At 38.0% G+C, this 1,132,644-nt stretch overlaps 3 protein-coding genes and 5 pseudogenes across 12 annotated transcripts; 5 read left to right on the top strand and 3 right to left on the bottom strand.

Moving 5' to 3' along the window:
• Positions 1-138,335: 138,335 nt before the first annotated feature.
• On the bottom strand, positions 138,336-685,192 carry LOC147580166 (uncharacterized). Of its 3 annotated transcripts, XM_086710328.1 has the most exons (5): positions 684,915-685,192; positions 585,443-585,495; positions 306,713-306,763; positions 284,330-284,394; positions 283,403-283,934 (listed from the first exon to the last, which is right to left on the bottom strand). In XM_086710328.1, exons 1-5 carry the CDS (start codon positions 685,043-685,045, stop codon positions 283,878-283,880), a joined length of 357 nt encoding a protein of 118 aa, XP_086566454.1. In that variant the 5' UTR covers positions 685,046-685,192; the 3' UTR covers positions 283,403-283,877. The 3 variants fall into 3 exon arrangements, 2 of the variants coding, with proteins under 2 accessions (XP_086566454.1, XP_086566455.1); XR_015252569.1 differs by lacking the exons at positions 283,403-283,934; positions 284,330-284,394; positions 585,443-585,495; positions 684,915-685,192 and adding exons at positions 138,336-138,606; positions 194,787-194,908; positions 398,286-398,491; XM_086710329.1 differs by lacking the exons at positions 283,403-283,934; positions 284,330-284,394; positions 306,713-306,763 and adding exons at positions 493,918-494,013; positions 592,944-593,023 and having other exon boundaries at positions 585,443-585,499; positions 684,920-685,192.
• On the top strand, positions 572,104-572,917 carry LOC112855625 (tropomyosin-like; annotated as a pseudogene).
• On the top strand, positions 590,663-606,889 carry TMCO5A (transmembrane and coiled-coil domains 5A). 6 transcript variants are annotated; one of them, XM_086710325.1, is made up of 13 exons: positions 590,663-590,740; positions 591,297-591,341; positions 591,427-591,544; positions 592,353-592,502; positions 593,158-593,281; positions 593,909-593,959; positions 594,678-594,749; positions 597,475-597,531; positions 597,937-597,996; positions 598,425-598,489; positions 599,863-599,920; positions 601,644-601,684; positions 606,267-606,889. In XM_086710325.1, exons 4-13 carry the CDS (start codon positions 592,414-592,416, stop codon positions 606,463-606,465), a joined length of 816 nt encoding a protein of 271 aa, XP_086566451.1. In that variant the 5' UTR covers positions 590,663-590,740; positions 591,297-591,341; positions 591,427-591,544; positions 592,353-592,413; the 3' UTR covers positions 606,466-606,889. The 6 variants fall into 6 exon arrangements, with proteins under 6 accessions (XP_086566451.1, XP_025775733.1, XP_086566452.1 ...); XM_086710326.1 differs by having other exon boundaries at positions 590,698-590,740; positions 591,445-591,544; XM_025919948.2 differs by lacking the exon at positions 591,427-591,544.
• On the top strand, positions 602,056-602,153 carry LOC112856743 (small nucleolar RNA U13; annotated as a pseudogene).
• A 62,881-nt stretch (positions 685,193-748,073) lies between the features above and the next one.
• Positions 748,074-748,429, top strand: LOC112856251 (cytochrome c oxidase subunit FA4 pseudogene; annotated as a pseudogene).
• Positions 748,430-814,201: 65,772 nt separating this feature from the next.
• LOC112856750 (U2 spliceosomal RNA) lies at positions 814,202-814,367 on the bottom strand (annotated as a pseudogene).
• A 51,416-nt stretch (positions 814,368-865,783) lies between these two features.
• Positions 865,784-1,010,020, top strand: SPRED1 (sprouty related EVH1 domain containing 1). 3 transcript variants are annotated; one of them, XM_086710330.1, is made up of 7 exons: positions 865,784-866,974; positions 934,360-934,534; positions 963,003-963,171; positions 967,575-967,624; positions 986,551-986,703; positions 1,000,992-1,001,093; positions 1,004,048-1,010,020. In XM_086710330.1, the coding sequence occupies exons 1-7, from the start codon at positions 866,943-866,945 to the stop codon at positions 1,004,696-1,004,698; spliced, it is 1,332 nt and encodes a 443-aa protein (XP_086566456.1). In that variant the 5' UTR covers positions 865,784-866,942; the 3' UTR covers positions 1,004,699-1,010,020. The 3 variants fall into 3 exon arrangements, with proteins under 3 accessions (XP_086566456.1, XP_086566457.1, XP_025775031.2); XM_086710331.1 differs by lacking the exon at positions 1,000,992-1,001,093; XM_025919246.2 differs by lacking the exon at positions 865,784-866,974 and having other exon boundaries at positions 934,307-934,534.
• On the bottom strand, positions 865,862-866,811 carry LOC147580167 (uncharacterized; annotated as a pseudogene).
• Positions 1,010,021-1,132,644: the final 122,624 nt, after the last annotated feature.

The raw sequence follows: 1,132,644 nt of genomic DNA on the forward strand, positions 1-1,132,644 counted from the left end.
GAATTGCAACAATAAACTTTCTTACTTTTTGTGAAGAGTATGGCAAATGGAATTTACATACTGGGACGTTACCTCAACTTTTCACCAGAAGAGTCTACATGGTGTAGAAAAACACAGAGACACCATCTCATAGAAAATGATGTCATTTGGATTTTATACATGTGGGTTTAAAACCAAACTCCGCCATTTACAGTGTGGACTGGGGCACATTATTTAGTTCTTTGTGCCTTAGTTTTTTCATGTATATGATAATGATGATAATACCTACCTTGTGAGGTTTTCCATGATAATTAAATGAGACATTGTATGTTATGAAGCATGCACTTACATTGTGGTCCTTGCTGCTCGTTTTCAGGAAGCAGGGGATCTCTGTGAGCCCTTGACAGGATGATAAAGCAGGCCAGGAGCTTTGTTACCACCATGGCTCTGAGGACACTACCAGCTTCTTCAGTTTGCAGTGAGGGGCCTGCTGGCTTGAGGCCACCTGGCCGCAGGCTGCAGAGGGGTGGGAGAGAGGCGAGGTAGGAAATACTCTCTTCTAATGTGAACAATGGGAGGCATGGATAAGTTTTAAATGATTGGTTTTAGCATCGGCAGGATTTCAGCCTGAATTTTCCTTTTGATAACTGCTGGCAAAGAAAGAAAAGCTTCAAATATTTTCAACTCCTCCTTTCCATCACCAGACAATAATGTACTCTTTCTTGTCTATCACTTTATTCACTAAATTAGTCCATGTTCTTATCCATCTCTACCAGTGCCCTCTTCCTCAGAAGCTACAGACTGATATTATCCCTGAAACCCAAATGCAGCTCCTCTTTGATATAGATTTGGTCAAAGAGAAAGCTCAAGCCTTTTCTTGGGGCCTGAAAAACTTAAATCACTCAATCCTAAATTTATGAAGGGATAATGGGGACTAGCGAATCAGGGTAAGCAGGGGAAAATCCTTCTCCCCCCACTTGTGCTGATTTGATTCAGGACTAAACCTTAGTTTCCCCATCTGTAAGACAAAGATGCTTTTCCACCTTGTTATCCCTGAGGAATGTGAAGAATCTGAATGGTGAATGGTTTGATCTTAGTAGTGAGAAAAGAATAAATTGCTCACTTAATAAATTGTCAGGCCACTTGGGTACTATTTAGTAGATTACCTTTTCCAGAGCGCTAAATGATAGTAAATGGCAAATGGCAGTAACTGGAAGAGTTAATGCAGCTTTGATCTCTTGAACTAAAATACTCTATAGTTTCCTTAGAATGAGGTGGAATTACTTCTTCCCTTTTATCTGCAGCCCAGTAAACCTTCGAAAAAGGAAGACATTATTACTTTTTCCCATCTTGCATGACTGTTAAATAAAAGGGACATCATAGCTCTACACGCAGATACACACACACCAAACGTGGCTATTACGATCTCAAAAAGAATTCCTTAGAAGTATCATTTATCATTCAATTAACCAAAAATACTTACCGAGTACTCACTGTGTGCAAGCGTTTGTGCGAGGAGGAGCACATGTGAGTGAGGGAGCCTCTTCCTTTTAGATGCCCAACACGAGGAGGAAATATTTTCTCCAGGTTCTTAATCTCACATTTCTTTCAAAGAGCTGGCACTTCATATACCACTTTGCATTCTAATCCCACTGCTGGTAACATAGATGGTGGCACATATGGACCACAGGAGAAGGCCAGGACCTAGGGAAAATATATGTTAAATTATATTTTAGATACTTCTCCAATTTCTCCAGTCAGGGACCGATTATGACCAGAAACAACACAAAAGGTATCTGTCTTACTTGGTGGAACCTTCCAGAACTGTTCCTGGGAGCAAGTACAAGGCACAGGGCAAACTGTCCTCTGTGTATTACTGCAAGGTGTAGTCACCGTAGCTGACAGTTACACTGTTAGTGCTATGCTGGATGACCTTGCCATAGCCAAGGGGCAGATTTAGTCTGGAAGGAAAGGGTGCACTTCCTGGGACAAGACTATGGTTCTATTTCCTAAAAAGACTATTTCTGCAGATTTTGTGAGATATTCTCAAGTCATGGTTGCTAAAGAGAACCAAATTTCAGGAACTGGCAATGCAGATAGGCTAACACAAGACGGAATGCCCTGATTTCAACTTAATTCTGGTAGATGTCTTATTGATTTTGAGCTGCTTCCACACAGTATGGGTAGTCTGAGTGGCAAACGCTGTCTTCTTAATTTGAAAAGTAGTATATGCACATGGTAGAACAAATAGAAACCCCAAAATATACCCACAAATATACAGAGTTAAAAAAATCTAAAACTCGGTTCTACTACCCAGAGATAACTGCTCTTAACATTTGGTATATTTTTCCTTTGTATTTTCTAAATTGGAATCATATTGTATATTCAGTTTTGCAGCCTGCTTTTATTCATTTAGGAACATATTGAACACATTTTCCCATGTAATTAAATATTCTTTGAAAACATTATTTTAAATTACTGCCCGGTTCCCCTCTTATTGGGCATTAAGATTGTTTCCTAGTTTCCCCTCTACAGAAATAAGACTTCATTGAATATTCTTATTCGTAATATCCGTTGCCTATTACTTCTTTAGATTCTTAGAAGTGACATTACTGGCTCAAAGGGTATAACTTTTCAAGGCTTTTGATATATTTTGTCAGATTGTTTTCTGGAAAGATTGTACTATTTTATACTCCCATCTATCTGCAGGCCTTTTAGGGTACTGTTTGATGACTAATGCTGGGTTCAAGAGCTCTGAGCCCAGACAAAAAAAAATCACACGATTCACTAAAACTTGGGTTGTTCTGGTTTTTTAGTATAGACAGAGCTCTTTCCTTTTTCAGAATGAATTGGACTTTACAATGTTGTGTAGAAGAGAGTTTTGACTCTCATGGTGCAAATTGTATGGATAATTGTACATTTTGTATTTCTACTACCAGTTAGAAGTGATAAACATGTAAAATTTTAAACACACACACACACACACACATGCATATTTTAAGCAGAAAAGTTTTACATCTAAAGATATATTCTTTGTATGTTTTTCTTAGTCTGAGTAGGATGAAAATACCTTCTATACATCCACACTCACTACTTCCGTATGTATTTGTTGATATATATTAAAACTTGGCATAAAGCTCATCCATATATTATGGATGAGCCACCATACTAATATTTTGTCCCTGGTTTCAACTCAACATATTAAGAATGTTCTTCTAATTTTGACAAGTTCTTTTTTAACTAATTTTTAATGACTGCATAGTATGTTGCTTGAGATTATGCCAAAATCTATTCAAATAACCACCAATGTGGTTTGAGAGTCTATTCTCAATTGTAGGCCATTATTGAAGATTTCACCTATTCTCAATTTTAGGATATTATAAACACACTTGTAAATAATCATTCCATACACCTTTAGTTATTTTATTAAATTCCCAGAAGCACAATTTCTAGGTCAAAGATCATTTATAGTTTAAAGTTTTTGAGAACTATTAAAAGACAACCAGAAACAAATAGAAAGTTTATACCAAACTATCTTTCTGTGGGCAATGATAAGAGTACATAAAAAATTTGTAATATAGAATTTTAAAATTTATTTCTTGTTTTATCTTTTTGTAGCTTGTCTCTATTAGTTTTCTATTGCTACTCTAACAAATTATTATAAATATAAGGGCTTTAGACAATACATATTTATTATCTTAGGTCAGAAGTCTCATGTGGGTCTTACTGGGCTAAAACCAAGGTGTCTGCAGGCTATATTCCTTTCTGTAGGCTCTCCATTTCCTTGCCCTTTTCACCTTCTGGAGGTCACCTGCATTCCTTGGCTTGTGGTCCCTTTCCTCTATCCTTAAAGTTTGCAAAGGCAAGTCAAGTCCTTCCATTGCATCACTCTGATCTTTTCTGTCTCCCTTTTTACTTTAAGGATGCTTGTGATTACTTTGGACCCACCTGAGTAATCCAAGATACTCTCCCCAGTTCAACATGTGGAACTTAATCGCATCTCTGAAGCCCTTTTTTGCCATGTAAGGTAACAAATTCCCAGTTAGGGGGATGAGGGTGTGGACGTTTTGGGGAACCATTATTTTGTTAACCATGTTGTCCTTGTTCCTTTTATTACTCATATTCCTGATGAAACTTCAATTTCTTTTTCCTTGTAGATTCTAATGTGGATCCAAATATAGACATCTTGCTTCAGATACTAGTATTTATTAATTTAGGTATCAACCCTTAATGTGGTTCTCCCTTGATCATTTGCTAAGCAGCATGGTATTTTAAGATGGACAAAGACCATTATTTTATTTGTTCCTTAACTTTCAAGCTTCTTCCCTCCAAGGGTACATTTTTCATTCCAAAGCCACAGGAACTGGTGTCACTTTTTCTCTGTACTGATAACACAGGATTAAAATTGTTGCACCAAATAGTCTTTTATTTTTCCCTCTCCTTCTAATTTATCACAAGCAGATATTCTACCAGAAGTTGGGAAAAAAGATTTCCAGCTGATGGGCAGCACCTCTACCTTGTGGAAGATTCATTGCTCTGCACATTTTGAATCTGCTGACAAGAAACTTGGAGCAGAAGTAATCAGAGCCCTCGCAAGATTGATTTTTGTCCCCTGCTGGCATATGGCATAGAGGGTGGAAAGGCGCTCATCTCTCAAACTAATCTTAACTATTTAGAAGCCATTATTGCAGGATTACAAATCATCAGAATACCCCCTTTTTTTTCGAACAACGTTATTTATTAGCAAGACCTTCAAATTAGTCTTGTGTCTTGGCTTTACACTACTCTTAAAATCAACCCTGATGTAAGTTTTGTCTAAAAAGCATTGCACTTAGCACTATCACTTTAATTGCACACACGTTAAACCAAATTCCATTTCCAGTTCACATTTTAAAAATAATTCAAACCAAAATGCAAATTGATTCTTGTCTTCAGTTTGTAAGAAATGCTTAAAGTCAACTTGTCATGAAGGAGAAATTGAATCTATTACCTGTACTCTTCCAGGAAGGAAGATGTATGGAAAGGAGAATAGCGAGATTTATCTGATGTTTGGCTGATATATGGGTATATAAAATCTTAAGTAATACTGATAATGTCACACAATATTGCAACATATATTTTCAGTTGAACATTATAAGACAATAAGGCATAAATGGAAATTAAAGGGAAAAATCTGAATGGTTGTCAGGGAACACTTTTTCATTCAGAGAATCATAAACATATGGAATGGTGTGTCAGGCAAAGTTTCCAAGATGAGAATATTAGAGTAATTACAAAATGGATTTATATTCTGAGGATTGAAGTGCACACAATGAGAAAGAGCTTTGAGTCAAATGATTTTTAACCACCACTCCCCCCAAAAGCACTTCATGAAAATGCATTCACAAGTATTATTTAAAACTATGAGCTATCAGAAAGACAGAAGTGTTTAATGCCTTAAGAAATATCTATTTCAAAAAACAAAAAGAAAAGAAAAAGAAGGCAAGAAAAAAGAAAGGAGAGATAAAACAAAGATTGGAAGGGGAAGAACCAAGTGGTGTGAGGGAAGACTTAATGGAAATCTATTTAAATGAAATGGATGTATTAATTCAACTTCACAAATCCTGATTAAAGGCTGGAAACTTGGTCAAAGTCACCTTTAAGATTTTTTGAGACTTGGTGGGTGATTTTTTTTTTTTTTTTTAGCATAGTTGCCTTAGGTGTTCCACAAGTCTTGTACCAAGAATTATTATTCTTTATATCTGAATCCATTCATCCCCATCTTCTGCCTCCTTATTCAAAACAAATATTCTATGATCACAAAACACTAGACTTTTATAAACATATCACAGACTGCTCCCCCTTCAACTTATTGCTATGGATCCACTAAGCAGAGATTCTGTATTTAATGTTGCAGCCAGGGGCTCTAAGAGTTTGGTTGGTTGGATGAAACATAGGTGCCTCAGAGTAACTAAGCCGAAAATGCTGACCTGCCTGGGTTTGCTGTGGAGGAAAGAATTCAAAAGACTTAGGGAGAAACCTTAGAGAGGATTTGTCATTTAAGACCAACATATCTGCCCTGGGAAGAATAAAAGACACACCTTCTACCACAGCTGGGAGAAATAAATTTGTAAGGGGAGTACCAGTATCCTTTCTTTTTAATGTTTATTTATTTTTGAGAGAGAGTGAGAGAGAAAGCACAAGTGAAGGAAGGGCAGACAGAGTGGGGAACAGAGGATCTGAAGCAGGCTCTGTGCTGACAGCAGTGAGCCCCATGCAGGGCTCAAACTCATGAACCCAGAGATCATGACCTAAGCTGAAGTCCAAAGCTCAACCGACTGAGCCACCCAAGCACCCCATATCCTTAAAGAGCTCTGTGATCACTCTTCTTTGTAGGCCATACTTTACAGTGGGAGCTATGGCCACTGACTGGGAAACGTAAACGCAACAAGAGTGATTGCAGCTGCTGTTCAAAATGTGATGTCACTGTTTGAGTAAATCAACATATCCTTTGATACCTAGCTAGTATGCAGCTGTTGATCTGGCCATTGTTCCCTCCCCTTCCCCAGTACCTGTTAGTAAAGGCTGCCAGAAACTGTTTTCTTTCAGCTGGCAAGTCCAACAATACTCCTTCACTGTCCTACCTCAAGCATAAAACCTCTCCAGCCCTCTGTCACAATTTAGTCTACAGGCATCCTGATCACCTCTCCCTTCTGCGGTCCATTATATTGATGACGTTATGCTGATTAGACCTAGTGAGCAAGAAGTAGCAACTACTCTAGACTTGTCAGGCATTTGTGTGTCAGAGGGTGAGGAATAAATCCAACAAGAATTCAGGGACCTTCTAGATTCCACATATAAGGGATTCTACCATGATGTGCCCTTTAGATATCTTACAATTTTATTTGCCAATTATACCTCAATAAAGCTGAACAACAACAACAACAAACAGCAAGAGCCCTCTACCTGAATTTCTAGAGGTCCAGTGGTATGGGCTATGTTGAGATATCTCCTCTAAGGTGAAGGATAAATTGTTGCATCTGGCTCCTCCCACAACCAAAGAAGAGGCACAATGCCTAGTGGGCCTGTTTGGATTTTGGAGGCAATATATCCCTCCTAAGGATGTGCTACTCTGACCATTTACGGGTGAGTGATATGAAAAACTACTTGTGTTGAGTACAGCCGAGAGCAAGAGAAGGCTCTGTAACAGGTCTAGGCTGTTGCGCAAGCTGCTCTTCCACTTGTGTCTTATGGTCCAGTAGATCCAATGGTGCTTGAAGTGTCAGTGGCAGACAGGGAGAGGTGAATTTCTGTAAGTGCAGGCTCTTAGGATTTTGAAGCAAAGCTCTGAGAGTCTCTGTAGGAAACTACTCTTCTTTTGAGAAACAAAATGTTTCACCATAGCCACCAAGTTATGCTGTTCATCATGACCTATTTGATGCACCAAGCCACCAAGTTAAGCATGCACAGCAGCACCCCATCATCAAATGGAAGTGGCAGATAAACATTGGGCCTGAGCAGATCCTAGATAAATAACAAGTCATTTACATGATGGAGCTTAAATGGCTATGCCCACTCCTACCACACCACCTTCTTTCTCCCAGTATGCACCTATAGCTTCATAGAGAGTTCTGTATGACAGTTGACAGAGGAAGAGAAGACTCAAGCCTGGTTTATAGATGGTTCTACATGAAATGCAGGCAACATTTGGAAGTAAATGGTTGCAGCACTACAGCCACTTTCTGGGACATCCCTGAAGGACAGTGGTGAAGGGAAATCTTCCCAGTGGGAGGAAGAACTTCAAGCAGTGCCCTGGTTGTTCACTTTGTTTGGAAGGAGAAATGTCCAGATACACAATTATGTACTAATTCATAGGCTGTGACTAATGGTTCGACTGGATGGTCAGGCACTTAAAAGAAACATATTGTAAAATTGGTGACAAGGATGCCTGGGTAAGAGGTATGTGGATAAACTTCTCTGAATTGGAGAAAAAACTGAATACACCTGTGAATGCTGACAAAGAGTAAACATCTAAATAATAAAGTGGATGGAATGACTTATCATGTGGAGAGCAGTCAGGCCCTTTCCCCAGTCACCCCTATCATCACCCAGTAGGCACATAAACAAAGTGGCCATGGTGGCACAGATGGAGTCAGACATGGACTCAGCAACATAGACTTCCACTCACCTGGGCTGACCTGGCTATTGCTACTACTGAGTGCCCAATCTTCCAGCAACACCAGACCAACACAAAGTCCCTAATATGGTACTATTTCCCTGGGTGATCAGCCAGCTACCTGTGACGGATTGATTATATTGGACTACTTCCATCATGGAAGAGGCAGAATTTTGTTCTTACTGGAACACTTTGGATGTAGCTCTGTCTTCCCAGCACGCACTACTTCTGCCACCTGTGGATTTGCTAAATGTCTTACCTACCATCACAGTATTACACACAGCATTGCTTCTGATCAAGAAATTCACTTCATAGCAAAATAAGAACATGAATGGGCCTATGCTTGTGGAATTCACTTGTCTTTCCATGTTTCCTCACAATGCTGAAGCAGCTGGTTTGATAGAGTGGTGGAATCGCCTTTTGAAGACTTAGTTACAGTTCCAGCTACAGTTCATGGCAGTAGCCTTGCAGGACAGAGGTAAGGTACTCCAGAAGGCTATATATGCCCTGAATCAGTATCAAATATATCGTGTTATTTCTCTAACAGCCAGGATTCATGGGTCTAAGACCCAAGGCATGGAAATCAGAGTGGCATTACTCACTATTACCTCTCGTGATCCACTAGCAGAATTTTTGCTTCCTATATCTGCAACCTTACACTTTGTTGGTTTTGAGGTCTTAGTTCCAAAGGGAGAACCGTTTCCCCTAGAAGACACAATAATGATTCCATTGAACTGGAAGTTAAGATTGTTATCTAAGTATTCTGGATTCCTCATGACTCCAGATCAACAGGCAAAGAAGGGAGATATGGTGTTGACCAACTGGGCTGATTGATACTGACTACCAATGGGAAATTGGACTGGAACTCCACAATGGAGGTAAGGAATAACATGTCTAGAATATAGAGATACCTTATGGCATTTCATAGGATTACCATTCTCTGTGATGGAAAGCCAATAGAAAACTACAACAATCCAGTTCAGGAAGGAGAACTAATGAGACCCTTTAGGGGTCTCATTACCCCTCATTACTTCATTACCCCAACTCATTTACCTGTTGGCCCACTCCAACAGGTAAAACAAAAACAAAAACAAAAAACACAACACATGACCATTTAAGATTCTTGTTTCAGGAAAAGGTAATATGGAATGGGTAGTGGAAGATAGTTATGAACACCAGCTCGGACCATATGACTAGTTACAGAAATGAGGACTCTAACTGTCATTTTGTTATGAATGTTTGTCTTTGTGTTTGTATGTGTATATATCATTGTTTTCTTCCCTTTCTTATCCCTTTATCATGTAACATAAGATGTATTTTCTTTGTAACAAAGAATTTAAGGATTGTTAACTTTACATCATGGTGTTTAAGTTGTGAGATATCAAGGAGAAGAGTAAACATCAATTCAAACCTTTGCATCCTTTAATGGGAAAAGGTTAGTGTGTTTTCAGTTGTATATGGAACAGTTGTACCATTTTAGGCAGTTATTTTCTTTATTAGGAGATTAAGTATGGTTAAAAGATCTGTATGGGTGTCAAATCGATAAAGGGTGGGCTTGTGATGGTTAATTTTATGTGTCAACTGGGAGGGTATTTTTGGATGAGATTAACATTTAAATTGGTGAACCGTGAGTATAGCAGATTTTTCCCATAATGTGGGTGAGCCTCATTCAATCAGTTGAAATTCTGAATAGAATAAAAAGACTGACCTTCCTAAGAGGTAGTACTCCAGGAGACTGCCTTTAGACTTCATCTGCACCACTGGGAGATGAATGGGTAACTCCATCTGGCAAAAGAGACTTTTCATATATATATATTTTTTTCAATATATATATATATAATTTATTGTCAAATTGGTTTCCATACAACACCCAGTGCTCATTCCAACAAGTGCCCTCCTCAATGCCCATCACCCACTTTCCCCTCTCTCCCACCCCCCATCAACCCAAAAGATACTTTTCATATGTGGTTACAAAACTTGAGAAGATTATCTTGAATTATCTACTAAATCTAATGTAATGTAAAGGGATCATACAAAAAGGAGGAAGGTAAGTCAGTCTTCAGCCTATTGGCCTTCAGACTGGATCATATCATCAGCTTTCCTGGGTTTCTACCACGACAGCCCAGACTGCAGAGTTTGGACCTGGCAGCTTCAATAATCACATGAATCAACTCCTTACAATAAAATTCTTTCTAAATATGTACACATCCATTGGTTTTGCTTCTCTGGAGAACCGTGACTAATACATATTCTAATATTTTACTTCATTTTTGATTTGAGTACTTGTAATAAAAATAATTGTCTTCTGACACAATGGTTTCATTTTGTATTCATTATATTTTTAAAAAGTGGGATGAAAATGCTTAAAGAATTCTTGTAGAATTAAAGCATTATTTTAAAGAAATTATATCTCCTTGTGATTGATTGAGTGAAGGAATTTACATACTTTCTAGAATGGAGAGTTTCTATTAAAAGTTTTGTTTTTTAATGTTGAATGGAAATATGTAAAGATAAATACAAGCCTATTTAGGAGACTTATGTGATAGAAATGGTTTCAAGATAATCAAAAGCAGAACCAAACCCATAAATACAGAGAACAAACTGATGGTTGCCAGAAGGGAGGGGATAGGGGAGTGGGAAAAACAGGTGAAGGAGAGTGGGGAATCCAGGCTTCCATTTATGGAATGAGTAAGTCATAAGAATAAAAGGCACAGCATAAGTTGTATAGTAAAAAGTATTATAATAATGGTGGATGGGGACAGATGGTAACTACACTTGTGGTGAGCACAGCATAATGTATAAACTTGTCGAATCGCTATGCTGTACACCTGAAACTAAGGTAACATTGTATGTTAACTATACTGAAATTTAAAAAAAATTAATTAAGCAAAAATAGTTTTATGAACCAGGAAAATAGATGCTTACTTTTTAAGGGTGAATATTTTACAGCTTTTTGTATTTGGTACTGTGTTAATCATATTTCACAAAAGCATTGGGGTCTTTGAGCTGTTCTTTTTTTTTTTTAATTTTTTTAAGATCTTTATTTATTTTAGAGAGAGAGAGCATGAGCAGGGGAGGAGCAGAGAGAGAGGGAGACACAGAATCTGAAGCAGGCTTTAGGCTCTGAGCTGTCAGCACAGAGCCCGACGTGGGGATTGAACCCACGAACCGTGAGATCGTGACCTGAGCTGAAGTTGGATGCTCAACTGACTGAGCCACCCAGGAGCCCCTGAGTTGTTCTTTAATAAAATAACTTTATGTGTGAGTTTAGCAGTTCTACCAACAACACTGTAAGCTTTGGAGAGGTAGAGAACTTAGCCCTCATAGCAACGAAAATAGTGGAATATTATGGTAAATATAGCATAGCATACCATTGGCTATGTAGTGTAATACATAAATATAACACGTGCTCACCAAATACTCTACTTGTGGTTTTACTATTGACCACTATGTCTTGCCTTTCTGGATCAACCACCTGGATAAACTGACTTAACTAAAGTAAGATTAAAAATAAAAAACCAAAATGAGCCTATGGAAAGGAATTATTGCTAGAGATAATTATTGCTAGAGATTATTGCTAGAGAGATCAACAACATAAATATAAATTGTATTCATTTTCTCTAGTTGCTGTAACAAGTTACCAAATACTCAGTGGTTTAAAACAACATCAGTGATCTTATTCTGCAGGTCAGAAGCCTGAAAATGGGTCTTACAGGGCTAAAATCAAGGTATTGGCAGGGTTGTGTTACTTCTGGAGCCTCTAGGGGAACATCCCTTCTTTGTCTTTCTCTGCTTCTGTAGCCTTGCTCCATTTCTGCATTCACTGGCTGGTGGCTCCTTTCCAACAATGGCATTTCTCTCACTTTTGTTTCCATTGTCACTTCTACTTCTCTGATTCCCTGCCTCCCTCTTATAAGGACCTTTTTGACTACCTTAGAGTCACCGAGATCATTTAGGACAATTTTCCCAGTTAAGAGCCTTAACTTACATATGAAAGGTCTCCTTTGGGGTGCCTGGGTGGTTCAGTGAGTTAAACATGGCTCAGGTCATGATCTCACAGTTTGTGGGACTGAGCCCTACATTGGACTTTGTACTGACTACATGGAGCCTGCTTGAAATTCTCTCTTTCCTTCTCTCTCCCTAAAATAAATAAATAAACTTTAAAAAAGAGAAAAGTCCCTTTTGCCATGTAAGGTAACATATTCAGATTTTTAGAGATTAAAACATCGACATTGTCTACCACATAAGTCAATATTTACTAAAAGAGTTTCACACTCTTTTTCTTAATAATATGAAGTATGTATGTCTTTTCATTTTGCCAAATAAACTTAAAATCTAAGAAATTTGGATTAAGTATGTGTGGAGGATTCTACAATGAAATGTGTTTTGATGTTTCAACAGCAGATGTATCACCCAGGGACACTCTCCTTAGGAAACAGCAGGAATCTCCTGCCTACTCTCTCTTCTGGCTTGGAATTCATCTCTTTGCCAGCTGCCAACTTTAAACTGTAGTGAGCCTCTCAGTTTATGGTCCTTTCAAGCTAAAATCTGTTACACTGGTAGGGAAATCGTAATGTTTACATAAATCAATAATTGCAAAGTATATGATTCCATAAATTCATAGTCTACCCGAGTGTTATTAGCTGCAACATTTGCGTTTAGCATGCTTAGCCTATCAAACAACACATACAATTGAACTCATTTACATACCTACCTAGGTTTATAAAAATACAACTTTTGATTCAGGAATTTTTTTTTAATTAGGAGAATTCTATATTCAAATAATTCAAATTGTGTTGTAAATACCCTGGGAGATTCTTTAGGTTTTCAACATGGTGACACTTTTGAGTGAGGCTGGAAAGCTCTTACTAGAAATTTACACCCCTCTCCATCACAGATATGAATACAAGTTCTAATTAGAAACTGGAAGTGGACTCAAGGCTGACAGCTCCAGGTGAATCTAGGTTCTAGATTTAGAAATTTTATTTTCTTTCCTAATTTTAGTGCCCATTTCTATGTTAGTTTTAAAAGTTAACCATACTACTGTATTCTCTATACACCATCTAAGGTTTGCATGAGAAGAGTCCTTCATTCACTTATCAAGTAATTTCTAAGCACCTGTCAACTTGGGCCTGTGTGAGAAACTGGAGATTCATGGTGATTGAGAGAGACATGGTATCTGTTCCTGCGAAACCTATAGTCTACTGGTGGAGCAGTCATTAACAATCACACAAAAACATCAATATGAATACATTTAAGTGCTGCTGCAGGAAAGTACAGATAGAACATACAGGCAATAGATTTAGCCTAGGTTAGGGGATTAAAAAATGCCCTTAAGGAACTACTTTTAGGCTGAAGTGGGGGCAAGCACATTCTATTTGAGGATACACTCTTCAATTAGGCATTTTTTTCTACTACAGCTATACGATTAAACTTTTGACTTGGATCTTTTTTCCATTTTATTTTTTTGCAGAAATATAATTTTCAATGGCTGTAATGAAACAAAGACTGCTGCCACTCCCTGACTTCAAGAAAGTTCTGTAGCGTTCATTGTTTCTCCAGGGCCTTTGTTCCTCTTGGCCTTGGAAGTGCAGTTAGAGCTTGATGGGATATTTATATTTAGACAATTTATTGTAATTTGACAATTTGCCTTCATTATCTTTATTTATCTTTCTTGAATAAATTTAAGCTCAGTTTCATATGCTTGGTTTTCAAGTGAGGCTTAACTGCATCTCTCTTTTTAGCCAAATAACAGATTTTGTGGCAGTGCATCCTGACATGGTGTGTCTGCACCATTCCATTGGAAGATGCATTTCCAGGAGGCAGGGAGGAGAAGCAACCCAATCTATTTTCAGGCTTAAATGTGGCTTTGCTCCCTTTACTGGGATTATCTCGCTCAAGTTACTGATCAGAACTTGATAACCCTATTCCCGATGTTATGTATAAATTTCTCAGGACTATTTCAAGTAACCAAATGCATCTCCCCATAATCAAAATTGGTAAGCATTTCACTAGAAACTGCTGAGATGTGTGCTGCCATTGTATAAAGATTTAAATGGATAGACTCATGGTCAATTCTGATGTTGCCTATAAATCTCCAGAAAATGTTATTTTTGCTATACTTGGGTATATTTGTGACATGATGGAAGAGAAAGCTTCAGCCTTCATTGTGAAAGGGCATTCCCCTTCTCTTAATATTGGAAGATACTGTTATTGCCTTGACACACTCTAGAGCAATATCCAGTTCAATTTCGCAATCATTTGGAGAGGCATTATGCTTACTGCTTCAGAGCTCTGGCTGGAAAGTTAGCGAGCCTGGACCCGAATCGTGACCCTGCAGTTAACATTGGCAAAACCGCTCAGCCATTCTAAGGCTCTCTCTGTTTTCTCATGTGAGAAAAATGACTTACCTATGGGTTTGTTGTGGGAATTAATTAGGTGATGCATTGAATAGTGTCTGGTACATTGTAAAACACTCAATGCTGACAATTGTTTTTATTACTGAACTTTATACTGTATGCTAAATAGTGTTGTAGATACTAGTTGTCACAAATGGGGTGGTGATGGTGCTGGAGAAGTGACATATAGTACCAAGCAGCGGCACTCATTGTATGGGGTAGGGGAGAGGTCTGGAAATGGCAAAATCTACCTGGGATGAGAAAGTGAGCAGAAGGGGGTGGAAATGCTTCTCACATCAAGTGACTTCTGAGAAAATTCTCCAGAAAAAAAGAATAAAAAAGTATTTTTCCTGTGAAACAGAAGGGGAAGAGTTTGGAGGCAGGAAGATTATTTTAAAAAAGGTGGAAATCACCTGGGTAACCAGGGAATGGGATGGAGCATAATGGACTCGTGCAATGAAGACAGAATAGGGAAGATGCAGACAAGGTAAATTGGGGACAAAGTATATACATATACGGTGAAAACCTTGTTCAGCACTCAAATCCAACCACATGAAATATTGCTGAGAAGGGATTTGAGCTAGTTCAAGTAGTTCAGTGACAGCATATATCACAAGGGGTAAGTCTATATATTACCATTTGTCAGAGCCATCAAGCTATCAAAATAGTCTCATTCTTAGCTATGGTAGCTTGCATACATTATTCAGTGTACCAAGGTGCAATTTTTACATGTTTTCTGAGGGTCTTAGACCAGGCATATTCTCCAAAATGTGCAGCCTTCAAACTGAAAGTAATCTCAATATATGCTGCCAAAATCATGTGAAATACTATCCCATTTTGTCAGCCATAACAAAACTGTGAGGAAGGTCAAATTTTTCTTCCATCTTCTCATTCCTTATCAATTCATCCCAGTTTACATACTTATATTTAAAATATATCTTAAATCTTATCATTTCTCACCATGTCCATAGCTGTCACTCTAGTCAAAATCACTAGGAGATTTAGAATATATTTTGAACCTAATGAAAATGAATTGCAGCATTTGAAAATTTGTGGGATATAGTTAGGTCAGTGTTTATAAGAAAAATTAAAGTAGTAAGTTCTTATATTAAAAAAAAGAAAGACGGGGCGCCTGGGTGGCGCAGTCGGTTAAGCGTCCGACTTCAGCCAGGTCACGATCTCGCGGTCCGTGAGTTCGAGCCCCGCGTCGGGCTCTGGGCTGATGGCTCAGAGCCTGGAGCCTGTTTCCGATTCTGTGTCTCCCTCTCTCTCTGCCCCTCCCCCGTTCATGCTCTGTCTCTCTCTGTCCCAAAAATAAAATAAAAAACGTTGAAAAAAAAATTTAAAAAAATAAAAAAATAAAAAATAAAAAAAAGAAAGACTGGATGGTATTGGCATAAAAACAGACACATATATCAATGAAACAGAATAGAGTCCAGAAATAAACCCACATATATATGGTCAATTAACTTACTACAAAGGAGGCAAGATTAGACAATGGAGAAAGGAAAATCTCTCCAATAAATGGTGTTGGGAAAACTGGACAGCTACATGAAAAGAGTAAAACTGGACCATACACAAAAATGAACTCAAAATGGATTAAAGACTTGAATGTAAGATCTGAAACCATAAAACTCTTAGAAGAAAACAGGTGATAACTTCCTCAACATTGGTCTTAGCAATGTTTTTTAAAATTTATTTTATTAATGATTATTATTTTTTGATCTGACTCTAAATGTGAGGGTAACAAAAGCAAAAATAAACAAATGATACTACATCAAACTAAAAAGCTTGCACAGCGAATGAAACCTCAAAACAAAACAAAACAAAAATGCAACCTACTGAAAGGCAGAATACATTTGAAAGGGGCTAATATCTAAAATATATAGAGAACTCACTCAATAACAACAACAACAACAACAACAACAACAGTCCCCAAATAATCTGATTGAAAAATGGGGAGAGATTCTGAATGGACATTTCCCCAGAAGACACACAGATGGCTAACAGACACATAAAAATATGTTCAACATCACTAATCCTCAGGGAAATGCAAATCAAAATTACAGTGAGATGTCACATCATACCCATTACAATGGCTGATAACAAAAAGACAAGAAATAACAAGTGTTGGTGAGGAGGTAGAGAAAAGGGAACCCTTGCACACTGTTGGTGGGAATGTAAGTTGGAGCAGCCACTATGGAAAACAGTTTGGAGTTTCCTCAAAAAATTAAAAATAGAACTACCATATGATCCAACAATTCTACTCCTATCTATTCAAAGAAAGTGACAGCACTAATTCAAAAAGATATATGCACCCTTATGTTCATTGCAGCATTATTTACAATAGCCAAGATAGGGAAACAACCTAAGTGTCCATCAAGAGATGAGTGGATCAAGATGTGTTATATGTACACAATGGAACACTACTCGGTCATAAAAAGGAAGGAATCTTGGCATTTATGATAACATGGATATACCTTGAGGGTATAATGTTAAGTGAAATAAGTCAGAGAAAGACAAGTACTATATAATTTCACTTATAAGTGGAAACTAAAAAATAAAACAAGCAAGCAAACAAAACAAAACAAAACAAGACTCAGAATCATAGATACAGAGAAATGAGATGTGATTCCAGAGGAGTATATGGTTGGGGAGGGAGGGAAAATGGATAAAGATGATCAAGAGATATAAACTCCCAGCTATAAAATAAATAAGTCAAGCGGATGTTATGTACAGCATGGGGAATACAGTCAATGATATTGTATTAACTATGTATTGTGAGAAATGATAACTAGACTCATTGGGGTAATCAGTTTCCAATGTATACAAATGTTCAATCACTATGCCATATACATGAAATGAATAGAATATTGTATGTGAATTATAACTCAATAAAAATAAGGAAGGTCTTCAATCAATGAGCTAAAATATTCACTTTAAAAACTGTAAAAAAAAATGGGTGCCTGGGTGGCTCAGTCAGTTAAGCATCTGACTTTGGCTCAGGTCATGATCTCACGGTTCCTGAGTTTGAGCCCTGAGTCGGGCTGTGTTGACAGCTCAGAGCCTGGATCCTGCTTCGAATTCTGTGTCTTCATCTCTCTCACATGCACTCTGTCTCTCTCAAAAAAAATAAACATTAAAAAATTTTTTAAACTAGAAAAAGAACACAGGAAGAAGAAATAATATAGAAGCTAAAATCAGGTAAATAGAAAAACAAAAATAATAGAGATCATTGAAATAAAACCTATTTCTTTGGAAAGATCAATAGAATTGGTAAATCTCTAGTGGATTGATCAGGATAAAAGAAAGACACAACTTGTCAAGATCAGGAATGAAAAAAGAGTGTTATTATAGATCCTTCAAACACAAGTATACTAAGAGTATATCATGAGTAACTTTATGTCAATAAATTATACAACTTATGTGAAATGAGCAAATCCTCGAAAGATAGAAGCTACCAATGCTCACTCAAGAATTACCTGAACAATCTTAGATCTATTGAAACAATTCGTTTGTAGTTAAAATCTCCTCACAAAGAAAATTCCAAACCCAAGCAGTTTCATTGGTAGAGTCTGACTAACACTTAAAGATGAAATTGTACAAAAACTCCTCCGTAAAACAAAAAAAGGAAAAAGATTTTTCAATTCTGAGTCTAGCATTACCCTGACAGCAAACCAGACAAAAACATTATGAGACAAGAAAACCAGAGATCAGAATTTAGCATGAACATAGATGAAAAAAGATGTAATAAAATGTTAGCAAATCAAATCCAATAGTATAAAAAAAGGATGATCAATAATGTCCAAGTGAGGTTTATCCCAGGAATGCACGGTGACTTAATATTCAAAAATGAATAGGAATGGTTTGTGAGTTCAAGCCCCACATTGGGCTCTCTGCAATCTGCACAGAGCCCACTTCAGATCCTCTGTCTTCTTCTCTCTCACTGCCCCTTTCCCACTCATGCACAAACACACACACACATTCTCTCTCTCTCAAAAACAAATAAACACTAAAACAGTGAATCAATGTAATTCACCATAATAACAGATGAAAAAAAAAAGGAACCCACATGATCATCTCCACAGATGTAGAGCATTTAACAAGATCGAAAATCCTTTTTTTGATGAAGACTCTGAAGGCTATTAGGAAGTGGAGGGAATATTCTCCATCTGGTTAAAGGCAACTATGAGGAAAAAAATCCATGGCCATCTTTGTATTCAATGGTAAAATTCTTAATTCCTTCCTCCTAAAATAGGGAACAAAGCAAAGATGTCTTTTCTCAGCAATGTTATTCATTTTACTGGAATTCCTAGCCAGTGTTATAAGGAAGTGAAAAGAAATAAAATGCGTTTCAGATTGGAAAGGAAAAAAATAAAATTGTCTATATTTACAGACCATATTCTCATATATATAGAAAGTATGAAGAATCTACCGAAGTCTGAAGTTAACAGGATTGCACGGTACAAGGTTAATGCACAAAAATCAATTTTGTGTGTGTATATTAACAACAAACAACTGCAAGTCAAAAGTAAAGGAACAGCACTATTCAAAATACCATCCTAATACTATTGAAAATATTAAATAATTGGGGATAAATTTAACAAAAGTGATGTAAGCCATGTATACTGAAAACTACACAATAAAAAGACCAAAACAAATGAAGAGAAATACCATGATTATAGGCCATTACCATTCTATTACCATTAGAAGATGCAATATTAAGATGTTGGTTCCCCTTGACTTGGTCAACAAACTTAGCTTGATTCCAATAAAATCACATTTTCCTATATAATGAAAGAATCTAGAATGGCCAAAAACAATTTTGAAAAAGGAGAGCAAAGTACAAGATTTACACTACCTGATTTCAAGTACTAATATCAAGACCCAGCATTCCAGTCAGCCGTGGACTGGCATAAAGATAGAAATACAGATCAGTGGAACAGAATAGAAGCCCATAAATTGATTTTTCAAGCTGGGTGCCAAGACAATTTAATGGGGAAATGATTATCTTAACTACAGATGGTATTGGGACAACAGGGTATCCATGTCCTGAGAGAGACAGAGACAGAGGCAGAGAGACAGAGAGAAAGAAAATATGTCATTGCCTCAAACTATATTCGCAACTTAACCTGAAGTAGATCATAAACTTAACCAGAAGACCTAAATCTATAAAACAGTAAGTGTAAGAATGTGGAACAATTAGGGGCGCCTCGGTGGCTCAGTCAGTTGAGTGACCAACTTCGGCTCAGGTCATGATCTCACGGTTTGCGAGTTCGAGCCCCACGTCGGGCTCTGTGCTGACAGCTCAGAGCCTGGAGCCTGCTTCAGATTCCGTGTCTCCCTCTCTCCCTGCCTCTTCCCCTCTCATGCTCTGTCTCTCTCTGTCTCAGAAATAAATAAACATTAAAGAAATTTTTTAAAAAAGAATGTGGAACAATTGGAATTCTCATATATTGATTGCTGGTGAGAATACAAAATAGCACAGCCACTTTCAAAAACAGTTTGACAGTTTCTCATAAAGTTAAACATATTCTTACCATATGATCCATAAATTCCATTCCTTGGTGATAACCCCAAAGGAATGACATTTATTTGTATATAAATACTTGTGTTTGAATGTTCATAACAACTTTATTTATAATAGCCCTAAACTAGAAACAACTCAAATGTCCATCAAGCAGTACATGCACAAACAATACATGGTATATTCATAAAATGGAATGCCATCCAGTAGTAATATTACTAGTATCAGTAGTCATAAACTACTGATACACATAATAACATAGATGACTCTACTATGCTAAATTAAAAAACAAAACAAAACAAAATATACCCCATAGAGAGCAGATGAGTGTTTGCCAAGGGCTTCAGGGATGGGTGTCTAAGGGGCAAAGGAAAGCTTTTTGTGGTCGTGGTAATGTTCTACATCGTGATTGTGGTAGTGATCATATGAATATATACAGTGGTCAAAACTCACTGAATTAAAACTTATCACTTAAAATTGGTATTAAAAAATTATTTTTCTAATGTTTATTTATTTTTGAGAGAGACAGTGAGGCAGAGCATGAGTGGGGGAGGAGCAGACAGAGAAGGAGACACAGAATCTGAAGCAGGCTCCAGGCTCCCAGCTGTCAGCACAGAATCCGACACAGTGTTCCAACCACGAACCGTGAGAACATGACCTGAGCTGAAGTCAGACGCCCAACCAATTGAGCCACCCAGGCGCCCCTAAAATTGGTATTTTTTAAATGTTTATTTTTGAGAGAGAGCAAGCATGCTTGAGTGGGGGGAGAGGCAGAGGGTGAGAGGGACAGAGGATCTGAAGTGGGCTCTGTTCTGACAGGAGTGAGCCCAATGCGGGTCTCGAACTCATGAACCATGGGATCATGACCTGAGCCAAAGTCAGAGGTTCAACCGGCTGAGCCACCCAGGCACCCCTTAAAATTGGTATTTTTTTTTTTAATTTTTTTTTCAACGTTTATTTTTGGGACAGAGAGAGACAGAGCATGAACGGGGGAGGGGCAGAGAGAGAGGGAGACACAGAATCGGAAACAGGCTCCAGGCTCCGAGCCATCAGCCCAGAGCCTGACGCAAGCCTGACGCGGGGCTCGAACTCACGGACCGCGAGATCGTGACCTGGCTGAAGTCGGACGCTTAACCGACTGCGCCACCCAGGCGCCCCTAAAATTGGTATTTTTTATTGCATGCAAATTATACTTGATAAAGCTGACAAAAATAATAAGAAAGAAAAAAAGCCAAAATAAAAAGTCAGTACAAGGACATATTCAAGAAGCTCACTCAGACTTGAATAAAGAAACTAAATTAGCGAGGCGCCTGGGTGGCGCAGTCGGTTAAGCGTCCGACTTCAGCCAGGTCACGATCTCGCGGTCCGTGAGTTCGAGCCCGGCGTCAGGCTTGCGTCAGGCTCTGGGCTGATGGCTCAGAGCCTGGAGCCTGTTTCCGATTCTGTGTCTCCCTCTCTCTCTGCCCCTCCCCCGTTCATGCTCTGTCTCTGTCTGTCCCATAAATAAATAAAAACGTTGAAGAAAAAAAAAAAAAAAAAAGAAACTAAATTAGCTTAGGGAGAGTAACCTGGGAGTCAATGGCTGTATCTCTAGGTTACCATAAGCATGTTATTTTCTTTCTTTTCTTTTCTTTTCTTTTTTCTTTTCTTTTCTTTTCTTTTTTTTCTTTTGTTTTTTCTTTTCTCTTTTCTTTTCTTTTCTCTTTTCCTTTCCTTTCCTTTCCTTCCCTTCCCTTCCCTTCCCTTCCCTTCCCTTCCCTTCCCTTCCCTTCCCTTCCCTCCCTTTCCTTTCCTAAGTTTATTTATTTATTTTGAGAGAGAGAGAGAGAGAGAGAGAGAGAGCGAGCGCACAAGTGGGGTAGGGGCAGAGAGAGATGGAGATCAAGAATCCCAAGCAGTTCTACCCTGCAGTGCAGAGCCCAATTCAGTGCTCAGTCTCATGAACCATGAGATCATGACCTGAGCTGAAATTCAGGGTCAGACACTTAACAGACTGAGCCACCCAGGCGGCCCTACCATAAGCATGTTTGAAAATACCCATTATTGCTTTTCTTACGATCTTAGCACTTAGGACACCACACTGTTTCAACAACATTTGTTCAGTAAATGTTAGATGATAGGTAGGAAAGTAAAGAATCCCAGAACTATTAGAGAAAGTACTTTCACTCTTGAGTGAAAATTCAAAAATGAAGGAGAGATTGTTGACATTTTTTTCTGTTCTTTTTTAGCTCTCATTCACCTGGCGCTTTCCTTTTCTGTGTAAGCAAATAAACCAATCAAAATGATTCCTCCCTGCTACCAGTTTAGTTTACATGAACAAACATTTAAATTAGTCAGTGTGGACCAGCAAGACAAATGGGTGGGCTTCACCCTGATTCTGTCACAAGTTTTGTTAAATGCCCAGTCTTACCAGGCTTTCCCAGAGCCATAACTTAAGCATAGCTGACTCTATTGTTTTTGACAGCATAAAATGTGTACAAATTGAGAGTTCATGAAGAAATATGGACTCTAGAACCTGTTTTGTTATTGAGATTTTTTACTAGTTACTTTTTGGGAAATATATATCTTTTTGTTATGTGGTACAAATCAAATAAGGTATCAGCAAAGGTGTCTTAAAAGATTCTAAAAACTTCTTTTTTATCTACTAAATTCATAAAGTTGCGTGCTTATTATTTTTCGTAATCTGGCAAGTTTCTTTTCTAGAATAAGGCTTGAGTTTTCAGAATGTCATATTACAATGTTAAGTTTAAGATTATTTTTGTCAATTGAAATTAAAGAATAGAAGGTTAAAGTATTTACTTATTATTAAATGGTGACTTTTTACACAGATGAGTATTTATTATACAAAATTTGAATAAAATTCATATGCTCTACCAGTAGGCATCTGTGGTACACATTTGCTACTCTTGTTTGCCCAGAAGTGATTCCCTATTCTTCTGGTAATAGCACCCTCATTCACTTTGGGCAACTACATCTCTTTCCTGTGTGCATTCTTCATATCATTTAAGGCTCCCTGCCCTTTACTAGCCAAGATGCACATGATTGGAAGTAGGCTAGTCTGATTTTTTTTTTCAGGGAATTGTGAGTTTTGAGGAAGGATAACATGTGGGGCTGAGTTACTTCTAGAATGGACTTTTCTTCCAGACAAGACTATCAGTCCCAGTTACTGAGAACCCTGAAGCCATTCTGGTTTCTATTCTTCCAGAGGAAAATGTCTTCAGTTTCTTCTGTAGACCTGGAAACTATTCTATATATCCTTATATTACATTCCTCCTTTTTGCTTATGTCACCAGGGTCATTGAATCAGTTAATTTACCAGGTTGTTGCTTGCAACTGAAGAACCCCAAGCATTAAAATCCCATGATTATCCTGAGTGACTTCTTGTCTAAATGAAAGGTGATTCAATATATTGCTTGTCAGACTCATGACCTCTACAACTCCAAGGACCTTTGTCTCTACTCCACCTCGGCAATCTATTTCATTGGTACACCTGGATCTTAGCATTACCAGTATTTCCTCTTACTCCACAATTATTACTTCACGGTTTTTCTCTGCTTTCAGTTTACTTGTTTCGCTACTTCTATAGTCTTCTCTTTTAGGATGTGGAGTTTTCCATAATTCTCTGTTTTAAGAATGACACCCCACTCAGCCAGGACACATGCCTATTATCACCAAGTCCAGATCAATTTTGTTTTAGAATCTCTAGTCTTCTGTTGACAGAGGGTCAGCGAGGGAAATCAGGGGGACCTAGCTAGTCTCTACAATCTTCCATCTAGATTTTTATGTCTTAAGCCTCACCATGTGCTACCTTCAGAGGTACTTAGAGCCTCAAATTCCCAAGTCTTTCAAAGGCCTATAATAAGAATTGACTTTTTTCTGGTTCTCCTCCTTTCAACCATCCTTGACTTGTAGATTTAGGCTTCCAAGCCAGCTAGGGCAGTTACCACTATCTAGTCTTCAATATTTTACCATCTCTACTGTCATATTTCCTCCCTTTTTCATTTTTAAATTCACATTTTAAAAATATTTTCCTGCAATTTTAGTGGAATTTCAAAAGAAAGGAGAGATAAATAAGTATATAACTTGCCATATTTAACAAATCTGTTATCCCTTTATAGACTTTCCAAGCTAGAAAACATCTTGGTGCACCTAGACCAAGTTAGCACCTACAGTTCCCTTCTTTTGTGCTTCCATCTATAAAATGAATATACTATCTGCAATGTTTACTACATAGGATTACTTAAATGTTAAAAAGGTGAAGTGCTTAAAGTATTGTGCAAAAATAAAATATTTTTATAAACTTTATGCAAATGAAGTCGTACACAATTATGAAATATTATTTTAGTTATTATTTATCATTTCATCTCTAAATTGTTACTGAGCATCTGATAATAACATATACAACAGTTTATAGATATTCAGCTCCTACCATCTGCTAGATACTGTGCTAAAGCCATGAGTCTGAAGATAAGGAATAAAAAAATGGCCTCTATGCTCAGATATATCACACTGAGGTAAAGAAATAAGCACATACCATTCTTTACATTTGCTATAATATTTATTATATTTTAATAGTTTATGATATATAATATATAACTCTACATTATATTATCATTTAGTATAGATAACAATAGTATCATAATATGTTACATACATTCTAATAGACTTATAATTTAGACAAGAGTAATATGCATGAAAGAAAAAGAAAGTGTCGAGTCAGAGAGAGGGTCTCAGAAAGCTGGTCATATTTGATCTATGTCTAGGAAGAATAAAAAACTATGCATAGCTGGAAAACTTACATAGCTACTATATTACTCAGGGTTCCAGAACAAATAGGCTTATGTGTATATATATGTATATATATATATATATATATATATATATATATATATATATACACACACACACACACACACACACACATATGTAATATATGCTTATTATGTATATGTTTGTATATATACATATATATATTTATATACATTATATATTATATATATATATATGTACACATTTATTAGGAAACATTAACTTACATGATTATAGAGGCTTAGAAGTTCCACAATCTGCCATCTGCAAGCTGAAGGCCCAAGAAATCTGGTGGTGTAGTTCTAGTCCAAACCTAAAGATCTGAGAACCAGGGAAGCCAAGGGTATGAATCTGAGTCTGAAGGGCTGTGAACCAGGAATTTGGATATTTGAAGGCAAAAGAAGACAGATGCCCCAGTTTTGAGCAGAGAGAGCAAATTAGTTCTTTCTCCACTTTTTTGTTCTATTTGAGCTCTCAACAGATTGGATGATGGTCGTTCACACTGGCAATCTTCACTCTATTGATTCATATGCTAACCTCTTCCAGAAACAGCTTCACAGACACTCCCAGAAATAATGCTTTACCAGCTCTCTGGACATCCCTTAGCCCAGTCAAGTTTATATATAAATCCTAGCTACATTGTAGAGTATGTGAGAAAGGTGGCAGGGAGTGAGGATCCAAAAAATGAGTGTAAGAGCCCACACTGTGAAGTGTTTATATGTCTGTGACAGATAAGAGGCAATCTTCTTTTATAAAATCCTCTAAGAATTTGAGATTTGTTTCACATTTAATGACATTTGAAATTTGCTTCTTAAATGTAACATGAGAATTATCTAAAGTTGTTCTGAGTTCAACATTTGTTCTATCTTTAGTGGACAGTTGATCCTTGGCCTCATTTAGCACAAAGAGCAAGGAGAAAAAGAAACCTCTGCAATACCAAAATGTAGCTTATGAATTATTACATAGAAAAAAAGTCAATATTCCCTTCGTTACTCTCTTGACGGCTTTAATACTTAATCTGTTACCCTCAATGTGAATTATGATTGCCACTATCTTCTGACGCTTCCTAATGTTCCACATTCCCATTGCTCGAGGAAATCCAGAGACTAACAAAGATCCATACAAGGACCTGATAGTTAGAACACGATTAGAATGACAAATATGGAATTAAACAGATACTTCTTGGTCATAATCAAAATAATATTGAGAGTGTTATGAAATGCATTAGTCTTTGGGCTGTAGTTTTTTCAAGATACACTAAATGAATTCTTAGGTATTTACCAGCTGTAACATGCTAGAATGTAATATGTATTATATTATTTAAAATCTGCAGATAGTTTGTGAGATCAAGCCCTATGTAGGGCTCTGTGCTATCAGCACAGGCTCTGTGCTGCCTAGGATTCTCTCTCTCTTTCTCTCTCTCTCTCTCTGCACCCACCCCCCAAATAAATAAATAAACATTTAAAAAATCTGCAGATAATTACTGAATGGGAGAAGATGTTTGCAAATTATATATCCAAAAAAAGATTAATATTCAAAATATATAAAAAACTTATACAATTCAATAGCAACAATAAAAACATCCTATTAAAAAATAGGCAGAGGACCTGAATAGACATCCTTCCAAAGAAGACATACCGACGGCCAAGTGACATATGAAAAAATGCTCAACTCCACTCATCATCAGGGAAAGGAAAATCAAAATCACAATGAGATATCACCTCACACCTGTCAGAAAGGCCAGTATCAAAAAGACAAGAAATATGAAGTGTGGCGAGGATGTGGAGAAAAAGGAACCCTCATGCACTGTTGGGAATGTAAATTGATGCAGCCACTGTGGAAAACAGTACGGGGATTTCTCACAAAATTGAAAATAGAAATACCATATGATCCAATAATTCTATTACTGGATATTTACCCAAAGAAAACAAAAATACTAATTCAGAAGGATATATGCACCCCTATGTTTATTGCAGCATTATTTACAATAGCCAAAATACGGAAGCAAACAAGTATCCATTGACACATGAATGGATAAAGAAGATATGATATACATATATATATGGAATTATATTCATATATTATATAAATAATTCCACATGTATCTCATATCTTATTTATGTGCATATATAAGCATATAATGTATGCATATATATAATATATATAATATTAAATATTACATAATGGAATATATATTCTATTATAAAATTATATAACAGAATACTACATGGCCATAATAAAGGATGGGATTTTTGCCATTTGTGACGATATGGATGGACCTAGAGGGTATTATCCTAAGTGAAATAAGTCAGAGAAAGACAAATAGCACATGATTTCACTTACATGTGGAAACTAAAAAAACAAAACAAATAAATAAACAAGAGCAGAAACAGATCCATAAATATAGAGAACAAACTGATGATTGCCAGAGAGGAGGAGGATGAAGGGAGAGACAAAATGGGTGAAGGCGAGCGGGAGGTACAGGCTTCCAGTTATGGAAGAATAAGTCACAGGGGTAAAAGGTATACCATAGGGAATACCTTTTATAAATGGTATTATAATAGTGTTTTCTGGTGACAGATGGTAGCTACACTTGTGAGCACAGCATAATGTACTGAGTTGTTGAATCACTGTATTGTACACCTGAAACCAATGTAACATTGTGTGTCGACTATAGTTCAATTTTTAAAAATCTGCAGATAACTAACAGGTGAATAATTTAATTCCACCAAAATTGAATTATGTCTAGAGACCAGTGTTCGTAACATAACACATTCATATTTTCGTAAGGAGAGATTTGAGTAAAGAATAAGACATTTCACCAGTGTACCCTGAGAAGACACAACACATAAAATGTTAATAATAAATATTTATCTACCATAAGTTTAATGCTTTACCCTGGAGATTTTTAATTAGCTATAGTAGTTCATAGGTTAGAATGCCATTTCTTCTAAAGTGCATTAGGACTTTGTGATTATAATGGCTTCTATCATATTAGGTCACTTCCTCTGAGGCCCTGTAAAGAGCCAGATGTTCTCCTTTTCACCAAGATGACTGTTTTCTTGCGTGTAAATTCTCTGGAACCGATATACAGCCATCAACATAAAATGCTATTATCTGGATTTCCTCACTAGTCTATGACAAATATAAACCATTTGGAAATGCTGTTACAACATCACATTTCAGGAGCATGTTACATGCCAAATTAAAAGGATAATCTTTTGCTCCACCATAAAAGTAGACCACACTTGATTTCCCTAGAATTTGATAGCTACTGTTTACATGGCAATTTATTCTACACCTATATATCAAGTATTTTTCCTACCGGGCAAGATATGGTGATACTGACAAATAGTATATTTGATATTCTATTTTGAAATGACAAAAAAGATACATTTTGGAATATTTTGATGTATGGATTATGATTTATACTCAAATCCCAGAAGACAAATGAAATAATTAAATATACCCATTCTATGTAATTGATACTATATAGGACTTGATCATTTCATATCAAGACTATATTTTAGTAATAGTCTTAAGCAATACACATATTACAGATATTATTCCTCACACCGCATCTAAATTCTCATAATAATACTCTGTTCCGGCAATTTCTATTATCAAAAGAATCAGGATGCTGGGGTGGAGGGGAATGGTCATTCTTTACAATAAATGATAAAAGATATTGTGGTATTTTTAATCCAAATATAAACATCTACTTTTTAAAAAATTGGGAGCTTGAACTCAATGATACCACAAATTTGTATTCCAGAAGACTGAGAGAGCCAATGGATTACTTCTGTTTCCAGAGCATGGAAGATAATCAACACTTATTGATATGGAGATCTGACTAATAATCTGATACAGCAGTGAGCTGATACGACATTAAAACCATGGAAGGCTAAACTTGTTTAAGATTTAATGTGAGGCATAGCTGGCCTAAGAAGGATTTTTACCACAAAATCTTACATAGTAAACTTGTTCCCAGAGTGTTCTGAACACTAATAGCAACAACAAAAATTCCTAATTTAGAAGAAACATAATCTTAATCCACATACTTTACCAAAAATGCAAATATTAAATCAGAAATCAGAAAGACAGTTGATAAACCAATCCTCCTCTCCTATTTGGCTTTCCCACCTACTTCAGTAAACTAGATGAGGAATTTATAGTTGAGCCTGCAGGGAGAATAAATGACTTGCTTAAATAAGACAGAATGGTTTGTGGCAAAGAACATGGCTGGCTGGATTCAAATCCTAGCTTCATCATTGGCTAGCTATGCAACCTTGAATCAATCCCTTAAGGTTTTTGTGCCTCAGGTGGCTCCTCTGAAAAATGGGAATAATATTAGCACCTGCTCATAACACTGTTTTGTTGTTTAAGTTTGCTAATGTGTGCAATGCATTTAGCACAGTGCTCAATAGGTGTTAGTTATTCTAAATTCTAGCTTTGCAATAAATTAGTGGTGTGCCCTTAGACACTTTTGTGACATATCATGATTTGTACTTCACAGTTATTTATTGTTTTTAGTCTAGTTTCTCCACTGGACATAACAATGCAGGATTTCAGGAAATAAATCTGTTTTAACAATGATGATTAAATAGTTATTAATCAATTAATACATTAATTAATAATTAATATGTGGCATCTGGCATCTCTTAGGTGCTAAGAATGTTTTTTCTTATAACAGAGTGTGGGAATTATTATAATTACAGTTCCTGATAGGGTTGTTAAGAGGATTAGATGAGAGAATGAAAGTAAAGCACTTAGCATCATGTTGTGAACTGAAAACAGCAAGTACTTAAATGTTTGTGTTTGTTATTGTTGCTATCACCATAAGACTAAAACCTAGACAGTGGGAGAATTGCAACTGAACTAAGGTTTCCTAGCTCCCCACTGAGTACCTTGTCAAGGATACTCATATATGCATACATATATATTGCATATATATGCAATACATATATGCAAGGATACTCATATATGCATACATATATATTGCATATATATGTGTGTGTGTGTGTATATATATATATATATATATATATATATATATATATATATATGCATACATGAATCAGAAAAACTCATTCTTAATATTAGGAAGTCTATGTCACTAGGCTCTTCTGCAATTGAAGAGTTACCTGGCAACAAAGTGTGAGGAAGAGATTGTAAACTAAGGGATGGAGGGCTAATCAAATCCTTCCCAGGTGGGCTTTGCTTGATCTGGTTAGCATTATAATAACAACACAAACAAATTGACTAGGTGACCAACGTTTTAAGTAAGGAGATTTTACAAAAGAGGTCTGAATTTTTTTTTAATTTTTTTTTAACGTTTATTTATTTTTGAGACAGAGAGAGACACACAGCATGAACGGGGGAGGGGCAGAGAGAGAGGGAGACACAGAATTGGAAGCAAGCTCCAGGCTCCGAGCTATCAGCCCAGAGCCCGACGCGGGGCTCGAACTCGCGGACCGCGAGATCGTGACCTGAGCCGAAGTCGGACACTCAACCGACTGAGCCACCCAGGCGCCCCTGAATTTTTTTTAATAATTAGGAGGTAGGCACTCAAGGCTGGAACCCCCACCTGATACCGATGCAATGGGAGCTCAGAGGTAAGCTCCCACTTTCTATGGGACACTTGTCCTTCAATTTACATATAGCCCCTAGAGGCACTGGAGTTTGGAATCCTGATTGGGGATTAATGTGATTTAGGGCATCTGGATGTCTTTGTAGTGATCATTTTGACCTACGTAAGCAACACCTTCTTTTTTCTTGCAGAAAAGACTTATTTCTAGAAATAGTTACCTTTTTCATCATTCCTCACCTTGCTCATGTTTTAGACAGCATCTGATAGCGAGTGTCAAGAGAAATTTAAAATTATAGTTCATTTACTCTGGTTAAACATAAGGAAGGAAAAGCAATTACCAGAATAAAATGATGGAATTAAAGATTCTTCTTGCAACCTAGTTAGGTATTTAGTGTTTGATGAGTGCTGGAAAAGATAAATACATTTTTCAAGGAGGACTGTATCAATCTGCAATCATGAATGAAAGACTCTGAACATGATTTAGATATCAAACATATGGTTTGCAAACAAAATCAATCTTTCTCTAGGCGGTAAGAGTTAGTTGACAATATACCGTACCTCTTTTTTGTTTCTAAATTGGAAAATGCTTTTTTAGTGGTGAATAAATTTCCTGTACCGACAACAGATTTTTTTTTTTTTTTTTGCTAAGGAATATGCTACAAGATAGATTGTGCTTTAGAAGAGACCATGCAGATGGTCTATAGAAAATCTTACAAATATAATCCCATACAAACAGATAAATGCATTCTTCACATGAGGATAAGATGTTAATTAGTTTAGTTTAATTACAGATTTGCTACATGCTAGAACTATAAATTTAATGGATTGGTGATTCAATTTGATAGATTATAAAAAATAAGAGCATGTTACTGGCTGTTTTGCTGACTAACTTAACATGGATGTCCTGTGCATCTATTATTCTACTCTGGTTAAAAATTTGCCTCGTTCATAAAGGGGTCTATCTAATGATCAAACATATCAAACTCATGCTAACATACACTATGTACAACAATCTTTCTCTAAAACTGATCATATTGCCATTTCACAATTCACCCATAAGAAGTACTTTCAAAGCAAGAAAGGGTTTTCTCTGCAACAATATGAAACTCAGGAATGTTGCTGTAATTTTGTCCTCAAAAAAAAAGGAAGGGATACGATTTTAGGAGTGGATTGTGGTTGTTCTGCATTTCGGATGCAGGCAGAAAAACAGGGAAGAGATACTCATCACTTTAGGAAGAGACTGAAAAGGAAACTTCTGAATCAAGAACATCTTAAGGTATTGAAATGTGTTACTTAGGACACTGTAGAAACTCTAAGATTATGAAAGATACCAGTGTGGAGATTAGAGCAGACTAGATTTAGGGTTATATTTCAAAGTGATTATAGCTCAAAAGTTCTGTCTACCCTACTGAGTTTTCATGGTTGAAATTCACACTAATCAATGCTGACTTCCTCCTGGTCTACTTACTTCTCTCCGATTCTAACAAGCATGCCTAACAATTCCACATCAACAAAGATTTCACCAATTATAAAAACAAATAGAAAAGTGAGCAAGTTCAGTGCTGATAAATTATTTGTGTTACTTTATTTAGTCAAGTCCCATTTTCATGGCTAGTCACTCATAATTTTATGAAAGTCTGTTATTGAATTATTTTATGAAAGAAAACTAAAAACTTATGATTAAAAGAAATAACATTACCTTAGATAGACATGAGTACATTTTTCATCTGTATTAACTGAGAAAGTTATCAGCTGTATTAATTATTCACCTGTATTAACACAAGAGAAAAGTGAATCAAAACTATTTCTGAAAGCAAAAGCTAAGAAAACCTGATGACCTTACTTCAATTTTTATGAAAGCTTTTACCAGTGTGTGTCCTTGAACTATAAAAGAGATTTATGTTTATTATTGGTGACTGTGAATGGGAAGGACTTATTTTAGTTAAGTTTAAATTATTTGCCATTGAAGCATTTTATATTTGTCAAAACATCACATGAATAGAAGAACCCAACCCTATTGCCCTACATTCTTCTTTTGCTTGATGTAGGTCAATTTTATAAGATTACTTAATTTTATTAGCCTGCTGACAAGCAATAATGGGGTTCCCCTCTTGTCACTTGTGAAACTTCATTCACACCCTGTTAAAATATCATTAAATTTTTTTCTAAACATCACTGATGTTTTACATGTGGAGGTATATATATATATATATACACACACACACACACATATACATATATATACATATATAAACACATATATACATATATATAAACATATATATAAACATATATATAAACATATATATAAACATATATATAAACATATATATAAACATATATATATATATATATATGTATTTGAGTGGGGGGAAGGGGCAGAGGGAGAGAGAGAATCTTTAGCAGGCTTCACGCTCAGCACAGAGCCTGACACAGGGCTTGGTCCCACAACCCTGGGATCATGACCTGAGCTGAAATCAAGAGTTGGACACTCAGCCAACTGAGCCACCCAGGTACCCCATGTGCAGATATATTTTGAAAAGACTTATGGATGTCCCTGTTCTTTAAACAGTAATTTTAAAATTTTCTTTCGGGGGCGCCTGGGTGGCGCAGTCGGTTAAGCGTCCGACTTCAGCCAGGTCACGATCTCGCGGTCCGTGAGTTTGAGCCCTGCGTCAGGCTCTGGGCTGATGGCTCAGAGCCTGGAGCCTGTTTCCGATTCTGTGTCTCCCTCTCTCTCTGCCCCTCCCCCGTTCATGCTCTGTCTCTCTCTGTCCCAAAAATAAATAAACGTTGAAAAAAAATTTTTTTCTTTCAATACATAAATCTAAGGAGGTTGTGTCTTTAGTTTTCATTTATGACAGAAAATATCTGATATTTCCAATGATTAAAAAGCTAATAATAATAAAAAAAAATCAAGTAAACATAGTCACAAAATTCACCCTTCTTGCATTTAACAGAAGTACATAGCAAACTTAGCCAAGTTAGAATGATATATTTTAAAATATTTTTTCATAAATATTCTAGGATGTATACCAATGGTCTAGCAAAATAAATATTATCTATAGAGTAGGGGGGATTCATAAAATCTTTTAGAGATCAACTAAAATCCAATGTGAAAGCATATGAGAATAGTGCCTTTTCTACTCAAAGCCTGAAGGAAATGAGGCAGATATAAATATGAACTACTAGGCATAAAAGGATTTTGTTAAGGAAGACAAACATGGGTGCCAGATGCTGAACTTACATTATTCATTTCCTCATCACAACAATCTGATATAGGAGGTATTATGTTGCAAATTTTTTTAAAATTGACGGATATTGACATACAACATTGTATTAGTTTCAGGTGTACAACATAATGATTCGACATTTGTAAACACAGCAAAAGGATCATCACAATTAAGTCCAGTCACCATCCATCATCATAACAAAATTACAAAATATTTTTTTCTTGTGATGAGAACTTTTAAGACCTGTTCTCCCAGCAAATATGCACTACAATATCATTAGCTGTAGTCACGTGCTGCACGCCATATCCCTATGACTTATTCATTTCACAAGTGGAGGTTTGTACTTCCTGACCCCCTTCACCCATTTCTCCTACCCCAGCCATCTCCCTGCTGGCAACCAACACTGTGTTCTCTGTATCCATGAGTTTTGTTTTGTTATGTTTGTTTGTTTGGCTTTTCAGATTCCACATATAGGTGAGATTATATAATACTTGTCTTTCTCTGAGTTATTTCACTTAGCACAAAACCCTCAAATCCATCCATGTTGTCACAAATCTAAGATTTCGTTATTTTTCGTGTCTGAGTAGTATTCCATTGTAAATATATACACCACATCATGTTTATCCATTTATCTATTAATTGACACTTAGGTTGTTTCTGAATCTTGGCTATTGTAAATAATGCTACAATGAACATAGAGATGCATATATCTTTTCGAATTAGTGTTTTTATTTTCTTCAGATAAATACCCAGTAGTATGATTACTGGATCACATGGTAGTTCTATTTTTAATTTTTTTGAAGAACCTCTGTATTATATTCCACTGTGGCTGCACCAATGTACATTCCACCAACAGTGCATGAGGGTTCCTTTTTCTCCACATCCTCATCAACACCTGTTATTTCCTGTCTTTTTGATACTAGCCATTCTGACAGGTGTGAGGTGATACCTCATTGTGGTTAACTTTCCTTTTCCTGATAATTAGTGATGCTGAGCATCTTTTCATGTGCCTATTGGCCATTCTGGAAAAATGTCTATTCAGATCTTCTGCCAGTTTTTTAATCACATTGCTTTTTTCCCTGTTATTGAGTTGTATGAGTTCTTTACATATGTTGGACATTAACCCCTTATTGGATATATGATTTGCAAATATTTTCTCCCATTTGGCAGGTTGCCTTTTCATTTTTTATTTTTTTAAAGTAATTAATTGTTAAAATTTTTAATTCCAGTATAGTTAACATACAGTGTTACATTAGTTTCGGTTTAGAAAGTCTCCTCATTTCCTACACTTATTGCTTATATTCAGATATTTTGGAATTGGTCTAGTGAAAAAGCTTGTACAGCGACATAATTTACTAGTATTCATTTATGCATGTAGTTCCTGTGTTGTTTCTCTCCCTTAGCAAATTCTCTCACCCTTACCATCAAAAAGGAGATAGGCTAGTCTCTTAGTTTCCTTAGCTAGAGGATTTCTATACAGGCCCAGGATGAAAGAGGTTTCTGGGTCTCTTGAAGTCTCTGGAAGCCAAATGAGCCTGGGAAACAAAAGGCTGACTGTAGGAACCAGCTGAGAGATCACACGTTAGACCAGTTCCTGCCTTTAGCTCTGAAAAAAGGCTTTTATACCCTTCACTCCACTGTCTTGAATTCAGAAAAACCACACTTCTTTCCATATACCCAGGCACCATTTTGGATGTATTTACTGAGAGGGAAAGTAAAAAGAGGGACAGAGTATGAATTATTTTTTTTTATCACTCCCATAACAAGTTACCAGAAATGTAGCAATTTAAAACAACACAAATGTATTATCTCATGGCTCTAAAGTGAAAGATCTGACACAAAGCTCACTGGACTTAAGCTAGTGTCGTCAGAGGTATGTTCCTTTTCTGGAGGCTCTAGGGAGTACCCATTTTCTTGCTCATTCAAGTTACAAGCAAAATTCAGTGTTTTGCATTTGTAGGACTGAGGTCTCCATTTCCTTTCTGGCTATAAGCTGAGAGTTGTTCCAAGATTCTAGATGCTGACAACATTCCTTGGCTTGTGGGCCCTTCCTCCATCTCCAAAACTTCAATGGCTGGTTGAGTCTGTGTCATGTTTTAAATCTTTCCTCCCTCTTTTTTCATCATATCTCTTCCTCTTCTTACTTACTTACAAGGGCCTACTTTTAAGGGCCTATATTATTACCTTTGACTCATCTGGATATTAGAATTTAATCTTCCTTCCTCAAGATCTGTAACCCTGATTTTGTCTGGGAATGTTCCTTTTACCATATAACATAACATAGTTACAGGCTCCGAAAATTAGGGCATGGACAACTTTGAGAACTATTATTCTGCCTACAACCAGGGTATTTACCTTAACATAGCTTAAATTATTGCACAGGAGTATGGTTATTATATTCTAGTAAGTTGCTTTTTCCTTATGTTGGAGGAGGGTGGTGATGAGGAAAATTAATGATCTCTGACAAATACAAAATGATAAAGTCCACTTTCTCTGTGTATTTGAATGCACATCTAAATTGTTATTCCATTACTTGAAACACAGAAATAGTTTTTAAACAGATTTTTCTTGCAGACTATAGGCCTCCTAATTCTATGCTCTATTTACTACTGCTGAAAAACAATTCTAATTGAAAAGGGTATGTTGACTTTAAAAATAAGTACATAATAGAAATGATTACTTTTCATAGTACCATATATATAGGCATTATTATTCTATAAATATTATTGCTATGAGACCAATCCATGCCCCTCCTGCCTTAAGCAAGACAGGGGTCTTTCAGAAGTTCTGGACAATGTTTTGAAAAATGCTACTATAGACTGATACATAACATAGCAAATCCTGAAGGGGCACTTATTATATGATGGTGATAATTTCAAGTCTTCCAAAGCTGGATGAGGTTCTACGGTGGTTCTGTTGATTGCTGGCCGGAAGAATAGTTGGCTCCATAGAATTCCCTTTGACCCTGACATTTCGTATTAGTCATCAATATTCTGTCACTTAGACATCTGTTTGAACATTTCAAACAATGCAGTTTCCAGACTAAGGGATCCTGTCTTGTATTCTTTAGACTAAATCCAAGAGTATTGTCATATCTTACTAAGACTTGATCATAATATCCCATTTCAAATGAAAAGAAATAAGTTCATTAGTGATGTGATGGAGATCACTTCAATGACAAGTATCCAATAGGCTCAGAAACTGAGACGTTGTTTGAACACCCACGCAATAACCAGGAATTAATGGGTAAGCGATATTAGTAGAAGCCTGTGGAATCTTAATCGGTGAAGATTTTTTCATCTGGGCATCACAGTTCTTTCTCTGTGTGTACTTCTGCTTTGGGCTCATTTCACGTTCCTTATTGTTGTTTTACAATTGTGTGCTATATAGGAAACTGGTCAGAATTTATAAACATTATTGGGGATGTTTATCTGGGTGGGCTCCGTTTGTTAAGCATCTGACTCTTTTTATTTATTTATTTTTTAATTTTTAAAATAATCTTGGGTTTTAAATGATTGAACAAAGCAATATGCCTTCATTTTTTAAGCTTTGGTAGAACAAAGGTCATTCTCTTTTTAATAATCTATTTTGTACATGATGAGAGCAAGGAAGTTATTATTATATTAATATAAGCTGGCTAATTATAGCAAATTCCAGGTAAAATTTTTCTTCTTCTAATTAAATTTTTTTTTCAACGTTTATTTATTTTTTTGGGGACAGAGAGAGACAGAGCATGAACGGGGGAGGGGCAGAGAGAGAGGGAGACACAGAATCGGAAACAGGCTCCAGGCTCTGAGCCATCAGCCCAGAGCCTGAGGCGGGGCTCGAACTCCCGGACCGCGAGATCGTGACCTGGCTGAAGTCGGACGCCTAACCGACTGCGCCACCCAGGTGCCCCTCTTCTTCTAATTAAAACCTGTAAAATCAAGCCCAAATGTTTTTGTTTTATTAAACAAAACAAATTAAACTAAAAACTTTTAAATTATATTTATTTATTTTTTAATATAATTTATTGTCAAATTGGTTTCCATACAACACCCAGTGCTCATCCCAACAAATGCCCTCCTCAATGCCCATCACCCACTTTCCCCTACCGCCGACCCCCATCAACCCTCAGTTTGTTCTCAGTGTCCAAGAGTCTATTATGGTTTGCCTCCCTCCCTCTCTGTAAATTTTTTCCCCTTCCCCTCCCCCATGGTCTTCTGTTAAGTTTTTCAAGATCCACCTATGAGTGAAAACATATGGTATCTGTCTTTCTCTGACTGACTTATTTAGCATAATACTATCCGGTTCCATCCATGTTGCTGCAAATGGCCAGATTTCATTCTTTCTCCTTGCCAAGTAGTATTCCATTGTATATATAAACCACGTCTTCTTTATCCATTCATCAGTTGATGGAAATTTAGACTCTTTCCATAATTTGGCTATTGTTGAAAGTGCCGCTATAAACATTGGGGTACATGTGCCACTATGCATCAGCAGTCCTGTATCCCTTGGGTAAATTCCTAACAGTGCTATGGCTGGGTCATAGGATAGTTCTATTTTTAATTTTTTTGAGGAACCTCCACACTGTTTTCCAGAGCAGCTGCACCAGTTCATTCCCATCAACAGTGCAAGAGGGTTCCCATTTCTCCTCGCCAGCATCTATAGTCTCCTGAGTTGTTCATTTTAGCCACTCTGACCAACATGAGGCGGTCTCAGCGTGGTTTTGATTTGTATTTCCCTGATGAGGACCGATGTTGAACATCTTTTCATGTGTCTGTTGGCCATCGGGATGTCTTCTTTGGAAAAGTGTCTATTCATGTCTTCTGCCCATTTCTTCACTGGATTATTTGCTTTTCAGGTATGGAGTTTGGTGAGTTCTTTATAGGTTTTGGATACGAGCCCTTTATCCAATATGTCATTTGCAAATATCTTTTCCCAATTCCACCGTTTACCTTTTAGTTTTGTTGATTGTTTCCTTTGCAGTGCAAAAGCTTTTTATCTTGATGAGGTCCTAATAGTTGATTTTTGCTTTTAATTTTGGAGATGTGTCAAGCCAGAAATTGCTGCAGCTGAGGTCAAAGAGGTTTTTCCTTTCTTTCTCCTCTAGGGTTTTGATGGTTTCCTGTCTCACATTCAGGTCCTTTATCCATTTTGAATTTATTTTTGTGTATGGTGTAAGAAAGTGGGCTAGCTTCATTCTTCAAGCATCTGACTCTTCACTTGATCTTAGCCAAAAGGCCGAGAAGCGATCAAGCATCTGACTCTTGATTTCAGCTCAGGTCATGATCTCATGGTTTTTAGGATCCAGCCCCAAGGTGGGCTCTGAGCTGACAGCCCACAACTTGCTTGGAATTCTCTCTCTCTCTCTCTCTCTCTCTCTCTCTCTCTCCTCTCTCTCTCTCCCCCTCTCTCTCTGCCCTTACCCCACATGTTCTCTCTCTCTCAAAAAACACATTTGAAAAAGAATTTATAAACATTATTAAACACTATACTTATTTTTCTATTTTTATCTCTTTTTTAGAAATTTTAAACTTCCAGTTAGTTGAAATACAGTGTAATATTAATTTCAGGTGTAAAATACAGTCATTCAACACTTCTGTACAATACCTGGTGCTCATCACAGCAAGTGCACTCCTTAATCTCCATTGCCTATTTTGCCCATCCCCTCACCTACCTCCCCTCTGCTAACCATTAATTTGTTCTCTGTATTTAACAGTCTGTTTCTTGGTTTGCCTCCCTCTCTATTTTTGTTTTGTTTCCTTTGCTTGTTTGTTTTGTTTCTTAAATTCCACATATGAGTAAAATCATATGGTATTTGTCTTTCTCTGACTAACATATTTTCCTTAACATAATACTCTCTACCTCCATCCATGTCATTGCAAATGGCAACATTTCATTATTTTTTATGGCTAAGTAATATTCCATTGCATAGATATACCACAACTTCATCATTTGCAAATATTTTCTCCCATTCTATATGTTGCCTTTTAGTTTGTTGATTATTTCCTTTGCTATGCAGAAGCTTTTTATTTTAATGAAGTCCCAATAGTTCATTTTTGCTTTTACTTTCCTTGCTTCAGGAGGCATATCTAGGAAGAAGTTGCTACAGGTGATGTCAAAGAAGTTACTGCCTGTGTTCTTCTCTAGGATTTGGTATACAGCAAAAGTGGTCCTAAGACGGAAGTATATGGCAATACAGGCTTACCTCAAGAAGCAAGAAAAATCTCAAATAAACAACCTAACTTTACTCTTAAAGGGGCTAGGGAAAGAACAACAAATGAAGCCTAAAGCCAGCAGAAGGAAGGAAATAGTAATGATTAGAGCAGAAATAAATGATATAGAAACTAAATAAAACAAACTAACAAACAATAGAACAGATCAATGAAACCAGGAGCTGGTTCTTTGAGGGAAAAAAACCAAAATTGATAAGCCTCTAACCAGACTTATCAAAAAGAGAAAGAACTCAAATAAACAAAATCATAAATGAGAAATGAGAAAAAAACAACCAACACCACAGAAATACAATTACAAGAAAATTTTATGAAAAACTATATACCAACAAATTGGACAACCTGGAAGAAATGAATAAATTCCTACAAACATATAAATTACCAAAACTGAAACAGGAAGAAGCAGAGAACCTGAACAGACTGATAACCAGCAAATAAATTGAATCAGTAATCAAAAACTCCCAAAAAACAAAAGTCCAGGGTCAGATGGCTTCAGAAGCGATTTCCACCAAACATTTTAAGAAGAGTTAATACCTATTCTTCTCAAACTATTCCAAAAAATAGAAAAAGAAGGAAAATTTCCAAATTCATTCTATGAGACCAGCATTACCCTGATACCAAAACCAGATAGATTCCACTAAAAAGAGAACTATAGGCCAATCCTTGATGAACATGCATGCAAAAATTCTCAATAAAATATTATCATACTGAGTGCACCATTACATTAAAAAAATCACTCACTACAATCAACTGGGATTTATTCCTGGCTTCCAAGGGTGGTTCAATATTCACAAATCAAGCAATGTGTTATACCACATTAATATAGGAAAGGATAAGAACCTTGATCATATGATCATCATTTCAGTAGATGCAGAAAAAGCATTTTACAAAGTACAATATCCATTCATGATAAAAATCCTCAACAAATAGGTTTAGAAGGAACATACCTCAACATAATAAAGGCCATATATAAAAAACCCACAGCTTACCATCATCTACAATGGGGAAAAACTGAGAGCTTTTCCTCTATGGTCAGGAAGAAGACAGGGATGTCCACTCTTACCAGTTATTGAACATTTTGTATGCTTTTATGTGTCAGAATCATACTTAAATTTCCGTGCAAAGAAAATAGATTGAACTCAGTTAAGGGAAGAGGGTAAGGTAGGAGGAAGTATTCAGGGTAAATAGCCAACCTCTGAAATAACCAAACTCTGAATAACCAAAACTCTGAAAGCTTTAATTACAAGCATTTTGAGAACAATGGAGCTGAAACCATGAACTTGAGTTTATAAACCAACTCTGTTATATAAATGAGGGGCATGACCTGGTGAGTATGAGTAAAGGTGAGGCAAAGGGGGAGTGGTGGTGGCTAAGAGCCAGAAGAAACCTTCTCACCTCAGTCAAACACCCCCAGGTTCAGAGATTTTCTTCACCCTTACAATACAGCTCTCAGAATGGGAAACACTGCCTTAATTCACAATTTCAATAACACAGGAGGTCATTATACAAATTTTCCTATAGGGTCAATACCTCAGAGGTTGACTTCAAACTATAAAGCATTTTAAACTCCTTTTGCAGGCTTAAAGTGCTCTATACCTACATATGTTATGTTATATATACTTGACTACACAGGCACAATTTGTATATAATTCCATTCCCAAAAGGCATATAGGAGGCCATGCATCTTATACTCAATTGCCACCAAAGAGCACAAAGATGAACGTTTAAGCCCAGACACTGAAACATCCCCCTAAAATTTCAAAGCATGACTTGTGGTCTCAGCCCCCTGACTCCCATTCTCTGTAATGGAAGTCAGGTGGCAAAACCCTAATGCAAACTCTTTGGAAATCCAGAAGACAGTATAATGATGTTCTTTGTTTTTGCTATGGAAACATTTATATGGGACACAGGTTCAACTGTCCATGAAATGATGCACTAATCTCCAGAGTTCACATTGTAATTTGGAGTATATTTTCTTCTCCATGTGCATGCAATTGTGAAGGTAATTGCCACCCTGAAGGTAAAGAATGCAGAGTGTCCCCCCACATAACACACAGCTACATCCTAAACTGTCTCAGAGCCAGATATTCCCTTTGTGCGTCCAAAGAAAAAGTCCAGGGAACTACTTTGCATCTTCACTTTTTGTACGTGATCTTTCTAGAGAACCCCTGTTCTTTTCCTGATAAGCTTTGTAGCTTTGCATAAACTAGTTTGTTGTGAATAAACAATTCAGTTTCTGGCCTGAACAGTAGCATTGATTTAATATGATAAACCGAGAAACAGGTGTCATACTTCTCAAATTTATAAATTCTATAGAGATAAATTCCTTATAAATTCTACATGGATTCCATCTTAAAAATAAAAGGGTAGGCTTGAGATGCACTAGAGATTTATCAAATACAATGCCAGCCCCACAACTGTTCTTAGATTAGACTGAGACCACAGGTCAAAGGGCCCTACATTACATTTAGGAAGTAAAAGCACTATCTTAATTTGTGTTAACTATTTTTAGAAACTAAAATTATTTAATTTTGGGTAATGTAATGGGAAAAAAAGAGCTACCTATGTTTTCAATGACGCCATCATATGATTACATTACTTAATTGTAACAAAAAAACCCTCTAATAATAATTTTTTAAAATTATTGTATCTAATTATCACATGAGAAATCCACTTAACTGTTTTCTACAACCTCACACTTAGGAACACATAGTTTTATGTCTATTTTATGTTGTAAAACATCACTCATTCCCTCTTCTGAACTCGACTAGGCCCTCCTTGAGGGATATAAAAGAAGTACAAGAAATAATTCTCTTCTCTTATAGCATCCAGCAGAGTATAGTTCATTATAGGAGCTCAGTGAAGCCTTGTACATGTATTGATTGATTGCCAGCATTCTGTTTTGTGACTCTTTTTAATATTTTAGATGCTGAAAGGTCATTATCATAATCATCATAAACATCATTTATCTCTTCATGACACCATTCTGGGTGCTACTTAAAATTTAGCAGTGAGTTCTAAAAGTGCAAGAATAAGGAATGGACATTGACTGACATACTCATCAAGAAAGATGGCACATGGTGTTGAAGGATTCACCTAGACATTTTAAATTAATTTTGTTGAATTTATATATAACTCAGTTCTTTCCAAAAATAATTTGAAGCATTGGGTAGTATAGACATTTAAACCAGAGAAAGAGACAAACCATAAGAGACTCTTAAATACAGAGAACAAACTGAAGGCTGCTGGAGGGGAGATGGGCAGGGGGATAGGCTAAATGGGTGAAGGGCATTAAGGAGGGCACTTGCCTGGATGAGCACTGGGTGTTCTGTGTTAGTGATGAATCACTGGGTTCTACTCCTGAAACCAATACTACACTGTATGTTCAACTAAGCTGAATTTAAATAAATTAATTAAAAAATAATTTGAAGGATTTTTATGGCAAAAGGATGATAAGGTTATAATATAAAAATAAGATATCTGAACTAATGTAAGAAGTGGTAACGTGACGAGAGAGTGGAAGTTTGGCTGTAAGTTTCTCTGAAGTCCAGGCAAGAAGAGAGATACTCTAGGCCAGCAATTTTTCAACCTCACTTTGATGTTCTGGACTGAACAATATTATGTTGTAGGGGACTGTGCTATAAATTTCTGGATGTCTCTTATCCACTAGATGCCTATAGTAACTCCCTCCTGCCCCTTTTATGACAACAAAAATGTCTTCAGATATTGCCCCCCATTTGAGAGTCACTACCCTAGGTGACTTAGCTTTCTTGGTAAGGACAGAGAAGTCATAGCCCAGTCCTTTGGATGTTGGAGTATAAGAGAGAGACACTGCTATTTCCTGGCAATAATTTCTAAAGCTAATTTTAATAAAGTTGGGTGATTTGATCTACAGTGTTCTCAATAACAAGAGCTAATATTGTTACTATGAGCCAGCTGCTGAAATAGACACCATACCATACGCACATGACCTCAGTTACTCCTATGAGATAAGTAAGTATTGTGATCCTCACTTTATAGCTAAATAAACAGGCTCAGAGAGATGAAGCAATTCACCCAAGGTCATAAAGTAAGTGGCAGAGCTAGGACCCAAACTCAAGCTGTCTGATTTTAGAGCTACCACTCCAAGTTATCAATGACAGTCTTATAGAAAGGTGAAGCAACGTTACATCACAGATGTTTGCCTAGCTTTTCTGTAAAAGTAAAGGACATGAAATCAAAGCACAAACTAGGAAAAATGATTAACAACTCCTCCAGAGGCTATGAAGCATCCACGGTCTGCAGAAGCAGCACAGTGACAGCTGTCTGTGTTGTGTATTGGTCACAATTGTTGATGACATTGAGTCAGAGTAACAGGAAGATTGCTATGTGAACCTTCACATGATGTCTGAGTAGTGATGGGACTTCTTACTTGAAATATCCTGGCACTTAATTTTCCTTTCTTCATAGAGTTCACTAATATGTTGTATCAGACAGCAGAACAAGAGGGAAGTTGGAAAAAAACTTGGAATTATATGATCCAGGGTGAATTGTAATGCTGCAACCTACAGCTGTATTACTTTGAACAACTAGTTAACCTCTCTAATCCTTATCTGAAAATGAGTGTTGAGTATTATAAACATCATATATATAGTAAAGATGTATGGTATTTATTTATTTGTAGGAATGTTATGAGAGTTGCACACTTAGGTAATTATAAAATACTTATTAAAATGTTAACTTGTGAAAATGCTTGTAACAGTACTAACATTCTTTTTTATAAATGTTATTTGCTATATTTGCTCTGGGAAACATTGGGAACTTAATATAATGAAAAAGGAAGCATTGTAATACTGGAGAATTCCAGTGTCATTTCCCCCCCAAGAAAACATATATCACCCAATACTCTAGTTCCTCAGGTAGAAACAAGCTTTTGAGTTTTGTTGATTTATTAAATATCATCCCTGGTAGCAAATTTCCTTTGGCACTACCTTGTCAGATTATGAACTCTTCTCCCAACAGACCCACAAGATATACTTTCTCTCTTTTTGTTCTTAATTATTAGGCTCTTGAACTGAATCAAACTATGACTCGATGATTAGAAAGATTTATGCTGTCTTGCAGAATTCCAAATACATGTCTAATTTTTGACTGATTGGTAATTAGTTCCCTTCCTTAGCAATTAATTTTTTTTGTAATTTAGTGGATTATGAAATCCATTCAAAGGATCTTATCAAGCCTTCAGTTCTAAACTGAATCAAGCATAAACATATACATTTTGGAGCATATTTTAAAAATACAAATCTGTAATTTCACAATGGTAAGTATTTAACCCAGATCAGGAAGTATTTATTAGTACCTACACAAGCAATGTAGGAATGTAAGATATACATAAAACTCAACTTAGCGGAACAAACAATTGCTAGGGTGGACAAGATACATGTGACAGGCTTGGAACATGCCGTAGGAATTCAGAGACAGGGAGCAAGAATAAATACTGTGAGAGATAGAGTTGGTAATACATATACATTTTTACAAATTTTAAGCAGTACACATACATGCACAATTATGCAATATTTGTACCACACATACAACACACATGTGCTCAATCTTATATATTTTTGTTGTTCTTTTATAAAAAAATGAGACTATTTTATAAATTTAGTTTTCATGGGTATACTTTTATAGCAGTGTATCTAGATCTTTTTCATTATTTTAAAAATGTGAATGATACTATATAACATGGACATGCCATATTTGAAATATTCTCCATTGATGCCCATTTAAATGGGTTTTCAAATTTCCTCTCCTATGAAGAATGCTGCAGAGAACATTCCTGCTTTCTTATGCAAGCAATTCTGTAGGACACAGTTCTGAAGTGGAATCCCTGGGTCAAATGGTATGCATATTTAAAAACCATTACTGCATTTACCAAATTCATCTCTTATAAGCTTCCCCCATTTATAGTCTTAAGGAGATGGAGTTCTTTCCCCCCACACTTGGGTTATATCAGTCTTTTTAATTTTTTGCCAATCTAATAGGTAAAAATGATACCTATTTAAAGAATGAGATTTTTAAACTTTGAATGACAGGTAAGAAATTAAAGCCAGAAAAATTCCTTTAGGAAACTATTATTCTAATATGACAAAGTTAATCAAGACAGTGAGGAGATAGACTATTTTGAAGCAGAGCATTCAAAATAGACTTGATACAAGTTAGGAATAAGAGTGTGAGAGAATGACATGCCCATGAAAATAAAGCAAAAACTTGCCAATGTTTGAACAGAAAAGCACTCTTAAAAATTAATCTCCCTGAAAAAGGAATTCATAGGTCTTTTGCCCAATCTTGTCCTTCTCCTTAGGGTTTTCCCTGTTCTGATTCCTACTTTTACCATCATACTTTTCTTTAGGGAGATACTTTGCATTTGGGGCTCAAAGGTTATACCCAAATAGAATTACCATCAGTTGGTCAAGTTAGGAGGGGATAGGAACAGTTCATTTGAGAGGAAATGCAGAGCTGAATTAAGAGATTCTGAGTGGGAATGAAGAGGAGGGGAGGGATCCTAGAAGCCTCTGAGGATGTGTAATAAAAATGATTTGTTGGCTACTGAGTATGCTAGGAATTCCATCTTAGCAAAGGTTGCTAGACTAAGTGGCCAGAACAGTCTTTTTGAGATGAAAAATACAGTAGGAAGAGGGTGTCTTTAAAGGAAGATAATTCGATTTGAGGCATGTTCAGTTTGAGATGCTGCTAGTGCTGGAACATCCACAAGATGATATTTTGGAAATTCTGGTCTACATTTCAGGAATTCAATCATACTGAGGTAATGTCTGAAGTTATTTACCTGGATATAGACATCAAGAGGAAGAGAACGTGGCTAAGGAAGTATCTCCCATTAATCAGTAGGCAGAGAAGGAAGAGCATAGTGAGAAAGATCATCAGGTGAAGGGAGTCCCAGGAAAAGCAAGAAGATGAATTCTTTTTTTCTCAGCTTTATTGGGATATCATTGATAACTAAATATTGTCTATATTCCAGGTACATAACTTAATGCTTTTTTAATTGAAATATAGTTGACATACAATATTATATTAGTTTTAGGTATACAACATGGTGATTCAACAATTATATACATTATGAAATGCTCATAATGATATACAACTTAATGTTTTGATATGTGCATACCTTTTGAAATGATTACTACAGTTAAGCTAATTAACATATCCATCACCTCACAGTTACTATGTAACTATGTTTCTTTCGTGTGTGTGTGTGTGTGTGTGTGTGTGTGTGTGTGTGTGTGTGTGTGATGAATCCAGCAAGGTACAAGGGCTCCAATTTGTCCACATTCTTGCTTATACCTTTATTATCGATATTTTTATTATAGCTATCTTAGTGGGTGTGAGGTAGTATCTCATCGTATGTTTGATTTACTAGTTTTTTTTTTCCTTTGTAGAAAGGCCAATTAAAATTGCCTATTAAAATTCTTTGTCCACTTCTAAACTGGATTATGATTTTATTGTTGAGTTGTAAGTATTCTTTATATATTCTAGATGGAAGTCCCTCATCAGATAAATGATTTGTGAATATTTTCTCCCATCCTGTGGATTGTTTTTCACTTTCTTCATGATGTCTTTTGAAGAACAAAAGTTTTTAATTTTATAAAGTCTATTTTATCTATTTTTCTTTTTTCCTTTGGTTTTTGTTTTGTTTTGTTTTCATATCTAAGGGGCTGTTGCCAAATCTAAAGTTGTGAATATTGACTCCATTATTGTCTTCTTAGAGTTTTATTGTTTTTAGCTTTTACATTTAGATATATGATCTACTTTAATTTTATTTTTTTGTTAAAATTTTTTTTATGTTTATTTATTTTTGAGAGATGAGAGAGAGACAGAGCATGAGTTGGGGAGGGGCAGAGACAGAGAGGGAGACACAGAATCTGAAACAGGTTCCAGGCCCTAAGGTGTCAGCACAGAGCCTGACACGGGACTCGAACTTGGGAATGGTGACCTGAGCTGAAGCCTGATGCTTAACTGACTGAGCCACCCAGACACCCCAAGTTAATTTCTGAGTATGGCCTGAGTAAGAAGTCCAACTTCATTGTCTATAGATACTCAAATGTCCCAGCACCATCTGTTGAAAAGAGTATTTTACCCCATTGTCTTGGCTCCCAATTAGGTTTTGATATTCTATGTATTTTTTTCCAGCCTATTTTTCTGTTCATTTAGTTATGGTGTCATTTCTGAATAGAAACAATATGTATGGGGCACCTGGGTGGCTCAGTTGGTTGAGTGTCCAAGTTTGGCTCAGGTCATGATCTCACAGTTCATGAGTTTGAGCACCACATTGGGCTCTGTGTTATTGGCACAGAGCCTGCTTTGGATCCTCTGTCCCCCTCTCTCCACACCTTTCTGTCTCTCTCTCTCTCTAAAAAAATGAATAAACATCAAAAAAAGAGAAATCTTTGAAGGAAATGTTTCTTTTAAGAAAAAAAGAAACTAGGGGTGCTTGGGTGGCTCAGTCGCTTAGGCATCTGACTCTTGATTTTAGCTCAGGTCATGATCTCACAGTTTGTGGGATGGAGCCCCTCATCAGGCTCTGCACTGACATCACTGAGCCCTCTTAGGATTCTCTCTCTCCCTCTCTCTTTGCCCTTTCCCCACTTGCTGTCTCTCTCTAAAAATAAATAAATATTAAAAAATTAAAAAAAGAAACTTAGTATTTATGTTATCAACACCATTAATATTCTACTTTATGATATCTGTTTGCTTAAGAAGTTCTTCCCATTTCCCAGTTTCCAAATATATGTTTCTATAACTTCACCTGTTAGCTTTATAATTTTATTTTTCACATTAGGTCTTTATTCTATCTGAAATATGCCTTATGGGTGGTGTAAGTTATATATCCACCATTATTTTCTCCATGTGGCAAGATGACTTTTCTTGTTCTGAGACTCAGACCAAGAGATATGACTTTTCTTGTTCAAATTTCTAATCAAAAGCTGGGCAAATTTAGAAAGTTGTGCCAAATTCAAGTAATAGAGAGCACATAGATTTTTCAGGACAAGGTAGATAAACGAACTCTTACAATGGTGACTCACTGAGAAAGTTTTCTTATAAAGGATGCTTAGTTAAGAGAAATAGTTTAGATCAAAGATAGTTTGGACACTGGTGTTCCTTTTCTTGTATTACCAAGTCTTACTATAATGATTGAATACTAATTTGCCCAATATTATTGAAGGCGTCCCTCAAGCCCATAGTTCCTGGCCTTTAAAGGAGCATAGAATAGTCCCAGGTCTTTTTATTATGTTTTATTTTGCCACAGATTTTCCCCACCATGCACTAGACAGGCTATGCTGATGTCATGCCACACACCCAGCAAGGTAATTACAATCCACAGAAGGAACTTAAAAGTACATCGATGTGTCTTTAGTGTATACTTTGGAACCATTACAGTCTATCTTATTAAGTAGTTAAAAAATTTTAAGATAATACATCATAATCTATTAGATGTATTTAGATCTGGTTTAATCTTCTGGATACTTGATAATTCTTCAAAATAAAAACTGTAAGAAAAATACAACTCTCAAATCCTTAAAACTTAGCAGTAAGAAATACTTTCATGTGACAACTAATTTTGATAGCAAAATATTTCTTGTATCTACATGTAATTGTTTCAGGTGTAGATGAAATAGCATCTTTAAACAAGTGAGTTAAAAGGAGAAAGAATTTAATTGCTTAGGTTGTTAAATTTACAAGACAGGAAAAACTTTCCAGAACTGTGTAAAAAATAGAGCCATGAGAAAATCTTGCTTAAGAAAAAATGTGCTAATTCCTTAAGCTCCCAGTTTGATGACACTAATATAAACTCCAATATAAAACTTTTTATTAGGGTAACAGAATAGCCAGCATGTTTCAACTTCTTAGAGATTTAATCATGCAGATATTCACCCTCAAGAATCCAAATTGTGTAAGATATTCCAATGTATGGAACATCACTTATATTTTTTCTCTTTGTAATTTTTAGATACTTCCTGTGTAGTGTGTAGTTTCCCTTACTTTTTTTTGAATAACATCAGTTTTTAACACTGAAGACTCAGACCAAGGAGACTATACTGCAGAGGATTTAAGTGAATCCTTTTAAGTGTATCTTTGAATGAATCCTACGAATCTTACAAATTGACAGAATAATGGCAGGTGGATGGATCTTTGAACTTACAAACCCAAACAGTATGCATAAAATAAAGGAGTCTTGGTAATGACCCATCACAAACAATTCCCAAGTGTACATATCTCAATGTTATCTATGGCCAAGGGCTAAAATACTTTGCCTATCTGTACGAAACTCACTAAAGACAAAAATGAAAACTTTGTTAGAGTCGTCTATTTTTCTCACCTTGAATTTGGTGTAGTTTTAGATGAATCAACAAAAAATAATTACCATTAGGAAAAAGGACTAAAGTAAAAGAAATAATGGATATGAGTATGAAGAATATTAGGAATATTCATCTTAAAAAGTAAAAGTTAACTATCATCCTGATTTAAATCTATAAAGTGTGAACATTATCATTAAAGGTCATGGACATAGTTGCCAAGTTTCATATTATTAGAATTAAACACTTTGTGGAGCTTGCGTCAGAAAAATTTACGACAAGATTCAGAAGAACTACTTACACAGCAGCAATAAAGATAGGATACTCAATACTCCAAGGATCTGTATACTTAACTAACAGAAAATTATTTAGCGTAGTTTAAAGATGTCAGAAAAGATGCCAGTAAGAGTAAAGTAATCCAGCCATTTGGCCAGCATGACTTTCTTGGCCCCTTCTCCTCCTTGCATAAGGTTGGCATTTATGTTTGATGCTAACAGAGAGCCTCAGATATAAAGCACTTGGCAAGTAAATGACTCCTGTACTCTTCTTTAAAGTCTACTCCAAGAGACATTTCAAATGACAGGGATATTTCAAGATGCAAAACTCAGTAATGGGAAAACTGCACTGTTCAAAAGGAAAAAAAAACTGTCAATGAATATTAAAGCCATGAAATGATAAAATTTAGACTAAATATCTCATAAGACGATTATGATGAAATTAGTGAAATTTCTAATTATTAGTTTATTTATTTATTTATTTATTTATTTATTTATTTATTTATGTTTATTCATTTTTGAAAGACAGAGAGAGACAGAGCACAAGCAGTGGTGGGGCGGAGAGAGAGGGGGAGGCACAGAATCTGAAGCAGGCTCCAGGCTCTGAGCTGTCAGCACAGAGCCCGATGCGGGGCTCGAACTCACGAACTGCAAGATCATGACCTGAGCTGAAATCGGACGCTCAACCAACTGAGCCACCCAGGCGCCCCGCTAATTATTACTTTAAAGAGAAGTATAAGGTAAACCAATAATAAGGAACTAGATAAAAGAAATCTGGGAAATGCCACAATCACCACAGAATGAGAAGGTAGAAGGAAAAAACAACTTATACCAATATTGTTAATGTCTTTAGTGGCCCAAAGAGAGAACTAATGGACATTGCTCAACTCTTTAATAATGCGAAAAGGGGTGCCTGGGTGACTCAGTCAGTTAAGCGTCCAACTTTGGCTCAGGTCATGATCTCATGGGTTTGTAGGTTTGAACCCTGCATCAGGCTCTGTGCTGACAGCTCAGAGCCTAAAGCCTGCTTAAGGTTTTGTGTCTCCCTCTCTTTTTGCCCTCCCTTATTCATGCTCTGGCTCTGTCTCTCTCTCTCTAAAAAATAAACAAACATTAAAAAAATAATAATTAGAATGAAACAGCTTAAAGTGTGGCTTAGAAAATCAAAAGATTTGGAGGATAAAAATCAATGAAAATACAATTTATATAGTGCACAATAAAAACCAAAAGAAGCACTTCTATAATTACAGGAAACATGACCAAAAAAAGATAAACATAGACTTATTGCAGTAAAATAAACAGGTAAAAACGCTATCTAAAAAAGTTCAACTGTGTACATCCTGTAAGAGGTTTCCTTTACACACAATGACTAAAGAGACTAAAAAAGAAAGCTGGTTGTAATATCAGAAAAGTGGAATTCAAGACAGAAAGTAAGGGGAAAAAGGGTCAATATTTAATGATAAGTGATATGCACAATGTATGCCATGAAACATTATGTGAAAAATAAATGTATAAAGTGTAATTTTTAAAAGAAATACATAAGATTGACAGGAGCATAATAGCTCTAGAGAATTTTCAAAAGTTGATTATGACTAACCCTAAGAAAACTTTCATTAAATCTCACAGGGCAGAAAATTTAGAAGGAACATTTCTGTAGCAAAGCAATACAACTACATGATATAACTTTAGAACATCACATTAAAATCACTTAAAAATTTAAAAACAAAAACATTTTATTAAATAATTCTATTACCAAATAGGAAAGGCGAGCTAACTATAATTATGGAATATTGAAAAACCATAGTAAGATTACAAATTAGAAAAACATGATATATAGTTAAAGCTGTACTCAGAGTCAAATTCATAGCTTCACACATCTTAATTTTTCCAGCTTTATTAACATATGCTCGACAAATAAAAAAATTGTATATATTTAAGTATACAATGCAGTGCTTTGATAAAAGTATACCTTGTGCAATGATTACCACATTTAAGCTAATTAACATATCCATAATCTCATGACACATTTAAAAAAATCATTTTATTTTATTTTCACATTGATAAGTGCACTCTTTAATCCCCATCTCCTATTTTACCCATCTACCCATCCACCTCCCCTCTGATAACCATCAGTTTATTCTCTATAGTTAAGAGTCTATTTCTTGGTTTGTCTCTCTTTTCCTTTGTTTTTGTTTTTTTTTTAATTTAATTTTTTTAAATTTACATCCAAATTAGTTAGCATATAGTACAACATGATTTCAGGAGTAGATTCCTTAATGTCCCTTACCTATTTAGCCCATCCCCATTCCAAACCTCTCCCATAACCCTCAGTTTGTTCTCCATATTTATGAAGCTCTTCTGTTTTGTCCCCCTCCCTGTTTTTATATTATTTTTGTTTCCCTTCCCTTATGTTCATCTGTTTTGTCTCTTAAAGTCCTCATATGAGTGAAGTCATATGATATTTATCTTTCTCTAATTTCACTTAGCATAATACCCTCCAGTTCCACCCATGTAGTTGCAAATGGCAAGATTTCATTCTTTTTGATTGCCGAGTAATACTCCATTGTATATATATCCCACATCTTCTTTATCCATTCATCCGTCTATGGACATTTGGGCTCTTTCCATACTTAGGTTATTGTTGAAAGTGCTGCTATAAACATTGGGGTGCATATGTCCCTTCAAAACAGCACACCTGTATCCCTTGGATAAATACCTAGTAGTGCAATTCCTGGCCTGTAGAGTAGTTGTATTTTTAACTTTTTGAGGAACCTCCATACTGTTTTTCCAGAGTGGCTGCACCAGCTTGCCTTCCCACCAACAATGCAAAAGAGATCCTCTTTCTCTGCATCCTCGCCAACATCTGTTGTTGCCTGAATTGTTAATGTTAGTCATTTTGACAGGTGTAAGGTGGTATCTCATTGTGGTTTTGATTTGTATTTCCCCGATGAGGAGTGATATTGAGCATCTTTTCATGTGTTGGTTGGCCATCTGGATGCCTTCTTGGGAGACGTGTCTATTCATGTCTTTTGCCCATTTCTTCACTGGATTATTTGTTTTTTGGGTATTGAGTTTGATAAGTTCTTTATAGATTTTGGACACTAACCCTTTATCTGATATGTCCTTTGCAAATATCTTCTCCCATTCCGTTGATTGCCTTTTAGTTTTGCGGATTGTTTCCTTTGTTGTGCAGAAGCTTTTTTTTTTTTTGATGAGGTCCCAATAGTTCATTTTTGCTTTTGTTCATTTTGCTTTTATTCATCTCTTGATACAGTATTTATTTCAAAGTCTAGATTGTCTAAGTATGGCTACTCCAGCTTTCTTTTGTTGACCATTAGCATGATAGATGGTTCTCTATCCCCTTACTTTCAATCTGAAAGTGGGTCTCATGTAAACAGCGTAAGAATGGATCCTGTCTTCTTATCCATTCTGTTACCCTATGTCTTTTGATTGGGCCATTGAGTCCAATGACATTTACAGTGAGTACATTTATTTTATATATATACAGTGAGTACATTTATATATATATTTACTTTTCGTAAATATATATATATATACACACACACACACACATATATGTATTTATAAATTTATATTTATTTTTATAAATTTTATATATATATATATATATATATATATATATATATATATATATATATATATAATTTCCCACCCCCCCCATCTTTTCTCCCCTCAGAGAGTCTCTCTTAAAATTTCTTACAGGGTTGGTTTAGTGGTCACAAACTCCTTTAATTTTTGTTTTTCTGGGAAACTTTTTATCTCTCCTTCTATTTTGAATGACAGCCTTGCTGGATAAAGAATTCTTGGCTGCATATTTTTCTGATTCAGCACATTGACTATATCCCACCACTCTTTTCCGGCCTGCCAAGTTTCTGTGGATAGGTTTGCTGCAAACCTGATCTGTCTTCCCTTGTATTTTAGGGACTTTTTTTCCCTTGCTGCTTTCATGATTCTCTCCTTGCCTGAGTGTTTTATGAATTTGACTATGATATGCCTTGTTGATGGTCGGTTTTTGTTGAATCTAATAGGGATCCTCTGTGCTTCCTGGATTTTGATGTCTGTCTTTCCCCAGGTTAGGAAAGTTTTCCACTGTGATTTGCTCACATAACCCTTCTACCCCTATTTCTCTCTCTTCTTCTTCTGGGACCCCTATGATTCTGATATTGTTCCTTTTTAATGAGTCACTGATTTCTCTAATCTTAAATCATGCTCTTTTGCCTTAATCTCCCTCTTTTTTTCTGCTTCATTATTCCCCATAATTTTGTCCTCTGTATCGCTGATTCTCTGTTCTGCCTCATCCATCCTTCCTGCCATGGAATCCATTTGAGATTGCAGCTCAGTTATAGCATTTTTTATTTCATCCTGACTACCTTTTACTTCTTTTATCTCCACAGAAAGGGATTCTAATCTATTTTCAACTCCAGCTAGTATTCTTATTATCATGATTCTAAATTCTGATTCAGATATCTTGCTTGTATCTGTGTTGGTTAAGTCTCTGGCTGTCGTGTCTTCCTGCTCTTTCTTTTGGCGTGAATTCCTTTGTTTTTGTCATTTTGAAGAGAGAAAAGGAATTAGTGGGGTAAAAAAAATTAAAATTAAGAAATATTAAAACTAAAAAATATTTTAAAAAACAATTAGAAACAAACACACACAACATAAAATCAAATAAATTATGCTATATCCTAGGTGTGTTTTACTCTGGGTGTTGAAAGTGGCTTGATAGATTAGAGGAAAAAAGGGGAAAAAAGAAAGAAAAGGAAATCGTTTGAAAATTTGAAAAAATGAATACACTGAAGTAGACTAAAATGAAATGATGGAAGTAAAATAGAATTTGAAAAAATTTACACAAAGTAAAAAATGTAGCAGGAAAAAAGAAAAATGTTTTTAATAAAAATTGAAAATAAAAGTGAATTTTTTTCTTTCTGTATTGAAGAAAAAGAAAAGAAATGAAAAAGAGAAAAAGAAAGAAAGAAAGAAAGAAAGAAAGAAAGAAAGAAAGAAAGAAAGAGAAAGAAAGAAAAGAAAAGAAAGAAAGGAAATTGAATGGTTGGACTGGCTAACAGAGAGAAATATATCTGAAATTACTTCGTTTTCCTCTAGAAGTCAAACTAGGAAGTACTTTATAGTCCATTAACTACACAGGTGGTGAGACTTGTGTTTTTGAAGAGTGAAGTGGGCCCAGTTGGGCAGGGCTTAGTGTAACTGCTCCATCCTCCACTAGATGGCGCTGCTATCCTACTGGGGTAGATTGTGGCACTTGTAGGTGCCTATGTGCATGCACAGGAGCAGTGAAAATGCTGTTACCCAGCTACCCAGTCTCTTGTATCAGAGCTCTGTTCTCCCTGATCAGCAATCACACACCAGTCCTTTCTCTTCAGCTTCCATCCACCCCCCACTTCCACACTGTCTGTGACCAAGCCCCAGGCAGCACCTCCCTTCTGAGTTTTGTCTCAGATGCAGCTGCCTTCCCCAGCCCCCCACTTCTGAGGGACTGTGGCTTTGACCCACTCCGCCCCTTTGTGGAGGGTCTCACCGAGCAATGGCTGGGTGCCAACCACACCCAGGAACACTTGTGGGACCATGCTGCTGCCAATGCCCAGAGACTGCGGCCAGGTGTCAGCCCCTCTCCAGCAAAAGTTCACGACACAGTGCAGCAGCAGCGCCTCAGGGATTATAGAAAATCACAGCACACATCTGGCACCAGGCTTCACCCCCAAGGACTTTGTTCCAGCACCAGTGAATGTGGCCATTCTCTGGGGTCTGCTGGGCCCCAGTGGCCTCACAGCCTCTACCAAATGTCTTTCCAGCAGTGGGACCACTTCTCCCTGTGTGGCCCGAGAACCTCCCAGACCCCACTCTGGTCCTGGGGATTCACCCTTCCCACCAGAGCACCGCCAGGTATCGAGCTGCGGAGTTTCAGACTTTGCGCTCCCCCTGTTTACAGTCTTAATGGAATTTAAACCCTCTCCTTTCTCCTTTTTCCCTTTTTAGTTCAGTCCCTGCAGCTGTTTACAATTTTCCATTTTCTCTCCAGCTGCTTTTGGGGAGGGGTACTTTTCCCATATTCTCCCCCCCATCTCCATCCTCTCTCTGCCCACAAAAGCAGCTCCCTGCCCTCCATGGCTTCTCTCTCCTCAAGTTCACCTTTCCACGCTGTGTACCTGCTGAATTCTGTGGTTCAGGTTGTACAGATTGTTGTGTTAATCCTCAGATCAGTTTTCTAGGTGTGCAGGATGGTTTAATGTTGGTCTGGCTCTATTTCTTGGACGCAGAACACAGAAAAACTTACATGCTGTTCCACCATCTTGGCTCTTGCCCCTTTGTTTTGTTTCTTAAATTCCACATATGAGTGAGATTATATGGTATTCATCTTTCTCTGACTTATTTCACTTAGCATTATACTCTCTAGCTGTATCCATGTCATTGAAAATGCAAGATTTCATTCTTTTTAAAGGCCAAATAATATTCCATTGTATCTATATATATGTATACACACACATATATGTATGTGTATACTGCATCTTCTTTTTTTAAAAATTTTTCTTAATGTTTATTTTTCAGAGAGAGAGAGACAGATCATGAGCAGGGGAGGGGCAGAGAGAGGGAGACACAGAATCCAAAGCAGGGTCCCGACTCCAAGCTGTCAGCACAAAGCCTGACGTGGGGCTCAAACCCATGAACTGCAAGATCATGACCTGAGCCAAAGTTAGGCACCTAACCAACTGAGCCACCCAGGTGCCCCTATACTGCATCTTCTTTATCCATTCATCAATGGATATTTGGACTCTTTCCATAATTTGGCTATTGTTGATATTGCTGCTATAAACTTTGGGATGCATGTATCCCTTTGAATTGATGTTTCTGTGTTTTATGGGTTAATACCTAGTAAAGTGATTCTTGGATCATAATGAAGCTCTAGTTTTAATTTTTTGAGGAACCTCCATGCTATTTTCCACAGTGGCTACATCAGTTTGCATTCCCACCAACAGTGCAAGAGGGTTCCTTTTTCTGCACATTCTTGCCAATACCTATTGTTTCTTATGTTGTTTATTTTAGGCATGCTGACTGGTAAAGTGATATTGTAGTTTTGATTTACATTTACTTAACGATGGGTGATGTACAGCATCTTTTTATGTGTCTATTGGCCATCTGTATGTCTTCTTTATAAAAATGTCTATTCATGTCTTTTATTTTTTAATTTGATTATTTATTTTTGGAGTATCGAGAGTTATCAGTATGCTTTATTAAGTGAGAAAAGGTAAAAATTGAGCAAATTTTGCAATTCAAGATGTTTGAAAAATAAATGTAAAGTAAAACTAAGGAAATTAAAGTCAAAAAATGTGAAGACAAAACCAAATGCAATGCGTTAGAAAAAAGATATTTGCATTGAGAGGTGATTTTTTTTGAATGAAGTACTTTAATTAGACAAACCTCTAGAACCATGCTTTTTGAATGGTGCTTTGAAAAAATAAGGAGTTACTCATCAAAAAAGCTTTCCAAATGCAGCATCTAGATTTACAATGTAAATCAACATTAAAGAAACCTAGGAGTTAAAAACCTCTAACTTGTTTAATTCTCCATTTCACCCCTCTCTGACCATAGAGCTTTTCCCTAATTTTTTTATATCTGATTCTCACTATTCCATGGAACCTACTTTGGGAAATAATTCTCTGTATAACCTAACCAAGTAGGAGGAGGATACATACAAATAGAGATTAGAAATTTAAAAATACTGATTTTGCTGGGGCGCCTGGGTGGCTCAGTCGGTTGAGCATCCAGCTTCAGTTCAGGTCATGATCTCGCAGTCTGTGGGTTTGAGCCTTTCATCAGGCTCTGTGCTGAGAGCTCAGAGCCTGGAGCCTGCTTCTGATTCTGTGTCTTCCTCTCTCTGCATCTCCCTTGCTCTCATTCTGTCTTTTTCTCTCTCTTCCAAAAATAAATAAACATTAGAAAATTTAAAAAAATACAGATTTTGCTGAAATTAAAAAAATGTGTTATTCTTTGAAATAATATATGTGAGTCAGTCTTAAAACCTGCCACACATACAGCTGAAAATTATAATTAAATGAGCTATTTAAAGAAAGCAAATAGTATTAAAAGTGATTAATGGAAAATCTTGTAAAGTTGCCAGTCATCATGGAAGAAAACGAACATGTGTTGTGAAAATATTAACTGATATAAGCACAAATCCAGTTCCACAAGTGAGTTCACTGAAACTTTCAAAAAACAGATATTCCTATGCCATATAAAATATTTTTGCAATAGGTAATGTGAAACAACAGGAAAAAAGTGTCAATTTATTGTTTTAAAAACTAATTTAACCCTGAAAACAAAGTCTGACAAAAATTTCCAGATCAGCCACTATGACATGAACATGGATTCAGAAATTTAATTTTTTCAAAAAATTTTTTATAGTTTTTATTTTTGAGAGAGACAGAGTGTGAGTAGGGGAGGGGCAGAAAGAGAGGGAGACACAGAATCCAAAGCAGTCTACAGGCTCTGAGCTGTCAGCACAGAGCCTGACACAGGGCTTGAACTCACATGCCAGGAGATCATGACCTGAGTTGAAGTTATACACCCAACCAATTGACCCATCCCTGGATTCAGAAATTAAAATACAAGAGGATTTTTCAAAAGAACACACTACTTCTGTAATATTAATAAGAGTTCCATGAAAGATCTGTAAATACTAGGTTAGAGAATACCACATAGTAATGTAAAATTATTGATAATTTTAAAATGCTAAAATTCAGTGTGAACCTTAAAGTGGAGAAAGCAGTTTGCATTGTAAATGAATCTACTTGACTGTGCATTTTTTTTTTTTTTTGGATAGACACACTGTAGGACCAATAACTGATGAAATATCAGTGCCGGAAGTCCTGCTCTAGAGGCTTTACCATTAATGACAGGTCTAAGCCAAGAATACCCATAAACACCACTTACAAAAATATATTTTAGAAGATTAAAAAATGTAAGAAAAAAGGGGGGAAAGCATAGCTTTTGCAGAAACTCACTTCTTCCTGATTCTCAAGTGTCTGTTCATAAACACTGTTTTTAACCACCAATATAGTAAGGAATCAAAGCTTTTCCTTCATTATAATCATCATGGTCGTCGTTTTCGTCATCATCATCATCATCATCATCATCATCATGAGTATAATACACAATATTATCACTTCCTAGGAAACAAATGAATAAACTGAGGAACTATTAGAAATAGTAAGAGAGTTCAGTAAACAGCACAATTATAAAATGAATAGAAATTATAGATTTTCTACATACCATAAATAAAATATGATAAGCAAAAATCCCATTCATAATAGCATAAAAATGTAAATAACTGAGAATAAAGTTAATAATAATCAGAAACTGCATAAATAAGACTTCAAATTTTCAATAAATAATGTAAAAAAATGAATAAATGCATAATGAGACTGAAAATTATATAGATGTCAATTTTTCTCAAAATACTATGTACACTTAATGCTTCCCCAATACAATATACATGTAATGCTTCCCCATGCTTCCCAGTGTCACACTGTAATTAATTTTGCAAGTTGACAAAGAGTATTAAATTGAATGTGAAAAAATAACACAGTACTTGAAGTCCTAGCCAGAGCAATTAGGTAAGAAAAAGAAATTAAAGGCATCCAAATCAGAAAGATAAAGAAAAACTGTTTCTATTTGCAGATGATATGATATTATACATAGAAAACTCTAAAGACTCCAAAAAAAACTGCTAAAAACTAACAAATGAATTCCACAAAGTTGCATAATACAAAATAAATATACAAAAACTAGTTGCATTTCCATACACTAGCAAAGAACTATCAGAAAGAGAAATTTTTTTAAAAATCCCATTTACCATTGGATCAAAAAGAATAAAATACTTAGGAAAAAAATTAACAAAAAGGTGAAAGATTTGTACACTGAAAAATGTAAGACATTCGTGAAAGAAACTGAAAAAGACATAATAAATGGAAATACATTCTGTGCTCATGGATTGGAAAAATTAATATTTTTTAAGTGTTCATACTATCCAAAGTGATCTACAGATTCAATGCAATACCTATCAAAATTCCAATGGCATTTTTCACAGAACTGCAAAAAAATTCTTAAAATTTGCATGGAACCACAAAAGATCATACTTAGCAATCTTAAGAAAGAAGAACAGAGCTGGAAGCATCACACTTTCTAATTTGAAACTATATTATAGAGCTACAGTAATTAAATGGAACAATGGATTCATGGAACATAAGAGAGCCCAGAATAAACACAGGCATGTTTGGTTAATTAATCTATGAAAAAAGAGCCCAGAATATATGATGGGGAAAGGACAGCCTCTTCAATAAATGGTGCTGGAAAAGCTGGGCAGTCTTGTGCAAAAATATGAAACATGACATCTATTTTATACCTTATAAAAATGAACTCAAAATGGATTAAAGATTTGTATGTAAGACCTGAAACCATAAAGCTCCTGGAAGAAAACACAGGGAGTGAGTTCCTTGACATTGGTCTTCGCAAAGATTTTTTGGATTTAACATCATAAGCTTGGGCAACAAATGCAAAAATAAACAAATGTGACTACATCAGACTAAAAACCCTCAGTACAGCAAAGGATACCACCCACAAAATGAAAAGGCATTCCACAGAATGGGAGAAAATATTTGCAAATCCCAGAGCTAACAAGGATTAATATGGGGATGCTTGGGCGGTTCAGCGGGTTAAGCGTCTGACTTCGACTCAGGTCATGATCTCACAGCTCGTGAGTTTGAGCCCCCCATTGGGCTCTGCGCTAACAGCTCAGAGCCTTGGACCTGCTTCAGATTCTGTGTCTGGGGCTCTTTCTGCTCCTCCCTGCTCATGCGCTGTCTCTCTCTCTCAAAAATAAACATTAAAAAAAGGATTAATAAGCAAAATATATAATAAACTCATAAACTCTATACTAAAAATAAAAACAACAACAACAAAAACGCAACCAAACAAAAAACGTAAGTAACCTAATTTAAAAATAGGCAAAGGACCTGAATAGACATTTTTCCAAAGAAAACATACAATAGCTAACAGGTACATGAAAAGATGCTCAACATCACTAATCATAAAGAAAATGCAAATCAAAACTATAAGGAGATAGCACCTCAAATATGTTATCAAAAAAGCAAGAATTAAGTACTCACGAGGATGTGGAGAAAGGTAAACTCTTGGACACTACTGATAGGAATGTAAACTGGTATAACAACTATGGAAAACAATATGGAGGCTACTCAAAAAAATAAAAAATAGAACTACCACTTGACCCAGCAATCCCACTTTTAGGTATACATCCTAAGGAAACAAACCATTATCTTGAAGAGATACCTGCACCTCCATGTTCACTGCAGCATTATTCATAATAGGCAAGGTATGGAAACAACCTAAGGGTCCATGGATGGCTGACTGGATATAGAGAATGTGGTATATGTGTACAGTGGAATATGACTCAACTTAAACAAGAAGGAAATCCTATCACTTGTGTCAAAACATATAAACCTAGAGGGCATTATGCTAAATGAAATAAGTCAGAGAAAGACAAATATTACATGAGATCACTTATACATGGTATCTGAAAAAAAGTTAAACACATAGAAACAGTAAAAAACTAGTTGCTAGGGGCTAGGGAGTGGGATAGCTAGGAATAGGGATTGGTGATTAAAGGGTACAGACTTTCAATTATATGATGAATGAGATCTGAAGATCTAATGTATAACATGGTGACTATAAATGATGACACTGTTCTGTGTAGCTGATCTGCGAAGAGTGTAGAACTTAAATGTTCTCACAAAAAGAGGTAAATATGTGAGGTGATAGCTGTATGTTAATTAACTTGATGGGGAGAATCCTTCCATCATGTTGTACACTTTACCTATCTTACAACTTTGTCAGTTATACCTTAATAAAGCTGTAAAAGAGAAGACATACAAATGGCAAGCAACACATGAAGAGATGCTCAACATCAACTGTCATTAAAGAAATGCTAATCAAAACAGTGTGATACCACTACACATCTATTATAATGGTTAAAATCCAACACAACACAACACAACACAACAAAAACAATGTGACAACACCCATTGCTGGTAAAGAGGTGGAGAAAGAAAAACTCTTATTCACTGCTGGTGAAAATGCAAAATGACACAGTCCCTTTGGAAAACAGTTCAGCAGTTAATTATGAAGTTAAATGCTGTCTTACTATATGACTCGATAACCATATTCTTAGATATTTACTCAGTTGATTTGCAAACTTATATTCCCACAAAAACCTGCACAGGAATGTTTACAGCAGCTTTATTCATAAACGCCCCAAACTGGAAGCAACTGAGATGGCAATTAATAGATTGGTTGGGTAAAAGAACTGAAGTACATCCATAAAATGGGATACTATTCAATGATAAAAAGGTATGAAATACCAAGTCTCACCAAAAAACTTGTGAATCTTAGTCAACCCTGGTTGACTCAGTTGATTAAGCACCCAACTCCTGATTTTGGCTCAGGTCATGATCTCACGGTTCATGAATTCAAGTGCCTCATCAGTCTCTGCGCTAACAGCAAGGAGCCAGCTTAGGATTCTCTCTTTCCCTCTCTCTCTGCCCCTTCCCAACTTGCGTGTGCTCTCTGTGTCTCTCTCAAGATAAACATTAAAAAACCCAAAACTTAATGAATCTTAAATGCTAAATGAAAGAAGCCAGTCTGAAAATCTAAATACTGTTGTATTGTATTTATATGACATTCTCAACAAGACAAAACTGTAGAGAGAATAACCTATGGTTGCTCAAGGTTTAGGGAAGGGGGAGTACTGAATAGGTAAAGCACAGATTTTGGGGGGGGGGCGGTGCTGAAACTAATTTGTATGATACTGTCACGGTGGATACATGAACTATGCACTTGTTGAAGCTCATAGAGCTTTACAGTACAAACAGTGAACTTTAGAGTTCAAAGTATGCAAATTTTTAAAAAATTGTTTAAGAGATCAGAGAATGCCAGAATGAAATGTAGAATGTGATAAAAGAATCTAACAGTATCACATGTGTGGAATAACTTCACTGACAAGGGATGAGGAAAAACATACTAATTTATATATATAACTTATAACAAATCTTGAGTTAATGAAGTTTTATTATGATTAATAAGCTTTCATTGATCGATAATAGAACACAAACGCCCAAATTTTAAATGTTTATTTATTTATTTTTGAGAAAGGGGGAGAGAGAGAGCACGGTGGGGAGAGGCAGAGAGACAGGAAGAGGGAGACAGAATTCCAAGCAGGCTCCTTGCTGTCAGCACAGAACAGGATGTGGGCCTTGGACCCACAAACCGTGAGATCATGACCTGAGCCGAAATCAAGAGTCAGACACTTAACTGACTGAGCCACCCAGGTTCCCCACAAATGCCCATATTTTTAGAAAGCAGAATACATAAACTTCTGTCCAATAAAACAAATTGCTAATTAACTTGCTTAAAGCAATTCAAAATTACGTATTAAAAAAAGAAGTAAAAGTTAAAATGAAAATGTTCTCTCCACCTTTCCCTTTCAAACTGACAATGAGAATGTCCAGTACTCAAATTGAACGCCCACCTTGAAACAGAATTTCTAACCATTTTGTTCTCTATCGTTACTCCAACTAGACCAACAATTCAGTACACTTAAAAAAGGGCAATTTATTTAAAATTGTTGCTTACCATCACTCAGAAAGGTAATGCTATCTGTAACGTGCAGAGAGGGGTTGAGAAGCAAATGCAAAGCTGATCTTTTTGTCTCTGTTCAATTGTGTACAGTGTAGATTCACTTCTTTATGTGGGAGATTCTAAATATTCAGAAAGTCAGATACACCCATATTTAAATACAAGTTCTAAATTTCACCCCCCCTAACAAATAGAATAATGCTTACAATTTCTTGTGGGTTTTTTTTTTCTGCTGTAAGTCTCCATCAGGGTAAACAATCCTGAGTAGAACTAATATATCTTTTTAACTCGGTTGAATTTATAAAATGACTTTAAATATAGTTTCGGTTTTTTTCTTAAAAGAAGGAAAAAGATGATGACTTTTTAGTCAAAGACATAAAGCAGCAATGATCTGACAGAACACTAAGATAGATTTTTCCCACTGATATTAAGAGAAAAGAAAAAAAAAACTATCAGTATAATGACACATTATACTTTGAACTGGGCTTCTCAGGGGCATGGCTAATTGTCCTTTGGGACGATAAAAGTAAGAGTCAAGAAAATTCAAAGGGGAGCAGTGTTTTGTAAGTAAAACAAAACAAAATAAGACACAACACCATGCAGATCTATCTAAACTGGTCCTGTGGGAAGGGAGAATCTGGAAGAAACTCTTAAATAATTATCATTATTTACCCATCTGATTCGAGAAGCAATACACACACACACACACACACACCAACAGATTTTCATCACCAGCATGCCTCTATTCTTGTACATATTTACTAGCTCTTAGAAATAAAATGTTACTCTATTTGCTCTCCAGTTCTTTCATTTCTATCCTGTTTATTGCCATTTTAGTGTATTACAGTCTATGATACTCACCAGTCACCTTACTCCATGCAGATGGATGGTAGATACACACCCTGGGTAGTAGTGAATTCCCTGGGACATCTTAGACTGGAGAGGCAACTTGCAAATATTTATGAAAGCAAGCGAAAACTGGAGAATCTACTTATGTTTTAAGTCAGATTAAACACATTTTTATTGGACTGCTGCTTATTATAGTTTTAAAAACTGATTTTGTAAGTGCTCTCAGACTATGCAAAATAAGCCATGTAAGAGCATTTGCATGGAATGTCCTGTAAGAATAATTATAACACCAAATTATAAAGATATTGTCAATGCACAATATTAAAGTGGAAAATCCCAGATCTTCATTTTTTTCCTGAGTTATTTCATTTAGAGTATAAAATAGAAAAATTAAATTATCTATCTAAATATGCAACCAATAGCATTCCCCTCGAAATCATGGTTATTAAAGCCACACACCACTCACTAGAGGGTTACGATTTAGCAACTGCACACAAATTAGGCCTGCCTGTAGGACTCACATCTAGGATGTGACTAGATTCGAGACAATATCCACAATGCTGCCCAATTCCCTACCCTCACAGAGCTTTCATTCTAGCAGTGGGGGATCAACAAGCAGTCAATAAGTAATTACCTAAGGGGAGGATCAAGTGTTAGGAGAAAAATGAACCAAGGTTAAGGGATAGTACTCTTTATCCCCAATCACTTCCAACACTGAGCAATTTCCTTCTACATGACTCAGTCCCAAATGTAAAAGTCTTTCCTATTTTTGATAAACTCAACAGCTTTTCCCAGACACTATGTTTAGAAATGAATGTGTAATACCATTTACCAAGCACAAACTCCTTCTTGTATAACATCAAAGAGCATCAATGTGTGATAGATAAAGAATATTTTTGCAAGTGGTGGGAAGGGAGATCAAATTAATCACTGTGAAGTTCTTTTGCTAAAGTAGTTTTAGCTACTAGGATTGAAGGGCTTGGGGGGTGACTTGGTGAAGCAGAGTTGGCAAAATGTCTTGCCCACCTGGCTTATCCTTCTAGGAGAAACAGAAAATAAGACTGTTTTCTCATTTAGCAATCAGTGCTCTGAGATCATTGATCATGTTATAATTTCTACGTAAGTTCTACTCTGCACTAATTATGTCACTCAAATGAAAATAATTTTGTGTACAGCAGGAAAGGAGTAGAAGATAAAGACTTGGGTTTCAACTTGACTTCATGATTCCATATAGACATACCATGAACCTTTGCAGTTATTCATAATAGGAAAACAATCCCCATAGTCCCACAGTATATATAAGTCATCAGATGGAAAAATTAGTGTCTATCTAAACAGATGCTTCTCTTTCTAGCCAATGTGACAAAGCAAAACAAGACCTGTATGGTTCACATATGCTGTGTGTTTGAAATAAATGAAGAGTCTACAGTACATTGTAACTTCTCTCTCCCTTTCTTAAATTAAAAATAATAAATGAATCCAATAACCTTATTAAGGGGCACTTTAAGTTTCTTTGACTCTGCCATTCCATACCCTTTTCTCATGTGGTGAAGGGACTAGGTGGAATTAATTCTTCCTTTGTACATTTGTGGCTTTCCAATTTCGCTCACAGAGTTTGAGTTCTTAATTATATTTGAATTATAACTAAATCCTCTTGGCTGAAACTTCCCTTTATTTTTTTTATTTTTTTTTTTTTTTCAACGTTTATTTATTTTTGGGACAGAGAGAGACAGAGCATGAATGGGGGAGGGGCAGAGAGAGAGGGAGACACAGAATCGGAAACAGGCTCCAGGCTCCGAGCCATTAGCCCAGAGACCGACGCGGGGCTCGAACTCACGGACCGCGAGATCGTGACCTGGCTGAAGTCGGACGCTTAACCGACTGCGCCACCCAGGCGCCCCTGAAACTTCCCTTTAAACAGTCTTTTTCATTTCATTCCAACCTCTGCACAAGTGAGATGGCATTTGAAAAATACCATTTTCTTTTTGTCATGAGGCCCTTTTCTCTAACACCTAGAAAGGCTTCTGCTTCTTGGAATACAAACCTACCTACAATATCTGTCTAAGATTCTTGTCCCACCTGTCCAAACTTTTCTACCATAATCACGTAATATGAGCATGTATTCCAGTCTGGGCAGTTAGCTCCTCATGCAATTCCCATTTTTAGCTATGTGAATTTGTTTAAGATACTGATAGTGCTGGGGTGCCTGGGTGGCACAGTCGGTTAAGTGTCTGACTTCAGCTCAGGTCATGATACTGCAGTTCGTGAGTTCAAGCCCCTTGTCGGGCTCTGTGATGACAGCTCACAGCCTGGAGCCTGCTTCAGATTCTGTGTCTCCCTCTCTCTCTGCCCTCCCCCACTCACACTCTGTCTTTCTCTCTCTCTCAAAAATAAATAAACATTAAAGAAATTAAAAAAAAAAGATAATCATAGTGCTTGGAATGCCTTTTCCTTTTCTTCAATCCATCATCTAATTCGTACCCATATTTGAAGACCTTAAATTTCATTCATTGTCTCCCATGGATGTAAGGAAGTGACACCCACATTGGGTGTCAGTTGAATCTTGAAAAAGAATCCAATTGAACCAGTACAGAGACATTCCTATGGAAAAATGCTTTTTCCAGGTCCTTGATAAAGAGGAAGTAGAAATTCCTAAGAGAACTCCATTTTATGCTATTTGTAGTTTGCTGTGTGTAAGTAAAAGAAAGTTAATTGTCTAGAAATAAGTTTGTAGCTCTTATTCCAGAGTGTAGATTCAGATTCAGCCATTTTCAAATCATTCTTTGGTTTTCTCCATGAAATCATCAGTTGAAGAACCCTTCTGGGTATTTTGATAGATAAATATCCAGATTGGGTGTACTTTATTACCTGACCCTACAACTAAGATTCAGGTGTTCAGTGGATAAGCAGTAATACTAGTATACCGCTGCATTAACAAACCTAATTTATGGTGGGGTATACCACAAATTAAAACTGGACACAATAATGATGGCCTATGAGCGAAGGAACACTGATACAAGACTGCACTATGACCCAGGAATGTAACGGGAGAGAAGCAATCTCTCTCCCTCTCCATTTCTCTCCCTCTTGCTCTTTCTCTACCTCTCATTTTGATGTGCATTTCCACTACATGTTTTACAAGCATTACTTTAGATCTGGGGAAGACAACTCATAATATCATATTATTTCATTATAGTAATATTGTGGCACTACACATACATCACACTAATAAAATGAATACTAAAAACATGAAATTTGACTTGAAATTCATGACGCAATGGAATAGCTTGGGAGCAATTCAAAAACAATGACAGTAACTTCTGTCTTCTTTCCCTATATGCTATTATTTTTGGTAAGTGGAATCCATATTCCCACACAAACTAGAATTGCTAAACTCTTAATAGCATCCCCATGGTTTTTCTTCTTACCACGATGCCTTCACTGATTTCATCATAGTTCAAGCATAATAAGGAATCATCATTTGTCCTCAGGAGCATGAACTGATTGAGGCTATTTCTACATTCACAGCAGCCTGGCTCTGAAATAACTCTTCTGTCAATCTACCTACCAGCTTTCTGCCGGCAGCACAACTGCTATACATAAACTCTCCCTATGCTGGATAATTACCACAAAGCATCCAATTCTTTTCCTAATAAACTTTAAATTCCATAATTCTATTAATTTGTTACTCAAAAAAAGCTGTTTTCTGCTTCTAAAACACATTTAGCCCTAGGTAACATTTTGCAGAAGATTATTCTAGATGTTGCTCATCTATAATCCATGAATTTTTTTTCTGATTTAATGAGGTAGTATATATCTGTATGAATTCATTTTTTTTTTCAGTTACAGGTAACACAAACCTCCAAATAATCAAGGCTGAAACCAAAGGACTTATTCTTCTTTTTCCAGGTCTTGATAAAGAGGAAGTAGAAATTACCAAGAGAACTCCATTTTATGCTATTTGTAATTTCTTGTGTGTAAGTAAAAGAAAGTTAACCGAGGTAGGTAGACCAGAGGTGCTATGACGATTCTATATTTTTATCTGCCATTTAGCACGTGGTTTGTATAATGAAGTCTACCTTAGGGATCAAGATGGCTGGTGCCTGGAGAATTTCAGGCAGCAAGAAAAAGGAATAAGGAGCCTGAAGAAGTACATCTTCCACCTGAGTTAGCCTTCCCGGCATTTCTCTATATTACTTCGCTTGCTTCTCACTGGCAAGGGACAAAGGGAAGGGCAGTCTTCGAGCTGTGTGCCTCACTCCTCTGAAAATAATGAGGGATCTGTTAACAAAAAAGAGGAGAACAGATATAGAATAGGCAACCGTTAATTTCTCTCATAACATTTTTACCTTTTTAAGTTCCTGCCAGTTGAGACTGCATATTATAATGGAATGATCACAGTCTTTGGAGTCAGAGGATCTTGCTTCAAGTCTTGTTTGTACCTGCCTTTTATGAGGTGCATCACCTTTGGCATGTCACTATCTCTGAATGTCTTATCTCTAAAATGGAGATTATAATATTTATTATTTCACAAGATTAACATGAAAGAGAATATGATGTATATGATGATGCTTTACAGATAGTTCATTTTACATGGGTTATAATTATGTTGCTAATTTTTATGTATGACTTTGTAAGTATTTGTTTTAGCTAAGAGAACTATGAAAGGAAAAAAAATCAATACAATTATTCTCTACTCCTGTGGTCTCTAAGGTTGCTTATGCTTATTTCAGACAATGCAGGAAGAAAATATGCATGCTTTGGTGCATACTGAGTAAAAATAAAAACTTATCTAGAGTAGTGAGGCACAGAAAGTTGTTAGTTTAGCAGAGTAGGCAGGGAGTGTGAGGGCCTGAATGCCAACTTTCTCCACTTGACAACCTTATGTGAAACCAGTACTAATGAATAAGTAGGTTCATGCATAGCTCTTAGAGCAGAGACTGCTGATTGCCTACCCAACATTAATCTTCCTAATTCATCTTCCTAAAAACCTTGATTTTATTCCAGTATTGTCTTCTGATGATACAATTGAATAACTATATTTATTAGAACAATATGGAGACTTATTCATACTTCTCATCAACTGGTTACATTTGCCAAATATTTTCTCCACCTATTTTTTTTAAAAAGGCAAATGGTTAAGGAAATTTTCTAGTATAATTAGTATGATAAAATGATAAATTGCCAAACAGCGGTTTATCTTCCCAAGAGGAGCCACTAAAAATTAATGCCTGTGCATATAACTCATTTGATTTAATTTATAGGACCATGAAGTTCAGAGAACTATATACTTTTGAAGTGGAAAAAAGTTATTTTCTAAAAAAATTTCCTTCAGTATCTTCCGTCTCAGTTTGTTAAATAAGTACCCATATTATGTTGACTTATATACCTCTTCCCTAAAATGCTTTCTGTCACAGACAAAATGCTAATACCCATAATATGTAAAACTTATAGAAATCCATAATAAAAATAGCAAAGGCCTAAATAGATAAAAAGATGAAGAAGATAGGCAGATATAGGTATATAGGTTAAAAGTATAGGTATAAGTTAAAAGTGTTTCAAGAAAAAGGGAATAGTCAATCATATTTCAAATTCTGCTGAGATGTCACATGAAATGTGGAGTGAAAAAGAGCCACTGAACTAGAAGCACGGACACTGTTACTCTCTTGGATGAGTGTGATTTGGGTGGAAATATGAGGCAGCAGTCTTCCTGAGACAGGAAGCTGAGGTAGCTGAGGAAATACAGACTAGGAAGATAGACAATGCTTCTAAAAACGTCTGTGAATGGGATGCCTAGCTCAGGTCATGATCTCATGACTTGTGAGTTCTAGTCCTTCATCGGGCTCTTTGTTGTCAGTGCAGAACTCGCTTCAGATCCTCTGTCTCCCTCTGTCACTACCTGTCTCCCACTCCTACTCTATCTCAAAAATAAACCAAACATGAAAAAAAAAGGTCTGTGAAGATGGCAGAAGAGAAACATCAACACGCGAGAGACACTCGCTCCAGAGCACAAGTTTAGAGTTGTACCTTATATAATGGAATGGAATGGAGATTTCATAAAATTAATAGCTGTGATGTAGAAAGAATGGCTGCAGATACACGTACATTTTTATATTGGGTAGTGGGAAACTAATTTGAGGAAAAAATTCACTTTAGGGACTGTGAAAACAAAAGTGAAGAGGAGATACCACTGAGTACTAAAATATTAGTTTTTAGGAAACCAAGGAAAATATTTAAACTTTTCTTCCATTCTCAATATGATTAAAGATTATTTGGCCCCTACAAAACAGAAACAGAACATCCTATGGAGAGAAGAATCTGATACACACAGGAACAGGATAAAATAAGAAGTGAGAAAAGGGAAAGCCTAAGGAGACTAAAACATACAATAGAAAAATTCCAGTCTGTTCCAGAGTTAATAAAGAGCCGATTAGAATTATTGCTGTGGAAGCTCATACAGCAATGTGGGGGAAAAAAGAAAGAAAATGCTGACATTCTTTCCCAAAATATAGAAGAAAAGAACAAAGGGATGAAAATAGTAAGGAAGAAAAGAATGCACATGAGAGATGGTCAGAGGGGAAGTCAGCACTCAGGTGTTCCTGAAGAGGAAGCATAAGGATTCGAATAACAATAATCAAAGAGTATGACTGAAGACACTTTCCTGTGCTTAGAATATTTGAATATATTGTTTACATAGGCATATATAAACAACTAATGTCTCAGAAATAATCAACGGAATTATATATTTAAATAGAAATATATGTATTGAAAAATATTTGAACACAAAGATTAGAAAAAACCCATGCAAGTATTTTGCAGGCAGAATAAATAAATTTCCTACCAAAATATACAAGTGTGACTAGTATCAGATTTCTACCTTGCAAAGTAAAGCTGCAGATTTGAGCGGGAAATATTATATCCTAAGGATTTTGTCCAGCCAGATTTTCCGTTTATGTGTGCTAGTATATATAAAACAACAACAACAACAACAACAACAAATTCTCAAATACATGAGCCTAAGAAAACATAGTATCCTTATACTCTTGGGGGAAAAAGTAGTAACTTCTAAAGGAATAACAATCAAACTAGCACCAGACTTCTCATCAGCAACACTGAAATGCAGAAGATAATTCCACACTGCATTCAGAGTTCTGAAGGAAAATGATTTCATACCTAGAATTCCATAGTTAGGTGTAGTATCAATCAAATATGAGGGCAAGAACTCAGAAAATTGACATCAATTTTCTTGTGAAAGAAGAAATGTAAGAAAGAGGGGAACTAACATAGGAAACTCAGGGGTAACCAAATTCCAGTTCAAAAAAAGCAGTAAGCTGATAATGAAAATATGCAAAAGGGTAGTTTAGCTTTCCATGGGGAGTTGGTATAGTAAGAAGCTGAGGAAAAGAGAATTTCCAGAAAGCCAACAACAACAACAGTTCAAGGAAAGCCATTAGAAAGATAATTTTTTTAATGTTCTTTAGATTTTTCACTCAGAAATTTGTTGGTTATTTTATATTTTGGTATCCTGAACAAATACATGTCAGTGGGGAACAGGCTGTAGATTGAAAATATGTCTTGTATGTAAATCCAACAATTTGTTCATCAATCCCTATGAGCCCTTCTAGCACTGAAAAAAAAAAAAGGTTAAAATGGGATTTATTTACTACTAAGGAACATGTTTCCTTTCTGAAATAATTTAACTAACTTACCTAAGAATAACAGTATCTCTAAGTTCTGATTTCTTGACATTTCAATTTCAGATGCCTCAGAATTCTGCTCCCTCGGTGTGGCAAGCACACTTGTAAAATATCCTGCTCCTACTAAAAAGATGTTTGGTTTCAACTATCTGAGTGGCCAAATTTAACAACTTCTCTGTAGACCTAGGAAAGTCAGAGGCACAGAAAATCCAAGGAGGAGCCAGAAGACTCACTAAAACTTTGATTTCACCTTCTGATTCGTGCATGAAATATACATATGCAAATATTGCCAAAAGTAGTGTTTATGAGCAAGTGTCCTGTGATATCTATTAGCTGTAAATAGGTGATATTTCCAAATAAAGAGGGTCGAAGTTGGAATATTTGGCCAGGAGAAAAAGCACTTTAGAATTTGAACATGAGCATGCAGGTATATGCATACACATGCACACACACATAAGTACACACACAAAAATATCAGTGCTATTTTGTATCTCAGCTGACTCTCATAATATTAGAACCTGACAATCATATTAAAAATCATGAACCTAATGTTTCTTTTCTTTTCAGCAACAAAACAAGTGGCACAATTCCATAATGACTTTATTTTCCGATTTACTAGGTCATGCATGTTATTTGAAAAAAGTACAATGAAAAAAATTTTAACACCATGAGATTGAATCTCATTTGAAAATCTTGTATGGCTAAAATGAAAATGTTGTTTCAAGCAGGATGTAGGGAGAAGATAAAAAGGTAAGCAGAAAATGAGTATGATATTTAGTTATCCTTCAAATACTAAGACTTTGCTGCTTTATGCTATTCATACGAAGCACTTTATACATAGAAAGCTAATTGCATGATTTTAATTATCCTCTGATATTGGCTATTGGCTGTCTTGTGAATAGAGTTCATAAAGTAAATCCATAAATAAAGCTTCCTTTCTCTGCCCCCTACCCTTTACTTTTCTGTTGTCCTTTATCAGAGCACCCACTTCACATTAAACACACACACACACACACACACACACACACACACACTCAGAAGAATCAAAAGCAGTACAACCCAAATGCTCCTCGATCCATCCCAACCGGGTCAGATTTTAACTTCATTAAATTGCTGTCATATGGTGGCTGCTGACATACATCAGGCTTGGAGAGCTTCACTCATCAGGTATTCTCTAAGATTGTTAATAAGAACAGCAACTCTCATTAGGGGTTCCCCAAAAGCAGCTAATTAAGGGACAAAGGTTGCTCAGATTGTGACAATTACACCTGTAAGGTCCCTGTAGAAACACCCAAATCTCTAACAAACCTATGTTTGGTTGCTTAGTACGAGAAATAAAGAGCTCATCCATTAAAAAAAAAATGAGAGGCAGAAACTGTCAACCATTTGAAAAGCTTTACGAAAATGATCATCCAATTAGTGGCTATGATCAAATCAGGCATGAACTCTCTCTGGATGGCTCCATAATTTTCCTTCTTGCATGGTGTAATTTCATATAGCTCAAATGAACTCGTGAGAGGTAATTCAGTTCCAAACAGTTTTCTCATCACTGCTAATTATACTAATACATTGAAATGCCTCCTACAAAATGCATGAGCCCTTTAAGCCACCTCATTAATGTGATATAATTTTTGCCAGAATATATATCAAACCTATTATCACCACAGGTTTTCTTCGGCATTTTTTTTTTCAAAATGTCTATCAAAAGCTTAAAAAGTAGATTTCTTTGGGCTGGTCGTCTCATAATTAACTGTTTCTTTGAACTACCGTTGTCTATTGTAGTATTTTTCAACGGCACTAACAATCTTCAGTATGATATCCCCCAGACCCACCAGTTTCTTTTTCCTCTCGGAGTATTTGATTCCTTAAATCTTTTTCCCCGTTGTAGCTGATTCTTTAAATGGCAAATGGTGCATGCAATAATGTGCAAAAATGAGTTATACAAACTGAAAGCAGGGGTGTAAAAAGAAGCATCATCTGAAACTAAAATAAAGACAGATTTTATGGTATTTATGTCAGTTAATTTAACTGCTGGTAGGGGCTTTTGTTGAAACATGAGTTAGTTCCAGTGTTTAACCTTGCAGTATTAATTTATGCTTTATGGCCTGAGTACTTTATCATTCCCTCCTTGGGAAGACAGTTATCTCATTAGCCAGAATTTAATGAAATGCAAGGATACACTTCTTAATTTCAAAGATTACTATAACACAAATCAGGTGTAAATCTCAGACTGACTGCCCCCTTCCCTTGCCTGTTTAAAAAAAGAGAGAGAGAGAGGTTCATTTTGCAATCATATCACAGAAATTCATCTGGTGGAATACATTTCATCACAGCTATTCGAAAGGCATCTCTCATCTGTAAAAGTTGGTTTAACTTTGCATCCGGCAATATTGATGGCCCTTTAGCTACTATAAAGTTTTCAGGGTTGACAATTCATTATTCATCATCACAATTAAAAAATAAAATGTTGATAAGATTACCAATTCCCTAGACTTATTCAAGCATGGGCATGAACTCTTAACCACATTTTGACAAAACTCAATTTCATAGATAGTACCAATATATTTTGTTACAACTGATTTTTCCAAATTAGCAGACATTTTCCTCAAGAAGGTAAACATGTCCTGAGATTTTGAATTGTTAAATAAACAAATACGTATCAGTTTAAAATATGAGGCAGGTTATCGGCCCTAAAGAAGCAAAAATACTTAGGTTATAAAACTGTCTGCAATGACCTTTGTTTTCTAAGAGTTCTACAACATCTGAACATGTAAATAATCTACCAGTTAGTTGCTGATTCTGGAACAGATTCTCCACTTTTGTGTTTCTGGGCTTTTCTTCATGCTGTCTCCTTTGCTGTTAAATCATCTATAGCACAATCCTGGGTCTGTAACATCACCTGAATCACCTATGATGATGATTAACTTTGAGAACACTGGGTGGTATTTAGGTTTAGAAATGGATGAATGAATGAATGAATGAATGGTATATAGATACAATGAATTTTTATTAATTTTGAACACATCTTTCCCAAACAATGAGAGAACAGGAGTTTATATATTATTTGACTGTCCAAACAATACTTTACTAAGCAGAACTTGGCAAATGAGTGACTCCCTCTGGTTTGCTATGTTAATTGGGGAAAAAATAATACTAACAGTAACTTAAAATCATACATTTAGGTAGCTATTCTCTTATGCAAGTGGGTATGTGTGTGTTCTTTGTAAGGATATGTGGGTGTGTCCATTTATGTTTAAATACCTGCAGAAAACACATATTTATTATCACAGGTATAGGCTTTATTTTAAGGAAGTGACCAGTAAACTCTTGAACAAAGATGCATGACATTTGGTTAAACAGCTACTGGAATTCTTTTTCTAATGTTTTTATATACTTCCTAGTGCTAAAAATGTGAAAAAAATAAAACATGATATAAGATGTTGTAAACGACACTTCCTTGATCCAGAACCAGATTCCCTGGTCAGAGTGTGGGGATTTGGATTTAGGCAGATGTATGTTCAAAACAGATTTTTTTTTAAAAGTTCCATTTGTTTATTCAGAGCATTAACATAAATACACCTTAAATATTACAAATATTTATATACAGGAATGACCACTCCCCAAGATTGAAAAATGGCCCAGAAAAAAAGACCCCCCTCCAAAATATAGTCTCCCAACTTTTTGAAAAAGCCCTGGATGATTCACAAAGACAGAACCAAGCTCTCGATGCATTTTCTTTTTAAAAAAAAAAAATTTTTTTAATGTTTTATTTATTTTTGAGACAGAGAGAGAGCACAAGCAGGGGAGGGGCAGAGAGAGAGGGAGACACAGAATCCGAAGCAGGCTCCAGGCTCCGAGCCATCAGCACAGAGCCCGACACGGGGCTTGAACCCACAAACTGTGAGATCATGACCTGAGCCGAAGTTGGACGCTTAACCAACTGAGCCACCCAGGCGCCCCTCGATGCATTTTCTTCAACACAGTTAACAAACACTGCACCTAGATCACTTTGGTCAATGCTAGAGGAAAGAAAATGATGTGGAAAATTCCTATCCAGCTTTGGTGCTGAGCACCCAGGCTTGACCTGTGTGGCCCTGTGGCCATCATTTCCTGAATCGCTTGAAGAGTGGGTGCACGTGCTTCGTGGGTCTTGCCCCATGAAGAGCAGTATTCCATGTACACGGGGTGGTCGGTCCCAGATACAGAGCTCATTGTGCCAAAGTGCCGAGATACCTGGCTGGATTTGGAACCAAATTCTCCTGCCACCACCTCTTCCTCAGCATCCAGGTCAGTGGCTGCCAGGACTTTCTGTAAGAGCTGCTGCTGCTTTTCTCTCGTGGAAAATGCCAACTCTTCGTCCTGCATGCCAGCAAGCTGAAATTAATGTCTTACTAGCTATGTAATGTTAGAGAAATCACTAAAATTTTCCTCGTTTGTAAAATGAGATTAATAAAACGTACATTTTTTAGAATGAAATTTATTTAGAACACTTTTATATTTACAGAAAAGTTACAAAGATAGTACAGAATTCCCTTATAATCTAAACCTAATTTCCCCTATTATTAACATCTTACATTTGTATGGTACGTTTGTTACAATTAATGAACCACTACTGGTATGTTATTACTAACTAGAGTCCACACTTTATTCAGATTTCCTTAGTTTGAAATCAATGACCTTCTTCTGTCCCAGGATCCCATCCAGGATACCACATTACATCTAGTCTACATGTTTCCTTATGTTTCATTTGACCACAACAGTTTCTCAGCATTTCCTTGTTTGTTATAACCTTGACAGTTTTGAGGTACATCGGTCAGATGTTTTGTAGGATGCCCCTCTATTGAAATTTATCTGATGGCCTTATAACTGTGGTTTTTGTTTTGTTTTGTTTTTAGAAAAACTGGGATGCCCGGGTGGCTCAGTTGGTTAAGCGTCTGACTTCGGCTCAGATCATGATCTCATGGTTCGTGAGTTCGAGCCCCCCTCATCAGGTTCTGCACTGCTGGTGAAGAGCCTGCGTGGGATTCTCTCACTTTCCCTCTCTCTCTCTCTGCCCCTTCCCCACTTGCACGAACCCTCTCTCTCTCTCAAAATAAAAATAAACTTAAAAAAAAGAGGACAGTGGTAAAGTGTGCCATTCTCATGACATCATTTCAAAGTCATGACTTATCACTCTGGCTGAGAAACGCACCTTTTAAACAAGATTAAGGCAAGTAATACACGTGAAAGCATACCCACACATCACCTGGAGCATAGGAGGGGCTCAGTGATCCTTGACTTCTTCTTTGCTCTTCCATCTTAACATTTGTATTAAGTTGTTATGACATTTTTTGTTCAGTTAATATAATTTGACTTTCCTACAACAAAGTACACTACAATGAAGTTTTCAGGATGAACTGGGTTTCCATTTAAAGTAGAGTGCTTAATTTAAATGAAGTGCTAAATAGACATTGTTAGAAGACAGTCTAACTTTCTACAAGGGCAGTTCAAGGGCGCTGAATATTACAACAATGTCTAATATAATGTGATTATCTACTTTGAAAGTAGACATCACCCATGAGCTACATTATAAACAGATATCTCATTCTTTATTTCCACCCACCAGTTTATCAAATTTTTGGGAGCTACAACCTGCTGGACAAAACTATCAGACAAAGAATTTAAATTTCTAGGTTCTCTTTTTAGTTCTTTCAATACATTTCTGCTTGGCCTTAAAAAAAAAACAGGTTTTGGGGCGCCTGGGTGGCGCAGTCGGTTAAGCGTCCGACTTCAGCCAGGTCACGATCTCACGGTCCGTGAGTTCGAGCCCCGCGTCAGGCTCTGGGCTGATGGCTCGGAGCCTGGAGCCTGTTTCCGATTCTGTGTCTCCCTCTCTCTCTGCCCCTCCCCCGTTCATGCTCTGTCTCTCTCTGTCCCATAAATAAATAAAAACGTTGAAAAAAAAAATTAAAAAAAAAAAAAAAACAGGTTTGGGGCACCTGGGTGGCTCACTCAGTTAAGTGTCAGACTTTTGGTTTGAGCTCAGGTCATGATCTCACAGTTTGTGAGATCAAGCCCTGCATTGGGTTCTGTGCTGACAGCGCAGAGCCTGCTTGGGATTCTTTCTTTTGCTCTCTTTCTTCCCCTTCCCAAGTCTCTCTCTCTCTCTCTCTATCAAAAATAAATAAATAAAATTAAAAATAAAATAATAGGGTTGGGGTACCTGGGTGGCCCACTCAGTTAAGTGTCCGACTCTTGGCTTTGGCTTAGGTCAGATGTCACGGTTCACGGAATCCAGCCCTGAGCCAACAGCACAAAGCGTGCTTGGGATTCTCTCTCCCCTCTCTCTCTCTGCTCCTCCTCTCTCTCTCAAAATAAATAAGTAAACATTAAATTAAAAAAAAAATGGGTTTTTACCTTCACCTAGCCTAATTTATTTATGACCTGAATTTGAGTAGCTACCATAAGCTGATTTTTCACCTTCAATGAGCTTGTTCTCCCGCCACATAGATGGGCCCATGTACTCTGGACCTCTTGTCACAACCATCATCATGCCTATGATTACTTGTATAATGTCTATTTGCTCAACTAAACCATGAGTTCCTTAGAAGGAGGAACCAACACTTGTTTATGATGTATCCCCAGCACCTAGCACATGGCTGGCACACATTAGTACTATGATACTTTTTGAATAGATAAATGAATTAACTTTACTAATTCACTAATAATTTACAAATGCCTTCATATTTATTTTTCACTTAATTTCTCAGAACTATAAGATGAGTAAGCAGGCTCATGGAGGTTAAATGATTTGCCCAAATTTATACCAGTGTGGCTTGGTGCCAGGACTCAATACGGCTTCTTTTGATTTTGTATCCCGTGTCTTTATCACTAGAAAAAGATGCTTCTAGTCAAGGCATTATTCCAGGTAATGTGAGGTATATGAAGAAATATAATCAAATCTACTTCCTATGGGTCAAAGGATGAATTAATGTATTTTGAACATATTATTTAAAAGAGGTGTTATGGAAGCATAAGGTATATTAGTACTGAGTGCTAGAAAGGCATTATTGATTTAAAGGAAATAAATACATATATATATTTTAAAAAGAGTCCTCAGCCAACATGTCTTAAAGGGTATTATAGATAATGTGTGAAAAGTGCTTGGAGATTTACAGTTAGAACCCAGGCCTGGTTTGTGAGCTGGGAGCTGACTGCCTTTCCATGGAGCTCCCTGGGTGAGTTCCTCTGATGTCCTTCCAGCCCCAGTGCAGCTGGCTTTGAAAAAAGTCCAGGAATTTTCTAATACAGCAATAGGAAGTTGGACAATTCACTGTGATTTACTTCATTCGAAGGACTTTAATTATTTTAAAATTTTAAGTGAGTATTTGGAATAATATATGCTGATGCTCACAGGTTATTACATAGGCATGAGTTACATAGCTGAAAAATAATAATACAACCTTGACTCTACATTGTTCTCTTTCTAATTCTGACAACTCCCATGCTTTTTTTTCTCTCAAGGGCATTACTCCATGAATATCCAACAAATACCTCACACTTTATTCCGATTTCCTTAGTTTGAAACCAATGTCCTTCTTCTGTCCCAGGATCCCATTCAGGATACTAGTGGGTCCTTTGCTTCTTTCCTCAAGTTAGGTTTATCCTGGGCTCAGGAGACAGGCTGGGTCAAGCTCTTCAGGCTGTATTAAATGTAAAATTACCAGGTCAGCCTGGTTTGGAGACATTAATGTTGTCTCCCTTCAGTTACCTCTCAGTTCACTGTAGTTCTCCGGCTACCTTTGATCTGGCCAGTTACATAACCTGGATATGTTTGTTAATGGCAGTAAACACTTCAGCTATGGATGCCTGAGTGGGATCACAGTTTAGAACTCATCATATTAACTGCTTAAAGAAGTCCACTACTGGTTTTGAGACGCTTCTTTAAAATTGGTAGAATGTCCTTTGTTATTCCACATATTAAATTTGTCAGTTTCAGGAATGGATTTAAAGATCAAAATGGAAAATAAGAGACTATTTTTCATTCTATCTGAATGAATGATTGGTAGTTTTGGGTTATCTATAGATCATTTATCTATTGGAAGTTCTAAAAAGATTGATCAAATGGTTGTTAGGAAACATTTTGCAAAGAGATGTAAAAATATGTATGATTTTTTTAAAATTAAAAAGTATCTTTTGGCACCTGGAAAGGTCATAGTTCGGTCCCAATTATGGTGAATTACTTGGGAAAGCCATTTCTTGTGAAATTCAAGCTGCCATTTATCATAGAAACAATACTTATGACGCAGTTACCTTTCTGGAACCCTGTGCTGCATTGTTATCTGTATGCACTGCACTTCAGGAAGTGGACAAACATTTATTATCCTAGATAAAAATCCCAACAGATAAATAATTTAGCTGTTTGCCTCTACTAAACAGTTTTAATTCAATCAATGGGTTATGTGAGTTTGCCAAGTAATTAGAAAACCTCTTGATTTTCTTTATATGCTTTGGAAAGTATTTCGATAGATGATGAATTTACTCTTCTGACTTTCAATTTGTCTTAGGTATTTCCTATTATAAATATTTTATTTAACTGATATTCCATGACTTCATATGGATCATTTTTGAAGTGGAGACTGTAAAGTTTAAACAGAGAAAAGATGCTAGGGCAAGATGGTACCTTTTACTAGGAGCAGAAAGACGGCCCATAAAGGTCTAATCTTGACACTAATTCTGCATCACACAATTTGACCATTAGCTCTAAAAGATCTCACTCTATATAAACAAGATGGAATTTATTTCACATAATCTCACCCCTAGTTGCATTAAGTTTAAAATGTTGATTTATTTGGTCGGGCTACTGACAAGTGTAGAGTGGGCTGACCATAAAACTATATTTAGATCTAATTCTTTGAGGGGTCAAAGGGTGACAATTTATCCACTTAGTCTTGTAGGAATTAATTTTTCGATTTGACTATTCATAGCATCATTAATGAAAAAAAGCTGCAAGAGAAAACAGACCATTTTCAGGAATGTGATTCAGAACATTAACACCTTAATTTACATAAAATTAGTTACATACTGCTGCGGTAATTTAATTTGTTTGACCAGTACTTTGCAACTGTGAAAAATAGATTCAGAAAGGCCAGACAACCGAGTTCTACATATTTTCTCCAAATGACTAGTCTCAGAATCATATGAAACAGAGAGAATTAATTACAAGACAATTCAGAATACCGTAGAGGCAGCTTTGAAACGCACGGATTAGAAATACATTCTTCTTTTTTTTTCCCCTCCTTCAAAAATCTTCATAAAATGCCTGCTTCATGCCTGAAATAACTTCCATATTTTTCCCAGGTTTCATTACAGTTGCATAAGTAAAAATAATAAAACTAAAATTGTATGATATGCATGGTTGCCAGATAAAAACCTGAATCAATCTGGGTTTACCAACAGTAATGTTACTTAGTGTAACCACAGGCATAAGCAAGGCCCCAAATAGATAAACTAATGTCATAGGTGTTAACCTGTTAACATCCAAAACTTAACCATTCATACTTCTTTCAAAAGCCAAGTATAATTATTTGAACTTTAAATAATTAAGTGATTTCCCTTAAAATTAGTGTGAACATAACAAAGCATTTCATTTTCCTGTATTCGTGTTTTTCTTATTTTCTTCCCTGTCAAATAAGTTTTGGACTTTAAAATATCTACTTATAATTCACAACTTTTTTTTACTATCATTTTCACCGAAGGCTGTACTCAACACTTCCTTCCTCCTAACATACCTTCCACATAGGTCCTACTCATGATTCTGCAGGTAGGATATTCTTAAATTGCTGCTTTATCTTAAGTATCTACTTAACAGCCACGTTTAATTAACTAAGGTAATCATTTCCTTCATATTTTTCCCCTACCAGCTTATGGGTTCGAAGATAAATGATTTGGTTTCAACTCTGTTTTATATTTTCTATGTAATTAGGAAAATAATTTGGTTGTCTGGTCTATCATCAAATGCCTGGTCTGTGCCATGATATTATTGATATGGTCAAAAGTAGCCTAGGTTAATGTAGAAGGTAATTGCTATCCAAAGTTTGCTACTAACAAAAGCATTTATTTTTTTAAATACATTTTGAATGGTCTAATTGAATTGATTTTTTTAAATATATAGGATAATTCTTAGATTATTATTGATACTCTGTCAGTTTATAAATCATTTGCAACGCAGGAAAGGAAATTCAGTCTTATCATTCCTCTGTCTCTATGACAGAAGGGTGAGGATAAACCAGAAAAAAACTATAAAACTACAAATATTTTTTTCTTTTCCAATACATCTTTTTCTAAGTTCTAACTAGATCTAGATTGTAAATCAAACAATGACTTTCAGTAATCCTCTAATCTTATTGTCATGCAGATATCTCTTCCTGGTGACTTTCCAGAATGGAATGTAACATGGTGAACTGTTAGATTTGAGCTTGATTTTGCTATTAGCTAGCTCAGTGATCTTGGGTAAGTTCACTAATAATTTCTGAGTCCTGGTTTCCTCATGGGTGAAATGAAGGTTTTACACTTGATGGTCTGTAGGATCTCTTCTGGTTCACTAAATTCAGCAACTGATACAGTACTTTTATTTGTCTGTTTGTTTGGAACATTTAATTTTTCCTAAAGGATGGCAAAGTTGAGTATCGACGTGATTGTGGACATAGTTGAGGTGGAAGGGCAGTATCATTATAAAAGGTAGATTCCAAAACATGAGGCAGAGTTAAGAATGGACATACAGACAAACTGTCAGTTGCCTTTGCCCTATTTTTTCCCATTAATCTTTGACTTTGGTCTTCTTTCCAATGGAATCCCAAGATAAGAATAGGGCTATGGCAGATGGCTATTTAGTATCAAAATCCGCTTTATCTAGACTATGTTTTGCTAGTGTAGAGTTGCTCCAAGATTATAGGAGTAAGGCAAATCATTCACTGTCTTTTGAGTTCGGTGGCCTTGTACTTTCATGCCTCTTCTAAAGTAATAATATTAATAATGGCCATGATAATCATAAAACATTGGATTCCTAAAATATAACTATAATGACTGTTTCTGTTAATGTACTTATATCATCACATTGTTTTTCTATTAAAAGGCTCCTTTCCAGAAATAGTATACACTCCCAAATAACGTTTGCTTCAAAATAAACCAAATTTCAAGAGAATCAAAATCAATGAAGATAATTTAAAAAGAAGAAGATAGTTTCCACAAATCAGCTCTCTGGTCTAGTCGGCAATATTCCACAAGCCCTGGAAAGCTTCCTAAGCTAGTCGTTTGTCAGTGTGCAGGTCAAATGATTTGCTGAATCTAACTTTCATCGATCAGATGCCGTTTTAGGGAGCATGCGCTGAACATTCCTGATAAAATGGTAAGACTCTACTTGAATAATACATAGTTTCTAGCCCAAGCTCTAACACACATACTCTCTCTCTCTCTTTCTCTCTGAGAGCTTGTCAAACCTATAATGGAGTAGATAACTGAATAAAAGAGCAAACTTTCATCGTAGCACAAGAGAGTAACATGAAGAAACTAAACTGTTAAATCAAATCCGTGAAATTCATTTTCTTTGTACAACATTAAAATATATTCCATAAAATGGCAGAGCAATCCAATAAAAGAACAGACTCTGAAAAGAGTAATTTGTGTGCAACAAGGTTATACATTTAATAGAGTTCTCCTGTAGTTTTGATCACATTTAGAATTCTATTGCTTTTTGTTAAATTTTCTCAGATTTTTTTTCAAACTTTTCATCATTTCTTTGAAATATATGAACCTTTTAATGTATAGATAATTTATTCAGCACCTACATTTAAATGTTCCGTAGGCGTAATTTTTCTATTAAGTTTTCTTCTACAGCTGCTTTCACTTTGTCTCAAATAGATTACTCATTGTCAACAAATTATAACAGGACTGATCTGTTAGAGTATCAATTCTTAGGTTCATTTCAATATTTTAACTATTTGCATAATAATTTTGCAGGAAGTGAAGCGTCTGTGACTCATTGTTTCAGGAAAATTGTCGGAATATGTTTAATGTTATTAATTGTTACATCCGCAATAAAGCAGAAAATAATTTCTTACAATATGACCTTATGAATATGAACATGAGGCTGTTTACGCTCCTGTATTGTTATTTTTCACAGAAAATATTCCAACAAATTAAGGGTAATTAAGTATGAATGAAGATAGTTCTGTTATTTTTCAAAATGAAACAGTCCTTCAGATTGTTCTAAAAGCACAAGCAATTTTATTTTTCCAATCCTTTTTTTCTATATTTACTAATATTATCAATTAGAAGATTAATTTCACTGGGAATAATATTTTGCTTACAAAAATCCATAAATATGTTTAATACTGTGTTATAAAATATCATCTTATCTTAATATGAACTACATGAAAAGTTGTTCTTCCTTAAGCCTACAGTAAATTGTTATTTGATAAAAAAAATATTGATCTATGTAAGGATATAATGCCTATTACAGGAAGAAGTAAGGTCTTTTTAAACATGCGAATTTGGCTGAACACTGCAAAGAGAGAGAATATTTTCCTCTTGCATGTTTTCTGCATTCTTTTTCTTCTTTTAGGTGTATATTGGGCTGTTTCCAATTAAGTTAAAATGTGGCATGGAAGTTATCAATCAAATGTAATTATTTTGTGCAAAACAATACCACGCGCAAAATTAACATGTGCAACAGGGGAAAGTGTCAGAATGTATTAGTTATTCCTAGGACAGCTCATCTCTTATTGAAGCGATAAAATTCTGGAAACATTGCTCTGGGCTTTCTGGCATCATTCTCTTTTGCCCTTTCTCCTCAGGTTTGCTTACTCAATGGCTACTTTTAAATGTTTCTACAGGATGCAGAAATGGAATCAGAACAAAACTGCCTGTGACATCAATGGTACCTTCCTTCATGATACTACCAGGAATCTTACATTTCATTTTAGGTGGCACAAACTGATATTCTATGAGTACAACTTTGGCAGATGGTGATGCAGAAGGCAAAGCATGATTCTGAAGTTTCCTGCATACCATTTCCTCATCCCTCATCCTTCTCAACCTCACACACCCTATGTGTGACAAGACCGTGGCTGCCCAGGCTTCTGCTATGACATCAAGTGGAGATCTGGGTTTTCCCCTAGTCACACAGATCCACCCTGTCTTTCATTCTTTGAAAGCCTTTTCTCCTGCAGAATTTAACTATGCAAGTAAAACGTAAAAACAAAGTAAATAAAAACACCCTTGCAGAAAATAACTGACTAAAACCTACATTTCATGCATTCAGGGATAACAATGTCACACACCAGACTAAGCAGTGAGTTAAAGCAAAGAAGGCAAATCTATAGTACTCTCCGTCCCTACCCATCTAAACATGGGGACTGATCTTACCATTCCTTTTATTAAGTTTGAATGGGGCCCCAGATGCCAATTTCAAACAACATTCCAAGAATCTTCTTCCGAATAGTTTGAATTGACTCACAAATTGAAACCAATATGTCTGAGTTACCGTCTATTGCATCAATGTGTTATGTTTACACTTCAGCAAGAGGCTTCTGATGGCAATGATTAAATCCAAATTAATCAAAGGAAAGCTAAGCACCAAGACAAACCAATGTTCCCAGAAGAGGACTTTACGGAGAGCTTCTTAGTCAAGCTATGCCAATCATATGAAATCCTAAAATAATTCTTCTATATAAGATTTTATAAGTAAACAATACAAATAATACAAGTAGTCCTTCTACTGGGCTCTTATGCAATGTGCATTCCTCTGGGATACCATTTTTTATACTGTGTTATAGCTACCTGCTCTCATCTTCTTTTCTTTTTCCTCAATAGATTCCAGGCACCTTGGAAATAGACTCTGGGTTACCACCTTGCCATACCAGTTTTGGTATCCCCAGCACAGGACTTGGCATATTATAGTTGATTACGTAGTGTTGAATTGAGTTAAATAATGTAGCCTTATGGAATGTAGTGGCTGGAGGGGATCTCACATATCGTCCAACCTCACTATCTCACTTTACTGTTGATAGGAACTGAAAGCCTCACAAAAGTGGCTTTATGTCCACGCTTTCCGACAGCCTGAATATAAACTTTTCAGTAAGGACTTCGTGATTTGATTCCATTTAGTTCTGCCATATCACTTGCCTCCCATCCCATCCCAGTCCCATTCACCTTGACCCTGCTCACACTGGCTTTATCTCTGTTTCTAACACATGCCAACCTATTTCCCAGTACTGAGTCTTTGGGGGTTTTGTGTCTTCCTAGAAGGCTTTTTGCCTGTGTCAATCCTTCTAGCCCCTAAGGTTTCAGCTTAACATTCATTTCCTCCACGTGGCCTTCCTCTGAAGCCTCAGTCCAAATTTGGTTTCCCAATGAATCCTTCAAGTTAATCTTTCTTTAAAACACCCCGTTCTTATTCTTTGTAATTCTCATTTTTCAACTATATATGAAACGTCTATTGCCATGATTAGATTATATGTTACATAAAGTCAGGGTTATTTCTTTTCCACCACTGTATCCTCAGCATTTATTTCAGTGCCTGGTGTTTAATAGGCACTCATTACATTTTCCTGAAAAATTAGAATAGCAAGTTAATGTCAGAACTATAGCTTGAAACTAAGATATCTATTCTTACTCATTCTTACTCCATGATGATGGCCTTCTTTGAAAACCTATTAATGTAAGCTACACTAAAGAGTTCCATCGAGAAGGAATGGTAGTTCTAAATTTCACTACCCTATAGCCTACAAGTTGTTTCAGATTGTTAATCTTGGATTTAATGACTAAAATAGTCCTTTTTGATAAACCCCGGGAGTTTATTTTATAAGAATTTCTATCAGGACTTAAGATTTGGCAAGTACTAATCTTCTCTTACCCAAACAGTATGAAAAGTCCTCCTTGACTACAATAGTAGTAAGCCCACACTACACATAGCATGGAAGCATGTTTTAAAGTTAATAGAAAAGTCTTAGCTTCATGACTTCCTTGCCTTCTGATGCTGGATAAGTTTCTTAAATACTTCTGAGGCTCAATTCTCTTATGTGTAAAACAGAGGCTGATGATAGTCCTTACCCTTATGTAGCTCCTGTCTGTTCTATTCATTCCTCGATCCTACCTGAAACCTAGAACCAGATTTGTCTCACTAAGCATGTATTAATGAATAAATAACTTAGCATAGTGGATATAAAATAGGAAATGCTCAATGCATTCTGGCTGCTATTTCTGTTATTATTATTTTGAATCTATCTCAACCATCTGTACATCAAGCTGATTACAGTGTCTGATACAAAGTAGGCCCCCACTAAATGGTGGTATGATGCACTAGAATACGTTTCTAATTCAAATGCCTCATGGAAGTTCAGTGCATTTTCTTTAATAAACACAACTCCACAGTGTAAACAACTGGATGCCCCAACTATGGAGGCTGACTCTGACACAGTGTAGTTGAAGACTGCTGGTAATTCTCTTTAATTTTCTTAATTCTACTCTAATACAGTATTATAAGAAACAAAACAGATGAACATGGTTGGCGGGAGGGGAAGAGAGAGAAAGGCAAACCAAGAAACAGACTCTTAACCATAGAGAACAAACTGAGGGTTGGTGGAGGAGAAGTGGGTGGGGGATGGGTTAAATGGGTGATGGGCAGTAAGGAGGGCATTTGTTGTGACGAGCACTGGTTGCGTCCGTACATGATGAATCGCTAAATTCTGCACCTGAAACTAATATGACGTTGTACCTTAACTCACCGTAATTTACACAAAAACTGGAAGAAAAAAATAAACGAATGGAAGAGAGTTTGTATTAAAGATTTTCTGAAAAAAAATTTAAAAGCAATCTGATCCATGTATCAGCATAGCATAGTTCAGTGCTGATGGGATTCCAGGCAGGCCACCCCAAAATATGCCACTTGGGCATATTGATTATTTTGAATTAAAGTTGCTTAAGAAATAGCCAGTGTTGGGGCGCCTGGGTGGCGCAGTCGGTTAAGCGTCCGACTTCAGCCAGGTCACGATCTCGCGGTCCGTGAGTTCGAGCCCCGCGTCAGGCTCTGGGCTGATGGCTCAGAGCCTGGAGCCTGTTTCTGATTCTGTGTCTCCCTCTCTCTCTGCCCCTCCCCCGTTCATGCTCTGTCTCTCTCTGTCCCAAAAATAAATAAACGTTGAAAAAAAAAAAATTTAAAAAAAAAAAAAAAAAAAAAGAAATAGCCAGTGCAAGAGGAATACTCTGACCTTTCTCCGTCCACTCAAATTTCAGAAATAAGTTCCTCATAGGAAGGGTGCCCTCCCCACACATGGAGGGTAGAAGGAATCCTTATTACCACAGATAGGGAAGTTGAGAAGTCAGGGTAGAGAAGTTGTATAAAGAAACCTTGTTACTTCATTAATTTTCTACAGCAAGCCCGAACTTCTTTGTTTTGTCAACTCCTCACAAATGGTTTCTTTGTCTAAAGTTCTAAAAGCTGCCTGCTTTGGTCAGTTCTTTGAATTTTATATCTCTATGAGCACATACAAAAGTAAAATTTGCTTTTTTTCCCTCCTACTAAAAAATAAAAATAAAAACAATAGGATATAATCAATAAATCTCTTTCACAGTATGTTTCAAAATATGGACAAACACAACACTCGAATAAATAAGAATTGTATGAATGTGTGTTGGTCATATACACAAAAAATAAAAGTTGGGAATTTTTAAACATTATACATAAAACTGACAAAAGGAGACCATTTTGTACTTTGCAAGGTGTTTTCAAGGGATTTCTCCATCCCTGGAACCCTATTTTTATCACTATGGATGCATCTGATTTGTAATTTTTTTAAAAAAAATTTCAGTTTGTTTATTTTGACACAGAGAGAGAGACAGACAGACAGACAGAGTGGAGGGGGGCAGAGAAAGAATCCCAAGCAGGTTCCACGCTGCCAGCACAGAGACCAATTGTGGGGCTTGAAGCCACGAACTCTGAGATCATGACTTGAGCTGAGATCAAGAGTCCGATGCTTTACTGACTGAGACACCCAGATGCTTCTGTTACCTTCTTATTTTAAGATTTATTATAGCCTCTTGGCAGAGGGTTTGTTATGATTTCGTCAGGGTATCAACATACAAGTTCCTAGGTGTTAAGTTTTGCCATATTCCAAAGTTATCTATAAATTATAAAAATTTGAAGCTCTTAAATATTAAACATTACCTATTTTGGTTGTCATTATCAAAAGATCATAATTGTATTTTATATTGTGGAAGGTTTATGATGCTCATTCTTGTTAGGTAAACATAATGAATCTGCAAAAACATGAATGTGGCATAAACACATCGATTTCACAGAGAATAGGTGGTGTTACTAAATTGTTAACAGCACAGACATCAAAACTCTGTTTCCTCATCTGCAAAATGGAGTTAATTAATAGTAACCATTTGACAGAATTGATGTGAGGATTCAATGAAAGAATGCATGTAAAGCATTTAGCATATTGCTTGGCTTATTTTAACACAAAGTAAATGTTAACTTCACAATCCGGCATGGGGAAGTGAGGGGGTGTGAAATTTTGTGGTATAAAGTATAATGAGTGCTGTAAAATCCAAGAGCAGAGAGAGACATGAGGAGGAGCCATCACTTCTTTCCAAATCCATCTGTGAATATCTGTGTAAGAGAAAAGATTCTCAGGTAAGGGAGTGGGTCTAGAAAGGTCAGGAGGCTCAAAACCTGGCAGAAGGTTGAAATAGGGATCGGGAGGGAAGACTGCACATTATAAAAAAACGTGCCATGGGATTTGATGCCTGTGAAGTGAAAATACTCCTTGTTATAAGTTATCAGTGGCTGCTGTTGATTTGAAATTTAGTGACAAGCCAAGATGTTGCTACAGTCAGATGTTGATCTACAGAGGCAATGGGTCCAACTTCTGGAAAATGTTTTTTTTCCTATCTGGCAGTAATTTAAGCAGTGTGAAAAACTGTGCAAATGCTCTTTTGGGTCATTATACTTCCGTGCATCATCGATAATATATTTGGAGCTGGTAACACATTATCCCTGGTAAATTTATTTGTTTTTCACAAATCATTTTTGAAAATGTCCACACTTCATCAAGGCGGCTCCTTAAATCTAACATATTTATCATATGGAATTTTATTTATTAAATTTTATTTGCTGTCAAGAGAGGCAGACATGAATACAATGTTTAAAAAGATGTCTATTGATGTGAGAAAAAAATGTAAGTCCTGGGGTGGAAGCTCAGTGAGTTGGAGAAATGTAAGCGTCCCCCACATTTAATCTTCACATGACAAAATGCATTATGGTCAAAACAGGATCGTCTCTAAATCAAAGCGTTCCAACATTCTAAAACCTGCATCATGTAAGCCTATGCTTTTAGTTAGGCTTTTTTTTTCCCCCTGTGAGCAACCATTTTGTCATAAATGCTACTAGGTCATTGTAAGCCTCTTCTTTCTTACAACACTCTCTTATACGTGGTTATTTCAGATACATTAAAGCCAATTATAATTACCTTGGCTATCTAAAATAACACCTCCTTATGCAAGGGGGATGTGATATACGGGGTGCAACATATACTGGTGTCAAAAGCAAGTTATTTTCATCAGACAATTATAGTTGTCTTTGACATCAGGCCTACATTTCCCACCAATTAGTACAAACTGCAGGGTGCAAAGCTAGAATTCTGCAGTGCTAGCAGCTAGTGGTACTAAGTGGAATTTAGGACATTTAAATACTGTGAGGTCCCATAAATATTCTGCTTTAACTTCAGTTGGTTCAAATCAATAGTCTGTGTTGTCTGCGCATCATTTTTCCTCAGCAAGAAAGTACATATGGATTTTATTTTTTGTTGGGGTATTAATTCTTCTTGTCAATAAAGTGCTTAATTTTCATTTTCACTCTGTGTCTCTCCTGCATACTGCTGAACTATTTACCAGGCCGAACTTACAACTGCTAGTGGGGTCATGGGTGGAGGTCAGTGGAAGGCTTGCGTAGGAAAGAGGTGTTCGGGAGTGAAAAATAAAACTGGCTGCTGCTGCTTCTTCTTCTTCTTCTTCTTCTTCTTCTTCTTCTTCTTCTTTTCCTTTGGCATCCTGGGTAATTGTACAATTGTTTGCTATTCTCTAATATTATTCAATTGCTGAAGTAAAACAGTGTAAATAAACTAAAAGGGTATTGGTAGAACTTTTAAGGACTTTATCTCTCATTTGAGAAATAAAGAAATAGGTGAAAATATATGTGACTCTATGATGCCAGGGCCAAGGGATAAAATGTGGATGTTTAGAAGATTAACCAGTTATTTTTCCTACCTGGCACCTAGAAGCTAGGCTGTATCACTTTTATTTAAGAAGTTGACTAAATGGATCAGCCAGTGTGCTGATCACTAAAATAATATTTGCGCCCCGTCAATTTCCAGCCCAATGTCAGAGATTATAATAGGAACAGCATATGACAGGTCTTCAAGTAGCTTACTCTCAAATGCAGTTGTCTTGGTTTAAGTCACTTAGGAGACCTAAGTAATTTTTTTTTAACTTTCAGGATTTTAATGGCTTGTTATATAGTCAGCTATTTTATTTTAGAATTTCTTTCTAGAGTTCAAGTATTGTCATTTAAGCTAAGTCTCTTTCTTAAAATAGTATGCAGAAGAAAGAGTTAAAGCCATTTGCCTCTTTACGAGTGGGACCTAATTCCCCTCCTCAAATACTAAGTGTATGAGGCTAGCCAAAATTATTCTTTCTAAAAAATGAATGTGATTTGAAAGCTCAATAGGAGAGAATACCAATGCCCAATGGGTGGCATTTTAACGTATGAACACTGGGATCTGTTACAGTCATCAGATTATAGGTGGAGCACAGAGCTCACGTGGAGAGTGAGGGAGAATGGTTCTGCAGAACTATCCAATGAGTAAGAGCCCAGTGCAGACTGAGACAGTTCATATCCACTTCTCAAAGACTCAGAAGTGACCCTCAGACTTCCTGAACTCCTTCTGCTCTTTATCCTCAAAGAAGTTTATATGTATTCTGGAAAGAATGCCATAGGAATACAGCATTGGGCATGCGCTAAAAATGAGAGATGGAAAGATACAGTGGGACAGAGATGGGTACTAGTGATTTGTCCATGTATTTATTCAACATTTATTGAGAAGCTACTGTGAGTTTGACAACTCACAGTACGATAAATCAGAAATGGATCAGGGCATCTGAGATAAGCACATAGATAATAGCAATACACGATGTGATTAGTGCTGCAAGAAAGCCACAGAGGAAATACTACAAGAGTCTTCAGAAGAGAAGGAGAATACTTGAATGGACAGTCATATAATTGGTGATTCTACTCCTCTGAGTGGCTTTTGATCTCTATCCTCTTGGTGTTTCAGTTTTTCTAAACTGCAAAATTAGGGAAAGATACCTATTTTAAATAGAAATACTATACAGGAATAACTGAGTTTCTCTGCATTGGAGTCTTTAGGTATTGTATTTTGCTAGTAAATGGACCACTTTCAGTAGTTGCAAAATGTAACTATCTAAGGGGAACGCAGCTATAGGGTTGCAGACTATGAGTCTGGAGTTCTCTCTTGTCCAGCAGAAAAGAAGATGCAGAATTGAATATGAGAGAGGAGTAGACAAGAGCCCTGAACAGGGTTTTCATCTCCGTATTTACTGAGCTCCAAAGATATCACCCACGTGGTGTATGTGAAGAAAACAAGATCTTGCATACGTGCACATGGAGGAAACAATCAGACAGTAATCATTAACTTGTGTGTGAAAGAAGCAAAGGGTCTGGGGGGGGGGGCAAGTTGAGTTTGTGATCAAGGTACATTGGCCCCAGATGGAAAGTAGTTTGCTGCAAGTGATATAACAAGTTACTCATGATCCCATTACAACATCTCGCTAGCTAACCTTGGGCATTTTCACCCCATGGAGGTGGCTTTCTGCCCTAAGCTTTTTTCTAACCGATTTATGTAAGTAGAACCTATTTCCCCACACTATAGTAACTGCTCAGTAATAGTTCTTACTAGTCCACTTTGGGTGAAGTCAACCCAGGCAAGAGGACATCATTCCTCCAATTTGTCACATAAAATGCTTAATAAAAACTCCTAGCAGACTAACCTCAGAGACAAAGGCCCAAAACCCATTTTAGTTAAGCAGGCCAGAAGAACCGCTTCTCTTCTCTTGGAGGTTGGTGTATACATTCAGCTATTTTTTTCTCCCTAGAGTAACAGGAAGCAAATGCTATCATGTGATTCAGACATTACTTGTTATAGTTATTTCCAGCATCACTCAATTCCCCAACCTACCTGAGCACCTAACCAAGCATGGCACTTAAGAATTAAAAGCATCATAAAATGCAGCTTCTGAGTCTGAATATTACAGCCACACTTCACCATGACCCATGGTCAAAAAGGCCTATCCTAGTGACAGTTGCCCCCCACACAGCCCCTCTGCATGGGAAGAATGCCCTGTCTTCATGAAGCAAACTATGACTGCAACATTACTACCATTTTCCTCAAATTTCCCTTCCCCAGTATACTCATAGAATTTTCATCAGTGCAACAGCTTCTTGTCGAGTGGCACTGAGTGTATCTTTCCAATGGTGCATGGAGGATATAAGCTCATAACACCCATTAGCATTAATGGGAGTTATCCGTGTAAATCCCCTCACATCGATTAGAGAATAGGCCCCTTTTGATTTTAGAAATCTTTCCTGTGAGGATTTCCCCTGTGTCTAGTATGGGCATATAAATGGCCATTTTATTGTATTAAATATGTATCACATCCATCATTTTTAATGCTGTGCTGTGATGAAGGCTTCTCAGTTCTGGGATCAGTTCAGAAAATATTTAAACTTGGCAAGCTAAACAAGCCTCAGCTAAGAAAGCCTAAGGGCCCCATTCAGAGGAACATTATCTACCATTTATGCTTGATTTAAAAAAAAAAACAACAACTGAAATTACTCAGGAAAAAAAGTGTGGACAACATTGTTTTTGACTAAATTACAGGCTTTTAATATTCATTAGCGCTGACTTTTCCATTATTCAACCAAGAAAATCAGTACACAAACCAACAGCAAGAAAGACACTGCTGCCTGAAATTCACCAACAACTACTGGTGTTTGTTAACAACAAACTAGTAACAACTATAAGAAGTCGACTCAGGTTCTGATCTATGGTTGCTGTGCTGAGCGACCTCTACCAAATCATCTCTTTCCTTGATCATGATATTCATGTAGAGATGCATTAAGTCCACATTTTCCCCGACTGGTGTTATATAGGTTGTAACTCTGCTACTAGAAAGTGGCTATTTGCCAAGACTCCTAAAGCAGAGGCAGTATAACTTGTTGCGGACTGCAGGCATAATTGACCCACAGAAGTATTTTTATGTAACCCTTAGATGATATACTGTCCTAAGTTAACCTCACTCTCTACCACTCCCTATTGTTTATGCATCCCTCTCCTCACACATTTCTCTAATTTGCATAGTAAGTAGCTCTGAAGTCTGTCCATTTGCGTTTGATCCCAGCACTGTCCACACAAGACATTTGCCCCTACATAAGCTACTTAGACTCTGAACCTCAATTTCATTCCCTACAAAATGGGAAAATAACACATGCATTGGAAGACGGTGGTCAGGCTAACATGAGATAATGTTAATGAAGCCCCAGTTCACATTCTCACAGAGTGGTCATTCAGTATATGGTAGACACTGTCACAGAGTGGCTATGGGACTGTCATGAAAAGTGTGTGAGAGCAAGTTTGAGAATCTTCGAGTCCCTGGTTCAGTCAATACCGTGGGTGGGATTTCTGGCCCTACTGCCTGCTATGTAGAGGATGTCAGCGAGTGTCGCTCACATATAAAACATCACAGGTGTGATGCACGTTCAAGTGCACACTTACACTCTACACAGTACAGAAAGGAATGGAAATACCATCTCCTCAGCACATGTCTCTGACTACGTACTTGGTAGAGATATATGTCCTTATTTAGTATGCCCTTACAATACAGCTGCTGCCTCCTTGAGGATTTGACTGTAGGAGAAACACAACCTTGGTTCTGCAAGAAGAGGACTGGAATGTGGACATGCATGTCTGGCCACAACTTCCTCTGGTGGGGAGACACCCAGTATGGCCAACAACTGCTGCCTGAATTTACCAGAGAGCACTTCATACGATAAGTAGCAGTTTGGCTGGACGTCAGCGTATTCACTCAAGAGGTTAATGTGTGATTATAGATATTTGAAGTTTGTGTTTCTTAAATAGGTCTTAGTTTGTGCATCTTTTCTTTTCCATCCTTATATTTTCTTCATGCTTAGGGTTCCCTTGGGTGTTTAAGAGAAAGTTGACTTACTGATTCTTCTTCCAGACTCCTCCCAGTATTGCCTGACCCCTCGCTGAGTTAATTGACTCCATTTTTAATAAGCTGGTCAAGAAGATATCTTCTTCATTCTTTTTCTTTTCTTTACTTTTTTTTTATTTAGAGAAGTATATTCAATTCACACTTAAACATATTGCAAGCTCTAGCATCATCATGTACTTTAAAATTTTCCCTTGCCCTTTTCAGACCTTTAGTCCCTTCAAAGCTTTTACAATGAAAGGAAACTTCCCACCATGTCCAGCAAGTCATACCAGACAGCATTACGTAGTGGAAATTGGTGACATTTACAGAAGAGGAATATTAAGAGGACACTCATGGGCTTATTTGTTAAGATTAATGGGATAGGATTATTAAAGATCTGGTTCTTCGTATGTATACATGTGGGTATGTAAAGATGGGGGGCTGTGGGTGGAGGGAGAGAGGTGGGATTTAAGAAGACAAAGGCCTAAGGCAATTTATGTTAGGGTTTACAATGGTTTTGCTGCAAGCATGCAGAACTAACTGGGTTTAGATTAAGGCAGTCTAATTAGTGTCATGTCAAACTGGCAGTGATCATAAGACAAGAGAGAGGTCACTCTTGTCATCTTCTTGGTCTTTTGCCCTTAAATATAGAGCTGCATAAAGTACAATCTCCTTCTTGTTAATGGAAGCAGAATATGTATAATCTGCACATGAAATGAAAAGAAAATGTGTAAGGAAATTTCTTTTTCCCATTTCCTCGTCAGGAGCTGTGAATTTTCGTGCGAATTAAAGTAAGGCTAATTCTGCAGTCATCTCCTGACCTGTCAGGGTAGCTGTCACCCTCACGTCTCTCAATGCAGGTCTTTAGCTTCTTCTTGCTGAGTGCAGCCTTTGCCGACTGACAGAAAAATACCGACCATGACAAGAAAAAAGAACATAATGTCCTTTTCACCCATCACTACTCAAAATTGCTCAATCTTTACTGACATATTATTATACATTGTTTCTCTGAAAAAGCACTTGCTTTCTTTGCTCTATAAGAAGTACAAAACTTTCAAGAGACAAGAAACTGTTCTTTAGAAAAGATTAAAGCCTGTAATTATTTTAAATTGTCTATTAATATGCAATATGTTGCCCTTTAATATGAATAAGGTGTAGTGAGGCGCTTGAGTCATTACAGGGCGCCCACTCGTGCCTCTGTAGTTAAGGATCTATCGCTTCTTTTATTATGGACCCAAAGGCGCCATGGTGGGCTCGGCTGCTGTGTTTTGAGACCACTGTCCCAAGCTTGGAAAAATCTTTAAAAATTTATTGAAGACTCAGTGGAAAACCTCCCAGTTTCTAGTAAACCCAGTCAATGAAAAGAGGGGTTTGGAAGGAGTATTTGAAGATTACCCTTGATCCTTTATTTTTCCCTTCTAATGGGAAAAAAAGGAGGGCACTCCATTCTAAAATTTGCTATTGGCATCCGGGAAGGCACAATAAAAATACTACACGTAGTAATTCTATAGTGCACACATGTAGTGTAGATACAGTATACATATAGAAAGAGAGGAAATTAAAGCATCAAGGGTGCTGTGGATATATGAGAAGAGAATGTCTACATACACAGCAGCAATAAATCCTCCAAATGCAGATTAAAAAAATATCTGTGTGCAGGCTCACACCCCATTAATGACAACAACTCTATGCCATCTCATGTTTTGAACAACGGGCGAGTTTGGATATACTATATCTAGGTGCAGTGGAGGTTGGTTCAAGTTGAGGTTTTTGTTGTGGCTGTCAGTTCCCTCTTCTTTTGATGAATCCTGGATTCTCAATAATTCTGGACAATTACCTTAGGTCCTGGTAGACTCTTGTTTTGAGAACAATAGAGAGACTAAGTACTTACTATAAATAATTAACCAATAGACACAGGAAACACTTAGAAACACTGGTGTTTATTTCAAGAGGCATAAATCTGAGCTACATAAATACACTTAACAGCTGAGTACTCATTTTCCTAATTCGCTATGGTTTTTTGGATTATTATCACTATTATTTTTACTTTCTTTAACCGAGGGAGTATGTATTATTTTATCACATGACATTTCTTTGAAAAATCTTTCTTGTCTAGATGTGGACCTTAATGCATTATGCAAAACCCAGGGATTTAGATTTTTGACACTGCATACACTCACAATATATTCTAAGGGGAGACATTATATGCTAACTTCTTGTGAAATCCTGTAGCAGCTGCTTGGTTAATATAATATGTTGAAAAATATTTATGTAGTTTGTTTTCTTTTCTGTCAACCTTGGTATCTTATGAAATTTTTTTTTCAAATGGCCAGTAGCTAAAGTAGTGACTTTAGTTCGACTTAATATTATGCCACATTGACAGATGAAAACTCCTTCTAAAAATGTCATTTGAGTGCTCAACTAATTTGCATTTAGCTCGAAAGCTTTTAGTGCTTTGCACATTCACATTATAAACATTTGGGTGAACATTAATACCCCCGCTAAACAAAAATGCTATTCACTCCAACCATTTCTTCCACTACATAAAAACTATAAACGATTCTCCCACCAAAAAAAAAAAAAAAAAAAAGAAAAAAGAAAAAAGAAAAAAAGAAAAAGGAAAAAAAAGAATGCAACCCGAAAATCAATTATAGTAACTATTTAGAAATGTAAAGGAAAGGCAGTAAAAAAGTGACAAAAAATCTTTAATTGTAGGGAAAATGTGCATCTTTTTTTTCCCCCCAACATGTGAATAAAATGCATTTCCTTCTTTAACAATCACGGCTACAATAGATCCATGCATCTCACAGGAAAAAATTGACAATTTGATTATGACTTGTACTTTTTGCCGGGGCCATGAAAGTGGTTTATGTTTGAAATGTATCAGCTGGAAAGTACTTATTACTCATAAACGCTCTGCTATTTCACTTTCTGCAAAGTGAGCTGTTAACAGATACAATTTGAGCAGAATAGCCAGAGGAGGCCTTTTGATATGCAGAAGAGCTGACCCGCGTGCTGAGCCTTTAATTGGGTTTTTAATTTTCCAGGCCATCTGACAATATCAAACATGATCCCAGTGCTTGAAATGTTGATTGGAGGCTAAGAAGGATGTACTACAACATGGCATTATGGAGAGAAAAAGGGAAGAACGCAGGTAGAGAGGAAGACACTGAGAGGCAAATCATCCGCCTTGCGATTTTTGCTGGCTTTAGAGAATATTTCCAAACAGTTTAGCATTTCATTTTAAATGATGAACATCTGATTATTTTGTAGTTATGGTGAAGATGTTTGAAAATATTTCTAAATCACACGTCTTAAGCCACTTAGCTAAACGGATCTGCTCAAGTGAGTCGGAATTGGAAAAAATCATTTTGCAATTTAGCATGTTTTCTTAGGCAAACCTACCAAAAGTAAGAAAGCGGTTGTTGAGAAAATATTTAATTAATTTGCTATCATTAGATGTTTTCTTTGAAAAGTGGCTAAGATACGATGCTTCTTTTCCAATTATAAAGTTCTCACTTTTATAAAGATTTATAAGGCTAAAATGTTCATTTTATTCAATGTCAAGTAGGTGCTCATTTATAGCTATCAAAATGCTTGAAAAAGAGAAGCATAAGATTTATTTTGGCTTTGGACAGCTTATTCAGTAAACATTTTTTTATTTGCTCATTTGTAAGGATAAGGCGAAGAATAAAATCTAATTTATTATTTTATTGGAAGTCGGTATCAGGGTGATGCAGGACTGTGGATTTAAGAAATCTGTAAATCTCTTTAATAAAGGCCTGGGGAATTATTAGTAAGGACAAATGTAAAATGCCTGACAGTTACATTTCTAAAAGAAAAACACAATAATCTCATTAAAGAAATTACTGACAGCGGCTCACAGATGTTAATGGTTGAAGTAACAAAGGACATACAATATCAGAGAGTAGATTATCTTTTTCCTTTTTTAGAATTTTGCTATCGATATAAGTTATTAAGCATAACAAAATAACAAGGTGCAGTTTTCCACTTAACAATCCTCTTTTGCACTACTACTGGGCAATTTAGAATAAAGAATATTTTTTCATTTAATAAATAAACTATAATTTAAATACAAAGAATTGTTAAACCCATTAAAGGAAGAGGTTTATGTGAAAATGATACTGAATTCTGTAACATAAAAACTATAAGGAAGATTTCTCTGAAGCCAACCAACTAATAGTTACAGTCTGGGAGATAAATATATATATATACATACATACATATAATTTTTATATACTTGTATTTAAAATATTTTGCCCTTTGAAGGCTATATAGGAAGTTATTTAGATATACGTAGTAAATTCACAGTCTCAAAAATTAGAATTATTTTGTCCTTTTTCATGCTCGCTTCCTCTTATTATCTTTAACAAGGAATGAGTGAATTATTCAAGGTCAAGAACAGTCCAATAAACAAGAAAGAGGGTTTTGTTTTAAAGAAGAAGAAGGCAGTTACAAAATATTACCTATACTATCTTCCTAATAATCTTGCATACCAACAGAGTAGGCGATTGGGTTCAGTTTAGGTCCATCTAGTGCTTTTTGAGATACTTTGTTCAACATGCCAAATTGTGCTATGCAACCTGCTGTATCACGTCACACTGAATATTACCCATTCAGATCAAAATTAAGAGAGAAGGTGTGTACACTTTAATTCTTTAATTTTTCACCTGAGCCTCTTAAATGTTTCAGTGTTCTGAAAGCTGCACACTTCTCTAAGATGCAGTAAATATTCAATTATGTCCATTTTCTACTTGAGAAAATGAAGGCACTTACACACTACTGATCAGAATAATGTTTTCAAATGTGTTAACGCGGCTAAGGAATCTTAAATCCTGGGCTGAGACTCCCTGGGCACACTGCCCGACAAAGACCTAAGCAGTAAGAAACCTGAATCCCAGCACACTGGGAATTTAGACAAACCTCGGATTAGCACCCTTTCTGCGTTTCTCTACATCAAAACTCAACATGAAGCAGTTTAAATTTTAGGTGCAACTTCTATGATGGAGGAGAGAGAATATACAGAAAGTTAGGAATACCTTTGCTGGTTTAGGAAGAGACATCTTATGCCTTAATACTATAAGAATTTAAAATCTAAGATGCAGATAAAAATACTACTCCACATCACAAGTCTGGGGTATTTTAGATAGCGCTGAAACCATGTAGTGAATTTTGCCTAGGATTCTTACTTGCCAAAGTAAAATTTTACTTAAAAGTCTATCTGATTTATACACTAAAATCTGTCATATAACTTGGGAAAACAACAAGATTTTCATTTTTCATATCTTCACCTATATTTTAAAGTCTAATGTTTAATTACTTAATCTCTGAGTTGTAAAGTGTTGGTACAATAAAAGAGAGGCTGTAAAGTGCAGTAAGAAGAAACACTTTTCTAAAGAACCAAGCCAGGAAAAAAGAGAGAGAGAGAGAGAGAGAGAGAGAGAGATTCTTCCTATTTCAGGCATATGAATCCATTTGAACAGCTTGTACTTCCATCTGCATTGTATAGGTAAAAAGAAATATTTCTTAGAAATACTTTTATCTTCTTCCTAGTTTTAAAATATTTTTAATGTAACAAAGTTTATTGCAAGAAGCGAAAATGAATTTACATGGGAAGTTACTGATACATGGGTTTGGTTTGTGAGGCTATTTGGGAGTGGGGAGGATCTGTACCAAAAGAACCCTAATAGGTTCCAACAAAAATTATTCTACGTGTGGCAGAAACTATGTCATAGGCATAATTAAAATAATCTTAAACTATAAGCATTTTTACTCCTGACAACCTACCAATGAAAATATGGGGATGGTTCACATTTTCCCCAGAACTCTCTGGTGGATTAGAAAGAGGGAAAAGCGGGGCGCCTGGGTGGCGCAGTCGGTTAAGCGTCCGACTTCAGCCAGGTCACGATCTCGCACTCCGTGAGTTCGAGCCCCGCGTCGGGCTCTGGGCTGATGGCTCAGAGCCTGGAGCCTGTTTCAGATTCTGTGTCTCCCTCTCTCTCTGCCCCTCCCCCGTTCATGCTCTGTCTCTCTCTGTCCCAAAAATAAATAAAAAAACGTTGAAAAAAAAAAAAAAAAAAAAAAAAAGAAAGAGGGAAAAGATATAGAAGGATATGGATAATAGTTTGTCCATGTGTCCACAGTGTTCAGAAGAGAAGAGGTAACACCTATAGAGATTCTTCCTATTCCAGGCATATGATTCCATTTGAATTTTTAAAGTCCATTTGATTTAAAAAAAAAAAAAAAAAACAAAAACCAGGCTTTATTTTTAGGACAGTTTTAAATTCACAGAAGAAATGAGAAATAGTACAGAGGGTTCTCATATACCCCGAACCCAATTTCTCCCATTACTATCAACATCTATATTACTACGGGACATTTGTTACCATTATTGAACCAAAATCAATCCACTGTTTCTAACTAAAGTTCCTACTTTACTCAGATTTCCTTAGTTTTTACCACATGCCCATTTTCAGTTCCAGGTTCCCATCCAGGAGAACACTTTACATTTACCTGTCAGTTTTCCTTAGGCTTCTCTTGGCTATGACAGTTTCTCAGTCTTTCCTTGTTTTTTGATGACCTTGACAGTTTTGAGGAATGTACAGGTCAGGTATTTTGTAGAAAGCTCATCTATTGGAATTTTTCTGATGTTTTTCTATTGATTAGATTGGACTGCCTTATTGGTTTTAATCATAGTGCTACTGGGTGGATATTTTGCAAATGAGGAAACTAAAGGGAACAGAGTTGAAGTAAATTAACCACAGGTCTGCAGTAACAAGGTTATCTGTATGATGCCCCTGTCTCTGTGTGTTCAGCCACACTCTATTGTTTTTCCAGCGATTATATTCTTATATTTAACTTGTGTTCTCTATGTGTTTATTTCATTTATTTCTATAGGGCTTAATTTGTTGTCTTATGTGAGAGGGGTCTAATTGCCTATTTTGCCAAAGGGAAAATGAACAAAGGTAAATAAAAGCACAAGGGAATACAAAATCAGGAGGTTTCAATAAAGAAAACAGCTGGGTTCATGATTCTTTGGATATTAAAATAGTATCCTTCAGCAGACTCCACCACAGTGTTTTTTGGGGTCAAGTTAAAATACTTAAAACTATTTTACCATTTTCCCCTCTATTGCTCCCAGTTCAAGGGTAGATAAAGCCTCAGGGTAAAGCATTATAGATAAAAAGCTGTTTTAGAACCAGGCTATTCCCTTAGGTCTGACAATTGATTTGGAGTTCTTAGAAGAATCAACAATTCCTAGCTGGTTCACACAAACCATTCAACCCAGGCGTGTGGTGGTAAGATTCGCTTCATTTTGGGAACTGCCTTTGCCACTTCCCCTGCTCTTGTCCTGAAATATCCACTGACGTGGCTACCGATCAGACAATGGGTTACAAATGGAGATAAAAAATGAATCAAATCTGTCCTCCAAGAGACCTCTTCTAAGTCACTGCTTCTGTATAGACGTGGTGTTGGGGATGTAACTTGCCCAGGAAAGGACAATTGGTAGCTATGTTATGACAATAGAACTGTTGGGAAAACTTAACTTGGGAGCTTTTAAAATTCACTGATACCTCGGTTCCACCCTAACTTAATTCACCTTCACATCAGTATTTCTAGATTAAGAACTACTGATCTATACCCATCAGAAAAAATTGCAAATTATACACTTTGCCAAAAAAAATCATTTTAAAAAAAAATGTTTATTTATTTATTTTGAGAGGGAGAGAGAGAGCACAAGTAGGGGAAGGGCAGAGAGAGAGAGAGGGAAAGAGAGAATCCCGAGCAGGCTCCACCTTGCCAGTGCAGAGCCCCATGTGGGGCTCAATCCCACGAACCGTGAGATTATGACCTGAGCTGAAATCAAAGAGTCGGACACCCAACTGACTGAGCCATCCAGGCACCCCCCAAAAAATCTTTTATCAATGCATATTTAATTGAGGACATGTCAGTTTCCATGTGTCCAAAAAGGAATAGCAAAAAGTATCTGTTGTCAAGGAGAGAAGAGTGTGGTAGGAATGGAGGATAGAGCAGTAATCAAACTACAATGTAATTGGAGCAAATAATCAAGGCAGCGACAAGACGCCATGGGAATGCTCTTGGATAAGTATTCCTGAAAGCATGATGGAAGCAAACAGCCAATGGAACTGGAGGTACCCTCTTGCTGTAAAATATGGGGAAAATAACATGACCTCCTTGAGCTTGGCTTTTCATTTTAAAAAAAGGTTAGACTAGGGATGCCTGGGTGGCTCAGTCAGTTGAGCATCTGACTTTGGCTCATGTCATGATCTCACAGTTCCTGAGTTCGAGCCCTGTGTCAGGCTCTGTGCTGACAGCTTGGAGCCTGGAGCCTGCTTCGGATTCTGTGTCTCCCTCTCTCTCTCTGCACCTCCCCTGTTCATGCCCTGTCTCTCTCTGTCTCAAAAATAAAAAAACGTTAAAAAAATTTTTTAAAAAGGTTAGACTACATTATATTTAAAGTTTATTAAATATGTATTTGTAGGAAAGTGCTGCTGTGTCCTAATTGTTCAAGTCCTCTAGAGCACTATCAGACACATGGTTAAATTTTCAAGTTGGACAAAGTTTGGAACCTATGCAATAAAAAGCTTTCTAATAAGCAAAATGTTTCACACACACAGATGTGCACAAATTGGTCACTTTTTTCCAAAAACTATTACTTCACAAACAACCACCACAAAACTTGGTGGATTAAAACAACGATATTGATTTTGATCACAAATCTGTCATTTGGGCAGGGATTAGTAGTAACACCCGGCCTCAGGTTGGGGCTTGGGACTAGAGGCTGGAATCAACTAAGATTCATTCATTCTGGTGATTGATGTTTAAGCAGGGGCTTAAACAGCCGAGAGGCTAGAACACCTTCTGTCTCTATGTGGTCTTTCCACAGGGTCTTCAGCATGGAGGCCCAGGGCTCAAGGCAGGTGTGTATCCTAAGAGAGCCACATAGCTACATAACTTTTTTCATTCTCAGTCTCAGAAGTCATGCAGTGTTGTCACCACCACATTCCACCAATAGAAGTAAGTCGCTAAAGCCAACCTCCACTCAAGAGCAGAGGAATTCGACTCCACTTTTTTTTATAGGAGAAATGAAAATATTTGCGGACCACCATGATCACCAAACAGTGGAACCTTCTGCATGACACCATTCAGTTTTGAACACAGGGTTTCTTTGGCCCTTTAGGTTATACAATCAACCATTTATAGTAGATGCAGAAGTCAGTCAATACACAGTTAATATTGGGGCACCTGGGTGGCTCAGTCGGTTGAGTGTCTGACTTCAGCTCAGGTCATGATCTCAGTTCATGGGTTTGAGCCCCACGTCCAGCTCTGTACTGACACCTGAGAGCCTGGAGCCTGCTTTGGATTCTGTGTGTCCCTCTCTGTCTTGTCCCTCCCCATGCTTGTGCTCTCTTTCTCTCTCAAAAATAAATAAATATTTAAAAAATTTTAAAAAAACATAATATTAAGGACTATTCAAAAGAAATAATAGCTGCTTTCCTATGATATTAATTCCTAGAAAATTTAAAAGCCAGTGAAGCATCACTTATAATATTTACATAGTATCTATCTACATAGATTACCATGCAGCCACTATCACCCTTTGTATACTTTATATCATTTAATCCTTCCAAATGTATAAGGTATCATAAGTATTGTATTATTCCCATAATAGAGATTCTTGTATAGGTGAAAAAATTTTCCAAGTTCAAAAAGCTAGCAAAAGGAAGACCACAGGTTTTCATCCATTAGTTCTCACTCCAGAGACCAAGGTCTTAATAGTCATACTAACCTATAAAAATCACAGTTGCCTAGATATTCTGGATGACTAGCTTGTTCACATTATTTAAAAAACTTCTTCTTTCCAAAGGGCATGGAATTTGAACCAAACTTATCCTAATTCTTGTTTTTCCTCTCAAATTTTTATTCATATTTTGTATTGTGATGCAATGCTGTTCGTTTGCATATTTAGGAGCTCAGCAGAAACTGAATCAAGTAAAACTTATACTCAACCTTGACTTCCAAGGTTAAAAATCCATCATATATTACTAGCAGTCTCTCTTAAAGGCCCAATACACTTAAATAATCATGGATTCCCTGTGTCTTCTGACAGTCGTAAACCAACAAATCTTGTTGTTTGCTATACATGAGCCATACTTGTCCTCTGAGTGGACAGTGGGAAATCTATAAAGAACACATGAAACTTGGTTTGAAATGAGTATATTCCCTTGAAATATATTCTTTTGCCTGCTCTGTCTGCATGGTGCTTGTCAAAAATGTCTGAGTCATTTCACATCTCATTTTTGCAGATCCTTATCTGTCTGATGAAAGCAGATACGATGTAAGCAATGAAGAGGGAAAAACTTTCCAGGAAATGCACTCCCCCACACCCCACTTTCCCACCTCCCAACATAGTGTCAACCATGTTAGCCACAAGATGCCTTTCCAACCAGGACTGCTGCAGTCTCCATCCAGGGGAGGGAACTGGGTGTTTCCAGAGACTCCCACGGTGAGACAATGCCAGTGGCAGTGCTTTGTGCTCAGCTGCCTCATTAGGTCATGGGACAGCCTAGGCAAGGAAGAAACAAGGTGCCAGGTGAGGTGGAGATAAGGTAATCAGTCTGGAGCATGGGACAACGGTGGCAGAGAAGAGGTGAATAAAGGGGGCTACAAGGTGGGGATGGAGAAGCAGAGTTCTAGAAATGAAAACCATTTGAATAAAAAAACATACAAATATCCAGGTCTTCTTTCTATCTCTTTGCGTACAGCTAGATGCCTTTCTAGGCATAAATTTTATTTCAAAAATACATTTTGGCCCAAACTATATCCTTGCCATGTCATTTTAGAAACTGGAAAACCAGTGGGTTAGACATAGTCTTTACTTATTACGTCCCTGCATCACAGAATCAAATAATCTATGATTATTATTGATGATGAAGAAGCTCAAAACATTCATTCAGTAAACTACATGGGGTCCTTAAAATAAGCAAGGTTCTAGGGACATGAAGATGACTACAATTTGGCTTTTGGTTTCTGAGCAGAACAAATACAGTAAGAGCCTGGACTGGGAGTAACTTCTTCTGTGAGTGCTCCACAAGACGAGCAAACATTTCTGATAAATTTTAACTTGATAAACAAGTGATGTCTTACAATACAAGTAGTACGTGATGCCGAATGTCACATGATCATAACTGAGCCAATGGTTCTTGAAATTCATTTTGATATACAAATGCTTTGGATTACAAGCATGTTTCCAGAACAAAACCAAGGTTTCACTGTATATCAAATGTTAGTACAATGTGACAAATGTTACAATAGATGCCCACACAATAATAGATGGGAAAGTTGCACACTGGGGCTATTTGGAAGTGAATGGGGTTGTGGAGGATTGAGCAAGCGTTCTCTGGGAGAAAAGGATTCTGTGACAGAAGGCTCAGTTTGTGGAACAGCACGGTGAACAGACTGCTTTTGGGGTATGGTGAATAGTTTCTGGAATTAAAGGTCTGGGGCATGGGAGATAGGCTGGTAGGAGTGTCCAAGCTAAGGATCTTGCATGCTTTGGAGTGTTTGTTTAGCTGGTATTTGCTAGCTCCCACTGCTTATGATAATGAGGAGAGACACTGCATACATCTAAAACTTATCTTGTCAATGCCTCAGTTTTCTCATCTGCAAAAGAGGGATCCTTATTTTGATTTTCATTCCTACTGTTAATACCTAATTCATAATTTCATTATTGCTTATCTATACTATTGCAATGATCTTCAGATTTGCTTCCCTGACTTCAATCTCCTCTTCTAAGGCTCATCCTTGTGCCATTACTAGATTAAAAGCAGAAACAGACCAAATATAATAATAATAATCATAATCATAATCATTATCATCCACCTTTAAAACACCCCATGGCCCAAAGAATAAAGTCCAAACTTCTAGAAAAGGTGGTTAAGACTTTACACCAACTGACTCTAGCCTAATTTTATTTTATATCCTGATATATCCCATACTCTTGCTTTTGTGGACTGTGTGACTTACTATATTCTTTGTTTGATATGCCCCCCACCCCCATCTGGGTTATTCTCATGTCTGCCAACATCTTCTTATTTAAATAGCTTTCAGGACCCAGCAAAATGCCACTTATCATAGTCAGAAATATCTTCACTTTTGAGTTCTGAAATAGCCATCACGCAGTGTGGAAAGACCTCAGCCAGAACCCTCACTCTGCTGGTGCCAGTTGTGAGGTTTTAGCAAGACATTAACTTCTCTAAGCCCCAGTTTTATTACCCACAAAATAGGTAAAATGTGGGTGACAATACCTTCTTCAATGGGTAGTTGCATAATTTAAATGAAAAAAAACATGAAAAATCTCTGCAATCATATGCCACCAACAGCGTGGTACTTTCAAAAGTAACATGAGAAGTAAAAACAACCACCACAAATGTGACGGAAGTTCCCACAAGACCCTAGATCCAATGTGTGATTGTGGACACGGCTTGAATCTAACCACAGTGTTATCTACAGAATTGGAGTAACATGAATAATCTCGACCTCACGGAGTTGTGAGATGGTTCAATGAGAAAATACATGTGAAAGCAATGTGCAAAGTAGAACATTCTATGACTACACAGATGTTAGTTATTATTTGTTTCTCAAGTCACCATGACCCCCCTCTATCCTAAACAGAATTATGTATGTGCACTTTTTTTTTTTTTAGTTTTTATTTTATTTATATCCAAGTTAGTTAACATATAGTGCAGTTTGGTTTCAGGAGTAGAATTTAGTGATTCATCACTTACATACGATACCCAGTGCTCATCCCAAAAAGTGCCCTCCTTAATGCCCACACCCATTTAGCCCATCCTCCCACCCACCTCACCTCCTGCAACCCTGAGTTTGTTCTCTGTATTTAAGAGTGTCTTACGGTTTGCTTCCCTCTGTTTTTATTTTTCTTTCCCTTCCCCTATGTTCATCTATTTTGTTTCTTAAATTCCTGCATGTGCCCTTCTTATAACACACATTGTAAGAAATTTGAGAGTAAGATGAAGTTTTAATCACATTTATTCTTTCACAGAACAGATAAGTGAAGCTCATAAGATCAATGTATTTCTTAGCAAAGCCACACTGCTCAGGTGTGCGGGTGCGAGCAGTCTGCTCCCGCAAGGCCGTGTTTCATACTCACAGCTGCCTTCTGTGCATGGGCATTGCGACCTAGGTGGTGGCGAGGGTGAAAGACTAGCTTGTATCGTATGAATATTGTAGTCTCAAACATCTGAATCACTAGGAGAAAATTCCCCTGCCCTTACTCATCCTTGTCGGTACAGCTTTTCCTCTGATTTTTATAATCACAGTTCCCACGTTGCTATAGCTACAGCTCTCATCCTCACCCGACATCCGTCCTCCACCGCCCTGTGACGTGACAGTGTTTCCTTTTGCATTATAACTTACTGGAAAAACTCAATTTCCACATCTGTCTGGTGGATCCTAAGACTCTGCTCTCCCTACGTCAATATTCCTGGGAATTCCATGGGTGTAGAGCTGAAGGGTGCAGAATGAAAACTTGAACTTTAACCTTAAACTTTAGCTCTATCTAACAGAAGGAGCTTCTTTTTTTTAACTGCACAATTGTTTTTTGGAAGCTTTGCCTATCACTCAACACTTTTTTCTTGTTTGCACCGACAATGAACAATTATTGCTTATGTGGATGTACTTCTGGGTCATCCTTAATTGGCTAATGTTATAAACTGAATGGACAATTAGTTTTAGGCAGTTTTTTTTCCATCAAAAGTTTTTATCTAAGACTTAAAAATTAATGACAAAGCTGGAATTGAGTCTAATCTGAACACTTTTTTTTCAATTTGAAAAATAAGAATCATGTAAATGCCAAGGAAAAAACTGGAATGAGGTCTTTGAACACAACAGGTATCATCACAACTAATAGGATTACAGAAGCCTCTTGGTAATTTATGTTGTGAAAGTCATAATAAATATTAGGAACAACAGTTTTGCACCTCTTGTCACAGTGGAGGGTGAGGTGGCTAGAAACAGGCTTTTGCAAGTTGATAAACTTTTGGTCACTTAAAAAGAAATTTTTTTAAATGTGTATTTATTTCTGAGAAAGAGAGAGAGACAGAGCACAAGTGGTGGAGGGGCCAAGAGAAAGAGGGAAACATAGAATCAGAAGCAGGCTCCAGGCTCTGTGATGTCAGCACAGAGTCCAACTCTGGGCTCAAACTCACGAACTGTGAGATCATGACCTGAGTCGAAGTGAGACGCTCAACCGACTGAGCCGCCCAGGAACCCCAAGTGACTTTTTTTTTAAAACAAAGAAAATCAATTGCCTTTGGACACTTAAATGTTTGTTATTGTTTGACATTCGAGTTACCTACAAAATACTAAACCAAGACTCTTATCTGACAAAGTCCACAAGGCCTGGTAAGCCGAATGTTGGACCTTTGAGGGTAGATTTCAAATGTGGGCAACATCAAGGCAGGAGTAGAGGGAAAAATGAACCCTGACTAAACATCTAGTATGTGCTCCTGTGCAAAGGGATTCCCTCCCCCACGCCCCCCATTATTCCAGTGCTCTTCTGAAAACTGAGCAGATGGTATTATTTCTACTTTACAGATGAGTACATTGACATTCAGACTTCAGATGTCAGGCTCCAAAGCCCAAGCTCTTTTTACTTCATAAAATGGATAAAGCTGATGAATTTTTTTCCTACACAACTTGGAATCAGAGAACTTTTCCTATAAAAAAGGTTTTACGCAGTCTTGACAATGTTTCCAGTCTTCACCATACATATTAATAATATCTTGAACTCTGAAATCAAAATCTCTCCAATTAATAATATTGCAATATACAAATGTAGTATGTTGAGTGAAGAATATTAACGCAGGGTCCTGATTTTTTCAAAAAATTATTAGATTAATAATGTCATTATTCCCAAGAAAAACTGGATTCCCTTTACACCAAATGTATGCAAACAAATGATATTCATAAAACAAGTATTAAATATATGCCTGTGGTAGAGAAAGTATCGAGAAGATGGTAACAGAAATAAGATATGAGCATTGGATGTCAGAGGGTGGGCAGTGTAAGAAGAACAAACCACAAAAATAAACAAAACCTAAACAGAAAGTGTAAGAGGACTCTATATTATTATTTCCACCAGCTATTAGCAGATGAAGATACTAAGCCCAGAGGTTTGCAGCTAAATCACTTCTCACAGTAGGCTGGGTTCAGGGTTGGGTTTGGAGTTAAAACTTATTTTTATTGAAGTTTGTTTGTTTATTTGTTTAGAAAGGGCAGGGGAGGGGCAGAGAGAGGGAGAGAGAGAATGCCAAGCAGGCTCCAAGCTGTCAGCGCAGAACACAACGCTTTGTGGAGCTCGATCTCATGATCCGTGCGTGAGATCATGACCTGGGCTGAAATCATGTGTTGAACACTTAACCGACTGAGCCACCCAGGTGCTCCCAAACTCCTATTATGGAGGAAGACACAATTGACATTTGCTGGTTTGAAACACCCCACGATGTTATGCCAGCAGAGGGTTCTATTGCAGATTTGTGTGTGGGTTTCAGGCCAGAATAGGATCTTTGGGGTTTGAAGTTATCACAAAGATGATGGTTCTAGATTAAAGTAGACCAATTCCACATGGAGAGTCAAGTTTCTGTGGGCATTTAAAAGGATACTAGTACTGTTACTGTTACTATGACTACTATTTCTTATAGGTAATATACAGTTCTTTGGAATTTACAATCTGTCATGTTATCTGATCTTCATAACCCTGTATCATATTACAGAAGAAGAGAATATCCATGAAATAATGTTTCTGTTCTATTAAAATTTCAAGTTGCGGTCTTTGCTTCTCAACTGTCTATATTTTTTTCAGTACTTTATTATTTTTTAAAGTTTTTTTAAAACATATATTTATTATTGAGAGACAGAGAGAGACAGAGCATGAGCATGGAGGGACAGAGAGAGGGAGAGACACAATCTGAAGCAGGCTCCAGGCTCTGAGCTGACAGCACAGAGCCTGACGGGGGGCTCAAACTCACAAACCATGAGATCATGACCTGAGCTGAAGTCGGACACTTAACTGACTGAGCCACCCAGGCACCCCATCCTTTTCAGTACTTTAAAATAATGTCAGTTTTCTTATTTATGTAGTGAAGGTGCTAATATCTTCCCTGTCACCAGGGCCACTGAAGAAATCAAATGAAACACTATTGTTAAAATGCTGAGGGAACTGCAAAGCTCTATTTGCTTACTATTTTTTTTTTAATTTTTTTTTCAACGTTTTTTATTTATTTTTGGGACAGAGAGAGACAGAGCATGAATGGGGGAGGGGCAGAGAGAGAGGGAGACACAGAATCGGAAACAGGCTCCAGGCTCCGAGCCATCAGCCCAGAGCCTGACGCGGGGCTCGAACTCACAGACCGCGAGATCGTGACCTGGCTGAAGTCGGACGCTTAACCGACTGCGCCACCCAGGCGCCCCTCTATTTGCTTACTATTGTTAGGGTATACTTATTTCACAGAAGCTCCTGTAGGTATATGTGATGTCCACCTTGTCTGTCTTGAGAAGGGCATGATATAGTGATTAGAACAGAGACTCTAGACTTAGACTGCATTAGATGATTTCTAGCTAGGCCAGTTACTAGCTGTGTGGCCTTGGGCAAGTTACTTAACCTCTCTGTGTTTTAGTTTCCTCATTTGCAAATTAGGTATCATAGAATTGATGCAAAGATACATGAAATGTTTTGATAGTGTCTGACACATACTGAGTTCTGTTTAAGTGTTAGGTCTTCTTATTAGATATTATTGTCATCTCTATGGTCTAAGATATTATACATGATCAATACATTTTTGGAATAAATAATTAAAGTAATAAACACAGAGTAGGTAGGACAGTACTGTAATCTAATACTATAGGAAAGGAACAGAAATTGTAGAAACAATTTGCCCTACTGTCTAGTAAACTAATGGATGCTCATGACAACTTCGAGTCACTCATAAAAGTCACAAATCAGTTCAGAAGCCTATATGCCAGACAGGTAACTGTAAGATTGTTCTGTAGGTCTTGGACAAAATACTCTTGAATGTATTTTAATGTAATTATTACAATAAACCAGTGATGCTTATCATACATCAGTCTAATGGAAAGAGAAGAAAACCTGATACTCAGGTTCATTGAAAATATGTGGACAGAGGAATCCAGATTTTCTGGTGCATTTTCTAGCACTCCAGACTCCACTCAAAGCTGAGTCTTTACCGGTCAGACATGGTACTGTGATAGCACATCATTGACCTCATTTGTCTTTCAGTTCAGCTGGCAGTCACCTCCATAACCAATTAACCAAGAAAAGGAGTGGCAGGAAATCAGAGTAGGAAGAGAACAAACATTCTGTGAGCACTTAATCAGGATCAGGCACTGGGAATGGCATCCTATTTACTCTTTCCACCCCTTAGTTTTACTGAGGTGTAATTGACAAAATTGTATATATTTAAGGTGCACAACATGATGATTTGATACATTGTGAAATGATTACCACAACCAAGTTAATTAACACATCCATCACCTCACATAGTTAACATTTTCTTGTGTGGTGAGAACACAAGAGTTATTCTCTTTGCAAATTTCAGGGATACAATACGATATTATTAACTATAATTAGCATGCTGTACATTAGAACCTCAGAAATTATTCATCTTATAACTGAAATCTTATGCCCTTTGAGCAACATCTGCTCATTTTCCCACTCCCACCCCCCTGCAGCAACCACCATGCTACTGTTTCTATGAGTTTGACTCTTATAGATTCCACATTTAAGTTCGACCGTACAGTATTTGTCTTTCTCAGTTTGGCTTATTTCATTCAGCATACTGGCCTCTAAGTATACATATAACAGACTGTGTGTGTGTGTGTGTATGTATGTATGTGTGTGTGTATGTATATGTGTGTATGTGTATGTATATATATGTGTATATACACACATATATACATGTATATATATATATAACGTATATCCATTGTGTGTGTGTATTGATGGACACTTAGGTTGTTTCCATATTTTGGCTATTATGAATAAAGGGGCAATCAACAGAGGATGAAAATCTCTCTTATATATCCTGATTTCAATTATTTTGGATACATATCCAGAAGTGGGATTGCTGGATCATACCACAGTTCTGTTTTTATTTTTTGAGGAAACTCCATACTGTTTTCCATAGCAGCTGCACCAATTTTCATTCCCACCAATGGTGTGGGCTCCCTTTTCCCCACATTCTCACCAACATTTGTTATCTCTTGTCTTTTGGATAACAGCCATTCTAGCAGGTGTAAGGTGATATCCATTGTGATTTTGATTTGCATTTCCCTGAAGATGAGTGATGTTGAGTACCTTTTCATCTGCCAGCTGGCCATTTGTATGTCATATTTGGAAAAACGTCTATTCAGGTCCTTAGCCCATTTTTAATTAGGATTTTTTTTGCTATTGAATTCTGTGAGTTCTTATATGAATGATATGTGTTTTGGATATTAGCCCCTTGTCAGATAGGTGGTTTGGAAATATTTTTTCCCATTCCATAGGTTGCCATTTCATTTTGTTGATGGCTTCCTTTGGGGTGCAGCAGCATTTTTATTTGATGTAGTTATGCTTATTTATTTTTACTTTTGTTGCTTGTGCTCTTGGTGTCATATACAAAAAAGTCATTGCCAAGATCGATGTCAAGGAGATTTCCTGGAATTTTATGGTTTCAGGTCTTATGTTTAAGTCTTTAATCCATTTCAAGTTAATTTTTGTGTATGTTATAAGGACCCATTTAACTCTTTTGCATATAGGTATCCAGTTTTCCCAGCACCATGTATTAAGAAGACTATTATTTCCCCATTGTGTATTCTTGGCTTCACTGTCGAATATTAGTTGCCTATATGTGTGGATTTATTTCTGGGCTGTATATTCAGTTCTATTGGTCTATGTATCTATATTTTATGCCGATACCATACTATCTTGATTACTATAGCTTTGGACAGTTTGAAATCAGGAAGTGGGTTCCTCCAGCTTTGTTCTTCCTTTTCAAGATTGAATTTGGGGTCTTCTGTGGTTCCATATGAACTTTATGTCTGCTTGTTTCATTTCTTTAAAAAAATGCCATTGGAATTTTGACAGAGATTACATTGAATATTAGACAGCTTGGGGGAGTATGGATGTTTTCACAATATTAATTCTTCTAATCAGTAAAAATGGGATACATTCCATTTATTTATGTCTTCAATTTCTTTCATCAATCTCTTACAGTTTTCAGTGTACAGATCTTTCATCTCCTTAGTTAAATCAATTCTTAAAAATTTTGTTGTTTTGATACTACTGTACATAGGATTTCCTAATTTTATTTCAGATAGTTTACTGTTAGTGTATAGAAACACAACTGTTTTTTTTGCATGTTGATTTTGCATTCTGCAACTTTACTGAGTTCCTTTATTAGTTCTAATAGTTTTTTGGTGAGGTTTTCTGGAATACTGTAGATCAGGTAAATCAGCTAGGGTTGAGTGAGTTAGCCAGAATTGCACAGCTGGCAGGTGGCTGAGAAGAATCTATGCCACAATGCCATTCCAAAGCCACGTTCTTTCTGCCTGCTAGGACAACTGCCTCGTGTAGCCTATCTCCACAGTGGGAGCTGGCATGACTCCATGTGAATGAAGCACCTCTGCACATACAGAGCGGCTCTCGAAGAAATCTCTGGGTCACGCAGTGATCGTTGACCTTTCAGCAGAGTATACTGCCTTTGCCAGGATAGTGCCACGCCTGGCATTTGATGCTTTAGTTTAGCATTTCTCCAAATGTGGAATGTGAGCTACCTACTCTTATAAAAATTCTAATAGTTGCATATTTATTTTAATGTTTTCAAAAACATAAACGATGTTATAGCAAGAGAAAGAGAAATGTCTCTGTAAAGAGGTCATTGAGTAAAACGTGTTGGTAAAAGAAAACACTATGTAAATTTAAAAAAAGGGTTCTCTGGACATGGCAAAAAATCATGGAAGGAAATAGGAGGAAACCAATTATATTGAAGTATAGTTATCAAGACATTAAAAAAAATAAACTATAGTAATATATGTGTTTCTTTAAGACATTAAATAACTAGTTTTAGAGGCGGGTCCAATAACATTTGCAATTTTGAAGTAACAATGAGCATAAATGCTCTTTTTTAAAGTTTATTTTTGAAAGAGTGAGGGGCAGGGGAAGAGAGAGAACGAGACAGAGAACCTAAAGCAGGCTCCATGCTCTCAGTGCAGAGCCAGATGTGGGACTCGAACTCACAAACTGTAAGATCATGACCTGAGCCGATATCAAGAGTCAGATGCTTAACTGACTGAGCCACCCTGGCGCCCGGCATACATGCTTTTTTGAAAGATCTGCAGTAACCATCATGAGACAGGAATATATCTGCTTTCTCTGTGCCAAAGTCAAAGGTGTTCTCCTATAGTATTGTGCTTTGTTGCCTGCATTCATAACTGAAAGAAGTATATATTTCAGTTGGAAGTTAGTGAAATTCAGATATAATTCTTTCCCTTTAAATGCTCTTTAAATTAAGAACCTATGGTCAAGTGTCCAAATGAACAGATTTAAATCCCACTGTTTACACATAACAGTTGTGTAACCTTAGCAGAAAATTCAGGCTCTTTAAGGTCCTAAAGGGGGAGAAAGATAATGAGAACTTATGGAGTATGTGTGTTTGTAGTACTGACATTATGCACATAAAGTACTTGGTCCAGTGCTTGGCGCAATGTAGGGACTCACTAAATGTTATACTTGCTCCTAGTGTTCCAACAACAGTGGGAGGGGCTGATCATTCAGCCAGAGGGCTCCAATTATCAGAGACCTACTCAATTCCTTAATTTCCCCAGAGGGCTCAAATGAAAGCTTTCCATTTTTCTGCAGGAAATTTCATGATCACACTAAATGAGTTTGCTTTTATTTTAACTTGCCTATTGTGACTAAGGAAAAATGATTTCACTGAGGTCAGAATAGAGTAGAATAATAGATGAAAATGTGGATACTAAACACTCCTTGTATTTTTAGGGTACACGATAATGGGGAAAGATGATACATGCAGTGACATTGTCTAAAGCGGTGAGCATTAAAAGCCGTGACCTTACAAAGGTGAACAGAACTTACCAAGGTATGTTGTGAGTAGATAAAGGATCAGAATTTTCTCTTTCTAAAGTACTTTACTGTGCTATTGTACAGGTTGGATCTACTCTATGAAATAGCTCCTTATTATGGGTTAGAGAGATGCAAACTCCCTCATGATCTGCTCCACTTTAATGCTTTTAAAGTGAGTGAGTTTAATATTAAAAATGAAAAATGTGCAGGCAGATTTTACCTAATGGGAATTTGTCCACTTTGCTTCTTGGTAAAATCCCTGCATCAGGAATGCGATTTGGAAAGAGGTGAGATAAAAGAGTTTGAAAATAGTTATCGATGAGATGTGATACTTAGTGTTAAGTAGAAACCGTGAAAGATCACCCCCAGGTCACCTGAATGGGAAGTTAACAGTGCACATTGCTCTTGTAAAGGGGCTGATACGCAAGTCTTTGGAGAGGATGATATATGTGAAGAGAAGTCCATGGAGAGGACATTATGATATCAAGACAATGACAAAACAAATTTCAATGCAAATCTATAGAGACCATATTACAATGTCAAGGCGATGGCAAAATGTAAGTCTAGAGAGACCATTTTACAATGTCAAGACAATGGTAAAACAATGTCGCTGAAAGATTATTGAGACCACATTGCCATGTTAAATTGCAATGTCAAAACATTATCGTTGTAAGTCTTTAGAGATCATGTACCTTTTTAGAGATAACAGCAAAACAATGGGACTTGAAATAGCAAACAATGAAACAAAGAGATTTTATGTAAGTCCCTGTTACTATCAAGAGAAAGGTGGTAAAAATATAGAGACAAGTCAAAAGGTTGTTAAACAAGCAATGACAAGGCTGTAAGATTGTGCGGTACATCCACTTAGCATTCAACTTATTCTTGCTTTTAAGAGAGTAAAGTTCTCAGGTAGTGATGCTCTAAACTTCAGAATTAAAGTGGCAAGCCAGTTTACCTAAAGGCTGATAAAAAGTCAGGGATGAAAGATGATGAGGTATTAGATCCATGTAAACAGTTGACTGATAGAACTATAATCTTACTCCTGGTCCCTAAATAACTAGTTTATTGTTGTAATTATTCAGGTGAGTTGTCTTCATGCCATGAATTTCACAAATCCTTGGTTTCTCAGTCCTGCTCTGTCTGCGACATTTGTTTGGGATTGTGGCGTCCATTGTTCATATTTAACTTAGATTCAGCTAACAGTTCTTGCTATGCGTCAATCATTGTGCTAGGCACTGTGGGTAAAATGAATTTTCCCTCTCTCTTAGGCAGCTGGGTGGACAAAATAAACTATTCATACAAGGTGGTGTTAACAAATGAGGTGTAAAAAGATGGCTTTCTAACTGCAGACCCGCTGCCCCCTTGCTCTGTGAATTTGGGCCTATTCAGTATGTGAACACACCAAGCTATGTTCAGGGTTCTCTGCAGATAAAATAAGGAGCATACACATGTGGTGGTACTTACATTCTAGAAACTAGACTTGGAATAGAAGGTTGTGCACCTTTGAACCAGTTGCTTAGCTTGTCTGGATTAATTCATCTGTACAATGTAGGTGTTGACTATGATCACACAGACCCCTCTCTAGTTCTACATGTGGTGTTTAGAAGTAACTAAAATGTTTACGGTAGGTATGAACAATTAACTGTCAAAACTATCATTTAACCCTTCCCACCACACACTAAAAATAGATGCCATTCTGTATAGGATTTAACCCATGTTAAGATTTTTGTAAATGAATTAGCTACAGACGTTTAAATTAAAACAAGAGCTGTAAATACTTACTGACATGATCATGTATATATAATTCATCAGCCATTTTGACCTCTCCCCCTTGATAGGTTCATCCTTCTTCAGTCTGCTCTATAATTATCAGTCTTCTCCAAAAGCTTGAAATGTCTAATATTCAACAGACCATGTAAGTCTCTGCTCACACCAATCCCTCAAAATTATTCCATCGATCCTTATTAAGGTGAATTCTTTACCCAGCTCCAAGCTTCAACTCCTTGAATCTGTTCTTCCTTTGTAGGCTGGAATGAACTTACTAAAATAAAAATACAGTGGTTCTTTCTTTAAAATCCTTTGATGGCCCCTTCTTGTCTACAACATGAACACGCACACACACGCACACACACATACACAAACCCCTAAAATAATACCTGTTCATGGCATGTAAACCCTTAGGACTGGTCTTCTGCAGAGTACTTTAGTCTCACCTAGCTCTTCTGTGCCTAATTCCAGTTTCCTAGCCATTCTGAACAGATGCCAGTCTTGCTCGTTTAACTTCTTTAGTTCTATACCTAGTGTTTAATCTAACAAATCTGTTTTCTCTGCATGTTACAAAATTTGTTACATTTACTTTGTTTCTCTTTTTGTATTCATATAAAAATATAAACTCAAATTTAGAAAAATGAATCTATGACAAATTAGTGTTGAAGAGATTATAGTTCATCCTACATAGAAGCATGGATCCAGAGAGTTCTGTGTTTGCAGTAATGAATAGCTGTGAACTCTTTTATATACCTTTTCGTCTTTCCTCCAATAATCTTTCCTTCGATATCTAGTTGTTACGTTATTTTGGAAGTAAGGCCCATGATTGAAAGGATTATATCATGATTAGTACTAGCAACACGAGTTCCTCAACAATCATTGATTTACTCATGCATCCTAGAGAATTTAACATACCTCTACAACAAGCACATGCATTTGGAAATACATCATTTCAAAATACTAAAAACTTCAACACTTACTCTCCTGACAACTGTGTCATTCTCAGGAGTAAAGGTATTACTTTTATTTTCTTCAAGGCCATAAGTACCTTGCTGCCCCAATTTGGCTGCCTCCCCTTTCCTCCAGTTTACCCATCTGTAAAATGGGGATTAAAAATACCTATTTCTTGAATTATCTGGGGATTAGATGAATTAATACCCCAAAGCTCTGGACACAATGCCTGGTATTGAATAAAAACTTAGTAAAGACGGAATGATTACTGTTTTTCTCTCACCTAATTAGATGAGAAATCAAAGTTTTCAGAGAAGAAATGATCAATATTTAAATAATATTCTCTGTTGAGGATCTCTTTCCTATCATGGTTAACTCTAACAATAGGATTTGTTATTAGTTATTTATTCACTGATATGATCTACAGATATTGTGTATCTCTTTCTTATTTCATGATAATTATGAAATGAGAATCTCTTTCTTTGTAAAGCCATTCAGTTATCAGCAGTCATAGCAGGAAGATTTTGGAAAGAAAAGTCTTCCTGAAGAACTCATGAAAATGCTTCATTCCATTACCACAGAAGGATCCTGTGGTTACTGCAAACCAACTTGTTTCCCACCCACTGGTACCTGCTGGGAAAACTTCATATTTTAAGCTACTTCCTGTAACTTTGTATTTCTTATACTGGGATTGGAGAGCTAAGAAAAGACATAGGGGACTATGTTCTCTCTCCTCCCCTTTCCCAGTCTATATATATCTTGATTTAATGTCTTGGGAATATATGAAATACTAAGTATAGAAATGACTTTTGTTATAAAGTTTTCCCAGCAGGTGTCAAGAAATAGTCAATGGATGAACCATTGTTCTCACTACAAGACTGATGGAGTCATCCTGTAAGGACATACATCTGACATAAATCACAAGAATATTATTCATTAAATAACTGATTGATTCTATCTCCAATATGTCTCCCAAAACCCCAAGAAACAAATGCTCTATGAGGTAAAAGTTCTAACTTGCTCCTTTTTCTCAAGAATTTTTGCTTGCCAGTTTAAGACTCCTTATTTGCTTGTTACAATGATAACTGGAACATGAAACTGAGGGTATTTCTTTTGAAGGAGCTAAGTACTCTGCTTGAAAAGAATTTTCTACTCCCTTGAAATATCTTCTTACTTCTTGCTATTCATTATAGTAGAAACCTATGAATGAACAAAGACCAAGAGATAAAATTGGGAAGTTATAAATTGAATTTAGGACATCAAATCCAAGATTTAGTCAGAAGTACTAAGTTATTCTGATACAACTACAGAGTAAAATAAAAAAAAGTGATGGAGGGATTTTCTACAACTTATTTTAACAGCAACACAGATGTTTTCAGTTGGATCTTGTAGAACTAAAATTCATTTTCCTCCATAATATTCATATTCTTCATTTCAATTTTCTAACTCTAGGAACTATTTTATTTTGATACTTCTCTTTTTAACTTTATTTTGAAATAATTTTGAATGTACAGAAATGTTGCAAAAAGAGTACAGAGAGTTTTGGTATACGTTTCATCCAGCTTCTCCTACTTGTGATACATAACCATAGTGCAAATATCAAAACCAGGAACTTCACGTTGGTATAATGCTACTAATTAAACTTGAGACTTAATTTGAATCTAATTGTTCTAGTAAAATTCTTTTCCAGGTGCGGGATCTAATCCAGTATTTCACATTGCATTTAGTTGTCGTGTCTCCTTAGTCTCCTCCAGTCTGTAACAGTTTCTTAGCCATTACTTGTCTTCCATAATCCTGAGACCTTTTAAGAGTACTAGACAATTCTTTGGTAAAATGTTTCTCAATTTGGGTTTGTTTCATAACTAGATTGAGGCTATGTATTTTTGTCAAGAAAACCAGCCACAATGATGTAGTGCTCTTATCAATGCATCATATCAGGGTATTTAATGTCAATATGTCTTATTACTGATAATGTAATCTTGATCACTTGGTTAGGTGGTATTTGCCAGGTTTCTCTACTACAAAGTTACAATTTTTCTTGCTGTGGCTAACAAATATCTTGGTACAGGTACTTTGAGACTATTCATATGTACTGTTTCTCCTCAAATTTATGTCTACTGATAGCATTCATTGATGGGTCTTGCCTGCTTAATGATGGTTTTTGCATTTCCTCATTCCATTCACATGCATTAATTAGGATTCTTCTTCACAGATGAGTTGTCTCTTCTCCTTATTTATTTACACAATTATTTAATTATATCAGTATAGACTCATAGGTGTTTATTTTATTCTATCTATTCTATATTCATACTCCAGTACGATTACTTTTTTTTTTTTTTTTTTTTTGCTCAAATTGTTCCAGCTTTGGACATTAGGACATCCACTTTCAAGTATTTCTTTATTTTCTATCACCAAAGCCATTCCAGGATAATGTTGTACTTCTCTGTTCAGTGTACTTCTCCTAGGAGACTGTGTTCCCTTTTTCGAAGAATGGTGTTTAGAAACCAAGATCTATCTGGGTGTTAGGTGTGCTTGTTGGCCATGAGTATCATTGCTTCTAGGACCTCTCAAGGGACAGAGCTAGGGAATAGATTATAGATATAGATATAGATATAGATATAGATATAGATATAGATATAGATATAGATATAGATATAGATATATAGATATATAGATATATAGATAAACATATACATATATACTATATATGTATATACAAGCTTGGATACACATCTATATTTATTTCTATATCTTTTTGGGTACATAGAGCAAAAACATGAGTTCATACTTATATCTCTGTCTTAAATCCAAAATCACAGGGTTCATTCTAGTTTTCTTCTTTCCTTATCTGTAACTTTTTCTCTACCTATGAGAAACCTGACTCTCATTATTTATATAATACTTACCTATTTGTTTATTTTTAGCATACACATGAGGCACTTTCAGAAATATGTATCCCTGTAAGAAACATATCTAGTAATGTGAGTACAGTGTTTGTATACAGTTCTTTTGGTCTTTAGTCTTAGACTATTCAACAAGACACTACTTCCTTAGTTATGTAGGTTAGTTCTTTTCTTCCTTTTCAGTGTGGTTATGTTATTCATTTGAAAAACAGTTATACAGTTTATTTGCTATCGCTTGCATTCCACTTTGGGTTCCCTATATCCTGATAAATTTTAACTAATTATCTCTTTGGAATGTGAACTAATACTATGGTTCTTAAAGTCAGAGCTATACAAAGTGGTAGTCTCAGCAAGGTGTCAGACCCTCTTCATTTCTACTCATTCCTACTCCACCTTTCTTCTGCCACTTTTTTACCCAGTCCTTCAACAGAACCAATCTTTAGTTTCTAGTTCACTTTTCTCTCTTTCCAGAAATGTGTAGATATGTGTATAGTTTCTTATATCCCCTTCTTTCTTACTAATCCTGACACTTTTTATTTATTTCTATTTATTTATTTTTTAGTTTCACATTTCTATTTAACTTCCAGTTAGTTAACATACAGTAGAACACTGGTATCAGGTGTAGAATTTAGCGATTCATCACTTCCATATGACACCCGTGCTCATCATAACAAGCATTTCTATCTTTGATATACATTCTTTTCCCATAAGGTTTGAAAGTTCCCTGAAGATTTCATAAACTATCTGCCAGACCATTATCATCAGTACTTCAAGTGGCCAATGACCCTGTCAGACAATGTCTCATTATTTCAGACTGAGTTTTGTTAGCCCTAACTTTACTAAAGCTTTGTTATTATTATTTATTTTATGAGAGCTTTTGGGTCTCTGTGTGTGCATTTGATTTCCTTTTCAGAGGCTGTTTACCACCCCTGAGAAACATCACAAAAACACTGTTTTCACTAAAAACAATTAGAAATATCAGGTTTCATTCAGCTCCAGAATTCAACTTCTTGGAAAGGGGCAGGTAGCACATGTGTTTTCTGTCCTTGACCACAACTAATCTAGTCCTTAGCATCCATGGCATGCAGCTTCTCCACTTTTACATGGCTATGGGAACAGATTCTCCACAAAGAAAGCAGCAGGCACACCATCAAATGACATTTCATTCTTTCTTTAATGATCCATTTCTTTGCTCTTGGAACAAGTCTGTAAAGATTACAAGTGTGTCTCAGGGGAAAAAAATAAAAGTATAGTAGAGCCAAAACTTGAGCAAGTTCACAAAGAATCATAAGGGGGTGGACGAGGTATTAGAATATAAATAGAAAGTACAGTATTAGCTCCAAACAAATGCTTTCAAAGTCTTTGTGTGCACTGACAGCTTCAGATATTTGATGTAAATGAATTTTTCCCTAGAAACAATGGAATCTGTAGCTTGTGGTGGCAGTGTTTCTTTTCTAAACCTTGCTTTTCTTTTCTTTTCTTTCTTTCTTTTTTTCTTTTTTGTTCCTGAGGTGAAAGCAGAGCTAACTTAGGTATGTATTTGCATCAGAAAGACTCCCCAGCAGCATCTATACCAGTCAGTGATCATTTTTTCATTATTTTAGGTACCTACTTGTTTGCAGTTTTTCTTTTTAAGCACCCCCCCTTCTCCTCTCCACAAAGCACAAACACAGTTACTGTCATACACAGATGCATAGACACACTCAAATGATGATGGCAATTGGCATTGCCACTTTCATTGAATATTACAAGGTGAAGCCTGTGTCCACACTATCTGTGTTTTACGCTTGTTGAAATCCCATCAATTTGTGAAAATCTACTCATCTCCATTAATGGCACCTCCAGTTATGTAGGTACTTATGCCAGAAATGTCAGAGCAATTCCTGACACCCCCTCTGGCCCACAGAACACCCACCCCAATCAATCCATCATGAAGTCTTCCGAAATCTCTTTATAAAATATATCTTGAATCTGGCCTCTTTTCTTGTTGCTGCCATTCTAGTCCAAGCTTTCTCTTGCCTGCATATCTGTTCTCCCCTGCCCCTGCTGTAATTCCACCTCCACAAGAACCAGAATGATTTCTTGAAATTTAAATACCATGCCATTTTACTTATTAAATGTCCCCTGCCCATCCCCCACTGCTCATGGCTTTTTACAGGTACTTAGGATAGATTCTGAAATCCCCACAAGACATACAGGAAGTTGCAGGCTGTGCCCACTGCTAGCCCCCCAGTTTCTTTCACTCTACTTTTCTCTGGCTCTTTGGGTTATAGCTGCCCTCCTTGTCTATCAGTTCCTAGACAAATAATCAAGCTTTTTTCACATCTCAGCACCTGAAAAGTTCTTGTCTCCCTCTTTGCATCCAATTCCTACCAATCCTCCAGGATGCTTCCTCAAAGAGTTTCTTTCTAACTCCAATGCCAATCTCAATTCCTTGGTATTTTTCTGACTATGCTGTATCTTCCTTTAGAACAACAATTGCAACTTCAAATTACTTATTTGGGTGCTTGGTTTTGTATCTTCTCGTTCACTGTATATTCCAGAACTGGCACAGTGCCCAGCATATGGTAAATGCTCAATAAATATTTGTCAAATAAATTATGTTAATTGTATGCACAACCTCAGACCATTAACTGCACTGTTCAGGAAAAATCATAAAAACTGGTGAATTATATATTATTTTCTCCCAAAGCAGATACGTTGGTTTTCAAATGAATGTCTAACAACCTGCCCTCATTACCATCACCATGAAGTGCCTCCTACTGAACTGGCCCACCTACCTCTCTCTTCCTTCTTGATACCTTGTGAATAAGCAGTGGCAGTACCCACTTTGGAGGGTGATCTGAAGGATGCCTGGAAACATGGCCAGTTTTACTTCCACTAGCAATACTATGAGGTCCTCAATTTTTGGCTTATGGCATTAAAAACTCCCTGCAGCAAAACCGTTATTTGGAGAAATAATATGTTAGCCATTATTGGTGATTATTGTCACATCCCAAGACAGAATGGTCAGCTGGCCAGAGACCAGATGTTCAAGGGAAAGAAACATAATATGGGTACGTTTTGATTGAGATGAAGAACTATAAATGCCAACAAACATTAAGATATTCACTTGAGGTGGGTGTAATGAGGAATTTGAAGAGCATTACTTCCCAGAGAACCTTAGGGGTGGGTTGCTACGTGCCCTGCAGAAAGCTGGATCATGGAAGAGAAGTTGAAAACAGTGGAGATGGACATATATGGGGACAAGAGTTTAGAAGAAGCATTAATAAATTAAACTTCTCTCTTTAGCCTGACTTTGCCTGTCAAACTTCATCCTCACACAGAATGTTAGGTATTTTTTTTTTTTTCCTGAGGAAAACTGGCAGGCTGGATCTGAAAGACACAAAGGCAGTAAGCATGCAGTTATGGTTCCCCAGGTTGTCTGTGCTGGATGGTGAGCTCAAACTTTCACACCTGTCTGCTTCCACCACCGTGCCTGTGGTCAGTGCTTCTGTATTGGCCTGCAACTCCTGGGTTCCAGACCCGAGATAGCCTCATTTGTCCTGAGCAGGGACCTACATTTCTGTGTGTCTGCTTCCCCAGGCTGCTTCTCAGACTCTAACTTTGGACTGAATATTTTCCTGTGAGGGCTTGCTTTGAGTGTTCCTCTCCCAGGACTCTATATTGACTTCTCAGAGTTTCTCAGTATAATGAGTCTGTTCTTCTTCCTACCACCTAGCCTTTGTAGAACTTATAAAATACTTTCAAAACTATTTTCTCATTTAATCATTATAGCAAGCCTGTGAAACAGAAATGCATTTTTAAAAAATGTTTATTTGAAACATTTCAAATGTTTATTTGAAAGAGAGAAAGAACAAATGTGTGCAAATGGGGAAGGGGCAGAGAGAGAAACAGAGAGAGAGAAGGGAGAGAGAGAATCTCAAGCAGGTTCCTTGCTGTCAGCGCAGAGCCTGACACAGGGCACAAACCATGAAATCATGACATGAGCTGAAATCAAGAGTTAAAGATGCTTAACCTACTGAGCCACCCAAATGCCTCAGAAATACATTTTATAGATGAGGAAACTGGGTCCCTTTCACTTTAGGTTGACTTCTCTTTTCTCTTTGCCCGGACTTAATTATTGTTAATAGAATACTAACTGACTCTGATGATGCAGATAATGGCTCCTTGGGCCAGCTGCCAATTTAAAATGACTCAAATGGAAAACGACTAAAATAAGATTGGAATGTTCTAGAATACTCATAAACCACAAATCTGTAGTCGTTAAAGCCACAGAAAGCTGGCCTATGTTGAGAAGGATTTAGCAGGGTATCATGATGGTGGAATAAAAGATGGTAATAGTGGGCACTCAAATGATATTGAGGAATTTTTCTCTAGAACATTCAAAGAATAGGGATGTGTCTTGAGTTGGCATTCTGGTCAAAGAGAGTTTGGTTTCAGTGAACTGTCATCTAAAGCTGAAATTAGCTTCTGTTATTTGCCAGGGTTTTAAATTCAGTCCAGCAAGTGACTCCAGGCTGTTTTGGCCAACATTACAAACTTACCACTCTTCCTCCATTGGGCTCCGGGCAGGAAGCAAGTGTGAAGCCAGCCTTTCTCTATCTGCTGGTTTTTGCATAAATGGGGATTGCAGCAATGATACAGAAAAAGACCAGGCATAGAAAGCCAGAGCAAAAATAGTACACTTAAAAAACTTAGTGGGTATTTTCTTGGTGATTTCACCTTTGAGTCTAATTAAGTTCTCTCTAGGCTTTTAAGCAAACATAGCATTTTCTAAAATTACTCCAAAATTGCCATATTCATCAGCATTCTTCTCAAGTAAGTTGTAGATATAGTATACATACATATACAAAATTATTTTATATACTGAAAAGTCCACATGTAACCATGTTTCCTGGTAAAGATTCTCCATGTGCTCTTTTGAGATTCCTTTTATACAAATACAATATCTTCCTTTTAATACTTGCCTGCAATTGCAGAGGGGATTGGATTTTTTTTTTTTTTTTTTGAAAATACGATGCTGGGATTTCCCTGTACTTACGCTTCCTTTGCATCTGAAGAGCACTTAATATCTTTCAGATTGTAATATATTTACATTGTTCTTGGCATTGCCATCCATTTGCTGGTTTGAGGCACAGAGGTCAAATTCATCTGAATTCCTTCACTATAAAATGGGATAATTAAAATTCAGAAAAATTAGGTGCTCTGAAGCATAATGAATCAGCAGCAAAGAGGAAGAGAGTTCATTTATTTAGGGCTTGCCATATACCAGATATAAGGGCTTTCTTACGTTATCTCATTCAGTCCTTACCACAACCCTGTGAGATAGGTATTATTCCTGCTTAACAGACAAGGGAACTGAGGCTCAAAGGGATTAAGTGATTTACTCAAGATCACACAGTTAAGTGGCAGAGCTGAATTATAATCTAAATCTATCTGTGTGAGAGCCCTCGTTTCTGCCACCATGCACGTGGCCTCTTAGATCTGAATCAGGACTCTACCAAGATCAAGTGTTTTCCTCAATCTGTCCTTTGGAATACACAATCCTTTAAGGCAACTCTCACAAATGATGTTCAATAGAAACCATGCTGTCTGTTCCCTGGTGGTGTGTGCTAACTTTAATCTGGTTTTCCAAGTTATGTGTTCCTTGCTTTTCTCTAGATTTACTCCAGAAATTGTGTAGAGGGAGCAATGGGAGCTGTGATTTGCTAGGTCATTAATATCAAATCAGTGAGAAGTACTTTAATTTGTAATAGAGATACTAAGTGCTCTCCTGAAAGTGCACGGCTTTAGATTCCAGAGATAACTGGTATCTCTGGTACATCTAGGTGGTAGTGCTTTCTGCGCCCTAACCCTTTCCTAGGACAACAGTCCTAGGGAGGAATTTTGGCTTCCAGAGCAATGCAATTTGGGTAACAATACAAGGGAAAGCAGTGAAACAGAAGCTTGTTTTGGTCACTTGGAGTTTGTACAGATTTTGAATCTGTATTTTCCCCAAATGGCCAAAACTGTTTCTCCCACTCCTCACAACTCTTCTTAGGATGTGACACTCACAATCCCTCCCATTGAGAGGTGGGCTCTACAGTCACCCTCTGGAATCTAGACCGACTGCTGGCTATGGCAGAAGTGTGCTCTGTGGCGTCCACACTTAGCTTGTTAAAAGTGATCGTTTCTGCCTGGTTCTTGTGGAATGCCCATCCTTGGAAACAAGTCCCCATGCTGCAATGAAGTACAAGCAACTCGTGGAGAAGCCCGCATGGATAGTTCCACGTGGAGAGGAACTACTTCACTTCCTCAGCTCTGGCTGAGCTTCCAGCTGACAGCTAATGTCAACTTGCCAGGCAGGTGAGTGAGCCAACTCAGAAGCAGATGCCTAAAACCCTCAGGTGAGCCACCTCAGCTGATCTGTAGCCACCTCAGCTGATCTGGAGAAATACAAGCCTTCCCACAGTACCCTGCCCAACGTGTAGATGAATGAGTTCAATAAATGATTGGTTTTTGTTGTAAGCCACTAGACTTGGGGGAAGTTTGCAACTGGAGCAGAAAACAAGGCAAAGACATCAAAAATAATGGAACATCATTAAAAAGTAGATTCAGTATACAAACAGCTTTGATAGGTAAAGGCATACTCAGGTCTCATAAATTCCTACCATTAAACACAGAAGGAATTTTGAGTTAGTTCCTTGCCTTTAAAGATGAAATTTATACAGTTGTGTGTTTGGTACAAAATGTCCAGTAATCATGTCTAGTCAGAGAGTTTATTCCTTTGAAAAGTGCAACATATACTGAATAGGCCATGGGCTCCGGAGAAAGAGAATTCTAAGAAGATAGAAGAAAAGGAAAACATTGATAATATGGCATGAGATTTGCATGTGCATAAATGCAACAGTAATGAGAATGTCATTTGGGGATTATATCATTCTGTCTTTTTAAAAACTCAAAGATATTACACAAGTTGTTTAGTACAGCAACATTAGCAACATTAGAAACTAAGTTTTTGTTGTTGTTGTTGTTATTGTTTTGTTTTGTTTTTATTACATTACCAGCAATCCTGTCGTAACTTTTCATAGTTAGAAGTTGTTGCTCCAAAACGTTGTTCTATTTTGGCCCATTCCTTTTCGCTTTTCCTCAAATGGATCCTTTCACTTCCACTTCTCCATCCTTCCTGGTTTCCAAGACTCTAGTCAATTTTTATTACATTACAGCTAAAATAATCCTCAAGTCATTCCAACCACTGTGTTGATATTATTCATTGATTTCCTGTGAATTGTCCTCACCATTTCTCACATTTATTGTAATAATAATAAGTATTTATTGAAGGCTTACTATGGCCCACCTATCTTGAGTGGTCTTCCAGGTTCTTATTCCTCTCTGCTTCTCTGTTTTTATCACCTAAACTTCAGTTCCTTATTTTGTAACCTACATTCTTCTCTTGTAACCAGTCTTCTCTTACATCACCCAGTGGTTTTCCTTTTAACCCCCAAATGTATTTTTAAAATGTTGTTTTAAATTGAATCCTATTTTTCTGGGGCTTAGAGCCCTCCCAGGTAGCCATCTCAGACTTACTAGCCCCCTTTATTCAATCCTCTAGCATAGTTCTTCCTGTTTGCTTCTTTCCTACATAGTCTGGCAATTACTGGAATCATGCAGTAATTCATCTTGTTTGTCTTGTCTCTCCAAGAAGAATTTAAATTTAAATTATATTTCCTCAAAAAGAGTCTATTGGTTTATATTCTTCTCATTTGTTCTGTAATGTGGTCAATGACAAAAGCATGCGACAAATACTTAACAAAATGGAAAAACAAATGTCTTTACGATTAATACGTTGAATTTGCAAGTGAGGGCTATTCTACATACAAGAAAATAGATTATGGATATTAGAAATGGGTGTGATATAAATGCATTCATTTTAACACATCTTATTTCTTATTAACATATTTAAGTGTGGGTTGTTCTGAACGCTTCAATAGTGTAAGGCATCTGGAGAAGAAGGGATCTATAAAAACCCTTTAAAAGGTAGATCAATAGAAGATGCGGTACTTAAATGTTTAAATTCTAGAATAGTTACCAATCTCTTTAGACTTTCTCATCAATAAAATATGCAGATTTACATGTATACGTTATTTGGAAATCAACAGTAATAAGATACTGCAGAACTATGAGCTCATGGAGGTTATAAACCGGTTATTTTCCATCACTTAGAGATGTGGCTCACATAATTATCCTTCCTCACGTTTCACCTTATGTATTCTCATATATTAGAGGGCTTCCCAACAATCTTCCTGTTTCCTTCTCATTATGTAGAGTTGCTTTTCTGTGTTGCTGAAAATGGAGTTGAAAAGAGGACAAGCATTGTCAGCTGGTGATGTTAATTGCCTCCCACAGCTGGAAAAATGAGGCAGAGATGGGTGCTCAGCATATGCTTAATGCTAAACCCCTCCTCCTTCATCCAAATGGGTTAAGAATTCCTGCTAATGGTCAACACCCCAACTTAGAAAACCATATGAGTCAAAACACATCTATTGCTTGTTATCTAGTGAAAGGGGCACTTTGAGAGCAGAACCAAAAATAAAGGATGTTGAACTGGCTGTGTTCTTTAATTTCTTGCATAACTGAGACAACTGGTTTCTTTTGTTGTGGCACTAAGGGAAGCCCAGATTTCACAGTAGCTTTTCTTAGGATGGGTCCCTCTGCTATGAGAGTGGAGAACTGTGTGAGCCCCAGGTCAGCTTTTGTCAGGTGGCTTTCTACTGTGGCCAGAGTAACACTACTGTAGCTCATCGGGTAGCTCATGTGGAGGCAGAGGCAAGAGATTCCAAGTCAGTGTAATCTGCCTTGGACCAGGAATTGTAGTATTGATATGATATCAGGGGAGGACTAGATGTAATAAAGGCTGATTGATTGACACTTTGTCCTTATGCCACATCATAATTCATGTAAGTTTAGTTAGTTCTGAAGGGTACCTAAGCATAATCATTTAAAACTCCACTGTCCGATATGGTAACTACTAGCCAGCTGTGCTACTACTGAGCAGTTGAAATGTAGCAAGTTTAAAATGAAATGTGCTGGGACAGCCGGGTGGCTCAGTTGGTTAAGCGTATGACTTCAGCTGAGGTCATGAACTCATGGTTTGTGCGATGGAGCCCTGTGACGGGCTCTGTGCTGACAGCTCAGAGTCTGGAGCCTGCTTCAGATTCTGTGTTTCCCTCTCTCTCTGCCCATCCCCCATCGTGCTCTGTCTCTCAAAAATAAATATTCAAAAATATATAAATAAAATGAGATGTGCTATAAGCAATGACTTAGTTCAAAGAATGGATGTGATATAATTTTTAATAATGAATGAGTGTTGAAATAATATTTTAGATATACTGAAGTAAATAACAGGTATCAGGAGAATTAAATATTCACCTGTTTCTTTTTTGCACTTTTAAAGTGTGGCTACTAGAAAATTGAAAGTAATATATGTAGTTCACATTTTATTTAATGGGCAATGCTGGTTTGGAGATTTCTAGTAAGGCAGACCTGGCTTTCACTCCTGGCTTTGATCCACTGAAGTTACTTGATTTCTCTAAGCCATAGATTCCTTCTTGCATAATAATAGTACTTAGCAGGGGTGCCTGGGTGGCTCAATTGGGTGAGTGTCTGACTTGGGCTCAGCTCATGATCTTATGGTTTTTGGGTTCGAGCCCCATGTTGGGCTCGCTGCTGACAGCACAGAGCTCCCTTCAGATCCTCTGTCCCCTCTCTCTCTGCCCCTCCCCCACTCAAGCTCAGGCTCTCTCTCAAAAAATAAATAAAGTTTAAAAAAAATAATAATCACCATACTATTTTTGTGAAGATTAATTGAGATAATGTTAGTAAGGCACTTGGCAAATTAACTGGTACAACATAAATAATTAATAAATGTTTAAATAAGAGCCTAAGGCTAATATTCCAGAAATCTAGATTCTCTTTTGATCACTAACCATTCATGTGTCATTGAAGGAGTCACTTATTCTCTCTGGCTCTCAATTTACTTATGTATAGAATTATAGGTTTCTATAAAATACTTTAAATTGATTCATTCAAAATATTTTGTCTCTCACAGTTCCAAGAACTAAGTTTATCTGTGTGTTGGCTAAGATGTGTGTTGCTTAAAGGAAGACCAAACAATGAACAAGATATTGTAGTAGAATTCCAGTTCTGTCTGCTCAGTTTGCTCAGTTCCCCTTTCTGGAGACTTCTTTCTCTGCCATGCCCTTATAGTCAGAGCACCATGTTGATATGACAGGTCTGTCCCCTGGTCACAGTTGATTGGTAGAGGAGTGGGCATCTGTCTTTCCTGGGAACTGTATTTGAGACAAGGAAATTCTAAACCGATGTGGCTTATTCTTGAGTGGAGGTGATGTTAACTGGAGAGTTACCAGTAATGTCCATTTCTAATTCTGTGAACCGGGAAATAGAGTTAGTCTGTGGTATCAGCAAAGAATGAAGCAGATGCACAGAGAAGCAGAAACAAGAGGTAAAAAAAAAAAAAAAAAAAACAGGACCTGGGGCTCCTGGGTGGCGCAGTCAGTTAAGCGTCCGGCTTCAGCCAGGTCACGATCTCGCGGTCCGTGAGTTTGAGCCCCGCGTCGGTCTCTGGGCTGATGGCTCAGAGCCTGGAGCCTGTTTCCGATTCTGTGTCTCCCTCTCTCTGTGCCCCTCCCCCGTTCATGCTCTGTCTCTCTCTGTCCCAAAAAAAATAAATAAACATTGAAAAAAAAAAAAAAAGGGGCCTCTTGGTTCCTTGTGATGTTCCAGTCCTGCACTCAACCCATTCCTGAAAATGGGCTGCATCCATTCCTTATATAGTGGGAGCTATGCCCAGGCACTTAAAACAAAACAAAACAAAACAAAAGTCTCTTTGCTGATGTTATTTCAAATAGATTCCTTTATTGACAACCTAAAAAGTTTTAACTCACTTGGACGTGGTCCTTATTATCTAAGCTCATGGTCTAATGGGGGAAACAGGCTCACAAACCAGTCACTTAATACACTGCAAGAAGTTACAAGAGACCACAGTGAGAAAACAAGATGACTGGTGGACCTGGGGAAGGGGTCACACCAAAAGTAGTATTTTAGGTGAGTCTTAGGAGAATGAAGGGGCTTTTCCAGAAGCAAAAGGAAGGGAGGACATTTCCAGGCAAAAGCAAATATAGAAACAGAGTATGAAAAAGAGTGTTCCATTGAGGAGATAACAAGGAGATTGATTACTGGATAAAAGGATCTATTGGGATCTTTCAGGATCTCAATTTACTTTTAATTCTAAGAATTCCTTAGGAATATATAGGACAAAAAGGTAGGGGGACAAACAGTGACCTTGGAGTAAGGACACTTGGCACTTGTCCCAGCCCTGACATGGATTAACTGTATCGCTTTGGGTAATTTGTATCACATCTTTAGGAACGGTTTTCCTCATTTAGAAAATGAAAAGATGGATACATTATCTCAGTGGTCCCTTTTAGCTCAAAATTCTGTGATGCTGTAAAAAATCAAATACAAAACTTTGTCACTGCTGACAAAGCATTTCTACTGGATTTGACTGGGGCAGTGATTTAATTTAGATATGTTTCCTTTCCTGTCAAAACAGTGCGATACGATATATGCCACATCAAAGAAGTCTTGGCCCAAAGACTTATTTCATAAACTAGGGAATTATGAAAGTGAATTTCAATAACTAGCCTCATCCCTGAGCCTAACATAGTTTTCACACTTTACTTTGTCCACCTGTGCAATGGGCCCAAAGACATTTATCATATATCTGGGTATTACCAAGACAATGAATGGTTGAGTTCCTTGGAAGAAAAAAAATGACTCCTATTTGACTCTGAAAAACAAAAAGTATTTCCCATGAGGATGTCTCCAAGAATGCTTTTATAAAAATTATAGTTATTTAAAACTACCATACAAGATGGTAATAGGAATGGCAGACATGCAAAAAATCACATGCTTCCAAGTACAGTGTATTTCTTTCGTGTGTATCCTTTATATTCCCTTCTACTTGTCTGTGGATATCACTAAAGGGAATTCTTATTCTTTTTTTCACTACACACCTGGATGGTCTTTTGACAGCTTAGTCTTTGAGGCTTCTTCTGTTTATAGCCAAGGACAAATACTCCACGGGAACAAGCAATACACATGCTCTTTGCTGGACACAATTATTATCAGGCATGGGTGTAGGTGCTATGTGGACTGGGTTCCTAGCCAAGAGAATGGGGATTACAGGCATAGGCGAGGTTGAATAATAATTACAATCACGACCATGAGTAGGAGGAAGAGTAGAAAAGGGAAGCAGCACATATCTGTGACTATTATATGTCTAGCTCTATGTTTACTACATTCTTGTGAGATCTCTCTCAAAATATATAGATGCTGAAGTATGGGTTTCACTGTTGGTAAAGTACTATGTTTCTTGATTATCATAACCAAGAAATCAACTAGAATCCAATGGTTTATGGTGAAATTTCCTGATACACAAATCCTATTCTTATCAGCAGTGTCCCCAAGTTGTAAGGTGATGTGTCCATGTACATTGTTTCATCTTCTGATAACTGAAACGTTAAGTGTGCCATAATGTCCTGTCCCCACGATGCCAGGTAATTGAGCCACAAGTGTGAAAGCTTCCCAGCCTGTCATACTTTAAGCTTTTTCAAAGCGTATTTTCATGTTATTACGTATTACAATTTATTATTTTTATCAGAGTGAATCTTACCAGACAAATCTTTTGGTTAGTGTTCATAGTAGAGATGATCTATAAGTATAACTAGCTTTGATAATATGGACAAAAACTAGGAAAGCATTTGAGAATTTAAGAGACTAAATTTAGAGACTAAATTTAGAGACCAAATACATACAAGTATGACTAACTGGTAAGTAGCATACTTCACAAATGTGGTTTTTACCAGGGTTATCAAAGTATGGAAAGATACAAAATCTGAAGCAAAGTTTAGATAAACAGTGGGCAATATTCACAGAAGAGAAACACGTCTAGAAGTGTTAGAAGCAAAATACAAGGCCTGATTGAAGAAAACAATGGTTACGTTTCCATTTGTGTTATGATGTGATCTGTAGATAACAAATACTCTTAGCCACCTGTGCGTGGTTGATACAAACAGCACTTTAAACATCTGTATGAAAGATTTAGATATTTGTTTTAGATGGCTTTAGTTGGTTTTAGTTTCCTAAAGGTGAACTACTGATGTTATAAGTTTGGAAAGGTTTCTGGGAAGATGTTAAAAGTTGACAGTCCTTCAATTGGTAAGGAAGGAAATCTATACTGTGCCAGAGAATACACTGTACATTTTCAATATATATTAGTTTGTTAAGTTCAGATTGGTTAAGTTGCCAAACAATTACCCAGTCAGTAAGCAACAGAATCAAAATTCTGAATCCACATCCAGCTGACTTTCCTTATATTTGGGAGGGGAAGGCAATTCTAATTGAAGGACTTCTAAAATCAGTAGCCATAGTTCTTCTACTATATCATAATGAATTTTTAAAATATGCCTTTTAAGGTTGCTGATATATATGTTTATGAATTCGTAATTACTCTCCTGTCTCCCACCATTCCTAATATTCCACCCAAAACTATTAGGGTTCTCAAAGCATGGGATAGGAACCAATCAACGTTCATTATCCACTTCATGCAGCCAATGGCACACAGAAAAAACAAAGTGTAGACAGTAGAACTAGGACAGCAAGTAAGCTTACTGTAAGGAGAAACTGCTTAAAAAAAACCCTGAAGGAACTTTAACAATCTGTTGCCACTGGAGATATAATATTCTCTTTGCTGAAAAGAAATTGTCAGGAAAACAAGAGAAGGGACTCTTGTATTGGTAGAAGTTTGGCTTAATGGCATCTAACACATTTGCCAACTCAGTGAATTAGGGAAAGAAATTAATCACTATGAAAGATTATAAAAGCACAACACTTTACAATTTTGAGCCTCCTCATCCACCATTTTCCCTACTGGTCACCCTACTGCCCATCCAAAGTCATAAGTGAACAACTGCTGAGTAGCACTGAACTTAAGACATGAGAGGTCTGCAGACCACAGGGGACTACTGATTTTTTTGAATATCACAAACAATATCCAAGTATCACAAACTTTATTCACAATAATTATGATGCCTCAGGCGTTGATATAAATGCTGGGTGAAACAAAAATGAGCCTTCCAGTGTTCATGATCTAGTAAGGAAGACAGACATGAATAACCAATTAAAAGAAAGCATGTTTTTACAGGGCTCAAGTGGAGAAGGCAGTAAAATCTTAATTCTCAGACTATATCTACAAAACTTCTTAATTCCAGGAATGCCAGGAGCACTAAGCCTCAGTTTTTTTCTCTGTGCAATGCTCATGGTGATGATGGCTTTTTTTTGCCAAATTACTGTGTTGTAAAATACAACCATATTATTTAATATAGTACTTTCTGTAGTCTTTATCAAGAGTAAAGAATTTGGTCTCAGGTGAAAAAATGGAAGAGAAGGAAACTATCAAACAAAGTTTTAGAAATAATCATTCAAATACTTCCTAAATAGTTTTTCAATATTCAATTTAAAATGTAAAGTCCTTATTGATAATTTTAGAACTACAAGTATATTCGTTAAACCCCTTTGTTGCACAGATGATAGAGACCCAGAAAAATCAAGAGAATTGCTAAAGGCCACCCAGCTAATGAGTGGCTGAGCCAGGCTTGGTTCGATTCAGACCTGACGCTTGTCGCAGTGTCCAGATGTCTGATTTCCTGTCTCAGGGTACTAGGATTGACTTGCTTTGCCAGATTCAAAATGGAAAAATGAGTATGGCAACAAATGTTTACATCGGTATTTTTGTGTTCTCTTAGTTTCTTTTTAAATTTCATTTTTTTCATGCAACACATTGACAGCTGAGTAAAGTGTGATGCATCTAGAAAATAATCACTAAGTGTTACTATATATAAGCACATCTCTATAGAATTTTGTTAGTGAATGTGTGATCAGGTACCAGTTGTTAGCAAAATAAGGAAAAAATATTAACTGAATCCTATATTATATAATATCTTTGAGGTTATCCAGATTTATTTCTGTCACTATAAATATATTCATATAGATTATCATGTATTCTTTTTTTTTTTTTTTTTTTTAATTTTTTTTCAACGTTTATTTATTTTTGGGACAGAGAGAGACAGAGCATGAACGGGGGAGGGGCAGAGAGAGAGGGAGACACAGAATCAGAAACAGGCTCCAGGCTCTGAGCCATCAGCCCAGAGCCCGACGCGGGGCTCGAACTCACGGACCGCGAGATCGTGACCTGGTTGAAGTCGGACGCTTAACCGACTGCGCCACCCAGGCGCCCCTAGATTATCATGTATTCTTAAATTGGATTTCCTTAGTCTTTGCAGGTGGAGGTCAATAAAGGAGTAAATTTAAATCTAAATCATGACATTTCTAGACAATATAACATAATGAATCATATATTGAATAAATATACATATAATATTCCTACCTTCATCTCTTATTTTGATTGGTTTGTTCTTGATCATACCTGAATGAATTTACTGGTTCCCCAAATCCAAGTAGAAAATTTCTTATTCTGGGTCCATCTTCCTCGAGCAGCTGTGGTAAACCTTTCTCCTGATGCAGAAAACACACATAAGACAACATTAATATTAGTGACGCACTCCCAATAAGCAAATTCCCCAAAGGTTAGGTGAAACTCTACCACTGTTTTCTCATGTTCAAGAAAGCATTATCTGAATGAAAGTTATATTTTTTAAACATTTCTTTTTAAAGTTTATTTATTTTTGAGAGACAGAGAGAGCAAGAGAGAGAGTGTGTGCAGGGGGGTGGGAGAGAGAGAGAATCCCAAGCAGGCTCTGCACTGTCAGCATGGAGCCTGATGGCGGGGCTCAAACTCTTGAACTATGAGATCATGACCAGAGCCAAAGTCGGATGCTTAACTGACTGAGCCACCCAGGTGCCCTAAGGTTGTATTTTTAAGTGGGAAATTAAACTCTATTATCTATCATCTATCAATCAATCAATCAATCAATCAATCATCATCTATCGTTAAATTCAGAACAAATGGAGAGCAGGCTTGAATATTCCCTGAATAGACAAAACCGGTTTAATCATACAAAGCTTAATCTAGCTTATTTTTCAAGGCCAGCTTGACCTGTGTCATTTCTTGCTTATGCCTCTGAAAACCATACACAAAACTTAAACTTTTTTCCAAGGTTGATATGAGATAACCACTGATAAATTCCCTATCATTTAAGGAAACTCTGATATAATAACCAATCACTGTAAAGAATAAACAGTCATTGCTTCCTTGCCATACAAGTGGCTTTGTGACAATGTTGTAGGATTTTTTTACCCTAATATCCAGGGTTCTTTTTCTCGTTACTTGGAAGAATGAAGAGGTGGACACAAATTAAAATGAGCAGCAGGCAAAGTTTATTAGAGTATAAGGTTAGAAAGTAAGAATAGTATGAAAGCTCTCTTTACAAAGAGGGGCCATTCGAAAGTGAATACCCACGACTATAGGCAAGTGTCCTTGTTTTATAAGGTTCTGGCCAGCACGCCTTTCCTTCCCCCTTGTTCCTTCTTAGGTTCTACACTTACTGGTTGGATAACTCTAGGTGCTAGGTCATCATACCTGATTGGCTTGACTCCACTGTGTGAGAAGTCAGACTGGTCATACTGTCCCTCGTATGACATAAATTTTATGGTTTACTTTTTTTAGTTAAGTATTTTAATTGTCAAATTCCTGAGGGGCTCCTGAGAGGGAGTAGGTGGTATCTGTTACATTCTTAAGAGGAATCTTACCCCCAAGGGGGTTTGCTGTAGTCAACACTCCCAGCATTGTTCCAAAATATGTGTTTTTCCCCACCCAGAGACCTCAGGTCCTAACCTTTCCCTCTCTGCCTATTTTATCCTACCTTTTCCCTACCATAACAATATACTCCTGAATATCATTGCATATTTTGGTTTGAGTGCTCTGTTTTGCAAACCATCATTTTGGTGTGTAAATGATTAATTTTTACTAATCACTACTTCAGTAATTCATTGGTTTTACATCTGCTATTTGCAAGCTTCTATCATCTTCTTTCTTTCTTTCTTTCTTTCTTTCTTTCTTTCTTTCTTTCTCTTTCTAATCTATCTGAACATCCATTCATCCATCCATCCATTCATCCATCCATCCATCCATCCATCCACTCACCCATCCATCTCTCTCTATCATTTTCAAACATTAGCATATGAGCTACTCTCAGTAACTTGCTTCAGAAGTGATTAACTACCTCAAACTATCAAGACAACATTGTTTGGGATTACTTCATTTTTTTTAAATATAATTTATTGTCAAATTGGTTTTCATACAACACGCAGTGCTCATCCTGGGATTACTTCAATCTCAGGGGGAGGGAATACAGATATACATGAAGTGCAATGGATTAGCCACTGAAGTGACCATGTGACCTTCTGATGGCCAGCTCTACCAAGAACATTTGTATTATCTGGCATTTCCTGGACTAGAGATCACAGACCATGTGAAGATATTTGACAAACCATCATTTTTTTGGCCTGTATTTTAAAATCTATATGTATGGATCAATATTCAAAACTTTTTAGGGTCACATTTCTATGAATTAATCTAGTGTCTATGTGTGTGTGCGTGTCTGTGGTGGGAGTAATGACAAATATCATCACTTCATTTATTTTCTGGTTGATTCAAAGAGTCTTTAGTCCCTGGGCATGCTGCAGATCACACTAAAGCACACCTGTATACAATTAGGGGGACCACCTATGTCATTAGCTAGACTTGGTAGAGGTCCAACTTGGCCACCTCCCAGCAGCGTAATTTGTTATCTACTTCCTTATTAGGAAAATGAGGACGAGTATTATGAGGACTGAAAGAAATGATGTGTTTGAAGTACTCCCCAAATTCCTGGCACACAGTATGCACTTTATAACAATAATAACAACAACAACAAATTATATTCTATTAACTCATACCAGGATGCAGTCATCAAGGCTACCAAACAATGATTTTAGATTTTTCCCTATTTTCTTCTCCACAAAAAGTGAGAAGTTCAAAATGCAGGGTGCCACAGGCAAGTGTTGCTGTCTCCTGCCTGACTAAAGAGACTGTCGTGTAAATTCCAAAAGAAATTTCAAGGGATGTTCTTCTAAAAGCAAACTAGCTTCTGTGGGCCCCATCTGAGGAAGTCATGGACACACAAAATTCCCCTTTCTATAATACTGCTTTGCTATATTGATTGCTTTTAATAGCTGAAGCTTTTTGAGTCTGTTACTCTTTCATAAATGTTGTTAGTGTTTGGTGTACTAGATGTTAAATGGATAGTACAGTATATTGATTCTGAATCTAATTTTGGTTTCCAGGGTATTGAGGATAACTGAATCTGGCATTTAGAGCATTCCGATGCTGCATGAGAATTTTCAAAAATATTTTTGTCTGGAAAAAAAGACATTATAAGCACATTTAAATAGTGCCTAGTAAAATTAAGTCTATGTAATTTTTTTTGTTATTGGAGATATCATTAGGCAGCATTGAAGAACTAAATTTATTCCGATAATCATTACAATGATGAAAAAATTCCTTGCTTCAATAATTGATTTATGCTTCATTTAAATGGACAGAGTAGTTCCAATATAATTTCTTATTAACTCTAATGACGAATTTTAAAGTAGCATGACTCTGAAATAAAGATGAAAATTCTCCATACAACTTATTGCATTTAAATGGATTTAATATTTAATATTTAAAAAATCATTTGATGTAAATAGCCATCATGAATCACTGCAAATATACTAAGATGTAATTAAATGCTTTCTTCTTTTTAAATGCATCTACTTGTTTCATTATAAATTATTTTTGTTCTCTTTCTTCTTTTAAGCTGTGGCATTACTTTCGAAATTATTCTTAATTATGAAATCACATCAATGCTAAAATTTAGCACATTTCTAAAAATATGTCCTCTTAGGCAAATTCAAAATAATTGAATTATTGCTTAACATTTGCCTTTATCCTGAAATTGTTTAAACCATGTTAGTAAACACTCAAATTTCTAAGACAGAAATCTGCTTTTTCCTCTTCAGAGGGGGGCAAGATCCTGTGCTTACAAAGCTTTCAGTGGATAAATTGTGCACACAGAGAAACTACTCTGTGACCTTGCTCTGTACTTGAAACTTTCCAGTGTGACAGTATATGTCATCAACTGGAAGTACAGACAAGATTAATATAGTTCCTATTGGCTACATCCAGAAATCAGGCCCTTAGGAGCTCAGGGGTTGGAGCAGCTTCCTAGCAGTTCTAGGGTCTGTTCTGAAATACCGTGGAATTAGGAGGTCATGTAGAATTATTTCAGGTGTGGTCCCCATCAGAAGTGTGGGTAGTGTGGGCTGTTAGCAGATTCCCTTTGGCCCTTAAGAATGTGACCAATCACACACACACACACCACAAACACCAACTAATCAGAATAAATTAGAATCGTGAGGCATTATCTAATCCATAATCCATAAAAAAATAAATGTATTTTGAATATGCTATAAGGTGTCAGCGGAGAAGCATACCTGCCTGATTTCACCCTGAAGCATTGAGGACTAGGTAAAGTCCTGAAAAAGGAGCCAAAAGACCTAGTTTAAGTTCAGTAACTTGAGAGGGAGTCACCTTTTCTTCCGTTTTCTTATCTGTTACAAAAGAGTGATCATAGAATGGCCATATAACCTAACGTGGGTTAAAATTAGGATGGTTATATTTTTTTAATCATGTAAACCAGGACACTTTGAGACTGAAGGAGGGACATACTGATAAATATACTGAGATAATATGCAGGACTCTCTTGACAAACAGAGGATACATTCATTCTAGGTACAGAAATTTTAAAACTAGAAAGCACTGTTCAACTATATGATATGATAATATAATGGTAGTGGTGATGGGATCTGAAGTCCATCTTCCAAACCCAATTTGACAAGTATACTAAGCTTTTCTGTGACATTATGGGAGGGAAATTCATTGAAGTTTACAATGGTTTACGAAGGAATATATGTATTCACCAAGTAGGTATTTGGAAGTAGGTATTTCTGAAAAAGAATTTCTTGACCAAACTTTTAAGAAATTTATGTCTCAAAGTCGTATAGAATAGTTTTTGTTTTAAAGATTGATCTATACTATTTCTAAAGTAATAATAAACAAAGTTCCTTTCTCAATTTTTCCTTTCTTTAAACCAGCCTTTGAAATCAGAAATGATGGATGAGGATATCTTTGTACTTTCCCAGTTTAATAGAGCTCATAGAAAAAAAAGTTTGTATGCTATTTTTCAAGGTTATTATCATAGTTAATTTTAGCCAAGAAAATGAATCTATTGAGTTGAATAATCTTGATGTTTACTTAGAGAAAATAATTTTTCATTACCAAACTATCTTTCTTCTGTGTCTCTGTTGTGCTTGGAGAAGAGAGAATAAAGAGGATAAAAATGCTATATTTTTGCAATTGTTCGATATACTTCCAAAAAGAAAATTTTTAATATAATTCGAGAAATGGAAAGTATTATTTACTGCAGTTTGTAGTATTTAATCAACATTGTGCAATGTGAAAAATTCAGATCAGCTACAGTGAAGTTGGCTTTTTATTTTTCAACAAAGCTACTATAAAAGAAGATTTTTATTCTTTTGTGACATTATAGTATTAAATTAAAATGTTAGAATCAGTGGTATCAAGAAATTTTACTGGCTAACTTGTTATAGGACCTATACTCCTAAGAATCCATAGGTGGCCTAAGTTTAGGATTATCTATTTGACATAAGGAACATACTAGTTTCTTATCACATAGTGCAGGATGATGTCAATAGGAAAATTGCCTTAGCATATACTGAGTAAAGACTAGCAAGAATAAATTACATTACCAAATACAAGAGAGATGACATTCATCTTCTTGATTCTAAACCACAAATTTAATAACAGTTTTGGCATTGCAGATTCCTTTTTACTATAGAAATTAAAAATCATTTAAAGTAATATACAAAAGAAAGACTAAGTTTATTTATTAAAAAAAATTTTTTTTAACATTTAATCATTTTTGAGAGACAGAGTATGAGATGCAGAGGGGCAGAGAGAGAGGGAGACACAGAATCTGAAGCAGGCTCCAGGTTCTGAGCTCTCAGCACAGAGGTGGATGTAAGGCTTGAACTCAGAACCACAAGATCATAACCTGAGCTGAAGTCAGATGTTTAACCCACTGAGCCACCCAGGTGCCCCTAGAAAGACTAAGTTTAGAATTCAAGAAACTCTTTTTGTTAACTTCTAGGACTCAATTTTTCTTTTGAAAAAGCCATATCTAAAAACATGGCTACAGGTATTAAGAGTTGTCACCTGAATTGTGTAAACACTGTTATTGGTCAATCTAGAAAAGGCACCGTCATTGATATTTGAAATTGGATTAGAAATTCCACACTTTTAAAAAGGAGGTGGTTATAGTAAACCATATATTTTATAAGTAGGTACCATTTTGTAATTAGGGTACCCTGGGTAACTAAAAAATGGCTTATACTTTTTGAAACTTGTTCTCCAAAATAAATCACATACCATATATATTAGAACTTATCATCTCATGTTGTTTTTGAAAAAAGAATAAAGCATCTGCATTTTAAAGTATGTTTAAGTTATAAAGGATAGAGGATACAGGCATAGTTTTGTGACTTCAGTAACCCTTGAAGATTTTGTTTACATTCAGAAGAAGTCATAAAAAAGGTGGATTTTACAATTTTTTCCCTAACTACAGCTTCGTTTTGCCATCCATTCATATACACAGTGATACGTATCTTATAATTTTTTCACGTAACTATAAATTTTGATACAGAAACACAGCACATGTTTAGAATAGGTTTTATTCACAGATTGTATTTTTCATATTTTTCTGCTCTTAATTTTTTTCTGTTCTTAATTTTAAAAGCAGAAAGGTTCAACATCTCATAGTTGGAATACTAATAACACTAAGATGATATTAAATTTGCTTTCTATAGGTAGCCCTTTATTTAAAAAAAATATGTGAAAGTTGTGAGGAAAAATGTAAATTGTTGGACAGCAGTGAATACAGATTCATAGCCTTCTCCACAAACCATTACATACCAGCTAGCATTTATTGAGTACTTACCAATTCCTGGCACTCTGTTCACTGTTTTCTCAGTAAGGATCCAGTTGTTTCTTGCCCAACTTTATAAAGTTGATCCAACTGTTATTCTTTTTTAAATTTCTTTTAACATTTATTCATTCTTGAGAGACAGAGTGCAAGCTGGGGAGGGGGCAGAGAGAGGGAGAGACAGAATCCTAAGCGGGCTCCAGGCTCTGAGCTGTCGGCACAGAGCCTGACTCAGGGCTTGAACTCACAAACCGTGAGACCAAAGTTGGATGCTTAACGAAGTGAGCCACCCAGGCACCCCCGACTATTATTCTTTAACAGATTTAGACATTAAGACTCAGAGAGGTTAAATAACTTGCTCAAGCCCCACATGCATTAAATGTTGGAGCTTGTACTAATTCTAATGCCTGAGCATTTGACTACAGTAGAAGCCATCTTATGAAACCGAATTAGGGCCAGGAAGCAATCAATTAAAAGAAAACATTTTAGGAGAAGAATCATACATAGAAAGTTACAGACATATATGCATAAGTTCCTCTAACCCATACTGTATTGTTCACATTTTTGAGTTTCAGTACCTTTAAGTGGTACAAAAACACTTGTAAAAGAAATATAAATAAATTTCTATTCTAGACTTTTACAAATTCTGTTTCTAATGTTTTATAGTTGTCTCATCCACACTTAAATGCACAGCAATTACCTTTTGTAAAAACCAATTCATCTTTATCCAGTTTAACACATTCATTGTTTTGATTTTGAGAATGACTTTCTTTACATAGTTGTATTTAATTATTTCATGTATTTATTTAGTTATGAAACTACAATAACCACTATGGCTTAAATAGGATTAGAGATGAAAATAATATGCCTTAGGAATTACACAACTCAACTGGCATTCAACACATGGACATTAGTTTGTATGTTTTTAAAAAATAATGAAGACTCTCCATTTTCTTTCTGGCTGCAGTTGGGCTGTGCAAGCCCTTGTTCTTTATGTAGTATTCTTAGAATACCTCTGAATGAAAGAAGTTGTATAAATGCAAAGTAGGAAAAAGGCAATCTCAAGATTACAAGCTGCCCCAGTGTGATAATACATAATCTAAGTATTGTGATTATGAATAACATGTGCTCTTTAAAATGTATGTATATATAACTGTATATATACATATACATGTGTCTGTGTATATATATGTACTTACATGCTTAGATTTTAAATATTTGGGGCAATTTTTATGTGCTTTTATACTTTCCTAAAAGTCTTCTATTCAAGCATTAAAAGCATGTTGCAAAAGCATTAAGGGCTAAAAAACATAATCAAGTGAATTATGTTTCTTCATTCTAACCATGAAATTCTTGAACATAAAAATATTTAGCAGCCTAATACAGAGCAATCTTTGTCATATATTACATTAAAATGACGTGATAGTTAAAACACATTTTAACAAAGGTATATATTTTTGAATTGATAAAATAATTTGAAATATGTCAACTCAAAACACATAATGCTGATTACGTTAGTGAAATAAAACAAAGACACATTTATTTTAATAAGAGAATGCCAGGCCTGAAGTCACACCTTCCCGTGCATCTAACAGTATTCTCATTTTATCATATTTTAAAAATCCACACCTCATATTCTTCTGTTACCTTATATGGATGGTGCTAATGACACACGTAGTAAACCTTCTCTTAGCTTTGTAGTTGAATAGGATTTGTTTAATTTCAGCTGTCAAATAATGTGAAGAAAAAAAAACTGACACTGTGGTAACCCGAGGAGTTAAAATATGTTAGGATTATGAAAGTAAATGTTTCACAAACAGCAATAATTTATTGATCACATTCTCAGCCAGCATAAAATTAAAAGTGCAGAGTGTGCTGATTTGGGAAGCCTGATGACTACACTTTTTGAGTGCTTAAAACAAAACTTTAAAAAGTGTCTTCTTAAAGCAGGTGAAAGGAACTAAAGGGTTGGGAATGGTGCCTATTTTTCTGACTACATGTCAACAGGGATCATTGTCTATGATGTTTCACAAAATCCTTTTTCAGTGAATTATTTTTTACAATTATTTTTAAATTTTATTTATTTATTTTGAGAGAGAGAGAGAGAATGTGTGAGAGAGCAGGGGAGGGGCAGAGAGAGAGGGAGAGAGAGAACCCCAAGAGAGAAAACCCACTATCAGCACAGAACCCTACTCAGGGCTCTGTCTCCTGAACCGTGAAATCGGGACCTGAAACAAAATAGAGTCTGATGCTTAACCAATGGAGCCGCACAGGAGCCCCCTTTTCAGTGATTTAAATGACAACAGAAACCTCTATGTTTAATCATGAAAACAATAAAGGTGTGAATAAAGTAAAATACTCTCCGTTGCCCTTTCTTTTTAGTTCCAGTCCCTTGAATATACAGTATAAATGATTTGCTGTGCTTATCAACCGATGAGTGTTCCAAGTTGTGTCCTCCAGTGGAAACTACCTCACCCAAGTTTGCACGTCTTCCCAGGGTTTGGCTAATCATTGACTCATGTGAGGATACAAAATCCCCTCTGCCTCAATTTTGGACAACTCTGAAGGTTTCCTTGGAGCGCAAGGATTTTCTCATGAGTTTGATGAGGCCTCAAGGGCAAGTTCATTTTGGTCAGCTTGTCCCCCTGCCCAATGCTGCATCCCTCACTTCCTTAGGACTGGATCTTAGAAGGGTATCTACCAGGAGCTCACCCCAATGAACCTTCTGCTTGCAACATCTTGCTCAGAGAGCTCAAGCTAAAACAACATGAATGTTTATGTGAACTGGCATGTTAATAAATGCAGAGAAAAAGGTACCAAAAAAGATACAGAGCAAAACGTTTATACTACATAATCAAGGGTATATAGGAGCAGAAAAGTCTCTGGCAGAATGTGTACCAGACTGCAGATGATAGCAGCTACCTATAGGGCATGGATTTGGACCAAGGGGAGAGAAAGAGTTTCATTCCTTACTCTTTACATTTTGAAAAAGACTGAGAAAAAGTAATGATGGAGCTATAAGTGATTTTCCTATTCTATTTTTGGCTTTTCTATGTTTTCCAAAATTTCCACAATGGACATGTATTAATTATATTTCATAACCAGAAGGCAAAATTTAAGGATCTCAAGAGTCTATCACTAAGTGGAATAGTTTTGAGGATCTCTTTAAAGTGTAGGTGCATTTTTTATGCCTGTAGATTGTTACAGACTTGTACAGTCCCCAAAAATGTTGCTCTGGAGCAAGGTGCAAGAGATCACCAACTTCTGCCTCAGTGTTGGTTTGCAGGAAAGGTCCTGGCAACAAGTATTTTTATATCTGAGTCAGGCTCTCCCATTAGGGCTTCCTACCTACGTTTATGTTTGTAATACATCTAAAGTTTTTTTTTAATGTTTATTTACTTCTGAGAGAGAGAGACAGAGAGTGAGTGGAGGAGGGACAGAGAAAGAGAGAGAGACCCAGAATCTGAAGCAGACTCAGAGCTGTCAGCACAGAGGCCAATGTAGGGCTTGAACCTACAAACTGTGAGATCATGACCTGAGCCGACATCAGACGCTTAACTGACTGAGCCACCCAGGGGCCCCTGTGATACATCTAAAGTTAATCCTGTTTATGGCTAGAGGTACAAATCTACCTTCACCTTCTTTTCTCAGCTTAAGTTTATTGAGGTACAATTTGCATTCAATAAAATTTACAGTATGATGAGTTTGACAAATGTACGCTGTGTCATAACTACCACCAAAATAAAAACAGAATATTTAGCTCACCTCATGATCTTTGTGGTTAATTCCCTCCCTTATAATCCCAGTCCTAGATGACAACTGATCTGATACAGTTTTACCTTCTACAGAAGTCATTCAAATAGGATATTACCTTGCCTTTTGAGACACCTTTTGAGTCTGGCTTCCTTCCCTTAGTGTAATTCTTTTGAGATTAGTCTATATTGTTTTGTGTATATCAATAATTTGTTCTTTTAAATTGCCCAGAGTTTTCCATTGTACAGATGTGTCTGATTTGTTTCTCATTCACCAGTTGAAGGACATAGCGTAGTTTCCAGTTTGGGGCAATTATGGAAAAAAAAAACTATTGTAACAAATATTTGCATACAGAGCTTTGTGTGGAAATACGTTTTCATTCTCTTAGGTGAATACCAGGAGTAAGAGCACAATTTCTCTTAATGAATAGTCAGGTATCACAATCCCATTTTTTAGATAATCCATTTTTTCACTATTAATTGGAATGTTGTCTTAATCAAATATTAGTTCCCCCTCTTACTATTTTTTTCTAAGATTTTCTTAACAAATCTTATACATTTTTTCTTCCATTTGAACTTTTGTACAATTTAATTATGTTCCAAAAAACAAACCAACAAATACATCCTGTTGTAATTCTGACAGTAATATATAAGATGTAAAATACATATATTAACTTTTACAATCTAACAGTCTTCCCATTCAAGGGCATAGTATGTCTCTCCATTCATCAAGTTTTATGTTTTTTAATTATGTTTTTTTAAAGATTTTATCTTTAAGTAATCTCTACATCCAATGTGGGGCTCAAACTTAAAACCCCCAAGATCAAGAGGTGCATGCTTACTGACTGACAAGCCAGGTGCCCTACCTTAATGAAGTTTTATAATTTTCTTAGATATTTTGTACCATTGTTGTTAAATTTATTTTTTGGTACTTTATATATTTTTGGTTGTTATTATTAATTGCTTATTTTTTAATTTTTATTTCTAACTAGCTATGACTGATGTTTATTCATTCATTCACTTATTCAAATATGTACTGAAACCATACTTTTTATCAGGCACAGTTCTGGGCAATAAAATAGTAGGTAAGATAGAGAAGTTTCTTGCAATTGTACAGGTTATATTCAAGTGGTGAGAGATAGAAAATAAATACATATACATGTATAAGATGGTTATAAGTGCTATGCCAATAATTTATTTTCAATTGGTTTCCTCATGCAACCACCTGGGGAAGAGTACATAGCTATATAATAGGACTTAATTCCTGAGTCTTGAAGCACTCCAACACTGGGAGTCAGGACAAAGGACAACAGGCCATTAGCATGCACAAATAAGTATTGAGATAGGCAGGAAATTAACATGTTTAGTTCCATTAAAGCCAAGTGAAGAGAGTGTTTACAGGAAAAAGGAGCAGTCAACTTTGTCTAATGCTACTGAGAAGTCAAATAAGATGGTAATAGAAAATGGAATATTTGAATATTAAGTATGTAGAATAGATGGCTGGTGCTTTGACAAGCATTGTTTCAGTAGCCTAGTAGGAAGTCTGATTTGAGAAATACACACACTACACACACTCAACTAAGATACATAGTCTGATTTGGATATATATTGTATGTTAACCATCATAATAGCAACAATAAGAACAAGAGACCATATTCATAGAGCCAGGCATTCTAAGCACACTACACCTATATTGTCTCATTTAATCCTCACAATAACCCAGTGAGTTAGGTATTTTTGTTTCCCCATTTTTCAGATTAGAAAACTGGAGCAAAGGAAGTTTAGGAAACTAGCACAAGTGTAAGTGATTCCATGACAGGCATTCAACTAAATCTCAATATTATTTCAAAACATTTCAGTTGATCCTCTAAATTTTCTAAAATATGGTTATTTAATCTACAAATAGTGGTAATGTTTTTTCTTTTAGGATGCTTCTATAGTATGTATATCATACTGCATTTGATTGCACCTCAAAAACAATATAGGGGTACCTAGGTGGCTGAGTTGGTTAAGCATCTGACTTCAAATCAGGCCGTGATCTCATTGGTCATGGGTTTGAGCCCCATATTGGGCTCAGTGCTGACAGCTCAGAGCCTGGAGCCTGCTTTGGATTCTGTCTCCCTCTATCCTCTGCTCCTCCCTGGCTCACACTGTGTCTGAAGCTCTGTCTCTCTTGCTCTTTCTCTCAAAAATAAATAAAACATTAAAAATTAAAAAAAAAAACACTACTAGTGACAGTAAGTATCCTTGCCTTGTTACTAAAGATAAATAAAAAGCTACTAACATTTCTTCATTTCATTTGATGCTTATTCTTGGCTTCTGGTAAAGGCTGTTTAACTTATATAGAAATGGGTCTTCAAATTCTTACTTCAGTTTTTTTTTTTAAATCAGTTATAGCAAACAATTTTGTCAAACATCTTGTTAGCATCTAGTAATATAACCTTTTTTCCTCTTTTAAATGACTTATGTTAATAAACTTTATTGTTAAGCCATGTTTGCATTCCTAGAGTAAATCTACTTGGCAGAAATGATTATTTAAAATGATATTCCTGGAGTGGGGTGGGGAGATGGATAAAATATGTGATGGGAATTAAGGAGTGCACTTGTGATGAACACTGGGTGAGTAGAGAATTGTTGAATCACTATATTGTACACCTGAAACTAATATAACATTGCATGTTAACTAACTGGAATTAAAATGAAAACTTAAAAAAAATTATATTCCTGGATTTGTTTTGCTAATACTTAAACATTTTACTTTCACATACTGGATCTGTCATAGTACTCTGTAATCATATTAGTATTTCTGCAGAAGAATGTGTGAATATTCACACTAAGTGGGACAAGACTTGAGAGGTCAGATTTTTCTACCAAATAAATTTTTTTAAAAAAGCTTTCAGTATTGGATATAAGAACTGTGGATAAAGATACGACACCTGCAAAAGAACTGTATGCTCCTTTAAAGTTACATTTGCAGCTGATCCTCTGCCTTTTCAAATAGTGACACTATAATTGATAGGTGTAAAATTTATTTTTTTCTTAGGTCAACATTTAGCACTTATATTTTATTGGGAATGTATCCATTTTCCTGAATTCAAATTTATTGCAAAGAGAAGAGGGTAGAGACGAGAAATTAGTCAAGCACTGGAGTTTGAAAGATGTTTAGGATCCAGGAGGAGAAGGAACACCAAGGTAGAAATCAGAAAAGGAATTGACAAAAAGCTGCAGGGAAATTTGTGTTAGTATAGAATCATATGTAGACAATTTTGTTAGTGTTAAAGGAAAGACAATTTCACGATGAATTAATCTGGTCCTAGACACTAATTTAAATAAAGATTTGTGTGCACTTCATCTGGGGTTTATTCAAACCGGACTGTGCCTAGTTTGGGTGTCTTATAGACAGTGTGTCAAATATAGAGACTCATAATACCCAATTAATGTTACCAGTATCCTTGAATATATAGTCACATGTATTCAGTATGTGCTACTAGATACTGAAGAGCAAAGGGACTTAAGTAGAGTTCAGGAATGAGAGAGAATAACCTCTGTTTTAGGAAAAAGCAAGCAAATCCTACAATTCCTTCCCCATTTTAGTCTTCTTAGTGCTTCCATTTATCTTGCTGAGTCAACACTCTTCACGTCAGTGGACCCAAAATGAGTGTATTCAGATGCAGTCTATCAACTGCATTGTTGATATTTCACTTTCAAGATAAAGGCTGGAAGATTTTGAGTTTTTGCACGTTTCTAAAGAACAATCTTGAGAAAGTCAGTCAATTGTCATGATTACAGACCCTTGGAAACTGCAAAACTAGTTGTCGGAATTTATAATAATGCCCTTTATATATATTTAACTTAATGTTTAAGTTCATATCCTCTTAATCATCTTTTTCAGACCAAAGTTGTTTACTAAGAGAAATCGGTTAGGGAAGGGAAACATCGAATTAACTTAAACCTCTCACGGAGCAGCAAGTTGTAAAAAGTTTGGTTAATAACCTTGAAGCTTTTAAATTTATAATTTGGTGGGAAGGATTACATAAAATGCTATATGTTGTAATCTTTATTGTGAGAATTATATTTGGCCTCTTATCTGTTTCTACTAGTCTTCTAAATTGTGTACAGTATTTTAGACAAAACGGATTTCTATGATTCTGTATAAGGTTTCTATAGTTATTTTAAAATCTAACTTATTTGAATATACTTTTGATTTGGATAGCTCTCTTTCTAACTCCCCAGTTTAGAATTTGAATTGTTTTTAGCTGGTAGATTTCTTTTTTCTTGCTGACAATGAACCAGATCAATACAGATTGACTTTAAGAAGTTTACATAAACTTCTGGTTCCAGAAAAACAAAGGGGTCTTTGTAGTTGAAATAAAGATATGTTTACATTTCCTTCTCTTAATCTGCCTATCAGAACACATTCACCATACAGATGTTTCCAGGCAAAAAGCATCAGTTAGTGGTATTTACCACTTCATTCAAAGGCTTCACAAAAAGAACATTTTTCAATCAAAGACTGCTCTTTTCCTTGGCAATCACATCTAGCCAAAGTTGAAAGACTCTGTTAGAAGATCACACAGTGATCTTTAATTTGTAATCAAGTATACCATTTTTAAAGATGTCTGCACTAGTCAAAATGTAATGTCAGTAGAAGAAATCTGATGAGGTTGTCTTTGTTTGTATTTGCTGTTTTCAGTCTGTCTCAGTTATCATTCCTCTCTATGTAGTCTCTTCGATGTAGTACTGACTGAATGAGATTCCCGACTGCATAAAACATGGAAACACTTTGAATTTCATGGCAAAATTCCTGGTATTTGGCAGTAGATCTTTGAGATGACATTTGGGACAACAAACTTTCAGAAAGAGACAGGGAATGTAATCAAGAATAAATGAAAGAAACACTGGGAAACAACACTGGGAAAAATGATTCGGGGTAAAATAGAGAATGTTTATAATGTGCAAAATGAAATGGCCCTTTTGGAATTGTCTGAAAATTTTATATTTCATTATGGAGTAATTTCCTTAGTAAATTTCAGAACTTTTTCCTTTTTTCCATCATTAATAACAAATTCTGTTTTTAATTTTTTTTGAGGTACTGCATAATTTTTTTAAATGAAATTTATTGTCAAATTGGTTTCTATACAACACGCAGGGCTCATCCCAACCGGTGCCCCCTTCAATGTCCATCACCCACCTGCCCCTCCCTCCCACCCCCCACCCCCCCCACCCCCGTTAACCCTCAGTTTATTCTCAGTTTTTAAGAGTCTCTTATGGTTTGCCTCCCTCCCTCTCTAACTTTTTTTTTCTTCCCTTCCCCTCCCGCATGGTCTTCTGTTAAGTTTCTCAGAGGTACTGCATAATTTTAACTTAGAATGAGCTTAGGATATTTGGACAGCCTCAAAGTAGTGGCTGTGAAGTTTGTCTTCACAGGAAAAACTCTCTTCCGTGGCTTTGCTCCCTTGATGCATTTCCTAATCACCTAAATGGAATTGATCCTGCCTATACTGTCTCAGAACAATTATTTTAAACAACCACCTGTATTTGGTATGTGTTTCTAAACAATGTATGTATTTTTATGCATATGTGACTTGTCCTCTCTTTCTGACTACATTGAGGTACCAAGCAACTTGGGATTAGTCCTATTTCAAAAAGGCAGGGGACAAGTAAGTAAATTAGTAAATAAACTAATATACCTATGGTAATTGACTAGATCTTGCTCAACTATGTATGACTTGTAGCACCAATGGCAACAACAAAGCGCAACAGACGTACTGATATGGCACCCTAACCCACTCTCAATCTATCATTCCTCTTGTGTAATTCCTGAGTTACTGTTCTGATAAATAAATCTAATATTGTCCTCCGACTTAAAATTATTTAATAGTTATTCATATATTTATAAAGTTCTAACTCAGCTGAAGGAAAAAAGCTTTTCTGGCTGTGGGTCTACCAGATCTCTGGCCCTATCCCTAGCTACCATTCTGGTACACACCCTTCACTCCAGGTATATAAAACGTATTCCAATGTCCTCAAATGCTCTCTTCAGATTCTTCACTACCCTGAGCCATCCCACATGGTATTCCCTTGGCATAGGATATCTTTCTCCCCTTTTGTATTCTTCAAAACTCATTTTACTTCACTGTAAGTTTTTTCAAGTTGACCTACCTTGCCTATTGAATTTTGCTACCCTTTGCTACCCAGTATAACCTTCCCCTAGGATATCTTTTGCATGTATTTTTCGGTCAAAATTTTGTAATATATTGTAATTGCTGGTTTCTTTGACTGTTTCTCCTAGTAGACTACAGAATTCTTGAAGATTATATACAGGCTTGTGCTTGCAGATTATAGTCACATAATGGGTTCTTAATAAATAACACTGAATACTATCTTTTGCATAAATCAAAAAGAGTCATTCCAAAACAGAAGATTTAAAAAAATCAATGAACAACTCAGAAAAAAAAGATAGAACACTGATAAGAGTATGGGGAATCCTTATAAACAGATAATTATAGTAATCAATTGATTAGGTCATGAGGGTGGAACCCTCATGAATGAGATTAGTGCCCTTATTAAAGAGATTCAGAAAGCCTCCTCACCCCTTCTGCCATGTGAGGACACAGCAAAAAAAAAAAAAAAAAAATGGCCATTCAAGAAGGAGGAATATGGACCTCACCAGATGCTAAACCTGCCAGCTCCTTGATCTCGGACTTCCTAACTTTCAGAACCATGAGCAATAGACTTCTGTTCTATATTAACCAGCCAGTCTATGGCAAACTGTTATAGCAGCCCAAATGGACTCAGACACCCAGACTGACTTTATCTCTTTGAACCTCTCCTATAAACAGCCTATTTTGTCAAGCTGGTTTGCCCATGAATAAAGTACTTAAGAACTGTTTAGCTGTTGATTGTTCATATAAAAATGGGAAATAAGTACTGTTTAGATTGTCAGATTGTTAATATTAAAATTGAAAAATAAGATGTCATTTTTAACAAGAGCAGATGTTTGTGGCACATTTTTTTCAGTGCATCTGTTTATTAATGAAGGGTTAGCTGGAGCTTTGTGAACATGGCGGCTTTATTTATTTAAAAAAGTATTCCATTGGCTTTCAATTTACATCATAACAAAAGTGTGTATAATGTGGCAGAACTGTTTTATGTGATTAAGAACTGTTTATTCTGGATTTGTAATTAATTTAATTGTAACATCTAGAGGACTGCAATTTTGAAAAACTTTCAATCCTGATTGCCTATTATTCACATGACAACACTGAAATAAAGTGACACTATGATAAATGGAAGCATAGCAAGCAGTTGTCCTGATTTAATAACATTTTGAAAGAAAAATCTGCAAAATTTTTATATAAGCCATATATACATAACATACAAAAAGAAATTTCTGCTTGCCTTCAGATTTTGCATCAGAACTTGAAAGTTCACAATTTAATAAACATCTTACAAAGGCACTTTCATCTTTTAAAGCCAGCATGAGAGATTTCATATCTTGATAAAAATAGAGTAAGGAAAAGAACTAATTCAGTTGCTTCATCAAATGATTTCCTTAAACCCAGGGCCCATTTGAGGTCAGTGACACACCTTCATTTGTTTGAACTATGGTTTTTACCAAATTCGATCAAACATTAAAAGGAAGTACTTAATTAGGTATGCTGCACTAACAAAGAAAAATTATTACACCTCACTAATCTATGTTATGGCAAAATCCTGACCCCACAAAACTGATTGGCGCTATTAAAGAGATTGATTGAAATTCATAAGAATTATAATTCAAATAATCAGTGAAGGGAATGTCACCAGATTCAGGGTGCATGATTTTTCTATTCAGATGCTACAGTAAGATTCCACATAAACTTGTTTCCAAAGCCAAATTGCACAGTGTAAAGTGTTAGTAAAATGGATATGACATAAAAGTGTGATTTCTACTTCTATTTAGTTAAATTCATTTCAAATGAATTATTAGCCATTAAGTCATTTGTAATTCAAAACAGTGCAAACACAAAATCTTTACCACCTGAAACACTTATACAGAAAGTTTTGAAGCGAAATCTGTTTATTGTTTAAAAAGAGGAGATTCTGCTCCCTTAATTCCCATCAAATGCCCAAATCCCAGATTTTAGTGTAATTTCTCTCAGATTATTGTAGGAAAATATGAAAATAGGGAAAAGTAAAAAAGGAGAAAAACATCACCCACAATTAACTATTATTCAAATTCTTATATTTACTTCCAATCATTTTGTATGAAAATGATTATTATTGCTGCTCTCAGAAATATACTATTATGAGATTTTGTATGAAATATCTGAAAGGACTTGGTCTTTGTTACCTAAAAACACATTTGAGACCCTAATATTTGTATATTGGCTCATAATTACAGAAATTGGAAACTTCCTTCAAAATAAGTAATATACATACCATGTGTCTATTTTTGACTAATTATTTGTTATTTCTCTCTAAACTAACTGGTAGCTTTACAAATAAATTCTAGTGGCGAAGTGACCGCAGATTATGTTATAGATCCTCTTCCATTGCCAGACAGTTCACAGAGGATCAAAAAAAGTAGAATAAAATATTTTGTTTTGTTTTGTTTTTTTACCTGGGATAAATGATGAAAATATTTCTAAGGCTTAAGTAGCTTTTGAACACATAGGACTAAATATTATTTTGTACAGGAAGTCTATGAATTAAATATGCAACATATTCTGAAAATCAGCACAAGAAAACTTAACACATGAGGTAAACAATAAACCGATGTATTATACACTGATGGGGGAAGGGAAGTTTCTAAGAGAGCTAACATCACAGCACCCTGAATTATGCTGACCTTTTAGGCACAATCTTTCATGATGTATTGATAGGATTTCACACATGATCATAAACATTGATCTTTTCTTTTACAGTTGAAATCAACTGGCTCAAGTCCAGTGAAAATATGAATGAGGCTACACGCACATAGTGTTAAGCCTACTGGTAGTTTCAAATTTTGATCAATTTTAATTTTTTGAGGCCTTCCTTATAACTAGGATGCAGTCTTAGCATTTCTATGATTTTTTTTTTAAATTTTTTTTCAACGTTTTTTATTTATTTTTGGGACAGAGAGAGACAGAGCATGAACAGGGGAGGGGCAGAGAGAGAGGGAGACAGAATCAGAAACAGGCTCCAGGCTCCGGGCCATCAGCCCAGAGCCTGACGCGGGGCTCGAATTCACGGACCGCGAGATCGTGACCTGGCTGAAGTCGGACGCTTAACCGACTGCGCCACCCAGGCGCCCCAGCATTTCTATGATTTAGTTGCAATTAAGGATGACAGAATACATTACAATATTCAAATAGTTGCATAAATTCTGCTGCTTTAAAGTGGCAACAAATCATTTGATAAGGGCAAACATCACCCTTTGATAGGTCGAAATATTCACTTAATAACTGAATTTCCAAAAATATAAATTGTGCTTATGCTTTAGAGATGCCACATACAATGTATGGAATTCTGAGTTGTTCGAAATTCATCATATGAGTCAAAATATGACATCGGGATTTTAAAATCCACTGGATAAAAGTCAGGACCCTTTGCATTGGTAGAAGTGTGTTACTGGGAGGGAGAAAGTATAGCTTGATAATCCAGTGTGGATTTAGTAGCTTATCTGCTTGGGATTAGAAGTTGCTTTTCCACTTTATGACCATATGAACTCGGGCAAATTGCTTAATTCCTCTAATTCTCAGTATCCTCATCTGTAAAATGGGAATAAAACAGAATTTATCTCCTAAGAAGGTTGTAAAGAATAAATGATACATGGAAAACACTTAGAACAGTGCTGAGCACATGGTAAGCACACAGTAAGTACTAGCTTATTATTATAAGTGGTGAAAACATCATCGCTTCTCAGCCTTTTGGCTAAGATCAAGTGAAGTGGTGAAAACATCATTAGTCTTGTCAAATTTCAGACATTTATTTGTTACTTTGCCTATGTTACTTTGAGTTATTCCTTGTCCTTTGTATAAATACCTGATTTCATATATACTCACATAAACCTGTATGTATATGTGTGGATATATAAAATAAATTCCACGTTGGGGCGCCTGGGTGGCTCAGTTGGTTGAGAGTCCAACTTCAGCTCAGGTCATGATCTCACAGTTTGTGAGTTCGAGCCCCGCATCAGGCTCTGTGCTGACTGCTTGCTCAGAGCCTGGAGCCTGCTTCAGATTCTGTGTCTCCTTCTCTCTCTGCCCCTCCCCCGCTCATGCTTTGTCTCACTCTGTTTCTCAAAAATAAATCAATGTAAAAAAAAATTTAATCTCTATAAAATAAATTCCATGAGAAGAGAGATAAGACATTTACCCATTTTACCTATTTCTGTCCTTAATATTGTCACCTATTAGGCATATAAACATTTTTGCTGATTACTATGGTGACATATTCAAGTCTAGTGTTTTCCTTTGTGAAAACTCAGAAAATACCCATCTTGCAATAGAAAAAATAAAATGAATTCCATTTCTGGAAAAAAAGTCACTTTTTACCTTTGTAAGAGCTTCCTAAACAAAGATATATCATGACAATAATTAGGATAGTATTTTAAAAATAAAACCAAATAAGGATCATGTCTCTTTAACATTACTAAAATTCTGGGGTGCCTGGATGGCTCAGTCAGTTAAGTGTCCAACTTTGACTCTGGTCATGATCTCATAGTTTGTGCGTTGAAGCCTCGCATCCAACTCTCTGCTGTTAGTGTAGAGCTGACTTCAGATCCTCTGTCTCCCTTCCTTTCTGCCCTTACCCCACTCGTGCTCTCTCTCAAAAATAAAATAAACATTTAAAAAATAATAAAATAAATAAAATTCCTGTTGACAGGATGTTACTTTAAGCTTCCTGCTACTAGAGAAGCCTACTTATTTATTTTCCTGTTTATTCCCTTTACTCACATAACACTTTACATAAGAGGCATATAATGGGTGCCTAATAAATGAAAGTAATTCTAAAGCCCACATGCTTTACAACTTTGCTAAAATGAAAAGTAATACAAAGAATTGAATCTTCCTTTACCCTTAAAAATAAAGGATACAGATGATTCTCTTAGAGAATTTTCTGGAATTCCTATAGTGCTCACTGGAATTGGAGGGAATTAAGTCCGTGAGGACTGTAAGCCCATCACTGCTTACCTTCCTGCTAAAATATGTAAACTGATATCTGTAGCATCTAACCTTTACCAAAGTATTCATCTTGCAGTAATTTGGACATGTAGCGCTCCATATAGAGTCATTCATTGTCCAGTACGTTAGTGGATGATGTATATTTTGTAGTTAATGGAGTTGAATAGATCTTCACATTTCACAGCTCAGTGAATATGTACTCCATTTTCTTCCTGGCTTCTGCTGCTAGTTTCTTTTTTTTTTTTTTTTTTTTTTAAAGAAAGCAGTTTTATACATTAAAGATAAATTCATGACTTTGAGAAGCTAGTAAAATCTGCTTAGAAATGATCGGAGCAGACTGGAAAGGTACAATTAGAATCTTATAATTATTTATGCTAATATAACCACTGGACCAAATTCCTTGACATTTTGAATCATTTAATTATTTTTTAGTATGAAATGGTATAAGAAGTGAGAATCCACTGCCTGCAGTTGTGCTCACTATGAGGAACTCTTGAGTCCCTGACCAAGGATACACGGAGATAAGAGTAGTATAAAAGAAGTCAAAGATGCCCTCAGTAGTTGTACAATATAAGTTGAGCATGTGTTTCGTCCACTGTGATATGATCACATTTGAAAAACTCATCCGAGATGTTATTATTTTTTTTCATTATATTCAAACTTCCCATTTCCAAGACCAGTAGCTTAAGAACTTTGAATAATATCACAGATCCAATGACCACCAAAATAATCCTATGCTTGCTTCACATAGCACTTCATAAGTGATAAAAAATTTTCACATAGAGTGATTTCATCCTCACACAAGAGATGGTAAAGGCATATTATTATCACTTCACAAATAAGAAAACCAAGGCTAAGCACTCATATGAATAAAAATAGAAGATTAACATACTTTAAGTCCATGGAATTAGAATTATATTTGTCTCAGATCTGAAAAGCTAATATTAACATGGTTGGAAGTAACACTGGAAAAGAAGACCCAAAGATTGGCAACCTATCACCCAAAATTCAATTCTCCACCTGTTTTTGTAAACATAGTATTCCTGGAATACAGTCATGTCCATTTCTTTACATACAGCCGATACCTGCTTTTGTTGTCCAATGGCAAAACTGAGTAGCTGCAACAGAAGCCATATGGTTCACAAAGCTGAAAATATTTACTCTATATCCCTTTGTAGAAAGAGCTTACCAACTCTTGTTCTAAATCAAAGAGATTGTCAATAAATGAAAGTTACCTGGGTCTAGAGACCATGAGAAAACTCTGAACATCAAATAAATGCATAGAACCATGTTGAAGTGGATGTATGACTGGCCAAAATATCTTTCAGTGGACAGTAATTAAGCAGAACCATCTACTTTAGTACCTTTGCTTCCTTAGATAGATTAACTCACTTTCTTTCTTTCTTACCAGGCCAGACATTTTCTAGGCAAGGGAAGAATCAGACACAGCTGCTTTGCAAAATGGCTGCTGAGTCTGTATACCAGTATTTCAAAGAAGCTACAGCCCAAAACAGAAAGTCTTAGGGGTAAGAACAAGTGACTTAACATATTAGACAATTTATACATTTTCTTAGCCAGATCGTAACTTTATGATGGACCTGAAAGAAAAATAAGTAGCTGGCAGACTGGAAGAATTATTGATAATCTCAGAAATGTATTCACATTTGTTCATTCTTTCATTAAAAAAATTTTGGGGGTGCCTGAGTGGCACAGTCAGTTAAGCATCCAACTCTTGATTTTGGCTCAGGTCATGATCCCATGGTTTGTGGGTTAGAGCCCTGGGTCAGGATCTGTGCTGACAGTGTGGAGTCTGCTTGGAATTCTCTCTCTACCCCGCCCTCTCTACTCTTCCCCCCACTCACAGGCTCTCTCTCTCTCTTTCAGAGTAAATAAATAAAATGCTTTCTAAAAATTTTGTTTTTAACACCTACCCTGTTAATGGTGCTTCTTTGGCATTATGGAGAAAGAGACATTTATGCCTGCAAGAATAACAAAATGCAATAAGACAGAAGACAGACACCTATATGAATAAGTATACTATAATCATCTGTATTACTACTGGAAATTATGAAGGGACTGAACATAAAGGCAGAAGAAACAAATCATCATAGCCTCCATGTGTAACCGACACTGTCTGCATTCAAGGCACCATGTCCAAACGGCAGGATGTAAAAATTATTGGTGTAGTATAGCCAGTGTGAGAGAGAGCATTTTAGAAATACATTCAATATAGCTCAATGAAGAATGTTCAGTCAAAAGATTCAACTTTAATTAGTGAAACGGTAATATTAGAACCATTGAAATCAAAGAAGGACTCATGCATAATTGTTTTGGAACCCAAAATTAGAGTCTCTGGTTTCTTCCTCTGTTCTTCAATCCCAGAGTTTTGCATTAAATTGTATTCTCTTCATTGATTTACATCAGATAAAAATTCTGTCCCCTTTTTGAGGGCAGCAGCTGGGACAGAAATTCAAGGAGCCGAGCTTTTGTGGCACTCTCTGCCAGGCTTAACTGTCGGGGCACTGTGTTAGGGCTATAGTCTTGCTCTCATGAATCCATTAATATGTGACACAAGTCGCCTTTATGTTCTTCATTAGTACACACAATGAAATGTACATAATATATAAAAGACTATTTTTTAAGTACCTCATACTTTTCCCTGTTTGAATTTATATTGACTATCCTGTCCTCAGTTTTTCTGTAAGATAATTACTTTGGATGAGATGGCCTGTAAAGTCCCTCTTAGCTCTACAAACATATGCTTTTATATAATGTCCCTAAACAAACAAGTCTCCAATGAATGGAACTGTGACCTAATTGACTGCTTCACCAGTCACGGTTTCCTATCCCAGAGGGGTAGTGACCCTGCTCATATAAATGGATAGTTTGCTTTTATTAATTCGTTTCATTTATATTAATTTTATGTCCAATAATATTTGATGATGATAATTGTGACAGTTAGCCAAGGAGGATCTAATATTTAAAACAACTTGGAAATTCTTCCACTCACTATTTCCTGAAATGGCAATATTTTGCTAGCTTTCATTAATGGAGTGTGTTAAAGTATTAAGGAAATAGTCTTATCTGAAATGTGATATCTTTAAGAGAAATATGATTTGCCTGTCCCTTAATGATCATTAATTAATTTAAATCAATTTCTTTTGATAGTGATATTGGAGTTAACTGTTAGCTCAAAATATATGTTTAATCAATGCAGTTAAAAATTATCTGAAATTTCATTTTAGAGGAACAGAAAACTCTACAATGTCTATCTTATATTTCATAGCCTTCAGTAAATCAGACCACTGACATCAGTGTCATGGCAAGTTCAGTTAGGAAATAAAAATGTGCAGAGCACTGTATAGCACTCAATTAGTTTCAATGAAACAATTCACCAGGGTTTACATACCAAGGTAAACTGAGGCAATAACCATTTAAGAAGAGGGCTCAGGTTAGCTCTTAAATCAGCAGAGCTCAAATTATTATTTCATTTGTTGACCCCAAATGAGTCTTCACTAAAAAATGTAATGTATCAAAATACTTTGCAAATTTAATTTTCCCTTCACCAACACACAGAGCATTTACAAACTGAAGAACTTGCATTTTAAATAGATGGAAATGAATTAGTGTAAAAAAACAGAAAAAGCTAAGCTGCTAAAATGTACACTTATACGTTCGTTTTCACAATCTCTTAACAAAATGAACGTTTTAAATGTACCTTTTGTCTTTGAGTGGGAAAAAGAGAAAGACAAGGAAATTAATATTTTTGTAATATAGATGTCATCTTATATTTCATGCCTGACTCATTTGAAAATGTAGATTAATTTGCAAACAATTTAGAAAGCTGAACTATTGAATTGGGTCCTCTAAGATTTAGGATTTGTCATCTTTTAAAGTTGACACCCAGCGAGAGCTTGTCAATTACAAAGAAGTGAAATGAAGTGAAAATAAGTCTCATCTTCATCTTCTTGTTATATGCTTGGTTGGTTATAGAGAGACACCATTTACAAGCTCAAAATAATTATTCAGAAAGTTACGCTTCACTTTAAAACCAAATTTAAGCAAGAGAAAAGTGCTATTGTGTGATGGTTATTTTATTCATTGGGTGGGGAGGTTGGGTGGAGAGTGGGAAATGCTATATTGCCCCTTAAGACCAGTGGTTAGAATGTCTGCCCTGTCTTTCTACTTCTTCTCATATTGGTAATAAATAGAGACAACTTCAGGTTATTGCTTTAGAAACAAACAAGTCTACTTGTTATGCTACTCTCTTACTGTTCAATGAAAGTGAGGATTTGCGAGAGATAATTATAATGTTATTTACACATTTTATCAACATGTGAATTCTACTCCCTCCCTGAAGTTGCCTTTTAAGTGCTTTTCATTCTACCCATAACCACAAGAGGCACAATGTTTTAACATCTTGTTAGGTTCAAACAAAAATGAATTATTTGTTGTAGTCAAATAAATAGGTAAGTTTAGAGAGGCATACTCCAGTGAAACTAGGAGCCATCTAACTCTTAGCTTTGATCTCACGATTTATTGCTAATGAGCAAGGTCACTTACCCTGACAAATGGAACAGTATTTAATAAACATATCACCCCAATAAATTCATTCCCGATTTGTGCTCAGCTAAGAGATGCTAAGCAGACTTTGAATACGTGGGAGAATGAGTGGGAGAGATTAATAGAACCCAAGTATCATGTGAAGTCAGACAGCAGAAAGAAGCATATTCTAATAGCAGTTTCTTCCTCCTGCACCTTCATGGGAACACGTCATACCACATGCTTTTCCTTCCCTGAGTAGAGGAGAGGAGAGTCTAGATGGTCAGAAGAGATATGTGGTAAAAAGTAAAATTTTAGGATGAAGCATTGGGACATTTTTGCTGTTCCTCTACCTCACCTACAGGCCCCAGGCCAACCCTATCTCCATCACACTGAGAGGACAAAAGTCTCAAGTGGATTATTTGATACTTAAGCACCAGTTCCTTCTTTTAAAAAAATGACATATGATGTTTGACATCAGTTTACACACCTGATTTGGCAAAATTAGCATTCTACCTATCTAAATTCTGTTCATTTTCCAAGGCCATGCTCAAGTCCCCTGTATGAAACCATCCCTTGTGACTATGACAACAATGATCATTTCTTGCCTTGTCTCAAAGTCTGTGGTACTTTTGATCAGCCCTTCTGTACTGTTGATTATCTTAACTAAATGAATTACAAAAGTAATAAAATAACATTAAAGTGTTTGGACAATAGAGAAAACATCATCATAATTCAATGTCCTAACTCAATAACTGATTAATTATATATATTCTTCTAATTTTCATAACCCTATACTATACATTTACAAAAGTATTGTTCATATAGTTTTTACACTGAGTTTCTATTGAATATTGTCATAAATATTTCTCCACATCACAAGAGTCTATAAAAACTATTGGCTATCTATTCAGTGGATATATCAAGATTTATTTAACTACACACTATTGCAATGTCAGTAAATTATTTACAGTATTGTTGTTATATTCTATGCCAATTCAAATACCTATATGATTAGGGCTTTTTAAATAATTAGATTATTTTTTAAAAATGTTTATTTATTTATGAGAGAGAATGGGGAAGGAGCACAGAGAGAGAGAGAATCCCAAGCAGGTTTTGCACTGTCTGTGCAGAGTCCAACGTGCGGCTCTATCTCACAAACCATGAGATCATGACATGAGCCAAAAGTGTTGCTCACTTAACCAACCAAGCCACCCAGGACTCCTAGATTATTTTTAAAACAAGTTCTCAGAAGGGAAATTTACTACCTCAAAAAGTGTGAAAATTAATAATGTAATTGAAAGAATATAAGCTTTAGAATCATAGATTTGAATGCAAATTTCAAATCAACCATTTTTGTGGTCTCAAGGATATAATTTAGTATCTTGTAGACTCAGTTTCTCATTGTATAACTGGATAATACCACCTAGTATGTAGCCTTTTTGGAAATATTAAGAATACTATGTTAAAACAACACACAATAAAGCTTAAAAAACAGTGGTCATTATTATTTGTCTTTCATTATTATTTATCTTTCAATTTAGAATGAATTTGAGCTGTATACAAGAATACCAGTTTTGTCATAGACTTGTTATATTTAGATATTGTGTTTAATTAAACTGGCTGGGATACAAAATGATAACGTATTGTTTTAATTTTTACGCCTTTGATTGCTAGGAAGATTCTACACTTAGTGAGTTCCCTTTGTGAATCACATGTTGATGACTCTTATTTATTTTGGATTCAAAGTTTCATTGTTTAGATCTTTATAACTTTTTTGTATGTTTTTGTGATAATGCTCTAGACACCCCTATAATGTAACTGTTTATGCATATGTGTATTTACAACAAACACACACACACACACACACACACACACACAAATATACTGGTTTGAGATCTGGTGCAGTGTCATTTGCCTTTATTTTTTCATCATTTAAAATAACTTGCAGAGTAACCTGCATGTAATAGGTGCACAAAAATGTGTGTATTAAATAGGTATCAGGTATCATTCTGTTCTTTGAAGATTATATGAACTTCACTATGTATACCCAATGATCTTCCCAAGACCGCAGAAATTTCAAGAACCTAAGTTGTCATAGAAATTTCACTTCACAGGTCCCTGTTTCTACTGAATTCTAGATCTCATTGCCATGTTCCCTAACATGTTCATTCTCTTTCCTCTACTCCATGTCCACCAAATGTCAGATCACTTCCTTTTTCACTCAAGACATTCATGTTTAAAAGATACTCTGGTAAATGTCTGTAAGTTTTACATTGTCGTAACAACTTAACATTGAATATTAGAAGTCCCTGATCCAGCAAGACATCATGTTAATATGACACCATTTTCTGGTAGGAGAGAGACATCCATCCTTCAAAATTTTCTGCTTCTTAATTCTAGTATTTTATTATCCAGAAATGTATAGCTCATGAATATATAATATTCATATATATGAATATATATAGGAAACATATATGTATGAATGCATATATGATAGATAACCATTAATTGATACAGCAATTTCCTATTATGTTTCATTAAATCCAAAATTTAATCAATTGTACATTATACCATTATTTTATGTACCACTCTGAAAGGAGTTCAGTAGAAGACGAAAAATAACAGAAAAAAAAACAGCAAAATAAGAGGATGAAATGTAACCATATAAATAATTACAGTAAAAAAAATAATAATTACAGTAAATATAAATTATCTAATATTTAAATCATAAGGCAGACATTGTCAGATTGGATAATAAAGCAAGAACCAATTATATGTCACGTACAAGAAACTCAGTTTATCTATAGAGACAGACATAGGCTAAAATTAAAAGATATAAAAAGGTAAACCTAGCTAATCCTGGCTAACACTATTAAGGAGAAGCTGGGCTGGCTGTGTTAATATGAGATGATTAGATAAAGTATTCATAACAAATAATATTAATAAGGTACTACAAAGATAAACAGACAAATCCACAATCATAGTTAGAGCTTTCAATAACCCCCTCTCAGTAACTGCTTGGAAGAGTTGATAGAATAATTGATACAACATTAATATGAAACATTTGAACAACCACTTTGACCTGACATTTATAGAACAATCAACCACAGCAAAATAAACATTATTTTCAAGTGCACATTAAAACTCACCAAAACACTGTATTATAGGCCACAAAATGAGTCTTAATAAACTTAAAGGGGTCATAGACTGTTTTATGACCACAATGGAATGAAATTAGAAACCAATTACAGAAATAATCAAAAAACTTCCAATTATTCAGAAACTAAATAGCATGACTTCTAAGTGATCTCTGGATAAAAATAAATTACAGTGAAATGAAAAACTATTTTTAAGTTGACTAGTAAGAAAACACAACATTTCAGGATTTGTGGAAAAACTCTAAAGTGATACTTAGAGAAAAACATACAGTAGTAGATAGCTGTACTGCCAAAGAAGAGAGGTCTTGAATAGACATGTCTGCTTCCATATTAAGAAACTTGAAAAGAACACATTAAACTCAAACCAAGCTGAAGAAAAAATATAATAGTGAACACATGAGAAGTTAGTGAAATACAGAATCAGTAGAGGAAATCAGTGAAACCAAATCATGCTTCTTTGAAAAGACTAACTTAATCAATAAGCCTCTAACCAGACTGATTGGGAAATAAAAAACAAACAAAAGAAAATAACACCAGACAGAGGAGACACAAATTAGCAACATCAGGAATAAGAGAGCTGATATCACTACAGATTTTACAGATGCTTAAATGGAAATTAAGGAATGTTATGAACAATCTTGTGCCAATAAATTTAAAAACATACATGAAATGGACATGTTTTGAAAGACACAAACTATCAAAGCTCACTGAAGAACAAATAGATAATCTGCATAGTCACATATCAATTAAAGCAAAACTTCCCAAAGTTGGCACTATTGATATTTTGGGCTAGCTAGTTTTTTGTTATGGGCGCTCCTATACACTGTAGGATGTTCAGCAGGATTCCTGGCCTATCTGTATTCACTAGATGCCTATAGTAATGCCCCTACTCCCAGCTGTGACAACAACAACAACAAAAAACAAAAAAATAAAAACCAAAAAAGGTCTATAGATATTGCAAAATGTTGCTTTCATGGAGGGAGAGGCTCAAAATTGCCCTGGTTTAGACACATTATTATTATTATTATTATTATTATTATTATTATTTTACTTTTTTGGTTTCAAGTTTTTATTTAAATTCTAGTTAGTTAATATATAGTGTAATGTTGGTTTCAGTAGCATAATTTAATGATTCATCACTTACATATAACATCCAGTGCTCATAATAACAAGTGACCTCCTTAATACCCATTCCCCATTTAGCCCATTCCCCAACCACTTTCCCTCCAGCAACCCTCAGTTTGTTCTCTATAGTTAAAGGTCCCTTATGGTTTGCCTCCCTCTCTCTTTTTTTCCCCCCATCCTCTATGTTCATCTGTTTTGTTTCTTAAATTCCACATATGATTGAGATCATACGGTATTTGTCTTTCTCTGGCTGATTTATTTCACTTAGCATAATACATTCTAGTTCTATCCACATCACTGCAAATGGCAAGATGTAATTCTTTTTGATGGCTGAGCAATATTCTGTGTGTGTGTGTGTGTGTGTGTGTGTGTGTGTGTGTGTGTGAGAGAGAGAGAGAGAGAGAGAGAGAGAGAGAGAGTATACAGACACACATACGACATATGGCATCTTCTTTATTCATCAGTTGGTGGCACAGACATTTGGGCTCTTTCCATATTTTGGCTACTGCTGATAATGCTTCCATAAACATCAGGGTGCATGTGCCCTCCGAATCAGTATTTTTGTTTCCTTTGGGTAAATACCTAGTAGTGCAATTGTGGGGTTGTATGGTAGTTCTATTTTCAATTTTTTGAGGAGCCTCCATACTAGAGTGGCTGCAACAGTTTGCATTCCTACCAACAGTGTAAGGGGGTTCCCCTTTCTCTGCATCCTTGCCAACATCTGTTGTTACCTGTGTTGTTAATTTTAACCATTCTGACAGGTATGAGGTGGTACCTCATTGTAGTTTTGTTTTAATTTTTTTAATGTTTCATTTATTTTTGAGAGAGAGAGAAAGAGAGAGACAGAGTATAAGCGGGGCAGGGGCAGAGAGGGAGACACAGAATCTGAAGCAGACTCCAAGCTCTGAGCTGTCAGTACAGAGCCCAACACAGGACTCGAACTCATGAACCACAAGATCATAACCTGAGCTGAAATCAGGCGCTCAACCAACTAAGCCACCCAGGTGCCCCTCTCATTGTATTTTTTATTTGTATTTCCCTGAGGATGAGTTATGTTGAGCATCTTTTCATGTGTTTGTTGGCCATTAGTATGTTTTCTTTTGAAAAATGTCTATTCATGTCTTCTGCCTATTTTTTAACTAGATTATTTGTTTTTTAGGTGTTGAGTTTGATAAGTTCTTCACAGATTTTTGAAACTAACCCTTTTTCAGATATGTCATTGGCAAATATCTTTCCCAATTCTGTATGTTGCCTTTTAGTTTTACTGATTGCTTCCTTTGCTGGGCAGAAGCTTTTTATATCGATGAAGTTCCAATAGTTCATTTTTGCTTTTGTGTCCCTTGTCTCCAGAGGCATGTCTAGTAAGAAGTTGCTATGGCTGATTAGACGCATTAAAGAAATTGAAATTATATGCAAAAACTTTTCCCTCAAAGCTCCAGATCCAAATAGCTTTGCTGGTGATTTCTACCAAACATTCAAGGAAAAAATCATACCATTTCTATAAAAACTCTTTCAGAAAACTGAAAAGAGATTTTCAACTAATTCAATTAATCCCATGAGGCCAGCATTACCTTGATAATCACAATCATAAAAAGACATTACAAGAAATGAACACCGGAGATCAATATCTCTCATGAGCATACACACAAAAATTCTAAACAAAATTTTTTAGCAAATTGAATCCAACACTATGCAAAAGAAATATTATCATAATCAAGTGGGGTTAATTTTAGGAATGCAAGGTTGGTTTAACCTTTGAAAATTAATGAATGTAATTCACTGTATTAACAAATTTTAAAAAAGAAAAAATTATCTGATAATCTCAACCTCAGAAAAGCATTTTACAAAATCTAACATCTGTGGCCAATAAAATCTGTCAGAAAACTAAGAATAAAATGGAACATGCTCAATCTAATATAATGCATCTATGAAAAACCTATAGCTAGCACACATTTAATGGTGAAAGAATGAATACTTTCCCCTAAGATCAAAAACAAGAGAAGTATTTCAGCTGTCACTACATCTATTCAATGTTATATTAAAATGTTTAGCCAAATGCATTAAGGTAATAAAAATGAATGAACAGTATCCAGATTGAAAAGTAAGAAGCAATACTCTCTTTATGCATAGATGGCATCACATTTACGTAGAAAATCTGACAGAATTTCAAAAAAGTACTAGAACTAATGAATGTGTTTAATAAGGTGACAGACATAAAATCAGTGTACCAAAATCAGCTGTATTTCCATTTGCTAGCAGTGAACAATTAGAAAAGGAAATTTTAAAATATTGACACGAAAAAAAATATGAAATAGTACACTAAGTATTATAAGTGTTAAATCTGATAGAAGATGTGAAAGTAAACTGTACACTGTAAATGACAAAACACTGCTCAGAGAAATTTTTAAAAACCAAACCATAAGAGACTCTTAAACACTGAGAATAAACTGAGGGTTGATGGGGGCATGGGAGGGAGGGGAAAGTGGGTGATGGGCACTGAGGAGGGCACCTGTTGGGATGAGCACTGGGTGTTGTATGGAAACCAATTTGACAATAAATTTCGTATTAAAAAAATAAAGAGAAAAACAAAAAAATTAATATATAGATATACATACTTTATTTATGGGTTGGAGGACTCTATAGGTAGTCATCATCCACATGATAGGGAGATGTTCCTTCTGAGTTGGAGTCTAAGAGGGGAGAGGGCAGGGAAAAAAACCTATCTTGTCTTGGCTCTCCAGCCCTCCTCCCACACTAAAAAATCAAAGGACCAGGCTGTACAGGTATAGGTCAATTTCAAAACTAAGATGTGGACCCAGCTCACCAGGGGACAATGGAAGGCACTTTGAAACATAATATTCACAAAATCAGGGTACTCCAAATGCTTCTCCCCTTCTAACCTGGCTCACCTCCCTCAGATTCTCAGGAAGGTCTGCAGGAACCCCCTTTTCCAAGCTTCTCCAACCCTAGGGTAATTTCTACCATCTGTCTCAAGAAAACATTTTATTTCTTGGATCCTCTCAATCTATGTGGCATTCTTGGTGATTTTCTTTTAATATTTGACTTCAGAAGGTAGGTTCTATTTCAAATGTAAAAGAAATTCAGAAATAGTAGAGTCAAAATTCATATTGAAGAAAAAGTGATTTTACCCATTATCAAACAGGCATCATTGCCCTTCGAGTCAATGGGTCCCTATTATCTTCTGAGGATCATTTGATTTCTTTCTTGCTCCACAAGGGAGCTTACACCATGAGAAGCAAAAACTGCTCTAGCTTGTAATGGCTGCTTTCTCTGTCATCTTTGGGAATGTGCCAATCATGATTCTTACATTCTTTCTATTTACTGTGTTCTCCACCCCCACTCCATGAAGGGGCATGTGGTTGCCAATTCTTCCTATTACCTTTTCTATTAACAATACCTTGTCTGTTACATTACATACCTAAATACATTGTGTTCACCAACTCAGAATTTTAACAGAAATATTTAACTTGAAGTCTGGAAAGAGACCTATATGTGCTTGAATCTACATAGACTCAGGCATACTGGCATGCAACAATTCCACATGGGGTCCTATCATCTTCAGTTTCTTCTCATCCTGTGTCAGTGGGACCCCTCCATCCCACACTTCTCCAGGAACTCTCCTGGTTCTCTTGAAACTCCACTATATGTTGCACAGGAATGCATACTAGTGTGCTGGGGGTGCTATTTCAACCTCCTTATTTCTGAGTTCTGATATCTACCATCACTCTAAATTCATTCTAAGCGAGGTCATCTCCTTCCTCCAGCATGATTTTTGGAAGGCCATCAACTGCTCCACTGTGAGCTTCAGGAGTGTTCCTCTAAACCTGAGATCTCTATGTTCCTCTTGTTGTTTCATGCTCTGTTTGCCATTGGTATCTTTCCAGGGTCTCTCTATGCATTTGAAAGTAAATATAAGTATGTTATTTATCCTAACCCTTTAATACATAAGGAGCACACAATACACAAACTCTGAACCTTGCTTTTCTCCTCTAAGAATACATCTTGGAGACAGAAATGCCACTTTCTGCTCGGAAAATGAATTGGGGGGAAAAAATCTCCATTTTTGCAGAGCTATAGCTCTGGGTAAATAAACGCTGTGAAATACTGTTCCCATTTACTTTACTTTCAATCACCATGTGCCTCCTATAATTTGAGGTATAATTATTTTAAATTAAATTTGTGAAACAACTTTTAACTGATTTAAACAGAATATAACAAAGTTTAAAAACAGAAATATCAAGTCATACTGTTAAAGTGGAAATAGGTTCAAGGGAATTTCTTTTTTTTTTTTTTTTTTTTTTTTTTTTTTAAATTTTTTTTTTTCAACGTTTTTTTATTTATTTATGGGACAGACAGAGACAGAGCATGAACGGGGGAGGGGCAGAGAGAGAGGGAGACACAGAATCGGAAACAGGCTCCAGGCTCCGAGCCATCAGCCCAGAGCCTGACGCGGGGCTCGAACTCACGGACCGTGAGATCGTGACCTGGCTGAAGTCGGACGCTTAACCGACTGCGCCACCCAGGCGCCCCTCAAGGGAATTTCAAATTAAGTCTCCCTCTTCTACTGCTACTGAAAATTAAAATCTGAAAATCAAAATCTTAATTTGCTAGGCTTTCTTTCTTTTTTTTCTTTGCAGAAGTAATCAGTTTGCTAGAATAGACATGTACTAATTTGCTTGTAAGAGAGAAAAGCAATGTGGTTCAGAATATGGAACACCTGTTTTTATTAGATATGTATGCCGGTTATAAACTGGAAATATTAGTCCATTCTTTCCCTTGAAAAATCATGATATTAGCTTGTTTTCCTAATCAGGAAAATTTTGGTCCCCACTAGCCTTATAACAAAACCCTTTGTTGGAGTAGAAAATTAGTATAAGAAGGCTCATGTTAATCTATTAAAATTCTTATATATGTGCATCACAAAAAGATAGTAAAAGATGTAAAGTTAACATCAACAACTTGTATATATCTTACACACCAAATAATACTAAACTGTTCAGTTCATTTTCATTTAGAATCTCATGCCTGCTATAAGCATTTCAGTAACTTGTTTTCCTGATTTTAACAAAATACCTGAAAGTGTTCTAGTGGAAAGAAAATACCCGCTAAGAGGATTGTTTTATTTTGTTTCCCATGACTTTCTGATTTTATGACATAACGCTATTATCTCCTGTCTTAGGAACCTACCTGGTCCCAGACACAAAAGCCCTTTAATTGTTGGAAAGCCTTGGGAAACTGTACTTTAAGCTGCGAGATATAATTGAGTAGATATTTTTCAAAACTCCTTTCTCTATATATACACAATCTAAGGTTGGGTGGGTGTCATACAGTGCATGGTACCTTGTTGCTAAGCCACTAGCCGTCTGCCCTGCTGACACAGGCCCCAGATCTTTTCTCCTGACAGAATCAGACACTGGGGCTCCTAGCCTGTTAGCTCCCAGAGGCTTCTATGGCAACAAACAGCAACAACAACATTTATACTTCCCCTGCTTTCTTTCCTATTAGAATAAAACTGGAAACAAAAGACAAATTCAAATTAACTAGGATTTGGGGAAAGAAAAACTCTCATTGAGGAAGGCATCACTGTATATAATCTATGTACAAAACATGTGCCTCCATTTTACCTTGCATGGAGTAGGGAAGTTCATTGTCTTTCAAATGTTTCAAGCAATTCAAAAGAATAGCATTACAAATGCACAATCGTCCATGAATACTGTGTCTGTATTTGAGCACAATAGAGAATTATGAATCATTTCTACTCAGTGTTGTAAATTTAATTTTCAAAAATATTATAAAATGAAGTAACTACTATTATAAAGATGCTTTTAGATGACATTTAATTACAATGCAAGGTAATTTATTTTACCAGCTGGAGTATCTGAGGCTAATTGCATTTATTTATGTTTTATGCTTGTGCCGTCCTAACAACCAAACTGTCCTATATGTTCATTTTACCTTTTTATTTTAAATCTTATGAGATATTTTGGATTTTCTTTTCCTCTAAAATTTGGTAGTGTTTCTTAATTGTAAGGAGAATATTTCTTTGCCCTTACACCTCCTGTGTGGAAGAATGCTTTGATCTCTCTAGAAGTTTAATTGCATTTCATGGAATGGTTCTTCTTTGCAATTAGATCTAGGCTTGGATGCTGAGTGTGCTTTCTTTCATGTTTCTATTCAATCATTTCTGTGGTAAATTTTTTGTCTCACCAATATGTGCTTTCATCCCAGCCTCTGGTTACAGTAACTTCTGAGTAGCCACATTTTTTCATCTGCTAAAGATAGGCTCTCTGATCACCCTTGAAGTGTTTTGGCAAGTTTGCCTTTGATTATTTTAATTATTCTTCCCTTTGACGGATAGTTATTGGATAATGCTAGTTAAGATAATGTCATATCTCTTGTTGGATTTACTCTACGAGGAAGTTGGTCATCATTATAGGGTAAGTACAGTCTTAAATCAATCTGCTCATTAAATGAAATGTTATTTAAATTTTAGCGGAATGACTTGGGTTCACTTCTCTGAAAAAAGACAGTATTTTAACATAGTAAGTGGCAGTGATCTGTCCACATTTCTGCCCAAAGACTGAATAGTGAAGTTTTATCCAAATGACAACCTGCTTCTTGGTTGTCTTTCTAAAAATTTTATTCTGTAGTCCTCAAAGGACTCAGTTAACATTAGCACCATAGTTCTCGAAGATAGAAAGGATAGCAAAAGACTATGTATATGTACATGTGTATGTATATATACATATATATCTTTGAGAAAGAAAGGGGGAGGGAGAAAGAATGAAAGAAAGAAAGAAAGAAAGAAAGAAAGAAAGAAAGAAAGAAGAAACCAAATAGAGTCCCGAGCACACTGTTTTGTTCTCTTACACAAGTAAATTGGTTCTATTCAGGAAGTGTGGCCAATTGGTTGGAGGTGAGCCAAGAGTTTCATTAACAATTCTGAATAAAGATTTAATGGTCTTGGATAGAAGATACCAGTAATGTTGGGCAATCAATCTGTATCTCAATTTCTTCCTCTGTAGAAACAAAAAAGCAAAAAAGAAACCCAGCAATATCCAGTTACCTTAACAATGTATAAATTGGACAAGGGCTCAGGTATGTGTACAAAAAGGACCTTACAACTGCCTGAAATTAGTAGGTTTTTAAGCCAAATAAATGCTCAGCCAGTAAAATGTTTAACTGTAGCAAATTTATTCAATTAGTCTTTTAATTATCTACTCATCTATAAAAAAATATTTGTTGCACACCATGTCTAAGGAGATAGTGCCAAATATTGTATAAAGCACTGTCAATCCAGCAAGGGACAAGAGTCTGTGCTCTAGTGTCAGAAAAAACTTTAAAATGGTAATTGATGGGGGCAGGCAATTCTGTCCAGAGTGAGTGGTCAGGGAAGTTCTCTCTGAGAGGGTAATATTTGGGTTCAGTTGAAGTAACAAAGAGTTCTCCACGTAAAAGAACATGTATTTGATGTCCATTGGGGAGGGAAAAAGTTTATTCAGTTAAAATACAGAAAGAAGACCAAGGTGGTTGGAGCATAGCAAGTGTGATAGAGGATGGTATGAGAGGAGGTTTAGAGGTGGAAAGGGAGGTAGCAGGTGCATATTACAGAACATAGTAAAGACTTCAAAATTATTCTAAATACAACAGGATGCCTTTGGAAAGCTCAGCAGGGATGTATCGTGATCTGATTTTATTCTTACTGGGGAGACAATGAATTATAAAGACTCCAAATGGAAGCAAAGAGAACAGGTAGAAGACTCCCAAAGTCGCCTAAATGAGCAGTGATGGTAGCAGTGGAACTGGTTAACAAGTGGTAGATTTGGAGTATATATTAAATAAAGCTTAAAAGACTTACAGTGTGTCCATTTGGGGCACAGGTGCAAAAGACAGACGAATCAAGATGACTGCCATTTTTCTGGTTTCAACAACGGGTAGTGGATGGTGGCATTTACTCAGAGTGAAAATACAGTTAGGAAGAGGAATACGGCAGTGTGTCAAGAGTATGGTTTAAACTCTGTTAACTAAAAGTTGCCTTTTAGACATCTAAATGTTGGTGTCAAGTAGATAGTTCTCCATATGAATGTGTCACTCAAGCCAAGTCTGGAAATAGACATTTAGTGGTAATAACTACATAGATGGAATTCAAAGTGCAGAAATGGTCAAGCAGTAGGGAAGAAGAAATGCCTAGAACAGAGTTCTGGAGCTTTTCAATATTTAGAGGCCAAGCATAAAGAAGGTAGGGAACCATCTAGGAAACTCAAGGTAGGGGGAAGCATGAGACTACAGATGATACAGAATCCATGGGAATATGACTATTTTCAATGCTCCTGAGAGATGAGGAAGATGAGAATTTTCCAAGATGGGTATTATTATTGGTCTTGATGGAGCAGGTTTGGAGGCAGGAACTGGGATGAAAATCTAAGGAAATAGTGAGTAGTAGCTAAGAGAAACAAGAGCATGTAGGCCAAAAAGGAAAAGGCAGGGGCACATTTTTATGCAGCTGTCTCCATACATCACCAATGAAGCTAATAATCAACTTAAGGATTAATTTGTAGTCTCAGGATTTTTATTTATTTTAATTGGTTTGGGGAGGCTTTGGCTTATCAAATATTTATTCAGCTCCTTTTCACGTGCAGGCACTGTCTTAGGCTTTTGGAATTTTTATTAATGAACAAGGCAAGCAAAGATCCTTATCTTCATGTAGCTTAGTTTCTAATGGGAGAGACAGACAACAAACAACAGAAATAGTAAATATCACATAGTAGGCTAGAAGGAGATAGGTGCTTTAGATAAAATTAGAAGTACAGTAATGGGGACCCAAAGTACTGGGGTGCCATTTAAATAGGGTGGTCAGAGTAGTACTTGTTAAGATGATGGCCTCTTTGCAAAAAGTGAAGAAGGTGAGAGTTTAGTTACTTGGTTACCTGGAGAAAGAGCATTCCAGGCAGAGAGAACCACTACTGCAAAGACCCTGAGACAGAGATAAACAAGGGATGACAGAATGACTCCAAAGCGAAGTACGAGGATCAATGCAGGAAAGGAGGTGAAAACAGGGGTCGATCACGTTAGGATTGTTTTCTTTATTCTGAATGAAACAGAGAGCAATGAACTGTAGAGTTCTGAGAAGGGAGTGATGTGATCTGTCTCACCTGACAGTAATTCAGCTAAGAGATGATGGTGCCTTGGATCAGGGTAGGAGCAGAAGTGGTGAGAAATTATGGAGTTCTGGAACTATAGGATTCCTTCCAGCATTAGGTGTTGGGTACAAGAGAAAGAGAAGTCCAGGATAACTACGAGGTTATTGAACTAAAATTTGAGAGGATATAGTTGCTAACAGCTGTGATGGATAAAGTGGCAGATGAAATGAGTTTAGGGATAAACGTTCATACTGTTTGAGATGAGACCTTCAGGTAGATATGTCAAGTAGGCATTGGATATACGACCCTGGAGTCTGGTACCTTACACAGTAACTGTTAAGAGCTTTCAGAACCATAGTAAATCTACTGATTATACTTCACAGCTCCACTTAGAACCTAGTCAGGTAAGTTCCACAAACATAACAGATCAAGTACTTTGGGGATGTCAGAGCAGACAAAGGAGTAAAACACTGACAAATCTGTTTATAGACCAAGGGCACAACATGGGTGATGCTAATGAGCTAACCAGGTATATGTTATAATTTCATTAACCAGCACTAAATATTATACAACTTTAAACCTCTTACTCTGGATCCACAGGGTGGTCAACACTCAACTGAGGTTTTTGTTTGTTTTTTTCTCTATAATTCCTACATCAGGCTCATCATATTAAGTGAAATGGCAGCAAGAGAGAGGGTGATCAACAAATAATACCACATCGTTAAACACTGGACACTGTATACCATAACTTTGCAATCCAAAGAAAGATGCCCTTGACCCATTTTATCTTTGGCAAATGTCTCTGTGTATATGTGTCTCTTATAAAATATGACAAGGGCAAAGAGATAATAACAGCCACAGTCAATCCCTCAGAAAAGTGCAAGTTTTACAAAACAAAAAGGAAAATGGGTAATGACTATACCTTTGATTTGAAATACCCGATGCAATTAATGATTGTCATTACATGTTCCCTATTAGCCTGACTTGCATAAGCACAAGGGAAAGTTCAGGGTCTAAGAGCTAATCAGGAAAAATATCACTAAGCTTTGGGGTCAGTTAATTAACAGTAAAGTCATATTTTTCACAGATTAAGTCAGGCTCTTCCTTTTGACCTCATTTAATTGCTGCTTTTAAAGACCACTGGAATAATACTCTCACATACAAAAATGTATTGAAATTCAGCATTCTCTTGAGGTGTGATCAGACGAGAACTTAGAAACACTGGAGTGTAAGTTTAAATTGGCACAATCTTCATGGAAATCAATAGATGCTGTGCACTGTGAGGCAACATATATTGTGTAACAATATGGATGTGACAATACATAGTAAGGGGCAGAGAAACATTCATACTTTTGCCTAATTCATAAGGGTTTTCCTACAGAAATGTGGATAATGATAAACCCATAGAGGTATTTATCACGGCATTATTTATAACAGTAAAAACTTGAGACCCTAAATGTCTCATATTAAAGTATTCAATCAATTACAACAATTCTTTGGCATATTATATAACGTTAAAAAGTTAAACTACAATGGTGAGTGACATAAGACAATTTAGAGGGGTTTTAGAGTTCAGATTTATTAAAATAGTACATAAAATGGTATATATGAATCATGTAAAAATACTTATGTGTACTTTTTATATGTACAGAAATGAAACATTTTAATAGGAATTATCTCTGCATTGTAGACCATGGATTCTGTTTTGTTTTGTTTTTTTTATCTTTTCTTGGCTTTCCATGTTTTTTAAAAAATAATCAGCATGTAATTCTTTATAATCAGAAAAAGAATTCGACCAGTCTTAGAAAATAAAGTTGTAAGCCTTTTGGCTTAGTTTTCTACATGCTCAATTTTGAGTCAGTTTAGAGACACTTGTTAAATATGGTTGTAATTTCTGTTTTCTTCTTAACCTAATATTCATGAACAAAATTAAGTTTTGTTCTTATGAATACATTTGATGGTAATTCTTTTTTTCACTTTCCAAGTTTTTATTTAAATTTCAGTTAGTTAACATACATACACTTGATGGTAATTCTAGAGCTAGATGTTGTTAGACTTATGGTCCATTCCAGGTGTGAGTTCAGATACTAAGAACTGTGAATGTTTTGTTCTAGTCTTCTTTGGCAAATAGAGATTTTCCCATTTTTACCCAGAGAAGGTATAAAATAAATACTCTTAACTATTCATATTAAATATAAATTATTTAATTTAGTATATAATATTTTGTGTATTTAGTATATAATACAATTTAGATACAAATATATATTTTTTATAATTTTTTTTAGTGTTCATTCATCTTAGAGAGACAGAGAGAGAGAGAGAGAGAGAGACATAGTGAGAGCAGAGGAGGGGCATAGAGAGAGGGAGACAGAATCTGAAGCAGGTTCCAGGCTCTGAGCTTTCAGCACAGAGCCTGACGTGGGGCTCCAACCACAAGTCATGAGATCCTGACCTTAGCCCAAGTCGGATGCTTAAACAACTGAGCCACCCAGACGCCCCAAGATACAAATATATTTTAATTTTCATTACTTTTTATGTGAACAATATGGATAGTAATTTTCTATAATAGAGAAATGTAGAATTTCTCTTTTTGGTGTCAGTATTCAGTTACTAGGATTCTTGTCTCCACTATGAGACATATAATTTCTCAACAAACATGATGACTCAAAGGCTACTACAACTTAAATTTTCAAGTAAAGGAAGGTGCAACCAGGTTCACCTATGAGGCTTTAAAATATACCTGCAGCTTCCCAGTTTTCCTCAGAGGAACAATATCAAATTATCAGAGCCTGTCACCAATGCTGCCTAGAAGCCAATGCTTAAAACTACCTGTTGACAGATGGAGCTGGGCTGATAAAATCTATCACATAGATATTTCTGCATAATATATTTGAAGATAAAAGATGTTGCTATTTTTAGTAGGGAATGGGGTAATTTTTCATTTCAAACAATAAGAGCATTTCTTTAATAATGTAAATCAAGGAATACCTTAGCAAATACAAAATAGACTCCTGAGAGGACTAATTTATATTTAGAAAAAGTACCTGTATTCTTTTCTACTTTTCACAGTTAACACTTAAAAGAAACAAGCATTTTTCATGACCAATTACTGTAATGTTTTTGTATTAAACATTTTCATTGCTCTTTCTAAAATGCAAATTATTTATTGATTTTTTTAAGGTGCCTGAGTTAGACAGTACAGTATTTTAAAATATTAAAAGCATCAGTTAATCAAATCCTGCCTGTACAAGGAACTAACACTTATTAACTGATTTGACCTTAAGCTTATCAGCATTGCTGGCAATAATTAATCCATCTATAAAGGTAGCAACCCCCTACACCTATATAGATAATTCTGATGGATGCTAATCCAGATAGAGACACATTTCCCTAAGCGTAATCTTCAAGATCACCTGAGAGTCTGAATGCTTTTAGATCCCACATCAGACCTACTGAATTTGAATCTCTGGGAGTAAAGCTCTGGAAATCAATATATATCATGCACCTCAGGTAATATTTATACACATTAAACTGAGCAAAAGATAGTGGATCAATACTTGGATCAACTTTTAAAGATAAATAAACTAATTTTTACATGATGGTGAATTATTTTATATATATTTAGTAATTTAGTATATACTATATATAATATGTACATAAGAAACATATCTTTGTAGTGAATCACCCATAGTAACTTCATATATAAATAAGTGTATATATACTACATATACTTTTATTTTGACTGTTTCTAAAATCTATAGACAAAATATTTTCTGTAATAATGATAATAGTTACAACTATCTATTAATATGTTTTCACATGCCTTAAGATACATGAACACAATATTCCCCCTCCCATGGGCAGATGCATCCTCAAAAGAAACTGGGCTGGAGACAAGATGCTCTTCATGGTTCTGAGACCACCTGCCAAGGAACTCCTGGACCACAGACTCAGCCTGGTCCCAGGCATGTCAGCGGTGCTGAAAACACTTTTTTTCTGGCATAATGTCTGCATCTGTGTCTCAAGTGTCATATCCATTAAAGTTACAAGATGTTAGAAATTAGAAGAAGGAAGGCCTAAAGAAACATTAAGGATACATTTCTTCTTCCATGGATATGAAAGATTTCCTGGGTATTCAGTCTCCCTACTCATTTTCCTATTCCCTCAAGATTATGCCAATTCAAGTAAACAAAAGTAAAGGGAAAGAAAACCTGCCTCAAACAAGGCAAAATTAAGAAAGAAAATCATATTGAGTGTGGTAAGAAAGCAAACATTTTAGAAAATCCATAAATCTGTACATTTGCATTCTTGTGGACTATCTTAATTTAAAAGCTCCAATATGGCAGGGGCAATTCTCATTGGTATGGTGTTCAATTCTAACCACCCAAAGGCAGGCATTTAATAAATTCTTTCAGACAAGAAAACCACAAAGGACTATTTCTTACTATGGCTTAACATCTCTTATAGCTCAAAATCACTATTTTTCTATAGGAACTTGGGAAATCGCACATCTCTACCTTCATAAAGTACATAATTGGTTTCTTCTTGCACCCCACTCTTCAATTTTCCTTTGGAAAATCTGATGCCCATATTTTCATGCAAGCATTATTTACTTTTTGATTGAAAACACAAAGTCATTTCTATTTATGAACACTTTCTTGTAATAAAACCTGGCATTTCTCATCACTACCATTTGCAGTCTACTTTTATAAAATTTAATGCATGTCAAAAATGTGCATGGTCTGGAAAATCAACAAAGAAGAAACCTTCAGTGTATCGGTAAATGTCATAGAATGGGCTTATCAAGGAAAGAATTCCCATGATCTAGACCTGGTCTGCCAAATACGGTAGCCATTAGCCACATGTAGCTACTGAGCACTTGAAACATCCAAATTCTGATGTGCCAGAAGTATAAAAAAACACATTGGATGTTGAAGATGTGCAAAAATATGTAAACTGTCACACTAACAATGTTTTATCTTGATTGCATATTGAAATGATAATATTTTCACCTAATGGGTTAAATAAAATATGTGAAAGTCAATTTTACCTTTTCTTTTTTTACTTTCTTATAATGTGGCTACTAGAAAATTTAAAATTACATATGGGGCCCACAATATATTTCTATTGGACACACTGATTTAGATTAAGAAGTGCACTGCCATTGTTCATGTAGCAATTAGATTTGGCAATATTGGAACATATTTTCATATTGTTACAAGTAGTGGGTGGGTTTTGATAGAAACTCTTCTATCCACTGAGTTTAGATGGATTAACTGGCCTAATTAGATCCAAGCTGTTAAAAGGGCCCCAGAGGAGGGAGGGGGAAAGAAATATGGACTCAGACAAGCTTTCCAAGTCCTCAAGTCACACACTCCTGGTTGACTGGTTTGCTTAGCCAAGCTGAAACCGGTCTTATTGTCATGTTGGGTGCATTAATTGGAGAGCAGACTAAGAATGCGTTAGTGCCCTTTAAAAGGTGATTTAAAATTCAAAATGATGGAAATGGCATAAAAGCATGCTTGTCTGATCACTCCCCAGAATCCATCTTGAAATCCCTTCCATTTTTCTATTTCCATTGTTAGAATTCAAGCACACAGTGAAACATGTAAGATTCCCAAACATCACACTCTACACTCTAGCGTAAATAATTATCTTTCTGCTAAAGACAGACGGGGACTTCCTATCATCAGACACAGGGGGGTTATAAGTGAAAATACGGTCTGTAGGTTTAATCAGGGTTCCACATATAGGAATGAAACATAAATATCACAGCACCGTCACCAGACATATTTGTGACTGAATGGAGGAAATTTTGCCTTTAATCCATGAGAAGATTACAAGGAATTTGAGGAAGCACCTCCACCTTTAATATAGCTGCTAAAAGACTAGTAATAACCCATATTTATACCCACTTTATAGTTATGAATAATTTTACATCCATTATCACATTTAATCCTCACAAACAAGAATGACATTATCGCCTCCATTTTGAAGACAAGGAAGCAAATGCTTGGAAAAATGTAATGAGCTATCCAGACTCTTGAAGTTGAACCTTTTGGCTTCTTTTTCATTATATTGCAGGTAGGAAATAAACACCGTATTGCCAGCTCAATGTCCAAACCTGGGGCTTTTAAGCAAGCATGTTACTCTTGGTTACTATGAAGAGAAAAAGTGAGCATGACAAATCCCACTGGAAACATTGAATTCAAAAAATATGACCTTAATTTTGGAATTTTCAGAAGATAAATCTGAAGCCATGTCCACTTTGTTATGCATGCAAAGACTTTCCCATTACACAGTGTAACAAAAAATAATGTACTATTATTTGCTAAAGAAACCCGTGTCATTGTTAATTCAATAACTCCACATTTGTGGTCCAAAGCAGGTAATACCATGAGAGCAGAAGCTCTAAGTAGTTACCTTCTCAATTACTAATTTATCAGGAATTCTCACACAAAATACACTCAACAGCACAATCTTAGAAAAGCCTCAATAATCCTGAATAAAAAGGAACTGTGTGAGCTAAAACAAGTAATTAACTATGGAATTTGTTTTGTTGAAGAGATGTAGGTTTCTTATAGACATACTGAGTTCCATGAAGACACAGGAAAGAAAAAACCTTTAGCAGTAAGTGGGAGTTTTGTAAAAATGAAAGTTGGCCCCAAGTTTCAATTTATCAATGCTAATTATTACCCATCTGGGAAACTATTCTTACCATAGCTTTAAGAAATCAAATTAAGTGGGCTGCCTGGGTGGCTCAGTTGGTTGAGCTTCCTTCCGAGCTTTGGCTCAGGTCATGATCTCACAGTGTGTGAGTTCGAGCCCTGCGTCGGGCTCTGTGCTGACAGCTCAGGGCCTAGAGCCTGCTTCAGATTCTGTGTCCCCCTCTCTCTCTGCCCCTTGCCTCAACTCATTCTGACTCTTTCTCAAAATAAATAAAAAACATTAAAATTTTTTTAAAAAATCAAATTAAGTACCACCTCATATATACTATGTTTAATAAAAACAAAAATTTCAAAATCAACCAAAGCCAGGTTATAAATAACTCAAATAAGTTCACACACTCAAAATATGTGCTGGCCTCAACATGCTGGATTCAAATCCAACAAGAATGGCTGTGTCTTTAGTCACCCAAGTAGTAATATATTCCGTAAAAGGTGGATATTCAGTTAAAGCTTACTGGATGAGTGACTGGAAAGTACCCTGGCATAAGTCTATACTTGCATTTGTTTTTCCAGAGGACACCAATGGTTGCTGGGCTCCAACCACACATCTGTGGGGAGTCTCCGGTGTGACAAGATACTGGCACTCAGAAAGTGGTACAGGGTAGGGTTTTCTTCTATGCCAAACTGGGTTGTTGTATCAAATATAAAACTCAGTTTTGGCTTCACCAGTACCTTTGGTCTAAACAGATTAGGAATATTAATCTCCCACAATAGAAAACCATCAATGTCAGGGAGGAAATGAGCCCTCAAAGTCCCAAGAAATAACATTGGTCTTAATAACGGTTCATTCTTCTAGCCTTATATTTAGCCAACACGCTTTTTTGCCAGTTTGTTGGACATATTACCATAACGCAGTGGCCTTGGACTTGTAAATACCTGGCAGTATAACTCAGAAGTGGAGAAAAACAGCTGGTTTTATTTCATATATATTTAATATTTTTACTAAGTATTGTGTATATACCAAAAATATTTATAAAATATATTTAACAATTTATAAAACTCACATTTGGGCATGCTAGATGATGAAGACAAAGTAAAAATGTTCTCCTTCTTTTGGAGCCATAAGGTAAAAGGATTGAACAGAATGAAAGGACAATACCTGGAAAATTCTGGGTCAAGTGCTGGCTAAGTTTCACCGAACATAGGAAAAAGAGCAAACTGAATCAGAAAGTGGCCTTAATTTTATGAAGAGTAATGTTCAGGACAAACGGTTTAGAAAGCTGACTGCCATCATCTTTTCTTACTTGTTTCATTCAACATGTGGATTTTAGGGTTGGTAGCTTCATGGGGTTCTGCACTGCACTTGGTGCCCAGAGGTCTGTTCCTTCCCAATCCTTTCCCCTCTATTTCCAGCAGGAAAAGGGCTTAGAGTGTGTAGGGAGAGTGGTATAGAGTCACCTAGTAAGTAAGTGACTTGTGTATTCTTTTCTACAGAATCTGAGCTATTAATAATTTCCTACATCAAAGGATTTCAGACTAACAGTGTGTTTCTTCAAGTTTCATTTATGGACAAGTTTTCACTTTTAGAAAAATAAATAAACCTTTTTTTAAGCAAAATTGGTGGCTTCATGCCTCTATTTATCATGCATATTAAATGCACTCAATGCTTACTAGCCTTTAGGCACATTAACACATATCCTAGAAAGAAAGACAGACTCTGCCATCATAGTTCACACATTGGAAGTCAATACAAAAACAAATTACAGTCATAGACCTCTCCTAGCAATTTTCCTTATTTCTTTCTGTCCATGGTTATGTAAATTTCTATACTATTAACTTCATAATATTACCAGCAAATTGTGATTCCCTGAGAAGTGCCCCATTGTTCCACCAGGTAGAGGTGAAGAGACAAAGTCCCTTTCTGGAATGTAAATACAGAAGCAAAGGCAGTAGTGGCTCCAGGACCCAGGACACAAAGAGCCTAGCCCTGCATGGTATATACTAGATGTAAAAACACGTACAAGTTTAGTCAGTTTTGCTGTTGAGGGCCAACTTTGGGCAAAATGTACTTCCTCAGAGAAGACTCTCTTGACTCTATAATAAGTTCTTGAGGCAAGGATACCATCAATTAAAAAATGCTCTACCAAATTAAAAACAGATAAAAGACAAATTTCTTAAATATTAAAAACTATAAATCCAAGTTTTGGAGTTGGATGTCTAGTCCTTCATGTTATATTCTCTAAGAAGTCAATAATTTTATATATCGTTACCTTTTAGTATTTCTGAGTATTTCTATTTAGTATTTAGTATTTCTCAGTATTGTCTTTACTAAGACACCCATTAAAGATGATCTACATAAATCCATATAAGTTTCATGTTACCTCCAACTTTAGACAGGGCAAAAGAATTTCATCTCTTAATAATACTTCAACAATGCTACCTGATTTAAAACAACAAATAAAATAACATTCAGTCATCAACCAGAGGTTTGTGTGTGTGTGTGTGTGTGTGTGTGTGTGTGTGTGTGTGTGTGTGTGTGATTGTGCTGGGTACTGAAGAAGGAGAAACTTTTACATAACAGTTAAAAACACGTAGAGAGGGGTGCCTGGGTGGCTCAGTCAGTTAAGCAGCCAACTGCAGCTCAGGTCATGATGTCATGGTTTGTGAGTTCAAGTTCCCACATTGGGCTCTCTGCTCTCAGTACAGAGAGGCTTCAGATCCTCTATTTCCCTCCCTGCCCCTTCCCCACTTGAGCTCGCTCTCACTCTCTCTCTCTTTTTTTCTCTCTCTCCATAAAAAATAAACATTAAACACACACACACACACTAGAGAAAAAAAAATGCCAGAAACTAGATTACTAGATAGTGGCAGATGCCTGGTTATTCTTTCTCATATTCTTCTTCTTTTGTGACTGGGTACACCCCCACAGGCTCATCCCAGGTTCCCTCATTGCAATCAGTCCTGTTCTTAGGGGAGTCAAATCTCTAGTTCCATTCTCAAGGAATTCAGTTCAAGTTCTCAGGCCAGCTTACTGATTGATGTTCCTCAGATCTTATCTCACAGTTTTATTAATTGGATTTTTGCCTTCTTATTAACATCCCTTTTGTCTCTGTTCCCATCTTATCTCTCCAAGTCCCAGTCTTTAATAATATATACAGAGCAATTCAGTTGTCCAAACTTGGGATCCTGTTTTTCCCTGGTCTATCTTCCCAGGGACTAGAGATCTTCCACCTAAGCCTCCTGACTGAGGCCCTCTTTTGCCATATTCCTAATCCAGGGTTTATTCAAACATTACTGCTCCTGAGAATTCTTCCTGGACTCCTCTGGGCAAAATTATGTATTCCCATTGAAATCTGTATTTCCTACCCTTCATTCCAGCTGAACACCTGCTCCAAGGGTTGGTTCCTCTTCTACCTCTCAGACTCAAGACACCAGCTAACCACCAAGCCCTTCTATGGAGCTCCTGCCTTAATATTCTGTAGGTTGTAGCCATGATCTGCCTCCAGGAATCTGAAGGTCAGCGCAAGTTTGTTTTCTGTGTGATTAGGGGATATTGTGAGTGTAATGTTAATAGGTTTATTTCCTCACAGCACTATTAGGAAGCCAATGCTTAAGTGGGTGACCTCTGAACTATCTGGATTCAATTACTAACTCCAAACCTTACCAGTTCAGATAAGTCACATTATCATTAGGAGTTTCATTTTCTTCATCTGAAAATTGATAATTATCGTACTGATTTCATGTGATTTCTAAAAAGCTTGAATGGAATAAAGCATGCAAACTGTTTAGCAGAGACTCTGACACAGAAGAATCAATACAGTTTATTGTCATTACTATTGTTTTTATTCTGATTAGTTTGGGTCTCCATAATGGAGAAACTATGTCTTTCTATATTTGGATCCCTAAGCTGTATTTAACTTTGTGGCATCCCCAAATCTCAACACTCAGAGTCCCCAGTCTTAAATTAGCATAGCATCTTGATTTTTCTGAAAGTGTTTTCCTCCATTTCTGAGAATCCCATAAGTGTCACCTGTTTAACATGATTGTCCCCATCCAGTTGCAGCTCCTGAGAAAAGACTAGCATCCCGTTAGAGACCCTGGCAAGGAAGGGGATGGCTGTAGGTGTGTATGGGCAGAGGGCAGATATTCCAGATACAATTTAAAGCCCCTGCCTGAGGCTCTGAAGTCCTCTCAGTTACTGTGCTGCCCTAAGGCTGTTGTTTTCTATTTGCTGACCTCCTTGGGGAAACCTCATTCCTCTGGACTGGCAAATCTCTCCTGAGCCTCTGCTTCTTTTAAGACCAGCCCTTTCAGAGGAGGATTCCGAACAGCCTGTTCTTCTTCTCCTTCTCCTTCTTCTACTCTTCCTCCTCCTCCTCCTTCCTTCTTTCTTCTCCTTCTTTTTTTATGGGTGTTCAGTTTTGCTTTATCCCTCTGAATATATTTATTATTCTTATTTTCATACTTTTTCCTCTTTGTTCCATTAATTCTTTTTGTTCTAATCTAAGCATGTGTATTTATTGATCCTACTGTTTTGTATTTGAGCTCTTGGTTTTTCTCAGTACTTGGCGATTCTTGATCGTGTGTGTCCATCCTTGAGACTGTGACTTTCTGTCAAACAATGTCAATAGGAGTCTAAGACCTGCTAAGGGGAGGGATAGGAGAGTCTGGCGAGAAGCTATTCTGGCCAGTTCTCACTGAGCTTTGACAAGGAGTGGGACATGCTTCCTGGTGACGCACCTGTGTGGTTAGTCTTCTGGGGACAGATGATTTCCATTTCTCCCAGCCATCGCCAGCACCCTGGGTGTGGCCATGTCTCTCCTACCCAAGCTCACACATCCCTGACACTATGTGGAGCAAAAAATCCCTGTCATAGCTGCATGGTCCAGATGGTGACACTGTCAGTTCACCTGGCTGTTCTTGCTGAGGTAACCCAACCAGCTTTCCCATTTTTTTTTTTTCTCCTAGACCACCTCCATTTCTAGTATTCAACAAATCCTATCTACTTGCCATCCTCTGGGATTTCTCAGAGTTTTTTTTATTTGTGTATTCCCTTTTCTTTTTGAACACATTACTTTACAGTTACCTTAATTTTACAATTACTTTAATTGTTTACCAATATCTGCCATTTTTTAGAGATTTTTTGCAGAAGAGGACTACTTAGCTCATGCTCAGCTCACTATATTGATGAGAAGGGTATCTGTTAGACATGCAAGTAGAGATGTTTGTAGGCACAGTGCATGTACGGACCTGAGGATGGGGGCAGAGAGCTCTGGCCTGGAGGTTTCTCTGTTTAGATGAGGGAGCCTGGGGTGCCTGGGTGGCTCAGTCGGTTGAGCAGCATTTGACTTTGGCTCAGGTCATGATCTCACAGTTCGTTAGTTTGAGCCCTGCATCAGACTCTCTGCTGTCAGCTCAGAGCCTGCTTCAGGTCCTGTCTCCCTCTCTCTCTGGCCCTCCCCAACTCATACGTACTTTCTCTCTCAAAAATAAAAATAAACATTAAGAAAAATGGATGAAGGAGCCAGCAGCACACGGAGAGTATCAAAGCTGTGAGGCTAGATGAAGCACTGAAGAAAAGAGTGTAGCTAGAAAAAAGTGGGCCTAGAAGTGAGAGAGTACAAAAGTTAAAAACTAGGATATATATTGACACATATTGACCAATGTCTCCATTTCCTTCAATGATATCAAGCGAAGCAGTAATGTAAACAGGAGAGTTCTTGAGTTAGGGATAACTAGGAAATGAGAATATCTTACTAAATAATTTTCCTAACTCTATCTATTAGAGTTAGAGGATTTTACCCTGCCTTTTGGCTGTAGCTAGAGGACCAAGTATCTGGAATTCTGCTGGCTACTTGGTACAGAGACAAGAACGCACGCTGAAGGCACGAAGCGTTCGTTTTCCTCAGAACCAACAAGCAGTGAATCCTAACCTGCTGGTGATATTTCTCTGATTCTTTTACTCCGTTAACCAGTAGTATTTCCTATGCTAAACATCTCAGAAAGAAACCACCTGAGAAAGAAAAATAGACATTTGCCCACACCACATTTGGGGAAAGGGTGTCGTGCTCTCCCATGATTTTAAATCCTGAAGTTATTCCTGCTCCAGGCAACCTGAACTTCCCTTTCCCACAAGCTTCAAACATGCTCCGTCTGTCTCACTTTTATATGGTTTACCTATTCAAGAAAACTGCTTACCATGGCAACCCTTGTCTGCATGACAGGCAGTTATAATTTGCTTGGAAAAACTGCAACAAAGTGTCATTTTTTTACACTCCCTTATACCAAAATATTTTCTTTCTCAGTGATTTCCAGTGACTTTGTTGTGGTCACATGGCCCTTGCCAAAAAATCATTTATAGGTGAAAAACATTTTTAAAGAAACTCATACACTTGCTCATTAGTGATGGGTGGTATTGGGATTGTTATAGGCCCTCAAAAGAGGAAAATAATTTACTTTCTGATGATCTTTGGTGCTACAGATGCAATATTCAATTAACACTTACCGGAACCAAGAAGTTCTATATTTTATAAAAATAGGGTTTGGGTGAAAGTGCTGTGAGTTATGAGGAGAACAGAGAACGAAAACTAAATGCAACCCAGCTTGAGCCCTCCTCTGTCCCCCTGGGTCTGTGTTCCATTCAGAAAAATTCAAAGGTAGTTCCAAACTCCTGCTATAGCATCGTGTGGCTGGTGCTAACAGCAGTCAAGAGATTTTGTGTGATCACGAACAATTATTCGCATGAATACGTTCACAGATTCACTGAATTGCCTGCCAAAAGGCAGGGAATGTCGGACCATACTGCCATATTTTAAATTCAAATATTGGTATCTCTGTGATATTTATTTGTGGCACAAACATGCTTTTGGATCAATATGCTCCTTGTCGCTGGGTTTGTAATGCAGGCACCCCAAAAGCAGTAACACCTGCAACTTCGCAAAACAATTGTTCACTATTCTTCAAATCAGATTATTAATCTACACTTGGCATCCAGTGAGTGCTAAATGTATTATGCAAATGAGCTTGGTGCTCCAGGCCCAGAGCATGAATGGAATTAGTTTTTAGGCTCGAGAGGAATCTGACCATAAGTAAATGATGGGAGAATATATGACCCAGAGGATTAATCATTCTCACAGTTTATGATAGATGCTTCTTTCAGATGTTTATCTCCAGCTTCATCCTTCTGTATAAAAGACTGGTGAAAAAAATCTCTTAAAGAGATGTGGGAAAAGCAAGCTTTTTGATACTTTTCATTTTACATTTTGGAAACATTTGAGATTTTCTTTGTTGTCATGTGTTTTTTGTTTTTGTTTTTTAAGCTCAAGCCATCATTTTAGTAACCCTGAAAGGGTGATGTAAATTTAGATGACTAATTCTTAGTATGTGAGGCACAGTATAATAATTTTGTCACTTGTACATTTTGTTGGAACTTTAAAATGGTGCAGATGCAAATGTTGGGGGGGCCCCCTTCTAAACCTATATTTTTTAGGCAAAAATATCTGTAAGCTTACTTGATGAAATTTTGCATCAACCTGTGTCCCAGAGCAAAAAATGATTGAGTATGGATTTGAGAACCAGGAAGGTCATATAATTCTGCCACATATAAGGGGATACATTTTTGAAAAGACCAAAAGAGTAGCTGGGGTCTAAATGCTTTGAAATCCAAACATGTCAGGAATAATGTTTTCTGCTTATAAACATTACTGCTTATAACTTAGGTCCAATGCAGAACCCATGCAAAAATGAATTTCAGTGGATTAAAAAAAAAAACAACGGTAAATAGAGGCACCTGAGTGGCTCAACAGGTTGAGCATGGGACTCTTTATTTTGACTCAGGTCATGATTCCAGGATCATGGGATTGTGAGCCCTGTGGTGGGCTCTGCACTGAGCATGCAGCCTACTTAGGATTCTCTCTCTCTCTCTCTCTCTCTCTCTCTCTCTCTCTCTCTCCCCCCCTCTGTTCCTATCCCCCACTGCTTATGCTCTTTCTCTCTCTAAAATCAGTAAAATAAAATAAAATAAAGTAACAAAAATGGTAAATAGTACTACATAAGTCAGTGAATACTGTAGATAAAGAAGTAGGGTAAAAGTCCAGGCTGGGGTGTTCTTATTTAAGAAGGATTGTAAAAAACATGGGGGCCTAGGTGGCTCAGTCAGTTAAGCGTCCAACTTTGGCTCCTCAGGTCATGATCTCGTGGTCCCTGAGTTCGAGCCCCACATTGAACTCTGTGCTGACAGCTCAGAGCCTGAAGCCTTCTTCAGATTCTGCATCTCCCTCTCACTTCCCTCCTGTGTTCACACCCTGCCTCTCTCTCCAAAAAAAAAAAAAAAAAAAAAAAAAGAAAAGAAAGAATAAACATTTAAAAATTTTTTAAAAGAAGGACTGTGAAAACCCAAACAGAATAAAACTAGAGGCACAGCTGGACAAAGCCAAAAAGAAAAAGCCCTGGTAAGAACACAGGGCTGACTCAGGATGAACTGAATCAATAACAGGCCATATGTCTGAAGAACTGCTATGGCAGTTAAAACCTGTTTGAGGCAGGACAAGACCCAAGAAGGTAGTTACAACTAATGAAGGAAACAAGCTAATTAATTAGGTTACAATGGATGAGACAGAGGAATTACAGAAAGGAATTTCATTTTGCAGGAAGAGCTGAGTCAGAATTGTCAATTTGGCTGTGTCTTCAGGTGCTGGGTGTAAAAAAAGTTGCCTCAAACTTGACTATTCTTGCATGGAGTGTGTTGAGAGGAGGAGTCAAAGCAAAACAGCAAATTGAATGTACGCGGTATCTTTCTCTTAGGATTCTCAACTATGCCGCTGTGCCAATGTTTAAATGGATTAGATAACTATGTTGAATATTGCTGACAGGTAGAACATAATAAGGATGGGAGGTGCCCTAGTGCCCTCGGCATACTGCTCAAAAGTAGCTTTTTGAGGGGCAGACACCAAGCTGAATTAGAATGAGAGGAGAACAAATATGAAGAGGTGAAGAATTCAAGAAGAACAGTTTGCTGTGAAGGGAAAGCAGAAAAATGGTGTGAGAGATGGGACGTGAGAGATGGGGGCGGGAGATAAGGGGTTCCATGGAGGTTGGTCTGCATGATTTCAGGGATGAGAAATGGAGAGCAGAATGAAAGCATTTCAGAGAGAGAGAGAGAGAGAGAGAGAGAGAGATTTGGCTGAGAGGAGCTAGACTAAGCTGGTGAATGATAATGACTCCAATACACTTGTAGAAGAACTTTTCCTGAAAGGAACAGAAACTCTTACTTAGTTGTACTAGGGGAAAAAATGGTTTGTAAATGTTTGCAGATTTGGTGGTAGGTACTCTGTTTCTATTTTTTAATTTAATTTTAATTTAATTTTTATTTTTATTTTAGACAGAGTGCTAGTAGGAGAGAGGGGCAGAGGGGAATGAGAGAGAGAGAGAGAGAGAGAGAGAGAGAGAATCTTAAGCAGGCTCCACACTCAGCACAGAGCCCAACACAGGGCTCAATCCCATGACCTTGGAAGCATGACCTGAGGCAAAATCAAGAGTGGGACATTTAACCAACTGAGCCACTCAGGCACCCCTGTTTCTACTTTTTAAAATTTCTTTTGCTTTTTCTTTTTTTAAAGATGTATTTATTTTTGAGAGAGAGAGAGAGTGCAAGTGGGGAAGAGGTGGGGGTGGTGGGACAGAAGATCTAAAGCCAGCTCTGTGCTGATAGCAGCAAGCCCGATGTGGGGCTCAAACTCAGGAACTGTGAGACCGTGACCTGAGCTGAAGTCGGACGCTCAACCGACTGAGCCACCCAGGTGCCCCGTAGCCTTATTATTATTATTTTTGTAAGCAAGAATGAAGCTGATTGTGAGAGAAACGCTGATACAGAACATTTGAAGAGAGTTGAGAAACTATGAAATTGCCATCATGGAAAGAAAGGGATGAAGCTCGTGACACAAAAGTTGTAACATTCTTGGACCATATAGAGAGCCTATCGGAGATTTGAGATAATGAATTTAAAGTGAAATCAATCTGCTGCATTGGGTCATTTTTCTTTAGGGACCTCCCTCAAAAGATGGGTTTGAATCTATTCAAGGCAGTGGACTCACCTCTGCACATCTTGTAAGTGAAGGCTTTGTTTCCATCCTGGATCCAAACTCTGATTCCTCCACTTACATCTGTTATTCCTCAGAAAGAGTCACTTCATTTGTCATTATCTCCGTTTCCTGATCTGTGAAATGGAAATCACAATAGTGTCTACCTTATTGGGTTGTTAGAGAGATTCAATTATTCCAAGATGCAAAAGGTTTAGGATAGTATCGGGTATCACAAGTGCTCAATTAATGTTAGCTAACAATTCCCATTATATAAAGTATGTGATGTGCTCAGACTTTACAAGTTATGGTGGTTTTTTACCCATTCAAAACAAAATAAGTAGAATTTGAAAAATTATAAACCATAATCCTATGTGACATTTTTTTAATTAAAAAATAGATGGTTCTGGGGTGCCTGGGTGGCTCAGTGAATTGAGCATTCGACTTCAGCACAGGTCATGATCTCACGGTTCCTGACTTCAAGCCCCGCATTGGGCTCTGTGCTGACAGCTCAAAGCCTGGAGCCCACTGCAGATTCTGTGTCTCCTTCTTTCTCTGCCCCTCCCCTGCTCATGCTCTGTCTCTCACTTTCAAAAATAAATAAAAAATAAAGAAAGAAAAATACATGATTCTAGGAGTTACTATTTTTAAGAAAGCCATTCAGAGCTGTAAAATTCTCCAGTTTCTAAAAACTCAACTTTTCACAGATTTTCTAAAATCAATCACAATTTGCACAGCTTAATGGTAAGTGATAAATTCAGTTTGGAAATGAGAACTCATTTATGGACAGGCCTCTCAAATTTTAGAGTCCAAAGATTTCAGTCCTGTAATTTTATTCATTTGTACTTTCTGCAAAGATTTTTCTGGGGCCAATAATGTCACTTAGGTACGCAATGTTTTGAAGCCACTCAAGGTAAAACAACAAACTGGTATTACTGATTATTTGTGTAACTTTTCTTTTAAAAAAATTTTTTAACGTTTATTTATTACTGAGAGACAGAGAGACACAGAGTGTGAGCAGGGGAGGGGTAGAGAGAGGGGGAGACACAGAATCTGAAGCAGGCTCCAGGCTCTGTCAGCACAGAGCCTGACGCGGGGCTCAAACTCACGATCTGTGAGATCATGACCTGAGCCGAAGTCAGTCGCCTAACCAACTGAACCACCCAGGCACCCCTTGCATAACTTTTCAAAAATGCTTCCCTTTAAATTCAACAAGTAAATACTTGGTGTTTTCTCTGGTGCAGAGCACCATAAGGTCCACCAGGTAGGAAAGGCAGAATTTCTGGCTCTCCAGTGATTTGATTTCTTAAATTTGATTTACAACATTTCTAAGAAATAAAAGACAAGGGCGCCTGGGTGGCTCAGTCGGTTAAGCGGCTGACTTCGGCTCAGGTCATGATCTCGCGGTCCGTGAGTTCGAGCCCCACGTCGGGCTCTGTGCTGACAGCTCAGAGCCTGGAGCCTGTTTCAGATTCTATGTCTCCCTCTCTTTGACCCTCCCCCATTCATGCTCTGTCTCTCTGTCTCAAAGATAAATAAACGTTAAAAAAAATTAAAAAAGAAAAGAAAAGAAAAAAGAAATAAACGACAAGTATCCTTTACTCATTTCATAAACAAGGAGACAAAGGATTTTAAAGCAGAAATACATAGCTTGTGGCAGAGATGATGACTCAATTGCTCAAAATCAGATTCTATCAATCTATCTGCAGAGCTAATAAGAGGTCAACTGTGAAGATTACCTAGGCTCCAGAAGTTGGAAAAACAAACAAAAGCACTGCTTAAGGTCATCTTATTTCTACTCCTGTTATTCCTCCTGCTACATATTACTACACCAAAACTGCTGCTACTACTATTTCAGAGCAACATTTTTTACCAAGCACCTTGCAAGTCCTTCACTTAAGTCCAAGAGCCCCCCAAATATATAGAGGAATTAGAAGTTTAAGTGTTTTGATCCTAAAAAATAAAAATATTTGTAAATGATACAAGGAAACCAAAAGTCATGTGGAAACCATATAATGTTGCATTAGATCATGTACAAAATACATATATAAAATCATGACCACTCTTATACAAAGAAATCTTTGAGTTTTTGTCCTGCCTTCTTTCCCTCTTTTACAATCATTTTCTCTTTTATTTCTGTTTGTAAAATGAGAAAATTTAGAGATCAACTGTCACCATGAAATATTGCTTGAGAATCTACTAACAAAACAGGGCTAAAGATCTGAGTTCTTCCCCAGTTTTATTGAGGTATAACTGATATACCAAAAACTGCACATATTTTATGTATGCAATGTGATGGGTTTGGACATATACATACACTTGTGACTCCATCACCACAATCAACGTAAACATATGCATCACCTAGAAAGGTTTCCTTGTCTCCTCAATCTTTTTTTTTTCTTTTTGTAAGAATGATTAACAGGTCTACCCTCTTAATTTTACTTCATGGTACCATATTGTTAACTATAGGCACTGTGTTTTTAGAGATCTCCAGAACTTAATCTTGTATAACATTATACCACCTAAGCAACAACTCTGATTTCCCTCTCCCCACATCTCTTGTCAACTATCATTCTATTATTTGCTTCCCTAAGTTTGACTTTTATTTTATTTTATTTTATTTTATTTTACTTTTATTTTATTTTATTTCATTTTATTTTATTTTATTTTATTTGAGAGAGAGAGAGAGAACAAGCAGGCTTGTGGGGCAGAGGGAGAGAGAGAGATAGAAAATCTTAAGTAGGCTCAATCCCACCACCCTGGGATCATGACCTGAGCTGAAATCAAGAGTCAGATGCATTATAACCAACTGAGCAACCCAGGTGCCCGAAGTTTGACTATTTTAGGTATCTCATATAAGTGGACTCATGCACTACTTTCTTTCTGTGACTGGCTTATTTCACTCAGTATAATGTCTTCCAGGTCTATTCATGCCGTACAAATGGTAGGATTTCCTTTTTCTTTAAGGATGAATAAATTCCATTGCATGAATATAGCACATCTTTAAAATCTGTTCATCTGTTGATGGACATTTGGATTGTTTCCATATTCTTGGCTATTTTGAATAATACTGTAATGAACATGAGAGTGCATATATCTGTTGAAGATCCTGATTTCAATTTGGGGGCAGATATATACCCTGAAGAGGGATTGCTGGATCAGTTGCTGATAGTTCTATTTTTAGTTTTTTTGAGGAACCTGATACGATTTTCCACAGTAGCTACACCAGTTTACATTCACCAGTCTCATACATGGGTCCCAATTTTTGCATATCCTCACCACACTTATCTTTTGTTAGCCTTCCTTTATATAAAAGAAAACTTTAAGAACAGGACCTATTAGATGCGAAACACGGTTGTCTTCTGGATTTGTTTGGTTAAGATGGAAGAAGAAAGTTTATAAGTATTCCACAGCCAAAGGGCTGTTGTAAATTTGTTAGTTTAAAGCTAAAGTATGTAAGCTAGAACTCATAAAACTAGCTTAAGTGAGAACAGATACAGAGTTTAATAGATTTAACCACTGACAATGAAAGGTGAAACCAACATTTGCTTGGTTAGCTGAGAAATACCAACTTCACTGCAAATGGGTTTTGGGAGGAGAAAAAAACACATTGTAGGACTCCAGTTAAGAAAAATAAAGGGGAGCTCCTAGGTGGCTCAGTTGGTTGAGTGTGTGACAGTTGATTTTGGCTCAGATCATAGTCTCATGGTTTATGGGTTTGAGTCCCGCAACAGGCTCTGCACTGACAGTGCTGAGCCTGCTTGGGTACTTCTCTTTCACCTTCTCTCTCTGCCCCTCCCCCTGTCATTGTCTGTCTGTCTGTCTGTCTGTCTGTCTGTCTGTCTGTCTCTCTCTCTCAAAAATAAATAAACTTTAAAAAAATTTAAAAAAAGAAAGAAAGAAAAGTAAAGGGAGCCTGAGGGGCTCAGTCGGTTAAGCATCCAACTCTTGATATCAGCTCAGGTCATGATCTCACTGTTTGTGGGATGAACCCCATGTTGGTCTCTGCAGTGACAGCATGGAGCCTGCTTAGGTTTCTCCCCTTCTGTCTCTGTCCCTCTCCTGCTTGTACTCTCTGTCTCTCAAAATAAATAAATAAGCCTTTAAAAAATTTTTAAAAGAAAAGTAAAAGAATTATAGCTAGATACCAGTTATTCATTGTTTTGTATTCTGTATCACAAGGGTAGGAATGATGCCAATTCTGCGATTGTATTTGTATGAGTTTAGATCTTAGTAGCCATCATAGCTACAGTTTACAGGTCTTTGAATTTTCTACATTTTAAAAGAAAGGCATTTCAGGACTTTACATTGATTTAACCAAGAGCAACTAATTTCAAAATTGTTATTTCTATTTTTAGCACATTCATCTAAGGAAGATTCCTCACCATTACTTTTCCAAACTGATATTGCATAAAACAAATGATTAATTGAAATAAATGGCCCTGTTTTTAGTCACTCCATTCAGCACTGTTACCTAAGTAATAGCAAATTATAACCTGATTGATGAAGTTTCAAAGTAATGAATGAGCGATGGGATCCCACCAGGCCTCAAGAAAAGTATTCTTTTTCAATAAGTATATTTGGTAATGTAAAAAACAGAATTAAATGAAAATTAACCACATATTACTGACACATGGCAAGGAAAATTCAACCATAATCAGTATCTAAAATGTGAGTTACAAGTAGCTACAGTTTAAAATATAGTAGGTGAGATTTGGGGGAACTTTTTTTTTCTATTGAGATTCAGAGAGCACAAAGAGAGACTCAGGAGCTACATTTAGAAGGTGAGTACTTCCAAACTAAAAAAAGGGGGAGGATGTTAAACACATACTCAGGGAAACTGCTAATCATTACTACCATTGATGTGGTCAAGAAAGGCTTGTTGGCACTTGATGCTGACACCTGCTTGAAAGATAATGATAGCATTTTAAATTAAGGGCACAATCATAAATGTTTTATTAATATTTACTGAATGATTCTAAGATGTAGTCATATCCTTTAATAACTTTTTATAATGCATGTTATAAAATGCATTGGTAACATATTCTTAATAAATGTTGCTATAATAAGCTCCTATAATGTTGCTATAGCACAGCTGTTGTTAATTAAAACAATGTATGCACCTGCTTCATCCATTAATTTTGATTATTAGTAAAGAAAGTATTTTTAAATGACCACTATAACTTTAAAAATAATCACTATTTGGATGAACCTTTAACCGCAATGACTTTTCTTCACTCTCACAGACACCTGTAGCCTTTAGGTCTTGAAAACAAATTAAAACAGAAAACTAGGTCATCAAATGTTTGAAGGTGTTTTTAAGTTAATAATGTATGCACATTAGTTGGTTTTTGCTCTGTGTGTGCTGTATCTGCTTCCAGAAAACAGCTCAGAAGGACTTACGAGTTATTTTATGCTCACAATTTTGGTCTTCATCTGCTTTCCTAAGGTTCAAGGAGTGTTCAAAAATTGCACACCCAAACATTTTATTTCTTGTTTTTTTTTTTTAATTTCCTTAAGTAATCTCTATGCCAAATGTGGGGCTTGACCTCATGACCCCAAGGTCACAAGTTGCATGCTCTACTGTACTGACTAAGCCAGTCAGGCGCCCTAACATTTTCCTGATCTCAGAGACTATTACATCATTTTAAGACCTTCTACCAGAAGACTATCTCCTTGATCAATCTAAAATGGAAGTAGCAGTAATAGGACAATTAAGGTACTATCCCTTGTCTACACAGTGCCATCTATTTTTGGAAACTATCATGCAATAAGTGATGAAGTTTGTAAAAGGAAAAGCTTTAGAATGTGGAAATTTCAACTTGAATCTTACAAAAGTGTGTCCTCTGTTCCTCATTTATTCCCATCAATCATCACAGCCATAGTAATGTTATCAGTGGCATAAAAGCATATCAAGACCATAATGACATAGCATGATATAGCATGGAAAATAAAAATTTTGGGGGGCGCCTGGGTGGCGCAGTCGGTTAAGCGTCCGACTTCAGCCAGGTCACGATCTCGCGGTCCGGGAGTTCGAGCCCCGCGTCGGGCTCTGGGCTGATGGCTCAGAGCCTGGAGCCTGTTTCCGATTCTGTGTCTCCCTCTCTCTCTGCCCCTCCCCCGTTCATGCTCTGTCTCTCTCTGTCCCAAAAATGAATAAACGTTGAAAAAAAAAAAAAAAAATTTAAAAAAAAAAAAAAAAAAAAAAAAAAAATTTTGGGGGGCGCCTGAATGGCTCAGTCAGTTGAGCATCCGACTTCGGCTCAGGTCATGATCTCGTGGTTCCTGATTCAAGCCCCACTTCAGGCTGACAGCTCAGAGCCTGGAGCCTGCTTCAGATTCTGTGTCTCCCTCTCTTTAACCCTCCCCTGCTCACACTCTGTGTCGCTCTCTCTGAAAAAATAAACATTAAAAATTAAAAAAAAATTTTTTCTAATAAAGTCATTAAAAATAATTGTTAATTAGTAAGAATATTAGTTTGACTAGGCTGCCATAACAAATTACCATAGATTGAATGACTTAAACAATAGAAATTATTTTCCCATAGTTCTAGAGAGGCTGGGAAGTCCAAGATCAAGTCACTGGCAAATTTAGTTTCTGGGTGGGAGCGCTCTTTCTGGCTTGTAGATAGCCACTTTGTCATCAACATAATGGAAAGAGTAAGTTCTCTGGTGTTTGTTCTTTTAAGTACACTAATGCATTTGGATTAGGGCCTCCACCCTTATGACCTCATTTAACTTAACCACCTCTTAAAAGTCGTACCTCCAAATGTAGTCACATTGGGGATTAGGGCTTCAATGTGTGAATATGGTGGGGTAAGGCACACAATTCAGTTCACAGCAGTAGGGTTAAAACACATAAGCCAATATTTTCTTACTCCAAACATTTTTACATGGACATTTTTACTTCAAAGGGATATTAAAAGCTCATATTCTGAAAAATACACCTTAATTAATCAATACAGTATTTTCCTAATTCTATGAGCAATAAGTCCAAAATTCATCAAAAACTATCCCAGTTGATAAGTGAGCTCACACCTCATCACAGACAGATTTAGGTAGCCAGAATACAATGACAAGACAGAAAGGTTTCTGCTGTCATGAAGTTTAATCCCAGAGTGGAGAGATGGTATGTTAACATATAATTACATAAATAAGAAAACATCTGATAAAGATAACAGGTATGAAAAAAGATACTCTCATAGAGACAGTACCATGGGGCTACTGTAGATTGTGTGCTTTAGGGCACCAGAGGAGGTCACAATGTGACGAAGAGAATGAGACTGTGTGAAGAACATCTCAAGTACTAATAACAAATAAATGAAAAAAAAATGGGGGGGGGGTGCTTTCACTTATTATCATATTAAAACGATTATTTACAAATAAGAAAAGCTACATCAAGCATTAACACACTTATGTGTAGAATCAGCAATTCAGAAATTTCTCATGATTCTCTGTCACCAATGATACTAAAAATAAATCTTATTTGAAAGAATTATAATTAAGCTATTATTTCTTACCCAACACTATATCTTTTTTTTTTAAGTTTTATTTATTTTTGACAGAACACAGTATGGGAGGGACAGAGAGAGAAGTGGACAGAGAATCCAAAGTGGCTCTGGGCTGACAGCAGCGAGCCTGATGTGGGGCTCAAATTCTAAACTCATGACCTGTGAGATCAAGACCTGACCTGAAGTCGGACGCTCAACGAACTGAGCCACCCAGGTCCCCCTCCACCGCTGCATCTTGTAGTTGGACCAAGAAGATAATTAGTTCCTCTCTGCAATGTACCTGGATTGACATGTATGTAATCAGCATGCCCAGTATAGGTACGTACAACTACAGAAATTTGAGGACTGTTTGGAAAAGGGTTTAATGCATAGATTCGTTAAAAAAGAGACCATCCATATTCTACAATTTACCTTCCTCTAAACAAACCTGAGATTCCACTCTTGGCTCAATCTCACACCCTCTCCTCTTGGAAGTCTTCAATTAGTGTTTGGCCGTTTTCCTTTAAACATTTCACTTAAAATGTCTAGTAGGGATATTAAGTTTCAGGATGGGTTTGTGACAGCAAGTAGGAAATAGAAAACCTTAATAATCAAATCTGGATTTGATTTGTAAGTTAAAACGACTGAATGTTGCATTCCCTTTGGTGAGTGCCTGAGGAGAGCAGAAATCTTGAAAAGGCTCTCCAGGTGCCCTGGGCTAAGAACAACCAGGTGATTATGAGTTACATATGTTTCACATTTGCTAATAAAAAGGTGAAAATCACCCTAGTTGGCATTATTCTTATTTGAGACATTTAAAGCACCAATGAAGGATTAAAATTAAGCCATGAGTAAATACAAAAAGACAAGGATTAGAAACATGCCCTATGTTAATGTGAGTCTGCTTGCACATTATAGTGCAAACAGATAGAGACTATTCAAGTACATTCACAGAACAGTCACATCAGGAAATATATGTGATTAAAATGGCCTGGTCAGGGGTACCTGGCTGGCTCAGAGATTACTTAAAAATAAAATTTAAGGGGTGCCTGGGTGGCTCAGTCAGTTAAACATCTGACTTCGGCTCAGGTCACGATCTCACAGTTTGTGAATTTGAGCCCCGTGTCAGGCTCTGTGCTGACAGCTCAGTGCCTGGAGCCTGCTTTGGACTCTGTGTCTCCCTCTCTGCCCCTCCCCTGCTCATGCTCTGTCTCTCTCGTCTCAAAAATAAATAAAAATTTTAAAAAATAAATAAAATGAAATTTAAAAAAAAAAAAATTTTTTTAACCTTTATTTATTTTTGAGACAGAGAGAGACAAAGCATGAACCGGGGAGGGGCAGAGAGAGAGGGAGACACAGAATCTGAAACAGGCTCCAGGCTCTGAGCTGTCTGCACAGAGCCCGACGCGGGGCTCGAACTCACGGACCGCGAGATCATGACCTGAGCCGAAGTCGGACGCTTAACCGACCAAGCCACCCAGGCGCCCCTAAAATGAAATTTTTAAAAATGGTTTAGAAGATGGCCAGGTCAATATTGAGGCAAAAGAATCCAGATGACCAACTTGTTTTCCTCTCAAAGGCAATAAAAATAAGGACAAATTCATGGTGCCTTTTCCTTTTCTATTTACGTTCTCTGATATCTTCTTCCCCAAGCTCTGTGAGTCTTCAGAATGTTTACAAAATAGGCAAAGGCTAGGCTATCATTCTCCTTCATGTAGCACTTCTAATTCAGAAGGACAAAAAGTTTCTACATAGCACCTGCACAATTCTGTTTCTAGAACTCTATTTCCCAAATTAGATCCCCATCATCATGCTAAGAGATCATGATTTCAAAACAGCATGACCGAGATAGCTTTCTCCACCATCGAGCAAAGAAAAATGCTCTTGCATATAATCAGTCTCCCCAGTATGTATTTGGGATAAAATTACCTTCTCACACATTTGCTTCATAACAGAAGTCTGGAGTGGAGAGTGTATTTCAAATAGTGAGTTGGAGTGTTAACATCCAAGGTTGAAATTCACTCAAAAATATAAATCTAGGTGAAATTTATTTAAACTTTCCTTAAGTATTATTTTGAGATGGTTAAAATCACTATTTCTTAACCTACTGATAGTCATTTTCATCTTAAAATCACTGTATGTCTTAAACAATTTTTCCTAAAATCTCATTTTCTACAAAATGAGGTTGCAACTCATGAGCACTGCTTGGTAATTTTGTCTCACAAAATTTTCTAGATTCATCTGCCCCTTGAATCTCAATGGGCTTTTTCCTTTTCTCATCTCTCAGGATGGTGCTACTTGAATTTTTTTAACCATATGTTTTCACACCAATACACCTTTACTCATGTTGCCTTCCTTGCCTGTAATGTTTTTTCTTTCCTTTCTTCTGTCATCCAAAGTGCTTCTCTGACTAAAATTTAAACATTTTTTGACTTCTAAAACCAGATAAAATGTTTCTTCTTCTCGGATACAGGGCTTATTCTCCTAACAGGAAGTAGCTTTTCTAACACGTACCTTTATGACAGCACAGTGTGATTTATGCTAGAGTTACTGAGTTATTTGTGCACATTTTGTCCTCCCTTGATAAACTACATATTCATCTATGTAACCTCATAGGATCAATGACTATACCTGGCATGAGTAGGTAGCTGATATTTGTGTAACTGAATTGGCTTGGAGAATGTTAATGATTTCTTTTGCATCCATCTTGATTGAAAAAGCAACAGTTACCACACAATAGAGACTCAATAGCACGGTTCAGAGAAAGGAAATGTAGACAACAGCCACTCATATTTGTTGTTCAGTAATCACAGATTAGAACAACCTTGTACTGGAGAATCAACATAGAGAAGGTTGAGCTTGGAGCTCTTGAAAATAAGCTCTGAAGACAGAGTATGACCACAATGAAATGCCTCCATCTATAGAGTAAGCAAGACTGCTTTGCTCAGTCATCAATCAACCACCACAGCTACTTGTTAATTAATGAAACCAAGTTTCTTTCCTGATGGCAACAGCACTTGGTTACACTTGTGAAAGGGAAAGTGATTTTGATTGACTCAGACCCTCTGTTTGCTGTGTCATGAGCACATAGTTGGATGACTAATTGAATGACTAGCCTCTCACTGGAAAGCTCTGGACCCTTCACCTATGCTTCTTCATTACTCAAGTGCCCATATTGAGAAGACAATCTTGCTCTGAACTGACAGAGCTGTAGCTCTGTTATGATGCAGCATTGTCTAGTAAAAGAACGTTGGTCAGAAAGGTAAGAGATTGGGTTCAGCCCCAGATTAAACTGGGACCCATAAGGGCATGTTATAACAAACTTTGTCTTCACACACACTTCTTAGATTGTGACTCAGCAGCTTACTAGCTCTTAGACCTTCCTTCTTCAGAGGTGACTTAGTTCTATGAATCTCATTGTTTTCATTTGTAAGACAGGGATAATAAAAATCCTTTGGAAATCAAGGTTTAATTGAGATGCTAACAGGAAAAAGTATGACTTAGTGACCAGGATAATGGCTGGCATTAAAGGCTGATCTAAACAATTAATCAATAGTGGCATCTGGGTGGCTCAGTCCATTAAGCATCTGACTTTGGCTCAGGTCATGATCTCACAGTTCGTGGGTCTGAGCCCCACATCGGGCTCTGTGTTGACAGCTTAGAGCCTGGAGCCTCCTTCAGATTCTATGTCTCCCTCTCTCTCTGTCCCTCCCCTGCTCATGCTCTCTCTCTCTCTCATTCAAAAATAAATAAAAACATTAAAAAAATAAACAAATGATCAATAAATGTTTATTTCCACCAATATTTTAGTTTCCTCATCCATTCAGATAGGAATAGTACCCTGCCTCTCTCAGTGAACAGGATTGAGCAAGTGGGACTTAAACTAGATAGCTGCATCTTCTTTAGATGGTTCCTAAATATAATTGGGTTAAAAATTCACAGGCACTGAGAAAAGGACCAGCCATCAACCTGGTCACTTAGGCAGAGGAGCAAACTCGGAGAATAAAGTGTCCTAAAAGTGGTTCTTAGCAGGCTTGTTTAATGAGAAGAAAATTAGGAACAGCTTACATAGCAGTGAAGGATTTATATAACAATTTTCCTTACTTATCCACATCTTCAACAATCTACATTTGTTAAGACCACATCAAATTCAGTGAGCTAAAATAGTTCATGTAGTGCAGTTAGTTGATGAACAGAGCTTTCCTCATACCAAAGAAATCTCCAAAAAGGTCACTGATCACCTCATCCAAAAAGTGGGAATCACTGCTTAACAGATGTTTGCCCACAATGGCCGTTACAATGATTACTGTACATTTTGCAAATACATTAAAAAGTGTTTACAAACAAAATCTCCAGATTTACATTTTAAAGGCTTCAATTCAGTGTGAAGTTTCCCAGTGACTTCCAAATTCCCACATGTGTCTGACATTTGTCAAATATACCCCATTACAGATGAAAATAAACTGTACTAAATTCATAACTGAAAGTTCACCTCCAACTCTATCCTGACAATTAGTATCTACACTAAGCTTCCTAGATTACAAACTAGTTAATTTTACATGACAAGGAAGCTTCGATTCGTAAATTCACGTTCCAAGGCTGACAGTATCTAAAGTTCTTGATGAATTGTATTTTGGGGAAGACACAGGATACGAACAGAAGCCCTGTGAAACTCTGTAGTTCTAGCAGAGACATTGAGTATTCACTCAATTCTCTACATTCTTTTTTTTTCACAAAACATGCAATTTAGCTAACATATGCTGACTATTTTCAGTAATTGTATACTGTGGAAGAGTATCACTCTATCCAGTGTATTAAGTCTCTTAATCACTATCTTGAGCTAGTTTCTGTATTTAAATACTTTGGGAAAAAATTCTTTGGAGGGGAATTTAAACTAACAACCACTGGTTCCATTATCAGCTGATGGCTTAATCACCAATAGCATAGCCACTTAAATTAGCCTCCTGTGGATGATTAGACAATGTAGCCGATGAACCGGTGTGGAGCACCTGTGTAAAATGGGCAGTAAAAGCCATGGAGAGACTCACTCCCAATTAATAAATGAACCAACAAACCAATCACAATCTCATTAGTACTTTGGATGACTGATTTCTCTTTATTGTCAGTGATTAGTTTCTCTCTGGAACAGTTAGTCCTATTTCTCATTGTGCAAAGTGATGGGACAAGGAAGGACAACTAGATTAGTCCATTTCCCCACATCTGTACATTGCTTATAGAAAACAAAACACAAAGCATTTGAAGGAGCCAATGTGTTCTTGCACTGTTTTTCAAACTAACATCTGTCACCCACTGGTGAGCTGTGAAATCCATTTAATGGGTACTATGGTCTGAATTCGTATGTTTAGATCCTAACCCCCAAAGATGATAGTATTAGGAGGGTGGAACCCTCATGAATGGGATTAGTGCCTTATAAAAAAGGCTCCAGAGAGATTCCTAGACTCTTCTACCATGTAAAGACACAATGAAAAAAACCCGGCTATGAATGAGGAAGAGGGCCCTCACTCAACCATGCAGATGCCTTGATTTGAACTTTCCAGCTTCCAGAACTGTGAGAAATAAATTTCCGTTGTTTATGAGCTAACCAGTCTGTGGTATTTTGTTATAACAGTTCAAATGGACTGAGACAATGGGTCATGACAATCATATATAACATGTATTTCTGCCTGTGAGTTGCATTAAAAATTTTTTTGAAAGCCACAGAGTTATTTGTGTGTTGGATTAAACATTAGTACTAAGGCAGTACTTTTTGGCCAGGTAAATTTCCATCATGCCAGAGTATTACACAATAACTTAAAATTGGTAGGCTCTACTATCATCTACTACGTTAAAAAAAAAAAAAGAGTATATCTGTAACAGCTCCTGAAATGATCAGTTACCTTCTGAGGCAGTCTAATTCTGGTTATACAATTAGCCCTTCCTGCTAGCACCTAGCATTCAGCATGTTCCTAAGTATAAAATGAATGATGTAAAAAAAAAAAAAACAAAAAAACACCAATGGGTAAGCAGGGGGAGAATACAGGTTTTGCGGGAATAAAACTTTTTTACAATTTGGGTGCTCTCTTTAAGGAAAAGAAGGAAATAACAAAAGTGGATATGAATGGAATATTTATATAGAATAAAAAAAGAAATTGTAACAAATGCCTAGGAACTTGGAGTTTTATGCCTCTTTCTTTTCAGATCTGTGGACAACTTACCAGAAACACTTACAGTGAAATGCTTCTTCTTCTTTTTTTTTATTTATTTATTTTTGAGAGACAGTGTGTGAGCAGGGGAGGGGCAAAGAGAGAGGCAGAGGGGCAAAGAGAGAGGAAGAGAGAGGAGGACAGAGGATCTGAAGTAGGCTCTGAGACTGAGGTGGGGCTTGAACTCAGCAGAGCAGGGAGTCTGATGGGGAGCTTGACCTCAGGAGCCCTGAGATCATGACCTGAGCCGAAGTCTGACACTTAACTGACTGAACTACCCAGGCACCCCAAACGCTTCTTGATTGTAAATGGGTTTCTCTCCTCCTAGAACACTCTGCAATCCCCACCAATCCCCAAGACTTCAAGGAACATTGAAGCTTCATATACATTATGTTAAATACTTCTCTGACATAATAAGTAAATAAATGGATGTGAAGGGGCATACCAGTGACTCAAAGACCAGGAATTCATAGATGAGGGGATATTATGACTCAGTACTTACAGTAAGACTTTGCATGTTGATACCCTGGGACGGGGCTTGGCTTTGACAGTCACTAACCTGCAAGTTACTTAATCTCTCTATACCTGTTTCCTCATCTGCAAAATGGAGGTACTGATAAAATCTGCCTTAACAAGCTAAAATGGGGCTATGCATGTAAAACTTCTAGAACAATGCTGGACACATAGTATTTGCTTAATGGATGTTTATGATTGTTTTATAGCAACATGTAGTTGGTATCAGAGATAGATGATTTGGATTCTAGGCCCAACTCAATATTTCTGTTTCCTTTTCTGTATGGTAAAATAGTGTCTACTACTAGGGGAGGAAAAAATATATATATGAAGGAAATACTTTATATGTAATATATATAAATGAAGGAAATTATATATATATGAAGGAAATACTTTAAGGTCCTTGGAAGGAAGGTATATGTGTATGTGTATAAGTGTGTGTGCGTTATTGGATGTAGTGGATGAATATAGGTAAAATAATAGCAATACTGACAACAACTAGATAGAGCATTTTAATAAGATGAGTGTCACATCATAACTAAATGACCAGTTACATAATTTCCATGTATATTAAAACTTCACTCACTGGGAGAAAATAGAATGGCACAGGACAGTAGGGCACTCTAAATAGTAAATAGTCCATAGTAAGTAGACCTTAGAATAAAAGTCTGCTTTTTGTAAAAAAAAAAAAAAAAAAAAATCAGTTTTATTGCACACGAGGAAATAAACTATATAGCATTACTTGCAATTACCATATTGATTACCTGTAAACAAATTAACACTGAGTGGTTTAAGTACTGATCAAATTCCCTGAATGGGATAAGTGTCTTTCCCTTGGAAATATATTTTCAATGATGGTTTTGCTTAGAAAATATTTTTTAATAAAGTGGAGGTTAATTCCTCAAGCCATTTCAAGACCATGAGACACTGCAAATAATAATAGCAGAAATGACATTATCACTCCATGTAATAAAAGATTAAAAAAAATAAACTTTCAACACATCAAGTCCAACTACTCAGTGGCACTCGGTCAATCTCTGCTTGGAAACATGGTTGTGTACGGTCCTCACATATTTATACATTTTCTAATGTTACTAGTACCAACATAAGGATTTCTAGCACTTAAGTCTTCTGTGGAAAAAAGAGAGAAAGACAGGGAGAGAAACAGAGATTTAAAGAGAGGAAGAAGAGAGTGAGAAAAAGAGAAACAGGGGAGAAGAGAGAGTTTCCATTCTGGATGGAAAGAAAAGGTCTACTTTCATTTATTATACTTTCAACCTTATGTTTTTCTCCCTCTGTTAATCAACCATAATTCCCTAATCCCTCCTTTGAATTAAAAAGCATTTAAATTATAATATGAAAGTATCTGTCCTTTATATCTCAATGAGAAAATAAACACTCACATAAAAATCGAAAAAACACATTTTTTTCTGACTACCAACCACCACCAGATTGACGTATTTCTCTAAGATATTATTTTCCTAAAATATGTAACAATTAAAATTTCTACAGGGCAAATATGGTCAACTAAGTTCAAACATATATTCCATGAGAGGCTCTTCCCTATAGAAAGAAATATGAAGCTCATCTTTGCAAATCCTTACCAACTTCTCTTGGACCCAGAAAGCCCCATAGGCAGCCTTTGCACTGATGAAGGCCAAGTTCAATAGGAAGAGATTCTGGAAGACTCTCCTCCCAGAATTCCTCTCACTGGGTCTGATTCTAAAATTTCTGTATACAAGGCAGAAAACTTATATTCTAGCTGCCAATTTCTGCCATTATAAATGACACTTGAAATTGGTATTATTACAGAGTGTCTAAGAGGTATCTTTCTGTTTCAGATGAGAAACAGAGACCCAGCAAACTATGGACTCACTCCCACCTTGTGGCAGAGTGGTCTATAGCCGTGTCCACTGACTTTGGACCTAGGGTATTTCACATCATTTTACCTGGCTTTCCACCTTTTACACTTGGGTTTACTTCTGTGAAAGGCCTTTCCAGTGAAATTCCTCTTTACTGGACAAGTAATTGATTAATTGGAGGTAATTCTTATATTCAGAACTTTGAGAGTAAGAGGACAGAAATCAAAGTACAACGTATGTATATGTACGTACCATTTTGGTACAACACGACTTGTGGGTATGAAAGAGTTCAACAGCAAATGCCCCACAGCTGCCTCTGGGCAGGGGAGACTAACTTGGAAACACACAGAAAATAAACAGCATCTTTAACGTGTCACTGAGACTCAAGTTTATCTTATCTCCAGCCAACATGTACAGAAATGATAGGGCTACCTATCCACATTGATACTATAAATTTCTTGTGTATAGACCTTGTGCCTCAAGTGACCCAATGCCTTGAGCCTCAGATTTGATTTGCATGGATTAGGGGCAGGAGGAACAGAGGGAAAATCTGGTATTTATTTATTTATTTATTTGCTTACTTACTAACTTCTACTGAAAGAAGTCCACACATTTAACTGTGGCTCGCCACATCTCTGTGGAGACAGAAAATCACCATTGTGAAATCTCTTTTAGTTTTAGGAAGAATTATGTAATAATGAAATCACGTAAACTTAAATCAGTAGACAGTTATTACCCCACAAGGAAAGGTAAAGAATCTTTTGTGACCCAAAGGTTACTTGAGAAGGAAAGAGGTAGGAATATTGGCATGGGACCCAAGAAACCTTCTGGGGGGAAATTTATCTGGCTTATTTGCTTTCATGGTTCAAATTCTATGATGAGTTGAAATATTCCCAAATGTTTTCCTATTACAAAATAAGTCCCAAGAACAGGTCCCTTCTTTGAGAGATAGGAAGGTGATAACTGGAGGACCAGAAGCATTTAGGAGTCATCTTCCCTCTCCCAAACTAAGATGGAGACAGAACACTTTCTAGGAGTAGAGGAAATTTAGGAAACCAACATGTGCAGGATTTGGGGGTAATTAATTATTACTATTAGTTTAGCAAGCTTGAAAGATGATGGAGCCAAGTGTGGATGAGGAGGAAGAGTGGCTGATATTTAAAGGCAAATGAGAAACTCACAATTAAAAAAAAAAAGCATTCCTTTTATGACTCATAGCAAATCTGAGACAATTTGGTTTAAGGAGATTAAAATGGGACAATTTATCAGACCCAAATATTAAATGGTATTTGTCCCTAAATTCCTTTATGGTTTATGGTTATATTCTGCCTAATGGTCAAAACATAGGCTACAAATAAAATTAGCCATAAACTCCAATATTCTTAAGGTTTGATGAGACTTCAACAGGCATTTTTATTTTCAGATTAATTAGCTGGCAAAAATGGTAATGATGAAAAAGAATTTATTTGTAAGCAACTTTATTATTGCTTAAATTAAAACAATATTCATGGAAGGACATATAATCTTTATCAATTTGTAATTCACACCTCTTTTATAGAACTAACTGAATTATCTTTAGATGCTCCCTTATACTTTTCCAACAAGAGACCTGTCTTGGTTTACTTCATACCAGTAAAATCTATTCCTTTATTTTCTTTCATCGTTTAGTACTCCAAGTTTCAAATTCTTCACCAAGTGAGATGTCACTTAAATTAAGAGAGCTCTCAACCTCCTTTTCCAAAGCTATAATAATGATACCTGCTTTCAGTTTAGGAATAAAAGGAAGGTATTAGAATTAATCTATGACTATTTTGTCCTTGTCTTAGAATATGAAATCTTTGACAGCCATGGCTATTGCAAGGTTTGAATTAAATGCAGAATCTCAATATAAGAATGTTTAAATGCTATTTAGAGTTTAATTACATGTAGAAAGTGAATATTGTAAGAAAATCTTTGAGAAGTATAAGACTGGAAATTTCTTTTAAGGAGGTGTTGTTCTTTTTTAAAATTTTATCATATATAACATAAAGTCACATAAAATTTAAAAAATTACAAAAGGATAAACATAATTTAAAGCAAAACCGGGGCCCCTGGGTGGCTCAGTCGGTTAAGCGTCCGACTCCAGCTCAGGTCATGATCTCACAGTCCATGGGTTTGAGCCCCACATCAGGCTCTGTGCTGACAGCTCAGAGCCTGGAGCCTGCTTCAGATTCTGTGTCTCCCTCTCTCTCTGCCCCTCCCCTGCTCATGCTCTGTCTCTCTCTGTCTCAAAAATAAATAAAAACATTAAAATATTTATAAAACAAAATTAATTGTGATAGTTGTGGCTGTTTGGAAAAGACAAAGAAACAAGGGAAATGCTATTCTAAATAGAAATGGAAGCCAAAATTCTACCTTTTATGATTTTATTTATTAAACATGAAGAAAAATAATTATTTAAAGGAACAACAAACTAGGCAATCTCTTACATGACTCAATGAATTTAGTGAATAATGAAGTTACATAGCAACTGAAATTAATATGTAGTTAACAGCATTCTGCTTGTTGTGCTTTGAGATTGTGCCAATCTTTCATGCTTAATAAATATCAAGGATTTACTGAAAGCAAACTTAAAAAATACTTAAAGTTTCATTTCATTATGTTTACTAATCTTGTGTGAACTTGGACTCCCTTATTATCAGAGTTTATGATAATGCAGTATCAGGATCAAACCTGGATCTGCCTATCCCAATCTCATTTGAACCCATAATCTCTCCTCACATCTGTGGGGTGTCTAGATGATCATATAGACACTCATTTTAATAAAGAAGTTCAATTAAAATATTTATTAGCAAGGACCCCATGGGAGAAGACACATTGTGGAGAGACTTGGCTGAGAGGGGTAAAGAAATTAAGCCAAACTCATTAGCCCTAAAAACTAACACAGTATTCTGCAAAACCATCAGAAATCAGCATGAACAGAGACTTAGTAGACAATGCCACATGTTGGGTCAATTTTCTAAATACTCAAAGCATTTGTATCAAGAATTGTGCTACACATATGCTTATATTGTACATGTTACCAATATGACATGCCAATATATTTTCAAGTGCCTAAAATAAGAGTAGTATTAGTTCAGCCTTGAACTTGGTAACAACAGCTTTGGAATTTATCCTATTTTGGGATGGAAAATCAAATGCATAAAAAAGAGTTAGAAAATGACATAAAGCAATAATGTCCTTTATACTATTACAGTTTCGTAGGAGGTAGTATGGTTTAGTAGTTGGAATTAAAATCCCAACTTCACCCATCATTAATTGTTTGACCTTGGGATAAAAGCTCATAAGCCTCAATTTTTCTTATCTGTATAATGACTTTAATACTGGTGTTTAAGAACAAAATGCATTAGACAATGCTAGGTATTTAGTAAATTACCTAGCTTAAACTTTAAACAAAAAATATTTGGTAATAATAATCTTAATAATGATATATTTAAACAGACTCTTGCTACAAACACATATCAAATGATATAGATGAAATGTCTTAAAGAAAAGCTGCCTTCTGCTTCCAATGAGATGTAATCGGTCAATATTTATGTCCATAACAATTACAAATGCTGACAGCTTTACAGGAAAAAAAAAAATTTAAAGCCTCAGAGAACTATGGAAGCAATAAGAACTAGAAGGAGTAAATTTCCAGAGAAGGGCCAAAAGCAAGGTGAGCTGGTAATTGTTTTTTTCCCATAGAATCTGCTGAGTATAGGTACACGCTAGAGGTTGAGAACTAGAGTGTGGTATAACTTCAGGGCCACTGATGGTAAAAAGAAAAACAAACAAAACTTAGCAATCACAGAGGCAACAGTAGCAAAATTAGAGAATCCTCTGGGGCCTTAAATAAAATGCCATTTCCTTCTACATGAGACATTTTTGAATTCTGATTTTCAATGGAAGACAAAAGAACAAAGTGGAAATCTGTGGGAAGGGTAAAATATCCTCTAGTTTCATGGGACCTAGAAAACAAAGATTCATCTGAAGGAGACCTAATTTAAAAAAGAAGAAGGGGAGAAAAAAAGCAAATAAGAGGAAAAACCCCTAGGAGTTGTGAATTGATAGTAAAGGAAAGCATCTACGGGGTAGTTGGAGGCTAAGTATCTAGGCCTGGACCTGGCAGAAGGCTGCTGCTGAGATATAGAAAAAGCAGCTGATACTTTAGCATTTGTGGGCTATCATGATAAAAGAGACCCAGGAGCATTGAATACAAGGTTGGTTTCCCTCTCAAGACCAAACTTTGAAGTTCTATCAAAGTGTGAGACTAAAGAGCTAAGGTTAAACCTCTGTTGGTCAGATGTCATTCCTGTTGTTTTGTGGAGCTGAAAAGCAAAGGTTCATTCATCAGATTCTCACTTGAAATCCTTGGTGGCCATGCCCTAGAAATCAGGATGACCTAAGCATAGATTGAGTGCTACCAAAATTGCAACCCACCCTCAACACAATCTAATCCCTGATTGTACTGAAATGATAAAACTGCCAACCCTACCGTACCCTACATTCTAAATTCTTGACAGAAGAAACATTTAATCCTTTCTGTTGGAAAAAAAAAAATACCATCTAGAGGATATTTGACTTTTAAATATACAATGTTTGTCATATAATAAAATCATAAATAATAAAAGCAGACCTACAAATGATCCACATTTTAAAGTAGCTGAGACATACTTAAAAATAACTACTATTAATATGTCTAAAGACAGGTGAAAAGAATAAAAATAAGTAAAAAGATGAGAAACAAAATAATTGAAGAATTAGAGCCTATATAAAAGAATCAAATAGGTATTCTGGAAATGAAAATAGAATACTTGAATTAAGAATACAGTCAAAGATTTAATTGTAGACTACACATGAGTGAAGGCAGAATTAATGTACTGGAAGACAAGCCAATAGAAAACACTGAACTTAAACTACAGAGAGAAGTAAGGATGAAAGACAAGAAAAATGAGAGGACAGGAGAGGATTGGAAAGAAGAAGGGAAGGAAGAAGCAAAAGGAAAACATAGACATGCTCAAAGTTTCTATTGTGTGAAAGTGGAGCTCCACAAAGACAGAATAGAGAAAATGGGACAAAAGTAATATACAAAGAGAGAAAGGAGGAGAATTTTCCAGACTGATGGGAGAGATTAATTGACAGATGCATGAAATCTAAACCAGCAGAATAAATACCAAAAAATATATATCCAGGCATATTACAATATAATTGCTAAACATATAATACTCAAAGGACAGCCAGAAGAAAGAAGACATTAAGACAATCAGATTATTAGCTAACTTCTCAACAGAAATAGTATATGCCATAAGACAATGGAAAGAAATCTTTAAAGTGCTGAAAAAAATTAATCACCAACCTAAAATTCTGTATCAAACAAAAATATTGTTCAACAGTGAGGATAAAATAAAGATGTCATCAAACAAAGGAAAACTAAAACAACTGGTTTGAAAAAGGCCTTTAGTAATATAATCCAAAACAGTTCTTCAAGCCAAAGAAAAATGATCCCAAATGTAAGCAGTGAAATGTAGGAGGAAGAAAAAGAATACTGGGAAATATAACTATGTGGGTAAATATAAAAAATTTACTTACTGTAAAATACAGTAATCGTAATGTATGTTTAAGTTTCAAATATAGAGAGCTAAAATGCATGACAACAATAGTGTTGAAGGTCAGAGGATGATAAATGGAAATTATATATTCTAGGGTTCAAGAATTTGAGCCTATGTACTTGAAAGATCCTGATTCTAATCCATACATATTTTTTCTTCCACTAACATTGGTTAGAGTGAATACAGATCAGTTGTTCTCAACTCTGGTTTCCCTAGAGGACATTTGGTAACATCTGGAGACACTTTGGGTTGTCTTAACAGGTAAGGGAGTGAGGGGATTTGCTATCTAATGGATAAAGCCCGGGGATGTTGCTAAATATTCTACAATACATAGGACAATTCCCCACAACAAAGAGTTAACCAGTCTAAGACATCAATGAATTCAACAGTGCCAAAGGTGAGAAACTTTGTTGTAGATAATAAATGATACTGTTGGGGCGCCTGGGTGGCGCAGTCGGTTAAGCGTCCGACTTCAGCCAGGTCACGATCTCGCGGTCCGTGAGTTCGAGCCCCGCATCGGGCTCTGGGCTGATGGCTCAGAGCCTGGAGCCTGCTTCCGATTCTGTGTCTCCCTCTCTCTCTGCCCCTCCCCCGTTCATGCTCTGTCTCTCTCTGTCTCAAAAATAAATAAACGTTAAAAAAAATTTAAAAAAAATGATACAGTTGCCTACCAACATTGTCTCACTTCTCTATTTCCCAGCATTGTTGACAGAACTTGGCCTAATGCTTGTAGAAAAATACCCCTCTAGTAATGTGAGTAAGCTAAATCAGAACTGCATAGAATATAGGCAAAAGACATGATGAGATATTTCACCAATGTCCAACATCACTAGCCATCAAGGAAACTCAAATTAAGACCATGATGAGATGTCACTAAACAGCTAACAGAACGGCTTCAACAAGCAATAGTGACAGTATGAAAAACTGAGAAAGGTGTAAGGAAACTAGATCTCTCATCCTTGCTGGTGAGAATACAGATGGTAAAACTGCCACTCTGGAAAAAAGTGTGGAAGTTTCAAAAGAAAGAAAGAGAGAGAGAGAAAGAAAGAAAGAGAAAGAAAGATGGAAAAGAAAGAAAGAAAGAAAGAAAGAAAGAAAGAAAGAAAGAAAAGGAGAGAGACAGAGAGAGAGAGAGAGAAAGGAAGGAAGAAACAAACAGGAAGACTTTTACTTCTGTCAAGACAGAGTAGAAATACTTTTCCCTATTCCTCTTACCAGGTGCAAGAAAACACCCTTGATATGATATATAAAACAAACACACAAATTCTCTGAAAGGTGGAAAGAGAAAGGCTAGAATGCTAGAGACCTTGAGATGCAAAAATCAACATGGTGGTGAGTTGTCTGCTTTTTATTTTTCCTTCATAAATACCAAACTTGTTGAAGAACCAGGTAATACCAGAAATACCAATGGGTACAAACAGAAAAAGAACTAACAATGCCTAACTTTTCCTCACCAAAGGACCAGGAAAGGGTATTCTTGTAAGAATGAAAATTTTTAGAACATAATTGCTCTGCTGCAGCCAAACACCACAGAAAATATAATGTAGCCCCCATCCTTACCCATACTAGCAAAGGCTAAGTGGGGAGCCTAGACTGTCAATCTAGCTAAGCTAATGAGTTATTCAAACGTGCATACTGTGGTATTGTGAGAGAAGCTCAAGTAGGGGATCATAACTTCCATCCCTGCCAGGTGGCAATGAGCCACTGCCCTTCCCCAGTGTCAGTGGAGATCATGTAGTGGGAATCCTGGATTTCCACCTTTTACCACCATAGTGATGAGGTCCCCCACACACACCCCCAGCCCCTGCTGGAATGATGTCACAGATGGCCTAATGGGGAACCAGGACTTTCATCACAACCCAGTGCTAATGAGGCCACCCACATCATGATGTGCGTGAAGGCCACTTGGGGAACAGTAAGGAGGTACACCTACCCCTCTGAGCTGTGGAAGCCAATAGAGGCATTGTAGGGAGCCAGAATTCTCACCCTCACTCAAGAATAATAAAAAGCCCCAACCACGGGTATCAACTTAGTCCAAGCAGGGAACCTGAACTTCTACCCCAACCTGGAAGTAACAAGGCAGTGCTTCTCTTTTTCCTGCCAGAGCAGTATTAGAAGAAGCCACCAAAAACAGACATTTCAGTAATATCCAGGATCTTATAACATCATATCCCAAATGCCAAGATTTCAATTGAAAATCATGTGTCATACCCCAAACCAACAAGATTTCAAACTGAATGGGGGGAAAAAAAAGAGACAATTAATAGATGATGACAACAAGAAAGAAAATAATTAGCATTACCTGACAAAGATTTTAAAGTGTTTCATCATAAAAGTGCTTCAGTGAACAATTCTGAGCACACTTGAAACAAGTAAGAAAATAGTTACACCAATAATATAGAAAATAAAAAAAGAATGCAAAAAATTTTAGAATTGAAAATTACAATAGAACTAAAAAATGTAATGATTGGACTCTATAGCAGAATGGAGGGGACAATGGAAAGAATCAGTGAACATGAAGAAGGAACAACAAAAATTATTCAATGTAAACAACATAGAGAAACTAGACTGAAAACCAGGCCAAAACATAATAAAAAAAAAGAACAACAAATCCTCAATGATATTTGTAAATATAACAAAAGATCTAATATCCATGTTTTTAGTGTTTTAGAAGGAATGGAAAAACACAATGCTGAAAAAGTATTCAAAGAAATAATGGCTTGAAAACTTTCCAAATTTAACAAAAGCCATAAACTATATATTCAAGAACCATAGTATACATCCACAGAAATCCACACCAAGACACATGACAATCAAAATTGTGAAAACTAAAGTAAAAGAAAGTGTTTTGAAGCAGTTAGAGAAAAAAGACACCTTACCCTTCCTATAAAGAAGAAATAATTAGTGTGGTTTCTCATCAGAAACTATAAAGGCCAGAGGAAGTACCATAACATGTTTCAAGTGCTTAAAAAGAAAAAAAGCTGTTAACACATTATCCTTTACCAATAAGAATATCCTTCAGGAATGAAAGTGAAATCAAGATATGTTCAGGTTAAAGAAAACTAAAAGAATTGAAGACAGGAGACCTACCCTAAAAGGATGGCTAAAGGAGTTCTCTGAACAGAAAGGAAAAAATAAAGGCAGGAATCTTGGAATATCTGGAAGAATAAACAGAGCAAGTAAAAATATGGGTAAATATAAGAGACTTCCCTTCCGCTTTCAAGAATTCTAAATCATGTTTGACAGTTTAAGCAAATGTTGTAACAATGTCTGACGTAGTTCTAAATGCAGGTAGATGAAATATTTAAGATTATGTTGTTATAAATGGTGGAAAATAAAGTGATATAAAGGGAGAAATATTTTCTACATTTCATTCAAACTAAGAAAATGATGATACCAGTATACTGAGATAAGATCTATCATCTATCTTTCTATCTATATATACAAATCTATATTTATATATCTATAAATACAGATTTATATATAATTTATATACATTTATATATATTTAGATGTATATATAATATTTACATATATAATTTAACACCCAAAACAACTACTAAAAAAAGCTGTAGAAAGAGATACTAAACAACTACTAAAAAAACTGTAGAAAGAGTATTAAACATACTATAAAAAGGTGAAAATTTAATTTTAAAATATATTCAAATAATTCATAGAAAGGCAGGTAAAATAAAACAAAAAAAAATACAGAGAGCAAACATATAACAAAAAATGTACAAAAATGAACTACTGGAACCTCATCAAAATAAAAAGCTTCTGCACAGAGAAGGAAACAAGCAGCAAAACTAAAAGGCAACTGACAGAATGGGAGAAGATATTTGCAAACAACATACCACATGAAGGGTTAGTATCCAAAATCTATCAAGAACTTATCAAATTCAACACCAAAAAACAAATAATCCAGTGAAGAAATGGGCAAAAGACATGAATAGACACTTCTCCAAAGAAGACATCCAGATGGCCAACCGACACACGAAAAAATGCTCAACATCACTCCTCATCAGGGAAATACAAATCAAAACCACAAAGAGATATCACCTCACACCTGTCAGAATGGCTAAAATTAACAACTCAGGCAACAACAGATATTGGCAAGGATGTGGAGAAAGAGGATCTCTTTTGCACCACTGCTGGGAATGCAAACTGGTGCAGTGTCTGGAAAACAGTATGGAGGTTCCTCAAAAAATTAAAAATAGAACTACCCTATGACCCAGCAATTGCACTACTAGCTATTTATCCAAGGGATAAGGTGTGCTGTTTCAAAGGGGCACATGCACTATTGACAATAGTTTATAGTAGCACTATCGACAATAGCCAAAGTATGGAAAGAGCCCAAATGTCCATAGATGGATGAATGGATAAAGAAGATGTGGTATATATATACAATGGAGTATTACTTGGCAATCAAAAAGAATGAATCTTGCCATTCGCAACTACTTGGATGGAACTAGAGGGTATTATGCTAAGCGAAATTAGTCAGAGAAAGACAAAAATCATATGACTTTACTCATATGAGGACTTTAAGGTACAAAACAGATGAACATAAAGGAAGGGAAGCAAAAATAATAAAAAACAGAGGGGGGCAAAAACATAAGAGACTCTTAAATATGTAGAACAAGCAATGAGTTACTGGAGGGGCTGTGGGGGGGATGGGCTAAATGGGTAAGGGGCATTAAGGAATCTACTCCTGAAATCATTGTTGCACTGTGCTAACTAACTTGGATGTAAATTAAAAAATAAATAAATAAAATGGTAGAAAAAAGAGGTAGATTTACTGCCAAACATAACAATAATTACATTAAACACAAATGATGTAAATATAACCATTAAAAAAGAGATTGGCAGAATGAGTTAAAAAACATGATCACCTGTATCTAAACTATCCCAAACCTACTTTGAATACAACCCTATAAGCAGGCTAAAAGTAAAAGCAAAGCCAAAAATATATCATGCAAACATTAATCAGGAGTCAACAAAAGTGCTGTATAAATGTCAGATATAGTAAACATCAGAACAAGTAAACAACTAGAGACACAAAGAAGCATATAATAATAAAAGTGTTAATTTACTAAGAAGACATAGCAATCCTAAAAGTGTTTACTGTTAACAGAGCTGAAAAATATGTAAACAAAAAACTGACAGAACTAAAAGGAGAGATATATCCAAAATTACAGTGAAAGATATAAACACTCTCAATAATTGATAGAACCACTAGGCAGAAATCACAAGGATACAGAAGAACTCAACACCACCATCAACCAGTAAGACCTAGTCAACATTAATAGAACATTCCACTCCACAACAGCAGCATACACATTCTTTTCAAGTGTCCACAGAATACATATCAAGAAAGGCCATATCCTGGTACATAAACAAACCTCAAAAACAGAAAATAAATGAAATAATATACAGGGTGTTCTCTGACCACAATGGAATCAAACTAGACATAAATCTTCAAGCAGTTGGAAACTAAACAACAAATTTTAAAATAACCTATAGGTCAAAGAATAAGTTTCAAGGAAATAAAAAATACATTGAATTAAATAAAACTAAAATAACATATCAAAATTTCTGGGACACTGATGAAGTGATACTAAGAGGGGAAATTTATAGCACTAAGTTCATACATTTAAAAAAAAGGAAAAGTCTCAATAATCTTAGTTCCAACCTCAAGAACTAGAATAATAAGAGTAAAATAAATACAAAGCAAGCAGAAGGAAGGAAATAATAATGATAAGAGCAGAAATCAGTGAACCTGAATGTAGAAAAACAATAGAGAGACCCAATGAAGTAATAAGCTGGTTCTTTGAAAATATCAATAAAGTTAAATAGCTGTACAGCTGTTAACAGAATTTGTAATTTAAAAACTCCCCCAAAAGAAATACTCAGACCCAGATTGTTTATTGAAGATTTCTAATGAACATTCAAAGCACAGACATCACTTCTACACAGCCTTTTCCATAAAAACAGAGGAGGAGGAAACACTTCCCAATTTATTTTACCCTGAGATGAAAACAAGGGAAAGATAGTACAAAAAAAGAAAACCACAGAATATTTCCCATGAATAATGACACAACAGCCTTAACAAAATACTAGTAAATAAAATTTAGCAATATATAAAAATAATTGTAATCATGAACAGGTGGAGTATTTGCACAGATGCAAGGGTGGTTCAATATTGAAACAGTGATCTATGTAATCACCATATTAACAAGCTCAGGGGAAATATATATATTATGATCAACTGATGCAAAAAAAGGATTTGACAAAAGTCAACCTCTAATCAGAATTTTTATATCTTAAAAAAATAAGAGTAGAGTTCCTTAATTTGATAAACATCATTTATATGCAATCTATAGCTAACACTGTATTTAATGGTGAAAGAGTGAATGTTTTCTCCCTAAAATTAGGAACAAGGCAAAAAAATTTACTCTCACAACTCTTATTCAAAAGAGTGCTGGAAGTTCTGTCTAGTGCAATATGGCAAGACAAAGGGCATACGAATCACAAAGGAAGAAATAAAACTCTCGCTTTTTCATATGACATAATTTTATACATAGGAAACCCCAAGGAATCTAAAAAACAAAAATAAAAACATCTAGAACTATTAAGTCCATTAATCAAGGTCACAGGACACAAGATAAATGTACAAAATGTCAGTTGTATTTCTACACAGAAACAATGAACACATGAACATTAAAATTAATAATGCAATACCATGTTCATGAATTGGAAAACAAAGAAAAACTCTCAATTCTCCCAAAATGATATATAGGTTTAATATAATTCCTATTAAATTTCCAGCAAGATTTTTTTTGTACTATAGACAAAATTATTCTGAAATTTAAAGGCAAAGGCCAAGAAACTAGAATAGCTAGTACAATCTTGCAAAAGAATAATAAGGTGAGAAGAATCTATTCAAGACTTGTTGTATAGCTACAGTAATCGAGACACATAGATTTATGGAACATAATATAGAACCTAGAAATACAGCTACAGAATTGTGCCCAAATAATTTTCGACAAAAGTGCAAATAAATACATTTTAATGGAGAAAAGATAGCCTTTTCAACAAACGGTATTGAAGCATTTGGACACCCAAAAGCCATAAAATGAACAACAGTCTAAGTCTCACACCTGATACAAAAACTAACTCAAAATGCGTCATGGACTTAAATTCAAAATGTAAAACTATAAAACTCTCTCTTTCTCTCTCTCTTACACACACACACACACACACACACACAGAGACAGAGAGAGAGAGAGAGAGAGAGAGAGAGGGAGGGAGGGAGGGAGGGAGGGAGGGAGGAAGGGAGGGAGGGAGAGAAGGAGAGAGAGACAAAGAGAGAAAGAGAGAGACAATCTGACAAGATACAGCCTGGAAGTAAATGTTTGTAAACCACATATCCTACCAAGGACTGATAACTAGAATAAATAAAGAACTCTCACAGCTCTACAGTAAACAAACAATCCATCTAGGAGATTGGCCAAAGCCAAAGACGATATACAGCTGGCAAATAAGCAAATGAAAAGGTGTTCAACATCCTTTGCCATTAGGGAAGGGCAAATACAGTTCCTTTTTGCCAGGGTATCCATTTGTCCTGCTTTCTTAAGTCTGCACTTGTATCATATCAGGAACATTAGTTACCAAAGCTAATATCTGAAAATAACTCAATTTTAGAAAAGAAGGTTCTATATAGTTGCTATATGTTTAATCCCATCTGGATTAAATAATATACTAATATAATGATACTAAAATTTTAAAATTATGCCTTAATCTTTGAATGAAAATTTATTCTTTGCATATATCTGAAAATCATGGAGAAAAGAGATTAGCTTCACAGACTTTAAATACAGGTTTCCCTTCATTTATTATGTAAAATCAGTCAAAAGAGGGATGTTAAGTGATTGAATAAAAATTCCTCCATCAAAGTCATCTCTCTCTCACCTCAGTAGTTTATAAAGATTCTTTGCCTAGTAAAACACTCAGAAATAATATTAAATATTTTTTCTTACATGTACATTTATCTTAAATTTTGGATACATTATTTCTGTTTGACAGTCCAGATTAATACCAACGATTTCTTTGGTTTGCAATGAGCTCTATTATTGTCCTAAAATTACAGAATAAAAATACAAAAAACACAAAATCAGAGCTATGACAATTAAATATTTTCATAATGATGACAGTGAGTAGGCATCAGTGGTCTCCAGAGTTTTACTTTGTGTGTATAAACCTGAATATACATTATCTATATTCACAAATTATTTTGTTTTGTGAAATGAATTTGGGCTTGACAGCAGTTACAGAAATCTTGGTTGTATTTGGATTTGCCTTTCTCTATTATTACTCCTATTTTAGAAAATTATGAAAAACTGAGTTTTATCCTGGTGAATCTCATTCTGAACTAGCAAATCCATCTGTGTGTGTGTGTGTGTGTGTGTGTGTGTTGTCATCCAGGTTTTTTTTTTTTTTTTAACAGCTTTATTGAAATGAGATATGACTTACATACCATTGCCTTCACCCTTTTAAGTATGCAATTCAATGTGTTTTATTATTGTTTATAGAATTGTGCAATCACCACAATCTAAGTTCAGAACAATTTCATCATCCCTAAAAGAAACCTTGTACCCAAAAGCAGTTGCTTCCCATTCCCTCCTTACTCTTCTATAGCCCTAGGCAGTCAGTAATAAATGTATTTTCTGTCTGTATAGATTTGCCTATCCTGGACATTTCATATTAATATAATTATTCAATATGTGGTGTTCATGACTGGCTTTTCAATTACATAATGTTTACGAGGTTCATCCATACTGACATATGTATTAGAATTTCATTTGTTTTTTTCCCAAATAATATGCCATTGTGTGGATATAACATATTTTGTTATTCATCACCAGTTGATGGATATTTATTTGAATTGTTAGCAGTTTCTGGCGCTTATGAATAATGTAGCTATGAACATTCATGTACAAGTTTTTGTGTACACATGTTTTTGTTCCTTTTGGGTAGGTATCTAAGAGTGGAATTGCTCAGTTACATGGTAACTCTATGTTTAACTTATTGAGGAACTCCCAAATGGTGCTTCCAAGGGGCTTCACCATTGTACATTCCCAACAGCAATGAATGAGCTTTCCAATTCCTCCACATTCTTGCCAACTTTATTAATGTGGGTCTTTTTTATTATAGCCGTGCTAGTAGATGTGAAGTGATATCTCATTATAGTTTCAATTTGTATTTCCCTGATGACTAATGATGTTGAACATGTGATTATTAGCTATGTGTATATCTTATCTGGAGAAATATATATTCAAATTCCTTGCCCATTTATAAAGTGGGTTATTTTTATTTTTATTATTGAATAGCAAGGGTTATTTTTTCTGGATACAAACCCTATATCAAATATATAATTTGCAAACATTTCCTCCCATTTTCTGGGATATCTTTTTACTCTGTTCATGGTGTTGTCTGCAGCACAAGAACTTTTAATTTTGATAATGTCCAATTTATCTACTTTTTTCTTTTGTTGCTATACTTTTGGTGTTGTAGTTAAGAAATCACTGTCTAACCACAAATCATAAAGATTGATTCCTACATTTTCTTCTAAGGGGTTCATAGTTTTCAGTTTTACATTCAGATCTGTTATCTATTTCGAGTTCATTGTTGTGTATGGTGTAAGTAAGTTCTTTTGCATGTGGACATCAAATTGTTCCATCACCATTTGCTGAAAAGACTATTCTTTCTCCCACTGAATTGTTCTGGGCAACTTGTCAAAAATTAATTGACCATCAATGTAAAAGTTTATTTCTGGACTCTTGGTTCTATCCCATTGATCTGCATTTCTATCTTTACAGCAGTACCACACTGCCTCGAGACTCTTTCCATTTTTAATAACCATTTTTCTCACAAGAGTGCATGTGAGAGAAAGAATATGAGAAGCACCTGATTAAAGCCTTTAAGAAGGGCAAGGAGAGCTTTGTTCCTCTTGAGGAAGAGCATTTCCCTAGAAGCTCTGATATGTCAAGAATATTTGGAAAATGACATATACCATACCCTCTGCTGGGGCCTAGGGTAAGGAATAAACAATGCACATTAGCTTAAATAAAAGGTTTTGAGAAGTGTTTGGCTTCATTTACCAAAGTTTCCTAAATGTATTTGGTCAAGAAAAAAATTTGCTTTCTTTTTTACGTGTAGCATGTAATTCCATAAAAAAAAACTCGGTAAAATTCTGATACAACCCATGCAGAGTAAGTGTATAGTGAAACCAAGGCAGAATGAATGGTTTGACCTCCAGGAGCTGGAACTTAATGTATTATTTAATGGTGCAGACTTGGATGTCAACACTGAAGAAATGATTCCTCCATGAAGGATTTTTAGGCAGCAGACACAGGGGGAATCATCTTTGCTTCTCCCCCCCCCCCCCCCCCCGTTGTATCTACAAATCCTTTCCAGAAAACTTTTCTTTATTATGTCCAATTTAGGAATCTATTTTCATGAGTATGTACTAGGTATGATGCTTTATGTATCTACTCCCTATAATAACCCAATAATGGAGGTGTTATCTCTGTTTTACAAATGAGGAAATGGAGGCTCAACTAAATTTCCCAAGTTGCACAGTTAGAAATGGTCAGAGTTAGTTTTTTCAGATTCCCAGGTCTGTATTAACAACAGCAAAAAAGAATTAGTTTGTTTAGACAGTAGAAGGGCAATTGGTTTTCTATCATCACAGGGCACCCAGGACACTCTCCTTGAACTCAGAGGCAACGAAAAGAATATTACCGCTCTCACCGTTGAGGGAATATATGGACAGCTTAATTCCAGGGACAACATCACTCACTCTGCCACACTCTATCTACAACCGCTACCAACATCAACAGCTTCTACTCTCCCCTCTCTCCCCACCCAAATCCTGCAGTTAATTTCTGTCATCTTTTCCTCAAGGATATCTTCCCTGACCTCTAGTACCCTGCACTTACTTTTTACCATATCATGATTGGAATTCAGTTATTAATTATATCCTGTATCTACTCAACTACACTATTGCCTCTTTAATTTGCCTTGTTCACTACTGTGGCCTCAACATACAGGGTACTCACTGTCTCAAGAGATGTTGAAATAAATTGTAACTATGTGTGGTGATGGATGTATTAACTGACCTTACTGTGGTAATCATATTGTAGTATATACATATATCAAATCATTACATCGTATATCTTAAACTTACACAACGTTATATGCCAATTATATCCGATGAGGCTGGGAGAAAAAAAAGAAAAGTTGAAGTAATTTTTGTTGGATGAATGGAGGTATTCATTTGAATTACACCATCTGCTATAATGTAGAGTTTTATTTATAGCCACTTTTGATTTACTATTTTTATAGTGGAAAGTGCACATAATCTTAAAAGGCAATAATTATTTGAGCATATTTATAGTTTTATCAGACTTGACTACAGATCTGTATCTTTCTCACCTCTCTCTGCTCCCCTCCCTCTTTCTCTTTTTCTATTTTTTCTCTCTCCATCTCTCTACTACTACTCCTTATAGTTCAGTTGTATTATTGAAAACTTGAAAGCTAGTGGGGTGAAGGGAGAGAGGCAATGCCAACTTAATTCTAAAAGTAGATTAATCTACTCTGTAAATAGTTGAGCCATAAATGTGTACTGTATGTTCAAAATTCAGAGCTCACTGAAAATTTGCTCTGGTCTAAGCAGCCATAATAAAGATATATTTTGTGTAATTGTGTAGATAATACAGGAAAATGTCTCTTCTGCACTTTACCTCTGGCCCCCTTTCAAGTCTCCACTCTAGGCTGGAGAGAAGAAAAGACAGATAGAGCAACAGGATCTGATACCATGTCACTGTTGTGCATAAAAGTCTATCTGAGTATAAGGTATGGGTTTTATTGTCCACGAAGGCTCAACTTTAGTTTTGAGGTTGAGTTCTGTATATCTGAACATGCCATGTATGGATGAGTAGGCCTTCTTTTCTAGACCAGCTCACCATGGCTTAATGTGAACCTTAAATCATATCCTGTGGTTCAGGTTGGTTATTTGCAGTATATTACAGACCTGCATTGATTAATTTCATATCTAAGGCTCAGAGTCGACCAGTTCAATCTTACAAACACTGTATAACATGACTACTGCAGCCAGACTTAAAACATGCAATCTTCTTTCCAATTCTAATTTTAATATTTTGTAATAGGCTATATGCATCTCATTTGTATTTATAAATGAGATCTGTGTGAGTTGGAAATGAAACTGCAAGCACATGTTAATCATATATGCAGGACTCCAGCACTGGGCATAAATATATACCCACCTATGTCTGTAAGCCAAAAAGAAGAAAATGGAAGGAAATGGAGGGTCAGAGGTTCAGGCTACTCTCCTTTTTTGTGATTTGAAATGAGATTAAATACACTTAGGATAATTTACAGTAGTAGGTGGCTTCTCAAATTTAAATCACACGAGCAAGTTTTAGCATTAGTAAATAAATTATTTTTAACCCAGGGACAAATATATTTTTATTAAAAAAAAATAAAGACCACAAATTGTTTCTACTTAACAGGCAAATATATACTCCCTCTTTGGGCTCCCAGGTCACAAAAGGTGGTTATCCTGTCACCACGGCTGATTTCTGAAAAGTGTGACACGCATTTAGTTGTCAGTTCCTATCACCAGCATTCAGGAATCAACATTACATCAGCAGCAAGGCACACCATTTTATGCTCTTTTTGAAGATAATTAGAGTTCCCTTTTGTTGCAAATAAGATGTAAAACAGCTATAACTGCTGGAGAACGTGATTAAAGTAACCTCTATAGAACCCCATTATTCTAGACAGATTCCTTCAGATGCATAATTTTCCCATTTTAAGAAAACATAATGCATGCATATAAAATTCAAATTGTCGAGACACCTCTAACAAAAATTAGTACTCTATTAAGGCATTCTTAGTAGCTGGTTAACATGTAAAACTCTTTAAGAGTATTTTAACATAATCATGAAATAATAGTATGTGTCACAAAAGGTAAACATTTTACAGTGAGAGGATTCTTCAGACAAGATCCATGTATTTAACTTTTTTTTTTTTACTTACAAAACTTTTGACAGGTAATATGTGAGATCTTATGTCCTAAACATCCCAAATGCATCGAAATATGCATGCAGACTTTCATTGTCATGTGCTTCAACTCTTAAGATAGGTGGTTGTGCACATACATAAACACACATGGATACACATGTACACAAATATACATGCACGTGCATGCACAGATACACCTTATTTGTTTAGGCACTTCAGTGTCATCTATTTGAAACTCTAATGCTCCATATATCATTTTTAGCAGGTCCTCTATAAAAGTCAAATATATCTAATGCAAATAAAATAGCAGATGTGCACCAATATCATATGTATCACAGGTTTTTCTCCTGATAACTGTACTTAAAAATACATATTTTTCCAGACCGTGTGGTAAAACATGGCTTTAAAATCGATTTTTAAAACAACTCCCATCTCTACTACAGGTCTGCCCTTTCCAAATACAGCCTGAAACAAACACAGCTACCTAAAAGACCCAGTGTCCTGCAAAATAACTCAGTGCCTACTTGTCCACGGGGTGTACCATTTACTTAACAAAATATAAATGCTGCTTGACAAAGACACGCAAAGTGGCGATTAGTGAGATTGCCTATACACTGACCGTAACTTTTGCAGAATGGTTATAATTATAAAATCAAATTCTTGGGTGACTCTGCTGGGAACCTCAACATCTAACGAAAATGTTATTAAAGAAGCTTACAAATGAATAATCATTCTCAACAACTCACAGCAGCCTTCACAGCGTGAAAGTGGGAAAAATGGAGAAAGTTTTAAGGTGGGGGACTGATTAGGATGACAACAATCTCAGTCAAGAGAATGTATTGTGAAAGGTTTCTCGGGAGAAAAAAATTTTCACCTGAAAAGAGACAGCATTATGAGCACTGTAGAACTGTGGATTGTAGGACACTGATCTTATTAAGAACAAATGCTAATTTGCACACTGTCTCCTGCTGAACTGGAAGCAAGTTTACCACTGGGTTTGTTAATTTACCCAGGACACCATTATCTTTGGTTGGACTTAATGTATCAGAGTAGAGGTCATTAACTGCTGGGCTCATGATTATCCAGCATGAATTACCGACAGGATAACCAAAATAGATTTGTACTCCAACTTCATTTCCTTGGATGCATTTTTTTTCAGCTGTTATTTAATTTCTATTTTGAAACACTAATTATTACATTATATGTACATATATGCATATATTTGTGCGTTCTTTTGGAGAACAGAGCACAAGCACAATGTTCACAATGGAGATTACCATTTTGATTCGGTTTGCTAGCATTTCAGAATAGGAATGCAATCACTATGTAAAGGATCCAGCTTTCTCTTGCTGAGTTTGCTAATAAAGAAAAGTACAGCCATGTGGGAATTTTGAATCATAATAAAAATATACAATTCTTATGGGTGCTTTCCAATGTCCACTAGAGTTTACATTGACTTCGATTGCTAAGTATTCAGAATCAAGTCACCCTGAATCTGCTCTCTGTGCTGTTGCAGGCATTTGATTTCAACCATCTATCAACCAAGGCTCTAAAAGTTATGTTCTACCCCAAGTAAACACTTTGTTGAAAAAAAAATCTACAAAATCCCACTGCTACATTTATTTTACCTTACAGTTCAATAAAATCACTATGAACATTCATAAAAAGAAATCTTGGAATTAAAAGTTAAATAGAAAACAGCATTTTAAAAAATATTTGTGGTTTCTGGTTAAATAAACACATTTTCATAAAGCTGCATGTTCAATCTATTTTATATAAATGGAACAAATCAAGCAAAAATTCATTTACAATTTTTATAGTCTGTACGAGCCCATTTCTAATAGCAGGGAACACTTTTGTGTCTCTGCATGATATCTGTAGAAAGAGGTGAATTTTCATTTATTTAATGCAAATATTCATACAAGGTAAACTCTTCAGGCATATATGAAGCATGCTTCATGGCAGCTTTGTGGCAATAGGAAAATAACATGACATAATTGTACAATAAATGGAGTGCTGCCTCCTCAAAATTACCTGCAGCACAGTTCCGTGAATAAAGAGAAGAATAGGAGAAGTCTGAGGTGGTTTTTGCTAGTTTCTAAGCTACTTTGCTTACAAATGATTTAATTCTGATCTTATATAGCTGGACATTTATGACAATCTCATCTTTAGAACTGCAAAATTATTAAGGGGATTTTTTTTAAAGCTTTGAATAATGAAAAGTGCATTGTTAGTTGACGCACTAAAGCTTTCAACCATACAATACACATTTAGCTAACAAAGTAAGGTAAGAGGGGTAAAAGATGTTAGTTCCAGACTTACTGCATATTAAGAGTTGAGCTTTTATATCTGTTGCCTGAGGAAGGCATTATCCAGATTCGTACTTTAATCACATTATTTTCCAGGTAAATTTGAGTACCAACCTTTAAAGGAGAAGTATGATTTTATAATTTCCATTAAAAATTAGTGTTGACAAAATGACCCAGAAATCATTCAACAAATAATGATGTATTCTGTCACCTGGTTTTAAGATACATTTTGATGATAGGGTTTGCAGCCTGACAGGGTTTTTTTCTCTATTGCAGGAAAGGACATTAAGCAGTTTTACTGATTGAGTATATACAAATATTAATTAGAAAATTCTCTTTTCAAGTTGGTAGAACAATACGCTTTTATTTTAATCTGGGGTATATTCTATTTACACAAATCCACAGTGGTGTCTGAGAGCCCCAAGTTTAAACCAGCTTTTACACATTCCTTTTCAAACTCAGCTTTTGATATTTTCCAACAAATTCAATTTGGGGCTTCATTGGACAGGAATCCATTCAAAATTTAGGCAGTATCGTATTTACAATAAGGTGGAAATAGAGTGTCCCAATCCACAATTAAACCAACTTCTGATATGTACTTCTGGATACTCTTATGTCTTAGCAAGAAAAACAAAGTTTGAAATTATTCATTTAAAAGAGCTACCTCTGTTATGCTAACTAGTGGGGAATCCCTAAGAACATATTTTAAAGCACTAATCATTGTCCCAAACTGGATGCATTATTGTTATTATTTATATATAATTTATATAACATTGATTAAAAATATTGTTGGAATAATGTTATCAATTGTCCCTTACCATAATATTCTAAAATCCAAGTATAATGTTCTTGAAAATCAAATCTCAACTGAGTATTTTAACAGAAAAGAACATTGTGTTAAATATGTGTTGGTAAGACTATAATTGATCTGGTCACATCCTGATGGGATGAAACTTCAGAAATGAGAATAATTTCTCATTCTATGCCCCTCCCACCCATCCTGTGCCTCTTACCCTCTCCACATACAATGTCACTATTAAGAGTACTTTAGTTTAGATGTTCAGATACTGATTACTTCTCAACAAGATGACATCCTCCTAACTGGTCTTTGGTGTCTTTAATTTAAACTTTAAACTGATACTAGATTATTTCAAAACAGAAATTTGATCTCTGGTTTAAAATCCTTCATCAATTCTTCACAGCTTTCAGAATAAAGTTATAACTTTAGAATTCAACACAAAGACCCGTTACCACATGGCCCCTGCAACCTTGTGTACCTCATGATTTGCTACTACATGTGGTCCCCTGAAACTGCATATTATTTCATAATCCTGATTTTCACAAACAGTGATTTCATCTGGCCAAGTCTTCCTTGTTCTCAAAACTCCAGTGATATTGCCACCATCTGTTTAAGTATCTTTTTCTCTCTACTAAATAAACGCCCTGAAGGGCAGTGACCTTGAATTCCAAGCCTAGGGATAGGTCCTAGAACATACCATGTGGTCAATATTTATTTGCTGAATAAATAAGTGAATGAATAATATACAAATATTCTCTACTCTCTCAAGGACAACATACCAAATACATCAGAGGTCTTTTTATCTTACAAAACCAAAATCAGGATTCTTTTGCTAAAGAGAAATGTCAGTTCATCAAGAGACACACAAACAGAGTAAGGCAGTTTTCATGGCTTCCAGCTTGAACTGAATTTATTGACAATTGTGCATTAATCTCAGAGAAGAACCCAGGTTGAAAAACTAATTTTTTCTCACCCCTTTACAGGTGTTTTGCCCTCACATGTTTTGAATCTAATTTTTTAGTGACTGGCTTTGCTGAGTCTTCAAAGCATGCAACTTAGAAATAACAGCTCTCTTCTCTCCGTTCATCAGTTTACATAATATTTAATTAAATTAGGTAATTACAAGAACAAGCACAATTGACATAATCAGATTTGGGAGCAAACACAACTGGCTCTTGGCAAATATACAATTCAACCAGTGGGAGAAGAACTGTGTCAACATACTTGCCACACGAGTTCAGAAGTGGAGGATATTAGTCAGTGAGTTTTGCAAAAGATGTGGAGAGACTCAGTTAGTCCAGACATGATTATGTGGATTTAGGATAAGAGAGCTTCTTCTATAAAAGAATTTTTTAGTTACTTTTTAAGATCCTGCAGAGTTTTGAAGTCAGTATTTCTGAACATGAATTTTCAATGTACGGAAACAAAGCTCTAGATGTGACAGGCACAGAAGATTGAGCTGAATTGATTTTGACTCCAGAATATAGCCCGGACATCTCTTCTTTTTAAAATCTGATATTTATGAATTCTTTCCACCAAATAGCAGAACACAGAAAAAATAAAGAACTCAGTTTCACTGAATTTTTCCTTTTATTTTCTTCACAGATCCTTCAAGTTGAACAGACTGTAATGATGAAGATTAGTCTTCAAGAACTAACTCCGTTTCTGAAGTCCACAGAAAAGCAGAAGAAAACAAAAGGACTCCTGCAGGAATGTTGTTTTCACTTAGGAAAAAATGGGGTTGCCTTTAAAATATTTACGTTAATTGGAACCATTTTTTTTTAAGTGTTTGTTTATTTATTTATTTAATTTATTTATTTATTTATTTATTTATTTATTTATTTATTTATTTATTTTGAGGGAGAGAGAACGCAGGCAAGGGGGGTGGGGCGGTGCAGAGAGAGAGGGAGAGAGACAATCCCAAGCAGGCCCCGCTCTGACAGCTGGGGTGGACCTGAGCCCAAATCAAAATCACCAACTGAGCCACCCAGGCACCCCTAATCCGAAACATTGTTAAAGAATGACCTAATTATAACAAACAAGAGTGATGCAGAAGTCAATGTACAAATTACAATTACAAAACACTGAGAACATCTTTGAGATAGAAAACACATTTTTTTTTTTTTTTTGCCATAAGTTTATCTCAAATTCATGAAAAACTAAGCCTCCCAGAAAAATAAGGAGAGGGGTGGATGTGAGGGATTGGAGGGGCTCAGTGTTCTCACTATAGCAGATGAAATAGTTAAAGGAAGTGGATGTGTGGCAGCCAGATGTTTCTAGTAATTTCAACAATACTTTAGGAAGCAGTTCCCTAAGTAATCTGTACAGATTGATTTAAAAAAAAATTGGTGGATTCCTTTTGAAATAATAAGCCTATGTCTTGTCACTGTCACTCAATCTCAAAGTGGTGGAGTCTTAGACATTTTCTTTTATTGTTGAGCATTCTCTGTGCACAAGTAATAGCTCTCCTGAACTTACTACTTTGGAGATTCATGAAAGGTAAGTCTTGGTTTTGTTTATTTTTCCACAGTGTATATAAATGTGCATATTACAGTACATGAATATATCCATTAACATATCACATCTACTATATTATCTCTCCTATCAGAAAGTATAATTATTCTAAAGTTGCCATCAATATTCTAAAATTAGTTGGAGGGGCGCCTGGGTGGCGCAGTCGGTTAAGCGTCCGACTTCAGCCAGGTCACGATCTCACGGTCCGTGAGTTCGAGCCCCGCGTCGAGCTCTGGGCTGATGGCTCAGAGCCTGGAGCCTGTTTCCGATTCTGTGTCTCCCTCTCTCTCTGCCCCTCCCCCGTTCATGCTCTGTCTCTCTCTGTCCCAAAAATAAATAAACGTTGAAAAAAAAAAATAAAATAAAATAAAATAAAATTAGTTGGAGTTCCTAGTCCACCAGTGCCATCAAACAAATTTATTCTGTTGCACTCTTCTTTGGAATTTGTCACCCATGGCCTAATATCCTCTTTTCTCATGATTCCACAAAACTACTAAATTGGGACTCAGTTGTTTCTAAAAACAAATGTCTTCAAATTTTCTTTTTGCCTCTGTCACTCTCTGATGAAGATTACTGTCCTCCCCATGAAGAAAGTGTCTTGCTTACACACTGAACTCTACAATTACAAGAACAGAGTTTGCAGAGAATGGCTCTTAGTTTATTCCCCTGTTGCATGCACCGAACTGTGGCTGGGTGTTTTTACATAGTTGCTGGCATGCTGAGTGCAGTTTTTCCAACCTCAGCAAGGCATGACATCTGGAGAGAAAACAGTCTTTCTTGACATCGTCATTACTGGTTTCAGTAAGTGTCACACTCAAAAGGTGCTGATGTGCTGTGGACACTGGTACCGAGGCCTCTCACCACTTTCCTCTTCTCTTTGCTTAAAGGTGGATTGTGGTTTCATTAAACCCCACTTTTGACTCGAGGGCCCCTCACTGTTTGCCCTTACCCATCATGTTATTCTCAGTCTTACAGTGGGAACACCTGGCAGACATTAGCCTGGTTGTTGACAATAGAGAGGCAGGTCAAGAGCCGATTCCAGATGAGATCAGAAACAAACGTTTGGAGAAAAAGAGTGTGTGCAGAGGACAAAAGACGATATGGGAGGAAGGAAAGGGAACATCTGAAGAGCAGTGCTGTGTATCCTCCCCCTCCAAACTTCCATGTTTGGTCCATGCTGCACTCTTCTTACCCCTCACCTCCTCCCACTCCCCCCCCCCCCCCCCCGCATTCTCCATCTCCAAACTATAGGTCTTCCAGAGCAGGTTTAAAGTCATAGTCTCTCAAGCCAGCTCTCTGACAGCCTGCTTCAAGGGCTGGCACTTGGCATCAGAAACAAGAGCGACCATAACCACTAGGATGCAAGACTAAACACCATGTGCATTCCTAGAAACCCACTTATTCTCCAATTACCCACCAGAGAAGCAGCTTCATTGGGTAGAGAAAGCAGGAGAAATCTGGGCCCAGCCAGGCACAGTCCTCAAACTACAGGCCAAGACCCCACCACAAGAAGCTAAAATAGACTTCCTAGACCACAAACACAATGATGCATTTGCCACACTGGACAGAACTCCAGCAATGGGTCTGGTAGGGTTGGATTCCAATCTCTTTGTGGTCAATGGCAAGGCACAGTGTCAAGCCAAGTGTACCGTCATTTCTTATAAGCTGCCAATCTGCCCAAATTTGTCTGGCTTTGAGTCACTGACCTGACAAGAACTGGAAATGAGAACCTGACTGTCCTTGCTTTCAAAGAAATGATGTACCCGAGATGTGCATGTAAAGAATGACCAGAAGAAGGGGTACTTTGAAAACTTAAGCCAAAGTAAACAGACAAGACAGAACATTGTGACAGTAGGGGATTAGGAAGGAGAGAGGCATTATTATGAAATCTGTACCAAGTTGGGTAGGCACACTGGGAGTCTCCTGCACTATCTGAGATTTGGCACTCAAAGAGACAGAAACCTTGTCACTGCTCATCACGGACAAATGTCAGAACTCCAGCCAAGCGACGCATCTGTGGCTTGCTGCACATGTCAGTGACAGCACCCCCTCCTGAAGGAGGTGTCCACTACCTGCAGAGGAAGCCCAGGAGCTCAGCAGGATGTTTGTCCAGGAGGACAACAAAGGAGGGCTGGGCTATTTTGAACTTAAGGGAAGGTGAACAGAAAGGAAATCAAATCAACCTTGCCCCAAAACACACACACACACACAGTTTTTTCGATTTCATTTTTTTCCTGTTGAACTGTTCAATCTCCCCCTTTCCCTCTCCCCACCTTCCACAACCCCTCCCTGGAGAAATTCCAGTGTACACAAACGAGGAGATATTAAACAAACGAATTGGCTCCAGACACCGTCACTAAATTGGGTATAATACCCACTTTTCTGACCCCATTCTGCATTTACGTAAGGAAGAACAGGCTTAATTGCCCCAATCCCACGGCTATGTTGACATATTTCCAAATGATTACATAACTTCCCCACATCCTTCGCTGGGAAGGAGTGTTTATCAAAAGCGTGGAAGCTGACAGGATGGCATTATTAGCACGGCTCTGAGCCGATCGCATTGCCGATTTGTTGAGGATGATTTTAACTCTAGTCACTTACAGACGGGATGCTTCCTGACACATTGTCCTCACGAAGGTAGACTACATAATAAAAGTATGCAAATGCAATGATGGAGGGATTACAGACAGGAGCCTCCGTGGGGGAGTAGGGACACATTCTGAAATTATTGTAGGGCTAATGATAAAACATAATTTGGGGTTCACCTCCATTTGAAATTATCTACTTATTTAAGACTTCTATATGAAAATAATGCACCAGGAGACCGAATTCTACTGACATTTTATCTGGAGGCAGGAAAACTAATTTCAGTGTAACTAAACAAGTGTGGGGGAGGGAGAACCAGGTTTTCTATGATTGCCAATCCTGACAGAGTTCAAAGCCCTAGCAGAGCCTGAATCCTTTATAAACATAGGTGTACAAAGCATTTGTGTCCATCTGCAATATTATAGCCTGCATCCCAGCCCAAACATTCCAATAATGTTGGATCAATGTAAATAGGCATAATCAGAAACGGCTCTCAAAAAAGAACACTAATAAAATAACTTCTTTGCTCAGGTGACTCAAGTAAGACCACACAGAAGGTGTCTTACTTGGCAGGTGAAGTCAGTGTTTCTTTCATTGCTTTCTTAACTACTGATTTGGCTAAATCTGAAGAGCTTCTTCCTGGCCCCCAACAATGCTTTGGCTAGAGGATTGAGAGTCTGGGGCCAGCAGTGCAGGGTGGGGATGCATTTGAGGCGATATTCTCTCCTCAACCAGACTAACAGATGTATCCTGTCTCTGCATAGCGGGTAACTTGGTTAAGGGATCGGTGCCTGAAAACCAAGACAATTCCCTGCCGCTCACTCCCAGTTATACAGGCTGCAAATAGATTTGTCTGAACTCGCTACAATTATCTAGAGAAGATGCTACAAATCCCACAGCAGTGTTGGCATTTGGGCTAGCGCTTTCCACCATGGAGGAGTCTAAGCCAACTTCCCTGCAGGATTGCAACTGCTCCCATTTTCCGTGTTTACTTCTCTTCTGCGTCATCTCCAGCTGCTGATTCCTCTGCTAAAAACTGTGTTTATTGCCCATTTCTTCCTTACCACCTCCTCCCACTTGTTCTATTTCATTTTACCTCCGTAGGAGTAAAAGAAGCAAAAGAGAAAGATTTCCAGCCTCTTAAAGAACGCAAAGGTTCTGAATACAAAGGTTGTGTTGCTATGTAATCCACAGCCAGGAGAGCCTGGAAAGGGACTGGGGGTCTCCAGGGTGCGCTGGGAAAAGGCCAGCTGTGAATAACAATTGTTCTGGTGTTGTCTCTGTCATTTTACATCACATGGTGCTCCTTGCTTCTTCTATTTCAAACTTGCATTAAGATTTCTTCCTAAAGAACCTAAAGCACCTTTAAAAAATATTTTTTAAGATTTTGTCTTAATTATCATTCACTTTAAAAACCACAGAATTCTCAAAGACCATGAATAGGCAGTTATAAAAAGAAGTATAAATAGCTCATAAACATAGGAAAGGATGCTTTAGCTTTCACCATAAATTAAAGATATGCAAATTAAAACGGTAATGAGATACTGATTTCTCATATTGGAATTGTAAATATATATAGCAAAATTAACAGTACACAGAATTGGTGTGACTGTGGGGAAACTAACACTCCCATACAACGTTAAGAATAAATTGGTATAATTTATTGGAGGGCAACGTGGCAATGCAGATCAATACTTTACCGCATATCCTTTTAATTAATAAACTTTATTTTTAGGGTATTTTTAAGTTCACAGCAAAACTGAACAGAGAGTGCAGAGTTGCCGTAGATCTCCTGCCCCCACCCATGTAGAGTCTCCCTGACAACATCCTGCACCACAAGGGTCTATTTGATACAATCTATGTTCCTACATTGACATGTCATTGTCACCCAAGGTCCACAGTTTACATGAGGGTTTATTCTTAGTGTTGTACATCCTATGGGCTTTTAAAAATGTATAATGACATGTATCCACCATTGCAGTATTTTCAAGAATAGTTTCACTGCCTGAAAAACCCTCTGGGCTCTGCCTATTAATGCCTCACCCACTATCCGCTGGCAACTACTGATCTTTTTACTGTCTCCATAGTTTTGCCTTTTCTGAAGGTCAGAGAGTTGAAATCACACAATATGTAGCCTTGTTGGTTCCTTTCACTTGCATATTCTCTTCGTGATATGCATTTAAGTTTCCTCCTTGTCTTTTCATGGCTTGACAGCTCATTTCTTTTCAGCCCGGAATAATATTCCATTGTCTGGATGTACCACAGTTTATTCATTCACCTACTGAAGGACATCTCATTTACCTCCAAGTTTGGGCAATTATAAATAAAGCTTCTATCAATATCCATGTGTAGACTTTTTTATGGACATTCTTTGAATTCATTTGAGTCAATCCCAAGGAGCACGATTGCTGGATTGTATGGTATTATAAGTGTTACCAGTATTATAAGTATTATCAATGTTATAAGAAAGTGTCTTCCAAAATGGTTTACCATTTTGCATTCCTACCGGCAATGAATGAGAGTCCCTGTTGCTCCACATCCTGACCAGCATTTAGTGTTGTCAGAGATTTGGATTTTGACTGTTCTAGTAGATGTGTAGTAATATCTCATTGTTTTAATTTGCAGCTCCCTAGTGACATATGATATTGAACTAAAGCGCTTTTTACATATATTCATTAATCAAGTGCTATCTTTGAATGAAAAAGGAACTCTGGAAATACCATGAGCTAAAAAACAAAATGGACACATTTTGAAATAAACCATCCTCCCAACAGAAATAAAGAGACTGTTAAAATATCCCAAGGAATTTGTCACATACATACTCTGGTGAGTTTTTGTTCAATACTACCCAGATCAGTATTTTTCAAACATTTTGATTATCACTTGCAATGAGAAAAGCATTTTACTTTTTGATCAAAAACACCTATGTATACACACACACACCACAAAACTGAAACAAAAGCTTCAGAAAGCAATATTCTTCCTATACATGCTGCATTCAGTTTTACATTTCATTTTTACTTTTCATTTACTTATTTTGAGAGAGAGAGAGTAAGCATGAGTGGACAAGGGGGAGAGAGAGGGAGAGAGAGGGTCCCAAGCAGGCTCCATGCTGTCACGGCAGAGCCTGATGTGGGGCTTGATCTCATAACCGTGAGATCAGGATCTGAGCTGAAACCAAGAGTTGGACACTTAACTGACTGAACCACCCAGGTGCCCTTCAATTTTACACTTCAATTCTAAGCCAAGTTAATAAATTCCTATTTATTCTATTATATTTTTTAAAAATACCGATTACTACAATCCAAATTGATTTCATGACTCATTAATGGTTTGCCACCCAAATGTAAAAATAATCAAATCCAAAGAATCATATTTTTAAATGTATAAATTAATAATTCATAGGAAATTTATCTTTAAGGTTGATTATGAGAGTAATCAAAGCACTTGGGGCTAAATTTTCAAACTGCTCTTGATCAAGATTTCCCATTTGAACAATTTAAGACATGAAGCCAAAGCTCAGGATGTAATTAGTTTCAAATTATTTTTTATTTTAAAAGGTAACTGAGATGACTGCCCATAGTCGCCTAGTTACACACATCTTCACCAGACTTAAAAAGAAAAATCCACCCATACTACTTTATCATTTTAATACTATTACCATATTCATATTTTAAACTTAACTTCAAAGTCTCTTATTTCTTTTCCTTCCTTCCTCCTTTCCTTTCTTTCTCCTTCCCTTCCCATTTCTCTGTCTTCTCTCTTTCCTTCCATCCTCTCCTTTCCTCTCTCCCTTCTGCTTTCCTTTTCTTCCTTTTTTCCTTCTCTGACTCTCTCTGTACCTCTCCTTCTCTTTTCCTCCCCTTTCTCTCTGTCTCCATGTCCATACCTTGCCTACAATAGCCATAACTAGTATTTTTCTTTCAATTCGCTCCTAAAATTTTCATTCTATTTTAAACGTCTCTTTATCATTCAAGTGTACTTTTCAACTTACATCCCCATGCTCAGGATTGCAAGCGAGGGTCTCTTCCTTTGTTTACACTGTTGAGATGGACAAAAAAAAATCTATCCAAGTTTGTGTGTGTGTATGTGAAATGTAACCTAAATTCTTGGAATATCAGAGAATGAAAAAAAAAAAAAAACCACGTATTAGAGAACGCTACCAATTTACCTCCCGGAAGTCAGTTTTGACGGGGAGAAAGAGAAGCAAGCATACAGCAATAGAAGGAAGAGGCCTCCAAATGCAAAGAAAACGAGAAGTGAGGATACTATTTCATCTGGGTCTAGCTCTGAGGAGTCATATATATTTTTTATGAAGCACAGCATCCTTATCTGAAACAACAACCATCATGGCAGCAACAGCAGCAACAACTAAGAACAAAGAATAGACAGGCAATTATAAGCTGACATTTTATTATAAGCGATCTCTTCAGGAGCCAAGTTCCTTTATGTGTCTCCCTGGAATACCTTTCTAGCCCATCTGGAACCAACGGTCCTGGTTTCCTAGGACCTAAAGATTTCTGAAATAGATTCAAGTGGGATCACTGCTTTCTATTGCAGTACAATTTCTGTCTACTTTGGTTTCACTGTGAGGGACAAGAGACCACATTCAGCTTGTGATGGTAACATTCCAAATTGGAATCAGTCATGTAACTTTCCTCTACTGTAAATTATGGAATGTATCACCTCATCTAACTAGCCCTTGAGGAAGCTGGAGGGTTAAAAGACAAACGTGAGATGCTTTTAAAAAGTTAGCACAGCTTTATAAATAAAAATTTTTTATAAACTGGTGAAAATACAGTTAGAGAAATACAATCATGTTCTACTTTCCTGGTGTGTTACCCGCCAATAAATTGGGTAGGTAAAAACTTAAGAACTTGACCTATTTCATATGTAAGATCAAAACCTGCAAGTTTTCTGCCTACCACCTGTATCCTACAACGCCCACAGAAGAGATCACTTAGAAAGGAAGGGAAAACATTATCGTTTTAAATTAATTTAGCACCATGAAGGTGCTAAGTGTTGTTCAGAATAATATATTCAAAATGACACATGGAAATAATAAAATCCTGTCTTGCTTATTCCTCCCTGAGGCAAAAGTTTGATTTGGTTTTTTCTTCCTTAGGGTCTGTGCGCCCCACTGTTTACCAGGTATTTGCAGTGTATGATGTGCAGACAACTTTTTTTTTCAATCTTTCTAAATTATGAAAAATTGACACCAAAACATTTTTTAAAGGTGATTTTATTTACCCCTCTAGTATCAGGGATGTGATGCTGTTTTGTTGGGCAGCTGGAGACAAGCTAAAATAGCTCACCAAAGGGAAAGGAAATCATACGACAGAGGGAATGGATTCTGAAGCAGAGAAAACCTCTCCGCAAGATAAACATGTGGGGCCAGAGGGGACAGGTAATTTGATCCTCTGTAATAGCTGTATCAGTTACAACACACCTTCTTTTTCATCACAGAAGTACTGACACTTCCCCCAAGTCCAATCAAATCTCTGTGTTACTTTTGGCTTTCAAAACTTAAATCAAAGTTATTAACCAATAAACAAACAAAATATATAATAAGAAAAGGCTCTGAATTCAGTCCTGCTGTAGAATACTGGAAATCAGTCTTAAGATGCAACATCTATTATTTATAAAGGAGGTTACGGGCTGGAGTATGCATGTCACATTTGTACACGAGAGGCAAGTGTGTATAGAGGTCATTCATTTCTCCTTTCCATCTGTTCCCCGCCCCCCCCCCATACAAATCTACAAAATCAGTTTGTGGCCTGAAAAAAATCACACCTAGAAACTACCTTTAAAGAATACAAGTTCCTCCTGAACTAAAAATATGGATTTCCTTCCTTTTCTCAACCTCCTAACCCTTGCCCTATTCCCCAGTTTCCCAACATGATGTCAAAAAGAGACTAGATTTATCTGTAACATCCTTGAACAAACTCCAACAAAAGCAGTACCTTCCTAAAACATTTAGAGCTCCCCTGACATACAGAATTTTTAGCCTAGAAACATATCCTTACAGGCTGGGTGGCTCAGCCGGTTAAGTATCTGACTTTGGCTCAGGTCATGATCTCCTGGTTTGTGAGTTCGAGCACCACGTCAGGCTCTGTGCTGACAGCTCAAGAGCTTGGATCCTGATTCAGATTCTGTGTCTCCCTCTCTCTCTGCCCATCCTCCCTCCCTCCCTCCCTCTCTGTCTCTCTCAAAAACAAATCAATGTTAAAAAAATTAAAAATTATATATATCCTTACATTTTTCCACACAAGAGAAAAATATTTTTAGGTAGAAGCTGAAATGACCACATGCATAATGCACATCTATACCCTTCTTTCCCTGTGAGGGAAATACCAGTTCCAGGCAGCCATTCTATTCTCCACACCTCTGAAAACTTATCTGGAAATGCATTGAGTTACATTAGAAGGGACATGTCAAGTTATACACTGATAATGAAAATTTGGATACATCAGCTTTGTAATTGTACCCAACAGATACCTCTCATTCATCTGCCTTTATTTTCTTCATCCTGAGTGTGTGTGTGTGTGTAATATTTTTGAGTATAATTGCTACAAGAACCCCCGATGCCTTATTCTCACTGGAAGTCTTCATTGTCGTTACATATTCTGTACAAGAGTGATGAGAAGATGGGGTCAGAGGAATAGGAAATAAAATCCCAGACCTTAATTGTTGCTTTGCAAATGGCTTCTTAGCCACCAAATGTTTGGGTGTTCTATCAAATGTGGGTGGCTTTCTGCCTGTCTCCACTAGCTGCTGCAGCGGTGATTTCATATTGTGGACTTCTGTGTTGATAGACAAGTACATGCTGCTATTAGACATTGTGTCTGAGGGGTTTTTTTCCCCACAGAAAAGTAAAGAAAGTACATTAGAAGCACATACAGCTCCTGTAAAAAACCAACAACACTTTGGATAATGATACTTGTCATCGGTTTAAAGTAACAACAAGTAATTCAGTTCCTCTTATGTTTATGTAAAATTTCTCATATAATGGACTGTTTCCCGGCCCGAGTTCATTTAACTTCACAAAATGTGGCTACTTCCAACTGGTAGATCTTGAAAACAGCCCCACAACTAATCAAACAAAAAGAGTGAACTTTGCAGGAAGGTGGGGCTTCTGTCTACAGACAACATATAAATGTACATGTACATGTTAATATTTAACTTATTTCCGATACATGGCGTCAAATAATAAACGTGGCTATAATTTCAGGTTATGATTTCACCCACTCTGCATGACCCATTCTCTTGTTTAACTTTTAAAGGTCGATTCCAGGGAGCTGAGGTGATTCCTCAGCATTAACGGAGCCCTGTGTGAAGAGCTTAGGCCACAAGGCAGGATGTAGGAAGCCCCAAAGCCAGGTGGAGCTCATTCTACAGAGGACCACAGCATGGGAGACAGTGGCTGGATTTCGCTCATATTTACAAAATGTCTTCTTGCTCCTGAAGAAAGAAGGGAAACAATTGCTTCCCCCTACTTCCTGCTTTCCTGTTAAGTCACTGAGTTGATTTTCATAGGGATATTTCTTGGCAAAGAGATCATGTTCTGTTGATCAAAGCAGATGTTTGATGTATCCTTACAAAATAGCAGTTCTGAATTGTAGGATTTTTCCTTTTCTTTGTTAAAGCTCCATTACTTCCCTTTTTTCCAATAGATAAAAATAATACAATATAGGATATGAAGAGGGCTCAGAGATAATCTACAGAGTTTCACTTCTTACTTTGCCAATGGGGAAACTGAGCCGGAGAGAAGCGATGAGCCCGAGGTCACAGAGTCAATTCCTGACAGAACAACAAGAATGATGGCTAGGTTTCCTAACTCCAGGCTGGATTGGTTTTTCCTGAATGCTGCATCTGGAATGGGTGCCTCACATAGAGCAATCACACAATTACTTTGATTCTCTGGTTCTTTCACAATTGTTTTTTTTTTTTTTGTAATTTGAGAAAGAGAGAATGAGAGGGAGAGAATCTCAATCAGACTACATGCTCAGTGCAGAGCCCGACCAACGACTCAATCCCACGACCCTGGGATTATGACCTGAGCATATACGAGGAGTCAGATGTTCAACCAGCTAAGCTGCCCAGGTGCCCCTCTTCATGATTTGTAAGAGCAAACCCATCTTGCTTTTGATATCATATGTATCTTGAGCAGGGATATATACACCCAGCAGAGATTTTCTAAATGTTTGATGATATGAAGAAATGTCCATTATCCTCTGTGGTTTTCATTATTTTATTTTGATATGAAGAGAAAAAATATTAAAGGAAAATATTCAAGAAAAATCTGTCCTCTGTAAAGTAACCCACTCTCTGAGCTCTGACATTGTGAATTTATGGTTGATCTTTCTACCTTCTTGCTTACCCTCTGAGCCTGATACCCTTTCTCTCCACTTAACTCTAGGGTATATAATTTCAGCATCCCACTGGTAGAGGTACAGGAGTTAAGAATAAACAGTGATCCCTACACTGCAAGCAAGTCACTGTGACCATTGCAAGTGTGGCAGGACAATGCCTCTTTAATCTCCAGAACACACAACCGCTGCAGTTTATAAACATCTGTAGGACCACGGGGTATTGCTTTTCCTCCATTTACCAATGTTTGATGCAACTGCAAAGCACATCTAATCCTGCTGCTTTTGTGTGAAACTGCGCAGAAACATTGCCTGGTACGTGCGGAATAGAAGACAGATTTTTTTAATACAGCATGGCAGAGTCAGAAGTGCTCATTTTGTTTAGTCTGTGTGGCATTTGGGGGACATTCCCATCAGGGGGACTGTTTAAGTGCAGATCATAATGCAGTATATTTCCTTGAATTAGGAGCAAATGTTCATCCTACAAAACCATAGGCTTTGGGTCTCTAACGAACTCTAGAGGCTTACTTTTGAAGGTTTTATTTAAGATACACAAGCCTGGAAAAATACTATGTCAATAACCAGAGTGTGAGCACAATTATTTTATTAACATGACTGTTTTCCTAGGCAAATATTGCCATAAAAGTTAAAGCAGTATTTGAGAATTAGGACATTTTTTAAAGCCCCACACAGTTAGAATGTTTTATTTTCTATACTTTTGTTCAAACACCAATTAATTTTTCTTTTTCCTTTTAAGAAATCCCAGTTATTACCAAGTAAGAAATGCAAGGGCACTTAATGACAAACATTTTAACTTCAAAGCCAAAAAAAGTAGACCAAAATAGAAAATAAATTGGGTTCCAATGAATCATTTCACCCACTAATATGAGCTCTGCTGAGGATGCGTCAGGACCTGGCTTGATAAAGGAAAACTTTGAAATAATCAATGTGACTGACACTCAAGGGTAAGAAACCCTTCATTTTTGATATAATTGAGAATTTTTTGATTGTCAAAAGAACACACTTCATGCGTTTCTAAAAATAACATGCAATACCTTAATGTAACATCCAAGACGCTTATTTCATTTTTATATGCTCTATGTGTTATTAATTATATTATTAATATTAAAATTGCAATAAAACACTAATCAAGGCTCCATTCCCAACAAGTCATAATTAAATAAATGCCACATTCCTGATTGTGCTAAGGCCAATTAAATCTAATTTCTCTTCTGTTTCCATACACGGGCTGCAGCTGTATGTGCTATCCAGGGGTAATTAATTGCCACCAACTGCCTTCCTCTAAAAGAGGGATGTCTGAAATTGGTAGCACAACATGAGCCCCAGAGACCAAACAGAGCCTTGTGCTGTTTAGGATGTTCATGGTTCTTTAATGACCCAGAGTGCATTTTTTTTTTTTCTCTCCACAAACTACTGTCCATTTTGTCTGTCTTGTGTGCAGAGAAGTATTCAGGGTTCTTGGCATCATGAACAAATTCAGACTGTAGAGACAGCCATTGGGAACACAGGAAGTGTTACCTCTTCGTCCCTCACCAATACTGACCACTGCCTTTCAGTGGATATCAGCTCCAGCAGTGGCAACCTCACCTCAGTAAACCTATGCCAGGATATCATAATCCAAAGAGGTCAAGCGTAAATGCATCAATTTCAACACTATTAGAACATTACCTACCATTCAGAAAAGGTATTTGGGAAAGGAGAGTTACTGTTTTAATATTGTTTAGAATTAAACTTCAAAAGAAGCTCCAGATAGGCCCAATATTTTTAATATACACTCTCAGTGGAAATATCAGAAACTGCGCAGGGATGGATTCATAGATTCTTAAAGCTGGAAGGAACCACATGAGGGTTAAAAACCAACCTCTTCTTAACGATAAGTTGGGTGCCTAAGAAATATAGATCAAATCTATATTTTAACATTTAAAAATTTTTTATTTAATAATTTTTTAATGTTTATTTATTTTGAGAGGGGCAGAGAGAGGGAGACACAGAATCCAAAGCAGGCTCTAGGCTCTGAGCTTTCAGCACAGAGCCAGACACGGGGCTTGAACCCACAAACTGTGAGATCATGACCTGAGCTAAAGCAGACACTCAACCAACTAAGCCACCCAGGCACCTCCAAATCTATTTTTTAAGTCTCAGTGATAGCATACACCTCTTTTGCTACCTAATGATCCCCTTATTTACAAAAAAGAAAAAAAAACCACCAAAAAACAAAAAAAAACAGAACAAAGCAAAACAACATTTAATCTCAATTCATCCTGCTGGAACAGTTTACTGGGGCAGAAGGAAAACTGTTCTCGTCTCTAGATGAGAATGCTTTAGACCTAAAGACAGTTGTTCAGCCTCACCATTCTGTGATGCAATCTACACCTCTCAATCCCTTAACCTTTCTGTCCAGATGCTCCATACCACTCTTCATTTGCAGCAGCTAGGTTAAAAACAACTCAGAAGCTAACCAGGACAGAACACAAGATAGTTTTATATTCCCTAAGCTAGACTATTTTAATAGTTGCAGCATTTTGCTGGAGTTTTAGATACTCCTTCTGTTTTGCTATCAACTGGCTTATGACCCACGATGAAAGCTTTCTGCCACATCTGCAGATGTTTAGGCACCCTCCATGTCATCTTCGCAAGCTTAGCTTTCTTACTCAAGGGGACCTCCCCCTTCTGAATCCTCTTCTGTTTCTGTCTGACCACGCCTCCCAATTGGCAAAAGTCACCCTTAATTTGGAAGCTAGCTATCCGGGTCATCTTCAAGCTTGGGGTGAGTTTCTCTCTATTCCATCATTTTGGGTTATCTATAAAAGTATTAGAAAATAAAGGTCCATGAGTGGCCCCTGAAGAACTCACTCCCCTAGCATGAAACTGATACACCAATAACCACCCTTCAAATAAATTCTGCATTTAACCTCTTCATGCTGCTATTTTCTATTTCATCTGAATTTTCACATTACATGTACCTATACCCCCGGTGAAACCCTATGAGGATGTGCTCATTAGAAAACACCTATGTGTGTGTGTTTCTCTGTGGGAATATACAGTAAATTAAGATGTCCTTCTGAGATCAGTAAAGCTGTGGCCTGGAATGCTATAGCATTTAACCACAGGTTTGATCCTACTTCCTTTGTAAATCACCCTGGGCATGTGCTTTCTGAAATACGTATGTGAGTTATTGCCTTATTTTCATACTGTGGGTATTGTTTATTATGAAAGGGCCATTAACCCTGTAAGATGCAGATAATCTTCCACTCGCTTGTCTACAGCAGAAGATCATTTACTGTCACACTGATTAAATATATTATGACAGCAAAGCTAGTAATGTGCAAGGTATGAGCACGGGAAGAACATGCTTCATGTACTTTCTCTGCCGGCTCTCTGCAGAACAGTTTCTGTGTCTAATTTGGTACTTTTCAAATAAAGAACATCACATTACCAGGAGCCATTTTACCCTCGTAGGCTCACATACATTGGTCCCCAGAGAAAACCCAGATAACAGATTTCTATAAAAATTGTACTTACAAAGTAACACTCCTGATTAAGTTTATTACTAGTGCCCAGAGTATGTGTACTCTTGATGCCTCCAACACTGAACTCAAGGTTTCCCCTTTAGTACAAGCAATAAAGCAAACCTCCAGCTGACCTTCCCTAAGACAAGCACTAAAATAATGGTATTCCTTAACTTACTTTGAAACCTCAGCCTACAATGAAAGCTTGAACCTGACACACAAGGATACACAAGGACGCATCTCACATACACATGTACATAAAGATACATTATAAATTACATTTTCTACATCCTGTCTCTATACACACACATAAGCTGCTATAATTTAGTTATTTACTATGTACGACTAGTGGTGTAAAATGTCATTTTCTAAGAATACATCCGAGGCTTAAGTCAGCATTTTTATGATATCATCTGCACTGGGAAAACATTAAAGGCTCAATATTTAATAAACATAATAAACATCCCCATGAAACAAATTGTTCATAAACTACCTGTTTAATTTTTCAGGGTTCCTGAACCACATATTTTCTTATTAGTTGTGAGCCTGCTGGGTTGGAGGATAGATAGGGCCTGTCAGGGATAGAATATAATGTAGCGGTTTTATGAATTATTTCTGTGAGGAAAAGCCTATTACAGCTGACAAGAGGGTGATGATATTAGCCCATCATCATTCAGATGGCACCGCCCTTCCCCCTTTCATCCGTCAGGTCTCTTGTATGGGGGCTGTGAGCCACACCGTCTTTGCACAGCCAACACAAAGACAAATTCTACTCTTTTTCTGAGTCCATGAAACATTTAGTATTTCATTTTGAATCATGGCAGATGACAGAAACAAATGGCCTAATGAATCTCGCTTATTGTCCCTTGCAAATCTGAAGATGAGCTACAAGTAAAATCTCGGTTTCTTCTCTTTCTTTTTTCTTTTTTGAGCATTTCTTCTCCCTGAGAAGATCTTTCCTGCATTCGAAATGGATGTCGAGAGTACACGATTACTTTCATAAACAGGTTGTTGGATTTGGTGATCAACTGCATGGTTCTTCGACAGCCCCTGTCTCCACCATCTCTCCACAAGCAACCTTTGGGATAATGTGCATTTTCACCCATTTTCCTGCTTTATAAAATGTGAATACAACAGGAAGCAGGAGAAGAAGGGAAAATGAGTGAATACTTAATGTATTGGGGGACTGGCAACAATTCACCAAATGGCAGTAAGAATTATACACCTTTTTGTTTTATCTAAAGGAACATGAAATTAAGTTTGCCCGAATTCTCTGCCAGGTGTTTGGCTGAATTTATAAAAGTTTTGTGGTTACCTTTTCTAGGGGAATTTACTCTAAAAACGGCATTGAGGTTTATAAGGGATTTGCTGGGTGGAGCTGCTCTGGAAAATAATGGAAAAGACTGGGAAACGACTCCACTTTGCCAATGGCATCATTCTCCTATTTGCTGTTTGAAAGGTTCTGGGCAGAATAGAACACAGGGCAGTGCTGCTCTGCTGGCCTGACAAATACCACCTATTAGGAGATTTCCTTCATGCTCTTTGCTGTTCTGTGGAAAGGAAAGTCTTGTCCCCCTTGTTTGCTGGCCCCTTCAGCTGCGTCAGACTGCATCGACTGCCATGTGTTCCCAGTGGCCCGCGGCTCCAGGGCCTTGTGCCCGTATTGTAGATGCATGTTTTCAACAAAACACAAAGGCAGAGGTGTTGAGAAGCATGCATTTAACTTCATAAAAAAGGACAAGAAAAAAAAATGCAGTTGGGACTAAAAATAGGGAGAATGGTAGGAGTTAGTAACAGAAAAGGAGAAAAATTCCTTCTCTGGTTCCTTGGCGTGCCTGGCATTTTTTCTCTCTTTTCTCTGTGACTCTGTAATGGCTTTTTTACAGCCATTAGAATTGTCAAATAAATTTTTCTTAGTTCAAGTATGTACAATGGATTCTGATAGATGTTAATAGCACCCACACTAAGGCAGAGTCTGCAGTCAACATACAGGAATGACAACTTGGCGTTCAAAAAGAAAAAAGAAAGTTTGACAATTGATGCCATAATATAGGCCAGAGGCAGTCCAGGTCAAACCTCCTTAACATTTGGAGTAAAATTTCACCAGTGAGGCTCCTAAGCCACAACATTAATTATATTGTGACTTTATGAAGATTTAGGTTTCAGTAATTGCATAAAAACTTTTTTCCAGAATGTAAATTTGGCAAGCCACTTTTGAAAAAAGTGAAATTTAAATATTTGGTTTTCTTTGATCTTATAATTTTCTTTCAGAAAGAAAGCACTGCATGAAAGTTGGGTTTTGGAATATTAGTGTTGCAAATTTTTCTAATTACTTTCTTTGCTGTTGTCAAGATTGTGACATTAGACTATAACATATGAATGAACTTCTATCACTTTTATTATGCTTTTGAGTTACTGATTTGAAAAAGAATATTTGCTTTTTCCAAAGTAAAGCATTTTCTAACTAATGACCACTTATTCCATAAATATCTGTACATGAAATTTTTACAATCCAAATATACCGTAAATTGAATCAAATGAATAAACTTAGTTGTACAAATAGAAAATTTGGAAACGTGTTGCTGTAATAGTTTATCACTGTACCCTTCTTCTTCGTTACTTAATTTTGTTGTGTGACTTCTCCATGTCAGTCACTGAGCCAGCCTAAGTATCAGGTAAAATAATAATTTTTTTAATCAAAAGAATCAATGACTACCTTATATTTCTTTATACCTCCTGCAGGCCATCAAGCTAAGAAAACACATGGTTGATTAAAGGAAATGTATCCCCATTTACTTTCAACCATAAAACCAACAAAGTCTAAAAAAAGAGAGGTAAAGACAAGAAAAAGAAATGGATTTACCCCCACAGATCTGCATGTTTCTTAAAAGACTAAATATAAAAAGCAATGCTCAATGGTATCATGGTGGAAGAACTCTCCCAGGAACTAAGGCAGTATGGTATCTTCTGGTTTCCATCATGGCAAACATGGTTTCTTCTGCCTTTGGTGGACTATTTAGTTAATTAGTTCAGATCAATTTTCTAACATTAGTAAAAGGCATACCTTTATACATCATAGAAACAAAAATGTGTTCAGGAAAATGCTAAAATATTTTTGTTAAAAATTGATGCCATATTGCAAAATTATCTAGCAATGGACATTGTATTGAAGAAAATGAAAAGTGAGACATAATATTTGTGTATACATACTAAAGAGGAAAGGAAACTTGGCCAGGTAATATTAGGTGGAAACATATGAAACTGCTGTTTTTGTAGGTCAGAAATGATTGAATATCAGCAATTTTATATGGTTCAACCTAATTAGATACAGCATTTTTAACAAGCTTAAGTTGCACATTTCTTTTAGGAAAAAAAAAAGTACATAAAATTGCTCAATGATATCTTGGAACCTGATGAGGGGTAGTTATTACTTCCAAAGTCAACATAAAATTTCATTAAAAGAATTAAATACCAAGAGTTTGAGGGAGACCTCCAGGAGTTTATTATATTTCTGGCAGCATTATTTCATCTACTCTATTCCTTAGAGGAAGAACCCTCCTTTCTCTGCCTGTGCTTCCCACCCTACCCCCAACCTCATCAAAGTACATACAATTCTTTTCTTCCTGTCTTATATTCTTGGGTCCACAGAAATTGTCAAGAAAAACTTAAAAATAACAACATGGCAACACTAAACCATGATGGGGCCTCACTCTTCATTGCATGGGTCTGTGACCAGGGCAAGTATACAGAGTTCCTTCATCTTGGAGTTTAATGCTATACAGTCATGGCCATCAAATTACTAATAATCTTAACTTTATTAACAATTTTATTTTTGTATTTCATAAGTGAAGTCTGATGGACTAATAGAGAATACACTCAGAGCTTGGGGACTCACTCAGTTCAGGTGCAAATCCTGCCTCTGGCCACCTCCTGAGACCAAACTGTCCAAACCCTTCCCCGACCTCTCCAACTCCTCCAGGCCAGAGACTACCTCTTTTCCTCACCTCTGACAGGGACCTGGGTGCATACCCTGTGTACCCCACATCCTAGGACAGAATCTGCATTTGCTTGTTAGTATAGCTGAGGCTGAGGAAGCACAACATATCTAGCAATAAAACAAAACCACACCAACACCGTCCCCCCAAAGAAAACCCCCCAAAACCCAACATGATAGGTCCAGAGAGACCACAGTAGAAAGGAAAAGCCTTTTTCTTCTCTTGCTTGTGAAACAAGGGTTTTCTCATTTTCATTTTCCACTGGGCACTGCAAATATTTCAATGCGTTTGTAACACACATGTGAAGAAGTAGAGCTGCCAGAGAAACTTCAAGAAGGCTATTTGGAATCTGGTAGGGTGTGTGTGTGTGTGTGTGTGTGTGTGTGTGTGTGTGTGTGTGTGTGTGTGTTGAGGGTAAAGGAAGAAGGAAGGAGGAGGAAGAGTGACCAAGGAATCTATTTGAGGGAAAGCTTCCAAATTACAGTGACTAGAACTTACTCTTCTAACCTATAGTAAATGGATTCAAATACAATATAAGAAAGAAAACAAAAAGAAGGTGTTAATACAATATTACAGCTCACTTTCTTTTCTACTGAGATTATGAGTCTAGATGCAGATTATTTCAGCAAAAGATAGCTAAAAAAATGTGTCAGTGGTAGTAGAACAGTCTGTAGGTTCCAAAAAAGTTTGGAAAACCTGACAAAGGCTGAAAAAGCAGTAGGGGACCCTAGAATCTGGAAAAAGAAAATTATGCACAATTTTAGTTTCTTTAAGTGAGAAGAAAGACATTCAGAAGATTGGGTTTTTGCCAATGTTGGAAGATTCCATTCAATATGCAGGTATTGCTAGAACACTTATTTTCTGCTAAACACATTTGTTTTCCCATAACCATGTACTGAGAATGATAATTCGGCATTCCAAACATACTTCACATGATGGCAGATATTTCCCGGAGTGCAGGAGAATGAATATGCAAGTAAAGGTAACTTGGGGTTCATCTTGGAAGGGTGTTTCTGAAAAGTGGTTCCTGTGTTTATTTGGTGCCAATGTCAAGATTCAGCTCTCTTTGTATATCTGGTGCCTGAATGTACTTCTTTTTAATTTTTTTAACGTTTATTTATTTTTGAGAAACAGAAAGATCATGAGCAGGAGAGGGGCAGAGAGAGAGGAGGAGAGAATCTGAAGTAGGCTCCAGGCTCTGTCCTGTCAGCAGAGAGCCCAATGTGGGAATCAAACCGATGACCTGTGAGATCATGTCCTGGGCTGAAGTCGGACGCTTAATTGACTGAGCCACCCAGGCACCCCTGAATGTACTTCTTAATTTCAAATATACACTGTCTTTTAATTTTAGATTTATTGTTATACACCTTTATTTCATCCCTTAAACTTCTAAATCCTTTGAGGATATAATCTCGTAAGCAGGATGATTTGTTCACAGTAGGCACTCGGTTGAGCTATTAATTGATAAAACAATTAGAATTAAAATCAGTATCCAAGAATTCTTTATCTATTATCTAATTTTTAATCTCTAAACAGTCACTGTGTCATTGTTGTGTGTGACTTGTTCCATTTACTTACGATGTTCTTTCTGTCCACTTGAAGTCCTTTCAGTTGTCAAGACTCAAATCAAATCAAATCGCCTACATGATACTTTTCCCAATTCCCCTACCCTGGAAATTCATCAATTTCTTGGTGCTCTTCCAGCAGATTGAGTTCTAACAGAGCAGCAATCCCACTGTGCCACGTTTTGTCCTGGTAAATCCAACACTAAAGAAAGCCAGTTATTCAAGCTCTAAACCCAATTAAACTGCTCCTTCTCCCATACCCCCTCTCCCTCCCTCCCTCCCTCTCTCCCTCTCTCTCTCTCTCTCCTTCGTAAATTACAAACTACTTAATTTTCCAATATAGAAACAACAGTTTCATTATTTCCCAGAAGTCAGCATTATAAAATACATAAATAAGATTTACAGCACAGTAGCATTGTTTAGTATATGTTCATTTGTGAACCACTTAAAATTATTCCCAGAGTAGTTAATTTCTGTTTCTGTAGGAAACTAAGAAGAATATACCTAAATTCCATAATTAAAACAAACTCAGCAATGGGTGACAATGTCTAGAAAACAAAAACCAAAAGTTCTATGGAGATAATCAGCAGAATAATAACAGCTTGTCAGAGCTGAGAAAAGCAGTATCATCTTACTTAAGATAGAGTCTGCATTTGGATAGACTTTAGAAAATCCAAAATTTTGAAACAATACTTTTCCCATGACTTCACCTTTATATAAATGGTTCCTTGTATCTAGAATGATTACCACTGGTACTCATACTTAATGAGCCAGTTCATTAGTTCCTTTTATATAACACTTTGTCTTTTATGCTATAACTATTTACATGCTGATCTTCTTCACTGAACTATGAGATCCCCAAGAGCAGGGTGCTATTGTTTTTATTTCTGCCCTACTAATGGTGGGTACAGTACCACACATAGAGTAGATGGTCAATTCAATGTTGATGGGCAGCTAATTTTTAAGAGGTTTTAAAATGAAGATTAATAGTATTAGGAGCCAATTTTATGTTTTGAATTATACAGATAAGAGATGGACTCATATAAATGAGAAACTGGAGAAAAATCAAGCTAAACAGTACCCATTCTAAACAACGAGAAATTTTATAAGGTAAAAGAAATGAATGAATATTTTGCAAAGCATATCAGATATCCAAAAGACATAACAAGCATTAGAATGTGCACAAATGTACCAAGCTTAAGAAATATATATGCTTGAATATCTCCATGTAATCCTTTTTATTCCATTCTACTCTCCCTTGTCCTCCTGAGGAGTCACTAAGTTAAATTTGGTTAATATTTCCATGCACATCTTTATACATTCATTACATATTTGCATCCATAAATGACTTTTTGCCCAATTTTTAAAATGTTTTCCAATTTTTTTGATATATATAATTGACATACAACATTATGTGAGTTTAAGGTACACAATGTGAGGATTTGATACACGTGTTTATTGTGAAGTGATAATAAGGCTAGTTAACATACCCATCCTTCATATAATTACCTTTTTGTATAGTGATAACATTTAACTTCACTTAGGAATTTTGGAATGAATAATACAATATTCTTAATTATAGTCACCATGATGTGCACTAGAGACCTAGCACTTACTCATATTTTCACTAGAGGTCTGTATATTTTGACCAACATGTCTCCAATTCCTTCAAGCCAGTCAACCCCTGGAAGTCACTCTTCTACACTCTTTTTCCATGACTTCAGCTTTTTAAAATTCTACATATGAGATCATACAGGACTTGTCTTTTTTTGATAGACTTATTACATTTAGATTAATGCCCTCAAGTTCCCTCCGTGTGATCACAAATGACAAGGTTTCTCTTTTTAATGGCTGAATACTATTCATATATATAATATTTCACATTTTCTTTATGAATCCACCTGTTGATGGACGCTTAGGTTGTGTCTCAGCTATTGTGAATAATTCTGCAATGAACATGGCAGTGCACAGATCTCTGCAAGATACTGATTGCATTTACTTTACGATATGCTCAAAAATGAGATTGCTGAACCATATGGTAGTTATATTTTACATATTTTGAGGGAAAATCACTGTTTTCTATAGTGGCTGCACCAATTTCTATCTCCACCAACAGTGCAAAAGGATTTCCTTTTCACATCTTTCCCAACACTTGTTTTATTTTTTTGATAATAGAAATTCTACCAGGTATAAGGTGATATCTCATTGTGGTTTTGATTTGAATTCCCCTGATGTTAAGTGATGTTGAGCAACTTTTCTTGTAATTCTTGGCCACTTGTATATCTTTGGAAAAATGTCTTTTCAGGTCCTCTGTTCATTCTTTAATCAAACAGTTTTCTTTGAAGTGTATGTGTTCCTTATATATTTTAGACATAACTTCATATCTGATATATAGTTTGCAAATATTTTATCCCATTCCCCAGGTTGATTTTTCATTGTATTGATTGTTTTTCTTACTGTGCAGAATCATGTTACTTTGGTGTAGTCCCACTTGTTTATTTTTGCTTTTGTTGCTTGCACTTTTGGTGTTATATCCAAAAAACTTGCTGCCACACCAATGTAAAGGAGCTTTTTCCCCATGTTCTCCCAGGAGTTTTACACTTTTAGGTCATACAGAAGACATCAACCCATCTCAAGCTAATTTTTATGAGGAGTATACACTTCTAGGTTTTAAGTCTCCAATCTATCTCAAGTTATTTTTTTGAGTGACATAAAATATGAGTCTAATTTCACTCTTTTGCATGTGAATATCCAGTTTTCCCAGCACCATTTATTGAAGAGACTATCCATTTTTCCCCAATGAGTATTTTGGCTTCCTTGTCAAATATTAGTTGATTATATATATATATATATATATATATATATATATATATATATATATATATGAGTTTCTTTCTGGGCTCTTCATTCTGTTCTATTGGTCTATGTGTCTATTTGTATGCCAGTATAATACTGTTTTGATTACTAGAACATTGAAATACAGTATGAAATCAGGAAATATGATGCCTTCAGCTTTGTTCCTCTTTCTTGGGATTATTTAGGCTATTTGGAGTCTTCTGTGATTCCATGGAAATTGTAAGGTTGCTTTTTCTGTTCCTGTGAAAAATGCCATTGATATTTTGATAGGGATTGCATTGAATCGATAGATGCCTTGGGTAATATGAACATTTTAACAATATTAATTATTCCAATCCATAAACATGGCATATCTTTCCATTTATGTGTGTTCTCAATTTCATCAATGTTTTATACTGTGTAGTATAGAGATCTTTCACCTCCTTGGTGAAATTCATTCCAAAGTATCTTATTTTGATGCTCTTATAAATAGGATTGTTCAGATAGTGCATTGTTAGTGTATGCACTGATTTTTTAATGTTGATTTTGTATCCTGCAACTTTACTGAAGTTTTTACTAATTTGAACAGTTGTTTGGGAAGTCTTTATGATTTTCTATGTATAAGATCATATTATCTGCAAATAGGTAATTTTACTTCTTCCTTTCCAATTTCTATGTCTTTTATGTCTTATTCTTGCCTAACTGCTCTGGCTAGGACTTCCAAGATGATGTCAAATAAAAGTGGTGAGAGTGGACACTCTTGTATTGTTCCTGATCAGAGACAAAAAATTTTCAACCTTTCACCATTGGCTACGATGTTATCTGTGGGCTTGACATGCATAGCTTCTATTACATGAGGTACATTTCTTCTATACCCAATTAGTTGAGAGTTTTGAATCATAAAACAACGTTGTATTTTGTCAGGTGTTTTTTCTCCATCTATTGAGATGACCATATATTTTTAAACTTTTACAAAAGATTATAAGTTATCCTTGCATCCCAGGGATCAATTACACCTTCCACCAACTTCTAGTATATAATCCTTTCATGAATTGCTAAATTTGGTTTGCTTATATTTTGTTGAGAATTTTTGTATGTATATTCATCAGTGATATTGACCTGTAGTTTTCTTTTCCTGTAGTGTCTTTCTCTGGCTTTTATATCAGAGTGATGCTAGCCTTGTAAAATGAGTTTGAGGGTGTTCCCTTCTATTTTTTTTTGGAAGAATGTGAGAATAATTGACTTAATTCTTTAAGTTTTTGGTAGAGTTAACCAGTGAAAGTACCTGGTTATTTCTTGGGATATTTTTTATTACTAATTCAATCACCTTACTTATTATTCATCTGTTCAAATTATCTATTTTTATTATACAGTCTTCATATGTTGTATGTTTCTAGGAATTTATCCATTTTTTAGGTTATCCAATTTGTTCACAGTAATCTCTTATGAATGTTATTTTTGTGGAATCAGTTGTAATGCCTCCTGTTTCATTTCTGATTTTATTTATTTCAGTCTTCTTTCTTAATTTAAAAATTTATAAGGTTTTTTATCTTTTAAAAAACAAATTTTATTGATCTTTTCTGTTGTTTTACTGGTCTCTATTTCATTTATTTCTGCTCTGATATTTGTTATTTCCTTCCTTCTGCTAACTTTGGTCTTATTCTTCTTTTTCCAGTTTCTTGAGGTCTAAATTTGGGTTGTTTATTTGAGATCTTAATGTAGGTATTCATCACTAAGGATTCCCTCTTAAAACTGTTTTTACTTCATTCAATAAGTTTTGGTATATTGTGTTTCCATTTTAATCTGTCTCAAGATATTTTTTGATTTCCTTTTTTCTTTCTTCTTTGACCTATTGGTTGTTCAGGAGTGTGTTAATTTCCACTATTTCCCAATTTTCCAGTTTTCATCTTACAATTAATTTCTAGTTTCCTATTATTTTGGTCAGAAAAGATAATATGATTGTAATCTGAAATTTACTAAGGTTTTGTGTGCTTTTAAAATTTTTTTAAATGTTTATTTTTTAGAGAGAGAGAGAGAGAGAGAGAGAGAGAGCGAGCACAAGTGCAGGAGGGGCAGAGAGAGAGAGAGGGAGACAAAGAATGTGAAGCAGGCTCCAGGCTCTGAGCTGTCATTACAGAGTCCAAAGCAGAACTTGAACTCAAGAACCGTGAGATCATGACTTGAAACAAAGTCAGATGCTTAACCAACTGAGCCACTCAGGGACCCCTACTAAAACTTGTTTTGTGACCTAACATATGATTTATCCTCGAGAATAATCTGTGTACACTTGAAAGGAATGTGTATTCTACTGTCGTTGAATGGAATGTTATACACACACACACACACACACACACACACACCTATTAGATCCATTTGTTCTAAAGTAGAGTTGAAGTCCAATGTTGTCTTCTTGGTTTTTCTTTCAGGATGGTCTATACATTATTGCAAATGGGGTATTGAGGTTTCCCACTATTATTGTATTGTCTATTTCTCCCTTCAGATCTGTAATATTTACATAATGTATTTAGATGCTCTGACGTTGGGTGCATATTTATTTACAACTGTTATATCCTCTCAATGAATTGATCCCTTTACATTAGATAATGACTTTTTTCTTTTGTTATAGGTTTGACATAAAATCTATTTTGTCTGATATAAGTATAATTACCCCTGTTTCCTTTGGGTTTCCATTTGCACAGAATATCTTTTTTCCACACCTTCATTTTGAGCCTATGTGTGTCCTTAGAGCTGACGTGAGTCTTTAGTAGGCAATATATAGCTAGGACTTTTTTTTTTTTTAATCCATTCACCCACTCTATGCCTTTTGATTGGGGGATTTAATCTATTTTATTAATACACTTAATGCATCTTAGTAATTATTTATAAGCAAGGTCTTACTGACGCCATATTATAATAGTTGTTTTCTGGCTATTGTGTAGTTTTCCTTTCTCCCTTGCTTGCTATCTTCCTTTATGAATTGATGATTTTTTTTTTAATTTACATCTAAGTTAGTTAGCATATAGTGCAATAATAATTTCAGGAGTAGATTCCAGTGATTCATCCCCTGTGTATAACAGCCAGTGCTCAATTCAGTATCCACAAAACAATCAACGTGATACATCACATCAATAAAAGGAAGGACAAGAACCACATGATCCTCTTAATAGATGCACAGAAAGCATTTGATAAAACACAGCATCCTTTCTTGACAAAAACCCTCAAGAAAGTAGGGACAGAAGGATCATACTTCATGATCATTAAAGTCATATATAAAAGACTCACTACTAATATCATCCTCAAATGGGGAAAAACTGAGAGCTTTCTCCCTATGGTCAGGAAGAGGACAGGAATGTCCACTCTGGTCACCGTTATTCAACACTGTATTGGAAGTCCTAGCCTCAACAGACAACACAAAAAAATACAAGGCATCCGAATTGATGGTTTCTCATGGTAAGAGGCTTTGATTCTCTTCTCTTTATCTTTTATGTATCTACTATAGGTTTTTTTCTTTGTGTCACCATGAGACTTATATAAAACAACTTATAATAGCCTATTTTAAACTGATAACAAATTAGCTTCAATCACACACAAAAACTCTACTCTTTTATTCTACTACCCCCACATTTTGTTTTTAATGTATAATTTACATCTTTTTTATGTTGTGCATTTATTAATGAATTATTGAAATTACAGGGGTTTTTTTTTATACTTTTGTCCTTTAACCTTTATATCAGAGTTAAGTGATTAACACACAAAGATATTTCAGTATTAGAGTATTCTAAATTTGACTTATACTTAACCCTTATCAGTGTGTTTTATATTTTCATGTTTTTATGTGATTAATTAGGATACTTTCATTTCTCTTTGAAAAACTCCTTTCAGCATTTCTTGTAGTGGGTGATGAACTCTTTATCTCATTTTCATTTCTGTGGCACAACATTTCCAGCTGAAGTGTTCTTTTTTGGCAGTTTTTTTTCCTTTCAGTATTTTAAATATTATCATCCCGCTATCTCCTGGCCTGCAAGTTTTCTGCTTAGAAATCCACTATAAGGCTTGAGGGATCCCTGGTACGTGTGGAATATTTTTTCTCTTGCTGATTTAAAAATTCTCTTTTTGTCTTACATTTTAGAGTTTTATACATTGTGTCTTAGAGAATATCTTTTTTTTGGGTTGAAATTGTTTAGGGACCTGTGAGCTTCCTGAATGTGGATGTCCAAACACCCCCCTAGATTTGAAAAATTATCAACCATTATTTCTTCAGGTAAGTTTTCTTCCCCTTTCTATCTTCTCCTTTTGAGACTCCAATTATGCATAAATTCTTTCTTCTAATAATATCCCATAGTCTCCACAGGCTTTCTTCGCTCTTCATTTTTTTTTTCTTTGCTTCCTCTGACTGGATAATTTCAAGTGACTTGTCTTGTACTTCACAGAGTCTTTCTTGTGCTTGATAAGGTCTGCTTTGGATGCTCTCTACTGCATTTTTCAATTCAATCATTGTTTTCTTCAACTTCAGGGTATCTATTTTGGTACTTTTTATGATTTCTATTTTTCTGTTAAACTTCTCATTTTGTTCAGGTATTGTTTTCCTCATCTCACTGAATTGTCTTTCTCTGTTTTCCTGAAGCTCACAAAGTTTCCTTAAAACAACTATTTTGAATTTTTTTATCAGGTAAGTTGCAGATTTCCATTTCTTTGAAGTTGGTTCAGAGAAAATGAAAAAACTATTGTGTTCCTTTGGTGGTGTCACATTACCTTGTTTACCTTGTTCCCTAAAGGCCTGCATTGCATTGCATTGCATCTGAAGAAAAAAATCAACCTCTTCCCCTAACTTTGGGAGAGAAATACCTTCCATCAGCCCAGTTAGGAATTCTGAGGCTTTCTAAGATTTTTGAAATGGATATCATTGCTCCACACTTCTTGTTCCCCCTTGAGAGGAAACTCTTACAATTGTATGTCATCTCTTGATCCTACAAAGCAGTCTCCTATTTGCTCTTCCTATGTGGTACTCAATTTTCAAGTTTGTGTGCTTTCTCCAAATCCTGCAGAGTTAGACCTGCTTTCTGTGAGTGCTCATTACCCATCTGTAAAGACTCGTTCTTGTCACCTTCAGGGATGTGCACAGGGAGCAGGTCCCTGTCTTTGCCAGTGGGGGTTGTGTAGGTCAGGTACACAGAGTAATGGGGGTGTCTATGGGCCAGTTAGGTGTATCTATAGGTAAGATGTCCCCTAAAGCTCATAGATGGTCTTCCTGTTAGAGTCTGCAAAGTGGGGTAGACCCTACCTCCCTTTCATGTTCTCTAAGAGCCCAGGTTGGTATTCTCCCAGCCACCCCCTCTCTGCCTGCTAGTTGCACATCATATCTCAGTATTCTGGATGTGCCAGAAAAAAAAGTAGGTCTCTTTGGCAGCATCCCACGCAGCTGAGGAAGCTGAATGCTCCTTTACATACTTTTATTTTCCCCAGGGGGATAAATCATAGGCTGAGAATGTCTCTCTTGGCATTGAGCAGTGCTGCCTTGGGGAAGGGATGGCACAGGTAAAGTATAACTGTTCCAATCTCAGATTTTTTTTTGCCCCAGATGTGTGCTGGAACTGTTTTACTGGTCTCTCAGACTTCCACAAAGGCACTCTTGTGTATTGCTGATTGAGAAGCTCAAATATTTTGAGGTAGGTGGGGAGAAGATAGTAGAAAATTCTTATTCTTCCATTTTTATGCTGTCCTATCTTGGCAAAATTTTAAGTTTAAATTATACTTCTCTACATTATTTATTTTCAATCAGCATTGTATTTGTGAAAGTTATTCATGATACATGCAACACTAGTTCACTTAAACTTATGTATAGTGCTTCATTTTTAATATACTATTTCGTTTTTGAAAGACATTTGGCTGTTTCTTTTGGGGGGTTACATTTTCTTATTATAATCAATGTTGCTTTTAAAATCCTTGCATTTATGTTCATGTTTAAGACTTGGATATGAACTTAAGGTTTTAAATTTTAATGCCATCAAATTTATTAATTTTTCTGTATAGCTTTTACTTTTTCTGTCTCACTTAAGATACCATTTTCTATAGTTAGGTGAATATATTTGATTATCTTCTACAAGTTTAAAAATGTTCCTTTAATATTTAAGATCTTGAGTCATTTGGGATTGATTTTTATGCATGGCATGAGATAGCAAATAATTTTTCCATATGGAAAATATGTTTCCCAGCAACAATTATAAATATATTTTCATCTCTTTATTAATCTCAATACAACCTGTGTCCATGAATACACGTATTGTTTTATTTGTATATGTCTCCCAGCACTGTGTTTTTTCTTCCATTGGTCTATTTTCCATGACACCAAAACTACTACACCTTATTCATAATTTTCCTATAAATTTGTGACATTTAATAGGGCACTTCTTGTTGTCTGACGCTTCTTCTTTGAAATACCTTGGCAATTCTTAGCCTTTTATGTATCCAAATGAGTTTTAGAATGAGTGTTATTTAGACCAGTGAACACTCTGATTGGAAATGAGAGTGCTTTGAATTAATGGATCAGTTTTGGAAGAATTGATATTTTTGTGAAGAGTGAGTGTTCTATTAATGAGCATAGTATATCTCCCCATTTTTATATGTTAAATGTTGTAGTTTTCTCCCTAATAGTTTTATCACATCCTTTTTAGACTTATTTTTAGATAGCTTATACTTTTAGTAATTTAAATGGCATTGAGGCAAGAGTAACATTTTTCTAATGGGTTTTTGTTTTATATAAAACTATAATTGACTTTTGTATACTGAACTTATATCTAGCAACTTTGGAGTAACTTTTCTTTTTTTTTCATTTTTTTAGTGTTCATTTAACTTTGAGAGCGAGAGAGAGAGAGCAAGAGTGAGGCAGAGAGAGAGGGAGACACAGAATCCAAAGCAGGATCCAGGCTCTGAACTGTCAGCACAGAGCCCAACGTAGGGCTAAAACTCACAAACCATGAGATCATGACCTGAGGCGAAGTCAGAAGCTTAACCGACTGAGCCACCCACGCACCCCTTGAATAACTTTTCAATTGTCAAGTGAATGAAGGGCATTCAAGATTTGGCAATAGGGCTAACTTTAATCTGACTAAGTCACCTATTCCCTGCACAACTAAAGTCTGAAAAGTCATACTCTTTGAGACATCTCTGACTCACAAATAGCATAAGTGGTCTCCAAGAATTCCTCTATTCCAAAGCAATAAATACCAAAAATAGAAAAGAAAAACAACAAAAATGTCAAGGCTAACAAAAATTGAGAATGCATTAAAACATTATTGGTGAAGAGATAGAGCAGTGGGAATTTTCATACACTGCCACTTGGAGGGCAAACTGCTAATTTAAATGTTCAAATCACCGTGAAAAAATAATTGGACACTTTCTCACTACTCCACTGAATATCCTACAACCCAGAAATTCCATTTCTGAGGTATATGCCTGTGACAAAATTTTATACATATGTACCAAGAGATATACATGAATGCTGATAAAAGCATTCTACATAAGAGTAAACAACTGGTAAAAATAAAAATGTTTCATCAAGCTATAGTCACACAATTGGTTGTTATACAGCAGCAAATGAAGATACACATAAGTAAGTAAGTAAGTAAATAAATAAATAAATAAATAGCAGTAACAATAAATCTTGTAAGCATAAAGAGTAAAAAAAATAAGTCTAAGATGATAACATATAGTGCCACTTTATAGACACCCAAAACAGTAAAATGAAACAATATATTCTTAAATAGTCAATATTTATAGAGAACCCCATATTAGAAAAGGCACAGACACAAAATTTAGGATAGTGGTGTTTCTGAGGAGAGAATCATAGGCATAAGACAAGGGAAAAACATGTAAGTTGGTACAAATTATTAGTAATTCCTATCTTTTGGGCTGAGTGTGATGTTTATGAATGCTCACTGTATCATTATGCTTTATTAATAACATTTGCATAACATAAATCTCCTTGTGCTGAAACATATTAATATAATAAAAATAAAATGAATAAAGATAGGAAAGAATATAAAACATTTTCCCATTCATTTAGGAAATAATTATCAAACACCTACTAGTACCAGATACAACTCTATGTACTAGGAATTAAACAATACCAAGTGTCAGTGTTAATCAAAACAGAAAAAAAAACAATCCATGCATTTATGGGGTATGCATGCTACTGTATTCAACTAAACTAACTTTATAAAACAGGACTTATCAAAATTAAAATACTAATAATGTTAACTGAAGGGAAAATAAAAATAATGTTTTTACTTTCAACAATAAATAATTTTTCCATCACCAATAATTTGAACAAAGGGAAAATAACTAAAATCCACAAAGATATCTAATCCTTCTAATATATTCATCTTCACCCTGAGAACAGCTTCCGATATGGGCAAAGGTTTTTCAAAATTGAACACAGTACTGTTTTAGCTGTTTGAAACATCTGTTTTCTATTCAATGATCCACAGAATATGAAGACCAGCAGAATTTTTCTCCCCTAAAATCCAATATCCATGTGCTAAAGATTTGAAATAACTCTTTCAAATTCAAGTGCAGATATGAGCCAACTATATCTTGGTTATAAATACTGAACTTTTACCTGTCATTTCAGAAACTCTATGTGAGCCTCCAACCAAACAGTCACTTCTTAATATTCAATAAAACACTACCCCACAGTAGAGTATGTGGAGGTTATCACACTCAGGGTGTTAATGAATAAGCACTGTGTCAGCTAAGACTCCAGATAGTTTTCCTCCCAATCAGAAAAATTACTAATGTGGCTATAAAATATACTACTCTCAGTTTACATTACTAATGAAAATTTCTAGATAGCAAGGCTGTCTTCATATATATATATATATATATATATATATATATATATATATATGAGTGATCAGAGGAGAAAAGAAAAACATATAATTTAGCATAAAAACTGTGAGTGATCCTTGAGCCTTGAATGTGAAAACAAACAAAAATTAATATTTACTGCCATCTGAGTGAAGATTTATAATTTAACATTGGGCTGAATTTCAGCATTTATTAAACTAGGCCAAAAATTTTGAAGCACGAATTCCTGGTAGGATGTTTTGTACTAAATTTTCTAAGGTCTGATTAAAAGCCAGAGGACTTCTACTAAAACTGGAAGACACCCTGAAAATGCCAAAATGAACTTTTAAAAATCAGTGGATATGCCAATTTAATGTAATATGGATAAATTTTAATAAACAACCATCGGTTATTACCTAAACTAATATGCAAATTATATCATTCTGAGACGACTCTAAGCACATTTCTGAAAATAACTGATCTTAGACTAAGGTCAAGATCTTCTGACCAAGAGAGAACAAAATTTCTTTTCATTCATAAAAAGTGATAAAGAAGCAGAATGCAAAGAAATAGAACTAAAACATACAAAAAATTAAAGAAGATGGTTGTTTTGACCAAAAACTTTCAAACTAAAATTTGAGACCGAGACCAAGGCAAAGTTAGTTAGCCATAATGGTAATTAGTTCCAAACCGGATGGTTACAAAGAGGAAAGGAACAAATATGGAGTTCAAAAGTAGACTTGAATAAAATACTGTATGTCAAGCATAGTACTTGGTACATAGTAATCACTCAATAAATGGATTTAGTATAGAAGTAGCAGTTTGCTATTGTTACTAGTTAATCTAGAATTGATCGTCTTTTAGGTTACCGGCATTCTTTCTGGATGTTTCCCAAATTACCCAACAATATGTAGATTATATTTGGCCACTGGAACCTGACTTATTACAGTGAGTTCAGAGCTGATTAATTTGAATAACAGAAAAATAATACAAGTGAAACCTACATTTTCACATCATTGTCAAATGAATATTTAAATGAGGAAAAAAGATGTTTTGGTAATACCCTCAGAATTCTGAGGAAAAAACTAAGGGTGAAAGACATGGTAAAGTTTTCTAAAAGTAATCTATCTTTTATAATAAACTCTCTTCAGATACCTAAGAAATCCCATCTTACTCCCATATGTTAATATCTTCTTTGAATATAAAATCCAAATTAAAAACTAATTCTTAATAGAAAGCTTTTGTTAAAAGCAACATTTTGAAATGCTGTCAGTAACTATCATAAATATTTGAGAAGTTAATATTTTAATCTTCAACTATAGCACAGAAAACACTTTTAGTGACAGACAGTGCTTCATTAATGGAGTTCTGTGTGTCTAATTGCTTTAGGCACAGTGAGCTGCATTATTTTGACACATGACATGCAATTAGTACATGGTCACACGGCTAACAGGAGATTTTACACCTTTTTTCCTTCTACATTCAGTGAATAATTAGCATATTTTTTCTGCTTAGAATAATAATCAGAGCCTTAGATCCAGAAATTGCCTAATGAGGTAAAATTCCAGTTGTTGACATTAATACTTATGACACATTTTTTTAGTTGTTAAAGTAAACCTTGTGCTACCATACCACTTCATTTACCCTTTCCAAAATGCCCTTATGAGTCAGGAGTTATGTTGTTCTTAGCATAAAATTGTTGAGAAGAAAGGCCTCAATAAATGTGTTTTACCATGATTTCAGTGCTCCTCACACAGGAGGTACCAAATCAACACTGTGAACAAATTTTAAGAGGGTACCTTTTGCTATCTCCTGTTATCATGAAATGTTTATCAACACTCAAAATAGAAATAAACTATGAAGCCATTATCTATTATTTTGTATAGTTCTCAGAATAAAAAAGTGGGTTATTTTACAATACAAAATTAGATCCAAACTGTTGAAGTTTTACCAAAATGCTCTTAATTTTATTCAAAACATTTAGCTATAATGAAAAAGTCATCCAATATTTCCCTAGAGCAGAGGCAGATTTTATGTCAAGTTAATAAAGATTAAGTTTCAAGATCAATCAATTAAGTGGCCCCAACCAAGGCAACCATTGTATTCCTAACAATTTTATCTTCCTAATTTTGTGTTCCTTTCCTTAAAGTATCTTCCACCCTGGTAGTACATGTTTCAGGCCCCACAAAGCCTGGATCTGCCCCTAGTAAAAATCATCATGCCTCTTAAATATAAGCCTTTGAATCCCTCAAAGAGAATTATTTTCTCCCTTGAAAATACTGTCTTTTTCCTTTTTTTTTTTTGTATGAAAATCACAGTGACTTTGAGAAGTTCTGTCAACAACACTTTATTGTTTGATGCCAGACTTTAAGATTTTCAAGTCCCTACCCCTACAAAATTCAAACAATAAAACTTTACTTGTCCTCTTTAATTATTAGTTAACATGACTCTGTAAAATGATTAACATTCACAAATTAAACTCAACGATCAAAATAATAACTTGATATTATGAAATGTGAAGGGTATTATTACAGAGAAGTAATACTGAAGGCAGAAAGTAGAAACAGAGAGAAATGCCATCAACAGGAGAGAAGAAAAAACTAAAGAAGCACTGATCAGACTTCATTTCTTTTTTAAACTAAATCTGTGTAGGCCTAAATGTTTTTAAGACATGTTTAAGGAAATTGAAAGAAATTTCACTGTTAGCTATCAACTGATATCAGTACTGAGAGTCTTGGTTGACCAAGAAAATTATATTTTTAAGGGTTAACTACTGTTATATGAGAGAATATAAGAAGTCACTAATATTTGAGTTATTATGATTATGGCCTGTAGTGAGTGACTCACTATTATTCCCTGCCAGGCAAAAACTCCATCATATAATCTACAAATTGTGACTAGTGTTATTCGCTTCCAGATTACTTGCGAAATGTGAAAAGATACACACCAGTCATATCACTACGACTCCAAAGCCAAAGTAATGAAATGACAGTTAAGGTGTATTTTCAATTTGTAAAGTAGCCATAGCAGTGTTTGAATTTTATCCACGTAATAGCCTTGCAGTATCTACTCTTTTTCTACCAAAATGAAAATACCATTATGTCAGAAGGAGGAAGAGGTTTAAGAATGGCCCAGTGTTGGGGCGCCTGGGTGGCGCAGTCGGTTAAGCGTCCGACTTCAGCCAGGTCACGATCTCGCGCTCCGTGAGTTCGAGCCCCGCGTCGGGCTCTGGGCTGATGGCTCAGAGCCTGGAGCCTGTTTCCGATTCTGTGTCTCCCTCTCTCTCTGCCCCTCCCCCGTTCATGCTCTGTCTCTCTCTGTCCCAAAAATAAATAAAAAAACGTTGAAAAAAAAAAAAAAAAAGAATGGCCCAGTGTTGGGAAGTTACATAAGAAATATGCAGCTACTGTGTGTTGACAATAAGGAAAGCACATTTTTAAAAATAAATTTTATTTATTTATTTTGAGTGAGAGACACACAGAGAGACAGAGAGAGAGAGAGAGAGAGAGAGAGAGAGAGAGAGAGAGAATCCCAAGCAGACAATGCAATGTCAGCACAGAGCCCGATGCAGGGCTAAAACTCACGAACCGTGAAATCATGACCTGAGCCAAAATCAAGAGTTGGACATTTAACCAACTGAGCCACCCAGGTGGCCTTGAAAGCAAATTTTAAAGGAAGGTAGCACACAGATCCTGGAGCCAATTTTAGATTCTGTGTCTCCCTCTCTCTCTGCCCCTCCCCCACTGGCTCGCTAGCTCTCTCTCTCTCTCAAAAATAAATAAACATTTTTAAAACATTTAAAAAAATAAAAAATAAAGGAAGGTAGCACAAAGCATATGGTTCATTAGTAAAAGTAAATGATAACAAGGTACATACACTCAATATGAGGACACCTATTGGTATCGTGTATAATAATAATGGACATCACAAAATGAGCAGATATCACAAAATGAGCAGATATCTATACTTTACATGATTTATCTTTAAGATTCATGACAACATGCTACATGCATATTATCAGTCTTATTTTATAGGTAAGGAAACTCTTTGGAACTATATTATTGTTATATTTTGTATGGGTTTGATGCAGCTAACTGGGGCTACATGTACCAGCATTCCCTGCCCTGTCGTTCCAGGTTAGGCATGGCCAGAGGAGGAACTCGCATGACACTTGGAAGACCAAAGTGAAGCAGCAGCCCCTGGGCTTAGAGATGGGTACAGGACACCAGGTGCCCCTGGGGTGACACAAGGGGCTGCTAGCCTGCTGCTTCGCTCTGTGGCTCCTCCAGCTCCCACCGCAGCTGCAACTATCTCATCCTTTGGCTTCTCTGAGTCCTGGCCAGCCACATGTGCGCCTTGTGACAAAGGACACTAACGTCCTCTGCGGGCCACCCATATCACCGAAGTTGGGAGTTAGGAGACACACATGTAGGTTCCACTTGTACTCAGAGGTTCCAGTTTGTCACTGCTTCCCCTTCCTTCACATCCTGCTTTTGTTCCCCACCCCAGCCCTGACGACCTACAATAGCATTAGGCACCCCCTCTAATGCAGAGAGTGCTTTGTTAGCTCTCACAACTGCATCAACACTATGACAGATCTTGTATTCCATATACTCCCGCTCCCCTGACCAAACCATTACTTACCCAGAAACTAAGCTTCAGAGAAAGACACAGGACTCTATGATTTCAAATCTTAAGATTAGGCTACATAACACAGCATGTTTATACATTGAATAAGAAAAACAAAACAAAAAGGGATTTGATGAATGATTACATATCCCACCAATACTACATACAGGCATAAAATGATATACCCTAAGTAACATAAAAATATCTATTTCAACGTGAAGTGAAATACTAGAGATAACTTATAAAAATTGGGATAAAAATTGGAAATGTCTTTAATTACTGCCTTTAATTATTATTGTCCCAATAGGACTAGTTATTGCAAGTAGAAATGAGAGTTATAAATCTTGATGAAGAGAAAAACATAACTATTTACATGACTTTACTGCATAATCAGAAAGTCTATAGGAACCAAATGAAAAAAATAATAGATTTATTTTTCTAGTCAAATGGCAAAAAAAAGTCATTATTCTAGTAAGTGACAGAAGACAGTCTAAACAAGGTCTATCAGACTCTACAATGCTCTGCCAACACTAGATTAATTTTAGTAACATATGTGTATGTATATGTGTGTGACTTACAGAAAGTAAATTATATACATTTTGTATACATTTAAAATATAAAGACATATTTGATAGCGTAAAGAGATACAACTACTCCATAATGGGAAAGGTAAATAACAAATTCCTGAAAATATCAAATTCTTCCCATATTAATATAGAAGTTCATTGTATTATCAATAAAAATAGTATGGGGCTTTTGAAACCTGAAAATTGACTTTAATTCTTATTTAAGAAAACAAAGAGGCAAGAGCATTAAAGATACTTTATGACAAATGGCCATGTTAGGTGACTAGCTCGACCAATGTTAAAATACTTCATTAAACTATAATTAAAACAGTGTGGCTTGGATTAATTATATAAACATATATATAGGCAGATCAATGAAATAAAAATAATCCAATTATAGCCCTATCACTTTCTCTTTTTCCTTAATAAAAGAAAAAGGAACAGTAGAGTAGGGAGATTTTTTTTAGTAAATATGAAGATAAGTGATTAGGAACATTGAAGAAAGAAATGTATTTGGATTTTACCTTACTTCAAATACCAAAACAAATTAAATCACAAATTAATCACCTTATATAGCTATAAACATATGTAGATTATTAAACTATAAGAAAACAACAAAAATAGAATATAATATTTATAAAACGCCTGTAAGAGAGGGGTCTTGCTAGGCTTAGAAACAAAGAAATTGCAAAGAAAAAAAGTAAAAAATTTCACAATATAAAACATATTCTCCTTATTTGATTTAGTTGGAAAAAAGGGAGTAAAAGGTCTATTATATTAGTGCAATTTTTATAGCAAATATAGCCATAGTTTTGCTTTTATTATATGAATCACCCAAATAAATTTTAAGACAATCAAGGACTCATAATTAAATCAACAAAGAATTATGATCAGATTCAAAAAAAGTTACAATTAGTAAATAAACATGATGCAAATGTTAATAAATTATGATCTGATTCACACACACAAAAGAATTACAATTAGCAAACAAACATGATGCAAATGCTAATGTTCACTAGCAACTCCATACGTGTCAATTTAAATAATAATGATACATTCCCACTTATCAAATGAGTCATGTGTGGCTGTGTATTTTAATATTTAGGTAAAATAATACTAATTCTAGAAATATGTCATTAACAAAACCTTAAAAAGAATACTCTGTATAAAGACATTCATCTTGGGGTGCCAGGGTGGCTCGGTTGGTTAAGTGTCTGACTTCGGCTCAGGTCATGATCTCACGTTCTGTGAGTTCAAGCCCCACGTCAGGCTCTGGGCTGATAGCTCAGAGCCTGGAGCCTGTTTCAGATTCTGTGTCTCCCTCTCTCTCTGCCCCTCCCCTATTCATGTTCTGTCTCTCTCTGTCTCAAAAATAAATAAACGTTAAAAAAATAAAAAAATAAAGACATTCATCTCAGCAATATTTATAATAGTGAAATAAACCTAAATATTCATTTATCATGATACAGTTGATGTATTAGATGCTTTCTGAAATAGTATATAGTTACTGAAAAGGGCAGATATGAAGATTGTAACATCAGATGAAAAATACGTTTAACCATGTTAATTTTAAACAGCACATTAAAACCTATTATATATAGTAAGATTACAAATGCAATGTAGTTGTTTTTTTTTTAATTATAAAACAACATGGGAGAGAAATAGATCACAGTATCTACAGAAAGGAAGAAAAAAAACAATTAGTGAATTCTAAAGATCTTTGTGTGTCTTATTGTTTGTATCATATATACACTACAGATCTCAAGAATGCTGTAATCTTTTATCAAAATTCTGTTCAGGCTTAGAATTTGATGAGATTAATCTAGCATTTTTCATGGATGGGCCATTCCTTTTTGTGAGTATTTTGTGGACCACTAAGTTCTACATGTTTGACACACGCTTACCAAGCTGGGCAGCTTGTTTTCTTCTCAAGCGTTCCATTTATAAATCTTAAGATATAACCAAGAGCTTGTTCAAAACTTCCTCTAATATACATTGCAAATCATATTTTGAATTTTATTTACCGTACTATTATTTCAGGTGTTCCTATGCAGTATAAAATGTTAGAAATTGGTTAAAATAGATACATAATCAGAAAAATTTTAAAAACTGTATAATAGCTATGAATAAAAGAATTATTTCTACCTCCTCTCTAGACCATGTTATACAAATACAGGTATTCGTTAATTTAGTGGCTTTCAGGTCTGGTTTTTTGCCTCTCTTACCTTGTTTGCTTACATTACTTGAGATAAATCATTTGACATAATTTAAATACTTGAAATAGAATAATTTCAAAGTTCTTTCATATTTTAATAAATTGTATTCATAATGCAAACCTTCAAAACAATTATCTGAAAGTTTAGATTCTACACATAATTTTGACTACATCAGGACCAACAACTGCCACATTTATAAATTTTGAGTGCATCAATCTATTCAGAATACAAAAGTTGCTGAATCTCATCTTGTATAATTTAAACTTATTTTTTAACATTATTCTAATATTCTATTTGTTATTCAATGAATATGTCCTAAAGATAAACAGTTCTCATATTAAGCCACGCCAGTGAGTATAATTTTCATTGTTTTGAACATCTTTCAAGAAAGGAAAAAAGCTAAAGTTTTAGTTTTTATTCAATGCTCTATTACTTTTACACCAACACACTCAGATTATAATACACACTCAAGGAAAGGGAGGCCATAAAATAATGTTTCATGCATTTTAGACTATCTCCTCTATAAATACCATGTCTCCAAATCAAGTGTTCCAAAAACCCAGTCAATACAGAGAACCCCCCGGGCTCATAAAAGACCTTTTAGTCACCGTAAACATGGTGTGCACCCTACCAGGGTCTTTAGTTTATCATTTCTATCTCCGTGAAAGTACATATTCACTTATTCAACAAATTTTATTGAGTGATCATATACCAGGCACTGTTTTCCTTCTGAATGGATTTCTTCTGGATAGGTTCCAGATAACTATCAATAGCCTATAAATACTTTTTCTCTTTATATTTACTTATTTCTCAATCTTTTTATTTTAAATATAAATGACATAACATTTACTATCTCAATCAATTTTACAGTTCAGTGATACTATTTGCATGCATACTGTTGTGCAACCATCACCACCATCCATCTCCAGAACTCTTATCATCCTGCACAAAGAAAACTTTGTACCCATTAAACAACTCCTCATTCTCCTCTACCCTCACCTCTGGCAGCCATTCTATTGTCTCTATGATTTTGACTTTTCTATATACCTCATATAATTATGAGAGTCATACAGTATTTGCCTTTTTGTGATTGGTTTATTTCACTTAGCATAATGTCCTCAAGTCTCATCCATGTTGCAACATATTAAAAATTTCCCTCTTTTTAAAACTGAATAATATTCCATTGTATGTGTATGTCACTTTTTGCTTATCCATTTGTCTATCGATAGAAACTTGCAATGCCTCCACGTTTTAGTTATTTTGAATAGTGTTTCTATGAACATGGTGTATGAATATCTCTACAAGACTCTGCATTCAATTCTTTCAAGTATATACCCAGAAGTGGAATTGCTAGATCATTTAGTTTTGCTTCTTTGGGAATAAAACTAGGGAAGCAATTAGAACATTTCATTCTGTATCTTATCTCCTTCATTTCATGCACACAACTAGCAAAAAGTGCCTCTGATGAACTTGTGTTATGTTTTATAGTTTATCAGTCATGACCTCTGTTGGCTTCTAAGACACCTTGTTATCTATGCTGGGTTTTTCCCCCCCAGACTCACTGACTGTTTCCTTTCAGTAGTCTTTGTGATTTTTGTTCCTCTGCTCAATCCCTAAATTTTTTAGCATTTTTAAGGTTCTATCCTAAGTTCCCTTCTCTTCTTAACTGCTCATTTTTCCCAGATACATTCATCCCCTTTCTTGGCTTTAAGTGGCTACAGGCCAATGACTCCCTAATCCATATTTTAACCCCCAAACTTGCACCAGAACTCCACACTCATTTATATAACTACATTCACAATGTTTTCACATAACTGGCATTTAGGCATCTTAACATGATAACATTTTCACGGCCAATAAAGAGCTCTTTGGAATTTGGCTCTCCAAAAAACTAGATCCTTCCTCCAGAATCCCCATGTAAGTTAAATGGCAGCCACATCCACCCAACTGTTTTAATCAATAATCTAGGCGGCTTTGATTTCACTCTTTAAGGTATTCAACCTCCTTGCCCACAGACATCCATCAACAAATATAGTTTACATACTCAATTCTCTCTATCTTTACTGTCAACGCCATGCTATTTCACCTGAACAACTACCATCACCTGATAACTGAACTCACAGTCCCTTACAGTCCATTCCCCAAACAACAGATATTTACCACTTTAGGACTCAAATCACATCATGCTACTCCAATGCTTAAAATCTTCCACTTGCTTCCTACTGCACACTTAAAATAAAATCCAATCTTCTTACACTAGATTGTAAAGCCCTATATGATAGACTCCCTGTATACTTCATCTTTCTTTACTATCTTTTTCCAATCTCTATGGCAATCTCACAATTTCTTGAGCACATTGGACTGTTTCCTATCTTAGGACCTTTGCATAAGTTGATTCTTCTACCCAGATTGCTCTTAACCATAAACTGTAATGTCTGGCTCCTTCTTGTCATTCAGAGCTTGCCTTAAAAACACCATATCATGGGGCACCTGGGTGGCTCAGTCGGTTAGGCAGCCGACTTCGGCTCAGGTCATGATCTCACGGCCTGTGGGTTTGAGCCCGTCAGACTCTGTGCTTACAGCTCAGAGCCTGGAGCCTGCTTCCGGTTCTGTGCCTCCCTCTCTTTCTGCCCCTCCCCTGCTTGCTCCCTGTCTCTTTCTCAAATAATAAACATTTAAAAAAAAAAAACCCACCATATCAGAGTGTTTTCCTCTTACTAATCACCCAATCTAAAATAGCCAATTAATTTCTAAAATGTTATATTATTTCTCTGAAAAGAATTTATCACTAGATGATCGTTTTCTTGTTTACTTGTTTATTTTATCTGTAACCTGAAGGAGACATTATCTTATGATATGATGAGCACACAATAAGTACTTAACAAATAATTGAATAAACAGGTTGGAGTCTTCCAAAAAATCCTCTGAAATCCCTACATTTGGTTGATTTCTTTGAGTCTTCCACTAGCCTCTTTCACGACCTTCCTTCAAGATGCAATGCAAGTTATTTAAAAAGATAAAGTCTTGCAAAGTTCCATTAACAACATCAAACATGTGTGGGGAAAAAATAACTAGAATCCAAACAGTATAATTTGGCCAGAAAGAACTGAACCCAATAAACTATTCCAAAGTCACAAGTCACTATCTCCTATTAAAGAGGAATCAATGGGGTCACCTGGGTAGCTCAGTCAGTTAAGTGTCCGACTTCAGCTCAGGTCATGATCTCACAGTCCTTGAGTTCGAGCCCCACGTCGGGCTCTGTGCTGACAGCTCCGAGCCTAGAGCCTACTTCAGATTCTGTGTCTCCCTCTCTCTCTGCCCCTCCCCTGCTCATGCTCTGTCTCTCTCTGTCTCAAAAATAAATAAAAACATTAAAAAATTTAAAAAAATAAAGAGGAATCAATGTTTTTAAAAATAGGAATTTTAGCTTTCCAGTAAACAGACTGCTAGTGGTAAGAAGAGCCAGCTAAGGAAAATAAAGAACTGTTTTAGCCCAATGTCTTAATTGTTGTGTAAATTTTATTTTGGTTCTTCATTTTATCTAATTTCTACATCATTAAAATGTGACAAAATAGTTCAAGAAAGAGATGATTGCACTTAATACATAAAATAAAACTATTAGCATATTAGACATAATGAGATAATTTTTGTAAACTACACTAAATTTCTTAGAAGAAGCCTTACAAAATATTGTTCAATTGTGACACATTTACAGCAAAGGATATTAAATGAGACTCTTCTTCAGAGTTTCAGAAAAGACCCAGAGGCCAAAACAATCAGTGTTAAATACCCCACATCCTATAGGGAGGAGTAACCATCATTGCACAACTTGGAAATAGGTGGTTCAAATAATTTTCCCAGCATCAGTTCATCACTAACCTCTAAGCTTTGAGAGAAGGAGAATGCACAAAGGTAAAAAGTGGAGGATAAAAAACTTCAGTATAACCTTCTATTAATGACAAATAGAAATGAAAACCAAAGCATGAGAAAACAAAATCCACTTGAAAGTTAAAAGAATAACAAGATATTGAAGAATTACAAGGTGAGGTTCTAGGGAAGACAAAAGCTTCTCAAGTAAGAAGTAAGTTTCTCAAGACAATATTTTCAGTTTGGGATTACTCAATATCTTTGCTGATTCCTCAAAGTGTCCCTAAATGACTAAAAGGCTGAGCCTGACTTTTGATGACTTCCATGCACTATGAAGAAAAAGATCGATGTTCAAGTCCCACAAGTGAGGTACTATCTGGCAACCCAGAAGCAAATAGGTAAACTATAAAGAGAAAAACCGTTATAGGAACAGAAATTAACTGAATCATCTCAATTGCTAAATTTGGATTATGGTGACCTCATACTGGCTGTGCTACCAGGTGCCTAAAAAAACAAACAAAACTCATCTCTATAGGAAGGTACGCTTTAAATTATTTATCCAGACAGTTCTGCAAACACAAGGTCTAGCATGTTAAAACAACCAAAGAGACACATGAGACAACTCAACATGAATAAAGCCAGCAAAAACACTAACAATAGAAACACATCCAAATAGAATATAAAGTTGGAGTTATCTTGCATAAAATTTATAATAGCTATATTTACTATGTTCAGTGATATAAAAAAAGAAAAGATTGAGAATCTCATTAGCTACTTCAAAATATATATAAGAATGAAATGGGAATTCTGAAACTATAAAACACAAAAATGCAATAACCAAAATAAGAACTCAACAAATGGGTTAACACCAGCTAAGAAAAAGCTGACAAAACACTTAGGAAACTGGAGCATGGATTAGAAGAAAATTTACAGAATAAAAAAAGAAGTGACAAAAGAGTGGAAATACAGAACATAGTATGTATGACATAGATGATACAATGGAAAAGAGCTTACTGAATTCAAGAACAAGAGAAGAAGGTGAGAATAGGAAAGAAACAATAGCTGAAAAGATTATAGCTGAGAACTTTCTAATACTAATGAAAGACTTCACAGATACGAGGAAAGTTATAGGATGAAAAGAGAAACTAGGTGTATTGTAGTAAAGCTTCTTTTGATAGCTAATGACCATGAAAGGAAATAAAAGAAGTATAATCTGATATTCTTTAGGCAGATGGATAATAACTATAGGTGGAAGCTGAGAGACCCCAGGAAAACCACGAAAAGTATAAAGACATGAGTAAATCTAGGAGCACCTGGGTGGCTCAATCAGTTAAGTGTCTGGCATTGGTTCAGGTCATGATTTCACAGTTCGTGGGTTCAAGCCCCACATGGGGCTCTGTGCTAACAGCTCAGAGCCTGGAGCCTGTTTCAGATTCTGTGTCTCCCTATCTCTCTCTCTGCTCCTCCCCATCTTGTGCTCTACCTGTCTCTCTCTCAAAAGTAAATAAATATTTTTTAAAAATTTAAAAACAATAAAGACATGAGTCCATCTAAAGTAATAGTGATGGTTTAAGGCAAAGGCAATTATGCATATATAACATATATAATAATTATATGTAAAGTTTATATGTGTGTGTACATATATATATATATATATATACATAATTAAAATATAATAATAGCATACAAGTTAGGACAGAGAAATATGGTAAAGGCATTCCAAAATTCCAAAGTCCTTACATTGTCCTTTCAGATGATAAAAGTGTCAATTAATATTAGATTTTCGTAAGTCAATAATTCACACTGTAATATCTAGAAAAGCCACTAATAAAATATTGAATGTGTATAATTTCAAGCTAATAAAAGGAAAAATTGGATATTTCTTTAGGAAGTTAAATAATCCAAAAACAAACCCAGTGAATGTGGAAAAACTAGAAAATACTTAAGATAACAGAGCTAAACTCAACTATGCTGGTACATATGCTAAATATAAATATCCTAAGGCTCCAATTAAGAGATAAAGAATCTCAGACTGAATTAAAAATAACTGTATAGATAAATAAGACACATATCTAAAATATACAAGTATAAAAAGTGTGATTGTTCTATAGGTTACTAAAAGAGCTTTGTTAGAGTCACTCATATAATTATGAATTTGTCTATTTCATCTTGTAATTCTATTGATTTTTGCTTTATACACTTTCACATTGTATTAGATTCAGACAAGTTAGGAATTTTTAATCTTTATGGCACAGTACTTATATCTCTAGTAATGCTTTTGCCTTTAAATCTACTTCATTAGACTTCACTCTTACAGATATATCTTTTGTAAAATTATAGAAAAAGTAGTGATTACTCAAACATTCAAAGAATAGGGGTTTATAATGTAAATCCAAGTTCAAAGCGTTTGTTGTACTCCTTTGGTTAAGCTTCATAAATACATTGTATAACTTCGGTATCTGTGCCAGTTCAAATAGAAAATTAAAGATGTCCTTCTCCAGCTTTCTCCTGCCAGGGTTTTCTACCATACTTCTCAGTTCTCAGAAGCCCTTTTGCCCTCTGGCCAAAAAGATTGGATTCTATCAGAGTTTTAACCTCCTCCCTCTTGTGCAGTTCCAAGTAGATGTTGTACAGTGGCAAGGGAAGAAGAAAACAATCATGGAGATTCCCCCCCATGTTCTCCTATGACGGGACCCCTTTTCCCACTTTCTCTATCCAAGATCTCCTTTCAGGATTTTAAATACCTGTGCTACAGTACATTTGGAGCTGGTTTTGGGGAAAATCAAGGAGAATAAAAAGAAAATAATAATGGGAATTACATAGAAGGATGTCTCGCAAATGGAATGTATCAAAAGTCATCAAGGTGTGAATCAATTTTACATTGTCTATTCAATGTTGGCAATTTATATTCAGGAGTAAATGGAACCACTTTAAATTTCTGGTAGCTCTCACAAGTGCACGGGTTCCCATTTTGTCTCCATGAAGAGTCATCTTCTATATTCTTGGAGAGCATGGGCCAATGATAATGAATAAATGATAATGAGGAAAAATCAAAAGATGAGATCTTCAATACGAACAGAATATCAACACTAATTATATATGTATATTCTAGGTAAATGTGTAAATAATATGATACTGAGATGCATTAAAAGGCCTGTAGAGGGGCGCCTGGGTGGCGCAGTCGGTTAAGCGTCCGACTTCAGCCAGGTCACGATCTCGCGGTCCGTGAGTTCGAGCCCCGCGTCGGGCTCTGGGCTGATGGCTCAGAGCCTGGAGCCTGTTTCCGATTCTGTGTCTCCCTCTCTCTCTGCCCCTCCCCTGTTCATGCTCTGTCTCTCTCTGTCCCAAAAATAAATAAACGTTGAAAAAAAAAAAAAAAAGGCCTGTAGAGTTCCTATTTATTTCTGACATTATTCTTGGTAGTTTAGAGGTATAGCCTAGCAATGTGTTTCAGAAGATGGTTATGAGAAATAAGAAAAACTCACCAAAAAATGGAATAATTTTTGCTTCTGTTTATCAAGAAGATTATCTACATGAGTCAAAGGATCTTCAATTGAAATTCATTCAAGATATACCCATCACTTCCAATAGATTGGAAATTTGTCCATTATAAATATAGGTTCATGAGAGTAATAGAGTTACATTTTCATTTTATAGCTCTATCATTATGGGGTGAGTTGTCTTTAAAATTTTTTTTTTTTCAATGTTTTTTATTTATTTTTGGGACAGAGAGAGACAGAGCATGAACGGGGGAGGGGCAGAGAGAGAGGGAGACACAGAATCGGAAACAGGCTCCAGGCTCCGAGCCATCAGCCCAGAGCCTGACGCGGGGCTGGAACTCACGGACCGCGAGATCGTGACCTGGCTGAAGTCGGACGCTTAACCGACTGCGCCACCCAGGCGCCCCGGGGTGAGTTGTCTTTAAAGAGGACTTTATTATTTCTATCACCTTCTTAATTGGAATCAAGGTATTATAAGTTTTCAGGAGACCTCAGTGGTCTTTTAAATATTTGAGAGCTGAGCATAGATTTCTTTTGATTATCAAAAACTTCATCTGGGAGCCCTGGATCCAATTTGTCTATTACTATCAGTAGATAAGGTGATTCTGAGCTATTACACCCTGAAGAAGAATATAATGAAAATCTAATACTTTCAATTTGTATATCCCTGTCCGTGTGTTTTGGAATTACACGATTCTAGGAAAATGTGAAAGTTATGATAGGCAAAAGACCTACTTGATAAATTTACAATTGTAACAAGATTGTGATACTGAAATCTGACAGCAAGATACAGTTCTTTAAGCCAAGTTGATAGGTTACAAATATGTATCGATTACATTATAATCTATCACCACATTGCTAAACTGTTATCAGGAAGGGAAATACTTAAAAATACTTTAAAAATTAAAAAGAAGAAATTTAACCATACAACCTTGTATATTGGAATGTAAGAGAATGTTTATTGTCATTGCTGACTTAGTGTCTTGGGCAGGTGACAATTTTTGCTATAATTAGAAAGCTGTGACTAAATTTCCTAAAGCCAGAAAAGTTTCAGTGTTCTACAGCTGTGCTATCTAACTACATGTGGCTTTTAAGCCCTTGAAAAGTGACTAATCCAGATTGAGAGATGCTATAAGTTAAAACACATACCATATCTTAAAGATTTAGTTTGAAATAAAGAATATAAAACATCTCATTTATAATTTTTAAAAAGGTTATATGTTGAAATGATACTTCTGATGCACTAGGTCAAATAAACTATATATTAAAATTAATTCCATTTATTTTTACTTTTTTAAATGTGACTACTAGAAAAATTAAAAATACTTGATGACTCACATTTGTGGATCATATTCCATTTCTGTTGGATAGTGCTGTTCTAAACCACAGTGATAATAATATTAAGACGACTGGATAGAACATTCTACTTCTTATATTAGAACTCATCTCTCCAAGAAATTTTCTAGTGTGGTGTGCCCAGCAACCCCTCAACAATCGTGCATGGTCCCCTTGGTTTAGTTAAATTATTTTATTCTTACTTTCTTATGGTATAAGCCTTGTTATATCTGCTATACATGTATGGGTGCTGCAACTTCTTATCTCCATGTCTGTTTCTCTTATTAGACTATGAGCTTCTTTGGGAGAAAGACCTATCAGCACATAGCATATTGCCAATAAAATATAAAGAATAAACTTTAAAAAAGAAAGAAATTGATAATTTTATTCATACCATGTCTAGGACGATTCTACATTAGTACGCACTAAATAAATGATGTGGCCTGGCTTGAGTAACTGAGTTAGTTAGGACACTGTTAAACTAATCACAATTAAAGAGGGCCTCCTCATTCCATCTGGAAAGTCTTTTAGAGAATCTCTTTTAAATTAACCAGAGGCAAATACAGATAGTACTACTGGTACTTAAAATGACAGAAATACACTATTTCAAGACTTTTGTATTAATGTATTCAACGTGTGTTTACTTAGTTTCTGTTAGGTGTCTGACATGGGGACACAAAGATTAATAAACATTATTACTGTATTTATGTAGTTCACAGCCCAGATGAGGAGACAGATATCAATGTATTCTGAACTACAACTGAAGAATGTGCAGATTATAAGGATGGAGAAAGTTATCAGTTCTTCCTGGCTTTATAGCAGAATTCAGGATTTAGCTGAAGCTTAAAAGATGAGGAAATGTTTCCACACACAGGTCAGGGGGTAGCATTCTAGGGCAATCTACAAAGAGAAGTAAATAAAAATGGCAGCATTGAGACATAAAGGAGCTAGTAATTCTATATTTTAGAGTTAGGGAATGTAAGTTGGAAGTGGTAATAGGGTCAGTTAATTCATATACTCAATCTATCCAATAATTTGAATATTATTTCTTGGGGAAATGCAGTGTATATCTTAGCAGCTCTAGCTCTAGAGTTAAATTTTCTGAGTTCAAATTTTCTACTACAACCTAATCACATGATCCTGGGTAAATTGTTCTTAAAACAACTTTAAGCCTCAGTCTGCTTACATGTACATTAAGAAAGGTAATGATAATAGTAATTACAATTTGTAATTACAATTACAATTTGTAGAGATGTGACAAGAGTTTAACAAGATGATCCACTTAAAATACCTACCATTGTCAATTCTTTCCAGTCAAAGATCATTCGGAACATACTTGTAGTTGAAAAAGCTGGGTTTGCTACTCATTACACAAAAATAGAAAAATATCAATTGGTAACGTGGGTGTCTCTGTAAGATGCATTAGAGAAGACCTATTATAAGATTTTGGCTTTGGGTGAGTGATTGGGGAAAATCCACGAAAACAGGGGTTTGCTCTAGACTAGATGCTGTTGGAACATGGGGGCAATTCTATGATACGGCATATCAGTAAATTGTATTCTTTGAGAAGAGCAACTAGAGCAAAGCTTAAGGCTATTATTGTTAAAGAAGCAGCAGCCATTCATATTAGCCAGCAGAGATGAGTGTTTGCTATTTTGGACAGTGATCTTGTTTTTGTCTGTACTTTAGATAAAGTTATGAAATGGTCTTGTTCTGTCTCACAGTCTCAGAATGACTTTGTCTGATGTTAGTCAGATAATTTATATACAAGAGGAGAATAAAATGGCCTAGCTATAAGTGTCAGACTAGTTCCTAGATGTCAGGGGCTGCTTTTTTTTTTTTTCTTGGCACTGTGCCTAATACATAATAAGTACTCAATAAATATTTGAAGTTACTTTCAAGATGTCAAGTGGAGCTGCAAGTAAATAGAGAGTTTAGGACTATGTTCTGAGAAACTCTATCATTTAACGTCCAGGTATGGGAGAAAAAGGTTGCAATGGAAAATAAAAACAACCAGGAAGATGGAAGGAAAATTATGAGGGTATTATGTCATGGAAGCAAAAGGAAGGGGACTTTTTAAGAGAAAAAAAAAGTGGTGGAGAGCTAGCTGGTATTGCTAAGTCAAGGAAGATGAGTTCTGAACATGGAATTAGCAATAGGGAATTCTGTGGCAACATGGGTGAGAGAAATTTCAGTGGAGTAATGGAGAAAATCAGGATTGGCAGAGTGAGAATGAGCAGGTGGCAGACCATTGCTTCCAGAAGGGAATTAAAATTAAGTGTGCAGAAGAGTCATGGTAGGTCAAGGAGGATTTAGGTTCTGTTTTTTAATATAGAAACTATTTTTAATATTTAAGTGTTGATGATTCCAGTCAAGGAGAAGTTAAATCTACAGGAAAGAGAAAAATTGATAATGAAAGGTTCTAGAAAAAGCTGTAAGGAAGAAGGAAGAGAATCCAAAATAAATGTGAATAATCACAGGACCCATTGTGGGGTGTTTTGGTGCTATTGTCTTTGTTTTTGGCTTTCAAGGTATTAGCCATAATTGCCTAGATAAGGTTAAACTGATGAATGGTTCTAAACTGATACATAACATAATTATATTTGTATTTCAGAAAGCTAACAGCATAAAATGGAAGCTGCATTCAAGGATTTCAAAACTGGAGGCACAGATAACATTTAGGAGGCTAGTCCAATCATCCTGAAAGGAAAAAAAAAGGCACAGACATGAATGCCAGCAATAAGAGCTAGAATAGAAAAGAGATGGAAAGTCAAGCTCTCAAGGATGGGGAACGGTGGGATATCAGTTATACCTCGTTTCATGAGGGTCACCAGGGTAAAAGAGATGGGATATAGTGACTAACTCCTACACTTTAGACTCCAACAACTGGGGAGAAGGTAGCGCCACTCATTTTGTAAGAAATTCAGGAGGAAAAGAATACTTGGACAGGAAGTCCAAGTCATGGGGAAGATTATGAACTTTTAAAAAACTCATGTATAGTCACTCATCCATTAATCAAATCTCTTAAAAATCTATTTTATGTCAGGAAGCATATTAAACTCTGAGGAAACAGTCATGAGCAAGAGAGCTGTATTCCTGTCCTATTAGTGCTTACTTTAGGGTGTGTGTGTGTGTGTGCGTGTGTGTGTGTGTGTGTGTGTGTGTTTTCTTTTTTGAGTTTGAGATACTTCTATGATTTCTAAGTAGATATGTTAAATAAACAATTGAATAAACTAATGTAGGGTACAGAAGAAAGGTCTGGACTGAAACCTGTGTCTGTGTGTGTGAGTATAAAATACATATTTTTATGTACTTTTATATGCAAATATACATTTTTGTATATATCCACGTGGAATACTTGATTTACCTTTAAGTTTAGACAGAACTGGGGGTGAATTCTAGCTTTGCCCTTCCAGGTGTAAGAACACAAATCATCCAGCATTTACTGAGCACATGCTATGTACCAGCCCAGTGTAAGATACCGAAATACAAGGTTAATAGTCCATTGTGCTTGCGCTGGAGACACTTCTGGATTTGTGCAGCAGGTTGATTTTCATCCTTGCCAATGTGAGAAAAAAAGCATCTTTATCATGGAGTTGTTAGGAGTAAATGGGGCAAATACACAGAATGCTCTATGGCTGACATATATTTCTCTGGATCATGCTATGAAGTCAGCTGAATAATAGCATCATCTTTTAGGGTCACAATGTCACTGAAAGTACATTCTTCTAAAAATTAGTCACTACTTCTAATTCTGGAATTGTTAGTGTTCCCAATAAAGTGTTAGTTGTATTTATTAGCTTGCTTTAGGGAATCTTAACAATAGTTGTACTTTGATGAGCTGATTTTACAAGCCAGAGGCAACATTTTCCTAGTAGGATATAGTTATGTCAAAGAATCCATCTTGTGTAAATAATAAATGGCACATCCATCCTGGAGTTCATGTCCCACTGAGTCTTGATGAATTAGCTTTTTACCGAGTTTCTGTTTATCTGTCTTATGCAATGCCTTGTCTCTAAAATAAAAGAGACTTATGCAATGTCTCTAAAAGTACCAGGATGACTTAGGGAAGTTGTAATTAAGGAAGGAACGCACAAGGAAGGGAATCATAAAAAGGGGGTATCTGCCATACATTTTCACTAGAGTTTGACAATGAATCAAGGTGCTTAACCAAGTTTTGTACATCAATATTTTCCATCAACTGCTTATGAAGTGTCAGCCCTTTAAATTCACATTGAAAACCTGAAGATCCTTTGCTAGTCATAGAGCGTTAGGGACTATTGACCCAAGTCAACAGTTATACCTGGAAACCGCAAACCACCACAGAAGACCTAGAAAGTATTCACTTCCTACTTCTAGTAACAACTATCTTCATGCACCCATGGGTATGCTGCCTGTGAATCCTCTGTGCAATACTGCACAGAATACATTCAGTAATTCTTCTGGGAGAGCTGATTTCTACAAAAGGTGATTCTCACAAGAAAGCTTTTTTCCCTAACGTGAGCAATGTCTAATACACCTAACTACACCTCTTATAAATATATAGATAAAAGAGAGGAGGGTGAGGGTGGTGCTGTAACTCACCAGTACTAGTAATCTTAGCTTTCTTTAGAAAGAAGACATTCTCAAACTTCACTGTGCATTAACAAAGTGATTGACCCTAGGGAATATTCTAGAAGTATTTAGAGCTTTTTATGTTCACATGGAAAAATAGAGAAAATTACATTAAACTTCAATAAAGCCTACAGGTATTTTAACCCTTTTCCATCAATCTTCCACCACATCTCTGGAAGTAGTATAATCTATTACCACATCAATGGTGCAATGAAACACACATATCTTTAGCATCAGGTTTTATTTCTGGTTATGGATTTAAATCCTTTTAATACCAAATCCCAAGGCTCTAGCACAAATTGCTGTCAGTGAGATTTGACTATACATTAGTCATTTGGGGCTCAGTAGATTTTCTTATGGGTTATGCCAACTTTCCCTACTCCATGTGGTTTTCCAATATAGTAAATGAAAGGAAACCACCACAAACTTTAGAATTAGACACAATTCACATAAGTCCTCTGTATTAGTCAGGGTTCTCCAGAGAAACAGAACCAACAGGACATATAGATACATATGTAGGAGGAGACTTATTTTAAGAATTGGCTCGTGTGATTATTGAGGCTGAACACTCCCACAGTCTGCCATTTGCAGGCTAGTAACTAGGAAAACCAGTGGTTTAATTCAGTCTGAGTCAAAAGGTCTGAGAACCAAGAGGGTGGATGGTGAAGGTGTAAGTTTCAGAGTCTGAAGGCCTGAGAACCAAAAGTTCCAAGGTCCAAGGTCAGCAAAAAGATGTCCCAACTCAACAAGAGAGAAAATTTGCCCTTTCTTTTGCTTTTTGTTTTATTCAGGCCCCAATGGATTGGATGATGCTAAACCACACTGGGGAGGGTGGACCTTCTTTATTCAGGCTATTTAATCAAATGCTAATCTTTTCCAGAAACACCCTCACGCCCACAAATAATGTTTTACCAGCTAGCAGGGCAACCCTTGGCCAAGTCAAGTTGGCATATAAGATTAATCCTCTATTTCTACAATCATGGTGATGCTGAAAAAATAACACACTTTTTGATCTTTGGTTTCCTCATCCATAAAATAGTAATAATGATACATCTGTAGAGTTAAAAAACACCTCTAGTCTTAAAAAGCATTCACATGCCTAATACACAGATGTTCAATATGTTGTAGCTATTATTTTTAATTATAAATGTGGATTCTTATCAACAAAGGCAAACTCTGAGATGAAATGATGGCAGAAAACAGCAGCATTTCAAGTACACTTCACATTGAAAAAGGAGACTTGAAATCAGCCCTTCCTATATGTCACGAACAAAGAAACAAAAGCATATTGAACAGTGCTATGTAATTTCTGTATGACAGAAAAAATGCCTACTAGTTCTACTGGTTTTAACCTTCTCCTCTCAATATGCTCTTTTCCTAAACTACCTGAAATATAGATTATAGGATGCAAAATATTTAGATGGCCCTAGGATTTCCACCCCTATGCTATACCCATGATTCAGTTTCCTTATATGACAAGGTTGAAGGAACCTTATTAGTGGTAGTAAAAGGCCCAGATTAGTTGACTAAATTAACCAAAATGCAGATTATCTGGGTGGGTCTAGCTTAATCAGGTGAAGCTTTTTAAAAAAAATTATTTGTTTAAATTCAAGTTAGTTAACATACAGTGGAGTATCGGTTTCAAAGAGTCGAACCCAATGATTCATACCTTGCATATAACACCCAGTGTTCATCCCAACAAGTGTTCTCCTTGATGCCCATCACACATTAGACCACCCACCTCCCCCCTCCAGCAACCCTCAGTTTGTTCTCTGTATTCAAGAGTCTCTGAAGGTTTGCCTCCTTCTCTGTGTTTTATCTTATTTTCCTTCCCTTCCCCTATTCTCATCTGTTGTTTCTTAAATTCCACATGAGTGAAATCATATGATATTGGTCTTTCTCTGACTGACTTATTTTGCTTAGCATAATACACTCTAGTTCCATTCATGTTGTTGTAATTTGTTGAGGAACTTCCATACTGTTTTCCAGAGTGACAGCACCAGCTTGCATTCCTACCAGCAGTGTAAAAGTGTTCCCCCTTCTCCACATCCTTGCCAACATCTGTTGTTGCCTGAGTTGTTAATGTTAGCCATTCTGACAGGTGTGAGATAGTATCTCATTGTGGTTTTGATTCGTATTTCTCTGATGAGTGATGTTGAGCATTTCTTCATGTGTCTATTAGCCATCTGGATATCTTCTTTGGAAGAATATCTATTCATGTCTTCTGTCCGTTTCTTTACTGGATTATTTGGTTTGGGGGTGTTGACTTTGATAAGTTCTTTATAGATTTTGGATACTAACGCTTTATCCAATGTCATTTGCAAATATCTTCTCCCATTCTGTAGGTTGCCTTTTAGTTTTGTTGATTGTTTCCTTTCCTGTGCAGAAGCTTTTTATCTTGATGAGGTCCCAATAGTTCATTTTTGCTTTTGTTTCCCTTGCCTCCAGAGACATATCTAGTAAGAAACTTGTATGGCTGAAGTCAAAGAGGTTGCTGCCTGGTCTCCTCTAGGATTTTGATGATTTTGATTTCCTGTCTCACATTTAGGTCTTTCATCCCTTTTGAATTTATTTTTGTATATGGTGTAATAAAATGGTCCAGTTTCATGCTTCTGCAGGTTGCTATCCAGTCTTCCCAGCACCATTTGCTGAAAAAACCGTCTTTCTTTCCATGCATATTCATCCCTGCTTTGTCGAAGAAGAGTTGGCCATTCCTGTGCTCTATTCTGTTTCATTGATCCTATGTGTCTGTTTTTGTGCCAGTACAATAATGTCTTGATGAGTAAAGCTTGGCAATACAGTTTGAAGTTTGGAATTGTGATGCATCCAGTTTTGGTTTTCTTTTTCAAAATTATTTTGGCTATTCGGGGTCTTTCCTCTTTCCATTCAAATTTTAGAATTGTTTGTTGCAGCTCTGTGAAGAATGCTGATGTTATTTTGATAGGGACTGCATTCAACGTGTAGATTGCTTTGGGTAGTGTAGACATTTTAATCATATTTGTTCTTCCAATTCATGAGCATGGAATGTTTTTCCATTTCTTATATCTTCTTCAATTTCTTTCATAATTTTTCTACAGTTTTCAACACATAGATCTTTTACCTCTTTGGTTAGGTTTATTCCTAGGTATCTTATAGTTTGGGGGACAATTATAAATGAGATTGATTCCTTGATTTCTCTTTCTGCTGCTTCATAATTGGTGTATAGAAATGCAACTAATTTCTGTGCAGATTTTATATTCTGTGACTTTGCTGAATTCATGTATCAGTTCTAACAGTTTTTTTGGTGAAGTCTTTCAGGTTTCCCATGTAAAGTATCATTTACAGTCATCTGTGAAGAGCAAAAGTTTGATTTCTCCTTGGCCAGTTTTATGCTTCTTATTTCTTTTTGTTGTCTGATTTCTGAGGCTAGGACTTCCAGTACTATACTGAACAGTGGAGAGGGTGGACATATGTTATAGAACTCCTCTGGGAAGCCATGTGGTCCAGGACGCTTGTGTGTTGGGAGATTTTTAATAACTTGCCTAATTTCTTTGCTGACTATGGGTCTTTTCAAATTTTCTATTTATTCTTGTTTCAGTTTTGGTAGTGTGTGACTTTCTAGGAATTTGTCCGTTTCACCCAAATTGTCCAGTTTGTTGGCATATAATTTTTCAAAGTATTCTCTTATAGTTTTTATTTCTGTGGTGTTGGTTGTAATCTCTCCTCTTTCATTTGTGATTTTATCTATTTGGATCCTTTCTCTTCTCTTTTTGGTAAGTCTGGCTCAATTTTGTTTATTTGAAAGAACCAGCTTTTAGTTTTATTGTCAATTCTACTGTTTTTTCTTTGTTTTTTTTTTCTATATAATTTATTTCTGCTCTAATCTTTATTATTTCCTTTCTTCTGTTGGCTTTCCCCTTTACTCATTTCTCCTTTTCTAGCTCCTTTAGGCGTAAGGTTATACTGTGTATTTGGGATCTTTCTGACTTCTTGAGATAAGCCTGAATTACAATGTTCTTTCCTTTAGAACTGCCTTTGCTGCATCTCAAAGGGTTTGGACTGTCATTTTTTTTTTTTTTTGTTTTGTTTTGTTTTTGTTTTTTTTTTGTTTTTGGGACAGAGAGAGACAGAGCATGAACGGGGGAGGGGCAGAGAGAGAGGGAGACACAGAATCGGAAACAGGCTCCAGGCTCTGAGCCATTAGCCCAGAGCCCGACGCGGGGCTCGAACTCGCGGACCGCGAGATCGTGACCTGGCTGAAGTCGACGCTTAACCGACTGTGCCACCCAGGCGCCCCTGGACTGTCATGTTTTTATTTTCATTTGCTTCCATGTATTTTTTTTATTTCTTCTTTAATTTCATGCTTAACACATTCATTCTATAATAGGATGTTCTTTAACATCCATGTATTTAGAGAATTCCAAAATTTTTCTTATGGTTGATTTCAAGTTTCACAACATTTTGATCTAAACATATGCATGGTATGATCTCAATCTTTTTGTACCTGTTGAGGGCAGATTTGTGACCCAGTTATGTACTCTATGCTGAAGAATGTTCCATGTGCACTTGAGAAGAATGTGTATTCTGCTGCTTTAGGATGAAATGTTCTGAATATATATTAAATCCATCTGGTCCAGTGTGTCATTCAAAGCCATTGTTTCCTTGTTGATATTCTCAGATGATCTGTCCTTTGTTGTAAGTGGGATATTAAAGTCCCCTACTATTATGGTATTATCATCAAGAAGTTTATGTTTGTTATTTTATACTTAAGTGCTCCACGTTGGGGTTGTAAATATTTGCAATTTTCAGATCTTCTTCATGAATAGACCCTTTAATTATAATATCCTTCTTCATCTCTTATTACATTCTTTGTTTTAAAATCTAGTTTGTCTGATATAAGTATGGCTACTCTGGCTTAATTTTGACCTCCATTAGCATGATACATTGTTCTCCATCCCCTCAATTTCAATCTGCAGGTGTGTTTAGTTCCAAAAGGAGTCTCTTGTAGGCAGCATATAGATGGATCTTGGTATTTTATCCATTCTGATACCCTATGTCTTTTGATTGGAGCATTTAGTCCATTTACATTCAGAGTGATTACTGAAAGATATGGATTTAGTGATTATGTCACCCATAGATTTGGTGTTTCTTGTGATGTTCTCTGATCCTCTGTAGTGTTTGTTGCTTTGGTCTTCATTTTTTTCCTCCACTCAAAGAGTCCCCCTTAAAATTTCTTGCAGGGCTGCTTTAATGGTCACAAACTCCTTTACTTTTTATTTGTCTGGGAAACTCTTTATCTCTCCTTTTATTCTGAATGACAGCCTTGCTGGATAAAGAATTCTTGGCTGCATATTTTTCCAATTCAGCACATTGAATATTGCCTGCCACTCTCTTCTGGACTGCCAAGTTTTGGTAGACAGATCCGCTGCTAACCTTATGTAAATTCTAAGTAAGTTTTTATGTAAGTTCCTACCCTTGTAAATTAAGGACCTTTTGTCCTTAGCTACTTTTGAATTCTCTCTTTACAGCTCTGTATTTTGCAACTTTCACTATGATGTGTTGTGATGTTGACCTGTTTTTGTTGATTTTGAAGGGAGTTCTCTGTGCCTCTTGGACTTAAATGCCTGTTACCTTCCCCATATTAGGGAAGTTCTCGGCTATAATTTGTTCAAATAAACCTTCTGCCCCTTTTCCCCCACTCTTCTTCTTCTGGGATCCCTATGATATGGGTATTGTTTTGTTTTATGGAATCACTAAGTTTTCTAAGTCTGCCCTGGTGATCTAATAGTTTTCTTTCTCTCTTCTTTGTAGCTACATTATTTGCCATAATTTTATCTTCACCAAATCCCTTTCTTTGCTTCTTCAATTCTGTGACTGTATCAAGTTGGTTTTGCATCTCAGTTATAGCAATTTTTTAGGTCTTTGATCTCTAAAGCAAGGGTTTCTCTGGTGTCTTCTATACTTTTTTTCAAGCCCACATAGTAGCCTTATAACTTTTGTTCTAAATTCTTGTTCAGATATATTGCTTATATCTGTTTTGAGCAGGTCTCTGGCTGTGATTTCTTCCTGAACTTTCTTTTGGGGAAAATTCATCCATCTTGTCATTTGGACTACATTTATGTCTTTTGTGTGTTTTAAAAGCTTGTTACGGGGGCGCCTGTGTGACTCAGTAGGTTAAGTGTCCGACTTTGGCTCAGGTTGCAATTTGTCGGTTTGAACCCCACGTCAGGCTCTGTGCTGACAGCTCAGAGAGCCTGGAGCCTTCTTTGGATTCTGCATCTTCCCCTCTCTCTCTGTCTCTCTCTCACAAATAAAACATTAACAATTTAAAAAAAATAAAAAATAAAAGCTTATGTTTCCTGCACCTGAGAGTATTGCTATATTAAAAAGGGGTCATGCTCTGTTCAAGGCCTGGAACTCCAGGAAGTGTTTCTGGGGTATGCTGTGTGCACTCTGCTTTGTGGTCTGGCTGCTCTTTCTGACTGGACAGTCCTCTTCAGAGTTTCTTCTTGCTTGAAGTGGGGAGTGTTTGTACCTGTAACTAGGTGTGCTTTGACTTGTTTGTTGGAGTAAGCCTCACACCTGCTACGCTGTCCCCTTGCAACTGTGGAGCTCCTTCTGCCACTCCACAGATTAATTTCCTGGGTGTTCCAAGTGACCTGACTTCAATACAGCTGTGTTTGAAGGACAAGGAAAGCTTAGGGTCCCCCTACTTCTCTGCCACCTTAACTCCTCTCCAGGTGAAGCCTCTTAAAAGCAAGATTAGGCCTTCTCTAGATTAGAGAGATTCCCCTGCTGGCCTGAAAAGTAACTTTCATGTAGCGAGAGACCTGTGGCAGGGTCACAGGCAAAGAACCGGGAATGACCTTTTGGACCTGAGAGTGGCCCCTAGCCAGCAAGAGAAAGAGCTTAATCCTAAAGCTACAAAGAACAGAATTCTGCCAAAAATAATGTGCACCTAAAAGAGACTCCTGCACTCTAGAAAGGGTCTGAGCTTGTTTGATCCCTTGATTGTAGCCCGTGAGACTTCTGACACACAGAAACAGTGAGATAATAAATGCATGTTTTCTGAACCTGCTAAGTTTGCGGATATTTGTTACATAACAGGAAAAAACTAATACAAAATCCACCTTTTTCTAACCTTCCAACAGGTTATTCACATAATGGTTCAGGAGTAGATACTGTCTACTGGTTTAAGAGTCAAAAAAGAATGTGACTGGAATAAAATGATTTCAGCAAGTAAGGCATTTGAACCAGCTCAAACTTTTCAAACATTTAGGCAGAAGTTAGTAGAGTAAGTAGGAGTTAGTTAGAATGCAATGTCAGGGCAGGGAAATATTTTTTTTAAAGGAGAAGAAACTTCATTCCAATTCCATTAACAAACCACTCACCTTTAGCAATAACTAAACCAGTCCAAATTGTAGTGGGTCTTAATTAAAGAGACAGTAACTTGACCACTATCCTAATAAAGCAGTCAAAGCGTTAGGACACAATTTAATTGGAAGAAATGACTGTGTTTACCAGCATAAATAATGTAAACAATCTCAAGGAACTAATTATAAGAGACTGGAAACCCTTCAGAGGGTTAATAATAAATTTAAATGTCAGTCCTTGAGTTTGGTTGGCTATATGACTTATTCTAGAGTCAGTCCCAGTCATTTATGGGTTCCAAATATGATATTAGGACTTAATATGTAAATATAAAGAAGTTGTAAACTTTGAAAAAGAGGAAAATTAGCTTGAGAATTACCATAATGGCCCCTTACTTGAAACCTGTATATAATGAAATGAATTAAGTAAAAGTGGCACATAATTACACATTTTTTAGGTGTGAGCCCATGATAAAGAAGAGGAAATCTCTATTTCTTTTTAATACAGAAAGTTAAAATCGTCAACCAGCAAAGCAAAGTTGTACTGCGTTGAATTTCTTATCATCCTTGAAGAAATTTACCTGGGCTCACCTACGAAGAAAGGCACGCTAAAGACTGAGACACAAAAATGACTTCCGGAAAACTGCTAAGAAATGAAAAAGTACCAATGAGCCACATACTTTATTCCTTGTGAGCCAAGAACACATTAGTCATTTCAGAGAATTTATGTGAATAGATTTCATTCATGAGGACTTGAAAATTTAAATGTGAATGTCCGTGTCTGTGTGTGTATATTGGTAGATGTGTATTTGAGTATTTTCATGTGAGTGTGTAAATATGAATGGAAAGACAGAAAGGACATAGAAAGAAATTCACCCAAGATCTTTGCCTCTTACCTAAATGGATTTAAAAGCTATGTCAACCACATTCTTACCAGCACACACACACACACACACACACACACAAAAACTAAAAAACAAAAACAATTGATTTGTAGTTTTATATGAGTAAATCATTTAGTGTAAAGGTTGTATTTCAAAGTCTCCTAACTGTTCTCCTTTATTCCCAATCCAGGTAAACTTAAAAAAAAATTCTTAAGGCTATCAACCTTAGCTAGCAAAGATATGAGACTAACAGTAAATACATGAACTCCATTTTCTGACTATCTAAAGTTTGAGCACTGGTCTGATATATCCACAGTGTTGATGGAACAGTGTGGATATCCTTTTTTTTTTATGTTTGTTTATTTATGTTGAGAGAGAGAGAGAATACAAGAGAGGGCAGAGGGAGAAGGAGAAAGAGAGAGAGAGAGGGAGGGAGGGAGGGAGGTAGAGAATTTTAAGCAGGCTCCACACTCAGCACAGAGCCTGACACAGGGCACAATCCCATAAACCATGAAATCATGTCCTGAGCCAAAATCAAGACTTGGATGCTTAACTGACAGAGCCACCCAGGTATCCCTGTGGATATCTTTGATAGCTATTACTCATGAGCCTGTCATCATTCTAAATTTTTGTATTTGGAGGAACATGAAAAAATAATTTCCATCAATGTTGAGCAAATAATATACATGGCTTCTCTGGCTGATCAAATGAAAGTTAAGTTAAATCTCCTCCACCAGGGTAAAATCTAATTTTCCTATTGTAAGGGAATAGTTTTGGGAATATAAACAGGAGATTAGCACTAGTTTCATCATCATCACCTTTTTCTATTCCACAATAACTAACTTAATTTAAAATTGTTTTACTACTCAAGTATACATGTTCATTGTGGAAAAATTAGAAAATACAGAAAGTAAAAAGAACAAAATTAAAAGCATCCATAGCCTTCTACCTATTTTAGCTTTCTACTACCTATAAAAGTATCTAAAGCCTTCCCTTTATCTAAGCAAAATGTGTGTGTGTGTATGTGTGTATATGTATATATATGTATATGTATATATGTACGTATATACATGTGTGTATATGTAATTATATATACATGTATATATAATGTGTACCATGTATACATGTATACACATGTATATATAATTACATACACACACATACATACATATATACATACATGCATAGCCTTTAAAAATACAATAGCTTGGGGCGCCGGGTGGCTCAGTCGGTAAAGCATCCAACTTCCACTCAGGTTATGATCTCGCGGTTTGTGAGTTCAAGCCCCGCATCAGGCTCTGTGCTTATAGCTCGGAGCCTGGAGCCTGCTTCAGATTCTGTGTCTCCCCTTCTCTCTGCCCATCCCATGCTCATGCTGTTTGTCTCTGTCTCTCAATAATAAATAAATGTTAAAAAAAATTTAAAAATACAATAGCTAACATAAAACTTAAATGGAAATTCCTCTGGGTAGCTAAATCACTCTGGGTTTTACAGCAACATAAGTTGGAGGGTGTAGCCAAGAGGCCCCCTGGGTCCTCTAAATTGCAGAGGGAAGCCCATGATATAGAGTACGATACGGTGATATTTACCAACAATAATGTCTATATTTTCATAGATCCTAGCAATAAATACTTGTCACATATTTAATAGGTTAAATTTGTATTATAATATACTGATATGATACATATACACCTTGCTTCAGGGTGTAACTGCATTTCAGCATCGAACAGCAAGCTAATAAAAACTGTAGCAAGAAACAGTTTTACGACCCTCCATTGACTTGTGTTTTACATTATGTTATCTTATGGCAGACATCTGAATTAAAGGTTAACACACACTATTTAACGGTGTCTGAATGAATGTACAGTGCATGAATACATGCTTCTTGAAATTTTTTATCAGTTTTGATACTACACATGCTTTGTGATTTGGGTTAAGACATGACTTTAAGTGGTTGATGGCTCCTGCTTGACTCTTTTGAGTAATAGGAAATAACACATTTTGTTAGGATTCCTTCAATTAAGTGCATATCCACCATTAAAGCAATCTGTCATTATTTTAGCAATGTCATTAACATCTACAATATAATTCAGAGGGGCTTTGTTCTTCTTTCAAAATTAGTAGCACATGCATTTATATAGAAAGCTTGAAATACAAAAACAAATTTAAGCAGCTTTCAACTCCAAGCTATACAAATATTTTTAAATGGATTACATAGAAGGTATGACTTTACTAAGAAAGAAAAGCCCACAGAAATTATATATCCATTAACATGGATTAATGATATAAAATATGAATTACTTTTCTTTCTAATGTGACAAATCAAGAAATACAGTTTAGTGTACTACTAAACGTACTTGGCCTAATGAAAATAATTTAAATTACTGGGCTACTGAAAGTAAAAATCAGTATATAAAATTTATGATTTTTATATATAAATATTATCAGTCTTTAGAAATATTTTGGAAAAATTTTAATGCATAACAATAATATATTAAGTGCTTAATAAAAAAGATAAAATTTTATTAGCAAATTTAGATGGCAACAGTCAACTTTAAATTGCTAAAATAGATCTTATTTACTCCTGTGGATTCAGTAAATAGGTTAAGATTCAATTACAAATAATGCAAGGAGAAAGCTGAAGTTTACAAAACAGAGTAGAGGTTCGGCTACAATAAAAGTATATTTTTCTATAGGATGCCTGCGTGGCTCAGCTGGTTACACATCTGACTCTTGGTTTCGGCTCAGGTCATGATCTCATTGTTTCGTGAGTTTGAGCCCCGTGTCTGGCTCTGCGCTGACAGTGTGGAGCCTGCTTGGAACACTGTCTCACCCATTCTCTCTACCCCTTCTCCACTTATGCTGTTTCTGTCTCTCTCAAAAATCAATAAATAAACTTAAAAAAGAGTATATTTCTCTATATTGTATACATATATACTTATGTTCTATATATTTGTATATACAAAAAGTATATACTGTTGTATAAATATGAACTATAAAGTGATATTTATTTCCTGTTACCTAAAATTATTGACATGTATAAAAGCTTTCTTTGACAAAATTTTCATCTCTTGTCCACCTCAATGGGCTGTAGACCTGGGGCAACAAAGGAACTGAGAAAAAGAGACGACAGTATAGTAAGGCACAGGGGCAGGGGACCATGAGATACCGAGGTTTATTGTACATCTTCTTACATACGTTTTCAGGAAAAACAGATAAGCAATGATTAACAACAGAAGCTTAGCAAAGCATGTCAACAATGTACATCTGATTCAGCTACCATAAGTATATTGCATACGAGAGCAGCCTTACAGATACTTATGCTCCGATAAGAATCTTTACGATAGAAGCAAAGACAAAGAAGGGAGTGGATGCACTGTGCTATATACAGCTGGCTTCCTTTAAGCAAAACATCCCTATCTACATACTAAAGAACAGACCACACTTCCCGAGGGCCATTCACTCAAGTCCTTTCAGGTGATTTTTAACCTTAGGATCTTGAGTTTTCTCAGAGATCTTGGAGTCTGAACGAATATGCGCCTGTGGTCATTGTGGTGTTCTTGTTCCCACAATCACTGATAGTTAGGTTGCAAGTAAAATATCAAATGGAACTTAACTAGAAGCATAGAGACATTATAATCATTTTGTAGACCATAGAAATCTCTGGACTTGACCTGCTCTCTCTTGCAATGGCTCTTAGAATAATCTAGTACACATTATAGATAGTTGGGAGTCATGTCTTTTCTCCCTCAACAGAGTAAAAATTCTTTAAAGTAAGGATTACTATTCTGTGTCTTCCCAAAATTCTCACAGACTTTAGCCCACCACTTTGCATGTTACAAATATTAAATTAATAAATGTCCTCCAATTACCTTAAATATGACATCCAAAATAATGCACTGCCTTGACCTCGATAGCTCTTTTTCCTCAAGATTCCTCATCTCAGCAAAATTTCCAACCATCTACCCTCTCAAGCAAAACACAGGGAGTTATCCACAGTTCTCTCTACAGTCTCAAATTCAGTCCAAATCCTGCTTCAAATCCTGTATTTCTCAAATCTGTCTTTTTTTTTTTTTTTTTATGTTTCCACTACCCCATTTCTTGCTAAGCCCTCTTTTTCTTAGTTAGCATCCATCCCAACATGGTTATGTAATACCTTTCTGATTTTAACACTTGCAGTATGTTTGAGTTCTATTTCCTGGGTGCAAAAACATAATCTTCTGTGATACTGAGGTAAGTTTGGGTCAGTCCATTGAGAATTTGTGAGCATTTCCCAAATTTGTCCCATAGTAACCAAGCTGCAACCTCCTTCAGCTCTCATTTCTCCCCAGAGTTTTGCCTTTTTCGTAATTTTGCCCATCAGGAGTGACTCACCATTTGTTTGTGGTAAAACAAAAATTCTTAATGTTGCTTAAAGGATAAACCCAAGGAGGTGCCCAGATATCTCAGTCGGTTGAGCGCTAACTACGGCTCAGGTCATGATCTTGCAGTTCACAAGTTTGAGCCCCGCCTAGAGCCTCAGAGCCTGGAGCCTCCTTCAGATTCTGTGTCTCCCTCTCTCTCTGTCCCTCCCCTGCTAGTACTCTATTTCTCTCTCAAAAATAAATACAAAACATTATTTGAAAAAAGGATAAACCCGAGACATTAAACATATACTGTATTAGATTAGGGCCAACAAGCACTTAAATGTGGAAATAAAATGCTACATAGACAGGCAAGGATCAAATTTAAAGGATTACCAAGAGAGATCAAATCTGTGCTTTTTCTTCTTTGGGAGTTTTTAAGATACAGTGATAAATTTCTGGAAAACCGCTTCTCTTAAAAGTTAGTGGTCTAAATTCAAATGAAGCTAATTATTTTACTTCATCTTCTGTACCAAATCTTTTTTCCCCTAAAATAACCACCTTAGAGAACAAAAATACTGTCCCAATGGTGAATTATTATAGTGTACTAAACTGAGTTCATTGCTTCTGAGGCTCTTTCATGTAACATCCACATAATCAACACAAGATAAGTAAGTATATCTCGAATTGCCTCTCTTGTGGAGAAAGATATAGTACATGGCAAAAGAAATTTTACCCTACAAATCTCATGATAAACAAATTCCCAATTTATTTTTTCATTCAACCAATGCATATTTTCTAAGCCCTTACTGGTGAAAGCCAATGGACCATACATGGCCTACTTCCTCACACTTGATTTTCGATGCCTCATCAGGGTACAGAATTAGGTTCTCAAGCAAGGATAAAGGCAATCAACATATGGTATATAGTAATCATTTTGACATTACACAGGATTCATGTGGAGATACCCAGATAACAAGATAGCTATAATGGAAATATCATACCGTTTGGAATCAGAAGACCACAATCTAAACCATATGTTAGATTCACACTATTTTAACTTTTTAAAATCATCTAAACCATCTGCCCTGAATTTTTTTTTCATTGAGTAAGCACTAAGCATTCCATTGAGGAAGGATTAAGTAAGATAATAGGTAGGTATTTGATACCTGCATGATATTCTCCATAATTGTTGCATTAGTCCTCACAATAATCTTAGAAGGCAGATACTGTTATTTTAATTTTATGGATAGGGAATCAGAAATACAGGGCAGAGAAGGAGGTACCACAGGCCAATTAATTAGTAAACAAGAGAATCTAGATGTAAACCAAGGTGGTGGTTTGACTTTAAAGTTAACACACTTTACTACAAAACATACTGTTTTCTTTATTAGATCATTATGAAGAATGAATAAGAAAATAAAAAACATGTCTTACAAAGCCTAAAATACTATGTGAATTTAATGAAAATTGCTTATTGCTATTATTAGTCTATTACTAATCTGTTAAAGTTCTAATGTATTTCAGAGATTGCCACAATCTTGCTTATATTAGCAAACTAGAGAGGCGGGAAAGTTCCTCCCATATCCTTCCTGATTAAATGAATAAAGAGTAGAAGGAAGAAAGGAAAATCCTATTACTATTCTCAGGCACTTTCACATAATATCTAATTAAACCCGAAAACACTCCCATGACTTAGGCATTCTTACCCCACTATAAGATAAGGAATATATGATCCAGAAAAATCAAAGAAATTTCCTGTTTCCAATACACAGGAGGATGGATTTAAGCTCATATTCACCTGATTTAAGAGCCCAGTTCTTTCTGCCATATCACACTTTCTTACAAGATAGGGGATGAGGTATCTTCACTATCTCTAAGATAATAATAACCCAGCTTGCTATGTTTAGCATTTACTATAAATACATGTTTGAAGAATGTTTTCACTTGCTTAACAAAGAAAATGTCCTTATCTGGAGTTAAATCATGGATCTCTACTTCATTTATAACTTCTAGGAAACAATAGAAATTTGTGCCCCATTAGAATATTCAAATTAAAGTATAAAACCTTTTTCAAATGGCTAAAGGAAAAATTATGATTAATGGAATCATTTATAAATCTATCAGAAGGCCATATATGTAGCAGACCATATAACTGCATTCTCATACTTTGCTGACTTAAAGATCAGTAATTTTCTTATCTTGAGATTAAAGTTTATGTGTATAAACTAGTTCCATTCACAGTTTTTAAGTTCCACTAAATTGAGAGAATGAGAAATTAAAATAGACACATATTTTTTCACTGTTACAAAACATACATACTTTTTTTTTACTATTACCTATACAGTTTTATTAGTTTCACTGTTTTTGTTAACTCACTGACTTTGAATGCAAACCTGTTGGTTGAAAAAAATTTCTACAATTAGCTTTAAATTAAATTTTTCTTTCCATTTATACAGGTAATACCTGCCAATCTGCTTAAGCAGTTATTCACCTATTTACTATATATTCAGTTTTTTCTTATTCATTTGAAAATCGTTTTTGAACCTCTGCTATGGACTGGCCCCTCAGACTGAGGTACAAGAAATGCAGAAGGATGTAGCAGACTTGATCTCTGCCAGCCAAAGTTCACTGTCTAGTCTTGGCAGTTCAACTGAAAGAAGAGGATTATACAAGTAGTATCAACATTATGTCATCAATATTTTCATAGTAGAAGGTACTGGTTGCTATGTGAGTACTTGACAGGGAACCTAACTTAGTCTAAGGAGTCAAGTAAACCTTCTGGAAGTTGGAGCGTAACATCTAAGGGCTAAAAAATGAATAGGAGGGTGAGAGAAAATGATGTGGAGTAGGCGGTACTCCAGAGAGAATAACCAAATTGCATATGGTCTGGTTTCCCACAGTGGCCATGATAGATACCATTCATTAGGCCCTATCTTTTAAAGAATAATCTATGCCTGCAGAAAAAGTATTTTGTGGACTTTAGTAGAAATACCATAGTAAGTACAGAAGCCATGTTTGAACAGCATTCTGAACCATGATTCTACAATATATGGTCTTAAACTAGGATTGAGCATAATTGTCAATACCAAGTGATATATTATCACCTTTAGATAATCAGGCATCATGTTCTATTAATTGGCATGCCAAGTACTTGATAGCACCAGATATTATGGTTAATGCAAATGATTATTTTTCCTGTGAGTTTAATTAAGAGTCTCCATATTGATGTAATTAAAACCGCAGTGGCATTTGAAATGCATCACCTAAATAAAGTACCATAAGATTTACTCTATTAAGATTTGTAAGAGATCTCAGTAATTGCAATTTGCATTATTTTCTTTCACATATGTATTTCTCTGAAGAAATCAGTCACTGCATATATGTATGGCCATATTATCATCAAGTATTTCATTATTTTCATGGACAAAATTGTTCACTAATAGCACATCAACATTAGATGTAGGAACAAATGTTTTTTCAATATTTAAATTTAGGAGTTCTCATTGCCCATTATCTATCTATTAAGAATTACAAGTTCCAGTTTAACAGAGAATTCCATGTTAATCACATGCTTTATAATGAGACTGTTTGTTATCCCTAGCCTGCACACACTTGATTAAAACCTTCAGTGTACTCACCAAGCTGATATTTTTTACCTACTGCCTTCACCTCTGGTACAGTGTAATTTTCAAAAAGCAAAATGAAGAAGAGTATCATTTATTGTTAACTTTTTCTATAGATATCCTGTGTGCTTGTAACTCTCTGACATGTACAGGTAGCCCACACAGGACAAAGAAAACATTACCCGTGACAAAGGAGCCATTTATATCTCTGCAATCCAAATCAGATCCTGCCCCAAGGGCACCCTAGACTACATGTACACATATGGAAAATTATCAATTCAGTAATGGCAGGTAATTTCCATTCTACTGAGGAAACTGAGGCTTAAAATGGTTAAACAATTGTGGTGTATGATTTAAACCCAAACAAATGATCCAAAGTCTGCAATAATAATCTACATGTTACTAACTCTCAGGTGTTAAAAAAGAAAAGAATTTCTTTAATTAAACGTTATTTGATTTTTTCATGGGTAACAAATACAAATAAATAAGCATAGTAAGTCCCCCAAATACTGTCTTGAGTCCTGTAAGTTCAAACCATCTCCCACCCATATTTCCAGAAAGGAAAAAAAAAGGAAATCCAAATAGTAACTTTGAAACACTGCATTTTACCTCTGCTTACTAAAACTCTAGCAGTAAAGAAATATTTGCATCATAATATTGTGGAAATATAGTAAACATAACATAGGGTCGTTTTACTGGAGAAGCAGTTTTTTCAAAGCAAACAGGGAGGAAAGAACAGATGTATAATAAAATGAAACCACCACATGAAACTTTATTTGTTCCTATTGTGATCGCCCACATGGTGTGGTACAAGAATATGTAACTACTCCCTGTTCTGGTTACTTCTGAGCATATCACTATACAAAATTATTATATCCAGTGGCTATTCGTAATGTAGAAAATGAATATTTTATTCACAGAAAGCAGATGAAGATTTCAGTCCTGAACTTTTAATTTTTTGTTTGTGTGTATCTATGACTACTCAAAAGCTTAATCCTAATTTCTGAGGCACAGTTCCAAATCTTTTTCACATCTATGAAGTAAGTTTATCTTCAGGCCTCTGAGAAGTAATTAAGATTACTCCTACTTTACAAATAGGGAAACAGGGTCATAGGTCAATGTAACTTACTTAAGTGAACAGACTTGCAACAAGATGGTACCTTAAAAATGATTAACTGCTTCTTTTCAAAACTATCATTGAAATGGCTATCCATGTACAAAAAGAGAGAACCTATATCAGCATTGGATACTGTCCATGGGAACATCATGCATTAGAATTCCTTAGTGGTCTGCTACTGCAGACATTACTAGAAAGAAGGACCGGCTCAACCCATTATCACTCTGGAGCATCTAAAAAGTGAATACACGGAATCCCAGCATAAATCCATAAACACCTTCTAATTTGATTGGGTGAGGGTAACTAGAGGCCACTGTGAGCAGGGATCAAACGACAAGTCTTTTTCTCCTACGGTACCACAGCTAAATCCTGCCGAAGACAGCTACGGTGAGTTTAAAACATAGCCCCCCAGGGCACCTGCTTGGCTCAGTCGATAAAGCATCCCACTCTTGATTTCTGCTTAGGTCATGATCTCAGAGTTCATGAGATCTCCTGCTTGGGATTCTCTCTTCCTCTCTCTCTTCCTTTCCTCCCGCTCATATATGTGAGGCAAGAATGCTTGTTCAAGGGATCAAAGACCCTCATGGAACCATGAGGCCAGGGAATAGCACTTTGTCCCCCCATATATACATATCCTAGGCAACATAGATTGAAAAGATCTGTATTTTGTTATGTTTCCTTGGAACTACATGATAGGGGGGAAATTCATACATTCATTCCAGAATAAAACAAACAAAAAACTACATTATCTCTAAAAGGAAAAAAAAATCATGTTGTCTTCAGTTATTTCTCTAACACAAACTTTCCAGGACAAAATGGAGCATGAACTACAGTTTTGAGAGAGAGAGATTTCTCTCAAACATTTAAAAAAACGAATAAAACATAGCCTCCATAACATTTTGCAATTGTTTTATTTAAATGATGACATATATTTTTCCCCTTCATATTGATCTACCTTTCAAAACATCAGCATATTTTCATATGCCAAGAGATGTTTCTTGTTTTGTTTTTCCTATTTGTTTCGGGTGCCTCTATGTTTGATAATATCGGGATATTGGGTAAATTTTGTCTGAAAAGTGTGATTCTATGTTTAACTGTGCCTTTGAGGTCCAGAAGGAGAAGTAAGGAGAAAGTTAATAGTTAGCTACAGTTTTACTTTGTCAGATCAGAAATTCCGATAACCCAAAGGGAAACATCTTGGAACTGAATTTGAGTATTGCCCCCATTTTGGGGAGGGAGGGTGTGTTGTTATAGTTACCTTCTGCTAGGTAAGGAAAATAAAAGGCAGATAAAATACACACACACACACACACACACACACACACACACACACACACACACACCCCAAAGCAATCATTGGGATTTTAAATGAGATTTCTAAATTTAAGAGAAACAGAGAGAAAATAGAGGAGAAAATAAGTAAGGAGAAGGAGGAAGAAGATAAATTTTCTGGGCTGAAGAAAGATACACCTGGGGACTGAAGGATACCAAATATATAAATACCAATACCAAATATTTAAGCTTTGGATGGAAGGGACCACAAACAATCACAAAGAAGAAGGAAGAACCGGGTAAGGAGAGATAAAAATATCAGTTGGTTAATAAGTCTGAATGGAGAAACTGACTTAAATCTGAGGCTGCAGCAGCATTCCCAATGGATTAATCATGAATCAGACACATACAGCCATATAGTCACTAGCACAGCAGTGTGACTGCAGGACTCCAACACAGGGGTTTACACTTACCACAGGGGTGAGAGAACACCGAACATATATCCTCTCTGTAGGCAGGATGTACTAAAAAGAGAGAGAGAGAAATGTTCAGAAGGATCTCACCATCATTTGCCAAACTCACAAATCAAACAAGTAACTCCTTGGAGGGAATGTACAAAATGGGAAGAATGCTGACTTGAGGGGACCAAAGACCCACATGGAACCATGAGGCCAGGGAATAATGCTTCCTTCCCACATATAAACATATCCTAGGCAATACAGACTGAAAAGATACATATATTTTTTTTTATATTTTCTTGGAATCAAGAAAATGGAGGAATTTCATCCATCCATTCCAGCAAAAAATAAACAAAACACATTAATCTCTAAAAGGAAAAAAAGAATAATCAAGTTGTCCTCAGGTTTTTTTTTTTCTCTCTGTAACATGAACTTTCCAGGACAAAATGAAGCAAAAGCTACAGAGTTTTAAAAAATAAAATGACACTAAGCCAAGAACTACCAGAAATATATTGCCAGGCATATTATAAGAATAAAAGAAGTATGTTGCCAAAAACACAGAGCTCAGAAACCTGCCACCCACATCATAGTCCTTAAAAACTATCCAAAGCCATCCTCCAGCTGATGGAGAAGTGAATCTAACACACTTAAAAATATGAGCTATTATATTATAAAGGGGCAGTGGTAATACTCAAAAATATTATATCACAGCATTGCTTGACTATTTCTTATACATATGTCCATCAAATTTCATGCAAATGTCATAATATTAAATATTATGAAATTGAAAAAGAAAATATATGTTCTAAAAATGAACAATAACCTGAATTTTGAAATTCAGAATTATGCTACAATGAGCCGGAAATTTCAACATGGTAGGTATGTGGGGAGGAAACAACTAAAGCAGAAGTACCTGAATTTTTCATTTTCTTGAAATCACTAGAAATTCCTTCATTTTTAATTTAATAATTAGAAAAAGGGGCGCCTGGGTGGCACAGTCGGTTAAGCGTCCGACTTCAGCCAGGTCACAATCTCGCGGTCCCTGAGTTCGAGCCCCGCGTCAGGCTCTGGGCTGATGGCTCAGAGCCAGGAGCCTGTTTCCGATTCTGCCTCTCCCTCTCTCTCTGCCCCTCCCCCATTCATGCTCTGTCTCTCTCTGTCCCAAAAATAAATAAAAAATGTTGAAAAAAAAATTTTTTAAAAAATTAGAAAAATGTATTTAATATATTAAAGAATACTAGTAAATATATCTTCCTTCCATATTTCAATGGACCAACAAAATAAGACAAATTAAAATATCTGAATATTGGCACTCCTGGGTGGCTCAGTCAAGTGAGCATCCAACTCTTGATTTTGGCTCAGATTATGCTCCCAGGGTCATGGGATCGAGCCCGGCTCAGCATGGAGCCTGCTTGAGATTCTCTCCCTCTCTCTCCCTCTCTCTCAAATAAAAAAAAATATATATATATATGTGTGTGTGTATATATATATATATATATAACTGAATATTAAAATAAAAAGAAAACAAATTATGGAGTTGTGAGTTGAAAAATAAATCAAAGTTTAAATGATGGGCTAGACATAAGTTAATAAAAATTTTAAAGGAGTATGTATAAATTGACTAATTTAGACAAATATATACTCACCACATACATTTTGTGTTTTTAGTAAAAAAAGAAAAAAAAAGTGACTGAAAAGTTAAAGATTAGATGAATAGCTACTAAATAGCAAATGACAATTAAAAATAATATGTAAAATAAACGTAAGAAATGATTCTTTCAAAATTGTATAATGAAAAAAGATCATAAATCTAAAAAATACAGAGCAAAGAAAAATCAAGAATGAGTTTAAATCATAGAATAACACTATATGCAAAATCATGACTCTCTTTTTGAAAAATTCACTGAGAAGGTCAGTTTTCTGGAAAAACATAAACTATAAAATTGATGCATAAAATAAGTAGATAATGCTTTTATAAGAAATTTTTCTAAGTTATCAAGGCATTATACTCAAATATGTCTTCATGCATTGATATATTTACAGATTAGGCTTTCCAGAATTTTAAAGAGTAAATGATTCTCATATCATATAAATAATTCTAAAAAGGAGAAATAAATTAAAATATTCATAATTCACTTTTATATAGTTAGCATAATGAAAATGTGGGAAAAAAACGTATATTAAAAAAAAAACAAAGGCTGACAGCTAAGACCTCTCTGAGTCTTTATTTCAGTCCTTGGTTTAATTTATTTTCTTGTTGTAAATAAGAATTATACTCACAGAAGGTATTACTAAAAAATTTCAGCTAGGGCTTTAATAGGGCTTCCAATGAATTTATTAATTATTAGTGTAAATATTAATATCTTTACATGTCAAGTTGTCCAATACAAGAAGAGGGTATAACTTTGCATTTTCTGAGCTTTAAGCAACCTTTAATACAGTTTTAATTATTCCCCAAAGAAATTTCAGGAATTCTTTGTTTACATATAAAATACTTTATAATTTTGTTGATAATGCTAAGTAAAATCTTATATTTTGTTAAATTCTCTGGTTGCTTGTTACTATTGACTTCTCATTAATAACTATCATAAGTCAATCTTACATTTGGAACCAGTCATAACAATAATTCTGAATATATGGTCAGAAAAATTATAGTGGAATATGAAAATAAAATAGACATTTACCAGTTATTGGCTGACAAATATTCTGAAATATTATTAAAATATGAGGGGCGCCTGGGTGGCGCAGTCGGTTAAGCGTCCGACTTCAGCCAGGTCACGATCTCGCAGTCCGTGAGTTCGAGCCCCACGTCGGGCTCTGGGCTGATGGCTCAGAGCCTGGAGCCTGTTTCCGATTCTGTGTCTCCCTCTCTCTCTGCCCCTCCCCCGTTCATGCTCTGTCTCTCTCTGTCCCAAAAATAAATAAACGTTGAAAAAAAAATTAAAAAAAAAAATAAAATATGCAATTCAAACAGAAGAAGAGTGGATTCAGGAGTAAACAGCAATAATGAACAAACTTTTTTTTAGAAAATTCATTATTAGGTCTACATAAGTGGGTTTTTTAAAGTTTATTAATAATAACATGACAGTAAAATTTCAGATGATACCAACATGGGAAGTTGGGGATACAGATGAAAACATAAATATGCTACTGTTCTTGATTTATATAAAGAGAATATACATAATGACCAGAATATGATAGAAAAATATAAGTTCAACTATGTTTATTAAAAATCTGAAAGTCTCTTTTCTCTTCCTTTGCAGAGACAGGAATGAGCCAGCTCTATTGATATATTCAGCATGGCTGGGGCCAAGGAAGCAGCTGAATGTTAGAATTTGGGTTGAATATAGACAGCTTGATTGACTAAATAAATATAATGAAGGTAATGGGAACAACCTTCCTCTTTGTCAAAGAAAGAAATTATAAATACAAAAAGGGGGAGGGCTAGAATAAACCCTGTGATGTTAGCTTGGTATTAAGAGTGTTAGTGTGAACACAAAGTTTTTTACATAGAAAGAAAAATATAGAAATAAGTATAGAGATATATGTGGACACGCATGTTTCCTAGCTCTGTCCTAGAAGCAATGACCCATCAGTAACAATGAGTCACTGAGCCTCCAAATCTTCATTTCCACACTGCTCTTCATTAAAAAGAATTAGAAACCCTTGGACAAATGACTGTGTCAGAAAATAACTCCTCAAAGAATGAAGTGGACAGATAAAAGAACACAAAAGCAATCTGGAAGGGCCAAATCTCAGAAAATCTAAGTATGAAGATAAAGAAAAAGATACTAATGGATTATAACCCATTGAATAAAATGGGACTCCATGACTCTACACTAATATTAAAAAAAAGAGCAATACCTGGGGGAGACTACTTTATTTTACAAAAGAATGCCAAGTAATAAATCTGGGGGAAAAATGGAATTGATAAACCCCTTTGATAATCATCATAATAATTATTTCAGGCAAATATCAGCAACGGACACTAAAGATGGTAGGCAAAATTTTGATGAAAAGCAGGATATTTACAAAGTATCCCTCTAAACAATGGCATACCCTAATTCTTATCCTGAAAAAACAAGACAAATCCAAAATGAGGAACATTATACAAAACAAATGGGTCTATATTAAATATATATATGTGTGTGTGTGTGTATATATATATATATATATATGTATATATATATATGTATATATATATATGTATATATATATACATATATATATATATCAAGTTGATGAAATTCAAGAAAAGATTAATAGACTGTTCCATATTGAAAAAGACTGTAGACCCATGATGATGATTCTTAAATACAATTTATGACACGTGACTGGATATCGGACTGGGAAAAAATAGAGGGCATTATTAGAACAGCCAATATATTTTACTTGTGATATTACATCAATGTTAATTTCCTTATAGGATGATTATAATGTGTTATCTAGGAGAGTATCCTTGTTTAAAGAAGTGCACACTGAAATATTAAGAGGCAATGGACCACTTACTCTCAGGAATTTCAGCCAAAAGTATATATGTATGTGTGACTAATGTAGTAAAAATTTATTTTTATGTTTTTAAGTTTGTTTATTTCTTTTGAAAATAGAGCACAGCATAGAGAGAGGGAGAGAGAGAGGGAATCCCAAGCAGGCTCCACACTGTCAGTGCAGAGCCTGATATGGGGCTCAAACTCACAAACCAAGAGATTAGGACCTGAGCCAAAGGCAAGAGTTGGACGCTTAACTGACTGAGCCACCCAGGCATTCCCCCCTCAATTTTTTTTTTAAACAGCCAGAATCTGGGTGAAGGGCTTATGGGAGTTCTTTGTATAATTATTACAACCTTTCTGTAACTTAGAAATTATTTACAAATAAGTAAAAGTATTTAAGGGTGGCTAATATAGAAAGAAATATAATGAACAATTTTCAAACCCAGAGAGAAAAAAAAAGACAGAAAAATGAAAGAACAAAAAAGGAAGTCTATAAAGTAAAATATATCAAAAAAAGAAAAGATTTTTAAAAAGCCCAAGCATATCAGTAATTAGCATAAATAATTATTCAACCTCACTTTTTTAAAAAAAAAGAGACTAATACAGCTATAAAAAAAAGCAAACTGCCATTATATGGTGTTTATAGGACACACACCTAAAACAAAATGACTCAGGGAAATTGTAAATACATAAAAAGAAAAGTATACACTTTTATAATTTAAAAAGTTAATGTAGCAATATTAATCTCATTCAACATAAAATTAAAGCAAATTCATTAAAAGAGACTAGCAGTATATATTTATAAAATAAATAATAAATTGAGAAGATATAGTATCTATAAACCTTTTGTACTTAATATATACCTTCAAATATGCAAAGTATATTTGCATAGGATAGTACAACAACTATAGATATATAGATATATATATAGATATATAGGGAGACCAGAAAATTCTTAGGAATCAGCATGAGGAGAAAGAAACTATAGAGAGATTTGAAAAATATTCAACATATAAAATATTCAACATACATTCTTTGAAAAACATTTGAGAATCTGGGTGGTTCAGTCAGTTAAGCATAAGACTTCAGCTCAGGTCATGGTCTCGCGGTTCATGGGTTCAAGCCCTGTGCCAGGCTCTGTGCTGACTGCTCAGTCTGGAGCTTGCTTTGGATTCTGTGTCTCCCTCTCTCTCTGCCCCACCCCCCACTCACACTGTCTCCGTCAAAAAGCAATAAACATTAAAAAATTAAAAATAAAATTAAATAAATAAATAACATTAGAAACAAATGTAGAAATTGACCAAATTCTAGACAACAGGCAAGATGAATCATGTAGTTTGCTCAATGACTACATTGTAACTAAAAAGCATTTATTTATAGAATGTAACAAAGGAGAATCTAAAAATGTAAATTAAATGTTAATTCATTATGAAATAAAATTATATGACATCCTAGTTTAACCTGAAAAGAATGCGATTAATGTTAACATTCATTTATAAATGTAAAGATGGCACTTAAACTGGAAACCAAGAGGAATGCCCTTGACTTAATAAAAGGTATAAACCAGGGGCGCCTGGGTGACTCAGTCAGTTAAGCAACTAACTTCAATTCAGGTCATTATCTCACAGCACTGAGTTTGAGCCCCGCATCCGGCTCTGTGCTGACAGCTTAGAGCCTGGAGCCTGCTTTGGATTCTGTCTCCCTCTCTCTCTCTGCCCCTCTCCCACTCGTTCTCTCTCTTTCCCAAAAACAAACATTAAAAAACATTTTTTAAAGAACTTAAATGAAAAATAAAATAAATAAAAATAAAAGGTATGAACCAAAACCCACAGCAGTCATTATGCTTAATGGTGAAATATCACACGTCTTCCAATTAAAGTCAGGAATGAAATAAGGATGCTGTCGTTAAGGATACTCTTACTGCATTATAACTTATATAAATAAAACTAGATGATCTGGTCTCCAAGTAACATAAGAAAAAGAAAATTATATTAAGATATTGGAAAGGAAGAGATAGGTGTCTGTTATGTGTAGAGTGTGCAATTACCTAACCTAGAAAACAAAAGACAAATCAAGTATGAGCTACTAACACTAGTATTTAGGAAGGTGACTGGATGCAAGATTAACATATAAAAACAAATGGCTTGTCTATAGTCTAGTGTGGAAGAAAACAGGTAACCAAACAAATCGGAACCAAAACAAACTGTTTTGTTATGATGGTGGTGGTTAAGTAAGGGATTTCAGAAACCACATTATTAAATTCCATGACAACAGGAACAAAAAAATGACATAGCTCCCAAGACTATAATAACATAGTGAAACTGTAATCTTTTTAAAAAATAATTTATCTTTAAGAAAACTCAGTTAACTTACTGTGGAATCATGTACATTAGTTAGTACCCCTTTTGTACAACTGTTAATTTTTGCAGTAATATATTTATCTACAACTGTAGTTTTTAAACAACTAAGCTACATAAACAGTCTTATGTGAAAAACAAGAATTACTAAAACGTTTATTAAAAATAAAAGAATTTAGGGATACCTGGGTGGCTCAGTCGGTTAAGTGTCCGACTTTGGCTCAGGTCATGATCTCACAAATCATGGGTTCATGCCCCACGTCAGGCTCTGTGCTGAAGCTCGGAGCCTGGAGTCTGCTTCAAATTCTGTGTCTCCCTCTCTCTGCCCCTTTCCCACCTAACACTGTCTCTCTCTCTCTCTTTCTCTCTCTCTCAAAAATAAACAATCATTAAAAAAAAAAAGATTTAAAAAATAAAAATAAGAATTTATATCTTCTATTGCAGTCTAAAACTTAAGGACAAATGGATACTTTTGAAACATTACTTGGCCCTTTGAAAGTGAGCTAGAAATTGAGCTGGAAGTTGATTTCTATTTCTAGAGAAAAAAATGCATATTTCTAATCTTATGTCATTTTTATGAGGGGCTTTTGTTATGGACTGAACGTTTGTATCTTACCAAGATTTGTATGCTGAAATCCTAACCCCAAGGAGGTATTTGGAGGTGGGGCCTTTGGGAGGTGATCAGTTCATGAAGGTAGAGACCTCATGCTGGGATTAGTGCCCTTATGAAAGAGACCCCAGAGAGCTCTCTTGCCTTTTCTGCCATGTGACAACACAGTATGAAGATGGCTGTCATCTATAAATCAGGAAATGGGCATGTCCTTAGCAGATAGCAAATCTGCCTATGTCTTGATATTAGACTTCCCAGCCTCCAGAATTGTGAGAAATAAATGTTTGCTGTTGAAGCCCCCCTTGTCTATGATATTTTTGTTAAAGCAGCCTTAACTAAGTTTCCATATCTTTCATCCCAACCAGCAATAACCAATTTGAACATATGATATAAATCTCATTCATAAGAGTAACAAAAATCATAATGTACCTAGGAATAGTATTAAAACTTTTATACATAAAACTATATATTTTTACTGAAGGGCATAAAAGAAGACTGACTAAGGAGAAATACCACTTCAACTGACGTGATGATCTCATATTGCAAACCTGTCAGTTTTTTTCTCCAATTCAATCAATAAATTTGATCCATTCAAAACCAATAATTTGTGTGTGTGTGTGAGACAGAGAAAGAAAGAGAGAGAGAGAGAGAGAGAGAGAGACAGAGAGACAGAGAAAGAGAGAAAGAGAGGGACATGGAAAAATGATAACTGGGTAAGGGTTGGAATTTAATATGGTAATTCAGGTGGACTTTATTTTAACCTTACCTTTAGCAATTTGTTTTATACACAGAGACGAAGTGTTCAGGAATTAAGTGTGTAATTAACAACTAGTTTTAAAATGACTTGAAAGGTATTTTCTCCATTTTAATGGTGTTGCTGAGTATGTTTATTGCCTATTTTCTTTTTATTCATCTCTTTTTTTACGTTTCTTACAATAAACATGTAATATTTTCAAAATTAGAGAAATATATTAATTTTAAAATAAATACCACATTAAAGAGGAATACCACCTGACTCTTAGTCCAGAACTCTACAAGATTACAACATCTAGATTGATTCCACCAAAAATGTATACACAAGTTTTTTTTTTAATATTTCAATTACAGGGCCCTAAAGGGGAAATACAACTTTAGTGGTCTAGAAATCTATAGTCCAGCTTGATGCCAATAAGTATCATCTTTTCATGAAGGCCTGTGTATATTCTTGTCAGGGACTCATGGGTTATGCCAGGAAGCATTTAAGAAAAATAAGGAGCTATGGCTTTACATTCCTGAGAAGAGTATAGTCTAGAAGTTCCCTGAGAAGTAAGCATGTTTATAGAAACTCAGGCTTTAATTAGCCAGGACCTGGAGGTCACTAAGAACAATAATAAACAATCTTAATCATCACTTTAGCACAGTGCTCAGAGATGCATAAGAAACACAGCAGCCAAACCAACCCTGGCAATTAATACTAAGTTTAAGATCACAGTCAGACATACTTACCACACAGTGGCCAGTAAGGAATACTGGCTGTATCAGATACACCCAGTCGTAACTCTTCCAGTACTGTGGCAAAATTATAATGAACAGATCAAAACCACAACATCTCCAAAATCTACTTATGTTAGATGTACTTTTTTTAAAAGCATATTTTTGAGTCATTTGAAAAACTGTTGTGACAATTTTTCAGTGAATCTAATATGGAAATTATGTCCAGGCTGTATCAAACGTAAAAGATATTAATCATAAAATAGAAACTTCACTCGGACCATTAAAAATATTGAGAAAAAGTTTGAAATGATTCAAAAGAAGAAGTTCTCTTTAGAAAATTCACTTCTGAAGTTTACTTAGTTGTTTCAGAAAAATGAAGTTCTACTTTAAGAATGGAGCAAGGACAGATTAATGATTTGACCCTCATTTAAAATGCTATTATTTATTACTCTTTGTTACTTCATATACTTTTTTCAGAATTATGGGCATTGATCATGCATCCTCAAAAGATTCATAAAGAAAATCCACTGTAGCAGTAATAACACAAGTACAGTATATAAATATAGAGAGACCTGGTTTTCCTCCCCCACAAAATTAGCATTTTTAATCTAGTAAAAACCAAAGGCAAAATTGTCACTTTAACTGAGGCAATATGTGAAGTTTTCACTAGTACCTACTTCGTCAAATGAGTCTTTGTTTTTTTTTGTTTGTTTTGTTTTTTTAATCAAGGACAGAGGTGCGTGGGTGTCTCAGTTGGTTAAACGTCCAACCCATGATCATGATCTCACACTTTGTGGGATCAAGCCCCACGTTGGGTTCTGTGCTGACAGCACAGATCCTGCGTGGGACTCTCTCTCTCCCTCTCTGCCCCCCCCTTCCTCAAAATAAATAAATAAACTTAAAACAAAAAAGCAAAATCAACAATGATGAAACATGAGAGAATAATATTCTACTCAATATGACATGGTGAGTTACTGGTATCTATCAAAATCTTGACTAGTAATGGAAATTTTTTCAAACTATTTTTTTCTGTCAGCTATAACATTAGTGAGTCAAATGTATTTAAAAGTAGAATGGTCAGCTATTGGCAAAACTATATTTAAGATACAGATTTTGTTGTAAAAAAAATAATGCTTAACAGAAATAGAAAGTGAAATTGCATTTGTACAGCGGCTAGTAGTCCTTGAGGCAGACTTTCAAACAACTTTCCACCAGAATGTCTATGAAAACCAAACTTTAAACTTCATACCAGTGCCCAGTCAAACCCTTGGAGAGAAATTATTGTTAACATACAGAGAAAATTTACCCTACAGATAGGACTGACAAAATAAGGAAAGCCCACTTCATGTGAAAAAAGGGAATGTAGGAAAGTTTCCTTCATCACTACCTTTGGGCTCAGATAATCTGTAACTTCCAGAATCACTGGGCCACTTCCTTTACTAGATCTATGCTGCTTTTGTGAAGACAAAGTAGATGTTCAACTCCCCACATCCAATCCGAGTCCTCCAGTGAAGGATAAAGAAAGCAGTTTGTAATTGTTGAGTAATGGAATGAATTAATCTTTTTGTATTCCTTTAGACCTACAAACTCACAGAAGTTGGACAAGCATCAATTTTGACAGCAAGTTTCCAGGATGTTTAGCCCTGACCAAAAGAACGTTAGAGCTAAAAAACAGGAGCAGAGAGGACCTGGTACAGATGAGTATTAGAGAGGTGGAATGGGCATCTATTAGAGAGCGTCCTTCTGTACTGGTCCAAGGAGCAACACCAGAGAAAGAGACCAGACACTGGAAACTGGGAACTGTGCTCTGAGCTCCTGAATCAATCTGCTTTCCTGCCCTACCTCCAAAGAAGATTCTACCAGCATCCACGTGGACAGTGAGTAGAGCCAAAGAACAGCCCTATACCTTGGGTGTTGACAAATAATGACAATAGAAGACTTTTTCCTTTCCCATGAATAAGAAGAAAGAAAAAGAAAACCAAAAACATAGAGCCTGTGAAAAATACAAACAGGGGAAAGGAAATGCATGCTGAAGACCAGAGTTAAGCCCTCTTGTGAAAATAATCTGGTATAAGAACCAGGACAAACTTGGGGGAAAAAAGCATGTAGCATCTACAATAGCATGTACAAGCATATGATATAGGAACAGAAAGCCATGAGGAAATAATGAGCTGAGACAAACAAAAGGATGAAATGCAAAGATGATAAATTAGATGACAAGGAAATGAACTGCCACAATAGAATTATAAACCACAATGGTTATGAATGTGAGACTGGATCAAGACGGTAAACTCTGATCATATGACTCCCTTCCCTCTTGTCACAAATGCTGTGAAATAACACACACACACACACAGATTGTTTTCAGATAAATGATTTATAACAATGCAGGAAAAGATGTAAGCTAGAAAGGAGATGTTATTGGATTTATAAAAAATTAAAGCTGAAGAAAATTATGGCTCTAAAAATAATATACAGTAATAAGTTATTATGGAGTAAAGGTTGCTAGGGAAGAAGAGGTTTCAAAAGCAACAATTAGTGGATACAAGGAACCCTCAAACTTTCATCATAGAAAGTTGCATATGGAGGAGTTAAATAAATTGAGGCCCACCTTCACTCAAACCATCCTCCAACAACACTCTGTGTATTTATACTCTTATAAGAAAAACACAGCAGAAAATGGAGGCACTAGAGCTGGAGAGGCAGAGCAATGATCCAGGGAGGAAAACACTTCCAGAAGAGATGGGGAACACCTTTGTACTACCAAAAAAACTCTTGTCGGAGCACTGCATTCGGTAATATAATCCATGCCACTCTCTGTCATCTGATACAGGCTGCTATAAGCGTAATCGGCCAATCATTAAGGGTGCTCACACTCAAAGGTGACTAGGAAAAAAAAAAAAAGATATTTCTAACCATTTGAGAAACACAACACCATGAATAGAAAAGGTCACGCATACACACATTCACACACACACACCCAGGAGAGGGAACATCAAAGCACACACACTCAAAGTTTTTAGAGCAAACAATGTAAATTAGGCATAATTGTCTTTAATAGTCTCTAAGAAATTCACTATTGTATCCATGAAAAATAAAAATGAACTCATCTTTAAAACAAGTTTTATTATGAAATCATGTATAATTAATTGCCATGTTCCTCTTACCCACCTTCAACAATTAACAGCCCATGGCTGCTCCTATTTCATCTATATTCCTACTTATCACTCCACCTGGGTTATTTTAAAGAAGTCCTACATATACCATTCAACCCATAAATATTTCAGAGAAATTTTTGTTAACTAACATTTTAATGAGAAAATTAAAAATTCCACAGATGGGCAAAATTACAAAACAGACACAGTCAAAGATAAAATTGAATGATTTGGGAGTCCAAATTTTTCAATTCTCCAGGAACAGAATGCAAAAAGATAAAGAGACCATGTGATTATGTAGAAGCTGAAGAAAAGGATTTTCATGCAGGAAATTTAATAAGGGAGTGCTCACCAAAAAACCAAAACCAAAAACAAAACAAAACAAAAAAAGCCAAAAACAAAACAAAACAAAAAAAAACTTTTAAGGGAGGAGGGAAGCAGAAAAGATAAAAGGAAGAAGTCAAATAAGAATGTTACCTCAAAAGATGTCTACCTTCACTCTGTTTCATGGAAAACCCTGGAACAAATTGCACCCAAAGTCTGTCTCACCTTGACTTGGGCTTTTATATCACCACATTAGTAGCCATTGGCTACGGACTGTTCCACAAGCAAAGCAGCTACAAGTGCCCAAGGAAATTTCTCCAAAGGTTATAGGTATGAATCATCGGCATCACTTCAGGTAGCCGCTGAGGTATGTGCTCACGAAACCAGTCAAACTGAACTCGGAATCTGGGTAGGACATCCTCAGTACCAGCCTCTGATAAAAAGTGTGACCAAAAAGTCAAGTGACTAGGAGAATATAGAACCTTCAAAATCTTCTAGCAGAAGTCATTAAAGAAAATGGAAAAAATAAATTATAAATGGCATTTCCCCAAATAAAGATGAATTTTTTCAGAGTGAAAAGACCCACCACTTGCGAATGGAATGAATGCAAAAAATACGCATAATTGGACATTTCTGTTCTAAAATCTTAGAATAACATAGAAAATTCTACAAGTTTCCCAAGAGGGAAACAGTCTAGCTACTACAGTACAGATTTAATTTTATGATTATGCTCAGACTAAGACACCAAAAAGATAGTCATCCAAAGGCATGAATGAGCAGAATAAATAATAGATTTACTAGTATGAATCTTTTTGAGTTACATGTATGGTGCTGAACTCAATATTGAGTGATATGAAGCTATATATCACTATGTCTCACCCACAAGGAAAGGATGACAGCTACCAAATTTTTGGTTGATTCCCCAGACTTTCACACTCGATGAAGTATCACTTCTTATAGGCCACTTTGTCTAAGGCCTGCTGGCTAGGGCATCCCAGCAGCACTGACAGAAATCAGAGCACCTGCTCTAAGCAAATGCTGGTTGCTCTTATCTTTTCTGAGCTGTGCTGCTACAACTCAGTATCTATGTCCTAAAGCTATATCAACTTTGCATATGGCAATGATTCTAGTATGAATTCTTATTAAGAGCATGCAGTCCACTAACCACAGTAGTACTGATCTCTTAGATCTACAAAGAAAAAAATCCTATCAGTCAGACAACTTATTTATAATATTGGATATTAAACACAATGGAGCGATGACTTCAAAATCATAAAGGGAAATGATTTAACCTCTAATTTATAGGTGACAAACCATCATTCAAAAATGAAGTCTAAGTAAAAGTAATTTTACAGCATGCAAAAATTCAAAAAGGGAAGATGTGAGATACAGGGAACAGTGGGGAATATCACAGTTAAGACTCAATAAATGTTCATTCATAAAGTCAAAATGTAATAACAGTCTAATCCCAGGTGATCTTAATAAGAGAAGTTATAGACGAGCTAGGGAAGAGAAAAGGAGAGACACAAAAGTATATGAGGTTTCTCTCTTGGTTTGTGGAAAGCTGTATATACTAGTTCAATTTTGACTTTAATAAAAAAAACATAAATTTTAATGTATGTTTTAAGATGTAAGAATAACCATTGTAAGAGTAGAAAAATGTATGACTGTCAATCAATAGGAAGAAAGAAATAAAATAACAAGTTCAATCAACCCAAAAGAAGACAGGAAAGCAAAACAAGGAATAAAAGAGCAGAACAAATAGAAAATGCAATATAAATTGTCAAAGATAAGTACAAACATATAATTATCCAAGATAAATAGGATTATTAAATCCCCATATTAAAACAGACAGCATCAAAAAAATAGATATAAGGTGAAAACTTAGAAATATACCAGAGTTAATTTTACATTAATAAAATGTACATTTACTAAGAACACTCAAACAACAGAGTGCTGAAGTGTATAAAAAGGAAAAGAGATTGAGATTTAAGAAAATATATCGCAAACACACAACATTGTGAGAAGTATGCCTTATCAGTAATCAAGACTAAAAGTTGTCAAGCATCAAATGAAGTTTTCCTTGCCCCTAATTCTTTTTGCTTCTCTTCTCCTCTCCATCCAAATTCTTGGGTGAAGTCCAAGATTAGCTATAAAGACACGGCTATAGAAAGAGACTTACAGAACGAGACAGTACATGCATAAAAAGATCATATTATTACAATGATGCAATGGAATTACAATGTGAGAACTAATCAGTTCTATTAAGAAAAATATTTCTTTCCATTGTAGCTATTTCCTTCTAAAGCCTATGCTGAATGGGACTTGAAGGTATGACAACTCCTCTATACTCCCCAAATGATGCTTAAATTTTGGAGAATTTTAGACAAATAGCGAGGAAATTATGAAGAAGGAAAGAGAAAGTGGAATCCCAAAGAAATGAGCTCCTAGTTGCCCAGTCACACAAATTCTCACAGTCATAAAGGATGGGTAAAAATGGGCCAATCTGGACATGTAGGGATCACTAATGATATGTTAACTGTAAATTAAAGCAGGCTCTGTGCGGTCAGTACTAGGCCAACTCAGGGCTCGATCCCACAAAGTGTCAGATCATTACCTGAGCCACAATTAAGTGTCAGACACATAACTGAAATAATCAAGACCTGCATAAAGAAAACTGCACAACATGATGCAATAACCTAAAAGAAGGTGCAAATAGATGGAAAGATGCACCATGTTTCTAGATGACAAGATGTAATTTTGTAAATATGTCAACTCCTCCCCCAAATTAATTGAATGCTTTTGAAGTTAAAATCCTGACAGTATGTTTTAGAGGACTTATTAAGTTTATTCTAAGATCTACATGTCTAAAAATATTCAAAATTTGCCAAGAAGACTTTGAAAAAGAATAATACATTCATTTGAAAATATTTATTAAGTTTTCTCTATTTTCCAGACAAGATACACTTGTAAATAAAAATTATAATCCATTTTATGTCAAAACATGGCAAAATCAGTTACATAGCAGTCAAGAAAGAGGAGAAAAGGCTGAATATACTTACTATTTTTTCTATTGATTTTGAAGTACTAATTTATATTAAATAGCAGGAACAAAAAAGTGGATGCAGGTAATGAAAAGACAATTCACCTAAAACTCTAATAATACTTAATACATATTGAACACTTACCTTCTCAGGCACCAAGCTCTGAATATTAATGCTTTTCTCTTAATCCTCACGTCAACTCTATAAAATAGAAGCTAATACTATCACCATTTACATTTGAGTAAACTGAGTTTTAGGCAAGAACTTTAGCTCTGCCCAAGTAAGTGATGAAGTCTGGATTTGAAATGAAATTCAACTATTTTTAGAGCTTAAGCATTTTATCAGTATGTTCTGATACCCATAATGATAACATAATATAGCAATGTTTTTAAATGTTCAGTACTAACTACTAATTAAAGAAATGACTACTCAAATGGCAGTGACCAACAACCAAGTTGATTACAATTAAAAGGATACAATGTGGACATGTAAATTTTAAGCCTTTCAGGAAAGATTCTGACAAAAGGTTTTAAGAGTCTTTGATACAGTGTTTTCACCCCTACGAATTTCTCTAGATGAAGCAATCAGCAAAAATTTTAAACTCATTAAATAGTGAATACTCATTAATAGTGAAAAACATTACAGCATCTTCATAAGATGAATGACAGTATTAAAAAACAAGTTTAAAAAGAATGTTGAACCACATGGGATGTGGTAATTATACAATATTAAGTAATGAGAACTGGATACAAAATGACGTGTAAATTATAAGCTCACTGCCAAATTTTGCATGAAAAATACATTTATATAAAGCTCAGTATATATACAAAATAATTATATATAAATATTATATTTATAATCAGGCATGTATACAAAAGAATTAATAGTTATTTATATATTTTTTTAATTCCAAAATAATAGGGATTATGAAATCAGTGAAATAATTTGGGGAGAGAGGTATTAATTTTGATCTTGAAATTTTTCTATACTTCCTTAATTTTCTAAAAATGAATATGTATTATTTGGCTAATAAAAACACATAGATACAACTAAATGAAAAATAAAATTGGGTTAGAGTAATAATCATTGTTTTTCACATAGAATCCAATTAAAACTTCTAACTATACTAAGGCAGTGTTGGTAAGACTACATCTGCCTTTCCTAATAGAGGGAAAATGCTAATTAATTTATAGGTAATATTTAAAGTTTATTTTATGTAACATGTCAGCAGATGCAGTTAAAAGAGAAAAGTGTGTTTTATGGTCCTATGGAAGGTAATAAATGTCAGACACATGTAGATACAGTTATAACTTTATGAACACCCAGGGTAATGCACACAAGGAAAACCTTATATGAACACCAAATAAAAAGACATGTTTTCTAAGCATAGTCAGGGGACTGTTTTTAACTCCATGTGTAATATAGGTTAGATAGAGGGTTAAAGACTGCAGTGCAGTGGTCTGACAATGAACCCCCTGCAAGTGTGTGGTTTGATGGGGTGTTAATTGAGTAGCAGGTGAACATAAATAGAAAGCACCAAGGGTGTGTAGGGGGGAGTCTTTTTGTTGATGAGGGAACATAAAAATGCTGAGCTCTGTAATAAGAAATCAAGACAATCTGGGGTTTATTTCTCTGACTTCATTCCATCCTCCATAGTATGGGCCTCTCTAGTTTAAAATGATTGCCATGGAATAATAATATGGCTTTTAAAATGTGTGGGTGATTACCGAACAAGCCAGATAGTCCTGAAGGTTATAAAAACCCAGGAATTTGTTTTGTTTGTGGTTATTTAGTTAGATGTGATGTTTAGTATGGTTGTTACTGTGGCTTCCTGTCATTACTGGTTCATACTATCTCAAGACATATACAGTGGCTGGGTCATTCGGTATCTAAGGTGAAATTTCAGAGGATTGCATTGGGATATAGACACCAAAAAAATATAAAACATGAAGAATGGCTCAAGATTTCTAAAGTTCAAGAATTTTTTTTTTAAGAAAGGTGATTTTGCTGTATAGTTCACCTAGACAGTTCATATGAGAATATACAAGTAAATTCCTGAGTAAAATAGGTTTTAAGTTCTAATGCTGGTATTTCACTTTTTCCAAGGAATCACCATAAAATAAATGCACACAAGCACCATACTGAAGATTTACCTCTCTCTGAGAAGTATCTTTGGTTGCTTGTACACTAGCATAATCTCCAAGAACGTTGCCAATTTGAAAAGAATGAGGTCTCTGCACACTGTATTGTTACATCTAACAAGGTATTAAACACATCCAAAATGTTTTTAAAGCTATTGTAAGTTATTTTTAATAATGATAGCTAATATTTATGATATATTTCCTGTGTATTAGGAACTGCGCTGTTTCACAAATATTGTCTCATTTGACCCTTACAAAATCTTAAGAGGTGAGAACTTTTAATTCATGTTTACAAATGACGATACCAATCTATAGAAACATGAAATATCTTCACTGTAGTCACATCACTAATTAGTTGTGAAGCCATATTTGAACGCAAATAAGCTAATTCCACACAAAGCACAGATCCTAAATTACTATTACTATACTCTCTTTATATTTTTTTCAAGTTCCCATGGAATATTCAGTAATAAATATAATAGAGAATCTTCCTCTTCTGAGAGAGCTAAGATAGAATCACAAAAAGTTCACTTCCTAACATGGTCTAAAGCAGTGATTCTCAAACTTTAATGTTCAGAAAAATCACCTCAGGATCTTGTTAAAATGCATACACTGCTTCAGATGGAAACTCAAAGTCTGCATTTCTAATAAGTTTTTACGTGATGTCCTGACTGCTTCTGCAGATCATTCTCTGAGTAGCCAGTACAGAGTATTTTATTTCAAATGGGTAGAAACGATAGAAGTAAAGCTCCTTTTGTTTTTCTGTGCCCTTCTTCTCATTCCTTAATTTCTGTGAAGTCATAACGTAGTCTAGAATACCCATCTAAACTTCTTGCCTTTTTATACTTTCTTCTCTCTTCTCAAAGAAGAAAACTAGTATACTAATATAAACATAAATGCTGTAGTCAAATTCTGACAAATAGTTCAGATGTGTATTACGAAGGAATAATTCTGTGTCTTCTTTGTATTATTTGGTAGATTATTGAAAAGTATCAGAAGAACTCAGCAAGAATAAGAGCCACGAGAAGTGGAATGAGTATTATCTTAGGAGCCACGATGTTGTCCAGAAACCTGACTTATCTCAGGCTAGTCTCTCACTGTACCCCATTCCTCCATATGCAATTATTAACCATACCCTACAGATTTAACCTCACAAACAGCATCTCTGTTGCTCTGCCATTGCCTTGGGTTAATTCATCATCACTTCTCACTTTACCATACATAGTTACCTAAAACGGTGAGGGAGGAAGTTTCCTGTCTACCTTCTGGACAACAAGACTATTCTCTACAGTGTTTCCAGAGAAACTTTTCTGAATTATTGATCTAATTCCACTTCCTCGCTTTTCATCCTTCAATATGAACTCTCTATAATATTAATGTTCTGACTTCCCAGGTTAGCACACATAGCTCCTTGTGATCAAGCTCCATCTGTCTTGGAGGGTTCATACCTTCCATTACCTCACACAAACCCCTTACTAGAAGCATACTGAACACAGAATACAGCTTTGCTATTGCATCATGGTGTTTTATACCTTCATGCCTTCCCACACACTATTTTTATTTGGAAGTCCTTCTCTTTTCTCTCACTCTCTCCTTTGCAGCCCTTTCTCCTACACACCTGGTCAACTTGCCAATATTTAGTTCAAGGAGTATTCCAGAAGATCTGTGACTCCCTGAATCATCCCATTAAAGCAGCCATAGCAATGAGTAGAAAAAACAAGACCCCATGGACTACACCTACAATAACACTAGGTTATAAGATAGACACATAAATCCAAAGTACATTTGGGAGAAGCTAAATCAGCAAAATCTATAAGACCCATTTCGTATCAACAACTACATAGGAGAAATTACAGGAAAGGAAAAGGGACCATCAGGTACTCACTAGAAAGCACAGTGTGCCTTTCTGAGAACAGCAGGAGAAAACAGGATAGGATTTTGAAAGTTCCACATTAAGAGGTCCAAAGTATCATCTGATGGTCCTAGACAGTTTGGGAGTCTGGGACTTATAAACTGTAAAAACTGACAAACAAAACAGCCCTTACATCACAAAGTTTAATGTTAGGGAGATTATAAACCAAAGTGAGCATGATAGACTTTGTGGACACAGAAAAGAGAAGAGAAAATTTGGAAGAGTACCATAGAAAGAAAACCTAAGAAACATTAACGCGATTTATTTTCTTCATCAAAGAGCAAGATAGGTAGCTATTCTAGTCTATCCCTCTCTTCTAAAAGTATAGGAAAAGCCATTTTGTTTTAGAATGGACAGAAACCAAAGATTACTACATAATGCCACACAAAATAAGTATAAAAAGGAGAGAGAAATAAAGAGTAAAATAAATCCCTCAGATAATGGAAACATACCAAAAAAAAAAAAAAAAAGGCCCACAAAACATATAAAGAACCTAATGTCCTAATGTTTCAAAATGAGCTTAAATAAATTCAGAAATGACAGAACCTATAAAGAACAAAATAAATTGGAATTTGAAAGCTCAGAAGAGAGATTAGTAAAAAAGAAAATCTGAAAGAGGGGTAAGAGAATTCAGAAAGAATTAAAAATGAAAGAAAAAGTAACTATCACCAATGTTAAGGAACACTAAAACAAACACAACAGAATATCATTAAGAAAATAATTCAGAATACAGAAATTTTTATAGATAAAAGAAATTTAAAAGATTTTAAAAGAAATATTTGAGAGTAAGTGATGGATATGGAAGACAGACATAAAAGATCCAATATAAATATAAAAGTAGACTTTGATGAAGAAAAGCAAAACAATGAATAGAATAAATACTAAAATTATAATTGAGGGAAATTTTCTAAGATAATAAAAAGATTTGAAAATAAACATTGAAAAGACATATCACATAACTGGAAATCAGTCTATAATGGCCAATACTGAGACATTCTACTAAATTATTATTATTATTATTATTAAAAGAATAAAAAGGAGGAGGAGGATACACACACACACACACACACACACATATATATATATAAACACACATACAGATATATATACACATATAAAATGACATCCAGATAAAAAGACCAAGTCCCTTACAAGGGAAATAAAATCAGATTGTTATCAGACTTTTCAGCAATAAATCTATATAATAGAACATACCAATATAATATCTTTAAGCTACTCAATAAAAGGAAGTATGAGTAAGGATACAAACTGAACTTCATGTAGAAGAACTACAAACTACTATAAACATGCAGGTGCTAAGGAAGCATCATTTCCTTGAACCTTTCTTGAGAATCTATTAAAGAGTGAGCTTCATATATCAAAATTAATTTGAAAGGTTCTGGCATAAGGACTAGAGGTGAGTGTATATTTTTCTACAGAACTAAGGCTAATGGCTGTAGGAAAACAGTGTCCATGTCCCTCAAAATGCAGATATGGTAAAGGTATCAAAAACTCAGAAGTTTAATAAACTCACTGATTGTTAAATAGGTATTCATTGGGTCTACAGTGAAATATCAACAATTGCTGCATGAGAGGTAAAAAAAAAGAGGAATAAAGAGGTCACGAGCTGGTTTCATTAATGCTCATAGTAGGAAACAATAGTCAATAGCCAATAAGTAAGAAAGATAAATAAGGGTATTAGTACCAAGATAATCATTTTTTTTTTAAGTTTATTTATTTTAAGAGAAATAGAGCAAGGGAGGGCAGAGAGGGAAGGAGAGAAAGAGAACCCCAAGCTGGCTCTGCACCATCAGCAGGGAGCCCAACATGGGGCTCAAACACACAAACCGTGAGATCATGACCTGAGCTGAAACGAAGAGATGACTGCTTAACCAACAGAGCCATCCAGGCATCCCAAGTACACAGATAATCATTAAAACAAAAATACAAACTTTCCTAAATGCAGAATATATTTTTTTAAGATTTTGAACTTAGTTATGAAGGAAGGGAAGGACTGGAACGATATAATCAGAGATCAAAGTTATGCCTTTCTTGGGGCGCCTGGGTGGCGCAGTCGGTTAAGCGCCCGACTTCAGCCAGGTCACGATTTCGCGGTCCGTGAATTTGAGCCCCGCGTCGGGCTCTGGGCTGATGGCTCAGAGCCTGGAGCCTGTTTCCGATTCTGTGTCTCCCTCTCTCTCTGCCCCTCGCCCGTTCATGCTCTGTCTCTCTCTGTCCCAAAAATAAATAAACGTTGAAAAAAAAAAAGTTATGCCTTTCTTCAAAGACATATGCAGGTATTTTCCATAATTATAAAACAAATTTAATTTACCAAAATATAAACTTTATAAATAATAATACAAGTATGAAAATGATCTGTTTGACCAGTGGGAGGCATAACTACACAGACAGAAATGCCTTCAAGTGATATTTAAACAGTAATTTGACTGTACATTCCTGGTGGGATATGCCCCAAGGATTAAAAAAACTACAGCAAAATACAAAGAAAAAAACATAAAACCAAAAAATTAAACACCTTGGAAATCACAGTTAGTAGACATGTTGGTATTGTTATTCTAAGATTTCTGTGTTATAAGTACTGGATAAACAAATGAAAATTATTATATTGGTATTGTTAAAAGCAGGGACTTTTCGGGGCGCCTGGGTGGCGCAGTCGGTTGGGCGTCCGACTTCAGCCAGGTCACAATCTCGCGGTCCGTGAGTTCGAGCCCCGCGTCGGGCTCCGGGCTGATGGCTCAGAGCCTGGAGCCTGTTTCCGATTCTGTGTCTCCCTCTCTCTCTGCCCCTTCCCCGTTCATGCTCTGTCTCTCTCTGTCCCAAAAATAAATAAACGTTGAAAAAAAAAATTAAAAAAAAAAAAAAAAAGCAGGGACTTTTCATAGCAAAAAAAAAAAAAAGGAGACATTACTGTAATATGGACAAGGTTAAGGAAAACTCTGTAGTATTGAATTTGAATTAGAAGTGTCAATATGAACTTCTGATTTCGTTTTAAATATATATGTTTCCTAATTCTATCCTCCAGGTTGTCTAGAAAGACAGCATAGCTGAAATGAGTGCCTGTAGCCATCAGAATGCAGGCTGTAAATAGGATGCCTCACAAAAAGAATCAGGGATCCTTGGAAAAATTGCTGATTCTAGGTCTGGGATGGGAAATGTACAAGATGAGCCTGAACTCCTAATGAGTTAATAAGCTAACTGGAGCAGTTCTTAAAGACTGGTTACTGACCAGCAGCACCTGGGAACTTGTTTAGAATGCAAATTCTATGCCTCACCTCAAAGCTACTAAATCAAAAACTCTGGGGATTGGGCTCAGCAGTCTGGATTTTAACAAGCCTCCGAGTGATGTTGATCAACACTGAAGTTTGAGAACCACTGGCCTAGGGCCATGATTATCATGGCTCTTAACATCAAAAATGAGAAGCAGCCAGACATAGAAATCCTTCTGATAGAAGTACATATTGCCACCTATGAAGTAATATTTCCTCTCCACCAAAAAATAAAAAAAAATAAAAATTGAACCTGAGTCAGATTAAGCTCTAGTTGTAACTATCAAGTTATAGGAAATAGAGAGGAACATGTTAAATTATAATATAAAATGCAACCAACCAAATTAAGATTGAGGGAAATTCTCTAGGTCAAATAACCTGGTTTTTGCAACAAAGAAATGATAGGGTTGGGAGGGAGAATATATGTATATATTATATAAGTGGAGTATATATATCATATATATATATATATTTAAAATATTAAAAATATATTTATAAAAATATATAAGGGAGAGAACCTATAAAAAGGAAGGGACCAATATTATGAACCTTATTTGATCCGAATTCAAATAAACTAGATAAAAAAGAAAATTTATAGTATACATAATTTTGAACACTAAATGATCATATCGAGGTGTTATAGTTGATTTTTTGGAGGATGGTGATACTGTGCTTATGTTTGGGAGATAAGAACCAAAATATTCAGAGATGAAATTACATATTGTTCAGAAATTACTTCAAAATAATTCTGGGGAGGGAGTGGGGAAGTGGATGAAGTAAATAAAGTTGGCCATTGGGTGACTGAATTGCTGATGGTTGAACCTGAGTGACGTTATTTAAACATTTCGTACAATATTCTATTTTTATATATATGTTTGAATTTTTTAATAACAAGTTTCACATCAAGCATCGTCTCTTCTAAAAAAATTCTTTCTTTAGGACCACTCTCAGCTTGATTTAGAGAACCTTTTCCTATGCTTTGCATCATTCTGTGTGTAACTCTGTCTTAGCTATGAGCAGTTCCTCGAGGGGTAGTCTGGATTTTGTTTGCCTTACAACCCCAGCGGCTATCACAGTGCCTGAACACGGCATATTTTTCAGTTTGAGGTCCTCACAGGAACCAGAAGGCAGACTCAAACAGCGTAATTGAAAACAGTTTTAACAAAAGAATTATTTACAAGGATGTAATTAGGGTTAAGAGAAATAATAATAAGCAGGGTGACTGGGTGGCACAGTGGGTAAGCACCCAACTCTTGATTTTGGCTCAGGTCATGATCTCACAGTTTGTGAGTTCAAGCACCACATCAGGCTCTGCGCTGATGGTGCAGAGCTTGCTTTGGAATCTGTCTCTCCTTCTCTCTGCCCCTCCCCCACTTGTGCTTGCTCGTTTGCTCTCTCTCAAAATAAATAAACTTAAAAATTTTTAAAAGAGGGAAACAATAAGGGATGGTCTGGACACTTGGGTCAGGCAACAGCAGGATGCCATTACCTCTTCTCTCCCAGTGTACAAGGGGAAGGAAGATCTACCTGGAACCTAGTGAGAACTGTAGCTTTAGGGAAGGGCTTCTGAAAGAAGCCCCAGCCTTTGTTACAGGAACAAACGTAGAGCCCTCCAGGGAGGTTGCTGGGGAAAGATATACCTCAAAGTCACTCCACTGTGGTACCTTCCACTGGCTAAATCCAAAGCAAGAGAGCCTGTTAATGCAGTCAGTAGAGAAAAGGGTGGAAAGTGGCTCTGGAAGGTGAGATACAATGTCACAGAGGCAAGAGGCTTCTGATCATCCTTACAGATTTAGGATTCCAAATCATGATTTTCAAACTGTTTGGTAAGTGTGTGCACATGTACGTGTGTGTGTGTGTGTGTGTGTGTGTGTGTGTGTGTGTGTGTGTGTGACAAAGAGAGAGAGAGAGGGAGGGAGGGAGGGAGGGAGGAGGGGCATTTGATGATACCTTTCTTAGATTCTCTTCCTTTCAGTCCACAGAGCAGATTTAGAAAAAATTCAGAGCAATGTGGCAGATTATTAAAATAGCCACAAATATCTCTTCCATCATTATAAAGAAACATTCTTTGTCTTTTCTGCCAGTGTTTGCTCTCTAGTAAAGACAATTTGGATGCACACTGTATTACCTCCAGTGTATTTTTAAGCAGCATGCTAATATCAGAATATCAGTGTAAATACACCTGCAATTGTCAGTTAACCTCATGCTATTATATTTAGACTGCCTGCGGCAGTGTATCAGTACTGTCAGAAGGAAAAAAATAACACAGAATAAGGCATTTTCACATTCTTTTCATAAGTCAAGGCACAAAATGGGCTCATTATCAACATGTGGTTGCCTACAGTTCAATATGAATATGTCTTTAGCTCTCCAATAACTGCTGCAGAGTTGTGTAATTCAGCAAAATGTAAACATGTGTTCCCCAGAAATGATACGCTGCCAGGCAAATGCAATCTTCCCCCCCCCCCCAGTCCTCCCTTGAAAAAAAAAACTAATCAAGCTTGAGGCTATCAGGACACAATTCTGTAGGAAAATGTTCTTTCTGAACATTACAATGTTGCTTCTAACCCATCAATTCAAGCTAATGGCCTTATTATTAAATACACGAGTCCTAAAAAGATTTATCTAAGAAGGGATGTTTTTTCTTATCTCAGATTCTCATGGGACTTTTACCTGTTAATATCTACTAACATCTATGGTAACTTACCTTATTCTGGAAAATACAAAACTCTATGCTTTGGATGATATTTACAACCATATCTCAAAATGCCTCTGCTTACCCTGTGGTAGGGACTTAAATTGTGGGTATTTAGGCTATAGTACTACCTTTGCAAATCCATGTATTGGGGAGAAACACTAAATACCATAATAAAATAATAAAAATATACCATCCTTTATATGCAAAAGATGGTTTAACCCTCTATCAGTAAGATGGAGATCAGACTTTCTTGTTCTAGTAGAGGTGATATGGATTCATATCATACACACAGATACCTTGTTCTTCTTGAAACTAAACAGCATTCAAGTGTATTTTAATTGTCTATGGCTTTCACTCTAAATAGCTACTGAGATACACAAAAATCAAATCTATGACTTATGCCTAGAGGCTACAAAGCTCCAACCGAGTTCCATATTGCACCCGAGTCAATAGAAATGACTGTTAAGTAGGGTGGTATAATTACTACAGCACACAATCTGCAGCCAGAAACTTGTGGTTTGGGTTCTTTCTGCCACTAATAGGCTGTGGAATGTGGACAGGGCACTACACATAGGTGAAGCTTAGTTTTCTCATTTTTAAACTATTTATACTTCTTTCTGCCCTACAGAGCTGTTGTGAGAATCAAATAACATAATGCGTGCAAAAGAACTCTATAACGTGCTGAGTACCATATAAGGTGGTTCGTTGCCCTCTGATTTAATAGTTTTATCGGATCTATTAACATTAAGATTTGCCAGTATCAGATTTTTAGTCCTAGTTCTATTTTCATTTCTTTCTGTCCTTCCATTTACCTTCCCTTTCTAGTCTTTCCATTCTTCTTCTTGATTTAAAATAGTAATTCTCAATAAAAATCTCAAACCAAAGTAATATGGAGAAATATTTTTGCAAAGTTTACTCTCTTTCATTACCCTTAAGGGTCAATCTATTTCTAGCGCAGCATTAAAGACTGAAGCCAGAGAGAGCACAAATATAAAGCCAAACTAATAGACATCCTCCGTACTGGGGACTCAAAGAGGCAGATGAAGTAAAAGCCAGCCCAGAATAGCCCATGCATAGAGAGAGTGTCTCAAAGATGTGAGCCAATAGAGTTGGGGGCTGAGACTCCAACATTTTATGAAAAGATATGCCAGAAAGAAGAAAGCAAAGTCATTTTAGAATTTTTTTTAATGTTTTTATTCATTTTTAAGAGACAGAGACAGGGGATGAGCAGGGGAGGGGCAGAAAGAGAGGGAGACACAGAATCCAAAGAAGGCTCCAGGTTCTGAGCTGTCAGCACAGAGCCCAACGCAGGGCTTGAAACCATGAAACGTGAGTTCATGACTGGAGCCAAAGTTGGACACTTAACCAACTAAGCCACCTAGGCGCCCCTAGAATGTTTTGGTTCACTAGTGATGTCTCTGGCTAGGGGGAGTGTTAAAGAACTGAGTTAGGCTAAATGCTTTATCAGGAAAAGCACTTGACCAAGACTAAGAAGTAGGTTCCACTTTGTTTTGTCCCAAATCAGTTCTGGTTTGAGCAAGTCATTTGACCTGTCTGGACTTCAGATTCTTCACCTGTAAAAACTCTAGATTATTTCTACATTCTCAGCAAGCTCTAAAATACAACAGTAGTTATAAGTAATTTATTTCTATTCTCACTATGCAAAACAAGGTCCACTCACCAGAAATGAATTAATTTAATTAAATAATTTTTTTAAAAAAGCTACAATCACCAAAATTTGTGGTTGACATAGTTTTGAAGTCTTCCCATTCATTTGGGGGAAAATCCAAGGCCTCTACATGAAAAGGTTCAGTAAGAGTCAAATTAGTATTATTTTTACCTACCTCAAGATGATGCCTTAACAGGAATCCTAACAAACAACGGCAACTTCTGTCTGTAGCAACCAATCTAATGTATTATCAATGGAACATTTCCATGTAGTCTCATTATCAACAAATCTTTGGCATATGGAACTCTAAACTTTCACGTATAAAAAAAAATTATAATCCTTGGAATCTGAAAAACTGTAATTAGAAACTCCTACTATACCGCATTCCACAGTACTTGCTGGTTTCGCCACATTGGCCAAAGAAGATGAAAGCACCAGACTACTACACAAGTGTCCTTCACTTTGCACAAACTCCAGACTTGGCCTGACGCCTCCTCATCTGCACCTCTTTCCCATAGCATCTCTCTGCACCTTTCTTCCTCTTTCTTGTACCCACAAAAAAATCAGTCACAGTTTTCATATTTATAAACTATTGCAGAGATAATGGCAGATAAGAGTGCTTTTGCTTTATTTCAATGTTGATGTTTCAATCCAGAAAAATAGGGAGTTGAGTTAGTAAAATGAGGATAATGAAGAGTGGGGTGATGTTAAGCAAATGATTTGTCATGCAGAGGAGGCGTTCATAAATACTTCATGTTGATAAAATTAGGAGCAAGTGAGCTAATACCTTTAAGAATACACTTATTAAGCCACGAAAATACTACATAAATACCATTTTGCTATCATTATTTTAAGCATAGAAAAAAATGGAAAGGAGACTGAAAGATTACTAAAGAAATTCTTGTTAATTGCTGGTGCTGCCCCCTTTCCCGCGAATATGCATTCAGAGCTAGAAGTCAGTCCTCTTGAGTTTCCTGTCTCCTCATGATGTTATAACCCTTGCTTCCTTTTGAGTCTCTTCATCTTCCCTTCCTTTACCTACATTGGATTCATGCCTAGATAATACCAGTCTCAGCTACACAGTTCAATTTTTGGATCCACAGTCCACAGACAGAGCCTTATACATTCACTGAAAGAAGTTCACATTTAATAAGAAACAAGAAGTCATCTAAAGGTACCTTCTTTCAGCGACTGTTAGTACATGGTGTTTTCAGTTCAGCATCTCAGGAGGTCTGTCAGAAAGCACAGACTTTAGACTCTCAAGTTCCAGTTCTGACTGTTCTCAGAGGCTAAGATGACAAATGTTAGCCCATCAGCTTCTCTCTGACCCTTGGCCTCAGATTCTTCCACAGCAGTGTTGATGTCTCCTGTGCGTATGTATACTTGGTTTCCAAGACCAAGGCTGAGAGGATGGTAGGGAAGATCCACCATCCCAACTGGATTAGATACAGAAAATCAAAAAGCATTTCCTAGTGATAGAGGTCGAGCAGCATCACCTCCCTATATGCAGGATGATTCATCCATTGCTCAAGGTAAGACAGCAGAATCTTGATATTAGTGCTTTACCCATTTATACAATTTCTGGTATCATTATTACTATAAAAAATAAAAATGTTGAATGTTGGTCCCAGGAAGGCCTTGAAAGAATGCTCCTGCTCTGCTACCAGCCTTCCTGCCATATCTGCAAACAATGGATTAAAGTGGATCACAGTGCCCCAGAAAATCCTTCCTGGCTGTCATGGACCATCTTTAAATGTTAAGAGTAGCTGAATCTTTCTGAAAAACTTGATGCTTCAACAACATAGACGTATCGTTCTCAAAGCCCAGGGAGAACACATGCCTGCTGTTGCAAATACTTGCTGCTTTTCCCCAGTTAGAGGGCTATGGGGATCCAGGGAGGTGGTGAGACAAAGGAAAGGAAACCTCTAAGTCACAACAACAAATTTGTGCCCCTTGGAGGAGAGACTGTTCCAACTGCCTGAGTTCACTGCTGGGCTCTGAATAGAATTACCTGCATGTCAGTCAGTCAAGGTAGTTTAAAATACCTGTGCTCCTAAAGCCAGGATGTCATTACAGATTTAGCACTACTAGCAGTGTTCTCTTTGTCACACAATGAAGCAATATGGCTAATTAACGCTCACTAGGGAGCCTGAAATAATGATGCCTCTCTCTTCCTAGAGCCAATTACCCCAAATATTCAGATTACCTACCTACTATTTCACTGAAAGAAGTGTCTGGATTTTTTTTTTTTATTTAATTCAGGCATTATGTATCATGTAACGTCACATTATGTGATGTTGTGTCACAGTCTGACAGCTTACAACGAGGGATGTGCTGAATATATTGGGTAGTTAATACCTGCCTGAATTAACAAGACAACCAACTTTCCAAAGAAAGAAAGTCTGAGAAATATCGGCTGTACCTTCTGGGATATCTGGAGGGAGTACATGTCTGATTTACTCAACCAACCACTGTGTGTCACTGTTGCTACTCGTAAAGACACATAAAAGAGTATTTGTCCTCAGAGATGGCACACACATCTACATGTACACTATAGATGGGTTGGTACAGAATCCTTAATGGAGCACTGTTTAAATGATCTCAACCAATTAGGAATTAAGAATCGAGAGGCAGGATAATATAATGGAAAGGCTACCTATGGGCTTGGGATAGAACAAACCACTTGAGCAACTGATATATGACCTTTCTTCATTTGTTCATCGAATTATTCATTCTATTTATTTCTTTTGTCTATTTATTCACACATTTATTACATACCTGTTCTCTACAGGTATTCAGTTAAGAGAAGATGGGATATAAAAAGATCCATTTTCTTTGCTGTTCCCAAACAAGCAGAGCATGACCCTGTCTTGAGCCTGTGCACCAGATGATAGCACTGCCTGGGATGCAATTCCCCAAGAAATCTTCCTAACATACTCCCTTTACCATCATTAGTATCCAAAATGTTGATTCCTTTGGCCAATGTACTTAAAATGAGCCCTTCCCTGGTGAACATACTTAACATCTCATCCCCTCCTTCCCTCCAGCTCTCCTGGTCCTATTTTTCTCCCTTGGAAAAAAAAATGAAACCAGCACTGTCAGAGAAATCCTATTTCAAGAGAGAATCTAAAGAACAGTAAATGATGAGAGGTAGTCAGCTTTGGGAGGAATGGAAAGAAGAGATGGCTCACTCTCCTCCTCAGTAAACCAGGGATAAATGCCAGCTATCCCATATGGGGGAGACTAAATGAGTTGATATATGTAAACTGCCTAGAATGTACTTTCTATATATTCTAATTATCCATTTAGTTAATCAAAACCTTCAGTGCCTTCCCATTTTCTTCTGAACAAATTCAAGATCTTGGATCAATACAAGATGTTCCATACCCCATTTCCTGACCAGAGGGTTTCCTTCAAACCTCTTCATTTCATCACCAACTTCCTCAATGTCTACCAACACACATACCCCCTCTCTCCTTCATTAAACCATATTTATTTAAGTTCTTATAAAACCCCAGAGCCCTGTCCTCTTTTGATTCTCCAGTGTTTTCCCCCACCTGGAAAACATAGTCTTCTCTGAACAAGTCATCCCCGAACAGGCCACCATCCTGTGTGTCCCAAGTACCCTCTACCTTCCTTCATGATGGTATCTACTGTGTAATATTAAAATTGGTACTTTTATGCTCATATCTCGAACTATACCATAAGATCAATGAGGGTAGAGCTATATTTTTTTATCCATCTTCCTAGCTCGCAATACAGAGCTTGGGATATATTAGACCCAAAATACATTTGAATCAGCAACTGAATCCATCCAATAGATTGTCACTAGATCAATGCTAAACACATAGTTTGTTCATAGTAAATGTTGGCCGTTCCCTTCACTCTGAATGGATTTAAGTAACATTGTGAATATTCAATTTGGATCTCTTAGTTTACATTGCTTATATAAAGCTGTAATTATAGCAAATTACATACTAGTTAATAAAATATTTTGTTTAATGATGCAATAAACATAATTTAAGATTACAAGCAAAAGATGAGATTGCATGAGCAAGAAGTAGGCATAAGGTCACAGATGAGAAATGTAGGATTGTTGTCTTCAATAAGTTTGTAATCTACTAAGGAGGATAGAGATGTGTGAACAGTTAACCAGCTGTAGTTTGAGACAAAATGAATAATCATAATAAGGGCACATACATCAAAACAAGTTGACAGTATTACATAAAAAATGGAAAATAAGAAAAAGGAAAAGATGAACCTTTAAAGGATTGTTATGGGGGTGAGGCTGGAGTGTTAGGCACATTCAATAGGTTCAGAGTCTGGATACATTCAACTATAGAGGTAAAAAGGTAAATGAAGGCTAGGTTGTGGAACAAGGCACAGTAGATTTCACTGGGATATTTATTCCAATATCCCAATCCTAAGGAGTTTGAAGTTTATTTTGTAGGCACATAGAATTTAGTATCAGTGTAGTGACTTGGACCTAAGAACATGTAGATAGTTAAAAGTGAGATGGAAAAGAGGTCATGGAAAGGGCTGGAATCCTGAAGGCAGGGAGGCAGTTTAGGAGGTCATTGTAAAAGGCTGGAGAAATATATAGAGAATATATAGGAAAACAGTAAAACAGAACACTAAAGGGAGGAATGGAAAAGTGTTAGTATTGTAAAGGCAGATCTGAGTCCATGTGGCAAGTGACTGGTGGGATCAACAATGAACCCATTATCCTGGAATAGGAAATGCATACAGTATAGTTTAGGGAGCAATGGGCAGGGGCATATTCATTAATAACTATTCATTCTTGAACATCATTGGCTGGAGTGTTATGGGACATTAGGTGCCACGGGGGCATTCAGATAAACGTCAGACAGTGTGGGCAGTTAGTTATGAATCAAGTTAAGATTTAATAAACAGTATTATGTTTTTGTTAATATAAAGTTACAAGAAACATTTACATGAATATAGTTTTTTCTCTCTCACTTTTGATATATTTCCTTAGGACAAGTTTCCACAAACATACCACATGTCTATTACAAGGACCTCTGCCCAATCCTCTTATCCTTTTACTTCAAGCCAGCAAAATCAACTTCGTTGCTTCCTTAGAAACCTTGACATTTGTTTTGCTTTCAGTTTTGTTCCAACATCCCAATATGCCACATTCTTTATGACAGTCTTCAGTAATTTACAGCAATCACTTTCATAATTTTATGACACATTCTCAAGACAAAAATCTCAGTGGTTCAGCCAGTACTTTCAGAACAGTTTCTAAGGCACTGTGATAATCTTGTTCCCAAAACCTCATTAACGTAAGCCAACTCTGTCCAAGAGTACCAAGAGTGAAACATAATGAAATACTAGATTTGTTGGAATAAATCCAGAGCACTACTATGCTATTAGCATATAAAGATATAAATTACTAAGAATCAAGCTTAGATGTGGGATTTGCAAGTTTGCATATTTCTGCTGACAGTATAATGTAAGTGTAGAAGCCATAAATAGCATCTTTGCCTTTCACAAATTTTGGTAAATCCAACAAACATTTCTCTGTGTCTTCCCCTAGTTACTGTAAATGCAGCCTCTCATATTCTAAAGGGGTAACTAGTAAGTATATGAAGCAATTTCTATTTTCATTGGCCACAAGGAAAACCTGGGACAGACATACCATCCTTGGTGCTGACTCTGATAAAGGTTTCCGTTTTAAACACTAATTCAATAAAAATCTCAAGTAATTTCTGCTAAATACCTTACCTCTGCATGTTAAATTGATCTCTTAAGAAATTATATTTCATATATTTCAAGATTGTTATTCTTGGTTCATCAGAATTGTGTTTGACTTATTTTTCTAATGTCTGGTAAAATTTGCTTCTGCAAAGCTTTCAATTTACTCCTTTTAAAAAGATTAAATAGGAAATTATATCTTTCCAAGAATAAATGAAACGATTTACTTTAGTTCAAAATTCCAAATCAAAAACATTTGAAAGATTTCACAAACTGGCACAGCACGTTCTACTTGGCCTTATAGGAACAAGATGATCCAGGAAGGGAAACAGTTCAGCTCAGATATCACCATAAGTATCACTTGACCAGAGAAGGTAATCTATAAAATCATCTAGCCTAGAGAAAGCATTTGACAAAATACAGCATCCTTTCCTGATATAAACCCACAAGAAAGTTGGGATAGAAGGATCATACCCTAAGATCATAAAAGCCATAAAAGAAAGACCTCCTGCTAATATCATCCTCAATGGGGAAAACCTGATAGCTTTCCCCCTAAGGTCAAGAACATGACAGGGATGTCTACTGTTATTACAGATGCCACTGTTATTCAACATAGGATTGGAAGTCTTAGCCTCTGCAATCAAACAACACAAAGAAATAAAAGGCATCCAAATCGGCCAGGAGGATGTCAAACTTTCACTCTTCACAAATGACATGATACTCTACGTGGAAAACCCAAAAGATTCCACCAAAAAACTAGAGCTGATCCATGAATTCAGCAAAGTTGCAGGATATAAAATCAATGCACAGAAATCGGTTGAATTCCTATATATCAATAATGAAGCAACAGAAAAAAAAAATCAAGGAACGGACCCCATTTAAAATTGTACCAAAAAAACATAAAATACCTGGGAATAAACTTAACCAAAGAAGTGAAAAAATCTATACACTGAAAACTACAGAAAGCTTAAGAAAGAAATTGAAGAAGACACAAAAAATAGAAAAATATTCCATGCTCCTGGATTGGAAGAACAAATATTGCTAAAATGTCTACCCAAAGCAATGTACATATTCAACACAATCTCTACCAAAATAACACCAGCATTCTTCACAGAGCTAGAACAAACAATCGTAAAATTTGTATAAAACCAGAAAGATCCTGAATAGCGAAAGCAATCTTGAAAAAGAAAACCAAAGCTGGAAGCATCACAGTCCCAGACGTGAAGATGTATTACAAAGCTGTAATCATTACGACAGTATGGTACTGACACAAAAACAGACACTCAGCTCATTGGGACAGAATACAGAACCCAGAAATGGACCCACCAATGTCTGCCCAACTAATCTTTGACAAAGCAGGAAAGACTATCCAATGGAATAAAGATTCTTCAGCAAATGGTGCTGGGAAAACTGGGCAGCGACTTGAAAAAAAAAAAAGAACCTGGACCACTTTCTTACCATGCACAAAAATAAACTCAAAATGTATGAAAGTCCTACTCAACACATCTCTGGAGACAAGGGAAACAAAAGAAAAAATGAACTATTGGGACCTCATCAAAATAAAAAGTCTCTGCACAGTGAAGGAAACAATCAGCAAAACTAAAAGGCAACCAACGGAATGGGAGAAGACATTTTCAAATGACCTATCAGAAAAAGGGTTAGTATCCAAAATCTATAAAGAATTTATCAAACTCAACACCCAAAAAACAAATAATCCAGTGAAGAAATGGGCAAAAGACATGAATAGACACTTCTCTAAAGAAGACATCCAGATGACAAACAGACAGACATGAAAAAAAATTCTCAACATCATTCATTATCAGGGAAATACAAATTGAAACCACAATGAGATACCACCTCGCACCTGTCAGAATGGCTAGCATTAACAACTCAGGCAACAACAGATGTTGGCAAGGATGTGGAGAAAGAAGATATCTCTTGCACAGCTGGTGGGAATGCAAACTGGTGCAGCCCCTCTGGAAAACAGTATGGATGTTCCTCAAAAAATTAAAAATAGAACTATCCTATGACCCAGCAATTGCACTACTAGCTATTTATCCAAAGGATAAAGTTGTGCTGTTTCGAAGGGGCACATGAACCCCAATGTTTATAGCAGTGCTACCGACAATAGCTCAAGTATGGAAAGAGCCCAAATGTCCATCAATGGATGAATGGATAAAAAAGATGTGATATATATATATATACAGTGGAGTATTACTTGGGAATCAAAAAGGATGAAATCTTTCCATGTGCAACTATGTGGATGGAACTAGAGGGTATTATGCTAAGCAAAATTAGTCAGAGAAAGACAAATATCATATGACTTCATTCATATGAGGACTTTAAGATACAAAACAGATAAACATAAGGGAAGAGAAGCAAAAATAATATAAGAACAAGGAGGGGGACAAAACATAAGAGATTCTTAAATATGGAGAACAAACAGAGGGTTCCTAGAGGGGTTGTGGGAGGGGGCTAAATTGGTAAGGGGCCTTAAGAAATCTAGTCCTTAAATCATTGTTGCACTATATGCTAACTTAGATGTAAATTTAAAAAATTAAAAAAATAAAAAATGAAATTGGACTCTTGGATTAACATGAAAAAAAATGAAATGAAATCATCCTGCCTCACCCCAACAAACTTCTTAGGCCTTTTTGTCATCTCTTGTCTTGCCTATATATGAGAGCGTTTTTTTGTTTTTTTTTTGTTTTTTTTTTTATTTTATTTTTTCAACATTTATTTATTTTTGGGACAGAGAGAGACAGAGCATGAACGGGGGAGGGGCAGAGAGAGAGGGAGACACAGAATCGGAAACAGGCTCCAGGCTCTGAGCCATCAGCCCAGAGCCCGACGCGGGGCTCGAACTCACGGACCGCGAGATCGTGACCTGGCTGAAGTCGGACGCTTAACCGACTGAGCCACCCAGGCGCCCCTATGAGAGCGTTTTGAGAGGTTACTCACTGTGTGATAGCCACCATGAGCAATAAAGAGAATATAAAATTAAGACACAGGCTATTTCATCAAAGGCTAATAAAACATTTTTCCCATAATGCTAGCCCTCTGGTTTTCTGCCTAACCAGCTTCTTGTCTTCCACCAATACCTCCTCGATGTCACCTCCTCTATGAAGTCTTCTGTGCTTCTCTTCTCTGCCCAAGAGAAGTAGCATCTTCTACCTAACTACTCCATGATTCTATCCATACTTTCATTAACTTACTCTGAATTTTAGTATATCTACCTATCTTAATAAAAATCCCACAGGGCAGGGACTGTGCCTTATTTACTAGAGATAAGAAGCACTCAGTAAAAGGAAATTGGTGACAGGGTGAGAGGCAATACCCCCTACAGCATAGCAACAGAAAACTCAAACTATATGGTTATACTGCTTGGGTTCAAATCCAATCTATGCAACTTACTAGCTATGTAACATTGATTTAGACATGAAGGAGTTACTTAATTTCTGTGCCTCATTCTGTCATTCATCATGTAAAATGGGGAATATTATAATAATAACCTCATAGACATATTTGGCAAATGAAAAGAGACAATTCCATAGAATGAAAGTAAGGGAGAAGCTTGTTTAATTATTCTCTTCTATCTTCTGAAATTAACCATTAATAAAGGTTTCTGCACCTGGGAAAATAAGCTCAATGTACGGTTTTTCTCAAGATTTTGTGAACTATAGATATACCTTTCACAGCATATTCGTAACTCTGTTACTTCTAACAGAGAACTGAACTGCAAAGAAATATTACTTTAAATGACTTTTCTGACTATAAAACCCAACTTGCCAACTGTTATATATATATATATATATATATATATATATATATATATATATATATATATATATCTCATATGTATCATATATATCAAAAAATCATATATATATTATAAAATACAGGAAAATAAGAAAACAAACATTATCCATAATTCTTTAACCAAAACGTTCTTCAAAAACCATTATTAAAATTTTATGACTTTTGGGGCACCTGGGTGGCTCAGTCGATATAAGCATCTGACCCGACCTCAGCTCAGGTCATAATCTCACAGTTTGTGAGTTCCAGCCCTTTGTTGAGCTCTGCACTGGCAGAGCGTAGCCTGCTTGGGATTCTCTCTCTCCCTTTCTCTAGGCCCCTCCGTCACTCACCCTCGCTCTGTTTCTAAAATAAACAAATAAACCTAAAATAATTTTTTTTAATTTTATGACTATTCTGTTCTTCCTTTGGTTCATAACTCAACTTTATTGGATAGATTTTCATATAACATTACTTAATGAAAAATGTCCCAAGATATTAAATGTTCTTTGAAAACATAATTATCTTTCTATATTTATTTAATTATTCCCCATTATTGGACAATTTAGCAATAATGTTTTGACAAATATCTATGTACTTAACATATTTTCTATACATTAGGTAATGAATTTTATAACATTTTCATATCTTAAACTCACAATAATCCTGGAAAATTGGTCAAATGTTACAATCTTCACACAGGAGAAGAAACAAAAGGATTATGTGTTAAGTGATTTTCTTAGCAAGTGTCTGGTGAAATCAAGACCATAAGCTAAGGCTTCTGATTCAGTTTAGTTTCCTTTCCACTATATTACTTCATATGTAAAAATGAAGTCACAAACCTTTAATCATTATAAAATGACCACTGGGGGGTGTGTGTGTGTGTGTGTGTGTGTGTGTGTGTGTGTGTGTTAATGGGTATGTGCTAATCTACTCACATTCTCTTATGATTTGTGATCAATAGCAAAAATATGTGATATGCTCCTAAGGAACCAGAACCCCCATCTTTTGCGCTAATGACCGTTGGGCTCTTATCTGCTGAGCTACTCAGCCAGCTTCTACATGTAGAAATTAAATATATATTGGCAGCATTAAAGCCCCACTGAACAATGGAAGAGGGAAATCTTCAGAGAAAGAGAAATCAGACAGGGATACCAGGGACTCTGCCTAGAAAAAGATACGACCAGAGGTAGGGATCTATACTGGTTTCTGGTCTGCAGCTGACAGTTTGCATGGATGATCAAGAATTGGAAAGAACAAGATTAGAGCACTGATGATGTAAACACCATAAGGCCAGGATTTTGCTCACTACTATATCCCATATGTTAAGAATAGCTTAACACACCACATACTCTTGAGAAAATATTTGTTGAATGAAGGCATTTAGTAGAAATATGAGGATGTACCTCTCAGAATTGGCCCAGAATTTGAGAATATTTGTGTCTTTTATGAATCATCATCTAAAGATATCCACTGCAAAGGAGTAGACACCCTTTAGTGAGAATTTATCAAAAATGTCCCTCTGTCAGCTTTACCCCATTACTACTCAAGGGTTTGTTCAAAACACCCATGAAGAACAAACTGGCCATGGTGGGCAGGGCGTAATATTACGTACACAAGTAACCATAAGAATTTACCGTCCTCAAAGCAGTTTTGTAAACAAATGGTTACTCTGTCTTCCAACAGCAGAAATCAATGGTCAGCCTCCAATATGGTACCAGTTCCTACTAATTGAGTACATTGGACCCTTCTTCTAAACAGGGAATGGAAATTACTTTTCACTGAAAGAGAACAGAAAGGATTGGTCTTTTCTCCCTGACCTACATTTCCAAGCCAAGAATCCATATATCACTTTATACCATTTTCATCATCACAATATTCTTTCACTGTAATAAAAAAAAGTCACTATACAGGAAAAAAAGAAGTAAAACAAGGGGTTGGCACATTGGGATTCACTGATATTTCCATATACCTCAGCATTTGGAAGGAGCTGGACTTACAGAGTTGTGGAACTGGCCAAGTGAATACCTATTTGTGGTACCAGGTAGAATATGACAATTTACAAGCTTGGTGCTGGTCTATGTGATGCCTAAATGATTTGGAATATGCCATAAATTTGTGGCTATTTACTATTTTTTCGTATAACCAGAATGAATGAACTGAGAACCAAGGGGCAAAAGTAGGTTTGTAATTCCTCTCACTATTATATCTAATGACCCCCTTGCAAATTTTTGGTCCCCATCACTGCAACTTTGGGCTCTGCTGGTTCAGAGGTATTAGTTTCTAAGGGAAGAATGCTTCCACCAAGGAAGGCAAATGAAAATGAAATGGATGTTGAGACTGCCATTTTCACTGACCCCCAAGAACAAAGACACCGGGTTAAAAGATAATAGCAACAAAATGTTCAAAGCTACAAAGGGAATAGAGGAGTGGTAAATGACACAGAAGACATTTTAAAAAGCTAAATTCTTAGCCAGAAACAAGGAAACCAAAAAGCAACTTCCTTAGCACTGCAGAACTCTCAAAATATTCAGAATTCCATCACACAAGGTAGAAAGTGGAGCAAAAAATGGTAGAATTGATTAAAAATGTGGCTAAGAAAAAAATAAGGTGTCTCAATCTCCATCACCGTGGAGTTGGGCCACTGCCTTGTGTAATCCTGGAAGAGGACAAAACATTTATTTTTTGGATTGAATAGCTGATTATCCCCAACTGGGAATTTTTTAGGTGTTGAAATTGGGAAGATTAAGATAGTATGTATCCTGAAGGTTGACATTCTCACCTTTTTCAGGTATGAGAATGTGATCAGGCAGACTACCTGACACATGAGGTTGAAAAAGTCTAAAGCCCAAGAGGGAAGACCTAACAAAACTGAGGTCAGGTGTTATCTAAACAAAGCAGCCCAGCCAAATGATCCTAAACTGAAGATGCAAGGATAAGCCTCACCTATGAGCTCAGACGTCCCAGTGAAATTTTGTATTTCTCCTTCTTACATCTGAGTCAACTGCTAACCATTAAAAAAAAAAAAAAAAAAAAAAAAAAGGCCTCTACTGGAAAAGCTGGAGACCAAGACAAAAAGAAAAGGGTCATATGTACCAGAAACATGGAGGAAAGGAGAACCTCAAAAGTTACCATTAGTATCTTCAGGTAGGTAGGGAAAGATGTTAGTGCTACAAAAGAAGGAAAGGATTCTGTTTAAGTGGGAAGTTTAAGAATAAAAGCTTCTGGAAATTAAAAGCAAGAAAGCAGAAACAGAAAAAAAATTCTAAGGATAAAACATTAAGCCACAGGAATGTCCCAGAAAGAATAAGAAAAGGACAAAACACATAAAATAGGTGTGAAAATTAAGAAAATGAGAGGAGCATTCAAAATAACAAAAAGACGCAAGAAAGAAAGAAAATAAGAGGAAGTAGTCAAATACATAATTGCAGCATCTTTCCCAGAACTGATGTACATGGGATTCTAAGCATAAATGGTCTTCTGAGAGCAGCAGTGCAGGAAAACAGACCCATGCCAAGGCATATCTTTGTGAAAATTCAAAACAGAAAAGCAAAGAGAAAAGCTTAAAGAGAAAAAAAGATGGTTTCAAATAACTATATTGGAAGAATAAGAAGGCAGGAAGTGAGTGTCTGAAAAATCAGTATAAGCATGTTATTTAGAGGGAGGTAAATAAAAAGAATCTAAAAGTGTGAACACGTTTTTTTTTTTTTTTCAAGAATCAGACTAGAAGAAAGAGGGCTAGAGGATTATTGTTTTTCATAAGAAGCTTTGTATAATATTTTCCAGTATGGCTGTGTAGAACTTTGATGAAATTAAAAGCTAAATTAGGGGAGAGACGGGGAGAGAGAGAGAGTGTGCACCAAGAGCAAAATCCTCTTGCACGATATCCCACATGATGCTTTCAGCATTTTGTCCTCTATTTTCCAGCTTTCAAGAACTCCCATTTCAAAATCCTTTTGCTAACATTTACAGTCACTGAAAATATGATTCCATAGCTTCTTTTCTTCAACCTAAATTTTCTGTTTTAAACTGGTATTATCAACCCTTAAATGTACCAGGATATGTATCTTTCACTCTTTTCTCACTGCAATATGGAGAGCTTTCCCATTTTTCTCCCTCCTACTCACATCCAACACACTGTTAGTACTCTTCTTTGAATCCCTCTGAATTTATAATTTAATGTGATTTGTTATATTACTTTCTAATTCTCACAAGAATTAGTTCTGCTTATGAATGCCTATAATATTCTGTATGCAAACAGGATTTGAAGCCATACACACTATAAATTCCAAAGCATTGTTCATGAATCAAGAATTAATGAATGAATGTACACCTACATTCAAGAGGCTAATAAACAGTAAGTAAATGTTCAACTTAAATTTCACTTTTAAAAAACATAATATACTTCTTCAGCTTTAAAGAGTATGCTGTCCCTAAATTAATTCTTTCCAGATACATTTCTTTGAACTAAGAAGACATTCTTAAGGATTTCTAAACACATTTTAAGGACTGTATAGGCTTAGGAAATGGGAAATCAACATTTCAGAATCCATGTTATGTCCACAACAATAAACTAGAATCATCTGAGTCCATAACAATGAACCACAAGAATTTTATGAATTTTATGATCATGGATAATTTTTACAACATTCTCTAAATATTTTTTCCTGGAATAAAGATTGCAATTAAGAAATAATTTCAGGGGCGCCTGGGTGGCGCAGTCGGTTAAGCGTCCGACTTCAGCCAGGTCACAATCTCGCGGTCCGTGAGTTCGAGCCCCGCGTCAGGCTCTGGGCTGATGGCTCAGAGCCTGGAGCCTGTTTCCGATTCTGTGTCTCCCTCTCTCTCTGCCCCTCCCCCATTCATGCTCTGTCTCTCTCTGTCCCAAAAATAAATAAATGTTGAAAGAAATAATTTCAAATGCTGTACTAAGACTCTTTCTAGCTGAGAGAGAAAAAGAGATGCATCCACTAATAAGTGAAACAAGAGGCTGGTAATACCCAGTCATTAGAATGGAAATACAAGTGTCTTCTGGAGGGGCACCTTGCCAGAGTGAATAGTTCACGTAGGCTTGGTGACATGCTGGTATCCTTTCCTTCATTATTCTCTTCCTTAGCCAAACCACAAATATCCAGATTCAATCACATCTGCAATCTTCGCCAATGATCATTCTCTTCCACTCACAACACACGTACAAAGAACCTAAATTATCAACCCTTCCTATGCTCTGAAATTAAATAAAACTCTCATCTGTATTTTTCTGTCATCTCTAATTTGCTTTATTTAAATATTAAGGTAAGTATAACTGGGTGGCTCAGTTCAGCTCAGGTCATGATCTCATTGTTCATGAGTTCAAGCCCTGCATCAGGTTCTGCGCTGACAGCTCAGAGCCCGGAGCCTGCTTCAGATTCTGTGTCTCCCTCTCTCTCTGTCCCTCCCCTACTCATGCTCTGTCTGTCTTTCCTTCAAAATTAAATAAACATTAAAAAAATTATTTCAATGAGGGTAAAAATTAGGCCCTGGTATTTTAACCAACAAAACTTCCTCCAAATAAAACTCAGAGGATTGTTTTTTGCATGCGCACGCGCGCGCGCGTGTGTGTGTGTGTGTGTTTTAACAAGGATGGTAGATTATGAGCCATCAAATTTGACAAAAGCTAGAGTCAGCAGATGTGCAGGACATACGAAGATAACTAGAGCAGAGGTGCCTGAGTGGCTCAGTTGGTTAAGCATCCAACTTCACCTCAGGTCATGATCTCCCAGTTCAGGGTTTGAACCCTGCATAGGGCTCTGCACTGACAGCTCAGAGCCTGGAACCTGCTTCAGATTTTGCGTCTCAATCTTTCTCTCTCTGTGTCCCTCCTGTTCTTATGCTCTCTGTCTCTCAAAAATAAATAAATAAACATTTAAAAAATAACTAGAGCAGATTGGTAAGAATGTACAGCAAAATGAGGAAGAGAACATGTCTGAGCCACCCACCTTTGGACTTGGAAACCTTTGTCTAGCACACAATTCAGAAATGTGGTCCCTTGTCAACCACTGTGTCAGTATGGAGTCCCTTGTGATAGTTGTACACACCCGAGATTCAACTTTACTGAAAATATAAATGTGATTCTTAGAAAAGTTAAGAAGTTGTCCCATTTATGCTGTCCACTGTTTATATTAAGAACTTTGCTAAGTGATGAATATTTTATCTTGTCTAATGCTTACAGCAAACCTGTAAGGTTATTCCACTTTGCAAATGAGGAAAATGAGGCTCAGAAAAGTCTAGCCATTTCACCAAATTTACATAAATATTAAGTGGAAGAGTCAGGAATGTTAGTGGGATTACACTCTATGTTATAAATGTAGACAGAAAAATGTGCTTTAAGAAGACTTTTTTTTTTTTTTCAACGTTTATTTATTTTTGAGACAGAGAGAGACAGAGCATGAACGGGGGAGGGGCAGAGAGAGAGGGAGACACAGAATCAGAAACAGGCTCCAGGCTCCGAGCCATCAGCCCAGAGCCTGACGCGGGGCTCGAACTCACGGACCGCGAGATCGTGACCCGGCTGAAGTCGGACGCTTAACCGACTGCGCCACCCAGGCGCCCCAAGAAGACTTTTAATACTACATTGTACATTGTTCTTGAAAACACAAAACAACTTTCAGGATGGGATGAGCAGAATTTTCCTATCTATTTTACTAATACCTCAAAGAGACTGTGATTCACACAAAGGCAATTGATAACTGAGGTAAAATGATAGCTCACATTATTTAACTTACAGTTAAAAATCAATGCATCAAATGATGCATACAGATGGAAGAATATTCCATGCTTATGGACTGGGAGGAAAATACAAAATGTCCATACTACCAAAGCAATCTACAGGTTTAATGCAATCTCTATAAAAATACCAATAGCATTTTCCACAGAACCAGAAGAAACAATCCAAAAATTTGTACAGAACCACAAAAGGCCCCAAATAGCCAAAGAAATCTTGAAAAAGAAAAAAAAAAACTGCAAATATCACAATCCCAGATTTCAAGATATATTACAAAGCTATAGTAATCAAAACAGTATGGTTCTGGCATAAAGATACAGAGATCAAGGGAACAGAATAGAGAGCCCATAAATAAACCCACAACTATCTGGTCAATTCATCATCAACAAGGGAAGCAAGAATCTGCAATGGGGGGGCGCCTGGGTGGCGCAGTCGGTTAAGCGTCTGACTTCAGCCAGGTCACGATCTCGTGGTCTGTGAGTTCGAGCCCCGCGTCGGGCTCTGGGCTGATGGCTCAGAGCCTGGAGCCTGTTTCCGATTCTGTGTCTCCCTCTCTCTCTGCCCCTCCCCCGTTCATGCTCTGTCTCTCTCTGTCCCAAAAATAAATAAACGTTGAAAAAAATAAAAAATAAAAAATAAAAAAAAAAAAAGAATCTGCAATGGGAAAAAGGTAAGACTCTTCAACAGATGATGTTGGGAAACCTGGACAGCAACATGCAAAGGAATGAAACTGGAACACTTTCTTACACTGTACAAAAAATAAACTAAAAAAAAGATTAAAGACCTAAATGTGAGACCCGAAACTGTAAAAATCTTTGAAGAGAGCAAAGGCAGTGATTTATCTGACACCAGCTATAGCAACATTTTTCTAGATATGCCTCTTAGGCACGGGAAACAAAAGTAAACATAAATTATTAGGACTATATCAGTATAAAAAACTTTTACACAGCAACAACAAAAATAACAATCAACAAAACTAAAAGACAATCTGCTAAATGGGAGCAGATATTTGTAAATGGCATAGCTGATAAAGGATTAGTATCCAAAACATTTAAAGAACTTACAAAACTCAACACCAAAGAAAACAACAACAACAAAAACAAAACAAAACAAAACAAAAAAAACAAATAATTCAATTAACAACTGGGCAGAAGACATGAACAGGCATTTCTCCAAAGAAGACATCCAGATAGCCAATAGATACATGAAAAGATGCTCAACATCACGCATCATAAGGGAAATCCAAATCAAAACCATAATAAGATATCACCTCACATCTGTGAGAATGTCTAAAATCAAAACCACAAGAGACAGTGTTGGAGAGGATGTGGAGAAAAAGGAACCCTGATGCACTGTTGGTGGGAAAACTACTGTAGCCACTGTGAGCACGGAGGTTCCTCAAAAATTAAAAACAGAATTATCATCTGATGCAGTTATTACACTACTAGGTATTTACCCAAAGACCACACAAACACTAATTTGAAAAGATGTATGCACCCCTATGTTCATGACAGCATATTTTATAATACCAAAATTATAAAAGCAATTCAAGTGTCAGCTGATAGATGAATGGATGAAAAAGATGTGGCGCACACACACACACACACACACAATGAAATATTACTCAGCCATAAAAAAAGAGTGACATCTTGCCCTCTGCAACAACATGGATGGATCGAGAGGGCATAAAGCTAAGTGAAAAAGTCAGCCAGAGAAAGACAAATAACATATAATTTCAATCATATGTGGAATGTAAGAAACAAAACAAAGAAAAGAGAGCAACCAAAAAAAGCAGACACTTAAATATAGAGAACAAAATGATGGTTATGAGAGGGGAGGTGGATGGGGGGATGGGTGAAATAGGTGAAGTGGATTAAGAGTACACTTAACCACAATGAATGCTAGTAATGTATAGAATTGCTGAATCACCATAGAGTACACCTGAAGCTACGGTAACAAGTATGTTAATTACACTGAAACAAATATCAAATAATGTATTCGGTTGAAGAAAATTCTTTTTTTTTTTTTTTCAACGTTTATTTATTTTTGGGACAGAGAGAGACAGAGCATGAACGGGGGAGGGGCAGAGAGAGAGGGAGACACAGAATCGGAAACAGGCTCCAGGCTCTGAGCCATCAGCCCAGAGCGTGACGCGGGGCTCGAACTCACGGACCGCGAGATCGTGACCTGGCTGAAGTCGGACGCTTAACCGACTGCGCCACCCAGGCGCCCCGAAAATTCTTAAATAAATGAATAAATAAAATCTTTTTTGAAAAATCACTGCATCAAAAATGTTTACCACCAAAGCGTGGAGATGATCTCATTCAACTCTCCATTGCAGATGGGTAAGAAACTAAGGGCCTCAGAGTAGAAAAAACTTCCTCAGAGTCACGAACCAGGACTGGCCTGAACCAATGCCGACTTACTTCCTAGAGGTTCAGTGCTCTCCGCCCTGCAGAGGTAGGTCACCGCCGGTCACCCTGCACATACACATGCACACGGCTGCACGTGTTTCTGCTCACCCGGATAGTGCTGACATTCAGGGTTTGTTGATTAATGGGAAAATACTTCTCTTTTTAAACTCAAAGTAGGAAATGGCTCTTTTTAATTTTCCACTGTGAACAGCACCAGGGAGAGAATCTGACAGAGACTGACAGTGGCAGCACCAACACCCTGACACGGATCTGTCAAAGGTGAGATCAGAAAAAAAGCCCAAGATATAAATATTCGGAATCTGCTGCTTGTAACGGGCCACGGATGAGAGATCCACCCCTCTGCCAGCCATCGGCCCCTCCCATCTGTCCCTAATACTACTACCGTAGTATATATTTCATTCTGAATTCCCAAAGCAAAAGACACATGCGATGTTTCATATTTTTGCTGAGCAACTAGAAAAATAAAGAGTGGAACTTAGAGAAGGAAGAAGAAATGAGGAATTCTTTGTTCGCGAAAACAACAATATCACATGCTGCTTGCAGCCAATATCACTCTATATTCACAGTCTACATAAGGGATCATGGAATTACCTTCAGCGCTACAACCCCTGAGGTGAAACTCAGCAGTCCCAACAGCCAAACAGCTCAAAAGTTAACTTAAGGTGGGGAAAAAAGAAAAAAAAATGCTTAAGTCAGCCCAAACTGCCAAAGTAGTGTCACATTAGAACTTCGATGCAGTCAGAGAAAGCATATAGTCTCAGACCCAGAAGAAATTTTAGATAACGAATCCAATCTCCCTGTAACCCACACAGGGAAACTGAGGCTGACAGAGGTTAAATGTTTGGTTCAAAAATCATGCAGAAAGTGTCAGAGCCAAAAATAGAACCCAGATTTCAACATCCCAAAGAACTAACATGTCATATTAAAGGAAACTTGGGAAAAGTTAGGATCCCTTCTTCAGTTGTTTTATGTTGCTACTAAGGTGGGGGACTGCCATACCTCTGCATGGAGTCTCTAGCTATACTATGAAAACTAGACTCTCTTGAGCTAGGCAGCAGGCCCTTGCTTTAGCAGAAGGTAAGGCTCCTCATTTCCAAAGGTCCTAGGATCACAGGGGCCAGAGGCTACCAGTGTGGCACCTGAACAGGACAGAGGGGAGGCACAACAGCTGACAATATTTCTTGTCCTCTAACGAGATTCCTATAAAATTATGACTTGGTGATGACCACTGCAGCTGCCAGACAAGCTTAGAGAGCTTCTACTAGGAAAGAAAAATGTATACATAAGCCAGGACCCACTCTAGGTACTTTCACATTGTTTCAGCATTGTTTCAAGTTGTTAGAACATAGCTAAAACGTAGGAATAAATATCTCTATTGTAATGGACACACACTGAAGGTTGCCTACAAAATGATACCTTTTTGTTTTCATTTCTCAGTACTCACAAAAATTTTCCCACACTGAAAACTCCAGATCCCAACATTCCAGCAGCAAATCATTTTAATTGTTTACAAACGCTACAACAGAAAAAACAAAATAAAAAGATACTAACACATTTAAAGAAGCTGGCATAACCCTGATATCAAAGCCTGATATTGACAGAATTAGAAAAGGACAAAGTGCCATAAAGAAAGATGCAAAAATCCTAAACTAAGTATCAGCAAAACAAATTCAACAAACTATGAAAAGACTCAGAACTAAACCAATTACCACAGGATAAAATAACTCTAAATTTAAGTAAGGTTGGTTTAAGGTTAGAAAACAAATTCATTCATCTATCGAAATTACAATAAAATAATGAGTTGGGGCACCTGGGTGGCTTAGTTGGTTAAGCATCCAACTTCAGCTCAAGTCATGACTCACAGTTCATGAGTTCGAGCCCTGCGTTGGGCTCTGTGCTGATAGCTCAGAGTCTGGAGCCTGCTTTGTATTCAGTCTCCCTCGCTCTCTGCCCCTCCCCCACTCATGCTCTGTCTCTCTGTCTTTCAAAAATGAATAAATGTTAAAAAAATTATGAGTTATTAAGAAGCATGTAATCTTTATGTTTTTGGTCTTTTTTTTTACATTAAGTTTTTATTTAATTTCTGGTTAGTTAACATATAAGGTAAAATTGGTTTTAGGTGTAGAATTTAGTGATTCATCACTTACATATAACACAAAGGGCTCATAACAAGAGACTTCTTTAATAGCCATCACCCATTTACCCATCCCCTGACCACCTCCCTTCATCAATCCTGTTCGTTCTCTATAGTAAGGGTCCCTACCCTACAACCTAGCAATTGCACAACTAGGTACTTACATAAAGAATACAAAAATACAGATTTGAAGGGGCACATGCACCCCACTCAATGTTTAAATAACAGCACCTTCAACAATAGCCAAATTATGGAAAGAGCATAAATGTCCATCAACTTATGAATAATGACGGTAGGGTGTATGTATACGTGTGTGTGTGTATGCGTGTGTGTGTATGTATGTGTGTGTGTGTTTGTGTATAGGAATATGTATATATATGTAATTATATATTTGTATATATAATTATTTATATATACATATATAAAGGAATTATGTATATATATATATATATAGAGAGAGAGAGAGAGAGAGAGAGAGAGGAATATTATTCAGCAATCAAAAAGAATTAAATCTTGCCATTTACAATGATGTGGACAGAGCTAGAACACATTATGTTAAGCAAAATAAGTCAGTCAGAGAAAGTGGAATCTAAGAAGCAAAATAGGGGAAGGGGAAAAAGAGAGAGGGAGGCATGTGATTTTTAAATAGAGAAAATGAAAATACTAAATTCAAAACCTATTCTTGATTTAAAATAAAACCGTCTTAGCAATTTAGAAACAAAAGAGGATTTCCTTTTTATCTGCAAAAAAAGCACATTTAAAATATTAAAATACTGAAATATAATCCCTTGACATTCTAAATAAGGAAATGCTGTTCTTTAGGTCAAAAATGTGAGATCCTGGCCAATATATATTTGCAAGAAAGGTATAAGAAAAAAATAGATATAATTGTTATAAAAATTACATGATTACCAAAAAAATATTTTTAACTCATGGCAGAATGTTAGAATATGTGGGAAAATACTTTGTAAATCTGCTAGTTATGAAATCAATATTTGAAAAATCTATGTCACTCCTATACACTAGTCAGAAATAAAAAATCAAAATTTTAAGAAAGCAAATATTTAGAGCACCATCAAAACTATGAAGTACATAGAAATAAATCTAACAAAAGATGCTTAAGATGATTCTGGAGAAAATTATAAAACTTAATGGAAAAACACTTATGTAGCTCTAAATATATGAACAGATATACCACATTCATTAAGTGAATGACAATACTGTAGCAATATCAATTTTCACAAAACTGACATATAAATTCAATGTCACAATTGATAATATCACAATACTTTTTGAGGAGTTTAATAAGTTACACCTAAATTTTAAATCAAGTATCACAAAAAGCCAAGACATTCTTGAAGTAAAAGAATAAGGCAGGAGGACTTTCCCTACCTAATATCAGGTCTTACTTACACAAAGCTAAAATATACAGGATGATGTGGTATTTGCATTGGATAGATCAATGGAACAGAACAGTGTGTGTAAAAAGAGCTTCCTAGGTTATGGATATGATATATGACAGAGGTGCTATTTCAAATCTGTGTACAAGAAATAACTCCCCTCCCACACTAAATTGTGCTGCTAATATTCATCTAAAAAGGGAGAATACAGAAAGATTCACATATGTATTTTTTTATTATTTTATTATGTTTTTTTAGAGAGAGAAAGAGCAAGCAGGGGAGAGGGACAAAGGGAGGGAATCTCAAAGAGGGCCCACGCCCAGTGTGGAGCCTGATGTGAGGCTCTATCCCACGATCCTGGGATCATGACCCGAGCCAAAATCAAGTTGGATGCTCAAATGACTGAGCCACCTAGGTGCTCCTGTATTTTCTTATATTCAAAAAAAAATGGGGGCACTTGTGTGGCTCAGTCAGTTAAGCATCCGAATTCAGCTCAGTTCATGATTTCATGGCTCATGGGTTTGAGCCTTGCATCGGGGAATGATTATAACATAAGGAATGATTATCACATAAAATATTCTAGGGGTTTTATTCCTTTGGATACTCCACCTCCCTCTCTCTCTGCCCCTCCCCTGTTCATGCTCACTCTCTCTCTTAAAAATAAATAAACATTAAAAAAAATTAAAGGATAAACTATGAAATAAAACAAAATGTTACCTATAGAAAAGTGAAGGAAAAGAGTAAGGAGATCAAGACTGATACTAGACTTATTTGACTTCAGAACCCTCAATATTTTATAAAATTATGAAACCAAACCAAATTATTTTTAAAGTAATTTCTAACAACTAAAAACAGAAAGAAACAAACCTAATGGCATATCTAGTTGGTACCAAAATCAGTGCAAATAAAGAACTAGCTTCACCCAAAGAGAGGTCTGACCTTTACCCTGGGCTATTGGGGGGTGATCTCTAGGCCCAGAAATGTTCTGCATGACAGGAGTATCTTTGTTTATCTTTGTGTGGGCTATTGACTTATCAGTTCTGGCCTCCAGGAAGGAAAGCCATAGGGGCAATGTGTGACTGAACCTCAATAAAAACACTGGGCACCAAAGGCTCAAGTGACCTTCCATGGCTGGGGACATACTTTGAGTTATTGTCATACACTGTAACCTGGAGGAAGTAATACTGTTAGGACTTCATGGCACAAGGATGACTGGAAACTTCACATTTGGACTTTGCAAGACATCAACATATGTGTCATTCCCCTTGGCTGGTTGTAATTTTTATCCTTTCATTGTAATTAGACTGTAATTTTAAATACAGCACTGTCCAGAGTCCTATGAATCACTGAACATGAGGATGGTTCTGGGAATGCTCAAATTTATACCCAGGTGATGGGGAATGAGAGTAGCCCTGGGACCCTTGAACTTGGGTCTGGTGTCAGAAGTGCGGTAAGTCTTGTGTGGGCTCTTACCTCACGCTGTGTAGTTTGGCTGAAAACCTGTGCAACCCAAGGAGGTCAACTATAGCAAGTGACTCTAAAACACAGTAATTATCACTAGCACACAAACAAAAAAAAATACTTCATCTATATTTAGCTAATTATATTAATGGCTGTAGTGTTGCTATTTTTATTCTGTAGTTGATATGTGTGTTTTAGGGAATAGAAACATTAGTAATTACACTAGTGCTTTTGAGAACAGGGATTTTAGGTGTACAAAATAGATGCAGAATGGAATTTGAAAACCCTATGGTCCTAAATTTGATTCAGAAACAACTATGCCTTTGTATGTTAAATTAACACATATTTCATAGTTGTATCTGCTGAAAAGTTAGCAACAATGACTAACCTAGAACCAGGGAGCACTCCTAGCCCCTAACACCTATTCTTTTTTAATTACTACTCTTACTAAAGAGGAATCAGGGCTCCTTAGAGAAATGGTTGAATCCAAGTCTGGGTCAGAGAACATACAAACAATACAAGAGTCATGTCAAATAGATTCAGAAGCAAAGTAAAGAGCATGTGTGCATATGGAGTTATGTACATGTTCATTATACCTCTGTTTGTACAGCCAAAACTAGGAAGAAACACAATGGTTTAATGCTATAATGTTTAAACAGTTTGTGGCAAGTTCAAACAATAAAATATCATTTCACAATGTAAATAAACTAACTGAAGATGCATGTATCAGCACCTTTCGTAAATGTCTTGTTAAGCCAAAGACACAAGGCACACACACAAAAATACCTAAATTATGATTCCCCATATATAAATCTGAAAACAGGCAAAACTAAACTGTGTTATTTAGAAATGAAGGCAAAGGTGAGTAAAGAAACACAAAGGAATGATTATCACATAAAATATTCCATGTTGATTCTGTCAGTATTTTTCTAATTTGAACATGACTTACAATGCTTGATGTTTCTCCTTTTCTAATACCTATTAAAAAGATGTATAGTTTCTTTATTCCATCTCATCTCACAAATATTGATATGTAGATTCCTTGTAATGTTCTATATTTCAAAACATCCATGATAATTTAATCTGACACATAAATTATTTAGATTTTTTTTATTTCAAATGTATAGAGTTTTCTTCTGTAATTTTGTTAAGAATCTCTAATGTTTTTGTATTTTGATCAGAGAACATAAAATGCATGTTATTAGTACTTTGGTATTTGCTGTATTTAAGACTTGCCTATGTGGCCTACCTATTTGATTCATTTTTGTGAAGTAAATATCCCATGTTTGTGCTTGGAGTAATGCACAGTTATTTCATTGCAGACTAAGCTTGGTATTTGTGTAATTCACCTCTTCCATATCCTTAAATTCTTCTGTTATCCATCAGTGTCTGTTGAGGAATGTGCTATGAACTTCTACTATGATTGAGGGTTTGTCCACATCTCCAGATAGTTATTAATTTTTGATTTCTATATTTTGAGGTCTTATTATTACAGGCATGAATGTTCAAGAATTATTATACCTTCCTACTGATGTCGTTGTAGGGAGAAGTTTTAAGTCATGACTCTCTTTATACTTTTTTGCCTTACTATATAAGATGTCTGACACTGATCTTGCTACATAACAACTTTCTTTAGGTGAGTAATCATATAATTTTTTTCATGTTTTACTTTCAATTTTTCTGTGTTAATCTGTTTTAGGTGTATGTTTCTTGATTTGATGTATTTTTATTCAATACCAGAACCTCTCACATTTAGGAAGGTGGTTTAATTTACCTACATTTTCAGTATAGACTTTTATTCTTTTTTTTTTATATTTCCTATTTATTGCTTTTTAAATCTTACTTTTTTCTTAGTTTTCATTGAACAAATATACTTTGCTTATTTTTTTCTCTTTCCTTGTTTAAATGCTACTAGTTTCCTTTCTATTTTACGGTTATTATCATTACAACATGTATGTTTAATTTACCAATATTGTTCTATACTCTCCTTCCAAATAAATAATTTTTTTAGTTTTTATTTATGTATTTTGAGAGAGAGAGAGAGAGAGAGAGAGAGAGAGAGAGAGAATCCCAAGCAGGTCCTGCACTGCAGCACAGAGTCTGATGTGGGGCTCAATCTCATGAACTGAGAGCCAAAATTGAGTCAGATGGTTAATGGACTGAGCCACCCAGGGGCCCCCAAATAAATCCTAAACCACTTTAATTCCAATCATCACTCTTTCCTCCATATAATTATTTCCCATTATTCAGTGCCACCTATTTTCAACATCCATGAATAATCATCTTATTGATGCTGTTTTTATTTTTCCACACTTTGTTAATTTACTCTCACTTTATTTCTTGCATTCTACTCTTTTTTTCTGAAATGAATTTTCTTCTTCCTAATGTATGTCCCTGAAAATCATTTCCTTTCTAAGTCACTGAAAAATAAACCTTTTAGTACTTATATTAAAAATACCTATTTTGCCTTATTCTTGATTGAATTAATTAAGTATGGATCTCCAGTTCAAAGATTACTTTTCCATAGCACTCTTAAATTCAGTACATTATTTTCTGTTCTCATTTTTACCTGATATGAAATATATTACTGCTCTTTTACTCTGTTGATGCTTTGTAGGTAATCTCACTTATTATTCTGGAATATATGTGCATATGTATGTATCCACATATATTTCCCCTTTGTTTCCTGTTATCTCTATTACCAATTTCTTTTTAATTTTTTTAATGTTTATTTATTTTTGAGAGAGAGAGAGAGAGAGAGAGAGAGAGACAGAGCGTGAGCAGGGAGGGGCAGAAAGAGAGGGAGACACAGAATCCAAAGCGGTCTCCAGGCTCTGAGCTGTCAGCACAGAGCCCGACGCCAGGCTTGAAGTTACAACCCGCAAGATCATGACCTGAGCCTAAGTTGGATGCTTAACCGACTGAGCCACCCAGGCACCCCTCCAATTTTTTTTTATTTATCTGACTTGGGATCCTTTTTGGTTCTTTAACTAGAGAAATCATGTTCTTTTCTGTATCCCATTTTCTCTATTTTCTCCTCTGAATTTCATTAAGAATTTTCATACTTTTTGAAACTGTTCTCAATGTCTCTTAATATCCTTACTTACAATTATTTAATTACAGGCTGCATTCCATAAAATTTTCTTAGATTCTTTTCAAGTTTATTAATTCTCTCTTTGATTGTATCTAAATTTCTCATGAAACCATCTTTTGAGTTCTTAATCAATATTTGTATACTAAATATTAGAAGGTTTTATTTGAATCTCTTTCAAATCTATCTGATATTTTCTTTTTTCTCTTTTTTAAATATTTTATTTTTCAGTAATCTCTATACCCAACGTGAGGCTCCAACTTACAACCAGGAGATCAAGAGTGACATGTTCTACCAAAAGAGCCAACCAGGCACCCCCCTGATCTTTTTCATACTATCCTTTTTCAATGAAGATTTTTATCCCTTTTTAAATTATTTTAAACATTAATTGTAATAGTCTTTTTCTAGATTGCTCCCTTATCACAAGTTTATAGAACTCCAATTTTTCTGTATGTTTGCTGGATACTATGCTGTATTTCAGTTGTGAACTCAGCATCAATGGAGATTACTTTCCTCAGGTGAGTCCTGTGCACTGTGAGTTGTGAAATGATCCTCATGGGAGACCATTTATCTTTGAATTTCCCCCTCATCTCTGGTACATGAAGATTTCATTTTCTTTTGAGCCCGGTTAAGCATTTTAAATATTTCACTGCTGTATTATTTTACCCAGAATTTCTGAATGTTTTGAATGGAATGTGGTGCCGTGCCTACTCAATCGGCCATGTTGCAGAAAGCCAATAATTTCAGATAAATCTACCCTGTCATTGTTGTGTTACCACCTTTTGGCTACCCATTCCCTGCCAGTTAAACTCCCAACTCATTATCCTGGCTTGTAAGACCTTCTAAGACATGGCTTATTCATACAGGTTATGAGTCTACACCTAAAACCTCACCATGTGCTTCAATATGTAACAATAAATAAAGCTAGCCTGGCTATATCTTAGGAGATAAATTTATATACAAAATAAACCTCATGACATTTATCCAGATGTTTTCATACCAGCAAATTTTAAGAACAATAATGATTATGATAATAATAAATGTGGCTTTGAAGTACTTGGTATGTACCTGGCATTATAGGCTTTACATAGTTTATCAAATTTAATGCTCACCAAAACCCTACATTATTAATCCATTTAACATTGTCTCATTACACCACTATTTACTAATGTCCTTGACCTGACAGTACTTTCTAAAACCCAAAATAACCAAGATTTGTGCCATAGGTCTCAAGCTTCTTAGAAAAGCATTGAACAGTGAATCTAACACATGCCAAGTATCACTACTGTTCTGCTGAAGATTTGTTTCTTCCTGAAAAGTGAAAAAAATGAAGAATAGTTTATAAAGAGACATTTAGAGCAGAGTGAATATAGTACATTCTGATATAATGTTCTCAGTGACTGTACTGTCCTTTTCTTCTCTTTACCTCAGTCACTTGATTTCATGACAGTAAGAAATGGCACATCATGTGAAGCCAGAAATATGGTTTCTCAGCATACTTCCAGAATCAAAGACTGCCTATGCTAAGTGTTTTGGTTTATGAAATATTGCTTTTTCTTTACATAACCTTTATTTTGTTTAGCAGATTATTTCAATGACTTGATCAACAGTGAAAAACAATGTCAGAAATAGTATACAATGCAAATAAGCATAGCTCATCAGGACCTGAGAAGAATATATTGGCTCTTAGACATCACAATTTAGACTTTACCTTCAAGATTAACCAATCTAAAATGTGCTTTTGCATATATATGTAAATATATTTATAATTATATGTTATGTAATTATATAAATTATATATAACCTAATCTTACATGTGTATGTATGTATACATATATGTATATATATATGTGTGTGTATATATATGTATACATGCAGATAAGCTTAGATTATACACATATATATAAATGTAGATTATATATGCTTAGATATTTATTATACATGTTTGGATATATATCTCCAAATTTATATATTATATTTATATATTTATGTATCTTATATAATACCCATATATATTATATATTCATATATCTTAGATATATAAATCTACACATGTTTATGTATACCTAGTTGATTCACTGCCCCATTCTTTGGATGAATTTATTATCTTTTCTCCTTTAAAACCTCAACACCACTCCTCCTCATATTCAGCAAATTAGGTTGTTCCTTATTTCACTGAAAAAATGTAAAGAATGAGAAGAAAATTTTCATGTGCCCCCCACCATCAAATTCAGTTCCCTACCTGAATCTGCCTAAATACCCCACTTAGCCTCCTGTTTTAGTAGGTTTGCAGTCTGTGTGCTCCCTCTAATGCCAAGGCCCCACACACAACCACTGTGTAGTAGGTCCCATCCCCTCTCACCTACTCTGGGACCTTTCTCCTATATTTGTTGTCTCTCTCTCTCTCCTGAATTATTATTTTTACCCTTCCCTCATATATTATTCTCCACATATCAGCTAGATTAATCTTTTAAGAATACTTACTAAATAAATAAATAAATAAATAAATAAATAAATAAAATTTAAAAAAAATAAAAGGGGGCACCTGGGTGGCTCAGTCGGTCAAGTGTCCGACTTCGGCTCAGGTCATGATCTTGTGGTTCGTGAGTTCAAGCCCCGCATCAGGCTCTGTGCTGACAGCTCAGAACCTGGAGCCTGTTTCAGATTCTGTGTCTCCCTCTCTCACTCTGACCCTCCCCCGTTCATGCTCTGTCACTCTCTGTCTCAAAAATAAACGTTAAAAAAAAAAGAAAACTTAGATTATTTCACCCTGTTCTATGTTTTCTCATACCTAGAATAAAACCCAAAGACCATACCATCTCTATCCCAATTTCCTATCAATTTTCCTTTGGTAGTCTTGTTTCTTACACCCCAAGCTAATTTTCACCTTGAGGCTTTGTTCGTCTCCCCCAATTCTTCACAATTCATATTTCACTTCCTTTTTTCCTTCAAGTCATTTTGAAAATGTCACCCCGAATGAGCTTTCTTGACCCTATTCTATAATGCTAAAAGGTAAGCCATTTGAGGATAAGGGACTTTACGTTTTTGTTCACTACTGTATCCACAACCTAGCACAGAACATGCACAGGGCAGGCACTCAATGAATATTTGCTATCAGAACAAACACATAAACATAATATATATAATATGATCAAATGTATCATATACATTTGATAACATGTATATGAATGAAAAAATCCAAGTATTATAAACAAACACTGAGAGAGTTTATAAGCTTTTTCTATTAAAAAGTTTATGTATATACCTTTTCACACAAAAAATAAGGTAAAAAACTCATATCTTATAAAATTATTTTAAAAATCTCTCATACTATGCTTAGTATTAGGCATAGAGTATCCACTTTAATAGCTGATGCTAAGAAACAAATATATGTAAAATTATTTACTTTGTTCATGACTACTAATGATCCCCAGTTTATATGCAAATTGTTTACTAAGAATATATACAACCAAAAATGGAAACAGAATATTATTCCTCTTTAGTGTACCACTGACTAGTTTTGTGAAGTGTTCAACTAGATGCTGAGGCTCCTTGTACACCACTCTACAACATTCTATAAGAGTACACCATTCTATAAGACTAATTTTTATCACACACTCAAATTATCTGTCATGCAATTATTACTAACAAAAAGGAGAAATGAAATAGTAACCAGGGTGCCTGGGTGGCTCAGTCACTAAAACCCATGACTCTTGATTTCCGCTTAGATCATGATCTCACGGTTTGTGAGATCAAGCTCCACTTCAGGCTTCATGTTGACAGCATAGAGCTCGCTTGGGATTCTCTCTCCCTCTCTCTGCCCCTCCCCCTTCACAAAAAAAGAAATATTTAAATAAATAAATAAATAAATAAATATTGACTTGTTGATTCTTTACCTCTTTGACATACTCAAAATGTTCTAGAAAATCTTACATCAATTTTAGAAGGAAAGAAAAAAAGAGTGGAGGGCTCCATCCAACAGCCAATCAGTATTGACATGATATTTTGTTTATCAAAGGGGTGGATAATATTGTAACTGTTATTATTTCAGAAAACTAAGTAAAGCCACATGGGATAATTGTATTTTAAGCTTTATATTATTTCTTTTCTTACTTTCTCTCTATCCCTGTAATCAATGAATATATAACAAAGAAGCAAAAAACAAAAAACCACCCTACTATTTTTAATACAAAGTTCTTCATTTTGAATAAGCCAAACAGATGAGGCTTATAATTATTTTTGTTATAATGCAAAAATTTTCATTCAACCAAAAATATTAACAAATGACAATGGCACATGCCACTTATCATGCCAATCGCTTCACTATCTGCATTATTTTCATATCTCTAACAATGAACAACAGACATTTCATGTTTTCATTTTTGATTTAACGTTACTCCAATACTTGCAGGGGGTGGAATCTACTTTCATTTTCCATCCTGGTACACATCAATTCCAAAGATAGTCTTTTCTAGGACAAATGACAATTTTAACTTTAAGTGAATTTACCATTTTTTACCTAGAACAACCAACCTGAAAAAACACACTTGGTCATGTTATGAGCAGTTTAAGACTACAACATAAACTTCCCATACTGGGAAAAAAGATAACCTGCAAGGTCTCCAGTACTTTCGTGAGCAATGCAGGAGTTTGGAATCCTCCACAGTACTAAGCTGGAAATGGGTTAAATGTGTCCTATGTGCAAAACTTCTCTCATTAGGCATTATGGATGCATCAACCAGAAATTTACTCTATTACTCTAACACTATCTTTGGCCTAGATTACCCCTCTTAAAAATATAAGTTATTTAAATCCTGCCAGTCTTCACCATAACTCCCCCCAATAATGCCAAATTAACACTAAATTTCTGTACTATGTCTTAAAGTAATGTACTTTACAAATTTTTGATCTTCTTTATATTTTATGAAATAATACTTTTTTTTTTTGCCATTCACTGCTTTAGAGGCATCTGGGGGATTTGTTGCTGAGATGCATGAACTTTCCATTAGGAGGCAAATCTTCATCCTGATATTGATGTGGAGAGAGGTCACTGCAATCAGCTGTTAATTCTTTACCTTCTGGCTGCTTGCAATAAATTCCAGCAATCTGTCTAAGTTCTGGCTGTGCATGTCATGCTCCCAAATTGATGTATGTTTTCTGTATTTAGGCCTTTATGAAAACATTACATCTTCATGGTCTGATGATAAAAGGTACAAAGGAACTGATCCCAAGTTCTGAGGTTCTACTACCCTATAATAGATACAAATACACATATTTGTCAGAAAAAGAGCACTCTGATTTGAATGTTGACTTGAAACTCATTCAGATCAAGTATGACCAAGGAGCACCAGAATCATATATTCACATAATTTTCCCACCAAATGTTCAAATACCACTATATGTAGTTTCCCCACACAAACCCTCAGGTAGGAGAAAGAAGAGTTAGAGGTATAAAACACAGTGACTAACCAAAACTTGGAAGTTTCTTTGAAGACTGATGTTTTATTTCGAAAATAAATAAATGTGAATTTACACTCTTACCATCATATACATATTATTAACACTTCATAATATAATATTTTTAATTTAGGATATGTTCCTAATTATGAAATTGAGATTTCTGTGGCACATTCCTTTCTATATCAAGAAAATACTTACCAAAGGTCTTTTTTCCAATGAGGAAAAATACTTGTAACTATGTTCTGTAATTGATGCTAATTCTGAAATTTTCATCAGATCTAAGTGAATTACATCTCATAGAACTCATAGTTGCTACATCAACTTTCTTCATTCAACTCTGATTTTAATGTCTATTTGATTATGTCAAGTAACATGAAATCATTTAGAGTCCTACCATATCTATGCTGATTAAGAGAGTCAGCAAAATAAGTCAATGTGGTGAGCTACTTTTTATCATAAAGGTGAAAAATGCATTCTCTCCAGGTTTTAATCCTTTACTATGATGTCTTATTTTCTCCAGTTTAATACACACACACACACACACACACACACACACAGAAGCTACCTTCTCTAGCACGTTCTCCATGCTAAGCCAATGTAATAAAAAGAATGATAATGGCAGCTAACATTTATGTTATATTTACTATGAGGCAGTGATGTGTAATTGCTTTACGTGGATTATCTACTTAATACATTAAGCAACTCCATTTGGTAGGTATTATAATTACCTTCATTTTATGTTAGAAAAAAAAAATGAATGTATCACATATAGATACAGAATTCTAACTCAGGCTCTCCAAAGCTCACACTGTAACCATTATGCTATATTACATCCATTTATTGAGAGGAACACATTTTCTTTCTTTTTTATTTTTTTTTAAAGTCTTTAAATTTATTTTTGAGAGACAGAGCATGAGCAGGGGAGGAGCAGAGAGAGAGGGAGAGGGAGAGGGAGACGGAGAGGGAGAGGGAGAGGGAGAGGGAGAGGGAGAGGGAGAGGGAGAGGGAGAGGGAGAGGGAGACGGAGAGGGAGACGGAGAGGGAGACGGAGAGACAGAGAGAGACAGAATCCAAAACAGGCTCCAGGCTCTGAGCTGTCAGCAAAGAGCCGACCTGGGGCTTGAACGCATGAACCACAAGATCATGACCTGAGCCAAAGCTGGATGCTTAACCAAATGAACTACCCAGGCGCCCCTAGAAGAACACACTTTCAAAGTCACTTTTTCATTACAAATTTGAAGGGATAAACGTGTTTTATATATTACTGTGTTTAGTCTTTCTTCTTTCGCTGTTCATTAGTACAATTTCTAACTTTGCTTTACGTCTTTTTACTCCCTTCTGCCCTTGAAGGGATTCCTTATTCCCTAACCACTTCTCAGGCTTTTGTAAATCAGGGGAAGAGATGGAGAGGAAAGAAGACATGTGTTTCTATGGTGAGTTCTCGAAGGAAACCTCTAGAAATTTGGGGGAGCCAGAAAAAGAAGTATAGTTTATGAGGTAGTATATGAGAAAGAAACAAAAAATACTATATTGCATTCCTTCATTTTGTTCAATAAACACAAGAAATATTCTTTGGAAATTGCTTGCTGTCACTGTGTTCTTTGGACCACAGTAACAGTGAGATCCAACTGTGAGGGCTTATATAACAAATTTTTCAAAAAAGAAAGTCATTCAAGCTCTTGCTTTAAACAAATCTTACCTTTTAGTGTATCATTATACACACCTAGAAAATCAAAAGGGCAACCTTTCGCTTGGTGTTCTGATTGAACTGTGACGGCTGTCCTTGGGGAGAGAGCAGCAGGACCTCCAAGGCAAGTTTTTCATATCTTGGATTTTGCCCCATCTGGCTCAGTTGCACTTGGTTTTTCCCAGTCAACACCATGATTGTGAAAATGCTTATTGGCTGAGCACTTTTCCACCGCTTGTAACTCTAACACTTTTCTAATTAGCGTATTTTCATACATGCCATCATCATAAAATAGAGCTTAAGGATGAACATTAATATAAGCTTTCTTGGCTCATATTAAAGACCAGATTAACCTCAGTTTTTTAAACAGTTGCTGGGGACTGTACTAGGACCACAATGAACTACATCATTTGAGCACTCAGTAAGGCCAACTCTTTCAGTATGCCTGTTTCTTTGTGATCCAAAACACATTTGACCAGATCTACAACATAGAGTATCATAAAATGTTTCCATTATGTGAGTTCCACTTTGAGGAATAATTCTGAAATTGCCTTTGAAAGAGACTTCAAGCAAATTTTTGTTGCTGTTTACTGGGAAAGTAGCTCTAGTAGATGCTGTGGATCCCCTCCCTTCTCTGCCCTCTGGGTATTCATCTCTATACACTAAAGACTGCTTACCGGAAACACCTGCAACTCTCTGCCTGAGCTCTTTTTTCTGACTTTAGGAGCACACTCACTGAGGGAGCAAGACCATCTGTAAGTGCCTCTGTCAAACATGACAGATAGAAGTTAGTTAAATATTCTACTTTTTTGGCCTCTCAATTCATGCTGACTCTGAGATGTGATCTATAATGCATTCCAGAATTCCTAGTGGGACAGAGTCCCAGTTTTCCACATTTGATAATTGGCTTGATAATACTCTTTCCCTTTATTAGTTTCCTTCATTTCCTTGACTCACTTCTCCACTTCCTAGCAATGTCTCCAGGATTACCTCCTAACTAAACCACTTACACTCAAATATTTGTCTTCAGGTAGGCTTAAGGAAGAACCTAAATAAGATGATACTCATGCTCACAGTTTTATAAGCAAATATTTGATTGATTGGTGACTGCAATTGCATAAAGAATATGAACAGAATTGTAGGAACCAGTGATGTTTCATGTAATCAAAGTGCTTCTTTAATGCTGCTTTGCAATGGGATTAACTCAGTTTTCACTAATCAAGGAACATATATATAATTAACTGTTTGGATCTCTGTAAGCGTGATGAAAAAAATCACATATTTACACTCAAATATGTGTTACTTTGGCAGACAAGCCTTCATGGTATAAGCCAATCACTTCAGCCTAGTCTCTTTCTACCACAGTGTATCATCCTGTTCATGAGGACAATTCTATAACAGTAAAGCACCACAAACCCACAAAACATAGAAGTACCATATATTTATCCACTATATAAATGCTGTCTTCATTGGTTTTCTACTTTTGCATGAATGTAATAAAACTTTTTAAAGAGTTTAAAAAATCAGGACACCTACCTCTGATGTCTAGTAAGACTGCCAATCTAAGGAGATGCATTGTTTTTTGTTTGTTTTTTTTTTTTACTATGGCATCTGTTATTCACAAAACATTACTGGGAACTGCATATATATGCTGGGGGGAGGTGTCATGCACATACAAGCTTGAGAAGCATGCCCTACAACAATCTCGTGGTTCCCCTCAGAAAAGTACTGATCTGTGTGTCCCTGTCATCCTCAAAAAATTAAAGCCTTTTTAAAAAAATTTTTTTATGTATCTATTTTGAAAGAGAGAAAGACAGAGTCAGTGGGGGAGGGACAGAAAGAGAGGGATAGAGAGAATCCCAAGCAGGCTTCATGCTGTCACCACAGAGCCCAATGCGGGGCTCAAACTCATGAACCATGAGATCATGACCTGGGCTGAAGTCAAGAGTCAGATGCTTAACTGACTGAGCCACCCAGGCACCCCAAGCTGAAGGTTTTTTAAAGTCTTACATGGGTAACTTGAAACTATAGTTAGAATTTTTTTCTGTGTGTCAGCCACATTTCTTTGTTTTATTCATGTGGTGAAATACAAAACATCACGCTTAGGCAGCTTCAGTTGAAAATAAAATTAGTAAGCACCTCTTTATTATTCTTCACCATTCCGTATCAACTCTTCTATTCTTGCCTAGACCCACCCTTCCCTGTGTTAAGTTCCACGGCAGGTGTAATTACTTAGATTCTCAACAGGAACATTTGCCAGGGATAAAATCTCCCCCCAGAACCTGGGTCCATATGTGAGAGCATACATCAGACACAACTCTTGTTCATAATCAGGGGCCTTGACAGCTAAGAATGACTACAGTAAACAAAAACTTTAAGAAATTGATAAAGGAACAAGAATCTAATGAAAGTGGCTAATCAGAGAATTTTTCAGGAGATGCATGCGCATTATTTTTTTATTAAATCTTAAATCCTGCTAATTTTTGAAGTTGACTGGATCTGCAAAAAGCGTTGATTATTAACAACTGCTTTGATCGCAGTTTTATTATGAGGAAATAGGTAGATTAATTCAAGTTAGGAGGATAAAATATTGTCCAAAATAGAATCTTAGGGAGCCACTGATTAACTGCTAAGAATTAGTTGTAATTATGATATTGTTTACTCCATTTGATTGCTGTTCAGTCTGTTAGTTTACAATTGTGAAGAAGAAATAAAGTCAGGATCATACTCTTAATTCTTTGTTTGTTCAGTAAAATTTTGCCTTCCTTCTTTCTCCCTTCAATGCCTTCTAAAATAATGACACTTATGTGACTGAGAATTAAAGGAAATTAAAAGCCCCTCTTCTGGGTTAAACAGTATTCCCCACTCCAAATTCATATGTTGAAGTCCTAACTCCCAGTATCTCAGAATGTGACTTTATTTACAAATGTTTGCAAAGGTAATCAAGTTCAAATAAGGTCATGAAAGTGAGCCCTAATCCAATATGACTGGTGTCCTTATAGAAGAAGAAAATTTGAAGACACACAGAGAACACCAGAAGAACACCAAGGCAGAAGTGGGGTGAAGCATCTATCAGCCAAGGTATGACAAAGATGGCCAGCAAAACACCAGAAGAGGAGGGAGGCATAGAACAGATTCTCCCTCACAGCCCTCAGAAGGAACCAATCCTGGGGACACGAGGACCTCAGACTTCCAGCCTTCAGAACTATGAGACAATACATTTTTTCTGTGTAAGCCACCCAGTTCATGGTACTTTGTCCTGGTAGACCCATGTCACCCCAAATGGGCTGCCTTTGCCACCTCCTCAGAGTGAACAGAGGGGAAGAACTGTACTAGAGTAGGAATCTAGAAACCTGGCTTACGAAAGGTACTTGAATATATCATTTAATTGCACCAAATCTCAATTTGTCTGAAAACTAAGGGTACCATCACACTCAAAAATTCTAAAGTGCAAAAATCAGCACAGATTTTTTCAAGGGAGAGTATTTGTGTATTTAATTGTACTTCATCTGCTCTAGAGAAATACAGACTTTATAAAACAGTTAATGGTTGACTATATGTATTACAAAAGAGGCTCTTAACACAAAAACTAGATTAAATGCAACTTTTCTCTAATGGTGGGTTCCCTGTCTCCTTTAAAGCACAATTCTATTTACTAAGATTTAATTTATACAAACCTTTTTAAAGTATCTCCTATAGTGAAGATACATGCATGTAGCAGTAAAATTTATTCCCATTACTTTTTATAGTCTGTACTTGGGCTGCAGGATTAGCCATGTTATCTCTTCTCAAAGAATTTCCTGTTAAACCCACTGGCCATGATTCCCCAGATGAGTAGCAAGTGGTACTAGGTATTTTTACAAAAAAAAAAAAAAAAATGTGATGAGGAAATGGTTTCCTCGAAAAAGTTTCCCCATATATAATCATCTTCACCATATGGGCCACCTTAATGCTTGTTTTAACCTAAGAATCATTATAATCTGAGCCTAGGACATGGAGTCAGTACTGACTGAGATACCCTCAGCCATCTTCAAGACAATACGGAATGGGCCAAAACTTTAACTGCTCTAGGGGTTAAATGATTAAGAGAAAAGTTATCTAATTTAGTGTAATGTATCTGTCAATGAAATGATCATAAAGAAAAAATTTTTCATCCTTAATCTCAGCATCATTTTCTAAGTAGTCATACATGTATGTGGAGTCGGGATAGTCCTTATTTTCTTTATAAGCTCAAAAACCAGCCTTCATCACAAAGAAGAAGTGATCTTGATGAGTGTGTGGAACTTTTCCTTCTGGGAATCCAGACCTCTCCCTCAAGAAATAATAACAGACCTATTATTATGCATAGAATTCTCTGATTAAAGTGAGACTGGAACCCCTTGCTATCACAACTGTGCATTAATTAAAACCTCTAAAGGAGGGGGAAAAAATTCAGATGAGTATAACCATGAAGTTCTTCCTAAATGAAGAGGCAAACTCTTGCCTGCTTTCAAGTTGTAAGTGCCTTGTCTGGCTAAGGGCTGCATACATTTGGTTCAGGTAACCACTTCAGTTCACCTGATACCGTTGTTGTTTCAATGTTTGCCCAAATAGCCTTTTATGTTGCAATCAAGTAATAGATACAAGATTGACAAGTAACAAAGAAAAAGAGCTTTCAGTCAACACGGACTAAAATCCATTATTGTGGTGTGTACACTGTGCAGGGGACCTGTAAACACATCTTCATTGATCTTGCAGAAAGATAGAAATATCTCCCCTTGCATGGCTCAATCAAGGCCCTTTTCACAAAGGTAAAGTGCAAACAATATTGAAGAAGCAGAAAGAAACTGACATTACAGTCAAACGGTAAATAATGGGTGAGCTCAGGAAACCTATCTATAACATTTCAAATTCCTGTCAGCTCAAATGAAATGTATAACCTCTCTATTGCAACCTCAGAAAGATCAGAACATGGGGGACTGTGCGTTCCTCTTATTGCCATCCCCCTTTTACCAACTGACCAAATCGATAGGGGAAAAAACATATCATTTACGGTTTTGCATTTTCATATGTATCTCAGTGGAGAAGATTGAAAAAGATCTCATCTGTGAAGGTCAAAAATTCACTCCTTTACGCCTCCCACCACCCCCAGTTGGGATCTGTTGCCATTTATATGAACAAATTTTGTTGATTACAAAATAGGGGGGAAAATTAGCATGCAGCGGGAGTAGAGCTGGGTCTTCCTGCCAATTCGAAATTTTATTAGAATAGCCCACTGCATCAATTCTAAACTTCCACTTTCATTTATGTTTAAATACTTGTAATTAGGAGAAGCTATTTGGGAGCTGTAGACACCAATAAATAGTTTGAATGGATTTCTAAAAAGGTTGGCAGGATGGTCGGAAGCTCAGCATAGTTTATAAACAGATTCATCTGTTATGTAAATCTCCATCCATAATCATTATTTATCCATTATGGCTAATCAGCATTCCAAGAAAGGAAAAGTGAAAAGAATTGGTAATGTCTTAAAAACAATTGCTCTTATACCTGCAGATTCCTTAAATTTAGCCATCAACTGACTAGACATTTAATCTTATGTTCCTTTTTAAAAAAAAAATGCCTACGATAAATCAATACTGTGCATTTAAAAACAATGTTCTCATTTAGATACAGAATAATCAAATAAGAAACAAATTGCATTACCCTTTTATACCACTTACTATTCTGCCTCTTCCTTTTCCTCCTTCCCTTCCCAAACATAAAATTCCAAAGAAAACAAAGACTCATTTAACTCAGGATGAGGTATAAGTTATGCCCAAGTGTAGGGAGCAAACGTGATGTGATAAGCTCAATACCTGAGAGTATTGTATAGAGAGCGTTAATGAGGTGCTAACACAGCTCAGGGCGTGGTCCTTTGATGTAGGCATATAATAAGAGTCCCAAGCAAATACTCAGCATAAAGCAGCACAATTCTATCTTCAGGACTCCAGGCAGAAGTTTATTACAAGAAAACAAAACCAGGTCTTAAGTAAACTGAATCCTTGCCCCAATGTTTCATGCTTTACCCTACATTTCAGATGCTTGGGAACTTTATGTTCCTTTAACAAATAGTTGCTTACTGATCTATTATGTTCTGCACTAGGCTGAATACCAGCTTGTATTGGAAAACACGAGCCAGCACACTTGCACAAATTTAAGTCCCTGTCAGGAATGGGAGATGAGTAATTTCTTTTTCAAGATCCAGGACCAATGAAAAGGAGTATGCACATTCCGGAATTTATATAAACTCAGCTAAAATTTGTGGTAAAATTGTGCAAATTAATATTGTATATAGTGTACATTTTCTTCTGACTCCCTGACCCCACTCTCTACTATATGAACATGTTCCCAGCCTCTATTCTCCCCAGAACTTTTGGGCTAGCTTTCAAAATCAAACTATCCTCCAAGTCCCAGTGAAATGCTAACCCCATCCATGGTTAGTTTCCATAATTCTTCACTCAGAAACACTCTCTTCATTTGACATTCCATCATGACCTGCCTCTGCCTCCAGTAACCTATTTATCTGTCACTGAACAGGTGTATTTTGGCTCACAATTCACCTTTCCTGCATGGCAGGAGCTGGGTTTTATTTCTTTTTATGCCTACCCACAGCAGTTATAAGCCACCGTAAGCATAGTAGTTGTAAAATAAATACCTACTGAACTGAATCATACATGTGTGTAAATTCAATGCTAAACAAAAAGAAAAGAGACTTCCTCAATTTTAACTAAAGCTCCAAAGCATTAGCTCAAAGGGGAGGGGGGAAGGTAGGATTCTGAAAAGTTATATCAATAACAGTAGTTTTATAAATAGAAATGATTAGCAAAAACACCCCAATTTTTTCTCAGATTTTCTAACCAATGTTTAATTCTGAATAGCCAAATTCTAAAATAACCTGAGTTGAACTCTGATGTCACCATTTGTGATGGTTTTTATCATGGGTAAGACATAAATAAGACTTTACAGAAATATTTATTGCCAATATGTATTTATGTGTCATGGTTGAGAATACAGCTCTGTTCAAATTGGTCCTGGAGGATAGGATGAGTTTAACTTTCAAGTGAGGCTTAAATGGTCCCAATTTCAGAGAGTAGGAATCCAATAGCCAGAAACTATGCAGACCCTCAAAACGTAAATCTTATTTCATCACATTTCCCCTACATGCAGTCTAAATAAATCTCTCAGCCAACTACTCTCTCATTTCTCTCTTCCACGCCAACTCATATGCCTTGAACAGCATCCCAGGTCTGAAACACACAGCCATGTGCTTTCCCTCAATTTAGAACTATTTTAAAGACCATCTTTAAGAAGCTTATTTCAATGAACTAGATGGCCAACCACTAAAGATGATTTATGGCACCTATTTCCTGGACTAGTAACACTTAAGATCTAAGAATTAAAGAGGATATAAAGAGATGATGGGTTGGCTAACTCTTTCCAGCACATAGTAAAGCAGTGCAGTGATAAACACTACTTGGCCCTTCAGAGGACAGGGGCACTTTGGTGTCATCCTGTGTTCTAATTACAAATTTGCATTCCCAGGGTAATATTAAATCCACCAAGAGTAAATTAAAAAAAAAACTGGCTTAAAGTTTTTGGTTTCCTTCCTTCCTTCCTTCCTTCCTTCCTTCCTTCCTTCCTTCCTTCCTTCCTTCCTTCCTTTCAATTTCCTACCAAACCTCCATATCTTAAGACATCCAGGAAACAGCAGCCCAAAACAATAGAAAACCTTGACATTCATACATTTAGCATTCAAGGTTTCAACTACTGGTAAGCAGCCCCAAAGATATGTGACATATAGAAATAGTTTTGCCAAAAACTGTAGTGTGAGAATGACTTCCTTGACTAGTGAGTGAGTCTAGCTGAGTTCATTCATCATCATGTAGACAGTTATCTCCTCTTGTTATTTGTAAGAGTTTATGGAGTATATTTTATTCTATATTTTTAGTGTGATTTGGGGAAATCATTCTACTACATATTAGGGACTCATTTCTCATTTGCATGTTTAACAAAGGTCCTACTAAAATTTATAACCTGGAATAGATAAAGAAGATGTGGTTTATATTTACAATGGAATACTACTTGGCAATGAGAAAGAATGAAATCCTGCCATTTGCAGTAATGTGGATGGAACTGGAGGATATTATGCCAAGTGAAATAAGTCAGAGAAAGATAGATATCATATGTTTTCACTCATATGTGAAACTTGAAAAACTTAACAAAAGACCATAGGGGAAGGGAAGGAGAAAAAATAGCTACAAACAGACAGGGAGGGAGGCAAACCAAAAGAGACTCTTTAAATACAGAGAACAGGGGCGCCTGGGTGGCGCAGTCGGTTAAGCGTCCGACTTCAGCCAGGTCACGATCTCGCGGTCCGTGAGTTTGAGCCCCGCGTCAGGCTCTGGGCTGATGGCTCGGAGCCTGGAGCCTGTTTCCGATGCTGTGTCTCCCTCTCTCTCTGCCCCTCCCCCGTTCATGCTCTGTTTCTCTCTGTCCCAAAAATAAATAAAAAACGTTGAAAAAAAAATTAAAAAATAAATAAATAAATAAATAAATACAGAGAACAAACTGAGGGTTGATGGGGGTGGGAGGGCAGGGGAGAGGGAAAAATGGGTGATGGGCATTGAGGAGGGCACTTACTGGGATGAGCACTGGGTATTGTATATAAGTGATGAATCATGGGACTCTACCCCTAAAACCAAGAGCACACTGTATCCACTGTATGTTAACCAACTTGACAATAAATTATACTTAAAATAATAATAATAAATAAAAAATAAAATTACAAATTACAAATCAAAAAAGTAAAAAAATAATAAAATAAAATTTATAATCTGACTAGAAATAATTGATGTCCCAAAACACCACGATGACAAATGTCCTAAGTTCCCTTATACTCTTAGGATAGAATTCCATGAGCAATACATTCTACCTTTTCTCCTATCTACTATTGTGTCTGTAAACATCCTCTTAGGGACAAAATCCCAACCATTAACTTGTTTCAGACAGTTGGAGGCTGACCCTCCTCTCTTAATTTCCTCTACCACCTTTTCTCTGGAGTTAAAAGCTATATCCAGTATTTCTCATATTCACCCAATGATCTATCCCTTAAAAATTTTCATGATGAGAGTGGAGAACTTCAAATTCTCAACACAATGGAGAAACAGACTGCAATAGGGAATAGACTGACCCTCCTATCTGAAACAACAGCAAGAAACAAGCAAAATATATAAAATGATGGTTTTCAGATATTGTGTATCAGGCATTACAGGACAAAAGAGGGCAATTAGATGAGATGAGCCCTAAGATTGCTCTAGTTTATTACTTGGATGAAATTTCCAACCCAGTTACAACAAATGGGAAACCAGAACTACATACTAAGTATTCATGGGTTGAGAAGACAGAACTGGGAGTGTGCAGAATTCAAAGCAACTAGACTACACACGGCAGAGTACCAGAGAAAAGACAGCTATACAGAGAGCATGCCAAATCTTCAGAGGATCTCAGGAAATGATCAGTGCATGATATGAAAGCACTAACTACCTAAGGCCAGGAAAAATTCTACCCTTCAAAAACCTGAGAGAACAATCCCCAGAGCTCACACAGGACCAGGAATACTTCATTTTATGACAAGGTAGAGTATTAAAACCTTGTAAATCACCAGGTATCAAGTAGAGTGCTCAGAAATGTATTGTCTGAATAGTAGGATAGTAGGACAAAATTAACCCTAAAATAACGGCTGCTGTGGATGTGGGCTTAAAAACCTTAAAAGCAAGACTCAGGGGACAAAAAAGAATCTAACTATTTCAAGTAATTTAACTACATCCCATAGCAAAGCTTATCAATATTTATAGAAATACAAAAATATCGAACACCCAACAAGTGTAAAACTTACACTGTCTGGCATTCCTTTAAAATTTACCAGGCATGCAAAGAAGCAAGAAACTATAGTTCATAATTAACTACTCAAAGCCTATCCAAAACTGAAGCAGATGTCAAAATTAGTAGACAAGGACATTAAAATAGTATTTGATAACAATATTTCATATGTTCAAAAAGGGATATACATTTAAAGGAGACACACAAAAGACCAAAATCAAACTTCTAGAAGTGAAAATAACATCTGAAATGAAAACATATACAGCAAATGAAATTAACAACAGATTACAGATTCAACTGTGCAAAATTAAAAAAAAATAGTGAACTTGAAGACAAGGCAAAATAGAAACCTTGTAAAATGAAACTTAGAGAAAAAAAAGACACACACACACACATTTAAAGACAGCATCAAGGAGCTATGGAGCAACTTTGTGTAGCCCAATATTTATGTAACTGGAATCAATGACAAGCCAAAGACAGAAAAGATATCTCAGGAAATAATGACCAAAGTATGTTTCTAGTTGTTTTTAAGACTTTTTAAACACTGATTTTAAGAAATTTGATTATGTAAAAGCTCATGTTAAATATCAGCTAGGGTCTTAGGGAAAATGTCTGTAGTAGCAGTGAGAAGAATAAACTTTGAACTCTCCAAGACAAAGCAGGACATGTCAAATGCTGAGTGACCAGCTCCTGGCAAGAGAAAGAAGTGCCTTCCTTGGTGTAGCACTTCCTTAGCAACTTACAGCACAACCTTAGTAGGTTAGCCTCGGGGTAAAACATCGTTATGAAAAAGATTTAATACTGGTGGTTCATATTCTACATAATTCTGCATAAGTTCAGGTCTCAAAGAATTTTTACTTAAGAAGTTCTGAATTTTCATTTTTTTATATTCTTCCGAGTACCCAAGCTTTGCTCCTCCCTTAAGTTTACCTAGGGGAAATTTGCTTGAATACAAATAACTGGTTGTGTTTAGACTAACAACATGAATACAGTTCAGGAGCACTCCAGCCATAGGGGCCTTGGTACTGTTTCTTAAGCATCCCATGCATGCTGCCACATGAGCATGCTGCATATGCCATTCTCTCCGGATCACTGGTTCCTTCACTTAATTCAAGTGAGAAGGCCCATACTTCATTCTTTGTTCAAGAGGAAACTTTTCAAATGTCGTACCTCTTCCCAACCGCTGTATCTAAATCACTCTTTATGTACTTATCTAGCTCTATGCATGTTCACTGAACTTATTAGCATCTGATATTATGTCATATATCCAGTTGTTAATTTGCTATTCTAGAGCAGGGATTTTTAAACTAAGGCCTACAAGCCAAACTCAGATCAACAACAACAACAGAGATCCTATGTGGCTTTCAAACCTAAAATATTTACTATACGATCCTTTTAGAAAGTGGTTGCCAACCCCTACACTAGAAGGTAAATTTCATGGAGCAGGAATTTCATCTGCTTTGTTCACTGTTACAGATTGGGAATTTTCTCTCTCCCAAATTCAAATGTTGAAGTTCTACCCCTCCTTAACTCAGAATGGACTGTATTTGGAGATCGGGATTAAAGGGATAAGGGTGGGCCCTTATCCATAATTGATGTCTTTATAAGAGGAAATCTGTGCATAGACACACAAAGGGAAGAGCATGTGAAGACACAAGAAGACAGCCATCTACAAGCCAAGGAGAGACACCTGAGAAGTATCCAATCCTGCATAACGGAGGCATGCAATATTTATTTCTGAATGAATAAATTTAGTTAAAATTAGAAATCACTTTTCTCACACACACACACACAAAAAACATGTTCTTTGACTCAATTCAACCAACTTTCTCTTGAGAAGTCATTTAAAATTTTTTTAATGTTTATTTATTTTTGAGAGAGACAGAGACAGAGTGTGGGTGGAGGAGGAGCAGAAAGGGAGGGAGACACAGAATCCAAAGCAGGCTCCAGGCTCCAAGCCATCAGCACACAGCCCAACGCGGGACTTGAACCTAATGAACAGTGAGATCATGACCCGAGCCAAAGTCGGATACTTAACTGACTGAGCCACCCAGGCGCCCCGGGAAATCATTTTAGAACTGTAGATGATGCCTACTTTGTAAATTGTGTGGGTTTTTATGACTCCTAAATTTTTGTTGGTGAACTAGCACTGAGTTTAGAGAAAATACATTTTGTTTTGACTCATCACCATCACATTACTCTAAAATCCGTATGAGCTGTCTATTTATAAAAAATAATCTTTTCTCATTTCCTAGTAAAGATAGAGAAAAAAATCTAAAGAGCAATGAGTCTTTTTATGTTCCATGGATTTAAGCAAGTTGAAATAAGTGTAATCAAAATCATGGTGCGTAAGATTTCAAAAATACCAGAATGTAATTTAATGGCAAGACTACCCTGCAAACCTCAGTTTTGTGCACTGTATTCTAGTACTCATACCACCCTGAAGTGCACAGAATCCCCAGTCTCATTATTAAGCACAAGTCCTGTGTGAGCTGCACTCTCAGCATATTCTCACAATTGCTGCAAAACTAGGGAAATGGGTAGTAAAAAGATCAGAGAGCTTCAATGCTAAAATGATGAATGGCTCTGGAAATGATAATATGGAATTACCTTTTAAAAAGTAGATTTCCGGGGCGCCTGGGTGGCGCAGTCGGTTAAGCGTCCGACTTCAGCCAGGTCACGATCTCGCGGTCCGTGAGTTCGAGCCCCGCGTCAGGCTCTGGGCTGATGGCTCAGAGCCTGGAGCCTGTTTCCGATTCTGTGTCTCCCTCTCTCTCTGCCCCTCCCCCGTTCATGCTCTGTCTCTCTCTGTCCCAAAAATAAATAAACGTTGGAAAAAAAAATTTAAAAAGTAGATTTCCATGCAAACAAAAGCACAAATATACATATATGTGTGTGTATACACACACACACACACACACACACACACACACACACACCCATTAAAACTCAACTTGTTTCAAAAAAATAATAAACTCAACTTGGTTAAAAGGAGAAGATCCAATTCATAAAAGTCCATTCAATAAGTGGATGTCACATTACTCTCTGAACTCAGAGAGACCTCTGCCCCCTTAGCTATCAGCCACCTTTTGTTTTTACTTCTTTCTCTTTCAACTTAGAGCCCATGATCCAATACTTTGAGCACTTTCTTTCCATCTTCCTCAAATCTCCTGCCATATCAATGATTTGTCCCACTTACCTGGAAAACCTTCAAACTTGAGTCAACTCAAAGATCACCAACTCATACCTCCAAGTATGACCAAGTAATTGGTAACAATATCAATATCAGGGCTTCAACCTCAGTTGGGCCCTCAATGCTGCCCAACAATCCCTGGTCAGCTGTCTACCTACTACTCTCCTAAAATGTCTAACCCCACTGCAGATACCCCTCTCTTTCAGCTGAAGGCCTTATCTCACAGAGAAAAGAGAAGTCCTTGAATTTTCAGCAAATTTGCAAATGTGTCTACACCTCTTCCGAGACTCCTTTATTTCCTTCTGGTATAATGGAAAAGGGACTATTTCTCCACCTAATCTCTGAAGCCCATCACTTTCAATCATCTCAGAGACATGGCTCAATTAATAATTCTGTCTCCATCACCTCTATCTTCAAACACTTGAAGGTTTGTCCCCCAGAAGAAAAAATACATGAATCCTTTGCTGTTTCATAGGGCAGAACATGGATCAAAGAATGGAAGTTTCAGGGAGTCAGATTTTTTTTACCTAAAATAAAATGCATAACAAAAATATAACAGATTATACTATTGGAGATAATCTAAGAGAAGATGCATGAAATCAAGAAATAACTGTAACAGTAGTCACTATTTGCTGAGTACCTGTAGCTTATCAGACACTGTGCTAGGCACGTAAATACTTAATGCAACAACTCTATGAAACTGTCATGATCATTGGGATTTTTATAAAGAAGCTGAGGCTCATGGAAGAAGGTCTCTTGTCTATGGTCACATACTTGGTAAAATGGAGAAGTGGGATTTGAAGCCATGTGTTTCTGACCTTAGATTCCCTAATAGTGCCACAACACCATTCTTTAAGCCCATACTCCACCCCAGGGGGAGGGGAAGTCTAAAGAAATTATTCCTGAAGCTTTCAATTCTAAGAATTTTTAATCTTCAACCCATTACTCTAAGACTGTTAGGGAAATTTAATTATGAATGTCTCACAGAAAGACAGCCTTGTGAGCTTGAAATTGGGAGACTGACAGTTAAATAAATATCGTGCTCTCTACAGCAAAAATAAAGCCACCAGAATCTAGCATCATAAAACAAATTTCTTGGTAACTTTTAAGAACACTAACAAATGAGACATATTATTTCACATATTTTAATCACTTCTACCTCCTTAGTGTTTCTGTACCCTTTGTTGTCTTGTTGCTTAGAAAAAGTAAATTTTGTTTCAGATTGCTGTATAAAAGAAAGATTACAATTTGAAGAATGGATTAATTGTGAATTTGTGATCTATGTTCACCCTCTTAAGAGCAGTTTATTGAATTCCAACTGGAATTCACTACAGAAGCGAGATGCTTCACCAGATTCTAAAAAGAGAGGTGAGGGGTGCCTCGGTGGCTTAGTTGGCTGAGCATCTGACTTCGGCTCAGGTCACAATCTCGCAGTTTGTGGGTTTGAGCCCCACATCGGGCTCTGTGCTAACAAATCAGAGCCGGGAGCCTGCTTCTGATTCTGTGTCTCCCTCTCTCGGCCCCTCCCCCCGGTCACACTCTGTCTCTCTCACTCTCAAGAATAAACTTAAAAAAAAAAAAAAAAAAAAAAAACTTTAAAAAGCAAGGTGACATTTCCCTGGCCTTTGTCATACCTCCGGTAGGTTAGGACTCTCCTACCCAAATAAGCCTGGACTAAGAAAAATTGTTAGTGGAATTCTTGTGTAGAAAGTCTAATCACATGAATATAACCTTATTTTAAAAGAGAGGACAGTCTTCAGACACTTTATTAGCATTTCAGTTACACATTACATTGACAAAGCTCCCCAGACCCCTCTATAGTTAATGTCTTCAATAACGTATCTCTTTAGTTTACATTCCAACAAGGTGATTTAACCAGTGGGGGAAAAAAGTGTAACTTTTCAACTACATTCTTTTCAATCTCAGACTTTCTTCCATGCGCTGTGTCACCCTCCCAGATCACATTTCTGTATCTTTTAGTTAAGCTTTAATACAAAGTCTAACTTGTCTTGAGTCTCTGATAATACACTGCTGAACTCAATTCCCCCCTGAAACAGTTCTAAGAATCTCCTTTCACCCCCAAAAAGCAAACAACACAAAAAAATAATAAAAAACAAAAAATCCCACTGCATTTATATGAACTACTAAATATTATCTAAACTTTTAACCAGAAAAAATAAAATTCTAATGTTGGTCTAAAAATTACCTTTCTAACTTTCATTTCTGGTAGTCTAGCAGACTAAATATCCCAAATGACCTTCCCAGCTCTAACAATTAAAATGATAAAAATAGTCTTGGGCAGAAATTTATTCCTGAGCTGACATGAAAGAATACTCCAGAAGCTAAAAGCGAAGTGAAAAAGAGGATTCTGGTAGGTAAGCAATTACCAAAGGCTCCATTGGTCAGAGTTTTCCACTGATGCCTAATGATCTTGAGCTCCTCTGTAATGGCCGCACTATGCCTGAGAGGCAATCGATAAAACATGGTCCTCACCCACAGGGGAGGATGGGTAACTGCTGCATATACGTAGGATCCTAAACGTCACTGCACTTAGTGAAAGGATGACAAGAAGTAAACAGGAGAAAGCCAGAAAACAATTGTTTATAAGGATCCTGGTGAAGTGGAAGGAATGAAATCTGCCTTCTGAAGTACATACATGTAGATCCTTCTCACGGCTTTATGGGTCTGAATTCCTGATACCTTTGTAGTCAAAAAACTTCAAATAAAGTTTTATTTAAAGTGATCTCATGTCGGTAATGCTACCACACAGCTCTCAAGAGCGAAGGGAAATCCATTCTTGAATAACTTATTTCATTTCAGACCTCAAAACTCCCACAGATACAGGTCCAAGGAAATTAGGTACTTAAAGTTTAAAACCTAAAAACACGTAACAAATCTTTCTGAGTGAGAGTAAGCTAAAAGAGCAGCTAGCGGAGTCCAGTCTATTAACATTTCAGATGCTGTAATTATCAGATAGGTTATAAGACTCTATGTTTAATATCCCTAAAGAATATTTAAAGCTTGACAGTAGAATAAGGAATAAGAAACTCTAAAGAGGAACAAAACAGACTTGAAAAAAAAAGAAATAGCACTTGTATCAATAAAAATATAATTGAAATCAAATGTTACTTTTCTAATCTTACGTTCCATCAGATTTCTAATTGCTCTCTAAATGTTCCCTGAACCTTCTTGTCTCTGTTCTTTTTCTTTTTTTTTAATTGAAGCATAGTTGACACACAATGTTACCTTAGTTTCAGGTGTACAGCAGAGTGATTGGACAATTCCATAGTATACTGTGCTCACAAGGGTAGCGGCCATCTGTCACCATACAATGTTATTACAATACCACTGAACATATTCCCTGTGCAGTACCTTTCACCCTTGTGACTTACTCATTCCACAGGGGGAGCCCTGTATCTCCCACACACTATCACTCATTTTGCCCAGCCTCTACCCCCAGGACTCTGTTTCTTGCCTCTGCTCTTTTGCTCCCTTTAATCTCCTCTAAACTATAGTTTTCTTGCTCTGCATTTTGAACTCACATCCATTGATTAAGGTTCAGTTCCAATGTCAGTGCTTCCATTTATCTGCAATAAACATCTTTTTTACTTTCCCAATTACAAATAAACAACTTGAGGGAAAGGAACCATGATATAAGCAATTCCATCCTAACACACCTGGATGAGTATCTCGCCCACAATAAATGTTCAAACTATTTTGATAGAATTGAATTGGGGTGAAAACATATTTTATTCTTGGTATACAGTTTCATTCTACAGCCATAAAAATTTAGGCAATGAGCAGCAGAGAGACCCACTTGGCCTAAGCCTCATTGTGAATTATGTACAAAAGAGAATCGAAAACTGACTACATCCTTCTGTTGTGCAACTTGGCCAGATTTATGATAGTGGGAAATACAGCCTCTTTCTTGCATCAAAGTAAGTCCCCATTTTTCTCAATTTATGTGATGATATTATTATGTCAATAATTTAAAAACCTATTTAAGACCAATTCTGTTAAAGGTAAGTAGTGGGTTTTTTAAATCACTAATACAAGTGACTGAATTGAATTTGGTCTGAAAAATATTTTTTGTACTTTTGGGGAGAGGTGAAATGATACAAGGTAGATGGGAGGTACAGTGGGAACTAAAAAGAGGTTAACTTGGGATGAGACCCTGCTCAGAGAATCTAGAAGACTTTAAAGTGTAGGTTGACTCTGCATCAGACAGTAACAGAGAAGGTATTAAATAGAAAGAAAAGAGTTAAGTGGAAAATACACATAATGGCAAAAAAGAAGAGAGAGGGAGAGGATGAAAAAAGCCACAACGGGGATTAAATATGGTGAATATCTTTTAGAGAAAGGAAAACATTCACTGAAAAAACAATGTGGACGGTCTTATAAACATCAGGTAAATAGTCAACTATTTTTAAATACTCTCTTTCTCTTGGATAATGCCAAAGTGGTTTCAATTTTTAAAAAGGAAATTTGGCATGAAAGGGTTCTGTAACATGGCCTGCCCACTTACGGGGTTTAGGGTAAAAAATGTAAACCAGCTGTGATATTGAGGTTTAAGAATCATCTGTTGTCCATATTCAGTAGCTTTTCCCATGGAATTACAAAAAGAACTGTATGATGGATAGTCTACATCCTAATTATGTAATTACACAGTAGAAAAGAACAGCTGAAGAGGAGCCATTTCATCCTTATGTCCCATGTCTGCATAATCTACGTCTCACATAATGGATGGAGCTCTTACTACTATACAGTAAACCATAATTTTATTATAAAAGAATGAAATGTTGGCTTTCATATGGGATTAGAATATGTATGGTCAAACCAGTAGAGATAAAAGTAGAACTAATCTAAAGCTGCAACCTGAACATCAACCAAATCCAAAAGAGTTACTATTAAGATTTTAATATATTTTTAGGGGGAAAATGTCCTTAACTTAGTTAGTCTGCTCTTTTCAAGTGCAGCCAGTCCCAAAGCAGGAATATGAAAGTGTATCCCAGCAGATAAAGATATTAAGGGCCAATGCCAAAACTTTCCAGGTGTGAACCTAATGGAAGTTTCTGAAACGAATCAAAAATCTAAGTGCTGAGCTCAGCATAGGTAATCAATCATCTATTTTAGCAACCATTTCTGTGCCCTTGATGTCAAGAAAGGTTATATATGCGGTATCTCTCAGAGAAATCTCTTCCTTCCAGGTTACCAGAAAGCAATTCTAAATGTGGAAAATGTTATCACCACTATTAGTTATTCAAGAACGGCAGAATGTAAAGTCAAAGAAATAAAACCATTCACAAGCTCAGCCACCCTGGAAATATGACATAAATGGAAAATATTATTTACAAAGTGTTGGAGGGAGAGTAGATGGGAAAAAATTACAAGGTGGACTGCAGAAGCCTCACTGTGCAAACCAAGTAGCAGGTGACTTTTAAAGACACCTGTAGCAGAAACATTTGCTGACCTTAATTCCTAATCTTTATTAAAACCGCAATGGACTCCAGGGCTATTTGGGTAGGTAGTAAACAGAGAAGGGGAAACTAGCCAAAATAAACAAAAGTGAAATATACGTTGGCAAAATCTGCTACTTAATCTTTCCAGGGTGAAACCACCCAGGTAAAAAGAAGGACTTCTTTTTCCCTTCTCTGCTCATTTTTCTTCTTTGTGTTTTGGCTTTCTCCAACGTGTGGGGTTTCTGGCCAGCCAGAAAACCTCTCCTCGCACAGCCTATGTCTTTGCTTACTGCAGCAACACGTCTTTCACTGCTACATCATGTGACATGCTTAGGCTTGGAAATGGATTCGGATTTAGTCCCGGGCCACCAGTACAAATTGCAGACAACAGCTTGCTCAAACTCTGGGGGAAAGACGCTGACTTACTGTAATTGATAAGGTCATTCCTGCTGGATGATCCTCTAGTGAAGTAAAGGTAGCTACCGTGCTTAGCAGAGAACTGGGAACATCAGTTCCAGAGAAATGGCTTCACATTTCACAAGACATCTAAGAATTATATCACTCCCTGTAGTCCGCCGTATAATAAGAAGTCTGTAGCTTTCATTCGGTAAAAATTATTAATCATTTGTGGCTGAAAAATGAATCAGTGAAGTTAACCTACATTGTCATGTTTGATTTATCTGGAGGTAAACAACATTCTAAGAGGATTTAGTGGGCTAGTGTTTAGTAAAAGGGTATGTCCAGGTCGTGCCACTACATAGATTGAATGTCCAAACATTTAAAAGCTCCTTCATCATTGGGCTGAATACAAAAATGACAGCCATCATTTTGTGCCCTTAGAATGTCCTGGTTATTTGTAACAGACTTTCAGTAGTGAATCTACCCTCCCATCAGGCTGGGGTTAAATAAATGACAAGTTATTTTTCTAGTTTAAGATTAATATTGAGATGCCCTGTTATAAATATGTTCTTCTGAATAGAACATTAAATTACAATTATTTGGAGAAGTACGAGAGGGATGAAATAGAGAGGTGAATAAATTTTTTTGTTCCTTTCACTTTATTTCATTAGGTTGGTATCTCTATACCCCATCATAATATTTTTCTGTCAATACAGTGATTGCTACAGTAACCACCTGTGCTACACAAGCACCTGCCTTTAAAATGCAATTTTTAGCAAAGATTTAAATTGCAAACTAGAATTCCAAGGCCCCCTGCCAAAACAAACTCACTTTCCTTTTGAAGAGTATGTTGTCTCCCAAGGAAGGTTTTCCTGTACAGTGCTCTGTATTTTGGCTTAATAGTAAATCTCTCTTTTTTTGCTCTCTCATGAAATTATTTTCTCTTATCAACGGCCTCAGGGCAATATCTTCATCAAGATCTCAAAACAGCAAATTGGGAGGCACTTTCCAAATGCTAAAAACAAACTTCTTGGAATCATCATATATTTGAGAGATCACACTGTTCCCTATACCCTCTCATCAAAACGAAGACCACTCTGAAAAATCTGAGAAGCCCTATTCTCCACCTCATGTCTTGCAGTTCCAACAGTGAGGTGGTGTACATGGAATGAGACCAGACTTGGGAGAGAGACCAGTCTGAATCTCTGCTTGGTCATAAGAAGTATCAACCCACCATGCTACTTCTTTTAATATAAACTTGTTAATCTAGGTAGTGCTAAGAGATGAAAATTGAATTCAACTTTTCCTAATATAAATTCATAGAGAAACCCAAAAAATACCTTAAGTGGGGATACTGACTTTCTGATATCTTGTACTGAAATGGTTGTCATAAAATGGATGTTTTATGATTAAAAAAATGATCCACGGAGACCCCAGAAAGTGCTTCTGAGAGAGAATACAAATGCAAGTGAGGAGAGTTCACTGAATTCAGTTGTTAGACAGGGAGAATTCTTACTGGACACTCCATGGGATTACAGTCCTTTATCACCATTATATTCTACCATAAGATACACACACCAGTAGGAGCTCAATAAACAGCTGACAATCAGAAACATTTTAAAAGAAAGCAGAGGACTTTGTGTTTGACATGGAACAGGACTAAAATCCCTTGAATTACTGAGCGTTATCATTTGCCACGTTCTGCTTTATGACTATTGCGAGACACTCGTTTGTAGGTCTTTTGTGTACCCACACATCTTGCTGGGTACACCAAGAATGTAAGGCCCTAACTGTGCTTTACTGGGAACATGTCTTAGGGTTGTATCTGCAGCAGTCTTGCAGGGATGAAGTAATATCTCCCCCAAGACAAACAGTGTGTTTGCTTAGTGTTTACTGTACAACAGCAGGTCCCACAAGCTCAGTGTCCCTCAGCCGCAGAACAAAACTTCTACATGTACAGTATCTACCTTGCCACCTCATGCCACCTCCCTAGGACTGGGGGAGACTGGGGTAAAGAGAACTAACACAAACATGCTGCCATTTGCTGTGTAGCATATAAGAAAATCCTTTGTCTCAGAAATCTCATGCACTCTACCAGCATCCATGAAACAGCAACAGACAAAGTTACTAGTTTGTAAGTAGGGTAAAATTAAGTCCCAGACACAACAACAATATATTCTGTGTTTCCTACCTGTAGCTGTAATCTTCTTGAGGACAGTATTTGTGTTGGATTTATTTTTGTACCACCTGAACAAAATGCTTGCATGGAATAATCACTAAGAAATATGCACTGAATAGTTACATGGTTAAATATGAATGAACTTATTCACCAACATTACAACAGCAGTTTTTGTGTTCAGCCTTACATGAAAGAACTTACGACAGACTCTAAAATAGACCTAGAAGAACAAATGTTGTTAAACTGTCCATACTACACAAAGCAATCCACAGATTTAAAGCAATCCCTATCAAAATGCCAAAAGCATTTTTCACAGAACTGGAACAATCTGAAAATTTGTATGGAACCACAAAATTCCTGTCTTCAAGTTATATTACAAAGCTGTAGTAAACAAAACAGCATGAAACTGACACAAAAATAGACACAAAGATCAAAAGAAAAGAATAGAAAGCTCAGAAGTAAACCCACAATTATATGGTCAATTAATCTTCAACAAAAGAGGCAATAAAGAGCAATGGGAAAAAGACAGTGTCTTCAACAAATGATTCTGGGAAAATTGGACACTCCATGGGATTAAAGAATGAAACAGGACCACTTTCTTACACCATACACAAAAATAAACTCAAAATGGATTAAGGAGCTAAGTGTGAGACCTGAAACTATAAAAAACCTTGAAGAGAACACAGGCAATAATTTTCTCACATCAGCTGTAGCAACATTTTTTCAGATATGTCTCTCAGGCAAGAGAAACTAAAGCAAAAGTAAACTATTGAAATTACATTAAAAAAAAAAAAGCTTCTGCACAACAAAAGAAATAACCAACAAAACTAAAAGACCACTTCCTAAACACGAGAAGATATTTGCAAATGACATATCCAATAAAGGGTTAGTATCCAAAATACAATAAAACTTATACACCTCAACACCAAAAAACCCAAATAATTCAATTAAAAATGGGCAGAAGACATGAGCAGACATTGCTCCAAAGACGACATCCAGATGGATAATGGACACATGAAAAAATGCTCAACACCCCTCATCAGGGAAATGTAAATCAAAACTAAATGAGGTATCACTTCACACTTGTCAGAATGGCTAAAATAAAAAATACAAGAAACAAGTGTTGGTGACGATGTGGAGAAAAAGGAACCCTCGTGCAATGTTGGTGGGAATACAAACTGGTGCAGCCATTGTGAAAGAAGACAGTATGATAAACGTTCCTCAAAAAAGGAGAAACAGAATTACCATATGATCCAGTAATCATACTATTGGGTATTTACCCAAAGAATATAAAAACACTAATTTGAAGGGATATATGCACCCCTCTGTTTATTGCAGAATTATTTACAATAGCCATATAATAGAAACAGCCCAAGTGTCCATTAATAGATGAACAGTTAAAGAAGGGGTGTGTATGGAATATTACTCCACCACAAAAAAGAATGAGATCTTGCTATTGGCAACAACATGGATGGAGCTACACAGCATAAGGCCAACCGAAATAAGTCAGTCAGAGAAAGACAAATACCATAGGATTTCACTCATATGTGGAAACTAAGAAACAAAAGAAATGAACACAAGGGAAAACAAAGAGAGATAAAACCAAAAACAGACTCTTAACTACAGGGAACAAACTGACAGTTACCAGAGGGGAGGTGAGTGGGGAGATGGGTTAAATATGTGGTGGGGATTAAGAGCACACTTATCCTGATGAGCAGTGAGTAATGTATAGAATTGTAGAATCACTATATTGTACACCTGAAACTAATACAACACTGTATGTTAACTACACTGGAATTAATTTTTTAATTAATTAATTAAAATAAACCTGGAGTCCATATGAAAGATAAAAAGTGGGGAAAAATGACAAAAATATACAGTGACCCAACTGGATATCAATAAGCTTAATTCTTATACCCAAACAGAAGATAACAATACTTCACATCTGAATAATGATTTATGTCTTCCTAAGCTCTTCCACATTTCTTATTTTGCACTTCAAAACATATAAGTAGGAAAAGCATTATTGTCCCCACATGGATGAGAAAGTGCGTTTGGAAGACAAACCCAAGATCAATCAGCTGGTAAGAAGCTAAGAAAGTTCTGCAACTTAGGTCTTTACTCCTCAGAGTTAGGGCTCATTCTAAAATGTGGCATTACCCACAATATCTTAATTTACCCATACTGCTTCTTCTGAAGGCTTCTACTCATGCACTGATTAAACTTCATAGACATAACCCGAACAGTGTTTTCAGATTTTTTTCTGGTGTGTGGTTGGGAAGGAATATAATTTCATTATCTTAATAGGAAAAACAGGCCTGCAAATCTTCGCAAGTATCCTATGTTTTGAATATCGTATCTTCTCACATATATTGAACTCAGTAATTTGAAAACCTACCCAATGAACTCATGATTTTCTTTTAAAGTTAGGCATAAGTCTCACAGTGTTGCATCCATTAAAAATTATATATCTGATAATAGATTAATTTTTTAATTGTCTTATTTGGGAATGAGGCCAGGATTATACCATGATTAACACAAAGCTTGTTAGTTTTAAATGTCCAAAATTCTTTTTCTAAATGCTCTACACTCATGTGTGAACTCTGAAAGGATTGCTCTTTTGCACTGTTTTCCATCTTTTAAAATCATCTTATTTTATGATAACATATTGTATTGTATGCTAAGTGAAATAAACTGCCTAACAGGCAAGCAAAATGCACCTAAATGTTATACACATCAGAAGTCATTCACATTTCCACGTTTTTCCCAAAGAAAAACTTTGAAGTATTAGCAGTTAAAACTTTCCTTCAGTGCTGTCTTGCCCTATGCAGTGCTATCTTCTCCAGAGTATTTGAGATTTTTATCTGACATGTGAGAAAAAACAACCAGTTTTTAAATAGTTGAGTAGTTCTGCTTTAGTGATGCAGCTGGCTGCAAAAATAATCAGCTTGATATATCAATATCATATTTCATAATTCCTAACTTCTATGTAATTGATAAACTCCAACATTTTGGGCTGGGAGAAATAACATATTTTCATGTGATATGGGGCAGGAAAGAGAGAGGAGTAAGATCATGAAAACTCTGTCAACAGAGGCTACCGATGCCCTCAATGGATCCAGTGGGTGACAGAACATCAGTAGGCTATTTAAGGGGCTCATTCAGCTCCCATTTGATTTATGCATTGCCTGTAGAAGGTCATAAATGGACCCTGAGTTCACCTGTTTTTAGAAAAACACTATCCGTACATTCATATGTACAATTGGCCAAGTTTTTGGCTGTACATGTCTTTGTCATGCTTAGTTGTGTCACATATCTAAAATAAAAAATACACAATGAATTTCTTATTTTACCCAACCGCTAGAGAAAAAAAAATCTGTTATAATATACAACTGATATATGATAGAGAATTTTCTAGAGAAAGTGAAGAGAAATGGAGAAAGTAAGAGTGTAAATGAATAAACAAGAGATAGAGGAGAGTAAACAAGGAGACAGACAGGAAAACTATCTTTCATGGCTCTCCAGCAAAATGACCTTATGTTCCTAACTATATCACACTCCTGTTTCTGCTTAATTCCAAGTTTATTCCCAAGTTAGTGGCCAGGTACAGACAATTTTTACCTAATATACAACCTCATGGGATTTCATTTCTATTCTTCTCTCAGCTACCACCCAATATGTTGGCAATAAAATCAACCACACAACAGTCCAATTCCAATTTCAGGCTAACCCTGAATGAATGGTGGCCTAGGTATTATCTTCATATTAAAAAAAATAATAACTTAAGTCTGAGAAGACATAATTAATCTTCATAATTACATTAAATCAAACAAAATCCAATGATAAGATTCCCTTAAGTGAAACATTAAAGCATCGCTTAAAGAGAATCACAGTATCAGCCAGTAGCAATGCACAGAACTCCAGAAAGGTGAAGAGCACCCCCGCAAAAAAAAAACTCTCTTCTTAAAGTCCATTTATTTTCCATTTACAATCAACTTGGAAATCTACTTCTCTATTCCTAAGATTAAAGAGTTCTAGGAATATTGTTACATTGCATAATATATAGCTACTTATCAACAATCTTGTCATGTGATAGCAAAGGAGGGACGAAGAACTAGATGAATGATAATTTTCCTCTTTCTAGGAACATGAACAAACAGCTTCACATATCATCTTTCTTGTGACATGGCAGAATGGAATTGTAACTAAAAAAATTATGACTCCAAAGGAGAGAAAAGAAATTAAAATTAGTTGGTAAATTTGATGTAATTCTGTTGATATCAAAAGTACGGTAAATTCTGCTATAAACACTGCATCCAGCATATGACATAACTGCCTTTCCTCTGGTGTTGTAAACCCGAGTTGTCACCTTGCAACATGGGGGTTAATCAAGAAAGCAGACTTACGCCACTTGTGACTCCAGCCATGAACTAGAGGTTATGGAAAACACAAATGAAACAAACAAAACAAAAACAACAAAAAACAACAAAAACAGACCTAGTTTATCAAGGAGCTTAAAATCTGGAAGTGCCAGGCTTTGTCTCCTCTGATTATTCCTCTTTCCTACACAGCCCTGTGCGTGATCTCCTTCTAGCTGAGGAGCCCTCTGGTTCCTCTCTCAGAATTCAAATGGAGTCTGTTATTTCCACAGCTACATCAAGGAAACACACTTATTTTTGTTTTTAAGTAAATAAGGAGGTATTCTCTGATATCTATTACTCTTTCCCAATCATTACAGCAGAAAATCATCCTACAACTTCAGTCTCTGTTTGTTTTTCCCACGTCTTGCCATTTACCATGCTGACCTTAGGTGAGAAAATTCTCAGGTATTCCGCTTTTCTTCCAGAGGAAAATAAGACATTTGTAGAACAACAGCAGATTCAGGATATATGATGAGTTGCAAGTACAATGCCTTCACGAGACATTTTCCTCCCTGAAAGTGAGTGGGATAATTCTAGTTTTCCTACATGAAAATGCTCATGCAGCATGAGCAAACAAAGCATAATAAGTGCCAAATAAAAATGGAACCAATGAATAAACTCATAGAGTATTTGAATGCCTGTGTGTTCCCTTTTGAGATGTCCAGATCACCCAGCAAACACAATACAAGCTTTTATAGACTTATAATAAAGTGGTTACAAGTAATGGACATTTTTTTCAAAAGATCTAACAACAGTATTCCAAAAATATTTATTCAAAGTTTTCATTACTGTATTTCTTTCCAGCACTGCTAAAAATTAAACAGTGCATTAATGACAAATTAAATCAAAGTCCATGACTCCATTTCCTAAATTTCACAATTAATCGGACCAAAAATAACATATTAATTTCTGTAGGATGACGAGAAAAAACACATATAAACATTCCACATTATCAATAAATTCATGGTTCATTTTCACAAATGGAGTTTGTTTCAATTCTCAGCTGCTGGATGATGATTTGACTTGGAGCAAAGGCAATGTAACAGCTGAGATGCGCTTGTGTGAGTGGGGCTGAAAGATCCATTGCAGGATTTCCAAGAGTGTGAATTACAATTCCAATGATATCAGAGGCAACTAATTCTGTTCTTTAGAAGTGCAGACATAAAAGAAGTTTGAGGTTTTCTTTTTTCGGGCTTTAATTGAGGGCTAGGTTGTAATTCATTTTCATCCCTGAGTGAGTGGTAAAAACATACACAGCAGGTAATTCACACCACCTCAAAAACTGTTGGTGCAGTAAGAAGACTAATCAGGGTAAGCTTCCAGTAGCAAATTATCAGCTACAAATTAAAACCTTGCCTCATGCTTGCTAAAAGCAACCTTCCTTTTCACCAACACATACATGTGAATATTAGTAACTGTTGGATTGCAGCAGGATGGGAAGATTAGGGATCCTACCTGCTTGCATTAAACAGAGCCTTGGAAAGGTGTGAAATAAACTAGACTTCAAACAATGGTAAATTTTGGGTTTAAAAATGAAAAGTCACCATAATCCCAGGTGGTGTAGTGTTTATTCTGAGAATGGAAATTTAATGTCACACTCAAAGTAGTAAACTTAGATTCTGAACAGAGTTTGAAACAGGTTTGCAATTTAAGTCCTTCTGGGTAAGCATTCTATTGAACCATATTCCTCAAAATAAATACAAAAGACTGCCGACAACCATAGGAATTAATTAAATTTCTGATGTTAATTAATCTCAAGGAAATAGAAAAGGATGGTAAGTTAAAAATTCTTTGATTTTTCTGGTTCTAAGCCATAAACTCAATGTAATCTTAAAGTGTATTTTTAGCATTTAACTTTCTCTGTGATTCTTACTTAGATGATGCTGAAAATTGTTTCAAGAAAGCTGCAAAGTGGCAATGATAATACATAAAGAGTTCAAAATGGCTGCACATATCTGATAAATATATACGCTCTATACATAATTATGTTATTGGCTTAAATGACCATAATTGCACCTTTTGGACTGAGATCCTGGTTTATTTCCAACTCCCTCTGAACAAAGCTGTTATAAAAGCAATGCAGACATGAGAACACAAATAGTAAAAACAGTGTGCTTTACTAGGGCTCATTTTCTAATACACCAAAATCTTGTCTATTTTAATTCAGTAAAATCAAAGGAAGAGAAAAGTACCTTGTTGTGGATTAGCCAAATCAAACTTTCCTTTAAAAAAAACAACACACCCTATGTGTGGACCTACCACAGCACTTTGTTTTTCAATCAAGCATCTCTATCTTTAAAGGGCACCAAAAGAATCTTTCTGGAAACCCAGATAAATCACTCAAGAGTCGCTGAGCTGATTTCCTGAATGCCAAAATTCAAGCCTGAAGCAAATTTAAACACTACCATTGACATCTCTGGAGGGGGTGAAGGAGGTAGTGAAAAGAGTTTTAAAAATGGAAATCGTGAAACAGCCTTGTGTACCACTGCAACACTCTTAATAGGAAGCTAGTGAGTCACTCACATCTTTAAACTCAGAGGTGTGATGCATGTTGGACACTGATTGTGAAACATATCTGTATCTATATCATCTATATCTATATCTATCTATCGTTATTGATAGTCCGGCTTTCATCTGTATGACAAACCATTTCCTAGGATTCCACTTTGAGAATCACTTCCAGACAGGCACAGAGATCCTTCTGACTGCCTGCATCATAGAAATTCAGCCCAGCATATGTGTATGTATGTGTGTGTGTGTGTGTGTGTGTGTGTGTGTGTGTGTGTGTGTGTATTCAGCTTAGTTTATCATTATCGCTTCATTTTAGGCAAAATTATCATAAATGAGGAAGGGTCAAGAGCTCTTGGTCCTTTTTCAAGAGATCTCTGTTTACTTTTTAACACTTAGCTGCTTTGTCCACAGTTATACCTAAAGAAACAAATATCTTCTAAATGCTTCCTCTAAGTAAGTTAATGTGCTCTGACAAGAGGATTTTCTTGGCAAAGTGTATGCTTGTCAGAAGAGTATGTCCAAAATCTTATCAGATTTGCAATCCCAGTTTGGTTCTCCAAAGAAACGTAAGGCCAACCGAGAGCTCACCATGAGGTATGTGCAGTGGCTGATGGGAAACCACACTCCAGTACAACCACCTCCGCAGCTGAGCTGGTGCTCTTGGGATTAGACTCCAGTGCAAGCAGAAAACAAAACCAACCTGGGATGTCCGCCTTTCTCATTTTAAGGGTCCCTGAACATTTCTGGGAAGAGTTAAGTGATACATAAGACTCATTAAATCTACTAAGATAACTATTTGATGTGTTACTCAATAGATGAAAACACAAAACTGTTCTTTAAAAATCAGTTAAATTGCCTGAAGGAACAACAAATTCATAGATCAGCCCATTCTTTATGTACTAAAGTGCAATTTATGGGGCTAAACGAAAGTAAATGTCATACCTTTAATTTCGTAAAAAGTTATGTACAAGTCTATTATTCCACATAATCACATAACAGAGAACTGCTACCTTTATGCTCAGTGGGGTGCCGTTTTATAGACTTTAAAATTCGCTAAGTTCAAGCAGCTTTCGTTCTAAATAATACATGTGCTAAATATGTCACATTAAAAGTGCTTTTGGCATGTAAATGATCCGTTTTCTCATAGAAATGCTTTTAAAAGAATCTGAGCTCACTTTTTTTTTTTTTTTTTTTTTTTTTTTTTTTTTTTTTTTTTTGGAAATTCTAAGTGCATTGAATTTCATTGTCCTACAGAACCATGCAGAGTTGAGCGAAGTGAACTGCAGGGACAAACCAGCCGTTGTCAGCCTGTGTACTTATGTATCATTTGAACTGTCAGAAGTATATAGAGTTCTATTTGCTTCAACATTATTTTCTGTTCCAATGCAGGCAAAATTTTCTCTTTCGCTCTCTCTTTTTCCCCCAGAATTCAGCGTTGGCAGGCAGTTCCAGGTCTAAAAAGTTAGACATTTACTGTTAAAACATAAGGCACGTGTATGAACAAGTTTCCTGTGTATTCATTTAATTCTTCAAACTCTTTGCTATTTCTTCTGTTCTTTAATGCTGAGCAATAAAGCTGAGGTTTTAAGGGTGATTTAAGGTGCTTACCCACCAAAAAACTAATTCAAAAGTCTTGTGCATAATATGAATAAACTGAAAGAATAATCTCTCTCTCTTGCAGCTTCATTATACTGCTGCATACGGAGAAGCCTGCCCAGCCGTACACACAACCTACGAAGGGAGAGTCTTTCAGAACTTCTGGATTGATTACTCCTTCTCCCTCTTTTGTAATGCCATGTAGTAGAATTTGATGATATCAGCTATCTTCTGCTTTTAGAGATCTTTGCTCTCAGTTATTAAAATAGAGCAATGTAAATGCAGCTTGATATTCATTATGCAGTTTGTACAAGTTATTTCTCATAGACAATTTAGCTTCAGGGTTCTCCTAGAATTTTAACTTCACCATCCCTTCCCCATATGAAGAAAAAAATGTCTCAAGAAATAACTGAGAAATATGTATAAAAGGCCTGAGATCAGTTATAAGCAAAGAAGTTGGTTTTATAATTCATAGTGTAATCCTAAAACGTATAAGTAAGAGTTTAAAATAAGAGTAGGGTCACCAGATTTAGTAAATGAAAATATAAGACAGCCCCAGCGAAGTTTGAATTTCAGATAAACAACAAATAATTATGTCCCATGCCATATTTAGAACATACTTACAACTAAAAAAGAATTCAGTTTATCTGATAGTCAAATTTAACTGGACATCTTATAAATTATGACAACTCTATGAACTTAGTTAAAAAGTCTACCTTAAAAAATACAAAACTTTTATATGAACAGATCTATTTAAATACTTACATAAGTTAGGCAATCATTTTCTATTATACCTACACAATTTACCCACACTGATACCAGTACATACCTTTTAGCTTTAGAAATGGATTCCTAAAGAATAGGTTCAAATCTTTTAATTGCATGTGATTAGCCAAGAGTGCAGACAAGCAAATGCAGTAAGAGAAGAGTTCCCTATTATTTGTTCATCTGGAATGTGAAAAATTGCAAGGGTGTCTGTTTTGTGGATATCCAATGATTCCTTCTCTCAACTTCTCCATTTTATCACTTAAATATGTTTGTATGAAAATTTGTTTCCTCTAAATGTATGATTGGATTTCAATTTCCTAGTTAAATCAGACTATTCTATTAATGGGAACTGCTTTGGGGAAGAAGGCTTACATTTAAAGAACACTTCTTATGAGCCATGTACTTCCATTTTCTTCGCTTTATTTAATCATTGCAAGAAGCCAAAAAGCTACATACCGATTATTATCCTCATTTACAAAGCTAGCACAAGTTACAGAATAAATATGGGCAGTGGTATGACTGGTAGCCAAGCAAACTGAATGGCAAAGTCCATACTCTTTCCACTATGAAAGGCTGCCTCGGAATAGTGGGCTGAATCTTATTTCCTTCTGTCTCTTACAAGAGAAGATTAGACTTGGGGAAACCAGGTCGGTAAAATAGGATACACGTCTTGCACTAACTCAACACTGTTAGGAGAAACATTTACTTTTCCTATAGCTGTTCTTTTAGCAAACCTAAAGTAGATGAGTTAATGAAAAATTTTCTACAACTAGGACCTTGGAATGAGAACATTTCTTCTTACATTTTTTCTGCCCTTTAGGTTCATTTCCATAACACAGAGTAGTAAGAATTAGATACCTATGGAGCCCAATGTTAAAAGAAAAGTCTTAAACCACATCTACATTAAGCCTGCAACTTGTGCATAAGCCCCAGAAGCTACTTCTTTGGACCAGTCCCCTCTACAACCACTGGGAATTATTCATTAGCATTCACAGTGAGGAAAAACACATGAGTAACACCACTGCATTTTGTAAAATGCAATTTTTGGCAGGCTGACTAAAATCTTGGCAAGCATTACCATTTTCCCAAAATGTATTTGCATATAGGCTTACTGATTTTTATTACTCTACCTGGACGCTCTCCAAATTCTCCCCGTCCCTAAACTTAAATAAAGCACTTCAGTAAAGGTTTCTTACAAATGAAAAAGCACTATTAGAACAGGTGGAAACATGAAACTAGTACTTTATGTATTATAAAAGAAAAGCCCTAAAATATATTCAGAGGCATTTATTTACTATGTTTTTAAACTACATTTATTCTTGATAAAGTAAAAGTGTTTAACAGGTTACCAGAAAGAAAATCTTCCTAGAGAGTGATTCAAAGCATTCTACGAGGAGGGTACAATTCCTAACAAAGTTGTGTGGGGACAAAGAAGAGACCCTGTAATTTTTGTTCTAATACTACCACCAATCATTGAAAGATTATAATAAGCTAATGCCCACGATTCACAAAACTGATCTGAATATAGAAATATCTGATATGTAAATAATATATTATACATATGTCAAATACATATATTATTTTTTTCAGAGTTTGTTATGCCACTAGGCAAACAGATGTACAAAAGAAACAGTGACAAACAGTACATTTGCTCTTTCTCGACTATATTTACAAAAGCAAACATAACTGAAACAGAATGAGGAGACATTAAAAATACGACTCCAAGTCTTTTGATAGTGTAGAGAGGGATAATGACAGAGTCCACCAGAATGCCAGTCTTGCTTCTCCCTTCTTGTTGATGCCATCACATCAACAAACTTTTGAGCAACTTAGAGAATATTTGAGAGGATGAACTGAATTGATGACGTCGCTGACCTTACAAAAGGCAGTGTTACAGCTCTCTGATATGTCTAAAGATGTTAACTGCACAAAACAATTCTCTTTTTATATAAAGAGTTTCCAAATCCATTGTGAAATGATGGAAATCTTTTTCTTTGAATAATTTTTCTTACCAAGCAGTTTTACCAGGAGATAATAGTCTGGATTTAAAGGGCTTCAGCATGGTTTTTTGATTAAAATGCTGTGCCACTTTATAATTTGTCTTTTGAAAATATTGTCTAACTTTTTAAAATACAGACTGCGTGGTTTTTTTTCCATAATTCATTTTATGCATTCAAAGACCGTGAGAGCAGGGTTGTATTTTTTAAGAAAAATAGGTGCAACAATATATTTAGTCTATTTTACAGTGCTGATAAGAATTTAAGCACAAGGACTCATGAATTTTCAGAGAGATGGTATTTTCCTTCACACTGCTGAACGGTCAAGCTGCCCTCAAATTGTAAAGTCAATTTTGCCCTTTGAGGAAAGGGTTAAGTGTACTCATAAGTAAAGTTATATGCATAGTGTGTGTGTGTGTGTGTGTGTGTGTGTGTGTGTGTGTGTGTATACACAGACATATATACACATACATATATACACAGACATACATACACAGCCTTTGTGGCCAGGAAAAAATTAAGATGACTGTGGCATTTAGAAGTTTGAACACTGATGTAATTTGTTTTTGTACCAAGCTAGAATTAATCTAACATGTATTATCATGAAGTTTCCCAGACTTCAGCTTTATTACTGCAAAATGGATACTCCTTCATGAACAAGGATGGCATTTGTGAAACCCAAGAATCAATTTAAACTGCAACAAGAAGGTGTCAAGTTAGATCTAAAGGAAAATCTCCTGCCAGTGTGGTTATCAGTAGGTTGCCTAAAGAGTTTATAAAATTTTATCTTTAAGAGAACTTTCTCGGGGCGCCTGGGTGGCTCAGTCGGTTAAGCGTCCGACTTCAGCCAGGTCACGATCTCACGGTCCGTGAGTTCGAGCCCCGCGTCAGGCTCTGGGCTGATGGCTCAGAGCCTGGAGCCTGTTTCCGATTCTGTGTCTCCCTCTCTCTCTGCCCCTCGCCCGTTCATGCTCTGTCTCTCTCTGTCCCAAAAATAAAAATAAACGTTGAAAAAAAAAATTTAAAAAAAGAGAACTTTCTCTGGGTACCACTGCTTGGGCAATCTTACCATTAAGCTAGGAGATGACCCATCTTTCACTGAGGTTCAAGTTCCTTATAAATAAAAAGAATGTTGGAGGTTTTGTTGTTGGTTTTGTTTATAATTACCTGTTTTAAAGAATGAAGAAAATTAAGTAAATATCTGTCCTTTATCTGCAATTTGAAACTTAAAATTTTCAGAAAACCAAGACGGTTGTAACTCATTTGGTAGCAACACAGACCTAAACTGATATGAATATGTACACATTTCACTGCAGAAATATTAATATAGTGATTACAGGCACTGCCCAGATGCCACTAACAGTGTTAGAAAATGTATAAGACATACGCATTGTATATAGTTTCTAAAAGTCAAAAACTGTGATTCTAAAATACATCTGGCTTCAAGGAGTTTAGATACAAAGACTGTGGGCCCATGTGGACATTAAGAAACCATTCTTCTTTCCTTGGCCTTTTAGGAAATTAAAATATTTAAATCACAGTTAAGTAGATGGTTAGAATGGCTTGACCTAAAGTCACTTAGTTCATCTGTTGAAGTCTTCATTTCAATGATTATTTATAAAGGTGGGAAAGAATAAAGTTGCTTATAAAAGTATACTTAAAGAGGTCTGAAAGTCAAAACAGTCTAAATAAATTGTTGGGCAATATGCCAAAAAAAATTACAAGACGTTATTGGAGTCAAGCTGGCAAGTTATTGGAGCACACTGATATGGCTGTCTGCAAAAAATAGAGGGCACGGCTTGTAAAAAACAATCTCACCTAGAACCTGACTACAACAGAATTGGTATTTACTTATTCACTTACAGTATCCACAAAACAGACCTACTTGCATTGATCATGGATTTTTCTAGCAGAGTGTTGTTAAGGATGAATGAATGTGTTTAAAGAATGGTGTATTAATAGTAGTGATGTCCCTCTCTGTCCAGTCCTGAATAGGTTTTGCTCAACAAGACAATTCCTATTTTTTAGCTAATAAGAATAACACTGCTTGGCACCAGACGAAACACAAAACAAGGAAGGGTTTAGACACTTGCAGTCCCTGAGGTCTTGTAACAAAGGGCAGGGATTGCATCTCCTGGGTCCTGGCCTCATTCTTACATCAATGATTATGTTCAACCTCCCTAAATCCCTTCAGTGCACTGCTTCATTTCTTATTCTCAACTGTTGTGTCATGAGCACCTGCCAAGTTTCTCTTAAATTCCTCTTGGATGAATTTTCAGGCAGTTTCCAAAGTATCTCCCTTTTGTGATAAGGACTCTGCAATGTATTTCAGGTGAGGCATTTAAAATCCCACTCATAATTGTTTGAAATCTTCCCTCATTCAAGCTGTCAGAGTTTGACAGCCCTGGTTCTGTTGTTATGCACTATTAAATGGGAGCTGCTCTCCAGCCTAGGGGTACCTCTCTTTTCAGTGGTGGGAAAATGGGTGAAGCTTATTGGGGACCCTTGGGGAAGGCAACACAGTACAAATGGGAGTTTCAGCAGGAGGAATAAAAATAAGAAGTCCCTTTCAGAAAGCTTGAACCTACAAAATTTTTAAATGTGTTGACAGTGTTGCATTTTGATGCTCCCATTTCTATTTCCGAGTTTCAAAATAACTTTAAAGTGTGCAATTTTATAGGTCAGGATATAAGAGAGGCACACAATGTGTTTGTGTGTTAAGTTTGGGGCTTTCTTAAAAGCCACAGAACAGTCAATGTTTTGAAGATACTATTTTCTGCATTTAGGTGAGGGTAGAGATAGGGGAAAAGATACAACGGCTTTTTCATCTGATTTCTATTTCCGATAAATACCCTAATGACTTGTGCTGTAAGATTCAGAGGTCATTAGAAAGCAGTATTACTAATCTAGATGGAAACAAATTTCAGTCTGGGACAGTAATATATCTTACAGCTCGTAAACACATTGTATCCAATTACCTTGATATGCTTTACATGATAAGAGCAATTACAAAATATCCGGAAGAATTGATGTGCTGAGGGTAATTATTTTAATTTATTCACACCTAGATACTGAGTTAAGATATGAGGTATACTTCCATCAGCAGTTCCTTCTTCTGGAGATATGCATTCATTTATTCACTCATTCAGTAAACATATCATTAGTGTTTTTCAGATATTGTACTAAAAAGGTACTATAGAATACACAACAAAAAAGTATACACTCTATCCTAAAGAGCTTTCATTCTAGGAGAAATGAAGCTGTATACATAAATAACAGTAACAGTACAAAATGGAGTAAGTACTGTAAGAGGGGTACAAACTACCCCTATTACAGAAAGCCATGGGAATGAAGAGAGCATTTCTAGCTAGGGAAGCTTCTGGGAAGAGGTAAACTTGAGCTAGATGTGAAATTTGAGTAGCAGGGGGCAGCGGAAGGAGACATACTTGAAAGGAAGAGAGGAATCCAGGCTGAAGGATGATGTGAGCCAAGACAAGAAAACTGGGAAGGACAGGGCATACACAGGGAACAACAAATGACAATGTGGTGTGGACCAAAGGTAGAGAAAATAAAGGTGAGTAGAGGGAGAGAAGGCTGAGGAAGCTGGCAGCAAGCCAGGTCATGGGGAAAGCTTGGCAAAACGCAGAGCTAAGGAGTTTGAACTTTATTAATAAGCACTGGGGAGCCATTAAAGGTTTTTGAGAATAAAGTGACATGAGGATATTAAAAAGATTAATCAGTCAGCAGTGTGATGAATAGACTGGAAAGGCGAAAAAAACCGAAGCAGAAGAAGAGCCAGGCAGCCACCCAGTCGTGCCGAGTGAGGTGAGACCAGGGAGGGAGGACCCAGAGCAGTGGCAGCAAGAGTGGGCGGCCGTGGGCTGGAGAGGCTGAGATCTGAGCGTGTGGGCAGGCTGAGCTGAGACGAAGGGCTCGGCGGAAAAGGAGAAGTGGAACACACAAAGAATGTGTGGGGAAATGAAGAAGAATGTATGACTCAAGGTGGGGGCAGCCAGCACACAATGGGAGCAAACTGGATTTCCTGAGTGGGAGTGCTGGTACTCGGCCAAGAGTGAGGACAAGGGGCACAATCAGAGATTTTACAGAGAAGGAACAATGTGCAGAACAAACAATGTGAAAAGAAGATTGGAGAAGACTCTAGAAGCCAAACGTGGAGATAGACAAGTTAATATGCCCTACTCAAGGTGATAGTGCATGCAGTTATGTTAGAAGCTGTAAGGGAAATGGGTAGCTAAGAGTGTGGCAAATTAGAAATTCCAACAAAAAAAAACCCCCTGTGTCATAAATATAGGCAGCTCCACAGAAAGTGGCAACATCATGAAAGTCAAAAAAAATTAGAAAACTACTTAACAATTTGGTATAAATGAGGTGAAACTGTTTTATATGAACTTTCCCTACTAAATTGGTTGTCACTGTGTATATCATATATATGAGATATGTGTGTATAGTATATATGTAATAGGGCACACCTTACTTTACTATTAAGTGACACATATTAAGTGACTCTAACATGTGATCCACATTTTCTTCCCACATAAAACTCCCTGTTCACTAGAAAGGCTCTCTGTTCACAAGAAAGGTATCACAAGCAAACAGTGTGGTCAGTGGGGAGCAGTGATGATGCCTTTAGGTAACATTCTCTGAAACCTATTGCTCAAAGACAGGTGTGGAAGGCAAAAGTCTTCCTCCTCTTCACAGACTTGATACTTGTCCTCCAGCTGCAGGGGAATAGGTTTATTAATTTAAGCCCTCCTTACCACTGAAACACAGCTGGCCCTCCATTTTTTTCTTTAATTTTCACAACTATGGGTTTCCACTCTAAGTACAAATGCATGATATTAGAAGCAGAAGGAAAGGACTTTGCCTTCCACTGTACATTTTCTAGGAGATGAGCATGACTATGTTTTCAGAAAGATGTAAATTTCATCAAGCATAATGACCTTAAAGGAGAGGCTATAATGACTATGTATTTGTTTTCTATAAATACACATACTGCATATTATATAATTTGCACTTCACTTTTGGAAGAAGCAGATTTTTTTCAAGCAGCTAATGTACAAATAGCTACCAATTGTAAAATTCTCTACTATACCTACAGGTATATCCTGTATCTTCCCTCTTTCCAGTCCCTGTCATCTCCCGCACACATGCACTCTTTTGATTTCATGGTATACATCAACGGATTTCATTGTTAAAAATAAGGAAAAGAAAAGCTTTATGTTTCTCAGTGTTGATTCTGATACCATATACAATGAAAATAAATTATAAGTTATACATTTAGTGGTACCTTGTACAAGAATACTACACACACACACACACACACACACACACACACGTACGCACTGACACACACTGGTGCTTAGCAGTGCCTTGGAATAAGAAACAAAGTAGATTAGCACATGGAGAACTGGCAGCCAAGAAATGTAAAATGAGTTACATTTAAAGAAGAGATTAAAAGAAAAATCCCTGTTAGAAAATCCTCTGCCTCTCTTTGGAAAGTAAACAGTTAACTTAGCATACCTACACTGCTTAAACCCTACCCTTCCTTGATGTAGCTCCTGGGAGAAGAACTCTGGGACTTTGGAGTATCCTGACAAGAGTCTCTTTGTATATCTGAAGCTTAGGGCCATAATAGTTTAGGCTAACAATGGGATTTATGGTGAATGCCTATTTTTGCGTGCCTGGGCTTTGAGCCACACTGTAGCAGTTTGACCTCTAGCAGCCTGGAGACTGAATAGCTAAATTCAGTCGGGATGGTGTTACATGCCTACATAACTAACCCTGCACACCAAGGCTTTGGTGAGCTTCCCTGGTTGGAAAGACTTTCCAAGTTTTACACACTTAGTGCTAGGAAAACTCAGTACAAGCCATGTGACTCCATTGGGATAGGACAACTGGAAGCTGATTCCTGGTTTCTTCTGGACTCTGCCCTAAGCATCTTTTTCCTTTATATTGTAATCTGATGTGTTTTTTGTTGTGACAAAAAGTAACAGTGCATATAACAGCTTTCCAAGTTCTGTGAGTCCTGCTAGATCAACAATGAACCTGACAGTGGTCTTAGGAAGCCCCAAGACAATATATTTTCTATTCCTCTTCCCTAATGTATTTTTTCATCATGGCGTTTAACACTACCAAAATTATTCAATTACATTTTGTATGGCATTTATACCTTATCATATTATACATATTTTTCATATTATTTCTTTTTTTAAAAATTTTTAATGTCTATTTATTTTTGAGAGAGAGAGAAGGAGTGCCAACTGGAAGGAGCGAGGTGGGGGGGGGGGGGAGACACAGAATCCGAAGCAGGCTCCAGACTCTGAGACGTCAGCACACAGCCTGATGCGGAGCTCAAACCCATGAACCATGAGATCATGACCTGAACCAAAGTCAGACGCTTAAACAACTGAGTCCCCCAGGCGCCCCTTTTTCATATTATTTCAATTATACTCTCTCCCCATGCCCCATCCAAACATACAAACACACAATTAAATATAGATTTCTTTGAGGGTAGGTACTTTGTCTTTTTCACTACTAAATCTCTAGCACACAGAACAGTAGCTAGCACATACAGGTACTCAGTAAATACCTGTGGACCGACTGAATGAATGAATGAAACAAATACATGGTTATATATGAAAAGACAAATCACAGTCTAGTTTGCCAAGCACCATCACCATGTATAAACAGACCTTCCCACTGGGAAAAGGTAAGTCTCAGTCTCCTAATGACTTTTAGCTTGGCTATTAGCAACTTGGGAAACTTGTCACTTTACTTGCTTTTCCTGTCCCTGCAAAGGAAAGCACACCCAAAGTGCTTAATTAGAATAAGGACTAAATGTGAATTATTCTTAGTATTCGGCATAATGGGTGAGCAAAATTCCCCTAATAATTACTTTGCTACATAACTATCATCTTTAGGTAAGCTCAACCCACTGCTCCATGTTTACTACAGGCTTTTGGTTAAAAAAAAAAGGCTAATTAAAAATTAATTACAATTAAAGACACTGTTTTGTGTTAAAAGAGTAAGGCAAAAGGTTAATAATCTTTTCTGAAGTCCATATTAATTCTTCCATTTCTTCACCTGCTAAACCTCTAGTTCCTCTTCAAGACCCACAGTGAAGCTCACCCCTTCCCACCTCAGTGTGAGCTCTTTTACAGCTCTTACAGAATGTGCCTCCCTCAATACTACCAAAGAGCTCTTCACATCTCACCAGGCCACAGGTCACATTGCTGTGACAAAATATTTGTTTACCTGACTCTCCAATATAGAAGATTGTGAGCTCATCATGGTTAGGATAGTACTTAATTGATGTTTCTGGTTTGCAAGAACTCCCCTATGCCCTGGCACATAGAAGGCACTCACTAACTGCTGGCTACATAAATGAGCTAGTGAATAAATAAGGAAAAGAATAAATGAACACACACTGATCTTAAGCTCAAGCAGAAAACCAAACCAGGTAAGAGAAATTATACGCAGTTCTATTTGCAAAGTCTTCTAAATAATTCTTCCTCTTAAGAGAATGGATGAGCAAAGTGCGGGACCAAATTTTATCCATGAAAAGTTTGATGTTTTCCAGGCGATAAACCCTCACTTGTTTGATATTGTGAGGGTGAAGAATAAAACAGATGTTCTATTCACTGGCACATGGAATAATAATAATAAAACACTTGGGGTAACTGTAATTTATAAAGCCATCGTTGTCTTTCTTAAAGATATCTAGATTTCTGAATTAGGTCGTTACACCAGAAAAGTCAACAAAATAATAATACCCAAATGTCAAAAAATCAAAATTAACTAATGATATGTGTAGTTTGAATTTTTATTAAAATTGGCAAGAAGTTATTCAATGATACTAATGACAAGAGTCAACTTCAAAATATTCAGGGCCTAGTCTATCAACCATCAAACTTAGGTGCCTTTACTTACTGAAATGATCTTTCTAGGAGGACTGTTTGGGAGATGCCGTCACTTCTCTCAACCCATATTTAAAAAGTGCCTATCACAGGAGAGACTTTGTACTAAGCTCTCCATGGGCTACAGAGAAGAAAAAGCCATGGTGATTGCTATCAAGGAAATCTGAATAAAGCAGGTTTTCCTCAGATGCCAAAAAGGGGGCACCACTATTACTATACCAAAGCATATATATAATAAGATATTCTGGAATAGAGACTCACACACTCACTCTTGGTTTAGTTGTAAAAACTATGTTAAAAAGTGTTTTCGTTCTGAGAGTCTCATTTTCATGCTTTGAGCATCAGGAGCTACAAATCATTTCATGAAGTAAACCATGTGCAGATGTCACCTTCCCATCAGTTTCTAACCCCCATTAACCATCAGATGATGGAAGCAAGTTTCAAAAAAGAGTGGTGGGGGAGACACTTTATCATTTGCAACCCAGGTGAGATCGCCTCTGAGTCACACTGAAGTTTTAAAGGAGGACGGGCAGGGAAAAGAAGGTAAATTGGAGGGAGCTGGCTATGGCTAGGAAAACGGAGGCAGCCTCGGAGATGTGCCCTGAAAGGCATGGCCAGTGCACAGAAGTCTCCTCACAGCAGTCCTATCTATCCCATTTGAGTCTGAGACTGTAGCTAGAGGGAACAGAATCCAACCTCTAGCAGGAAGAAATATGTAATAATAACACCTGAAATGCATTAAGTGCTTACTATATGCCAAGAAGTGAAGAAGTACTGAATCTTCAAAACCATGCTCTAAAAAGTGTATTTTATAGTTAATAAAACAGATTTTTAAGAGTTAACTATTTTACCCTCAATCACACAACCAGGAAATGGTACCAACTTCTTTGATTCCAGAACCTGTATTTCTGAAGAAGAAATCTGGCTGAGTGTCAAGGGCAAGACTCCAGTTCCAACTGATTCATAAAGCAGAGGTCTAGTCACAATGGCAAGAATGGAAAAGTCAGAGAAAATCATGTAATTCCCTGGGTACAAATATCTAGGACTTGCAAATTTAGGGCAACAAAACCAATTTTAATTCCCCAGAAGTAAATTACAATGAAAATGAAGGGTGGGGGTGGGGAAGGGGGGAAACTGGAATTAAATACAGCATACAACATTTGGGAAATACCTAGCATGAAGAATATTTTCCTTCAGTTGTTTAACACTGGAAATAAATAAGGTCTTTATATCTCCTCTTTTAAACATCTTTAAAAATCAGATTCTCATATGAAATGGTATAAGAAAACTTACATGGGGAAAGAAAACAAACTGGGGAGGCAATTAAGGTATAAATTCTATAAAACAGTAATCATCAATTTGATGACCAGCCAAAGGAGAGACTGAACAGAGACACAGGAAAATTACTAGCTTTCATTGAATATAAAATGCTACCATAAGTCTTCATAAAGAAACTAAATTGATAGGGGCTCCTGGGCAGCTCAGTCAGTTAAGTGCAGTACTCCTGATTTCAGCTCAGGTCATGATCTCACGGTCATATGATCAAGTCCTGAGTGGGGCTCGGGCTCTGCACTTGGGATGGAGCTTCTTTAAGATTCTCTCTCCCCTCTTGTACCCCTCCCACACTTGTGTTTTCTCACTACTCTCTCTCAAAAACAAAACAAAACAAAACAAAAACAATACATATATACATATGTATATATGTATGTACTGAATTGGTAAATTGGCCTTGCTTATTATCTTCTTCCTTCTTAGGAAAAAATAAAAGAGTCACAAAAAGTAAATAAAGGATTACATAGCTGAATTTGAGTTCTCAGCCCATTTTAGGCAAGCACTGCATTTCACAAAATGGCTTCTGCTCCCAGCATGCTCTTCATCCATTACCCCACTGAAATCTAGTGAGAAAGAGCTATCATTCTGCCACTAGATGGCACTGCCACAAACTGGGATGGACAGTACTGCGGGGGCCCCAAACTTATAAATAAAACAATTTTAAGAGAAAGCAATAAAGATTAAATATATACCAAAATGCAATAAACATTAGAGTGATGCAGAGAATAGTGCAACAAACAAACAAAATACACTGAGATAGTATTGTCCCACTGGGACATACATCACTAAAGATTCTGCTTTATGACTAGATTCTCTCTAGATACACGAAGATATAATGTTATTTGTCCAACATATTTTGGTTCTCAATATTTTTCCTTTCAAGCTATTGAAGTTAATATTTAACAAACACATTTTCTGCCAAGTTTTAATGTGATATCATCCTCTAAAGAAACAAAGTCCAGAAATAATTTCTCTTTTTGGCAATATTTATTAGTATTTTGACACAAAACCTGAATTATTATTGAAAGTAAATAGGAAATCAAGGACTCAGATGTCTTGAGTTTTTTTCAGGTGCTCTCAAGGTTAACATGTGCTCTGCAGCAATGAAAAGGCAGATAAATAAAGGCTATCCGGTGTCACACAATCTGTAATATTTCCTATAACTGTGACTATTTTTTAAATAAAATTTTCTAGCTGACAAATTTAATTTCCCCTTTTGGTTTTGTTTATACTTTGGACTCCCTGGTGTCATGGAAGTGAACACAAAAGTAGGTGTTCCATGTCTCTACTTCCTTTTTGACTCTTTATCTCTCATTTATAGCTATGAACTTCCCATAAAATCTTTTTCTCTTAAAAAAATTATATATACATTTTATATGTATATCTCCAAAAGAGTCTTAATTTTGTGAGGAAAAAGAAAGAGGGGGGATTAACAGAGTCCTATTCAGGAAGTTTCTAAAACACCTACTGGAACAATATGGAAGATAGTAAGTTCCGTCTTCACACAGCTGGCTGTATTTAAAAGAACTAAAGGAAATGAACCTACCTCCAATCTGTCAGGCACTCACAAGTAGCTGCAAGCCCTTGGGGACTGAGGGATCTCATTTGAGATGGCACACCAAAGCTGAAAACTGGCCTAGGCCCAACAGCCTCAGCCTTGAATGAATGTGTGTGTGTGTGTGTGTGTGTGTGTGTGTGTGTGTGTGTGTGTGTGTGCGCGCGCACATCTAAAAAAAAAAAAAAACACATACAGAGAGCCAATAAATGTAATATGAACTCCACAAATACCCTGGTCTAAATCTAAATAGGAAATATAATTAGGTCATTGTTACCTTTCAGTCAGGGCAAAGGTGAAAATCACAATAATTTTGCAAAAACACACTCAAATGAGGAAACAGAAGGGTGTGACAGGGGGTAGACAGTCTACCAAAACAGAAAAACTGTTTATAATAAACATCCCAGGCGCACAGAAAGGCTGTGAAACCCAAAGTGAATTTTTCCATCCTCTAGCTATGTCCTTGCCTTTAATGTGAAGGTCTGGACTTTAATTAGGGCTCTTCTGAGTGGGCAGTGGAGAGATGGTGAAAAGGGCTATTTATGAGCATTTGCTTCTGTTCCGAGGGAAAAACATCCCAGCCAGTTGCTGAGAGTTTGACTCCTTCCAGAGCTTTACCATTTCTCTACACTGTTTGTTCTGAGAATACAGATAGACCTAGGAAAATCTAAAACCCCACAGAAGCATTCCTCCACAATGAGCCTCTACACTGAAGCATATGATATTTGACAGCCTTTTGTGAGTAGCAGAGTCCGTGGATTTTTTTTCTCCAGCAGTGATATCCTTTCACCTCATTATAAAATATAACCTGTCATAGCTAAATTGAGGAGTTTTTCAACAGGGCTGGAAAACTCATCTTTAATTACTGTATAGGAGAATGCTTCTGAATTATCAACTATGCAGAAAAAGGCAGAAAGGCAATGTGATCACTGTAAGAAACAGATGCTCCTTGATAAAGAAGCCATGTTGTTGGGTTTTCAGTTTCTCAGGTGATGGTGCTTTGATATGGATGGCTTTGAAATCCATATAAGATGAAAAAGAAAAAGAAACACTTTCATTAGGCTAGTGGTACTATGTATACACTTAACTGTCCATGCACAGATTGGTTTTAAGGATTCTACTGGGTCACCAGTCTGAGATTAAAAATATCTATATGTGCACTCGAAGACAATTTCTAATGGAAGGGTTCTGTATACCTACTTAATGTGTTGGTTACTACAGGAGGTGGTGACAGACCTGGTTCTAAATTCAGGCTCTACCACTAACCAACTGCTGACCTTGGCAATTACGGACTCACTCTGAGCTTCAGTTATCTTACCTGCAAAAGGGAGAGCATCATCATACCTGCATCATATGACTATTGAGAAGATTAATGAGATAATGAAAGTGAAGAATTTAGCAAAGTACATAGTGCATTACAGCTATTCAGTAAATGGTGGCTATTATTATTAGAAGCAATCTGCCTTGAAATTCTCATAGTTTTGGATGCAAATGAAAATACATTTTTAAAGCAAGACTGACTACTAGACAGTGTCCCTCTTGTGCAGGGGTCATAGGACAAAATACCTCAGGCGTACACCTCCAGTTGCAGAAACAGGACATAGTTGTAATGGAGTCAAACCAATAGACTCTTGGGCATCTGACACACTGAGTACTATTTTATTTAATGTTCTCTCAAAGTCAGTATTTCTGGAAGCAGATTCTGCAGAAGATCAGTCAGCTATTTCTCAGAGAAAAGAAAATGTTTCCTATGGACAAATGACTCTGGATAATAGTACATGCAACATCTCAGTCTTGGAAATTCACAATGCACATTAGCATATTAAAGGCTTTAAGAAGATCTGCAGTGGAGAAACTATCTTTATTTTGATTGACACAGATTCCCCAAAACCAATCTGAATGCAACTCTTTTTTTCATCCAATGACTACTGATGTACTAATAATTCGTTAGGTACTATTACATGCCAGCCACAGCGTCAAGCATTTTACACGTATTAATTTATTAAATCACAATAACAATACTATGAAATAGGTACCATTATTAATTCTGTTTTACTTCCCAGGATTAGACAGCCAGTAAGTGACAGCAGGATTCAAATCCTACACTCTGGCACTAAAGTCATATTCTGAACCAGCACTTTACATTATCTCTTCACAATGTGAGGCATATCATGTCCAGTCAGAATGTTTTCACTTACAAATCACAGAAACCCCAACCAAAACCAATATAATCAATAAAAGGAGTTCATATTCTCATTTAACTAAAAAAGCAGCATGAGCTTCAGGCACCAAGAGTATAATTCTGGTCCCGGAAATTCACTCATTTCTGTACCCCTCCTTATGCCAGTTTCATCCTTAAGTGGGCTTGCCTAATTGTAGTCACTCCCAGGTAGTCTTTATTTACCAACAAATAGGAGAGAAAGCTTTTTTTCCTCAACCATCAAATAAAATTACTGGCTTCTGGTTAAGTTACAGGTCCACCATGGGTCATTTTTCCTACGGCCAATGAAATGTGTTGTGCTGATTATTTTAAGTTTAATTATTCCTCAATTGATGAAGGTGACGTGTATTGGCTGATATCAATCAGGCCCCATTGCTGAAGCTAAGAGTATGGCCAATTCCAAACCACATAACAGGGAAATATGCTCCTTTTGAGAAAGAGGAAGAGTAAATGGAGTCCTATAGATTGTGCTTTGAGTAAGACTTCCAATCAAAGCTGAGACAAGGGTTGTGTGGAATATACTTTCAAAAATACCACTCCATACTTTTCTTATTCTTATACTCTTTGATCTTATACTCTTTATGGCAAAATGGAAAAAAAGGGTAACCAAGGAGGCTGAACTCTCTAAAGAAATACAACATAATCCAAGACTTGACTTTCTCCTGACAATTCTGGATCTGCTTCTACTCATCACTTCTGATGGTAGCTACAACAGAGGTATATTATAGAACTATTTTGTCAATTTTTAGATGAAACACCTGAAGCAGAGGAAGCTAATTAGACTTTTTCCAGACCAAAGGGAAAAGTCTCTCAAATCTATTTATTATTTTTATATAAGAACAGCTAAGTATGTTGTCTATAGCCTACAAAAACTCAAAAGATATGGAAATACAGAGTAAAAGTAAAAATCGCCTGCCTGTTTTTGTATTCTTTCCATTCTCCGTCTCAGATGTCATCAGTTTGGTATATAAACCTCCCAAACTTTGTCTAGCTTTACATATATTTATGTATAAAAATAAATCTTTTGCGACATAAATAGGAACATGTCACTCTTGTTTTCTCTGTCTCCATTCAAATATATATCTGAAGAGCTCTTCATCAGTAAAAAAAGATCTTCATTCTATCCTACTGGTGTATGGAGTGTCACAGTAGAGGTGAACCATCACTGTTCTCCCAGTTGTTCACTGACAGAAATTTAAGGGTTTCTAACGTTTTCCTATCTAAAAGAAAGCTCAAATGGCCATTGCTGTATATGCTACTTCATGCCCATGTGGAAGTTTTTCTCTACAAAAGAAAGCCATCAATGAAACTGTTTGGTTAAAGGAGTTTGAGCACTTAAAATTTTGATAGAATTTGCCAAATTGCCCTCAAAAAAGGCTGTTCCAATTTATACTCCCACCAACAGTGTCTAAGAGTACCTGTTTCCCCACTGGATATTAGCAATCTTTTTGCATTCAATTTCAAAGACTAATCAACAGGACTCCAGTTAACTCTGTGATGAAAGTGGCTCCCTAAGAGCTTTAAGAATGTATCATTAGACAGGAAAGAAAACAATTATTTTGTGTGAGCCCACTCTGCGATTGGTATTATAATAATAATAAAGAAAACTCTCTTGATTGAACAGCTATTTACTTTGGACTTACAGACATTAACTACCTGCCTTACACTGTTCTTAAGAGGTCAACAAAGGTCACTTCTCCCCATTTTGCAGATGCAAGTTTTAAAGTAAAAAAAAAATAAGTACAATTTTCCATCAGGCTGTGTACAATAACAGAAAAAAAGAATCTACTTCTTTTGAGTCCCCACCTCATTTCTTGGTGATGAAGCAGCCTCTCAAACCCAGAAACAAAACTCTGACCTGTATCCCCTTTGAAGCCAGCCAAAATCCAGCTACTTGCATTAGAAGCATATTTCTGCTTTAACTTTCACTTAAAGCTGGATGATAATTTAGAAATACATTGGGGCTTAAGCCAATGAAACTTCAAGTTCAGTTCCCAGCCATGTGGCGGCCTTTGCTCCCTCTGGCAAAGGCTACTAGCGTTCTTTCATCGACTAACGGGTGATCTGAAGGGAAATGAGCAGAAAATAAGGTGCCATCTGCAGAACTCAATATTTACTTCTCTCTGTGTTCCTGGAGAGTCATGGAGAATTCACAGGCTTGCGAACTTGAAATCTCTGTATAGTAGGCGGCAGAAACATTGGCAACTTACTTAGGGCACTTTTGCGATCATCGCTTTGAGCGAAACCCCAGATATATGCCCCAGAGGGAAGCCATGTGGGCTTTAATGCACGTCTTGTTCCCTTGCAGAGAAGTCACAACTTACCCAAACATACTCGTTCACAGACAATCTAAATGAAATCTCCAGATTGATGACAGCTGGCCTAGGAAAGGCAAGAACACCCTGAGAGTGAGCTACTTGCACCCTTTGAGATAAATACATTTTTCTGATGACTCAGTTGTTCTCTATATTTCAATCACAGGTCAATGAATTGTAATGGCACCAATACAAATACAAAGCCGTTGGAATGTTTGTGACAAAGTGGCTTTCCAGACCAGAAATGAAATTTTTCTTAAACTAGCAATACTTTGCTAGTTTAAGAGTAAATGTCAGTAACCTTATCTTTCTACAAAGACTCTCCTTTTTTCTCTCCTTCCTGCTTCCGTATCTTAACTTAGAGGCACAATCCTGTTCTACATCGACCCAGGCTCCATCAGCATCCAGTATTCCCTGTCTAAAGCTTTGACACATTTGTCACAACAGCTAAGGTTGAGGAAAAGAGTTGAAACAATTTCACAAGGCTTGTTATGACTCACATGGCCCCTGTGTAGTCCTCTTAACATCCTTTGTTCCCATCCTTCCAATAAAACATGAGCACCAGCCGTTTCCCTCTCACAGTGTGAGCCAGAAAGGCTGGAGCCTTTGAGCTCTGGTTCCAGTCTACAGATCATTAGAGCAGATGATATTGTTCTGTACATCAAGCCTTTCATGCCAGCTTCTAAATGAGGGAGAAAGACTGCAGTGATGACAATGATCTATCTTTGGACCCTTTTAATAAACCCACCCCTTTTAATAAAGATACCTCTTTTAATACATTAAAAAAATTTTTTTTGAGATCCTGGGACCATATGGGGAGAGGACTGGAGGTAGAGCTGAGAAGGGAGAGGGTGACCAGAGAAAACAAGGTGGTGGAGGGAATAAGAACAATAAAGAATACATATTTGGTTTCCTGGGCATATTATCCTGCTGCTCTGTCTCCCACTAAGATCTATAGATTTGCAGTTCTTTAGAAGTTGTCAGATAGCTCCAACTGTTTTCTAAAGTTTAACTATCACAAATTGATGGGCCCTGAGTTAAGATGGAAACATCTGTGGTTGAATATATCTATAAGAGACCAGCACAATGACATCTTGCATTTTCAGAGGGCCTTTCTCTCAAAGCTCAAAGTGTGTTATAGATTTGATCTAATTATTCCTGCACAACATTAATGGCACCTAGGAAGAAAGCAGGGGACAAGCAGGCAGTACTTTGGGGGTGAGGGTTTAACTACTATTGTTATTTTTTGCCCAGGGAAAATAAAACATGGAATGTATAAAAATGCCTTAAGTTTTTTTTTTTTTTTTTTTTTTTACTATCTAGCTGTTGTAGCCTTTTGTTCAAATGAAAACTGTTCCTAACATAAAAAAACATAAACATACCCCTTCCCTAGAACATTTACTGCTGAACTGCCCTTGCCAAAACTGTCTCAAGGCCCTGACTGCCTATGCTTTTTCTCGACTACACTCTACTCTCAAATCCACAGAGCACAGGATTAAAAAGATAAAACCACTTTCCCAGGGGAGGCAACAAAGAAACTTACAACGCGGAACATGAGCCACTCTCACAAATATCACTCCAAACAGGCAACACAGTCTTTCAAGAATAGCAGAGAGCTAGCCTCTATTTCTGCGAAAAATGCAAGCATGTCTTCCAGAGACTATCATAATGTGCAACCTACCAGATCATTTTCTTAACACATTCTCCTATGGGGAAAAATGTTTACCTAGAGGGCTGTTAATGACTGAATGCTACTATTATATTTGCCAGCCACAGAATTATGACTCTGGTTATCCTGGGCATTCTGAATACACAGACTCACCTTACCAAAACGACTTATTACTACCATCTTTTATATCTTCATCACAGACTCTAAAGATGTCCAGTTTTCCAAAGAATGTCTGCAAACACCATTTTTGGACTTTCAAATATGACAATAGGGAGTAACACCCCTACTCCCACACTGACTGAAAGATGCCTCTTCTTAAGCTGCTAAGACAGTGTTGGTAGTAGTAGCAAGTACATTTGTACATTTAAAGAGATATGAACTAAAAATATGGCCCTATGGGTCTGTTATGACTTAGCAGAAAATGCCTTTCTGTGACAGCTAAGTGATATGACAGACTGGAGCACATCCCAAGCAACCCACATCTTCTATTGGTGCCAAGGGAAGATTTGTGCCCTAAAATAAACATGAAGTGATAAAAATGTGAGAAATTCTGTGGAAAACAATTCAAGTGTCCTCAGGTACTTTTTCTTGTCCTAAGTAATGGAATGTTTAACTATATTTTGTATGTTCTCTCCACCTAGACTGACCTCCAAATACGCAGGTCAACAAAAATATGCACTTCAAAACAACCACCAGCATATTAGGATAAAATTAGCTATGTCTGGTCTTTTGCTGTTCGTATCAGTGCTAAAAATAATTTAAAAATAGATTTTAAAAAATTCTGTGATGATAATGCCTCATGTTTTCATGATTTGTGTCAAAATGCTTTGTAGTTATAAGTCATGCTCTCTTAGCCTGGAGTGTCTCTGGAGTGTCTAAGTGTTTCACCAATAGGCCAAAAGCAGAGGCAAAAGAAATTCTAAATCAAGAAGAAAATGAAAGGTCAAAAGGTAGAATATTATAAAAGGAAGTGGATGTGGAGGAAAGATAGGAAGGATGAGAAAGAGGTGAGTTTGAAAGGATCAAGTGCCCATAATGTCACTATTGTGATAGGGTAGCCTATCAACCAATGATTACAGACCACCAATTAACTGTAAGAAAAAGAGACTGCTATTCTCTATCCACCCATCTACATGAAGAGAATTAGGGAGGCTATGTTGTTTTCACAACCCATAGTCATTATAAAACAAAAATATGTTACAAATTAAAAAAATATATAGACTTCAGTATGTTTGAAGATTATAGCTAGCATTTGCCCCACTGCTGTTGTCCTACTAATTTTTTCTTCACATTATTTCTGCTCCTCAAACCCACAGCAAGGCAATAAATAGCATTGGCCTTGGAATCTATCCATTTGTAGTTCTTTTTTCTCTCTAGATCTTGAGGCTCTTGTCAATCTCCTAACATTTAATTGGTGGTCCATAACTAGGATAAGTGACCCTGACACAGTGGGGACACTGCTTGACAATTATCAGCTCTGGTGGCCCACATGTTCTGGCTTCCATTCTACCCGAGACAGGAGATCTGATTATGTCAGCGTAGTAGTCAGGGTTTTCCAGAGAAACAGAATCAATAGAATATATTATAATAATATAATAAAATATCTGTATCTATATATCATATACATATATACACACATATATGTAATAGATGATATTTATGTATAAAATATATAGATACAATCTCTTTATACCTGTATGTGTGTCATCTACATATAAATACACAATATATATACAAAAAGATAAGGAGTTAGCCCATGTAATTATGGAGGCTGAGAAGTCCCACAATCTACCATCGGCAAGCTGGAAACCCAGGAAAACCAGTGGTGCAATTCTGAAAAAGGAAGGGCCAATGGTGCAAGTCCCAATCTGAGGACAGGTTGGGACCTGCTCCAGCTCCACCAATCAGAAAGAGAAAAAAAATTCTCCCTTCCTCTGCCTTTTTATTCTATTCAACCCCTCAAAGGATTGGATGGTACACACCTATATTGGGAAGACCAATCTGCTTTACTCAGTCTACTGATTCAAATGCTAATCTCATCCAGAAACCCTCACAGGCACACCCAGAAATAATATTTAGCCAAAAATCTGGGTACCCTGTGATCCAGTCAAGTTAACACAAATAATTAACCACCACAGTCAGTTTTTCACCATCCACAATGGGGGTCAGATTAGTGCTTGTTTATAGCAAGTCTATAAATGTTTGCATTTGACACTACACCCTAGTAAATATCTGTGACCATGTTAGTTAGAATGATCTGACTTGATGCACATACCAATTACAGAAAAAAAATGACAGACTGGGGGCCACTTTTATCAATAAGTTATTTTGAATTTCAAGGGCTTCTTTCTAGAATAACACTGACCTAATCAAAGAATTGGCAAGGCATCTACACCATAGATCTTATGTAGCTTACATAATAAGATTCGAAATGAAATTATATAACTTCATGTGCCTGAGCCATGGAAGATATTTAATAGAATTAAACAGTAAGTATCTAAGGGTCTATATGTTTAAACTTTTTTAAATGTTTACTTTGTAGAGAGAGACAGAGTGCAAGGAGGGGAGAGGCAAAGAGAGAGGGAGACACAGAATCTGAAGCGGGCTCCAGGCTCTGAGCTGTCAGTACAGAGCCTGACATGGGGCTTGAATGCACGAACCACAAAATCACGACCTGAGCTGAAGTGGGACACTTTACCAACTGAGCCACCCAGGTGCTCCCAGAGGGCCTATATATTTAGACAGGGAAATATCTTTTCAGATTATTCAATTGGTTAATTTTCTAATAAAAAAAAGTTAGAACAGAGTACTAAAGGTCAACAGAAAAAAGCACCAGACACAGCACTAAGCATCAAATTACAGATACAAAACAGGGTTCAAGAAAGTCCTAAACAAACAGAAGCCATTCCCAGGGCAATAATAAATTGGTGGTAGACATTTTGCAGAATGCATTGGAAAGAAACAAAACTTTAGAAATACAGTCAATTTAGACTACATATTTACTAAAGTCTGAACTTTGAGAAATTTCCAACTATAAATGAAGAAATTTCTCAACTATTAAAAGTTTTAATTCAAGGAAACAATTATTTTTATAGAAGAGCAGAAGCAAAAATATAATTGTATACAGAGAAAGAATTCAGAACAACAAAAATAGAAATAAGTAACAAAATGGAGACATTTTCTGCGTGCCCACTCAGTTAAGCATTTCACTTATGCTTTAAAAAGTGGAATCAGGGGCGCCTGGGTGGCTCAGTCGGTTAAGCGGCCGACTTCGGCTCAGGTCATAATCTCACGGTCCGTGAGTTTGAGCCCCACGTCGGGCTCTGTGCTGACAGCTCAGAGCCTGGAGCCTGTTTCAGATTCTGTGTCTCCCTCTCTCTCTGACCCTGCCCCGTTCATGCTCTGTCTCTCCCTGTCTCAAAAATAAATAAACATTAAAAAAATAAAATAAAAAGTGGAATCAGAGGTTGATATAAAACCGTGAGTAGATTACTTTTGATTTGCCTATCTGCATTCATGAATAAGTTAATCTTTGCTAAATGGAATGCAGTGTGAATAATGAACCAGAAACTATAAGAAATTATATTTTAAAAAGAACTAAATAGAAATCTTGAAAACTAAACGGACCAAAAAATTTTAAAAGCTCAATAAATACGCTAATCAGCTTTGATATAGCTGAAGAGAGAATAAGAGAACTGGAATATAAAAATGAAAAAGCTAACCATTCTATAGCACAGAGAAGAAAGGGAAAGCAAAAGGAAATGAGAAAGAAGTTCTATAAGACAAAATAAGGTCTAACATACATCTAATTTGTGTTAAGGAAGAATTTTTTTAAGTGCGGAAAGTACAGTATATAATGGGAATGTCATAAAAATTCCCCAAAGCTGATGAATGATCCCCAAAGAATCATCAGTTTTAAATAGTTCTGTGAATGACAACTAGCACATATTAAAAGGAATGTACACCTAGACTCATTGTTTTAAAATTGAAAAACCAAAGATAAAGATAAAAATCCCAAAGCAATGAGAGAAAACAGAGTTTACAAATAAATGAGGAAGATGGATAGCTGATTTCTTTGTTTTTATTTTTGAGAGAGAGAAGGAGAGAGAGTGCATGGGGAGGGGCAGAGAGAGAGTGAGATAGAGGATCCAAAGCAGAGCCCCCTCCCCCCCCCCCCGAACAGCAGAGAGCTTGATGTGGGGCTTGAACTCAGCAACTGCAAGATCATGACCTAAGCAGAAGTCAGACACTTAACCAATTGAGCCACCCAGGCACCCCAGACAGCTGACTTCTTAAGTTAAGAGGGGAACAAGAGCAAAATATAATGGAAAAAATCTTTAAAGGGCTTAGAGAAAAACCTAACAACCCAGAATTCTATACTCAGTGAAATTTCCTTTGAAAAATGAGAGTAAAATGGAAATCCTCCTTTCAAACAAAAACTAAAGAACACACAGGTTCTCAATAAGGACATTTCTGAAAGTTCTTCAATAATAAGCACTAGGGACTCACACGAAAAATGACACAGAATGTAAGAAGTAATGATAGCAAAGAAACATGTAAACATGTCAATAGAGATTAACAAAGAAGAACTGACTAAAATACTAATAATGTTGAACTTTTTTAACAAAGAGAAAACTGAAATGAAAACAAAATAGTATATAAGTCAGGAGGGTGATCAGGATAAATTTTTCTAGGCTGCTTATACTGTTTGGGAGAAGGACAAAGATGTTAACTTTAAACTGTACTAAATATTCCTGTTTTAATTTTCAGAATAATACCTAAAAGACTATACAGAGACCACATAACATTCAAGCTTGTAGAAAGGTAAAAAGAAGGAAGAAACATCAGTCCAAATAATATAGGAAAAGAGACATTAGGGGAAAAAAAGTGAGGGGCACCTGGTTGGCTCAGTTGGTTAAACATCTGACTTCAGCTCAGGTCATGATCTCATGGTTTGTGGGTTCAAGCCCCAAATCAGGCTCGGTGCTGAGAGCTCAGAGCCTAGAGCCTGCTTAGGATTCTGTTTCTCCCTCTCCCTCTGCCCCTCTCCTGCTCACGCTCGCGCTCTCTCTCTCTCTCTCTCTCTCTCTCAAAAGTAAAAATAAACGTTAAAAAAAACTTTTTTGTGAGAAAAACACAAAATAAGATGGTAAAAAATAATCTCTATAAATCATTAATCACAGAAAATATAAGTGAACTATAGTCTTCAATTAAAAGAATAAGATTGTCAGGGTATGGCCACAAAACTTATATGAGTTATGACTGAAACATACAGAGATATTAAAAGATAGATAATGGAAAAGATATTCCAAGCAAATACTAGCCAAATGGCAATTTTATAGCTGTATTATTAAATAGAATTTAAGGCAAAAAGCCTTGCTAGTATAAAGTCTCCATAGAAAAATAAGGGTCCCTTTATCAAGAAGACACTAAAGTTCTAAACACTATATACCTAATAACCTAAAATATTTTAAGAACAGAAATTTAAAAAATGAAAGTAAAAACATAATAGAGAAAGTCAAAGAATCAACCTCTGGCTTTTTGAAAGACAAATAAAATTGACAACTCTTTAACAAGACAGATTATAAGGAGAGAAGCACAAATAATCAATAGTATGAATGAAACTGAAACACAATTAGAGATTCAGTAGACATGAGATAAATAATAGAATATTACAGACGAGTTTCTGCCATTAAATATAAAAATTTAAACATAAACATGCCTATGGAAATGTAATTCAAAGAAACTGACTCTAGAAGAAATAGAAACTCAATAATCACATAAACAATTATAGAGATTAAAACATCTTCTACCAAAAAAAAAAAAAAATAGGCCTAGATTATTTAACAGGAATGCTCCACAAAATATTCAGGGAACAGACCATTTTAATCTGATACCAACACTTTCATAAAAGAAAAAAAGCAGCCACAATTCTCAAATTATTTCATTTTGCCAGTATATCTTTGATATCAAAACCAGATAAACATAGTATGAAAAGCATTAAAGGAAAATGCAAGCCAATTCAATTACAACAAGGATGCAAAAGCAACTAAACAAAATGCAAAATGGTAAATATGAAAAATAATACATCATGACCAACAGAGATTTATTCAAGTAATGAATGGTTGTTGTAACATCATAAAATTAATTATGTGAATTCCCGATGCTGTCTTACTGTTATAGGTGGCTATAAATCCAGTTTTGACTAATGAAAAGTTACCAGAGGCAACATGTGACATTTCTAGACAGATGTATTTAATTCCCATCTTAGATATTCCAAAGCTATCTTCTGTCATATTGATCATGGAATCATGAGTTTATATACAATGTTAAGTCATTTCATGAAGGACAATCATGCTGGTCAGTTTTCCAAATCTGTAACAGATTTTTCACAGGAGAAAACAAAATAGTTTCTGTTCTGCTACATCACTGAGTTTTCTGGGTTGTTTCTCACCTAACATAACCTAGTCCAATCAGATTGGTATAGCTATAATAACTAATATAGCTCTGAGAAAGACAAATGAGCCAATAAAACAAAATAGAATGCCCAGAAACAGATCCACTTGAATGTGGAAAATTAATATATGATAGGCAGTGCAGATCCGTGAAGAAAAGATGAGCTATGAAATAAAATATCCCAGACAATTAGTATTTCATCTAGGAAAGTGAAATTGAATCACTGTATCATGCTACTTACAATAATCAATCTCTACGGAGGATAGACATATGTGAAATAAAAAGGAGAAACTTAAGAATAAAACATAAGAGTTTATCTTTATAACTCCAAAGTATATAAGAATTACTTAAACAAGACATGAAAAGGACAAATATAAAGGAGAATACAGATGAATTCAACCACATTGAAGAATCAAATCGAACCAAGCTGAAAACTTCTGTATTATCAGTATTTATCATGTAATTATCAGTATTTAAATGTAAAACAAATTATCAATATTTAAAATGTAAAAATAATTTCTACAAATACATTTAAAAAAAGTGTCCAAACAAAATTAGGTTAACAAAATTCACTAAGAAGAAATTAAATGGTATGAAAGTATATGAAAACTTGCTCAGCAGGGTGCCTGCACGGCTCAGTCTGTTAGGTGTCAGAATCTTGATTTTGGCTCAGGTCATGACCTCATGGTTCATGGGTTCAAGCCCACGTCAGGCTCCACACTGGCAATGCAGAGCCTACTTGGGATTCCCCCTTCCTCTCTGTCTACTCTTCCCCTGGTCGCTCTCTCTCTCTTTCTCTCTCTCTCAAAATAAATAAATAAACTTAAAAAAAAAAATTGCTCAGCTTTTTGTAAATAAGGTAAGTAAAAAGTAAAACAAAAATTTCATGGTTACTATATTGAAAAAAATTAATACTGAGACAATACCAAGTTTTTGCAAGAATAAAAATTCTTATGCACACTAATGGACCAGAAATTCTTTCAAATACTGGAGGAAACAATATCTCATTATCTTATAAAGTTTAACATGGGTATATTCATTTCAGTATATCTACCTTAGAAAAACTCTTGAACATGTACTCGAGACCTTTGTAAAAATATTTACAGGCACTGTTTGTACCATTAAAAAACACTAAAATTTACCCAAATGTTCATGTTCACCAAGAGGTAAATTAGGGCTAACAGAGAAACAGAATCTATACAGATAGCTATATCTATATATAAAGGTAGAGCTAAAGACAGATATATTATAAGGAATTGGCTCCTGTAATTATGGAGGCTGAGAAGTCCCGAGCTCTACAATCATCAAGCTGGAGACCCAGGAGAGCTTATATTCAGCTCCCTGAATATTATATGTTCAGATTGGAACTCAGTCTGAAGCTGAAAGACTAGAAATCAAAGTCCAAAGGCAGGAAAAATGGGTTTCCCAGTTCAGTAGACAGGTACAAGGAGTTCCCTCTTACTCAGACTTTTTGTTCTATTCAGGTATTTAAATGACTAGATGAGGCCCACCCACAGTAGTGAGAACAATCTGATTCAAATGCTAACATCATCTAGGAACACCTTCAAAAACATGCCCAGCATAAATTTTGACCAGATGTCTGGATACTCTGTGGCCCAGGTGAGTTTATATAAAATTAAACATGACAATAGGAAAATGCATAAGTGGTGTGCCTTCCTTATACAAATGGAATCCTTTACAACAGTGAAAATTGGTAAACTCTAGTTATACAATACACTATGAAATCCTACAGACAAAATTTCAAGTGGAAAAAAAAGAAGATGCACAGTATTCACAATAGCCAAGACATGGAAAACCACCTAAGTATCCATCAATGGATGATGAATGGACAAAGGAAATGTAGTATATACATACAATGGAATATTATCCTGCCATTTGAAACAACAAGGATGGATCCTGAAGGCATTATGCTAAGTGAAATCAATCTAAGAAAGACAAATACTGAATGATCTCACTTATATGTAGAATCTGAACAAGGTGAACTCATAGAAACAAACAGAATGGTGGTTGCTAGGGCTAGGGATGGAAGAAAAGAGATGTTGGTCAATGAGTACAAGCTTCCAGCTATAAGACGAATAAATCCTAAGGATGTAGTGTACAGCCTGGTGACCACAATTAATAATAATGTATTCTATACTTAAAGTTAGTAAGAGAGTAAATCTTAAATGTTCTCACCACACATGCACACGCATGCACACGCACACACACACACACACACACACACAGTATCAAATCATCACCTTAAATTTGTACAATGTTATTTATCAAGAATCTCAACAATGCTGGACAGAGGGGGAAAGGAAGATGCAGAAGATTTATACTGCTTGATACCACTTTTTTAACTTTATTTATATTGAGGTGGGGGGGAGGGAGGGAAGGAGAGAGAAACAGGGTCAAAGAGAAGAGGGAGAGAGAGAATCCAAAGCAGGCCCTGCACTGTCACCACAGAGCCCAACACGGGGCCCAAATTCACGAACCATGAGATCATGATCTGAGTTGAAACCAAGAGTCAGATGCTCACCCAATGGAGCCACCCATGCTCCCCTGCTTGATACCATTTATACGGAGTTCAAAAACATCACTATACAATACTTATTTACAATTATTTACATACAACATGAAGGAAAAAAGAAAAATAATAAATGCTTCTCATAAAATTCAAGACAGTGATTAACTTAAGGGAGAGAAAGGATTCAGGGCAGTGTCATCTAGAAGCAGCATACAAGGAGCTTCAAAGGTGTTGATGTTTTATTTCTCAGAATGGATGTGGATATACTGTGTATACACATATATACATGCATAGTTTATTTCATTATTCATGGGAGTGATGCTCTATAAAGTCACTGCAAATGCTGAATTAGCAAATAATGAACCAATAGTATTGGATACTATATTGGTTCCATACTGAACCGGAGTTCAATACTGAACCTGCAAGCCTGTACTCACAACATTTTTACCAACCCTCAATATATAACCCAGTTTTATATACTTATGTTTAAAGATACCTTATTTAATATGTGTTGTTGATTCATTAACATTGATTGAATTCATGGCAACCAGCACTATACTTTATGCCTGAACAAATCTTATCCAACACACATACTTCCTCCATTAAAATTCAGTGTGGGATTGACTTCCTCCTTCCCATCTTCAGGTCTTTACCTCTACAAACTCCTCTCTTCTTCTCATCTCTAATACATATAAAAAGAGATGACAAGCAAGGAAGATATTGGAAAAAAGAAGGTAGGTGATTATCTACACCTGGCAACTGACAGCCCTGTGAGAGTTCACTGGAGGAAATCTCAGCTTTGTAACCCACTGAAGAATTTTGTGGGTGGAGTTTCCTTTAAGACTCATAATTAAAAACCTTCTTTTGCTCACACTGTTAAAATAAATTGGAAATAAATTGGTCGTATGTTTCTCATTTCCCTTTCCCACAGCTGAGTGAATATTCAAGCTCTATAATTCAAAATGTTGAAGGAGAAAACACATTTTTTTGAGAGAGAGAAAGAGGGAGAGAGAGAGACAAGCGGGGCTCACCCAAAGCACATCTTGTGTTCACCCCAAGCAGCGCTCGTGCTCACCCAATGTGGGACTCCTGCTCACCCGAAGCAGGGCTCAAACTCACCTCATGTAAGGCTCAAGTTCACCTGAAGAAGGGCTCCTGTTTACCAGAAGCCGGCACGTTTTCACTCAGAGGAGGACAGGAGTTCATCAGATGTGGAACTCGAACTCCAGAACCATGAGATCATGACCTGAGCCTAAGTCAGATGCTTAAAGCCTGAGCCACCCAGGTGTCCCAAAACACATTTTTCTTAAAAGATGGAAACTCTGATGATTGCCTTATGAACAGATTTCACCAGACATTTTCACTTTTTAGATGAAAATTGAATATATATTTATACATCATCCTTAACTCTCAACCAAGAAACAGGTTTAGGTGAAACTTCCAAAGAAACAGGAGTTCTTAAAATACTAGATATTTACCTTAAATTTAATTGGAAGGTTGTTGTTGTTTTGTTTTGTTTTGTTTTGTTTTTTAGCAGTGTCACTTAATGTTGTATCTCCCTTCAATTCTGAAATGCATGAACTGGATAAATGTAATTGATCAATTCTTCTGAAAGCAACTATTATACTTCCATAATGTATGTATCTTTCTTCTACCTGAGAGTCAATAAAATTAACAGTATTTTAATAAGGGTATATGCAAATCAGATAATCACTGGTCATGATAAATTTTAACTAATCTTGAACTTACTGCAACTTAGCTAAGCGTGTAGAATGTGATTAAAGTTTATAACTAGAATTTAAATATTCCACACTTTTTCTAAGCTTTATACATTAAATACAGATCATTTAGAGTTGTCACACCAAACCTTTTTTTGTGTGTGTAAAATACAATAAACTGTCTTTTATAATAATCTGTTGGCTTTCATTTTTTTTAATTTTTTAAATATTTTTTTTGAGAGAGAGATAGAGAGAGGGAGGGAGGGAGGGAGAGAGTGAGCAGAGGCGGGGAAGGGGCGGAGAGAAGGATAACAGAATGGTCTCCAGGCTCCCTGCTGTCAGCACACAGTTGGACATGAGGCTCAAACTCACAAACTGAGATCATGACCTAAGCTGAAGTCAAATGCTTAACTGACTAAGCCAACCAAGGGCCCCTGTTGGCTTTTTCATTCTTTTTGTCTTTTTTTTTTTTTAAAGAAGATTCCTTTTCTACGTTTATTTATTTTTGGGACAGAGAGAGACAGAGCATGAACGGGGGAGGGGCAGAGAGAGAGGGAGACACAGAATCGGAAACAGGCTCCAGGCTCTGAGCCATCAGCCCAGAGCCTGACGCGGGGCTCGAACTCACGGACCGCGAGATCGTGACCTGGCTGAAGTCGGACGCTTAACCAACTGCGCCACCCAGGCGCCCCGGCTTTTTCATTCTTAAATGTCCCTTCAAACTCCATACAGTTTCTCCTTCTCTAAGCTTCTCTAGACTTTCCAATTTCTACGGTCCTAAATGTCTTGCAAACACAGCAGTGAAACAGTACGAATAACTAGCTAAAACTGTTTCAAAGAAAAACCAATTTTTATTGTTTTTCCCCTGTACAAAGATAAATATTATTTCCTGGAATTAAAAGATGTCTACTTGTCTTTCATGCTCTACTTGACAGCAGGACTCCAGAATAGAAGTTTCAAATTTTTAAGCTAAACATTCCTAAGAATCCCTTATGTAGTATGAACCATAGCTTAATATCCAATGATACTGCATGTATATTTTTAGGACTCCAGCAATAACAAGATGCCATTATTCTAAGATGTATGGACTCTGAAACAGATAAATTTAACCCAATAGATAGATAGATAACCAGATAGATGGATAAAACTTCATGAGTGTAATATACTTTATTTCACCAATTGACATTTCTCTTCAAAATATTCTAAAATATTCTAATTTCTGTGTCCATTCTTTTTTTTTTTAACAAACACACAGCTTCTTTAGTAAATCCCAGATTGCTCCTTAAGGAATTTCTAATCTACCTCTTGCTCTCCCTAACAGCGTAACTATGGATTTATTTACCTGTAATTAAATCCAAAGTGGATTGAAAGTTCTAAACATAATTCTACAATTCCATTCAATTTATTTTGTTCTAATGCCCACATTTTATTATCTTCTTAGAATGTGCAAAATTTTTTAACTGTCTTAAATCCTTTTTGGAATAAGACAAAGGCCAAAGACAAGCACACATACATAGAATCCTATTTGTGACTCTGATAACTACGTCTGATTTCCCTTTGGTTGCAATGGAGGTACTGATATTTATTCAATAATTAGCCAATTAGTCATTGCCTTCTTACTCTATGCTAGACACAGTGATATACAAATGAAGTACTTTCTTCTATTGATGAAGCACTTCCAGCCCAGAAATATAAAACAGGTTTCTAAATAAATATACTTAATAAGATATTACAGTTGTTATAATTAAAATACTCACAGACACAGGGTGGGCACAAAAGACTGAGTGACCAGTTCCCAAGTGGAATGTTAGTAAGAATTAAGAAAAGTAATCCAGATGAGAAGTGTGTAGGAAAGGCTGTGTATAGAAGTTTCAATTCTAGAGAGTTCTGGGAAAAACAGAGCAATCTCTCATGACTAAAGCTTCTGAGGCAAAGGGGTATTTTTGATTGGAAAATCTGGGAGAGAATTAAGATCATGGCAGGCCTCACCTGCTGCAACAAGAGTCTGAACTTTATCCTTTGGGCAAAAGGGAATCATGGAAAAAAGCAAGAAAGAGATATGACCAACTAGTTCTATATAAAAAGCATTCAGTAACCATGGAGACTGGGATAAAGGCAGAGAAAGTAGTTTGAAACTATTACAGTACTCTTGACAAGAGATTTGGCTCCCTCCACTTGGGTGTGTGGTGGGAATAAAGTGGTTACTATTAATGAAATGCCCTAATTCCCTCTGAAAGTAAAACATAGGGCAAGATGAGAAATACCATATCAGCAAAGAGCTACTCTAGACCATTTGGTGCAGTTTCTACATTCTAACACAGTAATGAAATTTGGGGACTTGACTGCCCCAGCTGGGACCTGACCAGTGTTTAATTTGGTCTCATGATAGTAAGAGGTAGCTGGAAACAATTTGCTCATAGCTCTCCCCACAAAAACTCAAAGTCCTAATTTTGCATGTGATGAAAATGAGCTTCTTGAAAAGTCTAAAATTAAGAAGTAAATGACATTAACAAAATTCGTGTAAACATTTCTCTGGGTGTGCCCAGGCCACAAGAGTGTCTGTTGCTTGCATCCTTGAAAATTTAGAAGGACATCACAACATCAGTGTAATGGAACAATTCCCTAGAAAGGGGCATGAAAAGTCGTCAGCAATTGATTCTAGCCAAGAACTTTCCAACTTTCGGGACCCAAGTAGCAAAATCACAGCTGCTATTGGCATTAAACAAATTCTTTTGTCCCTGAGATTCTTCAACTCTTCTTATATTAAACCAGCAGGTGAAGCAACAGAGTAAATAGTCACTTTGGCCTAAAGCATAGGAAGGAAAATCTGAAAAGCAATTTTGTCCTCCTGCATAGACCGGGGGCAACAGAATCAGCCCAGAACAGAAGAGCTTTTGTTCTCAGTGATATTACTTCCCCCCAAACCTTACACTAATTTCTCTATGGTTTATTTGTGCCCATTTGCCTTGGGGCAGTATGTCCACTACCTGTGATAAACGTAAAGATGTGCCAATGCAAATTTATGAACTCACAAAGTATTCTACACAGTATAAAAATGCAGAACGGCACTGATATAAATCAGGAATGGCAGCAGGCAATAACATACCCAATCTGTGAGGTGTGTATTATTTTCCTTAAGAGAAAGATTATACTCAAGGAAGATTATTTATAGTTTCCTTTTGAGTGATGTTAAAAAATATTCATAAACCCAAATTAAACTTGCATAAGTGATTCAGTGGTTTTCATTTTCACAGATATGAACTGCCTTAGTTCACAAAGTTGGCTCTTGATTGTGAGACAGTTAAACCCAATGAACAAAAACATGAACACTCCTTGTTTTGAAGATCAAGTCTCCAATCCAGGATTTTTCTATTTGCACAGATCAAATCTCATTATCAGAAAGTTTTATAAAGTCCTTCCATAACAGCACCTGTAAGTTGTTAAATGAGTTAAACAACACTATTTCTGGTACCCAAGCCTTCAGAAACAGCAGCATGAAAGCATTAAGGTATAAGAACAAGAATGTTTATTATAGTTAGTAATGGTCCCAAATTAGAAATAATCTAAATACCCTTCTATAGAGAAGTACATAAATATATACTAGGTATGATCTTTATGCATATGCCTGATAAGACATCAGTAATCTATTCTTAAGTAAATAAAAGCAAGCTATGCAACAAGTGTAGATTAATCCCATTTTTGTTTAAAAAAAACAACTATTAATACTGGTTAATTCTAGGGGCTGATGTATGGAACTACTGGTTCTTACTTTATAAACTTCTATCTTGTTTGACATTTTCAAATGAAAAAATATCACTTTTATAAGTTAAAAACAAACAAAAGATAGCTATCAAATTAATCCTCCTGCCTCGAAGAAAGAGATCTTCTGAACACAAAATCTCCATGATACCTTTCAGCCTTTTTTTATTATTTAGCTCTGGGAATTCCAGCTAATACGAACCAGAACTTCTGATGACACTCAAGGGATATGACCTCCATGACTAGGACTTTAAAAATAATTTGCATAAATCTCTGTGGACTAAAAATATTAACTTTCACACAGCTCTAGTGGCAAACAAAGGCAATGGAATTTTAAGATGTTCCTTAAGCATGGTTGGATATCCCTTTGTATCTCTCTGCTAGCCCCCATTCTCCTTCTTTTATAAATGGATAAACTGGGAATGCGGAACAAACAGTAACTTCTGTAGGAGGTGGACAGTAAGCGTTGGTAATTGCAAACATATGGTCAGAAATGACCCAGTATAATTAGGCATCTTATCATAAGAATATCATTTTTTAAAGCAAACATTTTCTTTATCTTCTGTGTATACCAGTACATACCAAAAGCTAAAAGGATTCGCTCAATTTTACAGCCAACTGAATTTGCCTAAATCATTGACTAAAAAATAACCTAGGAAATACAAGAGGCTTCACCTATAGGGAATGAGAAATTAATTCATATTAGTGTCGTATAAAGTTCAGATATATCAATGAAGAAAAAGTCCAATTCATTTTGAAGTGAGAAAATCTGCTAGGATTAAGCATTATCTAGAAATGTAGCCATTTTTACCCTGTTTTTTACATTATGAAGTGAAAATTAAGAAATTAAGGAACGTGTTTTTTTCAAAACCTTATAAATTAGTACCCATCAAGATATAAATAAAGTCTTACTTTCTACCTATTTCCAAAATCATCTTTGCTGGAGACATAAATGTTCTTGTTCTAAGTAAGAATCCTTAATTTATTTTGAAACTATGAAGACTGAGAGTAAAGAAGAGGAAAGAAAAATACTATCATAAGAAAAACCATAGTACATTAGAAATAGATCTCTTAAAAGAAACTGTAAAATAAGCACTCAATATTATGTTCCTCCTGTCCATTTACATTTTAAAAAATTTTTTGTCATTTTAAAATTACACCAATCATACAATAACGTTTGCAGGTAAGTGTCAAAAGCTCAGCAATCACCAAATGCTTTACAGACCCAGGTTCCCTTAAGTCTTATACTAAGTGCAAAGGGCATACTGCATTCTTTCCTAAATAGCTTACTATAAATTGTCTTGGAGATCTGTCAATCTGGATATTTGCTGAGATATATTTAAATAATCTCTCATTTGAGACCTATTACCTTGAAATTAAGAGTCATTTCCAAGTCAAAAGTCAGAGGTCATGTCTGGAACAGACACATGTATCCGTTTTTAAAGGAGTTAGTTTAATGTTAAGAAAAATCAAAATTCCATTTATTAAGTACATAAGTCCACAAACCAGTAAATTGCTATTGATCGGTAAGTTAGGTAGAAGCATCACTTTACACTGAAAACACTAATAGCAACGGGTATTACTAGGAATCAAAGACAAAAACAGTTTCAAGGAAGCCACCCAAGTTCAATTTTTTTTTTTTTGCTTTATAGGTAAAGAAACTGATGTCCAAAATGTATTTCACATTTGAGATCCCTACAAAATAGTTTTTCATAAATATATATTACAACAAGTGATATCTTTTAATGTTATGTTTTTGACACTTTTCTGGAAATTTAACTTTCTTTTTAATTAGAATCAATTATACTAGCAAAAACTCAATACATGAGCCCTGAAGTCTTCTCATTATGTCTTCAACATATTGGGCTACCAGAAGGCTTTAAAAATTTAGGTCTGAAACTCTACAGGGCTGGAGAAAAAAAAAACTGAAATCAAATGCTTATGAATGATTGTTGAAACCATCAGTGTATGTGAAGTAATCTGGTAGGAGTAAATAGAATGAAAAGTAAGTCAAGCTTCAGATCACAACCTCCAAGAAGTTTGATTGCTTAATTCACCAGTTTTTTTAAAAATGAGGATACACCATCAATATCTTTACTTACTTTTAAATCATACTTCACCTTGAGCTAATTACTTAACTTTTCTGAACTTCAGCAATTATCTTATAAGACTATAGCAAGATTTAAATAACCTAACATAGGCCTACTACATAGTAAGACTCCAATAAATGCTATTTACACACACTCACACACATATATAAATAGCATACATATACTGTACTAATGTAGTATGTATATAATAAAACCCACATAAAATAAAAATTTGAAGAAGATACGCTAAAACTTAAGTATAAATAGAATTTCTAATACATTCTTTCCACACCCCAGTAGATTATATTGTAGGACCCATGGAATACATTCACTCCAATTTGGAAACCACTCCTCTGGAGAACTCTTTTTGAGAGACAAGCTACCCAGAGTCAGTGGTATGCTGGAGATGGCTTGGACCATTTGAAGACAAACAAACTGTTCGCACCAATTCTTAGTTCGGCATTGAGTGATGTCACATTGGTAGTCTGAAATGGACCATGATCAGAGCGTCTACACCATGGACATCAGGAAACATTACACATTAGCATTTTAGTGTCTATTTTCCTCCAGAGAGATGGTTGTTAGAGATGGTTGCAAATCACCATCAGCATTTTAGAATTAGGAAAAGAACAAGGAGAAAGTATTGTGGAGTTAGAAGGTCAAAAAAAAAAAAAAAAAAGGAAAGAATTAGAAGGATAAATGTTCAAAATTTTCAGAAATTGTGTAGGTGTCACTGGATTTGACAATGGGGTCATCAGTAACTTAAAAAAAAAAAACAGGTTTCTGTAAAGTGGCTGGGTAGAACCAGAAAATAGTGGGTTAGAAAGTGAATGAGAAGCTAAGAAGAAAAAGAAGACAATGAAGGAAATAAATATAAGTGAGCCACAGTCTGAGAAGAAGCAGGTGTTGTGGATAGAAAGTGAAAAAAGTGTCAAAAGTGAAGAAGGTAGAACAAGGATCGAGTGAAGCCAAGATCAATATGGTCAGAGCCACAACAGCCAAAGGGAGTGCTATGGGGAGGTGCATGTTGATGTATGGATGGTGGTCATGTTCTGTGAGAAGTGATTACAGGAAGGGAAGACCACCAATTAGAAAGCCTAGCTGAGCCAGGCAAGTGGAAGGTGGAAAATTCTGGAAGGGAAAAAACAACATAATGGGATTTAAAGAATGGAAAATAAAAAAGCAAGAAGAAAAAACACCAGAATTCTAGATTTCTAAGTGGACAAGAATCAGTTAAGGGGGAAATATAATATATTATATTCTAAGGCATTTGTTTCTCCATTTGTAAAGAGGCTAGACCCTAATCAAAACAATGATGCTTAATTCTCTGATTATGGTGACCTAACCATTATTTCATAGTTAAGTGAGGGGAAAAAAATTACTCTGACCAGCTTATTTTTACACATCAAGTTTAAACATTTGATTGGAAACTACATTGAAAACTTCCCATGTCATTTGTGTGCTGAGCACTTACAAATTCACTCTGCCTGAGAGACCGCTGAAAGTGCAGGCAGAATATTGCACTGATGCCTTTGTAACTGGGACAAAATTACCCTGTACAAACACATCTGTCACTTACAGTTGAAGACAAGCCTTTAATTAATTGAGTTTACAATTTTGTTTTCTTTTTTTATGATTTCTCTTAACCTAATGTTCACTTTCCATGCCCCTAAAAGAAGAACAGATAAAGGCCAGGTGAAAAAAAAAAACTCCCACAGACAATATTTGCAGAGCTGTTTCTGGTAAACAGTGAAACTCACCAAGCTCTTATATCATCATTTATTTGCACCTGTCTTTAAGCATGGGTTTTTGTGCTGCCATAAGCAATTCTTAATTTCCATCAATAACCTTTCATTTCAAGCATGGCCAGTTTGCATTTATAAGTGTGAGAGCTGAGAATCGTCCTTTTTGGAAGCTGGGAATTGAGCATAGGAGCATAACTTAAAGATTAAGCTAAACTCAACTTTCACAGACCAACTGGGGTCCCATCTGCAAATTGAGTAAGTTTGGGTCACCTTGCTGGGGGAAGAGCTCTCAGGTCTAACTGGACTATTACTGGGAAAATGTACAAGGATGCACCTTAGCTACCTGGAGTAGCTTTTGTGCTCTATCACAGTGCTTATGTTTCATTCATGCTCATCTACAGTTAACTGGACCCCCCAATAAATGTCTATTAAATGCAGAACTTCATTAAAACTGCAGAAACTACCCTACTGCCTTCTGAGAAAAACTCATACTTGGCTTCCAAAATGCTACAACTCCAAACAAGGTACAAAATGGTCAAGGAATTTGAAAGAAAATATTGGTTCTGAAATTCCTGCAAGAGTCTAGAAGAAACTCCCATCTGGCAGAGGCAAAAAGAAATGACCCAAAATTGTGTTTAATAGGATCTAGAGACAGTAATATACACATTGCTTGGATGTGTCTAGGACTTTAAAAATGGGTATCACCAGGGCACCTGGGTAGCTCAGTCCGTTAAACGTCTGACTTTGGCTCAGATCATGGGCTCAGCTCATGGTCTCTCAGTTTGTGAGTTTGAGCCCTGCATTGGCTCCCTGCTGTCAGCACAGAGCCTACTTCGGATCCTCTACTCCCCATGCCCCTCTCCTTCCCATCTTATGCTGTCTCTCTCAAAATAAATAAATAAACTTTTTAAAAAATGGGTATTACCTAGACAGAGTACTGCTTGGAACACGGTAAGTGTTCAATACATACTTTTTGAGTGACTGCCTACTTCACTGATTCAGGCATTAGAAATGTTGCCATTCAGAACTCTGGCTGGAAACAAGTATCAAAAATTATGGCTCAACATGGAAAATATACCAATTAGCACTAATTATTAGTAGGAAGTAGGAAGAGGAATAGTATGCAAGAGACATTTAACTAAAAATAATTCAATATTAAATTTCAATATGCTATGGTATGAATTTTTATATGTCCCCCAAATTCATATGTTGAAATCCTACCCCCCAAAGGTGGTAGTATTAGCAGGTGGGACCTTTGGAAAGGGACTAGGTCATGAAGATGGGACGCTCATGAATGAGGTAAGATTAAGTTCTCTAACAAAAGAGACCCCATAGAGCTCCCTTGCCCCTTCTGCCATGTTAGGATGCAATGAGGGGTTTGACACAGGAAGAGAGCCCTCATTCAGCCATCCCGGCACCCTGAACTTGGGGTCCCAGCCTCATGAACTGTGAGCTGTAAATTTCCGCTGTTTATAAGCTGTTCTTTCTTGTATTTTGTTATAATAGCCTGAATGGACCAACACACAATCACAGGAAAAAGATACGCAATCAAGTAAATGGAGAGTTTTTTGGTTTATTGTTTTCATCTTTCCAGTTTATGGTAAGCATGATATATTTATTATTCCCCTTTTGGAGAAAAAACAATTAACTGGAACTATGTTACTTTCTATTCTCTGTGGTCCCAAATTAATCATTCTGCATTCTCTAAATCACATTCTGGTTTTTAGAAGAGAAATGAAAAATGACTAGAAACAGGTTCTGTCTTCCATTTTTTGCTCAAATGAGTTTGGTTCAATGCTGTTTGGCATACGTAGTGGGTTTAACCAGTGGGATCATGACTCTGCCAAGAACAGTTACATGAATTTTCACATGGCAGTTAAATAGGAGAGGATCCTCTAAGATGTATGCAGCACCAGATGGGGGCAGGGGGAAGGAGCTGAATTCTATGGAAACACTACTGTAGCATATTGTGCTCAGAAATTCCAAAAATAATCCTGCCACAGTTTTTGGCAAATGTAAGCACCTCTTAACATCTAACCTAACAGCTTAATTAAAGAATTATTAAAACTCAGTTTACAAATATTTTCAGTACCTACTCTTTGGTGGAGTCAGTCCCTTCCAAACCAATGATACGACAGAGTCACAGCCGTTTACTATAGGGACTGTCCTTGCAGTATTGGGTGCAAATCATATTAGAACACAGCCTGCAGAGCAGCAGGGACTAAAATACATTTGAACCTGGGTAAAGTCGGAAGTAGTAATATATAATAATATATAACCAAGTAGTCTAAGGTCTTGCAAGAATGATGGAGGTTGAAGAATGATGAATCACTACCTATGAAGAACAGTGATCATAGCCATGAAGACAACAACTGGGAAGAGATCCAAGGCAGAAAACAAGCAATGCTATCAGAAGCTGTGGAAATGGAGACCAGGTGGCTGTGCAGAGGGAGGAATGAGTAGGGCAAAAGGATCAAATCGAAGGCCAAGAATTCAGAGCTCCATAAGGATCTCAAGTTTCCTTTTATGTATGGACTGGTCTAAAAACCAGCTAGAAGAGCACAAAGACTATTCCAGTCTTTACCCATCAAAATTACCCATCAAAATCCTGTACCACTTCACCAAGTAGATGACTGTGGCAAGTGTGGAGTATGTTTGCTTTAAGACAAGGTAACCCTCAGAACTTAATTCTCTATCTTTATTGCCAGTTATGTTCAGACGTTAAAATGAGTAGGATCTCTCACCAACTGAGGCTCACTCTCTTTTTTAAATCTACTGCAATATTTTGATGGATGTAAAGAGAGAGGAGTAAGAACTTTGACTTTGGTAAATATGGCAAAAAAGGGAGATCTGCTTATCTTTTTGGTTTCATTCTGTATCTTTTCGCTATCTCTAATATACTTGAATATTTTGATTATGACATGTCACTTCATGCCTGGAATGGGAGATCATGTTAGGCTATGCCAATAAAGCACCGCTAATTATTATTTTATTTGCTATTACTATTTTCACCATTGAATTGTTCTGTATTAGGAAACAATTTGAACATACAAGAAAATATGAATTTTGTGGAAAGAGAAAGCTACAGATTTTTTAATAGCATACTTTATCATCATAAATAGCCAAATCTTAGGGCACCTGGGTGGTTCAGTCAGTTAAACATCTGACTTTGGCTCAGGTCATGACCTCATAGTCTGGGAGTTCGAGCCCCACACTGGGCTCTGTGCTGACAGCCTGGAGCCTGGAGCCTGCTTAGGATTCTGTGTCCCCGCCTCACTCTCTCTGACCCTCCCCCACTCATGCTCTGTCTCACTCTGTCGCTCAAAAATAAATAAATGTTAAAAAAATTCGATAAATAGCCAAATCTAAAAGACCCTATTACGGCAAACATTATTCCAGAGTCTTCTAAAGTTCACAGATCTAGAGCAAACGATCATTTCTTGTTTGTTTGCTTATTATCTTTTCTCCCCCTTTTTCCTGGTTGATGAGGTAAAAGAAATAACCAAGAGGCACTAGAAAAGTGTGGTTTTGGGGCGCCTGGGTGGCGCAGTCGGTTAAGCGTCCGACTTCAGCCAGGTCACGATGTCGCGGTCCGTGAGTTCGAGCCCCGCGTCGGGCTCTGGGCTGATGGCTCGGAGCCTGGAGCCTGTTTCCGATTCTGTGTCTCCCTCTCTCTCTGCCCCTCCCCCGTTCATGCTCTGTCTCTGTCTGTCCCATAAATAAAAACGTTGAAGAAAAAAAAAAAATTTAAGAAAAAAAAAAAAGAAAAGTGTGGTTTTGATATCATTATGTAAAGTTTCACAGTGAGGAAGTACAGTAGGAATGGACATTTCAGTGGGCTTGGGGTAGGGATAGGAAAGGGGCAGAAGTGACAGAATTCTGCACACCAAGGAATCAAGAAAAGAGACAGAGGAACAACACATTGCAACACAGACCTCTGTCCTCGAACGTGAGTTGAACCAAAGCTGACAGTAAGGGGCAGCAGTCACCTCTTTATTCTTCTCCCTTTCTTACAGTCAAACATTTTCAGTTTCTCAAAGCCGAACCAAACAAGTTTCATGAATCACTGCTTTTATCTCCTTGTTATTTCCTTCACCTTTAATACCAGCCCTGCTTTTCAAAATCCCATCAAAATTCATTTTGCAAATATCAATCCCAGAGTTAATCCAGATAAGAAAAAGCAATTAAGAGGTGTCTTTGTATTTAACTAAAGTGGGGTGAGGAAATTAGAACTGTACTGAAAAATTGGAGAAAAGATATTATAAACTCTAATCATTACATACTATGAAATAGTTAGGAGGGGAATTTATAACCAGCTCCCAAAGAATTACCTCATCATCACTGTCATTTGCTCAAAATACACAGACAAAAGTGACATCATTACGGCAAATATTTTTCTAACCTTTATTTCTGCAATTTCAAATCTTCTTACTTGGTATCCTTACTGACCAGTTCAGCAAATACAGAACAAGAGCTTGACAGGCTCAGCTTCTTCGATTTCTTTAGAATCAAGCTGTCAGAACTTGCCAGGATTGAACTAGCCTCACCTGCCCAAACACCAACTTAAATAAACGAACAGTGCCCTGAAACAAAAGGAATTTCAACCATGGGTATTAAATAAGCACAAGAAATGGCAGAGACCTATGGCTATTGTTGCTTAGTTTCTTCAAATATTGAAATGTTATCATAGCCTTCAGTCTGACTGTCAATCTACATACCTGAGTGTCAGGGGTGGAACAGAGCGGGGTGGGGGTCAGGGGAGCCCACACCCCTCACAGCAGATACTTTTCTAATACATTCTCCATTCATGCCCAGCCTGGTGGTATACATAAAAAAAATTAAAATGCCAGAACTTCCTTTGGTATCAGGTACTCCAGAAGAAATGTAAATTAGTGTCTGTCATAAAGTTATGGAGAATGAATTAAAGTCATTAATGCTAACACATTATTCACAAAATGTAACACTTTTTCCAAAGTAGAAACTCAATCAATATAATGCAATAAATCAAACGTGATTCAGTACAGGAAGCAACCAATTTCTAGTTCACGTTAAAGGGATTCGGGATAAGGCAGCAGACCAGGTTACTGTTTAACACATTTTTCACATTTTTCACTAAAAATAGATAAAATGTCTAATTTCAGGCTCAGAACAGAATGTGTTTTAATGCAATTTTGTTGAAAATTGCTGTTTCTTGTGCACCTCTGAAAATATACTCAATGTGAATTAATTACCACTGGTTCCTTCGCTTATATTTTAGTCACTGCGAAAAATGAAACGTGTCCCCTTTGTCTTTTCACTAGGAAAAAGAAAGGAGTGCCTATGTCATTAGCATGGTGGATGGCCCTAGAATCAATGTGACACATAGAAAGTTTTTCCGTAAAACTGGGTTACACAGAACCATTATGTCGTGCGTGATTGTATCTCTAAGATACGTGATAACATTTGCTCAGTTTCTTTTGTTTTTCCTGTTAACATTTTCATTTCGGTGTTGCTGATAATTTTCTACTATCTCTGCCTTCTTTATGTTTCTCATGTATTTCCCTTTCAGATCGTCCCATTGAATTAACTGAAGAATAAAACTATATAATATAGTCTTATTATAAGCAGAAGAAAATGAAGATGATCTGATGAGATAAATCACTGAAGGTTAATAGCTTTTTTAAAATCAATCTTCCTTCAAAGGAAAAGGCTAAATGGCTTAGCGGATGAAATGCTAGCCTCTCACCCCTGAGACCATAGTTCAAGTCTAAACTGTGAAGACTTAAGCCACATGTTTACCAGGCAGAGATCAGTCTCTAGTGGACAAAAATCTGCACTGCATGAGTTGGAGGCTCTGCCATAACAACCCTGGCCCTGCGCACCACTGACTGCCCTCAGTGGGACATATGTGCTTTGTGTTTCCGGTCCATCCTGTCCCTTTGGAAATAGTCCAAGTAGATGCTAACATCACTGTCAGGAAATTATTTCCAGAGCAGCCTTCTTCTTCAAATAGCACTACAGGTCGCTGCTTCACCATTCTGACCCCTCCAACTGCCACCCAAATAACCTGGCCTTCCCCTCCTATAAAGTGAGTGACACCTTTGCCTGTCAATTAACAAACTAGAACAAACAGAACTGATCACTTGGCTATTCCAAGCTAGGTAAGGACTCACTTACCAAAGGATGGCTACCCATGTAGAAGGCAAACTTCAATAATTAAATTCAAATACATGTGAATAAAAGGGGAAGGCATAAATACATATGTGTATCTACTCATACACAAACATGTATATTCCTGAAAGTGTGTGTAGTCATGCTTCAACAGATTCAACTTGGACCATCCTTTTAACCACATGGATAATCCTCCATTGCTGGCTATTTAAAGGGCTTCTTTGTGTTCATCCCTTAGTAATGTGTTTTTCAGTGTCCATCCTTCAATATCATAGTACACTGCATTTTAAGCCTTCAAAAGAGGTATCCAAACTGTTTACAGAACACACATGTGGCACAAATAGCCGTTATTTAAAGAGATTGCAGTCAGCTCGGTTTTATGAGCAAAGATGTGTATCAAATAATCCTACTGTAGTGTCCAACTAAAATAAGCACTTTATTTCACAGTTTTATGGTGAGATATGTTTTCTCTGCACTTTTATGCATTGTGAAATAACCCACTTGAAAGTGGAAGCAGTGTCTAATTTGGCACCATTTGGACAGGGGATGGTATTTGCATACAATAAGATGTGTAAGAAAAGTTTAAGAGGAGAATCACATTAAAATGTTGATGCACCCCTGGCATTTCCATATTCCTCCAAAGTGATTTATTAATGATTGTTGTTTACTGCTAATTCAAACCACCTGCAAATCTCTTTGTTATGATTAAAGTGAGCTTTTTCCCCCAGGCTGATAGATGGCTCTGTAATTTCGGAGGAAATATGCTAAAGGTCATGAGTTAATACATCCTCTGGTACTTTCTCTTCCCATCTTTGCTTTCCCAAATGGGAGGAAAGCTGTGTTGTATTATTTCCATGTCTTTGTAATGTCCGTTCAAAATGAAATTAGAGAGTGCATTAGAAAGAGTATCTGTGTGTACACACAGCAAAATCCACACGTATTCTGTATAGTCTATTACTAAAATTATACAATTGCCTTTTGAGAAATTTCATACAAAAAATCTTTCCTTAATAATCTATGAATATCACTGTCTGAATCAAGTATTATTATCCCTTTTAAAATTAAACTATCCACAAAACATGCATTTACTTTCTGCTATACAAAATGCTAATAATGCTTTTAGAATGGTCTTTAAAAAGTCTAATTATATCATTTAAAAACTGAGAGACCAAAGGGCAAGCTAAATTCTCCTAACATAAATCAGACTTTTTTTTATTTCAATGACTTTAAAAACCTCAAATGCAGTAATTTTAATAGCAATGAAAGAATGAATAAGTCATAACTCCGCCTGATCACATAACTGTCTATAACTGTTATTAAATGCTCCAAAATAAGTGAACTCATTATGTTTCTGCACTGCTTTTAGCTAATCTAAGATTCTGCTCACTTAATCATGCAGAAAAGGCTTTGGTGCAGTTTTAGACCCTCAGCAAGGTCACTTCAATGCCTTTTTTCTGTTCTATACTGATCATTTAAGAACAGCACTTTGACCTGAAACTGATGCTGTCTCATATAAGCTTGAATGTTTAACCCCCACAGAGCTGCATTTTAGACATACATTTGCACAGACTACTGTCATATTTGCTGCAAACTGAGCTAGGTTCTCTTTTCAACAAAGAAGGAAATGCCAATCAGAATTTGTAAATGCCATGGGCCCAGTGAAACTCCCTCTCATGATACCTACAGAGACAGAATTCATGATTTAAAAAACACACCATCCTTCTGTGAACAATTTATTAAGTTCTAATTGGCTTTAAAGCTGTGATTATTAAGGATTTTTTACTATACATTTTTGCCGGACTATATGTAAATTTAATGTGGATAATCTACCTCGTGAAGGGGAGAATACATGACCCCAAAATATGCTACTTTGGTATGTGGGTTATTTTGAGCCAAAGACAATCAAGACCCAGCAGACTCAAAAACAAATAAACAAACAAAAAACCTTTCACTTTTCCCTTAACTACCTAAAAGAATTTAGATACAGGGGCCTGGCCCATAAAGAAAGCTATTACCACACATAACTTTTATTTGAAAGCCTTAATCTGTATGGCAGGGCAAACATCTAATTACCAAACATCTGCTCCTCCTATGTCCAGTGAATTACCCTCCTCCCCTTTGAAACCCCAGGGCCCTATGCCTTCCCATTCCTTAGCTCAGGATGGCATATAAGCCACACTGTCCAACTTTCCCTTGAGCCATATCTTTCTGGCTCCAATACATAGAAAATTAATTTTTTTTTCCTGTTAATCTGTCTTATGTCAGAATTTAATTGTTATATCAGCCAAAGAACCTGAAGAGTAGAAGGAAAATTTCTCCACCCCTACACTAGCAAAGCAATTCAACTGGAGATGGTTTGAGGTTTTCCATACATTTAAGGAAATCATAAGATAAAGAGCATGGTACTGATCTTGGTCAGGTTCTACTACATTGACAATGAAATAAATACCAATTTTAAACTTGAAGAATATTCCGTCATACCCGTGAAGACACAAATACAAAAATGAGTATTCTAGAAAGTGTCCTACTGGTTGTTCCAAAACCTAAAGAGAGTATTTCCTAATGTTAAACAAAAAAGGAATCTGCATGTGAAGAAAACCTAAGTGTAGTGGTCTTGAGTACCCAGGTGAAAAAAAAGACAAAATGAAAAGGAAAATGGAAGCAAGGAAAGGTTCATATGATAAGAAGTGACAAAATGGGAGAAAGCCAAAGGGAGATTATTAAGGTCCAAACAAGAGTTCTTTAAAAGGATGATTCATCTCTGGAAAACAGGTAGATCAAAGGAATTTGGTTGGGTATCTTGTGGAATCTCCCTGGAGGTTGCTAAAAAGGGAAGGACACTTTGAATCTTACACTTGAAGCATAGTGCCAGACTTAATGGCTTCTTAGGAGCTACTCCCATGGGCCTCACTTCTGGGGACATACACTCAGTTCAGTATATTCTCACTAGCTAAAAGATCAAGTGCAGGACTCAGCATACAACTCCAATCCTGACAATTCTGATACATCATTTCTCAGACTAGAAAACCTAGAAGTGAATTTCAATCCTGAATCTTACTCAGGTATATTTAATATTTCTTCTACAATGAGGCACCTGGCTGACTCAGTCAGCTGAGCTTCCAACTTCAGCTCAGATCATGATCTCATGGTTCATAATTTCAAGCCCCACATCACACTCTGCACTGACAGCTTAGAGCCTGGAGCCTGTTTCGGATTCTGTGTCTCCCTCTCTCTCTGCCCCTCCCCTGCTCACACTATGTCTCTGTCTCTCAAAAGTAAATAAAACGTTAATATTTATTCTGCACCTTTTTGGAGAGTATGCACCATGGCAACAAAACTGCTAAGTGGAGATGCTCATGGGATCAATATCAAGACACAGCAAGTATAGTATAACTAGTTTCCAATCACTTCCAAAGCCAGGTATGTAAAACCTGTTAACAATATCACCTTTATCTCTTGGCTCACTTGAATGTGTAAGTCCTTGATCATGAGATCACAGTTAAACAAATCTAACTCTATACAACACACATGTATTAAACCACTATGAGTAAGCAATGCATTGTTCAAGATGCCAGGGTGGAATGATACCTGCTCTTAAGGATAGAACATACTAGAAGCTAGGGCACTCCTCTTGGAGTCAGAACACCAGTGTTCTTTTGTTGGCTCATTTTCTGACACCAACTGATACACTGCAATTCAATTCTAGTAATAACTACCTGGAGTTAGCACAAACCCCATAAGATAAGGGTCCAGTCCTCCATAAAACTTCTTCACTTCAGACACCAGGAAATTCCAAGGATATAGTCTCCTTTCCAGGAACCAGAGATAAATGTCAGTCAAATTCTTTATCATAAAAGTTTCTTTGTTCATTCATTAATGAATTTATATACCACCTAAGTGGCAAGGAGTCATAGTGGTCAATAAGAGAAATGTCCAAATTCATTTGACGAGACCTATGCTCTCCAAGAACTCATATGTCCATTTGGAGAGGTAAGTCATATACAAATGGTTACAAAAAGGGTTACCCATAAAGACAGGTCTCTTTACTCTTCCATTACTTATTCAAGGAATAAGTGCAAGCAAATCAGAAATAGCAGCCAGGAGAATAATCTAACAAAGCTACTTGCGTTTCTTGGACAAAGTTTCTAGACAGTATCAGGAGTATGACTACTTTGCAAACCCAGGACTTACATCAACAGCCAGACTGACAGGGTAGCATGTGTCTTTAAACCTTCTGAGCTCCTCTGTTGCCCTCTTTGCATCCCATCCCTACCTTCTCTCACCAGTGTCCCTATTTTGTACCCTTAACTGCGATTCACATAGTCTCTGTTGCCTTTCTTTATCCTTCCTAACCTACTTATTCCTTGAAATTAATTGTAATCAACAAATATTTATTGGAAGTCTATTGGAAGATACAAAGATATTGCATTTACAAACCAACATGTTTCTCTCCTAAAGACAATACACTCTAGGAGTTGTAAAAAAGCCAGTGGCCAAGCTGTAATAGTGATACCATATTAACAGGTGCTACTGATTTGTAGTAGTCAGTAACAAACTAGTTCTGCCTCCTCAGAGAGGTCTTCAACAATCTGATTCAGAGTTTGGCAAAGTTTTGCAGAAGCCAGGTAGCTCGATGAGATGTTTCTTGAACAATGGGGTTCCCCATGATCAAAAATGTTTGGACAAATATAGCATGCCTATATAGATCCCTGTAGGATAAGTATTTCACAATCCTACATAGGAGGCATTTTTAACTGTTTAAACCAGTGTTTCCAAAGAATTGTTCTCTTATAAAATACTTAATGTTTTGGAAACATGTTTAATTGAAAAGAATTTTACCCCCTCTGTCAGGTCCTTAAAGGAAGTAAATATTCTGGTTTCAATCACTTATAATAAAGCAAAATATAAATATGAGGACTTATTCCTTGAAAGGAATATCCAAATAGGATTAACTAGTAATTAAACTAATGTTCAACAAGAATCAGGAAATCTTATTCATGAAGAACTGTTATTAGCATTTATTATTATTACTATTAGAAATACTTTTTATAAACTATAAAATGTCCACAGTTAGCAGACATTTTTGGTTGAGGAAGAAAAGATACATAGTCACATAATTACCCTCATACTATATATGGTCCTTTCTGTGTCTCAAAATATATCTTCTGTTTGCATCTTATCAAAACTGTAGCTGAGGATGTGTCAGATGTGTCTACTCAGTTCCACTGGAAATACAGACAAGCCTCAGATATAATTCTTGCCCTCAAGAAGCTCATAGTAAGGGGAAGAAAAGTGATCCACATGCAGGTAATGTCCACATTGGATGGGAAGAGAGAGTCAGATATAAATACAAAGGGAAGAAAGCTATAGGAGAATAACAGTTCATATAAAAAAAAAAAAAATAGGATGAACAAAGACCCAGAGAGGAAAAACCACCAGACCAAAATAGGGGAACTGCTTTTGAGGCATTGGTGGTCAACACTGGAAAGAGACAGCCTGGAGATATGACCATATATATCACTTCATGATAGAGCTTCTATGTCATGCTGAACAGCTACATCTCTATTCTGTAGGACCAGGTCTCCAAAGGGGTATGCAATGATCTTTGGGAGATTAGAAAGAAAACATAATTTCTGATTATATTTAGTTTTATTTTGTGCTTTTAAAATTTCTGTGCATCTGTTTTTTAAAGCACTTAATACATTATTACTTTGCATATGTGTATTTATAACTAAATAAACATAGATATAGTGGTATGGGAAATTCTTGAGGGTTTTTTTTCTTTACTGATAAGAACATGGTCAAATAGATTGAAGACTGTTTTCTAGGCAATATGGAGCTCATGAAGAGTTTTAAATATGGAAGTTAACTCACATATGGAGTTTTAAATATGAGAATTAAATTCATATTTTCAATAGATCAAAGTTTATTTTATGGATTCACTGGAATCCTTGTCATCCAACTATTCATTATGAAGCAAAATTTAGTATAAAGAGATTCTGTACTTAGCTTCTAACCCTTACATATGCATCTTCAATACCATCAGTGGAGTGAATTTTCCAAATGCAGATATTATTATGCAAATTCCCTTGTTTAAAATCCTTCAATAGATCCCCATTGCCTCTAGGAGAAAATTCAAATTCCTTAGAAAAAAATATCACGCTATCTCTTATCTGAGCTTGTGCACTTAAAGTACTTTAGGGATGGAGAGAGTTAGGTCCTTATTTTGTATGCCTTCAGCACTTGTTCTGGCCCTAACTGTGGTTTGAGTTCCTGCAAGTGGAGAGGACTAGCTGTAATGATCAGGTGTTTAGTGCCATCCCCCCACAATCTCCAGCCCCTACCTTTCCACAGCCAGGTGAAGCCTATAGCCCTAGGGAAAATACATAGTAGGGTACCGTATATACAGCCTTTTGAAGATTTGAGTAGGGACATTCATCCCTCCAAAGAATGTTCAGAACTTACTAGGCTTCCGAACCAGGGTGGCCAAGCTGACCAGTGATGGCAGAAGCAGGCCTTCTTATGCTTTGGAAAATCAGGGATTCGCTCGGGTCCATTTCAGGTCATTAATTCATTTGTCAGGGCTCTCATTTCTGGTTTACTGTCACTGGTACCTTCTCTTGAGATAAAGTGATGGACTTTCTGAGGACCAGGCACCTAGGCACCCAGGCCTGGCTACTGTACTTGATCTCTGGAATTCTGATGAGACCAAGAGGGCTCAAGTGATCATTATAAGGCTCCACCTAAACAGTGGTAAACCTTAACAGTCAATGTTTACTTTGACAACCCTCCCAATTGCCATCTTAGTGACTTACAAAGGTGAGCTTATATTTATTTGCCACGTACTCTAACTCCAGTGTCTTCTTTGCATTATCAAACAATCCATAATTTTTACACTTAATTCATAGGTGTAAACAATAATTCCACAGCCCAACCGCACCAACACCCGACCCATGACGTTTTCCTTTGTACTGAGAAAGCCTTTGATGTGGGTAGGAACTCTCCATAGATATTGTTCTCCTATATAGGCAGGAATTTCCAGTATGAAAATCCCATCCTTGAGACTACTCAGAGATCCCCCTTGTCTGCTTTGGGGAAGCATTTCTTAACAGCACCATCGATTCCCTCAGTTGCAATATAGCACCCTTAGGCCTGGATCTTTTCCCCCACTAACACTGACTCTCCACTGGGTCACATACCTCCCTCCCACAATGGACTCAATGAAGTCTCCTGGAACTGAGAGTTTACTTCAACAGTCATTAGAAGAGAGCTCAGGGAATGGAAGATTGAGTAGCTGGCCCAGTCTAAAAATGTCAATGGTTGTTGTGATGTTGAGATAGCTAGCGAGCTAGCTATACTGTACATGTAGTCTTCATCCCAGTTTCTGGCACAGAGCTCCCAAAACCCTTGGAAATCCTAAGTGATAAGAGTACAATCAAGATGTCTTTTGTTATGTCAATAAGGTGACTTTTCTAAAGTGGCTAAGGATGGGGGCTGGTCACCAGAGGAGCCAACCATGTGATTAGAGGGTTGGGACTTCCCTTCCTACCCCTCATGACCAACTGGGAAGAAAGAAAATATGGAGTTTGAATCAATCACCAAAGACCAATGAGTTAATCAATCATACCTATGTAATAAAGCCTCCATTAAAGCCAAGAGGTCGGGGTTTGGAGAGGGCCCAGACTGGTGAACACATGGAGGTGTGAGGAGAGTGGCAAGCCCAGAGAGGGCACGGCAGCTCCACACTCATTCCTCATACTATGCCCTATGCATCTCCTCTGTCTGGCTGTTGCTGAGTTATATCCCCTCATACTATACTGGTAATCTAGTAAATAAAATGTTTCTGTGAGTTCTGTGAGCTGCGCTAGCAAATCAATCAAACCTGAGGAAGGGGTCATGAGAACCTCTGATTTAGAGTCAGTCAGAAGCATAGACAACAACCTGGATTTTCAACAGGCATCTGAAATAGGGTGGGGGTGAAGAGGTGGGAGACAGTATGGTAGGACTGAATCCTTAACCTGTGGAACCTGGTGTTATTATGATAAGAAAAGAAATAGGATAAAATAAGCAGAGAAGGAAAGGATTTGGACCTGAGGTCCCTGGGTAGGGAAAGACATATTTTGGAACAATGCTGGGACTGTTTGACCACAGCAAACCCCTCAGGCTCAAGGTTCTTCTTAAGAATGTAACAGACACCACCTACTTCCCCTCAGATTCCCTCAGGAATTTGACAAAAGACCTGACTAAAAATAAGTAGACCATAAAACCTATGACCCACTAGGAAAGGTATGGGCATCAACCACCCCTCATACAATGGAAACAAGCCAATCAGGAATGGACAACCCAGCACCTATCCAGCAAGGGTAGAACCTGAGAAGGAACAAGGGAGAAGGAATGGGCGGAGGTGGGAGGGATGGCTACCAGAACCTTACAAAATGAGAATTTTCCTATTATTCTTATTTTCTAATGTTATACTCTAATAAACTTTTGCCTGCTGCTCATTTTGTGTGCACCTCTTCAATCTTCCAAGCACTGAGACAATAAATCCCAGGTACTGAGATTAAAAAAAAAAATCCTGTAACACTATCTCTATGTACCGGATGCCATCTCTGGTTACATAGTGTCAGAACTGGGCTGAATTGTGGGATACCCAGTTTGTATCCCAGAGAATTGCTAGATGTAGGGAAAAACCTCCATATATTTAGCGATCAGAAGCATCAGAAGTGAATAGTAAAGGAGATTCACATGAAAGAAACACACAGTAGGCACAAACTGGGTTTTTCCTACATAGGGAAAAAAAAAGTTGAGTTTTTGCTTAAGAGTTGCTGACAGAAAGAAATGTCCTCCATTATTAAGCTGTTCTCTGACAGAAACCCTTAAGGCAATATGACAGATAAGGTACATTCAATAATTCTAAAAGAGAAAAAGAGGTAAGAATCACTTAGTAAGTTTTTATTGTCCCCAAACTAACTTCCCTGCCCAAAACCAAATCCCTCACACTCCCCCACCCCAAGCCAAGTAAATCCATTTCAGGTAAGTGTTTGAGGGGAACCTGTGTGGCTCCATCAGTTAAGCATCTGACTCTTGATTTTGGCTCAGGTCATGATCACACAGATGTGGGATCAAACCCCACACTGACAGTGCTGAGCCTTCTTGGGATTCTCTCTCTCCCTCTATCTCTGCCTCTCTTCCATACACTCTCTCTCTCATTCTCAAAATAAATAAATATGAGAAGAAGAAGAAGAAGAAGAAGAAGAAGAAGAAGAGAAAGAAGAAAGAAGAAGAAAGAAAGAAAGAAAGAAAGAAAGAAAGAAAGAAAGAAAGAAAGAAAGAAAAAGAAAGAAAGAAAAGAAAGGAAAGGAAAGGAAAGGAAAGGAAAGAAAAGGAAAGGAAAGGAAAGGAAAGGAAAGGAAAGGAAAGGAAAGGAAAGGAAAGGAAAGGAAAGGAAAGGAAAGGAAAGGAAAGGAAAGGAAAGACAAGACTGCAGGTAGGTGACTGGAGAGATTGAAAGGAAGTGAGCTAGGGGTGCCTGGGTGGCTCAGTCAGTTGAGCATCCGACTTCACCTCCGGTCATGATCTCACGGTTTGTGAGTCCAAGCCCTGTGTGTCCGGCTGTGTGCTGACAGGTCAAAGCCTGGAGCCTGCTTCAGATTCTGTCTTCCTCTCTCTCTGCTTCTCCCCCACTCACTCCCTCTCTCAAAAATAAACATTAAAAAAATTAAAAAAAAAAAAAAAAAAAGGAATTGAGCTAACAAAGGATCAGGACCTAACTGGCTGAGTAGTGTTAAGGAAGCATTTTTTTCTTTAAATCATTCTTGTAGCTGCATGTAGGATTCCCCACAGTGAATCTAAGTATCTGAAGTGAGACCACCTTTCTCTGAGTCACATTCATCTATCTTTAAGCTCAACAGTTTTCAGAATGTGGTCCCTGGCATCAATCAGCATCACCTGGAAACTTGCTAAAAACTAGAAATGCAAACTCTCAAGCACCACCTCAGTCCTACTGAATGAAACTGGAGGATGGGCCCAGCCATCAGTGTTTTAATACACTATCATCTTCGTTCTAGACAGAAGATCTCTCTGGCCTGTTTGCAGCCACCTGAAAAAAAAAAAAAAAAAAAAAAAAAAACACTTCTCCTGTTTGACTCTTTATTCAAATCATTGCACTGCCCATTCTACAGGGTATATCTGCTTTCATTATTACATGTGCTTGAGTAAAGAGTGCAAATGAGCTACATTGAAGAGTAAACCTAAAAAAAGAAAATGACCAAAATTAAGACCATCCGCACCTGCTGCCAGGGGTTTTTCTCTTTTTCTCTCACCGCGACACCATGCATCATATCCAAACAGTACAACTGTGTATTCAAACACAGAAGCTCCCAACCACTAAAGATACAAATAATATAAATTTACATGGTAAGTGATATGTTCTAAAAACATATGTTGGGCTTAAAATAATTGATCTTGGCAAAAAAAAATTACATACATACATATACGTATACATATGTATATATGTAATATGTATACATATATGTATACATATTACATATATACATATGTATATATGTATGTGTATATATGTATATACATGTATATGTATGTATATACATATGTATGTATGTATGTATGTATATATTAAGATGCTCACGGTAAGTATTCAAGGATATAACGATATTAATGCCACCTGTGCCGTAGCCATCGTAAATGAATCAGCAACACACATTTGTTCATTTTTGTAAATATCCCATAATGGATGCTCCTGAACAACACTGTAATTTCCATGAAAATGCTCCTGAAATTTACTACTGTATTTTAAATACATTAATTCATTATGGTTTTCTCCTATGTTTTTCCCTCCCCTTTCCTGGAAGGTGGTAAAACCACAAATCACGTTTTTCAGATAATTTTCATCTCTTTCAAGCGCATTGTTGGGCTGTATATGTTTTTCTAAACATATTACCATTCCTGATATATTTTATTATTTTGCTCAATATCCTACTAAACATTGTTTATCTTTAAAATAACACACACACAAAAGTTGCTATTCCCCAATGTATTTTGAGCCCCAATCATTTCACAGATCAAATGCATTCAAACTCTCAGCTCATTGCCTGAATTTCCTGGGTCTATTGAGAATTACTACAAGGCTTTGCAGTTTTGCTCCTACAAAACTGTTAAAAGGATAAAAGATGTTATAAGACTTAATTGATTTTTTTTCTCGATAAAAGGATTCTAGGACCTTGGAGAATGGGCACCAAACAAGGGACAAACATTGCAAACACAGAATTTAAAGGAATATTAAAATAAAGACATGTGAAAAAATAGGTGAAATGAATCTATGCTATTAGAAACCAAGATCATGGTACCTGTGGTAAAGGGGTGAGTAGTGACTGTAAGGGAACAATAGTGGGCTTTCTGTGTGTTGGTAATGTTCTTTTTTTATTAATCTGGGTGGCGGGCACACAGATGTACAGTTTGTGAATATCAGCCTTACACTTTGTGCATTTTTCTGAAATATAATGTTTCCATAAAACTTCAATATGCAATAAAAATAGTTAATGATCCTTTAGTAAACCTTAAAAATAAAAGTTAAAAGTAATAAAAAATAATAAATAGCTCTATTTTAATATTCAAACCAGTGAAATAAATACTCAAAATAAATAAAATTCAAATAAAGTTAAATACTAGGCTTCCAAGGAATACCCACAACAACAACATGGCCACAGGTAAGGTATGAGATCACTTAATTCTTTAAAAAATGAATAAACAAGCAAACATTAGGCTGAGGCAACCAGATATTCCTTCTTTTAGCAAAAGCTCCCTGCATATACACTCTGCAACTGGCTCTGTTCTAGGCTCCAGGAGTACAGAGAAATAAGTCCCTGCCTTTGGGAGCTTCCATTCCACTGGGGGAGGCCAGCAACTAAGTGAGAGCTATGAAAAATATAACTCCACATGGGGACGTATGGGAGAGACAAGCGGTGGGGAGAAAAGTAAGGCAGGGTGAGGGAGCAGGATGAAGTGGTAGGTTAGGATGATCAGATGAGGCCATAAGGCCTCTCAAGAGGAGGTGAAATTTGAACAGTGACCTGAATGAAGTAAGGGACCAAGCCCTCAACAGACCTTCTGGAAAGTGTTCAGATGCAAGGAAGCAAATGCAAAGGCTTGGATGCCTCCTGGTTGGCTCGAACTTTTAAGAAGGCCAGAATGGCTAGGGAAAAGTGGGCCGAGTACATGGTAGTTGATGACTGGCCAAATCAAACAGGCAGTGGACAGCATCAAGCAAAGCTTGCATTTTATTTCAAGTGTTCTGGGAGCCACTGGAGAATTTTGAGCAGGGTAGTAGCATGATGTAATTAGAAGACAGAGATTTAGATTCTGCTTCCAGGACTGCAAAGATATAGAATTCAGATTTAAAACACATCTAATCATGCTATATAAATCCTTGTGATTTGATCTGATTGGTTTCTTGTCCCCTGACCACTTTTAGTTAGCTACTGAAAGAGCAGAAGGATTTTGAATCCAGACTTCAAACATGAGCTCTGCCAATGCTTAAATTTTTAACCTTGAGCATATTTCTTAACTGTCAGAAATGGGAACCAAAGGCACTTAATGCATAGTAGTTGCTCAACAAATGTGCTCAACAAATTAGTGCATATTTTTAAGGTGAAAAGAAATCCAGAAGGAAAAAAGACCTTTTCAAAACACACTCCTTATTAATGAATTATGTCCTGAAGCATAGGGTCATAGAAGTTTCCAGAAAACTTCTAACTAGGTCGTCTTAGTCTGTCTGGGATGCTATAACAAAATACCACAGTTTGGGTTGCTTATAAACAATAGAAATGTATTTGCCATAGTTCTGGAAGCTAAGAAGTCTAAGATCAAGGCACCAGTATGGCAACATTCTAATGAAGGCCCTTTTCCTGGTTCATAGGGCATCCTCCTTACATGGTAGAAGGGGTGAAGGGAAATCTGGTCTCTTTTATAAGGTCTCTTTTATAAGAACACTAATCCTACTCATGAGGGCTTCCCTGACCTAAGCACCTCCCAAAGGCCCACAAATTCTGAAAAACAAATTCTGTTTGGGAAATAAAAAGCCTAACCTGAAAAACTGAAGGTATCCTGGTTACCTTTCAATAGGAGAATGATTAAAGTATGGAACTAACGGCGACCAGAGTACACGATGCAGTGGCTAAAAGAACAAACTAAATCCAGGGAACTTTCAAGAGTAAAGTGCGGAACTATATAAACAATACAAAACTAAATAAAATGATTCTCTATTCATCTAAAGAGACACTTTGAAAAAACCACCCGTGACTTTTTCACCTTTATTTTTCCTTTTCACCATTTATACTTCTACACTATTTAAATATTTTTCAACTGACATCCATCTAAAACAAAAAACACAGTATCTTTAAAATTGGTAAATATATCCTCAGGAAAAATAATATTTGTGTAACTGGAGTTAAGAATCCAAATCAATTGAAATAATCTGAAAAACAACAGTATTTCAATATTCATTAAGCACATATGCACCAGGCACCATGCCAACTGCTTTATATGTATAATCTCCTTTATTCCTCCCAAAACTCTAAAGTGGGTACATTCTGTAGATACAGCAACTGAGACGTGAAACAGTAAATCGTGTGACCAGACTCACATGCAGAGCTTGAATTCTATCCAGGTGCATGTGTTTCCAAAGAACATTCTTTAACCATAACTTAACTGCTTCCGAACATAATGGAGATAAACCTAACTTTATAGGACCATTACCTTTGCAAATTCTATCCTCTGCCTAGCCTACTGGCTATTCTGAATCTATATTGGTGACAGTGATTGATCCTTTTAAGTACTGGTATCACCTGTAATCCTGTCACCAGAATTACTATCACCTTAAACTGTAACTTTACAGAGGGTAAGGATTAGATGCAACAAAAACAGATTTAAGTATTTCAGAAGATGATTACAATGTTGGTGAACTAAGATCCCCTATTAAAAGTTGCTGATTAAATTAACAACAAATGATGCTTATAGTATTTAGTTTTTACTGCAATTCCACAATTTTATCAAACTACGTATCATCTTTTTTTTTAAACTTGTCATTCTGCCTTTTTGTTCTGAGACAGGCCTTAGAGTATGCTACTGAATTTGAGCAATATAATACCTTTAGTAAGTTTAGTGACTCAGTTAATCTTTATAAACAAAATGGTGGCCAGGAACACTTTTCAAATAGGCACATCTTCTGTAGTTCTTAAGAGACTGCCATGCAATGTGGTGCAGGATATAGAGAGAAAATGTCTCAGATGAAAAGGAAAGTTAACATTTACATCTGAAAACTGTTTCCTTGCCATGTTGCTTGACAAGTGATGTGGATAATTTTATCCCCTAGTGAGGTTTACAATTTGCAGAACTAGTAGTTATCTTGATCTCATCAGAACCAAGTGAAAAAGAGTAGACATTACCTAAATATCAGGCCTAAGATGGAAATAATCCATATGGCAAATGGGTTCCATTTTTTATTGGGAATTTTTTTTACTCGGGAGATTTGCTCACAGGAGCTTGATTGGTTCTTGGGATCCTCTTTACCAGTAGAAATCCCACCCACCCTTTTTTTTCCTATTTGTATAAATCTTTTCCCATGACAATCCCAAACATTGGCTGGGTCACGGTTAGCTGGCTGGGAAGAAGGTGGTATGGGCAGTGGCTCTGTGTAGCATATCAGACATTTTGTTAAGTATGAAATCCATTTTGTAAATGTATGTCTGTGTTCCAAAGAATGAATAAGTGAGCCCTAAATCTTATGCCTTAAAAAGAGATTTCATACACTTCAACGTCATTACATTTAACTCTGAGTCTATCCTATAAAAGTCACTTAGGAGGTTCGTGGGAACAGTGACCTTCCAGTTGAACTTTCACTGTTGTGTTCCTGTTTCACCTGTTCTGGCCACTGCCTTCAGTTGCAAATCAGAATAGGTATTACAGACCTCAACACCTTCAATGAGTCATTCTTCTACTCAGTGACAGCATCTAACCTGACTGCAGTATCCTCCCTATGACCTACTATGGTTTGTGTTCCTCCTCATCAAGATGCACAAAATTCTGCATTCTTTTCTTCATTGTTATACACTGCATCTTGGAGCATCATCGTAGAGATGAGTGTGTGTCTGTGTGTGTACACTGTTGGGCAAAATATCCTGCCAGCATTTTCTGACATATTAATTAGTTACTTATCTGAGGGTTACCAACTGTACCCTCTCACTTATGTGTTGAAACATTCTTATGTTCGTTTTTATTCCCCATGTTTCAAGATATTGAGTCATAGATTCAACCACATGCTCACTGGGTTCATACCAGCATTTTTCTAGACTATTCAAGTTCTTGTCTTAGGTCAGTCACCTCCCTGAAACTTAACACCCCCTTACCTTTTAAGAGTTTCCCTTCTGGGACAGCTGGGTGACTCAGTCAGTTAAGCATCCAACTTCGACTCAAGTCGATCTCACCATTCATGAATTCAACCCCCACATCAGGTTCCGTGCTGACAGCTCAGAGCCTAGAACCTGCTTCAGATTCTGTCTCCCTCTCATTCTGTCCTCCCCTGCTCATTCTCTCCCTCGCGTTCTCTCTCTCTCTCTCTCTTTCTCTCTCTCTCTCTGTGAAAAGTAAATAAACATTAAAAAATTTTTTAAAAAAAGCTTCTCTTCCTTAACCCCTGGACCAGACTCAGCAGACATTTTTACAATTGCTTGTCCTAGAAGGAACAAGATCATTGTAAATCAAAAAACAAAAAATTGTTATTCTTGTTTAAAAAATTAAGTACATCAACCAGTTTAAAATCAATGGGACATTATTGGTCACCTAATCTAATGGTTCTCAAACCTGTGAGGAAACAAGCAAGACTACTTTGTTAGGTTTTTGGGACCCACAACCTGGAACTATAATGACAATAGACACACGTGACTATTGAACACTTGAATGTGGCTGGAACAACCAAGGGACTGCATTTTAAATTTTCTTTAAATTTGAATGTCCACATGTGGCTAGTGGCTACCATATGGGACAGTACAAACATAGATCATTTTCATCATCCCAGGAAGTGACAACTTTGAAAATTCAATTATAAGGTCTACCATTTGGCCCTAAAATCTGTATTTTTAGAAACTCTTTGGTTACTTCTAGAATAGAGCCAGATTTGAGAATCATAGAAATATATGGTGGCGAAATATAAACAGAATTGGAAGAAAGAAGAAAGACAATTGGAAATTAGGTATTAGAATTGTGTTTGAACTGGAGGTAACAGAGCCAAATCCAGACAAAAGGGCTACTTTCCCAAAGTAGTTCAAAGTATTGTAGCCACATTGACGGGAGCTAATTTTTAACAAGCAGAACAAAAGTATAGAGTGATTTTAAATTATGATTAAAAAAAAGACTTCAGCATGTAAGTCGTTCTGAAGTAGGAGACAATCAATGAAGAACTGGATAAGTCATGAGATTCAGTGCTAGGTCTGTGAAGTATGGAGCACCCATGTTATTTGATGCTTTGTTGAAGGGATAGGTGCAGCAAACTGAAGGAGCCATGAAAATAGGCCATAGGAAAAAGGAGAAGAGGGGATTTTAAGTAAAATAGAAATCAGCGTACATAAAGATAAGGCCACTAACAATTGAGGTGCCTCTTAGCAATCTTTGAGTAAATTGCTTGTCTACCTAGCATTACAGATTAGCCAAGGAGATTCCCATGCTATATGTGCTATCAACTGAATACCTGTTATTTCATGTGCCTATAATCTTTACTCTGCATCTGTTGATTTTCAATATAAAAATCTATCTGTAAGCCCAACAAAAAGTACACATAGCAATAGTATGTGATTGCTTTTGATAGTCACCATATATCATAACAAGGGCTATAAAAAAGAGCCATCATATCCTTGGCCCACTTAACATTTCTCTGACCTCTTCCTTTCTACATTTCTTCTCTCCCCAGATCCCCAAATGAGCTAGAGGTAGGCGACTGGACATAAGTGGCAGCTGCCAAGGTCCACTGTTTCTAATATGGATAGTAGCACTTAAATGTGTGTCTTTGTCTATCAATTCCTGAATAATACTAAATGTCTCTACCAGAATGATGTTTTGGTGTCTCCACAATATGCTTCTATTAGCAAATATATGTGGAAAGCTACCAAAATGGAAACTCTGTCTTTTAAGCTATCACATGAATTGTCCATCGAGCTCAGTGACTAGCACATGGTACATGCTCAAAAGTATGTGATGGCTAACCAAGTGAGTAAATTAATGAATTGACTCCCAAGAATACTGGTTAGTGATTATCAACCAAAAGCTATAAACCAGAACCGTGTGGGTGTTTGTTTTTGTTGTTTGGTTATTTAAAATATGCACACAAGCCTCTCTGATATTCTCATACATCTTGAAGAGTGGAGGAAGGTGGAAGAAGAGCTAGGATTAATAAGGGCATAATGTGTATTTTGAAAAATCTTCCTGGATAATTCAAATATGTTCTGTTCTCCTCAACTCTTGTTCCTGTTGAGAAGCCCAACTGTAAATAGTAACTGAGCTGATATGTAATAGTAGTAATAACCATAATAAAGTTGTTCATAACATTTGACCTTACAATCATGCTCATATTTAAAAATTTGTCAAAAGACCTTCATGTATGTCATCTCAAAGACACCCACAAAAAAAAAAAAAAACTCCAATGGCAAGATTAACATGATGGCTAGTATTTAGTGTTTTCATAGCAACTTAAACTTGTAATGCACAGAAAAATGAGGAAACAGAACATTAGATGACAGGGAAAAAAACAAATTTAAGGTAAAAGTTTTTTTTTAAAGGAAGGACCTTGAATATTATTATATTACCATTACAGTAATTTTGCTAATTAGCATTACTGACTTTCCAGTGAAAAAAATCCTTGAATTAGATGTTGAGAAATAAATTGTAGTCTTTACTCTGCCATTTATTATATGGAACTGTAGTAAATAATACAATTCATCTCTTTGAGTCAAGGTCATAAATAAGATTTTCCACCTAAAAACTAAGATATTCAGTCACCCTTTCTGAGCCTTGATTTCCTGATCAATAAAATGGGAATAACTATAAACCTGCTTGGCCATCCTCAAAAATTACTGGGATGATCAAATATAGAAGCCATATAACAAATGCATTTTTATCCTGCTCGAATTCAACTAAATGCACTCAAAGCTTAGAGACAGGATAATTTAAATTGTGCTAGTGTTTTCATCTCCTGTGTCCAATGATGACTGTGAAATAGGTCCAGAAATCTATGGCTCAGACTGAAAGAGGGAAAACCAACTGCTTGACCTTTTCAAAAGAAAGTGTATCAACGTGCTTTCTTAAGAAAATTTTATGGTTAATTTTCACTTGTGATTTTTGCCTCATTCAATCATTTTGGTACCAACCATTAGGTATGATAAAAATTCAATGTTGATGGCGTATCTCCCTATTAATGATTTTGACATTTCACGATCATAGTTGTTTTTAGTCTATTTCTCAGTCCCAGATTCAGAGTCTACACACGCACGTGCACACACACACACACACACACACACACACACACACACGCAGATGCACATTTGCACAGAGTTTGCACACCATTCCACAAGGGTTTTCAGCCTACTGAAGCTCACATTAAGGGACCTTTAACTTAAAGGAAGCTGCCCTTAGTTACATCCACAGCCCAAGACTCTATTGATGACACACTTGGAGTTGTCAACTGTAATTCCAAGCATAACAGCAAAATTATTGCCTAAGTAATTCTTCTCAATCAAGGCATTTCTTTCCATCTCCTAAGTAAAGCCCCAATGTCACTGGTGATCTTTTCCAAAGGAGCACACATATCGATCTCTGGTGTTTATTCATTACCAGGCAGGTGACAACACAGCTTTATTTCATTTTTCCCCTCTGATGTCAAGGCATAAACTATCTTTTAATTCTGACACATTTATCCATTCAGGAGACAGTATGAAAAACAGTTGAGGGTCACCTAACCATCTATCACCTTGGACTCTTCAGGACAAAATGGGGCTGCTATCTCATTTATAAGCCAGAGCAACCAGGGTGATCCCAGGTGGACAGGTTAAAAATTGAAAATCCAAGCTATTCAACACTAAGATCTGATGTTTGGCATTGCCACAGGCTAGGCCACGAGCCTTTTTGCACAGGGCCACAGAAGTCCAAGTGAAATAAAAGAGGTACCATATGACAACTAAAACCTCAGCCCACATCCATCTGAATGTGCTTTAAAAAATTACCCAGTCCAATGTAAATATGGCTCTAAAACGTAGCTGTGACTGTCCTTTTCATGGGAAAGCTAAAATGTGTCTGTGCTTGTCCCTCTCTCCCCCTTTTAAAATTCTCAGCAACTTCTGACAAATCTATTCTTTGCTACCACGAAACAAAACAGATAATGGAGTTCTGAGTTACCTTTATCCTGACCCATGTTGTTGTTAACTTTACCTACAATGATGACACCTCCAAAAGGCTCTGAGAAAACAGATATGGCAGGATATACAGAGGATGCTTTTCACCTTGGAAGATGCCTAATATGAATAATTTCCACATTCTGATACTTAGAAGTGAACTGAATCAAACACTTAGAAGTCCATTTAGAGATGCACGGAGGTCAGTGTACTAATAAAGTCACCTACTTAAGAGTGGGTACCTGATGACTGTTATTTGACTTCCCAATGTCTAACTCTCTTAGACATTCCACTATGCATTGAATGAAAAATAATAATAATAATAACTCAACCAGTTTAGCAAGTCCCTTTTGCAAGACAAGTGGGTAGTTGGTTAACTGTGAAATCCACCTCAAACTAAAAAAAAAAAAAAAAATAGGTGATCCTTGAACCCACGTGCAGGAAGCTTTTGATGAAATCACAATTAATTTTCTCCCCTGAAATACACACTAGTCAGAAGCTGCTTCTTAATCATCACTCTTTCACAATTTTATATGAATACCAATGAATCGTGCAGTACTGTTTTAAAAAACATTTAGAAGGAAAACTCATCACCGGTTGCACATTATTTTTTTATAAATGTCATTCTACATTTATACCGGCAACTGCAGCAATCTATGCAAACCAGATTTGAATGGTTAGCAAAGCAGAGTATTTACAAACACCTTGGATACTTTAGCATTCACACTCTTTCTTCCTGCCACAGTGAATTTGAATTGGATACCACAGCTGCTGTCAGATCCAAACACGAGTGCATCCTTCAGCTTGCCGCCCCCTACCAAGAAAGCCAGGCAAAATCTGCCCATCTTTCATCCGTATCTCCTACCCTGTAGCTCACAATTAGTATTTTCAGTGGCACAGGAAAATCAAAGGACACCAGAAGTACAATCCCCCTCTCCACCACTGATGGACTTAAGAGCCATCAGAAGCACCCACTGAACAAAACCCACCCCTCAAATGCTTCTGCACCCCTCTCGACCTGGTGCCTGTTCTCCCAACCACTGCCACCATCATTCTACTTCGTCATACAGAATCAACAGAACCCAGTAGTATACATTTCAACAATAACAACATCTCATAAGCCTTTGTTTGAAACACTGGCCCCCATAGGCCTACAGCTAAACTCCAAGGATCATGATATCAGATAATGGTATGGTAGATGCTCTTTCAGAGCTACAAAATAAAACCAAAGCCTAAGTTCTGTTTTTCTTTCTCCTCAGAAATCATAAAGTTATTTGTCCTTACGAGCAAGAGATTAGCACATTACATTATTCATCCATGTATCTTTCGTACCTCTTTTAATCTAAACCTGAGTACATTCAGGGAGACTTAATAACTGCCTTTTCAGAGCAACCCATTATTATAGGGATTTTAATATCTCTTGTTGCCCATTTTTCTACTGGTAACAGGTAGTGCACGGCCACATTGACCAAAGTAGGATTTAATGAAACCTAATGTTCATCCAAAAGAATCTCTCATGGCTAAATAGGTAATACTGTAACACAAATATTTTTGTGTTTGGAGCAGATTCTCTAGAGAAAGGCACAGGCAATGTGAGTAATAAGTGACAGTTTCTTAAAGGCTAATATCTTCTTTAATCTATTTCCATAACAGAAAGGGGAAAATACTGTATTAAGCATTGGGTATGCTTTGGGGATTACAGAAACAATTTCAAGTATTATGTATATGTTAAACCACAGGGAAAACCAGGAATCCTACACATACATTTTATTTCATAAAACACCGAAGTGCCTTACATATTTTTTTTCTTTTTTATTAAAGAAGTACCTTAGGTGTGTGTGTGCATGGTGTGTGTGTGTGTGTGTGTGTGTGTGTGTGTGTGTGTGTGTGTGTAGGCATGGGTGTGCAAAAAAGAAGAGAAATAAAACTACCCCTAATGCTGGACCAGAAACTGTGATTGTCACGTCAGTTAATGAAACCATTAAATGCACAGTATTAAGAAGAGACAAGATGCAATTAGCCAAGAAATTACTCTGATCTCAGTGACATTTTCAAAAAATCATAATACAATATACATCGGAAGATGTGATTGACAGCCTAATCCAGTTTTGATGGGACGTAGTCCACATACTGTGAGTAAAGCAGAGCATGTCCAGATAAAGCTCACAGCTGTGAATCTCTGATATGTCCTTACGGTCTTGTCACCCAAGAAATTCCTCAGGTTTAAAAGATGATGAAAGTATCGACCATTAATGACAGGATCATCTCCTGCCCTGAAATAAAATGTACTAATCCCTTTTGCTAGGTCTATGAATTCCTAATATAAATTATATAAACTCTAGTAATTCATCTCTGTTAGCACAGTTGTGTTTGGAAATTGTACAGCAGTCTTTGCCCTATTTGAAATGTTAGATGAAAGCAAGACATGTTCGTGTAAGCTGGAGCATAAAGTAATTTAACAGAGGGGACAGAATAACTTCTGGATAATGAGAACTACAGATGTAAAAGAAGGGAAGTTTGAAAGTTCTAAGATGGCTTGATGGATTTATGTTTCATCTCTGTAGAAGCCAGAAAGACAAATGTACAATTTTTTTAAATTAAGCATAGGTTCCTTACCTTAAAATGGCTAAATGACACCAAACAACTGCCACTAGCACACAATTAAATGAATTAACAATTATTAATCGGAGACCTTAGAATTTTCAAATAAACTGAGTATTAGTGAACAGATAAAGTGGGATGATTTTCACTAGGTTTATAACTGTATGTGATCATGTTCATGAAACATTCCAGGGTACACCCACATACATATTGTGCATTGTATAGAAATGATGTGTGTTATGAGATATCTATGTACAAATACACAGCAAAAAGAGTACATACAGGGTGCTTGGTCTTTTAAAATCTGCAAGCACTTTAAAAATACTGAGAGTGATCATTCCTGAGACGAAGATGGCGGCGTAGGAGGACGCTGGGCTCACCGCGCGTCCTGCTGATCACTTAGATTCCACCTACACCTGCCTAAATAACCCAGAAAACCACCAGAGGATTAGCAGAACGGAGTCGCCGGAGCCAAGCGCAGACAAGAGGCCCACGGAAGAGGGTAGGAAGGGCGGCAAGGCGGTGCGCGCTCCACGGACTGGCGGGAGGGAGCCGGGGCGGAGGGGCGGCTCGCCGGCCAAGCAGAGCCCCCGAGTCTGGCTTGCAAAAAGCGGAGGGGCCTGACGGACTGTATTCCCACAGCAAGCGCGACTTAGCGTCTGGGAGGTCATAAGTTAACAGCTCTGCTCAGAAAGCGGGAAGGCTGGAGGACAAAGGGAAGGAGAGCTGCTGAGCCCCCGGACGACAGAGCTCAGTTTGGTGGGGAACAAAGGCGCTCGCCAGCGCCATCTTCCCCGCCCATCCCCCAGCCAAAATCCCAAAGAGAACCAGTTCCTGCCAGGGAACTTGCTCGCTCCGCGCAAACACCCAACTCTGCGCTTCTGCGGAGCCAAACCTCCGGCAGCGGATCTGACTCCCTCCTGCTGCCACAGGGCCCCTCCTGAAGTGGATCACCTAAGGAGAAGCAAGCTAAGCCTGCCCCTCCTGCCCCTGTGCACCTTGCCTACCCACCCCAGCTAAGACGCCAGATCCCCAGCATCACAAGCCTGGCAGTGTGCAAGTAGCCCAGACAGACCACCCCACCCCACAGTGAATCCCGCCCCTAGGAGAGGGGAAGAGAAGGCACGCACCAGTCTGACTGTGGCCACAGTGGTGGGCTGGGAGCAGACATCAGGTCTGACTGCGGCTCCGCCCACCAACTCCAGTTATACACCACAGCACAGGGGAAGTGCCCTGCAGGTCCTCACCACGCCAGGGACTATCCAAAATGACCAAGCGGAAGAATTCCCCTCAGAAGAATCTCCAGGAAATAACAACAGCTAATGAGCTGATCAAAAAGGATTTAAATAATATCACAGAAAGTGAATTTAGAATAATAGTCATAAAATTAATCGCTGGGCTTGAAAACAGTATAGCTGACAGCAGAGAATCTCTTGCTACAGAGATCAAGGGACTAAGGAACAGTCACGAGGAGCTGAAAAACGCTTTAAACGAAATGCATAACAAAATGGAAACCACCACGGCTCGGATTGAAGAGGCAGAGGAGAGAATAGGTGAACTAGAAGATAAAGTTATGGAAAAAGAGGAAGCTGAGAAAAAGAGGGATAAAAAAATCCAGGAATATGAGGGGAAAATTAGAGAACTAAGTGATACACTAAAAAGAAATAATATACGCATCATTGGTATCCCAGAGGAGGAAGAGAGAGGGAAAGGTGCTGAAGGGGTACTTGAAGAAATAATAGCTGAGAACTTCCCTGAAGTGGGGAAGGAAAAAGGCATTGAAATCCAAGAGGCACAGAGAACTCCCTTCAGACGTATCTTGAATCGATCTTCTGCACGACATATCATAGTGAAACTGGCAAAATACAAGGATAAAGAGAAAATTCTGAAAGCAGCAAGGGGTAAACGTGCCCTCACATATAAAGGGAGACCTATAAGACTCGTGACTGATCTCTCTTTTGAAACTTGGCAGGCCAGAAAGAATTGGCACGAGATTTTCAGTGTGCTAGACAGAAAAAATATGCAGCCGAGAATCCTTTATCCAGCAAGTCTGTCATTTAGAATAGAAGGAGAGATAAAGGTCTTCCCAAACAAACAAAAACTGAAGGAATTTGTCACCACTAAACCAGCCCTCCAAGAGATCCTAAGGGGGACCCTGTGAGACAAAGTACCAGAGACATCACTACAAGCATAAAACATACAGACATCACAATGACTCTAAACCCATATCTTTCTATAATAACACTGAATGTAAATGGACTAAATGCGCCAACCAAAAGACATAGGGTATCAGAATGGATAAAAAAACAAGACCCATCTATTTGCTGTCTACAAGAGACTCATTTTAGACCTGAGGACACCTTTAGATTGAGAGTGAGGGGATGGAGAACTATTTATCATGCTACTGGAAGCCAAAAGAAAGCTGGAGTAGCCATCCTTATATCAGACAAACTAGACTTTAAATTAAAGGCTGTAACAAGAGATGAAGAAGGACATTATATAATAGTGACAGGGTCTATCCATCAGGAAGAGCTAACAATTATAAATGTCTATGCGCCGAATACCGGAGCGCCCAAATATATAAAACAATTACTCATAAACACAAGCAACCTTATTGATAAGAATGTGGTAATTGCAGGGGACTTTAACACCCCACTTACAGAAATGGATAGATCATCTAGACACACGATCAATAAAGAAACAAGGGCCCTGAATGAGACATTGGATCAGATGGACTTGACAGATATATTTAGAACTCTGCATCCCAAAGCAACAGAATATACTTTCTTCTCGAGTGCACATGGAACATTCTCCAAGATAGATCATATACTGGGTCACAAAACAGCCCTTCATAAGTTTACAAGAATTGAAATCATACCATGCATACTTTCAGACCACAACGCTATGAAGCTTGAAATCAACCACAGAAAAAAGTCTGGAAAACCTCCAAAAGCATGGAGGTTAAAGAACACCCTACTAACGAATGAGTGGGTCAACCAGGCAATTAGAGAAGAAATTAAAAAATATATGGAAACAAACGAAAATGAAAATACAACAATCCAAACGCTTTGGGACGCAGCAAAGGCAGTCCTGAGAGGAAAATACATTGCAATCCAGGCCTATCTCAAGAAACAAGAAAAATCCCAAATACAAAATCTAACAGCACACCTAAAGGAAATAGAAGCAGAACAGCAAAGGCAGCCTAAACCCAGCAGAAGAAGAGAAATAATAAAGATCAGAGCAGAAATAAACAATATAGAATCTAAAAAAACTGTAGAGCAGATCAACGAAACCAAGAGTTGGTTTTTTGAAAAAATAAACAAAATTGACAAACCTCTAGCCAGGCTTCTCAAAAAGAAAAGGGAGATGACCCAAATAGATAAAATCATGAATGAAAATGGAATTATTACAACCAATCCCTCAGAGATACAAACAATTATCAGGGAATACTATGAAAAATTATATGCCAACAAATTGGACAACCTAGAAGAAATGGACAAATTCCTGAACACCCACACTCTTCCAAAACTCAATCAGGAGGAAATAGAAAGCTTGAACAGACCCATCACCAGCGAAGAAATTGAATCGGTTATCAAAAATCTCCCAACAAATAAGAGTCCAGGACCAGATGGCTTCCCAGGGGAGTTCTACCAGACGTTTAAAGCAGAGATAATACCTATCCTTCTCAAGCTATTCCAAGAAATAGAAAGGGAAGGAAAACTTCCAGACTCACTCTATGAAGCCAGTATTACTTTGATTCCTAAACCAGACAGAGACCCAGTAAAAAAAGAGAACTACCGGCCAATATCCCTGATGAATATGGATGCAAAAATTCTCAATAAGATACTAGCAAATCGAATTCAACGGCATATAAAAAGAATTATTCACCATGATCAAGTGGGATTCATTCCTGGGATGCAGGGCTGGTTCAACATTCGCAAATCAATCAACGTGATACATCACATTAACAAAAAAAATGAGAAAAACCATATGATCCTGTCAATCGATGCAGAAAAGGCCTTTGACAAAATCCAGCACCCTTTCTTAATAAAAACTCTTGAGAAAGTCGGGATAGAAGGAACATACTTAAAGATCATAAAAGCCATTTATGAAAAGCCCACAGCTAACATCATCCTCAACGGGGAAAAACTGAGAGCTTTTTCCCTGAGATCAGGAACACGACAGGGATGCCCACTCTCACCGCTGTTGTTTAACATAGTGCTGGAAGTTCTAGCATCAGCAATCAGACAACAAAAGGAAATCAAAGGCGTCAAAATTGGCAAAGATGAAGTCAAGCTTTCGCTCTTTGCAGATGACATGATATTATACATGGAAAATCCGATAGACTCCACCAAAAGTCTGCTAGAACTGATCCATGAATTCAGCAAAGTTGCAGGATACAAAATCAATGTACAGAAATCAGTTGCATTCTTATACACTAACAATGAAGCAACAGAAAGACAAATAAAGAAACTGATCCCATTCACAATTGCACCAAGAAGCATAAAATACCTAGGAATCAATCTAACCAAAGATGTAAAGGATCTGTATGCTGAAAACTATAGAAAGCTTATGAAGGTCATTGAAGAAGATTTAAAGAAATGGAAAGACATTCCCTGCTCATGGATTGGAAGAATAAATATTATCAAAATGTCAATACTACCCAAAGCTATCTACACATTCAATGCAATCCCAATCAAAATTGCACCAGCATTCTTCTCGAAACTAGAACAAGCAATCCTAAAATTCATATGGAACCACAAAAGGCCCCGAATAGCCAAAGTAATTTTGAAGAAGAAGACCAAAGCAGGAGGCATCACAATCCCAGACTTTAGCCTCTACTACAAAGCTGTCATCATCAAGACAGCATGGTATTGGCACCAAAACAGACACATAGACCAATGGAATAGAATAGAAACCCCGGAACTAGACCCACAAACGTACGGCCAACTCATCTTTGACAAAGCAGGAAAAAACATCCAATGGAAAAAAGACAGTCTCTTTAACAAATGGTGCTGGGAGAACTGGACAGCAACATGCAGAAGGTTGAAACTAGACCACTTTCTCACACCATTCACAAAAATAAACTCAAAATGGATAAAGGACCTGAATGTGAGACAGGAAACCATCAAAACCTTAGAGGAGAAAGCAGGAAAAGACCTCTCTGACCTCAGCCGTAGCAATCTCTTACTCGACACATCCCCAAAGGCAAGGGAATTAAAAGCAAAAGTGAATTCCTGGGACCTTATGAAGATAAAAAGCTTCTGCACAGCAAAGGAAACAACCAACAAAACTAAAAGGCAACCAACGGAATGGGAAAAGATATTTGCAAATGACATATCGGACAAAGGGCTAGTATCCAAAATCTATAAAGAGCTCACCAAACTCCACACCCGAAAAGCAAATAACCCAGTGAAGAAATGGGCAGAAAACATGAATAGGCACTTCTCTAAAGAAGACATCCGGATGGCCAACAGGCACATGAAAAGATGTTCAGCGTCGCTCCTTATCAGGGAAATACAAATCAAAACCACACTCAGATATCACCTCACGCCAGTCAGAGTGGCCAAAATGAACAAATCAGGAGACTATAGATGCTGGAGAGGATGTGGAGAAACGGGAACCCTCTTGCACTGTTGGTGGGAATGCAAATTGGTGCAGCCGCTCTGGAAAGCAGTGTGGAGGTTCCTCAGAAAATTAAAAATAGACCTACCCTATGACCCAGCAATAGCACTGCTAGGAATTTATCCAAGGGACACAGGAGTACTGATGCATAGGGGCACTTGTACCCCAATGTTCATAGCAGCACTCTCAACAATAGCCAAATTATGGAAAGAGCCTAAATGTCCATCAACTGATGAATGGATAAAGAAATTGTGGTTTATATACACAATGGAGTACTACGTGGCAATGAGAAAAAATGAAATATGGCCTTTTGTAGCAACGTGGATGGAACTGGAGAGTGTGATGCTAAGTGAAATAAGCCATACAGAGAAAGACAGATACCATATGGTTTCACTCTTATGTGGATCCTGAGAAACTTAAGAGAAACCCATGGGGGAGGGGAACAAAAAAAAAAAAAAAAAGAGGTTAGAGTGGGAGAGAGCCAAAGCATAAGAGACTGTTGAGAACTGAGAACAAACTAAGGGTTGATGGGGGGTGGGAGGGAGGAGAGGGTGGGTGATGGGTACTGAGGAGGGCACCTTTTGGGATGAGCACTGGGTGTTGTATGGAAACCAATTTGACAATAAATTTCATATATAAATAAAAAAAAAAAATAAAAATAAAAAAAAAAATAAAAATACTGAGAGTATTATCAATGTATTTACAATCTGATTATAATTCCTGATTTTTAAAAAAATTTTGGACACTAACTAGTACTTTGAGTTAACAATTAGAGTCATGGTTCAAGAAAAAGTGTAGATTGACAAATAGTGCTCTCTAAAATGCAACTTGGAAAAAAACTGGAACACATATCTCAGGACACAACAGCATAATAGATTCATTTTTAAAACTGAATATACTATATCTAATCTATGGGGAGAATAATTAAATGATAAGGAGACCAACATTACTAAAAATATGTTGATAGCTGTTCTTTGGAAACACCTTCAGAACAACTGGCAAATCACATAAATCTTTTCTACAATCATACTTTACTGTTAATAATAATCAATACTTTCACTCTTTATCTGCCTTATCAACTAGCCTTCAAATGAGTTTGTTCTGTTCTCCAAATCCAAAGCTATCTTAAATTGTTAAAGATTTACTATCACTAATATTCTTTAATGAATTTACATAGCACCATTATTCATAATAGCCAAAAAGTAGACATTATCCAAATGTCTATCAGCTGGTGAACAGATAAGATAAACCAAAGTTGGTCTATCCATCCATACAATGGAATACCACTCAACAATAGAAAGGAATCAGCTACTGATAAATCCTGAAAACATTATACTAAGTGAAAAAAGCAAGAAACACACACACACAAATTATTACATAATTGTATTTATATGAAATGTCAAGAAAAGGAAAATCTATAGTAGCATACAACAAATTAGAAGGTGCCTGGGGAGAGGGATGGGAACAGAGATTGATTCCAAATGAGTATGAGGTTTCCTTCTGAGGTAACGGAAATATTTTAAAATTAGATTGTGATGCTTCTTACCCAACTCTATAAATTTACTAACCTTCACTGAATTCTACACACACAATGGCTGAATTTTATGGTATGTAAATTATATCCCAATAAAGCCCTTTTTAAAAGGAGAGAAAATAAATGAGATATTTTTTTTAAAGGCAAGAACAATTTAGAACAGAATAGGAAGGAAAATTACAAAGAGGGCCTTTGAGAACTAGCATTATTAATACTTCCCTAAGGTGATTGCTAATGGGAATGATATTAATTTGAAATAGCAATCATTACCTTTTTCAAGAACCCTTGTGTGTTGCCATATGGATGGTTACTATTGCCTTAAATGGCTTACTAATGGTTACTATTGCCTTGAAACAAGGTCTCAACCCAAGCAAGAAACTGAACAATTTTCAAATAAAGTAACAGACACTTAGTTGGAAAGAAAAGCAGACAATTTTTCACCAAGAGCCTGTCAATCTTACCATAAAACTCCAGCAGGAATCATTAGCACCCATACACCTCTCCTTATAGCCATGAAACGTTACCTCCACAAAACCCACCACTAACTTCAGAGTTCACAGTGTTTCCTATTTTGAGAGCCCCATAAGAAAGAGAACAGGAGAACCAATTCTTTTACATCTGCCGAGCGAGTGACAGTCAAAACCAATGTCATAAAATCAAAAGCTAACAATTACACAAAAGTTCCCAATACTTCCAGGAATTAAAAATGCCCCACAGGTATAATGGGTTACATATGATTCAAGCCCCTCAAACTTGAGCATTCAGCGGACTTGGAATTTGAGGCAACCCATATGTTATAGTGGAAAGAGGAAAGGGAAATGACCTGTTTTATGTTAGTTACTTGAAATGTTTAAATATGTGCACAATAGTGTCAGGCCGTAAAGTAGAAGCACATCAACTTTACAAAGTCACATACAAAGGAGGGGGTAGGTAATGGATTTTGCCACTTATGACTCAGTTTCACAAAATAATGCAACTGCACTCCCTAAATGGTTTTAAATTTATTCAAGATGGGTGGAGCCATGGGTGTCAACATGCTCAGCAACTTGTTAATAAGATGCTTGTTCTAGAATCATTATTTGTATTTGCATATATTGGATCTTAAACCCCATGGTATTTTCTTTTTATTCCAAGGTCTAGCATCTTTCAAAACTACCCACAAATCATGTTCTGTTTACAATTCTTGTGGCAACTTTTGTTGTGGTTTGAAATATCAATTTCTATCATTCTTAGGGTTTTTCCCCCTAGAAAAGCACTTTTAAAGGAAAAATAAAGATTAAACTTCTTCAAGTTCTTATCAACTTTAATTAGCAATGAGAAGGCAAAAAATTCCCATCCAGAGTAAATTAAAAAACTATAGCCACAAAATAACATTTAAAAATAAAAAATAAAAAAAAACACTTAAAAATATCAGGAGTTTACTGGGAAACTCCTAATAACCTCCCCAATTTTTTATTCTACTTGTTTATTGATAAACATGGATCATATAGTGAAGAGTAACACTGAGGATATATTAAAAGTCTTTATAATTGGGGCGCCTGGGTGGCTCAGTCGGTTGAGCGTCCGACTTCAGCCAGGTCACGATCTCGCGGTCCGTGAGTTCGAGCCCCGCGTCAGGCTCTGGGCTGATGGCTCAGAACCTGGAGCCTGCTTCCGATTCTGTGTCTCCCTCTCTCTCTGCCCCTCCCCCATTCATGCTCTATCTCTGTCTCAAAAATAAATAAATGTTAAAAAAAAATTTTTTTTTAAAGTCTTTATTATTGTTGTTATTACTGTGGTTTTGTCTCCAGTTTGGGGCAAAGTTCCTATGCATCTTGACAATGAAAAAAATGTATATATAATTTTCCTAAATTCTTATATATGGCATTTTTTTTCACTTTGAAAATTCACAATTGTACTTTATACCTAAGTATGATTGTTCCTTTATTTAAGGTAACTAAATATCATTGACCTGAATTATTCCAAATTGCTTTATATTACCCATTTTAATCCATCAGAGCACAAATCACTGGAATTTTATTTTATCTTAAAATATAATCTTTAGTATATTTTGTGTTATTTACAAAAATATAGTATAACTTTAGAAAGATGATTCCAATGTAAAATGGGTCAAAGAGTAAATAAATATGCTTAAAATTGTGTGGTAAAATGCATGAAGTTTCAACTTGCATTTGAGAATTTTTTCAAAGGTTTTACCAATTTGTCATTTATATCCCATTTCTGGGCAATCAGCTACAATTCTGACATTGTGTTCTAAAGAAGAAAATAGTCTACCTAAATGAAAATCAATCTCATCACTGCCCACTCAGGTTGCTATTTTAGTCTATATGGTATAAGGGGTTAAATGGAAGAAGAATAAACTGTATCAGGGACATTAACATTTCTAACTTCAAATATGAGTACTTTTCTGGTATGTACCAATTATGAAATGCCTTTTGTTAAAAATACAGTGCTGAGTAAAACATTGCACGTTTATTCATTGCCAATAGACTTTAACGATTCATCTGACATTTCTCTTTCAATGTAAAAATTCATTTGCAAAAGCTATTTCCACAAGCAAAGACCAACTCCTATATCTCCCTGTGCCACAATCAGACCTGGAGAGACAAGGAGGAAGGAATAAAATACAGGAAAATCTTTTTAAATAAATTTTAATTCCTAGAATAATGGGTCAGAGTTCCTACATAGAAGATCACTATCCCTTTTATCAGAAACAAAGGCGGATGAAATACTTTCATAAGGAAACAAGTTAGTGTGTTATTTCAAAGAATTATACAAAGAATGCCATTCTAGGAACTGGCTTAATATTGAAGGGGGGAAAACCCAAAACACAAGTAAAATACTATTTTAGAGGGAAGGAAGGAAGCACAGAAGAACAGAGGGAGGAAGGGAGGGAGAGAAGAAGTACAGTTACTATGTACTCTTTTTTTTCCCCCCAGCCTTATTGAGAAATATTTGACATACATCACTGTGTAAGTTTAACACATACAGCATGATGACTGCATTTACGTATATTGTGTGACATGATCACTATAGGTTCAGTTTCTCATTTAGAAACAATAAAAAGATCAACAGAAGAAAATTTTTTCTCCTTGTGATAAGAATCCAAGATTTATTCCCTCAATGGCTCCCCTGTATATACTACAGCAGTGTTAGCCATAGTCATCATGCTGTACATGATATCCCTAGAACTTATTTATCTTACAACTTCAAGCTCGTCCCATGTGACCACCTTCCTCCAGTTCCCTCTCCTTCTACCCCTGACTCTGCTAACCACATGCTGTTGTTCTCTTTTTCTATGTTTTTCTTTGCTTTGTTTTAGATTCTACATATAAGTGAGATCACACAGTATTTGTCTTTCTCTGACTTACTTCACTTAGCATAATTCCTTCAAGGTCCATCCATGTTACCACAAATACCATGTAGTCTTAATTACTACCTGAATGACCAAAGTATACTGTATCTACCTTCTGAAATTATGTATTTAGGAGCAAATTTCCCACCTAGGGCTTCTACTTCTTCTTTTAATCTGTATCCACTATAAAAGCATCATACAGTTAATACAAATCAAAGAACTGGAAATTAATTTAAATGCTACTTATCATGTAATTAAAAGAGAGCAGTAATAGGAAAGCTTGCATAAATAGAATTGCTGCTGAATTTTCTGAGCTAGATGATTTTTGTTTTCCACTTAAAGCAAATGTTAAATTTTTTTTTCTGTCAAAATCCTAAATAGCTTTTTGACAGGTTGGTTATGGTTAATTAATTACTTTCATTTGCACTAAGTTGTATACTCGAAGATGAATAGTACATGATAACAAGGCCAGCCTCTGTGAGGGAGACCTTTGGTGGTCTATGCAGTCGGCTGCCTCATCACAGAACTAGCTATCTGCAGGAAGCCTGACTTTGAAAGGTACAGCACATCCCATAACACCCTCCCCTAACTGAGATGATTGTAGCTTCTTCCGAAAAGTGATGATTAGGAGAGAGAAAAGCAAAACGGAATGCTGTATGAATATTTCATGTAAATGAAAGCAGGCACTTAGCGACGTGCATCTTGATTGATGCTAGAGTGCCTCTAAACGTCTTGACATTGAAGGGTTCCGACTCCCCTTCCCTCCATGACTGCTTCAAGAGCTGCAGTTAATAGTAGAATGTGGCCATAGTTAGCTGAAGGGCTCTTTATTACCAGCTGATATTAAATAAGACCACAGGCCTCGGGTTAGCATAAGTGAAGTCTGAGTGAAAGAGACTTCAGAGGGAACCCTAAATGAGGTATGATAGTTACATCTTATTTGGGTTTCTATTTTTTCCCTCCCTGGAGCATAATTGTTTGTTGTTGTTGTTGTTGTTTTAAAAAAAATTTTTTTAATGTTGATTCATTTTACAGAGACAGAGAGAGACACAGCCTGAGCAAGGGAGGGGCAGAGAGAGAGGAAGACACAGAATTGGAAGCAGGCTCCAGGTTCTGAGCTGTCACCACAGAGCCCGATGTGCGACTTGAACCCACAAACCGTGAGATCATGACCTGAGCTGAAGTCAGATGCTTAATTGAGCCACCCAGGTGCTTCTTGGAGCATAACTGTTTATTTCACTGTTAATCCCCCTCAAGAAAGAGCCAAGGACTCAAACTGCTAAGCAGAAAGAGGCCCAATAAATAAAGTACAGATGGATGAACATGATCTCCAAATCTTAAGTAAATAATAGTAGTGATGGCTGTAGTAAATAAAAGGAAAGCTCATGTCATGGGAGTTTTTAGAATTACAATGATTTTAAAAATGAGTTTATCATTTTTCTAAATTTATTTCTAAATTTATGCAACAAACCATTACTTCCTCACTCTCTCCCATATATGCAAGGTTTATCTTCCTGACAAGTAAGAAGATCACTTAAGAAACTGAAACAACAGAATAATTTCAAAATGCAAATTTGGTTGGGTGAGGTCAAAATTTTAGAAGTGCAATTCTGGGGTGACTGGGTGGCTCAGTCAGTTAAGTGTTCAACTTCAGCTCAGGTCATAATCTCACAGTTCATGAGTTCAAGCTCTGCATCAGGCTCTCTGCTGTCAACACAGAGCCCACTGCGGATTCTGTCTGTCTCTCTCTCCACCCCTCCCAGCCCAAGATATGCATGAATTAAAGCCACATTACAGACATATCACACACAAAGATCCTTCAGTGTAGGGTGCCCAGGTGGCTCAGTTGGTAAGACATACGACTTCAGCTCAGGCAATGAACTCATGGTTTGTGAGTTTGAGCCCCACATCGGGCTCTGTGCTGACAGCTCAGAGCCTAAAGCCTGCTTCTGATTTTGTCTCTCTCTCTCTGCCCCTGCCCCCCCCCCCAAAATAAACATTAAAAAAGAAAGAAACGAAGCACAGTTCTAAGACAGCAATGAGAAGGATGACAGTGATAGGTTTGCTGATGTCACCACAACCCCTTCCTCATGACGTCAGAGTCTTGGGTTATTTTCCCCCAGAAAACGCTTGGGTAACTGCTACATGCCCAGGTCAGGATTGCTACCTCTATTGGCTCTTCACAAATCATCTGCCATTGAAAGGTAAATAAAGTCTCCATGAGCTGTAACCACCAGAGGGCTTTCTATCCATACCTCAACCAGAACAAAGACCCTGGAGAGACTCACTGGCAATATCCAGGCATGCCAGCAGCTCCTAGCCTCAGATGCCACTACCCTTCTATGAGAGCCCCCTAAAGACAGAAAGGAAAGGAAGGAAGAAAGTCCAGGAAAGTATCTCAGGATCCCTGTGCTCACTTAGAGACTTCAGTTGCATTTAAAATATTCAATTCTACAAAATGATGAGCAACACCAAATCAAATAACCCGTTTTGTACTCCAAGGTCCCTTCTCTTCTGACTCTCACTCTATAACTCCTGAGGCTCTTGTAAGGGAAGACTTAGTATTTCATGCAGGAACAAAATAAAATTCTGAGGTGTACAGGAACACATGCATATAGATTTAGGAACAGAAAACATGATATGCTTTTGAGTGTATTGAGATCTGCCTCAGTGCATCACAGAACTGGAGAAGACTTTTCAGAATCACTTAGTCCAGTCTCCTGATCAAATGAGGCAAAGAAGAGACTTGCCAAAAACCACGTATTAAAGGAGTAGTAGCAAAACCAGTACTGGGGTTTAGATCTCACGATTCTCAATTTTTTTAAGGTCACCAAAATTAATCTATCATTAAAGTATCAGTTTTGTTTGAATTTACATGCTGTCTTTCTTTCAAAAATCCAATCTTTGGGGCACCTGGGTGGCTCAGTCGGTTGAGCAACTGACTTCAGCTCATGATCTCATGGTTTGTGGGTTAGAGCCCAGCGTCAGGCTCTGTGCTGACAGCTCAGAGGCTGGAGCCTGCTTCAGAGTCTGTGTCTCCCTCTCTCTCTGTTCCTCCCCTGCTGGTTCTGTGTCTCTCTCTGACTCTTAAAAATAAATGAACGTTAAAATTTTTTTTTTTTTAATTTTTTTTTTCAACGTTTATTTATTTTTGGGACAGAGAGAGACAGAGCATGAACGGGGGAGGGGCAGAGAGAGAGGGAGACACAGAATCGGAAACAGGCTCCAGGCTCCGAGCCATCAGCCCAGAGCCCGACGCGGGGCTCGAACTCACGGACCGCAAGATCGTGACCTGGCTGAAGTCGGACGCTTAACCGACTGCGCCACCCAGGCGCCCCACGTTAAAATTTTTTTTAATCCAATTTTTAATTGGTAATAATTTATCTTGTCTTACAGCATCCTAGACCCTCTTATACTCGTTTAAACATTAATCCATGAGTAGTGATTTCATTAAAGAATAACAATTCATCACATATATTTACACAAGTTTGCAAAGGACTTTCATATTAATTATCCAATTCAGCCCATCCAGAATTCTTGGAAAGCAGTTATTTTCTCTGCAATTGAGAGGCAGAAATTGAGATTGAGTTCCTTGTTTTAGCTAACGGAGATTGTGAATGACAGAGCAGTCTCATACCCACATTGACCTTCTGGGGTCATCTATTACCACTTAAAGACTGTTTCAAATTTTTCCTACATTAGAATACAATCTTTCCATATTTGTCCAATCAAGTTCTAATAGCCAGTTAGAGACAGTGTTGAAGAACTGACCTAATGTTTACTTCATTTTTATCTAGTGTATTCCCATTGTTTCTCATAGATGCCCGTATGGTACACATATGGCTTCCAAGTGATGTCTTTGTGTAAAATATAGAATAGGATGCAGTGACTTTTCAAATGGCATTAGTACTATAAAATAGAACAAAGAAATCTGCACTCCTATCAGCTTTTAGTGAGTTACAAAGCCTGACAGTAACACAGGCAGCTTTCAAGGCCATAGGCAGCAGAAATGAATATAGTGGCATTTGGAAAATGACAAGGTGCAGATCGTGGATGCCATTATCATCATCATTGTTATTATTATTATTCAGAGATTTAATCCAAAATTCCATGGGCAGTCATGCAACTGACTTTAGAACTGTAAACTGAGGCATTCATTGTACTGCACTGAACCTAATGCTTTAATTAAGTTTCAACGTGGCCAATGACAACGACCATGGCGCACATGGAGGCTATGAGCTGGAGGCCATGCTCTGCCTGCCCGATCACAGTCCCTGGGAGCCAGGCAGGAGCAGCGGCCGCTGATGCCACAGTTAGATATTTATGAAAGAGATGATCTGAATTTTATCGTAGTGGTATAGATCAATTTTCAGGACAGAGTCCTTAACAGTGTATTCAGAGGCTAGGTACAAAACCAATTTTATCTGCTTCAGTGATGTGTGAACTGTATGAGGAAAGACATCTCCCAACTCTCTGATAGCTTATCTTCCCTGGTGGCCATTTATGCATGCTCTTGTAAATATACATATTTTACAAGGGAAGGGAGGGGGAGAGGGATGCTCTTTAAACTCTCCTTTGAGATGACCTTGAAGTAGGAGCATTTGAATCTTCCAGGAAATTAGCAGCCAAGTGTATTTCAATAATGATGAGTGGGTGGGAAGTGCCACTCAGGAAACTGGCAATACCCTGGATTGCAGGCTCTTGACCAGAACATCTTTCCCAATGAGGCTGTTTCTTCAAAGAGGCAAGGAAAAGCAAAGCTGCCTGGACCTAGAATTCAAGTTTTTCCCCTACACTGGAAGGCTATTACAAAGAAAGTAACAATGAAAGAGGTGTTGATCTGGTATTTTCTCAGGCATGTAAGTCTAATAAACATTGGGAGGGAAATGAAAAAGCCCTTCCAAGCAAATGTAGAGGTAATTAGTTGCCCTCACACAACAGCAAGGATGGCAAAACAATAGCAATGAAAATCAGCCTTTGCTTTGCATTGTTTATACTAAGACTGTGGAGTCCATATGTAAGCCAGATTCACTAAAACAATTTTTTTTTTTTTTTGAGAGAGAGCAAGACAGAGAGAGCACAAGGGAGCACGTGTGCTAGCATGAGCAGAGGAGGGGCTGAAGGAGAAAGAGAATCTTAAGCAGGTTCCACACCTAGCTCTTAACCCACTGAGCCACCCAGGCAGCCCAACAAATTTTCCTCCTTTCCTGTTTCCAGACTGTCTGGATATTGGCTACCACTTTAAATCTTACATTAATTTTTTCAGGAATGTCTCCCTTCACCAACTTTTGAATATACATCTGAAGAGTAATTCCTCTCATATGTCCAACACTTGGGCTCAGATATGTACCTAGTGGACAGATTTCATAGGCATTACCACATACCTTTGAATAAGTCCCTCTGTACTGCCGAGGCCAGAGATGAGTAATCTTCTTTGGAAAGGGACAGATAATATTTTAGTCCTTGAGTTTCCACATAGTCTCTGTCACAACTATTTGACTCTGTCATCCTAGCTTGAAAGTGGCCATAAACTATACATAAATAAATTAATGTGGCTGTGTTTCAATAAAACTTTACCTAGGAACACTGAAAATTGAATTTTGGATAATTTTCATATTTCACAAAATATTGTATTTTCAGCCATTACTTAAAATGGTTTTAAACCATTCTTGGTTTACAGGCCATACAAAAACAAAATAGCAGGCAGAATTTGGTCCTTGAGCTGTAATTTGCCAACTGTGCCCTAGAGTAAAGCATAGAATCTCAGAATTCATATGCTATCATACTTAGACTGTTACAGTTATTTTACACAGGTATTTTTCCAAAGCATGTGACCATCTTACAGTTATAACCTAGTTAAATTGATACTACTGTTAAAAGGAAAACAATGGGCAAAGCATCTACCTGGCTTATGATGGAACACTGTTTTGCGAAACCCTGGACACAGAGACAATCAAATGAGGTGACCAAGAATAGAAATGAGGACTTTTAATATACAGAATCTACTACTCATACAAAGCTCTGGGTATGTGCTGCATTCATAACCATTGAGCAGTATAATTCAATCTTTATATACCTTAACCATCACACATACTTTCCATTTACAGCCACGTATTTACATATTTCAGTCAAAATAAATCATAACAAGTAACTGCGATTTTATTATTTGTCTTATCGGGAGATGTGTGAGTCCATCCACAATCAGTGTAATTCTGTAGAGGAAGGAGAGGAGGCAGACTGGGAGGGGTAGTTACTATTTTTAAGTCTTCCCTTAGAGGCAACATGGTACAGGAGATCGGGGTGTTAGACAGACCTGGATTTGAATCCTAACACCCTGGACCTATTACCTCTGTGACCTCTAAAGCACTATAAAAGGGAATTATAATACAATAAAACCTTAGTTTATGAGCATAATTCTTTCTGGAAACATGCTTGTAATCTAAAGCATTTGTATATCAAAGTGGATTTCAAGAACCATTGGCTCAGTTGTGACCATGTGACATTTGGCGTCGCATACGACTCGTTTTGCAAGACATCACACTTTTATCAAGTTAAAATTTATTAGAAATCTTTGCTAGTCTTTGTGGAACAATCACAAAACAAGTTACTCACAATCCAGGGTTTTACTGGTATTTAACGTATGGAGTTTTTTGTGAGCTGAAAGACAACACACATAAAGCCTGACTCTTGGTAGATGCCAACGGAGTCTTTGTGCCCATTCCCCTTTCCCTAAAAAAAACAAAGAAATTGGATATGTGACACCCTTACTTTTTTCAGGTTCATCTTATCTGCAATGCTACACAGCTACAGTTTTTGAGAGAATATGTCTCCCAGTTATTCTTACATAATCCAGAAAAGGAAGACTGGTACTAATGTGACTTTACTTCTCCTTTCATCTAGGTTCATTCCATCAAATTCCCAGGATTTAAAAAAAATAAAGAAGAGTTTCCAAATGCAACACATTTTCTGTTTCATGAGTCCATTTGTCATATCAGCGTGGTGTTGCTAATTCCAGGATTAAATCACCTATTCACAAGCAGACACCCTTATAGATTCGATGGTAATGGCACTTTGAGCTATACAGAGATCCAGTAAATTGTGATTCCTCAACTGACCAATTTCAATAATGAGAAGAACCTCCATTCTGGCCAGGAACCTGAGACAGTCTATGACATGCTGGATTTTTTTTCTTTCAGACGAACAGTGGCTGGAAATGCACTTTTTATTACTTGCTCCAATCTCCCTTCGTTATTCTGCCCAGACCCTGTGCCCAGCCCTGGGAGCATCTAAATCAGCAGGTCACAGCCCCTGTCCTCACCACCTCCCAGTTCAGTGGTTGAGACAGACACGTATGGAGACAACAGCATCCTGCAAGCACCTACAAAGACTGTGCCATGCTGTTCTCCTGCAGGAGTCAGGGAAGACGTAACCAAAGAAGGAAACCTGGATCTCGACATTAAGAGATAAGTAGGAATTTATCAAGGATGGAGAGCACCCCATACAGAATAGATAAGAACAGGTAAAGAACTTCTCCATGAAGTTCTTGACGAATGCCCAGATACCTGGGGGCTGAGGTGAGCACACTCTCCTGTGTGACGTACTGTACATTGTGAAATCCTCTGTTTCAGAATTAATTACACAGCACTCTTCTTTTTTTCTTTCCATTAAGCTGTAGTATAGACTCTCTGAAGGCAATCTATCTAACAAAAAGGAGAAATTTGGGGCACCTGGTGGCTCAGTCAGTTAGGTGTCTGACTCTTGATTTTGTCTCAGGTCATGATCTCACCAACTGTGACTTTAAGCCCCAGGTCGAGTTCTGCACTGACAGTGCAGAGCCTGCTTGGAAATCTCTCTGCCACTCCCCTGCTCTCTCTATCTCTCTGTCTCTGTCTGTCTCTCTCTCTCAAAATAAATAAATAAACTTAAAAGAAAAAATGAAAACAAAACATTTATTCTCATTAAGAAAAAAAGGATAAAGTCAAGGTACTTCAAAGATGAACAAAAATGTAGAGGACATCTGATATATTTTGACCTCAAATGTACTTCCAAAAAAATGTATAAAGACTGGTAACTAATAACTTAATAAAGTTCACTTAATAAAGTTAGAAGTACTTACAAGCCATACCATAAGAATTAAAGGGGAAAAAAAGGCACTCTGTTAACCATCAATCAGTATCTGCTATGTGAATGGATAAATGAAAAACATGAGGCCAAAAACAAATCAGGCCTTCTATACCAAAAAACATAAAGCTGCAAGTTCTGACACTTCCAGAGGAAATCTGGAACTCTGTCCTACAGCAGAAGTAATGGTCTCTCCAGTCCCTGCCCAGGTCAGCTTCAAGTGTTGGGAACCTTTGCAATGCCAGTCCCACTGGCTGGCAGTATCTGGAATGAACCCTCATCTGGAATGAATAGATTCACCAAAGCTGATGTGAATCTATTTGGGGTAAGTCTCTCCAGCTGCCCACCTTCTCCTTTCCCAACCATGCTTCCCTAGCACTCATGGCTAGACCTCTCGTGGCTACTCTGAGTCCCTGATTGGGATTACAGCACTGAACCACAGCTAACTTAGCTGAAACCTTGACATCCTGCCTCAACTCCCTCTCTAAAGGCCAGACTATATCTCTAAAATCCCCAGCTACACACCAACCATGATCCTGGGCTGACCTGCATGGACCACCCAGAATAGCAGTGATAACCGCCCCTTCTCTCCTCCTCCTCTTCTCTATCAGTACACTCTTCCTGTTACACTATACCAATTACTTAACGTCAGCCCTGTCTGCATCAGCCAGCCAGGACTGAGCTAGTGTTTCAGCTCCCTGCCCCACTGCACACACTGACAAGGGAACTGCTGGCTACTCCACAGACTAGAGACTCAGGATCATGCTCAGCATTCCCTATCCTACAACCCCAACTCTGGACGCCTCCTGTACAGAGGCAGGGCTCTCAGTAAGGCTAGTGCAAGGCAGAACACTTATAGGCAGTTATTTTCCACTGAAGGTGTGTTCAAAACACTAAGTATCTGAGGGTGTTTTTTTTAAAAAACAGGGAGACAATTTTGCTAATTCCAGTATGTCATAAAACTCGGTAAACTAGCAGGTGGTGAGTGTTGCCTCATTGTGGGACTCAAATTCAGCTTTTAAAAATCTATTAAATTATTAACTGCACAGTACAAGCCCTTGCTAAACTCCCATACCATGTGCAGCTTAGTAATATATAGATGGTGCATGAAGACATAAGCAAAGTTACTTCCATTTCCATCTATGGTTTTAAAGTATAATCTCGTAGAGTCAAATTTTGCAGGTTGATTTCCCCATAATTTAGCAATATCTGTACAACAATCAGGTGAACAGCAAGCACATGAAAGAAATAACCTGAAATAAACCCTAAAGAATACATCCTCATATGTAAAGAGAAAGTAGGTTTGAATATCAAGACATTTTCAGTATTCTAGAGGAAAAAGTATGAGTCCCACAGATACTTAATTTCTTTTTTGATAGCATAATTCACATTTATCAGGCTGCAGGTTCTTTCATTATAAACAATCATAACCCCCAAATCTAGCCAAAATTTTAGGTACATTTAACAAATGTTCGCATTTTAGAAATCAAAATGAGTCTCATTAAAATTATAACAGTCTTTCTAATCTTGAAAGCTGAGGGTTTAAAGAAAGTCTTTAGTGTGTTTAGATTGTCATTTACTTTTTATACCCAATTTCCTGTCTTCCCTGGTTAGACAATTAACCAGTATTCAAGTTTGTGGAATACTGAGAAGCATGAAATTTACATAAATAAAATAAATTAACACAGTTAAACAATACAATATTGCTTCCTGACGTCTCCATTTTCAGATGTCATCAACAAATAATCAAGATACCAAGTCAGGGCAGGCATTGTTCCTTAATAATTGCTTAGATTATCATAGATTCACTAATCATTACAATATTATTCAGAAATTTGTTTTTAATCCAGTGAACATATTGCTAATGACTGAAACATCTAACAGCATCATCTTTTCTAACAGCAGCAAAATGCCAAGGAATTGATTTTAATTAGGTTTTAGAAAAAGAATTATGTGGAATTCAAATATGTCATTCAATTTATATGTCAAGGAGACTTTCAAAAAGGATTATGTGGTTAACTGGACTTTGGGATAGAGGGAGGTCTGTGTTTGGGATTCTGCAATTCATTTTGAAAGCTCTCCTATACATACACATACTGCCGCTGAGGATCTTACACCACTCTACATTTTCCAACAGGTTTCCTTCACTCTCCTTCTTCCATGGCAATAACCACCCAGGCAGATGATTGGGATGTCTCAGTGTCAAGAAAAATGATCACTTCCCCATATATTTTGTTTATGTAACCGCAGGGGGTTCCAGTTTTAAATTAGTAAGGCAGTGCAGAATTTTGCATTAAGAACTTATTTAATGAGGTTTAGAATAAACAAAGCCTTCCAAGCGGGCAGAATAGAAAGGAAACCAGGGAAATCCCACCATCACTAAAAATAGACCATTTTGAAATGGCTAAATGGTGGGAGCACAGTGGGGGGTAGGTGAATTAGACACATCTTTGTCCTATAAAACTCTAGCAAGCCACATGCTTAATTATTCTAGATGACCTTTCAGAAGATGACAATAGTATTGTTTCAGGTACTTTCTGACCACCTTTGTTGCACTGGGATCTGTGAGGTTAATACCTATTCAGTAAGATTCATAAAAACTATCTGGGCTTCGTGAAGGAAAATTCTTAAATCAACCTTACATTAAAGGATGATTAGAACACAATACAAATGTTTTCAAATATTTTTTTAAAAAGATTCCACTTTCAGGGCACCTGGGTGGCTCAGTTGGTTGAGCATCTGACTCTTGATTTCAGCTCAGGTCATGATCTCATGGTTGTGAGATCTATCCCTGTGTCAGGCTCTGTTCTGAGCATGGAGGCTGCTTGAGGTTCTCTCTCCCTCCCTCTGCCCCTCTTCCCCATTCATTCTCTCTCTCTCTCAAATAAAAAAATTTTTAAAAAAAGAATTTCACTTTCATAAATCACCCATTCTACTAAATAAATAAAGACCAGTGAAGAAACTCTGACCTCAGTCAGGAATTTGAGCTCCTAAATTCCCTAAAGCCCTTTGGAAGTAATCTATATTTTGTGCTGAAAATCTATTCCCCCTGACTGGTAAGTGACTACCTTTTTAGTCACTGTATATCTGATATATGCAACAAGATTTTAAAAATTAATGCCTAAAGCTGATAATGCTTCCATAAAGAAAGGTTAAACTTCTCATTATTTTATTCTTTCATTCATTTGTTCATTCTTCCACCCACCCATTCACTTAAGAATTACTGAACACTTGGGGCGCCTGGGTGGCGCAGTCGGTTAAGCGTCCGACTTCAGCCAGGTCACGATCTTGCGGTCTGTGAGTTCGAGCCCCGCGTCGGGCTCTGGGCTGATGGCTCAGAGCCTGGAGCCTGTTTCCGATTCTGTGTCTCCCTCTCTCTCTGCCCCTCACCCGTTCATGCTCTGTCTCTCTCTGTCCGAAAAATAAATAAACGTTGAAGAAAAAAAAATATTTAAAAAAAAAAAAAAAGAATTACTGAACACCTGGGGCACCTGGGTGGCTCAGTCAGTAAAGAATCCAACTCTTGATCTCAGCTCAGGTCTTGATCTCATGGTTCATGAGTTCAAGCCCCACATCTGGCTCTGTGCTGACAGTTCAAGGCCTGCTTGGGATTCTCTCTCTCCTTCTCTCTCTGCCCCTTCCCCTCTTGCTCTCTCTCTCTCTCTCAAAATAAATACATAAACTTAAAAAAAAAAACAATTATTGAACACCTGCTACCTTATCTACTCTGCTCCCCAGTAGAACAGTTCTTTCCTGACCTCACACAAAGCTAAGATATGCAAAAATCTTGCAGCAATGTAAACTCAAACATAGTGGGAATCCAAAGCTCTAGGAAATGAGTGTCATGTGGTGATAAAAGAACAATGGACATTACTGCCATTCTATTCCAAACTGCAGCTCATGCAAATTAACAAAAAGTCTAAATAGAAAGGCCTTACTATCCCATATTCACTCAAAGCCAACTCATATGACAAATGTCTGAAATTGCCATTGATGTGGTACTCAACAGAGATACATACAAAGTACAAGTGACACAAGGAAAGGGAGGGGGGCTAAAGGGTGAAGGGCTCAAGTCATGAAAGATTCCTCAAAGTGAATTTTTGGAAAGATGGGTAGGAGTCTACAAGAAGACCAGGAGGAGGGAGTATCCTGGTTGAATGAAGCAGCAAGAGCAAATGCTCAGAGAGCTGTAGGTATTTCTGTAGAGGTTCTAATGGAGGGGATACTGCTGGAGGGCAAAAGAACCAGATCTAGCTGGGCCTTGTCTATCTTACTAAGGAACATGAGTTTTATCCTATAAGACATTGGTTCTCAAATATTTTGGTCTCAGAATCCCTTCTACTCCTAAAAATTACTGAAGCCCCTAGAAACTTCTGATGATAAATGTATCAATATTCACCATCTGAAAATTAACACTGAGAAACGTTTAGCAATGTCTGGGTAGTGCTCAGTTGAGCATCCAACTCTTGGTTTGGGCTCAGGTCATTATCTCACAGTTCGCTGAGATCAAGTTCAATGTGGAACTCCGTGCTAAGTATGGAGTCTGCTTGGGATTCTCTCTCCCTCTCTCTCTCTGTCCCTCCCTGCTCATGTTCTCCCTCTCTCTAAGTAAATAAGTAAACATTAAAAAAAACTGAGAAATGCTTAAAATATGTATTTATTAAGATAGTTTAAATGACAATTAACCCATTAAGAACATAAATATTTTAATGGAGAACAAACAGAGGGTTACTGGTGGGGGTGTGGAGGGGAGAAGGGCTAAATGGGTAAGGGGCATTAAGGAATCTACTCCTGAAATCATTGTTGCACTATATGCTAACTAATAATTTGGATGTAAATTAAAAAAAATAAAATTAAAACAAAGAACATATATATTTTATCAAAAATAAATATATTTTCCCCAAAAAAGTTAGTGGGAAAAATTTAGTTATCTATTTTCACAAATCTCATTAATATGTGTCTTAGTTAAAAGCTCAATTCTATTTCTGCATTCAGTCTGTTATAATATATCATGACATCACAGAGCACTGGTAAACTTCACAATACATTCATGAAAGAATGGGAGTTTAAAAGGATAAGCAATGCTGTAAGATTATTATAAAGAGTTAGACCTTCCAGATCCTCTGAAAAATCTCAAGGACTTCTAGGGGTGTCCAGGCCACACTTTGAGAACATTAACATTATTGTAGTTTAGAAATTAAAAGTTACGTTTTAACACGGGGCATAAACTGACCACATCTACATTTTAGAAAATTATGTTTCGATAATACAGATATGAAAAAAAAAACAAAGTAAAACTATTCTAGGGAATATATCGGCTTCACACATGGAACAGAAAATTTTCATGATCTTTAAGTAATGGCTTTCCACTAGAGGGATTTTACTTTTTAGCATTACTAAGACGACATATACCTCCTCAAATATGTTTCATATGTGCCTGGTCCTATAATTTACATAATAAGAAATTAACTATCGATAACTTTATGACAATCAACTTGAAAATTTAAATAATGGGGTGCCTAGGTGGCCCAGTCAGTTAAGCTACTGGCTTTGGCTCAGGTCATGATCTCAGTTGGTGAGTTCAAGCCCCACGTTGTGGAGCCTGCTTCGGATTCTGCATCTCCCTCTCTCTCTCCCCTCCCCTGTTCCACTAGAAAAATATAATTTACCAGAACTTACACAAAAAGAAATCCTGAATAGTCTGATAACCAGGACTGATATTCATCTTGTGAACATCAGTTAAGTAACATCATTTATTTATAGCTGGCATCCATGGAACAATCAGGTGTCCACTCTGGTTGGCCTATGCCTATTCCTTATCTAATGTCAATGATATAAAATATCATCCTGACATATACCCATGAAATGACTGAATCAAAAAACTTTCCTGCAAATAAATCTCCAAATCTAAATGACTTTGCTATTGAGATAGACCAAACATTCAAGGATAAAAATTATTCTAAACTTAAATTATTCCATAGAATAAAGAAGAACCACTCTTTAACTCATTAAGAAAAACTAATATAACATTGATACCAAGCCTGTCAAAGAGCATACAAGAAAGGAAAATTAAAAGACAACCTCAGTCATAAACCTAGATTCAAAATTCCAAAATAAAATAAAAGCAAACTGAATATAGTCATATATAAGAAGGGTAACACATTATGACTAAGTGAAGTTCATCTAAATAAGGTAAGGTTGCTTTCATATTAGAAAACCAATTAATGTAATTTACCACATTAATAGATTAAAGGTACAAATGATATGGCCATCTTAATAAATACAGAAAAAGCATTTGATGAAATTCCACATTTTTTTTTCTTTTCAGCAGTGGTCTAGAAGTTCCATCTAGCACAACAAGGGGCAGCAGGAGTTGTTGGGGTGGGGAGTCTTCATTTGCAGATGATATAACTGTGTAAACCCAAGAACCTACGCATATAATTCTTAGCACTAATTAGAGAATTTAACAAGTTGTCAGGATATAGGGTCAATATAAAAACAATCAATTATACTTCCACATATCTTAAACAGAATATGAAATAAAATTTAAAATACCATTTAAAATAATATCAAATATATGAGATAGCTAGGAAATAGTGTAACAAAAATTTCCAAGAATTTCCCTTTCCCTTTAGGAAAGAGGAAAACAATAAAGTATATTGAAAAACATTAAAGAAGACTTAAATGAATGGAGAAATATTCAATATTTAAATATTAGAAGACTCAACATTATAAATTTGTCAATTCTCCAAATTAACTAATAAATTCAAAGCAATCACAATCAAAATCCTAATGGGTTTCCTGTTGAAACTAACAATCTGATTCTAACACTTACATGGAAATTCACAAATAAAATAACCAAAATACTCTGGAAGATGTAAAAGATGAGAAGACATGCTCTACCAGATATGAAGCTATTTTTAAATATAGTAATTAGCATATTGTTACAACTGAGATAAACAAATTGCATAAAGTAATAACAAAATGCAGTTTGACACACATATGGGGACTTGATTTTAGAGCATTAGGAAATAATTTGCTCTTTCTTTCTTTCTAATCCAGAGCATTAGGAAATAATTTGCTCTTTCTTTCTTTCTTTCTTTCTTTCTTTTTCTTTCTTTCTTTTTTAGAAAGAGAAAGTACAAGTGGGAGAGAGGGACAGAGGGAGGGAGGGGGGAGGGATAGGGGGAGAGGGAGAGAGGGAAAGGGAGGGGGAGGGAGAGGGAGAGGGAAAGGGAGAGGGAGAGAGGGAGAGGAAAGGAGGGAGGGAGGGAGGGAGGGAGAGAGAGAGAGAGAAACTTAAGCATGCTCAGGGCACCATGCTCAGCATAGAGCCCTACCCCATGAATCTGGAATAATGACCTGAGCCAAAATCAAGAGTTGGGCACTGAACCAACTGAGCCATTCAGTCACTCCTCTTTTTTTAAATAAAATATGCTAATAACATGGCATACATTTATGAAGATCCCTATCTCAGAGTGAGCACAAAAAAAAAAAATTCTAAGTGTGAATAATAAAACTCTAAAGCTTTTAAAAGGTAATATAGGGGCGCCTGGGTGGCGCAGTCGGTTAAGCGTCCGACTTCAGCCAGGTCACGATCTCGCGGTCCGTGAGTTCGAGCCCCGCGTCAGGCTCTGGGTTGATGGCTCAGAGCCTGGAGCCTGTTTCCGATTCTGTGTCTCCCTCTCTCTCTGCCCCTCCCCCGTTCATGCTCTGTCTCTCTCTGTCCCAAAAATAAATAAACGTTGAAAAAAAAAAAATTAAAAAAAAAATTAAAAAAATAAAAAAAGGTAATATAAATGAGTATTTTTATATCCTCACAGTTTGGGAAGGATTTCTCAAAAAAGACATCAAAAAGTACTAATCTGAAAGAAAAGATTGACATATTTGATCACCTTAAAATTCAGATTTTTTCTTTATGAAACACAATAAAATGTTAAAGACAAAGCTGAGATTAGGAGAAGTTAACTTTCAAAGCATCTATCTCAAGGACTGGTGTCCAGAATATATAAAGAATTTCTACAAATAAATAAGACAATTCAACAAAAAAAAAATAGCCAAAAAAAAGTAAACAGAAACTTCACAAAAGAAAAAATCTAAGGTGGCCAATAAACATATGTGTGCCTGATATATACCATGTCAGATCGTCTTGGCCTTAAACCTGTCTCGATGGCCCCTGGACACGTGTTCCAGCCCCAGCCAGTGCGAAGGCTACCAACCATGAAGGGACTCTGACTAACTTCATAAAGATACTAGGCAACAGCATCTGGCCTCAAACCCACCTCTCACCTCTTCCACAGAAACTTCGAGGTTGATAATTAGGACCACCGAACACCCATATATGTAGAGTCCAGACGTGTATGAGATTCAATGTCCCATGTAATCAATCTTTGACTAGAAGACAGCAGCCAATGAATGAATTCTTTGCCCTTCCTCCTGTTTTTCCTCCCTCCCATTCTACTAAGCAGATAGTTGTGAGAAACAATCCTTTACACAGCCTCTCAGAAGATAGTTCAATAAGACTGATGATCATTTGCACTTGATAAGAGAAGTACCTACTTTAAAATGTATCCCTGAATTTGCCATTTCTCCTGTCTCACTCCCTGGCCCCTTAATAGTGCTCTCTTGGATTACACCCTCTATCAAAGCAATAGCACACAAGCCTTTTCCTTAGGCTCTGCTTTCTGGGGAACTCAAGTTAAGGCAATATGAAAAGTGGCTTAACCTCACTTACAATCAGTGAACTACCACAACGAGATACTAAACCTAGCCATCAGATTAACAAAAATTAAAATTCTTGTAATACCAAGCATTAACAAGAATGTGGAAAAATAGAAACTCATACATTGTTAGTGTAAGTGCAACTTGGTACAACCACTTTGAAATACTATTTGGCATTATCTATTAATGGTGAATATTTGCATATCTTAAAATTGAACACTTCAACTTCTAGTTATATACCTTATGGACATAGCAGATTTATCACGAAGCGAATCAAATTTAAGCCTCAAGGCATGGATCCCCTCCAAGTCCTTATACCAAATTTTGGTGAGAGAGAGAAAGAGAAAGAGAGAGAGAGACAGAGAGAGAGAGACAGAGAGAGAGAGAGAGAGAGAGAGAGAGTGAGTGTGTGTGTGTGTGTGTGTGTGTGTGTGTGTGTGTGTGTGTGTGTGTTTTAAAGTGAGCCCCCAGAGGTGCCCGACTTCAGCTCTGACTGAAGCATCTGACTTCAGCTCAGGTCATGATCTCACAGTTCGTGAGATCAAGCCCTGCATCGGCTCTGTGCTGACACTTCAGAACCTGGAGGCTGCTTTGGATTCTGTGCCTCCCTCTCTCTCTGCCCCTCCTCTGCTCACTCTCTGTCTCTCAAAAATGAATAAACATTAAAAAAATTTTTTATTAATAAAAATAAAATAAGTCCCCCAAACTGTATGAGTTTAAGACCCAAAATCCTGGATCCACCCTTACCCAGATAAAATTGATCAGGATACAACTACAAGAAGCAACACTGTTCCGAACAGCCCCAAACTAGAAATAACCCAAATAAGTATCAATTGATGAATGGCATATCACTCAGGGAACTCTATCTGGGTAAAGACATTTACTGTAGTAAATATCTTATACAGCTATGGAACAAGCTAGGGAAATAATGGCCCAGAAGGGGGAGTTGGAGGATCAGAGAAGGAGTTACTAACCAAGTAATCTTAAAGCCAGGCTGAAGTGGAACGAAGGGAAAGTCCATGGAAATGTCTCCAGTCAGCTGCTGCCTCTGGGTAGCTATCACCTCTCTAGGTCCATAACCAAGAGGGTAGGGGGCATCTGTTGGTGAACAGGGTCAATAGTCAAGAAGAGATGGACAAAGAGAAGAGTGTGGACAAACTATAATCTTCTGGGCACCTCTGTCACCATATCTTTAACACTACCCAAACTTTCAGAAAATAATGGTTGCTTTATTTCTGTGTTCCAAGTATCATGCACATTCTCCTTCTATCAACTCTACCTCAGAACCCCACAGGGAAGCAAATTCTGAAAAATGCAGTTTATAGCTTATCCAAATTAGCACAACACCATGCAGCACAAATAGAATATATATGCAATGGAATACTATACTAATTATAAATAAATTATTACTATATTATACTGATTATGAATAAAGTTCAGCTACACACACAAACTTAATGCTAGAGAAATTAAGACACATAGCAAGCTTCATTTAAGGAAGACTTCATAGTGTGTAATTCCATTACATAAGGTTCAAAAAGAAGCTGAACTAGGCCACATTGATTAAAGATGCATAAAGAGGTGATAAAACTAAAGAGAAAAGAAAGGAATCAATTATCATGAAAGTCAGGATAATGATTATCTCTAGGGGAAAGGGGAGGATATGATCTTGAAAGGATTTTGGAAAGAAAGTTGGTATTATTCTATTTTTTGACCATACTGTTTGTTACCCAGCTTTTGCTTTGTAATTATTCATTAATTTTGCATTTCTAATGCATTTTTCTGTATATTTTATAATATTAAAGATAATATTTAATAAACTGAATTCCACCATTCTCTCCTTTAGTCTTTATGAGACCAGGCAAGCACACATCACATTGAGTCCTAGAAGAATATGGAGGCAGGAAAGGTACTGTTTCCCTTGCAGATCTAGGAATGGGGTCCTTACTGATGGGCCTGCTTTCAGCAATTACAATGAATTCCAAGCAGGTTACTATGGCTGGATTTGTATGTTTATGATTATTATCCATTACTAGCTATATAGATTAAATGTTTGTGTCCCCCAAATTCTTGTTGAAACTTAATCCCCAGTGTGATGGTATTTGGAGGTGGGACCTTTGATAGGTGATTACATGATGAGAGTGGAGCCCTCATGAATGAGATTACTGCCCTTATCAAAGAGATCCCACAGAGCTCTCTCACTCCTCTGTCATGTGAATACACAGAAAAAGACAGCCATCCATGATGGCTTTCCTAACCAGGAAACAGGGCTTTACCAGACACCAAGTCTGCCAGTACCTTGATCTTGGACTTCCCAGCCTTTAGAACTATGGTATTTTGCTATTGCAGCCAGCACAAAGAAACTAACTAAATTATCCTTCAAAACATGAAAGCAGTTAAAATGTCTCCTGAAAAAAAAATTAAGGATTGAAGAAAATAAAATAATAATATAGGCACAAAAGAACAATGAGAAAATGGCAGAGCTGATGTTTCCTCTCCTATTCTGTGCCTTTTTGCAGCCTCAGTATAAGGTAAAATCAATGATGATCAGCCTAAATAGGTAAGCAAAGTTATAAAGAATATAATTTGATGAAGATTTAAATTAACAATTGTTTACATTGATACTTGCCCTAAAAAAAGTATGTTGCTCACGAATTTAAAAAGGTAGAACACTAAACTTCCTGTTGACAGTGAGCAAGCTATTTAACTTCCCTAAGGCTGGAGTGCCCTATAAAATTAGTGAAAAAAGAGTACCTGTATCCTATGTAAGGATTAAATAAGACAATCTATGTAAAATGGTTAGACTAGTACCTGGGAACCAGCAGGTATTCAGTATATCAGGTATCTTTTTAAACTTTCTTCTAGAGTAAGGGTAAGTTGTTTTTCTTCAAGGAATCCATAAACACCCTGAAGAAGGCAAGAGTAGATACTTTGGAACAATAACTTAAATGTCCCTAAATTTAGAAAAGAAAGAAAAGATATTTAAATCTAACTCCTATTTTTTGTTTGTTTGTTTGTTTATTTTTGAGAGAGACAGACAGAGTGCAAGCAGGGGAGGGGCAGAGAGAAAGGGAGACATAGAATCTGAAGCAGGCTCCAGGCTCTGAGTTGTCAGCACAGGGCTGGGGGGCAAATCCAGTGAGACTGTGACATGAGCTGAAGTCAGGTGCTTAACCTCCTGAGCCACCCAGGTGCCCCAAATCTAACCCCTATTTTCTAAGAAACTATGAAATCTACATGAAGAAAATCACTCTCTCAAACATTTAAACCTGAAACAAGAAGAAAAAGAAAGAATCGCTCTCCACTAGACTCTCAGTATTAACATCTGGTATTAAAAGCACAAAATATTTTTATATAAAGCCTTACAATATAATGGTAGCAAAGCTTATATGATACACATATGGATAAAACCATATATCTTCAATAATAGTCTCTGAAATTAACCCTATTTGCTATCAGCTTAAAGATCCTATATTTTAAAAAGAATAAATTTTATTTCTATTGGAATATTAAAAGAATTTTCTTTATTTATAAGATAAAACATAAAACATTTCAATAACTCAAAGGTAAAATACTCAATTTAGCAAGAAAGTAGTCTTCAATGAAGAAAGATACTTTTCAATGGAAAAAAGAATACTGATTTGAATTCCATTCAAACTGTATCACTGTGAAGTGAAAAATATTGTGAAAGTAATATTATTGACTTGAATAGCTATTTTCCTGGTTTTATCATAGCCAATCCTTAAGTTATCATCCCTGTGCATATACCACAAGCAACTTTTAAAACCAATGGAGGATACACCATAGCAATCCCCTCTTGTAGTTTTTAAGATGAGAGAGAAAAGTCTTATCTCAATGTACAGAATCCTACTTTTTGACATGTCTCCATGACATGGAAGCTCTCTAGAACAATTTTTCTCAAGATCTGTGACCCTAAGGGCACCTGGGTGTTTCAGTCAGTTAAGTCTCCGACTCTTGTTTTCTCTCAGGTCAAGATCTTGTGGTCGTGAGTTCGAGCCCCATGTTGGGCTCCGTGCTGACAGTGCAGAGCCTGCTTGGGATTTTCTCTCTCTCCCTCTCTTTTCCTGCCCCTCCCCTGCTTGCTCTCTCTCTCTCTCTCTACCCCCCAAAATAAATAAATAAACTTTTTTAAAAAATCAAAAACAAAAAAAAAAGATATGTAATGCTATATAATGGTATGACATAGCTGGGCTTACTTAGTATATATCCAAATAGTCTAGGGGCGCCTGGGTGGCGCAGTCGGTTAAGCGGCCGACTTCAGCCAGGTCACGATCTCGCGGTCCGTGAGTTCGAGCCCCGCGTCAGGCTCTGGGCTGATGGCTCAGAGCCTGGAGCCTGTTTCCGATTCTGTGTCTCTCTCTGCCCCTCCCCCGTTCATGCTCTGTCTCTCTCTGTCCCAAAAATAAATAAATGTTGAAAAAAAATTTAAAAAAAAAAAAAAAAAAACAAATAGTCTACCTAATTTTCAACAATTTTTAAATTAAAATTCCACCAAATTACTTACAAGATATGCTGGAAAGACATTGAAATTCACTAGTGGTGAGGGAAATGTTTTAACAAGAGACATCACTGTACATAACTCAGGCTGGCAAAAATACAAAAAATAACACCTGTTTTAGGTTGAATGTGAGTGAGGGAAACTCACATGCATTGCTAGTAAGACTAAATAAAGTGCTTCAGCCAAATGAATGAGTAAAGGAGACTAAAAAAACAAACAAACAAACAAAACAAAAAACTCTAGGCCAACTTCAAATTTTACCAGCCTAGATCTAATAAATGACTCTAAAAAGATATGTTTGGCATAAACTACACACTGATTGCAGTTTCATGAAGAAGCAGAAAGCAGCTTTCAACATATACAGATTTCTCCCAACAGAAGAGAAAAACTATGGCCAGGTGCCGAATAGATTTCATTGAAAAAGTCACCCTGTGTGTGTCAGGGTTTTGGGGTCCTAGAGCCCCAAACATAGCAACTCATTACCTGCTTAACTTGGAAAGTTTTTAAATCTCTATAAAACATAGTTTCTTCATCTCTAAAACACTATAGCCCTAGCTTGTTGGGTTATCGTGCTTACTACCTAACTCAACATGGCACACTGAGTGCTCAATAGATGCCACATCTTTCCTGAGGCCAGAGGCGACTGACCCCTTTTTTATCTTATCTTGTTAGCAATTAGGTATCATATTTCTCGAATGAAGAACTAAGGTTATTTTAGGTCATTTCTAATCCCAATCATGAAGAAGTAAATCTATTCTTTCATTGATACACATGGATAACTAACAGTGATTCATGTTAAAGTGAGTTAAATGTCTCAAATTCTTTCTAAGTCCTGCATAATATCCTGTCTTCATACTGACCATTTTCCTTTAGAACAGCAACTATTCAACCCCTACAAATTCAGTGAATTTAACCACCCTTGACATTCAATAATAAACCTAAAAATAATTGATCTATAATTTCAGTTTAAATGATCTGACATAGCCAGGCTACTTTTAAATGACAGCAAATGGGATTTTTTAATGGAAATATTGATAGGCCCTTAAGTGTATTGGGGAGTCGAGGACAATGACAATGATATTGCACTAATAAACCTAATGCCACAGAGACTGTCTTTTTAAAAAATGTGTCTTTTCTTTATCACAGCATAATACCTAGCTTGACAACAGAAATGTCAACAGTTAGGGCTCTATTCTTCAAACCGTCATGCTCTATTAATGCTGTTTTTCAGTGGGATTTACTTTGTCAAGAAAGGAAGGACCAAAGAGGAAAGTCTATGGTCTTCCTATTCACTAAATCCCTCCTCTCACTGATGCACAAATGACTAACTACTCCCAATGCCACAGAATGAATGAGAGTTGAAAACGGGCCAAAATCATCCAGGGAGCAGGCGGAAAAAGCCAGCCTTGTATAAGCAAAGTCATGCTTAGACAAGAAGAAAAAGCAAACAGAGTAGGTGATAGTAATGCCAAGGGGTGCTCCCTGTGCTGTGTTTGTGCTCTTTCAGTTGTGGGGGAGCAACAGAGAAAGGCTTCCCCGTGCAAATATAATTGAGTACTATTGGCTGGGGCTGCGAATAGTGTCTTAGCTAGGTTCTAAAGAAGTCCATGCAGCTTAACCCATTTAATCCAGAAAAGAGGAGGAAAATAAACTACTTGGCTGGCAGAGACACATAAGGATGTAAAATAAAGCCAAAGAGGGGTTAAAAGGATTACAGATGGGGACTGTTCATTGTAATGAGGGGGCATCAAGAGCCATAGGACAGCAGGAAGGAGGCAGAAAGTTTTGTTTAGCTTAGGTTTAATTGTGAAATTTGGATGCAGAAGAGATTTTGGTTTACCCAGTGTGTTAAAAGAAGTAATGATCTCATAAGTTATTATATGAAATAGACACATAAACAAATTCTAAATAAGGATCCAGAGCTCAGAAATTACTTGAAACTTTAAATACCTGAGTGAAAGAATCTGCTGTGTCATGCAACTATATAGTTGCTTCTTGTCCCCAGACTATGTGTGTGCAACACTATCTTTTTCATTGTTCACAAAACTCCAATGAGATCAGCACACCAGGACTTACCTTCTAAATTTATACTCCATCCTAAAATTAAAAATAGACCTACCCTATGACCCAGCAATAGCACTGTTAGGAATTTACCCAAGGGATACAGGAGTACTGATGCACAGGGGCACTTGTACCCCAATGTTTATAGCAGCACTCTCAACAATAGCCAAATTATGGAAAGAGCCTAAATGTCCATCAACTGATGAATGGATAAAGAAGTTGTGGTTTATATACACAATGGAGTACTACATGGCAATGAGAAAGAATGAAATATGGCCCTTTGTAGCAACGTGGATGGAACTGGAGAGTGTGATGCTAAGTGAAATAAGCCATACAGAGAAAGACAGATACCATATGGTTTCACTCTTATGTGGATCCTGAGAAACTTAACAGAAACCCATGGGGGAGGGGAAGGAAAAAAAAAAAAAAAAAAAGAGGTTAGAGTGGGAGAGAGCCAAAGCATAAGAGACTCTTAAAAACTAAGAACAAACTGAGGGTTGATGGGGGGTGGGAGGGAGGGGAGGGTGGGTGATGGGTACTGAGGAGGGCACCTTTTGGGATGAGCACTGGGTGTTGTATGGAAACCAATCTGACAATAAATTTCATATATTAAAAAAAATAATAAATAAATAAATTTATACTCCATCCTGTCACATGATGACAACTGAGGGTACAGTCTTCCTCAGAGTGACACGACCAGAAAGTACTTCCTGTGGCCATCTGTTGTCAGGCTCCATGTGTATGCCTAAGAGTTTCCCTACAGGAAACACTGCCTTGCAAAAAAGTTTTTAAAAGCTATTTAGCAATGAAAAAGCCCAATGCGAAGACAGAAAACTCCCCTGCTAATTTTTAATTTATTCACATAGCAATCTCCTACCCTGTTTCTAGAATTTATCTAACTTCTTTCCAAATAAACATAAAAGCTAGAAATTTTTTCATAACAAATTGTTTACAGAACCATGAAATCATCATTATATTAGCCTTATTATGTCTTATTTTTCTTTGTAAATGGTAGGGAAAATTATACTCTTTATCTTCCTTCCATTTATAACTGAGAATTAGGAAATGTCCAGAAAGCACTTGAGTTATTGCTACAGTGACCAAATCCCAATATCTGTGCTTTTTCATATGTACTTACGAATGACTTCATTAGAATTAAATAATCACAGTGTGTATGCTCTTCCTACAGGTTTTTCAGCATCCAATAGCAAAGGTTATGTTCATAAAATAAAAGACCATGAGACTTTCACTTCTAACTAAGGTCAGAGAGCTAATAAGGCAACAGGGCTTAGGGGGCAAGAATCCTTGAGAGAAGAAAACTTCACTGAGATGAACCCATATTCTGTATGATTCTTTTCTCCTGACGGAGCTTGCCAAACTTTTCCCAGAGAGAGGAAAAGAAATTAGGTAGAAGATCCGCTGCATGGTACAAGATTTCATGAGGCTGGGATAACAATTGGGGTTACAAAGGGCTAAATCCCAGAGATAAGGGAGGCCCAAAGAAGTATGCCCAGCACTTTGCACAGTTTTGCTCTCTCCCACCCCCTCCCTACCCCCAGCGTTGCTAATCAAATGGATAAGAAACTGAAAAAAAAGAAACTGAAAAAAACAAGTGAAAAGCAGAGTGGAGTTTTTGGAAATCTCACAGTGCACAAGAGAAAAAATAGAATATTAAGACCCAGCAATGAGATAGAACCCCAGTAAAGACCCTGAGTTCTCAGTTACTACATCCAGAAGTCAGTGTGTATTCAAGTCAAACCAAGCCTTGGAAAGACTGAAAATTATCCCTGAAGTACATCTGTCCCTGATTGGATTCAGATGACTGGCTTGCATATTTGCTTCCTGCCAGAGTATAGGATAAATGTACTCTGGAGAAAGCAAACATCCAGAGTCAAAAAGTTCGCATTCAAAATGTCCAGCACTCCATCAAAAATAACCAAGCCTGCTAAGAAATAGGATAAAGGGAGGGAAAAAGGCAGATAATAAAAACAGACCCATAGGTATTCCAAATGTTATGAAACAAGGATTTTTTTATATATAATTCTGATTTAGTCAAGAAAATAGGTAACAAAAATTGAGATTTTCACCAGAAAACTGGAATCTATAAAAATAATCTAATGGAAATTCTAGAACTGAAAAATATAAATGAAAGTAAGAATTCAGTAAGTAGATTTATTTATTTTTTTTTTTAATTTTTTTTTCAATGTTTATTTATTTTTGGGACAGAGAGAGACAGAGCATGAACGGGGGAGGGGGAGAGAGAGAGGGACACACAGAATCGGAAACAGGCTCCAGGCTCTGAGCCATCAGCCCAGAGCCCGACGCGGGGCTCGAACTCACGGACCGCGAGATCGTGACCTGGCTGAAGTCGGACACTCAACCGACTGCGCCACCCAGGCGCCCCAAGAATTCAGTAAGTAGATTTAAAAGCTAAGGAGTCAACTAATGAACTAGAAGATAACCCAGTAGCATGGAGAACAAAAAGTATGGTAAATATAGGAAACAATGAAAGAGACATAAACACATGGGATATAGGGGTAGCAGTAGGGGTGGGTATGTAGCAAACATGTAATTGGAACCTAAGAAAGAGAAAAAGAGGGGTGCCTGAGTGGCTCAATCAGTTAAGCATCCAACCCTTAATTTCAGCTCAGGTCACAATCTCACAGTTCATAAGATCAAGGTCCTCATGGAGCTCTGCACTGATAGCATGGAGCCTGCTTGGATTTCTCTCTTCCTCTCTCTTTCCGCCCCTCCCTCATTCATGTGCACACTCGCTCGCTCTCTATCAAAATAAATAAACATTTAAAAAAAGGAAAGAATGGTATAAAGCTAGAAATCAAAAGCAGAAATGAGTCACTATTAAATCTTCAATTATTTATAAAATTAAAGAATATACTTACTTCTCTACCATTCAGGGACAAAATAAAAGTCACAACAGAAATTAGAAAATTATCTAACAGAATGAACTTGGTGTGAAGCAAAGCAATACTTAGAGGAAAAATTAAAGCCTTATAATGTATATTTTTAAACACAAGGAAGGAAGGCCAATGTCAATGAGTTATGTTTGCTTTTATTTCCCTTGCCTGGGAAGATATATCCCTAAATATGTTGCTAAGTCCAATATCCTAGATATCACTGCCTATGTTTTCTTTTAGGAGTTCAAGGGTTTAAGAGATCAATGGTTTAGGTCTTTAATCCATTTTGAATTTATTTTTGTTTATGAGGTAAGAAAGTAGTGCAATCTCATTCTTTTGCATATAGCTGCCCAGTTTTCCCAGCGCCATTTATTGAAGAGGCTTTCTTTTCCTCATTGTATATTCTTACATCCTTTGTCATAGATTAATTAACCATATAATTATGAGTTTATTTCTGGGCTCTCTATCCTGTTCCACCCATCTTTGTGTCTATCTATAGTACCAGTACCATACTATTTTTATTACTACAGATTTGTAGTATATCTTAAAATCTGGAATTGTGATACCACCAGCTTTGTTCTTTCTCAAGACTATTCTGGCTACTTGGGGGTAGGATTATTTGTTCTAGCCTGTGAAAAATATTATTGGTATTTTGAAATGAATTGCATTGAATTTATAAATTACTTTTTAATTTTTTTTAAGTTTTGTTTTGTTTTTTTTCTGAGAGAAAGACAGACACAGAGGGTGAGTGGGAGAAGGACAGAGAGAAAGGGAGACACAGAATATGATGCAGGCTCCAGGCTTTAAGCTGCCAGCACAGAGCGGAACTCCGGAACAATGAGGTCATGACCTGAGCTGAAGTCAGATAGACGCTTAACAGACTGAGCCACCCAGGTGCCCCTGTAAATTACTTTTAATAGCATAGACATTTTATTTTTTTTTTAATTTTTTTTTCAACGTTTATTTATTTTTTGGGACAGAGAGAGACAGAGCATGAACGGGGGAGGGGCAGAGAGAGAGGGAGACACAGAATCAGAAACAGGCTCCAGGCTCTGAGCCATCAGCCCAGAGCCTGACACGGGGCTCGAACTCACGGACCGCGAGATCGTGACCTGGCTGAAGTCGGACGCTTAACCGACTGTGCCACCTAGGCGCCCCTAGACATTTTAACAATATTAATTCTTCCAATCCATGAGCATGGTTTATCTTTCCATTTATTTGTGTTGTCTTCAGTTTCTTTCATCATTGTCTTACAGTTTTCAGAAAAAGGTATTTTTTTTAATTTCTCTTTTTATTTTTTTGTTGACTCTTGGTAGTTCAGTAGCATGTCCTATGGCAGATGTTTTAAGATTAGCAATGAATCCCTAGGTTCTTTTCAAACTGCTGCTTTTGCATTGGGTCCTGGGGCAAATAAATCTGGATGAAAGCCCTTTAAGAGAGTAATATCCTCCATTTGCTAAGATCCTATGGTTCCCTTGGACCTAAACCCATTGGTTTTCAAAGCCAGATATTTGGGGGTTTCATCCCACTAGTGCATGTCCCAAGGATTGAGGTAACTGATGTGGGACACAAACCCCTTGTTCCTCATGGAGAAATTCCATATTTGTCAGATGTCCCTGTTTGTGGGTCCCTGCGCTGGGGATGAAGTTTTTGGTGATGCCATGTTTCTGCCTCTCTACCAGTCTGGATGTGGACCTTTTATCCTTCATCATAGATTAGCTGTTCAGCTAGTTCTCAGGTTCTTTTCAGAGGGGATTGTTTCAGATGTAGGTATAGATTTGTTGGTCTGTGGGATGAAATGAATTTACAATCTCCTAACACTGTCATCTTGAACATCTCTCCAGGAACTGTTAATATTATAAAGAGTATCTACAAAAAACATAGCAAAAGCATGATGGCAAACTATCAAAAGTTTCTCTCCTAATATTGGGAACAAAATGAAAATGTGTGCTGTCACTACTTCTGTCCCAAAAAAATCACTAAAAATCCTAGAAGTCAATATGGCAAGACAAAACAAGATATAATAAATGGAGAGGAAGAAACAAAACTATAACTATTTAGAAATGACAAACAATTCCAGAAGAATCTACAAACAATTAGAATTACCAATTGGATTTAGCAATCTCCCTGATTCAATGTCAACATGCAAAAATTAATTCCACTTCCTTATAGCAGTAACGGAATAAGAGTTATTTTTTTTAATTTATTTATTTTTGAGAGACAGAGAAAGACAGAGCATGAGCAGGGGAGGGGCAGACAGAGAGGGAGACACAGAATCTGGAAACAGTCTCCAGGCTTCGAGCTGTCAGCACCAAGCCCAACACAGGGCTCAAACTCACAAATCACAAGATCATGACCTGAGCCGAAGTCGAACGCTTAACTGACCAAGCCACCCAGGCACCCCAGGAACAAGAATTATTAAGAAAACTTTACAAAAATCTAAATAATTGACAAGATATGCCATATTGAGGAAATTAAAGACTAAATATTGAGTAAGTGTCAATTCTTCTAAAATTTATCTATAGATTTTTATTGTTATCTCGAACTCCTAACAGATTTCTGTGCATGTATGTGTGCATGTAATTTGATATGCTGATTCTAAAATGTATACAGATGTACAAAAGACCAAGAATTATAAAATAATCTAGAAGTATAAAATCAAAACTGAAGGACATAGTAAGATTTATCAAAAATTATTGCAAAAGTACAGTAATTAAGAATTGTAAGGGCGCCTGGGTGGTTCAACCGGTTAAGCGACCGACTTTGGCTCAGGTCATGATCTCACAGTTTGTGAGGTCAAGCCCCAATCAGACTCTGTGCTGACAACTTGCTCAGAGCCTGGAGGCTGCTCCAGATTGTCTCCCTGTCTCTCTGCCCCTCCCCCACTCACACTCTGCCTCTGTCATTAAAAAAAAAAAAATTTTAAGAATTGTAATGTTGGGAGGTAGCTCGGTGGCTCAGTTGGTGAAGCACTGATTTTGACTCAGGTCATGATCTCGCGGTTTGGGAGTTCCAGCCCTGTGTCCGGCTCTGCCCTGACATCTCAGAGCTTGCAGCCCACTTCAGATTCTGTGTCTCCCTCTCTCTCTGCCCCTCCCTAGCCCATGCTCTGTTTGTCTCTCAAAAATAAATGTTACAAAAAAAAATTTTTTTAAAGAATTATAATGTTGGCCTAAAGAAATACAAACAGACCAATGGAACATAACAGAGACCCATATACATAAATCCGTGTGATCATTTGATTAATGACAAAGATTACATTGAAGACAATAAATCTTTTAAATGTTACTGGCTCAACTAAATGTCCATATAGAAATATAGATAGATAGATAGATAGATAGATAAGCATCTCTTATTATAGATGAAAAGCAACTCCAAAAAGATGGGAGATTTTTTTTTTAATTTTTTTTTTCAACATTTTTTTGGGGACAGAGAGAGACAGAGCATGAACGGGGGAGGGGCAGAGAGAGAGGGAGACACAGAATCGGAAACAGGCTCCAGGCTCTGAGCCATCAGTCCAGAGCCTGACGCGGGGCTCGAACTCACAGACTGCGAGACCGTGACGTGGCTGAAGTCAGACGCTTAACCGACTGCGCCACCCAGGCGCCCCAAGATGGGAGATTTATTATTTTTTTTTTAATTTTTTTTTAACGTTTATTTATTTTTGAGACAGAGAGAGACAGAGCATGAACGGGGGAGGGGCAGAGAGAGAGGGAGACACAGAATCGGAAACAGGCTCCAGGCTCTGAGCCGTCAGCACAGAGCCCGACGCGGGGCTCGAACTCACGGACCGCGAGATCATGACCTGAGCCGAAGTCGGCCGCTTAACCGACTGAGCCACCCAGGCGCCCCAAGATGGGAGATTTAAATATGAAAGCAAAACAACACATCTCTTGGAAGAAAACAGTAAATTTTGGGGATGACAAATGTTTTTTAACAGTACACAAAACACTAATCATAAAGAAAAACTGATAAATTGGACTACATTAAAAAATAAGAATTTCTGTTCATGAATAGACATGACTTTGAAGAGGCAAGTCACAGAGTGGAAGTATTTACAACATATATCAGACAAAGAATTTGTATGTAACATATAAGAATAATTCGAACAAATTGATAGGAAAGTAAAAACCAACAGAAAAAAATGGGCAACAGACTTAACAGATACTTTACAAAGAAACAAAACGGCCAGTAAATCTATAAAAAGTGTTCAACTTCTTTAGTTATTAGGGAGAGGAGATTCAAAACAAAATAATAAAGGGCTAAAATTTTAAAGCTGACTATACTAAGTGATAATGAGAGTATGGAACAACAGGAATGGTCATAAATTGGTGGTATCACTTTGGAACACTGTTTGCCAGTATCTTCTAAAACTGAACATAAACACACCCTATGACTCAACAATTCCACTCTTAGACATATACCCAATAGAAATGCATACAAATATGCATCAAGAGACATTTCCAAATGTCCACAGTATCACTAAATAGCCAAAACTGGAATCTACCCAAATGTCTATCAACAGTAGAATGGACAAATAAATTGTGTATGTGTCTACAGTGCAATATTATATGGCACTAAGAATGAAGGTGCCTGGGTGGCTCAGTCAGTTGAACGTCTGACTCTTGGTTTCCACTCAGGTCATGATCTAGTAGTTTGTGAGTTCAAGCCCTGCATCAGGCTCTGCACAGACAGGGCGGAGCCTGCTTGGGATTCTCTCTCTGTCCCTCCTGCTTGTGCTCGCTTGCTCTCTCTCTCGTTCTCTCGCTCTCTCAAAAAAAAATAAATAAAATTTTAAAAAAAAGGTAAAAGAACCAACTATTGTTACTCCAAACAAGATGGATATACTAACATTACATCTCTCAGGTAATAATTCTAAGAGAAAGAAACCAGACTGACAATAGCACAAACTGTATAATTCCGTTTATACAGAGTTGAAAACAAGTAAAACTAATTATGACATCAGAAACCTTCTCTACCTTCAGGAGTAGGTAATGAGGATATAGGGAATGAGGGGGCTTTTGAAGAGTGCTGATAACTTTTTCTTGAACTGGGTGATGGTTACATGGGTGTGTTCACGGTGACAACTTGTCACTTGATAATTCTCTGTATGTATGTAAAACTAGTAAAAACTTGGTCATAGTGGGCTCAAGGGGACATTTGGTTATAAGTAAGAAGCTAACCTAAATTATAAAGGGGAGGGATAAATAAGTTCTTCTTCAGTCGGATAAATTTAAGCATTGAAAATTCCTAAGGATCAAAGTCAAGACATGTTTATAAATAATCTAGATGAGGCAGTATCTAATGAAATCCCCATGCTTGCAGACAATATCTTTCAGGTTGTAGAAAACCCAGTCAATAAGGATAAACTGTAGGATGACTGAAAAGGCTTTGAAAGTGAGCTGAATGGTGCTAAATGTGTTTCTCTGTGGTCAGCTAAATAGTAATGCAGAGAATAAAAAGAATATAAAGATGTCTTATTCAACTTTATATATGCATTGGAGCATATAGGATAGAGCATTTATACAAAGTTGGTACTAAAAATCATTGTTGATAAATGTAGGATTAAATGAATGAATAAATAATGGGTTCAGACTAAGCTATCAGTTCAAACTCAGGAAAATGTCAGAGCTAGGAGTTATTATAGACTCTTCTCCGAAGAAACAGACCTAATGTATTAGTGAATTTGGGGTAATATTCCCAGCAGCAAGGAAGATTTTAAATATAAAAAAGAGGACACTGTTCAATTGACATTCTTAGAATATATGAATAGGAACTCCAAAATAGAGGAATCAGATCTCTAAGAGCAGAGAGTGTAGAAAAATCTAGCCTGTTAAGAGGAAGGTAGATCAGAAATATAATTGAAAGCCATACAATTATCACAAACTATTTGAACATAGATATTAAGGCCTGCAATGGTTAGTTTTATTTATCAACTTAGCTCAGCTATAGTACCCACGTATTTATCAAAGGAGAATCTAGGTTTCGCTGTGAAGATATTTTGTAGATATGGTTAACATCTAGAATCAGTTGCTTGTAAGTAAAAGGGATTACTCTCAATTATGTGGTTGTGCCTCACCCAACCAGTTGGAAAGTGGTAAGAGCAAGGTAAGCTTTCCTAGAGAAAAAATTCTATCTTAAGACTGCAGCATCAACTCCTGCTGAGTTCTCAGCCTGCTGGCTACCCTGTAGGCTTCAGTTTTGCCAGCCTTTACAACAGCATGAGCCAATTCCTGAAAAAAATTGTGTGTGTGTGTGTGTGTGTGTGTGTGTGTGTGTGTGTGTGTGTGTATACATATGTGCATGGGAATCTATACCAACAGACCCAGAGATACAGGGAGAGATGGGTAGAGGTAAACAGAGAGGTAGGGATAGTTACCTCCTACTGGTTCTGTTTCTGAGGAGATCCCGATGGAAACAATGCCTAAAGTTCATCAATGCCCAAAGTACATGAGTTGAAATGAGAGAAACAGAAATTAAAGAGTAGGAAAATTAATTGTAGGCAGAGAGAGGAGCACCTGGGTAGCTCAGTCTGTTAAGTGTCCAATTTAGGCTCAGGTTATGCCAGGTTCATGAGTTCGAGCCCCGTGTTAGGCTCTGTGCTGACAGCTCAGAGCCTGGAGTCTGCTTCAGATTCTTTGTCTCCCTCTCTCTTGACCCCCCTCTCTCTCTTCCCCTCCCCCACTCATACTCTGTCTCTCTCTCTCTCTCTCTCTCTCTCTCTCTCTCAAAAATAAACATTTTTTAAAAATTGTAGGCAGAGAGAATACATAAAAGAATCTGAGAAAGAAGAATGCTGGTTCATTTGATGGTCTTTAATAAGACTGGTGCAAGACGAATGAAAAGAAGAAGAAAGAAAGGGGTGTAACTTGAGTGGAGAGAGGTTCTCAGGCTTATCCTGAGCTCCATGGGATATTCTAACTTCTGTTCTTCCTTCAGATCTCAACTCAAACATCATCTCTTCCAGGAAGCCTTTCCTGACTCTCTCAGCCTATACCAATTCCCTTATTCTACTCTCTGATCATACCCAATTCTTCTTCCTTCATAGATTATTAGGAGGACCTCTTTATCTAGACTGTAAGGTTCATGACAGCTCAGTAATATAAATGCTTTTCTCAAAGTCTAAAACACTGTAGATACTCAAAAAATAATTGTTGCATGAATTAATAGATATTCCTATTGTGTAACATGTTCTTTATTCACTTTATGTGTAAGATTCAAGGTACTTCAGTATCACAGAGAATAGGCAATACTCAAATTTTAGTTAAAGTTCTTGAGTGAAATCAAATACCAAGTGTAATCTAGTTAGACAAAATACACATTGAGCTGCCACTTTATGCTAGAAATTATAATGATTAAGGAATCTTAAATGAGCTTTAGACAGGTTCCTGATCTCAAGAAGATTATAATGGCAATATATAGCTTATTTGTGAAAACTTTCAAATATGAGAAAATATCTAAATCAGTAGAAAACAAAATGCAAGCATAATCAAAGGATCACAGATAGAACCCAGACATAAAGACATGAAAAACAGATCTTGGAGCTAAATTGCTTGGGTTTAAATCTTTGGCACTTCTCAGCTACGAACCTTGACCTCAGATTCCTCATGCATAAAATTTGAAAACCATATTACGTACTTTATACAATTGCTTAAAGATTAAATCAGTCAATATATGCAAAGCTCTCGGAACATTGCCTAATGCCTAATTGCAGTAAACACGGATGTATAGAAATGGTTGAGGCTATTACTATCGACATGGAAACTGGAGTCAAAAAATCATCAGAATGATGTAAGTCAAGAAAAACTTTTTAAAAATTGTGAATTTTTACATTACATTTTCAAGGAGGTTTGAGTTAAGAAATAGAAATGAGATGGTGGGTTCTCCCTGATGGATAGAAGGTGTAATGGTGGGCATTTTAAAATATTAAAAATATTAAAATTTAAAACATTTCCCTTTTAGTTTGTTTTCATGACCTTTGCCCTATAAGGCTTGGATATCCCTCTGCCCTGGGAAGATTAGAAATGACACATAAGAAATGCACAGAGAAAGGTAATAGTTACCTTCTGATAAGCAAAGAGGATTATATACCAAAACAGTAGGCTGCAGGCTTGTCTTTGAGAATTTTTTTCTCAAATTATGTAATTCCCTTTTGAGCTGATCTACAATTAGGTCACAAACATACCCTACTGATCATCCTCTTCCCTGGTCCCTCAGCTGCCAGTATGTTTTAGAACCCTGCTCCCTAACACAGAACAGGTCCTTTCCCATATATTCCCTTCCTCTGAGTCCCAGATAACTTGTACCCATGTCCACCAGAAGAAATCCCAAGTTCCTTCACTATAAAATTCTTCGCCAAGTTCCATGAGATTCTTTCAAATTGTTTGAGAAGTCAACATCCCAGTATTGGCCTTCAGATTTTTTTTTAACCAATGTCCAAAACAGTCAATGACAAGTTCATGACTTAGAGAGTCATAGCTAAGACAAGAGAGTTCTCCAAAGAAGCCCCTCACAGAATCAAGAAAACATCTCCCCCAAAGATCAGTGCCTGTCCTGCTCTTGGAACTACTGGAAGCCAGTTCCTGGAGTATGGGAATAGCCACTTCACCTCCTCAGTTAGCCATCAAAGTTCTGGGAATACTCAGCTCTGGTCTGGTAATTTAGTCCTTAAAAAAACGAGTTTCCAGAAATCATAAACATTGGCTGTGATGAGGAAAGCGTTTTTTCCAAAGCCTGTATATAGAAAATCAGGCTTTACCTAAGGTAACTGTTAACACCAAACTAAGGAGAGCATCTTAGGGCCTTTCAAAGGACAGAATGAGGGAGGCCCCAACACTAAGAATGTTGGTGTTCACTCACTGCTGAAGGAGGAAAAGGGTGGAAAATACACCCTTTCATAATTATAGATGAACTTTCCCCACCTCTCTTCAGGTTCTCCCATCATTATTCAGGACTTGAATCATTAGAAGCTCTTTTTTGTCAACTGATAAATGGTTTGAGTACTGGCTGCATGTCACTAATGGCTAAAGTGAAATGTCTGAGTCAGTCTTTCAAAGATACAACATAATGAATAAATTTATCATCTGCCTGTCCCGCCCCCCCCTTTTTTTTTTTTACTGTTTCCCAATGCCCCATTGTGCTGTGGCAACAACCCTAGGTTAAATAACTCCTCTCCAGCAGCCACCTTAATATTTCGCTCTCCATCTCCCAAATCTAGAAGGTGTACCAATGTCCAAAATATCACCTATTGTCCCACTGTGGGCAGCAGATGAGAGTGGATTCATTTGGATGATAAATCAGGCAAAAAAAAAAAAAAACCATATAAGATACAGAACTTGGATATATAGAGGAACCAGGTTGAATACACACTTGGAAAAATATTTGCAAACATAAAATGAATAGACAGTGGCTCGATTACATAAAATATCTCTAAATAAAGGACTCTATCCATCAATCAATCAAGAAACATTCCTGGTATAACCCACTAATGTTCCTAGTGGATTTTAGCATATGATGTGAAGTATAAAACTAATGCTTAAAGAGCTAACATATGAAATAAGTGCTCAATTATGTAGCTCACTGTAAGTTGAGCAGGATTTCAGAGACAGGGAAATGGCTACTGTGTCTCTCAGCTACATCCCTCTAATTAGCTGCCCCCGGCCCAGAAGTACTGCTGGTGAAATGTAAAATGTACCAGCAAATAATTTAACTTCCATATATTCAGCTTCCTCTTCTTAGTCACTGGTCTCAGCCTATCCATTACCGATTGCTGTTCATTCTCTAGGCCCTGTGCTGCCCAGATCTTCCTCCTCATTTACATTACCTGCTGTTTATCTGTATCTCCGTTTTTGGATTCTGGCTCTACTCTCTCTGGTGAGCATTCTCTAGGATACATAACTCAGTAAATCACCTCATTCACCCCCATTTGTTTGAGCTCAAACACTTTTATCATCCATTCTAGTTATGGCTCAACTCTATGGTTGAGAACCAGATCGTATTCCATTAGGAATACATCCCTGCATACAGAACAGTATGGAAGCATGTGAGTGGGCTAGATGCTCTAGTTCTCTGTATTAATAAGACCCCTTTCAAGATGACTTCCTCTGGGTGAAAAGTGCCCTCTTTCAGGATGCCTGGACACATTTTGGTATGATTGACTGATATATGTACACATGAGTCACTCTTACAAACAAGGCACAATGCCACATCTGGCCATCCTCCCAGCAACTACACCTGAAACATTTTTAGAAAATCTGGATGTGCTGTAATTGAGATTAGAAATCTCGATTTCTAATTCATTTGGACAATTTTATGACCAGCTCAATTCCCAGATGAGTCCGCACAAGAAGCATTTTTGATCTTCTGAATGTGGCCTAAATGTACTGAAGTGCTAGAGGGGTAACTACTCCTTCAAATACTCAACCTGCTTACAACAGCAACAAGGAGTCGAGGCTTTAATGAGCCTGTGTCTCCAAGGGTACAACATGCACTCTCATAGAAGGGGAATCAGTAGAATGCCAAGCAATACTTGAACCAAGTATATTTAGCCTTTTGGCTTATCCAGCACCTAATGAACCAAAGCTTTTACAACCTCTTGCAGAGGAGGGCCAAGAATGGAATATAGTTCCAGGACCTGGGTTTTATACCCATATATTCATTCACAGGACCTGGCCTCCAGAAGTTTTACACAGAAATGGGCCAAAGACAATTCCAAGATGTTATCCTGGTATAACATCAAATTATTTTATTTCTGAGTGACCCAAAGTTATATTCCTGGGCTATCTCCCTTTTCCCTTAGGAGATGTGGAAAATGCCAACAAAAGTGTCAATAGTGTATAGGCTGAGAATCAGATTACCTTCCCATTCACAACCCACTTCTAGCCATTAGGTAACAAGGTATTGGGTCCTGTGGCTCCACTTTATTTACTTCTAGTGAGAGGTGATGAGGCCAGAGACTTCTTTGGTCCAGGAACCCATGATTCAAAGGTTAGCCAGAACACTCAAGAACTCTAAAGCTTCAATTATAGAATAGGTAGGTAATGGGAAAAGTTGAGAAAGAAACAGGCCCATTCATGGGTCACTTGTCAGCTGAAATTTGACGGAATTTATAGAGAAGAGAAAAAAATATAGAGAGATTAGGAAAGAAAGAAAGAAAGAAAGAAAGAAAGAAAGAAAGAAAGAAAGAAAGAAAGAAAGAAAGAAAGAAAGAAAGAAAGAAACAGAAAGAAAGAAAGAAAGAAAGAAAGAAAGAAAGAAAGAAAGAAAGAAAGAAAGAGGAAAGGAAAGGAAAGGAAAGGAAAGGAAAGGAAAGGAAAGGAAAGGAAAGGAAAGGAAAGGAAAGGAAAGGAAAGGAAAGGAAAGGAAAGGACAGGACAAGGTTTTTGAAAGTGGAAGGGGAAGACACAGACCCAAGTCAGGTTCATTCACACTGCTGGTGGAAAACTAGAGTAAATATGGAGTATTATGTTGCTGGGATCCTTGTAGCCTTCTTGAAGCCAGGACCACATCTATTAGAGCCTGCATTCTTAGATTTCTATAAAATTATATCTGTCCTTTATATCCAGAAAACCTAGCATATGACCCATGTTTTTGATATGACAGGTCTCTAAGCTATTATGTATCTCCCCCAGCTTCATGTTTCAGAGGTTTCTTATCTCTAATTTCTCACACATGTTGCAAATCTATCCTTCCGAAGACAACTCACCTGTATTAGTCTGCTGGGGCTACCATAACCAAACACCACAGACTGGGTGGCTTAAATAACACAACTTTATTTTTTCACAGTTCTGGAGGCTAGAAATCCAGGACCAGGGACAGGTGTAGTTTTTCCTAAGGCCTCTCTCCTGGGCTTGCAGATGGCTGCCTTCTTGCTGTGTCCTTTCTTCTATGTGTGCATTCCTGATGTCACTTCCTCTTCTGATAAAGACACCAGTTCTATTACATTAAGACCCTAACCTTAGGACTTCATTTAACTTTAATTACCTCTTTATGGGTCCTATCTCCAAATAGGGTCACACTGGGGATTAGGGCTTCAACATGTGAATTTTGGGAGAGACACAATTCACTCTACAACACCGCCTACAGGAAGACCCTGGGTTCAACTGGATCCCAGAAGTGGCAGAAGTGTTTAAAAAGTTGAAGGTGTCACACACCTTTAAGCCAGTCCAAGTTCTCCAGGATCGGAAATCAATTTATGGGAGACTTGTGCTTCCAAAGTTAAAGCAGCAATTGTTTTACCTGAGAATGCTCCCAGACAAGGGCCTTCCTGCAACAAGCTTATTTTGGCTATCAAGGTGATTCTAAAAGCCTAAAGGCACCACCTAAAGATTTTCTGATCAAGCCACGGTCCAATTATCCATAGGTTTCCCAGAAGTTTAGGGGGTCTGTACCCTCTACAATTTGGCCTCCAGCTCTGGTATACTCTAGGGATCTAGACCACTGTCCCTGCACCTCATCAAGAAGGCCCAGGCTTGAAGGCCACACTCCCTATGGGATCCCCTGTTAGAATTTCACAGCTATGCCAGCCCAGCCAGACCTACTAAATCTCATGTGATATACTCAACAGTGGTCTAACACCTACAGTTAGCAATAGTTGGTGGAGTTTCAGGACAATACCTAGCACATGGTAAGCAATCAATACATTGCTGAATGAATGAATAAATAAGTGATTAAACCTAATCTATTTGAATATCTCGTGGCACTCTATCAAAGTGAAGTGCTGTACAAATATGACTGTGTCAGTGGCTTATAGTTGGTATCGATTCTTATAGCTGGTAAATACTGGTAATAGCACTTTTGCTTATTCCTGGGGAAATATACAGGTAACTGTGATAAGTTCAAGGATTTCAGGGCTGATCAAGAAAAAGACAGGAGTATAAGATGACAGTGAGCTTTACTGGCCAATGCTTGGACAACATGGCATGAGAGAAGATCTCTTCCTTCCAAGATGAGTATAAGAGACAGCAGCACAAGGCCAAGACCAAGAAAGGTGAAGAGGGCAATGGAACTTTTGGGGTATTGGGAAATCAGACATGGGTTTTAGATGTCTAGATGATGTCACTCTACAGTCTCTGGGCCAGACAGCTCTTAAGGGCAGCGGCGGTTTGGAGTCTTCCACAGCTACAGGATTTGTCTTATCTACAGGTGGTAGATGTTATATGTAATTTTGTGGAGTATGTGCTCTCAATGCTTAAAATACGCTTATTTGGGTAATATTTAAAGCAATTATATGTAATATTTTTAATTTGGCATCATTAGGCTCTCAACGGACTCTCCTAGCCTGCTATAAAGAAATAAACATAGAAGCCAATAAACACGAGGTAATTTTAGCCCATTTAGTAGAGTCCTATAAAACAAAGTGTCACTAGGTTCCTTAGACCCTTTGCAGAGAAATCTGTCCCCTACTTTTTAAAAAATGTTAGATACCAAAGGAGAATAGGGTTTCGTTACAAGTGAGTGAGACACAAGCCTTGGTGATCAGGTGGAGATGGTGAGGAAGCTTCTGATAGCTGCAGTGAAGATAATTCGAACTCTCTGGATCATCCTCTTCCTGTGTGAAATGTACTAGTCCTGTGATCTGTTTTAACCATGAACCACTGTTTATATCCCAGTTTTACATGGGCCTTTCTAGAGCACTTCAGGACAAAGAACCACCTCTTTCTTGCACACCACAAATGCCACACTGATAACCAGAAGAAATGTGAAAACTATGCACTGCGAAACATCTCAGATGCAGCCCTTCTTCTTCTTCCAAACGTCTCTTCATGTCTGGGTTAGCTTAATCCAATCATTTATTATCCCAATTAGTATATACCATTTTATTGAAATCATGGATCGATCTCTCTCTCTCTCTCTCTCTCTCTCTCTCTCTCTACACACACACACACACACACACACACACACACCTACTTTCCTGCTCTTATCTACCATTCTCATTTCAAAGTGAAAACAAAATCTATACAGGTGGACTTTCAGATTTTTTTATGCTAAATTACATAGATTTCAAGTTTACATTTATCAAGTTTCTCACTCTAGCGGACTCATTCAGATTGCAATCTATTACACTGATACTGCTAGGGCTCATCAACTTGAAAACAAGTTTCTGAGCCAGGAAATCTATCCTTCTGTATTCCCCTCCCCTACTATCTTTCATCTGCCTACCCCTGTATACTATTGCTCTCTGCTATATCCATCCTGGAGGGAAATGTCTTTTCTTATGGTAAAACCAGGATGTGTCCCAGTGATTAGAGAGGGGGAGCCAAAATATTTACTATGGGCCATCCTGAGCTCTTGGTTTAGTAGAAATGTATTGGCATTCCTAACAGAACCTTCCTTCTTTCGAGGAATTAGCCACAGGAATCCTTTGTTTGATGGGTCAGTAAATTCCCATAGTTTAAGCTAGAGTTGTGTTTTTCATACTTAACAACTAAGAGTCACAACTAACAGAAAAGCCTATGGCTTGTAGAGTGAGTGATATGTGGACCACTGGAGAATACATGGAAGCTTCTACCCATCATAAGTATATTATCAACTAATAGTAACATTGTCTTCATTAAAATCTAAGAAAATTTTAGTCTGCTCTTTTTGGTAGGAGGAGATAGAAAGTTGATAGAACAATCTCTTAGGATGTTCACTCATAGTTCCACAGGGGACACTAAACTACAGATAAAAGGGGCATCCTGGCAGATTCTCAGCAATTATGAAATTAACCCCCATTTTTCCCATATAACTGTTTTTGTTTTGGTTTGTTTTGTTTTACCCATTATCAATTCTATCTCATTTTCTTACATATCCTGCTTGATGAGTGGCACCTCTCAGCTTTCAGAATTTGGCTCCATTTCTTGGACTCTGTAAAAAATTATTCCATTTTAATCCTCATTCTGTAGGCCTCCCACATGAGATTTGTGATTTATTGGGTAAGGTAAATAAAGCATAATTCAGTCCTAAGGGTAGCAACTAGTAATTTTTTGCCTTTAGCAATAAAAGCCAGCTTAATTGAAAAGCTTGCTCTTAAAGAATAAGTGAATCAAAATAAGAGAGAAGAAGGAAGGGAGAGAACCCCAAGTTAGGGACAGATGAACAAAGCCTCAGAATGAGCAAGTGTATCTAATGAAAGTAGTTGTACAAAAAGAGATTAAATTATAAAGAAATATAGAGGCAAAGGAGTTTGGACTTAATTCAGGAGTTACTGAAAGTTACCGTTCTAGGGATACTCTGTAAATGTTGTTTGGGGATGGAACTATGAATAAATGACATAACATACCCTTACCTCAACCTCTACTGAATTCTGGGTAAATCAGAATTATACCTAGGTACACATGCACTCAATAGAACATACAAAATCTCGGGCCACAAATAAAACTATTCTTAGTCCCAGAGGTCTTTTCTTAAGAAAGTTGCTTAGAAATACATTATCCCTGAGAGGGTGTTACCCCCTACAAAGAATCGAAGCTTGAGAAAATTTGAGCTATTCTTTGTATTGAGTCAGCCGATTTTTTAAGCTCTTAAAGTTAGTGTAACTTCAATGCCAAAAATGTAGATGATATTTGGAAAATTATATTTAGGTCCAATCAAGTCCTAGACAACTTCTCAGATGCTTTCAAATTAAACATCAATTGAAAACCACAGTCATGCATTCCAAATTTCAGTGATCTAATGGGCCATGGGTAACACAATATGTCTTTATTTTTACAGTGATAGAAAAGAAATAGCCATTTTGAAACCCTTTCATTTTCTTCTTTTTGAACTTTTTCTCTAGAACTGGACATTTGTAAGTTCCAAAATTGCCAGGGACTCTTCTCTTCAAACACATGTAAGAAATATTGGGACATAACATTGTTTTTAGTCAGCACTTCCTGGTTTCTTATTACCCATGGTGAGAGATCAAATATAGGCATTATCTAAGAATGTACAGAGAAAACTCATTAAGGGAAGAGGAAAAGAATGCTCACCTTACGTGAACTTTGATATTCAGAGATCCTATATAAAAGGAAAACGATTAGGATAAAGGGTCTAGAGAAGAACAAAAGAACAAAAACTGTAATGAATTTTTATTGAAAATAAAACTCTGAACAAAGATCATCCTTAATCTGTTTTAGTCAGAATAAACTAGGTTATGCTGTGGTAATAAATAACCTTGAAACATCAAAGTCTTAACCCAAGAAAAGGTAATGTCTTCCTCATAGAAAGTCCATTACAGATAATGGTGTCTCTCCAGAGCATCTCCAAATGCTTGACTTCAAAGTTTTAATCTTATCACGATTCAAATTCTCCTTCACAACTGCCAAGAATAGACATAGCTAGGGGGGTGCATGATAGCTTTTCAATTCTTCAACCTAGAAGTGACAGACATCATTTCTACCCACATTTCATTGGCCAGAACTAGTCATTAAGCTCTGTTCAACTGCAAGAAGACCTGGAAATACAGGGTACCAATGTGATGCAAATAAGAGAGTGGTAGATAGAGAGCCAAAGACAAAAGGAAGAGGAAATAAAGAAAAAAAATGGCGCTTGGGGCAGAGGCAGGGAATGAACTTAGATGAAGGAAGAGGAAGAAAAGGAATGGATAAAATTTTACCACAGATTCAGAATCAAGAACCTATAAATTCTGAGTTCTAATCTCAACTCTACCCCAGTCTTATACAATATTTAGTTTCTCCAAGCCTTAGGGTCCTTAGTTTTCTAAGAAGAATTTCTTGAAATAGATGTGAAAAGCCCCTTGGAAAAATAACTATTCTAGAGAGTACAGTACTCTGAAGGAAAATTAGATAGATGATATAGATACAGATACAGGTACAGACAGATAAATGAAACATAAGAGGTAGAAATTAGAAGTCTCACAGCAATTCAGAATACTGTATTTTATGTATAAAAGATGTAAACACATGGAAAATGCCAGGTGCATTTCCACCTATAGGCACCAAACCTTCAAGTGAACATTCTAAAGAACTCTGCTTAAAAAAAAACTAAGAAACTCTGCTTAAGATTTGCCATAGATATCCTGGGGAAGAAGGAGCCAATAGACAACATTAGGACTCAACTCTGCAAGTCCATGATAGTAACCAAGCCCTATCGCTAACTTTGACAGCTTTATAACTCAATTTCCTCATGTTTATAACTAGTGCTGGCATCATCTACCTGCAATAAGAAAGTTTTTTGAAAGACTCAGACTACTCTATGAAATAAGCATTAATCAGAAACTTGCCATATCCCCAAGGTGGCAGTGGCACCTAGAGGTTCCTTCAAAGAGTGTCCTTGCTTCTAGAATTAGGTCACATGGTCACAAAGCCATTTGAATTTTTGGTATTATTTCTTAAGTGGCAACAATCTGACGATACTGCATGTTCCCTATCAGAAACACACTACGTATTATATACCCCTGGAAAGGGTTGCTGTTTTACTGAAGTCTAAGCTTATTTGCTTAAATATGTATATTTAATATTATATATGTTAATATACATGCTTATGTCTTTGTACACATACACACAATTATTGTTGGTATATGAGCTTGTATGTATGTTCTTTTCTCAGTGCCAACCCCCTCCCCACTCTGGTTTGCCTCTTTGCTAGAATCCAGCCTAGAGGCACAGAAGATGAATACAGGCCATATGAATTCAGCAGCCTCGTGTATTTGGATGTTCAAAAGCAGCAGTCATCTATCAAAGGAAGTGTATTGGACTAAATGGAGAGATTTTTAATAAGAGGCAAGGGGGTGCACTTTACCTAATAAAAAGAGCATAGAGAGACCCTGGCTGTGGCTAATGTGCATAAAAAATTCAGCCTGTCAGATCCTCACTTTTCTAATTCAGTAATCTAAATAATTTATTTGACATTTTAGCTCAAGATGACCTTTCTTAGGAAAAAATTACTGTTTTAAACTTTTAGCAAGTGCAACCCCAGCCACAGAATCCCTATTGAAGTCTGCATTTTCCCAAATGAGCAAAGGTTAATCTCGTAGCGCTCAAACACATTGCTGACCCTTTTAAACAGCTCACAAAATGTCATTTAATTTTTTAATCTAATTTCAATTATACTGTAATATTTGGGTTGAGTTTTTTGTGGGGAAGGGATGGGGATGTGAGATTCTAGTCAGGTTCTAATTAGAGAAGTTTGGGCAAATAATCCATTTTAAATAAAACAGGTATTAGATAGGGTCGTGCATCCTCCTATGGTTTGAATATATATAAAACAAAATCATGCACAATATGTAATAATATCATGCACAATTTCCCTGAAGGATTAACAAGTAGGGATTAAGGTGGTTGATTCTTGAGAATCCAAGGTTCTCAAAGGTGCTGTGTGATTGAGGCAATTAGACTTTAAGCCAAGCTACTCAAAGAAAACTCGTGCCCTAATCCACACAATGTCCAATTTATCCTCAGATTCCATTCTAGGACAGTTCTGAATCAACCCAGGAGATCAGGAGGGTAACAGATGTCATAGACACATCACCCTCTCATCCATTCCACAAGCAGTTAGTGAAATCCCAACCTTTTCTTTCAAAAACCATTTATTAGCTTGCTAGCAGGTCAAAAAAAAACAAAAAAGCTAAAATTGTTAATATGAGGATAATTGGATCTTCTCTTCTGCACAATAAGCTATCATTTCATCATTTCATCCTAGAAAGCTTACTTAGGAGATTTACAGATGTTGTAATAATTTGTTAACCAGGATTTCCTCCTCCCCACACTGAAGGATAATAGAATTTGATCCTCTAATTTGACAAACATCCCATTTTCTGCAAAATCGTTCATTGTCATTTTTTAAGCAACGTCCTCATGGGAATGCCACGTGGTTTAAGTTTCTCTGTTATTTGTGAATCCAAAATATCATCATTGGTAGTTATACCAATGATCTGAGTAGAATGAGCTGATGTGAACATCAAGCCAAGAAATGAAAGCTCAGCTCCATTACATCCTTCTCATTATCATCTCTCTTGATATAGCCTCCCCCAGAGATTCAGCTGCTCTTTATTTTCCTTGCCCTGAAATGTCATGTATTTCCCTTCATCAAAAGTACCTATAAACCACAGTCTTATGGAAGTTTCCTCAAGAGTCTAGTACCTAGCAATCTACAAGATGACCCAGTCTCCTGCCTTTCCTCTCACTTTACCACTCATAACCAAATTTACCTCCAAAGAAAAGCTTAGATGATAAGAGACACAGACACAAATAAAGCTGTTTGCTAATCATATTTACTTTCCTTTTTTTTTATTTTTAAGTTTATTTAAGAGAGAGAGACAGTCAGGGAATGGTGACAGAGGGGTAGAGAAAGAGAGAGTCCCAAACAGGCTCTGTGCTGTCAGCAAAGAGCCCAATGCAGGGCTCACACTCACCAACCATGAGATCATGACCTGAGCCAAAACCAAGAGACAGACGCTTAACTGCATGAGCCACCAAGGGGCCCCAATCATTTTTACTTTAAAATGTACATTCTTATAGGTACTTTCATCAATGAGCACTGTATAAAGTCTAGCATACCATGCTGTTTTATAAATGAAAAAATTATCCATTTCTGTTAATTATATTCATCTCAATGGTTCTCAACTCAAGGTATGTGTCATAATCACCCCAAGACCATTGTAAAGAACACAGACTTGGGGAGCCCCATGAAATCTGTGGGTGTGGGCCTAATCCATATATTTTTAAACAGCTATACAGGATTTTTCATGCCTACCAATCCCCAGTTAAGAAGCACTAACCAGGGTTAATAACATGGGTTATCTAGTGTAATTAAAATAGTGGTTATGTATCCCAAAAAAGAGAACTCCCACCATGCCTTAGTTAAGAGATAATCATTAAGAATACACGAAACAAGGAAACCTGGGTAGCTCAGTCAGTTAAGCATCCAACTCTTGATTTCGGCTCAGTGCATGATCTCAAGGTCATGAGATGGAGCCCCACATCAGGCTCTGTGATGGATGTGGAGCCTGCTTAAGGTTCTCTCCCTTCTTCCTCTGCCCCTCCCCTGCTCACAGTCTCTCTCTCTCCCTCTCTCTCTAAGAAAAATAATAACACATGAAACAGCCAAATCCTATAAAAGTCCTCTTTAAAAATATATCCATAACAATACTTTATGATGTGTTTTAATTACTATTATAAAAAACATCAATTCCCTGGCTTTGATCACTGTTCAGAGTATTTGCTATAGAAATTGGTCTTGACAGGGCACCTGGGTTAAGTCAGTTAAGCATCTGAGTTGAGCTCAGGTCATGATCTCATGATTCATGAGCTGGAGTCCCTCATTAGGCTCTCTGCTGTCAGCATGGAGCTTGCTTCTCCCTGTCTCTCTGGCCCTCCCCTGTCCTCCCTCCCTCCCTCCTTCCCTCTCTCTCTCTCTCTCTCCCTCTCTCTCAAAAGTAAACATTTTTAAAAAATTGCTGTTGCCAACAGCCAAGCTATGGAGAGAGCCCAAATGTCCATAAACTGATGAATGGATAAAGATGTGGTAATATACACATACAATGGACCATTATTCAGCCATCAAAAAGAATGAAATCTTGCCATTTGCAACAACATGAATGGAGCTAGAGTATATTATGCTAAGCAAAATAAGTCAGTCAGAGAAAGACAAATACCACATGATTTTACTCACATGTGGAATTTAAGAAACAAAACAGATGAACATATGGGAGGGGGGTAAAAAGAGAAAGGTAAAGAAACCATGAGATTCTTGATGATAGAGAACATACTAAAGGTTGATGGAGGGAGGTACCTAGGAAATGGACTAGATGGGTGACGGGTACTAAGGAGAGCACTTTTTATGATGAACACTGGGTATAGTATGTAAGTGATCAATCACTGAATTCTATTCCTGAAACCAATATTGCACTGTATGTTAACTAACTAGAGTTTAAATAAAATGCTCAACATCACTCATCATCAGGGAAATACAAATCAAAACCACAATGAGATACCACTTCATACCTGTCAGAATGACTAACATTAACAACTCAGGCAACAACAGATGTTGGCGACGATGTGGAGAAAGGGGATCTCTTTTGCACTACTGGTGGGAATGCAAACTGATGCAACCACTCTGGAAAACAGTATGGAGGTTCCTCAAAAAAACAAAAACAGAACTACCTTACGACCCAGCAATTGCACTACTAGGCGTGTATCCAAGGGATACAGGTATGCTGTTTCGAAGGGACACATGCATCCCAATGTTTATAGCAGCAATATCGACAACAGCCAAAATATGGAAAGAGCCCAAATGTCCATCCATCAATGGATGAATGGATAAAGAAGATGTGGTATATACATATAATGAAGTATTACTCAGCAATCAAAAAGAATGAAATCTTGCCATTTGCAACTATGTGGATGGAACTAAAGGGTATTATGCTAAGCAAAATTAGAGAAAGACAAATATATGACTTCATTCATATGAGGACTCTAAGATACAAAACAGATGAACATAAGGGAAGGGAAGCAAAAATAATATAAAAGCAGGGAGGAGGACAACACATAAGAGACTCTTAAATATGGAGAACAAACAGAGGGTTACTGGAAGGGTTGTGGGAGGGGGGATAGGCTAAATGCATAAGGGGCATTAAGTAATCTACTCCTGAAATCATTGTTGCACTATATGCTAATTTGGGTATAAATTTAAAAAAGAAAATTAAAAAAAAGAAAAAATTTTGAAAAAATAAAAAGTAAAAAAAATAAAGGTAGTGGTTTCAATGCCACCCCACAAAAAAACAATGCTGTTGCCAGAAATCAATGCCATTCATTGAATAAAAACAGAGGCAAAAAAAAAAAAAAAAAAAAAAAAAAAACCTACACAGTATTGCACTGCCATACCATTCATGGAAGAGTAGCAAAGAATTTTGCCTGAGTTACCACTGAATTCCCCCAGCCCAAATTTCCTGGTTCTGATTAAGTGCTAAAAGGAAACAGATTGGGATTGTCTTGAAGAGAAAGCATAGAACATCAAGAGCTAGTCCCTAAAGTCTTCTATCTTTTTCTGTTCTCCTTGCTCTAAGATTCTAGAGGACTATTTCCACTTTAACATCTCAGATCCCAAGAGTCCTGGCTGCCCCATGTTTTCCAAGAAACACTTTTCCCAAAGCTTGGTCCACGGAACATAACTTCTGCAGTAGTTCTGAAATAAAATATTTTGAGGATCAAGTAAGTTTGGGAGATCCAAATGCATGTGAGCATAATAAGTCTTGGGGAAACTTGTACTAAAGAAATGAAACCTCTTTAACCTGGCTCTGCCAGTCTATAAAACAAGGGCCCCTATTTCACATGACGTATTAACATCCCATGAGGAGCTCCACAAAACACACTTTAAGAAACACAATAACAGCTATGAATCAACCAAGATTGCTATCTTTTCTACTTCTATGAAATTGTATAGATCAATAGAGTTAAAATAAGTAACAGAGTCAGTAGGAAATAGATATATCTGTATCTTCCTTGATAATATTGAAGAATAGCTTGAAGACAGAATTAATGAAATCAGAGAACATGGAAGAGAGGGGAGAATATGTACCTGAACAAGCTATGCTACAGATTGAGAGTACAAATTCAGAAATCCCTTTGTTTTTGAAAGCTCAGCAGCCTTCTAATGTAATCAACATATCTCCTTTCTTCTTAACTTTGAATAAACCTGCTTACTATGCTTAAGTGGAAAGATGGGAAACAATTCAATTACAGTGTCCAAGTTCCTCCAACCTATGACATCAAGTAGCCATTAACATTCAGATCTCAAGATCACCAACCTCCATTCATTCAGGTCAAATGCTACAACTTCCAGTGAGCTACTGGTTAGGAAGGGCTTTACTGCAACTGCTTTTATAGTACCTACATTATCTGACAGATTTAAAGTAAGTGTCTGAACTGCCTGAAAAAGTAGTTTCAAATGAGAAACTGGGGTTTAGGGAAGTTCAGTAACTTGCCCTAGCACTTGGGAGAGCTGTGACTGGAATTCAAGACTATGGTGATTTTTTTTTTAGTTTTATTTATTTATTCTAAGAGAGAGAGAGAACGAGCAAGACTAGGGGCGGAGAGAGGAGGAAAGAGAATTCCAAGCAGGCTCTGCATGGACACAGGACTCAAACTCACAAACTATGAGATCATGACTTGAGTCAAGATCTAGAGTCAAGACATGTAACTGCCTGAGCCACCCAGGTGCCCCAGGACTATGTTGATTTTAAATACTCCACTGCACAGCTTGAGAAGCACAAAGCTTCTTCGTGGTGTTTTCATGGATTGGCCCTGGTAAACCAAACCTGGAGTTCTGACTGATATAATGAAAACTGGCACCCTATTGTTAGCTCCTCCAATGAAGCCACCACGGCCACCACAAACACTGCCACCACCCACAGTCACCAATGCCTGCATACTGATTCCTGCTGAGCAGTCGGTTGTAACTTTCATAAAACGGAATGAGGACACCCTCTTTGCTTCTGCATGGTGGTGGTTTGGAGCTTCATCTCCCAGAGTGTTCCAGATCTCGGTGAAACAGCGCTTTTTTTTTTTCTATCAGACAGGCCTTGCCATTTCTGCCACCAGGCAACCTGCAACTGCTGCCCTGCCATCCATCAGAATGGAATCCTGTACTCTCAGTATCCAGCAAAGGACAGAGGAGAAGTCACACCATTGTTCCTCTGGTATTGGCAAAAACAAGGGAGAGTGAGGACAATTTTTCTGCATACTGATAGCTCCAGAAGGGGGCTAAATGGCTGGTCTCAAAATATTCTGGTATTTTGAGAAAGAGTTCTTTCAACAAGCACACACATCCCTTTCATCCATCAGTTTACACATACCTGATGGGACAATGGATTACAAAAATTTCATGATAGCTGTAACACCGCCACCAAGATTGCATTTAGCTCTGAGGCCCTGTTGCTAGGTTAGGTTTATGTCAGACTCCTTGTGTCACTATGGAGAGAAGTCTCTTTCTTTTCTCTTACCTTATAGCTAAAATGTGATTTTTATTCAGTCGCTCTTCCCATCCCTACCCTCAACCATCAGAACATGTTTCCCCTTTAATATGACTTCTAAACAATCCCCTCCCCATCCCATACTGCAACCCTGTCATTCCAATCTTCCCCAGACAGCCGCCGGGAAGCTCCACAAACCCCCAGGTAAATCACTGGCTCCAGAGAGATAGTTTAAAGGAAAGATGTCACCTCTATTCATATGCCTGTTGAGGTGGAGTCATGACTGAGGCCACCTGACTACATGTGTTTTTGATTCCATTGAGTCTCAACTCCTTCCCTGGGAACTTGTTCCACGTCTTCAACCCAATCCTCTCTTCTGGCTCCTCCCATAACCATATATTTATGCCGGTTTATTATGCCCTTGGTCCTTTACCTAGACCTTGAGAATGCCTTCTCTCTTGCCTTCCTTTCATATCAAACTCCACTCTCCATCTTTCCTCCCAAAGATTTATTCACTCACAGAGCTCATACAATCATGTCTCTAAAATTGTTCTTATCCAATCCCCATTCTTAATATTTGGTACACCCAATGGCTACTTTCTAGTCTTTAATTTCCTTGACACCGCTGACCATTCCCTCTATATTGACCCTCCCCCTCCTTTCCTTCTATGCCATAAACCTTTTTGTCTGGTTATTTCCCTGCTCCTCTGCCAAATGCTCCCTCGCTGTTTTGTGTGCCGGTTTCTCATACTCTGCTTGCTCTTGAAGCACTGGGACTTTGCCCTCTTATCATCCCATATACTCTCCTTGAAAAGATCTCATCTATTTCATGGCTTCATTTCCCACCTACATGCTGAACATGCCCACATCTTTATCTCCCACTCAACTGTCTCCCTTGAGTTCTAGACCCATATTTCCAACAGTCAGGTGGACAAGTGTGTCTTGGGTGTCCAAGAGACACTTAAATTATACTTTTCAAAGTAGACCTATCTTCTCTAACAACTCTGCTAGATCTATGTCTTATTTTAGTCAAAAATACTACCATTTTCCTTGTCACCAGAGAAAGAAACAAGGGAGTCCCTCTTCTTTGCCTCCCATGTTATCCGCTCCTGCCAATCTTATTTCTTATATCTCAGATCTATTCTCTTACTGTCTTTCTCACTGCCACAGTTCAGACACTCTGGCCCCTACTTCACACTTTCACAGCATTAACTGACGGTATGGTCTATTATATTTATTCTAACCTTAATTCAGTTCTTCAGTGGGTCATTCATTCTAACACTTCCATGATTTCATCCATTCTGTTCTTCAAATATCTTCTTTCTCCTGGTTCACCTGATAAAATCTTATTCACTCTTAGCAACATCAAACTTCAAATGTAAGTACCTCCATGAAGTGATCCCTGATTTTATACTATTAAGAGTTCTGTCTTCTAAAGCAAAGTGAAAGGTACCACAATTCCAGACTTCAAGATATATTAACAAAGCTGTTATTGTCAAGACAGTATGGTACTGGCACAAAAACAGATACATAGATAGATCAATGGAACAAAATAGAGAACCCAGAAGTGGACCCACAAACATATGGTCAACTAATCTTCAACAAAGCAGGAAAGAATATCAATGGAAAAAAAAGAGTCTCTTCAACAAATGGTTTTGAGAAAACTGGACAGCAACATGTATAAGAATGAAACTGGACCACTTTCTTACCCCATACACAAAAATAAACTCAAAATGGATGAAAGGCCTAAATGTGATATAAGAAACCATTAAAATCCTAAAGGAGAACCCAGGCAGCAACCTCTTTACCTCAGCCATACCAACTTCTTACTACAGACATTGCCAGAGGCAAGGGAAACAAAAGTAAAAATGAACTATTGGGACCTCATCAAGATAAAAAGCTTCTGCCCAGCAAAGGAAACAATCAATAAAACTAAAAGGTAACCTACAGAATGTCATTTACAAATGACATACCTGATAAAGGGTTAGTATCCAAAATCTATAAAGAACTTATCAAATTCAACACCCAAAAAAACCCAGTTAAGAAATGGGAAGACATGAATAAACACTTTTCCAAAGAAGACATACAGATGACTAATAGACACATGAAAAGATGCTCAAAATCACTGATCATCAGGTAAATACAAATCAAAACCACAGTGAGATATCACCTCACACCTGTCAGAATGGCTAAAATTAACAACTCAGGAAACAACATGTTGGCAAGGATGCAGAGAAAGGAGAACCTCTTACACTGTTGGTGGAAATGCAAACTGGTGCAGCCACTCTGGAAAACAGTATGGAGGTTCCTCAAAAAGTTAAAAATAAAACTACCTTATGACCCACAACTGCACTACTAGGTACTTACCCAAAGGATACAAAAATACTTATTTGAAGGGGCACATGCATCCCAATGTTTATAGCAGTAGCATCAACAATAATCAAATTACAGAAAGAGCCCAAATGTTCATCAACTGATGAATGGATAAAGAAGAGTTGGTGTGTGTGTGTGTGTGTGTGTGTGTATACACACATATATACACATATATATACACACATATATATGTATACACACACACAAATGGAATATTACCCAGCCATAAAAAAGAATGAAATCTCGCCATTTGCAGTAATGTGGCTGAAACTAGAGTGTATTATGCTAAGTGAAATAAGTTAGTCATAGAAAGACAAATATATGCTTTCACTCTTATGTGGAATTTAAGAAACAAAACAGATGAACATAGGAAAAGAGAAGGGAAAAAAATGGATAAAAACAGAGAGAGAAACAAACCATCAGAGACTCCTAACAATAGAGAACAAACTGAGGGCTGTTTGTGGGGAGGTAGGTAGGGGATGGGCTAAACGGGTGCCGGGCATTAAGGAGGGCACTTTTCGGGATGAGCACTGGGTGTTGTATGTAAGTGATGAATCACAAAATTATACTCCTGAAACCAACATCACACTACATGTTAAATAACTTGAACTTAAATGAAAAACTGGAAGAACAAAAAGAGGTCTGTCTTCTTCCTTGCAGCTGTCATAGCACACTGGATACAGACCTCCACAGATAGCATTCCTTGCCAGTTTACCACTCTCTCTCTTTACATCTGTCCCCCTATAGACAGTGTTTCAAGGGTAGAGAGAGACTGTATTCTATTCATCTTCACATCCCCCAAATCTAACAGTGCTTGTAACGTCGGTGGGTTTTTAACGACTGCTGACTGAATGAATTTGTCTGTTGTGCTTAAAGAAAGTGATGGAGATCCCTGTGAAGAGAGAAGGGCAGAGCTTCCTAGTTGGGGTTCTGCAGGGAAACAGTACATTCTCATGGAAAGGATTCTGCACAGGTAGGTGGTCGGGAACCTAGGTTCTCTTGCCCAAGAGATTAACTGTGCGATTAACTGTGTGACCTAATTTAAGTCAATTACTGCCTCAGAGACTCTTATTTAATCATCTGAAAAATAAAATAAAAACAAAACTCAGTTACCTCCAAGATCCCTCGCATCTCTTAAGTAAACTAGCTAACTCGTCTAAGAATCAGTTTCCTCATCTATAAGGTACAAGTAATATATATTCTTCCATCAGACGATGATGGGGGGATTAAAAGAGTCAATACATGTAGAGCACTTAGAACAGCACCCAATACATGCAAAGCACTCACCAAGTAAAAGACAGACCAAGAATGAACCTAAATTTGACTCCTCAGCTTGTTATTTAAGTGTTGACTAGCTATGACCTTGGGACATCTCATAAGTCAATACATCTCATAAGTCAATACATCTGGGAGTGCCAAGATAGTCTATTTTTTTTTAAGTCTCAGATCAGCTATTTCTACGAAAAGAACCAAGCATTCTTCCATACTGCCAATACAAAAAAACGTGACACTGCAAGAAACTGGCAGGCAGGATATTAAGTTTTTGGAAGTCCATCTTGACATTTATCCCCTACCAACAACAGTGAAGCCCAGACAGAATCCATAATCAGTTTTTCTCAACTCTAAGGAAAGGAGTGAGAGAAACATAGGGCCCTGGAGGAAAAAAGTTGATGCGTTCCAACCTCTTTTCAGACAGGAGGAGCTGGATCTATCTTTAGCCAGCTTCTTATCAGAAGCTTGGAGGGAAAACAAAGGAATAACCCAAAACCAAATTTCCCTCATTTTGAAATCCATCATTTTGACTATCTTCTCAATCAACCCCCTTCCTTTTCTCTCAAGGCAATCTCTTAGTGAGCTCTCTAACAAGGATTTTACCTCAGTCTTCACAGACCAACAGGTAATAGAAGTGGGTGAGCAGACACAACTTTGATCTTCCTCTCACTGGATCAACTCCCAGATTACGAGGCTTAGTAACAGAAACCTCTCACCCCCATCAGAGGGCTACCTCACCCTTCAGAGAGACTATGAAATTGGTTACCATCTCTTAAACATCAGACAGATTCTATATTTAACCCCTCCATTCAGCAAGTAGCACAGCAGTCCGTGCAGGATGTCTTGAAAACAAGTCATGCTGCTAGGAATGGGACCCCCTTAACCATTGCTAGGCTACAGAGCAGATGGGGCTCTAGACACCTGCAAGCCCCAGCTACATTGTTACAGCCAATGATGAATAAAAGGCAGGATAGGAGATTTTGGCTACAGGTTGCCACTCATCAGAATTACAACTTGGAAGACACTGAATCAATGCCATTCCTCCTAGCTGCCCTCATCATTTTTAATGTGCCTTTGTTCCCTTTCATTTCCCTTTAAGAATGGGGAGAGTCCTCATAAGAATTCATGATTTTCTGTCCCAATGTGCCTCGTATAAAGTGGTGCAACTGACACGGCACCACCTTGGAAGGCCCATGGCTTCCTGTGCTGGTGGACCAGCCAGGTGGGCGTCTGCTGCTCCTCCCAGACCAACAGGAACAGTGGGAGCTGGCAAGAGACGGGAGCCCTCACCTGACCACAAAGCAGTCAGACCTTTAAAAGGAGAAGCAAGCAGCCTGATTTCTTTTTTTTCTTCTTCAAGGCAATGGTGAGGGGTTTTGATCTTTCCTGGGTTTGCTTCTCAGCCAGCCCTCTTCCTTTGTCTCGCCTCTTTCAATGACATTCTGCAGTTTCATTTTTTCGAACCAGAAAATGTAGTGTGATTCTGTAAATGTTTTCTTGCTGTTGTACTCTTCAGACCATTTTCTTCCTTGTTTTTTGGGGGCCTGAATCTGCCTTTGGTCACACTATCTGCTCCTCTATGGTCACCTCGGAGAAGATTAACCCTTTCATTAAAAAAGCCTGGCCAGGGTCAAACTACCGCCTGGCTAGGGACTCTTACAACCCTTTGATCTCCCAGCTATGGAGAAATTATTAGCAAATTCTAAGCCTTCCCATGTGATTTGTTTTTGTAAATTTGTAGAAATTATTCCTAATCCTATTACGTGGCCTAGGGCAAACCTGCATTAAATATAGGAGACTTTTTGTTATGTGGCAGATGGATAATAAAGGAATGCTGAATGCAGCTCCATTCCAAGTTATGGGAATCTGGACACTTCATCAGCATTCGCTTAATCCTCTGCCATGGCTCCGCCTTTGATGAATGCTCTCATTTATGACCACTGATGCCGCTCACTTAATTTCAGAGAAGAAAAATAATACCTAGCTGTTAATGTGAATATTTGAGTTTATGGCTGTACAATGAATAATTGTGACATTATCAAAGGAACATCTCCTTATACATTATTCAGTTGTATAGACCACATTAACCAGAGATTGGAAACTTGCAATTCTGCATCTTCCATCTTTGGAACGGAGACACCACGCAGACAAAAGTCAGTGTCTCAAACCAAATTCTACCTGACAATGCGTATCAGCCCGCACTATATTTTGCTCATTGTGGTGCCAATCTCCTATCTTACCAATGACATTTTTTCAAAGAAAGAGGGGATTTCCTAGAGACTCGACCCCATGCAACTTCCATCGCTTATTATCGAGTAGGAAAATGTAGTCCTGGTTCCTGCTTTAATACTGATGCCATGGAGGATGTCTTGAGGGTTAGACTGAAAATTAAGACAGCACACCTTTGCTGCTTATACTTTATATATAAGCCGAGGGTCTCTTTCGATGTATGTTTTCACTTAGAAAGCAAGAGGGAATGTTTGTAAGTCATCCATGAATCACTGGGTCTTTGCTGGGTTCAGCCAAGGCAGAGATTCTGCTGGTACCATCAGCATCACCTGCTTCTCTGTTACAGAGATAGATGTATCTCGGCTGCTTCAGCATTTGCACCTTTGTTTCTGGGCAGGTAGGGGGTGAGTCACCAGCAAAAAGAGCTAAAGAGTAAGATGGAACATTTTCATTGTACAAACTCAATGAACAGTGTTTTTAACTAAGATATGTGTTTAGGATGTGTGCAGGCATGTCATCTGAAAATACCAGGAATCTTTTATAAAAGAGCAGATTTTATTATATAAGCCAGAAAACACATATATCAGACTAGGAATAGGACCATTGGGCTATTGACTTTTGAAAAATACTTCCATTTTAACTTAATTTCAATATTGCTTGGTAAATAGACTTTGGGGCTAAGATCAGATTTCCCTAAAGATGTTTTTCTGCATTGCTATTCAGGTAATCCTCGTGAGATCAGTTATATTCATTGATGGCAAAATGCCTGCAAATGGTTTGTGAGACTTGGGAGGTGTGCTCAGGTAAATGAAATCAGCAATATGTGTCATTTTTCCAGTTTTAGTAAGCCATAAGCTGAACATTTTCATATCCTGCTGGTTTCTACACGGTAGTCAATTTATTGGCACAAACCATTAGCTGAAAGATTGTAGAAAAGAAGTATTTTAGCCTATTTTCAGAAAATTCATTACAGAGGTACACTATAGCATTTATGATGGTTCAATGCCAGAAGCAGGTGTAAACAGGGCATGAATAGTGCTATTCAAACTGTGTATGATTTAGTAAGGCATACACACCGTAAGCCAAACACAGACTTCTAGTCAGTTTGAAGAGGGGCTCTAGTTAGTCTTCGTTTTAATATTATATGAAATTGGTGAGCTGAATAGCAAATTTGAATTTACTAATAAGCAAACAAGGCTTTCACACCCCGGGCTCCTGAGACTGATATTGATGCCTCTGAGAATCAGGTATGGACTCTTGGAACCTCTAAGAATGATACAAATTAAACAGATATCTCAGCTGAGTTACTTCTGTAATGGGGGACCGGGTACATGCCCTCAACCCACAGGTCACCATTTTGCTTGTGGTGGTTGTTATCCTTAACGGACAAAACGCCTCTAAAAACAACACTAACAGCCATTCTACCAGAATTTATCAGTGGCCCTTCTGGATTATCTATCCCAGAGAAGGAATGAAAAAGAACGGAAACTTAGATGGAACAGCACATCAGCTGCATAAAAAAACCAACAAATACTGCATCTCGTGCCAACCTGACACCAATGTCTTCTCTATCTTCTCAGAACTGTCTTGTTACTATCTGGAAGAAAGGGAGGGACACTCTATGCCAGTGGCTCTTAATGGTGAGCATCAGAAACCTGTGGTGTTTCCAAAAACACAGAGGCCAGTTTCTCTACCCCAGAACTACAGAATGAGATTTTCAGGAGTGGAAACCAAGCATTTGAATTTTCTTGAACATTCCACAGAGATGATCCTTATTCACAGCCATGGTTGATAACTGCTCTACCATAAAAATAAATGCCACATTTACCTTTACTTTAAAGACATTACGGTAGAGGGCAAAGGGCATCCATCAGTTGTGAAGCCCGACCTGAGATTCATGTCCTGACATGCCTCTCACCAGCTGCGTGCTCTTGAACAAGTTATTTTCACTCTTTAAGTCTCAGTTTCCACCCCTGTAAAATGGGGACTCTCCCCACCCCCTACCTCACAGAGCTACCTTGAGGTTACTATTACAGGTCCAGAACATAGTAGGCACTCAATAATTTTGGCTTTTCATGTGAACTTGAGCTGGTAACTCTCCATTGTACAAAGAAAAGGAGGAAGAGAAAAGGAGAGGACAGGGATCAAGTTTGCCAAGGCTTCCTTTATTCAAAACAAACAAGCTTTAGTTCCCAAATAATTCACTTCTTTTCTGAAAACAAAACAGTTTTTCACAATAGTCCCAAGTCTATTTTTCTCCCCTCCTCCCCCAAAAAATGACACCCTAAAAAACAAACAATCAAGCTAGCTAAAGTAGAATTTGTGTCCATTGTCACTTAAAATGGGCAGGGAAGAGAGAGAAAAAGAAACCATCTTAACACTTCCTCTAAAACCTTTCTCTCTCTTTGAGGAAAATTTAAAATAAGACGACAAAGCATTTCAAACAAGGTATCAGAGGCAAAGGCTGTATATGTATTTTTTTTTTTCCACACTGGGAACTGAAAGAAGAAAATACCATGCAAAGTGGAGTTGAGATTGTATGCCACAATCGCAGGAGACTGCTTGGGCAAAAATGCATGCATGCATACATACGTACATACGAGCAAACATAGTAAAATAATAGAGAAAAATGTACTCTTCCCCCAACCACATTAGCACTACATTATTTGGGACCTCACATCAAGTAAAGCCGATCTCTTGGCCTCACTGATGTTTTTTTATAAAAGCAGAGCGACCACCACAGGACTCCAGACCAACAGACAGAAATTTGCTACTTTAATCTAATATGCCTAGTGTCAGTTTTCTTTTGTGCAAACACATCTACAGCAAATGGGTTGGGAAATTCACCATCTATATCATGTGCAATAAATTATACTTTCCTGAAATGTTGCCTCGCTAAAATATGCTAAGAAAGCTGTGAACAATATTTACAAATAGTTCAGATGTCACAACAAAACACCCACCACTCATGCATTCTACATTTCGCTATAATAAGTGTGGTAATAGAGGATACCGCTCTCAAACATTAGAAAAGTATTCTTTACGGAGACATAATTGGGAGAAATTCTTTAAATTTATAGAAAAATTCTTTTCTCTCCCCCCCCTTCCTCAAGAATCTGCTCTCTCAAACTGTCAAGACAGCAGCCTCAATTTTACTTGTTTCCAGCATCTCGTCACACAGCAGGCTGTTAGTACTTATTTTTATTTTGGTACATAATTTCCTGACAAAGCAGAAAACTTTGTTTCTGCTATTACATACTACTAATGTTTTAAAAACTTGATGCAAACTAACAGATGCTATGTCATTTCAGGGAAGGAGACAACAATTGCCTTGAATATAAGCCAAATAATCTGGGATTGTTTTTTAATCTGGGAGGCAAGTGGCAAAATAAGGTCATGGGGAAAAGGCTGGATACGGGGGGAGTTAAGCGTGTCTAAGAGCTAGAACAAGTAAGGAGAAGGGGACTTTATCATAAGTCAGTTTGCCTGCCTCTACAATCCGTGTTATTTCAAAACAAGACAAGCATGAGAAGGAGCTTTTGCAATAAAGTTCTGTATACAAGTGTGAGATGCTATTTTGAGAAAAGCAGAAACAATTTAAAATGTAAAAGAGGTCAAAAGTAAGATATCTGAATATCCGGACATGTGACAGTGAAAGAGATCCTTCTACGATGTAAGAGAAACATCAGGAAAAAGTGCTACACCAACGGAATACAAAAAGTTTTCCAATTTAACTATTCTTGATTTTGTGCATAAATCCACACTGAATTTCAATACTGTGGTGCTTACAAAAATGTGTAGTCCAGCTACTTATACTGTTTCCATACACTGGAGAATCAGCCACATGTTGTATTAGTACTTTTCATAAACAGTAATGATGAACATATAAAGAGAATCACTCTTTTAATCAAGGAATAGAATATTTTTAAAGGAAAGCATCTGATTATTCATTGGTTCATTTGCAGTTGCTTTGCTATTTAAGTACAAAAACCTCTCCTTTCCACTCTTGGGTCTGTTTTCTAAACTCCACCATTGGGCATTTTGTAGTTTAATTAAATTAACCCCTGTATCTGCATTCTAAAGGCAGCACTTGAGAAATAAAAACCTCAGTTCCTAATTTGCCCTAACGCAAGCACCACCCTCCGGGCTGCCTTTTTGGCATGGTAAGTACAGAAAACAGAATCAGGTGAAAAATAAACGTGTTTACCTACCATCAAAACACCTTTCAAGTCCAATACACATTTTTGTTCTGTTAATGCCAACACAAATATGCAGACACTGTGGTAAGGGGTGTTTTAAAATATAGCTAGACAGACCGATTAAAACACGCTGCTTTCTCTCTGCCAAATTCCTGCCTATGGGGAGCAATTAAATGTGCCGTCCGTGCATTCAAATACTGAATAAAAAGTGAATCTTGTATCTCTGCCACTTAGACAAGTATAATTCCAATGGAAAGATTTATCAACAACTCTCAGGCAGTTTTGGGGGTTTCTTTTCTTTTTCTTTTTTTTTTTTTTTTTTTTTTTTTTTTTTTTTTTTTTTGTCAAGCAGCACAAACACTCATACTGCATCTGGACTCTGTTACAAAGTCACACAGGGATGGGAACACCAGGAAAAGGGTGCTCATTCTGGCTGATGAACAAGCAAACCCAAATATCAAGGAAGCAGCTTTGAACAAATAAACCACTTTGTGCTAGACTGAACATACATAACATTACCCAGGAATATAACCAAGCAGCAGAAGAGTTACTTTATTGTGGCTTCTTTGCAGTTAGGGAAGTCAAACGTAATTGCCGAAGCCCATAATTGAAATTTTTTAATGTGAATTTATTCCATCAATGCCATATGAAATCACCAGAGGTTCCCTGTATGACAGAAGACCCGGGTATTTAAGGAGATTTGAAAATAATCATAGAATTACAAATTAGTCAGAAAACAAAATGATTCTAAAAGATTAGGTGCTGACATTCTTATTTTGAGGTTTTAAATTTTTTTCTGCCCCATCGATTATTTCATGTGTGTAGGTTTATGATTGCCAGAGAGATAAATGGTTGATGGCTGCTATTACACTGCCCCAGTTATGACATGTCCACCCCGACTGCCTGGCTTCAGTGATCTTTTGGGCATGACATTTCAGCTTTGGCCTGGGTCCCCATCAGCCTCTGAGGCAGAGTCCAGGCAATGATCTTTCTGGGACCTGACTAAATGCCTAGTTAACTACAAGGTTACTTACACTGGAGCAGGTCACAAAGAAACATTCAAGCCCCCAGATGTCTTTCTTCTTGCCTCAAACAAAGCAGATGTCTTAGATTTTTGCAAGGCTGTGTGTAATCTATTTTGGCTTTGCAATTAAGAAACTATATATTTACCATGCCTTTGGACATTTTGTCCTCGTTTCAAGGGGAAATCTTTCTTTCAAGTGCGTATAAATCAAATAACATTTGAAACTTTGCAAGTAATGGATGCTTCTTCATACAGATTTAGGATAAAATCTGCGAAGGAAACCTGCTTTTCTAATTTACTGATCAGTTTACTCAGATCACAGATATCACAGGATTATCAAGCATTGTGCTTTAATAAAAGGCAAACTGGTTAATACTACTGAAATCATTACTGAGCATTTCTATTTTGATATCTACTTTCAAGACTTACAAGCAGATGAATTCACACTAGGCTGGGAACTGGCAGACAGATTAATATGCCAGAGCTTTGTTCTTAATGAATTTTGATGTTTCTGTTTCAATATATAAAAACATTTTCACATGATCTTAAGAGAAATATTTTCATTTCCTGGGAGTAAAGAAAAGTGAACAATAAATAGGTGACTACCTTAACTGTTATTAGGGATATTTGAATAAAACGCAAACTATATAGGTTTTAGGTATATATACATACATACATATGAGAAATATATATGTGGGTATCATACTCTAAAAGGAGCTATATCAATTCAAGTAATTTGATGCATGACTTCACAGAATCTATCCGAAACCCACTTGGAAGTTTTTCTAAATATGTTTTTTCATTTCATTCTTTATTGATTCCAAACATTACAGCTAGCTGTTAAGTAACAACCACTGTCTTTAAAGCGTTATAAATACTCATTTTCAGACAATAAAGTCTTTAAAAATCCTCTCACAGAATTTCAAGCTATTGCAAATGGATAAATCATTGCACACCTAAGTCCGTATTTGCATAGTTAAATTACGTATTGTAGCAGTGGAGTCTTTTACTTCTATTATATCAAGACACACACTGGTACGTTTCCATGAATCTTTCCTTTAGGGCCTGCAGCATTATCATAATAAAGTCAAATATCCCATATGCTACCATGGGTGCTTCATTTTCACCTGGGAGGGACTCACATACAAAAAAGCAAAATGCACCAGCCCCGGAGTCTGAATTCCTTTCTCTTGACGGCTTATGTCACCTTCATTGTGGTAAATGAATCTCTCTTGTTCCGTGGATTCATTTTATTTTCTCTTATTTGCATAAAGGCAAAATTAAAAGCATTTTTGAAATAAACTTAATATACAGTATGTTGCCATCGAGTTTTTTGGCTTGATTTCTCTTTTATCTCTACAGGTGCCCTGAAGTGCTATAAAGCTTGTTCTAGACCATACATTCTGGGATAAAGTTTCTATACGGAAAAGTCATGCCACCCTGATATGGCAACTGTAATGGCTACACTCATTCTTCTTCTTTAAATTTAAAACACTGCTAAAACACAGCTTATTACAAGTTAAGACTTTAGCCAGTTTTTGCGATTTCATGTATGTTAATGAGATTTATTTTAGGGGGGTGGGGTTAGCTTCAATCTGATGCCATCAATCACTAAAAGCATCAACTGAGGTTTCTGGTTGTCTTCACAAAATCTAAGATTACGAAGACTGCTGAGAGAAATAAAATTTCCACCTAACAAAAGTCTATTTTCATAAAATACCAAATTTCTAAAATATAAAACAATCCATAGAACATAGCTGTCCTTTTGCATAATACACTTTAATTGTTGTTAAATTATTGGTGGGGAAGTGTTTTTTGTTTTTTTCTTTTTTTTTTTTTTTGTATTTGCTACTTTGTTTTTGTTTGGTTTTGGTTTTGTTTTTACTCTGTCTTTAAGTAAATGCATGGGGAAGAATTTTTTATTTTATGTGACTACAGACTTGATTTTTATTTCTGGTGTTCTAAGAAATCAAAGACGATTTAGAGTACAATAAAGAATAAAAATGTGATCAGTTGAATAAAGTATTTCTATGAAGTCTGAACAAAGTGGAAATCTGAATTGCAGTCCCAAGTATTTAAATAAGCTATTACAAAAGAGTGCTAGAAACCATTATATTGTGTGATTTCTCGTGAATAATGGAAATGTTATCAGGTATTTTTGTTTAAATGGAATAAATGTTTGAGAGAGATGGTGTTCAGCCATTGTAACCTTCCAAACCACTAGTATTAGTACTGTTATAACTTCATCTTTTGAAAGAGACATACCCTAAAAAAAAATTCACAAAGTTATACAAAGAAGTACAATTTAAACCTACCCTCCATCTCCATCATTTGCAGGTGGATCATTTCTCCTATAAGGACACTGATAAAGACTTTCAAGCATCCTTACCCTGAGAATTCTCCTGTCAGAGCTACACAACATTATAGTATTCTTTTAAGATAATAAGTCTCCTCCAATTCAGAATGCCATACATTGACAGGGCTCTCAAAAGTTCTCAAAGAAATTAAAAATAGGTTGACTATAAATAGACTGCCAACACTTTTATAGTAATCAGATTTGCCATTTTCCAAAGATCCTTTGGTCTGGTGAGCTAAAGGTTAATACAATTTGGCCATTATCCATTTAAAATAATTTAAATGAAATCTGTGTTGCAAAGAATTAAAATCATATTCAGCAGCAACATTCATCAATAAGGATCATGCCTAATCATACTGCAATTGGCTCCCAATTCCCTATTTGTACATAACATTCCCCACCAGGAATAGAACCTAGCGGATGCATTTCAGATATTTTTCCGTTGCGTTCTGTTTTGCTGTGGAAGTAGAGAGAGCACTGAACACAGAGTCAGGGGCTAATGGAAGACCTAACATTACCACTCCATGTGTCCAGACAAATCCCTGCATGTCTGGGAATCTTGGTCACTTTATACATTAAACAAATGTCTAGATGATCTGGAAAACTCTCTCCTCTCCTACAATGATGTGCCCCATCGGAGTAAATGTTAGTAGGAAAACGGTTCAGGTAAACAATGTGGAATGTACGCAGTGAAGATCCACTCTCTGAGTACTGAGAGGCCTCCACTCTGAAGATCACAGTTCAGGTACAAAGAACTTTTCCACAAGTGCTTTTTATCTGGCTGTGTGATAGTAAAATGCTAGCTACTGTTTACAGAGAATTTATGTGATCATTCCTGGGATATGAATTATAAGAGAGGAGTAGTAAACGAATTATATGAGAGAAGTATTAAATTCCCCTTCACACTTGCTAAGGGAATACCTGATTTCTGGTAACTTATTCTTCTGTTCACTATATCTGAGAAACCAGGGTGTGAAAATCCAAATGGCCTCACTCCATCTGGGGCAAAGGGATCACTGTTGCCAAAATGTAAAAGTACCTAGTCCTGACCTCACATCCCACGCCTCTTTTCCTCTTTCTTTTTTTAATTCTCCAGCTGTTGCCAAGCATTATAAACCTCCCACGGTAACATGGTGTTTTCTTGAAAATAACAATGCTATTAGAACACAATAAATACATGAACAAATCCATAAAGACAAAACGACAGAGTTTTGAGTCATGTCTAGGTGGAGGAAGAAACAATCTCATCCCCAAAATATATAAAAACTATTTAAAATTTGTAGGGATTGTTTAAATCATTTCCTTTGAAATTATTTTTCCTTTTATGTAAAATTCTGTCGTTATGATGAAAATTATTAAACATCAACACATATTTAGACAGAGTGGATAAATATGAAACTGGTTAAATCCTTATCATGGTTAGTCCTTACATCTGTGCATGTCTACATCTTTTAGCTAAATACTAGTATACATTTTTCTAACATCATGCTTAAATTTTCCCAGTTATTATCATTTAGTGAAATTCTGAATATACGAATTAACTACAAGATGCACCAATTTCTTTCCCACTCCTCTAATTATGCAATGATGCCTATTTAACATGCAGTGCCGACTTACTCCCAACTTTCCAGTGGATTTTTTAGAGGACTGTCAGCTACACAACCAGGCTGGTTCAAAGTGAGCAAGCAGAGCTTGCGTCCAAATGAACTCTATATTTGGCAATTCTTAAAATATCATTTTTCCATGCATAGGGCATATTGCGTACTCAGATAATGTACGTGCCTTTCCTGTGAGGTACTTTTTTGAAATGTGATCTTGGGTCACTTTATGTTAAACTTACTTACTCCACACACATATGATGAGTAATGCCAGATAAAGTACTGTCATTAAAAGCATTTTTACTAAGGGGGTTGAGAGAGAAACCTTTAAGCAGTGTTACCGAGCTCTTTGTTGAACCAGGTGGGACATCCATATGAATAGAATCTCTTCAGAGCTAGACTTCAGCCACTGCACACCTGGCCTGTGTTTGAAAAAGAAAGTCTCTCTTGTTTGGCTACACAGTCGGCTACAAAGAGCCAAGACAACGTTAATTTATCCATTACGAATAGAGGCCCATATTTAAGAGTCATCAGCAATAAAGGAAAATACACTGGATCATTTCGAGTGCATGCTAATCATTTAATGTAATAAATGGAGCAACTCTAATTATCTCCCGAGGAAATGATTTCACACTGAAACAATGGGAATGAAGAGGTTACTTCAGGAGCATAATACACAGCTGAAAATTACTCATGTGAATCTGGAGATTTCCCTTGCATTTACGAGAGAGACAGACAGAAAACTTTTCCCCCATGTACTCCTGACTCAGTGCCTCCTTAATTCTATGGGATATAGTAAATGGAGTTAAGGATATTTAGTACCAAACCCTTTAGTGTTCTTGTTTTATAACCCCAAGCAAAGCTCCTACCAGGCTCAAGATCAGTGTCCATCAGAACTGCTTTGAAGGCTGTTCCCTACTAAGAGGGGGTCTGACTCAAATGCAGCAGAACAAATAAATTAGTCTACAGACTGCAGTTCCCATTCCACTACGCCCCCAAAATGATCAATTTGCCACCTACACCAGCCATTACAAAAGGATTTCCAGTGAGATTCCTGAAACTGTTTTTGTTTTAAATGTTTCAATCTATTGTGAATTTTTTTTTAATGTAGGGGTTTTGAGTTATTTCTGCTTAACTGTGTATTTCACTTTTCTTTAACATAGCAAAATTAAGGTAAAAAAATAGGATGAAGGATTTGTGGAAGAATAAAGATTTAAAAATTTGATTGGTTTTCTTGCCAACGACGGGTTTCACTATAAGCTTTAAATGGTTTGCTAAATTCCATACTTCTGTTGCCTCCTTGTTCTGTTTCTTTTGATGAGGCACAAAAAAATGAGCACGATCCTTTTCAGCACTTAAAAAAACATATTCACATTAAATAGAATGACTGCAGTGGGTGGGCATACAACCCCCTTAACACTAGGTAACACAATGATTTTGACTTCTTTTAAAGCCTACCCTTAAGTAGACACAAATCTAAAAAACAACAACAAAAGTAGATAATATGGACTTGATCTTGAATAATCCTTCCCCCGGTTCCACATTGCTTGCCTTTGGGGAATGAAAAGCAGATGAGAAGAATTTTCCTCTTCAGGAATAACAAAGAATTAGGAAGCTCTATCTGTTTAAGTTCCACATCTAACCTAAGACATTCTAAGTACAGATTTATCACTGTGAAATAAATAAATTCACAACTCTGTTTCTGTTTTGGTCGCATTCAAAGGCATGTTGAATAAGGAATCAAATTGTTGTTAGGTTAGAACTGGTAAACAAATTAGAGAACATAAAACATCTACACAAAATAGAAAACAACCCAATGCAAGACTGATTAATTCTCTAATCAGTCTAAAAAGCATAAGTGGAAATCATAATTTTGAGTGATCAGGTTTGCATTTATTTAAAACTGACATCTATATTTCATAAAAAGGAATGAACGCTTCAGCTCGTTTTTTGCCTTAGGATCACTGTTCTCTGTGTACATGATAACAACTGATATCAGGTACGAAGTTAATTGGAATCAACTGTGCCCGTCTTTACAGGCACACACCGGAATGTGTACCACTCAGGCTCGGCTTACCATAATATTCTCTACGGAATAGTTGACCACAGGATTCTCATTCACAAACAGCCAGGTTAAACAGTTAAATGCTAGCAAATCCTGCATAGCCCTGTGGGAAATTTCACTTTAATCCCGAACTTATAAGAGGACAATCAAAGCCCAAAGCCTGGTAACAAATCTGATCCTCTGTTGCAATCTGCGTCCTCATGGGAAGGAGAGAGGTGCTCTCTGTACAAGCCTGAGATGGATAAATACCTAAATGATGAGATAGATGGGGAATGCAGAAGAGGCGTCTGGCCTCAGCCATTCGCTTCCAATTCCGTATTACACTGTGAGAGGCAATTCTTGTGCAGCTCAGGAACAGCCAGTCCTGATTACTAGAAGTTGAAGTGTGGCTTAAGGAATGATTAATGACAGTGTCGGGAGAAAAACAAAGCACAATGAGAGTTATCTCTAATCCACCTGCTTGCAGATGCTATAGTAAGGGAATGAAAATGGCCCCGGTGAGCCCTGATGATAAAAAAATCAAACTAGAAAGGTGCAAAGCTGTAGATATGTATTAATCTGATATATAAAAACTAGGTCTTAGCTTGAATAAAGCATTAGGCATGAATGGAGCCCCATAGGTGATAGATACTGGGCCATAGTGGACTTCACATTGTCTGTATTTTTTAAATCAAACAGAACTGTTCCCTTCAGTATTGCCTTTGACATTAATAGGTTGGTATTTGAAAAGTCACAGTTCACTAGATGAGCAGGCTTGTGAGTGCAAGCTCATTAAACAAACCCCCTTTTCTTGTTGTTCTTAAAAAAATATGGTGACACCATACCACCACCTTGTGGTTTCTCCATGCATGTACATGCCACCCCCAGAGAGCGGTCTAAAATTCAATCACATTTTCCAAACATATAAATCCAGGTGGAATGTAATTATAAGATCGATGGTTTGCTTTATAAGCAAGTGCATTTACGAGCAGCTTGCACCTAAGACAACACATTGCCAATAAGATCACTGAAGTTTCATAATGTATTTTTGAATGCAATATGAGGTCTCAGCCTGGTCATTCCAAATACATCTGTTCTAATTTCAGGCCACCAGTGCAATGAAGATCAGAAGTCATCAAATATCCATCTATCTGAATAGAACAAACAAAAAGGCTTTTACCCACCTGTTCCCCCTCACCCCCCATAGTCACACATTTCCAAAATTTAACATAGCTAAGTAAATACCACTTTAAGCTTTTCATAATTTTGTGTGGAAAGATTCTAGAAAAGTGGAATGTATATATGCTTCCTTCTACAACGAAGGCTGTTTTGCTCATGTTCCCAAATATGTATCAACAGAACTCTAGGGACCTTCGTAAGCTGAATTTTCATGTTCAGACATTTTGTTGATACGCCATGCATTAGCCTTTCAATATGAACTTAATTCCATGGATGCGAGAGCATTCAGTAATTCCATTTGGGCTGCAGTCACTCCTGTTAGAAGGTAATGATGGATGATTCCCTCATCAGTGTGGCCTCTGGAGACCAACTTATTCCTGGGTTTGGGAAAGCCGATTCTGCTTTCGTCCAAAATGCTAAATGCCTACTGCATTCTCTCCCCTTTAATCTAACTAGCAACAAGTTAAATGTTAATTCATATTTCATGCAAGTTTTTTAATATTGAAAGTCTAATGAAGATTTAGTGTTCCGTTTTTTAACAAGGCTGACATTACTGTTGAAAGAAAGCAAATACATTATTTTAATTAATATCAGTTCATAAGTGCTCCTGATTTATATATTAAACAAAGAGAGAAAGTGTCTTGTCATATACTACAATTGATTCTGTATTCACCCATCATTTACCCAGAGCCCATTTCCCCCCTTCTTCCATGGGAAATGCATGATGGAAGCTGCCATGTAGAACTGTGTGTCTCTCACGCACAGTTAATGCTGTGCTGTGATCACCTCGCCCCTTATTTCCTTATGACGAGCTTCAAGTCAGTTCTAGCCAACTGTGCTTGTCTCCACCTGACATCTTCTACTATCAAATAAGCAGCCTCTATTGTTTTAAGCTTAATGCCTTTGTGTATGGCATAGCCTTCCAATAATCGCACGGAGCCTGACAATACATGTGTTATAAAGGCATAATGTTAGGCCAAAGGAGGTAATTAATAATAGCAGTTTAATGCAGCTGGGAACAAGAATTGCTTTACAAACCAAAACATCTTCAGCCATTTAGCTAAGTACAGAATTAGCAAGATGACAAGGACCCGAATGGAAAAACAAATGCCCTGCCTTTTGTGTTATGACACAGTAGACAGGAAAATTCCAGAAATTTGGAAGACGCTCTGATCCTATCAGACCCTTATTAAATTGATTATCATCTATTAACTGAGTTCTGTGGGATTTTCTCCTTCTTCCCTTCAGTTCTCTCAACTGCAGCAAACTGTCTTCTTCTGAAGTCAAAATTGCATTTTCCTCTTGTGAAATCTCTACCCCATAGTGGGCAATGCTCTCACCCTCCTTCTCTATCCGTCCCCAATCCCACCCCCACACATACACTGTCGAGTTACTTGTGTCAATTTCCAAAGGGACAGAGAGAGAGAGAGAGAGAGAGAGAGAGAGGGAGAAACTCTAGGGCATTTCATATTGTGTGCTTTGAATAAAAAAATTTTTTTTTCTCTGAGATAGACTGCTATATCCCTGCCCCAGAAGGACCCGAGACATAAAGATAGAGCCCAGAAAATATCCTGTGGGTGGGCCACTGGGAGGGGGAGAAGCCCCAGTACTCATGTAGAAATGTTTTTAAGCCAAAGAGAGGATTTCATTTATTCTTAATTGTTGGGCTGTGGTACAAGCCAGTAATTATTTTGTCCCCCAGTACCTCAATGACAAAAAATAAAAGCCCAACCCTTAAACCCTTAATGCTTCATTCCTGAATCACTCCAACCAATAATGCTGGCTGCTGTTTCCGGGGAGAAAACATTCCAAAGTCAGGATATTAATCCCACCCTATTTTTAAGAGAAAAATAAATCATTTGCCCAGAGCAAGACAATTGGGACCATGAGAGAAGGCCTGACCTGAAATACCAGCCAAATTCCTCTCCAGTCAAACCCAGTCCCCTCCTTCAATCCATTTAAATCTAAAGGTATGTTTGTCTTTCAGGACTGTACTGAGGCCTCAACCCTAGCCCTGGACATGGTTTCCTCCACCACTTTCCTGAGAGGTAGAAATAGCGTAAGAGTTCTAGGTACATTTTTGCTGCTCTGCAGGGTCAGCTGGGACCTGGAAAGGAGCTTTAGAAATCAACATGCGAGGAAAAGCTCCACCCCAGTAGGAACGCAAGTTACACTAATGCTCTATAAAATCGGGTATCTCCCAATTTATTTACCTTGGCATGATTCTTTATCTGGCATTATATTGCAGCAGTAACCCAGGGAGTTGCTTTGTAGTTACTCTGTTACCACTCTTCTTTTGCAGTAACTCTGTAAATAACTTGTGTCACTAGTCTATGTCCCATTTCCAGATGGAAGATAAGACGTTATTTCTGCTTCAGTGCAAAATCTTAACAGCTGATGTAAGGAGGTGTTCAGATTCCTATCTAAATTACATGCCAGACATTCTGCATTAGCATTGTTAGGCGGGTTATTTATCTACAAGCTGAATATATTTCCAGGATATCAAATGATGACTTATAAACTATCTCCTATGATGTGATGTGCAAGCCTAGAGCAATAGAAGAAAAATTTTAAACCACCTCTGCTGGAGATCTCAGCTTAGAAAAACGGATTCAACATTATTCTATTTACCTTAATTAGCACAAATCCTAGCCATATTTGTTTATAACACTGTGTTAGTGACTACATGGAACAGTTATGAAGCTGTCTACAAGGCCACTGGGTATGTAAGGAAAACTACACAGTCATTACTACCCAGTAGAGGGCAAACACATTGTATTTTATTGCTAATTTGGACCAAATCCCTGTAATTTGGTGTTTGAAGATTGTGCATGGCTTATGAGCATAAAGTTGTGGAATAAATGTACCATGGTATGTTTTTAGCATCTGTGGATGTTTTAAATGAATAATTGTCTCCTTTCCGTATAGCTCAATACAATGCATTGTGTGTTTGGGAATTCGAACAAGGTACATATACTCTTTGGAAAGGAAATCACAAAAGAATTTGCCTGTGCTGTCTAGAACTCCTATACATGGCTAGAATCTGGAGGGGGTGGAAATATTAAAACCAAAAAAACTATATTCAGCTGGATAAATGGTTTTTTTTTCCATATGATCTTAACTTTCCCTTTGTTAAGAATGAAGCTCTTCACCCCACCCTGAGGTTTTCTTTCTTCCCACGGAGACGGTGGTTTGGGCCAGTGTGTTGTGTTATTCCATTAGTTTATGTTTTAAGACTAAGAAGAGATATTTCTGTGTTATAAATTATTTATAAACACAAGAACAAAGGCAGGCTGTCAGAGCTGCTGCTACTTTGAGAAAATAAAAAGGAAATGATGAATTTATGGAGAATCCAATTTGATAAAGAGGGAGGAGACACAACTGCTAATTATTAACATCCATCTGCAGAAAGAGACCTGAGAGTAGAGAATTAGACGGATACATTTACATCTGTCTGTCACCAAAAGAAATCTCACTAATGGTATTCCACACTGTCACCAAACTCTCCCCACCCAGCTTAGAGAGCCTTGGAGACATATGAAGATATTTTAATCAACGGCAGAGCATGGAAGAGACGCAAAGAAATGGACATTCAAAACAACTTCACTTCCTTCTGCACTCCTTCTTCCTTCTCAAACACGTAAAATACTAAAAATAGGATACGGCCTTTATCTTTCTAATGAGTTGATATGGGGGGGGGCCGCCAAAATTTGGAAACTTTTCCATTCAAGTAGCTGCAAGCCACACCCCCAGCCGATGTCAAGCAGTGTGCAGGCAGAAGCACAATGAAGAATGTCCAGCAAAAGAAAAAAAAAGTTTATGAAATGAGGTGTGTGTGTGTGTGTGTGTGTGTGTGTGTGTGTGTGTGTGTGTGTATTTTTTCCCCTTGACGCTCAGCCTACCTCTTGTCTTCTGGACATTGCTTTCATCAGCAGGAGGGAACTGAAAATGGGATGCTTTTGAAAACTCACAATCCTGAGCTGCTGCCTTCCTTTCTTGAAAGGAGCAGAGGGGAAGGATAAATATATTAAGAATTTGTCAGAGAAAAAGAAATGTTCTGTGCCTGTGTGCAGCCTGCTGATGAGGGTGAGAAATCAGCCCTTCTTTCTTGAACATTAGCTTAAGTTTACAGACCCTGGAAGGAGTCATGATTTCAACTTTGCCCTTGTCATCTTATTTTCAGTAACAAGGTCATCTATACTTGGGAGGTTTCAAATCACCTTTGAAAAATTTAGGGCACTATTTTTATCTGTCACCCTTCTACACACAAGCCTTGGGCTGGTTCCCATATCTGCTATTCATAGATTTGGCCGTTTTCAGCCTAGATTTTTGATGTGTTGTCCATCATGTGATTTTTCCCAGTTGGTCTGAATTAGCCAGACAGGGTATGGGAAGATGGTTTTTTCCAATTCTCTTACTTTGTCACATATTTTTAAATCACACAGGAGGAAAGAGTGGTGTGGCTCTTTTCAAAATTTTGGAGCTGCTACTTTATTTATAGTTTTTGCACTGTGGACCTTCTGTAAAGTAAGACTTTCTGACAAGATCACACAGCTATTATATGCCAAACCAGATTTGTTTTTTCTTTAAACATTATTGTGTTTTTTATTGAAATTTCCCAGTTAATAATGCTGCTTTACAAATTTTCATGAACTTATTTAGAGAATTTGGGAAATAAGGATTTAAGAAAATGGGGAGGACTACCCACTCCTAAGATTTCTATGAATGTTTCATTTAGTATTTAATAGTGGAAATGATGACAGCACACAGAAAGCAAGACTAACATCAGGGACACAGGCAAAGAAAAAAAAAAAAAAGCTTACCGCCACTTCTGTTCTCTCTGCATGGACACTAACCCAAAAATGTCACAGGTAGAGACACTGATATGCATTTTATAAATATCTACAAAATCAATTTAATCAAATTTTCAAACATTGGATAATCATATGTAAAACAGAGATGTTTAAAAAGTACTTTTCCCTTGTGTTCAGTTATCATTAAAGTCGCTGGTTTTTACCAGGGAAGTTAAATGCTGGAAATAAGCCTCAAATCTCTACAGAGTTCCATGCAATGGAAAGCTGACCATGAATGTAATGGGGTCACATGTGGTGAATTGGAATAGATGGGCCTGTTTTTAATAGCAAGTTTGTTACAAAGGTACAGAGAGGTCAGCCAATAAATCAATCTAAAGTAAACTTTTGAGAACTGTTCGTTTCTCTTTTTTTCCCAAATACTTTTCATTTGTTATCTGGAATATGTGCAGAGATGTATAGTAATTCCAGAAGAAGCTTTTCCAAGATGGCTTACCAGATGTCAGGGTTAAACCAGCGAGCTTGGAGATGCAACGCTCAGAAAATACCGGAGAATGGGGGGCCCTGCGTGGGGACACACTGGCTCGAGAAGGGGCTCGACATGGAAGACACGTGGGTGTCTGGACTGTGACCCCTGCCTTCCAAAGGAACGCGGTCCCTGTTCTCCAAACCTGTGAACCTCTGACAAAGGAGGAGAAAATAATTGAGGGATGGGGGAGCCGGGCAAGAAATAAAAGAAACAAAAGTAGATTAATAGAGAGCATCCAGGAGGGAGGAAAGATCGCTTTGTGGGGTCAATGCCCTGGAACATGGCGACTGAATACAGTATCCCCTTACCTAGAAATTCACTGTTTTCTTGGTCACCAGAACCTCAGCAAACTTCTTCACCATGCATAAGTCAAAAGAAGAGTTCGTAAATTCAAATTCTGCCTCTTTCCAAAAGAAGCATAGGATTAAGGCAGGGGGCAAAGAATTAATTTCCTCCACCCTGAAAAAATCTGTACTAGAATTGACAAAGGTAAAGAGAAAATTTAATACTATATACTGTAATCAGACAATATTAATAAAGCAGCACCCCTTGGACTCAGAAAATATACTGTGATTTTCCATAAGTATTTTTAATTAATAATACAAAAACTGGAATTCAAAAATCAAAACTATCTGATGACCTCAATGAGAAGAAGTTTCCTAGAGTCTGGAATTACAAATACCTGTGTTTTTGTAGCTAACTGATTGTACATCTTTTTATTTTTTTTTTTTTTTTTTTTTTTTTTTAAATTTTTTTTTTCAACGTTTTTATTTTTTTGGGACAGAGAGAGACAGAGCATGAACGGGGGAGGGGCAGAGAGAGAGGGAGACACAGAATCGGAAACAGGCTCCAGGCTCTGAGCCATCAGCCCAGAGCCCGACGCGGGGCTCGAACTCACGGACCGCGAGATCGTGACCTGGCTGAAGTCGGACGCTTAACCGACTGCGCCACCCAGGCGCCCCTGTACATCTTTTTAAACCACTGCTTTGTAATTTCCCTTAAGACAGAGCTAGTACTTTAGCTTGATGATTTGCCTATTATTTGATAAGAAATATTGACTGGAGAACAGACATGCCAACTAGCACTGAAGTGCTATTTAATAAGATGAGAATCTCCCAGTTTTTAATCTCAAACTGTTTTTGCAAAGTCAAATTCTTATTGAAGGAGAAGAAAGAATCCAAATGGTTCTCTGAAACAAGATGCGATTCCAGCAAAGTATCTCAGCTGAAGACTAAATGGGACCATTTACTACTCTTCTGTCAAATACTCCAGGTCCCCACACTGTTGGTCCCCCCACCCCTTACCTTGTTGGCATCATACTTGGCCATGTGACTCGCATGGGACATATATAGGTAAGAGAAACATGTATCACTTCCAAGACAAGCCTTTTGGAGCCAGAGTGTGATTTGCCATTTCTTCTTTCCCCATGCCATAAAACTGGCCACTATCCACAATGGCTGTGCCTTCAGCCTGGGTCCCAAAGTGATAACAACATGGAGGGTCAACCCAGATGTATTTGCAAAAACTAAACCTTTGTGGTTATAAGCTATGGGAAATTTCAGGTTGTTACTGCTAGCATAGCCCAATTCACTCTAATTTCTAATTAATTTCAGACAGCAATGGATAATTGGTTAAGGTAAAAAGGAGAAGAAAGACTCAAAGAAATAAGGCCTGAATTATAGGGAGAATAGTGGGGCCCATGGAGATCATAGCACTTTGCTAAGAACATCTTCACAACATAGTACAAGTCCAGGTATCCAGTTCTTAGTGACTTTTACTCTCTAAATTGCTATTTTTATTATATCCTGGGGAACTCTCCCTACCCTCCTTCACTCCAACTGAAGCACAAAATATTTTAGATTCTATATATAAACCAAACATGTGGGGGATGGATATGCACAAATAAGAGAACTAAGGCTTGATTATCAAGTACAAAATACAAATGTGAAAATGTGAAAACGTAGAGGTATGTTCATATCCATAGATACCTATCCATGAAGGGAAGGGAAGGTATGTTTTACATTTTTACATGAAATAAGTGGCATGTTAACATGAGTTAATAACTGAGTCTCATCATGATGGCAGATTGATTATAATGGGGACAAACCACAAATGCATCTCCCTCATCTATAAAGTGGGAAGAATATTAATCTCCTTGGCATATATAAATTGTTGTTGATAACACGTAAAGGATACACAGAACCCTCTATTATTTGGCACAGTAAGGGTACTGAGTGCTTAAACTAAGCAAGTATTTCAGTCTTCCATAGTTTGCCCATTTCTAAAGAATCCTAAGACAAAAAAAAATACACTTAATGCCAAAATTCTGTTGACTACAGTTGAGTTTGGTAAATATTCATATGGTACTATAGGATCTTGCAATGCCTCATGATCATCATTTATTATGACTTTGCCAACAACGGGAAGAGGCAGAAATTATACCTTTGAGAGCACAGTGTTCCAACCAGAGTCAGGAGACCCAGATACAAGTCCTCACTTTGTTACTTAGTAATAGAAGCACCATACACTTCATGTTGCCAGAACAGACCAGTGTGCATTGTTGAAGTGACATACTTATCAATTCCCTTTCCATCTCAAAACTATCCTCATTTGAACAATAAATGATATGGTCACCCTACTTATGTTTGCCCTTGAAGACTGTTGAAAGTTTCAGAACCCTATTTTCCTCAATTACAGAACTGAGGATGAAACTGAAATAACATACACAAAAAGGTATTTGTAAGCTCTGAAGTGGTGTATACATGTAAGGTATCAGCACTAATATTGGAAATTTTTTTTGCCTATAGAGTATCAAATAACAAAGTGTGCTGTCTTAAGAAAACAATGTATCCTTTTTACTTCCTTCATACAACAAATACTCATTTGGTTACTACTAGAACCCATAGACGATAGAGATTTAAAAGAAACAAATGGTCCTTACACTTCTGTAGATTTGTCACCAGCGCTTCTGTGAAAATTAATCCTCCTGGAGAAGTCCAAATGAATAAGGGCAAATCTATTTTTTTTCCACTAATTGAGAAGACAACTAAAATGTAAAACGGTGAAGCTCTCAGATTACTCTACAACTCAGTCCACTTTGGATGGAGGCTAAAACTCAAGAATCCTAGTTCACATCCATGCTCTGGCCCATTCATTATTTTGTTTTTGAAGGATTAATGGAAATTCTTATAGTGTCCTTGATCTTACCTCAAGAGATCTCCTAGTTCATCCTGGCCTCTAGGCAGGATTGCCCTTAAAGACAAACCAAAAATAAAACTAATCCTTGCAATTGTGAACAAAGTTGGTCAGTCATGTTTATACTGGCTCCACAAACCTATCTTCAGGATGTTAGTTTCAAGCTTAATAGCCCCATCTTCCGAACTTTATGAGCTGCCATAGTCCTAGAGACCTCAGAACAGTCCAACAACATTCCCAGCTGACAAATGTAGGACTTTTAAAGGAAATAAAAGGAAGGAGAGAAGCTTCCATAATCGAATACCAAACAAAGCACCAACGAGAAAAGTTTTGGCTACAGATCTATAAAGGTAAGTTTTCAAGGTGAATATAAACATTAGTCTTTTGCTGCTGTATTCCGTGGCTATCAAGACAGCAGCTCCTTCTGACACTAATCTATTACTACTCTATAAAGACAAAGGGAATAAGATTGTGAATCACTAACATTAGGTGCACTTAAATAAATGCGCATCTTCAGTTTCAAAAAGACCAAAGTCAGAGCCTACCTACCTGCATCCTCCACATCTTTTCCAGATTCCAAAACCATATTTTAATCAGATCTATTCTATGGGAGTCGGAAAACATCCTGACAAATCTGAGCCAAATGCCTGCTCAGATGCAGTTTGTAACAGCCATTCAGAGAGCTCCAAGTGCCCTCTTTTGGCCTGCAGAGAGAACTGCAATCCCCTTCCATTGTCAAAAGAGCCCTTTAGAAAAAGAATGTGTTTACAACAAAGCCCTTTACTCATAAGCAAACCACAATAATGACTAGACAAGTGGAAGTTGCCTCTAGTAAAAGCACTTCTGATTTCAGAAAGCCTCATTAAATGAATTTCATTATACATCCCTCTCAACCCTGGTCGGCAAACACAGCACATTCTTAACCTCTCAGTCGAACACTAGATTTTAATAGCAATTCATCAAGGAACACATGGTTCTCTGTCGTATAAGCTGTCTCTTAGGACAGGTTGTGGCCAATAGTTATCTGTCCTCTTCTCTCTCCATTTAGTATTTATTTCATTCCATCCTATACTGCAGTTGTCTACTTACAAAATGGCTTGTCAATTCCTTGAGGACATGGACTATATACTGTTTATCTCTATACCCCTAGAACCTAGCACAGTGCTTGGCATTCAGTGGGGCTCTGTAACGACTGAAAGGATGGAGGAATGTGAAATCATTCATGTGGAGAAAATCTTCAGTTACATCATTGTTGGAATGGATTTTCTTCCTTCAATCTATTTTGTTTCAATTCCCTGATATACTTTGAGGACTCAAAGAGCTTGAGCACAGCAACAAAACACAAAACAAGCAAACAAACAACAAACAAAACCAAAGGTACTAAGTGGCATAAGCTTTTCAATGGCAAGAGGAGAAACTCAAAGTTTTACCGTCCCCTTACTAGGTCCCTGCCTTTTAAATACCTGTAGAAATAGTAGTGTGATTTCAGCTGCAACCCACAGACTTCTACCTTGGCAAAGAGTTCTACCCAGTTATACACAGGCAACAAATCCACAACCTACTAGGTCAACACCCAACTTTATAATATATTGTCATGGGAAATGCTATCTCTGTTGAGAGATATCCTTGAGCATTCTTAAGATATCTTGAGCAATATCCTAAACTTAGTATTTACTCAGGTGATCTGCACAACAACTTTACTATTTAGATTAGTGCTAAGTATGGTGGATGTGTTGGAGATGCTAAGTAATGTGGAGATGCTTGCTTGATAAGTGCAGTGAAATTTTTTAACGTGACATACCTCAGGTATGATACTGTGTCTTTATCGAATGTGACTTTCTGAAATTCCAAAAAACAAAGTTGACTTTATCCGACAGACAGCCTAAATCACACAGCATAAAACAGGTCTATAATGGCCACTTATATGACTGAATAAAGTTTTATCAGCACTTATATCAAAAGAGATTTAAAATGTAGTAGGAACATTTTCATTAAATGTTTATTTCTTTTGAGAGAATGAGAAAGACAGCATGAGTAGGGAAGGGGCAGAGAGAGAAAGAGAAAAAGAGCATTCCAAGCAGGCTCCACACGATCATCATTGTCAGCACAGAGCCCAACACGGGGCTCGAATCCATGAGCAGTGAGATCGTGTCCTGAGCCGAAATCAAGATTTGGATACTTAACCAACTGAGCCATGCAGGTGCACCGGTAGTTGGAACATTTTGATCAGAAAGCACCATTTATCATGAATTGGTGTTTACTGAGCTTCTGCCAGATCCAGGGGACCTTGGCAACTACTTTACTGGAAAGACAACAAATGGTGCCAAGGACCATGGAACCCAATCAGAGGGACTCAGTCCACTTAACTGACTACTTCAGGGGATGACATTTAAAGAAAGGACTTGAAACATAAACTCAACTAGAGATACCCAATATACACGAATAGAATAAAACCTATCATAGCAAGATAGTAATAGGTCACACTCGAGTCTAGTCAATATCTGCATAGAAAAAAATATGTGAACAAATAGTCTTTTAAATGACTATTTTTGGAAGGGGTATGTAGAAGGTATAAATCACCTCTGCCTCTGCCTAAAACAAAAAGGCTTTATAAAGTAACTAAAATAAAAACCTTGCTTTCAATGAGAAGCTGTGGCAAAGGATCAAAAGTAATGTGTCAATGGATAGATAGTGCAGCACATAAATGGAACAAATAATTTTGCCAGAAATTAACAATTTGTTTCAAATATAAATTTTAAAATCCAAAATTTTACTTTTTATACTAATATTTGAGGAACTGATGACTAAATTATAACACAATCTAATTGGACAAAGTAATTAGTTGAAATTTTATAAATTCACTTTTTAAAACCCCAATAGATAAGAACCAGAGAGATTTATAATAGAGAATATTAGCATTTAAGGCAACAGAAAACTCCATTTTAAGTCTTAGCTATAAAGTGTATCATTAATAAAAATGACTTTTCACTACACAGTAGATAAAACTTTGATATCTATGTATGTCCATGTATGTGTACATAAATACAGACCTATACATATAAATGTATTTGTGTATATATACATAATCTTAAAGGATAGTTGCTTGAGGAAATATTCTAATCAAGAGACAAAGCAGTAAATCTCATTTCTAGAAATTATTTGTTAGCATTTCCCCTTTGTCAAATATATATTCAAACAAAGAAAATATGGTATTAAGGTAGGATATATTAACATTTCCAAGATTGCTCTAGGTTTTTTAAATTTCTCTCTGAGCTGAAGCATTCTGTATTTTATCACTATGCATAACCCTTTAGTTAAATAGAAAAGGAGGTTCTATGGAAAATATGCTCAATCCTTTGCTATAGCTATATTATCAACATGTTAAAAGAGTGTCCACTGCTTCTGGATCATCTACTGATTAATGAAAAGGAGAGTCAAAAGAGGAAGTCTGACCTTATGGCAATGGTTTCTTTCTTTCTTTATTTCTTCCTATTTGTCTATCATTCTAGTCAAAACATTAATATCTAATATCTAATTCAAAACATTATGTAGTTCAGGGTTAACTTTTTGTGTGCCATGGATTCCTTTGACAATCTGGTGAGATCTACGGATCCTTTCTGAGTGTAAGTTTTTAATGTTTATAATAAAATACAGAGAATAACAAAGAAACCAATTATATTTAAATACATTAAAATATTTTAACATAAAAAATGATGATGAAATAATATGGTGCTTCTTCAGCTTATTAAACATCAATATCTAATGGTGGATTTAATAACTACCGTAATTTAAAGTAGTGATGACCACGAATGACATTTTGAAGGACCTGCAACAATAATATGCCAAAAGAATCTATGATATCTACTGGACAAATTCACAAGAATTGATAGAGCTAATGTGGCATAATAATTAATTAAGAAATGTTAAATGTCTGTGAGAGATTAGTGAAAAGAAAGATGTAAGTTATTCATCATCAGTTCTCATGGACTCCCACATCTTAAAAATCCCCTGATGTAGGCTCATAGTACATACACACAGATTGTTAATGGTCTGATTTGGGTAAAGTAATAGTAATGTATATTCCTTGTTTAGGAATAAAATGTGTGTCTACATTTCCTCCTGTGTTACTGATACGATTTGCAGAAATCTTTACAAAGCCAAACTGACACAGCAAAAGCAGTGCTTCATGTTATACATTTTAAGATTATTAACGGAATTCTCAAGGGCAATTAGTAAATCACTGAATTGTTTCTAGACTTAATGACACAAGATGGGGGGATATTGGAGAATTAAATAACAAAGTCATAAAAGAAAAGGGGATCAAATATATATGGATATTCTAATAAAACAGTGAAAGCCTGAATTCACTGGTGATTAGAAAATGGCCTAGCAGCACCTAGGTGGCTCAACTGGTTGAGCACCTGACTTTGGCTCAGGTCATAATCCTGTAGTTTGGGAGTTCGAGCCCAGGCTTGGACTCTGTGCTGACAGCTCAGAGCCTAGAGCCTGCTTCAGATTCTGTCTCCTCTCTCTGCCCCTTGCCCGTTCACATTCTGTGTTTTTCTTCAAAACATTTCAAAAATTGAAAAAAAAAAAAAAAAGGAAATGGCCTAGAGATTTCATATACAAAGATGTTCACTAACCATTGTTTCCAAATGTTCTATGACTTTAGATCTAGAATTGAACAGCATACACTACAAAGCTACATGCAGATAGGGTTTAAGAAAGCTGAGTGATGGGGCGCCTGGGTGGCTCAGTCGGTTGAGCATCCGACTTCGGCTCAGGTCATGATCTCACGTTTCGTGAGTTGAGCCCCACGTCGGGTTCTGTGCTGACAGCTCAAAGCCTGAAGCCTGCTTCGGATTCTGTGCCTCGCTCTCTCACTGCCCCTCCCCTGCTCATGCTCTGTCTCTCTCTGTCTCGAAAATAAATAAAACATTAAAAAATTAAAAAAAAAAAAAAAAGAAAGCCGAGTAAAATAAATGTCATATAGAACAAAGGGAATGCACTGTTCAAGGAGCTTGGCTTAAAAGAAGAGAATGCAGGAAACAAAATAGGGTCAGATGGTGAAAGAAAGGAGTGGAATTAAGGATGAGCAGAAATGGATTTGAAGGCCTGAAACAATATTGAGGTTGGCCATTTCCTGGCCATCAAAGTTATTCCCCTCTGGGAGGCATTTGAGACTTCCTAATACATCCTTACCCTCCAAGCTAACTATTCACTATTTTCTGTATTTGTTAGTGTACTTTCCCATCAGCATACTATACCTTTCTTCATGCTTCTCTATTTATCTATACTTATAAAAATCTCACTCTTTCTTCAAGATGAAACTCAAATGTGAATTTCTTAAGAGTCTTTTATAATGAATGCTCTCTAGTTAGAATTAATCTTCCTTCCACTATTTTGGCCTTTTGTCACCATAGCACACAATACCCTTCAGTGGGTTGGTTGTGCAAATGACTATGATTATGGTGAAGAACATAAGTTTCTCATGTTTGATATTCTCTGTAGCATTTAGTATCATACCTAGAAAAGAACAGGTACTTAAGAAATTGTTGTTATGTTGCTAGTGATAGCTCATCAATAGGAAGCAACTCCAAGGATACTGTATCATTCAGAGAGCCATGTTGCTTGTGACCAGTAGAAATGCTGAAGATGAAGACCTAATTGCTCACTAGCTGTCATCTCCAGAAGTTCCATCACCAGCCACGAACCCTTTGTTGGGTTTTAATGATGACAAAATTAAAGTCTGGAAAATATGTGCTTATTACCCAAGATCACAGAGCCTAAACGATAATGTTGATTTCCTAATATCCACTCCACCAGTCTTCTGGCTTCATTGTATGTTAAGAAGAGAAGACAAGAGAAGCTCTGGATTGAAAGGTCATAATTCCCACCATATTGTATCTAGCTTTTCAGGAATTTTTCTGCTTTTTTTTTCTTTTTAGTAAATATAAATTAAAAATAAATGGAAAAAGTAAACAAGATGGCAAATGATATTTTGATATGTCACAGAAAGAAATGGAACACTCCTGAGCTTGAAGGTACAAGATATCAGTGAATGAGGTGTAAAGAGCTGAAGAAAGTAGAAGAGGCAATGTGGAGGTAGGAGCGGAGGAGAGAGGAGTGAAGAGAAGAAAGGGGGACACATGTCTCCTTGATGTTTCCCACCATGACTTAAGTTCTTCCAATTCCTCAGACCAAAAGCCCTAGAGCCATCTTTAACTCTTTTTCTCACCTCCTCATCTAGTAGTCCCACAGCAAATCCCACTGGCTCTACTTTTAACATACACCCAGAAGTTGATCATTTCTTACCACCTGGTCTCCACTTCTGCCTTTGTAGGCTATGCTCATCAAAGCAACAAGTGTGACCCCACTAAACTGTTTGTGAGAGATCACTTCTCTACTCAAAGCCTTCCACTGGTTCCCCATTGGCCTCAAGATAAGAGTTGATGTCCTCATTGTGGTGTACAAGACCTCTATGAGCGCCCCTCATTCCCCATTAACAATGACCTCACCTCCCACTATCACACTCACTCTATTCTGGCCACAGAGGCTGCTCTCCAGTCCCTCCAGTGCAAGCCTACTGCCACCTCGAGGTCTCTGAACTTGCTCTTCCAGAATAAGCCAGAGCCTGCCCAGCCCCATAAGCCAATTCATAAGTCAGGGTCTCAGTGAGACCTTCTCTGGCTACCTTTCCAAACTGAACTCCCCTTCCTTTAGTGGTTCATTTGCCTGCCTGTGATTTCCTTATTCTCCTTAGGTCCTAGCACTAAATATTGTACTTAAATATCTTGTTTATAGCCTGATGCCCAAATAAAAATTAGATCAATGAGAGACTTTTGCCTTTTTCATGCTCTTTTGATCATTGATACACCCCTAGTGCCTGGAATGCTGACTGGCATCTAGTAGGTGCTGAATAAATGTTTGTTGAATAAACTAATGAATAAATGCAAAAATCACTCTCTGCTCTTAATAGGCTCTTAACATAGAAAGCTTTGCACCTCCCTAAAGGAAAACTTTACCCACACTCTAACATCATTTAAATCTAAACAAATTCTCTAAAAGGTAATTAAGAATTTTTTCTTCCAGAGACAAATGAGACAATTTCCTACTGACTAAAGAACTCCCTCCTTGATCACTAGAGCTTATTAAGCATACTAAAGTGCACATAAGAGGAAGGGTGTGTGTGTGTGTGTGTGTGTGTGTGTGTGTGTGTGTGTGTGCGCGCACGCAAGCAAAAAAAAAGGGGGCTAAAGAGTCATGTGTTTTGGAGAGAGATTAATATCTGTCAGACCTAAAGACTGGTACAGGTATGATTGGCAGACAGCAAATCATTCAGTTACTGAAAACCAGAATAAAAGTGTTGCCAAAACTGGAATGTGAAATAAAAAAATCTTCAGAAAGAACAGAAGCCATATCTAAGCTTGTTCTTCTGAGCCTTTAGATCTGAGTATGATTCTCATTTCAAAAATCAGTTCCAGGGGCACCTGGATGGCTCAGTCAGTTAAGTGTCTGACTCTTAGTTTCGGCTTAGGTAATGATCTGACATTACCTAAGTGAGCTCATGTTGGGCTGTGTGCTGAAGGCATGGAACCTGCTTGCAATTCTCTCTCTCTCCTTCTCTTTCTGCCCCTCCTCACTCATGTTCATGCTTTCTCTCTCTCTCAAAATAAATACATCAATTAATTTTAAAAAATAAAAATAAGTATCAGTTCCACAATATTTTATAATATTAATTTCAGAAATTCAGAAATAAAATCATAAAAGACTCTTAAATACAAACAAAACACTGGGGGGTTGGTGGAGAGGTTTTGCGTAGGGGGGATGGGCTCAACTGGTGATGGGCATTAAGGAGGGTACTTGTTGGCATGAGCACTGGGTGCTACATATCAGTGATGAATCAATAAATTCTATCCCTGAAATTATTATTACACTATATGTTAACTAACTTTAACTTAAATAAAATTTTTAAAAAATAAGTTAGAGGAAAACAAACAGAAGTTCTGCAGAAACCTCAGGCATCTTTATGATCCAAATTTAGTGAGAGCGTGTTCATTAGAGCTAGTACCTAGAAAAAAATATAAACATTATTTTTAACTAATATTGAATCAAAGTTTACAAGGCATTTTAATAGGTATTATTTCCGTAATATAGTATATGAACTATAATTCTATATTTCACCCTCTCCCCCAATCTTTACTACCCACTTTATCTGTATTCCCCCCCAACCATGAGTTTTATCTGTATTTATTTAAATCATATATGGCACAAGGTAAAAAGATCTAGCTAGCTAAGCATAGTGGGTGTGTATGCATAAAGTTTCATTACCCATGTTTGGCAGGTAAGGAAACTGAAACTCAGAGAGTTTAAATGAATATGTCCAAGGCTACACACCTCACTAAATTAAAGAGCTGAGATGCATACAGGGATGATCTGACCCAAGCTCTGTTTACCAAACCACACATCTTTTCTATGATATGCCATCCAAGTTAATGCAATGCTTTGCCCAAGATAATAAACTAGTATAAAATATCACCTCATATTGTACTAGGCTCTCCCTCCAGCTGCAGTATGAACCTTTCAAGTTTTCAGATGTAAACATGGGACGACCAGTCGGATTGGCCTCTCTGCACTCACGCCTGTGATGAGTCCAATGCCTGGCCAGTGGTGTTCATCTTGGCTGACAGCAAAGCCACGCGAGTGCACACAAACCCACAGAATTCCTCAATCTGTCTTCCTAGTGCTCGGCTCATTCTCTAGTCCTCACCCAAGGTCCATTAACATGCACATTAGGCTACTGTCCAAAGGAATTTGTTGGTCATCAATTTATGAACTGGGACTTTCTCTTATCCTAGTGGAGTGCCTGGCATATAGAGGATGTTTATTAAGAGCAGTTGAATTGCTCAAAATGAGGGATCCATGGAATGGAACATGTACGTTTATATTATACTCAGTATTTTTGGTATTGTAGTCATAACATTCCTAGCAAGATTTGATCTATAATGACATCATGAAACAGACTTTAAAATCTAGGGGTGCCTGGGTGTCTCAGTCAGTTGAACAGACAACTTTTAATTTCAACTTAGTTCATGATCTCATGGTTGGTGGGATGGAGCCCCACATCCGGCTCTGCACCAGCATCATGGGAGTCTGCTTGGGATTCTCTCTCTCATGCCCTCTCTGCCTCTCCCCCACTCATGCTTGCTCTGTGTCTCTATCTCTGCCCCCGCCCCTCAAAATAAATAAACAAACATTTTATTTAATTCCAGATGTATCAGGATATTTCCCACCCCAGCCACTCAAGCCAAGTAAGGGAAGCTTCAGGGAAACCTCTCAGAAGGCTTAATGTGCAACCCCTGAAGTTTGGAGGACACAGAACCTGGAGGCTGATTAGTCTGGAAACAATCCAAATCTGTGAAGCTTGCAGGAACTGCTGCCTTTTATGGCCAAGGACAAGAGAGGGCCAGGGTGGAAGCAGCCTGTACTGTCAGAGTTTATGGGACAGACAAGCCAAGTGTGTCCTTTGAGCCACAACGGATGCCAAGGAAAGTAGGAGGACTAGAGTTGGCATCAAAGGGCCATGCCCAAGTGGTCACCATCCAGGGTCAGGGGACTCCAACAGAAAGAACCAGAGCCAGAGCCAGCCAGAGGCTACATCTTTGCCAGAGAACAATGCTAGAATAGGGGTCTCTAAAGAACCAAAAAAAATTATCCCAACTGCCACTCAGAGGGCTACAAAGTCATATGACCACTGTACTAATTAAGAAAGACTCTGAGTCATCCTTCTCCTCCTCTTCCTCACCTCACCCTAACCTTGAGAAATTTGTAGAACAAGGTAGAATACAGAAAGCAAAGACAGACTCCATCCCCCTTTCCCCACTGCAGATTTCTGAGCCTGAGTCAGGCTGGGAGTTACAGGGTGAAGACAGGGGAGGATCTTTAAATTGAATAAGAGATTGAATGCTTGGGGCACCTGGGTGGCTCAGTCGGTTAAGGATCCAACTGTTGATTTTGGTTCAGGTCATGATCTCACCATTCGTGAAATCAACCCCTCATCAGGTTCTCTGCTGTCAGCTCTGTGCTTGGGATTCTCTCTCTCCCTCTCTCTCTGCCCCTCCCGCCCTTGCTCATGTGTGAGTGCACACACACTATCTCTCTCTCTCTCTCTCTCTCTAATATAAAATAAACATTTAAAAAAATCAATCTTATAAAAAGAGAGAGAGAGAGAGAAAGATTCAATGCTTGACATTCCAGATACTAGGCTTCCAAGTTGAGTACTTTTTCTGAGCATTGTGCTACTTACTCATGGTGACCTGCTGTTTTCATATATACTATTATATAGTATATATGCTAGACCACACAGTGTAGAGCTTAGGATCTCTGACTAAGGAGGCAAAGAGATGTAACCTTGGGCAAGTTACTTAACCTCTTTAAGCCTCAGTTTCTTCACAAGCAGAAAGAGAATACACAGCACTACTTGGTCAGAGAGTTGTGGAAATGTGGTAGTACACATGAAGCAGTAACTGATTCGTGCATTTAACCAATCTTTTTGAATACCTACTATATTCATTCCCTCAAGCTGTCAAAACAAACTACCAAAAACTGGGCGGCACAGAACAGAAACTTAACGTCTCGTGGTTCTGGAAGCCAGAAGTCTGAAATCAAGGTGTCAGCAGGGCCCTGCTCCCTGTGAAGGTGTTAGAGAAGGATCTTTCCCAGTCCTCTCTCCTAGCTTCTCTCAGTAACTTGGCTTGGGGCAACAGAACTTCAGTCCCTGTGTGTATGTCTATGTCCAACTTCTCCCTTTTGTAAGGGCACTGATCATACTGAATTAGGGGCCTTCTCCAGTATGACCTCATCTTAACTAATTACATCTGCAACAATCCTATTTCCAAATAAGCTCACAATCTGAGACAATGGGGATTAAAACGTAAACATATGAATGTTTAAAGTACATAATTCAACACATAGTGTCTATTTCGCACCAGACACTTGCACCAGACACTTCTAGGCACTGGAAGTCCAACAGTGAATAAACTGTACTTAGAGTATTTGTATTCTCATTGGGAAAGTCACACATTACATATACAAATAAACAAGGCAATTCCAGATAGACCTAAAGCTCTGGAGAAAGTAAAATAATAGATTAGAGCAGTGGTCCTTAAACATTTTGGTCTTAAGACCCTTTTCCTCTTGGGCTCAAAAACCTTTCATGCATATGGATTATACATTTGTCAGTATTTACCATTAGGAAATTTATTTTATCCGTTGTTCCAAGTTGGAAACTTGGTGGCATATGTTTAGTATTTCGTGTGGAAACACCAAGTTTAATATTAAAAAACTAAATAAATTAATGAGTAGGAAAATGTAAACTTTCAGGGTCAATATTTATAACTCAAAAACATGACTTTTATATCATCATGGCATCTGGGTTCAAGTGATCACTCAAAAATCATGCCTCACCTCACCTAGCCAAATACCTAAGCAGTGTGTACCTACCGGTAGTTAATTAATTGCTACTCACCTCTAAATTTGTCGTTCTCAGCCTAACTGTACCTTAGAAACACTTGGGGAGCTTAAAAATTTTGATAATGAAAAGCCACCCCAAACCATTTAAGTCAGAATGTTTGGACATGGGTTCTGCTGGCTATCAGTGTGAATTCCTTACTTCACCACAGATAATTAAGTAAGCTACAGTATCTGTGAAGAACTGAAATCAAACAGGCACAAATGCTATACAGGTGATTATAGGCCAGAATTCAGAACCACTGCTCTATTCTGGATGAATATGAACTCTAACAGGCATGGATTAGTAAAATCACCCTCTCTCAATATTCTAAGAGTCCTCAACCTGACCTTGTTCTGTTCCATGCAATCATTTTGATCTAACATGAAGAGGAACTAGAATATAAACATTGTATTAATTCCACCTGTATATAGACAGTCAAATGATTTCAATGCTGGAAGAAAAAAGTTCAAGTTCAGCTCTCGCTGACTTGGAAGATGCCCAACAATCTGTCCTGCAAAAAGGATGAAATGTCAAATGACGCTGTTTCCTACAAAACCGATTTAGAGCATGGCCTCAAAAGTTAATATATTCAGAACTTTTCTCTGTCCTTAGAAGGTCAAATATTCACAACAGTCATAAAATCTACACGGCCCTGTACCCCCGGATATCTGAGGTTGCAAGAACAAATTATAAAATTAAAGAAAAAGAAATCACTTATTGAAGGAAAGTTACAGTTTAAGAACAAGTAAGACTTTATGAAGATACAACTAAACAGAGAAACATGTCATTGATACCACCTAAATAGTTGCACCATGCTTTACAACTTATAAAATTCTTTTGCATCTGTCAATTGATGTGAACCTTGCAACATTTGTATTTGGTAACAATTACTCATATTTCCTTCCATTTTCCAGGAAAGGACACAGCGATTACAAGAGGTTAAGTAACAGAGCCAATGTTAGTGGCCCCGATAATACGTAAACTCAGGTCTTAGTCAGGAAATCTTGAGGCCTTTCAACAGCCTTTCCCTATATGTGGGAATGTGTCAGCATTTCTTGAACAGGTTTTTGTTAGATACTACCAACGATAAAAACTTCCTTCCCAGACCAAATAAACGCAAAATCTGTTTTTAAACTTTATCAATACATTACTCCACTTGTAAGTCAGAAAGAGTGAATTAATTCAGTAAAATAGTATTTTTCACCAAAGATTATTGGGCATTTTCTATTCTTTATTTTCACTAACAATATTTTAAAATCAACAGTTGCACAGTTGAACCAGTTTGGGGGAGATTCCTAGAATGCAAGATAGAATTTTTTAAAACTATTTTTCTCAGTATTGTCTCTAAAGTAAGTCGAATAAACTGTAACTATGAAAAAATCTTGCCCAACAGACATGAATGCAATTATCCCTAGGAGTCAATTCTAAGTCAAATGAAGAGACACATGGTCAAATTAAGAAAGAACTCTTTAGTATTCCACCTAAAAATCTGATCTGACAAAGAATGTAATAATGGTAACCCATATAAAAGGCAGTGCTTTGAGTAATAGAGTCAATGCCCCATTTTAAACATTTTAGGGAGGGTGCCAAAACATAAGAGACTTCTAAAAACTGAGAACAAACTGAGGGTTTATGGGGGGTGGGAGGGAGGGGTGGGGGGGTGATGGGTATTAAGGAGGGCACCTGTTGGGATGAGCACTGGGTGTTGTATGGAAACCAACTTGACAATAAAGTTCATAATAAAAACAAACAAACAAACATTTTAAACAACATCTGTGGCTCTTTGTAATCTATAATAATAAAATGATTCTCTTTGGTTTGTGCTCCTGTGTTGAGGCTAAGGGAGAAATAGCCCTCAGAATACCAAAATGGCAGAGGAACCCTCTCCTTTCATATAATTCCCCAAAATAGCAGTCAATTTTTACAGAATCAAACAGCCAAATGAAGAATGGACCAAATAAAAGACCAAGGGCAAAAGAAAAGCAGATGCTTTGGCAAGAAGGCAGCCTATAAATGTTGGTTTCCCAGGATTTTGATAGCAAGAGTGTTTATCGTATTGAAAGCAGAGTCTAATTGAATAAAAGAGTTTTTAAAATAGTGGGCCATTAATTAGGCGGCATGGGGTAAAGCACAGATTCCATAATGTACGAGGCTTCTGGGAGCCAGAGGCAGCACTCATTGATTCTGTCAGGATGCCAGAGGAACGAGAAAGCTGAATGTTTTGCCTCTTCTGGAAACCTACCTGATACATTTGGAAGTGGCTTCCCCATGCATTGCCTCTGTTCAAATCATCCCATAATTACTCTGGCACTGTAAGCTGCGAACTTGGCGGGCTCTGAGAGATATCAGATGTTTTTCTCATGCTTGCTGAACCTCTCTTAGACAAATTTTGCATTGTTTTTTGTGTCAGTTTTATCGTGGAACATCGTGTTGCCATCTGGGAAGGAAAACAACATGGTAGAGGAGCAGCTGGTGAATGGCAATGGACAAATAAACATTGGCAGGCAACCGCCATTAGGTGAGATAAGAGGGAGGGGCAGCCGCCAACACCGATGATCTCTCACCACTGGAACATCTTTCACTGTCCCCTTCTCCCTTATCTTCATTCAAATTCATGGCAATTTTTCACTCAGAGGCTTAAGCTCTCCAAGCGTCAGGTGTTGGGCTTTCTCTTCTGTGTCCAGGAGGAACAAGAGAGATCTATAAAATATCCAACCAATTTAATTTCTCTGCCTGGACAGGACAATGGGCTTCCTGAAGCAAGGGAAAAGCCTCTGATACCTTAACAGAAAGACTCCCCTGAAGACTGAGAGGGTACCAAAACTCTTACCAAGCTTTTCATGCAGTATAGTGGCCTTTATTTGGGCCACACCCAACATCATCAATATTTGTGGCTTTCAAACCCTTAAATATTTTAAGGGCCATATTTATGGCAAAACAATATAAATAATACTAACATGCCTTTGGGAGCAGGGCAGCAAGGGAAAATAAGTTACACTTGATTGACAGTTATACACCATGCTTTCTTGTTTCCAAGATATAATTTTTCCATTGTAACATTTCTAAAATTGAGATCCACAGAATAGATGTCTAAAAAAATATCTGACAACCTCTAGGCAGCAGAATAAGTTATGAAGTGCCAATAGTCATTATTGCCTGCACATCTGCAAAATGGTAAACATTTGAAGGTGAACATTCATCTAACCACTTCAGTCATGTTATTTTTATTGCTGGAACCAATTTTATTGAATTTTTAACTCAAATTTGGATTCCAACCTTTGGTTTAAAATATCTTCAAAAGATTACACACACACACACACACACACACCCGTAATATAGCATTAATTTTTCCAATTGTGTTCAATTTACAGAAATTTGTTTCACACAGGCAACATGATCAGAGGCAACAGAAGCTTCTGGAACCAGTCAGAATTGTTTAAATTAGTAGAAATTGGAAGAATGAATCCATGTATCATGGAGACTAACCTTCAGCTAGAACATCTATCTGACAAAATCTTCCAGCTGACCTTCAATACACAATTCAATTAAGGATAAAATTATATATATTCAATACATATTATATTTGATATATAATTCAATTAAGGAAAAGTTATATATATAAAGTATAATTTATATATATTATATCATTGTTCTCTTTAGTGGATTATATATTGCATATATGTGATATATTATGTATTGATTATATATCATATGTTTATATGTAATATTTCATATGTATGAATTGAACCAAAAAGGAAATGAAAATGCAAAGTTCTGGAAATCTCAACAAGATTACACTCTAAGTCCTAAAAATGATGCAGTTAAAAGCAAGAAGAACAGTGTACCAGTATGTCATTTATAAAAGCCAGTGACTAAGAACATTTGAATGCTGAAGTGTAAAAGGCTTAAACACAAATTTTGATTGTGGTAGTTATGAAAATGGCATAAAATTATACTGACCATTTATTATAAAAAATCATATATAAAAACTGTATACAGTTAATATAGTGTTTCCTCCACCATATACATACAATTGATGGTGATGTTAAAGGAAATATGCTAATGTTAAGAATTACTGAGAATCATCAAATTTATCTCTTTGTTTAGAAAATAAGGTCCTAAGATCCCACAGGTTACTTGTGACAGAACTCAAACTAGAAATTATGAGCTAACCAGAGAGGCTTCAAAAGAGGGACAATATGATGGCACAAAATGAAAAGCCTTGACCTACAAGATACACCAAATTAGGGCCAGCCAGTAACTCTCTGAAAATAACATTAAAATAAGCTCTCGGGGGGGGGGGGGGGGGGGGGACGACTCTGCTACCAAATCAATCCTCACTTAAATGACAATGGTTAAACATGACCAAGAAGACTGCTGGGAAAATCTAAGAGAAACCAATTCACAAAGAAAACTTACTAAAAATCTATTTAAATTCCTTTCAATATCATTCATGAGAAAGGCCAGAAACTCTCAATGTTTCAGTAATTTACATATGGCCACACTCTTTTGTTAATGTGTTATTCATTCTTCTGACACCTGTTAAATTGTTATCACCCTGTTTTGAGCTCCAATGAGATTGAGTTAATTTCATCACATTGTTAATTCAAAAATTTGAGACCATAATGCATTAGTCCATAACCCTTAATCTAAGAATGCAAAAAGATTTTTTGCCTATAGACCACTTTTATTCAACATATATGAGAAATTTTGCAGAAGGAAACTACTTTTTTTTAAGAAACGTTTTTTTTTAACGTCTATTTATTTTTGAGAGAAAGAGACAGAGACAGAGCACAAGTGGGGGAGGGGCAGAGAGACAGAATCCAAAGCAGGCTCCAGGCTCTGAGCTGTCAGCACTCGAACTCACAGAACGTGAGAGCATGACCTGAGCCAAAATAGGATGCTTAACCCACTGAGCCACCCAGGTGTCCCAGGAAACTATTTTCTAAAGCAAACCCATCATTGTCAAAAAGAAGCTTCAAGCACTTCCTCCTTACTTCTTGAGCATCTACTACATACAGAACACTAGATGGACTCTACTGTGATACCAGGAAAGGTCATTCTTAGCCCTGTTTTACCAAGCCAATGGAGAAATTGAAACCTAGAAGTGGTAAATAACTTGCCCAAATTTAAGCAGCTCAAAAACCCAGAGAACTATCTCTAAGGCCTATGACCTTAACTGCTACACTGTGATAGAAGGTGTTTAATAATTAAGTACCAAATTAGTAACATATAAGTGACTGTGACTTTGAAGTCAGCTTGAGTATTCAGGTAAGCCTCTTGGAAGAGCTAGAAAATAAATAGGGCCCTTGAAGGATAAAAAAGATTGACAAAAGGTAGATTTTTGTCAAAAAATCAGCAAATAAATAAAACTGAGGGGCAACTATTGGACTACAAGAAAGGGAAACTCAGACAGGAATAGTTGGAATTTTGTAGAAGGCCTACAGGAGATGAAACTGGATTTAGAATTACATTCTGGCCAAGGTAGTACAAATCAATTTGTAAATGTTGATGTCCTGTTGGAAGGCTTCCAGGGAGACAGAGCAGAATGGAGAGGAAGTAGTCCCCCTTGATGAGTAAGTCAGTGCCTTCCTGAGAGGGTAATAGCCTCACAGCTCAGGGGGGGCTCAGATGACGGAATGCAAGAAGGCGACATAACTAATATGATCACTGAATGATAAATTAGAGCATATAATTACATGGATATTTTTTACCCCAAAAGACAGGATCTGGTCACTTAATAGGATCAATGAAGAAAGAAGCATATCCCTGGCTACTGAGAAGCAACCAGAGCCAGTGTATCTTTGCTTTGTTGAGAGTGAAATGGTTTTGACGTAGCTACAAGTTCATCTTCTGACCCCCCAGAATGTCCCTGTTAACAACAGAATTTCATAGGAATTGAGTAAAATATAATCATAACTACCTTGAATTCCAAAAATGCAACAATGGAGATTTATAAGATAAAGCTCAGGCTTGGAAGAGTCCAGATTTAAGATGTCCAGGGTAAGAAAATCCTGTCATGTCAACATTAGCAAAAGGGGCACATTGAGTTTGAAAAATAAAGCAATATATTCTATCATGAGTAGCAATTTTTGAAAAAGAGCCTAATACTGCATGCTTACCAACAGTCAGGCCTGGGATAACAGAAGGAGATATGGTGGAGGGTGGGGTGGTGGGCTATTTCCTTCCACAAAGTGGGCATAAGTGGGAACCCTAAAAGTTATAGAATCTGTTTAAACATGGAAGGCAATTTATTCTGACCTCTAAATGGACCACAAGGGGCAATGTCAAGTGCCTTAAGTCCTCAGAGTGGGAGCCTAAATTTTGAGAATGCAAATGCAAGGAACTAAGAACTACTGGACCTGACAGTGGACCCTTTAAAAAGGGAATAATATTTTATTTATATTAAAATTCCCAAGCACAATGCCCAGCAAATATTAAGAGTTTAATAAACATTTGGGGTGCCTGGGTGGCTCAGGCGGATGGGCATCCAACCTCAGCTCAAGTCATGATCTCAGTTTGGTTCCTGGGTTCAAGCTCCATGTTGAGCTATGCGCTTACATCGTGGAGCCTGCTTCGGATCCTCTGTCTCCTTTTCTCTCTGCCCTTCCCCTACGCATGCATGCTCTCTCTCTCAAAAACAAACATATTGGGGCGCCTGGGTGGCACAGTCAGTTGAGCGTCCGACTTCAGCCAGGTCACGATCTCGTGGTCCGTGAGTTCGAGCGCCGCGTCAGGCTCTGGGCTGATGGCTCAGAGCCTGGAGCCTGTTTCCAATTCTGTGTCTCCCTCTCTCTCTGCCCCTCCCCCATTCATGCTCTGTCTCTCTCTGTCCCAAAAATAAATAAACGTTGAAAAAAAAAAAATTTAAAAACAAACATATTTTTTTAAGTTTAATAAACATTTGATGGCTAAAGAGAAGCAAAATACCCCTTCTAAGATTCCCTTCTGAACTGCAGTAGAGACAGAATAAGCCTTACAACAGGATAAAAAGGACATCACTTAAGTGATGTTATCAGGAGGGCAGGGGGCCCCTTTGTTCCCTGAATGTTTCCAGTAGCCCTCATGACAGGCTTATGTAACTGTTGGCTGTCATTTCTCAGTGTTAGGTACCACCCTCTCTCCCTGGTAAATAGTCCTGGAAGCAACAAGCTCATTTAGTGCTAACGTGTAACCGGTTTCACTCTCTCAAGCATGAGTGGCATCAATAGCCTAACTTGGAGATGTCAAAAACAAGTCAGAAAAAAAAAAAAAAAAAAAGAATGTTCTAAAAAGCAACTGCCTACATAATAAATTGCCTTGAGCTCCAAATAGAGAAGACCACATCTTCTCTAGTGCCTGGTAATACACAGACACTACCATGTTTTAAAGCAGTAGCAACGTTTGGCTTCCATGGCCCTGTGACCCTGCTTTCTTACTCTCCCTCCCTTTCTTTTTTTTTTTTTTTTTTTTAATTTTTTTTTTTCAACGTTTGTTTTTTATTTTTGGGACAGAGAGAGACAGAGCATGAACGGGGGAGGGGCAGAGAGAGAGGGAGACACAGAATCGGAAACAGGCTCCAGGCTCCGAGCCATCAGCCCAGAGCCTGACGCGGGGCTCGAACTCATGCACCGCGAGATCGTGACCTGGCTGAAGTGGGACGCTTAACCGACTGCGCCACCCAGGCGCCCCTCTCCCTCCCTTTCAATACTCCTTAACCTCAGCTCCAGGAGAGCCCACATGCACAGGCAGCCTCTTCTGGGTAAAAACAGGCTCTACTGTGGTAGGTAAAACTCTTGACTCCAGGTCTTCCTATCCCCTGTCATTCAAGCTACCTGCCATTTATTTGCCCCACCAAATATCAAAGCCTATTACATAGCTACAGTAACTAAAATACTATAGCGCTGGCATAAGAATACACAGAAAAGGGGCACCTGGCTGGCTTTGTCATGAAACCTGCAACTCTTGATCTCTTGGGGTTTTAAGTTCAAGCCCCAAATTAGGTTTAGAGATTACTTAAAAATAAAATCTTTAAAAAACAGACATTAAAAAGTCAATAAGAGGCTTAGAAATAGAAAGCAGTGTTCACTAAAATTTATGTTGTGAAGGTGATAACTCAAATCAGTTTCAGTGATAAATATTACTAAAATGTTTAGTAATTTATTTGACTTTTAACTCTATATAGTTCTAGTTTACTTAAAAGATACATACAAAAATATAAACCATAAAAAATTGAAGAAAATAAAAAGTAATTTTATTGATCCTGTGGCTTTTTAAGTCTTAAAGTTAGTCAAGAAATTACAGAAAAACTTAAATGTGACAACGTAATATTTTGTCTTTTTATCAGAAAACATCTTTAGCAAAATTAAAACTATAATAGACATCTAAATTTTTTTGTAGCAGAACTTTAATTTTCCTTTGGGCTAATAATATGCTCCCTCTTGGCTTATGTAAGTCTGTCCCTATCCCTCCAAAAGTGGGTGATCAAGGTAAATATGGCCATTCCCACATTCTATGTTCCTGGGCAGAATGACTGTTTCAGGAAGGGACACACAGCCATGTCCACCAGTGAGACTCATTCGAGTACCACAGTGACTGGAAAAGGGAACCTTCCTTCACTGAGTGACTAAGAAAGCTGGATCTCTGCATGGCCATTTTGTCACCAAGAAGAAAGCTATGCCTGAATTATGTCAATCGAGAGGAAATGCAAGCTGAGAGATGGACAGATTCCGAGTCTGGATGATGCTATTAAGCCCCTGAACTCACCACTACCTAAAGGCAGTTCTCTGGAGCCATCAATGAGCCAGTAAATTCCCATTTTTTTGTTAAGCTGGTTTGAAGCTTTCTGTCTCATATAACCAAAAAACATTAAAGAGAAGTAGCTGTAGGGGCACCTGGATGGCTCAGTCAGCAGAGCATGCAGCTCTTGATCTGGGGGTTGTGGGTTTGAGTCACGTGTTGGGTGTAGAAACTACTTAAAAATAAAATCTTTATTTTTTTAATGTTTTTTTTTGGGGGGGCGGATGGAGAGAGAGAGAGAGAGAGAGAGATACAGAGTATGAGCAGGGGAGAAGCAGAGAGAGGGAGACACAGAATCCAAAGCAGGCTCCAGGCCCTGAGCTGCCAGCACAGACCCCGACACGGGGCTCGAACCCACAAACCGTGAGATCATGACCTGAGCCAACGTCAGACGTTCAACCGACTGAGCCACCCAGGTGCCCCAAAAATAAAATCTAAGAAAGAGAGATAGAGATGTGGCTGCCGAGTACAGGAGGCAGGAAGCCGAGTGCTGGCAGCAGCTGGGTGGGCATCATGGCCAGGACCACTACTATCAAGGCAGTGAAGATGCTGGTTCTGCAGCAGCAGGCCAGTGGTGCAGAGGAAAGGGCCGAGCCCCTGGAGCGGGAAATGAAGGGGAAAGGTGAGTCTGGGAGCAAGCTGAGGCTGAGGTGGTCTCCTAAAACCGCAGGATCCAGCTGGTTGAGGAAGAGATGGACCCTGCCCAGGAGCACCTGGCCACTGCCCTGCAAAAGCTGGAGGAAGCCCAGAAACCTACTACTGAGAACAAGACAGGTATGAAGGCTATTGAAAATGGAGCCTTAAAAGATGAAGCAAAGATGGAACTCCAGAAAACCCAATTCGGACAAGCAGAGCACATTGCGGAAGAGGCAGATCGGATGTATGAAGGAGTGGCCCGGAAGCTGGTGGTCACTGAGGGAGGACCTGGAATCCACAGAGGGGTGAAATGAACTGGCAGAGTTCAGAGCTGCTGGAAGATAGAGGAGGACATCAGACCTGATGGAGCAGAACCTGGTGTCTGAGAGCTGCTGCAGAAAAGTACTCTCAGGATGGAGACAAATATGAAGAAGAGATAAAGAATCTTACTGATAAACTTAAGCAGGCAAAGACCTGTACTGAGTGTGCCAAACTAGCGAAGACAAGTGATGATTTACAAGATACGCCAATATGCACCACAGAGGAACACCTCTGTACACAAAGGATGCTGGACCAGCTTCTGCCTGACCTAAATGATAGCTGCCCTGCAGCTGCCTCTCCTTCTGACCCCAGCTCCAGCCTGAGGCCAGCATGCCCGAAGCTGGCCTTGAAACTGAGGGCTGATCTCTAACTGGATAACTGCTTTCTCCTTTTGCTGCATCTCCCATCCCAACTCCTGTGTCTTTTTCACCAGTATCTGCCCCTCCCTAGAGATTCCAGTTGGGCTTGAGTCTGAGCATCTCTGGGAACAACATTTAAGGGAATGTGAGCACAATGCAAAGAGTCATTAAAAGTGTGTTACTCATGCGCACTCCCTCTTTCTTAAAAAAAAAAGTTTTTTTTTTAAATCACTTTTGGGGCATCTGGGTGGCTCGGTCAGTTAAGCATCCAACTCTTGGTTTCAGCTCAGGTCATGATCTCATGGTTTGTGGGTTCAAGTCCCACATCAGACTCTGCAATGCAGAGTGTGCTAGGGATTCTCTCTCTCCCTCTCTCTCTCTCTTTCTCCCTCCCTCCCCCTCTCCCTCTCCCCCTTCTGATGCTCTCTCTCTCTCAAAATAAATAAACTTAAAAAAAATCATGTTGTGATGTACACATTTTGTAATTACCTTTTTTGTTGATGATGTGGCAACCATTTGTAAAACATTCCAAATACAGTAAACCCTGGTTTGCGAGCATAATTCATTCCACAAACATGCTTGTAATCCAAAACACTTGTATATCAAAGTGAACTTCCCCATAAGAAATAATGGAAGCTCAGATGATTCATTTCACAACCCAAAAATATTCATATAAAAATGACTACAATACTGTAATATAATAGAAAATAATAAAGAAAATATAAAATATAAAGAAAAATAATCAAACTAACCTGAACTTACATTTGAAAACCTTAGTGGCTGGTGTGAGGGAGATGAGAAAGGAGGCTTATTGTAGAAGATGACTTTCCCTATCACTAATGGAATCACTGCTATCTATTGGCTCAGTGGAATCTTTTTCTGCATGGGGGCCACTGTATATGCTCGTACAGATGTTGACTACAGTAAACTAGTAATAAACTCTTGTCATATGCTGTATTTAAAGTAACTGGCAATAAGGGGCGCCTGGGTGGCTCAGTCGGTTGAGCGGCTGACTTCGGATCAGGTCATGATCTCACGGTCCGTGGGTTCGAGCCCCGGCGTCGGGCTCTGTGCTGACAGCTCGGAGCCTGGAGCCTGTTTCAGATTCTGTGTCTCCCTCTCTCTGACCCTCCCCTGTTCATGCTCTGTCTCTCTCTGTCTCAAAAAATAAATAAACGTTAAAAAAAACTTTTTTTTTAAATAAAGTAACTGGCAATAAGGCAACAGAGGAAAGGGTCTATATCTGCAGGCAGCCTGACCTAGAATGAAGCACAGCATTCCTAAGCTTACTCTTGTATGGAAAGACAAAGGACTGTCCATAGGTGTTTTGAAGTGACAAAAAATACACTAGTGCCAGTTGTGAACACCTTCCAACATTCTGAAAAAACACTGATTTATGCCAAACATCACAGCCTGAGTCAGAGCATCCAAGCATAGGAGATGATCACCCACAATCCCACAATGAGAGAAAAGAGAGAGAAAGGGACAGATAACCAATGGCTCAGTGGTGATCATGTGACATTCAGCATCACATACTACTCATATTCCAAGACATCACTCATTTATCAAGTAAAATTTATTACAAATGTTTGCTTATCTTGTGGAACACTCACAGAACAAGTTACTCGCAACCCAAGGCTTTACTATAACTTTTCCACAGTTCTGAAGCAGCAGTCTAACCTCTTTCTCACCTTTGGTAAGTAATTTTTCAGCTTAATGCATATTGCCATCTCCACAGAGAAGGAAAAGCCAATAATACAACTGTTTTGTTTCTGAAAATTGACAAGGGTCTTTTTGAAATAAAGAATCAGCCCCTCCTCATCCCCCACAAAAAAGAGAATTAAAACTCAAAATAGAGGGGGGGAAGTATACTTATACACTGCATAAGAGTGGTAATTTTCTGAATATATAAATTACTTACATAAACTGGTATTTTACCTCATAAAAAAATGAACATTAAATGGATAAAATGGCTAATAAATATGAAAATTTTTAAATATGCCACATGAATAATCAAAGAAAACTGAAGCATATTTTAGATAACTATTTTTCACCTAAATATTTACCCAAAATTGTGATAATCATTCAACACAGAAGAGAAGATAAGTACTCTCAAGCCCTGCTTGTGGGAATATAATTCTGCACAGATACTTTTGTTGGTTGAAAACCTCAGGAGTTTCCCGGATAAAATGTGAAACTGGCCCTCATACAGAGAGAGCAAGGAGAGAGTGAAGAAAGAAGTAAACCATTCCAGATTGGCAGGTGACGGTTTAAAAGCAACAGAACTTACATACAAGGCTTGTCTTGGGCATCCCCAACATGAGTAGATGTCTGTGCCCAACCACCAGAACCTTAAAGTTTATACAAAGGCCTTTAACTGAGTTCAGTCATGTATACCATATCCAGATGGTCTGAAGAATACACTGTTCTCTCAAGGCTGTGAAAATGGCTCCCACTGTGGGAATGATGGGTAGAACAGACATTGCAAGGGCAGGGGAGGGAATGAGAAGCCTCCAGTTGCCTGGGTCCAGCTCTCAGATCAACTGGCAGTCACATTCTCCGATGACCTCCTTCAACAACTTATTAAAGAACTATTGGATTTTATACACACACACACACATTTAAAGCCTCCAACACTTTGTTACAATAATTCCACATTTAAGCATCTTTCCTAAGGAATAATCTGAAGTAAAGATAAAATATTATATATAAAAAACTTCAAAAATGATGTCTTTAAAAATGACATTTATAAAGAGTTTTAAAAGCATAGTTAAAATAGGGGTGCCTGGGTGGCTCAGTCAATTAAGCATCCAACTTCAGCTCGGGTCCTGATCTCATAGTTCGAGCCCTACATGGGGCCCTATGCTGTCAGCACAAAGCCTGCTTTGCATCCTCCGTTCCCCCTCTCTCTTTGTCTCTCTCCCGTTTGTGCACATTCTGTTTCACTCTCTCTCAAATTAAACATTTAGAAAAATAAATGAAAGCATAGTATAATATTTTCACTATATCATTAAGTCAAAAGGCAGTAAACAAACACATTTTCTCAGAAGTAGAGTGACTCTTGTAGGCATAGAATGTCACAGACTCAAAGGCTACTCTAATTGGAAAGGATTTCAGAGGTGATGTAACTCAACATTTCCCCTAACAGAGGTATCACATCCTGTGATCTCTAACAAAGAGTCCTTCCTTCTTTCCTTGAAAACCTGCAGTGAGAGTGGGTGGGGCAGGCATAGAGCTCACTCATACTTGAGGGGCCTCAGAGCTCCAGGTGATGCAGAGTTCCTCATTATAGTGACTCAGCATGTGATGTTGAATTTACTATGCTGACTCCTCTCTTGGTAATTAGCTTTACTTGTAAAAACAGAGATGATGATATCCACCTCTCGGACAAGTGAAAGAGATCCCATGTACAAGGCACCAAGCATAAGTGCAAACAGCCGACACTTAATTTATGTTAATTCTCTAGTCTCTTCTCCTGAGGACTGGGCACATTGCCTAGAATACAACAAAAATTCAAAATTATTTGTTTAATGAATGAGTTTTTTTTCAAAGAGCTGCGAATCCATCTATGCAAACAATAATTCACTCCTATTTCCCAACCATATCTTTGAGAATGCAATGAGAGAACGTGAGATGCTCTGTGGAATTTAGAATACATAATATTTTGGCTTTACTTAGAATTACTAGTCTAATAAAAGGGAAACGAGATCTGATTGGTCCAGTTATTGTTATGGAATCCATGTTGCTTTCAATGATCACTCTCCCTTGATAACTGCTCATATGTACTTAACTAGTCTAGTCAAAAATGATGCTTACAATGACATCAAAATTAGTAGGCTATAGTTTTCAAAATCCTTTACCTTTCTTTTTTTTTTCTCCATTAGATTTTTTTTTTTTTTTTGGCATTTTCACTGTAAACTCTTGAACTGTCAAGAAAAAAAGTGAAACAACAACAAAACAACAAGAGCAGAAAAAAACCAGGTGCTCTTAGTGATGACTAAAAGGTAATCAGAAATCATATTCGTTGGTTGTGACATCCTGGAGTATAATGTATCAGGGCCTGAAGACCTGAATTCAAAGCACATCAGTGTTCTCTGTTCCCCCAAGTCCCTTGAAATTTGATTCTATTTTCATATACTAAGTTCTCCTCTTTCCAGGAGGGAGATCAGGTATTCAGAGCCAACAGGAACAGAATGTGACTTTTGTTTTCTCTCTTAACTGTTACTATTACATCAGGTGCCTTTGAAAGGAGTCTCATCCTTCTGGACTCCGTGTAGGAGATCTGGCAAGCCTCTCTGGTCTAGCAAATTTCCCCAAATGGTTCATACTGGTTTCTGCCCATTCACCTTTGGTTATCAGAGTCTGACTTTATTCTTTTAAGATAGGAAGAGCAATAATGATTTTATCTAATATTCTCCCCCTTTTCCTTTTCCTTTGATTGAAGCAGGATGTCAAGTGAGAATTTTCCAGGTTTCCCAGAACTACATCTGATATCGAGGTCAAGACTAAAATATGCTAAGATTCCCATATTCTAATACACAGAATATCCCTACAGGGTTAACTAACAGACCTCAGTTTAGAACAAGCCTTACTACCAAGTATTACCACCTCTCCCTGTGTAATGTAAAAAGAGAACTTAGAAAGTAGTGAGAAAAGTAGCCTCCTAAGGAGACACTATTCCATGAGGGAGAAGGAGAGTAAATTATCTTGTTACTTAAATTCAAGGGAAGTGGGTTCAAAAGTGATCCATGTTAATAATAGGAAGTGTCTACTTTTCCAAACAAGACATCCAAATGGCTAACAGACACATGAAAAGGTGCTCAAAATCACTGATCATCAGGGAAATACAAATCAAAACCACAATGTGAGACACCACCTCACACCTGTCACAATTAACAACTCAGACAACAATAGATGTTGGAGAGGATGCAGAGAAAGAGGAACTCCTTTGCTTTCCTGGTGGGAATGCAAACTGGTGTAGCCACTCTGGAAAACAGTATGAAGGTTCCTCAAAAAACTAAAAATAGAACTACTCTACAACCCAGCAATTACACTAGTAGGTATTTATCCAAAGGATACAAAATGTTAATTCAAAGGGGTACATGCTCCTCAATGTTCATAGCAGCGCTATCAACCATAGCCAAAGTATGGAAAAGCCCAAATGTCCATCGACTGATGGATAAAGAAGAGGTGGTACACATACACAATAGAATATTACTCGGTGATCAAAAAGAATGAAATCTCGCCATTTGCAACAACGTGGATGGAACTAGAGTGTATTATGCTAAGTGAAATAAGTCAGCCAGAGAAAGACAAATATCATATGACTTCACTCATACGTGTAATTTAAGAAACAAAACAGATGAACATAGGGAAAGAGAAGCAAAAATATACAAAAAACAGAGAAGGAGACAAACCATAAAAGACTCTTAAATACAGAGAACAAACTGAGGGTTGCTGGAGGGGTGTTGGGTGGGGGGATGGGCTAAATGGGTGATGGATATTAAGGAAGGCACTTGTCATGAGCACTGGATGTTACATGTAAATGATCAATCACTGGGTTCTACTACTGAAACCATTACTAAACTATATGGTAACTAACTTGGATTTAAATAATAAACAAACAAACAAACAGGAGGTGTCTACATGAAGGGAAGTTGGGCAGTTTATTTTCCAGACAGCAATCTGTTTGGCCAGCACACCTGGGCTACCTGAATCATGGAAAGAGAGCTGGAAAGTATGCTGGGAGAAGAGGCAGCCATGAAGCTACCTGCCCCATTTTTGACAGGTCATAGATGGATGACTTTCCAAAGGGTCAAGAGACAGGAAAAAAGTTGCTAAATACTAGCTGTCTTTCTAGACTTCATCAAGAAAGCTGACCACCAGGAAAGGGAGACCTTGATTTTGGGTGGACAACTTTAAGAAGCACTAAGGGAGTGGAAAATTAAAGCCAGATTTTTCACATCCAAAACTATGCATTAGGTAGGGAAGGACTTTGGAAACTCTTCAAAGAACCTACATATGAGAGGATCAGTACCTACATGCCTGCCCACAAAAGGTAATAAATGATTACCCTGAGCCAAACACATGAAGACAACTAACCAGTCAGAGAACTCAACTTCACCACAGGCAGTTTAACAGGGAAGTGTTTACCCTTGTCCTTTTCCTTCCACCTTGCCTTCCACCTGGCCAGAAGATAGAGTAGGGAGAAGTCATTCTGTGTAGAATGAAGAGGGAAACACAGCTTTGAATCCAATTGAAAATTAAATTTTTGAGGGTTTCCTGGGTGGTTCAGTGGGTTAAGCGTCCAACTCTTGCATTCAGCTCAGGACATGATCTTGTGGTTTGTGGGATTGAGCTCCGGGTCAGGCTCTGCGCTAAGGACACAGAGCCTGCTTAGGATTCTCTCTCCCTCTCTCTCTACCCCTCTCCTGCTCACACATGCTCTCTTTTTCTCAAAATAAATAAATATTTTTTAAAAAATAAAATTAAAATTTTGAAACAATGTAAGACTATTATAATAATTAAAAGTAGCCGAAACCTTCTGCAACCTAGCCAACATATTATTAAGGTATCTGCTGTTGACTACCTACAATGAAGTACTATAATATATAATTATATCATAATACAGAGAAGAAGAGTAGTAATTAGAAGCTTATACCCAAATAAAAAAAAGTATACAAGAAATATAGTTACATTTTCTCATGCTTTCATCTTCTTTTAGAATAAGGACAGCCACATTTTCATTATTTGATGTTGTCTCATTTTCCCTCTCTTGTCTGGATTATATTGTGGTTGTACACTCAGGATATTTATGCCTTTTGGTATGCCTTACAGAAGCACAATAAAAATTACTTGAAAAAGTAATCTGAAGTCAGAGTCCTCAAATGGTCTATAGTCTATCCTTGCAATTCAAAAATTCAGATATGGCAGTGTGCTTCTGTATAGACTATCCAGGATGATTGCAGGGCCTTCACCAACAAGCAGTGATTGATGGACTAGAGATGTGGTTACAGAACCACTCAGAGAGAGGGCCCAGGAACTTTTCAACAGTGTGAAATATAGAGGGAATTTGGCCCAAAGGGAGATTCAAGATGCCTAGTTCAGTAGAGGGTCACGGGGTGATTTTACAGGTCACCATGGACAACATCATTTGTAATATCTCCCAAACCATTCCCATAATAACATGCACCAAATTCCACTAGAAGGGGCAATATAGGAACTCACAGGTTTGAGGAGAAGAATTATTGAATTAAAATAAATTAGGAAATCAACAGGCACACTACAAAAATAAAAACTCAAAATCAGATTATCTTGAAAAAAAAAAAAGCCATAGCTGGTGCAAATAGAGTTCTACATTTCACCAGAGTAACACTACCAACCTATCAGGTGATACTCATTTCATGAGCTGTGCCATCATAAGGCAACAACAAATCCTACAGCCTGTATGAAAGTCAGCCCACCTCACCAAAAATGTCAGCCTAAAAAAGAGATTCTAGATAGCAACAGAGCAGTGTGTGCACGCGTACACACACACACACACACACACACACACACACACACACACACGAAATGCTTAATAAAAAAGTATCAACATGAAAATGAATGGTGGATGTGCTCGCTTCGGCAGCACATATACTGAAAATGAATGGTGGAAGAGGAGGACTTTTAGAGACATCAAAGAGAATGTGAATTACTCTGAACACCCTGTCAAGAAAAGGAATTTCATAGATTACATTGACAGGGATTTGAAAAAAGAATATTTTCATGATACTTCCCTTTATTATTTATGAATCTTACCATTTTTATTATATTGAATCCCCAGGACAACTGTGGCCTGGAAGATTTAATAACTTAAAATTAAGGTAAATATCAATGGTTGAAAACTTACCATTTGTATTTTTTCAATGTTTATTTACTTTTGAGAGAGACACAGTGCATGCGGGGGAGGGGCAGAGAGAGAGGGAGACACAGAAGCTGAAGCAGGCTCCAGGGAGAGCTGAACTGTCAGCACACAGCCCAATGCGGGACTCAAACTCAGGAGCTGCAATATCATGGACCTGAGCCAAAGTCTGATGTTTAACCGACTGAGCCACCCAGACACCCCTACCATTTGTATTTATTGAACTGGAAATTTCAATACCTTAGACCAAAGTCATAAGTAACAGGAATTTCAGGTACCATTATAGGCATTACAGGAAGAGGAGGAGCCTTTTGAGGATGGGCCATGTATTTATAAAATTCCTAACAATATTGGCAGCCTAGCACTATACACTGAAATGCTCTTCTTCTATAAAACTGATGTTTCTGACCAATGTTATCAAGGGAAATATTTTGAGTTTTTCTTTCATTCTTTTTTTTTTTTTTTCAGTTAACAATGATGAATTTGATCCAAAACATGGCTCAAACCTTGTGAGTAAATGAAACGGTAGCTTGATGATCTTCAGGTCATAACTGCTCTGATACATTTTTTGGTAAACTTTATAAGAAATTGCCTATAGCCAATGAATAAAATAAAATTGGCAAGTTGTTGCAGAATATTAAAGCTGAATATTTCACATCCAGCTTTGTTATGAAACCTAAGTAGAAATCCTAAAGTGACAACTTCTCCATTTTGAATATTTTGCTTGAAAAAAAATAGAGGAAGGTGAATCTGCTACCATAGGATTGGTAAAAAAGCTGAAATTTAATACATTCCCAACTAAACATCACTTATTGATTGGGAATTCAAAATATCACTGAATTATAGAACTTTTTGGAAAGTGAACAAGGAATTGAAAAGGGATGCCATATGTAGCTTGACTCTAGACAGCACAACTGCAAAGCCAATAACATGCACTTTCACTCCCAAGGACCTGAGAAATAAGCAGAGACAAAATATTCAAGGGCTTAAAATTTAGCTGTGGGAAATTTACTGCAGCTAAATAGAGAAGAAAACAGCTGATTCCATGGGAAAGACATAGATGGCAATGTAGGGTGCAATTAAGAGCAGTGGCAAAGCTATTCACCATTACTATTTGTTTAATACAGTCACTCTGAGCAAAGGTAGCTGCAACAAGGGAACGGTTCTCTCTACTCAGGTATCTGGGGAATTCAGGGATTTCTAGCACAAAGACCCATCACTTGAAGGACAATGTGACAGAGGATTCAGAGAGATTGGTTGTCTAATGGACAGGGGAATAAATTCTCCCAGAACGCTCCCTGTTCAAACCATTGGAAATGGAGGCGCCCTTCAGATCATCTGTATGCCTGTTTCTTTTTTCCATTTTCAATTTATAATAACAATAACGACCTAGACATAGGACATTTCCTGGGCTTTAATGACTGTCTGAGGTTAATGGCCCTCAACTACACCTCAGGCCATCAACCCCTCCCAGCCAGTCATCAATCTCCAGGAAATATCCTGTTCCAGGGTCATTATTGTTTCAATATCAACTATACCTTAAAAGCTTTATGGATTCTGCAAATACAGATCTCTTGCCAATAGAGGTTATAAAACCTGTTTAGAATTCTGAAATTATCTTGAATTTGACCTCTCAGAGATGTTGTGTTCAAAACTAAAATCGACTTAAGAAAACATTCACCTTTATCTTTGTTTATTTACATTTTCACAGGAAAAAGGTCTATTAAATATTACAAGGGCCTAAACAAAAATCAATGAGTATTAGAAGAAAAAAATAAAATTTAAAGATGAACACCCTCTCTCCAGAACTGTACCATAACTCAGCCTCTGAGAACACTATGTTATTTGTGAAATAGCTCCCTAAAATGCTTTATGTGTTTAAGTGTCACCAGACAATATCCCATGCATAGAATTTTCAAAATATATCCCAATTCTAAAATCTCATTTTTCACTTTCATAAAAAATACCCCAGTTTATACATTAATATTATTACAAGAAGCAGTCCATCCCCAGCAGAATATTCCACATGAGGATGAGCTGTTAGAACAGGGATAAAATACAATTTCTGGAAAGGGCAGCTATCAAGGTTCTGATTTGGCAGAAAAGGGGAGGATGGTAGTCCAGAAAGCATTTGAGATCTAGAGAGCTGGTATAGACATAGGAGGGGGACAAGGCAAGTGATTAGAACCAAGGAAATCCAACAAATGGCAATAGGTGCGCTCTCTGGTAAGCAGGCAGACCATATACCCATGAGGACTTGGGCAGGCAGGACTCTGGAGAGAGCTAGAAGCACTGGATGGGCCCACCTTTGGGAAAGAATTTAGGGTCAGAGATCTGTGCATCAGGTTCTGACAAAAATAGAGCTTAGTTGCAGGAGAAGTCAGAACTGTGTTCCCAGGTAGGTTTGTGACACAATTCTAGACCCTGAAACTGAGAAAGAAAATAGGATACTGGTCACAGGAATGATATACAAGCTTAGGTGATAGGCTGGGGAGCAGACAGTCAAGAAAACAGAAAGGGAGGCTAGCTGTATTCTACATAAGTTCGATCCCCATGATCAGCGAGGGGAGTGGTCATGGAGCCTGGCACAGAGCTAAATCTTTAGAGGAGAAAGTCAAACAGGTCACATACAGCTATCCATTCTAATATCCCATTTTGAAAAGGAAAAAAAAAAACTTTTCTTTGAAATAACACTTGAAGATTTTACTCTAAATCATGTAACTGTGAAAACTGTAAGGTATCAGGACTCAAAGCAGAGAATAGAGGAAAACAACCACTTCCCAGAATTTCCAAAATTAACTTCTCATCACAGGGAAATGAATCTTTTAACTCAAAAAATGGAATGATGTATTATTGTTTTCCTACTAATCTATTATAACATTTTCTATAAGGACCAAAGTTGATATACTAATTGGTACTGGAATATTTTAACAGTAAAATCAGGAACGCAGAAGACAAAAGTGAATTTGAAATAGATCCTAAGATAAGGACTTGAGTATCAACAGTTTATTTGGAGAACTTCTTAGATGACTCTTAAACTCCTCACATACTTTTAGAATTACTGTAGAGCCAAGATTGGCAGCAAATTTCTTCAGAGGGCTGTGCTGTGTCTATACCCACAATGGGGTATACACCCCTCCCTAGCCTAGTGAGATGTGAATTCAAAGGGAAGAATGGGAGGACTGCTTCTCTTTGCCTCAAGATAAATGAGGTAGGGGTGCCTGGGTGGCTCAGTCAGTTGAGCATCTGACTTTAGGTTAGGTCTCACAGTTCGTGGGTTCAAGCCCCACACAGGGTTGGCTGCTGTCAGCACAGACCTTGCTTTGGATCCTCGGTCTACCCCCCCCCCATCCCTTCCCTGCTCATATTCTCTCTCTCAAAAATAAATAAAAATCATTTTAAAAAAAGATAAGCAAGGTAAGTTGAAAGATGACTGCCCCCAACATGTCCTTGTCTCCATTCCCTGTGGATATGTTACTTCACATGACAAAGGGTCTTGAAATGGGGAGATTAACCTGAGTTATTTAGATGAACTAGAGGTAATCATCAGGGTCCTTATAAGAGGGACACAGGAAAGTCAGAGTGAAAGAAGACAATATGATCACAGAAGCAAAGCTCAGAGAATCAGAGAGATTTGAAGATTATACACTTCTGGCTTTTAGGTAGAAGGAAGGGGCCATGAACCCAGGAATGCAGTTGGCCTTTAGAAGCTGGAAAAGGCAAGGAAAAAGATTCTTTCCTAGAGCCTCCAGAGGAAGGTAACCTTGCCAACACCTAGATGCTACCCACTGGGAACCATGACAGCTTTCTGACTTCCAGAACTGTACAATAATAAATCGTGTTGTGTTAAGCCACAAAATTTGTGATTTATTTTAGCGACAATAGGAAAATAATATAAGAGAAGGGTTTTTGTGAGCCCATTAGGAGATCTTACTAAGCGTCCTTGAAACCTTAGGGAATAGTGGAGACCACTGTCTGACTGTCATCTAGAAAATCTAAGGGCATGATACAGGTTAGCTAACTGCTTTGACAACAGAGTAAACAAGTGGGAGCTGGCCTATGTTCCAGAGCCTGTTTAGACAAAGAATTATGTGACTGTGTCTGCCTGCACAGGATTGTCTTAGGTCTCATTCCTGAGAACCACCTACAAGGCCAGCTTCATGGACATGGAACTCGTCCAGTCACACAAGGAGCTGCATTCAAAAGGAATCTATACTTGGTTTAATGTTCTGCTGTCACTGGCTTGAAATTCTTAATAATTTGAGAGAAGAGTCCTGCATTCTAGAGTTCTACACAGACTGAACTCAGCTCACAGAGTACTACAAATTATGTTGCCAGTCCTGGCCACCTAGAAGGGCAAGTGATCAGCAAAGTGAAGCTGGCAGGATGACAAAAGTCTTAGTGACCGAGGGAGAAGCAAAGGAACGACTGGCTTAGACATGCCATGGTCCAGGTCAAAGCTACAGATTCCAGTTATGTTGTGACAATGTTTAGGCAACCTCCAACAACTTCTTTAAAGCATCTACCAGAGAAAGCATCATGTCTAAGTTTCAAGCAGGCCTTGAGGGACAGGGTGCTGGCACACAACAGAATCAGTGAAGGAAGGACTTTCAAGTCCCCTTTCCTCTTTTACCTGGTAGGTGTCTGAATGAGTAGCTGGCCCAGTAGAAAGGTGAAGTAGACGTGCTCCCTGTGGAGAGAGATGAAAATCAATAAGCCCCTTCCCCACTGCAATCTTTCCACCCACCGCAGGCAGAAACCTCCACTCCATAGCAAGTACAGAATTTTGATTATGACATGGTAGTGGATCCTTTGATTACTGAAGGGGAACATTGTTTTGTGACTGAAAGCAACCAGAAATTGTCATGGGATTTGCACATGTCTATTTAGGGGAAGAATTAGCCCCAATGAAAACATTTTAAAACAATGAGAGGGACACCTGGGTGGCTCGGGTGGTTAAGCGTCAGACTCTTGATTTCAGCTCAGGTCATGATCTCAAGGTCATGGGATCGAGCCCCTTGTCCAGCTCTGCACCAACAGCGCAAAACCTGCTTGGGATTCTGGCTCTCCCTCTCTCTCTGCTCTTCCCTGCCTGCTCGCACATGCTCACACTCGGTCTCTCTCTCACTCTCTCTCAAAATAAATAAATAAACTTAACAAAGAACAATGAGAAACCAAACCATCTACAGATTGCAGTTATTCAAAGCAAGGGTTACATAAGTTACAGTGGAGGAGTTAGGGACAAAGACTCTCTCATTGCAAGTGTGGTAGACATCATTCACCAAGAAGATTTAATATTGCCCTTATAAACCAAACATAAAATAATATTAAAAACTCTAATATGCAATTTCCAGTGGGGTAAAAAATGCATGATAAAAACTTGAGCCTCCGTTCCAAACAGAAACATAAAGTAAAATATCTCCCCTGAGATGGCTGATCATAATGCACAGTATGGACAAGCACTGGGGGCTTCTTCCTCCCATCCATCCTTCACTGCCCCAGAATTATCTTTCTCAAATATGATGACCATGTCACCCTTCTACCTAAAAGTCTCTAATGCCTCTTGGGGTGCTTCAAGATGAAACCCAACATCCTGAGCACAAGTACGTGGTGCTCCTCTGCTGACCTAGCTGTCCTTTGCCACATGTGCTTTTAGAGCACTAATCCCCAAACTTTAGTTACTCACATTCTACCTTCACAATGTTTGCGACATTCATCTTCCCTCAGAATAACTGTCTACTTACTATTTTTCTTTAAACCACGTACTATTTTTACTCAAATAAATTTATTCTCATTCAAAGCAATGTCTCCAAATCAAGGGTTTTTTTTTAAGTTCATTTATTTATATTTTGAGAAAGAGAGAGAAAGCACAAGCAGGGGAGGGGCAGGGAGAGCAGGAGAGACAGAATCCCAAGCAGGCTCCGCGCTGTCAGCACAGAGCCTGACGTAGGGCTCAATCCCATGAACTGTAAGACCATGACCTGGGCTAAAATCAAGAGTTGAACACTTAACCAACTGAGCCACCCAGGTGCCTCTGTAAATCAAGTTTTAATGTACTACTTATAGCTTTACTAAATATTATCACTATTTAAAGTTAATTTTTAAATTCAAAAATGCTACCTCTGTGTCTCACCTAAATCTATCAGTCACACAACCCACTGTTCATGTAACACACATTGGGATGTGCTACTTTAGGCAGAAACTACAGTGAATTTTTACCCTTCAATACTGAGCATACTGTGCCTTTGAACCTGTTGTTCCCTCCTCTTAGAGTAACCTTTCTATTACCTATAATGTTTCTCTCTTCCTTTAGGACTCAACTCAATCCAAAAGGCACCTCTCCTTTAAAGCTTCCCTAAATCATAAAGTTAGATGCTCCCCCTCTGAATTCCAAAGCAATTTTTATCTGCCTGCATTATAACATTTATCACACTGCAGAGCCTTATGAAACAGAGTACTCTAGTCATCTTTGGGTCATCCTGTTACCCACTTAGATGCTCAGAAAAATGTCTGCTAAGTAAAGGAAGAATAATGAATTATAGAGCCAAAGATAAGCTATACACAAGCCATTTATTGTATAAACATTCCAGCATAGTATTACTTCTGCTAAGTAAAAGACATCCTAAAATCTCAATGTATGAAAGACCTCTCTGTAATTATCAGAAGGGACCAACAAGCAAATTTAAAGGTATTCCAAGTACACGGCAGAACGAACACAGAAGAACTGAGAAGGGAGTATAGAATTATATTAAATTTCAATGTAAAATTTTTACAAAAGTCTGCTTGCAGAGGTTCTAGTTATCCTTTTTAGTAATCTGCCATTTAACAATCACTTCCTAACTGCAAACTTTTTAAATTAAAGCTAGAGAAGCAAATTTAAAATAAAGCAAAGGGTTATGAAAGCAGAGATCAAGCATGGTTACTTTAGAAGAAATGACCTCACTGAAAATGAAAATTATATCACTAATATGTGAAGTACTCAGAATAACTGCTCCTCAATACCAGCACTGTGTTATAACTGAGGAAATGCCCTTGTCCTATTACACTTTCCTAGGCTTACAGAAGAATGAACCAGAAAATGTTGAGAGATGCAGTATCAGGTTTGGCAGATTTTTTAAAAATCTGTTTTAATCCCAACAAGACATTTAATCTCTCTTGTCTTTACTTTCCTCATCTGTAAAAAGCAGTTGACAGATATATTAATGAATAGGCATTCAAAACCGGTAAAAATGTGAGTGTATATACTTTAATACTCTGGTTATACCTGAAAAAATATAATGACTCTACAAATATATTCTCTGAAGTGCTGTTATTTAGGCAAAGAGAGAACAACCTGAATGTTCATAAATTTGGTCACAGTTAAGCACTTGCTGAATACCTGATGTAGAGTGACTTGCGTTCCCCCAAAATCATACATTGAAGTCTAAATACCTCGTACCTCAGAATGTGACTTTATCTGGAGATAGGGCCTTCAAAACAGTAACTAATTTTAAATGAGGTCATTAAGGTGGGTCCTAATCTTACATGACTGACATCCTCATAAGATGACACTACAACACAGACACACACACACAGAGATGCCCGTGTTGAGGACACAGAACAGACACAGCCATCTACAAGCCCAGGAAAGAGGCCTTAGGATAAACAGCCCTTCCGGCACCTTGATCAGGACTCGCAGCGTCCAGACCTGTGAGAAAATACACTTCTGTTGTTAAAGCCTCCCTGCCTATGGTACTTTGTCATGGCAGCTCTAGAAAATTCATATAGGTACTCTCCAGGCCCTCAAGAGGAGATAGGTATGCAAAAGGGTAAACAGTGTGGTAAGAAGGTTAGGATGAAGCAGATTATGAATGTTATCAACTCAGCACAATTTTATGTAGTGTTTGAAATTATAATTACAGACAGCATATAGCAACCTGGGAAATGTTCATAAAAATTATTAAGTGAAAAAGGAAAGTACCACAGTATATCTATTCTATGAAAACTATAAAAAAGGGTTTAACAGGCAAAAATAAATAGATTTAGTTTTAAAAGAAAATACATAACCTTTTGCCAATTTAAACTACCGCAGTTTACTGGATATTAAATAATGACAATATTAAGTACTGGTACGCTCTCTTTCTCTCTTTTGCTTCACATTTCAGTTTAGTTCAAGTTTCTGCTTTTGAGAAAGCTATTCTGAGAAGGATTCTGAAAGGAAACTGAAAGAGATTTCATGAGCCTAAAGACTGTACAGAAATAGTCACTAAAAATAAGTAAGGACATAAGGAAAATAGTGTACTTGATTCTGTATTTGAAAACTGATCTAAAATGAGGTTCTAGAGCCTTGCCTGGCTATGAGCCTCAAAACCAGGCTCATTTATAAAAATATCCAAGAAGATTTTGCCAAAGTAAAGTGAGGACAAGTGAGATGAGCAAAAGAAATAGGTCTCTCTCCCCGGGAAGGGGCAGAAAGAACAAGGGCCCAGGCAGTTTCTCAGGCTTATGCACCTGACCAGACCCCTCAGAGTAGGAGGGTGAAGCCCCAGCAAAAAGAGCCCAAGTGCCCAGCCTGTCAAAAGAGGATGTTTTCACAACAGATTTCCACATAAACGCCACTGCATCCCTGGCAGCAATGCAGCAAAATCGGCGACTCTCTGGCAGCGACTCTGTGCAGGTCAGGGTGTGGCCTGGAAAAGTTAAGGCGGTGTTAACAGCTGCCCTAAAGCTGCAATGGGTGTTAATCAAAAGCCACCTCCCAAATAGCAGGAAGGCTTCCTCAAGGACCTTAACCTGCCCCCAAGGCCCTGTTTTTACCTTGATTTAGCAATTCTTACTAGTGGCTATCTGTTGTCTTCCTCCCACACAAGGCCCCAAGCTTGGGGTTCTGCTGCCCCTACGGGCTTGCCTTTGGTAGCCCCTCAAGGAGAAAAGCTCCCCAGGAAGGAGATAGAGCTTTATTTTTATCCTAGTTAAAGTCTCTATCCAATACATTAATCGCCAAGATAACCTTGGTCCAGGGCATTTCCTGAAGAAGCTATAACCAGCTGGGGTTAATGAACTCTCCCTACCATTAATTCCTCCGAGAGGCCATTGGCCTGAATTGTTACTTAATTACTCTTCTGTGTACAGCTTCATAAAGCAATGAAATGCCTTCTTTCAGGAAGAAGGGAGATGGTAATGGGGGTCATCAGAGGCCATTAATTTTACAAATAGTTTGTTAGAAACTACAGTATGTTAAGAAGTCACTCTGGCCCACAAATCAACTCAATGCAGTCCTTATTAAGTCAAGATCTGAAACTTCAGGTTTCCGTGACTTGCACACATAAAAAGTTACAAATTGTGCCTAATCTGGCCAAAATATACATACCAGATAAGATCAATTTACTCCTGTTTTCTGTTGATTGTGTTACCCCTTTCCACCCCCCAACACACACCCTAGAGTGTAAACTCCATAAAGGCAAGTGCTTTGGGCTATTTCGTTCCCATTCTGTCTCCCTCGTACTTAGAACAGTGCCTGGCAAAAATAGGTGCTCCTTCCAAGTTTCACTGTTTGTTGAATGAATGAGTAGTTAGTTGACTACATTATGGGATTAGGCTGCTGGTGTTAGGACCCAGAGTTCCCATATGAGTCAAGCTTGGGCAAGGAAAGTGCTCAATCTGCTAGAGAAATGAGACAGAAGCTATCCCTTCAATCTGCCTAGAAATCAAATCCATTGAAACTACTGCCACCAAAGAGAAGACTAGGCTCTGAACTTGGCACAAATGAGGAGAAACCATTGCCATCCATCCTATTATAACATACTGCCCCACCCATCCTATGTCAAGAGCAGAATTATGACCCTATAGAAGGTTCTGAGATTCTATTGGATGGTTCCAGTGGGGAAAGATTAGACTCTTCAGAAGCTAATAGACTAGAGCAGAATCCAGAAGACCATACATCAGAAGGGAGGTAGACTTTATTGGAGAAAAGGAGAAAACTAAGTAGCAGAACAAGCCAAATTATTTACTCCTGCTTGTTTTTTCTGAGTCCTATGTAATACTAAAGATCTTAATATCTGGAGATTCTTGCAGAAGCCAGACTAGAAAGATTATTTTCCAGGGCAGTTATGCACATTTATCTATGCACATGGGGCTTAAGAGAAGCACCTGGGCATAGAGAAAAAAAGATATTAAGAACAACTGATAACGTCTATTGATGCTTACTGCCACGTATACATTTCCAAAGGGTTTTGTGTTGGTGAACCATCTATCTTCTGCAGGATGTATATTGAATTTTCCAGCATTATCCCTCTATCCTCACTGTATCCTTACTGAGGCATAAGCATATTCATGGGCAGAAGAATCAGAAAGCTAAGTTTCGTTATGGCCAAATTATAGGAGTGGGAGGGAAAAAAACCAGTTAACTTAATTTTGTTCCTGTCTTTTGGGACTCTCGGCTAGTTACTGTATTTTATAAATGGACCCATTTCCCCAATTCATTACATACATCTCTGCTGGTATTTTAGGGAATCTACAATGGAAGAACACAAGGACAATCAGCTAGACTATGAGTAAGTAGTCCTGATTATGCAAAGTCATATCCAAGGACCAAGGTATGAAGCAGGTCTGCTACTGATTCCTCCTTTCATCTTCTAGTCTTGCTCTCTCCTTCAGCTCCTATCCATCTGTCCTCCACTGTACTCTGCCCCAAACACCCCTTGGCCTCCTGAAGTGACAGCCATTGCAAAGCCCCCATCCAAGCCAGCCCTTCAAGGTAGGAATTTCTTTTCCAAAACCGTCCCTTGTGCCTACTCAATACATATGCCCCTCTACCTCACTATCTTATTTCCAGTTAGTCATTTTAGAGACAAACCAATTAATTCAATGAATTAATTCATTTTCAAGAAAACGAAAAGTTTGAGAGCTTCCCATGTGCCAGATACATTTCTAGACTACACTAGCATTAAGTTACCATTATTTCATTCAAATTTACTTCAAAAATGATACCTGCATTCTTGAAAGTGAAAACCTGAATTACTTCTGTGTGTGCTCAATGGAGTGACTCCCATAGGATATTCTCAAGCTTTCTAGTAGACAATAGCAGAGAAATTTTCAGTTGAGGGGAGGTAGGAAAAGACTGAAGCCCTAACTGCTGGTGGAAACTTCTTGTGGTTCTGCATAAACCTGTGTCCAATCATAAATTATGTACCAGCTTCCTGACTAAATGTACTTGATAAAAGTGTACTGCATGAGCAGCTTTTGTGAACAATTTGAAAATCATTCTCTCCAATGCAAAAGGCTATTTAAGGAAGCAAAACTTCTCCTGGAACCAGAGTGGAGGTGCACTATTATACTGAGCACTCTGGCCAAGAAAGACCTCCTTTGCTGAGTTAAGAATTATTGAAACAAATTGTACAGCATGATTAAGAAATGTAATTTCCTAAAAATGAAAAAGGAAAGGTGTGCTCCCAAAAATAGCCAGGCTAATGAGTTATATGTCTTCTAGATATCCTTTTTGGCCCCAAAAAATTAGTGATCTTAAGATAACTGGCCCTTATTCATTTTGGGGGCTGAGCCTACAGGTCAGAGAAAGTGGAAATCTTAAGACTGGTCCAGTCAAAGAGGAACATTAACAGTTTGAACATGGACCTTGAAAGGGATATGCAGAGAATAGATGAAGCAAATCAGGAACTTCTTCTCAAAATCCAAGGGAAAGAAAATGAGATTCAGAGGTGAGTATTGGGGTTTCATGTGGGACGTTCCTAATCCAAAGAACTTGGAAGAGAAGAAACAATTGAATTTTCCAGGTTGCTCTAGAGCCTTTATCTTTTTATAACAACTTTCTTTTTCATTCTTCAGTATTTGTCTGTGGTTCAAACCCCTGAATAATACAGCAAGTTTCAAAGAGAATCCTAAGGACACCTGGGTGGCTCAGTCAATTAAGCATCCAAATATTGATTTCGGCTCAGGTCATGATCTCGTGGTCATGACCATGGGATCAAGCTCCTCATCAGGGTCTGTTCCGACAGCATGGAGTCTGCTTGGGATTCTCTCTCTCCCTCTGTCTCTGTCCCTCAACGCACTTAATTTCCTTCTCTCTCTCTCTCAAAATAAATAGACATTAAAACAACAACAACAACAAAGAAAATCCTAAAAGAATGAAAGATACTCACCTGAGCTGGAAGTACATTGGGGTGTTTGATGTGGTAATCGGGGGAATCTTACTTTTCTTGTCTTTAAAGACATTCTGATCCTAAGGATCCAGGAAAGAAAGGGTTTCCAACTTTAGATTTATATTTATTGTCATCAAAGTACCCTTAAAACTGACATGTGTTTTATTATTTCTAAGGCTGTCAGTTCCTCATAGTGTGTGCTTGCATCGTCCAGGATGGAAGGTGAGATTGCTCACACCAGAGACTTGGCTGAAGATGAAGAATGGGAAAAGGAGAACCACACCATGATAGAGAGGGAAAAAGCCTTGCAGGAGCTGGAAGAAGAGACAGCCAGACTTGTAAGCAAGAATTAGGGAAGAGCTTGGTGTTCCTGGGTGGCTCATTTGGTTAACTGTCTGAATCTTGACTTCAGTTCAGGTCACGATCTCACGGTTCATGAGTTCAAGCCCTGAGTCAGGGTCTGCGCTGACAGTATGGAGCCTGCTTCGGGGTCTCTCTCTCTCCTCCCCCCCCCCCCCCTCTGCCCCTCTCCTGCTGGCTCTCTCTCTCTCTCTCTCAAAATAAATCAATAAACTTTAAAAAAATGTTTAAAAAAGCAGGGAAAAGCCAATTGATAGGGTTGATTCCTCCTCACTGTCAGAAACAACAGTTTCCCCTTTTTACATACAAAGTATAGTCAACTCAAAAGTCATAGCAGAGTATGTCCTTGCATGGAAGGGGATGTGTGGAGGGTAGGGTGTCTCCGGTAATATTTAATATTGGGAAGCCGGAGATGTGGTCATCTCAATCCCTGGGAAGTTGGTGTGTACGTATGGAGATCAAACCACAGGTCCTTTACCTGACATTATGCAGGAAGGTACAGTTACTGTAGTAAAATATCACTGGGGTAAAAAAAAGAACAGTCAACCAAATCAAGATGGTGGTACACAGATGCACATTTAAACTCTGCTTCGTCCTCTCAACAGGATAGGAAGAATGAGACTCTGGTCCACAGTATAGAAGAACTTCAAAGAAAGGTGACATGGGGCTTTTGTGTTCCCTGGTGTCCCCACAGCAGCACCACTCATCAAAGAGGCAAGGGAGGGCAAATAATCACAGAAGATCCCACATGTCAGAGAAGCCTGTGCTGGGCATGGGCACTACTACTAATCCACTCTCCTGAGGCTGAGTCTCATGGCCAAAGTGCCATGGATTATCCCTGCAAGTGTCAAATTGAAAAGAGTGGATAGGGCATCCCAGGTATTCAGTGATCCCATAGGTTCTTCATTCTATCACAAGGAAATTGCTTCTAAAGGGATTGACTGGGACCTCTGTGGTGAGAGGTTAATTTTGCTTTCAATAGAGACTTTTAAAAACACTTAATTCCTAAAAATTCCTTCTTCTTTGTCCAGGTATTCCCTCTACCTCAACTGGTCAAAATACAGTGGATTTCTTTATGATTCCCCTACTTTCTGACCCATGCCCACAGGCCTGAATAATCTGGCATGGATTAGGGGTTCAGGGAAGTACTCCTACTTTGAGCAGCTTTGGTGGCCAAAACTAGTGAGAATAAATGGAGGTAGATTAAAGATGTTCCCAAAGACACCAAGTATCCATCAAGGGACCTTTTCCTGGCAGCTTTGATCTGGGCCAAGTTACTGTCTCCCACGCATCAGAGAATGTCTTTGTCTGCTATATTTTTTTTATTTGATATACTTTTTATTTGAAACGTATTTTTTCTGTTTGAAACCACAGCTTACAAGGAAATCACACAAGGCAACCAAGTGTGAACAAGAAGATCTAAAAGGAACCCCAGAAGAGTCAAAGGTAAACAAAAAAGCAACCTCGAATGGGTTTGGTTTGCGTGACCAGGAAAACAAGTCTTTAAGTGGAAACAATTGTCAAAGTTGGGATAAATTCTTTGTAGTTTCAGCCATGCCAGATTAAACCTGGGCTACTAAATGCTGAATTCTCCTCTGCCCTTAGTAAGGGCTTTCACTCTGAAGCCATATATTTTGTTCTCTTTCCATCAAAAAGAGGGCACAAATGCACAAATACATACATAACATTGGAGGTAGTTGAAGTCCCTCATTTAAATCCCAGACCCAGAGGTACTTAGTGTGATATATGAAGTTGAGCAATTTAATCAGTTCCTCCCAGCCTCAGTTTGAAAACTGAATGAAATTGTGTATATAAAATATTCTTTTTTTGGAGTTCTAAAACATTAAAAAGTCACAATTTTAAGGTGATTATTTAAAAGTATGGCAGAAGCATATGCATAAATTCATATAGAGGCAGAGTTTGGACTTGTAAATCTACTGTGTGCTAGGTAATTTACACACCCTGTCATTGACTCCAATCCAGCAAAGGATTCATTCAACTGGTCATTCAAGTATATAGTGACCTCTAACTGCTAAGTGCATCATACAGGGCTTACCATTTCCCTAATTGTGTTTCACAGTTAAGCACCTGAGCACAACCATAACCCATCTGATCAAAGATGCAAGATTTAGAGATCTTTTTTTTCAGAAGGCAGATTCAATTCTTATTGATAATTTCTGTAGGAATATGTCTTTGTCCTTGCCTTATCTAATTTTTCTTTGCTTCTTTTTATGATGTTTAAGGTTTTTTTTTTATTTTTTCTATTTTTTTTAGAAATCTCTGCACCCAGTGTGGGGCTCCAACTCATGACCCTGAGATCAAGAGCCACGTGCTCTTTTGACTGAACCACCCAGGCCCCATCTTGCTTTTTTTAATTGATACTTACTTTTATATATGTCATTTAAGAACAAGTAAATTAAAGAGCAGAAAAACACACTGTCCCTATCTTTCAATCTCTTTTGCTTCTTAAGCCCCACATTTAAGCCCATACTTAAGCCCATACTGTGTGTATGAAGACTCTGAAGATATAGACACATTTAATATAGAAATCGAAAATGAAAGAATAGAGAATTACTGCTCTATGTTCTGGTGGCCAAATTAGCATTGATAGACATAAAAAAAAGGAAGTCAAAGCCTTCAAGTAAGTTGTTTGGGCATGCCTATCCAGGACACTTATCTGGAAAGAGAGAAATCAGGAGCCTGTGTGTACATGGGGAATAAACTTGAGCTAAGACTAGAAAGGAGCTTAAAGCTCCTTGATTATCCTAGCCATAAAACTGCAGAGATTAGAAGACTGATTTTCTTCCTTCTTCTGCCCAAAACAAGTTTTGCTAACAGCAAGTCTGCCCGAATCTAGCAGTGACACTTTAAGTCTGGCTATGCTGGCCACGTCAGGTGAGCTGATTGTGACAGACTCCAGACAGAGAGTTCCTGGCACAACAATGGCCATTATTTTCCTGGCAGCCATCAGCCCAGCCCTAAAGAGTATTATTAACGCTTTGAATCATTCCCTTTTGTCCACCTATTTTGAAGAATTCTCACGTTGTATCTCTGACTCTATGAAATATACATTATCTCTTTTGCTTCTGTTCCTCTTGCATGCTGGTGATCAGTTGAGCAGTTTAATAGGACACCCGCCTCAACTCCTTGTGACTCAGGCCACTGTCTTTAAAATACAGCCCATAGCACCTTTGGCTGTCTGGCCCTAGATGTAATTGACTGGTGGGGAAAGGAACTGTTAGAAGAGTCCAAATGTGGGGAAAAAAAAAAAAATGGTAGCTCAATGAAAGTGGGAACAATAGAGCTGAAAAGGGAAGAGAGGAAAGCCTGCAGTATGTCCCCTCTGCCTACAGAATATACCCCAAATGCATCTTTTCCTCTCTACTACTATTACACTACCCTTTTGCAAGCCACCATAACCCCTCACCTGGATGCTAAAGTAGCCTCCTAACTAGTTAGTCCTCCTGCCTTTATACTTAGACCTAAACAGTCTACCTTCCACACACAGAAAAGATTATTCTTTAGAAAGAAAACAAGCCAGGGGCACTTGGGTGGCTCAGTCAGTTAAGCGTCCGACTTCAGCTCAGGTCATGATCTCAGTCATGAGTTTGGGCCCCGCATTTGGCTCTGTGCTGACAGCTCAGAGCCTAGAGCCTGCTTCGGGTTCTGTGTCTCCCTCTCTTTCTACCCCTTCCCGTGCTCTCTTTCACTCACTCTCGCGCTCTCTCTCTCTCTCAAAAGTAAACAAACATTAAAAATATTTTAAATAAATTTAAACAAGAAAGAAGACAAACCAGATTGTATCTTTACAACTTTAAGCTCTCACCTGGCTTCTCACTGCAATTTGAATAAAGAACCAAATTCTCCAGAAGCTATAAGGGTCTATTGTAATCTCTTACATGTCTACCTTTCCCCACCTCATTTCATTCTTACCAATCGCCCCTAAGCTCCAGCCACGTAACATCTTCATACACACCAAATTAGTGCTACTTCACACTAGATTCAATTCAAGTGTCCTCTCATCTCAAGGTTGACTCCCCTCCATTAAAAAGACATCTAAAATTGGTCCTGACGCACTTTAACCACCTGTGAGATAATGTTTGTGATCCCATTTCAGAATGGAATCCTGCTTTTACCTGGCTGAGTTACCAGTCTCTTTCCCTTTCTATAGGCTAAGATAAAACAGCTGGAAGCTTCCTGTGCAGACCAAGAGCAAAAGCTGACCAAGGTAAACGACAATAACTTCAATGTTCCTTCTCCCACAGTAAGGAAAACTTGATCTTTGGTCACAAGATTTGAAGGAATGTATTACATCATGTCAATACAGTCCCCCAGATTACCTTCTCTTTTCACATTTTTTACAGAATATTCTCCATAATCTATACCTTCTATGAATTAGTATCTATTTTTCTCCCAACTGTCCCCAAGTAATTTCCATCGGGACTGTAAAGTACAGCCTGTTCATCCACAAAAAAAAAAAAAAAAAAGGCATGGTTTCATACATACAGCAAATACATATTTAGAACAATTAGAAAAGCACATTTAAGGCCTGGGGCCCAAGAGGAAACAAGTATACTACTATTCTTATAGCAACTTACTGAGTAAAATTTAAGACTGAATTTTGACTTCCCAGGTAATGGAAGACTATACATTTGTGGCACAGCTCTGTGAAGATCAGGCCCTCTGCATAAAGGTACAGTTTCTCTGTAAAGGGAGAGTAATGTGTTTGTTAAGGTACAGGATGAAGTGAAACCAGGCTTTTCAAAGAACACTGCAACAATTTTAATGCTTCAAGGTGGCATTACAAAGGCCTTTAGGGAGGATGACACTCTACCACTAGAATCATTCTATTCCTGCCCTCATCTCCAAAGCTCTGAACTCTTAAGTTAATAATGAGCACTTTTCCTGTTTATAATCCCAATAACCACAGGGACCTGCCCAGTGGTGAAGTACAGTAAGAGATCTGGAGTAGTAGGGGGCTTGTGGACTGGGAAAGGAGACAAAATGGCAGTGGGAATACCAAACATTCACATGACAATGCTGTAATACATAGTTATTAACAGCAAAAAGCACATAAGGCTTCTAGCAAGTAACTGTGGTTTCTTTTATTTCTCTTTGAAGAAGTACCAGGAAACTCTGAGGAAAATGGAAGAAGAACTAGAGACTCGGTTCCTTGAGAGAGAAGTGTGAGCTTTGGCAAACAAAGGAACATCCTGGTTTTAGTGGTAACCCCATCTCAGCCAGAGTCAGAGCAAACATTTCTCTGACCAATTCCTATTTGGAATTCAGTGAGCCCCAACACCACATAACTTTCCTCTCTGTTAGCGATCTTGTTGACCCCCCACTCAACCACATCTATTTAAAAATGCAGGTCCTTCTCCTATCTTTCTTAATAGACTGCAGAAACATACCTTCCTTCATAATTGTAATCACATTGTCAATTATTCAGGTTTATATTAAGGGCAAGAACATGTGCTTTAAAAACGGTCAGGTGCCCGGGTGGCTCAGTCTGTTGAGCATCTAACTTGGGCTCAGGTCATGATCTCTGGTCTGTGAGTTCAAGCCCTGCATGGTACTCTGTGTTGACAACTCAGAGCCTGGAGCCCGATTCTGATTCTGTGTCTCTCTCCCTGCCCCTCCCCCAGTTGTGCACTCGCTCGCTCTCTCAAAAATAAACGTTAAAAATTTTTTTAATTAAATAAATCAAGTACAGTAAAATAAATAAAAAGGGTTAGTGGTCTGGCACCCTGATAAAATGGGCATTCCTTAAATTTTATAATAAAGGTCTTAAAATTAATACCATCCTCACTTCCCCAAAATGTATGGAAATTCAACCATATGGGATAGGCATGAAACTAATCTCCAGACACAAACTAGGTCAATCATATTATGAAACGTAAACTGTATACTATATTAAACTATGAACATTAAAATTAGAAATTAGAGTAAGAGAAAAGCCTCCCCTCCCCGCAAAAAAAAAAAAAAATACTCCTTGAGTATATCAAGAGTCTAAATAGTGAGAAACTAAAACCAAAAACCTCACTTCCACTCCCTGACCCTCTTTAAAATTTAAATCTTAATTCACGTGGGAAGTATTTCCATGTATTAAATATTTTGGAGTCTTGGGATTAAGAGAAAAAGACCTAGACTTCATACAGCCTCTAAATAGGCTAGTCCACATTGTGGCCTGGGGGCCAGGGCACCAGGACTTAGAGGTCCTTACCCCTAATGGACACCTTCAAGTCTCCTGAGATCCTTTCTGAACATTAAGTATGGCTTCATTACTAAGCCAAGATTTTAGAACAGGACTACCCAATGGAATTTTTTGTACTATCTAGTATGTAGCCACTATGCACCTATTGAGTACTTGAAAGATGGCTGTTGTGACGGAGGAAGTGATTTTTTTATTTTCATTAAATGTAAACAGCTACATGTAGCCATTGGCTACAATAGTGGACAGTATAGCTTTAGAATATAAAACTTTTTTAAATAACCATGATGTAATATGAACATTTAAATGTACTTTATTCAATTCCCACCTTGGTTCTTTCTCTCCTAGATCAAAAGTCTTGAGCATGAATTCTGCAAGAAAAAAGTTTAACAGCCAAAATAATAAGGTAACCATTTCAGTCCACTTTCAGCTTTTCTCAGGGTCATTACCTTCAAGGGAGTTTCCAAAACACTATAAGCCACCAGACACATACCAATCTTCTCATGTGCATTTTCTAAGAATAGTAGCACACATAATTCTAAAGCATTCCAACCCTAAACATACAAAGATGTTATGGGACAATGGTCTCTCTTCTCTCAGAGCCATGCAAATGACTTGTTCTCAAAGAAACTAGCCTCAAACCTCACAGAGTTTAGAATGGAAGCAGGAAGAAATATTAACTGAAGGAACACTCTTGTGGAGAAGAGGCCAAGACAGGACACTCCTCCCATCTCCCATAATCACAATGGTCTTTCCTGGTGATCCCAACAGGATCCCAAATTTCTCACTACACAGAGCACCAGGGCATTTATCAGAATTAGCCCATGAGTTAAAACATGAGAAGTCATTACTTCTTTATGTAACAGCTTCAGTGTCTGTTCATATTTAACATCATGATGTCATTAGCATATATGCAATGGTCTAAAGGACACAATTGGATTTAGAGCATCCTCTTGGCCTGCTTCGTGTCTTGTGGTGGCAAAAAGATAAACTTCCATTAGACTTTAATTTTGCAACTTATATTGGCTTTAGAGCCAAAATTGACATTCACCAGAAACTTTATCATTTAGATACATAGTCTTCATAATTTCAAAAAAAATAAGTATTTTATTCCTAAAAAGCAAATATCAACAATCATCTATTGTCGTTGGGGTCATCCAGATGTTTGGTTATATATTAGACCATGTTCACAGTGACCATGGTTACCATTATTCTGAACAAGTTATTTTGGCCCCAAGCTTGCATATTATATAACAACCAATAGCAAAAACAAAACTCCTGAAATTAAGTGGACTCCACCTCTCTAGAACCAAGCTTGGCACGCTCCCTGATATATCCCATCATCTATTCTCACTGACTAATCAAAGTATTCCTTCTCACCACCTATCAGAGAAAACATCTTCCTCAAGATTACCAGAGTCCCATGATGGTTCAATGACCAATGATGTCTGAACAACCTTTACAGCCTGCCTGAGCAAATGACCAGCTGGCATGCTGCTTAATCTCACTCAAACTAGGGAACAAAATTCCTAACCCAGAAAGTTTCTTTCTAATTCCAATTCTGTGAGCATCATTTTCACAATTTTAAAATGTGATTGTACTTCTTCATTTTTATCTCACAAGCAAGCTAAAAGGAAAATGAAATAGCTGAGAAAATATTTTGGAAGAGAGATGCCACAGAAATCCAGGAAATATCCTCATCTTTATATTTTTAGAACTCTTAAAACTTCTCTTAGAATACATTTGTGTGGTTTTCATAGCCTGTAAACTTCTTTAAGGGTTACTGGTTAAGCAGGAGGTAAGGGTGTAATGTGGATTCAAAGGACCCAGGTTCCAAGTCTGGCCCTGCCACTTATTAGCTGTATGACCTTACATACAAAAAAGGGCAACCTACCTTGCCTTTTCAGGCTTTCATTCATTTCTATCAATATATTAAAAAGTAATACAAAATTACACATATATACAAGCAAATATATACGCTTGTCTCTGAAAATTCCATGTTTATGCATATAAAAAATTGCAAGACATTATCTAAATATAACATTAACTAATGGCTCATTGAATGTTATTTGACAGTGAATGGTAGATTCCAGAAATTGCTTATTTATTAATGTCTTTCCTTCTCCCAGGATGATTCTCTCCAAAACAAGGGAACTTGGTTCTGTAAAAGGTAAGGATACACTTTTGAGTAAACTTCCTGGAAAATGGGGAGTTCCACTTAGCCATCCTGGCAGAAAACAAAGTCTAGACAAGGAAACCCTTGTAGACATACCCACACACATACCCCCAGAGTGAAGTCAACAAACTAGTGTCATCGATGACCAAGTTTCTCACTTCTAACGTATGACTTCCTCATCCCGAGGCAATCCCTAATCTCAATTTTCCAGTTTCAGAAGCTAATAGGCTAGTAGTAATCAGAAATAAGAACTTTATTACCTAAGATAGGTGTGGCAAATCTCATGCTTATTCCTTTTTCCCTTTAATGATTTGAATTAGCTTGATGGATCTGGCTCCCCAATAACATCAAGATTGGAAATGGGGATCCTTTTTATGATTCATAAGATGATTGGATTTTCACACTATTGTGTGAGATGTGTCCCCCATAAACTTAATACAAGGTCAACATGTTACATTAGAAATACTAGAGAATTTTAAATCCATGTATACCCCTACTTAACAGCAAATGAGAGAAATGATTATGAAAGAGAGATCACACTCAACAGTACCCAGAACATAATTCCTCAAAAATACTTGTTAAACTGAGTAAGAGCTCAAGATTCAAACAACTGAGCGGATATTAGTCCTGAGGGAATCACTGTGATAGCAAAGTAAAATTGGCACTCATGAAGCCCCTGCATTTGTAAGAAAAGGTCAGATTATGTTCAATATAATTTATTTAAGAAGGCAAAGAGAAACATATATTCAAAGTGGCATGAAATATGATTTAGACAGAGTTCCATCAAAATGGTTAACGTAAAACTATTGATGCTTAAAGGTCAGCTTCAATTGTCTGGAAAATTTGCTCAAGGGGGATACCCCTTCATTATTACATATTCAGATATCCCTAAATACAATACTCCCTGAAAGCTAGCAGAATTTCCCTAGAACTCCAAGGCTGCCTTCGCCTATAATTTGACACCAGTGTTTAGCGTGAAATTACCCGCATGGGCTCCCAGGGTAAGAAGTATCTGCTTTAAAAGAGGGTTGGGGGTGCCTGGGTGGCGCAGTCGGTTAAGCGTCCGACTTCAGCCAGGTCACGATCTCACGGTCCGTGAGTTCGAGCCCCGCATCGGGCTCTGGGCTGATGGCTCAGAGCCTGGAGCCTGTTTCCGATTCTGTGTCTCCCTCTCTCTCTGCCCCTCCCCCGTTCATGCTCTGTCTCTCTCTGTCCCAAAAATAAATAAACGTTGAAAAAAAAAAAATTAAAAAAAAATAAAAATAAAAGAGGGTTGGTATCCTGAAGAGAATCTGACAATATCCTAAAAATCTAGCTCATCATATCAAACTAGAAGGGTCTTTCTCTTGCTCTGCTCCAATATCCTATGGGGCACTGGTATATTGGGCACTGACTCAAGAGATAATAAAGGTAGATTATGCCTAGGATTTTCTCTGGGAATAACATCCCAGAACTTTCTTATGAATACTGTATTCAGCTTCAAGGAGAATACTAGGAAGAGATTTGTAAACGTTTTCTGATTCTAATTCTGACCAAGATGTTATACTATAATGGATCCTAACTCCTATCACCAAGACCAATTATTGATGAGGAACGGGCTGTTTTTGACTGGTGGATGGAGGTAGGTAGTGAATTGGTGCTGCCTCAAGCAGCAACCTAGCACAACTGGGTAAGGGTTATACAGGAAAGGAAAAAGTAGAAATTTGCTTGTGCAAATCATAGTAAAACCACAAGGTCAAAATAATTCATCAGTTTAAGAAAAAATCAAGACCACTATAAGGGGAATTTACAGAAATTCATTAGGAAACATTAAAAGTAACATGAATGAAAGAAGAGAAATATAGTGAGATAATCATAAATACATCAATTCTCTTCAAATGATAAGCTCATTTCAATTCCCACCAAACTGCCCAAAAGATTTTTCATTAAATTTAATAAAATTATTCTAAAAATACACTGGATATAGAAGAGTAAATAACTCAAAAATAACCTGGACAATTTTAAAGGAGAGCAAAGAGTGGGGAACGTGCCCTTCCAGTTATGAGGACTTACTTTGAAGCTACATTAATTACAATAGTGTAATATTGTCACAGGAATAAAATCAACCAATGAAATAGAAACAGGGCATATATGGAACTCTGATATGTGACAGTGATTGTTTGTCACAGAGGAAAAGAAGAATTGTTCAGTAAAGGTAGGGGAGGGGTGCCTGGGTGGCTCAGTCAGTTAAGCGTGTGACTCTTGATCTTGGCTCAGGTCATGATATGAGTTTGAGCCCCATAGCGGGGTCTGTGCTGACAGCATGGAGCCTGCCTGGGATTCTCACTCTTGTCTCTCTCTGCCCCTCCCCCACTCACGTTGTCTCTCTCTCTCTCTCTCTCTCTCTCCCTCTCAAACATGAAAAGAAAAGAAAAGAAAAGAAAAGAAAAGAAAAGAAAAGAAAAGAAAAGAAAAGAAAAGAAAAGAAAGTAGGGTAAAAAATGATTATTCAGATGAGAAATAATGAGATTGGATCACATTTAAATACACACACACACACACACACACACACACACACACACACACACACTCTATATTTAAAAAGCAAGGCCAGATATGTTAAGGACTAAATGTCCAAAAAGAAAAAAAATCTTTAAAAATTGACATTAATTATCTACTGCCACATAACAAATCATCCCAAAACTTAGTGTCTTCAAACAACAAACATTTATCATCTCACAATGTCTGTGGATTAGGAATCTGTGAGCCACTTAGCTGGGTGGTTCTAGCTCACCATCTGTTATTAGGTTGCAGTTAAGATGTTGGCCAGGGGCACCTGGGTGGCTCAGTGGCTGAGCATCTGAATCAGAGCCTGGAGCCTGTTTCATATTCTTTCTTCTCTCTCTCTCTCTCTCTCTCTCTCTCTCTCTCTCTCTCTCTCTCTCTCTGCCCCTCCCTAGCTTGTGCTCTCTTTCTCTGCAAAATAAACAAATATTTACCAAAAAAACTTTTTTAAGATGTTGGCCAAGTTAGAGTCATTAGAAGGCTAGACTGGAGGATCTATTTTCAAGGTAGCTTACTCACACATTGGACAAATGTTGCTGCTTGTTGGCAGGAGGTTTCAGTTCCTCCTTACACAGACCTCTCCACAGGACTGCTTATGTATCCTTCCCAGCATGACAGCTGGCTTCCTCCTGAGAGGAAAGAGGAAGCTGCAATGGTTTTAGTGTGTAATCTAGGAAGTCACACACTGTCACCTCCATGATACTCTGTTCTTGAGAACCAAGTCATTAAGTCCAGCCCACAGTACAAGGGAGGAGAGTCTCTTAAAGGGCAGAATATCGAATAATGTGTGGACATATTTTAAACTAGAATACACTGCTAGTAGAAAATAGGAACATCTGTTAGGCCTGCATGTAGGGAATGGTTTTTTGAATAAGACACAAAAACATTGGTTCTAAATAAAGATTAATACACTAGACTTTATTAAAATTAATAACTTTTGGGGTGCCTGGGTGGCACAGTCGGTTAAGCGTCTGACTTCAGCCAGGTCACGATCTCGCGGTCTGTGAGTTCGAGCCCCGCGTCAGGCTCTGGGCTGATGGCTCAGAGCCTGGAGCCTGTTTCCGATTCTGTGTCTCCCTCTCTCTCTGCCCCTCCCCCATTCATGCTCTGTCTCTCTCTGTCCCAAAAATAAATAAAAACGTTAAAAAAAAATTTAAAAATTAATAACTTTTGTTCTAACACCTTAGAGAAAATAAAAGTTATAAAGTAGAGGGAAGATATTCACAATACACACAATAGAAAAGGACTGATATCAATTTTTTTTTTCAACGTTTATTTATTTTTGGGACAGAGAGAGACAGAGCATGAACAGGGGAGGGGCAGAGAGAGAGGGAGACACAGAATCGGAAACAGGCTCCAGGCTCTGAGCCATCAGCCCAGAGCCCGACGCGGGGCTCGAACTCACGGACCGCGAGATCGTGACCTGGCTGAAGTCGGATGCTTAACCAACTGCGCCACCCAGGCGCCCCTAAAGGACTGATATCAAGATCATATAAAGAACTCCTACGAATCAATAAGACAAGCCCAAACAACCTACTAGATAAATGGGCAAGAGCAGACATGTAAGACCTATGAGCAGATGTTCAGCATCATTGTTCATCAGGGAAATGCAAATTAAGCCCATTACTTTACACACATTTGGCACAATTTTTTAAATCTGATGATATCAAGTGTTAGAGAAAATATGGACCCACAGAAACACATACCCTGCTGATGGGTTACAAATTGGTGCAAAATACTTTGGAAAACAACTCTGCAAAACAAAAAAATAAAACAAAATATAAAACAAGATCATTTCAGCCAGTGATAAACACTAAAAGAAAATCAAACATGGTGATCAAAGAGAGAGTACCTGGCTTGCCAGAGTATGGGAAGGAGCTGCCTTTATAAGGGGTTGTTGGTAATGAAGACAACACTTAGTGGGAGACATCTGAAGATCAAAAAGGAGCCAGACATGCATTTAGGCATAAGTTTGATTTTGTTCCTGGTTTCCTAACCTCTGGTTAACAGTTTCTTGACTTTCTCTTTTCAGGTTTTTTCAATATGTCTTTTCCACCACCCTATTTTTCATCAGACTGCTGGGCTACTTGTTTTTCCACATATGTTTTATAAATCCAGATCTCCTTATCAACACACTGCCCAAGATATTGAGCAGGGGCATTCTGTGGAAGCTAAGATGCTTCCTCTTTCCATCTCTCACACTTGAGACAGAGGACATGTTACCCCACTGATACATAAGAAATAACCTTGAGCAAAAGAAGACAAGTGGTGTCTTGAGTCTGTAGACTAAGAGACGGCGGAATTTGCGGAGGGAAGAGGTTTCCTTCAGCTTTTCCCTTCAGGTCTGTCTACTTGATTATCTTCCATCTCCAGTTGTCTTTCCAAGATTGATCTTGCCCAGTAGAAAGCTCTGTCAACAGATTTCTAGGACTACAGGATAAGCTAAATAGCACCAGACAGTAAACAAACTAGACTACTTGGGAAACAATGTCATAGATGCTCAGCAAAGTTAGAATTGATATATTCTTCTAGAAAATCTTTAAAATCTGAGAGACTGGATCCCTGCAATGCAGAAGATTGCTCACTACTTATATTAGAACTCTTTGGTTATAAGTGACCTTAACTTAAGCTAATTTGTAAATTCGCAGAAATAAAGGGGGGGGGCAGGGGTATTGCCTCAAGGAACTAAAAATCTGCGGTTTCTGGCATGGCTGGGTCCAGGAGTCTCAAAGCAATGCCACTGGGATTTCCCCACTCTCTCTTTGCATTGGCATTCTCCTTTTAGTGGAAAGATAGTGCCAACAACCTAAGTCCCATAGTACAAGATTAGCAGCCTTGGTAGAATGAAACCATCTTTTCCAATAGCTACAGCAGGCAATTTCAGAGAAACTGCCTTAGCTGGGGTCAAGGGCCTACCCCTGCCCCAAACTCAGTGTGGCCTAAGGAATGGGAGTGCTCTGATTGCTCAGATTCAAGCATGAATCTGTGAAATCACATTTCCAACCTCTTATAAGGGATAGAGGAGGTTAGGGGGGAAAGAGTTAAGGAAGTTAACTCCACCTAAACTCAATGAAATGTGTTTCTGTAAGAAAAAGGGCCTCACTTCCCTCAAAAAAAGAGAAAGGGATACTGAGCAGGCAAAAGCAGATGCCCATTTAATCACTAATTTTAGCTTCACATGTAAACAACCAACTTGATCAATTAAACAAATTCTTAAAGCTATAGTTCACTGCATGTGTCTTCCTGCCAATAAGAACCACAACTTCTCAAGATCATAGATTGAGATACTGAAAAGCCATTGGAAAAAAACAAAAACAAAAAACAAACAAAAAAACACCTCGGTAAAAAAAAAAAATGTACATAATTAGGTTTGTAAGGCTAAAGCAAGGATTCTAAACTAAATAGCATAAGACTATAAACTGCTTCAAAACTTGGGATAACATATAATCAAACCTCTTATTTTTCCAATTAATTGCTGAAGCATCCACGTGCCTTATTAACATGATATATTCAAACTCCCTCTTGAAGCTTCCCGAGCCTCCTAAATTCTCCAGAGCCTTGACAGCATTGAAATCCAAGAGCAGGGAAGGGTCATTCTGCCTTCCACACCAGCAGGGAACAAACATAAAAACCCCTTAATTCATTGCCTCTTGAGGCCACACAATGTCAACACTGAAAATTAGTCCTACACAGAGTGATCAAATAATTTACCCTCCAATTTGAGACACATGTGGGGTGCCTAGGTGGCTCAGTCAGTTGAGCATCCAACCTCAGCTCAGATTATGATCTCACAGTTTGTGGGTTTGAGCCCCACACCAGGCTCTCAGTTGTCAGTGCAGAGCCAGTTTCAGATCCTCAGTCCCCCTCTCTCTGCCCCTCCCCCATTCTCTCTCTCTCTCTCTCTCTCTCTCTCTCTCTCTCTCTCTAGCTCTCAAAAATAAAGTCAGCATTAAAAAAATTGAGACACATGTGATAATAGAAAAGGTCACCTTTAATTATGCCAGGACAAGAGAAATCAAACAGAACCATGTCAACAGACCAAGACCTAAGATTGCCTCATGTGCAGTCTAAGGCCCTGCAGAGTGTGTTTTGCTGAAGGAAGTACGTCCTATGCTTCAGCGTTAAGTTCAGCCAAGGGTACCTATGCTTAAGGTCCCAGTGCCAGAGTTCAAGATGCATCTCTCCTTCTATTCCTATACGGAGCCCTCTGTTCCAGTGTCAAGTTTCTAAAGGACCAAGATTGATTTTAGTTTTTGCCAGCCTCACCCTCGCCTGCCTAGGAAACCCTTCAGTCTAGGAAGTCAACCTACTCTCAGGACACCCACAATGGGTGGGTGAGTGGGAGGTCAGGGGGCCACTCTGAAGACTCAATACTCAAAATACCAAGGGAGGCCCCAAGGAGCACACCTTCCCTTCCAGGCATTTTTCAGGCTTTTCTGGAACTTCTGCCCCTAGAGACGAGAAACCTTTATTTACTAAAGTCAATATTCAACATGCCATTCTTTTCTACAGTCAAACCTGGGTTTTCTAACTTAGTATCAACTGGTCTGTTTAGGCAACATTTCTGTACATCTACATTTTAAAAATAATCATTCCTCAAAATGATGAGGTCATATTGCTCAAGATTTGAGAGAAGGAAAAGGAAGAGAAATGAGAAAAGGAAGAAAAAGAAGTTAAATCCCTAGTTTTGTGTAGTGTTGGGGACATAGAGAAGACATACCATCTGTCTTTGGGCAGGTGAAAAGAAGAGACAGATTATGTGCATACATGATGAGTCCCACAGCAGAAAAACAGAGGAGGGAGTAATACCCCATGCCTATGTCCAATAGGAGGGGACATCAGATCCAAGGATGATGCCAGCCTGAGAGGAAGAGTAAGAGGCCAAGCACTAAAGCCGACCATGTGTCAGCAAAACCATTCTGCTGAAAAGCTAAAAACATCTTTTACCCTAGATGGATATTTTAAATAGAAGTAACCAGATTGAAATACCATAAAATTAAACAACTCTCTTTCTTGACAAATTACCTACAATAAGTAAATTCTTTCTTAATCCCAGGCTTCAAAAAAAAACCCCAAACCCTTTTCTCCTGGCAATTATTAGAGTAAAAACACAGAACACCTGCAGACAGTACACATAACTGAGTTATTTACCCAGCACCCACCATGTCAATAAAGGTCTGCACTGCAAGCAACATTTATTCCTACACTGAATGGCACTGGAATTTTAGGATCCAGCGGAATCTGGCAGTTTTCTTCCTACTGGGTGGCCATGCCACATTGAATTGGATTTCATTCTTGGCAGAAGAAAAAGATCAGGTTGGGCCAGCTCCCATTTACCCCACCGCATGATAAAGCAAGAAATCCACACCTTCTAAATGCATGAATTTGAAACTCAATCATGAAAAAAAAAAAAAGAGTATTTTCACACATTGTGGTTTGAGTCATTTATTTTAAGAGAATTTTTTTAAAGTTTTCTTTCATGCATATTTCATTATTCACTATATTTTCTCTGCTGTAGCCAAGTGGAAAGATGCTGAAAAACAGCTCAAAAGTTATTGTAGGGGACACAAATCCCTAACACCAGCTTGAAATCCACAGAATTTCTCTGTTTGTTGTTTCAGTAAAGGTAAATGTTGACTGTATTGTTTGGGGTTATACCCAGAATGCAGCAGCTGAGAGAATTCAGAGCACGGATGTTTACTCAGAGGGTAAAGAAAGCCAGCAAGGAAAAAAAAAAAAGGTAGAGAAACTCAGGAAAACAATTTTCATCATGTAATATCATAACTGGAGGAGATTCTGTTGTATTTTAGATAATTTTATTAAAAAGGTGGAGGAGGAGGAGGGAAGGAAGGGGCAGAAAGGGGAAAGAGGAATAAAAAAAAAAAGAAAGGAAGAAAAATAGGTTGATCCCCTACTAGTATAGTATATACTAGCTGGTTTGTATGCTATATGCCTTTATCTCATCACAGCTAGTAACTATGCTTTCTGAGAGTGGTATCGAATTTTTGATTTTATATTTCTGAGAAACAGAGTTCTAAAGGCTATGGTTAAAATCAATGGTTAAAATCACTGTTTTAAAAGTTCTTTCCATTAAAGAGCAAAACTAGTAGAAGCCCTACGCAGTGAAACAGGAAGGGGTCATTCATATGTTATGAGGGGTCGGAGCCTGCCTAGAAACAAGTACAGGGGAGGTAAACTGGCAGTTACTTCCCCTGCTGAATATTTACAGAAGAGACTGGCTGTAGGTGCAGCAGTTTTCAGTGTCTTAATCATCGGAGAAAACAGACCTTCTTGCTTTGGGCTCTCGAACAGTGTGCCTCTCTCAGGATTTGACTGCGGCCACAAGGTTCCCTCAGGAACAGTAGAGGGCACTGTTCCATGGTGTCTGCAGGATCTCCTCAGAAGCCATTTCTTTCCATCGGTAAAGTACACCCCTATTGGATGTAGAAAGGGGAAAGAAGGTCCACAATAGTAACAAATCTGTCCAATTTTTCACAGATTCATAGGCCAGAGTCAGGTTTGAACATCGAGCACTGAGGATATAGTATCCTATCCCAAGGGCTGAATCACTACCTACAATTACAAAATGCCTAAAATCTTCAGAATGTGTGTCTTGAGCGGAAGGATTTCCTTACAGTCTCTGCCCACCATGAAACAGGATTCCACACGTTGATGAATCCCCAAAATAGATCTCACTCCATAGTGCTACTTATATTGAATGCTATAAATATATAAATTTAAGATTCATGGCTGGGTGAAATACATAAAGGGGATTAAGAGCACACTTGTGATGAGCTGAGTAAGGTAGAGAATTATTGAATCACTGTATTGTACACCTGAAACCATTATAATACTGTGTGTTACACTTCAATTAAAAAATAAAGATTCATGGAGACACAGGTAAAGGACACATGTCGCTTATCACTTTAAAAACTAAATCAAATCCCCCTTTGGTCATGTTAATATTTCCTTTTCAAAGACTTCCCTCTTCCCAACTCTTCAATCAATCTACCTTTCTCTTCTTCCACACAACTTGAAAAGAAATGGCTACTAAGAACCATTCAGCTCTCCCTCTCAGATTATATTTACCACTCAACAAAACCAAAGTTCAGGAGTTAACCTGTATGGTAACCTGAGTACATTCTACCACATACACTAACATATATCAGCAAACCCAGAAAGACTCTGCAAGACAATCATCTGGCCCTTTTATAGCAGACATGATATTAACAATCATAAATTCCATTTACTGAGTGTATATTACGTGCCAGCACTTTACTAAGTGTTTCACTTGCACTACTGTATTAAACACAGTTTTCCAAAGTAGATTATTATTATGCCCAGTGTACAAATAAGGAAGCCAGTTCTGAGTTGAAAAAAAATCAGAATCTGTGCCTGTGTCTCGCTCCAAGCTTGGACTATAAAACTTCTATTGTTTCTGATGTCAGACATTAACCACACAGCTAGCCAAGGAGAAGGTGGGGCATAGTCCAGAGTGGGTTGTCCACCCACCTGTCAAGGGAGAAATCTCAGCCATGGCTGCAATTATATAAGAACTAGCCACCAGGGAGACTCTCAGACAATTCATAGATTCACAGAATTGGCAAGGAATTTAGATATTGCTCTTTCAGGCCCAGTGAGGTACTTTCCTCCAAATCACACAACTAATGACATAACCAGGATAAGAATCTAGTCTCTTGAGTCTTTTTTCAGTGGCCCTTCTAGTAAACTAGCATTTCCCAACTCTTTATAGTGGGGCACTAACATAATGGCGATTCTGTTGCAATTGTTAATTAAGCACAAAATCAACTGTACCCTCCTGTCTTCTAAGGTAAAGTCCTAACTCTTAACTCTGGGGAAATAAGCCTCCGTATTTCTCTCCCTGCTCTTATAAAAACTAATAGGGAAGGGGAGAAAAGAAAGGGTAACACTTGAAATACATGAACCTTTTTTAGGAGAGCACATTAATAAATCTTGAGTTAAGTAAAGTGTGAATTGTGGGGGAGTGTTAAGTGCTAGAGATGAAATGCTCTTCATAATAATAAAATACAAGGAATTTTATCACATCTGGAAGGAGAAGAAAGAGAGAAAGCTGAATAACATGAAGACACAGTGAGCTCCAAGTTCGTGGAAATAGATAAGAGACTTTCAGAAGACCAGAAAAGCTAATATTCAATTTTAGATTATCTCCTAAGTGGTGCTGCAATGTATACCCCCACATGCTTGAAACACCAGTAAAATTTACCACACAGAGTTATAGGTATTGCCTCCACAAGTTGCCTTTTGGTGACTCTTACAAGTGAATTTTGGGAGAAAAGCAATTATGTTTGACTCAAGTCTGAGTCAACACTGGATCACAGCTAAAGAAACAGCCTTAAGTTATAAAATGGAAAAGTAACTAGCAGAAAAGTTTTGCAAAAGTCCTCAGGAAAAGGACAAAAATCAGTACACACATGGAACGTGGAAGATGGCAAGAAAGGCAATCTTAGCGTCCAAGAGTGGGTAGCTCCTGGTGACACGTAAATTATAGAAGAAACTTCTACATCTCTTCTTTCCAAGGTTCTCTCCAAAGAGCCAGACCAATGCCAAGGAGTTCTTCCCCTATGTTTTCTTCTTGAAGTTTTATGGTTTCAGGCCTTATATTTGAGTCTTTTGAGTTTATCCACTTTGAGTTATTTGTATACAGTATAAAGATCCAATTTCATTCTTTTGCATGTGGATATCCAGCTTTCCCAGCACCATTTTTTGAAGAGATTATCCTTTCCCCACTATGCACTCTTGGGACCTTTATTGAAAATTAGTTGACCATATATGTATGGGATCAATTCTGGGTTCTCTATTCTGTTCCGTTGATGTATATGTCTGTTGTTATACCAATACCATGCCATTTTGATTACTACAGCTTTGTAATACAGCTTGAAGTCAGGAAGTGTGATGCCTTCAGCTTTGTTCTTCTTCGTCAAGATTGCTTGAGCTATTAGATGTCTTACGTGGTTCCAAACAAATTTTAGGGTTGTTTTTATTTCTGTGAAAAATGCTATTGGAATTTTGATAGCAATTTTATTGAATCTGTAGATTGCTTTGAATATTAATTCTTCCACTCCATAAACATGGGATGTATTTCCATTTATTTGTGTCTTCTTCAGTTTCTTTCACTGATGTTTTATAGTTATCAGTATACAGATCTTCCACCTCCTTGGTTAAATTTATTCCAAAGTATTTAATTCTTTTCAATGCTATTTTAAGTGGGATTGTTTTCTCAATTTCTTTCTTGGATAATTCATTGTTAGTACACAGAAACACAAATGATTATTTATGTTGATTTTGTATCCTGATACACTACTGCATTTGTTTAATAGTTTTAACAGATTTTTGGTAGAGTCTTTATTAGAATTTTCTATATTTAAGATCATATCCTCTGCAGAGACAATGTTACTTATACCTTTCTAATTTGGATTTATTGATTTCTTTTTCCTGCCTAATTATTCTGGCTAGGGCTTTCAATACTATAGGGAATAGAAATAGTAAATGTAGGCATATTTGTGTTCTTCTTAATGTTAAAAGAAATGCTTTCATCTCATCACCATTGAGTATAATGTTAGCTGTGAGTTTGTCATATATGGCCTTTCTTAGGTAGAGGTATATTCCCCCTGTACCCACTTTGCTGCGAGTTTTTATCATGAATGGATGATGAATTTCGTCAATGCTTTTTCTACATCTGAGATGGAAATATGATTTTTATCTTTCATTTTGTTAATGTGGTGCATAACATTTACTGATTTATATGTATTGAAATAACCCTGCATCCCTGGAATAAATCCCAGCTGATCATGGTGTATGATCCTTTTAATGTCCTGTTGAATTCGGTTTGCTAGCATTTTGTTGAGAATTTTTTCATCTATGTTCACCAGGGTTTCATCCTATAATTTTGTTTTCTTTTAGTGTCCTTGTCTGGCTTTGGCATCATAGTAATGCTGGCCTTGTAAAATGAGGTGGAAGTGTTCCTTCCTCTTCAATATTTTGGAAATGTTTAAGATGGATTGGTATTAATTCTTCAAATGCTTGGTAGATTTCACTAGTGAAGCCATCAGGTCCTGGTTGTTTCTTCATTGGGAAAGTTTTGATTACTGATTCAATCTGCTTACTTGTTACTGGTCTGTTCAGATTGTCTACTTCTTCATGACTTAGTCTTAGTAAATTGTGTATTTCTGGAAATTTGTCCATTTTTTTCTATGTCATCCAACTTGTTGATATATAATTATTCATATTTTTTTCTTATCATTCTTTGTGCTTCTATGGTGTCAACTGTGATGCCCTCTCATTTCTTTTTTTGTTTCTTTGTTTGTTTTTGAGCTGGGGGAGGAGAAGACAGAGAGAGGGAGAGACAGAATCCCAAGCAGGCTCCATGCTTAGGGTGGAACCTCATGCAGGCTGAATCCCACGAACCATGAGATCATGACCTGAGCTGAAATCAAGAGCTTAACCAACTGAGCCACCCAGGAACCGATTCTCTTTAACTTCTGTCAATATTTAAGTCTTTTCTCTTCTTGGTCTAGCTAACGGTTTGTCAATTTTGTTTATTTTTTCAAAAACCAACTCTTAGTTTGGTTGATCCTTTTTACTGTCTTTCTAGTTTCTTTTTTTCATTTATTTCTAACTCTGATCTTTGTTATTTGCTTCCTTCTACAAACTTTGGGTTTAGTTTGTTCTTTTTCTAGTTCCTTAAGACACCAAAAGCACAGACAACAAAAGCGAAAATAAACAAGTGGTACTTTATCAAACTAAAAAGTTTCTACACAGTAAAAGAAGACCATCAGCAAAATGAAAAAGCAACTTACAGAACGGAAAAATTTTTATAAACAATTTATCTGGTAAGAGGTTAATATCCAAAATATTAAAAGGAGCACTTACAAGTCAATAGCAAAAAGCACAAATAACCCAATTTAAAAATGGGTAAAGAAGGGGTGCCTGGGTGGCTCAGTCCGTTAAGTGGCCAACTTCAGCTCAAGTCATGATGTCAAAGGTATGAGTTCAAGCCCCGCACCGGGCTCTGCGCTGACATCTCAGAACCTGGATTGTGCTTCAGATTCTGTGTCTCCCTCTCTCTCTGCCCCTCCCCAACTCATGCTCTCTGTCTCTCAAAAAAAAAAAAAAAAAAAAAACTTTTTTTAATGGAAAAATTTTTTAATGGATAAAGGACCTGAGTAGACACTCCTTCAAAGAAGACATACAAATGGCCAGCAGATGTATAAAAAGATGCTCAGCATCACTAATTCTCAGGAAAATGAAAATCAAAACCACATAAGTTACCACCTATACCTATTAGGATGGCTAGTATCAAAAAATCAAAAGATAAGTATTGGTGAGAATATGGAGAAAACGAACACTTGTATACTACTCATGGGAATATAAACTGATACAGCCATCATGGAAAACAGCATGGAGAGTCTCAAAAAAAAAAATGCTAACGGGTGCCTGGGTGCTCAGTCTGTTAAGCATGCTCTTTTTTAAAAATATTTTTTAATGTTTATTTTTAAGAGAGAGAGAGAGAGAGCACAAGTGGGGGAGAGGCAGAGAGAGAGGAAGGCACAGAATCTGAAGCAGGGTCCAGGCTCTGAGCTGTCAGTACAGAGCCCAACGCAGGGCTCAAACTAACAAACTGTGAGATTATGACCTGAGCTGAGGTTGGACGCTTAACCAACTGAGCCACCCAGGCGCCCCAAGCATACAACTCTTGATTTTGGCTCAGATCATGGTCTCACGGTTCATGGGTTCAAGTCCCACATTGGGCTCTGCGCTGACAACACGGAGCCTGCTTGGGATTCTTCTCTATACCTCTCTTTCTCTCTGTCTCACTCGCTCTCTCTCTCTGCCCTTCCCTCACTTACATGCTTGCGCACTTGATCTCTCTCTCAAAAATAAATTTTTAAAAAATTTAAAGAAAACAAAACAAAAACTAGAACTTCCATATGATCCAGTAATTCCACTTCTGAGTATATATTCAAAGGAAATAAAATCGCCATTTGAAACAGATATCTGAACTCCCATGTGCAATGCAGAATTATTACCAACAGCCAAAATACAGAAACAACCTAAATGACCACTGACAGATGAACGGATCAAGAATATATATATATATTATATATATACACATACACACACACACATACATATACATATAGATAGATATACATCTATGGGAAAAAAAAAGTGGTACTTTATATACATATATACATATATATGTAGATATATCTACATATATACATATATACATATATATGTAGATATATCTACATATATACATATATATACGTATATCTATGTGTATATGTAGATATACATATATACGTATATCTACATATACACATAGATACGTATATCTATATATGCAATGGAATATTATTCACCCCTGAAAGACAGGGAAGGAGGGAAGGAAGGAAGGAAGGAAGGAAGGAAGGAAGGAAGGAAGGAAGGAAGGAAGGAAGGAAGGAAGGAAGGGAAGGAAAGGAAGAAAGAAAAGAAAGAAAAGAAAGAAAAGAAAAGAAAATTTGAGATAAAACTGATGAATCTGAAAGGCATTATGCTAAGTGAAATAAGCCAGACACAAAAAGACAAATATTGCATATTCTTACATATATGTAGAATCTTTTAAAAAAGAAAAGAAAAAAGTTGAACTCAATAACAAAGAGAATGGTGGTCTGGGGCATGGAATGGAGCCTGGGGCATGGGGAGAGAGGGGAGATTAAAAAAAAATAGTCAGGGGGCGCCTGGGTGGCGCAGTCGGTTGAGCGTCCGACTTCAGCCAGGTCACGATCTCGTGGTCCGTGGGTTCGAGCCCCGCATCGGGCTCTGGGCTGATGGCTCGGAGCCTGGAGCCTGTTTCCGATTCTGTGTCTCCCTCTCTCTCTCTGCCCCTCCCCTGTTCACGCTCTGTCTCTCTTTGTCCCAAAAATAAATAAACGTTGAAAAAAAAATTAAAAAAAAAAAAATAGTCAGAAAAAGCCCCCCCCCCATCATTTTCCCATCACACAGAAGGCAAACCATGTGGAAAGGTTATAGAATTCCACCAGATTTTAATTATGAGGTTGCAGGGGTTTTTTCTTCAAAAATTAGAATAATTTTCCCTGGCTTTTATTACTGAATTCCACGCTCATAAAAATACTTTAATGCAAATGAACCAAAATTCTATGATTTTTTTTGTCTTCTTTCATCCAAAGCGCATAATATTCCTAAGTTTCTGTTGGAGTTCTAGCAATACACTGTAAATTTTTTGAAGTTCTGTGAATACAGGAAATGCTGTACTCTACCATGGTAAAGAAATACTTTTTTAGAAACTTAAAAATTCCTGGGGTGCCTTGGTAGCTCAGTCAGTTAACTGTCTGACTTCAGCTCGGGTCCTGATCTCATGGTTCTTGGGTTCAAGCCCCAAGTCAGGCTCTGCGCTGACAGCTCAGAGACTTGAGCCTGTTTCAGATTCTGTGTCTCCTTCTCTCTCTGCCCCTCCCCTTTCGCACTCTTTGCCTCTCTTAAAAATAAACATCAAAAAAATTTTTTAAAAAAGAAACTTAAGAATTCCTTTTCATTCTATTTTTAAGAAAATAATCAAGTAGGTTGACTTTTTCACCTTTACAGACATCACAGAGAATCATGAAAACATGAATTTCAAGGAAGAATAATAACCCATATTACCTTAGGTCCCCTTAACTTAGAAACTATGTTCATTCAGATGTGTACAGACTCAAGTTTTGACTTGCTCACTCTTATTAAATGAAACGTGGCTTCTTCTATCCAGCTACCCTGTTATCTCCTCTAAAATCCTCTAAAATCAAATTGTGTTTAAGACTATTTATTTAAAATATGTCCTGAAGGGTGCCTGGCTGGTTCAGTGGGTAAAGCATGCAACTCTTGATCTCAGGGTTGTTACGTTTGAGCCCCATACTGGGTGTACAGATTACTTTTAAAAAAAAAATTGTTTTAATGAATTAAAATATGTCCCGAAACTCAGTTTCTCACTAATTCACATTAGCCTTTCCAAAGTTAAACCAAATTTTACTACATTATTTATACAAAGAACATGACTTGGTTAGAGTCTTTTCTACTCAAGAAATTAATCAATAAGAAAGTATTATGCCTTAATAATCCTTCAGCTTCCAAAACTTGTAGATATTGGGGGCTAGAAAAAGCCACCAAGATAATTGAGTCCCAGAGAAATTAAGTGAATTGCCTCAGTTTGTATAGATAACGAGTATTAGAAGACAGAACTCAAAGAATCACAGAAAACTCAATTATAAAAAATAAAACATTTTATAGTAGTAAAACACACATAACATAAAATTTAACATTTTAACCATTTTAAGCGTACAGTTCAGTGGTGTTAAGTATATTCATGTTGTACATCCATAACCACCATCCATCTCCAGATTTCTTTTCATGTTTCAAAACTGAAACTCTATACCCATTAAACAGTAACTCCTTATTCCTCCTCCCCTTACCCCCTGGCAACCACTATTCTTACTTGGTAGGTCTATGAACTTGACTACTTTACCTCATATAACTGGAATCATACAATATTTGTCTTTTTGTGACCAGCTTATTTCATTTAGCGCAATGCTCTCAAGGTTCATCCATGTTGTAGCATTTGTCAAAATACCCCTCCTTTTTAAGGCTAATTAATATTCTATTGTATGGATATATATTTTATCCATCTGTCAATGGACACTCTACTTCTACATTTTAGCTATTGTAAATAATGTTGCTATGAACATGGATGTACACATTTTTTTTCAAGACCCTGCTTTCAATTCTTTTGGATATACATCCAGAAGGAGAATTGGTGTATCATATAGTTTTAAATTTACTTTTAATTTTAAGGAACAGCCTTAATGTTTTCCAGAGCATCACACCATTTTAGATTCCTACCAAGAGTGCACAAGGATTCCAATTTCTTCACATCCTTTCCAACTGTTATTTTCTGCTAGTGTTTTTTACATAATAGCCATCCTAATAGGTGCAAAGTGATATTTTTTGGTTTTTTTGATTTGCATTTCCCTAAAAATTAGTTATGTTGAGCATCTTTTCATGTGCTTGTTGACCATTTGCATATCTTCTTTGGAAAAGCATCTATTCAAGTCTTTTGCCCATTTTTGAATCAGGCTATTTGCTTTTCTGTTGAATTCTGGGAATTCTCTATATATTTTGGATATTAAGCCTTTACCAGATATGTGACTGACAAATATGACAAATATTTTTTTCCATTCTGTGGGTTGCCTTTCACGCTATTAATAATACTGTCCTTTGATATACAATTTTTAAAATTTTTCATGAGGTCCAGTTTTTTTTTTCTTTTGTTTCCTGTGCATTTGGTATCATATCTAAGAAATCATTGCAAATCCAATGTTGTGAAGCTTTCATACTGTACTTTCTTCTAAAAATTTTATAGTTTTAACTCTTACAATTAGGTCTTTCATCAATTTTGAGTTAATTCTTGTATCTTCTGTTAGGTGAAGATCCAACTTCATTCTTTTGCATGTGGGTATCTAGTTTTCCCAGCACTGTTTATTGAAAAGACTGAGCTTTTCCCATGTAATGGTCTTGATACCCTTGTTGAAAATCATTTGGATATATATGCAAAAGTTTACATTTGGGCTCTCCATTCTCATCCATTGATCTATATGTAGGTCTTTATGCCAGCACCACTCTGTTTTGATTACCAAAGTTTTGTTGTAAGTTTTGACATCAGGAAGTGTGAGTCTTTCAACTTTGTTCTTTTTCAAGATTGTCTTGGCTATCCACTGTCCCTTGTGATTCCCTATGAACTTTAGGATGGTTTTTTGCATTTCTGAAAAAAAATCATTGGCATTCTGGTAGGGATTACAGTGAAGTTATAGATTCCCTTGAGTAACATTAACATCTTAATATTAAGTCTTTCAATTCATGAACATGAGATGTCTTCCCATTGATTTACGAGAAGCAACGTCTTGTAGTTTTCATTGTATAAATCTTTCACTTCCTTGGTTAAACTAATTCGTAAGTATTTTATTCTTTTTGAAGTTATTGTAAATGGAATTGTCTTCCTAACTTTCCTTTCCTTTCAGACTGTTCATTGTTACTATCTGGGAGTGCAACTGATTTTTGTGTGTTGATTTTCTATCCTACTACTTTGCCAAATTTATTACTTCTAGCACGTGTGTATGTATGTGTGTATGTGCATATATGCACACGCATGTGTGTGTAATCTTTAGAGTTTTCTATATATAAGATCATATCATCTGTAAACACAGATAATTATCCTTATTCCTTTCCCATTTGAATGTCTTTTCTTGTCTAATTACTCTAAAACTTTCAGCATTATATTGAACAGAAGTGGTGAAAGCCACATTCTTGCCTCATTTCTGATTTTCAGAGAAAAGCTTTCAGTCTTTTACTTCACAGTGTGATGTTTGCTGTAGGTTTTTCATATATGGCTTTCAATTATGTAGTTTCCTTCTATTCCTAGTTTGTTGAATGCTTTTTACCATGAAAGGATGTTGAATTTTGTCAAATGTGGGGGTTTTTTGTATCAACTGAGATGATTATATGTTTTTTTCCTTCATTCTGTTAATGTGTTATATTCTGTTGGTCAGTTTTCTTATGTCAGATCATCTTTGCATTCCAGAAATAAATCCCACTTGATCATGGTGCAAAATTCTTAGAGTATGTTGCTAAGTTTGATTTGCCAGTATTTTGTTGAGACTTTTTGCATCAATGTTCATAAAGGAAATTGGTCTATAGTTTTCTTATAGTATCTTTGTCCAGCTTTGATATCAGGAAGTGTTGGCCTCGTAGCATGAGTTAGGAAGCATTCGTTAGGAAGCATTCCCTCCTCTTAAAGTTTTTAGAAAAGTTTGATAAGGATTAATGTTAGTGCTTGCTTCAATGTTTGTTAAAATTAACCAGTGAAGCCATCAAGTCTAGAGCTTTGCTTTGTTGAGAGACTTTTAATTACTGATTCAGTCTCCTTACATAGTTTTTTTTTTACTTCTTCATGATCCAGATTTGGCAGATTTTGTGTTGCTAGATTTGCCTATTTCATCTAGGCTATCCAACTTGTTCCCATACTATTCATAGTACTCTTATAATCCTTTTTATTTCTGTAACATCAGTAGTAATGCCCACAGTTTCATTTCTGATTTTAATTATTCAGTTCTTCTTTTTTTCAGATAAAAGTTTGTCAATTTTGTTGACCTTTATGAAGAACTAACTTTTCATTTTGTTGGTTTTCTCTATTTTTCTTTTTTCTATTTATCTCTGCTCTAATCCTAATCTAATCTTAAATCTGCACTTCACAGATCATCCAGCCCACCTATTTTCCTGTCACACAAATAGCCCTTCTACCGAGAAGAGTTCCACAACTCACCCCTAGAAACTCCTGTCAGATTGCCATCAGCCCATATTCAAACACAAGAAGCTCTTTCAGTCTGAAATCCCAGTTATATTAATATCCATAGCTATAGGGGCCAAGCTAATTATACGAAGGGATATAAAGAGATGTATAAAGGCAACAGTGGTGGGTGGCAAGGACTGTTCTATACATTTTCCTATCATTCTAATAGCTCATCAAAGGGAGGTTATGTTAGCACATCATTTGTTTTTGACTCCCCCAATTTCTACAATCACAGCTTCATCTCCAAAGGACTGGGGAAATGTTCTCTTTTGGGGTCAGAAGACTATGCAAAGGAAAGAATAAGGCTAGAAGAATGGTCTATTAGATGTTAAGTGGTGCTAAATCTTTATAAGCAACAGCTCTTCCCCCCTCCACCCATTAGAGCCCACTCTCAACACACACATACTTACGAAATGAAGCAACAATCCTCAAGAAGAAGCAAGCCTCACCCTTCTCCAGAGATCTTGGTGCCAGCTACACAGGAAAGGCCACTATGGAAGTGAAATTCTTTCTCCTATCTTTGTCAACCACTCCCCTGCCATGTTCTTAGGACTCAAAGCCACAGTCCATAAAGAGTCTCTACATTGTTCTCTTCTTTACAAAAGACCAAAAACAAAAACAAAAAAAAACTCTACCTCACTTTCCCACCCCACAGGAGCCAAACCATGGGGTTTGGTAAAATTCTCTTATATCCTACAACCAGATTTTATTGCTCTTCTTTTGCTCTGATTCAGCCTGTATCTCTCGAGCAATACAGGTCAGAAAATTGCCTCAGTAATGGCTCTGGTGTTTCTCACAGAGTCCACATCGGAAACTTCCACTTGAGATCCCAGTGGCTAATCCCAAATGAGGTATCTAATTTACACTCTGCCTGATACAAAACTACCCTGTGAATCTCCCACTGCCATCTTCCCGCATGCAGTTCAGTTATTTTGTAGAAGCACAAGATCCTTGAGAGCCCAACAGAGTATGACACTGCTGCAAAAAGATATTTTTATCACTATTATGCTCTATGATGACTCAGAAAAGATATAAGAAATGGGAAAGAGCTGGAAGCTAGACTTAGAGTGATCACTTTATAGTGTAGATAAATGCTGAATCACTGTTGTACACCTGAAACTAATATAGCATTGTGTGTCAACTATACTTGAAAGAAAGAGAAAAAAGGAAGGAAGGAAGGAAGGAAGGAAGGAAGGAAGGAAGGAAGGAAGGAAGGGTAAAAAGGCAAGAAGATACAAAAATCACATTTCCAAAGGCATAATGCTGGCCTGTTATGCAAACAAAGTCTGTATCCACTTTATCCACACGGTGGTGCTAGCCTCAAAAAAATTGCCCAAAAAGGGAAATGAAACCGGTTCCATTTTCCTCTCATTAATGACAAGACTGTACACTGTGGTCAAGACATCACTTGTCTAAGGGGACTATACATTAGTTCTGCAAATAAATACCTAAAATCGTTTGTCCTAATCCTCATCCCCACCCTGCTTCCCAGGGGGGATAAATGGAACCAAATCACCATCCTTTTCAACTCACTGATTCAACCTTTACTAACCCAGGGGGAAAAGAATGACTCATGATGGGCTGTTGGATGTGTGCAATCCTGGCACAGAACCTTATTATTCCTGAGAGGGAGCTGGGGTGGCCTGGGGAGAGCTGGTCAACGAGCCATCTAAGGCTCTTCATTGGGTCCTTATAAATTCTGCTGGAGTCAAAGAAGATGGAAGCAGCAGACATTCCACTGGTGTCATTGAATCAAAGGAAGGTTCAGTGTGGGTGCCTTCCAGGCCAATGGGCAGAGAAGATCAGAAAATGTGTTTTTGACTTCTAAACCCCCAAAACATGTTCTCCACGTTTATCTTATAACCAAGTGTCACCAGCTGCCTCTTTTTGTGGAATCTTAATGTTTCATTTAAATGTTTTAAAAGCTCAGGAGAATCTCATTAAGTATGCTAAATACTGTTTAGGCAACATAGAAGATGCCAAATGGTACCAATTACCAGGTACATAAACAAACAAATTTTAAAACAAGGTTACCTGTCAACACCAAAAACACTCTCAACTTTAGAAAGGGAGACCTGACAAAAGTTTGTCAATGGTCCTCTGTAAGTCAGTACTTACCTGACACTGATACTGATAACAATGACAACCATGAGCACAATGATACATGTCCAGAGGGTTTTCAGACCTGGCCCTAGAGGCTGGCAGCTTGCTGACACCTCTGACTTGGGAGATAGTACAAAGTGCCACTTGCCTCTGTACCCAAATATCTCCCTCTGGCCTGCCAGGGACTTGTAACCTTTCACATGTTTAAATCCCCAGCTTTAGACAAGACCTGCTAAGAATCTTATCCCTAAAATTTAGTTCATGAAATGAACATCTTGACAGAGGTAGAGGGAAAGATCCAAGGAACGATTCCCACTAGATTAAGTTCATTAGATTGACTAATTTACCCTTCCAATATCAAGAAGCCAAATCCTGAGAAGATAGCATATGGGACAACTACAAGTCAACAAAGGCCAAAGAGTTCAGCAGTCATAATTTCTGGGGCCAAGGAATGACTTGAGGTACAAGCAAGAATGAGTCTGAAGGAATTTTTCCATCTATCACAGATCAGGCATAACCAAGTGATGGCTCACAGGCTTAATCAAATTTAGTTATATCTTGTTCCTCTCATGGTGCTTTTTAAAAATTTACCCTTGTTGCAAATATTTAAAATTCTGGAGATACCATCTCAAGTCTAGATTTTGGGATTCCTTTTTAAAAATTAAGAGTTTTGTCAGGGGCGCCTGGGTGGCTCAGTCGGTTAAGTGGCCAACTTCGGCTCAGGTCATGATCTCGAAGTCTGTGAGTTCGAGCCCCACGTCAGGCTCTGAGCTGACAGCTCAGAGCCTGGAGCCTGTTTCAGATTCTGTGTCTCCCTCTCTCTGACCTTCCCCCGTTCATGCTCTGTCTCTCTCTGTCTCAAAAATAAATAAACGTTAAAAAAAATTAAAAAAAAAAAGTTTTGTCATCACTAGACAGGATTCTCATGTGACAATAAGAAATAACAGTTAAGCCAATAGACTTACATTGGCCATTTGATCATCACAGCACCCATCACCCCTACTGTATCATAACTGGTCTCATCAGTGCTACCCCCATGCCCCGTAAGTTGTAACTGACCTTGATTCCTCAGGGACACCTAGAGAGAAAATGCTTAAAAGGAAGATGATGATGCCAACAGTGTTGGGAGAAACCAAAAGACAATTTTCTGAAAAGAATATATGGTCATATATGACAGAACTAAAGGTAACACTTAGTTAAAAATTAATATAGCACATAACATAACTCAGACAACAACAGATGTTGGTGAGGATGTGGAGAAAGAGGATCTCTTGCACTGCTGGTGGGAATGCAAACTGGTGCAGCCACTCAGGAAAACAATATGGAGGTTCCTCAAAATATTAAAAATAGAACTACCCTACGACCCAGCAATTGCACTACTAGGTATTTATCCAAGGGATACAGGTGTGCTGTTTCAAAGGGGCACATGCACCCCAATGTTTAGAGCAGCATTATCGACAAAAGCCAAAACATGGAAAGAGCCCAAATGTCCATCGAATGGATAAAGATGATATATATATATATACATATATATATATATATATATACATATATACACAAACACATATATATACACACATATATATACACATATATATACATGGATGGAACTAGAGGGTATTATGCTAAGGGAAATTAGAGAAAGACAAATATCATATGACTTCACTCACATGAGGACTTTAAGATACAAAACAGATGAACATAAGGGAAGGGAAGCAAAAATAATATAAAAACAGGGAGGGGGGCACAACATAAGAGACTCTTAAATATGGAGAACAAACAGACGGTTGCTGGAGGGGTTGTGGGAGGGGGGATGGGCTAAATGGGTAAGGGGCATAAGGAATCTACTCTTGAAATCACTATAGCACTATATGCTAATTTGGATGTAAATTAAAAAATAAGTATTTAAAAATTAATATAGCACAGCTCATACTGGGCTAAGTAAAAACATACAGAGGTCCCAGGGACTCAGAGCAGTGTGAGGACAGACAACTGAAAAACCATATGATGGGATGAGAAAGCTTTCCTGAATCTCAGTTTTTGACTTATGAGGAGGCAAACCACAAGACTTACTAACAAGTCATATGAACTTTAGAAATAGTCAAAGGCTCCCTGTGTGGCAAGGATGAAGCCTGTGTTTGCTTTCTCACAGCTCACAGATGAGGAGTGAGGGAAATGAGCTGCTATAAAGGAGGTTTGGCTTGGGTTGAATATCAGGAACAATTCACATTCTTGAATTGTATACATTAAGCTTTGAGATAATTGCACCACAGATTTACAAATTGCTTGTGCCTGAGTCTTAATTCATACAAGTGACTGAGCAACAAGAGGACTCGATCAATGACACTGAAAGAAAAGTTTATTGTTGTTCAGGGTTCCCTTAGAAATGAAAGGAGGGCACAGTACATACACGGGACACATGGCGAAGCACCAGAGCGGATCAGGAGGCAGAAGCAGAAAGGAGGGGAAGCATGATGGCCTAGAGCCTTGTGTTTCCCATGGAAAAGTCAAGGCAAGGAATGGAAAATAGCTTAGGATCGGTTAGTATGAATCATGCTGGCAGCCTCTGGGCCATAAGGGGTGGTCTCCAGTCATCTGGTAGCTTGCCCTGGTTGATTACAACAGGAAAATACTGGCTTGGGATATGAAAGTTAGATAAAGGGGGTGGCTGGGGATGTGGACTTGGGATTGGTTAGGGAGTTTGTAGTATGATTTTTGCACACCTGCTAAAGCTGCATCCCAGAGGATGTAAACAACTGTGGCCATGAGTATGGCCCTGTGATTAATGGATGCCAAACAGACAAATACAGAATCTAACAAAACACAGGTCAATCACTGTGAAAGTTTAAAAGGCCTTAAGTCTAGTCCCTCCATTTTATAAATAAGTAAATTGATATTTAGAGACATAGCATTTATCCAAAATCCAATGAAGCTTGTTAGCAGGGCTGCATGCGATAGAATTGTCACGCCCTACTCCCAGCTCACTGACTTTTCTGCTATTCTCCACTCTGCTAACATGCATATTGACTTAGGCACTTCCCTTCATCTTGTCTTGAGACTCTAAAGCAAGGATTGGCAAACTTTTCCTATGAAGGACCACATAGTAAATATCTTTGTCACAACTACTCGACTCTGCCATGGTGGAACTAAAGCAGCTGCAGACAATACATAAATGGGTGTGTCTGCATTCCAATAGAATAAAATTCCGTATTTTAACATGTCATGAAATATTCTTTAAAACATTTTTTCAACCACTTAAAAATGTAATAACGATTCTTACCCTGCTGGCTGTACAAAAACAGGTATGCAGGAGGCTGAGTCTGTGAGCCACAGGTTCCTCACCCTTTTTCTCTGCACAATTCTTACAAAATCTCAAATAACTGAACCAAGTAACAGTTCACCACTCTAGGTCTCAGTTTCTCCATTGATAAAATGAGGCAACTAAACTCTAAGGTCCCTTTCACACTTGTGACCTTGCGGTTTTTGATAAGAGTACTCAAAGACAAAAATGTGCCAAAAAAGGGAAGGTGTGGGCTCTTCCATGGGACACTATTAAGAAATACCTCTCTCAGATAACTCCAAGAAGCAAAGTAATTTGGAAATTATATAAATAATTACATAAAGAACATTAGATACATAAAACTTTAAAGTAAAAAAACATTTCGTGAAGTGATAAATTTAGAGATTAAATGAACTTCTCTACTCCAGGACTTCTCAAACCTGATATGCATTAGGACTATCCAAACGAGGAGTCTTCCAAAAACAGATGCTCAAAGTCTCGGGTACAGGTAGTTTACGTAAGAAGCAAAAATAGGAAACACAAATGAGATGGGGAAAATTGAGATAGGAAAGTGGGAAAAGCCCTATCACTTATGTTAATGAACAAGTTACTTCCATGAGCAACCGGAGCTCAGTTCTGCTGGAAACTCTCTGGGAAACTATGATGTGGCTTCAGAATATCCACAGAGGGTAGAGAGACTTAGGCATTTATCTATCAGGTCCAGTCTCCCAATGGTTAAGAGTTGTCCTGAAGGTGTGAATACTCCCACACTTTAGGTTGTACCTGCAGGGAACTGAGAAGTTTCCAGAGTGCTAAAGGAAGCCCTTAAGCAAAGAAGGGACCCATCTCAAGGTAGGAAGCTGTCTACATTCCAGAAACATCCACCATGGCTAAATTCAGAGAGGGGTTAAAGAGATAAGGGTTGAGTGTTGACATGCTGGCTATAAAAGGTGATGGGTGGAGGGTGGTAACCAGTATTTTCTAACCTCATTTGCCCTCAAAACACTTTCTTCCACAAATCATTCCAACTAATCTGACTGAGGGACTCCTTTATACATGAAGCATCTGTCCTTAGAGACATACTGCTTTAAGGTAAATAGAATAGTTCTAGCCACTGGATAATCTTGATAAAATTAGAAGATCTCTTCAGGCTTTATTTTCTAAAATCAGTATGACAAAGCATACACTAAATACCAATAAGCCTCTGTTCTCTCTGGGGCAGAAACTAGGCCAATACATTTCACACAGTGCCAGGCATGAGGTCAATTCCAACATGACCAAAAAAAAAAAAAAGCAGCAAAGAATAATTCACCTCCAAATGAGGTTGCCATCTGAAGTGATGCATGTCGGAGGAGGGACAGAATGTTCAAAGTGTGGTTGGAACTATGACAAGGCATCACCATCTGCCATCTGAGTCCCATCTCTCTAGCCCTTTAACCATCTGCACACCTGCTCAGGCATGTCACATTGGGGAAGGAATGGCAATGCCATCATTAATGCAGTGGCAATAAAAACAAAAGCTCAGGAAATGGCCCTATAGCCTCTGACACTGTTACTTCCTTAAATTTGAAATCTGTTTCCATAAAGAAACATATGGAAAAGAGATTCATAAACCTAAAGCTTAAATCTACGCAGGGCTGAAGTTTCTGTGTGAGATGAATTTTTAGACTACCAAGTCACAGGTAGAATATCAGCAAATTTTTGAAGAAACAGTATAGCAAATGCGAAGCAGAACCTAATCTGGAATCCGTTATACATATTCTCATTTTGAACTTTGATCCACCCAGGAATCAGGTCTTTTCCACCTTCATTCATATTTCATCTTGAGACTCACCTTTCCCAGGAAGGCTGAAATAAATCCACCCAGGGCTAATTATGGAGAAGTGCCTCTAAGGGCTCAAAGTAATCTCCAGTTCTCCTGGAGAGCTTTGAACACAAGAGTACAGTTTGGCTGTTCCAGCTCTTCTGACCCTCCACACCAGAGACTGGGTTTATGTAGATGTGGCACACCCAAAGAGAAAAAGACCTTGTTCAGGATCCATTCTGCAGGAAAGGCCATTTACTTGCTGTCTCTTCTCTAGGCAATAGGATACTGATTCTAAATGTTAGAGAAGGTCCTCCCAGTTCAAATATCTCTTCTTAAAAATAACTAAAAAGTTTTTTCTTTAACTCAGAAATTCTGAAGATACCAAAAGACACACTTAATAAAAGCTCACTGAATACATTATATGCAGTGAAATAGATATACCCTCTCGTAATTAGTTAGTTTAAGCATATGAACCTGTGAGGAAGAATACAGCCAAGCAGTTAGACGTACAAGCCCTGAGGTCAGACTGCTTGGGCACACTCTGACTTCACCACTGACCTGCTGTGTGAGCTAAATCAAGTCTCTCAAACTCTCTGAGACTCAGTTTCTTTGTATATAAATGAGGAAGAATAATACAAGTAAATGAGATACATCTAAATGAAAATACTTGTGACGTGATTGTTGTGGTATCTGGAACAAAATCGACTTTTTCAACATTAGCTATTTGTAGTAGGCTGAAAAATAGCTCTCCAAAAGATATTCACCTCTGAAAACCTGGAACCTATGGAAGTTACCTTACATGGAATAAGCATCTTTGAAGAAAGAAGTGATTGAGTTAAGGAGCTTGAGATGTGGAGATTATCGGGGTTACCTGAGTGAGCACTGAATGCAAACACAAGCATCCTTATGAGAGGGAGTCAGAAAGACCCCTCTCTCTCCCTCTCTCTCCCTCTCTCTCCCTCTGTCTCCCTCTCCCTCTCTCTCTCTCTCTCTCTCTCTCTCTCTCTCTCACACACACACACACACACACACACACACACACACACACACACACACACACGAAAAGCCAATGTTAAGATGGAGCAGAGTGAGATTAGAAGGTGCTGGCTTTGAAAACTGGACTAAGCCAAGGAATGTCAGCAGCCACCAGGAGCTGGAAGAGGCAAGGAAAGGATTTTCCCCTGGAGCCTCTAGACAAAGTGCAGCCCCTTGCCAATGCCTTGATTTCTGCCTAGTGATAAAGACTTTAGACTTCCGGCCTCCAGAATTGTGAGAGAATAAATTTGTTGTTTTCAATTTTTTTAATCATTACTCATTTTTGAGAGAGACAGAGCACAAGTAGGGCAGGAGCAGAGAGAGAGGGAGACACAGAATCTGAAGCAGGCTCCAGGCTCCGAGCTCTCAGCACAGAGCCCAATGCAGGGCTGGAACCCACAAAGTGTGAGATCATGACCTGAGCTGAAGTCAGACACTTAACCAACTGAGCCACCCAGGCGTCCCTAAATTTCTGTTGTTTTAAGCCACCAAATTTGTGGTAATTTGTTAGAGCATCCATAGGAAATCAATGCACTGTTGTTATATATTTGTATCGATTCTCTATTGCTACATGACAAAACTTGGTGGCTTGAAACAAAACTTTGTGTTTTCTCCATTTCTGTGGATCTGGAATCCGGGCACAGCTCTGTTAGTGTCACTAACTCAAAGTCTCTCACAAGACTATAATCAAGGTGCAGACTTTGGTTTCATCTTAAGGCATGGATAAAGAAAGATCCACACTGGATATAGTTCTTCACAAGTCACTAGACTGAGGACCTCGGATTCTCACTGCGTATTGGTCAGAGGGTGCCTGCAGTTCCTCCACAGAGCAGCTCACAACATGACAGATGACTTCATTGGAGCAAGAGACAGATCAAGAGAGAGAAAGAAGACAGAAGTAAACGTCTTTTTAAAAAATAATTTTTAAGTATTTATTTATTTATTTGAAAGAGACAGGGAGAGCTGGGGAAGGGGAGAGGGGGAGAGAGAGAGAGGGAGAGAGGGAGAGACGGAGAGAGGGAGAGAGAGGAAGAGGGAGAGAGGGAGAGAGGAGAGAGGGAATCCCAAGCAGGCACCATGCTGTCAGTGAGGAGCTAGACGCAGGGCTTGGGGGTTCCATCTCACGAACCATCAGCTCATGACCTGAGCCAAAATCAAGAGTCAGAGGCTTAACCAACTGAGCCCCAACATCTTTTTTAACCTAATCTCAGAAATGACATCCCATCACATTTACTGCATTATCTTTATTAGAAGTGGCTCACTAGGTCTAAGACCCTGAACTGCCCAGAATAACTGTTGCCAACCATCTTTTTATTTCATAGCTCTCCTGGCTCTTCACCATTGAGCTGATATTTTGAAACTCATCTAACTCACATTGGTCTACTTATTGTGTAATGCACGACTATTAATAAAAAAATCCCCAGTCTTTCAATCTGCAAATGCTCAACATAGACTTTAAAATAAAAAGGAATGGACGACTGGGTGGCTCAGTCGGTTAAGCATCCAACTCTTGATTTTGGCCCAGGTCATGGGATTGAGTGCCCCATCAGGCTCTGCACTCAAAGCATAGAACCTGCTTGGGATTCTCTCTCTCTCTCTCTCTCTCTCTCTCTCTCTCTCTCTCTCTCTGTCCCTCCCCCATCCATGTATGCTCGCTATCTCTCAAAATAAGTATTTTTTTTAATTTTTAAAAATAAAAGGGAAGCATCAACCATATTTCTGTAGCTTTACATCTGTTTCCATGTGTTTCTGTGTACCTCCTCCAACTGAAAAAAACTGGCTGTTACATAGTTGCCTAGGAATGGCTTCTACCTGCCACTATAGTAATGAAAGGATTTTTCTACATTTCACTGAATTTGGCATAACAAGAGCAACTTCCAGCCCAGAACATTTTTCATTCTCAATAGTTATTTCCTATGTCTCACTGTCACATGTGTCTCTCTCCAGCCCTGGAATCTGTGACTAGCCTCCGAAACTGTCCTTTTGTTTCACTAACATTTTACAGTTTGAATGTTCATACCACTTAGATCAAGTATCATGGAAGCTTTAAGCTGACAATATCTTACATTTGCTTAATCGACCCTGTAAGAAAAAAAGCTCTGAGTAATTCCTCTCCCACATTCTCTGATTCTCTTGAGCTAGTTCAAGTCAGATTTGGAGTCTATTGTCTCAGTTCCTGATGCAGTGTGTGTGTGTGTGTGTGTGTGTGTGTGTGTGTGTGTGTGTGTGTGTGTGTGTGTCTCACTGTGCACTGCTTTTAGATACTCTGATTAGTTCTCAAGTACACAATATGTACTAGGGAAATGTTTGTAACCAAATCAAAATCCACGTTAGAACAACAACAAAATCCAAAAGAAACATAACATTGTGATGAGGAATCTGAAGAGAAGAGACAGTAAAATGTGAATTTTAGCCCCATGTGGAACATGAATTCTTTTCCTGGCTTCATGTACTAACATCAATCAAAGGCCAGGCCAGTCAGGAAACAGAAACCCCACAGAAATTTGAGCAGGGAAGGCTTAATACAAATAGTTATTATCTATTTACAGGAAATTAGCTACCAAGAGAGAACTTTATGAAGATTACCCTAGGTCTGAGTGAGTGAACACAAGAAGAATCACACTTGGAAGGGGTCCCCTTCCCAAAGCTAGAAATCAGACCCAGTCACAGGGCTGTGGTTGCAGCCTGCTGGGTGGCAGAGAAGTTGCTGGGCTACCCTAGGCTAAGGCTAGGGGACAGAGAACCATCACTAGGTGCCAATGAAACTCACTAGAAAGCTGCCATCAGAGGCTGCTGTGGAATTCACTGGGAAGCTATTGGAGGGACCCACAGAACTTACCTGAAAAGCATCCAGAAGGGTGCTGTTAAGCTCATTGGAAAGCCAGCTTTCCAGTAAGCCACCTGCAGCTGATCCTACTGACACTTGCTCAAGGTCACCTCCATGGGGTTTCCTGCAGCAGGATGGCGAAGCACCACAGGAACAAGAAGAAGGGGACAAATCCATCTGAACCAGGAAAAGAAGCCCTTTATCTGCAGTGTTCCTCTTTCGCCTTCTACTGATCAAACTTAACATGGTGCCAGGAAATAAAGAAAGAAATGCTTACAAAATCCATCTTGGCTATCAAGCACAATAACAAAGGGTAGATGTGGAGCTGAGAAGAAATACATCAATAACAAGAACATGGGCATCATCAGTGAATAGGCATGAGCTCTAGTCTCAACTCTACCAACTTGGTAACATGTGGGGACCTCTTAGACACTTGATTCCCTTCATAATGCCTTAGCATCTCTCTACTTTCATTAATCCAATCTATGAAACATTATGAGTTTGATAGTCACAATGAGACATTCTATTACTTCAACACATAATAAATGAAAATAGCAAATAAAACTTACTTATCAAGATTCCAAGAGCTCACACATAGATTTTTCTATTTTATTTTGCCAGATACCAAACTTTAAGACAATTTTTATTTGATTCTTACTGCTGTTCATGTTATTGTGATTATAATAAGAAGTATATATCTTCCTGCCACTTCCTGGCACAGGAGTTTCTGAAACACTTGGAATTCCTGAGTGACAGAGGATTATCTTTTGTCATTCATAATAAGCCCTCTGCAACCATACCTGCATTTATGCTAATGAGGTGACTCTTGGTGGGCTACTAGATAGCTTCAGGTTGACAGAGAAACCAACCATGTGATTAGAGGGTTGGAACTTTTAGCAACCCCCCCCCCCCAATCTCAGGGAGGGGAGAGCAGCTGGAGATTGAGCCAATCACCAAAGAGCATTGATTTAATTAATCATGCCTATGTAACAGAACCTCTATTAAACACCCTGAACAACAAGGTTCAGAGAGTTTCTGATTTGGTGAATACATGCAGGAAGGGTGGTGCATCCCTCCTCCATGGGGATAGAACCCTTCTAGACCTTACCCAATGCACCTCTTCACCTGAGTGTTCATTTGTATCCTTTATATTATCCTCTATAAAACATACTGGTAAGAGTAATAAGTAAAGTGCTCTCCTGAGTTTTGTCAGCCATTCTATCAAATTACTGAGCCTGAAGAAGGGGCCATGGGAACTCCCAATTAATAACTACTTAGTCTGAAGTACAGTAGCAGGGACCTGAGACAGGCATCTGAAGTGGGAACAGTCTGAGTCTGAGCCCTAAAACTGTGGGGTCTGTACTAACTCTGGGTAGTTTGTGTCAGAAATGAACTAAATTGTAGGACACCCAGTTGGTGTCCACAGAGAAGTGGAGAATTACTTGGTGTGGAAAACCCACACATTTGGTGATAGAAGTGTTGTGGGTAGAATAGCCCATAAATGCTGTAACAAATTACCACAGATTTAGTGGTTTCAAGTAACACAAATTTATTCACTTACAGCTCTGGAGATCAAAAGTCTAAAAATGGGTTTTCCTGGCTACATTCCTTCCGGAGGTTCTATGGGAGAATCCATTTCCTTTTCCACCTTCTAGAGGAGAGCGACATTCTTTGGCTCATGGCAACTTCCTCTACCTTCAAAGCCAGCTCTCTGACCTCTGCTCCTGTCCTCACACTTTCTATTTGACTCGTCCTTCTTGCCTCCCTTTTACAAGGACCCTTGTGATTACAAGTGGACCCACAAAATAATCCAGGATAATCTCCACACCTGAAGATCATTAATTTAATCACATCTGCAAAGTCTCTTGCTATGGAAGGTAATATATTCACAGGTTCTATACATTAAGGCCATTATTCTGTCTATGATACAATCTTTCCTAAAATTAAAGCTTCATGAATATTACCTGATTTTTGTTTCATGTGTATTTTCTCATATAAAAGGGTCTCAAAACCCAGCTACCCAGTTACCCAGTTGTCAAGATGCCATTATGAGTTCCCAGACACCCTTAGTTTCTCTTCAGCCCCCCTATTCTTACTCTTCCTAAGAAACCCATTTAATTAACTTTGGCCCTCCTTGTAACTCCTATTCATTAACTAATAAAAGAGATGATACTTTAGCTTATGGATTCACTACTTCTAATGACACAAGCTTTCTCACAGACCGTCAATTACTCTACAAACCTCTCTACATTTACTTGAATGGTCTTCCAAGGATTTCTGAATTAATTAACAGAGGTGTAATGGCCATTTAGCACAAGCGCGCATACACACACACACACACACACACACACACACACACACACACACAGTCCTCCCTCACAAGCCTAAACTTGCTTATTGCATTTCCCTTTATTTCAAGTTCTCTTTATTCTCATTGTGATTCTTTGTATGTGGCAGGAGAAAAAGTAGAATACATAGCAAATTCTAGATTATTTAAAAATTCTCAAGACTAAGACAGTTTCAATTAGAATACAGAGTGTCAAAATGGGATTAGAACTACGAGGTACCAGCACACACCTGTTAGAATGGCAAAAACCCAAAACACTGACAATTCCAAATGCTGGGGAAGATGTGGAGCAACAGGTACTCTCATCTGTGGTCAGTGGAAACGCAAAATGCAACAGCCACTAGAGAAGACAGTTTGGCAGTTTCTTACAAAACTAAACATACTCTTACCAGATGATATGATTATCTGTCTAGATAACCAAAAAGAATTAATCAGGGAAGGTTAAGTTGCTGTAATAAATTAACGCCAAAATTTCAGGTGCTGAAAGGACACAAAGTACATTATAGTTTCAAGAAAGTGCTGCAAGCCAGCAGGCAGCTCTCCATAATGTAATATAGGACTCTGGCTACCTCCATCTTGGAGCTCCATCATCCCCTGAGGATTTATTATTATACCCATGAAAATAAAACATATATAATAAGTGTCAGTTTCCAAAATATGCAAAAAAGTGACTACAAATCAGTAAATACCTTTTGGATACCTAAATGTAACCTCCTTGGAAAACAATTCAGAGACCATCTACTTTATCTGAAGCAGATTCATATGGAGGTACATACTCCAACTTAAGCATCTTACCAAATGTCTTCCCGAGAAAATAGTTGCTTTCAAGGGTTTTGGCAAGGCTTTGGGCAAAAGTCCCTCTAAGACATAGTTGATAGAGGTATAAATGAGTTACATTAGTCACATTTGAAAGGTACCTGGCTTTTGACCCAGCTATAACATATCTAGGCACGTATTCTACAGAAACATTAACCCAAGGACATAAACACAATCATTACAAGATTGACTGAAACCCTCTGCTTGAGACACATTCTTTCTAGAGACATCCTTCTTCTACCCCCTCACCTCCTTCTGTTCTTGTTCAGACCTCATCTTCCAGGAAGATTTACCTAGACCATGTTTAAAATTGCAACACCTCTACTCCCCTTCCCTGTTTTAGTCTCCTTTTTAGGACTTACTCTCATCTGACAGGCCGGACTCACCCCACTAGTTTGGTTTCTCCATTTTTGTTGCTGTTGTTCATTGCTATTCCTCTAGTCACAAATAATTCCTGGCACAGTAGGTGCTCAGTAATTACATGTAAAATGAATAGGCGAATTCCAACACTCTTTGTAATAGTGAAAAAAAGTAGAAATAAATGCAATGCTACTTTAATAAATAATGGTAACCCTACTACTTAACAAATATAATGCTACTATTTAAAATACATTGTAGGACACCTGGGGGGTTCAGTTGGTTAAGTAGTCGACTCTCATTTTTGGCTCAGGTCATGATCTCACAGCTCATGAGTTCAAGCCCTGCACTGGGCTCTCTGCTGACTGAACGGAGCCTGCTTTGGATTCTTTCTTTCCCTCTCCCTCTGCCACTCACCCACTCATGTGCTCGCTCCCTCTCCCTCCCTCTCAAAATAAATAAACTTAAAAAAATAATAAGTAAAATACATTGTATATCTGTGTATACCAACTGATAAACATAGCCATGATATGGTTAAGTTAAAAAAAAAAGCAATTATTGCACAATTCATGCAAACATTTGGAAAAATATATCATGCTTTAACTAGGGAATTCTGAGATTCTGGGTACTCAGACTGTCTGGATGTGTTCCCAGGACAAACCTCCTGAGCAAAACCTGGGCCAAGAGTGTCATCCCCTCTGGGCCTGAATGGCAGCCACGAGACAGCTGTCAGGATTTAGTGGACAAAACTTGGATGTGTGGACTGGGGATTCCCCAGGACTCCTCCTGGTACAGAACAAAGCCAGGGCTGAGAGGACAACAGGGGAAATAACAGGCCAGGGTCCTCCATTTGTCCTTTTGCTCCAGGTCCCTCAAGTGTTAGGGATAAGCCTGCCTGAACTTAACCACGGCAACCTTCTCCACCAAAGCCGGAGTTTTGCCAAGGCTGCTAATACCTTTCAATCTCGTGTTGGCCTAACTGCACTTCCCATCTGTTGGGCTGGGCTTTCCTGCATTAGAAACCAACTGCTTTCCGAAGGCTACAGACCACTGACTGGGACACAAACAAAAGTCATCCTGTCTCAGAACCACCAGGGCCTAATATCTCTGCCAGTCTAAAAGCCATCTGATGACAGAAATCCAGTCAGCATCTCAAGGCCCATTACTTCAGCAGTGCCTGTCACTGACTGTCATCCTTCACCAGGACCCAAAGTGCAAGCTCATCTAGTCATATGCCCTTTCTTCTATGCCCACCCCAGTTCAGTTCTGTCTCTCTTTACTCCAAACCCACCTCTCATCCTCCCCTTATTGACAAATCCATCAGCCCTTGTTTTGTTACTCTCCGGGAATCGCTGTTCTGTGTAAGCCACCCCTGATTTCCACCTTTCCCCCAAACACTCCCTCTACCTGTATTTCCACTTCCTGATCATGGCTGTTCACTGCCTTACTGCCCATATGATGAGAGGAGGGATGCACATCACATTTTTCTCGCTCTACCTGCTGCCTCCAGACTACTGCCCCTCCACGTTTGTGTAAATGCACCTCCACTCAGGGTTATATCATCTGTCAGTAGCTCCCACTCTTTCCCTTGCCATTGTTATTACTGACTTTTTAGTCACTACTTGTATTATGGATTTCAGCCTAAATCACCTTATTATCTTCCTTTTTTCTCTAGTGCTGTCATCGTTCTAGGGTCTAGGTGAGTCTGATGTCCATGTGCACAAGATATGTTGTTGACTCTCCACTCTATTTCAGCAATCTACTCATACACCATATCCAGTTCTTTGTTATTTTCTAAAACTATTCCACCTTTTAAACCAAAATCCTTATATCCACTTCCAAACTGCATCTTCCCACCTTTTCTTACTCTTTATATTCTGTGTCTCTATTCTTATACCTCATCAATACCTCCAAACCTTTAATCCCTTATCTCCCCTAGTCTGTCTGCCCCTATTAATTGGACTTCCTGTCATCCTCCAATCATCACTGAAAACAAAAATGTGATTGTGTCAGTCTCCTACTTAAAATTCTTCAAGGGCTCTTCATTTGTTTTAAAAATTTCAAATTCCTTAGACAAAGAATTCTTTATAATTGTATAATTTGGCCTTGCCTGATCACTCCAGCCTTATTTACCTCCCCCCACCCCTACATACATCGTGGACTCTAGTTTTGCTGACCTGGTTCCAGTTCCATTTATTCATTCTCTAGTATGCCCTTCTCTACTCTCTTCTCTTGGCTAACTCAGTCTTAAAAACAGTTTGATTTTTTAAATTAAACATCTTACTTTAAGGTAATTGTAGATTCACAAACAGTTTAGGACAGAATACAGAAATAACCCAAGATAACCTAATACAGAGATAACCAAGTAAACATAACCCCTTTACCCCATGTTGCCCAAAGGTATCATCATGCAAAACTATAGGATAGTATCAGAACCAAGATACTGACACTGATACCATCAAGATACAGAGGAGCTCCCTCACCACAAGGCTCCATCATATTGCCCTTTGATAGTCGCACGCCCTCGTCTCCTGCCCCTGGACCCATCTTAAGCGCTGGTAACCACTAATCTGTTCTCCTTTTTTATAATTTTATTTTCAAGGATGCTACATAAATGATATTATAAAGTTTGTAACCTTTTGAAAGACTGACTTTTTCCACACAACATAATTCTCTGGAGGAGCACCCATGTTGTTGCAGGTATGAATAGTTTGTTTCTTGACTGCTTGCTGACTTGTAATAGATGCAGTGGATGTACCTATTAATCCACTGACCCATTTTTCAACCATGAGCCCATTAAAATCATGTGGGCTGTTTAAAGTGGTGTTTTTTTTTGGGGGGGGGCGCCTGGGTGGCTCAGTCGGTTGAGGGTCCGACTTCAGCTCAGGTCATGAACTCACGGTTTGTGAGTTCGAGCCCTACATCAGGCTCTGTGCTGACAGCTCACAGCCTGGAGCCTGCTTCGGATTTGGTGTCTCCCTCTCTCTGTGTCCTTCCCCTGCTCATGCTCTCTCTGTGTCTCTCAAAAAATAAGTACAATTTTAAAAAAAATTTAAAGTGGTTTTTTTTTTCTATTATGAATACAGCTCCTATAAACATTCATGTGAAGTTTTTTATGTGAACATATTTTTCAATTCTTTGAGATAAATATTCAAGAGTCTAATTGCTGGGTCATATGGTGGTTGCATGTTTAGTTCTATGTTTTTTTTTTTTTTTAAGAAACTGTCAAAATATTTTCCAGAGTGGATATGACATTTCACATTTCCACCAGCAGTGAGTGAGTTTCTTCACATCCTCACCACTTTATGGTGTCACTTTATTTTACCCATTCTGATAAGTGTAAGTGATACCTCATTGTGGTTATAATTTGCATTTCCCTAATGGCTAAGGATATTAAACATCTTTTCATGGATTTATTTTCCACCTATATGTCCTTTTTAGTGAAATGACTTTTCATGGGTTTTTTTCTTATTGGATTTTTTTTAACCATTGAGTTTAAGAGTTCTTTATATATTTTAAATACTAGTCTTGTGTCAGATACGTGGTTTCTAAATATTTTCTCTGTCTGTAGCTTCTACCAACTGGCCCTTCAATGGAGAAAAAAATGTTTTAAGTTTAATTCTAATTTACCAAATTTTCCTTTTATGGATCATGCTTCTAGTGTCACGTCTAAGAACTGTTTACCTAGCCCTAAATCCCAAAGATTTTCTTCCTTCCTTTCATTTTTTTTTCTTAAAGCCTTAGGGTTTTACATTTTATATTTAACTCCATGATCCATTTTGAGTTCTTTTTTTATATAAGGAATAACTTAGGTCAAAGTTTATTTTTTGCCTACAAATGTCCAATCATTCCAGCACTGTTTGTTGAAAAGGCTATCTTTTCTCCATTGAATTGATTTTCCTCCTTTGTCAAAAGTAAGGTCAACATATTTAGGTGTATCTTTTGGGTTCTCTATTCTGTTCCATTGTCTATTATGTGTCTATTCCTCCACCAATACCACACAATATTGATTACTGTAATTAAATAAGTTGAAATCAGGTAGGCTGAATCCTCCAGCTTTTCAGTCATTGTCAAAATTTTTATCTATTCTAGTTCTTTTGTCTTCTATAGAAGTTGTAGAATAATCTTGTCTGTATCTACAAAAACATCCTGGTGGGATTTTAAAAGGGAGTACATTATATCAGTATATCAATTTAGGAAGAACTGACATCTTTACTTTGTTGAGTCTTTTAATCCATAAAGACAGTGTATCACTCCATGCAGTTAATCTTTGATTGGACTCATCAGCATTTTGTACTTTGATTTAACACACAAGCCCTATACACATTTTGTTAAATTTGAACCTTCAGTATTTTATTTTTTAGATAATTTTTAATAGTACAGTATTTTTAGATTTAGTGTCATGTTTATTGCTCATATATAGAAATACAATTTTTATGTTGATCTTTTTAAGTTTTCTTAAAATGTTTATTTATTTTTGAGAGAGAGACAGACAGACAGTGTGCAAGTGGGGGAGGAGTAGAGAGAAAAGGAGACACCAAATCCAAAGCAGGCTCCAGGCTCTGAGCTGTGAGCATGGAGCCAGATGCAGGGCTCAAACCCATAAACTGAGATCAGACCTTAGCCGAAGCTGGATGCTTAACCAACTGAGCCACCCAGGTGACCCTATATGTTGATCTTGTACCTGTTACTCTGCTAAACTCATTTATTAGTTCTGGGGGATTTTTTTGTGGTAGATTCCTCGAACTTTTATTCATAGAAAATCATGTCACCTGCAAATAGGGATAGTTTTATTTCTTCTATTCTGATCTGCATGCCTTTTTTTCTTGTCTTATTGCACTGGTTAAGAACTTCAATCACTATATGTTGAATAAGAGTGGTGATAACAAACCTGTTTGTTTTATTTCTGATCTTTAAGGGAAAATATTCAGTCTTTCGCCATTAAGTATAATGTTAGCTATGTTTTTTTTATAGATGTTCTTTAACAAGTTGAGAAAGTACCCTCTAGTGCTAATTTTCTGAGAATTTTTATCCTGAATAAATGTTAAATTTTGTCAAATATTTCTTCTACACCAATTGATATTATCATGATTTCTCTTCTTTATCTTGTTAATACGGCAGATTACATTGACTGATATTTTAACACTGAACCAGCTTTGCATCCCTGAAATAAATTCTACTTGGAAATAGTGTAGAAGTATTTTTATATATTTCCGAATTCTATTTGCCAGCATATTGTTAAGGATTTTTGCCTAAGTATTCATAAGGGAAACTGGTCTGTAGTTTTCCTTTCTGATACTATCTTTGTACAGTTTTGGAATCAAGGTAATTCTAGCTTCATAAAATAAAGCTTCTTCTATTTTTTGGAAAAGATGGTATAGAAATTATGTTCATTCATATTTAAATGTTTGGTAAAATTCTCCAGTGAAACCATCTGAGTCTGGAAACTTCTGTTTGGAGAATTTTGGTTTTGGTTTTCCATTACAAATTCCATTTCTTTAATAGTTATAGGCCATTATAATTATTTAATATTGGATGGTAGTGTTTTTTGAGGAATATGTTCATCTCCTATAAGTTGTCAAATCTATGGGTACAGTTGTTCACAACATTCCTTTATTATTCTTTCAGTATTTGCAAGGTCTGTAGTGATATTCCCTGTTTCATCCCTGTTACTGGTAATTTGTTTCTTCTCTCTTTATTTCTTAATCAGTTTTGCTAGAGGTTTATTAATTTTATGAGTCTTTTCAAAGAAGTAGGCTCTTTACTGAATTGGTTTTCTCCAATTTTTTTTCTGTTTTCAATTTCATTTATTTCTGCTCTTTCCACTCCCCCCCCCCCCCCCGCCCTTCATTTTGCTTGCTTTGGGTTTGTTTTGCTCTTTGGGGGCAGGGGAGTATGGGGGTTTTCAGGTGGAAGCTTAGATAATTGATTTGAACCTATCCTTTTATTTTTTTTAAGTTTTATTTACTTAAGTAATCTCTACACCCCACGGGGGGCTCGAGCCTATGACCCTGAGACCAAGAGTCTCATGTTCCTCTGACTAAGCCAACCAGGCACTCCTCAACCTATCCTACTTTTCTAATGTAAGCATTTAATGATATAAATTCCGCCTCTTAGTACTCCTTTAGCTATCTTTCAGAAATTTTGATGTTTCATTTCCATTTTTATTCAGTTCATTTGAAGTCCATTGAATATTTTTATTCGGTTCATTTTATTTTATTCAGTTTACTTTTTAAATATTTTTCCCTTGAGACTTCCTCTTTGACCCAGAGATTATTCAGTTCTGTTGTTTATTTTTCATGCTTATCTTTATGTTATTGGTATCTAATTTCCTTCCACTGTGGTTGGAGGACACATTCTGTATGATTTCCAGTATCCTAAATTTGTTGAGGTTTCTTTTATGGCCATAAATATGACCTTAGTAAACGTTCCATGGGCACCTGAAAAAAATACGTATTTTGCTGTTGTGGGGTGGAGTGTTCTGTGAATATTACTTGGATCCAATTGGTTGATGATACAATAGAGTTCTTCTATATTGTAGGTGGTTTTCTGTCTAGTTATTCTATCAATTGTTAAGAAAAAGATGTTAAAGTCTCCAACTATAATTACAGATTTGTCTATTTCTCCTAGTTCTGTCAGGTTTTGTTTCACATATTTTGCAGCTCTGTTGTTTGGTGCATACATATTTAGGACTGTCATGGGATTTTTTTGGTGGTTGGCCCTTTTACATTATATAATATCCTTCTCTTTCTCTACTAAATTTCTTTGAAGTCCACTTCATCTGATGTTCATATAGCCAGTCCTGCTTTATTTCAATTAATGCTTAGATATCTCTTCTTCCATCCTTTTTATTCAAAATGGCTATGTTGTTATATTTCAGGTAGTCTCCTAGAGGCAGCATGTAGTTGGGTCATGTTTTTCAATCCACTCTGAGAATATATGTCATTTAATTGATTCATCTGGACAGTTTAATGTAATTACTGATCTATTAGGCCTTACATCTACCATGTCCTTTTTTGCTTTCTGTTTATTTTTCATTTGTTTTCTTTTTCCTGACTTATGAATTGCTCAAACATTTTTGACAATTCCATTCTGATTTATCTATAGTATTTTTGAGACTCTTTGTTTAGCCCTTTCAGTGGTTCTCTAATATTTTACATTATATATACACAACATAGTCTACTAGTCCCTTTACCAGTTTGAGTAAGGTGTAGAGACCTTACTACTACCGTTTTATCCTTGTATCCTTTTCCTTTTATAATTATGTTAAATTATCCCTCCTACTTCCTTCTAGAAGTATTACTTCTAATACTTATCAGAAGTATTATAATTTTTGCTTCAACCACCAAATATAATTTAGAAAACTCCAGAAGAGGAAGAAAGTCTATTGTATTTACCCATACTTTTGCTTATAGTGTTCTAAGATTTTTTTTTTTTTTTTTATCTTTTCTCTGACAGAAAGGGAAAAAAAGGATGACTGAAATTCCTAAGCTTTTCTCTTAGGTCTTCTGAAAACAAGTTCTGTTAGTTTTCCTTCATCCAAAATTGTTTTAATTTCCACTTCATTCCAGAAGGATATTTTTGTTGGGTATAGGATTTTGTGCTGACAGTTCTTTTCTTTCAGCCCTTAAGACATATGTTGTATGCATTACTTTTATCTCACACTTTCTGATGGATGACTGCTATCATTCAAATAGTTCTTCCCCATAGGTCAGGTGTCATTTCCCTATCACTGCTTTCAAGTGTTTTGTTGTTGTTGTTGTTGTTGTTGTTGTTGTCTGTAGTCTTTCACAAGTGTGACTATGATGTATCTTAGTGCATCTTGGTTTTTTGGTTTATCTTGTTGAGGGTTAGTTCAGCTTTTTGAATCTGTAAGCTTTTTTTTCTACATTCAGAAAGTTTTCAGTCATTATTTCTTCAAGTACTTTTATTTTTTTTTTTAATTTTTTTTTTCAACGTTTATTTATTTTTGGGACAGAGAGAGACAGAGCATGAATGGGGGAGGGGCAGAGAGAGAGGGAGACACAGAATCGGAAACAGGCTCCAGGCTCTGAGCCATCAGCCCAGAGCCCGACGCGGGGCTCGAACTCACGGACCGCGAGATCATGACCTGGCTGAAGTCGGACGCTTAACCGATAGCGCCACCCAGGCGCCCCTCTTCAAGTACTTTTAAAATCTCTTTCTCATTTTCTTCTAGGACTCTGATGACATAACGTTAGATCTTTTGCTATAGTTGCACAGGTCCCTGATGCTCTGTTAATGTTTTTCTGTGTATTTTCTCTCTGTTGTTTAGAATAGGTAGTTTCTACTGATCCATTTTCCAGTTGACTCATTGTTTCCCCTGACCTCCCCATTCTTCTGTTGAGCCCATCAACTGAGCTTTTCATTTCAGTTATTGTATTTTTCACTTGCATTATTTCCATTTGGTTCTTCTTTGTATCTTCTATTTTTCTGCTGATAGTTTTTTTTTCATTTATTTCATGCATATTCATAATTACTCTGAAGGATTTTTATGACAGCAACCTTAAAATCTTTGGCAGATCATTCTAATATTTTTTTTCATCTCAGTTTTGGCCTCTGTTGATTGTCTTTTTTCAGTCAGTATGAGATTTTCCTGGTTGTTGATATGGCAAGTGATTTTGTTATTAAAATTTGGATATATGGGGTATAATGTTATCAGACTCTGAAATCTTAATTAAATTGTCTGTTTTACCTGGCTTTCTCTGACACCGCTTCAGTAAAGGAAGGGGCTGGGGATAGGTATCACCAGCTCATCACTGCCAGGTGCGCAACCACTTCATTGTCCTGAAAACAGTTTGATGTTTAAAATATGTATGTATTATTTTTTCAGATAAAGTAGAACATACGTTTTGAACAACTTAGTTTGATCATATATTCCTCCAGGACGTCTTTCCTAATCCCTTAATCCTGGGTTAGAGCTCCTTCCTCTGTATGTTCCCAGGTCTACCTATTTTGTCTCATCATAGAATTATAGTATTTTGTAGATGCCTTGTCTGTTTCCACTAAACTGCAAGCTTAATGACAGCACCAACTCTGTCTTATTTGATATTGAATCCCTACACTAGAATAGTGTTTACATATAATTGTCACTCAATAAACATAGTTTGAAAAGCTATCATTTTGCTGTCCAAATCTTCAGGAGTGTTTGTGCTCAGTTTGTTACTAAAGACTCTGCAGTCACGCCTACTAACCTTTAGCAATGAAGCTCCCACCACTACCCTATATAAATCCCTTCTTCAACCAAATGTGGTCACCTTGTCTCCAGAACCCTACCAGCATGCATTTCAACCTACCAGTCTTCAGGATGGAATGAGCAAGAGGATCTTATCTCATGTCTTATCTCCACCTTTCCTAGAATCCTTTTCCTAACCACCCTGACATGCTTGTTCTTGGTATCTGTACATCAGAGCCATCTTTAACATATACTGACTCATTTTATTTCTTTCTAAATATATCATTATTTCCAAGATCTCCACAGCTACAAGATCCTTGCAGATAGGATCTATGTCTTTTGTCCTTCACATACGGCATAGTATCTTGCACAGTATCTTGTAATAATCATTTGTTGTTGAAGAAAAATAAAAATTGTCATTTAGGATGTTTTAAGGAGATCCAATATTAAGCCACAAGTTTTAAAAACTGGTTTCTCCAGGGTGCCTGGGTGGCTCAGTCGGTTAAGCGCTAGACTTTAGCTCAGGTCATGATTTCATGGTTCATAGGTTGAAGCCCCTCATCAGGCTCTATACTGACAGCTCAGAGCCTGGAGCCTACTTTGGATTCTCTATCTCCCTCTCCGTCTGTCCCCTACTCACATTCTGTCTCTCTCTCAAAAATAAATATTTTAAAAGTTTTTTAATAAAAAAATTGGTCTCTCCAACTAGCTCATCTCCTTACTCAGTGTAACATAGTAATTAAATCCAGTCACTTAACCCAGTATTTTTTACTTTCTTCAACAGTAAAATGAGAATAAAACTTGATCATACGTCGACACCTTAAAGATAACAGAGGTCAACGGTGATTATGACTAAGTGGTATTTAACGGAATTGTTTTTGTCCATGCATTTGTTAAATAGAGCTCAAATGACCAGTTTCATAGCTAACAGGTTGAGCAACTGACTTTAAGAGTTGAGAAGTGAGCAAAGGAAACAATCAACAAACTAAAAGGCAACCAACGGAATGGGAAAAGATATTTGCAAATGACATATTGGACAAAGGGCTAGTATCCAAAATCTATCAAGAGCTCACCAAGCTCCACACCTGAAAAAACAAATAATCCAGTGAAGACATGGGCAGAAAACATGAATAGACACTTCTCTAAAGAAGACATCCAGATGGCCAACAGGCACATGAAAAGATGCTCAATGTCACTCCTCATCAGGGAAATACAAATCAAAACCACACTCAGATACCACCTCATGCCAGTCAGAGTGGCTAAAATGAACAACTCAGGAGACTATAGATGTTGGTGAGGATGTGGAGAAATGGGAACCCTCTTGCACTGTTGGTGGGAATGCAAACTGGTGCAGCCTCTCTGGAAAACAGTGTGGAGGTTCCTCAAAAAATTAAAAATAGAACTACCCTATGACCCAGCAATAGCACTGCTAGGAATTTACCCAAGGGTACAAGACTGCTGATGCATAGGGGCACTTGTACCCCAGTGTTTATAGAAGCACTTTCAACAATAGCCAAATTATGGAAAGAGCCTAAATGTCCATCAACGGATGAATGGATAAAGAAATTGTGGTTTTATACACAATGGAGTACTACAAGGCAATGAGAAATAACGAAATATGGCCCTTTGTAGCAACGTGGATGGAACTGGAGAGTGTGATGCTAAGTGAAATAAGCCATACAGAGAAAGACAGATACCATATGCTTTCACTCTTATGTGGATCCTGAGAAACTTAACAGAAGACCATGGGGGAGAAAAAGGAAAAAAAAAAGTTAGCAAGGGAGGAAGCAAAACATAAGAGACTCTTAAAAACTGAGAACAAACTGAGGGTTGATGGGGGTGGAAGGGAGGGGAGGGTGGGTGATGGGTATTGAGGAGGGCACCTGTTGGGATGACCACTGGGTGTTGTATAGAAACCAATTTGACAATAAATTTCATATTAAAAAAAAAGAGTTGAGAAGTGAGTTGCTAGCTCCACATTAACTCATCCTGTTTCAAGCCTCATTATATGGCAGCTGCTCCATGGGACAGCCTCTGACTTGAGTGACTGGTTCAGCCAGTGTTGACATTCCTTTCAATAATTCTTAGCAAATGCATCTACCTGTGCAAACTCGCTTTTGCGCACAGATTAATTTTTCTATCAAATGTCTCAAACACAAAGATTTTGGGACAGAGTCCAGCACAGGGTCTGTTTGCAGAGTTATGTTTTGAAAAAAAAAATAGTCAAGGTAATTCTAGTTGCAGGAAGGGTTTCCTCCAAAAGCACAGGAAGCCAAACTTGTTCCCACTAACAATTAGTGGGAGATGGAGTCCACAGAGCAGAGATGGGAGAAAGTGAAAGGCAAGGAACAGGGCAGCAAACAGCTCAAGAAACCTACCTTTGCTTTATCTCACTTGGTGAAAACACCAAGTCTATTGGAATCCAAAACTTCTTTCATAAAATCACATAATGAACCACAAAAAATTCTGACACAAGAAAGTAAACAAGAACATCAGAAAAATCATCCAAAATGAAGGCTTATCTTTGAGCCTACACTCAATGGAACCTAAAGGTGGAGCTTGGAGTTCTGCAGAAATACTGCTATAACTCAATAGAAAATAATTTTAGCAGTTTCTGTAGGAGGAAAGAAGGAAAGGGAAGCAGATGAATCAGACTAGCTTGGGTATATAAAAGGAGTGGTGGGAGTAGTAATGATCTAGGATGAAGTGGAGAGAAGAGGAAATCAAATGGAAAGTTATTTGGCTCTCTTAGTTTGACATAATTTTAACTATTGACCCCCTAATGACAGTTAGGTCTCAATTAGGGCTGCTACTATGTATACAGTATCTACACACACACACACACACACACACTGGTTTCCTGCTGATAGTTCACTATTCCAATAAGTATAATTTGGGAAATTGGTATTGTAAAATGGATTTCATCACTAATTCAACTCTCTCAGAACTGAGAAGCTTGAAAAGAAAAGTATTGGATAAGTGATAGGCATTTATAATGCCTAGAAATTATGTGCATTTTATACTGATTAAAGGATGTAATTTCCTATTGAGGGAAAATTTGTTTACAGAATGTTTTTGGTAAAATACCCCAGATAAGAATTGACCTTCCCTTTCCCACCATATAAGACCTCATGGAATTCACTCTGTTATCTTCTGGGGTGTATAAGAGTTTGTTACTGGTTTGCCCTTGAGTTGGACAAAATCTTTATAACTCTTAAGAACTACATTATTTTTTGTTCTCCAAACTCCCTGGTAAGAAAAGCTACTTTACATTTGTAGGTTCCCCTCTTCCCAGGCTCTGTGACATAACTTTCTGAAGATTTAGACAAAGTCAATTTTACTGATGATCTCCTTCTGCCCTGATAGTTGAATCCCAGCAACTGGATCAGAGAGACCCAGTCCAGAACTTGTACTAAAGTTCTGATCATCATATCCCTTTTGGCTTCTTTTGTGACAGTCTTGGTCCCTGCCCAGAACTCAGAAGGTTAAGCCATGACCCTGAGCACTACCCTAGACTTCCTCTTCCTCCCCTTCCAAATGAACAATCATCAGATTCCAGCAACTTTACCTCCTAAATATCTCTTAAGTCCAATTCTCACTAACCCCAACCTGGGCCACCATCAATTCACACGTCTTTAATTATCATAACCTCTAAATTGCTCTACCATCCTCCAAATTTGCCACTTACAAGTTACACTCTATGTTGCAGCTAAAGTGTCATTCTAAAGTATCCATCTTCTTCTTAAGGCCCTTCAGTAACTTCCCCTTTCTCCCCAAATGAAGTCCAAACTCCTTAAGAAGAATAAAGATCTCACCCTGATGTGACCCCAGTTACCACACTGACTTCATACTACTCACCCCTCCACACACATCCACCTCCAATCTAGACTCCAGACACATTGAACTACTTTGGTTCCCCAAACATGCCATTTGCTTTCTCATTTCCTGGAACATTACCCTTTGCCTACTCATCTCTTAAGTCCCTATTTAGATGGCTTCTTCCCCAGGAGTTCTTTCCTAACTACCCCACATGAGTAAGGTGCCGCTCTAAATGCTCTCATAGAAAACTGTGCTTTATTACAGAATTTATTGTGCTAGAGTATAACTCCCATTTACTAACCTCTTTTTTCCCTTGGAATATAAGCCCCTGGAGATCAGGGTACGAGTAGGTCTTATCACCTCTGCATTCTCATATCTGGTACATATCCTGGCACATCCAAGCTCTACAACAAATAATGGTTAAAGGAACAAATGCACACCCAGGCCTAGGAATAAGGTCATGCTTCCACCTTGACACTCTGTTACACCCTTCAGGGAGAGTAGTCTTGCCCTTAAGTCTCCAGTCCTATTTCTGGACCCTGCTAGAAATCCCCATGTCTTCTCATTGTTCCTAAAGTCTAAGACCAATTAAATGACCTAAAAACCCTACTCTCTCTAGCATTTGTTTCATTACCTCTTGTGGTAGCCAGCCTACAAGATGACCCCAATGACCCCAGCCTAGTATTCACATCTTTATGTAGTCCACCCACATTATATCAGCATTTGTCTGTGTGACAAACAGTATACAGTAAAAGTCATAACATACCACTTTTGAGGCTAGATCATAAAAGTTATTGCATCTTCTGCCTTTCACTCTCTCTTTTGGAAAAAGTTACTCTGGAAAAAGTTAGCTGCCATGTTGGGAGCAACCCTACGGACACATGTGGTGAGGAACCAAGGTCTCTGGCCTAAAGACAGTGAAGAACTGAAGATTGCAACCAAGAACCATAGGCTTTATTGGAAGCAAATGCTCCAAACCCCGTCAACCCTTCAGATGACTGCCATCCCAGCCAATATTTTTATTATAACCCCATGAGAGACCCTGAGCCATAATCACCATCTAAGCCACTCCTAGATATCTGACCCACAGAAACTGTAAGATAATAAGTGTCTGTTGTTTTAAGTCACTAAATTCTAGAGTCATCTGTTTGCAGCAAAAGATAACTAATATAACACTCCAGTTCCATCACTGCCCACTGATTCTTGTTAGACTTCTCTCAATTACAGGACCATACTAGGTTCCCTCTTGCTTGTGGGTCTTTTCACATCGGTTCCTTTGCCTTTAGTCACCAGAACAATTGCCTTATGTATCAGCCTAAATAACATTTCCTCAGGAGCTTTCCCTGTCCCCCACACCAGCTTAGGCAACTTTTCATATGCCTTCAGGATAGCAGGCATTTTTCCTTCTTAGCCATTTTCATATCTATTTAATGATGCAGTAACTATTTGAAAAACATCCATTATTAACCAAATGCTGTACCATGTAACATAGAATCAAAACAAGTATTATCTTGCCTTCATAAAGTTCATAATCTGGGATAATTCTTTCCTTAATTGTCAACGTTTAGTCATTTACTTGATTACATACATTTGATATTAATTCTACCCGCACTTTTCTACCCTCACTTTTCTTCCCTCCTTCTTCTCACTCCCTCAGTTCCATCTTGACAATTCTACCTCTGACGGGTTTCTCAGCTGGAACCCCTCTGTGTTACCCTCCCCTTGACTTAATTAAATCTCAGCCTTATTCCAAGAGCCTCAAAGCCAGATTTTACTAGTGGCTACTGCCTTAGGTGAATATTTTAGAGCCTTCCTCTGACCCATCTCTGCAATCTTGAGTCTCACCTCTACACCTCTGTGTGCAGTGTCTGCCTATCATGTAACTGAATTGTTCTGTTAAAGACCTCCATCGTCCCCCATTGCCACAGAATCAAGTTAGAAATTCCACACCCAGCCTACAAGATATTTCTCTCTTTCCAAACTTCCCCCACCCCAGCTCACCTCCCAGAGCCCATATCACACACACACACCCCCTACACTGCAGTCGTACCCAACTTCTCACTATTCTCCAAGCCAACCATGTCCTTTTATGCCTCCACACTGTTGTTCATGCTGTTTCCTCAGTATAGAAATCATTTCTGTAGCCGCCACCCCCTCATACCTACACATCTGCTAAACCCTTATGCATCTGTCAGGACCCAACTGATATATATCGCCTTCTCCAACTCCTCCAGGCTGATTCAGGGCTCTGAGCCCTGCTAGAGCACTTCAGACATGTCATAATGATGTGCTTGCATGACTCTCTTCACCTTTAAAATTTCTTCCAGGTCAGGGAATAATGTTTTCTTCATCTTTGTATTCTAGCGCCCAGCACAGTGGTTGGCACAAAACAAAGTAGCATGATTGTTGGATGAATGCAAGAATGAGAAACTCTGAGGAAAATAAAATTAACTGGGGCATGGACTACCTTACTTGCCTCTAATTTAAGAGACACATGAGCAGAGGCACTTCAAAGGGCAATTCAGAAGCCAAATAGTGCTGAACAGAATCTGATGCCCATAAAGTTCCAAGAGGTGAGGCAGGCTGAAAACCAGCTAAGTTGCTGGTGTCTCTTGTGGAAGTAGCAGGGAGGTGTTAATGTGGTATTTAACACATGAACAAGTAACAGCAAAGAATGAACTGGAATAGGCAGAGCTAATGCTACGACAATTGACAATTACCTAGTGCAGCCTGTATTTAGCACAAAGAGAAAAAGAGCAAAATGTTTAGAACCAGCTCTCAGTTTAATCCTCATGACAACGTATGCCCTGTACACTTATTTACTTAAAACCTTGCTTTAAAGAACATTTTATAATTTATAACTGTAATATAACATTTAATAATTCTGTTTTGATCAAAATAAACAAGAATATGCCTTTATAAAAAGGATCTGTGAAGTATTTGGAATTACAATTACAGAGATGGGGCTTGGCAGAGTAATATTCCCAACTCAAGAGGGCCAAGGAGCCAGACACAAAAAGCAGCCAAGATAGTATCTGCCATCCAGAAAATTCCCACCCATCAGTCACCAAGAGGAATAAATGCAGAACAAGTAAAGACCCAAGGACTTCTATTGCAGAACTGGAGATATGAGTATGGAATGGGAAAATAAGACAACATCACAGCATAATGTTCCAGCACTACAGAGAGGTAAAAATGTTTTTTTGATAACCATAAATGAAAATAATTGTCAAAAGTAAACTAAATCAGCTATGTAAATACAAACCTCATCCCTTTTTTTTCTCTAAGAGTACAATCACCTATCTGCTTTATCAATATAAAAAAGGTAACAACAGAGAAAAATGATGAGACCCTATTCCAGGCAAGAGCTGTCCTTACCAGGTCCATGTAATCTTTGCTTGCTTCCTAGCAAACGTGTTCTATGATGTATATATCACCTAAAAAAATGATTCCATCCATTTTATCTGTTCCCTACGGCTGGAATCTGGATGGCATTGTATATATAAGAAGAAACACAGTTGATTCTATTCTCAACAAAACAATGATTTGCTTCTTAATGAGACAACTAGGGTGAAATATGGGAAAATGGAAATTTCAGTGATGATTCATTCTTCCACTGGTTGTCAGACATTCATTTCCCATCAGTTTCAACTGCTTTGTTCCCCTAACTAGGAAACTTCCAAGTCATCTGAGGTAAGTCTGGTTAGTTATCTAGCTTTATGTTATAAGCAGCATGACTTATATTAGTTACTGCACACTGAGTCATCCATATAGTGTTTGAAATTAAAGTCAGAACACAGAGGTAGTAAAAAGGAATTCCACATGTGTCTCTGTGCTACAGAATAAAATCCACCTCTCTCTTCACTTAAATCAGTAAGGAATTAAATGTAACAAAACAAAGTGGTATGACAAAGAGAATCAAGAGATTCACATCATCAGCTGTCCCCATCTGTTTGGGGGCAGGTAAGAAAGAACATAGGCTTTAACTGAAGAAGAATTTATGTGAGCTATAAGTTAAAAATTCTGAGTGTAAGAGTTGTTAAATATGGAAATGGATGACTAAGAAAGATGCAATAGTCCTAGTTGGGTTCTAAAAATAGAAGTGGTGCTCACCATGCTGGGATTGTTTGGTTATTATGTGGCTAATGATGTGTAAGGGAAAGCTAGTATCAAGTTTAAGCATATGTTGCATAGAGGACATAATAGAACAATATGTCCTATTAAGCTCATGTCTGCATAGAGGACATAATTTGCATAAGCAAATTAGAACTATTCCATAACTCTATCAGGGCATGACCTCAAGTTCATGCTCACCCTCCCACCTATATACTCCCTAATAAATAGCAGAACTCATTATATAAATGACTACTCTTCTGATTATTCTGATTATTGTTTCTCCTTGAAATGAAGTTTCTAGAGATGGATGTATCCCGTTCCAGTCAAGGAGACCGAGTGAAACTGTTTCTTACTTCTGCCACTATCTTTTTCCCATTCTAGAAATTATACCCCAGGTACAGTTACTTCATACCCACCAAGCACATACCTGAACTTCTACAGCAGTTTGTTCTTTATGATAATCATACAGGTAAATAAAGAGGATATTTGCCATGACAAATAAACTCAGTGGCACCCAGCTCAGATTATATAATGGAACCAAATTCTAAACCTGAGTAAGTGTTCTAATGCTGTTTAACAAATTCCCACAAATTTAGCTGCATAAAACACCACCTATTTATTATCTCGGTTTACACGTATCAGGGGTCCAGACACATGGATGGGTCCTCTACTTAGCAACTCACATGACTTTAATCAAGTATTACCTGGGCTACATTTTGATCAAAGGCTCAAATGGGGAAGAATTTACTTCCAAGTTCATTCCAATTGTGGGAGAATTCACCTCCTTGTAGCTGTATGACTAGAGCCTGAGCTTTTTGCTGACTGCTGCTTTTAGGTCCTAGGGGCCACCTCCAGGGCCTTGCTACCTGGTTTCTCAAGCATATCTACTTAGTTCATCAAGCCCTCAAAGAAAGTCTCTAGTCTGTTAAAATGGAGTATTACCTAATATAACATCATCAAAGGGATATCCCACCTTGATTGTCATATTCTATTGGTTAGAGGAAGTCACAGTTCCCTCCCAACTCAAAGGAAGGAGATTACAGGAAGATACGAACACCAGGAGGCAGGGACAAGTGGGAGTCACGTTAGGGTCTGTCTGCCACAAATTCTGTAAAAGGTGTCTTGAGGACAAGGGCTGTATAACCACTGAAGAGGTCACCAGGCTGCAGGTTCTGGAATTCTCTAGAAATCACGATCCTAATCCTCCACGAGTAAATGGACTTACCATATGACCCAGCAAGCCCACTCCTAGGTATATTTCAAAGAGAAACATAAACTTATGTCCACATACAATCTTATGAATTCATAACAAAAAAAAGTGAAAAGTGTTCATCAACTGATGAACAGATAAATAAAATGTAGGCTAGCCATACAACCGAATATTATTCAGAAATAAAAAATGAAGTACTGGGGCACTGGGGCGGCTCAGTCAGTTAAGCGTCCAGCTTCAGCTCAGGTCATGATCTCACGGTTTGTGAGTTCGAGCCCCAGGTTGGGCTCTGTGCTGACAGCACAGAGCCTCGAGCCTGTTTCAGATTCTGTGTCTCCCTCTCTCTCTTCCCCTCCCCCACTCACACGCACATGTGTGCACTCTCTCTCTCTCTCTCTCTGTCTTTCAAAAATAAATAAATATTATAAAATTTTTTTAAAAAAGGAGTACTGGGGCCCTTGGGTGGCTCAGTCGGTTGTCTGACTCTTGATTTTGGCTCAGGTCATGACCACATAATCGTGAGATCAAGCCCCATGTCGGGCTCAGCATAGCACGTGGAGCCTGCTTGGGATTCTCTTTCTCTCCCTCTTTCCCAAAATAAATAAATAAACTTTAAAAAAAAGATGAAGTGCTTATACATGCTACAATATGGAGGGACCTCAAAAACATGCTTAGAGAAAGAAGCCAGTCACAAAGACCAGATATTGTATGATTCCATTTATATGGAATGTCCAGAATAGGCAAATTTATACAGAGAAAAAGTAGATTAGTGGTGAGCAGGGGCTGGGAGGGAGGGAAGAACAGTGAATGACTGTTATGAATTTATGAGATACTGAAATGTTTTAAATTAAGACTGCAACAACAGTTGCACAACTTTGTGAATATACTAATTACTTTTGGTGGCTGAATATCATGGTATAAAGCTGCTTTAAAATTTTTTGTAAAGGCCCATGAAATGCCATGCCCCGCATCAGACTCTATGCTGACAGTGTGGAGTCTGCTTGGGAATCTCTCTCTCTCTTTCCCTCTCTCTCTGCCCCTCCCTGCATATTAATTAATTAATTACACTAAAAAAAAACCTGTTCTAAAACGTATTACTTAGGTACTAAAATAACAAAATATTGGCATTTCTCTGCCATTTAAATGATGTGTAGGCACTATAAGTGTTCAAAATTAGGACCATCTCAGAAAATCTATGCTGCACGAAGATCTTGCCATGGTACAGACATGGAAAGACCAAGACAAGGTACAGAGATGGCAAGTGGTTTTCCCAACAGCCCAGCAAACGTAAGTTAGTTTTTCCAGAGCCTGTGCCAGAATCTGTGTCCACAGTCTTTGGTAAAATTCTCCTCTTCCTCCCTCATTAACTCAAGTATTAAATAGACACCAGTACACTTCAAGAAAAACAGTAATTTCCCAAAAGTTTTTGTGTTTCGTAACACAAAAACTCAGGAGTATTCATGTGTAAAAACATCAAGTTTCACATCTTAAATATACACAATTTTTATTTGCCAATTATACCTCCAAAAGATTGGGGGGGGGGTGGAAATTCAAGAGAACAGTCACAAGACAGTACTAAGGTTATCCTCTCCTCATACAGAATGATAGGCAGCAGATCCAGATACCTTTAAGCATAAGGTACACCTGCTTTTCAAGGTGACAGTTTCAGCAGAGATCCAGAGAACTAAGAGAGCCAGAACTTAATCAGCCAGGCACACCTGCTCTCAGCCATTCAGATCTCAATTTAAAATGATACTGGTTTGGAGATGCATTTCACACATCCACTGACTTGTACATTCACGAGCTACATCTCCATCCAGCCTGACTAGCACTTCGAATCTTTCCATTTGCCCAGACCCACGTGGAGAAAAAGACCCTATCCTGAGAAACGGTAGTTAAGCAGAGGCTTTACCTGTCTGGCCACAAATGTACAGCTTTACAAAACAATGGTATTTCCTGTAATTTCCTTAGTGCTCTAATTGATGTCTCCCTTCACCACCCCACCCCCATGCCTTATTACCTTATGGAAGCAGAAGAAAAATAAAAGTATGTTATAAACCTTGAACTAACCTAGCCTTTCAAAGGTAACAATACGGATTTTCATGCAGAGCTGTTACCTAATGTCTAGGTGGCCTTCTAAGGTTATTCTACAGAAAAAGATAAACCTTTTTCTTAGCTGCAGAAAATGCTTCAGAAAAATCAACATTTTCAGGAGCATCCATGCCCAGAGGCCCAGGGAATGAGTTCAGCCTGCACCAAGTCTCTAGCATTTGATGACTCCCAGTAGTCATGCAAACGGGGGATTTCATCCACCTTTTCATTTCCCATCCACGGGAAAAATTAAAGAGTACATCATTCTGTCCCCTGTCTCTAGCAGGGACTGCACCTCAGCCACCTCTGATGTGCCCTGATCCATTTTCTAAATCCCCAGCCAAGGGGGTTTCTTCAACCGTATACCCATGATGCTGTGTGTACATTTACCATTCACAAGTGAGCTCCTGAACTTGTCTCTCAACCCACCAAGGTCCCTTGGCACCATCATTTGAACGTGTGAGAAGTCTCCTCCCACCCCCAGCTGGTCTGTAGATGGGTGGAAATGAAGAGTATTCTTTCCAGATTTCACTAAATAATCGCTTGGGACTTGAACAATCTCCAAGGTGTTTTTAAAATTCCTAAAGATAAAACCAAATTTTAATGGGATCCTCTTCATAATCCTATATCATAACCTTACTATTTAACCTTACATACACACCCACACATACCATTTTGCTGGTATAGACTATCCCCCTCCTTAGAAAAGGCCTGTGGCTTTAGTATTTGACACATGAGAGGAAATGGTAAACAGCAGGTGAGAAACTGAGGCCCAGAAAAGGCGTCCACCAAAGCACAGAAAAAGAATTGTAAAGCACAGCTCAACAGAACCCCTGTAGCTCTAAAAGCCCCCACATTCCCACTCTTCAGCAGCCCCAAGCCCTGGGACGCTGGCACTAAACAGTCTCAGAGAAATCTCAACCCCGACACGCTGTCTCCAGTTCTGCTTTATTGTTCCTCTCAGGCCGGCTGCTTACAAAATTATGTTTGTTCTCCTACTTCCTTTGTCAATACTTCCTCTAGCAGCCAAAACAAACACTCAGCAATACAGCAACATACCAATCCCAGACTGGAAAAAAAGAAAGAAAATGAAAACCTCACGGCACACATGTGGCACAGGAACACAAAAGCTCAATTTTAGGAGAAAAACAAACAAACAAACAAACAGCTATGTTCTGTATCCCTGTTTTTCTCGCCTCCTTCCCACCCTCATCTTTCTTCCCCATCCCACACCAAGAAACCCAGAGGGTTTCTTCGGCCTGGGATCCTTGCCAGAGGGTCAAGGACACTAGCTGCTCCAAACTCACAGCCCTTCCGGCCCTGCTCTGAAGTTCACGTTTGTTCCGGCAGGGCTGGGCGGCTGAGCTCAAGGTCAGCCACACTAGAGCTTGTGTGTGTTCCAGTGTTGGAAGCACTGCACTCCAGAAACCTCGCTCATCTAAGGTTTGACCTTTCTTCACAATGGCTCCAGTGACTGGGATTCAGAAACTGTGATACGCTGTTTGAGAAGGAACACACTGTGCTAGGATAGGGCTCTTCACGGGGAGGGAGTTGACCGCAATTCTGTTCAGTCTCCTCCACTGCCCCAACCTGGGTAAGGTTGGGCCTATCATTTGAACCAGGAGGCTTTTGCTATAAATGGGGAAACCAAAATCTGACCTGACTAAAAGCAAAACCAGGGCTCAGTGACATCTTGAGGTTCCTTCCGGGTGCAGTATCAGTGATCCCTTGATACTCTAGACCAGGGATAGCACACTTAATTGCCAAGGGGCAGGGGACACAAGTAAGTAACACTAGCTCGAGAACGTATGCTTCTTCTAAAGGAGCAGCCACAATTTAGTTCCAGCCAAATTTTGGCATTCAAGAATGCAGGCTTGGTTCTGCCAGAAATTCTCTATTTCAAGAGAAGGCAGACAATTTTTTTTTCATGTGAAATCATCTCCTGATTTTAAAATATTAACATCTAATTTTTAAGACTTCACAATTCTGTGAAAGTCAAACAAAACAAGTCTTCTAAGCCCTTTCTAGTCCCACCATTTTGTAACTTTCTGTCTGGAGAGTGACTCTCAGCTAGATATGATGCAGTTCAGGGAGATGGGAGAGAGCAGCCCTGGATCAAAATCTCCATAAAGGGCTTTTTCAAGCTCCCACTCACAATATACCTTTAGGCATTTATTCCCTCCCCCAACTCTTGCTTTTGCCCCTGAAAATTACTGCATGACATGATATGAGTGTCTTATACATGTGAATATTGTGGCAAGAGAAAAAGATGGACAGTTACTAGAAAGGAAGTGCTTATGTTAATTTGGACCACAGAGTTTTGCAGTGTCTTCATGGACATTTTCAATCAACATCTCTTTAAAAAAAAAAAAAAGGTGGGGGGAAGGGGGGATAGAAATGACAATTCAGAAAAAAAGAAAAAGGAAATGACAGCTCAGAGTAATTATGTCACTTGCCCAAGGTCACATAGCTGGCAAGTGATAAACATGGAATTCAATCCAACGCCCTCCAACTTGGGACTCTTGAAGAGGCTCTGAGTACCTACCTGTAAACCCTGAGGTAACAGTCTTAGCCCATGCTAACTTCCTCTAGGCCCTGGCCTTACCTTGCTGTACTGATATTCTGCCCAAACCTGTCTTGACTCTTTATCATCCAGAAGTTTTGGAGCTCATGACACTAACTCTCTGACCACAACTGACTGGAAGAGTATGTACCAGGGCCAGACCATCATCTATAGTGAGGACAGTGGTTTCCCCAAATGAAATGAATATTCCCATGTGAAACTGAATAAATAATACCTCACTTAAAACGGAGTCAGGAGGTCAGAGGGGGGAAATCTCACACCCTAATATTCATGGTCAATTGCAGACCTGAGCAGAAAGAAACCTACTTTATTATCCCAGCAGGAGAAAAGGATTCCTCCCTGTCCAGTAACAAGCTTAGTCAATAAGAAATTATTACAACTCAGCCAATAAAAAACCGTCAACACCCTGAATTCTTGCTTCGAAGCAGCCCCTCCCAAATTCCTTCTTTTCTCTATAATGTTCCTCTCCTTTGATCCCAAGACTTGCCCATAGGTTACATGTCCTGAATTGCAATTCCTCTGCTATTTACACATAAATTCATTTTGCTGCTAAAATAAATGACTGCTTTACTTTCACAGTTAACACCCACTATTGATCCTGGATAGAAAGGAAGCAGAAAAGGAGAAGAATCCCTCTCCCTCCTGCGACAGATCAGATTTTGGACATGGAGGAAGTGGTCAAGGAAACTATCACTGGCGTGAAGTGGACTAGCCCTTTTGATGTGATGTGGCTGGGGCTGAGGAGGAAGGCAGTGAGGAACTCTCTGTACAAGGTATGGCCAATAGACTCAGGAGCTGGGAAAGCCAACCTGAGGTTTTAAATTTGCTTTTTCTTCATTATAACCCCCTCTGTTATCCTCAGGATTCCCACAAATATTTTACATGCTATAGTCTTGTCTTACTTAACCTTACTTACATTTTAAAGAATTGTGGGAGGGACAATGTCCACACTTGAAGTAATTCAGAGAAAATGGAAAACACAATGCTGGATGTCTTCTGATTACCCCTCCAGATCTGCTCTCCCTTCTTCTCTACCCTACTCTATGTCCTGTGAGACTGAGTTGTACAGACTACATCTATTAGCTTCCTGGCTTCCTTACTCTCAGCCTTCTTGTTGGTTATACTCAAGGAGATCAGAGGGAGGGAAGGATGAATCTGAGATTAGGGAATTTATTCCCCCAGTTCCTTCACCATAGGGTTGAGATGTACTGGCAACATCCATTGACCAAAGTTCCCAGCTTCTGCCACAATGGTCTTTTCCATTTGGCACATCACATTCTGATAACTACTCCCTTTGCCTTCTTTGCCTCTTCACTATAGAAGTGTTAGTGGGAACTCAGGTTCCAGCTCTAGAGTGCTATACCCTATTGATCCTTTTGTAGGTTGGCCTTTTATTACACTTTCAATTACCAAACTCAATGTTTATCTGTTTCCTGTTGGGACCCTGACTAACACAACCATTTTGTAGTAGTAGTAGTTGTTGTTGTTAACTAATCATGTTAAGGAATAATTTCCACAGATTAAAAATGCACAGATCTTAAGAGTCTAGGTTAGTAACTATTGACACACACACCATGTTAAGTCGTACCCATTGAAGATACATGAAACTTCTATCACCCAAAAAGTACTTTCATGTTCCTTTCAAGGCCACTTCCTCCAACCCCAAAGAGGCAACCACTGGACAAAACCATCTTCACAAAATGGAAAGAAGGAAACCAAGAACAAGTTATGGCTGATCAAAACTGACATGTGTCAAGTAGAAAGGACTCAGAATTAATAAGTATATTTTCTGGTCCCAAGATAGGACCAGAAAAACTGATGAGGGGAAGTTGATAAATGATCTTACTTCCTAAAATCACCTTAAATACAAGGCTCAGAGTTATTTTTAACTGGACATAATAGGTTAGATAAACCTGAGGGCTAAAGAACTTCAAGATACGTGACTTATACACAGATGACACATTGTTTACCGTATAACTCCATCATTCTAAAGACAGATGATTGACCTAGAGGAAGGACCCTGATATAAGCATATATACATACATACATACATATATATATATACACACACACACACACACACATATATATAATTATCAGTGATGTGTCACCTGGCATGGGGCCTCTCTAACCAATGAAGACGCCTGATCATGGAAGGATCCTGGAAGGTTAACTCAATTATATACACTTTCTTCAGGAATTCTAAAGAGAGACCTCAGAGAAATTCAGTAGATAGCAGAATAACACAGAGACTTTAAGGCAGTGGAAGCTGTGACTAAACAGAAGTCATTGGGTAGGCAGGAGCAAAAGTAAAAAATGGCTGAGTCACCCTAACAGTCAAACACTCGAGGTCTATTTCTAAGGAGATAAAAAACAGAAATTGCTACAGTGACCCCAGCTACTGCTATTGATTTATCCTGAATAACATTCCTATTCTCTGTGAGACCTTGATGGGTGAGAAGATTTTTTTTTTTCTTCCATGTAATGAATTCTCAATACTTAAGGAAACTTTATCTCTATTCCTTATCAACTCAAAGAGCCTGGCAAAGTCTAAGACTGACAGAGATCATAAGACACAAGTCCAGGAATCATCAACTCTGTGTGTGGGAGAAACTAGTTTTATTTCCCTATTGTCCTCAAATAAGTCTGGGTAGAAAGGAAACTCTAGTGAAGAGGTTGCTGAGTCACTGGTTGGTTGTGGTTTCTAGCCGTGACCCCTTCCCAAATAAGAACACTTAGCAGCCTGTGGAAAGAATTGCAGGGGGTTCAAAGTGAGGGCCAGGACATGTGTTTGAGGCTAGAACATGGTAGAGGTACCAATGATTTTCCAATCTAATCCAGGTCCATGGATTAGAAACAAAATTTGAGAGATATAAAATATCTTAAGAGGAATCATTCATCAACAAATACTGATGAAAACTGTGATATGGGATGTGAAAAAAAGAAAAGAAAAGGAAGGAAGGAAGGAAGAAAGGAAAGGAAGGAACACATGATTCCTGTTCTTGGGTAGCTCATAGTATAATCTGACAGTTTTATATTGATTTTATTATCAGCAACCACTGACAGGTAAACTGTGTGTTCTTGTGTGTGTGAATTAGGTAATCAATTAAACACACGTGGCACATGAATATTCAGTAAATGGGAGCAATAATTAGTGTAACTGTTATTTAATTATAAGACCATGCTCATCCGACTTCGGCTCAGGTCATGATCTCACAATCTGTGAGTTCGAGCCCTGCGTAGTGCTCTGTGCTGACAGCTCGGAGCCTGGAGCCTGCTTCAAATTGTGTGTCTCCCTCTCTCTGACCCTCCCCCGTTCACACCCTTCCTCTGTCTCAAAAATAAATAAATATTTTTTAAAAAGTTGTTTTAATTTTTTTTTTTAATTTTTTTTTAACGTTTATTTATTGAGACAGAGAGAGAGACAGAGCATGAACGGGGGAGGAGCAGAGAGAGATGGAGACACTGAATCGGAAGCAGGCTCCAGGCTCTGAGCCATCAGTCCAGAGTCCGAGGCAGGGCTCGAACTCACGGACTGCGAGATCGCAAGATCGCGACCTGAGCTTAAGTCGGACGCTTAAACGACTGAGCCACCCAGGCGCCCCAAAAAGTTGTTTTAATTATAAGACCATGTTGATTATAAGACTATCTTCCTCTGTCCCCCTCTCTTTGAGAAAATGTTCCTGGGGCAGACATAGCTGGCTGCCTGCCCAGTAGCCATCCCATTCTCCCATCTAGCCTAACAGAAGTCTGGTTTTGTCTAAGGGAGCAATATATCAAGATTGATCTTCTAAAGCAAAGCCCTCCCAGCCAATCTCCTCTTCTCTGCAACTTTGCAGTTTCCCAAGATCCCCTATACCTAAGAGTTACCATATGCCCCAAATCTGGCCAATGAGATGTCATTGTTCCATCTTTTCCTTCCTGGATTAAAAGAGAGTTCAGAGAAAGAGACTTTTTTGCTCTTTCCCCTTCCAAGTGGTAAGGCCTGATATCAGGAGCTGCTATAGATATCTTGTGACCATGAGATGACAAGCACAAGAAGGAATGCCAGTGTGCTGAGAAGACCTGTAAGGTCCAAGTCTGGAAGGAGCCTGGATCCCCGATGACATTTTTAATCTTCTGAACAACTCACTATCTCCAGTATCCTAAGTAAATAATAAATGCCCTTACAGTTCAAGCCTTCTGCAATAGATAATTCTGTCATTTACAGCTGATAACAAATTTTGATGATCTTTAAGAAACAGTGTCCCTGCATTGATATCTTTCATCTAAAGTGGCACTGCCCAATCCAGCAAGCACTAGACACATGCAGCTATTACTAAGCAATTGAAAGGTACTTATTTAAAACCAGAATGTTATTTAAGTATAAAACATAAGCCGGGCTTCAAAAACTTAGTACAAATAGAGATAAAACAGTGTGTTAATAATTTATTATTAATGAAATAATACTTTGGGTGTATTAGATTAAATAAAATATATTATTAATGGGGCACCTGAGTGGCTCAGTTGGTTAAGCATCTGACTCTTGATTTCAGCTCAAGTCATGATCTCACAGCTGGTGGGGTGGGTCCAAGCCCTGCGTCAGGCTCCACGCTGACAGTGGAGAGCCTGCTTGGGATTCTCACTCCTTCTCTATGCCCCTCCCGTGCTCATGCACTCTCTCTCTCTCTCTCAAAATAAATAAAACTTTAAAAATGTTATATATGTATTATTAAAATTAATTTCATCTGTTTGTTTGTTTTTTGATGCAGCCACTAGAAGTTTAAAAATATGTATGTGGCTCATGTTATATTTCTATTGGAAGCACTGTCTAGAATATAAAGGCAGAGCCACAGAGTACTCAGTTGTACTGGGAGAGTAGGAGAGGAAGGAGCAGACATTAGGACATAGTAGTGGTGGCTCACTCCATGAGACAGCACCAGTGAAGCGTCATCATACTGTCTATATTTCTACACTGACTTTTATTTCTATGCATTTAGAAGACAAAACCAAAACTTCTACTTCATAATGTACACAGCTGATTTGTCTCACTTTGGTCCTTTCTACCACTTTACTAACAGTTACAATATTTTTCCTCTCAGCAGTTGAAGAGACTTACGCCCACCCCTTTGCAAATTCTCCATGGTGATGTCACAGTAAACTCACAGGTCAAAACCACACCAACTGAAAAAGTGGAGCATCTTCCCATGTCTACCTCCCTCAGTCTCTTCTTCCTTGGTCTCCTGATGCTCTCTGCATTCACATCAAGTTCCAAGTGTATTTCATCAGAACTTTATCTCTTCACTGCAGCTGCTTTCAGTTAAGTATACAAAAGCGATAACCAAACTAAGGGTGCAAATATTGCCCTCAGGCATGCTTGCATTTTGCCCTTTTAAAACAGATCTCCAGTTAGCCCAAATGATTTGCTCATTGTTCATGTCAGAGCTAAGGCAGGTCCATGCAAGACAGTGGAAACGGTTTGGCACAGCAGGTCATTTCCATCGGCTGATGAGAGATAAGGTAAGCTTTTACTGACTGGGCCTATGCCTGATGCTATTCCTGCTAAAGAAAATGAGTGCCCACACTTAATTTCCCCCTGTCTTAGACGATCCAGGCTTTTATAACAAAAATATCACAGACTGGTGGCTTCAAAACAACACAAATTTATTTCTAGCAATTTGGGAGGCTGGGAAACCCAAGAAGAAGGCACCAGCAGACTCAGTGTGTGGTGAGAACCTGCTTCCTAGTCCATAGATGGCTATCTTCTTCCTGTGTCCTCACATGGAAGAAGGGCAAGGGAATTCTCTGGGGTCTCTTTCATAAGGGTGCTAATCTCACTAACAAAGGCTTTGCCCTCATGATATAATCAACTGGCCAAGACCCCTCTCCAAATACCATCACACTGGAGGTTAGGTTTCAACATACGAAATTCGAGGAACATCAACATCAAGTCTGTAGCACCCTCCCAAGTCACAGGCTTGTGTGACAAAGGGTGAAGTGCTGGCCCTTTTCATCCCATTTGGATTCATCTCCGACTAGCACACACAAAAAAAGAAGTTGATTAAATGTTCATAAAATTTGGGAGGAAATGAGAAAGCAGCTGAAAACTAGGTTCCAGGTTTGAATCCAAAAAACATAAAATTTAATAGCTTTCTAAGAAGGACAAGGAGGCAGCAAATGGGAGGGAAATGTTTCCAAAGGACTAAAGAGATACAGATAGTGTTCAGTTTAAGATCCCCTGCTGTTCCTATCAACAACATGAAATCCAGTGGACTATTTCAGCAGCATATATAATTCAGCTAATCAGAAAAATATGCAAGCAGTTGAGCAGCTGTCCTCTAGACACACTTTAATATGTGGATCTGGAAATCATCCCAAATTCTGGGGCAAAACCAAATCAATCAAAAAGCCATTAGGGTTATCTTACCATACGTCAATAAGGCAATGCTATTTTCAAAATGTAACATCCTTTGGATCCAAAAAGAGGTCTCTTAAGTTTCTTTTGATTTAAGAGAAAAGCCACTGGACCTGGAATCTTAATTCAGCTCTGTCTCACTAATTCCATTGGTCTTGAGCAAATCATTTCATCTTCCCAAAAGACCAGATGTAGTCCAAGGTCTCATCTATCCCTAAAATTTGGTGATTTGATTTTACTGAATAGCTTTCTAACTTGTGCTAATAGCTATTCATTTTAATTAGGGGAAGAATAAAGAAAAGGTAAGTTAACATTTTCATGCCTAATGTATCTAAGATCTATCTAGAAAGATCTATACCAAAATGTTTAAAAGTTTTTCCATCAAGTTGCTGGGACTGAAGATGAATTTTTTTTCTTCACATGTGTGAAGAGGTCTTTATTAAACAATGGAATGATGAAAGGGATTTAAATCTGTGTAGTAAAGAATTTCGCCTTGCTCAAAGAAAACATCTGGCCCATGCCTTCGGCTTCAGACATTTTCTCTGACCTCTCCAGATAGGAGTGTCTTTGTCTGAAACCTTGGGTCATACTGGATAGCTAACAGTATGATTTAGGGCAAGGGGTGTCTCCATCCAAATAGTGTTGCAGGAAGGGGAAAAGAGTGACAAAAGACTAACACTGTGACTTAGGGTGGGAGCTTTGGGTTATACACGATCAGATGAGCTAGAGACTGAAATCAACCATGTAAATCATACTCATGTGAAAAAAAAACAACAGTAAAAATCTCTGGACACTGAGGCTCAAATGAACTTCTTTGGTTGACACTATTTTGTGTATACTGTCACACATTGATGCCAGCAGAGTGAGGTGTCTCAACTCTAGAGGGAGAGGACAACAGAAACTTTGTATGTGGTACTTCTGGACTCTACCACATGAGCTTCTTCCCATGGTTTGGTTTTAATATGTAATAAGCCATAACCATAAATATAATAACTTTCAGTGCGTTCTGAGTCCTTATCACAAACCTGAAGATGGTTTTTGGGACCCTCCAAATGGGCAGTTGGTATCAGACTGGAGGACAGTCCTGGGGGCATGTCCTCTATTTTATTGTTGGCACGAACTCTCTACAATATCACAGCATTGAAAAAAATTACAATTTAAGATAGATATTCTTCTTCCTAAAAATCTTTAACCATTTCCTACAAACCAGCCAAGAGCCTCACAACATGGTCTGTTTTCATTCTTCTCCTTTTTCTTCTATCACTCTCCCATGGCTCTACTCCACCCTTCTCCCCCAAAGAAATTCTTATTTATTTTAACTGGAAGTCACCTTTCCTATTTCTCTTGACTTTGACTCTTACATATCCATTTTACTGGCATTTCACTTTCTTATTAAGAGTTATATTTAGAGGGGTGTCAAGATGGCGGCACAGCATGGAGTTTTTTGCATGTCTCGCATCCATGAAATACAACCACACCAACACTAAACCATCCTGCACACCTAGAAAACTGATCTGAGGATTAACACAACAATGTGCACAACCTGAACCACAGAATTCAGCAGGTACACGGTGCAGAGAGGTGAACTTGGGGAGAGAGAAGCCACGGAGGGCACAGAGACTCCTTTGCAGGCAGAGAGAGCATGGGGGGGGGGGGTGCGGAGGGGAGAATACGGGAATAACACACCTCCCCAAAAGCAACTGGAGAGAAAGTGGAAAATTGGAAACAGCCACAGAGACTAAACTAAAAAGGGATAAAGGAGAAAGGAGAGGATTTACATTCCATTAAGACTGTAAACAAGGGGAGAGTAGAGTCTGCAACTCTGCAGCTAGATACCTGGTGGCGCTCTGGTGGGAGGGGCGAATCCCCAGGAGCAGAGTGGGGTCCTGGAAGTTCTTGGGCCACATAGGGAAAAGCAGTTCCACTGCTGGAAGGACATTTGGTCCCAACAGACCCCAGAGAACAGCCACATTCGCTGGTGCTGGAACAAGGACATTAAGGGTGAAGCCGGGTGCCAGATGTGTGTTGTGACTTTCCACAATCCCTGAAACGCTGCTGCTACACTATCTCATAAACTTTTTCTGGGGCAGGCTGGCACCTGGCCACAGTCTCAGGGCACCGGCAGCAGCATGGTCTCATGAACTTTCCTGGGTACAGCCAGAATTTGGCTAATGCTCCATTGCTCGGTGAGACCCTCCACAGAGGGGCGGAACAGGTCAAAGCCAGAGTCCCTCAGAAGTTAGAGGCCGGGGAAACAGCCACATCTGAGACAAAACGCAAGAGAGAGATACTATCCGGGGCTTGGTCACGGACAGTGAAAAACTGGAGAGTGGACGAAAGCTGAAGACAAAGGACAGGTGAGCGATTGCTGATCGGGGAGAACAGAGTTCTGATACTAGAGACTGGGTAGCTATGTGACACCATTTTAACCGCTCCCGCGCATGCGCACACGCACCCATGAGCGCCACAGCAGTCCACCCCAGTAGATTAGCAGCGCCATCTAGTGGAAAACAGAGCCGTTACACTAAGCCCCACCCAACTGGGCCAACCTCGCTCTTCAAGAACACAAGTCTCACTGCCTACTTAGTTTAGGGACTATAAAGCTCTTCACAGTGTGACTTCTAGGGGAAAACGAAGTAATTTCAGTCCTATTTCAATCTGTTAGCAGGTCCATCTATTCAATTCTCTTTCTTTTTTTTTCCCTTTTTCACTTCTTTTTCTTGAATACAGAAAGAAAATTCACTTTTATTTTCAATTTTTATTAAAAATTTTATTTTTTTCACTATATTTACTTTTATGTAAATTTTTTTCAAATTCTATTTTACTTCCATCATTTTACTTTAGTCTACTACAGTGTATTCACTTTTTCAAATTTTCAAACTATTTCTTTTTTTCTTTTTCATTTCTTTCCTTTTTCTTGAATGCAGAAAGAGAAAAAAAATCAAATTTATTTTTAATTTTTATTAAAAATATTTTTCTTTAATTTTTTTTACTATATTCTTTAATTTTGTGTAAATTTTTTCAAATTCTATTTTAGTTCCATTTCATTTTAGTCTACCTCAGTGTATTCATTTTTTCAAATTTTCAAATGATTTCCTTTTTTTTGCCCTTTTTTCTCTAATGTATCAAGCCACTTTCAACACCCAGACAAGAACACACCTAGAATCTAGCATTATTTAATCAATTTGTGTGTGTTTTTAAGTTTTTAATTTTAATATTTTATTAATTTTAATTATTTTAATTTTAATTTTTTCTACCTCATTAATTCCTTTTCTCCCTTCAAAATGATGAAACTAATGATCTCACCCCAAAAGAAAGAGCAGGAAGAAATGACAACCAGGGATTTAACGAACACAGACACAAGCAAGATGTCTGAACCAGAATTTAGAATCATGATAAGAAACTAGCTGGAGTTGAAAATAGATTAGAATCCCTTTCTGCAAAGATAAAAGTAGTAAAAACTACTCAGGATGAAATAAAAAATGTTATAACTGAGCTGCAATCTCGAATGGATGCCATGGCCGCAAGGATGGATGAGGCAGAACAGAGAATCAGTGATCTAGAGGACAAACTTATGGAGAATAATGAAGCAGAAAAAAAGAAGGAGATTGAGGCAAAAGAGCACAAGTTAAGAATTAGAGAAATCAGTGACTCATTAAAAAGAAACAACATCAAAATCACAGGGGTCCCAGAAATGGAAGAGAGGAATAGGGGTAGAAAGGTTATGTGAGCAAATCATAGCAGAAAACTTTCCTAACCTGGGGAAAGACAAAGACATCAAAATCCAGGAAGCACAGAGGACTCCCATTAGATTCAACAAACACCGACCATCAACAAGGCATATCATAGTCAAATTCACAAAATATTCAGGTAAGGAGAGAATCATGAAAACAGCAAGGGAAAAAAAGTCCTTAACCTACAAGGAAAGACAGATCAGATTTGCAGCAGACCTATCCACAGAAGACTTGGCAGGCCAGAAAGGAGTGGAAGGATATATTCAATGTGCTGAACCAAAAAATATGCAGCCAAGACTTCTTTACCCAGCAAGGCTGTCATTCAAAATAGGAGAGATAAAAAGTTACCAGACAAACAAAAATTAAAGGAGTTTGTGACCACTAAACCAGCCCTGCAAGAAACTTTAAGGGGGACTCTCTGAAGGGAAAAAAAATTAAAATATAAAAAATAAAGACCAAAAGCAACAAAGATTAGAAAGGACCAGAGAAAACCACCAGAAACTCCAACTCTATAAGCAACATAATGGCAATAAATTCCTATCTTTCAGTACTCACTCTAAATGTCAATGGATTCAATGCTTCAATCAAAAGACATAGGTAACAGAATGGATAAGAAAACAACATCCATCTATTTGCTGTCTACAAGAGACCCACTTTAGACCTAAAGACACCTTCAGATTGAAAGTAAGGGGATAGAGAACCATCTATCATGCTAATGGTCAACAAAAGAAAGCTGGAGTAGCCATACTTATATCAGACAATCTAGACTTTAAAATAAAGACTGTATCAAGAGATGCAGAGGGCATTATATCATAATCAAGGGGGCTATCCACCAAGAAGACCTAACAATTGTAAACATTTATGTGCCAAATGTAAAAGCACCCAAATATATAAATCAATTCATTACAAACATAAAGAAACTCATCGATAGTAATATCATAATAGTATGAGACTTCAACACCCCACCCCAATAGACAGATGATCTAATCAAAAATCAACAAGGAAACAATGGCTTTGAATGACACACTGGACCTGATGGACTTAACAGATATATTCAGAACATTTCAACCTAAAGCAGCAGAATATACATTCTTCTCCAGTGCACATGGAACGTTCTCCAGAATAGACCACATACTGGGATACAAATCAGCCCTCAGCAAGTACAAAAAGATCAAGATCATACTGTGCATATTTTCAGACCACAATGCTATGAAACTCAAAATCAACCACAAGAAAAAATGTGGAAAGGTAACAAATCCTTGGAGACTGAAGAATATCCTACTAAAGAATGAATGGGCTAACCAAGAAGTTAAAGAGCAAATTAAAAAGTACATGGAAGCCAATGAAAATGACAACACCACAATCCAAAACCTCTGGGACGCAAAAAAGGCGGAAAAGAGGAAAGTATATAGCAATCCAGGCCTTCCTAAAGAAGGAAGAAAGATCTCAGATACACAACCTAACCTATGCCTTAAAGAGCTGGAAAAAGAACAGAAAATATAACCCAAAACCAGCAGAAGACAGGAAATAATAAAGATTAGAGCAGAAATTAATGCTATCGAAACCAAAAAAAAAAAAAAAAAAAAAAAAAACAGAACAGATCAATGAAACCAGAAGCTGGTTCTTTTAAAGAATTAACAAAATTGATAAAGCACTAGCCAGTTGGATCAAAAAGAAAAAGGAAAGGACCCAAATAAATAAAATCAAGAGTGAAAGAGATCACAACCAACATAGCTGAAATAAAAACAGTAAGAGAATATTATGAGCAATTATATGCCAATAAAATGGGCAATCTGGAAGAAAGGGACAAATTCCTAGAAACATATACACTACCAAAACTGAAACAGGAAGAAATAGAAAATTTGAATAGACCCATAACCAGTAAGGAAATCGAATTAGTGATCAAAAACCTGCCAAAAAACAAGAGTCCAGGGCCAGATGGCTTTCCAGGGGAATTCTACCAAACATTTAAGGAAGAGTTAACACCTATTCTCTTGAAGCTCTTCCAAAAAATAGAAATGGAAGGAAAACTTCCAAACTCTTTCTATGAAGCCAGCATTACCTTGATTCCAAAACCAGACAGAGACCCCACTAAAAAGGAGAACTATAGACCAATTTCCCTGATGAACATGGAGGCAAAAATCCTCAACAAGATATTAGCCAACCGGATCCAACAATACATTAAAAAAATTATTCACCATGACCAAGTGGTAGATTTATACCTGGGATGCAGGGCTGGTTCAATATCCGAAAACAATTCATGTGATTGATCACATCAATAAAAGAAAGGACAAGAACCATATGATCCTCTCAATAGATGCAGAGAAAGCGTTTGACAAAATACAGCATCATTTCTTGATAAAAACCCTCAAGAAAGTAGGGATAGAAGGAGCATACCTCGAGATCATAAAAGCCATATATGAATGACCCAACGCTAATATCATCCTCAATAGGGAAAAACTGACAGCTTTCCCCCCAAGGTCAGGAACAAGACAGGGATGTCCACTCTCATCACTGTTATTCAACATAGTATTATTGGAAGTCTTAGCCTCTGCAATCAAACACAAAGAAATAAAAGGCATCCAAATCGCCCAAGAGGAGGTCAAACTTTCACTCTTCGCAGATGGCATGATACTCTATATGGAAAACCCTAAAGATTCCACCAAAAAACTGCTAGAACTAGTTCATGAATTCAGCAAAGTTGCAGGTTATAAAATCAATGCACAGAAATCGGTTGCATTCCTATACACCAACAATGAATCAAGAGAAAGAGAAATCAAGGAATCGATCCCATTTGCAATTGCACCAAAATCCATAAAATACCTAGGAATAAATCAAACCAAAGAGGTGAAAAATCTATACACTGAAAAGTATAGAAAGCTTATGAAAGAAATTGAATAAGACACAAAAAAATGGAAAAAGATTCCATGCTCCTGGATAGGAAGAACAAATATTCTTAAAATGTCAATACTACCCAAAGCAATCTACATATTCAATGCAATCCCTATCAAAATAATATTAGCATTCTTCACAGAGCTAGAACAAAGAATCCTAAAATTTGTATAGAACCAGAAAAGACCCCGAATAGCCAAAGCAATCTTGAAAAAGAAAACCAAAGCAGGAGGCATCGCAATCCCAGACTTCAAGCTATACTACAAAGCTGTAATCATCAAGACAGTATGGTACTGGCACAAAAACAGACACTCAGATCAATGGAACAGAATACAGAACCCAGAAATGGACCCAGAAACATATGGCCAACTCATCTTTGACAAAGCAGGAAAGAACATCCAATGGAATAAAGACAGTCTCTTCAGCAAGTGGTGCTGGGAGAACTGGACAGTGACATGCAAAAGAATGAACCTGGACCACTTTCTTATACCAGACACAAAAATAAACTCAAAATGCATGAAAGACCTCAATGTAAGACAGAAAGCCACCAAAATCCTCAAGGAGAAAGCAGGCAAAAACCTCTTTGATCTTGGCTACGGCAAAGTCTTACTCAACACTCTCCAGAGGCAAGGGAAACAAAAGCAAAAATGAACTATTGGGATCTCATCAAAGTAAAAAGCTTCTGCAGAGCAAAGCAAACAATCGGCAAAACTAAAAGGCAACCGACAATATGGGAGAAGATATTTGCACTATCAGATAAAGGGTTAGTATCCAAAATCTGTCAAGAACTTTTCAAACTCAACACCCAAAAAACAAATAATCCAGTGAAGAAATGGGCAAAAGACATGAATAGACACTTTTCCAAAGAAGACATCCAGATGGCCAACCGACACATGAAAAAATGCTCAACGTCACTCATCATCAGGGAAATACAAATCAAAACCACAAGGAGATACCACCTTACACCTGTCAGAATGGCTAACATTAACAACTCGGTCAACAACAGATGTTGCCAAGGATGCAGAGAAAGAGGATCTCTTTTGCATTGTTGGTAGGAATGCAAGTTGGTTGTAACCACTCTGGAAAACAGTATGGAGGTTCCTCAAAAAATTAAAAATAGAACTACCCTATGACCCAGTAATTGCACTACTAGGTATTTATCCAAGGGATACAGGTATGCTGTTTAGAAGGGGCACATGCACTTCAATGTTTATAGCAGCACTATCAACAATAGCCAAAGTATGGAAAGAGCCCAAATGTCCATCAATGGATGAATGGATAAAGAAGATGTGGTATATATATGTATACTATGGAGTATTACTCGGCAATCAAAAAGAATGAAATCTTGCCATTCACAACTACGTGGCTGGAACTAGAGGGTATTATGCTAAGTGAAATTAGTCAGAGAAAGACAAATATCATATGACTTTACTCATATGAGGACTTTAAGACACAAAACAGATGAACCAAAGGGAAGGAAAAATAATAAAAAACACAGAGGGGCACAAAAACATAAGAGACTCTTAAATATGTAGAACAAACAGAGGGTTACTGGAGGGGTAGGGGGGATGGGCTAAATGGGTAAGGGGCATTAAGGAATCTACTCCTGAAACCATTGTTGCACTATATGCTAACTAATTTGGATATAAATTTTTTAAAAATTAACTTAAAATCGGGGGGGGGGGAAGTTATATTTATTCTAACTGCTTATTTAGATATTCAAGATTTTCTTCCATGAAAAAATATATATATGTATACATATTTAATATCAAAAAAGTAACCTCCCAAAAACACATTTTCCAATCTTGACACATATTCAGCAAATATAAAACTCTCCGGCCAGAACAATTAATTAAAAGCAATGTATATTTGTCAATTTATATTTTGTTGACATTCTAAATCTTTTTTTCTATTTTTTTAATGTTTATTCACTTTTTGAGAGACAGAGAGAGAGAGAGAGAGAACAAGTGGTCGAAGGGCAGGGAAAAAGGGAGACAGAATCTGTACCAGGCTCCGCTCTGAGTGTCAGCACAGACCAATCCTAGACTATTATTTCATTATCAGCTTAACCCACTGAGCCACCCAAGGGCCCCTAAATCTTTCTTTTTAATGCTTATTCATTTTTGAGCGGGGGGCGGAAGGGACAGAGAGAGATAAAGTGCGTGGGGAGGGCCGGGGGGGGGGGGAGTTGGGGAACAGAGGATCGGAAACAGGCTCCACACTGACAGCAGTGAGCCCAAATGCAGGGCTCAAACTCAGGAACCATGAGATCATGACCTGAGCCGAAGTCAGACTCCCAACTGACTGAGCCACCCAGGCACCTCTCCAATTGTTGACATTCTGACAGAACTTACATCCTGCCAATTTTTTCTTCTCTTACAAAATTTTCTTTAAACTGCTTGAAAAGCTCTTCTCGGTCTTGCTAACCTCTTCCTCTCTTCTCTGTGTCTTCTAGTCATTCTCTGTGCTTTTCTATTTTTTTTTTTTTTTTTTTTAATTTTTTTTTTTTCAACATTTATTTATTTTTGGGACAGAGAGAGACAGAGCATGAACGGGGGAGGGGCAGAGAGAGAGGGAGACACAGAATCGGAAACAGGCTCCAGGCTCTGAGCCGTCAGCCCAGAGCCCGACGCGGGGCTCGAACTCACGGACCGCGAGATCGTGACCTGGCTGAAGTCGGACGCTTAACCGACTGCGCCACCCAGGGGCCCCTCTCTGTGCTTTTCTAAGTAAATCCTACTATCCTACCTACTTTTACCTCTTTTCCTTCTCACAAAATACCTCCAATAAATCTAAGTGAGAACTAAAACCATCTACACATACACAGCATAATGACTGTATCAATAGGACTTTAACATTCCAATGCATTAATCAATGTAACTTTATTATTCCAGGAAACTTGCCTCCAAAATAAAACATACAAATAATATTATTCTTAGGTTTCCTGTGTGGATCAGTCTGTTGAGCATCCCACTCCTGATTTCAGCTCAGGTCATGATTCCAGGGTCATGGGATCAAGGCCCATGTAGGGCTCTGAGCTTGGAGCCTGCTTAAGATTCTCTCTCTCTCTCTCTCTCTCTCTCTCTCTCTCTCTGTCCATCTCCCCCTCTTGTGCTCATTCTCTCTCTAACAAAGTATGAAATTATAGTATATACCCTAAGACTCTTGGACTCTCTCTTCAAAACCCTCACCATGTTAATGTCCACCAATCCTAGACTATTATCTCATGATCCGTATCCACTCCTAACCAAGTCCCTGCAATGAAAAACCCACCTTCATCTAGGGAGGTCTTAGAAATCTCAATAAATATCCTAACTTTGCCCTCCTTCTTCTGAGGCTCCATTAAGACTACATCACGGCTATGTTTTCCCTTCCCACAATAAGAACAAACTCAGCTCTGTGCAATAAAAGGTAGTTTTGGTGACATTTTAGGGAGCCAGTATTTGACATTAAGTCCCAGGATTAAAGATAAAGAAGCAAGCCATAATTTTCCCTTGTGATTGAGTGTTTATATGTGGGCTTTGGGTGGAAGGGGCAGAAACAAAATGTGTTGCAAAGTGGTAGAAAAGATAAATATACAGATGTATGCTACTTTAAAATTTACAACAGACTTCTACAACCTATATTTCATTTGACCATTATAACAATGCTGTGTGGTAAACAGGGCATATATTAGGGTCCTTATTTTAAAGACAGAGACAATAGGCTTATAGAGGTTAAGTGAGTTTAAGATTTGGGACTCATAACATGAAAGAGAGGAAAACTCTAAAGCAAGGGTCAGCAGACTGTATCCTATAAACCAAATTTGGATCCCAGCCTGTTTTTGTAAGTAAAATTATATTGGAACACAGCCAGGTCCATTTCTTTGCCTAACTGCAATTGCTACTTTAGTGCTACAACAGCATTGGTGAGTAGTTCTGACAGAGACCATATGACCTGCAAAGCCTAACATTAGTAAAGCCTAGTTTACTAACCCCCATTATGCAGCAAGACACTTCAATATGAACTCATCAGCCAAAGGAATATTTGATAATATAAAGTGGTAAATGGCCAGGTTCTAAGGTTTGTAAGTAATAGTAAAGAGTCCTCGGGGTAGCTCTCAGCCCACACACGATTGCCTTGATATTATGAATTGAAATTGTATAGGTAAAGAAAGGATCATTCACCCAGCACGGAAGGCATCTATGCAGCAGCAAATCAAAACATAAATAGCTATAGTAATAAAAATATTGTTGATGAAATTTGGACTTTAAAGATGTGGAACATTTGAAAATATTAAGAGAATTCTCTATAATCACTGAATAAACAATAACTGAGGAAGGAAACCAGTCTGACATGAGCAGGCATGAATTCTCAGGAAAAACATCCACAGCTTAGTGGATAACAGAGTCCGCGTTCCTAGAACTCAGAGAATGAGTTTTGTCTGCTTTCTTACTTTCCCTCAGCAGCCTGAACTTCAACCTCTGCACAGAACTCCTGCTTCCAAGCTTGCTCCCCTCTAGTCTACTCTGCAAACAGGTCCTTTTACAACAGCACTTAGATCACGTTACAACTTTGCTTAAAACTCTCCAACTCTTCACCTTTTACCAGAGGAAGATTTTCCTTGAAGCTAATAAAGCTGCTGATTCAGGGCCTTCACTTGCACACAGTCCTTCCGAAGACCTGGCAGTATATTCACACATTTTTGTTTTTGTTGAATTGGCAACCATGAGACAGTTTAACCACAACTGTCTATTTTCAATTTCCCTTCGGCCACAGTTCTCTTCGACTCAAGTGTTGCTAGAACAGATATGTAGGGACCCAGTTAAGGAGACGTTGGGTTAGAGAAGCATTTAGTTTGAGTCAGTGGGATATATTATCATGGTTCATACTTTATTTCAGTGTTAAGTTTTTGCTGGTATAGAAATGGCTTCCAAGAATACTTCTACTCTCTGTGCCAGCAAATACTGTGACACAGTATTCAAAGTTCAGGGCTAGAGGTTGTCAGACAGAAACTCATCATCACACCAGAAAGGAGAGAGGAGTTTGAAATGTATGGAGCCAGAAGCCAGTCTATGTAAAGTTCTTATAAATCTTCTTGTTCGTATAAGAAAGAAATTCGAAAAGCTTTCCCAAATCTTGAGAAACTTAACAGAAGTCCGTGGAGGAAGGGAAGGAGAAAAAAACAGTTGCAAACAGAGAGGGAAGGAGGTAAACCACAAGAGACTCTTAAATACAGAGAACAAACTGAGGGTGGATGGGAGGTGGGTAGGGGGGAGAGGGGGAAATGGGTAATGGGCATTAAGGAGGGCACTTGTGGGGATGAGCACTGGGTGTTGTATATAAGCCAATTTGACAAATTATATTTAAAAAAATGAGATTAAGAAAAAGAACAAGCCAAAAAATAAGTAAAATAAAATAAAATGCAAATTCCAAGAAAAAAAAGTTGTCCCGAATTTGACAACAATCCTAAAAATGTACATGGCATTACCAATAATGAGTTGTGAAACCAAAGGGAATTTTTCTACACTGAGAATAAAAAATAAATTTTGACCAAATAAACTAAAGACTGTATTTTCTTTCTATTCTCCCTATAGAACATGGTATTACAAAATAATGTTAAGAGGCAAACAAAGAGAGGTTAGCCAGAAATGATGAGGTAATTATTAACTCGGTGATGAGGAACTCAAAGGGGTGGCTAGAACCTGGGGCTTATATAGCATCTTAAAAAGAATATTAAATTTGTAGAGAAGTGACAAGACAAAGGAAAAACGGATTGTGGCAGTTAGGGACAGCAAGCTGTAGGAAGGTAAACTTTTAGGGGGAAATAAAGGTTGTAGTGAGGTGTGTTATGTAGATCTCTATCTCTGGGCTGACAGGAGTCTCTGGTAACTAAGAGTTTTACCCTTCCTGGTGTGACTTACCCTTCCTGGTAGTGAGAGCTGGAAAGGCAAAGAGATTTTTTGCCTCTCCTGTTCCTCACTGTCTTCAGCTCACAATAATCCTTACACCAAAGTGGCATATTAGGGGCAGCACACTGTGCTTCCCTACACTGGTTTTTGTCACTGCTGTAAAACTGATCATGTCTTGTGACTTTTATTTTCATTCCAAATCAGTATGTAGATGTGTATCTAATTTTGTATTCCTTTGTGTATAGAAGGTCCATCGGGTTATAAAATTTCAAACCTCGCAACTCTTGGATTCACCCTTAAATCCCAGAATTAAATACAATGCCCTTTTAATGGGGCTGGCCTATCTTGCAGGACAGGTCCTGATACTCTTTGACCCATCTCCAACACTTCCACCCTCTTGCTCCAGTCATGCCACTATAACCACTTGCTGTTTCTGGATCATCCTCAACACATTTCTGCCACAGGACTTTCGCACTGGCTGTTTCTTCTGTCTAAAATGCTCTTTCTCCAAATAACACCATGACTTTTCTCTTACTTTCTTCAAGACTGCCAAAATATTGCCTTCACCAATTAGACTTCCCTGATGACTTATATAAAATAGAAATGCCCTGTAGCTCACATCACTTTTTATCATCTCTCCTTGCCTTTTTTTCTTAACAATTAGTACTACTTAATGCTTTAAATAGGTATTTGTTGATTACTTATCTCCCCAAGTAGAATGTAAGCTTGTTCACTGTGGTATCCCCTGGCCTGGAGCAATTTCTGACTCATACTCGGTTCTTTAAAATTATTTGTTGGGGCACCTGGGTGCCTCAGTCAGTTCAGCCTCTCATTCTTGGTTTCAGCTCAGGTCATGATCTCTCAGTTTTGTGAGTTCGAGCCCCATGTCAGGCTCTGTGCCAGCTTGGGATTCTCTCTCCCTCTGCCCCTCCCCATTCTTGCTGTCTCTGTCTCCCTCAAAATAAATAAATAAACTCTGAAGATAATGTTATTTGTTGAGTGAATGGATAAAAGAATAAAAGAATGAACGAGCAAATGCAGCAATTAACACCTGAATTTAAAGGGATTAGTAGGAAATCCAAGACCAGATTATGGCCATATCTTATTTTATTTGCAATGTGCTACCTATATTTTATAGTTCAATAAAAGATACCTGATTCATTGAAGAACAAAACTTTAGCGCTTTTCAAGGAGACCTTACAGCTGCATAAAAAGAGGCCAAAGCAAAGAACCCCTTCAAGCATTACTGAGGGCAAATAAGTTAAGTAGGTAGACATGGAAAGGACTCTTTCTAGGAGGGCATACCAGGTGTGCTGTATTTTTACCAAATAGCACCTGGATTGAGGTCCATTCCTACTTGTTGATAACATTTGTTTCAGATTTTTTTTTTAAGTTTATTTATTTATTTTGAGAGGGTGTGCACGTGCATGCACAAGCAGGGAAGGGGCACAGAGAAAGGCAAAGAGACTGGAGCCCGACGCAGAGCTTGAACCCAGGAATGAGATCATGACGTGAGCCAAAATAAAGAGTCCCACACTTAGCCAACTGAGCCACCCAGGTGACCCCCAATATCTTAATCTTGTAGTACAAACTGCCTTGACAAAATGGCTTTAAACCTATGATGTTCTATCCTCTTCATTTGGTCCAGATATATCTTCTCATAGCCTGGAAATTTTCTCTGAAGAACAGGTTATCTGCCTCCAACACATCTAATATACAATGGTGGGAAAAGACTAATAGTTAATACTAACATATACTCTATCCTGTTGGAAAGAAATAATGGAAAGCACCTGTCCTCTCAATGGAGAAATTTCCCTGGTTAGTCAATCTGACAGTTCCTAATTCTGTTTATGAAAATTTCTCTATTTTTGCTACCATCACCTCTGGTTCTTCCCTCCAGTGATATTCTTTAATCATTATTTTCAATGCCTATACCTGAGATGAGCATTCAGAAGAAAGTTCTCTAATTTTGGCAGCCCCTGCATGTTAGTACAAGTTCAGACACACAGGGATTGCGAGTTTCAACAATTACATGCAATTGAAGGTGAGTCTTGCATTAACTTTAACAATAAAGTTCCTTTCAAAAACTTGATTGAGTCAGTCTATTTGCTTCTGGTCAATTCCTTGCATTAGAAACCACAGCTAAAGATTTTGTCTAGACATAGTCTTTGAGGCTAAGAATTTTTGTCTCTCTGCTGCTAGATCCTGTGCTCTTCCAAATCCTCCGGCATTTCACACACACAATCAGGTCTTTGTGGTAAAAAGCTCCACTTTTATCAGTCTTAAGAGTGGCACTTTCTCGCCTCTGGTTTTAACTTGGGGTCCCAAAGACAGCTTCTCCAACCCTGCAATAATATAAATTACAGAACTCTGTTCATTTAGATTGGCGGTCACAGGGAGCACCTTTCTTAGCAAAACTCCTTTCTGTTGAGAGATTAGCTATCTAACTTAAGTTTGCCTCTCCAAATAGGGCTTCTTTGTTAACAGCCACTAAAAAAAGCCAACACACATAAACATCCTGAATTTTTCCTTCCATTTCCCATGCCACTACAACCTCTGTCAACATGTGGTCTGCATTCTAAGATATATCAGGCAACTGGTTACTTACATGTTTTGTCACGTCAAAAGTTTCCAGCTTAAGATAGTTGGCTCCTCCATGCCAGCTCTAACCTACCTCTTAAAGTGTGCTACTTGCCCCATTCCACTTTCATGACCCAAATTCTGTATTTGTTAGATATGACCTCAACTGAAAATCATAAAAACTCAATTAACTATAGTTGAAACAAAAACAAAAAAAAAGATTTTTCTCACATAAGAAATCTAGATGTGAGTAGTGCCACTGCTTCAAAGGATTCAAGACCCTGAATCAGCGTCTCCATGATTCTTTTGGCCTGGCTGCAACACATCACACCACATTCAAAGGCAGGAAGCCGATAGGGCCATCAGGCAGAGCACCTCTCCTCAGCCTCTGCCTCTTCTATCAAGAAGTAAAATCCTTTGGGTGCCTGGGTGGCTCAGTCGGTTAAGCATCCGACTTCAGCTCAGGTCATGATCTCGTGGTCTGTGAGTTGGAGCCCCACGTCGGGCTCTGTGCTGACAGCTCAGAGCCTGGAGCCTGTTTCAGATTCTGTGTCTCCCTCTCTCTCTGACCCTCCCCCATTCATGCTCTGTCTCTCTCTGTCTCAAAAATAAATAAACGTTAAAAAAAAATTTTTTTTTTTTAAAAGAAGTAAAATCCTTCCCAAAGCCCTCCCACAGCCTTCTCCTTACATCACATTGGCCAGACTGAGATCATAAGCCTGCTCTCCAATAAACTCAAGGTTGGACCTACCTTCAAAGAAATCAAAGGATCTCTAAGGAAAAAAAAAAAATTGGGAGTCCCGTTAGCAAAGAAGGGTAGGTAATGATTTGGGTAGTCAACCAACAGTGTCTGTCACAGTACTAGTCCCACAAAGTTGGCAGGAGCCTCAAGTGGAAATCTTAAAAATTAAAAATAACTGACACTTCCTCCAACCTTTTCTCATACCATTTGCAAATTGCACAATGCAGCTATAGGCTATATCTAAACTCCTAAACTAAGCTCTATTAGTTTTCTACTGCTGCATAACAAAGTACCAAAAATTCAGCTGATTAAAACAATAGCCATGGATTATCTCACAGCTATGTAGGTCAGAAGTCCAAGGGGTCCTGATTGGTTTTTCTGCATAAGGTCTCACAAGGCTAAGATCAAGGTTGGGCTCTGGGAAAGAATCCATTTACAGTTTCATTCATGTTCTTGGTAGAATTCAGTTATTTAGGACCGAGGTCTCGTTTCCTTGCTGTCAGCTGAGGGTCTGTGTCAGCAGCTCAAGACTCCTCTCTGGTCCTTACATGTGACCTCTTCCATTCTTAAGGCCAACAATGACATGTCAAATCCTTTTTTTGCTTCCAATTTTTGACTTTTCTATTACCTGTTGGAGAAAACTCTTAAATCATAATAGGCTAGATTGCGCCCACCCTGAAAATCTCCCTACTTTATACTATACTGATTAATAACCGTAATTACATCTGCAAAATCTCTTTAGCCATGTAGTGTAATATAATCATTTGCTAACTCCAGGGGGGCAAAGGTTAAAGAAGCCATCTGCAAATTCTGCCTAACACACTGTCATAGCTGAAATTCTGAAAACAAATTATTTATGACTTCTCCCATTTACTAGAAATAAATTATTTTATTATCTAATTTTTTTAACTTTATTTTGAGAAAGAGAGCACGCTACACATAGCAGGGGCAGAAACAGAGGGAGAGAGAATCACAAGCAGGCTCTGCACTGTCAATGCGGAGCCTGATGTGGGGCTCGAACTTATCAACAGTCAGATCATGACCTGAGCCGAAATCAGGAGTTGGATGCATAACCAACTGAGCCACCAACACACCCCAATTTTATTATCGAATTTTTTTTTTTACGTTTATTTATTTTTGAGACAGAGAGAGACAGAGCATGAACGGGGGAGGGGCAGAGAGAGAGGGAGACATAGAATCTGAAACAGGCTCCAGGCTCTGAGCTGTCAGCACAGAGCCCGATGCGGGGCTCGAACTCTAGGACTGCGAGATCATGACCTGAGCCGAAGTCGGACGCCCAACCGACTGAGCCACCCAGGCGCCCCGAATTTTTAAATTATTAAGTGTGTCTACAAAAAAAGTGTCCGTTCTTGAAAATTGCAAAAGAAAGCTGAGTAAATAATGTTTCTATAAAGCAGGAAATGTTTTAACGTCACAGAAGTTAGAGAATACAAGATGTAAACATAAGTTAAAAAGAATTTGGGAAATGTTTCCAAGTAAGCCAAATGTTTTCTCAGAATAATAACACTATCCAGTTACGACAATCACAAAACTGTGAAACGCAAGATAATTTCAAAACATTTAAATGTCGTTTTATTACATTCATATAAGTCCCCTAGTTTGAAAGAGATACACAATGTTTATGAACAGAAAATCAGATGTCTGCTTGACCCCAATTAAATAAGTGAAAACAAATATTTAAAGATGATCAATCTGAAGTCACGAGCACAGACTGGTCCCATTTGGTATTTCAGGTACTGTAATTAGTAAACAAATACACGTGCTAAATGAGTATTTGTGAATGACTGATCAAATAAATCTGCGCAAAGGTGAAGACTGACTCTCTAAGACAAGCACGGCATGGTGGGCATGTCTCCTGTGTTGCACACAGGGGCCAAAACCACAGAGCTGAGAGGTGGAGGGACAAGGTAGAAAAGGAGATGCCAGGGGAAAACATAGGGAAGTTGCCCTTAAGATCAGAGCCAACAGGAGCTAAACACAGCCTGAGCGTCCACGCATTCCCAAGAGCCCCTAAATTTCACCCTTCAGCATTTCCTAATGCAGATGAAAAGGTCCCTTGCTTTTTCTCCACATCCCTCAGCCTGCGTTCTGACCCTGGGGAACGCTCGTCACCTCTCAAGGCTGCTTTGAATTAACAAATTTAACAGATAATCACTGTCTAGGCTTCTTCCTCACCTAACACTTCTCTAAGAATGGATCAGCCTGCAAGTCATTTTACAAATAATCCTTTTAAAAATTATCACCATCTTCTATCTTGCTCCCCGCAAAATCCACCACACACACACACACACACACACACCTTCCCTCTCCCCATCCAGGCCTAAAAGAACCCCTTTATAGCTGGTTTTGCTCCTACATATATTCCACAATGTGAAGGAAGTTTCTTGACTTTTCACAGTCTTAAAAATTCATAACCAAAAACCTGTTGCCCAAACAGGCTGTAAATCCATATCCCTCTTGAATTTTTTCTCACTCACAGCCCTCATGTTATGTGGCTATGAAATTCCCAGTGGTGCCCATAAGTGTTGGCTTGAACCTTCTGGGGTTCCCACATCAGGCTCTGTGTGACAGCGTGTAACCTGCTTGGGATTCTCTCTCTCTCCCTCTCTCTCTTTGCCCCCGCCCCACTCTCTCCCTCTCTTTCTCTCAAAATAATTATATATATATATACACATATATGTATATATATATATGTATATATATACACATATATATATACACACACACACACACACACACATATATATATTTGTTATCCTTGGGACAAACACAAAGAAACACAAATTCAATTCAAAATCCATTCTGCTTGGTTCCTTTTATACCTAGCAGTGACCCAGCAGTAGAGTTTGGTTTGGTTTTAATTTCAAGATACATACATCCTGTGTAATTAAGACTTCCAGATACCTTAGCCCAAATCCATTCTCAGGAATTCTTTAAATAAATGTGGGCCCCATAGTTATTTCTTGATTTTACTTGCATATCTTTTCGGTATTTTTTTTTAATTTTTTTTTAATTTTTTTTAACTTTTATTTATTTCTGAGACAGAGAGAGACAGAGCATGAACTGGGGAGGAGCAGAGAGAGAGGGTGACACAGAATCTGAAACAGGCTCCAGGCTCTGAGCTGTCAGCACAGAGCCCCAAGCGGGGCTCGAACTCACGGACCGTGAGAGCATGACCTGAGCCGAAGCTGGACGCCCAACCGACCGAGCCACCCAGGTGCCCCTGTACTTTTTTTTTTTTAATTTTATCTATTTATTTTGAGAGAGAGAGAGAGAGAGAGAGCGCACGCCAGCACGGAACCTGACTCCGGGCTCCCGTGAGACCGTGACCTGAGCCAAAATCAAGAGTCCAACACTTTACTGACAAAGCCACCCAGGCACCCCTAAACCACCTGAAAATGTGACCCCATATATGTTACTTAACTTTAACAACCGGGTGGTATGAAGCGCTCTCGTTCTGACGCGATTTGGCTGGCGGGCGCCATCTTCCTGCTCTCCCTCTTCCCGCTCTAGAGCACCTGTTAACGCCTGAAAGGGAGCTTTTGCGCATGTCTGCTGCCTCATCTTTACTGCAGCTGCCCAGGAGACAACCCCTTGCTCACCTGGCTCTGGTGGCCAGAGGCACTTGTCCTTGCAGTCCTGTAAGGCTCTATATTTGCATACTGCAAAAGTTACTGCCTGAGGGTCTGACTTTCCAACAGTCTGAATCTAGGTGCAGACTGAGAACCTCCCCTTTGGGACCCTGATTGGTATTGGCATGCCCTCAACTATTGCGAGCCATTAAAACATAATAGGCTACTTGAACAATCACAAAGGTTTGAAAGAAAACCAAGTGCTAGGGCAGGATTGAATGATAAGGCTCATCTTGGGCGCCTGGGTTGCTCAGTTAGGCGTCTGAATTTGGCTCAGGTAATGATCTAACAGCTCCTGGGTTCGAGCCTCCCACCCGCACACCCCCGTCAGGCTCTGTGCTGACAGGTCAGAGCCTGAAGCCTGGTTCGGATTCTGTGTCTCCCTCTCTCAGTCTGCACCCCTGCCCCCTGCTCACGCTCTCTCTCCCTGTCTCAAAAATAAATAAACATTTTTTTTTTTTTTACTTTTTTTAAAAAATGATAAGGCTAGGGGCGCCTGGGTGGCTCAGTCGGTTAAGCCTCCGACTTCGGCTCAGGTCATGATCTCATGGTCCGTGAGTTCGAGCCCCGCGTAGAGCTCTGTGCTGACTGCTCAGAGCCTTTAGCCTGTTTCAGATTCTGTGACTCCCTCTCTCTCTGACCCTCCCCCGTTCATGCTCTGTCTCTCTCTGTCTCAAAAATAAATAAACGTAGAAAAAAAATTTTTTAATAAAAATTAAAAAATAAAAAATGGTAAGGCTCATCTCCTACACACACCTCTCCCCTCCCGAAAACTGGAAGAGGTGGCTGATTGACCTAATGCATAGAAAGCAACACAGAAAGTCAAGCAAATGAAGAAACAGGGAAAGAGGGAAGGAAAGACTGTGCAATGGCAATATGGCAAAAGAAAAACTATGTGATAGAACAGATTAAGATCTACAGATCAAGATGGATAAACTCGGGGAGAATTCCACCATTCATTCATTAGCTACTTGTTAAACACAAACTTTATTCTATCTCATGCCAGATCCTAGCAGTACAAAGATGAGAGGGCTGTCTAGGTAGTGCCTAGAGCAGAAGGAGCCAAGGCTGTCATGTTGCAGAATTGCAAAGAGTACCCTCTAGATTTGTGCAGTGAGATGGCCATGGACATGCAAACCAGACTTGAACAATTACATGTAATAAGTCCTATAAGAGTCATGAAATATGTGGGAGCAAAGAGACAGAGCAACTAAGACTACCTGGATGAGGGGCACTTGTGTTCAGGTCATGATCTCGTGGTTTGTGGGCTGGAGCCCCGAATAGGGTTCTGAGCTGAGGGCACGGAGCCTGCTTGGGATTCTCTCTCTCTCCCTCCCTCTCTCTCTCTCTCTCTCTCTGCTTCTCCCCTGCTAGCACTCTCTAAATAAATAAAGTAAGTAACTAACCAGCTTAAAAAAAAAAGACTACCTGCATGAGTTAGGGATTGCCTTATAGAGTAGTTGATATCCAAGCCATCTTCAGAAAATGAGTAGAGGGTTTCCAGGCAGAGAAGGGGGAAGGGTCTGCCAGGCACCAGATAAAGTGACCCTGTGTCAGAAATATGAAACTTTTCAAAAACATAAAATCTGTTCTCCTTAGGATGCCTATTTTTAATTTTTTTTTTTTCAACGTTTATTCATTTTTGGGACAGAGAGAGACAGAGCATGAACGGGGGAGGGGCAGAGAGAGAGGGAGACACAGAATCGGAAACAGGCTCCAGGCTCTGAGCCATCAGCCCAGAGCCTGACGCGGGGTAGGATGCCTATTTTTAAAACAAGCAAACTAGTATGTAATTAAATAATTTTATTAAAGTCATACAGTGAAACTACCCGGAAAATCAGTGAACATTCACTATTTTTGTTTTAACTCACTTTAATCAAGACTTAAAAGTGTCTAGTTTTTTTGTTTCAATAATAAGGACAACTACCTTGGGATCCCTCTCTGAATTGCTTGTCCCTGTCACCATGTAGAAATGTTAAATGTTGTGTAGAAACCCTGGAAGTTTCCAGTAAAGTTCCTGCATTTTATCCAACTTTTCTTCCCTTCTGAACAGTACCAGGAAGTCAAAAGAAGTCACTAAGGCAAGTCAGCAAGTTAGTGGAATTTGATGCAGGTTTTAGTGCCTCTGAGCTTTAGAATTGGAAAATCAAGAAGTGAGAAATGTTTAGGTAATAATTAGCCTCTGACTAGATGGTAGGGCATGAAAAGCATAGTGCTCATCCAGCAAAAAGGTCATCTGGTCTACAAGCAATGTCTACAGCCTTCCCTATCAGAGGAACACCGAACAGGAAAAAAAAGGCAGCTTTCTTTACTAAATGCTCAGCACAAAGAGCAATTTGCCTTAAGAGTGAAACAACTTTAAAGACTCAAATTTAGAGCTAAAAGGAAAATAAACCAAGGGTTCTAGACTCTGCTGTTTTAACATTTTTAAAGTAATTTGACCAATTGCAAAGCATGTTTCCAAGGTGTAATACTTCCTTAGCTGTCATGATTTATCATTTGGGTCAGAGAGGCTACATATGCTCAAAATATTGGTTTTATCACTTAAACCTTTAAATATCTTTTTTAAAAGTGTATGAGGTTTCCCATGAGAAAGTATAGCACTGCTGCTAAGCTCATGGTCTCTAAAATCAAACCTCCTTGGTTTAAATTCTAGTTTCAGCCCACTTCCCTAACTTTGGCAAATCACTAAATCTCTCTAAATATAGTCCTTCAAATGCAAACATGAGGTGAATAAAAGTGTTTTTTTAATGTTTATTTCTTTTTGAAAGAGAGATGGGGGGGAGGGTGACAAAAGATCCAAAGTAGGCTCCAGGCTCTGAACTGATAGCAGCGACCCCCTCGCCCCCCCCCCCCCCAACTCACAAACTGTGAGATCATGACCTGATCGGAATCTTGACCTAAGTCGAAATCTGACACTCAACTGACTGAGCCACCCAAGCACCCCAGGATAATAATAATAGTAACAATCTCACAGGTTTCTAGTGAGGATGAATTCAGATGATCTGTGCAGATAGCTACCACATCTTAACTACTCAACAATAAATCAGTTATTTTTCTCCTCATTTCACTCCTGATATTTTCACTCTAAGTTGATGATAGAGAGATTTCTGAGAGTGCTGGTTTTGGTTTTTTTTTTTTTTTGTTTTTTTTGGGGGACAGAGAGAGACAGAGCATGAACGGGGGAGGGGCAGAGAGAGAGGGAGACACAGAATCGGAAACAGGCTCCAGGCTCTGAGCCATCAGCCCAGAGCCCGATGCGGGGCTCGAACCCAGGGACCGCGAGATCGTGACCTGGCTGAAGTCGGACGCTTAACCGACTGCGCCACCCAGGCGCCCCGAGTGCTGGGTTTTAATACACTTGCACTCTGAATTTATTTTGAGAGACTTATGTTAATAGTGATACAACATCTCTTTCTTCTTTTACTCCTAGTGTTACAAAGCCTTAAGCAATGAATTTCAGTAGACACTGCAAGGATAAAGTGTGAATGTATGCTAGAATATTTGAGAGAAGGAATGAAAAAGAGAAGTAAAGATCAAAGGTATTTATAAAATAATTGAAAAGGGGGATGCCTGAATGGCTTAGTCGGTTAAGCATCCAACTCTTGATTTCTGTTCAGGTCATGATCTCATGGTCCTGAGATTGAGCCCCAGCTGGGTGCTGAGCATGGAACCTACTTAAGATTCTTCTCTCTCTCTCTCTCTCTCTCTCTCTCTCTCTCTCTCTCTCTCTCTCCCTCTCTCCCTCTCCCTCTCCCTCTCCCTCTTCCCTCCCCCATTTGCACTCTCACAAGGGCCACTCACAATCTCTCTCTCTCTCTCAAAAAATAAAAATAAATTAAATTTTAAAAAAATAATACTTGAAAGGGGGCAATTGTATTTAGGACAATCTTCCAATTATCTGTGAGGATAATTAAATAAGGGAAAGAAGAATCAGCTGGATAGCATGTCCCCAGATCACAGCCTCCTTACCTCTCCACAGGTTTGGAGTGCACTGGAGTCCCAAATTATTGTGTACTGAAGTCACCCCTACCTGGTCAGGGCCAGGTCCTGCATCTCACCATCAGTGAAACAGGCCCAGGTTTACTCGGGTCCATTAGCCTAACTCATCTGAACAGTCTAGATGAGTCTAGGTCGGGAAAAAATGCATTAATGTATCTTTTAAGAGCCAGGGGGTGGGGGGGGGGGGAGCATTGTATGGGAATAGAGGAGTAAATAAAAATGTAAACATCTATCCCCAAATCTCAGTCAATGTAAACAGTTGGCTGTTGGTTACCGTATTGGATTTTAACTTTTTTTCTAGTAAGAAAAGTGTTCCCTGGTGTAGAAATGATGATGACATAAGATAGTGCTTGATTAATAACCAATCATTGTTTCCAGCTGTGAAGCAGACTCATCTTGAAAACCTTTTGGAGGTTCTACTTGAAGCTATGGATTCATTTCAGAGAAAATCAAAAAAGCAGGGTAGAGGGGCGCCTGGGTGGTGCAGTGGGTTAAGCGTCCGACTTCAGCCAGGTCACGATCTCCCGGTCCGTGAGTTCGAGCCCCGCTTCAGGCTCTGGGCGGATGGCTCGGAGCCTGGAGCCTGTTTCCGATTCGGTGTCTCCCTCTCTCTCTGCCCCTCCCCCGTTCATGCCCTGTCTCTCTCTGTCCCAAAAAAAAAAAAAAAAAAAAAAAACGTTGGGAAAAAAAAAAAGCAGGGTAGAAGAGTAGGCAGCCATATAGGAAAATCTCTCCCCTATGTCTTTTTAGAGTCTCCTAATAGGAGAGCACAAAAAGAAAAATATGCAAGTAAAATAGGTTCAAGTAGAGTAAGAATCAAAGTTGCTAAAGGATAGTGAAAGGTCAAGGACTTGACCTTTAGAAACCCATGTCTGTTGTTTACTTCACCTGTGTCTCATTATGAAACATTGATGAGGGTGACAGAAACATTCAGCCCTCAGTTTCCCTGTCTTTAATACAAAGATGAAGGGTTTCCTGCTGAGAAAAGCTAGACTAGCAAAAAATAAAATAAAATAAAATAACCATTCACATTTGGATGCTAATTAGATGTCCTAGATTAAACGAATTTATTAAAAATTATTGGGAAGAAAAATCTGTGGTGTGACTGATGGTAAAAAAAAAAAAGATTTCTATAAGAAGAGACTGACAAAATCAGAGAGATTTCAGTGACTCTCATTTACTCGGTAGAATTAAAATACTTCGCATTCATCCTATAAGGGAAATCCTTGAGAAGTTTGGGGACTATCACTATCTGTTCAGCAAAATATGCATCAACATAATATTTTCCACATGTTGCATTTTTTTTAATTTTGAAAACAGAAATTAATCTTTCCCTAGCCAAAATGTTTTCACTATAACCATTGTCAAAGGAAATTAGATAGAAACTATGTTTTGATCCCATTCCTCTCCCTACCCACTCCCTACCACCTCCTTACATTTTCTCTGGCAATGTATGCCTTAATACTGAGAAGAGACTAATAATCTGGCTCCTTTTCAAATCATAACAAGCCTATATTTTCTAGGATCTTGGCTTTCCTACTCTGGAGCCCATCGTTCATGTAGTTGCAAAGTCATATCTCTCCATTCCCCTCATCAGAACCCCATAGTTCCACTAACGAGTTGATCAATGCCAAGAGTACCATCATCAGGGCTCCTGGGTGGCTCCTTCGGTTAAGTATCTGACTCTCAATTTCGGTGCAGGTCATGATCTCACAGTTCATGAGTTCCAGCTCTGCATTAGGCTCTGCACTGACAGTGTGGAGCCTGCTTGGGATCCTCTCTCTCTCTCCCTCTATTTCTGCCCTCCCCCTATTCTCTCTCTCTCCCTGTATTTCTGCCCTCCCCCTATTCTCTCTCTTTCTCTAAATAAATAAATAAATAAGCAAACAAACAAACAAACTTAAAAAAAAAGGGTACCATCATCACCTGCGTATCCACTCTCAATGGTGCCACGGCAGTCAGCCACCCCTTCCCCTACTGTGCTCCCACCACCAGTCTCCTGACCAATGTACTCAGCAGCCAGGCCTGGAAGTCAGTACAATTGCCCAACTAGTACTTACCAGGCCCTAGCTCTGTGCCCAGCACCACGCAAGCTACAAAGGGACATGGATAAAAAGTCCTAAACATACTTCCTAACCACAAAGAGCTCACAAACTTGTTGGGAAGAAGGTAGAGCCATTAGAGGATACGACGGTAAAAACATCCTACGTGACATGGTAAAAATAATGATCATAGCAATGATGGTGATGATGATGGTGATTGGGCAGGATCTCAAATTTAACTTCTTGATTTCATCTGTCTTCTCTTCCAAGTTTCTAGACATTAAATGGCCAGAGGAAAATTAACTTTTAATCCTATCTGGTTTAAAGTTCAGTCTGATCCAATAATTTTGGTAATCCTCTAAGGTAATACTCTGCTGCATGCTGTCCATTTTCCAAAAAGGTAAAGTCTTAGAAAAGAGTTGTCCTCTCCATCCAGCTGGTTTTGTGTAGCTCTGAGCAAATTTTGGTCCATCTATGACCTTTGATAATATTATCATCTCTCCAAAAATTAGATTGATTTCTACCTAGCTGCAATTCCCATAAAGAAAGAAAACACCAAGTAATGTGTTTATAGCAGATGTGTAGAGCAGGTAATATTATTTTTAAGCCAGTAAGCTGAGACCAGAAGAGTTCAGCAATACTTTAGAATAATTGTTATGAGCTGAATCATGCCCCCTGCCAAATTCATATGTCAAAGTCCTAATTCTCAGTACCTCAGAATGTGACTATATTTCAAGATAGAGTCTTTAAAGAGGTAATTAAATTAAAATAAGGTCATTTAGGTGAGCCCTAATCCAATACCACTGTGTCCTTATAAAAAAAAGAAAATTTAGATACTGACAGGCATAGCAGGAAGACCATGTGAATACAGAGAGAGAAAATGGCCATCTACAAGCCAAGGAAAGAAACATTGGAAAAAACTGACCCTGGCAACACCTTGATCTCAGATGTCTGGTCTCCAAAACTGTGTTTAAGCTACTCAGTCTGTAGTCCTTTGTCATTGCAGCCCTAGCAAATTAATACAGTAGGCAACCTCTAAAAACATCTCTGAATGGTATGTTCAAATGGCACAACAAAAACACCAGGGTTTTGTCTGTTTTTCTAACTAGTATTAGCTGTTTTGTATACTTCAGCAGTGTCTGGCACAATAGATGTTCAATAATATTTGTTGAATTCATGAATGAACATAATCTTTTTAGTTAATTTACACTATAACTTTAATGCATTTTACCAACCCAAATAGAAAATCAAACTGAAAAAGTAATTTCCTCATTAAAGGGTAAAAATTTATACCAAATAATCCAATTAAAAATAGGCAGAGGGAGGCACCTGGGTGGCTCAGTCGACTTAGCGTCTGACTTCAGCTCAGGTCATGATCTCCCAGGTGTATGGGTTTGAGCTCCACGTCAGGCTCTGTGCTGAGAACTCAGACCCTGGAGCCTGCTTCGGATTCTGTGCCTCCCTTTCTCTCTGCCCCTCCTCCACCTGCGCTCTCTCTCTCAAAAATAAATAAACATTAAAAATGTTTTTAAAAAAGGCAGAGAAATTACATAGCCACTTTTCCGAAGAAGACACAGATGGCCAACAGACACTTGAAAAGATGCTCAATATCACTTATCATCAGGGAAATTCAAATCAATGAGATACCACCTCACACCTGTCGGAATTGTTAGAATCAAAAAGATAAGACATAACAAGGTGTTGGTGAGGATGTGGAGAAAAAGAGCCTTTGTGTACTGTCGGTAGGAATGTAAATGTGTACAACTACTATGGAAAACATTATGGATGTCTCTCAAAAAATTACAAATAAAAATACCATATGATCCAATCATTCCACTACTGGGTATTTACCCAAAGAAAATAAAAATACTAATTCAAAAGGATATATACATCCCTACGTTTATTGCAGCATTATTTATAATAGCCAAGATATGGAACTGACCCAAGGGTCCTTTGATAGATGGATGAATTAAGAACATGTGGTGTATATATACACAATGGAATATTACTCAATCATAAAAAAGACTGAGATCTTCCCATCTGTGACAACATGGATGGACCTAGAGGGTATTATGCTCAGTGAAATAAGTCACGCAGAAAAAGACAAAAACCATATGACTTCACTTGCATGTGGAATCTAGAAAACAACAAATGAATAAGCAAACAAACCAAAAGCAGAAACAGACCCATAAATACTGAGAACAAGCTGCTGGTTACCAGAAGAGATGGGCAAAATGGGTGAAGGGGAGTAGGGGAGGGGAGAGGGCTCCAATTACACAATAAATAAGTCACAGGAATAAAAAGTACAGCATAGAGAATATAGTCAATGATATTGTAATAGCATAGCATTTTGACAGGTAGTAGGTACACTTGAGGTGAGCACAGCATAACATATAAACTTGTTGAATCACTGTATTATATACCTGAGACTAATGTAATGTTGTATGTCAACTATACTTCAATAAATAAATAATTCTACATTTACATGCTAGGTAATTTCTAGTGATTGTTTAAAAAAAATTTTTTTAAGGTCAAAATAACCATAAGCCACAAAAGTTGTCATTTCTACAAATGTTCCTAAGTTATACCCTGGCGATAAAAGACTCAAATTATGGAGAGGTGACAGTTTAAAATATATTATTTGAATTTTCATGTATGTTTCTGTAGCCAGAGTCCTCCTAAGATTCAATGCGTTATTTTTTTTTTAAATTTTTAAATGTTTATTTATTTTTGAGAAAGAGAGAGAGAGTGTACAAGTGGAGGAGGGGCAGACAGAGAGGGGAATAGAAGATCCGAAGCAGGCTCTACAGTGACAGCAATGAGTCCAAAGTGGGGCTCAAACTCACAAACCATGAGATCATGAACTGAGCCCAAGTAGACACTCAACCAACTGAGCTACCCAGGCGCCCCCCATGCCTTACTTTTTTATATCATCACCTCACTGATCTCTTCCAAATCTTGCTGAAATCGTTAGAAATACAATTAACTCCATTTTATAAATGGAGAATGTACTAGTAAGTCAAAGACTATTCTTCAGTATTTGAGAGCAAGCCCATAGGGAAGGCAGTTCAACCAGATGAAGTGTCAACCAGTCAAAAATGCACTTGGGAGAGACAGGGGAAAGGAGGGGGAGGAAAGGAACAGAGGTGAAGCACAGTATTTGTGGGCCCCTCATGAATTTGACGATAACTGGAGTTCAGCAATTTAGAACCTTTTCACATTCTATCCAAAAGCGTTTGTTCCTGCAATATCTGCAGGATCTAATTAGAAGGCCTTGACCTCTATGTAAGCAGCCCCATTCATTCATTCATTCATTCATTCATTCTTTATTCAGTAACTACTTGTTGAGCGTGTACTATGTGCAGGACACTCTTGCAGGCCCTAGCGACGCCATTGGGAACAAATTTCCTTGCACTCACAGAGTTTATATGCCAGTGGTGGAGATAGAAAAATAAAAATAATAAATAAATAAAAATACAACATATTAGGTGGTATTAGGTGCTAAGGAGACAAAATAAAACAGGGATGAAAGATATAAAATGTGAGGAATGGGTTAAAATATTAGGTTAGTCAAGAAAGTTCTCAAGATGAGATAGGAGGCCAACTATATGAGAAAACAGTGAAACACATTCTTACCTTCTCAAACAGTATCCTGAGCTCTGGATTCCAACAGCCTGGCTTCCATTTACAGCTCTACTCTTTAGTTATTGTGTGAATTTGAACAGATTTCCCAAGTTTTCTGTGTCTTAAATTCTTTATAAAATGAGGATAATTACACTAAACTTGTAGTTGTAAGAAATTAATGCAAAAAAAAAAAAAAAAAAAAAGTCAGGGGCTTGAAACAGTGCCTGACCTAGATGACTTCAATAAACAATAGGTTTTGTAAATGTGTTATTTTTATTTCTAGGATTTAATTTCAACATTGTAAAAATTAAGCTAAAGCCAGACCACCTCACTGGACTGTTGTGAATCTCAGATGAGATAAGACATATAAAGAGTTCTTGGAGACTGGATCACAGTAAGTGCTAAATATATGCTTCCTGCTCTTGTCACTGTTCTAAGCAGGTAAAATTTTTTATTTTCTTAACTGCAACAGCATTCTTCCTGGATGATCTGTCTTTGGGAATAGAAAGTGAAATCCTAAGGGCATGGATATAGGTCTAAAATAATCTAAGGAAATAAAAAAGGAAAGGAAAGCAAGTTAAGCTGTTCTGCACTTGAAACAAGATGGTGGGAGATTTAAAGAAAAGGGGAAGCAGATGACAAAAATGGCGGGGAGAAGGAGGAAGGACCCAAAGAGAGATTGTGAGGCAAGGAGTTTTACAGAGTGAAAGAACTGGATGTGCTCCCTGAGGATGAGCTGGTAAAGAAACATTTTACAGAGAAGGATGCCTGAAATTCAATTAGAAATTATTTTGTTGTAACACGAACCTTCCTTCTGTTTGCCCATGCCACCAAAATCTTTTTTTTTTTTTTTTTTTTTTTTTTTTAATTTTTTTTTTTCAACGTTTTTACTTATTTTTTTTGGGACAGAGAGAGACAGAGCATGAACGGGGGAGGGGCAGAGAGAGAGGGAGACACAGAATCGGAAACAGGCTCCAGGCTCCGAGCCATCAGCCCAGAGCCTGACGCGGGGCTCGAACTCACGGACCGCGAGATCGTGACCCGGCTGAAGTCGGACGCTTAACCGACTACGCCACCCAGGCGCCTCCCAAAATCTTTAGTAAAGACAGTTATGCTAACAAGTGCTTTGTATGAATAAGTCTCTTGTGCAGACTGGGAAGGGTTTGGTGAGCCAGAAGTGAGCAGGAAAATATAAACCCCATAGGAGTCTGGAGAAATCTGAGAGGATTTGGGGCTTCTGTAAGGAATAGATAGACCCTTTAGACAGTCCTACCTAGATCTCTGACATCTGGACAACAATATTAATAATAATAATAACCACAGCGTTAGAAGGTAGGGGTGGGTTATGTGTTTTGGTGATAGAGGAGAATAGATATTATGGAGATCTTACACACTGGGGGAGGCTGGTTAAATAGTCTCTGTAAGTCTTTCGTCTGATGCTGGAGCTTGAAGACCACAGGGCAGGAAGAGAAGAGAAGACATAAAATACAGGTGAGTGAGTACAAACTGGAACCCACAAGGACAGGAACAAACTTGAAACTATATCAGTTATAGCACCCTCTCACCTTGATAATGTGAGTATCTGGCCTTGAAGAAGCCAGGGCCCTTTATCACAGAACTAAACACACATGTGGCCCAAGAGTGAGAGAACTTAATTGAAGATCCCAGGCTGGTGGCTGCTGTCCCGTGCCAGGGAATTATCCCAACGGATAGCAACTATGTGTGCCAGTGCAAGCTCCAAAAGCTCCTGCCCCAATTTCCCAAACTGAAACACAAAATGGTTGCTGTTTCACTTTCAATCTCCAAACCCCTTGTGAATGGGTCCCTTGTGGCCTCCCCAACCAGATGCATTCACTGAAGGGATTTCTAGGAAAGGTAATTCAACCTAGCCAAGTTGACATATGACAAGGCCATCACACTAATAATTTTCATTACCATGTGAGCTAGATATTTCATCCCCAATTGCAATTGAAAAAAACGAGGTTTGGATGAGGGTAGGTAACTTGCCTAGAGTTGCAGAGCTAGTAAATGAGAGAGCCAAAATTCCAAATACCTCTACTCTGCCTAATTAGACATATTAAGTAACAACAGTCCACGTGGGAATAGTGATTTAATAGATATCCCAAGAGGAAACCTCCAGTATTGTTAATTTTTTGTAATAACCACTTACAAACATAAAACACTTTGTAGTTTTCAATATTATTTCTTACAAACTTTTCTTCTGAATCCTAAGAACAACACTGTGGAAAAGGTAGGAGAATTTATTATCGGTATTATATAGATGAGGAAATTAATTCTTATTTATACTTTCCTAAAATCACACACCAGTAGCACAGCCAACTCTAGAAGCCAAGTCTCCTGACAGCCCATTATTCCAGAGCCCCATTCAAATCAAAGTAGCTGGCCAGAGTTGACAAATCAGCCAGAAAGGAAAGAAAAAGAAAGAAAATAAAAGACCATAAATAATAAATCTGGTGGCAATTCCGTTAAAACTTTAAGTTTATTTATTTATTTTGAGAGAGAGAGAGAGAGAGAGAGCATGAATCAGGGAAGGGAAGGGAGAGGGGTAGAGAGAGAACCCCAAGCAGCCTCCACACTCTCAGCACGGAGTCCAAGGTGGGCTCGAACTCAAAAACCTTGAGATCATGACATGACTGGAAATCAAGAGTCAGACACTTAACCGACTGAGCCACCAGGTGCCCCAAAACCATAAATAACAAATCTGGTGGAAATTCTGTTTAAAAAAGTTTTAACTCGGTGCCACAGACCTGCTTCTAGCCTACCAAATAAATTGTCTTAGTTCATCCTTATTCTCATCCCTTTCCCAGTAATAGAACCAAAACAATTCCCCATTACCTGACACAGTGTACTAGGTTCTGAGTCTTTCTGGGTTCTGAGGATGGGTGGTAGGTACTGAGTCAATCCATTTTATGGAGAAACAATGGTGTTATCTGTGAAAGGAGTCAAGTCCCATCTTCTTTTTTTTTTTTTTTTTTAAGTCCCATCTTCATTTTACAGAAAAACTGAGGTTCTCTCTTGTCCAGAGAAATTGAAGTCTTTTGAATGTTGTAGCTAGATTTTACTCATTCCTTCAACAAATGTTTGTGGAATCTCTATCATGGGTAAGCAGAATGTAAGGCAGTCTATGCACACAACATGAGTCAAACATAGATTCCACCCTCAAGGAACTTACAGGAATTAAATGGGTGAGGCTTGAACATAAATCTATATATCATGAGATGCTATAAGAGAAATTATAGATTGAGTGCTGTGGGAGTTCAGTTAGACATAATCACTTGTGGTTAGGGATAATAAAGGAAGGTTTGGCAGAGCTAGAACTTGAAGACAGTGTCTAAAAAAGCAGCTTTGAAAACATGGAGCCATTTAGATTGGCTGCAGCATCCGGCATCTGAGGTGGAGAAGGGGGAAATACAGTTAGAAGGGTAGGTCAAGAGTAGTTGGAAATAAAGTTAGAAGGATAAATTGGAGCCAGATTTGGTGGGCCTTGAAAGTTTTGATAAAGTTTTGATAAATTTTGAAATTTAAATTTCACGTGTGGACAAATGAAGTTCTCAAAGAAATTTGAGGCAACTTGAGACACTTGGGGTAACTATGGTTTGTAAAATTTGAAGAAAAGCAAGTGTCCACAAATGTACATTTAACCATTTCCCATCCTAATTAAGTATCATGGAATAAATTAAGATTTATTAATTCTTATTAATCAGAGATAATTTATTAATTCTGGCAATTATACTTTCTGTCTAGTCCCTCATCCTCAATGATGAATGCCTGTGTTTGGATAGAGAAAGACAAGAAAATGTTCCACTGGTAACTAGATCCAACGTTCAGCTTAATTTGCTCAAGCCACAGCATAACACTATTTTGTTGTCTTCAATTACTGTTTTCTATAAGCTGATGGCCCTTGATTGGAAGAGAAATCCCCAGCCCATCTGAAGTAGTAGTACAGGGAAAATAAAAACAGGCAAATGAGGACCTAATTTTCTGATGGAGAGAATCTATTACAAGGATGGTTGCCTCTGGAAGTATCTCAACAGGAGTCACATTCAAGTCTGTTCATTTCAATGACTAGGAAAATGAATAAACCTAGGCTAGACAGCTCATGAAATTATCCATCCCTGCATCATTCAGCATTCATATGATAATGTCCTAAGCAACAGTGACTGTGTAATACTCATATGAAACTTTATCCTCATGAGAGAAAAGAAATCAAGTCATTATACCAGCATTGTTTCCTAATAAAGATTTCATAGCCTGAAATTATGAAAGAATAAGGGAAATTTTTTATTTTTCCTTTATGCATTTCTATGTGTATAAATACATAAGTATATAACGTATATTATTTTAATATTATATGATTTAATTTTACTATATTATTTTTAATTAAAATAACTCAACTTTCTTCATGAAAAGCGAAATTTACCCACTCCCAATATGTTCCAAAGACCAATAGGCAAATATCCAATTATCCCAATTATTCATTTTTCTAGAAAAAAATAGAGATTATAATAGAAACAACCCCCATATGACTAAATGGGACTAGACAGCTCATGAAATTTCTGTCTCTGCATCATCCAGCAGTCTATGTTATGGTGACTATATAATACTCCCATGAAACTTTATAAACAGGTCATGATGATAGCCAGCATTTATTTAATTACACATTTTCACACATTTAGCTGTTAATTTTGACTAAAACTACTTTATAAATACCAATGCCTTCTCTAATGGGCTTGACAAGGCAGAACCAGAACTCCAAATACTGGTAGACTGGAGGATTCCCCAGGAGAGGAGGAAAGTTATAGAAATGGAGGTGAGAACTTTGGAGCAGCCAGACCTACAACCAGGGAGTGAGGGTTTCTGTTCTCCCTTTGCTGCACCACCGTTACTCCCCACAAACTAACCCACCCCCAATTCACCTTGTGCATTTTTATTTAGTCATTAGTATGATTCTCCTAATATGGATACTATTCTCCATTGATGAATCCTTACTATGCAGGTAAAACATACAGGGGTTCAGAGAACAATCCAATGAAAACACAAGTCTTCCTCTAGCTGAAGTGTTAAGAATACATTCCTTCGAAGTTAAAATTAAACAGCCTCATCTGACTTTTTTTTTCATGGCTGCAAACACTAGGTCTGTCTCAAGCCTTCCCTGGCTGCCAGTCCACAGAGGCCTCCAAGGGACAAGCAACAAGCAGAATGAAAATGGAACAAATGATCCACAGCTCCAGTGCTTTGTTTCCAGGAGCAACTGATGTCCACTTCCAGAATCTCTGAGGCTGGAAATAATGGGAACTAGTAAAGGGAACTAAGTGGCCTGGGGCGGGGCGGGGGGGGGGGGGGGGGGGGGCGGGGAATCTGTGGACCTGAATGGCTTATCATTACATTTCCCTACTCGGTCAACATACTGCCTCTTCACAGTTCACCATATTTTGCCTAACCTCATCCACATTTAAGTCTATGGAAAAACAGGAGGGCCTTTCAGGGGGAAATTCATTCATGTTTGGATTCAGGCGGACTTAGGAATCTTTAATAGCACTGTCATTATCCTGCAGGGCACACCACAGAGCAGCCAGCAAGCTCTCCCTCAATGGGCACAAAATTTCCTCTGGAATTTACAGAGCAGAAATCTTAAACACACATCGCCCTAAGAACCAGATTACATAATGTCTCCATCACCCTCCTGACAGCTACAATTATGAGTCAATCCCTGGTTTAAATATGAAACCGGAAGCTCCGTGTTTCCCCACTGACTATGTGGCAGGCTAAGTCGAGCTCTCTGGGCCTGTCAGTTTGGAGATCTGAGCTGCTCCCACAGTCACTAATTTAGCCTGAGACCAAATGATGGGGTAATTAAAAGCAGCACTGCAGAGACCTGCTCCAGGACCAGATGTTCTCCTTGTTCAACCATTGCCCACATAAGGAACAGAAATAGCACCCCCCCCCCCTTTAATTTTTCCTTTTCTTATCCTCCCCAGCTAATTTCCGGCTTCTGATCTTCCAATCCCACAAAATAAAATAAAAATAAAAGCCCCATTACTAAAAGATGACATGTTATTGAACACATGCCTTTAAGTTGTAATGCGCCCTTGCAGTCTCCTCTTTGTACTTGGTGAAGCCTTCCAACTCAGAAGACTTTAAGTTGCCCTAGCAACCTCACATGACTAACAGCTCTATAGAGCCCCACCTAGCTGCAAGGACTCAAATTTGAGTCAACAGGAGCCACCCCAGCACGTAGAAGCCCAGAGACTAAGTAAATAGCATTGCTTTTTGGTTTTTTAGGAGCCAAAGACTGGCTGAATGAGGCGTCCCCTCCCCTTTTATTGCCCAAAAGACTGGACAAATAAAAGTCTCCACCCACACTTCTAGAGAGCCCTGGCTAAGAAGGCTATGGGTCATCTGGTAAATAAAGGAAAGGTCTCCTTTCATTTTCCTGGCTCCTGGACAAATCACAAGACAGGAAAAATGAGATGTTGAGCTAATAATTTAAATCTTCTCAAAATGAAAAAGCAGTATGTAATATAGCTAATCTGACCTTATTGAGTTAGATGAACTAGCTTTCATATGTCCTTTGGGATCCAGGATCTGGTCACTATTAAACTGCAGGATTCCCTAGCATTAAAACACCAGAGACCTTGAGGATTACCTTGGACATCAAGAGAATAGAGATGGCAATTGTAATTCCACAGTTTGTGACTACAGGCAAGCCACTTTTACATCTCTTTTGTAATTTCTAAACCTATAATAGGGAATGATGGTATCTGCTATCTTTACTTCAGGTGCTTGTCTCTGCAAATTTCACCCTCACCAACAATTTGTAGGCATGTGCAATTCTATGTTTCTAAAATGAAAAGTATTACCAAATCCTGAGTATATCCAAATAAATAGGTATAGTCCTTTAAAAAATTAACAAATCTAAATGTTAAAAAATGTGATTGTTCACATGGGATTTTTTATTTTATCTGTATAATCAGACACGAACCTTTCATTCCGGCCTTCAGTGATCCCTTTTGGATCATCAATTATTTGCTGGAGTCAAGTAGATTGATCCAAGCCACTGCCTATTAATGACCAATATGAAATGAGGATAAATCTGCTCTAAAAAAAAAAAAATCTGATCAATCAGAAGGAAACAGAAGGAAACTCAATAATTCAGAGAAAACTCAGCAGTTCTGCAAAGTGAGGAGCGCTGCTACTGAGCTCTTGTACAACTTTTGTTCTATCCTAGATTCATTTCCCATGTAGGATTTGATGTGGGTTGTGTCCACCTGGCTTAGCACACAGGAATGCAACAATTTGAAGTCTCAATTGTCAGGGTTGAAATTCACATCAAGACAATACACCCAGAAGGACAGCCAACCAGAGCCACACGACAAGAAACAAAGTTGTGGGCAACTGTGTGCTGGGGATACTGTACCCTGACACAAACAAGAAATCACTGGGATCCCATCTTTATTTTTTTTTGTAATGTTTACTTATTTTTGGCAGAGAGAGAGAGAGAGAGAGAGAGAGAGAGAGACAGAGCATGAGTGGGGGAGGGGCAGAGAGAGACGGAGACACAGAAGCTGAAGCAGGCTCCAGGCTCTGAGCTGTCAGCACAGAGCCCGATGGGGGCTCGAACTCACAGACTGCAAGATCGTGACCCGAGCTGAAGTCGGAGGCTCAACCGACTGAGCCACCCAGGCACCCCAGGGATCCCATCTTTAAATTGGACACTACATTCCATTTGCTTATGTCAGTGTCACTTAAGTAGTATTTCCTGTAAACACCTGGAGGTATTTCTGAACATCTGAAGGATGTTCTCTACCCTCTCATATTTATGAGCTTTCTGATTGAGATGCAAAAGTGTACTGTTGTTGGTTTTTTTTTATGGGAAAAAAAATCATGTATGCAAGGCCTCAGAGGCAAACACTCAAGTTAGAGGTCTAAATAAGATCTAAAATAACAAGAACCTTGGAGACATGTTTAGATCACATTATAAGAAACAACGATGCCCATAATGCATAGCCATTACTCTTACTGTTCCACTTCCATGGGATGTTTAAAGAATGAAGGATGGACTCCTTGCAAATATGAAACATGATTCACGTTTGCCAGTATTAAACATCCACTCCTTGGGAAAGAATGACTCCTTCACCTAAGTGCCCCATTCTGCCTTGGGTCATTTCAGGAAACGTTTGCAGCATGTTTGTGCTCTCAAAAAATGTTTTCCTGCTCTTCAAACTTCTACTTAACTTCTACCTAACCAAGGATCCCCAATACCCACCTAGCTCTCCCTATTTCCTGTTTAGATTTATACGTGACAGAAAACAGCCAGCAAGTTAGTATTCTTTACATTCCTGGATTTATTCACTCATTCAACATATTTGTTACTGACATGATGATTAGGGACCGCTGTGGGCTAGGGGAACACTGGAATAAAAAAGATAGGATCTTGCTCTCAAGGAGGCATAATCTAGTGGAGAAGGACAGACATCAGACTATTAGCCACGACAATAAGTGGTCCAAAGTCAACAAAACAGGAACCCAGAGGATCTTTTTATACATTTACCTGAGTTCCAATCCCATACATCTATCACATGTGGCGGTAGATAAGGTGCCCGCCTCCAATGAGAAGGAATTACACAAGCACCCTTAACTTTATGATATCGGCTCTCTGGCCTTTTTAATATTAATTTTATTTATTTATTTTTTATTTTTTTTTGCAACGTTTATTTATTTTTGGGACAGAGAGAGACAGAGCATGAACGGGTGAGGGGCAGAGAGACAGGGAGACACAGAATCCGAAACAGGCTCCAGGCTCTGAGCCATCAGCCCAGAGCCCGACGCGGGGCTCGAACTCACGGACCGCGAGATCGTGACCTGGCTGAAGTCGGACGCTTAACCGACTGCGCCACCCAGGCGCCCCATTATTAATTTTAACAGATGAAAAATATTAAGTTCAGAGAGGCTATTGAGTTCTGTGGGGTCACAGAATTGCCTCAATGGAAGAAGTAGGGAAATCTTGGAGAAGAATCTGAATATCCAAATAGCTGTCGCATCCTAGTCCTTCAACATTTGCAGGCTACATCATTTTACAGATCAGACTGTGACTATTTCTGGACCTGCTACACGGCCCACTCCATCTCTGAGAAAATGGAAAATGGGGAGCAGTGACCTCAAAAACAAACGCAATTTCTTGCCCGCCTAAACCTTCACAGCAGGGCAGGTGGTGCGAGGCTTACCAAGGAGCCTTTCAAAGCAGGAACCCCGGCCTGCAGGTCAGCCTGGATCGCGTCCAAATTAGGTTCCACCCACGGTGAAAACCAATCTGTTTATGGGTATGCTTTTATGATGTTACAGAACGTCTGCGAAAGAGAGAGAGAGAGAGCTCCAGTTCCCGCCTGCTCCCTAAGTAACCCGCCCCACAAAGGTGCACACACATGCTCAGAGACAGAAAAAAGCTTGACGGTCCTTCCCTCCTCCCAGGCCTGCAATGAAATGCGCTTTAATTGCATCAAAGGGCTCTTCTCAATGGGGTTTCAGAGGCGCGAGAGCAGCGTTCCCGGCGAGGGTTCCTTTCCGGCTTGCCAGCATTCCTCTGCACTGCTAGGGGATGGGGATGGGGCTCCTTCGGGAGGGCCGGAGGCTCATTTCCATTCCTCTCGCATACAGCCTCCGTTGTGCGGGCCGGGCCCGCCGAGGGCAGCCGCGGCTGCCGGCGAACAAAGCCCCATTCATCCCCGGGGCGGCTTCCTCCCGGCTGCTCGCGGCCGCAGATGGGCTGGCCCCCGCACGCCATCCTGCAGACCCGGGCGCGCGGCCCGGACCGGCGCGCACAGGGCCCGATTCAAGAGGCCGGCTCTGGCCAGGGCGACCCGGGCGTCTTTTTCAGCGGGCTCCACAATGGGGATCGGCTGAAACCCGCTTTCATCGCTGGGCGGGGGATCTGCGGACACTGAATCTTTTCAGCGAGGAAATCCTCAGTTTGCTCACGGCTCCTTAAGAACGAAGATGTCAGTTTCCACGGCCCTCCCCGGCTCCCCCACCCCTGCCCCTCGGGATGGTACGATCCGGAGTTGCCCAAGCTGTGAGAGGACTTTGTTTCCCCTCCCGGGCCTCTGAAATCCCGACGAAAGGGTCACTTCCTGACTTTTGTGTCTCTTCAATCCAGTGCCTTGAAAGTTCCTACCCCCCTTGTTGTGACTAAGTACATCATTGCAAGCCTGTCCGTAACTTTTTTTCAGAACTTAAACATCCCTCTAGGTTTAAGTTTGGCACTGTGGCTTCGCAACAAAGACCACTGTTTTTCCTCCCCCATCGCACTCCTGGGAAAAAGAAAGAGAAGAAAACGCACTTGTTCACCACCCCTGTTCGCAGCCTGCAAGCTCATTTCCTCTGCCCCACGCGTTAGACCAACAGCAGATTAATGTTACTGGGAGCTCCAGCGTCAAATAAAAGGGTTGTAGCCCCACTTTTCCCTAACTCCCAAGCAGCTGGGGGGTGGGGGTGGGGAGCTGGGGCTCCGTTCTTAGTTCACCATCTAAAGCAGAAACAGGCTTCAGATCCACTTTCCGCGAGTGTGGATTAAACTGGGATGGCAGAATCAAAGAACGCCATATATAAGAAGACTCATCAACCCTAATCCATTCGTTTTACAGATAAAAAGCAGATAAGATCTGAGAGGGGAAATGACTCACCCACCCTTAGAAAAAAGCTGGTTCATCTTAGTAAAAATTGCCCTCAGGCACACATTCCAAAATAACCTTAAAAATAAATTTTCAACAAGAAAATCTCCAAGAAAAAGTTACTGTTCAAAAAAACGTTTATTTATGTCTTCGTCGTCGTTGTTGTTGTTCTGTATCAGAAAAAGCCTCCCCTTGAGTTGGTTGGGGAAAGGTGAGAACCCAGGTTTGAAATGAGCATTAGAGGAGATTCTCCAAGTGTTTTCACAAAGAATGCTCCCTGTGTTTCTTTTGCCTCCTTCGTTTTGAACATTGCTGACCTCTCTCCTCAAAGTAAAGTATTGCATCCTTGATGTGGTTAAAAAACACAACAAAATAAAAACTGGTTACTCACCACTTTAAGACTCCTTTCCTCTTGCTGGGAAAACTTTCAGAATTTTAAAATGAGATAGGGTTACTTTGGCAATGGTTATTTGAAAATGTACAAATGAATCAGTATACACACAGAGAAGGGGGGGCGGTGAGTGCTTGCCACATACAAGGCACTATTCTAAGCATTTGACATGCATTACCTCATTTAATGCTGACATCAACCTATGAGGTTTACTATTATTTTTTCTTCATCAGGATAAGTGTACTCTTGAGGTTGGCCATGAATCTACTCCCATTTTACAGAAAAATCAAGGCGGAGAGACTGACTGCATCAAGGTCACACCAATGTGAAGTGGCGAAGCCAGACAGTCTCATTCCTGGGCTTGATCTCTTTCACGCTAGGCTTTACTGAAACTTCATGCACAAACACATGAGAAAGCATCCTAGACACAGAAGTCTGGAGTTGGGAGCCAGGGAGGCTCCAGCCAGAGGTAGGTCTTTGTGCTTCTGAAAGAGGCCACCCTGACCTGCCAGAAGGCTAGATAGAGGAAGGAGAATCTTCATCCTGCCTTGCCTGGAAAGCTAGAAAGCCCCCTGAGGACTCATTAATTTAACACTAAAACTCCCCTTTTAGAATGCAACACAGTGTGCATTAATAGCCCATACCCATTCTGAGCTGCCTTGTGATTTTATTTTTTAAGCCATGCTCTGTAAAGTATAATGGTGTCTCCATTTGCTTTATCAAACAAAACTTGGGTTCAAGTTCAGACCTGCCACTTCCAATAGATGAGACTTTGGAAAATTTCTTCAGGCACTATAAATCTGTTTCCTCATCCATAAACTGGAAAAAATAAGAATGTGGCTACCTCATTGGGTTGTTGTGAGGATTAAATGGGAATTTCTTTGTAAATGTTCATTATAGTATTTATCCTACAGTAAGCATTTGTATCCATCCAAGTAGACTAGAGTATGCTGCTGTGGTCTAAAAAGAAAAAAATCTTAATTGTAACAATATAGATTTATTTCTCACTCCCTCCATATGTTCATGCCAAGATAGCAGGAAGTCTATGTCTCTTACCTGGTGCTGTATTTATCATCTCAAATCTTGCGTGGCATCATGGCATAGGGGACAAGAGAGCATTGGAGGGTAATTATACTGGTAATGAAATGCTCAGCCTGGAAGTAACAGACATCACTTTCCCTTATAACTCATTAGCCAGAACTAATACACTCCTTCCCGTCTTGCAACCCACCTACAGTGAGGCAAGGAAGTGCAGTTCTACCTTGTGCCCAGAATGGTGGGGAGGGGTGAAAATTAATGGTAATCATCAATGGTTGCCACCACACTCAATAAACAACTGCTATCCTTCTGCCTTAGGATAGCGAATGACAGTTCTTTTTTGTGACTTCCAAATGTATGGTTAACCCATGAGACTTTAGAGCAGGTTGAATGCAGAAGGCTCTGTGATCTCAGGAGTCATGTTTGTTTGTTTGTTTTGTTTTAATGTTTATTTATTTTTGAGAGAGAGAGAGAGGGAGAGCCAAGGAGGGGAGGGGCAGAGAGGGAGGGAGACACAGAATCTGAAGCAGGCTCCAGGCTCTGAGCTGTCAGCACAGAGCCCGACGCGGGGCTCAAACTCACAGACCGAGAGATCATGACCTGAGCCGAAGTCGGCCGCTTAACCGACTGAGCCACCCAGGCGCCCCAGAAGTCATGTTTTGATAAGACTCCACAACAGTTGCTGGCTATACCAGACTGCAAAGGTGTTCTCAGTCTCCTTAGGAACTCCAACTTCCCGTTATGAGGCAAAAACCAGGGGCACCTGGGTGGCTCAGTCGGCTAAGGATCTGACTCTTGGTTGGTTTCAACTCAGGTCATGATCCGATGGTTCATGAGTTCAAGCCCCACACCGGGTTCGCTGCTGTCTGCACAGAGCCTGCTTTGGATCCTCTGTCCCTATCCCCCCTCTTCTTTCCCTTCCTTCCTTCCTCCCTCATGCGGTCTCTCAAAAATAAGTAAATATCACAGGAAAAGAAAAAAAGTACCCAGTATGGGGAAAGAAACCATTTTTTTTTCCTTTAATCTTTCAGAATTTTAGAATATGTTTATATTGCTTTATAATAATCTAAAAAAACAAAAAAACATTAACTAGAGCAAAGGGCACATCTGATGAGAATCCTTGTCAGAAAAGCTGTGTAGCAGCTGCTTGTTCATAAGTTCCTGGGCCATCGCTACACTTGAAATAGCCCCAAGCTGCCTGGATGTGGAGACCACATTTGGGTACCTCAGGGCTTTCTTGTTGCTGCTTCCTCCCCCTCAAACAGGGACCCACCGGGGTGGCTAGGCAAACAATGCAACAGTGCATCACCAGCACCTCTGACTGGGAGGCCTCCTGAAGGCCCAAGACCTCCGAGAGAGGAGGCTGAACTTGCAGGGGGTGGTTCAGAGCAAGAAACCATTTAAAAGAAACAGGAAATGAGTCCCTCAAACCCAAACCATGTGGAAAGACAGGCCACATCATTTAAACAAACCAACAATAATACAAGTCTTTATAAATTCCCTGTTACTCCCAAATTCCTGAAAACCATTTGCAGGCCAATAAAAAAAAAAAAAAAAAACAATTTCTTTAACAAACATTTCTTGCCTACCTATGTGGCCCAGCCCCTGCTATCATTTTAAAGTTTCAAACTAAATATCATCCCAGGCCTGTCCACCACCACCCCTCCCCCACCCCCACCCCACCCCCACATACATTCTGCGAAAAGGGGTAGACCCGCAAAAAACTCGTCAAATCTGGCAATGGGATAAATTTAATGAAAGAGGCAGCACATGTCTCTATGTTAATTAAGAAAAGGGGCAACTGAAAGGGCCCACTAGATCTGGCAATTGCAGAAAAAAATTCCCAAGCTAGGGGCAGGGGACAGTCATAAGAAGGCGAGGAAGTAAGATGGTAGATAGAGACTGTTGTAACAACTTCTCTCTCCAGGAGCTTAGCTGACAGGAAAAGAGAAAAGACAGGAGGATAACAGCTTAAGTTGGATTTCAGGATCAAGGGAGGGTAGTTTCCGGGGTGGGAGAGCCCTGAATATGTTTATACTTTGAGAGGAAGAATTCAGCATAGAGGAGGAAGTTGAAGATACAAGATAGACGGGGCAGGTGGGAGGGCCTGGCATTTCACGCATATGTAACTAGTGCTATCTCTTCCTCTTGAAATTTTTAGCGTATCAACAAATTGCCCAACATTCCTCCCTGTATCAAGAGCTCTATTTTCCAGCTTTTCTCCTTGCTTGGTTTTAGCAGAACATTAGATCTAATACCCTATCTTGAGTAAATCTGGTGCTTTTTACATAACCATTATCTTTTAGGATTTATAGATTTTGTCTTTGAAAGGCTATTTAATCAAATTAATTAACTTCATAGCTATCTGATACTCTCCTTTGCTTTTGCCTAAAAAATCTCCTCAAGATCATTCCCTCAACATGAGCTCAAAGTTGCAGGTGCCAAGAAACAAAGAAGCACTGTAAATCACTGCATTCCGAGAAAACTATTATCCATAAGTAACAAGAAGAAAAGGAAAAGTTGTCCTAGGGAATGTTACGTCTTTCTCTTCTTGAAGTGTTTAGTTTTGGGGTCATATTTCCTTTTCATGCATTTTAAATTATTTATTCTTTCAAAATCCATTGGTTTATCATAGATACGCATCCGGTGACCAAACATGCGTAAAATTAAAAAGATGAATGTATTACTTGATAGAAACAATGCTTTTTCTATTAATTAGTTACTTGATTTTTTTTCTTTAGTAAATGCTAAACCAATGCTAATTTCCTAAAAAAACAGATAATGGAGTGGAAAAGACAATAATGAAATGAAATAAACCTTGGCAAGGAATTTTTCAGTCTTTTCAAATATAAAACTTTCTACCAAGTTCTAGTGGTCAAAGGAAATTATATAAATCTTATTTTATCTATTCTCCATGTTTTAGAGATAATGTTACAGTCTAAAAACAAACACGTCCTGTTGCTATGTGCAGCAGACTACCCTTTAGTGCCAGATATTTATTATTTCACTTTTGCTCAAAACAAGCACCCAATAAGGGGCCATGGAGTCTTGTGTGAAAGCAGAGGAGCGGAAAACACCAATGCGTTTTTTATTCATACCATAATTGTGTTTCTTAAAGAAAAATAGAAAATATTTTCCTTTTAATTGCATTACTGCTTTAAAGCCATCTCTTGTGAGATTGATCTTCAGTGAACAGTCTCTTTAAAAAATTTTAGCCAGATTTTCTCTAACCAGCTTGCTCATCCCTCATTTAGCAAGAAATTGTCTATAACCAAATGTGTGGTGCCAGTGAGGGATGAGAAAAGGACAGTATGTTACAGAAACCCTTCAAGGGGTTGTTTTGCAAAGCAAGAGAGCTCCCGTTAGGTGACTAACCATCCCATTATTTACTTATTTTGTAGATTTCCTTCTTCTATATTATGTTTTCTTAAAATAGAACATTCCTAGATAGAAGAAGCCTTTAACTCTGCCATGTCTGAAAACATTTAAACCAAAATGCAACTTATCAATACAGTGTAAGGGATTTGGCCAAATTTAATCAAATTAGTCATAAGAAAAAAAAATGGATATATTTCTAGATATTTCCCTGCTCATTAAATTTCAGATGTTTATAAAAGTCCGTTTCTTTATGTTTTTTTTTTGTTTTTTTTTAATTTTTTAATGTTTTTATTTATTTTTGAGACAGAGCATGATCAGGGGAGGGGCAGAGAGAGAGAGGGAGACATAGAATCCGAAGCAGGCTCCAGGCCCCGAGCTGTCAGCACAGAGCCCGATGTGGGGCTTGATCTCACGGACTGTGAGATCATGACCCGAGCTTAAGTCGGACACTCAACCGATTGAGCCACTCAGGCACCCCTATTTTTTTTTTTTAAATAACTTAATACTCAAGTTTTGCAAGAGTTTGTTTACTTCTTGGGTTGTTAAGGCCTTTCAGTATATTTTCCATAACAAATATATTGTTATTATTTAGGGATTGAAAGGAGTTTTAGGAGACCAATATCTAAAGCAAACTTAAGAAAAGAAAAAGAGTTCCTCATATATCAGTTCTTGTCACCTTGTCTCAAATGCAGTGAGGGCATCTAGGCAGGTGATGACACAGGGATTCCATTGAGAGGTAAATACATAATGATGAGTATGCTGTTAAATATTGTAATGTGTCACTTCCAAAGAGATGGATATCTCATGAAGCTGAAAGCATAATGCTTTCAGGAGGCTTCTAAGAAACATTTACTGAACATTTATTTTGTGCAAGGCAGTGCTAGATGCCATGCAGGATTCAAAGACAAAGACACATACTGTGTTTTCTAACTGCTCTTACACCAGAGCCTGGATGAAAAATAAAAATAAAATAGGCAAAAGAATGAAAAAATATATATAAATATAAAACACTTTCAGAAAAGGGAAAAAAAGAGAGAGAGAGGAGCTATAGGGACAAATCTAATTTGTCAAAGGCTTTGCAAACAACAAAAGCATTACTCTTAAATTTTCAAGAGATAAACACCAAAACTTGACAAGATTGAATGGTTGGTCCTACTGATCAATCCAGGAATACTATAACCCAGAAGAAGTAATGGTGAGTATAGCTGCCCAAAGTAGTGACATTTCTAGCCCCTGACACTTCATAAACATAAGAATAGTAACTCAATCTCATCTAGTTCTGTTTAATCTCAAATTTATACTCTAGGCTATTTTGAGAAACCAAAAGGTAGCTGTAACTCGGTAGTTTTGTAAACTCACACAAGGGAGAAACCATTCCTAAGGTTTGCTTTGCACCACTGGATTGATGGGAGCTCTCTAGAGTAGGGCTATACTGTTACCTGAATGTCAAGTTGCCATGATGTTGAGACTTGGATTCCTGAATTAAGCTGTAATGAACATGGAGCTTAGGAACCCCAATTATAGTAGTTTTTACTGAAATACAGATAAGGTGCAGTATTTTTTTAATTTTTTTTGTGTGTTTATTTATTTTCGAGACAGTGAGAGACACAGCAAGAGCAGGGGAGGGGCAGAGAGAGAGGGAGACACAGAATCCAAAGCAGCCTCCAGGCTCCAAGCTGTCAGCACAGAGCCTGACATGGGGCTCGAACCCACAAATGGTGAGATCATGACCTGAGCCAAAGTCGGAAGCTTAACTGAGCCACCCAGGCACCCCAAGGTGCAGTTTTTAAACCTCTAATAAGTAAATTGTTAATGCACCTGTCCAAGACATTGAAGCCCTTTCTGATAAAAAAAAGCCACCATATTTCAAAAAAGGTATTTTACTCTCTGAAAGTGCCCAGCTCACCTTTTCCATTAAGGACAAATGAACATTATAAAGTCAGCAGGATTGATGGTAAGGACTATTCATGTTGGATGAACAGAACAGGAAGGAGGTATCAGTTATTTTACCATCTAGAAGTAACATGTGATCTAGAACAGGGGTTGGCACACTACAGTTCACAGATCAAATCTTGTCTCCCACTTTGTAAGTAAAGTTTTATTAGAACCCTGCCATTATTGGAATCCAGCCATGCTCATTCATTTACGTATTATCTATGGCTGCTTTAGCACTGTGATGGCAGAATTGAGTGCTGCCACAGAGACCATATGACTCACAAAGCCTGAATATTTACCACTGGGCCATTTACAGAAAACATTTGCTGACCCTTGTCTGAAGGAGTGTGGAAAACCATATCTATTTGAAATACTACATAAGCAATTACATTATCTTTTAAACCTGTGGCTCAAAGGTTATCTGTAACTTTAGCCAAGAAAAAGAAGAGCAATGGAGGACTTAGTCAAATAAACTTTTAAATTGTCTGCTCATGTCAGCTATAATAAAAATTGGTAAATGTCTTTCTAATATTCTTCAAATATTCTTCCAAGTCACTCCTTAAGAAGCACGGTTGGCCTTCCCATACCACTTTAGATTTTGACGAGTCTGATCTCCTACTATGTATACATATTTTGGTCAAAGTGGTTTCTTCCCCCAATTTAGTGCTCAGTTCTGTTTTCGACATTTATTCTTCTGGGTGAGGTTCTTCCCTCTGAACAATAGATAATATCTCAGCCCACTTAGCTATGAATTCTATCCTTGGATTCCTTTCAGTGTATTTGGGTTGGGTTTTTTCCTAGTGTGTCTCTGGAAATGTGTTGTTCTATATTTATTCTGCACATGACTGGTTCAGTGTGCTTCATTTTACTTCCTTCCTTAATAAACTATTTTGTTAACAGTGTTTATTTTTTCCTCCCATCCTTTATCCTGTTGCAGTTATTTTTAAGGTGCTACTGATTCCTACACCAAACTGCAAGGTAGGGCGTGTCAGATCTCCTTCTCACAAGGGTTGTCAAAAGGTCACATGAATCTCTTCTTCTTTTCTTTTTTTTTCACTTTAAAAAAAAGTTTATTTATTTAGAGAGAGAGAGAGAGGAGGAGGAGGAGGAGGGGTAGAGAAAGAGGAAGAGAGAGAATCCCAAGCAGGCACCACGCTGTCAGTGCAGAGCCTGACACAGGGCTCGAACCCACAAAACTTGATATCGTGACCTAAGCTGAAATCAAGAGTTGAGTGCTTAACTGACAAAGCCACCCAGTGCCCCAATCTTTGCTGCTTTTAAGATATTTTCCCTGAAAATTTGCCTTCTCATAAAAGGTCCTTCCTAACTGGATTGAACTAGGATTTTACTGAACATGTAATTAGGTTACTTTTCTTATGTTTTTGGAAACATTTATAGCTATGTGTTGTCACACCAATAAAAATCCAAAGGATGAGAAAAAGCAGCAAACCCACTTTACATGAAATCACCTATGTTAAGCGTTATCATGTGCTATTATATGCAAAATCAAAATGAAGCATCTCTTCTTTAAGACGGAAAATAAGGGCTAGACTATACCCTTTTTAAAAAAAAAAAAAAAAAAAAAAAAGCTTATTTTTGAGGGTGAGAAGGGCACGGGGCGGGGCGTGGGTGGGGCTGGGCAGAGGATCTGAAGCAGGGTCTGCGCTGACAGCAGAGAACATGAGAGTGGGGCTCCAACCTACAAACTGTGAGATCATGACCTGAGCTACAGTTGGACGCTTAACCGACTAAGCCAGCCACACAGGCGCCCCTGGCTTATGCTCTTTAAAGTGCACTCACAAACAGTTAAAGGATTATGCCAAAAGAAGATTGACTGATTATTTGATGTCCACCTTTTCCAACCTAGTTCCCGCTAGTGAATGATCCCAAGGCTCCATGATCGAAGCTACCCTTTCCAACATTTTTAATCTGATTTAAATGAAAGCACTGGCAACTTGCTGGTTATAATGACTACAAATTGTAAGGGATACCTAACAGAGAAATAAGCACCATCCTGAAATAAACAAGATGAAATTAACAATGATCAACGTAAAATTCTACCTTTAAGTTTTATAGAATCAGTTACTTAGTATCTTACTCAGAATTTACCATGGTGCAGTAACTCATACCAACAAATGTTTCACAACAATGCAAATATAAAAGCCACAATTTTAAAATGGCTTAAAATCATAAAAGAATGAATCTTTGACTGTGTTTATAAGACTCTACTATTCCTCTTAAGATTAGTTTTATTGTGTGTTTGGGCAACTCACAAATCTTCCTCTCTCTGTCTCTGACTCTCCTTTTTCTTTCATTTTCCCTCTTTCTGGACACAAGGAAAAACTATACTTTTCTGTTTTATTGAATTTAGTCCTGGTCATGCGATTTGTTTTGGCCAAAGAATTGTAAGCAGAAGTCAATTCTTATTTCAAGAGAACAAGCCTTCAGCAAAGATCTAGTATAAGTAGATTCACCATCTGGAAGTAGATAGAGCTGTGTGTTTTTTTTTGCTGTGTTCATTCTTTTCTTTCTGCCACGGTGACCAGTAATATATGCATAGTGGCTATCCTATCTGACTGAGTGCTAGAGCAAAGATGATAGTGACAACATGGAGCTAATGGCCAACCTCCACAGTGGCCATGTGGAATGAGCCACTGAGATTTCAGAGTTGTTGGTTTTAGAACCATAACCTAGCCTATTTTCTATTAGAACAGTTGAGACCACTTCTGCAATATCATGTTCCTTAGTTTTAAGTGCAGAGGTTGATGCCTGAAATGATAAAGAGAAAAGACTCCCATATGGAAGAAAAGTTGGCTCCTTAAAAAACACTCCAAAAGGCAGATATAAGTGAAGGTTTAAGTTTATTAGAATGAGTAGGTTTACAACAACAGAGGATTTCCAACAATGGAATGGACTGGCTTGTCAATTGGTGAGTTCCTTTTCAACAGAAGTGCTTAAAGAGTAATTAAATGGCCAAAGATCTTTGGGAAAAACTAAAGCTTTAGAAACAAGGCTAAGTGAGATAATTTCTAATGTCCCTACAATTTTTGAGATTATAAGACTGAAGCATATCTAACAATACTCATGTTACATGTTAACAATTCCAAGGCTATAAAAATTCATTCCTTACAGCTTTGTATATTGGATAGAAACAAATAAACATATGATTTTTTTTTTTAATAATCATTGCCAAAAGCCAGTAACTCCCCAACGGCTTCCAGACACCTTTCCTTTCCCACATTAGGGACTCTCCATATAATAGTTTTCAAGTACTAGATGGCTTCTATTAATCTAATGTTCTCTACTGAGAGATAGGTTGGAAAGATTTCTATCACCCCCACAGCTTTGGGAATGATGCCTTTAGTTTTATCCCTGACAGATCCTGTAATTTGAAATTAAATACTGCATTTATTCACTAAGGCTCTTAGGTAATGAAGTTTCTTATTCTGAAGATTAGCAATAGTCCTAGAAAAAAAACTTGTGTGTCTCTCTGATAAGGAAGCCTAGGAAATGCCCCCACATAGACCCTGAAACAACTTCCTGGTTTTCAAAATGAAAATTCTTGTGCTGATAGAATATCAACCTACCTCCAATGCATTTCAGAAAGATGAACAATCTCAGCTTGTTTGTTTCCTCTAAAATGCTGATAGCAAAAAAATGTTGCAAGATTGCATAGTCTTTTTAGATCACAATTTATGTTACTAATATTAGGCACATTGAAAGCATTAAGACAGAAATATTTACTATTTTGCTAACTTGTAGAACCTGTCATTTGTATCGCCCATAATTTATTTACTTTACAATATTACAGGGGCGCCTGGGTGGCGCAGTCGGTTGAGCGTCCGACTTCAGCCAGGTCACGATCTCGCGGTCCGTGAGTTCGAGCCCCGCGTCGGGCTCTGGGCTGATGGCTCAGAGCCTGGAGCCTGTTTCCGATTCTGTGTCTCCCTCTCTCTCTGCCCCTCCCCCGTTCATGCTCTGTCTCTCTCTGTCCCAAAAATAAAAAAAAAAAAAACGTTGAAAAAAAAAAAATTAAAAAAAAAAAAAAAAAACAATATTACATTTGCCTCTGGTATTTAAAAATACTCTATAATTACTAAACAGAATAAAAGAAAAAATAATGCAAAAATAATAGAACACTAAACTCCTTATACTTTATCAGACAATATCATGGAATAACTTGTAAGATAAATTGTCCAAACATGTCATCTCTCTTTGCTCTATCTACAAAAACATCTCAAGTATCAAAGATTGAAAAATTTTTGTTGTAGCAAGTTTCCCATAAGAAGGCAAGTGTGGAATAGATCTATTTAAGGATGCAGGAAGAGATAGACACTAGATGTGGCCAAACTGACAAAGGTCATCACTAAACAATATAAAGCAATGGTCAAGAACCATACTCTACAAGCTCTGTGCTGAACATGGAGCCTGCTTGGGATTCTCTCTCTCTCTCCCTGTGCCCCTCTCCCCAACTCACGCTTGTGCATGTGCGCTCTCTCCCTCTCTCTCTCTCTCTCAAAAAAAAAAAAAAAAAAAGAAGAAGAAGAAAAGAAAAAAATAACCATACTCTACAATCAGGCAGAACTAGGTGTATATCTGTGTTCCCTCATTAGTAGCTATGTTGGCTTGGACAAGTTATTTAACTTCTCTAAATGTCAGGTTCCTTATCTATAAGGTGGAGATAATAATAGTATATACCTCAGAGAATTATCCTGTAAGTAAAATGAGACATTATCTCAGTACCTCCTAATAACTGTATCAATTACTTATTGCATAGCAAGTCACTCTAAGACTTAGTGGATTAAAGCTTTATTTGTTAATGATTTTGTGGATTGGCAATTTGGGTTGGGCTCACCTGGGTAGTTTATCCTCTCCACGTGGCAACAGCTGGACTCCTCCATGCCTTTATAGTCAGTTGACATGTTGGCTGGGACTGGCCAGTCCTGGATGTCCTCACTCATATGTCTGGAGACTCATGTGGGATAGTTAGAAAGGCCAGAATGGCTGGAATGGTCACTTTCCAAATGTTGCCTCTCTCCATGTGGTATTTCATCCTAAAGGAGGTTAGCCTGGGCTTATTCACCAGCAGCAGTATTCCCAAAAGGCAAAGCTCAATGCGTAGGTGCTTAATCAACCCTCTTCTTGCATCATATTTGCTGATGTTCTGTTGGGTAAAGCAAGTCACGTGGTCAAGTCCAGAGTCATTGCAGGAGCACCCTATACAGTTGTAGCAACCAACTGATTCACAACTGATTGAGGTCCATTCCTTTTATATCACTGCAATAATTTAGTAAACCACTTTAATTTAGTAAATGCCAGCTATCTTTATCATCATCATCAACACTACTACCACCACAAGCATCAATCACCATCATCATCATCTATTTAGGACCCATTAATCTGAAATAAGTTATCGTTGAAGGAATAAGAGTTTCAGATTTTCAAGATCAGCAACTTGCAATAACACAATCCACAGGTATTTGTTGAACATCTAAGTATACCTGGTTCTTTCCTAGATGTGGGGATACACACTCAGCAAGGCCATCCCCCAAGAAACTTATGTTCTAGTGGACAAGAAAGAAGACTTGAGAAAGAATGGTAAACATATGGAATGTTCAGAAAAAGTGGACAATATTGGGGCTTTTACACTGAATTTTTGGACCTACTGAGAAATGTCTGCTATCAAATACATCTTGTATAAAGTGCTAATCTTAATCAGCCAGGATTAAAGAAAATAGAAGATTAGAAAATAGCACAGTACATGACCAACTGTGTATTCAGTAAGACCCAACTACAACAGTGTGATTCCTTTTACTCCTTTAGGGAACCGAGTCCTGTTTACCCTGGCTGATGCCTTCAACTTTGGTATTGAGTAGAGCTCCATTCTTAGGCTAGATTGGGGTTCAGAAGGAATATCCATGCTCTAGTCTAGAGCTATATGAAGGTATTAACTCATAAAGCAATGTGGTCAGATTTAGTGTTTCCTGAAATTCCACCTGGGCAATTTCCTGCAAAAAAGGATTAGAAGTCCAGGGCCCTAAAATTCAGTATGTCTTAGGGCCATCACCTTGGAGTAAATCAGTAGATTATCTGATTTAGAAGTAGTCTGAGAATCCCTGGAAATCATAAGGATATACAAGGACCAGCTTGGCATTTTAAGGAATTAAATCTACAGACCCAGGACAATGAAGAGGTATTAGGAGGAGACAACAGAGCAGCAGGAGCCCAGGATTAATTGATTACATATAACACTCTGATTAGAAAAGTGGAGAACCGGAGATGCTGGGGAGGCTCAGGAGGTTAAGTGTCTCACTTCAGGTCAGGTCATGATCCTGCCCTCTATAAGTTCAAACACCGCGTCAGGCTCTGTGCTGACAGCTCGGAGCCTGGAGCCTGCTTTGGATTCTGTGTCTCCTTCTCTCCCTGTCTCTCCCCCATTCATGCTCTCTGTCTTTCAAAAATGAATAAATGTTAAAAAAAATTTTTAATAAAAAAATTTTAATGAAAGAAGTGGAGAACCAAAAATTCCAACAAATAACTTACTATTAGTGTCAAAATTGAGAAGTATGGAGTTAAATACAAAAAGAAGACCTATTCTATACCTAAAGGAATGAGATTGGAAGGTTATTGAAGCCATCAGTCATAGTCATTTCAGCTTAACATTGGTTGGGGATCTATTATGTGTCAAGCATATTATCCTGGAATATATATGTATATATGTATACATATATATCCATATATCTAGGAATATACAGATGAATAGAGTATGAATAGAGTACAATCTTCAGCTGGACTAAGCAAAGGAAATGATTAGAAGTGAGGTTGGGTCAATCAAGAATCAGAATACAGGAAATGGTTGATGTCATACCACAAAATGTGTTGTTTTGACATGGAGTGGAGTCAGTTCCTCTGGTTGAAGCCTTCCTTGACCACATGCAATGAGTCATTGCTTCCTCCATTCCTCCAGTTCTCTGTTCTTACCTCTAATATAGAATTTATCTTGTTCTACCTCTTTATGTCTGGTTTTTGCTAGATTACCTCCTGGCCTTCTAGCACAAAGTCTGGCACATAGCAGGCATCTAATAAATGTGTTTTAATTACATGCTTGATTAAAGAAATAAAAGAGTGAAGAAATCTGCCTTGTGTGAAGACTTTCTTGAAGGTCACAGGCCTCACCCAGAAAAGGCTGTGCCCAGAAACAGGTCTGAGTTGGAATGAAACACACCATTTCCTCATCTTACAACATTCTCTTTTCATCCCTTTAATACATAACTTGACAGAACATGGCAGAACTTCATAAAATGATCACTAGCCAATTTAATAATCTTAATTATCAAAAAAGGAAAACTATAGGAAAAAAAATCTTTTCATTATAATAATATTTCATTTATATACTGGATGCTTCTTAAGGGCAAAAGCAAAACAGCATAGTCAAGGGAAAATAAAAGTTAAGCATTTTAGGAAAACTGATACACAAGGAGCTTCATTTTTCTATATGATGGTCTTCATATCTTCACACATATACACCCATTTTGTGTTACTTTAGTTTCATTAACAGGTGCCTTTCAGTTATTTCCTTTTTTTAAAACGAGAAGTATTGAGTCAGCGATTTGGCCAAGGGGAAAGCTCTAAACCATGACTATTAATAATGAACACTTCCTAATGTTGGCAAAATCTGTTTCCCCTTTCAAAGACAGAGAAGGCAAGCTACTGGAAGATAGTGTACTTATATATAGTCAAAGAGATTTAGGAAAAACTGCTTCCAGAAGTCCTGGTTTAGTTAAAACTTGGACCACATATGTTGGGACATGTCCCCGAGTTCTTTATGTTGGCTAGTAACAGAGGCAGCTTCCACTTCAGGGTAAAAGCTAACAAAAAAGTAAAATGTATTAAATATTTCTCTGTTCTAAGTACTGTGATAGGGCTAGTATTCAACCCCAACAACTCTGAGCATGAAGTGACAGGTGGAGATCTGGTCTTTCTGACTTGAAGGGCATGATTTTCAGTATTGCCTTACACTGTGTTCAGCTAAGATCCCTAATTCAGGAAACATAGTTGAAACATGGATGGAGTCTCTATTTGGAAGAACTGTGTTCCACAAATTTCTCATTTATCTTACTGAGAGAGGTAAGATGTCCCAGCAACAGGATTCAAGGTTTGGGACTGAACGTCAGATAACTTATTACATATTTCCTCATTCTGTTTACATTATAAGGTGTTGCTTCATCTCTGAAAGACAAAGGCATTTAAACTATTTTGCTGACAACCCATTCTGGCCCAAACCACCACATTTACTTGAAACAAGAAGTGTGTGCAGTGGCTCAGGGTGACCCAGTTAAGAGCAGTCCCATTTAAAGCTATTAAGTGTGGTTTCTCTTTCAGTGAGGTCATCCTGTTTAATCCCTCTGGACTGAAACAGCCTATAAAGCAGCCTCTCCAACAGCTTATCTCAGTCCATTTCTTGGTGGACTACAGGGTTCAACTCTTTTAGAGTGCTCTCTTAAATAAAGAAGAAGGAAGAGGGTGGTAGCGAGGGGGAAGATAGGTAAGAAGAACTCAAGCAGTGAAATGCTAGTCATGTGGAGAAACTACTCAAGAGATTGCAAAAGAACACAGATAGAGGTTGGGAGCACATACAAGGGGGAAGTTTGAAGACTCTTCATCTACTTCCTCACCATTCAGTAAATCTGTCCTTGTTTAGAAACCAAGTGTAAAAAAGGGAAGATACAAGAAGGAGCCGGTTCAGAGCATATGTTCCTATGTTCCACCGTGGGAAAATGAATAGCTGACTGCCCAGTGCAGTTTCGTCTGGTTTACAAAGACTTCCTGGAAACATGTGTAAAATTAAAAGGTATATTCCTCATTAAGAATATCGCCATTAAAAAAAGAAAGAAGAATGTTCACCATTGAGTCAGTCGGTTAAAAGTCTAACTTTTGATCTAAGCTCAGGTCTTGACCTCAGGGTTGTGAGTTCAAGCCCTGTATTGGGCTCTGTGCTGGGAATAAAGCCTACTTAAAAAAATTTTAAAAAAAAGGAAACATCACCATTTTGAAGTTTCTAAATCAGAAATTTTGGGTGGAGTGGGGAGGGTGTGACCAGCAGTCTTTGTTGTTGTTGTTTCATATTTGTTTAAGCAATCTCTGTACTCAATGAGAGGCTCAAGCCCACGACCCCAAGATCAAGAGTCGCAGGCTTTCGTGACTGAGCCAGCCAGGCACCCAGCAATATTTATTTTAACAAGCCCTTCAGGTAAAGTTAGAGGACCAATGGCTTATATGCCTTTATCTCTCCCACACATCTCTGGCATGAAAAGATAATCAAAGCCACATGAGCTTTCTTCAACTCAGACTATGAGAGGTTAAAGGGATAAACTACATCTATATTTACTGATTGCTAAAATGAAAAATAGGTGTAGAATAATATGAAGGGCATGATATCACATATATAGGAAAAAGTACCATCTATCTACCTATCTGCTCCATTTGTCTAAACAGAAAATTTCTGAAGGAATTATAAACAATAGTTACATCTAGAGATCAAGATATTTGGGGGTAGGAGAGAGGAAAGGGACACTTACTTTCTACATTTATGGCATTTTATGCCTTTGTTTACCATTAGCATTCCTTCTTTTCATACTTTTAAATTTTTGAGATTTCACAGTTGATTCTGATGATCAGCTGGAATTAGGAACCACTGTAGAAAACTAGTTGTTACTTTCCATTAGTGTAGTAGCCATTAAGTGACTGTTTAACATTTGTTTATTGACCATGTGGGTTGTCTCAAGCTCACAGAAGTTTTTCTGAAGCTTCTTTGAAGTCCTGCTCCATAAAATATGTGCATTCAATATAGGACCATTCTTGGGGTAACACCAGTCTGCCAAGACCAATGATGGAGCTCTATATCACAGGACCTTCTTAAATCCATTGCACAGACAAGTTCAAGGTTCCTGACACAAAGATTCAATAGCAATATGGCCAGATTCAGGAAGGAGATCCCGAGAAATACAATTTGGTTTACATGGGTGAATTCAGTTGGCAAATATCAAAACCACTTGTCTGAGAGGGTCCAGCTTGCCACCTCTACAGAGATCAGAATGCCCTGTTAGTATCCAGGAAGGAAAATAATTTTCAAGAGCAGAACAAATCTGTATCAGCACTCAAGAGGTTGTCCTTACCATTTTCACAGAAGTAGGAAGAACCTCAGGCAAAATTGTTAAGTATCCCTAAATTTATCTTCAAAAATTTCTACTCTCCTCTTTCTAAGCCTCTCCCATCCTCCTTCTGCTTAAAGGAATCCGAACCTTATGCCTGTAATCTCGAGTCCTCAAAACTGCTATCAGACAGCTCAGGACCCCCACAGAAGCCTGCCTACCCACACAGCATCTTCAAAGCTATTCCTTCAAAATTGTCCCTCCCAGCATCAAAGTTTTACCTTCTCCCCTCTCTGTCCCCATCCAATTGTTTAGACCCACAATATTTTAATCTTATTTAACTATAACTGAAGAAAGCAATTCCAGAAAGTCACATCAAGAGTTATATCAGTAGTTCTCAATCTTATTGTACCCAACCCCCAACACACCTGGGAGATATGACACATGGAATAATGGGGGGAAAGAGAGGAAAGGGACTATATTTTAAGGGAGATGAAGCATGTGGTTTGAAAGAGCCCCTGGATCTGATACATAGCCCTTGAGTGACTTCTTTTGACAGTCACTGGGTTGGCTAGATATTAATTTCATAGTTAACATCCCAGGGCTATTTATGTGTTGTGTACAGCAATTCTTTAAACCAAAACTAAATCTCTAATTACAGAACTACAGGCATGTTGCTGGTGGGGAAGATATTTTGGGAAAAGGGAGCTTTCTTGGGTTTCTCCAAAAAACGTCACACCGACGGGTGCATATCTCCCCTAAACACGGGGCTTTCTCTCCTGCTCAAAATTGTGCTAAAGATTTGCCAAAAATCTTTCAGAACCTTCCCAGTAGGTCACTTGAAATTCCACTTATCAGGCCAGTCCTGCCAAAGGAAGGCAAGAGAGGAAAACTATGCATTCTATCACCTCTTCATTTTTAATGGTATTGACTCTTAAAACCCAGAGGAATGCTAGCTTCCATAAGCTTCTCTCCACAGACTGATATTTTAAGTCTGGAATGCTAAGAACTAACAACCTTCATTTCGCCCTTGTGGATAGGACATAGTTTACCTGACCTAGAATAGGCAGCTCTGTTTTTCTGATGGAAATCTTGGAAACCAGCATGGAAAATAGAACAACAGTAGCCTCATAAAACAAGGAAATACTCACCCACAAATATTTTTTTAGAGCCCACAATATCACAAATGCTTTGCTTTCATTTTGGTCACTTTACTTTCCCAACAACACCTCAAAAATACCCATTTCTTGGAGCCCCTGGGTGGCTCATTCAGTTGGGCATCTGACTCTTGATTTCAGTGATTTGAGCTCAGGTCATGATCTCATGGTTTGCAGGATCAAGCCCCACTTCTCCCTCTCTCTGCTTCTCCCTGGCTCATGCTCTCTCTCTCAAGATAAATAAACATTAGAAAAATATCCATTTCTGGAACCCCTCTAATTTTGCTGTCAATATTCATCTGCCCATCATCACCTAAACCAATCTCCAAACATCTTTACTATCACAAAAACTGGAAATGGCACCACTACTATGAAAGCAAATACCATGCCCATAAGTGAACCTCAAAGACATTACTAAACAAAGATGTTGGTTTAGTACAATTTAACTGGATCATGTAGAATCAGAATAAGTGAATAATCTTTCTTAGAGTGAAAAGATAATAGTCCAAGACTCCAATCACATTGTTCAGGAGTTCTACCACAGTAAAACTGAATGTTAATGATTCCAGCCATTAAAATTCCAGCGTGAGATCTAGAAGATGGATCTGATGCTGTTTCGACAAGAAAAGCTGTAGTCATTTATTAGAAGCCCCAATGTTGACCAAAGCCTCAGAGTGGAATTCAACTGAAATTCTGGCACTCAAAAATGGTAACCTTGAGCTGTCTAATAAGGATTTAACACATATCTTAAAGCAGTTTTTGTTTTATATAAATCTCATTGGTTATAAATAACAGAAGTCCACTTGAACCAACTTAATTAAAAGCTGGGGAGGGGTGTATTACAAAGCTCTCTCATGGATCTCCAGGGCAGAGAGAAAAGGCCTTATAAGGATTAGATCATACACCAGAAAATTCTCAGGAACTAAGGCAATGATATTCTCCCCCCTCTCTTTCTCTCCCTCCCTTCATCCCTCCTTTCTCTCTCTCCCCTTTCCCTCTCTCCTCCTCTTTCTCTTTCCCTTCTCTCTCTCTCCCTCCCCCTGCTCTCCCTCCATCCTCCCTTTTTCCTCCTCTGTCTCATTCCTTCTCTTCTCTTTTTCTCTCTTCCTCCTTCCCCATAGTTTCTCATCTCTGCCTTTCTCAGAGGCTTTGCCTCCATCTTACCTGTGAGCAAAATCACTTTCTCTGCTTCTCCATGCACAAGCTACAAACAACCACCTTTCAATCATCAGAGTCTAACCAAAAGTTCAGTTCCAAACTCCTGGGAAACAGATTGGCCCCCAAAATAGGTAAATTCTCTCTCTCTCTCTTTTTTTTTTTTTTTTTTTTGATTGAGTCAATGAAGATACAGAGAGGCAAAGTCTTACAGTATAAACATGGCTTCTGGGGCTCCACTTCCTGAGGAAGCTGGGAAGATACTAGTTATCCCTCTCACTGAAAAATATTTAGAAATGTAAAGGTCACAAATTGACAAGTGGAAAAACCATTAGGCTAAACCTTTGGGAATTCTTTCTCTTCCTAGTTGGTTTCTACTAACATGAGAACTTATAAAATATCCTTTAGTGTTGTCTCTTGGGAAAAGATACATACATATATATATATGTATATATGTATGTATATATGTATATATATGTGTGTGTATATATATATATATATATATATATATATATATATATACTAACAAGATAAATTTTTTTGATATAGAAGAAAACTTAGAGGACTGGGAAGATTCAGGATACTCAGGCTCCACTGCTAACCAGCAATGTGAAAACTTGCATGATTCACTGCTACTATCTGAGTCTCCTCACTTATGCCAATCTCTAAGGCCCCTTCCAGCTCTAATTCTGAGATGTTGACATCTACTTTTATAATAACTACTTGAAGAAGGGAGCTATCTGACTTGTGGGGTGCCTTTGAGAGGAATAGTCATTCAGGGCAGAGATCAAATAGGTCTGCATCTTGTTTGGTTTTGCAGTTGGTATTTTGGAACTCTGGAGATTAGGATTCCTGGGGTAAATTGCTTACATGTTGGTGGCTTCATTCATTCTTTGAAGCTATTTGGGTGCCAATAATGGGAATCTCTAAAGAAATTGGAGGACCAAAAGTGAATTAATCGGTACATATTGGTAGCTTCATTCATTCTTTGGAGCTACTTGGGTGCCAATAATGGGAGTCTCTAAAGAAATTGGAGGACCAAAAGTGAGTTAATTTACCTTATATTCACCAACAAAATTAGTCTCCAGGGCATTCAAAGACACTCTTGCTAAATTGGGCATTTTAGTGTCACTTAAATTACAATATGTATTCAAAATAATAACCCCAATGACAATGCACATTTACTAAGCTCTGCTCTGGGAATTCATGCAAGAGTGATAGTGAAAGAACATTAAGCAGTGAGAGAAGCGTGCTTACTCATTTCCTCTGATGGAAATCAATAAGCTTTTGACCACCACCAACACTGTCAAAAAGCAGATAGATACTCAGCAGACCAGTCACAACTTCAATTTCACATCCTTTCCCCTTAGAACTGCTAAGTGTGGCTTTTGAACTGGGCTGGATCAATCAGATATAACAGAAGGTTTTTCTTGTCTTCTCTTGCACAAATTTCCACTCTAAAAGGAAAATGGGTTCCTATTTTAAAAAGGTTGATAATAAATCAGGGAAGTGATACATCCACCATGCCAACCATGCTTGCTTTTCTTGCATATAATCTACTTTGCAATGAAAGATATTTAGAATAGTCCATTAGGTATTTTGCTATTGGAAATATTATTTTGCAAATGGCCTCTCACTCAAGGAAATTACCAAGAAAAAATATTTCAGTTGTATGTTCAATTGTGATGTATATAGCAAAGTGAGCACAAATGCTTGGCACGTAATAGGTGAGCAATAAATGTATGTTTCTCTTCTTGAGCTGAATCAAATGTGCAAGAAAAGAGAGAGAAAGAAATCTGGAATCTTTAAGGAATTTATTCACAAGGATATAATATTTCATTCAATTTAGTTATAAATTTTCCCCTATGATCTCAAAAAATTTTCACATTTATTATTGATCTTTCATAATCACCATGTGATATAACCAGGGATAAAAATTATCAACTCCATTCCTTAGTGAAAAAATTTAAAAATAGAAAGGACAAGAGACTTATTCATATTTTTAATGACTCAATACTAGAATAGAACTCAGAGTGTCTAATGCTGGTAAATTAAACAAGTTACAGTACCCCATTAAGAATCCAATACCGGGGGGCCTGGGTGGCTCAGTAGGTTAAGCCTCTGACTCGATTCCAGCTGAGGTCATGACCTCATGTTTCCTGGGTCCAAGCCCTGCATTAGGTTCCTTGCTGACAGTGGGGAACCTACTTGGGATTCTCTCTCTCTTCTCTCTCTGCCCCTCCCTCACTTGCTGTCTCTCTCTCTCTGTCTCAGAATAAATAAATAAAAAATAAAAGAATCCAATAATAATAAGCCCTTTGTAATAACTGGCTATAAAATGTTTTCCTTAAAGGACTAGATTATATTCTTTAAGAAGTATGTTACCAATATAATATAAATAAAAATTAATAGCTAATTTGACTCTCTGTCTCTCTCTCCCTCTCTCTTCAATATGTATAGAATATATATTTGTGTGTATACATACCTACTATCTGAATCATCTCCCATAATTGCTTAAGAGAAATCCAGTTCTTAAAAATGTGAGATAAGTTTAAATATGAGAAATGAAAAAAAAAAAATTCTACCATAGATGCTCCATTCATATTGTGATCCCATCTCTGGATCAGAAACCTCATGAGACACTCTGATGAAGTTTTTCAGATTGAGCAGAAAGAATACAGAATTTTAAGAGTTTGAGGGGCGCCTGGGTGGCGCAGTCGGTTAAGCGTCCGACTTCAGCCAGGACACGATCTCGCGGTCCATGAGTTCGAGCCCCGCGTCAGGCTCTGGGCTGATGGCTCAGAGCCTGGAGCCTGTTTCCGATTCTGTGTCTCCCTCTCTCTCTGCCCCTCCCCCGTTCATGCCCTGTCTCTCTCTGTCCCAAAAATAAATAAACGTTGAAAAAAAAATTAAAAAAAAAAAAAGAGTTTGAAAGGTAGTAAGTAAAGCAATATCACTAGGAGGAAAAACTGTCATATCTGCTAATTGAGTTCAGGGGTCTTTTTGAGAACTTAGCAAGTCTTGAATAATGAGCAGGAGGCTGATTTTTACTCTGGTTTGTAGCAGTTAGACTGTTGTCAGTATTGTTGTATACATTTTTGCCACACACCCATCACATGAAATCTGATTCATAGCAGCATTCAGCGCTGCTATCACATTCCCTGGAGATTCCATTCACCCACAATCTTACCTACTGGCAAAGCCTGAATATTAAAATGAATAAGCCTTTCCGGGTGCCTGCGTGGCTCAGTCAGTTGAGCGTTGGACTTCAACTCAGGTCATGACCTCACAGCTCATGAGTTCGAGTCCCGCATCGGGCTCTGTGCTGACAGCTCAGGGCCTGGAGCCTGCTTTGGATTCTGTGTATCCCTCTGTGTCTGCCCCTAACCCACTCACATTCTGTCTCTGCCTCACTCAAAAATAAAAACATTAAAAAAATATGAATAAGCCTTTCAGTAAGAACCTCCCTCTTCCATTCACAGTTCCCTATTCCATCCTTCCTTACACTGCAGTTGGCCTCAGACACTGACCCAGCATTCTCAGTCTTTGATGAACTGGCACATACCTATGAATTTGAATTTGTCCAAACACAGTGGGAGGAGAGGAAATTTGTGCCTTGCCTTCAACCATCTACAAGAACATCCCTCTGCCATTGTTCCTATCTTATACGTCTGAGTATATGATATGCATATGTATGATATGTATATGTATACCTCTTTGAAGATGCCATTCCTCTTGAGTTTTCTTGTTAAACTTTTTATTAAAAATTAAAAGTTAAAATTCTATTTTATCAAAAATATGTATATGTGTATTAGGCTATATAAAAGTTCAAACAATAAGCCTTATAATAAAACACGGCAGTCATCTGCTCAATTCTGTCCCTCTAGAGGCAACCACCTTCCTGTTACCCAGAGGCCACTACTTTCTACTTTCAACCATTTCTTCTGCTTACTTCATATTCCTTAATAATTCTCTTGTAGTGCTATGCCTTAGTTTTTCTCCCTAATATCTGATCTATTTGCTTCCTATTGGAAAAATGAGAATTTAACTCCACATTTACATAAAGCACTTACAAAGTACACATACATGTATTTTCCATCCTGCCGATACTGAGTTTTTTTTTACTAAATCAATCATTAGTATTTCTATAATTGTATAAATATCTTTCACACATAAGATATGTAATACACTTTGGTCAAATTTGCTTTCTTGTAAAAGTTCTGTTTTTCTTAGAGTTGATAATTGTCACTATTTTGGTATTTTCTCTGTTCTCATCACTAATCCATGCCTAACTATCTGACAGTGATCAAATTCCTCTCTGTGTAATCAAACACATCAGAGAATCTATAAATTCCTCCCCCTGTCCCCAAGGATCTATCCCTTCTGAAGTCCCCTACTCTCTCCCTCCAGCTCAGACCACTTGCTCTCTAAACCTGCTATACAGTTGTCATGCTGGGTTTTTTCATCATTATCATTCTGGAAATTCCCTTTATTTTTCTTCTGTGTTGGGTCCCATGACTTCTTCTTCATGATTTTATTCCCTCATTTTGATGGAACATGCCTTCCAGAAAGTTGCTCAGAAAGGCTGCATGAGAGGTAAATGACACAGGCACATCTAAATTGTCTTTGTTCTACCTTCTATACAGTTGGTAGTTTGATTGGGTAATGAAATCCAGTCTAGAAATATTTTTATGGAGAAATTTAAAAGATTGCTCAGTTTTTTTTCTAGCTTCCAATGTCATTGTTGCAAAGGCTGATGTTCTTCTAATTCCTATTTGTTTGTTGGGGGTAGGTGGTTGGGGGTAGTTTTGTGCCTTTATTAGAAAGTCTAGAATTTTCTTCTTTAACCCTGAAGTTCAGAAAGGTTGTAATGATATGGCTTGGCATGGGATGTCTGTGTGTGTGTGTCTGTGTGTGTGCGTGTTTTGTTTTGTTTTAAAAGGGCTTCTTTAATAAGATAAACTTCTTTCACCTCCAGCTATTCTAATGGTAACTTCCTGTCCATCTGGGAGTTATTATTATAATTATAATTCTTATTATTATTAATCATTTTTTCTTTCTTTCTTTCTTTTTTTATTTAAATCCAAGTTAGTTAAGAGGCTTCAGGTGGCTCAGTCAGTTGAACATCCAACTTCGGCACAGGTCATGATCTCACAGTTCGCAACTTTGAGCCCTGTGTTGGGCTCTGCCCCACCAGCTCAAAGCCTGGAGCCTGCTTCAGATTCTGTGTCTCCCTCTCTCTCTCCCCTCTCCCCCTCCCCTGCTTGTACTCTGTCTCTCTCTCAAAAATAAATAAACACTAAAAAAATAATAAATAAATAAATAAATAAATAAATAAATAAATAAATAAATAAATCCAGGTTAGTTAACATATATTGTAATAATGGTTTCAGGAGTAGAATTTAGTGATTCATCACTTACATGTAACACCCAGTGCTCATCCCAACAAGTGCCTTCTTTAATGCCCATCCCCCATTTAGCCCATACCCCCACCCAACACCCCCTCCAGCAACCTTCAGTTTGTTCTCTGTATTTAAGAGTCTCATATGATTTCCCTCCTTCTCTGCTTTTATCTTATTTTTCCTTCCCTTCTCCGATGTTCATCTGTTTTTTATCTTAAATTCCACGTATGAGTGAACTCATATATTTTGTCTTTCTCTGACTGATATTTTGCTCAGCATAATATGTTCTAGTTCCATCCATGCTGTTGTAAATGGCAAGATTTCATTCTTTTTGATCACCGAGTAATATTCCATTGTAAATACATACCACATCTTCTTTATCTGTTCATCAGTTGATGGACATTGGGGCTCTTTCCATAACTTAGCTATTGTTGATAGTGCTGCTATAAACATTGGGGTGCATGTGCTCCTTCAAATCAGCACTTTTTTGTGTCCTTTGGATAAATACCTAGTAGTCCAATTTCTGGGTCATAGGGTAGCTCTATTTTTAATTTTTTGAGGAAAATCCGTACTATTTTCCAGAGCGGCTGCACCAGTTTGCATTCCCACCAGCAATGCAAAAGCGTTCCCTTTTTCTGCATCCTCGCCAACATCTGTTGCTTCCTGAGTTGTTAATTTTAGCCATTCTGACAGGTGTGAGGTGGTATCTCATTGTGGTTTTTATTTTCATTTCCCTGATGATGGGTGATGTTGAGCATCTTTTCATGTGTCTGTGTGAGCCTTACTATAGTATAGTCAAGAATATTTATGAGTATACCAAATATCAATGCCTGTAGGTCTTTTTTCCTGGGCCAGTGGATCCCCAGAGAATAATCCCTCTATCCCCTGCTTGGCTGCTAGCGTTCTGCATGCCATGTGGAAAAGGAGGCGAGGGAGCACGCTCCTCAGGATGCAGATTGGCATTAATAGCCCAATGTTTAGTACTGCTTCTCACACATATCTTCATATGTTCCTTGTGTTCTCTAATCCAAAGCCTTGCTCGTTGAACCTATTTTGCTTTATTTAAATTTTCTGCCAGAGAAGATGGCATAATCACAGCTGAACTGATTTGAGAGAGTCTGGGCATCTAATGCTTCTGCTATACATTCCAGTTTTTAGCTCCTCCTACTTCCAGAGAAACTTGCCTTCAATCCCTGAGTGTTTCTCAAATTCACCAGGATGAATCCACTTGCTTCCTTTTATCCCACCTCCTTGCAGGATTATTTTGTCCTTCTCCCTTTAGGAAGTCATCATGTCTTCCAAACTTTGATGACATCTCTTTTGCACTTGATGTCACTTTTCCCTGTTGAAAGGATTTAAACTTTCATCGTTTCTTGAATGTCATTTCAATGGAGTTTGGGGAGATGACTCATGTTGTTTTATCACCATATTGGCTACAGGTCCCTCACTCCTCTTCCACTATGCTTTATTCATTTATCTGGCCAATATTCTCTCAGCATGAGTATATACTTGTAAATAGTAAGAGATACAAGGAAGTATACCATACGTTCTTAGCTCTAAGGAAGCTTACACGTAAGTTGATAGACAAAATATACATACATTAACACATTCTAAAACAAGTTAATACAAACTTCTACAAAATCTGGTAAAGTTCTAATTCAATACTATATCTTACTAAGTGAAAGGAGTGATATAGCTAACCACTGCAGCCATTAAGAACTGAGACAATCTTCTTGGCCTAGAATGAGAGGACAGGTTTCACTAAGAAAGTAGTAGTTAAATGTCATAGAATTTGGAAAGCCATTGAGAATGAGGAAATTCCAAGTGAGAGAAACAGAAACTCAGAGAAAACATGGAGAATGGTGAATGAATGTAGCAAAAACAGGAGGCTTGTACAAGGAAACTGTAACTAGGTTATCATGAATTTCACATTTAAAATAAAAAATACGCAGGGCACCTAAGTGGCTCAGTAGGTTGAACGTCTGACTCTTGGTTTTGGCTCAGGTCATGATCTTCCAGTTCGTGAGTCCAAGCCCCACATGGGGCTCGCTGCTATCAGTGCAGAGCCAGCTTCAGATCCTCTGTCCCCCTCTCTTTCTGTCCCTCCCCTGCTCATGATCTGTCTTTCAAAACCAAATAAACATTAAAAAAATTAAACAAAGAAAAATAAATAAATAATATGCTGAGAAAATACGGATAATAATAAAAAGCATTGTACTGAGTAAGACTCCAGGTTATGGTCCAAGGTGTACCTTGGACTCAATGTATAGTTGGGGTGAGTCACTATACTTCGTCACCTCCAACTCTGATCCATAATCTGTGAAACCTACTTAAGACAACTTTACAGTGGAATTTCTGGGCACAACAATTAGCCTCTCCCAAAGGAAGAAGCAGATGAAGGAGCAGATTCTGCAACATCTGCTTTCTGAATACTTTATACAGAAGATTTTTAGATCTACTTGCCTAAAGGTTTAAAGGGGTGGGAGGTGTGGGTGGGTGGATTACAGCTATGAAGGAAGTGGTGGTGGACTTTTGGAAAGGGAAAAGTTGAATGTGGGATAAAAGATTTCCTGGGACAGCAAATATGCTGACGATGGTAGCTACCTAAGAATTCAGGGTCTAACTTAGCAAAAGGGTAATGCATATGATTCCAAAGAGGAGGGAAATACAGGAGCAAATATTCAAATTGGAGCCTTGTGCATTTACGAAAACCTGAAGTGCAATCAATTTATGTTTGCAGAAGTATTTATGGAGCACCTGGTTGGCTCAGTCAATTAAGCGACTGACTCCTGATTTTGACTCAGGTCATGATCTCACAGTTTGTCAAATGGAGCCCCACGTCTGGCTCTGCACTGATGGCATGGAGCCTGCTCGGGATTCTCTCTCCCTCTTTCTCTGCCCCTCCCCTGCTTGCGCATGCTCTCTCTCTCTCAAGATAAAGAAATATTTTTTTAAAAAAGAAGTATTTATGGTTGTTTGGTAGCAGGAAAAAAATGTAAACAGGTGAACATTATAAATATATGGTATGCCAGTATCTTCTATAATCTGAACAATCAAGGTGAGCACTAACAAGTTGTGTTCCTTTTACTGTTTTTCTTTATTCTTCTCCCTCCTGCAACTGTGGTGCAGCACTTGTTCCCATATAAACCCTTCCAGAATCCTTCCATGTTCACAGCTTAGTCCTCATTCTTCCATTTTCTTCTTCTAGTTTTCTTGTTGGTTTTGTTTAGAAAGGTACCAAGAAATTCTCTGTATCAAAGTCTCTTGGCAAATGTCTAAATGGGTAAGATACCTACCTTTTCTCTGGAAATGCTGAGAGTTGCCAGATGTTTTCCTAGTGACCTTTTGAAGAAGTGGCCTTTTTCTAAGGGGAATAACAAGCAACCCTAATCTGGAGTTGACCTATCACTCTGACCCTTGCCAAAGACGTGCTCTAGGAGCACAAGTCTTACACTCACACTAGCAGATACAGTTGCCCAAGGTCAGGCTTGACACCACACAAGAGCTGGAGATGGGTCCAAAAAAGCCAAATTTGCGGTCACTTTCCTCACATCCTAAAAAAAACTGTTTCTAAGGTACATCCTTATTGACTGAAAAGGCCAACCATCTATAATTGCTGTCAATGTGTTTTTCATATGTGTCATATGGATAGCTGGATAGCTTCTGTTTGTCCCTCCATATCTTCTCTCTGTTCTTACTCCATTCTGCTCTGTGCCTTGTTAGGCTGATCTACAAGGACCATATCAACAAGCCTCCCATGCTCTCTGGCTTCCCATTGGGTCTGGCCAGTGAGAGCCTTGGCAAGATATCAGAGGGTAGGAGGAGAGTGTGTGTGTGTGTGTGTGTGTGTGTGTGTGTGTGTGTGTGAAAATACAGGGTGTGTATTTTCCTGGCTCCTTCCCGGGAGAGGCAGCACTGGGTTGGACATGTCCTTCCATCCAGGATCAATGTGCCTTTCCAGGAAACCCTCACTGCACAGCTTTTTTTTTTTTTTTTTTTTTTTTTTTTTCTGGCTCAGCAATGGCTCCTGCCCCTCATCCTCTCAGGTCCAGGTGTAGAATCACTTCATTCACTGCTCCTAGCCTCTGGTTGCTGCACTCCCTCTTTGGGTTGCCCTACTCTACCTTCCTCTCCAACATACACCTTTATAAACAATCCCTTTGCAAATGAACTCTCCTGGAAGCATCCTAAATTGGGTTTGCCATCTGTTTCCTGCTAAGAACTGACAGAGGTAATAACTCAAGAAATGAGTTGTTTTTAATAAAAGATTTTATCTAAGAAGTCTCTACTTGAAAAGAGATGAAACTCACATAGCAAGTGAAAATGTTTCAGCTTTGAAGTCGAAGAAAGGTTGTTTCAAGTTCCAGACCATCTACTTATAACTGTGTGTCCTTGGATAAGGTACTCAAGGTTTCAGAACCTCAGTTGTTTAATCTATAAAATAAACATATTAATAGTACCTACAGCATAGAATTGCTAGGAAGAATAGAGGACAATTTTAAATGAGATTGAAAACATCCACATAGGGCAAGCTCTCCATTTCTATTAGCCTATAAAAACAATCATCATCATCATATATATATTTATTAGTTAAGAACTAATAATAACTCTTCTGAAAGAGGCTTAATCTAGAGGATGGACTTGAATTATATCTTAAAGATCAGGTAGCTGAAATTTATGTTGGTAGGCTAGAGTAGGACCTACCCAAGATGTATTTCTTCGCACAGGATATAAGAATGATTGCTTCTGATTTTCCATTAGTGCCCTGGTTCCAGACTTCTAAAAGGAAAGTTACCTTGAGATTTTGGCAGAGAATCAAGATAAGAAGTCACTTCATTTTTTGTCCAATGCAGTGACTATTTCGTCCAGAAATCCTCCCCAGCCTGGTCATACACAAGAACCATTACATGTATCTGTAACTTCATTCGAAAGCAAAATGAGGGCCACCATTCCCCTATCAGTTGCGTGAATTAATCACTAGCTTTAATTAAGAACCACATTGCAGAGGCCTCTATAATTGGAGAGTTAATTTAATGAGCTATTGCAAATTAAAGTAATTTCCACTTGCTGAAACTTAACTGTGGTGAATGGAGTTTTTCAGGAAATCTTCATTACCTGTCCGATTATCCTAAGCCTTCCAGATCATCTAGTTTGGATCATGTTTATCTCCAGTCCATGGAGCAAAATCCTGCATGGGTTTGAAATCAGAAAGATGCTGCCATTGCATTCATGAAGCAGATGTACTCCTGTAGTACAAAGTTTACATATGTTAATAGATTTAAATTGGTCTATGAACAAAGTCAATTGCCATTTCTCGATTATGTATATAAATTAAAGAATGGCTTAATTTAATTTCTACCATGTGTGCCCCCTGGCAATAAAGGTTACTGAAGATGTGCGTCCTCTTTTCAAGGGACTGAGGGAAAAAGACTACCTACTCTCTGCCAATATTTAGCTGTACTTCATAAGAGGTAGTTTATTTTGGAATCTATAATGATCTAATCAAGAAAACCATGGATCTGATGTAACTTCCCCTACTCAGTTCCATCACCTCTCCTAGAAAAGACCATAAACAAACTACAAACAAAAGAAATAAAACTGTATAGGATTTCACCACCAGGCACAGTCCCAAACCAAGACATGCAATTTTAAGGACCTTGACATCATGGCCAAAATAGACAAAGCATATGTGGTTAGCTTGGTTGACTATGGATTATTGGAAGAAAATGGCAGAATACATTAACCACTGCACCCAGAATCAAGAAATGAGGTGCTTCTGAAGGCAAGAAAGAGAGGTTTGTGATTCTTTACTAGTATTTACGTACGTATTTAAAAACATACCCATTGGGGCGCCTGGGTTGCTGAGTTGGTTAAGCATCTAACTTTGGCTCAGGTCATGATCTCACAGTTTGTGAGTTTGAACCTCGGATTGGGCTCTCTGCCGTCAGCACAGAGCCCGCTTTGGATCTTCGGTCTCCCTCTCTCTCTGCCCTTCTCCCCTCTCAAAAATAAATAAACATTAAAAAAAAAAAAAGAAAGAAAACATATTCACTGACTACTGTAATTAAGTAGCTCTTTTCTAGCACCCTTTTGATAGAGGATTCCCAGTACGAGAACAAATAGACAAAGGAAATTTCATATATAGCCCCATCAAAGCTGGCTTTCTGCAATAAGTGTGCAGACTCTAAAGTTCTTTGCCTGGGTTTTTCCACTCAGGATAGACATATTCTAGCTCTCCTTACTCTAAGAATAGGTAGAGAGAAAAGACCATGTCACAACATCAGAATTAATTCTAACCACATTTCTGACTCTAACTCACTTTGTAATTTGGGGCAAGTAACATGATCTCTGAGCCTCAAAGTTCAAATGACATTGTTCACTGTGATGAGATAGTACACATACATGAATTTTTGAACTTCTGAAGTGCTCTATAAAAGAGGGTTGGAATAATGAAAAATTGAGTTCTCTGTTTTCATCTCTCAAAAGTGTCCGATTATTAACAGTTCAGGAAAGGAGGACAAATTTTCTCATTGATATTCTTACATTCAACTAAATAGGTCAATGCAATTATTTATGTTATATAATAAAATATTTTATGTTAATTTTTTTAATGCAGCTTATAAACATTTTTCTCCCTGAATCACCTTCATGGAAAAAAGTTTCTTACCAATGGCTTGGATAAAATCAAGGGTGACAAATTCATGAGGAGTAACCATGAAAAACTGTGATATAAAGTTATATACTTTACTTTAAAAAAATAAAATTCTGTGTCTGATTACAAGAATAGCACATGCTTGCCAGGTGTGATGGCAGTCGCCCATAATCCCAGCTACTCTGGAGGCTGAAGAGGAGGACTGCTTGAACCCATGAGTTATGGGCTGCAGTGAGCTACGCAAATGAGGTAACTGCACTTTTAAAAAAAAAAGCACATGATTATTGCAAGACATTTGGTAATTATATTTTAAATTATTAATTTCTTACTATTATGGTCCCTTGTCTCCCCTAGTCAAAAGTACGTATGCACTACTCTTTACAAAAGTTTCTCTCCTTCACCAAAGTTTAGAGAGACCATATGGATAACCTTCCCCATGCCAACTGCTGGTGCAGCAGTTAAAGTGAGGGTACTAGACTCATGGGCCAGGTCTATTCTTCTATAGCAGTTTTCTTTATAGGCCCTATGTTTTCACAGAGCAAAGAAAGGAATCTAAGAACTGCGGTAGGCAGAAACCTAAGATAGCCCTCAAGATTCCCAGTCCTTGGTGTATATACATCTTCTCCCAGGTAGCCAATCAAAAACTAACCCAGGTGGTACTGTGAAGAAATTTGCAGGTGTAATTAAGGTCACAAATCAGTTGATCCTAATTATACTTAGCAGACCTGGTATAATCAGGTGAACCTGTTAAAAGGACAGGGTTCTTCCTAAAGAAAAACTGGGAATAGGAAAAGGAAGCCTCTAGAACTGAGAATATCCCCCCCCCCCCCCCCCCCCCCCCCCCCCCCCGCACAGTCGACAAGTAAACGGGGCTCAGTCCTTCAAAACACTTCCACCAACAACCTGAATGAGCTCAGAAGCAAATTCTCCTCCAGGGCCTTCAGAAAAACACACAGCCTGGCCAACCACCTTGATTTCAGCATTCTAAGACCCTGAGCAGAGAAGCCAGTCATGCGTGCTTGCACTTCTGACCTACAGAACTGTGAGTTAATGAATGGGTACTGTTTTAAGCTGCTATGTTTGTGGTATTTGTTGTGCAACTATGGAGAACAAGCACAAAAGTTTGATTTGTAAAAGTCTCCAATTTGCAGTTTATTCTTTTCTATCTAGGTAGTATTCCATTGCATGAATGTGTTACCATTTGTTTATCCATTTAGCTGTTGAAGAACATTTGGGTTGTTTCCGGCGTGGGGCTATTCTGAATAAAGTAGCTACGAACGTTTGTGTACAAGTCTTTCTGGGGACATCTGGTGCTACTTTCAAGTCCAGCACAGAAAACATATAAGGAACCATTAATTCAGGAATACTTGCTTCACCATCTCCTAACCTGTTAATTAGTCACCGTATGTTTGAGTTATGATCCTTGAGAATCAAGGGCCCTGGGTCTCATCTGGCAGCCACCAAGTAAGAACTCTAGCTGAGTCCCTTAGCCTACTTCCCCACCTAATTCCAGGCCATGCTCCATAATGCCTGTTTTGAATTTTTGGGCAATTCTATAAATACAAAAAGCCTGTAGATATCCAGGGAGCACAATAGCTTACATTCAAACTAGCAGATGAAAAGGAAGCAAATAAAGAGAACAGAAACCACCTGATCTCCACACAATGCTCTTCACCACGGATGCCAATTATAGGACATGTGAAAAAGCAACACTATGGAGACTTCCCACTGGTTTCCAGCTGTATTTGCCCACCCTTAAGTAAACATTTAGGAAAGTACTTCATAGTCACTAACACCATATTTCTCACTCAGTTATTGAAGAAAACAACAATTTTATGGCTTCTTTTTTATACAAAAGATGGAGGTAAATAAGTTTGGCAACTTGCTAGGAATCGAGTGAGTCAAGGACAGAGTAATAATTCAGGTGTCTAGAATCCTCATCAGGTACACTCTGCATCAGCAAATAGTCCTTTTCAATTGAAGCAACCTTGAGCCAGAGACACTAGAAACAAATGCAATCACCAAGAATGCTGTTGCATAGTTTCTGCTGAAGCTTAATTTTTTGTGTTTTGACTAAGGAGGTGGGGTGGTCAGAATTTGTTTAAATCTAGTTGGTTGTTTAATTGAAAGTGATTAATTTTTGCCCATGTCAGGAGTTCTGGGGACAAAATGGGAAAGGGGAGAACAAGATATGGACTTAAGTAACTATCCCGGGATGCCTCATTCAAAATTCATATTGCTTTCAAACACCCTCTCTTTGTTGGTAAGAGCTTATCAAGTTTCAAATACAGTATACACAGGTTTCAGAAATGCTGACTTCAAGAATGGCTATACTTCTGGGAGCTAATGCCTTCAGGTATCCAGAATTGGGAAAAGAGAAACTGTCACAACGAGATGTATGATTTATTTGAGAATAGAAAGAAATTTCTCCAGGCAGGTAACAGTGCCTTGTATAAGAGGATATACTAAATGAAGTATTGGAGGAGATAAAATTGTCTCTATTTAGAGTCTAGCTAATTGTAGAATGAGTGCTTTTGACTGAAAACAATATCCATTTGACCACCTCCCTGATCCTTGAAACCCTGACTATGAAGTTCTTTCTTCTGAGGTCAACAGTTATGGTCACTACCTTTCAAAACTCCCACCTAATTCCAGCATTTGCACAAAGGGAAGTCAGTAACTGGTATCACCTGGGGTGTGTGTGTGTGTGTGTGTGTGTGTGTGTGTGTGTGTGTGTGTGCGCGCGCGCGCATGTCTGTGCTTCTCACAGGTAAAAGTTTCTCTCCCCCAGGGGCAGACGGCTCAGTCTGTTAAGTGTCAATCTCTTGGTTTTGGCTCAGGTCATGATTTCACAGTTTGTGGATTCAAGCCCCACTTCAGGCTCTGCCCTGTTGGCACCGACTGCTTGGGATTTCTCTCTCCCTCTCTCTCTGCCCCTCCCCGTCTTTCACTCTCTCTCTCAAAAAATAGATAAACTTAAAAAAAAAGTTTCTCCCCCAGAGTGAGACCTTGGGATCATTTCTCCTAATCTTCCTTCTCTGTTTGCTAGAGTTTGGTAGTGTTCTGAAAGAAAGACCCCATTGAGAGAGTGATATGTCATAATGGAAAGGACAAGTCTCATTTCTGATCTCCCTCTGTCACCAACTAACTTTGTGACCTTGAGCTAATAACTTCAATTAGTTACTTCATTCGTAAAATGGGCAAGCTCCCCCTAGTCCATATGGTTGCCAAAGGATTTATGACTCTATGATCTATCTACTAGCCAAATACGCCTAAATATATGACAATCTGAAGAAATGTCTCCTTTGGCCATGAAGATACACTTGTAGGTATAATTCAAATGTCTACTCAAAATGCTTAGTTATACCTACATATTTAAAATCACACTTATAGGGGCGCCTGGGTGGCACAGTCGGTTAGGCGTCCGACTTCAGCCAGGTCACGATCTCGCTGTCTGTGAGTTCGAGCCCCGCGTCAGGCTCTGGGCTGATGGCTCAGAGCCTGGAGCCTGTTTCCGATTCTATGTCTCCCTCTCTCTCTGCCCCTCCCCCGTTCATGCTGTGTCTCTCTCTGTCCCAAAAATAAATAAACGTTGAAAAAATAAATAAATAAATAAATAAAATCACACTTATAAAATAATATATTGATTTTTAATTAAGGTATCCATCCACTGTCATTCCATAAAACAATGTTATTCCTCACCACTGCGGTTTTGTGATTAGTTCAACAGTTTTCCAGACACATCAGTGTCCCTTCCTTCTAAGTTGTGTGAGGGCTAACACTTTTTGGGACCATGTACAATGTTGTCACTAGAAATAATAGTCCAAGTCTCCCATTGCATAGTACTTGGTCATTTTCTCATACCTTGTAGGTGTATATTTATAATATCCATAATGTGCCACTTGCTGAATTGCATTTTTATGTGTTCTCTAAAAGGCCTATTGGAAAAAAAATCTAACACTTGCATTCCAGGGCTAATCACTTCAAGAGTAATGACTACATTAGTAATAAATTTCTTTTCCTCTTTGTTTTAACCAGTTCTGGCAGATGACCTCCATGAGCATCCAAAAACAGACATTAACTTAGATAATTTTACCCCAAAGCATCCTCCCCTAACAGTAGTTTGTTCTTTCAAATTCGGCTATTGAAAGAGCATCCAAAGATGATTCCATTAGGTTGTATACTGAAGGTGACTTACTTTTTCTGGGAAATCATTTTTGGAGACAAAAAATTCACCTTAAATTTGGGAAAATGAGGATATGCATAAAGCTAGTTGAAATTAATTCCAGAAATTTAGAAGTAGCCTAAATTTGTTTTGTTTTGTCCTTCATTTGGCTTTGGAACTCAAGGTCATAACACTCTAAGTAGAATCCCTATAAAATTATATTACTATTCTCCTTTTAAAAGAAAGGATAAGAATTTAATATGTCTGCTCAATGAATAAGCCTACCTCTGAAACATGAAAAAACTAAAAGGAAGCCCTTTACACAGTAACCACCCACACTGGTTTATCATGCACAGCCCAAAACTGACAAAGAAGATAGAAAAAGAAAAGTTCACCTACAGCACTTCATGCTTTTTCAGTTTTTCTTCTGAAGTCAACTTTCCAACAATAACCTGGGCTGTGCCTTTTTCTTCTGATTTTGCTCTTTACACAGAAGGGGGGGGGGCGGGGAATGCTGGTGCCTGTAATAGTAGCTGGTAGCTGCTGCCTTTAATTTGCTCTCTTGGTCATGCAAGAGAAAATGCTGCCACTTTCTAGAAGCCCTTCCCAAGATACTGGAGCACCCCTGCCAGGAGTCAACTATGAAAACTTTTTCCCATCAGGAGGCAGGAAATGAAAAGAAACCTGTCCTTCTATTTGGCTCAAAATAAGGATGAGTGTATCTAGAAGAGTCCCAGGGGAAAAAAAGGGAGGTGGGGTGGGGAATAAACTCAGCTTTCCACCTCCAACACCATCACCCTTTTTTGTCCCTGATGGAAACCTACAGGCAAGCTGTTCACAGTGGATGTTAAATATTCAAAATTCTAGGAGGGAAGTGTTATGTGTGATTAGAGCAAAAAAGTAGAAGCAAAGCTGTTGTGTTCTCTCTTCAACTCTGCAACAGGCAAAGTTATGTGACCCATTGTCCAAATGTCTCCTTCACCTAACTCAGCTAGGGAAATGGGAAGAAAAAAGAAGCTTTGACTCCAATGATAAAAGAGGTCAATTCTAAGGAGGCTGAGGGTCACCTTAACAACCCCTAACTCTTATTTCCATCTAAATGGAAAGCTAGGGGCATCCTCAGGCAGTCAGTCTTTGGAATACATTGTTCTTAAGCCTTGAGAGTCCCACGAGAAATCCCACTGATGAACTCCTGCCACCACCCTAGACATTGGCTACCTCATTTCACCAGGCCTCTGTTCCCTCATTTGGGGGTGGGGGTAGTTTCCCAGTATCCTTATTAGGAGAATTTTAAATAGAATTGTTTAAGGAGAGGGTTAATACTGACTTGGTGTTCAAGATGGCCAACTCCTCCCCCACACAAAAATCTGAAAATAATCCTGATAAAAAGAGCAACTCTGCTTGTGAGCAAACCAGATGGCTACACACCCCTTCATCAAGTCTGTTAGTTTTCACATCGTCGCCTTGGAAGTTTCTCCCCAGGAAAACACATGGACATGAGACTTTTTGACTGAGTTAGGAATCTGTTTTAAAACAAGGCCCATCCACACTAACTCCTAGGTCTGCCTGACATAATTGCCCGCTTCATATTCTTCAGGATATTTTCCCTGGCAGATTGACTACCCTTCTGGATAACTAAATATATCACTTATGGTCAACAAAGTGAAAACATTGAGGCTTCTTTGTGGAGAATTCAGACCAAAGCTTGGTGATTGCCCAAATTCTCTGGACCCACGTCTCATTATGTTGGGGTTGGGCATGGCCTGGAGGGTTGGAGCACTCCTATTTGGAAAACATCTCAGATTCTACTTGAAGGTTTATTTGTAGGGATGCTCACTAAAGTTTAAGTAGAAATAATGTCAGAAGCCTCTTATTTAGGGAAGCTTCCTGTTTCATTGGGAAGTGGGGACTGAATAGTTTATGATCTCGCACATTCCCACTTCCTCTAAGTGACTGTCATATCCCAAAGAGCTGATGATTAAAGTCCAATCTTGGAACTGGCACATTTTGTCCCTTGCCCAACATACTGTATGAGTGCATTAAAATGAAATTTGCATCTTGGAAAATATGGAATTATTGACAATAGCTTGAATTGACCAAAATAAGCATTAGTGTGGACTGAGCTATTCTTTGCATAGGCGTGGAGTTCGCAGCATGGGTTAAAGAGTTTATGAATAGACTTCAGAGTGGTCCTCCTAAAAATTCTGTGGAAAAGAAGTTGACATCTGCATTTATGCCTTTGAGTGGAAGGGTCCATAGCTTCATTCACATTTGCAAAGGGCATCTGACAAAAACTGTTAAGCAGAAGTGTTAGACCAGATCATAAGCACTGAACATTAAGTAGCCTACTATACCTTCATGACTCGGTTTTACCAATTCAGTCTTTGAAATGAGTTCATTACCCTCTTCCCAAATCCTGACTCTGCCATATGCTAACAACCATGTGCTATCTAGTTCAAGCAATCTAGATCAAACCACAACTGTGTGTGAGATATTGATAAAGCAGATTTTTGTCTTCTAGTTAATGTTTCTCTCTCTCTTTTTAAGGTTTGACTTATTTTTGAGAGAGAGGTTGGGGGACAGAGGATTTTAAGTGGGCCCTGGGCTGACAGCAAAGAGCCTGATGCAGGGCTTGAACTCATGAACTGCGAGGTCATGACCTGAGCTGATGGATGCCCAACCGACTTAGGCACCCAGGTGCCCCAATAGTTCTCTTTAATAAAAAATCTTTCCTTAACAATCTGATTTAAATTAACCATTAATGAGAATAAGAAATATATTGTGAAACAACTTTGAAAAGAAATGAATGCCAATAATACAGTTTGATATCCTTCTCACTAATTCTAATTTAAATTTAAGTCATCATTATGAATTATCTGCCTCCTAAAAGGCCTAACCTTGTTTAGCATCAAAGCACTCTCAAATTGTGTATTATATGTGAAAACAAGTTTTCTCTAAAAGTGTTAGCTCTCCATTATGCTTGCTATGTACAATCTAAAAGATCCAATATATGGTAAAATATAAAGAAAACTCTAGATTTAAACAAAACTTCAACACTTTGTCAACTTTATCACTTGATCATTGCCTAATTCAATTTTCACCTCTCTATCTCAGCATACTGAGGTACCAACATTTTCACAGGAACCTCTCAAAAATTTTTAAATTATTTTTCAAGAACAGCTTTACTGAGATATAATTCACATACCATAAAATTCACACACCAAATGCATCACAACTCTCAAATTTTAAAACATTTTTGTCACCCCCAAAAGAAGTCTCGTGTCTATTAGCAGTCGCTCCTCATTCCTCCAGCCCCTGGCAACCACTAATCTCCATTCTGTTTCCACTGGTGTGCCTATTCTGAACATTTCATGTAAGTGGAGTCATACAATATGTGGCCTTTTGGATCTGGCTTCTTTGACTTAGCATAGTCTTTTCTCAGTTCATCCATGTTGTAGTATCTATCAGTACTTCATTTTTAGAGGCTGGTCTTTCAAAATTTTAAATGCAATTTTATTTGGGCTATTACTAAGTGTTTAGAGTATGATCGTGATGTCTGTCAGATTCCTTTTTGTTGAACAGGTTCTGTGACACTGTGCAAAGCAAGCTATAGCAGTAGGAGGCATGTTATGGTGCCAAGCTGATCCTGAAGAGAGCCCAGAAAGGGCACGGAGCCATCGGATCTCCCCACATAGTAGTAGAACTGAGGTTACTCAGGTGAGAAGATGGTAGTAGCTGTGTAGCTTTTTAGGGCATCCAGACATGGCTCTTAGTCCTTCCAAATGTTTTATTTCTTTCAAGTGCAGTACCAAAAATTCTGGTGTTCACATATGTGCAGGGCACACAAAAAGGTTGAGAGCCATCATTTCATTTACCCTGGTTTTCTCTGCTTGGCTGAATGGTAATTGCCATCAACGTACACTGAATGCTTTTTTGGGTAAAAACAAACTCCTCTTGCATTGGCTCCATGTGAGGCTTGCTTATCTTTTAGCAGAAGGTCATGCTTTCTGGGTCATAACCACAGGTGGTTTAGTTATCGTAGCTTTTGCTTTCTTTCTCCACAGGCAGAGGAGGGCCAATCTATGCAGTGCTATGATACCACTGAGACCATAGAAGGGCTGCCTTCCTTTCTCCCTATCTCAAAAAGATCTTTCCCACTTAATTCTTTTTAAGCACCATACCAACCCCTTCTATTCCTTATAATGCCTTATAAGACTTCCAAATGATTTACTTGCAGCCAGGTGTGATTTTATTTGACTACAATTATAGGATCCTTGCCAATTTTAAGCACAGTCCTAGAGTAATGGTTCCCATATGATCACATACAGAGCTTGTTAAAATACAGATTTCCTCGGTTTGATTCTGATTTGGTAAACCTGGGGTAGAGCCCAGAAATTTGCATTTTAAGTTACCAAATTGTCCTATGTTGATGCAGAAAATTCTTTTAATGAGTCAGAAATACTGCCCTACTAGCTTCAGTTGATAAACTCCCTCATGCACTTTGTTGTTGCATCTCAGTAGGCTTTTCTGATGCCAATTTTTATCCATGCCGTTCTCTATACGCAGTGTGCAATAAAAGTTATGTTGTCACTGCTTGATGGGAAGATGGTGATTGTAGAGAAGATTCTAGAGAGATAAAGCTAGTTCAAGAGCAGGAAAAGAAGGAAAGGCAATTTAGCATTGTTCACACTTTGAGAAAATTGGTGCACAGAGGAAATGTTCTCTGGTACTTCTGTTTTGAAAAAAATAAAGGTTATTTGTAGCATCAACATAGGAAATGCTTTTAGAGTGAGGACTGTGCAGTAACGATTATTTCCTTCTTTTAAACTTTTACAGAAAACATTTTCAGAATACAAACCCAAGCTATAAAAATGTGTGTCTGAAAGATTCTAAACCAGTATTCAGTTTCCTAAACTTATTATCCCCTAATCTTTGGCCCTGGGGTCCTTCACATCTTCAAATCTGTTACGTAGCACATTGAAGAATTTTGAATATACCTGCTATGGAACTCAGAGCAGATTTTGGCGATGGGTTAAGGGCATCTGGTGATAGCAACCTGCCATCATCTCACATATTCACACACCATTATTAATTTTGTTTAAAGCTGAAGGTACACACATAAGTGCCAATAAAATTGCCTACCTGAATCTAAAGCAGTCCTTTTTTTTTTTTTTTAATCAAAAGGCTATGTGTTCATGTGTAACAACAGTTAACAGTCAATGTTTTTTGAGAATACTTCTCTCCCAGAAGTTTTCTCTGGTTAACAGAGAGCAGTTAGATTTCTATATTTTACTTTGGGCTCTATTCTTGAGTATCTAGCACTCAATTCTATCCACTGCCAAGACTCTAATTCCTATCTGAAATTGTGTAATACAAGAGTGCACAAAGCAAGAAGTATGGAGTGTGTGAACCAAGAGGCAGAAGTCCATCTAAAGCTACAGACATCACAAGACTTGGCAAGTCGAAAAGAAAACATAAATCAAAGGTCAGAGATAGCAAAGACACAGGAACCAAGCAAGGAAGCAGAAATAAGATCATGTAGATATATGGGAATATAAAAAGTTAACAAAGGCAAAAGTATAGGGAAGCTCACCACCAGGGTACAGTTCAGGTAAGTGATCAGTAACCAGGAGGCCTGCCTGCATGGAAGGCTAAGGCAGCCCCATCTTAAAACACATAGGGAGCATCAGATAAAAAAAAGAATCTATTCTGGACAATCAATCAGATGTCCCGGTACTGTCCCCTGTCCCAGAAGATGCCCAAGGCTTCTTGGCCATATTCTATTGAGATCAATCCCGGCATCTAGCCTGGGAGGTTAATGGAAAGGAAGATACATGATTGGGGGATGAGAACAAATCTTAACTTTTTTTTTTTTAACTGAAATACAGTTGACATGCAATGTTACATTAGCTTCAGGTGTACATAATGAACAACTCGATTCATTATGCTATGCTCACCACAAGTGTATGTAGCCACCATCTGTCACCATACAGCGCTATTACAATACCATTGACTATATTCCCATGTTGTGCCTTTCATCCCTGTGACTTATGCGTTCTATAACTGGGAGCTTGCACATCCTTCTATCCTTCAGATGGTACCCTTAAAGCTATAAATTCAATTGTGTGTGAGAGGGTGAAAAGTAATGTGGAAATGGGAAACAAAAATGAAAAGGATTTCAGTCACGCCTCATGTCCTAAGAGAAGCCATCCTGGAATTCTCTTCCGGGGTTAGGAGCCCTGTTCTGCTCTCACGGCATCCTTCTCTTTCACCTACTATGGCATCAAACACACCCCATGGTGATCCGCCATCTCCCCACCCAGGCTGCCCCACCTTGAAGTAAGTTGCAGGGCTTGTTTATCTTTATATGCCCTCTAGATAGCAGCTTTGCAATAAAGGCTTACCAAATGTCAATAATTGCCTTTGTCTTATCAAAGCACAAGTTCCTTACAGATAGGAAATGCAGCTTTGTGACACTTCATAGGCACAATATTTTAGTTGATTAAGGTGAACATTTCATCTAATGGCCTTTATTGTCTTACAACTCATTCAAGTGATGTGTCACGGACAAGTACTCTACAGTCACACCAAAGAGCTCCTCATACCGACTCAAGGAGAATATTTCTCAGACTGACTGTTTTATAGAAAGTAATTGGCTGAGTTAGGGGCTTACTTTCAAAAGTTTGAGGCTTTTGAACACATTCTAAGTTGCTCTATTTTCTATAAGGGCCCTTGGTCAATTTTCAAAGAGGCAATATCACATAGCAATTGCGAACTCAAGACACTCAAGAGACAGGCTGCCAGATTCGTATTCCAGCTCCTCCACTTACTATCTGGTGACCTAAGGAGAGTTACAGAACCTCTCTGTGCCTCAATTTTACCATCTGTAAAATGGGGATGGAGGTAGTTGTGAGAATTAACTACAACTGGCAATTTTTTTAAGCCCTTAAAACAGTGCCTGGCACATAGTATGACATATAAATTAAATAAAAATTAACTACTGTTATATTTTGCTGTCCCCCAAACCATTGATTACTTTAATCAAAATTACATCATCCACAACATATTTAGGTCCTTCCTCAAAGCATTACTGCTCTCTTTATTTGATATTCTGTCCCAATTTTGGTAAAAGATATTTTATTATAAAAGTAAGCAAATACGGGTGACTTTGGACGTCCGTTCACGCTAGGTGCAGGGACTACTTAGTGCCGGGCCTTGCAGTTTTGATCTTTTCTTCTCCCGGAGCCGAGGCCTCTGCTGCAGTCATGTTACGCCAGATCTTCAGTCAGGCCAAGAAGCATCCGAGCTTGATCCCCCTCTTCATATTTATTGGAGCGGGAGGTACTGGAGCAGCCTATACGTCTTGCTCCTGGCGTTGTTCAATCCAGATGTCAGTTGTGATAGGAAGAATAACCCAGAACCGTGGAACAAACTGGGTCCCAATGATCAATACAAGTTCTACTTAGTGAATGTAAATTATAGCAAACTGAAGAAAGAAGGTCCAGACTTCTAAATGAAATGTTTCACTATAAAGCTGCTTAGAATGAAGGTTCTCCAGAAGCCATCCGCGCAATTTTCCACTTATCCAGGAAATAGTTCCCCTCTGAATGCACGAAGTCATGTTGATGTATTGTGTTGGGGTTTACACGAATAAATATCTGAAACTTGAAAAAAAAAAAAAAGCAAATATGCTAAAAATTGAGAAGAAAATTTGCACATATTATTACTTAATTTATCATAAAATAGCTATAATAACTTCCTGAATTCATCCTATAAAATTTCATGCATTTATCCGAAGACAGTAAGAGGTATTGAGGAAAGTGCTTATCTTCTATCTTCATTGTTTCCTAAGAAGTTACTAAACCTGAGGTCATTATTTTTTAGACAAAAGAGAATCTCTCATACTTCTGGAAAATTTCAAAACACTGCCAACATGTTTTCTGATCATCCCTACTTCCTGTGGTGGGGTTTAAAAACCACGCCAACTTTCGTAACTGCTGAGATTTACAGAGTGAAGCCTCATCTGATAATCTTGCAAAAATGGATAGGCAGTACTTCTCTTCCTTTTCTAAATGCCACATATGCCAGCTTTTACAAATGTTACAAAAAATTCCCAGTCAGCCCCACGCTGCTTCCAAGCAGGTGCAAGCGCTGTTTCTCAGCTCCATCTCCAGGGTAGCCTGGGAAATCCCTCTTCCCTGACGACCTCCCCTAGATCTACTTAATCAAGCCTGGAATCTGTTTTACTGGAGAACGAAAAAGTTTTACCTTCAGCCTCCCAGGTCCTGACTAGCCTGTCTGGTATCTAAATAATGAACAGTGGAAAAGAATGGGTGGATAAAAATAAAATGTTTCTTTACCTAAAATGATCAAGAGCTGGGATGTAATTAAAAGCTGGCCTTAACAAGTTTTCCAGAATTAGCAATTTTCAAAGGTTTTTGAAGAGAAGAAAATACTGTGATATTAAATTCACCCTGGAACATAGCTTGATTTTTTTCAAAAGCCTATGTCGTACTTGATGACTGTCCCCAGGAAGAGTGGTCATTGTCTAATAGAATCAAGAAGTATAGACAATAATACTATAACCGAGTCATTTATACCATCCTTTTAAAGTTGCTTTTTAAATTAGTTTTGTCGTTGTTAATTTGCTATTTGCCTCAAGTTGAGGAGAGAAACAGATTCCACTTATTTGAGGACTCTATTTTTTCTGCTTCGTGTTGTTCATCTTGCCCTTTAAAAATATCTTTTTAAATTTTATGTAGCTCAGTTTGCCCTTTTTGTATAGTACAATGTGCTGAACTCCAGTTTATGGATGTGTTAATAGGCATAGGCAAGCCAATAATAATTCCTTTGTAAAATTGCAAAAATAACTTTTCTGAAAGTCCAACCAGATCCCACTATTAGAAGCAGAGAGCACATTTGAGTCAAAGTCCTCTTGCTCAGAAACCCCGTTGTTGCCATGGGAAGACTGTGAAAATGCTCAAATGTGGGCATGCTGTAATTAGAAGCAAACCGTGGGCTTTATGGGGCCTGTCACGATGTTTCTAGGAAGCTCCTTCTGCGTTGGCTCAGTAAGACATCCTTTTCCTACCATCATGACTCACTTGTGACTTCCAAGGCTCCCCCCCTCCTCCTCCTAACTCACCCCCCACTTGTTCTGGGTGGAAGAATGCCCGGATGCTCCAGAGGCAGATAAGTAGGCGGGTGTCCAGTCCACTAATGAGTGCACACTTCTAGGCGTTTTAGAAGTGAGGCAAAGGGTTTTTGCTGGGCATATTCAGAGCTAATGATGTGATGGGTCTATGTTAATCATGCACCAGGAGACTCACTTCTTTGGCTACTCTAGCCCACTCACTAATCCATCCAAGCCTGCTTATTCCTCCGTCCTTTCTTCCTGTCAGGAAAGCATGCGCAAGTTCTCCACCAAACGATGAATCTCTGCTCCTGGGGGAATCTACGAGTCAGAAATGCTTTTGAAAGGAAAGAGGAGCCAAAGCCTTTGCATAAATAGGCCAGCTGCAGAGCTTCAAGGCAGGGAGTCAGGGAGAAAACTCCTTGTGGCCTTGGCCCCAAACCTCCCGGCTGCCACTTATTTCCATTGTCTGCCCACAACCCCAAACAAGCCAGCCCACACCTCTGTGACTGTACCCACTGTCATTTTCAGGAAAAGAGATTTTCTGAGTCCATCTTGGCATTTCTGTGAAATCACAGAAATAATTCATTGAATCACAGAACCGAAAGAGGTGATCTAATCACTTTTATTTTTATTTTTATTTTATTTTTATTTTTTTTTTAATTTTTTTTTTTCAACATTTATTTATTTTTGGGACAGAGAGAGACAGAGCATGAACGGGGGAGGGGCAGAGAAAGAGGGAGACACAGAATCGGAAACAGGCTCCAGGCTCTGAGCCATCAGCCCAGAGCCTGACGCGGGGCTCGAACTCACGGACCGCGAGATCGTGACCTGGCTGAAGTCGGACGCTTAACCGACTGCGCCACCCAGGCGCCCCTAATCACTTTTATTTTTAAAACAAAAATGCCATCAGGAGAGGTTATCTGACCTGCCCATGCTCATGCAACTCTAGATACATAGAGCCAGAACTAGAATCTGCATCTTTTCATTCCTCGTCCTTTACCTTTTTATCACACATGAGCTTGTGCAAGCAAACCCTAGGGCAGAGATATTCTTTTCACCTCAGCTTTCCTGCTCTGGTTTCCTTTAGTGCTCTCTTTAGTGTCATGGCTCATTTGTGTCATGACTAACCAGCATCCAGTTGAGCTGAGTCTGATTGTGAAGACTTACCTGTAGCACTTGTTAAAAACAGAAGTTCCTAGGACTTTGCTTGGGAGGTTCTGGGATGGGTCTCAGGAATCATTTAATGAGTTTCCCAAGTGAGTCTGAGCATGAGGTCAGTTCAGGGGAAAATGCTTATACAGGGCAATAGTCGGGGGAGGGGGCTGGGGAGGGGGAGGGTGGGGGAAGGATGTTTGATGGGCAAGGTGCCCCAATAAGAACAGAAGACAGAGATGGAAAAGACCAGGAATTTTGCCTCCTAGCTGCTTTTTTTAGTGGGTTAACCACTAGACCACACTTCCTCTAGAGGAGAGGCAAGGAATTAAAATCAAAGGTTTACCATTGATTCATGCTGCCTGCTAATTCTGCTTATTGCGCCATGCTGTGACCCAACTCTCTAAGGCTTGGAAACAGATGTGGGGAGTGAGCAGCCTGAGGTACTGAGGGATGGGGGAGGCGGGGAGAAGGCAGACAGCCAGAAAAAGAACTTCCTCTGCTGCTAAATTTCAGCAGGAGTGGAAGTCAGTTGAAATTGTTACCATGCAGATCTGGAATCATTTTTGCAATCTTCTGGCTCCAATTCCAGGTTTGTGCATTCTGCAACAAGAACTGAAAACTTAGTAATGCTCCTGACCTGACTTTTGCCTCTGCCCTTATCTGAATGTGTATTATGAAGTTACACTTTTAGCTTGACAGTCATTTCGTTACACAAGGGACTTTGGTTACTTTCTTTGCCCCACAACCTCCCTCCTCATGCACACTTCTTAAAAGGAAGTGCAGAAGAGTTAAACAATTTGACCAAGGTTACACTAATCTCAATATCATGGTTGTTGGATCAAAAGTGCAACCAAGCCCTTTCAACTAAGTATTCCAGACTCACTTTAATATATTCTTAGAATCAGGCAACTGAAAAAAACTGGATTTATTTTCTCCCATAGGACAAAGACTAAGATGTGCCCTTACCATGTAGCTATCCATGTCAATGTTTGTCAAGAGCACGTAGCTTTTGAATGTTTACCAGTTAATTCTAGAAATAGTTTTTGTGACTTCTTTACTGAACAGGAAGCTCTATGAGGGTGGGGCAGAAATGACAGCTTTGGTTTATACTAGACGTTATGACTGTAGCCGTGCTAAACTTCCAGGAGGTATAGAAGCTGGGTTTTAGGTCCACGGGGATTAGGAGTCCCAGATGTAGCAAAGAAAACTACAGGACAGCCACTCACATGTGAATTTCAGATTTTTTAACATGTTAGTATAAGCATAGCTCATTCAATATTTGGGACATACTGATACTAAACAATCATTCATTATTTATCAGAAATTCACATTTAACTGGGCATTCTGTTGATAAATGTGGCGACTCTACAGTTAAGCGTCCGACTTCAGCCAGGTCACGATCTCGCGGTCCGTGAGTTCGAACCCCGCGTCAGGCTCTGGGCTGATGGCTCAGAGCCTGGAGCCTGTTTCCGATTCTGTGTCTCCCTCTCTCTCTGCCCCTCCCCCGTTCATGCTCTGTCTCTCTCTGTCCTAAAAATAAATAAACGTTGAAAAAAAAAATTAAAAAAAAAAAATGTGGCGACTCTAGCAAGGGTTCTCCCCATTAGTACTGGTCTTCAGGATTCTCTCAAAGGTGATTAAAATGAGACCATTATCTCCAGGGGATTTACAGTGTAGTACCCAGGGAGAAAGCAGTCATGCTACATTGTGACCAATGATAAGCCAGAAAATGCAGAGAGATCCAGACTCACAAGGCAAGGAGCACCAAATAAGACTGTCATGATTATGAAGGTCTTTCAGAGTTGGTAACATGTAAGCTGGGTCTTAAAGGATAAGTAGCTCATCAGACAGAGATACAGAGGCTTGACAGAGTATAAGCTCAGTGTGGTTGGAGCATTTGATCTGTGTGTAGCAGACTAGAGGTCAGGGTCGATGGACCTCAAGGGGCGAGGTTTGGAAGGTTGGCTGGGGTAACTTGGTAAAGTGCCTTTATGCCATGCTGCAGAATTTGAAACTTATTTTGATGGATAGGGAAGCCTGCAAGGATTTTTCAGCTGAGTGGCATAATCATTTCTGTTTTTGAAAGATAATTCTGGTGGCAGATTGGAGTGGGCAGAACTCGTAGGCAGGGAGACCAATTAGGAGGTTATTGAAATAGCCCAGGCAAGAAAAGATGAGCTTATTTCAACTAAGGCAGCAGTGGTGGAAATAGTCAGGGAAGCAGAAATTTCAGAGACACTTAGGTGGTAGCATCAATACAACTTGATGATGGAGGCCCAAGGGCAGTAAGACAGAAGATGGAGTTAACATGGTGGAAATGTCCAGACAAAAAAGAGATATCGTTTTTACTCTGATGTCCTATCTGTAGAATGGACCAATAATGCTTGCTCTATTTACTTCATACAGCTGTTCTGAAAATCAGTTAAGATCATTTATGGGAAGGTGGTTTGTCAAGTATAAAGAGCTAGAAAAATGTGCGGCTGTGAGGTGAACACGCATCTATCTCAGTAGACCTTGAACTTTTTCAGGACAGATGACATATTATTCATCTTTGGCTCTCTCTAGCATAGTGCCTTGAATGTAGAGGTAACCAACACATGTTTGGAGCATTGGACAAATTTAAAAGTTGCTATGCCAACTTTGTTTTGTTTTTTACCATCTTGTTCGTATGTGTCTGGAAGCATATAATGGACCTAGGTTGGTGAAAAATACCAACAAAATCAGGGCCACAAGTTCCAGGAGAAATACCCACTTAAATAATGGTGATGCTGAAGGAAATCCCATTCTCTTTGTTCACAGATACACCAAAAACTGAGGGCTATCTTAGCTGCCCAAACCGATTTTTCCTCTTTACATTCCTCCCATTATGAAGTATTTAAAATCCAAAAGAAATTGACTGCTTAATCTGTTTTGGACATCGCCACTAGACCCAGCTTAGTTTAGGTGGGGAATACTCTGTCCTTCTCTGTATCTCAGTGTCTGGCACCATGCCCATGCTGTGGTTGGTGTTCAATAAGAGTGTTCTAACTGAAATAAAGTGATAATTTCCAAACTAAGTACTACTCAGACTTTGAATATGACTATTCTTACCAAGAAAAAACTGTAATTTTGAATTTTATTGCAAAATATGGGGAGCACATTTCAAATAATTTCATCAGACTTTTCTCCTCCTAAAATAAAGCTCCCTCAGCCTTTTCCCTTTGCTCTCCCTCATCGATCCTACTGATTCTTAAGCTATTCTGATTTTAAGAATGATTTCTTTCTATTCTCCAATTAGATGAAAATACTATATAGAGACAAGCATAGCAGAAGTCTTCTGTTTCCATCAGGTAGAAATTATTGAATATTATTTTATTAACTACTTTCATTTTTATTGAGTACGTATCATGGGTCATTTATTACACTAGAAGCTCTAGATCTCATTTAAATCTTAATCCTATAAAATAGCTCATGCTGTCCCCTTTTTATGTATGAGGGAACTGAGGCTTTAAAAAGATTAAGTAAGTTATTCCAGGTCAAAGAGTTTGATGCAGGCAGGATTCAAACTGGGTCTTGCTGATTCCCCCATCATTTCCTACTTACTAAACCAATCATTCTCAAACCCTAGCAACTGTTACCAACAAAGCTTCTTAACCATAGATTGATGGGTCTCCCTTCCAGAGTAATTAGGAGTGATTCCATAAAGCTGGATAGGATAAGGAATTTATAGTTCTAACAAGTTCCCAAGTGGTACTGCTGTTGTTGATCCAAGGAGCACACTTTGACAACCATGGAGCTGAACAAAACTGCCCTAATATTGGCCTATTATTGTTCTCTACGTCTGTGACAGTCATTGACCTGAGCAGTGAGGATACAAAAATGAGTGAGGCACTTCTTGAACTTAGGAGTTTACAGTCTAGTTGAGGGGGACACATAAGTAAACGGAGCATCAATAGCACAAATATAAGTTCTGTGAAGTTAAATGCATGAAGTGCTAGGGAAACACTGAGTGTTTAGCTGCAACCAGGTGTGGGGGAGGAGTGGCTGAAGAAGGCATACTGGGAAAAGTAATTCTTTTTTTTTAAATCTATATATATTTTTTAATGTTTATTTATTTTTGAGAGAGAGAGACACAGAGTATGAGCAAGAGAGGGTCAGAGTGAGAAGGAGACACAGAATCTGAAGCAGACTCCAGGCTCTGAGCTGTCAGCACAGAGCCTGATGTGGGGCTTGAACTCATAAACAGTGAGGTCAGACCTGAGCCGAAGTCAGACACTTAACCAACTGAGCCACCCAGGCACCCCGGAAAAGTAATTTTTAAGTCAAATTTTAAAGAATGACCAGGAGCAAGGGCAAGATGGAAACAGCATGTGCAAAATACAAAGATATTACATGCTTGGTATACCAAGAAAATCATCAGTAGTTTGTTATAACTGGAGCATAATCAATTGAAGGGTTCTTCTTACATGTGACCTTGAGTCTGTATTTTATCCTTCAGGAAAGATCATCCTTTTGTAGTGTGGAGACACTAGAGATGGGAACTAGAGTTACAGTAAAAAATAAATAAATAAATACATACATACATACATACATACATACATACATACAAGAAGACATTTCAGTATCATAATAATTACCTGTGAGAATATCAATAAAAATTGATGAACCTCTAACCAAATGAACAGGATAAAAATGGAGAAGACAAAAAAATACTAATGTCAGGATTGAGAGAGGGGTATCATCATACATTGTACAGATACTAAAGGGAAATTAGGATTCTTAGAACAACTTTATGGCAATAAATTTGACTTCTTAGATAAAATGGACATATTTTTTAAAGCTACATACTACTAAGCTCACTCAAAGTAGAAAACCTGGATAACTCAATATTTATTAAAGCACTTAAATTTGTTAAGAACCTTCCCACAAAGAAAACTCCAAGCCAAGATAACTTTGCTGAGAAATTCTACCAAATATTTAAGAAAAAAATATTCTGCACAAAATCTTTCTGAAATTTAAATATAGAATACTTCTCAGCTCATTCTCTGAGGCTAGCATTATCCTGATACCAAAATGAGACAAAAGTTTAAAAGAAAAAAGAATACTACCAATATGGTGTATAAATATTGATGCAAAAATCTAAATTTCACAAAATTACATAAAGCAATATGTTAAAAATAATACATCCCAGCAGTGTAAGGTTGGTTTAACATTTAAAAATCAGGGTCGCCTGGGTGGTTCAGTCAGTTAAGCATCTAATTTCAGATGAGGTCATGATGTCACAGTTTGTGAGTTTGAGCCCTGCATCAGGCTCTGTACTGATAGTGCAGAGCCTGCTTAGGATTCTCTCTCTCCCTCTCTCTCTCTTCCAATTCCCCACTTGTGCTCTCTCTCTCTTAAAAATAAATAAGTTTAGGGGCGCCTGGGTGGCGCAGTCGGTTAAGCGTCCGACTTCAGCCAGGTCACGATCTCGCGCTCCGTGAGTTCGAGCCCCGCGTCGGGCTCTGGGCTGATGGCTCAGAGCCTGGAGCCTGTTTCTGATTCTGTGTCTCCCTCTCTCTCTGCCCCTCCCCCGTTCATGCTCTGTCTCTCTCTGTCCCAAAAATAAATAAACGTTGAAAAAAAAATTAAAAAAAAAAAATAAATAAGTTTAAAAAAAAATCAATGTGATTAACCATATTAAAAGAATTTTTTAAAAGATATCTCCAGTACATGCAAAAGCATTTGACAGACTCCAACATCCATACCTGATAAAAACTGTCAGAAAATTATGAATGGAAGAAAGTTTTTTACCCTAAAATGGCAGCTCTGAAAAATATGCACCTAACATTATTCTTAAATGGTGAAAGGCTGAATGCTTTCCTCTCTAAGAATAGGAACAAGGCAAGAATGTACACTCCCATGACTTCTGTTAAATATTGTATTGAAGTTTCTAGTCAGTGCAGTGAGGAAAAATAACAAGTATCTGGAATGAAAAGAAAGAAATAAAATTATTAATGGACAATTGTCTATTAATAAAATATTAAAAAATCTATGAAACTACAGCTAAAACTAACAAATAAATTTAACAAAATTATAGCATATAAACTCTATGGAAGTCTATTATATTTCTATATAATAACAATTAAAAATTAAAATTTTAAATTTAAAAAATATAATTGGCTGCAAACTGGTGTAGCCACTCCAGAAAATAGTATGGAGTTTCCTCAAAAAGTTAAAAATAGAACAACCCTGTGACCCAGCAATTGCACTACTAGGTATTTACCCAAAGGATACAAAAATACTGATTCAAAGGGGTACATGCACCCTGATATTTATAGCAGCATTATCAACAATAGCCAAATTATGGAAACAGCCATATGTCCGTTGACTGATGAATAGATAAAGACGTGGTATGCAAATCAAAACCACACTGAGATACTACCTTACACCGGTCAGAGTGGCTAAAATGAACAAGGAGACTATAGATGCTGACGAGGATGTGGAGAAATGGGAACCCTCTTGCACTGATGGTGGGAATGCAAACCGGTGCAGCTGCTCTGGAAAACAGTGTGGAGGTTCCTCAAAAAATTAAAAATAGACCTACTCTATGACCTAGCAATAGCAGGAATTTACCCAAGGGATACAGGAGTGCTCATGCAGGGGGGCACTTGTACTCCAATATTTATAGCAGCACTTTGAACAATAGCCAAGTTATGGAAAGAGCCTAAATGTCCATCAACTGATGAATGGATAAAGAAGATGTGGTTTATATATACAGTGGAATACTACTTGGCAATGAGAAAGAATGAAATCTGGCCATTTGCAGCAACGTGGATGGAACCGGAGGGTATTATGCTAAGTGAAATAAGTCAGGCAGAAAAAGACCGATACCATACGTTTTCACTCATATGTGGATCTTGAGAAACTTAACAGAAGACCATGAGGGAGGGGAAGGGGGGGAAAAAGCTACAGAGAGGGAGGGAAGCAAACCATAAGAGACTCTTGAGGAATGAGAACAAACTGAGGGTTTGGGGAGAGGGGAAAGTGGGTGATGGGCATGGAGGAGGGCACTTGTTGGGATGAGCACTGGGTGTTGTGTGGAAACCAATTTGACAATAAATTATATTTTAAAAAAGGATGTGGTATGTATTATATATAGAGTGGAATATCACTCAACCATTAAAAACAATGAAATCTTGCTATTTGCAATGATGCAGATGGAAAGAGAGCATGTTGTGCTAAGCGAAATAAGGCAGAGAAAGACAAATACCATATGATTTCACTCATGTGGAATTTAAGAAACAAAACAGATGAACATGGGGGAAGGGGCGGGGGAATGGGGAGGAAGGCAAACCATAAGAGACTTTTTTTTTTAACGTTTATTTATTTTTGAGACAGAGAGAGCATGAACGGGGGAGGGTCAGAGAGAGGGAGACACAGAATCTGAAACAGGCTCCAGGCTCTGAGCTGTCAGCACAGAGCCCGAGGCGGGGCTCGAACTCACGGACCGCGAGATCATGACCTGAGCCAAAGTCGGCCGCTCAACCGACTGAGCCACCCAGGCGCCCCTGGAGACTCTTAACTACAGGGAACTAACTGAGGGTTGCTAGAGGAGAGGTGGGTATTACGGTGATGAGCACTGGATGTTCTATGTAAATGATGAATAACAAAATTCTACTCCTGAAACCAATATTACACTATATGGTAACTAACTAGAAGTTAAATAAAAACTACAAAGAAAGAAAAGAAAGAAAATCTCAAAAAGCTGGAAACAAATAGAAAGAGTAGAATATAAAAGCTACAACACTTGAGCATAATGTACAGCATATAAAAATATCTTTATAGGGGCGCCTGGGTGGCGCAGTCGGTTAAGCGTCCGACTTCAGCCAGGTCACGATCTCGCGGTCCGTGAGTTCGAGCCCCGCGTCGGGCTCTGGGCTGATGGCTCGGAGCCTGGAGCCTGTTTCCGATTCTGGGTCTCCCTCTCTCTCTGCCCCTCCCCCGTTCATGCTGTGTCTCTCTCTGTCCCAAAAAAATAAATAAACGTGGAAAAAAAATAAAATAAAAAAAAATATCTATAAAAAAAATACAACAACGTCAGATACTTGATAAATCTAACAAAAGATATATGTGATGTGTATACTGAAAATTACAAAACATTTGGAGCGCCTGGGTGGCTCGGTCGGTTAAGCGTCCGACTTTGGCTCAGGTCATGATCTCACGGTCTGTGAGTTCAAGCCCTGCATCAGGCTCTGTGCTGACAGCTCAGAGCCTGGAGCCTGTTTCAGATTCTGTGTCTCCCTCTCTCTCTGTCCCTCCCCTGTTCATGCTCTGTCTCTCCCTGTTCATGCTCTGTCTCTCTCTGTCTCAAAAATAAATAAACGTTAAAAAAAATTTTTTTAAATAAAATTACAAAACATTGCTGAGGAAAGGCACAAATAAATGGAGAGAAATACCATGTTCATATATCAAGATTCATTTTTATTAATGTAAACTCTCCCCAAATTGATCTATAATTTCAGTGCAATCTCAATCAAAATGCCAGCAGCCATTTTTGACATTATGAATTCTAAAACTCATATGGAAATGTAATGGACCTAGAATAACCAAAATAATTTTTAAAAAGAAGAACAAAGTTTAAGAATTTACATTATCTTTCAAGATTTATCGTAAAGCTATGGTAATCAGGACTGTGTGATGTTGATGTAGAAATAAACATATACATCAGTGCAACAGATGAAAGAATACAGAAATAGGTCCACACATGTATGGACAACTTATTTTTGACAAAGGTATAAAGGCAATTCAGTAGAGAAAGAGCAGTGTTTTTGACAAATGGTATTTGAACAGTTGGATAGCCATATACAAAAAATAAAAGAAAATAAACTTCAGTTTATACTTCCCACTATATATGAAAATTAATTACACCGATCAGAGACCTATTTGCAAAACCTAAAACTGTAAAACTTCCAAAAGAAAACATAGCAGAAAATCTTTGTGACTTTGGATTAGGTAAAGTTTTCTCAGGTACAACAACAGGAGCACAATTCATAAAAGAAAAAAAAATAAGAACTTCTGCTTTTTTGATGAAAGTCAAGTACATATCTGACAAAGGCCATGTATCCTAACATATAAAGAACCCTCAAAACTCAATAATATAAAAACAATCCAATTTTAAAATTGGGCAAAATGTTTGAACACTTGACGAAGAATATATATAGGTAGCAAATAGGCAGATAAAGTGAGCATTACTCAATATCATCAATCATTAGAAAATTAAAACAAAACCACAATGATCTCTACATAGCAATTAGAATGGCCAAAATTTTAAAAAGACTAACCATACAAAACATATGGAGCAACTGGAATGCTTCTTCCTCATGTTGAGAATGTAAAGTAGGACCGCCACTTTGGAAAACAGTTTGGCAGTTTCTTAAAAAGTCAATTATACATTTACAGTATGACTCACCTGTTCTACTTCTAGGTATATAACCCAGAGAAATCCCCAAACAGGGACTTATACACAAATGTTCAGCACAGATTTATTTGTGGTAATCCAAAACTGAAAATAACTCAAATGTCCACCAACAGATGAACGGATAAACAGCTTGTTGTAGAGCCTTGGTTATAGCCAAGGTTCTCAGCAATACAATTGAATGAAACTTGCCTACTCACAACATCATAAATGAATCTCAGCTTTATTATGGTGAGAGAAAGCAGCCACAGAAGAAAAACAGAATATACTCCATGATTCCATTTATATAAATTTCTATCTTACACACTAATATGTAGTGATAGAAATAAGAAAGTTGTTTCCTTGAAATGGGGAAGATGTGAGGAAGATAGAGAGGTGACAAAAAAGAACCCCAAAAAACTTTAGTGTGTAATACATATGTTCATTGTCTTGATTTTCACAATGATTTCATGGGTACACACTTAGATGAAAACTTATCAAATGTAAATTTTAATGCTTTTGCCAATTTTACTTTATGCTGGCTTATTCTATGTCAGTGATATCTCAATATGTCTTTTTTAAAAAAGAACTTATCCATGTTGTGTGCTTTTGGTGTCTAGAACAGGAGAGGGTAGAACTCTATTCTATAATTTGCTTCAAGCAATATACAATTTCTAGATATTATTTATAAAGAAAAATATAGACCTATGTCTACAAATCACAATATCATTGTCTCCTACCATAGTAATGTCACAGGAGATCCACCATGAATCAAAAGTGTAGGATTCTAGTTCTGACAGACATTGCCTAACTCGATGACCTCAGAAATCTGCACAATACCTCTAAGCCTAGCTTTGTGCATTGCAACCAGGAAGGCACTGGACGGGTGAAGGGGCACTGGATTATCTATCTGTACTCAGGGGGTATGTGGGACAAGGAGGATAGTTAAGAGCCAAGCTGGCAAATCTCCAGAACCCCTTCTCCTTGCTAAAGATTGAATATCTGTCCCTCACCCCAATTCATATGTTGAAGCCTCAATGAAGACTTTGTGAAGGTATTTGGAAGTGGGATCTTTGGGACATAATTACGTTTAGATGACATCATAAGGATAGAGCACCCATGAGGCCGTAAGAATCCTTCTAAGGAAAGAAAGAGACCAGAGTCCACTCTCTCTCCATTTCAGGACACAGCAAGAAGTCAGCCAACTACAAGTCAGGAAAAGAGTCCTCACAAGACCCTGACCAGGCTGCTCCCTAATCTTGGATTTCCCAGCCTCTGGAAATGTGAGAAATAAATTTCTATCATTTCAGCCATGCAGTCTATGGTATTTTATTATCGCCGCCCACACTAAGACACTCCTCCAACCAGGCAGGTTCTGTTTCCATCAGTTCTGTGTTAATGAGTTTGTCCATAAAGCTTATTCTGAAGACAAGTTTTCATAGATTTCAAAAGAAAATCTATAGATGACCTCCAAAATGTCCTCAGTTGCCAAATCCTACAATCCTAATTAGTAAAATTAAATCTGCCAATCATTTATTGTGATTCTTCAAGAGCAGGCATTTGATTGCAAAGCTGCTTTAAGAATATTAAGGAATTGCCAGTAATCCTCCAGAAGTTTCTTACCCAAATCCTTTTGGCATTTTATTTTGATTCAGATGTAATTGATGCTCTTCCCTGTGTGTATCAGCGATGTGTTCCTGAGGGTCTGTGGCCATGCACACGTGAGGGTAATCTGTAGAACAGACAGCAGGCACTTCCTGTGCCTCCACATGCACAGTCCAGCTGCTGTCCCAGTGGCTCTTCCAGCCACATTTGTTCCTCTCCAGTCTCATGGTAATTCTCAAGGTCCCTAGAGTTATTCATCAGTGAGTCTAAGTAATTCAGAAAACCAGCCTCTTGGAAGCCTTTAGACAGCCATACACCCCAATCTGCTGATTTGTGTGGGCATCCTGTTTTCTGAGACTCCACCTGCTTTGCAGCCTCACAACCCTTCCTACTATTTTTTTTTTCAACTTTAAGGTATTTGTACATTGTGCTGTGTTCTTTTTTATTCCCCTAATTGTAGTGACTCAGTTTGTTTTTCTAGTGCCCACATCCTTTCCCCACAAACTTAGAGTATTGGAAACATGGTATAGTGGAAAGGAAACCTAGACTCTAATTCTGGCTTTGCCATTCAGCTTCCCATGTAATTCGGGGGGACTTGAGTCAATTTCTGGGCCTCAGTTTTCTCATCTTAAAAATAGGAGGGTTAGATTAATTTTTTCTAAAGTGTTTTGCTTACCATTGTTAATGTGGGAGATGATTTCATTTAGTTAATGTCATTTTATTTTATTTCATTTTGGGAGGGGGGGGGTGATGATTTTAGATCGTCCATAACATATACTTTGGGGCACCTGGGTGGCTCAGTTGGTTGAGAGTCCAACTTCAGCTCAGGTCATGATCTTGTGTTCGTGGGTTCCAGCCCTGCATTGGAGTCTGTTCTGATAGCTCAGAGCCTGGAGCCTAAATTGGATTCTGTGTCTCCCTCTCTCTCTGCCCCTCCCCTGCTCATGCTCTGTCTCTCAAACAATAAAACATTTAAAAAATTTTAAAAATACGTATTGTTAATAAGTATGCATGTAGTTTTTAAAATTTTTTTAAATGTTTATTCATTTTTGGCAGAGAGAGAGAGAGAGAGAGAGACAGAGCATGAGAGGGGGGAGGGGCAGAGAGAGAGGGAGACAGAATAGGAAGCAGGCTCCAGGCTCTAAGCTGTCAGCAGAGAGCCCAACGCGGGGCTCAAACCCACAGACCGCAAGATCATGACCTGAGCCAAAGTCGGACACTCAACCAACTGAGCCACCCAGGCGCCCCATGCATGCATGTATTTTAATGCACATTAGAAAAATACATAATTATTATATCAAACAACTGAAATTATATTTTAATCAAATTAGTAGATGATTTAATGGTAATTAGACTTTTTTTAATGTTTATTTTTGAGACATGAGCAGGGGAGAGGCAGAGGGAGAGGGGGACACAGAATCTGAAGCACGCTCCAGGCTCTGAGCTGTCAGCACAGAGCCCGACGCAGGGCTTGAACCCATGAACCATGAGATCATGACCTGAGCCTAAGTCGGAGGCTCAACCAACTGAACCACCCAGGCACCCAATGGTAATTAGATTTTTTAAGTAAACTGATTTATTTATAAGTAATTTTGATTTTAAAGTTTGTTTGTTTATTTAAGTCATCCCTACACCCAGTGTGGGGCTTGAACTCACAACACTGAGATGAAGAGTCAAGTCTCATGTTCTTCTGACTGAGCTAGCCAGATGCCCCTAAGCAATTTATTTAGAATTCACTTAAACTAGTAAGCATATTCAAGTGGTGACTGAGTATGGCAAAAATTGGGAAGATGGGGATACATAATAGTGGTATGGAAGGAGTTTTATGATTTGCCTCACTGGTTTACAGGAAAGCTGCCTTTCCCAGGTTTCCTTGATATTGGGTTGGAGTCATGTGCCTGAATTCTGGCCAATGAAATGTGAACACAAGTCATGTGTCACTTCTGGGAGAAGCCGGTGTTCCTCTCTCCATCTTTCTATTCTCTTGCCATAGCGGATTTGGAGGTTATGGCAGTATCGCAATATGGAAAGAACTTAGAACTTTGAATGATCAGATAAACGAAAGTGTCTAGCAAACCAAACTAAGAAATAAACTTTTGTTGTGTTAAGCCACAGAGATTTCTGTTCATTATCTTAATATAGTTGATCTCATCCTGACTAACACAAAGCATGTTAACATAATCAAGTTCCATTTAGCTTTAAAATTCTACATTCTCTTCTTTTGTCTGTTCCCTTCTTGTTCGGTTTTAACTTATACCTTTTTCTGGCCCTCTAACTTCAAAGAAGGTCCTTTTAAATTAATTTGCTTATGTTTTTGTCTTTCCAACCATCTCTATTTTTAGAAGTGGCATTCATTTTAATGATGGCCATAGTTCTGGGTAACTACATAGAACCTTTCTCACATCCAAAGAGGACATGGCAATTCATGTTATTGTCTATTTGTGGTGCCTTTCTGAATGGCATTTGGTGACTGTCAGCTTTCAGAATACTCACATAAAGATGATACTTTCTGGGGCATCCGGATGGCTCAGTCAGTTAAGCATCTGACTTTTTATTCCAGTTCAGGTTATGATCTCACAGTTCATGAGTTCAAGCCCTGGCATCAGGCTCTGCTCTGACAGTGTAGATCCTGCTTGGAATTCTCTGTCTCTCTCTCTCTCTGTCTCTCTCTCTTCCTTCCTCCCTCTGTCCCTCCCTTGCCCCTTCCTTGCTCACACTCTCACTCACTCTCTCTCTCTCTTTCAAAAATAAATAAACTTAAAAAAAAGAAAGATGATACTTTCTGCAGAAACTTGCTAACTATTGATGTCACCATTTGCAATGGTCATGAGCCTGTGTCCTTGGCTTCCTTAAGCCACTCCTCTTACTGTTCTGTGACCAGCCAACTTCTGCTGTTGGTTCCCAAAGTCCACCAGTAAGAGACATTCTTAGAAATTGTGCTATAGGAAGCTCATCTATCAACCTCATTCATAGTATGAACCCTTTTAAAGCTCCAAGTAGCTAGAGAAGACCCCTTTCTTCAACCTTCAGCATACTCCAGAACAGCTACTTGATGAAAATCATCATTTTAGTCCTTGGAAGCTGATTACATTTTTGAACTTCATGACTTAATGTTGGTTTGTGTTGTCTGTTTTTGTCACTTAGTGATCATAGATATTTGTAAAAAACAAAAACAAAACTATTTTTTTCAAGAAGGTCTGATTTAAGGTCTGGGTCAAATCACAGCCTATTCTAATCACAGACACTGCTCTATATACCTTCTATTTGTAAGGTCTGCAACATTCTTATCTGCCTGTTCCCCAAAGGACATTACCTTTTGATTCAATTTGCTTTTCTAGTGCTTGATAAATCAATGTATTAAATGTGCAGCTCAGACAGACCTAAGAGACAGTTTTTAACAATATTAGCTAATGAAAATTTTGAAATTATGTACAGTATTTTCTTTACTCAATATAACAGAAATCTAGTTATCTTGAGACTCAGTACATATACTAGTGGTGACCCTTCAAATGGTACAGGAAAGCAATGGCTTTTGCTCTGTGAGTTCATAAATGATGATTGGTTTGCTATTTATATTCTAGAAACTTCCAAAAATACTTTGAAGATTATCTTAGAACTAATAAAAATCATTATTCATTCAAAATACGGTATGTGTGACAATATTGACATCTGTTGGTAATCACAAAACCATGAATAGAATTATAGAATATTATAACTTAATATATAATATTAAATAAATACACTAAATATGTTAAATATTATATAATCTATAATATTAATATATAGTATTATAGAACAGTGGAAATGGAAGACAACAATCAACCATATGTCTCAGCCACTTGTTTGACAGAGAAGAGAAAACTGGGGCACACACACAAAATATTTTATTTCTTGTGCAAATTTATCGATATAATATATAATTTGCCAGTTTTGAGATATAATGCATATACTATATAATTTGCCAGTTTTAAGTGCATAATTCAATGGTTTTTAGCGTGTTCAAAAAGTGACACAATCATCATCAAAATCAATTTTGGAACACTTTGATCAACCAAAAAGAAACCACATACCCATTAACAGTCACTACCAATTTCCCCTCACTCTCCTAGCCCTAGGCAAATGATGATCTACTTGCTGCCTATTGATTTGATACTTCATTTAAATGGAAACCTGTAGGGGCAGGCGGGGGGGGGGGGGGGGGGGGGGGGGGGGTGGGTTGCTCAGGCAGTTGAGCATCCGACTTCAGCAGCTCAGGTAATGATCTCATGGTTCATGGGTTCAAGCCCCGCATCAGGCTGTCTGCTGATAGCTCAGAGCCTGGAGCCTGCTTCAGATTCCGTGTCTCCCTCTCTCTCTGCCCTTTCCCCACTCACACTTTGTCTTTCTCTCTCTCAAAAATAAATAAACATTAAAAAATTAAAAAAAAATTTTTTTTTTTAACGTTTATTTATTTTTGAGACAGAGAGAGACAGAGCATGAACAGGGGAGGAGCAGAGAGAGAGGGAGACACAGAATCTGAAACAGGCTCCAGGCTCTAAGCTGTCAGCACAGAGCCCGATGCGGGGCTCGAACTGACGGACCGTGAGATCATGACCTGAGCCGAAGTCGGACACCCAACCGACCGAGCCACCCAGGCGCCCCAACATTAAAAAAATTTTAATGGAACCATGCAATATGCAGTCTTTGGTGATGCCTTCTTTCACTTGACAAATGTTTTTGAGCTTCATCCATGTTGTAGCAGGCACCACCATTCCCTTTTAACTGCTGAATTATTTTTCTATTGTATTGTTGTATCACATTTTGTTTATCTATTCATCCATTGATGGCCATTTGGGTTGTCTCTATATTTTGGCTATTAAGAACAATGCTGCTGGGGCGCCTGGGTGGCGCAGTCGGTTAAGCGTCCAACTTCAGCCAGGTCACGATCTCGCGGTCCGTGGGTTCGAGCCCCGCGTCGGGCTCTGGGCTGATGGCTCAGAGCCTGGAGCCTGTTTCCGATTCTGTGTCTCCCTCTCTCTCTGCCCCTCCCCCGTTCATGCTCTGTCTCTCTCTGTCCCCAAAAAAATAAATAAACGTTGAAAAAAAATTTAATTTTACTAAAGACCCATTTGTTGCGTGCACGCACGTGTGTGTGTGTGTGTGTGTGTGTGTGTGTATGTGTGGTTTGTGCTTTTGATGTTATATCCAAGACACCATTGCTTAATCCATGGTCACATTGATTATGCTTATATTTTCTTCCAAGAATTTTTCTAAAACTTTTATTTTCTTTTATATTTTTACAAAAGCTTTACTTTTCATATTTAGGTATTTTATTTCTTACATTTAGGTCTTTTGCCTATGTTGAGTTAACTTTGTATATTATATCAGATAGGGGTCCAACTTCATTCTTTTGCATGTGGATATCCAGTTGTCCCAGCACCATTTGTTTAAAAAAAACAAAACAAAAAACCCAAACCTATTCCTCCCCCTAATGAATTATCTTAGCAACTCAGCCAAATATCAACTGATTGTAAATATGACAGTCATTTATGGATTTGAGTCAATTGATCTACATGTCTGTCTTTATGCCAGTACCACACTGTCTTGATTATTGTAGCTTTGCAAAAAATTTTGAAATTAAAAAGTGTGAGACCTCCAACTATGTTATTTTTCAGGACTATTTTGACTGCTCTGGATAATTTATGTCTCTGAAAATTCTAGGATCAGATTATCAATTTCTGTAAACAAGGCAGCTGAACTTTTGTTATAGTTTTAAGTGAATCTGTAGATTGCTTTAAGTACTATTGCTATTTTAGCAATAGCTAAAAGTCTTTGAATCCATGAACAGGAGTTGTATTTCCATTTTTTTTTTAGTTCTTCTTTCTTCTTTATTATCTAGGTCTTTAATTTCTTTCAACAATGTTTTGTAGTTTTCAGTGGATATGTTTTGCACTGCTTTAAGTTTATTCCTAATTATTTTATTCTCTTAAATGTTATCATAAATGGAATTATTTCTTTGATCTCATTTTTGGATTTTTCATTGCTGTGTATCATACAATTTTTTTTGTATATTGATCTTAGATACTAACATTTGTTGAGCTCATTTATTAGTTCTAACAGTTTGTTTAGAATTTTCTACATACAAGATCATGTCATCTAAAAATGGAGAAAATTCTACTTTCTCTTTTTCAATTTAGGTGGCATTACTTCCTTTTCTTCCCTAATGCCCTGGCCTAAGAATTTGGTACAATGTTGGATAGAAGTGCCATAGCAGATATCCTGTCTTTTTCCTGATCTTAAAGAGAAACATTCAGGTTTTCATCAATCAGTATGATATTAGCTGTGGGTTTTTCCTAGCTGCTCTTTGTCAGGTTGAAGAAGGTCCCTTCTATACCTAATTTATTGAGTGTTTTTATCACGAAGTGATGTGGACTTCTATCTAATGCTTTTTCTGCATCTATCAGCATGATCATGTGGTTTTTCTACTTGATTCTATTTATATGGTGTATCACATCAACTGATTTTCAGATGTTACACCAACCTTGCATTCCTGGGATAAACTCCATTCAATCATAATGTATAATTCTTTTTATATGTTGTTCTATTTGCTTTGCTAACTTTTTTTTTTGAAGATTTTTGTATCTATATTCATAAAAGCTATGATCTATAGTTTTCTTTTCCTATAATGTTTTTCTCTAGTTTTGATATCAGGACTTGTAGATGGTTTATTATTTTTAAAATATGGAAATCACTGAAAAAAAAATGCAGAGAATGGGAAAGATTAAAAGTTGGAAAGTGTAAATCCCTTGCCCTGTCCCAAGTTCACTGTGAATAGGATTAATGTGTGTGTGTGTGTGTGTGTGTGTGTGTGTGTGTGTTTAGAAGTGTGTGGTTTATAAATGCAAAGTGGTTATCTGAGACAATCTGAGGTTCTGAGATCACATGATTCAAAAGTAACATAATCATCTTCAGATTCTTGGTTTCCTGACTCCTAACCCAGTGAAGATCACCAGCTTAGGAATCAATGCACTTTTAGAGGTTTTCCAATCCTTTGTGACACATTTAAACAAGATTCCACAAAATAGATTAAATCAAATTAGTCTATTGATGATGAATATTGATCATCAACTTTGCTCTTAGCTTGAATATCAATATACCATGTCAAACAATCCCACTCACCTTTTAAATTTAATGTATTACTCAACATACCCAAACTTATTTCATCGTATATATATTTTTAACCAATCCATTTTTTAATATTTAAATTTTTACATTATAGAACTAAACTGAAATTTATTCACATTCCACTCCTATGTTTCTTATCTACAAACAGATATAACATTCATGAGTCAAAAAACCCAAAACAAAACTAAAAACAGGGAAAAGCTTATAAAACTAAATACAGATCTGAGCGCTAACAGCTGAACAGAGAATGTGATTTTTAATTTTTATTTTTTTATTTTTTATTTTTTTTAATTTTTTTTTCAACATTTATTTATTTTTGGGACAGAGAGAGACACAGCATGAACGGGGGAGGGGCAGAGAGAGAGGGAGACACAGAATCCGAAACAGGCTCCAGGCTCTGAGCCATCAGCCCAGAGCCCGACGCGGGGCTCGAACCCACGGACCGCGAGATCGTGACCTGGCTGAAGTCGGACGCTTAACCGACTGCGCCACCCAGGCGCCCCGTGATTTTTAATTTTTAGAGGATAATAAAGTTGTGTAGAAGCTGAATACTTAAAAATTATTTAAAACCTGGAATCACTGACCATAAATTACATATCATGGGAAAAGAGCAAAAAGGGATGTGTGTGTTTGTGTATGTATATATGTATATATTTATATTTATTTATATATAAATAATTTGGTTGCAAACCAAATTTCTTACCATAAGTGATTATATTACATAGAGTGACATGGGTGGCTGTAATAACTGACCCCAAAATGTTAATAGCTTCAAAAATAAAAATTTATGTATTTGGCTCACCAAATGATCTAGTACGGGTAGGAGGCCTTCCTGATTAGACACGACATCTCTTCTAAATGGTGGATCAGGTACCCGGGCTTTTTCCATCTTCTAACTCTGCCATCATCAGCACATGGTTTCCAAGACACCTGCAACATACACCTTCCAAAGGTGATACCGCATCTGTATGGAGCTACAAAAGGGAAAAGAGTATAGAAGATCACGTGTTGGAGGTTTATGTGGACCAGATCTGGAAGTGATGCACATCATGTCTGCTTACATTCTATTGCCAGACATAGGACAGTGCTTCACTGCAAGGAAAGTTGAGAACTGCAGTCTCACTGTGAGCCCAGAAAAAATAAGAAACAGGTTTGGTGACTATCCATCCACTCTTGGCCACGAATATCTTCTCCTCTGAGAAATTTAGTTGAATTAAAAAAAAATTTTTTTTAATGTTTGTTTATTTTTGAAAAAGAGAGACTGAGACAAAGCCTGAGTGGAGGAGGGGCAGAGAGAGAGGGAGACACAGAATCTAAAGCAGGCTCCAGATTCTGAGCTGTCTACACAGAGCCCAATGTGGGGCTTGAATTTACGAATCACAAGATCATGACCTGAGCTGAAGTCAGACACTTACCAACTGAGCCACCCAGGTGTCCCTAGAGTCAGAAATTTTTATTCTAAAACTTTTCCCCTAAAGTGAATGCCTAAGGGTTCCTGGGTAGCTCAGTTGATTAAGCCTCCGACTCTTGATTTTGGCTCAGGTCATGATCTTATGGTTCATGAGATCAAGCCCTGCATTGGACTCTGAATTGGCAGTTTGGGGCCTGTTTGGGATTCTCTCTCTCTCCCTCTCTCTCTACCCCTCGAGTGCTCTCTTTCTCAAAATAAATGAATAAACATTTTCAAAAAATTTTAAGTGAATGCCTAATATTTTTTATTAAATCTCTCTCTTGTCCTAATTTTAGAAACTAGAATTTTAGATTCAAGATCCTTTTAGCCATCTTTAATGCAGTTTTGAAAAATGGATAACAACAAATTACTTTTATACCAAATTTTAATTATTTACCATATATGTAGCCAAAGATTATGCATATCTGTAAAAGTTTCTGATGCATATGTGCATGTGTGTGCATGTGTGTGTGTCTTATCTAACTAGATCTGAATTCCATAAAGGAAGAAAAGAGCATGTCTTAATTTTGTACCCCAGCACTTAGCATGATATCTAGAACAACCTACACATTCATTTATTCAGCAAATGCTTATTAAGAGGCTACTATGTAAAGGTGCATGTGTTAGGCAGTAGAGTGTAAAGAAGGCAATAAAGACATTGCCCTATCCTTGCAAAGCTTACAGTCAAGAATTCCTTACCAAGCAACAAGGTAAACTAGAGAGGCTGAAACTCTTTCCCTGCATAACATCTGACAGTGCCCCATAAAATATTTAAGACATTATTGTGGTGGCTTTGTAATATGTCTGTCAACTTGGCTAGGCTGACCTATATTTTCCAGAGTTCCCTTTCCTGGGTGATTCCAATTAAGGGTGGACCACAAGAGAGATTCGGAGAGAGGAGATGAGGCAGCAAATATACTGTGACTCATACATGTTGCTCTGCTGGCTTACCCTATTGTTTTGAGAAAATAGTCACACCAATGGCTCCCCCTTAGCTCCTCCTAGATCTTCCTTCAGCTCTCTGACTCCTAGGCCAGGTGTGTGTGTGTTTAGCTCTGTGAAAAAGACCCTGGCACCTGCAGCACACTCATTCCACCGAAAGAGACCAAAAGAACTATCAGGGTCTTCAGTCCATCTCCATGGGTTCTCCAAATTGTTTTTTCTCTCCACCTCTTCACATCTAGCTTCCCTTGCCCTCATTATACTTGAGATGAGTTTGTGACTTTCAGCAATATTTCACTGAAGGTTTAAAGAATAATGTAACTATGACACAATGGGGCTATTAAAACACCTAGCCATATCCAAAGAAGATACACAAAAGGCAGACAGATAGATGAAAAGATGTTCAACATCATTAATCATCAGGGAAATGTGAGTCAAAGCTATAGTGAGATACTACCTCATACCTGTTAGGATGGCCATTATCCAAAAACAAAGAAAATATTGGCAAGGATCTGGAAAAATTGGAATCTTTGTACTCTATTGGTGAAAATGCCAAATAGTACAGCCACTATTAAAAACAGTATGAGGTTCCCCAAAAAACTGAAAATAGAACCACCATATGACCCAGCAATCCCACTTCTACGTATTTATCCAAAGGAATTGAAATTAATATCTTAAAAAAATATTAGCACTCCCATGTCCATTATTGCACTATTCACAATAGCTAAGATGCATAAACAACCTAAATGTCCATTGAAGGATTAATGGATTTAAACTTGTGGTTCAGACATACAATAGAATATTATTCAGCCTTAAAAAAGGAGAAAGTTGGGGCACCTGGGTGTCTCAGTTGGTTGAGCCTCTGACTCTTGATTTCAGCTCAGGATCATGGGATCGAGTCCCATGTAGGGCTCTGGGCTGAGTGTGGAGCCTGCTTAAGATTCTCTCTCTCTCTCTCTCTCTCTCTCTCTCTCTCAGCCCCTCTCCCCCACTTGCGACTATCTCTCTAAAGTAAAAAAAAAATAATTAAAAAAATAAAAACTCAGGCCTCCATGTGGTTGGAGGTCAAACTCAACAACCACCAAGAAAACTCTTTGGGCCTTTCCACTCTACAAACCCAAGCCTAATTAAACCTCAGCTCTCCTAGATTCACTTTCTTTCTCATCCCTGAATGACTGATAGAACCATGGATTTCCTTAAGAAAGATTCTACTCCATACCCCCTAGTTATGTCTCATCCTCTGAGACCAGAGAAGTTAATCAATGATAATATTCTGAAGTCTTATATACTTCCTAATCTTTTTTTTAAATTTTTTTAAACGTTTATTTATTTTTGAGACAGGGAGAGACAGAGCATGAACAGGGGAGGGTCAGAGAGAGAGGGAGACACATAATCCGAAACAGGGTTCAGACTCCAAGCTGTCAGCACAGAGCCCAACGCGAGGCTCAAACTCACCAACCACGAGATCATGACCTGAGCCGAAGTCGGACACTTAACCAACTGAGCCACCCAGGCACCCCTATATTTCCTAATCTTAATCCTAATTTAATAATTTCCTAATGTCTGAACTATTCTGTCTCAAAAAAAATATCAGGGGTTCAATATGTTGCCGCACCAATCAACTGCCTTTCCTTTTCACACTCTGTCCTCACGTGTTAAAAAGAGAGATGAGCCTATATGTTTATGTAGTAGAAGCCCAGTTCCCCAGCTTGCTATGAGGAGGCACATAGACAAGAATACTGTATGTGTTAGGGTAATGTGAGCTGCTGTAACAAATAAGACATATTTCAACAAAATAGCTTATTTTTCTTTTATTTAATGATGAAACATAGTGTTCCAAGTCTGCAGGTAGTGTTTCTCTTTGAGGCAGTTCAGGGATGCAGGCTTCTTTCATCTTGGGGCCCTGCCCTTCTCTAGACTCTTTGTCAACTTCATCAATGAAGGGAAAGGAGAAAGAGAGGCTCAGGGAAGACCTATTCACTTCTTAACATGCCTTGCCCTGGAAATGACACACTTCCACTTACATATTTTTGACAAGAACCAATCACATGGGCACAACTAATTGTAAGGAAGACTAGGAAACCGTCTAGCTCTGTGCTCGGAAGCAAAGAGGAAGCAGTTTATAAACAGAAAGCAGTTTTTCACAAACACACTCACCCACAAATAATCAAGGAACAATCCATTTCTGTCCCTAGGTTACCTCCATTCAAACTTCGTGGGGAAAATTATCAACTTCTGCTGGACCACACTTGTGCTGGCACACTCAACTTACTTAACAAAATATTTCACAAATTGGTCCAAAGCAAGTACATTTATATTACTCCCTTGTACTCAGAGCTCCCTGAGCAGTAAGTAGAGAGGTTCATGATCTAAATTCACAAGACTAAAAGCAAAATAATCCGTCCCAAGACAAAGAAAAATTTCCCCTAAAGACTAATTCTTGCCTCTCATATTATGAGCTGAAACCAAATTCAACTTCAAAATAGCAGTGCTCTATCTTCAAAAAACCAGATTTTGGCTCCCTGTTATAATTAAATTGTAAAGTCTCTGGGAATTCTTCAACTTCGTACGTTACATGATGACTCACACAGTATATTTGATGAACTAGGTTGTCAATAAACATTTGTAGACTTGCACTTATTTGGTGTCAAGGATCTTCTTAGGTATTTTTGAAGTACGGAACAAACCTGGGATAGAGATTTACAAAGACCCTTTAATCCTTATTTGTATGCATGAAATACTCTATAATTTTTAAATAATAACAAATTACTACTTTACACAATATTAATGCGCTGAAGTCAGGAATTTCCTAAATGAGTTTCCTCTTGTGAATTAGCCAGGGCAGAAAACATCCACAACTTTCACAGCAAACTGATCGATAAATTACTTCACTGAATTTCTACTGAAACTTTTTTTTTGTTCAACATGAGGATGTGTCATCGATTGAAATAGTGTCTGTTAAATTTTGAAATAATAAAACAACTCTTTTGCCTACATGGTGAAATGGTCATGTTATGAAGATCTCTGAAAAGACAACCCACAAATTATCTAGGTTTCAGGTCAAATCTCTTTGTCACTAATGCATCCCAAGGATTTGGGGAAGTTACATTTTCTCTTCGACGCTCAGTGTCATCTTCTATGTAATCAAAGTTTGGACTAAGGAATTCCTAAGAATACTAATGCTTGTAACTTAGCGACCTACAATTTGACTTATGAACAAAAAAAGTAAACTTAAGCTCAAGTACCCCAAACCCAAGCAAAATGAAAAAAAAAGTTTTTTTGATATACTAATAAGAGAAGAATAGAATAGCTACCAATTAAATGAACAAAATAGGTGATCAAATTGAAAATTTAAGCCTCACCATAATACAAAGCATAGTCTATTGATTTCCTGTTTTTGAAGGTCAATAGCTGGTTGAGGAACTTAAGAATTGAATTTAGAATATTTGCAAATACCCAACTTTCAAAAGCCCAGGCTGTTTTTGAAATCAGCCTGTGCTTGTAACAAACTAAACATAGTTTCGATTTAACTTCAAGATGTGTCCATAACAACTGATTACTCCAAATCTTTCTGTTTTTCTCCCAATGGCAAAATGCAAAAGTTTTAAATACCTCTATAATTACAGTCAACATAGACAGACACAGACAACAGTTTCTAAAATTGCAGCATACTATTTGGCATTCCTGACCTATTGGCTGTCTATAAAGAGCTAGATTAAGAGGCCATCTGGGAAGTGGAATCAAACACCAGATTCCAGGTGTTTGAGAGGCAATACAAAGGTGTTTTCTTTTTCTTCTCAGTATTAAATGAAAATGGCTTTCATATAAGCTACTCTCTAGTTTATATAAAGAAAGTCTGGAAATCTGTCTGAAATTATGTTGTAAATAATATTAAGGGAAGAAACTTTCAGCTTGGAGCTAACAATTAGATATGAGAGTAAACCAAGTCTGATAATCCTGGTAGTTTAGATGGTTTCCACCCCCTTGCCACTCTCTCCCTCCCCCCAAGTCCCACAGGAAATCTAGAGTAATTCAAATCTCTGTAAAATAAGACCCATGATTAAAATAATATGCTCAGTGATCATTATTCTTTATACATTTAGATTAATTCACCTTTTGGTTGTTTGTTTAGTGGTTTTTCCCCTCCCCTTTCCTGTATTCCATTGGAATATAGGGATTTTCTATGTTGGTGTGGAAGCTGTAGGTTATATTTTTATTCTTCTAGTGGTTTCCCTAAACATACATACTTAGATATAGGTTTTTCTAACAAAGTCTACATTTTTCGGTGTCTCCTCCAACTGAACAAGACAATGACCCCAGAACATACAAACATTTCCCATACCCATAAAGTTATTACTATATAGCATTGGTTTCTTCTTTTTAATGCAAGACAGGAATATTATTTTTAATAATCAAATTGCTCTTCTTAAATTTACCAACATCTTTCAACTTGTGTGCGCACTGTTGTTTATTACATCCCTCCTATCCCCTCTGAGCATTCTTGTCATTATGGTATAGTTGTTCTTTTAAAAAGGATATGTGAGGGGCGCCTGGGTGGCGCAGTCGGTTAAGCGTCCGGCTTCAGCCAGGTCACGATCTCATGGTACGTGAGTTCGAGCCCCGCGTCAGGCTCTGGGCTGATGGCTCGGAGCCTGGAGCCTGTTTCCGATTCTGTGTCTCCCTCTCTCTCTGCCCCTCCCCCGTTCATGCTCTGTCTCTCTCTGTCCCAAAAATAAATAAAAAAAAAAAAAAAAAAAAAAAAAGGATATGTGGGTGGAACATATGCCTGAAAATGTCTTCACTTTTCCCTTACTTTTGAATAATCATTTAGTTGGGAATAAAATTGTAAGTTGTCAGTTATTTTCCCTCAGGACTTTGAAGATGTTTACTTCACTGTCCTCTAAAATGAGGATGAGAAGTCTACTGGAAATTTAATTTTCTTGGTAGGTAATCTTTCTTTGGGATTAGTTGATCTTGAGATTTTTCTTGTTACTCTGGATATTCTGCAGTTTAACTCTGAGGTGGATTTATTTTATTTAGTTATTTGAAACTTGAAATGTACTCTTCATCTAAGGATCCATATCTCTGTTCAGGAAAATTCTCAGCCTCTTTCCCTTCAAATAGTGCCTCTCTCGACTGTCTCTAATCTCATCTTCTACAGAAGCTAGATTCTCTAAATCTACATTTTCAGGATATATGACTTTGGGAAAGCTCCTTTAAAATTCTCAGGCTCAGGTAATATGAGAAAAATTCTAAGAAATGTCTCCAACTTGATAGTGCCTATAGATTATCTAAAAATGACCTTGCAAAGATTCATAGCAAGGTCCACTGGTGAAATTATGGAGCAATGGGAATAAATAAAAGTCCCTAAGATATTCCTTTCACAGTAGCACTGTAAACATAGGAACGACAAAAGTGTTTAACCTAAGGGAAACTTCATTTTATAGGAGATAAACTTGAGACACAGAGAGATTAAGGATGATCTTATTTCAAGCAACTGTCAGATTTAGGACTAACCCCCAAATTTCCTGAATTTCAGCAAAGTACTCTTAATGTCATTGCACATCACCTTTCCCAAACATTAAAAATATCTTAACTGTGATATCAGAATCCATGTTCAGCTCACTGTCTAATCCCACAGTGGAGGATCTTGAATATTGGGAGGCAGTGGGCATCTATCGATAATACCATTGGAATAACGAGGGGTCAACTGAGTCAGCCAGCCACATGGGTAAATTAGCCCTCCAACATCGAGCCCTGCCCAAGTTGTCAAACAAGAGTGATTCACTCAAAGAGAAACTACCAGAAATATTGCGAATTAAAAGACTCATTCAATTGACGTGCTGAATATTTGCACACTGATTTTTTTGTGGGTGGCTGCAAAAATAAAGTTTCTACCAATTTCTTAAGAACTGTATTAGAAGAGCTAATTGGTAGAAACTGATTTAACTAAAAGAACCTGTTCATGGGCTAAAGAGTTCCTAATCACAAGTACCAGAGGAAACTGATAACTGATTAAAGAAAAAACAAAAAGGTAAATCAGGCATGGAGGTAATTAGCCAGACAAGATGAACTATGCCAGGAACATGGTTGTTCTTTGAAAGGAAGAGATAAGCAGAGCTGAACAAGAGTCACGCTCTACTTTAATCTTTCAACTGATCAGTAATTTCAGTATTTAAGCTTGTGCTATACACCCAGCACTCTCTTAGAGGTTTCATGTAAAAAAGACCAGAGAATGATTAGCAGCAGCTGAGTTAATAAATATAATACACTGTATTTTCCTTCCCCCTGCAAAGTGGAAAAAAAATTGTAGAAGGGAAGAGACCTCTTTTGTCAATTCTGGGTGAGGTAAAGCAGGATGTAATTGGGTTTGCCCACAGGTATGTAAAGAAACAATTCTAGGGGCACCTGCATGGCTCAGTCCATGAAGCGTCCGACATCGGCTCAGGCCATGATCTTATGGTTCGTGGGTTCGAGTCCAGCATTGGGGTCTATGCTGACAGCTCAGAGCCCGGAACCTGCTTCAGATTCTGTGTGTGTGTGTGTGTGTGTGTCTCTCTCTCTTCTTCTCCCCAACTTGTGCTCTCTCAGAAATAATAAACGAATAAACTTAAAAAAACCTCTAAGTCAAACAAGTCACATCTTCAACCTTGTTAAAGGAGCCCCCAGAGAACATTTCATAAGCAAGAGAAGAGAAAGGGCACTTCATAGCTGAACCTGGAAGGAAGAATCAAATGTAGATAAATAAACATGGATATGTTAAAGTGGAGATGAAAAATAGCCCTAACCTTGCTGAAGAAAAATGACATTGTCAGTATCTCTACTGTGTCAATAAAGCAAGCTTGGAGGTTTCTAGAGAAAGAAATGTATTTGAAACAACTTTTAGAGGATGAGGGTAGGCAGGTAATAGAGGAAAAACAACAACAGAGTTGATGTACAATGACCAAGAAGGAAATGCAGGTATTTCGTGGGCCATTTGGATTTAATCAAGAGTCTATCGAGCAACTCTCTGTGGTTAGGAGCAGTAGACAAAAGAGGTACCTCTGAGGGCAGGAAAATCTGACTAACAGGACCAGAAGAGTCAAACAGGCTGAAAGGCTCACCCTGAGGTTGTTGAGTATTCAGTCCTTGGTGAGGAGGGAGTCTAACGTTGCCAGGGGAAATGAACTGTCAAGACTGACAATTACAACTTTCGGTGAATTGGCAAGGAAAGAGTAAGAGGCCAGAACTAATGGTCCTAGGGCAAAAGTGACTAAGCAAACAGAAGGGCTAACGCCAAAGGAAGGTGACCAGTGGTGCCAATTATATTATCCCAAGCGATTTAGAAAACTCGAGTCAGATCTGAGGTAGAGCTGATACCACGGACCTGTTTGAGGGTAGGCAACACAAGAGGAGTCAATAAGCTGCATGAAACAATAGCAAAATGGGAAACAGGGAACCACAGTACGCATCCCCCTTGGCTAGATTCAATAGGAGCAGAGCTTGGGGCCAAAATCTCCAAGGAACTCTACTTTCCTCTCAATCCTAAATTCACAATTTACCAGCATCAAGCTGCTAAAAGGAAGATAATGGCTCTCCTGCCAAGCTCATCTCCAGCTATTCCTCCTGCTACATTTGTGATCCACATACACTGAAATGAATTTAATTCCCCAAACCCACTCCTATTTCTAAGCTTTAAGATACATTGTTCCCTCTGCCTAGAATACCCTTTCCACCCACAACTCTCTTCATCTGGCTAAATTCTGCTCATCTTTTGGGTCGCTGAGTCCTCTCTTCTACCTCTTTGCACTTCCACTATCAGTGCCTTTATCCAGCTGTATTGTAATGATGTGTTTTCTTGTTAACACCGCAGGCTGTGAAGAAACATGAGGAGTCAGGTACATCTTGTTCAGTTTTGGTAACCCAGTATTATATCTATGGCCTCTCATACACAGTAGGTGCTTAATGGTTATTTATTAAATGCATGAATATAATTTCCACTTGTCTCTTTATTAATTTTTTTTTAACTTTGCTCAACCATCTTTATTTATTTATTTTAATTTTTTTTTCAACGTTTATTTATTTTTGGGACAGAGAGAGACAGGGCATGAACGGGGGAGGGGCAGAGAGAGAGGGAGACACAGAATCGGAAACAGGCTCCAGGCTCTGAGCCATCAGCCCAGAGCCCGACGCGGGGCTCGAACTCACGGACCGCGAGATCGTGACCTGGCTGAAGTCGGACGCTTAACCGACTGCGCCACCCAGGCGCCCCTCAACCATCTTTAGATCTGTGTTCTTTTCGAGCATCTTTTCTGATCTTTTTGAACAACGAAAGTTTTCAGAATTGAGAATTTGCTCCTCTGGTATCTTAATGTCCAAAAAAGAATTTCTTTTCCGGAGTCCCTAGGAAGGAAACCAGTATTTTCAAAAATATAGGAGAATTTAACAAAAATAATAATCCAGGAGTCCATGCCTCCTGTGACAGCTGAAATAAATATACTGCCTTAGTCATCGCTCTTCTCTTAAAACGGTTTGAGGAAACATGTTTTGCTTTTTGTTTTAAACAGGAACAGATTGCTCAGGGTTTGGGGGAGCCAGACACGAATCCGAAAGCCCTTCCTCTTTCATTTTACAAGTCCTTGCTCTCTGCCCAGCCCTGAGATATTTACTGAGTTGCAGATGAAGCAACCTTCTTTCTCTTCTCCAGGTGGCCTTGTGTGGTGGTGAAGAGTAAAAGAAATCACGAGCACTCCTTCAGCAGCCAGCCTTGAGACAGGTTAGCGCAGAAGGAGGAGGGCCATGAATTCTGTTCACCCTGGACCCAGGACACTCTGAACCCAAGTGGCCCGAGTCCAAACTTGGAGAGGGAATTGTGGGTGAAAATTAACTCCTCAGCTGCTTGACGAGCTTAGCAAACTGTGGAATGTTATTAATCACCAGATAAAAGAAGTAGCAAGCAGCTGCTCTCTGTGCTAGACGTCCTCTGGCATTTTCCCATTGGCTCTGGAGCAACCTGTTCTTTTTAACATTTTTGACAGTGTATGGAGGGAAATCAACATTTACTAAATTCTCTTTATGTGTCAGGCACTGTGCTAAGTGCTTCACTTGCATTATCTTATTTAATCATCCAACAACCATGCAAGGTATTTTTATCCTTTTGTTACGAGGAAATTGATGCTCAAGGGAAGAAGTAACTTAGCCCCTTAATAGATAATAGAGCCTAGGTTCAAACCTAAATCTAATGAAGTCAAATCCCAGTATTTTCTTCCTTCTGCACCTGGGGATTTGTACCTTGAAATGATAGAAATGTGTCCAACCTTTTGGAGGTAACCCAAAATTTAAAGAGGTTCTACACAGCTCATATCATCATAAAAGCCACTCTGTAGGTGATCAATAGTTGATCCTAGCCAGAATATTGTCTCCAACTGTACTGATACAGTAAGACTTTTCTGAAAGAGAATCTTGACAAAGGCTAGATGTTTATCCAAATAATCCAACTTCCCTTACCAATTGAGGATGATTCTGACACCCAGAAATTAAGTATTCCCATTTTAAACAACAACCATTAGCACTTAGAATTTCCCTTACCATTGTATATCTATATCTTATAGCATCTCTCAAGGGATAATATAATGAGGTATCTTCCTCACTACAGTCTGAACTCCTAAAGGGCAAAGATGGCAGAGAAAATAGCACTTTTGTGTTGGTTAACCCAAGTCCTGTCACTCATGGCCACTCATTAAATGTTTGTTGGATTAGGGGCACCTGGGTGGCTCAGTTGGTTAAGCATCCGACTTCAGCTCAGGTCACGATATCACAGTTTGCGAATTCAGGCCCCACGTCGGGCTCTGCGCTGACAGCTCAGAGCCTGGAGCCTGCTTCAGATTCTGTGTCTCCCGCTCTCTCTACCCCTCCCCCACTCACACTCTGTCTCTCTAGCTCTCAAAAATAAATAAACATTAAAAACAAACAAACGTTTTGTTGGATTAGTCTAGCAAAGACCACAATTGTGAAAACAACCCCAGCTATAATGCAATTTGATAAACACTGTGATTAAAATAGATTCAAGATGATGTGTGGGCATGTAGAAACAATTTATTTTAAAGAGGGAGGGCTGTTTGGGAAAGTTGCACAATGAAATGAGTTCACCAGGTAGAGAAGGAATAAGAAGAAGGGTATTTCAAAAATAGAGAAACTTAAGCCAAGACAAGAAGGCAGAAAAGAACAGCAAGAAGCTGGAAGAGGAACTCATGGATTTTCTTCTTGAACTTTTGAGAGAGGTAGAAGAAAAGGAACAAGCGTTAAAAGAATTAAGAATATCCGTCAACAATATCAAAGCACACCTAATTATTTCTTTACATTTTGTGCTTAGTGTATCATTTAAGATATAGTTGTCGTGCAGAAGCTATAAAACCTCTGGATGAAGAGGCCATCCTCGTAGACTTTATTCCTAATATCATTTGTAGGGCTGTAGGGGAAAGTGTGGTTGAACATCCCATTGGGCAAAGAATGTCAATACTGAGGAAAACTTTTTGCAAGATGGAGATACTCTCCGCCTACCAAGAGTGAGAAATGAAGGGCTGTCTGTAGTATTTGCACATCAACATCATCCCCGAACCAGTTCTTTCAGGGACCCAATGCCAAGCACAATGAGGGGAAGTGACACAAAAATAATCAGACCTCCTCTCCCACAATCTAAGGAGCCCCAGAACGGTGGTTCTAAGCCTTGTCTACATGTTAGGATCACTCAGGGCACTTTCAAATACCCTCATGCTCAAGCCACACCACTGACCCATTGATTCAGAATCTCTGGAGATGGAACTAGGCATCATTATGCTTTAAATCTCCTTGGGTGATTCCAATGTGCAGCGAAGTTTAAGAATTGCTGCTCTGGGGCACCTGGGTGGCTCAGTCGGTTGAGCGTCAGACTCTTGATTTTGGCTCAAGACATGATCTCATGGTTAATGGGATGGAGCCCTGTGTAGGGCCCTGAGCTGATAGTGCGGAGTCTGCTTGGGATTCTCTCTCTCCCTCTCTCTCTGCTCCTCCTCAATGTAGGCACACACACTCCCATGAGTGCTCACTCACTCTCCCTCTCTCTCTCTCAAAATAAATAGACATTAAAAAAAGAAAAGAATTGCTGCCTCAGAGAGTGGAGAAACTGGTGGGAAGCTGGGATGGTAAAGGATTCGGTAGATTTGTGTGAGGTGATTCTCAGACAGGATGGCTGTGGCTCACACTAGGAAAAACGTGGTGTAACAGATTGGCCTCTGTTAGCTACATAGCAAGGACCATGGAGACAAGGTCCATTTGGAGCATGGTTACCATGCATGAAAGACACCATCTAATAATGGATCATTGTTACATAACAGCAAATTCTGATCTATTCTTATTCCCAAGGACAATAATGCAAATTTCCTTCTGAGAAGAGTCATGGCACTGTGTAAGAACACGGAGTACGAAATGTGATATAGCACACGAGTGCAGTTTCACAGACTGCTTGTCCATTAAATCATATGATTTCTCCAACACCACCTACACTCCTGAAGGTTCTGCTGAACAACAGCATGTATTGGCCAAAATAATAAAAGTGGGGGGGGGGGAGCCTTAACTGATTTCAAAAGAAAATGTATCTTTAGGGCAAAAGGACAATGCTTTTAGATAAATAGGTGTGTGCATATATGCTTGTAACAGCCAAAGAGGAAACACAAAGAGTTTCTTTTTTCTTAATCAGAAAAGGGAAAACTTTTTGCAGGGTTAAATCAAATGTTTCTTTAACAGTGCTTATGTACTGTATTCGGCATGTATTGGGCACTTGGGTGGCTCACTTCGTTGAACATCCGACTTCAGCTCAGAACCAGGTTGTGGGTTCGAGTCCCACATCAGGCTCTGTGCTGACAGCTCAGAGCCTGTAGCCTGCTTCAGACTCTGTGTGTGTGTCTCTCTATCTGCTTCTCCTCTGTTCATGTTCATTCTCTCTCTCTCTCTCTCTCTCTCTCACTCATTTAAACTCCACATGTGAGTGAAGTAATACTGTTATTTGTCTTTCTCTGACTTATTTCACTTAGCATTATATTCTCTAGATTCATCCATGTTGTTGCAGATGGCAAGATTTCGTTCTTTTTTATGTCTGAGTAATATTCCATTGTACAGTACACCGCCTCTTTATCCATCCATGTATTGATGGACGTGAGCTGCTTCCATAATTTGGCTATTGTAAATAATGCTACAATAAATATAGAGGTACATATATCTTTTTGGATTAGTTTTTTTGGATTCTTTGGGTAAATACCTAGTAGTAGAATTACTAGGTCTATGGTAGTTTTATTTATAATTTTTTGAGGAAGCTCTATACTGTTTTCCACGGTGGGTGCACCAGTTTGCACTCCCACCAACAGTGCAGAAATGTTCCTTTTTCTCCACACCCTTGCAAACATTTGTTATTGTGTTTCTGATTTTAGCCCTTCTAACAGGTGTGAGGTAATATCTCATTGTGGTTTTGATTTGCATTTCCCTGATGATGATTGATGTTGAGTATCTTTGCATGTGTCTGTTGGCCATCTGTATATCTTCTTTGGAGAAATGTGTGTTTATGTCTTCTGAGATGAGTATTTTATGCCTTCAGTATTACCTTTTATAAAGCAAACTTCTCTTCTCCCATAATTCACTGGGCTGCAGCACACAGATACTCCTGAAGAGAGCAAACTGTCCTTTGTTTCCTGTCCCTGCAACACTTCCTGAATAGAGCCTATTAACCAGGAGACCCTTCTTCCTCCAAGAACCTTGATGGATTTGGGAATGAAACTTGGAAGGTGTGGATGGTTCACTTCAGCCTAATTCATGGAACCAGGAGGCCCCAGCATCTGGTTTACTAAATTACTTTTATCACTGTGCTTTATAGGAATGTCATGACAAAAGTCGTGTGCAAATTAGGTAAAGTACTTGAAAACAGGTTTTTTTCAATGTAACTGTTTTGAGAAGTTCAAGTTCTACTCAGTCCATGCTAGTCACTCTGGCTTCCTATCACCACTAGAAGAGAGCTGCCTCTACCTATAGCTGCAAATACCCTTATTTGTTTATTCTCTCTACTTCTAACCCCAATCCAAAAGGTAAATACATCCCTTAGTTCTCTCTGACCCTAGGAAAGCAAAGTCTTGTGCTGTATGTGCCTTTGATAAACTCATTTGTTTTAGGTCATCTTCCTAGTCACCAGATCCTCATCTCAATAGGTTCTCTGAGCTCCAGCCACTAAGTCACCCTGCAGGTGTTCATGGGCTGTGCCCTTTTAATCTCTGTCATCCAAGCCTCTCTGAATTCTAACAATTTTTCTCTTGGACTAATTTTATTAACTGTTCCTAACACCTTCTAAGTTGTTTCTCCAGAGTTGTGTGCATTCTCTTCTATATCTTATACAAAGCCTTTTTTTTTCTTTTCAGATTCAAGGAACAAAACCCATGCACACTTGACAGACACAACAGAGGCTTCATTGAGAAGATCTAGGATAATGGAATCTAATGGTTTCATCAGGGATGGGGGGACTATGAAATGGAAAGGAGAGAAAATCTTTTCTCTCTGGGGCTCCTCAATACCTCCTCACCTCCTCTTTGCTTCCTTATACTTCTTTATTACCTGACTGCAAAGTGGCCAAGACAGTCACCTCACAGCTCCCAAGTGTGTATCAACTCACTTCAAATCCCAGAGTCTAGGACCTAAGAATCTAACTTTAAAACCGCCAAACTTCAGTGAGCTCTTCACTCTTGGTTCAATAAGCTGTGGCCTGAGTAGGTAGGAAATCATGATTTCTGGAGCAGCTAGTGGGTAAAAGAGAATCTATTTGCAAAGGAGTGGTTATATGGATATGTATAATACAGAGGATCTTCAACTACAATGGTTTGACTTAAAATTTTTCAATTTTATAGGGATGTGAAAGCCATATGCATTCAGTAGAAACTGCACTTCAGTTTTTGAATTTGGATCTTTTCCTGGGCTAGCAATTTGTGGTGCGATATTCTCTAGTAATGCTGGGCAGCGAGCCGCAGCTCCCAGTCAGCCATGCGGTCAGGAGGGTAAACACTGACGATACACTTAGAACCTTGCTGTACCCATATTACCATTCTGTTCTTCAGTTCAGTACAGTTTTCAGTAAATTACACGAGATATTCAACATGTGAATATGAAATAAGCTTTGCATCAGATGATTTTGCCCAACTACAGGCTAACACAGGTATTCTAAGCATGCTTAAGGTAGGCTAGGCTAAGCCATGATGCCGGGTGGGTTTGGTGCATTAAATGCATTTTCAACTTAGGATATTTTCAGCTTATGATGGGTTTATCAGGGTGTAAAACCATCTTAAGTCAAGGAAGATTTGAATTATAAAAGCCTCTTACCTTTCCCTAGAATTTCTTTGGCCCTGCCAGAATTTAGGATTTTAATCCAGATCTTTGTAACAGAGGCATCTTGTCCTAAGATGATGTTTTCCAAACATTTTAAAAGCAAAGATGGGGCGCCTGGGTGGCGCAGTCGGTTAAGCGTCCGACTTCAGCCAGGTCACAATCTCGCGGTCCGTGAGTTCGAGCCCCGTGTCGGGCTCTGGGCTGATGGCTCAGAGCCTGGAGCCTGTTTCCGATTCTGTGTCTCCCTCTCTCTCTCTGCCCCTCCCCCGTTCATGCTCTGTCTCTCTCTGTCCCAAAAATAAATAAACGTTGAAAAAAAAATTAAAAAAAAAAAAAAAAAAGCAAAGAAAGTTTTTTTTTTTTTTTAATCAAAAGATTTCACTGTAACCCAAGATGTAAAACAGACAAACAGCAGAGTTGTTCTGGTTGAACAGGGAAGGAAAGAAAGGAAAGCCCAACTCCTACATACGTTTTGCTCTATGGTGCCCCCTGAAGCCTTGCTTCAGCCCCCTAGGAAAGCGATTGCTCTTGTGTTTATAACCAAAGATAGTCACTTCCACTACTATAAAGAATATGCTGCAATTCTGTTCCTTGACTTGTTAACTTCAGACAGTGTCTTTGACTAGCCACCCTAAAAGATGAAACACTTTAACTCAGTTCTACTTCCTCCCTCTCCCTTCCTGGTTTGGAGAGTTCATTTATTTTTAGTTCTTCTCTTCATTACTGTTAGAACTTTAAATATTATACATAAAGTGTATTTTTTTTCTTTTGACTTAAGATTCTCATCTCTTCACCAACTAAAATAGCTCCCTCACACTGCCCTCTATTTCTCCCCCATTCCAATATGTATATATAAATATATCCCTTTTAACATCAGAACACAAGGTAATTAATAAGCTTTCGATCTGTCATTTCCATTCCTTGATCCACTCTGTTACACGGTATACTTATCCTCTCACTGGTCTATGAATGCAAAGTTCATTTTAGAACGTAAGCTCCAAAGAAGCAATGAGCGAGGTGGTTTCTATTCTTTTAAATGGCACCACTCACAGGAGAAAAAGCAGACGGATAGGGCGTGGTGGTGGAGATGGTGGAATCCATCACCATTGATTCCAGAAGCTGAAAATCTAAATTTGAAACACTCTGGGGAGGGGAAGAAGAGGAACGATTTCCTGCACAACTGCGGCATCACTCAGATTTCACGGTCCACTTTCCTTCACAAATGCCTCTGTTTTTGTTATTCTACACGATACAACAGAATGCTGTGACATTCAAGCATGGCTCGAACCATTTTTAATTAGTGGCAACCAATCTCCTAGTGGCTCTGTCAGGGAGATCCCATGCCATAACCACAGACAGATATTGCATTGTCTGTGAGATATTCACACTCTTCTCTTGTTGAGTAAAGCTGTCCCTGGGGCTCAACCTCATGCTCTCCTCTACTTTCCCGGCCCTTCTATGAGCCACGTGAAGGCGCTTTTTCAATCAACCTTCTCTGCCGACATTACCTCCCTCTGTCAGTGCTTTCCTTACTAATTCACTGCCTCTCTGGGGCTCGCTTCAGTTTCCAGATAATTGGCCAGTAATTCGACACTCATGTTGGGGAAGGTGCTGAAAAACTGATGAGGGAAGAAAACTTTCATTAGTGCTAAGTTGTCAGTGGTTTTTATAAGTGGTGATAAAACAATAAGAATGGGCAGGCAGAACAGATTATCCTAGTAGTGTTAGGAATAGAAAGGGGCCACTGAGGATTCTGTGGAATATACCTTCTCTGGAGCTTTCTTCTTCTTCTTTAATTGTTCTTATTTGGCTTTGGGTTTAGGATGGCTCAGGCCATGGGCAAGAAGGGAAGATTTTATGAATTTTCAAAGTCCCATCTGGTCACAGTACATAATCACCAGGTAATTACTTGATTTTGACTACCTATTGGAATTAAAAAAAAATTTTTTTTAATGTTTATTTTTGAGAGAGAAGGAGAGAGAGAGTGAGAGAGCACAATCGGGGGAGAGGCAGAGAGGGAGACACATAATCCGAAGCAGGCTCCAGGCTCCAAGCTATCAGCATGGAACCCGAGGTGGCACTCCAACTTAGGAACTAAGAGATCATGACCTGAGCTGAAGTCAGATGCTTAACTGAATGAGCCACCCAGGCGCCACCCCCCCCCCATTGGAATTTAGAAACACTTTTTAAATGCACAGTCTTATTTGATCTTTCCAATAATATTGTGAAGTAAAAAAGGTGGATATCATGTATTCATTTTATTTTGCAGATTAGGAAACCATGATTCATAGGAATTAGATGTGTCTCATAAGGTCATATAGCTATGACGTAGCAGAAGGCTCTTTGTACCAAACCATGTTGCCTTTTCCACTTACTGTCCAGGACTGCACCAGCAGACCCTCTGGAAATTACAAAGTTCAACCAGTAGTTTACCAAACAGGATTCATTTTTATCTTGCCTCACTCTCTCCCTTTAAATGGAGAATGTTCTTCCACTGACCTGAATGAAAACTCAAAAGTCCCCTGATTGTTCTAATCATTCTGGTAACAAAATTCCACCTATCCTTTCAAGTTGTAAACACCATCTCAAATTCATACTTGACAGTGTCTAATTACATGCAATAATCAAAATTTCAAATTGAATTTGGAATTAGAATTCTTCCCTCCTCTCCTCCCACAAGACTTTGATGGGCAGGGGATCAGGAAAGGAGGTAGATGAAGGGAGGGGGAATCCTTCTTTCTTATATCTCCCCTCTCCATTTTTCTAATCTGGTTGTGATCCTCTCTTCCAAGTCCAAAGGGTGTTGAGAAAAGAAAGGAGAGGTTGGGGTACACAGGAAAACTCTTACCGAATTAGTACTATCATAAAATTGTCCTGTACCCTCTGGTAAATAACAGTGATTTCTTATGAGCTATTTTGTGGATTCTTAGAAAGAGCCCCATCAGTGAGGACTTCTCATCTGAGATTCCGTTGATATGAGTCATGCACACTCCTCCAGTTCATCCATCTAAAGCAAACCCGCCTGTTGGATGCCTTTTAGATTTCTCAAATAGGAGGAAATCTCTGGTCTTCTCTGTATCCTAATTTCACATCAAGTTCAGTAAGTGCTCCTAGTAAGTCTTTCGCACTGGACTTAAGGTGAGATGAATGTACCTCATCTTGCCCCCTCAGGGAGAGCTAAAATCCCAGCCCAGCTCTCTCCAAGGAAATACTCTTTAAAATCATTCCTCAATCCTAGTCTTTTAGACCCTCAATGTAGGTATTAGTTGGAAGTCATGTTATTGGTTTTGAGACATCCTTTGAAATTTTACATTTTGATCTGGAACCTGTGCAGGAAATGTATCTATTAACTCTATGTGCCTTAGTTAAAGTTTTCAAATGTTATATCCTATTACATTAAGTAAGTATAAAACATGATCTCTGCTGTTTAAAAGTTCCATTTCTAAATGGGAAGGCAAACAACATATGAAACCACCCGAGGATAGAAAGCATTAAGCACAGTGCTGCGGGTGCCCAGTAAACAGAGAATCATCACAGGCTAGAATAACACATTCCATAAGCTTTATATTAAAACAAGTGAAAAGCTAGAACAAAGCCTGTTTTCCAGAGAGAAAAGTCACCATTAAAAAAGAAAAGTATGTGATAAAAAATGATCATGATATTTTAACTAGCTCCCCAATTGTCTCTTCTTTTTCTGTCACTATAGCCTTAGTCCACCAGGGCCACTCAGCTTGATTAATGCAATAACCACTTGGGGGGTTCTGCCTAAGTGAGATATTCCTCCTTGCCACCTTCCCCAAGTCCATTCTCATCATCTGGATGAGACTTGCCTCGAGATTCGTCTTTTGTTGTTTCTCTTTCCCAGCCATCCCAGAAATTCCCACAAATCTCTGTATTATTTTGCCTCCTTTCCCACCTCCCCCTGACTCTCCTACACCCACTCATCTTTACCTGGTATGTTTGATAACTGATCTGCGTTCTGTATCTATTTCCTTCTCCCGCTACTGTGGGTTCATTTATAGAGAAAACCCTAGAAAGCTAAAAATCACATTTCCCAGACCCCTTTACACTCCAGCTCTGGGTGTGAACAGGGCTTCATCAATCAGATCAGTCACTCAAAGATCAGCAGATAGGAGAAGCCCTATTCCAGCTGTGTTTGTTTCCTATGGGCAAGGAAAGTTGTGCAGATATGAATATTTCTACATTCTGGTACACAGTTTCCAGCTCCATGAGTGTTGGCAGAAGTAACTTCCTGATTCCAGCTTCTTGACTCCTGGGTCTCAATTACAGTATATCATGTTTATTTAAATCAGGTATTCCCAGTGGACCTCTTGATTCCCACCTCCTGGATGTGACAAGAGAGCAGCTCCCAGAATAGGTGGCATTCTGTGAGTCATTACTGGAGGCTCCAGCTAAAGCACATTCTCCTAGCTCTTCCAATAATTTCCTAAGCACACATAGCCCTATATTTAATCCCTGTCTGCTGAAAATACATAGAGTGCCTCATTTTTTGTTATATAAAACCTTAATTTGGTTCATCCTCAAAGTCATTCTATAGACGCTAATTCAAATGCCCCTTCATCTAGGAAATCTGAGGCATTCACAAGATAAGCAACAACAACAACAACAACAAAAAGCAGGAGAATATTCCAGATGCAAATTTATACTTTCTCCTATCTCCACTCATGGCACCCTGTATCCTACTATCACTGTATATCACAGAATGTAACATTTTTCTAGTATCTGTCTTTCCTTCTTCCTAAACTTTTCTACTTCTCGGCTAGAAGGAGAGACTTTGTCATATTCATTTTTGTATCCCGCTCCTAGTACAGTCCCAAATATATGGTAAACTCCTCAATCTATGTTAAATGAATTAATGATTGGATGGATGTTGAGAGTATAAATAGACCCTCAAGCAAATGATAATCTTTAGTGAATCACTTCCTTTTTGTTTATACATAGCCTATAATTGTTTTGTTATGTTTTGTTTTGTTTTTTGGCCTGCATCCTGAGCAGTTTTTTAGAAAATCCCCTACCAACTCATGGAAGTCAAATGGTAGGACTTTCTTAATTTTCCTCTCTGAAGCAGGAGGTATACAATTACATGGATATATTCCCCAGATTTAGCTTCATAATGAGGGACCAGAAACTCAAAGGTACAGAGGTGCTTTCCTCCTATTTTAATATAAATGATAGGACCACATAATCAGGACTACACTGGAATAGTATTTAATTGAAATAAAAATAAGAAAAAATGTATCTAAAAAGACTGGTTGAGTATTAACTACGATAGTTAATAGCAGTAATTGTTACTATTTGAGAGAGAGAGAGAGAGAGAGAGAGTGTGTGTGTGTGTGTGTGTGTCCATTTCACAGTCAGGAAATTGAGTTTTAGCTACGAAGGACCAGAACTGGGATTCAAACCTGACTCTGATGGGACAAACCTTAAATATAAAGACACAGTAACGAAGGAAGGAAAAGGATGGAAATGATACACCGTGGTGCCAGCCTTCCCCAAAAGAAAACTAGTGACATCTAACAATGTCAGATTAAGAAGACTCAAAGGCAAGAAGGATGACTAGTAATAGAAAAATATTTTATGTTGACAGAAATGTCAACTCAACAAAAGTCATAAATCCCTATGCTTTTAATAACATAGCTTCAAATATATAAAACAAAATAGTAAATTCATAATAAAAACTGAAGATTTTAACACACCTCTTTCAGTCCCTGATAGAACAGGCAAACAAAAAATGAGCAAAGATATATGAGATTTTAACAATATGATTTAAAGTTGCACAATTGATACATACATAATTCTATAGCCAACAACTTTTAATATACATTCTCTACAAATGTGCATGGAACATTCACTAAAATAGATCCTTATTTTTTTGGGGGGGGTGGGGGTGGGCAGAGGGAGAGGGACTGAGAGAATCCACTCCCAGTGAGGAGTCCAAAGCAGGACTCAATCTTATGACTGAACTCATGACCCAAGCCAAAATCAAGAGTCAGATACATAACCGACTGAGCCACCTAGGCACCCCTAAAATAGATCTGATACTGGGCCATCAAGTCACAATAAATTTCAAAGAATACAATCACACAGAGTAAATTCTTGGACCACAGTAGAATCAATCTAAAAATAAATAACAGAAAATTAACTAAAATGTCCTAAGATATTTTTAAGTTAAGCAATATGTTTCTAAATAACTCCTGGATCAAAGAAGAAGGCGTAGTGAAAATTAGAAAATATTTTAAATTAAATGATAATGAAGACTTGACATATCAATACTTATGGTAGATAGCTAAAGCAATGCTAACAGGGAAATATAATACTTTGGATGCATATATCAGAAAGAAAGTTTAAATATTAAGGATAGGGGCGCCTGGGTGGCTCAGTCGATTGAGCGTCCGACTTCGGCTCAGGTCACGATCTCACAGTCCGTGAGTTCGAGCCCCGTGTCGGGCTCTGGGCTGATGGCTCAGAGCCTGCAGCCTGCTTCCGATTCTGTGTCTCCCTCTCTCTCTGCCCCTCCCCCGTTCATGCTCTGTCTCTGTCTCAAAAATAAATAAACGTTAAAAAAAAAATTAAAAAAAAATATATTAAGGATATAAGCTTCCACCTCAAGAAACTAGGGTGAAAAAAATAGCAGATTAAGCCCAAAGGAAATAATAGCAGAAAGCAATAAAACAGAAAGCAAACATACCCTAGAGATAATTAACAAAGGTGAAAGATGGCTCTTTGATAACAAATTTTAAAATTAATAAACCCAAGAAAAGTTAAGAAAAAAAAAAGACAAAACTTGCTAATGTCATATATTTTAAAAAGGGACTTCTCTGCAATTTCCACAGACATTAAAATGATAATAAACAGATATATACATCTGAGTTTAGATGAAATGGACAAATTCTTTGAAAAATACATTTTACCAAAAGTGACTAAAAAATAAACAGAAAATCTTAGCAGTCCTGTATCTATGAAAGAAAGTGAATTCATAATTAAAACAATGAAAACCTCAGGCCCAGATGCCTCACCAGTAACTTCTTCCAAACATTAAAGGAATAAGAACAATCTGATGCAAACTCTTTCTGATAATAAAAAAAGAAGGACTTCCCAACTCATATGGTCAGCATAACCTTGACCTCAAGCTTGACATGAATATTATAAGGAAGGAAAATAGCAGGCCAGTATCTCTCATGGACATAATATAAAAATCCCAATCAGGGGCGCCTGGGTGGCGCAGTCGGTTAAGTGTCCGACTTCAGCCAGGTCACGATCTCACGGTCCGTGGGTTCGAGCCCCGCGTCGGGCTCTGGGCTGATGGCTCAGAGCCTGGAGCCTGTTTCTGATTCTGTGTCTCCCTCTCTCTCTGCCCCTCCCCCGTTCATGCTGTGTCTCTCTCTGTCCCAAAAATAAATAAACGTTGAAAAAAAAAAAATTAAAAAAAAAATCCCAATCAAAATAGTAGCAAATTAAATTCATGGATAAATAAGAAGGATAATAACTACATTTCAATCACATAGGGCTTATTACAGGAATGCAAGATTTGAAAATCAATAATAATTAATAGAATAAAGGGGGAAATCCGTATGATTATTTCAATGGAAAAATAAACTTGAGTCAGTCTCACTTAAAATTCTAGGCTTTAAAAAAGTAATTGAACAGCATTGTATGAATAAGAAATGCATTCAGCTAAAAATAACAGAAAATAACAAAACTGAGTAAAAGTAGCTGAAAGTAAAGGGGGTTCATGAAGTCTAGAGGTAGGCAGTTAAAGCTGTTTCAATGTTTAATGATGCCATCTGGGATCCAGACTCTTTCTATCCTTCTGCTCTGCCATTTTCTGGAGCATCTATAACAGTGCCTGGCACTATAGTAGGCGCTGAGTAAATATCTGTTGAATGAAAGAATCAATGTGCTCATCTCTACCCTGAAGCTTATTATCTGATGGCCATGAAACTAACCTAATGGCCACATTCCAGACAAGAAGAACAAAGCAGAAAGGAGCGTGGTGTCTATTTCCAAAAAGCCAGAAACCCTCAGCTTTCATCTCCTTGTGTACAACTGACTCATTTGGCTACCTGACTGCAAGAGAATTTGGAGAGTAAGTAGTATTTTTAGTTGGGCACATTATCACCGTGGGGGGGAGAAAAAAAGGAGTTCTGTTACTCAAGACAAAGAAGAGGTATCGGATGCCTCTCTACGGAAGTCACGATGACAAGCACTGTTTAATCTGCAACGTGAGTGAGAAAAGACACCATCTCTGCAGAGACTGAAGCTTAACAAGGAGATAAGAGAAGTAGAAAATAACCATAGGACAGGGAAGAGTAAGATAGTAACCATGCGGGAAGTTCAAATAATAGTTCTGAGAAATCAAAGGTAGAGAAGACAGCATCTCTTAGGGAGACTTGAATGGCTTCATAGAATAAAACTTTTGAGAAGTTTAAAAGATGGCTAAGAGTTCCACAAGTAGCAATAGGCAGTAGTTTATTCTAGCTGTAAAAGTACCAGTGAAAGCAATTAGGCAGTATATATCGTATCTGAGGAATAGTACACATATGCTGCAGTATGAGATACTCATAAGGGTTCAGGGCGCCTGGGTGGCTCAGTTGGTTGAGTGTCCAACTACAGATCAGGTCATGATCTCATGGTTCATGAGTTCGAGTCGCATTGGGCTCTCTGCTGTCAGCGCAGAGCCCCTTTTGAATCCTCTGTCTCCCTCTCTCTCTCTCTCTCTCTCTCTCTCTCTGCCTCTCTCTCTCTCTCTCTCAAAAATAAACAACAACAAAAAGATACTCATAAGGGTCTACCTAGAAATAAATTTGGAGTATATCCTAGAAGCACTGAGTGCTGGGTAAAGAATTCAAACAATCCAACCGACAAAGAGACAAGGATTTGGAGCAAGGAAATGACAAGATGTGGTATTTAATCCCTCCTGGTTTTACTGATCTATAATTGTATGATATTTGGTCTTTGTCCTTGTCTCTGGCACAGAGCTCCTAAACCCTTGGAATTTCCACAGTGAGGAAAGCAGGGAGTGACTAAGGTGTCTTTTTTTATGCTAATGAGGCGACTCTTTAGCCTTCACCTTGGGACAGGAGTTGCCAAGGGAACCAACCACGTGATTTAGAAGGCGAAGGAACTTTAAGTCCTACCCCTCAACCTCCTGGGAAGGGAGAGGACCTGGAGGTTGAATCAACCCCCAATAGCCAATGGTTTAATTAGTCCTGTGTAATGAAGCCTCCATAAAAACCTAAAGGATGGGGTTTGGAGAACTTCTGGGTTGGTGAACACTTGGAGATTTGAGGAGAATGGTATTCCTGGAGAGGGCATGGAAGCTCTTCACCTTTACCCCAAACCCTGCCCTACGCATTTCTTCCAACTGGCTGTTCCTGAGTTATATCCTATTATAGTAAACCAGTAATCTAATATGTAGAACGTTTCTCTGAGTTCTGTGAGTGGCTCCAGCAAATTAATTGAACCCAAGGAAGGGGTCATTGGAACCTCTAGTCTATAGCTGATCATTCAGGGGACAACCTGGACTAGAGACAGGCATCTGAAGTGGGCTGGGGGCCAGGCTTGTAGGACTGAGCCTTAACCCATGCGATCCGACACTATCTCCAGCAGATAGAATCAGAATTCAGTTGAATGGTTAGGACACCAAGCTAGTGTCAGAGAATTGCACGATGGCATGGAAACCCCTTCACCCCAGGTTGGAATTCATACAAGAACACTTAAATTTTCACTTAACATATTAATTTAAGGTATACAGCAAGGATCTGACCTAGGTATATATTGTGTCATGATTATAGAGGTGGTACTTTTGAAAGTTTATTCTGATACAGAAGAAGTGTGGAACAGGGAAACAAGTTTCCAGGATGTTGTGATTCTTTAGGGGGGGAGGTCCACATCCCAGGCACAAAGAACAAAGCAGAAAATTCTTCGTGTTATAATGGTATCGATCAAGTGATAGGATGAACAGGACAAGGAAAGGCTGAATGAGAGAGAGCCTCAAGAGGAAGAACCATTTGGTGATGGCAATTGGCTGCATGCTGAGAACAGAGAAAAAGCAGTGATGGTCTTAAGCTTTACTGAGAGAAGACTGTGATGTCATTAACAGGAAAAGGGGAAGTGCTAAAAGGACATCTAAGTGAATTTGTTCAGCCAACCCAATATGCAGCTTTAGGATTCATCCACATAGCTGCAAAGAATTTCTCTGAAGAGGGAAGCCTGGGGACAAGAAACCCAGTGTGGACTCTCAGAGTCTGCTGAGTGGAAAATTTAAGAGGAGCCACCGAAAAAAAGGGAGAGGATGTGTCAGGAGGAAGAGTTAGAAACAGGAACAAGCAGCAGCAGGAAGGCACCATGGCCTTTCTGGCATTAAACACAGAAGCAACACATTTTTGTGAAGTACTCCATTGTTACTGCGTACCTTACCTGACCCTAAATTCCTTTAAAACAAGAGTTGTCTAATTCATTTGTGTTTCCAGTGCATAGCACAATGCTGGCGACTGAATCATCCTAACAGAGGGAGAGCTGGAGGTTGGAAGGGGATGAAGGGAGTTAAGAGTGAGAGAAGGAAGAAGCTGAAAACAATAGAGGTTGGTGATTAGGAGAGTGTTTTCAACAGAACCAGAGAAGGAAGAGAAAGGTGTGGCTAACCCAGAATGAAGACAATGGGGCAAGAATGCTTTTTCAGAAAGATTAATGGTGAAGAGAATGGGAGTGAGGAGAGAAAAATCAGGGACTTTTTTGTTTGCTCGTTTTTATTTTGCTGACCGGGATGAGAATATTTGGGATATTATTCTATGAGTTTTTCCTTCTGATATTTAAAGTACTCACGTCTGTCTTTACTTAAAAGCCTTCTTGGCTTTTTGTTGTTGTTCTCCCAAATTCTTAAGCCCTTAGGAAAACTTAGGGAATTTGTGGTTGAGGAACCACGTTCTTGAGGAAAAAGGGAGGGAGTCATATTTCCCCCAGATGAGGGTTTTCCATAGCCAGGGAAGCAGGAGGAAATAGAGAAAAAGCTGTCCACAGATTCCCAGAGCAGAGAGGGTGGGCTCTGCCTCCCAGCAGCCCCACAGAAAGAGAGACAAGATCTGAGAGACAGAGCTCTGGGTGACCTGTCTAAGGATACAGGACCCAGGCAGGCTCAGCAAAGATGCCCATGCACCAAGAAGTGTGAAAACAGAGCATCATGACCCAGAAGACCAAGGACCAAAAGATCAATCACTGCCCTGCTTCATTCTCAAGCCTTTCTACTGCAGAAGATCCATGGGGTGGGGCCTGGGGCAGGGGAGGGTAAACCCTAAGAAGGAAAGATGTTAATGTTTGTTTAAGCAACTCAGTAGAATGGGGCTCTGGGTCAGAAATCGGAGTATAGAAAGGACAGTAATTGGATTATAGAAAGGACAGACATTGTATTATGGAAAGGACAGAGAGGCAGGTTGTTAGCTGAGCCTGTGGACTGAGCTCTGCTGGAGCAGGTTTATAGGCAGAGGGGCAGGGGCCTCGGAGACCGCTCAGTTCAGTTAGAAACACCACGCACGCACACCATGACAGGGGCAGTACCCCAGAGATGCCTGACTGGACTGCCCTGAAAGAGAGGTCTTGGTGCGAGAGAGAGAAGTTAAGGAAAATCTCCTCAGACGGCTTCTATTTTTGAGGTAAACTTTGTGGCCAAGTCACGAAAAGGTTTGGAACAGCAATCCAGACAAACCAATATGTATATAGGTGAGCAGCAAGGAGCACCCAATGGCCTTTGAGAGCATGCAGTGTGCAATAAAGGAAATCAGCATGTGCTCTGCGTTTATGCATTGATTTATGTGTGTGCTTATATCCTGCCTTGTTCAACAAAGGATAGAGGTTGCTTGCAGGGCATACATTAGAAGAGTACAATAAAAAATAAATGAGATGCAGAGGAAGTATATAAATATAGAATAGAATTCACAAGCAGGATGCTCTGGGCAACAAATTCTGTGTGTTTCTCCAGCCAACACTCAGACGCCTGTACAAAGGATCAGAAAACTTCAATAGCAAGAGCAAAGAAGAAAGTATGAAGTAAAGCCATTAGCTGCTCTGAGCTTTGTCAGATAGGTGAAATCAAAATAGGCTGGTTAGAGCGAAAGAATTGGGAGAGTAGACCACAGAATACAATTAAGACAAATAACAGGAAGAGATGGAAGAATGAACAGAGGCTTGCGATCAAAGACTGCATGGGACGCCCCACATGCTTTGATGCCAGCTAAGGAAAGTCCACTTACAAGACCACTGCGGACTAGTTAGCAATGGCACACTCCACCCCTGAAATCCAATGCTTCCAAGCTAGCTAACGACACCATTCAAATCCATTCTGTGCTTTTAGCCATTGAGTCAATACATATTTATTGATCGTCAATTATGTAACAGGCTAAGAACTGAGAATAAAAATAAATATAACAGGGTCCTTGAGGGACTCAATGGGGAACTCAAAGTAAGCAAATCGTTGCAGGGCAAAGTGATTAGTGCTGTAGTGTGGACATGGGTACAGTGCTATGTGATTGCACCGCGGTGTCATGTTCAACTACCTTACCTGGGATGCCGGGGAAGAATTTGCTCTGTGTTTTAAAAGATGAATTCAGCTTCAGGGAGGAAAGGTGACAGAGTGAAATCGTGTAAAGCCTTAGAGGCACGAGCAAGCATTGTGTGTTGTGTATGTAAAAGGATATTCTGTCGGGCTTTGTCAGAGGATTTAGAGATGAGTAGTCACTGAGGCTGAAAAGGAAGGTTGGGACCAACTGGGAAGGGTCTCATGTGCTGCCGTATAACCTACTGGGACCGAGGAGGATCCGAGGTTTTGATCGAGGAAGTGTCAAGGCCAGGGGTGCCGAAAGGGCTCGGACAGCAGCACGGCGAGTATCTTAGTGCTAAGAAAGACTAGAGTCAGGAAGATCCCTCAGGAGCATTATGGGATAACTCATTTGAGAATTAAACTGAAGTGAAGTGAGCACCGATATGGTATGCAGACAGATGCTGTAGATGATGGAATTTTCAAGGGAACAGTGAAATGGACTGCCTTGTTCACTTCCGGGAGACTACAAAAAGTGTGATCCTTCAGGAGGGCAGCTGCAATATGTACACAATAACCTTTAAAATGTCTGTACCCTTTAACCTCATAATTCCATTTCTAAGAAACTACCTTAAGAAAATTCATCGGTGTTAACAAAAAAAGGTTTGTGTTCAAGCATGCTCATCTAGTGTTATAAATTTTATTCTATGATTATTTTTTTAATGTTTAGCTTTGAAAGAGATGGAAAGACAAGAGCATGAACGGGAGGAGGAGCAGAGACAGACAGAGACACAGAATCCGAAGCAGGCTCCAGGCTCTGAGCCGTCACCAGAGCCCCACGCAGGGCTTGAACTCACAAACCTCAAGATCATGACCTGAGCAGAAGTCTGACACTCATCCAACTGAGCCACCCAGGCGCCCCTAGTGTTATAAATTTCAAAACATCCTAAGTGCTCTATAATGGGAGAGTTGTTAACTAAATTATAGTATATGCATACAATACACTACTATATAGTCATTTAAAATTGTGTTTTCAAAGACTATGTGATAAGCCTGGGTGGCTCAGTTGGTTAAGCATCTGACTTCGGCTCAGGTCATCATCTCCCAGTTAGTGAGTTCAATTCCCATATGAGGCTCTCTGCTGTCACCGTGGAGCATGCTTCATATCCTCTGTCTCCCTCTCTCTCTGCCCCTCCCCCACAAAATAAACATTTAAGTAAAAAAAAAAAAAGACTAAGGGATGGCACAGGAGAAGCTGACAATAAAATATTAAGTTAAAAAGGATATAAAATGATATACAGTTTGATATAAATTTTCTAAATAAATACATGTGTGAATTAAAATATTAAAATCCACCAAAATGTTAACTGTGTTATTCTCTAAGTAGTGAGATAATTTTTATTTTCTTCTCTCTACCTTTCCATATTGTCCAAGTTCTATTCAGTGAATATGTGTTGCTTGTATAATCAGACAGTTATTTTTAAAAATAACTGAATAATGTAAAGCAGATTCGCAAGAATAAAGAGTTTGAGTTACTAGAAAACAAAACTAGCCAAGAGAGAAATAAGTCTGTCTTGCAGCAAAGGTGGAACAAGTCTAGATAATTCTACTCACTGACATGACAGTGCTATTGCCACTGCCAAAGATTCAGTATCTAATTATGTTATCTTGCTTCACTAGCCAAGAAAAAGGCAATTGAGAAGAGGGAAAAAAAAGTTATACCAATGCTATTATGGGTACGACAAAGACACAATAGGTGAATTTCTATGAAGATATTCTTATTGCATTTAATGATGTCCCTTTTCATTTTTGTATCTTTTTAAAAAATTCTCGGTATAACGTATCCAGATTCCAAACTGCCAGAAAACTCCAAAAATCAGAATTTTCCTTGATATACAGTGATTCTTACTTGGCACCACTATGACACTGAAGTGCTATTAGATGTTTAGACATTTATTATTATTCCAAAACCTTTAGGTCATGTTCAGAGTAGTTCTTCCCCCATCTTCTAATTCTATATATATATAAAAAAAAAAACAAAACTAGTTCATTTATGATATAGCAGACTTCATTATCTACAACATTCAATTAACCAGAGACCTCCCATTCTCTAACAGTGCTAAATGAAGTCGATTTGACACAAATTCATCATTTCTTAATGACTTTAGTCGCTGATTGTTAGACGCGAACAAATAACTATGTTTTACTCATTTGCAGGAACATTTCTCTTAATTGCAATGCATGAAGTTGAATGGAGCTAGAAGGAAACATTTGTTCCTGCTGACAGGTCTCCCTTTATGTTCATGACATTCACCATTATTAATTTCAAGCACACCGGTCATGCTGCCCAGCAGTCACCGTGCATTTCCCTAGTCCATTTACAGTCCTAGGACTATAATTCCGTATGTTGTCTTCTCTTCTCATACTTCCAACACCTCCTCCCCCCATCTTCATTCTCAGCTCATGACCTTGATTTCTATTTCACTGAGAAAATAGAAACAATCAGAAGAGAGCCTCCACAAGTTCCAACCAACACCTCCACCCGCCCACTAGCATCTGGGCCCTATATGCTGCCTTCTCTCCTGTTACCAGGGATGAACTTTCCATGTTCCTATCTAAGGCTGAACTCTCCACCTGATCACTAGATCCCAGTCCTTTTACAACATGTTATTTCTCTCATCCATGTTACCCTCCAGCTACAAGTTCATATTTCCATTCTAGTGTACAGCCATTCTTCTGAAGAATTATATATACTCATATCTCTAAACCTTATTCTGCCATTGTCTCTAGAACTCCTTTAATCAAGCTTTTGCCTCTTCCAAGCACCAAAACTGTTTTCCATCAGTGGGGTCCACATTGCTAATCCAATGGTCAATTCCCTTATTTGACTCCTCAGTCATATTTAACACCATTGTTCACTTTCTCCTTCTGGAAATACTTCATTAATTTGTCTTCCAGGACATCATACTCTCATGGTTTTCCTCCTACACCCAAGCCTTCTTTGCTCATTTCTTCTGATTTCATCAACCTGTTAACATTGGATGCCCTAGGATTCAGCCCTCTTCTCTTTTCATAGAGATTCACTCCCTTAGTAATTTCACTTGTCCTCATGGCTTAAAATTCTATCTATATATTGATGACTCCTAAATTTATATCTCCAGCCCAGACCTCTCCCCCACCTCTAGTACTGGATACCCAACTGCCTACTTACCATCTTCACTTGGATGTCTAATGGGCATCTCTAACGTAATGCTTGATCTCCCTCTTGCCCCTCATTCAGCCTTCCTTTTTTGGCTTAGTCTAAGGAGTCAACCTTGATTCCTCTTTGCGTCTTACCCCTTCATCCAAAAGCAACATCTGTTGGGTCTATCTTCGAAATGTATCCAGATCTGATGACTTTTCACCTTTTCTCCTGCTTCCCTCCTGACTCAAGTCATCATTTTCTTTCTCCTGAATTATTTCACAAACCTCCTGAGTGGGCTCCCTTGCTCTCCTGTGGTCTATTCTCAGAGGAGCCAGAGATCCAAGTCTTTACATTGGCCCACAAGGTCATACACAATCTACCTAGCTCCAAACCTTACCTCTCTGACCTCATTTCCTATGACTCTTTTCACTCACTGTTCTAGTCACACTGGTTTTCCTGTGGTTGGTCCAACACACCAGGCACATTCCCTCCTAAAGATATTCTATTTGTTCCCTCTGCTCTTCCCCAGCTATGTCCATGACTCATTCAAATCTTTGTGCAGATGTCACCTGTTCTGGGAGGCATTTCCTGACCATCCCATTTAAAATTGCAACCTGCCCTCTCCAGCAACACACCCAATCCCTTTTACCTGCTTTATTTTTCTTCTCAGCATTTATTACCATCTGCCATATCATAGATTTTGTTTAGCTGGCTGGTGATTAAGCTGTATTTACTGTTTGCTATAGCTGTAGGTGTCAGAGGTTGTTTTCCTCTGGTGGCCTTGCTTTTGTCTCTCTTGTTACCTTTGGGTTTCCCCAGGGACTTCTTAAATATCCTCAGTTGTTATTTGTTATTTTAAAGGAATCCCATTGAAGTGGAGGTGAGGTGTGGGGGAAGGGGAATTTTTCTATAGTCCTGTTGTCAGGTGTATTGCCATGGCCCCAGGGCTGTGACCTTCAGAAGGGCTTCTCTTATTTTGTTTTGTTTTGTTTTTCTCCCTTCAGACATATAGGAAGGATAAAGGGTGTTAGAATTGGTTATTTCTTTTCCACTAGGTTAGCAAAACCCCAGGAAGTTAGGCTCTGGTAACACAGTTTCTCTTAGGGCCAGACCTTGTCAGGAAGGACAGAATGCTCTCGGCATATTTCAATATGGCTACTTTTCCCCTCCCTGGCAGGAAACACAAGAGGATTTTTGTGATGTTCACTGAGAGCCTGGAGGTAAAAGTCACAAACCAGTGGGGGCCTCACCTAAGACTGAGCCCCTCTGGAGTTTTTCTCTCTCAGGCTTGTCTACCCTGAGCCTCCAGCAATTTGTCAATGACAGATTAGGCTTTCCTACCCTGGCACTGGTTCCCAAGGAGTTTCCTGCTCCTGGGCTTCTGATTCTAGGTATCTGCCTGTTTGCCTCTCCAATTCTGGAAGCAAGTAGTTTGCCCTATGGCCTCAGTTCCCTGATTAATCTAAGAAGAGTTGTTTTTTTAGTTTGTTCAGGTATTTCCTTGTGCAGAGGAGAGAGACAACTTCCAAGCTCTTTACATGCTGGACCAGAAACCAGAAGTCTTATATTATGTATTTTATTCATTTTTTTAAATTTATTATCCTTCTTACTTACTAGAATATAAGTTCTGTAAGGGCAGGGATTTATGCCCAATTTGTTCACTGATGTATCCCCAGTGCTTAGAACAGCACCTGACACATAGTAGGGGCTCAGATATATTTCTTTGAACAAATGAAAAAAATTCTCCCAGTAATTTCTAGCACAAAAATTTCTTAGTTGGGACTCCTGAACAAGGACCTTCACCTATGCATCCCTCTGCCTAGAAAGCTTTTTCCCATCCTCCACGTTCCTGTTAACCTGGCTAACTCCTACGCATTCATTCAAGTGTTGGCTTAAATGTCCTCAGGGAAACTTTTCCTGACCTTCAGGTTGAAGGTCATTAGCACTCATAACCCTACTATTCCCTCTTACACTTATGGTAATTAAATAATTATGCAATCATCTATCTATTTAATATTAGTATCCATCACAAGATTGTAAATTCTTTAATGGGAGGAACTATGTCTCTTCTGTTTACTTCAGTAGAAGAACAGACTGCTTGACACAAATCAGATGCATAGTAAATATTTGTTGTAAGTATAAAGACAACAGTTAACTTGTTTTGGCAAGATAACTGCATTACTGCTGCTTAACAAACCACCCCAAATCTAAATGCCTTAAAAACAACAGTAATCATATATTATCCATCCCAGTTTCTAGGAGTCAGGAATTTGGGTGTGGCTTAGCTAAGTAGTGTGGGTGGGGGTTTCCCACCAGATTATGGTTTTGTGGTCGAGACATCAGCCAGGGCTACAGCTATCTGAAGGCTTGGGTGGGGCTGGAGAATGCACTTTCATGGGGTCACATGGCTGCCACATGGCTGGCAAGTTCATGCTGGCTGTTGACAGGAGGTCTTGGTCCTTCCCCCAGGGGGTCCTCTTTCAAGGCTATTTGGATATTCTTGAAACATAACAACTAGCCTCCCCCAGGGTGGACAATCCAAGAGAGATCAAATGGAAATGGTAATATTGTTTATGATCTAGCCTCAGAATTCCCAAATTACAACTTATGCCACATTGTTTTTTCCAAAGGAATCCCCTATATCTGGCCCTCAGTTAAGTGGCAGAGAATTAGACTCTTCACCTTCTCAAGGAATTGTGTCAAAGAATCTGTGGACATACTTTAAAACCAGCACATAACCAATGAACAAATTAATGGATAAGAGGATGAGGAAAGCTTTAATGTAGTGACTCAAAATAAGTTTTCCTAGCTTTAGAATAGAGAAGGAAAAAAAACTCTGCAACAGTTTGAGAGCAATAAAATAATCAAACTCAGTAGATTAATATCTGGAGAAATTACTTCTTTACTTTAATATCAACATAGATACAATGGTGTAATGTTTATAAAGGTTTCTCTACCTGAGAATACCTTAGGAAAAAAATTCCAAATCCTTGAAGGTCAAAGGCCAACAGCCAACACAGCACTGAAGGAAAAAGTGTGTGTGCGTGTGTGTGTGTGTGTGTGTGTGTGTGTGTGTGTGTGTGTGATCACTGGATAAGGTAGCAGATGAAATAGTTGAAAAAGAATAGCAACTTCCATTCTTCAGGGATTATAGTACCTCTATAAATATCTGAAAAAGAAAATCTTCAGTCAGTCCATGCATTGTTGGGGTTTTGGATGGAAGGCAGGGAGCACATAGAATTACTTTCTTTGCCAATTTATATCAGCCAAATATCTGATCCTAGGATTGGAGAATTAAGCAGATAACGTACAAGGTTAGAATCTGAAAAGGCATAAATTACATAATCTATTATAATAGTACTATTGTATATATTACCATGCAGAACTTTAGCACAACCCAAAATCTCTAAACTACCTACTATGGAAAAGAAGTTAGTCTCTGTGTTTTAGCTCTCTTCCAGTTTGGGTATATACTATCTATGAGCTAAAAATCCCTCTATAGTTTTAATTGACTGCATCTGTCTTCTTCCCTTCCTTTCCTGGGCCATTTTGAACACGGAAGAATGGTTTGCAGATCACATAAATAATATATAACCAAAACCACATAAGAAATATGTGCACATAAGAAATGGTTGTAATTCACAGTGGATGAAAAAAACAGTCTAAAAAATGCATGTGTGTGTGTGCACGTGTCTGTGTGTCCTCCTTTTTCATCTGAATTCCTACTAAATGAAGATTTCACAGAAGTGACCTTTCATATAACAAAAACTCCCTCAGGTACTCAAACATGGTTATTTTATTTTAATTTATTTCAGGGCAGGGGTTAATCTATTTACTTTTTTATTTGAGTATAGTTGACACATAATGGTACTTTAGTTTCAGGTGTACAACATAGTGATTCAGTTTCTCTGTTTGTTGTGCTAAACTCACCACAAATGCACCTGCCACCTGTCACCATACAGCACTATTACAATATCATTGACTATATTCCCTATGCTGTACCTTTTATTTCTGTGACTTATTCATTCCATAACTGGAAGCCTATGTCTCCTCCTCTTCATCCATTTTACCCATGCCCCTAGTCCCCATCGCAACCATCAGTTTGTTCTTTGCATTTATAGGTCTGATTCTCCTTTTTGTTTATTTATTTGTTTTGTGTTTTAATTTTTTTTAATGTTTTTTATTTATTTTGAGAGAGAGACAGAGACAGAGAGTGAGTGGTGGAGGGGGCAGAGAGAGAGGAAGACACAGAATCTGAAGCAGGCTCCAGGCTCTGAGCTGTCAGCACAGAGCCCGACACGGGGCTTGAACTCACGAACTGTGAGACCATGACCTGAGCTGAAGTCGGACGTTCAACCGACTGAGCCACCCAGGTGCCCCTGTTTTGTGTTTTAGATTCCACATATGGTATTTGTCTTTCTCTGTCTGACTTACTTTACTTAGCACACTACCGTCTAGGTCCATCCATGTTGTCACAAATGGCAAGATCTCCTTCTTTTTTATGGCTGAGTAATGTTCCATTATATGTATGTATGTGTATGTATGTGTATATATATGTATATACAGGTCTTTCAGATGCCCTGAAAGAGAGTTCTGTGTGCTGGGCTGAGGAAAAAGATGTAAAGGCAGGTTAAGAATATCTTGCTGGGGCGCCTGGGTAGCTCTTTTGGTTAAGCATCTGACTCTTGATTTGGGCTCAGACCATGATTTCATGGCTCGTGAGATTGAGCCCCATGCCCAGCATGGAGCCTGCTTAAGATTCTCTCCCTCTCCTGATTGCACTCTCCTTTTTTTCTCTCTTTCTCTCTTTCAAGAAGAAGAAAAAAAAGGAAGAATATCTTTCCCTTAGAAAATTTGAAGTCCATTCAGAAACACAGAACTAACATCCACAAAATAATAAAATGGATACAGTGTAAGGTGTTAGCTGAGACAACAGAAGTTCAAAAGATGGGGTAAAGGGTTGGGCAGATCAAAAGAGACAAAAGGACCTAAGTGATCTTGGAAGAGAGAAAAGGAGTAAACCCAGGCAAGGGAGTAGGAATAACCATGGGGAAGGAAAAAAAAAAAGAATAGACAAGAAACCTGTCTTCCTATCCCCAAGGTGGGAGTTTGAAGTAGGAAGAGATCAGCTCTGTCTCCAGATGAAGTTGGCCAACAACCAACAGACATCATCACATCTTGTTTTTCAGAGAACCATTTTTCTTATGCATCTCTCCTCATAATGAAGAAGACTGACTCGTTTGTCTGTATTTTTTCATTTTCCTCTATCATAGAAGTCACTAACCTTTGATTTCTAGATACTTTGATGTCAACTGCCAGATCCTAGAATTTTTAGTTCCTCAAAGGTCCTCCAGGCTTACTGTCCTAGAGAGATAAAATAGTCTTTCAAATTGTAATGGTATATTTTGGTCACTCAAGTACAAGTTTCTCCAGATGAAACACCCAAAGAGAAACCAAATCACGGCTATACTATAGTATGTACTTATAGCAGGTACCATGGGAAGCATGTGCATACATTATCTCATTTAATTTTCACAACATTTCATTAGGAAACAATCATCCCCATTTTTTTTTAGATGATAACTATGAGGGGCAGAGAGGGTAAGTAATTTGCCCAAGTCACATAATAAGTGGTAGAGCCCAGGCTTTGACCCAAGTCTGCTTTATTCCAATGTTTAACGTGTAGGTACTGTCTTTTGCAAATTTTATAACGGATAAGAAATTTAGATTCTTGATATTACTTTACTATACCTAAGATTGCATGATCTCTGTAGAGTGAACCACCTTTGGCCCTCTTTTAAACTATAGAAACTTGGGGCACCTGGGTGGCTCAGTCAGTTGAGTGTCTGACTCTTGATTTCGGCTCAGGTCATGATCTCACAGTTCATGAGATTGAGCCTTGCATCAGGCTCTGTGCTGATAGTGCAGAACCTCCTTGCAATTCTCTTTCTCCCTCTTTCTCCCTCTCTCTCTCTCTCTCCCTTCGTTTCTCCCCCTCCCTCTCTGTCTCGCTGCCCCCCCCCCCACTGGAGCATGTGTGCAGGTGCTCTCTCTCTCTCTCTCTCTCTCTCTCTCTCTCTCTCAAAATAAATAGATTTAAAAAATAAATGAAAAAAAAATCCATCAAAGCTTGGATTCTACCTTAGAACTACCGAATGAGAACATGGCAGAGCCTGGAAATCCATAAAATATTCTAAGTCCCCACAGGTGATTATGATGTGTAGCCTGGATGGAGAGCATGGTCCTATTCAGTGACAAAAGCTGGGAAACATTTGTGTGACCTAAATGCTACTTCCTGTGCTTATATGCTGCTCTGCTTAAGGCTCCCCACCTAGAAATAAGTGTAGCATTTTTTCTATTTAAACTGCTGGAAACAACCACAATAAGGAAAGCAGTGATGATGATAATTAACAGAAGGGAGTTTGATAGGACACTCTCTCTACTTTGGAAGACCTCAACCAATCCCAGATTTGGAGAACTTACAAAACATCACCATTTCTAGGCAGCAATGGTTTATGGCATTGTTGGATTCTCCCAAAAGTATTAATAATTATTACACTAACCCTGCTGTTTGTGTTTTGCAAATGTGCTTCTGAAGCCTGTTTGAAATGAACCCAGTTGCTAGCTTCAGTTATTTTAGCATCTACTTTCTACATCCTTAAAAATCATTTAAGTACTAGTCAAGGTCAGATGCTCAATACCATTACAGAAGACATGGTTTGGGACAGATCTTGGCATCATCAAATAACGACAATCTTGCAAATCATGATCTCAACAGCTTTGAACGTTTTTACAACTAGCATGTGATTGTTGTACGCAAAGGGGTTTGAGGGTAACCATGGACAGCTGGGACAGCCTTTAGAGTACTTGTAAATAAAGTGAGATAGGTAATATACCACAATATTGGGGGGTAGCAATTAATATTCATATTATTCAGAGGATCACTCTGAAACTATACTTAAAACTAAATTTTCTTTCATTTTGGGCAAAATACCATTACTCAAGGACTATCTATGTGAAATGAAACCTATAAAGGAAACAGCATTATTTTTATCTTCCTTAAGGACTGAGCCACTAAGTAGAAGGCGAAATAAAATTAAGCTTCATAAGCTTGATAGAACATCTATCAAGCTTTTCTTGATTGTGGCCTGTTTGAAGCTCCATGCTAATACATTGTTTCATAAGCAATTGAAAATCACCAAGAAATGTATTGATGTTGAGTTTTCTGACACTTCCTAAGTATAAATGCAAGAGAATATAAATGATAAGTCAACTTGGGGAAATAGAAGTTTTACCTATCATTAGATCTTATGTAACAACTTATAACTGCCCAGGCTTTCAAAAATAGACAAGGACACAGCAATTAAAACACAGTTTGGGAACACATAAACTCAATCCAAGCAATAAAATTAAGGCCATAAATTTATTTGCCTACCAGCTTCTGCATATTCATTTGTTATTACAAATGGTTTAATATAGACATGGAGGGCAACCTACCTAACATCCCCATATTCTATGATTCCCTGGGAAGTGGCAATTATCAGTGGCAATTAACACAGAAAGTGGAAGAGAGCAATTAACATCATAATTTCTGTTGCTTTATCAAATCGGGATTGCAACAGATTTTTTGAGTGGTTAGTTTTATGCAATCAGAACCTACTGCCATTTGATGAGAACAAATGGTTAGAAACTTATTCTTAGAGCAATCTCAGCTCCTAGAAACATCTCCAAAGCATCAACTGAAAAATGGTCATGTACTTAGCAGAGGAAAACTTAGAATTACAAGGTATGGGAAATCACCTCAGTAGGTAGAGCAGTTTTATATGAATTTCTTTGAGACCATAGGCTTATAGGAATCTATCAAATGTTGGTGGTCTGAAAGCACCACTGGTGGGTACAGGATCTGCTACATATTAAGTGCTTCAGAACATGACTGTGTCAAGAGCCCATCTTCTCAGTAATGATTCTTTGCTTTCAGTGAGTGGAACAGACTCACTTTGCAAAGATGAAGAAAGGCAAAAGGCTGAGTGATGTAACATTTTTTTTTAAAAAGCGAATTCCTTATTTTACATCTTGGTTCTAGGTTTATGGAATCATAAAACAGTGCATCTGGAAGGGACCTTGAAGACCATCCAGCAACCCCTTCATTTTACAGGTAAGGAAACTCAGACCCAGAGGACTTAAGTGGCTAGCTCAAGGCTATATTCCTAGCTCACTGCTGAACTACTGGGTATATCATCAGTGCCCCAGCTTATTAGAGAGGGACAGAGACAGATTTCCCTTTCATATTCTACCAACTAGAAATTCTTTGTGGTTAACAACTAGCGCTTTTTTTTGGAAGGTGCTAAACTCATTGGTCATTCCCATATTAATGCCTTGAGTGCTTTAGACAGGCCAGCATCGAGATGTTGCTGTGAAAATGTGAAAGGGAGGTTTGTTTGAAACTATGTAGAGGGGAGCAGAGAGCTTCTGTCCCACAGGAATGTAGGAGGTTTGCTGAACTTGCCATCATATTTGACAACGTCTGCCCCTAGGTCCTAACTTACTACTTGTATGACTTTAAAAAAGTTACTTGATGTCTCTGAGACTCAATTTCCTCATCTATATAACCAGGATACTAACAACTACTTCCAAGATTGTTATAAAATTAGATTTCAGGCTGCTTTTTTAAAATGTTTATTTATTTTGAGAGAGAGCACTCATGCACACACATACGCGTGCAGGAGGGGCAGAGAGAGAGGGGAGAGAGAGAATTCCAAGCAGGCTCTGCTCTGTCAGTGCAGAGCCTGACACAAGTCTCAATCCCATGAATCATGAGATCATGACCTGCACAGAAATCAAGAGTCTGACTGATCCACCCATGTGTCCCTAGATTTCAGGCTAAGCAAACTATGAAAATAACCAAACAAAATACCTGGCATTTGGTTGGTGCTCATTAGACTTTAGTTCCTTTTATTTTCCTTGTCATTCACCACTACCCTAGAAACAGAAAGTCCTGATAAAATCAAAGTGATTTTTATACCACTGGGCTTAAATTTCTCTACCATAAAATAGAAGATAACCGACTTCATAGGGTCATTGTAAAGAAATGTGATGTCTGTGAAAGTGCTTGGGAACATGCACACTGTTACATGCACGAGGGAGTAATGCTATTAGTGTTACTGTCCAAACCCCAGTACTCCAGACTCAACACTTTGTTTTCCAGTCTGCTTAAAATACTTTCATCTTTTCTCTCCAAGTACCTGACACTCTTCCTTCAATCCCTAATTTGTCTTCTCTGGTCACATGACCAGTTCCTGAGTATATGCCGTGTGCTGGGATGCTGTGGTGCTACTTACGAAGCCCAGTCTCTCTGCTCTACCCAGAATCTCCCTCCACCCACCTCCTTTACAGCATGTGCTTATTATTTCATTTGGCCATATATTGTTAGCCACCTTTTTGCACTTACATATGAGCATTCCTCTACTGGATTACAGGACTCTTCAAGAAGAAAAGAATATTTTGTTGTTGTTGTTTTTGTTGTTTTTTTTTTTGCAAATTCTACAAGTCTAGCAGAGTACATTGATCAGAGTGGGCTTGCCTTACCTACCTGTTTGTTGAGTCATTGACCACTTGCAGTACTGAATTTGGCCAATAGCTTTGTTTTAGTTACTCTGCTTCCATTAAAGATTACCAGAAAACTTAGTGGACTAAAACAGCCATTATTCTGTAGGCCAGGAATTCGGACAAGGCACAGAGGGAATAGTTCGTGTCTCTTCCTGATGGCTGATGCTGAAATACTTGAAGGCAGAGGCTTGGAATCATGTGAAAGCTCATTTGCTCATAATTAATGGTAGCGGTCGTCTGGGAACTTAATAGGAGCTGTTGACTGGAACATATATACATGGCCTATTTATGTGGCTTGGGCTTCTTTGCAATATTGTGGCTGCAAAAAAGATAGCCGGATGTAAGCTCTATCCTTAATTTGACTTAGCCTTAGAGGTCACACAGCATCACTTCTGTCATATTCTACTGGTTAGAGAAGTCATGCGTCCATCTAGGTTCAAAGGCAGGGGAATAGTGGTAATAAACTGTAGCTCTTGGTGGCAAAATAGCCTAGTTCTGAAGGAGCATGTAGCTTTGGAAATACTGCTGTGGCCATTTTTGGAAAATATAAGCTGACATAAGCCTTATTGTTCTAACAAAATAACACCAAGTTTTTCTATGTTTTAAATTTAGGGGTTATCTTTCTCTTAAGTTTCCATAGATGATCTGAAATCTAAAGGTCATTTGTTTTACATATTGAGAAAGACAAGCATGGAAAAGACACAGGCATAGTGAGTATGGGTCCAAGCACCCCTCTCCAGTAAATGGACAACTGGATTTTCAGGGCAAAAGACCATCAATTACTATTTAGGTAATCAGTAAGTGGTCCCATGGTTGGCATTTGGTTGGAGCTTCTTTTGCTCCCCCAAAGGTGCCTTATCCTCATGGATGTCACAGAGTTGGCTCCCTGGTTGATTTCCCTGCCTGAGAGCTCACTCTTTCCTTAGCTCAAATAACAATCCATTCTGAAAAAAAAAAAAAAAAAAACAAAAAAAAAAACAATGCATTCTGGATGCTCTCATGCTTGATAGCTTGCTGATGAGTGCATGGCTAAGGGAGCATTGAAGACTTTTTCAAGTTTATGTGTTCTTTACTTCCTGTGACAGGTTCAAGACTCCCTTTTATCAATACTTCCCTACCCTGAACCACCAAAAAACAAAGAGAAATAAACCAACAAAAATGGACAGATAAGGTGGCAAATAAAGGTATCACAGACCCTGAAGTATGAAAAATAATCTGCAGACATGTATTATTATAACAGCAAAGCAAGCTTCTCAAAGAAGGCACACACTATTAGTTTTACATAGTCAGTTTAGTAAGAAATACTTGTTCTCTTCCAAGACCTGCAGTGGGAAAAACTGTGAACTAGTGAAGCCTGTATTCCACGCTTCCTCTCCATGCATTTACACACACACACACACACACACACACACACACACACACACACACACACACACCCCTCCTGTCAGTGCTCTTTCTTGCTCTTCCATACTTAATATAAAAAACTATGTGCTCAGGGAGCCTGGCTGGCTCAGTTGTTAAGCATCTGACTTCGGCTCAGGGCATGATCTCACAGTTCATGAATTTGAGTCCAACATCAGGTAAGGACGAGCCCCAAGCCCAGCATCCCTCTCTCTCAGCCCCTCGTAGGATTCTCTCTCTCTCTCTCTCTGCCCCTCGCTCACTTGTGCCCTCTCTCTCTCTCTCTCAAAAAAAAAAAAATCTCAAACCCCCCCTCCCCGAAAACTCAGTGCTCACCTAGCTTCTCAGAGTCCCAAAGCCAAGCTGCTCCGCTGGTCCTAGTTAAGTGCTTAATTAATTATGCCTCTCAGGTGTTTCTTCCAAGTATCCCCCCGCCCCAACACTCCAATAACAAATAGTTATTAGGATCTTCTGGGGACCTAGCTCTATGGACTTTCAAAAACCAGTAGCAAGAATCAGCAGTACTTAGCAACAGCCTTAAAAAAGTGAAAACCTTTTGACCCACCAGTTAGACTTCTGGGAATGTAGACCAGATAATAATTGAACCCAAAGATGTGTGTAAGTAGATGTTTATTTACCACCATGCCAGTTATCCTAATGAGTATTTGGAAACAATCTGAAAATCTAAAGGTATGGGAATGATTAAATACAGAAAAGTATTTGTATTAGTTAAGTAATGGTTCAGAATCTACCTCCTAGGATAATAATATACAAATAGTTAAAATAATACATTAAGTATATATGTATTGGCCCCAAAATTCTTTGATAATATATTATATAAAATATTGCAAGTAGGTTTCATAGCATAATATAGAGGACCATCTGGTCTTTGTAAATATATTTTTTGTATGTATATACTTTTGTCATAAGCATATCCTTCTATGAAAACCCTGGAGGGATATACACCACAGTGTTGTGTTATAAAACCTCTGGCAAGTGTTTTGGGATTATTTTAGTTTTCTTTTTAGTAATCTCTACACCCATAATGGGGCTCAAACTCATGACCCCAAGATGAAGAGTTGCATGCTGTACTGACTGAGCCAGGAGGCATCTCGGGAGTATTTTAATTTTTATTATTCTTGTTCATTTGACTTCTCTATTTTTAGCCAATGATGAGTATTACTTGTATTTCTTTTTTAGTTAAATAAGTTAAAATTTAGTAGTAACTCAGTAGAAAATATATTCTAACCAGAGAGAGTTTTCCATTTCTCCTCACATTTGATCCCATAATCAGCCATCCATTCTGTCTATGGGGAGTCTAAATACTAAGGTGCAGTATGCAATTATTTTATTGACGTATAACAATCTTACAACTCAGTATATGTATTCAGTAATTATTTTTAATGAAAATAGAGTCAATATTGGGACCTAAAACACAGGATACTACACTTGATCTTAGCCAAAAGGCCGAGAAGCGATTAACACAGGATAAATAAAAAGTAGAAATTTAGGTGCCAAGTAAAATGTCTCTGTTCCCCAAGTTCAATCAGAGTCAGATTAAAGGACTGCCAGCTAGGCTACTTTATGGAAAGTCAACACAGTAGGGAACGGTCAACCTTTGCTGCTGATGTAATGAGTTGGAGAACATTGTAATTAACAGAAATTTTCTCAGGAAGCATAAAATATGGCTTAAAGAGACTTAGATAAGGGAAGTTTGGGGACGGGGTATGAGGCCTTCAAAGGAGCATGCTGAGGCCCCATTTCTTAAAGGGGTGGGGCAAGTTAACTTCAGCATTTCTGATTTGGTGCATGGTGTATGAATTTCGGGACAGCACTAAAATGCTTGGACCTAAAAAGAGTAGGCGGAGCTCTGCTTCCAGTGACCTTTCTTCTATGCTTTTCCCCTGCAGTGCTCAGCTTCTCCTCTACATAAATATTTAAATATTTAAAGGAAGTAGATATGTAGGCATGCCAAATTTTCAGCCTGCCCAGGACACTCACATGCTTCGTTCCAACTCTGAATCCAATACAGAAACTGTCACCAACAATACGAGGACTGGAACGTCTGCCTCCAAGTAGCATCTTCATAGGACTGTATTTGTAGCCATTAAATGGCCTACTACAAAAACTCCTTAAGAATTCCCATTAATAAAACTCTGATACCAGAGTGTAAGAGAATATGCTTCTCTCCCTTTGTACCATATTCTCCTTTCTTGTTTCTTGTGAGTTGTCCAAATTATTTGCACTTTATATTTTGGTTCTATATAAATAAAATTTAGGTAATATGTTAGCATAACTAGAAATGTTGTCTTTTGGAAATAGTGCGATATTCCACACATTTATTCATTGAGTGTGGTCTAGATGAGCTTCAAGCAGTTGGACAAGTCAATTGATAACAGCCTATCTGATAAGTACGATGGCAGAGAGAGGCATAGTGTGTTGTGGGAACAGAGCACGATCACCTAGAACACTGGAAAGTGTGAATTTTGAAGAAGGGGGAAAATCACTAGACAAAAGAAGGGGGAAGATTGTTTCCTGCAGCAACAGCCACCGGTGCAGTTGCCCAAACTTTGTTCCGCAGAGTACCAGCTCAAAGGGACGCTAATAGGTAATTCTCAGTGAAAGAGTCTGTGAAAAAAATGTTTGTAAAACACTGGGTAAATGTGAGACAAACCCAAAATGAAGAATGTTCTATTAAAAACAGAGGGAAGATCTTCTTCAAAAGTATCAATGCCATAAAAGACACAGAAATGGCAGTCAGAGCAATGCGCCTATCCTATCTGTTAAGAAAGAACCTGCCTCAAGGAATGCAGCCGGTCTATAGCCTCCAGCTGCCACATCTTTGAAAGGGCCGCTACTGCGTTAATGCTGAGACCACACTCCCCTCAGGCTGTTCCCAACCAGTGACCGAGCACGAAAAGAGAACCACAGCTGGGCCTTTTCCGCCTGAAGTAGGACTCTGCTAAACGGAAAACTTTGCTCTGGGGCTCCCAGAGGACCTTGTGACAGACCTTGGATCTTAGATCTACTGTATCTTGACTTGTGGCTACACCATCATACATAAAACTGCTAGAACTAAACACACGTATTCAAGTAAGCGTACGTGAAACTGGAGAAATCCAAACAAGGTCTACAGATTGTATCAATGTCAGTTTCCTGGTCGTGCTATCGTCCCGTAGTTACGAAAGGTGAGGAAACTGGGTGAAGGGTATACAGGATCTCTCTGGGAATCTATAATGTGAATCTACAATGATAATGTGAATCTACATGATCTCAAAGTAAAAAGTTCACACACAAACACATGCACGTACACACACACACACACACACACACACACACACACTTGAATCCTTCCTAATGTATAACATTTTCCTTTCCCAAGGAATAGATACGTGTTTTAATGGCACCTAATGGAGAATTGTCTTTATCCAAAAGAGCAGCTCCAATTGCTGGCTGCCTTTCAGTATCTAGGATAGACCCAGGGGAAAGATATTTTTGTGCGGGCGAGTCTTTGGTAATGTTCACATCTCACGACATCGGCAGCTGCCTACTCCACCTACTCCATCTCCCTTCAGTGGATTGAAACTAAAAGTTCGTTCTTATTCACGAAGAGCTGTGCTTAGCCTTGTCCAACTCGGTCACACGATTTATAAATCTTCCTGGGTTATAAAACGAAACCTAAGAAAACTGTTTTATTCTAATTTTTCTTTTCGAAGGTGGAAAGAAAAGGTCTAGGTTCAAAATGCATGTCCAGGACCTCAAAGCATGAGAAATAAAAAAGCTGAATTCAAATGGGTGTGTGTGTAAAAGCTTCCTCCCTCCCTCTCTGCTCAGCTGCTATGGAGGAGTAAAAGCCTTTTTCTCCGTTGACAATCAATCAACAAATATTTACAACCTTTTCGACGAGCTTTTTCAACCATTAGTAGATCATTAGAGAAGACTGCGAACTCTCTGCCCTTTTAAAGGCTTTAGGGATTTAGCTGCAGAAAGATGAAACCACACACAGTTAATAGTGCTCCTACCCTGCTCCCATACTCTGACCACAGGTAGCTTTTAAGAATCAATTTGTGGTTCTGGACAAATGGGTTGGACTAGAATGGGAACCCAGAACAGAAACAAGAGAAAAAGGAGGTAAGCAATTAGAAAGTTCAAGTTATTGTTAGAACACAACCCTTTTAAACTAAAAAAAAAAAAAAAAAAAGTATGCTAAACTGTAAAAAAAAAAACCCAATCTTTACTGTTTATGCTTCTTACCTGAAGAATTGAAAATACTCTGCAATTAATATAGTTAGTAGTTTGCCTTTATAAATAGCCAGTGGGTCAAGACGATAAGTGATCTACTCAGAATGCTGATTTTATTCATTTCTCTGCCTGTCTCTCAGTGGTTCAGCAGGTTAGAAATATTGTGCTTACTTGCAAGATTGCATTTATTTTTCAAGCAGTTCATGAGTTCCAAAACCAAGTGCTTAAAACCTCATAGAGTAGGAAGAGGGTGTGTATGGGAACTCTCTGTACTATCTGCCCAATTTTCTGGAACCTCAAAACTTCCTAAAAAACAGTCTATTAATTAAAAACAGCAAAAACCTCATAGGGAACCAGAGCTAAGTTTATACGAACATACCTGAATAATTTCCTTCTTTTGTGTGCTGATACCCTTTCAAGCAGGTATTACAAAAGCCACCTGTCCCATCCCCCACCCCGGAAAAACTCTCCTGTTCTATTTTGGAAGGAATCTACTAATAGAGGTGGGAAGAAATAGCTGGAAGGAGAGGTCTTGATGAAGAAAGGAAGGCAGACCAGCATCGTTCTAAGGGGCCTCACTCCTCAAGAGAACTACATGGTATTGGCTGACGCAGGAAGCAAGAAGAGAAGTTCCCTGACAAAGATTCTTGTACATGGGGTCAGCCATCCTCCTTGCTTTCTGTTGTAGAGAAATTGGCCACATCTGCTGGAAATAAAGAAGACAAAAGCGGTCTGCATTGACAGGTGGGAAGCCGAGGCATCCAAGACAGGGCAGACAAGACAGCACGTGGCTCTGTGGTGGGGTCAGGAAACACTGGCATTGCCAGACCCAGAGATGAAGTGTGGAAAAAAGAGTGCAGTTCCTAAGAGCCTCACCCCTCAGGGATTCTCCTCCCCTTCTGAGCAGAGGAAAAGCCTGGACCGAGTTCGAAGTTCCCACAGGGCATGGGCAAGAGGAGCAGAAAAATCAATTTGCTACAGTAGGACATCCCTGCTCTATCCCATGACTGGCATGGCCTGAGGGAAATCCCTGTTATGTCAGTAATTCCTGAAATGATTCACCAAGTCATGCAGTGTTGTTAAAATGCTGCATCCCTTGTAATAAAAATTCCCACTATTTTTTTTTTTTTAAAGGAAACTTACTTTCAGAGAGTCAGGTGATGCAACCCATTTCAGAGAGTGAAAAGGGGAAGGCTGTGCCATCTTGGAGCTCCCTCGCTTTCTAATCCTGAAAATACTTTTCAGGGACATCGAATCAATAGGGCTGAAAATCCTGAGAGTTCTTTCTGCCTCTACTGTATGCCAGTTACATGGCCTTGGGCAAGAAGCTTCCCTTCAAGGTCTCCTTTTTAACTCTCTCTAAAATGAGGATAATATCTTGGCTGAAGTAGCCACCATAACTACATACCACTGGTGACACTTTATTAGCTGTATAAATATATACACAATGTCAAATTGTATAGGAACTGTAAAAGCATTAGCGTTGTGAGGTGCCAATATGTAACCTGCAACCTGGAATTTTTAGAATGATTCACAGGAACTTCTCAGAAATGTCGGTTAATTCCATTTCCCCAATCCTGAAAAGCCTAAAAGGGCATCTAGCATAGTAATTGCCTATGATGGGTCGATGCGGAAGATGCAACAACCGGGGGGTTTCCACACCTCTTTTACAGTTCAAGGGTGTGGAGATAATACTGGGATTCCCAGCAGCAACCTCTGTAGCAGAGTTTCAGGATTATATAGGGTTCACGCATGGGATTGCCATAAACTTCTGATGTACAAGAAGCGATTTCCAGATCCAGGCAAAGTGGCTGATCGCTCGTCTCTATCCTACTTCCCCAGATACAATTAGAGTCACAGATCATGTCGAAGTCATAGACCAATCTCCAAGTCCCATTCTCCTCGAGATACCCTGCTGTGGCCGACAGATGGATCATGGCTTCTGATCTGTCTTGTGCTGGTGCCTTTAAATGAGCCCAGCTCACCCACACAAACTCGTGCTGCAAGCACATGAAACACCCGCTGGCCATAGAAATTTGGAATTGTCTAGACCATTTCCCTTAAACCGATTAAGAAATTTGCCCAAGGTCACAGTCAGGAACTGGCAAAACTGGGATTCAACCCTACATTTGCCAAATAGCAGAGACTATGTGATGGTGATTATATTGTTAACTCTAGGCTCTAAGTGCTCCTTTAAAGGGCAAACAATGCTGCCAATTCAGTTTGACAGGTGACTTGGTCTAAGCCAAGAGCACTAGTGTTCAAGAGGCTAATAATGAAATATGTAAAAAAAAAAAAAAAAAAAAATCTCAGGTCCTGGTAGCTCTATATATTTCAAGAGTTGTCATTATTGTATCTGCCAGAATAGATCTCCTCTGCCCATGTGTCATATTGTGTAGGTCACCAATTACTAAGTAGTATTGAAATCAGTTAATGAGTGTCTGGCATTTGCTATTTTCACTGCAGTTTATGAGTGCTTTATGGGATTAAAAGAATAATAAAACATATTTCCTGTGTTTTAGCAACTCAGGTCTAAGAGGCTGTGGGCAGGAGTGCAGACATGGACAGTAAGGCAAAAACACAAGTCTGTTATTCAGCCCAGGGTAAGATAAATGCCTTGAGAGAAATACCAAGTCCTGGGGACGCATAGATATCACCAAAATGATTTTTTCTAAAGAACCTGTGGGGGCGTCTGGGTGGCTCAGTGGGTTAAACTTCCGACTTTGGCTCAAGTCATGATCTTGTGGTTCGCGGGTTCGAGCCCTGCCACCGGCTCTGTGCTGACAGCTCAGAGCCTGGAGCCTGCTTTGGATTCTGTGTCTCCCTCTTCTCTCTGCCCACCCCCCACTCAGCTAACACTCATCTCTGTCCCTCTCTGTCTCTGTCTCTCTCAAAAATAAATAAACATTAAAAAAAGAAAAGAACCCATAGTTATTTGCCATGAAGTTAATCCGAAACTCACCTAAGAATAACTTGTTCATCAGTTTATTTCACATCAGTACAAGTTGCTTGAAAAAGTCTTAACTTGCTTTTTTTTTTTTTTAATTTTTTTTCAACGTTTTTTATTTATTTTTGGGACAGAGAGAGACAGAGCGTGAACGGGGGAGGGGCAGAGAGAGAGGGAGACACAGAATCGGAAACAGGCTCCAGGCTCCGAGCCATCAGCCCAGAGCCCGACGCGGGGCTCGAACTCACGGACCACGAGATCGTGACCTGGCTGAAGTCGGACGCTTAACCGACTGCGCCACCCAGGCGCCCCTTAACTTGCTTTTGACGTAAGCCCCTCCTTCTTCTATTTTTGAAACAGAGAAGCAAAATTCTCCACTGTTGTTGTTTTTTTCCCCTGAGCATTCTTAACATGTTAGGACTTAGTTCAGATCCTTTTGAGAACAGCGTAATTGTTAGGAATGTGATCAAGGGCCCTATTCAGTAGGAATGTACACACGATTTACATGGCCACGTTATGTTTGTTTCAGTGCTATACTCTCAAGTCACGTAGAAGTGGCTTGAAGATGAATGCGCACCCCCCCAAATTATTCAATTTTTGCTCAGATTGTTGCAGCAGTATAGTGAGACCATTCTCTCTGCTGGGCTTGTGTCAGCACTTCTAAACTAACCCTGTTTTTCCAAGTCTTTCAGACTTGGCTGTGAAACTGCCCTGTGGGTCTGAAATTCAGGAGACAGTATGGTAAGGCCGTTTTGATTAGATTTCTGCAAGCTTCTCTGTCTGAGCCGTCTGCTCAGTACATGATACCCAAGGAAGATTGCACAATTCTTCACCTGTTGTGTTTTTAAAATGAAATGGGATTATCTACCTGACAACCAGGACAGGGTGAGTATTGCCATTTAGGAATCAATTAAAGTCAATTGCTTTGATCCTTTGGAATTATATCTAAAACACCTTTGAGTTGTCTAAAAATTTCAGATATGCGATTTTGAATCTCCATTTTTATGAAATGTGAAGGTAGTATTCATTTTTTCCGATTCTCTCCTTTATGTGAGTTTTTCACCCCTAAAATCTGGGACTAAAGAAAAAATGTTCACGTACTTATTCTCAAGCGATATGCTTCAGTCCAATGCTTGCTTATTCCGAGACAATAGGTACCACGATTTCCAGACAATTACTCTAAGTTGGGTTGCAATCTAAACCACACACACAGATTGCTCACTTCTCTTAGCAGTGTCAAGAATTGGGGTGTGTTTTTACAGATGAAGCAAAAGGGGAAGAACACAGTTGGAAATGACTGCTGTAAATCATTTTGCCTTTGGTTTCTGCAGGTTGCAGAGAAAGGCAGGTTGGCACAGTGGAAAGTACACAGGCTCTGAGTCTTCAGACCCAGTTTTACCACTATGTGACCCAGGGCATATTAATGAACCTCAACTCAACGGAACCTCCTCAACTCAACCTGTGACAATAACACTTCATTCGCAGGTTAGGATTCACTCATTTATCTATTCAAGAAATATTGGTGGGGCCCATTTGCTATGTGCCAAGCACCGAAGCATTAGAGCTACATACAATCCCTGTCCAGACGAAGTCTACAGCCAGTAGACAAACCTGAATCCAATAAGGACCTAAATAAAAGCTAAAAGGTAGACTTACAAAATGGGAAGTGTGACAAAAGACAGGTACATGCTTCTTTGAGATCAGATCAGCCTCCTTCAGGGAACCACGGAGGCTTCCCCTAAGTGAATGACGTTGAGATTATTTCAAGGTTGAGGAAGCATTAGCGAGGCAGGGTTGGGGGTACTGGGCAGGGGTTGTATTCAGGCAGGGAGATCAGCACATGCATCAGCCTTGCAGCAGGAAGAAGCACAGCACCCAAGCAGGGAGAATGGAGGGGAGTGTGGAGCAAGAAGAGATAAGGTAGGAGCCATAATGGGGTCTTATAGCTACGGTGATCCTATTTGCCTCACTCCCTTTAGCTCTCAAAACGTACCCATGTGGATAACTGTATGATCCCACTACTCATAGGGCACATAATCATTTTGAAAGCAGTAAAGAATTTTAAGCATGGGAATGATATAACAGGTTTAGAAAGCCAAGATGTAGACAACAAATCACCTTACCTGCAGCCTCTTCTCTGAATGCATATTTCACATCAGCCTCGTGTGGAAACTTAGCCTGAAAAGAGCAGAACTACAAAAGTATCAAGGCATAATACAAGTATCTTCCACAAATGGGTTTCAGGTTTAAGGTATGTTTAGTGCTGTATTAGGATTCTCCAGAAAGACAAAACCAATAAATAGAGAGAGAGGGAGATTTTTAAGGAATTGGCTTATATGATTATAGAAGCTTGGCAAATCCAAAGTCTTCAGGGAATGCTGGCAGACTGGAGACCCAGAGAAGAGTTGCTGTTTGAGCCCAAAGGTAGTCTGCTGGAAGAATTTTCCCTTCTTTTGGAAATGTCCATCTTTTTTCTATTGAGACCTTCAACTGATTAGACCAGGCCCACCCATGTTAGGGAGGGTGATCTGCTTTAGTCAACGTCTACAGACTTTAATGTTGATCTCATTAAAAGAAAATACCTTCACAGACACATCTAGAATGATGTTTGAGGGGCACCCGGGTGGCTCAGTCAGTTGAGCGTCCAACTTCGGCTCAGGTCATGATCTCACAGTTTGTGAGTTTGAGCCCTGCATCGTGCTCTGTGCTGACAGCCCGGAGCCTGGAGCCTGATTCTGATTCTGCGTCTCCCTCTCTCTCTGCCCCTCCCCTGTTCACGCTCCATCTCTCTCACTCTCTCAAAAATAAACAAACATTTAGAATGATGTTTGAGCAAATATCTGGGTACGATGGGCTAGTCAAGTTGACACATATAATTAACCATCACAAGTACCTACTTGTACAGGTAAATCAGTGAGGTTTTGACCCTTCTGGTTTTTGAAGAGCAAATTGCTTAATCCAAATATTCTTGGGATCTACTCCCAACTGGATTTGCTCCCACAGATTCTCATGGCATATCTGCTGGGACACCAGCTCAATCCAGTTTCTAAATAGACAAAACAAAGTTTCCGAAGAGGCACAATGGACTTTGAGTTCCCAAGGATTCTCACCTGCCAGAGGCCCCACTGGTCCCAGATTACAGAGTGGAGTGGTGAGATGTCCCAGGAGGCGGTGTGGCTGACAGACCTTTCCTCTTAAAAGTTTCCCACCTTGGGGGCGCCTGGGTGGTGCCGTCGGTTAAGCTTCTGACTTCAGCCAGGTCACGATCTCGCGGTCCGTGAGTTCGAGCCCCGCGTCAGGCGCTGGAGCCTGTTTCGGATTCTGTGTCTCCCTCTCTCTCTGCCCCTCCCCCGTTCATGCTCTGTCTCTCTCTGTCCCAAAAATAAATAAACGTTGAAAAAAAAAAAAAAAGTTTCCCACCTTGGAAGAATAACGCAAGAACGGTTTTGTTTGTCAAGGAAATTCCCTGAGGGACACAATAACTTTGAAACTTCACAATTTTAATAAGGAAGTTATAAAGGTCAACAACTAAGAGCTGAAACTCTTCTCCCACATTCTCATTAAAAAAGAAAAGAAAGGGAAAAAGGACATGTCATATACGTAGCTTCCCTGTGATACTTTGTGTGTGTGTAAAGTAATAGCTTTGTATTATAGTTTAACCATGCCAGCTGTGTCGGTGATATTAAACCATGATTTCCCCATGGCATTAGCATTTGACTTGTTCATCCACAAATCCCCTCCCTTCTGCTCAAGAAGAAAAAAATAACATTCTCTGATTCTGTGTCCATGTATCCCCTTGTTCAAGGAAGTAAGCAACAGGTGCGCCTGGGTGGCTCAGTTGGTTAAATGTATGACTTCAGCTCAGGTCATGATCTCACAGCTTATGGGTTCAAGCCCTAGGTTGGGCTCTGTGCTGACAGCTTGAAGCCTGCTTCGAATTGTGTGTCCCTCTCTCTCTGCCCCTCCCCTGTGCACTCGTGCATTTTCTCTCTCTCTCTCAAAAATAAATAGACATGTAAAAAAATTTTTAAAAAAAGTAAGTAAGCAAGAGGTAAAAGAATTCAGAAAGTGTAAGGGGCTTTCTGAAGATGTTCAGACTGCACCCATTTTTTGTTTTCTTTTTTTCCTTGTCTTTTTATAACTCCAAGAGGGGCATATTTAAAAAGGGAAGAGAACATTTTCAATGATAAGAGTTGTTATGCAGACTAGCTGATTTTTAACTTCACTGTAGATGGAACAAGAGACAATGGCTTAGACTTAGTGTCAGTGACTAAAGTTGTAGAGATCTACGTGATCGAGAGAAGCATAAATTAAAAGAGGTGTCTGAGAGAGACCGAGGACTCTGCTTTCTGAAAAGAATCAGAGTAATAACAGACCAGGATTTTCCACACCAGTAATATTAGGACACGCCGGTGTGTTAAACAACTTAAGTGTGTGTCTCAGGAAGGATTTTTGCCTCACATATCCCAGGATCCAGTTGCCCCAGACCTGTAACTGTTCAGGGATCTCAAACTTTTACTTTCTATTACCCTCTCAGTTCAAAACATACACCACGACTTTGGGGAAACAAATGGTTTGACCTGCCTGCTCTTGGGTGCATCCCCACCTCAATGACCAGTGCAGCTAGTGTTAATTAGATTTCCTTCCTATAGTGTATATTGTAACAAACCAGAGCACAAAGACTCATCTGTGTTGACACACACCATGAAACCACACATGCTGACTTAAATATATTATATATATTACATATATGGCAAATCATTCTAAATAATGTTCTATAACTTTTTTCTCAATGTATAAAAACATACTGATTTTCTTTCTCCCAACAAAGTGATAAATTGCTCTTCTGGAAAGCTACGGTATTTCTAGTAGATTAGCCAGTTATTTGCAAGTTGAAACAACCTGAAGTTTGAAGATTCTTCATCATCTGGGGCACCCGGGTGGTTCAGTTGGTTAAGCACCTGACTTCTGATCTCAGTTCAGGTCTTGATCCCTGGGTCGTGAGTTCAAGCCCCACGCTGGGCTCCACATTGAGCGTGGAGCGTACTTTAAAAAAAAATTCCTTCTTCTGAAGATTCTTCATCATCCAATGCCAACTTTACTTTAGGAGCTAGCTAACTCCAACCTACTTCATGTGGATAGCAAGTCTACCTACTTCTTTAGAGGTAGAACCAAGCAGAAACAAAACAGCTGGCCAGGTTTAAGGGAATGGAATGGGAACAGAGTAGGGAAAGGGAGGTACACTGCTTATGTGACCACATTTTTCACTCTCTGACTTATCATAAAAAAGTGTTTGTCAAAGGACAATACATTTCATCCACCATATCTCTCCACCATCGTTTCCTTTTGTTCCTTCTCCAGTTAAGCACTTCCAATCTATCTTATCCATGACTATCAGTTCTTGGCCCACACCCTTCTCACATTGTAGAAGAAAACACTAGATTCTTCAGAAAGGTATAGATTCAACACAGAATGATTATATGGTACAGACCACATGTTACTAAGACAACATAATGCTGCTCTGCCTGAAGTTAGGGGAGGATGCTCTAACTATAAATATTCTGTCAAGGTCTTCATATGTCTTTGTTTAAACTGAGTTTGATTTAAGTGATATTTCCAAATCCCGGCATTGAACAAAATATTTACACTCATTTATAAAAATTTGGAGAGATTTATTTCCTTCTAGGTATGAGGGATAGGGAATATTTTTTCCTACCATAGAGAGTCTGAGTTTTGTTTTTGATGTGATGGGTCAGGAATCGATGCCAAGTCCAGGTTCTTGGGAAGAGAGACTGTAATGATCTGAACTATGTCCCTGCTGCCTCCCCAAATTCATATGTTGAAGCCCCCACCCCCACAATGTAACTATATTTGTAGATATGGCTTTTACAGAGGTAATAAAGTTTATGTAAGGTCTTAAGGGTGAGGCCCTAATCCTATAGAACTGGTGTCCTTATAAGAAGAAGAACAAGCAACAGAGCTAGCCCTCTCTCTCTCTCTCTCTCTTTCTCTGCATGCACATAAAGAGGTCATGTGAGTACACACCAAGATGGCGGCCACCTACAAGCCAACAGAGAAGACCTCAGAATGAAACCTATCATGCCAGCACCTTGATCATAGACTTCCAAGAACTATGAAAAATAAGTTTCTGCTGCTTAAGTCACCCAGTCTCTTGTATTTTGTTATGGCGGTCCTAGCCGACTAAAACGGAGATCAAGTGCCAGATTGGGAAGAGCTGGAGATGGGCCAGGACAGAGGCCCAGTGATAATTCTGAAGAGCTAGAATGTCCCCAAGGTTTAGAAAACACTGAGGGGGCGCCTGGGTGGCGCAGTCGGTTAAGCGTCCGACTTCAGCCAGGTCACGATCTCGCGGTCTGTGAGTTCGAGCCCCGCGTCGGGCTCTGGGCTGATGGCTCAGAGCCTGGAGCCTGTTTCCGATTCTGTGTCTCCCTCTCTCTCTGCCCCTCCCCCGTTCATGCTCTGTCTCTCTCTGTCCCAAAAATAAATAAAAACGTTGAAAAAAAAAATTAAAAAAAAAAAAGAAAACACTGAGGAAGCACCAGTATATATAGAAACATGGCATGCAATTACACTGAGATCTGAGAACCAAGCCAAAGGATCGGCTAGTACATAGCTTAGTGGTTTAGAACAGAATAGAATTGGAATCCTTGCTCTTCCCAGCTGTGTCATCTTTAGCAACTTTTCCTGAGCTTCAGTTTTCTCATTTGTGAAATGAAGATAAATATAGTAACTATTTATTGTGAAGATTAAACAAGATAGGTAAAGAGCTCAGCACAGTACCTGCCTAATAGAAAACACTTAAGTCATCAACAGCAAGAAAGAGAACAAAGAGGTCACAGTTGCCACTTAATCCCTAACATGGCCAGAGGATAGAAGTAGAGCATGGCACAAAGTAACAATTCAAAATGGGGACCTGGGAACAACATCTCCAAAGGCAGAACAACTGCCAGGAACCACAGCCCTGTAGAGCATGATTGTTGGATGCAGGGCAGGAGCTGGCTGCTTGCTCCCTATTCTAAGTAGCCTTGCTGATATGGATAGATGTACATGTCATTGTTCTAGAAGAAAACAGCCCACTCAATGAGTATGAAAGCCAGAAGAATTATGGTTCAGGAAGATTGACGAAGGATGGTGAAACACCCCGGGGCTAGCAAGAGAGGGACACCATCAGCAATCCTAAACCTGAATGACACCCGGAAAAAATGGTTACTGAATCCCCAAGAGACCTGCATCGTTGGAAAGGGTCTCATCAGGAACTGTGACCTTCTGCAGAAAACACAACCACTAATAACCTGAGGCCTGGCACGAAGGGCAGGGGGAAATAAGTAGATCCACCTCTCTCTCCTGTCACTCTCTGACTTCTTGCCAGTCTCTCCCATCGGCCAAACCCAAGCAGAAGTCAGAGGCAAGCGAGCCCAGATGATTTAGTCCGTAGGCATCAGCCGCATAGGGCTCAGAGTGGAGAAAGGTGGAGGGTCAGTCTTTAAGGGCACAGAGCATGTACAGGCAGCAAACAAAGGATGAAAGGAATGTACTATCCCTCCAAAAAAGATGGAAGTCTGAAGGCATCGTTCTTAGAGTGGACACTAGGTTTTCTTAGGAGCCCTCTGCAGTAGAACTACAAACTCATCAAGGCAGAAAGGAGCTAAGAAATTCCTCTGTCTCCTGAGGAACACAAAGACCCCCTCCCTGGCACCTTCATCCAACACACATCTCCTTCTCTGAATATATTCCCTCATGTGCCTTTCAGAATCTTTAACACCTGCTTCCTGCCTGGGTGGCTGCTCTTTTCTCCTTCAGCTTCCTGGAAGCTTACATTTCTTCTGAGAAATTCTGTTTCCAAGTGAGCTCTGATGACCCTATCTTACTGTACCTAGGGACAAGTTTGACTTGAAATGCTTTGGAGTCTGGCGCATATATATGAACACAATTCAGGGAGAGAAAGTTAAAGTCTTCTGCTTCATCTTTAACCTGTGTCCTGAATGCTCTACTTTGTTTTCTGCTAGTCATTGAAGAGTAATGGACTCTGATCATTTTCATCTTGGAATGTATTGCGAAGATGTTGACTTTGGGATCTAGTCCCCTCGCCTCCACCCCACCGGATATGCACTCATAAGTCTTGTTGACATTAATGAATAGTTGTGTGTGCACAGTGTGAGGACAAAAAAGACAACTGAGGGTCAGAGAGGCAGTTTCTTTGCTAGAAGCAAGAGCAATAAACTTGATCCAACAAAGGAACTGGTGGAGTAGCGACGTAGGCTATTTTTTTTTTTTTTATTCTATAGGGAGACATTCTAAGCTCTCCTAATTAATAGAATCTTTTGTGCATTACGTTCAGAAGAGCGTTTCCCTTTCAGGAAGGAATCTAACAGCACAGCAAACATATGCATTTTTGGCTGCTTTTCAAGCCATATTTATTAACTAAGTGCTAGGGTGGAGGATGATTTTCTTGCCAACAGGATTCGGAGGACATCGCGCTTGAAAGCACATCAAGGAATGAACCGTTTCTATGACAAGCACAATCACTGCCTGTAACTCCAAGCTAGCTGGTGCTGTCAGCACTGACCACATAAACCACAGACTAACTGAAGAACTTCAGACACCTAGGATTAAACACAGTCTCCCAGTATTATGAGGTGCCGGAACCAATCCCCAGGGCCACTTGAATTTAGAGAAAATAGCAGCTGGTCAGACAGAGACCATTTCCGACTTCTCCCCACCATTTTGGACACAAGGATCTTCCTGGTGCTGAACTCTCTCATATCCTGTTGCTGAGGAGGAGTATCCTATTCACCAGAGGGCCTACGCTACTCCACACACCCTTTGCAAAACAACTTTTCTGGGAGAAATCCAATGACCTATGAAACTAAAGCAGGGAAGCTGCCAGGTAATTAAGACACAGGCAAGTTTTCTTTGGTGCCTCCCCACCGCCCCCCCCCCCACACCCCTGCCCACCCCTCCCTCGGGTCTCTTCCAGCTTCCAAAGTCAGAAATTCTCCTTCCCTCAGAGGCAGCCTGTGAAGATGAGGTTGGAATAAAAGGTGGTTACAGGGTTCATGTAAGGTGACAAAGCTGGCACACGCTAAACACTTAGCATTATACAGCCGCCCCTTAAGCGTGCTCCAAATCCATCAATCATCACGGAAAAATTAGAAGCTTTACTGGATTCCTGCCTCTCCAAACAGATCTTCTGAACTTCTAAATGGACTCCATAATTCAGCATTTGAGAAGAGAGCTTCAGAACAGCAAGACTGTCTCTATAACACACTGTCAGGCAACTTGGAACAAGCAGAGAGGAACAAGTCAAAACAATCAGCCATTTCATTAAGGGCACAAGATTAATCTTGAATGATGCCCAAGTCTGACTCACGTTGTCAAATATTATATATGATCTCCACGAGCAGGCCATTTTCCCAATTCACTGAAACATGTGTGCATTTTAATGGGCTCAGCCTTACCCTGTCCAATGCCTGCTAGCTGTTTTTGTTGTGGATTATGTAATTTAGCGAATGATGCAACCAGAAGAATGCTTTCTACCTGTGCTTCGTACATGATGTTGTCTGATGGTTAGTGCAACAGGCTAGATGGCTCAGGACTTGGATTTCGACACCCTAAATTGCTCTGTGACCCGCTTTCACCACTGGATGCAAAAATACAACAGCCGTGGAAATAAGTGCTAGTGCAAGGGACCGATGCCCAGAAAAGACAGGCTGAGAATCCTGGAGAGTGGGCAGTGGGCACAATTTAACACAAAATTTTTGCCCGTTTTATTTGCCTTCATGTTTAATTATGTGAGAAGCTCTGCATTTGAAGAAGGACTCTGAGGATAACTTAGATTTTCATTCAGTGATGTGAAGAAGAGAAAGAGGAGTTAGAGAAATCTAGGAAGTAAAAAGTTTGTTTTGTTAGATGCAAAAAAGCTCACACTTCACCCTAAAATATATTCCACAAGGATCAGTAATTTAAATATTTTTAAAAAATGGCTTGAGGGGCGCCTGGGTGGCTCAGTCAGTTAAACATGCGACTCTTGATTTTGGTTCAAGTCATGGTCTCATGATTCGTGAGTTTAAGCCCCACATCAGGCTCCATGAGGACAATGCAGAACCTGCTTGGGATTCTTTCTCTCTCCCTCTCTCTCTGCCCCTCCCCCATTCATGTTCTCTCTCTCTCTCTCTCTCTCTCTCTCAACATAAATAAATAAACTTTTTTTTTAAAATGGCATGAAAACACTAGAAGCAAATGGGTGAATAATTTTAGAAACTTGGAGACTTTCTAAGGATGTCATAAAATCCAGATGCCACAAAGGAAAAACTGAAGGATTTACCTACATAAAATTGTAAAACTTCTTTACAGGCAAAAAATAAAAGATACACACAAAGTCAATATGCCAAAGAAGAACTAGAGGCAATGAATGTTTCATTTCACTTATCAGAAAAAGGCAAATGTCCTTAACATACAACATGCTCTTTAAAAATCAATATGAAAATCATGAATGTAAAAATGAGCAAAGGAAATGAACAAGCAACTCAGAAAAAAGATTTAAAAGACCAAAAAATGTATGGGAAGATGTCCTGCCATGTTCATAATTGAAGAAATATAAACTGAAATCATGTTGATACACCAATTTTGTACCTATCTATCTGATTGACAAGTAGTTAAATGCTTCTTCAACGCCCTGAGTAGCGGAGGTGTGGAGAACTGGGCATTCTACATTCTAATGGCTGGAGTGTAAACGTAGAAAGTTGGCAATTGGTAACATATTCTAACATTTCACTTGTGAATAGAAAGGTATTCTTTTTCTGGGAACTTATTCTGCAGATATGCTCTCAAAGTATACAAAGACTCTTCACTCCAGCATTGTTTGTCATAACAGAAGTCTGGAAACAGCCATATGTTGCAATACTCTAGTAGATCCATATGTGCTGACAATAGAGTTGTCTAAGATATATTCTTAATTTTTTTTAAGTTTATTTATTTGTTTTGAGAGAGAAAGAGAGGGGGCCATGGAGGGGCAGACAGAGAATCTCAAGCAGGCTCCACATGCTCAGCACAGAGCCCAACACGGGGCTTAACTCACAAACCGTGAGATCATGACTTGAGCCAAAACTGAACCAAGTGAGCCACCCACATGCCCCTAAAATATAATCTTAAGAAAAGTTCTGAAACAATAAACATAGTACACTCTCATTTGAGGTTATGAAAGGATCTCTAATACCTAGAAATGTGTGTGTGTGTTGCTTAAATGGATTTCCTATTGTATCGGAGTCTGGGCTGCGGTTTCCACATTAATAATAGTAAGTGACATGTTCCCCCATATTCTAAATAGAGATACTATGTTATCCATTCAAAACTCACTAAAAGGTAAACAAAATACTATACCGTGACCTTTAGCTCATCACCTGCCCTTATCTCTATCTAAGAGGATGTTAGAGTGACAGAGAAAAGGAGAGGTTGGAGAAGTGTTGTTGGCCTAATAGCATTTAGTTCCACGGATTCTCTTTCTCATGAGGGAGGCTGAATGAAGTGCCATAAGAGGGGGAAGGAAAGAAGGAAAACCCCTAGGAGTGGAAAGGGCTCACCGGACAGAGGGGAAACAGCCTTTCACTCCCGTCTCATTGCTTGCCAATCTGCGAGAGTCCCTCCATGCTTTGCTTTCGACAGAGTGTGGTGAGAGAGCCCTTGGGTGAGGTGAATCTATGTTCCCTAGAACTCAGGGGCACAGAATGAGGGGCCCAAGGTCAGAGGTTGTCTAGAACATCATGTACAGGCAGAGCAATGAGAGGGTGCTACAGTAGGAGTGGCTGTTCTGCTAGGGCTTGGTAGGCCAGTGATGCCAGGTTTGCCCCGGGGGCTCAGTGATTGCCCTGGAAGGCGGCCAGGCTAATGCCATCTTGAAAAGATCTTGCCCCAGAGCTCTGCCTGCTGGGGCAAGATAACCTCAGCAGAAACATTGTGGGGGAGGAGGGGAACCACAAGACAGCACTGGAGGGAGAGTCAGGAGAAGCTAGGCTGCGAGAGCATCTCCACAACAGCAGTTCAGAGAACCGACAGCAGAGTCCCTTACTGGGTGGACAGATTGTCTGAAAAACCCACAGAACCACCCCATGCAAGAAGCAGCCAGCATTAGGTATCCCCCACCCAGAGGGCATAGCTGTCTGATTACACGGCACCCGTTGAGCAAGACCTTGTCCTTTTACCCCTCATGCGGCCTCCTCCTCCGCAGACCAGTGCTGGAGGGGCCAGGGGCATGAAAAAGCAAGGTGAAAGGAGTCAACATCCTACACTCCTTTTTCTCCCTGGAGGCTTCTGAGCCAGGGTCAGGTCTAAACTCAGGGGAAGGAAAGAAGTTTTTAACTGGGTATAAGAAGCAACCTCTGACTTTGAGCAGATTGATCTTTTAAATCTTTTTTAAAACAACTTTTTCTTCGTGTTTATTTATTTTTTTGATAGAAAGTGCAAGCAGGGGAGGGGCTGAGAGAAAGGAAGACAGAGGATCTGAAGCAGGCTCTGAGCTGTCAGCACAGAGCCTGATGTGGGGCTCGAACCCACCAACCGTGAGATCGTGACCTGAGCCGAAGTCAGACACTTAATTGACTGAGCCACCTAGGCGCCCCCCAAAATGAGAGACTGTTTTTAACATCTAGACCTGTTTGGAAAGGCTACAGGATCTGCCCAAGATACCTTCCAAAGGGATTTGCAGCATGAGTTTGAAGGGCTTGGGGGAGATGAAGAATAAATCTACATTTCTGATTTTATCCCCATTTAGTTCAGCCCATTTGATACACCAGTCCTACATGCATTTAACATTTTTGAAAAGATCAACAAGAAACTCTCAGGTGAGCTTACTCGGGTGTGGGAATAGGACTTCACACAGGTGGAGGGTTTCACTGTTATTTGTTCATGTTTTTTGCATAACTTACAATAAACATAAATCACTCAAAATTTCAGATGTTTTAAATATGGACCTAACACACGTTTCCTAGCCAGATTAAGTTATGAAAACTCTTTGCCCTAGGGCATTTATAGTACCTTTCTCAGAATCCTCTCCATCACCTTTTTTTAAAAAATTTAATGTTTATTTATTTTGAGAGAGAGACAGAGACAGAGTGTGAGTAGAAGAGGGGCAGAGAGAGGGCGAGACACAGAATCTGAAGCAGGCTCCAGCCTCTGAGCTGTCAGCACAGAGCCCAACGTGGGGCTCAAACTCACGAGCTGGGAGATCATGACATGAGCTGAAGTTGGATGTTCAATCGACTGAGCCACCCAGGCGCCCCTCTCCTTCACCTTTAACACAGTTAACTACCACCTACTTGGCCCAATCAGCTAGGATTGAGTAGAGGTCCCTGGTCACGTAGTTGGCTCCCTAGGGCATCAGAACCTTCTGGCATCTATCCATTGAAGTATGCTAGAGAACAAATAGCCCTGAGAGGTAAGCTCCGGTCTCCCACGAAATGAGGTGCATCCCCAGGTGTATCTGTGAAGGCTTTAAAGTTGCTGTCAGGGCTCCTGACATGTATACAAAATATTATGAGAAGCTCCCAGTGTGGGGGTGCCCAGATGGCTCAGTCCAACTCTTGATTTCGGCTCAGGTCACGATCTTGCAGTTCGTTGACTTCAAGCCCTGCATTGGGCTCACAGCATGGAGCCTGCTTTAGAATCTCTCTCCCTCTCTCTCTGCCCCTCCCTCACACTCTCTCTAAATAAATAAATAAATAAATGAATGAATGAATAAATAAACAAACAAACAAACAAACAAACTTAAAAAAAAAGTTCCCAGTGAGAACAAGCTCAGGTCTACAGAGTTCCACATTGTCAGTGAGATGCTCTATCTACCCATCAATCCTGCATTCAACACATTTGGACACCTAGTATTATGATTGACTCCATTTAATGGATGTCTATCTACCCATCAATCCTGCATTCAACACATTTGGACACCTAGTATTATGATTGACTCCATTTAATGTCATTAGAAAAGAAAAGTGGGGCTCCTGGGTGGCACAGTCAGTTAAGCATCTGATGCTTGATCTGGGTTCAGGTCATAATCTCAGTTTGTAAATTTGAGCCCCACATGGGGTTCTTCACGGGGCGTGGAGCCTGCTTGGGATTCTCTCTCCCCCCTCTCTCCCTGCCCCTCCCCAACTTGTGCGCACGTGCACTCTCTCAAAATAAATAAACTTTAAAAAAATGAAAAGAAATGAGAAATTTTCCTTAATAGCCCTTTTCCTAAGAATTATTTTGTTTATATTGCAGTAGTCTTTCATGTCAGTGATGTATTTGGTCTCTGTCCTCATCAACACTCATGACTCTGGGAAGGTCATTTCTTGCCTTCAGATTAAATGGTCTGAGAGTGGGCTGCTCACCTGAACAGAAGGAACCCAGGAAAGACCAAGGTCCAAGGCCTAAGGCACAGCTGAAACCTTCATGCCTCTGAGAGACAGTGGCAAAAGAGACAGCCCGATTTAAAAAAAAAAAAAAAAAAAAAGGCAGAGGCAAAGAAGAAACTCGAAGCAGAAGCAACTTCTATTTAAGACTGGAAGCGGTAGAGGGGGGTGGGGGGCACATGGGTGGCTCAGCTGGTTAAGCATCTGACTCTGATTTCGGCTCAGGTCACGATCTCACAGTTCATGGGTCTGAGCCCTATGTTGGGCTCCCACCTGACAGCGTGGAGCCTGCTTGAGACTCTCTTTCCCTCTGTCTCTGCCCCTCCCCGCTCACTCTCTCTCTCTTTCAAAATAAGTAAACATTAAAAAAAAAAAAAGGACCAGAAGCCTGTTTCCTCTTTCAGTATGGTCTGGTCTCGCTCTACTCAAGGAACGTGATCTGCTAGTTCATGCCACTGAGCCCCCCCCAGAGGTAGCTGTGTTGGGGAAATGGCTAATAGGCTAATTAACCTGGATTTTGGAATCGGAGTATAAAGATAATGGTAGATTCTAATTTCGCTCTCTCTCTGGCTAGTTAAGTGTCACCGCAAGACTGCTGGGAAAGGAAGTTGCACACAACTGAATATAACAATTAATTAACAATGCAAAAGAACATATTCTGAAAGGTAAGGACGGGAAGCACTCCATAACCCCATAAATTATTCCTGTTTATTGAGTGCTAAAAGCACAAGTTCCAGACATATATAAATAATATATTCGTATAAATAATTGAAAACACAAGGAAAATTACATAAGCAGGAACCAAATCTAAATTTAGCAAGGCCCCTGGCTTTAAGAACCCTTATAAACTATGCTTCTCACTAAGCTCCATCACCTCACCCAGGAGCAAATCAAAATCAGAAATATTTTACTCTATTGTATGGAACTGGCTACAACATTTCCTTTTTCCGGAAATGCTAAAAAAAAAAAAAAAAAAAAAAAGTGGGGGGAAAGGAGTAGAGGTGTGAATAAATGAGTTCCAAAACGCTTTCCAGCTCTGACATCATATTATCCCCTCAAAAATACTAGAATACTCATTCATGAGGATTCTGTTTATACTTCTATTGTTCAGGATAATAACTTGTTTTAGGCTTAATTTTCTCTCTTTATTGTAAACTCATCTATGTAAAAACACCTCTGAGCATCCCAAACATCTCTGGATTTCAATTTTATTATTTAGGGCTTGACCTGTCCTTAAGGAACACTTTCTCTAGTAACATTGGTAATCTTGGTTTGGTGTTATTTAAGCTAACAAATTACTATCTTCGGCTAAAAGAGTATACTGTAACTACAACCTTAGTTCATGAATTAGCTAATTGTTTCTCCCTCCTTGGGACATTAGCTTGTTGTCTGTTTCCTCCAGAGGAAGACTTTACACGGTGCCAAAACTCTGGTGTAAATTAAATTAATGGGCTTCGTTTTCTAAGTTGTGCAATATGCAGAAGGAACTTGCACTCCCTGGTCTTTCCTTTAGGAATGGTTGCATTTGATTCTAGAAACAAGTTATCAAGTAAGTCACGGGTAGCTCTGGTTAATGAATGAGAAAAGGAAAAGTTCGGTGCTCTCTGAGTTTGGCATAGCTTTCTTCTTCAGTGACTCTGTTTAGACTCAGAGATAACAGTTAAATCACAACTACCGTTTATTGAGTAGCAACCATGTGGCAGGCATGTCCATTATCTCTAATCTTATGACAATTTGGGCAAAGTAAATATTATTATCTGTCATATTAGATACTATTACTATATCTATAGTACGAGTACTATAGTACTTCATATCTATAGATATTCAGAGATAACTACAGTACTATAAATACTATACATTAGATATTGGTATTCATCTATTAATCTTTGAGCCTCAAAGGTTAAATAACTTGTCTATGGCCACATAAGAGACAGAGATAAGATTTAACTTGGGTCTCATCTGACTTCAGTGTTCTCACACTACTTCTGAGATCCTTCTCAAGCAACGCACTGCAGTGGTTGAGATTACGAGCCCTATAAACAATACCTGCTTTCAAATCCTTGATCTAGAATTGACTAGCTCTGAGATCTTGCACAAGTTCCTTAGCTTCTTGGAACCATTGTTTTCTCATCTGTTGATAATTATAGTACTTACTGCATAGAGCTAAATGATGCAATATTGCAGTAATACAATAATGTAAGTACATGCCCTTTGCACATTCCTTGACAAGTGATAAGCACTGAGTGCATGGTGGTGGTGGTGGTGGTGGTGGTCGCTACGTTGTGCTCCCTGTAGAAGCAGAATTAATTTAAGCTCTACAGTGGAACAAGGACCCTTGCCACAGAATCCACCAACAGTAGGTACCCAATAAATGTTTTGTTAACGATGGTTTGCCTAATAATGCATTTTCTGTCTGGGCAAGTGATATATGTGCTTTTATTTTTATTCATCTTTCCTAAATTAAAATGAGTCTCTTTTTTTCCCTTACACGTATGTGTGCTCATGGGCACACATGCATATGCATGTATGTTCAATCACTTATATGAATGATTTATATTATTCCTTCATTTGTAGCGTTCATTCATATCAATGATGCCACAATATTATATAGTATGAAATAGCATTTCTGCATCTGAAATTGCTTATTAAATGTTTAGTATACATCGCATGTACTTTGAAGATTACCAAGAATAGATTTTGTAACAAAATGTCACATAGAGAAAATATGTGGGGTGTGTATGTGTGTGTGTACGTGTGTGTTCCATATCATTCATTTACTATGTAGTTATGATGCTGCAAGTTCAGTTAAATTTCTGGGGAGACAAGTATTCTCACAGTACATCCATCTTATAGTTAATAAATATAGATGGTGTGCAACAATTGTTCCTTCCAAAACTGTTCTAACAGGAAAAAAAAATAATAACACCCCATAATTGAATTGCTTCTCTATGACATACATGTTGAAGGCGGTAGGCAAGATCCATAAAATATGGCCAAGAGTGGTCACAGTCACTTTCTGAACCAAAAATCATGGATATTTAAGGCATTAGGGGTTATGAATCCTAGAATCCTACATAGAAAGCTGGGAAAAGGTGTATCTCTTTTCCAATCCCATAAAGTAGAATAAAATAACCTCCCTGTGAGTAGCATGCCATACTCCTTCAATTAAAAAAAAAATAAACAGTAAGCCATGTGAAAATATGGACCGTAGGGCCTTTGCACTGACTAGTCCCTCTTTCTAGAAATACCCTTCCTATGGATGGCTACATGTCTCTCACTTCCTTTAAGTCTTTGCTCATGTTGCCTTCTCAGTGAGACCCATTCTGATCACTCTATTTAAAATTGCAATATGGGGCACCTGGGTGGCTTAGTTGGTTAATCATCTGACTCTTGATTTTGGTCAGGTCATGATCTCATGGTTCATGAGTTCAAGCCCCAGGTCAGGCTCTGCACTGACAGCATAGAGCCTCCTTGGGATTCTCTCTCTCCCTCTCTGCCCCTCCCTTGCTCATGAGCTCTCTCTCTCTCTCTCTCTCTCTCTCTCTCTCTCTCAAAATAAATAAGTAAACAATTTTGAAAATAATTAAAAAATTAAATTGCAATACCCTCTCCTCAGCACTCCTGATAGTCTTTATTCTGCTATACTGTTTTACTTTTCCATACTACTTAATTTACTTATTTATTAGATTTAGTATTTGTTGTCAGTCATCCATAATGAAATGTAAATTCTAGGAAGAGAGGCATCTTTGTCTATTTTATTCATCATTGTATTCCAAAATCTTAGAGAAGTATCTAGAACATAATAGGTGCTCAATAAATATTGAATGGTGCTTCTGCAAATGATATTGATGACAATTACTTCCACAGAGACATTGCTCAATGCAGCCAGGTATGTTCCTAACAAAATGCAAAATTTTCATCTTCAAACAATGAACCATTACAAAAACAAAATTCCTTTGGGAGGGAAGAAGAATGAAAAATAAAATCTATGACATAGTGATCTGGTCATACAAGTCATCTTATTTTAAGTACCTGGTCAATTAAATCACATACAGTGATCATTCCAATTCTTTCCCCAAGTAATAAATACCTCTTCACTTTGGGGTGATGTGGTCTAATCTTTAACCGATTGCATCTGTCTCAAGTTTCATTACAATTCTTCCAGCTTTGTTCAATGGCTTTTTCAATTTGCCTCATACAGAACCCCAGCGTTCCATGGTAAGGGGCTGTAAAAGCATTGCACACTAGACACACACCAAGTGTAGTATGAAATAGTTGCTCCTGGACCTTTGATATTTTAAGTTTATGTGAAGATATTATTTCAGGATCTAGGACCTTTCTCTGTTCCTGTCTTCAGGTTACACTCATCCTTACCCTATAGTACAGTAGTTCCTACCCGACCACATAAGGATGATGCCTCTGGTACTACCAGAGTATTTCCACATTGTTTGACCATACAACTGATATTGTAAAGGTTTTATTTTTACTTTTTTAATGTTTATTTATTTTTGAGAGAGGGAGAGAGACAGAGTGTGAGCAGGGGAGGGGCAGAGAGAGAGGGAGACACAGGATCTGAAGCAGGCTCCAGGCTCTGAGCTGTCAGCACAGAGCCCAACGAGGCTCTCATGAGCAGTGAGATCATGACCTGAGCTGAAGTCAGATGCTCAACCGACGGAGCCACTGAAGCACCCATGCTAATGACACTGTAGAAGAGAAGAAACAAATTGTATTATTACCACAACTTCCCACCCTTATACATTTTCCCCTAATTCTTTACACCTTCCTCTTGAAGTTAATCAAATTATAAATCTGTATCTTTATTATCACTTGCCATATACACTTATAACTACAATAAATAGATATGAAAGTTAAGTGCTTGATCATATTTAAACAAAATACACACATTGTGGACTTCAAAATATTTGAGAACTCCTGATTGAAGATTTCTCTTGGAAATTCATTCTATTATCACTAGAATGAACTGGATCTAGCCTGAGGTGGATGTTAAAATTAAAGTGACTTCAAAAAGTGGATCTAATTCAAGTGAGACTAGGCATGTATGCCTTTACCAAGCATGGATCTAAAATCACTGGAAATGTTGAATGGTTGTTATAATATTTGGAGCTCCCCCTTAGCACAGAATCACTTGAACAGAGAATTAATAGAACAAAGTTGTTTAAACCTCATGCAAAAGTAATAGGATTAAATATGTCTTTGATGAATGATATATCAAGAAAAAACATCCCTAAAAAAACCCCTCCACGCATATAAAACCATCCAATCCCAATTGGCCATCGTCACTGTGATTTCCTGATCTATGACTTCTTTGTCTCCAACTCCATGCTCTGATTGCAACTGTCACTGAGTCACACAGCCTGCTCTAGGCATGGAGCCAATTTGATTACAACAACTGCTTGTATGACAGAGAAAGGTGGTTTTCAGGGCCCTAGCCAATGGCTCACCCAAGCTTCTGACCCTGGGGCATAAATTTTTACTGTCATTCACAAGTTGGAAAATAAATATCCGCCTAACCTAGTAAACCAACCACCTGGAAAATACATATGGACACAGAGTTCCATAAGCAGGACACGGTAGGAATGATCAGATTGATCACGCGCTAGCCTTGTAATGAGCATAACTGAATATGACCACCTTCCTCGAGTAGCCATTTCCATGTACTCAGTACATTTGCAATCTCATTTTTATTTTCCAGGGTTACAACTGCGGCTCGCTCATTTCTCAATCCCGCTTTTATATGCTATATGCGTAAATGTTTATTTAGTATTTTAAATATTATGAAATAGCAAGTCACTTAGAATGAAAATAACAGGTCACTTAGAGGCAGAAATGTACCTGCTAGGTAGCCTCATCTACCCAAAAAGCTGCTAATTCAAGGAGAAGAATGGAAGTATTCTTTCAATCTTTAAAACTGAATTGTTCTGTTTCAAGTTACTCGTTTTAGTTTCATGAAAACCAAGCCCTGTGTTTGTTTGCTTGTTTGTTTTTTTAAATTATCAAATAATATGGTATTCTAATGTAATTAAGACAATCAAACAGAAACCCATGGGGGAGGGGAAGGAAAAAAAAAAAAAAGAGGTTAGAGTGGGAGAGAGCCAAAGCATAAGGGACTCTTAAAAACTGAGAACAAACTGAGGGTTGATGGGGGGTGGGAGGGAGGGGAGGGTGGGTGATGGGTATTGAGGAGGGCACCTTTTGGGATGAGCACTGGGTGTTGTGTGGAAACCAATTTGACGATAAATTTCATATATTGAAAAAAAAAAAGACAATCAAAAATTATTCATGTAGGGGCGCCTGGGTGGCTCAGTCGGTTAAGCGTCCGACTTCAGCTCAGGTCACGATCTTGCGGTCTGTGAGTTCGAGCCCCGCGTTGGGCTCTGGCCTGATGGCTCAGAGCCTGGAGCCTGCTTCTGATTCTGTGTCTCCCTCTCTCTCTGCCCCTGCCCCGTTCATGCTGTCTCTCTCTGTCTCAAAAATAAATAAAAAACGTTAAAAAAAAATTAAAAAAAAATTATTTATGTAAATAAGATGTCCTAACCACAATGACATCTGTGTAGGATATCCCTCTGTATTTATTTTCATGTTTCTATGTTCCCTTTTCTGGTCTAAAACATAACCTAGAACATCAAGATTCTCCAACCCCTTGAAAAGAAGTAAGCCTTTTGCTATATCTTTTGCCCTGACTGATGTATATCTTTGTGTCATTCATATAGTTCACCTGGCAAACTCAAATTAAACTGAGTACATAGTTAGGCACTATGAAAGAGAGAAAAGGGACTATCAGGCTCCATTCCTCTGCTAGTGCTTTACATTTACTATCTCAATCAAACAAACCTCTATGGTTGTCACTATCCTTACACCCACTTTACAAATGAAGAAAGGGGCGCCTGGGTGATTGAGTTGGTTACCAGCTGAATTCAGTTGGTTATCAGCTCATGCTGTCTCTGTCTTTCTCAAAATAAATAAATAAACTTTAAAAAAACAAACAGTAGGGGCACCTGGGTGGCTCAGTCCGTTAAGCCGCTGACTTCAGCTCAAGTCATTATCTCACATCTCGAGTGTTGGAGACTCGCATTGGGCTCTGGGTTGACAGCTCAGAGCCTGGAGCCTGCTTCGGATTCTGTGTCTCCCTCTCTCTGTCCCTCCCCCACTCACACTGTCTCTCTCTCTCTCTCTCTCTCAAAAATAAATATTAAAAAAAATAAAAAATAATAAAAATAAAAAAAACAAACAACAAACAAGTGAAGAAAGTTAGAGGGCTAAGCAATTTGCTCAATTTCCCCAGTCTAATAAGTAGTGAGCTGAAGTTCAGCCCAGGGCTCTTTGACCCCAAAGCCCTGTTCTTTCCTGTTCACACACAAAGATAGAACTAAGGAAAAGATGCATTTTCTTATTCTAACCAGCAATTTGTATGGCAAATGAGCCATGTGTGCCTGAAACAATTTAAATGATTCTGAGGGAGTACAGAAAGAAATACAAGATGGCCTAGGCAAAGGGCCACCCTTCCAGTAAAGTAAATCAACGGTCTAAGCAAAGTAGAACTTGGGAAAATTAATCTCATGCTGGAAAGAATCTGCAATTTTTGGTCATCCTCAACACTTCCTCCCTCTAGAATATTCATCTCCCAACTCAGCCAGCTTTTGTGTTTTTGTTTTGCAGCTGGGATGTCCCCCAGGGCACTCTGCTTTCCATAGATTTCTGGCCTCAGTTAAAATTTCTTCTTCTCTCTTAGTGGAGTCAAAGCTGGAGGTTTTCAAAAAGTATTCTACTGAGAAATCAAGGGGAAAATGAACAAGGAGAAGGAAGAAAAGGAGAGGGGGAGAAAGTTAAAAAAAAAACCACAATGGAGTAGCAGGAGTACATTTGAAAGGAAGATTTATAAACGCCATCTTTTTTAGGTTTTTGTTTTTTGTTTTGATGCTTTGCTTTGTTTTGTTGTTGTTGTTGTTGTTGTTTCCAGTCCTAAGGAAAGTCTACTCAGAGACCTGTTTTTCAGTTTGGTTAATTCAAAGATCTCAACTATCTTTGACTGGGGGTTGGGATCGATGACAGCTAAGGTTTCTCTGCGTCCATTGTGCAAATATTATCTTATTTCATTATGAGGACACAGTGAAAGTGGCATTACTATCACCTTTTTACAGAATAGGAATTTGAGGTTCAGAAAAACGAAATACTTTTCCCAAGGGTCCTTAGCCAGTCAGAGGCAGAGATGAGCAGCATTTCTGACCCAGCTCCTCTCAGAGTCCCTCTTTGTCACCTGAAGAATGCTCTCCTTTGTTGTCTGGAGGCACTTCCTTCTACTACTCAGTCCCTGGCTTTCTTTCCTCTACCTATATCTTCCCCGGAAGTTTGAAACAAAAGTCAGCCCCAAAGTGGTATACCTAAGACTGGGGATTAGAGGTTACATGTGAAGACAGTCAGAGTGGTTGGGTTCAAATCCTTGTGGCTATGTGTGCATAACTCTATGACCTTGAGCAAATACCTTAACCTTCCTGGGGTGAGATTCCCTCATCTACAAAATGGGGATGACTAATGGTGTTGCTGCCTTACAGGGAGAGATGTAAATCACAAATACCTAGGTGATCTGAGCAGTGCCTGGCACAAATAAGCATTGCATAATTGTAAGCTACCTTGATTACAGAAGCTGTTGTGTGGGAAGGAATAAGAAATGAGGACTGTAATGGTTTTCTGAAAATGTGAAAATTCAGTACTCACTGAGTCACTCTGCTGCTGTTGGGTCAGCTTCCTGGTTTGGGACAATAAATGATAAGCAGGTAAGGAATACCCAGCAAAAAAGGAATACCCTGGAATTTCCAATCATTATATTAGTCTTTGGAGCAATGGTTCAACTGAAAGGGGAAAAAAATCCAGCTGTTAAAAGGTAAACTGAAGCATATTAAGTTTTCAAGGGTTTAGTTGAGCAAAAGACAACTCAAATCGGGCTGAGACAATCCCGAAGTGGTTAGGAGTAATTTACCGACAAGAGCTGGTGGAAAGGCTTTACAGAGAAGAGGCAGAAGGAAAGCAAGAGAATTATTTGATTGGCTATAGCTTACATGTTAGCTTTATTTGGAAAAGCCGGGGATGGCTGTTTGCAGTTGGTTGTCCTTAGGTTTTGATTTTTTTTAGCCTTGCTTTTCAGGTTAAAGTTTTAGTTTGCTTAAGCAGGCCACTATATAGGTATTAGAACCACTTCGGTTTAATGGTCTCCTTGTTTAATTAATTTAGCACTGTTCTGGCCATTTTCTTAGTGTGTATATTTCTTTGAGCAAAATAGGACTATAGATAAACAGTTACTTATCTTAGGGCTGGAACAACGTTAAGAGTTGATAGTTAAATGCTTTCATTATACTCAACCACAACCTTCTAGCTACCTTTCACTCTACTACAAATGTTATGAAAACACACACAGAGAAGGCAGATTGAAAGATAGCCCCCAAATGTGAAATATTACCCCAAATGGATTATTCTCTTGAAGGAAAATGTTGTTATTTTATTAAAGAGATAGCTATCTATTTACCTATCGAGAGGATTACATATTTTGGAGGGTTGGGGAATAAATATTTTATAGTGATGCCCATTAAAAAAAATTTTTTTTTTAACGTTTATTTATTTTTGAGACAGAGAGACAGAGCATGAACGGGGGAGGGTCAGAGAGAGGGAGACACAGAATTGGAAACAGGCTCCAGGCTCCGAGCTGTCAGCACAGAGCCCGACGCGGGGCTCGAACTCACGGACCGCGAGAAAATGACCTGAGCCGAAGTCAGCCGCTTAACCGACTGAGCCACCCAGGCGCCCCTAGTGATGCCCATTTAAAGAAAAATGTGTTGAATGAGATATAGCTTCAAGTCAAGGCTATTTTCAATGACCTGAAGGATTTAAATGGCTCCTTATAGAAGAGATGGATTTTTGTAAGATAAACCGATTAAGGAAAAGTCATCAAGACTTTGATATAAGTAATAATCCTTTAAGCACAATTAATATCCCTAATATAATATGTATTATATAGCTATATATATTGAGTTTATATAAAACCTAATTTCTCTCTTACCTATAGATCTTTCCAGTTATTCTTAGAATATTTTGGATGGGGCCTGGGAAATTTCATTTTTAACAAGGTCCTTGAGCAATTCTGATGTACACCCAAATTTGGAAACCACTGGCATACTTTTTAATGGCTGCCTAAAAGTATATTCTGGAGACATGATCCCATTTATTTAATCAATCTCCTTTTCTTGGGCATTTTAGGCTCAGTCTAGTTTTCATGATTACAAACCATGCTGTAATGACTATTTTTATAATGATATCTAATATTTATTGTATGTTTCCTATGTGTCAGCCGCTATACTACACATTTATTTCCTTAGGACAAATTCTTTTAAACTTTTTTTTTTTTTAATTTTTTTTTTCAACTTTTTTTTTTTTTTTTTTTTTAATTTTTGGGACAGAGAGAGACAGAGCATGAACGGGGGAGGGGCAGAGAGAGAGGGAGACACAGAATCGGAAACAGGCTCCAGGCTCCGAGCCACCAGCCCAGAGCCCGACGCAGGGCTCGAACTCACGGACCGCGAGATCGTGACCTGGCTGAAGCCGGACGCTTAACCGACTGCGCCACCCAGGCGCCCCTCCTTAGGACAAATTCTTAAGAAGTAGAATTATTGACATCAATTTTGTGTATTTTTAAGATTTTCGATGCCCATTGCCAATATGTCAACCCAGAAGTTTTTCTCTGTCGCTACTTTTGAGTGGCTATGTTCAATGCTAATGGCTATGTTCATGAAGACTAGCATTCAGCTATCAGCTCAGTAGGCACCCACAAACAGTGGCTCATTCAGGAGACTTAGAAAAGATACAGCACAATGTTCTGACTCGTGCATCATATCTTAGCTGCTATTGTTGCTAAAAGTAGCACTCCTGAGTGGTTGCTTCCAGGAATGCCTATCAAGGATCCAGCCACAGGAGTTCTATGCTGTTTCTGGGAACTGACACATTTCACATGCTGTCCCTTCTAGGGCCCATCAAGGCATAGCTGTCTCTGGTAGTCAAGGGAACACAAGGCAGGGTGGGAATGCTGGATCCAAGATTGTTCTTTATAGAATTCAATATGAAAATGTTCTAATTCCAGCAAAAAATAATATGTACTGACCAGGTTAAAAAAAAAATTAAAGCAGACTTAAAAGAGTTAATCGGGTAGGCATTCTGGAGTCTTCCAGTGAGCAAAGATGAAATGCCTTTCCTTCCCATGGCTCTTCTCTTAGCTTTTTGTGGAATGAAATGTGTGAAGGACTCTGAATAATATAAATTACTTGTTTATATCAGATCTTAGCCTTCTAATATAGGGAGGGGCAGAAGAAATCATTTGGAAGGGTGGCATTTTTCATTATAAGACCAGTATGAGGTGTTCTTGACTACTTAAATAGTTGTAAATCACAGCTGCAACCCACTATAATTGTAGCTTTGGGAGACAAAGCCATCTTGTTTTCAAAGAAATCTTGTTGATTTAATGAACATAATTAGATCATTTAGGATCTGTGTACAAATGGTAAAGTGCAAGGGCTATTCACCTTTGCAAAGCACAGTGAAAAGACTTGCTTTCATGAAAATGTGGAATTTTGAAACTGGAATGGATTTAATATTTCATTGTCCTCTCCAATCTTTTTAAGAATATAGTGAGAGTACAAAGTGTAAATAATTTCCATAGATTGTTTAGTACCCACTCTTCTATATTAGGAAACTAAGGCACAGAGAAGTTAAGTGAACTCCTGAAAGTCACATAACTAGCAAATGGAAAGCGTGATGTTGGACTATAAACCAAGACTCATTTTAAGATCCATTCTTTAATTTTCTTCCCTTCTTGGCAGTTGAAAAACTTCTCAAAGAATTTGCAACTGTTACATATAAATGTTCGTCCTTTGAGGGAAAGGAGTAAACCAGGCATCCTAACTACTAAACAAAGGTGTTTATTTTTCCTCTTTACCTACAACATGTCTCCTATATGGTAAAAACATCCCTATCCTTTCAAAGACCTTGTGTTTGTTAAATGTGCCTCTCATGGCTGAGTGTCTATCAGATCAATCTTCATATGGATTCTAGGAAAAAAACCTAATGTTGAAATCAACTGGCATGCGGGAAAGCAATGAAGAGGCAGAGAGAATGAGATATTTTCTGGAGTTTTCAATAAGGAAGATTCGGGGCAGTGATAAAGGAAGAAGCTGTTTACAAGAAGGAAGATCTGAAGATAATCTGATCCGGCTAACGAGCAGTATAGTGAGGACAAGGACTTTCGTGGCTGTTGTTTATTATTGTAACCAACCTGAGCACCTGAAACTAGGTCTGGCACCATTAAATTCTTAGGAAAGGTCTGTTGAGTAAGAGAACAGGAGTCTGGCACTTAGAAGACCTCAGATCCAGTTCTGGCTTTCTCACTAGTCTTGGTCAACCCACCCGTCTGAGCCTCATTTTCATCATCTATTACATGAAAGACCTGGGCTAAATTATTTCTGTGTGGATACACATTTTTTTTTCTGCCAAGCTCCTACTTAGTAGGGGACCTACCCCTCTGACTCCACCATCCAAGTGGTTACAATGGGACCGTACTACTGTACTACTAATCACCAAATTTATAAAATCTAACCCTGTTGACTGGTCCAGGCCTAGAAACTCCCAAGCTAGGCCAATGTGAGTTTCCCCGTCCCCCCCCACAAAGGATTTTCAGAACTGGAGCCAAAACACTAGTATCAGCCTTCTTCTGGTAGTTGAAGCTGAGAATATACAAGTCTGCAACCGGTTACTAGCCATATTCCCCAATTTGATCTGAGTGGTAGAAACAGGCAATAGATAGAAGCAGCGACACAGAAGTAGAGCAGAATGACAGATACAACCTTTAAATCCACGATCCATAGGCCCAATGCATTCCTGTTCTTTGCATAATTGGATGCCTTAGGATCCTCACATTACAGTCCCCATTTAAAAAAAATTAAATTAGCCACTTAGCCATTAAATCATGTAGTAATTAAGATAAAAACAGTTAAATCCAATGTAAGTAATATCTCTTTCATTTCTAAAAGTGGAAGATTTTAAAGATTATGAAGCCTGCAAGGTGGCCAGATAGGAAGACTATATTTGGACAGGAAGCGGTTTCACTGGAGCAGACTTGAAAATAAGATGATCTGTTACAAGACCCCTGGGGCAGGGTCAAAGGAATACTCTCACTCAGGACATCAGGGAGTTAAAGTAAGTAGCTTCTTGCCTAAATGGGAAGTCAAGTCTTGGAGAAATAAGACAGAAAGGATGTTATTTCCACAATCTCAGGGAAGCTAAATGACAGACTCTTCTGTCATTAAAAATTTTGATATTTCAGGGCAACTGCTGTGGCTCATTCAGTTGAACAATCGACTTCAGCTCAGGTCATGATCTTATGGTTCATGAGTTTGAGCTCCACAACCGGGCTCTCTGCTGTCAGCAGGAACCTGCTTTGGATCTTCTGTCCCCCTCTCTCTCTGCTCCTCCCCTGTTCATGCGCTCTCTCTCTCTCTCTCAAAAAAAAAAAAAAAATAAACATTAAAATTTTTTTTTGAGGGGCGCCTGGGTGGCTCAGTCGGTTAAGCGGCCGACTTCGGCTCAGGTCATGATCTCGTGGTCTGTGAGTTCGAGCCCCTCATCGGGCTCTGTGCTGACAGCTCAGAGCCTGGAGCCTGTTTCAGATTCTGTGTCTCCCTCTCTCTGACCCTCCCCCATTCATGCTCTGTCTCTCTCTGTCTCAAAAATAAATAAACGTTAAAAAAAATTAAAAAAAATTTTTTTTGATATTTTGTTCACCTCGCCTCAGTCCCAGCCCTAAGATAGAGCTCCATGAGCACAAAGTGGGGAAAGGTGGTATTGGTAAGAAGTAAAACAGGAGAAAATTCAAGAACCTTTAGTGACATCTTATGTCAAATTAAATAAAGTAACTCAATGGCATGTTTAGAATTTGCCTTTCTGCATATAGTTCATGTCCCCAAGATTTCCTTACTCTAAAGTGGAGTAGTTCTCCATATTCACTGAGTGACCCTAGTATGTATTTTATTGAAAGATTACCATGATTAATCAATGATTACCATGATTACCATGCAAGAAGCTCTGGAAAAGAATTATCAACATAGTTCCTTGGGGCTCTGAGATAAAGGACTCTGGATCTTCATGATCCAATGCTGGGAAGCTTTTGATCTTGTGCGGTACATCTATCCGTCTTGTCCCATGATGGCTTTATCTTGGTGATGATAAAGGGGCAGAAGTCCCCCTCCTGCCACATTCTTCACACACTTTTCTCATGGATAAAAGTTGTATTTTCCTTTCACTGTTGTGTTATTTGGTTTTAAGTGTGGAGCTGAACGGGGATTGGTACCTAATATTGAACTGACAAAAGCCGTTTCTCATGGAATCTCTGAAGAGGCACTGATAGGCCAGGTCTCCTACTTTGACACAGCAAAGAACTGACCGCATTACTCCATGGTCTCCAAAGGGGGTGGGAGAATCTCAGGAAGTATAAAAGATGATGATCCATGGAGATGTAGGAATAAACTATTAGAACTTTTATTTTTACTTGTTCTGTATCTCATGCATTTAAAAAATCTTATTTTGGAATGTTTTATAATGAACATGATATATTAAAATAGTTGTATGTGTATATAATTTATGTGTTGATTTTATTTGGGGCTATATTTAAAAAATCAACAAGAGGACTATATTCCAGTCTTTGAGTGCTCTTTGGAACAGGGATGACGAGACAAGCAAAATCATATTGTGCAAATAATGCTAGACTTGGTCAGAGTAAGAGAACATGAATTCAAATCCTGGTTTGCTTCTTACTAGCTCATATAAGCTTGGGCCTTTACTTTCCACATCTGCTAAATGGGTATGTGAGGTTGACATGAGATAATGTACATAGGACTGAGCAGAGTATCTGGTACATAAAATTTTTTTTTCTTTTTTTTTTTTCTTTTTCTTTTTCCTTTTTTTTTCTTTTTTTTCAACGTTTATTTATTTTTGGGATAGAGAGAGACAGAGCATGAACGGGGGAGGGGCAGAGAGAGGGAGACACAGAATCGGAAACAGGCTCCAGGCTCTGAGCCATCAGCCCAGAGCCTGACGCGGGGCTCGAACTCACGGACCGCGAGATCGTGACCTGGCTGAAGTCGGACGCTTAACCGACTGCGCCACCCAGGCGCCCCTAAAATTTTTAAATAGCATATAATCTCAAATTTATTATTAAACACTGATTTTCTTAGACTCTTAAATATATGACATTATTAATTGACACATAAAAAGGCAATATTTAAAATCTGAGTGCAATTTCTTGCTAGAATTTTCCACCTCTGAACATGAAATATTTTGCAGAAGGATTTTGTAGATGATGTTATTCAGGTATTTCTTTATAAAGCCATGGACTGAAATGAAACTGAGCATGTGTTTTGGGATAATAATAATAGAAGAAAAGAAAGGAAATCCCTTATTCTAGTGAAACTGCCTAAGGAATAATTATTACTCAATAATTAGACTAGGATATTTGGATGAATATTCCTTATCTTAAGAAAACTTACTTTGGGGGCACCTGGGTGGTTCAGCCAGTTGAGAGTCCAACTCTCGATTTGGCTCGGGTCATGGTCCCAGAGTCATGGGAATTGAGCCCTGCAGTGGGCTCTGTGCTAAGTGCGGAGCCTGCTTGGGGTTCTCTCTCTCTCTCCCTTTGCCCCTCTCCTTTGTTTGCACGTGCATGCTCTCTCTCTAAAATAAATAAAAATGGGAAAAAAATAAAAAAAAGAAAACTTCCTTTGCAGATTGCACTCAAATATTTTGGATTGGACCTTAATACTACTTCCATGTTGTACCATTTTGTTTTTCCATAAATGGCTTGGCCTTAGAACAGACAGGAAGGAGTTGTAAGGAAAACGCAGAGCTTGGCTAGAAGGAAAAGTTGCAGTTGTTCTTGTGTTTTTATTAGGGAACAAATCCCCATGCTACTAAAGAGAAGCTGTAATTTGACCTGGGTAGCATTGCCTTTCAAAACAGGGCTTCTCACCTTTGGCGCTATTGACATTTTGAGCTGGGTAGTTCTTTGGTGTGAGAGGTTGTTCTTAGTAGCATCCCGGGCCTGTACCCCCTAGATGCCCTCCCTCACCCCACCCCCCCTACCCAGCTGTGACACTGTGAACTAAAATGTCTCCAGACATCACCAAATGTGCCCCAAGGGGCAAATTCGCCCACAGCTGAGAACCACTGTCATGGAATATCCCCCATTACCTTTTTTATTGTGTTCAAGATGAAGGGAGTCTAAAGAATTAGGGAGAACTTGAAACCCAAATCCAATTTTTACAATGTTTCTTGTAGAACTTTTTTAAGGTCACACTTTATATGATCACTGGCCCTATTGTGCCTGAAAGCACAAATCAGACAATGAAAGTCCATCCCACTTGTTTTTTTTTAATAAGAGCCCCCATATCTACAAGTTTTGTGAATCTTTGAAACATAGCAAGGGAAAATGCCAGGATAAGTTTCCAAGTTGGAAGAAGTATATGATTGTAGGAGTAAAAGGGTTGCTGGGTCCAGGGCTAGGGAACACAAGGAACACTGAACCCACAACACTGTGTATTTCATTGGTGCTGCTGTGACCAAGCCCTGTTGTTTGCCCTTGAATTGGTAGTGTGAGGATGGAGGGTAATTTTTCCGGTTTCTTTCTCCCTATCTCCCTCCTTTTCTTCTTCTTTAGCTTCCTTCCTTCGTTCCTTCCTTCGTTCCTTCCTTCGTTCCTTCCTTCCTCTTTCTTTTCTCTTTTCCATTCTTTTCCTATCCTTCACTTCTTTGTTCTCCCCCCCTTGTCCATGTTCTTTTTCTTATGTTTCCTTTCCCTTGTTATTATTCTAGTCAAACACTGGTCATGCAAGCCCAGCATTCTGGCTGAAACTGGGGCTCTGATATCAGATGCGCTGAGTTTGAATGAGGGCTCTGCCATGTTCTTGCTGAGATACCTACTCAAGCAAATTATTTAACCTTATGTGCTTTCATTTCTTTGTCACTAAAACAGAGATGATACTAACAACGCCTATCTCAGGATGAGATTATTATTAACATAGGTAAGCACATCGAACAGAAACTGGCATGCAGTAAGCACCCAATGTTACCCATTATGATTATCTTCATGTTCTTCACCAAGAAAGAAAAATGTGCCACAATTTTAAAAAGAAGAGTCCAGCAACACTTGCCCATTTGTATTTATTGAGAGGAGTAATGTGTATCATTGGTCTGGGAGAGGAGAAAGTTAGGTATCTGTCTCATAACACTTTGAGGAATAATGCTAGTTTTGTGCTGGGGAACACTATGGACACATAAACAGTGTATAGTAATAGAACATGTGTATTTCCATTGAATTTCTCCATGAGGTATATGTGTTGCAGTCGTTTGTTGCTATTGCTAGTCTGAATGCAATGTATACAGTGTTTCTGTGTGACTGGCAATAAGGCAAATTTTTAAAGTACATAAATAAAAATAGAATATCAGAGGGGCGCCTGGGTGGCTCAGCCGGTTAAGCAGCCAACTTCAGCTCAGGTCATGATTTCAAGATTTATGAGTTCAAGCCCCGAATCGGGCTCTGTGGCTGACAGCTTGGAGCCTGGAGCCTGCCTCAGATTCTGTGTCTCCCTCTCTTTCTGTTCCTCCCCCCCACTTGCCCTCTGTCTCTCTCTCAAAAATAAATAAATGTTTTTAAAAATTAAAACAATAGAATATCAGATAAAGGAAAGAAAGTTTTGAAAAAGCTTTCTAAACAATACTTTTCTTTTTTATCAGTTATTTTTGTTAGAAAAGAGAGTGGCACACTGATAACCATGTTTACGAAATGAGTATATTCATAATGGTCACTTCACAACAATATTCAGCTAAGGGTACAGCTAAAGACAAAGAGAAATTAAGGAGCAACAGATGGATTATAGAATTCACTGAAGAATAAACATGAGTGAAATGAAACCTAGTGGTTAGAGAAATGCAAAATAAAACAACAATAAGATACCATATTGGGTGGCATTACCTTGGCAATAAAAAATTTTTTTGAGAGAGAGCAAGAGAGAGTATGAGCAGGGAAGGGCAAAGAGAGAGAATCTCAAGCAGGCTCAGCATGGACCCCCAACGTGGGGCTCAATCTCACAACCCTGGGATCATGACCTGAGCTGAAATCAAGAGTCAGATGCTTAACACACTGAGCCACCCATGCACCCCTACACTGGCAAAAATTAAAAGAGACTGTTAATATCCACTTTGAGTGAAGGTAGAGAGAAAGGGGTATTCTCATACACTATTGGTGAGAAAATAATTGATTAAAAAATGGAAGAGTGGTTTTGGAAGACAATGTGGCATCATTATTTTCCATTATTTAAAATGTTCATTTTCTTTGACCTTGCAATTTCACTTATATAAATGTTTCTAAGAGAAATCTTTGCCTTTAAGCCCAGAGATAAGTCCTTGAAGAATTTTTTCTACTAAAAACCCCCCAAATCTGGAAACAACCCATGATTGATCTCCATTCATAGAGAGAAATAGATAAATAAATTACACTATACTCACCTTTTAAAATACTGTATCACAATTCAAAAGAATGAATACTAATATTAAGAATGTACATGGCATGTTAAAAAGGAAGTCAAAGGGTGCCTGGGTGGCTCAGTCGGTTAAGCATCCAACTCTTCATTTTGGCTCAGGTCAGGATCTCAGTTTGTGAGTTTGAGCCCTGAGTCACTGACAGTGTGGAGCCTGCCTGGGATTCTCTCCCTCTCTTTCTGTCCCTCCCCTGCTCGTGAGCTCTCTCTCTGTCTCTTTCTCTCTCAAAATAAATAAATAAACATTTTAAAATTGTAAAAGGAAGAATTTTTATTATGTGTGTGTTTTAAAACATAAAAAATGATCTAAATATATTGTCTAAATTATTGCTAGTAGTCACCTTTGAGACAAGTGAAATTGGAGTTCTCTTACTCTGTACAGTTTTTCTATAGAGCTCTAACTTTTTACAAGAAGAATGTGTTTTAATTTAAAAATCTACAAAAAGACCTACCCTATGACCCAGCAATAGCACTGCTAGGAATTTACCCAAGGGATACAGGAGTACTGATGCATAGGGGCACTTGTACCCCAATGTTTATAGCAGCACTCTCAACAATAGCCAAATTGTGGAAAGAGCCTAAATGTCCATCAACTGCTGAATGGATAAAGAAATTGTGGTTTATGTACACAATGGAGTACTAGGCAATGAGAAAGAATGAAATATGGCCCTTTGTAGCAACGTGGATGGAACTGGAGAGTGTGATGCTAAGTGAAATAAGCCATACAGAGAAAGACAGATACCATATGGTTTCACTCTTACGTGGATCCTGAGAAACTTAACAGAAACCCATGGGGGAGGGGAAGGAAAACAAAAAAAAGAGGTTAGAGTGGGAGAGAGCCAAAGCATAAGAGATTGTTAAAAACTGAGAACAAACTGAGAGTTGATGGGGGGTGGGAGGGAGGGGAGGGTGGGTGATGGGTATTGAGGAGGGCACCTTTTGGGATGAGCACTGGGTGTTGTATGGAAACCAATTTGACAATAAATTTCATATATTGAAAAAAAAAATAAAAAAATTAAAAAATTAAAAAAAAATAAAAATCTACAAAAAAGGCAGTTTGGTATTTTTGCCTTTGCACTTGGGAATTACTGAGATGATATATACATACATAAAGTTAACTGTGGTAAACTTCAACTCCAATATATCTGGCTTGAGGCAACTGGTTAAGTTTTGGGATTTCTTCACCTTGATATTAATTATTTTGTGCCTTTTAAAATTACAGTTTTTAATTGCATGTGATGACCCAGATTCACCTGAGCTTCCTTCATATTTTTGGAAGGCAACAGGCAACTTCTATCTGTCAACATTGTGGAGGGGACAATACTAGACCTTTTGGAAAGATAAAAGAAATCTTAGAAAGCAAAGCTCCCCTGCTTTCTCAATTTGATATTCAGAACATATACTAGGAACCTGAGAAATCCTCATGGAATAAAAGAAACACATCAAAAATTTCCAAGTATAGAATTCTTACATGCATTCAGAAGAGGCAAGAGAAATGGAAAGCCCAGTGGGAATGACATTGGGAAGGATGAGGTAAGAATCAGGACAGGTGGCCCTGGGCATTTAGTATACAAAAAGCAACCACAGACAGTTCTTGAGCTGGGAATCAAAACAAAGTGCATTATGTAAAAGATTATTTCCTCAAAGCATTTGGGTACTAATAGTAGAGGGTTGAAATAAACCAACAGGGCCTGTGCAATAAATAACTGCCAGGGACGCCTGGGTGGCTCAGTTGGTTGAGCATCCGACTTTTGATTTGGGCTCAGGTCATGATCCCAGAGTCGTGGGATGGGGCCCTGTGTCAGGCTCCGTGCTGAGCGTGGAGCCTGCTAAAGATTCTCTCTCTCTCTCTGCCCCTCTGCCCCACTTGCACTCTCTGTCTCAAATTTAAAAAAAGAAAATAAATTTTAAAACTTCCAGAAAACATAATTGAAAATAAATAAGCCAGCCACAGAAACATCCATCAGCTCACTGTGTAGTATCAGACATTTCCCCCAGGAAAATGATGATAGGTATTGGTGAAAGGTGTAACAGATTTAAACAGTCTGAGGCTTGGGGAGTAGCTGTGATCACTTCATCCTCATGGGGCTTCATCTTCAGCGTCCTGGCCTTGTTGTTAGATAAAAGTGTGCAAAAAAGAACCAAACATTGATCAAATCTCTCTTAGCTGCGATTGTCTCTTTGGAGGTTGAAGTTATACAAATAAACAGTCATCAGCATTTTGTTTTTCCTATTCACACTCTCCTTGAACACATGGGTGAAGCCACTTTCAAGGATGGTTTTTCATTCCATTGTTCTTGTTTATGTTTCACAATAATGTTTTATGGTAACTCACTGTAAAAAAAAAAATGGAAAATACATATATTGGTCTCTGCCCCCAGTTCTGGGCAGAGAACTTTCAATACCCTTGTAATTTCCTAAGTGATAACAATACTAGGAGCGCCTCTTGTTCTAATATTTGTCTTTGACCCTGTCCCTGACACAGACCTCCTAAAACCCTTATAAATTCCTAAGTGATAAGAGCACGAGGAGCATCTTTTGTTCTCATGAGGTGACTCAGGGTGGGTTCCTAGATGGCTCCTGGATGGGACCTGGTCATCAGAGAGACCGAACCATGATTAGAAGCTTGGAATTTTTCAGCCCCACCTCTTATTCTCCACAGAGAGGAGAGAGGCTAGAAACTAAGTTAATAATTGATCATGTCTACGTGAGGAAATCTCCATAAAAATCCCAACGTTAGGGGGCTCAGAAAGCTTCCAGGTTGGTGAACACACGTAGGTGCTGGAAGAATGGTGTGCCTGGGGAGGGCATGGTAGCTCCACACCCATTCCCGCATACCTTGCCCTACTCATCTCTTCCATCTGGATGTTCATCTGTACCCTTTATCATATCCTTTTAAAAAGAAATTGGTCAATGTAAGTAAATGTTTCCCTGAGTTCTGGGAGCCCCTCTAGCAAGTTAATCAAACCTGAGGAGAGGGCTGTGGGAACCTCTGATCTATAGCCTGTTGGTTAGAAGCCCTGAGCTTGTGACTGGCTTCTGAAGTTGGCGCTGAAGCGAGGGCAGAGATGAGGGTGGGGTGAGGGGCAGTTTTATAGGACTGAGGCTTTAACCTGTGGAATCTAATGCCATCTCTGGGTAGATGGTATAGGAAGTGAGTTAAATTACAGGATGTCCAGCTAGCTGGTGTTGCAGGGAAATACTTGATGTCGGGGAAAAACCTCCACCCATTTGGTACCCAAAAGTGGAGTGTGCTGTGTAAAAGTAGACACTCAGGGGAGAAACACAGTAGAAAAGAACTGGGTTTTTCCCTACACAAAAGGGGGAAAACTGAGTTTCTTCCTAAATGCGCTTCTGTTAATCCTCCATTTTATGTGAGGCAAATGAATTGCTCCTTTAGGACTTCATTTCTTTTTTTTCTTTTTTTAACATTTATTTATTTTTGAGACAGAGAGAGACAGAGCATGAACGGGGGAGGGGCAGAGAGAGAGAGGGAGACACAGAATCGGAAGCAGGCTCCAGGCTCTGAGCCATCAGCCCAGAGCCCGACGTGGGGCTCGAACTCACGGATCGTGAGATCGTGACCTGAGCTGAAGTCGGACGCTCAACCGACTGAGCCACCCAGGCGCCCCTAGCACTTCATTTCTAAGACTTCTGGCACCTACCATGGGAACAGCAACTTACCTGTTTACACCTTCACTAGACATAAGTTCCTTGAAGTCAAGTATTGCTTTCATGTCCTTTCTAGTACTGAGCTTGGCATACTGAATTAACTAATTAGTTAATGAATTCTTCTGGTAGACTTATCTTCTGCGATTTCATCAAAAATGAATCCCTTGAGAGGTGCACGTAAGGACCTCTCCCTAATAAATTCTAATGATAGTTTTCTGAAAGTTCTCTCTATCCTTTACTAAGTCCCTTTGGTTTTGTAAAAGAGGATCAATATCAATCAGAAATGATTAATGTTAGAGTTAAATGAGTTACATGCAAGTGATTTCCAAGGAAATCTGACATTGTAGATATGTGAAAAGTAAAAAAAAAAAAAAAAAAAAAACACCCCAAACTGGGATCATACATAAATAGAATTTATGCATTTGAATGAAAGTTTGGCCAAATCTCTAACATCACTTATATATTTGAATGAATAGGAGCTTTAGAGATATAAATTCAAAATATAAATTAAAAGTTGCCCTTTTGTTGTAATAAATTACAAGTACCATATAAAATAACACTTAAAAAGCACCTACCAGACATCTCACTTTATGAGTTATTATACAAAAATAACTTGACACATGAATATTGGGGTTTTATAAAAACTTGGAAACAATATAGACTAAATATAGAGAATAAACAAATACATTGTTAAGAATAGTATCATGGGGGGGGCGGTGCCTGGGTGGCTCAGTTGCTTAAGCATCCAACTTCCTCTCAGGTAAAGATCTCACAGCTCGGATCATGGGTTTGAGCTCAGCGTCTGGGCTCTGTGCTGACAGCTTAGACTCTGGAGCCTGCTTCTGTGTTTCCCTCTCTCTCTGCCCCTCCCCCACTCTCACTCTGTCTCTCCTTCAAAAAAAATATAAAAAAAAATTTTTTTTGAATGAATAGTTTCATGGATGTTTTAAGAATAACCACATTTCTAAGATGTAGACTAGACCAAATAATGTTGGGTGTAGAATGCAATTTTATTTTCCCAAATCAATTTTAAAAAGCTCTATGGAAATATCAGGAGACATACTTAAAATAAGCAAGGACAATAAGGCTGGTAAAGAGAGACTGTTCTAAGTCCTTGGCATCGTTTGGCAGGGGACCCAGAAGGAAGACTGGGGATGATCCAACAAAGGAAGGAAACTTGAAATAAACAAAGATTGGCTAAGACCCAGAAGACAATAAGGGTGTGAAGTGTTTTAGCTTCCTGATAAAGAGCTTTAGAGCTGGGGGTGGCATTCTCTAGTATGAAGGACAATCAGTGTCTCCTTAGGATTTAAAATCTTCTGAGAAAGAAAACACATCTGTCTGGTAGGGTAAGGACTGTCCAGATGTCAGTGGAATTGAAGTTTTCACCATCTAATCATTTTTAAACACAGAATTGTTCAATTTGGTGTATATTTAGATTTTATTATGCAAATCTATTAAAGATACTATCATAGAATTCCAAAATGGACATATTTGGGGATGCTAAGAAGATTAGTGTGATTAGAGGAAAACAACAGCAGTTATTTTTATTACTTGTCATGGCATTTATTCATTTAACATCTTGTATTTTCCAAATGTTTCCTTTTGGTTTTCCATGTCTCCCTAGCTAGACTGCACATTTCTGAAAAAGCAGGCTTCCTCCCAGCACCTAACGTAGTCCTGAATATTTCTTACTTACATGTATTTTATCCATCCTCCTCTCTCTAGCCCCTGACCAGTGTTCTAATTTTCTCTAACGTAGACCATTGCAACAATTTTTTTACTGGTCTCTGAAATTTTACAATATATCTAGGAGACATGGAAAGCCAAAAGGAAACATTGAGATAACACAAGATGGTATACAAAGGTATACAAAACAGATAATAAAAATAACTGCTATCTTTTCCCTCTAATGCTGACATTTCCTTTATAGCTCTCCTACCTCATCACCTAAACTTCTATATTCTTGGAATTATAACTGCTAAACTATATTTATTCATAGTTGTAACAACACAGGTAGAGGGCTGGAAGAGCCAATGCTGTTTGTTTTTAAATTAGAGTATAGCAAATAGAAGTTATAGCAAAAACGTAGTGTTGTAAGACTCCTTGAGTGGCTGTGTAGAAAGAACTACCAGGCTTTACACATGCCTAATAAACTGCGATGAAGTCCAAATGGAAGTGTGATATTGCAGAGTAGAAACAGGAGGAGACTTTCAGAAAAGTCAGAAAAAGAGAGTGGGGGAAAAAAGAAGGAATGTGTCTTAGGAAAGTAGGGAGAATTGAGAGAAAAGAGGGAAATGGGGAGGTGGGAGGAAAGGGGCAGCCCTCACTGGCACAGTTCCGTGGCGGAGAGTCCTGGGACGCCATGGAGAGGAGTGTAGTAGACTTGATCTAGGGAGGAGCAGAGGCCAGGTGCTGAGTGGTCTACGTCCTAGACCAGAAAGATGAGGCTAAAATAAATAGGAATAAAAATCCTCTTTTGTAGGGGCAGGAAAGGATGGTGGGGATATCTTACTTTTGTATACTTGGAGGCTAGGCAAGCCTGAAGAGATACACCTATTCAAGGTTAGGAAAGGCCACTACTAGACACAAAGAGATTATTTACAGCAGGGCTTCTTAAACTTTAATGTGCAGATGAATCACCTAGGGATCTTGTTAAAATGCAGGTTATAATTCAGTAGGACTAGGGTGGAGCCCAAGAGTTTGCATTTCTAGCAACTTCCTAGGAAAACTCTGTTGCTTTGAGTAGCAAGGATTTACAGTATTAAACATGAGCATTCAAAGCATTTTTATTAAATAAATTCATTCATTCATTCATTCATTCATTCATTAGTGCTTCTCAATGTAGATGTCTTCTGTCGGTTTATCAAAGACTCTAATGATGCAATTATCCTCTTTTTTCACCCTTAGTTAATGGCAACGGAGACATAGCTAAGATTAAAAGAGGGAATGCAATATTCAGTTCAAACCAGTCACAACATATTTGAAAGCATAACGATTGTTAGGTGTCCATATTAACAACAAGATAACTCCCTGTGTTGTTTACAGCAACACACCTGCACATGAACGTACCCACAAGACACTTCTGTGATGGTGGAAGTGTTCTACATCTGAACTGTCCAGTATGGTAGCCACTAACTGTCCATGGCAGTTGAGCACTTGAAATGGAGCTGGTAGGACTAAGTTTGTAATCTTACTGAGTTTAATTAACTTAAATTTAAACAGCCACACATGGCTAGTGGCTACCAGGATCATCAGATCTGCTAGCATTACCAAAAGACAATCAGATGTTTTTGCCTCTGGAACTGATGATACAAGAGAATTTACGTACCTGAGGCCCACACAAGACAGCTGATAACAGCCAAGAGATTTAATCTTCCCCTGTTCTAAAGGACAATTCTCCAGCCAAGTCATCATCCACAGTAATGACTTGAATGAAATAGAATATCCCACCAAGGATCTCCTCTCTGGGAAGTTAGATATAATATCACAACACACACACACAAACACACACACATATGCATGCGCACACGCACATACACACACACACACACACACACACACGCTCACGTGCGTTTTTAAAGGAACTCTAGCCACACTCTTACTAATGTGTGACCTCTGGCTAGAGGTCACCTAACCTCTATGATCTTCAGTTCCTAATTCTTTCTATAAATTGGAATTGATGATAATGCCTACTGGGCAAGGGTATTAGGAAGGTAAGTTCCTCAAGGGCATTCCAAGTTTTACAGTCCTATACAATGGCTAAGTATTATTCACTAAAAGGGAAGTCAAGTGACATATTTAAAACAAAATCCAAGGAATCATTTAGACTCTTTTGTGGTATTGAATTTGTTGCATGCACATAGCCTTGGAAATTTTATGTAACAGATATTTCAATCCTTCATACTTATTGTAATGGGATATAACCTTCAAGGAACAAGCATGCCAAGTACATTTGGGAGAATGATGATAAGGGAGAAGTGCTTTATTTAGTAGTGTGGGGCCTGGTAAGCATCCTCCCTGCTAAGATTATGCTGAAAATAAAGGAAATCACAGACTGCTCATTTCCCTTGTACTGGTTGTAATCTTGTGGAAACTTCCTGTAAAAGGCAGTTATAGCATTAAAAGTAAACTGATTTCACACTCACCGGATACTACCAGACCAACAATTGCAGTCCTTTGGGAGAAAAATAAAATAGCATACTTATCCTTTATACTTTGTATTAGTTTGGAAGAACATGGAAACCCTAGTGATGGAGAAACAGACTCATGCCAGAGGCAAGGAAACTATTTAGAAACATGGTTACCATTTAGTAATTCCACTGAGAGGCAGTGCTCATTAGCCAAGAGACTGGTTACACTAAAAAAGAAAGAAAAAGAAAGAAAGAAAGAAAGAAAGAAAGAAAGAAAGAAAGAAAAGAAAGAAGGAAAAGAAAGAAAGGAAAAGAAGAAAAAGAAAATAAGAGATTGTTCATTAAAGTACAGCATGAAAACAGAATAAGTCCCCTTTGCTCTAGGTATATTCTTTTTTTTTTTTTTTTTTTTTTGCTCTAGGTATATTCTAACTACAGTTTTAAAATACAGAATTAAAAAATTTTTTTTACTGTTTATTTATTTTTGAGAGAGAGAGAGAGTGCTGGGAAGGGGCAGAGAGAGGAGACACAGAATCTGAAGCAAGCTTCAGGCTTTGAGCTGTCAGCACAGAACCCGACGTGGGGCTTGAACCCACAAAATGTGAGATCATGACCTGAGCCAAAGTCATATGCTGAACCAAATGAGCCACCCAAGTGCTCCTAAAATACAAAATTTAAAATACATCTGCTAAGGGGTAATGTTTAGAAATGGAAATATGAATATGTACTTTATGCACTGTTAGAACCTCCAATGTTGCATGATTATTTTCTCTTTTGGCTTTTCAAGTACACAAACATCTGCTGAAAGCTAATTAGTGCAAGGGACAGCATGTATGAAATGCTGAACTGCTATAGTGTTATAGTGGCAATAAGAAGCCAGAGGGAACTCTGAATTTCCATCACTGTGCCAGTCAATACAGCCTCAATTTAAAATTGTTTAAACATGTTTGTTTGTTTGTTTATTTATTTATTTAGAGCGCTGCAGAAAGAGGGAGAGAGACCTCCAAGCAGGCTCCATACTCAGTGTGGAGCCCGATGGAGGGCTTGATTGCATGAGATCATGCAATCATGAGATCATGACCTGAGCTGAAGTCACTGCCTTCAAGCTACTTAATATTTAACTGGGAAAACAAACATAAACTCATAAAAAGTTGGTTAGAGAGGAGAGAATTATCAATACAAGTGTAAAACAGTAAAGGCAAAAATAAGAGAATTTGAGAAGACGAATACTGAGTTTTTAGATGATCACTGTGGACTGAGTGGTCTGGAATGAGGGAGAATGCCTTGAATTAGAGTACGACATGCCATCTGCCAGGGCCTCCATGAGGACAGGCCACTTTTGTTGACCTTGTGAACCTTGCTCTGATACCTACTTAGAACCCAGAATCCATTTGTATCTTCTTAAGTGTGATGACGTCCTTGGCACTTGTGCTGTTGGCACATACAAGCTTTTAATAATTAATCATGTATAACAAGTTTTTAAGTGGTTGTGGCTAATTCTCTAAAACTGAGGACAATAGTAATGAGAGCCACCTGTGATCAGCAGTGATTGCGACCAGCCTCTTTCCCACAGACCCACCTGAGAAAACACAACCAAGTAAATACAAGCTCCCTTGCCCTGTTAACCCCTGACATGGCTATGGAATCTTTGCCTAGTGCTCATTGGTAGCTATACCAAATGAATGGACTAGGAATTCAAGGTAACACTGTGATCTATATTTACCTTCTCCCACAGCATTTCGAATCTCATTGGATCCACCTTCCCCAGCTGAAACAGCTGTTTGGCCTTGACCAGTATCTGCCTTAGCCTATGAAATATGTTGGGCCACCCTTTTCTGTGTGCTACTGGAATAGAGGTTCTTAGGTAATGAATGTGTTCAGAGACGGGAGGACACAAGTAGATGAGAGAGAGAGAAGACTGTGAAGGGCTAAGAAAAACTAAGTAGCTGGCATACTTCTGAAAAAGCACATTTGTCGGTCCCATTACAGATCTGCTGATCACAATCTTGGGAATGGGGCCAAGGAATCTGCATTAAAGCAGTTCTTGCAGTGTACTAAAAAAGAAAAAAAGGTTTTATTATAGAAAATTTCAAATGTGTGAAATAATAAAGAGAATGTGCTCATCATCATCCCATAACCAAACTTGTTTCATCTCTATCCCCTTACTTCTTCCCACTCCTCACCCCACTGAATTATTTTGAAGCAAATCTCAAAATATCATTTTATCCATAGATAGTTCAATATGTATTTCCAAAAGATGAAGACTTTAAAAAACCCCACAACACTAATACTTTTTAAAAATCCCTTAATATCATCAATCTCCAGTTAGTGTTTGTTTCCCCAATTATCTCAAATTTAAAAATACTTGTTTATTTATAAACCAGGACTCAAGGTCTTAAACATTTCAGTTGGTTGTTACGTCTCTTGCACCAGGTAAGGTACAGACATGGGGATAGACCAGTGAGGCCTTTTGACCTTAGGGTAGCTGTGACAGAAAATCAGACTGGGAAGACCCCTGGGCTCTGAACTTCAACATAGGACCATTTCTGATTGTTTCAGGGTAGAATTCTCAGAGCTCTGCAGCTCAAGGCAATTGTCTAGTAAGCTGGTAAGATCTTCAACAACTGGGTGAGAGGAGAGGGCTAGAAATGCACCCTCAAAAACAAGGGCGCAAAAGTGTCCTGAGAGTGGCATGGTGAACATCAAAGGCAAGGAACAGTCTGGTGATTGTCTTGGTCATAGGATTGGGAACCATCTAAAAAGCATTAATTTGGGCTGTTGATCATATCTTGATCCTCTAGGTAAGTAATGTGTGTGAAAGTGGCCAGCACAGTTCCCTGCACATGCAAAAGCCAAGATGCCTTTCATGTCTTCCCCTCAAAGCCTTTCACGTTTTCCCTGATGCAGTTGAACCTCAAAAGATGCAAATTTCCTCAAAAGAAAAGGAGGCCTTTGCAAGTGACCCAACATTCCTTGTACTTAATCACAATGACTCTCAGAGCAATCATTTATTGATGGCTTGCAAAAGGCCAAACCATGTGTCTAGCAAGAGTGGTACACAGAAGAAAAGCAATAGTTGTTTGTTGAATGAACAAACAAGGCTACATTTAACCTTCAAAGCCATTGCTGCCACCACCTTGTCATAGTTTATTGAGCTCTTAATCTGTGCTAAGTGCTTTGTATATTATTACCTCATTAATCAGTACAGCAGCTCCATGAATTAGGTACTATTATCCACATTTTACCCAGGCACAGAGTTTAGGTAACTTGTCTGGAACAAATTCTAACTGATGGAACTTGATTCAAATCTGAGAAGCCAAAGTGGGTAGTGGTAGTAGGGAGTTATCAATACTTCCGGTAACAGGGTCTTCCCAGGAACAAGATAAAAAACACATGCTCAGGGGTAACAGGTAACTTCTCTCACAGAGCCTCTCACCTCTTCCAGTCACCAACATTGTCCCTTCCTCCCTCTGAGTAAGGACAATGTTGCTGCCCAGGCAAGCAGCAAGAGTTCCATAGCGAAACCTCAGAAATCAACAAGCTGGTGTTTTGGGCCGCCTGAGTGAGTTGGCCCCTTTAATTCCACATTTTTTAAGCACCTACTATGTGCAAAATAATCGTAACAGGCTAGTGTACCGTACTTTAGAGAGCAACAATCCTGAAACCTCCTGGAGACAGAGGACTGATGAGGAATGCTGGCTTGTTTGGGAGGTTTTCCCACTTTCCTCCTCATCAGGAATCGTTCTACCCCTCAAGGTGGAAGGAGCAACAATCTTTTTACTCTCAGGTCGCACAAACCTGAGAATGAAGAGAAAAGCATTGCACCCAAAGCTAGACTGAAAGCCCGGGAGATGCGTCAGAAACTTCGGATTCAGTCCCCAGGCTGGATCGTGTATAGGCTGGCTTTCTAGGTGGAGAAGGGATAATAGAATTTGCAGAGCCAGGAGCTGTGTGTGAGTCCTCTAGTCCCACAGACCCTAGACTCCCGGCTGAAACCCCAGCAGGTTTCTGTGCAAAAACCTTTTGAGATGAATGCATACATTGTCCTCTAACAATGCAAAAGTGACAGCTGCCTATTCAATAATCGTTCCGCCTCCGTTTAGAGCAGTTCGTGCCACAGAGGCATCTTCTGCGCTATAGTTATGCAACCTCACTCGCAGCGGGAGTTATTTCCTGTGCTTCTGGCTGCGCCAGATTCATGTAACACGCCTACTCTGGGCTTCAATGGAAGTCGTTCTCCATTAACAACCACTCTAGCTTTCGGAGATGAATGCCCTGCACAGCATACCCCTTGCGCAGTAAGAATCCAAGGTATTAAAACTAACTCTCTAACACACACACACACACACACACACACACACACTCCCGCTGTGCATGCAGCTAGGGGATTGCAGCAATGCAACCAGAGGGACAGCAGGCGGAGCTCTCTTTGTACGGTCCCTCCCCCTAACCCCCACCAACTAAAAATGAACTCATGCCAGTTCCATTCTTTGCTCTGCAAGGAACACACACACACGCACACACACACACACGCGCGCGCGCCCGCGCGCTCGGGGCAAAACAGAGCAGCCGCTAATTTCCTCCTTGAGCACACTGTCATTCTAGCCTTCCCGTTCTAACAATCCGGATATTCCAAAGCGAGTAACGGGGAGTAACGGGGAGTAACGCGGCGCAACAATGCAACCTCCCAAGCTGCTCCCCGTGCAGCTCACACCCCCGCCCCCTTTCGCAGCGTGCCAAGAGTTTGGAGCGCGCGCACGCACACCGAGCGCGGTGCCTGGTGTATCCCTCCGCCTCCCTCCTCCTTTCCCCGCTCTGTGGCTCGACAACGATTTGGGAAATGAAGGGAGGAGGGAACTACTTTCCTGAAACTTGCTATGCTGCACACGACTTCGACTTGCAGTGATTCGCCCGGAGGCCGCAGCTTTTAGCCCTACCCACACGCCCTCACAGCCCGGGTACTGCGCTCGGCAACCCCACCCCGTGCCCGCTCTGGCCCCCGGGGGAGGCAGGCGGCCGGGAGAAGTCGCCAGGGACTACTTCGCCTCCTTCTCCCGTGGGCGCCCCCGGTTCGGGCAGCGGCGGCGGCGGCGGAAGGAGCGGGCGGCGTGAGCGCTTCCGCCGCCCCCCTCACGGCTCCCCTCTGGCGGGTGTGAGGAGCTGGCCCGCCGAGCTGCTGGTGGGCACCGGCTGGTGGGGGGACCTGCGGCCGTCCTCCTCGCTCTCCCGCTGCTTCCCGGCACCCTGTGTCCTGGGCGCGCCCGCTCTGCTCCGGCCCGGGTGGGGGCGATCGGCTCGCCTGTCCTGGCCTCACACGCTCCCCGCCGCCCCCTCCTCCCCCTGCTGGAGTTGTCCCGGCTGGAGCGTGTCTGGAGGAATCTGCCGCCGCGAGGCCCCTCGCTCGGTCCTGCTGGTCCCTGAGGACCGCCCCGGTCGCCGCCGGGCGCTGAGCGGGCAGCCGGCGGCGAGGTGGGAGATGGTGGGGTGGGCTCAGGCAGGACCGCGCCGCCGCCGCCCGGAGCCTGGGCTCGGCACCCTCCCGCCGGCCCCCACCGAACGGAGCTCAGCTTCCTCCTCGCCGCATCCCTGAGGGAAGCGCCGCCTCTGCTCCCGGGTTCTCCGCCCGCCCGCTCCTTCCTGGCCGGACCCCGCCGCGCTCCACCCTGGTGGCGGGAGGAGCAGCTCTCCAGTCAGCCTTCGCAGCCCCTCTTCTCTTTTTCCTTTCCACCCACCCTCCCTGGCCTCCTCGGATCCCTTGGCTGGGCGCTGAGGCGGAGGAAGAGGCTGGGGTCGCCACGGCGGAGGTTGTTGCCGCCACCCCCCTGCGGGGGTGGCCGGGGTTCCCGGCTGGGGGGGCACCGTTCCGGGTGAGGCGTCCACCATGGTGAGGCCCCTGAGCCGCTGCCCCCGCGCCCCCCCGGCCGCCGCTGCCTCCTGCCCCTCGGTGCTGCTGCTGCTGCTCCTCCGCCTGCTCTTGCTCCTCCATCTCCAGATCGGATCGCGGTGAGGGAAAGATGAGCGAGGAGACGGCGACTTCTGACAACGAGTAAGCGCCTCATTGATCTTGATTAGTACCCCCCCCCTCCTTTCGACGATCCCTCCGAGACTTGGGTGCCGGAAAGCTTGCAAACCTGGAGAGTTCGGTGCATCTTATTCTGGAGATAACGTTTGATTTTTAGCCATTTTATTTAATGGCAGCACCCCCCCCCCCACCCCCATGCATTTAGTTGCTCACTTTTGGGGAGGCTATTGAATGTTGGGGTGGGATGGCAGTTGTCCGTCCATGAGATGGAGTAATGTGGATGGATGGTGGCGGGGTAGAAATTACCTCTTTGCCTGGAAGCCCCTGGCTTGTCCTTTTTCACTTAACATACCTATCAACATAACCTGAATATCCATCCTGTTTCCTTTATAGCTATTTCACTTGGAAACTAGTGTGTGGGAGCACCTCCTGCAGCAAACTGCTTTTGAATCTTAATTCGATGAGTCAGTGACTCTTAAATACCGATTAAGCCTCCCCCCCCCCCTTAAACTTATGACCTGTAAGCTTCATGTAAAAAAATGGAACTAGGGAAACATTTTTAGAATTTAATGACATTTAGGACACCTGGAGTGTAGGAGATGTTGAACTGTTAAATTTTACCTTTGCGAATGCTGGACATGTCTTTACCGGGAGCATAGAAGAATATTGAATGTTAATTTTTATCCTTCAGCTGTGTTGAGAAATACCATTTACGTTGGTTTAACAGTATTTACATTGCTGAATATGTTGATAACTTCATTAACTTCTGGACTGTCATGGTTTTAAGTTTTTATTTGGGCTGTTTTCCAAACGTAATACGTTGCCTTTTAAATATTTTTGCTTTAAAGTAACGGCTGCCGGAAGGAATAATGGTTGCGGGAACAGTTTTTATTGAGACCGGATTTAATATTCATGCAGAATGTTTGCATCGTTTTCTTGTAATTAAGTTCAAGTTTTGTTTATCTCTGGAGGATTGGAAAGAGTTAAGAGAGGACTAGTCCTAGGATGCATTCCTTTAAATTGCATTCCTCGAGTCAGACCTTTTTGAGTGGACTTTTAAATCCGAAAGCCTAGGCCTGTTTAACGTAAAATAGCTTGAGAAATGCCAAGCGGCGTTTCTTCTCAACCCCCCCCACCCCCAACACACTCTTATGATGAGCGGGTGTGGGAGAAGGTAGATTGCTGCAGTGTCAGTGCAGTCTAGAAGCAGAAGTGGCCGCCATGTTCTCTCTCTTTTTGTGAATCGCCCTCATTTGCATAGCACACTCTTCATTCATAAAAAAATAATTAAACATCCATCACCTTGGACATCTTGAAAGGATTTCCCAAGATAAAAATTCGAAGCTTGACGGTCTGTCTTCGTGTAGATTTTTGAGTTCAGGGAGTAAGGAGAATTCGAAGTTACAGGTTAAATTCAAAAACATACGCACACACAAACAACTACCCCTGTTCTCAGAATGTTGACACAGTTATGTGGGAAATATCAGTTCGGGGAGGTGCTGGGATCACGTGATCGCCTCCATTCATAAAATACCTGGCTGTCCATTCACAGTGCAGTACACTGTCTCATTGCCTTCCGCAGATTAGACCTACTTTGAGAGAGATCAAGAAGTATCTCAGATAACGCTTAGTTAGGGGAAAAACTGCTAAAAATCCTGAACGGAATGACGATCATTTTTACTGTTATCTTTTAAAAAAGTAGCCTGGATCAAAATGTCAAGTTCTATTTGAGAGATGGAAAAAGGCGAATTACCATTTTTAAACTAAAATACTAATATTTCCTTTTTGGATGCATCTATTAGAAAAACAAATGAGGGAATGTGAATTGACACGTGTAAAATAAATTGTTTCTAAATGGGCTCTTTCTAGAATACTTGGCCATGGACATATTAAGAATCCAAGTTTTTCAAAAAGGTAGCGAAATCAGGTGGATGATACTGCTGTTAACACTGAAATGAGTAAAAGTTCCCAGTAGTTTAATCCTAAATATGTTGATATTTGAAACACCAAATGACAAGTTTTACTGAGAGGATTGCTTTTTAAAAAAATTTTAAATTTAATTAATATAAGAACTTGGCAGTTGGCTCACTCAGACTTTTAGATTTCTGCTTTCATGAATTTCTCCTGCTTTATTAATATGTTATTTCCTAGGGGCTTTGTTATGTTAGTTTTGATAGAACAGAAAAATAGGCTTTAGCGTATATATTATTTCTCTAGGAGACATTAATTCTTCCTGGGGACAAACTCTTGGGGGTTTTATTTAAAATTTTTTTTTTATTTTAGGAAGTGATGTGTTCATCTGGTAATCAGTTTTATTAGAGCCAACATTGTACATTAGCCAAATCACAAAGTGTGAACTTCTTTGGAATGTAGCTTTTATTCCAACAGTTTATCTTATTTTTAATATATATAGTAATGTTTTGAAGTGGCAACTTATTATTTATAATCATATATAGTTTGAAGAAACAAAAAATATGTATGTTATTGTAGGCGCCCTTAAAGCCTCAGCATAGTAAAACTGCCCTGTGATACAGATTTTATTTGGGCCTAACATATATTTTTTTCCCCATTTTTCTCCTTTTTTAGAAGCCATAATTAATAGGAATTTAATTACATTAGAGACTGTTCTTAACACTTAAATGTTTTTTCCACCTGATTTCGGCCTTTAAAAAAAGTGAAAATCACCAATATCTTGGGAAACTTAACTTTTTCTAGACAAATATTGTGGTAAAATCCAGTAAGGCCTTTAGAGGCCTCATTTTGAAATCCTCTAGTACATGCTCTGTTATTTGAAATTAAAGTTCTGTGTAGAGAGACAGATAGCTCTCAAAAGTTGATTGTGTATATGTATGTAATCAGTAACTAATGAAAGATTTGTTATATGTAAGACTTGATCTTACGCAATGTCACATTTAGGGAACGATTGGTAAAAGTCTGCTTTTCTTTTCCAAACTTCAGTAATAACTGGAACTGCATTAAAAGTGTTATTTAAAAAAATAATCTCCTCCTTGCAAGAGTAGTAATTTCAGATAATGTACAAAATAGTCTTTAAAGGGAGTAGGTAATAATTTGTGTATTTATTATTCAGATAACAAGTCTAAACATTTGATATACTATAATTAAACCTTTCTTATGATGTTGATGATGAATCCTATTCATTCATTGTATTTTTACTATGTTCCATGCACTGTAATGAATTCCTTCTTTATTATTTTATGGATATATCTGTATCCTCTGTAGAGTGGAGTTGCGTAGTAGAAACTATCATACCCTATTATGTTGTGACTTTTCTGTATCATTAAATATTTCGTAGAACAGCTTTTGATGGCTGTATTATGTGCAGTATATAATATACATTAGTTTGAACCAGTTAACTATTCTGTTATTCCTGAACAGTGCTGCATTTGATCCTGAGTTCTGTCTTCATTTAAATCTTTTACTCTTTCCTTGAGATAGTCTAGGAGTGGACTTAAAGGAGATGCAAATTTTAAGTTTTTTCTGCTAAATTGCCCTGTAGAAAAGAAAAACTTAGTATATGAGAGTGCTTATGTCTTGAAATGTCTGTCCAGTTCTTTTTGAAAAAATTTTTGCCAATTTTGAAGGTGGAAATGAGATCTTGTTCCTATTTTTAAAGTGCTGGGTGGTAAAATAAAATTGATTAAAAATACCCAAAAAACGGGGCGCCTGGGTGGCGCAGTCGGTTAAGCGCTCGACTTCAGCCGGGTCACGATCTCGCGGTCAGTGAGTTCGAGCCCCGCGTCAGGCTCTGGGCTGATGGCTCGGAGCCTGGAGCCTGTTTCCGATTCTGTGTCTCCCTCTCTCTCTCACCCTCCCCCGTTCATGCTCTGTCTCTCTCTGTCCCAAAAATAAATAAAAAACGTTGAAAAAAAATTAAAAAAAAAAAACCAAAAAACTAGTTAGGTTGTTTTGGGCAACCAGACTGTTTTAAAATACCATATTACACATAGAATTAGGGGCGCCTGGGTGGCTCAGTTAGTGTCCAACTGAGTGTCCAACTCTTGTCATAATGTCATGGTTGGTGAGATCAACCGCCCGTGGGCTCTGTGCTGATACTGTGGAGCCTGCTTGGGATTCTCTATCTCTCTCTGCCCCTCCTTCACACCCTCCTCTCTCTATCTCTCTCTCTTTTTCAAAAAAAAAAAAAAAAACTTTAAACAAATAGAATAAAGTCATCATATAGAAGGTTTTTGCAGATAATTTACCTCTTACCAACTTTCATGCAGTATGGTTTAATGTAAAGAGCATTGGACTTGGAATTGGAAGATGCCTTTTTGTCATTGTCACTAATTATTCTGTGATTGTGGACAAGTACAGCCTTTGTGGGCTTCTGTTTGCTTGTTTCATTTGAGCAGCTTGAACTAAGCATCATTATAAGCCCTTCCTGTACTAAATTACTGTAAAGTAATACAGTGATAGGCACGTTACAAGTCGCCAGACTACTTGTAACATGTACATTGGTTAATTGATTAATTTTATTGTATTGTTTTTGACATGTTTAAGCAAATAAAAGACTTCCAGTAGAAATCTGGTAGGAAGCTGAAGTAAGAGCATGAATTTTGAAGAACCAAGATACAAAATTTGAAAACACTTTGTACCTTAATAATCTATTAAGACTTTATTATTTTGGGTTTAAAAGCATTTGTTTTTTTTTTTTTTTTCAACGTTTATTTATTTTTGGGACAGAGAGAGACAGAGCATGAACGGGGGAGGGGCAGAGAGAGAGGGAGACACAGAATCGGAAACAGGCTCCAGGCTCCGAGCCATCAGCCCAGAGCCTGACGCGGGGCTCGAACTCACGGACCGTGAGATCGTGACCTGGCTGAAGTCGGACGCTTAACCGACTGCGCCACCCAGGCGCCCCCAATAGCATTTGTTTTTGATAATATATATACACCTCATAGATGTGAGAACTTTGTACTGCTTTTCTTTTTCTTTTAAAGAAATATGGCCTCTGGATGAATAAGTGAGCAAAAGGCTGTTGGACTTAAACACCAATTTGAATAGTTCTAAAAGGAATGTCCTAAGAAGAGACTAGCTCTCATGCTTTACTTACTGGCTAAAAAGTGTCAAAAGTAAGTCTTTTCATTAGGTTTTTCATACTAATCATATTAACCTAAGACTAAGGGATAATTTTACAACTTCATTAGTTTAAGAAGTTAATGCGGATAATGAATTTTTTCATTCTTTAACAGTTAGATTTAATTCACTATTTATGAAAAGTTTTGTGTCATAGCTGCATCTTAGAGTCCAGAGCCAAAGTCATTACAAATCCCAGAGATGTTTTTGTGGCACTCAGAATGGTTTGAAATGAAAAAGATCTAGTGATGTATTTTTGTTTAAGCATTGGTCATTATTTTTGTTAAAACAGTTCAATAGCATTGGGTCTTAGACTGAGGTGTTAAATTGCTTAGACATAGGGTTCTTAGAATTGAGAGTGTTTTTTACTAATCTCTAATTTAAACTTGCTTACATTTATAATTGAAGGAAATTCCAACAAACCACAGCAGCATCAGAGGTACGTGTGACAGGCGTTAGTTTCCTAGGGCTGCCCTAATATTAACAAAGCACCACAATACTGGATGGCTTAAAACAACAGAAATTTATTGTCTCAATTCTGGAGGTTGAAAGAAAGTCCAGGAATGGCAGGGCCATGCTCCTAGTAAGCCATTAGGGGAATCCTTCCTTGTCTCTTCCTGGCCTCTGGTGGCTGATGGCAATCTTTGGCATTTCTTGGCTTGAAAATGCCTAATTCCATTTTCTGCCTTCATCATCACATGATGTTCTCCCTGTGTGTCTTCACGTGGCCACGTGACATCAGTCATTGGATTAGGAGCCTCCTCTAGTATGACCTCTTTTTTTTTTATAATTTAACTTTATTTTTTATTTTTTAAAATTTACATCCAAATTAGTATATAGTGAAGCAATGATTTCAGGAGTAGATTCCTTAATGCCCCTTACCCATTTAGCCCATCCCCCCTCCCACAACCCCTCCAGCAACCCTCAGTTTATTCTCTATATTTTTATGAGTCTCTTTTGTTTTGTCCCCCTCCCTGTTTTTATATTATTTTTGTTTCTCTACCTTATGTTCATCTGTTTTGTCTCTTAAAGTCCTCATATGAGTGAAGTCATATGATTTTTGCCTTTCTCTAATTTCACTTAGCATAATACCCTCCAGTTACATCCACGTAGTTGCAGATGGCAAGATTTCATTCTTTTTGATTGCCGAGTAATACTCCATTGTGTATATATATCACATTTTCTTTACCCATTCATCCATTGATGGACGTTTGGGCTCTTTCCATACTTTGGCTATCAATGGTGCTGCTATAAACATGGGGGTGCATGTGTCCTTTTGTAGGGTAGTTCTATTTTTAGTTTTTTGAGGAACCTCCATACTGTTTTCCAGAGTGGCTGTACCAGCTTGCATTCCCAACAACAATGCTGAAGAGATCCTCTTTCTCTACATCCTTACCAACATCTGTTGTTGCCTGAGTTGTTAACGTTAGCCATTCTGACAGGTGTAAGGTGGTATTTCGTTGTGGTTTTGATTTGTATTTCTCTGATGATGAGTGATGTTGAGCATTTTTTCATGTGTCGGTTGGCCATCTGGGTGTCTTCTTTGGAGAAGTGTAGCATGACCTCCTCTTAAATTAATTACGCTTGCAGTAACCCTATTTCCAAATGAAGTTGTATTGAGGTAGAGGGTTAGAACTCAACACATTTTTTTAGAGGGATATTAATTCAACCTATAATACCAATATAAATCAGATTTTTTTTCTTACAGTACAGTTACTATTCATTTGTTACAGATACCTTGAAATAGCACTTGTGGTCATCACTACTTTGAAGTTACAGTAGGGGCACCTTGTGGGTTCAGTCTTTAGAATGTCCAACTCTTGATATCAGGATCATGAGTTCAAGCCACCACCCCATTGGGTGTAAGGCTTACTTAGAAAGAAATGAATGAAGTTAGTTATTAAACCATTGGTAGAGCTTATAAATATTTTAGTGTTAATAAAATATATATTACTATATCAAAATTAGAAAATATTTTGATAATTATTTCAGTATAATTTTTTTTAAGTTTATTTATTTTGAGAGAGACAGAGACAGTGGAGGTGGGACAGAGAGAGAGGGAGACAGAGAATCCCAAGCAGGCTCGGCACTGTCAGCATGGAGCCCCATGTGGGGCTCCATCCCATCAACCATGAGATTATGACCTGAGCTGAAACCAAGAGTCAGATGCTTAACCTATTGAACCACGCAGGTGCCTCTAATTTATTTCTTTTGTATTCCTGTGTATTTTGTTTTAAGTCTTTAATGTTCTGAGAAGGGGGCCATAGCCTTCACCAGATGGCCAAAGAGGTCTACTGGCACAAAAGGTTAAAATCTCCTGCTACAGACTGAAGCCCAGAAGGTTGAACCCCATAGATAGAGTTATAAAATAGGAAGGTTAAGAAACATGAAGGGTAGGGGTGTCTGGGTGGCTCAGCTGATTAAGCCTCTGACTTTTGATGTCATCTCGGGTCATGACTCAGGTCATGATCTCATAGAGTGTGGGTTTGAGCCCAGTGTCTGGCTTTCTGCTGAGAGCGTAGAGCCTGCTTGGGACTCTCTCTCCCTTTCTTTTCTCTTCCATTCCCCTACTGGCGTGCACACTCATATTCTCTCTCTCTCTCTCTCTCTCTATCTCTATCTAAAAAAAAAAAAAAAAAAAAGGAACATGAAGGGTAAAATGAACAAGTCCAACATACAGCTAACAGTTCCAAAATAAGAGATTAGGGAGGAGAGGAAATATTCAGAGATAATGGTTGAGAATTTTCAAGAAGTAGCAAATCAAATTCAATTCAGTGAACTAAAAACAAAGCCTCATAGTCAAACAGGGTTTATCTTGAGATTGCAAGAGTGGATCAACATGAGAAAACTGATGTAGTTTATCACATTTGAAGATTAAGGAAGAGAAATAATACAGTCTTTTAAAATATTTTTAATATTTATTTATTTTTGAGACACACACACACACACACACACACACACACACAGAGTGTGAGTGGGAGAGGGGCAGAGAGAGAGAGGGAGACACAGACTCCCAAGCAGGCTCCAGGCTCCAAGCTGTCAGCATGGAGCCTGATGAGGGGCTCGAACCCACAAACCATGAGATCATGACCTGAGCTGAAGTTGGGTGCTTAACCGACTGAGCCACCCAGGTGCCCCACAAATAATACATTCTTAAATGCCAGAAGTGAAGCATTGTCATTCAGTCTCTGCCCATAATATGGAAGTAAATGTTAATAATTTAAGTAAATTTTAATAATTTACATATTTGTAGTATGCGTTCATGAATATAGATTTATATTTCTACTTCCTAGAATTTTAGACTTAATATTTCTCATTTAAAATGAAGATGTTGGATTTGGTCAATTTTAGGATATCTTTTAGTATAAAGGTTCTAGAATTCTAATAAAACACTAATATCAGAGTGTTTATTTAGCATAAAGTCACAAAGCTTTTTTATCCAGTTTTATTGTGAATTACATTGATATTTTGAGTTTGTAATTAGCGGTCAGTTTTGGGTTTGCTTTCATGATAATATGTAAAAACATTACAGAATTTTAGTTGCTTGAATTACATATATGGCTTTCTTAGTTTTTCAGGACAGATACTATTAGTAACTTTTCTTTGAGAATTTCAGTGCAGGGGCATTTGGGTGGCTCAGTCAGTTAACCCCATCTGACTCTTCATTTTGACTCAGGTCTTTGATCTTGCAGTTCCTGAGTTCCAGCCTCATGTTAGGCTCTGCACTGACAATGTGGAGCTGACCTGGGATTCTCTCTCTCCTTCTCTCTGCCTCTCCCCTTCTCTCTCTCTCTCTGTCTCTCAAAAATAAATAAACTTAAAAAAAAAAAATTTCGGTGCAGTGACATTTGAGTGCCTGCTAGGTACTTGACTTTTCCTTAGCCCTGGAGGTGCAAAGATAAGTATACCCTGATAACTGCTTTCACTATCCAAAAAGGGAACTAGATCCGTGTGAAACGTGATGTGTGTTCTGTGTCTGCAAATTCTTCAAGGCTCAAGGAGAAAGTGATTCTACCTGGCAGTGGATGGCAGTGTGGGAGTTGCATGAAGGAAGGCTTCAGAAAAGAGGTCGGAGTCAGCCAGAGATAAGGATGATTGAAAGGGGGAGGGCATTTCAAGAAGGGAGGTGGAAAACAAAACAAGAACAAGCATGGAAGGGGAAATAGAAAGTTTAGAGAAAAGCAATAACTTTTGGGAGACACTTATTTGCAGGAGTGGTAGGGGGATATGAAGCATGTTGGAGGCAATTGTGAGAAGTCTAGATTTGCGTTTAAGTTTGTGTCAGCAACCTTGGGGCAAAAGGTGGTGGCTAGGCCTGGTGCATGACACCCAGAAGATGAACGTGAAAGAAGTTCCTGAAAATCTGTTTTTCTTAACAAGTTGAGGAAAATTTATTTTAATTGGTCAGTGAAAACAATTTTGAACAGAATTCCCATTAATTTTTCAGATAATACACTAAGAGTTCACAGAAAATTTGTTCTTTGAGCTACCCTCTCTCACTACCACTCCCCACTGCAAGTCAGTCAGGATACTTCATGAAAAGCACCAGTTTATCTTTATCGTGGAGTCAGTGGGGAACTATTAATTTAAGCGAGGGAGTGATATCAAATTTGTGTAGAAGGCTGAATACCAGGACTCATTTGCACAGTTGATTGGAGGGAGAAGGAAATGAACTACAACTGATGAGGAAGATGTAATAATCAAGACAAAACAGCTGGAAGAAGAAGTGCATTTGGAACTGTTGGGGATGAATTTGTGAGGCAGTTCAGATGTCCAGATAATCACTTGACTGAATGTGAAGGAAGGAGTAGGAAGAATGTGGGATGACTTCAGCATTTTAAATTTAGGCCTCTGTGATGTTTTTAAATGAAGTGGGAAGAGACAAAAGTTTTTAATGGGAGAACAACTCAAATTTGGCCTTCTAAAATTTGCCTACCTAAGTATCAAGTTAGAAAATGCCTCATAGAGTATTTTAAGTACAGGTTTGGTGCCCACAGAAGGTAGAGAAGGTAGAATTTAGAGGTGATGTCTTCAGTATTTGTAATAGTTGAACCAGGGAGAAATTGCCCAAGGAGAATATTAAGCAGTAATGGGAAGATGAACAGCGAGAAACAGCAGTGTTTTTTAAGAGACAGCAAATGACAGAATAGTCTTGAGAGGTAGGAGAGTTCAGAGGGAAAGTATTAAAAGACAAAATGGGAAGTAATGATGTGGAGACAGCAAAGAGTAAGGTTATACACATTCAGTGGGGGAGGTGGGAGTTGAGGTTATTGTAGGATGGGGTGATGTTAGTAGTGGAGAGGAAGAGAAAAAAGCATTTAAGGAAAGGTTGAGTAAAAGGCAGAACAAGGTCCAGAAAAGAGAAGTCTACCAAACTCTTTTACTGCTTGTCAGAAGCTGTGCTAGATTTAATCCTGCTAATGACCATGTGAGCTAAGTATTATCCATAGTTTACAGAGGAGAAAACTGAGACTTAGGAACAGTTTAGTAATTTGCCCACAGCCACACAAGGGAGTAAGTGGTAGACCTGAGATTCAAATTGCATTGTATTTGTACCACATTGTACCTCATACAATTAATGGCCAGATTTTATTTTATTTTATTTTATTTTATTTTATTTTATTTTATTTTATTTTATTTTATTATTTATTTTATTTTATTTTTAATATTTATTTATTTATTTATTTATTTATTTATTTATTTATTTATTTATTTATTTATTTATTTTTGAGAGAGAGAAGGCATGAACAGGGGAGGAGCAGAGAGAGGGCAGAGAGGATCCCAAGGAGGCTCCACACTGTCAGCACAGAGCCCCACGTGGAGCTCGATCTCACGAACCATGAGATCATGAGATTATGACCAGAATCAAAATCGAGTTGGATGCTTAACTGACTGAGCCACTGAAGCGCCCCACCAGATTCGATTTTAATAAAAAAGATAAGGTCGAAGTGATCAGTAGACACATAGAAGTGATAGCTGTTTTGAGGGACTAGAAGTTTTGGTAAGGTTAAAGAGCATGCAGAGTCGAAGTGGAAAAAATCGAAAGGTAGATTTTGGTCAGAGAAGCCAGACTCCAGAGTAATGACAGGTTAAAGAATATTAAGGTAGAAACAGGTTGTTGGGGTAGAGGAGTCAGGATCTGCTAGAATATTTATTAAAAAGGTCAACAATATGGCTGTTCTAAGTTGCTGGGTTGGATGGTATTAGGAGTTGAGGTGCAGAAGAATCTTGAGCCAGCACCAATGTATTTAACGTATGTGTGGTATGAGTGACTTAGAGTGGGAGTATGAATGCTGACATCTGCCTTTACCATGTGAAGAGAGGGAAATAAGGATTTTGGAATTGGAAGTTGAAGAAGGAGGGTGCCATCGGGAGAAAGAGAAGAGAGCAAAGGGCTTAGCTGGGAAGAGTTGAGAATATTGGCAATGATAGGATCTCAGGTAACAGTGATCCTATCAGGAATGAGGGATGTTGGGAATTACGGATGTTGGGAGTTAGAGAAGGGAAGATAGACATCTGAATAAATTATGCAGATTTGGATTTTACTGAGAACTTTAAGGTTTTTTAAGAGGCTAATCAAGATGTTGACAGAAACCGTAGGGTTTTATCTAAATACATTATACTGTCTTTGGCAGAAGGTTTTATATTGGGGGGGGGTACTCTAGCCTTAATGTGGGTAGAAAGTCCTTTTCAAAACAAAATTCACTAAATTTCTATAATTAACTTGGTGTTCACAATTAACATGCTCCTGCAATTACTGCTGGCTGTTGTGTTAAGACTTTGATAAATCTTTGTGCTTGATTCTCCATCTGTAAAACCAGGATAAAAACATCCCTACTTTGGAGGGATGTTAAGGCAAAGTAACCTTCCCCCGCCTGCCCCACACACATTTTTTGAATAGAGATAAGAGAATATTAAAAAGGACTTTCAGTTCTTGAGAAGAAAGGTACTATGTTCATGAAATAATCAGTGCTCATTTTCATTTAGCCTAAGGTAGTGTTATATTTTAAAAAGGATTATTGACCTGGAAATAATTGTATTTCAGATTAAATGTTAAAAAAAAAGCAGCTTTGTGGAAAAACTTAAAATTTAAAACTTCCAACAAGCAAAAAATACAAGAATGTATGTTGTGAACATTTCTTTTTTATGTTCTGAGCAAAGAATGAAAGAAGAGGATTAATAACTAGTATTGGGTAAGACACTAGGGCAAAGACCTGGCTCTAGCCAGTTTTTTGTTCAGTACTTAATACAACTAATGATACAAGGAGTGTATTTCTAGAATTATTAAAGCAATTTTAAAATCTGTGCACATTTTGTAAGTCTGAGTAGATTTGACATCTCTGTCATTTTCAATGGAAAAAGTCATCTTAGTTGTTTGCAGGAGTTTTGAAATATCATTGTATGGAAGGCATAAAATCTACTTTTGTGGGAGAGAAGGGAGAGGAAGTTTTTTTTTCAGCTTATTAAAGATTTAGACACTTAATTTTTTGCAGTCGTACTCAAATTAAGATTTCTACTTAATAGGTGAGATAGGCTAAATCTGCTAATTAGCAGTTCATTACTTTGGATTTAGTATCTTAACTTGAATTTGGACAGCTAAGGTCTGTAAGCTTATGTTCATTTTAGTCACCAACAACTAAAGCAAAAATCTGTTTATGTTCTCATGTATACTGATTAGCTTATAATTCTGAAACTATAACTTGTTAATTAAAAATAGTTTTAGATACGTAATTACTTAAACTTGGTTTAGGAATGAATTTGACATTCATGAGTCAAGACCTTGAATGAACGTAAATCAGGAACTTAAAAATATGTTGATGAAAATTGCATATACTTTTTTTCTTGAGAATTATTTAATCCAAAAAACCCAAGCTTAATTAGCTTAGTAAAAGTTAAGAAAATATAACAAATAAGTTTAATAAATGTATCAAATTAAGATATTTTTCAACTCCATGTTATGATCACTAAAAAGGAAGGGGAGAGGCAGAGATGAATGAGAGAAGTTGGCCTCTAAACACTTTAGTTTTCCTGTTTTTCATCATTTTGATACTTGTGGAGAGAGCAAATTTAGCTTCTGAGTGAGCCAAAAAGAAAAAATTTATCTGATGTCTTATAGACCCTATTGCTGTCGAGTCTGAACCTATGTAATGTCTGCAAGGCCTCCACATACGTCACCGAAAAATAGTTTGACTTACATTTACTGGCTAACTTTGAGCCCCATTTTTGCATTTACCCTGTCTCAAATAGTGATCTAGGTAGTAGGAAGAAAACAGTGAAACTAAGCTGAATCCTTTTAATTGACTGCTGTAGTCTGAATGTTTGTGTCCCCCTGCAAATTCATATGTCAAAATCCTAACCCTCAAATGTGATGATGTTAGGAGGTGGGGTCTTTGACAGGTGCTTAAATCTTGAGGGTGGAGCCCTTCCTGAATGCAGTTTGTGCCTTTAAAAAAAAGAGGCTCCAGAGAGATCCTAGCCCCTTCTACCATGTGAGGGCACAATGAAGAAAAGTCCACAGCTACTGGAAGAAGGTCCTCAGCTGACCATACTGGCGCCTTGTGCTAGGACTTCCCAGCCTCTAGAACTGTTAAGAAATAAATTTTTGTCGTTGATAAGCTACCCAGTCTGTGCAGTTTTGTTATAGAGGCCTGAATGGACTAAGACACTGACTTTTCTTTGTTTTGAGGAGGACAAGGAGCAATAATTACTTTAAAGAAAGAAAGAAATAAAAAAACTCAGCACAATTTTCAGTTGCTTTTGTTCCATACATAGTTTTTACTTGTTTCGTTAGTGTACATACAAATATTGATTATTCATTTTCACCTGATACACTAAAAGAATTTCTATGCTTATGCATAGTTTTTTTTAGTAATTATTATAATTTTAATGCTTCTATTTCATCAAGTTGTACTGTAAGTTTACACAGCTCTTATTAGTGAAACTTGGTTTCTATCTCTTTGCCTTTATAAATAACATGGTAGGGGCGCCTCAGTCGGTTAAGTGGCCGACTTCGGCTCAGGTCATGATCTTGTAGTCCGTGAGTTCGAGCCCCGCGTCGGGCTCTGTGCTGACAGCTCAGAGCCTGGAGCCTGTTTCAGATTCTGTGTTTTCCCTCTCTCTGACCCTCCCCTGTTCATGCTCTGTCTCTCCCTGTCTCAAAAATAAATAAAACGTTAAAAAAAATTATAAATAACATGGTAACGAGCATCTCTTTTGCATATAATTGTATTCTTCTGTTAATTTCTTAAGATGGATTTACAGAAGGGAAATAACAATGTTAAAGAGTATAAGTGTTTTAAAAAAATTTTATAAGTGTTTTATTTTTTGAGAGAGAGTGTGAGCAGGGGAGGGGCAGAGAGGAAACACAGAATCCAAAGCAGGCTCTAATCTCTGAGCTGTCAGCACAGAGCCTGATGTGGGGCTTGAACCCATGAATGTAAGATCATGACATGAGCTGAAGTCGGACACTTAACCCACTGAGCCACCCAGGCACCCCGAAGAGTATAACTGGTTTTTGTTTTTTTTAAATTGATATAAATTGCTGTTTCCAAAAGTTCATTTTTTTTTTCTATTGTGGATTATTTATAAATGAAATTCATTCTCAGATTCCTTAGATTCAATTTTTTACCTTGCAGTTTTTTATATAGCTCTCAGCATAGGATTAACTGACAGCTTATACTGGAGTGATTGATTACCAGCATGGTCTTAAAATTATTTTTTGGATTTAGTCTTCATAACAACCATTTAAAAAATTTTTTTGATGTTTATTTTTGAGACAGAGAGAAACAGAGCATGAATGGGGGAGGGTCAGAGAGAGAGGGAGACACAGAATCCGAAACAGGCTCCAGGCTCTGAGCTGTCAGCACAGAGCCCGACTCGGGGCTTGAACTCATGGACCGTGAGATCATGGCCTGAGCCGAAGTCGGACGCTTAACCGACTGAGCCACCCAGGCGCCCCAATAACAACCATTTTAAATGTTACTACCATTACTGTACTTCCATTTACAAAGATGAGGAAACTGAGGCTTAGCAAAAAAGTTAAGGAATTTGGCAAAGATTACGTACCTGCAAAAGACTCCAGAGCATGTGCCCTAAAACAGGCTTTTAAACTTTTGACTATGATAGCAAAAAGTACATTACACCTTTTGACATACTGTAAATACATACATGCATTCATGTACATACACCATTTCGTAGAGCAGATTAGACATACTGTGATGACAGAAGATGATTTTGTATTCTGTTTTTTCTAAATTTTTTTAACGTTTCTTCATTTTTGAGAGAGACAGAGCATGAGTGGGGGAGGGGCAGAGAATGAGGGAGACACAGAATCTGAAGCAGGCTCCAGACTCTGAGCTGTCAGCACAGAGCCTGATGCGGGGCTCGAACTCACAAACCGCAAGATCATGACCTGAGCTGAAGTCAGGTGCTTAACCGACTGAGCCACCCAGGCGCCCCGTGTATTCTTTTTTTTTAAATTGAGGTTTAGTTGACAGGCATTGTTAGTACATTAATTTCAGGTGTACAACATGATGATTCGACAACTCTGTATTGTTGTGCTCTGCCCACCACAGTAGGTGCAGCTAGCATCTGTCACCATACAATGCTATTATAATACCACTGACCGTATTCTCGATGCTTTACTTTTCATCCCCATGACTTACTCATTTCATAACTGGAAACCTGTATCTCCCACTCTCCTCTACCCCTTTGTTTCCACCCTCTGACCCCCTATTCTATATAAAAAACAATGCTGGTCAAGACCTTAAGAATCTCCTCTTCTGAACTACAGTGTATGTGGGGTGTCCTCTGAGGATGTATCTCTTTAGTGGTACAAAAGATTGATGTTTATGTTCAGCTTATTACTTCATGAAAATAAGGGATAATACTGAAAGGCATAGGATCCTCAAGGGAGTGTATTTCAAGGTCAAGTTGTGAGGGATTTCAGGGGAATTCAGATTTGAATTGCTGTAGCTAGATTATAGATAATAAGTGTTATATCCTTCTTAGATTTTTTCATGAAATATCCTGAATGATAAGAGAATGCATCCCAAAGCAGTCTTTTTTTTTTTTTTCCAACGTTTATTTTTGGGACAGAGAGAGACAGAGCATGAACGGGTGAGGGGCAGAGAGAGAGGGAGACACAGAATCGGAAACAGGCTCCAGGCTCTGAGCCATCAGCCCAGAGCCCGATGCGGGGCTCGAACCCACGGACCGCGAGATCGTGACCTGGCTGAAGTCGGACGCTTAACCGACTGCGCCACCCAGGCGCCCCCCAAAGCAGTCTTAAAAAAGTATGTAATTGTTTTAAAATCTAGTAGACTATCTCAGAGATTCATGTGAATCTTGCATTTTAATACTATAGTTGTATTTCCAGTATTAAATGTTTTTAATTATATTAGAGAAAAATGGAAAGTTTTTAACCATCTAGTCTTTGCATGTTTATATTCTATGGCATTAAGGTGTCTCTAACTTGTGTGTCACATTCCTGGGAGGAATTGTACTCTGGTGAGAGGTAGCATTTGAGGTACATCAGGGTGTTGCTCCTGAGTCCAGGGCATGATTGTATACTATAATGATAGTGGCTGCCATTTTCATACAAGTAGGAACGTTTGGATACAGCAAAAATTAATATAAACTTTTTGAAGTACAAAAACAATACAAGCAGGAGTATATGGGTGCCTCAGTTGGCTGAGTGTCCAACTCTTGATTTTGGCTCAGGTCATGATCCCAGGGTCTTAGGGCTGTGGGGGTTGAGCCCCACATTGGGCTCTTTACTGAGCTTGGAGCCTGCTTGAGATTCTCTCTGTCCCTCTTCCCTCCCCCAAAACAAAAACAAAAACAAAACAAAACAAAAATATAATTGTAGGAAACTGGGAAGACAACAGGAAATTACCCAAAGAAAAATTTTCATTTGTGCACTTAATTATAGTAAAAGTATGATAAAGGCAAAAGTATATTGAAGTGATCTTAAATTTTAAATTTATTTCTAAAAAATTTTTTTTTCAACGTTTATTTATTTTTGGGACAGAGAGAGACAACATGAACGGGGGAGGGGCAGAGAGAGAGGGAGACACAGAATCCGAAACAGGCTCCAGGCTCTGAGCCATCAGCCCAGAGCCTGACGTGGGGCTCGAACTCACGGACCACGAGATCGTGACCTGGCTGAAGTCTGACGCTTAACCGACTGCGCCACCCAGGCGCCCCTAAATTTATTTCTATAAAAAACTTCAAGTAGATTATAACAATTTATATAGACTATGAATTACCTATTTTGAAAGAATAGAATTATGCTAATTGGCACTCTGGAAAATATGCAAAGCTGCCTAGAAAAAACTGATTTTAGTCTCGGTTTTACCATTTACTTATGTGACTTAGAACAAATCTTCTAGTGTCTGTGCTAATGAAGACAGTAATCGTTTCTCATCCATAAAAACTCTTGCCTAAAAATTGTAAGTAAATAGATTTATTTACAGATGAATTTTGATGTACTTACAGGGAAAAAAGGAGGGTTTTCTAGAGGACTGGAATAAAAAAGGGAGGTAAAGTGGAAGTCACACAAAAAGAAAAGGTTTTTAGCAAACTTTAGGGAGAGGAAGAAAGCTTAAGGAAAATGAGCCTGGGCCTGTTTTGGGTGCTACATGAGATGTTTAAAATGTGTGTTAGCTGAGTGAAAGGTTATATAACATATATATTGCTAAGTTTTGCAAAATATCTGCGTAGTTAAAATCAGACAGTGAACATTTCAGTGATGTATCAAATGGATTAGAAAAGTGACCTTTTAGAATACTGTTTGCACCAAAGTGATAAATTCACAAGGATGTTGAGATCATGTAGGGGAAGGAGATTGATCCTGAGCATTTTTAAGTGATCAGGGGATGGTAAATGAGAATTCATTATACAAGACTCATTAGTTTAAAAAGATAGGTATTATTGATATTCTGTTATCTGAGCTTGCCTTCCTTATTGCTTCATTAATGAGGATAGTGTAATTTTAAGAATTTTCATAAACTCATGTTAAAACAATGTTTGGTACACAGTAAGCACTGTTTGCCAATATGCATTCAGATATAGCCTCAGTCTCAACCTTATTTTCTGTTTTTGACTTCATTCCTCGTTTGCAGTAACAACTTTATTGTAGTTGCAGAGGAATTCCTGCCTGCTTTACTATATTTCCAGCCTTTGAAATCATCCGACTATAAAGGAATTGTGGAGAAAAAAACATTTTTACTACTAGTTTTTAATTAATTGTCTCTCATCGTTCTTTCCAATTGGTTTTATTACTTTACTGAAAGATACTTTTTTCTCCCTTAAAATTTTCCTTATTTCCAATTGCTACCATTTCGTCCTTAATGGAATCCTTTGAGAATCTAATAAATACAATACAATTTTCTGTAATGGTAGAAAGATTCTTCTTGTGCTGTCCAATACGGTAGCCGCTATGTGGCTCTTTGGCTGAGTACTTAAAATGTGGCTTGTGGGACAGAGGAACTAAATTTTTAATTTTATTTAATTTAAATAGCCGCACGTGGCTAGTAATTCTTGTATTAGCATTTCTAAACTTTCAATCCCGCAAATTTTTGAAAACAATGACACACTCTTGATTCAGTCTTCTCCAGTTTATTGAAGAAATTTCTAATTGTTTTTAAATAGGGAGGTAGCTGAAGTAGTGTATAAGCTTTTTCCAAAGTGTGGTATGTAAGATAATTTTAGTTGTTTCACAAACATGGTGTTAAATTAAATTGACAAGTTATTCTTTTCTCAATACTTTTTGCATCTTAATTAAGTTAAAGTATGTGTGTATGTGTTTAATAAGGAATAACATTAACCTCAATCTCTGGTAGACAGCCAATATTGTTTGGCTTGTACTGTATTCAATTTCATAGTTACCATCTATTTATGGATTTAATATTTTATATTGGCTGTAGTGATTAAAACCTTTCAGGAACATTTTTTGTCTAATTCATGTGGTATCACATATAAGGCAAAAAGTTGATGATGGTTGTGAATGTCAAAACAAAAACAAATTTGTGACATACTGATTTAGTGGAAGGACGATTCGATTGGTAGAGAATCAGCAGCCTTGCTGTGCCACTAGTTTGCTGAGGCAAGTCTGGGTCTTTTTTAGGTATGGCTTCTGCTTTGACAAAATGGGTAAGAGGTTGGTTTAGAAATGAGAAAAGATTTAAAATGTTTAAATTTTAATTCCTGTGTAGTTAACATATACAGTATTGTATTATTTCAGAGATTGACATTTTTAAATTATTTTATGCAGTAATAACTGATAAAGCATACCATTTTTGACAGTAGCTAACGTGTATTAAGCATTTTGCCGTATGTCAAACATGAATTACCCTCAGTTAATCCTTGACTCCAAAGTAGTTGACATACAACCGTCAATCCTTTTTTAAAAAACTTTGGTGGACAGAATTGGACTGTATATTATCTTGGTTCATAGTGTCGTCATTGGTTTATGTATGGACCTTTGTAGCCTATTACTTTAATTTTTCATTTACTTGGTAAATACAGTACAATCCAAGAATCAGGCATTAGTGAACTAACATTTACCTAATGTGCATCTATCATATTTTCTTGACTTCTTTCTTCTCAAAGGTTACTGTATCCTGAGTTATGTGTTTACCATTCTTTTCCTATTTAAAAAAGAAAAAGTTGGGTCACCAGGGTGGCTCAGTCAGCTGTGTGTGCAACTTTGCTCAGGTCATGATCTCATGGTTCGCAAGTTGGAGCCCCATGTCGAGCTCTGTGCTGACAGCTCAGAGCCTGGAGCCTGCCTCATATTCTGTGTGTCTCTCTCTTTGTGCCCCTCCCCTGCTCATACTCTGTCTCTCTGTCTCTCTTTCTTTCTCTTAAAAATAAATAAAATATTAAAAAAATTTTAAAAAATAAAATGAAAAAAGGTTTTTTTAATGTTTATTTTGGGGGAGGCAGGAATGGGGGAGGGGCAGAGAGAGTGGGAGACAGAATCTGAAGCAGGCTCTAGGCCCCAAGCCTGATGTGGGGCTCGAACTAATGAACCGTGAGATCATGACCTGAACTGAAGTCAGATGCTTAACCGATTGAGCCACCCAGGCACCCCGAAAAAGAAAAAGTTTTATATACATGTATGCTTAAACAAAACGAACATGTTTTACTTATATGTCCGCTCCTGGAACTTCATTTTTTAAACTGTTGATTTTATTTATTCTCAGTGGTATTAAGATGTATCCAATTTTTTGGTATACATTTTTATTCATTTGTATTGCTATATAATACTCCACCGTGTGAAGTGACCACAATTTAGACACTCTTGTTTAAGGGTATTTGAGTTGTTTCCAGATATTTGCTATCATGAGTATTATTTACTGTGAAAATTTTTATAAAATGCTTCTGATACATATGTGCTAAAGGTTCTCTTGATTATATACTTAGGAATAAAATAGTTTGATTGTAAGATATGTTGTGAATTTTAAATTTACAAGGTAATGCCAAATTATGTCCCAAAGTAGTTCTGCTTTGTACTCTTACTAACAACATAAAATACCAGGTATAAAATTGTACTGGATTGTGGTCTAATGATTTTTACTAAAATGTTTTTCAGTGCTTACTATGTACCAGATACTGTTCTAAATACATGAATTAATAAATTGTTTTAATTCCACAACAGCCCTATTGGGTAGGTCTTGTTATGTCCAATGAGGAATTGTTATGTCCAATGAGGAAACTGAGGCATGATGAGGTTAAGCTAATAAATAAAAAAGAGTTGGGATTCAGATTGGTGAGGTCAGGCTAGAGTCCAGCCTCTTAACTGATGTGATGTACTTCTCCAAAATACTGATATTTGTGCATTTATATTCTCTATCCCTTTTCCCCTGCCCCTTGGCCTATATGTGCTTGTGAGGGTGAGTGTTGGTAATTCTACCCTTATATTATTGTGTTAGCATTGTCTGTTGTGTGGTCTTCCTTTAATAAAGCAGTTTCTTTGGGTGCCTGGGTGGCTCGGTTCAGAGGCCGACCCTAGTGAGTTGAAGCCCCACATCGGATTTGCTGCCATCAGTGTGGTGCCTGCTTCGGATCTTCTGTCTCTCTCTCTCTGCCCTTCACCTGCTCGTGCTCTCTCTCGCTCGCTCGCTCTCTCTCTCAAAAATAAACAAACATTAAAAAAAAAAGCTGTTTCTTAAAAAGATGTTTACCTTGTTGCTAGAATGAGTAAGATGGTTCAGATGATTTGTAGCATTTTTGGCTCTAATATTTTATAATTTGACTTCCTCTTCCTCTTTTTATACCGTTCATTTTAATTTTAGAATAATCTTATATCTGTTTTTCTCTTTTTAGTATAAAATGTGAAACAACTTAGTATGCTGCTTTATTTCATTGTACAATTCTGTATTAACTATTTTTTCACAGAATATTTTAAATGTATTAAGCAGCTAAAAGAATTCTGGAGTGGACTTGAATGTATACTAATCTCCACATAAGCTTTTGTACCTAACATCTTTTTTTTTTTTTTTAGTTGTTTTTTTTTTTTTTTAACATTTATTTATTTTTGAGACAGAGAGAGACAGAGCATGAGCAGGGGAGGGGCAGAGAGAGAGGGAGACACAGAATCCGAAACAGTCTCCAGGCTCTGAGCTGTCAGCCCAGAGCCCGATGCGGGGCTTGAACTCACGGACCACGAGATCGTGACCTGAGCCGAAGTTGGACACCCAACCGACTGCGCCACCCAGGCGCCCCCATAACATCTCTTAAACAGATTGATTTTTTTTTTAACATTTCTAGGTAATGTCCTTGGGATAATTCTTAAGGCAATCCTTTTTGTTTATTATCTGTTAGATGCTAAATAGATGGGTTTTTTTGTTTGTTTTACCTTTAAGGTACTGAGTTTTTTTTTCTTTTTTTGAGATAAATATTATTCTAAAATTTAATTCTGGTGATAGGTAAAGAACTTATTGGCTTAATAATTACTGAATGACAAAGTGCCATAATAAACACCTAATTACCCATGTGTCTTGTCAAAGTACGGTATTACTTAATGTTCAGATGTTGAAGTGTTTAGGTTCTGTAAAAACAGTGTTTAGGCCTTTTTTTTAACTGAAAAAGGGAAAAATCTTTTAATTCAAATCCATTGTGTGTATGCTGCATATTTTCGTGGTAGTTAAATGTTTTAGTGCAACAGGCCCAAAAGGATCAATCACGCGTATGCTTTGGAATGGTTGGCTGATAGAAGCACCAAACAGGGAGACCATTATGCTGCAGCATTTCTTATTAATCAGACTTAGTCCCTCTACTGGATTTTACATTGCTCTTAGGTTTGGCACAGCCATTAATGTTGATATTGAATGAAATAGTCATAACGAACATTTATCAAGTATTTATTATGCTACAGAAAGGATTAGAACTAACATTTTTGAGGTTTCCTGTGTGTCAGGTGTTAATATGGTAGGCAGGGAAATAGATAAATAAAATCTGGATTTTTGCCCTCATTGAATTCTCAATCTAACATTAGAAATAAGTGGTTTTTTGATAGTGAAGAACTTGGAAATATTGATTTTTCTATTAGGAGAAAATAATATTTCCCAGAAGAGTGAGAAAGCTATTCAAAGTAATAATGACTTTATTTTGAAGAGGAATTTTTATGTGTTATGCTTATTAACTATTTAGCTCAGTGGTCTTGTGATGTGACAAAGTAGCTGCAGTCTTAACTCATTACCTCTGAAATTTGTGTGTAACATAGATTATGTAAGAAAGATAAAAGATTTATTGTCTGTTAATTTAAAGCTAAGGATCAGGTGAATATTGTAAACTTAGTGTTTCTGTAAATTTAGCCTTCATATATTGTAAATAAAGTTTTACACATGAGTGATACTTTATTATTTATAGAATTTGTAGGACTTTAATCTTTTTTTAAAAATCATTTCTTTCTGTAGGAAGAGCTTCGAAATGAGTAATTTGTAACTATTCAGCCCACTTGGGGTCAGGCTTTAATGCAAGAGCCTGAGATGTGTCATTCTAAGTCAGATAAATTTCTGATTAGAAGACTCAGGGGCATTTTAGGTGAAGCACACGGTTGTGGTTCCAAACTCCTCAAATAACTTGTTATTAACCTACTGAACTATAATTTTTCTTCCTTTCTTCTGTTATTTGTGCTAAAAATTGGAGATTTTATGGGTGAGAGGTCAAGGTAGGAGCAGTGAAAGGATTGTATAAACGTGTTGGTGTGTCGTTGCCTCTTACCATCCTGTATATCTTGAGAAGGGCTGTCATTCAAAGATGTTGCAGCTACTGGTAAGTTAAGCTAGTCCTCATATTACGATGTCGCTTCACAAAATTCTAATGGGGGTATGTGTGTGTGTATGTCACTTTGAAATCATATTAGACCTACAAGTAGGAAAAAATGTATAAAAGTATATTCTTCAGCCAGGTTCCCAAAATGTTAACCTCTTACACAGCCAGATCGGGAGACTAACACTGATAAAATATTACTCAAGTTTCCTCAGTGCCACAGATGTCCTTTTCTAGTTCAGGATACAATCTAGCATCACATATTGTATTAAGTATTTATGTCTCCTTTAATGTGGAACAGCTCTTCAGTCTTTTCTTTCATTAACTTTGAAATTTTTGAAGAGTACTGACCAGGTATTTTGTAGAGTGTTTCTCTGGGTTTGTCTGATGCTCACTGGTGATGAAATTGAAGTTAAGCATTTTTGGCCACATTGCTGTAGAGTGATGATGTCCTTATGCTTCAGATAGAAGGTGTGTGATAATGCTATATCCCATACTGATGATAATTTGATCATTTGGTTAAGGTGCTGTCTGCCAGGTTTCTCAGCTGGTAAATTCTCTTTATAATAAGCATCTTCTGGGAAGAGATACTTTGAGACTATATAAATATTCTGTTATCACACGCTTGCCCACTGTTTTTAACATCTGTTGATTTTCGCCTGCAACAATTATTTGGACATTTGCTAAATGGTGATTTTCTGTTTCCATCATTCCTTCTGCTGTTACTAATTGGAATTCTATAGAGAAGCTTTCTCTTGTTCCTACATTTATTTAAGTATTTCTATCAGTATGGAGTATAATCCATTGCTATCATTATTTTGATGCTCTTTTGATCCAGATCCATTGGGAGCCTCATCAAGTTTCACATTTTCTATGTTCCAGCTAGGTGTTCTCATTGCATTAGGCTGAGGTTGGTGGTATCCATTTTACAGATGAAGAAAACTAAGCTGAAATTTAAAAATTTTGTTCATAACACTCAGATAAATGTGATAGAGAGTCGGGACATAAATTCAGGACTTCACAGTCCAGAGTTTAGATTCTTCTTACTCTCCTAAATTACTATAAATTTCCTTTTTTTACTGGTCTTTTTCATTAATTTTGTTATTTGTCTTTCTTAGCAAGGACAGGGCACAATCTAATTCTAATATTCAAGAAAATTACTTGCTAATAATAGGTATAACTTTCAAAGCAGAAAACAGTCATTACAATTTTAAAAATATATATTACATGCCTGATATGGGTAAGGCAGTGTGCTAGACATTGGAAGTCTTTGACTACATGCATACGTGTTTTATGGGGACATTGTGCTGAGAATTTTTTTTGTTTACTGTGACTTTTCCCCCCTCAGTAGGTAGTTAAGGGGTAGAGAGAAGCAGGTATAGCTATTGTAAATTAATTTATTATCCATATGGCTTAGGGATTTGTATATTATATACAAATATATATAACATAAATATATAGTATTTAAATTTATATTTATTTATATGTGCCTCCTTTCAGTGCACTGTCATTTCATAATTTTACTGATACGCAACCATTAAATGACACGTTTGCCTAATCACACTTAAGCGCTTTATGTTGTTGCTTTTAATTCTTACAATAACGTCTTAAGTTGATATTATTTTTCTCATATTCTGGATGAGCAAAGAGACTTAAATGGAGTGACTTGCTTAAGATTATAAAGCTTAATAAAAATACGGTGGATTTAGGGGCATTTGGGTAGCTCAGTTGGTCAGTCATCCGACTTCGGCTTAGGTCATGATCTTGGGGTTCAGGACTTCGAGTCCTACATCTGGCTCTTTGCTGCATGCATTTTCACTTGGAATCCTGTGTCTCTCTCTCTTTGCCCCTCCCCCCGCTCTCAAAAATAAACAAACATTAAGAAAAATAAGGTGGGGGTGCCTGGGTGACTCAGTCAGTTGAGTGTGGGACTTTGACTCAGGTCATGATCTCGCAGTTCATGAGTTGGAGCCCCTCTTTGGGCTCTGTGCTGACAGCTCAGAGCCTGCAGCCTGCTTCAGATGCTCTGTCTCCCGCTCTCTGTCCCTCCCCATCTTGTGCTCTGAGTGGTGCTCCAGGGTGGCTCAATTGGTTAAGCTTCTGACTTCAGCTCAGGTCGTGATCTTGGAATCCCTGTGTGAGGCTGTGCTGACAGCTCAGGGCCTGGAGCCTGCTTCAGATTCTTTGTCTCCCTCTCTCTCTACCCCTCCCCTGCTTGGCTCTATCACTCTCTGAAAAGAAAAAAAAAAAAAAGTGGATTTAAACCCAGTGTTTACACTTTTTACTATGTGAAGTACTGTTTCTGTTACATATTTTGTTTAGGCTTTCAGAGTGTTCCTTGGTTCTGATGTTGACATGAACAAGCCCATCCTGTATGCCTCTTTAGGGGCTTTTGAGTTCTTTTAGCCATCTTTGTTTTTTTTTTTTTTTTTTTCCCCAACATTTATTTATTTTTGGGACAGAGAGAGACAGAGCATGAACGGGGGAGGGGCAGAGAGAGAGGGACACACAGAATCGGAAACAGGCTCCAGGCTCTGAGCCATCAGCCCAGAGCCTGACGCGGGGCTCGAACTCACGGACCGCGAGATCGTGACCTGGCAGAAGTCGGACGCTTAACCGACTGCGCCACCCAGGCGCCCCATCTTTTAGCCATCTTTGAAGGCCTAGATCTGTCACCAGTTTTGGGATCTTAGACTTCTGTAAACCACTTCTGTAAAATGAGGATAATAACTCTGTTTTGAAAGGTTATTGTGAGGATTAAATGTACTCCATGTAAAGTATGGTACTGTGTCTGCACATAGCAAGTACTGAAGTGTTAGCTGCCTATTTATTAGTAGCAATAGAAGTAGTAATTAATTCATTACAAAGAAACATTAAAAGTTCATATTATAAAATAAACACTAATACATGACAAACATTTACAGTGTGCTACCTGGGAAATTGTACAAGCCTTAGTATTTCATAGAATCAAAGAAATTTAGAATGAGAAAAGATTTTGATTAAATAGGATCTATTTTCTCTGTTTTTTTTTTTTTTTTTTTTTAGATGAGGGTACTAAGGGCTGGAATGATAAAATAAATAACTCACCCCAAATATTGCAGTTGCACTGTGTCAGTCTAAGTGCAAACTGGCTTTGTGACTGTTCACTTCTTTCCCCTGTTGATTTTTTTCCCCATGTCCATGGAAACCCCAATCTCTATTAAGGAATATAATTTGTTGAGGATGTAACCTTTTTTCTTTATAGGAATCATCGATACTAGTACTCAACACTGATTTCTAAAATACAGCCAATGTAAGTTGGAAGAGAAATAATATAATTTGCCTTTTTATGGTTAAGAGCCTATGATAGCATAATAATGCTTTTGGTCAGAATCCCTTTGAGCAACTGGTCAATGGAAAAGTTTCTCTAAAAGCACTGTTTAGATTTTCATGATAGTCAAATAGAAGGTCTCCAGCAATAGTTTATTTAGCTTTTGGGGGAACGCTTATATGTTATTGTTTTAGAAATTTAAAAGACAGAAAAATGCAAAGAAGATGAAGGTCATGTGTATCCTTATCCACAATCACTGTTACCATCTTTGTCCTCATTTTTCTTTTTACTCCATTATTTTTGTGGTGGTAATTGTAATTGAGTTGTGCTATTAGGTCTATTCTATCTAAAGATAGATGACAGATGAAAAAAGTTGTATTTTAACCTTGGTTATTTAGGACATTTGGTTGAGCACCATACTCACGAAGTTAATGACTCTCTTTGTGGACCAGCAAATTACATTTTCTTTCATAAGCAAAAACAGTTGTTTGCAAAACTAAATCACTTAAAACAAATGAGTGCAAATTATTTAGCACCTTTTAAACTAAAAGAACTACTTAAATTGTGATCTTTTGGGGCACCTGGGTGGCTCATTTGGTTGAACGTCCGACTTCGGCTCAGGTCATGATCTCACAGTTTGTGAGTTCGAGCCCCACATCAGGCTCTGTGCTGACAGCTTGGGGCCTGAAGCCAGCTTCACATTCTGTGTCTCCCCGTCTCTCTTAGCCCCTCCCCTGCTCATGCTCTGTCTCTCTCTGTCTCTCAATAATAAATAAGTGTTAAAAAAATTAAACTAAATTGTGATCTTTTTACCATCATTCAGGAATATAATTATAGAATGGATGACACATTAAAAGGGGAAGCATTGAATGCTTTGCCTGGTGAGTGAGCTTAGCCCATCACCTAACATCCATATCTAAAAGTTTTACTATTTTTTCTATCACACACGCACATAACCTTTGTGATAAATTCATAATCTACCACTATGATGAGGCATTTAGAAACTAGGTTAGATGAGGAAAAGTTGTAGGTACTTGTCAGGTTGAGCTTGGAGAAGAGTTGATCGGTGAAAAATACTAGCTGTCTCCAAATAATTGGTAAACCTCATAAAATATTAGGAGTATACTTAGATTATATAGAATATACTTAGATACTCTTTTGTCCTTCAGAGTAAAACTGGAAACGGTGAATTAAAGGGTTATGTAAATTTTTGTTTTACACAAAAATGATGCCATTTGGTTAATAATGAAATGGATTATATGATGAAGTCTGTAGTTTCTTGTTAGTTATTTTCAAACTGAAACATGAAGGATTTGTCATCTGTGTGGATTTTTTCAAAAGGAGGGCTTTGTTGTGTGTCAGGTTAGTCTAGATCTGTCAGATTCCCTATAACTTCCTAGGGTCCATGCTTTTAATTTTTATACACTAAATACACCACCTTGTTTCTGAAGTTTCTGTCTTCTGAAAAATGCCTATTTTTTGTATAAACACAAAACGCATAGCTTTCAAAAATACCTTATACTTTGAGATTTATGGACGAAGGAAAATTTGTCAGTTCCCATTAATCTCAAATATTTTGTGACTTCTAAATTTATGCATCTCTATGAAACCTACATTCTATCTATCTATCTATCTATCTATCTATCTATCGGAATGAAAAAGCTTTCACTTCTTGTTTTAGGTAATTGACTCTTAATACTTTCTGAATTGTCATATTCCATTGGACACTAACATTACTGAGATCATCCATGGTCTGTAATATTGCACACATGGTCCATAAATAGATCCTTTTGAGAAAGGGTGTGGGTTTACTGTATAGGCATTCAGCTTTCCTTATTCTGCCCAAGAAGCCATAGATAGTATCTTTGATTCATTCCAGCTGTGTCTGGTGTAAAAACTGCTAAATGAGTAAGTGGTGTTCTAGCTTTGGGTTTTTGAATCTTGGAAAGTCTTGAAAAGTCTGATCTATACCTAGTTCCTAATGTCAATGGGAAATGTATTCTCTACATCTTTACTGCAATCTTTCACTCATTGCAACTTTTGAAATGAAAATTTATAGATTATAACTTGTCCGATGATTAAAATTTGTTTGATGTTGGTTTTTATTTCCCCATTGCTTGTTTTTCCATGTAGGGGACCATGTTTTGTAGGTTTATAAGGGCCTTGCTGGCTTGCTTGTTTTCTTAAAACTACCATGTATGAGGACCACGCTGCCAGTTTATTTATTTATTAAAACTTTTAAAAAATTATTATTTACTTTTGAGAGAGAGAGAGACAGAGCGTGAGTGGGGAAGGGCAGAGAGAGAGAGGGAGACACAGAATCTGAAGCAGGCTAGGGTCTAAACCATCAGCACAAAGCCTGATGGCAGGGCTTGAACACATGAACCATGAGATCATAATCTCAGCTGAAGTCAGATGCTTAACTGACTGAGACACCCAGGTGCCCCAAATCACAATTCCAGTTTAAATCCAGGATTGCTCACAGTTAAAAAGTATCTTCTAAGTTTTAGTGTATTTCTATAAAGTAAACTGGGTTACTGAGCATTTTTGGGCTAGTGGATGAAGAGGTAATGAGCGTTATATAAAGGATGTGTTAAGGTGGACATGTTTACTTTGTCAGATAGAATTACAGGTTTCAAGATAAGCTTCTCTATAGGAGAGGGAGTCATGATTGTGGAATCCTGTTTTTTAAGTATGTGCTATGAGCTTACATTTAGACTTACGGAATCCTGGAAAAATGAAAAAGGTAACTGGTAGAGAATATTTACTCCAAATATTTCTTGCTTTTACATAAATGAAACTGGGGGTAAAGAGTGACCTTTTTTTCCTGTATAGTCACAGCTATTTAAGTTGGGGAACAGGATTAGAATGGCATGGGTTTTAAATCCTTGCTGTCACTTTCAAATGATGCAAGTCACTTAAAAATTTTGAAACTTGAGTTTTCTCATTTGTAATATGGAATAACACCATTTTGCAAGGTTATTTTCAGAATTAAGGAAAATATCTTTAAACAAATGCCCAAAATAGGCTAAGCAAATCATAAAAGCTAGATATTTACTATTAAATGTTTATCATTAGACCTAGGATTGCTTTGTTTCGTTTAGGTACTTTGATTATTTTGTCATTATAAAAGAGGAAATAAAGGTAACCTCTAGCTTTGCTACTTGTAAATTTTTCCAGATTGTTTTTCTTTTTAAGGGATATTGTACACATTTAATCTTTTTTATTTGTCCAAAACTGGCTCTTTAGGGTTTGTTACCGTGAATGAAGTATGTACCTTCTGCAGGGTTTTGAGCAAGAATCCTATGACCTGACTTAGGTGTTAAAGATCACTCAAATGTTCTTGGCCTCTAGGTATACTTAAGACTTCTCGTTTGTTTTGTTGAGCTACCTTCTTCTTTCCTAAAATAGTCCGTTGATATTTTAAACTGAATTTCCAATAAATACAATTTAGATAGAATTATCATCTTTATAATAATGAGTTTTGCTTTTAGAAAACAAAAAGTCTTCATTCATTCACGTCCTTTATTCCCTTCTTTAAAGTTTTACAGATTTCTTCATATTAACCCTGGTTTACTAGATCATTTTTATTCTAGTAATTTTATATTTTTTATTATTGTGAATTGTCTCTTTTTATGTTATAATTTCTTAACTCATTGGTAAATAGGAAAGTCAGTTTTTTTATTATTTCTTATATTCATCTACTACACTGCCGCCTATTTTTTAAATAGACTTTATTTTTTAGAGCAGTTTTAGGTTCAAAGCAAATTTGAAAGAAGGTAGAGATTTCTCATACGCCCTCTACTCTTAACATAGGCCTAGCCTCTACCATTGTCAATAACCCTTACCAGAGTGGTACATTTGGTAGGATGGATGAATCTGCATTGATACATCATTATCACCCAGAGTCCTTTGTTTACATTAAGGTTTACTTTTCAGGCTGTACATTCTTTGGGTTTGGACAAATGTACAATACTATGTATTCACCATTATAGTGTTGATGTAGAGTAGTTTCACTGCCCTAAAAATCCTCTATACTCTGCCTGCTCATCTCCCCACTCCTCCAGCCCCTAGCACCTACTGATCTATTTTTACTGTCTCCATAGTTTTGCTTTTTCAGAATGTCAGATAGTTGGAATAATACAGTATTTTGGACTGGCTTCTTTCACTTAGCAATATGTTTTTAAAGTTCCTCCATGCCTTTACATGGCTTGATAACACATTTCTGTTTCGGACTGAATAGTATTCCATTGTCTGAATGTACCACAGTTTATCCATTCATTTTCTGAAGGACATCTTGCTTGCTTCTAAGTTTTTGGCAATTATGAGTAAACCTGTTATTAACATCCACGTGCAGGTTTTTATTGTGGACATGTTTTCAAATCCTTTGGGTAAATACCAAGGAGTGCAGTTGGCCGATTATGTGGTAAGAGTATGTTTAGTTTTGTAAGAAACTGCCCAACTGTCTTCCAAAGTGGCTGTACCATTTTCTGTTCTCACAAACAGTTAAAGAGTTCTTTTTGCTCCATATCCTCATCAGCATTTGGTGTTGCCAGAGTTCTTCGTTTTTGCCATTCTAATAGGTGTGTAGTGGAATCTTGTTCTTTTGATAAGATGACATAAGATGAGGAGAATCTTGTCATATGCTTATTTGCATTTGGGTATCTTTGGTGTGGTGTGAAGGACTTTGATCCAATATTTATTTATTTGGGTTTTTTGTTTGTTTTTTATTTTAGTTTTGAGAGAGGGAGAGAGGGAGTGAGTTCAGGGGAGAGGGATAGAGGGAGAGAGAGAATCCCATGCGGTCTCTATGTTTAGCGCAGAGCCTGATGCGGAGCTTGATCCCATGATCCTGGGATCATGACCTGAGCCAACATTGAGAAACCTACGCTGAACTGACTGAGCCGCCCAGGCACCCCTGGTCCAATATTTAATCACGTTGTTTGTTTTGTATTATTAAGTTTTAGGAATTCTGTGTGTATTTAGAACAAAAGTCCTTTTATAAGCTATATCTTTTGCAAATTATATTTCCTAGACTGTGGTGTGTCTTTTCATTCTTTCAACAGTGCCTTTTTTTTAGCAGAAAATTTTAATTAAGCACAGCTAATCAATTCTTTTTCTTTTTTTAAATGGATTATGCCTTTGGTATTGTATCTGAATAGTTTTTGCCAAACCCAAGGTCATATAGGTTTTTCTCCTGTATTATTTTCTAGGAGTTTAATAGTTTTGTTTTTTACACTTGTGTCTGTGATCCATTTTGAGTTAATTTTCGTGAAGGATGTGAGGAATGTGTCTAGATTCCCTTTTTTTCTTTTTTGGCCTGTGGATGTCCAGTTGTTCCAGCACTATTTGTTGTACTTTGCTCCATTGTATTGCTTTTGTACCTCTGTCAAAGGATAATCAGTTGAATATATTAATATGAGTCTGTTTGGAGGCTGGCTGTTCTGTTCCATTGATCTATTTGTCCTTTCACTGATGACTTGATGACTAACTTTATAGTAAGTCTTTAAATTGAGTAGTTTCAGACCTCTAACATTGTTCTCCTTCAGTATTGTGTTGGCTATTCTGGGTCTTTGCTTCCCCATATAAACTTTAGAATTCGTTGATATCGGGGCACCTGGGTGGCTCAGTCGGTTAAGCATCTGACTTCTCAGGTCATGACTTCATGGTTTGTGAGTTTGAGCCCTGCATCGGGCCCTGTGCTGTCAGTTCAGAGCCTGTAGCTTGCTTTGGATTCTGTGTCTCCCTTTCTCTCTGCCCCTCCCCCACTCACACTCTGTTTTTCTCTCTCAAAAAATGAATAAATGTTAAAAAAAATTAATAATTGGTTGATACCCACAAGAAAACTTACTGGATTTTTATTGGGATTGCATTGAATTATAGATCAAGTTGAGAAGAACTGATATCTTGACAATATTGAGTCTTCTATCCAGGAACATGGAGGATGTCTCCATTTGTAGTTCTTTGATTTCTTTTGTTAGAGGTTTGTAATTTTCCTCATATAGATCTTGTATATATTTTGTTAGATTTGCACCTAAGTATTTCATTTGTTGGGGTGCTAATGTAAATAGTATTGTTTTTAATTTTCCAATTATTTGTTACTATTATATAGAAAAGTGCTATAATTGCTTATTAGTCCAGAAGTTTTTAAAAGATTTTAGATGATGATTCTCTCAGATTTTCTACAGAGATAATCACATCATCTGTGAACAGACATAGTTTTATTTCTTCCTTCTCAGTTTATATGCCTTTATTTCCTTTTCTTGTCTTCTTGAGTTAGCTAGAATTCTAGTACAGTGTTGGGAAATCTATACACATTTAATTTTATTTTCTTGTCCTACTGCATTGGCTACAACCTCAACATGTTGAAAAAGAGTGGTGAGAGGAGACTTCCTGCCTTGTTCCTGATCTCAGAGGGAAAGCTTCTAGTTGCTCATCATTAAGAATAATGTTAGCTGTACGTATTTTATAGATATTCTTTAAGATATTCCCTATCTACTTGTAGATTACTGAGTTTTTTAAAAAAAATTTTAACATTTATTTATTTTCAACAGAGAGAGACCGAGCATGAGCGGGGGAGGGGCAGAGAGAGAGGGAGACCCAGAATCCGAAGCAGGCTCCAGGCTCTGAGCTGTCACCACAGAGCCCAACACGGGGCTTGAACCCACTGACTGTGAGATCATGACCTGAGCTGAAATCGGATGCTCAACCGACTGAGCTACCCAGGTGCCCCTAGATTACTGAGTTTTTATTATGAATGCCCTGTTGGATTTTGTCAAGTGCTTTGCATCTGTTCATAACATTATATGATTTCTCTTCTTTAGCCTTCGATATGATGCATTAAATTAGTTGATTTTATAAATTGTATTTATTTATGTATTCAGCTCCATGCTGGCTAATGCATGGGCTTGAACTCATGATTCTGAGATCAAGATCTGAACTGAGATCGAGTCAGCTGCTTAACTGACTGAGCCACCCAAGTGCCCCTAATTGATTTATTTTAAATGGTGAACTAAGGTGCGCCTGGGTGGCTCAGTTGATGGAGGGTCCAACTGTTGATTTCAGCTCAGGACATGATTTCAGTGTTGTGGGATTGAGCCCTGAATCAGGCTCTGTGTTCTGTGTGGAGCTTGCTTAAGATTTTCTCTTTCCCTCTCCCCCTTCCCCTGCTTGCTTGCTCACTCTCCCTCTCAAATAAAAATCAAAAAATAAATGGTGAACCAGCTTTGCATACTTGGGATAAATCCCTTGGTGGTGGTATATAATACTTTTTTGCACATTGTTGTAAATTATTTTTACCTATTTTTAATATATTGCATATATGTTCATGAGAGATACTGGTTTCTAGTTTTCTTATGATTTTATTTGGTTTGATGTTAGGGTAAAATTGGCCTCATAGAGTGATTTAGGAAGTATTCCCTTTTTCTGTTTTCTGAAAGAGATTGTAGAAAATGGATATACTTAATATTTTTTTTACGTTAGGGAGAATTCATCAGTGAATTCAAGTAAGCCTTTTGCTTTCTGTTTTGGAAAGTTACTGATTATTGGCTTCATTTTTAAAATAGATACAGGCCTTTTCAGACTTTTTCGTGTATGAAATTTGGCAAATTGTGTCTATTTCATGTAGGTTATCAAATTTGTGGGCATAGAGTTGTTCATAGTATTTCTTTGTTGTCCTTTTAATGTCTGGAGTTTGTAGTAATGTCTTCTTTCCTTTCTGTTATTTGTCATTTGTGTCTTCTCTTTTTTTCTCAGTTAGCCCAGCTAGAGACTTACCAATTGTTTTGAACTTTTCAAAGAACCAGCTTTTGGTATTACTGGTTTTCTCTATTACTTTTCTGTATCCAGTTTCTTTGATTTCTGTTCTGGTTTTTATTATTTCTTCTCTTCTGATTTCTCTGGATTTGATTTGGTCTTCTACTTTAAGTTGTTAGCTGATTGATTTTATTTTATTTTATTTTATTTTTGAAGATTTTATCTTATCTAAAAAATTTTTACATCCAAGTTAGCATGCAGTGCAACAGTGATTTCAGGAGTAGATTCCTTCATGCCCCTTACCCATTTAGCCCATCCACCCTCCACAACCCCTCCAGTAACCCTCTGTTTGTTCTCCATATTTAAGAGTCTCTTATGTTTTGTTTCCCTCCCTGCTTTTATATTATTTTTGCTTCTCTTCCCTTATGTTCATCTGTTTTGTATCTTAAGGTCCTCATATGAGTGAAGTCATACGATATTTGCCTCTCTCTCACTGATTAGTTTCGCTTAGCATAATATCCTCTAGTTCCATCCATGTAGTTGCAAATGGCAAGATTTCGTTCTTTTTGATTGCCGAGTAATACTCCATTGTATATATACACCAACCACATCTTTATCCATTCATCCTTCGATGGACATTTGGGCTCTTCCCATACTTTGGCTATTGTTGATAGTGTTGCTATAAACATTGGGGTGCATGTGCCCCTTCGAAACAGCATACCTGCATCCCTTGGATAAATACCTAGTAGTGCAATTGCTGGGTCATAGGATAGTTCTATTTTTAATTTTTTGAGGAACCTCCATACTGTTTTCCAGAGTGGCTGCACCAGTTTGCATTCCCACCAACAGTGCAAAAGAGATCCTCTTTCTCTGCATCCTTGCTAACATCTGTTGTTGCCTGAGTTGTTAATGTTAGCCATTCTGATAGGTGTGAGGTGGTATTTCCTTGTGGTTTTGATTTGTTTTTCCCTGATGATGAGTGATGTTGAGCATTTTTTTCATGTGTTGGTTGGCCATCTGGATGTCTTCTTTGGAGAAGTGTCTATTCATGTCTTTTGCCCATTTCTTCACTGGGTTATTTGTTTTTTGGGTGTTGAGTTTGTTAAATTCTTTATAGATTTTGGATACTAACCCTTTATCTGATATATCATTTGCAAATATCTTCTCCTGTTCCGTCGATTGCCTTTTAGTTTTGCTGATTGTTTCCTTCACTGTGCAGAAGAAGTTTTTTATTTTGATGAGGTCTCAATAGTTCATTTTTGCTTTTGTTTCCCTTGTCTCCAGAGACGTGTTGAGTAAGAAGTTGCTGTGGCCAAGGTCAGAGAGGTTTTGCCTGCTTTCTGATTGAGGATTTTGATGGTTTCCTGTCTTACTTTTAGGTATTTCATCCATTTTGAGTTTACTTTTCTGTATGGTGTAAGAAAGTGGTCCAAATTGATTTTTCTGCATGTCGCTGTCCAGTTTTCCCAGCACCACTTGCTGAAGACATTGTCTTTATTCCATTGGCTATTCTCTCCTGCTTTGTCAAAGATTAGTTGGCCATATGTTTGTGGACCCACAATAGGTTCTCTATTCAGATCCATTGATCTGAGTGTCTGTTTTTCTGCCAGTACCATACTGTCTTGATAATTATAGGTTTGTAATACAGCTTGAAGTCTGGGATTGTGATGCCTCCTACTTTGGTTTTCTTTTTCAAGATTGCTTTGGCTATTTTGGAGTCTTTTCTGGTTCCATACAAATTTTAGGATTGTTTGTTCTAGCTCTGTAAAGAATGCTGGTGTTGGTTTGATAGGGATTGCACTGAATATGTAGAGAAAAAGATGTAGGGAAAATACGTAGGGAAAAAGAAAAAAAAAGAAAAAAGAAGGAAAACATTTGAAAATCTGAAAAAAATGAATACAGTGAAATAGAATAAAATGAAATGATGGAAGTAAAATAGAATTTGAAAAACTTACAAAAAATATAGTAGAAAAAATTAAATATATTTTTAATAAAAGTTGAAAGGAAAGATAAATGTTTTCTCTTTCTGTATTCAAGAAAAAGAGACGGGAAAAAAAAGAAAAAGAAAATTGAATAGGTGAATAGATGGACTAGTGAACAAACTGAAATACAATTGAAATTACATTGTTTTCCCCTAGAAGTCAAACTATGAAGCACTTTATAGCCGGTAAAGTAAGTAGGCAGAGAGATTTGTGTTCATGAAAGAGCAAGGTTGGCCCAGTTGGGCACAGCTTAGCATAACGGCTCTGTTGTCCACTAGATGTCACTGCTTAGCTTACTGGGGTGGATTGTTGTGGTGCTTGTAGGTGTTTATGCGCATGTGTGGGAGGGGTGAAAAATGGCATCACTCAGCTACTCAGTCTGTAGTATTAGACTTTATTCTCCCTGATCAGCAGTCACGCACCTGTCCTTTGTCTCCGGCTTTGGTCCAGTCTCTGCTTTTATACTGTCCTTGACCAAGCCGTCAGGTTGCCAGGTGGCATCTCCCTCCTGAGTTTTGTCTCAGATGTAGCTGTGTTTCCTGACCCCTCACTTCTGAGGGACTATGGTTTTGACCCGCTTTGACCCTCTGCAGGAGGATCTCACCAAGCAGTGGCCAGGTGCCAGCAGCACCCAGGAACATTTGTGGGAGCGTGCTGTTGCCGATGCCCAGAGACTGCAGCTGGGTGCCACCTACCCCAGAAAAAGCTCATGTGATCGTATAGCAGCAGTGCTTCAGGGATTGTGGAAAATCACAACACACATCTGGCACCAGGCTTTACGCTTAATGACCTTGTTCTAGCACCAGCTAATGTGGTTGTTCCCTGGGGTCTTCTAGGACCTCTGGAGTCTGCTGGGGTGGCTGCACAGCCTCTACCAAATGTCCTCCCAGCAGGGGAACCGCCTCTCCCCTTGTGGCCCAAGGACCTCTGGACCTCACTCTGCTCCTGGGGATTTGCCCTTGCCGCCAGAGCACTGCCCAGCATTGAGCTGTGGAGTTTCAGACTCTGTGCTCCCCCTGTTTATAGAGTCTTAACGAAATTTAAACCCTCTCCTTTCTCCTTTCTCCCTTTTTTGTTCAGTCTCTGTGTCTGTTTCTACTTTTCCAGTTTCCAGCTGCTTTTTGGGGGGGGGGTTTGGGGGGGATAGGGAGTGCTTCTCCCTCCCCCCCTCCTATCTTGGTCCTCTCCGCAAGCACAGACAGCTCCCTGCCCTCCACTGCTTCTCTCTCCCCCAGTTCACCTCTCCACCCTGCGTACCTGCTGAGTTCTGTGGTTCAGATTGTGCAGATTGTTGTGTTAGTCCTCAAATCAGTTTTCTAGGTGTGCAATGATGGTTTAGTGTTGATCTGGCTGTATTTCATGGATGCAAGATGCAAAAATATCTTCCGTGCTGTTCTACCATCTTGGCTCCTCCCCCACTAATTAATTTTAGATATTTCTTTTCTTACATGCTTCCAATGCTGTAAGTTTTCCTCTAAGCACTGCTTTCACTGCATCCCACAAGTTTTGACCAATTTTTCATTTAATTCAAAATGTCTTGAGACTTCTTTGACCCATGTTGTTTTGTGTTTCATATGTATTCACACACTTATATACATATCCACATATGCATAAACATACATAATTGAATATGTTGTTATTTTTACTTCTGTTAGGTCAGTTAATAATAAAAATTTTTATTTTACTATCATTTATTCTATCTTCCATTCTCTACCTTTATGTAGAACTAAGTTTTTCTGACCTAGATTAGTTTTCTTCTCTCTGGAGAACTTTTAAATTTCTTGTAACCAGGTCTTCTGACAACAAATCCTCTCAATTTTTGTTTGCCTAAGAAAGTCTTGATGTCTCCTTCACTTTGGAAAGGTAGTTGCGCAGGGTTCAGAATTTTAGGCCAGTGGTTTCTTTTCTCTCAGCAGTTGAAATATTTCCATTCAGTCTCTTCTTGCTTGCATGGTTTCTGAGAAATCAGATATAGTTCTTATTTTTGTTTTTTTAGAGGTAAGTTGTTTTTTTCCTCTGACTTCTTTTGAGCTTAATTTTCTTTATTTTTTTGTTTTCTGTAGTTTGAAAATGATGTGCCTACGTATAGTTTTTTTTTTTTTTTTCACGTTTATCATGCTTGGTGTTCTCTGTGCTCCTTGCACCTGTGGTTTGATGTTTGATATTTTGGGTAAAGTGTAAAGTATTTTTTTTTAATGTTTGTTTATTTTGAGAGAGAGAGAGAGAGAGAGAGAGAGAGAGAGCGAGCACATGGGACAGAGAAAGAGGGGGAGAGAGAGAGAATCCCAAGCAGGTTCCATGCTGACAGCACAGATCCCGATGTGGAGCTCAATCCTGTGAACTGGGAGATCATGACTCAAACTGAAATCAAGAGTTGGCCACTTCCCTGACTGAGCTACCCAGGCGTCCCATAATTTTTTCTTGATGGCCAGGCATGCTGTACTTGTTAAAATGAACTGTTGTAAATAGGCTTTCAGTAATGTGGTGGTAAAGTGTTTGTGTAGAAGTGTTTTATAGTCCAGCAATTAGGGCTCAGTCTTTTTTCCTCTAGCTTTATTGAGGTATAATGGAAAAAAATTATTTATACTTACAGTATGCAATTTAATGTTTTGGTATACATATACATTGTGAGATAATTACCCAATCAATGTAATTAACATATCTATCACAGCATATAGGTGCCTCCCCCACCCCTGCCTTTTTTTTTTTTTTTGGTGGGTAAGTACACTTATAATGTACCCTGTTAGTAAATTTCAAGTATATAATACATTATGGTTATCATATCGCTGTACATTTGCTCTCAGAACTTATTTATGTCTTTGTCTTTTTTGTGATCCTGTGTCTCTGAACTTTTCTCAAGTGATTTTTACCCCTCACCCCTATTAGGTAAGGACAGGATGACTGAAGGGAGCTGTAGCTGGGTATTTCCCCTTCCCTACATCACTTTAGTTCTGATAATTCTTAAGGAGGTTAGGCTTTGCTTAAACAATTTCTCCTTAGAACAAACTTTGTTAAGAAGAACAAAGTGGTCTGGTGTATTTCATATTGCTTCCTTTTTCCCTTTTCTTTTAAAAGAACCAGGGGATTTTTCTCTGACCATGAAGACTTGGTAGAGCTCCAAAAGGGAATACTCAAAAAAACTGGGCAACTTCAACAACTGGTTCCCTTTGGATTTTTTAGTCTCAACAATTGTCTACACTGAGCCTCCAGCAATTTGTCAGTCATACTTCAGCTTGGGTTTCCCACACCACCGTTCCCTGCAGTGGTCTTTCTCTCTCTGCTTTGGCTTTCTGCTTCAGTCAGTTTTGATTCTCTGTATTCACCTGCCTGTTTTCAGTTTGGGGGGCAGTGGTTTGTTCTGTGACTTCACTTCTTTTACGGCTCTAAGAGGAGTTGTTGACTTTTCAGTTTACACAGACCAGTGGATTTCAAGCTTCTTACACAGTTTGGAGTAGAAACCAAAAGTGCTCTTTACTTTTCTAATAAACATTTGGCTATGTTTTTTAGGTGATCATATAATCTGCAAATATGGGCAATTTTTTAAAGTTTTTTTAAAGTATTTAGTTTTGAGAGAGAGAGAGAGGACCATGTGAGCAGAGGAAGAGGGGCAGAGAGAGGGAGAGACACAGAATCTGAAGCAGGCTCCAGGCTCTGTACTATCAGTGCAGAGCCTGACACGGGGCTTGAACTCATAAACCATGGGATCATGACTTGAGCTGAATTGAAGTCAGAAGTTTAACCAACCGAGCCACCCACGTACCCTTGGGGGATTTTTAATCACCACTTATTTTTTTTCTTCCCCTCCTCTTCAATCATATTATTGTAATTTTAATTTTTTTTATCTGCTCCTGGTAATGTCCTGTATCTGGCTATAATAGAAATGCCTCAGGTGTTTCACTTTGTGGTATGATAATAGCTATTCAGTTTTTAATAGCCTTTCTCAGGTTAAGCAAACACCTTCTTTCTTTTTTTTAAATTTAATTAAAGAAGTACTTTTCTAACACTTCCTTACCGCTTGTATTTTCAAGAATTGATGTCGAATTTTTCAAAAAAGTTTTTAAGCATTGTTAAAGGTAGTTAAGTTTTTTTGAAACTCTCTTGATCCAGTTTAGTTCCATTTTTCAACATTTGAATCTTGGGCTACAAAATAATATGAAAATATCTATGTAAAAGTAATATTGTTCTACTTGATTAAATTTACCAAATTTGTATTTAAGCTTCTGCTCCTCCTCTGTTTCTGTGTATTTTCATTCATAGACACATTCTCATGTTGCTACTTGTACAGTCTGTAATGCTATTTAATAATACTATTTAGATGGTGAACTCCTTGAAGAAAGGGATGGGTGAACTTCTTCAGGAAAGAAGTGTCACTTGCATTGAAGTAGTCTTCTTTCGGGAAAACTATTCTTTTCCCTCCCATTACCCGCCCCCCACCCCCCAACCCCGCATCCCCCCTTTTATTTACCTCTATTCATCCTTCAACTCTCTTAGGATACAGAGTATATACCTGGTTCCTGGAAAGACTGGTCACTCTGATATCTCAGGTAGTCTTCTTTGAATGACACATAACTGGGAAAAGTTTTATATTTTGGGGGGTTTGCTTGGATTTTAAAAATGTACTTGCTTGTACCTCTCTCTGTCACTAGAGATGCTTCTGGAGTCTTATATGTTTATTTACCCACGTCAAAATTACTTGACCACAAGGATGCAGGGGAATGACTATTTCTGGAGGAAGGGAACTCAGAGAAGAAAGGTAGAAGAAGCTGGGGAACTGAAATTTTTCCATTTTAATCTTGCTTAGGACTAAAATTTTATAAGACCCTTTTGTTTTCATAGAGACTTCATTGATAATGGCACATTAGTAAATTGAAAGTAAGATTGGGAGTTTGTATACTTTATTCTTTATTTACTCAACAGTAAAATACATATTGAGCACTTATTATATCTCAGATAACATTCTATTTGATATAATAGTGAGCAAGGAGAACAAATCCCTTCTTATGTGGAACATGAATTCTGTTAATAGGAGACAAACAACAAATACCTAAGAAATAAGTAAATAAATAATTTCAGATAGTCCTAAACATTATGATGAAAATAAAACCAGGAAAAGAAATAGAGTGTAATAAAATAGGAAGGAGGGAAGCTGGATGTAGGGACTACTTTAAGATTGGGTGACTCCTCTTTGAGGAGATTCATGTTGGTTTATACTTAAGAAGGAAGGCTTAATGTCTCAGTGTCTCAGAGGAGTATCCAAGTAAAGGAAACAATAAATGCAGAGGCTCTGGGGTGCAGGGAAGCTGTTTAAGAGTGGAAAGGACGCTGTTGTGGTTGGAGATAGTAGCTAGGAAAGGAGTCAGAGAGATACAGTCTTAGGAGCTAAGGTATGGAGCTACTAAAAGATTTTAGATTGCAAGCTGTCTTAAATGAATGATTTTGCTGTGACTATTGAGTTCTTGTGTTAGTGCTTTTCTTTGGAATTTAATTTTTAAGGTTATCTATAGTCTAAGACTAGAGTAATTGTCTATATTGTCTGAAGTGATAGAAAAGAAAAACTTGTGGATAAAAATTTATGTTGGCACATTTTCAGTTAATTTATTCAAAGTTAAGGTTAGTTTTTTTATAGTTTAAATAAGTAGTTATTCCCAAATACAGCTACATATCAGAACTACTTCAGAAGTTTGAAATACAGGTTTCCTAAGCTTCATCCCTTAGGAATCAGGGAGTGGACCTTGGGAATCTGTTTCTAAAAGTTCTCCAGATAATACTTAGATGTGAGTTTCTCATGGCAGTCTTTGAACCAGTGGAATTTTTATCTATAACAAGTTTGTCCATGATTCCTGGTCACCTGTGTGGTTGTTATTAAATGAATTTGTTAGGATTGTATAGATTTTACATTTCATATTTAAGAGCAAAGTATATTCAGCACTTAAAAATGAATGATAAAGTGACATTTTAGGAATTAAGAATAAAGTACTGATGGGTTAATTGCTCTTTCTTGCTGCTTACATTGTTGAGGAGATCCCAAAACATGCTATGTTTTTTTGTATATAGTTTTCTGGTTAAAAAAAACAAGTGCAGTGGTAAAAATGGGTAAAAATAATTTCTATTTCTGTTGAACTAAGGAATTGTTGAAGACAGAAGATGAAAACTGTAGGTGAAACTAGTTCACACTTAAGTAAACTAGTGTTTAAGAATTCACTTTTCATATAGGCAAGATTTTCAGCTTCTCTAAAAAAGATCAAAACATTCTCATAATACTGAGCCTGCATTTCTATAAGGCAGCTGCTGGAGTGCATTGTGGAGTGGTAAGTATTCCCTTTAGATGGCCTTAGTCCCCACCACTGCACGTATTATAAGCACTTGAAAGCAATAATCTTTGCTCTTTAGATTTGTTTTTGACTTCTGCTTAAGAGCTATGTTACAGTTACCAGTTACAGGCTGAATTTGAGTCTTACTGGTGAAAGGAGAAGAGAGAAAATTCAAACATTTATTTATAGCTATTCCTTTATAAAAGGTAGACTGTCTTAACATGATTTGGCTTAACAAAAAGGTATTAACAGAATCAATTATTACTTTAATTCTGTTACTGGAGAAATGAGTGTTCCATAATTATGGTGTTAATCCATTAGTACTTTGGCATTCAGATCATACTTTCAATAAACTAGGCTTCTCTTCTGCATTTTAAGACAAAAACCGTTCTCTTGGCCTTTATTACACTTTATTCCTCAAAATGTCCTACCTACCTTAATTAAATACTATGGCTGCAGTCACAGGCTCCTCCATCTCTCTTTTTTTCATTTTAAGCTTTAAAAAAATTTATTTATTTTAGAGAGTGAGAGAGACAGTGCACAAGCAGAGAGAGGGAAACACAGAATCTGAAGCAGGCTCCAGGCTCTGAACCTTTGGCACAGAGCCCTGTGCAGGGCTTGATCTCACGAAATGTGAAATCACAACCTGAGCTGAAGTCAGACGCCTAACAGACTGAGCCACCCAAGTGCTCCTTTCTCTCTCTTTTTAAGTTTGCTTATAAGAGATCTCTACACTCACTGTGGGGCTTGAACTCATGACCCTGAGATTAAGAGTCGAATGCTCTTCCGAGAGCCAGCCAGGCCCCCTGACTCCTCTCTTCCTTTTTTTTTTTTTAATTTTTTTTTTCAACGTTTATTTATTTTTGGGACAGAGAGAGACATAGCATGAACGGGGGAGGGGCAGAGAGAGAGGGAGACACAGAATCGGAAACAGGCTCCAGGCTCTGAGCTATCAGCCCAGAGCCCGACGCGGGGCTCGAACTCACGGACCGCGAGATCGTGACCTGGCTGAAGTCGGACGCTTAACCGACTGCGCCACCCAGGCGCCCCTCCTCTCTTCCTTAAGAGGAGTATTTCTCCTAAAGCTCAGTCTCAGTAGTATATTCTACTTACCTTTTACGCAGGCTTCTGATTCACTTTTGAAACTTTCGGTAACCAGAATTAAACAATTGTTCTCTAAACTCTAGTGACAATTAAAAAAAAAAAATCATTTCCCTTATTATTTATTGTGAATTCTTCGAGAACAAAGACTGTGTTTTATTCATGTTTGGATACTTTTTGTTCAATATATTATTTGGCTTGTGAAAAACATCCAATCCATCCAGCCATATATGTGATTTTTTTATCTGTTTATGTGCTAGGGACTGTTAAATTATGCTCTCCATGGCTTTTTAGTTATTTCCCTTGAATGTTCTTAATACACGTGACAACGGAACTCTTATATTCTAGATTGATGACTTAATTGCTACATCTGTTACACTGCATGCAGCACCACTACATTGAATCTTTATAAGTTTACAATTCTGGAGATTATCTTTGGTTCCTGTATTTTCTGTATTCCCTGTTTCCTACTTTCATATTTGTTCTATGAATTTTATTTAAAAGAATAGATCTAGGAACTCTGTCTTGTACTTCTATCTGTAAAGACATTGCTGTATTCCCAGGGTTCATTACTGAAATAGCATTTAAATTCAGATAGCATCTTCCTAGCTGCCTTTCTGTTTTTGCTTCCTGACTCTTCCAAGCTTTCCTGATCCTATTTTTTCATGTAATTATTCCTATCTACCAATTTAATGATATGCCCCTGGCACAGAAGCCTAGAATAGTTCTCTTTTGAATATGCAAAGTCTTCACCAGTAGGATTCCTTTTTAGTCTAATTTTTGTCATCTTCAGTAATCTTCCAAGAATTAATTCCAAGAAGTAATCTTCCAAGAATAACATGTATGTTGCATACTCTTATGTCTTCTTTCATCATGTTCCACGTACTTTAAATGACTTTTTTACCTTGAGTCCACTCCTGTGTTTCCTCCTTCAACATTGTAATGGCTATCTATTGTTTTTGTATGCCAACCATAACTTGATTCTTCTGTTAAAAGAAGAGCTTCTATTCTATGGGGAGAATCCTCCCTTCTTCATTTTCAGGTCTTTTGGTTTGATTTGCACGACCCTCCATGGGTGTGCTTTGTTTAGGAATTATCCAGTTAACCAAAGCTAGGCAAATCAATTCCAGGGCTTTTGAACTCTGAGAAGAGGCATTTTCTGCTGCTGCTCTGAGGATTTTGTGTATTTAGAGCTAATGGAGTAGGGGAGATAAATGAAGAACCTGTTAAGGCTCTGGTTACAGAGCCAGCTTTAAAATGAAGTCACCTTTATTTAAAATTATTTTTTTTCAACGTTTATTTATTTTTGGGACAGAGAGAGACAGCATGAACGGGGGAGGGGCAGAGAGAGAGGGAGACACAGAATCGGAAACAGGCTCCAGGCTCTGAGCCAGCAGCCCAGAGCCTGACGCGGGGCTCGAACTCACGGACCGCGAGATCGTGACCTGGCTGAAGTCGGACGCTTAACCGACTGCGCCACCCAGGCGCCCCCAAGTCACCTTTATTTAAATTTAAAACCCTTTTGGTTAGAAGCGTTGTCAGTACACTTCAAACAGCGTAGTAGCAGGAATCCTCCTAAATTTCCCATATTGGCAGTTGTATATCATGTCCACATGCAGGCAGAGGTGTGTGTGCACATGTGGTGCAAGTTTATAGGAATCCTGCAGCTTCCTGAAACCTTGAAGAATGAGATAAAAATTTATTTTTGAGTAGATGTATAACTATAATGCGAGTACTATTTTTTACCAGTGAGTTATGTCAACCGTGCATTGGCTTGGTTGTAAATGATGATAAAAAAGCAGAGGCTCTATCCAGACCTTCGTTTGAATCCTTGCTTTATCACTGTCTGTGTAATTGGGTATGGAAAAAATGAAGGTTAAGGAAATCTCACTGTAAGAAAAATTGGCTCTGCAACTGAATCTTGGTTATTTTAGTCTTAACTGGAGAAATGTTATCAAGTGGCTTTGTTTTGATCCCCAAAGGGATCCCTGTTCTTTTGGTTCATTGTCAGCTGCCAGACTTTCTCCACAGAATGCTTGATTCAGAGGAGCTTATGTCCTGCCTTTCCACTTTTAAAATCTGCTTAGTGCCAGTACCAGTTGGCTGATAGGTCTTGTAAACTCCCTCACCTGATGTCTGTCCCCGTAATTCGAGGTGTATATTTGATGTTATTTCCAAATGTTCTGTCACAGTCCATTTTTTAAATAAGATGCTAGTAGAATTTTTTTCTCCCTTCATCAGTGACATTTTAAAAGGCGAAAGATTTATACGATTTGAAGAGAAATCAGTATTATCAGTGACACTTTAGATGATATGTTGTTGGAGTATGTCTTATTTGTTAAAAGCAGCAATGCTTTTCAGATTTACAACTCAGGTTGATAAAAAAATACCTGTGGAGGTGCCTGGGTGGCTCAGTCAGTTAAGCATCTGACTCTTGATTTCGTCTCAGGTCTCGATCTTCACGGTTCCTGGGATCGAGCCCTGCGTCTGGCTCTGCACTGACAATGCGAAGCCTGCTAGGGATTCTCCCTCTTCCTCTCTCTTCCCCTCCCTTGCTGACTCGCTTTCTCTTTCTCTCTCAAAATAAATAAACATTAAAAAAAAGAAGTGTAAGAAATACTAAAGTCATTTCTTACTGATTTTTATTTTTATACGGGTAGAGTATTATTATAAGAGTAAGTTACATACAATGAGGCAATATCCATATTTCGATAGCTGATATTAATGAAATGAATTACAATGACCAAGCATCTGTTTAAATAAGATATGTACGTAAATGTGTCCGTATCTAATTGGCAGTTACTCTGTTTTAGATAATAATAAAAACGTAACCAAATCCATTCTTTTTTTTTTTTTTTTTTTAAGTTTTACTTATTTAAGTAATCTTCCACCCAATGTGAGGCTTGAACTCATGCCTGAGATCAAGAGGCATGCTCTTCCAACTGAGCCAGTCAGGTGCCCTTCCTTTCTCCCTTATGGAAAATGATTTTGGGTTAATTTTTTAAGCTCTGGTTCTCTGGAATCCTGATGAAAGTGGAATATGAGTTGTGTTATTAGGCAACATTGCTGTTTGGTAAACAGCATCTGGCCTGGAAAAATTGTGAATGAGCTATATACAGGGTGGAAAGCCAGAGCTTTACTCTGCCTCGAGTGTGGTGTATTTTTTTTGCCCTGGTATATTCCTTTCTAGAACGTCAAGAAGCTATGCCCACAGTACTGTTGTCACATACTTTGGTTCCTGTATGGAGCTTTTTAAGCTAAGAATCATTCTATACAATCATGATTTCATATCCATAGAGTTTTATTCCCTCACAATTGAACTATCACTTTAGGGAGCTAAAGAAGAGCCTCTGAATTGATTGCTGTGACATCTCCTGATGAAGACAAGTCTTAAAGTTGCTTTCCTTTGTTTCCTGTCTTGTGTTTTTTTGAGTTAAGGATGCTAGGTAGCTAATTCATATTGTGTGGCCATTGATGAGAGAGTAGGTGTTGCAAATGTCCTTTTGATTTTATCATTATCTGCAGATTAAATAGTGTTCATTAGTTGTAGTAGAAGAGAATTGTGATGGAACAGGAAGATGTTGAATATCATATCACATTCTTAGTCTCTGCAAGGCACTATGAGTGGCACAGGGAAATTGAAGATGTGGTAAGTGGGTGAAGTTTAAAGCTAAATAATACAAGGCAGTGTTAGAGGAATCATAACTAGTAACTGCATAATGAAAGAGATTATAAATACATCGAATTCACCAGAAGGAGAAGCCTTTATATTTATAGCCTCTGGAAGCCAAGACAAGTGTTAAGTATGGGTCTTTTAACATTGTTTTAAAGAGCATTCCAGACGATAAAATGAAAGGAATATGCATATATTTATTTCTTTGGTGCCTACTTCAGTTTTATAACAAAGAAAAGGCATCAGGGATTAGCTGCAAGTGTTGGATGAGACAAAGTGAGCATTCCAGATTTTAAGAATTTCTTCTGTCTATATGTGCTTACCTGTCAAGTTATTTTTGTAATCTTTTTGTTAGATTGCCTGTCCAACATGGTAGCTTTTAGCTATATATGACTATAGAGCACTAGTCAGGATTGACATGTGCTGTGTGTAAAATGTGCACCAAGTTTCAAAATCTTAGTATGAAAAAAATGGAAAATTCTCATTATTTTATATTATCTATTTAAATGATATGGATATATTGGATTAATTAAAATACACTATTATTAATTTTACCTCCTTTTCCTTTTTTTTTTAGTTTGAGGAAAAATTCATATAACATTTAACCATTTTATTTGTTTATTTTTGAGAGAGAGAGTGAGAGAGAGACAGAACGTGAGTAGGAGAGGGGCAGAAAAAGGGGGAGACACAGAATCTGAAGCAGGCTCCAGGCTTTGAGCTGTCAGCACAGAATCTGATTTGGGACTCAAACCCATCCATCAATGGTGAGATCATGACCTGAGCTGAAGTTGGATGCTTGACTGACTGAGCCACCCAGGCGCCCCTTTTATTTAACCATTTAAAAATGTACAAGGAGCACTCGGGTGACTCAGTCGGTTAAGCGTGTCTCTCTCTTTTTTTAAGCAAGTGTCTGACTCTTGATTTTGGCTCAGGTCATGATCTCACAGTTTTGTGAGTTGAAGCCCCATGTCAAGCTCTGTGCTGATGGTGTGGAGCCTGCTTGGGATTCTCTCTCTGCTCCCTCTCTTGCTCTCCTTCTTCCCACTTGTGCTGTCTCTGTCTCTCTAAATAAGTAAACTTAAAAAAAAATTTAAAAGTGTGGTATTCAAGTATTCAATTATTATTGCAGATCTACTTCTTCATTTTGTCAGTGTTTACTTTGTATAGTTTGGGACTCTGCTGTTTGGTGCATATATATTTATAGTTGTTACATCTTGATGAATTGCCCTTTTATCATATATAATGACCTTCTTTTTCTCTTTTAACAATTCTGTTTTACTTTAAGGCCATTTTCTCTGATATTACTACATCCACTCCAGCTGTCTTTTGGTTATTGTTACATGGAATATTTTTTCCCGTCTGTTCATTTTCATCCTATTGGTAGTTTTGGTTGTAAAGTGAGTCTTTTGTAGAGAGCAGATAGTGAGTCTCTTGTAGACAATGTATGGTTGGATGATATTTTTTAAAAATCCTGTCTGCCAGTTGAATGGCAGAGTTTAATCCATTTACATGTAATTACTGATAATGAGGCACTCCTGCCTTTTTGCCATTTGTTTTCTGTATATTTTACACCTTTTCTGTTTCTTAATTCCTTCACTTTTTCCCTTTTTTGTGCATTTGATTTTTTTTAGTAGTGTATTTCTAATTCTTTTCTAATTTCATATATATATAATATTTTCTTAGTGGTTACTATGGAGATTACAGGCAGCATCTTAAATTTATAACACCTTAGTTTAGTTTAAAATTTTTTTATTTTTAACGTTTATTTACTTTTGAGACAGAGACAGAGCATGAAGGGGGGAGGGGCAGAGAGAGAAGGAGACACAGAATCGGAAGCAGGCTCCAGGCTCTGAGCCATCAACCCAGAGCCTGACGTGGGGCTCGAACCCATGGACCGCAAGATCGTGACCTGAGCTGAAGTCGGACGCTTAACCGACTGTGCCACCCAGGCGCCCCACAGCTTAGTTTAGTTTAAATTGATGCTAACTTAGCTTTAATAGTGCCTAAAAGCTATACACCTGTATCAGTCCATTTCCATTTATGTTGCTATTGTCACAGTTTATATTTTCATACGTTAATGTGCTCATTAATATGGATTTATATTATTGGAAATGAGAAAAATCTACACACCAAAAATGTAATAATAATGGCTTTATATTTACCTATGTAGTAATCCTTACCAGAGTTCTTTATTTCTTCATATGGCTTTGAATTACTGTCTAGTGTCCTTTTTATTTCATCCTGAAGGATTCTTTTTAGCACTTCTCATATAGCTGATCCGCTGGGGCAACTCCCTCAGATATTTAGTTGTCTTAATTTCTTCTTCACTTTGGAAGGATAGTTTGTATGTAGAGTTCTTGGTTGACATTTTCTCCCCCAGCACTTTATGTCTTTGCACTGCCTCTGGCCGCCATTGTTTTCTATGGGAAATTGGCCTATTGAGAATCCCTTGTATATGATGAGTAGTTTTTCTCTTGCTGCTTTCAAGACTTTTTGTTTTTTAACAACTTGATTATAATGGGTCTCATTAAAAAAAATTTTTTTTTAACGTTTTATTTATTTTTGAGACAGGGAGAGACAGAGCATGAACAGGGGAGGGTCAGAGAGAGGGAGACACAGAATCTGAAACAGGCTCCAGGCTCTGAGCTGTCAGCACAGAGCCCGATGCGGGGCTCGAACTCACGGACCGCGAGATCATGACCTGAGCCGAAGTCGGCCGCTTAACCGACTGAGCCACCCAGGCGCCCCATGGGTCTCATTTTTAAAACTACCTCTTTGTGGGGCGCCTGGGTGGCTCAGTCGGTTGAGCGTCTGACTTTGGCTTAGGTCATGATCTCACAGCTCGTGAGTTCCAGCCCTGCGTCGGGCCCTGTGCTGACAGCTCAGAGCCTGGAGCCTGCTTCTGCTTCTGTGTCTCCCTCTCTCTCTGCCCCTAACCCACTCACATTCTGTCTCTGTCTCTCTCAAAAATAAATAAACATTAAAAAAAAAAATTAAAAAAAAAAAAAACCTATCTCTTTGTTTATCTTTTTTTGGAGTTGGTTTAACTTCTTGAGTGTGTAGATTTATGTCTTTTATCAGATTTGGAAAGGATTTTTTTTTCCTTCTATTTCTTCAAATATTCCTTCTGCCCCTTTCCTTTCCTCTGAGATTCACTATTACATGTATGTTGGTACATTTGAGAGTGCCTCACAGTTCCTTAGGTTCTGTTCATTTTTCTTTATTTTTATTTCTCTGACACAGATCAGATCATTTCAGTTGGTCTGCCTTGATGCTCACTGATTCTTCTGCCTGCTCAAACCTGCTGTTGAAACCACCTTCTAGTGACTTTTTTATTTCATTGACTTTATTTACCAGTTTTAGAATTTCTGTTTGGTTCCTTTTGATAATTTGTTTCTTTAATGATATTTTCTGTTTGCTCATACATCATTTTCATCATTTTTTGATTTCCTTTACTTCTTTAAGTATATTTAAGACAGTTGATCTGAAATGTTTGTCTAGTGAGTCCAATGTCTGCTTCCTCAGGGGTAGTTTTTGTTAATTTTCTCTGTGAATGGGCCAGACGTTCCTGTTTCTTTTCATACTTTGTAAAGTTTTGTTGAAAACTGAGCAGTTTGAATATTATAATGTGATAACTCTGGAAATCATATTCTTCCCACTCTTCAGGGTTTGTTTTGGCAAACAACCCTGGTTGTTTGATTTTCTAAACTGTAAAGTCTTTATTTTTTGCTATGTGTGACTTCTGAAGTCTCTGTTCCTTTAACCTGGGGTCGTCTTATGTTTTGACAGAGATTTCCTTGAATTCGAAGAGGAAAGAAAGGAAAGGGAAAGGGAAAGGGAAGGGAAGGAAGAAAGAAGGAAGGAAGGAAAAAGGAAAAAGGAAAACTCTCTTAGGTTTAACAGATTATCTCTGTATTGTGGCACTCCTTCCATGCTTAGCCAAGCCATTTATAGCTGCCTTGCCCTTTACTTCCCACTTGTGCTGAGCTTAGAGGTCAGCCCAAGATAAGAACTTAGACTTTCAGAACTTCTCTGTCCTGGGTGTGCATGTAGCTTTCTAAATTCCCCCGTCTATGACATCAGTTTTGATTGCTCTGATTCCCTAGAGAAACAGTCTCTCTCTCCAGCTTCTCCTCCCAGGCTTTTGGTACATCTATTACTGGCCATCTGCAATATTTTGCCCTTGGCAGCAGCTGGATGTTCGTTTGCTGTATGATGTGTTTGAGGAATGCAAACACCTTATGTCAGTCCTTCACATAGCTGCAGACACAGTTCTTTGGGACTAAAGTCTGGCTCTGCTTTTTTTAGAACCAGGGACTGGGATCCCATGCTGAGAACACAGGCTGCCAAGGTTAAGACCACCTTTGAGAGTGGGGTTGGGGAATGGGGTTAGACCAAGGGCAAGTGCCACAAAGCTTTCCTAAGTTGCCGTTAGTAGGCTTCATGCTTAGCATGGAGCCCAACGTGGAACTTGAACTCAGCAGCGTGATATCAAGAGTCAGACACTTAACTGACTGAGCCACCCAGGTGCCCCATTTGCCCTTAGATTTAACATTTGCTTGATCACTATAAACCTTTGACTGTTTTCTAGAGTTCTGACAAAGTTGATTCTAATCAATTTTGCTCTGCTTTTTAGTATTTCTGTTGAGGGATAGGCCCTTGGAGCTAACCGTCTCTATTTTCACTGTCAGCCTGTTCTTTTTCTTTTTTTCTTTTTTCTTTTTTAATGTTTATTTATTTATTTTGAGAGAGACAGAGGGAGTAGGAGTGGGAGGGGGACCGGGAGAATGAGAGAGAGAATCTCAGCAGGCTCCTTGCCCAGCGCAGAGCCTGACTTGGGGCTCGATCTCACAGCCGTGAGATCATGACCTGAGCTGAAATCAAGAGCTGGATGCTTAACTTACTGAGCCATCCAGGTGCCCCTGTACTTTTTATTCTCAGATTAGTATGGCATTTTTACAGGAACTCTAAGCTTCCTTCTATAGGATGAAGTATTATTAACTTCCTTGTAATTATGATTACAGTGTACGTAATTATGTACCTACATCATGAAGCCTCCTAAATTTTGACTAGATTCTCATTTGATTAAATGTTTAAATCACCTTGGGCTGTCTGCTTTTTTCCACAAGCACTCTTGATAGGTATTTATAAGAATTGTTAAGCATTCTTCATGCTTCTTTATCCGATTTTCCTTTTTATTTCTGGATTCAGTTATAAAAGCACTTATTAAATACCTATTTTATGTAGCTACTGCTAGGACTTTCAAGCATTGGCCATAGTAGGACTGTCAGATATTGATGTTGGTAGTTTTTTAAGACTCTATGTAGAGATACTTCCTGTTTCTCACATCATTCTTCTGATTAATTTTGGTCGCTGTCACTGACTGCATATCTTTTTAGCATCCTTAGCTTGTTTGCCTGATTAGTGAGGAGTTGGCATTCCTAGATATGCAGGGTTGTTGGCTTACTCTGGTTTTTCCTCTGTTCCTTGTCCTGAAATGCCAAGGCACTCTTTACATTCTCAGCATGGGTTAAAGCTTCACTCTCGATACTTGCCTCCAGGTGCATTTGAAAAAGTGAATGCTCATCACCTCTACTAAATAAGGTTACATGTACATATAGAAGGAGTTGGCAACTCTTTTACTCAGTTTACTCAGTAACTCAGTTACTCTGATCATGTAACTACATAGTGGTATACATGAGGATATCATGTACCTTCCCTAAATGAGGAAAAAATGGAACAGTGTTTCCTTTTTGCTTTAAATAGAATTATTAACCACAGCTAACCATTAAGTATGAATTATTTTGAGTCTTCTACTCACAGTTCACATGATGGAAGCATTTACAAAAGATACCTAACCTAATGATAGGCATCAGGGAAGACTTTTTGGAAAGTAAGAAACATAACTAGATAATGTATTGTAATTTAGAGCTTGACCATGTTCACCTTGGTGTCTGTGAAAATGCCTCTCTGCTAAACCTCATGAAACCGTGAGATGATGATCTGAGCCGAAATCAAGATTCAGACACTGAACCGACTGAGCCACCCAGGCATCCCGAGAGTATCCAACTTTCTTCAGGCAGGAGCTCAACGAGCCCAGTATATTTAGAAGAAATACACACATACGAAGTTATTTGTGGTATGTTGTGTAGAAATATGTGGAGAGTAGGCTGTATTTGAACAAGTCTCTGTTACTAGGGAGAACTATACATTGTAAATAGGTTGGAACAGCAGTCTTGGTTCTTTCAGGTTCTTGGGAGGGATAGAGTGTGCAGGATGGGACGGGTTTTGATATCAGGGAGGGCAACAAGGCTGGTAAAATCATTTCCTTGTTATAGTATAAATGGCAAGTGTACAAAAACTGCTAGCTCTTATTATAGAGACAAGTACCATTTTGAGATCATAGCCCTTAAGGGAGAGAGAGTGTGTGTATGTATGTGTGTGTTTAAGAGTTTGGTAAATACCTTTTTGAATGGGTAAAACATACAAATGATACCCAATTCAAAAAAAAAAAAAAACACATAAAAGAGCATTTAATGAAAGGAAAATTACTCTTGTACCCCTGTCTTTTCCCATTGTTAAACAGTTACCAGTTTTATTTTGTGAAGATTTTATTCATATGCAAGCATGTGTGTGTTTTCCCCACATATGATAGCATACTATATCTACGTATGTATCTTAAACAAGCAAACCTGATAGAACTTAGAGATCGGCTCACTTGACACTGTCAAGAGCTTCTTCATTGTTATCATGGCTACATAGTATTGCATTAAAAGGCGGTATTTAAAAAAATTTTTTAAAAAAAAAATTTTTTTTTTTTTAACGTTTATTTATTTTTGAGACAGAGAGAGACAGAGCATGAACGGGGGAGGGGCAGAGAGAGAGGGAGACACAGAATCGGAAGCAGGCTCCAGGCTCTGAGCCATCAGCCCAGAGCCTGACGCGGGGCTCGAACTCACGGGCTGTGAGATCGTGACCTGAGCCGAAGTCGGACGCTTAGCCAACTGAGCCACCCAGGCGCCCCAAAAAATTTTTTTTTAATGTTTATTTTTGAGAGAGCGAGTGTGTGAGCAGCGGAGGGGCAGAGAGAGAGGTAGACACAGAATCTAAAGCAGGCTCCAGGCTCTGAGCTGTCAGCATAGAGCCCAACACGGGCCTCGAACTCATGAAACATGAGATCATGACCCGAGATGAAGTCAGACACTTAACCGACTGAGGCACCCAGATGCCCCGAAAGGCAGTATTTTTTTTTTTTTTAAATGGAGAACTTTTCTTGAGGTGGGGACTGCAGTCAGAAAGAGATGTGACTCCAGCAGGCAGGCAAGAAAGAAGTGATATTCCTGGCTTTGATAATGGAAGGAGTCCACAAGCCAAGGAACGTGACTTTTAGGAATTGGAAAAGACAAGGAAATGGATCCTCTTCTGTACCCTGCTGAAAGGAGTGCAGTGCTGTCGGCACCTTAATTTTAGCCCAGTGATGCCCTCTGGACTTCCAGGGTGCAGAACTGTGTACACTGTGGTGTTGTAAGCCACTGATTTTAGTACTTTGTGATAATAAATACATGCTATACATTTTTTTCTGTCAATTTGTTGCTCTTTTTTTTACTATATTTATGGCATTTTTGCTGTGCAGGAATGTGTTTCGTATAGTTGAATTTATCCCTTTAGCTTTTAATGGCTTCTGGATCTTAGGCCTTTCCTACTGTAAGATTATTTTAAAACCTATTTCATTCTCATGCTTTTTTTTTTTTTTAATTTTTTTTTTTTTAACGTTTATTTGTTTTTGAGACAGAGAGAGACAGAGCATGCACAGGGGAGGGTCAGAGAGAGGGAGACATAAAATCTGAAACAGGCTCCAGGCTCTGAGCTGTCAGCACAGAGCCCAACGCAGGGCTCGAACTCACGGACCGCTAGATCATGACCTGAGCCGAAGTCGGCCGCTTAACCGACAGAGCCACCCAGGCGCCCCTCTCATGCTTTTATCTCATCATGAACTCTAGTATAAATGTTGGTTTCTTGTCTTCTACGTTCTGATTTCTTATTGACAATGAATATTTTTATACTTGAGCTCTTCTAACATAGGCCTAGAGTACTTCAGAAAATGAAATCATCTCATCATTGCTGGTAATTAAGGAATCGGGGAATTAACAGTAGTGGTTTCAGAAGGCAGGAGACAAAGTTAGGGTTTTAAACTACTTTGGTAGGTTGATAATACTATTCAGTGGAACCTAGAGTAGTTGATTCTAAAGGGATAGTTTGTGAGTACCTCTTCCCTTATCCTTTTTTGATTTTAGTTTTATTTTTCATTCTCCTGGAAGACTTCCCAGATGCCTGTGACTTCCTTAGAAGTGCTCCCATCATGCAGTATGAGGAAGATTTTGATACTTAGCTGTGGCTAACAATTCTTACTAAAAGTAAAAAGCTCCCTCCTGGGTTTATTATGCAAACCCCTCATAAATACAAAATGAGACAAATTTAGACAGTTTCAGATATCATAATGTCATAGAGTTGATTTAATATATTAAGGCCTTATAATAGTAACATTTATTGGGCACTTAACTATGAGCCAGATATGTGCTAAACACTTTACTTGCATTTCCTCATTTACTTTCCAAGTACTGTCATAGATGGTTATAACCCCCATTTACAGACCAGGAAAATGGGCATACATACATGGAGCTTAAGTAATTTAATTTGCTCAAGATTATAATTTTGAGGTGATGCAACTGCCTTTGGAATCCAGGAAGTCTGATTTGCTATTAAACACAGTGCTGTTAATTGCCATGTGATGCTTTGGATTGATGATTACTATGTGGAAAATAGTATTTGCTCCGAGTTTAAAGTTACCAATACAAAACAAGTAATTCAAGACCATTATCTTTATAATCAAACTCAACCTTTTATTTCATTGTCTGTAAAATGCTGAAATAACCTATCTCATTAGGATTGATGTAGTCCAGTTCTGTTACTTTGAGAGATTTTTAAAAACACAAACCAGAGCATTCTACTCCCTTGGCATTGTCACCCTGTGGTCTCTTCATTGTGATAAAATAGAGTACTAATTTTGAGCATGGTATGGAAGACCTGATACAGTAAGGTCCAGTGAGTTAACCTATTACTTGTCCTTAAACATGATGTACTTGTGTCATGCTCCCTCCATGGAGTGTCCTTAGTTTTTTTTCCACCCGATACACTGATATTCCAACCCCCCATCAAATATGAATATTAGTCATCTCCTATACTTTGCATTTTGTGGTAATATATCCCATTATTTATATTTCCCACTAAATTATGAGCTTCTAGGACGAGACCATAACTTTAAAATTTTATTTATGTATGAAGCACAGAAATAAATGCTCACTAGGTAAATGAATAGATGTAGTAATGAATAGAGTAGTAATGTGGTTATCTTCTGAATATCATCTGCATTTTTTTTATAGTTGAGAAAATAAGTACTTAATAGTGTGAAGTGCTGTATCATTCTAAATTATTTCTATTAAGTGCTTCCTTTTTTTCTTATATCCAGTCTCTGTAATAATGTTTAATATTTGGATGGTAATATTTACTTAAAATATACTCTTTAGGACAGAATGTTTTTTCACTGTAAATATCACTCTATGGAAAATATAAATTCTTATTGTACTGAACAAATCTTAAGGGATTCTAAGGTTTGTGGGGGGTTTTGTGTGTGTGTGTGTGTGTGTGTGTGTGTGTGTGAGAGAGAGAGAGAGAGAGAGAGTATTTTTGGCCATTTTGTTTGGTACTGTTGTAGTTAGGAATGGAAAATAGTTCTCTTTGTCTCCTGCATATGGATTGCTTTCATATCCTCAGGAAAGTCACCCTCATCTTTTGTATTAGTTTCTGGTTGCTACAGTGACAAATTACTACAAACTTAGTGGCTTTAAATAACACAATTTTATTATATTGTAGTGTGAAGGTTAGAAGTCCAAATAGATCTCACTGGGATAAAATCAAGGTATTGGTAGAGCTGCATTCCTATTGGAGGTTCTAGGGAATGCGTTTCCTTGCCTTTCCAGCTTCTAGAAGCCTGCATTCACTGTCTCCTGACCCCTTCTTCCATCTTTAAAGCCAAGCAGTATAACATCTTCAAATCTTTGATTCTGACCTCCTCTTCTGCCTCCCTTTTCCACTTTAATTGATCATCTAGTTTGATTTTTATTTTCCGGAATTCGTATATTTCATGTTCTTGGAAGTGTAGTAATTTTATGATTTGCTTAAGAGAGGATGATGTAACTCCACCTAACCAGCATTCAGTTGACTCATTTGTAAGGAAATAACACCTTCACAAATCTCTAAGTTATGGCCTAAAAATCTATTGCGGAGCAACTTTGCCCTTTAAATGGAATATTCTTTTTTTAAAAAAAATTTTTTTAAGTTTATTTATTTTGAGAGAGCAAGCAGAGGAGGGGCAGAGGGAGAGAGGGAGAGAGGGAGAGAGAATCCCAAGCAGGCTCCGCGCCATCAGCACAGAGCCCACTGTGGGGGTCGAACCCACGAACTGTGAGATCATGACTTGAGCCACAACCAAGAGTTGGATACCTAACCACCTGAGCCACCCAGGCACCCCAGACCAAATATTTTTTTTTTTTTTTTAATATATGAAATTTATTGTCAAATTGGTTTCCATACAACACCCAGTGCTCATCCCAAAAGGTGCCCTCCTCAATACCCATCACCCACCCTCCCCTCCCTCCCACCCCCCATCAACCCTCAGTTTGTTCTCAGTTTTTAGCAGTCTCTTATGCTTTGGCTCTCTCCCACTCTAACCTCTTTTTTTTTTTTTCCCCTTCCCCTCCCCCATGGGTTTCTGTTAAGTTTCTCAGGATCCACATAAGAGTGAAACCATATGGTATCTGTCTTTCTCTGTATGGCTTATTTCACTTAGCATCACACTCTCCAGTTCCATCCACGTTGCTACAAAAGGCCATATTTCATTCTTTCTCATTGCCACGTAGTATTCCATTGTGTATATAAACCACAATTTCTTTATCCATTCATCAGTTGATGGACATTCAGGCTCTTTCCATAATTTGGCTATTGTTGAGAGTGCTGCTATAAACATTGGGGTACAAGTGCCCCTATGCATCAGTACTCCTGTATCCCTTGGATAAATTCCTAGCAGTGCTATTGCTGGGTCATAGGGTAGGTCTATTTTTAATTTTCTGAGGAACCTCCACACTGCTTTCCAGAGCGGCTGCACCAATTTGCATTCCCACCAACAGTGCAAGAGGGTTCCCGTTTCTCCACATCCTCGCCAGCATCTATAGTCTCCTGATTTGCTCATTTTGGCCACTCTGACTGGCGTGAGGTGATATCTGAGTGTGGTTTTGATTTGTATTTCCCTGATAAGGAGCGACGCTGAACATCTTTTCATGTGCCTGTTGGCCATCCGGATGTCTTCTTTAGAGAAGTGTCTATTCATGTTTTCTGCCCATTTCTTCACTGGGTTATTTGCTTTTCGGGTGTGGAGTTTGGTGAGCTCTTTATAGATTTTGGATACTAGCCCTTTGTCCGATATGTCATTTGCAAATATCTTTTCCCATTCCGTTGGTTGCCTTTTAGTTTTGTTGGTTGTTTCCTTTGCTGTGCAGAAGCTTCATAAGGTCCCAGTAATTCACTTTTGCTTTTAATTCCCTTGTCTTTGGGGATGTGTCGAGGAAGAGATTGCTACGGCTGAGGTCAGAGAGGTCTTTTCCTGCTTTCTCCTCTAAGGTTTTGATGGTTTCCTGTCTCACATTCAGGTCCTTTATCCATTTTGAGTTTATTTTTGTGAATGGTGTGAGAAAGTGGTCTAGTTTCAACCTTCTGCATGTTGCTGTCCAGTTCTCCCAGCACCATTTGTTAAAGAGACTGTCTTTTTTCCATTGGATGTTCTTTCCTGCTTTGTCAAAGATGAGTTGGCCATACGTTTGTGGGTCTAGTTCTGGGGTTTCTATTCTATTCCATTGGTCTATGTGTCTGTTTTTGTGCCAATACCATGCTGTCTTGATGATGACAGCTTTGTAGTAGAGGCTAAAGTCTGGGATTGTGATGCCTCCTGCTTTTAGACCAAATATTCTTAATCTCAGCCTTGTGAACCTTTTCTTGGAAGGGACTCTGAATCTGCAAAATTGTATTCAAATGTGATTTTTTAGCCATATATATTTTCTTCAGGGGAGTTGGTTTGTAGTTTTGATCACAATTTCAGTAGTATCAGTAATCACCCTGATCCCTCAATTTGAGAACCATTACTATATAAAACAAACTGAATGACTTGTACAGTTCTGGCCTTTTCTCAGATCTGTTTCCTAAATGTAGACATTTCTTTTTTTTTTTTTTAACGTTTATTTATTTTTGAGACAGACAGAGCATGAATGGGGGAGGGTCAGAGAGAGAGGGAGACACAGAATCTGAAACAGGCTCCAGGCTCTGAGCAGTCAGCACAGAGCCTAACGCGGGGCTTGAACTCACGGACCGCGAGATCATGACCTGAGCCGAAGTCGGACGCTTAACCGACTGAGCCACCCAGGCGCCCCCTAAATGTAGACATTTCTAACTGCATATTGGTCATTCATAATGGTGTAGCTGACTGTTTTTAAACTTACCATTTCATTTTTTTTTTTTTTTACTGTTTATTTTTTAGAGACAGAGCATGAGCGGGGGAGGTGCAGAGGCAGAGAGGGAGACAGAATCCCAATTAGGCTCCAGGCTCTGACCTGTTAGCACAGAGCTCCACGCAGAGCTTGAATTCACAAACTGCAAGATCATGACCTGAGCTGAAGTCGGACACTTAACTGAGCCACTCAGGCGCCTCAAACTTACCATTTCTTTCTTTCTTTCTTTCTTTCTTTCTTTCTTTCTTTCTTTCTTTCTTTCTTTCTTTCTTTCTTCCTTCCTTCCTTCCTTCCTTCCTTCCTTCCTTCCTTCCTTCCTTCCTTTCTCTCTCTCTCTCTTTCTTTCTTTCTTTCTTTCTTTCTTTCTTTCTTTCTTTCTTTCTTTCTTATGCTTATTTATTTTTGAGAGAGAGACACAGTGTGAGCAGGGAAGGGACAAAGAGAGAGAGAGATAAAGAATCAGAAGCAGGCTCCAGGCTCCAAGCTGTCAGCACAGAGCCCGACACAGAGCTTGAACCCCTGAACTGTGAGATCATGACCTGAGCAGAAGTCGGACGCTTAACTGAGCTACCCAGGCGCCCCCTAAACTTACCATTTCTAAAATACTTTCCTTTTTTTGTCTGCCTTTTCTTCCTCTCTGTTTCTCACTCCTTTCTTCTCTACTGTCCCATCCTATTACACCTCTGTACTTCATTCTGAGAGCAGTTTGTTTCCATGGTCTTAAGTCTTTATTTGTAATTGTTTCTTTTATCTTTCTGCCAGAGACTGCATATTTGTTCTGTTTTTCTTTAGTAATAGTGTACCCTGTTTTTAGATGGGCACATGGTTGCCTGGAAATAAAGACTGCATTTCCTAGCTTATATGACAGGTATGCATGGTATTGTGACAAAGCAATAATCAGAATTGTCTATATAAATATGTTTATTAAGATACTTTAGTATGTAAAATTTGTTGTAATTTGTCAAAATTGTCTAAGTAAACCCTAGCCACAGTCTCCCCTTGTTATATATCTTTTTCTGTACTTTCAAGCTTTGTAAATGTATATTAAACATCCTCTTTAAGTAGGAGACTTCTTAGGTAAGGAATAAATGATGTATATTGGCAATATCCTTGTAATAATTTGGCAGTTTTTTTGGTGAAAATATAATTGAGCCCTGTTTTGAAGTAATGTTAAATATATAGGTGAAGTTAAAAAAAAAGAATAAAGCTACACCGGGAAGTATTAAAGCATGTAAAGGTAGGAATGTTTAGAGGTTGGGTTAAGTTTAGGAAAGGGATGGGTAAATTTTCTGGTACAAATCCATGCTAGACCAGAGTGGATCCTAGATACAAAAAGAAATTATAAAAGTAGGTCTCAATTCACCAGCACTATTACAGCAGCTTTGAAGACCTGGTCGCCATGTTCAGTGGAAACAAAACCATAAATAGCTGAGAAACAAAGACTAAATTGCATTTAATTTCTGGCCAGTGGTAGAAGACTAGTGTGGGCTATAATTCAGCAGATACATGAATATTTGCTCTGCCAGACATGTTGATTTTAAGCAGTTTTTTACTTTAGCAGAAAATAGAGAATTTTGTACACTTAAATGACTTTAAAAAGAAAAAGTTTTATCTCTTCAAAGGATGTAAGAGGTTTAAAACAGGTATGTATGATATCTTATAGAAAGTCACCAGCACAATTATAAAGGAAAAGAAATACATTTGACCATGGTAAAATAAAAGCTTTGTTGTTTGAAAGACATTAAAAAAATAAAAGAAGCCACAGATCAGAAGATAGTTATAATTCACATTAACTGACAAAGGATTAGCATCTGTAATATAAAGAATTTATGTAAGTCAATAGAAGAAAAACAACTGAGTTGAAAATTAGAGATGGTATAGAAAGAATGAAGAGAACAAGAAGACAGTTGGGTGCATGTATAATAGGCTTGGTAATAACAGAACAAGAGTATTCTACAAGGGAGAAAAGAAACTAAAAAAGAAGGACATTTTTAAGCCAAGGACATTTTGCTTATTAGACAGTTAAAACTATTAGGGCTTGTAGAATTTTCTGTAACTGTACCCCTGATTTGGTATGAAATATTTTTGCCAGTGTGCACATGTGAAAATGCAACCATAGTAGGCATTTACCACAAAATTCAATCAAGTATGACTTTAAAGTTATTCTGATTGGGTATAATACAGTACTGCTATTTTAGAAGAAACTATATGGATCAATATAAGAGAGGCAAAATTTATCTTCATGTTTGGTCTTCTTCTTTTGCCTTTAACTTTACTAAAATACCAGTTGAAAATTCTAGAAAATAAAGGTCATGGTGACTAAGAATTTTAGATAATTTAGAGCACTTACCTAACCACATCAATAAATCCTCCTGGCTTTCTCCAAAATAGACCCAATTCAGTCCATTCTTCTTGTGTTCATTATTATCACCCAAGGCCAATCCAACATTACTTCTCACCTGGACTTGTACATTAGTTGTTTAATTCACTGACTATGGCTGAAAGGATATATTTGATACAGTTCAGATGAGATCAGAGATTAGCAATTGAGATACAATTTAGATATTGAATAAAATAAAGGAAACCCAGCAATGTTTTACAATAAGAGCCTCTTCACTTCATTAGAGTGAAAGCTAGGCTGAAAGGTGGTTATTATGTAGTCCACTACCAAAAGGAAGAATAGAGCTTTAGTTTGAAGTATTTTAAAAAATTAAAGAACTAATTATTGTCAGATTTGACTTTTTTAGATCAGTCACAAGGGCCTTTCAACTAAGTATTAAAGAAGCTCAAGACTGAAATTGCTGCATTCTTACCAGTAAGAATAAATTGTCATTGTAAATGGCTGTTGTCTCAAACTGATAGACTAACAGATTACAAATACGGTACACACAGAGAGTAACCAACAAGTTCTTACATTTTAACTCCGTGATGGCAAATACGATTTTTCTTTATTTTCCACATTTACTAGAATGGGCTTCTATTGTTTACATAATCAGGGGAAAATGTTTATTACTGTTTCAAATGGAATAATACAATTTGGTTCCTTGCTCTAAGGCCATTTTTATCTAAGGAGGAGGTGACAAGTACAAATTTTATTGTGCTACACAGCAGATATGATAGTTTGTAAGAGCTGCCATTAGTCTTTAGGTGTAGATGCATATTTTAGACAAAAGAGTTGCTACTTTTATTTAGGTAATGAAGACATTTGAAGGCAAAGAGACTATGAGAATTAAAAGCACATGTGAAAAGATTAACCTTGGCAGGAAGGTCTAAAAAAAGAAAAACACCCTCCCCCCACCCCCCCAAAAAAACCCCCCACATAACCACCCCACACATTTATTGAACAACTTGAAAAAGTGTATGGTAAGTATTCTAGTCTTAGGTCTTGAAGTTGGAAGCTGAATTGTTAAATTATAAACTGATGAAGACTGTGGTATGGGGAGTACAGATTTATTGATATAAGTTTCTGGAATACTTTAAAGCTTGAAAGATCAGCTTGAATAGATAAGGGAAACAGTGACATATTTGGTATAGTTGAAAACATGAAATTTAAAAAAGTGTATATAAGGCAACCTTATTCTTCGACTGAAGAGATCTTTATTTTATCTGATTTTCCTAGGAAGGACAACACATCCCTTCTAGGTGGGACTTTATAAAGTAGAAAAAAAAAGGTAATTGGGGTGCCAAAGGAAATTATGTTAGGGCTATTTATTTATTTATTTATTTATTTACATTTTAGAGAAAAAGAGGGGGAGGAGTGAGGGTGGGGAGAGAGAAAATCTTAAGCAGCCTCCCTGTTGAGTGCCCCGTGACCCTGAGATCATGGATCTGAACTGAACTCAAGAGTTGGATGCTTATTTGACTGACCCACCCAGGCGCCCTGGGATACTTATTTTTTTAAAAAAATGTATTCATATATCATTAAAGAGAACATTCTAAAATTTTACAGCATCTTCAGTAAAGCCAAGATATACTTAAAATGTAAGTTCTATATTATGTTACTTTTAATTTATAAATAGTAATTATAAAATAATTTTTGAAGAAACAGAAATGAAGGAAAAATACCTAACTTCACCATCCTAAAATAACTACTTAGGGTTTTTATATTTTCTAATAATCTTTTTTACACACATTTTTATATTTTTAACGTATAAAATCTGTCTGAGAAGCATTATACATATATCTGAGAAGCATTATAGAAATTGTAAATGTAAGATTCAAAGATGAAAAAATAAGAGTTTATGCCCTAAAGAGGATAACTACTTGCATACTCTAAAGTCAAAGTATACCCTGAGCTTCAGAAGGGGTTGTCTCACAACTTGGGTTTTCTAAGTCTTGTGGAACCTAGGGTAAAATTCTTTAACTTCTCAGTTTGCTACATAATTACATAAGAAGGAAGAGTCAGGATCCTGTAGTAAAATAAATACTTAAATGCTTCTTGGGAATTTGAATTTGGGTTTTGACCCAAGTTCTACCTTTATGACTTCACTGAACTTCAAACATGTTGACCTTTAAATGATGAGTTCCGTTCAGAGACATTTAATCTGAACCTAATATGTCTAAATTATGTGCTGTGCTTCTGAGATATCCTTAGGATAAATTCTTGACAGACCAGATGACCTTTGTCTAGTATTGATTCTAGCCCTCCAAGCTGGTTCTCCGTGTAACAAGCTTCCCTGGCTTCTTGGTATCCATGTCATGATTATTTATAGTAGAGGCACTTGTTCTAGCCCATCCAAAGAGGAGAATTTCAATTTGCTACCCTCTGTTAGACCAAACTTTATGCCCTCATACGTCCTTTGACTAGTTCTCTGAGTTGAAGATTCGGAAGCATGGGACCCAGACAAGAACAGAGCCTCTCAATAACTGAATAATAAAAAGTTTAGAACAGTTGCTTATAAAGGTAAAGACTTGTAGCGCTTCCCTTAAAGAATTAGTTTGACTCCCAATAGTAGAGAATTATGGTTGTCTCTGTAAATTTTATTTTTTCTCAGGTCCTTCCTGGCTCTCAAGTACCAGGATGACTGCTACAATTTTAAATTCTTTGTTTTAGTAATAATAGTTAGTACTTATATATCGTTCCTTATGTATTAGGCACTATTTACATTTATTAAAGATGAATATAGTAACTGTCTTAAGGACACACAGCTAGTAAGTTGCTGAGCCAGGATCCAGCTTGTGACAGTTTGACTTTAGACTCCTCACTCAACCACAACACAGTGAAGCTTTAAAAGTTAGAGTTTTCTGACACAAGACTTGTGTCAAGAACATATAAAAACTTCTAAAAATCAATAATAAAAAACACCATAATAAAAAATAACCAAGGATGTAAAAAGTGGGTGACGTATAAATGGCCAATAGCCATATGAAAAGTTGTTCAATACAGCGAATCATCAGGGAAATTGATATTAAAACCACAGTGGGTTACCACTGCAAACTCACTACAATGAGTATAATTTAAAAGCGTGAAAACACCAAATGTTAGCAAGGATGTGGAGCAACTGAAATCATAGTACGTTACTCATGGGAATGTATAATGGTAACACCACCTTGGAAAAGTTTATTAGCTTCTTCTTTAGTTAAACGTACTGTCCTGTGATCCATCGGTTCCATTCCATAATAGAAATGAAAGCCTATGTCTACAAAAAGACTTGTACAAGAATAGTTGTATAACAGCTTTATTCATAATAGCCAACAGCTAGGAACAATCCAAGTGTCCATCAATACAAGAAAGTATGAATGAATTGTGATCTGTTCGTTCAGTGAGAGGCCTGTGTAGCAGTAAAAATGAACTGCTAATACAATAACATGAGTCAAATTAAGTCAGACAAAAAGGGTACAAATGGGGATTCTGTTTGATTACATGCATTTGAAGGCCGATAACAGGCAAAAGTAATGTATTTTTTAGAACTAGAACAGTGGTTCTGCTTATTTAGTGGTTAGGAGACTTCAGGGAATTTTCTGGAGTTATGACAGTGTTCTATATCTTGATTATTGTCTTGGTTAAATGTAGATGTGTACATTTGTCAGAAATTGTTGAAGATCTTATATTTAATATAGAAGATCTTATATTTAATCTTACAAATATAAGATACAGATCTTATATTTAAGATCTGTATGTTATAGTATATCTCAACAAAATAAATCTGCAAAGTTAAACAAAAGCTAGGGGGAGATTTCAGCCAATAACTAGGACAGCAGAAATGACACCTGGCAACATAACACTTAGAACATGCAAAGACATGAAGCAGCACAGAACTGTCACATAGAGCCTCAACTGAGATGCATAATAACCAACACACATTTAAGTTCTATTAATAAAAATTTTTTAAGTTTATTTATTTTGAGAGAGTATGAGAGGGAGAGAGAGAATATCAAGCAGGTTCCACGCTTATTGCAGAGCCCAATGAAGAGCTCAGTCTCACAACTGTGAGGTCATGACCTGAGCCAGAATCAAGAATCAGTTGCTAAACCAACTGAACCACCCAGGCACCCTTAATACAGTTTTCCAGGAAGTCATCAGGGTGTACTACTTTTAGAAAGGGTTTCACTACTAATTATTGTATTAAAAGTTTGGAACTAAAATGCTTAGATGTCAGTAGACTAGAATATTAGTATATGAAACATATTTCTTAGGTTTTATGTAAAGAACAGTTGTGGTTAATACTGGGAAATGATTCTGGCTAGAACTAGAGTGTGGTCTCTTTAGAGTAGAGTCTGCTAAAAAGAGGGCATGAAAAGTTTTTGGGCATGACTTTGCTTGATTAGTTGCTGAAACAGAACATTTGTCTTTATATGATTTGTCTGGTGTAGATTCCTAGTTAGAAGAACTAATAATCTAGAAATGTTAGATACTTAGAGATGTCACATTTTATGTACTAAAATATAGCAGTAATTTGTCCTGGTTGTTTTTTGCAGCAGGTGGAAAATAGACAAGTTTGATGGTGGCCTGTGTAGTTTGACAATATTTGTGTTTGGGGTCCTTTATAACTTGTTCCGTGACCATCAGATAGAGGTGCTGGAGGTACTCCAATGATGAATTGAAATAAGAGATCTGTAGTCTTTTATTGTAACATTGGGCTTCAAAATAAAGGTTAACCTTTTAAATTAGTTTGTGGGTTTTTTACCTCTTTCAAATAGATTACCTTGTGGACTATCATGGAAGTAGGAAACATATTAGTTACCACGCATTAACTAATGTGGTCTTTGGTTTCTCAAATAAGACTGACAGCTTGGCTTTTTCTTGTTTATGGAAAACCTAATTTCAAATCTTTGCATCTGTTTTAGTAATAGTTATGCACGAGTGCGAGCTGTGGTGATGACCCGGGATGACTCAAGTGGTGGATGGTTACCACTTGGAGGGAGTGGACTAAGCTGCGTCACTGTCTTCAAAGTCCCTCACCAGGAAGAGGATGGCTGCGCTGACTTTTTTATCCGTGGAGAGCGACTCAGGGACAAAATGGTAATGAATAATGTATCTGTTGATATAATTTTAAGGTTCTATAGATTGAATTATCTACTTAAAGTTTTGCTGAGTGTAACATTATTTATGAGAATTATTTTTGTCCTGCATCAGTGATTATGTTTCTAAGTTCTTTAAATGTTAAAGATAGTGAAATATGCCAACTGGGACTCATTAATATACATATGTTAGAAGGGAGCTGCAATTTTTAATTAGATTTAATGCAAAAGTTTTCATGAATAGTCCACACAGTTATTAAACTAAGTACACACTGCCTTTCCTTCTTTCCCACTCTTTCTTCCATAGACTGGTGGTTGACAAACTAAAATGCACAGGGAATATCCAGGCCTGCTATGTATTTGTATGGCCCATGAGTTCAAAATGGTTTTAACATTTTTTTAAAGTTTATTTTTGTTTATTTTGAGTGAGAGATAGAGAGCAAGCAGGGGAGGGGCAGAGAAAGGGGGCGAGAGAGAATCGCAAGCAGGCTCCACACTGTCAGTGCAGAGCCTGATACAGGGCCCATACTCAAAAAACCATGAGTCAAAGTCAAGAGTTGAATGCTTAACTGACTGAGCCACCCGGGTGCCCCTGGTTTTTACATTTTTAATGACTGAAAAAAAATTGAAGAAGAGTAATCATTTTGTGACACATGATAATTATATAAAATTCAAATTTAAGTATCCGAAAGTGAAGTTTTATTGGAACATAGCCTAGCTCATTCATTTACATTTGTCTATGACTGCTTTCATATTACAATGACAAAATTGAACAGTTGCAGCAGAGAGCATAAGTATCTCGACCCTTACAGAATATTTTACTGGCTCCTACTCTGGACTCTTTTCTCAGGTTCTTTCTCTTCATTCTCTATTAATCTAGTTACCCTAGGCACATAAGACTACCTGGTTGCCAGCCTTGATTTTAATACTACATCTTCCGCGCAGATGAATGTTTTCTTACATCTGTGTATTTTAAAATTTGAATCTCAACTTTGATAATGTTAGATATTTATTCTCTTTTAATTGGTGTGGAAAGCTCTTTCTCCTTTGTTCGTTTGTGAGCCAGAAAACAACTGCAGTTGTATCTGAGAAGCTGAGTAATGTTAATGTCATTTCTGTATCAAGCAAAAGGAAAGCATATACTTAGAAGCAAAATGAGAATAAAATGCCAAAAATTTCCAAGACTCTTGAAAATAACTTGAGTTCCCTTTAAATATGTAATTGTGGACTGTTTTGTGAGCCCATTTAGCATCAATAATGTTATCTCTCTTGAGAATGTGTTTTAAGTTCCAAATAATTCTTTCATACATGAACGTTTTGAATAAATCTACTTTTAATTTTGGTTTCTGGATATTTTTTACTACTAAAATATTTTAGTAATTTAGAGAGTTGCCTAACTTGTCTGTGCCCCAGTTTCTGCCTCAGTTAAATGGTGAGTTACCCTAAATCTTCTTGAAAGCCTTCCAACTCTAGTTTTTTGAGTTTATGATTCACATTCCTGACTGTGTATCTCAATTAACCGGAATGTGGTTTAAGGATTGTAGGAAACCCCAGTTGAAGTCATCAGTGTATATAGTAAATTTAACATGTCCTCTCTAAAAGTTTAAATATTTAAAAGTGGTTTGTTTTTACTTTGGATAAGATGGTAGATGGCATATACTAATGCGTATTTAAAATAAGCCTTGTAAACTTCTATGAAAGAGGCTTTGGTGACCTGTCCTGGAGTTTATGCTTCTTGTCTGAGCTAATGATAACTGAGGGATGTTGTTGGAAGAGAAGTTGTAGATTTTAGGAACTGAGTGAGGTAGTGAAGATTTAAGACATGTTTTAATAGTAAAGATAGAAAAAGAGAAGACAAGTCAAAGGTGGAGAAAAAATTGGAGAAAAAAGTTTGCTAGAAAAAGCATGAAACAAGGAAAAGATGACCTAGATGTAAGATAGAGAAAAGATATCTCAGAGTGAAACAGAATATTAGTTACATTAATGAAGATGGACAGTTTACGATAATTAAATACGAGACCAGATCTACGTAACTAGGAGTGAAGCTGGTCAGAGATCGCTCAGATTAATGGATTAGGTGGTTGCTGAGAGTGTTGCTTTGACAGAAAGCTAGTGAGAATAAAACTGGGATTCAGAAAGAACACAAACTTATTTCCTTATGTTAGGACTTAATTTGAGTGCCTGAGTCCTAGGGTATAGAATCTTAATGGACTAACAAGAAAATAGGTTTTTCTGATAGCAGCACTAACCTAGGATTCAGAACATCTGTTGTTTTACCTAATCATTTCACCTAGAGGAAACTTGTTATTTGTGAGACAGGGATGATAAATATACCTCTATGTAGACACGAAAGAAAAATTACTTTTCAGTTGGAGGGTTGCCATTTGTCCTTTGGGATTAGCTATAGTAAAGAGTTTTAGGTTATGGGACTTGTATGATCAAAAACAGAGGCAATAATGCATGGTTATACGTTGAAAATAGCAAAATCTTTTGGAATCTCAAGACAAATGGGACAGAGAATTGAAGTAAGTAGATTATTTGGCCCCCTCTCCTGGGTAGTACACATCTGACCAAGATCCTTCTGAAGCTATGTATTTTTTCATTATCACTGCATTTGGGGATCATTAATGTCCATATCTGTAGATACTTTTATTGATTGGTTTTATTTTAATGCATTTTTCTGGGTTCTAGTTTCATGCTCTAAAGAAGTAGTACCTTATGACTGTTGAGTCTGTAAGTTTGCAAAATTCTTCCCAAGTTAATAGTTCTTTTTTAAATCCTTCTTGGTAAGTAAACTACATGTTACTGTTGTCTTTATGCAACAGTTAATCATATAAAAGATATTTGGTAAAAACTGTTCTGTACCCATTTTTTATATGGTTCACATCTTAGCATCTTCTACTTTGGATGAATTTTAGTAGGTCAGAATACTGGTAACAATAGTGAAGAAGATAGCTTGTCTCAAGCGTAAAAGTACTCCCGTAGGAGATTTTTTCCAGGCTTTGATTTACAATGACTTGTACTAAAAATGTCTTCTTGTACTTCTCAAAGAGTTATATTTCACTTTTTTTTTTTCCTACACAAGAAAAAGGGAGCACAAATAAAGAGTAGGCTGATTGGGATTTTTTCAGGAAGGAAATATTTTGTGTATTTAGGTCAGTACCACTTCATTGGTTCATTCATTTCATTCAGAGAGATCAGAAATTATTTCCTATTTTTTTTAAGTTTACAGTATAGTGTAATACTGGTTTCAGGAGTAGAATTTTGTGATTCATCACTTACATATAGTACCCAGTGCTCAACAGAAGTGCCTTCCTTAATACCCATCACCAATTTAGCCTATCCTCTGCCCACCTCCCTCCATCATCCCTCAGCTTGTTCTCTATAATTAAGAGTCTCTTATGGTTTGCTTCCTTCTCTTTTTGTTTTTCCCTTCCCCTGTGTTCATCTGTTTTGTTTAAGTTCCACATATGAGTGAAATCATATGGTATTTGTTTTACTCTGACTTAAATTATTTCCTATAATGCTTACCTATAACTTGCCTGTGTTTATAATGCTTACAAAGGTAGAATTTCTCAGGCTACCCTTTGATACCCTGAATTAAGCTTCTCCACCTGTGTGCTGTGCATGACTAGGTAAAAGTGGCAGGAGCTTCCAGGCTGCTTGCTTCTTCACCACCAGCAGCTCCTCATCTTCCCTTGTTGCCTTACAAATGTTATTTTTCAGGGCGCCTGGGTGTCTCTGTCGGTTAAGCCGCTGACTTTGGCTCAGGTCATGATCTTGCGGTTTGTGAATTCGGGCCCCGCGTCGGGCTCCGTGCTGACAGCTCAGAGCCTGGAGCCTGCTTCAGATTCTGTGTCTCCCTCTCTCTGCTCCTCCTCATACCCTGTATCTCTCTCTCTCTCTCTCTCTCTCTCTCTCTCTCGCTCTCGCTCTCTCTCTCTCTCTCTCTCTCCCTCTCCAAAAATAAAGATTAAAAAACAACAACAACAAAAAACAAATGTTATTTTTCTAAGTATGCCTAAGGAAAAAGTTGGAAAGTTCTGTTCTACATTGACTTTCATACTTTATTGGTGATTGAGAATACATTCAAAAGAAGCACTAGGCTTCGGTGCTGTAGTCTAAGATAATGAAGGTATTATTTCTCCCAGACACTTGGGGATGGATGGAATAGTATTTGGCAATGATGGATTCTCAGAACTGCTTTTTCCATTTATGTGAATTGTATCTTCCATTTCTTCCTAAATTTTGATTTCTTCAAGACAGGTTAGTGGTATCTTGGATCACGTTTTTTAAAATACCGACTAAAATTCAACTGTTAATTTGTATAGATAATCCTCACTGTGGAGCTTCACATTTCCCGTGATAGAAGCTTTCTCTTTGCATTCAGTTTTCAATAGATATAGTGACCCTTCTCTGTTAGTTTCACACTTCTGTTTCATAGGTAAACATTTTTACAGAGTATTTACCGTATGTATAGATTATATTATTTGATTGTTTTTAGCTGAATTGCATGTGATATTTAAATTGGAATACTGAATTCAAATATACCTTTAGAATCTTTATAAGTACCTGAATAAACTGTCAGTAATAATATTTAATATTTGCTAAAATATTTATCATTAAACACGGTTTTTTTTTTTTAATTTTTTTTTTTTAAACATTTATTTATTTTTGAGACAGAGAGAGACAGAGCATGAACGGGGGGAGGGCCAGAGAGAGAGGGAGACACAGAATCTGAAGCAGGCTCCAGGCTCTGAGCTGTCAGCACAGAGCCCGACGCGGGGCTCGAACTCACGGACCGTGAGATCGTGACCTGAGCGAAGTCGGACGCTCAACCGACTGAGCCACCCAGGCGCCCCTAAACACGGTTTTTAATTGCCATGGGATTTTTAATTAGCTATTCTTTTTTTTTTTTTTTTAATTTTTTTTTTCAACGTTTATTTATTTTTGGGTGGGACAGAGAGTGACAGAGCATGAACGGGGGAGGGGCAGAGAGAGAGGGAGACACAGAATCGGAAACAGGCTCCAGGCTCTGAGCCATCAGCCCAGAGCCCGACGCGGGGCTCGAACTCCCGGACCGAGAGACCGTGACCTGGCTGAAGTCGGACGCTTAACCGACTGCGCCACCCAGGCGCCCCTTAATTAGCTATTCTTAAGTTTATGTGGTAAATAATAAAAATACTATAAAGTTACTAGTTTCAAGCTGTAACACTGCTGAAAGCATGTGATGTACAAAGATATAACAAGAAATAGGGTAGGCTGTATAGAAAGGTAAAGTAGGACATCTGGATTACCTAAAACATTCTGTGGAAACAAGAAAAAGGCACTGTTATCAAAGTGCTGTATCAAAGCAAAGTTAGAAGATAGATACCTTATAAACAGTGACAAAGGTAATATTAAAAAGAGGAAAGGAGAAATAGAAACATTTCAGGTTTTAAGAATTCATCAGAGACTTAAGGAATTGTTGTTTGAATTAATAAGTTACTAGGTTTTGGATAAAAATGGTTGTAAAAATGAAAATGCCTATAAGATAATGATTCTCTTGTTTAAAAAGACATTGATAAATTGGGGTTTCTTTACTAGAGCCTAAAACAAGATTTTAGAGTATTTGTTTCCTAGGAAGAAAATAAAGTAGTTATGACACAGCAGGGGATTTTTAAAAATGAGACTTACCCACTCTGCACCATTGGAAACCTTGGAAGATCAGGTCTCATCTTTCTACCTTGGATTGAACTTTATAAAAGTACAGAGCAATTTTCTGCTTAGCTTTGCCCACTGTGCACCTCTGTGAATTATTCCATTATGAAACCTCCGTCCTTGTACAGAACTTCTCCTCCACTGAAAACCCATTGCATTAACAAGCTTTCCCCTGAGGATTCAGCAGCTCAGTCTCTTGAAAGATACTGGTTCTATTCACCATAATATCACAGAGTTAGAAAGTGCCAGTGGGAGTAGAGATGGTTCAGCATTTTTACTGTTCTGTATTCCCCTTACAGAATATTCTGTCAGCCATGTATTTAAGTGCTGCTGATGACACAGTACCACTCAGCTCACTGCCCTCTAGCTCATTGTCCTCTGTCCAGTGTAGCAGTTCCTTCCCTTAGCCAACCTTTCCACATCTGAGCCTCGTCATCATTCTTGGCTGCTTTCCTTTGCATAGTCTTGACCTTCTGGTCTTCATTTCAGCAGCCTACTTTCTGGGTCTGGTTCTTACTCAAAACCGTTCTATTTGAGGAATTTTACAATTAACTGTCGTTTCTGTTGGATTCCCCTTTTCTTGCTCTTACAGTGTCATGCTTTTTCTATCACTTTATACCTCTGATTTTTCTCCCATTTTCACTAGACTCCTTTGGGCTTTAGTATCTTTCTTACTATTTTCCTTTGTAATCCGATCTAAATTTTTCTTGTCAGTCATTCAAACCACTCTCATTCATATTTCAGTAGCCAATATATGCTGAGTTTTGGCTTAATCAATCCTACATTATTAAAAGGGAATATTCCCTTTTTAAAAGTGAGTCTTTTGTATAACATATTTCTTGAGTGGTACTCAGTGTGCTGGACACTGTTCTAGGCACTGGGGATATGTAAATGAACAAAGAAGTCCTAGTTTTTAAGGCAGCGTACCTTCTGGTGAGGGACGAAGAAATAGTATAATAAATAAGTGAAGTACATAATATGCAAGAGAGTTCTAAGTGCTAAGGGGAAAAATAAAACAGGGAAAGAGAGATAGGGAGTATTTTGTAGGAAGTATGTTAAAGTTTTAGATTGAATAACCAAGGAAGATGTTAGTGAGAAAAGGTAGGTAACATTTGAGTAAAGGTTTCTATTTGAATAAGGCCTTATATTTAAAATTAAAACAATTTCTTTTTTAATGTTTGTTTATTTTTGAGAGAGAGACAGAGAGGAGTAGGGGAAGGGCAGAGAGAGAGGAAGACAGAATCTGAAGCAGGCTCCAGGCTCTGAGCTGTCAGCACAGAGCCCAATGTGGGGCTCAAACCCATAAACAGATCATGATCTGAGCTGAAGTCGATCGCTCGACTGACTGAGCCACCCAGGTACCCCGAAAATTTTTATATTGTAGAGAGAGCGTGAATGTGAGTCAGGGAGAGGGGCAGAGAGAGAGAGAGAGAGAGAAAGAATATATATATATTATTTATTTTGAGAGAGCAAGAGCAAGCAGGGGAGGGGCAGAGAGAGAGTCCCAAGCAGAGAATCTGTGCTGTCAGCACAGAGCCGAACACGGGGGTTCCCGCTCATGAACCATGACATCATGACCTCAGCTGAAGCCAGATGCTTAACTGGCTGAACCACCCAGGCACCCCAAGGCCTTATATTTTAGTTTATATGTTTGGACTTTCAAATCTTGAGTGTCATTAAGGTAGAATGAATCTGTATTTTTGGCTAAGTTTTTAAGCTACGCTATGTAAGATTTTGGGCTTTTTGTGGATTTGGAGAATGGTATCATTGTGCAGCAATAGCAGTCATAAACCTAGGAGTTAGTGATTCTTCCATTTATTCAAACAAGTGTTCTTTGGTTTTGATTCTGTTTCATCCTTTTCATCTCTACTTACCTTCTATCTGTCCTGTATTACTGCAGATAAAGACCTAATATTTTTTCATGGCCCAGTTTTACCTAACTTCTCTAGCTTCTGTATTGCTTATCATACTGAACTTTCTAAAACCTGGGTCTAATATTTCTTTAGTAGTTTCCAGAAATTTCCTAGATACAATTCTGTCTCTTTATTTCAACACAGAAGAACTTATAATCTGGTCACTGCTTCTTTTTGGTCTTGAATTCATCTGCCTGTTTCCCAAAGCAGTCCTTTCCATGATGTTGCCTTGCTGAGTTTTTTATTTGTGATTCACCAAAAGCATGCATTGAATTTATGGAAATGCCTTCCCCTCTTTTACATTTACTAAATAATTATAAAGATAGCATGTTAAGAGTTTATGTGGAATAGAGAACGTAGGCCGACAGCTTCCTAGTCTTGAGGAAATGATAATGGCAGGAACATTTCCTTTGTATTGTCACAGGTAAGTCACAAATGGAAAAATAGGAAAATTGAGTTAGAGAAAGCAACTTGGGCAATAGTTTTCCTGGAACTGGAAGAAATGCTAATAATGCTAATAATGATAACATTCATGTAGTCCAAAATTACCAATTCATTTTGTCAATCCATTGAAAAGGTAATAAATTGTACTGTTAATGGCTTTTCTGTACATCCATGAATTCTGTGACTTTGTCCCAGCAGTTGTATTGCAACAGTTAATTCTTTAATATTGCCAATATTCCCTGAAAAGGAAAAAACCTGCCTGTTACCATTTCTTTTCTCTTTCTTCTGGAGCCATGTGATAGCTGTTTCTTGAAAATTAAGATTTGGAGTATGTCCCATATCACCATTCTGGTTGCTTTTATTTTGTTTTCTCAGAAAACTTCAGCTTAACACTTGCTTTAGCATTTCTTTAGTGACTATACTATACTTTCTCGTTATTATTCAGTTATTAGTTTCATTTTTTTTTTTTAAGTGTATTAGTTTGAGATAGAGTACAAGTGGTGAAGGGGCAGTGAGAGAGGGGAACAGAGACAGAATCTTAGATAGGCTCCACATCACCAGTGCAGAGCCTGATGTAGGGCTCGAACTCATGAACCACGAGATCATGACCTGAGCTAAAGTGGGACACTTAACCAACTCAGCCACCCAGGCACCCTATTATTCAATTATTAGCTTTAAAGTAGTACTTCATTCTTTAGTGATTGATTTATAGTGGTTAATCTTGTCTCTCAGGCTCATCAGGATTATCTTGGCTTCATGTTTCTATTTTATATCTGATTGTGATATACTTCACATCCTTTCTCTTATTTTCCAACTGCGATTAAACTGTTAGAATAGTGAATAGCCTCTCTAATAGCTAAATTAAAACCCAAACTTTTTGATCCCAACTTACTGACTTCATTAGCTTTATAAATATTTCCTCACTGTATGTATGTAGCATACAGTGTATGAATGTAGCATGCTTTTAATTGATTAGCTGATTGATATTTTTTAATTAATCAGCAGATATTTGGGTGCCTTCTAATGTGTTGTTAGACTTTTTAAGTTTAAGATGTGAAGTATGATGGTTTGGTTTAGATTTTATCCATAACAAATGCCATAAATGGGTTGCCTTGAACAGTGGAAATTTATTTTCTCACAGTTGTGGAGGCCGCAAAGTCCAAGATCTAGATGCCAGCTGATTTTGTTTTTTTTTCCCTTTTTTTTAATGTTTGTTTATTTTTGACAGAGAGAGAGAGAGAGAGAGCGCGCGCGCGCGAGCGAGCATGAGCGAGGGAGGGGCAGAGAGAGAGGGAGACACAGAATCCTAAGCAGGCTCCAGGCTCTGAGCTGTCAGCACAGACCCCTACGCAGGGCTCGAACTCACAGACCCTGAGATCATGACCTGAGCCAAAGACTGATGCTCAACCGACTGAGCCACCCAGGTTGCCCTGGCTGATTCAGTTTCTAACGAGACCTTTCTTCCTAGATTTCAGAAGGATGGAATTCAATCCATACTAGTTCCTATTCAATTCCACTGGTCTGTTGATGGTTAAGTGAATATTTCACTTTATAAATTATTTTAGTGTTGTGTAGAGTTTCATATCTGCTAATACTTGTTTTTCCCGTATTGGTTGTTTTTACCCTTTTTTATTGGTATATTTTTGCTCATTCAGAACACTAAACAATTTATCTTTTTTTTTTTTTTTTTTTTGGTATAGGTACACTCATTTAAGTTCTTTCCTAGGCATGTCAAAAAAATTTGTGACTCTTGTAAATGATTGTTCTTCCTCCCGCCCCGCCCCCCCCCCCCCCCCCCCCCCCGCCGCCCATTTCTGGTATCCTTTAAAGCTCATTCATGCAACTTGCCTTCCTTTTGTAAGCATTCACTAGAACTTGAGGATAATGTTAAATGTTGGTGCTAATGTTGGCTTCTTTGTGAATTTAGTGGAATTTCTAGTGTTGCACAGATAAAAGTATGATGTTAGCTGTTGCTTTGAGATGTGCTTTATTATGTCAAGGAAGTATCTGTAATGTCTCTTATGTTCTGCCACCAGAAGTTGATACTCATTTTTCTGAAATCTAGTTTTGCAGATGTTCCATAGACTGTTTTAATTGATATTTTTATTTAGACACTCATAGATTATTAATTGCTGTTGTAAGGGATAATATGAAGAGATACTGTTATGTTACCTTTTACCCGGTTTTCTCATTGGTAACATTTTGCAAAACTATATATAATCACAATTAGAATATATATTCACATTGATACAAGCCATCATATTCAGATTTTCCTACTTTTGCTTGTACTCACTTTGGTATTTAAGACTATACAGTTTTACCATCCACAGAAGATACAAAACAGTTTAGTAACCACAGGAATCCTCCCTCCTGTTACTCTTTTATAACCACATCCACCTCCTCCCTGGCCTGGCAACCACTCATCTGTTCTCCATTTCTATAGTGTTGTAGTTTCAAAAGATGTTATATAATTGGAATCACAAGTATTTGCTTTTTTTTTTCCTTTCTTTCATTTACTGTTGTTCCCTGAGGGTTCATCCAAGTTGCTGAGTGTATCAATAGTTTGTTCCTTTTTATTGTTGGCTAGTATTCTGTGATGTCTTTGTACCAAATTTGTTTAACCATTGACTCACTGAAGGACATCTATGCTGTTTGCAATTTTGGGCTTTTACAAGTAAAGCTGTTCCAAACATTCACATGCAGGTTTTTTTGTCAATCTAAGTTTTATTTCTCTGGAATAAATGACGAAGAGTGCAGTTGTTGAGTGAATGATAGTTTTTTGTAAGAAGCTGCCAAACTTTTTTCCCAGAGTGGCAATAGTGTTAAATTTCCACTAGCAATGTATGCAGTGTGTGAACAATCCCAGACTTTTCTTGGCATTCTTGCCAGCATCTTGTGTAGTTACATTTTTTATTTTAGTCATTCTGGTAGGTATATAGTGAGAGCTCTCATTGAATGGCTAATAATATTGAATATCTTTTCATGTGCTTATTTGTACCTTGTTTTGTGAAAAATCTGTTCATGTCCTTTGCCTGTTTTTCTTATTGTTTTTTTTTTTTTTTTTTTTTGATGTTGAGTTTTGAGAGTTCTTTATATATTCTAGGTACTTGTCTTTTGTTGGGATATGTGGTTTGGAGACATTTTCTCCCAGTTCATAGCTTGTCTTCTTATCTTCTTCACTGGATCTTTTGCAGAGCAAACTTTCATATTTTTATGATGTTCAATTTATTAATTTTTCCTTTCATGGATCATGATTTTGGTGTCAATTCCAAGAACTCCCTGTCTTGCCCTAAGTCTCAAAGATTTATCCTGTTTTTTTCCTAAAAAGTTTTATAGTTTTACTTTTTATATTTAAGTCTTTGGTCAAATTGAGTTAATTTCTATATAAGATATGATACTTGGATCAAGGTGATTTTTTTTTTTTTTTGCCTATGAATGTGCAGTTTTTCCAGCACCATTTACTCTATTTGTCTATCCCTCCGTAAGTATAACACATTGTATTACTATAACAATATTGTAAGCCCCCCCCCCCAGCTCCTGCCATGTATTGGATGGTGGTTTTATTATTTCTTGAGATTATTTAGCTATTCACAGGTCAGTGCCTTTCCATATAAATATTTTTTTCAGAAGTTCTTTTTTTTTAACTTTTTTTTTTTTTGAGAGAGAAAGAGCATGAGCAGGGGAGGGGCAGAGAAAGAGGGGGATAGAGGATCTGAAGCAGGCTCTGTGCTGACAGCTGCTAGCCTGATGTGGGGCTTGAACCCAAGAACCATGAGATCATGACCTGAGCTGAAGTTGGACGCTCAGCCGAGCCACCCACGCGCCCCTTTCCATATAAATTTTAGAATAATCTTAACCTATATGTACAAATTCTGTATTAGGATTTTGATAGGAATTATATTAAACCTGTGGGTCAATTTGGGGAGAATTGACATCTTTACTATGTTGAATATTCTAAGCCATGAATGTGATTTGTCTCTAGTAAGGTCTTTGCATTCTTTCATTAGCATTTTGTGAGTTTTAGCATAAACATTCTATATTTGTTTTGTTAAGTGTATTATTTTTCTTGGAACAATTGTAAACGTAATGTGTTCATAATTTTGATTAGTGCATACTCATTGTATAGAGAGATGTTTAATTTTTGTATCCTGTTACTTTGCTGACCTGTGAGGTTTTAGATTCTCTGGGATTGATTATTTATTTATTTATTTATTTATTTATTTATTTATTCAGAGAGCATGTGTACATGTGGGGACTGGGGAGCTAGGGGAAGGGGTAGAGGGAGAGAGAGAGAGGGAGAGAGAGAGAGAGAGAGAAAATTTTAAGCAGGTTCCATGCCCAGGGCGGAGCCCCACAGGGGCCCAATCTTTCAAGCCTGAGATTGTGACCTGAGCTGAAATTAAGAGTTGGTTGCTTTAACCGACTCAACTGCCCAAGTGCCCCTAGGAGTTTTAAATGTAGATAATCATGTCATTTACAAATTTGAACAGCTTTATTCCTTCCTTTTGAATCTCTATGCCTTTTATTTCTTTTTCTTCCATTATTGCAGTGACAAGAACTTCCAGTTCTGTGTTCGAGAAGAATGATATTAGTGTACATCCTTGCCTTGTTCTTATCTTAGTGGAAACACATTCAGCCTTTTACCCTTGAGTATGATGTTAGCTATAGGTTTTTTTTATAGTTCTCTTTAATGAATTGAGATAATTCTCCTTTGTTTCTAACTTGCTGATAAACAAACATTAAAAAATTTTTTTTTTTTAGAGGGGCACCTGGGTGGCTCAGTCAGTTGAGCATCTGACTTTGGCTCAGGTCATGATCTCACGGTTCGTGAGTTCGAGCCCCACATCGGGCTCTGTGCTGACAGCTAGGAACCTGGAGCCTCCATCAGATTCTTTGTCTCCGTCTTTCTCTGTCCCTCCCTGGCTCATACTCTGTCTCTGTCTCTCTCAAAAATAAACAGACGGTAAAGAAATTTTTTATTTCTCACTTGCTGATATTTTTTATTGTAAATGCATGTAAGAATTTGTCGAATGCTTTTTGTGTAGCAGTTTATATGATCATATCTTTAGCTTGTTGATATGATAGATTATGTTGATTGATTTTGAATGTTGACCCAGCCTTGTTGCCTAGAATAAATCCCACTTGGTCATGGTGTATTATTGGGTTTGATTTGCCACTTTTTTTTTTTAGTGATCTCTATACTCAGTTTAGGACTCAAACTCATGACCCCGAGATCAAGAGTCACATGCTCTTCTGGATGAGCCAGCTCTTCTGAATGAGGGCACCTGGTCCTCCCACCCCCCAATTTGCTACTATTTTATTAATGAATTTTGTATAAGTTATGAGAGGTATTCGTGTGTACTTTTCTTTTTTGGTATGATCTTTGGTGTTGGTATCAAGGTAATACTGGCCTCATAAAATGAATTGGGAAGTGATTTTTCTGTTTTCTGGGAGAGATTGTTAAAAATTGGTGTTAGTTCTCTAAGTAGTTCGTAGAATTCTCCAGTTAAATCATCTCAGTATAGAGAGATCTCTTTAAGAGCTTTTAATTGCAAATTGAATTTCTTTAATGGTTATAGGACAGTTCAGGTTATCCTTTATCTTGACTGAGTTTTGATAATATCCAGTTTTCAAAGAATCGTTTTATTTCTTCTAAATTTTCTAATTTATGAATGTAAAGTTCTTAATCTATCAATTTTACTTTTAAAGGGCTGCAAGCTCTTTAGTGGTGATGTCACTTGCTTCATTCTTGAAATTGGGTATTTGTATGTTCATTTTTAATTTGTCAGTCTTGCTAGAGATTTATCAATTTTATTGTGTTTTTTTAAACCAGCATTTTGTTTCCTTTTTTTTTGTTCTGTTTTCATTGATTGATTCTTACTTGTTTATTATTATTTTCTTCCTTCTGCTTACTCTGTTTTTCTAGTTCTTTGGGAGGAATTTCAGTTATTGATTTGAGACCTTGGTTTATTCTAATATCCATAGCCTTTTGAAAGGCTTCAATTCACTGTAGTATAAATGTTTGGATTTATAAAGTTTAGCGTTATTTATTAAATTACTCAAATATTATATATCCTTCTCTCTCTCTCTCTCTCTCTCTCTCTCTCTCTTTCTCTCTCTCTCTCTTTGGTTTACTTCAACTCAAAGGCTGAAGCTCTCCAAATATCATTAAGTTTTGGAATATTCTTGTGTTTCTAAATGGTTTTGTGTAATATAGGTATTGCTGTATGAGTTGATCAATAAAGATTTATGGCTGTTAAATTCTCAGATCATTGAGGTAGACTCCTTCAGAGTTGTATGGGTCCCTTTCCAAATTCGGTAGACCCAGTTGAGGGAGTAGAGAATTGTTTAAGCTTGTTTAGTTTTAGTCTGGCCAATTTAAAGACCTAACAGCCTATGAGGGCTTGGGAAAGGAGCCATGGAAGGAAGTAGGAGGTATTGCCGGAGCCCAAGAATTTCATGTTGTTCTTTGTGTGGCCACCAGGAGTTAGAGCAGTGTCTTAATTCGAAGTCAGTAGCAGCGCTTTGTTCCTGTTTCTCCTCACAGTAATCCCTTCTAAATTCTCTTACAAGGGATGATAGCCTTCTTGATTGTGGTCTCTAGTGCTTGCCCTGTTCTCAGAGGTGCTGAGAGAACCACAGTGTATCTCATTTTCCATTCCCTTATTGCTCTCAATTCCTGCTGATTCAGTTTCTCTAATGGTTACAGGTTTCTAATGGTTTTGTTTTCTTGTCAGTAAGTTTTGATAAGTTATAGTTTTTCTTGGAAATCGGCTCTTTCACTTAGTTTTTCAAATTTAGGGTTTTAAAATCTTACATTGTATTCTTTATTACTTTCTAAATTTTTGCTGTCCCTTCAATTTTGTCCCCTTTTCCTCTTATTGTTTATCTATACTTCCATGCCTTTTTTGTTTGTCCATTTCATTTATTTGCAAAGAATCAATTTTTAGCAAGAATAGTATAAGATCTCTTATATACCTTGTACTCAAATATAGTTTTTCCTCCCCAATACACTAATTTTTCTTACCATTTTGCCATGTTGGTTTATTATTCTTTCTCCTTCCCCAGTACACACACACACTTACTTGTTTTTGAACTATATGAGGTAAGTTGCATGTATTCTGACCTCTTAATACTTCAATGTATTTTTCCTAAGAACAAGGATATTTTCTTAGATAATCACAGTTTAATTATCCTATTTAGGAAATTTAACATAAATGTGGTACTTTAATCTACAGTCCATATTCGAGTTTTGTAAACTGTCTTAATAATGTTCTTACAACATTTCTGCTCCTTCAGTACAAGATCACATAGCATTTAGCTGTCACGTGTCTTTATTCTCCTTTAATCTGGAGCAGTTCCTCAGTCTCTCCTTTATGACATACATGTATTGAAAGAGTACTGGCTCCCTCCGTCTGTTGTAGCTGAACTGCTGTTATGTGAAAAACAGTGCATAGTTCCTTCTATTCCTTTTTAAGAATGTCTAAAATTGACTCAGCTCAGACCATAGCATTAAACACAAATTTGTATTAATGGATAATTAGCAAAATTCTGTATTTGATAATACAGTTTCATATTTCTTGGTGTCTTTCATAAAGGATACTAGCTTTTATATCATCCAGAAAACTAAACATCATAATATGAAGCAACTATTTGAGATCTACCAATTATTGATTTTCAGTTATGAAGTAATTGAATTTGAATTTGGCATTTTTATTCCAAAAATGAAATGATTTTTCCTTGGAGTCCAAAATATTTCAGAAAGTTACTAGTGAAAAAATTTACATCTAGTTACAACTAGACTACTTCTTAGATAACACAGTCTGTAAACATGTAATTATCTATTTGTAAGGTAACAACTATAATAAAGTACATAGTAGTTTGAAATTACGTATTTAATTTTACTCTGCTCTCCCAAATTATTAGTTGTTATTAATGAAACAAAAATGCACTTGCACCCATTTTTGACTCGGTTTATTTTAAGTACTTCTGGCAAACAGTTCAGTAATATTACATTGGGAGTTTTGCTCTATATTTCCCCAAATAACTTAGAATATATCTTCAGATGTTTTAATTATTTAGTGACTGTGGCATTTCCCTTTTCTCCCGTCTATAAAATACCCTAGAGTTTCTTTCAGAAGAAGGAAAAACATTGGAGATTGAAATTTTTCACTGCCTTTGGAATCTGTTAACTTTAGCTTTATGGACTTTATTCATAAGCTCTTTTGAGGTCCTCAGAGTACCTCAGGATACTCCCTGAGTACTCTGATGATACATCATCAAAAATCTCCTCCTCCTATATTCAAAAAAGGTCTCTTCTCATAATTAATGATCTCCCAGTTTCTCATAACAACTGTTGTTTTATGAATTAGTGGGTCACCTGGTGACCAACATCACCATTACTAATACTATTGAGGGTTTGCCATGTGTCAGGCACTATTTTGAGTACTCTGTATGTATGTATCAGGCACTATTTGAGTACTCTGCATGTGTAAGTGAAATAAGTAAAAATCTCAAAACCAGATGTATAATGAGTGGTGGAGACTGGATGAGACCCAGCTAGTCTTAGCTACATAGCCCATGAGATTAATTAGTTAATTACTGTACCAAATTCTTCCTACACAGTACTAACATTTTCCTTCCTGGGAAGTGTATGTATCCTCTTCTGGCTCCTATTCATACCTTAGTCATTTTGTTTGTTTGTTTGTTTATTCATGAATGAGAGAGAGAAAATCTTTTTTTAAATAATTTTTTAAATGTTTTATTTATTTTTGAGAGAAAGAGAAAAAAACGAACAAATGGGGGAGGGACAGAGAGGAGGAGACAGAGGATCCAAGCCAGGCTCCCCACTGCCAGCACCAGAGCCGGAAGCGGCACTCCCTCAAATTCACAAACTGTGAGATGATGACCTGAGCTGGTTGGAAGCCCAAGCAACTGAGCCACCCAGGTGGCCCGAGAAAGTCTTAAGCAGGTTTCACGCTCAGCATGGAGTTCGATCTTAACACCGCAAGATCATGACCTGAGCAGAAATCAAGAGTCTGGCCCTTAACTGACCGAGCTACCGAGGTGTCCCCTATAACTTAATCATTTTATTTTGGATACTCTTGTAAATATGCATTCTCATTAACCATTTTTCTTTCCTTTCTCTTTGAACTCATAACCTGGCATTATAGGGAAATCACTTCTCTTGTCTCTCTTCATCTGTATTGGATTTTAATATATTTATGCTAACAGTAGTTTACTTTTCTTAAATTCAGAGATCACCTGTTCATTTCTATTTTTTTCATAATTAACATATATATAAATGGAATAAATAAAAGCCTTAATAAGAAAGAGAAAGAATATTTGTTCTTTTTTGTTCCCACTAGATTGGAAGACTTAAAAATCCTATTAAATATTTATGATTCCAAAAGTATTTATTTAGCTAGAAAAGAAGTTAGACTTGTATGTCTCAACCCACTTAGATCTGTTTAGATCTGTATTGGAATGCAAAGCTTTTCTACCAGAGACGCCTACATTGTTGTATATTTTCTCCTTTGTTATTATAGTTACCTTCCTGAAGCTGGCTTCAGCCAGTCTATTTGCAGCAATTATATTCTTTTCATACTTGGTCAGGTCTGTTGGTATATGTAAGTCTGAAAGTTCTTTCTTTCTTTTTTTGAAGGAGTCATTACAAACATTTATGTGGTTTTGAATTTGTTGCTCTTTCTAGTTAAAAAAAATTTTAATTACACATTTGTTTTTTAGTTTATAAGAAAGCTTCATTTCTAGTCCCAATATACTTGAAGGTGATCAAAAGTTCAAAAAGTTCTAGTGCTAGTGCTGATTCTAAAACAAGACTCCAATTTATTCTTCTTTGTTAACTAGCCAAATCCTTAATGGATCGGTTAAAGGTTATTGATGTCAAATTACTTTGCAACATAATCTTTTATAGTTATTCTTGTTGAATCGATCTTACATTTAATAGTCACTTTACGATTGCTGTTCACACTCTTGATATCTTTTCTGTTTATTAATATAGTCTACTTGGGAGGGATAGATAAGAGGGCAGGGCCACTAATCTACTTTTAAACTTATCTTTACTCTCTAATTTGGTGTCCTTTGTGGTTACAGTGGAGGGCTGATGAAATTCACATCCTTCCAGAACTCTAACATCAGAAAGAAGACTAAACTATTAATTGGGATTAATTAGAGATGATTTCAAGTTTAACAACTATGTGTAGAATATTTTTAAGATTATATTCTTATTGACTTCTTGGAACTGCTTTTAGTATAGTCTTAACAGAATTTAGAATTATTCATTTCATTTTATATCAGATCTTCTCTTACAAAGAAGCTCTAAGAGTGAGTGTGGGTCACGTATTTTGGGAGAATTATGTTTTAGGCCTACAGAGTGAGTACCTTTTAATTTGCTATATTGGTAATTAATAGATTCAACTCTCTTTTGGTCAGAAATAATCCCATTATCTTAATTTTCCTACAAAGTAAATCACCTGATAATGTTGGATTGATTAATTGTAATCTATTGGCGAAAATAAAATTGCTGTTTTCCTCACTTTATTTGCTAATTATGTTAATTATGAAATGGTGACCATTGAATTTGCTTCCTATATGCCTATTACTATTAGTATTACTGTTATCTTAAGGTATAGAATTAATATATGCAGTGGGCTAAAGTCAGAACACATTGTTCTGATACAGTTGAGGAGGGGCAGTGGAAGGGGAGAGTCAGCAGAATTCACTACATTTTAAGAATCCTTTCAGACCTTAAAATTATTTTTGTTTTTCAGGAATGCTGATTTGGTATTGTTCACATGATGGGTAAAATTCTCTTGAGGCATTGTTTGACCTACCTTTCTTTTTTTAATGGCTCTTAATTCCAGTGATTTTTTTTTTTTTCCAAAATATTTATTTGGAGAGGGAGAGAGAGAGAGAGAGAGAGCACGAGCAGGGAGGGGCAGGGAGAGAGCGAGAGAGAGAGAATGCCAAGCAGGCTCCTTGCTGTCAGTGCAGAAGCCTGCTTGGGACTCTGTCTCACAAATCGTAAGATCATGATCTTGAGCCGAAATCAAGAGTCAGATGCTTAACCGACTGAGCCACCCAGGTGCCCTGATGTTTGTTGTTGTTGTTGTTGTTTTTAATTTCAGGTGGACAGTTGTTGTCCCTGTTGGTTAATTAGAGTGTGCTTTATGTTGGCCTTAATATGATGAAAGTACATTTATTTTTTAATGCTACTTAAAGTCAAAAGCAAAATAACTTTCTAATACTGTGTGACTTAGATGAGAAATTGTTCTATTTTGCACACAGAGGCTTTAGAATTAATGTAAATGTTGAATGATACAGAATGTTTTAAGGAGCATATTTTTTAAACTACCTACAAAAACAGTGGGTAGTTGTGCCCATAGAGTAACTGACTTTTTCTGTCTCAGGCATGTCCCTAAATTAAGAATAGCTATTAACATAGTAGCCTTTTCCTAAAGGGTAGTTATGTTGATGCTACATTAAATATATAATACAAACAATAAAATATTTTTTCCTAATATTGTACGGATAAAAGTTAATAACATGCATCATGACTAGTTTATATTAGTAGCCATGTTGTTTTTGTACCAGTTGGTATGATGTGTAGGCTCAATATTTACATGACTTTTAGATGGAACACATTCTTGTATAAGTACTTGTGTAAGTTAAAAGAGCTAGTTTATTATCCTTCCTTTTTTCCTAGTGTATTTTAAAACATTTTAAACTAATTTTTCTGTGTGTTTTGGGAGCCTCTAAAAAATAGATGCCATTTGTAAACAAGTGGTAAAGATGAGTGCAGACTTTATTTATCCGAGATAAAATAGTTGGAAAAAAATCTTTGGAAAATTTAAGAGAGGAGTTAATCAGCAATATTCATTATTAAATTTATGAATTAATTCATTATTAAATTATTCAATATTCATTACTAAGATTTAATTTAGTAATATTTTCATGTTATAACTATAGTACCAGACTTGTTTTTTTTAATATAGGCAAATAGTAAATCTCTGTAAAATGCCATAGCAAAGTGCTAACACATGAAAACTCAAAAAAAATGTTAATCCTTTTTGAATACATGTAGAATGATCAAATTATAGGAAACAGAACCCTTGAGACAATTTCATTACTTTGCCTCTAACCAGACAGTACAGAATTTAGCCACCTTCTTAGTCACTTATTCCAGATTTAACAAGACTTACTATCAAAAATCATTATATTCAGTGCTGTGCTGATAAAGGTTTAACAGCTGTCCATCAGGGGTTGGAGGGAGGGCAGTGATAGATAGTATTTTCATAACTCCCACAGTGGCTGATTTCAATCAATATGAAATTGCTGCATATGGAGTTAGGAAGAAGTATGCAGTGGTACACCATTTGTTCTTTTGTTACTTCTGCATTTGGTGTCATATCCAAGAAATCATTGCCAAATCTAATGTCATGAGGTTTTTGTCCTATGTTTTCTTTTAAGAGCTTTGTTGTTTTAGGTCATATTTAGGTCCTTGATCCATTTTGAGTTAATTTCATGTTAGGTAGAGGTCCAACTTCATTCCTGTGCATGTGGATATCTAGTGTTCCCAATGTATCCAGTCATTTGTTGAAAAGACTCCTTTCCCCCAGCGAATGTTGTTGGCACTATTGTCAAATATGTTGAGGTAGTTTCCTTCTAGTCCTGATACATTGAGTGTTTTTTATCATGAAAAGATAACTGAATTTTGTCACTAACCTTTTTCGCATCAGTTGAGGTGATCATGTGTTTTTTTTCCCCCTTTCATTCTGTTCATGTGGTATACTGATCAATTTTCATATGTTGAACTGTCCTTGCATTCCAGAAATAAATCCCATTTGGTCCTAGTATGTATACTCCACTTAATGGTGAATTTGGTTTGCCAATATTGATTGAGGATTTTTGAGTCATTGTTCATAATGGTGTTGGTCTATAATTTTCTTGTAGTGACTGGCTTTGATGTTGGAGTAATGTTGTCCTCATACAATGAGCTAGAATTTTTTTGAAACGTTTGAGAAGTACTGGTATTTGTTCTTTAAAATTTTTGTATAATTCACCAGAGAAGCCATCAGGTCTAGGGTTTTTCTTTGTTGAAAGATTTTTGATTACTGATTCAGTCTTTTTACTACTTACTGGTCTGTTGAGATTTTCTACTATTTGTTTCTGACTTATTCCCGATCTATTTTATGTTTCTAGTAATTTATCCATTTAATCTAGGTTTTCCACTTTGTTGGTGTACAATTGTTCATACTCACTGATAATCCTTTTTATTACTATAGCACTGGTAGTAATGTCTCTACTTTCATTTCTGATATTTGTAATTTGCATCTTTTGTCTTTTTTTTCTTAGCATACGTAAAGATTTGTTACATTTTCAAATCTTTTTGGAAAACCAGCTTTTGGTTTCATTGATTTTTCTGGGTTTTTTTTCTTCATTTTTCTGTTTGGTTTATATCTGTTCTGATCTTTATTATTTTTTTTCCTAGGTTTGGGTTTAGTTTGTTATTCTTTTCTAGTTCGTTAAGTTGTACAGTTATGTTGTTGATTTGAAATCTTTCTTCTGTTTCAGTATGTTTATAGCTATGCATTGCCTCCTTAGCCCTGCTTTTACTGCATCCCATAAGTTTTATGTTTTTTAAATTAAAATGCCTTTTATTTATTTTTATTTTTTTAAGTGTATTTATTTATTTATTTTTTTTTATTTAAAAAAAAAAATTTTTTTTTTCAACATTTATTTATTTTTGGGACAGAGAGAGACAGAGCATGAACGGGGGAGGGGCAGAGAGAGAGGGAGACACAGAATCGGAAACAGGCTCCAGGCTCTGAGCTGTCAGCCCAGAGCCCGACGCGGGGCTCGAACTCACGGACCGCGAGATCGTGACCTGGCTGAAGTCGGACGCTTAACCGACTGCGCCACCCAGGCGCCCCTAAGTGTATTTATTTTTTTGAAAGACAAAGAGAGAAACGTAGAGAGAGGGAGATAGAGAATCCCCAGCATGCTCCATGTGGTCAGCCTGGAGCCCAAAATAGGGCTTAAACTCACAAATCATGAGATCTTGACCTGAGCTGAAATCAAGAGTTAGATGCTTAACTGACTGAGGTACCCAGGCACCCCCCCCCCCAACCATAAGTTTTGATATGCTGTGTTGTTTTTCTTTTCATTCTATAAGTATTTTGAAATTTCCTTTGTGATTTCTTCTTTGATCAATTGGTTGCTTAAAAGTGAGTTTCTAATTTCCAGAGTTTTGTGGATTTTTTTTCTAGTTTTCCTTTTGTTATTGATTTCTAACTTCATTTCTTTGTGGCCAGGGAAGATACTTTGTATGATATCTATATTAAAAAAATTTTTTTTTAATGTTTATTTATTTTTGATAGAGAGATAGAGCATGAATGGGGGAGGGGCAGAGAGAGAGGGAGATACAGAATCCGAAGCAGGCTCCAGGTTCCGAGCTGTCAGCACAGAGCCCCACGTGGGGCTCAAACTCACAGACTGTGAGATCATGACCTGAGCTGAAGTCGGACACTCAACCGACTGAGCCACCCAGGCACTGCTGATATCTATATTTTTTAATATATTGACATTTAATTTGTGGCCTAGCATATGGTCTGCCCTGAAAAATATTCCATGTGTATGTCAGAAGACTGTATATTCTATTGTTGGGTAGAGTTTCATATATGTCTTTTAGGTCTAGTTGGTTTATTATGTTAAGTCTTCTATTTCCTTACTTATTTTCTGTCTAGTTGTTCTATTTATTAAGAGTAAATTGTTGAATCTCCTAACTATTTTTGTGGAGTTGTCTATTTCTTCCTTCAGTTCTGTCCATTTTTGCTTCATATATTTTATTGTCTGTCATAATGTGCATAAATGTTTACTGTTACATCTTCTTGCTCTCTAGAACCTTTTATTAATATATAATGTCCTCTTTCATCTCTTATAACCTTTTTGATTTAAAGTCTTTTGTCTGGTATTGGTATAGCTACCCTTGCTCTCTTTTGCTTATTATTTTCATGGGATGTCTTTTTCTATCCTTTGACTTTGAATCAATTTGTATCTTTGAAGTTTTTTAAAAAAATTTTATTTTATAGTTTATCTATTTTTGAGAAAGAGAGAGGGGGAGCACGTGCAGGGAAGGGGCAAAGAAAAAGGGAGAGGGAGAGAGAGAATCCCAACCAGGCTCCGCACTGCCAGCACAGAGCCTGATGTGAGGTTCGAACCGACAAACCATGAGATCATGACCTGAACAGAAATCTAGGGCCAGACACTTAACCAGGTGAGCCACTCAGGCGCCCTAACCTATTTGTATCTTTGGATGTAAGGTAAGTCTCTTAGAGAAATCACCTAGTTGAGGGTGCCTTGGCTGGCTCAGTCAGTAGAGCATGCGTGTAACTCTTTATCTTGGTTGGCATTGTGAGTTTAAGGCCCACATTGGGCCTAGAAATTATTTAAAAAAGTAAAAAAAGCACATAGTTAGATTATGTGTTTTTTTTCCTACTCTGCCAATCTCTGTCATTGTAATTGGAGAGTTAAATATATTTACATTTAAAATGATTGATTAGGGGAACCCCAGTGGCTCAGCTCAGTTGGTTGAGAGTTAGGCTTTGACTCAGGTCATGATCTCACAGTTTGTTAATTCAGGCTCCTCATAGGAATTGGCTGCTGCTCACACAAGCCTGCTTCCAATCCTCTGTCCCCCTCTCTCTCTGCCCTTCCCCTGCTTTCACTCTCTCTCTCTTTCTCTCTCAAAAATAAATAAACCAAAAATAATAATAATAATAATAATAATAATAATAAAATGGTCATAAGGAGGGACTTCTGTCACTGTGCTGTTTTTATGTGTCTTACAGCATATAATCTCTCATTTCTTGCATTTCTGTCTTTGTTTATGTTTGCATTGATTGTTGTGAAATGTTTGGGGTGCCTGGGTGGCTCAGTCAGTTGAGCGTCCGACTTCAGCTCAGGTCACGATCTCGCGGTCCGCGAGTTCGAGCCCCGCGTCGGGCTCTGGGCTGATGGCTCAGAGCCTGGAGCCTGCTTCCGATTCTGTGTCTCCCTCTCTCTCTGACCCTCCCCCGTTCATGCTGTGTCTCTCTCTGTCTCAAAAATAAATAAACGTTAAAAAAAAAAAAAAAAGAAATGTTTAAATTACTTTCATGTATATTCTATAGCTATTACTTTGTGGTTCCCATGGAGATTACATTTCGTATCTTCAAGTTTTAACACTCTAACCTGAATTTATACCAGCTTAAATTTAATAACATAACAAAAATACTCTGCTCCTTTACAGCTTTGTCCTCACCCCTTTCGGTTGTTGATGTCACAGAATTATATCTATATAAATTGAATGCCCAGAAGTATAAACTCATGCTTTTATTCATGATAAAATACTTTTATTTTTTTCTACCACATTAATATATTACATTTTATATTGTTCCACTATCCCTGTGTTTCTTTTAATTATTATTTTTTAATTTTTTTATTTACATTCAAGTTAGCATATAGTGCAACAATGGTTTTGGGAGTAGATTCCTTAATGCCCCTTACCCCTTTAGCCCATCCCTCCTCCCACAACCCCTCCAAGAACCCTGTTTGTTCTCTATATTTATGAGTCTCTTATGTTTTGTCCCCCTCCCTGTTTTTGTATTATTTTTGCTTCCCTTATGTTCATCTGTTTTGTATCTTAAATTTCTCATATGAGTGAAGTCATAAGATAGTTGTCTTTCTCTGACTGACTAATTTCGTTTAGCATAATACCCTCTAGTTCCATCCATGTAGTTGCAAATGGCAAGATTTTGTTCTGATTGCCGAGTAATACTCCGTTGTATATATATACCGCGTCTTCTTTATCCATTCCTCCATCTGTGGACATTTGGGTTCTTTCCATACTTTGGCTATTGTCGATAGTGCTGCTATAAACATTGGGGTGCATGTGCCCCTTTGAAACAGCACACCTGTATCCCTTGGATAAATACCTAGTAGTGCAATTGCTGGGTCATAGGGTAGTTCTATTTTTAATTTTTTGAGGAACCTCCATACCGTTTTCCAGAGTGGCTGCACCAGCTTGCATTCCCACCAGCAATGCAAAAGAGATCCTCTTTCTCCACATCCTCGCCAACATCTTTTGTTGCCTGAGCTGTTAACGTTAGCAATTCTGACAGGTGTGAGGTGGTATCTCATTGTGGTTTTGGTTTATGTTTCCCTGATGATGAATGATGTTGAGCATCTTTTCATGTGTCTGTTTGCCATCTGGATGTCTTCTTTGGAGACGTGTTTAGTACTGTCTTTTGCCCATTTCTTCACTGGATTATTTGTTTTTTGGGTGTTGAGTTTGATAAGTTCTTTACAGATTTTGGCACCCAAACAGACACTCATATCAGTAGAACAGAATAGAGAACCCAGAAATGGACCCACAAATGTATGGCCACCTAATCTTTGACAAAGCAGGAAAGAATATCCAATGGAATAGAGACAGTCTCTTCAGCAAGTGGTGCTGGGAGAACTGGACAGTGACATGCAGAAGAATGAACCTTGACCACTTTCTTAGCCCATACACAAAAATAAACTCAAAATGGATGAAAGACCTCAATGTAAGACAGGAAGCCATCAGAATCCTAGAGGAGAAAGCAGGCAAAAACCTCTTTGATCCCAGCCACAGTAATTTCTTACTCAACACATCTCCGGAGGCAAGGGAAACAAAAGCAAAAATGAACTATTAGTACCTCATCAAAATAAAAAGGTTTTTTTCTTTTAAGAGATAGAGTGTGAGCAAGGGAGTGTGAGAGGGAGAGAGAGAGAATCTTAAGCAGGCTCCACCCCAGCATGGAGCCCGACATGGAGCTTAATCCCATGACCCTGGGATCATGATCTGAGCCAAAATCAAGAGTTGGACGATCACCTGTGACTGAGCCACCTAGATGTTCCTAATGCCTCTTTTAAATGCATTAGTGTCTTATATTTTGTAGAAAACAATATTTGGGGTTACAAACCAAAGTTACAGTAATACCTAGCTTTTTCCTAATTGCTTTTTCCTTTAAATGTGTTAGTCTCTTAAACCTTACAGAAAAGAAAAACTGCAGTTAAAAACCAGTGTTACAATTTTACTGCTTTTATAAATGCTCCTGCACTTAACTCAGTGAGATCTTTATTTCTCCATACAGCTTCAAGTTACTGTCTAGTGTTCCTTCATTTCACTATGTAGGACGTCCTTGAACTTTTTTTGCAGGGCAAATCTAGTAGTAACCCATTCTCTCAGCTTTTGTTTATTTGTGAATGTCTTAATTTTTATCTTTTGAAGGACAGTTTTGCCAGATAAAGTATTCTTTTTTGACCCTTTTTTCTTACAGTACTTTGATCATATCTGCCCACTATCTTCTGGCCCTCAAAGTTTCTGAAGAGAAATCTGCTGCTGTTTTTATTTAGGATCATTTGAAAGTGACTATCCGCATCTCTTGCTACTTTCAAGATTCTCTCTGTGTCTCTGTGTGGCTCTGTTTTGAATTCATCTTATTTGGAGTTTGTTGAGCTTGTCAGATGCTTATATTGATGTCTTTCATTGTCTTCCATTGATGTCTTTTCATTGATGTCTTTCATTTAAAACCTATGAAGTTTTAAAACTGTTGTTTCTTCAGATATTCTCTCTGCCCCTTTCCCTTTCTTGTTTCTACAGGTCCTATGATGTGTAGGTCGGTCCTCTTGATGGTGTCCTCTGGGTCCCTTAAGCTGTTTGCATTTCTTTAATGTTTTTCTTTCTGTTCTTCAGATTCAGTAATTTCTATTGTCCTGTTTTCAAGTTTGCAGATACTTTTTCCGCCTGCTCAAATTTGCCTTTAAATCTCTGTAGTGAATTTTTTATTTCAGTTATTGTACTTTTCAGCCCCAGAATTTCTTCTTAGTTTCTTTTTAGGTTTCTCTCTCTTTATTGATACTTTCATTTTTGTTTGTACACTGTTTTCTTAACTTTCTCCATATCTTCATTTAGGTCTTCAATCATCCTTAAGAGAGGGTTGTTTTGTTTTTTTTTTTTTAAGTTTTTGTCTAATAGATCTGCCATCAGGCCTTTTTTTTTTTTTTTTTTTTTTTCCCCTCAATGTTTATTTATTTTTGAGATAGAGAGAGACACAGCATGAGCAGGGAAGGGGCAGAGAGAGAGAGGGAGACACAGAATGTGAAGCAGGCTCCAGGCTCCGAGCTGTCAGCACAGAGCCTGACGCGGGGCTCAAACTCACGGACTGAGATCATGACCGGAGCCAAAGTCGGACGCTTAACCGACTGAGAGCCACCCAGGCGCCCCCATCAGGCCTTTTTTAGGGACAGTGTCTGTTGATTTTCTTTTTTCCTTTCATTGGGAAAAGGAAAAAAAAATTAATTTACTATTTTCTTGTGTGCCTTAAGTTTTTTTGTTAAACACTGAGTATTTGAATCTATTAATGTGGTAACTCTGGAAATTAGATTGTCCCCATTCCCCAAGAATTGCTGCTCCTGCCACTGCTGCTGCCGCTGTTGTTGTTGTATTGTTGTGGGTTGTCTCTATGCTGGGAATCTGCCTAAAGTGTAAACTTAGGTCTTTGTGTATCTTTTCTGAGTATTTCTCTGGGTATGCATAGTCACTTTCTAAATTTCCCCATGAATACAATTGTTCTTGAATGTCCTAGTCTTTAGTATCTGGTACCCCAAATGGGAAAAAGTAAAAAATGATGAATAAAAAAGGATGCTGATCCTTTAAATAACCTGGACATGACTTTATTCTGTTGAGGAAGAACTTAGAACAGTAAGAGAAGGTATAACAACTATGGGTGTTTTCCTCTTTGTCTACACCTGTCTAATCAGCAGCCATCAGTAATCAGAGCATGGATTTCTGGTATTTGGGGGACAGGATTCTTTTTATGCAACCTGGCTCCTGAAATTTGTATGCAAGCCTCCTCCAGGAACATGTGCACAATTCCTGCCACGGGGTATGGGTAGCGGCTACTGTACTCATAGCAGAGATTGACCAGAATTCAGCACAGTTTACTGGCCATGGCTTCCCTTGGGAGTTACAAGCCTTCACCTTCAACAGACTTCAGAGTTCCAACATAGTTATATCAGACAGATTTCTGCCAGTGTAATTATTGTCTAGGTAGGAAGAAAGATTCCTTCTTACTTTGCCGTCTTCCCAGAATCCCCTTTAATCCCATTTTTTTTCTGTACCGAGTGATTTTATGAAGTAGATTAAGTAGCAAGACCTCTATTTTAATAAAGGGGAGAAATGAATTTACTAAAATACAGCAAAGGCTTGCAGGTTTCATTTTATTTACTTTTTTTATTTCTTATTCTTACCTCGTTTTGTAATTAAGAGCTACATTAGAGGATTTGATAAATGTATAGTAATCTTTGGCATTTACCTTTTGGCAGGTGGTTTTGGAATGTATGCTTAAAAAAGACCTCATTTACAATAAGGTCACCCCAACATTTCACCACTGGAAGATTGATGATAAGAAATTTGGCCTTACCTTTCAAAGTCCTGCTGATGCTAGGGCTTTTGATAGAGGCATTCGAAGAGCTATAGAGGATATTTCTCAAGGTAGGTTTTCTCGACTATTTCCTTATTTTGTTTATCACATATAATAGAGTGACTTGAAGCAAGTCCGCTTTTGTGATAGGTGATTGATTAACTTTGAAAGCTCACTGTAGGCAAAGATAAAATAATGGGTTTTTAAACGTTTTATATTTGTCACATCGTAATATATATACCAATTACGTGCATTGTCTTGAAGCCATCAGTAGCAGCCATCAGATAATTCAGATGTTTTTAAGTAAGAGCATAAAGAAGAGGAGAACAGTTAGAACTTTTAGAATTCTTGTGTGTTGTTACATCAGTCATATCCTTGTTTGGGTTATAAAAAAGCAAAAATTTCTAATAATCAATTATGGTTAACCTTTGAACAACATGGTTTCAATGGTGGACCACTATATGTGGATTTTTTTACAATACAGTACCATAAATGTATTTCCTCTTCCTTATGATTTGCTTGGTAACATTTTCTGTCCTTTGTTTTATTTTATTCTAAGAATATAGTGTATAATACATATAACATACAGATTATGTGTTGATCAACTATTTATGTTATTGGTAATGCCTCCGGTCAACAATAGACTATTAGTAGTTAAATGTTGGGGGGAGTCAAAAGTTACATGTAGATTTTCAACTACATTGTGGGGGGTGAACTGGGGTTGGTGTCCCTCACCCCTGCAATGTTCAAGGACAGTGTTCGATTGTATTTGGTTATTAGAAATTTTCTCTTTTTTATATGTAGACTCTATTTTTTTCTGTGGCAAAAACCCCTTCTTAAAACTGTTCTTAACTCTTTATCTGGTTTCATAATTGAGAATTGGTAGAGACCACAGCTCCATCTATCCCTTTGCATGTTTTGCCAGTTTGTTAAGATTATTAACTCTAAGGCTTGCAGGTTTTATTTTATTATTTTTTTTTAAGTTTACTTATTTCTTTTGAGAGGCAGACAGAGAGAGAGAGAGAGAGAGAGAGAGAGAGCCAGCATGAGTGGGAGAGGGGAAGAGAGAGAAAATCCCAGGCAGGCTCCACACTGTCAGTGCAGAGCCCAGCATGTGGCTTGACCTCATAAACCATGAGATCGTGACCTGAGCCGAAATCAAAGAGTTGGTTGCTTGACCACCTGAGCCATCCAGACACCCCTAAAGCTTGCAGGTTTTGTTTTGTTTTGTTTTTTTAATTTTTTTTTTTTCAACATTTATTTATTTTTTGGGACAGAGAGAGACAGAGCATGAACGGGTGAGGGGCAGAGAGAGAGGGAGACACAGAATCGGAAACAGGCTCCAGGCTCTGAGCCATCAGCCCAGAGCCCGACGCGGGGCTCGAATTCACGGACCGCGAGATCGTGACCTGGCTGAAGTCGGACGCTTAACCGACTGCGCCACCCAGGCGCCCCAAGCTTGCAGGTTTTAAAGGGAAGAAGAATGTATTTACATGTAAGACTGGCCTCTGCTTAATTAAGCAAAAATAAATCACTTTAAAGCCCATTTCTTCCCTATAACGAAATTATAATTAAGACTTGATTTGTTTTTCTAATTAAGAAGGAAAATTGTCTCTACAAATAGAAATTACTTTCTATATAACATAACTGAATCAAAATATATTAGCATTGTGATTTGTATATTTTGAAGATGGCATTTTGGTAGAAAAATTCAGAAGAAATGAATGAATTATGAGACTGACCATAGGCAAGAGCATGGAAATGCTTAGTACAAGTTTGTACTGATAACGTATGAAGTTGTAAATAAATCATTCATTCAGCTATTTTAAAAGATTAGAGATTGGTACAGTCAGTGATTTCCAGTTCAGAAAAACATCCACAGAATAGTAGCAGTCATTTTATCTTTATTACAAGAATCTAAAATTCATTCTAGATCAGTATTTTGGGGTCCTTGGATGGCTCAGTCAGTTAAGCGTCTGACTCTGGCTCAGGTCATGATATCGTGGTTCACAAGTTCAAGCCCCACGTCGGGTTTTGTGCTGACAGCTCAGAACCTGGAGTCTGCTTCGCGGATTCTGTGTCTTCCTTCTCTCTCTGCCCATCTCCCACTGGTTCTCTCTCTCTCTCTCTCTCTCTCTCTCTCTCTCTCTCTCAAATAATTAAAACATTAAAAAAATTAGATCAGTATTCTCAGTATTGGCTGCACATTTGAATCATCTGGGACCCTTTGAAAAATACAATAACTGGTCCCCACTCGAGACCACTTGAATCATTCTGTCTAGAGAGGGGAGGTGAGGCATTTTTTTAAAGTTCCTATCCATTTCAAATGTGATGAGGAATTGTGAAATTATTATATTATGAATTGAGGGGGGGGGGGGAAGATTCCAAGATTCTCTAGCAGTGGTTGTGGTTCTGAAACCACTGCAAGAAACTTTGAAATAAAAATACTTGATACCCTATGCCTCATCCCCCAGATTCTGACATTATTGGTTTGGAAATATATTGTACCACCAGTATATTTTGTAAATTTTTTCCAATTGATTCTGATATTTAGTGTTCAAGAACCAGTACTTTAAAAAGATAACCGATTATCCATGGCTGCTGGAATTTATGATTTACTTTTTTTTAACTAAGCTTTTTGTTTTAATTCCAGTATAGTTAACATACAACGTTATATTATTTTCAGGTGTACAATATAGTGACTCAGCAATTCTGTACATTACTCAGTGCTCATCATAAGTGTACTCTTTAATCCCCATCACCTATTTGGCTCATTCCCCCATCCAACTCCCCTGTGTTAGCCATCAGTTTGTTCTTTATAGTTAAGGGTCTGATTCTTGGTTTCTCTCCCTCTTTTTCTTTTAATTTTTTTTAATGTTTATTTTCGAGAGAGAGAGAGAGACAGAGCGTGAGTCGGGGAGGGGCAGAGAGAGAGAGAGGGAGACACAGAATCTGAAGCAGGCTCCAGGCTCCAAGCATCAGCATAGAATCTGATGCAGGGCTCAACCCCATGAACCGTGAGATCATGACCTGAGCAGGAGTCGGATGCTTAACAGACTAAGCCACCCAAGCGCTCCTGTCTCTCTGTTTTCTTTCCTTTGCTCATTTGTTTTGTTTCTTAAATTTGACATATGAGTGAAATCATACGGTATTTGTCATTCTCTGACTGACTGATTTTGCTTAGCATTATATACTCTCTAGCTCCATCCATGTTGTTGCAAATGGCAAGATTTCGTTCTTTGTGGCTGAGTAATATTCCGTTGTGTATATGTACCACCTCTTCTTTATCCATTCATCTATTGGCGGACAGGCATGTGGGATGCTTACATAATTTGGCCATTGTAAATAATGCTGCAGTAAACACAGGGCTGCATGTGTCCCTTCGAATTACTGTTTTTGTACATTTTGTATAAATACCTCGTAGTGTGGTTATTAGATCATAAAGTAGTTCTGTTTTTAATTTTTTTGAGAACTTCCATACTGTTTTCCACAGTGACTGTACCAGTTTGCATTCCCTAAATTATTGTTACTTTTGAGCCTGTACTCATGTCTCCATAAAAGCATATTTCTTTTCCTAGGATCAAATAAATTGGGTTTCATGTTTTAAAAGACAGTTTAAAAATGTGGAGGAGCTTACAAACTTCTAGCCAAGTGGAATAGACTACAGTACTCAGTCTGTCTCATTATTTTTGAACATATTTAAAGGTATACTGAGGGTTAGCATTATTGCCAGCCACTGTGTAGACTTTCAGCAATCTCATTAAATTTTTCTTACTTAGCCTTCCATGACAATAAGAATAAACTATGCAATCCTTTCCAAAGGACAGATTTCTCCTCATCTCCATGCTAGCTGTGTCTCACAAGGTAGCATAAACTCGGAATACTTTGTTAAGATCTCATTCTTTATGAATTTATTAAAACTAAAGGCACTCTTTGAACACCGTGAAAATTTACACAGAGACACTGGTTTACAAAGATCAATAGCAACAATTGGCCATTGGCTGTCTATAGTGGTTTATGGCTTATTTGTTTTCTTTCTTAATGAAAGCAACTAAAATCCTCATTTTGGATATTAATTACTGTTTTCTGGTTAAGAGTATTTAGAAAATTGAATCAAACATATGTGGGTATCATCTAAACTCTAGAGGAGTGTATTCCATATATACTGCCTATCATTTTGAGCACTTAAGAAAAATCAGGTGTAGGACTTGCTACAGATAGTACGCTTTCACAGAAAGTAGCACTTGAGTAAATAACTGGAAATAATACCTGTAGAAGAGGTAAACAATCCCTCATTCTCTGTTCTCCTAACAAAGGGGCTGGTATCAGTGGCCAACATCTGACTCGTTGCCAGGCAGCCCAGAGTGATCTCTGATCAGTTCTACACTATTATAATGATTTAATTAATTAGTCAATAATACTAAATCCTAAGACAAAAACTCTTTGCTTAATTAACTTCTCCCTGTTTTCTTAGGATGCCCAACATTTAAAAATGAAGCTGAAGGAGTAGAAGATGACTTACAAGTAAGTAGTTTGCTTTGAGAAGAATTTTTTTTAATGTTTTTCTTTATTTATTTTGAGAGAGAGTGAGAGCATCTGCACACTGAGTGGGGGAGGGGCCGAGAGAGAGACAGAAGAGAGAATCCCAAGAAAGCTCTACACTGTCCATGTGGAGCACAACGTGGGGCTTGAACCCACGAACCGTGAGATTATGACCTGAGCCGAAATCCTAAGTTGGACACTTCACTGACTGAGCCACCTAGGCGCCCCAAAAGGAATTTCTGAACATAAAGGATATGGAGGAAGTCACTAACTTTAATAAATGAACAACTTATATTAATTTGTAAGAAAATTTCTAAGACACTCTTTTGTCACCAAGTACAGAGAAACAGAAACAATATGATGTCTGGGAGTGTGTGTGTGTGTGTGTGTGTGTGTGTGTGTGTGTGTGTGTATGCATGTATTATAGAGAGAAAGTTTGTTTTTATTCACTTTCCTTTGGTTGATTTGTTGGTGGTGGTGGCTGGTTTTTTTGGTTTGTCTTTAAAGGAATTGGCTCAGTGATTGTGGGGACTGGCAAGTCATAAATGCACAGACAGGCATGCATGGCAATTCTTAACACACTTTGACGTTTCAATTTTGAGTTGGAAGGCATTCTCATGTCAGACTTCCTTCATCTTTGCAGTGACCAATCTCAGTCTTTAAGTCTTTTTGTAATGAGACCTGTCTGCTTTATGGAGGATAATTTCCTTTACTCAGAATATACTGATTTAAATGTTAGTCACATCTGAAAATACCTTCACAACATTTAGACTGGTTTGACCAACAGCTTGGCACTATAGCTTCGCCAAGTTGACAGATAAAATTAACCACCACATATAGGCAAGGTACTTACATAAAGAATTCACAGAAAAGGAGTTACAAATTGTTAATGAGCATATATGAACAGTGGTAATCAGCAGGTAGAAATTGACACTCTCCCATACTTTGTCTGTCTGTGAGATTGACCAAATTGATGCCTTGCTGGAGAAAATGTAGATTGGTTGATTCTTTGTAGAAGGCGGTTTGGTAATATGTATTAAAAAGCCTTAAAAACAGAAACATGAATGCCTGTTGATCTAGTGAACCAATTTCCAGTGATTTATACTAAGGAATAGAGATACACAAAGATTTTTTTATACACAGATCTTGGGGTGTATTTAAAGTATTAATAAAAAATAAGCTATTTAAATAGGAGAATCTGAATTAATAAAAAGTATATCTTTGTCATGCAACCATTAAATATTATTTATTAATTTGCTTACAATATACTGATTAATAAAAACATAAAAATTATATGGTTATCACTACTCACTAAAATGTTAAATGTTTTGTTACTTTTGGATTGTGGGATTCTGAGCTATATGGCTTCCTTTTTAGTACTTTTCCATATTTTTCAAGTTTGATACAATAGATATGAATACTTCACAACAACGTTAGAACAGTAAACCCAAATTTGAATGTATATCTTGTATTAATAATCATTCATATTACTGTAAAAATAGTTGTGACCTAAAGACATTGCAAAATGTTTTATGTGCATTTATAATAAGAAAATAAAAATATTTTTATTTTGGAAATTTTGAGAAATATAGTAAAATATGGAGGAAAAAACATAAATATGCTACCATCCACATTAGCTACCATACATTTGTCATATAGACTGGGATTTTTTCCATACACATAAATGTGTATTCACATGTGTTAATTGTGATATCATTATACTATAGTCTTTTTTTGTCACTTAAATATTTGATAATATTTTCTGTGTCCTTAAGTACTTTTACAAGTTTATAATTTTTAGTATATGTGCTGCCGAAGCGAGCACACAAGTTTATAATTTTTAATGTTTTTATTTTTATGTAATTTGTTTTTGGTAGATGTATCGTAATTACCGATCCCCCTGTTGTACATTTTAGAGTTCTTTTGTGTGTTTAAATATATGAATCTGTTTATTTTATTGATGGTTATTTATTATTTTAAAAACACAGTGAGTTGCAGTTAATTAGATATAAGAAATAAGTAATAAGATGAAAATAATAGTTTTTTTTTTTTTAATTTTTTTTTTTCAACGTTTATTTATTTTTGGGACAGAGAGAGACAGAGCATGAACGGGGGAGGGGCAGAGAGAGAGGGAGACACAGAATCGGAAACAGGCTCCAGGCTCTGAGCCATCAGCCCAGAGCCTGACGCGGGGCTCGAACTCACGGACCGCGAGATCGTGACCTGGCTGAAGTCGGACGCTTAACCGACTGCGCCCCGAAAATAATAGTTTTTACTTAAGTGTTTTAACAAAGTTCCATTTTGTTTTGGTATCAATCAAAATATGGGGCTGGAAATAGAGAAACATTTTCTGGATTGCCTCCTATGATGAAAGTAAATTTGGTTAAAATTCAATTTCAAAAAAGTAGATTTTCACATACCAACACTGTCCATTACATAATGGCTGTTACTGTAGTATTCTTTTTTTTTTTAAGTTTATTTATTTATTTTGAGAGAGGGGGAGAGAGAGAATCCCAACTAGGCTCCACACTGTTAGCACAGAGCCTGACGCAGCGCTTGATCTCACAAACTGTGAGATCATGACCTGAGCTGAAACCAAGAGTCAGACGGTTAACTGAGCCACCCAGGTACCCGTTAATATTCTTCTGATTTGGTTTCACTTCATTTCTGTATATAGCTTTATGTAAATGAAAAACTGCTACAGGACATAATTGTTTGCACTACTTTGTGCATATAACAGTCAGTGTGTTTGGTAAAAAGTATTGTTTTCATACTCTTATTTGCTATTAGTACTATAAATGTCAGGGCTTTGGTATGGAGTAAAAAATGGGGAAGATACGAATGAGAAGTAATAAATTTATCATTGAAGCAGACAAAATAGTAAAAAGTTAGAAATAGGAGGAGGCTTGGGGTGCCTGGATGTCTCAGTTGGTTAAGCATCCGACTTCGGCTCAGGTCATGATTTCACAGTTTGTGAGTTTGAGTCCCGCGTCGGGCTCTGTGCTGACAACTCAGAGCCTGGAGCCTGCTTCAGATTCTGTGTCTTCTCTCTCTGCCCCTCCTCTGCATGCTCTGTCTCTCTCTCAGAAATAAATAAATATTTTAAAAAAATGTTTAAAAAAAGGAAAAGGAGGAGGCTGGTAAAGAAAATTACTATATGACAAAAAGCAGCAAGAGTAGTTCTTCTGTTAGCTCCTTGGGATCTCTACTTTATAGTCATATATCTCCAGTGCTCTCAATCTAACATGTTACATACACACCCTAAAAGAGTTATTTATATTTTAACTTTGTTAGACATTAACACACTTGCTTGATTTTTATTTTCATAGTAAAATAGAAAATGTGCAATGTCACTGGAGACTGTAGTAATAGGCTTCCACTTAAATGTAATTTTACTAGGAGCAATTTTTGTATCGTTTTATTTTTTTTCTTTTAATTTTCTTTAAAGTTTATTTACTTATTTTGAGAGAGAGAGAGAGTGCAGGAGGGTCGGAGAGAGGGGGAGACAGAATCCCAAGCAGTCTCTCCACTGTCAGCCCAGAGCCCAATGTAGGGCTGGAACCCACAAACTCTGAGATTATGACCTGAGCTGAAACCAAGAGCCAGACACTCAACTGACTGAGCCACCCAGGTGCCCCTCAAGTTTTAATTCTTGATTTTACTTACTGTGGTATTTTAAAAACAGATTCTTAAATTCTTTTCCCTTTGATGGAATCTAATTCTCCTCCCCCAGAGCGTCCTTTATACTTCGTTGTTTTTTAACAAAGGAACTATGGTAGGGATGCCTGTGGGGGCTCAGTCAGTTAAGACTTCAGCTCAGGTCATGATCTCATGGTTCGTGGGTTCGAGCCCTGCATTGGTCTCTGTGCTGACAGCTCAAAGCCTGGAACCTGCTTCAGCTTCTGTGTCTCCTTCTCTCTCTGCCCCTCTCGTGCTCACTCACTCTCTCTCTCTGTCTCTGTCTCTCAAAAATAAATAAACATTAAAAAAAAAAAAAAAAAAAAACTATGGTAGAAATCACGTAAGGCGTGACTTCCAAGGCAGCTTCTTTCCGGTTTTCTTGGTTTATCTGTACTAGAAAATGACAATTGTCATGTCATGAGGACACTCAGCAACTCATTGGAGATGCCCACGTGGTGAGGAACTGAAGTCTTGTGATAGTAACAGTATTAGTGAACCATCTAGGAAGCAGGTCATTTACCGCCTAGACAGGCCTTTAGAAGACTATAACTTGACTGTAACTTCATTGGAGACTGTGAGCTAGAACCTGTTAAGTTAACAATTAAACTGTTTCTGAATTCCTGACTTACAGAAACTATAAAATTAATGTTAAGTGTTAATTGAAGCCTCGAACTTTGGAAATAATTTTTTACTAATACAGATTTAGTTACCCCCAAATGGGGTGCTGCCATAGCAAATACTTTAAAATGTGGGATAGACTGAACTTGGTCACTAGATGGAAGCTTAATGTCAGGTGTTTGAAGAGACTGCCAGTGAAGGCTTAAATGAAAATAAAATCATATTAGAAACTGGAAGAAAGGGTATCTTTGTTGTACAGTGGCAGACAGTTTAGCAACACTGTCACCTTCAGTAATGTGGGTCTTTTAGAAAATGTATCTAATGAGCTAGGTGACACAGCTAAGGAGATTTTTAAGCAAAAGTTTAAAACTGTTGCTTGGTTTCTTCTTTCTGCTTATGGTAAAACAGGAGAGAAGAGAAGAAAGGGCTCCTAAACAATATGGAGCCAGGACCCGATGGTTTGAAATTCTCATCCTCTCAGTATGTCCCACTGTGCTGAGATTAGGAAATGGCATCCAGGCAAAGGTCAAATCCAGGGCACTCTCAGAATAGCTTTGTCTAAAGATGATGAAGCTAAGTGTGTGACATACAGTCCTCTGTTAAGATCTCAGACATATCTAAGGTATGTCTCCAAGAACTTTTCAATCAAAGTCATAGGGCTAATTAAACAGATTAAGGATGTCCCTTAGTAGGAATTTATAGTAGAGAAGAGTTTATCTCAGATTTGTGACTGCTCATTTTTGTCAAATGTGTGAACCCCAATAAGAATTCCAAGAGACCCACAGTATTTTCCTTTTTTTTTTAAATGTTTATTTATTTATTTATTTATTTATTTTTTTTAAATTTTTTTTTTAACGTTTATTTATTTTTGAGACAGAGAGAGACAGAGCACGAACGGGGGAGGGTCAGAGAGAGGGAGACATGGAATCTGAAACAGGCTCCAGGCTCTGAGCGGTCAGCACAGAGCCCGACGCGGGGCTCGAACTCACGGAGTGTGAGATCATGACCCGAGCCGAAGTCGGCCGCTTAACCGACTGAGCCACCCAAGCGCCCCTGTTTATTTATTTTTGAGAGAGAGGGCAAATGAAGGAGGGACAGAGAGAGAGAGAGAGAGGGAGACAGAGAATTTGCAGCAGGCTGCACACTGTCAGCGCAGAGCCCTATGCAGGGCTCGAACTCAGGAACTGTGAGATCATGACCTGAGCCCGAAGTTGGACACTTAATCTACTGAGCCACCTAGACATCCCCTACAGTGTTGTGTTTTGTTTTGTTTTGTTTTGTTTTCTCTTCTCTTCTCTTCTCTTCTCTTCTCTTCTCTTCTCTTCTCTTCTCTTCTCTTCTCTCCTCTCCTCTCCTCTCCTCTCCTCTCCTCTCCTCTCCTCTTCTCTTCTCTTCTCTTCTCTTCTCTTTCCTTTCCTTTTCTTAAATGTTTTATTTATTTTTTGAGGGAGCGTGTGGGAGAAGTAGAGGGCGAGGGGGACAGACCACCCGAAGCAGGCTCTGTGCTGACAGCAGAGAGCGCAATTCAGGGCTGGAACTCAGGAACTGTGAGATCATGACCCAAGCCGAAGTCAGACACTCCCCCCAACTTAGCCACCCAAGTGCCCCCCTCTCACAGTGTTTTCAAAGGCGTAAATTTGGCAGAAGTATCACCAACTTGGATTGAAGAGTAGCTCTTTAGATCCAAAGATTCTACTGGTAGGAAGCAGGTGAAAACAACTATACACATGTGTGTGAATATGGGCTACTTTTCATAAAATGGAAGGGTAACTCAGAAAAGAGAGCCCAAATCTCCAAGGCCAGAGCCAAGAACTATGGAGAATTATTTCTAGATCCTAAATTCTTTTCAAGCAACTTGGAAGATGTTTCTACTTTGATTTCAGAATTACTTTGGATCAGTTGACTCCATTGTTGTTCCCATATTTTTAAATTTTGTACAAGATGGTGTTACAGCAGTTTTCCTCTGCCTGTCCTACCATTGTATTTTGTGTATGTGTGGGGCAGATAATTTGTCTTTTTAGTTCACAGGTCTTCACACTGAGAGAAATTGTACTCAAAGGATTGTGCTTAAGGAACTGTCCCCAAGAAGTTTCATCTGTACATGGATCTATTTAGATCACAACATCCTGGATGTGAAGTTGTTGCTCTAAAGGGATGAGACTTTTGGGGGAGTCTTGGGAGGGGGTGAGTGTATTTTGCATATGCGGAAAAATGTTAATATTTGTCCAAAGAGTGGTGAACAGTAGTGATCATAAAATATGTCCACAAATTATTTCATAGTCCTCTCTTCACTCGAGTCTAATTGCCCTCTCTTGAGTGTCACTGTATGTAGTGACTTACTTCTAACAAATAGTATGTGAAGGAAGTGAGGTTAGGTCATGAGATTTGTGACTTCCATCTTGCTCTTTCTCTTGATCATTCAGTTTGGGAGAAGCTTGGTAATGTGCAAAGACACTTAAGCAGTTCTGAAAAGAGATGAGACCTTGTTTCAGCAGCCAGCACGGAAATGGGTCAATCTTGGAAGAAAGTTTTCTAGCCCTAAACAAGCCTTCAGATAACTGCAGCCGTGGCTATTACCTTTACTGCAACCTAATGAAGGACTGTGAGCCACAACCACTCAGCTAAAGTGCTCCAAAATTTCTCACTCACAGAAACTGAGATAATAAATGCGGGTCTTTAAAGCCGCTGCTTTGTGGTCATTATTCAGGAATAGCTAACCAAATACACAAGCAGAACAAAAGCTAACATTTGTACTCCTGTTCCTTTAATCTTAATCGTCACCCCTCTCAGTTTTTTAGATGGTGTCTAGGTTAGGCTAAATTCCATCATTCATTAATAGAAGAATGTGTTGTAATCTTAGTTTTATATAACCCTTTTATAACTAAGTATGTTCAGGTAGGAAAAAAGTCCTCTTTATTACTTTAAAAAATTCTGGGGCGCCTGGGTGGCGCAGTCGGTTAAGCGTCCGACTTCAGCCAGGTCACGATCTTGCGGTCCGTGAGTTCGAGCCCCGCGTCGGGCTCTGGGCTGATGGCTCGGAGCCTGGAGCCTGTTTCCGATTCTGTGTCTCCCTCTCTCTCTGCCCCTCCCCCGTTCATGCTCTGTCTCTCTCTCTGTCCCAAAAATAAATTAAAAAAAAAAAAAATTCTGACCTGATTATGTAATACATTAACCTTAATTATATCAATAAAGGGATGGTGGACTGAGATGCTAACAAATATGTGAGATAAATTTTTCTGACCTTCCTGTTTGAAAATGTTTAAAGAGAATTGATATCCAGAATTAAAACTGCTGAAGAAAACTCTTAAATTTACCTTAGTACCATTTATTTCATGATATGCCAAAGTTTTTATGTGTCATTCTTATTTTGGAGTATATTGGAGGTTATAAAGTATTTTAATTTATTTAACCATTTTATCAGGAGTAAAGTACATCATTGTTTTGTAATTCACCTGTGGGCTTGGCATAACTAAACATTGTAAAATTATTTTGAATACAAATTGCGATTTATAGTAGTAGCTATGTCAGGTTTACTTTATTGGTGATTATTTGCAAAGACAACTAAAATGGTTATTTATTTATTTTATTTTTGAGAGAGAGAGAGAGAGAGAGAGAGAGGGAATGAGAATGTGAGCAGGGGAGGTGCAGAGAGAGAGAGGGGGACAGAGGATCCAAAGCAGGGTCTGTGCTGTCAGCACAGAGCCCGTTGGGGAGCTCAAACTCACGAACCGTGAGATCATGACCTGAAGCTAAAGTCGGCTGCTCAACTGACTGAGTCACCCAGGTGCTCCACTAAAATGGTTTTTAAAGAGTTACTCATTATCTAAATTTTTTTAACCCAGAGGAGGTAATGATTGTGTTTTATTTAGGTTATCAGTGTCTTCAAAGGCATTAAATAACAGAGTGGAAATTCTCTCCATTTCAAGTATTTATTAATTTATTCAACAATTATTTGCGCACCTTTTCTGTTGTAACTATACTAGACATTTGGTTATTTGCTGGTGGCTGCCTTTCTGCTTTCAACAATTTAGTGTCTTTATTAGGCATCATAAATCAGAAAGATGTCTACCTTTTTATTTCGTACCCATCTTTGAAGGGTTTTATGACACACCATCGTTTGGATTTAAAATCACACCTTGCTCATCTTTAATCCTTCATGTTTTAGTGCAGAGCTGATCATGTACATAGCTGTTACCAACAAGGATTTTTAAAGAAAAATCTTGAAAGTTAGGATTTTTAACCAAAGCTGTGATAAGATATGAATGTTGTATTCATTGGTTTCTTTCTTTGACTGTTTCAGTGAGCCAGTTAGGTTTGTTTTATGTTTGTTGTTGTTGTCGTTGTTTTTAATGCTGGCTCATATTTGTTATAAGATCATTTTTACAGTGTTTCTGCAACCAAAGAACAGCTCTTACTGTTGAGATGTGCTAGATTGGTAAGAAATTGGTAAGAAAACTCATAAAACTCACCTCAACAGGCTTGTGGTTCTAAGAGGAAAAGATCTCAGATTTCATGCTTTTGGGAAGAAGAAAGATGACACTGACACCTAATTGATCTGAAGTGAAAGTTGTCTTATTTTTTCTTTTGGCCCCTGAGAAATACTTGACTTACTTTGTTTTAGAATTTGATAGTGGTTTCTAGCCACAATGATTTAATATAATTTTGTTACAGCAGGGGGGATATGAATTGTTCGTGTACTAATTTTCAAAGGTGATAACATTTTAATAAGACTTTATATCTAAGAACTAAGTTAATGGATAGGCATTATTTAGCTGGCAAATGGATGTTATATTATTGTGACCATTACCATCCTACATTAAATACTATCTCATAGTTAAGTTCCCAAAGCCTTAATATATTTCAGGTTGAGTTTTATTTGTTATTTAACAAGGGAGCAAAAAACTGTATAACCTTTTTGCATGTTTTGTTATTTACATTTTTTCTTGACTCTTAGACTAATACATCTTCATGTAGATGATTTAGATAGATAGAAAATAATAAAGAAGAAATCAGGGATCATTTAATTCCTACCCAGAGATAACTGCAATTAATATTTCGGGTACTTCTGCCTTGGTTTTTCTTTGTTCTTTCATATTGTATTCAGATATATACTTCTTTTTTAAAGTGCCATAGGACCCCATCTCTTCTCCAGTTTGTGTGCATGTGTGTGCGTGTGTGTATTTTAAAGATTTTAAAGTAATCTCTGTGCCCAGCATGGGGCTTGAACCCACACTCTGAGGTAAGAATCACATGCTCTACCAACTGAGCCAGGCAACCTTTGATTCTGTTTTGAAAGGACTTTTGTTTGTGTTGGTGATGATAGCAATGGTGGTAGTTGGAATTTAAGTAGTATAAATCCTAAAATTTGAACCCACATGCAGTCTGACTTCAGAGTTTTTACATTTAGCCATTATAATCATACAACTGTGCTAAACAATTTATTTAACCATGTTTTATTGAACATTTACTTTATTCTCCACAGCCTCTTACATTAATTTTTGTTAATATTTCTGAGTGTGACCTTAGGATAAGATCCTAGAAGTAGATTTACCAGTTAAAGGATTGTATAAAGATTTATATAGTTACCAGAAACTATATAACTGCTGCCTAATAACTCAAAATCAGATTTACAGACAATAAACAATTCCTGAAAACCTAACACCACATTTAAGTCAAACTAACTAAATTAGAAAAATAGTTTAGTTTGTGTGTTGATTAATCTAAGGCAGAGGACTTATTTTCTTTTTGCTGTTTTTGCAAGACATTGTATCTTGGTACATTTCTCATTCCTTCCATATTGTTTTATCACTGATTACTGTGCTCAGATTGTTTAAACAAAATTCTGTATGTGCTATTAATGTTTTTATACAAAGCTTCTAGACAAATATAAGATTAAAGGCTCACAGGTTAGTTTGTTCTTACCCTGAAACTAATCAAAGAAACAAGAGAAATCTAATGAGTAGAATAGGAGACAGTTGTCAAATCTGAAATGAATTGCTACTGGGTGCTACACCAAATTATTAATGGTGATTTTGCTGGGTTTGTGGAATTGTTGTAATGTTTTTTCTGTGCTTCCTAAGTTTGCATAATTTGAGTCTATAATTTTAAATGTCAAAGAATTCGGTAGCGTTTTTAACTTATGCAGTACAATAATATAACATTTCTTTATCAAAGAATATTTAAAAATCGTTCCATCATGCTAAAATAAACTAATAGTATAGTTATTAAAATCTTCTCTTGTTGGATTTAACCCAGCCACACATTTTTAAACCTGTATTTTGTGATCTACACCTACAAGAGTAAACTTCTTGAGCAATAAGTAGACTGTGTGATAGCACTTTTTTTCACACCTGATGATTAGTTGGGGCTCATATATATAAAAGGTTTGCAGAACAACGCTGTTTTCTCTACTCCTTTCTGCAGTAAGAAGGGACAAAGGGAAGGAGAGAAGCAAAGACTTTCTGTTTTCTCTGCAGCTGTCATCTATGCCTTATGTTCTGATAGAGAGCTACAGCTGGAATTATTTTATTGCTTTACCCAGCATCCTTTTGCCTCTATGTACAAAATTTCAATAGTAGTCTTAGGAGAAGAAAAAGCTAAACAATCTCTTAGCAACCATAGGAGAATAATTACTATACCAGCGTCTGAGAGTGAAACAGATTTCCATTGTACATTAAATACTGGCATAAGTTACCTTACAGATAATATAGTTGAGTGTATGCCAGCACAATCCTAAGAGCATTGAATGTGGGTGTGTATAAGTGCTGTAGACAATTTTTTTTAAAGCTGGAGGTCATGCAAATGTATGTACAGTCTTTACACATATCATATGTTACATTTTGTGGTCTTGTGAAAGATTTTTGGCATTTCCCACCGCCTAACTTTAGAATATATGGTCCCATAGTAATTGTTACTTTTAAGGAGTTGTAATTTTATTAAAAACATTCAAATTTGACTAAGCCTGAATATTTTTTACTCAGTTCTGTCCAACTTAACAAAGCATTTTGGTTATTAATTTTAATTATGGAAATAGTACAAATTGTTTGGAAAACAACAAAATATTTTTCTTACTACATTGGCAAAGACTGGTAAGTTGATAAGGCCCAGTGTGAACAGAAATGTGAAGAAATGGTCCCTCTATCATATGCTACTGAGGGGTTCTGAAATGATACATAAGCTTGCTCTAGAAGGTAGCTTTGTAATGTAATTGGAATATATGCATATTGTTTATTCAGTAATTCTATTTAGGGAAATGAATCCTAAGGAAATAATATTACCACTGCACCAAGATGTATGTATAAAGTGGTGCATTGCAACGTATATAACAAAATGGAAGCAGTCTAAATGTCCATAATTAGAGTATTGCTTACAGGATAGATGACCCACACATATTGAACTAATTTGCAACCATTTCAGAGCACAAGGTGTGTCGTTCCATATTGACATGGTAAGAGATCTGTGGTATATTGTGAAGTTAGAAAAAGTGTATCCACTGCATGGATAGACTGTCTACAATACAAATGGAACCATAATATACGTAGGATAGGAACAAATACACATGCACTAAGAAGTCTGGAAGGATCTATGTCAAATAATAGGTGCTATTCCATGGGGTTGGAATTATGGGAAGAATTTTTTGCATACTTTGAACTTTTATAGTTACTAAAATTATTTTTTTGGGGGGGGTGAAGAGTGTTTTGTGTATGAGTTCTTGTTCTCCTTTTTTTTTTTCTCCTGTTAACACATATCTACTCCCAAGAGTCTATATTAATATCATATGATCTGATTTGTGGATGTTTGCATATTACAGATTATTTATATGATACTCACTATATACAAGCATAATTGTAAGCTCTAGGGATAAGATGTAGGTAAAGTCTTCCATTACTAGCTCATGGGAGAACTATAAATAAAAGAATGCTTAGAATACAGGGTGGTAGATAGAAGTATTTTTGAGGAACTTTAGAAGGAGGGAATGATTATCTTGGGAGTGGGTCAACAAAGACTTTTAAGAGTTTATACCTGACATTATAAAGAGTTTTTCTTGTGGAAAAATTGAAATCATTGTGGGCAAAGGAAATGACATGTACAAAGAATCAGAAGTGTGAAATGTCAGGTCGTGAGAAATAAGTAGATCAGTATTTCTGAAACCAAAAGATTTGAGGATGAAATAATATTAGGAGCCATGGTAAAGTAACAAACCTGTGCATTCATTTGTTAGTTTTTTTGTTCATTCTCAGAATTTCTTATTTGCAGAAAGAAAATAACTATGTAATTTTTAGCAAGACTTATCTATCATAGAAATTAAATACCATATATATATATATACACCATATATATATACACCATATATATATATACCATATATATGTATACCATATACATATATATATATATACATATATATATATATAGGAGTGAAAGTTGTGATGATGCCTGGGCTTGGTGAGGATATGGAACATTGTTTCTGGGTATGTGAATTGTTAGAACCACCTTGGAAACTAGGTGGTTGGTTTTTTTTTAATTTTTAAAAATTTATATCCAAGTTAGCATACAGTGCAATAATGATTTCAGGAGTAGAATCCAGTGATTCATCCCCTGCATGTAACACCCAGTGCTCATCCCGACAAGTGTCCTCCTTAATACCCCTTCCTTGCCCATTTAGCCCATCCCCTCACCCAAAACTCCTCCGGCAACCCTGTTTGTTCTCTGTATTTAAGAGTCTCTTGTGTTTTGTCACCCTCCCTGTTTTTGTATTATTTTTGCTTCCCTTCCCTTATGTTCATCTGTTTTGTATCTTAAATTCCACATATGAGTGAAGTCATATGATAATTGTCTTTCTCTAATTTCCCTAAGCATAATATACTCTAGTTTCATCCATGTTGTTGTAAATGGCACGGTTTCATTCTTTTTGATTGCCGAGTGGTAATATTCCATTGTGTGTATACACACACACACACACACACACACACACACACACACACCCCACATCTTCTTTATCCATTCATCAGTTGCAGGACATTTGGGCTCTTTCCATACTTGGTTGATAGCACTGCTATAAACATGGGGGTGCATGTGCTCCTTTGAAACAGCACACCTGTATCCCTTGGGTAAATGCCTAGTAGTGCAATTGCTGGGTTGTAGGGTAGTTCTATTTTTAATTTTTTGAGGAACCTCCATACTGTTTTCCAGAGTGGCTGTACCGTTTGTATTTCCACCAGCAGTGCAAAAGAGATACTCTTTCTCTGCATCTTCACCAACATCTGTTGTTGCCTGAGATGTTAATTTTAGCCATTCTGACAGGTGTGAGGTGGTATCTCATTGTGGTTTTGATTTGTATTTCTCTGATGATGAGTGATGTTGAGCGTCTTCTCATGTGTCTGTTTGCCGTCTGGATGTCTTCTTTGGAGAAGTGTCTATTCATGTCTGTTGCCCATTTTTTCCCTGGATTATTTGTTTTTTGGATGTTGAGTTTAGTAAGTTCTTTACAGATTTGGGATACAACCCTTTATTTGATATGTCATTTGCAAATATCTTCTCCCATTCCATTGGTTGCCTTTTAGTTTTGCTGATTGGGAAACTAATTTTTATTATGTAAACTAGAATGTATGTAGGTGTGTCCTGTGATCCACCATTTTCATTCCTGGATATTTACCAGAAAAACTCTTGCAGGTATATACCATGAAGCCTGTAAAAATATTCTTAGCAACATTGTTTGAAATAGCAAAAAAATTAACTGTTTCATTTTAGGCTAGTTATTTAATCTCTGAGCTTTACTTTCTTCATATGGAGTAGAGAGATAATAATACTATCTACTTTGAAGAATTGCTGTGAGGATTTAGATAAGCTAACTCAAAGTACTTGGGACAATATCTGTTACTAAATATGTGTTAGCTACCATTGCTACACAGAAGTGAAGACTTATGAGCTATATTGCTATACATGTCAACATGAATAGGTTTCACACACAAAAAATGAAGTCTTGTATAGCATCATATCAGTCAAATAAAATTCAAAAGCATCTGTAACTAAATATTGTTCAGCAATGACACTTGCATGATAAAAACTTCAGAGTATGAAAAGTGTTTTCCTGCTGGTGATCAAAGTAGGACATGAAAATGTGGAAAAACATGTACCACTTATTTGTTGTGTTGGTTATATTCTCTTTCTTTCTTAAGTAACAAATATACACATATTCATGTCATTATTTATATCGTGTATGTATAGTCCTTTATATAAAGTATTTCCTTTGGAAATGTCAACAGTTCAGGGTATATCCTTATGTAGTATTGATAAAATTTTTCAATATCCATCCATTCTATCAGATAAATGGGATCATGTCATACTGACAGTTCTGTACCTAGCTTTTTTCATTTAGCAGTATCTTGTGAGTAATGTGTAAGGCCTTTTTTATGGCTGTATAGTATTCCACCAATATATATATATATATATATATATATATATATATATATATATATATATATAATACTTTTTAACCAGTCCTCTGCTGATAATAACCATAGGATGTTTTCTTTTGGGTTTTTTCCCTCCTTTTTGTTTAAAAATAGTACTACCATGCTTTGTGTGTGTATCTGTATGTACAATCACTTTCTCAAAGAATTGTATTGCCACCAGTGCTGTAACAGTATACCTCTTTCTCCATACCCTTGCCAGCATAGAGTATTTTTATCTGTCTTTTCTAGTCTGTAAAAAAATTGGCATTATATTTTTATGGCCTTAATTAGGAATGAAGTTCAGTCTTTTCCTATATTTATTGCCCATTTTTCCCCTATGAAATAAAATTAAACTGTATCTTGTATGTCAGTGTTTTTTGGGAGTAATGAGCCCATTTCTACAGATTCATGTAAATTATATTTCTTATGAAAGTGTTCCTCAGACAATGCTGATTTTCTTCCCCTCTACTCTCCAGTATGTGTAGGACCCCCCCAACAGAGCTTTGATAATTGGAAATCTTAGAAGGGTTATGAATAGAAAAGCCAGTAGATGTGCATGAATACCCTTACCCACGGCTGGAAATGAGGAGATCAGTTAAAAGGCTACTGAAAAAGATAGCAAAAAAGAACATGGCTTGCATGAGAGAAAATAGATTTGAAAGATAACCAGAAGGTGAACTTGGAAAAAATTGGGAAGAGTTTTTTTTAATTGACAAAAAGATATTTTGCATGAATCCAGAAGGGTTTGGGGCAAGTGTTGAAGAATGTCTCTCAGTTTGGTAGTTGAATTATTTAAATATTTTGATATTTTGATAGAATACATTTATATTTCAAAGCATTACAATTATATATCACAGACAAGGGAGAAAATATATACCTAGATTTTTAAGAGTAATTTTGGTCAACATAAAAGTAAACAAGCTCTAGAAACACTGAAAAATTACTCCTGATCATACTATCAAGGAGAGGTGTTAACATTCATCTTATATGCTTTTAATCTTTTATGGTTATGATAATACCATAAACAAAGTTTTATATATTGTCTTTTTAACACTAAACATTTCCCTATATAGTGGATATTGTTTATAAGCCTAATTTCAAAATGGCCACTCAGTATTCCATTAAGTGGGCATACCATAGTTTATATAACCATTTCCTCATTTTGGGACATTAGGGTTCTTTCTCCATTTTAATGTTGAGAGTAATCTGAGATGGGGCGCCTGGGTGGCTTAGTTGGTTAAGTGTCCAACTTCGGCTCAGGTTTGTGAGTTTGAGCCCTGCGTCAGTCTCTGTGCTGACCGCTCGGAGCCTAGAGCCTTGCTTCAATTTTGTCTCTTCTCTCTACCCCTCCCTCGCTCTCACTCTGTCTCTTTCTCTCTCAAAAGTAAAATAAACATTTAAGAATCAAAAAAGAAAAAAAACTAATTCTGAGAAAAATACTTTGCGCCTAAAGCTTCTTCCATTTAGTACTTTTTTTTTTCTTTGCTGGATTCAAGAATTTGTCAAAACGTTGAGATGTTTTAAAAGATCTGATACATTTTACTAAAATTGCTTTTCAGAAATTATTCTTCCAGACTTTACTCCTGGGTGTGGAATCAGCAATGAATAAGAATTGCCATTTTACTTATCACCACTTTTTTTTTTAACTTTGTCAGTATACATCTAAATTTATAACTTGCTGAAGGAGATGTAATTAAGTAGTAGGAAAATACTGTTTAGGATTCTATAAAAATGTTTTAGTTTGTTTTTCACAATTCCTGGATAATGTGTTTCTTGTAGATTGTAGACTCTATTTTCATACATTGAGGATTGGTGTGTGGGGGGGATTGTTTTTATCATATTAATTAAGCAGAAGATGCTTTAGTTACTTAGTTATTTTATTAGCCAAGATCCATTTAGGTGTGTAGTTGTAAATTCAGTGTGTGATGTGAAATATATCTAGTTAGTAGGTTGATTTCAGCTCTTTTGGTAAACATTTTTAAGTAGAACTAAATCATTTGCTACCCAAACAATAAACACATTTTTATTTATTTAATATGAAATAATCAGCATTCTTTGTAGTTCCCTTTAAGAAATAAGTGTATTCTTAATCAAAATGAAATGTGTTACTGCTTAATTTACAGAATATAAGTAGAATTAACCCAAGTCAAAAGTAAAATACTTGGGTTATATAACTATCTTATGTTTGTTCAGATACGGATTTTTCAGTAGGCTTTATTTTATTTTACAAATCTTAAATGACTCAATTAGATTGCAATTCAGTAAAAGCATCCTGATCCAAATAGTTGTCATCATTAGAAGCAAAATTACTTAATTACTACTGATATTATTCTACTGCCTCCTCCTCTTCCTACTACTACAATAATAATTCAAGCTTGTGTATAGTTTTTAATATATTGAGTATCTCTGGTAACCCAAAAGTTACTAATACAAATCTACCCAATTTATAATAAAATAATAATTTAGGGAAGTTAGTTGCTTACATTTTATACCTTGGTTGGATGAGACAAGTTTCCAACTTAGGCCCTTTATCTAAGCCTTCTCCCGACCCCTTTATTTTCTTCTATTTATTTTGCTTACGATTTAGGAGAATTTTTTGGATCATTTATTTTCAGAACTGCCTGGAACATGTAATAAATATATTACTTGATTTTTTTTTTTTTTTTTACTGTTTCCAGTTTTGATCGTGCATTTTGATAGAATGTTTGCTGGCTACTATTTAGCCAGCTCCTTTCTAATAATTAATTTAGCATTAACTGTCATAACACATTGGGACAACTATAATGAAAGTTAGCTAAAAAGAACCATTAACTGGGTTTGGCATACTTAGTTTTAAGTGGCAGTACATTCTTTTATATATACACACACACACACACACACACATATACATGTATATACGTATATACATGTATATACGTGTGTGTATATATATGTATATACATGTATATATGTGTGTGTATATATATATACATATATATCTATATAGATATAGTGTGTGTGTGTATCTGTGTGTATTTAATATGTATTTATTTTTGAGAGAGACAGAGGATCTGTCAACTCAGAGCTCAATGTGGGACTCAAACTCAGCTGAAGTTGGACACTTAACCAAATGAGCCACCCAGGTGCCCTTCAGATACATTTTTAAAAGTTTACTTGCTTACTCCCTGATAAAAGAATAGCTTTTAGTTTTCAGAACACTTTCACATATATTATCTCACTAAATCCTTGACTATCCATATGATAAAATAGCAGAAGTATTTGGTAATTGAGAAAACGAAGTTCCATAGACATTAAATGTCACAAGGCTACTTTGTTCCAGAGTAAGGACTAGAATGTGCATTTATAAACTAAAATATCATAGATATTTTATGAATTTTACTGCCTAATTTTAGAGCACTAAATTTTTAAATCTTTTTTTTTTTTAGAAAAATCTTTTAAAGGTTTATACCTTTAAGATTATTAGCCCTATAGTGATTACTCTGAATTGTTTTAGATTAACCCAATGAAAGTATTTCTGTCATTTTTATTTGGCTGTCAGAATCTTTTCAAATAATTCTACAATAACGGAAAGTAATGGCAAATAGTTGTCTCATTTCTTTAAAAAAGAAACAAATTATTTTTTCTAAAATTTTAAAAGCCTGTTATTATAGACTCTCATTGAGCATATCCCCTACCTAAGTCTCATGTGCATGATTTGAGTCTTTGTAGATAATCAGCAAGTTCGGGCTAATTAATTCTTTCATTCATTCAATAAGGTCATGGGATGTTGTTTTCTTTTGATCCGCTGTATCATACAACACAGGATAGTCCTTGGTACATGCTTTTTTCACTTGCAAAATAACACTTTTATTGATTTGTATCTTCACTGTAACAATTTCTTCATTTTCTTTGTATGTTTATTACTTACTAAAAGCTTTGTTTTAATTGATTCTCTCTCTCTCTCTCTCTCTCTCTCTCTCTCTCTCTCTCTCTCATGGCATAGTTAGGCTTCTAAGTTATTTTCTATAAGAAATCGTTGTTTTAGTTTGGGGAATTGCCATTTATAGTGATGGTGGTGGTACGTAAGATTTTCTAAATACTTGCTAGAGTGAACATTTCTTAGTTTGTTTTTCATATTTTGGCAACTAATGAATTTGGGGGATTATTTCCCATTAGGCAACTGAAGAGGATACTTCCAGTTCTCTAGTGAAAGATCATCTTTTCCCGCAAGAGACAGTTGTTACCAGTGAGCCTTACAGAATCTCAAGACCTTCTGCCTTTGAAGGTCTGGATGCCAGAAGAGTCTACTTACAAAGTCAAGCCAGTCAGGTGAGACCATTAAATATTTTTCAGTGTGTTATTCGTATGTATAGAAATTGGATGTACTAGAGAAGGACTTTAAGACCATGTGCCTTTACCAGACAAAATAAACAACAGAAATCTAGGCAAATATGATTTAATTGAACCATAAATTTTACTTTACATTTTTTGATGACAGAGGTGAAAAGGGAAAATGTGTTAGTTACATTTTCATTATCTGAAGGAAAAGGCATTTTATTCTCTTGGGAAGCATATGTTTCCCTATCATTACTCTACATAGAACTTCTCAGATGAGAGATACTACGAAAAATAGTCCTGAGCAAACATACCTGTGGCAAATACACTGATGAGTTTCATAGAGTTATTTCTTGTAGCTTAACCTCAGATACTAATAGTGTACTCCTAAATCAACTCAGACAAAAGTGTTTCCTTTGGGTACTCCGTATACAGTCTTCTAATTGTTCCAGCTTGATCTAAAAATGAAACCTTAGTTATAGGATAGAACCCTATTTTTATGCCACTCACAAATGTTATTAAATCTGTCAGAAGACCATTCTTGACCCCATTTTTTTTTAGTGATATGAACAGATGCTTTCATTCTTAAATAAGCATTTCTAACTGTTTCTCTGTGAACTCCTGTGGCTTAAACTATGCCCAGTATATGTGTACAAAATCAAAAGACAATCAAAGTGATTTTTTTTTAATGTTTTAAAATATTTATTCTTCTTGATAGCTGTTTATAAGATGTATTAGTAACCAGTGGCATAGTGGCTATGCCTGAAGCCTACCCTGATTCTCATTTAAGAATTCCATTGTAACCTGAGGATCTCAAATCTGCATCTTGTTCGGGAAGAAATTTGCATTGCATTTGCTCTTCTATTTGTCTAGAACACTTTTCCCCTAGATCTTCAGAGTTTGCTCCTCACGTTGTCACCTCTTTTGTGAACCCTTCCCTGGGTGCTCTAAATAAATAAAATAGCAATCTGTTTTGTTTTGTTTTGCTTTGTTTTGAGGGGGAGAATCTTTTTTTTTTTAATTTTTTTTTTAACGTTTTATTCATTTTTGAGACAGAGAGAGACAGAGCATGAACGGGGGAGGGTCAGAGAGAGAGGGAGACACAGAATCTGAAACAGGCTCCAGGCTCTGAGCTGTCAGCACAGAGCCCGACACGGGGCTCGAACTCACGGACCGTGAGATCATGACCTGAGCCGAAGTTGGATGCTCAACTGACTGAGCCACCCAGCCACCCCAAGGGGGAGAATCTTAAGCAGGCTCTGTGCTGATTGTGGAGCTGTCATGGAGCATGATCCCACGACCCTGGGATCATGACCTGAGCCAAAATCGAGAGTCAGACACTCAACCGACTGAGCCACCCAGATGCCCCCAAATAGCAACTTTTCTATCACTATACCCTTACTCTGCTTTATTTTTCATGACACTTATCACTTCCTGACTTTATGTATTTAATTTTCTGTTTGTAACTTTTTGTTCCACAATATGTTCAGGAACCTAGAAGTTTCTTAATAGAATGAGCATCTAGTTAACATTTGTTGACTGAAAGAATGAATAAATGCTAACAGCATCGCCTTGGAAGCAAATGATATTTGACTCAGTTTATTCCTAGTCTTAACATCCAGTATTGGGACTTTGATTAATTTAGGATCATTTGGTTTTGCAAGGAACAAATCCATTCGCACTAATTTAAGGAAAGAGGACTTTATTTTAATGACTCAGTGGCATTTCTCAGAATTCCTTTTAAGAATAAGTACAGGGTAAGACTTTTGAGATGCTAGGCATTAAGTAGCTTCTCTCTTTCCCCACTCCTGCTCCCCCTGTACCCTATTCACACATACTCCACATGACCATTTATCTATGTTTCTCTTTATATATTTGTTTCATTCTTTTGCACAATGGTCTAGACTATTTGTTTCCTCATTGATTAGTAGTATATTATGACTATCAATGTCAGGCTCAGCCCTTTAGACTACATGGCATTCCTATGTCCCTAACCAATTCCATATTCTTACAAGAAGGAAGCCAATTGGCTTGGCTTAGGGCAGGTTTATACATTCTATATAGCTCTCCATTCCAAGGTTACAGGATGGGCAGCCAGATTAGGCAGAGAGGAGATAAAATGGTGCACACTCCATCTAACATTGCCACTTTTGGACAGAGCTCTTGTTCTAGCCTATCATATAAACTTATGGCTTCCCTTTGAGGCATGTGCCAGATCCTGGTTTAACCATAATTATGGCTGTTTGGGAGGAGACTGAATACTAATCATGGCAACCTTTTGAGGAATGAGATGTTTCTTTCTGCCTCGTGTAAATTTTAAGTTGTGAGTTTTACATTTCCTGCCTAAACTTGTTATGTTGCCACTTTCCAAAAGGTCTATTTGCTTAATGGAACCACACTGGGCATTGGGGAAAAGTTGGATAGAAATTTCTACAACAATGGGTAAGATCTTGGGCTTTAGGCACAGGCAGATCTAGTTTTAAATTCTGGCCTTTTACTTTACTTACAGTTACAAAACTACTCAAGTTCTCCATCTTCCTGTTGCCTCAGATATAAATATCAACAAAAATAAAACTTATTTCCATAGTGTTATTCTAAGAGTTAAGGAAGATAATTCCCTCATATATACATTGATATGTGTGTCACATATATGCATGTGATAAATGTTAGAGCACCTATGATGTGCCAGGCCCTATTCTAAGCCCTGAGAATAGCTGTGAACAAGAACGATATGAACTGTTAGCCTCATGAAGGATATAAATGCTAGTGAGGGAGATAGACAGTAAATAAGTTAAACCGGTAATATTTCAGGTAGTAATAGTGTTGTGAAACAAAGTAATGGGAAAGTAATGGGAAATAGAATAGTAGGAATACAGAGGAGGACTTCTGCAGATCTGTAAGATGATTGGGAAAATCCTCTGGGCAGCTCTTTGTATGGAGATATGAATAATATCAAAATAGAACATAACAGCCATATGAAAATCCAGGGGTGAGGGGCTGGATATCCAAGCAGCAGCTTGGTATTTCAGAGAAACAGGCTGATACAGCTTAGTTCAGTGAGTAAAAGTGGTAATATACTACAAATTACAGTTAGAGAACTTGGCAGGGTTTGGATAGTGTAGGCTATTGGGAGGAGTTGGAATTTTGTTCTAGTTTCAATGACAAGCAGTTGGAAGCCTTTTAATCTCTAATAAAGATCTCATTTCATTTTGGAAACATTATGGTTTCTATGTGGAGAATGGACAGTTGGAATGTGGTCATGAGTGGAATTAAGACCAATTTTGAAGGTTATTGTTTTCATCCAGTTAAAAGATTTTGGTGATTTGGACGAAATAGAAATGACGAGAAATGGTTAGGTAAGCGCAAATTCTGTTAGGTAAGAGCAAAGTCTGGAGGAAGACTTGGTAATAGATTAGAGTCAAGAATGCCTTCTGAGTTTGAGGTGCAAGTAGTTGAGTGAGAGATGATGCCATTATCTGAGATAGAGAAGACTGGGGTGATTACCTCTGTCATCACCAGTGTAGTACCACGGCCCACTCCTGTAAGAAGACACAGAGTGGATGATTTGCCTAATGTAGGGGTTGTATGTTAGGACATGTAAGCTCTTATATTCTGAATGATGTATATCATGATTAAGTAAACTGTCATGATTATTTAGTGGTGGTAAAAGACATGTCTTGTCCTGACAACTAAATTAAGTAGTAAAATGAAGTCAAGAAGAAGTAAATAAAAGCAGTATTTTAAAAGGTGATTAAAATTAAAATTTTAAGATGAAATTTGAACCAGAAACTGAGAAATTGAGGCTAAAATTATGGTAAATATTTCTTAACCAGTGAAGAATAGATGGAGTACGAAGACAGATTTCCAAAATTTGTGTGGATTAGGAAATTAAAAGTGTAAAAGTTAAAAGCAGCATAAAAAGGAAAACAGTAAAACAAGAACTAAAATCATTTAAAAGGGGTCAAATCTTAAAAGTATAGAGATGAGAGGAATAAACTTTTCTAAACATGGTGATTTGAAATAGTGTAAACATAAAAATTAAGAAAATATAATGGTAAGGGGCGCCTGGGTGGCTCAATTGGTTAAGCGTCTGACTTCGCCTCAGGTCATGATCTTGCAATTCGTGGGTTTGAGCCCCGTGTCAGGCTCTGTGCTGACAGCTCAGAGCCTGGAGCCTGCTTCAGATTCTGTCTCCCTCTCTCTCTGCCCCTCCCCCGCTCATGCTCTGTCTCTTTATGTCTCAAAAATAAATAAAGGTTAAAAAAAAAAGGAAAATGGTAAGATACTGTTTCTAATTTTGCTCCTACTGCTCGTTTTTAATGTGGAATAGATGTAGCTGAGGGAATAGTTACTGCATGTTGTTTTGTTGTTTATTTATGCTAAACAGACCATCAAGTCTAACTGGCATGGAATCTGACTTCTGGAATCTTGAGTTCCTTGAAAAGGATGACATGTTTTCCTCAAGTAGAGAGCTGAGGAGACCCAGCAGAAGATCAGATCAGAACATTTCGATATTTCAGCCTTTGCCTCAGATTAGGACCAGTACTTGGCCAGTTCTCAGGTGTATGTGCACACAAACGCACACACAGAGATATGCTCTTGAGCATGTTGTGTTGTCTTTTGGAGAGAAGGGTATGCTGATAAGTCTGACTCGTGGGTTGTTGTGTTGATCTGGTTTAAGGACAAACCTAATTCCAGAGATAGCACTATAAACCTGTTAATTCATTTTGTTCTGAGTGAATTAAGCTCTCCGTAAACATTTGGCTTATTTGTGATATCAATAAAGGACTCTGTAAGATAAAGGTGAAATACTAGCAAGCTTTAATGCTGTTAACAGTCCCAGTGGGAAAGAAAGGAAGGTTCCATGGCTACAGTAATTAAAGATTATAATTTCTTAATTCTCCAGGGACTGTGGGTCACTCAAAATTGTTCTCAGCAAGTCACAGTAACAGCATGGATTTTAAATATTTCCTGTGTAACTGAAGTTTTACTTTCCCCACTCAGCTCAGATTTTATAGCTCCTTTCTTTCACTTTCATGGTGGCCATTGTTTCAAACACAAGGGTTTTGTCATCTCTTACTTAGGTGTTTTTTTTTTTCCATCTCAGAAGAGAAGACTCTTGTTTCTTTGATAGTGTTTGTCTTAATTTGTTCTGTCAAACACTTGATATCTCTGTTTCCCCAGTACCTACAACTGCAGTTTGTACTGATACTCTCCATTTTTTCTCCTCTAATATCATGGTATATGAAGTAGGATAATGAAACCTGTTAGTATGTCTTACTCTTTTTTTTTAAACCTTTTAGTATTTCTGCCTGGTGTTTTTCATAAATAAAATCATTACTGAAAGCAATACTCAAATTTCTGAGAATCATTTTGCTTTTACTTTGGAAGGTGACTTTCATTCTAATATTTTGGATTACTTGTTAAAGTGTTACATGTTTTTCATGTTTAATAATTTTATCTGACCTTTGTAATTGTCTTAGGAAATCAAGAAGACTTGAGATTTTATATTCTTTTGATGCTTTGCTAAATGCTTTTGATTCCAATATCTCATTTGAGCAGTAAATAAATAAGTAAATAAATAAAGATATTATCAGTGAAGGAATTCATGCATAGAATCATTAAGTACCTGAACAAAGTCACCACGTTAATATTTGTTAAATTATTAGAATTCTCAGGTTATTTACAAATAGTGTTTTTCCTCCTTCTGCCATCTTCTCGTCTCCTCTTCCTTTTTATTCTAGCTCAAGTTGGAAATATTTCATTTATAATAAATAGGCAGCTTTATGTTACATTACATCTAATAAGTATGGCTTGTTAATCCTTATCATAGCTTGTCCCTACTATATGCTGAGTACTGTTTAAAGCACTTACATAACTCATTAATCTTCACAACAGTCACTACAGCAAGCTGCCTCATTAGGGGGATAGACATTATCTATAGTTTATATACATGTTTTTTTCTAAGTTTACTATGAAATTTTAGAAGAAATGCACAAAAAATGTTATTAAATATTGGTACAAGAAGGGAAAAAGTAATTTTAAGCCAGTTTTATTAAAAAGAGGCAAAAATAGAGGCTGAAAACAATTTGCATAACTTTTCCAGGGATTTTTGGAATCAGAACAATCAGTCCAGAGTTATATTTCCTCCTCATCATCTAGGCATCCTAGGAAGCAAGATTGGAGAGATCCAGTTTAACACTTTTAAATACAAAATACTTCCAACATCTTGAGTGATGGGTAGAAAAACTTACCAGTGGAGGAGAGAATGGATATATGTACATCCTGAACTAGACCAGTGATTTCGTGTAGTTGAGCAGTGAGAAAAAATTTAGTGAATGTAACACAAAGTTACAAGGGACTGATATTCATCATCCGAGACCCTGGGAATTTATTTGGCCTATCTTTTTTGGCTGAGGGAACTCTTTTGACTAATGGGAGGGAAAAGAACCGAGCCCTTCTCCCAAAATGCAATGATGATAGTGGTGGAGTGGTTAAAGAATGTAGTCGCCACGCAGAAAAGTACAAAATGGTGCTAGATAACTGAAGAGAGGGAAGTAAACAACAGTTGGCAGGCAATTCTTAGCCTGGGGATTTTGAGTGTGAACATGTCTTCTGGAACCAGACTATTAGGGTCTGAATTCTAGCTGCTTTGCAACTTTTCCTTATATCTAAGATTGATGTGACCTAGAGAAAAAAAGGATGATGTTTAATGACTTTGTATAACTAGATATTTAATTATAAATTTGCTGATGTCAAAATAAGTGAACTCAGTTTATTAGGAACTAGAATGGTATGGGTATTCTTCTTTAAAGGTACACAGATACTAGCTATGCATTTAATAAATCTGGAAGTTTCTTAAGAGGAATAATGTGCACTTGCATTTGTATAGTGGTACACCATTTGTCCATTTGAGTGTCACCCAATAGGCTTCACAGGGTGAATTTCCCATATTATAGAATCTGGCCTTACACTTGCTGGTCAGAAACCTTTTTTGTCAAGATGGAGTCCTCTTTCACGGACTAAAATAATCAAGTTTAAGAAAAATGATGTAGGGGCGCCTGAGTGGCTCAGTTAGTTAAGCATCCAACTCTGGATTTTTGACTCAGGTCATAATCTAACGGTTTGTGAGTTCGAGCCCCACATCAGGCCCCACACTGTTAGCTTGGAATTCTCTCTCTCTGCCCCTTCCCAGCTCATTCTCTCTCTCATTCTCTCTCTCTCTCTCTCTCTCTCTCAAATAAATAAACTTAAAAAAAGATACATAAAAAATCAGAATGTAAAAATTTAATTTAAGCCATCATGTGGACTGTAATACTAGTGGTAGTTTGTTTAGTACAATGTCTACATAAAATAGATCTTCATAAGATACTAGGTCGTTGTCCAAAGCTTGCTTCATGAGTATGTGTTCAAGAGAGTACTTACATGCTTTGAATGTTTAATTGCTTTTGACTGGATAGGTTGATGGATCCTTCTCCACAGCCGGTCAGTCTTGCCAAAAGGTCTAGACTGCTTTCTTGCTGTCGAGAAATATGAAAAGTCTGAGATTTTACCCTAAAGGTTCAACCTTCTGGTTGCTTCCAGAAGACGTAAGGCTGCTAGATCAGAGACAAGGGACATTATTACTCACAGCACAATAAAGTAGCATGAGCTTCATGTTTGGGTTGGTCCCCTGGCCTTCCGAGTCCCATGGAGATGGTGCTGAGCTGCTCAGGTGGATGAAACACACTCAGTGGTTTTGCATTGCAGCGTTGGAACCCTGAACTTAGGGAACCCAAAGTCGTTTATAAAGGATGTTAAGTCTTGCCTGATGGTGTCATAGTCATAGTAGATACTAAATAAACCTAACTAAAAAGGGAAGGCACTTAACCTTTCAAGGGCTTCACTTTACGTACATCTTTGCAAAGATAGTTAGAAACAAAGGCAAAAGGTGCCTTTCCTCACTAGATCTACAGAAATGAGACCTATGGAGAATTGTTACCTAACACTAGCTTAAAAAACACGAGGTTTGGGGGCACCTGAGTGGCTCAGTCGGTTATGGTATCATAGGTTTTTGTTTTTGTTTTTTACTGCCCTAAAAATTCTCTGCGTTCTGCCTATTCATATCTCTTCCACCCCTGCCAAAGCACAACTCTTGGCAGTCACTTAAATTTTTATTACCTTTATAGGTTCACTTTATCAGAAAGTCATAAAGTAAATAGCCTTTTCAGATTGTTTTCACTTTGGTTTCCTTCACGTAGTAGTAATGCATGTAAAGTTCTTCTTTGTCTTCTTTTTTTTTTTTTTAAATACTGACTAATATTCTCTTGTTTGGGTATATACCACACTTTATGTTCATCTACAGAAGGACATTTTGGTTGCTTCCAAGGTTTAGCACTTAATGAATAAAGCAGCTAACAACATTTGTGTGCAATTTTTTGCATGGATATAAGTTTTTGAATCCTTTGGGTAGCAAGGAGTGCAGTTGCTGGATCATATGGGAAGAGTATGTTTAGTGTTATAAGACATTGCCAAATTGTCTTCTAAAGTAGCTGCACCATTTTTAATTCCCACCAGCAGTCAATAAGGATTCCCTGTTGCTCTGCATCCTATCCTCCCCAGGATTTAGTGTTGTAAGTGTTCTCGATATTAGCCGTTCTACTACTTGTGTAGTGGTATCTCCTTGTTTTAATTTGCATTTCCTTGATGACTTACGGTATGTAGCATCTTTTCATTTGCTGTTTTTCCATTTGTGTATCTTCCATGGTGAATATATTGAGATCTTTGGCTCATTTTTTAAATTGGGTTGTTTCATTATTATTGGTTTTTGAGAATTTTTATTGTTGGTTTTATTTAAAAATTTTTTTTATGTTTATTCATTTTTGAAAGACAGAGACAGAGCACAAACAGGGGTGGGGCGGAGAGAGGGGGACACAGAATCTGAAGCACGCTCCAGGCTCTGAGCTGTCAGCATAGAGTCCAATGCAGGGCTTGAACTCCCGCACCATGAGATCATGACCTGACCCGAAGTCAGACGCTCAACCAACTGAGCCACCCAGGCACCCCTTTATTGTTGGTTTTTAAGACTTCTTTGTATATTTTGGATAACGTTCCTTTATCAGATATCTTTTATAAATACTCTCTCCCAGTGTATGACTTGCCTTCTCATTCTTTTGACACTGTATCTTGCACAGCAGAAGGTTTTAATTTTAATGAAGTCCAGCTTATCAGTTCTTTCTTTCATGGATTGTGCCTTTGGTGTTGTATTTTAAAGTCCTTGCCATTTACCAAAGTCATCTGTAATGTATCACTGATCTATTCTTTTGTCAATCCCACACTGTCTTAATTAATGTAACCTTGAAGTCAGGTAATGTCAGTCCTCCAGCTTTTTTCTCCTTCAATATTGTGTTGGCTCTTCTGGGTCTTTTGCCTCTTTCTATAAACTTTGAATCAGTTGTTGTATCCACAAAATAACTTGATGGTGTTTTAACTGGGACTGCATTGAATCTGTAGACTAATTTGAGAAGAACTGACATCTTGACAGTATTGAGTCTTCCAATCCATGAATGTGGATATCTCTACATTTATTATTGATTTTGTTCATCAGTGTTTTATAGTTTCCTCATAACAGATCTTACACATATTTTGTTAGATTTATACCTAAGTATTTCATTTTGGGGAGTGCTAATATGAATGGTACTGCATTTTTAATGTCAAACTCCACATGTGTTTATTGTTCATATATAGGAAAGTGATTGGCTTTTATGTATACATTTTGTATCCTGCAACCTTGCTATAATTGCTTATTAGTTTAGTTCTGGGAGTTATTTTATCAATTCTTTCAGATTTTCTGCATACATGATTATACTTTCTGTGAACAAGGACAGTTTTATTTCTTCCTTCTCAATCTGTATACCTTTTAATTCTTTTTCTTTTCTTATTGCATTAGCTAGAAACTCTAGGTTTGGATTTAATCTTTCTCTAGTTTTCTAAGGTGGAAACATAGATTATTGATTTTAGATCTTTTTTTTTTTTTTTTAATTTTTTTTCAACTTTTATTTATTTTTGGGACAGAGAGAGACAGAGCATGAACGGGGGAGGGGCAGAGAGAGAGGGAGACACAGAATCGGAAACAGGCTCCAGGCTCTGAGCCATCAGCCCAGAGCCTGACGCGGGACTCGAACTCACAGACCGCGAGATCGTGACCTGGCTGAAGTCGGACGCTTAACTGCGCCACCCAGGTGCCCCTAGATCTTTCTTTTTTTTATTTTTTTTTTTATTTTTTTATTTATTTTTTTTTTTTTTTAAATTTTTTTTTTTTCAACGTTTATTTATTTTTGGGACAGAGAGAGACAGAGCATGAACGGGGGAGGGGCAGAGAGAGAGGGAGACACAGAATCGGAAACAGGCTCCAGGCTCTGAGCCATCAGGCCAGAGCCTGACGCGGGGCTCGAACTCACGGACCGCGAGATCGTGACCTGGCTGAAGTCGGACGCTTAACCGACTGCGCCACCCAGGCGCCCCTAGATCTTTCTTTTTTAATATATGCATTTGATGCTGTAAATTTCCCTCTAAGCACAACCTTCACTCTGTTCTACAATTTTCATTTCCATTTAGTTCAAAATACTTAATTTTTAAAAATCTCTTTGATCTGTGTTAATTTGGAAGTGTTGTTTTGTTAAATCTCCACATATTTGGAGATTTTTCACTTATCCTTCTATTATTGGTATCTAATTTATTTCCTTTGCGGTCTGAGAGCAGACATTATATAATTTGTATTCTTTTAAATTTATTGAAGTCTGCTTTGTGGCCCAGAATGTGGTCTGTCTTGGTTAATGTTCATGTGAACTTGAGAAAATATTTTGCTGTTGTTAAATAGTCTGTAGATGTCACTTATATTCATATGATTGATGGTGTGGAGTTCAACCAGGTCCTTACTGATTTTCTGCCTATTGGATCTGTCCATTTCTGACAGAGGGGTGTTAAAGTCTCCAGCTGTGATAATAAGTATGTCTCTTTCTCCTTGCAGTTCTGTCAGTTTTTGCCTTGTGTAATATAATACTCTGTTTTTAAGCACGTACACATTAAGGATTGCTAGGTCTTCTTAGAAAATTAATCTTCTATCATTATGTAATGCCCTTCTTTATCACCACCAACTTTTCTTGCTTTGAGGTCAGCTGTGTCTGAAATTAATTAAATAGGCTTTCTTTTGATTAGTGTTAGCATAGTATGTTTTTCTCCATCTCTTTACCTTTACTCTGTAAGTACGTTTCTTATAGACAACACATAGTTGGGTCTTTTTTATTTTCTCTGACAGTCTCTGTTGTTTAATTGGTGCGTTTAGGGCATTAACATTCAAAGTGATTATTGATACAGCGGAATTAATATCTACCATATTTTTTATAGTTTTCTATTTGTTGCCCTTTTTCTCTGTTTCTGTTTTTGTCTTTCATTTATTTTCTGTCTTTGTGGTTTAATTCAACATTTTATATGGTTTCGTTTTCTCTCCTTTTTGGCAGATAAGTGACATTTGTTTGTCTGTTTTATCTTTTTTTTTGTGGTTATCCTGAGATTTGCATTATACCTTTACAACTATTCTGTGTCCATTTTCTTTTTTTTTATTTTTATTTTTTTTAAATTTTTTTTTTCAACATTTATTTATTTTTGGGACAGAGAGAGACAGAGCATGAACGGGGGAGGGGCAGAGAGAGAGGGAGACACAGAATCAGAAACAGGCTCCAGGCTCCGAGCCATCAGCCCAGAGCCCGACGCGGGGCTCGAACTCACGGACCGCGAGATCGTGACCTGGCTGAAGTCGGACGCTTAACCGACTGCGCCACCCAGGCGCCCCTCTGTGTCCATTTTCAAAGAACACTAAATTACTTTACAGATCTTGCAATTACCTTATAATAACAAAATAATCCCAATTCCTCCTTCCCATCTCTTGTATCATTGCCATTCATTTCCCTTTATATATGTAAGTATATACACACACACACACACACACACACACACACACACACACACATAATCATACATAATTGAATACATTGTTACCATTTTTATTTATTTATTTTTAATTTTTTTTTCAACGTTTTTTATTTATTTTTGGGACAGAGAGAGACAGCATGAACGGGGGAGGGGCAGAGAGAGAGGGAGACACAGAATCGGAAACAGGCTCCAGGCTCCGAGCCATCAGCCCAGAGCCTGATGCGGGGCTCGAACTCACGGACCGCAAGATCGTGACCTGGCTGAAGTCGGACGCTCAACCGACTGCGCCACCCAGGTGCCCCCATTTTTATTTTTTTTTTAATTAAAAATTTTTTTTAACGTTTATTTATTTTTGAGACAGAGAGAGACAGAGCATGAACGGGGGAGGGTCAGAGAGAGGGAGACACAGAATCTGAAACAGGCTCCAGGCTCTGAGCTGTCAGCACAGAGCCCGACGTGGGGCTCGAACTCATGGACCGCGAGATCATGACCTGAGCTGAAGTCGGCCGCTTAACCGACTGAGCCACCCAGGCGCCCCCATTGTTACCATTTTTAAACAACTGTTCTCTGTTAGCTCAATTAAGAATAAGAAAAATTAAAACTTTATTTTATTTTCACTTATTCCTTCGTCAGTATTCCTTTATTCTTACGTAGATCTGAGTTTCTGATCTGTATTATTTTCCTTCTCTCTAAAGAACCTCATAACATTCCTTGTAAGGCAAGTCTACTGGCAACAAGTTTCTTCAGTTTTTGTTTGCCTGAGAAAGTCTTTATCTCTTTTGAAGGATTTTGGTTTTTTGTAGGGTACAGCATTCTAGGTTGGCAGGTTGTTTCTTTCACCACTTTAAATCTTTGACTCCACTGCCTTCTTGCTTGCATGATTTCCGAGAAGAGGGCAGATGTGATTCTTTGTCCCTCTGTAAGTCAGGAATTTTTCCTTTGGTCATTTTTCAGGACTTTTTCTTATCTTGGAGTTTTTATAGTTTGAAAAGGGTATGGTAGGTGTAGTGGGGGAGAGGGCGTGGCATTTATCCTGCTTGGTATTCTCAGAGTTTCCTGGGTCTGTGGTTTGGTGTCTAACATCAATATGGGTAAATTGTCAGTCATTACTATTTCATATAGCTCAGAGATTCTTTCTTCAGTCCTGTCCAGTCTAATAAGTCCCACAAAGGCATTCTTCATTTCTCTTAGTGTTTGTGATCTCTAGCATTTCTTTTTGGTTCCTTATTAGGATTTCTATCTCTTTGCTTGTATTGCTCATTTGTTCTTGCGTGCTATCCATTAGAGCTTTTAGCATATTATTCATAGTTGTTTTAAATTCCTAGTCTTCTCATTCCAAATCCCTGCTGTGTCTCGTTCTGGTGCTTGTTCTATCTCTTCAGATTGTTTTTGTCTTTTAGTATGTTTGGTAATTTTGTTCTTTATAGCTAGTAGCTGGACATGATGTACTGGGGAAAAGGAACTGCTGTAAATAGGTCTTTAGTATGTGGTGGTGAGGTATGGGGGGATGGGGAGCATTCTGTAGTCCTATGAATAGGTCTCAGTCTTTTAGAATGAGCCTATGCCTCTGGTCTGTGAACTCCACCAGTATTTCTCAGTTTTTTCTAATTTCTTAGTTGGGTTAGATGGTTAGAGTTGGCTATTTCCCCTCTCCTAGGTCAGATATGCTCTGATAATATCCCAGTAGGTAAGGCTCTGGTTAACTAGTTTCTCCTGAGGGCAGACCTTGGGAGTTTTCTGGCATAGTTCAGAAGTGGTTCCTTTCCCCTTCCACCTGCTGGAAGCATGCAGGGATTTTTCTGATATTTATCGGCTGAGCTCCGGGAGGTAAACTCCCAAAAGTGTGGGGCTTCACTATCAGCAGCTCCACCTCAGCACTCGTTTCTGCAGCAATTCTGCTCATGAGTTTGTTCTGGTGAGCTGTGACTCCCATTACTTTCCCATCTCTCCGGTATTGGGGGCGGTGGTTTGCACCGTGTCCTCCTCTGTCTTACAGATCTGAGCCAAATTGGTGCTATTTTTTCTATTCAGTTGTTTACTTGTTAGAACAGAGTGGCGTTTACTAAGTTCCTCACGTGTAGAACCAGAAACCAGAAGTTCGTGTTACTTTTGAAATTAAAATTTAAAAATATAAGGAAAGACCTAAGTTCAAATAATCAATAGGATGATTCAAATAATGCTCTTTATTACAACCATTTTGAAAAGCTACACTGCTAATAGGTTATGAAACTTTGGAATACACACTGTATGGTTTTATTAAAAATAAGAAATACATTCTCTGGTCACTTAAGTAGAAATTGTTTATATTTTAGATAACATTCAGTCATCCGGGCCTAGACATTCAGGGCAGAAGTATAGAATATGTACAACGGCAAATATCCAAGGAATGTGGAAGCCTAAAGTCCCAAAATAGGGTAAGTAATCTTAGCTTATCTCCTATTGTGGGATATAACTAATTAACACATAAGTGAAATTTTTTAGTCCTTTTAATTCTCCATGTAGCTGAATTATACTAGAAAATCTTTTGTGTGTTAATTTGCTACATGCATGTTTATAGAACACTATTACTTAAATTCCATCCAAATTTCTGGTTTGACTCTAGGAATTGCCACTGTGTATTTATCACTGGATAAAGCCAAGAGAAATTGTGTATTGTTAATTTAATGGACTGTATCCATCATTCCACCATTAGCCCAGACCTGGAGGGTTTTTTAGCCCCGGTTCCATATATCTTGAGAATGGAAGTTTGTCTCAACCTGAGTCAGGTGCTTACCTGTAGACGGTCACTGTGTCCAGGGACTGGGCATAGGCATAGGAGAAACAAATGTGACTACTAGAAGCCCACTTGTATAGATAAAGGAAAAGGTCATTTTGATTTAGACACCATTTGATTTATCCCCAGAAAGATTTAACCTGCTCCCTGGCCTCAGGAAGATAATCTACCCAGAAAGGAGGGTGGAGAAAGGAGGAGGAGAGAGTGAGAATAAGTAGGTGTGGGTGTCCTGTGTTTCAAGTGACTCGTATAACCAAGCTGTATACGTGTATGTCTTTGTATTCGTTTGCTAGGGCTATCATAACAAAATAGCAGACTGAGTGGCTTGAAAAACATACTGATTTTCTCGTAGTTCTGGAAACCGGAAGTCCAAAATGAAGATGTTGGCACATTTGGTTTCTTCCCAGCCTTCTCTTTCTGTACCTTTTGGCTGTGTCCTCACATGGTCTTTTGTACACCCACACATCTCTGGTGCCTCCTCTCCCTGTATGTCCAAATTTCCTTTCTTAGAAGGATACCAGTCAGATTGGATTAAGACCCACCTTAATTAAGGATCTATTTTAATGTAATCACCTTTTAAAGGCCCTGTATCCAAATGTAGTCACATTGTGAAGTACTGGGGGTTGAGGTCTCAGCATATGAATTTTGAGAGTGCACAAGTCAGCCCGTAACATTGCACACTCTGGTTCCTCACATTCATCCCATTACAACAGCCCAGAAGTCTGAACCCTTTGTAGCGTCAATTCTAAATCCTAGATCTTGTCTAAGTCAAGTGTGGGTGAGACTCAAGGTATGATTCGTCCTAAGGCAGAATTCCTCTCTACCTGTAAAACATGACACCTGTAAAACAAGACCCAAATACCTGCTTCCAAAATACCATGATGGAAAAGGCATACAATAGATACTTCTTTTGAAAAGTGGTAAATTTTAGAAAGAAGAAAGCAGTCATGAGTCCTAAGCAAGTCTAAAACCTGGCAGGGCAAATTCTGTGAGATTTTAAGGTTTGAAAATAATCCTCTTAGGCTTTGGCTCATTGCTTTTGACCTATGCGCCTACCACAGTGGTGACCCCATTTCCTTGGCAGTGTGTGATAAACTCATACCAAAGGCTCTAGGTTTTCTAGCCACTGCAACTGAGGAATTGCCTTTGCCATATGGAATTGAGGAGAGAGACTTACCTTTGGGGTCGTTCTTCCCTTTTTTTAAAGGATAACACATGTTTTCAGTTAGATAGCTGTATTTCCAGTCCTGTAAATCCTTGATGTCCAGTAGCCTTTCTTCATTTCATCCTACCTCTCTTCCCTTTAGTCCAACATGGCAGCATTTCAGTTGAGATGGTTGGTTGGATTTGGCAATCACACCCATAATCTCTTTATTATGTGATGGATCAGCATACCTTTGCATGCTTTCTAAATTTTTGCACTATCCATAGACTGAGAATTTTCTGACTCTTGAAGATCTGCCTCCTTTTTGCTTCAAAATTTCTATTTCAATTTATCCCTTTCCTCTTACATTTTGCTGTTAGCAGCAAGGAGTAACTAGTCACCTTCAGCACTTTGCTTAGGAATCTCTGCTAAATATCCAAGTCTATCACTTACAAGTTCTATATTCCATAAAACACTAACATACAATCCATCCACATTCTTCACCCAATTTGTAACATGGATCGCCTTTCCCCAGTGTCCAATAATGTGTTCTTCATTTCTGTCTGAGCCTTCACCAGAAGCATGTTTGACAGCCATATTTCAACCAACAGTCTGTTCAAGGCTTTTTGTAACATACACCTCAAAACTTTTAGCCTTTACCCATTACCCAGTTCCAAAGGCATTTCCACGTTTTTAGGTATTTGTTAACAACAACACTCCAATTCTTGGTACTAAAATTTATACGAGTCAGGGTTCTCCAGAGAAACGGAACCAACTAGTTGTGTTATGTATACACAGAGAGATTTATTTTAGGGAATTGGCTCATGCAATAGTGGAGGTACATATGCAGAATATGCAGGTAGGCTATCAGGCTTGAGACCCAGGAAAGAGTTGCAGTCCCCATCTAAAGGCAGAATTCTGCTAGCAGAATTCCATCTTGCTTGGGCGGGGCGAGGCAGGGGGAGGTGGTCAGCATTTATACTATTAAGGCCTTCAGCTAATTGGTGAGGTCTGCCTATGCCCTGGAAGATAATCTGTTTCCCTCATAGTCCACCAATTTATTTTTATTTAATTTTTTTTTTAATTTTGTTTTTCAACATTTATTTATTTTTTGGGACAGGGAGAGACAGAGCATGAACGGGTGAGGGGCAGAGAGAGAGGGAGACACAGAATCGGAAACAGACTCCAGGCTCTGAGCCATCAGCCCAGAGCCCAACGCGGGGCTCGAACTCACGGACCGCGAGATCGTGACCTGGCTGAAGTCGGACACTTAACCGACTGCGCCACCCAGGCGCCCCATAGTCCATCAATTTAAAGATTAATCTCATCCAAGAACCATAAACATCCAAAATAACGTTTGATCAAATATTTGGGCATGCAGCCTAGCCAAATTGACATATAAAATTAACCTTCACAGTTATTACTGCAGTTTTCATCTCTTTCCTTTTTAGGTCCCTTTGAAATCAATCCGACATGTCAGCTTTCAAGATGAGGATGAGATTGTCAGGATAAACCCTCGAGATATCTTAATACGTCGTTATGCAGACTACAGACATCCTGACATGTGGAAAAATGACTTAGAGAGAGATGATACTGATTCCAGTATTCAATTTTCTAAACCAGACAGTAAAAAATCAGACTATCTGTACTCTTGTGGGGATGAGACTAAGTTAAGTTCACTCAAAGACTCTGTGGTATTTAAGGCACAGCCTTCCTCATTAAAATTTAAGAAGTCAAAACGAAGAAAAGAAGATGGTGAACGTTCCCGCTGCGTATACTGCCAGGAAAGGTTTAATCATGAAGAAAATGGCAGGGGAAAATGTCAGGATGCTCCAGACCCTATTAAAAGATGCATATATCAAGTTAGTTGCATGCTCTGTGCAGAGAGCATGTTATATCATTGTATGTCAGACTCAGAGGGAGATTTTTCTGATCCCTGTTCATGTGACACTAGTGATGACAAGTTCTGCTTACGATGGTTAGCCCTAGTAGCTTTGTCTTTCATTGTACCATGTATGTGCTGCTATGTCCCTTTGAGAATGTGCCATCGTTGTGGTGAGGCGTGTGGGTGCTGTGGCGGGAAACATAAAGCTGCTGGATGAAAGGATCCAGTGCCAAAATGAGCTTAAAATCTTTGTTTCCAGGAATTAGCTAACTTGGATTTGTGGAAACTTTTGGCAAGCAATATGAAATCTTGCCTGGTAATCATTGGGGCCACACGTGGAGGAAGCAGAACTTGTCAGTTCTTGGCATTTCACAAATGCTAGCCATGCCTAACTTTTTCCCTTGAGTGCATGGCATGTTTTGTTACAGGTTGTAAAGAGTATCTGCAAAAGGAAACTATTTCTGGTTATTGGGTATAAAAAGTGAGCATAAAATATCCAACTAAAAGGGATTAATTTTTGGCATTTTTATATATTTATGCATTAGGTGATGGGACTTTTAAAGGTTTGAATTCATTAAGACATGAACTAAAAGTGCACTAGGGGACAGTTGATTTCAATCTAAGAAAAGTTAACACTTGGGAATTGTAAGAAGTAAAACAAGTACAACTAAATCATTTATTAGTTGTTTTTTGAAAGCAGTTTTATGTATAAATAACAAATGTTTATATTTAACTAAATATAAGGTACGAATTATCACATATTAAACTTTTCTTCCCCTTCCTAGTTCTGAAGTAGATGTACATATATCTACTGTCACATTCCATTATATTTTGAATATTTTACTCATCTAGTTAATAACGTTTTTATTCCATGTGAATGATTTGATATTTTCATCCTCATTTCCCTTGGCTACAGTTTATATTGAGTTATATCTGTACATTCTGGTAATCTAAAATCTTTAAAAATATTCTAATAGGCTTGAGTGACCAATTTTTTTTTAAAGCACAGATGTAATTGTCTAATGTTCTGATGGGAACGTAACACTTATTTTTATATAAAAAGAGACTGAGTAAACATTATAGAAAAAAGTGAGTTTTGGGATTGTTTTGTTTTGTTGTGGTATTCAACCAGCAAGTTGTTTTCTTTCAGAGTTTTCCTCCTTCAAAAAATCATATTGCATTTACAAATGTTTTACAAGGCAAAAAGTGTAACTGGATAGTTAATATAAAAGTTTCCTCCTGAGATCTCCACTTAACTCTGCTAAACTAGAATATGTTCAGCTGTGTTACTAATTTTTTAACTTAATTCTCATTGCTTATTATTTGCATAAGAGTAACTTTTCCCAGTTGCATTTTATTTTATTTAAACTGGCCTAAAAGCAAAATTATTATATGTTAAAGTATATACTGAACTATCCCAGGAAAGTATTTAATCCAACATTGTGAATGAAATATCTTGTACATATAATTTTATTTCTTTTGCAGAGCATTGTATTACTGGATGTTTTATTTACAAAGTAGTTGGATAAATGTTCCAACAAATTGTTTAAAGTGGTTGGGGTCAATTTGTCTGGGTTTTTTGGGTTTTGTTTTTGGTGGGGTTTTTTTGTTTGGTTTGGTTTCATTTCGTTTTTTTTTTTGTTTGTTTTTTTGGGTCTTTTTGGTCTTTTTAAGTGTTACATTAAAACTCTAACAAAGTAAAGGGTTCTTTAAGAACGTTCCCTTAGAGGGATAGAGTTGAGAAGTGTGCCTTTTTTTAATGGCTTGAAGTTTCAGAAGTGATAGAAATTAAAATCACACTACCATTTGAAGCTCATTTCTATGCAGGTTTTAAAATGTCATTTATGTATCATTCTTTTTACATATCACACTTAGGGTTGTGTTCACTCTCTTCTTTTGCCCCAGATCAAACTGAACAATGTATATAACACTATCTGTCTGTAAAATACTTTTTTTTAAGAAAGCATTTATATTTATATGACAGCTTGAACTGACAACATTGTGTATATAGATCATCTTGAAGTATTATTTCACATTGAAAAGAAGAAAAATATATTGATAACTATAGATGTTATGAAGAAGAGGTTATTTCTAGTTTTGTACTAAAAATCAATTGGATGAACTAAATCCAAAATATGACACTGTAGCAGCCGTTTTAAGACTTATTTTTACTGTTTATATATTTGAACACTGCTACACCAGATGATCTTCATCCCTGAAGTTTTCAGCTAAACTTGGTTTCCTAGAATAGACTGTTAACTTTCAAAATTACTTTTTATTGGTGAAATGGAAATACTCGTTTTCCTTGTGAATGAATTTTCATATTTGTAAGTGCTGAATTTATAATTCAGGTTTGAGCAAGGTGTGAATAACTGAAGAAAATAACTTGCTGGCTATATAGGAAAATGCTGTGGAAATGAACTGTGTATATACTTCTGGGAAGAACAATTTTAAACATTTCTTCTGTTAAGCACTAATCAGTATAGTGCAACTCCTGGTTCTGTACTGTATTTTATATGCAACATATATGCTTTAATATTTTAATGTCTGTGCATTAATATTTTCAACTTGTTTAACCACTTTGCTGCTAAGATTTCGCCATCCCATTCCCATTTTTTCCTTTACCATTTTAAACAAGTTTCTTCATTAAAAACTACGGTGATGAAATGGTTTTTATTTCCCCTTGGATTTTCATAGTTAACACACTCAGATTCCAAACTGGTCTAGAAAACTAACGAAATATAGTGCTATCTGAATCCCTATGTGGGAATATTCTCTTGAGTAAATTCTCATTATGTGGGGGGGTAAAAAGGATAGTCTGAGTTTCTCATTCTTGATGTGTATCGGTAAGTTCAGGAACATCTTCTCCTTCTGCCTACAGACCTGGTACTGCCAAATGGCTTTTCCTCGGAAACCTTTCTCTTTGAATCTGTTAGTAGAAGCAAATGGCTTCATAGAACAACTCAAGTAACAGTAAATACTGAAAATGAAATCATCTGGATGGCATAATAAGAAAGACTTTGGTCTGATGGCTTGTTGTGTTCAGAGTTGATAACTCTTAAATGATTTTTCTCCTGCCTTGACAGGAGAATCCTTTGATTTTTGAAGAAATAGGAGGTATGGGACTTCAGCACCACCTACTGGATGATTTATAGACCAGAGACCTGAGGTGGCAATCAGGATCTGACAGGGTTCATCACTACTACCAATAAAAAAGGGCTATTTAAGCAGTGGCCACCTCCAAAGGGAGAAAACAAGAGTAAGAATTAGCTCAAAGGAACTGTAAATCGAATCTTTCCTCTAATGTGTCTGGTTGGTCACTGAAAGATTTTAAGCACTTTTTTCTTACATAACCTGTCTTAAAATATTTATTGATATTCAGAACTGGCAATCAAACATAATGGATGTGCCGAAGCATTTGCAAAACCGATTCTTTTAACTTGCAAAAGCCATTACCAAAATGGTATTCTAATTTCCCTCCCATTACCAGTCAGGGGGAGTTTTTTTAAAGAAAATAATGAACGTCACCTGTATTTCATCATGATAACTTCAGAGAGTGTGTGTATGTCTCTGGGATGATGTTGGGACAGGGGTTAAAGTTTAGGGGGGAAAACTTGAAACTACCTATTTTCATTGGTTATTCAGCAGTGCCTAAAATGAACTTTTGAAGTAATATAAATGCACTTTCAACTCATGTGTATAGTGCCATCTGATATGTTGGGTAAGTCTTTCTTTTTCTTTTTTCTCCCCAACCCCTTGATTGAATGCCACAGAGATGTTTTCTAATATCCATGTAGGTCTTCAAAGTACAGGAAACACGTACTTTCCTCCAGATGGGCAATTCAAAGGCTGTTTCTTTTTTTTGAAATTTACTTAGACTTTGTGATTACACTTCGGAATATATGTGTAAGTTTGGGTTTTTAATTTTAGCCCAAAGATATATTAGGCAAGTGTAACATTTTTCTACATGTAACTTTGAAAACTTTATTTACCTAGAAAACAGATCCTTCACTAAATATTCTCATTCTTAATTTGACCTCCAGGTTCACATTTCTAAGGATAAAGGAAAGCACTAGAAACTTGCATTGTTGCACTTAAAAAAAAATTGGTCTATAAACCATGGTAATAATAGTACCATCAGGTGTTTTGCAGTGAGTCAAAACATTAAGAAACCACAACCTGAGGTGATTTATATAAACCAAAAAAAAAAAACCCACAAAAAACAAAAAAGGGCTTTAAGGTATTAAGGTACTGTTTGCCTAGCAGCCAGGTGGTTATAAAACTTTCATATGCTTTGATACACTGATGTTAGCCATTGTTCCTGAAAGCTCCTTAAATTGCATAAGTTGCTAGTTTTGAAACTTCTCAAGAATAATCTAGTTGAAAAACCTTTGTATTAAAGATACACATAGATTTTTGTGAACATTGCCGGTATGTAGTGTCATTGCTTTCTATTCTTGACCTCAAAAGTGCCTCACTTGTATATTACTTCCATTAAAAGCTTGACTGCATTCTTTCTAATAAGCAATGAAAACTTGTTTAACTCCTGTCATAATGTATCTCCTTAGATATAGTTGCTTAGCTTGATAGTTTGGATATATAATGTAAATATGCATATATAAGTTTGTAACTGTTTTTGTTACATCATACCCATGTAATTGGACATATCAGATGATATCATAAGAATTTGTTTTAATTACCTGATTAAACCTATCATGAAATACAAAAGGACTTTTTCTTACTCTTCCAGAGGATATCAAAGTATCACATAAGAGATCATAATTACTCAAAGAGAAAGCAATAGAAATGAGCTTTTTAAAAAAAAATAATTTTTAAGGTATATTTTTAACTGAAAACTCATGTATATAGTTCATCTTATTGACATTTATTCATCCTTGATTGTATCCAGATTTGTCATGGTCTGTTACCTATAAATAGGTAAACACAGTAAATATAAATATATTTATTGGTTTGGGAACATGTTACCACTAAATCTGGATGAAATGATAATCTAAGAGTGATACATGGGAAATTTTTAACCCAAAACTACTATTGCTTTATTGTGTGCCCTACTCGGTTTCAGAGTTTCATTTGTAATATAAACAAAATACTGATCTAGATTAAAAATTAGGACAGTACTCTACTCAAAAATCATAGCTTATTTCAACACCAGAATAACTTTTGGATTACTGTGTTACAGTTGTATTTGCTTGAAGAATCAACAATTAACTGTTTACCATGAATTATGAAGTATAGTCTCCTGTGCTTATTTGCAGGTTTTCAGAAATGTGCTTTACATTCTTCACAATCAAGTTAATATTCACAAGTAAGTAGAATAGTTTCTACAAATTGAAACTAGGGTTTCTGCTTGGCCATCAGTATAGTGCCATGCACACAGTGGTCCTTAAAGGGGAAAAAAGTGGTATTAATAGTAAAACTGAGTCTACTCTTAACTGCTTTAAGATTGGCAGTTTTGGAGAGATTCCTTGAAGTACTGGCTCAAAAATATACTCAAAATAAAAGTCTAACAAAATCTGAATTGAAATGGTGTTTCTTTTTTTGTTTAACAGGTTTTTTTATGTTAAGTGTGTGTGTGTATGTGTGTGTGTGTGTGTGTGTGTGTGTGTACACACACACATGTATGTTTGTTTATTTATTTTAAGTGTCCTTTATTTTGAGAGAGGGAGTGAGAGAATCCCAAGCAGGCTTTGCCCAAGGCAGGGCTCGATCTCACAAACCATGAGATCATGACCTGAGTTGATTTCAGCTCAGATGTTTAACCAACTGAACCATCCAGGTACCCCTGTTATGTAATATGTTTTAAATGACCACTTTCAGTTCTCAGTTCCATAATGAAGTGTTATACTCCTTTTTTTTCCACTAAAAAAGCGACTTAGGCTGCAAGAGGTTAAAAAATATTCCCAAGATCAGAGGCACTAGGTTTTGAACCAAAATATGTTACTCCAAAATCCATGCTTTCAGTCACAATGCAATTTTGCATTTTGTTACAAGTGTTACCGATGTACTGAACAGAATAGTTGTATTGTTCTGTTAAAATGAAATTTTATTTAAGCTGGAGTGATTTTATAAGGGAATAACTTTTTTTTAAGTAGGCTCCATGCCCAACATCCGAAATTGAGAGCTGCATGTTCTATTGACTGAGCCAGTCAGGCACCCTACGGGTAACTTCTTAATTCCCACTCCCTTTTGTTTCAATTCTAGGTCCCCTATTCATCTCTCTCACTAGATTGTGGTGTACTATCCACAGTATGGCATGTGGGGATCTTTAAAATGGGGAGAATAAGATTGTGATAATGCTTAAACAAATCATCAAGGTACATCAGTTTGTGCTGATCCAATAGAAAGCACTGAAGACCTACATGCTGTCCAGTGTGTGGTATTGTTCATCTTGCTCAGTTGATGGCATTTCCCTAAAGGTTTTGAGTCTGAGGGGTTCTTTTTCACCAAAGCAGTGGTACTTCCTGTTGAGGCAATAGAAAACAGTGCTCTCAAATGAGTTTTCTGGATTCTGTACTTTTTCAAATAGCCCCATAGCCATTTGTATGTCAGTTGTCCCACAAAGCCTGTCTTAGAACCAGACTTGCATTTAGTATCAGGGCTACCTACATGCATGTCACAGGGTAGTGTCCCCCTTCCCTCAAACTTACTTTTAACCTAGGAATAATTTACAGCAACCAAGAGGTAGTATGCAATTTGTAAAGGACAGGAAGAATGCCAGAATTCCTAATACTGAAATACGATCATCCTGGATGATAAAACTTAAGGAAACCTGTTTAACTTTCATTTCTGTTATTTTTAAATTTTGCATTGTCAAATTGCAAGATACTAATTTAAGTGATTTTTTTTCCTTTTGAAATCTGATACAGAAGATCTTACGGATATTACTTGTCCAACATAAACACCTTTTGAGTCCTTCGTATTTTCCTCCCTCCTTTTCTCTGTTACAGGAATGTCTCCAACCTCTCCAAATTTATGAGGGGAAGAATTCATGAAGAAGAAATTTTAGCAGTATATTAGAATTCTTTTTAAAATGCTTGTATTATTCCCAAGAATGACCAGCAAGCTTAAATATGTGTCTATTATCAGTAAGGGAAACCAGTGTTTGACTATCACTTAAGATTTAAGAGAAAACAAGATCTATGAATTTATGAATTTCTAGCTGGTTAATAGTTCTTTTTAAAGTTCTTGTTAAGTTATCAAAGTGAAATGCACAAAGATAGCATGATACCCCAAAGTTCTAAGAAGGAAATAAGGATCCAAACCAAATTACTTAAGATTGTTGATACAAGTTGAGGTCACTGGGACTATACAAATCTCTCTTTAGAGATTCATACAATACCCTTATTTTACAAATTTAGAAACCAGGCTAAGGAAGTTAAGATATTAATGCAAGGTCATCCAGTCATTTAATAACATAGCCTGCATTTTTAAACACATACATCATATTGCCTGAAGCACATCTCTTGCAGGCACCTCAAATTCAATAAGCCCAAAACAAACTCCCCTTTTTTCTCTTCTCTGTCCTGATGGATAGTGACACCACTGTGTATGCAGTAGTCTCAGCTAGAAACCTGGTCATCATCAATTTCTCATTTTCTCTTTTCACCGTTAATTACCAAATTTTTTACACTTGTATTTCCTACGTGTCCCTGAAATCTGTGTTCCTGTACCCACTGCTGCTATCTTTGTAGAAGTATCTCATTACTGATGTTGGGGATTAGGCATTGAAGCCCTTGGACATTTTTATTTTTAACAAAAGATGGTCTGTATTTTATTTTATTATTTTTTTTTTAATTTTTTTTTCAACGTTTATTTATTTTTGGGACAGAGAGAGACAGAGCATGAACGGGGGAGGGTCAGAGAGAGAGGGAGACACAGAATCGGAAACAGGCTCCAGGCTCTGAGCCATCAGCCCAGAGCCCGACGCGGGGCTCGAACTCACGGACCGCGAGATCGTGACCTGGCTGAAGTCGGACGCTTAACCGACTGCGCCACCCAGGCGCCCCAGATGGTCTGCATTTTAAATGTGATTGGAAGGTGAAGCACCTTAGACTGCAACAAGATGGTGATAGAAGTGGACATCTTCAGATTGAGATCTACCCAGATTCAGACAAAAATGGTTTGTGAGATTGAGGAATTGAATGATAGTGGCTTTGAAGACTTTCAGCACTAGGATCAGCTAAGGAGTTAAGAACAACTTAAACTATAAGGAGCAAACTTACAAATATGATGAAGTTTCAGCTGTGTGTGTTCACCTCTCCTTAAAGACATTCTTCCCCCCCCCCCCCCCCCAGTAGTATAAGCTTGTTATCTTTGTTGTATGATTGTTTTCTAAGAGCTCAGGTGAAAGAAGAGTCCATTGCTGGAAGCCTTTGGGATCTTACTGCTGATAGCATTATAAGGAAACCCCCTAGATCCGTAATCAGGTGAGACCATATTCAAAAGGGTTTCTTTGCTTTTTATGGCTCACTTTTTCCTAAAGCAACATCAAAAATAGCCTACCTTGTACAGATTTCTCTCCCTTTTGAAGGTCACAAGGTCACATCCCCAGGCAAGCCTGAAACTTAAAAGGTAATTGGGAACCGAACCATCCAGGGGAAAGGCAGAGCAAATGAAAAGGCTCCAAATAGACAGGAACTTGGCTGGTTGAAGGAACAGCAGGAAGGTTAGTATGACCACATACTCAGGAGCTCATGAGAAAAGGTCAAGTTACAGAGATAGCAGGTGCCAGATCTGGGACCTTGAAGCTCAGACTTTATTCTGTGAGTGACCAAAACCCCCTGGGTAATTTTGAAAGGGAAATTTAACAATCTCTTGCTATGTGGCTTTTTTTTTTTTTTTAATTGAAAACCTAGTGCTGGCCTCAGATGTTGGGCCATCTTCTATTTTTTCAAGTATTGTCCTGACCATTTCACTGAAATGCTCTCAACAAAGTCCCCTACCCCCTCCACATTTCTAAATCCAGTGGATGTTTCTTAGGTAGACTTCACCTTGCTGAACATCTGACATACTCTACTTCCTTGCACTATGCTACCCTGGTTTCCTCCTATTTCACTGGTTCCTCTTCTCTTTCTAGATCCTTCTCCTCTTTCCAATCATCACAAGTGGGAATTCCTCAGGGTACGGTAGCCTGGGTTGCCTGTCACACACATACTGGTGATAACCATGTTTAGGTCTTCTACTTGACATCTCCACTGGGATATCTGGGGCATTTCCATTTCAGTAAGACCAAAACAGGACTCTTGATTCCCCGTCCATACCTGCCTCCTTTTAAGAAATAATCTGCCTCCTTTTAAGAAATAATCATAATTTGGGGCACCCGGCTGGCTCAGGCAGATAAGTGACTTCGGCTCAGGTCATGATCTCACGGTTTGTGGGTTTGAGCCCTGCATCAGGCTCTGTGCTGACAGCTTGGAGCCTGGAGCCTGCTTCAGATTCTGTGTCTCCCTCTCTCTCTGCCCCTACCCTACTCATGCTCTGTCTCTGTCTCTCAAAATAAATAAATAAACACTGAAAAAAAATTTTTTTAATCCTAATTTACCTACTTGCTCAAAGAATTACTTTTTTCCTCATCACAGGCTTTAAAAATAGATTGTGAATCTGAATAGTCGGCTTCATGTTTGCCACTACCGTTTAGTCCCAGCCTCAATTACCTCTTGCTTGTACTTCGTAATAGCTTCCTGCCTCCACCCTTTTCACTTTCAGATCTCTTATTTTTAGAATTGACTTATTACCTTATGTCTATTGACTCTTGGTTTGTCTTTTCCATTACCATAATTTCAGAATTATCACATTTTTTTCTTAATTTGACAGTTATTTCCCCTACTCTTTTCCTTTCCTTTCCACTTGTGCTTTGTGGTTAGTTAATCAGGAAGGAGAACGTAATGTTTATATGCCTGTTAGGTGCCAGGTACGTGTGGAATATATCCACATGTTACTTCATTCCTTAATAACTTTGTGCAGTAGGTATGATTATTTCTATTTCACAAATGAGGAAAATGAGAGCATACAAAAATTAAGAAACTTACCTACATTCTTTTTTTTTAGTGTTTTATTTTTGACATGGGTGGGCAGAGAGAGAGGGAACAGAGAATCCGAAGCTGGCCCCAGGCTCTAAGCTGTCAGCACAGAGCCCAACACAGGGCTTGAACTCATGAACCATGAGATAGTGACCTGAGCAGAAGTCAGATGCTCAACTGACTGAGCCACCCAGGTGCCCCTACCTACAGTCTTAATTGTGGGAGCTGAAATTCAAACACTGTTCTTTCTGACTCTTACTCCTCTGGCTACCATTCTGTCTCTGGGGAATTTCCCCCCATTGTCCCCTTCTTAAGTCCCTGGCTTCTCCTCAGCTTTGAATTTCTATTGATTTATTGCTTTTGCTTATTCTATCTTCTTTTCCTTCAAATTCCTGACTTTTTTTTTCTCTCATTATTTTGCACGTCCCTTTACTATACTCACTGACCTCTTCTTATCCACAAATGACACTCAAGTAATATTACATTTTCACAGGGCACTCTATAGGATGAGTTTCACAACTACCATCTATATAAAAGTCATTTAAAGATGTTAAGTCTGTGTTTTGAAGACTTAGAAAATGACTAACTGGGAAGTCAGGCTGAGCCTCTGTACCATGTTTCTGCAAGTGCCTTGCATTCTGATAAAGAGGCCATTCTTGGGGTGCCTGGGCGACTCAGTATGTGAGTTCTAGCCCTGCGTCAGGCTCTGTGCTAACAAACAGCTCAGAGCCTGGAGCCTGCTTCAGATTCTGTATCTCTCTGTCTCTCAAAAATAAATAAATGTTAATTTTTTTTTTATTTTTTAGAAAGAGGCCATTCTTTTCTCCCTGGTAATGGGATAGCATTAAGTCTGTTGTGCCTTGTAAATGCTGGCACTCATCCATTTCTTCCTGTAGGTTGGTCTGCAATTGATTTAAATCATCTCCACCTCTGATGACATGACATAGATTTAATCTGTGTGTATCTTAATAGAGGATTTCTCCTTTTCAGCATTTAAAAATAATTTCTTCTATATGAGTGATATTTTTCTTAGGCATTTTCCCCCCAATTTTTAGTATGAGTACACCTAATGATACATAATACTGTTTTTAACCAGAAATAAATTATTTAGTACTAGCAGTGTCTAATTTTCAAGCTCCCTTCGCAAGAAGTCATCTGATTCAGAAAATTGTCAAAGAAATCAACAACAATAAGAAATCTGGAAAACTGGTGTTTAAGACTCAAAACAATCCTTGGACCGCTAAACTTCCACCAGCAAGAAGCAGGCTCAGAAAGTTGTGCAGCCTCCAAAGGCCCACTTCAGACGTAGTTATGGACAATAAGACAATTGCTCTAGTAGACAGAATAATGGTCCCTAATATATAACGGGTCCTGGTCCCTGGATCCTGTGTTACCTTGTATCAAAAAATGGTCTCTGCAGGTCTGACTAATTAAAGGATCTTGAGATAGATTGTCTTGGACTATCCACAAGTATCCTTTAAGAGAAAGAGAGTACACACACACACACACACACACACGCACAATGTGTAAAGACCGAATAGGGAGACATTTGAAAATGGCTGCTCTTGGAGGTTGAAGGGATGTGGCCACAAGCCAAGGAATGCTAGTGGCCACTAGAAGCTGAGAAGGGAAGGATTCTCCTCTACCAAGAGCCTCCAGAGGGAGCACAACCCTGATGACACTTTGATCTTAGCCCAGTGATCCCAATTTCAAACCTCTGGCTTCTAGAACTCTTAGAAAATAAATTTCTGTTGTTTTAAGCAACGAAGTTAGTGGTCATTTTTACAACAGCCACAGAAAATACATCTCCCAAAAGGCAGAGCATTGGACCATAGAGAACAATGGATAAGGGAATTGTTCTCAGCAAGATCGAATTCCTTCCCACTTCTAGGGTAGGAGACCTTCTATCTCCTACTCCTTCACTTTTCAAATGAGAGTTTTTATTGTGGTTATTCTCTTCTTGCTTCAACATTGTATATTGGATGTGTTGGAGGAAAGGGCAGATAAGTTGGCCCTTTGGGCTCAGAAATCTATGTGGAAGAAGCATGTCCAAAAAGAAATACCTAGATGACTTGAAGATCCAGGATGTGAGCTGGATGCAGCAATAGCACAGAACAGACAGTCCTCAACTTACAAAAGTTGACTTAAGGACTTTTCAGCTTTATAATGGTGCAAAGGCGATGCTAATTCAGTAGAAACCATACTTCAAATTTCGAATTGTTATCTTTTCCTGAGCTAGCGATATGCAGTCCAATGCTGTCTTGTGATGCCGGAGAGGGGCAGTGAGCCACAGCTCCCAGTCAGCCACGCGATCAAGGGGGTAAATGACCAGTACACTTAAAATGACTCCATTTTTTAAAACATTTTTTGTTTATTTATTTATTTTGAGGGAGAGCAAGAGTGTGGGTGCGCAAGTGGGGGAGGGGCAGAAAGAGAGGGAAAGAGAGAATCCCAAGCAGGCTCTAGGCTCCGCCTGAAGCGGGGCTGGAACCCATGAACCATGAGATCACGACCTGAGCCGAAATCAAGTGTAGGAAGCTTCACCGACTGAGCTACCCAGGCACTCCATAACGATTCTGTTTTTTACTTTCAGTACTGTATTCAATAAATTACATGAGATACTCAACACTTGGTTATAAAGTAGCCTTTGTGTTAGATGGATTCTGCCCAAGTAAGGCAGGCTAGGCTAAGCTATGTGTTGAGTAAATTAGGTGTATTAAATGCATTTTTGACTTAACAGTATTTTCAACTTATGATGTTTACTGGGACATAACACTATCATAAATTGAGGAAGATCTGTGTTTTAGGATGTCTCACTTGGAAATGGATTGTGTTCTTTGTATGGATAGAAAGGATCAAAGGCATAATTGATGACTTCATTAAGGCAGAAGTTTTAGTGCTTATCCAGTATTCATGTGCTTCTCTACATCACTAAACTTCCTCTGGGGATAGGTTCAAGCCACGTGACTCGTTCTAGCTGGTATAATTTGAGGGGTGGTGACGTGTCACATTGGGGGTATGGCAGGTAAGAACTGGTGTGCCTCCTTTGTCTTTTTCCCTGCTGTAGAGCACTTGGATGTCATGTGTAGCTGATGTAACTACAGGATGAAGGAGAATCATCTAACTTCATTGAACTTTGCCTGAATAAGAAATAAACCTTTGTGTTAAGCCCATGGTACTTTGGATTTTTTGGGTTTTTGTTTTGTTTCAGCAACATAATCTAACATTGTCCTGACCAATGTAAGTCATAAGCATTTTCCTAAATTATTTTAGGATATTGAATCAGTTTGTCAGTGAAAGTAAATTAGACAGTGAATCTCTGTACAATTTGTATTAGTGGACTATTAATATGTCCCCATCCTCGCTAAATAAATCCTCAAATTTAAAGAGGCTCTATCCAGGGGTGCCTGGGTAGCTCAGTCAGTTAAGCGTCTGACTCTTGATTTTGGCTCAGATCATGATCTCACGATTCGTGAGTTCGAGCCTCACATCGGGCTCTGCATTGACAGTGTGGAGCCTGCTTGGGATTCTCTCTCTCTCCCTCTCTCTCTGCCACTTCCCCACTTGCAGTCTCTCTCTCTCTCAAAATAAATAAGTAAACTTTAAAAAAAATAATAAAGAGGATTTATATGAAGAAACATCAATTTGTTAGCCACTGAAATTGTTATGTGACTTTGTCTCACATTAAGTACAGGAAAGAGTATGGCTAGATATGAAGCTCTGTGTGATAGTCTAAGTTTACTACCATATCCCCAGTGGCAACCTCTGAGGATGAATGAAAGTGAATCAAATATTATATAATGAAGACTCATATGTCATGCCAGAAAGTTGAAACTTTATCCTGCGTGTTATAAAAAAATCCATTAATAGAAGGGGGGATGCCATGATCAGATTTGAATTTTTGAGCGATTATTCTATTCAATTATTCAACAAATATTTATTAAGTGGATTCTAGGGTAAGCAAGATAGAAATGTTACGTGCTTTCGTGGGGTTTATGTTCTAGGTAGGGGAGAATGTTCGATAGCCAAACAGCTAAGTTAGAGAGTTGAAAGTTGTGAAGAGAAAATTAATATTGAGTTAGAATAAAGAATACCTGGTGGCCAATGACAGCCTAAGAAAGTGGCCTTTGAAGTGAGGCCCAAATGTTGATAAGAAGCCACCTATGTGAAAATGAGAGGAAAGTACATTGCAGGAATAGAGAACAGTTCTGTCTTAGAGACTTTTTGTACTCCTATCTGACCTGCTTCTTTTTCTTTCTTTCTTTTTTTTTGAATGTTTATTTTAATTTTGAGAGAGAGAGAGAGAGAGAAATAGTGTGTGTGGGTATGCACACACAAGAGGGGTGGAGAAGGGAACAGAAGGAGGGAGAGGGAGAATTCCAAGCAGGCTCCTCACTGTAAGCGCAAAGCCAGACAGGGGGCTCGAGATCCCATGAACCGTGAGATCATGACCTAAGTGGAAATCAAGAGTCTGACGCTTATCAACCGAGCCACCAAGGCATCTGCTGAGTTGCTTCTCTTTAGCATACAAAGGATTGTACTTCCCAACCATCTTGCAAGGAGGTGGGGTTATGGACAAGTTCTAGAAAATGGGCTGTGAGAAGAAGTGATAGGAATAATTTCCAGGCTGATGTGAGACCCTCTCCTCCTCTACCACAATTAACGTTGGTGAGGCTGCATACTGAAATGGTGGGACTTTAAGATTGAGGCTGCCTGAATTACTGAGTCTGGGTCATGGACATTGGTTGTCTTGTGGAATTACTGAGCCCCACTGGTTACTTTGCATGATTTAGGGATTGTATGTTACAGTAACATACACTATCCTAGCCTGTCTAATGCAGACCCTGAGGTAGGAGCAAGGTTTGTAGCTTGCAGAATGAGCTAGAAGACCAGAATAAGAGCAGAGTAAGCATGGGGAAACAGAAGCCAGATCATACACACTTTGTAAACTGAGGTAAGGAGTTTTTATTTTATTCTAAGTAGGAGAGGAAACAACTGAGTTTTAAGTGGGGAGGTGACATTTTGTAATTTACAATTCTAAAAGATTACTCTGCTAATCTCTGGAGAGCTCAGTGAGGAGGAAGGAGGCAAAACAAAAGCAGGAAGGCCAATTAGGAAGCTGTTATCGTAGTCTTCACAAATTATTCTTGTTTGGATTAGGTTAGTGGGAGTAAGAATGAACAGAAGTGGACAGACTCCATGTAAGTTTTGGAGGAGGCATCAAAAGGACTTCCTAATAGATTAAAAGGGGTGCACAGGAGGAGGGAATCCGTGAAAGAGAATAATCTTTGGGCTTAAGTCTGGAGAGATATTGACGTGGGCAAGGTTGGGGAAGGAGCAAGTCTTGGTGAGGGTGGGAAAGAAAGCTGTGTCACATTTGAGGTCCCTATTAGACATCCAAGCAGAGATGTTGGATAGGAACATTAATATATGACCATCATTTGAGGAGCGGTCAGATTTACAGACGTAAAATTGGTATATAAATTATTTTGCCTTCACCTTTAGTTTTCATTTTGTGGGGCTATTAGGATTAGTAATTACATAATGAGTAAGCTTGACCTAATGCACACATATTGTACCCCCAAAATGCAGAACATACTTTATTTTCAAGCACATTTAGAAAATTTACAAAAAATGACTACATTGGACCATAACATGAATTTCAATACATTTAAATTTTTTTAAGTTTTATTTATTTGTTTTTAGAGAGGGAGAGAGAGAGAGACAGCATGTGCAGGGGAGGGGCAGAGAGAGGGAGAGAGAGAATCCCAAGCAGGTCCCACACTGTCAGCACAGAGCCTGATGCTGTGCTCAAATCCACAAACCGTGAGATCGTGACCTGAGCCAAAATCAGGAGTCAGAGGCTTAACTGAGCCACCCAGGTGCCCTACAAATTTCAATACTTTAAAGAGATTGGTCGTAGACACATCTCTGGTCTCAATGAAGTTAGGGAATAAAAAGATAATTAGAAAAAAAAAAACATGTAAGGTGCTTTAGAATCATGCTGTTAAATAACTTGTTCAAAGAGGGACTTATGATAAAAATGTAAGATTCCTTTGACCAGAACAATAATAAAATAACAGATATCAAATATCAAAACATGTAAGATGCAGCTAAAGCAGTACTTGGAGAGAAATGTATAGCTTTAAATTCTATTAGAAAAGAAGGGAGTCTTAAAACTAATGTGGTACTAAAGAGCCAATATGAAAAGTTAGGAAGAATAGTATAATAAAGGTGAAGAAAGATTATAAAAGAATATAAGGTTGGAATTAAATAAACTAGGAAACATACAATATAGATGGCGATTAACAGAGCCAAAAGTTGGTTTTGAAAAAACTAACCGATAAACCTCCAGCAAGATTGGATCAAATGAAAAGGACCAAATAAACAAGATCAGGGCTCTCTATCCAACAGAAATATATTTCAAAAACAAAGGTGAAATAAAGACTTGTTCAGACCTAGGAAGGCCAAAAGAATTCATGACTAGCAGAGCCACACTGTAATAATATGAAAAGAAGCCTCAGCCAGAATAAAAATGAGACCAGATGGAAATCTGGATCCAAACAAAAGAGTGAGAACACCAGAAGTAGTAACTATGTGATCAAATAAATACTTCACTCATATTTAATTCTTTTTTAGAAAAATATTGACTGTTTAAAAAAAATTATTTTTAATGTTTATTTATTTTTGAGAGAACAGAGTACGAGCAGAGGAGGGCAGAGAGAGAGAGGGAGACACAGAATCCAAAGCAGGCACCCCCCAAAATATTGAATGTTTAACCAAAAACCATGTAGTATGTGGTTTATAACAGACGTAGAAATAAAATTTATGGCAATAGCGCACAAAAGCTGGGAGAGGAGAAATGGAATAGTATAAGGTCCTTAGACTGTATGTGAGATGTTATAACTTGAAGGCAGACTGGTAAGTATTGATACTATAAATTGTAAAGTAACCTCTAGCAATTTCCCCTGTCTGTAGAGGAGACAGCAGGTAGCATCTTAGACTGGAAAGCTTTAGTCCTCCAGACTGGGCCCCAGGACCTACCTAATTTGCATTGAAACCACTCTAGGGTGTTTTGTTAAACAAAGGTGCCAACCTCCTGATCCTTGGCTATCAGCACCACAGCAAAGCAGACTTTGACATGACCGTTTCCCAATGCAGGGTTTCTACCTCTAGTAATCTCAGCCTAGAGAAGGAGGTCATCCATAGCAATCTTTTCATGTACATATAAAATCTTCCCTAACAAGGTATGATTTCCTTTGGACAGGGACTGAATGGTATTTAAATGTTGTTTATCTTCAGCCCAACAGAGTATCTTCATTTTGATTTGTATCTCTGCTTAGAAATACACTAAATATGGGGCGCCTGCGTGGCTCAGTCGGTTAAGCGGCCGACTTCGGCTCAGGTCATGATCTCGCGGTCCGTGAGTTCGAGCCCTGCGTCGGGCTCTGTGCTGACAGCTCAGAGCCTGGAGCCTGTTTCCGATTCTGTGTCTCCCTCTCTCTGACCCTCCCCCGTTCATGCTCTGTCTCTCTCTGTCTCAAAAATAAACGTTAAAAAAAAAAAAAAAAAAAAAAGAAATACACTAAATATTTGCTGAGTAAGTGAATGATTGGCTACATGTTACTTAAAGCCACGTGGAACAGTATAAATGAATCACCAAAAGGGGAGGGTCCCTGAGGGTTCCACCTCACCTCCCACATTCCTAACTCAGCACAGTTGGAAATCTGTCTTCTCAGAACTTGTCACATGATTGCACCCTTTTGTCTTCTTTTGAGGTATATCATGACACTCGGCTATTTCCGCTTTTCTGCCATTTTTATCGTGGCTTCAATTTACAAAATTATCTGTACTCACTTCGAATACCTTGCTTATCAAATATTACTGCCTCTTCTGCACAGATGTTTTACGTGCTAAGAGATCTATCAGTCTCTACCCAACCCCCAACATGGAACAAAAACTACATTTATTAATTACTTCAATTATCTACCCCATGTTAGCTTCCCTTCTCTGAAGAAGTTCTGAACAGATTTTTGAAGACTAAAGTGGAGAAAATATAGTTAAGCAACTTTCAGTCTTTCCAAATGGCTGCAATTTAGTGCTTCCTTTGGAGAAATGTATTTTTCTTCTCAGTCAATAAAGTGCAAATAATAATGTTTTCAAATACTAATTCACATGGTTAAATTTGTTGGAGTATTTCTATATTTGGTAAACCACTATGGTTTATAACTATCTGTTACTCTAGCTTTAAGAAAATCTTTAACATGCAATAATGCCCCCTAGTATTTAAGTAACATCTGATTTCACAAATAAAGTTATAATATTTTTTGCATGAGTGAATGGGACAGAAAGGAGTGTGAAGTGTCATGTGCCTTGCTGTCTAACTCACACTTTGAAAATAGTGTCTGGGGATGGAAAGTTGGTGTTGGGGACAGGAACAGGAGATGGAGACAAGAAGATTGAAATGTAGGGTGGAGAAAAAAAGGTGAAAGGGAGGCTGGGCTGTGGTTCTCCTCTCACCTTTCTTCATTGGATCCTCAACTCACCCCTTGAATTTCTTGAGTTCCAAAGATTCTACCCAGGATATCTTGGCTTCCTACTTAGTGCACACTTCTGGGGAAATCTCATTGGTTTTGGGGTCTTCAGCTGCGATGCATGTGCAGGTGACACTCAACTCTATAATGGTGGCCCAGATATTTCTTGTGAATATGAAACACGTGTTTCCAATTGCATGTGGCCATAACTAACTAGACACCCCTCCAATAGAGCAGGGATGGGCAAACTGTAGTGTGTAGGCCATTTCTGCCCTGATGTCTGTTCTTACATAGCCTACAAGCTAAGAATGAATTTTTTGTTTTTAAGTGGTTGAAAAAAGTCAAAAGAATAATATTTCATGACATGAAAATTATGGGAAATTCAATTTTTATTGTCCATAAATTGTTTTGGGAATTTGAATTGACCATGGCTGCTTTTGTCCTACAGTGGCCAAGTTGGGTAGTTATGAGTGGTTGTGCCAGAGACAGTATGGCTCACAAAGCCTAAAGCATTTATTATCTGGGCTTATATAAGTTTGTCTTTATAAGAAAAGGTTTGTTGATCCTCGCTCTAGAGTACAACAGAAGTAATGCTATGTAATTCCCTAGTCTGGATCATAAAAGGTGATGCAGCTTCTGCCCTGTTGACTGTAGTCCTCAACTTTGAAGACTTCAGCCACCACATAAGCAGTCTGAGTGCCCTGGAGTCAGCATATTATAAGAAAATGCAAACCAGATGAGTTGGATAGTCCCCGAGAGAGAGCTGCTCCAGACCCCTCAAACTCCTGTTGCAAGTGCATTATAAATTTGCAAGCCAGAACTGCCCAACCAAGCCCTTCCTGAATTCTATACCCACAGAAACCACGAGGAATAATAAAATGATTGTTGTTGCTTTAGGCCACTGCATTTTGGGATGGTTTGTTACGCAGCCAACACTGCCATTACTTTCCACTACTGCAGCAGCCTCTTCCTGTTCCTTCTCAATCCATTTGTAGCACATTGTATTATCATCTGTTTTCTCCCCTGAAAGAGTATTTTATATCACCACCCTTGTTATGTCTTCCTCTACGCTAAGGATACTTCCTCATTCCTTTGTTTGCCTTGGGCCAGTGGAACTGTGAGTAGATGTGACCTCTGGGCAGAAGCTTTGAAGGGATATGGGAACTTCCCTCCACGCCCTCTGCCACGAGAATGGTGAGTCTCCTAGCAGGGATGCTTGGTCAGCCTGAGTCCTAGAATGGGAAGACATGTGGGGCTGACACACAGTCCACATGCAACCTAGGACAGAGTCTCAGAGTCACAGGGATGCTGACCCTCAGCAGGTCCATGGCTGATAGGTAACATGAATGACAAATAACCTTGGTTGCTGCAAACCACTGAGATTCTGAAGTTATTTGTTCCTCAGTATCACTGTAGTGAAATGAGCTTCTATAGCGTGTGCCAATACCCTGAGCATATACAGAATATATTGCGGTGGATTGTGACTGGTCCTTCACCTCCTGTCGTCACCTGACAGTATCTTCCCTGTGGTTCCATGTTTCTGTGCCCTGTGCGGATGCTATTTCTTCTGCCTGGGATGCCCTTGACCACCTATCAAATTATACGTACTCCAGAACTTTAGTAAAACAAACACCACCTCCTTTATGATGTCTCTCTCGGTACCTTCTCTGGCACTTGTTCATATGCCAAAGAGCACCTACCTTCACATGGTGATGTTTGTTTAACAGTTTAAGTCTCCGTTAGACTGTTCTCCCCTAGAAGACAGGGAAAGTGTCTTTTCCATGTTCGTATCAAGTCCCAGATCCTAGCACAAAGCCTAGCACTGATGAAAACTCAAGGAACTTTGGCTGATCAAGTGACCTGAGGCAGAGTGAGTCCTGAGAGTGAGAGATAGGATTTAAATTTGGGGCAAATCCTCTGTTTGGACCGCTCTCATTTCTAGCCTCCAGCATTTTCTTGCAGAACAAACCAGATTCAAATACACATCAAAGGCAACTCCAAAGATAAAGGATTCACAAAAATTCATCCTGAAGACTGTTGTGGTCTTAGTTTTGGAGTTGATTTCATATGTATGAAGCTCTGTTGGTTTGTTTATTTTAGTACCACCACACGACTCATCATGTCCTCCTATCCCTTTATCTGTCTTCTTGTCCTCAAATCCCCTAACCAGTGAGTTCCAGGAAACCACCCAGTTTATAATACCTTAGCATACCTTAGAAGTACCCTGGGTTCCTGCCAGGGCAAACATTTCTGATTCACCTATTCATCCTTTGGGGGTCTCTATCAAAGTCCTTGAGGCAGCTTTCTGAAAGAGGGCAGTTCATGCCTAGGGTAGATCAATCCCCACCCAGAAGGGACAGAAGAGAGGGGACTGAGCCTTTTCTGTCTTTTGGTGACCGCAGCATGTTGCATGGAGCCATACTCCTTTTGCTGATTGATGAGGACTGCCTGTTAACAGAACTAGATTGCCCTATTAGCATGATGGAGACACGCTTTGGTGAGTCTTAAGTTTTCTATATATATATATTTTAAAACCCTATATGATAGTAATATAGTAACTATCAGAGATAGTGAGTATTAATTGGATGCGTACTTGTTTTATTTGACTATAATCCTGGCTCAGTCTCTAGCTAGCTCTTTGGGCCTCAGCAAAATGAGTGGTTTGGAAGTAACTGGGAGCTAATGTTCCCTTAAACCTCTGAGATTCTAAGATTTCATAATGGATTTAGCAGCTGCAGGTTTTTGATGATGTGCCCAGAAATACACACCACAATTGGATCAAGATTGTGAACGCGCTGATCTTTAAATAAGGATGAGTAGGGGGAACTGATGAAGTTATGGTGAGGATAAAATAAAATGCTGTATGTGAATATGCTTTGAAAATGTTCAAGCATTTTATGCGAAGTCCTGCCCATATTGAAGAGCGAAACACTACATTCAGCAGCTTGCTATCTCCTTAATGAAATTGGTGATTATTTTGTACTGATGGTAGTCCACAAAGGAGAGAAGTGGCTAAAAGTGGGTTCTACTAAGAGATGGTATGAAGACTAGAATGTTCCTCACATTACTCAGGGTCTTCTGCCCTTGCCTTGTGGCAGGAATCAGTGATTGTTATCGCCTTCTGACCCATTTGCAAGCTTGAAATCCAGCATCCTTCTGGACCCCCCCTGTTCTGCATTTCCGTTCTGGGGGCCGCCACTCAGTGCCACCTCCTTGGTCTGTTCTGCCATCACCTCTTGTCTGGATTTGGCACAGTCTGTCCCACCCACACCCATCTGTGACCTGGCCCACCTCCCTCAACCCCTTCTCTACACTTCAGATCTGACAGAGTACCTCCCCTGCTCAGATCCCTTCCATGGCTTCCCACTGGCCCCTTAATACTGCTCTGGGCCCTCCACAGCTCCCTCAGGCTCAGGGCTCCAGTCCCTCTGGATTTCTTTCAGTCTTTCCATCCATACTGTCCCACAAGGCCTTTGCTTGTGCAATACCTGGCCCGACACTCTCACCACATCTACTCTCCTGGCCAACTCCTACTCACCTTTCTAGAAGCCCTGCATCGTTTCCTCAAGAAAACTTTCCCTGGACTCCTTGGTTGCTTATGCTCTCTCATAGCTTTAGGCACACCCTTGACATTTACTTGTGTGATTGTTTGATGAATCATAAGCTGTAATTCCCATGAGACCAGGGACTCTCTTTATTTTTGTGTATCATCTGAATCCTCAGCACCTAGCATAGTAGGAGCTCTGTAAATATTTTTAAAATAAATGAATACTGTTAAGCATTACCCTTTCTCTCTGGTTTTCCCTTGAGAACCCAAGTACCTCAGGATTAGAAAACTACAGGTTGGCAGATCTGTTTCCTCAGCGACAGTAATCACCTAGAAGGGCACTGACCTTGATGTGTGGTATGGAGCATCAGAATGCAGAGTGAGCCCTGGGAGGGGGATGAGTGCCAAAGACTAGGTACAAGGCACCAGTTTCCCCTGGTGCCTGGGGTTGCTTCTTCATGCTGGTTTTCTGCTTGGAGATCTTGCAAGGACAGAGCGCATCTGCCCCCTGGTCCCTGAGCTCTAAGGACCTGAATGTTCTAAAGGACATTCAGGAAGCCATGAATAATTAAAGGAATTAGATCTGAGAGTGACCAGAAAAATCATGGGCCTGGCCTAAATTCTATGCTTGTGGGTGAGGCAAAATTAGCCCACTCAGAAGAATTATTGAGGCACTTATGAGAAAGGGATCAAGTTGTTTGTTTTGTTGTTGTTGTTGTTGTTGTTGTTGTTGTTGCATCCTAAAGTCCTGCTTATTCAAAGGATGACATTTGTGCAGAGTATTTTTTTATCCTTTTATCTCTACCTGAAAGACAATTCAGTACACTGGGCTCCTTCTCCTTCTCTCAAAACGTGCATCTTTTAGCTCAGTGGGACACCACGTTCTGATTTTCCCTAAACTCTCAGGCTGTTCCTCTCCAGACCCCTTTGCTAGCTCCCCCTCTTCTGCTAAGCTGCTATAGTGTGCGCCAGGGCTCTGGCCTCAGCCCTTTTGTCTTCTCTGGGTGATCTCATCTGGAAGATGGCTTTAATTACCATCTATTAACTGAAGAGCTCCCAAATTTATTTCTCTGATTCTGACCCTCCCCTGACTCCCAGGGTTGCCTAACCAAAAGAACCTTCCTAACATCTCCATTTAGATGAGGTGCTGGATGTTTTCCATTTCCCCCTCCAGATCCACTATCCTCCCATTGACTTTCTGGTCTGTGCTTCCCCCGCCCCCAAGGCTGACCATTATGCACAGCATCACCAAGCTGTCTTACGGCCTCTATTTGGGTTTGCCCAGTGGGAGGCATTGGCAATAGACAGGAAGGCAGGAGGAGAGTGAAGTCCAGTGTGCATTCCCTTGTCTTCCTCTTTGCCTGCTCACTGAGGGTTGGATGTTTCCCTCTATTGGGGTAGGACCTCCCCCGTGGCCACTGCTATTCCCTCTGGCTCCTAGTAAGCCCACCCTTCCTCCCCTTGTCTCTTCAGGCTCAGAGCCAGTCACCTTTCTGTGCTGTGGTTTGTCCCAGGGAGCTTCACCACCATTTGTTGGTCTTCTTATAACAGTCTGTTCATTCAACTCTCTTCAGTGCCCCAGTATGAGAGTACCTCTGTTTCCTGCCTGATCCAGGTTGATATGGACACTACCAGATAAACTTAACACAGCCCAAATAGGACTCCCATCCCTGCTAGCCCTCAGTCCTCCAGCCATGGTGTGTGGCACCAGCACACATCCCCTTGCTCAAGCCAAGAACCCAAGACTCAATTCTATTCTAAAATGTTGGCATTTTGTTGGATCCTCATGGATTTTCTGTGAAGGTTTCCCATCTGTGGCTCTCCATCTTTAATAACTGCAGAATTAGAAGACTGAGGCTTGTATATAGAGCCCATCTGCAGTGAGAATTTCCTACCATTTCTCATTGCACTGTGAGCCCTTCAATGGTGTAATGTTATTCATCTTTTTGTCATTACCTAGCACAATATTTGAAATATAGTAGATGCCCAAAATATGTATGTTGGATTTATGAGTTAATAAAGTTTTCTTGTTATCGGTCTAGTTAAAGGGACCCTTTCTGTTCTTTTATACTTAAACTTTTAATGCAAGTGTAAAGCTTTTATCTGATCAGTATGGTCTTCTCTTACCTAGAAGTGATTCTTCCTCAGCTTTAGTAATCTGTGACTGTTAGCTTGAATTCTTCTCCAGTGCAAGGGGTGAGGATTTGGTAGGACTGTTTTTGGCTTTTGAGTTGTTTTTGAGCTGAATGAAGTTCACAAAACTACTGGGAGAGTCTTACATGAACAGCTGTTATGTGACCCTGTAGAAGGAAATGTGCATTTATTAAAAAAAAAAAAAAAGCAGAGTATAAACAATACACACACTGGGAGGTCAAACTGAGAAGGGCAGGAGGAAGGCTGGGAGTGGGAGATGGGGACAAGGGAATATTTCACACCAGCTCTGAAAGAGCTGAGCATTTTTCCTGATGTCTTTAAGAGAAGTTTTAGCCGTTTTTGGAGAAAAGATGATGGTGGCTATTTATGAACATCGTGTTGCTAGGTGACACCATGGGATGAGCACCATGCTGACCTATCACTCACTGATTTCCAAAACGAGCGATGAAGGGGACATACGGGGGCGGGGGACGGAATCCAGGAAGGAACAGGGAGGCATCAGGACAAGAAGTGTCTGGAGTAAATGAATCAGCCTTAGAAAAGCCATTTTTCTCTCTCCATTCCGGTAAAATGATCTGTTCAGGATCTTAGGTCCAACCTTTCTTCCGCTCTCTCATTTGGGGCCCCCTCGTTGCTCGCAGCCTTTTCCTCTATTATGACATTTGGCCTCCTCTGGGAGAAAAGCAGATCTGCTTCCTGCAGAAGCCAAGTTGGGAAATCACCAGGGAGGAAGCTGAGAAGTCAGGCTCCCTATGTAGCAAGGCTGAGAACAGACATTTTCTGGTCTGCACACACGCAGTGTGGGAATGTGTGGGAGGCTGCTTGAGGGTGCGGTGTGGCATGGGGAATGTCACTGTGTGCTGCATAGTGATGACACTGACTTCCAATCAACTGACCACCTGCAGTTTGAATACATGTATGTATTAACTCATAAATCCAACATACATGTATTGTTAGCTATTCTGAATAATAGTGACATGAAACAAAGTCAATCACCATTTAGAAATGCACCTGTTGAGAATTAGGGTCCTAATGTCTAGTCACCAAATAAGCATAGTTTTAAGATGGGAAGACACGGGTTCACACAGCTGCCTGGAATCCGGGAAGGGCCACCTGTGGGATATTAGCCAGCATCCTGTGGGGATCAGGAATTTATGAATGCTTTGGGACAAGGTGGTATGTGCATGTATTCTGTAGGCCTATGTTTCCTGAGGCTACCCCCACCTTAGGGACAGGGTCTTGAATATAATTGCAAAGTGGATGCTTTGAGCCTCGGCCAAAGCACTTACTGGAACTAAGGATGCCTTTTATCCCCGCCTATCTCTGAGGCTACAGTGAGTATAGTGCACCTCCTAGTGGTCACAAGCTTGTGCGAGCCAGGTCCCCTTCTGCACTTGCCACTCCTTGGCAAAATGCTGCCAGTGCAATTCTCTCTCATCTGTTCTTCTTACCTGGGTTCTGCTGCTGGTTTCTGTGCTGCTCTTGAAGCACTGCTGCCAGTTCGAACAGAGAATGCCACCCCTTCCTAGAGCTCCCTGAGAGTCAGTCGCCTTGATGCAAAATCTAAAGAATAATTTCTCCCATATGAATAGCAAAAAGATGACCTCCCTAAGTGAACCATTTAAAAAACAAACAAACAAACAAACAAACAACAACAACAAAAAAACCGTGTTCTTTCTTCCTGACACCACTGCACTCCAAGATACTCAGTTTGGCAAGAGAGGCCAGAGCTGGACTTGTGTCCCCAAATCATCCTGTTTGCCTGGCTGGTGCCCTGTGAACATCATTTGTGGAGGCCTTGTGTTTGAGATGGCATGCTAGTTTTGGGGGGGGGAAAAGTTTTATTATGAAACATGTCAAACTTATACAAAATGGATGGAATACAAAGAATCAGCTAAAGCATTCAATATGCAAATCACCCGTCTTCAACAATTATCAGCCCATGGCTAATCTTATTTATGTGTACTTTAACTTTCTCCCCACCTCAAGTATTCTAAAGGAAATTTTAAAAGGATTTTGTTGGATCTGTATCATTTCACCTGTAATATTTCAATATGTATCTGTAAAAAATAAGGACTCCTCTGAAAATATAAACAATTCAATTATCATAACAGTTAAACAATTAATAATTATTCCTTAGTATTAAATATCCAAGATGATGCTCATATCTACTTATCTGTCTCATAATTTTTTTAGAATTTTTTTTAAGGTTTATTCATTTCTCAGAGACAGAGAGACAGAGCGTGTGTGGGGGAAGGACAGAGAGAGGAAGACGCAGAATCTAAAGCAAGTTCCAGTCTCTGAGCTGTCAGCACAGAGCCTGATGCGGGGCCCGAACTCACGGACGGCGAGATCATGACCTGAGCTGAAGTCGGACGCTTAACTGACTGAGCCACCCTGGCTCCTCTCTCATAATTGTTTTAAATATTTCACTTGTTTGAATCAGGACCCAATTAAGGTCCATACATCATGATTAAGTGATACATCTCTTAAGTCTTTCTGAATTTCTTCTGTTTTTCTGCCTTACAAATTTTTGTTGAAAACCGAATGAGGTTGTTTGTTCTGTAGTTTCAAAAGTCTGGATTTTACTGATTATATCTCTGGTGATTTAACATCTCCCAGTACGAACTTGGTATTTTGTGGAAATTGGAAATTGGATTGAGAGTCTTGGTCAGATGCAGGTTTGTTTTTCCTTGGTGAGATCAATTCACGGGTGGCCAGGTATGCTTCTGTCAGGAGATGGTGTGTGGTTTTTCTTATGGTGATATTATTCGCCACCGGTATTCTCTTTTTGGTTCCAATAATTCATTAAGCACTGCAAAATGATGCTGCTCTAATTCCTTTGTTCCTTCTTCACTTAAGAACTGGGATGCTTCCTTAAAGGGGAAGCTCACTTGGCAACTGTTTTGGTTACCATGAGGCTTACATCATGTAGGACAAGTAGGATTAATGCTTGATCCTTTCCCTTACTAGTTTTCAAAATAGTGAGGTGGTTCCCCAGAATCCTTCAGAAGCAGCCAATGAGGTTTTGTGAGTAGTTTTTTAAATCCATGAACTCTTGGACTTAAACATATTTGATGTGTTTTAATCCATTACTGATATTATCTTTATAATGTTCACATTGTCCTCTCTTTGGTCAACAGAAATTCAAATGGTTTGGCTTCCCCAGTATTATCTTGTTGTTGCACTCTTGTTTATTTATCCATTCATCAAAGTCATCAAACTTTCCCCTGCTGACTTTAACATCCTTTTCTACGTTTATTGTTGACATTCTGCTATGAGATGGAGCTTTCTCTTTTCCACATTTATTTATTATTTATTTTATCATAATAAATAATTAAGTATGGACTCAGAGTTTTTCAAGGAGTTATGATATATGATTATCATTGTTCATTTTGGTGATCTATTGTCTTGGATTTGGCCAGTGTGAGCCCCTTCAAACTAGCTTCTGACAGATCTCCATCATTTTTTGAGTCCTTTAAAATTTCTGGCATAACAGATGTTCCAGGTTTATCTTGTACTTTCCCTGTCCCAGTCCTGGAACTGGCCATTTTTCCATTAAGCTCTAGGACCTATTAGAGGAGGATAGTTTTTAGAAGTCCAGATCTGGGCTTCCAATCTAGGTACTCCATTGTTATTGAGGCATTGCTGTTCCCAGGCCTTCTCAGTGGACAGACCCAGGAATATATATATGTATGTGCATATACAGATGCATGCATGCACACATTTATTTCTGTATTTCCCTATCATCTATCTATCTTACTATCATCTATCTTAAAAACACATGTTCAATCTGATATCTCTGATTCCAACCTAACACCACGTTCATTCTTTCCTTCTCTCTTTCCATGGTTGTAGGTCCCTTCTTCCACAATGTGAAGTCTCAGTCCCATTTCCTCAATATGGCTACCTACTTGCTCAATCCTTCTCTACCTGGCTTAGGATATATTCCTTGTGTGGGCCCTCCACCTGCCTCTGAGATGCCACTGCCCACACTGGCATAATTTCCTTATGTAGGTCCCTGGTATTCCCCAGGGATACTATGCATCATTTTCACCCAGTTTGCTGACCCCACAGATTTTGGACCAAAATAAGAAGAGAAGTGGAAAAGAAGGCATAGGGTGGGGGTGGGAAGAAAGAGGAAGGAAGAAAAAGGGAGAGGAAGGGAGGAAGGAAGAAGGAAAGGGAGGAGGGAAGGAAGGAAAGATTTATGTTCCTTTTTTAAAGACAGATTCTGGGGGCGCCTGGGTGGTGCAGTCGATTGAGCGTCCGACTTCAGCCAGGTCACGATCTCGCGGTCCGTGAGTTCGAGCCCCGCGTCAGGCTCTGGGCTGATGGCTCAGAACCTGGAGCCTGTTTCCGATTCTGTGTCTCCCTCTCTCTCTGCCCCTCCCCCGTTCATGCTCTGTCTCTCTCTGTCCCAAAAATAAATAAATGTTGAAAAAAAAAATAAAGACAGATTCTGCAGGGGTGCCTGGGTGACTCCATCGGTTAAGCGTCCAACTTTAACTCAGATCATATTCTCGTGGTCCATGAGTTCGAGCCCCACATTGGGTTCTATGTTGACAGCTCAGAGCCTGGAGCCTGCTTCAGATTCTGTGTCTCTCTGCCCCTCTCCGGCTCACACTCTGTCTCTCTCAAAAATAAATAAACATTAAACAAATTTTAGAATAACATAAAAAAAAGACAGATTCTATAGAATTAATTGAGTCTCCAAAGAGTCTCAAAAAAACTGAGAGCTACTACTTATATACTTATAGGAACATAGTTAAATGTTTTGGAATTCTCCAACGGGAAAAGTATTTTGAGATAACAAGGTACCATTGTCTCAGAAGTTCTTGACTTTTTAGACCCATGGTTAAAGTGAGGGTAAATCACTCAAGTAATAAGTAATGATTCACTAGAGTATGAGAAGAAAATAATAGAACTTGTAAGTATCTTTACTTTTAATTAAAAATTTTAAAACACAGTCAGCTTTATAAATATTTACTAAAACAGCTAGGTCTGTATGTTAGTCATATTACACAGATGTTAACCAAGGTGTCCTGAGGTGAGGCACGTAGCTCACTTCCTCAGAGGCCTCTCATTTTGGTAACTATGTGCTATTTTCATATACTCAATTGAGAGCACTTACCCATAATATTATTTACTTTTAAGAAATAAACTCTGATAAATGGACAAATGGCTTTAAAAGATTCCTGCAAAGAAGCTTAAGATTGAAGATCATACTATTAATGTCAGCACATATTTACATTAAGGAAATGGTAGAGGTGCCTGAGTGGCTCAGTTGGTTAACCATCTGACTCGATTTCTCCTCAGGTCGTGGTCTCACAGTTTGTGAGATGAAACCCCATGCCAGACTATGGATTATCTCTCAATCTCTCTCTCTCTCTCTCTCTCTCCCCCTCCCCATCTTGCATGTGCATGCACATGCTCTCTCTCTTCCAAAATAAAGAAATAAACATTAAAAAAATAAAAAGGGAACGGTAGACAAGACACAGTGATAGCCAGTACAAGCTGAACAGCCACATGAGAGTCAAACATTGGTGGCTTAAAATACGCCCGAAGTGTCAGGGACTGCCAAGAGACTATTTGAAGTGTGAATTTCTATCCATTAGCCTCAGTAATGACCCTCTCCCTGCATGGTTTTTTAGGATACTATGGTACACCCATGTTCCTAGTAGCGTCATTCCTAATAATTAAAACAAGGAAGCAACCCATGTACATTGACAGATGAGTAGATAAACAAAATGTGGTATATACAAACAATGGAATATTATTCAGCTTTAAAAAAGGAGGAAATTCTGGTATATGGTATAATGTGGCAGAACCTCAAGGACATTATGCTAAGTGAAAGAATCCAATCAGAAAAAGGAAAATACTGCATAATTCCACGTACATGAGATACTTAGAGTAGTCAAAATCCTAGAGACAGAGAGTAGAATTGTGGTTGCTGGATCTTTGACCTTGACCACAGCAACTTGTCACTCAACACATCTCCAGAGGCAAAGGAAACAAAGCAAAAACAAACTATTGGAACCTCATCAAAATAAAAAGCTTCTGCACAGAGAAGGAAATAATCAGCAAAACTGAAAGGCAACCAACACAAAGGCAGAAGATATTTGCAAATGATATATCAGATAAAGGGTTAGTATCCAAAATCTATAAAGAACTTATCAAACTCAACACCCAAAAAACAAATAACCCAGTGAAGAAATGGACAAAAGACATGAATAGACACTTCTCCAAAGAAGACATCCAGATGGCCAACTGACACATGAAAGATGCTCAACATCACTCATCATCAGGGAAATACAAATCAAAACCACAAGGAGATACCACTTCACACCAGTCAGAATGGCTAACTCAGGCAACAACAGATGTTGGCGAGGATGCAGAGAAACGGGATCTCTTTTGTGCTGCTGGTGGGAATGCAAACTGGTGCAGGCACTCTGGAAAACAGTATGGAAGTTCCTCAAATAATTAAAAAAGAACTACCCTACGACCCAGCAATTGCACTACTAGGTATTTATCCAAAGGATGCAGGTATGCTGTTTTGAAGGAGCACATGCACCCCAATGTTTACAGCAGCACTATCGACAATAGCCAAAGTATGGAAAGAGCCCAAATGTCCATCAATGGATGAATGGATAAAGAAGATGTGGTATATATATACAATGGAGTATTACTCAGCAATCAAAAAGAATGAAATCTTGCCATTTGTCACTATGTGGATGGAACTAGAGGGTATTTAGTCAGTCAGAGAAAGACAAATATATGACTTCACTCATACGAGGAGTTTAGGATACAAAACTGATGAACACAAGAGAAAGGAAGCAAAAATAATATAAAAACAGGGAGGGGAAAAAACATAAGAGACTTTTTTTGTATAACTTTTAAAAAATATAATTTATTGTCAAATTGGCTTACATACAACACCTAGTGCTCATCCCAACAAGTGCCCATCACCCATTTCCCCCTCTCCCCCACCCTCATCAACTCTCAGTTTGTTCTCTGTATTTAAGAGTCTCTTATGGTTTGCCTCCCTCCCTCCCTCTCTCTCTGTTTATAACTATTTTTTCCCCTTCCCTTCCCCCCTGGTCATCTGTTAAGTTTCTCAAGATCCACCCATGAGTGAAAACATATGATATCTGTCTTTCTCTGACTGGCTTATTTCACTTAGCATAATACCCTCCAGTTCCATCCACATGGCTGCAAATGGCATCATTTCATTCTTTCTCATTGCCAAGTAGTATTCCATTGTGTATATAAACCACATCTTTATCCATTAAGAGACTCTTAAATATAGAGCATAAACTGAGGGTTGCTGAGGGGTTGCGAGGGGGGATGGGCTAAATGGGTAAGGGGCATTAAGGAAGACACTTGTTGGGATGAGCACTGGGTGTTATACATAGAGGATGTATCACTGGAATCTACTCCTGAAATCATTGTTGCACTATATGCTAAGTTGGATGTAAATTAAAAAACTAATTAATTAATTAAAAATAAATTAATTAAAAAAATTAAAGTGTTAAAAAAGGAAAAAAAAAGAATTGTCGTTGCTGGTGGCTGAGGACAAGGAGGAATGGAGAGCTGTTTAATGGATATAGGGTTTCAGTTTTACAAGATGGAAAGAGCTATATAAGTAGATGGGGATGGCTGCACAATATTATGAATTTTTACTACCACTGAACCATAACCTAGAAATGGTTATGATGGCAAATGTTATGGTACATGCATTTTACCACAATAAATAAATTGGGGGGGGGATAAAAAATGTATTAGCTGGTTGATAGTATGAAGCCATCACAGTAAGGAGGATAAAAACTGATAATCTGGGGGCGCCTGTGTGGCTCGGTTGGTTAAGTGTCCGACTTCGGCTCAGGTCATGATCTCACGGTCCGTGGGTTCGAGCCCCGCGTCGGGCTCTGTGCTGACAGCTCAGAGCCTGGAGCCTGTTTTGGATTCTGTGTCTCCCTCTCTCTCTGCCCCTCCCCTGTTCATGCTCTGTCTCTCTCTGTCTCAAAAATAAATAAACGTTAAAAAAAAAAATTAAAAAAAAAACCTGATAATCTGAATGTGAAGACAAACCTTTACAGTTTTTCCAGTGATGTTTAAATCTATGTGTTCCTCAATCAAATACCATGTAGATTTCTCTGAACTCAATAATAAATTTTTAGAAGACTATTTTATTTTCTATTAATAAAGATGTTTTAAAATGTTATTCAGAAACATATTGTTAAAATGGCATAGGAATCAACATGGAAAAGAAAGACATAAATTATATTCTGTTGTTAGGAGATAATGTTGGAAGACAGAAATTATTGCTGATAATATGAAGATACAAATATAAGAAAAAATTATGTAGAATGGGAGATTTGCTATCCAGTCGGATCAAAGGGTAGGCCTTTAATTATGGCCTGCTTGTCAAGCTGGCCTTTTGCTTATTTCTGTTACTGGAACACAGCCACACTGATTTGTTTATGTATTGTTTATGACAATACATGCTAAATGGCAGAATTGACTAGTTATAACAAAGACTATAAGTGGCCCTCAAAGCCTAAAATGTTTATTATCTGGCCCTTTACAGAAAATGTTTGCTGACATCTGAGCTAGTTAATTAGGACCTTAGATGGTCCTAATGTATCAAAGTATATTGTCTTTCCTAGAGTATTTCAATAATGAAATATACAAAACCTACTTTTTTGTGTGAAGTTCTATGTAAAATTAGCATAGAATATATCATCTCAATAGTAAAGGATATATATTAAAGTTTTTTAAGGTTTATTTTTTGAGAGACAGAGCATGAGCAGAGGAGGGGCAGAGAGAGAGGGGGAGACAGAGAATCTGAAGCAGGCTCCAGGCTCTGAGCTGGCAGCACAGAGCCCCACGCGGGGCTCAGACTCACAGACCACGAAATCATGACCTGAGCTGAAGTCGGATGCTCAACTGACTGAGCCACCCAGGCACCCCCGTAAATGATATTTATTTTTTAAGTTTATTTACTTATTTTGAGGGAGAGAGAGAAAGAGAGCATGAGCAGGGGAGGGTCAGAGGGAAAGAGGGAGGGAGAGAATCCCAAGCAGACTCTGTGCTGTCAGCATGGAGCCTGACTCAGGGTTTGATCCCACAAGCTGTGAGATCATGGCCTGGCCCAAAATCAAGAGTCAGATGCTTAACCGACTTAGCCACTCAGGCACCCCTATAATAAATAATATTTTAAAACTCAAAAACACTAATATTTATGGAAATTTTTAATACATGGAAAAGAATGGAGTGGCTGCTTTGACCAGAATAAGTAGATAAGGGATTCTGGAATTACAAATATAGCACCATACATGAAATTCATTCTACACATAATTCATAGGCAAGCTATTGCTGAACAAATGGGTAAATCCGGAAATTTACAGAAAGCCCCAAGATGCCATCAACTAGGTTAATTTTATACAAACAAAACTGTTCAAAAACCTTTGTACCTCACAGAAGTTTGCTCAATTCTTGTGTCAAAGTACCTGAATCTTTCGGTTAATGTCTATCATCAGTTATGGAAAAGTCTCTGTCATTTTGTCTTCAGATGCTTCTTTTGTGTCACTTTGCTCTCTTTTCTAATTATGGATGTTTTTTCCTAGTTATTGCATACAGGCATATCTTGTTTTATTGCACTTCACTTTATTGTGTTTTGCAGATACTGTGTTTTTTCCAAATTGAAGGTCTGTGGCAATCCTGCACTAGGCAAGTTTATCGGCACTATTTTTCCAGCAGTATCTGCTCACTTCATGCCTTTGTGTCATATTTTGGTAATTCTCATAATATTTCAAATGTACTAATTATTATTATATTTGTTATATTTGTTTGTGATCTGTGATTAGTGATTATGACTCACTGGAATCTCAAATGATAGTATTTTTAGCAATAAAGTACCTTTTGATTAAGGTACGTACATTGTTTTTTAGACATAATGCTATTGCACACTTAATAGACTACAGTAGAGCGTAGACGTAACTTTTGTATACACTGGGAAACCAACAAATTCATTTGACTTGCTTTTTGTAGCATTTGCCTCATTGTGGGGGTCTGGAACAGAACCAGCAATAGCACCAAAGTATGCCTTGACTTTATATCTCCTTTCTTTATTTTCTGTACTTTTATTTCTTCATGCTTCAGTCTAGATACTTGTTTTTGACTTATCTTTCAGTTTATAACTTTTTAAAAGCTGTGTCTAATTTGCTATTAAATCCATCCTTTGAAGTCTTAATTTGCTATCTTCTAGTTTTTAAATTTTTATTTGATTGTATTTGATTCTTTCCAGCTCCCTGCCATCATTCTCAGATTTGTCTTTTAATCGCTTGAACACACATATATTTTAAAGTTATATCTGAGAATTTCATTATATGGATTCCTGTGCATTTGTATCTATAGTGTGCTTTTTCTCTTGATTGTCATTTATGCCTTATCTTCTGGTATACCTGTTGTTTTGTTTTGTTTTGAGATCTTGACACTGAAGGAATATTCTAAAGCACTGGATTGTGGTATCTTCCTCCAACAACATTAACTTTTGCCTGGGCAGTTATCTAGGCAAGGGATGCTAGCAATTGCAGATAACCTTAAACAGGAATTGAGATGTTTCAAAGCTGGGTTTCAGTCTTTGAGAGGGATGATTTATTTCTGTTCACCTTACTTACAGGTTTAACCCATGAAATATTTACCACGGCTCCTCCTCTGACTTTTGTTCCCCTAGGCCTGTGAATCTGTTGGAAGCTTTGTTTAGCCTCCATCCATTAACTTTTAGACTGGCAATTGCCCAGAAGGAAAAAGCAGCTCTAAATGCTGAGACCACCTCTGGATTCTACTCTCTCTTGGGTCTCTCACACCTTAGTAGCTGTCTAATACTTTCCTTTTTTTTTTTTTTTTTTGAGAGAGAGAGGGGGTGTGTGTGTGTGTGTGTGAGTGAGCAGGGGTGGAGCAGAAATAGAAGAAGACCGAGGACCTGAAGCAGTTCTATGCTGACGGCAGAGAGTCCAATGTGGGGCTTGAACCCACTAGCCCAGAGATCATGACCTGAGCTGAAGTTGAATGCTTAATTGACTTAGCCCCCCAGGCACCCCTCTCTAATACTACTTTCAAACAAATTTTTAGAATTTTTTGTTTAATTTTTATAGTTGTTTTAGATAGGAACGTGTTTTGGAAACAACCTAGCCCACTAAAGATGGAAGCAGAATTCCACTGAAAGAGAAGGACAACGTATGAGATTTATTTTGTGAAAGATGTAGTGTACTAAATTTGTTGATGTTTTCTCTGATGCCATGTAGTTGTTGATAGGATGCTGTCTAGCAGATTTTTTAAAAATTATAGTTGACAGGCAATGTTATATTAGTTTCTGGTGTATATTATAATGGTTGCACAAGTCTATACATTACCTAGCAGCTTTTTAAAAAACAATTAACATTCTTGGTCTATTCATTTAAGGTAAAGGTGTTGTTTAACCGTAAGCAAGGAACCACTTTTTAAGTGTGTTTTTACTTAATTATTTTTGAGAGAGAGATAGAGAGGGAGAAAGAGAGAGAGAGCACGCATGAGCAAGGGAGGTTTGGGGGGGTTGTGGAGAGACAATCCCAAGCAGCCTCTCACCATGCTGTGAGCCGGTTAGGGGCTCAGTCCCACGAACTGTGAGATCATGACCTGAGCTGAAATCAAGAGTCAGACACTTAACTGACTGAGCCACCCAGGTGCCCCAAGAAACTACTTTTTAAAAGAAATCTGTGCTTTGGAGAATTTTAAAAAGAATGTTCAAAAACATTTCCATCATCTCAAGATTTTGCTTTTGCAAATGATATTGGGTTGGCACTTATAAAAACCTCTCATCTGCACAGCAGTTTAAAACTGGGAATCGTGGTTTTCTAGCCCTTTTAAAATTTTCTAGCTAAAAAAATTTCAGTGAATCTTGAAGCCATTTGTTAAAAATACAAAAATGCAACATCTTCCAATTTTCACCCAATAGCAGCAGCAATGGAAAATTACTAATCAGATTCTTCCCTCCCACCCACAAATAATTTTTGCATAATTGGTAGATGAGGTTAAAATAATAGCAACCGTAGTTTAATAAACACAGCCCATGATGCACTTTTTTCATTTGGATTCCATATCTTGGTGAATTTTTTCCAGTTATAGCTTCCAGTAAAATCAAGTATAAAAGCTGAATTTGGGATCAGATGTTTGAAGAATATTCAATAACATTGCTCACATTAAAATTTTTTTAATGAAACAAAAAATGGTTTTGTACTATTTTCTTAAACATTATTTTAAATGTTGAAATGTGGTTATTTTATGGACTTCAAGCTGTATTACAAAGCTGGAATCATCAAGACAGTATGGTACTGGCACAAAAACAGAAACTCAGATCAATGGAACAGAATAGAGAACCCAGAAGTGGACCCACAAACGTATGGCCAACTCATCTTTGATAAAGCAGGAAAGAATATCCAATGGAATAGAGACAGTCTCTTCAGCAAGTGGTGCTGGGAACACTGGACAGCAACATGCAGAAGAATGAACCTGGACCGCTTTCTTATGCCATACACTAAAATAAACTCAAAATGGATGAAAGACCTCAATGTAAGACAGGAAGCCATCAAAATCCTTGAGGAGAAGGCAGGCAAAAACCTCTTTGATCTTGGCCACAGAAACTTCTTACTCAACATGTCTCCAGAGGCAAGGGAAACAAAAGCAAAAGTGAACTATTGGGACCTCATGAAAATAAAAAGCTTCTGCACAGCGAAGGAAACAATCAGCAAAACTAAAAGGCAACCAACAGAATGGGAGATGATATTTGCAAACTACATATCAGATAAGGGGTTAGTATCCAAAATCTATCAAGAGCTTATCAAACTCAACACCCAAAAACCAAATAATCCAGTGAAGAAATGGGCAAAAGACATGAATAGACACTTCTCCAAAGAAGACATCCAGATGGCCAACCGACACATGAAAAAATGCTCCACATCACTCATCATCAGGGAAATACAAATCGAAACCACACTGAGATATCACCTCACACCTGTCAGAATGGCTAACATTAACAACTCGGTCAACAACAGATGTTGGCAAGGATGTGGAGAAAGAGGATCTCTTTTGCGTTGTTGGTGGGAATACAAGCTGGCGCAGCCACTCTGGAAAACAATATGGAGGTTCCTCAAAAATTAAAAATAGAACTACCCTACGACTCAGCAATTACACTACTAGGCATTTATCCACAGGACACAGGTGTGCTGTTTCGAAGGGGCACATGCACTCCAATGTTTATAGCAGCACTATCGACAATAGCCAAAGTATGGAAAGAGCCCAAATGTCCAGCGATGGATGAATGGATAAAGAAGATGTGGTTTTATATATAGATATATATAGATATATATATATAGATATAGATATATAGATATATGTAGATATAGATATATATATATATATAGATATATATAGATAGATATATATATACACATACACACACACACACAATGGAGTTTTACTTGGCAATCAAAAAGAATGAAATCTTGCCATTTGCAACTGTGTGGATGGAACTAGAGGGTATTATGCTAAGTGAAATTAGTCAGAGAAAGACAACTATCATATGACTTCACTCATATGAGTGAAGAGACACAGACACTTTGAGACACAGAGCAGATGAACACAAGGGAAAGGAAGCAAAAATAATATAACAACAGGGAGGGGGACAAAACAGAAGAGACTCATAAATATGGAGAGCAAACAGAGGGTTACTGGAAGAGTTGTGGGAGGGAGGATGGGCTAAATGGGTAAGAGGCATTAAGGAATCTACTCCTGAAATCATTGTTGCACTATATGCTAACTAACTTGGATGTAAATTAAAAATAATAACAATAAAATAAATATTTTGTTCTTTCCCCCCCAGTTTTTAGATGTTATTTAGAATGCACACAATATGTAAATATTATAGTATATATGTAATTTGTGAATATACTTCCTCATATTAGGGTAATGCTCAAAAATGTTTGCCAATTGGTGTATGATCAAAAAATTTGGGATACACTGCTCTAGGAATATCAGAGGCAGTGCATATACTCACAAATTTCAATGTTTATATTTCAAAGACAACATAAACAGTCATAAAGAAAAACAAACAGCTGGGTTAGCATTCCTTTGAATTGAAGAGCCAGGAGGAAGTTGGAATTTCTGCTTCAAATTACTTCTCTTCTTTGTGTTTAGACAGGCAGTATTGTTTCCACACAGCTCTCCTGGAGCTGGAGACGTTTTCTGCCACCATTATGTTGTATGTGGGCACAAGGTTGAATCCTGTCAAAATTGTATGAACTCATTGAAGTCACAGAAACTCTACATGCCTCAGTTCTCTCATCGGTAGGAGGGGCTGATGATTATATTTTGTTTATTTTTGCCACCTGACATTGAGCATACCTCCTGTTCAGGGTTGTCCCTCTGCCCATTTGGGAATCTCTCTGGAAGCCTAAGGGACAGCCAGACATGAATGGCTCTGGCAGAACTGAATACCCAGCATTAGCAGGAGGTGTCTCTTAATATCACCTTCCCAGTCCTAGTTCTTTGCCCTTCTTGTTAATTCTGTGAGCCAATCAATAATCTTCAAACAAAGTCCTTTCTGCCTAAGTTAGCTGGACTCATTTCTGAGGCTTGCAGCCAAGAAATGTGAGAGATAAGCTATCTCACTGTGATTTTGTTGTGGCTAACTCTATTTTTAAAATTATATAAAATAGGGGTGGGGTTTTGTTTGGTGTTGAATGTTATGAATTTTAATACCTGTATAGATTGATATTACCGCCACCACAATCAGGATACAGAACAGTTGCATACCGCGAAAGACTGCCTCCTGCTATTTCTTTCAGGTCACACCTGCCTACTGCCCCACATATGCACCATGCAGTCTGCAAGCTGGGTAGTGGTTAGACCACTTTGGTATGCCCATTAGGATCAAACCCATGTGAGCACAACTAGAGGGTGAGCCGGTAGTTCCCAAAAAACTTTACTGGTTCACTTTGCTGAGCTCCTTCGTCTGTGCAATTTTCCTATAATTCCTACGTTCCTGGGCTTCACTCTTTGGTCCTCTGGCCAGAATGCGGTGTCTTTAGTTGTCCCACGTTGCCATCCATGTGGTCAAGTGGTGGAAGGTTGGAGATAGAGAGAGAAGGAAACTGGCAACCCAGTTCACCCTACTTTTCGGATCACAGCTCCATCAACTGGAGAGGAAAGCTTCCTTCTCTCATAGATCTGGCTCTCGTTGAATTGTGGCCTTTGTGATGCCTGGCTGCTGTGGGATTATGGGGTACAAGAAAATGGAGAGATGGAAAATAGGGGGAGGGGGACCTCTGAATCTTTTCTGAGCTTTAGGAGTTTCCTTTTCTGAGCCAGATCTAGAGAGCTTCTCCTGGAGCTCTTTCTATTGACACTAATGCTCACTTCCATGTTCCAGGCTGCCCTGAGTTCAGGCCAGGGATACCAGATAGGATAAAAATGGTAACCATCGCCAGTTTGGTGGTCCTTTGAATTCTTGTCTTTCTCCTCAATCCATATGCAACCACTTACCTTTCAGAGTCGTCAAACAGCTGTTCCGTACATTCTGTCCAGAGTTTATGGGGGTGTTTTCTGGGAAACTTTCTGGGTTTTTGCAAGGATTGAGTGTGATATTGCATGTTGTAGCAGAATGCCTGACATAAACTAAAGGCTCATTGAATATTATATATTATTATCTTCACTAACTTTTATTTATTTTGGTTAATTAATCTTTTAACCAAGCTTAATAAGAAACGTCAAATTTATTCTGAAGTCTTTAAAACTGAAAGACTGACTTAAAAACAATTCTGCCCAGGACCATGTATGGTAATGTGTTCTTTTGAAAATTATTTCTGTGGGGTGCCTGGGTGGCTCAGTCGGTTGAGCATCTGACCTCAGCTCAGGTCATGATCTTGTGGGCCATGGGTTCAAGCCCTGCATGGGCTCTCATGCTCTGTCTCTCTGTCTCTCCCTCTCTCAAAAATAAAAATAAATACTAAAGAAAAAATTTTTAATTGAAAATTGTTTCTGAGAAATACCTTTTCTCCCCATCCCCATTCACCTATTTTGAACATTTCATATAAATGGAATTGCACAATAGGTAGCCTTTCTGTCTGGCTTCTTTCTCACAGCATATGTGTTTTTGAGATTTATTGATGTGCAAACTATTAGTACTTTATTCCTTCTTGTGGCTGAGTAATATTCCACAACATGGATATATCACATTTTGTTTATCCATTCCTCAGCTGATGGACATTTGGGTTGGTACCTCTACTTTTTGGGTATTGTGATTAATGCTGCTATAAAGATTCATGTATAACTTCTTATGAGAGTATATATTTTCATTTCTCTTGGGTATATAGGTAGGAATGGAATTACTGGGTCGTATGGTAAGTCTACATTTAACTTTTCAAAGAGCTGTTAAACTGTTTTCCAAAGTGATTGTACCATTTCAAATTCCCACCAGCAATGTGTGTGGTTCTGATTTCTCCACATTCTTATTTATTTATTTATTTGTTTATTTCTTTCTTTCTTTATTTATTCTTATTTTGAGAGAGAGAGAGAGAGAGAGAAAGAGAGAGAATCCCAAACAGGCTCTGCACTGTCCATGCGGAGTCTGATGCGGGACTCAATTTCATGAACTGTGAGATGGTGACCTGAGCTGAAATCAAGAATCCAATGCTTGACCAACTGAACCACCCAGGAGCCCTGATTTCTCTGCATTCTTGCTAACACCTGTTATTATGTTTTTCTGGTTATAATCATCCTAGTGGGTGTGAGATGATATCTCACTGTGGTTTTGATTTGCATTTTCCTAGTGACTAATTATGTTGGCATCTTTTTATGTGCTTATTAGCTACTTATAGATGTTTTTTTGAGAAATGTCTATTCAAGTCCTTTGCCTATTTTTAAATTGGATTGTCTTTTTTATTGTTGTATTGTAAGAGTTCTTTGTATATTCTGGATATTAGACCCTTGTCAGAAATATGATTTGAAAATACTTTTTCCCATTCTGTGAACTTTTTTTTTTTCACTTTCATTATGGTGTATCCTTTGATACACAAAAGTTGTAAATGTTGATGAACTTTATTTATTTATTTTCTCTTTTGTTGCTTATGCTTTCAGGGTCATATTTAAGATTGTTGCCTAATCCAAGGTCACAATACTATTATTACAACTAAACAAATTATACCAATTTCTTAATATTATCAAATTTGTAGTCAATGTTCAAATTTCCCTGATGATTTCAAAAATGCCTTTTTATAATTTGGTTGACCATGGAACCCAAACAAAGACCACAAATTACATCTGTGTGATAAGTCTCTCAAGTCTCTTTAAACCAAAGAGGTCCATGGGGCGCCTGGGTGGCGCAGTCGGTTAAGCGTCCGACTTCAGCCAGGTCACGATCTCACGGTCCGTGAGTTCGAGCCCCGCGTCAGGCTCTGGGCTGATGGCTCGGAGCCTGGAGCCTGTTTCCGATTCTGTGTCTCCCTCTCTCTCTGCCCCTCCCCCGTTCATGCTCTGTCTCTGTCTGTCCCATAAATAAATAAAAAAACGTTGAAAAAAAAATTAAAAAAAAAATAAACCAAAGAGGTCCTCCTCTTTGTGTATTTTTTCCTTGCCATTCTGCCACTTATCTCTAGAATTTCCCACATTCTGGATTTTGCTGATTGCATCCCCAAGAGAGCTTCACCATTTTTCTCTACTTCCTGGATTTCCCAGGAGATTAGTAATTAGGGCCAGAAGCTTGATCAGATTCAGGTTCCATATTTTGGCAATAAGTCTTCAGAGGTGGTGCCATGTAATTGCTGTGGCCTCACAGTAAGAGGCACATACTGCATGGTTGTCTCTCATTTTGTGATGTTAAAACTGATAGAGATTTCTGGTGTTGTCAGCTTGACCCATCCATTTTATAGACCCTATCAGCTATTAATGAATGGTTTTAGCAGTCATTGATGATTATTGCCTAGCTCCATTATTTTATTAGCGGTTGAAAAGTACACCTGATTAATTTGCTCAATGGCTGTTGTCAACTGAATACTGAAACTTCCAAATGGATTATTTGTCTTGAATGTCAGACAGCCTACTAGTACTTGTGTTCATCCTCTTTCTCATACTCTGATCTTTAACCTCTTTACGTTTGTTTTTTTTTTTTTAGCTAAATTGCAGCTTAGATCATGTGGTTCATATTCCACAGAATTGTCTTGTCATTTATTTACTCTATGGTTTTAGTCCCCCAGGGAATGAGTGTCCTAGACATTGCTTATATCAATAGTACTTGCATAATTTTGAAGATGGTCTTTTAAGTCTCTCTTTTTTCTCCTACTTCCAACTTATCAATTTCCATACTTTTCTTTCCTCTCTCTCAACATACATATCTTTTTATCTTCCAAAGACTTTTCTAGAGTCAGGAATGAAATAGGATAAGCTTTACACTGAAGTGTAAGGGACTTACTGTTGCCTCTCAATGAGTTTGCATTTAATTTTTTAAACATTTATTTTTGAGAGAGAGAGAGAGAGAGAGAGAGAGAGAATGAGTAGGGGAGGGTTAGAGAGACATGGAGACACAGAATCTGAAGCAGGCTCCAGGCTCTGAGCTGTCAGCACAGAACTGGATGTGGGGCTCAAACCCACAAGCTGTAAGATCGAGACCTGAGCCACCCAGGTGCCCCATCAATGAGTTTGCATTTTATTTTTTTTTTTAATTTTTTTTTCAACGTTTTTATTTATTTTTGGGACAGAGAGAGACAGAGCATGAACGGGGGAGGGGCAGAGAGAGAGGGAGACACAGAATCGGAAACAGGCTCCAGGCTCCGAACCATCAGCCCAGAGCCTGACGCGGGGCTCGAACTCACGGACCACGAGATCGTGACCTGGCTGAAGCCGGACGCTTAACTGACTGCGCCACCCAGGCGCCCCAATGAGTTTGCATTTTAAAAGGGAAATTTGCCTAAAGATTTAACCTAAAAAATAATTAAATAAAATCCCAGTGATGAGATGTCAAGCTGGAGTGCTAAGATTTTTCTTTCAGCCAGTTTTCCATTATAAAGATGAGCAATCACAGGTCCTTTTCACCTTCAAAACACAGCATCTAGCCTACACATTGTGTCTATTCTCGTTACTGCTGTTAGCTGTTCCACTTCAAAGGCCTCCCAGGTCTATTGTAGGTGTTGGGAGACACGGAGTCAAATGCCTAAATAACAGATAGGGACAGGACAGCCGATTATCACCATGTCATCTTAACAGCCAGCTTTAAGTTGTGCATATTAGACAGTTAGACTTCTCTGCCACTCCCTCTATAAAACAAAACACTTTTAAAATAGAATATTAGCTAGGATTAGCTTTGGCTGTGAGTAACAATAGTTTAAGCAGTATGGATGGTTATTCCTTTTATGTTCCAGGAATCTAGAGACTGTCAGTCCAGGACAGTTTGGGCACTGCACAGTGTCAGAGACCTATGCTCCTTCAGTTATGTTGCTTCACCGAGCATGGCTTCCATCCTCAGAGTCCCCATGGCCCTAACTGATTACTAGTACGTCACTCATTACATCTGAATTCTGACGTACACAGAAGAGGAAGAGGGAAAGAAGAGCATGCCTCCTCCCTTTAAAGATGGACTCCAATGCTGCATATACCACTTCCTCTTTGCATTAGCCAGAATTAGCCATACGACCACACCTAGCTGTCCTTATTCCAAGGAGCCATGGGTTTAGTTAAAAATCATGGGTTTTATTATGGAAGGAGAAGATGGATAATAGGGTAAAGCAATATCAGCCACAAATAAACCACATTAGAATAGCAAACAAGAAGCAATGGGGTATTTAGTCCCTCCTTCCCAAATTAAAAACAAGATGCTTTGAAATAATTCACACACCAGTACTAAACCTTATCAGTTATTTTGAATGGGACTGATTTTGCTTCCTAGTATCACACCAAACTTATGATCCCTAATCCTCCTACAAAAAAAGACCAATTCTTTCTATTGCCTTTTCAATGTCATTTGAAAGCCTACACCTGATAAAAACCTGATAAGAAAAAAAATATTATAGCCAGTTGTTTCTATTTCAGGAACTTCCCTTTTTAGGAGAAAAGAACTTCTAAAAGAGTTTCATGTGTATTGTATTTTTAAAGTTGGGGGAAATGCATGCTCATTGAATCTATTTAGTCCTTGGGCTTGTCAGCTTGGGTTTTTGAATTGGTCATGTGGGAGAGGAATTCCTTGAAATCTTGTATTCATTTTCTGCTTTATATAAAGCACACCATGTTCCCAGGCTCAAATGTTGTAAAAGAAATCCTCACTTCCAAAATAACATATTGTCCAAAGTGGTTGCCCTAACTCCCTTCTCTGGTTAATGGCTACTGACTCATTGTGTGCTGGCAAGACTTCCACCTTCCACAAACAGTTTGAATTCTGTAGACATTAGAACGAGTTTCCTGTTTGGTCAGGCAGTGGCTAAGATCAAATGGAGGCTGTGGTTTCTCTCTCTGGATATGATATCCAAGATGGAACTCAGTGTGGGAGAGCCTTGGTATTATTCTGGTTGTAAGGCAGAGAATGGCACAAAGATCCTCCCATCGGTCATCCCTTGAACTTCTCCCATGGCCGAGATCCAAATTCTCGTATTTCCACTAAAATTTTCCCCCCATCAACATTCAAGTCCTTTGGTCTGTACCTCACTTTCCCAGACATGTAATCACATGGTGAGTGTAACAATTTGCATGCTTCTCCTCCAGGATTTCATTCGTGATCAAAAACTTTCACCCACATTTTCTTTGAGCTGCTCCCTTCCTCTTCAACAGGTCAGTCTCTAGAGCCCCTCATATAGTCTCACACATTTTCTTCCCTCATTTCCCTGCATTTTCTACCCCTATCTTTTTTTTTAAATAATTTTTAAACTTGGATATCTTCCACTCCCCAACCACCACTACCAATTTCTGATTCTGTGAACAATGGCTTTTCTTTTGTAATGGCTTTGATCTGGAATGACCTGATGCTCTATTTCTACATGATACCTCTCTCCTACAAGAGCTGTCTAAATTCTTGTCTCATTCAAAATGTTAGGGATGAAGGTCAAAAGTCCAAGTGAACCAAGGGATTGATTATCATTCTTTGCCATAACTCTAGAGTATAACCATATGTTAAAGGGTAACACGCCTAAAATAAAAGTACAACCCACCCCTAAGCTCATTGATTAAGGGGATCTTTTTCTATTCCTTTTTTTGACCACTACTGTTTTAGAGGGCTATGTTGGAGGGTAAGATAGGAATGTTAAGTCAGCTTCTGAATTTTTGTCTCTTTCTTGAGTCCCCACTTTTTAAAGATTATAGCATGAGTTTGTGTGCCTGTATTTCTCACTTGATTGTACCCATTTGTGGATAGTTTTTCTTGGGTTTTGAAGGATGTAATTAATATCTGGTTTCACTCTGCCACCCTAGTCTTGAAGGCTGTATTATCCCTCAGGCTTTTGCAGGGGGAAATGAATATTCAACTGATTATTTCTCAAAATCAGTTTCTCAAAAAACCTTACCAGTTCTGCATTAACATTAAGGTGAAGATGGGGCCACCTGGGTGGCTCAGTCGGTTAAGCGTCCAACTGTTGATTTTTGCTTAGGTTATGATCTCATGGTCCATGAGTTCAAGCCCTGCATTGGCCTCTGTGCTGACAGGATGGAGCCTGCTTGGGATTCCCTCTCTCCCTCTCTCTCTGCCCCTTTCCCACTCATGCTCTCTCTTTCTCTCTCAAAATAAATAAATAAACTGAAAAACAACAAACAAACACACAAAACATTAAGGTTAAGAAATAGTGATGATAACAATGGAGGTAAAATAAAAGACCAAGAAACATATTATTGTTCTTATCCAGTCAAAGATTATTTCCAAGATGAAGGACAAAGCCAGGTTAAACTTCCCAAGGCAGATGCTGATGAATTAGAAAACAACTTCAATAGATAACTACTCTTTACATATTTGAGTTCAATCTATTCCTTTTGTCTTTTAATTGAGGTAAAATAGACATAAAATTTATCATCCTAACCGTTGTTAAAATGTGTAGCTCAGTGGCATTAAGTATATCCACATTGTTGTGCAGCCGTCACCACCATCTGTCTCCAGAACACTTTTCATCTTATAAGACTGAAACTCTGTACCCATTAAATATTGATTCCCCATTTTCCTTCCCCTAGCCCCTGGCAGTCACCATTCTACTTTCTGTCTCCATGAGTTTGTATACTCTGGCTACCTCATTTGAGTGAAATCAAACAGTATTTGTCCTCTTTGTGCTGGACTTATTTCACTTAGCATAATATTCTCAAAGTTAATCCATGTTTTAGCATGTGTCAGAATTTCCCTCCTTTTAAGGCTAACTAATATTTCAGCGTGTGTGCGCGTGCGCGTGTGTGTGTGTGTGTGTGTGTGTGTATTTTTTAATTTATTCATTTATCTGTCAATGCATGCTTGGGATTGCTTCAACCATTTGCCTTTTGTGAATAATGCTTCTATGAACATTGGTGTACAAAGATCTCTTGAGACTCTGTTTTTTGATTCTTTTGGATACATACCCAAAAGTGAAATTGCTGGATCACACAGTAATTCTGTTTTTAATTTTTTGAGGAATCATCACACTGTTTTCTATCAATTTATTCCTTTTAACTTAAAAGGGAATCTCATGAGAGGGAGCAATTCATGCAGGATTTGGGTTTGCTTTTGAAGGACTACTGAAAACAGAGTCTAAATGTTAGTAATTTAATAGGAGCCCCCAGTTGGAAAAACTATATGGCAATTACAACCAACTTAGCAAAGCACAAGGGGAAAAGAACGTATGAAATAAATGAGGAACAATGGATTTGGAGGTAATTACTCTTTCCCTACTTGGAACTTTGCTGTGGATAATGCTCACTACCTTCCTTCTATTTCGGGTGGCCCCAAAGAGGCTCTGGGTGATTAGCACCTGTCAGAGGTGAGGATGCTCTTCCAAAGAAGCGCTTCCATGGGAGCGAGACAGAAACAGTTTGGAGTCTATTCATCATGGTTTGGTGTCCTGTGGATTTCACTGGAATGAATCACTAAGTTGGGCTTCCAGAATGCTACCCTGAGAAAAGTGGGCAGAGCACTCTTTGAATTAAAAACAAGGGTCTGGAATCCATCTTGTGTTCCCCTGCCAGGCGGAGGACTGTCTGTGGAAGAGGCTGAATCTGCAGCATGGTGGGCTTTTTTCCCACAGCTGCTAGGGGACTTTTCTGGGAAATAACAGGACATATTTGTCCAGATTTCAAACTTGTCACTTTTCATAGGCTAGGTTAGGCCTGAGGTTGCCTGTTTTCAGGTTCTAGGCCTAGTTCTTATTGACAAAATATAACTTCCAGCTTTAGAAATTGGGGATAGGGATGGGAAAGGATATGCTTTTAGAGGCTTGTGATTAAAGAAGAAAGAAAGAGAAAGTACATCAGGCTTCTTAGACATCAAATGGGTCTTATAAAACTGCATTTTGATGGATTTAGTATAAATGATCTCAAAACATGTGGATTAAATTTTCCAAGACGCACACATGGATTTAAAAATCAGAAGGAAGGACATCTTGGCAACGTGAGTTTGGGGCCTTCCCAGACTCCAAATGCTTTGCTGTTTTTGGTGCCTGGTGGGTTTCTATAATCACACCCAGTGTTTTTTTTGTTGTTGTTGTTTTTTCTGATGGTGACTCACAGGATGGTTGACTGAAGAGTTGTCTGAGAAATGAGGCATTGCCAGTGGCTAAACTGAACATGTTAGAGTGAAAATTCTACATGACCTCTAATCATTCAGGTTGGCTCTCCATATTACCAGATTCCCTGATGACTCAGCCATTCTTTTTTTTTTTTTTTTTTTAGAGAGAAGACAGTGCATGCACATGAGTAGGGATGTGGTAGAGAGAGAGAGAGAGAGTGAGAGAGAATCCCAAGGAGGCTCCATGCTCAGCCTCAGCATGGAGCCTGACTCGGGGCTCGAACCCATAACTGTGAAATCACGACCTGAGCCGAAATAAAGAGTCAGACACTCAACCGACTGAGACTCCCAGTTGTCCTGACTCAGTGGTTCTTATCTCTTTTGTCACTTGGCACATGCACATGATGAGCACCAACAATACAGCCACTATCAGCACCTCTCCATTCCAAGGACAGCACGTGTATGGGAGAACACTCACCCACCTCCTGCTTCGTGCGGTCGAAATGGTGAAGGAGGCAGCAGGGAACAGGAAGACAACATAGGTCCTAGAAGCGTAGGTTCCCATTTCAGTGCCACCACTTACTAGCACTTCTTCCGGCAACTCTGCAGCCCCATTTAATCGTGGCATTGTGAGGACCAAAAGAGGTAATGCATAAAGTGCCTAAAAGAGTGGGGTGCGCATAGGAGGAAACTCATACATGGCAGTTGGTGGTGGTAGGCAGCCAGCTGTTTCAGTTTCTTCGTCCCTTTTTACTGTGCCTCCCTCTGCTTCCAGAGGCTTCCTCAGCAACCTTTTCCCGGGTGGTCTGATCCCTAGACCAGAGTCATAACACATGCAGGGGTGCATACAAATTGCCTTGGGTGCTTTTTTAAAATGCAGATCCTTGGGCCCCAGGCCTGACCCAAAATGTATTAAAATAATACACACACACATACACACATACACACACACACTGGTCCAGGCATAAATAAATTCTGGAAGTATACACAAGAACTCATTCCACAAATGCTGAGAAGTACACTGAGGACTGGGGGTGAAGAGAATGTAACTTTGTATTGCACCTTTTTGAAGTGTTTGGTATATTTTCTTTAACTATGGGCATATTTTAATTTTAAATTTTTAATTTAATAACAACAAAAGAAATAAAAACAATGAAAAGAAAATACAAATAAGGGTGCCTGGGTGGCTCAGTCAGTTGAGTGCCCAACTCTGAATTTTGGCTCAGGTCATGATCCCAGGGTTATGAAATCGAGCCCTGTGTTGGGCTCTGTGCTGAGCATGGAGCCTGCCTGAGGTTCTCTCTCTCTCTCTCTCTCTGTCTCTCTCCCTTCCCTGCTTCCCTCCCTCTCTCTCTAAGATGAAAAAAAAATGAGGGGCACTTAGGTGGCTCAGTCGGTTAAGCGTTGGACTCTTGATTTTGGCTCAGGTCAAATCTCACAGTTGTGGGATTGAGCCCTGGGTCAGGTTCCTTCCTGAGTGCTGAGTATGGATCCTGACTGGGATTCTCTCTCTCTCTCTCTCTCTCTCTCTCTCTCTCTCTCTGCCCCTCCCTCACGGGAACATGCATGCATGTTCTCTCTCTCAGAGTAAATAAACTTTAGGAGAAGATATTTGGATATTTGCAAATGACATATCAGATAAAGGGTTAGTATCCAAAATCTACAAAGAACTTATCAAACTCAACGCCCAAAACCCAAATAATCCAGTGAAGAAATGGACAAAAGACATGAATAGACACTTCTCCAAAGAAGACATCCAGATGGCCAACCGACACATGAAAAAATGCTCAACATCACTTATCATCAGGGAAATACAAATCAAAACCACAAGGAGATACCACCTTATACCTGTCAGAATGGCTAACATTAGCAACTCAGGCAACAACAGATGTCGGTGAGGATGTGGAGAAAGAGGATCTCTTTTGCGTTGTTGGTGGGAATGCAAGCTGGTGCAGCTTCTGTGGAAAACAGTATGGAGGTTCCTCAAAAAACTAAAAATAGAACTACCCTACGACCCAGCAATTGCACTACTAGGCATTTATCCACAGAATACAGGGGTGCTGTTTCGAAGGGATGCATGCACCCCCATGTGTATAGCAGCACTATCAACAATAGCCAAAGTCTGGAAAGAGCCCAAATGTCCATTGATGGATGAATGGATAAAGAAGATGTGGTATATATATACAATGGAGTATTAGTCGGCAATCAAAAAGAATGAAATCTTGCCAGTTGCAACTACATGGATGGAACTAGAGGGTATTATGCTAAGTGAAATTAGTCAGTCAGAGAAAGACAAAAGTCATATGACTTCACTCATAGGAGGACTTTAAGAGACAAAACAGATGATCATAAGGGAAGGGAAACAAAAATAATATAAAAACAGGGAGGGGGACAAAACAGAAGAGACTCATAAATATGGAGAACAAACTGAGGGTCACTGGAGGGATTGTGGGAGGGGGGATGGGCTAAACGGGTAAGGGGCATTAAGGAATCTACTCCTGAAATCATTGTTTCACTATATGCTAACTAATTTGGATGTTAATTTTAAAAAATAAAAAATAAAATTAAAAAAATAAATAAAAATCCTGCAAGCCTAAAAAAAAAAGAATAAATAAACATTAAAAGAAAAAAAGAAAATACAAATATATATTTATCTGATACTGAGAGGGGAAAACATGAAAAAAAGTAATTACAAAGAAGGAAAAGGATAGACTTACATAATAATATAAAACCTTTGTAAATCAATACAAACACATGTAAAAGCAAAGTGACTAAGAAAAATGGATACTCCCCTGGAAACACAAATCAAGGGAAAAAGAGATATCATAAATTATTAACAATAAGAATGGAAAAAGGAACATCAATACATATCTTATAAATTAAAAAGTAAAAAGAAGATACTATAAAGTCATTTCTGGTAAATAATTTGGAATTTTAGATAAGGTACACAAATTGCTAGAAAAACATAATTTACCAAAACTGATTCAAAAAGAATTAGAAAATCTGAAAAGTCCTGGAGCACCTGGATACCTCAGTTGGTTAAGTGTCCAACTTCGGCTGAAGTCATGATCTCACAGTTCATGCGTTCAAGTCCTGCATCAGGCTCTGTGCTGACAGCTCAGCGCCTGGAGCCTGCTTCAGATTCTGTGTCTCCCTCTCTCTGCCCCTCTCCTGATCATACTCTGTCTCTCTTTCAAAATAAACATTGAAAAAAATACCTGAAAAGCCCTACACCTATTGGAGAAAATGAATCTGTGATTAAAAATATTCCCACAAAGAAGACTACAGTCATAAATGACCAGTGAATTATACCAAACATTTAGTAAAAAAAAGTCTATTACTGAAAAGGACTAAAATACTTATTTAATAAAGAGCTGTCTTTAAAGTCAATAAAGGTGCGCCTGGGTTGGCTCAGTCGGTTAAGAATCTGACTTCAGCTCAGATCATGATCTCATGGTTTGTGGATTCAAACCCCACGTTGGGCTCTTCACTGACAGTGCAGAGCCTGCTTGGGATTCTCCCTCCCTCCCTCTCTCACTACTTCTCCCTGACTTATGCTTTCTCTCTCTCTCTCTCAAAATAAATAAATAAACTTAAAAAAATAGTCAATGAAAAAAGACCTCATTAAAGAATGTCTATCTATGTATTGCTAGTAGTAAAATAATTTCCGGAATCTTAAACGTCCAATGATAAGTTAAATAAAATAAGCTATAACATATGCATACAATGGCATATTACACAGCCATTCTTGATGACGAAAAATAGTAGCAGAGAATACATTTGTAGAAAAGAGTGAAGAAATAGGTTAGAAAACAGGATTCGCTTGGTTTTGTTTATATGCACCATCCCTCCTGCCATCTACCTTACTCTACAAACACTCATGGGAAGGAAACTGAAAAGAACAAACAAAAAATGCACAAAATATCCAAGTGGTGTTTCTGGATGGTACAATTCTAGGTGATTTACATTTATTCTTTGTTTGCTTGACAGCATTTTCCAAATTTTATAAAATGAGTATTAATTAATCATATAACAAATATAATAAAAATTAGTTGATAATACCTGTAGAGATAGATAAAGATCAAAACTTCCAGTAGTATCCAGTACTACTTCTAGTATTGGAAATAGTACTCTTCCACTAAGAGTACCTGCATTTACTCTAAGACAGAGGCCTGACACAATTATCTCCTTAAACATACTGACGGAGTGGATACTTTTTTTTTTTTTTTAAGGAGCACAAGTTGGGAGGAGAGAGAGAGAGAGAGAGAGAATCCCAAGCAGGCTCCGTCTGTGTGATGAGCCTGCTAGAGGCTCAATCCCATGAACCATGAGATCATGACCTGAGCCGAAATCAAGATACGAACGCTTAACTGACTGAGCCACCCAGGCGTCCCTGGAGTGGGTACTATTATCATTCCCATTTTACGGAGGAGCAAACCAGACTTAGAGATATAAAGGAATTTTCCCAAGGTCACCCAGCTGGTGAGTGGGGAAAGCAGGTTGCAAATGGAAGCCTTTCTGACTCTAGAAGCCCATGTTATATAAACCACTACCTAATGTTGGTTGACTGCTAGTTAACCCAGTGCCAGAATCTGGATGAAGGTTGCAACAATTACAAAGTCCGAGAAGCTGATTTTGAGAACACACCTGGTGATCTATCGTGTGCTGTACAAACCAGGAAGACAAAGATGGGATGAACCACCTTTGTGTCTGTCATTCAGAAACGGAAGTTCTGTACCAAATGAAAAAATGGGCAGTCTTCCCTCTCCTGTGTTGGTGCTTTTCTTTTGAAGCAGCCAGTGTCCTTTCCCATCTGTACGTCTTTTTCTGTACTCAGCAGAATAAAACACTTTCAGGAAACAACTGGGCAGGAAGTAATGGAGGACTGAGTTTCATCCTGGGAGGTTGGATTCCCACAAGTAAAGAGCTGCGGTGGGAGCGGTTGGGAAGCATTGTCGGCGTATGGGGACTGTCGTGCTTTATGAACTCCATCTGTTCAGAGCATCTGGGACTCATGCAGTGCGGCAGGGCAAGATTCTATTTCATTCCGGCGTATGCTTATTAGATGAAGTCCTGCTAGAAATTGGGGACTAGCTAAAAATTGTGCATCTACTCATCATACGCAGCCATCAGACGTAGCTCTGAGAAGGGACTCAATCCACCTCGCTTGGAGTGGGGCCAAGTGAAAAGCATGTACTCCGTGTAGGTATTAGCCAACACAAGATCTGAATGGAGCTCACCTAGGACGAGCTCTCATCTAGGAGGAGAAGACAGAGTGAAATGTTTGTCTCATGAGAAAAAGTGTTGCCAAGTAGGAGGAAGAAAGCACCATTCTCAAGACTCACAGAAAGGACAGACCTCTGGAAAATGGTTTATCATAAGAACTGGGAGAAAATTGTTTGGTGTACATCCAGGATCCAGGAAGACCTGACCCCAAAATGTGTACAAAAAACTAGAAAGAGTGTAGCTGACATGAAAAAACCATGGCATTAAACGAAAAGAGATACATGAGAGGAGAAAAGAGAACAAATGGGAAAACTGAAATCCCAGAGTAATCGTTCATTTGTTGTTTATTCAGGGAACATTTAATGTTCACATGTGTGCCAAGCACCGAAATAGAAGCAGTCAGGAACAGAGTTAACATGGCAAAAATTAAATCAGAGATGTAGAAGACAAACTTCAGAAGATTCTCAGAAATTCAGGGAGAACAAAGAGATGAACATGATAGAGAAGATGAATGACATGGGATAAGAATTGGAGGTCTAGGGGCACCTGGGTGGCTCAATTGGTTAAGCGTCCGACTTCAGCTCAGGTCATGGTCTCACGGTCCCTGAGTTCAAGCCCTGCGTCATGCTCTGTGCTGACAGCCCAGAGCCCGGAGCCTGCTTCGGATTCTGTCTCCCTCTCTCTGCCCCTCCCCAACTCGTACTCTGTCTCTCTCTGTCTCTCTCTCTCTCTGTCAAAAATAAATAAACTTAAAAAAATTTTTTTAAGAATTGGAGGTCTAATCCAGCAGCAATTGATGCTTCTGATGGCAAAAAATAAACAAACAAATAAAAACAAAAGACAATTGAGGTTTATGTCATGATCAAAGATAAAGGCATTTTCCTAAGCTTAAAAAGCAAAAACAGGGGCACCTGGGTGCCTCAGTCGGTTAAGCGTCTGACTCTTGATTTCAGCTCAGGTCACGATCTCATAGTATGTGGACTCGTGCCCCGCGTCAGGCTCTGCACTGACTGAGCGGAGCCAGTTCGAGATTCTCTGCCTCCCTTTTTCTCTGCCCCTCCCATGGTCGCACTCTCGCTCTCTCTCAAAAATAAATGAATGAACTTAAAAAAAAAAAAAGCAAAATAGTTAAATGTAATATGTAAACGGAACTAGTTTACCAGATTCCAGGCAAAATCATTGAGATGAGAATCATTGTTAGGCACAATCTAAAATTTTAAAAAATTAGCAGTGATTTTTAGAAATGATTTTAAAAACATTCATGCAGGAGCAAAAGTATCTACAAAGAAACCACGCCCAGGCTGGCCACAGACCTTTCACTTGTAAAAACAAAAATGCCAGATGAAAATGTAGCAAAATTGCCAAAATTTTGAGGCAAAATGGTCCTAAACAAGTAAGTTTATGCCCAGTATAACTGTGTATGTAAATGCAAAGATAGTTTACAATATGTTAGAGTTTGGAAAATATCATGAAAATTACTATCAGCCTTCCAACGTATTGATGGTTTGGGGACCAGTAAACAGCATCCATCTTCTCTGCCACAGTTCTTAACTGATTTAGAAATAGAAGTTGGACACATGGGCTAAAATATCCCCTTTATGTTACTGATAAAGCTCCTGTTGGAGAATATGCCTTATATCTGTGAACTACTGGATTTCCTAACTGAACCCTAGGACTAGACAGCTGTACCCACAAACATCTCCCTGATGTGGATGTCTGTCCTGGTAAACAGCACACAGGGGCTGAGCAGAACAGAGACTTCCCTAAGGTAGGCTTGGTTCAGAAAGGATGGGACAATCCTAAACACGTCTGATTTTTAGCCCCAAATTGTTCCATCCCTTACTCCTACCGGGAGAAAAGTGAGTGAGGGGATGGGAACAGGGGCCAGGTGTTCCACTGGAGTCTGGAAGAAGCAGCCCCCTTTTCCCCATTGTATCAGTCTGGACCTCCTCTTCCTGCCCCTCTGCCCCCACAGCCCCACCCCAGTGCAGCTGCCTGAGGAAATGAAAACTAAATATTGGGGAAGCTGTGATATGAAAGGTCCGATATTTATGTTTCTTACTGGACCCTATTCTAAGGGAAAAAATAAAAGTAAAGACAAAATTTATGTTATTCATTACCGCATTATGTATCTTTTAAAATAGCCCTGTACTATTTATAATAGGAAAATAGTTAAATGATTTAAATGATGGTCTTTGGGAAGTGGAAAAGTCATTCTGCCTTAAAAATGATGTTTTTAAAAGGTCTTTAACACCATGGAGATGTGCAAGATTCGTAATGATACAGAAGTACAGAAGTACAGAAATTATGTATAGTTTTGTCTCGTTTGTCAACCAGGGCTGATTGCGAGTGACTGCTTTTAGCTGTTGTTGTTCAGGTAGATCTTGAGGCCATATCTGGCCTCAGTGGGAGGAATAATATGGATGAAGGTGGATGAGGGTTGTCATTGTTTGGGGTGGGACAGGGGTCAGTGTAGGTAATGGTGTGACACCTGTCAAACATTGGCCATCCATCTTCTTGGTGTGTAAGGAGAGGAAGACAAACAAAAAGGTCATACCAAGTAGATACAGCCTGAGGGAGTTAGGAGCACGTGTGGTGTTTTTCCAGCTTCCTCTCTGTGTTCCTATTGTGGATGACCTAAGAGCTGACCTCCCTGGGACTGAACCTTGGCTCTGCCACTTAGTAGCACCTGTCACTTAACTTCTCAGTGCCTCACTGTCCTCTTCCAAAGAAATGGCAAAAATAATTGCACTTATGTCATGAAGTCAGGACTCAGGCAGATAGGCCAAAATTAAATGCATTAAAATATAATAGTGTGTGTAGGACAGTGTCCAACCCACAAGAAGTCTCATATTAATTTTAGCCGTTAGTAGTAATAGTAGTAATAGTAGTAAGTGAGCAAATATTATTTTTTATAATGAGATGAAAAAGCAGGAAAGACAATGCAGAAGTATGAAAAAATGTTTGATAAAATGTTAAGTAGGTAAAATCTTAAGATACGATTTTTTGTTTAATTTGAATGCAACGGTATAAAACTATATACATGTGGGAAAATATTTGACAGAAATAGCAAAAAATAAAAGACTTTTAAGAGATTGAAATTATGGGTTTTATTTTTTTTATTTTTTTTTGAAATTATGGGTTTTAAAAATGATTTCCTTTTATGTCTTTATTCCTCCCCCATATCCTTACAAACAAATATCTTGCTCTGTAGTAGATGTCTGTAATTGTGCTTGCTCAGCATTTCTCTACCTTTGTTCTGGGAAGAACAGTCCCCTTTTACTGGGCTTCATCCTCCTCGGTCACCGTGGAGTTTGTCCAAATGCTGTTAAAACTGATTGATCCAAGAGAGGGCACTTGACCCAAGCCGAGCCAATTAGAATCCTTCCCTGGGGAATTTTGAATTTGGGACTAGAGAGTATGATACACATACATCATGTGTGTGTGTGTGCGTGTGTGTGTTTGTGTGTGTGTGTGTACATATATATGTACAAATTTCCCTTTTTGTCTAAGGTAGTTTGAGTTGGTTGCAACCAAGAACCATAACTAATTCATATAACAGCTTTTCTTTATATATTTTGTACTGTTTATTTATTTTTGAGAGAGAGAGAAACAGAATGTGAGCTGGGGAGCAGCAGAGAGGGAGACACGGAATCTGAAGCAGGATCCAGGCTGCCTGATGTGGGGCCCAAACTCACGAATCATGAGATCATGACCTGAGTGGAAGTTGGATGCTTAACTGACTGAGCCACCCAGGTGCCCCACAATTTTTCTAGCAATAGCAAAAAAATTAGAAAACAGTCTCAATCAACAATATTAGGGAATACTTAAATTATGTCACATCCATATGATGGCAAATTATACAGTCATTAAAATAATACCTTCAAAGAATATCTGAGAAATCATTTGGAATATTCTTAAATGAAAACAAGAGACGACTACCTGGCATTAGAAGAGGGATGGAGATTGGGTGCCCTCCAGGAAGAAGGACCAGCACATGCAAAGACCTTGAGGTCCGTGAACTTGGCTTGTGAAGGTGATGACAGGAAGCTAATGTACTTGAAACAGAGAAAGCATGGGGAAATACGGAATTAGGTGAAAATGGAAGGTAGGCGCTATGGGCCACTGTGAGACATTTGAGTTTTATTTCAGAGCAATGAAGTCATTGATGTGTTTTGCAGAAGAATAATAACATGGATAATTTACCATTTTTGCTTCTGGGAAGAGAACACGTTGAAGATGAACAAGCATGGAAGCAGCGAAAGGGTCAGGAGAGGTTGTCACGAAGGGATCCATATAACGATATTTAAAATCTAGACAGTTTTGAGAGTGAAAATGAGACTTATTATACCAGGACTACAGGTTCAAGCCAGGACTAGTCTGGCCAAACCAGGACAGATGGTCACCGAGCTATGATAGCAGTCCACACAGCAGTGGTGACTTCAACTAGGGTGGAGAGATACGGGAATGTTCTAATCCTGGGGGCTTAAGGAAGAATCTCAGTCTTGCTTGGCTGCTGTGGCATTATCCTCTTCCGATGTTCCTTGCTTTGCTTTACTGTGTTCGATAGGTAGCTTTTCCGGGTGATTTGAATGCCTCTGGATCAGTGGTTCTGAATATTTAGTGAGCATGAGTATCACCTGGTGGGCTTGCTAATGCACAGACTTCTGGCCCTCCCTGCCAGGGTTTGTGATTCAGTAGGTCTAAGGCAGAGCCTGGGAATTTGCATTTCCAGCAAGCTCGCAGGTGCTCCTGGTGGTGCTGGTGCTGCTGGCCTGGGGACCATGCTTTGAGAACCATGGCCTCAGATGTATGCTGTGAAAGGCACTCAAGACTCTCCTTGTCCCAGCTGCGGTCCACTTTCCACAGTGTCTGTTTTTAGGCCTTTTCTGATGCAAGTTTCCTGTGTTTGTTTTTCAAATCTCTAACACATTTTGTTGCATTCACACACTCACGTATTGCTTTAGCCAATTGAGTGGGGGATCTCTGTGATCTACTCAGGAAAACTATGACTCTTCTTCGTATCTGTTGCACTTTGTTCTAAAATTACCCTGGGCTTTTTTTTTTTTTTTTTTTTTTGGATGCTGTTGGCTTTAGGATTTCTCACTTCTAAATCATCCCTCACTTCCAATCTCCAGTACCCGTTTTTTTTTTTTTTTGGTAATGCTGCAGTTTTCCTGTACTGGCCAACCGCTGGTTAAGCCCACCTTCTGCTCTCTGTAACTGTTCCTTGAAGCTGCACTTTTTCTTTGGTCACAGTCCCTGAGGTCTTCACCCTCTTGTATCCCAGGACTCTCGTCTTCATCTGCATGGCTGTCAACCCAGTGAGATCTTTCTGTTCCTACCTTCCTGCAGGTCTCTGGGGACCACGTGGCTACCCTTGGCCTCTAGACAGCGCTGACTGCAGCAAACGGTCTGTCACATGTCTCTGGCCTGCTTTGACTCTCTGCTTTGTCTCAAATCTCTCCTGGTCTCTGCTGACTTTAGGTCCCATGAATCCTCTGGATTCATCACTCATGCATCCCAATAAGACCAGGCAGGAAGGCATCGCCTCTGAGAACAGTGTTGCCAGGGAGACGTTAGCCTAGAAATAGCAGCCACTTTTCTCAATAGTCTTTTCCTGTTCCCGCTTTCAGACTCTTTCCCCTTTTTCACAGCTTCAGGGGAAGAGACAAAACAGCTGTGCTTTATGTTTGAAAACTGCAACTCACATTCAAAAATGCCCCGATCCCAGCAGAAAGCCTGTTTTCAGCACTTTTTTTTTGGAGAAGTAGGCAAAACTTACTCTTTTATTTTAATATAACTTTGTGCGTGTGTGTTAATTACAAAAGTAAGACTTCTTCATTGTTGAAAATTTGTAAGATGCTGGAGAGGCCGCTTTTAGGCAACCAACTTGAACAATGAGAAGCTGAGTGAGGCAGAAGGGCCCAGTGGGACCCCCAACCCCATGGCTGAATACAAACAGGCCCATTGGGTGACCCGCCTCAAAATAGGCATAAGCTCTAGCTGACCAATGGGTTACTTACACCCAGACACAGGTACCAAAAAAGGAAAATTCCATAGGTTCCCATACCTCCGCACCTTCCCCCTTAACTACAGCCCGCCCCCAGCAGATAGTGTCTCCTCTGCCTGGCTGCTACCTTTGCAATATATTCAATAAACTTCTATCTCCATTCTGCCTCAGGTGAGTTCTTTCACCACGGGGGCTGCTGGCCTCCACCTGATCTGGACACCCCACAGATATGGAATGCAAAACTAGGAAAATAACCATTGATCATCCCCCAAATAAAAACCACCCAGAGATAACCTTTTTGGCACTTTTGAATCCTCCAGTTAGTATTTTTTAGCAGCAAAAAAACTTTTCTTCCGGTAAAACCGCGCTTGGAAGCCTAATCTGCAAACAGATACAGCTGCTTGGGTTGGATTGGAGGCAGGAGACCTGGGTGCAGCTGTTTCAAGAGAGCTGCGCTGCCGGCAACAGACCCTCAGACCTATCAGCTGGACTCTGCTTTCCACAGGCCTGCAAGAAGGCTGCTACTGGAGGTGATTCCCCTGCAAAACTCAGACCCCACAGATTTGCTGGCTGCCAGAGGCATTCTCGGCCTGACGCTCTGCTTGCCTGGGGGCGGGAGGAACAGACGCTATTTGGGGGTGGATGGGCCTTTCAACTTCCCCATATTCCATCTTTTCTTAGAGCCCATGTTCCCTCCAGTCGCAAGCAGAGATTATGACCCTGGGGCTCAAATCTTTCCTGAAAAATGTATATCCATAGTTTTAATTAACGCAGGGCTCATGCAATTCTTTCTTTTTCCCTTTGTAAATGATATTTTTGAAGATCTCAGCAATTTCCCCATTCGGTGGTACAGTGGAAATCTTTGCATTTAAATAGTAAATGATTGAAGTGTGTTAAATATTTAGGAAGGAGAAAACAGTGTGAGTACAGATTTCATTCTCATTGCTTGCCCTTAATGTGGCTGTCAAGTTTTTTGAACCACTGATTTTTCCTCCCCATATTTATTTTTCTTCCTTCCTCTCTTGTTTCCTCCCTCCCCCTTTCCTTCTTTTTTTCTTTCCTTCTTTTCTCCTTTTCTCTCTCCCTCTCCCTTTCTTTCTCCCTCTCCCTCTTTCTTTTCTTTCTTCCTCCCTCCCTCTCTCTTTTTTTCCCTTTCCTTTCCTTTCCTTTCCTTTCCTTTCCTTTCCTTTCCTTTCCTTTCCTTTCCTTTCCTTTCCTTTCCCTTCCTTTCTCTTCTTTCAGCTTCATTGCCCAGTGCAGAGCCCAACACAAGGCTTGAACTCATGATCCTGAGATCAAGACTTTGAGACCAAGACCTGGGCTGAGATCAAGAGTTGGATGCCTAACCGACTGAGCCATTCAGGTGCCCCCTTCCTCCCCAAATTTAATGTCTTGCATCTGATATTTTAATACCAATATTATGAGATAATTATGTTATACATACAACCAACCTTAGAATAAAAAAGTATTGTAATAGCACTGATTTCATATAAAGATTATGCTTTCCCCTGTTATTTGTGTAATTCAGTATACTATAAATGCTGAAAAGGTATGTTTCTAAAGTTTTGGTAATTTCACATATTCTAAATTTTGGCAATTTCACCTCTCTTAAATGTACTAGTGATGAGGTTTTGGGGGTAATAGTAGGGCTCGTGGGGAGCCGATGAACAAGAAAAAATTCTTGAAGACGTCTTTGGTGCAAAAAGGTGATTTTACTGAAGCACGAGACAGGACCCGTGGGCAGGAAGAGCCTCCAGGGACCATAAGGAGACACTGGTTATATACTATGGAGTTGGAGGAGATAAAGTCCAGGGGAATTTTCCAGGGAGATTTTCATATGCTGTAGAAGACTCCAGGATACTGAAGGCCTAGCTATTGTCAAGCTAAGGTGGTTTTCCCTCTAGCAAAGCATTAGCATTAAGACTGTAGGGAGTTCCTGGAGAAACATTTTACTCTGCCAGCCTCAAGTATTTGTCAGTGGGCTGCAGGTTATAAGGAAATTTTGTCTACTGCCATTTCTTTCTGCCTCTGTTCCCCACATCACTATGGAGGGGTGATGGAGACTTAGGTCCTGCAGGACTGTGATCTCTATCAGTTAAACATTTCCCCCCCCTTTTCATTGTTCTTGGGAGGCCAGGAGTGCCTGAGGAATATCACACATATCCCACGGCGTGGGGCGGGGCGGGGGGGGGGGGGGGGGGAGGATGTCTGTGGTCTGTCAGCTTGCCTTATGCTCCCTCATCACTAGGAAGATTTCTTCCAAAGGAAAACCCACAACAAGCACATCCTTTTACTTTTTTTTTTTTTTTACTTTTTTTTTCAACGTTTTTTTATTTATTTTTGGGACAGAGAGAGACAGAGCATGAACAGGGGAGGGGCAGAGAGAGAGGGAGACACAGAATCGGAAACAGGCCCCAGGCTCCGAGCCATCAGCCCAGAGCCCGACGCGGGGCTCGAACTCCCGGACCGCGAGATCGTGACCTGGCTGAAGTCGGACGCTTAACCGACTGCGCCACCCAGGCGCCCCAAGCACATCCTTTTAAAAAGTGATTGTGCTTTTGTAATGTTGGCGTGTTCGTAACATGAATAAAGGCCTACATTTTAGGGGCTCCATCTGATCTCGCATTTATTTTGAATTTTCTACAGGTTGAACCCATTTTGTAATGGGCACTCCCGGCTAAGCGTTTGTCTTACACAGGGAGGGGCAGGTGTCATTCCTAGACTGATAAGAGATGCAAGTAATTGATATGCCTCTCACCTCTGCAACATTCCTTTTGCCAGGCAATAGCAAACAGTTTGCTGCACTGAAGGTTTTTGATATTGGTGAGGTAAGGTTGGGTGATGACTCTGCCTTCCATTGTGATCCCATGACTGAGTCCGGGCTTCTTTGCCCCTTAATGAGGTGCAAAATTGTTTACTCCCCCATCTGTCTCTTGTTTTGTGTTCATGCTAAAATTGTGAATCTAAAAAATAAAACAAATACAGATTCTTAAATACAGGGATCAAATTGGTGGTTCCCAAGGTGGAGGCTGTAGGAGGGGGATGGGTGGAATAGATTAAAAGGATTACAGTTATAAAATAAATGAGTCACAGAGACGAAAAGTACAGCACAGGAGTATGGTCAATAACATTGGAATAACACTGTATGGTGACTGTACTCAGCCTGATGAGCCCTGAGCCCTGAGCAACGTACAGAATTGTTTAATCAGTAAGTTGTACACCTGACACCAATGTAACATTGTATGGGAATTATACTACAATTAAAAAAAAAAAGTAAAAAAAAATTATGATGGAATTAAGAGGACAGATTGAGATGAGACCCTAAACTTCCTGACCCTTCATGGAGACCGCAGTTAACTTGTATTTAATATCCTTTTATTTCTCATGATTGTTCTTAACGTATCATGGCAGCACTGGGTGCTCTCCTGTTAGTGGATATTCCAGAGGAGAGGCAGAAATCCATGGTTAAGAATTTTGAAATGAATCCACAGCAGCCTCCCTGTGCCTTCGGCGCGTGAGCGGGAGACTTCCTCTGCTCGCTGGAGCTGCGGTCCCCCCTAGTGGCCGTTTTACCTCCTAGAGCCTCTTATTCTGTCCTGCTGTTCCACCTGCCTGCTAGGTGGCTCCAGTGTGTTTGAATTAGGGAATCACAGCAAGTTCTCTTTGAAATCAGTTACACTCAGGGCCTTTCGTTTTATGTTGCATGACTTTAGATGAGAAAAGGTCCCTGAAGCAGGGAAACAGGAGGTAATTGAAATTCTTCATTTCCTCTTTTGTTGTTGCCTGCCCTCTTCGGATGAATCCTGCCCATGTTCTTCCAGAGAACATAAGTGAGGTGTACAGGGACATTGACGACGAAGGCTCAGGGCACAGCAGCTCCAAAGGTCCACTCCCGGGAAACCCAGCTCTCTCTGAGCACACCTCTGTTGATCTGTGTTCCAAAGCCCTGCAAGAGAACTAAGCAGTTCTTTTAACCTCTTGAAGCAATTTGGGCATCCTTAGAGGCCCCTGGGCCCTAGAAATTTCTTCTGTTGAATTGTAGTCTAACCCATTGAGTGCTGGAGTCCTTTGTTTCTGAGCATAAAGTCTTGCACATAGTATGTGCTTAACATGTGTTGATTGGACAAAACAATGATTAGGTGCTTGAATATATATGATATCCCATCTCAAGTCTGGTGACATAGGGAAAATGCATTATTTCCCTTGGCTACTCTCCCTTCAGAATCAGGGAATACTTGAAAACAGTGCCTGAAGAGAGAGATACTTTGCTTAATGACAAAATATTCTTGTTTTTTACCCCTTCATGGGAGACAAATGGAAAATCTCATAGACTGTAACATTGTTTTAAAATTTTTTCATTGTTTTAATTAATTTTTTTGAGGGAAGGGCAGAGAGTGAATGCAGAAGGGGCAGAGAGAGAGGGAGACAGAATCCGAAGCAGGCTCTGAGCTGTCAGCCCAGAGCCCAACACGGGGCTCGAACCCATGAATCGTAAGATCATGACCTGAGCTGAAGTTGGACGCTTAACCAACTGAGCCACCCAGGTGCCCCAACGTTTTTTGTTTTTGTTTTTTGATGTTGATTTATGTTAGAGAGAGAGAGAGAGAGAGCAAGAGAGCAAGGGAGGGGCAGAGAGAGAAGGAGACACAGAACCCAAAGCAGGCTCCAGGCTCTGAGCTGTCAGCACAGAGCTTGTTACAGGGCTTAAACCCTTGAAGCTTGAGATCATGACCTGAGCCAAAGTCAGACACTCAACCGACTGAGCCACCCAGGTGCCCCCAACATTGTTTGTTTTAATCTAGGATGCAGATCTGTGAATAGTAGGGATCTGGGGACATTGAGTCCATCCATTTTGGAATCTTACAGAGAGCCTACTAATATGACAATTTGGTCCAACAATCAAAATGTGCTATTTGAGAGAGTGATGTCCAAGGAGGGGCTCTGGGAACCTGTGTCAGGGATGATGTAAAGAAAATTCCAATGCAGGGAGTTACTAGAGAACTGGAAAAACTCTAAGGTCCCTGGTAACTCTGTTAAAGGAATCTGTGATTCTTACTCTAGATGTTCAAATATTCTGGTCTTCTGAGCCAATCATCTTAGCTTTTGTTTTAAAAATAAAAAATGTAGGTGCACCTGGGTGGCTTGGTCATTGAACATCCGAATCTTGATTTCGGCTCATGTCATGATCTCACAGTTCATGAGTCTGAGCCTCACGTCAGGCTCTGCACTGACAGTGCGGAGCTTGCTTGGGATTCTCTCTCTTTCTTTCTCTGCCCCCTCCCTCTCGTTGTCTCTCTCTCTCTCTCTTTCAAAAATAAGTAAACGTTAAAAAATAGAAATTAAAAAAATGTAAATCAAGGACTATGAATCAGTGCAGCGAAATGGTAGCATCTGACCTAGTCTCCACTGAGGAAATTGTTCCCTTCTTGTGCTAGAACACCTTATGCCTGCTTCTACAACTGCAGCAGCCTCCTTCTACCCACCTTGGCATCTCTTTCCCCTTCTATACCATCCTATGTCTTTCAGATCATTGCTAGGCATGCATTGCTTTTCCTAGATAAGATGTCCCACCCCTGGGGCGCCTGGGTGGCTTGGTCGGTTAAGCGTCCTACTTCAGCTCAGGTCATGATCTCGCGGTCCGTGAGTTCGAGCCCCGCGTCGGGCTCTGTGCTGACAGCTCAGAGCCTGGAGCCTGTTTCAGATTCTGTGTCTCCCTCTCTCTCTGCCCCTCCCCTGTTCATGCTCTGTCTCTCTCTGTCTCAAAAATAAAAAATAAACGCTAAAAAAAAAAAAAAATGCCCCACCCCTGACTTGGCATGAATCTCCTGAGAGTCCCCTTTTGCCCGCCCCCCACTTTTGCTCTGGCATTGTCTTGATTTGCTCCACTCTGATTCCTACCTTGCTAAAGTGGGACAAGAGTGGTGAGAAAGGAAGAATACCCTCTGCCACCTAGGAAACTCCATCACCAGGTGACTACACACTGTGCCTTGTGTCTTCTGATAAAGTTCTTTCTTTTTTTTTTAATTAAAAAAATTTTTTAAATGTTTATTGATTTTTGAGAGAGAGAGAGAGAAACTGAGTGGGGGGGGGGGGGGAGACAGAGAGAGAGACAGAGGAAGACACAGAATCTGAAGCAGGTTCCAGGCTCTGAGGTGTCAGCACAGAGCAAGATGCGAGGCTCAAACCCACAAACCATGAGATCATGACCTGAGCTGAAGTCGGACGGTTAACCAACCGACCGAGCCACCCAGGCGCCGGCCCCCCCCTTTTTTTAAATTTTTCTTTTTTTTTTTTAAGTTCTTTCATTTGTCCAGATAACATGGTCTGTGGTTGCTCTTTGGAAACTGGGAAGCAGTCTGAAGCAGAAAGCAAAGTCCCAGGGGAGAAGGTGGAACAATTGTTATAAGGAGATCAGGGTCTCCTGGAGTAGAGGGAGCTAATATCCCCAACTTGATACCTTGAAAAAGAGTCAAAGGTAGGGAGTCCCGTTGGGATGGACCACTGAGATGGACACTGGCTAAGAGTCCTTTGGGATAAAATTGCCGTAAAGCAGGAGGGGATGAAGTTAGTGGCCAAGTCTGGCGCTGGCTCAGGGAGGACGTGGTGTAAGTCCACTTACACCTGGGGTGTCCAGGTTGTGCTCTAAAAGGATTGGTCTCAGGGAGGCCTGTGAGAGTCTGAAGCTTTGTTGGTGGAGCAAGATGCTGGAGCGATCGTCCTCTGTCAAAGAGCTCTTATAAACGAATCCGCACTGTGGTATGTGCCACTGTAGGCCAGGTCTCTGCAGTGCATGTTTCTACAGCCTAGCATGGGACTGCGCGGGGATCAAAACACGGGTTCCTAAACCATTGTGAATCCCAGAGCTGAGCGGCGTTTGTGTTCTGATAACTGACATGACATCACGCCGAAACGCTGACACAGGACATCTGGTTGAATTCCAGAAATCACCAAGTGGGTGAGGATGATATGGGATGATGGAATGATGGGGTCTGCCTAGAGTTTCCAAAATCTACATGGGTAATCAGCCCTTTAACATTCTCGGCTATGAAAAATGGAACTTGATAGAGCCTGTGTACATAAAACGAGTCTGAGAAATGTCTCCCAAATTCTCCTGTGATCTCTCCCATCCAGGGTGCCTTTCAACGCCTTTCCATTTTATTTCTGACTCCTGGTTTGTAGCAAACAATGCCGTATGACCTCATCACTCTAGGTAATAGGGCCAACCTGTTGAGAAAACAAGCATGTTGAGAAAACACAACCATTGGAAATTTGTCACAAATTATACAGAAGAAGGGACCTGCAACCTACCTACACTTTTGTTCATTTTGAGCATAAAGATGCTAATTCTGTTTTGAGAGATGACTTCATTTCCACATGCACTTTAGAATGCACTTAAAGCATGCACTTTAGAATGACATGAAAATTACTTGGTTCTTAAAAAATAGCTTTACATAATGATTTATTAGAGTGAGAACTAATTTGATACTATTTCTTTGGGGGAAGAAAAATTGTATTTTAAAAGATAGCATATCCAGGCTCCAGGTAAAATTAACCTACTTTCAGATACCTTAATCATGCTCCCTTCTAGTTTAATGATCATTAAATTTGTCTTGTAATCAGTTTGAAATCAACCACCAAATAGTAGTGAATAGAATTGGCTATAATTTAGGAAAAACCTGGCATCTCAAGTTAATAAAATAGGATTGATGAAAACAGAATGAAAAATGGGTCCTGCTGTCATCGGTACAATTTACACAGGACTTGGGCTGCAGGGCATTTTGGAGTCACAGGAAGCAGAGGAAGGACTCTGGATAAGAGTGTTCTTTCCTTTTAAAAATGCATTTAAATATTAACGTATAACTTTTACTCCTAAATTTAATGTTGATTTTATTAGAAATTTTAGGTTTGGGGCACGTGGGTGGCTCAGTCAGTTGAGTGTCCAATTTCAGCTCTGGTCATGATCTCACGGTTTGTGAGTTCAAGCCCTGCCTCGGGCTCTGTGCTGACAGCTCAGAACCTGGAGCCTGCTTCGGATTCTGTATCTCGCTCTTTCTCTCTCTCTCTTTCTCTCTCTTCCCCTCCCCACTCACACTTGGTCTCTCTCTTTCAAAAACAAACAAACATTAACTTTTTTTAAAATTTTAGCTTCAATTAAATATTTTTGGAGTGATGTTTCCATTTGTCCTGGTTGGTTGCAAGCAATAGACACTAACTTAAAACATTTTGGGACAATTGGGGATAGCTTCAGGGGATTGAACAAAACTGAAATACTATGCTGGATTTTAAGGGTCAGTCTAGAACACTGCTCTCTTCCTCCCCAGAGTTTGGGAGCAGATGAAAGGTATATGTAGGATTTATAAAGATGGAGATTTTGACAATCGCCTTTATTATCTGATAAAGCTGATTGGACAGCATGACTTTCAATCTGCGGCCGGGTGGGCTTACTAATATACCATCGCCGAATTAGACTTACACACGAGAACCTTGGCACAGCTGGGCAACTGCTGGTCTCTCTTACAAAGGTAGGCTCCTTGCCCCATGGCAAAGAGCAAACAGAGCAAACAAACTCTCCTTGTGTTGGGAAAATGAATAAAGTTTTACACCATAAGATGGCTGACGGGACTAAAACAAGCTCGGGTCTCTAGCTTAGAGACCCCTCCTCTGGGTTCTTCTTGCCCTGTTTGCCACGTGTGCAAAAACCCCCACAGATATGGAAGCTGACAACTATAAATGACCCTTCCCATCTGCATTCGGTGCTCAGATCTTTGGAGAAATGGACTCCTGTGAGCCCACCGATGTTAAATAAATCTCTGATCCACCAAGATCTCTGAGTGCCACTTGGTTTTTCCGCCAGCGTTCCAGCCTGGTTCCATAACATATTTGGTTCCCTTACTGGAAAACCCAACCGCGTTGGCCCATTGTTGCCACAGGTTTGGGAGAAGGGCGAGGCGGTGATGGAGCCAGGGATTGCAAGGGACAAGGCACGCCCTGCCTGAATTTTGGCAGTCTCCTACTCGGTTGCTTGGGGCTGGCCCCCGCTCCACTGTTCCTGCCGGACTCAAGAAGATGTGGCAGGTGGGGACTTGGACCCGACTTCGGAACCAGTAAGGCTGGGGCCCAATCTAGTCAGGCCCACTCGCAAGAGTGGAAGGGGGACCTGATCACTCCCAGGAGACCTCAGAGGTCTCACAGGTAGGAATTCTGTGGGAGGGAATATAATAACCTCCGGTGTGTATGCGAGTGTGAATGTGTGACGGTCTAGTTTGCCAGCCGAGTTCGATTCTGTGGCTCCACGGGCGGGCACCCTTAAGGTCCCCAAAAGCCCACGGAGTCTGAGTGGCCCTGTCTGCGATTCCGTGGGGAATGGCACACAGTCTACGGCAGCATCGGGATAGTTTCCGATCATAAGACACAAAGCTGAGACCACTACGGTTAAGTGTCACCTAAGTTCCTTTGGGACATGGCCAGATGGGCATCTGACTGGTCTCCTCATTAGAGGGGTCACTCCTATCCCTCTGTCTTTGTGACTCTGCCTCACGGGAACATTATGGGGTCAGACAGAGCAAAGAAGGGGTGGGGAGACTATGGAATTAAGGCCATAACCCCTGGCACGTTAAGGACCCTATGTGAGTTAGAATGGCCCACTTTTGTTGTAGGAGGACCCTCTGAGGGAATCTTGGATGTCCCAATGGTATGCTGCATCTGGCATATTGTCTCCAGAGACCCTAGTCACCCTGATCAATTTCCATACATTGACTCATGGCTTGAAATTGCCCTAAATCCTCCACCTTGGGTGCGATTCATTTGTAGCAAGCAGAGTCAGGTACAGGTTTTAGCTGCTTTATCTGGAGACTCACCCAGGGAGCCAAAGAAGAAACCCACCACTCCCCTAGTGTTTGCAAGAGACCTGGAGGAAGATCCCATCTCTCTGCCACCTTATGACTCACCGGCTCCCTCCCCACTGCCCCTGAGCTTGAAACTCCTCCCCCATCTGTCTCTCCTCTGGCCCAGACATGCTTCCCATCTCCCCTCCCCTCCTGGACCCGGAGAACCCTCCCCACAAGGACCAGCAGCCAGATTGTGCCCTCGGTCAGGCACAGGCGCTCTCCAGACTCCAGTCCACAGGTCCACATCCGCCGGTACCAAGAGGCTCTCCTCTGGGGGACCAGAGCAGAGGCTGAAAAACCCATGAATGTGCCCAGCAGCAAGGGGCATACACCCTTTTTGCTCCAGAGGCACAAGACATCCACGACAAAAGGATGGGGAAGTTCTAGCCGCCAAAAGCGGGGAGGCCCAGAACCTCCTTAGAAAGGGGTCATGAGCCTACTGCAAGGAGAAAGGACATGAAAAGAATAAATATCCCAATCAGCGAAAGTCCCAGAAACCCGGCCAATATCAGGAGGAACCCCGAGAAGGGGACCTTATTGGTCTGGCTAAGATAGAATCAGACTGAAGGGGACACTGGCTCTCTCTCCCTGTTCCTCTGCCTAATAGATGTGAGGGATTCTCTCTCATTTCCCAGGTTAACAGCTATAATTGGAGACAACTGTGGTTAGTGTACCTCAGGATGGAGATTTTAAGGAATGTTCCCAAGCAGTTGCTGAAACTCCATTTGTTTCAGGGAAATTCCCCATCTTCTCCGGCATGATGTGGACTCCATATTTCCACTTTTGGTGGAAAAAACATGGCGTCTGCTCCTCTGAGTTAAGGTTTTGAATTAGGTTTTCCTTCTCTGCCTTCTACTGGCACTTTGCCTCTTCTGTCTTCCCCTCCCCCTGTTTCTGCACCAACTTGGGTGTGGTCTACATAACTGGTTCCTATACCCTCCTCAGTGCCTCAGGTACCATTGGCTCCTCCATCCATCCTCAAGGTCAAGGAATAAAATGCACCCCCTTGGACATCTAGGTCTTTTCCAAATAGAATGAATTGCTAAAGCTTTGATTACTGAACAAAGGTTTGTGCTTTTAACTTCTTATTGCAGAGAAATTAAGGCTATTTGGACCTATTGGAAAACATGCTTTGTACTTAATTGGTTCATGAATTTACCATCTAAAAAAATTCTGGTGTAAATACCTCTCAGTTGGTTACTAAGTCCTCAATTGGAGACTAAGGTTTCCTAAGAGTTAAAATTCTGCTAAGTGTACTTTAGACTGATGGAAATAAGGAAAGCAACCCTGTGTGTAGGAAAGTAGGAGGTATGTAAGAAAGATATAAGGAATGGGGGCGCCTGGGTGGCGCAGTCGGTTAAGCGTCCGACTTCGGCCAGGTCACGATCTCGCGGTCCGTGAGTTCGAGCCCCGCGTCGGGCTCTGGGCTGATGGCTCAGAGCCTGGAGCCTGTTTCCGATTCTGTGCCTCCCTCTCTCTCTGCCCCTCCCCCGTTCATGCTCTGTCTCTCTCTGTCCCAAAAATAAATAAACGTTGAAAAAAAAAAAAAAGATATAAGGAATGGAAATACATTTTTGTTGAGGGTAGAATAAAGTAATTTTGCCCTAAATGAGATTGGTTATTTGTAGAGAAATGGCTTTGGGATAAAATTTGAAGGCAAAGGAAAGTTGTAGAAGGTTCATGAAGGAAAATCTTTGGAAAGGAATGTTATGTGTGCTCAGGAGGAACTAAGGTTGAGATGAATGGAATTTTAAAAGTACACTGGTATAAGGTTGAAATTCTGCTTTTCTCTCTGCTCAAATGACAAAGTTTTCTTGGACTGTTGATCTGCTCTTGATAAGACAATGCAAACAATGGTTTGTCTTCCGGGAAAACCAAAGTTTTAGGTTTCATCCTTTTTTTAATTTTTAATTTTTTAATTTTTTTAAATTGTTTTTAACGTTTATTTATTTTTGAGACAGAGACAGAGCATGAACGGGGGAGGGTCAGAGAGAGAGGGAGACACAGAATCGGAAGCAGGCTCCAGGCTCTGAGCCATCAGCCCAGAGCCCAACGCGGGGCTTGAACTCCCGGACGGTGAGATTGTGACCTGAGCCGAAGTCGGACGCTCAACCGACTGAGCCACCCAGGCGCCCCTAGGTTTCATCTTTATCAGGTCTTTGATTACTTAGTTGAAACTTCTCAATGTGAAAGGAGCTAGGTTTTGGTAACTACTATATAATGCTATACATTCACCTTTAGGATCTTTTATTGCCACCGTGGTTGAATAAAGTTTTAAGATTTGCAATGATCTGTAATCCTATTTAGGATGTACTTATAACTTCCCAAGGTTTTAACAAACTTACCAGGATTTAAATGGTAAATGAAGTCTTTTTGACCAATTAGGCCCTTTTATTTGGGATGCTAAGTTACCTGGAAAGGCACTGTCGTACAATGATAAAACTTGTTTTGCACAGGTAAATACTGTAACTGCCGAATATATATGCAGTTCCTAAAATTTTAATGTTTTGGTATAAGGTAATCACTTAATAATCTGATTACTTAAAGTGTTAGGTATCACAGAAATAACTGAATTTCTTTGTCAATTGCATAATAATGAACTCTCATCAGATCTTTAACAATGTATATTTCTGAGATTTTGTCATTTATAATTATTCTTGTTCTCTCACAAAATGTGTTTCTTCTTCAAGGAGATTTATAAAAAGGACTTTGGGGACACATACAGCTATTCGACATCTTTAAGATTAATACTAAAATGGGTAAGAATTTCCAGAACTAAAACCCTGCATTCAAATTGAACAAGAATTAGGAACATGGGATTAAATGAACTGAGGAAGATTATAGTTTTGTGATTTTTGTTGAAAATATTGCTGGTTCTCTAATGTTTGCTCTTCCAGATTAAGGATACTTTCTCTTAAGATATCTATGATATACAGAAGTGTCATAAAGTATTCATTTGTAAACTGAAGCATTTATCTTTTCTCTCTACATAACTCCCCTGAAATTCAAAAACTCTCAATGAGTATTCTTTCTTTCATGGCAATTACAATTGTTTGCATAAGTTCAATAAGAACCTGTTCATCTTGTAACAGGTCACCATTGGAAATACTGGTTATTTTGCCAAGGCTTTGACTGGAATGTCATATGTGAGAGTGACATCCATAGACTCAGATATGACCAGACAGCTTTAAGGAACTAAGGTTGGCTTTATGAAACATGGAGCCTTAAAGCTCCTTGGAAATGTTGGCCTGGTGCCTTGCTTACAGAGTTCCCAGCAGCCTCACCAGGTGAGTAAAGAAGGTCACTTCCTGGCAGGTGCAGGAACCTCAGGATATCTTGGGGACCTCATGAAGAGGAATTCGCCCAATTCTACAGGTATTGCAGGCCTGTCCGATGGCAAGTATTTGGCTTGGCTTTTGGCCTGGAGAGGCTACTAAAAGTTCAACCCAGAGATTCTTTATAAAAGGTTCTAGCAAAGCAAACTTTAAAAGATCCTCATGATCAATCGCTATTCTTTCTGGGCTTAGGTAAATAATTAGGCCAGGTTTGTTAAGACTGGACTTGTTCTACAAATGCATTGGTCTCAATTTGGCTATCTCTGGAAAGGGGGGTTTTTTAGAGAGAAAAAACTATGTTTCAACAATGCACTGTTATGGATGTTAAAGTCTAGTTATGATTGTCTTTAAATGTTTGTTGTTTACCTAAACTAGACAACTTGAGGTAAACTTGAAAAATTGTCACAGTGTTTCATGTATAGACAATCTTCTGTGCTTGTTATACTCTGGGGATGATAAAAAGACCCCGTGGGCATATGATTATTTAAACAACTGGAAAACAGGATGGATCTCTAAATATGCAACCCATATGTTCCCTAAACCTGGTCTGACAGCAGAAACCCACACCTTTCGAAGACTTGGAGGTGGATTTTACAAACATACAACCAAATAGAGGATTCAGTTTCAGGTATCACCCCATGGTCCATCACTCCAGAGCTAAGAAGGCCAACTCAGCGGAACCCTCAACCTGGCGAAGTGATCCAGATCCAGTCAACCTGCTTAAACTGACCCTCAAAAAGACACTGGCTCCTGAGATCTCCAGCCCTGCCCCAGCCACACCCCAGAAGCTGGCTGGCCTGTGCAAGGCAGAAGTTTGAGGAATCAATGTGTGCACCGAGCCCAATGGTTCGGATGCAACTCTGCCAGCCCTTGCCCCTTACTGGTGTCATAGCCCTGATCTTGCTTCTTGCTATTGGGCTAATAGAGACTGCACCAACAAGCTGGACATGGGACAGATGGCAGAATCTCTGGTAACCTTACAAACCAAATAAACTTCCTGGCAGCAGTGTCTCTGCAAAATAGGCGAGCCCTTGACCTGCTCACTTCAGAAGAAGGAGGGACTTGTATCTCTCTGGGGGAGGGATGTTGCTATTTTGTAAGCCAATCAGGAATAGCCAGGACTAAGGTTAAGGAGCTCAAGCAAAGAATTCAACATAGACAACAGGAAAGTATCAATCAATGGAAAGGATGGGATCTCACAGACTGGGCATCCTGGCTCCCTCCTTTCCATAATTTTACTTGTGACCAGAGCCCCCTGTATACTAAATACCCTGGTACATTTTATTGAAGACACTGTTGCTCGCCAAACTGGAGCATGTATCTTAGCCTTCCAAGGGTACAACCCTTAGAGCTAAACAGTGATGCCTAATAAAAGATTTTTAAAAAGGCATCAAGGGGTGGGGGGGAATGTTGGGAAAATGAATAAATTTTTACACCATAAGATGGTCGACGGGACTAAAACAAACTCTGGTCTCTAGCTTAGAGACTCCTCTTCCAGCTTCTTCTTGCCCTGTTTGCCGTGCATGCAAACCCCACCCGCCCCCCCCCAAATATGGACGCTGACAACTATAAATTACCCTTCCCACTTGCGTTCAGTGCTCAGATCTTTGGAGAAATGGTCTCCTCAGAGCCCGCTGATGTTAAATCAGTCTCCAATCCCCCAAGATCTCTGAGTGCCGCTTGGTTTTTCCGCCAGCGTTCCAGCCTGGTTCCGTGACACTTGGAATCAAGCAAAGCTGAAAAGACAAAAAGAAAGTGGCAGGCTTGGGCACACCAGGTTTCCTTCCACAATCTCTTTGATTAAATAACTCATTTCTGCAGAGAAGTCTGTAAAGGAGTGGAGAGAGTCCAGAAACCAGTGGAAGTTCCTCCAAATGGAAGCATGAAGCCAGAGAATCAGAGCATTGTCTATTGAATCGTGTGGGTTGTGTAGTGCACACCCTGGACGACTGTAAGATGCAGCCCTGTGAAATAGGTCTTCCTTAAAAAACTAAGCTAACATAAGATCTTCATTCTGAGAAGCTTTTCCTCACCTCCACCTTTTTACGAGAATGCTGGCTCTGACTACTCAGTTTCTCTTCCACATCTGCCCTTTGGAAAGGGTTCTGTCATCATTAGATGGGTTCCTCAAAGTTTTTAAAAAGCAGACTTAGACATAGAGAACAAAGTTGTACAAAGCCAAGAGCATGAAGAGAAAACTGGGGGAGATTTGGTGAAAGTGGTTGCTGGAGAAGCTATGAGACATGAAGGAAGCAAATGGCAGGAGGGTATGGAGGGTTTCTAAGAATTTTCCTGAGAATCATGCATCCCCTCCACGATGTTTGAAAAGTTCAGTAAAGAACTTCTGTTACTTTGAAACTGCGTTGGTTGCTGGATTGAGTTCCTTTGACTACAGTATGCACAGAAACTGTTGCATTAGTTGAATACGAAAGGTAGCTAACGGAAGGAGACAGGGTTTCCAACACAGCTCCTGATTGAATTGTCGTGTCTTTAATTAGGATAAAAAATCAGCAGAAGGAGCGCTTAGGGGATAGAGCGTACTAAATTTTCAGCTCTGTTTTTTGCTTTGGCCAATCCAAATTCAATATGTATTTTTAATTTGGGGAGGGGGAGTTAACAATAGTATTGAGACACACAACACACACACTATGCAACACACCTACTTAAGTGTATAATTCAGTGTATTTCAGTGTGTTCACAGAGTTGTGCAAACATCACCACAGTCAGTTTCAGACTATTTTCATCACCTCAGAAAGAAACCCTGGGCCCCTTAGCTGTCACTCCCCAAATCCCTCCTCTACTCTTGCCAGCTTTAGTTAAGCAACCACTAATATCCACTAATATATTTTTGTCTTTATAGATTGACCTATTCTGGACATTTCATATAAGTAGAATCATATCATAAACTGTGTTTTATGATTAAATTTTTTTTCAGTTAGCATATTTTCAGGGTTCATCCATGTTGCATGTGTCAGTATTTCAGAATTCTTCTTTACGACCAAATAATATTCCACTATATGAAGGTACTGCATTTTCTTTTCTTTTAAAAATTTTTTTAATGTTTTATTTATTTGTGTGTGTGTGAGAGAGAGAGAGAGAGAGAGAGAGCACGAGCAGTGGAAGGACAGAGAGAGGGAGATGCAGAATCTGAAGCAGGCTCCAGGCTCTGAGCTGTCAGCACAGAGCCCGATGCAGGGCTCACACTCACAAATTGTGAGGTCACGACCTGACCCGAAGTCGGATGTTTAACCGACTGAGCACCCCAGGCGCCCCAAGGTACTGCACTTTCTGGATCCATTCATCAGTTGGTAGATTTGTTTCCTCTTTTTGGCTATATGAACAATGCTGCTATGAACATTGACAATACAAGTATTTGTGTAGATATATCTCTTCATATCTCTTGGGTATAGACCTAGGAGTGGAATTGCCAGGTCTACGTTTAACTTTTTGAGGAACAGCTAGACTGTTGCCCATAGTGGCTGCACCATTTTACATTCTCAGCAGCAATGTGTGCGAGGGTTTAATTTCCCATATCCATGATAACACTTGTTATTATTTGACTTTTTGCTTGTAGCCATACTAGTGGGTGTGGCCTTGATTTGCATTTCCCTGATGACTGATGATGTCTAGCATCTTTTCCTATGCTTATTGGCCGTTTGTATCTTCTTTGGAGAGATGTGTACTCAGATTCCTTCGTTCATTTTTTAACGGAGTTATTTGTCTTTTTATTGTTGAGTTGTGATAGTTCTTTTTGTTTTTTTTAATATATGAAATTTATTGTCAAATTGGTTTCCATAGAACACCCAGTGCTCATCCCAAAAGGTGCCCTCCTCAATACCCATCACCCACCCTCTCCTCCCTCCCACCCCCCATCAACCCTCAGTTTGTTCTCAGTTTTTAACAGTCTCTTATGCTTTGGCTCTCTCCCACTCTAACCTTTTTTTTTTTTCTCCCCCTCCCCCATGGGTTCCTGTTAAGTTTCTCAGGATCCACATAAGAGTGAAACCATATGGTATCTGTCTTTCTCTGTATGGCTTATTTCACTTAGCATCACACTCTCCAGTTCCATCCACGTTGCTACAAAAGGCCATATTTCAGACTATAGATGCTGGAGAGGATGTGGAGAAACGGGAACCCTCTTGCATTGTTGGTGAGTTGTGATAGTTCTTTACATGTTCTAGGTACAAGTCTCTTATCAGATTTATGACTTGCAAATATTTTCTGCCAGTCTATGGGTTGTATTTTCACTTTTCTTGACAGTCAGTGTCCTTTGAAGCACAAAGTTTTTCATTTTCATGAAGTCCAATTTTTCAATTCTGTCTTTTGTCAACATGTTGATTTTTAAGGACTCATTATTTATGGGGGAAAAAAGGACCCATCATTATAAACAAATTATCTCATTTTTTGCTTTCTATTATGTTTACTTTTGTGGAGATCTTGCCATTACTGAGAATCTTACAAACTACATATACATCCCATACGTCGATAAAAACTGCTGTTAGGTCGGTAAGGCCTCTTTGTGTAGTACTACATTATAAAGAAATAGTAGTGTAGTATTTTTTCTTAATAATCATGATGTATCAGTTATTCTTTAATCTGACCCATACCTTAATTCTAGAATTAGATTAGTGTATATATATATGTATATACATATATATACATATACATATAGATGTATATGTATATATATATTTTTTAATTTTTTTAATGTTTATTTTTGAGAGAGAAAGAGAGACAGAGCATGAGCAGGGAAGGGGCAGAAAGAAAGGGGGACACAGAATCTGAAGCAGGCTCTGGGCTCCGTGCTGTCAGCACAGAGCTTGGCGTGGGGCTCGAACTCACGAACCTCGAGATCATGGCCTGAGCCGAAGTTGGACACTTAACTGACAAAGCCACCCAGGCGCCCCAAGTTTGATTAGTATACATCTTTATAACTCACATCAAATTCTATCAGACCTTTCCCAGAACTAGCACAGGCTTAAAATAGTTTTCACCTAGCATGAAATTAAAAAAAAAAAAATTTCTTGCCCTTTTCTTCTCTTCTTTAATTCGATGTCTATTTCAGTCGAGGGATTCAAATTGTGTATTTGTTGCTCAAGTCCATCTTTCCTTCCACATCCTAAAAGCTGAGAGACAAATGTTATTTAGATATGTTAAGCCTCCAAGAACACATACAAAGAAATCTCCTAAATGAAGTCTTTCTGATCAGAAGTTTCATTTTGCTTTAGAAAACTGTCCCCAAACCATATTTTCAGAAGTTACTGCTGGCTGGGCAGAATTTAAGTTGATACACAATAGCATTTGCTTGTTTTGTTTTTAAGCAATACATTGAATTCAGAAACTGCTGCCTTTATACAATTTCCAGTTATAAAATCCAATCAGATTAGAACTATCCAGTGAAATTTAAACAAAGTGCTTTTACTCTCTTTGTCCACATTATTCCTGACTCAAGCGTAGGGAATCTTATAACTGAAATCCCTCTGTCCTTCCAAACCCACCCAGAAGGTCTTAACCCTCCTTTTATGCATGGGGACATAGGTTTTAATTGATGCACTTACTCAGGGCTTAGATGTTTGCACATCTGTATTGAAGAAATGTGTTTCAGATTGTGAAACCAATGTTTTGTTGATTTGTTTCAAAATCTTCCAAAGGAATAGGATTTATCTCCTTTAGTATCTTTCACCTGGAAAGGACGCAACACAGGTCGGAGGGGCTAAGGTAGGTGCTGAAAACAGCTCTTGAGCTGTGGTTCCCAGAGCCGGCTGATCATCTGAATCACCTGAGTAACCTCTGAGAGTCTGGCTGGGCAACCGAGTCACTAGCTTCCTGACGAGACTCCACAGCTCGGCTGCTACAGCAGCGGCTCAGACTGGAAAAAACCAGAGGAGATGGAGTATTAAAAGCGGAATGAATACCTGCGCTCTCAATAGTGGCTTACTGGAACAGTGGAGATTAGAAGCCAGAAAAGTTGTGTGTGATGACCGACCACTTGAGAGAAGGATGTATGCGCGTGTATTTCCAGAACCGGAAAGACTGGAGCATAATGCAAGGTACCTCGCTGAATCTCTTCACCTTTCCCTGCTCCCTCCACACGTTTGGAACATATTTTTAAAATGTATTTATTAATATCCTAAAATGTACAACTCAAAGGGGAAGCTAGCTGATGTACGCTATCATGTAAATTCAAAATATATGCAAATATGTAGTGCAAGAGTGGTTCCCAAGCCTTAGTCTTCATTAGAATCATCTGAAGAACTTTAAAATATACAGATTCATAGGCCCCCATCCCTTTTACTGGGTCCGGATCTCTGAGGATGGAACCTGGACCTGTGTTTGTGTAGAAAGCTCTCCAGGGGATTCTGAGTAGCAGACATCCTTGCTTCTGGGCCAGCACAGGTAAGGTAAGTCAAGTCCCCATGTTTTCATAATTCTCATCAAATAACTCTCCGCAGCTAGGATCCAAACTGCAGCTGGAACAGTGCCTCACCGTGGTGGTCCTCAAAAGTGTTAGAAGTCTTCCAAGAAATATTAGCTTGGTTTGTAAAATGGAGAACAGCAAGAAGAGAACTGGAATGACTTTGTTCGGGGACAGTGTGGGAGGGAGAAGTACTAGACGTTGACCCCATCCTCCCCTTGGCTAAAATAAGACCAGGAAGGAACCCCCGGGGGGTCTGAGGCGGGCATTTGCACATCTGTGTTTCATTTTATTCTCTCCCTCCTCCTTTCCTCCCGAGGATTCCCTAGTTTCTGTTAACATCTCCGTTCTTCTTGCTCTTAGGAATCAGAACCCAGAAGTCAGGAGGCTGCCTATTAGGCATCTCCTACTGTCACCATCTTTTCCTTTTGTTCTTTCTTGGGACATAAAGCCCATGATGCTCTAGACGTGGTCCTTATTCTCAGACCATAGGCACCAGCATGGATTTTTTTTAACTGTTGATCTTTCCTGGTGAACCATGCTAGACAAGCTAGAAGGACAGGTAATAGTTTAAGCTCGGCAGCATCGCTGAAATGCCTCTCCCCAGGCTCCCCCCCTCCTCCACGTGAGCTTCCACAGGCCTTCTCTTCACTTGAATCTGTCAGAAGACCCAATTCTACCAGCTCTCAGATATTTATAATCCCTTTACTTCTCCTGTTAGAGGCTCCACTCCCTACTATCTGGATGGCTCCTGTTAGAAAGGGGTGGGGGGAGGTTTAGATCTTTATGATCTCCTGCAGCCTCTTCTCCCTGGGCTCTTATCCACTTTTAGTTTATCAGTAATTATTGTCCACACTGCTCTGCCCTGGGGTCTTTTCAGCAGCCTCCATCACTCTGTCCTCTGATGTCCTGATTATGGCGACTTCACCCAAAGGAGGTGGAAGCAAGGAGGATGGGCTCGGGCTTTATGGCAGCTCTTCAGCTCTGCTAGTGACCAGTGTCACGTGTGTGGCTTTGGAAAAGTCACTCAGATGCTCTGGATCTGGCGACTCACCTGCAAAATGGGTCTCGGTTAGATAATACCCAAGGGCTTTCTCTTTCTCTTTTAATGTTTTATTATTTGTTTTTGAGAGAGGGTGTGAGCAGGGGAGGGCCGAGATGGTGTGGGGACAGAGGATCCGAAGCAGGCTCCAGGCTCCGTGCTGACAGCATAGAGCCTGATGTGGGCCTCAAACCCACGAACCATTAGTTCGTGACCTAGGCTGAAGTCAGATGCTCAACCAACTGAGCCACCCAGGAGCCCCTAACTGCTCTATAGTCTAAAAAAAATAGTCCTACTTCATCTATGATTCTTCCTCCTTCCTTTCCCTTGTATTTTATCAGCAGTAAGGTCATCTCTTCGGCCATTTCAGTAAGGATACCAGCTGTCCCTGCCCTTTCATTCCTTGTGCCCCAAGGCTCATTCACAACTTCATCACCTTACATCCAGATAATAACAACAGGACCCAGTGTTCTCCATTTTCTTCTCTAGTCAAAACATCAAGTTTCCAAATACATTTTTTTTAATGTTTATTTTTGCGAGAGAGAGTGCACATGCGAGCGGGGGAGGGGCAGAGAGAATGGGGAGCAGGGGATCCAAAGTGGGCTCCGCACAGACAGCAGAGAGCCCAAAGTGGGGCTCAAACCCACAAACCATCATGACCTGAGCAGAAGTCAGATGCTTAACTGACTGAGCTACCCAGGCACCAAATACATTTTTCTAAACACCTCTTTTTGTTTTGATATTACCCTAATCAGAAATCTACAGTGGCTTTCCAGTTCCTACCAAATGAGATATTAATCCTTTGTCTGGTATTTCAGAGTCTCAGCAGACTGATCTGAACTTACACTTCCAAACTTATGTTCCATGCCTCTCCCATTAAGAGCTCTTCTCCTGTCTCAAACTGATCTGGTCATTCTATGCATAATTGTCTTATACCTCCTCATTGGAATTTCTTCCAAAATGTCTTCTTTCTCACCCATGTTTAAATTGTACCTTCAATAAAGCCCTGCTACCATCCTGTGCTTGATGCGGGAGTTCCTTCCACCTCTGCCATTCCTTAATTGTCTTTCCTCCCACTGAAGTACTCTTAAGGCTCACTGCTCACATTACTTTTGGCTTTGATTTTGACTTACTAGGTAATCATATCTTTGAATACCTGGATGATATTGGATGATTATTTATTCCTCCTCAGGGTATATATAGTTCAGTACCTTGTACAAAATGTGTACTCGGTTAGCAGAATCTACCAAAAATCAGATGCTTATTAGTTACTTAGAAATACAGCCTCCTGGGGCGCCTGGGTGGCGCAGTCGGTTAAGCGTCCGACTTCAGCCAGGTCACGATCTCGCGGTCCGTGAGTTCGAGCCCCACGTCGGGCTCTGTGCTGACAGCTCAGAGCCTGGAGCCTGTTTCCGATTCTGTGTCTCCCTCTCTCTCTGCCCCTCCCCCGTTCATGCTCTGTCTCTCTCTGTCCCAAAAATAAATGAACGTTGAAAAAAAATTAAAAAAAAAAAAAAGAAATACAGCCTCCTATAAATGTCAAGAGTATGTGGATTGTAATAATTTTCCTACACCAAAGCAAAGCATTGCAGGTACTGTGAAATGCACCCCCCTCACCCTATGCACGTATGCAGACACACACGCTCCTGCACACACGCATATGCACACACACACACACACACACACACACACACACACACACTGCCAGCTTCTCTCTGGGGTCAGATGAAAGAGTTTCTAGTGCTTTTGAAGTCTGATTTGAAGAATCTTAGGAAATGTTATCAGGGTTGTATTAGGAGTAGCTCTTCAGGAGTAGCTTAAACAAAAACAAGTATATGTTGGCCTCTGTGATGGGGAATGCAAGAGATAGATTTTCAGACACAGCTGAATTTAAGGATTCCAATGTGTCCCAGCTGTGATTTAGTCCATCTTGATTTCCTCTGCAGACAAGTTCTTTCCACAGGATGGTAAAATAGCCCTTGGCAATTCCATGCTGAAGCAGTCTTCATGAGCAATCTAAGAGAACAGCTTCTTTTCAACAGCACAATGACCTGTTCTTTGACCACTGCTTTCTTACCACTGATGCCCCTGGAGCTGCTTTACTTTATTCATGTATTGCAGGGACACCTCATGACCGCAACTAAACCCTAGTCAATCCCCATCTCTTATAATCCCATCTCAGAAACAGCAACAGTCCAGAACTGATGGCCACTTCATAGATCAGCCTCAAAATCCTTTAATGAAACCCAAACCTTACATAAGATATTTTCTTCTTGTTGAATGGCATGTTCCTGTGATGGATAATTTTGTTAGTCAACTTGGCTGGGCTAAGGAATGTCTGGATAGCTGATAAATCATTATCTGTGGGTGTGTCTCTGACGGTATTCCCAGAAGAGATTAGCATTTGATTCAGTAGACTGAGTATAGAAGATCCACCTTCATCAATGTGGGCAGGCCTCATCCAATCCATTGGAAGTCTGAATACAACAAAAAGGCAGAAGACGGGCCAGGTCTCCTCTCTCATTTATTGAGCTGGGACATCATCTTCTCCTGCCATCGGACATCAGAGGTCCAGGTTCTTGGATGTTCAGACTGAAACTGAATTAAAGCACTAGCTTTCTTGGTTCTCCAGTTTACACACAGCAGACTGCAGGACTTCTCAGCCTCTATAACCGTGTAAGCCAATTCCTATAATAAATCTCCTCTTCCATATATCTACGTAGAAATCCTATTGATTCTGTTTTTCTGGAGAATCTTGACCAACGCAGTTCCTCTGCAGTGCACTCCTTCACTGCAAATCAATACATCTGGTTTCATCAGACTACAAGTTTGTGCTTCGTGGTCTCTAGCTAATTAAATTTTAACAGAGACATGGGAGGAATGAGCCTATATGTATGACCTTTACCCTAAATTAGCCCTTAGAGGGTATTTTCTGATGATATTTTCTTGTGGGATTTTGACTTCTTGTGTTATGCAGCACCTGTCCATTTTCACTGGAAACACTCCACAAGGATCTGAATGCTTTTAACATTGTGTCACCAAGGACATCTCCCCTTGATATCTAGCATCACACAAAAACCAAGGTTACATTGTCCTACAAGTCCCAGTTCTGTGTGATGAATTCTCAACGCAAAAACCAAATGTATACAGGAATGTGGAAATAAGGTATTAAAGGCAAAATGAAAAGTGAATATGGCAGACCAAGACAGAGTGACTGCTGGCAGCCCAATATAGATCTTCTCCATCTAATTATCTTTCTTCTAGGAGTTTTTCCTTTACTACTAATTTCAAGTTATCTATTCTGTTTATCAAACCGACTTAGGAGCTTAAAGTAACTATTTCATCATCTTTATGGATTCTATGGGTCAAGAATGCAGAAAGAATACAGTGGGGATGGTTTATCTCTGTTTGCAATATTTGGGGCCTCAGCTGAGATGACTCTAAAGCTGGGGAGCAAATATCAGCTGGAGGTTTTATCGTTCACATGTCTGGCAGTTGATGTTGGCTGTTTGCTGGGACATGTGCTGAGGGTCTAGGCCAGAATGCCTCTTCAGGTGGACTGTGCTTCCTCTTACCATGAGGGCCTCAGACTCTTTACATGGCAGATCAGAGTACTAAAGGTCAGTGTCTCAAGAAGACAAGTCAGGAACTGTTGTCTTTGATGGTCTAGCCAAGAGTATAGCATCACTTCTAGTGCACTCTGTTGGTCTGTCAGCCACATGTCCTCCCACATTCAAGGGGGAGATAGAACTTCTACCCCTTGGTAGTACAGATGTCAAAGAATTTGTAGGCATGTTTTCAACTTGCCACAATTAAAGACTAAGATAATTATCTCCCATTCCTTCACCCTGCACCCCCATCCTCTGTCTTTATATGTATCCTGATGATTTCTACCATGTTAAATACATCATTAAATACAACACATAAATTATAATGGTATAGTGGTGTGAATCCAAGGATTCTTTCTGGCACCCCTGACTCTCTTAAACAGAGCTTGTTTGGCTATTTTTACATTTAGATTCAACTAAAACGGGATTTACTAAGAAAAGTATTCTTTCAAAAAGTTGAGTTGAATTCATACTAATTTTAAGTGAGGACTGAAAAACAGAGTTGTATCCCATAGAGTAATTTGAGTTATGACATTGGTTTCCATTGTGAGCTGCTACAATGTCTTTTTAGTTGAACACTGGGGTAGAGTTTAGGGAAAAGGAAAGTCACCTTTGTTGCTAGGTAAGTGGTTTTCTCTTCAGTTGTACTTTTCTATTAGTAACCCTGACAATTTGAATGTCTGGGCAGTGGGAAAAGATTCTTCAAAAATGGAGCCAGTGAATGAGTGGGTTTGGGCTCTGATCAGGTAAGAAATAAAAGAATAGTAACTAGGTTCCAGCACTGACAAACCAGATTGATTCTAGTAGTCTAAGTATATTTATAGTATCAGTAAAAATTAAAAAGAAAAGAATATTTGGTGAGCTTTCTAGGTGAGTGTTTTACTGGGGAGAATCCACTTTAGTGTTAAAGGAATTTTTATTGGTTTTCATCCAAAACTTTTGGAAGCAAGCAAGACTTTTTAATTCTAAGCTTAAGGCTAAGCAGTTTGGTGGAGGGGAAAAAAAATGACAGACTTTTGTTTTCACAAAGGTAACAAAATTATTTCCTTCTGGGAAAACAGACTTTATCTGATATAGTATTTCTGAACTTGTTCTCTTTTTTAAATTACTTGTTAGTATTGCTCACAAGTTAGGGGTCACAATTCACCAAAGGTCCTAGTGGTATGGCAGTTACACAACATTGTTTATGAAGATTTTCTGAAGTTGAACCAACACAGGGAAGAATATCATCGCCTATAAAAGGCACTGTCAAGATTTGGAGCCAGAACAAACTATGTGGGTCAGGATACCAAGTCTTCTGCAGATATTTTATCAATTTCATGACATTGAACATGATCTTCTTCTTCTCCATCATAAATGATTGAAACTAAGAACCAAGCCAATGTTAATAAATTAGATATCTTTAGCATTTTGTAACTGTGGAATACCGTTTAAAATAAGCCCATATTCCTAGCATTATGTATAGGTCAAGAAAAGGTAATATTTGTAGTTTGAACTTAATAAAAATGACTGCTAGTTAATAACTTATTCCTATGCAAGATAAAACAGGGAAATCTGTTTATGAAAACAGATATATGATTTTTTTGTAACACCTTTTTTTATATTTCAAAGAGATACAAGATAATGTCACTAACAATTTTCTACCTGTGGGGTGCCTGGGTGGCTCAGCCGGTTAAGTATCCAACTTCAGCTCAGGTCATGATCTCATGGTCCGTGAGTTCGAGCCCCATGTCAGACTGTGTGCTGACAGCTCAGAGCCTGAAGCCTGCTTCAGATTCTGTGTCTCCCTCTCTCTCTGCCCCTCCCCCACTAGTGCTCTGTCTCTCAAAAAATGAATAAACGTTAAAAAAAATTACAAAAAATCAATTGTCTACCTGTACACTAAGAACTATAAGACACTGATGAAAGACAATGAAGACACATATAAATGGAAATATATTTTGTGCTCATGGATCAAAAGAATTAATATTGCTAAAATGTCCATACTACCCAAAGTGATCTGAAGATTCAACATAATCCCTATCAAAATTCCAACGGCATTTTCCACAAATTCTATAATTTGTATGGAGCCACAAAAGACCCCATTAGCCAAAGCAATAATAAGAAAGAAGAATAAGGCTAGAAGCATCACATTTCCTGATTTCAAACTATTATTACAAAACTGTAGTAATCAAAACAGTATGGTATTGGCATAAAAACACATAGACCAATGGAACAGAATAGGGAGCCCAGAAATAAATCCATGCATATCTGGCCAATTAATTTATGACGAAGGAAATAAAAATCTAAAATGAGGAAAGAATAGTTTCTTCAATAAGTACTGTTGGAAAAACTGGATAGCCACCTGCAAAAAAAAAAATAATACTGGGCTTTTATTTTACACCATACACATAATGGATTAAAAACTTGAACTTGGGGCGCCTGGGTGGCGCAGTCGGTTAAGCGTCTGACTTCAGCCAGGTCACGATCTCGCGGTCTGTGAGTTCGAGCCCCGCGTCAGGCTCTGGGCTGATGGCTCAGAGCCTGGAGCCTGTTTCCGATTCTGTGTCTCCCTCTCTCTCTGCCCCTCCCCCGTTCATGCTCTGTGTCTCTCTGTCCCAAAAAATAAAACGTTGGAAAAAAATATTAAAAAAAAAGAAAAAAAAAAAAACCTTGAACTTAAGATCTGAAACCTTAAAACTCATAGAAGAAAGTATAGGAATGAGCTTCATGGTATCAGTTTTGGCAATGATTTTTTGAATTTGACACCAAAAGCAAAGGCAGCAAAAGCAAAAGTTAGCAAGTGGGATGACATCAAAGTAAAAAGTTTCTGCACAGTCAAGGAAACCATCCACAAAATGCAAAGCCAAACTATCCAATGGGAGAAAATATTTGCAAATCCTATATCTGATAAGGGGTTGATAATCTAACATATATAAAGAAATCCTATGACTCAACAGCAAAATAAACAAACTCTCTGACTAAAAAATGGGCAGAGGAAATGAGGAGACGTATTTCCAAAGAAGACATACAGATGACCAACAGGTACATGAAAAGATGCCCAACATCGCTGATTATCAGGGACACAATGATATATCATCTCACATGTGTTAGAATAACTACCATTAAAAAAGCAAGAGATAACAAGTCTTGGCAAGGATGTTGAGAAAAAGGAACCGGTAATGTAAATTGGTGCAGGCACTATGAAAAACAGCATGGAGGGTCCTCAAAAGATTAAAAATACAGGGAGTTGGGGGGTTGGTGAAATGGACAAAAGTGGTCAAAATGTACAGCTTCTAGTTATAAGGTAAGTAAGTCTTGGGAATCTAATCTACAGCATGGTGACTGCAGTTAACAATACTGTATTGTATATTTGAAATTTGCTGCCAGAGTAGATTTTTTTTTTTTTTTAATTTTTAAAAATATTTATTGGCCATGGAGAGAGGGAAGATGGCGGCATAGGAGGACGCTGGGCTCACCGCGCGTCCTGCTGATCACTTAGATTCCACCTACACCTGCCTAAATAACCCAGAAAACCGCCAGAGGATTAGCAGAACGGAGTCGCCGGAGCCAAGCGCAGACGAGAGGCCCACGGAAGAGGGTAGGAAGGGCGGCGAGGCGGTGCGTGCTCCACGGACTGGTGGGAGGGAGCCGGGGCGGAGGGGCCGCTCGCCGCCGGCCAAGCAGAGCCCCCGAGTCTGGCTTGCAAAAAGCGGAGGGGCTTGATGGACTGTGTTCCTACAGCAAGCGCGACTTAGCGTCTGGGAGGTCATAAGTTAGCAGCTCTGCTCAGAAAGCGGGAAGGCTGGAGGACAAAGGGAAGGAGAGCTGCTGAGCCCCCGGACGACAGAGCTCAGTTTGGTGGGGAACAAAGGTGCTCGCCAGCGCCATCGCCCCCGCCCATCCCCCAGCCAAAATCCCAAAGAGAACCAGTTCCTGCCAGGGAATTTGCTCGCTCCGCGCAAACACCCAACTCTGCGCTTCTGTGGAGCCAAACCTCCGGCAGCGGATCTGACTCCCTCCTGCTGCCACAGGGCCCCTCCTGAAGTGGATCACCTAAGGAGAAGCAAGCTAAGCCTGCCCCTCCTGCCCCTGTGCACCTTGCCTACCCACCCCAGCTAAGACGCCAGATCCCCAGCATCACAAGCCTGGCAGTGTGCAAGTAGCCCAGACAGGCCACCCCACCCCACAGTGAATCCCGCCCCTAGGAGAGGGGAAGAGAAGGCACACACCAGTCTGACTGTGGCCCCAGCGGTGGGCTGGGGACAGATATCAGGTCTGACTGCGGCTCCGCCCACCAACTCCAGTTATACACCACAGCACAGGGGAAGTGCCCTGCAGGTCCTCACCACGCCAGGGACTATCCAAAATGACCAAGCGGAAGAATTCCCCTCAGAAGAATCTCCAGGAAATAACAACAGCTAATGAGCTGATCAAAAAGGATTTAAATAATATAACAGAAAGTGAATTTAGAATAATAGTCATAAAATTAATCGCTGGGCTTGAAAACAGTATAGCTGACAGCAGAGAATCTCTTGCTACAGAGATCAAGGGACTAAGGAACAGTCACGAGGAGCTGAAAAACGCTTTAAACGAAATGCATAACAAAATGGAAACCACCACGGCTCGGATTGAAGAGGCAGAGGAGAGAATAGGTGAACTAGAAGATAAAGTTATGGAAAAAGAGGAAGCTGAGAAAAAGAGAGATAAAAAAATCCAGGAGTATGAGGGGAAAATTAGAGAACTAAGTGATACACTAAAAAGAAATAATATACGCATCATTGGTATCCCAGAGGAGGAAGAGAGAGGGAAAGGTGCTGAAGGGGTACTTGAAGAAATTATAGCTGAGAACTTCCCTCAACTGGGGAAGGAAAAAGGCATTGAAATCCAAGAGGCACAGAGAACTCCCTTCAGACGTAACTTGAATCGATCTTCTGCACGACATATCATAGTGAAACTGGCAAAATACAAGGATAAAGAGAAAATTCTGAAAGCAGCAAGGGGTAAACGTGCCCTCACATATAAAGGAGACCTATAAGACTCGTGACTGATCTCTCTTTTGAAACTTGGCAGGCCAGAAAGAATTGGCACGAGATTTTCAGTGTGCTAGACAGAAAAAATATGCAGCCGAGAATCCTTTATCCAGCAAGTCTGTCATTTAGAATAGAAGGAGAGATAAAGGTCTTCCCAAACAAACAAAAACTGAAGGAATTTGTCACCACTAAACCAGCCCTACAAGAGATCCTAAGGGGGACCCTGTGAGACAAAGTACCAGAGACATCACTACAAGCATAAAACATACAGACATCACAATGACTCTAAACCCATATCTTTCTATAATAACACTGAATGTAAATGGATTAAATGCGCCAACCAAAAGACATAGGGTATCAGAATGGATAAAAAAACAAGACCCATCTATTTGCTGTCTACAAGAGACTCATTTTAGACCTGAGGACACCTTTAGATTGAGAGTGAGGGGATGGAGAACTATTTATCATGCTACTGGAAGCCAAAAGAAAGCTGGAGTAGCCATACTTCTATCAGACAAACTAGACTTTAAATTAAAGGCTGTAACAAGAGATGAAGAAGGACATTTATAATAGTGGCAGGGTCTATCCATCAGGAAGAGCTAACAATTATAAATGTCTATGCGCCGAATACCAGAGCTCCCAAATATATAAAACAATTACTCATAACATAAGCAACCTTATTGATAAGAATGTGGTAATTGCAGGGGACTTTAACACCCCACTTACAGAAATGGATAGATCATCTAGACACATGGTCAATAAAGAAACAAGGGCCCTGAATGAGACATTGGATCAGATGGACTTGACAGATATATTTAGAACTCTGCATCCCAAAGCAACAGAATATACTTTCTTCTCGAGTGCACATGGAACATTCTCCAAGATAGATCATATACTGGGTCACAAAACAGCCCTTCATAAGTTTACAAGAATTGAAATCATACCATGCATACTTTCAGACCACAATGCTATGAAGCTTGAAATCAACCACAGAAAAAAGTCTGGAAAACCTCCAAAAGCATGGAGGTTAAAGAACACCCTACTAACGAATGAGTGGGTCAACTAGGCAATTAGAGAAGAAATTAAAAAATACATGGAAACAAACAAAAATGAAAATACAACAATCCAAACGCTTTGGGACACAGCAAAGGCAGTCCTGAGAGGAAAATACATTGCAATCCAGGCCTATCTCAAGAAACAAGAAAAATCCCAAATACAAAATCTAACAGCACACCTAAAGGAAATAGAAGCAGAACAGCAAAGGCAGCCTAAACCCAGCAGAAGAAGAGAAATCATAAAGATCAGAGCAGAAATAAACAATATAGAATCTAAAAAAACTGTAGAGCAGATCAACGAAACCAAGAGTTGGTTTTTTGAAAAAATAAACAAAATTGACAAACCTCTAGCCAGGCTTCTCAAAAAGAAAAGGGAGATGACCCAAATAGATAAAATCATGAATGAAAATGGAATTATTACAACCAATCCCTCAGAGATACAAACAATTATCAGGGAATACTATGAAAAATTATATGCCAACAAACTGGACAACCTGGAAGAAATGGACAAATTCCTGAACACCCACACTCTTCCAAAACTCAATCAGGAGGAAATAGAAAGCTTGAACAGACCCATCACCAGTGAAGAAATTGAATCGGTTATCAAAAGTCTCCCAACAAATAAGAGTCCAGGACCAGATGGCTTCCCAGGGGAGTTCTACCAGACGTTTAAAGCAGAGATAATACCTATCCTTCTCAAGCTATTCCAAGAAATAGAAAGGGAAGGAAAACTTCCAGACTCATTCTATGAAGCCAGTATTACTTTGATTCCTAAACCAGACAGAGACCCAGTAAAAAAAGAGAACTACAGGCCAATATCCCTGATGAATATGGATGCAAAAATTCTCAATAAGATACTAGCAAATCGAATTCAACGGCATATAAAAAGAATTATTCACCATGATCAAGTGGGATTCATTCCTGGGATGCAGGGCTGGTTCAACATTCGCAAATCAATCAACGTGATACATCACATTAACAAAAAAAAAAAGAGAAAAACCATATGATCCTGTCAATCGATGCAGAAAAGGCCTTTGACAAAATCCAGCACCCTTTCTTAATAAAAACCCTTGAGAAAGTCGGGATAGAAGGAACATACTTAAAGATCATAAAAGCCATTTATGAAAAGCCCACAGCTAACATCATCCTCAACGGGGAAAAACTAAGAGCTTTTTCCCTGAGATCAGGAACACGACAGGGATGCCCACTCTCACCACTGTTGTTTAACATAGTGCTAGAAGTTCTAGCGTCAGCAATCAGACAACAAAAGGAAATCAAAGGCATCAAAATTGGCAAAGATGAAGTCAAGCTTTCGCTTTTTGCAGATGACGTGATATTATACATGGAAAATCCGATAGACTCCACCAAAAGTCTGCTAGAACTGATACATGAATTCAGCAAAGTTGCAGGATACAAAATCAAAGTACAGAAATCAGTTGCATTCTTATACACTAACAATGAAGCAACAGAAAGACAAATAAAGAAACTGATCCCATTCACAATTGCACCAAGAAGCATAAAATACCTAGGAATAAATCTAACCAAAGATGTAAAGGATCTGTATGCTGAAAACTATAGAAAGCTTATGAAGGTAATTGAAGAAGATTTAAAGAAATGGAAAGACATTCCCTGCTCATGGATTGGAAGAATAAATATTGTCAAAATGTCAATACTACCCAAAGCTATCTACACATTCAATGCAATCCCAATCAAAATTGCACCAGCATTCTTCTCGAAACTAGAACAAGCAATCCTAAAATTCATATGGAACCACAAAAGGCCCCGAATAGCCAAAGTAATTTTGAAGAAGAAGACCAAAGCAGGAGGCATCACAATCCCAGACTTTAGCCTCTACTACAAAGCTGTCATCATCAAGACAGCATGGTATTGGCACAAAAACAGACACATAGACCAATGGAATAGAATAGAAACCCCAGAACTAGACCCACAAACGTATGGCCAACTAATCTTTGACAAAGCAGGAAAAAACATCCAATGGAAAAAAGACAGTCTCTTTAACAAATGGTGCTGGAGAACTGGACAGCAACATGCAGAAGGTTGAAACTAGACCACTTTCTCACACCATTCACAAAAATAAACTCAAAATGGATAAAGGACCTGAATGTGAGACAGGAAACCATCAAAACCTTAGAGGAGAAAGCAGGAAAAGACCTCTCTGACCTCAGCCGTAGCAATCTCTTACTCGAAACATCCCCAAAGGCAAGGGAATTAAAAGCAAAAGTGAATTCCTGGGACCTTATGAAGATAAAAAGCTTCTGCACAGCAAAGGAAACAACCAACAAAACTAAAAGGCAACCAACGGAATGGGAAAAGATATTTGCAAATGACATATCGGACAAAGGGCTAGTATCCAAAATCTATAAAGAGCTCACCAAACTCCACACCCGAAAAGCAAATAACCCAGTGAAGAAATGGGCAGAAAACATGAATAGACACTTCTCTAAAGAAGACATCCGGATGGCCAACAGGCACATGAAAAGATGTTCAGCGTCGCTCCTTATCAGGGAAATACAAATCAAAACCACACTCAGGTATCATCTCACACCAGTCAGAGTGGCAAAAATGAACAAATCAGGAGACTATAGATGCTGGCGAGGATGTGGAGAAACGGGAACCCTCTTGCACTGTTGGTGGGAATGCAAATTGGTGCAGCCGCTCTGGAAAGCAGTGTGGAGGTTCCTCAGAAAATTAAAAATAGACCTACCCTATGACCCAGCAATAGCACTGCTAGGAATTTATCCAAGGGACACAGGAGTACTGATGCATAGGGGCACTTGTACCCCAATGTTTATAGCAGCACTCTCAACAATAGCCAAATTATGGAAAGAGCCTAAATGTCCATCAACTGATGAATGGATAAAGAAATTGTGGTTTATATACACAATGGAATACTACGTGGCAATGAGAAAAAATGAAATATGGCCTTTTGTAGCAACGTGGATGGAACTGGAGAGTGTGATGCTAAGTGAAATAAGCCATACAGAGAAAGACAGATACCATATGGTTTCACTCTTATGTGGATCCTGAGAAACTTAACAGGAACCCATGGGGGAGGGGAAGGAAAAAAAAAAAAAGAGGTTAGAGTGGGAGAGAGCCAAAGCATAAGAGACTGTTGAGAACTGAGAACAAACTAAGGGTTGATGGGGGGTGGGAGGGAGGAGAGGGTGGGTGATGGGTATTGAGGAGGGCACCTTTTGGGATGAGCACTGGGTGTTGTATGGAAACCAATTTGACAATAAATTTCATATATTAAAAAAAAAAGAATTTGCCATTAAAAATAAAATAAAAATAAAATAAAAATATTTATTTATTTTTGACAGAGAGAGAGAGAGACAGACAGACAGACAGACAGAGCATGAGCGGGGGAGGGGCAGAGAGAGAGGGAGACACAGAATCTGAAGCAGGCTCCAGGCTCTGAGCTGTCAGGACAGAGCCCAATGTGGGGCTCGAACTCAGACCGCGAGATCATGACCTGAACCAAAGTCAGATGCTCAACTGACTGAGCCACCCAGGTGCCCCGCTGCTAGAGTAGATCTCTCTAAAAGTTCTCATCACAAAAAAAGTTTGTAACTGCGTGGTGAAGGATGGTAATTAAGCTTATTTTCATAATCATTTTATAATATAGACATGAATGATTATGCTGTACACCTAAAACTAATAGGATGTTTTATATCAAATCTCAATAAAAAAGAATACAGTACAATTTTTAAAAAAATTAAAAAATAGTGCTATTTCTGTGATCTAGCAATCCCACTTCTGGATACTTATGCAAAAAAAAAAAATGAACACATGATCTTGAACAGGTGTCTACACTCCCATTTTCATTGCAGCATTATTCATAATAGCCAAAATATGGAAATGACCTAAGTGTACCTCAACAGCTGAATGGATGCAGAAGGTGTGAAAGGCGTGTGTGTATATATATATATAATTCAGCCATGAGAAAGAAGGACATCCCATCATTTGCCACAAAATAAATAGACCTTCAAAGCATTATGCTAAGTGAAGTCAGAGAAAGACAAATACTGTATGATATCACCTATATCATGTGGAATCTAAAAAAGCCTAACACATAGAAACACAGACTAGAAGGGTGGTTATTAGAAGCTGGGGGGTGAGAGTCATTATAGTTAAGTATACTGTTATGTACTTGAAAGTTGCTAAGAGAATAAATACTATTCTTTTTTTTTAATGTTTATTTATTTTTGAAAGAGAGAGAGAGCGTGATCAGGGGAGGGGCAGAGAGAGAGGTATACACAAGAATCTGAAGCAGGCTCCAAGCTCTGAGCTGTCAGCACAGAACCTGATGGGGGGCTTGAACTCACGAACTGTGAGATCGTGACCTGAGCCGAAGTTGGACACTTAACCAACTGAGCCACCCAGGTGCCCCTAAACATTCTTATCACAAAGAAGAAATAGTATTTAGATGATATGATTCAGGTGTTTGCTAACACTATGGTCATAATTACTTTGCAATATTTAAGTATATTAAATCAACACATTGCACGCCTTAAACTTGCGCATTTTTTTTAATGTTTACTCATTTCTGAGAGACAGAGACAGAGTGCAAGTGGGTGAGAGGCAGAGAAAGAGAGGGAGACACAGAATCTAAAGCTGGCTCCAGGCTCCGAGCTGTCAGCACTGAGCCTGATACCAGGCTGGGACTCATGAACTGCGAGATCATGACGTGAGCTGTAGTCAGATGCTTAACCGACTGAGCCACCCAGGTGCCCCAAACATGTATATTGTTAAAAGTCAGTTATATCTCAATAACGCTGGGAAAAACCTATAATTATCTACATGATATTTACTCATGTAATGCTTACCTTTGTGTATGACCATATATCCTATATTTGCAATATAATTTGACATAAAAGAACAAATATGATACCATCAAGGTGAATCTTTGCTGTGTGGGTTGCCCAACATTTCTTCTCCTTCCTCTCAGTAATAGTTCCCTAGTTTGGGTATCCCCTTTCTACCTCCACACAGCCCATGTGCTCAGAACAAGCTAACTCTAGTGTTGGCTTCGGGGATTGAATTTAGTCAGTTTAAATCAATTAGCACAGTCTTTCTGTCTGGCCTCAGCGATTAGTACAAGAATGGGCACAGAACCCAGATTGGGCCAATGAGAAGCAAGGAAATATGGCTGAGAAGTTCTCTTTCACAGGCACTTTCCCTTTCTGAGGGCATCCCCAGAAGAAACCCTCCTTTGCAATGCAAAGAGGCAAAAAACCAAGCTGAAGACAAAGCCTACATCACAGAGGGCAAAGCCAAGAAATAGAGCCAAGACCTTGATAACAGTATGGAGTCTCTGGTTCAATCCATTCCCAAAACCTTGGACTATAAAGTTACTTGAGCCAACACATTCCTATTGTAGCTTAAGCCAGTTTGGATTGAGATTCCTGTTTTCTGCAGCACAAGGTCCTAAGTGTGTCATAGGCTAAAATGTTCAGTAAAAGGAAGAGCAAAATATTTACCTGCATTGATCATCTTATTTACACACAAAGTTCATAAGATAGAATTCATAATATTTCAATATCATGTTACATAGGTAGCTTTTATTCCTCCCATCCCCTGCCTTTGTTTGCTCTCACAGACTGACAGAGCTCAGAAATGGAGCTGTGTTAAGAATAATGAAGTCCGGGGCACTTGGGTGGTGCAGTTGGTTAATCATCAGACTCAATTTAAATTCAGGTCATGATCTCACAGTTTGTGATATTGAGCCCTGCATTGGGCTCTGCCCTGATAGTGCGAAGCCTGCTTGGCACTCTCTCTCTCTCTCTCTCTCTCTCTCTGTCTCTGCCCCTCCCCTGCTTCTTCCCTCTCTTTCTCTCTCAAAATAAATAAACTTAAAAAACAAAAAAGAATGATGAAATCCACCCTAGGCTTAGCACACTGGGTAATGGTCCACTCCTACAAAAGTCATGGGTACACAAAGAGGATGGTGCTAGCTGCCATGCTATACCTGTGTCACATGGATTAATTTTTTAAGTACGGTTTTATTAAAGTGCCATTGACATATAGTAAATGGCACATACTTAAATTATACAATTTAATCAATGTTGATGTATTTATACTTACATGAAACCATCACTACGATCGAGATAGCGAATATCTCTATAACCTTCAAACGTCTCTTTGTATTCCTCTGTAACCCTCCCTCTCACCCCACCCTGAAACCCCTACTAATCTCCAGACAATGGCTGATATGCTTTCTGTCACTATAGATTACTTTGCATTTCTAGGATTTTACATAAATGGAATCGCACACTGTCTGTTCCTTCTTTGGCTTCTTTCATCATAATTATTTTGAGTTTCATCCATATTGTGTGTATCAGTGGCTCATTTATTTATGCTAAGTAGTATTCTAGTTTATGGAAACACCAAAATTCATTTATCTGTGCAACTGTGGATTGACATCTGAGTTATTTCCATTTTGGAGCTATTATAAACAATGCTATAAACATTACCATACAAATGTGTGATGTACATATGTTTGCCTTTCTAGCAGGTAAATGTCTAGCTGTGGAATGAAGGCTCAGATGGTAGGTGGATGTTTAACGTTTTAAGAAGCCACCATACTATAGTCCAAAGTGACTGTACAATTTTACATTCCTACTGTTGGTATATGAGAGTTCTAGTTGCTTCACATCTTACCCACATTTGGTATGATCAGTCTTTTTAATATTAGCTCTCCTCATAGGTATAGAGTAGTATCTTACTGTTATTTTGATTTGTATTTATGACAAATGATACTGAACATAATTTTATGTACTTAGTTGCATTCCATAAATCTTCTTTGGTGAGGTATCCATGCAAAACTTTTGCCCATTTTTATAAAGTTTTTATTTTAATTCCAGCTAGTTAATAGACGGTGTTATATTAGTTTCAGGTGTATAATACAGTGATTCAGCACTTCCCTACATCACCCAGTGCTCATCACAAGTGCCGTCCTTAATCCCCTCCCCTCTGGTAACCATTAGTTTATTCTCTATAGGTAAGAATCTGTTTCTTGGTTTGTCTCTCTCTCTCTCTCTTTTTTTCCTCTGCTCATTTGCTTTGTTTCTTAAATTTCACATATGAGTGAAATCATATGCTATTTATCTTTATCTGCTGACTTTTTAGTTTTGTTGATTGTTTCCTTTCATATACAGAAGATTTTATTTTGATGTAGTCCCAATAGTTCATTTTTGCTTTTGTTTCTCTTGTTTAGGGGACATATCTAGAAAATAAGTTGCTGTGACCGATGTCAAAGTGTTACTGCCTTTTTAACTTTTGCCCATTAAAACAATTTAAAAATTTTTTAAATGTTTATTTATTTTTGAGACAGAGAGAAAGGTGGGGGGGGGGGAGAGAGAGAGAGAAAACAAGCGGGGGAGGGGCAGAGAGAGAGGGAGACATGGAATCTGAGGCAGGCTCTAGACTTTGAGCTGTCAGCACAGAGCCTGATGTGTGACTTGAACTCACAATCCATGAGATCATGACCTGAGCTGAAGTTGGACGCTTAACTGACTGAGTCACCCAGGTACCCCATCTTTTGCCCATTTCTTCTTTTTTGAGTTAATTATTTATATGTCCTGGATAGAGGACCTGTATTAGATGTGTGATTTGCAAATATTTTCTCCAGATCTGTGGCTTGCTTTTCATTCTCTTAATGGTGTCTTTTGGAGAGCAAAAGTTTTTCATTTTCATAAAGTGCAGTTTATCATTTTTTTTCTTTTCTGGATTGTCCATTTGGTGTCATATCTCAGAAATCTTTGCCTAAATCAAGGTCGTGAAATTTTTCTCAAGCTTTCTTCTAGAAGTTTTCTGTCATTAGAATTTACATTTAGGTCTCTGATCCATTTTAAGTTAAATTTTCTATACAGTAAAATGTATAGATCAAAGTTATTTTTTCTTTTGCCTATGAATATTTAAATTTTCTCAGCACCATTTGTAAAAACAATTTCTCCTTTCTCCACTGAATTGGCTTTGTACCTAGGTCAAAAGACAAAGATCTATACATGTGTAGGTTTATTTATGTACCATCTGCTCTGTTCTTTCTTTTCTTTTTAAAAAAAAATTTTTTTTAATGTTTATTTATTTCTGAGACAGAGAGAGACAGTGCATGAGTAGGGAAGGGGCCGAGAGAAAGGGAGACACGGAATCCAAAGCAGGGTCCGGGCTCCTAGCTGTCAGCACAGAGCCCGACGCAGGGCTCGAACCCACAAACTGTGAGATCATGACCTGAGCCGAAGTTGGTCGCACAACCGACTGAGCCACCCAGGCACCCGCATCTGCTCTGTTCTATTAATATATATGTCTATTTTTACAATCCTACACTATCTTAATTATTGTATATTTATGAAAAATCTTGAAATAAGGCACTGTTAAATCTTCAGCTGTGTTTTCCCCCCAGTTATATTGAAAAATAATTGACATACATCACCATGTAAGTTTAAGATCTACAGCATCATGGTTTTATTTACATATATTGTTAAATCATTGGACTAGGTCTAGTGCACATGCATCATCTTGTATAGATACAATAAAAGAAAAGAAAAATAGATTCTCCTTATGATGAGAACTCTTAGGATCCACTCTAAACAACTTTCCTATATATCCTGCAACAGTGAAAATGATGGTCATCATATTGTACATCATATATCTCCGGTACTTATTTATCTTACAACTGGAAATTTATACCTTTTGACCACCTTCCTTTAATACCCCCTCCCCAGCCTTCTTCTCCAGCAACCATAAATTTGATCTTTTTTCTATGAGTTTTGTGGTTCTTTTTCTTTCTTCTTTCTTTCTTTCTTTTTTCTTTGTTTCCTCTTGATTCCACATATAAGTGAAATCATACAGTATTTGTCTTCATCTATCTGACTTATTTTTATTAGCACAGTGCCTTCAGGGTCTATCCATGTTGTTCCAAAGGGTAGTATTTCCTATTTTTTTATGGCTGAATAATATTCCATTGTATTACACACACACACACACACACACACACACACACACACACACACACCAACTTCTTTATCCATTCATCCATTGATGGACACTTAGGTTGTTTCCACATCTTGGCTATTGCAAATAAAGCTGCAATGAGCATGGGGGTATAGATACTTTCTTGAGTTAGTATTTTCATTTTCTTTGGATATATTCCCAGAAGTGGAATTGCTGGGTCATACAGTAGTTCTATTTTAAGTTTTGAGGGACCTCCATATTTTTTCCATAGTGGCTGTACAAGTTTGTAATCCCACCACTAGTACACAAGGGTTTGCTTTTCTCCAGATCCATGATAGCATTTGTTATCTCTTATGCTTTTGATGATGGCCATTCTAACAGGCATGAGACAATATGTCATTGTGTTTAAATTTGCATTTTCCTAATGACTTGTGATGCTGAGCACCTTTTCATGTAACTGTTGGTCGTTCATACATCTACTTTGGAAAAATGTCTATTCAAGTTCTTCCCCCCCTCCTTTTTAAAGTTTATTTATTTTGAGATAGAGAGAGAGAGAAAGTGAGGATGAGCAGGGGAGAGAGGGGGAGAGAGAGAGGGAGGGAGAATCCCAAGCAGGCTTCATGCTCTAGGCTGATCCTAATGTAGAGGTCTTAGTAGAGCAATTAGGAAAGAAAAAGAAATAAAAACCATCAGAATTGGAAAGAGGGAGGGAAAGTTGTTTCTATTTGCAGATGTCATGATTTTATAGGTAGAAAATCCTAAAGACTCAACCGAAATACTGTTAATACTAATCAACAAATTCAATAAAGTCTCAAGATACAAAATCTATATACAAAATCTGTTGCATTTCTATACACTAATATATATCAGAAAATTAAGAAAACAGTATTATTTACAATTGCTTCAAAAAGAATAAAATAACAAGGGACAAATTTAACCTAAGAAGCTTCTACTCTGAAAACTACAAAACACTGATGAAAGAAGTCAAGGAAGACCTAAATAAATAAAAAGGTATTCTGTATTCATAGATTGGAAGAATTAATATTGTTAAAACGTTCTTGGCACAAGAACAGACACTCAGATCAATGAAACAGAATAGAGAACCCAGAAATGTACCCAAAAACGTATGGCCAACTCATCTTTGACAAAGCAGGAAAGAATATCCAATGGAATAGAGACAGTCTCTTCAGCAAGTGGTGCTGGGAACATTGGACAGCGACATGCAGAAGAATGAACCTGGACCGCTTTCTTACACCACGCACAAAAATAAACTCAAAATGGATGAAAGACCTCAATGTAAGATAGGAAGCCATCAAAATCCTCGAGGAGAAGGAAGGCAAAAACCTCTTTGATCTTGCCTGCAGCAACTTCTTACTCAACACGTCTCCGGAGGTAAGGGAAACAAAAGCAAAAATGAACTATTGGGACCTCATCAAAATAAAAAGCTTCTGCACAGTGAAGGAAACAATCAGCAAAACTAAAAGGCAACCAACAGAATGGGAGATGGTATTTGCAAAGGACATATCAGATAAAGGGTTAGTATCCAAAATCTATCAAGAACTTATCAAACTCCATACCCAAAAACCAAATAATCCAGTGAAGAAATGGGCAAAAGACATGAATAGACACTTCTCCAAAGAAGACATCCAGATGGCCAACCGACACATGAAAAAAATGCTTAACATCACTCATCATCAGGGAAATACAACTCAAAACCACAATGAGATATCACCTGACACCTGTCAGAATGGCTAGCATTAACAACTCGGGCAACAACAGATGTTGGCAAGGATGTGGAGAAAGAGGATCTCTTTTGCGTTGTTGGTGGGAAGGCAAGCTGGTGGAGCCACTCTGGAAAACAGTATGGAGGTTCCTCAAAAAACTAAAAATAGAACTACCCTACAACCCAGCAGTTGCATTGCTAGGCATTTATCCACGGGATACAGGGGTGCTGTTTCGAAGGGATGCATGCACCCCCATGTGTATAGCAGCACTATCAACAATAGCCAAAGTGCCCAAATGTCCATCGATGGATGAATGGATAAAGAAGATGTGGTATATATACATACAATGGAGTATTACTTGGCAATCAAAAAGAATGAAATCTTGCCATTTGCAACTATGTAGATGGAACTGGAGGGTATTATGCTAAGTGAAATTAATCAGTCAGAGAAAGACAAAAATCATCTGACTTCACTCATACGAGAACTTTGAGAGACAAAACAGATGAACATAAGGGAAGAGAAACAAAAATAATATAAAAACAGGGAGGAGGACAAAACAGAAGAGACTCATAAATATGGAGAACAAACTGAGGGTTACAGGAGGGGTTATGGGAGGGAGGATGGGCTAAATGGGTGAGGGGCACTAAGGAATCTACTCCTGAAATCATTGTTGCACTATATGCTAACTAATTTGGATGTAAATTTTAAAAAATAAAAAAAATTAAAAAAATAAAAAATAAAAGAATACTTTATGACAATGAAAAAAAACGTTAATTGCTATCAAAAGCCATCTATAGATTCAATTCCAACTCTATCAAGATTCCAATAGTTTTTTTTTTTTTACAATAATAGAAAAAAACACTCCTAAAATATATGGAACCAAAAAAGACTCTGATATACAATGATTTTTTTGGAAATCATGTCAAAAACACAAGCAACAAAATAAAAAGTAAACAAATGGGACTACATTAAACTGCAAAGCTTGTACACAGCAAAAGAAACCATCTACAAAGTGAAAAGACAATGTATGGAATAGGAAAAATTATTTGTGAATGATATATATGGTAAGGGGTTAATATCCAAAATATATAAAGAACCCCAAACTGTAAAATACCTATGAATAATCTAACCAAAGAGGTGAAAAATCTATATACTGAAAACTATAAAAGCTTATGAAAGAAATTGAAGAAGACACAAAAAAATGGAAAGATGTTCTATGATCCTGGATATGAAGAACAAATATTGTTAAAATGTCAATACTACCCAAGGAATCTACATATTCAATGCAATCCCTATCAAAATAACAGCAGCATTCTATACAGAGCTAAAACAAGCCATCCTAAAATTTGTATGGAAAAGACTCCAAATAACCAAAGTAATTTTGAAAAAGAAAACCAAAGCTGCAAGCATCCCAATCCCAGACTTCAAGCTGTATTACAAAGCTGTAATCAGCAAGACAGTATGGAACTGGCACAAGAACAGACACTCAGATCAATGAAACAGAATAGAGAACCCATATATTGACACAGAAACATATGGCCAACTAATCTTTGACAAAGCAGGAAAGAATATCCAATGGAATAGAGACAGCCTCTTCAGCAAGTGGTGCTGGGAACACTGGACAGCAACATGCAGAAGAATGAACCTGGACCACTTTCTTACACCACGCACAAAAATAAACTCAAAATGGATGAAAGACCTCAATGTAAGACAGGAAGCCATCAAAATTCTGGAGGAGAAAGCAAGGAAAAATCTCTTTATTCTCAGCCGTGGCAACTTCTTACTCAACACGTCTCTGGAGGCAAGGGAAACAAAAGCAAAAATGAACTACTGGGACCTCATCAAAATAAAAAGCTTCTGCACAGCGAAGGAAACAATCAACAAAACTAAAAGGCAACCGACAGAATGGGAGAATATATTTGCAAATGACATATAGGATAAGGGTTAGTATCCAAAATCTATCAAGAACTTATCAAACTCAACACCCAAAAAACAAATAATCCAGTGAAGAAATGGACAAAAGACATGAATAGACACTTCTCTAAAGAAGACATCCAGATGGCCAACTGACACATGAAAAGATGCTCAGCATCACTCATCATCAGGGAAACCAAAATCACAAGGAGATACCACCTGACACCTGTCAGAATGGCTAACATTAACAACTCAGGCAACAACAGATGTTGGCGAGGGTACAGAGAAAGAGGATCTCTTTTGCACTGCTGGTGAGAATGCAGACTGGTGCAGCCCCTCTGGAAAACAGTATGGAGGTTCCTGAAAAAAATTAAAAATAGAAATACCCTATGACCCAGCAATTGCACTACTAGGTATTTATCCAAGGGATACAGGTGTGCTGTTTTGAAGGGGCACATGTACCCCAATGTTTAGAGTAGTGCTACCAACAATAGCCAAAGTATAGAAAAAGCCCAAATGTCTGTTGACAGATGAATGGATAAAGAGGAAGCGGTATCTATATACAATGGAATATTAGTACTCAGCAATAAAAAAGAATGAAATCTTGCCATTTGCAACTATGTGGATGGAACTGGAGGGTATTATACTAAGTGAAATTAGTCAGAGAAAGACAAATATATGACTTCACTCATATGAAGAATTTAAGATACAAAACAGATGAACATAACGGGCAGGAAGCACAAATCATAAAATCATGGAGGGGGAAAAACATAGAGACTCTTAAATATAGAGAACAAACAGAGGGCTGCTGGAGGAGTTGTGGGAGGGAGAATGGGCTAAATGGGTAAGGGGCATCAAGGAATCTACTCCTGAAATCATTGTTGCACTACATGCTAACGAACTTGGATGTAAATAAAATAAATTATTTAAAAAATGCAAAAAAAAAAAAAAAAGAAGTCATACAACTCAATAGGAAAAAAAATCCATTAAAATGTGCAAAGAACTTGGGGCACCTGGGTGGCTCACTCGGTTAAGTGTCCGACTCTAGATTTCAGCTCAGGTCCTGATTTCACGGTCATGAGATTGAGCCCTACATCAGGCTCAGCCTGGAGCACAGGTAAATGAATAACAGTGGTGAGACTGGACACACTTGTCTGGTTGCTCATATAGATGTATTCTTTTTTGAAGTTGTTTTGGCTCTTCTAGATCCTTGTACTTCCACAGGGATTTTAGAATCATCTTGTCAATTTAAACAAAAACACCTTCTGGAATTTTGCTGCAAATTGTATTAAATGTACAGACCAGTTTGGAGACAATTGACATCTGAACAATATCGAGTATTTTAACTCTTTTCTTTCTTTCTTTTTTTAAAGTGAGCTCTATGCCCAACTCACAACCTTGAGATTGAGAGTCTCATCCTCTACCAACTGAGCCAGCCAAGGGCTGAGTATTATAACTCTTTAACAGAGTACAGTAAAACCTTGGATTGTGGGTAACTTGTTCTGTGAGTGTTCTGCAAGATAAGAAAACATTTCTAATAAATTTTAACTTGATAAATGAGCAGTGTCTTGCAATACGAGTAGTATGTGAGGCCGAATGTCACATGATCACCACTGAGCCATTGGTTCTTCTCTCTCTCTCTCTCTCTCTCTCTCTCTCTCTCTCTCTCACTGCCAGACTGTGGGTGATTGTCTCCCATGCTCAGATGCTCAGTCTCAGGCCATGGTGTTTGGCAGAAATCAGTGTTTTTTCAGAACTTTGGAAGGTGCCCACAACTGGCACTAGTGTATGTTTTGTCACTTCAAAGCACCTATGGACAGTCCTTTGTCTTTCCATACAAGAGTAAGCTTAGGAATGCTTTGTTTCATTCTAGGTCAGGCTGCCTGCAGATATAGACCCTTTCCTCTGCTGCCTTATTGGCAGTTACATTAAATACAGTATATGACAAGAGTTTATTAATACTGTACTGTAATCAACATCCATGCAAATGTATACAATGGTCCCCATGCAGAAAAAAGTTGAGAGGCAGTAAGAAGAAGGAGATGGTTACGGTGGAAATTAAGAAGGAAATCATCAAGAAGCACAAATGAGGTTATCTGAGTGGCCAAAATAGCAAGATTTTATAAGAGGTCTACATTGACCATTTGCACAATATTAAAGAAAAAGAAGAAGAAATAAGGGGCTAGATGCAGCAAAAGGAGTCAAAAGAATATCAAAGTAATGGCTACATGTTCTGGAAGATGTAGAAAAGTTGCTTCCAGTTTGGGTAAACGAGAAGCAACCAGAAGGTGATACTGTGACTGAGAACTTTATCTGTGAGAAGGCAAAGGCCTTGTACACCAACCATGTAAGTGAACTGCCAGGTACGTCAACAGAAAATAAGAAGGCTTCAAGGCCAGCAGGGGATGGTTTGATAACTTTAAGAGGAGAAGTGGCATTCATAGTGTTGTGAGGCATGGAGACACCGTGAGTTCAACCACTAAGGCAGCTGAGGCATTTGCTACTGAGTTCCAGAAGCTCACGTTTTCCAAATGTTACCTGCTGGACCGATTTTTTTTTTAACTTCAATGAGATGGGGCTTTTTTGGAAAAAGATGCCAAAGAGGACTTACCTTACAGAAGAAGAAAATCTAATGCCTCGTCACAAGCCCATGAAAAACTGTCTCACCTTCTTGGTTTGTTCTAATGCAAGCGGGGTCTTCAAAGTCAAGCCCCCTGCTCATGAGTATCTTTCTGAGAATCCATGAACCTTCAAGAAAGGCAGGGTGCAGAGGAGCCAATGTTATGTGGAGGTCCAACAGCAAGGCTAGAGTCACTCATATCTTGTTCACTGAGTGGATCAACAAGGTCTTTGGTCCTTCAGTGAAGAAATACCTTTTAGGAAAGAATCTGCCACTCAAAGCCTTGCTGGTTATGGATAATGCCACTGCTCATCCTCCAGGATTTGAAGACAACTTACTGAAGGAATTCGAGTTCATTAAGGTCAAGTTTGTTTCTCCCAACACCACTCCAATCCTCCAGCCCATGATTTCAAACTTTAAAAAACTTTATACCAAAGCACTATTTCAGTGAACCTTGAGATGACCGAAGTAACAAACCTTACCCTCCAAGAGTTTTGGAAAATTCATTTCTGAATCGTGAACTGCCTCAAGATCATTGATAAAGCCTGGGAGGAGGTCACCAAGAGAACCCCCAAATCTGCTTGGAGAAAACTGCGCCCTGATTGTGTTCTTGGACATGACTTAGAGGGGCTTGCCCACGAATAGGAGCCACCAGTTGCCAATGAAATTGTGTCCTTGGGGAAGACCAGGGGACTAGAGGTGAATAAGGAGGACATTCAGGAGCTGGTGGAGGAACATGGCCAGGAGCTGTCTACCGATGAACTGATGGATCTGCATCACCAGCAACAGCAAGAGGTTATGGAGGAGATCTCATCTGCAGAAGGGGAGGAGAAAAAGGTAGAGTAATCTTTCACTTCATATGAGAGTAGGAAGATGTGTAAAACGTGGGAAACAGTGAAGAATTTTGTAGAAAAGCCCCAGCTGAATAAGGTTGTAGCAGTGAGAGCGATGACTCTGTTTAACAACAATGTAATGTCACATTTCCATGAAATCCTCAAAAGGAGGCAAAAGCAAGTGGCATTGGATAGGTTCCTTGTTAAAGTTGCACGAAAAGAAAACGATTCCATTGATCCAATAGGTAGCAGTGATTCTGTTAGTGAGAGTGAAAGTCGTCCTGCACAATGACCCTCTTCTTGCTCATCTCCCTCACACCAGTCACAAAGGTTTTCAAAAGTAAGTGCAGGTTAATTTATTTTTCTTTATATTTTGTATTTTCTGTATTATTTGGTATTATATTACAGTACTATAATGATTTTATATGAACATTTTTGGGTTGTCAAATGAATCATCTGAGTTTCCATTATTTCTTATGGGGAAATTCACTTTGATATACAAGTACGTTGGATTACAAGCCTATTTATGGAACAAATTATGCTCACAAACCAAGGTTTTACTGTATTTGTTTCTACTTATTTAGGTCTTCTTTATTTTCTGTTGGAAATATTTTGTAGTTTTAATGTACAGATCTACATACCTTTTGTTGTATTTATGTCTAAATATACTTCATATATTTTGATGCTATAGAATTGGTGGTTTTAAGTTTCAATTGCTGTTTGTTCCTTGTTATAGAAATACAACTGATTCTAAAATCATTTTTATTGACATATAACATTATATTAGTTTCAGGTATACAACATAATGATTCAATACATGTATATCATGAAGTAGTTACCACAATAAGTCTGGTTAACTTCTATCACCAAACATAGCTACATTTTTTTTCTTATGATGAGAACTTTTAAGATGTACTCTCTTAGCAACTTTCAAATACATGATATTATTAGCTATAATCATTACGCCATACATTATATCTCTAGGCTTATTTATTTTATAATCAAAAGTTTGTACCTTTTGGCCACCTTCACCCATTTTGTCCACCCTCCCAGCCCCCACCTATGGCAACCATCAATCTGTTCTCTGTATATATGAGTTTGTTAAAAAAAAACAAAAACTGAATTCCTTTTAATTTCACACACAGGTGATCTCATACAGTTATTTGCCTTTCTCTGAGTTATTTCACTTAGCATAATGCCCTAAAAGTCTATCCTTATTGTCGCAAATGTCAGGATTTCCTTCTTTTTTATGGCTGAATAGTATTTCATTGTATATATCCCATATTCTTTTTTAAAATAGATTTTATTTTTTACAGCAGTTTTTTAAACTTGTTTTATTTTTTATTTTTTTAAATTTACATCCAAATTAGTTAGAATATAGTCAAACAATGATTTCAGGAGGAGATTCCTTAGTGCCCCTTACCCATTTAGCCCATCCCCCCTCCCAAACCTCTCCCGTAACCCTCAGTTTGTTCTCCATATTTATGAGTCTCTTCTGTTTTGTCCTCCTCCCTGTTTTTATATTATTTTTGTTTCTCTTCCCTTATGTTCATCTGTTTTGTCTCTCAAAGTCCTCTTATGAGTGAAGTCATATGATTTTTGTCTTTCTCTAACTGACTAATTTCACTTAGCATAATACCCTCCAGTTCCATCCACATAGTTGCAAATGGCAAGATTTCATTCTTATTGATTGCCGAGTAATACTCCATTGTGTGTGTGTGTGTGTGTGTGTGTGTGTGTGTGTGTGTGTGTGTATATATATATATATATATCACATCTTCTTTATCCATTCATCCATCGATGGACATTTGGGCACTTTGGCTATTGTTGATAGTGCTGCTATACACATGGAGGTGCATGCATCCCTTCGAAACAGCACCCCTGTATCCCGTGGATAAATGCCTAGTAGTGTAATTGCTGGGACGTAGGGTATTTCTATGTTTAGTTTTTTGAGGAACCTCATACTGTTTTCCAGAGTGGCTCCACCAGCTTGCCTTCCCACCAACAACGCAAAAGAGATCCTCTTTCTCCACATCCTTGCCAACATCTGCTGTTGCCTGAGTTGTTAATGTTAGCCATTCTGACAGGTGTAAGGTGGTATCTCGTTGTGGTTTTGAGTTGTATTTCCCTGATGATGAGTGATGTTAAGCATTTTTTCATGTGTCGGTTGGCCATCTGGATGTCTTCTTTGGAGAAGTGTCTATTCATGCCTTTGTCCATTTCTTCACTGGATTGTTTTTTGGGTGTTGAGTTTGATAAGCTCTTGACAGATTTTGGATACTAACCTTTATCTCATATGTCCTTTGCAAATATCATCTCCCATTCTGTCAGTTGCCTTTTAGTTTTGCTGATTGTTTCCTTCACTGTGCAGCAGCTTTTTATTTTGGTGAGTTCCCAGTAGTTCATTTTTGCCCTTGTCTCCAGAGATGTGTTGAGTAAGAAGTTGCTGCAGGCAAGATCAAAGAGGTTTTTGCCTGTTTTCTCCTTAAGGATTTTGATGGCTTCCTGTCTTACATTGAGGTCTTTCATCCATTTTGAGTTTATTTTAGTGTGTGGTATAAGAAAGTGGTCCAGGTTCATTCTTCTGCATGTTTCTGTCCAGTGTTCCCAGCACCACTTGCTGAAGAGACTGTCTCTATTCCATTGGATATTATTTCCTGCTTTGTCAAAGATGAGTTGGCCATACGTTTGCGGGTCCATTTCTGGATTCTGTTCCATTGATCTGAGTGTCTGTTCTTGTGCCAGTTCCATACTGTCTTGCTGATTACAGCTTTGTAATACAGCTTGAAGTCTGGGATTGGGATGCCTGCAGCTTTGGTTTTCTTTTTCAAGATTACTTTTGTTATTTGGAGTCTTTTCTGGTTCCATACAAATTTTAGGATAGTTTGTTCTAGCTCTGTAAAGAATGCTGCTGTTATTTTGATAGGGATTGCATTGAATATGTATATTGCTTGGGTACTATTGACACTTTAACAATATTTGTTCTTCATATCCAGGATCATAGAACATCTTTCCATTTTTTTTGTGTCTTCTTCAATTTCTTTCATAAGCTTTTATAGTTTTCAGTGTATAGATTTTTTACTTTGGTTAGATTTATTCCTAGGTATTTTATGGTTTTTGTGCAACTGTAAATGGGATCGATTCCTTGATTTCTCTTTCTGTCACTTCATGGTTGGTGTGTAGGAATGCAAGTGATTTCTGTGCATTGATTTTATATCCTACAACTTTGTTGAATTCATGAATTCTAGCAGTTTTTTGGTGGAATCTTTTGGGTTTTCCATATAGAGTATCATGTCATCTGTGAAGAGTGAAAGTTTGACCTCCTCCTGGCTGATTTGGATGCCTTTTATTTTTTTATGTTGTCTGATTACAGAGGCTAAGACTTCCAATACTATGTTGAATAACAGTGGCGAGAGTGGACATGCCTGTCTTGTTCCCTAACTTATGGGGAAAGCTCTCAGTTTTTCCCCATTGAGGATGATATTAGCGTTGGGTCATTTCTATATGGCTTTTATGATCTCGAGGTATGCTCCTTCTATCCCTACTTTCTTGAGGATTTTTATCAAGAAAGGATGCTGTATTTTGTCAAATGCTTTCTCTGCATCTATTGAGAGGATCATATGGTTCTTGTCCTTTCTTTTATTGATGTGATGAATCACGTTAATTGTTTTGTGGATATTGAACCAGCCCTGCATCCCAGGTATAAATCCCACTTAGTCGTGATGAATAATTTTGTTAATGTATTGTTCGATCCGGTTGGCTAATATCTTGGTGAGAATTTTTGCCTCCATGTTCATCAGGGAAATTGGTCTATAGTTCTCATTTTTAGTGGGGTCTCTGCCTGGTTTTGTAATCAAGGTAATGCTGGCTTCATAGAAAGAGTTTGGAAGTTTTCCTTCCATTTCTATTTTTTGGAAGAGCTTCAAGAGAATAGGTGTTAACTCTTCCTTAAATGTTTGGTAGAATCCCCTGGAAAGCCATCTGGCCTTGGACTCTTGTTTTTTGGAAGATTTTTGATTACTAATTCGATTTCTTACTGGTTATTGGTCTGTTCAAATTTTCTATTTCTTCCTGTTTCAGTTTTGGTAGTATATATGTTTCTAGGAATTTGTCCTTTTATTCCAGATTGCCCATTTTATTGGCATATAATTGCTCATAATATTCTCTTATTATTGTTTTTATTTCAGCTGTGTTGGTTGTGATCTCTCCCCTTTCATTCTTGATTTTATTTATTTGGGTCCTTTCCTTTTTCTTTTTGATCCAACTGGCTAGTGCTTTATCAATTTTGTTAATTCTTTAAAAGAACCAGCTTCTGGTTTCATTGATCTGTTCTGTTTTTTTTTTTTTTTTTTTTGGTTCCAAAGCATTAATTTTGGCTCTAATCTTTATTATTTCTTGTCTTCTGCTGGTTATGAGTTTTATTTGCTCTTCTTTTTCCAGCTCCTTAAAGTGTAAGGTTAGGTTGTGTATCTGAGACCTTTCTTCCTTCTTTAGGAAGGCCTGGATTGCTATATACTTTCCTCTTATGACTGCCTTTGCTGTGTCCCAGAGGTTTTGGGTTGTGGTGTTATCATTTTCATTGACCTCTATATGCTGTTTAATTTGCTCTTTAACTTCTTGGTTAGCCCATTCATTCTTTAGTAGGATGTTTTTCAGTATCCAAGTATTTGTTACCTTTCCAAATTTTTTCTTGTGGTTGATTTCGAGTTTTATAGTGTTGTGGTCTGAAAATATGCACGGTATGATCTTGATCTTTTTGTACTTACTTAGGGCTGATTTGTGTCCCAGTATATGATCTATTTTGGAGAACGTTCCATGTGCACTGGAGAAGAATGTATATTTTGCTGCTTTAGGATGAAATGTTCTGAATATATCTGTTAAGTCCATCAGGTCCAGTGTGTCATTCAAAGCCATTGTTTCCTTATTGATTTTTTGATTAGATGATCTGTCCATTGCTGTGAGTGGGGTGTTTAAGTCTCCTACTATTATGGTATTACTATCGATGAGTTTCTTTATGTTTGCGATGAATTGATTTATATATTTGGGCGCTTTCACATTTGGCGCATGAATGTTTACAATTGTTAGGTCTTCTTGGTGGATAGACCCCTTGATTATGATATAATGCCCTCTGCATCTCTTGATATAGTCTTTATTTTAAAGTTTAGGGGTGCCTGGGTGGCTCAGTCAGTTAAGCGTCTGACTTCAGCTCCGGTCATGATCTCAAAGTCCGTGAGTTCAAGCCCCACGTCGGGCTCTGTGCTCACAGCTCAGAACCTGGAGCCTGCTTCGAATTCTCTGTCTCCCTCTCTCTCTGACCCTCCCCCGTTCATGCTCTGTCTCTCTCTGTCTCAAAACTAAATAAACATTAAAAAAATAAAAAAAAATAAAGTCTAGATTGTCTGATATAAGTATGACTACTCTTTCTTTTGTTGACCATTAGCATGATAGATGGTTCTCCATCCCCTTATTTTCAATATGAAGGTGTCTTTAGGTCTAAAGTGGGTCTCTTGTAAACAGCAAATAGATGGATCTTGTTTTCTTATCCATTCTGTTACCCTATATCTTTTGATTGGAGCATTGAGTCCATTGGCATTTAGAGTGAGTACTGAAAGATATTAATTTATTGCCATTATTATGCTTGTAGAGTTGGAGTTTCTGGTGGTGTTCTCTGGTCCTTTCTAATCTTTGTTGCTTTTGGTATTTATATATGTATATATGTGTGTGTGTTGTTTATCTTTTCTCCCCTCAGAGAGTCCCCCTTAAAATTTCTTGCAGGGCTGGTTTAGTGGTCACAAACTCCTTTAATTTTTGTTTGTCTGGTAAATTTTTTTTTTTTTTTAATTTTTTTTTTTCAACGTTTATTTATTTTTGGGACAGAGAGAGACAGAGCATGAACGGGGGAGGGGCAGAGAGAGAGGGAGACACAGAATCGGAAACAGGCTCCAGGCTCTGAGCCATCAGCCCAGAGTCTGATGCGGGGCTCGAACTCACGGACCGCGAGATCGTGACCTGGCTGAAGTCGGACGCTTAACCGACTGCGCCACCCAGGCGCCCCTGTCTGGTAAATTTTTTATCTCTCCTTATATTTTGAATGACAGCCTTGCTGGATAAAGAATTCTTAGCTGCATATTTTTCTGATTCAGCACACTGAATATATCCTGCCATTCCTTTCTGGCCTGCCACGTTTCTGTGGATAGGTCTGCTGCAAATCTGATCTGTCTTCCCTTGTAGGTTCAGGACTTTTTTTTTCCCTTGCTGCTTTCATGATTCTCTCCTTGCCTGGGTATTTTGTGAATTTTACTATGATATTCCTTGTTGATGGTCAGTTTTTGTTGAATCTAATGGAGGTCCCCTGTGCTTCCTGGATTTTGATGTCTGCATCTTTTCCCAGGTTAGGAACATTTTCCACTATGATTTGTTCACATAACCCTTTTATCCCTATTTCTCTCTCTTCCTCTTCTGGGACCCCTATGATTCTGATCTTGTTCCATTTTAATGAGTCACTGATTTCTCTAATTCTTAAATCGTGCTCTTTTGCCTTAATCTCCCACTTTTTTTCTGCTTCATTATTCTCTATAAGTTTCTCCTCTATATTGCTTATTCTCTGTTCTGCCTCATCCATCCTTGCCGCCGTGGCATCCATTAGAGATTGCAGCTCAGTTAAAGCTTTTTTAATTTCATTCTATTTTTTACTTCTTTTATCTCTGCATAAAGGGATTCTAATTTATTTTCAACTCCAGCTAGTATTCTTCTTATCATGATTCGAAATTCTGGTTCAGACATCTTGCTTGTGTCTGTGTTGGTTAAATCCCTCGCTTTCATTTCTTCATGCTCTTTCTTTTGGGGTGAATTCCTTCATTTTGTCATTTTGAAAGGAGAAAGGGAATTAATGAGGTAGAAAATTAAAATTAAAAAAATATTAAAATTAAAAACTTAAACACACATGCACACATACACACACACAAAATCTAATAAATGATGCTAGATCCTAGGTATTTTTTTTTGTCTGGGTGTTGAAAGTGGTTTGACAGATTAGAGAAAAAAGGGAGGGGGGAGGAAATTGTTTGAGAATTTGGAAAAATGAATACACTGAAGTAGACTAAAATGAGATGATGGGAGTAAAATAGAATCTGAAAAAATTTACATAAAAGTAAAGAACATAGTAGCAAAAAAATTAATGAAAAATATTTTTAATAAAAATTAAAAATAAAAATGAATTTTTTTCTCTTTCTGTATTCAAGAAAAAGAAATGAAAAAAAAGAACAAATCCGAAATTGTTTGAAAATTTGAGAAAGTGAATACACTGTAGTAGACTAAAATAAAATGATGGAAGTAAAATAGAATTTGAAAAAATTTACATAAAAGCAAAGAAAATATATAGTAAAAAAAATTAAAGAAGAATATTTTTAATAGAAATTGAAAGTAAAAGTGAAGTTTTCCACTTTCTGCATTCTATAAAAAGAAAAGAAACAAATGAGAGAAAAAAGAAAAAAGAAAACAAGCAAATTGTTTGAAAATTTGAAAAGGTGAATACATTGAAGTAGACTAAGATAGAATGATGGAAGATAGAGTTTGAAAAAATTTACACAAAAGTAAAAACAGAGTAAAAAAATTAAAGAAAAATATTTTTAATAAAAATTGAAAATAAAAATGAATTTTTTCTCTTTCTGTAGTCAAGAAAAAGAATAGTGTAAAAGAGAAAAAAAAAGAAAGAAAATTGAATAGATGGACCTGCTAACAGATTGAAATAGGACTGAAATTACTTCATTTTTCCTTAGAAGTCAGACTATATAGCGCTTCATAGTTCATAAACTAGGCGGTGAGACTTGTGTTCTTGAAGAGCGAGGTTGGGCCATTTGGGCAGGGCTCAGTGTAATGGCTCCATTCTCCACTAGATGGTGCTGCTAGCCTACGAGGGTGGATTGTTGTGGTGCTCATAGGTGCATATGCGCATGCGGGGGAGCGGTGAAAATGGCGTCACCCAGCTACCCAGTTTCTAGTATGGGAACTTTGTTCTCTCTGATCAGCAATCAAGCACCCATCCTCTGTCTTCAGCTTTGTCCACTCCCCGCTTTTTCATTGTCCGTGACTAAGCCCCAGGCAGTACCTCTCTCCCGCGTTTTGTCTCAGATGCGGCTGTTTTCCCTGGTCCCTAACTTCTGAGGGACTGTGGCCTTGACCTGTTCCGCTCCTCTACAGAGGGTCTCACTGAGCAATGGAGCAATGGCTGAATGCCAGCTGCACCCAGGAAAGTTCATGAGACTGTGCTGCTGCTGGTGCCCCGAGACTGCGGCCAGGTGCCAGCCTGTCCCAGAAAAAGCATTTCAGGGATTGTGGAAAATCACAACACACATGTGGCACCAGGCTTCACCCTTAATGTCCTTGTTCCAGCACCAGCGAATGTGGCTGTTCTCTGGGGTCTGTTGGGACCAGGTGGCCTCAACAGTTTCTACCAAATGTCCTTCCAGCAGTGGAACCGCTTTTCCCCGTGTGGCCTGGGAGAACCTCCCGGACCCCACTCTGTCCCTGGGGATTCGCCCTTCCCACCAGAGTGCCGCCAGGTATCGAGCTGCGGAGTTGCAGACTTTGTGCTCCCCTTGTTTACAGTTTCAATGGAATCTAAACCCTCTCCTTTCTCTTTTCTCCCTTTTTAGTTTAGTCCCTGCGGACTGTTTCCAGTTTTCCACTTTCTCTCCAGCTTCTTTTCCCATAATCTCCCCCGCCCCCATCTCTGTCCTCTCTGCCTGCAAAGGTTGCTCCCTGCCCACCGTCAGCTTCTCTCTCCCCAAGTTCACCTCTCCACACCACATACCTGCTGAATTCTGTGGTTCAGGTTGTGCGGATTGTTGTGTTAATCCTCCAATTAGCTTTCTAGGTGTGTAGGATGGTTTAGTGTTGGTCTGGCTGTATTTCATGAACGTGAGACACAACAAAAAACTTCCATGCTGTCCCACCATCTTGGCTCCTCCCCCATATTCTTTATCACTCATCCAACAATGGGCACTTAAGCTGTTTTCATGTTTTGACTATTGTTAAGTAATGCTCAACAAGGGGGAGTGTAGCTATCTTTTGAGTTAGTATTTTTGCTTCCTTTGGATAAATTCTTAGAATTGGACTTGCCTGGTCATATAGTAGTTCTATTTTTAATTTTTTAAGGAACATCCATACTATTTTCTATAGGGGCTGCATCAATTTACATTCCCATTAGCATTGCACAAGAATTCTCTTTTCTCCACATCTTTGTCAACACTTGCTATCTCTTGTCCTTTTTTTTTTTTTAAGTTTGTTTGTTTGTTTATTTTGAGAGAGAAACAGCACAAGTAGGGAATGGGAAGAGAGAGGGAAAGAGAGAGAATCCCAAGTAGGCTCCATACTGTCAGTGCAGAGCCCGAGGTAGGGCTCGAACCCACAAAGCCATGAGATCATGACCTAAGCCAAAACCAAGAGTCAGACGCTTAATCAACTGAGCCACCTATGTGCCCCTCTTGTCTTTTAATAAAGCCTTTCTAATAGGTCTGAGTTGTTATCTCATTCTGTTTTGCATTTGAATTTCCCTGATGATGAGTAATGTTGAATATCTTTTAATGTGCCTGTTTGCCATCTGTATGTCTTCTTTGGAAAAAAAAAGTCTATTCAGTTTGTGTCCATTTTTAAATTGTTTATTGGCATTGAGTTGAATGAGTTCTTTATATATTTTGGGTATGAACCCCTTATCAGAAATATCATTTGCCAATATCTTCTCCTGTTCAGTACATTGCCTTTCATTTTGTTGATGATTTCCTTCACTGTGCAAAGCTTTTTAGTTTGATGTAGACCCACTTGTTTATTTTTGTTTTTGTTGCCCTTTTCTTGGGAGACAGATCCAGAAAAAAATATAGCTAAGACCAATGTCAAAGACTTTACTGCCTATGTTTCTTTTAGGAGTTTTATAATTTCAGGTCTTACATTTAGGTCTTCAATCCATTTTGGGTTTATTTTTGTATATAGTGTAAGAAAGTGGTCCAAATTCATTCTTGTGCATGTAGGTGTCCAGTTTTCCCAGAACCATTTATTAAAGAGACTGCTTCTCTCCATTTTATATTCTTGTCTTCTTAGTCATAGGATAATTGACCATGTATATGTGGGTTTATTTTGGGCTATTATGTTCTATCGATCTGTGTGCCTGTTTTTGTGCCAGTGCCATACTATTTTGATCACTATAGCATTGTGTACAGTTTAAAATCATGGAGCATGATATGTCCAGGTTTATTCTTCTTTGTCAAGATTTCTTTTGCTATTTGGGATCTTTCTTGGTTCCTTACAAATGTTAGGATTATTGCTGTATTTCTGTGAAAAAGGTCATTGGAATTTTGGTAGGGATTGCATTGAATCTGTAGATTGCTTTGAGTAGTGTGGACATTTAACATTAATTCTTCCAGTTCACGAGCATGGTGTATCTTTCAATTTATTTGTGTCTTCTTCAATATCTTTTATCATTGCCTTATATTTTTCAGGGAATAGTTGTATTTTTATTTTTCACTTCCTTGGGTAAATTTATTTCTAGGTATCTTATTCTTTTTGAGAAATTATAAATAGAATTGTTTTGTTCATATCTCTTTCTGATAGTTCATTTTTTAGTGTACAGAAACACAACCAATTTCTGTATATTAATTTTGTATTCTGCAACTTTACTGAATTCATGTATTCATTCTAATAGCTTGTATTCATTCTAATAGTCCTTGGGGCTTTAAATATATATGGTATCATGTCATTTGCACATAGTGACAGTTTTATTTCTTCCTTGCCATTTTGGATGGTTTTTATTTCTTTTTCTTGTCTGATCCCTATAGCTAGGATTTTGAATACTCTGTTGAATAAAGGTGGCAAGAGTGGTATCCTTGTCTTATTTCTGATTTTGGAAGAAAAGCTTTCAGCTTTTTATTATTGAATATGATGTTAATTGTGGGTTTGTTATCTATGGCCTTTATTATGTGGGGTTGTTCCCATTATACCCACTATGTAAGAATTTTTATCATGAATAGATGTGTAATTTTGTCAGATACTTTTTCTGCATCTGTTGAGGTGATCATATGATGAGCCTTCATTTTCTTAACATGGAGTATCAGGTTGACTGATTAGTGGCTGATTGATTGGTTACTGAACCATTCTTTCATCCTTGGAATAAATCCCACTTGATAATGGTGTATGATTCTTTTAATGTATTGTTGAATTAGTTTTGCTAATATTTTGTTGGGGATTTTTCCATCTATGTTCTTCAGGAATATTAGCCTGTAATACTCTCTTTTTGTAGTGCCTTTGTCTGGTTTTGGTTTCAGGGTAATGCTGGCCTTGTGGAATGAGTTTGGAAGCATTTCTTCCCCTTCAATTTTTTGGAACTGTTAAAGAGGGATAGGTATTAATTCTTTAAATGTTTGGTATAATTCACCTGTGAAGCTGTCTGGTCTTGGACTTTTGTTGGTTGTGAGTATTTTGATTACAGACTCAATTTCATTACTACTAATTGGTCTGTTCAGATTTTCTACTGCTTCCTGATTCAATTTTGGAAGACTGCATGTTTCTAGGAATTTATCCATTGTCCAATGTTCAATGTCAAATTTGTTGGTGTATAATTGTTAATAGTCTCTTATAATCCTTTTCATTTCTGTGGTTCTGGTTCTACTTCTTTTTAAGTTCTGATTTTATTTACTTGGGACCTCTTGCTTTTTTTGATGAGTCTGGCTAAAGATTTGTCGATTTTGTTTAACTTTTCAAAGAACCAACTCTTAGTTTGATTAATCTTTTGTACTTTTTTTCCCCTCTGTATTTCATTTATTTCTGCTCTGATCTTTATTTAGTCCTTCCTTCTACTAATTTTTTGTTTTGTTTTGTTCTTCTTTTTCTATTGCCTTTCATGTAAGATTAGATAGTTTACTTGAGACTTTCCTTATTTCTTGAGATAGACCTGTATTGCTATAAACTTCCCTCTTATATCTGATTTTGCTGCATGCCATAAATTTTGGAACATTGTATTTCCATTTTCATTTGTCTCAAGGTATTTTTTGATGTCCTCTGATTTCTACATTCAACTCATTGGTTGTTTATTAGCATGATGTTTATCCTCCATGTGATTGTGTTTTTTTTCCAGTTTTTTTTTTTTTGTGATTGATTTCTAGTTTCATACTGTTGTAATCAGATAAAATGCTTGATATGATTTCTATCTTCTTAAATTTACTGAGACATATTTTGTGGCCTAACATGATCTATCCTGGAGAATATTTCATTTGGTTTGCTAATATTTTAATGAGTATTTTTGCATCTATGTTCATCAGGAATGTTGGCCTACAATTTTGTTTTCTTGTGGTGTATTTGTCCAGTTTCAGCATCAGGCCAATGTTGGTCTCATAAAAGGAGTTTGGAAGTGTTCCCTCCTCTTCTATTTTTTGAAATATTTTGAGAAGCATTGGTATTAACTTTCCTTCCTTCCTTCCTTCCTTCCTTCCTTCCTTCCTTCCTTCCTTCCCTCCTTCTTTTCTTCCTTCATTGTTGTTTTTATTTAAATTCAAGCTAGTTAACATATGGTGCAGTATTGGTTTCAGGAGTAGAATTTAGTGATTCATCACTTACTTATAACACCCGTTGCTCATCCCAATAAGCGCCCTCCTTAATGTGCCTCACCCATTTAGCCCACCCCTCCAGCAACCCTCAGTTTGTTCTCTGTATTTAAGAGTCTTTTATGGTTTGCTTTCTTCTCTGTTTCTATCTTATTTTGTTTTTCTTTCCCTTCCCCTATGTTAATCTGTTGTATTTCTTAAATTCCACATATGAGTGAAATCATATGGTATTTTTCTTTCTCTGACTGACTTATTTCGCTTTGCATAATAAACTCTAGAGTCATCCATGTTGTTGCAAATGGCAAGATTTCATTTTTTTTATTGCTGAGTAATAATATTCCATTATATATATATATATATATATATATATATATATATATATATATACACACACACACCACATCTTTAGCCATTCATCAGTTGATGGACATTTAGCCTCTTTCCATAGTTTGGCTATTGTTGATAGCACTACAATAAACATTGGGGTGCATGTGCCTTTTCAAATCAGCATTTTTGTATCCTTTGGATAAATTCCTAGTAATGCTGAATTTTATGGTAGTTTTACTTTTAATTTTTTGAGGAACCTCCATACTGCTTTCCAGAGTGGCAGCACCAATTTGCATTCCCATCAACAGTGCAAAAGTGTTCCCATTTCTCCACATGCTCGCCAACATCTGTTGTTTCCTGAGTTGTTACTTTTAGCCATTTTGATAGGTGTGAGGTGGTATCTCATTGTGGTTTTTATTTGTATTTCCCTGAAGATTAGTGATGAGCATCTTTACGTGTGTCTGTTTTCCATCTGGATGTCTTCTTTGGAAAATTATCTATTTATGTCATCTGCCCACTTCTTCACTGGATTGTTTGTTTTTTGGGTGTTGAGTTCGGTTAAGTTCTTTACAGATTTTGTCTACTAACCCTTTATCCTATATGTCATTTGCAAATCTCTTGTCCCATTCCATCAGTTGTCTTTTAGTTTTATTGATTGTTTTCCTCACTGTGTAGAAGCTTTTCATCTTGATGAGGTCCCAATAGTTCATTTTTTCTTTTGTCTCCCTTGCCTCTGGAAACATGTCTAGTACAAAGTTGTTGCACCAAGGTCAAAGAAGTTGCTGCCTGTTTCCTCCTGTAGGATTTTGATGGTTTCCTGTTTTACATTTCAGTCTTTCATACATTTTGAATTTATTTTTGTGTACAGTGTAAGAAAGTGCTCTAGTTTCATTCTTCTGCATGTTGCTGTCCAATTTTCCCTGCATAATTTGCTGAAGACGCTGTCTTTTTTCCACTGGATATTCTTTCTTGCTTTGTCAAAGATTAGTTGGCCATACATTTGTTGGTCTATTTCTGGGTTCTCTATTCTGTTCCACTGATTTATATGTGTCTGTTTTTGTGCTAGTACCATACTGTCTTGATGATAACAGTTTTGTAATACAGCTTGAAGTCCAGAATTGTGATGCCTCCAGCTTTGGTTTTCTTTTTCAACATTGCTTTGGTAATTTGGTGTCTTTTCTGGTTCCATACACATTTTAGAATTATTTGTTCTGCTCTGTGAAGAATGCTGATGTTATTTTGATAGGGATTGCATTGGATGTGCAAATCGCATTGGGTAGTATAGACATTTTAACCATATTTGTTATTCTAGTCCATGAGCATAGAATGGTTTTCCATTTCTTAGTATCTTTTTCAATTTCTTTCATAAGCTTTCTATAGTTTTCAGCACACAGATATTTTACCTCTTTGGTTAGGTTTATTCCTAGTATCTTATGCTTTTTGGTGTAATTGTAAGTGGGATCAATTCCTTGATTTCTTTCTGCTGCTTCATTGTTGGTGTATAGAAATGCAACCAATTTCTGTATGTTGATTTTATATCCTGAAACTTTGCTACATTTATGTATCTGTAATAGCAGTTTCTTGGTGAAGTCTTTCAGGTTTTCCACGTAGAGTATCATGTCGTCTGTGAAGAATGGAAGTTTGACTTCTTCCTTGCCAGTTTGTATGCCTTTTATTTCTTTTTGTTGTCTAACTGCTGAGGATAGGACTTCCAGTACGATGTTGAACAGCAGTGGTGAGAGTGGACATTCCTGTCGTGTTCCTGATCTCAGGGGGAAAGCTCTCAGTTTTTCCCCATTGAGGATGATATTAGCTCTGGGTCTTTGATATATGGCCTTTATGATGTTGAGGTATGTTCCTTCTATCCCTACTTTCTTGAGGGTTTTTATCAAGAAAGGATGCTGTATTTTGTCAAATGCTTTCTGTTATGGTTAACTTTAAATGTTTGGTAGAATTCACCAGTGAAGCCATCTGATTCTTGACTTTTGTTTTTTTGAATCAGTAATTAAAAACCTCCAATCTCCTTAGTAGTAATCATTCTGTTCATATTTTTTATTTCTTCATGATTCATTTTTGGTAGATTGTATGTTTCTGGGACTGTATCCATTTCTTCTACATTGTCCAATTTGTTGGTGTGTATTTGTTCATAGTTTCTTATTATCCTTTGTATTATTGTGGAATCATTTATACCATCTTTTTTTTTTTTTCCGTCTTATTATTTGAGTCCTGTCTTTTTTTTCTTGGTGAGTCTAGTTAAAGGTTGGTCAGTTTTGTTTTTTGTTTCAAAAACCAGCTCTTAGTTTCATTGTTTTTATTTTATTTGGTTTTTTTGTCATTTAGTTCCTGTTTCATTTATTTTTTTATTTTTATTTTTTGCTTGATCATTTTATTTTATTTTTTATTTTTTTAAAATTTACATTCAAATTTGTTAACATATAGTGCAACAGTGATTTCAGGAGTAGATTCCTTAGTGCCCCTTACCCAGTTAGCCCATCCCCCCTCCCACAACCCCTCCAGTAATCCTCATTTTGTTCTCCATATTTATGAGTCTCTTCTGTTTTGTCCCCCTCCCTGTTTTTATATTATTTTTGTTTCTCTTCCCTTAGGTTCATCTTTTTTGTCTCTTAAAGTCCTCATGTGCATGAAGTCATATGATTTTTGTCTTTCTCTGACTAATTTCACTTAGCATAATACCCTCCAGTTCCATCCACGTAGTTGCAAATGGCAAGATTTCATTCTTTTTGATTGCCAGGTAATACTCCATTGTATATATATACCACATTTTCTTTATCCATTCATCCATTGATGGACATCTGGGCTCTTTCCAGACTTTGGCTATTGTTGATAGTGCTGCTATAAACATGGGGGTGCATGTGTCCTTTCGAAACAGCACATATATATCCTGTGGATAAATGCCTAGTAGTGCAATTGCTGGGTTGTAGGGTAGTTCTATTTTTAGTTTTTTGAGGAACCTCCTTACTGTTTTCCAGAGTGGCTGCACCAGCCTGCATTCCTACTGTTTCATTTATTTTTGACCTAATCTTTGTTAATTCCTTCTTTCTACTAACTTCAGGCTTTGTTTTTCCTATTTTAGTTCCTTGAAGTGTAAAGTTAGGTTATTTGAGAATTTTCTTGTTTTTTTTTTTTAAATTTTTTTAACGTTTATTCATTTTTGAGAGACAGAGACAGAGCACTAGTGGGGAAGGGGCAGAGAGAGAGAGGGAGACACAGAATCTGAAGCAGGCTCCAGGCTCCGAGCTGTCAGCACAGAGCCAGATGCGGGGCTCGAACTCATGACGGGAGATCATGACCTGAGCGGAAGTTGGATGCCTAGCCCACTGAGCCACCCAGGAGCCCTGAGAACTTTCTTGTTTCTTAATATAGGCATTTATTGCAATGAACTTCCCTCTTTGGACTACTTTTGCAGCATCCCATAAGTTTTGGTATGTTTCATTTCCATTTTTATTTATCTCAAGGTAGTTTTCAATTTCTATTTTGATTTCTTCTTTAACCCCTTGGTTGTTCACTAGCATACTGTTCAATGCCCACATATTTGTGAGTTTTCCAGTTTTCTTCATCTGATTCGTTTCTAGTTTCATACCATTGTGGTTGGAAAAGATGCTTGATATGATTTCAGTCTTCTTAAGTTTATTAAGATTTGCTTTGTGGTCTAACATATAATCTTTCCTAAAGAATGTTCCATGTGTGCTTGAAAAGTATGTGTATTCTGTTGTTTTGGGATGAAATATTCTGTACATATCTGTAAGTTCATCTGGTCTAATGTGCCGGTTCAGGCCAATGTTTCCTTATTGATTTTTGTGTGGATGAACTACCCATTGACAAAAGTAGGGTATTAAAGTTTCCTACTATTATCATATTGCTGCGTATTTCTCCCTTTAGTTCTGTTAATATTTTTTAATACATTTAGGTGATCCTATGATAGGTTCATAAATGTTTACAAATATAATATCCTTTTATTGGCTTGACACTTCCTCCTTATTTCATACTGATAAAGATTATGTCACGCTCATTCTCACAAGGAAGATGGGATAATATTAGACCAAATGACCCTGCTCCTGGACTGACAGTGAGACCAGTTACTTTAAAACATGGAGAAGGCATGCATGTCTAACTTGAAGTTGTGTTAGGAAAGGTGAATGGGGAATGGATGTCAGGGTGGCACCCGACCATTTCTAATAAACCTGATTGATTGGAGGAAGCCCAACTAGATGAAATTCTAGTGTGAGGGATTTTTTCCCCAATGGTTGCGGGAAGCAATTATTATTATTTTTTGCCTTTGAATATAAATGAAGAAGCATGTAGCTTTGGCTCTACTGGCCACGAGTCATCCTGAAAATGAAAGCAGCCATGGGACCAAAGCACAGGGATTCATAGAGAAATGGATAATTAGAGCCGGAACCCAGACTAATCTATGTGTGAGGCTTTATCTTGGACTTTTCAGGTACCCAAACCAATAAATTCCCATTATTACTTAAGCTAATCTGAGTTGATTTTTTGTTGCTGATTTATTTTTATTTTGTTGTGACTTAGTATATTTCTAAACAACAGAATTCTGAGATATAAAGGCTGATACAATGGCACAGGCCAATATTACAGTCTCCAGCACTAGAAAACATTGAACTTTCAGGAAAGAGCCAGTAATGAGAGAATGATATCTAGCCAGCAAGTGGGATAAAGGGGATTCAGTCAGATCCTTTTTTCCAGATGTTTCTAACTGGTGAGATAAGTCTTTTGAAAGAGTATTATGGTAGAAAAAAATGTTATGGCTTTACCACCAATTTATTTTTTTCTTCTAGGCACATAAGAAGACCTGTCTCTGAAGACAGGTTGGGATAATGTGTCTGTGACTGAGTTTTAATCTGTGAAGTATAGGCAGATGTGATATATTTTCTTCTAGTCCTTACCACGAAAGTCTTGGTATAATCTGTTGTTCTTATTTTCATTTCTATGTAGACTTTGGTTGCCATTTATCAAAATAGCAGAGTTTGAGAAGAATCTCAGGTCCCTGAATTACTACATAGAAAATCATTGTTTTGGTTAGCTACTGCTGCATAGTAAACTGCCTCAAAGGATATTGGCTTAAACAACAGTGTATTATTATTTGTTATGATTCTGCCATAACAAATGGGCTTACCTGGTGGTTCCCACTTGAGATCTCTCATGCAATTATAGGCAATTGTTGGCTGAGACCATGGTCATCTGATGGTCAACTGACATGGATGACCAGAAGGTACACTCACGCTGACAGCTGAGGCTGGCTATCTGCTGGTTACCCCCCTGGGGATGACAACTGGAGTGCCTGTATGTGGCCCCTCTGTGGCTCAAGAACCTCTTGGCCTTGTGCCTGAGTTCCAAAAGGAACCATATTGAAAGTGTACATTCTAAGAGGCAGGAAATGGAAGCAGTTGACAAGTTAAGGACTTTACCTGGAGTGGCACAGCATCATTTTCAGCATATTTTATTGATTAAAGGAGCCACTAGCCCTGCCTTGATTCAATGGGGGAATAAACTACTTCTTGTTGTGGCAATGGCAAAGCCACTTTGCCAAAGATAATATGGTACTGGTGACATTGTCACGACCATCTCTGGGAATATAATATGTCATACCCTCCCAGCAAACACTTCACTGAACTATGACACAGGTAGACATAAACTTAATTCACTGAGATTTTGAGATGGTTACAGCAATCAGTTTATTCTATTGTACATAATATTAAAAATGTTTTTGAGTATAGTTGACACATAACGTTACATTAGTTTCAGGTATACAACATAGTGATTCATCATCTCTATACTTTATGCTGTGCTCACCACAAATGTCGCTACCATCTGTCACCATGCAACACTACTACATTATCATTAACTATATTCCCTATTGCTGTATCTTTATTCATATCACTTATTCACTCTGTAACTGGAAGCCTGTACCATACATAATATTGCATTAAATGGGGACTACACCTTTTTTCTCTGGGGTTCACAATAATGCCTCTTCCAACTTGAGCCTTCTCCTACACATGAAGATAGTATAATTCAAACAGAATATTTAGTCCTAGGTGCAAGGAGGTACCTGCTGTATCCACTTAAAAAGCCATTTGGTGCACTAAGTTCCAGCTGCCAACTTGAAGGTCTGGCTTGAGTTGCACCATATTACATGTGGTGCCATGCATAGAACTAGTATAACTTCCCACCTCCAGACATTTGGTCAGTTCAAGTCCAACATCCATCTCAAATCCTGGGTTCTATTATGCAAACTGAAGGATCTTATTTCAAACGCCAGTGTGTTTTCCAAATGTTCTCCCCTCCTAATTTCAAGGATAGTAAACGTTCAAATAAATTGTATACATTGCATTACTTATAAACATCCCTCAAGAGATTCTTAGAGCCCTTGCTGTATTTTTCTTTGTATATACCACAAAGTATGTATATTAGTTCTGTTAATATTTTTTTAATACATTTAGGTGATCCTATGATGGGTTCATATATGTTTACAAATATAATATCCTTTTATTGGCGTGACACTTCCCCCTTATTTCATACTGATAAAGATTATGTCACGCTCATTCTCACAAGGAAGATGGGATAATATTAGACCAAATGACCCTGCTCCTGGACTGACAGTGAGACCAGTTACTTTAAAGCATGGAGAAGGCATGCATGTCTAACTTGAATTTGTTAGGAAAGGTGAATGGGGAGCCCTTGCTGTATATTTCTTTGTGTATACCGCTTCAAATCCTTTGCATGGTAACTATATATTGGTCAAGGGTACAGCCTCACATTTCTACCTCCTTAGAGTCCTGTTTCTGTTGTTGAGGAATCCACAGAGCTGGTACCAAGAAGAGTGTATGGCTACTGTTGTTCTCTAGTTTGTATGATGCTCAATAGAAGCTCTGACTTTCTACACATACAGTCTAGGAGGGCCCACGCATTCTTGGCAACTAGTAAGGTAGAGGTAGTTTCCTTGGTCCAGAAGATAAGTTTGAACACAGAATATTTTTTTCTGAATATATCAGTCTGTATTGAGATCAGTGAGATAGGTTCCTGGGTCGATGCAAAAAAGTAGTTTTTGCTGTAGAGCCTCCAGCAGTTCAGTGTTGGAATTCATAAACTCCTCTTTGCCTTTGGATGGTACAAGAAGGGCCAACTTAATGGGCATGTGACCTGTGCAGTTGCACCAAACCTGCCCTTACCAGAGTTCTACTCTGGGTTTAATGCTCTGCTTTTGGTATCTTGAGATTCTTTTTTTTTTTTTAATTTTTATTTTTATTTTTATTTTTTTTTAACGTTTATTTATTTTTTTGGGACAGAGAGAGACAGAGCATGAACGGGGGAGGGGCAGAGAGAGAGGGAGACACAGAATCGGAAACAGGCTCCAGGCTCTGAGCCATCAGCCCAGGGCCTGACGCGGGGCTCGAACTCACGGACCGCGAGATCGTGACCTGGCTGAAGTCGGACGCTTAACCGACTGCGCCACCCAGGCGCCCCTCTTTTTTTTTTTTTAATTTTTAAAAAAATTTTAATATTTATTTTTGAGAGAGAGACAGAGACAGAGACAGAGACAGAGAGAGGGAGCAGAGGAGGGGCAGAGAGGGAGGGAGACACAGCCTCTGAAGCAGGCTCCAGGCTCCGAGCTGTCAACACAGAGCCTGATGTGGGGTCGAACTTAGAAACTGTGACCATGACCTGAGCCGACTGAGCCACCGACTGAGCTACCAGGTACCCTGCTATCTGGGTGCACAACATTATATAATCAGTCCTGAGTTCAAGGACTAGCATTTCCTCTCTCTAATCAAACCAATCAGTAGTTGTCTAATCATGTCCCTAAACTACTACTGATGTCATTAGCATAAAACTAAACTGAATGAAATTTAGGAATTTCCAGAAGTTAATAGTTTCTGATAGGTGATATTTGGGCCAGAAATTATAGAATATTCACAGCATCAAATAACAATGTGTCTCTGAATACTGTGGTTCTGTTCTACTATGGTCCATTCCATTCATTCCACAAATAGTTACTGAACACTCTCTAGAAAAGAGGACACTGTTCAACAGAGAAACTGATCAGAAGCCAGTGTAGGAATTTGTCTGAAGTGTTCTTCCTCAGTGATTTTAATTAGTAGCTTGATTTCTTTAATAGACATGGAACTATTCATATTTAAGTTCTTCCTTGTATTATTTCTTTTAAATTGTTTCTCAAAGAATGTATCAATTTCATCTAAATTTTCAAATTTGTCTGCATAAAGTTGTTCCTGAAATCTTATTAACTGTCTATTGTCTGATGAATAGTAAGGATGTCCCCTTTTTCATTTTGGATATTGGTTATTTGTGTCATCATCTTTTATTTTCTTGATCAACTTGGCTAAAGATTTGTCAGTATTATTGTTTTTTGCAAAAAAGATGCAAATTTGGCTTAATTTTCCCTATTTTCTCCCATTTTGATGATGTCTGTCATTGATGTCTCTTATCTTTATTATTTCTTTTTGTTTTTGAGGATTTAATTTCCTTTGTTTTTCAGCTTCTTGAGATTCACACTTAGATAATTAATTTTTAATCTTTTTTCATTAATAATATTTACAGGTAATGTGATCTAAGAATGAGTCTAGACTCTCTTCTGCATCTTCCCTTTTACTTTTTCCATATATCTGTCACATCTTTTTTCTTGTATTTTTAATCTTTTTTCAGTGCCTCACTTTAAAGAAAAAATAGCAGAACATTCAAGATCAACATTAATAAAGAACAGTTACCTCATTTCTGTATGACATTAATAGCCACTTTTTTTGGCCAAGATTACTAAAAACAGTACTTTGTATGACTCTGCACCTTTTTGAGGGAGGCAATAACTCCTCAGAATATACATTCTCTCTCTCTGATTTAGAGATGAATTCCAATGCATTCAACTGCAAGTAATTTTATATTTAAGCCTGGGATATATGGTAGATCAGTCATTATTGAAATTGATTCAAATATATGGTTAAGTGACCGTCAGAGAGTTTTACAATTTTATGGGTAAGCTTTTTATCTGTAGCAATAAGAGAGGTAAGAGCATTACTCTTAGTGGACTGGGGCAAGCGACGCTATGCAAGGCAGCGACATTACCTCACAAGGGCCAATAGTTAATGTGTCTCGCACAACTTTCCATAGTCCCGATGGATATTCGTGTAGGTGATATAACTGTTAATGATTTTACCCTATATCCGACTCTATTTTACATATGAACCCTAAAATGTTTTTTTGCGTGGTTTACATAGAGACCGAATTCTCCATGAATAGTACATAGAAGGAATAGTGTTTTGTTTTTGGGGGACTTTATGGAGAGTCAGTCACAATTTTAGAAGATCACATCATCTACCCTACTTTGCCTTTGGTATTTTTGTTTCTTACACAACACATGCTCCGTATGTGTGTTTAAGAGGTTTCTACAGATAGAAACAAGCACCCTATTACTTCGTTGACCTACCTTTCACAGTGTACCAATATTGTCATACATTACTTTCCCTTTATTTCTTCTTCAAAGTCGGAGCATTGCCGTGCATACTGATTTAAA

Source organism: Puma concolor, chromosome B3 (assembly GCF_028749965.1).
Source record: "Puma concolor isolate L17-30 chromosome B3, mPumCon1.1.hap2, whole genome shotgun sequence".
Taxonomy (NCBI): Eukaryota; Metazoa; Chordata; class Mammalia; order Carnivora; family Felidae; genus Puma; species Puma concolor.

Coding starts and splice junctions, on each gene's coding strand:
- LOC147580166 (XM_086710328.1), bottom strand. CDS start 685,045: ATGCGCAAAAGCTCCCTTTCAGGCGTTAACAGGTGCTCTAGAGCGGGA. Junction 306,764..585,442: donor CTCATTCAGACACCTACCAG/GTAAAAGAGGAA, acceptor CTCTCTTTTTAG/TACATCCTGCCTACAGAGAG. Junction 283,935..284,329: donor ACTGGAAAGAATTGACAATG/GTAGGTATTTTA, acceptor TTCTCTTTGTAG/ATTGCCCTAGAATGCTACCC.
- TMCO5A (XM_025919948.2), top strand. CDS start 591,307: ATGGAAGAACACAAGGACAATCAGCTAGACTATGA. Junction 594,750..597,474: donor GAACCCCAGAAGAGTCAAAG/GTAAACAAAAAA, acceptor CCCTTTCTATAG/GCTAAGATAAAACAGCTGGA. Junction 601,685..606,266: donor GGAACTTGGTTCTGTAAAAG/GTAAGGATACAC, acceptor TTCTCTTTTCAG/GTTTTTTCAATATGTCTTTT.
- SPRED1 (XM_025919246.2), top strand. CDS start 934,322: ATGGAAAACCTAATTTCAAATCTTTGCATCTGTTTTAGTAATAGTTAT. Junction 967,625..986,550: donor GAGTAGAAGATGACTTACAA/GTAAGTAGTTTG, acceptor ATTTCCCATTAG/GCAACTGAAGAGGATACTTC. Junction 1,001,094..1,004,047: donor GCCTAAAGTCCCAAAATAGG/GTAAGTAATCTT, acceptor TTTCCTTTTTAG/GTCCCTTTGAAATCAATCCG.